This window comes from Pan troglodytes, chromosome 2 (assembly GCF_028858775.2).
Source record: "Pan troglodytes isolate AG18354 chromosome 2, NHGRI_mPanTro3-v2.0_pri, whole genome shotgun sequence".
Lineage (NCBI taxonomy): Eukaryota > Metazoa > Chordata > Mammalia > Primates > Hominidae > Pan > Pan troglodytes.
This window is the reverse complement of record NC_086015.1, coordinates 154,236,577-155,354,318: the sequence shown is the minus strand read 5'-3', so window position 1 is coordinate 155,354,318 and position 1,117,742 is coordinate 154,236,577. Positions and strand designations below refer to the sequence as shown.

The 1,117,742-nt window shown below is 37.8% G+C and overlaps 10 protein-coding genes and 6 long non-coding RNA genes across 41 annotated transcripts; 10 read left to right on the top strand and 6 right to left on the bottom strand.

Moving 5' to 3' along the window:
- The first annotated feature begins 50,662 nt into the window (after positions 1 to 50,662).
- LOC107970814 (uncharacterized) lies at positions 50,663 to 137,343 on the top strand. 2 transcript variants are annotated; one of them, XR_008547148.1, is made up of 7 exons: positions 50,663 to 50,764; positions 84,516 to 84,848; positions 86,979 to 87,112; positions 111,692 to 111,788; positions 126,137 to 126,237; positions 126,501 to 126,555; positions 137,145 to 137,343. It is a non-coding gene; the product is annotated as an uncharacterized LOC107970814 (long non-coding RNA). The 2 variants fall into 2 exon arrangements; XR_001713738.3 differs by lacking the exons at positions 126,137 to 126,237; positions 126,501 to 126,555; positions 137,145 to 137,343 and having other exon boundaries at positions 111,692 to 113,268.
- A 14,828-nt stretch (positions 137,344 to 152,171) lies between these two features.
- On the top strand, positions 152,172 to 158,143 carry LOC134809488 (uncharacterized). Its single transcript, XR_010155356.1, has 3 exons — positions 152,172 to 152,436; positions 153,487 to 153,601; positions 157,449 to 158,143. It is a non-coding gene; the product is annotated as an uncharacterized LOC134809488 (long non-coding RNA).
- Positions 158,144 to 268,881: 110,738 nt separating this feature from the next.
- SUCNR1 (succinate receptor 1) lies at positions 268,882 to 282,289 on the bottom strand. The gene is made up of 3 exons (XM_001139879.5): positions 279,753 to 282,289; positions 273,564 to 273,619; positions 268,882 to 272,912 (listed from the first exon to the last, which is right to left on the bottom strand). The coding sequence occupies exons 2-3, from the start codon at positions 273,576 to 273,578 to the stop codon at positions 271,959 to 271,961; spliced, it is 969 nt and encodes a 322-aa protein (XP_001139879.3). The 5' UTR covers positions 273,579 to 273,619; positions 279,753 to 282,289; the 3' UTR covers positions 268,882 to 271,958.
- Positions 282,290 to 324,742: 42,453 nt separating this feature from the next.
- Positions 324,743 to 339,456, bottom strand: AADAC (arylacetamide deacetylase). The gene is made up of 6 exons (XM_001145851.6): positions 339,379 to 339,456; positions 339,113 to 339,274; positions 335,828 to 336,050; positions 332,959 to 333,028; positions 328,598 to 328,769; positions 324,743 to 325,863 (listed from the first exon to the last, which is right to left on the bottom strand). Exons 2-6 carry the CDS (start codon positions 339,248 to 339,250, stop codon positions 325,267 to 325,269), a joined length of 1,200 nt encoding a protein of 399 aa, XP_001145851.1. The 5' UTR covers positions 339,251 to 339,274; positions 339,379 to 339,456; the 3' UTR covers positions 324,743 to 325,266.
- A 13,904-nt stretch (positions 339,457 to 353,360) lies between these two features.
- Positions 353,361 to 381,681, top strand: LOC134809487 (uncharacterized). The gene is made up of 3 exons (XR_010155355.1): positions 353,361 to 353,420; positions 376,467 to 376,535; positions 379,206 to 381,681. It is a non-coding gene; the product is annotated as an uncharacterized LOC134809487 (long non-coding RNA).
- On the bottom strand, positions 368,271 to 394,172 carry AADACL2 (arylacetamide deacetylase like 2). The gene is made up of 5 exons (XM_526352.6): positions 393,873 to 394,172; positions 387,174 to 387,396; positions 383,837 to 383,906; positions 382,311 to 382,482; positions 368,271 to 370,987 (listed from the first exon to the last, which is right to left on the bottom strand). The coding sequence occupies exons 1-5, from the start codon at positions 394,008 to 394,010 to the stop codon at positions 370,385 to 370,387; spliced, it is 1,206 nt and encodes a 401-aa protein (XP_526352.2). The 5' UTR covers positions 394,011 to 394,172; the 3' UTR covers positions 368,271 to 370,384.
- Positions 394,173 to 441,135: 46,963 nt separating this feature from the next.
- LOC107970514 (uncharacterized) lies at positions 441,136 to 446,725 on the bottom strand. The gene is made up of 4 exons (XR_001713109.4): positions 445,868 to 446,725; positions 443,639 to 443,747; positions 442,553 to 442,728; positions 441,136 to 441,888 (listed from the first exon to the last, which is right to left on the bottom strand). It is a non-coding gene; the product is annotated as an uncharacterized LOC107970514 (long non-coding RNA).
- A 164,748-nt stretch (positions 446,726 to 611,473) lies between these two features.
- On the top strand, positions 611,474 to 720,538 carry IGSF10 (immunoglobulin superfamily member 10). Of its 4 annotated transcripts, none has more exons than XM_063806307.1 (8): positions 611,474 to 611,733; positions 690,489 to 690,575; positions 692,128 to 692,322; positions 693,677 to 693,806; positions 697,066 to 697,456; positions 701,582 to 705,928; positions 706,974 to 707,874; positions 712,283 to 715,856. In XM_063806307.1, exons 3-8 carry the CDS (start codon positions 692,129 to 692,131, stop codon positions 714,189 to 714,191), a joined length of 7,872 nt encoding a protein of 2,623 aa, XP_063662377.1. In that variant the 5' UTR covers positions 611,474 to 611,733; positions 690,489 to 690,575; position 692,128; the 3' UTR covers positions 714,192 to 715,856. The 4 variants fall into 4 exon arrangements, with proteins under 4 accessions (XP_063662377.1, XP_009444961.4, XP_016797648.3 ...); XM_009446686.4 differs by lacking the exon at positions 611,474 to 611,733 and adding an exon at positions 689,398 to 689,864; XM_054681167.2 differs by lacking the exon at positions 611,474 to 611,733 and adding an exon at positions 718,098 to 720,538 and having other exon boundaries at positions 690,036 to 690,575; positions 712,283 to 714,081.
- On the bottom strand, positions 717,426 to 1,063,446 carry MED12L (mediator complex subunit 12L). 14 transcript variants are annotated; one of them, XM_009446694.5, is made up of 46 exons: positions 1,063,141 to 1,063,446; positions 1,062,055 to 1,062,282; positions 1,032,640 to 1,032,744; positions 1,026,089 to 1,026,280; positions 1,021,083 to 1,021,242; positions 992,759 to 992,928; positions 990,290 to 990,400; positions 988,988 to 989,257; positions 985,044 to 985,193; positions 983,566 to 983,665; positions 983,107 to 983,243; positions 963,643 to 963,774; positions 960,636 to 960,762; positions 958,172 to 958,386; positions 956,444 to 956,548; positions 955,433 to 955,609; positions 800,237 to 800,384; positions 795,519 to 795,637; positions 794,719 to 794,862; positions 793,378 to 793,541; positions 790,150 to 790,281; positions 785,545 to 785,772; positions 784,760 to 784,901; positions 782,983 to 783,103; positions 782,501 to 782,602; positions 781,317 to 781,430; positions 778,101 to 778,300; positions 774,662 to 774,850; positions 774,008 to 774,082; positions 773,704 to 773,891; positions 772,700 to 772,861; positions 770,651 to 770,762; positions 768,129 to 768,218; positions 766,984 to 767,093; positions 766,654 to 766,789; positions 765,683 to 765,844; positions 762,700 to 763,062; positions 760,737 to 760,893; positions 756,024 to 756,235; positions 747,930 to 747,980; positions 741,574 to 741,663; positions 739,399 to 739,628; positions 737,611 to 737,767; positions 734,473 to 734,592; positions 720,536 to 720,617; positions 717,426 to 718,152 (listed from the first exon to the last, which is right to left on the bottom strand). In XM_009446694.5, exons 2-46 carry the CDS (start codon positions 1,062,151 to 1,062,153, stop codon positions 718,100 to 718,102), a joined length of 6,603 nt encoding a protein of 2,200 aa, XP_009444969.4. In that variant the 5' UTR covers positions 1,062,154 to 1,062,282; positions 1,063,141 to 1,063,446; the 3' UTR covers positions 717,426 to 718,099. The 14 variants fall into 14 exon arrangements, with proteins under 14 accessions (XP_009444969.4, XP_016797649.3, XP_016797650.3 ...); XM_016942160.4 differs by having other exon boundaries at positions 785,545 to 785,769; XM_016942161.4 differs by lacking the exon at positions 747,930 to 747,980.
- Positions 735,427 to 741,349, top strand: LOC107970813 (uncharacterized). Its single transcript, XR_008547146.1, has 2 exons — positions 735,427 to 735,794; positions 741,117 to 741,349. It is a non-coding gene; the product is annotated as an uncharacterized LOC107970813 (long non-coding RNA).
- Positions 766,092 to 813,578, top strand: P2RY12 (purinergic receptor P2Y12). The gene is made up of 3 exons (XM_003310054.5): positions 766,092 to 766,180; positions 809,669 to 809,833; positions 811,561 to 813,578. Exon 3 carries the CDS (start codon positions 811,575 to 811,577, stop codon positions 812,601 to 812,603), a length of 1,029 nt encoding a protein of 342 aa, XP_003310102.1. The 5' UTR covers positions 766,092 to 766,180; positions 809,669 to 809,833; positions 811,561 to 811,574; the 3' UTR covers positions 812,604 to 813,578.
- On the top strand, positions 820,878 to 824,114 carry P2RY13 (purinergic receptor P2Y13). The gene is made up of 2 exons (XM_001145323.5): positions 820,878 to 820,946; positions 821,421 to 824,114. Exons 1-2 carry the CDS (start codon positions 820,899 to 820,901, stop codon positions 822,435 to 822,437), a joined length of 1,065 nt encoding a protein of 354 aa, XP_001145323.2. The 5' UTR covers positions 820,878 to 820,898; the 3' UTR covers positions 822,438 to 824,114.
- On the top strand, positions 833,532 to 856,241 carry GPR87 (G protein-coupled receptor 87). Its single transcript, XM_001144931.5, has 3 exons — positions 833,532 to 833,793; positions 850,153 to 850,284; positions 855,138 to 856,241. The coding sequence occupies exons 2-3, from the start codon at positions 850,251 to 850,253 to the stop codon at positions 856,178 to 856,180; spliced, it is 1,077 nt and encodes a 358-aa protein (XP_001144931.1). The 5' UTR covers positions 833,532 to 833,793; positions 850,153 to 850,250; the 3' UTR covers positions 856,181 to 856,241.
- P2RY14 (purinergic receptor P2Y14) lies at positions 869,079 to 942,024 on the top strand. Of its 5 annotated transcripts, none has more exons than XM_001145005.6 (3): positions 869,079 to 871,938; positions 929,478 to 929,585; positions 934,756 to 942,024. In XM_001145005.6, the coding sequence occupies exon 3, from the start codon at positions 934,780 to 934,782 to the stop codon at positions 935,794 to 935,796; it is 1,017 nt and encodes a 338-aa protein (XP_001145005.1). In that variant the 5' UTR covers positions 869,079 to 871,938; positions 929,478 to 929,585; positions 934,756 to 934,779; the 3' UTR covers positions 935,797 to 942,024. The 5 variants fall into 5 exon arrangements, with proteins under 5 accessions (XP_001145005.1, XP_009444966.1, XP_009444965.1 ...); XM_003310053.5 differs by lacking the exon at positions 869,079 to 871,938 and adding an exon at positions 897,798 to 901,366; XM_054681171.2 differs by lacking the exon at positions 869,079 to 871,938 and adding an exon at positions 916,574 to 925,377.
- GPR171 (G protein-coupled receptor 171) lies at positions 943,061 to 954,234 on the top strand. Of its 2 annotated transcripts, XM_016942168.4 has the most exons (3): positions 943,061 to 945,987; positions 948,112 to 948,200; positions 949,670 to 954,234. In XM_016942168.4, the coding sequence occupies exon 3, from the start codon at positions 949,723 to 949,725 to the stop codon at positions 950,680 to 950,682; it is 960 nt and encodes a 319-aa protein (XP_016797657.1). In that variant the 5' UTR covers positions 943,061 to 945,987; positions 948,112 to 948,200; positions 949,670 to 949,722; the 3' UTR covers positions 950,683 to 954,234. The 2 variants fall into 2 exon arrangements, with proteins under 2 accessions (XP_016797657.1, XP_063662382.1); XM_063806312.1 differs by lacking the exon at positions 948,112 to 948,200.
- Positions 1,063,447 to 1,068,288: 4,842 nt separating the features above from the next.
- LOC107970811 (uncharacterized) lies at positions 1,068,289 to 1,096,613 on the bottom strand. 4 transcript variants are annotated; one of them, XR_010155353.1, is made up of 7 exons: positions 1,096,530 to 1,096,613; positions 1,095,376 to 1,096,295; positions 1,086,025 to 1,086,385; positions 1,083,939 to 1,084,002; positions 1,082,588 to 1,082,707; positions 1,073,567 to 1,073,706; positions 1,068,289 to 1,070,124 (listed from the first exon to the last, which is right to left on the bottom strand). It is a non-coding gene; the product is annotated as an uncharacterized LOC107970811 (long non-coding RNA). The 4 variants fall into 4 exon arrangements; XR_010155352.1 differs by having other exon boundaries at positions 1,095,376 to 1,095,525; XR_010155354.1 differs by having other exon boundaries at positions 1,086,025 to 1,086,102; positions 1,095,376 to 1,095,525.
- Between the last annotated feature and the right edge of the window lie 21,129 nt (positions 1,096,614 to 1,117,742).

Sequence of the window (1,117,742 nt, the reverse complement as noted above, 5' to 3'; positions counted from 1 at the left end):
ATCTTCCCAGAGAATTATCTGTTCTCTGCATATCAGAATTCAGGCACATCATCTCCAATTGTTTGTGTACCTATCAATCTATCCTAAGAGAATCCTAGGTCCTCCAAGATAGAGACTATTTTATTATGTTTTATTTTTCCAGCATACTCAACATGTTGAATGCATGAATAACTGTACATATGAATGAGTGAGTATAGACATAATTTTCATAAAGTTTAAAAAATATTTACGACCATGATTCATGGTAAAAAAAATACATTTGTACATTGGGATGCAAAACAGAAGAGTGTGCATACACACACAAGAAAAAAACAAAAACAAAAGAGTTACAAATCAATATTCATCTTTACTCCATGTACCACTCTCTGGTATTTTCTATTCATATCTATTTCATTGGAAAAAATAAACTTCTTGGTGAACTAAATTGATTTTATAAATGAGTCATAAACTGTAATTTAGAAAACTAATTTGTGGAATAGAAAAACATATAAGAATCAGCTTATCCCTAATTTAACTTAAATACAGAAAACTAGTAAATATCAGGTATATTGACACTATCCATGTCATAAAATGTCCTGGAAATAGTACAGAAAAGATTCTTGAGGGTAAATTTTTGAAGAAGGCTTCCAGGAGAAGTTTAACTCTACTTGAACCTTAGCATTTTAGAATTTTGATTACAGAGAGAAGCTGAACATTCAAAGGTGTAGAAGGTAAGAACAAAAGCAAGAAAAAACACAAATGAGTGTAAGATGAAGAGGTATGACAGCTGTAAAGATCACAGAGTCAGGCTTGGAGAGATAAAATGTATGAATACTAGACTGAAGACTTTATTAGGACCTCAAACAACATTTTCTCTTTCTCTCTTTCCTTCTTTCTCTCTCTCTTTCGTTCTTCCTTCCTTCCTTTCTTCCTTCTTTTTCTTTCTTTTTTTTTCTTTCTTTCCTTTCTTTCTTTCCCTTCCTTCCTTTCTTTCTCTCTTTTTCTTTCTTTCTTTCTTTCCTTTCTTATCACTGTAACATCAGCAAGCAAAACTTTTCCCTTTGGTCAAAAGAGATAGACAGGGAACACAATTAGTCTATTACAATATTATGAAAAAGAAGTGATAAAGATTAGGCTAATTTGGAAACAACTAAAAAAGAAAAGTAACTGATTGCTTAGGAGACCAAGCAACGTAGGGAATTAACCCTTTGCATTATAAGCTCTGTCATCTGGGAGATACTGGTAGTGATGACAGGAACAGAAAAGTTAGAAATAATGGACTGTTTGAAAGGGCTGTTTGAGTATTTTTGAGGCACTCCTTCTCTACACTAATGACTGTTTCAATACCCAGGCTTACCTTTCAACGTGAGAATGTGTAATGGTTATTTTTAGCTAAAGGTTTGCAATTTTCAAGTATGCTAAACTTCAGTATTGAGGCAGACTGCTGCAAACAGGCAAACATTCTGGAAACTGGGTAAATCAGATTGCTTGTGGTATAGCTCTCTAAATCTCATGGCTTACCATCATTGAGATTCAGCATATAATCTTGATTCAAAGGAAACAAACAAACCAGCTATCAAAAAATAGAGTAAAATAACAACAACAATAAATACATAAATTCTCAAGAAGCTAACTACATCAAGAAAACATTTTGAATACTTTACAAAACTTTCACTGAAGTTACTTATTTCATTCATAATAAAAAAATTGGCCTTAGGCATAATTTTCAAAAACTGCTTTGTTTCCATTTATTAGATTTTAGAATTTCTAACCAAGGCTGACATTATCTCCCACTACTTCTACTGCTTTCCTATTCCCAAGTCACTAAAACTAAGAAATCACAAGGGTTGCCTCTAATAGATACTTTTGGCAAAAAACCTAAATCCAACAGATACAGAAATGTAATATAGAGCACCCTAAATCACCCAAGTCAATTCTCTTTGGGCCTTAGAATATTAGTTGAGTGTTATTTTCATGACTTGTCTGATTTTTCTTTTTGGATCTCTCTATCTAGAACAATTCAGCGGTTTTATAAATAATATCTTTCTATGGTTGATTCATTTTAACACCATGATTTTATGTAAAATGGGAATGTCTGGTTTGTCATTTTTATTTTTTTCTCGGACTGAAAACACACCTTCAATGAAAATAATAGTCAATGGAATAGGGTAAATATTAATATCTACAGGATTATTATGAGTTATTAAGGTGAGTATGGCAGTCTCACACTCCAAAGAAACGAACATCTACAACTTCAGAATGTGTTCAGATGTTTATAGCATACAACATATCATAATACTTCATAATTACAAAGCACCTTTCTTGAAATAAACTCTAGTCTATTTCACATGTTCTCATAGTTTCTTTGGAGTTGTTCCAAAGATACATTACTGTTTATAAGGTAAAGTGTGACACATGGCAAGTTCCTACAAAATCCATCTGAATTGAAGAAAGGAGATCAAAAACTAAGCAAGCTGAGTAGATGTCTCTGTGTGAGAAAGGCCTCTTCTGTTGTGATCTACAGAACTAATGAAAAGAATTTTTCCAGACACCACAGCATAGGGCTGCAGTGGGTTCTGCCTGTTAGTCTGGAGGAATTATTGTTTCAAAATATCCTCGTTGAATGTCAGGAATGCCCTAAGAGTCGTTTTTCCTCCTAGGTCCTAATGGCTCTTAACTTACATTAAAATGTTTTCTGGATTTATATAAGTGCTAATAATGACAACCTTTAGAAAAAATCCTGAGTTACATGTCATGGATTATTAAAACTACAGGAACAATTTACTTCTGGCAGGTCAAACAAAACTGGAACTTAGTAAGCATATTACCGCAGTGCTGCCTATTAGAAATGTCTTATGAATTAGTAAAAACATCTAAAATATTATTCTTCCTATGTGACAGCATATCTTATAAAGAACTAATTATTCAGAATTGAGTCACTTTTTCTGTTCTTTGCAGTGAGTTTAAGTGGTAGGAAGAGAGAGGTAGTGTTAAATATCACAGATTCCACAACCATCCAGTCACAGAAGTGGTTTAATTCTAGAAGGGTCTGAAAATCGTAATAGGATTATTACCAAAATATGTTACGGGATAACAGCAAGGATTGACTGGAATTGCTTATGTAAAGTTTCTGGAACCCTTTTAGCTGGTCACAAAGTTAGAGCTGAGGTGCTCTGCATCTTCCGCATCCTGCCACAGATAATTCTGTAAAATCTGCAGAGATGGTAGGTAGTAGCTCTATACCATGCTTAAAAAAAATTGCAGTCCATCTGAAGTACAACCACATTCTCATAAATCACAGATGTGTTCATTATCAAAAGGATCCTCAAGTTTGAAGTAATTTCAAAGTCTGGTAGGCCTGTCTCATGAGCAGATTGAAAAAGTCACACACATGATCTGATAACACCTGGGAGATATACTTCTGCCCTGAAATTTTTAATGGTGCTTCTTTTAGGGGAACACTTTTTATTTGAAACCTTTCTTGGTACAGATAAAAGTGGGGTCGCTTTGACTGCAGAGGAGGCCCTGGAGCTCCTTCTGCTCCAGTGTCTGGGGCAGTATTGAAGAACACAGGTAGTTTTAAAAAGCGTAAAATCATTTTTGAGGTTCAGTGCCCTGCAAATAATCATTCTTTTTTGAAATTACCTGTTTATTTTCCTCAGAAACAAGATAGAAACCTACATATGAAGAGGAGCTTTCAATAGTAGAGTTTCCAGTAATAAGGAGGAAATTCTGTAGCCTTTAAAAAATGGAAAAAATTAAATCTTGCTCTTTTGAAAGACTACATGTATTACTGTTTCTAAATTTTCCTAGAAAAAATAAAGCCTTTGCTTAAAAAAATACAGCATTATATAACTATGAAATCCATAGATCTTTTATACATTTGATATGTACATCAGTTCTGAGCCAAAAGCACAAAAATTAAACCACCATAAAATAAAATATATATATAATTATAAAAAATAATGTTATTCAGAAATAAAGTGCTATAAAAAGAGGCTGAGATATTAAAGATACACCTTATTTTCATTTTCTGTCTCCTCAGGCATGGGTTAATGTGAAAGTATACACTGTTCTATTATAATTCAAAAATACTTAATAATCTTTGGAGGAAAAAACCTACTTATTTCCACACTTGCAGATTTTTTTATTGGTAAAATTGAGAGCATATGCCACCTTTGGGATCTAAAGTGTTGCAGTTAATAATAATTCTGTTTACCATGATAATGGCAATCATATAACTTCACAATTTAATAGGTGGGATTTAAAAAATAGTTTTATGAGTCAGTTTATTTTTGATGAGTTTAATCTAACTGGTTGCATATTTTGTGACTTCTTTATCTATATTTAGTACTATCTTTTCCTTCCTTTTTCTTTTTGAGATGGAGTCTCACCCAGTCGCCCAGGCAGGAGTGTGGTGGTATGATCTCGGCTCACTGCAACCTCCGCCTCCCAGGTTCAAGCAATTCTCCTGCCTCAGCCTCCTGAGTAGCAGGGATTACAGGCACCCACCACCACGCCCAGCTAATTTTTGTATTTTTAGTAGAGACAGGGTTTCACTGTGTTGGCCAGGCTGGTCTCGAACTCCTTACCTCGTGATCCTCCTGCTTCGGCCTCCCAAAGTGCCGGTGTGTCCGGAATTGGTGGGTTCTTGGTCTCACTGACTTCAAAAATGAAGCCACGGACCCTCGCGGTGAGTGTTACAGCTCTTAAGTGGCGCGTCTGGAGTTTGTTCCTTCTGATGCTCAGATGTGTTGGGAGTTTCTTCCTTCTGGTGGGTTCATGGTCTCGCTGGCTCAGGAGTGAAGCTGCAGACCTTCGCGGGGAGTGTTACAGCTCTTAAAGCGGGGCCTCTGGAGTTGTTCGTTCCTCCCAGTGGGCTCATGGGCTCGCTGGCTTCAGGAGTGAAGCTGCAGACCTTCGCAGCGAGTGTTACAGCTCATAAAAGCAGTGGGGACCTAAAGAGTGAGTAGTAGCAAGATTTATTGCAAAGAGTGAAAGAAAAAGCTCCCACAGTGTGCAAGGGGACCCTAGCGGGTTGCCACTGCTGGCTCGGGCAGCCTGCTTTTATTCTCTTATCTGGCCCCACCCACATCCTGCTGATTGGTCCATTTTACAGCAAGCTGAGTGGTGTATTGACAGGGCGCTGATTGGTGCGTTTACAATCCCTGAGCTAGACACAAAGGTTCTCCACATCCCCACTAGATTAACTAGATACAGAGTGTGGACACAAAATGTTCTCCAAGGCCCCACCAGAGTAGCTAGATACAGAGTGTCAATTGGTGCATTCACAAACCCTGAGCTAGACACAGGCTGCTGATTGGTGTGTTTACAAACCTTGAGCTAGATACAGAGTGCCGATTGGTGTATTTACAATCCCTGAGCCAGACATAAAGGTTCTCCAAGGCCCCAAAGTAGCTAGATACAGAGTGTCAACTGGTGCATTCCCAAACCCTGAGCTAGACACAGGGTGCTGATTGGTGTATTTACAATCCCTGAGCTAGACATAAAGGTTCTCCACTGCCCCACCAGACTCAGGAGCCCAGCTGGCTTCACCCAGCGGATCCCTTACCGGGGCTGCAGGTGGAGCTGCCTGCCAGTCCAGGTGCCTTGCGCCCGCACTCCTCAGCCCTTGGGTGGTCGATGGGACTGGGCGCCGTGGAGCAGGGGGTGGCGCTCCTCGGGGAGGCTCGGGCCGCCCAGGAGCCCCATGAAGGGGGTGGGAGGCTCAGGCATGGCGGGCTGCAAGTCCCGAGTCCTGCCCCGCGGGAAGGCAGCTAAGGCCCGGTGAGAAATTGAGCGCAGCGCCAGGTGGGCTGGCACTGCTGGGTGACCCAGTACACCCTCCGCAGCCGCTGGCCCGGGTGCTAAGCCCCTCATTGCCCGGGGCCGGCAGGGCAGGCCGGCTGCTCAGAGTGCGCGGCCCGCCAAGGCCACGCCCACCCGGAACTCCAGCTGGCCCGCAAGCGCCGCGCGCAGCCCCGGTTCCGGCTGGCGCCTCTCCCGCTACACCTCCCTGCAAGCTGAGGGAGCCGGCTCTGACCTTGGCCAGCCTAGAAAGGGGCTCCCACAGTGCAGCGGTGGGCTGAAGGGCTCCTCAAGTGCCGCCAAAGTGGGAGCCCAAGCAGAGGAGGCGCCGAGAGCGAGTGAGGGCTTTGAGAACTGCCAGCACGCTGTCACCTCTCACTGGGATTACAAGCGTGAGCCACCGCGGCCAGTCAGTGCTATCTTTTAAAGGTTTTTTTGTTTTTGTTTTTGTTTTTGTTTTCAGTCAATAAACTTGGACTTTGCACTTCTAACTAACTTGATACAGCTCCAGACAAAGCTAAGAGTCTAGATAAGCAGTCAGTCCAGTTGTGGATTGTGTCAGAAAAATGACTTTGGCAACTCATGTAGAGACTATGCCCAGGTTCCCGTGTCCATAAAAATTGGTATAATAACACTCATTCCCCTTTTATTTTGCAGACATCATAAAGATGAATAAGATAATTAAAGGAACCCAAATATATGGGCATAAACATATAAACCTGAGGTAGGACTATTATTATAATGATGTTAAACAATGAGCATATTCAAAAGCTGAGTAATTAATACAAACTGTCCAAGACCATTTTTAAATATTGCATGCATATGGAAATTTGGAAAGCAAGAAGGAATCACAAGCTGGGCCACTGGGAAAGTTCGAGAGCCCTAATCCTGCCAGAGGCACTGCAGGGTGTAGTCACTTTCAACACTCCTGTCTGACAACTCCCAGGTGAGTAGAGAGATTTGCGTCTTTCCCACCAGCCTGTGCTGAAAAAGTTTTCCCTGCTATTTAAAAACAGGCATGGTTCCTCTCACTTCTGGTAGGCGCAAGGGTCAGAGGCCTAATAGGACAAATAACCTTTCCTTCTCCGACCCCAGAAAATGTCCACATTAATTGGAATTGAATATTGAAATGTACCACTTTTGCATATATCTAAAACTTGCAGCCTCTGGCTTCATTATGAGTCAGATGGCAAATTGGAAAGACTGTGGGTGGGTCCTGAAACAAGGCTTTGAATGTTTTCTGCGTCTTTGTGAGCAGCTAGGCTTTCTACTGCTTGTAACATTAAAGTTGAATATAAAACTGTCATTTAAAGAAAAAGTGCTAGAGCATCTCTTTCCTTCCCGGCTGTATTTGGGATCCATCGACCCTTCCACAGAGAAGTCTCCTTTGAAGTCCCCTTTCTGACCAGGTTTATCTACCAATTATTTTTTTCTTCTTCAGCTTTGAATTTATTCTTGTTCATACTTATCTCAGTTGCAGTTTTTCATTTATCTGGAGGATTATTTGATTAGTGCCTTCCTTGCCAACTGGAAAGTAAGTTAGAGTAAATTGGGGCTGTATTTACTAGGGCTGCCGTATTTATCACAAACAAGTAAACAAAAAATTACAGGACACTCAGCTAAATTTGAATTTCAGATAAACATAGAATAATTTTTAGTACAAGAATGCTGTTTATCTAAAATTCAAATTTAACTGGGAATCCTGTATTTTATCTGGCAACATTTTTAGTCACAGTTTACCTTCAAGGCTTATCATAGTATTAAGAATATTGTAAGAGTTCAATTAAAATGTCTTGAATGGATGAATGCCAGATTGCAAGGAGGAAGGAAGGTATCATAACATTTTAGACAGTTGCAAATACATAAGATTGCACACTGTATACTTAAAATTCATTTCCAAAAACACTTCCTTGAAATAAATTTTCAAAAGCCAGGAACAACCCATAGAGCTCATAGATAAAACTTTTTTGAGTAGTAGTCAGTAAAAATGTCATACCACAATTCCACCATCAACATACTTTCGATTCTCCTGATTTCTATACAGAAAAGGTAACAAAAATCATATACACATCACGTAATTAACTAAAAACCAAATTTGAAGCAAGAAGACTCTCCTCATTTTTTACAGTGTTGATTGAAATACAGCAGGTGAAGCTTACAGAATGTGTAGTTATAAGTAGAAACATTCACTAGAGATCAAGGGGTGTAGAAATAGCCAGGAAAACTGGCAAATAACCCTCATCAGGTTTTGCGTGTACCTCAGATATTGTTCTTTGTCATCATCATTATTATAATTGTTTGACCTAATTGCTGTCTATAAATTACAAAGCAGATTATTGTCTTCTCAGACCGTTTTCATGTTTCTCTATTCTTTCATTAATTTCAACAAATACTGAATGTCTTGTGTGTAAAACAGTGTCTAAAACAGAAAATAAAAACCTATGTAAATGTGTTAAAGACTTACATAAAAAGTATTCTTATGTGGAAATACACACATTTTTTTCCTAAAAAGAATTTGCTAACTTAGCAAAGGCAAAGATTGCAAAGCACAGAAAGAATCCATTATGACGACAGTACAAGTTAAGACATGTAGAAAGAGAGTGAATTCCCTCCAATATACGTGGTTTGGCCCCTTACCCTCCATAATCTATATATTAGCCATTTCATTGTTTGAATATTTCATTTTAGAACACCATTAATAAAATAAATTATACCATAAGTTTAAATTTCTACTGCTGTATATAAGCATACTTCTACTTTGCTCTTTTTTTTTTTTTTTTTCTTAGAGGTGAAAGGATCCAGTAAGACTCTCCTTCTTGTAACAATGCTTTAGAAAACCACTTTGTGGTAGATTAAAGATGAACTACGGATTTTTTACTGTTCTTTGCACAAGAGGTGGAGCTAAATTCCTGTCTCCTTGAACCATGCTGTCCTTACTGAAATGTTTCCTTCTTTTCTATATACTTTGACACAGTGTGTCTAAGATTGTAGGTTTTCTTTTTTTCATTCTTTTTTTAAAGTGTTTAGTAGAACTTGCTGGAAAAGCCATATCTGAATTTGTTTTAGTTTTGTTTTTGTTTTGTCAGAAGATTTTTCACTAGGGATTCAAACACTTTAATGGTTATGGGACTATGGTATTTTCTTTCTTTTTTAATTCAGTTCCCAGGAATTTGACCAATTTATGTAAGTTTTCAAATTTACTGGCATAAAGCTCTTCATAACATCTTTATATTATCTTTAAAAATTTCTGCATCCGTTATGTCTCTCTTTTGTTGTTAAAGTTAATTATTTAAGCTTCCCTACCTCTTTTTCTCACTACCACCTCGATCTCCCTTTCCTTCTCCTCCTTCTCTTTCTCTTTCTTCTTTGTTAAAGTTGCTAGTTTTCCCAAAAACATAGTAATATGTTTTTGGCTTTGTTGATTCTTTCTATGCATTTTTCTTTTCTGTGTTAATTTCTCCATTTTCTCTTCTGTTCATAAGGATGAAAGGTTGAATGGATATTGCATGGTCAACTAGCAGTGTGTCTCACACCCAACTGGAAACTGCATTCATGTACCCTAGAGGGCTAAAGAAAAGCAAAAATTTCATAAAAACACAATTTCAAAGGTGAAATTCAATAGATTATCTATTTTAAAATTGTATATTTTTTAGTAAAGAATTTGTTCTGGCCCTGGCCCTTGGAAAATAATCTCTAAACTCTTAGGAATATCCCCAGTGATAGGAGTGTCTTTGTTATTCATGGGAGCCTTGTAAACTACATCTGCTAGTTTATGCTGACAAGGTGACTCCTGGTGGATACTTCTGACCACACTTGTTAGCTTAGGCTAATGAGTTGACCCATGGTGGGCCTCTTGGGCCATGTGATATCAGCCTGAACTCTGAGAAGTAGGAGGATAGAGACTGAGAGCAACCATGTGGGCAACCAATTAATCAGTCAATCATGCCCAAGTCATGAAACTCCAATAAAGAGTCTGGGCATTGAAGTGCAGGTGGGCTTTCTGGGTTGTCAATTCTCTAAGCATATTGTCACACACTGATACCAGGAGGGTAATTTTTCCTTAGGGCAATGGAAGTCTTGTGTTTGGAACTCTCTAGACTGTGCTCTGTGTGTGTCTCTTCCCTTGTTTGATCTTAATACATCCCTTCCCAGTTTCAAGCCATAACTGTATGCATAATAGCTCTCAGTGAGTCCTATGTGTCCTTCTAGTAAATTATCAAAACTGTTGGTGGTTTTGGGAAACTCCTGAACTTGTACCTTGTGTCAGAAGTCTTACATACAATTGTCAGTCTAGCGAACTGTGTCCTCAAAACTTGAAGTTTGGCTCAATATAGATATTTGGTGTCAGAAGAAGTGAGATTCACTAGAATAATCCTGAGTCACTGAAATATGTAGTTTGGGAAGAGAAAGAATGAAAGGGCAAATGATAACAAACTTTTGATTCTTGGATGACTACAGGGTCAGCTACGGTATGAAACTACTTATGTACCTCAGTTCATTATTGGAGACAAAACTTATTAATGGAATTTTGAAATAATAGCTCCAACTCCCAGACAGTTGGTTCACTGCATACGTAAGGAAATTCAAAGTAGAAAAAAACAACAACTATACCATCCCCTGGTCATGACTATCAGTAATAGTGAAAACAAAAGTAAAGGAGAATGTTTGAAGTGGGTCCTGACACTGGGCCAAACTTAGATTCTGGCTGGCCCAAATTACAGTCTCTGGCTGCAGAGCCCCTACTAATAGGAAAAAATAAAAATAAAAGTGAAGGAGCATGTTAGGGCAGATCCTTATGCTTAGATTCTGGCTGGTCTAACCTACAGCCAATAACCTCAGAGCTACTTTCAAAGGAAAATAATTATGCTGAAACAACATAACAAAGAAGATTGGAATGATTTTTAAGAGAATGAGCAAAACAAAGGGGTAAGAGACAAGGGACTCATTCCAGCTAGGTAGAAATCTTATTTTTTTTTTTTTAATTATACTTTAAGTTCTGGGATACATGTGCAGAACGTGCAGGTTTGTTACATAGGCATACACTTGCCATGGTGGTTTGCTTCACCCATCAACCCATCATCTACATTAGGTATTTCTCCTAATGCTATCCCTCCCCTAGCCCCCAACCTCCTGACAGGCCCCAGTGTGTGATGTTTCCCTCCCTGTGTCCATGTGTGCTCATTGTTCAACTCCCACTTATGAGTGAGAACATGTGGTGTTTGGTTTTCTGTTCCTGTGTTAGTTTGCTGAGAATGATGGTTGAATCTTTAAATAGGCTGGGCACTGTGGCTCAGGCCTGTAATCCCAGCCCTTTGGGAGGCCAAGATGGGTGGATCACTTGAGGTCAGCCTGACCAATATGATGAAACCCCATCTCTACTAAAAATACAAAAATTAGCTGGGTGTGGTGGCACGTGCCTGTAGTCCCTATTAATCGGGAAGCTGAGGCAGGAGAATCGCTTCAACCCTAGAGGCAGAGGTTGCAGTGAGTGGACATTGTGCCATTGTACTCCAGCCTGGGTGATAGAGCTAGACTCTGTCTCAAAAAAAGAAAAGAAAAGAAAAGAAAAGAAATATTAAATACTTATTAAGAAATTAGATGAATAAATCAGACATTGATAGGATGAAGATAAAAGTCTTAATGTAACACTCTTGGAAGTAGAGTGGACCAGTGGGAACCCCTACGGGTCCCCAACATTGAAGGACCATAAATAAATTTGCTTTGTTCACCCTAGTTTAGAGTAGTATGAAAAGCCACAAGAAAATAATGACAATGAGAAAGCTAACCTTCAATTGCCTGTAATGATGGTTCTACAATCTAAGCAAGATAAAGACTATTGAGAAGGCCTGGATTCCTTAGCCCAATCCCCAGCTGGGGAACAAAGGCCATATGCACTTGAGTGAGTAAAATGGCCAGGGGGTAGAAAAGAAACATGTCTAGGATTCCTTGACATAGAAGCTCCATGTACTACAGGCCAAAAGCCTATTGTTGAAGTGCTTACCCGGCCTACAGTTAGATTGGGAAGATATAGCAATGCAATGATTAATAAACTAAAGATGGGGCCAGGTGCAGTGGCTCATGCCTGTAATCCCAGAACTTTGGGAGGCCGATGTGGGTAGATCACTTGAGATCAGGAGTTCAAGACCAGCCTGGCCAACATGATGAAACTCCCTCTCTACTAAAAATGCAAAATATTAGCCTGGTGTTGTAGAGCACCTATAAAGCCAGCTATTCAGGAAGCTGAAGCAGGAGAATTGCTTGAACCTGGGAGACAAAGCTTGCAGTGAGCCAAGATTGTGCCACTGTATTCCAGTCTGGGTGATAAAGCAAGTCTCTATCTATTAAAACAAAAAAGAAGAAGAAGAAAAAAAAAGGACACTATTAAGAGAGTGAAAAGACAACCCACCTACAGAATAGGAAAAAAAATTGTAAATCACATCTAACACAGGATTATTATGCAGAAGATATGAATTTCTATAACCCAACAACAACTCAAGAATTTTGGAGGCCAGGCACAGTGGCTCACGCCTATAATCCCAACACTTTGGGAGGCGAAGGTGGGCAGATCACTTGAGGTCAAGAGTACGAGACCAGCCTGGCCAATATGGCAAAACCCCAGCTGTACTAAATATACAAAAATTAGCCAGGCGTGGTGGTGCACGCCTGTAATCCCAGCTACTCGGGAGGCTGACACAAGAGAATCTCTTGAACTTGGGAGGCAGAGGTTGCAGTGGGCAGAGATCGAGCTGCTGCACTCTAGCCTGGGTGACGGAGCAAGACTCTGTCTCAAAATAAATAAATAAATAAACTAAAGATGGAAAGTTATATAAGAATTGAAATGTTTGAATGGACTTTAAGTGGAGCAATTGCATCTCCTTTATCTGAATGTATTATTAAAGATGGATATTCTGTATGACTGGGGAATATTTCTCTTACTTACTGTAAAACAGAAGGTGTATCAATCTGCCCATTTTCCTATATTGATTGGACATACCAAATAGGAACAATAAGTTTGCGGGAACCCAGAAAAATGGTTAATTTGAAATATAGACCGGAAACTGGAGTGCTGGTATGGATACATTCTCAGTACAATAAGCCTGTGTGAAACACATATTGGGGCTTATGGCAAAAGACTGTAAGTGCTTCCTAGTAATGACCACTGAGATTTTGGACCTGAAAAATATCCACTGAGAGACAGCTATGTTGCTATTGTGTGCCATTTAAGACAGCCCTATACTGATGGTCAAATTGGGAAATTGAATGAAAACCTCCTATGTCTGCAAAGCAAAAAATAATCTTGTAACCTGAAATACCCATATGTCTTTAGTGATGTCAAAGAAACATTCTGATGGAGAAGACAATGCCCAGAAAAATTCTGTAATAAAATGAAAATGGTTTATACGGGAACATGCTACTAGTGGGGGAATTCGAGGAGGTGCCATGAATATCTTTCCCCCTAGAGCTGACTTTGAAACCACCTGAAGACCTGCTAAATCCTATTGCCACTTAGATGGTGCCTATTAACAGCTCTTGATTGATCAACAAAGAGCCCCTTGGTTTATAGTTGGCAGTTCCAATGTGAGTGGATAACACTTTATTTGGAAGGCTGATATTCTAGTTGAAAGAGGTAAAAATAACTTAGGCCGGCAGGCAGAATTGCATGCTATTTGTCTCTATATTTGAGTTTTTACTGAGTCATATGTGATGGTCAATATCCTGGCCATAGGGTTAGGCATAGAGGCAATAGAAAACTAGCCTATTAAAGGGATACACATATGGAGCATAGCCCTAAGGAAATCACCATGGGAATTTGAGGGTTGTGTTATAGTGGGATATGCTGATGCCAATCTGAAGACCCCACCAGGATCAGAAGGTGATTGGAAGTGGCAAATAGATATCCTGGTATACTTGCTCGAGGAGGCCACCTGGATCCATGAAATGTGTGAACAGTGGAGTTGCAGCAATGCAGAGATCTGCCAAATCTTAGACATATTCCTTTTATATACTCTGAGGAAGAAATTGACAATAAGAACTGTCCAGTCTGCCAACAAGAAAGACAGAGACTGTTAACAGCTTTGGGTCAGAGTCCCCAGGGGGAAGCTCCTGCACATAGCTGGCAAGTAGGACTGATGCTGGTAGCCCCTGGAGACTACAAATGAGCCCTGACAGGAATAGACACTCTGGCTAGGCTTTGCATACTCAGTGGTAGGTGCAAATGCTCAAAATACTATAAAAGGACTGGAACAGAAGATACTGCACCAATTTGGACTGCTAAGTTACATTTCTTCAGACCAAGGAACACATTTTACAGCTCATAATGTCCAACAATAGGCCGAGAGATATAATCTTCTGAGTAGCAGTTTAATAGGGAATTAGAATAGGCAGTTGGACAATTTGTTGCTAAAATGGAGTAGGTAAAAGCAAGAAAGGTTGGTTTACACATCTTCATGAATGTGTTTTCACACTTAACATGAGGAGGTCCAAGAGAGGGTTTCCACTAGATAAATTCTACTTTTCTGGGGAATTTGGGGAGAAATATATGAGAGACGATGCTGGTGTGACTACGCTATTTCCGACCCCACCCCAACCTCCTCACCATTACTCCAACTTTCCTTTTTCCTACCTGATACAGACCTGGGACTATGAGTGCCAGAAGTGGGAAAGATCTCTAAACAAAAGACTGTAACTATACCTTTACGCCTTTATGTCACAATTCCTAAGGCCCTAATGGGGTGGGCCGTACCTTTACCCTATTGAGCAAAATTAGGGTCAGTAAAAAATGTAGCTGTATTGCCTAGTGTTTGAGATAACCTACTAGTTATGTGACTTTGTAATCCCACCCTAAATAAATAAGAGAGGATGGTATGGGGCTGGAATGGGGGAAACACTTGCTAGACTACTATTGCTGTTAGCAATATGGACCTGCACAGTGGCCAAATCTCATGTCTCTTCCAAAAGTGAAAAAGTTTGGACAAAACTAAACAGTTAATAGAGCTAGGGAGTAACAGTAGCTGAGTAAGGGAATGAGTGGATATATTATGCAATGAGATAAGTCAAATATTACATTACTACCTTGAGGGAGGTTCGGTAAAAGAATTGATACTCTCTATTAGCTCAATTATACCAGATGATGGTAAAATTGCTTTTGGGACCTGGCAAGGTTGAATGGAAGGCTGCAAACCTGAGTGGCATCACTGTGGGTCACTTTGGTCCTATGATGGTGGACTGGACTAATTGTTAATGACTGAGTGAAACTCTAGTAATGAGCCAGTATCTTTGGACTCTTATTTCGCAAGTTATATCTACTGCCCTACTATGAACATAACAATGGTATTTTTGGTAAGATTATAGAACTGATATGGATGGTCAAATTGAGAAATTGAATTTAACCCTCCTCAGGATGTAATATTGATGGAAAATGACTGATCTGAATTGATGAATTCAGTCAATCATCAGCTAATTTCTATGCTAGATAATTCTATAGAAGTTTATCACAAAGTATAAATAATGGTAAATCAAAGGATGAAAATATAAAAGTGTTGTAATGACTTTATAGGACAAACCAGTTCTTTCTTTAAACCTATCCTTACCCCATAATGGCTCCTCCAAATGTGAGGTATATTCATAATAACATTATTACTGAGTCCAAAAATTTTAGATAATGATATTTCATGTTATATTTGTGTTTTATCTTTTATAATCAAGAATATATTTCAAAGTCTTAAAAGGCTGTAGAGATGTTAATGGGGACATCGTGTGTGTGTGTGTGTGTGTGTGTGTGTGTGTGTGTGTTTGTGTTTGAGACAGTGTCTTGCTCTGTTGCCCAGACTGGAGTGCAGTGGTGCGATCTCGGCTCACCACAACTTCTGCCTCCCAGGTTCAAGTGATTTCCTTTCCTCAGCCTCCCAAGTAGCTGGGATTATGGCGTGTGCCACCACTGCCTGACTAATTTTTGTATCTTTAGTAGAGATGGGGTTTCGCCATGTTGGCCGGACTGGTCTCGAACTCCTGACTACTTCAAATGATCCACCCGCCTCAGCCTCCCAAAGTGCTGGGATTACAGTTGTGAGCCACCACACCTGGCCATCATTTATTCTTATACCACTAAAAGTACCATGAGTATGTTAGGCTGAAGCATATGAAAACGTAATTTTGAAACAAAAGTAGCTCAATATCAGTGATTTTATATAGTTCAACTCAATAAACCTTTTGTTGTTGTTGTTAATAGAAACCCAGGTAATACTTTTTTTTTAAATAAATTCACTATATATATTAGGTGGGGCTAGGCCCTCTACAAAGTGAATTAAGATGATGAGAATTATGCCAACAGGAAATTTATTGCCAAATTAAAACATACACACAAACCATCCAGAGAAATTTCCCAGAGGTAGTGTATGAAAGGAAATTACTTCCCTTTTGTACTTTGTGCTTGTTGAGATAATCCATATTGCTATTGGATACAGTTACACATAAAACACTGGAGCTTCACTCTACTCTAGCATCTTTGAAGATATTTTACCAGAGATGTTTAGACCTTGATTTCACTCATTTATATGTATGTTTTTCCCACTGATGGAAAATAGTAAAATTAAATTAAAAAAAACTTCAGTAACAATAAAAAGTATAAACAAAGTAAACAGTTACCTCTGAACTTCTAAATAATCCAACACATCAAAGATGTGTATTTGTAAATTTATTTGTAAATGTCAGCAGCATACCTTTGACTGAAAAACAAAAGCAAAATAAAACAAAGCAAAAAGCCAAGATGTTTATCCATATTATGCAGTCTACTTAAATTTAAAAATTAAGGCTTCCTTTGTGGTTCAAACCCGATACTTTGTTGAAGTAAGTTAAATGTAAAACCAAACCAAGCCAAGGTGCAGCATATTATCTTCATCATTATTTTCTTTGAAATTAGTCATAGTTTCAGAGTTTTCACCACCTCACCTTTCTTTGAGAACCTGGGTTCTAATTTTGTCACTTGGCAGGACATCTCATAATGGGTTTCTGGAACATGAAATCTACTTGGTAATCTGGTAGGATAATATTATTTTCTCTGTCTTGTGGAATACTATAAAGTCTTATCTTAATCATGTTATTTATAGAGGGACTAAGGCAATTGATATTTCCTTCCTTGCTTCAAACAATTGAAATTTATAGAGCTGGCAGCCCTGCGGTTAGATCTTTCTTGTCCTGATGCTCTTTTGCAAATTCTTCAAGGGTTTGTCCTGATAGTCTGGATGTAGTACACAGCTCATGATTAGGGACTTTATGATACCTTCTCTCTCTTTACATTGTCTGATAAAAGAATGGATTTTGGAGTGAGATTGACTATCATGACTTAGTGGATAGTAATAGTTATTAAATACATTATTGTAAGGATTAAGTAAAAGTGCTTCTGTAAATCTAAATGCAAGGCTTTGAGACCTACATTCAATAAACATTCCATTTATTCCCCTTCTCACTTCAGTGTATTCTTTTCTCTATGGTCCATTGATGGCTCTAATTGCTTGGTACGGAGTACTGACTTTTTCTTCTCTCATTTGCTATTTCTAGTACTCTACCTTTCCCATAGGCATAGCAAAAGTTCCCTGGTCTTTCTTTACATTTACGTTCTCTGGGGAGTATTCTGAAGATCTTCAAATTCAGCCTCAATTCTTGATTTCAAGGGACACCATTTAAAAAAATTTTAATGTATTAGAGACAGAGTCTCATTCTGTCATGCAGGCTGGAGTGCCGTAGTGATCATAGCTCATTGTAACCTCGAACTCCTGGGCTCAAGTGGTCTTACTGCCTCAGCCTCCCAAGTAAGTAGGACTACAGGTGCATACCAGCATGCCTGGTTAATTTTTATAATTTTTTTTATACAGACAGAATCTCACTCTGTTGTTCAGGCTTGTCTCCAACTCCTGCCATCAAGCGATCCTCCCACCTTAGACTCCAAGAGCTGGGATTATAGACATGAGCCACCATGTCCTGCCTCAAATGACACCATTTGTAACTCCTAGCACAATCTCTTGGCACTTATGACTTCTTTAAAAACTAGCTGCTTAAGTCCTTGATTTTCTTCTATTTACCAATAAACTCTGTGAATTTTATTTATAGCTAAGCTTTCTATGAAATGTGAAAATTACCCAAGAAAGTTACTTACCCAAGAAAATAGGCTGGTGAAACTCTTTTAAATTATATCTTAGGCCATTCATGAATCAAATTCAATCACTGTCCCCGTAGTAAACTTCATCGTTGGACAATCTTAAACAATTCTTCTGGGTAGCTGTTTGAGGATACTGGTTGTGATAAGCACTGAGGATTCAACAGTAAACAGATTATGGTTTTAGGCTTAATAAATATATTGAGCTCTGACCTCAGATAATAATCTAATATTTAAATAATGCTTACTATGTGATAAGCACTATTCTAACTACTATACATAATAACTTTTAATATATAATAAAACAAGCCTATAAGGAGGTGGTTACTATAATTATCTTCACTTCACAGGTAGAGGAAACAGACATAGAGAGGTTAAACAATATGTCCTTGTTCACACAGGAATCTTAGCTGTCTGGCTTCAGATATTGTATCAGACATCATTAATGTCCTGCCACATTGTTCTTTGGCCTACCTCTGATTTTATCTGCAGTGGAGGTGGTAAATTCCAGAATGCTTATAACTTCTCACCTTAGGCACTTAGATATCTATACTAGTTGGCCTGAGAACTTTCTCTCGCTATTGTTTAGCAGCTTGCTCAGCTCTCATGCAGGGAAGCTCAGAATTGCCAAATCTTTAATGCCTCAGAGGAAACTCTGTATGGGGGATGGGTATGGTGGATAAGTACCCTGGTCCCTCATCTTCCAGGGGAACTATTGTGAGGTATGCTCTACAGAGTTTCTCAGAGGGCTCCGAATGGGATGGAGCTCCTGTTGCTCTCAGGGGTAACCCACTTATTGGCACACTTTTGTCTCTTTTATTCTCTTTCATTCCTCACTCTTTCATCTGTGCTTCCTGGGATCACCTTTCATAAAAGTACCTGTCCCTATGTCAGAACTTGTTTTTGAAGCAACATAAATTAGGACAGATGCTGTGCTCTTAATGTACCATGCTGCCTCTCCACAATCTTTTTTCTCCTTAGTTCATTTGGTCTCTGCTCAGAAAGCCCTTCCACGCTCATGTTAATTAAAATATTTATTTGATAAGGTACAGGCTTGGCTATTATTAAAAAGCAACCCAATAGTGAGAGTTTCAAAAAAGAAATGCATTTTTTTCTCATATAACATTCGAGAAATAGACAGGTGATCAATGAGAGGGAGGCACCTTCTTCAAGCATCTCTCAGGGATACAGATCCATTCTATGTGGAGGCTCTGCCACTCCATGGAGGCCATGGGAGAAAAGAGGAAGAAGAGTAAATTTTATTAAGCATGTCTCTTCATGTTCTATTGGCTAAGATGCAGTGAAATGGCCAATCTTAGCTATAAAGAAGCTAAGAAATACAGTTGCTACCCATTCCCTGCTAACATTCAGGGAAATGGACATTGAGGGTAATTAAAAGTCTTGACTGAAAATGGTATCCCCTGTCTATACATTGCTCATCCTGCTTTATTTTCATAATTACATATATCTATTTCTTGTCTGACTCCTCTACCAGAATATAGGTGCCTTGTTGTAGAGACATTGTTAGTTTTGCTCACCATGTAAATCCATGGCCTTTAATAGTGCCTTTTGTTAGTAATCACTGAATGAGAGTTGAATGAAGAATAAATGAATGAATAATCTGTTATGTCCTCCAAATGTCCCCAAGTCTCTAATAATACACTAGGATACACCATAGAAAATGAATTTTTGGCTATCTGTATAAGTGCAACCATGTTTGTATTTAAGAGATACTTTATGTGAGATGCTTTTATCTTGTGTATAATCTAATGAAGTTCAGGATAATTTATTTTCTAATAATTATTTTCACTCTCCTCAAAGAATATTATAATGATATTTCCTCCAATATTTAGTTTTTATATCAGTCTTTTTATAAAAATTGATGTATACAATTTTCATATTTGAATCTTTATTTTTTAAAGCAAAAGCAAATATTGGTAAGTTATACTCCTGTAGCTAGCTATATTGTAGCTCCTGGTAATTGACTGGGCACAGCTCCCATGGAGAAGAGGCATTATGATTGTGCCGTTGCACTCCAGCCTTGGCAACAGAACCAGACCCTATTTCTGAATAAATAAATAAAACCACACACATACACACACACACACACAGACACTATATTTGTATTATAAGGCCGCTGTAACAAATTACCTCAAACTTGGTGGCTTTCAACCACAGAAATTTACTATCTTGCAGTTCTGGAGGCTAGAAGTCTGAAATTTCCAGGGCTGTTCTTCCCCTGGGGTTCTAGGAGACAATCTTTTCCTTGCCTCTTCAGCTCCTGGTGGCTGTCCCAGCATTCCTGGGCTTGTGGCCACATCACTCCAATCTCTGAGTCTCTTTCACATCATGTTCTCTGCTTTGTATCTATATATTCTGCTCTTCTGTATGCCCCAAATGTCCCTCTGTCTTTCTCTGATAAGGACACTTGCCATGAGATCTAGAGTTCACCAAGATAATTCAGGTTTATCAATTCATTTCATGATCTTTAACTTAATCACATGTGAAAAGACTCATTTTTATTTTTATGTATTTAGGGGGTACAAGTGTAGATTTCTCTCTCTCTCTTTTTTTTTTTTTTTTTTTTTTGAGACAGAGTTTTTGCTGTTGTTGTCCAGGTTGGAGTGCAATGGCATGATCTTGGCTCACTGTAACCTCTGTCTCCCAGGTTCAAGCGATTCTTTTGCCTCAGCCTCCTGAGTAGCTGGGATTACAGGCACCTGCCACCACACCTGGCTAATTTTTTGTATTTTTAGTAGAGATGGGTTTTCATCATGTTGGCCATGCTGGTCTCGAACTCCTGACCTTAGATGATCCACCTGCCTTGGCCTCCCAAAGTGCAAGGATTACAGGCATGAGCCACCACGCCTGGCCCAAGTGTAGATTTCTTAAATGGATATATGGCACTGTGGGGAAGTCTGGGCTTTCAGTGAACCCATCACCTGAATAATAAACATTGTACCCAATAGGTAAATTTTCATCCCTGATTCCCCTCTGGAGTCTCTAGTGTCTATTATTCCACTCTGTGTGTCCATGTCTACCCATTGTTTAGCTCCTCCTTGTAAGCGAGAACATGTGGTATTTGATTTTCTGTTTCTGAGTTATTTCATTTAGTAAAAGCCTTCAGTTCCATCCCTATTGCTGCAAAAGACATGATTTCATTTTTTTTATTGGCTTTCCAAGGATTTTAAATAAATATCTTTTTTGGGGGGGGGACAGGTGCTTTTTTGGCCTACCGTAGTCCACCATAGGCCCCAAAGACTAATATCCATCCCACATGGAAAATACATGCACCCCATCCTGACATCCCCAAAAGTGTCAACTTACTACAGCATCAGCTCAAGTCCAGACTCTCATCTAAATCTTGTCAGCTCAAAAGCCCCACATATTATCATCTAAATTATTTAAATCAGATATGAATGAGATTCAGTATGATCCATATTGTGACAAAATTTCTCTTCATCTCTGGACCCATAAAACTATAAAATAAACTATCTGCTTCCAAAATACATGAGACAGGAATTGAAAACAAGCAAATTCTGCAGACCAGCAAAGCATGTCTCTAGGCTAGATTATAGCTTTGAGTTTCTCTATTGTAGACCTCCAGCAGAGTTCATCCAGAGAGAGATTTGTACATCTTGTGGGGGTGAGGAGAAATTAATGAGCCATTTTGGGGATGTAAGAGAAGGCCAAAGAGCCTTCATGATTGGGAGATTTTGAGACAAAAAAAAAAGGAAGGAATTGCTTTGAGTAATAAACAAGCATCCCATCTAAATTTTAAAAAAGGTTTTGAATTCTTGGATGCTGGGATTGACATTTAAAGGACTGGGCATTTCCCAACAGTTACTGAGCATTTCCCAAGGAGAGGAATGATGGCTAGACACAATATGCAGGAACAGGAAAGTGTAGAAACAGGTATGCTTTTATTCAACTTCAAGTTTTTCACTTTGAAAGTTCAGAAAGTCTATTACCTACAACAACCTTATGCAATGTTGTGCAGAATGTTGGAGAATTTTCAGGGCCCCTGGTTGAGGTGGATTGTAGAGAAATAACAGCTTTTAAAAGCCAAGAGAGTAAGAGGAGATGGATAATTAACCAGGTACCAAAAGTGTGTACTCAGTGGCATGAGATGAGTATCAAAAGCTTGTATCTACCCCTGAAATACCTCGAGGATCCTCAGAAATTTAAGAAAAGTTACTGGACTTGCAATATTTACGTGAAACAAGACTTTAGCATTTAATGTAAAGGTATTATGTAGCATTAGAAAAATATTGTATTCGGCCGGGCACGGTGGCTCACTCCTGTAATCCCAGCACTTTGGGAGGCCGAGGCAGGTGGATCACGAGGTCAGGAGATCGAGACCATACTGGCTAACATGGTGAAACCCCGTTTCTACTAACAATACAAAAAATTAGCCCGGTGCGGTGGCGGGCACCTGTAGTCCCAGCTACTCGGGAGGCTGAGGCAGGCTAATGGCGTGAACCCGGGAGGCGGAGCTTGCAGTGAGCCGAGATCGTGCCACTGCACTCCAGCCGCCTGGGCGACTAAGGGAGACTCCGTCTCAAAAAAAAAAATAAATAAATAAATAAAATAAAAAAATATATATATAGTATTCTTTTTCTTTTTTCTTTCCACGATGACCTTTTCCCAAGCCTGCCGCAAGAAAGAGTCATGTTGGAACTGTTACAGAAAGATTGTCATAAGAAACCAAGGGCTAACATTCAACATCTGGCATTTAAAATGGGATTTTGCAGCATTACAAAAGGCTTAAAAGATAGGTTTTTTTAGAGATAGGAAGTAATTTCCAAATTCCTTTCGTTCATACTTAACAATATCATGGGTCATGTCTAATAATCAGATTTTAGATCTTCTCCCTTAACTCTGAGAAGGTACCCACATATGATATTAAGTTTTAGCCACGAGGTTGAAGTCCAAAAAAAGAGAATATGTGTTAGATAATGTAACAAAGAGGTCCAGAGATGTTAGGAGAAAAAGAAAAGAGAGAGAGGCCCAGCATTTCGCTTTCTGGAGCCACGCCATGTTTGCTTATGGCACAGGCAGGACTCCTAGGTTGTAGGACTTCTGGCTGGGAAGCTTGACAGGGCTGCAGAGTTTCTAAAAGAAATCTTGTGGGTCTGGTCCAAATGAGAGATTGCAGCCAAGCAGATCTCAGAGATTTCTTTAGTACCTGTTAAGACCAAAGTAGGGCAGGTGCCAAGTAGAGGTGAAACAACAAGAACCCGACAGGACTCAAGAGAGATCAGATCATGGATTGCCCAGGTTGTTACTGCCAACAGGGCAAGCAGCACAAGAGTGTCATTGACGTTGAGTACAAAAGATGCCGAGGATCTGGAATGAAACTGAGAATGTCTAATTCCCAACATTACAAGTCTAAATTGACCATCCCTCCTGGTTTTCCCAGGATGGCCCTGAGTTGTGTCTGTTGTCTACATATAATTATTAATTTGGTGGTTGCCCTACCTAAGCCTTCCTACTTCTACACATTTAGATACAATCTTAGAGAGGAGCAAGTAGGGGCAGTAGGGCAAAATTCTGAAATTTTTATTAAAGGAATCTAAAACTTATTATATAAAAGGACTCTGAATACTGTATAGGATTAAAATGATTGGGATGGGCTGACATAAACAATAATAATATCTATCAATTCAGATTTAGAAAAAATTAGCCATTATATTACAAAGAACAATTTCATTTTTCCTACGGCATTTGAGAGTAAGTTGCCAACCTGATGCCCTATCCTTCCCCTGATATTTTAGCATTTTCTTCAAACTAGGCTAGTCTTTAAATATATCTATGACATAAATAAAATCGTGCAATATATTTTGATACCTTACTACCACTGAATCAGATGTCATTCAAATATTATCAATAGTTCCAATAAAGACTGAACAATTATTTCAGTCTAATCTAATCCTCACATCCCATTCAACTTCCTAATTGTCCCAAGAATGCCTTTATAGCAAACATATCCGGTAGAATGTCTGTCTTTGCATTTAATTATCATGTTTCTTTATATTCTTTGAACAGTTCCTTGGCTTTTCATGGAACTTTTGAAGATTACAGGCCATTGTTTTATAGAATTTTTCTCCATTTGGGTTTGGTAGTTTCTCATGATTGGATTCAGACTATGCATCTCTAGTAGAAACATCACTGAAGTGATTCTGTGTTCTCATTGCATCCTGTGATATTAGTTTGTATTTTCTAGAATTTCATATGAATGGGATTATACATATGTTTATTTTTTGTATCTAGTATCTTTCACTCACCATAATAATTTTGTATCCATTTTGTTGCATATATTAATAGTTCATTATTTTTACTGTTAAACAATACTCCATTATATGGCTATACTATTACTAATCAATCCACTTGCTGATGGATATTCAAGTTGTTGCCAGTTTTAGCCTATTGCAAATAAAGCCTCTATGAACATTTGTGTACAAGTCTTTGTATAGACATATCCTTCCATTTTTCTTGGGTGAATACCTAGGAGTGAAATGACTGAGTCCTATTAACTTTTAAAATCTGCCAAACTCATTTCCAAAGTAACTGTCCATTTTTCATTCCCATCAGAAGTATATAAGAGTTTTGAATGCTCCACATCCTCAATGATACTTGAATATGATCAGTCTTTGAAATTTTCACCTTTCTGGTGAGTGTGTAGTGAGCGGTATCTCATTGTGGTTTTAATTTGTATTTTCTTATTGACAATCATGCTGAGCATCTTTGCATGTGCTCATTTACTATCCACATATGTTTTTTGGTGAAGGAGCTGTTCACTTTTTTTCTTATTGCTAATTTGGGTTTATCTTCTTTTTATTAAGTAGTAAGAGGTGCTTTCTATATTCTGGATAAAAATTCTCTTCACAATTTTGAAGAACATATTGTAGAGGATCAAACATTTTTCAAATGTAGTCAATAATTATTGTGCTTTGCATTTGAAAAAACTTCCCTGACTTGACCACTATGCAGGTAACAAAATTGGACTTGTATCCTGTAAATTTCTATAAATAATAATAAATTTTAAAAGCTGCCTTCTTCACCTTGATAGAACTCTCATCCCAGGCTGTTTTTCAATGTGGAACCATCTTTCACATTCTTGGGTTATGATACCTTATGCTTGGCTCTTCTCACAGAAGGATCTTCCCCTTATCCTTCCTCTACATAAGCACCAGAATACTTTTCTTCAGGGAACTCCTCCCTTAACCTCTGCAGGCACCTGTCTTTATCAGCGACATAGAATGGCTTTAGAATTGAACTGTTTTGGAAATAAAAGGAGGATAAGAAAAAGGAGGAAGAAGAAGAAAAGGAAGAGGACTAGTGGAATAGGATAACAAGTGATTACATTTTGTCTTTATCCTAAATGTTATGTAATAGTGCAACCCTATTATTAGCATTATAGAAAAGACTAGACTTAGGGCATGGGAGGAATAAGAAACATATAATTTATGGATAAATAGCACATTGATAATCTGTAATATTATTTATATTGTATCTTTAAATTACATTTCCCCTTTCCCTAACGAAGTCAGAGCTCTCACAGCTTTCATTTCATATATCCTTTTCTCTCTCATTGCGTTTACTCACTCATCATTGTGTTCATATTTTTTAAACTACAAACTAAGATTCATAGTTAAGAAAATTTAGAAATGATGTCTGATATTCAGTTTTAAGGTCATTTTCCCCCTAAATCTTTTGCAAAAATTCATTTGAGATGCTTTGCCTGATGAAGTAGAATAACTTGCATCAATGCTTGAGTCAAGGGACATAGAGAGGTTAGCAGAGGATGGCTGGGCATGGTGGCTCATGCCTGTAATCCTAGCATTTTGGGAGGCCGAGGCAGGTGGATCACGAGGTCAGGAGTTCAAGACCAGCCTGGCCAACATGGTGAAACTCCGTCTCTACTAAAAATACAAAAATTAGCCAGATGCAGTGGCCAGGGTGCCTGTAATCCCAGCTACTCGGGAGGCTGAGGCAGGGAATTGCTTGAACCTGGGAGGTGAAGGTTGCAGTGAGCAAAGATCGCACCACTGTACTCCAGCCTAGGCGACAGAGTGAGACTTCATCCCCCCCCCCAAAAAAAAGAGAGAGGTTAGCAGAGGATATACACTGGTGAGAGCAGATTGATAACTGAACAAACAGGAGGAATTTGTATTCAAAGGAATCCATGTATGAAGTCAGTAGAAGAAAATGAGGTCAAAAATGATCTAGGAAATGTTCATGTAAACATGAACCTCTACTGAACATATTTATCCTTATTTATGTATTATTCCTTGTTATGGTGTATATGTGTAAGTTCTTTAAAAGTTTTAAGTTCCAAGATTGAGCAAAGTAAAACAGAAAAACCTTTTGAAAAATCTAAAGTATGTAAAATTTCATTTTTACCATTTTCATGTTCATGATTTCACAAACACAAAGAAAAGCATCCTTAAATTTTAAGCGATTTCCAAAAGTCCTGGGGAGTAATTTCATTTATTTTGGCCTGCATAATATGACTTCCAGTTTGCAAACAAAGTCATTCTTAAAGCCAAAATCTCCAGAACTCCCAATAAAAACCAGACTCTACATGAATTGGGCCATCAAATGTAAGTAAATAGAGATATTAAATGTGAATTGTCACATTCCAATGGATACTTCACTCAAAAAAATTCATGTCCCATTTCCAACTAAAATTCCCGAGCATGAAGACCTCCTAAATTTTACAAAAGCAGACTATATGAATCATAAACTTTTTTCTTTAAAAAGAAGTTTGACTCTAGAAAATAAGCCATTTATTTTTAATAAAGGTGTATACACTCAAGACACAGCGACATCACAGACTGTTTATTTGTATATTCAGTAAAGCATTTATTCCTTAACTTATTTATTTTACAAATAATAGTCAATCATATATATTAGTTTTCTTACTTATCTCCAATATTCACTTTTATTATATATAATTGTAAAATCTATATTTAAATTTTCCTATGAGAATTTAACTTTATTTTTAAAATGTAGTTTCATATTTCAATAGCTTTTGGGGTACAAGTGGTCTGTGGTTACATGAATGAATTATATAACGGTGAATTCTGAGATTATAGTGCACCAGTTACCCGAATAGTGTATGTTGTACCCAATATATAGTTTTTTTTAATCCCCATCTCCCTCCCGATTTCCCCCTTTTGTGTTTCCAAAGTCCATTGTATCACACTGTATGCCTTTGTGTATTCGTGGCTTAGCTCCCACTTATAAGTGAGAACATACAGTATTTGGTTTTCTATTCCTGAGTTACTTCACTTAGAATAATGGCCTTCAGCTCCATCCAAGTTGCTGCAAAAGAAATTGTATCATTCCTTTTTATGGCTGAGTGATATTCTATGTTGTACATATACCACATTTTAAAAATCCATTTATTTGTCAATGGACACTTAGGTAGCTTCTATATCTTTGCAATTGTGAATTGCACTACAATAAACATACGTGTGCATGTGTCTTTTTTATATAAAGACTTCTTGTCCTTTGGGTAGATACCCAGTAGTGGGATTGCTGAATCAAATGGTAGATCTACTTTTTATTCTTTAAGGAATAAGAATTTAACTTTTTATGTGGTCAGTTCATAGTTTTGTCACAATGTAATATTAGAAACCACTGAAAGAAGAGAATCTACAAAAACCAAAAAGCATCAGAAGAATATTATCTGATGAAAGACCTGTCATAAAATTCTTTAGGTTTGGCTGTTAAAATTAATTTACTCTAAAGCCGTTTTGAATACAAATTATAAACAGAGAACTGGGATAATATGACAAGAACAAGTCTTTAGTAGGCATCTACTATGTACTATTTGCTCACTGTGTATACCCATGTTATCTCATTATTTAATCTCCCTGAACCCCAATTTTGTTAATTTTAAAAGAGGACAATATACATGTGAAGGTGGTTTATTTTTTCCTTTTTTTCTTTTTTTTTTTTTTGAGACAGAGTCTTGCTTTGTCACCCAGGCTGGAGTGCAGTGGTACAATCTCAGCTCACTGCAACCTCCACCTCACGGGTTCAAGCGATTCTCATGCCTTGGCTTTCTGAGTAGGTGGGATAACAGGCATGTGTCGCCTTGCCCAGATAATTTATTTATTTTATTTTTAGTAGAGATGGGGTTTGCCATGTTGGCCAGCCTGGTCTTGAACTCCTGGTTGCAAATGATCCACCCACCTTGGCCTCCCAAAGTGCTGGGATTATAGGCCTGAGTCACTGCACCCAGCCAAAATACCTGTGAAGGCTTAATTGTTTTTTTAATGTTAAAATACTTAGCACATTGTAAGTACACAAAATATTTCTTCCCACTCTCTTGCATTTACTCCTCAAAGCAACATTTAAATTAAGGTATCCACTTGACAGTTGAAGAAACTGAGGCTCAGAGAGTTTGAGTTATGTAGTCATAGTTATGCAGGTAGGAGAATTTGAAACCAAGCTTAAAATCCTAGTGTACTGACACCCAGTTAAATTCTTCTTCTTTTATATAACACTACTTACATATTTATTTGTAAGTTTCCGAGTCCCAGTTTCCCGAGTAGCTGGGACTACAGGCACCCACCACCACGCCTGGCTAATTTTTTTGTATTTTTAGTAGAGACGGGGTTTCACCGTGTTAGCCAGGATGGTCTTGATCTCCTGACCTCGTGATCCACCCACCTCGGCCTCCCAAAGTGTTGGGATTACAGGCGTGAGCCACTGCACCCAGCCTTAATTATTATAATATGTACGTGAATTCTATATTAATTACTTAAGGGTCCACAATGTATAAATTTAGGGCACTTGCAAATCCAATGAGAATACAATACAATTCTGCATCTAAAACTATGTATGCTGACATATTGAATGAGCAAAATCTGGAAGCCTTGTTTTTGAGAATTGGAACAAGACAAGGATGCCCACTCTCACCGCTTCTATTCAACACATTCTGGAAGTCCTAGCCAGAGCAATAAGGCAAGAGAAAGAAATAATAGGCATCTAAATAGGAAGAAAGAAAATCAAACTCTCTCTCTTCACAGACAATATGATTCGATAAGTAGAAAAACCCATAATTTCTGTCTAAAGGCTCCTAGAACTGATAAACAATTTCAGTAAAGTTTCAAGATACAAAGTCAATATGCAAAAATCAGTAGCCTTTCTGTGCACCAATAATGTTCAAGCTGAGAGGCACATCAATAACCATAAAAAGACTAAAATACTTAGGAATACAACTAACTACGGAAGTGAAAGATGTCTACAACCAGAATTACAAAACACTGCTGAAAAAATCAGAGATGACACAGCAAATGGAAAAACATTTTATGCTCACGGATAGGATAATTCAATGTAACAAACCTGCACGTGTACCCCCATAACCAAAATAAAAGTTGAAAGAAAAAAATATAAAACCGTATATGTTGATGTGATATTATACATGCGTTTATATTAAATGAATGTAACAGTTTATTCTGGGGGTGGGAGAGAGAGAGGGGAGGAAGCCGGTGCGGGGGGCGGGTGCGTGGAGAGAGAGAGAGAGAGAATTTAAGTATTCTGGGTATATCTGCTAGCCAGAGCACATTGTGGTGCATGTCCTTGGACTAAGCATGAGATTGGAGTTCTGAATTTTCTGTTCCCTAAATCATATCAGTTCTGTCATACCTCTCAAAGCATAGCTTCTCATTTTACAGAGGGTGATTTTAGTCAAAGATACATACTTTTTATATGATGAGATCTCTACATGCAAGCCAACACTTCATCTGACTCTAATAAAAGAAACCGCAAATCTTCATACTTTTAAAAGTACTTCTATTCTAAAAAATTTCAAACACATACTCTTGCAGAGAGGTTAGTGTAATGGACCCTCCTCATACCACCAACAAGCTTTAGAGTTAGCAACTCAGAAACAATCATGTTTCCTCTATACCTCCACATCTTTGATTATTCTCTTCACCTGATTGTTTTGACGCAATTCCCAGACACCATATCATTTTTTTCATAAATATATCAGATATACACTTTTAAATATAAAAGATTATATAATGTATATAGTAGATGATGTGTAGGGCTTTTCTGGGATAATTATATTCATGTAAATGCTTCATATATGACATTTTATTTAGTATCATAAAAACCCTGTGAAGCAGTTAACTACAACCACTTTAGATAGTAGAAAACTGAGAGATTAAAATAAATGTTTTCCTGAGGTTACCAAACTGGTACTTGAGAGAGACAGGATTCAAACTTATGTCTTTAGATCAGTAACTCTTAACCATCAATATAGACAGCTATGACAATTTTAATCTGTATTATCTTTTCATTCAGATTTCCTAGTAGCAAGAAAAAGACTTTAAACTCTTAAAATGATCTTAGAGAAGCACTCATACCTACATCAAAGATTGCAACCTGCCTAATATATTTGGTGCAATATATAAAAATTTTTAATGATTAAAGACTGCTTTTTGAAGATGTATTAGGAGAAATGTATTAGGAGAAATGCTTGAGTTGGTGTTAACCAGATAAAGGAGAGAGAAAGAGCAGAGAAAGAAACATTTCTAATGGCACAGAATGAAGAAAGGATATCTTGAAAGCCTGCAAGTTTACTATTAGTTGGTTTATAGAGAATAATAGGAATGATCAATGGTAAAAGTAGAAAGGTGGTTGTTGGCCAGGTCATCAATGTTGGCATATACCATGCTAATTATTTTAAAATTTATGTAATATCACTAAAGTATTTTTAATTGGGAAGTAACAAAATAAGATTAGCTTTCTAAAGATCAGTCTGTCAGTGGTGTGGCGAATATATCCTGGTGTGCTGGTAGGGGAGCAAGCATGAGATAGAAAAGTCAGAGAAGTGATGTTGAATTAATGTTTCTGAGAACTAATAAGGGACTCAACTAAAGGTGTAGCAATGAGCAGGATGTGTGGCTTATGGAAATATTTAGGTGATAGAATTAATAGGACTTGTTCAGTTTCAGATCCCTGTGTGTCACGTCATCCAGATGTCGCTTTTCAGTACAGAGTTGAGTCACGTCATCCAGATGTGGCTTTTCAGTATAGAGTTGAGTGTTTGAGTCTCTGCTTAAAAGATATATCTAAGCTAGGGGATTAAATGTGGTAATAGTGTGAGACTAGTGGGTCATTGAAACCACGAGACCAAATGTTGTCACTTAGAGAAAAATGCATAGTGAACACAATAGAGGCTCAGGACAGAAACCTGGCAAGACCAAATTATAAGGAAGATAGTGAAGAAACACAGGCCACAAAGGAGACTGAGAAACTGAAGCCAGTAGGATGGGAGGGCAACCAGGAGATAGAAAGATTTTTGAAGAGAATATGGGAAATTATGAAATGTAAAATTCTGAGTAATTAAAGCTAAAGATGTATATAATCAAAGTGCATAAAATCATGTGTACACATTTAGTAATAGACCAAGATTCATAAAAAAGATGTTATTCACAGAATCTTGAATGATGTCATTTTATTCACATATATACACACATATTATATAGAGAGGTAACTCTAAATCTTGTGCCACAAACATAATACAGGATGAAAATCTCAAATAGATTTATATGGAGCATAGGAAAATTACTGGATTCATAAATTCATTAACCAATGTGACAAATATTGATCGTATATAAGGCACTGGGTTAGAATATTTTGTAATCTTTCCTCTACGAACTCCTGAAAGAAATTTGGGTGGCACATACTTCTTCTGCTCCTATAATAGAGGTATCTATATGTCCTCTGGAGTAGATTGTTCCTAAGAGCAGATGCTATGATTCATTCTTATGGTGTACTAAAATTAGAACAGTGTCTTGCACATAGCAAAAGTACAGATAATATTTAGTGATTGGATGAAGCATGACAGTGGGAATAGAGGACTTTGTGATTGATTATATCCATCAACAAGATGTCCCTTGGCACTGCTGTCAGAGAGAACATTTCTTGCTAAATGTTCTGACTCAGAACAGCTTTTTCAATGCTGCTTTAGAGAGACATGTAAAGTAATGGCTACTGACAGTATTCATGGGTAATATGGTAAGCACGCACCCTAGCTTTAAAAAGTCTATCTTTGATAACAAAATTGTTTTTTTCTATTTATTTGTGATTTGTTCTGAACACTTTTACAACTCCTGAGCTATTTTTAGTTCCCCCTTTAAATTTCTCATGATTCTGGTCTTACTTTCTGTATCTTTTATCCATGGATCTGTGGTTGGGAGGCATTGGGCTCATTCAGTCATCCTGGCTATCACTATGCCAATGTTAATGTCAATGTATTTCTGAATAACGATATGCTCTATTCAGATACATTAATTTTTTTTACCTTCATTTTACCCATTGCACTAAAATTTGTTGCCATCACTTTCTACCAAGTAATACATCATACCATATTTGGCTATTTAAATTATTCCTAATTATGTTCTTATAAAAATATTGTCTCCTCTTGCCTTCCTACTCTTCAAGTATGTTAAGATACCTTGAGTTGCACTTTTTAAAAAGATAATGCTGGGTCCCATTATGTTGCCCAGGTTGGTCTCGAACTCCTGGTCTCAAGTGATCCTTCCACCTCAGCCTTTCAAGTAGCTAGGACTATAGGCACATGTTACCATGCTCAGCTTGAGCTGTGCTTTTAAGATATAAATTAGTCTGTGCTAATTTTTTTGCTTTTAATTTGAATTACTATCCTTGACTCTGATCACTGTAGTTGCTCTTCTGAAATTACAATATAAATAATCTAAATTGATTCAATATTTAGGTATCAAGATCTAAAAACCTAATTTCATGCAATTTTCCAAATAGTATAAAAATGCATTTTTTATTTTTAAAAAATGTAGCAATTTAAACACGAAGACCTCCTTAATCTCCTTTAGTTACTAGAACATAGACCTTCTTAATCTCTTCTGGTTACTAGAAAAGTACATTTTTAAAAATCTGTCTTTTGTAAAGTTCTTTGTATTATATAGATTGTGTATGGGATTTATATATAAGGTATTGTTTGATCCCAAAAGGCCAGGCACAATTCTTCTGAATTTTATCAGAAATAACATTTTTTCTTTTTTTTGAGACAGAGTTTCCCTCTTGTTTCCCAGGCCAAAGTGCAATGGCGCGATCTCAGGTCACTGCAGCCTCCACCTCCTGGGTTCAGGGGATTCTCCTGCCTCAGCCTCCTGAGTAGCTGGGGTTAAAGGCATCTGCCACCATGCCCGGCTAATTTTTTGTATTTTTAGTAGAGACAGCGTTTCACCATGTTGGCCAGGCTGGTCTCGAACTCCTGGCCTCAGGTGATCTGCCTGCCTCGGCCTCTCAAAGTGCTGGGATTATAGGCGTGAGCCACTGGGCCCACCTAGAAATAACATTTTGTTTTAATTGTCATTCGACCAACATCACAGATTTGATTACATACCACATGCCAAGCACTATGTAAAGCATTGAGCTGAATATTATCAGTGAGGCCTGGGTGAATTGTCACCAGCTGTAGTTCCCACCCTGCAACTACTCACTTTAGTGTGAAAGACAGAAGGATAAATAAATTTGTTTTTTTTTTTTTTTTTGAGACGGTGTCTCGCTCTGTCGCCCAGGCTGGAGTGCAGTGGCGCGATCTCTGCTCACTGCAAGCTCTGCCTCCCAGGTTCACGCCATTCTCCTGCCTCAGCCTCCAGAGTAGCTGGGACTACAGGCGCCCGCCACCACACCTGGCTAATTTTTTGTATTTTTAGTAGAGACGGGGTTTCGCCATGTTAGCCAGGATAGTCTCGATCTCCTGACCTCGTGATCCACCTGCCTCAGCCTCCCAAAGTGCTGGGATTACAGACGTGAGCCACTGAGAAATTTCTAATACATATAGAAAAAGATAAATTGTTATACGAGGGATAAAACATATAATAGAAATATGAAGTAGAACAAGATAGAGACTGAACAATATTGCTTGGCTTCACGGGAGAGATGGGATTTGAGTTAGGCCTAAGTGAACAGGCTTCCAAAGATGTCTATCAAAGGAGGACATTCTAGATAGTGGGGATAGTACGAGCAAAAGACATAGAAACAAAAGAGTAGACATCATTTAGGAAAACAAGGGTTGTTGTGTTTAGAACATGTATTTTACAGGAAAATAGTGCAAGAAAAAATGGATAATTTTCTGGAAAATTCTGAATGCCTGGCTGGGAAGTTTTGACATTATAAGAAAGGGCACTGTGAAACAATATTAAACAAAAATGTGTATGTTTTGAATTCTTTTTTCCCCCATTTATAGTTGAAGTCATGGCAATACATTTAAATATGTCTATTAATATGATTTTCTTTCTTTAATTTTTTGGGGTACAGTCCTTCAGGTAGCCTCACTTTATCTCAAGGAAGATCGGCATTGCTATATCAGAGACTAAAACAATAATGAGAGAGACAGAGAAGACAAAGAATATCAGTACTAATTTTGACTTGCAAAATTCTGTTTCTGTGTTCTTAGCAAAACAACAGCCTTAATATTTTAGTGTTGCTACAATATAAGAGGATTTTCTAATTTTCTGTAGCTTCACTGAGAGATCTGGTGCCAGTGATCTGACTCTATTGTAGCGTTCCTTCACCAGTGTGGAGTGGACACTCTTTTAAAGCTTAATCCTCTAGAGAAGAAGTGAGAGATGATATGCAGAAGAGGCAGTAGAGAGCTCAACCTATGTGCTCCATCTGGCTGTGAAAAAAAAAGACAAGTATAATCAAAATAGAAAAGAACATCTAGTGTAGATAGACACTTTTCTAAAACTTGGTGGCTTTGAGCATCCTTCTCTGCTACCTCCATATGGCTAAGAAAGCCCATTGTTATCCAGACACCATCTCTCCAAAAAGCATGAAGGAGAAAGCATCTGAAAGACCTCCTTGAGAAAGACAAAGTCAATTAGAAGAGACAAGTTAACAAGGAAGAAAAAAAATACTGTAGCCCAGGTTATTTGAAGAGTGTTTTGTTTTCCCTTCTACTATTGAAAGAAGTAGGAATTTCAGAGGAAAATCAGATGAGTTATAGGAAAAAAAATGCCGTGTGTTTTGCATATCTGAACATTGTTTGTAATTTCTTTACCTCTTGAAGTGGTTCATCTGTTTGTAACTAATTATTTACTTCTTTTAATTATACCACAACAATCAGATAGTAAAGGACTAAGAAGACATCATTCGGGCTAGTCAAGCCCTGTAGCAATTTGCTGCTCTCAATTGTTGCCTGGGTCACAGGTCAGAACAAGTGACTCATAGGTCCAAGAAGGAAGGTAGCTGGAGAGCCTCAGGTTACGTATGAAGAAGGAAGCAGGGAAGTTGAGAGACACGAGGAGAGTAAAGGAGGCAGGAAGTACGATGTCAGGCAGAAAGAAGACTGGTGATAACATGACTGAGATTCAGATTATTTGGACATATTGATCGCTCTCCAAGTTGGGTACTATCACTTTGGGGTATATAAGACCATATTAAATTTATTTCTATTTATTTTATTTAAAAATTATTTACTACTTGATTTTTCATTCAGTCAAGTTTTGTAAAATAAACTTATATAGTCTTTTATTCCCTTTCTTATTGCCATCAAGCCTTTAAACCCTAAACTGATTGCTATGTATCTGGTTAGGAGTTTTATTTGGCAATATTTACAAATATTAATATAAGGACCCTATCATTTCAAACTCTACTGTTAAATAGGAAGAAAAATGCATTTGGCATTTTATGTAAAATGACCTTGTTTCAAACAAAACATGCATGCAGTAAAATGAAAAATGTAGCTAGTGATGCAAATCAGTGGTTGCCAGAAAGGAAGAAGACATGAGGTACTGACACCAAATGGGTGAGAGAGAACTCTTGGGAGTGGTGGAAATGTTCTGTGTCTTTCTTGTAATGATGGTTACATGGCCACATCCATTTGCCAAAACTCATTGAACTGGACACTTAAAATGAATATAGTTTGTCCTATGTAAAGTCTACTTCAATAAAGTTGATTAAAAAAGAAAAAGAATGTTGTAAACATAGTAATTTTGCCAACCCACCAAGGAGGTATGTTTTCTTAGGTTTGAATTCCTGCTGGGGCCCTTACAAGTTGAGTGGGCAAGTGACAACCCTCTACACTTCAGTTTCTTTATCACCTGGAATTAACAGTAATATCTATTCCCTAGTAGCTGTATTAAGGAAACATGACAATGCATGTAAAGCATATATGGGGAGGGCCATGAGGACATAACTTCATCTTCTCTGTACACACAAATTAGAGGTAACAAGAAAACCTTTACTAATGGACCTTAATAATACAATCTCAATTATAAGAGATAGTTCAAATCTACATATGTAATTATTCTTTTCTCTAATATAAAAGTATTCTTTTTTTATTTCTTTATTTCAGGAGAAAATATCATACTCAGTTTTTCTTACATAAACTTTGAAGGGAAAAAGTTTTTAATGTGCTGTTAGTAAGGAGGATTGATACAGCATTCTAGTAATGGTCATATAGTTTTCTTCCAATTTCCAAGTCCCAAAGTACACTGTACCAAAAATGAACATGAAGTATATTAGATCCTGTTAAAATAACTTCCTTTAAAAGTAAAACATCTCAGTCTCTTCTTTGGTTCTATAACCAGTTTCGGAATGTTCTTCTGCTGAGTTCTTTTAAATCAGCTTAATTTATGGTTCAAGGTATCATAGTTACTTGAGTATGAAGTTAATTCATTTAAACAAACAGTCTAGCTCCTGATTCTGAGATTTACATTGTGTCCAAAGATGGTATAAAATACATTCACTGCCTCAGAATAAAATGATAAGAGTTATTGCTCTTGGCCTCTCTATAACTGTTCTTGTTAAAGAATGAGTTGGCTTCTTAAAATGATGACTAAAAAGCTCGTCATCTTCAAGATAGGAAAGGAATGAGTTTACCACAAAATACTTAAATAAGATTTCACCAGAGGCTGATGAAAGTCAGAGAGAAATAAAATCTCTTACTTATTTTTATTTGTTTGCAACTTACATCTGACTTCCACTTGCTTATGAAATGAATTCAAGAGAAGGCCTAGAGCCTTGCACATTGTAGATACATACCTCAAAGGTTTGGGAGGAAAAAGATAAGTGGAATTAAGCTGAGTTTATTTATTTAAAAATGTGCTAAATATCTTTAATTTCCTGTTATTGAGCAATAGTGATGAGAGTTGGTGAGGAACCCACCTTTGCTGCATGGTGATGAAATGTGACCTATAATTTTGAACACATTCAATTACTCATTCGTATTCCAGCATCCAGACTTAACTCAGCCCATTAATTTTAGTGAAATTTACAATATAGTAGACAAAAGTGCCTGTTCCAGAGTCAGGCAAATCTGGGCTTGAATAGTGGCTCTCCAATCCAGTAAACAAGTAGTGTGAGCTCCACACTTACCTCTCCAACTTGAAAATAATGATAGTAGCCAGACCACAAGCTTTTGAGAGAATTAAATTTAGTAGCACAAAGGAAAGGCCTATTTCTACTTCTTGCACATTGTAAGCTTGTCCAGTGACCCCCTCCTCCATTCACACACAGAAATTCCTGTGGTGCAAGTGGTTGTTGTATACTGGTATATGCTACAATGAGCAAAATTTAAAATCTCAGTTTCTTTTTTTTTTTTTTTTTTGTACGCAAAGTAAATGGGGAATAATACAGGAAAATCATACCTTTTTAAAAATTTCCAACTTTAAGTTCAGGGAAATCATACCTTTACACAAGTGTATTTAATCCCTATTTTAACTTGCCCTACAATTTTTTGACAATTTTTTGATATACATGACTATCTATGCCCCATATAATTCACGTTTTTTTTTTTTCTCTAAGTATTGCGTTTTTGAAGATGTAACCATATTTTTTCAGGCTTCCTTGATAGATGCCAACATGGCTCAGTCCGCACTCTCTTTAGTAACGGGTTACTCTAAGAGCTTCTAGTCTCTCTGTTTATAATTCAGTTGAATTTTGCCATCCCCAGTTGTCTACTGAGGAACTTTATATGAAAAATAACTGCATGTGGATATAGCATATTAAAAACTAAAGTCATTATCCTTTCTCTTGTCAGCCCTCCTTTCTTTGTGTTCTTCCGTCCATATTCCTCTTCCCGGGTGGTGATTCTCCCACATACTCAGGTGTTTTTTGGGTTTTTTGGTTTTTTTTTTTTTTTTTCAGAGTCTTGCTCTTGGCGCCCAGGCTGGAGTGCAGTGGCGCGATCTCGGCTCACTGCAACCTCCACCTCCTGGGTTCAAGCAATTCTCATGCCTCAGCCTCCTGAGTATCTGGCATTACAGGCGCCCACCACCACACCTGGCTAATTTTTGTACTTTTAGTAGAGACAGGGTTTTGCCATGTTGGCCAGGCTGGTCTCAAACTCCTAACCTCAGGTGGTCCTCCCGCCTTGGCCTCCCAAAGTGTGGGGATTATAGGCATGAGCCATCGTTCCCGGCCTGTTTTTTAAATTAGACTTCTTTGAAGCATTCTTCATGTCTCATTTTTCTTTCTTACCATATCTTACTGATCCAGTTCAATTCACTCTATGACTCAACATGAAACCTCTCATCTGGTGTTATCATTTACACAGCCTTTCTAGATACAGGACAAGATGATTCTTATCTCCACTCTTCATTCCTGCTGTTTACTCTATTCAGAATGTTCTCTGAACAAGCTACAATTTCAAGGTCCAGTTAAAGTTTTCATGTTTCCATGTTCAGTGTTTTCATGAGATCTTATTTTGGGCAGGGGTTTAGACCTTGTGGCATCTGCTCTCTTACTTTCTAGTATGATGGTCTTATGTATATGTTTACCTTCCTTGAGAAGGTCGACAGAAGGCAAATGGGCTCTGTGTCAGATACACTAGGTTCATTTCTTAGCTTCATAACTTACCAGTTTTGTCTTCAATAAAATGAGTTTTATGTAATACCAATAATTTGTTGATATAGTAATAAATAAAATAGTGTAACTTAAAGTTTTTTATTAGAAAGTACCACATATAGAAGAGTTATTTTTATTATGCTTTTGCATTTGAATCTGATGTGGCCTCAGTCAAAAAAAGTTACCAAGATTGTTCAAAAATTGCTTGATTGTTGACTAATTGGACTGAAAATTTAAGAATACATTGTTGCTTCATGTGTGAAGGAAATAGGCAATGTTTCTGATGAAACATGTGTCAAGACATTTAAGATCATGACTTTTTTTTTTTTCAAACATGGTCTCACTTTATAACCCAGGCAAGAGTGCAGTGGCATGATCATAGCTCACTGCAGCCTCGAACTACAAGGCTCGGGTAACGCTCCAGCCTTAGACCCCCGAGTAGAACTACAGGCACATGCCACAATGCTTGGCTAATTTTTTTTTATTTTTTATTTTTTTTGTAGAGATAGAGTCTCGCTATGTTGCCCAGGATTGTCTCAAACTTTTGGGCTCAAGCAAACCTCTTGCCTCAGCCTGCCAAAGTGCTGGGGTTACGGGTGTGAGCCACCACACCTGGCCAAGATAATAAATTTTTGAAAAAAGAAGTAGCTTAGAAAATGAATATCCTGAATACAATGCCTTGTATTTACCATTAAATGAAGTAAAAAGTAAGACAAAAACTAGAATGAAACTATATCTTGGTGCATAGTCTAGTCATACTAATTCATTTCTACAATTTTTCTTGTTTCCTTGTCTCCAGACTTTTCCTGCTTTAATCTCTTCAATGCCCAACTCAGAGATAAATCTTCCTAAAATAACATTCTCACCATGTTTCTTTCCTGGTCAAGAACCTACAGGCTCTCCTCATAGATTACTGCATCAAGATCCCAATACTCAGCTGGGCATGATGGCTCATGCCTGTAATCCTAGCACTGTGACAGGTCGAGATGGGTGCATAGCTTGAGCCCAGGGAGTTCAAGAACAGTCTGGGCAACATGGCAAAACCCCATCTCTACCAAAAAAAAAAAAAAAGGAAAATTGGCCAGGCATGGTGGTGCATGCCTGTAGTTCAGCTACTTGGAGGCTGAGGCAGGAGGATCACTTGAGCCCAGGAGGTTGAGGTTGCAGTGAGCTGAAATTGCACCACTACACTCCAGCCCAAGTGATAGAGTGAAAGACTCTGTCAAACAAACAAACAAACAAACAAAAAACAAAAACACTCAAATTCTGTACTTGAAATTCACGGTTCTGGCAGAGAAACAACAAAAAAAGAAAATTTCAGGCCAATATCCCTGATGAACATCGATGTGAGAATCCTCAATAAAATACTGGCAAACCGAATCCAGCAGCACATCAAAAAGCTTATCCACCACGACCAAGTCGTCTTCATACCTGGGATGCAAGGCTGGTTCAACATATGCAAATCAATAAATGTGATACATCACATACACAGAACCAATGACATAAACACATTGTTATCTCAATAGATGCAGAAAAGGCCTTTGACAAAATTCAACACCCCTTCATGCTAAAATCTCTCAATAAACTAGGTATCAGTGGTACCTATCTCAAAATAATAAGAGCTATTGATGACAAACCTACAGCCAATATTATACTGAATGGGCAAAAACTGGAAGCATTCCCTTTGAAAACTGGCACAAGACAAGGATGCCCTCTCTCACCACTACTATTCAGCATAGTATTGGAAGTTCTGGCCAGGGCAATCAGGTGAGAGAAAGAAATAAAGGGTATTCAAATAGGAAGAGAGGAAGTCAAATTGTCTCTGTTCGCAGATGACCTGATTGTATATTTAGAAAACCCCGTCATCTCAGCACAAAATCTCCTTAAGCTGATAAGCAACTTCAGTAAATTCTCAGGTACAAAATCAATGTGCAAAAATCACAAGCATTCCTATACACCAATAACAGACAAACAGCCAAATCTTGAGTGAACTCCCATTCACAATTGCTGCTTAGAGAATAAAATACCTATGAATCCAGCTTACAAGGGATGTGAAGGACCTCTTCAAGGAGAACTACAAACCTGTTCAAGGACATAAGAGAGGACATAAACAAATGGAAAAACATTCCATGCTCATGGATAGGAAGAATCAATATCATGAAAATGGCCATACTGCCCAAAGTAATTTACAGATTCAATGCTATCCCCATCAAGCTACCATTGACTTTCTTCACAGAATTGGAAAAAACTACTTTAAACTTCATATGGAACCAAAAAAGAGCCCGCATAGCCAAGACAATCCTAAGCAAAAAGAACAAAGCTGGAGGCATCATGCTACCTGACTTCAAACTATATTACAAGGCTACAGCAACCAAAACAGCATGGTACTGTTACCAAAACAGATATATAGACCAATAGAACAGAACAGAGACCTCAGAAATAATGTCACACATCTACAACCATCTGATCTTGGACAAACCTGACACAAACAAGCAATGAGGAAAAGACTCCCTGTTTAATAATTGGTGTTGGGAAAACTGGCTAGCCATAGACAGAAAACTGAAACTGGACCCCTTCCTTACACCTTATACAAAAATCAACTCAAGATGGATTAAAGACTTAAACGTAAGACCTAAAACCTTAAAAATCCTAGAAGAAAACCTAGGCATTACCATTCAGGACATAGGCATGGGCAAAGACTTCATGTCTAAAACACCAAAAGCAATGGCAACAAAAGCCAAAATTGACAAATGGCATCTAATTAAACTAAAAAGCTTCTGCACAGCAAAAGGAATTATCATCAGAGTGAACAGGCAACCTACAGAATGGGAGAAAAATTTTGCAATCTATCTATCTCACAAAGGGCTAATATCCAGAATCTACAAAGAATTTAAACAAATTTACAAGAGAAAAACAAACAACCCCCTGGAAAAGTAGGCAAAGGATATGAACAGACACTTCTCAAAAGAAGACATTTATGCAGCCAACAAACATGAAAAAATGCTCGTCATCACTGGTCATTAGAGAAATGCAAATCAAAACCACAGTGAGATACCATCTCACACCAGTTACAATGGCTATCATTAAAAAGTCAGGAAACAACAGATTCTGATGAGGATGTGGAGAAATAGGAATGCTTTTATACTATTGGTGTGAGTGTAAATTAGTTCGACCATTGTGGAAGACAGTGTGGCAATTCCTCAAGGATCTAGAACTAGAAATACCATTTGATCCAGCAATCCCATTACTGGGTATATACCCAAAGAATTATAAATTATTCTACTATAAAGACACATGCACATGTCTGTTTATTGCAGCACTATTCACAATAGCAAAGACTTGGAACTAACCTAAATGTCCATCAATAATAGACTGGATAAAGAAAATGTGGCAAATATACACCATAGAATACTATGTAGCCATCAAAATGGATGAGTTCATGTCCTTTGCAGGAACATGGATGAAGCTGGAAACCATAATTCTCAGCAAACTATCACAAGAACAGAAAACCTAACACCACATATTTTCACTCATAAGTGGGAATTGAACAATGAGAACACATGGACACAGGGAGGGGAACGTTACACACTGGGGCCTGTCGGGGGGATGGGGGACTAGGGGAGGAATAGCATAGGGGAAATACCTAATGTAGGTGATGGGTTGATGGGTGCAGCAAACCACCATGGCACATGTATACCTAGGTAAAAAAACTGCACATTCTGCACATGTACTCCAGAACTTAAAGTATAATAATAATAAAAAAGAAATTCATGGTTCTTTGTCATCTGGTCCCAATTTATCTATTATTTTAGGAGGTGTGACCAACGAAGTGTTTCTACCAAAGGTGTTCAACATTTTATCACTTATGACATGAATCGTCAATGCCTCTAGGGCCATCTAAAGTAGTTTTCGTTTCATGAAACTTCCTTAACTGTTAGAACTGATATTATTAGTATAGGAATCCAATATGAAATCAAAATACATTTATTGTTAATTAGAAAATGTCAAGCTTTGCCGCTGGGCATGGTGGCTCATGCCTGTAATCCCAGCACTTTGGGAGGCCGAGGCGGGTGGATCACGAGGTCAGGAGATCGAGACCATCCTGGCTAACATGGTGAAACCCCGTCTCTACCAAAAATACAAAAAATTAGCCGGGCATGGTGGCAGGTGCCTGTAGTCCCAGCTACTCTGGAGGCTGAGGCAGGAGAATGGCGTGAACCTGGGAGGCGGAGCTTGCAGTGAGCCGAGATTGCGCCCCTGCACTCCAGCCTGGGCGACACAGCGAGACTCTGCCTCAAAAAAAAAAAAAAAAAAAAAAGTCAAGCTTTGTGGTGGAAGCTTTGAGGAGTAGAAAGATAAATTAGATACAGACTTTGCTTCTAGTCTATTATGAAGTTTATTGGGGCTCATAGAAAGTGCTATCAAAGTGGAGAAGATAAAAGAGTAATGCATGTTGTGTGTTCATTTCTACAGTTATTGGGATCAGAGAAGTGTTTGGGGGGATGAAGTGGCATCTAAATTACCGTTGGAAAAAGAGTAAACTTATTCTATAAGCACAGTAGACATAGAGTCTAAGAACCCACAATACCTTTAGGAGCCCACAAAAATGTTTTAATTTTAATTTATTGCGAGCTCAGAAAAATAATAATGCATTTCTATATTTAATGTATTCATTTAACAAATATTTATTAAGCACCTACTATATCCTAGATATCGTACTAGGTACTGAGGATGCAAATGTAAAGAGGGAGTCCTTGTCATTATGGAGATGACCTTCTAATTGGTTCAGAAGACAATGGACACACAAACTATCAAATAAATAATAATTTTCCAATGTAGTAAATGCTTTGAAGGCAGTAAAGGTAGGCAACACATAGAATAAATGTAGAGTGCTGTTATAACTGAGGTGATCAGCATTCCAAGTGGGAGGAACATAGTAGAGGAAAAGCAAGTTCCCAAGAGCTCCCATGTTGACAAATCAGATATGAGGCTGGTATGACTGGAGTGAGTGAATAAGGGAATGTCTGTATGGAATTAGGTTGGGGAGGAAGTTTACATTTTTGCATGTGATTGTGTAACATCTTGTGTCTCTACCTTTGTTAATTTGTCTTCTTTTAAATTTATTTTTAATTTATACTAACTTGTTTTTAAAATTTATCTTTGTGAAGTATTTTGAAAGTTTTCTGGAACAGGGTGGTGTGCTTAAAATTCTCTTATATCCTGCCCAACATCTAGCAGTACATTGAGATTATGAAAGACATTCAATAAACAGTTCTGATTGGGTAACAGAAAATATATTCAGATATCGCATAAAATTCCACTGAAAGGAGCCAAGAATTCAGTTTGGTCTTAGATAAAATAATTTGTCATTCAGTTTACATAGTCCTATAAACATCTAAAGTAAAATAAGAGGTATTACATGGCTACTTTAAATAGTGTTGGCCTGGTTTTTTTTTAATTTTTATAAATTTGTTAGCACTATTCCAAGAGCACATTATAATCTATGACTCAATTTGGAATTTTATTCATTGTCATGGTAAACCAAGAAAAATGCTATCTAGGAGTAATACTTAGATATTATTTTTGGAAGCTCCAGGGAATATGTATATATTTTCCTCCAATGTCTCCAAATCAATTCTAAGAAATTAAAGTAGTATAAAGATTTAATTTAAAAGGAATGTTTTATTAATTAATATAAGCTTTGAATGCTTTCAGAAGTTATGTTCAGACCAAGCATCAATCTGCATTTACGAAAGTTAACAAAATGACACAGTCTAATGTAAGTGTAAAATAAGGAGTCAGCAAATCTGATACATTTTGATGTATTCTGTAATGCTTATATTATCTGCAGATAAAACAATTCACTAAGGAACATAGCTGCTATGATTGGAATGTTTGTTCCCTCTGAAAATTATGTTGAAACTTTTTTGTGGCAGTATTGAGATGTGGGGCCTTTAAGAGGTGATTGAGTCATGAGGGCTCTCATGAATGAGGTGATCCACTCATGAATTAATGGATCAATGGGTTATCATAGGTGTGAGACTGGTGGCTTCATAAAAAGAAGAAAGACCTGAGCTGGTATGTTTAGCCCCCTTATCTTGTGATGCCCTGAGCTGCCTCTGGGCTCTACAGAGAGTTCCCACCAGCAAGAAGGACCTCGCCAAATGCAGCCTCTCAACCTTGGACTTCTGAGCCTCCATAACTGTAAGAAATAAATTCCTTTTCTTTATAGGTTACCTAGTTTCAGATGTTCTGCTCTAAGCAACAGAAAATAAAATAAGACAATAGCACTATTTATACTTGTCACAATTACTGAACTTAATTGCTGCTGTCCTTTGGGGGAGGTATTGGAATCTTACATTTTATTTTAATTTTTGTTAATAGAATTAATCTGATTCCATTTATAAGTGAAAGATTGATTATGGGGAATTTATATCTATGATAGGCTTTGCTCTTGATAGTGATGAATAAATCTTAATATTATTGCGTTTGGGTAACACTTAATCTTCAAAGGACTAGACAAACAGAAATTAATCCATCAATTAGTCTTTCCTCCCATTAAAACTGATACCTCCCATTTCCAAGGACAGCAAAGTCAGTTAAGAAGACTTAATCTTTTGATTTTATGTAAATTTTGTCACTTTCCAAAGAAACATTAAGATTATAATCTTTATATAAGAATGAAGATTTTAAAGTGCAAATAGATTTATGACTCTTGAGGGTGGAGTGATTTATTATTAATTACTTTCCTTTTATTCTTAACTATACTTCAAAGAATTACTCTGGCACTAAAATCCAAAGAATGTTTATATTAGATCTTCACTTATAATTAAGTTTTGTAGACCTAATTTGGGAATTTCATTATGTAAATATTTATATCACATTCAATTTAGCTCAGCATTTTAAAATATAGTCTCACAGGTAGAACATCTAGGAGAACTATTATGTATACGAGGGAATTCTGTATGGAGAACCACTTACCTAATTTTTGCCTACTTGGGACTTCTGTATGTCCAGGAATTTATATTAGAATACACATTTACACATAATCTGTTAGTATGTATACCTAGGTATTTCATGGAGGGCTCAGAATTTTCAAAGACAAAATATGGTTGACTTAGAATCACTACACCACATATTTTAGGTAGAAAGTACAAAACATAAGATTTATTTTAAATATGTGTGTGTGTATTCCATATTCTAGATGTTAGGGTCTTATATTAATTTCTAATTTCTTGACACTGAGAATTAAAGGCCTGCCTGGGGACGACCTAAACTAGTGTTGATAATATAATAATACTAGCAGAGTAAGTGGCTCTACTTTAGGTCCTTCAATTTCTCATTGTAATACTTACTCTTATCTTGTTATCACTAAGTGTTGCTGAATTATTCTGTCCTTGTCACTTAAGTTTTAAAAAATGCTCTTATTTTGAAAAAAATCTCAACCTTAGAAAAATTGCAAGAATAATTTAAATAACACTTTCCTGAGCCATGTGAGAGTGAAGGAACATCACAATGCCTCATCACCCCTAAATACTTTAGCATAGATCAAAGACTTTCTATTACATAACCACATTTAGGAAGTTTATATTAATACATTACTACCATCTAAGCCCTAGATTCCATTCACGTTTTTCCAGCAGTTTCAATATGCTACTTTATTTCAATATGGTACTTTATAAGAAAAGAACCAGTACAGAATTAAGTGCAACATTTAGTTGTCGTCTTATTTTGAACTCCTTCATTCTGGAACAGTTGTTTAGTCTTTCCTTGACTTCAGAACCATGACACTCTTAAAGATATTATAGGACTGTCATTTGTTAGAATGTTTCTCCACTGGGTTTATCACATGTTTCCTCATGATTAGAAGATTAAAGTTATGCAAGTTGGGCATGAATATCACAAAGTGACTCTGAATGCTTTCATCCCATCAGGTGACACATAAGTTTGATTTATTCCATTACTGGTGAAGTTAACTTTGATTACCTGATTTAGGTGGTATCTTCCAGGCTTCTCACCATACTTTCTTTCTTTTTATAATTAATAAATATTTTCTGTGGGTAGGTATTTTGAGGCTATGCAAATATTCAATTTCTCATCAAAATTTTAATTAATTTATATCCGCATGGATTAATGGATTCTCATTTTATTTAATGGGTCACAGTCCAATATTCTCATTATTTACTTTGATGTTAAAATTTCCCCAGATTTGGTCAGTGGGTTTCCTTTCAAGGTAACTTCTGTAGTGTCCCTTTGACATTTCTCTATCATTTTCTAAGAATTTATTTCTTTTTGACAAGATATTCCACGCTCATATTACAGCTTCTCTTTCCCAACCCTAAATGAATCAGTTCTCCAAGGAGTTCTGCTTCCCTTGAGTGGACCATGCTATTTAGAAATCAGAATCTGAGTGTGAGGTGTGCTCATTACTATTGGAGATTAACGATCCCAAGCTGCGAGAGGTAGGGAATATACACACACACAAACACACACACCCCACACACTTACATTTATATGGAGCATCTATCATCTATCTATCTATCTATCTATCTATCTATCTATCTATCTATCTATCTATCATCTATCTATCATCTGTCTAGCTAGCTATCATCTATCTAATAGTTCACAATAATGCCATTGTTTGCAAAATCCAACACCACAGAGTTCATTCTTGCTTTTTCTTTTTTCCTGTCTGTAACCCTTTTGTCTGACATTTGAGAAACTAGGCTCTTATTATGCTTAATGTATTTTTTTGATCATTGCTTCTTGTGTATTCAACTTCCTAGTGCTACACTGCCACACCAAACTTACATGTTTTCCTCACTCATGCTGGGCTCTGATACACTGTGCAGGGATGTTGCTGTCACTGACCTTTTCCTCGTGAAGATACTCTGCTCACCCCATTCAGGCTCCAACATGTCTCATTAGGCTGCCACCCCATATCCCTGGGCAGATGCTCCCCTTAATATTCTTATGTATTTTTTACATAATTTTATTAAACATCAACCTAGTTGTAATATCTTGGAGTGTTATCTAATCATATTATACCCCACATTTTATATTTTTTAAAAATAGTAATTTCAAAAAAGATAAAAGTGATGAACATTTTGTGTATTTCTGTATGCCGAATTTATCTATGTACTTATTTTTTCTATTTTAATTTTAAATAACTTGCTATTCCCTCTGCCTAAAACATTTTAGCCAGAAATTTCCATAGCTACCTTCTTCCCATAATTCAAGTTTATGTTACTAAAATATCACCACTTCAAAGAGGACTTTTTGGCCCCACAAAATATCACCTCTCTTTCTGTCATTTTCTTCCCTTGTTTTTCTAACACCTGTCAAAATAAATTATATTATTTAATACTTATTTGCTTATTGTTCTCATCCCCAATACATATACTCTGTAAGAACGTAGGCTTTATGTATTTTATTCATTGAGAAGTTTCCAATGTCTTGAGTTGTGTTTAGCACATGATATATAATCAGTAAACATTTTAAAAATATACTCAATAAATGTTTGTTGAATGATAAACTGTGTTAAGACATTGAAAAATTTTAAAAAAGAAAACAGCCATATTTAATATATATTAAATAGGAAAAGTATGAATTATCATAATTTAGGAGTATTTTAATAGTTGATAATGGGTCAAGAAGTTGAGCATATAGTAACTACAAATAATATGAGATTGGAATTTTAGATACTAGCTACACAGTTTATTAGATCTGCTAATATTAATAAAAAGTAATAATTATATATAACAAATTTTAAATAATATCCATGTATTTTTATAAATATTAGCTATTATATTTAATAGTTAAGGAGTAGAAATAGTAACTCCTACTTGAAGCTTATTTCAAACATTTTATTATTTCTATATCTCAAATTTTACAATTTTTAAGTTGAAATTCATAAGGACACATAATTTGAAATGTAAGCCAGATCAATTTTGGCACAAGTGACAGAAACCCCCTTTCAAATAGCTTATGTAAAAATAGATTTTATTTACTTATGTATCTACAAAGTCCAGGATGGACTTCATGTGTCACTAGATCTAGAAGCTTAAATGAAATCTTAAGGTCCCTACAGCTTTAAAATCTCTTTCTATTTATCTCTTTTTACTTTTCTATTGAATAATTTATTTATGGCAGACTCTTTCTGTATGGTTTCTAAGGACTTCATCTCTTGCCACAAGTAGCAAAGTCACAATGCAAAGGGCATGCATGCAAAGATAAGAAGGAGTTAATGCAGATTACCTACCACAGCCTAGGGGTCACCCAGTGTAATGCTGGGCTTACATCATCCACATCATTAGCTTTCTCAGAGCAAAGGGGAGTCTTTTACCTAAGAGTACTTGCAAAAATATTTATGAGGACTCTAAATTTTGTTTTTGTTTTTTGTTTTTTCACATACCTACCCCTAAATTGATTGTTGTAGCCATGGAAATGGTCACTCTTTTGGAAGGCTCTAGGTTATGTTTCAACCCTAGAACTGTAGGGTGGGTCAGCTGCACATATAGGAACTAAGGACAAGGAGAGAACAAACTCCAAGAGATGCTGCCAGAAAATAATAAATATATGCAATAGCAATAGAACTGAGAAGTTCCTACAAGTTGAGAGAGAAGCTCATTTTTTGGCATTTCTTGTATTTGTCCCTTATACTTTCTAATAAAGAAATATCATGAATGGGATCACTTCATATTTTAACTTGAACCAAATTTAAATCCTAGGTATGATTCAAGTAAAAGGAAAATATTCCTACTCTGACTGAAGTAAGATATTTTGGAAAACCCTCCAAATTTAGACTCTACTTTGTGTGTGTACATGTATATATGTTTATTATTTTGACCAAATAATAAGCAGAATCAACCTTCTTTACTATTTTTCTCATTCAACTGTTATGTATTATACTGTGTTTGTGATAAGGGGCAAGATGAATTAAAAGTTAAGGACAATTATATATATTTTGTATCTTATTTGAAAATCCCATAAAAAGATGAAAATTTGATGGCTTGTAAAACACTAGAAGAAAAGGAAGTTCAAAAAGGTTTTATATTCTTGGGACTGGAGACAGATTTTGTTAGCATGGGAGGCAATATTCTTAGTGGTTGGAGGAACAATTGGGTCTCATATACATCTGGGAAGAAATTCAAACCCTGTCCTTTACTAGTGATGAAATACTTGTCAAGGCTTCTACTTTCTCTAAGCCTTAATTTCCTTACCTGCTAAATGAACATGCAAATAATATCTAACTCACAGGATTGCAATGAATAGTAAATTAGTTACTATATACATATATCACTGAGTTTACTACATGGCCCATAAGAAGGTATTTATTATTCATCATACATTTTGAAAATATTCAAAAATTGTTCTTAATTATTTATGTTGAGTTAAGTCATTTACCGTGACAAAATTATGGCTTGACGACAAATATGTTACCAGTGTTAGGCAATAGCTCAATAGTCATTAACACATTAATCTACATTATTTTTCAGTTTCCCAGAAGGAAGCATGGTTATAGGCCATAAACATAGAAAAAGTTCATTTTGAGTGAAGAGAAGATGAAAACAGGCTTTCATAATGGGGTACACTTGGGGGAAGCAGGATCTGGAACAAGTTCACACTCTGGGTAACCTTGGTTTCTGGAGGCAACTTGGAGGGCATGGAAGATAATATTTTCCAAAGATGACCACAATAGCATCCCCAATTCCACATGCCTTCCTAATGTGACACTCTCGCATCAGAAGTTGTAGGCTAATTTCCTCCTCATCCTGTTGAATCTGAACTGGCCTTGATGACTTGCTTGGCCAATAGAATGTAGCAAAAGAGACATTCTGTGTCTTCTGATGCTGTCACTATGATGAGTCTTACAGCTTCTGCCTGAGTCTCTTGGAGTGTTTACTTCTTGGATGCTCCTGCTGTTATTCTGAGAGGATTTTAAACCAAACAGAGGGGCCAAGGGTAGGTACTCTGCTTAACAGTCCCAATTGAGCTACCAGCTGGTAGCAGCATTAATTACCAACCATATGAGTGAATCATTATGGATGACTCCAGATGATTGTAGCCCCAACTAACATCTGCCTGTTATCACATATAAGACTTCAAGTGAGAACCACGTAACTAGACTCATAAACTCACAGAATCATGAGAAATAATAATGCAATATTATTTTAAGCCACTAAGTTGTGGTGTAGTTCGTCATGTGATCATAGATAACCAGGAGAACAGTGTTGGAAATTCAGAAAAGAAAGAGTACAAGTACCAAAGCATCTAAGAAAATTTACCTAACACAAACTTGGAGGAGGGTAAACATGAATATCTCTTCCTTTCACATCACAGCTTTGCCTGGAACCAGTCCTATTAGTACCCAGAGTAAAATCCAGACATATTTAATTGCTTGCACTATTAGTTTTACAAATGATTCCATAGGAATTTTGACTGCTTAATATGCATGACTTTATCAAGATTTATAAAACAAGAACAAATTAAGAAGCATAGAGTAGTTTTTCCTTTTCTTTTTAATTCTCTAAGAGATCTTGGGAAGCCAATTGAGTTAAACCTCATTTTCTTATACACAGGGTCCTTGTTTATCTGTGTAGTTATTTTCTAGGGACCTGTATTACAAGGTTGCATAGAGAATCAAAAAGAAAATTCATGGATGAACTAACATGAAACTTCAGTTCTCTCTCAAATACCCTTTAAGTATCTTGCTTTAACAGTAGAATCTGTATAGACATCTCCTGCATGCAACTTTCTATCTCTTTGTGGTTTACTTTACCTCTATTCCTGGATGTTTGCAAGGTAAATATATTGCAAATTTATTACCAAATGAGACTTAATGTTTTGCAAAAGATACAGAATTCCATGAAGTCCAGGAAAGAATTGTTAGAAAAATACTTAGATCTTATTCAATGCCATTGGCAAATGAGCAAACAATTGAGAAGGAAAAAAAAAAAAAAAAACTAAGGATGTGGACAGGACTGAAGTTGCAAAAGAGAATGATTTGAAAACTCAAGAATTTAAGATGATCTAAGAGAGGTCCTTGCAAAAATTGATTGAGTGTATATACATACATATATATATTTGCAAAAATAATCCACTTAATTGTATTGAAAATAATCAAATGTTTGGTGTAGAATGTGGTAACATGCAATACTATAGATTTGTCAGCAAAAAAACAAATATATTTGTCTTTTCCAAGAATTGAACTATGTTTGCAGTTATAAACAAAGTTTGATTAAATATCAGATTATATTTTATCACATTTTTATAATTTTGGTTTTATTTTTCAAGATAAAGTTTTAATCAAAATCTTTTCCTCTATTGTGAAAATGAAATTTTGGTCCCAATTTAATAATGTGATTTATTTCAGTGCCTTTCTCCCTATATAAAATATATTAATTATCCCCAGGTGAGGAAGGAAAATATTTTTAGCCTCCCAGATTAGAGAGAAATAATTTATTTGATAATGGTTTTCATTGTCAAGTTAATAGAGGATACTTTCTTAAATAACTCATGGCTTGCTTTCACATAATAAGCTTGGGGTATGTGTTTACATGGAAGAGATAATATCAAAGTAATAAGAAGTATAGATTTCTTTTGAGAAAGGATGGAGTCAAAAGAAATTTTGTATTTGATTTTAGAGAGTACTAAATGAAGTTCAGAATGAAAAACCCTGTTGTTTTTCTACTCTCCTTCCATCCCTCCAGGCAACTGCACTTATTCCACCATTTTCTGAGGAAAAACGTAGGACCATGACTCAGAGTCCCACCCTTGTCTCACGTGGAGGGGAGATAAGCCAGCACTATTCCATGCCTGAGCTGTGGAATGTGCAAGACATCAAAGGGATTGATGGTGACTAGTTACAAAGTTGTTGCTTCAGGTAGAGAGGAGAAGAGAGGATGGGCCATATTACTAAAAGAAAGGACTGTAGCAGTTCAAGGAGAAGTAAGAGCAATTTAATACATGTGCTATCTATGGTATACTCTCGATAGGTGTCTCCGAGAGTAACAAGAAAAGTCTGGGCAGTGAGGGCCCGTTGTGTGATATAAAGGGACAAAATAACTTGATCAGGGGTTCAAAACTCAATCACTCACTCTTCTCCTACTGCCACCACCCAGCTCTTTATAGTTTGGTCACAATTACTCAAACACCTTCAATGAATAATTGCCTAAATCTTCTGGGCTAAGTATAGAGGTGCTCTGAGTGAGTAGACCTTGTGTTCTTCCCTCCACCTTCGTAATGGAGAAGTGGCAGCAGCACCTTCCTGAGAGATGACTGGGTGGGAAGTCCTTTTGTTCATAGCTGGAGAAGCAGCCAGGTAGAACTTCTAATTTCCCTTCCTCCAACAGTATTTAGAGATGTACTCCGGCAGAAGGGGAAGTAGAATAGGATGAGAATGGAAAAGAGGAAGGAAAAGGGAGCAAGAGGAGCTGTTTTTCACATGAGTACATACAAAAGGAGAAAAGGAATCATCTGAGTGGAAGGCTCTGGGGCAGTCTTGAGAACTCTCAGTCATGCTGACCGAAAGGGCAATGTCAAACATCAATAACACTTTTATTTCTATGAGCAAAGTATGTCAAGACAAAATCCAACACCGTTAAAAGTTTTAAGCCCCAAAGCTTTTTTTTCTTTTCTTTTCTTTTCTTTCTTTCTTTCTTTTTTTTTTTTAGACAGAGTCTCGCTCTGTCACCCAGGCTGGAGTACAGTGGCACGATCTCGGCTCACTGCAAGCTCCACCTCCCGGGTTCACACCATTCTCCTGCCTCAGCCTCCTGAGTAGCTGGGACCACAGGCGCCCACCACCACACATGGCTAATTTTTTGTATTTTTAGTAGAGAAGGGGTTTCACCGTGTTAGCCAGGATGGTCTCGATCTCCTGACCTCTTGATCCGCACGCCTCGGCCTCCCAAAGTGCTGGGATTACAGGAGTGAGCCGCCGTGCCCCGCCACCCTCAAACTTTAATGACAACTAAACCATGTGTCAAAACACAAATAACATTTTTATTTGCTTATTTTTGTTGCTTTTGGCTCTAGTTCTCTATCATGTAAATATGAAGAGATTATATTATTCACGTAAGTAGGTAAAGACCAACAAACTCTTCTTTATGGAGTTCACCAAATGTCACTGAAAGTTTATTGCCATTACATTGAAAGTAACACTGGGTAGGTCTGTGTATTGATGGTGTAAGAAGTTTAGCAAGCAGTTTGAGCTTGATGGAATAAAGACATGAAATGGTTTTATTTTATTTTTTTCCATTCACTACATTCAACCTTGCACTGTTAAGCTTCCTTGTTCTCTATTGTGACACTATCTCAGTCACACTTCATAATTTTGCAGTTACTTCTGTTTCTTCAAAATATTTCAAGTATAAACATTTATTTATATATCTAATTTAAATCCAACTTACTGGTCTCCACTGTCATCCCTAATACCAGCCAGATTTGTGGCCCAGAAGACATAATAGCTTCTTGGACTATTTTTGGCTTTTAACATGTTTCTAGAATCATAAAGTTATCTATATAATTCATGAAAATCTCAGTGTTGCTAATATTTTTAAAGTCCCATAATTCCTAAGATGGCTGACACAGCAAAAGTATTACTCTTTAGATATTTGGGTAGTTGCATATTATTATTCTTTGGGGCTTCATAGATAAGTATTGGTCTCTGGGAACAGCAACCAAGATGTTCCTTAAAGGAACCCTTTATAGAGAGAGATCTTAATGTGAGGTCAATGGGAATTTGAAAAGCTGTCAAAGGTAGTATTCTATAAAGAAATGAATGTGATACTGGGTATCCATATATCCACATTTTAGATTTACTTTCTTTTTTAAGAAAAAAGTTCTGTTTCTCCATCAGGATACAAAAAGGTTCTGTTTCTCCATCGGGATACAACAAAAAAGGTGTAGTACATAGTGATTTCAAGTGATTTTTTTAGCCACAGAATTCTCCCTTCCCCTTTCCCTCCCCTTGCTTTCTCTTTCTCATCCTTTTCTCTTTCCTTTCCTTTTTCATCAATTTCTTTTCATTCCCATCCCTTCCCTTCTTTTCTCTTTCTTTTTTCCCCTCTAGCCTCCTCTCTTTTATTTTATTTACCTTTTCTCTCACACACACTCTCTGTTATGCTCTCTCTCTTTCTCTGGAAGTGTACAAGAAATTCCCATACATAAAACATATACAAATAGGCAGCTGTCATTGAAGTAAAAGTCCCAGACCCAGGTTCAATTTATCCAGTTTCCATTTACTCTCTCCCTGTCATGGCATCTGAGGTTCTTCACTGTTATCAATTAAGTGAGAAGAAACAACTAGTGTGAAAAAAAAAATCTGGCTTACTGTCTAGGAATATGTAATACGGATCCAAGATGCTACTTGGTCTAGACTGGTCAATTGATTGGAAATAGAAAATGAAAAGCTGTGATGTGAACATGTTTGATTACAGGACAATTCTGACAGTTGGAGGAAGGGAGGGAGGAAGGCAGGGATAGAGAGAGGAGAATAATGTGAAAATGCAGAGAGGTCAGATTTTAGGACTGGCTAATTTCATAATGGCATATGAATTCTTGATTCCATTTTTTAATGAGTTTTGGGTGCCTTGGATTCTGTGTTATTTCCTGCATGTTTTAAATACACACAAATACATATAGAGAGTTGTAGGTTGTGTTAGGCCATTATTGTGTTGCTATAAATACTTGAGGCTGGATAATTTATAAAGAAAAGAGTTTTAATTGGTTCACAGTTCTGCAGGCTTTAAAGGAAACATGGTGGTGGGGTGGTATCTGCTTCTAGTGAGGGCTCGGAAGTTGACAATCATGGTGGGAGGTGACTAGCAGCCAGCATGTCACGTGGCAAGAGCAAGAGAGAAAGGGGAGGTGCCACACTCTTTTAAACAAACAGATTCACCATGAACTCAGAGTGAGAACTCACTCATTATCGCAAGGACAGCATCAAGCCATTCATGAGGGACACACAACCCCCATGACCCAAACACTTCCCACTAGGCCTCACCTCCGATATCGGGGATTATATTTCAACATGAGATTTGGAAGGAACAAAACACCCAAACCATGTCATAGATGTACATTTTTCTTCTAGTTTGAAGTGAAACCAGGAGAACTGTGATGTACATAGAGGTTTAAGAATGAGAAAACTGACCATGGAAGTTATTTGAAGCATTTGTTATATATTTCAGTATCTATAGAGAATCTTTAAAATGTACATATCCTTCGACTTGTATATTCTACTTCCATGGACATCCTTGGATGAATGAATGGAGAATAGAAATATTTCTGCAGAGATAACTTCACATAGCATTATTTACAACAACAAAAATGAACAGAAATTAAACATCTAAGAGTAGGCTAATAGTTAATAAAGAATGGCATAGTCCTGTAATGAGCAATCATATGGTCATTTCAAGTGTTTCCTAAGAATGTTTAAGATAGGCTGTCATACTACACAACTCCAGGAGGCATGTTATATTCTATTTGAAAGATATCCTTTACAATCATGCAGTGTCTAGCCTATATTTGTGTGTCCAATATACTGGCCTAATGACATATTAAACATTAAGCCAAGTTTGGCATTATATTACTGTTAAGTAAAAATGCAGCATGCACACAAAACTATGTTTTTAGTATAATCTCAAATATGTGTTACATATTTCTATAAATATATAGATATAGTATTCATTTAGAAAGATTATAGAGATATATGCCAAATTACAATAAGTTATCCCTGGATATTGGAATTATAAATGATTTAAATAATTCTTTTTGAGTATTTTCCATTTTTTCTATGATGAGAACATATTGCTGAAATCAAAAAAAAATGACAATTATAATTTTAATGCTCCTATCTCTGATCTGTTAAAATAGGATTAGGATTGCCCAATTTCATAACAGCATATGAATCCTTGTTTCCATTTTTTAATGAGTTTTGGGTGCCTTGGATTCTGTGTTATTTCCTACATGCTTTAAATACGCACAAATACATATAGAGAGTTGTAGGTTGTGTTATAAAATAAACACCAAACACTGGGTTTATAAACAACAAAATCCTTTGTTTTATCCTACACCTGATGTACTCAGCTATCATCTTCATGGCAACTCTATAGCTATGCTTCATAGTAATAATTATTAATTTTTTATTTATTACTCAATACAGGTACCATTTGAGAGATTCTCTATAGTTATGGATTTTTAAAGTGGGCACCATGCTTTTAAGGAGGATCTGATCAGCCTTGAATATATTGAGAAATAACCTCATGTTTGCTACAGTCAATAATTCTATTGATTTAATGTATAATTCCGATTTCACAAACTCAAAACATATATAGGACTCTCCAGGGGTTTTCTAAATCAATAATAGGCTTTGATTTTTCCAGACTTTAAATGGCTTTAACCTCTAGATGTACTGATTTTCCCATTTGACTGATGATTTGTAAGCCTGCCTAACTGGCCTCCAGGGATATAAAGATTACTGTAATTTAGACTGATAGAAAATATCACAGTCAACTATGGTATAAGCAGATAAACAAAGCTGACATTGCCTTAACACCTTTACCAAAAGGGGCATATTAAATGGTGCTGGGGACATTTGGTTAAATATTACCATCAGAAAAGTCCCGTTATGGGGAAAAACTAACTAAGTTCACACATTGCATAGATATTTTCTTTAACCTATACTTCCTCTCTCAGTTTCAAAGGAGGGCTACAAGGAACCTCATCTGTGAGAATCTGAATTGCGCAATAGCCTGTCACACCTTCCTATGCTTGCTGTCTGTGAGCCCTTATAAGGTCTGTGGTCTGGGCAAGCAAATTGATTAGAAAACAATGCTAACAAGCTAGAGGTCACAACTTGGGACCACATCCAGTCATGCATTCCTATTGCTAACCTGATCTTTCACCTTGAAGACAAATTCCGATAGTCAAAGAAATAATAGTCATCTATTACTGAGCTCTGTCCTGTATGTCCAGTCATGGATTCAGTGCCCTGCATACATAATTTATAATCGCCAGGAAATTCTTTAAGTTTTCTTTTCTCCATTATATAGATGAGGAAAACCAAGGCACAGAAATTTTAAATGATTTTCCAGGACCATTTAGTTAGTAGTGGCTGACCCAGCATTCACACTTGAGTTTTTCAAGCACAAACTGTTCTTCTAGCTCTATACTTTGATGCTTTGTTCCTATTAGTAATTATAAGGTGAGATCCTCAGTGTTAATGAAAATCAGTGTCCTGTCTAGAAAGCAACTAATAAATGGTCAATGGCTCTATCTTTGTTTGTGAATAATATATTATAGCATATTATTTCTTTCCAGTAGCTTTGATAATTTGTTATTCAAAGTGATTTGTCTTAGTCATCTATTCCTGTGTAACAAATTAACCCCTAACACAGCAGCTTGAAACATTTGTAATCTTACAATTTCTGTGCAGGAGAAATCTAAGTGTGGCTTAGCTGGGTGCTTCTGGCTCATAAAGTTGTAGCTAAGCATCAGGTTGGCTTATCTGTGTCTTATCTGAAGGCTCAACTATTTGGGGAGTGTGGGGAAAATCTACCTTCAGTCTCACTCATGTGGTCCTTTAATAGGTGAGCCTCATGTCATGGCAGCTGGTTTCACCCAGGTAAATGACCCAATAAATAACAAGAGACAGAACACTCAAGACAGAAGATGCAGTCTTTTATAACGTAACCTAAGTGAGATTCTCATTTCTTATGCTGATTCTGTTCATTAAAACATTAAAAGTGAATCAACAAGTTCAGATTATTCTTTTTTTTTTTGATAGATTCTTGCTCGGTTGCAGAGGCTGGAGTGCAGTCTTGCGGTCTCTGCTCACCACAACTTCTGCCTCCCAGGTTCAAGTAATTCTCCTCCCTCAGCCTCCAGAGTAGCTGGGATTACAGCTGCATGCCACCACGCCCAGCTAATTTTTGTATTTTTCGTAGAGTCAAGGTTTCACTATGTTGGCCAGGCTGGTCTCGAACTCCTGACCTCAGGTGATCCACCCGCCTCGGCCTCCCAAAGTGCTGGGATTACGGGCCTCAGCCACTGCACCCAGCCTGGATTATTCTTAAAAGGAGTAGATTGTATAGAGAAATACATAACAGAAAGTGGGGATCACTGGAGATTATTTTAGAAACTGCCTATCACATGATTTAACATCATTGTTCTGAAAATAGAGGATTATTATATATTCACAAGTTTTCTAAAATTTCAGAATTGTTATAGTCAGGACACTAGTATGAATAAATAGAATGTCAGCTTATTATGGTTTAAACAAAAATGAAAATTTATTGACTCAGGTAACTCAAAAGTCTATATAATGGGACTACCTTCTGACTGACTACATTGAATGAATATTAGTAGGATGTCGTCTGTCACTCCTCTCGTTGGTTTTACTTTCTTCTATGTGGCTCTATCTTCTGGCAGGCTCACTCCACATCATGTAAAGTCTAACTTTAGCAACCCCAGGGAATATGATTTGTAGTGGTCACTATGTCTTTGTAAAGAGTCCCAACCAACACTTTCATTAAACCTCATGCTCATTTCTGGATAGAAAGATAAAGTCCTTTGAGTAGCTAGGACTATGTAATATTCCATCCCTGGTGTGGGGATTTGGTTACTCCTACAACAATCATATAAACCAAGTCTTGTAGGGAGATTTGACTTCAAAAAAAAAAAAAGTTACAGGAAGAAGGGATCATATTATGGGTAAATAAAAATAAAGAAACAAGTAAATAAAAAATAACCACAGTGTTATGGGCTGAATTGTGTACCTCTCAAATTCATATGTTGAAGCCTCAGTCCTCAATGTGACTGTACCTAGAGATAGGGCCTTTGTGGAGGCAATTAAGTTTACATGAAGTAAAAAAGGTGGGTCTCCAATCCAGCAGAGGTGAGGAAGAGACACTGGAGTGCTGTCTCTCTCTCGGCACACACACAAAGGAAGGGACATGTGAGGACACAACAGGGAGGCAGCCATTTGCATGCTAGGAAGAGAGCCCTCACCAGAAACTTTAATTGCCAACACCTCGATCATGAACTTCTAGCCTCCAGAACTGTGAGAAAGTAAATTTCTGTTGTCACTCAGCCTGTGGTATTTTGTTATGGCATCCCAAGCAGACTAGTACACATAAGAAAACAGCTGTCTATATGTTTTCAGCAACTTTTTAATACTATGCAGAAAAGTACACTTAAAATTGTGGTTTTAATAATTACAGCCCATTGGACTTGATGATTACAAGAGTATTTTTCTGTTCTACATAAAATTCTGTTGTGTTCAGTAACAAATTACCCCAAACTGAATGAAATAAAACAACAGAAATGTATTCTCTCACAGTTCAGGAGGCCAGAAGTGCAAAGTCAAGAGTTTTGCAGGCTTGGTTTCTTCTGGAGGGTCTGGAGGAAATTGTTACAGATATCTCTCCCCGCTGCTGGTGGTTGCTGCATCCTTGGCATTCCTTGGCTTCAAGTTGCATCACTCCAATCTCTGCCTCCATCATCACATTGCCCTCTTCCCTGCTTGTGTCTCTGTATATCTCTGCACTACTTTTAAGGACACCAATCAGTGGATTAGGGACCACCCCAATCCAGTATGAGCTCATGTTAATGTGATTATATCTGCAAAGACCCTTTTTTCAAATAAGATCACATTCACAGATACTGAAGTTACGACTTCAACATGTCTTACTGGGAAATGTAATTCAACCCACAATACTTTAAGTTTCTTAAAAAAAAAATCGTGTTAACACTAGGTAGCATTTTCTTCCAGCTCCCAACATTTCACTTTATTGATTCTTATGAATAAATAAGAATAATTTATAAAAGGAAGTTTAAAAATAATTATTTAATGATGACTTCCACTGTGCTAAAACAGCATTTTATGAATAAATCTCACATTATCAGGAGATTCTTATTAGAAATATGCTGTCAACATAAACTGTTAAAATTTATTTACTCGCTTTCTAATTCATACTTACCAAATGATCTTTTTTTCCTACCATTGCACAGCCTGTAACTTGGTCTAGGTGTTACATGTTTAATATCACTCCACTGTGCCGAGGAAACTTGTTTAAACAAGTCACAAAGCTATGACACAGGGCAGAGCACTGAGGCAAAAACATTTTCAGTTTCTTCCATTTAAAGTCATGATGGTGTTTACAATTGCAGGCAAACTACAGGTTGTTTTACGTGTTAGGTCATTATTCTCCCACAGACCTTCCAAATCATATTCTGGATAAAAGCCGTAAAATTCCAGCCTCCACAATGACATTGTACCTACATATGAAATTCTTTGCCTGCCCTTGTTTGGCAGCTGGTCTGGAACTGAGGATTTGGGTTTTGTTCTTTTTCCTTCAGCAAGACCAATAGTTTCTTATAATATTTCTCCTAGAGCTGGAAATTTGAGATAAATTTTCAACATATTAACTTAAAATATTTTTGTTTGTTCCTTTACAATGCCAAACCAGACATTTTAAATTTGTATAAAAAAGGAACAAGTCGTATTACCTAATGGAATGATTATTGTCTTTCTAATATTCTTTAATTTTTCCACTCTCTTAGCCTGAGTACCCTAGAATACAGAGTGTGAACCAAAACTTATGCAGAAATGTTATTTGGTGGGGGTAGTGTAGCTATGTGCAAGGGCAATAAAAATGAAGAAAAAAGGGAAATGAGGCAAGAAACGGGGTGGGCATGAATCCAGCGGTCAGTAATTTCACAGGAAAATGCAATACGTTGTTCAATCATATAGGATATCTCTGGAAAAGCCTAATGAAATCACTATATGTGGGAGCTCTTGGGTGAGGATGGGCATGAGGTAGAAGAAGCACAGGTAATTTATCTGATGGTTCAGCTGTCTCTCACTGGTCAGAGTCCACTCCAGGGGTATGAGCTTACCCAAGTTCCTGGGTTGCATTGCCCAGCTCTTCCACTCTTCCACACAGGCAATAGAGAAGCCACAGTCATCAAAGCTCTGACCTCAGAGGTTAGGAACAGTGGTTTCTACTTGCTGCGTAGAGCCTTATGGATCTGTAGCGGTGATGGTAGTAGCTGGACTTTATCACCCAAGAAATTGTGTGAGCTAAAGCTAGGGCTCTTCAGGCCAAGAACAAGAACAGGGAGTTGAGAGTAGCCTATTGAGTAGCACATAATTTGGGACTGCTGAACTCACACAGCTATGGATATTCTGACCTGTGAAAGAATCACTGATTTATATGGCTGCACTGACCTTTAAAGACCATTTATTCCAAATGTGACTAAAACTGTGAAGAGACATTTCTACTTACAGTTAAAATGGACTAACAGGGACACGTTTTACCCTCTCATCTGCAACAGTCCCCCCGGAAGGACAGGTATCTGAGAGTTTGTAGGCAAAAAAAAGGTGAGCCCAATGCATGCCAACACTTACTTCCTTAAGAGAGTTTCTAGGCCAATGGGGAGAAAACTAGTAGAATACCAGTAGATTTCCTGTGTAGGAAGATAGAGCTGAGAGTATGGGTAGACTGAGGCAGCTAGAGTTTGAAGGACTGAGTACCAGACAGAAGAGAGCAACAAACAGAAAACTCCAGAAATCTGTAAAAGATAGCCTTTGAATTATGCAGCTGAATACTGACTAACAAATGTATGCCAAGAGGCTGTCCAAGGTTGAGGAATCACCTGCTAGTATTAGAAGTAACAGTGTACCACCAGTCAGATTTTAAAAACTCACAATTTAAAGGTAATTTGGTAGAGTACACAAAACAGACTTGCCTGCCTAGTGAGATTATTTAGTACTAGATTAAACACCGCTCTGACTCTGTCTAACAAATCATAAAAGTAAGATCCAAAGGGAATAAATCATTTCCAAGTAACTTAACTGCATCATGGAACAAGGCTAAGGAATATTTACGTGAAAACAGAAATATCCAACACTCATCGAAGTAAAATTCACAATGACTAGCAAAAAAATGTTTCAAATATTATAGGCTTGTAAAGAAGTAGGAAAATGCAAGCGACATTGAGGACAAAACGCAATAAATTGAAATGGGTCCAGAACTAATACAAATGTTAAAATTAGCAAACAAGGGCACTAATACTCTTATTATAGCTAGTTTACATATGTTCAAAAGTTAAATAGAGACATGAAAGATGTCTCTATTTGGTAGACAAATAGTGCTTCTATTTGGTTTTTAAAACTACCCAGTTTGAACTTTTAAATACAACAACTGATTCGTGAGAATAAAAATACGCTGGATGGAATGAAGCAGTTTAGAAATTGTAGAAGGGAATATTAGTGAACTTGAAGAGACAGCAGTAGAAACTATCAAAAATGGAACTCTGAAGAGAAAAGAATAATAATAAATAGAGAAGATCAGTGATCTTTGGGACAATTTATGGAAGTCTACTAATATGCAATTAGAGTCTCTGAAGCATATTCCATTATTTGAAGAAAAAAGTGACTGGAAAATTTCCAGAATCCTCACATATGAAAAGTTCAGTGAGCCCCAAGTGCAATAAATATAAAGAAAACTATACCAAAGTGTATTATAATCAAATTATTCAAGACTGGTGTTAAAAGAAAAAAGTCTTAAAAGAAACCAGAAAAAAACATTACATACAGAAAAACAAAGGTAAGTATAACAGATTTCTCTAACATAACAACAATAAAAACAATGGAAGTGAGAAGACAGTGGAACAACATCTTTCAATACTGAAAGAACAAAATACTTTCAAACTATAATTCTATACCCAGGAAATATCTCTCAAAAAGCAAGGTGAAATGAAGACTTTGTTTAACATATCCAAGATGAAATAAATCATGTCAAGCAGATGTGCAATACAAGAAATATTAAAGGCAGTGCTTTAAACAGAAGGAAATTGATACCAGATGGAAACATGAATCAATGCAATGAAAGAAAAGCATGGGGAATAGTAACTTCATGGATAAATCTATATGCCTTTTATTTCTTATTTAAAGCTTTAAATAATATAATTGACTTTAAAAATAATAGCAATGTATTGTAGGCTTTATAATATGTAAAAGTAAAATGTGTGACAAAGTATTGCAAGGTTCTTATGTTACAGGTAAAAGGAATTGATATAATATCACTTAAAATTAGATGGTGATAATGTAAAAATGTTTACTCAATCCCCAAGAAACCAATGAAATGTCAAAATAGGCATAGCTAATAAGAAAGGTAGGAAATAAAAAGAAAACTACAAAATAACTTTTAATTAATGTAAAAGATAGCAGAAAAAGTAGCAAAGGAAATAAATAGATGGAAAAAATTGAAAACTAATAGCAAGATGGTAAATTTAAACATAATCATATCAATAATCACATTAAATGTAAATGGCCTATATACTCAGACTAAATGATAAATTTAAGAATGGATAGAAAAGCAAGATGATCCTATATACTGATTATAGGAAGTACAGTTAAATAATAAAGACAAATATGTTTTAACATAATTATTTTAGGGATTGAAATTGATATACCATGCTAACATAGATTGAAAGAAAGCTTAGAGTGTTTATGAATATCAGACAAAGTAGATTTCTGAGTAACATATTACCAGACATCAAAATGTTCATTTCATAATGACACAATAGTTGACTTAAACAAATATAAAAATATGTATCTGATAGAATCTTAAAAAAGCTAACTGAGTGTTAAATAAATTTAGCAAGCTTGAAGGATAAAAAATCAATATACAAAAATTATTTTTCTACATTAGCAATAAACATCCAGAAAATAAAACGAAAATAATGTATTTACAATAACATCAAAAATATATAATACTTAGGTATAAACGTAACAAAAGACATACAAAACTTCTACACAGAAAACTGTATAACATTGTTTTTATAGTTTTATAACTAATAAAGTCATATGTATTTGAAAACAATATAGGTTATTAGAGCTAGTGTAATACATATATGTGATCTATAATACTTTAACCCTTTCTTGTTCTACTTCTTCCAAAAGCAAAATATTTAATGAGGGAAATTGAAGAATGCCTAAATAAATGAAGATAAACCATATCCGTGGGTTAGAAGATGTTCTCTCTCTCTCTCTCTGTTTATATATATCAGACAAATATACATGCATATATAGTCAATGTAATCCCAATCAAAATCTCATTTTTTTTAAACTGACAAGCTGTTTCTAAAATTTACAGTGAAATTCAAAGAAGCAAAAACAGCCAAAATGACTTAAAAAACAAAACAAAACAAACTTTGAGAACTAACACTACCTGATTTTAAAACTTATTATACAGCCATAGTAATCAAAAATAGTTGGTATTGGCATAAATATAAATATAAATAAATAGGTCAATGGAATATATTAGATGGTGTAGAAATAGACCCATACATGCCACTTATTTTGGCAATGGTTAAGAGGTAATTCAGTGCAGAAAGAATGGTGTTTTAAACAACTATTGCTGAAATAATTGGATATTTATATGCAAAAAAACTGTACTTCAATCTCGACCTTGCCCATATAAAAATTGGCACACAATGGATCATGGTCCAAAGTGTAAAATTATACTAAAATTATAAAACTTCTGGAAGTAAATGTGAAAGGAAACATTATGATCTTAGGTCAAGCAATAATCTATGATTTTTAGATATGGCATCAAAAATATGTTCCGTAAGTAAATTGGACTTCATCAAAATTAAAATCCGTTCAATGGCATAGTAAAGACAGTGTAAAAATGAGTTATGAAGTTGATATAATGCTTGCAAATTATATATATAATAAAGAATTTGTATCCTGGATTCATTAAGAACTCTCAAAATTCAATAGTAAGAGAAAAATAGCAATAAAAATAAAATTTAGGCAGAATATTTGAACAGACACTTCATCAAAGAAGGTATACTTATGACAAATAAATAAAGAAGTTATACTTATGACAAATACATAAAGAATGTATACTTATGACAAATATGTTTTCAACATGATGCTTAACATTATTAATCAATAGAGAAATGATGCTCAACATTAGTAATCAATAGAGAAATGAAATGAAAACCGCAATGAGACACCTGTTAAAATAGTTAAAATTATAAAGATTTACTATACCAAATGTTGGCAATGAAGAACTGGAAATATCATAAACCTGGTGGGAATCTAAGTTTGCCAGTTTCTTAAACTGTTTAACATATACATACAGTATTATCCAGTTGTTACACTCTTTAGTATTTTCCCATACAAATAGCCATAGCAATTTTATTTGTAGTATCAAAAACTAGAAAAAACCCAAATATGCATCAACAGGTGAATGGATTAGCAAACTGTGGTATGTCCATACAATAAAATAGTTCTCAGCCATAAAAAACTATTGATATATGCTACAACAGGTATTCTGAGTGATTAATTCATACAGGAAATAATACATACTGTATAGTTCCAGGTATATAAAATTCTAGAACATGTAAACTAGTCTACAGTGACAGAAAACATATTCGTGGTTGCCTGGAGATGGGAGAGGGACAGGAAAAGTTGGGTGGGAGTGACTAAAGAACACTTTGTGGTTTATGAATATATTCATTATCTTGATTGTGGTGATGGTTCATGGTGTGTACAGATGTCAAAACTAATCAAATTGTATACTTTAAATACGTACAGTATATTGCACATTGTTTTTTATAAAGGAAACTGGAGAACAAAAATCTCACAGGGAGTTATAGAAAGAACCAGTATAATCATATTTATTTGAAAACAGCAGAGGTTATTAGAGCTAATGTAATGCACATATGTGATCTATAATACTTGAAAGTCCTATACTACTTTTTCCAAAGTCAAAGAATCACAGCTGCAGTTATTACTCATGCGGGGGTATGAAAGAATTGCAGTTCAGATGCTGAAGGGGCCCCCATAGCCGTAATTACAATGTTTCCTATTTTGGACTCCTTAACAACAATGGATGTGGGAAGAGAATTCATAAAATACTCCATTTACAAAGTCCCAGTGCTCACAACTGTGACAAAACATTGGCTAGGAAGTTGAAGGCTAAGCTCCATTACTAGCTGAGACTCACCAGCTCACTGATAGTACATGAGATTCAAATTTGTGATGAAGCAAAACTTCAAGCAATTCCAAGTTATGAATGCCAGGGTTGCTTGCAAATTTTTCATTCTGAGTTTCAGCACTAATAAAAACTTTTTTTTCAACCAATCACAAGATTGTAGCTAGTGATTGTCCATCTCCACATGAACACCAGTCTCCACACTCCTTGTTCCCGGATTGTAGCACGCCATATGAAATCATGGCCCTCAAGATCCTGTGACATTATTTACTACTTGCTCATTACCTCTCTGATAGATAGCACACAATCCTAGATCCTTATCCCATTCATTTGTTTAAGCATTTAAAAAAACTTCTCCAACATTAGCATTTTGCCTACCTCTTGGTAAGCAAGAGAGGCTCTATTTATTTAAGTAGCTTAAAGCTTAGTTGGGAAGAAAGAAACATAAGGAGAGTATTACAATAAAATGTGAAAAGTGTTTTTCAGGGAAGCCCAGAAGAGCAAAGGACAAAGAAGGACCTACGAAGGTTTCCTCTTGGTTAGGCTCCTACCGTGATGAATTTTAATCCAGTAATATTTCCTTATTGATTTTCTTCAAATTATGAACATGGGCTGTAAAATAACATCTATAACATGTTGAGTTAGCGAGTACCAGCCAGCATCTGGTGCTTGAGACCCCACTGTAAGCAATTCTGTCACGTATCTGTTCTACTTTAAGTTATTTTGGCTCCTATTGGGACATCCATGGGAAAATGAATTAGGTGTGATAGACTTAAAATAGAATTTAATTGTGGGAAAAGTGTCTATTTTAGGTAAAAAATTTTAGAGCAAATAAATAGTTGCTAGGTGACAGTGTGATTCACATTCTGCAAATGATATAGCTGTAAAAAATTAGAAGCTAGTTCATTTAAAGTGTTTCATCATTTTTCTCTAATGAGATTTGATGCACTGAGATTTGCGGTAGGTTTTCCCACCTCTTCCATTTTCTTACCTTGTATCAAGAAGAAGAAATCCAAAAATACATTAAATTAAAGCCCAAAGAGTTTTGAGTTGTATGGTTTTAAAGAGGACAGGAGAAGCATATAGGTAATGGGAATGTCTATCCTTTTAAACTTACTTTATCTTTTCCAACAAAATGATGTGCCCCTGTGGGTAGAGACTATATCATATCTCCTTAGGCTGGTAACACTCACTTCACTGTTTTGTACTTGGTAGACATTCGGTAAATATTTGGCAATGATTATTAAAATAATGAAAATAAAGTCATTTTAATTTTAAATTAACTTAAATTCTGGGAAGATTTTGTAATTAAAAACAAATTGTAATATTTCCCCTTGTTCTACTCTTTGTTCTTTAGGATAATTTTTAAGCATGGCTTGCCTATTCAGAATGACAATGTGCATTATTCTCAAAAGGCGTGAATTTTTAAAATCTCTTGAGTCATATCAGTTTGCAATAAACATGTTTTAAAAATAACAATTTAATGTTCTAAGAAAATCTTGCCATTATAAAAGTCATTTTCATGTGTTCCTGTGAGAGTTAGGAGAAAGATTTAAATTTCTACTTGATTTCTTGCTTCTATTCAATTTCCTACTAAGGATGTCAAATTCATCTCTCACTTGCGACTTTCATAGAAAGATATAATATCTCCACTAGCAGAAGGGAAAGCAATGGATTAATAATTGTCAGTATTTTTATAGCAACAAGCTGCTGGATCAGCAAAATACTATATATTGAGCCATTTGTATATTTTCAGCAATAAATTCATTTTTCTTAAGAGCAGTATGCAACTTTTCTTTCATGTATGAATATCTATGACTTGGGAATCTTTTGTTGCCTTTGAGTTGTTAGCAATAACAATACTGTGTTTATTTTTATTCTGTGAAAGCAGAATTTTTTAAAGTATAATGATTATAAAAGGAAGTGACACTGTATGTTAAAATTAAGTGCTAAATGTCAAGCTTCTTAAAGCAGAAGAGAAAATGTACATTAGTTTCTAATTATGCTTTAGCAACAAATTAAAGAATACAAAGAGAGCCTAAAATTAGAACATCTACAAATGAATCAAAATTGCTTTTAGAGTGCCTCTTCTTTGCCAGATGATCAAAAAGTTAATTTTCTTCTGTACAAAATGTCACATTGTGGTAGCTTTTCTGACTGGCTAAAATGAACTGGAAAACTCTTCTCTGTCGTATTTTTTCATGTCCACCTTTGTTGTATCTTTTCATTTTCCATTTTATAGTTGTTTATGGTTTCTCTTTTAATAATCCTTAAATAATCCTTATCAGTTTAGGTGTATATATCTTTCTGGCAGTCTTTGAAGAATATATAGATATACTTCTATAGCTGTATGAGATTGAACACTGCTGTAACAGTAGATAATCACTCATTTGCTCCAACAGCAAATAAAGCAAAAAGCGAATAAATATTCTTATAGATCAGAAATTATACTAATAACTCATTACTAGAAGATGAGTAAGAGAAAACCTTCAATTCTTATTAATCTGTTCATTCCAGAATAAGTCTGACTAAGCCAGTGGGCATATTAAAAATAAAATCTGTTTTGTTTGATTATTTTCTATTTCTGATAAATAAGCTCTGTGGAATTCAAAAGGAAGATGGTGAACTATAAATTTAAAAATTAAGCCATATTCCTGACTTTGTGTGTGACTGTCTGCATGTCAACTCCCAGTTATCTTCAGGTAGGTTAATAATACATCTTTCTTTCAGTCTAACTTTAACAGTTATCACATGAGAACAAGGAACTTCCATTCTGTATCTTCCATTTAGAATTGTTGAAAAGAAAGGTCAATAAACACAGCAAAATATAGTTCTTTGAGACAAGCACCTTAGTATTGTCAGCACAACATAAAATATTAAAGCATTTCTGCAGCAAGAACTAGAATGGGCATTATGTTCTCAAATTAAGCCACAAAATGCCAGATATGTCATTTCAGTGAATTGTGTAGGAGTAAAGCATTAAATATACCAAGAAACATTATGAAACTATATTCTTGTATCTAAGTTAAAGTCATGCAAGAAACATCCATAAAACTTTTACCCCTAAAACTGCATGAACGATTTTCTATCTTTTTAAACATTTCTTCTCCCATAGTTTTCTTATATCTTTAAATAGTTTTTCTTGTAATGCATGTTTCATGGTTACTTATTTTGTAATGCATAGCAGTTTTGAGATGCCACTGTATGTATATGCATTCCACCCCCACCCCCATCCTGCTGTTTTTCCTGGTACAGGAGGCACATTACATTAGCAGGGACAAATTTTCCTTCCCGTGGATCTTCTCTTCTCTTCGACACTTGACATAGACATCTTTTTAAATGTGAATTTATCTCCTATAGATGAGTATTCAATAAATGTAAGTGAAGCCATCAGCTAAAATATAGAAATATAAATAATCTATGTTATTTATTAACCTATTATAGATAGGCTAATTTTATCAGTCCAGATAAAAAGAAAACTCCTCCGTATTTGGACTTGTCCATTGGCAAATAGATGTAAGAGACTGGCTAAAATGTAATTTAATTCTTTTGGGATTTCTATTTAAAGAAAACAAAACAAAAATTCTCAGGTTTCACCAGTTCTCTTCTATGTTCCTCTCTGGGCACATAAATAATAACAACAATTTAACCCACTAGGATAAATGCAACTAAGTTCATTTTTTTCGTGTAAATTTGCCAATATTTCTAAAGTTTACAGAAGAAAATGTTCACTAGTATTATTGAGAAAAATTCCAACTTGATATAATATAATTCAATAACAAGAAGTCAGGCGTGGAGGGAAAACGAAAGGTTAAAGAACTGATTTAAAAAATCCTCCACCTCTGATAGAATAGCTTGTATCACACAAAACCTTCAGTAAAAACCTACTACAAATCTCCATTTAAAAATTTTAGCTGATTTAGGCATAGAGACCAACGAAGACAGACAGGATTGGAGATACAGATCCCCAAAATAAGGAAAATATGTCAAAGGGAGCTGTAGTTTCTTAGCAGCCTCTTCCCATTGAAGCATTGGCCATTATTTGCCATGTCATGCTGTGGGGCACAGTCCAACCAGAAAGTGGCTTGCCAGAACTTTTGTCTCACCCTTGGGATTAAGAGATAAAAATGTAATAACCACTAAGGCAGGCTAGACTTAAAGGACAAAGATTCTAGAGAAAATAGACTTGTAGAGAAATGAGGCCAAAGTTCTTGTCTTAAGGCATTTGACAAACATTAAACTGCCAGGGCATAAGATGCTGAGAAACTAAGAAGAAAGCAGGTTAAAAAGGCTGGAGAAACACAAGTTGGAAATCAGAGCCTGCCAAGGAAGAGAGGTTATGGTGACATTCCACAGTTACAGGAATAAGGGCAAGGTAAAAATATTACAGCCCTTAAAATGTCTGGATCCTATTCTCGTACCATATCCATCCCCAGTTAGACCAAGGGAATCTGTCTGTACTCTAACTACTGGCCCAAATAATTAAATCTTCTTTGAGGAAGATAATGACATCCAGGACTCTTACCTTGTGAGTTCTTAATATTTGGCATTCAATAAAAATCTTTTTAAGTCTACAAGAGGACAGTAGCAAATGATCAAAAATCTAGAGAAGAAATAGGTGCTAGAAACTGACCCAAAGATAATCAAGATATTGGAATTATAAAATAGACTTTAAAGTAACTGTATTTAATACATTGAACAAAATAGATAACAAAAAGAGTTTTAGAGAAGTATGAGAACATATATAAAATAATTGAATGGAAGTTCTAGAATTGAGGGACAAAATAACTGAAATTTAGTACTCAATGGGCACTGCTAACAGCAAATTAGATACAAAAAATCAGAAGTTTGTAGACCTGGAAAATAGATCTATAGAAAATAACTAGACTGAAATAGAAAGATCAAAAAAGAAAGAAAATATAGAAAAGGGACTAGAGACATAAGATTATTGAAAATGGTGTACATATTTTTAGAGGAGAAGGAGAGGAGGAGAATGGGGCTGAAGTAGTAGTTGAAGAGACACTGGCAAACATTTTCCAAAGCTGAAGAAAGACATCAAGATACAGATTTTCAAAGAACTACTATCCATAATTATAAATACTGAAATAGCACACGTAGGCATATTGCATGAAAACTGTTAAAAAGTAAAAATGAGGGAAATTTTTTAAAAGCAGTGAGTTAAAAAAATAAAAAAGACATTCTTTGGCTTTTCAGACTAGCAGTAAAAGATTCTCATTCTTTCATTTTTTTTTTTACATCCTTATAGTGACATATGCTCTAATTTAACTCAGTTATTCAGCTTATTCTATCATGCCTCATCCTAGGAACTTGTAAAAAAATTCCAACAACAAAAAATGCCTGGGTTTAGACAATTTGAATGACAAAGAATCATCTTTCTTTAAAAAATAGCTTGAACACACCTAATTTGTTTCCCCTTTTCAAGGATGAAATCTTTTCCCATTTGTAATTTTACTTTAGAAATTAGGGGATGACTTCTGTATCTTAATTGATTGAGAATTTTAATATTTTGCATCACCTCTGTACTCCAACTGGATTTGTAATGCTCTCATAAGCATTTCACACCCTCTTGCAAATCGATCCTCCACTGACCCAACCAAAATACAAAGCTTGACAATTTCAAATCTACATGAATTGGAATCTTATAAAATTTAGATCTTTGTTTTTAGATTATAGTTCCATTAGAAAATATTTATAATGATGCAGTAAATAATTATTTTACAGTTGGGAAGACAGAACTATAGTTTTTAAAAGGAATAACATCCTTAAACAATGATACAGGCCCATCATCTTGGTGTATTTTTTAAAGCCCAATTTAAAAGAGAATAACAAATAATTTTAATTTTCTTTGGATTTATATTTTGCTCATTTTTCATTGGGGTAGACATCCATTATATAAGAAGGGACACCAGAATGATCAAGGTTACTAGAATGGCCTATTTGAAGAACAAGAATTGGTAGAAGATAAAAAGGCAATAGAGGAAGTAATTAAGAACATTATGATAAGAAAAGTGGAAAAGAGAAGAAGAGGTAGAGAACAAGAAGAAGAAAGCATTGTAGGTCAGAGGGAAAGGACCAGATTTATGCATTCAGATTCAGCAAATATTTTTGAGCCTCTGCTATGGGCCTTCCTGTGTACTGGGCTCTACATAAAATGGCAAAGGCCTCTGACTTCAGGGAACATCTACTCTAGTTGTGGAATATTAGTTAAGATTAAGTTGGTTGCATTTAAAAATGTTAAAGATTTTTTTAAAAAAAGAAAAACATAATTTTTATCCAACATCAAACCGAATATCCCAGTGCTGGTATGGTGATCCTATAAATCACCACATTCATTCTTAACCTACATTTTTTTCTCTACCATCAAATTCTAAATGGTTTCCTTCCTCAAGGTAATTTATTGCCTGAAACAGCTGCTGGGGCAACAACCTTCACATCCATTACCAGACAGTTAGAAGGAGAAGAAAACAACAGAAGGAAACTATTATCCCCCAAGGAACCTTTCTAGTAGTGCCTCTGTAAAACTTCCATTTGTAACTCATTGGCCAGAACTTAGTCATATGTAAACTAGTAACCACCAGAAAGGTTGGGAAATAAAATATTTTTGTCAGGTATCTTACTGCTCCAAACAATATTGAGTTTTTCCTAAAGCAGGAAGGGGAGAATGGATATTATGTAGGGATCCAGTTGATTCTGTCATGGGTAGAAACATATGAACATGGTTATTTAAATAAGGTATTACTCAATATCATATGCCAGTGGAATTATAATGAGCTCAGTATGAACTGTGTTTTTTATTTTATAATTATTTGCTGCTTATGTTCTTCAGGCCATGGATATATTTATTATAATAAGAAAAAATAAAGACACTTAGGTTGGCTGAGATCTGTTTTTTCCTAGTTGGCTTGACTATATGTAATTATTCATCTAAATCTACTTTTTTTCTTGTCCATTCCCTAAGAGATTACTTTTTAAATGGACTGGGAAAATTATTTAAACCCTAAATTTGACTTATTTGCAGACCTTTTTTGAAGATGTTGACTTTAGCAATTTAAGACTAATAAGAGCTGCACAACAATATGACGTTATACCCAAATAAAAACAATAAAGCTATATTTTTAATAGTATCAGATTCAGAGAGTTAGGATGAGACACTGTTAACCCAACTCTATTTCTAGTTATTTACATTAGAGACCTATCTACGCTCCAAAAGCGTCTTAAAGTTAAACACCATTATTATTTTTTCTTGTGGTTTATTATTGGTAACAGAAAGACTGAGTTTCTCTTTTACATACTCGTTTTGTAAACCAAAGTTCTGTTAGAATGCTAATAAAGAATGCATTGGTTGCTTCTCAGCTCCTTCTTCCCTCCCCCATGCTATTTGAAAATAAATTAATAGTTAATTCTTTATACTATCAATTTTCTGGTACAGAAGCTTTACAGTTTGCAACGTGCCTTACCATGTAGTATCTCACTTTTATTATCACAACCATCCTACAAAGTAGACAATTTGCAATTATCTCTGTGTTATAGACAACTGAGGCTTTGAGTAGTGGAGTGAATTGCTCAAAGCACTTGTTTTGCCAATAAGAAAATTTGGATTATAACCGATTTTTAAAAATTTTACTCTAGTGATTGCTCCTCATAACTACCCATAAAGGATAAACTCTTTCAGTTAAAATTGTTTTTTAATCTTGCTGTTGGCAATATAAAGGACAAAGAAAATCCTTCTATATTGCTTCTCCTCTCCTTTTATTTACATTCATACCCACTCTCACAGCCCTCCCTTTTTTCCTCTCAAGGGCAATTTGTTTTGTAGCTATCCCTTAATTAATGCCCTTTCTTCCCCCATTGGTATAAAGAGCAGGAATGAAATATCAAAACTTGCACTGTAATTGTAGATTCACTCCTGCTGTGAGGTTCAATGACAGGAATAAAATTTCAATTAAGCAATTACCTAAGAGTGCCACTGAAAGCCTTGAGTGCAACTATTCCTCTCCATGATTTTTGTAGCCCTCATTGGCCATATGTTGAATTTCCATTTTTCATGGTTTTCTCTCAAGCAGAAATCTTCACATATTGACATGTGTGCAATGGAAGAGCACCACATGGGGCCTGGCTTTGCATTTATCCAACCTCACTTGCTTCAATGTCTGTGACAAGAGTAGAATAGCGAGCAGCAAGAGGCCTCAAATTTTCAATGCCTCGTCAAAGTCTGGCTGTTCCTGCCTGTGATAATATGGAAATGGCCCCTTTTTTACTGTGCAGGCCAAGCTCACATGTGGATTAGTCCTTTGACATCAAGCCCATTTCTTTGCTTTTATTGTTGATAGTTGTAAACCAGACCCTGGGTAGAGCATAGACACTCTTGTTTCCAACCAAGAAGACCGACTTAGAAGACCCTAAAAGGGGTGACATTAAAGCTCATGAGAGTCAGGTCCCCTTGAAGATACCGATCAAGTCAAGCTTGATTGTGTTTTCCTGCCTTTTAACTAACAGACTTCAGTTTCCAGCAAGTTGCTGAGCCCAAATTATTACTATATGGACACTCAAAGCACCTAGAGTCAATCACCATATGTCTATCCACTGGAATTAATTTAGATTAACAATATGTTCTATGGATATTTCTTGTTTTTTTAAAGTCAGTTTTCCCATGAATCATGAAGTGTACATATTAAAACTCTAATAGTTTTAAACATGAATATAATGCTATAATACTAATTTAATATAATACTAATTACATATTACCTTTGCTGTGTAATTTTAATTTGTTGACATATTATAATTATAATTTTAAGACTTTAAGTGCAGATTTTCTATCTGACCAATGATATTTGAGAAAAGATACTGAGTTTTATCAAAAAGCTTTAATACTTTTATTTTTTTCTCTGTTAATGACCTTGCTGTTTAAGAAACAGAAAGATGTGGAAACAACACTGCTCTTCTGTATTATTGCTTTATGATTTTTTTTTTTTGAGACGGGGTCACACTCTGTTACCCAGGCTGGAGAGCAGTGGCAATCATGGCTCACTGCAGCCATGATCTCCCAGTCTCAAATGATCGTCCCACCTCAGCCTCCCAATTAGCTGGGACTACAGGCATGTGCCACTACACCCAGCTAATTTTGAAATTTTTTTGTACAAATGAGGTCTCCCTATGTTGCCGAAGCTCATCTTAAACTCCTTAGGTCAAATGATCCTCCTGCCTCTGCCTCCCAAAGTGCTGGGATTACAAGCATTAGTCACTGCACCTGACCTTGTGTTATTCTTTTATAAAAGGGTATCTAGTAATCTGCAACAGGAGTACTCAGGAGGAGTTTATTTTTAAACATTGATACCATTGGAAATAAATTGCAGAACTTACAAAAGTTATAGAGGATTGTAGAAAGTCCTTAATTTTAAAAAGACATGAAACATTTTAAAAAATATTAATTGAATCTTCTCCAATCCCTATCCCCAAAGTTTAAGGCTGCTGAAGTAAACATAGACCACATTTCCTTTTGCAGACAGGAAATTTTGATGGCTCCTGTGGGACCAAGCTCACACTTCTCACTGTTGCATTCTAAACCCTGATGGTTTGATCCAGGCCTTATTAACCTTTCCATTCCCACTTTACTACCCTAAGTTTCGGTTACAGCATTTTACCGCGATTTCCTGAATAGTTTCAAAATCTGCACCACTGTTTTCTGAAATCTCTCAGTGTATAGTGATCATCCTCTGTTACGGGTTGAATTGTGTTCCCCACACAGTTATGTTGAAGTCACAAGCCCCAGGACCCCTTATTTGAAAATAGGGTAGTTGCAGATATGATTGGTTAAGATGAGATCATAGTAGCATAGAGTGGGCCCTTAATCTAATTTGATCAGTATGTTTACAAGAACAGAGCCATATAAAGGCACAAACATAGGTGGAGAACACAATATGAAGATCGAGACAGAGGTTGAAGTGATGCACCTACAAGAATTGTCAACCATCATCAAAAGCTAGGAGAGAGGCATGGAACAGATTGTCCCTCATAGTTAGTGTCTGAAGACACTAATGTTGCTCACAGGTTGATTTTGGACTTCTAGCCTACAATAATGTGAGGGAATAAGTTTCTGTTGTTTTAAACCACCCATTTTGTAGCACTGTGTTATGGCAGCCTGATAATGGTTTGGCTGTGTCCCCACCCAAATATCATCTTGAATTGTAATCCCTATGTGTTGAGGGAGGGTCCTAGTGGGGGGTGATTGGATCATGGGCATGATTTCCCCCAGGCTGTTATCATGATAGTGAGTGAGTTCTCACAAGATCTGATGGTTTAAAAGTGTTTGGCAGTTCACTCCTCATTCTCTGTCTCCCCTGCCAGCATGTAAGACATGCCTTGCTTTCCCTTTGCCTTTGACCATGATTGTAAGTTTCCTGAGGCCTCCCCAGCCATATGGAACTGTGAATCAATTAAATCTCTTTTCTTTATAAATTACTCAGTTTCAGGTAGTTCTTTATAGCAGTGTGAGAACAGACTAATACAGAAAATTGGTACTGGGAGAATGGGGTACTGCTCTAAAGATAACCTGAAAATGTGGAAGTGACTTTGGAACTGGGTAACAGGCAGAGTGTGGAACAGATTGGAGGGCTCAGAAGAATATAGGAAGATGTGAGAAAGTTCCAAGAGACTCGTTAAATGGTTTTGACCAAAATGCTGATAGTGATATGGACAATAAAGTCTAGGCTGAGGTGGTCTCAGATGGAGATGAAGAACTTATTGGGAACTGTAGCAAAGGTTACTCTTGCTATACTTTAGTAAAGAAACTGAGAGCATTTGCCCCTGCACTAGAGATCTGTGGAACTTTGAACTTGAGAAAGATGATTTAGGGTATCTGACAGAAGAAATTTCTAAGGAGCAAAGCATTCCAGATATGACGTGGCTTTTTCTGAAAGTAAGATATGAAATTGGAACTTATGTTTAAAAGGAAAACAGAGCATAAAATTGTGGAAAATTTGCAACCTGACTTTGTGGTAGAAAAGAAAAACCCATTTTCTAAGGAGGGCTGCAGAAATTTGCATAAGTAATGAGGAGCCAAATGTTAATAGCCAAGACAATGGGGAAAATGTTTCCAGGGCATTTTAGAGATCTTCACAGCAGCTCCTCTTATCACAGGCCTAGGAGCCTAGGAGGGAAAAATGGTTTTTTGGGCGGGGCCCACTGCTCTGTTCAGCTTCAGGACATGATATCTTGTGTCCCAGCAGCTCCAGCTCCAGCCATGGCTTAAAGAGGCCAAGGTACAGCTTGGGCTGTGGCTTAAGAGTGTGCAAGCTCCAAGCCTTAGTGGCGTCCACACGGTTTTGGGCCTGAGGGTGTGCAGAAGCCAAGAGTTGAGCTCTGGGAATCTCCATCTAGATTTCAGATGATGTATGGAAATGCTTAGATGTCCAGGCAGAAGTCTGCTGCAAGGTCAGAGTCCTCCTGGAGAACCTCTACTTGGGCAGTGCAAAGGGGAAATGTGGGGTTGGAATCCACACACAGAGTTCCCACTGGGGCACTGCCTAATGGAGCTGTGAGAAGAGCGCCACTGTCCTCCAGGCCCCAGAATAGTAGGTCCACTGACAGCTTGTACCATGTGCCTGGAAAAGCCATAGGCACTCAATGCCAGCCCACAAAAGCATGGCTGTACCCTGAAGAGCTACAGGGTCAAAGCTGTCCGGTGCTGTGGGAGCCCACCCCTTGCATCAGTATGCCTTGGATATGAGACATGAAGTCAAAGGAGATCATTTTGGAGCTTTAAGATTTAATGACTGCCCTGTTGGGTTTCAGACTTACATGGGGCCAATAGCCCATTTGTTTTGGCCAAATTCTCCCATTTGGAACAGGAGCATTTACCCAATGCCTGTATCCTCATTGTGTCTTGGAAGCAACTAATCTTGTTTTTGGTTTTAGAGGCTCATAGGTGGAAGGGGCTGGCCTTGTCTCAGATGAGACTTTGAACTCAGATTTTTGAGTTAATGCTAGAATGGAGTGAAGACTTTGAGGGACTATTGGGAAGGTATCATTGCATTTTGAAATGTGAGAAGGACATGAGATTTGGGAAGGGCCAATGGTGGAATAATATGGTTTGGTTGTATCCTGACCCAAATCTCATCTTGAATTATAATCCCCATGTGTCAAGGGAAGGACCTGGTGGGAGGTGATTGGATCATAGGGGCAGTTTCCTCCATGCTGTTCTCATGATACTGAGTGAGTTCTCACAATATCTGATGGTTTAAAAGTTTTTGGCACTTGCCCCTCACTCTCTCTCTCCTGCCACTATGTAAGACATGCCTTGCTTTCCCTTTGCCTTCTGCCATGATTGTAAATTTCCTGAGGCCTTCACAGCCATGTAGAATTGTGAGTCAATTAAACCTCTTTTCTTTATAAATTACCCAGTCTCCAGTGGTTATTTATAGCAGTGTGAAAACACACTAATACACAGCCATAGTAAATTGACATAGCCTCCATCTCCAACAATTGGCATCTAGTCATTCTCTGGAGTCAGATTTAAACATATTCACAATTTTTGCTGATCCCTCCCTGAAGAAATTGTTGCCTCTTATATCAGGTACTGTTGTGCTTACCTCACATTCTCTCAGCCTATCTTTTCACTCTGGATATTGCCATGGCCACCAGCTGTTCACAGATGCAACTTGACAGCACTTCACATCAAATGCAGTACATATCTGTTGCTTTTTACTCTAGCCTTCTCTGCCTCTACCAAATAGGACTTCTGCAGACTATTGAGACTACTCAGTCATACTGACACATACACAAATCCCAAAGAGCAGAAGAGTTAACACCCAGGGGAATACTGGTAGGATGGGAGCTAGTGGATAAATACTCCTCTGAAATGTTCCTTAGATGGACAAATCTGAGGCACATTTTACACAGTAGCCAGCAAGTCCCCAGTAGGATTGAGCCTAAATGACCCACAGGGAACCAGCTCACCAAGACAGCTTTAGCTTGACTTTTCTTTCTTTCCGTGTTTTTTTTCTTTTTTTAACTTCTCTACTTTTTGAGATCTTTTTCTGAATAATCCAGTTTCATAAAAGCTTTAGTCTCAGATTCTGCTTTGGGGGTGAGGCATAAGCAAGCTGAGACATTTTCCTACCTTATACTACTTTGGCATTGTGCTTAAATCTCCACCTCGCAAACTCTGCTTTGCACTTCAGTTATTAGGGTACGTATTTGAATCTTCTGAAAGCTCAAGATCTTGTGGTGATATTCAAGATCCCTGGTGATATTGGTGTTGTGGCCAACTTAGCTATGGGGGGTGTTTAGTGGCTTGGCCTCATATATTCATAGGGCCCAGAGCAAAAATACCCAAAAAACAAAAAACAAAAAATAACCCACTATTAGCATGTCCTTATACTATGTGTCTAAATATTTAAAGTAATAATTCATCCTAATAAAATGCTAAATAAAATATGTATTTTCTTTCTTCCTGGATGAATATATCTTCATAATGACCTGGAAGGCCAGGTTGAACTTAGAATTCTCTGGTTGGAGTTCCACACCAGAACATGGTGGCATGGAGAGAGCCAGAACTTGGCATGCCATCTACCTCCCTTTTATTTGTATTACACCAGAATGCTACCTCACTTTGTCTTGTACTGTGAATGCCTGTGTAATCTCCATCCAAGTTCTGTCTCCTTGGATCTAGGTATACACACATAATGATTCAGTCTGCCTTAGGGAGAATGGAGCATGAAAGAAAACTCAGGAGCACATAAACATGGAATTCTTAGGTCCTGGGATCTACATCATGATCTAGAAGTGGGTGTGTGATCTCTAGGTGGGCCTGTCACAGTGAATAATCAAGAAGTTGCACAAAGGGGAAGGTTTGTTCCACAAAGAATTCACTGCCAAGCTAGAAAGGGCTGTAAGAAAAACCATGAAATCTTAGTACATATTAACAAAAACTAGAGAAAAAAAATCACCCAGTTTAGCATAAAACAGTCTTTGGAAAGAGAGGACACAGCTTATTCTAGGTATATTGAAAGAAAGTCGTATAGTGCTTTGAGGTGCACTGAAATGTTAGTCACTGTCCACTGCATAGTTCTACTTAGTCCTTCATTATCCTTGAGCAATCTGGATCTAAGAATAAAGAATAAGGGCATCCAAGAACCCCTGTGGTATAGAAACAGACATGGAGAAGGGCCTGCAGGTTTGCTTTGTTTCCTGACATCTCCAAACACCATTTCAAATTTCAGTTATATCACCCACTACAGAAAGATTATTTGTAACCAATTTTCTTTTCTTTTTTTTTTTTCTATTTATTTTTGAGGCTGAGTTTCACTCTGTCACCCAGGCTGGAGTGCAATGGTGTGATTTTGGCTCACCGCAAACTCCACCTCCCAGGTTCAAGTGATTCTCCTGCCTCAGCGTCCTGAGTAGCAGGGATTACAGGTGTCTGCACCGAGACTGGCTAATTTTTGTGCTCTTAGTAGAGATGGGATTTCACCATTTAGGCCTGGCTAGTCTCAAACTCCTGACCTTAGGTGATCCACCCGCCTCTGCCTCCCAAAGTGCTGGGGTTACAGGTGTGAGCCACTGTGCCTGGCCAATTTTCTAACTGAGTAATTTTAATAATTCTTAAGTTTTCTCCATTTGGGAAAGTTTACCATTATGATTTTTTTGACCTGCCTTTTGCTTTTTCCATTTATTTGTTTATCCTCTTAAATAGCTCTCAGCTATTGGAAAGTGGCAATGTGGACACACTATTAAGCAACCCAGGTGCTTGATCCTTTGGTAAATGATTTATAAAAACAAAATTAGAAATAGCCTTTCGTTTCGAGCTCAAAGGATACACATTATAAATTTATATAAATTCAGAGTTTCATTATTATTATCTAGCACTGCGTAAACTTTTATCCCTCAGTCAATTATTTTGCTAATGTTGTTTTCCATCAAGTCAAAGCATACTATTTATAATTCATCGATATCAAATACTGTTTCTTAAGTTTCTCTGGAGAGCAGGTTGCAATTCCGTTCTGTATGCTCTTTGAAGGGTTAGCCTTATTTCTTGGCACATGATAGTGAGTGGAGGCATCAAGTGGTGTCTTAAGGTATAGTTAGCTCCATTTACTTCCATTCTCCCTATGCCTGCCTTGATGTCTTCATGGAAAGTTTCTAAATATTATTAAAGTATGAATAAAATCATTAAAATTTTCTATTTTAATGATATGTAATATATACTCTAAAGGAAAAAGCATGCAGTGTGCATGTCATGCAGTCTAAACAAGATTCTCCATTCAAGCCAGAATGCACTCATAAGTCTCTTCCATATAGATATTCTTGAATTATTGGTGTTCAACACTGAACAGATTTCTTATTTAGATAAAATGACAGACTTGGATAACTTAAGCATTTTCCCAATATATGATAGTAGATATGACAGTAAACTCTGACCACAACTTTAAAAAAAAAGTATAGTTGAATACATAGAAAAGAAAGTGAGATCTCCAAATCAGTTGTTTTAGCCTGTATGAAGGGTCATAGCCCAATTAATGGCTCTCACATTTTCAGTTGAATCTGAGGTGAAGTGATAATCACATTTTTCACCCTGTAATTGTTGTAACAGCTACCGAATTAGAATGGAATTTCATAGGTTAAGCAGAGCTACTAACTTGCATTTCTTATTTCAACATAATTAGTTAACAAAATGTCAAAATCCAATGTGAAAAATTCACAGAAGCAGCAAAGAAAAAATTTCTAGTAATTCATCATAGTCCTTTACAATGCAATTATACACAAATACTGTCATTAAAAAGTGAAACTGAAAAATGTTAAACTCTTGGTAAATTTGTTGAGAAAGATGTCAAATACTCCATGAGTGTAAGTCTCATAGTGTGGGTTCTTGAATCATTTTTGTTTAGACAAATTCATGCTATCTATAGCTGCTCATGTTTTCCTTAAGGAAAGAGGATTAAAAACGATTTAAGAAACTACTTGAGATAGCAGTATTTAACAGCACTAGTCCAACTCAACTTAGAAGTTCTAACTGATGAAAAAACAGGATTAGCAAAATTGATCCATAATTTTTCTAGTGTCAAATCCCAATAAAGACAATGTTAATAATGACATGAATTTTCATCTTGCCATTATTTTTTCTAATTATAAAAGTTAGAAAAAGTTAAATTCAGATATTACAGAAAGAAGTAATCTAGGAAGTAAAAATCCTTCATAATGCCATCTCTTTTGTTGCTGGCTATATAGTCCTTCAGCTATTTTTCTATACACAATGCTTATATTGTTACTGTCTTATTTTTATAGAAAGGTATCATGCAAAACATAATGTTTGAAATTTGATTTTTTACATTTAGCAGTGTATCTTAACATATTTTCATGCTGCTACATTTAGTTCTATCTTTTAATGTTTAATGGCTGCATGCTACTCCATTAAATGGGTCTGTAATTGTTTTCCCTTAATGATGAAATTTTGAGTTTTTATCTGTCAAAACAAAGCAGAAGGGAATATTCTTGTACATATATGTTGCTGATATGGTTTGGCTGTATCCCCACCCAAATTCACCTTGAATTGTAATAATCCTCACATGTCAGGGGTGGGGCCAGCTGGAGATAACTGACTTATGGAGGCAGTTTCCCCCATACTGTTCTCTCAGTAGTGAATAAGTCTCACGAGATCTGATGGTTTTATAAATGAGAGTTCCCCTGCACAAACTCTCTCTTGCCTGCTGCCATGTAAGACATGACTTTGCTCCTCATTCACCTTCCACCGTGATTGTGAGGTCTCCCCAGCCATGTGGAACTGTGGGTCAATTAAACCTCTTTCGTTTATAAATTATCCAGTCTCAGGTATGTCTTTATCAGCAGCATGAGAACAAACTAATACAGTTGCCATACTTTGAAATTTATTTATTGAAGACAATTATCTAGAAGGATGCCATATCAAAGGATGTATATCATTTTAGACTTAATGAATATTTCAAAAATATTCTTGAAATAACATTGTATTGAATATAACCAAACCAGTAGAAATTTTTTTCCTATTTTTTAGAAAATTTGAGTTTATGTGTTTAAATTGTATAAATTGATGTGGGTATATATAATATTAAGCCTTCTCATTCAAGGAAATAATATCTCTGACCACTCATTCAGGCTCTCTTTCATGTGTTTTTGACAAGTCTTATTGCACATAAATTTACATAATATTATTCAATCTGTAATCCTAGAATATTTTCTTAATCGCTAAATTCTCATGTTTTGATTTATATTTTGAGTTTTAAACTTGTTTACATGATACTTTGCTTATCAGATGAGTTCTTTTTGAATATTAATACATTAGTATTAACGTAACTTCTCTGATTACAATAATAAAGTCTTTCACATTTACCCTTGTGTTTTCAGCACAAAACATAATGTTTGGCACATGTCAAGGGCTCAATAAATTTTATTGAATAAATTAATGAAAATTATTGACCCTTATTTATGAAAAAAGAAAACAAGGAGACATTAAATGTTTTCAAAAGGCAATGAAGCCAGATTTCTCACTGGTCTGTCACAATTACTCTTTATCACACTGCACTTATTTATGTCAAATATGTATCAAAGGAATTATAAGGTAGACTTTTATTTTTTAGTAGTGAACAGAAAGGAATCTAACCCTTTATCCTCCCCTTCAATTCTTCTCTTCTTTCTTCCATACACAGGAATTAGTAAATAAGCTGAAAATGTGAAGTCATGCAAAGATTTGTTTGAAAAGCAAAACGTTTCAATAAAAGGTCTTCCTGGATTAAGAATCTAAGTATGATTTTCATGAACCACCACCACTAAAGATCAGATAATATTATTCATGCTGCAATTTGAAAGGGAAGCAAGAGGAAAATCAGACCGACTCTGCCACTGCATAAAATCACCCCCCTGGGAATGAACAAAGCATTCCGAGAATGAGAAATGGAATATTGGTGACTTCCTGGCTAACAGTTCCATCTAGAGTGAACTGCGGTCATGATTTTCCAATAACAGCCTGTTACTAAACCAAGGTAAATCTCAATTCAAAAATAATGCTTTGGCCGGGTAAGGTGGCTTGTGCCTATAATCCCAGCACCTTGGGAGGCCGAGGAGGGTGGATCACCTGAGGTCGGGAGTTCAAGACCAGCCTGGCCAAGATGGTGAAACCCCATCTCTACTAAAAATACAAAAATTAGCTGGGTGTGGTGGCGAGCGACTGCAATCGAAGCTACTAGGGAGGCTGAGGCAAGAGAATCGCTTGAACCCGTGAGGCGGAGTTTGCAGTGAGCCGACATCACACCATTGCACTCCAGCCTGGGCGACGAAAGCGAGACTCTCTTTCAAAAAGTAAAAATAGAAATAATAATAATGCTTTATTGTATTCAAAATGGTTTGTTTTGCACGAGACACTGTTTATCGAACTGATGAAATCTGTCACCGAAAACAGCATTTTATGCAAATAGTTAAGAGTTGGTTAGTTGGATCTGGTTATTGGGAGCTAACATGGAACTACATATATAATGCAGAGCCCATAACTGATTTTAAAGGAAGAGAGAAAGTATCAGGTTAAGTCCGCTGGCAAGAAAATGACACCTTCCAATTGAAGAAACAAACATAATTGTTATCTTTGGGATCTTTTTCTGAATAATTCATTTTCATAAAAGCTTTAGTATCAGGTTCTGCTTTGGGGATGAGGGGTAAGCAAGCTGAGACATTCTCCTTCCTTATACTACTTTGGAATTGTGCACAAATACAGTTGACCCTTGAACACAGGTTTGAAATGCACGCGTCCGCTTATACATTGATTTCTTTTCAACCAAAGGCTGGACTGGAAACTCAGTATATGACAGGCTGACTTTTCTTATACACAGTTTCCACAAGACTGACTAGGATTTGAGTATACGCGGGATTTTGGTACATGCGGGGAGTCCAGGAACCTATCTCTTCTCCCGCATAAAGAGCGTCAACTGTACAAGGATGCTCCTAGAGGCATCTCAATCTCCTGTTTCTTTCTTGCTATGTGTGTTTGAGTATGGAATAGGTTATAAAAGTAAACTAAGGAACAGTTAGCTTAGTCTTACGTCTTAATCAATGATAACCAATGAGCTCCCTAGGATTAGGATGGCAGCTACTGCAAGATGTGTAAACTGGGAAGCCTTAACATTCTGCTAAAGCAGTGGTCTCAACTGGGAGTGGGATGTATATTCAACAATTATCTGGAGAAATTTTGGGTTGTCACAACTGGTGGTAGTTAAAGGGCAGTTACTCCTGACATCTAGTGGACTGCTAAACATCCTACAATCACAGGAGAGTCCCCACAGCAAGTAATTATCCAGCTCAGAGTGTCAGCCATGCTGCTATTGCAAAATTCTGTGCTAGATGAATGAACAAAATATCACTATATCTTTGTAATATCACTTATGATTCAGGGCGAAATGATTAAGAAAAAGATAAAAAAGATATGAAATTAATGTTAAATTGCACTTTAAAATTATGCCTCTAAATGACTTTAAGTAACATTTATAACAAACAGTAAATTAATGTTTACTAATGTGGTTTAAATAAATAATTAAATATATTTTTATGAATGTATGCTTACTATTCTGCATAGTTAATTACAGAGTTTGGGGAAGAATTCAGCCTCAGAGTGTCAAATTATGTATCTCTCCATTCAGATTGTGTGGCTAAAGTACAATTGTATACACCTTATGGCAAATTTCTGGAACAGCAGATTTTGCTTTCTAGAATAGATGCACAAATTCCTTCAAAAAGTGTACAATCCTTTCTGTAGAATGTTATCACAACTAGTTCTTTACTACTAAAATGTTATGGTTCTAGCTTTGACTACTGTAGATGAAAGCAACCTGGCTCTCCTGGCCACAGATGTCTGGATCTGAGACAGCGACATTAGCCATAGGCTTGGTGTGACCAAATTATGAGAGGTTACAGTTTACATGATAGACTTAGTAGCAGTAGCTTTCTGTTTCCATCTTGATGAGGTTTGTAATTTTTGTTTTATTTAAGAACACATGAAATTGTGATTTCGATTTTATGATTTAAGGAGCTCGTTTTATGTACTTTTGATAGGCTATTTTATTTTTTACTCTTTTTTCTTTTCCATCGTTTTATCCTCATGGTTATTTATGGGCTGTGCTGGGAAGAGAGGGAACCAACAATGCCTGAGAAGATTTGCAAGAACTTTGCCCAGCTGAGGCCCTTAATGGATGCAATGAGGACAACTAACTCAATCAAATTCTCTTTTTGAAAGAAGAATAAACTCTAAGTAAAGGGAAAGGTATGTTTCTTGGTTTTAGGATATTGTCTCTACTCATAAATTAAAAAAAAATCTTGGCCGGGTGCGGTGGCTCACGCCTGTAATCCCAGCACTTGGGGAGGCCGAGGCGGGCGGATCACGAGGTCAGGAGATCGAGACCATCCTGGCTAACACGGTGAAACCCCGTTTCTACTAAAAATACAAAAAATTAGCCAGGCATGGTGGCAGGCGCCTGTAGTCCCAGCTACTCGGGAGGCTGAGGCCGGAGAATGACGTGAACCAGGGAGGCGGAGCTTGCAGTGAGCCGGGATCCGGCCACTGCACTCCAGCCTGGGTGACAGTGAGACTCCGTCTCAAAAAAAAAAAAAAAAAAAAAAAATCTCTCTGACCATTCCTTTAAGTTGCAGATTTTTGAAACTTCCAGTCCTATGTAATGACCAAAGCTTTGAAGTTGACTTAAATCTTTTCCTTTCCCTTCCAGCTGGGGTTTCCTTTGAGCTGAAATTTCTTTTTCTCCTTCTCATTTATTTTTGTCCTATCTAGTATCTCTTAATTTAGCACTCTCAGTGTCAAAGTTGGGGGGTGGGATTAGGGGAGGTGTTAAGGATGATAGAAGAGGGAAGGCAGGTAAGAAAGCTCATATTTTACAGATATCTTCATGACTCCTGGGCATACAGATATTTAAAGCAAACAATGTTTTTCACTTTTAGGGTACTTGTGTATGTTCTTTGACGATTTCTCTGCAAGAGTACCTTTTTAAAACTCCTGGAGCATAGGCAGTGTTTTTCCTTTGTCAGGCCTAGCCCCATGACATAGAATTTCCTCTTGGATTTACAGTCCACATCCTTTTCCATTTGTTGTTTCTCAGCCTAAAAGGCAACCCTCCTGAAGTGGATCCCACTTGAAATAACCCCAGGCTGACATTTCTACTTAGAATCTATATGTGAGTGCCTTGATTAACCCATATTTGACCCACTTTCAGAGAGAAAGGAAGTAACTTCTCAGTTTTAGCCTTCTATTCTGTTGCCAGGTATCACTTGAGCTTTACAAGGCATGAGTCACAAACTTGGGGAGATACCAATAAAGCTTTACAGGGTAGCCTCTTCAAAACCTCTCTCACTGCCCTTGAGGTGAGAACCAGATACTACCCAAGTCTTCCCCACTGTGACATTAGGATTCCTAGAAACCTGATGATGCTCTCAAAATTTCTACAAAATTTTCTCTTTATTACCAACTCTCAACTGCTGAAAATGTTAAAGATGATCTAGGGCTTAAAGAGTTGTGTAGCAACTCTATGGATATTTTCATTATAAATTTTTGCATGAGATATAAACACCAACTTTGGAATAGAGGAATGTCTAGTACATTATATTTTATCTTGGTGTTTCATCAAAAACTTTAATTTTAACATTCTGTAAGAAAAAAATTTCAAAGTAATTCTACTTACATACAATAATACAAGTGTTAAAGGAATTAATCTCAGAGAGAATGCAGTAGCATATTAATTGAGTTATCTAGAACAGTCAATTGTATTCAATCTCAGGAATGCAAGGATGGTTCATATTTGAAAATCTATTAGTTTTCTTCATTATATTCCATCAAAAATTGCAAATGAAAATGCATTTAATAGAATTCAACTTTATTCTTGGTAATTGACCAAGAAGAATATTTTCTTCACATGGAAAAACATGTATTTATAACAAATATGGAATCATGTGTTTAACTGTGAAATACCAGAAGCATCCAATAAAATATTACTAGCAGATTTAATGTTGCTCTGGTAGAATGTTAAATTTAATTAGAAAAGAGAAGGATAATATAAAAGGTAAAAATGCGATGATATAATTAAAATTATTTGCAGATAATATGATTTTATACCCAGAAAATTTAAAAGAAATCTCTAAGAATCTATAAAAGACAAAATAAGATAATGGAGTAAAATAGCTGATTTCAAAATTAATTTTTAAAAAACAATAGATGGCTGGGCATGGTGGCTAATGCCTGTAATCCAAGCACTTTGGGAAGTCAAGGCAGGTGGATCACTTGAGGTCAGGAGTTCGTGTCCAGCCTGGCCAACATAGTGAAATCCCATCTCTGTTAAAAATACAAAAATTAGCTGGGCGTGGTGGCATGCGGTTAAAATCCCAGCTACTCAGAAGGCCAAGGCAGGAGAATGGCTTGAACCTGGGAGGCGAGGTTGTAGTGAGCTGAGATCGTGCCATTGCACTCCAGCCTGGTCGAAAGAGTGAGACTCCATCTCAAAAAAAAAAAAAAAAAAAAAAAAAAAAGCAATAGTTGTTATATATGCAAATAGTAAATAACATTATGTGATGGAGGAATATCCTGTTTATAATAATAACAAAAATATTAAAACCTTTGTAACATGAAAATTAGCAGTCTATATAAAGAAAATATTAAAATTCTAGTAAAAGATAAATTATAAAACCAGAATAAAGGGTAAAGCCTATTTTCTTCCTGGATTGAATGTCTCAATATTTTAAAGATGTCAACTGTCTGTATATTATAGTACATGTAGTAGTATTCCATACAAAAGCAAAATAAGATCTTTTAAAAATTTAAGAATCTTATCCTAAAGTGTATAGGGAAATATAAACATGAGAATAGCTAAGAAAGCTAGTGAAGAGTTGAGGTGGAAATTGTCCTGAAATGTTAATTTTTTTTATAGATATGGCAGATTTAGTGGCTTTTTTCAACATCCATTCTGTCTGAAGATCCTTAATTTAAGCCAATAATGGTATCTCCATTGTATTTGTCTATGATTGATTCAGGGAATGACAAATGTTAGCCAGTTAGGACAAATGACATGGGAGGAGAGCCTTGACTGTTTTTTAGCGGGGAAAAGAAGACAGCTTCATTCTTCTTCAGGGTATTAATTGGTGTCAGTTCGATTTTGGAAACTGCTGTAACCACCTCACTTTCTGCTTGAAGATGAAGGCAACCATGGGCATGTCCAAACTGAGAAATGGAAAGAACTGGGTCTCTGATGACATCATTGGGTAAAATACTGCAAAAACAAAAACAAAAACAAAAAAAAACCAAAAAACAAAGTCTAGGTTCATAAGACTCTCAAAGTGCCATTATATGATAGTATGAATTTTTTTTCTGCTTAAGCCAGCTTTATTCTAGCCTTTATTATTTTTTGCAGCCAGAGCACCCCTGTAAAATAAATCTACCATTAAAATAATATAGAAATGGTACGTGAAGAGGAAGAAACGGAATAACAAATACAGAAATTGCCCCATTTCAAAGGAGTAGAGAAACTGTAGTTATTCAGTTAATGGTATTGGGACAAATTGCCTAGATTGTTGGACTCGTGTAATGTTTTTCCCTCTTCATTTTTATCAAGATAAATTATTGATATGTCAAAGATTTGAAAGGAAAATCAAACCATAAAAGTACTAGTAAAATTCTCATTACTGTTGGTGGAAATGGAGAATTGTACAATTGGTTTAGCAGTCTATTAAAAAGTTAACTTAAAAGTTTTTAAAAATATATTTCAGTGACAGTTACCTACCTGAGATAAATGAAAGCATACATCCATGCAAAGACTTGCACATTCATACTCATAGCAGCTATATTAAAAATAGCTATGAAGTAGAAACATCCCAAATATTAATTAGTAGGTGGATGGATAAACAAATGTGGCATTCATATACCACACTGAATAGTATTCAACAATAAAAAGGAATAAACTATGGATATATACAACAATTTGGATAAATACCAAAATCATTTTGCTATTAGAAGAAGTCAGCACAAAAGAATGCATACTATATGATTTAATTTATATAAAATTCAGGAAAATGCAAACTAAATTTAGTGACAAAAAGCAGACCAGTAGTTGCTTGGTATGGAGGCATAAGAAAGGATTGACTTAAACAGGCACAAAGTATCTGTAGGGGATGATGGCAATGTTATGTACCTTTGCTGTGGGAGTGGTTTCCGTGGGTGTACAAAACAATCAAAACTCAAAATGCACAATTAAAATAAATGCAGTTTTCTGTATATAAAGTAAACTTCAGTGAATTTAATAAACATATTGTCTGAAGATATGAGGATTTTAAACCATACTAGGAGAGAATATGGGGAATTTTTTTTTTTTTTTTGAGACGGAGTCTCACTCTGTTGCCCAGGCTGGAGTGCAGTGGCGCAATCTCAGCTCACCGCAGCTTCCCCCTCCCAGGTTCAAGCAATTCTCCTGCCTCAGCCTCCCAAGTAGCTGGGACTACAGGTGCACACTGCTACGCCTGGCTAATTTTTGTATTTTTAGTACAGATGGGGTTTCACTATGTTGGCCAGGATGGTCCTGATCTCCTGACCTCATGATCCACCTGCCTCGGCCTCCCAAAGTTCTGGGATTACAGGTGTGAGCCACCGCGCCTGGCCAGGAATATTTTTTATAATCTTCAAGTGGGGAAAGCCCAGAATTCATAATGGAAACAAGTTAACAATTAAACTACATACATAAAATTGTATGACAAAAACATCACAAATGAAGTCAAAATACAATTAAGAGTAGGAAAAAATTTGAAACGCTATAAACATAAAGAGCTAATTTCTGTAACATATAAAATCACTTTGAGCAATGAGAAAAAAGTAAACAAAGGAAAGCAGTTAACAGAAACAAAATTACAAATAGTTAATGGACATGAAAATATGTTCAATGTCTTTCAGCAATAAATGAAATTAAAACAATAAGGGCTTGTTTTTATCTATCAGTAAACAATTTTAAACGAACTCAGTCTTATAAGTACGCCAGTTATAATAAAATTAGAAGTCCACTTAACCTTATTTTAACTTGTTTCTTTAGTAATTTCCTTGTTTTTTCCCTCCTTCGATTTTTTAGTCAAATTTTCTAATTTTCTAAAATTTTCTGATTTATACCAGTCTTTCTAAAAAGGCCCCCCTTTTTGTCATATTCACATATCTCAATTTAGAAATTGGACACAAAGATTAAAGATTGGTGGATTAATTTTAATTCCTTTAAAAGAAGAGTTTGCATGTATCCAGGCACCATTAGAGCATTCACACACTCATTTGATCAAACATGTAATAATTAATTTTCAACAATGTGTCCTATATGTCAGGCATTATGCTCAATGCTGTGTGCACAATGGTCAATATGGTAGACAAGACTTGTGCACTCATGGAGTGTACGGTCTCCTGAGAGAGACTTCTATTAAATAACTAGAGAGACACATATATCGATTACAAATCAGAACAACCTAATTCAGACTGACAGTTCAGGGAATGTTGCTCTGACGGTGTCTTTCTGTTGAGGATTGAGAATGAGTAGGAGTTGTCCAGGCCAATAATGTGGAGGCGAACATTTGAGCATTTCAGACAAAAAATAAAAATAAAAATAAAGCTTAAAGATAGAAAGAGCTTGATGTCCATGAAAATCTAAAAGGCAAAACGCTGTGGTGCAGTGAGCAGGGGGGCAGAGGGCCTATAGTGGCGAGGCTACAGGGAAGCAGGGATCAGATCATAAAGAAGCTGGAAAACCCGGTTAAGGAGTTTACATGGTATTTTGTGTTCAACTGGTTGCAGGTGTGAGTAAAATGATTAGAATCATATTTTAGAAAAATCAGCTTGGCTTCAGTGTGAAAAATAAATTATGGTGAACAGGGGTGGAAGCAGGGGATCTAGTCAGGGGTATGTTGCAAGAGGGCAGAGGAGAGTCCTAACTGACATTATCTTTAGAGGGGCAATCTCTGTGCCTCACCCATAGTAGTGAAGTTCAATAAAATTCATTGAAATAAAAGACTGATGAATTAATAAAGGTATAAGTTTTGCTGGCCTGAAATTCTATTGAGCCATTTTCATGAATTCACTGCGAATAACAAAGTCTTCAAATCACATAACTTTAATATGGATTAGCACTTTGACCTATCAGCATACCAACCTGTGAAATTCATAGGGATTTCCATCAAAATTTATTTTTGTAAATTTTAAACAGTAACAGTTTATAAAAGTGTTCTTTTTTACAAGTCTTTACTATGTAAAAACCTTTTTTTACTTCTCTCCTTATTTTATACCCTCTAATTCATATCTAAATTACATCTTGAATTGAAAAAATAAACTTAATCATCTAATGTCCTAGAGAAGTGATTCTTCAAATTTTCTGCTGTATTCATTATTAATTATTCTATTAAATATGATGAATCCTATAGATACGAAAAGCCACATTTTATGTATAAACCATTTAGTGCAAACATTTGACTTTTTAATATTTTTGATGAAATAAAAAGTATACAAATTAATATTTTTGGCAGGGAACAATTTTATTGCTCCATCTTTAAAATACAAATTAAAATAATACCATTAGTGGTTTAAAAATGGTGATAATAGTGTTGGAGAGTAACTCTATTATTATTAGAGCTCCATTAATGTTGAAAAATAACTCTTATTAGCTAAATTTCTAACAGCTCTAGTGATTGTAAAAGCATACGTTTTTCTTAAAATTACTTTGGTCTCATTGTACACAAAATTAAGTGATATGGGAAAGAGAAAAGGCCACATGTAGTCCTGGATAGGTGGAGTCATCAGGGAGTGCCACATAAGAAGTAGTGATTTGTCAAAATAAGAAAAATACTTTATGTGCAGAGCTCTGTAGAAAAATGGCAGATGTTAAATTTCTGGCTGGTAGGATCAGCTACAAATAGTACTTATGACTTTCAGACAGACAGTTTAGGGATTAAGAGACACGTTTTTTTTTTTTTTAAGAAATTTTGTGGAAACAATGAAGTTTCCCTAAACTATGAGTCTCTCTCCCACTGGTCATGTAAATCCCATTAGTTAAAAATCACCGTCCAGGGCCTGGCGCTGTGGCTCACGCCTGTAATCCCAGCACTTTGGGAGGCTGAGGCAGGCGGATGACGAGGTCAGGAGATCGAGACCATCCTGGCTAACACGGTGAAACCCGTCTCTACTAAAAAACACAAAAAATTAGCCGGGCGTGGTGGCGGGCGCCTGTAGTCTCAGCTACTCGGGAGGCTGAGGCAGGAGAATGGCGTGAACTCTGGAGGCGGAGCTTGCAGTGAGCAGAGATCGAGCCACTGCACTCCAGCCTGGGCGACAGAGCGAGACTCCATCTCAAAAAAAAAAAAAAAAAGTCAGAGTCCAAACAATATTATATGTTCATGGTTACCTCTCCTTTAGTGTTCTTTCTCTACAGCCCAGAGGCTAATGTTTTCAAGCAAGCACTGGATGCAATTTCCCTTGTAGTTAAGCCACATACGCCAATAAATTATTAGGTGCAGTTTTGAATTATTTGTTCCTTTGAGATGTCATTAGCTGTCCCTTCTATTATGTTTATATATGAGAACAAATGGAGTATGGTTAATTATAATGTTTTGAGCAATAATTAATGGTTGTTGAAACCAGTTCCTCTTCTGTTTGTTATTCTAACATAAAGTACTATACTTTCTGGCAAAAAGATGGTAAGCCATTAATAAAACAGAGTATATATTATAAGGAAAGCAATTGGAACCAACGTTCATTCTGAAATAGCCCTGAGTTAAAAAAGATTAGTTCTGCAGGAATAATTTTATAGAGGTCATTTTACTTTCTATTGTTTAAAATATGAATTATTAAGATCAATATTTTTGGAAAATAAGATAAACAATTTTTAGTTAGCAAGTTTTCATTCCATCTTGTCTTCTCTGAGTGCCATCATAGAGGTATACTTATTTTCTCACATCTAGTTAAAAAGTATTATGATGTACATATAGAAAGTATATATCATTCCCTTGAAAATTAGAGCATGGTGGCCATGCAATCTTAGGAAAAGGATAAATGAAAACAAATTAGTGAAAATTTATGTTAAAAACAAAAAGGATATCAATATTAGTTTAATTGATTAATTAGTAATAGCTTAACTAATATGAACTAAATAGACAAAAAAATGATCCTTTGGATATTAATTCTGAGCTCATTCTAGTGAAGTCTCTGATGAATCAGGATAAGAATATCAAGCCTGCTGCTAATAGATGTGTGACTCTGGGAAGGTTATCAAGTCTCTGGATTGTGAGTGACTTCATCTGTAAAGTAGAGAGGACATTGATGTTTTTGCTATGATAATTTATATTCTAGGTGCTTGTTATTAATGAATTGTATATGATATGGGCCTAAGTAAGAGTCAACATCAGAAAAAGTATTGCTCTGAGAAATGACACAACAGGCTTCTGTCAGACTTACCATCCCATGAAGAGGTATAAAAGAGATGGAAGAAAATGTGTTAATTTGAAAATCATGATGGCAGGATTACACTCAACATTTTCTGGTTTCCCAAAATGGGCCAATCAGAGATCCTATTAAAGTACATGAGTTGACTCAATAACCAGACATTCCACCATAACCCAACTGATAGCTCCGATCTGTTTCTTCCAACCAGCCATCACACTTCTCGTTGTGCCTGGCTCATAGTAGATGCTCAGCATATGTTCATTGAGTAAATAATAAAACATACCACCTTCCCTATGCTTACTGGCATTTGGATCTTCTTTGAAAGTGGCAAATGTATAGTTTAAAAAATGTTATGACATATGAAAAATATACTGGGATTTTTAACAGATTAAGTAAAAATATAAAAGACTGTGAAGTTTGCTTCCGCGAATTGATAGGGGGAGAACACAGAATGTCACAATGATAGGATGGGTGTTACCATGAGGGTGGAGGTAAAGGAATAGGCAAAAAAAGTGAAAGCTATTAGTGTCCATGGTAATATGAATCTTACTTTCAAATTGTTCTTGAAAATGAGTTTATTTTAAAAAATGAAAAGGCACAATATAATGTGAGCTAAATAACTGTCATGTGTGTATATGTATGTCCATTCCGATTATTATAACTATTTATCAGGGCACTGACCAATGAAAATTGATGCTGGCCACTGTGCCATACTGATATATACTGGCTGAATAACAATGATGTATTTGAAATAATCCTTGATACTTTCCTGATCAATAGAGAGATTACTCACATAAAATGCATTTTCATCTCTTATTGGTCATGTATGAAAAGGTCATCTGGCTCCCTAGAGCTCTTTACCCTGCCAGATGAATAAAAAATAAATGTCATAAATAATCAAGAATGAAAGCACTTAGGAATATATCTGTGTATTATTAGTCACTCATTCATTATGCATAAACTGTAAATGCATTTTCAAAATAATGCAAATGAAAATAATACAGTCCAACAATGGATAATTTGAATAAAAAAGCATCTTTTACTAAATGTTTGATAGCAAAATCAATCTAATGAAATTATGTTTTGGTAGCTAATTGTGACAGCCTGAAAAGATATATATTTTTTTCTTTTAAAGTAAAATTAAAAATTTTTCAAGTCCAGCCAACCAACTTCACTTTGGTGGGACAAATGTGAAAATGTCTCTCTCTGTTCTCTGAAGCACTGTTTACTAGATGAATTAAATAAATAACATACCACTTTCCCTACAGCTTACTGGCACTTGGATTTTCTTTGAAGATGGCAAATTTAGAAACTTATTTTCTCATAGTTCTGGAGTTTGAGCACTTCAATATCAAGGTGCCAGGCAATTCAGAATCTGCTAAAGGGCTGCTATTTGGTTCATAGATGATTCATTGCTGTGCCCTCACTTAGTGGATAGAGCAAACAAACTCCTTTGGGCCTCTATTATAAAGATACTAAGCTCATTCATACAGGTGGAGCCTAATCACCTCCCCAAAGGCCCTACCTTCTAATACCATTACCTTGGGGGCTAGATTTTTAACATATGAATTTTAGGGGGACATATAGCAAAGTCCCACTAGACTTTCCTTAGAATCACCAAGACTGCTCATTCAGACAGCTACTACCAAACCTAAGGAGGCTGCAAAACAAGTGCTTTTACAGCAAGTCTAAATTCTCTGTGTATTTCTGATCAAACCCCACAGAGCATTTAATGCCAGTTCTTAACGAGAGGGATAGGGAAGAAAAGTAATGAAATGAGAAAAAACAAAATGTCATCCCACGCTGGGCTTTGTTCTCTGGAATTCTCAGACAATTTATTGTAGTTTTGTTCTCGGGAATTAGTTTGTTTAATTGGGAAAGCCTTGCATGCCAACATTATGCTCTATTTTCCAAAAGCTTGCCTTTGAGCTTCCTCTTAAATACATGATGCCTGGGATTGGAAACCTAAGTGAAGAACAAACACTTTTGGCTTGGCCTGGTATTTGACTTACTGCTTTATTTAGGCAATCTGATACCCATAGTTAAGCCTAAGCAAACCCTCACTTTAACACGTGTTAATCTTTGCCTTTAATTTAAAAGTAGGGCTGAATGCTCAGCCAATGAAATTACTGCCTTTGGCAGTCTTGCATGTGTGAGTGTTTGTGAATGCTTTATAAATCACGACTGCAGTGGTAAATTTAAAAAGTAATTTAGTAGTTAGAGGACAGAATTTGTTCACCATGTACCACATTTATGCAGAATTTTTAAAACCCACAGTGTTCATTTAGTTGACCATTTTGAATGCCATTTGAGATTGTGTCCCCGTCTGTTTTATGTGGTTTTATTTGTAATGCTGAGTACCAGCCAAAATTAACTGTTTCTTTCTCTTGTATCCCATAAGCATTTTCTTGTACCTCTAGAATTTGTAATCTGACTTGTATACTGTTAATTGTTTATATGACATTCTCAGCACTACAGAGTAAACTGCTTGGTGATGGTGCTATTTCAGCAGTGTTATAGATCACAAAGGAAGAATTCAAGAATATTTAAGTTGAACAATTTTGTATAAGACAACCTACTGAAAATAGATTCCTCACAATTCAGAAGTCCATTTACCAAAAAGGAGCCCACTTTATATTCATGGTTGATAATAAAAATCGTATTTTTTCATTCACAAATATTTATGTATTCATTCTCTGTTTCAGACCCTATATGAGATTCTAAAGGATGGGGAAAATATAAAATGCATCAGATTTCCCAGATGCTAATACGCAAAGCAAATAACAAAATGTAGAAAATAAATGCTAAAGGTTTTGTACTAGGTTAAAGAAATGTAGGTGAAATTAATTCCCATGGTGATATAAAGTGTCAAAGCAGGCTTCTCAGAGAGGATGATATTTGAATTGGATCTTGAGGTAAGTCCGGAAGGTTGAGAAGGATTTTGTTAAATAAGCAAGGGAATAAGGCCATTTCATGGTTTTAAATGGGCACATACAAAAGGCTAGGTGGCCGAATAAACAATACAGTTCATGAGATAGATAAGAAATGCCTAAAGAAAATACTAGAATTCTCTGGATAAAGACAATCTAGACATAAAGCTGAACTATTTGTATTTTATTCTATAGGCTGTGATTTTTAAAAAATAATTTCAACTTTTGTTTTAGATTTAAGGCATACAAGTGCAGGTTTGTTACATGGATCTATTGCATGATGCTGAGGTTTGATGTATGATTGAACTTGTCATCCAGGTAATGAGCATAGTACCCAACAAGCACTTTTTCAGCCCTTGCTCCTTCCCTCTCTCCCACTTCCAGTAGTCCCCAGTGTCTATTGTTACCATCAAGGAATTAACATGTGATAGTTTTTAAATAAAGAACTGATGTGGTGGTGTAATGGAATAGAATAGATAACCCAGAAATAAAGCCACACAACTGCAACCATCTGATCTTTGACAAGGTTGACAAAAATAAACAATGGGGAAATGATTTCTCCTTCCTATGGTGCTGGGATAACTGGGTATCCACATACTGAAGAGTGAAACTAGGCTCCTACCTATCACCATATACAAAAATTAATCAAAGTGGCTTAAAGACTTAAATGTAACACCTCGAACTATAAAAATCCTGAAGAAATCCTGGGAAATACCTTTTTTTTTCTGTTTTACATTGACTGTGGCAAAGAATTCATGACTAAGTCCTCAAAAGCAATTGCAACAAAAACAAAAATTGACAAGTGGGACCTAACTAAAGGAAATAGCTTCTGCATAGCAAAAGAAACTTATCCACAGATTAAACAGACAACCTACAGAATGTGAGAAAATATTAGCCAACTGTGCATCTGACAAATGACTAATATGCAGAATCTATAAGAAACTTAAATCAACAAGCAAAAAACCAAATAACCCCATTAAAAAGTGGGCAAAAGATGTCAACAGACACTTCTTAAAAGGCATACTAGTGGCCAAGAAACATATGGAAGAATGCTCATCATCTCTAATCATCAGAGAAATGCAAATCAAAACCACGATGACATATCATCTCACACCAGTCAGAAAGACTATTATTAAAAACTAAAAAAGTAACAGATGTTGGCAGGGCTGTGAAGAAAAGAGAATGCTCATACATTATTGGTGGGAATGTAAATTAGTTCGACCACTGTGGAAAGCAGTTGTGGAGATTTCTCAAAGAACTAAAAATAGAACAACCTTTGACACAGCCATCCCATTATTCAATATATATCCAAAGGACAATAAATTATTCTACCAAAAAGACACATGTACCCCCCCCATATGTTCATCACAACACTATTCATAGTAGCAAAGATGTGGAATCAACCTAAGCACCCGTCAACCATATATTGCATAAAGAAAATGTGGCACATATACACCGTGGAATACTACATAGCCATAAAAAGGAATAAAATCTTGTCCTTTGCAGCAAAATGAATGGAGCTGGAGGCCATTATCCTAGGCAAACTCATGCATAAACAGATAATGAAATACTACATGTTCTCACTTATACGTGGGAGCTAACCACTGGGTACACATGGATATAAGGATGGGAACAATAGACACGGGTGACTACAACAGTGGGAAGAGAAGGGCAAGGCTTGAAACACCACCTGTTGGCTAACATGCTCACTACCTGGGTAACAGGTTCAATTGTACCCCAAAGCTCAGCATTATGCAATATAGTTACATAACAAACTTGCACTTGTACCCCCTCAATCTAAAATACAGGTTGAGGGCTGGATGTGGTACAGTCCTATCACTTTGGGAGGCCAAGGTGGGAGGATTGCTTGAGGCCAAGAGTTTGAGACCAGCCTGGGCAACACAGCAAGACCCTGTCTCCACAGAAAATTTTTAAAAATTAGCTGGGCATGGTGGTGCATGCCTCTAGTCCCAGCTGAGGTGGGAGGCTGAGGTGGGGGAGGATCACTTGAGCCCAAGAGGACAAGGCTGAAGTGAGCTATGATTATACCACTCCATTCCAGCTGAACAGCAGAGGGAGACCCTGTCTCTTTAAAAAAGAAAAAAATAAGAAAGTTGAAAAAAGAAAAAACCCACAAAAATAAAAAAAAGAAGCAATGTGGTGGTCTAATATGGGCCAAGGTTGGAAAAAGAAATGATGAGGTTGAAGAGACCAGTCAGAAGGTTATTGTGAATGGAAGATTACTGTGGGGGGTTGGGCAACATGGAGCCATGAAGCAGTTCAGTGCTAAAGCTGACAGACTGTAAAATGTTTGGATATAGGTAGTTAGGAAGGAGTCTCAGACAATTCAGCAATTCCCACCTTGAATTACTGGGTAGGATTATCTCCTTACTGAAGGGATCTGGATCTCTCTGTCTCTCTCTCCCTCTCTCTTTTAGGGGGTGGGGCTGAGTTGGTGGACTCTCATGAGTTTGACACACGACTTTCATGTGCATATGGGACATGGTAATGGAAACCTATTATTTAGTCTAGCCATGAAAAATCTTATCTCTTTACCACCTCCTGTTCTTAAAACATGTCTCTTCTCACTTCACATGGTTTTGAAGAAGCTGTCATTTGTGCAAGGATCCCTTTATATATCCAGAATGGATGGGGTGGGGTAATATCTTCCTAGAAATTCGCTCATCCTAGGATGTGACATCCTAAGGAGTCAATGCCTTATATTATTAAAGTGGAACAGAGAAAACAAAGTAGGTCTTTCTCTGAGTTCTGAAACCGAGGCTCTGCAAACTTGGGGACCATTGTTGGTTACATGCCAACGTGTGGGCTAACGAGTACAAAAAGCTAACTGACAGTGTACAAAAAAAGTGTAAACAGATGCTCTGAGAGAGAAAATGAGAGATGAAAGATTTCCTGAGTTTCTCTCAGGACTGTAGCCTCTTGTGGTGGCCATACATCCCATCCCTTAGGCTTTTTGGCATTCTCCAGTAACAGCCCCAGTAAATCTTTCTTTTTCTCTTTGATTTTGCCTAAGCTAGCTAAAGTCCATTTGTTTTTTTCTTTCTGTTTGTTTTTAAAACTAAAGTGGTTTCAAGCCCCTTCTGAATGCAGATGTTCATTTTGCAAAGAACAATATTCAGGATATAATATCAAAACTTGAGTATAGAGTTAGACAGCATCAATATAGTTTCAGGAGCTGAAGCTCTAGAAGTGGATGAAAATGTCAGGAAAGAGCAAGCAGAATGTAAAGAGAACAGGCCTGAGGGCAAAACCTTAGTAACTACCTAATGTAATGATAAACAAAGAGGAAGAGGTGTTTTTCCATAGGCAGAGAAGACAGGTGAAATAGGTTGACAGAAGCCATAAAAGACAAAGGAATTTCAAATATGATGTGTGGATAATAACTCTGCTAAATATTGCAAAGAGGTCAAACAGGATGAGGGCTAATAAGAAGCTATTGAATTAGGCAAACAAATGATTATTGTTCACTTTTGTTAGATGTAAACAGTTTCAATAGAATGGGAAGGATGTCGCCTAAAAATGGATAAATAATGAATGAGTGAAGATTGATCTTGCAAGGTGTGTGAAGGGGTGGAAAAGAAAGAGACGGTGGTTAGAGGAAGCAATTGTGTTACTTTCAACGAATGTTTTGTTTGACAAATATTTAGTTCTTACTATGTTTGTAGAATGAGAATGAAACAGTCAGTTGAATTACACTAGTATTTTTTTGTTTATTTTTTAAAACAGCAATGAGAACTATATATATATGTATATATATATATACATATATTTAATTTCTTTAGTTAAGAAAAATTTTTTCCAAATAGTACTACTAAACTTTCCACAGATGGAAGATTTTAGTACTTTTAAGGGCACACCCCTAAGTGTCTACTTTTTTAATAAAAGAATGCCAATAATAAAATTCTTTAAAGGAGAGGCTCCTGTTTATGAGTTATTCATATTCTACTCATAGATATGGGAAAATAGCTCCTATCTATAATTTTATCATCTGGCCGGGGTCTGACCTTAGGAACTTCAAATGCTTCTTCTCAATAGTGTTTCAAATATGCCAAAAGCTTATGATAGTTAATCAGTTTTGACAGATTTTTACTTACATTTTTATCTAAGATTATTGTGCACTATAAACATCTTATTTTTTTCATCCTATCACTGTGTTGTAGAGGAAAAGGAAATCCAGTTGATGAAAAAAAACTGATGTACCAAACAAATAAAAACAATAAAATAACTACAGTTTAAATGAATTCGGTCTACTCATCAAGCCAATACATTTTAGAGAGAGGAACTAGAACAAGATATACAGCCTATGTAGAAAATTGTAGTTGGTCCTAAAACGATTACTACATCAAAAGTATATTTTCTTCATTTTGTATGAACTGGACTCTGACTAGGTCAACCTAGTAGCTTGTGTTATAATATTTGTGAGTCTATTTGCCTATTTCTTTTCATTAGAATTTAAAAACAGAATTGCCAAATGTACCTCAAATTTAACTCTTGATTACATCTACTTCAAATCTTTTCTTTTGCCTAGCTTTTCCTCAATTTTGTTACTTCCCTCATATTCAGTTATTGCAGCCATGAATCTAAGTATGATCCTTAATTAATTTCCTTTCCTCAAACTTGCTCATGACATATGTCATATTCTTGTAGTCGCTATAGTCCAAACATTGTACCAAATAGATCTACTTTGCTACAGCTCTGCTACTGCGATCCTTTCTCAAGCCCCCTTTTTTCTCACCTATAATCTGGCATTGGCTCTGTAATTGGTTATGCTGCTCCCCCTGAAGACTGTAGGCCATTCTCCATACTGTAATGGTCTTATAAAATGGGAATCAGTGCACATGGCAGTGCTGCATCAAATCATCTAGAATTTTTAGAATAAAATCCCAATACCTCACCATGGCCTGTAAGGCCAAACATGATGAGACGTCTCTCATACACCTTTACCATTCTCTCTTTCTCTCATTACACTGCAGCCACACTGGCCTTTTTCAGTTCCTTAAACTCTCCAGTCTTGCTTCGATTCTAGGGCTTTTGTACTTGCAGTTGTTTCTGCTTGGAATATTCGTACTAAAAAGTATTATGCAATTTGATTATGACCATGAAAGATAATTTAGTTCAAATCAAAGAAAATTATCTTTTTTTTCCTAAAAAAAAAAAAAAGAAAGAAATTATGTCTTGCTCTCTTGCCCAGGCTGGAGTGCAATGGCACAATCAACTCACTGCAGCCCTGAACTCCTGGGTTCAAGCAATCCTCCCACCTTAGCCTCCCAAGGAGCTAGGAATAGGTGCACATCCCCATGCCTGGCTAATTTTTTATTTGTTTGAGATAGGATCTTGCTATGTTGCTTAGGCTCCTCTGGAACTCCTGGCTTTAGGTGTTCCTCCACCAAAGCCTCCCAAAGTGCTGGGATTACAGCTGTGAGTCACTGCACCAGGTCTAAAGAAAAATATATTTTAGTATATGTCATACAAGCCCCAAATACATACATTGTTTAGTCAAGAGTTATTAGGATGTTAGGGACAATATATTGATCCAGTTACTATAATTGCACAATAAACAATCCTGAATTTAGTGGCATAAAACAACAACCATTTTATTATGCTCATGGTTTCTGTGGGTCAGGAATTTTAAAAGGGTTCAGTGGAGACGACTTTGCCTCATATCTGGGTTCTCAGCTAGGAAGTCTCAAGGACTAGAAATGACTTGAGAGTGGTAAGATTAAAATTACCTGAAGGATCATTTACTCTTATGATTGATGTGTTGATGCGGTCAGATGGAAACTCAACTGGACCTTTCAATATGGCTGGCTTCCTCACAATATGGTAACTGCATTCCAAGAGAGAACATCTCAATAGAAACAGGCAGAAGGTACCCAGCCTTTTAAAAATGTAGACACAGAAGTCACATAACATTGTTTCCACTGTATTTACAAGTCTGCCCAGATTCAAGGGAAATAAACATAGACCTCACCTGTTAATAGCAGGAGTGTCAAAGTTGCAATGTAAGAACAGCATGTGATATGGGAGATGTTGTTGCCACTAACTTCCACATGTATATTACCTTCAATTATGGTGTCATGAAAAGCACCACAGCAGTTGGCTGCAAAACAACTACAGGTGTCAATGTCAAAGATGAAACAAAGTATAATAGATCACTTGGTCTCACCCAGAAGATAAATATTTATGCTGTTGGATATTTTGTATCAGCTAGTTTTAAAGCCTTGCCATTTAAAAAAATAAAAATGCCTTATTTCAATGGAGCAGAGTCATTTAATATAGCAAGGGTAATTTTCAATAACATAATTTAAGGTATAATTTATCATATTACTTACCAGATAATGCTTGTGATAGCTTATGGTAAAAAAAATGAAAGACTACAAACCACCACATAAAAGATCAAAGAAGAGATGGGAAATCAATAGGAAACTCTTTAGAGTTTGCCAGACTTCAGAATGCCTCACTTCTCTAGGTCATATTGTACTTTTCAAATTATTATGAGACAAAAAGTTTTAGGACATCAAGCAATTAAGACCAGCCAAAGTATAATTCACACCATATTCCTCATCAAATGTGATGTAGAATCTGTTCAGAGACATTTCTGCTGTTGCTTTTGTATGTCTGCCTAAACATGAGGAACCTCAGCTATTCATACCTTCAAGCTCTCCTATCTTGCTTTGCTTGATGATCAAACACCGATAGTAGAGGTGACTAATTTATAGGTAAGAAACTATATCCTTGAATATGTATATATTTCATTTGATTTATAAAATTAATTGATTGGCTAAATATTGCTTGAAAAATAAAGTATGATGATACGTAATATAACATTTTTGGAAAAAAATGGAAGATTAAATTTATTGGCACATATGCACAGAATGAATTCTCATATGTATAAAGGCTATGAGGAGAGGCACTAACAAAATACATAACTGAAGAATCTTTTTAAACTAAATTTGAGTTTGTAAGGCATCAAACCCTATCACTATACATAATTTATTGAGGTGAGAAGTCCAGGCTTGTGTATGTAAAATGTTTCTTTTGAATGTATTTGTTCGTTATTTGGGTACTTACAATTTAATCTTGAAAACGTTGATAACTTGGCTCTTACAATTCAAAATTTAACTTGAAATATATAATCCAGAATTTAGACTTGTGCAATTGTTTTCTTTGTAAAAGATTCTTTTAATTTTATTACCCACTTAGCAAAAGCCTATTCATCCCTCAAGATCTAGCTCAAATATTTTCAGTTTCCATAACACTAAGTTCTGTTATGACACTCACTCTATTTCACTCTATTTATAATGTAACTTGAGTTTCCTCATGCCTCACTAACCATGGAGATAAATGGGTCACATAAATGAAAATGACCAAAATTGCTTTAATGTTGACCCAACCTGCTCAAGTAGTAACTCAGTGCCCTGGGAATTGTCTTTCACACATTTCTAGTAGTAGACAGGGTTGATCCACATGTACCTACAAGCTGGCTTCACAAGGGACATTTACTGTCTCCCACCAGGCTGACACTGGATACTGCTGTGTCCACTGGGAATGTACCATCTCCTGCTGAGCACCAGGGTCTCTGCTGTTGCTCTGGTGCAGCTACTTCAGACTGTACCAAGATGTACCAGACTGAGTTTTCATGGTATCTAGGAGAAGGAAGTGCTGTGCACAAGGAGAAAGAATTCTCATCTTCACTGCTCTGTTTTATGCTTTGTCACTGTATATGAACTGTTCTGCTGTGTTCCCATACCTCAGTGGTTTTTCATGAAAATAACTATGGAAACCTATTTCACCACCGGGATCAGATTACATTCCATGGGGGTTATCTTCATTCTCTTGTCCTCCCAGTTATGTCAGATGACAATGTTCAATCTCTTCTTTTCAGCCCAAACAAGAGACAAACATGCCGTCATGTACTTACTCTGTGCAGTCACATTCCAACCCATTCAGCTCTCCAACCAGGTCGTAGACATGGTCAGAGATTATTGACTCTCACTTCGGCTGAAGGAGCAGTTCCTGCAACATTTCTTTATACATTTTTCAGCCTCAGAAGTTTATAAGTCCTTGAGGACATGAACCAAGAGTCTTATTTCTCTGCGTTGAATCAGAACTAAAAAGTAAATTTAAACCAACACATAGGCCAGTACCTTAATTCTAAAGACAGCAAACTGTAGCATCTCTTAAGGACTGTGGTTTTACTTGACCTGCAAGTTGGCAAGTTAACCCACCATAGTTTTATGAAAACAGGCAGAAGTCACAAGACTCTTGGATCAGAAACAAAGCATTTCATTACTCACAACACAGCAAGAAACATGAGTTTTATGTTTGCATCAAATTCCCTTCTGCTACTGGAGTGACCTATTGCTTCACAGCTGAGAAGCCCAAAACTTAGGGAACCCTAATATTTTACAATGGGTTGCACAAGCAACCTTCCCAAGTTTTGCACAGAGTAAATCATTATCTTTATTATACTGGAGAGTAAACAAACCTTCCCTCTGTTCTGGAAGGAGACTTTAACCTCCAAGGTTGTTCACTATACAAATGTCCTTGAAAAGATAATCTTTTAAGGCTCAACAAAGACCATAGGTGCTTCTGCTGTAAGACATGCGGAAACTCCGGAAACCTATCAGAATTCTCTTCCAGAAGTATCAAGAATTAAGGTGACCTTCTGTTTCCAGGGTTAGTAAATAGAAGATGAGAATGCAGGTCATTTGGAACATGATCCAGTAATTTCTTTGAGTGAGACAGGAACAGAAAAGAAATGGGATAATATTAATAGTTCCGTTTCATTGATTAATACTACTAAGGTCATGTAAAGCCTTTCTAAAATATACTTTTTAAGTTTTAATATCACTGTGGTTATTCATATCCTGTAATAAGCATTATATATTATATATATTATAATTATATATAAATTATATATTAAAATTATATATGTATAAATATGTGTATGAATTATATATATAAATTATATATGTAAATACTATAAATATAGTTATATATATATAGAGAGAGCACCAGACAGGGTCTCACTCTGTAGCCCAGGCTGTAGTACAGCGACACAATCATAGAGCATTACAGCCTCAACCTCCCACTCAAGCAATCCTCCCACGTCAGTTTTCTGGGTAGCTGGGACTGTAGGCACATGCCACCATGCCAGGCTAAAACTTTTTGTGTGTATTTATTGTAGATATGGAATTTTACCATGTTGCCCAGGCTGGTCTTGAACTCCTAGGCTCAAGTAATCCGCCTTCCTTGGCTTCCCAAAGTGCTGGGATTACAGGTGTGAACCACTGTACCCAGGCCAATATTATATTAATTGTATAAATTCCAAGCCTTTTTTCAATTTTTAAAAAAGATTTTGTCATATATGTGTATATATTAGAAAGAAATTGCCAGAACAACAACAAAAAAAACCTCATTAATTAGGGAGGCCATATTTTGCAAAATAATGTCTGGAAAAAAATTCACCAAAGTTAAACAGCTAATATTACTGTGAACACTTTTAAAAGAGATATTCTCTAGACCACTATGTGATGTGGCCTCGGTATTTTACTATAAGATGATGAAAAAATATTGACATGGTCACCAAGAGCTCCTCACTGTTGATTCATTGTATTTCCCAATATGAGGAACCATTTTATGATGGTTAGGCCTACAGTTCTGTATTCTCTCTTAAACTATATTCTTCCAGATACCTTCCAGAGCCACTATCTGTGTGACACCCAGACAATGAATAAAAAAAAAATAAGCTAATGGGCACCAGCAGTTGTATTGGAAAGAAACCTGGATTGAAAATAAAGAATTTTGGGATCAATTCCCAGTACCTAATGCATGACAAGAAAAGATAAATAAAAAAAGGGACAAGAACAAGCACTTAGTCATTTTTTACATAAATTTTACTTAATTTTAACCAAAGGGTTAATGAAGGTTAAATATTAGGAGTTTATAAGCACATCAATTACATCACAGGATGCAATTGACAAAATCCAGACTGTAAGATGCTCTACAGAATGTGAACATTTTGCTTTTTATCAATAAATAATTAGCAAGATGGGTAGGGAGAGAGAGAGAGAGAAAAAAAAGAGGAGAGAGAGAGAGAGAGAAAAGAGAGTTCAAGAGAGACTTATTAGACATATATTGTAATTTTTGGTCCTTATTTGGGTCTGGGAAAAGCAAACTAAAAGTTAAAAGTTTTAATGAGCTAATTAGGAAGTTTGATAGAATTAACAAATTATTGCCATTTTGAAGGTATAATTATGGAACTGTGGTTACATTTAAAGGAGTCCTTATTTTTTTTGGAGATACAAACAAATGTTTACAGATAGAGTATTAGCTGCAATTTGCTTCAAAATAATACAACCTACCACTAACTGCCCAGTTAACTACAAATATCTCAGGTCCCCTTCTGCTTTTGGTATTCATTTACTCCGGAGGCAGTGAAGAAAGAAACACAAGTTCTTTTGTAATCATGGGAAACTACTCACGGCTTCCCTCCTGGATTCTTTCTCCTGAATTCAGTGATAATTATCTTAGAAATCTTTTCAGTATAGGTAGAACAAAACTCAGTATTAGCAGAAAGATGTCAAACTCTACACCAAGGATCTATGAAAAAGGCCTTTCTGTATTGCCCAGAAATTATCAGCAATGTATGGATATTAAAATAAACCAAATATGACAATATTGCTATTAAAATATTTGTAAAATTTACTAAGTGGCGGATAGTTCCCCCTTCTAGATTTTAGTTGAATTAAATTAATGTGATTTCAATGGTATAATCAAAACATCACTGCCTTTTCTGACTGTGATATCAGGCTCATGCTAAGTTAACTAACCTATGTTCCCCAAATAGAGCAACTTCTCTGTAAAGGAATTCTATCTGTAAAGGATTTCTATCTCTGTAGAATCTCACACAGAGTAACTCATGAGAGTTAGTGGAGCAAAACAGGATGGTGATGCAAAGTGTCATTTTTTTTTTTGAGTTGGGGTCTCACTCTATCACCCAGGCTGGAGTGCAATGGTGTGATCTCACTCACTGCAAACTTCACCTCCCAAGCTCAAGCCATCCCCCTTCTTCAGCCTCCCGAGTAGCTGTAACTACAGGCGTGCACCACTGTGGCCAGCTAATTTTTTGTATTTTTTGGTGGAGACGACGTTTCAGCATGTTGCAGGCTGGTCTCAAACTCCTTAGCTCAGGCAGTCCACCTGCCTCAGCCTTCCAAAATGCTGGGATTACAGGCACAAGCCACCATGCATGGCCCAAAGTTTGATTTTTGGTCATATTAGTTTGGCATTGATTTTCGACTTGTTATTACTAACTTTTGGTAGTCTTAACTCGATTTAATTGTTGATCATCAAAGAGCATAATGAGTTAGAGGACCATAAGATAATTAGCACCAGGGAAAAAATAGTCAACACTAAAGAAATATTAAAAATGTATTGAATTTTTAAACCAAAAAAGGAGGTGATCACTCTTTGAAAGCAAATTTAAACTTGCTCTTTTTAATAGTAGTTATAAAGAAGGTCATTTAGGAGATCCACGTTAGGCTTGAATTGAGAGTCATGTAACCTTTTTAATTTTATTTTTATTTTTCACTTTGAGTTAGAGAAGAGTTATTCTAGGGGAAGTAAGAACTCCTCCATGACAAAGGCAAAGAAATCCATAGACTGTGTTTGTGTTTCTCAGTGTTCTGTGTATCAGGTATTTTATTCAGACCAATGTTGAAATGTCACAGGATAATGTTTGTTATTACTGGCTTCTACTTACCCTTGTGAAATCAGGAGTGATTGTTCACCTCAGAGGATTTCCTCTTGTAAATGACCCAAGAGAAAACAATAACTCATGTTGATTGCTGTAGTTGGTGATGTGAACATAGAAAACCTTGTACCCTGAGGGAACAATACAAAGATTACAAATATATTGATATTTTGCATGAATTCTAATTGTCTCCAGTGTTAGATTTCAGTTAATTTGAGGGCTGATAATAATAACAGCAATAGATAAGAGCCTTGATGTTGAGTGTTCTCAAAAATCAGTTGTTGAAAATCATATAGCACATACATTGGGTGACATACAACTTACTGTCCAAACTGAGACACTTTTGAGAATGAAATGGAGTGCTGTTCATAATTATGCTGTGAATTAGGTAAACTCTGACCAAACTCTAATACATAATCATGTTTATATATGCAATTATCCTAAATACATCTACTAAATAGTGGAATAAATATATGGCACCAAATATTACTTATTTTAGTGTATTTTTCAGAAAATAAAATGAAAATGAAATGCATAAAAAGAGGCCACGTGTGGTGGCTCACTTCTGTAATTGCACCATTTGAGGAGGGTGAGGAAGGAGAATCACTTGAAGCCAGGAGTTCAAGACCAGTCTGGACAACAAAGAGAGACCTTGTCTCTACAAGAGATTTAAAAATTAACCAAGTACAGTGGCATTTGCTTGTAGTCCCAGCTACTCAGGAGGCTCAGGTGTGATAATCATTTGAGCCCAGGAGTTTGAAGCTGCAGTGAACTATGATTGCCCCACTGCACTCCAGCATGGGAAACAGCAAGAGAACCCATCTCTAAAAAAAATAAAAATCACTAAAAGTCAAGATCCTATTGTATTTGTCTAAAGACTGTTTTTCATACTTAGTGTTATATTTTAAGGAAAAGCAAAATTAAATTTTCTTGATATATCTTACCTAATAAAATCTCTTTCATAGAAGTGATCAACAGAGGTAGTAATAGATTGGTCAGATAGGCTAAAAAATGAGGTTACTTGCTAAAAATAATGTTACTTGTTTAATTGATTTCTCTCTTCTTTAATTGCTTTTGCATCTATTGCTAGTGCTGTACAATTTAACACTAAAGTTATCAAATCCTGCTTATTCATTTTACAGATGGGCAAGTCATTTAACTTTCTCAGAATAGTACACTATAGCCTGGAAGGCATGTCTCTGACAGTTTTTTTCCACTGTAGGAAGCTGCCTCTTTAATAGCATTCTATCATTGAATGTCAGTCTTTTGCTCACTGTTCTCCATCTCTGCCCTCTAGGGTGGAGCTTTCTGTACCTAGTGCATGCCCCACTGATACGCAGAGCTCAGCAATTCTTCAAGAACTTGTGAAGAATGAGAAGGGTATATATTTTATCAAAGATTACATGGGGTAGGCAAATGAGAAGTTTAATATTGAACACCTCCAGTAAACCAATAGAGGCTCTTCTATTTGACATGTCTTCTAGTAAACATTTTTGGAACCCATCATTGTCAGGTTTTCTTATCATTCTGGATATTTGGTAACCCTTACTTCTCAGCTCCTTTGGATTGGGTGGGATTATGGTACTAGTTTTGGTCAAAGGACTGTGATAGAAGTGAAATGCATTACTTCCAGGTGGAAGCATTTTATTGTATATATGAGACCCTTTATTCTCTCTTCTACAGCTATGGCAATCATGAGAAGACCTTGGGTTTTGACAGTAGAGACCTAGGACAGAAGTGGCCTGGACTGCTGAGTTGGAATGCTGCTCAAACTCAAAAGGTGATTTGTGGAAAAAGAAGCCCTCATTATGTTAAGACAGCTAAAGCACCAAGCTGTGAGGGTTGTACACTGCCCAGCCTAACTTTGCTTATCCTGTCTAGGACATGTCTCCATTACAGATCATCCTCTCTGCCCCAGTGCTACTCTAAACAAGTTATCTCCAGACTTGCACACATGAAACCATCATTATGCTTATCTAAACAAAAGGGGCCTCCTTAGAATGGAATCTCTCGTTTGTGTGTACACATATGTATCTGTAAGCAATAGAACATTTGGTAATTATTCTACTGATAATTCTGTGAATGTCTTTTATTGAATCAGAGAAGAAGTTTCTTGAAGATGACGGGTTCTGTAGATAAGTTTCAAGCAATATGAATCCCCTGAAATGATGACCTTTTTTAGTTGTTGTCTATGCATAGGTGCATCTCATCTCTAGTTTTTATCATATTTTCAAAGAAGTCCTTTAAAAAAAATCTAGGAACCTCTAGTGAAGGAATAACATAATTTAGGAAAGGGGAGAACTTACAGTGGGGTCCAGATTCCAGCTCTGATACTTGCTGGTTGTGCTATATATTCTTACCACTGTCCTAGATTTAGCAAGATTAGAAGAATTGATTACTCACTCTAGCTGATTTATAATAATCTGAGGTATATCAACCGGAATAAAATTAACTAATTTAAATAGCACTACATCAAGTCAGTAGATAGGATAATTTTAGGGCAGAACATTTTCCTATTTGCCTGTTCTCTCCATTTAAGCAAATTACAGAAGTCAGATTATCAACACATTTGTTGCTAAGAAACCAGTCTTCACAAGAGATATTGCTGTTACATGGACTCCATAGTTCAGTTGGTCTGGAAAATACCTTTTCCCTTGGATCATGTTTGAATAGGCAAGACCATAACTGCCTCCCATCTCCCTTCCTCTTTCTCTTCCTCTTCTCCATCTCTTCCCCTTCTCTTTCTTCTCTATTTCTGAGGCTGACCAATACTTATTCTGGAAGATTCAGTGTATAGACTACAGCCAAGCCTTCAAAGGCCTGGATGCCATTCCATAATTTTTGTATCTCTGCTCAGATCTGATGAGCTGATGTATAATATATATACCACTCAGAGGGTTATAGTATTTCCAAGATATGGGGTATAGCCTCATTATTGTGCCCCCCACTAACTATCTTATTTCTAGGCACAGATAATACTTAAAGGATAATTTTTTCATTATAAGTATCTCAAACTTTGATACCATATAATCTTTTATCAGATATATATGTAATATATATCACAGAGATATGAGATATATATCTGATAAAAGATCAGATAAAAGATATCACATATCATATATCTGTGATATATATATCATATATCTCTGCCTTAGGATGAATGTAAAAATATGTTTTAAAAGTATTTCTCTCATTCTTTATAATATAAAATTTGACAATGTAAAAATATTTACTCAATTTTAATAAAAATTGGAAAAGCGAATTTCAGAAAATATTTGTATTTTGATTACATTTAATAGTCTTTTTAAAACTTGGTGCCTAGAGAAACAGCCATTTTTAGAGGATACAACTTCTGACTGTAGTATTAAGATTGTAGCAAGAAGGTGAGTGGTATACACAGTACAGTTATCTGGACCAGTGCTTCTCAAATGAATATGCCTTTGAATCACCTGGGGATATTGCTAACATGCAGATTCTCATTTAGTAGCTCTGGGTTGGGGCTGAGATTCTGCGTTTCAAATAAGCTCCAGGTAATGCTGGTGCTAATGGCTGATACTTTGAGTAGCAAGGGTCTGTACACAAGGGTAACACCACTAAATTAGAATATGTATAGTTTGGCCTCTGTATTCTTCTGTGATACTTTCATAACTAACATTTCTCCCTACCCACAGCAAATCAGTATTCTTGCTTTGGGACACATCCCATACAACTGCATTATAATATCTAGTTGGCCTATGTTTGCTCTAAAAATGTGAGATGAGTAACTATTTCTTTCATAATAAATAGTTACAATATTTTCCAATAGAGAGTTGAACCAAAGTAACATAGCAGTGGCCAGTGGCATGCATCTTGCCAAGGTCTTAGGGTTTACTGAATTGTGCCAATTATACTTCCCAGAGCAATGTTGCACCTCGGCAAGGGGACATTTGCTCACGCATTTATAAAGTTACATGATGTGGAATAAATTGAGAGAAATAGGAAAGAGAAGCAGTTATGCCTGAGAAGGCTGCCAAATATCTTGGCACCAAAGAATTCTGCTTGATTTCCTTCGTGGAGCTTATTCAACTTGGCTTTCTCTCAGTTTAATTTGGAATTAATTTTCTATGGCATTGACCTTTGACAGCTTCTGACCTTAGACACACACGAGTAGTTGAATCTATTGCTACTTTGAAGCAATTGTCACCTAATTTTGGTAAATGCGCTGAAAACTCATATCTTTTTATATGAAATTGAGATTATACATATACCATGGACATCTCTAATATGAGCTAATATCAAGATACCTTCAATTACTGTCATAATTTGAGAGATTCTGGCTTTCATAGAAGCTTGAGCAAGAACATTATTTCCAAACATCATATTTCTTAGATATAAAATGGGGATAATAATAACAATAATCTCTAAAGTTAATGATGAAAGTGGCTGGTTGGCTTTATAACTTCTTTCTTTCCTTTTTTTTTCCTTTGAGATGGAGTCTTGCTCTGTTGCCCAGGCTGGAGTGCAGTGGCATGATCTCAGCTCACTGCAGCCTCTGCCTCTCAGGTTCAAGAGATTTTCCTGCCTCAGCCTCCCAAGTAGCTGGGATTACAGGCGCCCGCCACCACGCCCAGCTAATTTTTGTAATTTTAGTAGAGATAGGGTTTCACCATGTTGGCCAGGCTGGTCTCAAACTCCTGACCTCAGGTGATCTGCCCACTTTGGCCTCCCAAAGTGGTGGGATTACAGGCATGAGCCACTGCGCCCAGCCTAGAACTTCTTTTATAGTCTCTTTCCAAATCCTTCTGAAAAAGGAAATTAGAGCAATTGAAGTATTAGTTTCATTTATTGAATATTATTACAGGAATTCTAATCTGTTGAATAAAGTATTTTGTACTTGAAATAGTGTTAATCTTCATTTATCAGTATTTATATCTATTAATTCAGTATATATTATTGAAAAGTACACTTTTTTCCTTAATTTATATTTACATTTCTAGATTTTTAATTCTTCATCATTTGGGCCTTTACTATGATAATGGTAAAAGGTGTAGAGTTGTTATTAGTTTTTTTTTTTCCTGAACGCTTGGGTTCATGCTGACTCTATTATGGGCTTTCTCTGAAGATAGCACAAGGCTGAGAACAAAAGGCTTTGAATACCAGAATAATTTAACAATCCACTCAAATATAGCAACTATACCAAAAAGGAGAAATACCAGGAGAGGAAAAGGAAAAGTTTGGGCAGAGCTCAAGAGGGCATTACTAGCCCTTTCTTTCTCCTTTACTCATGGAGTATAGTAATGTGGACAGTTAATTTGTTTCTCTGGTTTCTACACAATTGTGGTGCAGGATCTCTTCCATCAAGAGATGTGGAATGAATGATTTTTTCTTGTCTGAAAAAATCTCAGCTCCAAACCACAAGTTAGTGCTGATGTTACCGGGATGAGAAATAGGGAAAAGGTAGCAGAGCTCCTGTAGCCAGTGTGCATAGCCATGCACTGAAATGGCATGAATTCGTGAGATCCTGTGGATGGAGGGTGCCCAAGGCAGCTGGGGCTTGAGGCATCTTGCTGATACCTCAATAGAGCTGTCCATAGGAACAGTGAGAATAACCTAGCAGCAAGCCTGTGGGGTGGAGGGGGAAGAAGATACTTGTAACATCAAATGTATCAGGGGGAGCCCCAGTGGAGTCCCTCCAGAATCATTTATGAATAGAGCTTGTGAAAGGAAAATAAATCTTGGAAAACTTGGGGCCCCAAAAATCACTGAACTAAAGGGAAAAATCAAGCTGGGAACTGTTTAGGGCAAACCTGCCTCCCATTCTATTCGGTCATCTCTCTGCTCATTGAGATAAATGTATATCTGATTGCCTTTTTTGGAAAGGCTAACCAGAAACTCAAAATAATGCAACCGTTTGTCTTTCACCTGCCTGTCACCTGGAAGCCCCCTCCCTGCTTGAGTTGTTCCGCCTTTCCAGATGGAACCAATGTACATCTTATATATATTAATTGATGTCTCATGTGTCCTTAAAATATAGAAAACCAAGCTGTACCCTGACCACCTTGGACACATGTCACTGGGACCTCCTGAAGCTGTGTCACAGGTGTGTGTCCTCAACCTTGGGAAAATAAACTTTTTAAATGAACTGAGACCTGTCTCAGATTTTCGGGTTTCACATTTTGGTAACCACAAAGGGACTCTGAGTGGAGATGCTCCTCACCTTTGACAAATCTTTCGGTGCTTGGTACCAGCAAGAGCTAACTTTATGGCTCAAACAAGTATGACGATTGCTGAGGTCTGGAAGTACCTACCCCTCCAGAGAATCCTTGATCTCCCAAAATTCGGTCAAGATCTAAAGTTTATTTTGCTGTACAACTCCCCCACCCCCCGACTTTTTTGTTTTTGGAGTTTTACTTGGTTCCAACAAAAAAGGCAAGATTTCTTGTTTCCATGATGATGGAAGGCAGGTAACTCCTTTATGGAGTTTGAACTCACTCCCAGCAAGGAAGATGAGTTTGAGGGTTTTTTTCCCCTCCTTCTAGGATGGTAGAAAGCAGTCTTCAGCCTGAGACCCATCCGTAGGTAAGTAGATGAATTGGGGTTTTATCTTGGCTGAAGTTTAACAACCAGGTGGTCTTAATTTCTCCTTACCATTATGGCACTCAGTGATCATATTGTGGGTTTCTGTTGTTGTTGTTGTTTGTTCCAGCCTTTTTCTCATCAGATTTGACCAACTCTAACTGACTTGGTCAGATCGAAGTGAGAATTCCAAATTGTGGGTAAGAAAACCTCTCTAAGTTGGCCAAAATTCCTTGCAGTTGCAAACAAGGAAAACAAAAACAAAAAACAAAAAAAAACCATGCACTTGGTTTCTGTGTTTGCTTCCTGTCTTAAAAAAAAAAAGTTCTTTTGTTTACTTTTCTTCCACCCTACCTCCTTCCCTTTTTGCCATCTGCAGTACAAAAACAAACAAACAGACAAACAAAAACTAGAGAAGGCTTCTAATGACTTGAACACCTTTAAAGAATTCAGAACAAAGGTGCCACTCACCCCTTTTGGGGTGTTTTGTCTTCTTTGTGAAGTTTCAAGAGTCATGGGCAGATTCTTCTTAGGTCTAAAGCTCTGTTTTCCTGTATTGCATGACCTGATCTCCTTGGCTTTGGGGGTACCAGAAATCACCTTGTACTGTGAGAAGACTTGACCTTGGCATGTGTAGTGGCGGATGAGAGCTACAAAGTAGGGGTGGCTGAGAACAGTTTGCACGAAGTGGTGTATGCTGGTTTTTTTTCCCTTTTTTTCTCTCCTAGGAAGTTATTGTTTAAGAATCCTAATTCTAGTTTGGAGATGCATTCTAAAGGGTCTTCTCTATTGCTTTTTATCCTAAAATTAATCTTGATTCAGCTTGTCTGTGTGCATTTATGTGAGGAATTGAATTGTTGTGTTAATAGGTAAATGAGAAACTGAGTTTTCTCAGCTCTGAAGAGAAAGGGAGCCGAAAGTTGCCCCTTGGTGGTTGACCCTCTGCAGTGTGCAGTGACCCTGAAGGGAAATCCCCAAAAAAATTAATTTAAAAAAAGGGATCCTCCAAAAAACACATATAACGGCTGATCACCTGGTGTTTTGAGCCCTCTCAGAGGTCACAGACCTCTGAGAGAGAAACTGAGACCTGTAAGAGGGTGGAAATGACTCAGTGGTGACATACTGTGGAGTCCTGCCCACAAGCAGCACACATTAATACACCACGCAAAAACTCTAGGCCACAGTTCAGTTTCTCCTTTTAAGAAAAAAAAAATGGTAAACAAATAATCTAAGAATGAGGAGAAAATGAGGAGAATGACCCCCTTGCAAGCACACTGTAGGTTTTATGGCACCTCTACTTGCCAGAGATTATGTAAAATTGAAGTAATATGGTCTTTGTGCCCATTTACATTAAGGGAAAAGAGCCCTAAGATTGCTGCAAACTACAGAGTTCCTAAGTTCTCTTTTTCTGTATTTTATTTTTTGCCTGCTTTAAATCTGCTGTTATTTTTCCATTAAGATAAAAAAACCACTGTTTTGATCCAACAGGTTTTTTATTTGCAAGCCAGTGAATTTGTATTTATCTCACGACTAAAGTTCTGAAGTAAAAGCTAAAGGATCTTTGTGTGTTTGCATATGTGTGTGTGTATATATTTAAAAGGCCTTTATAATTTCTATAATTTTATGTTTAATGGGCAATTAAATTCATTTTAATTTCCTTCTATCACACTAGACTTTTTCTCTCCGTAACCTGTAATGTGAATTTCGCTAGTTGATTTTCACCTGAGTTGTTTCCTTTAATAATCACATTTAAGACTATTTAGCTGACAACTGCCTATGGTTATCAATAATTGATACAGGTTACCTATTGAAATAGGTTATCAAGAATTTGAAAGTCTAAGATGGGAAACAAAATGTCTTTATGAATTTATAAAATGTACTTCTAAGGGCACACCTCATATGTCTATATATTTATGTGTTGTGTACTCAATGTTTCAGTACTGAAAATATATAACAGAGCTCTAATTAATTGGCTTAAGAAAAATAAAATGCTTGAATCAAATACTTTATCAGGAAAAAAGAAAGGACTCATCAAATGCTTCTTCAAGTTTATGTAACTTAAGTAAAATCTTTAATAAATAAATCAGAAATGTCTTAAGAATTGCCAGCATACATTTTTGTTTGCATTTATCAATCAAGCAATTTCATACTTATCCCTGCCAAATACTATAAGGTGTCAAAATTTGGTGTAGGGGTTACAAAACTATAAACCCAGCCCCAAACAGAATGATCCTTGCTTGCGTAATTTTTAATAAATAAGACATTGATATAAGTTTAATGAAAATAGCTACATCTTGAATTATTTCTTGTGGCTTTAGGCAGCCTAGCCCACAAAGAGTAAGGAGGTTTGTTTTGGGAAAGGACTGTTTTCATCTTTGTTTCAAAGCTAAACTAAAAACTAAGTTCCTTCCAAAGTCCAGGCATGAATAAGGACTGCTTGGAGATTACAAGCAAGACAGAGTCAATTAGTTATCTTTTTCACTGTCTCAGTTAGAATTTTGCAATGGTGAATTTCATAACTTTAAACAATGACTACTGCAGTTTTCATAAATAATCTAGGTAAATGATTAAAATAAAATAATTAGGTAAATGTAATGGGATACTTGTAGACAAACTTGTCGTAACTTAGAATTGAACATTATATTAAATTATATAATGGATATTTCATTATCTGGGTATTTTCCAATAAAAATATATTGTAGAATAACATTCTTTTTAAAAACCAAGTGCCCTTTTTAAAAAGGTGAACAATTTTTGTCTAATTCAAAGCTTATTCAAAGGTTATGAATACAACAATGTAAAAGGAGCCAGGAAATAAGAGACATAAAGAAAGTTATAGAAATAAAGAGATATTTTTTGGTAAGAAAGCTTAAAGAGAAATAATTTTATATGAGAAAGAATCTTGTATGGTAAATTTAGTCCTAGAATAAAATGCCTGGCTGTTTAAGAAGAAGGGATGTTTAGGACAAACCAGAAAGTTCAAGCATGTCATGAATGGTCTGTCTAAGTCACAATAAGAGGATTTATTAAAAAAAACTTTTATATGATCAAGTTGTCTGTAACTAAAGGGAAATTATAATGGTATTTCTAGATATTGGGTTTGATGTAAAAAACACTTATACACTAAATAATTGATTAGAGCAATAAAATTTTCTTAAGTAATTGATTTGCTCTTAAGAAATTATAAGAGATTTTAATTTTCTTTTTTTACCCAATGTTCAACTTGTATTGCATCTCACCATTTTCAGTTTTCTCTCTCTTTTTAAAGGGCATGAAATAGCAATGGTCTCCTTCAACTCATTTCAACTCATAGAAGTTTTTTTTCCCCTCAAGTTTTGTTTGTTGTGGCCTGATGCTAACAAGGTTTTCTTAAAAGTTTAAAGGACATGTTTTCTTCCAACATAATATTCTTTGCATTGCAGAAGGTCTTTCCTTTTGCCTTTTGGTAACTGGCCTTACAGATTTTACATTTTATTGAAATAATTCCTATGCCATTATTATTAAGTTTGGTTTTGCTTAGAAAAAAAAACTGAGATTAAAAAAATTAATTAATGTTATTACAGCTGTGTATCTTTCTGTATGTGCTTTTAAAGTCCTTGTGACATTGAGTTACAGGACTTTGACTTCTGGGTCTAAAAAGGACACCAAGTCTTGCGAAATCTTCAACACTGACAGTAATTAAAGCCTCATCTTTAGGCCATGTAGAAGATGCCAATCAAAATAAATTAGATTCCTGAGACACATGGTCAGAAATTAAATCTATTCAACTCCTCAAGGCCCAGGGACTATTGCAGAATATGTGGGAATGTCAAATTTTAAGGGCCAGTTTTGAGAGATAAAATAAGTTTAGTTTATCTATAATTAAATAAATTAACCATTAATGTCAAAGGCACACTGATGCAAGACCAGCATATGCACCCCTGTTTCAGATTAACAAGGTTTTCTTGAAGCATTAATTGACTTCTTAATAAAGGTTATAAAGGTTATAAAAGGTATATTATAGAAGTTATAAAGATTAAAATTTTACAGATTGTTTATAAAATTTTGGAATACAAATCTAATTGACTTTATGCTGTTTTCATTAGGGCTTATTATTTGGAAAATTAATTCTCCTCTCTAAAAAATGAAGGTTTTCACCTTTTTTTGAAATCTTTGAGTTATCACTTTGTTTAAATAAATGACTTGACAATGACCTGTGATCCTATTTTATGATGTCAAATGTTTTAAACCTTTGATATTTGACAAACTTTCCAAAATCAGATTATAAATTATGTCTTTGTCTGACCTAATTAATTTTGAGATATCGGCTTTCCTAAAGTCCAAAAATGACCTATTTGGCTTATTTGGTATAAAAATTATACAGGAAGCATTGTCAAATATGAAATGGTGTTTTGTTTTCTTTGGGCTGTATTTGTATAAATATGTAACTGCTATGTGTTCCAAAATTATGGGTAACTCTTATAATTCTGATATGACTTAGTGTACATTATCAGTAATAACTATAATTTTTATGTTAAATTATTGTGTGCCACAGAGGTAACAAATTTCCTCATTAATTGTGTCTTTGACTATGGCTGCCTAAAAACTTTTTGTCATCCATGAACAATTGTTGTCTTCTTTTGGTCCTCTTTAGAAGGTGGTTTTTTAATCAGCTGTAAAACTCTAACAGGTGTTCATGAATGCAGGTTTCTGATAACTTTGGAGACTGTGACATCAGAATAGAGGAAAAATTTTCAGGATTCATGAAGAGCTGAAATGTTCGTAAATATCAAGCAACACAGGAATTAACCACACAGAACTAATAGAAGACAAGTTATCTTTTTAACTTTTTGCTTAAAATGTTGCTGATCCTTTGTTTTGTTTTTCAGAGTCAAGCAAAATTTTATTTTGAGCTATTGAGAGCTTTTAACAATTAAGTATACTCCTATGAACAAAATTTGAAGCATATTTATTTCTCTCTACCTGATTCCTCCAAAATTTGGAAAGTATTTATGAGTATTCTTAACTTATGGCAATATAGTTATTTGCATAAGTGCAATAAGAATCTGTTTTCATTTGTAACAGGACACAATGGGAGAAACTGGTTATTTTACCAAGGCTTTGACAGGAATGGCATGCTTTCCTTTGAGGAATCAAACTTGACTTATAGAGCCAATAAAAGCCTCTTGGGAAACTGGCTTCATATCTTGTCTACATAGTCACTGTACAGAGTTCCTGACCTGTGGTAAGCAAAGTGTGTCACTTTCTGACAGGCCCAGGGCCCCAAGTTATCTTGGGATCTTAAGAGGAGAAGAATTCACCCAAATCATAGGTATTTGATGGTATAAATCCATGGCTTTGATGGAATCAAAAGACTTTAAGACTTAAAAAAAGTCTTATCTGATATTCCTACTATGGAACAAAGTTCCATAAAAGCCAATTTATAAAGCCTATGTAAAAAATAATTATTCTTGCTGCACTTTATGCAAATAATCTGGCCAAGTATAATGAACAGATCAGTCCTAAAATGATGTGTCTTTAGTAAAAATGGGAAACTGGAGAGATAAAAATTATGTTTCAAAAACTATAGTACATCTGTTTCTAGATTTTAATCTTGCCTAATGTTTCTCAACTTTTATTATTTTCTACAGTTTGGACTGAATTCTAATTTTCGTTGGCTACAAGTCTTCAAAATAATGTTTTTAATTTTTCCCCCATTTTTCCTAATTTGGAGTCACTGAAAACTAAGCTGTGCTTTTGTAAAGCCCTGCAAACTGAAGCTAGACAACTTAAACTTCAGAAGAAAATAACAGCAACCTTTTTACTTACATAAGCTACTTTCATACCTGCCTACTGATGTATGGACTTCAGAGTAATGTGGCCTATATCAGTTTTCCAGGATTGTTCTTTTGTTTATTGCTGTTTTTCTCCCTCCCCCTATTTCCTCTTCATAGGACATGAGACTTCTCAACTTGCTAAAAATTAGCTTTCCTAATAACTTGGGACCTACCTGTCTAGGAAAAAACCATCCTAATCTTGAGAGATCAGACAAAACCTGAAACCAGAGACTCATTTTCTTCTAAATTGTTTTCCCCAAAAAATTTTTAAAAAGGAAATGGGGAAATGTGAAAAAAAATAAATCTTGGAAATCTTGGGGCCCCCAAAATCACTAAGCTAAAGGAAAAAGTCAAGCTGGGAACTGCTTAGGACAAACCTACCTTTTATTCTATTCAAAGTTAACCCTCTGCTCACGGAGATAAATGCATATCTGATTGCCTCCTTTGGAAAGGCTAATCAGAAACTCAAAAGAAGCAATCGTTTTTCTCCCGCCTGTGACCTGGAAGTCCCCTCCTGCTTGAGTTGTCCTGCCTTTCCGGACAAACCAATGCACATCTTATATATATTGATTTATATCTCATGTCTCCCTAAAATGTATAAAACCAAGATGTGCCCTGACCACCTTGGGGCACATGTCTTCGGGTCCTCTTGTAGCAGTGTCACTGGTGTGTGTTCTCCACCTTGGCAAAATGAACTTTCTAAATTAACAGACACCTGTCTCAGATATTTGGGGTTTACAAGTTCATAAAAAGGACCACCACTTGGGCAATGGTTGCATCATAGCATTCAAGGTCATCTGTGGTGATCAAAAGAGGGGAGCTGTAATCTCCTGCTTTTGACAGAGATGAACTGAACATAAATAGACTTCTCTGTCCTTATCAACTTTATCACTCAAATAGATAGGTGCAGGAACAAAAAATAATGAGATTTAATATGATTGATTTATTACATAAAAGAAGATTTAGATGTTTTTCTTTTTTCTTTCTGTCAACTTTTAAAAATTATGACAGTAACTGAATTTTAAAACAAAAGACAAATATAAAATTATCCTGCCTAATAAATCAAGTATTTTATTTTTTAAAATTGATATCTTAAATACCAGTCAATGTTTTCCAAATATTTGCCACATTTCAACAATATATATGTTTATCTAGCTTTTTTCTTTTTCAACTTTTATTTTAGATTTAGGGGGTACATGTGCAAATTTGTTACCTGGCTATATTGTGTGGTGCTGAAGTTTGGGGTATGAATTATCCTGTCACCCACTGAGCATAGTAGCCACAAGTTAGTTTTTCAACTCTTACTCCTCTGCCTTCTTCCCCACTGTAGTAGCCCCCAGTGTCTATTGTTGCTATCTTTATGTTTTCCCAATGTTTAGCTCCCAGTTATAAGTGAGAACATGCAGTATTTGGTTTCTGTTCCTGCTAGTTTGCTTGGGATAATGGTTCCCAGATGCATTCATGTTGCTGGAAAAGACATGATTTTATTCTTTTTTATGACTGCATAGTATTCCAGGTGTATAGGTACCTCATTTTCTTTATCTAGTCCACCACTGATGGACACCTAGGTTGATTCCATGACTTAGCTATTGTGAATAGTGCTGCAATGAACATGCAAATGCATGTGTCTTTTTGGTAGAATAAATTGTTTTCTTTTGGTTAGGCACTCAGTAATGCGATTGCTGTGTTGAATGATACTTCTAAGTTCTTTGAGAAATCTCCAAACTGTTTTCCACCGTAGCTGAACTATTTACATTCCTCCCAACAGTGTTTAAGTGTTCCCTTTTCTCTGCAGCCTCTCCAACATCTCTTGTTCTTTGACTTTTTAGTAATAATGATTCTAACTAGTGATAGACAGTGTCTCACTGTGGTTTTGGTTTGCATTTCTCTGATGATTAGTGATGAGTATTTTTTACATATGTTTGTTGGCCACCTGTATGTCTTCTTCTGAGAAGTCTTCTTCATGTCTTTTGTCCACTTTTTAATGGGGTTATTTGGTTTTTTGCTTGTTGATTTAAGCTTTGTACTGATTCTAGATATTAAACTTTTGTTGGATGCATAGTTTGCAAATATTTTCTCCCATTCTTTGGGTTGTCTATTTATTCTTTTGACAGTTCCTTTTGCTGTGAAGAAGTGAAGATTTAGATTTTATTAATTCATTTGGTCTTTAAGTCACTGAAATGGACCGAATGTGTCAAAATGGCCTGAAAATCCACTAGTTGACAAAGTTAATTTTTCTTACCATCCTTCCCCACTACACCTAGCCCTTGCAGATAGAGGTTCAACAAAATATTATTATTAGTTATTTCAGATAGACTTATGATTTTTCAGTTAAACTTTGAATGCTTTTCAAAGATTCACTTTCATATCCATTTTTGGCATAGTTTTAACTTTAATAGCCAATTTATCATATATTGCTTTATATAATAGATGTTTTCTAAAAGAGCTATGCATAAAAATATCTTTGGGTTAAAAGAAACTGAATAATGTATTTTATAAAGTCAAGAACTATTTGAAAATTTATTACTAAATTTTGGGCATTACATTATTGGGCAATTATGTCTTGTGTAGTTCACCAACCTCTCTGCCCTAACTGGTAAGTTAAGTAGGCATTATATATATTATAATTGTTAAGAATATGGTTTCTGCCAGTCGCGGTGGCTCAGGCCTGTAATCCTAGCACTTTGGGAGGCGGAGGCGGGTGGATCAAGAGGTCAGGAGATCGAGACCATCCTGGCTAACATGGTGAAACCCCATCTTTACTAAAAATACAAAAAATTAGCTTTGCGTAGTGGCAGGCGCCTGTAGTCCCAGCTACTCGGGAGGCTGAGGCAGGAGAATGGCGTGAACCCAGGAGGCGGAGCTTGCAGTGAGCGGAGATAGTGCCACTGCACTCCAGCCTAAGCGACAGAGCAAGACTCGGTCTCAAATAATAATAATAATAATAATAATAATAATAATAATAATAATGGTTTCAGGAGCCAGACTGCCTAAGTACAAGCTGGACTCAGTGACTTAACCATGAGAATTTGCTCAGAGAATTAATTATGCATCAATTTCTTCATTTATAAAATAGGAGTAATAATAGCACCTGTCTCATAGGGTTGTTGTTGTTATTTAGTTAACATATTTCAAGCCCTGAGGTTCAGTAGCTATCCTTTAACAAGGTTAACTACTATTTTTATTATGATTATTATTAGTATTATTATTCTCCATACACCCATGTAATACAAGGTTTTGATTGAGAAGATTTTAGTCATGACTGTTTCATTGTCATGCCATTTTAGTCATACCTATTTTAACTCTGCCATTTCATTCTCTGTAATATAAGAAAGCCATGATTTCTCCAGGTCTTAGTCTCTTCATTTATCAAATGGGGAAAAATCACCTGTTTTAACATCCTCACTGGGCTATTAACAGGCTGTAACTAATTGTAGAGGGTTGTGAGACACACAAAAAGATCCCAAAATGGGATACTTGTTTCTACCTTTGTTGTCTTTTATTTCCTTCTCTGTACTGAGTTAGTCTTATTGGTAATGAATCTTTAAAATGGAAGTAGGTTAGTGTAGTTAGAATTCCTTGTGCTTTTACTTTGCCTCTATATCAAATTTCCTTTTTATATTTTGATATTTCTATAGCTTTCTATTTGCCTAATATCTCTATTTCCCACAGTTTTTCTTCTTACAAATTATAGCACAAATTGTTATTTCTAGATACCATATTGGTCATTTTAATGATGTCTCTCCTTAATCTCTAGGCTATTTCTACCCACATTTTACTGTGCGTAAGAGTCATCTGGGAATCTTAGTAAAATAAAAATTCTCACGAAGTACCTCTGCATTTGTAGAAAGATCACAGGTAATGCTGGTGGTATTTTAAAACATATTTTGAGAATCACTGTTCTATAGAAGTAATACTACTACTAATAATAACTGCCATCAATTACAGAGCACTTTCCTCTCTCGGGATTGTTCTATGTGCTTTAAGCATATTGATTTACATAATCCTCCAACAGAACTTGCCTCTCCCAGCATTGTTCTATGTGCTTTAAGCATATTGATTTACTTAATCCTCCAACAACCCTAAGAAGTAGGTAATATTCTATTTCTATTATATTGTAGATGAGGAAACTGAAGCACAAGGAGGTTAAGCAATATGCCCAAGGTCGTGTAATTAGTGAGTACACGCTTAACTATTAATACTACACCCTGGTGATCTAATATAAAAACTGGCCATCAGCTTATTTGTATTTATCATGTTAAGCTATTCTTAATGTTTATAATTATTTAATCATTTATTTTTAGAGGTTGTGTAGGTAAGTGGAAGAGTAGTAATGTTGAACTGCACTGTCTAATACTCTCGCCACTACCCACAGGGGACACTGAGCACTCGGGATATGACTAGTCTGAATTGAGATGAGGTGTAAGTGTAAAATACACACTGGATTTAGAAAATAGTATGATAAAAAATAATGTGTATATTTCATTCAAAAAATGTTATAGTGATTGCAGGTTGAAATCAATGAAAATATATTTTGGATATATTGGGCAAATAAATTATATTTGAAAACATATTTTTACCTATTTATATTTACTTTTTTTCTTAATTAGGCTAGTAGGAAATTTAAAATTCTATTTGTGACTCACTTTATATTTCTATTGCATAACGCTTGTGTGGAGCTTCCAGTACAGGTAGTTGAGCAGAGCCCTTCTCCAGAATGCACTAAATAATGCGAATCTCAGCCCCAATTTCATCATGAAAAAAGACATGTCTAAACCTCAGGGAATGTAGCTGCGCATGCGTGGGGACCGTGGGTAACCAGATGGCCAACAGAGTGGCTAACCACGTCTGCCTCTCCTCAGCCTGAATGTCCATCCTCGTGACAGTGCTCACAGAGAATTCTTGAAGTCTTTATTATTGAACAAATTATTATGAGTTAGTGTGTCTGATTTTAGTACGATAAATTTTTGATTCAGACCACAGAATGAAATTGTGCGTTCTTTTAGGACATTAGTTTCTATCTACAAGCTGAGGGAGGGGACAAGTTTACCATTAGGAGTGCTTCAAGATTTAAAACTGGATAATTGTTTGCTAACCAATAATTGCAGGAAGATTAAAAAACTAGAACAATTGACACATTTTATAGTCCGTGGAGGCAGGGCAAGGAAAAGCCATCCAGCTCCCAAATATATGAATAAATATAACAAGCCAAATATTTTATATGAGCTAAATTCATAAGTTGTAAGTCTTTTGTAACCACGTATTTAGCTTTCTTTGTTTTTCACTATTGAGAGTGTTCAGAGAGCCTGAACAGTACACCATGTCTCCCTTTTTATTGCTAAAGTTCTCAAACTACATGAAAAGATAATGAAAGGATTTGTTGTTATGCCTTTAAATAAGTCACCAAAAACCAATCAAATGGATCATAAAATCAAGGGTCTAAGTTAGCTGTACTTTTCTTGTGACTTTTGAACCATATCCAGACTTGGAAAATAGCTGAACTGAGGCTTATTTTCCTATTTGGAGTTCAAAGTTAATCCTGTTTATTTTTAAAATTTCCATTTCAGAATTAGAAATCTTTGTTTCTCCAGGGTGAGATTATGTGGACATGAGATTTTAAAAATTTGTCTAGTATAATATAAAACAATAGAGCTATAGATAATGATTCTAGATATAATGCATGAGACTCGTTTTTATTCAAACTTTGGAGAAAAATAGTTTCGTTCCATGTAATTACTGACAAAACTTTTTATTAACCTAATGAAATATGTAAACACATTTTAATCTCTTTGGAGTTTAGGAGATTATTATTTTGTTCCCATAAATTTTTCTTTGAATTTTGAAAATTATGTATCATAACAAAACCTGAAATCGTTAGAGCAATTTATTCAGTTACTAGTACATGTTCTCTGGCAGAAGCGTAGGAAAGAAAATAAAACTTCAGAAAAATAAATGTCCTGGCAGCCAGTCTTCCTTGGATTTCCATTAATTTCAGGGTTTAATTTTATGCTAATTAGCACATATGTTTACAATTTTTAAACCCTTATCTTAATAATGGCAGGTCATTTTAATATCAGCTCATTAAACAAAGAATGGAAAAAGCAAAGGCAAATAAGTTTTTGGATAACTTTTAAAATCTTGAACTTATTTTGAACATCAACCTGGCATTTTGTACTTTGGGATTTGGCCTCAAACGTACTTTAAACCAGATGGCAAAAGGGCACAAAAGATTATAATGAATTCTTGGTAGACCATCTTAGTGGAATACCTCAAATACAATATAATATAATTATTTAGCCAGTTTAACGTATATTCCTGTTCTCTTGTGTAGTATGCTTAATAAAGTCATTTGATACTTAAAAAGATATTAACATGGTGAGAATTTATATTTTAAATGTCTAGAAGAAAGAAATTGTCTCTCAAATCTTAAAACTTATTTAATAATTTTAAATTATTATATAGTTTGGAAATGGAAATGGCCTTAACTTTTTTTTTAAAGTTCATGCAAGGGGGTTATTTTTCTAGGCTTGTTGATTCATTCATATAGCATTTGTGAAGACCTTTTCTGTGCTAGTTCCAGGAATACGGTAAGTCAAGATAAGGTCTTCAAGGTTCTTTTTCTTTAACTTTTATTTTAGTTACAGGGGTACATGTGCAGGTTTGTTCTATAGACAAAGTGTGTGTTGTGAATGGGTTTAACTTGTCACCCAAAGGAGTTTAATTTCACTGGATTATTCAACTTTATATCATCAGTCTCTCTCTTTTAAATAAATTAGTTTGGCATTCATTTCTTTGCTGACTTAAAAGTATTGGACCGACTTTTAAATTTTTTATTTTTATGTCTATTTTTTAAGTTTTTTTTTTAATTTCAAGAACTTCAGGGGTACAAGTGGTTTTGTTTATATGGATGAATTGTATAATGGTGAAGTCTGGGTTTTTAGTGTTCCTGTCACCTGAATAGTATACATTGTACCCAGCAGGTAATTTTTCATCCCTCCTTCCTTCCCTCTCTCCCTCTGAGTCTCCGATGTGCACTGCCACTCTGTACGCCTTTGCGTACATATAGCTTAGCTCCCATTTATAAGTGACAAGATGTGGTATTTGGTTTTCTATTCCTGAGTTACTTCACCTAGGATAATGGCCTCCAGTTCTATCCAAGTTGCTGAAAAAGATATTATGTAATTTTTTATGGCTGAGTAGTATTCCATGGTAAATACACACACACACACACACACACACATATATATGCCACATTTTCTTTAGCCAATCCACTGTTGAAGGACACTTAAGTTGAATTTCAATAATATGAATTTTTCCAGTCCATGAATACAAGATGTGTTTCCATTGATTTTTGTCCTCTTTGATTTTTTTTATCAATGTTTTATAGTTGTCATTGTAGAGGTCTTTACACATTTCCTTGGTTAAATTTATTCCTAGGTATTTTTTTGCAGTGCTTGTAAATGGGGTTATTTTCTTGATTTTTTAAAAGACAGTTTGCTGTTGACATATAGAAATGCTACTTACTTTTGTAGGTTGATTTTTGTATTCTGCAACTTTACTGAATTTATCAGTTTTAAGAGGTTTTTTGTATGTGGAGTACTTAAAATTTTCTCTATGTAAGATCATGTCATCTAAAACAAATAATTGGCTTTCTCTTTTCCAATTTGGATGCCCTTTTGTTTTCTTTCTCTTGTCTAATTGCTCTGGCTAGGAATTTCAGTACAATGTTGACTACAAGTGGTGAAAGTGGGCATCCTTGTCTAGTTGTAGATCTTAGAGAAAAAGCTTTTAACTTTTCTCAACTCAGTATGATATTAGCTGTGGGTTTCCATATATGGCCTTTATTATGTTGAGGTACATCCCCTCTATAACCAATTTGTTGAGGGCTTTTATTTTGAGTTTTTATTTATTATATATTTTATTACATTAATTATTATTATTTTATCAAATGCTTTTTCTGCATCTATTGCAATGATTATGTGGTTTCTGTTTTTGATTCCATTAATGTTATACATCATGTTTATTGATTTATGTATGTCGAACCATTCTTGCATCCCTGGAATGGATCCCACTTGCTCATGATGAATGGTATTTTTAATGTGTTCTATAATTTGGTTTGCTAATATTTTGTTGAGGATATTTGTATCTATGTTCATCAGGGATATTGGCCTCTGGGTTTTTTTGTAGTTGTCGCTGATGTGTCTTTATCTGATTTTAAACAGAGAGTAGGATAGTGATTATCAGAGGCTGGGGAGAATGGAGGGAGGAAGAGTGATTAGTTAATGAGTATAAAGTTATAGTTAGGTGGAATAATTTCTGGTTTTCTATTGATGATTATAGTTAACATGGTTAAAAATAATGTATTTATTTTTCCAAATAGCTAGAAGAGAGGGTTTTGAATGCTCTTGCTACAAAACAATGATAAATATTTAAGGTGATAGCTATGCTAATTTTCCTGATTTTAGTATTACACAATGTATACATATATCAAAACATCATACTTTACCCCCAAATATGTACAATCATTATGTATCAATTAAAAACAAAATAAAACTTTAAAAAGTATAAGACCCATTCATTTCCATAGTATTTTTATTTTTGTTTGTTTCCCTTATAAGTAGCAGCAAACTTTCATCTTAAAAGGCATTCACTACTCAGTGAAAAAGGTGTAATTTCAGAATAAATGTAAACTTTTTAAGGAACAATAATCATGACACCAAAGTTACCACAGTAACAATTTACTTAGAAAGGAGTATTTGTGTTTGAAGATGATTACAAATGGAAATGGAAATACTGAGAGAAAAAAACAACATATTTTGAGGATGAATTGCCACTTCCTTTTTTAAGGACTTAGTCATGCCATAAACATTATTTCTTTAAAAGCTTAAGTTAAAATTCTTTACGTGTGATGGTCTGCCCTCTCCTGGGCCAGAGTCATATACAAAAAAAATCTGTTTGACTTGTAAAAAGAAATTCATCTCCAAAACAATAAAGTATCTTGCAAGTTAACTTGGTATTAAAATCTTAATAGGTATTCATGAGTGTGGTAATTTCTCACAGATTGCGGCCGTTTTTCAAATATTTGAGGAGTTCTTAGGTGTAGTTGTTCTATTCATTTCCTACTTATGTCCCTTTATTTTATTGCAAAATAAACACAGCTTGGCACTTGACATTTTCCCTGACCCATCTTTTAAACATACATTAGATGTGAGTCATAGGCAATGAACAGAACTCGCATTTTTGCCCACATATTTTTACATTAAAAATGTTTTCATAATACATGTAATACAAATGTATTAAAGAAGAAAGTTAGAAAATAGAAATAAACAAACCATGAAAAATTACTTGTAATCACATCACAATGGTATAATCACCATTAATATTTGGGAGACTAATATTCCAGGTATTTTATATATATTGTAATATATTAATTCCAAAAAGGTACTTATTTTATTTTATTTTTTATGTTTAATTTTTATGGGTACATAGTAGTTGGATATATTTATGGGAGTTGGAGACATTATGATACATACATGCAATGGGTAATAATTACATCAAGCTAAATGGGGTATCCACGCCCTCGAGCATTTATCCTTGCTTTACAAACAATCTGATCACATTTTTTAGTTATTTAAAAATACACAATTAAATTACTTTTCACTACAGTCACTTTGTTGGGTAAGCAAATACTAGGACTTATTCGTTCTTTCTAACTATTTTTTAATACCCATTAACCCTCCCCAGTTCCTCTGCACCCACCCCTTACCCTTCCCAGCCTCTGGTAACCATTCTTCTACTCTCTATGAGTTCAATTGTTTTGATTTTTAGATCCCATAAACAAGTGAGAACATGCAAAGTTTGTCTTTCTGTGCCTTGCTTATTTCACTTAACTTAATGACCCCCAGTTCCATTTATGTTGTTGCAAATGACATGTTTTTGCAAAAGATCTCATTCTTTTACATGGTTGAATAGAGCTCCATTGTGTGTATGTACCACATTTTCTTTATCCATTCATCTGTTGATGGACAGTTAGATTGATTCTGTATTTTGGCAGGCATGTCACATGGCCAGAGCAGGAGCAAGAGAGAAAATTCAGGGTAGAGAGCATAGGTGTTACACACTTTTAAACAACCAGATCTCATGTGAACTTAGAGTGAGAACTCACTTATCACCAAGGGGAAGGCTCAAGCCATTCATGAGAGATCCACCTCCATGAGCCAAATACCTTCCACCAGGCCCCATCTTCAACACTGGGGATTACAATTTAACATGAGATTTGCTGGGGACATATATTCAAACTATATAAGGTTGTTTATTTGAAGTTTTCTTCCTTTTTATGTAGGCACTTATATCTATAAACTTCCCTCTTAGTATTGCTTTTGCTGTATTCCATGGGTTTTGGTATGTTGTGTTTCCATTATCATTTGTTTCAAGAAATTGTTAAATTTCCTCCTTAATTTCTTCATTTACCTACTGGTCATTCAGGAACATACTGTTTAATTTCCATGTGTCTGTACATTTTCCAAAATTCTTCTTGTTGGTGATTTCTAGTTTTATACTGCTGTGATTAGAGCAGATGCTTAATATTATTTCATTTTTTTGAATGTTTCAACACTTGTTTTCTGTCCTAACATGATCTATCGACAAAAATGATCCATATGCTGAGGAAAAGAATGTGTATTCTGCAGCTGTTGGTTGAAATGTTTTGTAAGTATCTATTTGGTAGACTTGGTCTACAGTTCAGATTAAGTTCAATGTTTCTTTCTTGATTTTCTGTCTGAAATATCTGTCCAATGCTGAAAATGGGGTGTTGAAGTCTCCAGCTATTATTGTATTGAGGTCTATCTCTTTCTTTAGCTCTAATAATATTTTCTTTATATACCTGGGTGATCCAGTGTTGGATGCATATATATTTACAATCATTACATCCTCCTGCTGAAATAATCCCTTCATCATTTATAGGGACCTTCTTTGTCTCTTATAACTTTTGTTTTGAAATCAATTTTGCCTGATATAAGTATCATAACTCCTACTCTTTTGGGTTTCCATTGACATGTAATATCTTTTTTCATCCCCTTATTTTCAGTCTTTTTGTGTCTTTATAGGTGAAATGTGTAAATTGTTTCTTTTTCTTTTCTTTTCTTTTCTTTTCTTTTTTTTTTTTTTTTTGAGACAGAGTCTCACTCTGTCACCCAGGCTGTAGTGCAGTAGTGCAATCTTGGCTCACTGCAACCTTCGCCTCCCAGGTTCAAGTGATTCTTCTGCCTCAGCCTCCCAAGTAGCTGGACTACAAGTGTGCACCACCATGCCCAGCTATTTTTTTTTTTTTTTGTATTTTTAGTAGAGATGGGGTTTCACCATATTGGCCAGGCTGGTCTCGAACTCCTGACCTCTTGATCTGCCTGCCTTGGCCTCCCGAAGTGCTGGGATTACAGGTGTGAGTCACTGCGCCCGGCCTATTGGTGAAATGTGTTTCCTATAGGCAACAACTCACTGAATCTTGTTTTTTTTTGTTTTGTTTTGTTTTGTTTTAAAATCTATTTGGCCACTCTCTGTCTTTTGATTGAAGAGTTTAGTCCATTTACATTCAATATTAGTATTGATAAGTAAGGACTTACTCCTACCATTTTGTTATATGTTTTCTGGTTGTTTTATGGTCTTCCTCTCCTTTCCTTCCTGCCTTCATTTTAGTAAAGATGATTTTCTCTGGTGGTATGATTTAGTTTCTTGCATTTTAGTTTTTTGTGTATCCATTGCATTTTTTTTTTTTATTTGTGGTTATGATGAGGCTTGCAATATCTTAAAACCCATTATTTTAAGCTGATAACATCTTAATACTGTTTGCATGAACAAACAGACAAGAAAAAACTAATAACTCTACACTTTAACTTTGTCTCCTCTCTTTTTTTTTTTTAATTATACTTTAAGTTCTGCAATACATGTGCAGAACATGCAGGTTTGTTACATAGGTATACACGTGCCATGGTGGTTTGCTGAACCCATCAGCCCATCATCTACATTAGGTATTTCTCATAATGCTATCCCTCCCCTAGCCCCCGACTCCCTGACAGGCCCCAGAGTGTGATGTTCCCCTCCCTGTGTCCATGTGTTCTCATTGTTCAACTCCCACTTATGAGTGAGAACATGTGGTGTTTGGTTTTCTGTTCCTGTGTTAGTTTGCTGAGAATGATGGTTTCAAGCTTCATCCATGTCCCTGCAAAGGACATGAACTCATCCTTTCTTATGGCTGCATAGTATTCTATAGTGTGTATGTGCCACATAGACTTGGAACCAACCCAAATGCCCAAGAACCAAATGTATGTCTTCTTTTAAATATTTCAATCTCTTCATTAAATGTATTTGAAAGACTTATGAATTCTCTCTCTGTATTATCTTGAATTTCTTTGAGTTTCCTCAAAACAGCTATTTTGAATTGTCTGTCTAAAAAGTCACATATTTCTAGTCCTCCAAGATTGGCCCCTGGTGTCTTATTTAGTTCATTTGGTGAGATCATGTTTTCCTGGATGGTCTTGATGCTTATGGATGTTTGTCTGTGTCTGGGAGTTAAAGATTTGGGTTATTTATTGTAGTCTTTGCAGTCTGGGCTTGCTTGTACCCATTCTTTTTGGGAAGGGTTTCCAGGTATTCAAAAGCACTTGGGTTTTGTGATCTACGCTGTATCCACCTTAGGTGGCACCCCAAGCCCCATAATGCTCTGGTTCTCGTAGACTTGTAGAGGTACTACTTTGGTGGTCTTGGATAAAATCTGGATGAATTCTCTGGATTACCAGGCAGAGACTCTTGTTCTTTTCTTACTTTCTTCCAAACAGAATCCCTCTATTCCTCTGTTCTGAGCCACCTAGATCTGGGAGTGGTGTGACACAAGCATCCCTGTGGCCACCAGCACTGGGACTGCACTTGGTCAGACCTGAAGCCAGCACATCACTGGGTCTCACCCAAGGCCTGATGTAACAACAACCTGGCCACTGCCTGTTTTCTCAAGTTCCTGGGGCTTTACAGTCAGCAGGTGGCAAAGCCAGCCAGGCTTGCGTCCTTCCCTTCAAGGCAGCAAGTTTCCCTAGGGTGGAGTCAGAGGTGCCGTCCAGGAGCCAGAAACTGAAGTCAAAAACCTTAGAAGTCTACCTGATTCTATTGTACTGCAGCAGAGCTGGCACTCAAACCATGAGTCACAGTCCTTCCCACGCTTTCCTCCCTTTTCCCCTGGCAGAGAGGCCTCACCCCATGGTTACCACCCCCACAGACCCAACAGAATACTGCCAGGCTACTGCAGATGTTCCATTAAGGCCTAGGGGCTTTTTAGTCAGCGTATGGTGAATGCTGCCTGGCCCAGAACTCAACGTTCAGAGCAGTGGGATCCCCTCTGGCCTAGGATAGGTCCAGAAAAGCCAAGGCCTGGAATTGAGGATCCCAGGAGCCCACTTGGTGCTTTACACCCCTGTGGCTGAACTGGTACCTAAGGTGCAAGACAAAGTCCTCTTTACTTTTTCTTCTGCTTTTCTCACGCAGAAAAGTTTCATGTGAAGCCAGCAAGTCTCAGATTCTCTCTCAGGGACCACAGTGTCCTACCTGGATATCGCTACTAGTTATTCAGGGCCCAAGGGCTCTTTAGTAAGCAGGTAATGGATCCTGACAGGACTGCGCTTTTTCACTTGAAGGCAGCAGGTTTCCTTTTGGCACAGGGTATGTCTAGAAATGTCATCTGGGAGCTAGGGCCTGGAAAGGGGGCCTCACAACTCTGGCTGGTGCTGTATCCTACTGTGGCCGAGCTGGTATGTGAGATACAAGACAAAGTCTTCTTTACTCTTGCCTCTCCTGTCTTCAAGCAGAAGGAAGGAGTCTCTTTTTAAGCCATGAGCTGTGCAGCCTGGAGTTTGGGCAGAGGTATAGCAAGCACTCCCTTAGCCACCCTGGCTGGTGTCTCACTTGTTCTGAGCCCAGTTCAGCCCTAGGACTTACCTAGGAGTTGCAGTCCTTATGGCATAGAGTGTTTTCAGTTTGTTTAGAGCCCTGGAATGCTTTAGCCTATGGCGATGAGGCTTGCCAGAACTGAGTTCCAACCGCTGGGATGAGTGATTCCCTTTTGGCTAGAGTAAGTTTAAATACTCCCTCTGTGGGCAGGCCTCAGCTGAGTTCAGCCCAGTTTTGCTTTCTGCTATGACAGGGCAATACTGAGCTCAATGCAATATCTCACAACTACTGCATTCACCCTTTCCCAAGTGCACAGGTTCTCTCTGTGCCATGCAACCACTGCTGGGGGATGAGGGAGGAGTGGTGGTGGCAATTCAAGACTCTTTTCTACCTGATTCCAGTGCCTCTTTCAGTGATATGAAGTTAAAACCAGGTACTGTGAGTGCTCACCCAATTTTTGGTTCTTATGAAGGTGTTTTTCTGACTAGACGGTTGTTAAATTGGTGTCTTTGCAGGCAGGATGATTGGCGGAATCTTCTATTTGACCATCTTGCTCTACTCCTCAAAAAGTTATTTGTTTTAATAAAGTGGGATACAGAATACATGCTTTTGAAATCTTTAATGGAATACATCAAGAAAATAGCACGTAAAATATTTCATAATGCTAACTAACCTTGTAATGCTATGTGTGTCTTTTGCTCAATTGGATAGTAAGTAAGCTCTTTTGGGAAAAACACTGAGCTAAATTAATTTTTAATTTCTTTTGAACTTTAGAATTATGTACAAGAATATATCCTCAATATTTTGGAATAATCTCATATAAATTTTCCAAATAGGCTGACTTTGGAAAGTATGTCCTATAAGAGACAAAGAAAACAACTCTAGAATCTATCCCCTCAATATGAGTGACAGCCAACCAAGCAAAATAAGTCTAAGTAGAGGATATCAGGATTTCAGCTATAACCATGATTAGAGAAGGTGATGTGCATACAAAGTTATATTGACATGGTGAAATAACTATTTGAGATTAAGTAGGTAAGTTCAAATAATTTTTTTTATTGTGGCTTATTTATAGTTCCCCTGTAATTTCTACTTTACTCTTTACAGTTTTGAGGTAAAACTTCTCAGCCTATATGCCCTCTCTCTGGCATAAACAGAGAGATCTACTTACTGGCATAAAATTTAGACTCCAAAGTGTATTACTCAAATATGCTGAAACTTTATTTCTCCCAAATAACATTAATGAGTAGGCTGAAAATTTGACAAGGGAGGTCTGCTCCACCTAGTCGCTTAGAGATCCAAGCTGCCAATGTTCTGTCAACTTTAAAATATGCCTTCCAAGGTCATGCTTTGTTTGAGTTTTATCCATTCTGGTCAGGCCTAAAAGGGTTGAAAATAAATGAGTGTTATAGGGTCTAGGGCTGGAATTGGCACATACCATTTTTATTCACATTCTATGATGGAAACTTAATAACTTTGCTATACCTAACTGTAAAATAGCTGGGACACTTAGTCCAACAGTACTCTTAAAAGAGAATGTAGATTTTGGTGAGCTGCTAGCAGCCTTTTCTGTGTTCCTTCCCATTTTATTAGTGATGTGTCACCCTCTCTTCACCCTCATTGACTTATCAGTGGTGAATATCTGACATATCACAAGCTTCTAACATATCACAAGCAGGAGAGAGAGTGAGGGTGGGATGAGAATGAAGCAAAACAATGCAAAAAAGGACGCGAGGCAGAGACTGAATTTCTGTTGACTTTGCAGTTGCTGTTTCAAAATTATGACCAGTTAGTCTGGCTGATTCATGGGATAATATCCTTTTGATTAAGACCAATTTTTAATTAAGCTTACTTAAGTTCATTTTGTTGCTTTAAAGCATACCTTTTAACACAATTATATTGGTGAAAACATTTTTACCGATTGGGAAAGAGTTAGACAGTTATTAATCCTGTTCTCCCACATGGTTAAGTGGATGCCTTTTGGAAAATTATACCTTATACCTTATTGAGTTTCTCCCCATCTGGAAAATGCGAACAATAATCTGCACCTTTCATTATCACTGCAATTTTTAAACAGTAAACCAAATAAAGCACAGAGTACAGTGCCAGACATATGGCATATACTCAGTAAATGATATTTCTGATGATGGTAATGAGGATGATGTTGATGGATGTTGACAGATATCAAATGGCACTTGTCCGGTATATTTTTTCAGTTGAACTAGTGGCTTACAGCTGTCCATGAGGTTATGTTTTCTCTGATTTCCAGGTGAGAACAAAGCCAAGAGAAGTGTATGATGTTTCTAATTAAGAACCTGAACCATTTTGCCAACTTCTGTTAACTGACTATAGCCAAAGTTCTGCTAAATGCAAGAAAAGATTTTAGAAAAACTCATCCTAAATCAACTAGTGCCAATTCTGCAAGGGGAAAGAATTTTTGTCATTTGTTTCATATTTTTTGGCCAACATTGCTTTATGTCTACTTTCCAGAATATGATTATATCAATAACTTAACATTACTACAATCTACTTCTTTCTCAAAAAGCTAAAAATCTGAAGACTAAAAGATTTGAGAATATGTCTATTATTCCTAAGAAAGGTAAAAATGGAAGGTATAATTTAATCTGTCTAACTCTACTTGATGAACTCACTGAATTAACCATTACTCCCTATAACAGATGCAACTGAAGTGTACTTAATTTAATCCCACTTAACAAAGTCACGCAATTAACCAACATTCTTCATTCCTACTATATAAGTTGATAGATGTTCACATAATTCTGCAATCTCAAAGCTAATGGATTACTTTCTAATATTAACATATGCATAAAATAAATGTTGAATGGGGAGCAAAAAATGATTGAAATAAAGCTGAAAATTCTAGAAGAGTTTGGCACCCAGAGTGCTTAACACACATGCACACACACATATACAAACACACACTTACTTTAAAATAGACTAAACAGGGAAATGTCAATGCTGCCTTCTAGGCTTCTGGTATCTGCATTAAGATGATGAAATTCTAATCAAGCAAGCTGTGATCAAATTCAAGTTCTTCGCAATGAGTCAAAATGTTGTTCAATGACTTTACATTCATATATATTTTAGCTTTACCAGTTTAAGTGATATGTCTTTTAAAATGATATTTCTCTTTAACTTTTTTGATTAACTTGTTAGTTGCCTATTCCAATCTTGTTGAATGAGAGGGGGATTACTATCCTGTTACTTGGTGCTTTTTGAACTAGATTCTTGTAGCTTACAGAATATTTATTGACAATACCTAGACTCTTTGATCATCTTTTTCATCTAACTCATATGAACCAGGCCATTTAAAGAACTATCAGTTGCTCCAGGAATACTGTAGTGTGTTTAAATATCAAAGAAATGGAACCATTGCATAAGAATGCTTCCTATTTGGGATGCACATAGTAGTCAGAAAAAGTAGATACATAGGAAATTAGATAAGTAGCCAAATATATCCTGAACTTGTATTCTTATAAGTTTTAAAGAGGGAGCAAAAGTGACACTGAACTTGATTTAAAAAAAGTAATGATAAAAGTGCCAATTTGTAATACCCCAGTTTAGAAGACTCTTCCAATAGTCATTTATAGCCCAGAGGCAAAATTTTTATTTTATTAAAATCATTCCCCATGACAAAAAAAGCAGGTAAGCTCAAAATACCAAAAACAGAAGAATAATGCTGGCAACTCACATCACAAGCAATAAGCTAAAATACAAATCAATATGAAATGACCAGCAATTCAAAAGAAAATGAACAAAGAGTACAGAAACAATTATGAACATAAAATTTATAGATAAAAAGCTCTGAATGATTTTTAAACATATTTAAAGACTTCACCTTTACTTAGAATGTGAGAATTGCAAATAAGCCAAAACTGAAATGCCATTTTTTTAATCCCTGTAAGACTGGTAAAAATCAAAAGTGTAATAACAGATATTCTTGTTGAGGGTGAAGAGAAACAGATATTTTCATACATTGCTGGTGGGAACATAATGTAGTACAATCTCTAAAGAGAGTAATTTGGCAATATCTGTCACAGTGACAAATGTGTATAACTCTTTGTTCCTGTAATTCTCCTACTTTTTACTTACATACTCCTATTTTGTGAAATTGCTTTTATAGTATCATTTATAAACATTAAAAATAAAAGAATGACTACATATGCCTATGGCTATATAGATGATGTTACATGCATACAATTGAATGCTATGTGTCTGTATAAAAAGCAATTTTTATTTCCCTTAATATGGTACACCAGATATCCAGGAAAGCTTATACAAGAAATCCACTATAAAGCAAGTAAGCATAATGAATTAATGTCAAATGCATATTAGATACAGGGTTAAGTTTGCAATAAAAGAACTCTTTAGAAGTCAAACTTGAAGCTAAATCACAAATTCAGACATAAACAAGCACTAAAAGTAGTGGTTGCCTAAAGAACTTCCTATTCCTTAATGACTTGGAGCATCAGTATTAAGAACCATGTAAAATAGAAAAAAAAAGGCCAGAACCATACATTTTGGGGAGTTAAATCAGACTTTCTCATAAAAATGGGCCACAACCATAATAAAACTGTTACTAGGTTGGATGGGGAGTGGGAGACCCTGTAAACATAGCCAACATTGCTATATTGACCTTAGTTATAGACCAAATAATAAAATATCTCCTCTTAGAAAATGGAATTATAAGGTAGCTCTTCCTCAGGTATGTGACCCAAGTTTAAACTACCCCAGTAAGGTCTTAAATACTTCCAGCAAATAATTTATTTTAATGTAGTGCTGGGTTGATACTGTACGTTGGCACTGCAAGAAAAAAAAGGAGTGGAAGAGGATTTCTTCCCCAGTGTACCTTATGAGCAGTTTGAACATATCTCAGGAATGAAAATTGGTTTAACATCATTCCATTAACAGGTGGAAGAAGAAAAACAATGTAATCTTCTTTTTGATCATCTCAACGTGGAAGACCATTAAATAACACTTAAAATTAATTCATGTAAAAAATTACATTAATTTTTCTGGAAAACCAGGATTAAAAGATAATTTTTAAAAGTTGATTTTAGGTAATTTCTCAAGTTTATAGTAACTTCAAATTTGATGATGAAACATTAAAAGCATCCCCTTTAAAATCAGGAAAAGGAAAGGATTCTCACTTTATCATTAATATTCAACGTATATCTTAGTATCCAAGCCAGTACAATAAGATAAATGAAGGGAGGAATTATTTTGAAAGAAAAAATCCCTGTCATTATTTGCAGATAATATAATTGTCAATGAAGAAAATCAATATACTGTACCAATAAATCATTTGGAATAATGAGATTATTTAAAGAAGTTACTTTAGAAAGTGTCAATATATGAAATGTCATTTGGCTTTCTGAACATCAGCAAATGTTTAATATTTAAAAGTGCTAAATTAAAAATGTAATAAAAACCCAAACCAAAAAATGCGAAACATTTTATAGATAAATGTATTAAATATTTTATTAAAAATTATTTAAGCAAACTAAACCTAAATGAGTAAGTAGATATGTTCATGTATAAATGGCTTAATATTTAAGGAAGTTTCAATTAACTTATGGAAATGAAAAAGACCAAAGACAGCCATAACACACTGTAGGAAGAATAAAGAAAGTGGGAGAATTTACATTAATAAATTCAGGGTGTCCAGGTGGTTTTTTTTTTTAAAGCAATAAAAACTAAGACAGGCAAAGCATAGACAAATAAACCACTGGAATAGGAAAGAAAGTTCCCAATAGATCTACATGATTATGAAAACTGGATGTATGAGAGAAGTACATGGCAAATCACATGTCAAGTCTTGGGGATCAGATGAATTATTTACTAAAAATACAATTAGGTATCCAAATGGAAAAGAACAAAATTTGATCCCTACCTCAATCTATAAACAAAAATCAATTCCAGATAGAAGATTAATAGCAATTTTGTGTGGTAGTATAGGACAATTCCTGTATTACCTCAAAATAAGAAAGGATTTTTAAAAAATGAAACACAATATAAAATTAAATATAAAGAAAGCAACTGACAAATTCTACTGCACTAATTAAATCAAAAGAGATCATAATGAAAATGAAAGATCATCTACTGAGTGGTAGAGGATATTTATAACAGATACACTCACAAAGGATTCATATCTAGACTACATAAACAATTTCTAAATTTCTTTTTTTTATTATTATTATACTTTAAGTTTTAGGGTACATGTGCACAATGTGCAGGTTGGTTACATATGTGTACATGTGCCATGCTGGTGTGCTGCACCCAATAACTCGTCAACAATTTCTAAATTTCTTAAGTAAAAGATAACTCAATAAAAAGGGCCTTTTACAAGACAGGAAATTTAAATGGCAACTAAAAATATGAAGTACTGCTAAAAAGCAACATGAAAATGGAAACTACAGTGATGCCATTAGATACCTATTAGATTGGTGAAAAAACGAAAGAAAACAGTTTGACCAAAAAGTAGTATAGAATTGGAGAAACAGGGAATGGCACAGACTACCGCAGTACATATAATTTTGATACCATCACTTTGGAAGATAATTTGGCACTACCTAAATAAGCTGAACATTGTCATACCCTATTACTCAGCAATTTCACTCCTAATATATTCCTGAAGTAAATATCTTTTGTCTGTTCTAGGAAATACATATGAGAATATCTGTATAGGATTGAAATAACTAAAAGTGGACACAATCAAAATGTCTCTAAAAGAATGGAATGAAAAAATTGTGTGCTATGTTTCTACTATGGAATGTTATACAGCGTTGAATAGGAATGAACTGAAGTTACACGTAAGAGTGTGTATGTATCTTCCAAGCATGTGAAATAATGAACAAGATGCAAAAGATTCATATAGTATAGTTCCATTTTTATAATATTTATACATAGACACAACTAAGCTGTATTGATTAGGAATATATATATAAATGATAAAATGACAAACAGTAGCAAAAAAAAAACACAATAAAAATCAGGACAATGGTTACCTCTGGGATGATAAATGAGGAGCAATGGGGAGTGGACATGAAAGGACTCTGGAATGCTGAAAATGTTTTGAGTTTTACTTGAGTTGTAGTTTCACAAGAGTCTGCTTTATAATTATTCTTTAAATTATGCATGTATGTTTTATGCTGTCTTCTGTGGGTATATTTCATGAACAAGTAATTCCAGGAAGAGAAAAAAATCAACATCCAGCAAACCCATAAAAAGATTCCTAACTTAACATATAATAATGAAAAAGAAAATTAAGTGAGATGCAGTTTTACACTCCCTAGACTGGCAAAACTAAAAAGTATTGTGCGAATGTAGAGAAAGGTGATGGTGAGTGTAAATTCACATAAACATTTTGGAAAAAGATTTGGTATCTAGAAAAGTTGATGGTGCTCATACCCCTTGACTCAACAACTTCACCATTAGGTACATGTAGAGGAATTCTGGTACATATGCAGGAGGTACACACAAAAAAGTTTATAGTACTATTTCTTTTTACAACAGCAAAATATTGTAAAAATAAATTTAAATGTTCTGTAATAGGAGCATGGATAATCCTAGGTAGGCTCCTCTCTGTAATTATGGAAATTAATGAATTACTATTATATGCATTAACATAGATTAATCACACACATAATATGAAAAATATGCCATAGAAAAATACATGTGGTATGATTTCTATTATTGCTCAAACACATGTAATATGAAAATAAGTAATTATCTACATACATGTGTGGTAAGATTGAAGAAAAGCAAGAGAGTATTCAATATAAAACTTCAAGTTTTTAAACACTCTGGATGGTAAATAAAAGGAAATATGAAGAGTGATGCACAATGGGCTTTAAATTTATTGGTAGTATCATATCTTAATCCAAGAAGTAGCTGCACAGGTGGTTGTTTCATTAGTACTCTACATAGCTTTCATAAGCTATATAGATGCATATGCTCTATACATGTATACATGCAACATGACTTATATATGCATGACACAATCCCTAGTTTAAAATGGGAAAGGGAGAAAATACAGAAAAAGATGACTTTTATATGTCGAAATGAAATAGCCTTCAGGATAAATTAGTGGAAAAAAGTAAGGCAAACAAAATGTGTATAGGATGCTATGATTAGTATAACTAAAGTATAAAATGAGAATAAATACACATTTTGCTTATTTGTATTGAACATTTTGGGGAAATTATGCAGAAAACTGGTGACTCGGTTGCCAGCCAGAAGTGGGTGTTTGGATGACAATTTTATGGGGGAAAGAATTTTCATTGGAAGGCCTCCTATTACAGAACTTACAGTACAAGTTCTGTAAACTTTAGACTCTTGTACTAAGTAAATACATTACAACTATTATAATAGTTACAATTTAAAATTTTTAAATAAATTATCCTACCCAAATTTTCTGATGAAATGGAGTCCAATAACAAAGGACCAAGGGATTCTATCCTCAGTTTTTTCACCTAGAGGTCATAATATGACGAATTTAAAAAAATCTTCCTATTGCCACAAAGGGAAGGGAATAAAGGAAGGGATACTGTGATTATTAGTTTTTTAATCACAAGTGATACACATGAAATAGTAGAATGGGACAGAATTCAGTTAACGTTAAGCCAGAAAATCACACCAAATGTCAAATTTTCACAGTCATTCTCATTAACAACATTTATGCCAGTCATACACACTGGTTTCCACAGAGACCAACCAAATTTTCTAACAGTTACTGGCTTTATAATCTGACTTTCTAACAAAAACTAGCTTATTATATTCCTGCAAAGACTAATGTTGACTAACACAGAACAGCAGCATGAAAGAACTAACATTGTGAGCCAAAGTAAATCCATTTATTTATAACGTGGTCTGGCCAATTTTGGGACAGTCATATTTTATAACCTTCCATGAACCTGGAATTTTCCTTTAACAATTGTGCTAAATTTACTAAATATATCATTCCATTGTCTAAAATTGACAAAGCCTTTATTTTAATAAACTGATTATTTTGTAATTTAACACTAGTAATTTTTAAAATGCTTTTAGTTAGCACAGAGGTAATTTATTCCTATTTTGCTTGTTTGCCAATTTGCTGTACTGTCATAAGGGTTGTTACTTTAAACCTTCAAGTAGTGTCTTAAAATAATCCAGGCGCTAAAGTTACTAGTCCTGGTATCCTGGTACATTATACAAGTTAACAAACATTTGTGTGACAACTATATGTAAAACACTCTGCCAGAAAGTAGAAAGACACAGAGGGAAATATATATGAATTTTATAGATAGATAGATGATAGATGATAGATAGATAGATAGATAGATAAAGATAGATAAAGCTTTTCAAAAAATTTGTTTGCAGGGGAGGGCCCAGATGTACTCTGATTGGTTAATGAAAGATAGCAAAGAAAATTATTTGAATTGGTTGTGACGGTCTGTGCAGCAGCTTGGGCTTGTTGAGAAGTCTGATGTAATTGGAGCTTTCTGAATTCTACAAGGATTCAGGGCAGAAGGAACATTTTACCTCTATCCTACAAGATGAGAAGGGGGATTTTCAAAATGAAGAAGGAGTATGAGTTAGCTAAGATTGGTAGTATGGAAGTAAATGACATATTTGGAAAACAAAGAGTTGAAATAGCCTGAGTTGAAATAGCAAGTTGGGAGATCTCAGAGAAATAAGATGAGATCATGCTATGGAAGGCCATGAAAGCAATGCTAAGTCATTTACATTGTTTTTATTTTCTTCATGGCGAACCATTAAATGGTTTTGGAAATATTGGTAAAATGCTTAAATTTGAAATAATTTTATTTATTTATTTATTTATTTATTTATTTATTTATTTATTTATTTTTGACAGCCTCGCTCTGTCGCCCAGGCTGGAGTGCCATGGGCTCACTGCAACCTCTGCCTCCCGGGTTCCAGCAATTCTCCTGCCTCAGCCTCCTGAGCAGCTGGGATTACAAGCGCCCACGACCACGCCCAGCTAAATTTTTGTATTTTTAGTAGAGATGGGGTTTCACCGTGTTAGTCAGGATGGTCTTGATCTCCTGATCTAGTGATCCACCCACCTTGGCCTCCCAAAGTTCAGGGATTACAGGTGTGAGCCACCATGTCTGGCCTGAAATATTTTTAAAAAAGAAATATTTGGTCATTCAGATTGGCAAACAGATTTTTTAAATAAAACTGTGATAAAATACACATAAATCTAAGAAAGTAAAGAGGTGAAGGAAAGAATATGGCTTGATAAATCAATTAGGAAATAGATTTCATTAGGAAGATGCCCTAGAGGTTAGCCGTCACAGGCCTTGACTAGTAATGCTGCCCACTGAACATAAAATATAATGGCTTTGGACAGAAAAGTATCATGTAGGTGGATCAGAAAAGGGTTGTATAAAGCGATACAGTAAGAGGGAATAGAATAATTTTAAGGTCACCTGGCTGATGTATTGACAGTGCCAGGAATTAAGAGCAAGGGATATAGTATTCAGCTCTAGTACCATATACAACCTTCTGGCCAGGAGCTCTTTCAATGACTGAGCAGGGACTTAGAAGGCTGAAGATGAACATATATATCCAGTTACTTTTCTTTCACAAGCTTCTGTGGAAACAGAAACAACTCAGGACATTTCAAATGAGCCAATAGTCTTTATTGAATACACAAAACATATTCATCCAAGTTCTAGGTTTTAAAGATTATAATTAAGTTTATACAGTGATATATAGTCAAGAACAAAGTTTTACATCTTATAAAAACATGCAGTCATATCTTAACACAATATTATGATGTTTCCATATCTTGTGGTATTGCCATGGGAAAACATAAATTTGTTGTTGTAAGTTTACTGCAAAATCAGCTGTCAGATAAGCCTTAATTTAAAGATAATTAGCTTTTTTTTTGTAATTGGAAACATGAGGAGAATGTGTAAAATACCCCAAAGGAAACAGACCCAGTTGGCAGAGTAAATTAGTTTTGATTTACATGAGATTTTATATGCCTAGAGATTTTGGTATGAAAAAAACAAAACTTCCAAAATCCTAAAACAATTTTAGTTCATTTTATTTCTTCTGTTTACCTAACATTGATTTATTGCTTTTTATTGCTATCTCAACTACCCCAAGCCTTTAAAAAGCTGCCTTATCATCTCTCTATGGTCATTAGACTTTGCAAAAGAAGAATTAAATTCTATATGGTAGAAGGTGTTGGTAATTTTCAAATTATATTGCAGTGGCTTCATTTTATGACAAATATAAGCATAAAAATCATCTAATTGGACTGGAAGTTCATGATTATTATTGGTTATGTGTTCCTGAGCCCTAGAATGACATTCTACTGTGACCACACAATCCCTAAACAGGTACTGACTTTACAAAGACTTGAATCAACCAGTTAGGAGAATAAACTGAGTGGAGGAAGGACTGTGAAGGTGTGGAAAATTCTATCTGCCAAACTTTTGGAACTACTGCTTTTGATATTATATGAGCAAAATGAATAAAACTAAGGGCTTTCATTGCTTCCCATCAAATCAAGATTTCCAAGATTTCCAGCTCCATAACAAAGTAGAGGATGCAAATAATATATTTTATTTATCATGTGTTTTTCTGACTTTTATTAAGGACATTTTGATGTTGTTAAAATAAATATATTATCAGGAGATAAACATTGTGAGGAAATTTGCAATATGATAAAACAAAATGAAAGCATGCCATAAAAGTCCAGTACTTTTGCTAAAATTCCACGAATTTGGAATGGAAATAACTTTATGCTAGTAGCCCCAAAGTTTTCAAAGCCTAGCAGCAGTCTTAATGAGCATCCATGGTTAATCAGTGACTGTGGGGCAATGTTTCTATACTTTTTGTTGTTTGGCTGTTGGCATAAGCAGGTTATGTCCCTTTCAGAAAGTGATGAATGAGACAGGCACTTTCTCAAGATGAGCATACATATCATGCATATGTGGATAAATCCACGTATTCATTCACAATTATAAATAATTTTAGGAGGTCTACATGCCTCCTGAACTACCCAATGAACACCAAATTTAAAATCTGAAGCTTAAAGCACCAAGTCTATACTATTCAAGCTTACCCTCTACAACTAGAGCATTTACTATCTGTCACAAACTTTTCTCCCACTGTTTCATAAAATGAAGCTTCTGCTCAAGTCAATATGATTTCCTTACTGTCTCCAAAACAAATCATGATACCAACCTACTGCTGCCATCCTCAACTGGATCCTGGATAACCTTTGTCTTTTTTCTCTTCACATTCCCAATTCTAGCAAATTAATTTAAATTATACTTTCTACAAAAATTGCCTATGATATCAGCCCATAGTTAACACTGTTTTCTCTGTAATTTTAATTTGTGATAGTGCATGTTGATTATTATAATACAGTAGGTAACATTTCCCTGGGCATATAGTAGACACCATCAAGAAGATAATGAGATCCAGTATTTTAGGATATTTCACACTTAAATTCTTTCAATCAGAAACTACCAAATGAAGAAAGATGACATTGGGAACAAGGTTAACTTTACTGTGACATGTTCTCTTAAGGAGGGCCAGCAGTAGCAATATTCTATCAGAAGTGGCCATGTGTCACCAAGCAATTGATTTGTTTCACCTTGTAGCCATTTGAATTTCATAGCTAATTTATCTCCCCTCTCTGTTCACTAGAAAAGCTAAAGCCAAATTCGTGGAATTCTAGCAAAAGTATCGGACTTCATGTATGCTTTCATTTTGTTTTATCATATTGTAAATTTCTTCACAATGCTTATCTTCTGATAGTATATTCATTTAAAAACATCAAAATATCCTTCTTGATAAAAGCCAGAAAGAAACTGGATCCCTTCCTTACACCTTATACAAAAATTAATTCAAGATGGATTAAAGACTTAAACGTTAGACCTAAAACCATAAAAACCCTAAAAGAAAACCTAGGCAATACCATTCAGGACATAGGCATCGGCAAGGACCTCATGTCTAAAACACCAAAAGCAATGGCAACAAAAGCCAAAATTGACAAATGGGATCTAATTAAACTAAAGAGCTCTGTACAGCAAAAGAAACCACCATCAGAGTGAACAGGCAACCTACAGAATGGGAGAAAATTTTTGCAATGTACTCATCTGACAAAGGGCTAATATCCAGAATCTACAATGAACTCAAACAAATTTACAAGAAAAAAACAAACAACCCCATCAAAAAGTGGGCAAAGGATATGAACAGACACTTCTCAAAAGAAGACATTTATGCAGCCAAAAGACACATGAAAAAATGCTCATCATCACTGACCATCGGAGAAATGCAAATCAAAACCACAATGAGATACCATCTCACACCAGTTAGAATGGCGATCATTAAAAAGTCAGGAAACAACAGGTGCTGGAGAGGATGTGGAGAAACAGGAACACTTTTACACTGTTGGTGGGACTGTAAACTAGTTTAACCATTGTGGCAGTCAGTGTGGCAATTCCTCAGGGATCTAGAACTAGAAATACCATTTGACCCAGCCATCCCATTACTGGGTATATACCCAAAGGATTATAAATCGTGCTGCTATAAAGACACATGCACATGTATGTTTATTGCGGCACTATTCACAATAGCAAAGACTTGGAACCAACCCAAATGTCCAACAATGATAGACTGGATTAAGAAAATGTGGCACATATATACCATGGAATACTATGCAGCCATAAAAAATGATGAGTTCATGTCCTTTGTAGGGATGTGGATGAAGCTGGAAACCATCATTCTCAGCAAACTATCGCAAGGACAAAAAACCAAACACTGCATGTTCTCACTCATAGGTGGGAATTGAACAATGAGAACACCTGGACACAGGAAGGGGAACATCACACACCGGGGCCTGTTGTGGGGTGGTGGGAGGGGGGAGGGATAGCATTAGGAGATATACCTAATGCTAAATCATGAGTTAATGGGTGCAGCACACCAACATGGCACATGTATACATATGTAACAAACCTGCACGTTGTGCATATGTACCCTAAAAATTAAAGTATAATAAAGAAGCCAGAAAAACACACAATAGATAAAATATATTATTTGTATTCTCTACTATGTTATGGAGCTGTTTGAGAGAAGAATGATGAAGAAAGATTTGTTGAAAGAATAGAGGAAAGAAAGAGGAAGGGAGAATAAGAAGACATACATAGATTGGAATATGAGATTCATTAATTTCAAAAGGAGTAATTTTTCTTTATGAGTTATAGTAATTTGGATTAAAATAGTAATTGCCCATCTCGAGCACTTTCTATTGCTCTTTCCTGTTTTATTTGCCTGTAGGATTTATACCTGACATATCTTTATTTGTCTTTGTTCATTGTCTGTATCCTCCTCCTGGAACATCAGTTCCATGAAGGTAAGATTTTTGTTTGTTCCTTACATACTGCCCCAACCCATAACAGTTAGATACTAACAGCGTGTCCCCAGTTAGATACTCCATAAATGATTAACTAGTGAATAGATAATAAACAATCACAACAACATCATATGAATACAAGGAGAAATAGTCTCAACTAAACTGGAAATTTATATCTTCTAGTTCTATGTGCTCCAATACTAGCTTTGTACATTTGGTTCAGTTATAATATCTTCCAATTTAATTTCCTTCATTTATTTCCCTCATGACAACTTTGGATTAGAATTAGGGGTGTCCAATGTTTTGGCTTCCCTGGGCCACATTGGAAAAATAAGAATTGTCTTGGACCACATATAAAATACACTAACATGAATGATAGCTGTTGAGCTTTAAAAAAAAATCACACACAAAAAAAACCCTCATAATGTTTTAAGAAAGTTTACAAAGTTGTGTTGAGCTGCATTCAAAGCCATGCTGGGCCACATGCACCCCACAGGCCGCAGGCTGGACAAGTTTGGATTAGATGAACTGTAAGATTTTATGCCAAGCCCTTTTCTCTATCAATAAAGATTATTGTTTATTTTAATGTTTATTACTCAATTGGAATTCATAGAAAGACTAGTTGTTTCTAAAATTTTTCACATTCTCTTTTGTAATCTTTGTAAAGGTCCTATTTCTGGGTTAAGAATATCTTTTTCATGCCTCATACATGCAGACCTGCAAACTTGATTAGACAGACCTTAATAGCTTTATTCTTTGACAATTTTGAATGAGCAATTGTTCTTATTTTGAAAGATATTCGCAATGACTCTAAATTTAATGAGTCTCCTTTAGGTTTAAAGTCAATTGAAGCAGATTTGCTGACCTTATGAATGAGGACAGCTGTGTTCTGATGAACAATTTATATTTGCAATTTCATTTTCTTTTTCTTTTCTTTTTTTTTCTTTTTCTTTTCTTTTTCTTTCTTTCTTTCTTTTTGTTTTTTTTTTTTTTTTGAGATGGAGTCTTGCTCTGTCACCCAGGCTGGAGTGCAGTGGTGGGATCTAGGCTCATTGCAACCTCTGCTCACTGCAATCTCTGCCTCCCGGGTTCAAGTGATTCTTCTGCCTCAGCCTCCTGAGTAGCTGGGATTACAGGCACACACCACCACACTTGGCTAATTTTTGTATTTTTAGTAGAGATGGGAGATGGGGTTTCACCATGTTGGTCAGGCTGGTCTCGAACTCCTGACCTCATGATCTGCCTGCCTTGGCCTCCCAGAGTGCTGGGATTACAGGTGTGAGCCACTGTGCCCGGCCCTATATTTGTAATTTCTTTTCATTACTGGCAGACTTTCCCCTCATTTACCTGCATTGCCTTTAAATTTCCTTAGTCCATTTCTCCGCAGCTTTGTATAGTAACAGTCTGGTCTCTGTACATGCTCTTAAAAAATTTCATCTATTTAAACTCATTTTCTTTGTAGGAGGTAAATGAATTCTTTTCAAGGAAATCAAACCCATATTTATTCTGTGAAAATCCTGGAAATTCTGGCCATTTTTATCAACATTCTTCCTCATTTGCTATGTGTTAGTCTCCAGTGGGGTTTCCAGGTGAACAAGTCCCTAAAGAGCTCAATCAAGTGGGGAAAGAGTCACACATATCAACGTTTCACAGCTAAAATGATTTGGTGACAGTGAATACAATGTGGAGCACAGAGAACAGAGTGACAAATAACGGCATTTTCTGAGGTAAGGAGTCACAGTCCTCTCTTCTCCTTCTTCCCCACACCTACTTAGCATGATGCTCCTCTCCTGGCCAGTGTGTCCAAAGAGATGGAGCTCCCTCTTCCCTCAGATTCCAATAAAGCGTTACTGTGATTGCTTATTGAATAGAGGGGCAGGCCTCCAACATGTCTCACCCCCTCCAGCTCTAAATGAGAGAGACTAAATTCATGGTGAGTATGGTCAGGAGGTGAGGAGCTCCCTTTTTTCACACAGCCCCTGCTAGTACGAGTTAGGTCCCCAGGTGCAGCTGCCTGAGAATACTGGAAGCCAATTGCCTTCACCCAAGCTCACTCATAGTACAGAGGTTCCAAGCTGGGACAGTCAAGCCAGGAAAACAAGAGGCTACCACCCTGTTCACTGTGCAGAAAGCAACTCAGAGATTTAGCCCATGGGGAGAGAAAGTCTATAAGAAAAAAGAGCTCTGAAGTTCTCCACAAAGAACCTAAGTGTGTTTGAATAAATCTTTTAATTTTGATAATGTTTAACATCTGAAAATCAATTAACGTAATATAGCTCATCAGTAGAATTAAGTGACTCCACATGGTCATCTTAATAGATGCAGAAAAAGCATTTGACAAAATTCAATGCCACTTCATGATAAAAACATTCGATAAACTAGAAAGAGAAGGGAATATTCTCCACTTGATAAAGGGCAACTACAATAAATTCCACAGCTAACATATTCAGTGTTAAAAGACTGGGTGCTTTCCCCCTAAAATTAGGTACAGCAGGCGGTTTTCTGCTCTTACCACTTCTACTCAATATGGTATTGGAGATAGTGTACAGGCAGTAAAATTTCACTAAATACTGCTGACATGTCCTCCAAAAATGTTCCATCTTCAACTACCATGAAAGTATTAGAATGCTTCTTTCTTTATACCATCTAAAACATTATTGCCTCTACAATCTGTGAAAAATGGTTATATGTTGCTATTTTAATTTGAATTGCTTTAATTATAATTAAAGTTGAGAATTTTAAATTTTTACTTATTTTTAAATTTTTTATTGAGACAGGTCTCACTGTTGCCCAAGCTGGATTGCAATGGCATCATCCTAGTTCCCTGCAGCCTAGAACTCCTGAGCTCAAGCAATCCATCCGCCTTAGCCTCCTGAGTAGCTGGAACTACAGGCATGTGCCACCACGCCTCATTTTTGTATTTAGGTTGGGCATTTTAAAATCTGTCATCTGTTTTCAACAGTATTTCTGCAAACCGTGTGTTTATGTCTACCTATTTTTATTTGCTGTTTTTCTGTATTGATTTATGAAAAGTTATATATTAAAAACTATATATTGTATATAAACATGTTTTGCAAGCTTTTTTTAGTTTGTCTTTTGACTTTTCTCATGATATATATTTTTAATATCCTAAATATTATTTAGTTACGTGTATTGGTCTTCTGTATTTTGTATATTGCTTAGAAAGGGTTTTTTTTTTAAGGGTTAAAAATAAATCACTTACTTTAAGAAAAATATTTACATTTTGGTTCATCCAAAATTGTTTTATAAAGATGGGGATAGGAATCCAACTCCCCTTGCCCCCTGCCAAATAGTTGATCAGTTTATCTCTAATGATCCTTCGTCTAGCAATCTGGATGATTTCTGGAGATTCCTCAAAGTCTAACAGTTTATAATTCTAGAAGCTAAGGATTATAATTAATCTCTGACAAATCATTGGGCATAGCAAAGACTAAGTTTTGGATTTTAAGCCGATATGAACACTTTATTAACAGATTCATCATGTGGATGGGTTGGGAATATAGACTCTTGAGACCATCGAGTTCAAATTCCATATTTGCCACTTACTAGCTGTGTGATGTTTGACATCTTACCCTCTCTGTGCCTCAGATTCTCTATCTGTAAATCAAGGGTAATAGTAGCGTCTAAATCATAAGACCATCTTGGAAATTAAATGGGTTAACATATGAGTTCATGTATTGTCTAAAACACTTCCAGGCAGAGAGTAAATGCTACAAAGAAGTTATTATTATAAAAATTACTACATTATTATTACTAAAGTAGTTAGAAAACAAACAGGCTATTTTATGAATTATTCCACTCATTGCAGCCATGTTGGTCAATCTTGCTCATAGGTGGGTGTCTATGATTCCATGATTCCACAATTTCTTCTAAGAAATAAACCTGCCTAAAACCATTCTGTGTCTTCCTGCCTCTAACCTATAAGGAGACAAAAGAGAGTGGCGATGCTGGTAGTTCTGTCACAGGTGAACTATTGATTTTTCGATAAATAAATGTAAATATAAAATAAAGCATAAATACTGCTTTCCAGAAAACTTCACAGAGTGAATAGTTAAATGTCTGCCACTGGATTCGTGTCATTTTCATTTTTCAGGGGGTTGAGGGCGGTGCAGTGAGCTCTAGTCCCAGAACCCAAAGCAGTGCATAGGCAATGCATCTTCCAGGTTCTACTTTCTGGTGGCATCACCATGGATCTACATCACCTCCTCATACAAAGCAAACAACTACAGTTAAAATTATTGGACTATCAAACAACTACAGTTAAAATTATTGGACTATCACAAGAGAAGTTAAAATTTACCTACTTTCCAAATGAAACACTTACGATGCAAAAAGTAGGCTAAATTTCCTTCTCCCTCTTGTAAGATACCTATTTTATTAGCAATTATCACAATCTTCCAATTGTTCTCTTGCCTCTGTCAACAAATACTGTTTTTATCATTTTTGTATCATTTCACCAGCCTCTTAGCACAGTAACTGGTCCCATGGAAGGAACTCAAATACTTTTTGAATAAATTTGTAAAATTATTAGTAAAGCTGAAAATACTGGCTACTGTTAAGCATTTCATCAATGCCTACTTAGTGTTTTTGTTGAAGTTTGATATTGTAGCGTTTATAAAAAAATTAAATTCGTAAGCTCTGAGCTTATTGAAAATATGAACGTTTTCTTATTTAGATCTGTATTCTCAAGTTCTCATACAATTCCAGGTACATGTATAATAGGTGCACAAAAATGTTATAAAATTCATGTGCAACCTGACCAATTGTTGAAAATTATCTGATACAGCTAATAATAATAACTATTAAAAACAGTTGTTGACATTTCTTAAGGTCTTTTTATAATTCACTGTGAGTAGTGACATAAGTAGTTAAATAATAAATTATCTTATTTAACTTCGAAACAAAACTAGGAAATAGGTATTATTATTCACATTTTACAAATAAAACATTGATATTTAAAAGGAAAATAACTTGCCCTAAGTCATACAGTTAGTTTGTAGTAAATTGTTGACTCAACACTAGATCTATTAGATAATACATTTTTTGCCAGCAACTACTCTGTGATATCTCTTGTTAATATCACCTAAACTCTGCAGAGCACTGAATGACACTAATGGATCATTGGGTCCCTAGGACTTTCAGCTTTTTCTTTAAGTTTGAATTCTCATCAGAGATTGTCTTGACAGTTTGTCAAGATGAATTTGAATTTTTAATGAAAAAAAAAAGACTTCACCTCCTTTTCATTTAAGGTACAAATAAAATTTCCCCAAATAGTATAGCTAAATGGTTAAGTCCATGGCTTGGAAATCAGGGCTGAAATTCTTGCATTTGTTGCTGAGAGCATTAGCAAGTTGCTTAACCTCTCTGTATCTCAGTTTGTCCCTTTGCAAAACGCAGATATCAATAGGCTGTCTCTTATAGAGCTATTATATAGATAAAAATGAATGAATATGTGTAAAATGCTTAGAACAGTGTCTGGTCCCTAAGTACTCTGCAAATGTTAGCTCTTATTACTATTGTTATTATTGAGGGCTCAAAGTAGCTCACCTTTTATTATTATTATTATTATTATTATTATTATTATTATTATTATTTGGAGATAGAGTCTTGCTCTGTCACCCAGGCTGGAGTGCAGTGGCCAGATCTCGGCTCACTGCAAGCTCCGCCTCCCGGGTTCACGCCATTCTCCTGCCTCAGCCTCCCGAGTAGCTGGGACTACAGGCGCCCGCCACCATGCCTGGCTAATTTTTTGTATTTTTAGTAGAGACGGGGTTTCACCATGTTAGCCGGGTTGGTCTCGATCTCCTGACCTCGTGATCCACCCGCCTCGGCCTCCCAAAGTGCTGGGATTACAGGCGTGAGCCACCACGCCCGGCCCAAATTAGCTCACTTTAGAGGCACTGTAGCCTAGTGGCTAGGACTCCCTGGGTTTGAATGCAGCCGTTACTAGAAAGAGTCTATATTCCCAACCCATCCACATGATGAATCTGTTAATAAAGTGTTCATATCTGCTTAAAATCCAAAACTTAGTCTTTGCTATGCCCAATGATTTGTCAGAGATTAATTATAATCCTTAGCTTTTAGAATTATAAACTGTTAGGCTTTGAGGAATCTCCAGAAATCATCCAGATTGCTAGACAAAGGATCATTAGGGATAAACTGATCAACTATTTGGCAGGGGGCAAGGGGAGTTGGATTCCTATCCCCATCTTTATAAAACAATTTTGGATGAACCAAAATGTAAATATTTTTCTTAAAGCAAGTGATTTATTTTTTAAGCCTTAAAAACAAAAAGCCCTTTCTAAGCAATATACAAAATACAGAAGACCAGTACACATAACTAAATAATATTTAGGATATTAAAAATATATATCATGAGAAAAGTCAAAAGACAAACTAAAAAAAGCTTGCAAAACATGTTTATATACAATATATAAAGTTTTTAATATATAACTTTTCATAAATCAATACAGAAAAACAGCAAAGGGAAAGTTATATCTCTCTGTGCCTCAGTTCCCTTATCTACAAAATGGGGAGTATTTTTACTACCTACTCAAGAAATTTGTTGTAGAGAATGGGTGGGTTAATATACGTTAAGTGCTTAGAATAGTGCCTCACATGAGTAAGCACTAGCTATTATTGTCTAGCTTTGTTATTGTCACTGCTTTAGTAACCACCTTTCCATGTTGACAAGAACTCCTGTCTTTTATTGCCTTAGCGATGCCGTCTCCTGAGAGGTCCAAGAATCACCTCAGCACTTTCTTATGTGCGATAGGCCAGACCAAGTAAGGGCCTGCCTCACTACTGGAGCCAACTCAGGTGTCCTCCCAAGGCCAGGGATCTGCATCACTTCCAGATTGTTTCGGAATGAGTCCTGGCATTGCTGCTACCAAGGTGTATTTTTATTGCAGTCTGTATTACTTTCCTAGGGATGATGTAAGAAAGTATCACAAAATTAGTGGCTTAAAGCCACAAGAATGTATCCTACTGTAGCTCTACAGGCAAGAAGTCAAAATCAAGCTGTCAGCTGGGCCACATCCCTCTGAAGGCTCTATGGAAACATTTTCCTTGTCTCTTTCAGATTCTGGTGGCTCCAGTCATTCCTTGGCTTGTGGCTGTAGAACTGTAATCTCTGCTTTTGTCTTCACATGGCCTTCTGCTCTTCTTCCTGTGCCTCTCCTTTGTGTGTCTCTTATCAGGACACGTGTCATTGAATTTAGGACCCATCTGGTTAACCCACCAAGATTCTTACTTACACTCACAAAGCTCTTTTTTCAAATAAAGTCACATGCATAGGTTCCAGGAATTAGGAGGAGGACCTGTATTTTGGAGAGATCACCATTAAACTCACTACACTGTTGTAACAAATTATAAACTTAATGGCTTAAAACAATAAAAATTTATTGTCTTATAGTTGTGTATGTCAGAAGTCTGAGACTAGTTTCACTGGGCTAAAATCAAGATGTTGGCAAGACCTGTTCCTTTCTGCAGGCTTTAGGAGTGATTCCATTTCACTGCTGATTCCACTTTCTAGAAGCTGCCCATGTTTGTTTGTTTGTTTGTTTGTTTGTTTGTTTGTTTTCCCGCTCATGGCCTCCTTCCCCTGTCTTTAAAGCCAGCAACATTGCATCTCTCTGACCCTTTTTCTTTAAACACATCTGTTCTTGACTGCAGATAGGAAAGATTTTCCAATGTTAAGGGCTCATGATTAGATTGGGCCCACCTGGATAATCCAAGATAGTCTCCCTATCTCAATGACCTTAAGTTAACCACATCTGCAAAATCCCCTTCACCATGTAAGGTAACATATTCAGAGGTTTCAGAGATCAGGACATGGATATCTTTATGTACTCAATATTCTTCCATCTGCACTAGGCTTGAGACCCAGTGTTACTTCAGAACCATCTTTGAAGATGTATTTGGAGACCGGTGAATGCCAGTGCCCTCCTAGGAACTGAAGATAATGTCTTCATCAACCGCAGACACCAGATAAGCCCCACACAACCAGACATGTGCCTTATCAGAGCAACAGCCTCTGCTGTACTAGTCATTTCTGCTCATCACTGTTTCCAATATAAGCTCCTGATGAAACCTGAACAGACACTAAAAAGATTTTATTTTATTAAATTTATCATCTGATCATGTCACAGTGGTCCCTCATGGTGCCATGATAGTAGGCAATTATTCCTCAGGATCGATCATCATCACCTATAACAAATTCATTCTACTACTATTACAGTTCTTTAAATGCGTTGACATAAACATTTACCTAAGGGGCAAGGTGACCACCAGCATGGCTGGATTGAAACAGGCTCCTGGTGCCGCCGACTCACGGACTCTGAACTATTAATCTCCCTTCACCTACAGTTTGTTGTTCAGGCAAAACAACATGTCCTGTTTCTTTTCATAGAAGTGCCATTTCCTGGATAGGGCTATTTGATAAAGTTTATCCTGGTCTGGCTGAAAAGGTTTTAAAAATTGAACTTTTGTAGATCATATGAAGATGATTTTCTTTCAAATTTTTATTTTAATAATTTAGCCAGAATTGGTTTCTACGCATGAAACTTAGAAAGCCATCTGAAATGGAAATCTAAGTCTGGCATATAAGAGTTCCTTTGGGAGCATCATTTAATAATATTTGAGAGCATAAGTTGCTCAGAACTTGATTATATGAATTGGATGCAGTGATACACACCTGTGATCCCATCTACTTGGGAGGCTGAGGCAGGAGGGTCACTTGAGCCCAGGAGTTCTAGTCTATCTAGTCGAGCTTGGACAACACAGCGAGACTCCATCTAAAACAAAAACAAAAACAGAAACAAAAGTAAGTAAAAAAAAAACAAAAACAAAAAACGAAACCCAACAAACCCAACAACTTGATTGTTTATTAATGGGAATTACCAGTTTCTCTTTTGCCTTTATTAAACTTTAATGAACTTGCATTTTCGCTATTGTTCAATTAATTTTCCTAAATTTACTTCTTGACTTTGCCAGCTCACCCTCTTTCTGATAAGGATGCAGTCAGACTCCCTCCTATTTAGCAAGACTTCTGTTGCTGGTCCCTTGTCATTCATGTCCTGCATGACACATAGAGGAAAAACGACATTGAGATTATTCAACTAAGAGGAGTGTCTTAAGTCTCATGGTGATAAAAAGAAAAATTAACTTTGAAAAACTATTTAGCTTTTATTTTTGGCAATAGCATCTTTCAAAGTAAAAATATTAAAGCTAAGGATAACAATTTAACCTAACAATGTATGAAATAAAAAATAATCAATAAAAGAAGAATTAAATTTTTATTTTCATGTCAAAATTTTTTCAGATAGAGGATTTAAAAGGAGCATAGCCATCCAAGACCTATGCTTTTGTCTTTTGCTATATTTTCTTCTCTACATATTTTAAATCCTACTTATGTCTTGCTCCTTAGTGAAAGTACAGATAATAGTGAAGATTGAAATATCTAGGACCAAGATATATCTGTCTTATTAAAATTCATTTGTCAAATATGTCATGAACATTTCTTAGATGCATTGCTCATAGTTGGCAAAATGAAGCAAATAACTCTAAGATTTCTGCATGCAACCAACATAATCCAGTGCCTACACTGGACCAGGTACTGCTCTAGTTATCTGGAGTACAACAGTAAGAAAAAAAGAGTATTTATTTTTGTGGATTTATATTCTAGTGGAGGATGTGATATGATTCATGCTAACTAGGAGTTTTTGAGAAATAGTTACCCCAAAGAACAACCAAAAATAAGAAGTTGAGTCCCTCCTGGATGTTCCCTAACTACATACATGGCTATAATGTTGGTTGGATGCAGAAATATTATGGCTATACATATGTCTATAATGTTGGTTGGATGCAGAGTTTATTTGCTTCATTTCACCTACTATGAGCAATGCATCTAAAAAATGTCAAAAATGCTGCAGGCAGAGAATACAGCTTACCATAGGTAGCAAAGTACCTATGAACTAAAATGCTTGATGAATGAATATGTGGCACATAGAAGAAAGACAGCATGTGAAATTTTGGAGTAGTTTAGATAATTTTGTAAGAGACATGAAACTCAGGCTTCTCTTCAGGACACAAACAGTCTTTAGTTTGATGGAAAGAAGCAAAGTGAGGGCAAAATGAAGTCATTTTGAAACATGGCATGAATTGAAAAATGGGCGGTGAAATACAAGGTACATGAGGGGAGACAGACAAAGGTCGCTGGAGCAAGAGAAGAGCACACATGTTGTAAAATAGTATGTTCATACCTTGCAGGTAATGAACCATTGATGATTAGGTACTAGAAAAGAGGAAATGAAATTGCCCAGATATTAAACAACTTCCCTAACTTTAGTCTTCAAATCTGTGCTCTCCCATCATGACCATTTAAATGCATTTTATAAACTGTAAAGCACTGTGCATACTTATGAATCTTGGATCATTTTATAATTCTCTGCAGTGTACAGTCAGACTAATTCATCTGGGTAACACTAAGCTATGGTCAAGATCTCTTTAACTTGAAGATTTATGATTATTAATCTTAAGAATGAGTAATCGCTGTGTATATATTTATTCCTAGTTAAATTAAAATTAAAGATTCATGCAATTCTTCCCTTTTGACTAGTCATATTCAAAAAATCAAATTTAATTTATTTTTTAAAAATAGAGTTGCATTAATAACATTCAATAGTACTTCTATTCTACTTGAGAAGTCACAACTTATGAGGAAAATGGACTTCAAGAAGCACTTAGGAAGGAATAGTACAGCAATATAAATCGTATTCATGCCCTCCTAGTAAAGCATTTATGTTTAAAACTCTTACAAATCATGGTTTATAGTAGTTGTTTTAGAATGAGAGATGAGTATATTACTGTATTACTGTACATATATTTTTATGGCTTTTAAAGCAAAGCACTGCTTAAACGTATAAAAGGGTCATTATGTCAATGAAATGACTTTTTTTCCCCTAGAGTGGGTTTTAAATATGTGATCTTGGTAAACACTTGCTAGCTTATCCTTTTTCTGAATTTAGAGATAATCCTGAAAGAGATATTTCACCATGTTTGACCAACAATGATTAAAATAAAAAAAAAAAGTCTTTCCTTCTTTCTGTGGGTACCAGGATATTTGAGCTTTACACAATTTTTTAAATGAAAGCTTTATAACCTGAAGAATTTTCTAAATAGGAGCGAGGAATTCCCCACCTGTTAATTAATTGAATTGATCTGCTTTCTACTTATCAACTCTTGAAAATTCTCAATGACACATGTAAAAGATATAATCTATCAAGGAGGTAATTATCTGTTAATTATCTAGGAAGGTTCTTGTTAACTCTCCTTCCAAATAACTTAGCAGATTTACTCAGAACTTCTAAGTACTAATTCAGTTTCACTGAGCTCAGTAAATATTTGCTAGATCAACTACTGCATGCTAGATACTGTTCTAGCTAGAGATGACAAAGATTAATTATGTCTTAGTTCATTTTCTCAAAGCTTTTCCAACCAGACAGGAAGCAAGGAGTATATGAATAGCTAGCCAGAATCCAGGACAGGAGAGAGGTATAAATAAACTGCTATGCAGAAACCAAAGGAAAACAATCATTTTCTACAGTGGAGAGGTAAGGTAATTGAGGAAGGATTAATAGAGGTGGCTGCATTCCAGTAAGTTGGGTTTAGATAGGTAGAAAGAGACTAAAGAAGAAGCATCACAGACTGAAGGAAGAACAAGAGCAAAAGCCTTGAGATACGACATTTTGGATCCTTACTCAGTGCTTCCAAATCTTGTCAATTTCCTCCCTAGTAAAGATGGCTTATAATGAGTGAGGCTTTCCCACTTTGCCCTGCGGCCAATGGTAGCAAACAGTAGATTCTGAAGTAAGACAGACTTAGGTTCAGATTCCAGCTCTGCACTTACTAGTTATGTGATCTGGGATATGCTACATACTGTTTCAGCCTCAGTTTTCTTATCTGTGATATAGGAATACTAATAGTTAACTTAAGAGGCAATTAGGAAAATTGATTTTAAGAACTCCATACAGAGCAGCTACTCAGAAAACTATACAGAGAGATACAACACAAAACAGTATATGCAAATCAAAATGGAAAACTAGAAAATGTTCAATTAACCCACAGGAAGGCATGAAAAGAGGAACAGGGCAACAAACAAAAGCAAAGAATAAAATAGTTGATATAAGGATAATAGCCCAAAACTCTAAGTAACCCAGATATAATTTAACAGGTAAATGGCTAATTAAATGCTGTTACATACCTACCATAGACTATTACTCAACAGTTAGAAGGAATGAGCTACTGATACAAATGACAACCTGGAAGAATGTCAAAGGAATTATATTGAGAGAAACTCCCAACGGTTATACAGTCATACCTTGTTTTATTGTGCTTTGCTTTATTGTACTTTGCAGATTGAGATATTTTTTACAACTTGAAGGTTTATGACAACCTTGTATCAAGCAAATCTGACATACCATTTTTCCAATGGCATGTATTCACTTTGTGACTCTGTGTCACACTTTGGTAATTCTCTGAATATTTCAAACTTTTTCATTATTATTATATCTGTTATGGTGATCTGTAATGAGTAATATTTGATGTCACTATTGTAATTGTTACAGTGTGCCATAAATTCTGTAGATAATACAGCAAACTTAATTGATAAATGTATGCATTTTGAGTGCTCCATTGATAAGGCTACTCTCCCATCTCTCCCATCTCTTTTCCTCTCCTCAGGCCTCCCTATTCCCTGAGACACAATATTGAAATTAGGTCAATTTTAACCTACAATGGCCTCTTATGTATTCAAGTGAAAGGAAGAGTTGCATGTCTCTCACTTTAAATCAAAAGCTAGAAATATTTAAATTTAGTGAGGAAAGCATATCAAAAGCTGAGACAGGCTGAAAACTAGGCCTCTTATGCCAAACACCTGGTCAAGTTGTGGAAGCAAAGGAAAAGTTCTTGAAGGAAATCAAAAGTGCTACTCCAGTGAATGAACGAATTATAAGAAAGTGAAAAAGCCTTATTGCTGAAATGGAGAAAGTCTTAGTGGTCTGGATAGAAGATCAAACCAGCCATAATATTCTCTTAAGCCAAAAAGCCTAATCCAGGGCCAAGCCATAACTGTCAATACTGTCAAGGCTGAGAGAGGTGAGAAAGCCACAGAAGAAGCCAGCAATATTGGTTCATGAGACTTGAAAAAAGGAGCCATCTCCACAACATAAAAGTACAACGTGAAGCAGCAAGTGCTGATGGAGAAGCTATAGCAAGTATCCAGAAGATCTAACAAAAATTATTGATGAAGGAGGCTAAATTAAACAAAAGATTTTCAATGTAGACAAAATAGCCTTTTGTTGGAAAAAGATGCTATTGAAGACTAACACAGCTATAGAGGAGAAGTCAATGTCTGGCTTCAAAGCTTCGAAAAGCAGGCTGACTCTCTTATTAGAGGTTAATGCAGCTGGTAACTTTAAGTTGAAACCAGTGCTTTTACCATTTTGAAAATCCTAGGGCCCTTAAGAGTAATGTTGAATGTACTCTGCCTGTGCTCTACAAATGGAACAGCAAAGCCTGAATAACAGGACTTCTGTTAACAGCATGTTTACTGAATTTTTTTTTTTTTTTTTTTTTTTTTTTTTGAGACAGAGTCTCGCTCTGTCGCCCAGGCTGGAGTGCAGTGGCGCGATCTCGGCTCACTGCAAGCTCCGCCTCCCGGGTTCACGCCATTCTCCTGCCTCAGCCTCCCGAGTAGCTGGGACTACAGGCGCCCGCCACCATGCCCGCCTAATTTTTTCGCATTTTTGGTAGGGATGGGGTTTCACCGCGTTAGCCAGGATGGTCTCGATCTCCTGACGTCGTGATCCGCCCGCCTCGGCCTCCCAAAGTGCTGGGATTAGAGGCATGAGCCACCGTGCCCGGCCGTTTACTATTTTAAGATCACTGTTGAGACTTACTGCTTAGGAAAAAAAGATTTCTTTCAAAATATTACTGCTTATTGGTAACAGACCTGGTAACCCAAGAACTCTGATGAAGACAAACAAGGAGATTAACATTGTTTTAATGTCTGCTAACAAAATATCCATTCTGAAGTCCATGGATCAAGGAGTAATTTAGACTTTCATGTCTTATTGTTAAAGAAATACACTTGTAAGCCTACAGCTGTTGTAGATCATATTCCTCTGATAAATCTGAAAGAAGTAAATTGAGAAGGACTTACCAGTCCAGATACCATTAAGAACATTCATGGTTCATAGAAGGAGGTCAAAATATCAACATCCACAGGCGTTTGGAATAAGTTGCTTCTAACCCTCATGAATAACTCTGAGGGGTTGGATATTTCAGTGGAGAAAGTAACTGCAGATGTGATGGAAACAGTAAGAGAACTAAAACTAAAGTGGAGTCTGAAGATGTGACTGAATTGCTGCAGTCTCACGGCAAAACTTGAACAAATGAGGAGTTGCTTCTTATGAATGAGCAAAATAAGTGGTTTCTTGAGATGGAATCTACTCCTGGTGAAGACGCCGTGAACGCTGTTGAAATGACAACGAAGGTTTTAGAATATTCTATAAACTGAGTTGATAAAGCAGCAGCAGGATTCTGCTACAGAGAAATCGTTCATGGAAGGAAGAGTCACGTGACACAGCAAACTTCATTTTTACCTTATTTTAAGAAATTGCCACAGCTATCTCAAACTTCAGCAACCACCACCCTGATCTGTCAGCGCCATCAACACTGAGATAAGCCCCTCTACCACCAAAAAGATTAGGACTTGCTGAAGGCTCAGATAATCATTAGCAACTTTTAACTGAAAAAGGTATTTTTAATTAAGGTATGTATATTGTTTTAGACATAATGCTTTTGCACACTCAGTAGGCTATAGTGAATTTGCATGAACTGATTTATTGTGATATTTGCTTTATTGTAGTGATCTGGAACCAAACCTGCAGTATCTTCAAGGTATGCCTATATAATGTATGATTTTGTTTATATATAATTCTTACAATGACAAAATTATAAATGTGGAGAACAGTCAAGCCATTGCCATATGTTAAGAATTTGTGGTTATGAAAGGGCAACACAAGGGTTCCAGTATTTGACTGTGGTGGTTAATAAATGAATACACACATATGATAAAATTGTATAGAACTGTATATATATACAGACACATGCATATGCACAAGTGAAAGTAAAATTGGGTAAATCTGAATAAAACATGTGTCTTGTCTAAGTATCAATATCCTGCTTGTGATATTTATACTCTAGTTCTATAACCTGTTACCATTAGAAGAAACTGGGTGAAGGATACACAACTACATGTAAATCTGTATTATCTCAAAACAAAAAGTTTAATTAAAAAAACTAACTCCATACATCCCGTACTAGTTTTTAGGGATGCCATAATGAATACCATAGACTGGGTGGGCTTAAATAACAGAAAGTTATTTTCTTACAGTTCTGGAGACTAGAAGTCCAAGATTATGTTGTTGGCAGGTTTGGTGTCTGGTGAGGCCTCTCTTCCTTGGCTTGCAGATTGCAGAGGCTGCCTTCTTGTTGTGACTTGACATGATCTTTGTCTAATATTTTCTCCCTATAAAGACATCAGTCATATTGAATTATGGCCCACCCTGAAGACCTTATTTTAACTTAACCACTTTTTAAAATATCTTATATTGGCTGGGCGCGGTGGCTCACGCCTGTAATCCTAGCACTTTGGGAGGCTGAGGAGGGCGGGTCATGAGATCAGGAGTTCGAGACCAGCCTGACCAACATGGTGAAACCCCATCTCTACTAAAAATACAAAAATTAGTGGTGACGAGCACTTGTAATCCCAGCTACTCAGGAGGCTGAGGCAGGAGAATCGCTTGAACCTGGGAGGCGGAGGTTGCAGTGAGCCAAGATCATGCCACTGCACTCCAGCCTGGGTGACAGAACAAGACTCCATCTCAAAAAAATAAATGAATAAAATAACAGTAAAAATAAATAAATAAAATTAAATATCTTATATTAAAATATGATTCTATTTCGAGTTACTGACGTTTAGGGCTTTAACATATGAATTTTAGGGAAATACAGTTCAGCCCATAACAGACCTACAACAATAAATGTCTTAGCAGAAACTATAGGCTAAAAGTTTGTGACATTGGATTTGACAATGACTTCTTACATATAACACCAAAAGCACAGGCAACAAAAGATAAATTAGACTATTTCAAAATTAAAACGTCTGTGCCCTGCATTTAGGGCACAATCAATAGAGCAAATAGACAACTCCTGGAATTGCAGAAAATATTTGCACATCATAGATCTGATAAGGGGTTAATATAAAGAATATATGAAGAATTCCTACAAATCAACAACAAAAAGTAGACATTTTTAAATAGGCAAAGGACTTGAATATACATTTCTTCGAAGAAAACATACAAATGACCAATGACCAGATAACAAGACACTTAACATCACTAATTATTAGGGAAATGTAAATGAGATGACACCTATGTACTAGAATGGTTATTATTAAAGAAGCAGGAAATAACAAGTGTTGGTGAAGACAGGGAGAAACTGGAAACCTGTGCACAGTTGGAGGGAAAGTAAATGCTGCAGACACTGTAGAAAACTAGAAAACAGTATGGTTATTTCTCAAAAAAATTAAACATAGAATTAGACTGTGATCCAGCAAGTTCACTTCTGGGTATATATACTCAAAATAATTGAAAGGAGGGACTCAAAGATATTTGCACACCAGTGTTCATACTAGCATTATTCATAATAACCAACTTGTGGAAGTAAAATGAGTGTGCAGTAACAGATGAATGGACGAATACAATAGGGTATATAAAGGAAGGAGGTTCTGACATTTCCCACAACATAGATGAACCTTGAAAACATTATGCTAAATAAAATAACCCAGTTACAAAAGGACAAATATTGCATGACTCCACTAAATGAGGTACCTAGAGTAGTCAAATTCATAGAGATTGAAAGTAAAATTGTGATTGCAAGGTTTGGGAGAGGAGGATATATGAAATAATTATTTAATAGGTACAGAATTTTAATTTTGTAGGATGAAAAGAAAGAGTTCATGGGTAGATGGTGGTGATAGTAGCACAACAATATGAATGCACTTAATACCACTGAAATGTACATTTAAAAATGGCTAAGATGGTAAATTTTATGCTACATTTATTTTCCACAATTAAAATAAATTTAAAATAGATTTAAAAATCCAAGCAAATATCATAGAGATTTGTGCACACAACAGGCCCCTAGAAAACACTACCACTTCTTCCTATAAACACTAAGATAGATTTTAGTTTTTTTCATTGCTTTCTTTCTAGGACCCATCTATCTGCCTCTCTCCTTTCTAAATCTTACTTCTTCAGCCAGAACCTTGAATTTTAATAGAAGAGATATCTTAAAGAATTGGTCAGATTGGGTCCCTATCACTACACTTCATTATTGTGCATCAAAAACTGAACAGTTGATTAGGGACTATTTTATATATATTGGAATTATGGGAAGTGTATATATATATATATATATATATATATATATCCTATTTAGATGTAAGAAAGCTGTCTTTTGGTATTAATATACCTCTTTTTTATATGACAGCAAATTTAATCATCCAAGTATGATAAGATAATAAGTGTTCCCATCTTGTTGCTTGGATACAATGTCATTAATATTCTTGAGGTAATGAAAAAATGGAAGCAAGTTATTTTTCCCTCTGCAGTAAGAGTTGCATCTAATGGAGAATTTTACTTTCTGTCATTTTAATGTAAAATATATTCAGTGTTCTTCATATTATATATTACAGTTAATATATAGCTTGACCACAAGGACCTAATATTAGACTGGACATTTTGCCAGACATGAACTCCTCATTCTTTATTATTTCTTAAAGAATATCTTGAAGGATTTTAATATAGTTAAAATATTATACTGTTAGGTAACATTTGGGAAACATTAGATAAGCATTGTTAAGCATTTATTTATGACTGAGCTTCTCAGACATCTTATGCAATAATTTGTATGTTTTCTCTCCAAGCAGAAGATACAATAAATGGAAGATTTCAAATTTATTTTCCTCCTCTAGCCCTTATTTTTTTAATTTAATCATGTCAGGACTATAAAATGTCCCTTTGGGATGCAGTAAAATTTGGTATTGGGATGGATGAGGATGGGGCAATTTGCCCATGAGGAAATTGAAAACATCTTTATGTTGTTTTTCTCCCTAAAGAGATGAGAAAGGCAAATGTTATTTTTTTCTTATTTAATGAAAACGTTGGTGTTCTGGGAGTGACCCTAGGAAAAACATTGACAATGTTAGCTTGGTGACTAGCATTTAACAAGAACCTGCTGAGCATCAAAGACTTTGCCTTGTTAGAGAAGAGTAATAGAGTGGTGAAAAAGGGAAGTACACAGGGTTGGGAAAGTCTAATGTATTTATTTGAATGCTGCTAAATTAATTCATAGCTCAAAATACAGTGAGTGGTTTAAGACTAGATTGTTTAAAATTGAAAAAAGTAGAGACAGGAAGATATAGTTAAAATAATTAGAAAATGTAACCTAAAAGCACCATTTTCAATAGTAATAAAATTTAAAGTACACAGGTATAGTCAAACAAGAGATATACAAGAATAATTCATAGAAAAATATAAAAATATAAAGCTTTAATGAAAGGCCTTAAAGAAACCTAAATAACTGGCCAGATATACTATGGTCTAGCACAGAAAACACAATATTATAAAGATGGTAATTTTTAAAAATTGATCTGGGCCTCTCTTCCTTGGCTTGCGGATTGCAGAGGCTACCTTCTTGTTGTGTCTTTACATGATCTGTGTCTAATATTTTCTCCCTATAAAGACATCAGTCATATTGGATTAAGGCCCACCCTAAAGACCTTATTTTAACTTAACCACTTTTTAAAATTCAATTAAAAATTCCATCAAGGTTATCTTAAAAACTTGACAATATAATTCTAAAATTTAAATGAAGATGAGAGGGCTTATAATTGCCCTCTTGTCTTCCATTTAAATTGCCAAAATGCTGTTAGAGAAGAAAAATGAAAAAGGGAGACTTGTTTTACTAGATAAAAATACTTACAATGTAGCTATAGCAATTAAGAATACAGTATAGATGCAGGGATAGAGAAATCAATCAATAACTTAGAAACAATCCAAGCATATATGGAACTTTGATATATTACAGAGATGACATAGTAGATTATTGAAAAAGGAAGGACTATTAAAAAAGAGAGCTGAGGCCAGGCAGGGGGTCATGCCTATAATTTCAGCACTTTGGGAGGCTGAGGCAGGTGAATCACTTAGGTCAGGAGTTTTGAGACCAGTTTGGTCAACATGGTGAAACCTTCTCTCTACAAAAAAAAAACAAAAACAAAAACAAAATGTGGCCAGACGTTGTGGCCCACGCCTGTAGTGTCCCAGCTACTCCAGAGGCTGAGGCAGGAGAATCACTTGAACCCAGGAGGTGAAGGTTGTAGTGAGCTGAGATCTCGTGCCACTGCACTCCACCCTGGGCAACACAGTGAGATGTGGTCTCAACAAAAAAACACAATAAAAAAAACAGAGCTGAAAATACTTGATAAGCCATAGGGAGGGGGGAAAATGGCTTCAGTTGATGGTATGTCACATAACCAAAATCAACTCCACATGTATTAAGGTCAAAAGCAAAATTAAAGATTTTGGAAGAAATTCTAGTATAAAATATTTCTAATCTTGGATGGAGCAGACTTTTGAAAACAAGATACAAAAAGCGATAACCAGGAAAGAAAATGACTTGGTAAATTATATTACATTAATATAAAGCATAGTTCATCAAAAGATGCCTTTTAGAAAGTAAAAAAAAAAGGTAAAACTAGAAGAAGATATTCATAACATATATAATGACCCAAAGAAGATTAACATGAAGAACATGTATATCCAATATGTGATTGGAAAAAATTGTCTTACATTGATTGCTAAGAGTTGGAGAGAGCGGTGATCAGTACAATCTCTTCTACAATGTTGGTGGCTGTACACATTGGTACAACTTCTTTGGAAGACAACTTGTATTGTCTATAAAGTTCAACATTTGTGTACCCTATGACTCAGCCATTCTACTTACAGTTTAACTGTAGGTACTTGGATACCTGTACAAAAATATTGATAGCAGTACTCTCTGTACTCTCTCTGCCACAGGAAAACAACTGATCTGGAAACACCCCAAATGCTCTCCATGAGAAAATGAATACATGAAGTGCACTATATTCACACAGTAGAATATTTTACAGCAGTGAACAATTAATGAACTACAACTAAATTCGACAAGTAGGGATCTTAGTACACAATGTTTGAATTTAAAAAAGCATTTCCAGGAAACTAAAAACAGTATACACAAAAACCACGCCGGGAGCGGAGGCTCACGCCTGTAATCCCAGCACTTTGGGAGGCCGAGGTGGGCAGATCAGGTCAGGAGATCGAGACTATCCTGGCTAACACGGTGAAACCCCGTCTCTACTAAAAATACAAAAAATTAGCCGGGTGTGGTGGCGGGTGCCTGTAGTCCCAGCTACTCGGGAGGCTGAGGCAGGAAAATGGCATGAACCCAGGAGGTGGAGCTTGCAATAAGCCAAGATAGCACCACTGCACTCCAGCCTGGGGGACAGAGTGATACTCCGTCTCCAAAAAAATAAAAATAAAAATAAAAATAAAAAAACAATATATTCTTTAGATATAGATATATATGATATATAGCTAGAGCAAGACATAAATAATATAGAAATAAATAAAACAAGAAAATGAAAACCACAAAATTCTCAAGAAAGTCGTTAGTTTTGACAGAAGAATGAGTGGATAAGCATGGATCTAGGTTAGCACAGGATGAATATAAGTTGCTAGTAATATTGCAGTTCTTAGGTTGACTGTTATAAATGTTATTTTTCCTAATAAATTCATAGTCTGGGCTGGGCGTGGTGACTCACGCCTGTAATCCCAGCAGTTTGGGAAGCCAAGGCAGGCAGATCACCTGAGGTCAGGAGTTCGAGACCAGCCTGACTAACATGGTGAACCCTGTCTCTACTAAAAATACACAAATTACCCAGGTGTGGTGGCAGGTGCCTGTAATCCCAACTACTCCGGAGGCTGAGGCATGAGAATTGCCTGTACCTAGGAGGCAGAGGTTGCAGTGAGCCGAGATCGTGCCACTGCACTCCACCAGGGCAACAGAGTGAGACTCCAAAAAAAAAAAAAAAAAAAAAAAAAAAAAAAAGTCTGTCAGTGGACCATTTATGTACTGTTAATGATTTGCTCAATTTTGTACACCTTATTTCCACAAGGAAAATTTAAAGATATGATTACATTTTTACATTGTGATGTCCTCACTCCACAGAAGCTGCTATTAGAATGGAAGTTAGCTGACTTTTAAGCTACTCTGCTTCCCAGGGTTTAGAAAGACTTTCTGTTCTGGTTCTACCATATGGAAAACCAGGAGGTCTTTGGGAACCTCCAGTGCAACTCTGGCATCACGAACCTTCCTTGATATGTGTGGAAATAGAGAGTTCTAAATGCACAGCAAGACTTTTCTGTGTGTCAATTGGAAATATTTTGAATGTTGCTAAAGTTTTTTCTCTTTAGAAAACCTTATTTTTGGAGCAATCATTCTGCATTGGAGCCTGTAAATCATTAAATCTAATTTTTTTCATTTTTCTGATGACAAAGGTCAAACTCACAGAAGTTGGATTGCCTCCAGCAATGATCGTGTCACTGAAATGAAAATCAATGGAAATAGGTCAATTCCTATCTTTGGCTGTACTGAAATCTGTGACTTTCCTTAATTAGTTTAGGACTTAAGTCATCTGAAACAGCAGCAGGAGCTGTAAAGTAAACTAAATTGTGGTTTTCATGAGTCATTGATGCTCATCACAACTAGTTTCCTTTCAAACCCTAGTGGCATCTTTGGCCTCATTGGAATGCATTAAAATGTTCCTTTTTCTGACAGTGTTCTTGCTTGCTTTCCTGTACACTCACTTTCCACTGGGCATATTCCAACCTCTATTGGTTAGTGTTTTAATAGCTACCTTCCTCAGCCAGGAAGAAGCTTAAGCTACAATTCATTCATACTGGTAAAAATAGATCTTTCTGAGAACTACAGTCTCCAAGTCACTTGAGAAAAACATCTGAATAGCAGAAGGATGTAGATAAAACATAACAACTAAGGAAGAAAAACAAAGAATTTTATTTGATTGGGAGATGATTGGCAGTCTAACTTGCAGTGTTTCTGTTAACCCTAAAATGGAAGCAAAAGGCCAATTTTGATTTCATTTTAATGTTATGATCTTTATGGTGTTCTGCTTAAACCTTAGGAATATCATTAAAAAACAAAAAAATGAAAAACTCCCCCTAAAACGTCTAGCATTGTGGAGTCTAGATGAAACGTGTATGGCTTGAGAACATAAAGTTTGATGAAAGAGAAGGCCATTTTGCATTCATTCATTTACTCATTTACCCATTCATTGATTACCAGGTATCTTCTTTTTTTTTTTTGAGATGGAGTCTTGCTCTGTCGCCCATGCTGGAGTGCAGTGGCTTGATCGCTGCTCACTGCAAGCTCCGCCTTCCCGGTTCACGCCATTCTCCTGCCTCAGCCTCACAAGTAGCTGGGACTACAGGTGCCCCCCACCACGCCCGGCTAATTTTTTGTATTTTTAGTAGAGACGGGGTTTCACCATGTTAGCCAGGATAGTCTCGATCTCCTGACCTCATGATCCGCCTGCCTTGGCCTCCCAAAGTGCTGGGATTACAGGCGTGAGCCACCACGCCCGGCCGTACCTTCTTTTTATAAGGCACTGGATATTGATCGAAACCAGTTTAAAGCATAGCCTCTTGCTTCAAAGAGTTTATATCTAATAGGATTTATTCCTCTATAATAAAGATAAACCAATATTTTAATCTGTCACTAAACCACAGAAACATATCTTTCAACATATAATTGAATTTTGAATATTAAACTCATGAGAAAACACATTTGGGCATTTCTTTTTCTTTAGAACATTTACCTTGTGCTTAAAAGTTATGTTTATAAATCAAACCATTTAGGGTTTTCCATGATTTTTATGTGATAAAAGATATGAAAAACAGTACAAAACCAAAACCAAGCACCAACAAAAACAAGAAAACCTCAAAAGGAGACAAATACCTATAGAAAAATCATTAATTTATTGAATACATATTTATTTAGTGTTCTGTGTTCAATATACTACATTTACTGCCACATGGAGGTATAAACATGATAAGCAAAAAAATCTTCACCTTCCCAGTTTATAATTCTATTGAAAGATAAGAGAAATAAACATGCAGACATAAAACCCAAAAGTTACTCGGTTGGTTGTAACGTATCCTAAAACTCAAATAAATATTAGGCTCTCCAATATCCTTTCTCAAACAACTTTGTAATTTTTTTCCTTTTATGGTGCATAACACAATTTGTGCTTATTTATTGACTGGCATAGCTTTTTAAAATGTCAATGAACTCTGTTAGGCTATAAGTTCCATGAAGATAGAAATAATCTCTATCTTGCTGCCTGAGTTTTCTCAGTATGTAGCACATGGAAGCCCTCCATAAATATTTTTAATGAGTGACAAAATAAATGAATGGTGGAAGGATAATAACCATACCTTTATTTCAAGAAACACTATATAATAATAAAAAATAATGACAAGTATGATCATGTTGAAAATGCTCAGATAACATTTAGGGGAAAAGATCAAACAGTGATGCAAAAGTATACCCAGAAAAGATCTCCAAGTGAAAATAGATCTTTAAAAAGAGAAAATATATAAAATATTTTCTTTGGTAAAATATGAGCTAAATCATTTGCTCACATTATTTTCTGCATTTTCCAAATTTCTAAAATGATAAAATTTTCCATTTAAGATAACGAATTACAAAAGGATACATTAAGTGAAGTTGACAATAGGTCCATTACAGAGTTTGGGGGACGTTCTAATGAGATTGTAAAAGATTAAAGGATATTATGGCTAAAGAGATTATGATCAGTGTGTTAATTCTGTCCTCTAGGGAAAATGCACGAGATTAGTCATGATTCCAGATGGTGCCAGGACCTTCTGTATCAGGAGTTACAACTGTTAAAAAAACAAAGTTTAGGATTGCACTTAGTACATGTTATTTGGTAAATTCTAACTCATCACAAAAATTAGACTTAATTCATAGGCCAAGTTATTTTGATTTAAATTTAATAGTCAAGTTTAAATTTTTCATTTAACACATAATAAAGTCATTCTAAATAGTAGTAAAAGATAATTCATATAATGTAATTATCATTCTTATACCTAGTGTCCTTGTTTTTCTGAGAGATACTAGGAGTCTTGTTTGGTCATAAAATTTCTATAAGCCAAAGAATAATACTGTCAGAGGCATTCAAACTAGAGCGACCCCATTTTGAGTGAGGGCTAGGAAAATGAGGCTGAGACTTGCTGGGCTGCATTCCCAGAAAGTTAGGCATTCCTAGCCTCTGGATGTTTATGGTTAAGGGAACAGATTAATAATGTTTACTAAAACAGACCCAGACTTGGGAGTGTCCAGATATCCTGATATCTGCATAACAAAGGCATTCCTAATTTTGTTTTAAAGAAAATAATATCGTTTCTTGCAAAATACAGTATTTAATGAAATTAATCCTTTATCACAAACCCTTGTAGCAGAACACATCTCCCCATATATGCAATCATTGTACCTAGGGTGGATGCGTTCTTCCTCTTACTTTCAGGTACATCCTACTCTGTCTGTGGAGCAGCTGTCCTTTCACCACTTTACTTTCTTAATGAACTTGCTTTTGCTTTGCACTGTGCACTTGCCCTGAATTCTTTCTTATGCAAGATCCAAGAACCCTCTCTTGGGGTCTGGATCGGGATCCCTTTCCTGTGACAATGGTATTTGCACAAAAATTCTCAGAAATTTAGCAAGGCTTACTAGGTATAAACTGACAAGAACAATTAACTAGCACTCCCTTTCCCACTATGATTAGTTTATGAAACATTTCAAACATACCACAAGTTGAAAGTACTTTACAGTGAACACCCATAGGGCTATGCCATTTGTTGTTAACATCTTATTTTATTAGCTTTATTTCATATCTATACAGCAATTCTTCTAAAGTTCATCACCTAACAAATATTATTTTGTGATGCAATTCAAAGCAAATGGCACTTTCCTCTACATACTTCAGATAAACTATTAACCAGAATTGGATGTCTGTTTGTCGTATTTTCTTTTAATATAAAACCTACAACAAAATGGGCAAATCTTAAGTATATATTTGCTTAGCTATGACAAATTAATATTCTTGTATAACCAATAACCCTATTAACATCTGTAATATTACCATCCTTTCCTAGTTAATCTCTACCTTCATTCTTTGAGGCAAGCACTGTCCTGATTTCTTTATACCTAGATTAGTTCTGTCTATTCTAGAATTTGATATAAATAGAATCATACAGTACATACTCCTTGAGTAAGGCTTCATTTACTTTGCATCCTGGGTTATTTCCAGTTTATGCCTATTATGATAAAGTTAATATAGAGATAGGTTCATAGGAGCTACTGTGATGATGATTGTTATTAACAGAGTAGACTCTGGTGATTTGATTTTCAGGCAAAAGACACGAGACAAGTAAAGAACAGGCCAAGGGAGGAATGGAATGGAGAGGCACAGATCCTCATGAGAAAAACTTTCTTGTCAGATATGTTCAGAACAGATAACATAAATTAGGTAGCATTTTTCTGAACTCATGAACATAAATTATCCTGGTCCCTACTTATTATTGCCTGAAAGTATTTTGTCAGAAAGAGCAAAAACAATAATAATAATAATTAATAATAACTTAGCCAGGTATGGGCATGTGCCTGTAGGCCTAGCTCCTCCAGAGGCTGAGGCATCAGGATTGCCTGGGCTTGAGTCCAAGGGTTTGAGGCTGTAGTGAGCTATGATCACACCACTACACTCCAGCCTAGGAGAGAAAGCAAGACTCTGTCCCTTAAAAAGAAAAAAAAAAAAAAGAAGAAGAAGAAGAAGAAGAAAATAGATGCTAGTGAGTGTTGAAGACTGTGGAGCAGGAATGTGTGGAGTATGTCATTCAACTCCTACTTGAGGTGTGCTGCCGTAGTAGGGGAGGGCTTTCCACGAAGCCTTCTTACCTGCAAAGTGTTTCCTATAGTTAGAACAATCCTAACGACTGCCTTTGGAACAGGCTTTTGTCAACGAATTACCAGAAAACTCCAAAAAGGCTTGGCCACTTACGTGTTGGGGAACTTAGGGGTCCTTTTGATGTCTGCTCTTGGCATGCCAAACAGTAATTCACACAAAGATAAAAAGCATTTACAGCACTCAAAGACTATTCTTAATAGATTAAAGCTCCATAGCTGGTTCAATGACAAAGGTCTTTCAATATATATTCTTTCTCCTCTAGAGTAAATATGTAATCATCCTGTGTAAATAATGAGAGAAAATTACACCAGCAGAAAGGAAACCGGAGTTTTATGATTTGAAGGCAAATGAAACAGAATGAGATGAAATTAAATGACCAATATCATAGAGGGAATAGACATTTTGCTAGAATAAATTTATCATCCCCAATATACCTTTATGGTTTAAAAATGAACAGATATATTTATCATAGGCTTATGTTTTGTAGGTGACCCAGGTTTTATTGACTTCTGAGACAGCCCTCCCCCACCTTGACTTCCTTCTGTTAGCTATGACCAAGGTTGTCACACTAAGAAAATTTAAATATTCTCTGACCTTGCAGGAGAAAAGTGAGGTAACATTGGAAGGTATTATTAGTAATCCAAGACAGGCCTAAAGCATAGTCACAACCCTCAAGGAACTTATAGTGTAGTACAGACTAAATCAATGCAAGAGGGACCTTGAAAATTGTGAGGAAGTCTGACAGGACAATCAAAAAGTGATAAGGCATAGACTTGAAGTGCAATAGTAGGGTCAGTGGAAAGTCAAGCCTAAGGAACTGATTAGACTTAAAATAGGCCTTAGAAGATAGGCAGGGTCTGACTAGGGTGAGATATATATATATATATATATATCTTACACATATATGCATATATATGTGTGTGTGTATATGTGTATATATATAGAGAGAGAGAGAGAGAGAGAGAGAGAGAGACAGACAGACAGACAGAGGAGAGAGAGAGATTGAGATTTTACCGTAGAAGTTCCTATATTACTTCCTGCCATTTCCATGTACTCTGGAGATTAAATGTAAAAACACGTGCAGTATATTTGTTTGAAGAGATTATTGGGTAGTTTATTAACTTGGGTATTCATTTTGCTCTTCGTACTATATGCCACCCCAAATTTATAGCCTTTGAATAATTAAGCAATGTTTGTTTCTGAAAGACATCAGCACCACTCTAGAGGGGATATTATACACTTAATATTTCTTATTAAACATATGTGTGAAAAGTTTGGGTCTCATTGTTTTAAAGGTAGAAAGCAACTCTAGCCCTGACATAGAAACTTTTTGTTGTTGTTGTTGCTTAAAGGATTTTCCATTAGATAATTCACAAATTTAACAGTTATGATTACTTTTACCTAGACGACTGTGTGGATATCTTGAAAGTTGTCTTCTGAGTTCCCTGACTCTTCTTTGATCTGAGGTAGTTTTCCTGATGTGCTATTAATAAGGAAGAAGGTGAGAAGAAGAGTGGTGAAGATAAGAAAATATTAAACAACTATTTTAGAACAAGTCTGAGTCCCTTCTTTAAATTTGTTGTGTTGTAGTTTTTAAACGCAGTCTATGAAGTCAGTCATTAAATTAAATGTGATCAAATATGAATCTTTTATAACAATTTTATTATCCCCTTAGATTTTATATTTATTGTTTTTGCTGTTGTTTGTTTAGGCAGTTATCAAGAATTTAAGAAAAGAATTTTATCTTTTAAAAGTGAAATTATAATTTTTCACAATGTTAGTATATGAGCAGAAAAGAACATGTGCAACACTATATTAAAAAAGAAGAGTATGAATTAGAAAAATATCCCTAATTTGCAGAGGTAAATCTTTTACTCTTTCTAGTCCCAAAGTCCAAATTCTTCCTCTAAATCTTTGTTTACGCCGGGGACTTTGCCTAACATAATCTCTGTTTTTTAATTTAAAAAATGAGAATTCTTGTACTATACAATCCTAATATTTCTTTTTAGTGTTAATATTTTATTTTTAATATCATTTAAGTTGTTATAGAATCTGACTATGAAGTCAGAGGATTAAATACCATGAGGTCATAGAGAAACAATGAGTTACATGGTGCAAATACCAAAACCACAAAGGAGCTGATACATTAATTTTTTTCATATTTTGGCTAGAATTATAATTTAAAGAGAGATCCAAATTACATTAATTTATTTAAATTTTCTTGTATCAATTTTGAAATATGTTAGCATAGCAAATAAAATAATACCTTATTATATAACTTATGTGCAGTGAATTTGCTCCTAAATTTCTCTTATGTTAATTGATCTTTTCTGGGGAAAGAAGACATCACCAGTTGGGCATATTTCCATGGTTATTTTTTTCTAAGGCAAAAATTTTATCTTGTGTAGTTTGAATATCTCTCACTCCTAACATCCCATAAAGGCAATGGTTTACTGTAATATTTATTACAGGAAGGAAAAAGGACATAAAAATTCTTGTCGAAATCTTCCTTTTCTGGATTTAAACAATTTCTAGTTACCAGGACTAGAAGTGCTATATAATCTACTTCCAAATGTCAACTACTCAGGACATAATTGGAAAGATCATGTATCTAATTCAATGTTCAGTTACATTTTATTTGGACTTTGTAGTGCACAATGTGATGTGTCAGCAATTGCTTTTCAGGAATGAAGCACTTAGTTCCCTAAACTCTGAGAGTGCTACTGGAAGATAGTCCGTTGTGATTCACCCTTATTGGGAATTTTCTTGACTGAAGAAAACTACCTCATCCAAAGCAACAATCCCTTCCATGGATAGCCCGCATCCAACAGCTCATCAATGGAAAGATATAAATGCTTGCCTCCCTCACTCCAACTCAGCATGATTCTGAAGAACCATCCTCATTCAAATGCTTACCAAGAATTCAACTGGGGCCTTTATTGAGATTGTGACAGAGCTCAACCCTCTGCCCAATCCAGCTTTCCTCCCTTCTCTTACACAGGTATTGATCCTAAGTGTACTCCTTAATTAATATGCTATGTGCTAATAGCCATCTTTGTGTGTGTGTGTGTGTGTAATGTTTTTATTAAAAGTAAATCTTGATTTCATATTTTGAAAGTCATCTCAATTTTTTAACTTTTTTATTTTTTATTTTTTAAGGTCTTATTTTTTATTTAAATAGTTTTTTAGGGGAACAGGTGGTGTTTGGTAACATGAATAAGCTCTTTAGTGGTGATTTCTGAGATTTTGGTGCACCGATCACCCAAGCAGTGTACGCTGTACCCAATGTGTAGTCTTTTATCCCTTGCCACCCCTGACCCTTTCCCCTGAGTCCCCAAAGTCCAAGTATCATTCTTATGCCTTTGCATTCTCATAGCTTAGCTCCCATGTGTGAGTGAGAACATACAATGTTTGGTTTTCCATTCCTGAGTTACTTCATTTAGAATAATAGTCTCCAATTCCATCCAGGTTGCTGCAAATGCCATTGTTTTGTTCCTTTTTATGGCTGAGTAGTATTCCATGGTGTGTGTGTGTGTGTGTGTGTGTATGTATGTGTGTGTGTGTGTGTATATATATGTGTGTGTGTATATATATGTGTGTGTGTGTGTGTGTATATGTATATATCACATTTTCTTTATCCACTCATTGATTGATGAGCATTTGGGCTGGTTTCATATTTTTACAATTGTGAATTGTGCTGCTATAAACATGCATGTGCAAGTATCGTTTTCTTATAATGACTTCTCTTCCTCTGGGTAGATACCTAGTAGTGGGATTCCTGGATCAAACAGTAGATCTACCTTTAGTTCTTTAAGGAATCTGCACACTGTTTTTCATAGTGGTTGTACTAGTTTACATTCCCACCAACAGTGTAAAATTGTTCTCTTTTTACCACATCCACACCATTCTTTTTTGATTTTTCGATTATGGTCATTCTTTCAGGAGTGAGGTGGTATTGCATTGTGGTTTTAATTTGCATTTATCTGATAATTAGTGATGTTGAGTATTTTTCTATATGCTTATTGGCCATTTGTATATTCATGTCCTTAGCCCACTTTTTATGGGATTTTTTTTTCTTGCTGATTTGTTTGATTTATTTGTAGATTCTGGATATTATTTCTTTGTTGGATGTATAGGTTGTGAAGATTTTCTCCCACTCTATGGGTTGTCTGTTAACTCTGCTGATTATTTCTTTTACTGTGCAGAAGCTTTTTAGTTTAATTAAGTCCCATCTATTTATCTTTGTTTTTGTTGCATTTACTTTTTAGTTCTTGGTCATGAAGTGTTTGCCTAAGCCAATAACTAGAAGGGTTTTTCTGATATTATCTTCTAAAATTTTTATGGTTTTGGGTCTTAGATTTAAGTCCTTAATCCATCTGGAGTTGACTTTTGTATAAGGTGTGAGATGGGGGGCCAGTTCCATTCTCCTTAGATTGTCTATTTGTGCTTTTTCAGGCTTTTTGATGTAGGCATTTACTGCTATGAACTTTCATCTCAGCACTGCTTTTGCTGTATCCCAGAGGTTCTGATAGGTTTTGTCACTATTATTGTTCAGTTCAAAGAATTTTAAAATTTCCATCTTGATTTTATTGTTCACCCAGCGATCATTCAGGAGCAGGTTATTTACTTTTCATGTATTTGCACGGTTTTGAGGGGTCCTTTTGGAGTTGAATACAAGTGGTGAAAGTTCACATCCTTGTCTTGTTCCAGTTTTCAGGGGAAATGCTATTTTACTCCACTGTGGTCAGAGAGAGAACGTGATAAAATTTCGATTTTCTTAAACTTACTGAGACTTGTTTTGTGGCCAATCACATGGTCTATCTTGGAGAAAGTTCCATGTGCTGATGAACAGAATGTATATTCTGCAGTTGTTGGGTAGAATGCTCTGTAAATATCTATTAAGTCCATTTGTTGCAGAGTATAGTTTAAGTCCATTTTTCCTTTGTTGACTTTCTGTCTTGATGACCTGTCTAGTGCTGTTAGTGGAGTATTAGAAACCCCCATTATTATTGTGTTGCCATCTGTCTCATTTCTTAGGTCTAGTAGTAATTGTTTTATACATTTGGAAGCTCAAGTATTAGGTGCATATATATGTAGAATTGTGATATTTTCCTGTTGAACTAGTCTTTTTGTCATTATATAATGTCCCTCTTTGTCTTATTTAACTGATGTTGCTTTAAAGTTTGTTTTGTCTGATATAAGAATAGCTACTCCTGCTTGCTTTTGGTATCCATTTGCATGGAATATCTTCTTCCCCCACTCTACCTTAAGTTTATGTGAGTCCTTGTGTGTTAGGTGAGTCTCCTGAAGACAGCAGAAACTTGGTTTTTGAATTCTTATCCATTCTGCTATTCTGTATCTTTTAAGTGGAGCATTTAGGCCACTTACATTCAATGTTAGTATTGAGATGTGAGGCACTATTCTATTCATCATACTATTTGTTGCCTGAATATCTGTTTTTTTTTCATTGTGTTATTGTTATATAAGTCCTGTGACACTTATGCTTTAAGGGAGTTCTATTTTGGTGTATTTTGAGGATTTGTTTCAAGATTTAGAGGTACTTTTAGCAGTTCTTGTAGTGCTGGCTTGATAGTGGTGAATTCTCTCAGCATTTATTTGTCTGGAAAAGATTGTATCTTTCCTTCATTTATGAAGCCTGGTTTCACTGGATGCAAAATAGTTGGCTGAAAATTGTTTTGTTTAAGGAGGCTAAAAATAGGACCCCAATCCCTCCTAGCTTGTAGGGTTTCTGTTGAGAAATCTGCTGTTCATCTGATAGGTTTTCCTTTATAAGTTACCAGGTGCTTTTGCCTCACAGCTCTTAAGATTCTTTCCTTTGTCTTGACTTTTGATAACCTGATGACTACGTGCCTAGGCAATGATCTCTATGCGATGAATTTCCCAAGTGTTCTTTGAGCTTCTTGTATCTGGATGTCTAGATCTTTAGCAAAGTCAGGGAAGTTTTCCTCAATTATTCCCTCAAATATGTTTTCCAAAGTTTTACATTTCTCTTCTTCCTTGGAAACTCCAATTATTCTTAGGTTTGGACATTTAACATAGACCCAGACTTCTTGGAGGCTTTGTTCATTTAAAAAAAAATTCTTTTTTTTGTCTTTGATGATTTGGGTTAATTTGAAAGCCTCGTGTTCAAACTATGAGGTTCTTTTTTTTTTTTTGCTTGTTTGATTCTATTACTGAGACTTTTCAGTGCAGTTTACACTTCTCTAAGTGTGTCCTTGGTTTCCAGAAGTTGTGATATTTTAAATTTATGCTATCTATCTCACTGAATAATTTTTCTTTCACATCCTATATCAAGATTTTATTTCTTTAAGTTGGACTTCACCTTTCTCTGGTGCCTCCTCGATTAGCTTAATAATCAACTTTTTGAATTCTTTTTCTGGCAATTCAGATATTTCATCTTGGTTTGGCTCCATCGCTGGTGTCTGATATGATCGTTTGGGGATGTTAAAGAACTTTGATGTGTCATATTACCAGAATTGTTTTTCTAGTTCCTTCTCATTTGGGTAGACTCTGTTAGAGGGAAGATCTGGGAGTCAAAGGCTGCTGTTCAGATTCTTTCATCCCATGGGGTGTTCCCTTGATGTGGTGTTCTCCCCTTTCTCCTAGGAATGGGGCTTCCTGACAGCCAAACTATGGTGATTGTTTTTGCTTTTCTGGATCTAGCCACCCAGTGGAGCTACTGGGCTCTGGGGCTGGTAATGGGGAGTATCTGCAAAGAATCCTGTGATATGATCCATCTTCAGGTCTTGTGGCCATGGATACCAGCACCTGCCTTGGTGAAGTTAGCAGGGGAGTGAAGTGGACTCTGTAAGCATCCGTGGTTGTGTTTTTGTTTAGTGCACTGGTTTTGTGTTGGTTGGCCTCTAGCCAGGAGGTGGCACTTTCAAGAGTTCATTAGCTGTGGTCCTATAGGGAGAATGCAAACTTGCCCTAGAGATATCTGTTTAAATGTGCAGGTTTCTCAGGTGATGGGCAGGGCTATAAAGCTCCCAAGAGATTATGACCTTTGTTTTTGGCTAACAGGGTGGGTAAAGAAAGACCATCAGGTGGAGGCAGGAATAGGCATGTCTGAGCTTAGCCTCTCTTTGGGCAGGGCTTGCTGATACAGTTGCTGTTGGGGATGGTGGTGTCGTTCCCAGTCCAAGGGAGTTATGTTCCTAAAGGGATTATGGCTGCCTCTTCTGAGTCATAGAGGTCACCAGGGAAGTGGGGGAAAGCTGGCAGTCATAGGCCTCATCCTACTCCCACACAGCCTACAGTCCTAAAGGCCAGTCTCACTCCCACTGTGTCTCCCCAACAGCACCAAGTCTATTTCCAGGCAGCCAGTGATCAGGGCTGAGAACTTACCCCAGATCATGAGCCTCCCTATTGAGAATGCAAACACACTCACTGTTTTTTGGCATCTCAGGGAGCCTGCAGCGGTGATCCAGTTCCTTCAAAGGGTCTGTGAATTCTCTCAGCTTTCCTGGCATGTTCCTTCAGTAGTTCTTGTAGCAAAAGTTCACAATGTGAGTCTCCACATGCTGCTCTGTCTGACCAAGGAGGAACTGCAAGCTAGTCCAGCCTCCTATCTGCCATCTCAATCCCCTCTTGCTATCCATTTTAATGTCTGTTCTTGGCAAACTCTACCTATGACAGGTGATGGTCCATGGTAAGAAAGTATAACAAAGCAGATACTAAGATTTTGGAGCTTGACCTATTATTCATACAGGAAGAACAAATAATCACCTGGGACAAAGCAGCAGTGCAGTTGTTCACCAGGGTGAACTGAGATGCTCTATCAATGGAGGAGAATACATTAGTTGGTAGATATATCAGATATTTGATAAATGTGAATAAAGTAGTACCTATGAAGACAATGAAATTAAATTGATATTGCCAAACTCAGTTAAGTTCTGGGAAAAGATAACAAAAAGTTGAGAGTCATTAATTAACAATTAAATTTTAGTGTGAAAGCAGAGGCTCTTGTTGGCAGCATATAAAAAGGCTTGGGTATCCTGTACTAAAAAATAGAAAATGCTGAGGCCCAGGCCCAGTTTTTTATTCTTAGTAGCCAAATTCCAAAAAAAGTTTAAAAGTTACAGCCAAGGTTAGTTGGCTATGCTATACTTGAGAGTCCTGTTTGGGAAATAATGGAAAATCTGGTACATGAGATAAGGACGTCTGTGTTGACACATATGAAAATATTTAGTCCCCCAAATTTCTCTGGAGTCTGAGCCTACAGAAATGCTATCACTCCCCCCCTTAAAGATGCTGCAGGGCCTTTCTCTTTATAGACAATGTTTCATTCCCCACTTCCCCCAGCCTGCCAGTTTGGTATCTTCTCCAACCTCCTCTTCTGTCTGCTAGGCTAATAACTATGGTTTTGTTCTAGTATAATCAAAGATATTCTATGACTGCTAATGGAGAAACGAGGTCTTTCCCTGACTACTCATTGATATGGATTCTGAGGCTGTTGGTCTAAGTTGGGACAGAAAATACATTTAGAACAAATAATACACATGCACACACACACACACACACACACACACACTTCTACACACTTCTTAAATACAGAGTTTAATGCCCTGGGATATGGTACACACATCTAGATGGCTTTTGGAAGCATGGAAAAATGATAGCTACATTATGTAAAATGGAAATACCAGAATTGCCATGACAGATGCTGAAAGAAAGAGTTGAAAGGCCCAGAGAAGTAGGCAATTTAGAGTAGATATGTTTTGTGTGACTATGAATGCCCCCAGAGGACTCTGGTCCACACAATGACCCAAAGGAAGGTGCTGATGGGCGGGCCCCAGCATTAATAAGTTCAGTGGAGGCACTCCTTTCTAAGCCAAGGCTGACAGTAGCATTTGCAGAAATAGACTCATCAATTGCAATGGGGGATGATAACAATTAGAAACAATAAAGGTCAGGTGGCAGGGTGTAACCTTCAGAATACAGGCCAGTGTAGTTACCATGATGAATAGCATGAATAGTAGTTACCATGATGGAGTGGCAGCAACATGAGTCTGACTTTTAAGAGTTTAAGAAGATGATTAAATGCACATGGTGAGAGATTCATTTCAAGCATAACAGGAAGGAGCTACATGGAATCACTCCCCAGTTCCTTGCAGGAACCAGGGAAGAAGAGAAGTCAGCATCTTGCTGTGGGTAATTGATCCTGATCACAGGTGGGGGCAGAGCTGTTGTTACAGTGGGTACAGGAAATAATACTTTTGTCACCTGCATGATCCACTTGGGTACTTCTTAGTACTCCCTTTCCCAGTTTTTAATGTTAATAGACAAGCTCAGCAATACTGCCCTTAGAAAGGTACAGGGACAATGGGCTCAGTCACTTTAGGAATCAGGATCTAGAAGCCTAGAAAGAAAATTTTGTTTAAAAAATTAATAAAACTACCTAGGGAAAGATTATAGCAGATGCATAAAAACTATTTGCCACTTGAAAAAGTTAAATCCACAGAAACCACAAATCCGAAGCAATGGAGACTAGTGAAAAAGGAGGAGTCTTGGATTATTGCTGGAGGCACTCTTTTTTCTTTCCCACCACTGAGTTTTCCTGTCTCTCTGCTTTGTCCCTAGACAACTGGCTTACTTAATCAAGGCCAGATGCTATGCTATTCTAAATGCATGGAAAAAAGATTTACTTCCAAAATTGACCTCTAAAATCTTCTTGTTTTTGAAAGAACATTGAAAAAATAGTTTTGAGTTTTATGCAGGTTGTCTTTTTATATTATTTTAAACCCCTGTGTTCTGCTTACATGGATAACAAAACAACAAATTACCATGTAAGGTGATTGTTCATAATACAACAAATGTGAAAAACAATCTCTGTTTCAATTATATATATAACATTCTATTTTTCTAACAGGACACTGAGGTTCTCAGTTTAGTGGCTTGTTGGGGTTGAGCACTCCCTCATTCCCAAGAGTAGTTAAGATTATGGCAAACAGCCTATCTTTGATGCCAGAGAAAGGTTGATTGAAAAAGGATACATGACTGGAGTCAGGTCAGTTAGAGTTGTCCACACAATTTCATTCTTTGGCCAAGAGATCAGGGAAATGAACTCTTGTTTTCCAAAGGCTTTTAAAAGAGGAAACATGAGCCCCATGAAAGCCTCACCTGAGAATGAAACCAGCACCAAGATGACAAAGCTGAAGCCCATTTGAACTTTGAATAGTCTCATCTAAATCTGACTTTGAATTGCTCATGTCCCTGAGTCAATAAATTTTGGGTTTGTTTGTGCTTAATTTACCATGGATAGAGTTTTCTGTTATTTACAACTCATAGTATCTTAACTTATATATCCTTAAGGAGTACTGCCATAAAACATGGACAATCACAGCAACTTAAGTGCACAAGGAGAGAAGTTTGGAAAGGCCCCTTCTATATTGTTTTCAGGACCCAGGATCCTGGAATGTCTTGCCAAAACAGCCTCAATCCTGCTTCAAGGTCCTATGTAGCCTTCTTCCACAGATCTCTCCTCTCAAGACCTGATAGCACTACTGGTGTGTATTAGCTCAAGTTGTGAGAGGGGTTTGCTAAGAGATGCCTATTGAAAGGATGTGCAGGTTAGGATATCCCTGTGTATATAAGACCCCTCCCAGTTCTAGATGGAGTATGGCACCACATGGATTGGAAGAGAAGGAGGCGAGCTTTGAGTTCCCACACGTATTTCTACTATTAGATTGCTGCAAAAGTATTTGTGGTTTCTGTCATTACTTTCAAGGGCAAAAACCGCAATTACTTTTGCACCAACCAATATATGCACCCTGCCATTCACTTTTCTTAGAGTTGTGTTTTTCTCATTGTTCTTCATAGCACTAAATTCTTGATGCAGAAAGCCACAGAAACATCTAGATCATGCCAATATGTATTGTATTTATGATTTTTCAGACTCATTTGGTTCCTCAATGCTGCTTAACAAACGTTCTTCCTAGTTTATTCCACAGCAGTAAATCTTCAAACACTCTGTACCATCTGTTCCTTATTCTTGGCAGATAACCCAACTCCCATTTTCAGAGCAAATAGAGAAAATTTAGCTTGATTTCCTTTCTTGCCATGCTTATTATATCTTACTCATTATTTTTACTTTCTACCTCAAAGATTAGGAAGTTTAGAAGCATCATTAAGAGCACGGGCTTTGATGTTACATAGATTCAGGTTTGATTCCTGGTTCAGATATTTGTTATTTGCGTGATTTTTGACAGATTATTCAATTTTTAAAGTAACTCTCCTCCTATATATCATAGAGCTAACAATAATAATAATCATGAGATTATTAGTGAATTTGAAGAGAAAATACATTAAAGGTTGACAACAGAATGCTTGCACGTGCAAAATGTTTAACAGCTATTAACTTTATTAAGTGTTAAGCTTTTAACTATAATGCAAGAAAAAATTCTAAGGGAAATTTCTATATGTATGTTCTGAATTAAAATCACTACTTAGAGCCACCATTAGATCTGAGTAGGTTGCTGCACTAGAACCTATGCCTCAGGCTGCCTATGCTTCTGAGTGCCTTATTCTTGGGATCACCTAGAATTGGCAGTGCCATCTGGGTGGGATTTCCTGAGCCCAGATCTGGTCATGCATGGGTCTGATTGTTGGATGTACTAAATGTGAAATGTTCTAAGTCTCTCTCGAGTGGCTTGGACCGGCCAGGGCCTACAGTACAGTCTGGGCAGGGTACACCAAGCCTGGACCAGCTCTCCAATTTCTCCACTTTGGAACATTCTTTGGCCCTCTGTCTCACTTATGGGGTTGACAAAATATACCAATGGACACCAAGACTCATGCCTATAAGCCAGGAGGTGTCCTGCTTGGCAAATTTCTTCCACTAGCTGGTGAAGAATTTCTTTCATGAGATAATGCAAGATTGGTGTACAAGAATGGTGATTTGAAGTGACTCTCAATTATCTTGGACATAAGATTTGTTCAGACCTCTGGGCTCCAGTAGTTCATTTTCTAATTTTTAAGCTTGAGCTGTGTCGGGAGGTCTGTAAGTTCGTTCTCACCCATATTTATTCCCACTGCAGTACTGCCTCTTGTCTACAGCACTCGAGAGGTGGTGGCTGGAATTCTTTACCATGTGCATCCCCTATCTCTGGCACCTAGGATGGTCACGTCGTCTCCTCCACAGTCCTCTGGGGTAGCTAGCTGCACCTATCTCTTCCAGGGGCTTTTGAGATCAGTCTTCTGCAATGCCAGTGGACTCTTGTTGATGTCCTATCTTGTCTCTAATGTATGTAGTAATATTGTGCTCTCCTGATTCACTCTCTTAAGATGTACTGTGAAGGATAGATATTCCCTGTGCAAATCAGGCTTCTTTTCCCAGTTTGCTCATGAACCCCTCATCTATCCTCTTTGCTGGTGATAGTGTGTGAAAGTCAGAGGTGCAGTCAACAATGAAAGAGATAACAAACACAGAATTTACAGCCAAAAGATTTCAAGAGTAGAGATGAATGGAAGAGATGTTGTTCAGTAGTTATACTATAAACTTCTGAATGATGAATTTACTTAATTAGAAAACTAATTATTACTCACATTTCAGTATACCCTAGGTAAAACTTACATGTGTGGTCATCATCAAAGATGCAGAGTCACAACTTTTGAAATAATTAACAGACACCAATATTTATAGGTGGCACAATGATTAATGTAGTACCATGAGCAAAGATCATTAAAATATGGTATTAGGGAACAAAAGAGGCAAGAAATCTCTATTATTTCAATATAAAATGTTTGGAAGAACCATGGCATTATGAGTAGCAACAGCATTGCTGTCTTTCTTTTTATTATGGGAGATATTAAATGAGCTGTAAATGGTACATTTTATAATAACATATCCATTTTATAATAAAGAGATGGTCTCTAGATAGGAACAGAAAGAGATAGTGCCTGGCTACTATAAAGAATCTTTAAGTTAGCTGACTGGACAATAACTACATATGTAAGTACCTCCTTTCTACTCTTTATTCTACTTCTTCATTGATAAATTATTGTATTCCACATGGGCCCTTGAGTTTTATAATACATTTTAAATCAAATTGTTTTTGCAAACATGGTCCCCTCAAAAACTATTTGTTATAGCTCCCACACATCTCAGGGCTGCTGCTCTTGACTGCACCTAGCCATGCAGGCTGCACACCTGCAATTACAGGGGGGCCCGTTCTTATAGACTTTAAAGACGATGGTACCAAATTGTTCAATGGAGACTGATTTCATCTTTTAAGGCCTTCTCTGGCAATCCTGTCCTGTAAGTATTTCCCTTCTGCCTTAGTATTTTTCTTTATCTTTAAAACATTTTTCTTAATTCTTGAATCTTCTAAAAGGACACTGCTGTACTTCTCCCTCACCACCACTACACAGTCAGCCTAAAAGGACACGCTCTACTTCTCCCTCACCACCACTACACAGTCAGCCAAAAAGTCCAACAGTGCAACCTCAGCCACAATTTACAAATCCATCACATTCTGCCCATTTTCTTCACTAAGGACTAGGTTATTTACTTTGGCTCCTCCTCTGCAGCTCTCTCTTCCTAATCTCCACTCTTATATAAAGGATGACATTGCCCTCAAATATGCATTTTATTATGTATAGCCAAATTTTCCAGACATCAAGATAAAATTAAAAATTTTCAGTAAGGTACACAGGGCCTTTGACAATCTCATCCAAGCCCTCACTTATTGTTTAATCTCTTAACGTTAACACCACGTATTTGATACATCATTCCTATAATCATCCTCTGAACAGAAAATAAACCTTAAATATTTTGCTGATCCTTTCTCCCTAGAATGCCTTTGCTTACATTGTATGTGTGCTCAGGTCCACTCACCTTATAAAATGCAGCTGAGCAAAGCCTTTATCTGTAATGTTTTACCAGGCCTTTCTGGGCAAGTTTGGCAGATCCCTCCATCATGCCTCCTGCTGTTATGTATTTATCACACTACATGTGAAATTACCTGCTTGTGTGTCTGTCATTAGGCTAGACTGTGAGTTCCTTGAAGTGTGAAACTCTGTTTTATTCATATTTGTATTTCCAAAGCATGAGGAATAAGTGTCATTAAATGTATATGGATGAATGAATAAATTCCCTACAATTCTCACATGTATTTTCCTTAATCTTTTTTGTAGAAGTGTTTTCTAGCTGTTTATAATACACTCACAAATAAATGTAGCATAGACATAACTCACTGTTTTCACAAGCACTCATTGAGAAATTATTAAAGTACAATTAACAAAATATATAAAGAAAGTTGAAAGAGGCAAAATGATTGAATATTTTGTTAATTTGTTTAAATTAAATACTTTTTATCCTGGCTATTCCTGCAGGGAAGCTTTCTGTCATTGAACCTTCTTTCTAGATCCCTTCTATAATACCAAGAGAGAGAATTGAGGGAACTGATGCTAGGAAACCCATCAGCAGATGAGAAACCTAAATTTTGAATAAAAATATAATCCAAATGCTAAAGTGAAAAAGTATTAACAACCTATCACAAATCAAGCAAGAAGATAAGGAAGAAATAAGAGCATATGAGTATTAATGTTTAGGGTAAGCAGTGAATTTAGAAACCAGAAGGCAGCTTGAAGATTATTTTAAAAAGAGGAGAGGGTAAAACAAAGTAAGGAAGTTAGACGAAGCCCTAACAGGCATGAAGGTATTGAATGATTCATGGGAACCAAAAAGGAAGAACAAACTAAAGAATACTACAAATGTAAGGTTTCAAAAATCAAGAGGTTTCAAAAATCAAGAGACCTTTGCATTTAATGACAAGGTACTGACCTAGCTCTTCATGTTCTTCTGCCTTAAGGCAAGTATACTGTCTAGAAAGATACATTTATTAAGGTGAACTCAAAGTAGCCTTAATGAGAGAAAAAGAATTGCTTCCATTTATCTTGAGACTGCACATTAAGGTGGTTCAGGAATTTCATAATTTATTATACTCAAATGGTTATACTACATCAAACATGCAGCAAAAATATAAATGTAGACAAGGAAAACAGCACAACTAGGCTGTAGATAAAACAGAAAATATATGACAATTTTTTAAAAAATAAGGGAAAAAATAAGTAGAGATGAAAAAGGATAGACTTGCTTAACTTGGAGACATCCTACAGGTAATAGCGATGGAGTGAGACTCTCCCATAAGACGATAGTGACAAAGCCACCATAGAAGTTGGTTATATGGAACCAAGATCACTGTAAAAGCCAGGAGATGGCAGGGAGGGGTGGGGGGAAGAACAGACGGTATGCTTAGAGCTCTGGTTTCTAGAGAGCTGAGAGCCTGGGGAGGTGAGAGGACAACTGGCTTCCTTATGACCAGTAACTGAAGCAAGGGTGAATGATGGCCAAGATTCATCATGGGGCCGTGCCCTGAGCCACTATTTTAAGACTGGCTCTGGATTGGAAACCCTCAGACTTGAGCTACACCAAATCTGTTAACCAGCAATATGTGTGCAGATGGGTAGAGGTAGAATATATTTTTAAAAACCCACACACACAAAATACCCAAATACCTCCCCAAACAAAATTAACCTACAAAGCAAATATTACAAATACAAAAAGAAATTTAATGATAAGAATTAAATATAAATGGCTACAAAGTATAATAGCCATTAGGGTGGCTACTATAAGAAAAATAGAAAATGACAAGTGCTAACCAAGATACGGAGAAACTGGAACTTTTCTGCATTGCTGGTAGGAAAGTAAAATGTTGTAGCTGCAATCCAAGCATCTGTTGATGAATGAATAGACAGACAAAATGTTACTACAATATGCATACAATAGAATAGTATTCAGCCCTAAAAGTAAGACAATTCTGACACATGCTACAACATGGAAGAACCATGAAGACATTATGCTGAGTGAAATAATCCAGTCACAAAAGGACAAATACTGTATGATTAGACTTAGATGAGTTACTGGAGTAGTCAAAGCCATTGAGACAGAAAGTAGAATGGTGGTTACTAGAGGCTGGTAGGGAAGGAGGAACAAGGAGTTAGCATTTAACGGATACTGAATTTCAGTTTGAGAAAACTAAAGTCCTCGAAATGCATAGCCATGATGGTGGCTCAACAATGTGAATGTACTTAATGCCACTGAACTGTACGCTTAAAAATGGTTGAAAGGGCAAATATTATGTTGTATATATTTTGCTAAAAGAAAAAAGAAAAAAGATCACATAGAAAATTAAATACAATAGTATCAAGTTATTCCAGGTAAAACAATATTGAACTGTCTGATAAAGTCTCATATAAGTATAATGAGAATGCTGACACAGATGCCTGATGGGAATACATTTGTACTCATAATGTCAGCAGGACCCAAGGTCTTATTAGTTTTCTGTAACACCATGCATGATATATACATTTTACCGTTTCATATATATCACCTCATGGATACAAAAGGGCTGTTGCATTTCTAGAATCATTTCCACATTGAAGGCAGGAAAAGGTAGAAACAGGCAACAGGCTTTCTTTCAGAGACCTAATTTAATCAGGAAGGGAAGGCCTCTTTAAATTACATTCTGACACATTTCTCTCTCCATTGTCAATGCAAATGCCCAGCTTTAGATAATCATCGAGGGTAATGGGATGACCTCAACTGGTTTAGATCCATCATGATTTGTCATATGGAGAGGTACCTAGCTTCCTCCCCTCCATCTCCTATCACTTTCTGGGAAATGAAGGTTATGTTGCATATAAGGAATAGGGAAATGGCAGTTGGGTATATAATAAAGAGCTGACACATATAGCAAGAAGAAAAGTGAACCCAAAATAAGTTGTGAGATATAAGAAAAAACAACATATGAAGACATTGATAAATTGTACTGCTAAACCTTATATTTTGTTATGCAAAATCTACTTTATAGTGTTTGTTTACAAATATGAATAAATTAATACATAAATGAAACAACTGAATTACTTTACAATCAAATAACAAGGGTCTGCTTAATTGGTAGTTAATATATGATAGGGTCTTCTTCATGTTTAGGAGGAAGACTGAAATATTAAATAACAAAGATTTAGTCAGAAAAAATATAGTTAATAAATGCTAAGAACTTAAATAAGCAAAGAAAAATAAAACAACATTGTCTTTAGAACATGTCACTCCAAAAAAAAATACAAAACAAACAAACAAACAAAAACACCCTAGAAGCAGAAATAAGAACAAAGGAAAGCAAAGAGAAAAAAATAACAGAAAATGTATCAGTTAAGAGGTAAAGATTATCGGCTTGGATAAATATAAAAGCTCAGTTATACTTAGCTGTAAGAAAGAAAAGTTGAAAGGAAGAATTAAGACACACTTGTTTTCTACCCTCAAGCCACGAATATTAAACGTTACTGATAGTGTTGAAACATCTTTACAGATTTTGCCCTGATTGCTTGCTCCTGCAATCCCCACCAGAGCTACAACTTTCCTAAAATGTTTGTTCAAGCTCCCTATGTATTTCTAGTGGACTTTTATTCATATGTCTATATCCCTGAACAACAAGTTTATCATGTTCATATCTTTAAACTTCATTTGAATGGAAACACAGTTACCTAGTCTTCTGCGGTGTCTTGATAAACATTATGTTTGTAAATGTATCCATGTGGGGCTTCTTTGTTTTCATTGATAAATAGTATTCACTTTTCCCCTCCAAGTTTTTATTACTACAAACAATGCTGCTATAAGTTTTCTTGTGCAAATCTCCTTGCCCACATATATAAGAAGTCTTTTGAGGCATATACCAAAGAGCGAAATTTGCTGGATTATAAGAGGGTGTTTACATATTTAACTTTACTACATTTCATCAAATTGTGCTCCATTGCAGTGATGAGAATTCCCATTAATTTGCATTGTTCTGATCCTTGTTATTTTGGTATTGCAAGACTGCTTAATTTTTATCAGCATTATTGGTGTAATTTCAAATTGTAATTTTAATTAGCAGTTTCCTACATCTCAGTGAGTTTCTTTGAGTATCTTTTGTGCTATGTTTATTGGCCATTTGGTTTCCCTATTTCACAAATTTTCTATTCATACCTTTTGTCCATTTCTTCTCTGGTTTGTGTGTTTGTGTGTATTTTCTGATTAGTAGAAGTTCACTATAATTGTGCATAAGAATTCTATGTGGGATATATGCATTTCAAATAACTCTTCCCATTTATCTTTTCACTTTCCTTGTGGGGCCCTTTTTGAGAAAATAAACTATTTTTTACAGAGCAGTTTTTTTACAGAGCAGTTTTAGTTTCAGAGAACAACTGAGTGGAAGGTACAAAGATTTTCCACATATCCCCTGTTCCCACACAACATACCTTATCAACATCCATTTTTTGTTGATTTTTTTTTGAAGAATAAATTTTTTTTTTTTTTGAAACGGAGTCTCGCTCTGTCGGTTGCCCAGGCTGGAGTGCAGTGGCACAATCTCAGCTCACTGCAACCTCTGCCTCCTGGGTTCAAGCGATTCCCCTGCCTCAGCCTCCTGAGTAGCTGGGACCACAGGCGCCCGCCACCACGCCTAGCTAATTTTTGTATTTTTAGTACAGACAGGGTTTCACCTTGTTAGCCAGGATGGTCTCGATCTCTTGACCTCGTGATCTGCCGGCCTCAGCCTCTCAAAGTGCTAGGATTACAGGCGTGAGCCACCGCGCCCGGCCTAAAATTTCTTAATGTAAGCATCATCTGGTTTATAAATCTTTTCTTGCATGGATATTCCTTTAGAGTCTTAAAAACACAAGATCATAAAAATACATTGTCATATTTTCTTCAGAAGGTTCTAGGTTTGTTGTTTTATGTTTAGACTCTTTGGTACAGCTGGAGCAATGGCCAATGCTGAGTTCTTATTTTGGCAGACAGTATGAGCACAAAAGTAAAGCCTTTAGCAGCAATTTTTTTGGGGGAATAGACCCTCCAGCATCTTACTATCTGAGTCCAAAATATTGCAGAACTTAGCAAGCTGCTCTCCCCTTCCTTATCCACGTCAGCTTCCTGAGTGCAAGTTTTTCTTCCCTCATAGACCCACAGCCCTTCTCTCCCTCAGTATCTGATAAGTGACTGCTTTTGGGATGGGCCCCTCTTTACCTCAGGAAAAATGGGTATACCACCCTTCTAAAAAATATTGTACGGCCGGGCGCGGTGGCTCACGCCTGTAATCCTAGCACTTTGGGAGGCCGAGGTGGCTGGATCACGAGATCAGGAGCTGGAGACCAGCCTGACCAACATGGTGAAACCCCGTCTCTACTAAAAATACAAAAATTAGCCGGGAGTGGTGGCGCGCGCCCGTAGTCCCAGCTATTCGTGAGGCTGAGAGGCAGGAGAATTGCTTGAATCCGGGAGGCAGAGGTTGCAGTGAGCCGAGATCGCGCCACTGCACTCCAGCCTGAGTGACAGAGCGAGACTGTCTCAAAAAAAACAACAACGACAAAAAAATTTTTTTTTTTAGTCAGAGATTCTCAGGTCTTTTTCTGATCTTGCACCTTGATTTCTCTGGCAATTTTATTCATCGAGAGAGAGAGACAAAGAGGGAGGGAGAGAGAGTAAAATAAACTCATGATCGTAACTTAAAAGTTAGAATAGTGTGTTTACTCTACAACCCATAGGTACTTTGGCCAGCCAATAAATAAACAATACTTGTACTCAGTCCATCCAAATTTTACTGGTTGTTATTTTCTTATTTAATCTCCCAAATCTACAAATATTAATGTAGAAAAAAATTCCTGTTAGAAAGTTGAGTCCCATTTTTATAACTCAATATGGCTATAGATAGTAAAAAAATAAAGCCCTTAAACTTAGCTCCCCAAACTGCTTTTTAAAAAAATTCCTTTCTACTCACCTAGCTCGGTACTGGGCTACCCTATACCCCCTCACGTGACTCACAACCATCTAAAGAACGCTCATATGCCAAAGGGCCTTTTGCAACATACACAGAGGTAGATACAGTTGTGGATGTTCTTGCTTAGACCATATTATTTTGCAGGGGTTCAGTGGGAATATCCAAGCTGAGGATTATAGTGCTAGAAAAGAGAGCATAACATATGAGAATAAATTCTTAAATTCCTGTCATCAGGAAGTCTTTACCAGAAAGAGGTAGGGAAAGTAAGTAGTGAAAGTGATTTCAAACTCTGCTCAAATGGAAAATCGTATTTCATTTTTAATAGTTTCTGGAGATGAAAGGCAAGCATGGAATAAACTGTACTGATGTGTTCCATTCTACAACCCAGGCCAGTTTGTTCAGGGTCAAACAGTTTACCAGAATGCTAAGATTCACACTTGGTTTTATAAACTTAGATCAGGTAAACCTAACTAACGCCTTTTATAATCAAGGTTTGTGCACCAAGAGCAGAGAGTAAAAAGGGAACTGATGAGGATGACACTGATTTGGAAGTAAAGTCTCTGGAATAACAGGAGAGGAGACCTGGGGAAGGGGAATTGAAAAGAATCCTCAACTCTTTTCATTGAAATGAAGAAAATATCAGAGTTATGGCGAGGATAAGTCAACAATGTGAATCTTTTGGATAAATGCAGCAAGCTGATGTTGCAGTACACAATTTGGGAATATCTGCTAGGCAGGGAATCTGTTTTGAAATAGATTTCAAAACTCATTTTGGATTCACTTTATGTTCTCCCCATCCTTTGCATCTCTTACAATTCAGTGTTAGCAATTAAATTCCAGAAAGCAGAAAAGAAATATAAGTTGAGTGAAGACACTTGGAAGGCAATTTCATAAAGGATTCAGAAGGAACCGTGTAGGAAAAAGTACTGCTCTGGAAGAGATATGATAGGAACTGAAGCTGTTTTCTTAATTGGCCTGGAGAGCTCTCTTACGACACAGGAACCTCCTGAAACTGCAGATAAAAGACACTTAGTTCTGTTATTGCTTCTGTGAGGATGAATTTGGTGAGGTGACCATAGTTACAGGAGGAGGAAAAGAGATCTTTTTACATAAAATAAACTAAAATAAGGCTGAACAGCAAACTAACTCTTGGGATGTGAAAGCTTAGTCATATTGAAAACAGTTCCCGTTGGAAGGAAATTGATAAATATCCACATCTGAATCTTTGGAAGAATTTGGATTATGAAAAGATACAACAAATTACCATTGGGGAATGAAGGGGTAATTTGCAATCTTTTGTTGATAGAGCTAAATTTTCAATGAAGGGAAATGAAGCCAAGTTTAAAGGGAGAAACGTTATTTGGTGGTTTGGGCAGCATTTCATAAATATATATAATAAATGGGAATTGAAGCACAGCAAAAGAGTAAATGAGAATTTAAATGTTAATTACTTATAATAATTACTTATAATAAACTAGAAGATGAATTTGAGATTTCATATTTTTGTTTTACTGATTTTAAGGTTCATACAGCTAAAATATAGTAATACTCTGAGCTTTCAGTTAAAAATCTCTCTAAAGTATACATACAATATATTCTATGACAGAAATACACATTTACTTAAATGTTTCTTCTCATATTAGGTAGACAGAAACACTTGATTTCAGACAAGAATAACTGTTTATACATATGCAGCTGATTCAAATAATATTTGTAAAACATATTCTGAGATACGCAGACTGTATTAATTTACTAACCGAAATGTTTCACCATGACAAGGGAAAGACTCTACAGAGATTACAAAAATGATTTTCTTATTTTATTGTCTGAAAAAATCAAAAGATTAAAAATCTATTAAACAGAAGTCTGGGTTCAATTTTTGCCTTAACTGGCTCACAAGACATTTTTCAGAGAGCAAAGAATTGAAAATGGAGAAACATACTGTAAGTGAATAACACTTTTTCTGTAATAAAAAAAATCTTTGAAACATCTGGTCTAATACTCTGTACCTCTCAAATCTTGCTTTATAGATGTATGCTCTATAAAACTTGAATTTAAATTAGATGTAAGATATGAACTCTACTTTCTGATTTTTATCATAAAATTTAAATATATCATCATAGATATATTATCCTAATAGATGAAATTTAATTTTTTTATATTTATATATATTTTTATTATACTTTAATTTCTAGGGTACATGTGCACAGTGTGCAGGTTTGTTACATATGTATATATGTGTCATTTACATTAGGTATATCTCCTAATGCTATCCCTCCCCCCTCCCACCACCCCACAACAGGCCCTGGTGTGTGATGTTCCCCTTCCTGTGTCCAAGTGTTCTCATTGTTCAGTTCCCACCTATGAGTGAGAACATGTGGTATTTGGTTTTTTGTCCTTGTGATAGTTTGCTGAGAATGATGTTTCCAGCTTCATCCATGTCCCTACAAAAGACATTAACTCATCATTTTTTATGGCTGCATAGTATTCCATGGTGTATATGTGCCACATTTTCTTAATCCAGTCTATCATTGTTGGACATTTGGGCTGGTTCCAAGTCTTTGCTATTTTGAGTAGTGCCATAATAAACATACGTGTGCATGTGTCTTTATAGCAGCATGATTTATATTCCTTTGGGTATATACCCAGTAATGGGATGGCTGGGTCAAATGGTATTTCTAGTTCTAGATCTCTGAGGAATCACCACACTGTCTTCCACAATGGTTGAACTAGTTTACAGTCCCACCAACAGTGTAAAAGTGTTCCTATTTCTCCACATCCTCTCCAGCACCTGTTGTTTCCTGACTTTTTAATGATTGCCATTCTAACTGGTGTGAGATGATATCTCACTGTGGTTTTGATTTGCATTTCTCTGATGGCTAGCAAGACTAATAAAGAAGAAAAGAGAGAAGAATCAAATGGACACAATAAAAAATGATAAAGGGGATATCACCACCAATCCCACAGAAATGCAAACTACCATCAGAGAATACTATAAACACCTCTATGCAAATAAACTAGAAAATCTAGAAGAAATGGATAAATTCCTTGACATATACACCTTCCCAAGACTAAACCAGGAAGAAGTTGAATCTCTTAATAGACCAATAACAGGCTCTGAAATTGAGGCAATAATTAATAGCTTACCAACCTAAAAATGTCCAGGACCAGACAGATTCACAGCAGAATTCTACCAGAGGTACAAGGAGGACCTGGTACCATTCCTTCTGAAACTATTCCAATCAAAAGAAAAAGAGGAATCCTCCCTAACACATTTGGTATCAGGCCAGCATCATCTTGATACCAAAGCCTGCCAGAGATACAACAAAAAAAGAGAATTTTAGACCAATATCCCTGATGAACATCGATGCAAAAATCCTCAATAAAACACTGGCAAACCAAATCCAGCAGCACATCAAAAAGCTTATCCAGCATGATCAAGTGGGCTTCATCCCTGGGATGCAAGGCTGGTTCAACATACGCAAATCAACAACCGTAATCTAGCATATAAACAGAGCAAAGACAAAAACCACATGATTATCTCAATAGAGGCAAAAAAGGCCTTCGACAAAATTCAACAGCTTTCATGCTAAAAACTCTGAATAAATTAAGTATTGATGGGATGTATCTCAAAATAATAAGAGCTATTTATGACAAACCCACAGCCAATATCATACTGAATGGGCAAAAACTAGAAGCATTCCTCTTGAAAACTGGCACAAGACAGGGATGCCCTCTCTCACCACTCCTATTCAACATAGTGTTGGAAGTTCTGGCCAGGGCAATCAGGCAGGAGAAAGAAATTAAGGGTATTCAATTAGGAAAAGAGGAAGTCAAATTGTCCCTCTTTGCAGATGACACGATTGTATGTCTAGAAAACCCCATCATCTCAACCCAAAATCTCCTTAAGCTGATAAGCAACTTCAGCAAAGTCTCAGGATACAAAATCAATGTGCAAAAATCACAAGCATTCTTGTACACCAATAACAGATAAACAGAGAACCAAATCATGAGTGAACTCCCATTCACAATTGCTTCAAGGAGAATAAAATATGTAGGAATCCAACTTACAAGGGATATGAAGGACCTCTTCAAGGAGAACTACAAACCACTGCTCAATGAAATAAAAGAGAACACAAACAAATGGAAGAACGTTCCATGCTCATGGATAGGAAGAATCAATATCGTGAAAATGGCCATACTGCCCAAGATAATTTATAGATTCAGTGCCATCCCCATCAAGCTACCAATGACTTTCTTCACAGAATTGGAAAAAACTACTTTAAAGTTCATATGGAACCAAAAAAGAGCCCGCATTGCCAAGTCAATCCTAAGCCAAAAGAACAAAGCTGGAGGCATCACGCTACCTGACTTCAAACTATACTACAAGGCTACAGTAACGAAAACAGCATGGTACTGGTACCAAAACAGAGATATAGACTAATAGAACAGAACAGACCTCTCAGAAATAATGACACATATCTACAACTATCTCATCTTTGACAAACCTGATGAAATTTAATTTTTTAGACAAAGAAAAAAATTAGAAAGTATTAAGCAATTACATGGAAGCTAATCACAGAAATCCTAAAATTTCTCCCATCTTTCAGAAGTTTTTTGGTTTTTGTTTGTTTGTTTGTTTTTCCTGCAAAGCTTATGAACTCACAGTCATTAAGCAGAATATATGTCCCTTTGGTCTCCTTTAGTGCACTAATATAGTTCCTTGTTTTGGAAGAAGTGCTATAGTTACATAAAGGAATGATTTTAATACTCATCAGCTTAAACTCTACTGCGTTTAACTGAAACCCTTCATAAGTTTAAAGTCACCTTACATAGTAAGGTTAAAAAATGACATAAATTACTAAATCCCTAAATCCTGAGGATTTCGCTACCTTTATTGATTATATGCACTTAAAGTATTAGATCCCTAGGGTTTGTGAGTACTTTTCCTTCACCAGCTTACTCCTAGATTTCCATATTTAGCTGAAAGTAGTTAAGAAATAAGTTATCTGGTATAATAATTATATAGTAAGAAAAGAGAGAAAAGACAAAGATATATATCAAATTATTGCCATTAATAAGATCAGAATAACCTTACTAGTTATTCCATATTCCAATAATCATAGTTCAAAATCTTCAATTATACTATATGGCATAAAATTTTTGCTACATAAAGTTGATTGATGAATTATTTGTCATTTTATCATTAAAGAAGACTGAAGTCTTAAATTCATTAGCCTTTTCAAACCAAGCATTCAATAGATTAATCATTTCAACCTTCTTTTAACATTTCTATCACTAATTGTTAAATGTTAATATGTTGTTATACATGTTAAGACATAAGATTTGTATTTCATTATAATATTTAGTTGAATAATTTATATCATATCTATGATATGAGTTGAGAAATGTTATTCATGGTAAGGATTACATTTTCATTTATTACATACACCTATTCAAATCAGTACAAATCATGTATTGCAGAAGAATAGCTTACAGTTCTACACTTTCAAACATTCCCACAATTAACTGCCTGCAAGTTACCAAAATTGGGAGAATTTTTAATGATACTATAAACAAAATATAAATGAAAAGTAATTTTATGTTTGAGTGCCAATCTGTGAAAAATTCTAGCAAACTATTCACAAGCATATATTACAATGTTTAAACTGATTGGAGTTTCCTATAAGTTTTATAGGTAACTCACTCTTTAGTCTTTTCTGCATTATTAAAAAGTAGTTTTCCATGAACAACCGAGGAATTTACAATACAAAGATTATATCATAAAGATTAACAACAGGTTACAAATGAGATTTAAAAAAAATAGAGCCTTAAAAACATATCCTTCTATTTTATAAGTTTTATAGCTGAAATAGCCTTACAACTATTATTTACAGTTTTACAGCTTTACAGAGCTATAAAAATGAATAATTTATATTTTAAGAAATATCAGATGCTCAGAAACATAAAATGATGTTTTATACCTTTTGCAATTTGACAAATAAGCTTATAATTTAATTTGAGAAACAACAACTCAAATTATATTGTCTCTAGCTACTAATTGGAGCATTGGATATACTTGTTGATGAAATTAATTACTATGCAATAAGATAAGCTTCTCTCAAACTTTGTTTTTGACATCTAAAATTAGGTTTAAGTATATTAATATGGTAAATAACGTCAATACTTTCTTATTCAATAATTGGCTGAGAGTAGTATCTGACGTAGTATGGTTTTAGCACTTGTGAAATGATGGAATTTTAAGTTAGATGCTAGAATACCATTTCTATATTAGGATTAAAAAAAGAAAAATAAAAAAGAGAGAAATTTATTTATTTATTAGCTTTTATTTTTGATTCAGGGTTACATGTGCAGGTTTGTTACATAGGTAAACTTGTGTCACAGGGGTTTGTTGTACAGATTATTTCGTCACCCAAGTACTAAGCCCAATACCCAATAATTATTTTTTTCTGATCCTCTCCCTCCTCCCTACCTCTACCCTCAAGTAGGTCCCAGTGTTGTTGCTCCCCTCTTTGTGTCCTTGTGTTCTCATCATTTAGCTCCCACTTATAAGTGAGAACATGAGATATTTGGTTTTCTCTTTCTGTATTAGTTTCTTAACAATAATGGCCTCCAGCTCCATCCTGTTCCTGCAAAGAACATGGTCTCATTCTTTTTATGGCTGCATAGTATTCCATGGTGTATATGCCAACTTTTGTTTATCCAATCTGCCATTGATGGGCATTTAGGGTGATTCCATGTCTTTGCCATTGTGAATAGTGCTGCGATGTACATATGTGTGCATGTGTCTTTATGGTAGAAAGATTCGTATTTCCTGGGGTCTGGTATTTCTGTTTTTAGCTCTTTCATGAATCATCAAACTGCTTTCCATAATGGTTAAACTAAGTTAGACTGCCACTAACAGTGTATAAGTGTTCCTTTTTCTCCACAACCTCGCCAGCATCTGTTATTTTTTGACCAATGATAGCTATTCTGATTAATGTGAGATAATATCTCATCGTGGTTTTGATTGGCATTTCTCTAATGATCAGTGATGTTGACTTTTTTTTTTGTAAGCTTTCTGGCTGCATGTATGTTTCCTTTTGGAAAATATCTGCTCATGGTCTCTGCCCACTTTTTAATGGGGTTGTTGGTCTTTTTCTTGTAAATTTGTCTAAGTTCCTTAAAGATGTTGGCTATTAGACCTTTGTCAGACGCATAGTTTGCAAATATTTTTCTCCCATCCTGTAGGTGGTCTGTTTATTCTGTTGATAGTTTCTTTTGCTGTGCAGACACTCTTAAGTTAAATTTGATCCCATTTGTCAAGTTTTTGCTTTTGTTGATTGCTTTTGGTGTCTTTCTCATGAAATGTTTGCTCATTCCTGTGTCCAGAAAGGTACTGTCTAGGTTGTCTTCCAGAGTTTTTATAGTTTTGAGTCTTACATTTAAGTCTTTAATCCATCTTGAATTGATTTTTATATATAGTATAAGGAAGGGGCTCAATTTCATTCTTCTGCATATGAGTGGCCAGTCATCCCAACATAATTTATAGAATTGGGAGTCCTTTCCCTATTGGTTTTTTTTTTTTTTTTGTCAGCTTTGTTGAAGATCATATGGTTGTCGGTGTACAGCCTTATTTCTGGGCTCTCTATTCTGTTCCATTGGTCTATGTGTCTGTTTTTGTACCAGTACCATGCTGTTTTGGTGACTCCAGCCCTGTAGTACAGTTTGAAATCAGGTAGCATGATGCCCCCAACTTTGTCCTTTTGCTTAGGCTTGCTTTTGCTATTCAGGCTCTTTTTTGTTCTGTATGAATTTCAAAATAATTTTCTTTAGTTTTGTGAAGAATATCATTGGTAGTTTGATAGAAATAGCATCAAATCTGTAAATTGTTTTGTGCAGTAAAAAAGAAAGAAATTTTGCCAAAATTGTTTTCCTTGATTGTAGCTAGGACAAACAAAATTAATTTATGTTTGTCCTTTGTGATAAAAAGTCAAAACGTTTTTTACCATTTAGAAGAAAGAAAAATTAGAACCCAAATATTACCAACTAAGCAATTATTCTGGAAATATAAAAAGAATTCACTATTGAAACATACATAGAAAGTTCTGTTTCCAACTATGTGGTGAGTTAGTTTCTCAGATAGACTCTTTCAATGATAACAACTCAAATGCCAGATAAATTAAAATTTAAAATCCTAAATGTGGAGTTGAACTTGCAGAAGTAAAAAATACCCAAGCGAAAATCCATTTGAAGGCTGAAACTTTGAAAGCTAATAAATGCAGGTGGCTTTTAAATAACAAAAAAATTGAACTTTCCTTTTTATGGCCTTTAGGGCATTGGAGACTGGAAACAAAGCTTCTATTTCAGCAAGTTGAGAAATCTGAAAGGAGATATAACTAACAAACCCTTCTTCCTTCAGTTTCAAAATATATTGATTATCTTGAATCTAGGCACTGAAAGGGAAGAAAGACTTAAAAACGAGTCCCTAAACGCTCTTTTTGACCAAACTTTAGACAGCTCCTGTGAATCCTCTTTTGAACCAGGCCTCATCCTAGGACCCTGTCTTTGATTCTTGTTCTTTGAATCCAGTTTTAGCAAGAATTCTTCATTCCTTTTTTCCCTGTTCCATGAGTCCAGTTTTTAAATCCTGCCAAGTCAATTTAGAGAGAATCCTCCACTCTTCATACCTGGTCACCCTGACCTGTTATCAGTAAGAATCCTGTTAAGACTGTTTAGCCAGAATTCCCTATCTTTGATGTCTCCTCTTAGCAATTCTCCATTCATGACCCCCTCACTCTTCTCATAGGCTATAGATATCTTGTTGCTTTTGCTGTATTCAGAGTTGAACCCAATCTCGACCACCTATTACAATTGCTTTTGCTGTATTCAGAGTTGAATCCAATCTCGACCACCTATTACAATATTCAGGACATTGATTACAATAGCTCTGATAAAGTCTTCCTTATAGTTTTAACAAGTGTCAGAATAAGTTTTTTCTTTAACACCCTACAGTATTATAACTACAAGTCTAATCTTATATCAATTTAAAGTTAGAATTCATATTACTTTTGTGATATGAACAAATTCAAGAATTTAAGTGACCTTAAATTGTTAATGCACTCAGATAACTTCCAGAAATGAAGAGAAATCCTCTCAGGAAGAATCTACCTTAATCCCAGTCATGGAAAACCATGGAGATAGAAGCTACGGAAAACCTCAAAAACCAAAGCTCTCAGGGAGGAGCACCTTTGATTCCATCGGGTGTAGCTGCATTTTCAAAAGGATGGGGCAAATGCCATTGCTTTTTATATCTTTCAGTCCTTGCTCCAGTAGAGCGAGAATGTGTGCTCCATCATAGAAATGCATTACAGAGTTTGACAAGAGTAATTTCAGGAGACAGCCCACCAAAAAATGAAGCCACAGGAAGCCAAAGTACTGGGGAGACTGTGGAGAGAAAGGAGCTCAGAAAAGTGACCCAAGAAAGTCCTTTAGGAATGATAGGACTTTCATGTAACCTACATATGCATAGATCTGACCCCAAACAGCACATCAAAGGTCTATGAGCACTGAACTAACAGATAGTCTAGGTCCCAGACTGAACACTGTGGAGTGCATACCCAGGAGAGAGCAAACAGCACAACAAAGGTTTTGAACACTGAACTAACACTGGAACCACAGTCTATAGGGGGTGGGTTAGAACTTGTGGGAGGCTGAGGAGGGTGGAACACTTGAGGTCAGGAGTTCAAGACTAGCCTCACAAACATGGTGAAACCCCGTCTCTGCTAAAAATACAAAATGAGCCTGGCACAGTGGTTACACCTGTAATCCCAGCTACTTGGGAGGCTGAGGCGGAAGAATCGCTTGAACCGAGGAGGCAGAGGTTGCAGTGAACCGAGATCATGCCATTGCACTCTAGCCTGGACAACAAGAGTGAAACTCCATCTCAAACAAACAAACAAACAAACAAAAACTTGTGGCCCAAACCTACTGAAACAAAATATTGACAATCTGCATAGAATTTAAACAAGACTCCAAAGTCTCTTGAAGTAATTCACAAAATGTCGAAAATGACTCAGCATAGAAAGAAGCACAAACATTTCAATTCACGTGAGAAAAGACAATCAACAGACAGCAAAGCTGAGATGACAATAGATGTTGGAATTAGCTGACAAAGACTTTAAAGTAGCTATTATACAAATGTTTCCAGAAGCAATTGTGAACACTCTTGCAACAAAGGTTAAACAAAAAGCTTTAGTAAAGAAATCGAAGATATAAAGAACCAAACTGAAATTTTAGGATGGGAAAATACAATAAACACCTTCTTCTATCCTCCAATAAAAATCTCACGGAGTTCAACAGCAGGATGGAGATAACAGAGCACAGAGTTAGTGAACTTGAAGATGGATCAGGAGAAAAAAATCATTTAACCCAAACAAGACAAAGAAAACAACTTACAAAAGAACAAAATCTCAAGGACCAAGAGGATGATACCTGAAGATCTAACCATGCCACTGGAGTTTCAGAAAGATAGGGTAATGATGAAAAAAATAAAGAAATAATGACAGAAATCTTCCAAACTTCATTTTTTAGAAAATGTATACAAGAAGTGAAGTAAATCCCAAATAGGATAAACTCAAAGAAATCTATGCACAGACATATCATAATAAAACTGCTGAAAACTGAAGATGAAGAAAAAATGCTTAAAGCAGCCAAAGAAAAGTGACACATTAACTATACGGGAAGAATGATTTAGAAAACTTCAATACTTCTCATCAGAAATCATGGCAGACAAGAAGAAATGCTGAAAGAAAAAACTGTCAATTCCTAATTAAGAAAATGTTTTATTATGTTTAATCCAGAATTTTATACCTAAATGAAATATCCTTCAGTAGTGTTTACTACTGAAGGATATTTCATTTAGATAGGATATTTCATTTAGATATAAAATTAAAAATGTCCTCAGATGAAAGAAAACTGAAAGAACTTGTATCTATCAGTCATGCTTTAAAAGAATTTCCAAAGGAAGGTTTTTAGATAGAAGGGAAATTGTTTCTGAAACAAAACACTTGAAACTCCAGGAATTAAGGGAGAAGAAAAGAAAGAGCAACATTTCAATGAAAAGTTGTCATAGTTCATTTGGGCTTCTCTAAAGAAATATGATAAACCAGGGTAGGTTATAAACAACAGAAATTTATCTCTCAGAGTTCTCAAGACTGGGAAGTCCAAGATCAAGGGGAAGCAGATTTAGTGTCTGCTAAGAGCTTGTTTCCTGGCTCATAGATAGCACCTTCTTAGTGTATCCTCACATGATGGAAGTGGCAAACAACCTCCCTTAAGCCTTTTTTTTTAAATAAGAGTACACTAATCTCATTCATAAGGGCTCTACCCTTGTGATCTAATCAAGTCCCAAAGATCTTACCTCTTAAAACCATCACCTTGGGGGTTAGGATTTTAACATGTGAACTTTGAGGGGAAACAAATATTCAGACCAAAGCAAATGTAATAAGTTAGTCTTCTTATCTTGAATTCTTTTTACCCAAAAGAAGACTTAAAATAGGAAACAGAGTAATATAAAATAAGGAGAATAAGTAGAAAACCAGAAAATAAAATGATAGTCCTAAATCTAAACTCATCAATAATTAATTTAAACATAAACCGTCTGGACACACCAATTAAAAGACAGAGGTGGCTGGAGTGATTTTAAAAATTACTTATATGCTGCAAAGAGAGCCACTTAAAATATAGTTACACAGATAGGTTAAAAGTAAAATGATGAAAAATAATATACCACATATATTAGTCCCTTTTCACACTGTTAATAAAGACAAGCCCAAGACTAGGCAATTTACAAAAGAAAGAGGTCTAATAGACTTACAGTCCCACATGGGTGGGGAGGCCTCTCAATCATGGCAGAAGGCAAGGAGGAGCAAGTCACATCTTATGTGGATGGCAGCAGGCAAAGAGAGAGCTTGTTCGAAGAAACTTACCCTTATAAAACCACAAGATCTTGTGAGACTTATTCACCATCACTAGAACAGCACGGGAAAGACCTGCCCCCATGATTCAATTACTTCCTACTGGGTCTCTCCTACAACATGTGGGAATTCAAGATGAGATTTGGGTGGGGACACAGCCAAACCATATCACCACACAAACACTAATCAAACAAAAACTGGAGTGACTATGTTAATATCACAAAGCAGACTCAGAGCAAAGATTACCAGGAATAAAGATGGACATTACATAATAAAAAGGCTTAATTTACCAAGAAGACACAAGAATCATCAATTTATATGAGCTAAGCAACAGATCTTCAAAACACACAAAGCAAAAACCTACAGCATTGAAAGAAAAAATAGACATATCAGCAAATATAGTTGGACAGTCAACATTTCTTTCTCAGTAATAGAAAGGACTAGTTAACAGAGTCAGCAAGAATATAGAAGAACAAAACAATGCCATCAACCAACTTTATCTACTTGATTTTTATAGAATTCTATCCAAAGATAGCAAAATACACATTACTTTGAGGGACACATGGAATATTCATCAAGTTAGATGATATTCTGGCTCATAGTCACACATTAACAAACATAATTGAAATCATACAAAATATGTTCTCTGACCATAATGGAATTATACTAGAAATAAATAACAAAAGAAAAAAACAAAACCTTCAAATATTTGAAAATTAAAGCTCATGATTCAAAATAATATGAGTCAAAGAAAATGTTTCAAGAGAAATTAGAACATATTTTGAACAAAAATGCAACATAACAAATTAAGTCAAATTTAGTTAAAGCAATGCACAAAGGAAGATGTGTAATAGTAAATACATACATTATAAAAGGAGGAAAGTCTCTGTAATCTCAATTTCCGGTATAAGAAACTATAAAAACAATAGTAAAATAAGAAGCAGAAGAAAATACAGTTATGTGTCACAACAGTATTTTGGTCAATGACGGACTGCATGTACGACAGTAGTCCCAAAAGATTATAATGGAGCAGGAAAATTCCTATCACCTAGTTGACATTGTAGGTCCTAGTGCATTGCATGAACTTTGCTATATCTGTGTATCTAAACATAGATATACAAGTGCCATTCTGTTATGGTTGCCTGCAGTATTCAGTAGAGCAACATACTGTATAGGTTTGTAGCCTAGCAGCAATAGGCATACCATATAGCCTAGTGCTATATCAGATGTGCAGGAGGTCATACCATCTAGGTTTGTGTAAATACACTCTGATGTTTGTACAACAAAATTGCCCAACAATGCATTTCTCAGAGCATATCCCTGTCGTTAAGCAATGCATCTTGTAATACAGATAAGAACAGAAATTGTTAAAATTGAAAACAGAAAACAATAAACAAATTTTTCTTTTTCTTTTCTTTTTTTTTTTTTGAGACGGAGTCTCTCTCCGTCCCCCAGGCTGGAGAGCAGTGGCCCGGCCTCAACTCACTGCAAGCTCCGCCTCCAGGGTTCATGCCATTCTCCTGCCTCAGCCTCCTGAGTAGCTGGGACTACAGGCGGCGCCACCACGCCTGGCTAATTTTTTGTATTTTTAGTAGAGACGGGGTTTCACCGTGTTAGCCAGGATGGTCTCGATCTCCTGACCTCGTGATCTGTCCACCTCCGCCTCCCAAAGTGCTGGGATTACAGGCGTGAGCCACTGCGCCCGGCCAGTGAACAAATTTTTTAAATTGTGCTTTAAAAAAAAAAAAAAAGCAAGACCAATAAACTTAATAAATATCTACAATGATTAACAAAGAAAAAAAAAGAGGATGTAAATTACCAATACTAGGAAAGAGAGAGGGGATTTCGTTACAAAATCCAAAGATATCAAAAGAATAATAACAGAGAATTTCAAGATAAATAGGCAACTCAACTAGTCCTCTGTCTATTAAAGAAGCTGATTTTATACTTAAAATTTCCTAAAAAAGAAGTCTCCAGAACAAAAAAGCAAGACAAAGACTAACATGTTTAACAATTCAAAAGAAACACAAAATTCTCAATACAGTGGTCTCCCCCTTATCCTCAGGGGATATGTTCCAAGATCCCTAGTGGATGACTGAAACTGAGGATGCTACTAAACTGTGTGTGTGTGCGTGTGTGTGTGTGTGTGTGTGTACACACTATGTTTTCTTCCCATAAATACATACCTATGACAAAGTTTAATTTACAAAGTAGGCAAGGTAATATATTCACAACAATAACTAATAATAAAATAGAATAATTAAATGTTATACTGTAATACAAGTTATGTGAATGTGGTCTCTTTCTCTCTCTCAAAATATTTCATTGTACTCTACTCACTTACATTCAAACTATGGAATATGAGAAGATGCCTAACTTCACTAGCAATAAAAAAGCAAGTTAAAACCACAAGAGTTACCATGTCTTACCCAATTTTTAGGTGAAAAACTAAATCTGACACTATCATGTTGGCATATATGTGGAGCAACAGGAACTTATGAATATTGGTGGTATGATGTATAAATTGGCCCAAACATTTAAAAAATAGATAAACATTTCGTAGGAAGTTTGAATATGCTCATAATATGTGATCTAAGGATTTCACTCCTGGAATAAATGCATAAAAATTAATAACATATTACAGGAAATAACCAAAATGTCCGACAATGGTAGAATGGAACATACATTTTAGACTGGTTTTAAGGTGGAACACTGTTCAGCAGGGAAACTGAATGAGAGACAGTTACATGTGAGCTTTGCCCAGTGAATCTACCCAAACCTCATATTGAATGAAATAAGTAAGACATAGACATTATAGTGTAGGAGTTCATATTCATAAGGTTCAAAAATAGGAGAAATATATCCATAAGTGGTAAAATCATTTAAAGCCAAAAGAATGTGGGATGATTATTATAAAAGTCAAAATGACGAAAACCTCTGTTTGTAGGGTGGGAAGGTGATATAATTGGGAAGATGTATAGAGGATTTGGAAAAAACTGGCCAGTCTCTATTTCTTAACCTCAGCAGTGGACACATAGGTGCATCATTTACTAAAATTATTTATGTCAATATATGCATTTATATATTGTTTTGTATGAATGATATTTTCTAATAAATGGAAAATTGCAAAGTGAAATAAACCACTTTTTATGAAATACCGAAACTGAATTACTGTGCTTGTCCAAAAAGCTGCATCCTGATGTGGGATATTTGGTTATAATTTTTCTCATTCTAACACATTCCAGTTTTGAACTCTTGACTCTTTGAAATGCCAAATGTAATTATAATGCGGTATTTTGTTTAAGCATGTGCAATTAAAAGGGCACCATTGAATTGTGGTAGTGTGTAATGTTTCCCAGCTGCTAAAGGTAGAGGACATAATTTTATGATGTGTATTTGCTCCTACCAAAGACCCTCTATTTTATAGATTTATATAATATTAGAAAGCTCTCCTTCATTCTACTACTCTCTATCTGGGTTTATAGGTTAGAAGTGAATTATAGTTTGGTACAGGAGTCAAAAGCCTGCCTTGAGAGTGCTGGCCCCTCATTTCAGGAAAACTACTCAGGGATAAAATGGCCAGTTTTTGAAGCCAGAATTGTCAGGGCATTATTGCTTATTTTATGCAGTTTTAAATATGCCAAGGACATATTTGGAGCTATGCTGAGAAGAAAGGGATCCCTGTCCAGTTAATTAAAACATGACTTTTAGTAAGTTGCAAGTAGAGAAAGTTCATAGGAACAAATTATAAATCTACTTATTTATCTTCTACCACATTGTCTTTTACAGAATACTCTTTAACCCACTGTATTTCACATCTCAGCAGTTTCTTCTTCCCCATGCTTCCTAAGACTTTTTCTATCTTTGAAAACTAGAATGAAGCTCTTAGTTTTCCTTCCTGGATAGTTAATTCATACAAGATTCTGTGTGGATTACAGAATCAGACCCAGTTTTTAGAAGACTTGCTTCCTTGCTATCATACATCTTGTAATATATACTTTTCCTTGCTAGGTTATGTCTGCATATAAATAGGCACATTTATCTGGAGATTTAAATTAATTACTGTTTTTCATAAAATGGTATAAAATGAACTTTGACACTGGCTAGGGCTACTGAATTCTAGCCCTTTTCTATGTAAGTCATGAATATATTTGAAGACTACTGTATTTTTGCAGTGAAAATATAAGTAGCAGTGTTTTCACCATGTAATACAATAGTTACAGTGTTCCCTGAAAAGTCATGCTCTGTGCACTTAATTCAACTTGGCAGAAAACACCATTCCTTCTGTAGAAGATACTACTACTATGCACAGAAATTTATACAAGAAAGTATGTTTGCGGGCCTCTTGGAGCTAAAGTTTAAAACTTGCAACCTCAACTGGATCAAGTTTTCTGTGAATATTCTGTGGGAACGAAAAACATTTACAGCAGAACTTTAACAATTCCTAAACAGACATCCATATACATGTGAACGTATGTGTGTGTATTTATTGATTTATTTTTATTTCATCCAAATAATTCACCTTGAACAATCAATTGAGATGAAATCAATCCATCAGATTTGAGAGATAACTAGCTTTCATCTTATACAGGCAATATATGGAGATAGGTCCCCAAATACCTAAATATTAAAATTTCCAAATCTTATTATTTTAGTGGTACTCAGCCATAATAAATCAAAGCAAGTGATTCTCTTATTACATTTTTGTTTGTTTTGAGTAAATTATATTGAAATATTGTATATGCACATATACATATGCAAAGACCATTGATGTATAGCTTAACAGATCTTAACAAACCAAAAAAACCCAGGACCCATATCCAGAGACAGAATAATACTGTATCTTAGAAGTCTCCCTCATATCCTCTTCCAGTCACACTCTGTCTCCACAAAAAAAGCTGCTGTCTGACTTTTATTACCACATTAATTTTTCCTGCCTTTGAACTTTATGTAAATGAAATCATAACATGTACTTGTTTGTGTCTTTCTTTCCTACTCAAGAATATGAGATTCATTTATGCTGTTTTATATATTTGTATTTTGCTCATTCACATTACTGTTTTGTATAAAATAATTATTTTGAGGTGTAATCTATTATTACTATATAAACTATGCTAAAACATAGTATTTAAAATACTAATTAGGCTGGGCATGGTGGCTCGCTCCTGTAATCCCAGCACTTTGGGAAATGGAGGCTGCTGATCACTTGAGGTCAGGGGTTTGAGACTAGCCTGGCCAACGTGGTGAAACCCCGTCTCTACTAAAAATAAAAAAGTTAGCCAGGCATGGTGGCACAGACCTGTAATCCCAGCCACTCGGGAGGCTGAGGCAGAAGAATCGCTTGAAACCCAGGAGGCAGAGGTTGCAGTGAGCCGGGATCGCGCACTGCACTCCAGCCTGGACGACAGAGTGAGACTCTGTCTCAAAAAATATAAAATAAAATACCAATTTGAGGGAGACTGGTTCAAACCCAGTGGTAACAGGACATAAAAGGGATCAAAGGAGCTACAGGAAAGCTAATAGCTTCTTTTTCTAACTCTTCCATCCTGTATAGAAAAGATTTGTTTATTCCTTATTTTATATAAGTACTACTCGCTAACCGATTGTACAACTGGAGCTCCTTATTTCTTATTTCAATTAGCGAAACCCTGTTATCAGGCTATTGGCATTTACCTTATTCTAATTTAGCAGACCTTGGCGATTGGCTAACATAAAAGCCATTAACAACACCTTTGCCCCTTTCCACTTTCCTCTATAAAAGCTGAAAGGGCCAAATATATTATTTTCAATCATGTTACTACTAAAAGTGACCATGTGATACAGTCTTGACCAGTTAAATTTAAGAGGGAGTTTCTGGGGATTTCTGGAAAAACCTTTGCTTTTTTTTATTAAAGATAGTAGCATAAGAGGAGAGAAGCTTAATGACATTCTTTACCTCATCTTCCTGCCTTGCTGCTGGATATGATTCCTGGAACTTCAGCAGCCCTTTTGGGACCATGAAGTAATGAGCATGGAAGTGAAAAGGTAACACATCAAAGTGATCAAGTCCAAAGGTTATGGTAATCAAAGACTTTGATTATACTATTGTGATACTGAACACATTTTTAGACTTATTGTTAAGCAAAATATAAATTTCCTTATAATTTAACCCCATTGTTAGAGCTTTCCTTAACTGCAGCCAAAAGTGTATCCAATATACCATTTATCTGGATATTTAAGATAGAGGCATGCACCTTAAAAATTGCATGAAATTATGCTGTATTTTATATTAGCTTCTTGAAAATCAACAACATCTTGATTAGAAGAGTAAAACTGTGCCTATCACACAGATGAATTCTGATGACTTATTAAACACCTGAAATGCTTTCAGTTGCTTGATTTCTTCAAAACAACACTCTTTATTTCTTGATATTGTAGCCTTAACATGAGAAAACAATCGAATACTTTATATTTAAGCCCCTCCTGGTGTACTTGGGAATTCTGGTGGTAGGTGCTAGCTAAGCACCTACCAGAAATCCCTTGAAGTCAATAGACTTCAAACATGATTATTATCTCAGCAGTCACAGAAAATATCCTTTTACATCTTCCTTCAAAGAGGCAGACTACTGTCATTATAGTTCTGAAATGTTTATTGTCTCATTAAATTACCAATTTCCCATAGACTTTTGGTCTGCAGTTTCGGAGTTAGGATTCTGGGAGAGAATGGTGGAGATAGTAATACAAGAGTAGTCCTTTGGCTCTTCGTGTTGAAAACTGATTACCTCTTAATTTGCAGGTAATTATCCTTATTTGTACCAAACATTCCTTTATCTCTCACTTGCTGATTTTCTGTGGCTGCATCTAGGTCAGCATAAATGACTTTAGGCTGAGTTTCTTTTGATTTAAAACAAATCTAATATCTTAAAGTTAGATAGCTGTTATCCAGTGGGTATTGCATGAGCATTGGCAACCTGTCATATAACACAACATCTTATTAACAACTTGTATTTCCTATACTTTTGTGTGTGGAGACCATATGCTATGTTGAATTGGTTTAAACGATGTAGTCAGAAAGGCTGCCCTGAAATTTTATTTTTGGTAATACATTAGTAGAGAAGTTGAGGGATTACGAGAAAGTTTATGTTAAAATTCTTGTTATGCTTCTTTGGAGAAGGACTATTTTTATATAATTAAGAGGCCAATTATTGAATGTTTCTATTCTTTTTGTATGCTATAGCAAGAAAATTAGGGAGTTAGGGTTTAAAGAACAAATGTATGGCATTTGTGAAGTTGAAAACAACCTCTGGATACTCAAATCTCCCGCTTTTGATCAGTCTCAACTCTTTAATGGACCTTATTCACTTAAGCTATAAATCACATTGTGGCATGAAAATAATGACAAGCATTTCAGAAAAGCCAGAAATGTGTAATTATGAGTATTTATTCTTTTTAAAGCACTAATTGTAAGCAGAGGGAAAGCACCAAGGAGCCCCAATCTAATATTTTTAATGTACATTTTTCATATTATATTAAAATTTTAGTGTTTTAATAAATGTAGGAAGATGAATGGGATAAATGAAATTTCTTATGGAAATAAATGTACACAAATATGTACATTTTCTAAATGATGATTAATAATATAGTTAAAGCCCATGGACATGCAGTGTTATTTATCAGACTACATCCAAGCAGGATGGAAGCAAAAAACACTTATGCAGCATGTAAGCCAGCCTCTGACCAGCTTTGGCACCTAAACAGGAGTCATATTTTTGTAGGCATGAATTTGTTTTGAACAATGAATCAAATGTCTTCTGCACAGATAGGGTTTTATTTAACACCAGAACCATGTCTTTTTCTACTTACATTTCCTGGAAAATAAGTACAAATTTTGTAACCAGTCTATGAATAATTAAATACCTTCTCATGAATGACAGACTTCAGAAGGTTCAGAATTTCAACCTGGGTAAACAAGTATATATTTGTATGTCTGTCTAGGTTTATGTGTACCTAAACTCCATTCCATAAACCATCTCGCAAAAATGTTTCTGAAGCCCTCTCCTGCCTCCCACTTCCCACATTTCATGAAAAGATATGTGTGTGGAGGATGGTGGCTCTTCATAGGATTCTATTTAAGTGTTTCTGTCTTGAGACCAGTCACAAGGCTACTTTAGAAAGTAGAGCATTTTCTCAAGATGTTCCCCACATCAGTAACATTCTGTTTGAAGAAGAAAGTGCTTTTAGTTTATCGGAGAGATTATAGATACTTTTTACCAGTGAAAAGAGCCAAAAAATACTTTGATGATTGTGAACCAGGATAAGAAAAAAAGACTTCTATGTTCTATTAAAGGAGGAAGTAGAAGGGGAAACCAGTTATTGTGTGTATGGCGTGTGATGTGTCAGGTCAGGTAGCGGTCAGTCACAAGGTGCCTCACTTCTGGATGTCTGTTCCTCTTGTTTCATTCAGCATCTATTTTTTTTTTATTTCTTCAGTTATATCCAATGCAGCTAAATGAAAATGTTCAAACCATCTCTCACCCCCCTCACCCCATATACAAGTAAGGTGGACAAAGAACAGATCACCCAGGGTTTCTTTCAAGGCACAGAAGATACAGTGGGTCTTCAAATGGCCACTGAGGTGACTCTAGCATCTTTCAGTTAAAGACTCTCCATTTTTTTGGTTTCTCAGAGACTGGATGAGATAGAAACTACAGAGATAATAAGAACATTTAAATTCCGTGTATTGTTTAAAGATTATACAAAAGTAGTCATACTTTTTTTACTTAATATATAGAAATTTAGATAGATATATATAACACTCTCCCTTTTTAAAATATTTTATTTTTAATTATTATGAATACATAATAGTTGTACATATTTACCCTCCCTTTGAATTTTGATTTGTCAAGGAGATTTTGGGCTTTATTCTTCTCTTATGTGATTCACCTACAACTTGTTATCAGTCAATAGGTGGCTTACCATGCCTGGATAGGGCATCCTTGCCTGAATAGAGTCTAAACTGTGCAAATGAAAATTATAAATCAAAGATATGAGGGTATATTCTATTCAAACATATAATTGTATAAAAAGCAAATACATTTTTTCCTGTAAAAGTGCAGTGTAGTTCCCTTTTATGTGTGTTTGACTTGCATAAATTTTTGTTACTACGAAATAACTTAAAAGTCTATTTATAAATTTTAAAATAATGTTAATTTGAAAACGATAGTGAATTATAATTGTGTTTGTACTGTTGCCCACAGTGGCACCACTATAAGTGTCAGACAGAAATACTGGCTCTGCTCTAACGAAGTAAGTCTTGGATTTTGCAAGTATTTATTATGCAAGAGTTTCAGAGATGTATATATTGCATAAAGTGTGGTGAATGTGACCAACTTGAAATTACACGATCATTGTGAAAAGTTCAGACAATTCAAACATATAAAAAGGAGAAAGTAAAAACCCTCTGCTAAGCCACTAAGAAATACAATTATTGTCGCTAATTTTTTAAAACTTGCTAAAAGAGTTAAGCAAAATATTGACATACTTGTCTTATGACACAAAATTATAGTAAGATTAGAAGAAATGCTGACATCAGTTAAACAATTTACACTTAAATGCTAATGCTCCATAACTATTGCTTATTTTGATTTATCTCCATCGTCACTCCCACTGTTAGATTTGAATAAAACACAACTCCCTGGATGCCTTCAGCCATGGAGTAGTCCTCAATCCCTTCATTCTCCTAAATACAAGGTCTTTTCTGCTATACTTCCAAAATACACCTCCACTTCTCCCGCTTCACCCCATGTCTGCCTCCACTGTTTTTGTCTAGTCCTCCATCACATTGCACTAGAGCCAAAGCCTCCTGAATAATCTCTTTCCATCTGCCTCTGCCCCTCTAACATTGCCTCTCCATCCAAAAGCCAACAGTGTTAATTAATGATTGGGTTCATTTATCCAAGCATTCAAGGCCTTGAACCTATTTTGTGCCCAGCACTTTTCGAGGCACTAGAGACACATTCGTGAACAAAACAAAGTTCCTCTTCTCTTGCAACAACTTGTAGGTCCTGGAACTTCTCAGGCTTTCTTGGGCCTACAAGCTCTTGCTTGGGCCATTCCTTCTGCCCAGAATGCCTTTTCCTTTATTTCTTTACGTGGCTTACTTGCACTAGTTCTTCAAGATTTAGCAAAATGGTCACATCTTTAAGGAAGACTTCTGTGACCCCCATCGTACCCCCTCAAGTCTGCGTTAAGTGCACATCTCTCTGCTTTCAGTTTCTTGTGCATTCCTGTTTCTCAGCACTCCCCCATACTGTATTATCATAGTGAATTACCTTCCTGTCTTCATGCATTAGACTGTGAAATCTTCCTAGGAAGGAACTCTGTGTTTCCAATCTTGTTTATTGTATCATTACCCTGTGACTCAACTTATCAGTTATTGGAATATGGTTGAGAGAAAGGGCCAGAGAATTTCAATTCAGCATCATAGAGTTATGAGGCAGAAATAATATATATAATGAAGAGTCTCAGCTTCAGAAATCTATTCTGGGCTTTTCCTTTTGTACCTTCTGAAAGGGTTTTAGAATTTGGTTGGTTGTGGATGACCCTATTTAAGGCAGGGATCACGTAAGAGGGAACAGGTTTGCAGAGACTCAGAGACTGAAAATAAACATAGCTAATATTGAACACAACTTTTTTTTTTTTAACATGGAGTCTTACTCTGTCACCCAGGCTGGAGTGCAGTGGCATGATCTCGGCTCACTGCAACCTCCACCTCCCAGGTTCAAGCAATTCTCCTGCCTCAGCCTCCCGAGTAGTTGGGACTACAAGCCCTTGCCACCATGCCTGGTTAATTTTTTGTATTTTTTTTAGTAGAGATTTGGTTTCACCATGTTAGCCAGGATGGTCTTGATCTCCTGACCTTGTGATCCACCTGCCTCAGCCTCCCAAAGTGTTGGGATTACAGGCGTGAGCCACTGTGCCAGGCCCGAACCCATTTTTAATGTTCCAACTGTGTGATTCTCTGCAAATTACATGAAAGCAAGACTAGTATTTTTCATGACTATCCCAATAACTGATATCTAGATCATGCAATACCTAGTTGATTTTTCTACAGGCAGATGAAAATGTGGTGTGATGGCAGTGGTGAGTTATATCCATGAAGTGTGAGCTCTTACTTATTTCATTCACTGGCAATTTTCTGACTCTTCTTGAAGTTTGGGCTCATGTTAGGCCTATTCATCTTCATCCTTCCTGTTTCTCCAGGCATAGGAATGTGGTAGGGTGTGTTAGGCAGTGGTTTACATTCAAACAGAATTGGTCTGATCTCTTAGAGAATATGTTTTTCTGAGATTCTATCTGCAGAAAGAACATTAAATCCACATGTGTTGTTTTTCTCTTGTTGCCATTGACATTCAGCAGTCAACATCTGGTCTGTTTTTAGTTTTTTTAAATTTTTTTCTTTCTTTTTGTTTTAATGCAGCTTTTTTAGTTTTCTAAACTTACCCCAGATGCAAAGACTGTCTAAATGCTAACCTTTTCTCCAGGGCTTTATTTTGTAGTGTTGATGACTCAGCAAATGATTATTATCACTTTCCTCTGTAAAATGAAGGATGACTATCCTTACGTTCTCTTATGCATTTCTAAAGATGAATTGATTGCCTAAAACAAAATACTTTAAAATTTAATTTTATGCTTTTCTAATTAATTAAAGGGGTACTTTAAAAATAATGGAAAAAAACCTGGCTTAATGAATCAGAACAATAACATATTCTTCATATGGGCTCAGAATGAATTGGCTTGACTTTGCAAAAGTCAAGGGATTTTTTCTGCCAATGCTGAGTTCGTTCACCTTCTTAATCTTGGTTTGAAATGTGCAATATTATGTGTAGAGTGGAGACTGGGGATCCCAGAACAGAACAGAATATCCCTTTGAGTTTTTTTTTTTTCTTTTTTTTTTTTAAATTTTGCTCTGTCACCCAGGCTGGAGTGCAGTGGCGCAATCTTGGCTCACTGCAACCTCTGCCTCACAGGTTCAAGCGATTATCCTGCCTCAGCCTCCCTATAGAAGGGATTACAGGTACGTGCCACCATGCCTGGCTAATTTTTGTATTTTTAGTAGAGACAGGGTTTCACCATATTGGCCAGGCTGGTCTTGAACTCCTGATCTTAAGTGATCCACCCGCCTTGGCCTCCCAAAGTGCTGAAATTATAGGCGTTAGCCACCGTGCCTGGCCCCTTGAGATTTAATATAAAGAATTAAAGATTAATATTAAGACTTGCCTTAGAGTGACTCATGGATTCAATAGTCGTCTTCTTCTAAAATAAAATAACCCTAGGTTTTTTAGAGGGAAATGATTAGAGGTTCTGACTAACCAAGTTTCAATTCAAAAGGACCAAAATTTACTTTTTAACCTCAAGCCAAATGAACTTCTTGAATCTCAGCCGATTTTATTTTATAACTGGAAAGTACCGGGACCACCCTGAAAAAACAGATGATAATTTGCCTTTAAAGAAAAAAGGTTTATTAAATAAATATTGATTTCCAGGAGAAAAGCTCAAGGCACAGATGTCCACACCCAACAACTAGCTAATCTACTTTAAATGCCAAAGATGAATACAAAAAAAAGAAAAAGAAAAAGAAACTACAACTTTTACCTGCAATTTGACAGGTACATGAAATACTTTGACCAAATTTTAGTTGCCTGGAGCTTAGGTTCCAAATGCTTTACTTCTTTAGTTTTAAATATTTAATGAATTTTTAATTAAAATATTTGAATATAAAGTGCTATTTAAATAATTTTTTTTAGTGTTCTCATTCCCCTTTCCCTATGACTAATGATTGAGGAAATAGTCATTTTCACTCAAATATTATTTGAAGCTAGTTGTCTCCTTTACCTCAAAAATTAGCATTAACACTGCTGACTATTCACACCTTTTTCTTGTCATTTTTCATTAAGAACATTTAGCCTGAGAAGGCACAAGAGAAAATGTAAGATGATCTGCAGAGTGTTTGTACTTCAAGTTGATGTGTAATCTTTTCAAATGTTTTAATGTTAATATGTAAATAAATAATTCCCTGCATACATTTACTAATTTACATCAGAATATTTTAGAATTTTATTCTATGAAGCTGATTTGTTTATGCAGTGTTGTGAAATTGGTATTAATATACTAATGAGTAAGACCTAGTATGTACTGACTGATTGCTCCTATTGGTAAATTTTATATTTGGGGAAAATATAGTCAGGTGAAATACGTTTTGATAATAAGGTTGAGTTTTTCTCAGAAAATTAAAACAACGTTATCGAAAGATTTACTTACAAAACACCTTATTATCCAGATGTCAGATCCATAAATACTATAGAGATGTGAAAGTTATTCCCCTTACTCCCTAATAATGAAGGACCCCTCAGTAACTATGTGGTTGGTTATCTTTTTAAAGGGTTGAGTGGCAAGAATTGTCACTGAATGCTGACTTCATTTTTCTCACTTTTCTTTCGGTGATAAGATGCCTTTTAAAGCAAACACTATTCAAAATTTGAGACAGAGTAAAATTATTAAGTCTGGTCTTCCAAATCATGTTCTCTCTATGAAAATATAGAGTCACAGGACTCCTGGCCCTGTGTTTTTATGAGTCATAGGATTTCTATGGTGAAAAATAAAAGATGAATAAACCTAAGATCTGAGAAAAATAAAAAGAACCCCTTCAATACAATGTTATGTCATGACCAGGCTCTCTGTTTTTGATATATGTATGTGTGTGTTTATAAAGAAAATTTTTCAAAAAATTATTTTATCTCATCTTCAGAGCTTCTTGGGTTTGAAAAAAATTAGATTAGAGGAAGTAGCTGGCAAGTTAGGCATTAGAAACCAAAGCCTGCCAGTGCCAGACCAGGCATGGTGGCTCACACCTGTAATCCCAGCACTTTGGGAGAAGGTGAGAGGATCACTTGGGGCCAGGAGTTTGAGATCAGCCTAGGCAACACAGCAAGACCTTGTATCTATAAAATATTAAATGAAAAAATATTTCCAGGTGTGGTGGTGCACGCCTGTAGTGCTAGCTACTCGGGAGGCTGAAGCAGGAGAATTGTTTCAGGAGTTTGAGGCTGCAGTGAGCTATGGCCATGCCACTGCACTCCAGCCTGGTTGACACAACAAAACCCTAGCCCTTAATTAAAAAAAAAAACAAAAAAACAAAAAAGCCTGCCAGATGACGCCTATGATTTCAATGAAAATGACAACAGGAGTAACCTTAATGATGCAGAAACAATACAGTCCTGGCTTACCAAGTGCTCTTGTATCCACTTTGCTTTAACAGAGCAAATTTTTATGAATGAATCCAGATGGCTACTCCAGTTGCCTTCCAGCATATGGACAAAGGTGAGAGTGATTTTTTCTGATATGATATTCTGCTTTCTAGTTGGTGACAAATATTTTACCCCTTGAGATGAATTTTAAAATCTTTCCCTTGGCCAGGTGCCGTGGCTCACGCCTGTAATCCTAGCACTTTGGGAGGCCGAGGTGGGCAGACTGACTGAGTTCAGGAGTTTGAGACCAGCCTGGGCAACACGGTGAAACTCCATTTCTACTAATAAAGAAAAAATTAGCCAGGCGTGGCGGCATGCACTGATAGTGCCAGCTACTCGGGAGGCTGAAGCAGGAGAATTGCGAGACTCCATTTCCAACAAACAAACAAACAAACAAAAAAACCCATTTCCCTTTCTGGATCAGAGCACAAATGATACAATTTTTAAAAAATACCTTGGTTTTCTTTCTTGCCTGTTTGCACAAACCTGCTTTCAACCTCATAATTGTTTCTTCCAATTGAGATCTGATTGGCAAAGCCACAGACTAAGCCACCTAGTCTCCCCCTTTAATACTGTCATGTTTTAGTTAGAGAATATCAAAAAAGAAGGGACCTTAAGATCACTTGGTCCAACCCCTCATTTGTAAGACAATGAAACAGGAGCAGAGAGGTGAAGGGTCCTGTTCAAGGTAACATGGCTAAGTAGTAAGAGGTTTGGTTTAGATGTAGCAGAGGGGCTCTTTCTTCTACATTCTTTGGGTTGTGCAGCTTCTTCCTTTTTTTTAACTGTTTATTATATAAATGTTGTTTAAAAGTGGCCATTTTTTCCTTTTCTAACTGAATAATATAAACATGATATGTTAGGCTGATATCACTGGTGGTGTTGGCTGCCTATCACATGCAGTCCCTTCCTTTCTTGGGCAAGGAATGGGGTAAGGAATTATCCATTACTTTCAGTGTCCACAAAAGAAAGAAATGATGGGCGCTTGCTTTTGCAGATTTTGCAGTACCGAGGATAAAGGCATATAACCTGCCAGGAAATCCACTCTGGAGCAAGTGATGCAAAGATACAGGGACAAAGGAGATTTTTGTCCCAGTGCAGGTAGCAGAGACAAGAGTTCCAGAGTCTGAACAGTGCTGGTGACAGCGCTAATGACAGGCAATGTCCGGGGTTGGTAGGGGCAATACCTGGTATTCTGCAGTGCGGCCATAATGTTTCCGGAATTGGTGGGTTCTTGGTCTCACTGACTTCGAGAATGAAGCTGCGGACCCTCGCGGTGAGTGTTACAGCTCTTCAGGTGGCGCGTCTGCGTCTGGAGTTTGTTCCTTCTGATGTTCAGATGTGTTCCGAGTTTCTTCCTTCTGGTGGGTTCCGTGGTCTCGCTGGCTCAGGAGTGAAGCTGCAGACCTTCGCGGTGAGTGTCACAGCTCATAAAGGCAGTGCGGCCCCAAAGACTGAGCAGCAGCAAGATTTATTGCAAAGAGTGAAAGAACAAAGCTTCCACAGTGTGGAAGAGGACCCGAGCGGGTTGCCACTGCTGGTTGGGGCAACCTGCTTTTATTTTCTTATCTGGCCCCACCCACATCTTGCTGATTGGTAGAGCCCAGTGGTCTGTTTTGACAGGGCGCTGATTTGGTGCGTTTACAATCCCTGAGCTAGACACAAAGGTTCTATACGTCCCCACCAGATTAGCTAGATACAGTGTCCACGCAAAGGTTCTCCAAGGCCCCACCAGAGTAGCTAGATGCAGAGTGTCGATTGGTGCATTCACAAACCCTGAGCTAGACACAGGGTGCTGATTGGTGTGTTTACAAACCCTGAGCTAGACACAGAGTGCGGATTGGTGTATTTACAATCCCTGAGCTAGACACAAAGGTTCTCCAAGGCCCCACCAGAGTAGCTAGACACAGAGTGTAGATTGGTGCATTCACAAACCCTGAGCTAGACACAGGGTGCTGATTGGTGTGTTTATAAACCTTGAGCTAGATACAGAGTGCTGATTGGTGTATTTACAATCCCTGAGCTAGACATAAAGGTTCTCCACGTCCCCACCAGACTCAGGAGCCCAGCTGGCTTCACCCAGTGGATCCCGCACCGGAGCTGCAGGTGGAGCTGCCTGCCAGTCCCGCGCCGTGCGCTCGCACTCCTCAGCCCTTGGGTGGTCGATGGGACTGGGCGCCGTGGAGCAGGGGGTGGTACTTGTCTGGGAGGCTCGGGCCGCACAGGAGCCCATGAAGGGGGTGGGAGGCTCAGGCATGGCAGGCTGCAGGTCCCGAGCCCTGCCCTGCGGGAAGGCAGCTAAGGCCCGGTGAGAAATCGAGCGCAGCGCCGGTGGGCTGGCACTGCCGGGGGACCCAGTACACCCTCCGCAGCCGCTGGCCCGGGTGCAAAGCCCCTCATTGCCCGGGGCCGGCAGGGCCCGCCCGCTGCTCCGAGGGCGGGGCCCGCCAAGCCCACGCCCACCCGGAACTCCAGCTGGTCCGCAAGCGCCGCGCGCAGCCCCGGTTCCCGCTCGCGCCTCTCCCTCCACACCTCCCTGCAAGCTGAGGGAGTGGGCTCTGGCCTTGGCCAGCCCAGAAAGGGGCTCCCACAGTGCAGCCGTGGGCTGAAGGGCTTCTCAAGTGCCGCCAAAGTGGGAGCCCAGGCAGAGGAGTCGCCGAGAGCGAGCGCGGGCTGTGAGGACTGCCAGCACGCTGTCACCTCTCAATAAGGCCCATCCCAACGTTTCCTGAGGAATAATTTTGGTCGTGTTCCTGCTACTCAGCTTTTCGTGGTTCCTGCTCATTTTCAGAGTCTAACATTCCAGCTTTTCCGGAAATTCTGTGAGTATACAATAAACTTTGACAATTCCTTTTGGATTTAACTCATCTGAAGTTAGTTTTGGTTATACTCTGAAAAATTTTGGTAGTAGTTACATGGCTCGAATAAAGAAAATAGACTTCGCTTTCTGGGTCTGGGAATAACCAGTGAACATCTTTCTGAGCATCAGTTTCTCATGCATAAAATTTAGGAAAGAAAACCTGAGGGAGGTTAGCTGAATCACTTCTCTGCTTTGCAGAGTCAGATTCTATAAGAAAATGTTAGAACATGGAAAAATTTGCCCTTTTCTCCTCTCCTCAAGCCCCCAACATATTTGTCTTCTGATAAAATGTAAGGAGAAAGAAGAGGCAATAAAAGCAGAAAATGAAAAAAAAAAGGCCAAACAAATCTTTATTTTGATAGAAGCCCATGAAATATAGCAAGTTGGTTTCAATTTTCTGAAGCTTTGCACAATCAATTAGTTAATCTTAATCACTGCCTATGGAATTCAAACATGCACAATTCCAAATTTTTACACATTCTCATTCATTAAAATAAAGGCAGAAGCCAGGCGTAGGTAGAGTGATATTTTTATGAAGCACAAGCCTTGTAATTTTCCAACATCTGTGGGGAGTTAAAAAACAATCGCTACGATCACTTCAGTTGCTCTGAAGCTGGTAATATGTGAGTCATGTTTAGGTGCTTTCTGGGCCCTACAAAATCATCAGATAGATTTTCAAATGTGTTTGCAGTAAGAGCCGCACCTCTTTTTTTCTGGGCATGGAAAAACCATGTAAAATAGATCTCAAAGAAGCCAGCATTGTAAGCAACAGGCACATAGTTTATTTTTAGAGACTGGGTTACCATTAGCACATATTTGGACACTTTTTAGTCTGACTCAAATATACAAAAAACACTTTACTAATCATTTATAGAGCAAGTTCGCTGTCTCCACCCTACCTAGAATATAAAATATAAAGATTCTAATAATAGGGGTACACTTAATAAATGTATTGATGGGTGTTTCTCTTTCAACACGATTAATTTGCCCTAAGCAGTGTCCAGTTAATGAGGTCTTAAATTGTCAGAATAAATAGGTGTGCTCTGCTCTAACTTCAACACAAGGCCATGGCAGACATGGCTCTTTTCAGCTACCTAAGTTTACTTTCAACCATTTTCCTACCCATGCAGTGTCCCTTTACTGAGAATGGGTCGTGGACTTCCAGCTGTCCTCCCGAAGAGGCCAGCTATCTTGCTGCACTAATGATTCCTCCTTTGTTGGAAGCTGACTCTATACTAATAAAGAACTGCTGGCAAACAACTGTAATTAAGAAATTTAAGCTTGAGAGAATTAGGATGAGGCAGTGTAATTCCTCGTTATCTTTGAGCATTTTTGGAAGGCATGAGGTACTTTTTGTTTCTGGTTAAAACCGAAGGAAACATTGAATAAATTCCAGCCGTCCACATAATAAAAAAAGGTGTATATTTGGACAGGCTTTATTCTTAGTAGTTACTTCATTTAGATCCTTACTTTTAAAATGTTTCTAATAGGGAAAAAATACTTTCATTCAACTTTTCAAACTAAGAAGTAAGATGGCTGTGTCCCTGAAAGATGGTACATTTATTTAAACTAAAGTTTTACATACATTTAAGTTATACATGACTTGTATCTTATTATTTTCTGAAGATGGATTAGGATAAAAAAAAAGAGGTAAAAGAAAAGAACATTAAGACAAGAGTCTAAAAAAAAAATATCAGGAGTCTAGTAGGAAGCATGATTCATCCATAAAAAACCATGAGGCAAACAAGTCTTTCAGGAGGGAGCTGTGAGCTGCCTTGAGGCTTATCCACTAGCCACACAGAGGCTGGAGCTGTAACTTTTGTTTTAATGAGGGTTTCTTGGTCAGGCTTAGGTTGACATCCAAAAAATACATCGGGGAAATCTTGGCAAATAGAAATTCCAGTAGGACTTTTGTTTATGGTCTCTCTTTACTTCTAGTATGTGAATTCCTCGAGGGTAGGGTGTTATTCACTACTAGATCCCTAGCACCTGAAAAGTACCTGGTACCTGAAAAGGACTGAAAAGGGCAATTATAGGAAGGGAGGGAGAGAGGGAAGGAGGGAACAGAGAAGGAACGGTGTTCCATTGAGACCCCCTGGGGGAAGAAAATCTGGGTTGTGTGGCTTTCAGTAGTTCAATGAGCACATAGCTGTCTTTAAGCCTCCACCTGTGGTGTGTACAGATTCATAACACCCCAACGGCGCATGGTTATGAGATCACCGAAGCCACATCCTCTAGGTTGACAAAGTTTATCCCAACATGCTCACTCTCTCCAAAGCTCTCTCTGACTTTTAATTTACCTGCCACTACTTAATTTCTCCTTCTTGGATTGCTTTGATATTTGTGCATCTCTCATTATGCTGCACTTTGACTTGTATTTGGCTGCTGGTTCTCAACTGAGGTCCTACCTTTATTCCTGAAATGTACCACAGGGCCTGCAACTGGCCTTTAAGCACCAACTCTGCACAAAATCTGTGACTACCTAGGTGTTTCAGGTTGGGCAGCAAACATTTATTCTCAAGTATTCCCCGAGTCTGGTCACTGCTTGACCTTGCCGAGTCCCGTGTTCACAATGTTGTCGAAACCTGTGGGTGAGATTGAGTCTTCAGAGGAAAGAACTAAAGAATTCACCCATGAGGAGCTAGCAACAGCAGAGACTGACTGAAGGGGAAGAGAGTGGAAAGAAAGGATTCATGGAATCTGGGAACACAGAAAAGGGAATGGGAGTGAAAAAGCTCTATATACTTTAAAGTCTGACCCTGAATTTGTCCCGTTGCAAGTGCTGACTGTACCAGCCTGTAATACATTTAGAGAGATGCACAACTGTGCAAACAAAGCAAATTGCAAACCAGTTTTAGTAATTTCTCAATGAAGGGATTACCCTGTAATTCTCTGTGAACCTCCTATTTTGCAAGCCCAAAGGGAAAACAGTTTTTTCTAGACACATCTATTATGCTTGTCCCACCCTCAGCTAGCAATAAGGGATGCTGCCCTTGCCTTCAAGTCCCTGCTGAGCACCACAACCATGCTCAATATCCTCATCCGTAAATGGTCAAAAGAGTGTCTGCCTCACACATTGTAATTGGGATTAAATGAATCAGGTCTAGAGTGTTTAGGAGATTGTCTGGTACATAGTAAGCATCTAAGATGTGTTAGCAATAATATTGACAGTAATGATAAGAGATGACATGATGGTGATTATGATGGTATTAACACATCATTGGCTGTGACTGATTGGACAAGTAATGCTTTTATCCAAAGGCTACCAATCCAGAAGCTGCATGTTGTCTTACAGTTCCTCTGGCTGGTTGCAAAAGATGAGCTAGGCCAGAGTCCTCTCAAAAAACCAACCAACTGTGGCCAAAAAAGTCATAGGCTGGGATGGACATTGTGTGGCATTGTGAAGGTTAAAATTGGGAGGCAAAAAAGTATTTAAAAGAAGAGTGAGTAAAAAAGAAGAGACATTGTAAAAAAAAAAAAATCACTAAGAAACAGAGACACTTAGTAAGAGAGCCCAGAGTACCCAGCCAGCCCCTGCCTATCTTTTAATTCTGCTAGTCTCACTACCAGTTTCTTAAAGGTCTCCTAGATTCCAACCATAACACTCAACTTTTAGTTTTAAATTCATCTGGGCTTGAGTATTCTTTGTCTCTTGAGCCTAAAGAATCCTGACTAGATTAAAAAATACTTTTTATAGCACAATTAATCATACTACAAAAATGAGTCAGATATCATCTGGCTGCAAGACTTCCTTTCAACTATGGTTTACAAATTTTAAAGCATAGCAATTATTGCAAACACTGATGAACAGATTTAGCTCTGTATGAACATTGGAATTTCCATGGATAGGCATCCTATGCAACTTTATTCTCTAGGCCATTATAAAGAGATTCTTAAATGTCAGCGATAAGAGCCAGTAACTGAAGTAGCAGAGGAAAGTGTCAGGGAGTGCAAACTCAAATGTCTATCGAGAAAATTCATGCATATACTGGGTGTAATACAATAGAATGTGGTAGGAATTTTGCCAAAATAAAGAGGTCTGCCATCCTGCACTCCTCCCCAAGACAGACATTTCTCTTAAGATCAGTCTTCTCTTGATGGGTGGAAATATGTTCCCAGTTAAAAAAGCCAAAAATGTAGATTTTTAAAATTGAAAATCTTTTGATTTTTAAATGTTAAAAACTAATTTAATTTTTTCTAATATAATATCCGACCTCCCAAAAAATGTATCTACAGAACAAACTTTATTTGAGGCTGCCAGTTTCTGCCCTCTGATATAATAGCATGGGAAATAGTCTATGGTAAAGAACCAGATGGTACACAACTTATCATATTTCCTAAATCCACATTCTACTCTGGTTATACTGTAAAAAGACAAGAGAGAGGAGACTTTAAGACTTTTTGTTAGAGGGAAATAAAAAATGCATATCAACATTCGCCCAAAAGATTCAAAAAAGTCTTAACATTATGATCACAAAATTGTGGATCCTGGTGATTAATAATGCATACATATATTGGGATAAAGTCACGTGGAGTCCTCCAGGACACCTGTATGTCATTTTGCAGTTGTCCTCCCCATCATTTACATTTCATCAACAATATCTAGGAAATCATAATATGTAGGTAATTTTCAAAACTTAAAAAAAAATTTCTAAAAGATTAGGATTAAACCCTTGGCTTTGGAGTTGTATTTAAGCATACTCTTTGATGATGGAAAGAAAGTAGTTTAAAGTGATGTACATGTATATTTTAGTAGCCCTAGAATAATGTGTTCTAGGTGTTATTTAAAAAAAAATTCATGGCTAACCAAATTAATTGAAATAGGATTGACTAGATTTGGTTTGGTTTTTGATGAAGCACAAAATGTTCTTTAAAGAGAAACTTCACCGGATACAGGGCACAGCTTTCAAATCATAATCCAGTGACAGTCTTCTTTGTATCTACTGTAATTGTCCTCATTTATTTTCAAAGGACTACTTAGACACCTCTGTGAAATGTCAATCTATTATATTCCATCTTTTGCTCTAAGTTCTTCAAATCTAAAGCAAAGTGTTTTTAATGGAGAGATTACCTTCCTTCCACATCCTCTCACTCAAAACTTGTCCATCTAATAAATGCCAGAGACAAAAAGGTGATTCAGTTACTGCTATTTAAGAACTCTGGATTTAGTATGAAAAAGTGCTTACTACTTCTAGTGTTAGCCCCACCATCTAAAAAACTTAGAAGTCGACCGGGCGTGGTGGCTCATGCCTGTAATCCTAGCACTTCGGGAGGCTGAGGTGGGCAGATCCCTTAAGGTCAGGAGTTCAAGACCAGCCTGGCCAACATGGTAAAACCCCATCTCTAATAAAAATACAAAAATTAGCCAGGTGTGGTGGCACACACCTGTAGTCCCAGCTATCAGGAGGCTGAGGCAGGAGAATTGCTTGAACCTGAGAGGTGGCGGTTGCAGTGAACCGAGATCATGCCACTGCCCTCCAGCCTGGGTGACAGAGCGAGACTCCGTCTCAAAAAAAAGCTTAGAAGTCATCACTCCTATCCTTAAATAACAAAAAGCTGAAGAAACTAAGAATCAACAACTATTCTTAGACCTATCAAAGAACTAAGGTTTCAGAGCAACATGCCACTGAAATCTGGACAGGCAGTGATAGGCAAAATAATGGCTGAAGAGAAATCCAAGTCGTAATCCTTGGATTCTATGAATATGCTATATGACAAAGAAAAGAGGAATTAAAATAGTAGATGGAATTATGGTTGCTAATCAACTGATATTTAAACAGGGAGATTATCCTGCAATATTAGTTGGACCCAATATAATTATAAGGGTCTTCAAATTTGGAAGGGGTAGCAGAAGAGAACTATTGTGATACCAGTTTGAAAAGTGCTTGGCCTTATATTAATGCATGGAAAACGCAAGAAAATGAATTCTCCCCTAGAGCATCCAGAAGGAACATAGCCCTGCTGACTAATTGATTTTAGCTTGATGTAAATGATTTCAGACTTCTGACTTCTAGAATTTTAAGATAATATATTTGTGTTGTTTTAAGACACCAAGTTTGTAGTAATTTGCTATAGTGGTCAGTAGAAAAATAATACATACGTGAATCCAGACAGTCACAGTGGAGCAACTTATCTGGAGCAGAAGCCATTAGCACCATAAGCTGGCAGAAAAACTAAAATATTAATTTTAACAAATTCCTAGAGGTTGAGTATGGATTATTTGAGAGCAAAAAACTCCTAGAGGTCCCAATCTTAGAGAGGCTTCAACAATTTTATGGGTTTTTACCTCTGGGAACCCCTCCAGGTTCTCATGATAAATATTCATGAAAGTTTCCCTTGTGGCACTAGCAGGGGAAAGAAAAACTAGTCAATGTAAAATATACCCACAGCCTCCTCCATAATGGACTACGCTGCAGAGAAAAGGACTTTACCTGAGCCTTATCCAAGCTGGAAAAAAGCATTCCTCCCACTTTAGTTCCCTCTAGTGTTTCTGCCTCAACTAAGAGGGTACAAAAACTATACAACCGGAGAAATGCTTATGAAAGTCACAGCCCACAGACACAGGCTGACTAAAAGTGTGCGTTTTCATCCTAAGTATATAGAAGGCATCCTCTCACTGACACTTTACCACCACACCAGCAGGACTGCAATATAGTAACACTGGATTACATCGGAAAGAGCTGCAAGATGCAGACTCTCTGTGAGGAGGAGTACTTAGGGAATCCTAAAGTCAAGAAAGAAGACAAAAGCAAGGAGACTAGAAGAACATGAAGCCTCTGGCACCCACAGCTACAGCTGAGATTAAACACAGCCTAGATTCCAGCCAGATTAATGTAAATCCTGACAGTAAAGGACAATTTATCTCAGTTATAATTACCCGATGCAACATGTTTGGCTTTCAGCAAAATAATTACCCAATGCAACATGTTTGGCTTTCAGCAAAAACTACAAGATGTACAAAAAGGCAAAACATGCGTGTACGCATGTGCGCGCACATACACACTCACACATACACAGTCTGAAGAGACAAAGCAATCATAAGACCCAGACTCAAATGTAACACAGATGTTCGAATTTCAGACAGAAAATTTAAAATACCTATGATAAATATGTTAAGGATTCTATGTTTGTTAGCTAGGGCTGCCATAACATAGTACCATAGGCTGGGTAGTTTAAACAAGGGAATTTTATTTCGCTCTGGAGGTTAGAAGTCCAGGCTCAAGGTGCCTTCAGGTTTTTCTTCTTCTTAGGCTTGTCGCCATGACTCGCAGATGGCCACCTTCTTGCTGTGTCCTCACGTGATTTTTTCCTCTGTCTGTGTGCATCCTTAGTATCTCTGTGTGTTTGAATTTCCTCTTCTTATAAGGACACCAATCAGAAGGAAAGAGATAAAACTGTCTATATTCACAAATGATATAATTTTCTATTTTAAAATACCAATGAAATGACAATAAATTCCTGTAATTGATAAGTGTATACCAAAGGGTCACAGGATAGAAGGTTGAAAGTCAATTGATTTCTTATATACCAGCAATAAACAACTAAACATTAAAATTAGAAAAAGAATCCATACCATTTACAGTAGCTCAACTACACAGATATAAATCTAATATAATATGTATAGAAAATGTGTGTAGGAAATGACAAAATATCAACAAATAAGATAAAGAAGACAAATACATGGAGAAAGATGTGTTATATGTATATACAAAACACATATATATTTTCTTACTCTACAATCAGCAATCACATTCCTAGGTATTTACCCAACTTGTTTGAACAAACTTATGTGCGCTCAAAAATGTGCGCATAGTTGTCTATGAAAGAGAAACTCGTTACTCTATGTTTTTTTCTACACATTAGAAAAATTTGAACCATCTACAGTAGTCCCCACTTATTCCTTGTTTCACTTTTTGTTGTTTCAGTTACTCATGGTCAACTGTGGTCCAAAAATATGAGCTATTTTATTATATTTTACATGTAACTCTACGTGAACAATTGGAGGAAGTACTGGTTTAGGCCAGTGGTTCTTAAAAAGTGGTCCCAGAACCAGTAGCGTTGTCATCTGGGAACCTGCTAGAACATCAAGTCATTGGAACTCACCCAGAGCTACTGAATCAGAAACTCTGGGTATAGGCCCAGAAACGTGTGTTGACAAGACTTCCAGGGGACTCTGATCAGCGAACATGTGAACAGTAGGAGGTTTCAGCAAAAGGAAAGCTCAGGATAGAAACCTTGCACGAACATGGGCTGTCTTTTGGTGTGAACATATATAGACATGTTTTTGTGCTTCCCTGGGGGTGCTGAAGAAGGCTGATGAGAGCCAAGAACCAGCAGGCCTGGAATGGCCCACAATGGTGAGGAATAAATGTGCCAAGAGCAGAAACTGCAAGTAATCTCTTAAACTACGGGCTGGTGGAGGAGAGCATGACTGAGACTCAAGATGTATTAGTTTGTTCTCACACTGCTAATAAAGACATACCTTAGACTGGGTAATTTATAAAGGAAAGAGCTTCAACGGACTGACAGTTCAGCATAGCTGGGGAGCCTCACAATCATGGTGGAAGGCAAAGGAGAAGCAAAGGCATGCCTTACATAGTGGCAGGTAAAAGAGCTTATGCAGGGGATCTCCCATTTATAAAACCATCAGATTTTGTGAGACTTATTCATTACCACAAGAACAGTATGGGTGAAACTGCCCTCATGATTCAATTATCTCCATCTTTCCCCACCTTTGACACGTGGAGTTTATTACAAGTCAAGGTGAGATTTGGGTGGAGACACAGCCAAACCATATCACAAGGGGTTGGCAGCATCCGAAAGCGACAAGGAGGGGCCAAGGCAGCAACACGGTGGGCCACCCACCCAGTCTAGCAAAGAGCCAGCAGGCAGGGCTGGCCCAGCAAGCTTTCTGCTCTACTCAGGTGTTCTCCTGTGAGGTAGAAAGGGAAGCAGAGAAACAGCACTTACAAAGATGTTGAAGCTTACATTCTGTGAATATTTATATAATTTTCAGCTGCTTAATTTAGAAGAAGAAGTAACTGTCATACTATCTTCCTACGCAAACCCTGACCAGCTGAGAGTCCATGTATAAGCTACAGTTACATTTTTAAAAAAGAAGAGAAACAATTTTACAAATCTGTATTAGTGCATATATTTCAACACAACAACATAAATCTACCTGATCCATTTCATTATTTGCTTATTTAGAAACTATTTCAGAATAAAAGATTATTATTTCAGATTCCCTTGTCAGATAGCCTGGAAAATAAGTCATCAGAAATGTTGCAGTGACAATTTTAAAACCACTTGAGGGCAGTAAAAGCACATTTCTTAACTGTACATTGCAGCTGATTTAACCATAACCTCCAAAATTAAAGACTTGGCCAGAATACCTTATCTGCATTTCTAACTTTGTCTAGAGTTATGCCCCCTCCCCCATCTGCCAGGTTTATATTCCTAGTTTCTCAAATTTAAGTAGAACAAGAACAAAAATTTAAAGTACACATTCTGTTTTTGGTTTCTTTCATCAGCAATATTTTTGCTGTGGCTTATAATTGATGTATTTCAGAGACATGGCTCAATTAAGTCACAACTTCAACTTCTTTACCTCAAATGTATGTATATTTCAACATCAATTCATATATGTGAGCATGAATGTTTGTGTGTAGATATGTGTGTGTTTACCCAGAGAGATTTGAGTATATAAATAAAAATAGTCGTTATCATTATAGTGAATAAGAAGAACTCTTTTGGGCACATTTATAAAGGTACTTTACTCTTTCCCATCACAGCCCTGCAAATCCACTATCTTGGCATCTTCTTCATCACCACCTTGAAAAAAATCTTGGGCAAGTCCCATAAATTCTCAGAAATTAAAAGAAGAAAGGTTTTCTAGTTACCTTTCCCCCCTAAATTGTTTCATTTCAGTAATTAAATCACCTATCTCTGTGTAATACTTAAAATTGCTAACTTCACCTAAAGTTAAACTTCTTCCCTTTATTTTTTCTGCTTCCCACCAGAAGTCTGCAGTGGGGAGAAGTGGTGAGGTGGTCACACACATTCTGGTCCATGTCCCTACCAAGTTTCTACTCTTCTTCCCACAAGGCTGCCTCTGACTTGAGGGTTCAAGAGAAGAAGAGGAAAGAGGTAAAGAGCAGAAGGTGTTTTCTTTCACCAATACCTCTGCAATCTGACATTCATTTGGTGGGTTGGGGGGCACTGCGGCAGTAGTTCAAATCTGCCCATTTCTCTTGTGGTCATTTTTGAGGGCTTTTGTGAGCTGTGTGACTGCACAACCAGGTCAGGGCCAACTTCATGGGTGTGAGCCCTATGTAGAATCTCAGGACCACAGGCTTAGAGGGGTCCCAGGCTTGGTTTAATGCTCTGTTGTTGCCTCTGCATTTTTTAAATAATTTTTGATCAAGAGACCCTGCATTTTCATTTTTCATTGGGCCCCAGAAATTATACAGCTGGTTTTGACTGAGCCCCTTCAACAGCAGCTTTACTGCAGGACAGTGCTTCTTTTTCAGCTGATAATTTATAATCTCCCTCTGCCTCTCGGGTCAGATTTTGCCCCTAGCAGGAACCCCCTTGGACAGGGTCCCATGAATAAAGATCACACACCAATGTCTGTGCTTAGGTTTTTTGCTCCAGAAAAGCAAGCACTTGTTGGGAGCATGGCTATTATAAAACTCTCTCTGCTAGAGTCAGAAGTCATCTCAGCCAACTCTCTCCAGTCACTTTCTTCTCAGACATGAATCAGGTAATTTGATTGTGTTCCTAAGCAACACCAGACCCATGTAGGCTCTCCACTTAGTCTTTGAAGTGGAGTTTAGTCCTCTCACTGGGCTTGAGTGAGGTGGAGCATCATATCTTCCTCCTCCAGATAACTGTCAAAAACCAATTCTTTCCCTAACTCCCTGGCATCTTCAAACTTAACTCTTTTGTACCCATAAGGTGGGTGAGAAGCTAATGGTCAAAACGTCAATTTTGGGCCCCTCCTATTTTAGGTCTGTACAGGGAGTTTAGCCTCACTTTGGAAGTTGCAAGTTCTTGCTCTCTTTGTTTTGTTCTCAGCCTTTAGGAAACTCTATAGAAACAGAGACAGAAAGAGTCTCAATATAATGCCCAATGACATCATTTATAGGGAAAACTTTTACTCGGCATTAGATATTTTGAAATTTAAATATTTATTTGAAGAACATTTTAAATATCCTCAATTCCCTTAAGACATTAATATCTTCATTAGTAGAAGGGATCAATTCAACAAATATTTTGAGCATCTCCTTTGTGCAGGAATCAGTAATAAGTTGAGCTAATATGCAAATTAGGAAGAGCCTCCACATTCTTGAGGAGTTCACAGTTAGAAACTGAAAACACGAAGACAATTTTCTAAAGATGAGTAATAATAAAGTTGTGTACAAATGCAATAAGATTACAGGGAAGAGAGCAAATACAACTCTGGAAAAAAGAGAACATTTCACCAGAACTAAAATTAGATTTGGATTATAAAAAGATAAGAAGATGGTGGGCAGAATGTGGAGAATAATTTCGAAGCTAGAGGCAGTAATTTGTTCAAAGGCTATTGCGATAATCCAGGTAATATTGTGAGGGCCTAAACTAAATCGGGGTCTCTTGGGGAAAAAGAAAAGAAGCATAAGTAGGTGGTAGAAATGAGAGAAATTATTGGCTTATTAAATGAGGAAGAAAAAGGAGCTGAAAAATAATTCTAGGAAAAAACAATCTCAAAATACCATCTTGCAGAAGATGGAGTATTAAATATAAAAATAATAAGAGTATTAAAATGTATCATTTTTGTATATAAGTGCATGTTAATTCATTTTAATTCAATTATGAAACAGTAGAAGTATGCTTTTTAAGATTGAGCATTTGTTTTATATAATATAGCCAATGTTGGATGTGGTAACTAGCCTGTTCTTTGCAAAATCTTATTGCTTAAATTTCCAGGAACATCATGTAGACAGGTAAGTCGATTTTAGCAAAATCCAACAAAGAAACTACTTTATGTCCAAAATTGCAATATAGTTTGTGCAAAAGTAATTTAATTAAGTTCAAAAAATGTTTACTGTATGCTGTGTGAGTTGCTGGTGGGAAAGTAAATGATGCAACTACTTTGAATGACTTTGGGAAGTTTTCAGTAAAGAGAAACATATACTTATCCTATTTCAGGAGAAATGAGAACACATCTGCTAAAAGATCAGAGTGTTTACTGAAGCTTTATTCACAATAACCAAAAACTAGATTGGATAATAAACCAGATCATGAGCAATGCATTGTTTTGTTAGCATACAATGTGTATTAGTCCATTCTCACGTTGCTATAAAAAACTACCTGAGACTGGGTAATTTATGAAGAGAAGAGGTTTGATTGACTCACAGTTCCACAGGCTTAACAGGAAGCATGACTGGGAGGCCTCAGGAAACTTACAATCATGACAGAAGGCAAAGGGGAAGCAAGCACCTTCTTCCCATGGCAGCAAGACAGTGAGAGAGCAAGTGGAGAACTACCACACACTTTAAAACCATCAGATCTCATGAGAACTCACTATCATGAGAACATCATGAGGGAAACCACCCTCATGATCCAGTTACCTCACACCAGGTTCCTCCACCTGACACATGGGGATGACAATTAGAGATGAGATTTGGGTGGGGACACAGAGCCAAACAATAGCACAATGGATCACTATATAACAACAAAAGTGAACAAACTTGTTACATGTAACAACATGGACACGAACATCATAGATATTATGTTGTGTGAATGACATTTAGGCACAAAAGAGTAAAGACTATATAACAGAACCTTCAATATGAGGTTCAAGAACAAGTAACACTAATAAATGATGTATTGATTTTCTATTGCTGTAGTAACAAATTAAATGTAGTGATTTTAAACAAAACAGTTTTATAGTCTCACAGTTTAAAGGGACTAGAAGTCTGGCAACAGCTTACCTGGGTCCTCTGCTTAGGATCTCACACGAGTGCAATCAATATATCAGCCAGGATATTTTCTCTTATTCAGGCTTGATTAGGACAGAATCCTCTTCCAAACTCATTCAGAGTGTTGGCAAAATTCATTTCCTTTGGTTGTAGAAATGAGGGCCCTGGCTTCTTGTTGGCTAGTGGCTAGTGGACACCATCAGTTCTTAGATCCTGCTCACGCTTTTTTTTTTTTTTTCATGACGGAGTCTGGCTCTGTCGCCCAGGCTGGAGTGCAGCGGCGCGATCTTGGCTCACTGCAACCTCCGCCTCCCGGGTCCAAGTGATTCTCCTGCCTCAGCCTCCCAAGTAGCTGGGATTACAGGCACGTGCCACCAGGCCCGGCTAATTTTTGTATTCTTAGTAGAGATGGGGTTTCATCATGTTGGCCAGGCTGGTCTCGAACTCTTGACCTCATGATCCACCCACCTCGGCCTCCCAAAGTGCTGGGATTACAGGCATGAACTACTGCACTCGGCCCCTGCTCACAGTTTTTAAGTGCTATCTGCATTTCCTTCCCAAGCTGGCTTTTTCACTTTGGCCACCTACTTCATCAAGCTAGTAAAGAAAGACTTTAGAATAAGCCTGCTATCAAGACAGTTTTATATAGCATATTGTACTGGAGAAGAAGTCTCCTCACCTTTGCCATATTAGGTTAAAAAGCAGTCACAGGTTGCTCCTATACTTCAGTAGAGGTTATTACACAAATTTGAATACAAGAAAGTGGCGATCATGGGTGGCCACCTTAGAATCTGCTGAAACAGATGACGAGGAGAGAATAAGATTAAGAGTTCCCTCTTTTTAGGGGTTGTGTATAGAATTGGAAGGGGCATCAGGGAACTGGGATGGTAGAAGTAGTTCATATCTTTCTCTGAGAAGTGGTTAGGGATTATATACATATTTAAAAAATAATAGTACACATGTACACACTTTGCTATATGTAAAGTCATACGTCATTAAAAATAATAAAAATTGACTATTTACTAGTAGTGCTTTTGGTACTATTAGAATTATAAGAGAAACTGTAATGATGATTGTTAATCATAATGTACTACTAAAGATATATGGTATGTAGGTGGAGAGATAGATGGATAGATAATTGGTAGGCAGGTAGAGAGAGAGAGAGAGCTCAATCTATCTGTCTACGAATTCTGATAGAACCTGAGTTCTGTGCTGTCACCACTTGTTTGAAATTTTCGCCTAGATGCCTCAAATTCCGTGTAGCCTGTTGAACGTATTATGGAGCACCCAGGATTGCACTTCATCCTGTATTACCCCTGCCGGCTAATGGCTTCACCATCTACTCAACCATACAAGCTGGAACCAAGGAAAACTTCTTTACTTGCCTATTATCAGACTCTCTATCCACACACTTCCACTCCTTTTACCCATCCAAGAAGTCTCCAAGCTTTATTCATTCCAAAAACTAAGTATTTCTGGGCTCTGCTATCATCAATTGGCCAAGCAGGATGCTCACAGTTGAACATATACTAAAGGGCAATCATAAAATAGAACAACAATGAAAAAATAAGAGTATGTTGTATAGAAAATGTACAGAGAGAATACTTTGGCATTTGTTTACAGGCAAATAAATCTGAGTGAAAAAGACAATAGATGATTATCTCTGAAACTAGGAAATGCAGTCTGTTTCGTAGATCTAACCTATCTTAAAGTGGCTAGATGCAGATTAGCAAAATAATTTATCAATAACATGATTAAATAATCAGAGTGGGCTGGGTGCAGTGGCTCACGCCTGAAATCCCAGCACTTTGGGAGGCCGAGGCGGGAGGATCATGAGGTCAGGAGTTCAAGATCAGCCTGGCCAATATGGTGAAACCCTATCTCTACTAAAAATACAAAAATTAGCCCGGCGTTGTGGCACGCGCCTGTAGTCCTAGCTCCTCAGGAGGCTGAGGCAGGAGAATTGCTTGAACCCGGGAGGTGGAGGTCGCCATGAGCCGAGATTGTGCCACTGTACTCCAGCCTGAGTGACTGAGGTTCCATCTCAAAAAAAATTAATAATAATAATAATAGTCAGAGTGGGTGGCAAACTTCTTGGATTTTGTAGCAAAGCCTATCAAACTAGAACTTCCTGGGAATCTTCCTTCAAAACTATTCTGAAAGCTTACTCCCAATCCACCAGAACAGGAGCATTTATTTGAAATGAATTTTAGCAATATGAGCAGTCCGTAGGAGACATAATGGAGAGGTATATACTTGTTATTAAAACATCATGATTAACCAGTTTCTTGGATATTAATTTTTCCTCTTTATTGGTGATTTATTCTTAGTCCTAGATCCAAGTATCCCATTTGTAGAAATACTTTTGGCTCTTTATTTGACTAATCCATACCTTCCCCTTCATCCTCATCACCACTTTATAACAGGGGATACATAATTTCCCTTGGTTAATCCTGTGTTAGAGTCAGGATTTGACCTAAGTTTGACTTCAAATTCGGGACTCATATATTCCAACTAGTTATTACAGTGAGTCAGACCTTTCATAAAATAATCACTCCTTTCCTTTCCAGACTCATCTGTCATCATTAGTCTACATGTCTCACTCCTCCCCTCCAAATTGAAGTACTGAGATAATTCAGAATTTTCAAAAATTACCATGGATATTTATTCAGAATGAGCCAAACTGCTAGGTTTGAGGGCACAGTCCACATACTGCCATGTATGCACAAGACTTCTGACACAGTTTTAAAGGAGCTAGAGTCCAACTAGAGTCCAACTACAGAGTTAGTGTGAAGAGTCCATACAAGACCACCCTCACTTCTGACACCAAATACAAGTTTTGGAGGTTCTCCAAACCACTCTAAGTTTTGAAAAGTTACTAGAAGTTTTCACAAAACTCACTGAAAGCTATGATGTTAATGGTTTATTACAGGGAAAGGGGACAGATAAAAATCAAGCAAAGGAAGAGGTGCATAGGGCAGTGTCTGGAAGAATTCCAAACATCAAGTTTCTGTTTTACTCAAGATGCATATTTCATTATCAGTTTTTGATAGCATGCATGGAATACTGCCAACCAGGGAAGCTCACCAGAGCTCTGCTGCCCAGAGTTTTTATTGGGGCTTCATTCTGCAGGCATGCTTGTCAATTGCCTATGTAGTTGATCTCAGTCTCTGGGTTGACTGATACCATGAGCCCAAAGTCCCTATCCTAAATCACATGATTGGTCCTGACGTAGCCAGCTTCTGCTGTAAGACTATGGAAATCAACTTCTATCCTCAAGAAAAACACTCCTATCAGCTACAACAGATTATCTCCCAAAAGCCAGACCTGTTTTAGGGCAAGGCCAAATTCTTTAGTACATATTAATCCTGCTTGTTTGTTTTTGGACATAGAATATTATTCTCTTTGTGTATCTGGGAAATATTGTTCCTTTGTGATTCAGTTCAAGTGACAGCTACATCATGAGGCATTCCCTGTAAAACCTTTCTACCTCTTTCCCATATACAGTTAAATCTCCCTTTTTCTCTGCTCTCTTTAGTGTCTTTTCAATACCTCTGCTATAGCTGGTATAGCACATTTTATAATAACTTTTACTTCTTCCCTCTCTATAATGTGATCCACTAGTAGTCAGGGACTTAACGAGTATTTATCTACTCATCACCAATGTCTGCAACCATTGCTTACACAGAACCAGTGCTCATGAATAGCATGCCAGGCAGCATGGAAACGTGAGATGGCACAAAGAGCTCTTGCTGCCACCATGATGTTGGGTGAATATCCAGATTCCTTCTACATGAGAAGCCAACTTTTTTCTCATGATGCGTTTCTCATTGTTTTCCTGCATGCAGTGGGTTGATCCAGTGGGCTTCAACTCTTCTGCTTGGAGAATAAGGTCTTTAGAGGAGCATTCATGACATCTCGGTGTTATGATAGTATGTTTCTCACCTTTACTCAAAGTAGAGGATACACTGGAACTACTCTTAAGGAGAGGACAATACCTTCTTTCTCCTCTTCCTTGCTAATGGAGAAGAAAATGGGAACTCTTCTTGCCCTCATTTGGACCGTTGAGTCATGAGTTTTATGTAAATTTTGGGAGTTTGTGGGTAGAGAGTCAGGGGAGTGGGGTTGCAGAGCTTCTTCTGTGAAGCTTCCTGATTGACAAATGGTTTTTAAGAACTGCTTGATAGCTCCACTCCTCGTCTCTGGGTCTCTGGCTCCACCATATATGCAAGATGAAAACCCAGTTGATATACTTTCAGACATGGGATTCCATTTTACCTATCAAGTATTTTATGCTTATTTGAAACTAAATTCTACAGGCTTTGTAACAGGGCATCTTTAATGTTTTTCTATGTAATTGCTGTGATAAATCAACATAAAAGGTGGTAGACAAACCCCTTATAGCTTCTCCTGCAACTTAGGAGAAGCAGCCTACAAACAGCCATGGAGGGGCATAAGGCTCTGGTAATTCCATTAAGAGTCAAAGAGGGAATCTAGTAGCAACACTCTTAGTGATACTGGATGCCCTGACTTGAAAACCTATTGTATTTTCTGCCTCCTAGGAGAGTTCCCATATGATTAATAAACTTGTTAAGTCTCTTTGGCATGGACCTCCTATGGAATGATAGGAACTTTTGATCTCCACCAAGTTTATACTTGGTGGAGATTAATTGATAAAAATATTTCCAGATTGACTAAAAATAAAATAAAATTGCTTTGGTTGGAAAGAAAACAAGTGGAAAATTTCAGGTTGGAATTATCTGGGCATAGAAATTATAAACTGATTCATAACTTGGAGAAAGTTGTCCAGATTTTGTCTCCCTGATTCTAAACACAGGAAAGTCAATGCATACTGATTATAGAGTGTAATGGCTGAGTCATTCCCAGATACACTGATTTGCTGGATAATATTTTTCTCTGAGAAAATAGTCACATTTTGTGTGAACATTAGCTGCTGTATCCTACAATATGATTGATTCTGGCATGTTTCCTCCCTAGAGGAAATTATTATGCTTCATTCTCAGCACAATGGAGCAGTATTTCTGGCCAAGACCAACTGCTTCCATAACTATTGCCTTGGGCATGATGACACTATATCATATACCATTAATTGGTGATCATTTATTTCATGCTCTGAATAAGGTTCTCCTACTTTTGGGGAAGATGTAGACATAGTTTGCTAGAATGCTTACCTTTCTCACTCCACTCTGATCCATACCTCCAAATCTGCCTCAAAGGCCCTATTATCAGTCCTTCATTTCCACCTAGAAGGAGGCTAGATTTCAAGTTGCTTAATTCTCAGTTGCTGTTAGTAGAATCTCTGGTGGAAGCACTAGATTATCAATCATGTCTCTGTCCACCCCAACTGTGTGAGGCTCATTCAATTATCATCCCAAATAGATTTTACTACTTCACTAAAGAGGGTGTCAGTGTCTGAGGATGATACCTGCCTAACAGAGCATTTGCCTTCTCTGGTTTAACCTTGGCCAGCAACAACTCTCATAGCCAGTGAATCTTGTAGTACTGTCCCACCCAATTTAGAACAGTTAGGACATAAATAAGAAGTAAGAGTGTTGTTACTGGTCAACTCTTAAAATGGTCTTTCAAACACATACACCTTAAATTTATTCATGTAGCCCACCTCTTCGATAAAAAGTCTACTTTGTGAATAAGAGGTTGAGCTTTTAGTCAAGGACTAGCAAATGCCAGAGTTTCCATTCTCCAATTATTAAATTTTTAAAAGTATATTACCACTCTTTCAACTTCTGAGCCACCACCAATGTGTGATGTGCAATGGTTATTAAAGTCAGCAGAATTTAAATTGAGATGTTTGATTAAGACAAACATGCTTAATCTCACTAAATATTAGAGTCACCTGGGGAAGCCTTAAAAGGAAAATCGATTACTTGAATTGGAATTTCTGAATTAAAAAAAAAATACCTCACCAGGTTGTTCTAATAGTCAGCTAAGGGGGAGAACAACTGGTTGAGGGTTTAGACTACCTACTCCAAGCTTCCCTGGAGGTGATAGGGTCACTCGTCTCTCTCCCACAGCCACTATGGGCATCTTTGAACACATGGGAGGGAGCTTTGTGCTAATCAAATGCTTACAAGTCAAATGAATGAGGATCCAGGTGTAATCTTTCACTGACAGCATGAAACACCAGCTAAACTTTCAAAGCATCTTTACTTCTCTAAATCTCCTGAAAGGAGGCCAGCAGATAAGGACAACAGTTGCTCTGATGAGAAACTATATCTACTGTAAAATTAGCAGAGGAGTAGGCGCAGGCACAACAGAACAGAACCCTACTTCTTAGGGAACATATTCAATTCTGACTCATTGAGATAGTCTGTCACTCTAAGGATTTAGTTTTTTTTTTTTTCTCCAAAGTCTTCCCAAATACAATCACATTATCTAAATATTCTAACACTTGTAAATCAGTCACTGGTAGTAAATGGTATCTGGAGAAACCCCAATCCATTGTTTTAGGATAGGAAAAAATTATTCTGAACAAATGAATACTAAATTCTTCATACCTGTTCTGGCCTCCTAATAGCCATTCTTTGAAACTAACAATAACTACTGTCTCTACTAGAAAGCCCAGGGCATACTAACAACAAGGTATATTGGTCGGACTTAGGCCATTTGTTTAGTATATAATAGTCAATATCTATTTTATTTCTAGATTTTTCAGTAGTCATTTGGACTCCAAAAGTCAGTTCTGTGATGATTACAAGGTCTTTCATATGGTATCTTGATTTTTTAACCATACTTTATAAATGATCTAGTGTCTTATAATTGTATTTAATACTATTCTTTTTTCCAACAACCCATCCCAGTCTTAGAGGCTATTGCATCCCTGTCAGGTAGATCCCTATTTTGTCTCCTTCTAATGCACAATTCTAAGGAGTTATTGAAGTCAAAATTGTCTAAACTCAGCTTTCAGGCTGCTCCCATTTGAAATTACTAGCGGGGACATGTTGGAAATTACATCTTTGGGTAAGTCTTCTGATATCTGTCAGTTTCCACAATCGTGGATAAGTGTGGTCATATTCAGTTATTAGAAAAACTTCACTGAAAATTCTAATTCAAAGCCTTTTCTGCCTTAAGATTATACCCTCCTTTCTCTTCTGCTCTCAGATTCCTCTAAAGTCAGATTGTGGAGAGATGGGATTAAAAGAAAATAGCAATTATCTTTTACTTAACTCATGTTGCTGTAGTCCCTGGTTTTTGACGTCATGTAGATAACAAGTCTCCTTACAGTGGCCTGCATGGGCAACAAGTATGAGTTCCTTGGAGGACCTGTAGGAAGTCTCCTTGATGCAGAGTTATCTGGGTCTTGTGTTTTCAAGCAGATGTTTTTGAGCCACTCAGCAGCTCCAACTTGTGCTTCTATGATCATCTTACTTAGGTGATGGGTCTCTGAACTGAGGACTAGTAAAATGGTTCAAGCCTAATTCCCCTTGATCAATGACAAACTTGCATGTCTTTGCCAGGCTAATAAAAGTTAAATTGCTTTTGCTTCTTATATATTTGCTGATATGGAGTAATCTAGCAAGCTTTTAGTCTTCTCAGTCTTCCAGGTAAGAAACAGTTTGAGTAACTACATTTACATATACATTCAAACTTCCAGGAGTGTATGTCTGGTCCCCTAAGAAGTCTCTTATTTTGCTCTATCCTTTAGATTGACATCTTCTTTGCTCATTACATAGCAGAAAATAAGGGATCATCCTTATTTAATCTTCAAGAACTTCCTTTGAGAAAGAAACTAATTAATTGCCCTATTATTGGTCTGGTATTAAACCCTCATTCTATTCTATGTGCTGTGGCTAAAGAGATGGATTGTGTGGTAGCTTAGTCTGATCAGGCTGCTACAACAAAATACCTTAGGATAAATTATAAACAACAGAAATGTATTGCTCATAGTTGTGGAGTCTGGGAAGCTCAAAATTAAGATTCGGTGTCCAGTGAAGGCTCGTTTTTTATAGATTATGCCAATGGCAGAAGAGGCTAGAGGCTTCCTCCACCTTCTTTTATAAGAACATCAATTTTATCCTAATCACTTCATAAAGGCCCTACTTCTTAATAGTACCACACTGAGTATTAGGTTGCAACATAAGAATTTTGAAAGAAAATCTACATTCAGGACATAGCATGTGGTCCTTGTTCATTTAGGAGTTTACCTGGGAGCAGAATCTCTAATTACAGGGCATGGGCAGATTTGTTAAGGTTGAGTGAGGCAGAGTGGAAAAGAGTGGTTTTATGTCCACTGTAATTCCAAAGTCTAATTCTTCAAAATACAGACATCCAGGGTAGAAGAGAAAAAACAAGAAATTTAGATACCTAAAGGGATTAGATTTTTAATAAGACCTGGTTATTATAAATTATTTACCAGCCTTACTAACTCATCTAACAAGACAAGTAAAATTAGTGTAAAGATACTGATTAGATTTTCTAGAGTGATAAAAATTAAATGAAAGATGGAAGTTTCTTACAGTAATTAACATTTACCATCAGTTAAAAAAAATCCTGATACTAGATGAAAGGATTTTGTTTTATATTTTAAAGATCTATATATATAGTGAAAAATAGACCCTATACTCTTTTAATAGGTTTTTGGATTTTACCTAATATACTCTATGTGAGTCTCTGTTACTTACAACCAATGACCCCAGACTAAAATATGAAGCATTATAGCCTTAAGTAGGTCTTCAGACAACCACATCTTTTTATTTTACTAATCAATATGTAACAGCAGTGAGAGAATACCTGGATTAATGAGACCAGTTTCCAGAGGGTTAAAGATGAACATCTTAAGATGCAAATGTAGGAAAAACACAAGGTTTATGTGTTAATCATCCCAACAGCAAATAAAATAAAAACTGTGCATTGACCCACGCTGGACTTAGGAACATTCTAAAGAAGTTAGTAATATGAGGGGCATGTCTCACTTTCTGTCATGTATTATTGCTATTATATGTCAATATCTATTTTTTTATAGCCCATATAATTCTTTGCATGTATTATCTTCTTTATGAAACTATGAAGCTCTAAGGATGTGGTTCCTAATTCCTCTCCATATCGTCTCATCAATCAGCATGAAGTCTTTATTTAGTATGTGTTTAATAGATTATTTGTTGAGTGAGTCAAAAGGCTAGGGGAATAGGATTAACTTGACACCTATGGAAGATTCTAGCATTCAGGGATGTCATATTTAAAAACAAAGGGGAGATTCCTTAAAAGAATAGACTCCCTGAGATAGCATCTTATAGGTAGAGTAGTGGTCGTCAGCTAGAACCAGTTTAATCCCAGGGGAAATTTGGCAATATCTGGAGACATTTTTCGTTGTCACAACTGGAGTAGGGGGTGCTCCTAGCATGTAGTGGGTAGAGGCCAGGGATGCTGCTAAATATATAACAATGCCCAGAATATCCTCCAGCCCACCAATAAAGAATTATCTGACCTACAGTGTCAATAGTACCAGGGTGACAAATACTGAGCTACAGTTTTTTGTGCTCAGACCTTTTCTTGCTGAGTGAAGCAGGAAGAAAACCTCTGGACTTCAGTTGTTAACACCAACAGCTGGGGCTGGAGGCTTCTATTTGTCCTGCTATAGAAATCTTCCTCTTATTTCTTTTAGTTATAGAACATACTGAGTTTTAGCTGGGGCCTTGGCTACCAGTTAGAGACTATATGTCTCATTTTCACTTGCAGTCAGGATTGATGGTGGGACTAAATTCTCGCAAATGGAAAGGAGTGGAATGGACATGTGCTTCATGTGGTTAAAAGAGGAGGCCTTTTGCACTCTCTCTTCTCTCCTTCCTGAAACTGATAATGTGGGTGTGGAGGGTGTATTAGGCCGTTCTTGCATTGCAATAATGAAATACCTGAGACTGGGAAATTTATAAAGAAAAGAGGTTTCAAAAGGCAGAAGGCAGGAAAATAAAAGCAAACAAACAACCACACTCCCCGTCACCACCACCAAAAAAAGAAAAAAAAAAAGAGATTTAATTCGCTCACGATTCTGCAGGCTTTACAGGAAGCATGGTGCTGGCATCTGCACAACTTCTAGGGAAGCCTTAGGAAGCTGACAATGATGGTGGAAGGTGAAGGGGGAGCAGGCACATCACATGGTAAAAGCAGGACCAAGAGGGAGAGTAGGGTTGGGGGAGGTGCCACACACCTTTCAATGACCAGATCTCTGGAGAACTCACTCACTACAGCAAAGACAGCACCAAGCCTGGAGGGATCCACTCTCATGATCCAAACAACGTCCACTAGGCCCCATCTCCAGCATTAGGGTTTACAATTCAACATAAGATTTGGGCAGGGACAAGTATCCAAACTGTATCAAAGGATGTAAATAATATTTGTCCTTTTAGATGTGGATACAATTGCATAGGCTGGTGAAGCCATCGGATAGAAGCATGAACTAAAAAAATCTATAAATCACAATATCTATAAATTTGGAAAGGAGCCTTTATTTCTTATAAAGGGTTACAGCTTGCAAGGTGGCCATTCTGACAGGCTGGAAAGCATAGCCCCTGGCAGAGGCCATTGGCAGGCACTTGGAGGGAGGGAAGGATGAAATAGGAATTTATACAGAATGCCTTGATCAAGTCTATCCAACAGGTTATAGCTCTGAGTATTCATGAAGGGGGTCTTAACACATGCAAACTGAACAAACATATATGTTACATTTGTCCCATATTCACTTTGGGGTAGAGACTTAACATTTAAATGCATGACAATTAGGCCCTATATGTCAAAATGTGAAGCGGGGACATGAAGGCATTCAGTGCAAAGCCTCTGTAAATAAGCCAGAACCTGTCCATGTGGGTGGTCTCTTATCAGGAGAAAGTTACTGAAATCAGTCTCTGGTCTAATCAAAGCTATAGTTCTGGCTTGTGGAACAGGGGAATCAGTGAGTCAGTGCCTGGAAGTGGATGAGCTGCAATTGTTTCAATACTGTTTATCTCAAGGCCAGTGCTTATTTAGCTGCTAGAGAAAAAGAAAATCCTCGTGGCAGTGAGTACATAGTTTATTCTTTAAGTGTAGGGGTGCATGATGTAACTTTTGCCTGCAATGGCCTTAGGTCTTGTTTATAACTTGGTGTCTTTTTGTCAGAAAGAGCCCGTTCTGCCTGTCTTATCATCTCTATTTTTACATTAATGCTGCTCACTTGTATGTCTAAACCACAAAAGGAAGGGGCTATAAATAGGCATATCCAACCGCCTGTCCAGTTATGGCCAGGAACTCAGTTTTTAAGGTTTCTCTGGAGTCCCCTTGGCTGAGAGTGAGCCCAATCAGTTGGTTAGGGGTTAGGGGGTGGGTGTAGGATTTTATTTTTAGTTCTCAGAAGGAAGCTGTGTCCCTGAATGACCTTGTTGTGTGTCAGAAACCATACCCCATAGTATGGTGCTTTGACATGCTGAATTGAAGAAGCCTCAAGGTCTCTCTGACCTTCCCCCATCATTGTCTCCCCAAATCTTTTATCTGCCTAAGTAAGATCCAGACCCACCAAAAGGAACAATTTTCTCCCCTGTTCTCTGTAAGACCAAGAATGTAGCCACACTTGAACAGACCCTTTCATAAGATAATGTGCAATGTCTGCTCCCTGATTCATTCATTCTCCCTAGAAATATTCTCAATCTCATTCCTCTTCTCCTGCCTTCCATAACTTGATTTGCCAGGACAGTATATAAGCTTCTGAAATAGATGGCGGCATGGGTAGTCACTCTGTGGTTCTCCCTGTGTACACGTTAAATAACATTTGTTTGCCTTTTCTCCAATTATTCTGCCTTTTTGTGAGTTGATTTTTCAGTGAACCTTCAGAGGGCAAAGGAGATTTCCCTTCTCCCTTACCCCCTCATGGAGCAGAGTTACCTACCTGTAGTGCCCTGCCTGTTTCTTGCTGGACTGTAGTGTAAGAAACAAACTCCTTTGAACCACAGTATTATTTGAACCCTTTGTGACCGCAACTGAGCTTCAATCCTAACTAATACAAACCAGATACAGTTTTTGTTGTTCTGGATGATGACTGGAAATACATAGCACTACAGGAGATAGACAGCTACTCTCACTTCGTTTAGAATGCTATAAGTAAGAGTAATAAAAACTGATCAATACATGGGGATAACAGACAAAAGGAAGTAGACCACACCTCAAAAGAGACCATATTATCTATGCACTGTAGCCTTTGTAGCCATCAGCTAACCATAGATCACACAAACTATATACTGGACATGGTAGGATTTGAAGTTACTATAAGTTTTCAGTTGTGACATTTAGAATATGCATTTTTTTCTTTTTCTGTGTTGACATTGCTTTTCATTTGTTTGTTTATAAGCTTAGGGGTTGTGATTAGGATAAATGACCATCTAGTAGAAAAAGGTATTCTCCATTTTCTGGGAGAATGTTTAGGAAAGAAATGGACATTTGACTCTTATTATAAGCATTAGAGATCTTAAGAATAATGCAGATGTCTTATTTAATAGTGTGAGGAAAATCTGGGGAAACTATACTTTTTTGAGCAGCTACCAAGTACCTGACACTCTGTGTTTCTTGTGGGATAAAACCTGGAGGAGATAATAACTGTTTTGTTCTTTCTACACTTTTAGGTTGTTGCTCAGATCTCCACCCATCAAGTTAAATAGCTTTTATCCTCTCCAGGGAGGGCAAATGCGGCTGAGAAAGAGGAAATCAATTGAGTTCCTAGGAAATCTGTTAAATCTTGTGAGCCAGGCATTTTGAAAGCCGAGTCTTATAAGAGCCAAGCTTTTTGAGAACACAAAGGATTTTTGAGCTACAAAAGGCTAAGCCTCTGGAGATGGCTGAAGATGGAGTCCTGAGGATAAAGTTAGGGGGAAAAAATGCATGCTGAGATAAGAGTATTTTCCCACACCAATGGCGATGAGGTTTAATAAGTGAGAGGGAAGAGCATTAGCAGAGGCGAAGAGGATAGAGTTTAGAAAGTGACAGTAACTGAGAGGGCACATTGTGTCCTACCCTCACTCCCAGCCAAGCTCTGGATAGTGTAAAATGCAGAGGCCAGATAGATTTGGCAGAGGTCTTGAAACAAAGGATACAAGTTTTCTATGAAGCCTGAGGGAGCACAAGCCTGAAGGTAAATCTCAGTATAAAGTCAACCAAAGTCATCATTGTCTAGCAATTGAAGAGTAGAGTCAGAGATGTTTAATCAGAGATGGAGAGTACAACCTATTTCAAGTTTCTCACAATGTTGCACTAGCACAGAATTTCAGAAAGTTTTCTGTGTCCTTGAGAGAGGCACAAGAGAGCTGATTAGTGGTTTGGACAGACTTTATAGGTAAAATAAACAGGATGTAGAGTGGCCTGCTTAGTCACGACAGAGGAAAAGTAGAGGGGGATGTGGATGCTGTGGCAGTGGGTGCAGGCAGGCTGGAGGCTGAACACATAGCATTAGACCTCCGCTATAGGACCCAGAGAAAGTGAGAAAAAGAAAGAGAAGCACCTGCTTCTCAGTGTATACTGATGGAAATTGAACCCCCTCTCCCAAAATCATTTATGTCATCTCCTAGAGGAAAAAAGGTGAAGGGAATGAAAACAGTCTGGAATTGGCTACTTACTCATCAGAAACAGAGAAAATCTCATAAGCAGCTGAATTTAGTTTTAATTGTTCAGATTATATTCAGGACCTTTAGTAGAAATTGGAGAGCAGGAGGAAGGGTGGAGAAGTAGAGAGTAAGGTTACTGATGATGATGAAATTGTAAAATGTCCACTTTTGCACCACTGACTGTGATTGAAAATTCAAACTCTACCTGGATGATCTAATCAGAATATCAAAGATTCCCTACATCATACACACCTGTAACATGGCTTGCAGTTTGTAAGTTTGTTTAGAGCAAACTTATCTTTGGAAGTGAAAGATGTCCTGGGTAAAAGGAGAGAGACTGAAGTTGATTTTAATGTTTGTATTGTAGAATCTGCATGCTAGATACACTGAACCTCTTTTAAGTGCAAGAAAGCCAATTCTGGCTGTGATATCTCTAATCATAAGTGTTGTCAAAACAGAGTGTGTGGGAGAGTTGAGCTGAGCCATCAACCCAAATGAACTGCTGACTTAAAAAACAAAAAATAAATGATCTTAATCTTTTTGCAAAGCCCAGCCCAGGCTAAACATCCTGAGGTTGGGATAAATTACGAAAGTTTGGGGATATAGCAACGGGAGGAAAGAGAGCCTTTTGCATAAATACACAGTGAACTCCAGTGGAGGGAGGTGAGAAAACTTTCAATTACCCACAAAATCTTAGCCAGTCATGGGAGAGGTTTTAGATAAATGAACTCTAAACAAAGACAATAGATCCCAAATTCTAACAGTTAGAAATGGATTAAAATAAATGTTCTTTAAAGGGGAAATTGAGGGACAAATGTGATAGAATAAATTTGGGGGATGATATCTGAAGTTTGCTACCATCTTCCCAAAAGGTCTTGATGCTCATCATGTAGTGTGGGCATGAATTGCCTCAAGAGAGGAATTGATAAAGTTGGAAAAAAAAGTCAATTCATTCATATATATAAATAATGAAAGTGAAAGTTTATTAGAGCAAGAGCCAGAGTTATGAGAAATAAAAGATATTTACATAACACATGTCTAAATGCAAAGATCACCAAACTTTGAGTTTAACAACTGAAGAGGAAGAACACATGATGATTTAAGGGTAGTTTACTCAGTCAAAAGAGAGGAGTTTTACCAGAGGCAAGGAAGAGGAGCCTTACACAGCATAGGACTGGACCTTCAAGGTTTGTGTGCCTGGAAATGGGAGCTTTCAGCCTCCCTCATCACATGCATGGATCCCAAAACTGTGCAGTAAATAAAGCAGAAAATAATTGGTGCCTCTGGAATGGTATAAACTACATGTTCTATCTGGATGGCCAGGCTCATGAAAATGGCCAACACCTATGTAGACAGTCAGGTAGAAAGCTGAGTAAAAACAATGTAACATCCATGAGGAAAGTTTAGTCATGAAGTTTTCACATGTAGAAAAGAAATGCAGAGAAGGCTGGGCTCAGTGGCTTATCCTGTAATCCCAGCACTTTGGGAGGCCAAGGCAAGTGGATCTTTTGAGGTCAAGACTTTGACACCAGCTTGGCCAACATGGTGAGACCCCGTCTCTACTAAAAATACAAACATTAGCCAGGCATGGTGGTGCGCACTTGTAATCCCAGCCACTCAAGAGACTGAGGTAGGAGAATCTCTCGAACCTGGGAGGCGGAGGTTGCAGTGAGCTGAGATCGCGCCACTGTACTTCAGCCTGGGAGACAGAGTGAGACTCCATCTCAAAAAAAAATAATAATAATAATACAGAGAACAAAAAGACAGTGGTGTTCCCTCTACCACAATTTGCTGAAAATTAAAGACTCGCCTAATTTTACTAGGTTTTAAAAAATTATAGTTGCCAGATGAGTTCTTCCTGCCTTCTGCACAGACAAAATAAATTCTCTGGGACCATGGCGTGGTACTAACAGTAAAGAAAGAGTTTAGTTGATGCGCGGCCAGCCACGCCTCGGCTCACTGCAGGAGGCAGAGTTATTACTCAAATCAATCTCCCTGAAGGCTCAGAGGGTAGGTGTTTTCAAGGATAGTTTGGTGGGCAGGGGACTAGGGAATGAGGAATGTTGACTGATTGGGGATGAAATCATAGGGGTATGGAAAACAGTCCTTGTGTGCTGAGTCCACAGGATTGGTTGAGTCAAGAGCCAGGAGTCTGGGTGGCGTCAGTCTGGGAGACATCTCAAAAAACCAGCTTTAGGTTCCAAAACAGTGATCTTATCTGTAGGAGTAATTAGGGAAGTCACAAATCTTGTAACCTGTGGACGCATGACTCCTGGGCATTAGGGATTATAGAAACTATGCCCACATTTCAACAGAGTTCAGGCCTCTCTCAGAATCCTAACCTTGTGGCCTTTCATTTGTTTTACAAAGGTGATTTAGTTTTGGGAAGGGCTATTGTCATCCTTGCTTTAAGGTTAAACTGTAAACTAAATTTTTCCCAAAGTCAGCTTGGTCTATGCCCAGGAATGACCAAGGATAGCTTGGTGGTTAGAAGCAAGATGGAGTCAACTATGTCAGATTTCTCTTACTGTCATAAGTCATCTATATCCCTACTTCACACCATTTTATTTCTCTCTTAAAAGCAGGTAGTGTTTGCCTTAGTATACATATGAATCCTAAGGGCACAGGGCAAAGAAAAGAGACCTGAGTGCAGGAGCCAGGCTGTGGAGCGTGTGTGTGGGCCTGCATCTGGGTCTGGGTCTGAAGCTGGAGCTGGGGCTGGGTCTGAGGCTGGAACTGGGGCTTGTTCTGACACTGGATCTGGGTCTTGGCCTGGGGCTGAGGCTGAGTGAGACATGATCCAGGCCTGAGTCTGGTCCTGGGTTTGGGACTGGGCCTGGGACTTAGGCTGAGTGAGCCTGGGGCTGAGATGAGACTGAAGTTGGGACTTGGGCTGAGCTGGGCCTGGGGTGGTAAGTTTCCACCTGTAAGAGGAAGTCAGGGCTGCTGCTGAGCTCCAGAGGCCTTGACCCTGATCAAGTCAGCAGATATCAAGAGTCCTATCTATACTTTCTCTAATAAGGTCAGTGAACTATCAGTGAACTATCAGTGACAGAGAATTCTGCTCCTTTCATATGCAGACTTTCCTTTAAATTCAGAAATCTTGATATCTGGATTAAAATAAAAGTTTATCAAGAGAAGAACAAAAGTGAAGATACAGCTTCAGTTTGGGCAGAGTCTTAACAATTAGTTTGTATGCAGAACACATTTAGGTTTTTTAGTTTTTTTGAACCTTGAAAACTTTCAGTTACTAGGTCTTACAAGTTTTAAAGTAATATTTTTAACTAAACATCCCTTTTGTTTGTTACCGATATTTTTGGAATCGAGGGATTATTTCTGTAACTTTTGTTTCTAAAACTTTGTGGATCTATGATTCTATAAAAGTAGCTAATAGTTTTTAGTTATCCATGTTAGAGGCTGGGTAACATACCTTAAGAACAACTCCTTCAATTCCAGCTCTGCCTTTAACTTGATTTTGAATGAATCAGTTAGCTCTCACAACCTCATTTTTGATATAATAGCATTGCCTCAGGGAATTGTGAGCAGTCCATCAGCTAATAAGAACAATATAGGAAATAGATAAGCTATAAAATATTCAGAATTGTGTTCCCAGAAGACATGAGCTACTTTCAGCTGAGTTGCTTTCTGAGTTGAGTAAAAGTGGCTATGAGATTGTATAATATCTCGTGCTAAGTTGTTGAAGTATAAGTTCCTATTCCGATGTGGACTCATTTTGCTTCTTTGGTTTGGTCTTGGTAAAAGAAACAACCTTTATTTATTTATTATTTTTTTTGAGACAGAGTCTCGCTCTGTCGCCCAGGCTAGAGTGCAGTGGCGTGACCTCGGCTCACTGCAAGCTCTGCCTCCCGGGTTCATGCCATTCTCCTGCCTCAGCCTCCCGAGTAGCTGGGATTACAGCCATGCCCGGTTAATTTTTTTTTTTTTTTTTTTTTGTATTTTCAGTGGAGACGAGGTTTCACCGTGTTAGCCAGGATGGTCTCGATCCCCTGACCTCGTGATCCGTCCGCCTCGGCCTCCCAAAGTGCTGGGATTATAGGCGTGAGCCACCGCGCCCGGCAGAAAATAACCATTATTAAGTTTACACGACGTGTGTAGCACTTGAGACTCATTTTCTCATTTAATCTTCACAACAACCTTCAAAGGAGAATTATTTTCCCTATTTAATATCTGAGGAATACGGGTTTGAAAGAGGTTTAATAACTTGCTCCCAGTTATGTAAATGTACTGGAGAGAGCCTCGATTTGATATAGGGCATGGTACTGCCCTTTGATCCTACAATAGGATGCTGCCTGATTTCTTCCAGTTCTCTGACTGCTGTGGTGCCTACATAGGTAACAGCAGATTGCTCTCTGAGTCATAACCACGTACCTATCTTCTGGTTTCTGATATTTCCTAGATTCCCCGACTCTTGGCTATTTTTCAGCATTGTGACTTGGCTCTTTCTGTCTTGAATTGAGCCTTATGCCTGTGAGTCACTGTCAACCATTCTCTTGGTATGGTGCCTAAAGCTAGAGTTTTTAATGCCTACAAAAATTGTTTTATTTTGACTTATGTAATGATAAATAAATTAAGATATATGATATATAAACCAAGAAAAATAAATATAGCATTCTTTCTTGATTTTCACGAGAGAGAAAGAGAGAGAGAGAGAGTGTGTGTTTGTGTGTGTTTGTGCTACTCAAGATAAATTACAAATCCTGAGGCAATTTCCTATTGTCTATGCTGCTGGCTCCACCAGTCTGTTTTTTTTTTTTTTTTAAGAATGCAAATTAATTTTAGTATTGGGGTAAGGCATTTTCAAGGAAGGAAAATGTGTTGTTAAAATGTCACATTATTTAATTTGCATTTGTATTTCACTTTGATTAGTATTGCCTGTGGCATTGCTTCATGTAGTAGCACAGATGGTAAAAATGTGTTTATATCTCCACATTTTTCAATATTCTTTATCAATTTTATTCCTATTCTTTGGCACTGTCAATAGAGACAGTTTTAATTATTGAGATTCTAAGATATGTATAAAAATGACCTGTTCAGTTGTTCTGAGTAAACAAATCCAGGAAATTCAAGGTCATGAGAAAGTCATTAGTTATGACCTTGAAGAGTTAATGTAGCAAAGAAAATCTGGAGGAAAGATATGTCAACAACAGGTCATTACTCACACCATTTTTGGTAAAAAAATAAATAAAATTTACTGTAACTTCTGGACAGTAAATCTTTAAATTAACTTGACTAAGCATTGGCTATTAAAAACAGAGTGCTGAAGAATGATGAAAAGGAAAGATGACTTGAGAGATTTAATAAATATCATCAAGTCTTATGAACATAGCAGTAAAAAGGAACTTGACAGTCAGAGCTAGATTTATATATAATAAATTGTCTAAATGCTAACCTGTTACAAATTCTATGGTGTAGAGAAAGTAAAAGAAAAACTTATCTCCTGCCTGTAATCTCTCACCATCTTTGTTCTCCCTAAGGTTAGAGTTTTGAACTCTAACAAATGCAGATAACTCGCCCTGCAAGATACAGCACAAGTATCTGGTACAAAGTTGCTTAAAGGAGAAACTCAGCAGGGTAGTGTGAGTGAACCTAAGTATGCTGATTTAACGGAGGAAGGGGAGAGAGGATGACATTGCCGAAATCTACATTCCTACTATGTTTCTCCTTCATTTATTAACTCTGTAATTCTTAGCAGGATATTTACCATCAAATTGCCTTGATGTTCTCATCTGTCAAATGAAGATAATAACACCTACCTCGTGAATTTGTTAAGAGGATACAAAGGTTTAATGTTTGTGGAGCTATTAGAACCATTAGATCCTGCAAGTAGTAAGCACTCAATAAAGGTTAGTTAATATTCCATGTGTAGCATTTTAAGTAGTGTAAATAGCTAAGGCAATTTGAATAGAAGATCAATGGCAATTTGAACAGAAATGAGAAGGCTTTTTTTTTTTGAGGTAGAGTCTTGCTCTGTCTCCCAGGCTGCAGTGCAGGGGTGCCATCTAGACTCACTGCAATCTCCGCCTCCTGGGTTCAAGCGATTCTCCTGTCTCAGCCTCCCAAGTCACTGAGACTACAGGCAAATGCCACCACGCCCGGCTAGTTTTTTGTATTTTTAGTAGAGATGGGGTTTCACCATGTTAGCCAGGATGGTCTCGATCTCCTGACCTTGTGATCCGCCTGCCTTGGCCTCCCAAAGTGCTGAGATTACAGGCATAAGCCACCGTGCACGGCCTTTTTTTTAAAAAAAAAAATGGTTCAAACTGACCTCAGGTGCATGAAAATTGGGAATTAATTTATGTACAAGCCTCTGTTGTGCTGCCAGCAGTACTTGCAGACATAGAATCTTCAAGCAGAAGGGAACCTAGAAGTCATTCAGGCCAGCCTAAGATTTGCACTCTCTTTACAGCACTTCCAACAATTCGGGACATAGACAGTGATGGGGAGTACATTACTTTTCAAGGTAGCTCATGCAATTTTCAGACAGTCATAGGAACACAAAGTTTGTTACTGTGTGGAGCTGAACATCACATCAATTCCCTTCTACCAACTGGCTAAGCTGTGACCTGTAAAGCAACACAGACTAAAGCTAATTCTTCTTCTTTTTTAAAATCTTTCAAACAGTTTTAAATGGTGTCTAAGTCCATTCAGGTTTCTATAACAAAGTACCATAGAGTTGGTGGCTTATGAACAACAGAAATGTATTTCTCACAGTTCTGGAGGCTGGGAAGTCCAAGATCAAGGTGCTGGGAGATTCCTTGTCTGCTGAGGGCCTGCTTCCTGGTTCACAGACAGCCATTTTCTCACTGTGTTGTCACATGATGGAAAGGATGATGGAACTCTCTGGGGCCTCTTTTATAAGGACACTAATCCCATCCCACCCTCATGACATAATCACTTCCCAAATGTTCCACATTCTAATACCATCACCTTGGAGATTAGATTTCAGCACATGAATTTTGAGAGGACATAACCTTTCAGTCTATTGCAGTAGCATCCATATTTACCCTTTTCCTCAATACATTGGGTGAAATTTCTCTTTCCTTGAACCTCTTTCATTTGTTGCTTGTATAAGAGCAGTGCTAAGATCTAAAAAAGCCTGGCCTTTGGAATCAGAATAAGTGTACATCAAATTTTCGTGTGTGTAACTTGAACAGTTTATTAGATCCCTCAGACACTTCACTGCCTCATCTGGAGATGAGAGTGGTAACACTTAACTTTAAAGGTTGATTTAGGGATTAAATATTTGAATATATTTACAACATCAGATGCAATATAGGTACTCAATAACAAGTGACTATCCTGATAATTATTGTTTTATATGAAATGTTTCTCCTGCCATTTTGGGCCTTCTTTGATAGAGGTGTTTAGTATTTATATCAAAAAGACACCTGCATGCATATGTTTATCACAGCATATTGCACAGTTGCAAAGATGTGGAATCAGCCTGAGTGCCCATCAACTGATGAGTGAATAAAGAAAATGTGATTATATATGTATGTGTATATATATATATATGTATACTGTAGAATACTACTCAGCCATGAAAATAATGAAATGTCTTTTGCAGTAACTTGGATGGAACTAGAGGCCATTATTCTAAGTGAAGTCACTCAGGAATCGAAAACCAAATACTGCATGACTCCCTTATAACTGGAAACTAAGCTATGGTTACACAAAGGCATACAGAGTGTTATAATAAACATTGGGGACAGGGTAGGAAGAATGAAAAGCTACCTATTGGGTACAATGTACACTACTTGAATGATAAAAAATATTTTAAAAATATTTATTTTTACTGACAGAATATCTATAAAATGTTGAAATGAGATTTAGAGATAAATCAAACTTCTGCATATCCTGAAGTTACATAAAGTATCCCTTCACTGGGCTGCCATCATAACCTATGCTTGAAGGTTCACAGAGGTGCAGTCCATGCCCAACTGAGGGGAGAGTGGGCCTGGAAACGGGTCAGTGCTCTGCAAGCCAAGCCTTGCACCTATCATGGGGTTACATTCTCCATAGGGTATGTTTTTACTAATTCTTACAAAGACATCATATGGACTATAGAAGCTGTTCTTATGCCCCATCCAAGAATTTTTCATATTTTTTAAATTCTCTGTTTGTTTCTTTTACTTTTTGGATCACGTATTTGTTCCTTTTTTTTTTTTCTTCATGTGCTCCCCTAGTTCTAAGCACAATTCCTAAGCCATGGATAGATATTAGATAAATAAATGCACATGAATGTTTATTTGATTAAAAAAATAGATGATCCAGGTGAAACATGATGAGGGATTGAAATAAGAATACAAAAACTAAATTAGAGGCTAGACAAATAAGGGGATATAGACATGAGGGAGAGGGAGCAAAAGAAATGGCATTTTTGTTCCTAAGAGAATGTGCAGAAGGTACAAAATGTGTTGAGGGAGACACTGAGCTCCCTCTTTTGAACCCATGAATTTATCTTCATATAGAGTTGCACATAAAGGCAGGTGAAAATCTGTGCAGGTAGCATAGAAACCAATTCAAACTCAGAGGTAAGATGTAAATCCATGTATGAGAATAAAATTTTCTGAGGGAAAAAAGAGTGAAAAGAAAATGGAGCTGAGAATGCTAATATTTAAGAGATGGCTGGAATTGGAATAAGGATGACAGAGCTGGCAGGGTATTCAAAGAAAGCTGGCAGGACAAAGTATGTAAAATTAATTATTTAAAAGTTTATCCAATTTTATTTTCTGTCTTTGATTAAGCCTTCCTTATGACAAAAAAAAAAATGGCTCGTTTGAAAACGCTTGAATGGTTCCAGGTATGCTCCATTGTAAACTGAACAGTATTACATGTATGTATTACTTTTCTACTAACTACCAATTTTCTCATCTGAAAAGGCACAGTGACACAAAAATTGCTCCCTCATTGGTTTGCCTGCAAATGCCCACCTTCCACCTTTATGCTTCAGCTCCATCTCTGTTGCTGCGCTCCCTCCATGCCAGCCCTAGTAGAATTAGTATCATCTCCAAATCATCCCCTGCCATAATGAGCAAGAATTGCAACCTCTCTTCCTGTTCTTTTGCAACCTGGGCACTTCTCTGTTTTTTCACCGACCACTTTATGTATGTGTATTTACACGCCTGATTTCCCTAAAAGACCGTGAGTTAATTAATGGAGGAAAATATTTGTTACTTATAGTTTAACCAACAGCAAAATTTCTGGCAAACACGGAGCATCCAAAGAATATTTGTTAAATAAGCAGAATTGTTACAGAAGTGGCAAGCTGCCAAGCAATTCTACTTATTTAAAATCATTTTATCTTGACTGTGTTTAGAACCAAAAAGACATCTCAGCAACTTAATTTACTTCTCACTACTCTTGGTTATAGACAAAGTCTAATGAGCAAATGTGACGTAGGAACTAAATGATTGTATGATTGATGTAGTGAGCCTTACTTTCTTTTAAAATGTACTAAATATGTGTATATTTCTGTCTATACATAATGCTCTAGTTTGAATATGTTTTCTAAATATCATGCTTTGGAGACTTAATCCCCAAATTCTTGATTGAAGGTGGCACCTTTGGGAAGTAGTCAGCATTAGATAAAGTCATCAAGGCAGAACCCCCATGATAGCACTGGCAGCTTCATAAGAAAAGGAAGAGAGATCCGAGCTGACATACGTGACACACATGCTCTTGCTCTCTTGCTTTGTGATGCCTTCTGCCGGGTTATGATGGAGCAAGAAGGCCCTCAACAGATGTTGGTGCCACGATTCTAGACTTCTTGGCCTTCAAAATCATGAACTAAATAAGCCTTCATTTTTTTAACTGACCCTGTCTCAGATGTTCAGTTGTAATAGATAATGAACAAAGACAACAGCAAAATTTTCTGTGTATGTCAATAATTTTCCAAGTCCACCTCCTCAGCATGTCTACAGTTCTACCCAGGTGTATATTTATGTAAGGCCACTGGGATGTGTCTCATTTACAATCACATGCTCATGCTTCCTTCCCCTCTTCTGCTCCAGGTTATTTTCCATGGCATTTTCCTGAGATTGCCAAAGATAAACGTTTTGAACAATCACTTTGCTCCATTGTGCTACACTCAGAATTGCCCATCTCCTCTATCCGAGGCTTTATTCTTAGATAAGATAAGGCTGAACTTGCCTGTTTGACTCAGTTTTTTATTGGGATGAGTTCACCTTCTAGAAAACTCTTCATATACACAAAGCACAGGCTGCTCTGCCCCATAGTCACCCAACACAAGTATTTATCCCAGCTGTGGACACAATGAATATTAAAGTTGAGGTAATAGTGTACTGTGTACACATATTAGTCTGGTAGGATGTGCCAATTTTCAAACACACCATATTTATTTCTTAGTTTTGAGCCGTTAAAAAACCACAGGAAGTGTGTACAATGTAAGCTGAGACATCATCTGTTTCAACACCTGCCCTCTCATTCTTTCACCCTATGATAATAATTTTGAAGTTTACCACAAACGAACTTGAATGAGGGTTTTTAAAATATGCACTTTTATATATTTTGACTTACTACACTTTGGATGGAAAGCTCGGAAATTAGCAGTCATTAAATTAATTTTAAACTCTATATTGTCAAAAAGTTAAATCTTAAATGAAAAAAAAACTACATTTTCAGAAGGAAAAACATTTCTCCTCCCCATATCAGTGTTTTCCCACTGAAAATGATGCTCCAGGTCAAGCACAGTGGCTCACACCTGTAATCTCAGCACTTTGGTAGGCCAAGGTGGGAGGATCACTTGAGGCCAGGAGTTCAAGACTAGCCTGATCAACATGGTGAAACCCCGTCTCTACTAAAAATACAAAAATTAGCTGGGAGTGGTGGCGAGCACATGTAATCCCAGCTACTCAGGAGGCTGAGACAGGAGAATCCCTTGAACCCTGGAGGCAGAGGCTGCCGTGAGCAGAGATGGTGCCACTGCACTCCATCCAGCCTGGGTGACAGAGCAAGGCTGTCTCAAAAAAAAAAAAAGAAAAGAAAATGATACTCCTCTATGGTTTATAAATGGTTTCTTGTTTATATATCTGTGGCTTAAACTTTTAGATGATAACTTGGATTTCATTTCAAAAGAGATTGTTACAGAGAGTTCATTTTTCTTTAAAGCCAGATAGATCTAGATTTCAAAGCCAACTCTGACACTTGCCTTGAGGACTCCTTTACTACATCTCTCTCTCTTTTTATTGTAATTTTTGTAGAGATGGGGTCTTGCTTTCTTGCCCAGGCTGGAGTTGAACTCCGGGGCTTGAGTGATCCTCCTGCCTCAGCCTCCCAAAGTGCTTGGATTACAGCCATGAGCCAGTGCACCCAACTACTAGATCTCTTAAAGCTTGTTTCCTCATCAGTACATTGGAGATGATAATAATACAACCAAGAGACAGGCCTGAGTTACTGTAACAAGGCTAATAATTTTGTACAGCACATTTCTTCTTCCTTTTCTTTATGTGAACTATACACACATATCCATGTAGCATTATATCTTTCAAGTATTGGTCTATATAGATTTAAATGTGCCATGGAAAGGATAATAATTTGCTATCTTTAGAAATCTGATCAAATTACTATTTTTACAGTTAGAATTAATAATCTAGCAAAGTTTGTATTTGAATACACTATTAACTTCAATAGAAAGTTACGAAAGAGCAAATTTCCTGATAAAATATTCTCCATATTATTGATATTTAGACAAAATATGACCAAGACTCATTGTCTCTGTCTGATAATCTTACTGTAACATATAGTGTTCTGTGCCATAAGATTTATTATTGCATCACTGAAGCAGCCAGCTTCCTATAAACATAGTACATCTGGGCATTATTTAGATAAATTTCTATTCTGAAAATTTACATATTCTCAGCTGGGTGTGGTGGCTAACACCTGTAATCCCAGCACTTTGGGAGGCCGAGGCGGACGGATCACAGGGTCAGGAGATTGAGACCATGGTGAAACCGTGTCTCTACTAAATACACAAAAAATTAGCTGGGCGTGGTGGCGGGCGCTTGTAGTCCCAGCTACTCAGGAGGCTGAGGCAGGAGAGTGGTGTGAACCCAGGAAGAGGAGCTTGCAGTGAGCCAAGATCGTGCCACTGCACTCCAGCCTGGGTGACAGAGCGAGACTCTTGTCTCAAAAAAAATAATAATAAAATAAATACATAAATAAATAAAGGTTATTTTCTTTTACCAAGTCCAAACCAAAGAAGCAAAATGAGTCCACATCGGAATAGGAACTTATAATTCAACAAGTTAGCATGAGATATTTTACAATCTCATAGCCACTTTTACTCAACTCAGAAAGCAACTCAGCTGAAAGTAGCTCGTGTCTTCTGGGAACAGAATTCTGATAGTGAGACCTGGAGGATAGGGATGCCTTGACCTATAAAGGGAATGAATATTTTATAGCTTATCTATTTCCTATATTGTTCTTATTAGCTGATGGACTGCTCACAATTCCCTGAGGCAATGCTATTATATCAAAAATGAGGTTGTGAGAGCTAACTGGTACACTGAAAATCAAGTTAAAGGCAGAGCTGGAATTGAAGGAGTTGTTCTCAAGGTATGTTACCCAGCCTCTAACATGGATAACTAAAAACTATTAGCTACTTTTATAGAATCATAGATCCACAAAGTTTTAGAAACAAAAGTTACAGAAATAATCCCTCGATTCCAAAAGTATCGGTAACAAACAAAAGGGATATTTAGTTAAAAATATTACTTTAAAACTTGTAAGACCTAGTAACTGAAAGTTTTCAAGGTTCAAAAAAACTAAAAAACCTAAATGTGTTCTGCATACAAACTAATTGTTAAGACTCTGCCCAAACTGAAGCTGTATCTTCACTTTTGTTCTTCTCTTGATAAACTTTTATTTTAATCCAGATATCAAGATTTCTGAATTTAAAGGAAAGTCTGCATATGAAAGGAGCAGAATTCTCTGTCACTGATAGTTCACTGATAGTTCACTGACCTTATTAGAGAAAGTATAGATAGGACTCTTGATATCTGCTGACTTGATCAGGGTCAAGGCCTCTGGAGCTCAGCAGCAGCCCTGACTTCCTCTTACAGGTGGAAACTTACCACCCCAGGCCCAGCTCAGCCCAAGTCCCAACTTCAGTCTCATCTCAGCCCCAGGCTCACTCAGCCTAAGTCCCAGGCCCAGTCCCAAACCCAGGACCAGACTCAGGCCTGGATCATGTCTCACTCAGCCTCAGCCCCAGGCCAAGACCCAGATCCAGTGTCAGAACAAGCCCCAGTTCCAGCCTCAGACCCAGCCCCAGCTCCAGCTTCAGACCCAGACCCAGATGCAGGCCCACACACACGCTCCACAGCCTGGCTCCTGCACTCAGGTCTCTTTTCTTTGCCCTGTGCCCTTAGGATTCATATGTATACTAAGGCAAACACTACCTGCTTTTAAGAGAGAAATAAAATGGTGTGAAGTAGGGATATAGATGACTTATGACAGTAAGAGAAATCTGACATAGTTGACTCCATCTTGCTTCTAACCACCAAGCTATCCTTGGTCATTCCTGGGCATAGACCAAGCTGACTTTGGGAAAAATTTAGTTAAATTTGTGTTAAATTACACTTCAAGTTCTGGGATACATGTGCAGAACATGCAGGTTTGTTATATAGGTATACATGTTCCATGGTGGTTTGCAGCACACATCAACCCATCATCTACATTAGGTATTTCTCCTAATGCTATCCCTCCCCTTGCCCCCCACCCCACAACAGGCCCCAGTGTGTGACTTTCCCCTCCCTGTGCCCATATGTTCTCATTGTTCAACTCCCACTTATGAGTGAAAATATGTGGTGTTAGGTTTTCTGTTAGCCCATTAAATTTAATGTTATGTCTGAATTTGATCTTGTCATTATGATGCTAGCTGGTTATTTTGCCCATTTGTTGATGCAGTTTCTTCATAGTGTCAATGGTCTTTACATTTTGCTTTGTTTTTGCAGTGGCTGGTACAGATTTTTCCTTTCCATATTTAGTGCTCCCTTGTGCTTCCTTCAGGAGCTCTTCTAAGGCAGGCCTTGTGGTGACAAAATCCCTCAGTATTGTCTGTAAAGGATTTTATTTCTCCTTCACTTCTGAAGCTTAGTTTGGCTGGACATGAAATTCTGGATTGAAAATTATTTTCTTTAAGAATGTTGAATATTGGCCCCCACTCTCTTCTGGCTTGTAGGGTTTCTGCAGAGAGATCCGCTGTTAGTCTGATGGGATTTTCTTTGTGGGTAACTCGACCTTTCTCTTTGGCTGCTCTTAACGTTTTTTTTCTTCATTTCAACCTTGGTGAATCTGATGATTATGTGTTTTGGGGTTGCTGTCCTCAAAGAGTATCTTTGTGGTGTTCTCCGTATTTCTTGAATTTGGATGTTGGCCTGTCTTGCTATGTTGGGGAAGTTCTCCTTCCTGGCTAATATCCTGAAGTTTGTTTTCCAACTTGGTTCCATTCCCCCGTCACTTTCAGGTACACCAATCAAATGTAGGTTTGGTCTTTTCACATAGTCCCATATTTCTTGGATGCTTTACTCATTCCTTTTCACTCTTTTTTCTCTAATCTAGTCTTCATGCTTTATTTCATTAAGTTGATCTTCAATCTCTGATATCCTTCCTCCCACTTGATTGATTCAGCTATTGATACTAGTTTATGCTTCACGAAGTTCCCATGGTGTGTTTTTCAGTTCCATCAGGTCATTTATGTTCTTCTCTAAACTGGTTATTCTAGTTAGCAGTTCCTGTAATTTTTTTATCAAGGTTCTTAGTTTCCTTGCATTGGATTAGAACATGCTCCTTTAGCTTGGAGGAATTTGTTGTTACCCATCTTCTGAAGCCTACTTCTGTCAATTTGTCAAACTCATTCTCTGTCTAGTTTTGTTCCCTTGCTGGTAAGGAGTTGTGATCCTTTGGAGGAGAAGAGGCACTCTGGTTTTTGGAATTTTCAGCCTTTTTGTGCTGGTTTTTCCTCCCTTTTGTGGATTTATCTGCCTTTGGTCTTTGATGTTGGTGACCATCAGATGGGATTTCTGTGTGGATGTGCTTTTTGTTGATGTGGATGATATTCCTTTCTGTTTGTTAGTTTTCCTTCTAACAGTCAAGCCCCTCTACTGCAGGTCTGCTGGAGTTTGCTAGAGGTCCACTCCAGACCCTGTTTGCCTGGGTATCACCAGCGGAGGCTGCAGAACAGTGAAAATTGCTGCCTGCTCCTTCCTCTGGAAGCTTCATCCCAGAGGGACACCTGCCAGATGCCAGCTGGAGCTCTCCTGTATGAGGAATCTGTCAACCCCTGTTGGGAGGTTTCACGCCCTGTGGAGGCACGGGGTCAGGGGCCCACTTGAAGAGGTAGTCTGTCTCTTAGTAGAGCTCCAGTGTTGTGCTGGGAGATCTGCTGCTGTCTTCAGAGATGGGAGGCAGGAATGTTTAAGTCTGCTGAAGCTGTGCCCACAGCTTCCCCTTCCCCCAGGTGTCTATCCCAAGGAGATGGGAGTTTTATCTACAAGCCCCTGACTGGGGCTGCTGCCTTTCATTCAGAGATACCATACCCAGAGAGAAGGAATCTAGAGAGGCAGTCTGGCTACAGTGGCTTTGTGGCGCTGCGGTGGGCTCCACCCAGTCCAAACTTCCTGGCAGCTTTGTTTACACTGTGAGGGGAAAACTGCCTACTCAAGCCTCATTAATGGTGGATGCCCCTTCCCCATTAAGCTTGAGCATCCCAGGTTGACATCTGACTGCTGTGCTGGCAGGGAGAATTTCAAGCCAGTGGATCCTGGCTTGCTGGGCTCCGTGCTGGTGGGATCTGCCGAGCAAGACCACTTGGCTCCCTGGCTTCAGCCGCCTTTCCAGGGGCATGAACAGTTCTGTCTCAGTGGTGTCCCAGGCGTCACTGGGGTATGAAAAAAAACTCCTGCAGCTAGCTCAGTGTCTGCCCAAACAAACGCCCGGTTTTGTGCGTGAAACCCAGGGCCCTTGTGGTGTAGGCACCTGAGGGAATCTCCTGTTCTGTTGGTTTCAAAGACCTTGGGAAAAGCGTAGTATATGGGCCGGATAGCACCGTCCCTCATGGCAAGTTCCCTCACAGCTTTCCTTAGGGGAGGGAGTTCCTGACCCCTTGCACTTCTAGGGTGAGGTGACACCCTACCCTGCTTCTGCTCACCCTCCGTGGGCTGCACCCACTGTCTAACCAGTCCCAGTTATATGAACCGGGTACCTCAGTTGGAAATGCAGAAATCACTGGCCTTCTGCATTGGTCTCGCTAGGAGCTGCAGACCAGAGCTGTTCTTACTTGGCCATCTTGCCTGGGAGTCCCCTTGTCTACACTGTTGTAAGCACATAAAGAAGAAACCCTTCATGACTGCAGGCAGGTCTCAGAAAAAAATTATTTTTATTATCGTGTACATGTACATTTGTAAATGTATATACAAAATATCAATACTCTTTGATGGAATGTAACAGAATCCAGAATCTCTGCCACACATTATTCATCATCTAGAATAAAATTCTAATTTACTAGACATATAGAGAAACAGGAAAATTATGACCCATACTTAAGAGAAAAGGCACCAATGAAGACCAACTCCAAGATGACCCATATTTGGAACTAGGGAGACAGAGATTTCAAACAGTCATTAAAACTATGCTCAAACATCTAAAGGAAAATGTGAGGCAGTGCAATGGCAGCTGGCACATGGGTTTATGTATATACACTCTATTCTTCATATAAAATAATGTTACTTATTAAAGTAATGATGACAAAAAAAAGCTTGATTATTCACATGCAAAAGAAGCATTGACTTTGAGTTTGTTCTGTAAGACATTCACTTATAATAAACAGTAATTTTAAGAGTACTCAGCTATGAAGACAATAATAAACTATAATAAAAATAATGAAATTCAAATAAGTAGTATTAAAAGTATCTGAAGCCCCAGTGGTAGAAAGTTTTACTTTTAGATTTGGGGAAGAGAGGATATAAGGGCAAGCTTCAACAAAGAATGACAGATGAGATGAACCTTGAAAGTTGTTTAGAATTATTATACCATTCAGGTATGATAGAACAAAGATGGGCAACAGGTGAACAAAGTGAAGAAAGTTCTGAATGTAATAAACTAAAGTAGCAATCTTTAGCTATAGGGTATGGTTTGTGACAACAGTGATGGGAGATAATGTGAGAAGAGTAGGTGGGTCCAGACTGAAGAATCTAGACATCATTCTGAAGATACCAGGGAGCCAATTAAAAGACAAAATACAAAAGTTCAATATTATTTCCTTTAGAAACCACAAACCCAGAAAGGATTTTCATGATTTATTGTTTGTGATTGTTACAGTTACCCAGTACAAAAAGCAAATGAAATAGCTCTTATAATTTTAGTTTAGGGCCCTAAAGTCTGTTAAAGATTAAGTTACCACATGATAGATTTGAGGAAGAAAATAATTTTAAAATGTGCTATAAAATTTCTTAACCTCTTGTTTACAAGGTATATATATATATATGTGAGTTTATGGTTTGAAAAAATATTTCACTGCACTATTAGAAAGAGTCTATTCCTGTGACTTCTTGGAGTTGGGATGTAGGGGAAGCAAATTTAATTTTGTCTTTACAAGTAAAATTCATGCATAAAATACAAATTAAAGTTAAATTACGGATTGCCAAGTTTGCAGAAGTAAGTGAATCTTTCTTTCCTAAGGCCTTTTCTGTGGCCCTTTCTGATAAGGAAACTCAGAAGTTCTGTTTTCAGTTTGTTATTAGGCAGTTATAAAATTACAGTGAAATTTTTAAAATATTGATACTAAAGGCAAGGCATGGCAGAAAATATCTTAAAGCCTAGTGTGATGTAAGAAAATAAATCTTTTGTGACTAATGCATTTTTATAATATTTCAGTTGCTTAAAGTCTAGAGATATCAACTGGGAAAATTGGGGGATTTAAAAATATCAGAATACCTCCCAGAGTATTTCAGAAAAGGAAGGGACAGTGGAATTTTATGTCTCTGTATTCATAATGCTTATTTTGTCCTTCACATTACTCACTCCTTATAGCTAATGACATCAGGGAAAGGAACTTAGATATGTGGCCATAGGTACTTTATGTTGCATATCAAGGAATTATTATGTGATAGTTGTTTGACTTTAAAAAGCTAATGCAGCACCCATTTTTTCCCCTACATTTGTTTTGTGCAGGAAATGGGGCCTCATTAACCCTCCTGGGATAATACAGGTTAATATGCACATAAATATTTTTATGTTCTATAATTTCATGAAGTACATTTTGTTTGAAACATTTACTCCAGTGGTCTTATGGTAATGTTGCATGAAAACAAGGCTCACTCCAGATGTGATTTGCTCTCGCTACAAAAAAGTTATCCTTGTAAATTATTCCAGTGTTTACAAAAAATGGGGGATCATGGAGAAAAATTGTGACTTTCCCTCCAAAAGGGAAAACTATCCCAATGAATCTAGTATTATCAGTTTATTTCTCCTTATTTGCTGGTTTATGATATTAATATATTTTAAAGTTCACTATTAAATCAAGAGCAGAAGGCTAATGAACTTTAATATATTTTCATGCACTGATGGTCAAATTATGATAATAAAATACCAGATGGCAAAATCATCATTTAAAATGATGTATTCACTTTTTGTTCTGTTTTGCTTTGGGTTTCCTGATAGGCATTTTGTGTTCTACAAATTTTTTTTTTATTCAAATATCCTTGGTGTATCTCTCTAGTATTTTGATACTTAAATTCTCTGACAAGCTCAAACATATTCTCTACTTTTGTTGAATTATCTCTTTAGGTTCTTTTTATTTAAATTAAGATTCTTTCCACTATAAACCCATACAACAAAAAGGTTAGATAAATTACAAGACTACCCCGATTCATGATGAATATAAAAAATATATCAGATAGATATCTTTGAACTCATTATATTCCTTTCTTAATCATTGTTACTGTTGACTTTACATTTGCTTAACAGCACAACTTCTAAAAACTATTTAATAATATATCTTCTGCTATTCGGTTCTCACATAAAGTTCTAGGATCATGTGAATAAGAATAACATAGAGAATGTTGCCAAAACAATTTTTTTTTTTTTTACAATCTGACCAATGATCAAATGCAGACAACTTGTTGCTTTATATATCTTCCATTTTTGCACTGATTGAGAAAGCCTTATAATACCTAGTATTTTGGAGTTACATGCCCAAACATAAGGCAGCTCAACTCCTTTCAATTCTTAGAGGAAGAAACCAGTACATTCTTGTCGTCCGATTCTTTTCACATACTCTGGGTACAACTTGTCTTTAGATCAAGGTTAAATATGTGACACTCTCTGATTGATGTCTACGAGTTAAAGCAAACTGTAACTGGCTTACAGATTCATCTGTAGAACAATCTGTTTCACAAGCCCCTCACTTTTCTCTGAATGAAAGTAGGAGTTGATGAGCTCATCTGCTAAAGGATGTAAGGGATTTGAAGTTGTGTCTCAGTTGATTCATCAGCATGTCCCTGAAGTGATCTCCCAAAAGAAAATAGAAGACAGGGTTGATGACACTGTTCAGAAAGGCCAAAGGGCGTGTCACAATGTAAAAGGAGTTGATGACGACCTGAGTGCATTGATACTGCTTCCAACTCCCCAGGCGTGAAGCGATCCTCACATTCCGCATGACATGATAGGGTGTGAAAAGCACAGAGAAGATTACCACTGCCATGATGACCAAGTTGAGAGGCTTTTCAAGGGGCAGAGCAGTAGCAACCTGCCTATTCCTCTGCTTTAGGAAGAGAGCAATCTTGTAATAAAAGAAACACATCACAAAAAGAGGAATAAGGAACCCCAACAGTGTTAGACACATGCTGTAAATGAGGTTGTAGTTGGGGTCTCCAGAACTTGCAAAATCATTACAGGTGGTGCCATTGTCAGTTATAACAGGATTTATAAGGGGAAGTATGGGTAGTAACTCTAAGGTTACTAAAACCCAAATGGCCAAGGAGATTAAAATAGTAAACTCTTTCTTTTGCAGAAGGTGTTCTCGGAAAGGATACTTAATTATCAAGTATCGATCTATGCTGATAAAAGTGAGAAAGAGAATGCTGGTATAGAGGTTGGCATGAAGCACATATCGGTTGCTTATGCAGAGCACGTCTCCATATATCCAGTTTCCTTTGGCATAACTCCTTATCAGCATGGGGAGGGTGCACAGAAAAGCTAAGTCAGAGATAGAGAGGTTAAAGAGATAAATATTACTGCTGTTCCAGTTCTTCAGAGAGAAGATGTAGCCGTAAACAACAATGGTATTTCCAAGGACTCCCACAACGAACTCAATCCCATAAAAAATGGAAAGGTAGTACTTTTCCAGGGCAGCCTCTGCTGCCAGCCAGTTTTTGCAAGTTGCATTCCATGCCTAAAGAAGAGAGAGAAAATATAAGGATTAAACACTAGACTGTGACTAATGACAAAACTGTGCAGAACATAATAATAATGAAAAACACTTGAATGGTGAACTATAGAAAGTAGGTTACATCAGTAAGGAAAGCATACATACATATATATATGTCATTAATGTATTATTTTAACAAATTTTTTGAATACCTTTCAACTATGTGCTGAATATAATTTCAGGCACGGGAGATAACAGCAGTGAATAAATCAAAGTTCCTAATCTCTAACAATTTATACTCTCTTGGGAAGAATAATCAGGAAGTAAACAATGAATGATACCAATAATGATAAGTGCTATGAATAAAAACATATGGGAAGGTAAAAATATTAGAAAGTTTTGGGATGGAGGGTGGCAGTGACTTATTTTTATATGTGGTGATAAGGGAGAGGCTTTTATACAAGATGACATTTAAACAAAAACCTCAATGAAGAAAGTGAAAGAGACATATCTATATTTGCAGGAAGTGTTCCAGGCATAAGAAAGAGCACATGTGAAGGCATTAAGGTGGAAACACAAATAGAGGGCTTGGCAAATAGCAAAGAAACAAAGGGAACGTATGATAAAATAATTGAAGAGAAGATTTTGAATTCACTTTTGTGTCTCTAAACATACCATGATCCCCAGCATGTCGTAGTTGTTCAACAAATTCTGCTGAGTTAAACCATAACCTAGAAGAGGAAATAAGAATGTTTAGAACTTCAGTCTCACTATTTTAAGCTTTTACTTGTTTCCATATTGCCAAAGAATTCTGCTTATTGTATTAAATTCATAAACTATGATACAACTTCAGTTTTAAAACTTAATTTTTAAAAATTCAAAATATGAAACTGAAAATCTTAGTAATATTAACATTGGTCATGATTTATTGAAAGATGCCATGCCTCAGACTCAGGAATTTATAAAAAAAAGAAATGTATTTCTCACAGTTCTATAGACTGAAAAGTCCAAGATCAAGGTGTCAGCAGATTTGGCGTCTGATGAAAAGTCACCTTGTGCTTCAAAGATGGTGGCTGCTGTGTCCTCACAACAATGTCAGAAGGGGCAAGGCAGCTCCGTTAAACTTCTTTCACAAGAGTACCAATCCCATTCATGAAGGTAGAGTCTTCATGGCTTCATCACTTTCCAAAAGGCCCCACCTCTTAATACTATTAGGTTCCAACATACATTTTGAGGAGACACCAATATTAAGACCATGGCATTTGCCTAGGTCATATGCTTAGTGAAAGACCTTTATTGTAATGCCTTCTGAATATGTACCATGGAAATAAGCAACCTGACTCACTCAAACCTCAAGAGTCTTGCTAACCTACTGTTTTTTCCTCTTGTCAAGAGGCCAGATTGTGATTGGATAGGGTATTTCAAGAACTTTAATTATCTGAAAAAAGTACTGCATTGCCATTGTTAAACATTAAATGTTACTTATTTCTAGTGAGGAAAACCAAGGTTGAAAACAAAATGTTCTAAAAACCTCTTTGTCAAGTAGGCTTCTGAGTATTAGTTGCAAACAAACAATTCTTTCAATATAGAGTTTTGGTAAATAGAACAAAATAAGAATAAATGCACCTAAACTGCTTTTTATGAGAAGCATGCAAAATTCAGTAGAATTTGCTATGATAAGGCATCTGGAAAACTCATGTATTTTTGTCAAATTCAAGTGGTTTACTTTAGTTAAAGATCATTGTTATTTTGAGAGTGTTTTATTTATGAAAATAAGTCACAGAATTGTAGATATAAGTTTAATATTTTGAAAAGTTATTTCTAATCACTTACTTTAAAACATTATACATTTTTCGGAGTCTTTCGAATCTCTCTATGGCAACCTGCCACTAAGTCCAATTCCAGACAAAGCTGAGTGGAAACTTTCTCAAGCAGTAGACACATGAATGCTGCTGAAGAATAAAGCAGATTGGTTTCACTCTGTCTTTGAGGTCACCTAATTCTACCGCTCTCTCATATTGCCAGCATATTCCTATATTTCTCAATTTCATATTTTTTAATCTCTTAAAACTTTTTTCATTTACTCTACCTTATCATTATTAGCAAATGGTTTTACCTCCTAGTTCATTGAGATAGAGAGCATTTGTTGAGCTTACTCTAGATCCAACTCATTCCCAAATTCTCAGTATTCCCATGGTACCATTATTTCTTCTTTTCTGACTCTTCAGCATTCTTCTCCTCATCGTCAGTCTTCATGTCCTCTTTTCCATTAGAATTTAAACACTCTCATCATTTCAATCTTACAATAAGGAGCAACATAAACAACTCTCCCTAGTTTCACGTGTTCCTCTCCTCTTCATAGTTTGATTTCTGGAAAAAGCCATCTCATTAAGTGTTTTGACATCTCGACACCCTGTTCCCTTTCAACTTACTCCAATTTGGCTTCGGACCTACCAGTCCTCCAAGTAGCCTCCACATTGCTCATTCCAATAATCATTTTTCACTAATCTTATTTTATTTATCAGTTGTTTTTCATACTCTGTCTTCTGGAAACACTCTTCTTTTGCCTTCTGAGACATGACAATATCCTAGTTTCCCTTCTTTCTCCCTGGTTGTTCTTTGCAGGCACTTTTGGGGCTCAAGTCTTCTTGGCTCAAGCAATAAATGTTGAGTTCCTCAAGGCTAATTTCTGGGCTCCTTCTTTCCATAGATTCTTCCTAAATGATCTCATTCACTTTTGAGGTTTAATGACCAACTATACATCAACAACTCCCAGATTTCCAGCCCAGCTTGTATCTGCCTTACAAATTATAATTGTTTATTGCCATTGATTGATTTCTCTCAGGTGTCTCTGCCTCTAGAAATCCTACACCAAATTCTCCAAATTCCTTACCAAGCCTGCAGCATATCCACCTATTTCAGTAAATGGTTCTGCCATGTATCCAGGTGCTCACCACGAAAATCTAAGCAATATCCTCAAAGTCATCTAAAACTCAACACCAGTGATGAATAAACTACCAAGTCTGTTTACTGTAATGTCTGGGTATTTCTCAAATCTATCATTACTGCTCCATAGCTTTCATTATCATTCTCGTCCAGGCTACTCTTATCTCTATTTTGCTCTATGTCATATTCTCCTATTGTCTCCTCACATCCTCTCTGGCCCTCATCAATTCATCTTTACCATTATAGCTAAACAGTCTTGAAAAACTACAACTCAAAATCAGATCATATAGCTTTCCTTGATCAAAACCCTTAATTAACTTTCCACTATCCAAGGAATATAGTCTAAAATCCTTAATGGGGACATCAAGGTCTGCATGATCTGGCCCCTGCACCCACTTCAATTTTGCTTGGCATTACTCTCCTCCTAATTCATCTTTCTTTCTTCCTGCTCTTTGAATGCACAGAGAGCCTTCTTAACATGCAGTCCCTCTATCTGAATCTCTTTTCACTGCTGTTTTTGTCCTGTGATTCCTGGCCCATCACATATTTGTCATATACCTATACTTCTTTCAGGCCTCTGTTCAAGTGTAGGTTTCCCAAGGTAGGCTGTCTGACCCTCAGTCTAAAATAGGTCCTCCCATTTATGCTTTCATTGTATACTAAACTTCTTAGAATTTTGTATAACTTTGTCTTACTCATTTTTTATTGTCCACATCTGGCACAGTGACCAGCAGATAGTAGGTGATCTATAAATCTTTGTTGAGTGAAGAGATGAATATGAACACCTGACTATTTACAAAGCATTTTTATAAATAATATTTTCTCCAAGGCCAGATAAGCAGCAAGACCATCAGATTAAGCTCATTGCTTATTTCACTGTGAAAGTCAACACTATATATAATATAATATGATAAGTATTAAAAATTGGTAATTGTAGTAGTAGTAACTGTAGTTTAGAAACACATTTGTATAAGGCAAAATTAAATATCTACCAGGATAAATTTTAAAACTGAAGTATTTAATTAAGAAATGACACCTGAAATTAATAAGCATAAGAAGTCTAGAAAGACGTGCATCAAAATGTTAATAGCTTTATCTCTAATGATGAGATTTCAGGTAGTTTTTATTATTTCCTTTCTCCTTTTATCTAAATTTCCTATCATTTTTTCTCTCAAAATTGGCATCTATTTGATAATATTAAAAACTTTAAATTTCTAGAAATATAGCAAAAATGTCAATAGGCTTTAACATATTAACAAACTTTATTTTTTTAGCTCAATGGTCAGTTTTTACTATTATTATGTATTCTCAGTAGCTTTTAAGTCCACACTTTCTGGAAGCACTCTCTTCCTATCTTCTATGACACAACAATCTCCTTGTTTTCCTCCTTTCTCCATTTTCATGCTCTTTTGTGGCTTAATCCTTCTTTGCCCAAGTTTTAAATGTTGGACCTTCTCAGGCCTTATTTCTGAGCTCTTGTTATTTTGTGGGTACTCAAAAAGCTGGTGCACAAATTCAAATGAAAATTAAGGTATAGAAAGTTTCCTTGACACAAGAAATTTGTTTCACTTTTGCATTTCCTTTTTTTCTGGTCATAACGTTTATCTTTCTGCCTAGTCACCACTGGTAATGTTAATAGCTTATGTATTGTGCACAGCAGAAAGATTTGACTGCAATGGAAGGAAAATATAGCCACAAAGACTTGTGCAACTAGAGCCTGATTTCCTGCAACTATCACTCAGGCAGGTGACAGGTCACATGAAAGTCAAGGAGCATTCTGCTTTATAGTAGCCCAGAAGGTCGGGGATTGAAGGAGTAGTAGGGAAGGAGTAGAGCTGAAATAAGAGAAATGAATGACTAAATTATCATATTTGTCTTGCTTCTCATACAGTTGTTTCTTCATTTTTTTGAAACAACTTTTTAAAAATGTATGTGTAAAATTATTGTTAAGGTGTAACACTCATAAAATCAAATAGGCAAAAATAAGAAATAAAAATGGTCTGTAAACAGACCACTCCTAATATTTGGGTACCCTTTTACATTTTAATATTTACCTGAATTTTTATTCATAAAAATGAGATTTTTTAATGATGTTTTATAATTTTTTGATACATTTGTTTCATTTTTTCTAAGTTCATAATTCTAATAGATTATGATTTTATAAATATGAGCTGTGCAATATTTGCAGACCAATTTAACTTCACTAGGATACAAAATTTTGAAGATACTATATTTCAAATTGGATATATTTATAGTTGGGTGTGTTTTTAGTGTGGCATCGCAATTCTATAAACATATGAAGTAAGTTGCTCCTTTAAGCAAAACTCTCAATTAAAGAGAAAATTCCCTCATGAAAAATTCATATTCTCTCTTCTGCTATCTAGTGGCTATATTCTTAATTTTTAGGAAATGGAAATAGTGATAAATAAATTGTAACTGATTTGGATGAATTATTTTGAACAGGTTTTTTTTAAGAGCAGAAATTAAAGTGAAATCTTTAGTTTCCAGTCCAAAAATATATCTAAAACTGTTAGAATTATTGAACTAGAAGCAATATCTAATTTATTCACATAAGCAGACCAATAATACTTAACTTGAAAATGTTTTTTACTTTAAATATATTCAGCCTTTTGAAAATCTGCATTTTTGAAATTTAAAATATATATGTGATAGTTTCTTAGCTTTTTAATTGTTTGTTTTTATAGTCATCACAATTAAACAAATAACATTTGTAAAATGTTTACTTTTAAGTGCTACCTTAAGGCAAATTTACATGGTAACATGAGAATTTTTTTAACAAATTACTTTTTTTATTACTAAACAATGTGAGCAAAAATATATATTCACACTGAAAAGATATAATAATTTAACATTTGTAACTTTATTTTTATGTATTCCATACATTACACCAGAAATTAAGATATTAAAAAGTAATAGTATGGCACAAATTGTGTATTAACTTCTTTAAGAATACCACACACATTTTGAAAAGTTATGGAAGGTAGAATAGAAATGGTTTCTGCAATTTTTCATTTTTCCTAAGTAAATTAATTACTGGGTAATATCATTTTTACACACATAAATGTTAAATTTAATTTTTAGGATGCCTGAAAATTCCCCCAAATACATTATTTTCTAAACATAAAAATATTATGCCCCAGCACAGTGGCTCATGCCTGGAATCCCAACACTTGGAGAGGCCAAGATGGGTGGATCACCTGAGGTCAGGAGTTTGAGACCAACCTGACCAACATGGTGAAACTCCATCTCTACTAAAAAATCCAAAAAAAATAGCCGGGCGTGGTGGTGGGCGCTTGTAATCCTAGCTACTCTGCAGGCTGAGGCAGGAGAATTGCTTGAACCCCAGAGGCAGAGGTTGCAGTGAGCCAACACATGCTGTAAATGTGTCACTCTAGCACTCAGGCACTCTAGCCTGGGTGACAAGAGTGAAACTCTGTCTTAAAAAAAAAAAAAAAAAAATATATATATATATATATATATATGTATATATGTGTGTGTGTGTGTGTGTGTGTGTGTGTGTGTATGTATAAAATACATGATTGTTTCAAATCATTTAGGAACTTTAATTTTTCCCCATAAGTAGTTATATTTATTTAGGTAAATCCAATTACTATTTTGTTGAAATATAAGTTGTTGAGATGTTAGCAAATATAATAAATCCTTTTACATAAAATAAAATTAGTATTTGACAACTAAAAGAAGACAGTTAATTTGTTGAAAAATAAACGTAGAGATAAAAATGACTTTTTTTTCAATTCTTTTGCTGTTTTACATCTATTTATAAAGAATTAATTTAAACACTTAATACTGAAAATCTTAATTGCTCACAGGTCACCTTTAGAAGGAAATCTGGCCTTACTTTATACACTGAGAGGCACAATTTGCCATGTAGCTTACCATTCTGTTGGAAGACCTGATCCCTTGACAGGAACTCTGCCAGCAGCTGGATATAGCTTCTGACCCAGTGTTGTGCCACTGGACATGGTTATTACAGTGTCCTGTTTGCATATCCTATTTGCATATCCTGCAGCCAAGATTAATAATTCAAAAGCCCAGGAATAATTTATTCAGTCAAACCTCCCAGTCAGAGATGTTCATGCAGAGGAATTTTTGTGAGACTTTTATTTTCACATTCACATTTATTTTATTTTCACATGCAGTTTTGCAATTGAATGACAAAAAACAAGTAACTCATTTCACAGGAAATACATTTACCAAATAGATTCTTAGAAAGACACTGTTGAACTTATTTTATCCACTACCAAAGCAACAGAGAAGCATTCCTTATTTTCATTTTATTTGCATATTTACACAATAAGAAGTGGTAAATACTGCTTATATTGGGAATACAGTTGCCTCTGCTTTTCTTCTTTTTTAAAATTAATTTTCTTAGTGAATTCTGTATTGAGAATATAATAACGAAACCTCTGTTTTCAATAACTTTGAGGGAACTATAAAACTGGAATTTTAAAGGGAAACCTGGATATATGCTATGTTGGTGTACTAGCAAAAAGATACTAGAGCTTCAAGTTATTTTCCATTTTATTTTCTGTGCTTAAAATCAAGAAACACATAAAAGATACATCAGATATCTAGGGATTAGGGAGAGAGATGCTAAGTAAAATAACCTTAATAGATGGCAATTTATATATCCCAATCAATGCTCTGAAAAACATCTGGAAGTACATTACCACCATTTCAGACAGGAAGCACACCTGGCTTTTTCCAAGCATTATATTAGGTTTAGATTCAAGTAAACACTCAGTCTTCTTGATGTGAAGCATAGGGATTATACTAAGAAAGCCCATAATTGTGCAGGCAGCAGTAATTCAATTTAAATGCTATGTAAGTTGAATATTGAGTTAGCAATGACAGGCAGAAGCCCAAAAAGAAGCTCTGTTACAGGCATCCTCCTAACTAAGCATTTCTCCTCACCAATATCTGACAGCTTAAAAACTCAGAAACTCAAAATATATGTATGTATATATACACATACATATATACATACATATGTGTCTATATTACACACTTTATATACATGTGTAAAATATATTTATACATGTATGAATATTTATGTATACAAACGTGCATTTACATGAAATAAAAATATCTATAATTTGTTGAGTTCTTGTGATGTGGCAGGCAGGTATTACACTAAGTACCTTTATGCATCAAATGCATATAGTAATCCTCTGAGGTTGTTATTATTTAAGATTTTTCTCATTTTGCAGATTAAAAAGCTAAGGCTCAGAGAGGTCAATTAACTTTCTCAAGATTGCAGAATCAATAACGGGAGGGACCAGAGCTTAAGCCTATGTACTTGGATTCTAAAAGCACCGACTCTGATTCTTGACTGCCTACAGAATTGAATGACAATACCCTTGTGCACAACAAAGTCTAAGAATTAATAACAGGTATTTTTCAGTAATGCAATTCTTTTCTACTTTTAGAAGGAAGAAAGGTTAAAACATTATTTTTGTCTATATTTTTAAAAGGGCAAAAAGCATTTGAATAACCAATGCCAGGCTTGTTAATTTTAGACATAAATTAACACGAACCCCTTCCAAGAAACAAAGACAAATGGATGTATTTCACAGGTTTCTGCCACCATTCTGATGGAAGAAAAGAGTAATTCCCCCTTTGTGGGGTGGTGGGAGTTCCCGAGAGCTTCCTCTTTCTTCGTCCCACTTCCTGACTACCATCTCACTCTGGCTGCTAAGACAAAAATTGGTCTATGCTTCTCCTTTTTCATAGTACACGTCATCTAGACTGTAGCCTGGTAGCCTTGTTTCCCTCCCAAGTCCTGCTTCCTGTTTCCTCAGAATGCTCTCAGTTGAGATACTAGAGTGTTTCTGGGAAAGACTTACTAAAAGGTCACGAGTATTTCTGCTACAAAGCTTTATGCAGGTCTGCAAAATGATAGCTGCACGGGAACAAGGCTGGATTCAGGATTATGACCCTGTGAGCAGGGCGGGTTTCATGGTATGCTACTGTGTAGTCTCACAGTGCTTCACACTCAAAAAGATCACACAGTTGAGTTAATGCTCTACTGTCACATTCTTAATTAAAATGTTTCATAACTTCTTAACAAGGGACCCCATATATTTCTTTTCCACTGGGCTCTACTAAATATGTAGCCAGTTCTGCCTGTGAGAGTAGAAACCTCCTCAGAAACTATTTCTATTCAGTATAGCACATCAAATTTTGAGGGGGCAAAGTTTTTTTGTTTTGTCTTTTTTTTTTTTTTTACATATAACATGTTGAGATGCACTGCTTGAGAATCAATGGAAGTTTGAAAGGCAGTGAAAGTTTGCAGTACTGGCCGGGCATGGTGACTCACACCTGTAATTTCAGTACTTTGGGAGACCAAGGCAGGCGGATCACTTGAGTCCAAGAATTGGAGACCAGCCTGGGCAAAATGGCAAAACTCTGTCTCTACAAAAAATGCAAAAATTAGCTGGGGCATGGTGGTGCGTGCCTTTAGTTTCAGCTACTCGGGAGGCTTGAGGATGGCCTGAACCTGGGGAGGCCGAGGCTGCAGTGAGCCATGATTGTGCCACTGCTCTCCAACCTGGGAGACAGAGTGAGACCCTGTCTCAAAAAAAAAAAAAAAAAAAAAAAGTTAAGTACAACAATGAACACTTTTTAAAATATATATTTTTTAAAAGCTTGCAGTACTGTTTGCTAAGAGGTAGTATAGCACAGTGTTTAAGACCATAGGTCCTGGAGGCAAACTGCTTTGTTTCAACTATTGACTTCACTACTCACTAGCTTTCAGTTTTTGTATTTGTAAAACAGGGATAATGAGAGTTACCAATCTTATGAATTGTTATGTATATAGCAGAAGTACATATGCTACATAGTATGAGGTACTAGTATATATGTACGCTGTATAATATGAGGTACATATTAGTTGCTAAATAATTGTTGGCTATTATAGAAATTTATAATGAATGAGAGAAGACTTTCTCTAAAATGATAATGGTAATTCAGTGCCATTGATGTTAGAATACTTGCTGCCCAGAAATATCCATTTAAAAGGTCCTTATAAAAGCCAACATGATAAAAAGATTAGTGAGTTCTAATCCTGGCTTTGCCTTTTACTAGTTTGTGTGATCTTTGAAAAAAAATCACATAACCTGATTTCCTTGTTTGGAAAAGGGGAATAATAATTCCTACCCATCAAACTCATAATGTTCATAGTATCAAATTATATAATGTTTGAAAATGCAATGGTCTTGAAATTGAAGAGCAGTTCATGTAAACCAGGCAAACTAATCAGGAAATTCAAGAGGAAAAAGAAAATGGTGGGAAATATAAATATTAATTAAATCCAATGCTAGTAATAACTTCTGCTGGGTCCGGTGGCTCACACCTATAATCCCAGCACTTTGGGAGGCCAAAGCAGGAGGGTCACTTGAGCTCAGGAATTCAAAACCAACCTGGGCAACATAGCAAGACCTCCTCTACTAAAAATCGAAAAAATTGGCTGGGAGTGGTGGAACACACCTGTAGTCCCAGCTACTCAGGTGGCTGAGGTGGGAGGATCACTTGAGCCCAGGATGTCAAGACTGTAATGAATTATGATGGCATCACTTTACTCCAGCCTGGGTGGCAGAGTAGGATCCTGTCTAAAAAAATTAATAATAACTTCTACTAACATTTTTTCAGCATTCACTCTATAATAACACAGTGTATGCAGTGATTCTTTTAATATTCACAATAATTTAATGCAGTGGATATTATTAATATCACTAATTTTCAGTTGAAGAAATCAAGGCCTAATAAAGATTAAATAAATGATCCACAAATACACAGCTAATACATGATTTGGCTGTATAATTTGAAGCCTTATCTGTTTGACTCCTGAATCCAAACTCTTCTCCATTATTCTCCTGAGTCACTCATGGTAAAGATGAAAATATTAGATTGAAACATAAAATTATTGATATTGGAACATTTTTACCTTATATATGGCAATTTTATATAGTTTAGTAAAATAAATTTAAAACTAAACTAAATTTAATTATTAGTTATAAAACTTATTGATTATCAAATTTAATAATTTAAATCTTCCAACTTCCAAAAAGAATAGAGCATTTTAGATAAAAATCAAACGTGTTAAAAATAAATAGTTAAAGTATTTATAGAAAGATTCTCCTAGCAACGTCTCTGGGAATGTTTACAAGCCACATTTAACAGCCCAAAAAGTCTGTGTGGAAAACAAAACTGGTTTAAGGGTCATGCTAATCTTCAAGGGTCACAAGCAGAGAAAGAAGAGGGCAATTAATCTAATTCGAGGACTTTCTTCTAAACCCGTAAGGAGAAATAATAATAATAACAACCCCCAGAAGTTGAAACAAATCAAGATTATTGGGGAGGATATTTTGGTGTTTCTGGATAGATATAAGCAAGATTACATGGTTACTTCCTTTTTCAATGAATGGTGTCATGTAGCAAAATAATAAAGGACAAACAGCAAAAGGAAAAACACAGCAGAAGGTATTTGTGCATGTCTCAAAATTCTTCCGGCTTCTAGAAATCAATAAATTATATTAACCAAATTTACTTTACCACGGAAAATGGTCTATTCAAAATAGGCACTCAAGCAATCTACTTCCTTTTCCTATGAAAATCCTTGTCATTTAAGAGCTACATTATTAATGGAAATTTTTGCATTACTGACTTTTTTCTGATTATACAGTTAAGAAAAATATGTGTCATATCTATTGGTACTGGGCATAACTCAAAGGAATTGTTCTGCTAAATTAAAACACATTATTTGTTAAAAGCATCTGACTACAGCTAAAATATTCTAAGTTCCTTGAAGTACTAACAATTAACCTAGAAACACAGCAAATTCACCTTTTATCTTTCAGTTTATATGCAAATTCCACAGCTAATTCATTTTTGATAATATGTGCTGAACCTTAATCACAGGTGTTTCTCTATACAAATAATGTTGTTTTGTTTCCTTGAATAGAAATAGCGGTATATGAAATTCAGGCATTTGTGTACAATTAGAGACAGATTTCATTTCCTCTTTCTCTCTCTTTATCTTTTTATTTTTATTTACTTATTTATTTATTTTTGAGACAGGGTCTTGTTTTGTCACCCAGGCTGGAGTGCAGTAGCGTGACCATAACTCACTGCAGCCCTGATCTCCTGGGCTCAAGCGATCCTCCTGCCCTCAGCCTCCTGAGTAACTGGCACTACATGTGCACACCACCACGCCTGGTTAATTTATTTTTTTAGGTTTTTTATAGAGAAAGGGTTAGCGAGGCTCATCTCGAACTCCTGAGCTCAGGCAATCCTTCCACCTCAGCCTCCCAAAGTACTGGATAGCACTTTGCTATCCAGGCATGAGGCATCACACCAGGCCAGATTTCATTCTTAACTGTTGCTGATCAAGGCATCTTTTTTATTTAAAGAAAAGAGTTTGCCTAAAATATTAAAGTAATTTATTAATTTGCTAATTGATTACTTGACTACTCAGGCTCTTCCAGTCACATTTACTGTATTTTGTACAAATTTGCTTGATTCCTGGAATATTTTACATTATTTATAGAAACAAAAAAGCAGCTAGTTTATTGTCTTGATGTACTTTTTCAATTGGCTACTAATTAACCACTCTTCATTTTACTTGCTTGAATATATTATTTGCCCTTGAAATAAGAACAAGAAGTCAGTCTGATTGAATCTCATTGAGCATCCTAGTAATTGAATTGAGAGGTTTTCAAAATTCCCTGGAGTACAAGAGTATGTGTTCATTAAGTGAGCTAAGTGGTTTGTGACTGTGTTATGAATTAAAGAAAATTACCTGCCCCTGTTAGTAACACACTCAGTGGCATGATTCCTTTGTATTAGTATCTTTATCGCTATAATATAATCATTAATATACTTACTACATTTAAACTTATATTTTATGCTGATTTGTTAACTGTAAAGCTGATAAAATTTGGCTTTACCATTAGGTCAGTATTGTAATAAAGCAAATAAAGAATTTTCAGAATGTAGCAGTCTGACAATTATAAGCAATGTAAAGCGTTAAGGAAATACCTCATTCTCTGCTTTAAAAAATATCTCCCCATCCTATATTTATTATTTATGTGTCCATATGTTGTATTTTTTCACTTTCATCTAACTTTAAATCCTAACATAATTTGTACTACTTGAAAGAATTATTGCCAGTCAAAATGCCATGTGTGGACTGTCAGATCTAGAAAAATGCTTCTAAGTCATTCACTCTAGATCCCTCATCATCAGAACAAGGACATCAGCCTCAGAGTGGTTAGAGGGGATACGGCTGGGAAGGCTGACTCTGGGAAAAATGAAGAATATCTTGTGCACAATGGAAATGCGAGGACTCACCCTAGGGGAAGAGAGAGTGGCAGAGAACCCTCCCTGACAGCTGTGTGTATACACTGTTTCCTGATGTTAAAGGAGAAAATAACTCTTACCCATCCCCAGGCTAGGACCTAACAATGTCTATTCTAAAAAACATGAAAAAAAAAAAAAAAAAAAAAAGAAGGAAAGAAAAACAATAGCAAGTTTGAGAGAGAGAATACAGCAGTTTGACCTTCCACCATGCACCCTTCTTGGGGAAAGGGATATAACAAGCCTTGTCCCTGCCAAAGGACCTCCAAACACAGAAACTTTTACCCAAAGACCATTTACTTTAAACAAAAGTCTGTGTTTGTTCACTGTGACGGCAGTAAAATGCAACAGCTGCATCCATTTGTTTTGCCACTGAAAAAGCCTGTCATCCTCAAACTTGAAGCATACTTTTTGAGTGAAAATGGCCCTTCCCTTTATTCTACTATTTCCCCCCTTTTCACTCAACATTTTTTGAAGACGTGTACGTTTATCTATCAGGAACTGGTGAAATACTAATTTATAGCAGAGATTAGAATACAGGGAAAATAAAACAAAACTGTTTCCAATAGCACTAGATTCTGGAATGTTAAATACCAAGCATTATGAGAGGAGGAAGAGAAGCAGTGATTAGAAAAGCACTTCACAGACTAATATCCAGAATCTACAAGGAACTTAAACAAATTTACAAGAAATAAACAACCCCTCAAAAAGTGGGTGAAGGATATGAACAGGGACTTCTCAAAAGAAGACATTTATGCAACCAACAAATATGAAAAAAATCTCGTCACTGATCATTAGAGAAATGCAAATCAAAACCACAATGAGATACCATCTCATGCCAGTTAGAATGGCAATCATTAAAAGTCAGAATACAACAGATGCTGGAGAGGATGTGGAGAAATAGGAACGCTTTTACACTGTTGGTGGGAGTGTAAATTAGTTCAACCATTGTGGGAGACAGTGTGGTGATTCCTTAAGGATCTAGAACCAGAAATACCATTTGATCCAGCAATCCCATTATTGGGTATATACCCAAAGGATTATAAATCGTTCTACTATAAAGACACATGCACACATATGTTTATTGCATCACTATTCAGAATAGCAAAGACTTGGAACCAACCCAAATGTGCATCAATTTTAGACTGAATAAAGAAAATGTGGCACATATATACCATGGAATACTACACAGCCATAAAAAAGGATGAGTTCATGTCCTTTGCAGGGACATGGATGAAGCTGGAAACCATCATTCTCAGCAAACTAACACAGGAACAGAAAACCAAACACCACATGTTCTCATAAGTGGGAGTTGAACAATGAGAACACATGGACACAGGGAGGGGAACATCACACACTGGGGCCTGTTGTGGGGTGGGGGGCAAGGGGAGGGATAGCATTAGGAGAAATACCTAATGTAGATGACAGGTTGATGTGTGCAGCAGACCGCCATGGAACATGTATACCTATGTAACAAACCTGCATGTTCTGCACATGTACCCCAGAACTTAAAGTATAATTTTAAAAAAGCCCTTCAGAAAGCAATATCTGATATTTCTCTTCTAATTTCTCTTCCATAGTTTTAACTCAGACATTAATATTTCATTATCTGTCTCACATCCTACCTTCTTTTCAATAATCAATTAAAAAAACACATATTGATCACCTGCTATGTTCAAGGCAACATGTGAAATAAAAGGATAAATAGGCAGGCATAAAACCTGACCTCAAAAAACTTACAACCTTTTTATACTCAAAACTTTTAACAATTCTCAACAAGGTCTCATACCACATGAAACATCTCCTTTTTCTTTCCATAATTCCTGGTTGACAGTCTCCCCTTTTTATTGATTTGCTAAATCAAATAAAATGTAATATGACATCTTGAAAATTCATGTCATTATCTAAGCCTTGATTTTCTCATATATGAAGCAAATTTGTTTTAAAACCCTATAAAACAGCACCATTCTCTCCTCAGACCCTACTTTTTACAAAGACTTGGTTGTTAAACATTTATCAGTACACCACTCCATAAATCCTTGCATTTGTCATTATTACTGCCTATGGGAAATATATATATAAGACAAACACATCCAATGCGCATGCACACACACACACACACACACACACACACACACATACTCAAAGACTACTTTTCCAACAAGTGCACATTTTAAAACTACTCTTTGGCAGAAACTGTACTAGTATTAGGGGACACGAACATAACTTAAGGAAGTACCCTGCCTTATCTGCAAGGGAGTATCTAGTTGAAAAAAAAAAAAAACAAAGCAATATTGTGAAATTTTTCCCTCATCTTTGCCTCATTTTTTCCTGTGAGTCATGAAACAAATATTTCTTGAGAACGACTGGTAATTAAACAAGTATTTGCAGAAATGATTGCTGAAAAATTCTTTAGTTCCTTTGGTGACTTCACTCAAATTCTCTCCCTGCAGTAAATTAGAAACAATAATAGTGATATTAAGCCCTATAGCATGTGTTCTAAAAGTATCTAGAAGTCCTCTTTTTCTCACAGGTATGCACTCATGAGCAAGGAATAAGTAATGTCTCCTATTTGGATAGACGATTCAGGTGGATCTGTGCAATTATGGCTGTGGACATTAGAAGGAGTCATATTAAAGGTTTGGGAATCTTTAAAGAGAACCCTGCCTCCTCTTCTCTATAGTATCTCAACGTAGCACACTCCTCAATCTTCTTAATGGCTTTCCTTTTAAGCCAAAGGAAATCATATTATTTAATCCTTCAGCTCATTAAATTCAAAGACAACCCTTTCCCTCATCCCAGGCTGCAATGAATTTTTAAGTTTCTTAATGCAGACAGACTTAAACTGCCTATCTAGGCCTAAAGGGAGAAAAAGCTATATTAATTAAGTGTTGAGTATTGATTTATTTTATTCCTTGTTTCCTTCGCACATTTATAAGCTAAATATAGATTAATAAAATATCTGTCAAATAAGAAAACATGATTCATGATTGGGATCACTAAGTTTAAAGTGATCATTCTGTTTCAGTGCCTTACTGTTGCCTATTAGGAACTAAGTGATAAATGACTTGAAATTGTGTTGCCTATTTGAATCATGAAATTTAAGAGTATTGTTTATGTCATGACATAAATGACTGCTGCACCATCCTTGGAAGGAAAATTATGTACATTCAGATTCGCACCTGCCTTAGTTTAGTTTAAAGTTACATATTGCTGTTAGATGTAATCATAATATCAAATACAGTATTATCTTAATAGTGTTTAATGTACTGACTATCATTTATATGGCTGTGTTCTTAAATGTCTGCCAGTTTAATGTGTTTCATTTCAAACTGTGAAAGTATTGTGAGGAAAAAGAAATGAAATGTAAAATGAGCTGGCCTGATAACTCTGGCCACAAATGCCTTATAAGTGCTATACAGGGCTGACTCAAACTAGAAAAGGGATGTTGCATTGTTGTGCTTACAGTTGTACCCATGTAAGAAAGAAAAATCCTTCTTTGTCCCTGTATGTCCAGGCAAAATCTTAGGGAGTAAATGATGGTGGCCTTATCCGGTGTTTTATTTTGAAAAATTGGTAGTCTTTATCTTGAAGCACTAAATTAAGCCCATGTTTAATTCCAAGTGTTTCCTGAACTAGAGAAATTCCACTATTCTATGTCATATTGCAGGCATTCTTTCATTCATAAAGGGGATAAATGCTTTGATTTTTTCTGCCCTGTCACCAGGGTGGCTCAGGCCAGTAATGTAATGACCAATGGTAAGAACATGGGTCACATACCCAGCTAACCTCTCAATGCCCTTTCCTTACAAAAATTGTATTCGGCCATATTTAGTTATAAAACAGGATGTTATCAGACCTACAATAAATCAGCAATATATTTCAAAATAGCTAATTAACCTTTATCTAAAACAATATCTACATGTCTGTGCACAGAGGCCATTACACAGTTCTCATGTACCAGAGGTCAGGCCTTATGTGGTGGAGTCCCATGGGCATAATGTTTTTCAAGTCTGGATTAGAGTTAATTATACTAAATAGAATGAACTTAATTATTAATATGATGTTTCTTTTTGGACCTGCAGACTTCCTCTGAGATTTAAAAATCTCTGAGATATAATATTACAGGCTAAAAATTGCAACTCTTGTTAATGACCAAGATAAAGATCCATCGTTACTGGTAGAATAGCCTTTTGAGTTTTTCTTAATAATAGCATTCACATAGTAATATTATCAATCAATAATTGAAATTTTGCATAAAAGTTTCAAAGATCTTTTATTCACTTGCATTTTCATGTTCTTTCTTTTTCCTTTAATAAAGTTTATCATCCTGTACTTCACAGTTGCTATGTCTTCATGTCCTGTGAGAGGCTGTTCTCTAACTTCTTATATCTTTAAATTCCCAAGCTCACACCCTGTGATATTCTCCTTTCAAGGCCATGAAGGCTGGGACTCCTGTTACTCTCACAAATCTGAGTTCCAAGTAAGGCAAGTGATGGAATGGCTGGCCTAAGTACGCGAACCAAAGATGTATATTGTAGACTATGTGTATTTGATTGGTAAAGTTCTTGTTGTTGTTGTTGTTGTTGAGATGGAGTCTCGCTCTGTCACCCAGACTGGAGTGCAATGGCGCAATCTTGGCTCACTGCAACCTCCCCCTCCTGGGTTCAAGCCATTCTCCTGCCTCAGCTTTGCTAGTAGGTGGGATTACAGGCATGTGCCACCATGCCAGACTAATATATATAGTATTATTAGTAGAGACGGGGTTTAACCATGTTGGCCAGGATGGTCTCGATCTCCTGACCTTGTGATCCGCCTGCCTCAGCCTCCCAAAGTGCTGGGATTACAGGCGTGAGCCACCGTGCTGGGCCCAGCAAAGTTCTTAAAAGTGAGTGTTATTTACAAAACACACTAACATTTCTCTAGTAAATTATAGCATACTACATACCACCTCCAGTAAATTGGGAAATAGAAAGATACTGCCTTTTGTGTGCATTTGATAACTAATGAAAAAATTAATGATACATTGAATTATCCTTGTTATGGCTAAGTACTATGCCAGTTGTCGTGAGGGAAAGATAGATGAGTGAAACAAGTCTCTGCCTTAAAAATTTCCTTAATAATGTACCTGAAACTCTCAGTTTCCACCCACAGAGGAATTGAACTGAGGGTGTAAATGTAGTTAGACTTTTAATAGAAGACTCTCACCTTTTCTCAAAGACTAATTGACATGGTAATACTAAATATGGGACTTAGAATAATGTAAAATCATTCTGTGACTCTTGGTTTCGAAGAACATTATAGTTTATATCTTTGATGTGTTTTTTAAATTAAACTTTGTATAGCATTATATTGTAAGTGTTTTCAGAAGCAAAGTGTCTGTTTAGTGATGCAGTTTCTTGGGTTTCTGGTAGGGGGATTAGACTCAGTGACATATAATTTTCTAATCTGTTGGCTGGTCACGGTGGCTCACACCTATAATCCCAGCACTTTGGGAGGCCGAGGCAGGTGGATCACTTGAAGTCAGGAGTTTGAAACCAGCCTGGTCAACATGATCAAAGCCTGTCCTTACTAAAAATACAAAAATTAGTCAGGTGGTGTATGCCTGTAGTCCCAGTTACTCAGGACACTGAGGTGGGAGGATCTCTTGAGCCTGGGAGTCAGAGGTGGCAGTGAGCCAAGATTGCACCACTGCACTCCAGCCTGGGTGACAGAATGAGACCCTGTCTAAAAAAAAAAAAAAATTCTAATCTGTGAAATAAACATGGCCCTTCATGTCAGGCCTACGCTGATATGAGGAACATACATATCTAAGTATAAAGTTCATAATTGCGATATGAACTTCTCTGCAATATCATAATCCCAAAGTTCATAATTGTGATGTGAACTTCTCTGCAATATCATCATCCCAAGCTTGCTAAAATTGATCATCTGTGATTTTTGTTGACCGTATGTAGTAATAACTGTATTAGAGTGTGTTGAGATTATAGAAAATAAGAAATACCAACTAAATAGATAGATTCACCCACAGTATTATAGTCAGGACATAGCTATTCACAAAAGAGGCTTATCGTATGAATGAAAACATAAATGTAAGTACATTTAGACTTCATTGAAAAGCTAGAATTTTAAAAGCTGGCAATTAATGAATGGAAACTAGTGTCTATCTATCTAGTCTACCTGTCTGTATATTCCCCCGCCCCATCTATCTATCATTCGTCTATCATCACAATATTTACTTTATTATTCTTTCTCTAGTGGCTTTCTTAGCTTACCCATTTCTGCAGGGCTTTAAATGGTTCTCTTAGCCAATAGCACTGCATGTTCCTTCAGCACTTCTTAGCTTAAATGACTTAATTCCCAGTTTTTGAATGAGTGGTCTAATTGTTCAAGCTTACATTTCCCAGCTAGTTCTGTGGCTCTGACTAAGTTGTAGGCAGGGCATAGAGTAGTATGGTATATGAATGTAGTTTTCCTTAGAAAGGGATATGGATGAAGTAGGTAGTTAAAAGTATACCTTATAAACAGGCACCTTAATCACAATATGCCTAAAGCTAGAATCATCTTTCTCTTCTCCACACCCTTCCTCAGCTCACGTGCACACCATACTTGTCCTCTTTGTTTCCCTTATATTGATGAATGGCATCATCATTTATCTGGTTATCTAATCTAAGAGGATAGCAGACATCATTGATTTCTCTTCCCTATCTCCCCTGCACATTCAATCAGTTCTGAAATTGTTATGATTCCTTCATTTTATGACTTAAGTGCCATTCACTTTATTTACAATATTTTAATTTCTGAAAATAAGTTCAAATTTAATAGAGTATCCATGTTTTATAGATAGGGAAACAGAGACTTAGCATGCTTAAGTAACTTACTCAAAGTGACCGAGACAGTAAAAGATAGAACTGGGTTTTTGTTCTAGGCACTCTGCTTCCAGAAATATCACTACCATAGTTTCTGCCTAGCCTAACAGGAAATTGGAGTATTTGTAACCAGGAGATTCAGGACATCTGGACTTGCTGTAGTTATTTTAATCCTAATGCTAACTCTTTAATGGGCAAGTTACTGATTAATTTTACCTTACTTAACTTCAAGGGAGCCAGCTGGACAATGATAAATGAACACCTACTCCACTCTATGTCTGTGTTATTTCCTGCCTCCATTCCTTTTTCCAGACAGGATTTCTTACCATCCCTGACACCCAGAATGTCTGGTTCTCTTCATTGTTTGGCTGTTGAAAGGAGAATTCAAATACATCTAACCTTTTTAAAAAGTAAACTTATGAGTACTGCTACCTAGAAATAAAACATAGAGAAAGAGGCACAACTGATTAATCTTTCCCGTATTTAAAAATATTTTATAGGTAGGGGCAGGTCATTGTATTTTTTTTCTTTTACAATTTTAGTTTTATACTGTTAACTCAATTTTTTCCTATCCCTCTTGGGTCTTATTTCAAATTGGATTAATCATTGCAATCTCTTTCTCCATATCAAGGGAAGAAAAGTCTTTTTTTCTCTATAAATATTCGTTCATGATAATTGTGTGGCCCAAGTCTTCATGCATATGTTTGGATACAGAGCGTGTGGGTGGGGAAGTATGGAAGATGTTAGCTAGAGTAGAGCTCCTGTTAGCTCAACTTGAGCAACAAGTGCATAATTCATGCATATTTGTTCTTATGACATTGATGGCCCAAGATATAATTTATTTGATGTTGATTCTTGGCCAGACTCATAGAGAAATCTATTAACTGTTTTAAAATGTCCCACTTTTCTGATTCATTTTGCAGCAATATATTTACACACACAGATGGAATTGCACATACAAATTATTTTCCATTCAACATTACAGAACCTTGATTTATGAACTGTGTTATTTATTTTCTAGGGGAGATGTGTTAATAATTGTCTTATTGGCTACTATTTTGTACTGTGCTCTTAACCTTTCCTCCTCTTAACTAATTCAAAGCTTAGCCTTCTCTTAGCACTTTTTAATAGGGCAAATAACACATTCTGCTGTATGAATATAGTAAGTTTAATTTTGTCATTGTTAAAGTTCTAGAGCACCTCTCATATTATGGGCACATAGAGCCCAATAAATGTTACTTGAATTAAATGGAAATGCTATTAAACTGAATCTTAGGTTTACTTTTCTGTTTCATATTTTTAAAAGCATTTTTCTTTGTTCTGTAAGTTTCAGAATTAAACTCTTGGATACATTAATTAGAAGTTCCAAAGGACATGTGATAAACTTCAGCAAATCATATTGATTTAAAGCATCGAGTATTTTTATTTATTTTACAAAAATAAAAACTTTGACCAATGTTTTTATATCAACTGCATCATAACATTCCAAACAACTTTTATGTTAAACTCTCAACTCTACAGTCAAAAAATGATATATTTAAACTCTTTATTAAATATACTATTTAATTCCTTAAATAATAAATTTGTTTCTGTTGGTGCTGCTTTTCTATTGGCTGAATATAAGAAATAACATAGGTTAGAAATAACATTTTAAAATTCACTCTTCAAAGTACAGCAATTTATGAGAGACTGGGTTCTCACATTCAGGGCTGCCTAGTGCAAGACCATGTGGGAACAGTTAAAGACATTCATATTATGAAGGCAGAGGAAACAATAGAAATGTTTTAAGTAAAAATGGGATGGAATGATATTTGCATTCTGAAAGAATCTGTCTTTCTATACACACAAATACACACACACACCTTTTTTCCACTTTCTCATTTTGATTTAGATTTTCTCATATCACTGCACATTATAAGCATGTATCAAAATATCACATGTATCCCCTAAATATGGGCAATCATGTATTAATAAAAAATTAGTAAGATTCTCATTTCTAGCTCAAATTATCCTCAAAATAAATTTTAAGAAACTTAAAGCAACCCCTTTTATCATATATTCTCCTATTTAAAAAATTTCAGCAGCTACCTACTATATGAGGATTAAGTACAAATCCTTTAACTTTCAAGAAGCCCAACCAATCTATCACACTCCATCTTTCTAACCAACTATGTTTCTTCTTTTGCATACTTAGTCTCAACTACATGTTGGATGTTACACTCTTTTTTTCTTTAATCCATGATAAAATTCCCCCCACAAATGGGGAATTCTTTCTCCCTCACTTCCAGTCAAAATTCTGTCTATTCTTCAAGTTTCAAATCCTACATTGGAATATTAGCTGGCAATAATATCTTCTGCTGCTAAATGCCAATACTTATGTTAGTACCACTGATGTAGACATCTAAATACAATTATACAATCAAAAATTTTGAGTTTAAGACAATTGATAACTATATGTGAATAGACATTTTTAATGCCAAGGATTATATCACATATATTATATTGTACCCTACCCCTGGTCATGGCCAGAAGAGTACTTTGCACAGATACTATTTCAAAATATGTTTGAATAGGACTATATATATATATATATATGTATAGTATGTGTAGATAAGAAAACACTAGTATGTATTTCCCTAATTCTAAATTTGAAAATTAATTTTTTTTTTTTGAGACAAAGTTTCACTCTTGTTGCCCAGGCTGGAGTACAATGGCACGATTTCAACTCACTGCAACCTCTGCAATTGAGTCTCCTGCCTCAGCCTCCCAAGTAGCTGGGCTTACAGGCACCCGCCACCATGCCAGGCTAACTTTTGTATTTTTAGTAGAGACGGGGTTTCACCACATTGGTCAGGCTGGTCTCGAACTCGACCTCAGGTGATCCACCTGCCTTGGTTAATTTTTCAATTTTAGGTGCTATTTGACTTTCTTTTCAAGATAAGTATATAACCTCTTATAGATATTTAAACACAGCATCTTCTTTCATCATCCCTACAAAATTAGATTGCAATTTTTGTTGGATCTCCATTCAGTATCTACCAATGTATTGTAACTAACTACCAATGTGTGTGTGTGTATATACATATATACACACACATATATAGATATATATACACGTACCTCAGAAGGTAAATGTTTGATTGAAAATGATTCTACTTCAGAATTTTAAAAAGCAACTTCCATTGTATTTAAGCTCTCAAACCTTTGCTAAGTTCAATGCCATGTTGGGTGCAGTGGTCCATGCCTGTAGTCTCAGCTACTTGGGAGGCAGTAGTATCACTTGAGCCTAGGAGTTTGAGTCAGAGGGAGACTCTGTGTCAAAAAACAAAACAAAAAAGACAACAGCCTGGGCAACATAGTAAGACCCTCATCTCTAATAATAATTAAAAAATTCAATGCCATTTGGTCTTTTACAAGCAATAATTTTTACACCTTCATCTAGTTTCTCTTCCCCTACTGGTTTTAAGTTTGGTGTTAATATACCTTAGGGTAAGTATTTTTTATTGAATGTGCTGGGCACTTAGTAGGGCCTTTATGTGTGGAAATACACCTACTTTCATTGGTGAATTGATTATCTTTTCTTCCTTTTAGGGGCTGAATTCGCCACCACCACCAAATTCACATGCTGAATTCTTAATCCCCAGTACATCAGAATGTGATTGCATTTGGAGAGCGAATCTTTGAAGAAAAAACTAAGTTAAAATGAGGTCACTAGGGTATGCCCTAATCCAATGTGACTGTAGTATTTATAAGAAGAGGTGATCAGGACATGGACACACACAGAAACAATGGTTAGGTGGAGGGGGTGGGGTGTAAAAACATAGGGATTTGATGAAAACATTCATAAGATATTAAATTTACTGAAGACTGGATATGAATTTTCAGGATAAATTAAAATAAATAAGTGGTCACCGGTCTTGGTGACAACAGGCCCATGAAAGACAGATAACAGAAAATTAACTGAGAATGTATGTGCTGAATCACCACAGCTCCAGGCTACTTGCACTGCTTGCTTTTAAATACCATGGCATCAGATATGCCCATTTTGGCAAAATATTGGAACCAAGCCAACAGTTAACAGCATTGATTGATTTTTCCTAAGTAGCTTACCCACTGTCTGAATACCACTGAGTTTCAAAAAACCTTGCATATCAAACTCCTAAGACAATCTGGTTTTTCTATGGCCATGTTTTCTAGCCTTTAATAGGCATGTGCTGTTTCAGCTTTCTCAAGTCTTACTATATTCCAAAACCATGTAGATCTCTTTTTCTCCATTTCTGTTATCCTTCTCTTGGGGATTTATATGATGCAATTTCTTCATCCTCATCTAGTGGTATTTCTTGAAGTTGCAGAGAAATTTATATTTGCTCAATGCTCTGTGTAAAGTAAAATAATCACAGATCTATGGGGAAGGTGCATCACCTCTTCCAATCAGATGCTGAATGAGAAGTAGCTTATTAAATTTACTTGTAAGCCAAAGTTGACATTTATATACTTTATTTCTACCATGTTTTAAACTAAAATCAGTATTAATCAAATTTTGCCAGGCACAGTGGCTCTTGCCTGTAATCTCAGCACTTTGGAAGGCAGAGGTGAGCGGATTGCTTGAGGCCAGGAGTTGGAGACCAGCCCCAGCAACATGGCGAAACCCTGGCTCTACAAAAGATACAAAATTTAGCCACTGGTAGACATCTCTAGAGGTTTATTTGGGTTGACACAGGAAAATAGCTGATATGTGTAAAGTAAAATCATTTTTTATTCATAAAAATCACTTATAAACATTATTTATATTATGGCAAGGAAAGTTGCTCTTAATATAATCTTAATAGTCAGAGGTGTAAATGCTATAGAATTTCTGTGAAACTTAGAAACAGATTCAAATATATATATACATTATTGATATCACCTTGTAATGCATGACATGTTTCATAACATTAGTGACATGTCCTGTGCATTATGCCTCACTAGCAATGCATAGGTCAAGGTGCTGTGCAAAACCACCGTGAAGACAGTCCATCCACACAGTATTTCCATCAAACCTGCACATGTGTCTGTGATGTGCTGCCTCACATCATGTGTCTCATTTTTACTGAGTAAAATTTCTTTTTTGGCACATTATGGAGAAAAATAAGTAGGTTCATTTTGTTAAAAAAAAAAGAAACTTTATCTATGTTTCTATATTTTATGGCCAATCTGTGCATTCTCATTTCATAATAAAATAAAATTAGAACACTACACTATATGAAATAACAGAAAAGAGCATTGGCTTCAGAATCTTCAAATCTGGGATTAGGTTCTGACTGCACTCAAATGTGTTTTTCCACCTCTACCAGCCTCAGATGTTCATCTGTAATCAGGTCTTCATCTGTAAAATAAATTTGCTTGGTAGGGGTAGGGGAGTATCAAATCAGATAGTTTACGACATTTGAAATGCTTTAGACTATAAACGACTATAACATTAATCCTATTATTGAAATTTAACAGTATTTTATCAAACAACACTTTGATTTGTGATGAAAACTAGGGCAAATTAAAAGATTTCTAACTATTAACTACTAGAAACACAAATTTATCGTGGAATCATTTGAGCAAAGGCTGGATCTGTGGCCATGGGACTGGGATTGACTGGAAAGAGGCACCAGAAAACTTTTTGGGAGGTGATGATAGTAATTTTCTGAAACTTGATAGAGATAAGTTTGGGGTTGCCTAAGTGTGATGCTTAATACTGAATGTCAATTTGACTGGATTCAAGGATACAAAGTATTGATCCTGGGTGTGTCTGTGAGGGTGTTGCCAAAGGAGATTAACATTTGAATCAGTGGGCTGGGAAATGCAGACACGGCCTTAATCTGGGTGGGCACAATCTAGTCAGCTGCCAGCATGGCTAGAATATAAGCAGGCAGAAAAATGTGAAAAGAGAGACTGGCCTAGCCTCCCATCCTACATCTTTCTCCTGAGCTGGATGTTTCCAGCCTTGAACATTGGAGTCCAAGTTCTTCAGTTTTGGAACTCAAACTGGCCCTTTTTGCTCCTCAGCCTGCAGATGACCTATTGTGGGACCTTGTGATTGTGTGAGTTAATACTTTATAAACTCCCCTTTATTTATATATATGTATATATATGAGATATATACATTTATATATGATATATATTTTTATATATGATATATATGATATATATTATATATATCATAGATATATTTATATCTATGATATATACTTATATATATCATAGATATATTTATATCTATGATATATACTTATATATATGATATTTTTCTCTTTCGTTGTATATAAATTTACCTCAAAAAGAGCAGGAGCAAAAATAAATACCGTACTCTGTTTACTAAAATGCATGCTAAAATGTTTAGGGATTAAATGTACTGATGTCTGCAATGTATAAAAAATAAGATGGGGCCGGGCGTGGTGGCTCACGCCTATAATCCCAGCACTTTGGGAGGCTGAAGCGGGTGGATCACCTGAGGTCAGGAGTTCTAGACCAGCCTGGCCAACATGGTGAAACCCCGTCTCTACTAAAAATACAAAAGTTAGCCAGGTGTGGTGCTGGGTGCCTATAATCCCAGCTACTTGGGAGGCTAAGGCAGGAAAATCGCTTGAACCCAGGAAGCAGAGGTTGCAGTGAGCCAAGATCCCACTGCTGCACTCCAGCCTGGGTGACAGAGCAAGACTCCGTCTCAAAAAAAAAAAAAAAAAAAAGATGGACTGATTGATAGAGAATAGATAGACAAATAGAGAGTTGATGAAGCAGGTGCAATAAAATGTTTATTGCTGAATCTAGGTGGTGGGTATATGAGTATTTATATTAAATTCTTTCAATTTCTCTTCTGAGTGTTTGAAAATTGTCATATTAAATGTTGGAAAAGAAATGACAAAAACTAAAAATAAAAACATAACCTTACACAGAAGGTAGGCCTTTTCACCAAATCTTCCTTAAGGAGTAGCGTATTGACCAAGGTGTTTCCATTTGTAAAACAGATGAAATATAAACACTGCCACTGTATTTCTATCTATAATAAAGAGCAAAAAAGGAACCCAGAAAGAGGCGATACATAAAGAGCAGAAGTAAACATAATTTGAAAGCTAATGAAATCAGGTTATTTAAATCTCTGGCTAGACAAAAATCACCTAATTAATAAAAGATAGGATATGATATATCATTAAATAAGAGGTAGAAAAAGGTTATACAATAGACAGGCAAAATACTCTACTTAAGAAATACAAAGTTTATTTCCAACTGGAAATGGAAAACTACTTTAAACCCAACATAGCAAAAATGACAGCGTCAAAGAGAGGACGTGACAAGAACAATAAAAAAGAAACCTCAAAAATAAACTGCGTGGAATTTTTCTAAACTTTCTAGAGATGAATAACTTTTGTTACAAGTATTTCTCCAAAATATAAAAATCATGGTGTATTGCTTGGTTTTCTTTATTGAGAAAAAACCATCTGTTCTTAGCTCTCAGTCTTAACTAGAGCATAACTGAAAGAAAAACATTAGCACTGGTATATTATGAAGGTAGATACATAAAGGTAGATACATAAAACTGAAATAAAATCTTAGAAAACAGTTTAAACCTTTTCATAACAAAGTGTAGAAAAATATCTTAAGGAAGGGCGAGGCCAAGATGGCCGACTAGAAGCAGTGATGATGGAGGCTCCCATCTAAAAGAACCATAGCAGCGTGCGAATCCTGCACTGGCAACAGAGGTATCCGGGCTCTGTCATCAGAACTGACTAGGACGCTGGCATAACCCACAAAGAGGAAGGAAGAGCAGTGTGGTGCAGCGGCCCACCTGAGAGCCACACAGGGCAGGGGAGTCCCCATCCCCCAGCCAAGGGAGGTGGTGAGTGAGCATGCTACCCAGCCTGGGAAACTGTGCTTTTTCCACAGCACTGTGCAACCCGTGGATCAGAAGATCCAATTTGTGAGCTCATGCCACCAGGGCCTAGGGTCCCAATGGCAGAGCCACACAGATTCTCAACAGCCAGTCAGCTACAATCTGCTCAAGCCTGTCAAATTCCTGGAGGGAGGGGCGGCCAGAACCACAGCTGCAGCTGCCTGATGTCTAAGCCATTCGTGCTCCTTGTGGGAGGGGCAGCAGCCAACACTGAGACTGATAGCTGCCTCACACACTAAGCTTCCAGGGCGGGGGAAGGGCAGCAGCCATCTCTATAGCTCCAGGCCTTGCTTTTCCCCTGGTGGAGCCAGGGAGGGCTGGATGGCTTGGTCCCAAGCAGTATTCCCCACAGCTCAACACACCAGCTATGGCAGACTGCGGCCAGAGTGCCTCTTTGGGCCTTACCCTGACTCTTCCTTCCACACTGGGTGGGGCCTCTCTGCAGGAATTCCAACAACTCCAGCCAGGGGTTCTGGGACAGAACTCTGATCTCCTGATCTTCTTGGGCCTGAGCACCTAGGGTAGGGGTGGCCACAGTCTCCACAGACCAGGAGACTTAGTCTTTCCTCCCGCTAGTTCTGAGGAATCCGGGCAGCCCAGATGAATGGTTTTTCCTCCAGTGAAGCACACCCACTCCACCAAGGGACAGTCAAAGTGCTTCATTAAAGGGGTCCTGCTCCTCATGGCACCCAACTGGGTGAGACCCTCCAACAGGAGTTGTTAGACACCCTATACAGGAGCATTCCTACTGGCATCAGGTCAGTGCCCCTTGAGATCAGAGATCCTAGAGGAAGGAGCCAGCACCCATCTGTGCTGTTCTCCGGCCTCCTCAAGTGGCATCTCCAGGCGCAAGAATAAACCAGGTGAATAGGGCCTGAAGTGAACCCCAGCAAACTGCAGTAGCCCTACAGAAGAGGGATCTGACCATGGAAAGAAAAACAAACAGAAAGCAACAACAACAGCATCAACAAAAAAAAATGTCCCCATAAAAACCTCATCCAAGGGTCAGCAGCCTCAAAGATTGAAATTAGACAAACTCATGAAGATGAGAAAGAATCTATGAGAAAACACTGAAAACCCAAAAGGTCAGAGTGCATCTTCTCTTCCAAATGATCTCAATGCCTCTCCAGCAACAGTGCAGAACTCAACAGTGGATGAAATGGAGAAATGGACAGAAGTAGGCTTCAGAAGGTGGGTCATAATAAGCTCTACTGAGCTAAAGGGGCATGTTCTAACCCAATGCAAAGAAGCTAAGAACCTTGATAAAAAGTTACAAGAGCTGCTAACTAGAATAACCAATTTAGAGAGGAACATAAATGACCTATTGGAACTGAAAAACACAGCATGAGAACTTCATGAAGCATACACAAGTATCAACAGCCGAATGGACCAAGCAGAAGAAAGGATATCAGAGTTTAAAGACCATCTTGCTGAAATAAGTCATGCAGACAAGATTAGAGAAAAAAAGAATGAAAAGAAATGAACAAAACCTCAGAGAAATATGGAACTATGTTAAAAGATCAAGCCTATGATCGATTGGAGTACCTGAAAGAGATAGGGAACCAAGTTGGAAAACACACTTCAGGATATTGTCCAAGAGAACTTCCCCAACCTAGCAAGACAGGGCAACATGCAAATTCAGGAAATACAGAGAACACCACTAAGATACTCCATGAGAATGTCAACCCCACAACACATAATCATCAGATTGTCCACAGTTGAAATATAGGAAAAAATGTTAAGGGCAGCCAGAGAGAAAGACCAGGTCACCTACAAAGGGAAGCCCATCAGACTAACAGTGGACCTCTCAGCAGAAACCCTACAAACCAGAAGAGAGTGAGGGCCAATATTCAACATTGTTAAAGGAAAGAATTTTCAACCCAGAATTTCAAATCCAGCCAAACTAAGCTTCATAAGTGAAGAAGAACTAAAATCCTTTACAGACAAGCAAATGCTGAGAGATTTCATCACCACCAGGCCCGCCTTACAAGAGCTGCTGAAGGAAGCACTAAATTTGGAAAAGAAAATCCAGTACCAGCTACTGCAAAAACACACCAAAATATAAAGGCCAATATCACTATGAAGAAACTGCATCAACTAGTATGCAAAATAACCAGATAGCATCTTGATGACAGGGTCAAATTCACACATAAAATATTAACCTTAAATGTAAATGGGCTAAATACCCAAATTAAAAGACACAGACTGGCAAATTGGATAGTCAAGACCCATTGATGTGCTGTATTCAGGAGACCCAGCTCATGTGCAAAGACACACATAGGCTTAAAATAAAGGGATGAAGGAAAATTTACCAAGCAAATGGAAAGCAAAAAACAGTGGTTGCAATCCTAGTCTCTGACAAAACAGACTTTAAACCAACCAAGTTCAAAAAAGACAAAGAAGGGCATTACATAATGGTAAAGGGATCAATTCAGCAAGAAGAGGTAACTATCCTAAATATATATGCACCCAATATGGGAGTACCCAGATTCATAAAACATGTTCTTAGAGACCTACAAAAGAGACTTAGACTCCCACACAATAATAGTGGGAGACTTCAACACCCCACTGCCAATATTAGACAGAACAACGAGACCGAAAATTAACAAGGATATTCAGGACTTGAACTAGGCTCTAAATCAAGTGGACCTAATAGACATCGACAGAATTCTCCACCACAAATCAAGAGAATATACATTCTTCTCAGTGGACATGGCACTGATTCTAAAATCAACCACGTACCTGGAAGTAAAACACTCCTTAGCAAATGCAAAAGAATGGAAATCATAACACTCTCTCAGACCACAGTGCAATCAAATTAGAACTCAGGATTAAGAAACTCACTCAAAACCACACAACTACATGGAAATGGAACAACCTGCTCCTGAATGAATCATGGGTAAATAATGAAATTTAGGCAGAAATTAAGAAGTTCTTTGAAACCAATGAGAACAAAGACACAATGTACCAGAATCTGTGGGACACAGCTAAAAGAGTGTTAAGAGGGAAATTTATAGCACTAAATACCCAGATCAGAAAGCTAGAAAATCTCAAGTCAACACCCTAACATCACAATTAAAAGAGCTAGAGAATCAAGGCAAACAAATCCAAAACCTAGCAGAAGACAAGAATTAACTAAGATCATAGCAGAACTGAAAGAGATACACACACACAAAAAAAAGTTCAAAAAAATCAGTGAATCCGGGAACTGTTTTTATTGAAAACAAAAAACAAAATAGATAGACCACTAGCTAGACTAATAAAGAAGAAAAGAGAGAAGAATCAAATAGACACAGTAAAAAATAATAAAGTGGATATCACCACTGACCCTACAGAAATACAAACTACCATCAGAGAACACTATAAACACTTATATGCAAATAAACTAGAAAATTTAGAAAATGGATAGATTCCTGGACACATACACCCTCCCAAGACTAAACCAGGAAGAAGTTGAATCCATGAATAGACCAATAATAAGTTCTGAAATTGAGGCAGTAATTAGTAGCCTATCAACCAAAAAAAGCCCAGGACAAGACGGATTCACAGCTGAATTCTGCTAGAGGTAAAAAGAATAGTTTCCTTCTGAAACTATTCCAAACAATTGAAAAGGACTCCTCTCTAACTCATTTTATGAGGCCAGCATCATCCTGATACCAAAACCTGGCAGAAACACAACAAAAAAAATAAAACTTCAGTCCAATATACCTGATGAACATTGATATGAAAATCCTCAATAAAATACTGGCAAACCAAATCCAGCAGCACATCAAAAAGCTTATCCAACATGATCAAGTTGGCTTCATCCCTGGGATGCAAGGCTAGTTCAACATACACAAATCAACAAACATAATCCATCACTTAGACAGAATCAATGACAAAAACCACATGATTATCTCAATAGATGCAGAAAAGGCCTTCGATAACATTCAACATCGCTTCATGTTAAAAACTCTCAATAAACTAGGTATTGATGGAACATATCTCAAAATGATAAGAGCTATTTATGACAAACCTACAGCCAATATCATACTAAATGGGCAAAGCTGGAAGCACTCCTTTTGAAAACCAGATCAAGACAAAGGAGGCCCTCTCTCACCACTCCTATTCCACACAATATTGGAAGTTCTAGCCAGGGCAATCAGGCCAGAGAAAGAAAGAAAGCGTATTCAAATAGGAAGAGAGGAAGTCAGATTTTCTCTGTTTGCTGACATGATTCTATAGTTAGAAAACCTCATTGATTCAGCCCAAAAACTACTTAATCTGATAAGCAGTTTAGGCAAAGTCTCAGGATACAGAATCAATGTGCATAAATCAAAAGCATTCCTATACACCAACAATAGACAAGCAGAGAGCCAAATCGTAAATGAATTCCCTATCACAATTGCTATAAAGAGAATAAAATACCTAGGAATATAGCTAACAAAGGATGTGAAGGACCTCTTTAATGAGAACTACAAACTACTGCTCAAGGAAATAAGAGAGGACACAAACAAATGGAAAAACTTTCTATGCTCATGGATAGGAAGAATCAATATCATGAAAATGGCCATATTGCCCAAAGTAATTTATAGATTCAATGCTATTCCCATCAAGCTACCCTTAACATTCTTCACAGAATTAGAAAAAACTACTTTAAAATTTAAATGGAACCAAAAAAAAAAAAAAAAAAAAAAAGAGCCCGTATAGCCCAGACAATCCTAAGCAAAAACAACAAAGCTGAAGGCCTCATGCTACCAGACTTCAAACTATACTACAAGGCTACAGTAACCAAAACAACATGGTACTGCTACCCAAACAGACATATAGACCAATGGAACACAACAGAGACCTCAGAAATAACACCACACATCTACAACCGTCTGATCTTCGACAAACCTGACAAGAACAAGTAATGGGGAAAAGATTCCCTATTTAATACATGGTGCTGGGAAACTTGGCTAGCCATATGCAGAAAACTGAAACTGGATCCCTTCCTTAGACCTTATACAAAACTTAACTCAAGATGGATTAAAGACTTAAATGTAAAACCCAAAACCATGAAAACCCTAGATGAAAACCTAGGCAATACCATTCAGGACATATGCATGGGCAAAGACTTCATGACAAAAAGCAATGGCAACAAAAGCCAAAATTGACAAATGGGATCTAGCTAAACTAAAGAACTTCTGCACAGCAAAATAAGCTATCATCAGAGTGAATGACAACCTAAAGAATAGGAGAAAATTTTTGCAATCTACCCACCTGACAAAGGTCTAATATTCAGAATCTACAAAGAACTTAAACAAATTTACAAGAAAAAAAAACCAAACAACCCCATCAAAAAGTGGGCAAAGGATATGAATAGACACTTCTCAAAAGAAGACATTTATGCAGCCAACAAACATATGAAAAAAAGCTCAACATCACTCATCATTAGAGAAGTGTAAATCAAAACCACAATGAGATACTATCTCATGCCAGTCAGAATGGCGATTATTAAAAAGGTCAAGAAACAATAGATGCTGGTGATGCTGTGGAGAAATAGAGACGCTTTTACACTTGGTGGGGATGTAAATTAGTTCAACCATTGTTGAAGACAGTGGGGCGATTCCTCAAGGATCTAGAACCAGAAATACCATTTGACCCGGTGATCCCATTACTGGGTATATACCCAAAGGATTATAAATCATTCTACTATAAAGACACATGCACATGAATGTTTATTGTGGCACTATTTACAATAACAAAGACATGGAACCAACGCAAATGCCCATCAATGATAGACTGGATAAAGAAAATGTGGTAATATACACCATGGAATACTATGCAGCCCTAAAAAGGAATGAGTTCATGTCCTTTGCAGGGACAAGGATGAAGCTGGAAGCCATCATCCTCAGCAAACTAACACAGGAACAGAAAACCAAACACCACACGTTCTCACTCATAAGTGGGAGTCGAACAATGAGAACACATGGACACAGGGAAGGTAACAACACACACTTGGGCCAGTCAGGGGCTTGGGGGCGAAGGGAGGGAGAACATTAGGACAAATAGCTAATGCACGTGGGGCTTAAAACCTAGATGATGGCTTGATAGGTGCAGCAAACCACTCTGGCACATGTATACCTATGTAACAAACCTGCATGTTCTGCACTTGTATCCCAGAACTTAAAGTAAAAGAAAAAAGAAAAAAAGAAATATATCTTAAGGAATAGAATTCAGTATGTAATCTGACAAGAATTTTACTTGTAAAGTGAGATAAGAAAACATATATGATTATGTTAACATACTATTTGAAAAAACTAGAAAGTGAAATTTGGTTCTACCTGTGAATATGCAAAGAATACTTTGGATGATGTACTTATCTACCTCAAGAAACCCAAAGTTTTTGGAGGAAAATGTTCAAGAAATCTCAGTCACACTTAAGAGATCCTGCTAACCCACAGGGTGTGCTGAGCAAGTAAGCCCTTATTGTGCAGGATGTTTAGGGGTGGGCTCTCATGCTTTGACCTCTGAATTAAATAATCTGGTTTGGAAAAGTAAGCCTAGATATTAGATTTCTCTTTGGAAATTTCAAACGGAGTAACTGAGAAAATGAGGCATCATCAAGAGCAGAAGTCAAAGCATGTATCAAGATTTCTGTGAGGTAAAGGGTGTTGCTGTGTCATTTATTCCATTTTAAATCAGAAATCCAGAGCAAGGTAGAGGAATCACCCTCTAGGAGATAGGAGCTTGGGTCCCTGATAGCTGTTACCTTCACTTTTCCATGAGCTGTGGCTCTAGGCAGTTTCTGCCTTTGGTTTTCTATGAGCTGTTTTTCCATATTTTAGAAATTGCTCTCCCATATTCCTTCAAATCCCCACTAAACTGCTTTATTATTTAGATGATTAAACGTGTTTCTTTTACTTAAAAACAAGAGTCCCAATTAAACAGAAAGGACGAAAACTGATTAATCATTATTCACTTGAAGTGCCTAACACATAATAGCAGATTAAATATTGACTACAAAAATAAATAAATTATAAAATGGAACTTTAGTAATTGATTAAAATTCTAATGAGAAAATAATTCACCATTTCAGACATGCCTTTTAAAGCAATAAAAATACAGAGAATGATTAATTTTGATTTATATCTTACTCAGTAATAAATTATAGCTAAGTTAAAAAGATAAACATTTTAAAAGTATTTGTTAGATCTGCTTTTATAAAACAACTCTAAAAGCTTTAGTCTCTACAATGACTATAAGTTGCTATTATATGACATAGTTATGCTAGTTTTAATACTAACATAAAATTAAATAAATAAATAAATTAATTAATTAAATAAATTAAATTCTCTGAGGACCGATATAAATTTTATTAAATGGAATCAGGATAAAGCAATGACTTTCTCCATTCTTCCTTTGAGGGAGGGAGTACATTTCTATACAAAATACTGTCATCTTTGTAAAAATTCTACACATTGGATTTTAAAATGTAAAGTTAATCTCCTAAATATATTTTCAAAGCTTGTTTTCATTAGAGATTCAATATACTGTTATGCAAAAAACAAGATATATATTCTCTTTAATATAATCAACATAATTGTTTGGGAAGTCTTTAATAGTGTTTGGTTCAAATATAGTCACTTCCTATTTATTTATTCATAAATGAATTCAGCAATTATTTAGTTTCTAATACAAAACATTATAATAGGTACTACAGGGAAATATGAAATAAAAATAATTTTTAAAATAATTTTTTAAAAAAGGACAAAAATTGAGTGTTGCAACAATGAAATAAAGTTCTTATTGAGAAAGTAAAGAGAAAATGTTTTGGCGTTGAGCCTTAGAGAATGAAAAGAATTCTATTCAGACAAGTGGTGTTAACTGATGTGGTTTGGGCATAGTTGGTTCGGTTAAGTTTTATCATTTGTTAGTAGAAATTGAATTATATGTTGATCAATGGCAAACTTTGGAGGCAAACAAAATTGGATCTTAAATGCTCAATAATTGATACAACTGGGGAGAAAACAAGCAAACAAAATAAACATAACTGACCTCAGCCTAGTATTGGATGGAAGTAAACCTGAAAACAACAGCAAATTCCAAACTATGTTTTTGTCAAATTTCATAGTTGTATTTATACCCAATAAGTTGCTCTTACTCTAATGTAGTAGCCAGTGTACATTTAACAGCCTATTAACTTGAAGGAAACATGGTGAGAGAATTGTATATCAGGAGAAAGGAATGATACGGACAGATGGAGAGCTGAGTCTGTGGAGAATGAAACCTATTATGCCTCCAGCAGACTTCACTCCAACCTTGGGGAGGCCTGATGGGATATTCTGGGTTGTCTTGGAGCTTGACATAAAATTGATATTTTTCTGAAGTGCCTGGAAATGTACGAATCTAAAACATTATCAATCCTGACTTTTTTTATTACCAAACTTGAATCTTGCATTTCCTTTTTACAATTACCTTTCAGCCAATGTGAAATACATCAAGAAGAAACTCTTATTTGATTATTTCAAGTTTTTAGTATTCTGTAACACTTGCTGTTATCCTTTATAAAAGATATATGAGGACTTAGGCTCAGAGTTTTGATAGGCAAGAGTATTCAGATAGTATGTACTAGTATTTTGTTTCTATTACATTCATGACAGGAAACACTGCTTTCCTATTTATTATATAACATAAAGTTGGCTTCTTAAGAACAAATGTATTTAATTTTATAATAATTAATAGAAAACATTACGAAAATTAATAGTATGGATGACACCTAGATATGGCAAAATCACAAGGCTAGTACACTAATTAGTAAAGTGTTGAGACACTGCTCTGAGGTGAGGGAGAATATCAGAGGGTGTGCTGTAGGTTTCACAGAATTCAGTCAGCCAGAAGTCGTGGCACAATTATGATAATACCCTTCTCTCTGTATGCCTTCAGCTCAGTTTATCTCTAAGTCAGTGTTAGGCAATTGTGAACATGATAGATAGTTTTAGGAAGGCAAAGCCAGCTGTTGCTTTTAATCTTGTGTACTATGAAAGCAGAGGGAGAAATGTTTGCTTTCTCTTTTATTTGTGTTAACATCATAATAAAACACATGGCCTGTTCTTTTGTTTATTTTTGACCTTTTCTGCAAAGTTGTGAAAGCTGGTGATTTTTCCATTATTGGCAAGAGAGAAAGGGGCAGATCTAACTTAGATGGGCAGTTTTGGTGTTTATCTGGGTTTTTGTTTTTATTTTTGGTGTGTTTTATCAGAAATGAATATATGGGGCCATAAAGAGTCTAAAATTTTTAAAGACTGATTCATAAAGAAATATGATTTTTTAAAAAGTTAAAGTTATAATTTAATATTAAAACATATCCCCTCTGTTATATGTCTAGAAATAACACATATATGCTAAAAAGAAAGAAGTTAATTATAGGATAATGATGCATTTTATGACAAATGCTTATTCAGTTATGAATTTTAAATTAGTTTTTTTAATGAAAAAGTATGATCATTAAATATTTTGGTAACAAATTCATGATTGTCTGTATTATACTCAACATATCAGATCAAATTAAATAAAACTCAAATAATTAGATCACAAAAGTAGCATCGATATAGTAATTAAGTGTTGATAACTGGCTGTGCCTGGTGACTCAAGCCTGTAATCCCTCCACGTTGGGAGGCAGAGTCAGGAGGATCCCTTGAGCCCAGGAGTTCAAGACCAGCCTGGGAACATGGCAAAACCCTGGTCTCTACAGAAAATAGAAAAGTTAGCCTGGCATGGTGGCACATGCCTGTAGTCCCAGCCACTCCAGAGGCTGATACGGGAGAATCACCTGAGCCTGGGGAGGATAAGGCTGAGCCATAATTGCACTGCTGCACTCTAGCCAGGATGACAGAGTGAGACCCTGTCTCAAAACAAAAACAAAAACAAAAACAAAAACAAACCCAGAAAACAAAAAATAAAATGAAACAAAAACCCCAAAAACAAACAAAAAATAAATATTGGTAACTAATTATATTGGCTCCCAAAAATAAGAATTCTGTATTTGACAATTTTTGAATTCTGCTTTTTTTTTTTTAGTGATCTTTACAAATTTGTGGGCTTTGAACTATTTTTAGCAGAGACAGAGTTTGAACCCATGATTGTTATTAGTAGATGATGTTAGTAATTTTTTGATTAAAATAAACACACATTAGAAGCTCAACAGATATTAGTCTTTCTACTTGCCATCTATTTCCTTCTGCTTTGAGTTATTACAATTGATTAGTCCAAATACTCTGAACCATCTTTACGTTTGGAGTATGTTCATTCTGCAACTGATCAGCAATCTATCTTTCTTTTGATAAATTGCTCTTAATAATGTTCAGTCCATTCATTAATAACTTCATTTTTGCATAGGTTCAATTATTTTAAAACCACAAGGGAGTGACTTTTGTGTTTGTGGAGTGTATTTCCTTGAAATGTTTAACATTCTTTGCTTCTGTATCATTGATGTCACGAATCCTTTTAATGTTTTGACTTTTCTCTCGGAGTTTATGACATCTCTTCTGTTACATGCTGACAAAGAGCACTATAGATTAACATCATTTTGTTAGAAATTTTAGCAAGCTCTTCCTGGAGGTTTTCCTTCACAAACACTGTTACTGCTTGGGTTTAGACATCAAATGCATTATTGTCTAAATCGCTGTACTTCTTTCAAGATGCTTATAGGAGTTGAGCACGCAAACCTAATAGAGGAAAAGCAATTTTGTCTTTTTTTTTTCAGTATGCTGCTTTCTGCTGGTAGCTTCATTTAAAGCAAGTGCGCATCATATTTTTAAATCAATATTAAATGCTGAAAGGAATTTGAGAAACATTTCTCAAATTTGGGCACTTGTGGACTATCAAGAGTACCTATGAGGACTACAAAGATTTTTCAATTTTAAAAATTCAAAACCTTGACTTTAGGTTTTGGTTTCATGGCTGTACCCAGTTATAAAGTGGTCATCTAAATGATCCACAAATTGTGTATGTGTTTATATTACCATAATTATAAAAACAAAGTACAGTCATCCCTTCATAGTCATGAGTTATACATCTGTGGATTCAACCAATCCCGGATCATTTTTTTGAATCGCATCTGCACTAAACATATGCAGACATTTTTTCTTGTCATATTCCTTAAACAACATGGTATAATAACTATTTACATATCATTTACATTGGATGAGGTATTATAAGTAACCTAGAGCTTATTTAAAGTACAGTTATGTGCTACATATTGATGTTTTAGACCACATATACAATGGTGGCCCCATAACATTCTAATGAAGCTGAAAATTTTCTACTGTCTAGTGATATCACAGCCATTTTAACATTATAGTGCATGGCATTGCCTTTGCTATGTTTAAATATGTTTAGATACACTAATACAATTGTATTCCAATTGCCTGTGGTATTTAGTACCCTAACATGCTGTACAGGTTTGCAGCCTAGAAGTGATAGGGCTATACCATATAGCCTAGGTGTATAGTCGGCTATATCATCTAGGTTTGTGTAAGTACATTCTATGAAATTCACGCAACAAAAAAATTGCTTAACAACATTTCTAAGAATGTATCCCTATGGTTAACTGATTCATGACTGAATAGAGGAGGATTTGCATATAATCTATAGAGGAGGATTTGCTTAGATTATATGCAAATACTATGCCATTTTATAACAGGAACTTGAGCATCAATAAATTTTGGTATTTGCAAATACTATGCCATTTTATTACAGGAACTTGAGCATCAATGGATTTTGGTATTTGTGAGAGGTCCTGGAATCAATTCCCTAGGGATACTGAGGGAAAACTGTACTTTAAAATTCTCCTGGACCACTTGTGGACACATAAGCAGATCTGTAGACCTCAGTTCAAAAAAATATTGACCAGCTGATATAGTACCATTTCATAGGCGAGAAAACTAAATCCAAAGAGGCATGGGAACCTTGTCCAGGATCACCAAAGAGTTACAGAGAGATGTGTTGGTAAGAAAATTGTGTGTGTGTGTGTATGTGTGTGTGTGCGCACACATGCGTGTGGGCCTGTATGAGCATGTAACTTAGTTTGTACCACCTGGTTTTACTTTGCTTTCTATCTTGAAACAATGTAGTGAACTTTACTTAAAGGTTATGGTCATACTGAATCCTGGAACACTACTTGAGAAAATGGTATTATAATTAATCGAAATATTAGTGTTTATTCTTTGTCTTATTTTTTGTAAGAATCTACTCATCCAATTAAACATGGAAAGCCAAAAGTGTATTGTACTGCCAAAAATGAAAAAACAACATATGCCTGAATTCATGGAAGGACTGTGTGTAATGTAGAAGATAAAATGAAACATATGGAATATGTAATAAAAAACAAAATCAAGCATATTTATTATAGTTACCTAGTGATTGCCTATTTAAATACTAAAAATTTAAGAATTTAATTTAAAAGACATCAACAATATTTATCTATTAGTTATAAAATATGCCAGGAGATGGTTATCACGGGATACCTTTTAATCTACGAATGTTGAAATTTTAAGTTTAGGCAAATCAAGGAATGACAATGACATCGGCAATGAAGTTCAGATCTTCAAACTTGCAGTATCTCCATCGGAGCAATTTTCAATTACAAGAAGATACTGTAGTTAATGTGCCTCCTCGTCTCTCCGATAATAGTAATGCAGTTTATTTTTACAAAGAAGTCATAAATGCTTTCCATTCTATACATGGAACATTAAATAAATGCAAAAAAAACCCCACCTCAGCTAGATTGTTTCAGATAGCATTTTTTGACAATTGCTTTATAGTTCCAATTTCTATGAGGCTTATATAGTAATTTATTTTCTTTTTCTTTTCTTTTGAGAGATGGAGCCTCCCTCTCTCAGCCCAGGCTGGAGCACAGTGGCATAATGATGGCAGTTCACTGAAACTTGAAACTCCTTGGCTCAAAGGATCCTGCCATCTCACTCTGCTGAGAGGCCGGGACTATGGCACCATCCCTGGCTAATTGTTTTAGAGACAGACTCTCGCTATGTTGCCCAGGATGGGTAATTTCATTCTTAAAAAGAACTTTAGGAATTAAAGGAAATATCTTCTTTCAATTTATTTAGAGGTGTAAGTTTTGAGATATTTATTTATAATTTTAAATGCTTTTGTTTGATAAACTAAAGCAAGTTTAGACATTTTTCTAAACCACATTAAGGGAATTATTAAAACTGATTTTAATGGATATCTAACTTTATCACGTTAGCTTATGTTGGGTAACAGCTTTCTGGAGCCCACAAGGGGGCAGACTAAGAACGTATGAAAGAAAATCCTTACGCTGTAGTCACTAACTGGTGGAGTTCCGTTCCAACTGAATGCATTTGGCTTTATTTCCTTTTTACTGAATTTTATCTTATTTTCTTCTGACTGAAAGCAATTTCAGTGTCTTTGCACCGTATTGGAAAATTGAGCACTTAAAAATCTAAACTCATTTGACGATACGCATCTTCTCTCTTATTTTCTTCTAAGAGAAAACTGTACTGAAGTCATACATGATTAAGCTGAAGAAGTAAATTGTAATAATTTCTAATCCATTATTTTACATTAATTAATTTTAAAATAATAGTTTGTTTGTTGGTTTGTTTGTTTATTTTGAGACAGAGTCTCGCTCTGTTGCCCAGGCTGAGGTGCAGTGGCGCAATCTCGGCACAATCTCTGCTCAGTGCAACCTCCACCTCCTGGGTTCAAGTGATTCTTCTGCCTCAGCCTCCCGAGTAGTCTGGACTACAGGCGCGTTCCATCATGCCTGGCTAATTTTTTGTATTTTTAGTAGAGATAGGATTTCACCATGTTAGCCAGGATGGTCTCCATCTCCTAACCTCGTGATCCGCCCACCTCGGCTTCCCAAAGTGCTGAGATTACAGGCATAATTTGCTTATTTTCAAAAGAAAACGACAAAATAACTGTCATTTTTAAATATCAATTGTATAAATCAGTATTTTATTAATAAACGGTTCAGGCGTTCTTGCATTTCCTTTAGTTTTATTGTGTCCTTGTAATTCGATTGCAACTTTTAAACATCTCTCTGTATTTACCAGAAGATTATTTGATTAGTTAATAAAATATTTTCTAACAGGAGCTGTTTTTGGCAGGGAGGTATTATTTTTATGTTTGCTCATATATTTCACACTGGTAATCATGTGTAACAATTTTGAGACTAAACTATTGAAAGTCATTCTTTAGCAAATAAAGTAAAATCACTTTTTAATTGAATTCTTAATCATTAAAATAATGTTCAAAATATTTTCAAGGAATATGTCCAACTTCGATTCACTGTAAATAAATGAGATTTAGCTAATATATTAATGCATGTTACTTCTAATTTAATTAGATTAAAAATAGAATTCATCTAACAGTCTATATACTTAAATATATTCAAGCAAAGTGTTTTACTTAAATTAGTATAAAGTATGAAGTTTCTTATTTCCTAAGCCAATCTTCAATTCCAAATTACTGATTGAGTTCTAGCTCATGTATATAACTTCTCCTATACTCCAGGGAGCCACAGTTTAGTCTTATTGACAATTTCTTTGTTTGAGATTTTATGTATATGTGTATACCTATATATACACACACATACATATGTACATATATGCATATGTGTACACGCTATATGTTCATATTTGGTATTTAATTTATAGAATAAATATTTTAAAGGTTATAAAGTTGTGATTAGATCTCTAAATAAATACTATGTATCTTTACTTAAGGATAAAGCGTATGCAGGAGAAAAATTTTCCAAGATTTGAAATGGTCATAGCTGAAAGGCCAATTTACATGTAATCCTGTTAAATTGGTCCTCACCCTCAGAAAGTTAAGAAGCGTTTGAAAAAAGATGCATTCTCTAAACTTCGAGTATTTTACAGGCATAGAATTTTAAAGCTGACACATAGTGAACATTGCACTATTAGGATGAGCCACTTTTTAGGGAAGGGAGTTTAATCACCAGAGAGCATAATTCTGGGAACTCTTGAAGATCAGAAGACTATAACTTTTAGCTTTAGTAATTTAGAGTTAAAAAGAACATGAAGTTTCTTTTTGGATGGCATGAACTAATACTGGTATGCCTGGTTCATCCAGAAGCAGTTAGAACATGTCTCTGCAGGTCTCGAAAGTAGAAGGGACTGCAGGTTTGCTGAGTCATAACACCATGTGGCATAATAGCAGGGCTCCTTGAAGAGCGAGTCACCTCGTGAAGATTTTGTGGGAGGTCGAAACCTTTGGAGAATCTGAAGGCTCAGCTTGAAAGGGAAGAGTGACATTGTGTCATCAAGAGATAAATGAAGAGTATGTTTGATAAAGAGTTCAGCTGACTGGTGTTTTACTTTACTTGTAAGAAAGAGGGCTCACTCAGATACAACCTCCAAATGAAGTCAATGGATGTTCACTAAGAAAAAACAGCTCTAGAATGAAACACTCAGCCTTCTTTTGCAGGCTTGTAGTCTTTTTCAGCACTTTAAAAGTACTGACAACGGTACCTCTTGTTTTAAAGAAATTGGCTAATGAGAGAGAAGCCTCCTCTCAGCCTCCTCTTGATTTTTTGTAAGAGACTTCAGTTTTAAAGAATCTTGGACTTTCCAAAATGGGCTATTTTTAATTTTATAACAATGCTCAAGCCTAGGGAGAGGGAGGAGCTAAGACTTTTTGAAATGCCATTGGAAATAATTCCAGCCCTAATTAATCTCTTTTTGGCATCAAGAGAAAGAAATTGTGAATACTTATTCTAAGAGAATAATTTAAAGTACTGGTACCAAGATTAGACCCCATTTAACAATAATATAATATAAAATAAACTTGAAAAACTCCGGGAAAGCTATGAAAAGTTTATTTTATTTTATTTTTTAATTTAATTTTATTTATTTTCAATCCTGCTCCTCCTGTAAATGAAAAATTTTAAAGGCTAGAAGACTAGACATAAGTTATGTGAAACAATCAACAAGGTTTAGTGATTTTTTGGCATTTGGTAACAACCAGCAGCTGTGGTTTTTTTGAGCTAAAATGGTCACCAGCCACAACTGTGTGCTTTTTTCCCACTGCTTCCTTTTGATGGGTTGCTGGGCAGATATTCCTCAGGTCCAGGTTAAAGAGCTCAGAGCACAGAGGAAATCAAAATCTTCTCCTGGATCCTGCGTGTCATGCCCCCTCTGGCATCTGGTGAGTTTCTAAATGCCTGAGCACCTTTTTGATTTACTGGGTATTTGTGCAGCTCAAATTCCCTCCTGCCGCTCCCCAACACATACACTTAGGGCCCAAGCAACATACCAATTTGCAGTGATTTATTGCAAAATGTTAAATGCTTTTTCCACTATTGAGGTACATCAGAAGTGGTATTGATTTGTTTATATGGTAAAGAAACTAAGTATAATTAACTCTTGATTATCCACGTTGCACACTATTAACAACAGAGCTGTGGATCTTTGCGGCAGTCTCAGGAATCTTGAGATTTTCCTGAGGTTACCTAGTTAGTGGTTTTATACTTAATCTGGTATTTGTATGATTCAGATTCCCTTGTTTTCCTACCACCCTTTCTAAGAAAGCAAAAAGTAGTCTCCAAAATCCTTAAGCAATTGATGGCAAAGCCTTTGAAACTGGCCTATGGGGGTTGGCTTCCAGCTCTGCCACTTATTAGCCATGGGACTTTGGAAACCCATGTAAATTCAATTTCTTCCTTTTCCTTCTCTGCAAAATACCTATTAATATTGTTGTCAGCCGGGAGCGGTGGCTCACGCCTGTAATCCCAGCACTTGGGGAGGCTGAGGAGGGCGGATCACCTGAGGTCAGGAGTTCAAGACCAGCCTGACCAACATGGCGAAACCCCATCTCTACTAAAAAATACAAAAATTAGACGGGTGTGGTGGTGGGCATCTGTGATCCCAGCTGCTCCAGAAGTGGAGGCAGGAGAATCTCTTGAACCCGGGAGGCGGAGGTTACCGTGAGCCAAGATCACGCCACTGCACTCCAGCCTGGGCAACAGAGCGAGACTCCACCTCAAAAAAAAAAAAAAAAATATATATATATATATATGTATACTTATATATATATTTTATATATGTCAAAAAATATGTTTATTTTTATATATACTACATATGTTTACCTAATGAAATTGTGAAAACTAAATGTGTGCACACACATATTTATATACTCATTTACTTCTATGATATATACATATATACATATATGTATGTGTATATCTGTATCTATCTATCTATCTATCTATCTATCTATCATCTGTAGGATTTTCTAAGATATATGTTTCCTAAAGTAAAGTCTGATGAATATTATTGGTGGGTGATAAATATTACTACTGGGAAATTGAAACACTTAAATGGTGTTGGAACTCTGTACGTGAAAAGAAATGTTCCTGACTCTCTAAGTCAGTGTTTCTTGATCTTCCTGTACATTGAAATCTTGTGAAGAGCTTCAAAAAATACTGATGCTTAGGCCATACCTTCAGAGATTGAGATATAATAATAGCTCAAGGTGTGGCTTCAGCAAATGATGTTTTAAAACTCTCGTGTGATAATAATATGAGACCACTGCCCTATGTCATAAAGGAATGACTTGACTTCACCCTTATATTTTAAGGTCAGGGAAGGAAAAAGGAAGTTACAGAAAGTAACTGCATGAGCCACAGGTTTTTAGGAGACTATCTGACACTTTTTCACATCTTATTTTTAGCATTGACAGAACCAATTACCCCCTTCCTCTTGAAATTCTTATGTCCCTACAAATTCCTCAGAGACACTCCCCTAGTTTTTTTGCAGCTTCTCAGGCCACACAATCACTGCAGGTATAGCCAGGGCCTCATCCTGTTTCCATTTAGTGTCTCTGCAGTCCACCTACCACACTGTTCTCCTAAAGATCATATCACGTACTGCATCAATCAGAGCAACCTTCAGTGTATTTGGCTCAGCAGCCCAGGCTCCTCAGAACTTCACTTCTCCAGCCAGCTTCCCTGCCTTCTACTCTCCAGGAAAGATGTCAAAGGATGAAATGAACTATGTGGTTTACTGCCTCCAGGATCTCCAAAGCATTGTTTCTCCTGTTTCAAATACTTTCCCATAGCTATCCTCTTCACTGGGGACTCCTGTTTGTTCCTCCAAATTCAGGGCAAGTGTCAAGGTTTTCTTGGCAGTATGCTTCCTTCCTTCTTTCCAGTCTGAAAACAAAATTCTTATTTCTATCAATTGAAGTGGTTAATATATTTATCTTTCTCTGTCACCAGATTGGTTTTATTTCAAATGTTCTTTGTTTGGAATCATCTAAGGGCTTCCTGATGAAGGAAAGTTCTGGGTAGTGGTATCTCAAAATTCATTTGTTAAAAGAACCCTTTGAGATGATTCTTAATACACAACAAATTTGAAGAAACATCAAAATCAAGAGTCATTTACGTGTACACATATTGAGAGGAACAATCCTTACACAGAAGCACCAATGCTTAGTTCATCTATAGTAATAAAAGGTGAAATAGACTATAGAGGTCGATATAGGGTGAGAACTTCTGGAAATTTTCTTCAGTTGTTTCTGTGTCCTCGGTGAAATAGGAAGCACAGTCATCAGCTGTGATAAAAGATGGCAGAGGAGGTATTGGAGACCTGATGAGATTTAGGAACAGAAATCTCAAGGGACTGGAAAATTATAGTATGATTGCTAGGCATTATTAAAGGCATAATCGAGGTTTACAGACTTCATTTAAGTGGGAAATTTCAGCACTTTTTTGGTTTTCTCCAACCATGTGTAGCTGCATAGGTACATGTGAAGAGTAGGCAGTGGGTGAATGTCTTCAAGGTTGGAGTTTTGATAAACAAGTACATTAGTAGAGATCCAAGGGGGTTGATGGTTGATGGCTTATGCAAGGGAGGCATTGCTCTAACTGACCACAGAACATATTCTGGGTAAGGAAGAGAAAAAATTACATTAGGACAATGAGGAAGAGTGAAGTGTTGGATATAGTTAATGAATTTTAACTTCTAGTATTTCTTAAATGTTATTAAAATTAGAGACCCAACTGGAGTGAACTGGAATGTTTGGTATTGATATTATAGAGTAGGCACAGTAATTGATCATAACACATTCTAGGATTGACCATGAGAGTTTTTTATCCACTAAAAGAACAAGATTATTAGGGGAGAGAATGCCAAACAGCTGGGATTCTAGGTAGCTCGACGGATCATCTAGATAAATACGGAGATTACCAATGTAATTGTGAGATATTGTCAGTGAGCTCAAAATCTTTTAAGATATGAGGGAGAGTAACACAGGGCTCAGGAGATGACTACAAAAAGGACTGAGTAGTGGTGGTAAGGTCTATTGCAAGCTTTTTCTGTAAAGGGTCAGATAATAAATATTTTAGGCTTTGCCAGTCACATACAGTCTTTGTTTCCTGCTCCTGTTCCTCCCTCCTCCTGCTCTTCTTGCTCCTGCTGTTGCTCCTCCTGTTCCTCCTCCTCCACTGCTACCATCACTGCTTCTTATTTTTCTTATTTTTTCCACAGTGCTTTATAATGTATAAACCATTTTTAGCTTAGAGTTGTACAAAAACAGGCAAGAGGTTGAATTTGGCCAGTAGGCTGTAGGTTGCTAACCCCTGAACAAAACTGGCGGTAGAAGGAATGGTCTTCAAGGAGCAGTAAGTAAGGCAAATCCCTACCTCACTCCTAGCCCTTGTGATGTAAGGAATATAGAGAAAGCAGCATCCTCAAGTAAGTACTAAATTTCAGTTGTTAGAAGTTGAAGAGGAGGAAAATAGAAAATGTTAGAGAATTCCACCCCTCTAATTTTTTGCTGATACTAATAAAGCCAAAATACACTTACGTGTACCAGTCTGTCTTGTAGACCTATGTTTCAATTTGTTTTGAGAAAAACACCTGAAATAGAATTGCCAGATCATTGGAATTTTTGGATTTTCTCCCAAAGTAATCCCCCTGTTTTGAAATCGTATCACTGCCACTCAATTTTACTAAAAATTAAACTAATCTAAAAACATTATCACCTTTATGAAGATAAAGTTCCAACTTTCAGAATGTTAGTTTCATAGATCTCGGTAGGCTGACACTCTGACCTGCTCCTCCTGTCTGCTTTTTGCCTTTAGGACAAAAAGCAGAATATCAAAGTGTCAAAGAAAATATTTGCTTAATGTACAAATATCACAGATAACAGTTAAAAACCCAACTTTCTGGCCAAGAAGGTGTTTGCTTGTTAGTATCCATGTTAGTGTCACTGCTTTCTACCCTTGAAGAAGGATCAGATAAAACAATAGCACCCGCCAGACATGGATGAGTTCTAGAGATTATTTCAAAGCAGCCAACACATTTTTTATTTGTACATGGTACAGAAACGGTCAATTTGGGACCATAATCCAACTTATGTTTCTATTCATTACCTTTAATATTAACCTACAACTCTCCTTATTTACTCAGAAAATCATTATTCCACAATTGCTTTTTAACAAATTCCTGCTGTAGATATGTGTGGCATATTCTACTAGTTGCCTATATTATTGCTTTCTTTCCTTTCCTTTTCTTTTCTTTTCTTTCTTTATTTTTTGCCTGTTTTACAGATAAGTGCTTTCATCTTTTTCCAACTTTTATCCCCTGGACTTTTTTTTTCATTTTTCATTATTTTAAAAGTTTTGGGGCAACAGGTGGTATTTGGTTAGATGGATAAGTTCTTTAGTGGTAATTTCTGAGATTTTGTTGCACTCATCACCTGAGCAGTGTGCACTGTCCCAATGTGTAGTATTTTATCCCTCACCGCCCTCTCAACTTTCCCCCCAAGTCCCCTGTGTTCATTATATCATTCTTAGGCCTTTGTATCCTCATGGCTCAGCTCTGACTTATAAGTGAGAACATACGATATTTTGTTTTCCACTCCTGAGTTATTTCACTTACAGTGATGGTCCCCAAACCCATCCAGGTTTCTGAAAATTCCATTATTTCATTTCTTTTTATGGCTGGGTAGTATTCCATGGTGTGTGTGTGTGTGTGTGTATATATATATATATATAACATTTTCTTTGTCCACTTGTTGGTTAATGGGCATTTAGGCTGATTGCATATTTTTGCAATTGCAAATTGTGCTGCTATAAACATGCGTGTGCAAGTGTCTTTTTCATATAATGACTTCTTTTCCCTTTGGGAAGATACCCAGTAGCAGGATTACTGGATCAAATGGTAGTTCTACTTTTAGTTCTTTAAGAAAGTTCCGTACTGTTTTCCATAGTGGTTGTATTACTTTACATTTCCACCAGCAGTGTAAAAGTGTTTTCTTTTACACTTTCGTCCACATCCATGCCAACATCTATTATTTTTTGATTTTTAAATTATGGCCTTCCTGCAGGAGTAAGGTGGTATTGCACTGTGGTTTGATTTGCATTCTCTGATAATTAGTGATGCTGAGCATTTTTTCATGTTTCTTGGACATTTGTATATCTTCTATTGAAAATTGTCTATTCATGTCCTTAGCCCATTTTTTGATTGGATTATTTTTTTCTTGCTGATTTGTTTGAGTTCTTTGTGGATTCTGGATATTAGTCCTTTGCTGGATGCATAATTTGCAAGGATTTTCTCCCACTCTGTGAGTTGTCTGTTAACTCTGCTGATTATTTCATTTGCTGTGCTGTGCAGAAGTGTGTTAGCTTAATTAAGTCCCACCTATTTATTTTTGTTTTTGTTGCATCGGCTTTTGGGTTCTTCATCATGAACACTTTGCCTAAGCCAATAGGTAGAAGAGGTTTTTTCCAACATTATCTTCTAGAATTTTTATGGTTTCAGGTCTTAGATTTAAGTCTTTGATTCATCTTGAGTTGATTTTTGTGTAAGATGAGAGATAAGGATCCAGTTTCATTCTTCTCCATGTGGCTTGCCAATTATCCCAGCATCATTTGTTGAATAGGTTGTCCTTTCCCCACTTTATGTTTTTGTTTGCTTTGTTGGCTGTAAGTATTTGGCTTTATTTCCGGTTCTCTATTCTGTTCCATTGGTCTACATGCCTGTTTTTATACCAGTACCATGCTGTTTTGGTAACTATAGCCTTGTAGTATAGTTTGAAGTCAGGTTATGTGATGCCTCCAGATTTGTTTTTTGTTTGTTTGTTTGTTTGTTTGTGTTCTGCTTAGTCTTGCTTTGGCTATGTGGGCTCTTTTTCGGCTCCACATGAATTTTAGAATTTTTTTTCTAGTTCTGTGAAGAATAATGATGGTATTTTGATGGGAATTGCATTGAATTTATAGATTGCTTTTGGCAGTATGGTCATTTTCACAATACTGATTCTACCTATCCATGAGAATGGGATGTATTTCCATTTGTTTGTGTCATCTATGATTTCTTTCAGTAGTGTTTTGTAGTTTTCCTTGTAGAGATCTTTCACCTACTTGGTTAGATATATTCCTAAGTATCTCATTTAATTTTATTTTTTTGCAACTGTTGTAAAAGGGGTTGAGTTCTTGATTTGATTCTCAGCTTGGTCACTGTTGGTGTATAGCAGAGCTACTGATTTGTGTACTTTTATTTTGTATTCTGAAACTTTACTGAATTCATTGATCAGATCTATGATCTGATGAGTCTTTAGGGTTTTCTAGGTATATAATCATATAATCATATCACTGGCAAACTGTGACAGTTTGACTTCCTCTTTACTGATTTGGATGCCCTTTATTTCTTCCTCTTGTCTGATTGCTCTGGCTAGGGTATTGCCTTATTTCTTAAAATAAGAATGTACAATTTGCCCAACTACTAAAATTCTATTTTGCAAAATTCCTTGTGACACTGTCCTAGAAAATGAAATATAAGAAGTCTCTTTGTTGGATCTTCTGAGATTACTACTGTTTTCCTGATAAAATAAAATTACCTGAAATACAGCTCTTCTGCCATATCCCTTCTCTGCCTAGATATAATATTTAGATGGTACTCAAAAATACAATTATAAGTATGCACACACAAACAGACACGGAGGATGGTGAGTATATTAGTCTGTTTTCATGCTGCTGATAAAGACATACCTGAGACTGGGAAGCAAAAGGGGTTTAATGGACTTACACATTCCACATGGCTAGGGAGGCCTCACAATCATGGTGGAAGGCAAGGAGGAGCAAGTTATGTCTTGCAGAGATAGCGGCAGGCAAAGAGACAGAGAGCTTGTGCAGGGAAACTCTCATTTTTAAAACTGTTAGCTCTTGTGAGACTTATTCACTATCATGAGAACAGCATGGGAAAGAGTCACCCCCATGATTCAATTACCTCCCACTGGGTTCCTCCCATGACACGTGGGAATTGTGGGAGTTACAATTCAAGATGAGATTTGGGTGGGGACACAGTCAAACCATATCAGTGAGTACAAAGATAGAAAAAGCTTTAGTCCCTGATAACGGTGTGGAGCTTCTGCGCCATCTGAAGACTGCCTGTAGTTGGGCTTCTTTATAATTAGAATACACTACATAGTTCATAGTTAATACAAGTAATTCTGCCCAGCCTTAAAGATATTCCATTTTATTTATTTTTCTCCCTGCAATATTGGGATGGGCTTTTCAGAGATTAAAATTTTCTCTGATTTTTCTATCATTGGTCAGTGACTTCCACATCTGTAGTCTTTGGCTGTTAGGTCAGTGTTCATCCCAAATATTTCTTCTGTCTTTACTAAAGTTCACTTTCTCTACCTTTCCTCAAATAAAAAGCAGCTAATTCCCCAAAGTACCACAGTGATTTATTTTTTATTTTTTTTAGCATTGGTTAGTTTAACACTTGGTACCTGAATTCTAAAAGTGTTTCATAAAGAAATTTACAGTGGTAATAAATTGACATTTCACTGAGGCAACTGCTTTTGAAAAGAATTGGCACTTAATTCATATCTGTGATTAGGCATGTTTCACGTTATAAATGAACATTGAATAGAATCTTGACATTACTCAGATGGGCAATATTTGCTCACATTTATTCTCCTGCATCATAAATAGTAGCCAACTCACAAAAATAAAGTATACAAGAATGTAATATTTTTTAAAATAAGATTAATAGCGTAAGAAGGAAAATCTCAGAAAAAGCAGATAGACAATGTAGAAAATTGAAATCCCACAGTCAGAAAAAAAAACAGAAAACTGCCTATTTAAGAATTATGCTACATGTGGAACTTAACTAGACCATTCTAAGAAAGACCAATTTCTAATGCAAATTTTCTGAGGTTTTGAGATTTACTTTATTTTTAAAATATGTTATAGCTACATGTTTTACTATAGATTTTCCTTTAGCCACTCAATATACTGATTTATAAGTCTGTGACTAATTTTAAGTCCCAGAAATGAAAATGCTCCGTGGAATCCATCCTCAACATGGTTATGAGTCACCTGAACCCCAGCGTTGCGAAGTCGGGTGACATACATGAGTCCATCATCTCTTAAGAGATCATATTGACAGGTGATGACATAGGTCAGGGGTAAGCCACGTAATTTGTTGTCATCAGCCAACAAAGGGGCTGCCCTCACATCTAGGAACCCTGGATATTTTTTAGCCAGCTCAGAACTGCCATAATTTGGATTGTTATAAACATGTCCTTTTATAAACCTCTCAGGGAGCAGGGAACTCCAATTAACAAATTTGAAGAGATGACTTGATTCCACAGGTACATGTTGTCTGGAAAGCATGGCTTTTTCAAGTGATCTATCAGTGGTAAAATATTCACTCCAGAATCTGACCATGAGTGATTTGGATAGAAATAGAAAATTTGAATTTTCTTGATATGATGGTAAATCTACATCAAGAGGCTGAAGGGCAGGATAAATTAAAGACTGGATCTTGAGTTTGATCTTGACATCTGGGTCATCAAGGAGCTGAGAAGCAAGATGATTTGCACAAATCATTTTCATTTAAAACAATAAAATATCCCTAATAAGATTATCTATCTGTCTATCTATCTTGTTTTTATCTATCTATCTATTCATGATCTCAAAAAGACTTAAGTAATAAATGAAACATACCACCACAGCAAACTTTCTAACATTCAAAACGGGTTTCTAGAACTAGATGTTCATCAATATTTTCAACTTAAGGAAAATCATCTGTCATATATGCTTTATGGATAATGCAAAAAGATCTAAGTGATCATTAGAAAGTTAATCTCCTTTCTGCTAGGAATGATAACCAGAAGAATTGCATAAATATTATCTTCTGTTCATGTAAGAGTTTATTAAAATAGGCCTGGTATGGTGGCTCATTCCTGTAACCCCAGAACTTTGCAAGGCTGAAGTGTGGATTGCTTGAGGTCAGGAGTTCGAGACCAGCTGGCTAACATAGCAAAAACCCGTCTTGACTAAAAATACAAAAATTAGCCAGGTATGGTAACGCACACCTGTCATTGAAGCTACTCAGGAGGCTGAGACACAAGAATTGCTTGAACCCATGAGGTGGAGGTTGCAGTGAGCTGAGAAAACACCACTGCACTCCAGCCTGGGAGACAGAGTGAGACACTGTCTCAAAAAAAAATATTATTAAAATATACCAGTATATCAATAAGCTTTGCCATGAAGAAGAAGGATCACTTAATAGAGGTTTCTGACATGGCTTTGATGCTAAAGCGACATGTTACTTTAGGAGATTTGGGCAAGCCTTCTGTGTGAAATGGTCTATTAACATCATCTTTTATATCAAGTCTGTTGTGCTAATATTTGTAATAATCAGTGGTCTGTAAAGAGGGATATACCAATACCAGGGAGGAAAAAAGGAGACTTATAAGAATGAAATATTACAAAATATGTTTTAAATTGTGAAAACATATAGGTTAAAAAATAATTTTGTGTTTTCGAAGTGTGTAATATACTATAAAAGATGTATAGAACTTCTAAATAAAAGTACAGATATTATTAGATGTAACCCCAAATATTTTGCAAATTGTGGTATTTATCCACATTTTAACTATAATTATCAAAATAGACCATTGTGGAGCCTATTTGTAAAGATTGTTACAAGTTGCCAGGTATTTTTATATAAATTTATTCATATGACTCTCAAACAACTCTTTAAAGTTGAAAGAGTTCATTTTTCTTACAGGTGAGGAAATGAATGTTTATTTAGGGAGATTAAGCCAATATCAAATCTAGAAATTACTGCATCTCCAAGTTTCCTGATGTCCAGTCTAATGCTTTTGCTGCTACATTATGAAATCCATAATAATGATTAGAAATCTATCTGTGAAGTTTCAAATACTTGTTCTATATTGTGGTTGAAACAAAGTGCAACTATGATTCTTTACTTTTGAGAATATTGTCCAACAGATTCTAGCAGTCAAAATGCTTTTAGTGTGAAAAATTTTAAATAAATATAATTAACAAAACAAATAACAGCAACGTTTTAAAATTGCTTTAGAACCCTCGTTTGTAACTAAAGTCAACTAATAAAATCTAACCTTCTACATATGTTCTACTTAACTTCTACATAATCCCAGAGTGCTGGGATTGCAGTTCTGAGCTACCAGATGCAGCCTATAATTTTAAATGAATGATTTATCCAAAGAATTAACATTAGAGAGAAGGTCTTAGGTAGCTTCTTCTCCTGACTGCTACTCCATGGGAAAATAGTTCCTTTGTGACTACTACATGAGAAAAGAGTTTAGATGTTTAAACAATCAATAGCAGTGTTTCTCCTTCATCATAAAAACAAAATGTATTCTACATATAATCTGGGACAAAAATGCCATTTGTTATTATTATTATTATTATATTGCCATTATTAAATGACAGATAAAAAGATCTGATTTTACATCTACATACAAAAATCTTTTGAATTCTTCATATTTCTTCTTTGTAAGTAGCATGGGAATCTTTGAATGTGTTGATAATTTTCTTAAAATAGGATGATTATTATGGTAATAAAGGAATACACCATCGAAGATTATATGAATTGGTCTGAACCTCTAATAGCGTAATAGGGTCATTAGTCTCAAAATTACAATCTCATTCACCTACTTAATATAATATTTTACTGACACATATTATTTTATTTTTTATGCTTTTAAGAGACAGGGCCTTATTCTGTCACCCAGGCTGGAGTACAGTGGCACGATTACACCTTACTGTAACCTTGAACTCCTGGGCTTAAGAGATCCTTCTGCCTCAGCCTCCTCAGCCTCCCAGGTAGCTAGGACTACAAACTTACACTATTATGCCAGGCTAATTTTTCTTTTTTCTTTTTTTTTTTTTGTAGAGACAGGGTCTCACTGTGTTTCCCAAGCTGCTATCAAACTCCTGGTCTCAAGCGATCCCTTTGCCTTGGCCTCCCAGAGCGCCGGGATTGCAGTTCTGAGCTACCACATGCAGGCTATAATTTTAAGTGAATGATTTATCCAAAGAATTAACATTCCCTTAAGAAAGAAAAAAAATCTATGACAGAAGCAGAGATTGATCTTATAATGTTTTAGTCATTTCTTCTCAATATTCTCTTTAATAGTTTCAAAAAATTAATCTCTCTATTTGCATTCATATTTTAATACATGCATTAAATGTTTATAAATATGTTTTTAAAACAGCGTAGAAACGCTATTTTTAAAAAGCATAGAAATTATGAACATACCTGTTGAGTCACTGCTGCAGCTAAATTCCCTCCTGCACTATCTCCAGAAATACCGATTCTCTCAGGGTTCACACCATATTTTGCAAGAACTTTTTTATGTAAGAACCACCTTAAGGCATTATATACATCTTCAAATTGAATTGGGAAATGATACTTAGGTGCTAATCTGTAGCTGTAGAGAGAAAACATAGTTTACACATTTTTTTGTTTTGATTAGACTGTAATATATTATTGGTGCAAAAGTAATGACAAAACCGCAATAACTTTTGCACCAACCTAATACATGCTGGAGGTGCACATAAGTATATAATTTCTTTAATTTTCAAACTAAACACAGCCATATAACCAGCACTCAGATCATGAAATATAACATTGCCCGCATCCCAGAAACCTTTTGTTTACTCTCTTTAATTCCTGACGTATCCACTAATTTGACATAACAGCATAAATTAATTTTGCCTAGTTTTGGCCTTTAAATAAATAAAATCATATAGCATATACTCCTGTGTATCTGGTTTCAATTGTTCAACATTATGTTTTTGAGCCTCATTCACATTGCTTCTGTCTTCCTGTATAGTACTCTATTGTTTGAATATACCACAAATCATTTACCCATTAACATGTTGATGGGCTAAGTGAAATAAGCCACTCATGGAAGAACAAATACTGTATGTTTCCACTTATATAAGGTGTCTAAAATAGTCAAATTCATAGAATCAGAGTGAAAAGATGGTTGCAAGGGCTGTGGGGAGGAGGAAATGGGGAGTTACTGATCAGCTGGCACAAAGTTTCAGTCAAACAAGTTGAATAAGCTCTACAGATCTGCTGTACAACATTGTACCTACAGTCAAAAATAATGCAAATTTAAAAATTCACTAAGAGGGTAGATCACATATTAAATGTTCTTATAAATAATTAAACAAACAATAAATACTAAATAAATATTTTTCCAAGTAAAAAAATGTTATGGGGATTTAGGCTGCTTGCAGTCTTGGGCACAAACAGTGCTGCTATGAATATTCTAGTACATGTTTTTTGGGGCCCTATGGCTGTGTTCCTGTTGATATATACCTGTGCTATTGCTAATAACAGAGGTATGCATATATGCTTAGCTTTACTTAATAATGTCAAAGAGTTTTGCTAAGTAGTTTACCAAGTTATTCTCAAACTAGAGCTTATGGAAGTGCTGTTGATTCAAAACCTTACCAACACTTGGTATCTTATGTCTTTCTCATTTTATCTATAATATCGAGTATGTACAGGTATCTTATAATAGTCTTAATTTGTATTTTCCTGATGTATACAGTACATTTTCATATATTGTTTGATGATTTCGATATCCTTTTCTGTAAATTGTCTTTCTGAGTCTTTCACCTATACTTCTATTAATTGGTAGGTGTTTTTATATTTTGGATTTGAAAAAGTATATATGTATTTAAAAACTTTTATAGTATACATATGTCTATACCCACATATATATACACACACAAACTTTAAGACTTCTATTAATGTCTTTTGATGAACATAATTTCTTAATTTTTTTTTGTGGGGGGGACAGAGTCTAGTTCTGTTGCCCAGGCTGGAGTCCAGTGGCACGATCTCGGCTCACCGCAACCTCCCACTCCCAGGTTCAAGCAATTCTCCTGCCTCAGCCTCCCGCGTAGCTGGGATTACAGGTGCCCACCACCACACCCAGCTAATTTTTGTATTTTTAGTAGAGATGGAGTTTCACCACGTTGGCCAGGCTGGTCTCAAACTCCTGATCTCATGATCCACCTGCCTCGGCCTCCCAAAGTGCTGGGATTACAGGCATGAGCCACTGCACCCGGCCTGAATTTTTAATATAACCGTTTTACTGAGATATTCATAACCTATAAAATTAACACATTAAAAGTATGCTCTTAATTTTTAATATAACCATTTTACCGAGATATTCATAACCCATAAAATTAACACATTATAAGTATGCAATTCAGTGATTTTCAATATATTCAGAGTTGTGCAACCATTGCCACAATCAATTTTGGAAGATTTTCCTCATGCCAAAAGGAAATCCTATACCCATTAGTAGTCACTTCTCATTTCTCCCCATCCTCCAAACCCAATCATAGGCAACCATTAATCTACATTCTATCTCTATGCATTTGCCCTATTTTGGACATTTTATATAAATGGAATCACAAAACTTTCCATTTATGACTGGCTTGTTTCATCTAGCATAATATTTTCAAAATTTGTCCATACTGTAGCGGTCCTTTTATTAACAAATGAATAATTAACTGATAAATGGATGAATAAAATGTGGTATATTTACACAACTGAATATGTGTATAGATATGCCACATTTTATTTAAATATTCAATTGAATTGCAAATATTCAATTGTATAGATATACCACATTTTATTCATCCATTTATCAGTTAATGAACATTGGGTTGCTTCCACTTTTAAGGTTTATGAATACTGCTTCTGCGAACATACAAGTTTTTATATGGGTATGTTTTCATTTCTCTTGTGTATACACCTAGAAATGGAAATACTGGGTCAATATGGTAACTCTGTTTGAACTTTTAAGGAGCTGCCGAAGTGTTTATTCCCACCAGCAGTATAGAGGATTCTGATTTTTCCATGTCCCCACTAACGCTTGTTATTATCTTTTTAAATATGTATATTATACTCATCCTAGTGGGTGTGAAGTGGTATTTCATTGTGGTTTTGATTTGCATTTCTCTAATGACTAATGATATTGAGCATCTTTTCATGTGCTTATTGGTCATTTTAATTTAAATATAACCAAAATTATCTATCTTTTAATATTGGAGTTCTTCATCTTTAATATAAATAAAATGAGAATATTTGAAGGCAAGGCATATATTTGCATAAATATTTTAAAGTATATTTTATCTTTCAAGTACATGAAAGATGCTTATTGGCCATTTTAATTTAAATATAACCAAAATTATCTATCTTTGAATACTGGAGTTCTTCATCTTTAATATAAATAAAATGAGAATATTTGAAGGCAAGGCATATATTTGCATAAATATTTTAAAGTATATTTTATCTTTCATATACTAGTGATTTATTAGTCATTGCAATGAATTAAACACAGATGTCGGTCTTATACTGTAATTTGACTTGCCATGTTTAAGAAAATTCTCTTTAAGTATAAAGTTGGAATGCAAAACAGCATAAGCTTGGATTTTCTAATTGCATTTTACAAAATATTATTCTAGCCACTATATTTATGAGTGATCACATACAACCAAATATTGATCAAGATTATGTCCCAACTTTATAATAATGATTTAACTTGACAAATGGTGATGAGTATGTTATTTTTTTAACTGTTCATTTCAATTTAAATATATACTGCTCTGGCATGAGTCTACCCAGCAATCCACCCCTAATTTTACTGTCCCTAAGTGCTCTTTCCATAAGTGGATTATTTATCTAACATAATTTTATATGAACTCATCTATTTTGTTTAATTTGATAATACTTTTTAATATACTTAGCGCAGTGTATAACACTTGTTGAGCCTAAACTATAGGCTATATTTTAAATATTTAAAATTATATAGCCTACATTTTAGGCTCACCGAGTGCTATATATGCTGGACTCTGTTTCAAGGATGTTATCACTTACTCTTCACAGTGACCATCTGAGATGGAAATTATTTATGACGCACTTTTATAGATGATCCTGTGACTCCAGGGCACTCATTTTTAAAGACTGGGAATTAAGGGTTGAAAGGAAATACCGTCCAGGTAATTATATCCATAAATGATACAGTTTGAATTTACGTGAAAAAATTTTTTACTTTTTGCTGTTTCTTTTTGCCGAAATAACACGTGTACACACATATACAGATTTTTTTTTCTCAACTCTAATCAGGTTAGGCCTAGCACTCACTTGCAATTGCCTACTTAGTGTCATCTGAGAAACATTTATTTTTGGCATAATCATGCATTGGCTGAGAAAGCTGAGAGAATCGGCTGAGCGCGGTGGCTCACGCCTGTAATCCCAGCACTTTGGGAAGCCAAGGAGGGTGGATCACCTGAGGTCAGGAGTTTAAGACACGCCTGACCAACATGGTGAAACCCCATCTCTACCGAAAATAAAAAAATTAGCCGGGCGTGGTGACTCGTGCCTGTAATCCCAGCTACTCGGGAGGCTGAGGTATGAGAATCACTTGAACCCGGGAGGAGGAGGTTGCAGGGAGCCGAGATCCTGCCACTGCACTCCAGCCTGGGTGACAGGGTGAGACTCCATCACACACACACACACACAAAAAGAAAGCTGAGAAAATCTTGGCATGTCAGACATCTGGCCAGGAAACCAAACAGCACAGCTCTTACTTGGTTGATACGACAACAGCATCAAGTCTGTCTGCTGTCCATCTTGACAGCAAGTCATAATCACTTAGAGCTGAAATAAAAGGATAAAAGCAACATATTAGTAAAACAGACAAATGAAGACAAGGCTGTTTCCTTCACAAAAATCCTGCTGCACTTCTTTCACGTTCTGGCAGTTCTATTTTACCTTAAAATACGAGAGACAAATTTAACACTGTATTTATAAGAAGCCATCCATTCATGACTCAGTGGAATTCAAGTTTCCCAGTGAACCTCCTAATGCTCTTCCTCCCTTTTATCTTTTGTCCTGCACATTTTGCCATTGATCCTTCTGTGTCAGACTCATTCTCTAGATTAACCCAACTGTGTGTACTGGAAGGAGGTACTGATTTGGCTCTGTTTTAGATGATGGGTATACAAAGATAAAAAGACAAGTCGCTAACTTGATCAATACGTTGTCAGATATGTGAGCCAAGGAGATATAGACAGAATTGTTGCAATATAGAAGGATCACCTAAGTCTGCATGGGACAATAGAAAAGGCACCTGAATATAAGTGGAATAGAACTAGGTCCCCTTAAACAAACACTGGAACTTACTGCTTGCATCTGTACTACTACTTTAAGAATGTATCTAGCTGAGGCCTCTCTTTGCCTCTTTTTCTCTTGTCTAAGAGGAAGACGTAATGCTCTTTTTTTTCCATTTCCAACCTTCCTGTCTATATCCAATTATTTTACTAGTGCTCTAAATCTTCTTGCCTTTCATTTCCTCTGGGATGTGTATCTATCAGTCAACACTCCCAGCCCATTACTTGGCTAACATATTTCTACTTATTGCCTTCATTTATTTCAGTCTACCAACTTGTTTATATTTCTCCTGCACAAAAATAAAAGAAAATGCTCCTACTTAACTCTCATTTCAATCTATAATTTTCTTGCTTATTTATTTCACAACTAAGTCCTTTTAAGGCCAGCAATTATTCTAACCATTTTATTTTCTTCCCTCTCACTTTTTGCTTGCTGTAATGTGTTTCTCTGTGAATATCCCATCATGTCAGCAAGTCTCTCCTCAACAATATTAACATAGAAAGTTCAACATCCAAGAGACATACTTCCATCCTACTTACTTGACATCTCTACACTATGCAGGACTTCTATTATTTCCTCTTTCTTGAGGTTCTCACCTTCTTCGGCTTTCTTTTCATTTTCTGACATTTTTGACCACCTCAGTGCTTTGCTGTCTGCTTATTCCTTCACCCAACAATTTTGTTTGCATTCCCCAGAAATCTGTTCTCACCCTCCCAGTCATCCTGTCAGAAATGAGTCACTCATTCAGATCTCTCTATTTTTTTAATCTTCTGTCTTTTTCTCCTCTAACTTCCCACATCAATGGACAAATTTGCTTAATTTCAAGTCTGTAACATTTTCTTTTCAGGACTAATTTATTCTTCCTCTCTAGAGTTCAGAGTTCTTAACTTAGTAGGCCCAGTCCAATCTTCACTCCTCCAGTTATCTATACTGTATTCATTGGAGGTAAACAGATGAATCTCAAGAGCCCTAGGACTCAGGTGGGTTAGGTGATTTTCTCACATAATTGGGACTTTTATCCCAGTGCTTCCACTTCTAAATGTTTTTCTCTTTCTGCTGTAATTCTATACATCAAGAAATATACAACCTTCACACCCAATCTTGATTACTCTTGCCAAATAAACTAAGTTTAGCCTAAAGCTGCCTCTTTCCATATTTTAAAGGTTTCTTGATACACAGTGAGTTGTAACTTAATTGGATGTGTAACCTACTCTTGTCCCAATCACTGAGTTTCAGCCAAAGGTAACCAACTTGTGGAACCAGTTTCAAATAAGGCAAACGCTGAGCTGTAACCAATCCGCCTATTTCTGTGCCTCACTTCTGTTTTCTGAATGTCACTTTCCTTTTTCTACCTATAACTCTTCTTCGACCAGGAGGCAGCGCTGGTGACTTTCTGAACCTATTCTGGTTCAGGAGGGTGCCTGATCCACAAGTAGTTCTTTGCTCAATTAAACTCTGTTAAATTTAATTTGTCTAAGGTTTTTCTTCTAACATTCTGGCCTATTATTTCCTACATTTATCACTTTAAAACACACTGTGTTATTTACTTATTTATCGATTAAAGATTGTCTCCATTAGAATGTAAGATCCAAGAAGACAGGAAGACAGGATTTTTTCTTTTTTTTTTTTTTTTTGAGGCAGAGTCTTGCTCTGTTGCCCAGGCTGGAGTGCAACGGTGCAATCTTGGCTCACTGCGACCTCCGCCTCCTGGGTTCAAGCGATTATCCTGCCTCAGCCTCCTGAGTAGCTGGTATAATGTGTGCCCGCCACCACACCCGGCTAATTTTTGTATTTTTTTAGTAGACACAGGGTTTCACCATGTTGGCCAGGCTGGTCTCAAACTCCTGACCTCAAGTTATCCACCCTCCTTGGCCTCCCAAAGTCCTGGGATTACAGGCGTGAGGAAATTTTGTCTACTCAAAAATATATTCAAAGATATAAAAATATTACCAGACATATAGTAAATATGAGTACATGGATGAAAACATTAAATGGTTCTGTAATATCAAGTGGAGAATGATAGAAATAACAAGGCTTTCTTAGAGTAATTGCGATAAATAGAAAAAAAAAGTTTCTTCTCACCTCTACCTGGGTTGATGAGGAAATGCGTATGTGGAAAAGAGTGATATAAAGCTTCAGGGAAAAGTAAAACTTTGCCAGAACAAAGCACGAGAAGATAAAAGAGGCAGTAATGTCCATGCCGAAGGGCATGTGTACCTACTGAAGACTTAGTAAAATGTTTGCAAACTACCTCAGTGACAGAGATTTTTCAAAGCATTCACTTACCAGCACTTCCCACGCACCAGCCTCCACCATGGATGTAAAACAACCCCCTTCTTAGTGCTTCAGACTTTCTCTTTGGCACATATACCCGAACAAGAATGTTGTTGAATTTTGTCTCAGTCACAGTGACGTTTTCATCTGAGGTTGGTGGGACTTCATCAAAGCTCCCGACAACCTTAAAGGAATCCATAAAATGGTGAAGTCCCAGGAGCTCCACAAATGTAGCCTAAAAATGAAATTCACAAACATCCTGAAATTCAAGTATCAAATGGCAAAGAGATCTATGGACTTATAGGTAGACATTAACCCTTAATAAACTCAAATGGAATGAACTAAATTTTCATGCATGAATCCTGCTTGGTCCTTTTAAAAGAAACCAGAAATGCAAAGGTTATGCCTAGGGTGGTTCTTAAAAAAGAAGGAATATACTGTGAAGGAAATAAAAATATTTCATCCCAAAATATATCTCCTTGACATAATGCAAGGTGGCTTTTCAGAAGGGCTGGAAATACAAGATTAGCTGGAAAGCTTTTCTTTTGTGGAGGTGATTTGCATCTGTAGAGAAAATCTGCATTGATGGCTTCTGAGAGCCTTCATTTGTCCAGATCTAGGAAAAATCAACTGAGAATCTGACACCTTTAAAAGTCTGAAAGAAATTTTTACCATCTGTTCTCTCTGAGGGCTGCTACCTGTGAGGATCCATCTATATAACAAGACCACTTTTGCTAACCATGTCTCCTCTTCTTTCCTTCCCATAACCTGTCTTGCCATCATATCATTTTTTGGCCAAGCCACCATTCTTTCTGTAACCTCAAGATAGTAAAAAAAAAGTGTCAACCATCTGGCCATTTCTTTGAGATTTTATATTTTGTAAGTCTATTATGTATGCTAAAAATGTATATGCCTTTTTCTTCTATTAACCAGACCTGTCAGTTGACTTTCAGCAACTTTCAGAGGGCAAAGATGAAGTTTTATTTTGACCCCTGCTACTAATTTAGTTCCTATGTCACTAAAATGTGTCAGGCTCTCTACCAAGCTTTACGGTTTCAGAGATGAACCAGACAAATGCTCTTCTCAAGAATCTCAGAGTTAAGTGTGAAAGACAAATAAATGGTTACAAAACAATGTAAATACTATTACAGAGCTCTGTACAAAGTACTTTGGGAGCGAACAGCAGGTGATTACAAAAAGCTACTTGGGAGTAGAAACTGGAAAAGCAATTTTGTCTGAGGCTTGAAATAAATACCTTTTCCTAAGTCTTTTGCTAACCAAATAAGAAAAGGAAAAACCCTGGCAGGTCGAGGAACTGGTTTAGTTTAGAAATAGGGAGGTGCAGTGAGGCGTGGCTATGGAGCTGGTTGCACATGGGAGCTGGGAGTCAGGGTTGGGAGGGAAGGAATGAGTGGGAGAAAAAGGGAGGGCAGCTTGCCTGCCTGCAGCCCATCCTTTCACTGTAGAATGAGTCAGTGTTCTGAGCACTCTATTGTAGTCATCTCAGTAATAGTAACAACTTGCTTATATGGGAGGAAGATAACATTTTCTTATCCATGTCAGATATGAGGAAAGTGAGCCCAGGAAGGTTAAATATGTCGTCCATGCCTACACAACTAGTAAATGATATTTACTAGGATTCTCAGTCCAGTAGTTTGATTCTTGATGTAATGTTCATAACGTAATCCTTTAATAAAGGGTATGAACACTCAAAGATTGCCAGACATTTCAGAGAAGCCAGCAAAACTAATCAGGAAAAAAGGGACAAACCAGGAGCATAAACGATCACAAAAAAGCAAGCAAACAAACAAGCAGATAATTCAGGAATAAGAAAGGGCATTAAAACAACTTTTAAAAGGTATATCTACTGAGAGCTCTGAAAATACATTACTTTCATAAATTGTGGACAGAATGTAAGTAAATGAATGAATGAATTAATTAAAAGGCTACCAGAGAAGAATATATATATAATTGCTTAAATAAATAAAAATTAATATAAAGACTCCAAGAAAAAAATCAAAGACCTCTCACATATTGTAGCACAGACAGCAAATATGAGGGAAAAAAATGTGTCCCTTTCTTAAAGCTCTTTAATAGCTCTGCATCACATACAGAATTAAATCAAAACTTACTACCAGTGCCCACAAAGTACTGTATGATATGGCTTCTAACCTCTCCAAACTAATTGCAACAATTTCCCCATTAAACCCAAATGTTTCATATGATTTCTTGGACTTGTCAATATTCTGTAGCTGGGGTGTTTGTACTTGTTGATGTCTCTGCTGGAAAACATTTTTCTTAGCACTTAGAATGGTTGGTTTCTTTTCATTCTTCTGGTCCCTAAGTAGCTGTTTCCTCTTCAGAATGGCTTTTTCTCACCATGCATACAGTAGCCCACTCTTGCCTTCTGCCCAAATTACTCTCTTTTCTTCCATCTTACCTCCTTAAAGGTACTTCTCATGAACTAAAATCATTTATTCATTTAATTCTAATTTATTTTTTTCTCCACCACTAGAATGTCAACTGTGTGGGGACAGACTACTTGTTTGCCTAATAGGATTTGAGACAGTTGAATTGTTGAATAAATGCAAAATAAAAGATTAATCCAGGAGTTACAACATTCATCTGGTTTAATCTCTGAAAAGAGATTTGTTTTAATGAAGATAATAAAATAACCAAAGAAGTAATAGTAAAATATCCTCAAGGATCCAGAGAGAGCTACACCTTTTTAATTTGCCAGCATCCAAGCTGCCCAGTTGCCAGGACACCCAGGTCTCCCTCCCCCTCTCATTTGTGCATATTGTGCCCTCTTGTGGTTAACCCTAGGCATGTGCCAACCAGCCTGCCCATTGAATCTTCTCTTGAGAACTTATTTACGTGTCCTTAGTCTATATTCTGAATCCCAAAGATAAGTGCATAAAAATCTGTAACTAACACAGTGCTGCATAATCAGATGATCTCTAATTTGAGTATAAAATTTAAGGAACAAACCATACCTAAGATAAGAATTTCAAAGGAGAGCCACTATCGTGACATTAAAGCTACCTAAACAAAGTACTTTTTAGCAAAACCTATTCAAATGACTCCTTGCTTGCTGTTCTTGATATTTTTTTAACATGATTCCAATACATAAGACAGAAAACAAACATTTCTAAGTAATACATTGTCAAAGGCCACAGCAGTTATTTTAAAAGATGAATAAGTCAATAAATCAAAAGAATAGAATCTTGAAAAACTTAATTCTCTAGGTCAAATGGTGGTGTATGCACATCTGAATTCATAAAATTCCAAACTTACCAAATTTTGTATAGTTTTCAGATGTGCGTTTATCCACATCATTCTCCATGGCTCCTCAACGTTATCTGGGAGAGGCGTATAAATATAATATGCTATGAGGATCCCCACAATCAGAAGGTACAGCGATTTTCTTCCCATGGTGTACGTCCCGCTTCTTGGTCTCTAGAAACACAGAAAGTAAACTTACATGATATGCCTGAATAGTGTACTTTAATAAGCAGTGTGCTTCAGCTCCACCCAAAAGCTTTGAAAACAGAGTTGCTCACTTAGTTTAAGGGTTGGCATAATAAGGTCAAAATTTTATCTGTTATCCAGATACAGTCATGTTAAGTGCAACTTCAAGGTTTAATGAGTAATAGGAAACTAGGGCAAAGTTTGTCAATGATCATGCTGTTATCTGTATTCCAATAAACAGCATGTATTGAGTAATAACTCGGGAACAAATTCTTTAACTCTAACAAAATTATCCATAGAAAACATACAGAATTCAGAATCTTTATTTTAAAATAGCTTATCATGGAAAAAACAAATTATATATATACACACACATATATATATATTTTGATACAGAATCTTCCTCTGTCACCCAGGCTGAGTCCATAAGAAGCGTTTTGTGTCAATAAGTAGTTTGTTTGAGGGTGTGTTAGGCAGTGGGATTTCCATGCATTGGGAAGTGGGGACGGGGTTTAGGCAAGTGCTCCACCCTGCGATTTCTATGCAGGGCCTGTGTCAGTTATTGCAGAATCCTGATGTTTCTCCTGTGACTTGGGTCTGACGGGGGTTGGAGATTTTGAGAGTTTGTGTGGGGTTTTTTTCTGTTATTGTTTGGATGCCTGTCGGGGGAGTGAGTGTTAGGGTACAGTTGCATAAGCTAGGGGAGAGGGTGCCTAGGGGCACTCCTTTGGAAAGTTCACGCTTTATGCATAGGGATGCTGGTTGGCTGAGTTCTGAGTCTGGGGTAAGTGTTCCTAAGATAACCTTGTGTTCTGCAGTATGTGTGGGAAGATTGAGTTTGTAACTTTTGAGTGCATTTACTTCTCCAAAACTTTGGTAGCGGGGGTGGAGGGTCATATTGCTGAGAACCCAGTCTTTGAGGGGAACTGGGAAGACATCTTTTGATACGGTTTCTGAGGGGTGTACCAGCAGGCCTTGGCCAGGGAGGGGTTAGTTTGACTGAGTATCATATGTGCCTGTGGAATGGTGCGCTGTAGGTGGAGTAGTAGCGAGAAGGAGGAGGGAAGAAGGAGTAAATAGACAGAGAGCAAGTGTAAAGGTAAAGAATTCGGCTTCATCTGAAGTGAATTCCTGTAAATCCCCTTGAAATATAAGATTGGTGATCCAATCAAGGAATGCTGTGAGGGTGGGATGTTCTGGGTAGGACCATGAAAGGTTTTCTGTGATGCAGTGAAGGAAGATTGTGAAATGCCAGGATGGGCAAAGACAGGACATTTAGGAGGGGCCACTATCTGTTGGTGGTGGCTATTATACCTGCTATGAGGAGGATGATGAGGCAAGAGGTTATGAATATTGAGTTTTTTTGTCTGAAATTCCACCCAGGAGGTGAGACAGTATATATTCCTATGGCAAAGAGTAGAGTAAGTAGGGTGATTCCTGCAACGGCAGCGTAATGGATGATTTCCATTAATAAGGGTTTGGATACTTAATGGTAAGGGGTGATAACTTATCTGCTATGGTTCATGAGGGAAGAGTGGGGTCTTCAGGCATGGGTGTTAGGCAGAGTCAAATTGGTCCAAGAAGAGTGCTGGAGTATTTGCAGGGAACAGCTGGTTGGTTAGTTGGTGGTGGGTCAGCTTCTTTTAACCTGGAAAGATGGTACCAAGAGTTGTGTTCTGAAAGTTTGGCTGCAGTGGGGGTAGTGAGAAGGACTTGGAAAGGGATTTCGCACTTTGGCGTGAGACTTGTTGGTTTTTAGGAAGGCATATTCTCCTGGAAGGAGTGTTTGGTCAGTGGTGCCTTGGTGGGGTTTTGGAGGGGGCCTGGTCAGCTTGTTCGCAGAGGAGATGATGGATGAGGGAGAGTGTTGGGAGGTATTCTAATTGAGACTCAGGAGGGGGTCTGTTTTGTAAGAGGAAAGGGCATCCATACATTTAGTCGAATGGACTGAGGAAGGAGGGGGCCTTTGGACTGGCTCTGATATGAGCCAGTGCTATGGGTAAAATGGAGGTCTAAGGTTTTTTGACCTCAAGTGTGAGTTTGGTTAACTGAGTTTTGAGAATTCCATTTGCCCTTTGGACTTTTCCAGATGACTGGGGCTGGTATGGGATATGGAGGCACCACTGAACACCAAGGGATTGAGAGACTTGTTGGGTAATTTGGGAGATGAAGCTAGGCCCAGTATCTGATTGTATGGAACAAGGGAGACCAAATCTAGGGATGATTTTTGTTATGAGAATTTGAGAGATTTTTCTGAAGGGGTAGGAAATGCTTCTACCCAACCTGAAAAAGTGTCTATGAGACTAAGAAAATATTTAGTTTTTTGACAGGAGGCATGTGGGTGAAGTCTACGTGCCAGTCCTCCCCTGGGAGTGTTCCTCTGAGCTGATGTGTAGGGATGAGGAGAGGGCGGAGGGCCCCTTGGGAGGAAGTAACAGAGCATATATGACAGTTTGAGGTTATGTCCTTTAGTGAGGTGAATAGATGGGGGGAGGAGAAATAAGGGTGAAGGAGTAGGTACAGGGGGCTCCCACCGATATGGAAGGATTGGTGAAGAGATGTTGGAATTTCCTTGGTTTGCTCTTGGGGAAGAATGAGCTTTTGGTTTTTGATTATCCAGTCCCCTTGAAGGGAGGCTCCTTGCTGTAGTAGTGAAGAGTTTTCGGTGGGAGAGTATCTGGGTTGGACTGCTGGGGTGACAAGGAGGATGGGGGCAGGGATAGGAGAAAGGGAGGCCTGTTTTGGTGCTCATCAGCCTATTTCCTCTTGAGATTTCATCTGAACCTGCCTACCGTCCTCGACAGTGTATGACTCCTGCTTCAGTTGGGAGGTGTGCAGCCTGAAGGAGTTGGTAAATAAGGGGGCCATTAGTAATGAGGGTTCCTTTGGCGGTAAGGAATTTTTTCTCTTACCAGATGGTGGCATGAGAGTGAAGAATGTGATAGGCATACTTGGAGTCTGTGTATATGTTGACCTGTTTGTCCTTGGAGAGGGTTAGGACTCTTGTGAGAGCTGAGTTCTGCCTTCTGGGAGGAGGTTTCTGGGGGTAGGGGTTTAGCCTCAATTACATGATTTAAGGTAACTACTGCATACCCAACAATTTTGGGAGAGCCGGGGGCTCTGGAAGAGGAGTCATCTATAAATAGTTGGTCATCTGGATTAGTGAGAGGCTTGGAGGAGATGTTAGGGAAATGTGGCTGCAAGTGATCCAGAATGTCAGTGCAAGAATGAGTAGGAGGGGAAGAGGATATGGGAAGTAGGGATGCCAGGTTGAGGGGGGCACTTTTGGCAAGGCTGAATTCAGGATTTTTGATAAAGAGGGCATAGAGCGACTGAATTTGGGAAGGAGAGAGGGAGCTTAATGCCCAGGAGGAGAGGAGATCCTGTAAGTTGTGAGGGCTGTGAATGGTGGTGTTTTGGCCAAATGTTAGTTTTTTGCTTTCCAGAGGCAAAACGGCCACTGCTGATGATGCTTTAAGACAGGTTGGCTGCCCTTTGACAGTGTTGTCTAGTTGTTTAGAGAGATATGCTACAGGGTCAAAGGAAGGAGGATTTCCCTTTTGTTGCCCTAAGACCCCAAGAACTATTCCTTGGTTTTTGGCGGTATAGAGAACGAAGGGTTGGGAGAGGTCGGGTAAGGACAGGGCAGGTGCAGTGATGAGAGCAGTTTGGAGTTTACAGAAACTGGGAAGTATGTTGTGTATGGGGCTTAGGGGTTCATTGAGGGGGCCTTTGGCTGCTTCGTAGAGGGGTTGAGCCAGGAGGGCAAAGTTGGGAATCCATATTCTAAAGAAACCTTCTAGTCTTATGAAAGAGAGAATTTCATTTTTTGAGGAAGGCAGAGGCAAGCTGTTTATTAAGGTTGCTTGTGCTGGGGTCATGGCTTGGGCCCCAGGGGAGAGTTGGACTCCTAAGTATGTTACTGTCAGGGCAGATGGCTGGGCTTTGGTGGGGGGAGACCCTATATCTTTTGCTAGAAAGAGAGTTTAGAAGGGTGATGGTGTGAGTTTGGAGTCCTCTAGGGAGGGGCTGCAAAGAAGGAGGTCATCAATGTATTGGAGGAGGCAGCTGGGGGAGGGGTTTAAGGTGGTGTGGTCTTGGGCTAGAGCTTGTCCAAAGATGTGAGGCTGTATCTGAAGCCTTGAGGGAGGACAGTCCATGTGAGTTGTGACTGAAGAGTGTCAGGATCTGTCCAGGTGAAGGTGAAGAGGTCTTGGGAATTAGGGTGTAAGGGAATGGTGAAGAAAGCATCCTGTAGGTTGATTGCTGTATAGTGGGTGGTGTTGGAAGGGATGAGGGAGAGAAGTGTACAGGGGTTAGGGACCAAGGGGTAAATAGGGAGTACAGCCTGATTGATGGCTCGGAGGTCCTGAACGAGTCGGTATGAGCTGTCAGATTTTCTAACAGGGAGGAAGGGGGTGTTATATGGAGAATGTGTTGGTCTAAGAAGATCACATGAGTACAGCTTGTTTATAATGGGTTGGAGGACCTTTTGGTGGGTTAGGGAGATAGGGTATTGGGGAAGGCTTGGAAATTTGGAGGGGTCCTTTAACTGGATTTTGATGGGGTTATGGTGTGCAGCTATGGAAGAGTGTAGGGAGACCCCATGAAACTATTGCTATGGAATAAAAGATGAAATGCCCCTGATTATTGTAAATACAAAATTGCATGCAGGATTGTGTAAAGACAGTGCCAGGTTGGACTGCCAGAATGAGCCAATAGCGCGTGATGTGCTTCCCCATGCAGAAAGCCTATGAACAGACTTGCAGTCAGGGAGGTTTCACATCACCAAGAAAAGCTTTTCTATCCGAGAAAAGCAGATGTTCATAGCTCTGGGAATGGAATGTGACCCTTGTGGAGAGCCTATAAAGGATGCATGAGGGGCACCTGTCCATATGGTAAGATAGGGCTATAACTGCCCTCATCTTGCCACAGCTCTTCTAGGCCTCTTTAGGGTTAAGGCATACTCCCTTCTGAGAATATCTGGTCTAACTGGTTGTCTACCTTTACGCCCTGTTTCTATGGATTGTTTGTAACCAGCTTTTGCTGCAACTGTTACTGCTGATTAATATCTGGCTAATCATAGGTATGGAAAGGCTATATTTCTGTTTTAAGGCTCTGTTAGAAATTACTTATGCACACACTATATTGTAAATTCTTATCTCTGTATACTGTACTTCTGCATACAGATGTTATGTTAAAGAATTACTTCATCCCCATGTGACCATCTCATCGCATAATCAAATGACCCTAAATCCCTCAGTAACCTACCCCCACCCTCACTAAACTTAATAATAAATGCTGGTATATCCAGTGCATTGTTGGCACTGCAGGACCAGAAAGTGGTGACCCCCCTAGACCCGGCTTTCACTATCTTGTGTGTGTCTATTATTTCTCGACATGCTGATCTGCCTGGGAACAAAGAAAGAGCCCTGTTGCATTGTGGGCTGCTGGCCAGATCCCACAATACAAGAGGTGGTGGTATCCCACACCACTGGGTTGATGAGAGAGGAGAGAAGTGGGTACTGGGGAGAAGGGTCAGGGGCTGGACTAACAGAGAGGAGCAGAAAGGACTCTGGTTGAGAGACACAGGAGAAAGTGATGGAATCTTTGAATTTAGCTAAAAGGTCTCGGCCTAGAATGGGGGTGGGACAATGAGCCATGATAAGGACGGAGTGTGAAAAAATAGTATTATACAAGGAACAAGTAAGGGACTCAGTGGCGTGTGGATGACAGACGAATCCATCAACCCCTATGACAGAGACCTGAGAGGGATGAATGGGTCCTGAAAATTCAGGCAAAGCCAAGTAGGTGGCCCCAGTATCGATTAAAAAGGAGATCAGTTTACCTGTTACTGGCAGAGTTACCCTGGGCTCCAAAGCAGTGATGGCAGATGGGACTGGGGGCCCTGGGCTCTGTCATTCTTCAGTGGCCAGACCAAGGAGCTGTGGTAGGGTGAGTGATCTTTCACTCTCTGCCTTGCCAGGGCTTTGAGGAGTTGGTCTGTTAGCCTGGTTTTTAAAAGGACAATCAGACTTCCAGTGGCTGGTCTGTTGGCAGGCTGGGCAAGGAGTTTTTGGTGTCCTTGGGTTAGGACATTCCCACGCCCAGTGACCTTCTTTGCTGCACTTAAAACAAGGCCCAGAAGGGTTACTTCCATTGGGTTTTTTGTGCCCTTGGGTACTATGGCTAGGTTGATGGATAGCCACTGCCAGAAGCTGGTATTTAGCACAATCTCTTTGGGCCTTGTCTAATTTAATCTGCTCCTCCCTGTTATTGAAGACTTTGAAAGTCAGGTTAAGGAGATCTTGTTGTGGAGTTTGAGGGCCATCTTCGGCCTTTTTAAGTTTGTGCTGTATGTTAGGAGCAGACTGAAAGATGAAATGGGTATTAAGAATGATAGTTTCTTCCCGGGAGGTGGGGTCTATGTGAGTATATTTTTGGAGGGCCTCTGTAAGACGAGAAAGAAATTCAGCAGGATTTTCATCGGCTCTTTGGGAGATTTCTTTGAGCTTTTCAAAATTTACGGCCTTATGGGCTGTTTTGTTAAGGCCTGCGATGAGGCAAGTAATCATATGGTTACGAGATGCCCGGCCAGGGTCTGTGGGTTGGTACTTCCAGGGGGGTTCCTCCAGGGGAACTGCAGCAGCCCCTATGGGCTTAGTAGGGTCTTGCTGATGAAGATCGTTGGCATGTACCTGTGCTGCAAGCCACACTCTTTCCTTCTTTTCTGGAAGGAGGGTAGAAGACAGGATAATGTAGAGGTCATGCCAAGTGAGTTCATAAGATTGGGTAAGGTACTTAAATTCTTTGATATAAGTGTCGGGATCAGAGGAAAACGACCCGAGACGTTTTGCAATTTGGGAGAGGTCAGAGAGGGAGAAGGGAACGTGGACTCGAATGATGCCTTCGGCTCCAGCCACCTCTCGGAGGGGAAGTATGGGGGCTGGTTGTTGGGCATGCTGAGTTTGAGAGCGTATGAGGTGGAGTATGAGGTGGAGATGCGGATGAATCAGAGTCAGAAGCTGGGTGGTTGGAGAGAGGGGGAAAAGAGGGAGGGCAGGAGCTGGAGCATAGGGCGGAGGGTCGTGGTGATTGGGCAGAGCATTATTATGTTGACTGGGAGGGGCGGGGGGAGACATCGGCAGGGTCAAAGGAGGAGGAATCACCAGAAGGAAGGGGAGCTGAGGGTGAGCCTGGCTTGGAGCGGGCGAGGAGGATTTGGAAAGTGAAACAGGACTGATAAAGGGAGGGGCAGCTATGGAGGGCAAAAAAGGCCTGAACATAAGGGATTTCAGACCACTTTCCATTGCAATGGCAAAAGTTGTCTAGGTCCCTGAGGATGTTAAAATCGAATGTGCCATTTTCAGGCCACTGGGAGCCATTGTCCAATTTATACTGAGGCCAGGCTGTGTTACAATGAAAGATGAGCCTTTGTGGTCGAATTTCGGAATGGAGGCCAAGGGCATTAAGATTGCGGAGGAGACATCGGAGGGGAGATGTCTTTGAGGGACTGGACTGAGAGGCTCCCATGGTAGAATGAATGAGGAACAGGTGGAGATGGGAGACGTGGCCAGAGACTAGAATGATAGGAGAAGGCGTCCCCTGTCCTGCGGTTCAAGTCGGAGAGGTGCGATAATTCCCTATTCAAGCATCCATGAAAGGCAGATACCAAGGGCCTGGAGGCTGGGAGGAGAAAACCCTTGGCCCAGTGCTGCATCTTTTGGGAAGGAAAGAGTGGACAAGGGTTCCGGACAGAAGGCAGAAGTCTCCTTTACTCACCCCTGAGGTGGCCCTGGTGTTGGATGTGTCTGCCAGCGATGGAAAGGAGTAGGAAATCCTCTGGGTCTCCAGCACGTTCTGGAAGGGGGAGTTTGGCCGGGGGAAGTGGGGAGGAAAGGAGACAGGGAGAAAGGGAGGCCAAGCTCTACGACCTTCCCGGGTTTCGGCACCAAGATGTAAGGGATAATTGGAGGGACAGCCGAGAAAGGAATGAGGCCAATAGACCTAAGTTCAGGCAAGCTGATTTATTGTCAGTCCTGCCGGGCTACCTCCTGACAAAAGCAGAGGAGGCAGCCCCGCTTACAGGCTATAGCAAGGTTTTATAGGGTGTAGAACTGGGTCAAGGTGAAGGAAAAAGAAAAGAGTTGTGGGGTCCTTTGTGCCAGGTGTCTGACCGCTTCCTGGGGATGTTTTTCTTGCCAGTTCTGTTGTGTAAGGTAGACGTCTTGACGTCTTGACTGCATCCGGGAACTGGTCAGACAGTTACAGGTGGGTTTGGGGTAGGAGGTTTTACTTTTGGCCTTTGGGGCTTAGGTCTATGGGAGGGGGAAACAGTACAGTTGGGTGAACCCTAACAATAATAGTAAATCACATTCCTACGTTGCTACGCTCACTGATGTTGACACCTTCCTATATTTACTGTCATAACTTTTTTTATACGTATGTAAATCTTTCCTGGCTGAATCCTAGAGTAAATAATTTCTTCAAGGAGTCCTGGATTCCTTTAGTGGCAAATGTTAGAGAAAAAAATCTTGGCATTATATGTACTCATTGGTACTAAGCCATTTTAGTTTGCAGAGCTAGAAAAGATAGATTTTGAAAATATGAGTTTAAAATGATGTTTAAATTTAATACTACAAGATTGTCTTGATTTCATTACTTTTGCAATTTTATATAGTTTTTCAAGTTAACATTTCATTTTCATTTTACATTACTGAAATCTTATGTTCTGTTGTATAAAATTATAAAACATTTATATGCAAAAAGGAAAATTAATAAGTCCATCCTCCTTCCTGATATTCTCCTCTCTTGGCTTCACGTAGATCTCTAGCCCTTCTCAGTCACCTAAGAGTGTACCCTCCCTCTTCACCATTTGCAAGTTGCTTCACGTCAGCACTCTCTAAGCCCAAACCTGTAACACTGGCAATCAGAACCCTCCTTAAATCTAGGCAATTGAGGCCTCCATCCCAAGCCCCTACACTTAAAAGGACTGTCTGGTCTTCCTCTGATTGCTGGCTTCACTATAGGGCATAGACTAGCAGAGCAAGGGGGCATGTACATTCCCTTCTAGGCCATACTCCCAGCACCCTGGACCTTGAGCCTTGAACAGTCTTTCTACATTTAATCTATTGTCTTGTTCATTGAAATATTCCACATAAAAAATACTAGCTATTTTATTAAACAGGAAAACTGAAGCATTTTTCCTGGAGTACATTTTGATCTTGGAAAGGATAATAATATTGTTGGAGAAAAAATTGAAAGGAAGATACAACCCATTATTTAATCCTATAATGTTAAGCAGGAAACAATTCAAAGAAAGCAAGCTATGCTTTAATATTCAATTGTTTATTTTTATTTATTTTATAGACCGGGTCTCACTATTGTGCCTAGATTGGTCTCAAATTCCTGGCCTCAAGTGATGCTCCCACATTGGCCTCCCAAAGTGCTAGGTTATAGACATGAGCCATCACACCCAGCCAATATTTAACTTTAGTATATGGAAACTCTGCAGTTTTCCTACCTCCATTTGGGGACATGAGAAAAGCATATTTGGAAAAGAACTATTTATTTGAGCTGTGAAGGAAAAATAAGTCAACATTTATATATATATATATATATAAATTTTTGTTTTTTTTGAGATGGAGTTTTGCTCTTGTCACCCAGGTTGGAGTGCAGTGGCACGATCTTGGCTCACTGCAACCTCTGCCTCCCGAGTTTAAGAGAGTCTTCTGCCTCAGCCTCCCAAGTAGCTGAGATTACAGGCGCCCACGACCACACCCAGCTATTTTTTTGTATTTTTGGTAGAGACATGGTTTTACCATGTTGGTCAGGCTGGTCTTGAACTCCTGACCTCAGGTGATCCACCCACCTTGGCCTCCCAAAGTGCTGGGATTACAGGCATGAGCCACCGCGCCCAGCCTACTGTTATATTTTTCAATATCTCTTTCTCCCATTCTCTTACCTCTCTTTTTGGTATAACATTTAAAGCACTATTGGATTTTCAGACTGTATCTACTATATCTTTAATCTTCTTTTTTTGTGTTATTTATCTTTTTGGCTCTTCAAGCTTCATTTTGCCTGTTACCTGAGTTGATATGACCCATCTTTCCCATCTATCAATTTACAAATGATCTCTTCAGCTGTGTAAAATTACTTATGCCATTTTTAAGGTTTTAATTTTTATAAGTTTATTATTTTGTTTTATAATTTTTTTTAAAAAACCTCGAATTTTCTGCTGAAATTCGTAACCCTCATTTTGAATTCATTGAACAAAGTAGGACAGTTGTTTTATGTTGTATGGCTGATAGCTCTAATATCTAAATTTTGTAGAGTATTTCTATTGTCTGCTGATTCAACTTGCTTTCCTTCATTGTTTCTTGCTTACTTGTTTGCCCAAGTATATTTTATAGTATTTTGGGCATTCAATTTCACAAGGTATTTGCAAGAATAATTTAAAGACTATGATGGTACCGTATTTCTCCAGCAATGTCTTTTATGTATTTCAGTCAATCACACAGTAGTAATTACCACTCATACTACCTTAATTTAATTTAAATTCAAAGCTTGAGGTTCCTCTAGCCATCTGGATGATGTGCAGCAAGGCTTTAAATGGAAGTGCGTTTTGTTTTACATCAGGTTCACTTTGACTCTGAGAGTGTATTTCTACAGGGCATCACTTAAAGAGAGGAGTGATTTATGAGTGTACTCATATCTGCAAGGATTTGAATGTATAACCCTGAGAAACTCCCAAAGCTCATCTTGGTTTAATTTTTTCCTTTTGACTACCATATGCCTTTAGGGCAGAGAGGATGTTGAGTGCTAGAATTATTTTTTGTGAAGTTTTCTCCTTTTTAGTCTTTTAAAATTTTTGGCCTAGAAGTTTTCTATATCTTATTAGCCCTTTACAAGATATTTTAGCTAGATTTTTAATAATTATGGGTCAGAATTAACTGGTTCATCATTTCAGAAGTCTAAACTCTGTAAGAGGAAAGACTTATTATGTAATATAATAAAAAGAAATTGATGTTTGAAGAGATTAGGTGGCTTCTCTAAGGTCACAGCTGGACATTGCTTCAGCTGCAATAATCTGTGTCTCCTGAAGGGTTAATTGTACTGCACTAGGGGGCCTCTCAGAGCAACAATGTGTTGGCAATATAAGGTTCAATTTTGGGGAAGTTGCATGTATCTGTTCTATAGTATATTAGAATGAATCACAAAATTTGTATTTTTCCTTTGGCTAGAAATCAGAAAAAGGTTATCGTGAATGTACCAATAACCAAAATTTATACATTTCCAAAGTATATAAAATAAATAATAAAAGCAGCAAAAACAATATTTTTTGCACAGTAAATTTAGATGTGACATTTATTATCAAAGTCAGTTATTCAAGTGCAGAATCAGTTATTAAACTATAGACATTAATTTGCAAAGTTTATGTAATTATTTTTCCCTATAGAAACATTGCTTCTAAGACATCACTGCCTGGTTTATTATGTCAAAAAAAAAACAGTAACAAAAACAATTTTATCCATAATATAGTAGGCTAGTTATAATTATGGAATACTTTAAATTGACAACTCATGGGTGTGTAATTTTAGCTAAATGTCATATAAATAGTGTGAATAATATATGAAAAGTATAATTCCTTCTGCAACTATATGGTATCTATGAATCTGCTAACATTTTTTTCTAAAAATTTTATCTGAAATAAATATATTTAAGCATAGGATATTTAAGAAATAAAACAAATCTGAGCATCATACCAGTTGGGTCACTGCTGCAGCTAAATTTCCACCAGCAGCGTCTCCAGAAATGCCAATTCTTTTAGGCTCTCTACCATATTTTTCAAGAATATCTTGGCATAACAACCATCTTAGTGCATTATATACATCTTCAAAGTGATTTGGAAAATGATATTTAGGTGCTATTCTGTATCTGTGGGCAGAATAACAATTTTTAAGTCAACTATTTTTAATTAAAAAGTATATGATTTTCTGCTCACTCTAACCCTAAAATCAAAAGTAATTTTTGCTTTAGCAAACCTGATACTTTGGGTCATCAGAAATCCAAAAACAGGTTTCATCCTTATGATGACGCCCTATATGAAAACTTTTACAAAGGTCATTTACACAAGTAAATTCATTAATACAAAACTTGGATTAGGTTTAAGGAAAAAACAAACACAAGCAGGTGTTACGTTTCCCTAGATAAATTTCTTCCAGAATGTTTTTTTTCTGTGATCATTACACTTTGGTGGTAACCAATAAATGGTAAGCAAATCTTCAGAACTGTTAGATTCTACTTTAATCTAATGTTCAGTTGGCATATGGTCACTACTGTGTTTTTTCATATGGGTTCTTCATTTTTCTACTCATTTTTATTGGGTCCATTTTCCAGTAATTATTGATCTAGCATGCTTTTTGAGAATAGATTTTGCTTGTGTTCCCATGTGCAATTTGGTGGCTAATTGCTTTTAGTGAAGGATTTTACTCTGACATACCTTGTAGTACCTTTGCTTTATCATCTAATCCTCAAAACAACCCTATTATGTAGAAAATATTATATGATTCCCAGTTTAAAGATGAGGAAACTAAGCTAAAGAGATCACATTCAACTTGTACAAAGTCGCAGAATCAATTTTAGAACCCAGATTTGAACCTGATTCTCTGATTTCAAAGCCCTCATTCTTATTAACTCTGCTAGTGAAAACTAGGCTGGAAATCCAGCAGAAGTAATTTGTCCATAAGATCCAATAGTTTAATTGTATTCTAATTATTTCTAAACTTCCTGTTTCTGATTCCTGTTTGATCTGATTTGTTATTTCCCGTGTCTGTTCCTGTAACGCTCAACCTCATTTTCTCTGTGCTCACTTTCTCAATTTCTTGGCATAACCACAGAAAGACCAAAAAAGCTGAGGGCATTTTCCTATATAAAGCATCTGGCCAAAACCCAAACAAACCATGAGTGCTTTTACTTGGTTGATACAACAACAGCATCAAGTCTATCAGCTGTTCATCTTGACAGAAAGTCATAATTAAACAAAGCTGAAATTAAAAAAAAAAGGCAGCCAAATGAATTGATGAGTGTTTTTTTTCAAGAGAAAACCTACTAGTACACCTTGTTCCTCACTGATATACTCTAGAGAAAATATTTCTAATATTTTATCTTAATTATAGAACATGAATTCTTCCCAGTGTTCCTTTTACATGTGCATTGTCAGCTTTTTCATCCATTCGTACATTTTTACACTGGATCGTTTAAGCCAATTTTCTCTCCTCAAGATTAATCTCTGTCTCCTTCATTTAACAGGTCTTAGGTCTTGAAAGTACAAACACATATATATTAACTCCAACTTTAAGGAAGTCACAGTCTACTGGAGACAGGGGTAGGGAGGCCAGGCATACAAACCAAAAGCAGTAATGCAAAATAATAGTTTCTTTAATGGAGTACAGAAAATGCTCTTTGGAAATCAAATTAGACTTCACAGAAACTCCCAGAGAAAGATAGAGAAGAGTAAACAGGAAGTAGAGAGAGCTAAGACTTGAATTAGGTATTCATATTTTCTTGGCAGACAAGAAAGAATGTGTTTTCTTCTGTTTTGTTGTTTGTTTTGTTTTGGTATGTGTATGGATTGGGGATGGGTCACACTTGTTTGCTATGGGGCTTGGGCAAATGTTTCCTTTTGCAGATAAGAAAATTGTTAAAAGATAAATAGAATTTGGTAGTAACAAGTGTCAGGAGAAATCATACAGTAGTGAAGGAGAAGTAACAGGACATGAGGTTCTTACAAAACCTATCTCTTGGGGGCCATGGAAAGAGGAGTAGATATTATTATCTTGTGATGTTTCCAAAATTAGGTGCCGAGTATTATTGACATGTCAAATACACACTAAGTCTTAAGTTTTTATTTAACCTTTACTATAAAAAGTCATGCTCATATTTTTGATTGGAATACATATTTTTATGTTTTTTTTAATATTGAAATAGAAAGTATCAGACAAATGTTATTTTTTTCTAAGTTTATTCTTATTTAATTCCTTTACTTTAGTAAACATATTTTCATTCTTCACAGATACTTTGATGTAAAAGTTTTCAAAGAAATGCTTTGGGCAGAAGAGACTCATGGAAACTGGTATGTCATACTCAGGTTTTGTGTTAGAAACATCACTGCATTGTTAAGTGATGACTTTACTATCTGAATTTAGAGAAAATGATATAATCACTCCATTTACTGCTCCAATTTACATTCCCAATCTACATCAATACCCATCAGCACCTATTTTTCTTCTGTCACAAATGAAGATATGCCCCTCCTCCTGTGTTTTGCCAATTCTTCCCATCTGCATTGAATCCAATTTGCTTCCACATTCTCTAGGTCAGATAAACCCCCATCCCTTCCTCTAGCTACCACTCCCCACGTTTCTCCAATGTACCTCAATTTACCACCATCTTAACTTCAGCTTATAATCATGTTCATAGACCTCCCATACATAATTATAAAATATGTATAATAGAAAACATATAATATAAAATATATTTATATACAAATAAAATAATTTTAGATTCTATAGCAAATAAAATTATATATAAAATATATTTATATAAATACATGAGTGCATTAAACAAAATATATATGATATAATATGAAATCAAAATAAAATACCCCTATTCAACTCTATTTTTTAAATCTAACACCTTCTTTCTCATTTCCTTAATATTTAAGCTTATGAAAAGACTATAGTTACCATTTCTATTTCCTCATATTTAATCCACTGTTCAACTCACCTCATTGTTTTCTACTGCAACTTTCCATCAAATCTGCAATTAATAATAAATGTCTAAGTGCGTGAAACACATCCTCTTCTTACCTGAGATTTGCTACAGCTTTTGGTATTTATTATGCCCTCTTTCAGAATGAGATTTAAAATATTCTTTTAAATCTACGCAGCTCCAAAGAAATAAATTCTGCACAGCTGAAGTGTTTTGTTATCTAACATGTTTGTCTTGATATGATGGAGTCAACATTTCAGTAAAATGTATGTTATATGATAAACTAAAACTTTTAATATGGAACACATACCAGCATCCCCCATACACCAACCACCATCATGAATATAAACTAAGCCCGTTCTTAGTATCTCTGACTTTAGTGTTGGCATGTATACACGGACAGGAATGTTACTGAAAGTTGTCTCTATCATGGTGACATTTTCATCAGATGTAGGTGGGACTTCTTGAAAGCTCACAAAGAACATTGCAGTGTTCATGAAATGATTGATTCCCAAAAGTTCAACTAACAAAGCCTAAAAGGAGATATAGGAAAAAAAGTACTAGTTTACAAATATCAAATGCCAGCGTTGCTTATGAACACAGAACTGTGCATAGGTATTCCCAATGGTCCTGTCTGGTAGTCTCTCAGGTGAATCTGAATGGCACAACTGGAAATACTGGAGGTTTAGTGGTGTTGCCACATAGTTGCCTTAGGTTAAAAAAAAAAGTAAAGAATTACTGAGGAATTACAACTTGATAGATTCCATGCTAGACAGTTTGAGTTACAAAGATAAGTAAGACAAGTTCTCTTTTCTAAAGAAGCTCAGATTCAAGAAGGAAAAATAGATGTATTAGCAATTACAAAACAACATCACTGCATATCTCATAGATATGTACAAAGAACTTTGGCAGTGGTCAGTGGGCCAACTAGCTGCCTGGATGAGAAGTGAAAAGGAGTGGGTGAGCTCTGATATGAGTACTGAAAGGGGAGTAGAGTTCAGCCAAAGGGGAAAATCTCATGCTAGGCCAAAGCAATCGCCACAAGGACACTTCTATTGTAATCAGAGAAATGCATGTAGTTTGGTAAAGCAATAAAGATGTCTGTACAAGGATCCAAGAAAGAAAAGGGACCTCTGGATGTGAATATGAGCCAAATCCTAATGGACCTATAATGTTGGGATTCCAAGGATGAGAAAAACTTGCTTTCCTATCTTAAGTTGGAAACATGTGGATTAAAGGGCTGGGTGATCAAACAGCTAGCTGAACCTCTTTCCTATTAATGCAAATTAAATAAGTACAAAAGAAATAACAAAATTGTCTATTTTCAATACTAAATTGTCCCCACCCTATTCCTGAAGAGGAAGTCAGGAAATAGCAGTTCCCAGAACTCCTTGGTAGAACTCAGAAAAGGAATAAGGCAAAAAAGACAAATAACTTCAGAAATAAAACCAAGGTAAAGAAACTCAAGGTATTATATAAGATAGAAACGAAAAAGCAAACACAAGGAAGTGAAATGTAAAAAGAGACTAAGCACTTTCACGAGAAATGACATTATTTTAGTATATAAATATATATATACACATAATAAATACAAATAATAAAGCAAAACAATGACCCAAAATAAATATTTTTATAAATAATTCCAGAATAACTTTTTAAAAATAAGACTTGAAGCTATATTCCAGTGAAACTGACCCAAGTCCAGTAACAACATATACTGGACCATTTAGCAAGTTTGAACTGAGTGAGTCTACTTACACACAGATTTTTAAAAATTAAACTTGAGGATGAAAAATATAATATATGTGGTATGCAAAACCCGTATATACAGAGGACCAACTCTATATGCTAATAAAATGACTAGAAAATTAAGTAACTAATAGAAAATGAAAATGTGGGGCTGAATGTAGTGGCTGATGCCTCTAGTCCCAGCGTGTTGGAGGCAAAGGTTTGGGGGATTGCTTGAGGCCAGGAGTTTAAAACCAGCCTGGGCAACAGAACAAGACCCCATCTCTACAAAAAATGTTTAAAAAAATAACTAAGCATGGTGGCATGTGCCTATAGCCCTAACTGCTCAGGAGGCCAAGTAGTGGGAGGATCACTTGAGCCCAGGAGTTCCAGGCTGCAGGAAGCTATGATCACCACTGCACTCCATCCTGGGCAACAGAGAGATCAAGAACCTGTCTTTAAAACAAACAAACAAACAAAAACCACAAAGAGGGCTGGGCGTGGTGGCTCATGCCTGTAATCCCAGCACTTTGGGAGGTCGAGGTGGGCGGGTCACCTGAGGTCGGGGGGTTCGAGACCAGCATGGCCAACATGGCGAAACTCTGTCTCTACTAAAAATAGAAAAATGCACTGGGTGTGGTGGCGCACGCCTGTAATCCCAGCTACTTGGGAGGCTGAGGCAGGAGAATCACTTGAACCCAGGAGACAGAGGTTGCAATGAGCTGAGATTGGACCACTGCACTCCAGCCTGGGCAATAGAGCAAGACTGTGTCTCTAAAAAAAAAATAAAAATAGAAAAACAAACAAACAGAAACCTTGAGAATAAGGCATGTATCACACTTATTCAGAGCTGCATTAAATGCCAGTAGAGAATGTTGAAACACCTAAAAAATATATGCAAGGAAACAGAGTGTGAGCCAAGTGTTAAATATCCAGGCTAAGTGTCCTTGAATTATCTTTTTCTTTTGCTACAAGAAGGCAGCTTGCTACAGAGAAGTTTCCAGGAAATCATGAATGGCTTCATATCCAAGTAGTTAGCCTCACTAGAAAAAAACCACAGGTCTCCGAGGGCCAGTGTGGACACTGGGGGCAGCCAGCCAGGGAGCTGCCCTGTCGCCTCAGCGGCTCACTCTCCTTCAGCTGAGAATCATGCTGTGTGTTCAATTTCCCTTGACCTTTTACCAGTTGACCTTTTGACAGAATATTTCAGTGAGAATGCATTTTCATGCCTGAATCCAAGATTGTTGTGTAGAATTTTCTATAACTAATCACAGTGCTGCTCAATTCTACCTTTTCTGAAGTTTATACTTCATAAATGCTTCATTCTGTCAGTATTCACGCCATGAAAATCACAGTAAGATTGTTTTTCTCAGCCAGCATATTTTGTTTTCTAATATTTAAAATTAAAATTACTTGAATACTTCCTTCATACTTATTCTGTTAGGGATTTGTGTTAAAGAATGAAGTTTGTTTTTTTTTTTTAAGGTTTGAAAATCGTCAAGCAAACTTTAAGAGCAAAATTTCCAAGACAGCAGAAAGTTTTAAAAATAATATAGCTGGTAATTATTTTCTCCTGATTAAACTTAAATATTCACAGAGACAATGAAATTCTGAACTTACCAAATTTGTTACCATTTTCACAGGTGTAGCTATCCACACCAGTCACCAGAGTTCCTCAATATTATCTGAGAGAGGAGTATAAACATAATATGCCCCAAGGACCCCTGCAATCAGAAACAAAATAGTCTTTCTTCCCATGATGTTTCCCTTCTGCTCTTTCTACTTTGGCAACACAGCAAATACTTGTTTGAAACATGCAGTGGCTGAATTTTCATTGTTTTAAGCCCTGCCATAAAGTGTTACATAACTTCCTGAGTACAAATTCCACTGTTCAGTTTTCATTTCATGGGCAGACCCTAAATAAATATACTTAGCAGAAATACAAAGGCGAGCTCTGAGAAACAATCAGCACTTATTTTCTGCAAGTTCTGTCAAATCCAACAGCCTTATTACGTTGCTAGGCAGTTAGTAAACAAACATTTAATGCACAATTACTAAGAGCTGAATACCTTATTTTTAAAAAGGCCATGTGACAGTGCAAGAAACGCAGTGTATGTCTCAAATAACAAACCTTCAAGTAAGGAAGAACAAACAGAATTTTTTCGTTGTTGTTATGTTTTGTTTTGTTTTTTGAGATGAGAATCTCACTCTGTCGCCCAGGCTGGAGTGCAGTGGCACGATCTCCACTCACGGCAACCTCTGCCTCAAGGGTTCAAGCAATTCTCCTGCCTCAGCCTCTCAAGTAGCTGAGATTACAGGTGCACACCACCACGCCTGGCTAATTTTTGTATTTCTAATAGAGATGGGGTTTCACCATGTTGGCCAGGCTGGTCTCGAACTCCTGACCTCAGGTGATCCATGCGCCTAGGCCTCTAAAACTCCTGAGATTACAGGTGTGAGCCACCGTGCCTGGCCCAAACAGAATATTTTAAAACTTACAATCATGGTGGAAGGGGAAACCGGCACAACTTCACATGGTGGAGCAGGAGAGAGAGCAAGTGAAGGGAGAGGTGCTACACACTTTCAAACAACAAGATCTCATGAGAACTCTATCACAAGAACAGCATGGGGTAAGTCTGCCTCATGATACAATCACTTCCCACCAGGACCCTCCTTTAATATGAGATTTCGGTGGGGACACAGAGCCAAACCATATCAACATCTAAACCTAGAAACTGTATAATAAAAATACAATATTACAATCCTTTGGGACCACCATCAATATGTGCAGTCTTTCACTGACCAAAACATTGCTATGGGTGTACGACTGAATGTAGATGCAGATATATGTATGTATAAAACAGGAAACATTGTGGAAATTGGCTCATGTGACTGGAGAGGTGTAGTAGTTCCACTATCTGTCATCTTCAAGCTGGAGAACCAGGAAAGCCGATAATGTAATTCAGCCTGAGTCTGAGGCCTGAGAACCAATGCTGTAACTCCCAACCTAAGTCTGAAGTTGTTATTAACCTCTGCATTTCTATCTTTTTAAATTTGAGGATAATTGCTTTATGGCCAAGAATTAAAAAAAAAAAGTTTCATGTGTACTTTAAAAGAATGTGTATTATGACATTATTTGGTATGGGTTCAATTTGTATAAATTAAGTCAGTTGTATTAACTGTGTTATTGAAACTTTTTTTTTTTTACTTAATTTTTGTGTTTTTCTATCGGTTACTGAAAAAATGAGTTAAAATCTTCTACACAGGTTCTCAGCTTTTGAAAATCCCCAAATCTCCTTACAAGAACTCACAGAGAAATAAATAAAACAAAACCAAAAACCTATGGACAACATAATATGAAGAAAAATACGAGGCAAAAATATAACAACAAACCAACTTCCAAGTATCTATGTTGGAAATAATTTACCAACAACTACAAGGCCTGTGTGGTATAAGCTTCCCTATGTGCAGGTGGAAGCAGAGGAAAGCGATGAAGTATTTGACAGAATAAGAATTAACCAACAAATATTCACCTGAAATTGTGGTTACAAATCTGAGAAAACAGTTGAAACTGGCTGGGGTTTGCATAGTCTTATGCTGTGTAAGCTATCTGCAGTGTGACCTGAAGGGGTTGGAACAGGCTGGGCCCTACTGTCCCTCAACACTAATCAATCAAAGGTTCTTCCAGGGAAGAACCCCACACTGAGAAGAAACTAAGAATCTAAATTAAGCAGGAAATGGGGAAAGAAGTGGATTAAATTGTGGGAATAAAATGGAATATTTCATAAGAACAACAGAAGAGGAAGTTATTAATAGAAAATATACAAAATCATGGTTCCTTTCTAAGGAACTAACTTCTAAGCTAATGAATTTCCTGTGAAAATGAGCCTCAGAAATAACTGAGGTTAAATATCATTCAGAGTTATTATAATAGCAAAATAATAAGCAAAATAACCTCTTTATAGACAATTAAAGCCCACAAAGCAGAGGAAAACTATATCCTAATGTTTTAAAATTAGCCAAAGTCATTAACACAATAACCTGCAATGTGAAAGAACATCATAAACCAGAATTATGAAAACTCAGAAATTAGTCAATAACACAATAAATAACCCCCTGAACAAATGAAAGAACAAACAAACAACACCATTTCAAAAATAAAGACTAGACCAAAATGGGCACAAAGGAGAATAAAAATTATATAAAGCTACAAGGAATACAGAAAATGTCATAGGGGAAATACAGCGTGAAAATGAGATAGAAGTTTCAAATAAAAGGAAGTTAATGGCTACATACTCTATGATTCATTTTTATGAAATCCGGAAAAAGGTAAATTTACAGAAAAAAAGGATCAGTAGTTTCTGTGGGGCTGAGGGCAAAAAAAGGGTTTGACTACAAGGGAGAAATAGGAGAAAATGTTTTCAAGCTATGAAGCTGTTCTGTGCCTCAATTATGGTGAAATTTACATGATGGTATACATTCTTCAAAACACACAGGATTGTATACCAAATATGGTGAACTTTATAGTATATAAACATGTAAGTGAATGCAAAAAGAAATTAGGATCAAAATTAGAATGACTTAAAAAAACAGCAAATGATGAAGACAGGGAAAGAACATCCAACATAGATAGAATGGTATTTTACATGAAAGAAAAACCAAAGCAAGGGAATGGAACAATTATTAAAAACTATATTTCAAGATATTCCTGAAATCTTAAAAAAATTAAGATTTGAAACTGCGTATTAATGAGGTAAACAACATAACTGGGAAAAAATTTAAAGCATAGTAGCCAATACTGACATATTCTATTAATAGTAAGATTATTAGACTTAAAAAATCCCTTGCACAGGCCAGGCTCAGTGGCTCACACCTGTAATCCCAGCACTTTCGGGGGCTGAAGCCAATGAATCACGAGGTCAGGAGTTGGAAACCAACCAGGCCAACATGGTGAAGCCCTGTCTCTACTAAAAATATAAAAATTAGCCAAGTGTGGTGGCACACGCCTGTAATCCCAGCTACTTAGAAGGCTGAGACAGGAGAATCATTTGAACCCGGGAGGCGGAGGTTGCAGTGAGCCGAGATCGTGCCACTGCGCTCCACCCTAGGACAGAGCGAGACTCTGTCTTTAAAAAAAAAAAAAAAAATCCCTTGCACATAAAAAAAAAAAACCGAATAACTTATATAATAGAAGAAAGAAAAATCTGATTTTCTTCAGATATTATATAGCAATTTTTAGACCAAAAGGAAATTTTATATATAAATACATCTCGACACATTGATATAAATAAATAATTGAATAAATAAACAAATGAAAGAGAAGAGACAAGTCTTCCTTATGGAAGAATTCCTAATAATTTATGTAGCTCTTACCCTATAGGAGATAAAGTTTAATTTTCCCTGCTCCTTGAGTGTGGGCTGAACTTAATGAGTTGCTTCTAAGGAATACGGAAAGATGGAGGAAAAAGTAATTTTATAGTAGAGACTCCTGGGAAAAACTGTCTTGGCCAAATGAATAAGGTTAATATCATCAGCTATGAGTCATGGTGATAGCATTGTTTTCCCTGATGTGATATGAAAAGGTCATTGCTCCTGTGGGGTCTTCCGTTCAAACCCATGATCCAGACTGATTATGAGAAAACATAAGACAAATACAAATTGAGGGACATTTCACAAAATACCTGATGAGTACTCCTCAAAACTATGAAGTCATGAAAAATAAGCAAACACTGAGAAATTGTCATAGACCAGAGAAGTCTAAACAGATGTGACAAATAGAAACAATGGGTCATCCTAGATTAAATTCTAGAATTGAACAAGGCCATGACTGGAAAAAATATTGAAATTTTTGAAACAGTCTGGAGTTTAGTTAACAGTAATATACTAATGTTGGTTTCTTATTTTTGGCAAATGTATTATGGTTATGCAATATGTTAACAATAGGGGAAATGGGTGAAAGTAATACAGAAATTCTCTATACCATCTGTGCAATTTTTCTGAAAATCTAAATATTATTTCAAAATAAAAAGTTTATTTTTACAAAATGGGGAGCAAATGGAGAGAACGCATGCAAAACATTTTAAACTATTTTCAATAATCACACTGCTGGATGTATTGGTATGTAATTCTAAAAATGTCTTCTGTGTAATGTGTGATAAAGCAGGTGAAAAAACAATACAATTCTGTTGTCTCCAGTGTACATGAGAAGCAGGAATCTTAGTGTGAAGAAAAGAAGATATAGATATAAGATAAAAAGGTTGATAAACTCATTTGAATTGGAAATAGTATGAATTCAAGATATATGAGTGATAATAGTCATCACTTCCTATTTACAATTTCAACAGGAAATTGTTTTGTGATTCATTATTTATGATAACCCTTTCCATTGTGCTTGGTCATTTCACCTTCATCATGTTAAGGAATTTTAATCTATTCATGTTTCCTCAGATTTATATACATTAGGACCAGCTATTAATTTTATCATGCCTTTTCCTTAATTGGTTCATTCATATGGTTCTTCTCCATTAATTCCTTTTCTTTTTTTTTTGTTTGTGCTCTGCTAAATCTATAAATTTTTTGATGTAATAAACTATATTGATATATATTCTGGTACTGAGTCACTATGGCATGCCTGCCTGCTCAAATTGTATTTTCTTTTGATACATTGCTGGATTGCTTCCTAAAAAGAATTGGAATGTTTTTATTGTTTTTCTGTCACTTGGAATAATTTCAATTACAGTAGAATTATTCAGTTTTAAATAACTCATGCTATTGTGATAAAACTCATATTACTATGAATCCATCTGTTGCTGATGCCTTCTCCAGTGATTATTACTAATTAATTTTCCAATTTTTCTCAGCTTTATAAATTAAGGGAAGGTCTTTTTTGTTTTTGCAGCTATGGTGATTTTTTTTCCAGTAATTACTTTTTTTTTTTTTAACTTTTATTTTAGGTTCAAGGGTACATGTGCAGGTTTGTTACATAGCTAAACTCTTGTCACAAGGGTCTGTTGTACAGATTATTTCATCAGTCAGGTACTAAGCCTAGTACTCAATTGTTATTTTTCTGCTTCTCTCTCTACTTCCACCCTCCACCCTTAAGTAGGCTCCAGTGTCTGTTATTTCCTTCTTTGTGTCCATGAGTTCTCATCATTTAGCTCTCACTTATAAGTGAGTACACACAGCATTTGGTTTTCTGTTTCTGCATTAATTAGCTGAGGATAATGGCCTCCAGCTCTATCCATGTTCCCACAAAAGACATGATCTCATTCTTTTTTATGGCTGCATAGTATTCCATGGTATATATGTACCACATTTTCTGTATCCATTCTGTCACTGGTGGACATTTAGGTTGATTCCATGACTTTGCTATTGTGAATAGTGCTGCAATGAACATTCACATGCATATGTCTTTATGGTAGAATGGTTTATATTCCTCTGGGTGTATACCCAGTTATGGGATTGCTGGGTCAAATAATAGTTCTGTTTTTAGCTCATTAAGGAATCTCCACACTGATTTCCACAATGGTTGAACTAATGTACACTCCCAACAACAATGTAGAAGCATTCCCTTTTTTCTGCAACCTCACCAGCATCTGTTATTTTTTTTTTTTTGACTTCTTAATAATAGCCATTCTGACTGGCATGAGATGATATTTCATTGTGGTTTTGATTTGCATTTCTCTAATGATCAGTGATATTAAGCTTTTTTTATATGCTTTTTGGCCACATGTATGTCTTCTTTTGAAAAGTGGTATCTGTTCATATCCTTTGTCCACTTTTTAATGGGGTTATTTGTTTTCCTCTTGTAAATTTAAGTTTCTTATAGATGCTGGATATTAGACCTTTGTCAGATGCATAGTTTGCAAATATTTTCTCTCATTCTGTAGATTGTCTATTTACTCTGTTGATAGTTTCTTTTGCTGTGCAGAAACTCTTAAGTTTAATTAGATGCCATTTGTCAATTTTTGCATTTGTCACGTTTGCTGTTGGCATCTTCATCGTGAAATTTTTGCCTGTTCCTATGTCCAGAATGGTATTGACTAGGTTGTCTTCAAGGGTTTTTATAGTTTTGGGTTTAACATTTAAGTCTTTAATCAATCTTGACTTGATGTTTATATATGGTGTAAGAAAGGGGTTCAGTTTCAATCTTCTGGATATGGTTAGCCAGTTATTTCAGCACCATTTTATTAAATAGGGAGTCATTTCCCCATTGCTTGTTTCTGTCAGCTTTGTTGAAGATCAGTTGGTCACAAGTGTGAAACCTTATTTCTGGGCTCTCTATTCTGTTTCATTGGTCTGTGTGTCTGTTTTTGTACCAGTACCATGCTGTTTGAGCCATCTGTGACAAACCCACACTCAACACCATACTGAAAGGGCAAAAGCTGGAAGCATTCCCCTTGAAAACTGGCAGAAGAAAAGGATGCCTTCTCTCACCACCTATTCAGCAGAGTATTGGAAGTCCTGGCCAGAGCAATCAGGCAAGAGAAAGAAATAAAGGGCATACAAATAGGAAGAGAGGAAGTCAAATTATTCCTGTTTGCAGATGACATAATTCTATATCTAGAAAACCCCATAATCTTGGCCCAAAGCTCCTTCAGCTGATAAACAACTTCAGCAAAGTTATAGGATACAGAATCAATGTACAAAAATCACTACCATTCCTATACACCAACAACAGCAAAGCTAAGAGCCAAATCAGGAATACAATCCCATTCACAATTGCCACAGAAAGAATAAAATACCTTGGAACACAGCTAACAAGGGAGGTGAAAGATCTCTACAATGGGAATTACAAAACACTGCTCAAAGAAATCAGAGATGACACAAACAAATGGAAAAACAGCCCATGCTCATGGATAAGAAGAATCAATATCATTAAAATGGCCCTACTGCCTAAAGCAATGTACAGATTGAATGCTATTCCTATCAAACTACCAATAACATTCTCTGCAGAACTAGAAAAAACAATTTTAAAATTCATTTGAAACCAAAAATGAGTCTGAATAGCCAAGGCAATCCTAGGCAAAAAGAACAAAGCTAGAGGTATCAAGTTACTGACTTCAAACTATACTATAGGGAGTGTCATTTTTCCCCCTATTTATATCTCACCCACGCCCTCTAGGTTTTATATATGTGCCCCCAATAGCACATGGCAGTCACACAATTATTTCAATACCTTCTGTCTTCTTTTTCATTCCCAATATTTTTTTTAATTCTCTCTCTGAGTCTGGGGACGGGTGTGTGGTGTTATTTGTCTTATTCGCCTTCAAAAATTATCAGCTTTTTATTTACTTACCTTTCATTTTGTTTTCTTTAAGTGGAAAAGTATAAGCCATATTTTAATTTTAGGGTAACACTCTAATAGACATTTATTTTTGTCCATTATCACATTCATTCTAACAGACATTTATATACATATATATCCAAATATATATATACACCAAACTGATGGAATATAAAATCCTATACAATTCACCCTGTCATGCACATCACTGCCTGTGACAACTGATAGGGAAAACAGTACACATCGAGGACACAGATCTTTTTGAACCACTGCAGTAGCTCAGTACTGAGACTGAAGATTGCCTTATTCGGTGCAAGCTGCACAAAAATTAGTGAAAAGAATTTGGTTGGAGATGAAGTAAAATAATCAAGCAAAGATCATAGGCCTACAATTGAAAGCAGTCTTCTCTTTGAGTTCACATCAAAGCTGAAAGTATATCACATGGCAGTGAACTTGAATTCTCCATATTCATTAACAGGCTCGAAGGTATGCGAAATTTACATTATACTTATTTTTATATATGTATTTCTTTATTATAATTATAAGCAGGCTGAAAAAGTGGGCAGCTGCACACAGCTGCAAAGGCTGCTGCCCACCCTCTAGCTCACTGAGGACCCCATGGGAGCCAGTAGGGTGGTCCATCGCAGCCAGGGGAGTAGCGTGTGGACCCCACGAAGGCCTAGGTGAGGCTGACCCCATTCCCCCAGTTGTTTGGGGAGCCATGAACAGTGGCAGAGGAGGAGGAGCTGGCATGGTAGATGGCAGTCTAGCGCCCCGCCACTGCCACACAAAACCTAGGTTACGGATGTCGTTTCTGATAACAGATTGAAATAGATTTCATGATTTGCATATATTTTTTAAATGCTTCTTTACACACATGCTGTCTCACACACAGATATATACATATATATGTATAAATTTTGCATTGGCTTTAAAGTGTCATGAGAAATTTTACCTATTGCACGGTGGGCCTAGCCATCTATTTGATGTGTGTAATCTTGGATATGCTTCTGCTGTGTTACTTCTGTAAATACAACAAATGTGATTTAAAAAAATAAATAAAAAGGAGAGAGGAACTCCTGCTGGGGTTGGAGTCAAACAAAGGTGTACCCAGATAATCTTCCTACAAATGCGGATATTTCTGTCCACAGTGAGGCTTGGAGTAGACTTCTGTGAACTGTCCATGGTGTCATTAGTGTCATTAATGTCTCACCAAGGCCCAAGCTAGGAAAAATTGTTCTGGTAAGTTCTATCAGTGTGAGACTGTTTGAAAAGACTCTAGAGAGCTATGTGAAAAAATTACACATAATCCAAATGGATTCACATAATCCAAATGGAACAATTTTCTGCATTAATCGGAACTAGATTTAAAAGGAGCTGCTGTGTCTCAAGGCAAGTGATTTTCTTCGTAGATGGTGAGTGTACAATAGGCTCAAACATGACAGGAGAAGAGTGTTATGTTCTACCATTGATATGATCCATGAGGGTACTTCTGAGCTCACGGCAGGCTCTGATATGACCTATGCTGTATTCAGCTAGCAGCTCAGTTTTTGCTGGTATCCTGTTCCCCAGAGAGAAATGCACAGAAGGAAAATTGATGGACTCTTCCTTTCAGAACACCACCAATGGCACAAGGCCTTTATTTACTTTTAAGAAATTGGAACATATGATACTTGCTAGGTGTTCTTTTGTGTTCCACCAAATACATATATATATATATATATATCACAATATGTATATATCTCACCATATATATATAAATATATATATCACCATATATATAAATATATATATATATCTCACCATATATATAAAACATATCTATATGTTGGAGTCCTAAGCCCCAATACTTTACATGTGATTTTATTTGCAGATAGGGTCTTTACAAAGACAGTCAGGTTAAAATGAAGTTATTAGGATAGGCCCTAATCTAATCTGACTGCTATCTTTATAAAAAGGGAAAATTGGGGAAGAACATATACAATGGGAGAATATCATGTGAAGATTGGAGTTATGCTGCTACAGGCCAGGAGTCCTGAAACAGATCCATCCTTGGTGCCTTCAGAGGGACCATGGTGTGCTGACACCTTGATCTCCAACTTCTAGCCTTCTGAACCACGAAGTAATAAATTCCTTTTGTTTATTTAAGGCACTCAGTTTGTGATACTTTGTTATAGCAGCTCTAGCAAACAAACACAATGCTGGAATGGATATTTCAGCAGAAAAACCTAGAAATTTCCTTTAGGATGTGGCGCTGTTTGGAGGTATTTTGGAAATTGTTACTTCTTTACATGTTAGATATATGTGTCAGAAACCTACACCTTATGTTTCCAGGAGACACAGGCAGATTATCAGTAAAAATAACAGATGACTTGTAGAAATTCGGATAGATGAAGTCAAGAATTTCTTCTGTATACTTTCCCTGGGTGGCATAAAGGTAGGTTATGGAGCTGTATCATCACAACTTGGGACTTGGACTAGTACACAAACTGTAACATAAACCCTTGCCTTGGTACCTAGAGAATATTAAATTTGACTCTCAGGTTCTGCATCACTGTTTCTCTTAGAAAGGAAGATGAGATGTAAATACAAATCAATGTCTGGATAACATAGCTACAAAGAGACTGAAAACGTTGGAATTTTTAGCTGTAATGCCATGGGGTGTAATCAAGTCTTCCCCTATACTGTCAAGAAATAAATTAGATTTGTTAAAAGATACATCATTACAGCTAGGTAGTTTCTGTACCACTGTAGGATGACTATAGTTAACAATAATATATTACATAATCTCAAACAGCTAAAAAAAAGATATTAAAATTCCCAACACAAAGAAATGATAAATGTTTGAGATGATGTGCCGATTACCCTGATATAATCACTATACATGATATGTATTGAAACATCACTATGTATCCCATGAATATGTACAATTATTGTCAATTTAAAATGAAATTTAAAAATAAAATAAAATACATTATAACAGATGACTTTCATTCAGTTGTTTCCAAACTTAATGGCTTGATCACAATGCTCATGCCACCACACAAAATGGAACAAACTTTGAAAGTAAGACCCAGTGAAATGAACCCTTTAGCATACAAACAGTAACAGTGCCTGGATAAAGCCACAAAAGAAGTTAGTGAGGTAAGGGACTGCAATGGAAGCTAGTCTACCTGTGGTTCCTTCCAGAAATATTCTGGGACCAAATTTACAAAATAAATAAAAAAGGATTGACTGGCCTACCTTAGCATACATTTCTACCACATACTTATGTAGCAAAAAAAAGAAGTGCTTTTCTGCTCTGCAAGATACAAACTTTTTCAAAAACGAAAACAAACTTAGTTATTATCTAGCTGTGAGCCATCCTTTCTGTTTAAAGGCTTGAAAGTACATACTAGTGACATGACACACTAGTGTAGTGCTTACAAAATTAAAAGGATTTTTAGTCAGGAATCACTGTGAAAATGTTCAGACAATAGGACAATCAACAAAATGTGCTTCCTAGAGAGCTGCATTTTTAATGATTTGCTTACAAATCAGCACATGCTGTCAAAATGAAGAGATTTCTAGGACTTGTTTTCCTAATTAGAATGGGTAGCCAGTATATTAAATGATGAAAAAGAACTGGAACCAGATTCAGTATCATGAAAAACAAATTACAAATTTAAAAATATATCAAGTTTACAGGAGATTAAATGAGAATTATGAAAAATACCATATTCTTAGTGTATGTAGTATAGCATATAGTATCAAATCTCCATTTAGATTTTATTTCTCAGAGGAAAAAAACAGATTCCCATGATACTTATTTTCGTTTGTCATAGTCATGTTTGCTTTTTTAGCTTTGGGGTACTGAAATTGAGTGAAAGAAAAAGGGCTCTTTGAACATAATTAATTTCTCTCTGCATTAAAAAAATCTTATTTTGTTTGTGGACTGTTGAAATTGTAATTCTTAATTGCCTTCTGAATAATGGAGAATTGAGAAAAATGTCTGGTCCCAACTGAGTAAGTTGTTTTTGGGTCAATTGGATGGTAGATTTTTCCCACACACATGCACATACTCATACATATACACATTTCTTACTACATTTTTAACTTCTTAGTTGGATTCAACTGACTATGCTTAATACTCAAAATTTATAACATTGTACCATGGATCTGTTTTCATAGCAATAAATTTTCAGTTTTTTGTTTATGATTCCACTCAACAAAAGGGCTACAGAAGTGATTTATTCTTTAGGTAATTTGAGATGATATATTTGAAAGGTTTTTGGAGAAGCTTTTCTAGTCCATACTCAAATGTTCTTCATTATTGAATGCATATTTAGATCAGATTCTTGAATTATAATGTTGATCTGCTGCCTCCTTTAAAAAATAAAATTTGACTGAAAATATTTTTAAAAATGGCCTCCCAAAAGATAACTACATCCTAATCTCTGAAGGTTACTTTATATAGAAAAGGGTGGGGAAATCTGCAAATACAATTAAATTGAGGATCGTGAGATGCAGAGATTATCCTAGACTATTCAGGTGGACCCTCCTAAATGTAAACACATGTGTTTTTCTAAGAGAAGCCCATAGGGAGATTAGACACAAGCAGAGAAGAAGGCAATGTGAAGATGAAGCAGAGATTGGAAGATGCTGGCCTTCAAGATTAAACTGATCTAACAATAGTCAAAGAATACTGGCAGCCACCAGAGGATAAAAGAGGCAAAGAGCACCTTCTAGAGAGTCTCCAAGGGAGTCATGTCTCTTGCCTGTGACTTGGTTTGGGCCTAGTTAATACTAATTTCATGCTTTAGGACCCCAGAACTGTAAAAGAATAAATATCTGTTGTTTAAAGCGACTGAATTTGTAGTAATTTGCTACAATAGTCACAGGAAACTAATATAGGGTCCTTAGGGTTTATTTAGTCCAGTGGTTTCCATATATTTTTAGCAGCAAGTTTGTTCCATGTTTTTTCCTCTTCCCACTCACTACAACAATTTCTGTGCCTATCTGGAAAGTATCTTGCTTAATTTGCCAATAACCACTCTTATTTCTCAACTTTAATAAGCATTGGTTCTTATTAGAACCAACATAATTATAATAAATTATAAGTAAGGAGAAAATAGGCAGGATTACATACATTTTACATATTCAGGGTCTGCAAGTCAGAAAATTTAATAACTCTTCAAGGACACACATTAACTGCTACAAATGTTGCAAATGTAGATTTAGATAACTCAAATGACATTGTTCTTTGCTCCAAAACCACAAAATATCACAAATTACAATCCACTATGTAAGGGCTATACATACACATCACATATTTATAAATTCTTATCCAGCCAACTTACATACATATCTCTTATCCTAAGACCTAGACGTAAATAAAATGGTGAAGTCATGAATGATAAAGCTCCGTGAATTCCATCCTCAATATGTTCATGAACAACTTGGACTCCAACATTTCGAAGTCTTGTAACATACATAAGTCCATCATCTCTTAAGAGATCATGTTGACAAGTAAGAATATAGGTTAGTGGCAAATTCTGTAACTGAGAATCATTGGCCAACAAGGGTAATGCTCTGCTGTCTGTAAGTCCTGGCAATGAATAACTAAGTCCTCCAAGAATTGGTTCAGTATATACATAGTCTTTTCTATACTTCTCAGGAAGAAGAATACTCCAGTTAACAAACTTAAACAGATGTCTTGACTCCAGAGGCATGTGTTGGTTTCTTCTCATTGCCCAGGGAAGTGCTTCATCCTTGGTGAAATATAAGCTCACGAGTTTTATGGCTACATCCCTGGTCAAAACTATACCATGCTCATTTTCTCGGTGAGATGGCAAATAAGAATCTGTTACCTGTAAGCCAGGGTAAAGTAAGACTTGCATCTTGATTTTATGTTTTATTTCAGCATCATTCTGCACCTGAAAATATATGGTAATATTCTGTAATGCAAACATTTCCAAAATACCAGGAGAAAAAAATTTAATTATCTAGCAGTCATAAGATAAACAAATCTACATAAATTGATGTGATATATCATAATTATTTTTATAATATTTATAATATATTACCATGGCATAAAAAAATTCAAACCAATTTAAATTTAAGGTTTTAAAAAATACTGATTTTGTGTGTGAGGAAAAAAGGAGAAAGTATAAGAGAGGAGAGGGAAAGAGACAGAAAGAGAATGTACAAGGCGAGAGAGATACACAGGATTTTTTGGTCAAAAATCACAAATGAAAATGATCCAATTCTAAAGATATTTCTAGTGGAAATTGGCAGTACATATAGGTTTGTAAAAATCCTTCTTAAATAAAGTAACCAGAGTGAGTGGAAGAAATAAATATAGCTATTAAATCATATTATTTCATTATAGAATCTAAAAAAAAATCTTAAACATTTTTAGAATATATTCTTTGGAAACAAGGTGGACATTACCAACATCATACCATAATTTTTAAGAAACATTATCCCAATGCAAAAGCACATGGACCAAGGTGAAGAAAAAAAAGGCCAATCAACAGGTATCTTATGAGAATGATGCAGTGTTGGAGAAACAAAGGGAGAAAATTATGAAAAAATCGATGTGCACAAGTCTGATATGCAAGGATAAAATGTGAAGTACTTGATAAGGAGTGCCTTTTCTTTTTCAAAGAGAAAGGCATTTGAGGTCTCACCTATGACCCTGCAGACTGCAGGAGACAACGTTGAATTAATCTCCCAAGAGCTATTGCCTTGGCTAGAGTCTGAGATCTGGACAAATGAAAATACCTGCTGCTGCTGCAAGTGAAAAGCTCAGGACCACAGGATGTACCTCTAAGTCACCCAGTCACCACAGTGGCTGGCTGAACTGAAAGGAAAAACTAAATTGAAATCCAAGAGGTACCTCAGAAAGGGAAATGGTATCCTACCATCTCTACAGTGTACTTCCAAGATGCTAGAGGTTTAATAAGTGTAGAATGAAAATGAGCCAAAACAAAGTTATCTTACAGAAACTTTCCTAGATCCCAAATCTCTCTGCCATGCCCTTAGGTAGATAATTTACTAATCAAAGATTGCTATCAATAGCCCACCCTCAGTCATCCTACTCTCAATCTCGCTAATGTAGGAAAAAAACAAACAGAGAACACATAAACAGGGACAGGTCAAAAAGTGTCCATCAATAACCTTGCCTGACCCTAACTTTCCTTTCTGGAATGCCATATGAAATAAGTCACTTCAACAAATGTGTCAGTATTTCCCATCTCTATGTTCCCCATTATGTCATTTGTTACTTTGCCATCCAAGGCTTTTTTCCTCTAACATTCTTCAAAACCCATGCTAAAGTTAGTTCTCTTCAAGATATTGGAAAAGCACCTGAGTCAGATTCTCCGAGGTTGGCAATTTTGCCATAGTCTTAACAGCTATGTTATTTATCAGGTGTGTTTCAGATATTTTCTACACATTTTATATATACTCACAAGCATATATGTGTGATTCTGCATGTAAATACCTGATCAAAGGAAACTCTTCTTTTTTAAATTCCCAAATCTCTATTACCTCTTTAAGGCCAGTCGTCACTTTTCCTTTATTATACAAAAATGTACATGATTAATCTTTCTACTTGGTTTTGAATTTCACAAACACTGACATGATACCTAAGTTGTCATTGTACCCCTTACTGGGCCTAAGATAATAAAGTCATTAATATCATATGGGAAAATAGAAAAATGAATATTTTAATAATATGGAAACCATAATATTAAAAACTATAATATCTGATGTATAATTCTTTTAACAGGACACTATATCTGGAGCCAGGAATAATAGGATCCAAGAAACAGTAACAAGTATAAAACAAGTAGGTCCCAACAGTAATGCTGAATTATTGACCTATCTATAGCTTAGTTCTTTCCTCCTAGACCTATATGGTCTCGAAGACAGCCAGCTAAGCAAAGTTCAAAAGTGCACATAAACATTAATACTAAACCCAAACAAGCCTAGAATGGAGCATTCTATAAAATGGACATGAAGGAATGGATATGTATTTCTGATTTTGTGGGTAACTAATATGTACTTGAGTGCAAAAAAATGTGACATTCATCTCAGGATGTTATTACTTTGTAAAGAACAAGAATGAAAAAGTAAAAGGTCAAAATTTGAGAGAACATACCTGGCTCACGGTAATGTCCTTAGAGTTTAGACACTGGTAACTGTATTTCAAATTTCTATTTACCTTTTTATTATATTTCCAATATAATAAAGACCTTTGGATAGCTAAGTAACTTAAAGGTTGTGGAAGAGCTTCAATAAAGCCCATCCTTATTCTTAATCTTTTTCAACAATGAACTTTATTTTCATGAAAACACAATGGATAGTATGCATTTGAACTTTCCTTTTATAATTAAATATCATTAATCCTAAACTTATGGTATTTACAGTAAAATTGTCTCATATAAATTATTTGCTCTGCCCCTCCCTTATTAAGTCCCCCAGTTTGAATCTCTAATTGGTTCAAGTTATAGGCCGTGTTTTTCAAGTTATAGGCCATGCCACTGGTATTATTGTCATCAAGAAAGTAACTTATTTATACCATGATGAAGACTGGTCTCCTAAGTCTATACTTTTGAGAGCAAAATTTGGGACCCAGTTCATGAAAAGCTTCTATGCCATGCTAAAATGCTTGGAGTAAACATGTGGACCAGCACGATTTTCACTCCTACATCAGTTTTTTTCATTCGCAAACATCCCTCCTGGACAGCATGAATTGGGAGTGGTGGCTGAAAGGAAGCTGGTAACAAAGTCAGAGAAGGGATGATCCATGACTTCATGCCCTGTGTCATTTTGTGACTCAATTGCTTCAAAGCCCATTCAAAGCAGTAATCTGCCATGGACACCTGCGCTTGGCATAAAGTCAACTCCAGACAGTCTGAGGCATTACTGAATCCTCTCCCATTTCCCAAGTGCCCTGTGACCATTCAAAGGGCATGGCACTTTCCTAGAGAATAATGGTTTCCGCTGCCAAGGGAACATATTACGGCCCTTGCACTTTGTCCCCCATCATCTACTACCCTTCTCAATCCAGTTACTTGTTCACAAGATACCCTACCATCTAGCTCCCTGGTTTGAGTGTGTGTTATTCAAATTCCTGCATGCCCACACCAACTTATCCATAGCCTGTCATCCATGGAAGGATGGATGTAGACAAAATATTAACTTGTTATTTGAGGAGTTCCTACATTGCTAATGGTAAGTATTGTTCACCAAACTTCATATCTGTCATTTTCAACCCAGAGCACTCAACTTCATAGAAACTGTGATTGCTATCCCCACTAATTTTCCTTTCTATGAACTACCCCTAACAACTCCAAACTTGATTCCAACAATACACAACTAGCCAATGAGTATCTGGATAAACTATGAACCACCATGAAGAAATTCCAAATGGGAGGATTTTTTGGCCTCATCCTGGCACGCATGTTCCAACCATGCTGGAAACTGCAAAACTCCCACATGGACTAGAGTCCAAGATAATCAACCTGCTCTCCTCCTTGCAGATTAATCCTGTCCTTTCCTGATCTTTATTCTTCCCCTAAAATCCCACTCCCCACTTTATGTCCTAAAAGTGTGACAGTAAAACAGATTATATCACTCAGAAGTGCAGGACTCACAGTGATACCACTTCAAGGTGCAAGTAAAAGAAGACAGATATTTCTGCTTCTGATGGACTTCAGGTGACCTCTATAACACTGATATGCTGTGATTACACAGAGGTAAACAAACAAAATAACAGAAACTAACATACATACTATCTATGTATGGGACATCATCCCATGTCCAAGAATGCTGCATGTCAATCATGTTTTTCTAAAAATCAACACCATTAATTATAATTTCTGATTAATATTTGCTATTAAACTGTTTTTAAAGAGTTTTTTATGTTTTTAAAGAAGTGTCACATATGTAATATATATAGCCATAGAAATATGGGATGCCATAGAAATATTATTATAAATAAGATCATACGGCTTTATTACCACCTTATGACAAATGATACAAATTAGAAACAAAAGTGTATTTAGAAAGACCAAAGCTATAAACCTAAATAAGTAGAGCTATTGCATATCACAGCTTCCTCTTTAAATTACTTACATTGAAATACTTATTTTTTAGAATATCTAAGAGAGTAGGACTTACTAATTACTTCAAAATATCAAATCAATTCCCATTGTTTTATGAAAGTAAAAAGAATATCTCTGATCCTAAATAAGAGCAATGCATACATTCTTTTAAAATAAAATGTGGCCATGAAATTGGATTTAAGTGATATGATTAAAGTTTAGAAATAGTTTTTCCTCTTAATTAAAGATTAAGGCACCATGTCCACAAGAGTTTTCTAAGCTATAGTGATCATCCAGATCGTTGTGACCAGCAAGCCACATCAGTGATTTTAGGACACATCATGTGATGTTGCCAGGAAATCTAGCAATAATAGGTTAAATATATTCATTTCTTCTCAATAATAAGAATACAATTGAAAAGTGGACCAAGTCCACAAGAGAAAATGACAGGGTAATGTATGCGTCCTGATCCATGAGAAAATCCTTTTATAATGTGAATTGAAACAGATGAGTCATTTTTTAAAATATATCCCTCAGTGGTGATTATTGATACCGAATTTTTAAAGCCATAATCTATAACATATTATCAATCACAGGATCATGAGACATTGGAAAAAATGAGCTCTATAATAATTTCAAAGTAAAAGTTGGTTCTTATGACCCAAAATAAACACAGTACAGGGAATAAAGCTTTTCAATGAATATGTAATTCATATAGAAAGTTTAGCAGTCCATGAAGAACAAATAACTTAAAGTATAATCACAAAAGTAAATAGGAAAGGATAAAGAAAATCACCTTTTTAAATGCTCATTAAGTACACTGAGTTCTTCTGCAGCCTGTTCATCTGCATACTACACTATGTTCTCTTTGAACAGATAAATCAGAATGTCTAAATAGATACTAAGTTCTTATATAATTAATTAAGAAATAGAATGGTGTTAGATTTTTGTGCACTTTTGTACTGCCCTACAGATTTTACTAAGAATCACATCTCTGTTTGGTGCCTGTGTTATTAAGTATTGTCCTGCTGAAAAGTTATAAGGTAGGGTATCACATATTCACGAATCTGTATGGCTGCATCCAATTGTTATTTCTTTTTTCTTTCTTTCTTTTCTTTTTTGTTTTTCAGAATTAGGGTCTTCCTCTGTCACCCATGTTGCATTGCAGTGGTGTGATCCTAGCTCACTGCAAACCCCGAACTCCTGGGCCCAAGCAATCCTCCTGCCTCAGTCTATTGAGTTGCTGGGACTACAGGAGTGTACCACTACTTCTGACTATTTTTATTTTTATTTTTCCTAGAGTGGTCTTGAACTCCTGGCCTCAAGTAATCTTCCCCACTGGGCTTCCCAAAGTGCTGGGACTACAGAGGTGAGCCAATACATCAAGCCCAATTGTTGTTTCAGTTATGCTTGCTACACTTGCAAAGCCAAGCAAATGTTACATATGTGCAAGAAATTAGAGGTATGGTAAGATGTTGCTTAATCACTATTGGGTAATTGTTGGACAGCTTTCAGAATCTCTACATTCCCCAAACCGGTTTCAGATGAAATTTTAGACCAGACTGCTATACAATTTTACATAGTAATTAGTATAATAATCTCTAAGCAGGGCATTCTCCAATGTTTACCCTCCATCATACTCCTCATTTTACTCCAGTAAGATCTTTCAAATAAATGACATTATTTCAAGTAAATAGCAAATAAGTTCTGTCTAGAAGAGTCCTAAGGAATCAACATGTCTAATGGTTTGCAAACTTTCTTCTTGGCAATGAAGTCCTCTTTCATTTTTCTCCTAAGAAAATGTACTTAGAGCTCTAAACATGAAGGGCAACTAAAGTGGAACAGGTTGGGTTGAAGGGAGGCCCAGGTATAGAACCAAAGGTGAAGCTTTGTTATCACTACAATTTTGGTTTCACAATAGGGTTTTGTGTGTATGATGTCATAGATTAATATATACGTATAGGCATATGTATATGTACATGTATATGTATGTATGTGCATATATACTTATGTATGTATAATGTATATTTCAAGTGTATATGTATATAAAAATATGTATGTATATAAACTTCTTCTAGTGCTCTAATCCTGAATCTTATAATACTTAAGAGGAAAGGAATTTTAAAAAATAAATAGAGAGGCACCTAGAGTAAGCTTTTGGCTCAAGTTTTTATAACTAAAGTCATATTTTAAAAAGTACAGAGCAGTGTTTCTCAAAAAGAAGTCTGAAGAAGACTAGTTTCATCTTTTTTTTTTAAATAGAAAGGTAGACAAGTTGACATAAGGAGTAGACATCAGGAAAAAACCAGCACTTTTGAAAAGTGGCAAGATCATGAAAGATAAGAAAAGGCTGGCAAACTATTCGTTAGGAACATAGATGCATAGGTGGAGGAAGTGATGAACAGAGACTCATAGGTGAACTTAGGAACCTGGATGCACAGGTGGCGGAAGCTGACGTAATGAGTAAGCATCACAGAAAAATCCCCAGCACTGTTAAAAAATGTTGAGGTCATGAAAGGCAAAGATATTCTGGCTAATTTTCCGTTATGAACATAGGTGCAAAAATTATAAGCAAAATACTAGCAAACCGAATTCAACAGCACATTAAAAGGATCATACACCATGTTCAAGTGGGATTTATCCCAAGGATGTTTCAATACACACAAATCTATCAAGGTGATATGCCATAGTAAGAGAATGAAGAATAAAACTTACATGAACATCTCAACAGATGCAAAAATGACTTGACAAAATGCAATATCTTTTCATTATACAAACTCTCAACAAATTATATGTAGAGGAAAGTACCTCAACATAATAAAGGCCATATAGACAAGCTCACAGCTAACATCATACTCAGTGATAAAAAGCTGAAAGCTTTTCCTCTGACATCAGGAACAAGACAAAGATACCCATTCTCACTATACCTATTTAATAAAATACTAGAAGACCTAGTCAGAGAAATTAAGAAAACAAAAAAACAAACAAAAACAGAAATAAAAAGCATCCAAATGAGAAAGAAGTAAAAAAGTCTGGGCCGGGTGCAGTGGCTCATGCCTGTAATTCCAGCACTTTGGGAGGCTGAGGCTGGCAGATGACAAGGTCAGGAGATCGAGACCATCCTGGTTAACATGGTGAAACCTTGTCTCTACTAAAAATACAAAAATTAGCCAGGCATGATGGCGGGTGCCTGTAGTCCCAGCTACTCGGGAGGCTGAGGCAGGAGAATGGCATGAACCCGGGAGGCGGAGCTTGCAGTGAGCGGAGATCATGCCACTGCACTCCAGCCTGGGCAACAGAGGGAGACTCTGTTTCAAAAAACAAAAAAAAAAGTCTGTTTTCATATTACATGATATTAGATATAGAAAACCCTAAGACTCTACCAAAAATCTGTTAGTACAAGTAAATAAATTCAGTAAAGTTGCAGGATACAAAATCAACATAGAAAAATCACTTGCATTTCTATATACCAACAACAAACTATCTTAAAAAGAAATTTTTAAAAATCCCATTTCAATAGCATCAAAAATAAGTACATAAATAAAACACCAGGAATAAATTTAACCAAGGAGGTAGAAAGATCTATACACAGAAAGCTATAAAATATTAATGAAAGAAATAGAAGAAGACACAAGTAAATGAAAAGATTAACCATGTTTCTGGATCCAAAGAATTAATATTGTTAAAATGTCTATGCTACACAAAGCAATGTACAGATTCAATGCAATTCCAATCAAAATTTCAATGGTATTTTTTACAGAAATAGAAAATTCATATGGAACCACAAAAGACTGAATAGTCAATATAATCTTGAGTAAAAAGAACAAACCTGGAGGCATCATAATGCCTGATTTCAAAATAAACTGCAAAGCTACAATAATCAAAACAGTATGGTACTGGCATAAAAACAAACATATAGACCAATGGAACAGAATAAAGAGCTAAGAAATAAATTGTTGTCTTAGTTCAGTTAGCACTACTACAATAGAATGCCTGAGACTGAGTAATTTATTAAAAAATTTTTATCTCACAATTCTAGTGGCTGAAAGTTTCAAGATTGGGTATCTGCATCTGATAATGGCCTCTGGCTGCTTTAACTCATGGCTGAAAGAGAACCGGGAATCTGCATGTGCAAAGAAATCACATGGCAAGAAAGGAAGCAAGAGAGAGAAACCAAGGAAGCCAGATTGTTTTTAATAATCTGCTCTCTGACAAACTATTTCATTCCCTGGAGAGCAAGAATTCACTCATTCATTCCCTCTGAAGGGCATTAATCTATTCACGAAGGATCCACCCTCCTGTCCCAAACACCTCTCACTAGGCTCAGTCTTTCAATGCTGCCACATTGGGGATCAAATTTCAACATGAGCTTTGACTGGGAAAGAAAGACCAAGCTATAGCAATGGTCAGTTGATCTTTGACAAAGGTGCCAAGAACACACAAAAGGAAAAGACAGTCTTTTCAATAAATAATGTTGAGAATTCTCATATATCCACATGCAGAAGAATGAAATTGGACACTCATTTCATTTCATATACAAAAATCAACTCAAAATGATGAATCAAAGGTCTAACACTTAATATAAAACTGTATAGCTACTGGAAGAAGGCTTAGAGAAAAATGACTTGATACTAGTCTAAGCACTAATTTGGGAGGTATGACTCCAAAAGTACAGGCAACAAAAGCAAAAATAGATATATGGGATTGCCTCAAACTAAAAAGCATCTGCACTAAAAAAGAAACAATCAACAGAGTGAAGAGACACTCTACAAAATAGGAGAAAATATTTCAAATCATGGGTTCAATAAGGGGTTAATATTCAAAATGTATAAAGAATTCAACTAAATGGCAAGAAAACAAATAACCCAATTTAAAAAATGGGAAATAGAACTGGGTAGACATATGTACAAGGACCCCTTGTACATTGTTGTTGGAAATGTCAGTTAGTATATCCATTATGGAAAACAGTATGGAGTTTCCTCAAAAAATTAAAAATGGAACTACCAGATGATTCAGCAATACCACTTCTAGGTATCTATCCAAAGGAAACAAAGTCAGTAACGTGAAGAGATATCTGTACTCGCATATTCATTGCAGCAGTATTCACAATAGCCAAGATATGGAATCAAACTGTTTGTCAGCTGGATAAATGGATAAAGAAAATTTGGTGTGTGTGTGTGTATCTACACACACACACACACACAAACACACACAATGGAATATTATTAAGCCTCCAGAAAGAAGAAAATCCTGTCATTGGTGACAACATTGATGAACCTGGAGGTCCTTACACTGAATGAAATAAGTCAGACAAATACTGCATAATCTTGCTTATATGTAGAAACTAAGAAAGTTAAACCCCTAGAAGTGGATAGTAGAGTGGTGGTTATGAGGAGCTGGGGATATAGATGAAAGGGGATGGAGATGGGGAGAACAGGGAGATATTGGTGAAAGGTTACAAAGTTTCAGTTATGCAGGATGAATAAGTTCTGGAGATCTAATATTAAGTGCGGTGACTATAGTTAATAATACTGTGTACTCGAAATTTGCTAAGACAGATCTTAAACATGCTCACCATAGAGAAAAAATAAATGGTAACTATGTGAGGTAATGATTACGTTACTTAGCTTTTGTTAATTGTTTAAAAATGCATACATATATCAAAACATCATGTTGTACATCTTAAATACATATGATTTTTCCTTTTCAACTGTACCTCAATACAACCTTACAAAAGAGAAAAAAACATAAAATAAGAGAGTTGGAATTCTTCCCAAATTATTTAATGAGGCTAGTGTAATTTTTCTCTCAAAACCTGACAAAAGACAGGTGGCAGAGGTTGCAGTGAGCTGAGATCGCGCCACTGCACTCCAGCTTGGGTGATGGAGCAAAACTCCATCTCAAAGAAAAAAAAAAAAAAACCTGACAAAAAGTGTTAAAAAATAAAGATTAATCTCAAAAATACAAAACATTTAATGAACTAAAGCAAATGGAAAGCAGCAACATATAAAAATTTTAATTCATCAAGACCAAGTAAGGCTCATGCCTAGAATGTAAGCATAATTTAACATTTAAAAGTCAATTGGCATAATTTACCACACTAAAATAATAAATAAGAAAAATTACATGATCATCTCAATAGTTGGAGTAAAAACATTTGACTAATTCAACACCCATTTATGCAAAAACTATCAGTAAACTAGGAGTAGAAATAAGTTCCTCAATCTGACAAAAGCTAACTATGAAAACCTTCAGTTAATACTATATTTATTGATGAAATATTGAAAAATTTCCTCCAAAAATACAAAGCAAGAGAGTTACATTAAATATTTTACTAGAGGCCCCAGACAGTGCAATAATAAAAGAAAAATTAAAAGGAACAAGTACTGGGAAGCAAGAACTAAAACTGTCTCTCGTCATTGAAAATATAGAAAATCCTAGGAAACTAAAAAAAAAAAAAACAAAAAAAACACAGAACACTAGTTATAAGTGAGTTTATTGAGGATATGATGGGAAAAGGCCAATATCAAAATCAATTGTATTTCTATATAGCATAGAAATAAATTACAAATTACAAATTACAATATGTTCCAAATAAACATTCAGAAAATAGTATTTTAATAAAAATTTTAAAAAATAGCTCAGGGTAAAATTTGAGAAAAGATTTCCATGATTTCTACACTGAAAATAGTAAAATATTGCTGAGAAATTGAAGAGGATCTAATAAAGTATGAGACATGCCATGTACATTAATTGGAAATCTCAATATTGTTGACACGTCAATCCTCCCCAAAGTTATAGATTCAATGCAATCCTAATAAAAATTCAGTTAGTCTTTCTTTCTAAAAATTGATAAGATAATCTAATATTTTAATGGGAAAGATATGGAATACTAGATTTTTTTTTAAAGAAGAACAGTTGAAGTCAGTGTAGTATTGGCAGTAGGATAGACATGTAGATCAATGGAACAAAATAATCCAGAAATAGTCACATTAAGGTTAAATAAATGTTTACTCAAGTGCTACTGTAATTCAATGGGAAAGAATGGTCTTTTCAGCAAATGGTGGGGGAAGAACTGAATTATCTATAGAAAAAAAATGAGCCTCAATTTCTGCCTCCTATCATAAAAACAAATATAATGTACCTGTTGAGTGACCGCTGTTGCTAAATTGCCCCCAGAACTGTCTCCCGAAATGCAGATTCGGGTGGGATCCACTCCATATTTTGTAAGAATTTTTTCCAAAAGAAAAAATTTGACTGCAGCAAGGCCATCTTCAAACTGAGCAGGAAAGTGGTGTTGAGGAGCCAGCCTATAGCTTTAAAGAAAGAATAATAAAGCATTTATGGTTGTATCTGTCCATCTAATTCTCAAATACCAAATAGATGCAATTTAATGCCAGTCTTTATTGTTCAGTCTTCTAAAAATCAAGCCTAAGTTTTCTACTAACTCTTGATTAAAATGAAAATTATTTTAATAAAGTATAAGGTTTTCAATCTTGTACCTAAAATCCATGAATGGAATTATTTGTGAGGAGTCAGGGGAGTGTTATGAACTTCCTAGGAATTGTAAGCAAAAATTTTAGTCCAAGTGTATTTTAGAATGGAGATGGTGTATAGCTTACATCATATTCTCAATGTAACTTGTAATCCAAACATTTTTTTTTTAAACGCTTGTTTAAAAAGCACAATAGGCTGCAGATCTGAGAGCATATTGTAGGCAGTGTCCTATTTTATCAAGGACATTTAGGTAAAAATTTTATAAGCTGACGGTGCATATACTTCATCATGGATAAGATCCAGTAGTTATTACTAGATAAAAATTTTGATATATAAATAAAATTTAAATATGCCAGAGAGCTTGCTTACTTCTGGTAAATTCATTTGTAAGGCAAATTATCACACTCTTCTTTTCATGGGCACAAATTATTTTTTCCCCAGTGTATGTAGACCAGTAAGACAGGAAAATACATCTAGCAGTCAATTCATAGAGCTTTTTCTTTTTGATCTTCAGAATGCTAAAACATGTATATTTCTATAGCCAATATGAAATGTTGGTAATAGGGTTCTTAGAATTTTATTATAAACTATCTAGAAAACTTTTTCCTCTAAGTAATTTGTAGCTTAGACATAGATGTGTACCAAAAAGATGTTGGTATCTTTATTTAAAATGCAGTGGATTTATACTTTTTGGACAAAGAACAACACAAATTTTAGGGATTTGATAGAATGTATAAGCCAGGCACAAACATATTATTATATCAAAACAGATATAAAATAGTATTTAGATTACTTCAAAAGCTATGAAATTAAACTTTTCTTGCCTGCTCAAATACAATCCAGTATCCCAAATGTGTAATAGTTAATATACTTCCTTCTGTCCAGCTATGTTACTTGGGACACTACTAGGGCCTTATAGGACCTGAGTCTTACGTGTCTAGAGCAAGTGTTTCCAAAACTGCTTACTCTGGGGTATAATTCAGATATTCTCACAATCACAGAAAAATAATGGGACACTGAACCTCTTTGAGGAGCAGTCTATGTTGCAATGGTGACAAGTAAAATATATTAATTTAAAAAATTATATTTGAAGCATAGCTGACTTGATGTGGAAATCAAACCTCTACATAGTAAAGGCAAAAATCATAGTAGCCAGAAAAAAATCATTCTTACTCCACGCCTACAACAACAGCGTCAAGCGTGTTTGCCGTCCATCTATTCAGGAAGTCAAAAGCCCTCTGTTCTGAAATGAAGAAATAAACATCAAAGTATTTCCTGTAATTAAAAAGCTATAGAAACAGTTACAGATATGAATGTGGAAATAACTGTGGTTTGTGAATATCACATAGGAGCTTTTGTTTCCACCCCCCATTTCCAAGCAGATGGACCTGAATCCACGTGGCACACTTTCCCCTTCCTAGTCTTTTCAGCCACTCTCTCCAGGAGGAAAAGGATGACTTCACCAATTGATTATTTTGGGGAGGATCAACTAGAATAGGCTCAGCCTATTGTAATATCGTCTTGACATCTTCTGTATGTACACAATGACCCTTCCCAGGACCCTTTGTATCCTGGTGCATTTTACTTCATCTGAAATAATGGTAATGGTTTGACTTGCATTTATGTGAACTCTGTGTGTAATTTTTTAACTGGTTCAGAAGTCGGAGGAAAAAGAAAGTAATAGTATGTATTGAGTCTCTAAACATCGTTCTTCAAAACCTCTTGTCTTCTTTGAAGATGCCACATAATAAAATAGTCCAATAACATTGGCATTAAGACAGAGTCTAAGGAATAATAACTAGATAAGAGAGAGCCTCTGGCAGGTCAGTGTGAAGACTTGATATACATATGAGTTTTGACATGCTTGACGTACAAGCTATTGACTTTCCCCAGACACATAACACACACACACACACACACACACACACACACACACACACACACACACACACATCTTTCCCCAGGTCCCCACATATCCTATTTACCAGGGCCCTGGCCAAGCACCTTGGCAAATTCTGTAACATCTGCTGCTGCTTTATTTACCACAAGATCCTAGAAATCCAAAGAATTCTAGAGTTGTGATCAAATTCCAGACTTCTCTGGACCTTCTCTTGCACATTAACAAAACTGCAAAGTGAAAACTAACCACAGGGTGTATATATAACCTGGAAAACAGGAAAGTAAGTCACCTAGTCTTTTTAAATAGAAAAAAAATAATGTTTTATTAAAGATTAAGTTAATTTTCAAGAAAAGGCCATGCATAGATGAAGACCAAAATGTACAAGACCTAAGAACTCTCTGAACTTCACCTTGTTAACGAAAAACCATGAGATCTTCAGAAGAAAATGGGAGAGCTTTAATTTCTATTAAAAAAAAAATCTGCAGATTAGGGAGACATAGCCTTCCATGTAAAACAAAAGTGTGCTCCAGAGACCAAAAAGAGGGTCTGTGGCTTAAATATGGAGAATCAGCTGGCATCCCTCAATCACAATCAGGTATATATATGTAAATAAAGGATTCAAACTTATTCAAATAGTTTAAAACAGCTGATTCCTGATTGGGTAGTTTCCAAGCCCCAAACTAAAAGTCTGTTAGATACGCCTTTCAAGCAACTGGTGGGATGAGTTTTCTAGTCAAGCTGTTTCAGCTTGGAAACATCTTAGCTCAGGGGCACAAACAGGATGTTTGGAGCTGCCTTCTCTGGGAACAAAGTGATGTGTGACCACCCTTTTCTCACTTATTATGGACACTGAGCTCTTACTGTCATAATTTGGGTATCTTTATCAGCCACAAGGAGTCCATTTCATCCAGAGACCTTGAGGTCTTATTTCCAGTTTCATTTCATAACCTTTAAAGCCACTCAGTGATGTATTTCAAATCTATGTCTTCATTTTTATCTCCCAATCCTTTTTGTCTTAGAATTAAAGCCATATTTTTGTTTGCTTGTTTGTTTCCCATTTTTATCTCAAACTGTCTGTACTCATAGAATATTTGCTGATATAATCTCTCTGGTCTTGTTTCTTTTATTCCATGCCTTTTTATTGTTATAGTGTCTGTAGAATGCATATAGAAACAAAAAGATATGAGGATAAATGTTGAAAAACAAAAAGATATGAGGATAAATGTTGAAAAACAAAGATCACAAAAGTATGTAAAAAGTCTACTAGAGCAACATTTTCCTATATTTCTTGGTTCTCAAAGCAACTTTGGTATGTTTTAGAGAAGACAAAAGAGGAAGTCTAGGGGGAAAAGAAAGAAAATTAAAATTTGCAAATACTAGAAAATACTTATAATGTCTATTTTTTCTTGGTGAAAATTAGAAAGTATCTAAGTCTTTTCCAGTGTATTCACATATGTTTGGGAGATCTGAAAACAAATAATGTATAAATATAAAACCAAAATATTGACAAAAGACATCTAGAATTTAGCTAAGCAGAATGTTGGAATGTCATATCCTGAATAATAATTCTCACAGTTTTAGAAATTACTGATCACAATCATTGCCTATGTCAGTAAAAAGAGATATAACCCTAATAATCAGGAATACTTCTTAGTATTTTTCAATCAAAGTGATATTTTCCTGTCAGTGGCCATTTCTTTTGTGCTTACTCAAGTCCTAGGTAATATGTATATGAACACTTGGATATTTCATACACCTCATAAAAACTTCAGTGGAATGAATGCATTTCTTTGGAGAGAAATGAGGCAAACTTGATATTTATCTTACCAAGAAAGCAGGTTATTCGACCATTTTAACGCATGATATAAATTAAATTATAGATGAAATATAGATGAAATCTAATGTATTGAAAACATTAAGAAGGTAAAAAATACATAAAAGAAATGGATTAGAACATTTTGGATAATAATCCCTCTAGAGATCATCAGATGTCCCTCTCATTCACTATGTGTGTGTCTTTTTTCTTCACAAAAACATTTATTGAATAATCACTGTAAGAAAAATGCCTAAAAAGGCAAGTAGGGAACCGAGATTTTATGGGAAGAGTTTATTATTACATAGTACTATTTTGTGTTTTCTTTTTAGAGTCAATACTAACAACTACATTCTAAGCCTTACCAGTATTTCTATTATGTTATCAGTAACTGCAAACTTGATCTTGTAGCAACCAATAGCAAATGCTTTTGACTTGTTAATTAAAACATCTGCATCCCCTCAATATTTCTGCTCCTGAATTCAGATCCCAAGAAAAAAGTTTAATAACTGACTTTATATCCTATTTTCCTTTGATATATGTTCATTCAATATGAAAGCTAAGGATAATAAAAAAACAAAACAAAAACTGAATTTAAAATCCCCATAATATTATTTGCCAAACATATGTCTATGTCTCTTTATTATATGTCTCATATTTATATCTATACTTATCCATATCCAGACAAGTATATATATAGAGGTATGTATCAGTATAAGTGTGTATATTTATATAAAATAGTTCTTATATCAAAAATGTAGAGCTAGCTACACTTTTTCCTTATACAATGAACTTACTGGAACTTCCAAAACAAAAACCACCACCATGAAAATATATTACAGCTCGCCTTCGGGTTTCTGACTTTCTTTTTGGCAAGTACAATCGTACTGGAATGTCAACAAATGTTGTATCAGTCACTGTGATGTATTCATCTGAAAGTGGTTGGGTATAATCCAGCCTGAATATCATGGATATAAACTCTTCATATCTCATAATACGCATATTTTCAAAACACATAGCCTGTAAGAACAAAACAAACAAAATCAAATATTTAGATATTTAAATAACACCAAATATATTTTAAAAGAAAGTTAAAAAGGAAGAAAAAATAAGCAAGGTAAACAAAAAGAAATAGACTATTTAAAAATATTATTTCCAAATAATACTGTAAAGATCTTATTGCATAACCTTCTTGCCCTTGAAAATCTCAAATATCTGGCAAGCTGGCCGAATAGGAACAGCTCCGGTCTGCAGCTCCCAGTGAGGGCAATGCAGAAGGCAGGTGATTTCTGCATTTCCAACTGAGGTACCCAGTTCATCTCATTGGGATTGTTAGGCAGTGGGTGCAGCCCACAGAGGGCGAGCAGAAGCAGGGTGGGGCATTGCTTCACCCAGGAAGTGCAAGGAGCCAGGGGACCTCCCTCCCCCACCCAAGGGAAGCCGTTGAGGGACTGTGCTACCCAGCCCAGATACTACGCTTTTCCATGGTTTTTGCAATCTGCAGATCAGGAGATGCTCTCATGTGCCTACAACACCAGGGCCCTGGGTTTCAAGCACAAAACTGGATGGCTGTTTGGGCAGACATGGAGCTAGCTGCAGGAGTTTCTTTTGTACCCCAGTGGTGCTTGGAACTCCAGTGAGACAGAACCGTTCACTCCCCTGGAAAGGGGGCTGAAGTCAGGGAGCCAAGAGGTTTCGATCAGAGGGTTCCACTCCCGAGGATCCCAGCAAGCTAAGATCCACTGCCTTGAAATCCTCACTGCCAGCACAGCAGTCTGAAGTCAACCTGGAATGATCTAGCGTGGTGGGGGGAGAGGGGTCTATCATTACTGAGGCTTGAGTAGGTGGTTTTCCCCTGACAGTGCTAAGGAGGCCGGGAGGTTTGGACTGGTTGGAATTCAGCACCATGTAGCAAAGTGGCTGTGGCCAGACTGCCTCTCTAGATTCCTCCTCCCTTGACAGGGCATCTCTGAAAGAAAGGCAGCAGCCCTAGTCAGAGGCTTACAGATAAAACTCCCATCTTCCTGAGACAGAGCACCTGGGGGAAGGGGAAGCTGTGGGTGCAGCTTCAGCGGACCTAAACTTTCCTGCCTGCTGGCTCTGAAGAGAGCAGCTGATCCTGAGAAGGAGAATTCTCCCAGCACAGTGCTTGAGCTCTGCTAAGGGACAGACTGTCTCCTCAAATGGTTCCCTGACCCTGTGCCTCCTGACAGGGAGACATCTCCCAGCAAGGGTCAACAGACACCTCATACAGGAGAGCTCTGGCTGGCATCAAGCTGGTGCCCCTCTGGGATGAAGCTTCCAGAGGAAGGAGCTAGCAGCAATCTTTGCTGTTCTGCAGCCTCCACTGGTGATACCCGGGCAAACAGGGTCTGGAGTGGACCTCCAGCAAACTGCAACAGACCTGCAGAAGAGGAGCCTAACTGTTAGAAGAAAAACTAACAAACAAAAAGCAACCACATCAACATCAACAAAAAGGACCCCCACACAAAAACTCCATCCAAAGGTTATCAGCCTCAAAGATCAAAGGTAGATAAATCCATGAAAATGAGGAAAAACCAGCCCAGAAATGCTGAAAATTCCAAAGACCAGAATGACTCTTCTCCAGATGATTGCAACTCCTCTCCAGCAAGGGCACAAACCTGGATGGAGAATGAGATTGACGAATCGACAGAAGTAGGACTCAGAAGATGGGTAATAACAAGCTCTTCTGAGCTAAAGGAGCATGTTCTACCCCAATGCAAGGAAGCTAAGAACCTTGATAAAAGGTTACAGGAACTGCTAACTAAAATAACCAGTTTAGAGAAGAACATAAATGACCAGATGGAGCTGAAAAACACAGCACAAGAACTTCGTGAGGCATATACAAGTATCAATAGCTGAATCAATCGAGTGGAAGAAAGGATATCAGGGATTGAAGATCAACTTAATGAAATAAAGTGTGAAGATAAGATTAGAGAAAAAAAGAAAGAAAAGAAACAAACAAAGCCTCCAAGAAATATGGAACTATGTGAAAAGACCAAACTTACGTTAGATTGGTGTACCTGAAAGTGACAAGGAGAATGGAATCAAGTTGGAAAACACACCTCAGGATATTATCCAGGAGAACTTCTCCAACATAGCAAGACAGGCCAACATTCAAATTCAGGAAATACAGAGAACACCACTAAGATACTCCTTGAGAAGAGCAACCCCATGACACATAAACATCAGATTCTCCAAGGTTAAAACAAAGGAAAAATGTAAAGGCAGCCGGAGAGAAAGGTCAGGTTACCTACAAAGGGAGGCCCATCAGACTAACACTGGATTTCTCTGCAGAAACTCTACAAGCCAGAAGAGAGCGGGGACAAATATTCAACATTCTTAAAGAAAAGAATTTTCAACCCAGAATTTCATATCCAGCCAAACTAAGCTTCGTAAGCAAAGGAGAAATAAAATCTTTTCCAGACATGCAAATGCTGAGGGATTTTGTCACCACCAGGCCTGCCTTACAAAAGGAAATAAGGAGAAAATATGGAAAGGAAATAAATATGGAAATAAACATGGAAAGGAAATAAATATGGAAAAGAAAAACTGGTACCAGCCACTGAAAAAACACACCAAAATATAAAGACCAATGACACTCTGAAGAAACTGCATTGACTATTGTGCAAAATAACTAGCTAGCATCATGATGACAGGATCAAATTCACACATAACAATGTTTACTTTAAATGTAAATGGGTTAATGCCCCTATTAAAAGACACAGGCTAGCAAATTGGATAAGAAGTCAAGACTCATCAGTGTGCTGTATTCAGGAGACCCATCTCACATTGAAAGACACACATAGGCTCAAAATAAAGGGATTGAGGAAGATTCACCAAGCAAATGGAAAAAAAAAGCAAGGGTTGCAAATCTAGTCTCTGATAAAACAGACTTTATACCAACAAAGATCAAAGACAAAGAAGGACATTACACAATGGTAAAGGTACCAAGGCAACAAGAAGAGCTAACTATCCTAAATATATATGCATCCAATACGGGAGCACCAGGTTTCATAAAACAAGTTCTTAGAGACCTTCAAAGAGACTTAGACTCCCACACAATACTAGTGGGAGACCTTAACACCCACTGTCAATATTAGACAGATCAATGAGACAGAAAATTAACAAGGATACTCAGGACTTGCACTCAGCTCTGGACCAAGGGGACCTAATAGTCATCTACAGAACTCTCCACCCCAAATCAACAGAATATACATTCTTCTCAGCACCATATAGCACTTATTCTAACATTGACCACATAATTGGAAGAAAAAACACTCCTCAGCAAATACAAAAGAATGAAAATAAAAAAAAAAAAAGTCTCTCAGACCACAGCACAATCAAATTAGAACTCAGGATTAAGAAACTCACTCAAAATCTCAGAACTACATGGAAGTTGAACAACTTGCTCCTGAATGACTACTGGGTAAATAACTAAATTAAGGCAGAAATAACGAAGTTCTTTGAAACCAATGAGAATGAAGAGACAACATACCAGAATCTCTGGGACACAGCTAAAGTAGTGTTAAGAGGGAAATTTATACCACTAAATGGCCATATCAGAAAGCTGAATAGATCTGAAATTGACACTCGAACATCGCAATTAAAAGAACTAGAGAAGTGTTTAGAATGGCGATCATTAAAAAGTCAGGAAACAACAGATGCTGCCATGGATGCAGAGAAATAGGAAGGCTTTTACACTGTTGGTGGGAGCGTAAATTAGTTCGACCAATGTGAAATACAGTGTGGCAATTCCTCAAGGATCTTTAATCAGAAATATCATTTGACCCAGCAATCCCATTACTGGGTATATACCCAAAGGATTATGAATATTTCTACTGTAATGACACATGCATACATATGTTTATTGCAGCACTATTTACAACAACAAAGACTTGGAACCAACCCAAATGCACATCAATGATAGAATAGATAAAGAAAATATGGCACATATACACCATGAAATACTATACAACCATAAAAAGGAATGAGTTCATGTCCTTTGCAGATACATAGATGGAGCTGGAAGCCATCATTCTCAGCAAACTAACACAGGAACAGAAAACCAAACACCGCATGTTCTCACTCATAAATGGGAGTCTAACAATGAGAACACATGGACACAGGGAGGGGAACATCATGCACCAGGGCCTGTCAGGAGGCAGGTGGAAAGGGGAGTGAGAGCCTTAGGACAAATACTTAATGCATGCAGGGCTTAAAACCTAGATGACGAGTTGATATGTGCAGCAAACCACCATGGCACATGTATACCTATGTAACAAACCTGCACGTTCTGCACATGTATCCCAGAACTTGAAGTAAAAGACAAAAAAAAAAATAAAAATAAATCCTTGTATATAAAAAAGGAAAATCTCAAATATTTAGTATTTTAGACTGAGAGCTGTCCTATTCAAAACCCACTAATTTACTAGCAGTTTTTTTATGCCGCTGTAATTATTTTTGATTTGTAAATTTTTTTCAGAAAAAAAAAATTTGTAGGCATGCTGTCATGTTTTCTTTTTTCATTGTTCATTTTATTTAATCCAAAGTTTTAAATATCTTCATATGAACACACTAGTAATAATCCAAATTTTTTGGCTTTCAACTCCAAAAAGATTAGGGCACTTTCCTCACCTTTAAATTCCATATTTGATGTCACTGAAAAAAGCTGCCTTTGGTATTCCTGACCAGCTTCTCGAGGACTTTTGTGTTATGTCACTGGACAGTTTACTCATAAAAAAACTTAAATATTACATGGTTAATAACACATTAAGCAATCTTTATTATTACAATTATTCCAAGGAAATTAAGGTATTTGCAGGGCAATTGAGAACATCTAGCCACTATGCTTTATTTTCTTAATTTTAATTTAATTTTTTTATTTTTTTGAGAAGGAGTCTTGCTCTGTCATCCAGGCTAGAGTGCAATGGCACGATCTCAGCTCACTGCAACCTCCGCCTCCTGGATTCAAGTGATTCTCCTGCCTCAGCCTCCCCAGTAGCTGGGATTACAGGCGTGCACCACAAAAGCTGGCTAATTTTTGTATTTTTAGTAGAGATGGGGTTTCCCCATGTTGGCCAGGCAGGTCCTGAACTCCTAGCCTCAGGCGATCTACCTGCCTTGGCCTCCCAAAGTACTGAAATTACAGTCATGAGCCACCATGCTAACCCTTATAATTTAAAGACGAGGAAGTATGCAGAAACTCTAAGTTGTAGCCAGTAAATGTCAAAGCCAAGTTTGCATCCATTTAAACCAGCATCTTATGCTACTACTTACTATCTGATAGACATTGAGAAAATTACTCTCTGTAGCTCAATTTCCTTGTCTATATGACAGTAATAATAATACTTCAGTGGGTTGTAGTAGGGTTTAAACAAGTTAATGCCCTGAGATACAAATTAGATAATCAAGAAAGGGAGCATAGTATTTTCTCTGTGGAAGTGACACTTGCTTACCCACTTATGCTTACTCAAGAAGTAAGAGCATTGGAGAAAATTTATGGAGAAGGTAAGCCTCTAGAAGTGATTACAGGGGAAAATATTAGCAGACATCAGAAGGAGTTGACTGTGGTTTCACAAAGCAAATATACTGTTTGCTGTACAAAGCATCGTAAGACAGCCTCTTCTTTTTATACCATGGGTTGCTCTCTTTTTTTCTGATCATCTTCTGTGGCCTTCTCCTTTGAGCCTCTTATTGTTACCCTTTCTGGAAGCTGTCTGGCTTGGCAGAAAGAGTATGGGTTTCAAAATGAGACAGTTTAGAGTTCAAATTATGGAGTTGTTGCTTTTTACCTGCATATGTTCTTCTCAATCTCTTCCCCAACCCCATAACCTGATAAAAATAATTGCAGGATAGCGGGGAATCAATGGAAGTACATATTATACAAAGCCTATACAACTTAAGAACTCAAAAATATTAGTTTCTAACCCTATCTCTCCCTTTTAAAGGAGCTATTTTTGCATGAATTTATAATTCATTCTGCACATGCCAAGTCAGATAATGCCTGAAAACCAGCAATTTAGAATTGAAGATGGACAATGAAAGCCATTAAATAATAAGAGCCTTAAATTAATATCAAAGAGTTACAAATATCAATAATGTGTATCTAAACAACTAAAAGATAATTACAGGACTAGGTTGTCCCTGAAAGTTCAAATTTAAGTCAAGTTCTCAAATAAACCTCAAAGCCTTTTCCTTTAGCAATACCATTAATTTTATACATGTCACAATAAATTTATTTTATACATGTCACGTTTAGACATAAAGTCTTAGAATTGAGAATTCTGTCTCACTGTTACTCACAGATATAGGGAGTTTTATTTACTTAATGTTGTTTAATTAATTTACTCAAACAAGCAATGGTTCTTTCAAAATGGTGATATTAATACTATTAATAAAAGAGTTCATAAGCACCCATTTTTAGTCAATAAGTCATCCCAATTTCCAACAGAAAAAATAAATGTTAACCTTACCGTAAATGTACAAGTTTTAGCGATGGCATCCAAGGCCATTATTTTCCAGCTTTCTTCAATGTTGTCTGGCATGGGTGTGTAAAAATGAGAGACAAAAAGAACACAAAGCAGCCCCAAACAGAGAGCTTTTAGCCCCATAATATCCCTTTTTCCAGCTTCTTCACAGTACTGAGATTAAAATTTTTCACAAACACTGAATAGTAACTAGTAGAGCAATTGTAGACTTGGGAACTCTCTCAGGTGATATGATCATCTTAACAACATGAAGCTAATTTTCAATTCAAATGTTACAGTGTCAGTAGTAACTTGTTTTGCAAGCACACAGACTGGAACAGATCTCATAATTCATGAGGGCGTGCATGCATTATTATCATGCAATGTAATACTCTTACAGTGTTTCTTCACCCTGTGATACCATCATCAGCCCAAAACAACTTTACTATTGAGACTTAAACCTAAATGAAACCTAAATGAACCTAAATGACAGCACTGAATAAGTCATGAAGTAAATTTTTGTGATTGGGTGGTGGTTGCAACATATTTTAAGAACAGGTTTTTTTTTTTTTTTAGCTTGCTGATATTAAGTCAAAATCCAGGCTAATGCCATTATCATGGATTATTAAACATGTTAACAAAACTTTCTTGTGGTGAAACAAGTTTTGGATTAAAAAACAAGGAATGAGGCGACTTGTCCGAGTTCTATTAAGCATCAAACTAGAATTTTTCCATAGACTAAGCCTGGAAGCTCAGTGCAATTATCTGTTTTCTTAGAGGATTACATAGTATGATGATGAACTTTATGTGTCAATTTGACTGAGCTAAGGGATGCTTGTGAACAGTAAATAGCTTGTAAAAAAGTATTTCTAGGTATGTCTTTGAGAGTGTTTCTGGAAAAAATCAGCATTTGAACTGGTAGAGTGAATGAAGAAAATCACCTTCCCCAGTGTGGGTGGGCAGAATCCAATCCATTGATGGACTGAACAGAACAAAAATGTGAAGGAAAGGTAAATTCACTCTCTTCTTGGGCTGGGACATTGTTGTAACGCTAATTCATATTAGTGCTGCCTCAGCACCACCTTCTTGGTCCGTCCCCAGCTTGTCACAAATGTCCTACATATTTTGAGACAGTCTCCACCCAGTTTCTGTTTCGACATAGATGTGGTCCCATTTGCTGCCTTATTTTTGCTTTAAGTCTGGTGAACACAATCATGTAACCCAAGTTCTCACACTTAAACTCATGCTTCCTTCAAATTAACCAATCCAACTCTGTTGTGGAAAACCCATCTAGGTAATCCTGAACCCCAATAAAGGGTTCTACCCATAGGTCCCTCCATCTCTCACTTGCTTTTCATCTGCTGGGTGAGAGACAGTGTCCTTGACTGCCTCACCCTTTCCATTGGCTCTGCAAGGCATTTTACACTCCTCTTTCTGGAATCTGCAAGTAATTGTAGTCTAATTGTGCTGTACCTGACTACACCAAACCTAACTTAAATTCTTCTTCACTTAACAAACCACAACAGACATCCATCTTCTCCTGCCCTTGGATATCAGAGCTCCTAGTTCCTATGCCCTTAGACTCTGGAATTCACACCAGACACCACCTCCCTGCTCCCAGTTCTCAGGTCTTCAGACTCAGACTGGTTTTATAGAACATTAACTTTCCTGGTTCTGGTTCTCCACCTTATATACAGCATACTGTGGGACTTCTTTGCCTAGATAATTGCATGGGCCAATTTACACTTTTATATATATATATACACACACACACATGCATATATACATGCTAATATATGGATAGAGACACACATATTTATATATTATAAATATACAATATATAAATTTATATATTTTATAGTTATATATTATATATGTATATATAATAAATTATATATAAATTTATATATTATAAATATATATAAATATGTGTGTATATAACATATAAATTTATATATCTTTATATATTATATGTATATATAATTATATACAGAAATTTATATATTATAACTATATATAAATATATGTATCTATCCATATGTTATATATAATACAATAGATAATAGATATATAGATATAGATGTATATAGATATATAGATGTATATATAGATATGGATATATAAATATAATGTATGATCGATATCTATATATAGATATATAGATATACCCGTGTTTGTGTGTGTGTGGATGTGTCTATCTATCTATCTATCTATCTATCTATCTATCTATCTATCTCCTGTTGGTTCTATTCCTTTAGAGAACCCTGACTAATACATATAGTGACTTTGTTCATGTGTTTCAGTGGTAAATCTTTAGGACTAATTCACATGAATAATTTAGCCTAGGGTGGCAGAGAACATAAAATACAAATGTTGGACTTTGCCTGCTGCAACCTGACAGGCTGAGAGAGACCCTGCCACATTACAGCTGATCACCTGAAAATTCTTCAGAGATACAAGGACTACTAGAGATTTTCTCTGTGATGTGTCAGGACATAGTAAATAGTAAGTACAGGATTGGTACTTATGGGAAGTAATTTTTAGTAATAGAATACACTCATATCAGAGGTCCAATATATACTTTTAATGATATAAGTATATATATCATTATACTGACATAAGTAAATGTCATAAGTATATCTATCATATGTATCATTAAAGGTATATATTGGACCTCTTTAGTGCATGAGTATTAACTCCAAAGTCAATCAAAATTGAATTATTTAAACATTTATTTGTATTCACCTATATTTCAGGCTTCTCTGAATTCTTTAGTTATAACTTAATATAGTCTATCACTTAAAAGAAGAACACTATTGCATCTATTTGATTCTCCTCTCTTTTCTTCTTTATTAGTCTTGCTAGCAGTCTATCAATTTTGTTGATCTTTTAAAAAAAACAGCTCCTGGATTCGTTGATTTTTTTGAAGGGCTTTTTCTGTTTCTATCTCCTTCAGTTCTGCTCTGATCTTAGTTATTTCTTGCCTTCTTCTAGCTTTTGAATATGTTTGCTCTTGCTTCTCTAGTTCTTTTAATTGTGATGTTAGGGATTCAATTTTAGATCTTTCCTGCTTTTTCTTGTGGGCATTTAGTGCTATAAATTTCCCTCTACACACTGCTTTAAATGTGTCCCAGAGATTCTGGTATGTTGTGTCTTTGTTCTCATTGGTTTCAAAGAACATCTTTATTCCTGCCTTCATTTCTTTATGTACCCAGTAGTCATTCAGGAGCAGGTTGTTCAGTTTCCATGTAGTTGAGCCGTTTTCAGTGAGTTCCTTAATCCTGAGTTCTAGTTTGATTGCATTAAAAAAAAAAAAGAATTTTTGTTCTTTTACATTTGCTGAGGAGTGCTTTACTTCCAACAATGTGGTCAATTTTGGAATAAGTGTGATGTGGTGCTGAGAAGAATGTATATTCTATTGATTTGGGGTGGAGAGTTCTGTAGATGTCTATTAGGTCCGCTTGGTGCAGAGCTGAGTTCAATTCCTGGATATCCTTGTTAACTTTCTGTCTCGTTGATCTGTCTAATATTGACGGTAGGGTGTTCAAGTCTCCCATTATTATTGTGTGGAAGTCTAAGTCTCTTTGTAGGTCTCTAAGGACTTGCTTTATGAATCTGGGTCCTCTTGTATTAGGTGCATATATATTTAGGATAGTTAGCTGTTCTTGTTGAATTGATCCCTTTACCATTATGTAATGGCCTTCTTTGTCTCTTTTGATCTTTGTTGGTTTAAAGTCTGTTTTATCAGAGACTAGGATTGCAACATCTGCCTTTTTCTGTTTTCCATTTGCTTGGTAGATCTTCCTCCATCCATTTATTTTGAGCATATGTGTGTCTCTGCACATGAGATGGGTCTCCTGAATACAGCACACTGAAGAGTCTTGACTCTTTATCCAATTTGCCAGTTTGCGTCTTTTAATTGGAGCATTATGGAACCAAAAAAGGGCCTGCATTGCCAAGACAATCCTAAGCCAAAAGAACAAAGCTGGAGGCATCATGCTACCTGACTTCAAACTATACTACAAGGCTATAGTAACCAAAACAGCATGGTACTGGTACCAAAACAGAGATATGGACCAACGGAACAGAACAGAGCCCTCAGAAATAATACCACACATCTACAACCATCTGATCTTTGACAAACCTGACAAAAACAAGAAATGGGGAAAGGATTCCCTATTTAATAAATGGTGCTGGGAAAACTGGCTGGCCATATGTAGAAAGCTGAAACCGGATCCCTTCCTTATACCTTGTACAAAAATTAATTCAAGATGTATTAAAGACTTAAACGTTAGACCTAAAACCATAAAAACCCTAGAAGAAAACCTAGGCAATATCATTCAGGACATAGGCATGGGCAAGGACTTCATGTCTAAAACACCAAAAGCAATGGCAACAAAAGCCAAAATTGACAAATGGGATCTAATTAAACTGAAGAGCTACTGCACAGCAAAAGAAGCTACCATCAGAGTGAACAGGCAACCTACAGAATGGGAGAAAATTTTTGTGATCTACTCATCTGACAAAGGGCTAATAGCCAGAATCTACAATGAACTCAAACAAATTTACCAGAAAAAAACAAACAACCCCATCAAAAAGTGGGCAAAGGATATGAACAGACACTTCTCAAAAGAAGGCATTTATGCAGCCAACAGACACATGAAAAAATGCTCATCATCACTGGCCATCAGAGAAATGCAAATCAAAACCACAGTGAGATACCATCTCACACCAGCTAGAATGGTGATCATTAAAAAGTCAGGAAACAACAGGTGCTGGAGAGGATGTGGAGAAATAAGAACACTTTTACACTGTTGGTGGGACTGTAAACTAGTTCAACCATTGTGGAATACAGTATGGCAATTCCTCAGGGATCAAGAACTAGAAATACCATCTGACCCAGCCATCCCATTACTGGGTATATACCCAAAGGATTATAAATCATGCTGCTATAAAGACACATGCACATGTATGTTTATTGCACACCATTCAGAATAGCAAAGACTTGGAACCAACCCAAATGTCCATCAATGATAGACTGGATTAAGAAAATATGGCACATATACACCATGGAATACTATGCAGCCATAAAAAAGGATGATTTCATGTCCTTTGTAGGGACATGGATGAAGCTGGAAACCATCATTCTCAGCAAACTATCCCAAGGACAGAAAACCAAACACCGCATGTTCTCACTCATAGGTGGGAATTGAACAATAAGAACACTTGGACACAGGAAGGGGAACATCACATACCGAGGCCTGTCATGGAGTTGGGGGAGGGGGGAGGGATAGCATTAGGAGATATACCTAATGTAAATGACGAGTTAATGGGTGCAGCACACCAACATGGCGCATGTATACATATGTAACAAACCTGCACGTTGTGCGCATGTACCCTAGAACTTAAAGTATAATAAGAAAAAAAGCTACATGCTAAAAAAATAAATAAATAAAGAAGAACACTATTAAAGTAAAAGAGACACTACGATTAATAATAATGTGCATATATTGGAACTGTCCTGGATAAAATGAGACTTATCATCTTAGCCCAATTATAAAACTTAAATTTAACTCATTTGTGTGCCTCCCTTTTTAAGTAGACAGTAAGATTATTAAAGGAAGACACCCTAATTTTTTTATCCTTGCAACCCCAAAGTGCTCAAAGCTGTGCATGTAGCAGTGCTTAATAAACATTTAAAATAAATTAATGGATGGCCTAGTTAATTGGTTAATTAATGCCTAAAGATACTAGGAAAGGGAAATTCTCAAATCCACCAACAGCAATGGTATCTGGAAAGTAACTTTAGGAGTGGTCAGTTATGGCAAAAACTAAGGGAGGAATAGAGTTAAGGTAAAGATAGCAAGACATCTGCCTTCACACACACCACACATGCACACACATAAATGAACAGAAAGAGACATTGTGGGAGAAAGAGAAATAATGTTTGATTTGCCCATTTGTGGCTTTTGGTGTGTGAAGTTCTGAGGCACCATGCAAACAGTTCAGGACAGTGTGCTTATTTAAGCTTCACAAATTTTCACCACACAGTGTCATAATATATGACTAATATCTATGGAGTCTTGGATGCCCCTTCCCACAACTTAGTTCTATTAAGTTCAGACAATTTCAAACACTTTTATAGCAAGTAGTATTTTTTTCATTTCCTCTGAGATAAAATCCAAATTCCTCAATAGGATGGTGTATGTTTCTGATCATCTTCACAGTGTCTCTTCTTTTACCCTATAATGCGGGTTGACCTCAATTGCTGGAAATGATTGTATAAGAACAACAACAACAAACCAATAAGGCTTCTAGAGCTCTTGTCACATGTCTCCTCTTAGAATGAACCACTCAATTTCTCTGATCCCATCTCCTTGTCAAACATTCATTTTTCCTTTTAATTTTCAGTTCAATTCCTTCTATGTTGCTTTTTGTGATCCCTAACAGGTAGGGTTGATCAATTTATCTTTATCTCCTCCTAAAGAAATGCAAATTATAAGTAACACCAAACTGAACTTACATAGTGGGTATGAATCTTCTTCTTTTAATGATATGTGCAGGACACATACATACAAATATTTCTTTTAAACGTTGCTATACATTGAATGTTTTTGCCCCCCCCCCCAGAAGTTGTATGTTGAAATCCTAACCACTTTCAAGAATGAATAAAACAACCAGATAGAAGATCCATGAAGAAAGAGAACTTTAACTACACAATAAACTGACTAGACCTAACAGACATATATATAGAACACTCCACTCAACAACAGCAAAATATACATTACTTCAAGTGCACATGGGATATTCTCTAAGATAAACTATATATTAGGCCACATAATAGGTCTTAATAGATTTTTAAAATATAGTAACTTATCATAAAAAGTATTTTCCTATGATCAGAATGGTATAGTTAGAACTTAATAACAAAAAGAAAACTGGAAAATTCACAAATATGTAGAAATTAAACAACTTTTGTTTCTATTTATTATTTATTATTTATTTTTTGTAGACAAGGTCTTGCTTTATTGCCCAGCCTAGAGTGCTGTAGTGCAATCATAGCTCACTGCAGCCTCAAACTCCTGGGCTCAAGCAATCCTCCTGCCTCAGCCTCCTGCCTCAACCTCCTGAGTAGCTAAGACTACAGGTGTGTGCTACTACACCCAATTAATTTTTTAATTTTCTGTACAGGCAGAGTATACCTATATTGTCCAGGCTGGTTGCAAACTCCTGGCCTCAAGCAGTCCTCCCTCTTGGCCTCTCAAAGTACAGGCATGAGCCACTGCACCCAGACTAAACAACACACTTTTAAACAACCAATAGTTCAGAGAAAAAAAAAATTATAAGGAAAATTAGAGAATACAAAGAGATGAATGAAAACAAAACCACAACACACCAAAACTTATGAGTTGCAGCAAAGCAGTGCTAAAAGGGAAATTTATAGCTGGAAATGCAAAAAAAAAAAAAAGAAAGAAAGAAGAAAGAAGAAAGAAAGGAAAGAAAGAAAGAAAAAGAAAGAAAAAGAAAAAGAAAGGAGAAAAATCTCAAGTCAGCAACCTAAATTTATACCTTAAGGAACTGGGGAGAAAAAAGCAAATTAAGCTCAAAGCTAGCAGAAATAACAAGTAGTAAAGATTAGAATGTGAATAAACAAAAGAAAGAATAAAAAAAATAGAGAAAAACAGAGAAACCAAAAGTTGGATGTCTGAAAAAAACCAACAAAATTGACAAACCTTTAGTTGGAACAACAAATCCAAAAAACAAGAATACACAAATAACTAAAACCAGAAGAGAGAGTGGGGACAAAACTAACTTGTCTTACAGAGATGAAAAGGATTATAAGAGAATACAATAAACAGCTGTAGGCCTAAAAATTAGATAACCTCGAACCAAGGGACAAATTCCTTGAAACCTCAAATGTCCATTGCAGCATTATCCACAAAAGCCAGCCACAGAGCTGGAAACAATCCAAGTGTCCATCAACTGAGGAATGCATAAACATAAATGGCATATATTTGCAATAGAGTAGTATGTATTTGCAATATTCAGTCATACAAAGGAATGAAATTCTTTTCCTACAACATGGACCTTGGAAATATTATGCCTAGTGGATAAGCTAGACACACAGAAGGTTAAATATTTCATAATTTCACTTAACTGAGCTACCTAGAATAGATAAATTTACAGACACAACATAAAATCGAGGTTACCAGGGCCTGGGGAGAGGTTGGGAAAGTGAGTTATTGATTAATGGGCACAGAATTTTATTGGGAATGATAAAAAAAGTTTTGAGTATAGATAGTGGTCATGGTTGCAAAACATTGTAAACGTATTTAATGTCTCTGAATTGAACATTTATGAGTGGTTAAAATGATAAATATTAGGTATATTTTATCACAATAGAAATAAACAAACCAAAAGCAAGCCAGGCAAGTACTTGAAAAAATATGAGTAAACTCTGTTATAACAAAGGAGAAGTTTGTTTTAATGGTTATTTAAAGACCTGGAAGTGATTATTAAAAAGATTGACACATTTTACAAGAAAATTAAAAAAACCTTAAACTCACAGTAAGCAAGTTCTACATATGATATGGTTTGGCTCTGTGTCCCCACCCAAATCCCCTATTAAATTGTAATCCTCAGCTGTGGAGGGAGAGACCTGGTGGGAGGTTATTGGATCATGAGGGTGGTTTCCCCCATGCTGTTCTCATGACAGTGAGTGAGTTCTCACAAGATCTGATGGTTTTAGAAGTGCTTGGCAGTTCCTCCTTCACTCTCATGCTCTCTCTTGCCTGCCACCGTGTAAGACATGCCTTCCTTCCCCGTTGCCTTCCACCACAATCGTAAGTTTCCTGAGGCCTCCCCAGCCATGTGAAACTGAGAGTCAACTAAACCTCTTTCCTTTTTAAATTACCCAGCCTCATGTAGTATTTTTACAGCAGTGGGAAAACGGACTAATACAACATATATTTAAAATGTTAGGTAGATAGACATTAACAGCTAGGAGGCGGTAAAAGAAGAGAACAAAAAGGCTGTCACTAAGACAGCAGCCTATGGTCCACCTAAGTTCAGCCCCAGAACTGCCCTAACTCCACCCTAAGGGATCGAGTTACTGGTAAAGTCTGTGGCCAGCACATCCTGGAGAAGGAGAAACTAGGGAATAGGTGGAAATCCCCTAAAGTGGTGCATACCCAGTAGCACGGAACTGTGTCCTCAAGTTCACCCCAAGCTCATTATACCATAATTATAATAAAATTTACATGTGGTTTTATCCCTCCAGTGGGTTTTTCCTAACAAACTGTGGGTAAGAACATATGCAGTTTAATTTTAGCTATGTAACCATAAACTGCTAATCAAATAACATCATTCTGTCACTGACATAGCCCAAACCTCAACTCCTCTCCAAAAAACTCTCATGAAAGCCCGTTGAGTTTTGTAAGGAGGGGCTAATTTCACTTTGCAGAAATTAGTCTGCTCTCCCTCTGAGAATGTATTACTGTGCTTCAATAAACTTTGCTTTGAGCTTGCATTTTGGTGTTAGTTTGCAATTCTTTGCTCACTATCACATGAGCCGAGATTGCTGGTCCAGAGCTTCAGGTCTGTTGACCTCCTCAGTTAAAGAGTTCATCCAAACGCAAAATTCCCAGTAAGAAAAAGACAAATGTAAAAACATTTAAAATGTGTGGAATGTGTACTACAGAAGAACAGATAGTTCCCTAATATATAAATGTTCTGTATATTAAGAATAATACTACCAATAATGCAACAGGAAATCAATGAGGTTTATGAATGCACATTCAAAGGAAAGGGAAACACAAATGGCCTTTAAACATGTTAAAAGAAGTTTAATATCATGTATAATAGGCTCATAATATTTCAGTGAAATGTAATTTTTTCCAAATTAATTGTGAAATATAAAAACGATCGACAACTCCTTCCAAAGGCAGCATTAGTTTTGCACTAATACAGTAGTGCAAAATGGTCAAACCATAGGAAAGACAATTGTAACACCTAATAATGTAAATATATATTCCACTTTGATACAAACAACACATTTCCGAGAATTTGTTATACAAATCTAAATTATGAAATTATGTACATATAACTAAATTTTACTTCGTGACATTCTTTTTAATAGAAAAATGTAATAAGTAACTCAAATGCCCACCTATGGGTGACTGATTAAAGAAACTACAGCACCTCCACGCAATAGGATATTGTGCAGATATTCAAACAAAGTGGAAGCTAGGTAGTTATTTAAAAATTTCTTCAGAGTATATAATTAGGTAAAAAATAAAATGTGGAGAATTATGCAGATAATAGCTTACTTATAAGAAATAAATAAGAAAAACAAGAATATATAATTGTATTTTCTTATAAAGAAATACTGGGAAAATGAGCAACAGAAAAATAGCAAGGTCAAATGTCATAAAATTAATAAAAGTTACATATAGTTGTGGGGGTGCAGGAAAAAGTGTGAAGAGTAACAAGAATGTGACCACCTCTTTTCCATGTTTTCTTTTTTGTATAAGTTTGATTCTTGAACGGTATAAATCAGCTAAGTGTTGAAAATAAATTTAAAATTAGAAAACAGAACATTTATATAGATATAAAAACAATAAAACCATCTATATCAATACAATTATACTAGTAATTTTTGTGAAATACAGTTTTCAGTTAAAAGGTTAAGATCAGAAATTTTGGAAAAATGGAGGTAACAAGTAGCAGGCAGTTTTTAGGACTTATTGACATCTACATAGAAACAAATGGAGCACTACATATCAAAACTAAAATGAAATTGACAATGTGTACAACAAAACTTGTTGACAAAGTATTCCCACAAATCTCAAAATATAAGAATGGAAACAAAGTGTATTAATAGGCATAAAACTGGCGTGTTATCAGCATCTAGGTAGGAGAATACAGAGGAAAGCAGAGGCTGTCTGACAGATCAAATAACAAGGCTATCAAAAATTGGTTAACAAGTATTCACTGAAAAACACAGGAGGCCAAGTTGAGAATAGTAGGTAAATTGGGAAGGGTTTTGTCCATTCCAATAGCAGCTGCCTTCAAGAGGCCCAGTCTGAAACAATGGAACCATCTGGCTCCAATAAAGCCTGGATCTGCCCAGCCCTGGCTTCCATGAAGGATAGAACCCCACAGAGCAGAAATTGATGGGAGTGAAATACAAGCTGAGGAGGATGTGAACAACAAAGAGGCCATAAGCAGAGGTCCAGATAAAAGTGGGGAAAGGCTACTGAATTGAAAAACATCTGAAAGCAAGCCACTCTACTTTTTTATTTTAACACTTTCCAAAAACCGAAGAGGGAACTCTGATATCAGAGAAGACATCTGAACTGTTTCCTTCTACAAGTTCAGAACCAAATGAAATCCAAATTGAAAAGTATCAAAGTCAAATCTCATACAAAGTAACTATAAAATAAAACATAGACATAAAAACCGAAATAGAAGGAATGGAGAAAAACACAACAAATCACAACAAAAAATGCAGTATGAAAAGGAATAAAATTTTAAATATCAAAAAAGAAGAGATAAATGGTATTCAAGAGAAAGTGACAAATTTTGAAGATAAGCAAAGAAGAGCCACCTCATGGATAAAGCAGTCACTAAAAAACAAAAATTGGCCAGGTGTGGTCACACCTGTAATTCCAGCACTTTGGGAGACTGACGCTGGAGGATCACTTGAGTCCAAGAGTTCAAGTCCAGCCTAGGCAACATAGTGAGACCCCTGTTTCCACTAAAACATAAAAAAATTAGCCAGGCATGGTGCCACATGCCTGTAGTCCCAGCCACCCAGGAGGCTGAAGAGGGAGAATTGATTGAGCCCGGGAGGTTGAGGCTGCAGTGAGCCATGATCATGCCACTGCACTCCAGCCTGGATGACAGAGCAAAACCCTGCCTCAAGAAAAAACAAAATAAACTAACAAACAAAAACAGAAGGCAGCAGAAAAAAATATTAACTACAATTCAAGAAACTTTGCTAAAATAAAAAAGACCTGGAAATACATAATTGAAGACCACACCATGTACCTGAGAATATGAACCAGAATGGTCAACACCAAGACATATTCTTATAAAATTACTGTACTCTAAAGAAAAGGGAAATAAATATGTATCCAGACAAAAAGATCACTTGGCTTATAAGGTAACTAATTAGATTATCATTGTAATTTAATAGACATTCTTTATACCAGAAGAAAATATAGTGTATCTATATATGTAATAAAAGTAAATGTGAGGTAAGAATTCAATATTCACAATTTTTCAACATGTAAGAACTCAGTAAATATTGTACTCAGGAGCACTTCCAACGTAATCCAAAAGTGGTGGGAAGGGAAGAGTGTGGTCCCTTTAGATGATACAGAAGTGAGGAAGGGAAGTGCTGAGTAGAGGAGGGCACAGTCCCTGGCTAGGGCTCCACCCCCACGGACCTAAATGAAAACAGACACTTCCGCCTTTGCACCCAAATGTTGCATTTCCCAAGATCACCCTGGCCTGCCATGCCCCAATCCTGTGCCTATAAAAATCCCCAAGACCCTAGGGCAGACAGAAGCGGCTGGAGTTTGAGAGGAACACATTGGCGGAAGAAGACACAAGTGGCAGGTTGTTGAGAGCACGCTGGCGGAAGAGCATGCTGGCGGAAGAGCATGCTGGCGGAAGAGCATGCTGACAGGCACTGGCAGGATGGGAGGCCATTGACTGGCGGAAAAAGGCAGAGTTTGGCTGGGCCAGTTGGAGCAGAGCCGGGGCTGCTGAGTGGCCCAATTCCAGGGGAAAACCGTCTCCCTTCCGGCTCCCCCATTGACTGAGAGCTACTTCCACTCAATAAAACTCTGCACTCATGATCCAATTCTTCCAGTACACCAAGGCAAGAACCCAGGATACAGAAAGTCCTCTGTCCTTGCAACAAGGTAGACGGTCTAATTGAGCTGGTTAATACAAGCTGCCTATAGCCTGCAAATTAAAAGAGCATTCTGTAACTAACACACGTTCACTGGAGCTTCAGCTGTAGACATTCTCCTAGACACTGCCATGGGGTCAGAGCCCCACAGCCTGCATGTCTGTATGCTCCCCTAGGGGTTTGAACAGTGGGGCACTGAAGAAGCAAGCCACACCCCCATCACACACCCTGTGAGGGGGAAAGGGAACCTTTTCCGTTTCAAAAGGAATCTAGTAGAGAATAACCTTCATACAACCAAAATTAATAAAGAGATATCAACATAGGTATTGATTGACATCATTAAATATATTGTTATTTAATACATTTATAAAGGAGAATCATTGTTAAAGGAGAGAGAATAGCATGTAAGGGCATTTTTTATCTGACAGTGTAGACAAAGTGCAACTAGATTAAGTAGGGGAAAAAGAAAATAGTAAAAGACAAAATTAACTATTTTCGGTAATCAAAATTAGTGGTGATAGTCTTCATATTGTTGTTCTGAGACTGCTTAATTTTTAAGTGAGAAAAAGCAAACTTGAAAGTATTCGAAATTGTGGCTCTTTTAATTTTCTCATTGTATGTCTGTTAAGTCTCTATATTCTTAAATTCTTTTTGTGAAAAAAAGAGAGATGTGATACAAAAGAGATCAGGTAAAAACCTTGTTCCTGCATTTAAGCTAAAAAAAAGAGTAAAGTTAAGAATTACTTTAAATATTTATATAACATTCCTATTTGTGTTCACTGAAAAGAACTTGTGCTCAGATAATAGTTTTGAAACATCATTTTCATCAAAGTAAGCCATATAGTAAATGGAAATTTGGTACTTGGGGATAAATAGCTAATCCCAGACCTGTGCTGGGAATACATAATGTGAGCCAGGAAAATACCAACATACCGGACAGCAAGGAAGTGGTCAAAGATTTCCAGGCTCATATCAAGATGACTGAAAAGAGTGTCCACTGGCCCTAAATGGGAAAATTTGAACTCCTTTAATAAGGAATTAACCAATATAAGGGGCTGAAATCCTTGAGTATATACTAATATATTATTTTAAATTAATTGGTTGCACTATGAAGATAGCAGGGAATCCATTCATTATCTTGAAAAGTAGGTAAAGAAAAGGAAATGATTGACAATTTATCCTGCCTTTCTTATAAGATGTGTGCCACTGGATAACTAAATAATATATAAAGGTAACCATTTTGTATAAATCATCCAGGTAATGTATAAAAACAAAATAATAGAATTAAAATATTTTGCAATCTCCAGTGAATAAATCTATACTTTGAGTCTCAGTGGTTTCTAACATAAACAAAAAGTGACAATTATATCCTTTCTGAGGAAAGAAAACCCCACTGTGTATACTCTTGCCAAAGTGATTAAATTTGAATCTGATCAAGCCTTTGGATTGCAACTGGCAATTCACAGAAAATACAGAGACAATGGAACATGGTAAACTGCAAAAAAAAATGCAATCAGCAAAATCCAGATTTTAGGAAGCTACAGGTCAAATGGTTCATGTCCTTAAATGGCTCATGTCCTTCAACAGATAAATTAGAAATACAGTGTACCTGTAGATTAAACAGATTTAAAAGACATACCATGTTTTAAAATGTGCAAGAATAAATTAGAGTTTCTAGTGATTCATAGATGGGTGATAATACTATATGGAAATGCAGTAAAATTACTACCGTGAAATTACGGATAGGGTTACACATGGAAGAACAGAGTAACTATGATTTGATTGTAGCACAAGGGTGGGCACATGGGTGGCTGGCAAAGTTCTATTTCTTAACCAGGGTGGTGGTTTACAAGGGTCTTCATATCATGATAATTCATTAACTATAAATTTGTTTCATGTAATCTACTATATCATTTGATTTTACAATGAAAAAATTTAAAAAATACTCTGACATCATATAGAAAAATTAACCCAAAACAGATTAAATACTTAATTGTAAGACCTAAAACTATAAAACTCCTAGCAGAAAACATAGGGCAAGTATTGGGACACTGGATTTGTCAATGATTTCTTTGGATATGGCACTAAAAGCACAAGTAACAAAAGCAAAACGGACAAATGGGACTACATCAAACTTTACCAAATTTGCACAACAAAGGAAACAATCACCAAAGTGAAAAGCCAACCAACAAAATGGGAGAAAATATTTGGAAGTCGTATATCTGATGATAAAAGATTAATATCCAAAATGTATAAGGAACTTCAAAACCTCAACAAGAACAACACAAATAATCTGATGAGCAAAGGACTTGAATAGGTAATTCTCCAAAGAAGATATACAAATGGCCAACAGGCATATGGAAAGATAGTCAACATCGCTAACCATAAGAGGAATGCAAATCAAAATCCACAACAAAATATCACCTAAGATGGCCACTATCAAAAGAATAGAATTAACAAATGTTAACAAGGATGTAGAAAAATTGGAACTCTTGTGCATGGTTGATGAGATTGTAAGATGGTACAGCCATTATGGAAAACAGTATGGAGGATTCTCATGAGATTAGAAATATGATCCAGCATTCCCTCTCCCAGGCCCTGGAATCCTCCTCAGTGACCTAGGACAGATGATTTACTATAAAAAATAGATAACTCATTAACCTCTCAGCCTAAAGAAGGCAAAAGGAAGAAACCAATGACGACAACCTAAACCCTCACAAACAGAAAAGGAGCCGAAGACTTCACCACACTCTTCTCAGAGTGGTGGCAGAAATAGATAAACCTGATCCGAGAGATGAACTAGCAGGTACTACTTGTTCTAGAGTCATATGGAGCCCATCACTCAATCTCTTCCCTTGCTAAATTATATTGAAATACAGAAGAAACTTAAAATGAAATTACATCTAGTAGGTTTTTTTTAAAGTAACAACACTGGCTTTCCCAATAGGAGTTGCAAAACCCTCATGCTTTAAATCAGAGGAAGCTAGAAGCAACACCATGATATTAAGATATTAGCATAAAGGAAAAGGGGAAAAGGGAAGAATGCATAGATAGGATGAAAGTGGCTAACAAGTACCACATCTACTGTGTTATTCTGGGCCACTGGCATCTCTTCTTCTGCCAAGGCCTACTGTTTTAAAGCTGTATGCTGAGATGATAAGGATCTCTTCTTTTACCTTTACACACTAACTAAAATCACCCTCCGATATGGTTTGGCTCCGTGTCCCTACCCAAATTTCGTCTTGAATTGTAATCTGAATTGTAATCCCCATGTGTTGAGGGCACAACTTGGTGGGAGGTATTGGATCATGGAGGCAGTTTGTCTCAAGCTGTTCTTGTGATAGAGTGAGTTCTCACATGATCTGATGTTTGAAAAATGTTTGGCAGTTTTCTCTGTCCTCTCTCTCTTGCGTGCCACCATGTAAAATGTGCCTTACTTTCCCTTTACCTTCTGCCATTATTGTAAGTTTCCTAAGGCTTCCCCAGCCATGCAGAACTGTGAGTCAATTAAACCTCTTTCCTTTGTAAGTTGCCGAGTCTCGGGCAGTTCTTTATAGCAGTGTGAAAACAGACTAATACAGAAAATTGATACTGAGAGTTAGGCGCTATAAAGACAGCAAAAAATATGGAAGCAACTTTGGAACTGGGTAACGGGCAGAGGTTGGAACATCTTGGAGGGCTCAGAAGACAGGGAGATGAGGGAAAGTTTGGAACCCTAAGGACTTGTTGAATGGTCTTGACCAAAATGCTGATAGTAATAGGGACAATGAAGTCCAGGCTGAGGTGGTCTCAGATGGAGATGAGGAACTTATTGGGAACTGGAGCAAAGGTCATTCTTGTTATGCTTTAGCAAAGAGACTGGCAGTATTTTGTCCCTGCCCTGGAGATCTGTGGAACTTTAAAATTGAGAGAGATGATCTGAAATTTGAACTTAAGTTTAAAAGGAAAGCAGAAAACAAAAGTTTGGAAAATTTGCAGCTTGACCATGCAGTCAAAAATAAAAACCCGTTTTTCTGGGGAGAAATTCAGGAAATTTGAAATTTGCGTAACTAACTAGGAGCCAAATGTTAATAGCCAAGACAATGTGAAAAATGTCTCCAGGGCGTGTCAGAGATCTTTACAGCATCAGAGGCCTGGAGGCTTAATGGTAAAAAATGGTTTCCTGGGCTGAGCCCAGGGCCCTGCTGCTCTGTGCAGCCTCAGGACTTGATGCCCTGTATCCCCGCTGCTCCAGCTCCAACTGTGGCTAAAAGGGGCAGCTTAAGCCATGGCTTCAGAGGGTGCAAGCCCCAAGCCTTTGTGGTTTACATGTGATGTTGGGCCTGTGAGTGCACAGAAGGCAAGAGTTGAGGTTTGAGAACCTCCACCTAGATTTCAGAGGATGTATGGAAATGCCTGGATGTCTAGGCAGAAGTCTGCTGCAGGGGCAGAGTCCTCATGGAGAACCTCTGCTAGGGCAGTGAGGAAGGGAAATGTGAGGTCAGAGTCCCTATGCAGAGTCCCTCCTGGGGAACTCCCTAGTGGAGCTGTGAGAAGAGGGCCACCATCCTCCAGACCCCATAATGGTAAATCCACCAACAGCTTGCACCAAGCACCTGGAAAAGTTGCAGGCACTCGATGCCAGCACATGAAAGCAGCCACAGGGGCTGTACCCTTCAAGCCACAGAGCTGTGGGAGCCCATCCCTTGCATCAGCATGCCCTGGATGTGAGACATGGAGTCAGGGAGATTATTTTAGACCTTTAAGATTTAATGACTACCCCATTGGGTTTTGAACTTGCATGCAGCCTGTGGCCCCTTTGTTTTGGCCAATTTCTCCCATTGGAATGGGAACATACACCAAATGCCTGTACCCCCATTGTATCTTGGAAGTAACTAAATAGCTTTTTATTTTTAGACTCATAGGTGAGAGAGACTTGCCTTGTCTCAGATGAAACTTTGGACTTGGACTTTTGGGTTAATGCTGGAATGAGTTAAGACTTTGGGGGACTGTTGGGAAGGCATGATTGTGTTTTGAAATATGAGAAGGACATGAGATTTGGGAGGGGCCAGAGGTGAAATGATATGGTTTGGCTTTGTGTTCCCACTCAAATCTTATTTTGAATCGTAATCTCAATTATAATCCCCATGTGTTCAGGGAGGGACCTGGTAGGAGGTGATTGGATAATGGGGGTGGTTTCCCCCATGTGGTTCTCGTGATAGTAAGTGTGTTCTCACAAGAAATGATGCTTTAAATGTGTTTGGCAGTTTTCCTTGTCTTTTTTCTCTCACCTGCTGCCATATAAGATGTGCTTTGCTTCCCCTTCGCCTTCTGCCGTGATTGTAACTTTCCTGAGGCCTCTCCAGCCATGGGAAACTCTGAGTCAATTAAACTATTTTTTTAATAAATTACCCAGTCTCAGGAAGTTCTTTATAGCAGTGTGAAAACTGACTAATACACCTTCCTTTATTACAGTCCCCAAAGAAGTGTTGCCTGCCACACTAAAGGGCTCTCAGTGAGTTACATGCCAACCCCTTCAGAGATGCTTGGAAGACTATGACTTCCCTCAAGGCGTCCTTTTCAATTGGAAAGTCAATAATAGGAGGCTTCACATTGCCTGAATATTGGAAACCTCAGGAATAGCAATGGAAATTACTACCTCATTTTCACCACAGAGGCAAGTTAGGTAGATTGCTAGCTCCTAATATTTCTTGCAATACTTTTAGCTATTATTGGTTTATTGTTCACATCTTTAGTAGTTGTAGAATTTGTTTTTATTTATCCTATAAAATTAGGTCCAAATTTTGTTTCTTCCATGTAGAAATTCAGATGAATCTATACAATGTTTTTTAATATTTCATCGTGCATTCTGGGATCCTGTATTTTCTAGTCTGTTTCACTGCTTACTTTTGCCTATTCCCAGATTGAACCAATATTGATTTGATTATATGATTTATATTAAAACAATTCAAAAAGTACTAAACCATTTCAAAAAATTTATTATTCAACCAGGTTATATGTTAATATGTAGTTAAACCCAACTTGTAAAGAAACTTTCACAGTTATGCCTATAATTTTATATGATAATATTCAATATATGTTTCATGTCACAGGGAGCACATCAATCTCAAAGTTTGTAACATCTGAGCTTCTTTGTGGCATTGGAACAATATCTAATTCTTCTATTTACTCAATGCTTCAAGACATGGATAATATAAAATGAGGTTCTTATCTTATATACCACAAAGAGTATGATATAATATTGAGTAATCTGATAATCACCTTTTCAGAGGCAGGGCAGCATTGTGCCGAACACCAAATTCAGGTCTGTGGAAAACACTCAGTGAGGAAGATTTGACCATGTGATGCAGTGAGGGGCATTTACACCCTGTTGGAAAACAAAGTTGCCAGAGTTTCCTTCAGCTATACAGACTGACACAAAATGCCCGTTACAAAAGCATGTTCCAAAATCAGTGTGCATGATATGGTTAAAAAGCCATGAATTCTGGCATTCTTTTATGTGGTTTAATTGCTGCAGGTTGGTTTCACAGTGCTTCACAGGTGAGCAATATAGATTCATTTTTCCATCTAAATAAGATGTGGCCTCACACTGAACATGAGGTAAACTGCAAAATCATCTTCATTGTCCACATGACTCTAAAACTGTAGCAGAAGTTGTAAGTTGCTTCATAACATTTGCTTCCCTTGAAGCCAGGAGCTTGCAAAAAAGTAAAGTTACAGCTCCAGACTTGTGAAGAATTCCTCAAACATGGGCTGAGGCACAGGTAGCTCATTGCTAACTCTACCTGCTCATTTCCTGGGATTTCACCGAACAGTAACATAAATTTACAACATTCTCAGAAACACTTAGCAGTCTTGTGCTCTGTATCTGAGAGACCTACTCTTTTTAGTCCATCTGTTTGTACCAGCACAGAAAATGTTAAAAAGTAATGTATACAAAAACTATGACAATGTATTCATACAAACAGATGTAGAGAAATGTGTTTCTTTGCAATTTAGCATACATGTTTATATGTAATCTGGTTGCAGAATAATATAGTTTTTGAATGTGTTTTTTTCCTAATCACCTTACATGTTATAATTTCTGGTAAAACAGTTTCATCCTCACTGTCATTTTGTAGTTTTTTTTTAACTGTGTTTAAACATTTATTTTCCCTATAAATTATAAGATTATTTTATCCAACACCAGAACAATAAAAACGAAAATCTATATTGTGCATTAAATTTTAATTTTAGTAAATGTAGGTAATCTAAAAATAAATTTTTATAATTTCTTTCCATCAAAAAACATTTAATGTCTTTCTCCTCATACCTTATTTTTCTGACCTTTCAAAAAGAGGTAATTTTTTTTCACTAAATAAGTTACATGACTTTCTTAATTTTATTTTTCTCTTGCTAATAGAATATTTTCTAATTTTATTTTAGAAGTTTAATGCTAGAACAGAGAAATACTATCTTTTTATACTTAACTTCAATTGAACTACCTTACCAAAGTTTCTTGTTAACTCATATACATTCTTACTATTTAATTTATTATTTATTATATTTTATATAATTATAAATTATATGTCTATATAATTACATATGTTTATATAATTATATATGTATATAATTTATATTATATTTCTTATTATTCTAATCTATTCTAATCTTTACTTCCCAAATGCTTGCATATAATATTTGCTTTTCTTTAGTTTCTATTTGTATTACAACTTCCACACACTATTAATAATGTTAACAGACTTTTTTTTTCTGTATCCCAATTTAGTTGCAATTGCTTACTGCTTCATTTTTAAAATTGCTTTATTTTACAATTTGTAGGTACATAGTAGGTGTACATATTTATGTGGTACATAAGATATTTTAATATAGGCATAAAATACATAATAATTACATCAGGGTAAATGGGGTATCCATCCCCTCAAGTATTTCTGTTTTTTGTTTGTATTACAATCTAGTTATACTCTTTTAGTTATTTTTAAATGTAAGATAAATTATTGTTGACTGTAGTCACTCTATTGTGCTATCAAATACAAGATCTTATTCATTCTACCTAACTGTATTTTTGTACCCATTAACCATTTCCACTACCACTCCCCACCACTACCCTTCCCAGCCTCTGGTACTCATCATTCTACTATCTCCCTGAGTTCAATTGTTCTCATTTTTAACTCCTCAAACAAGTGAGAATGTGCATAGTTTGTATTTCTGTGCCTGGCTTTTTCCACTTAAATAATAACCTCCAGTTCCATCAATATTGCTGCAAATGACAGGATGTCATTCTTTTTTATGGCTGAATAGTACTTCATAGGGTATATGTTCCACATTTTCTTTATTCATTTATCTGTTGATGGACACTTAGGTTGCTTCCAAATCTTAACAATTTGCAAATAGTGCTGCAACAAACTAGGGATTGCAGATCTGTCTTTGATATATTGATTTCCTTTCTTTTGGGTATATACCTAGCATGGATCATATGGTAGCTCAAATTTTAATTTTTTGAAGAACCTCCAAATTGTTCTGTATAGTGGTGGTACTAATTTACATTCCCACCAACAGCGTAAGAGTTCCCTTTACTCCATATTCTCACCAGCATTTGTTTAGGCTTGTCTTTTGGATATAAGCCATTTTAATTGTGTCGAGATAATATATCATTGTAGTTTTGATTTGCATTTCTCTGATGATCAGTGATGTTGAGTACCTTCACATATATCTGTTATCCATTTGTATGTCTTCTTTTGAGAAACGCCTATTCAGATCTTTGCCCATTTTAAAATCAGATCATTATTTTCCTATAGAGTTGTTTGACCTCCTTATATATTCTGATTATTAATCCTTTGTCAGATAGATAGTTTGCAAATATTTCCTCTCATGCTGGGGTTGTCTCTTCACTTTGTTGATTGTTTCCTTTGCTGTGCAGAAGCTTTTTAACTTGATGTAATCCCATTTGTTCATTTTTGCTTTGTTTGCCTGTGTTTGTGGGGTATTGCTCAAGAAATCTTTGCCCAGTCCAATGTCCTCGATAGTTTTCCCAAAGTTTTCTTTTAGTAGTTTCATAGTTTGAGGTCTTAGATTTAAGTCTTTAATCCATTTTTATTTGATTATTGTACATGGTGATAGATAGGAGTCTAGTTTCATTTTTCTGCATACGGATATTCAGTTTTTCTAACACTATTTATTAAAGAGGCTGTTCATTCCCCAATGTAAGTTCTTGACACCTTTACCTAAAATAAATTCACTGTAGATGTACAGATTTGCTTATAGTTTCTCTATTTTGTTCGAGTAGTCTATGTGTCTGTTTTTATGCAAGAACCATACTGTTTTGGTTATTAAACTCTGTAGTGTAATTTGAAGTCAGGTAATGTAATTCTTCCAGTTCTGTTCTTTTTGCTCAGGATATCTTTGACTATGCTGAGATTTTTGTAGTTCCATATAAATTTTAGGATTCTTTTTTCTATTTCTGTGAAGAATGCCATTGGTATTTTGATAGAGATTGCATTGAATCTATAAATTGCTTTGTGTAATATGGACGTTTTTTAACAACATTGATTCTTCCAACCCATGAACATGGAATATCTCGCCATTTTTTTAATGTCTTCTTAAATTTATTTCATCAATGTTTTATAGTTTTCATTGCAGAGATCTTTCACTTCTTTGATTAAGTTAATTCCTAAGTATTTTATTTTATTGGTAGCTATTGTGAATGAGATTACTTTCTTGATGTCTTTTTTAGATTTTTAGCTATTGGCATATGGAAATGCTACTAATTTCTGTATGTTGGTTTTGTATCTTGCAACTTTACTGAATTTGTTTAACAGTTCTAACAGGTTTTTGTGTAGTATTTAGTATTTTTTCAAATATAAGATTATATCATCTGCAAACAAGGATAATTTGAGTTTTTCCTTTTCAATTTGGATGCAATTTTCTTGTCTGACTGTTTAACTTAGGACTTCCAGTACTATATCGAATAAAAGTGGTAAAAGTGGGCATACTTGTTGTGTTCCAAATCTTAAATAAAAGGCTTTTAGTTTTTCCCCATTCAGTATGATACTAGCTGTGATTCTGTTGAATATTGCTTTTATTGTGTTGAGGTATGCTCCTTCTTGCACTGTTTTTTTGAGGGTTTTATTTTAAATTATGAAGGGACATTGCATTTTATCAAATGCTTTTTCAGAGTCAATTAAAATGACCATAATGGTTTGTGTCCTTCATTCTGCTGATATGATGTGTCACATTGATTCATTTGTGTATGTTGAAACATCCTTACATCCCTGGCATAAACCCTACTTGATTATGATGATCTTTTTAATGTGTTGATAAATTTGGTTTGCTAGTAATTTGTTGAGGATTTTTCAGCAGTATTCATCAGAAATATTGCCTGATAGTTTTCTTTTTTTTAAGGTGTGTTCTTCTGGTTTTAGTAGCAATGTAATACTGACCTCATAGAATAAGTTTGGAAGTATTCCTTCCTCTTCTATTTTTTGGGATAGTTTGAGTAGGATTTATATTAGTTCTTTAAATGTTTGGTAAAATTCTGCAGTGAAGCCATTGGGTCCCAAGACTTTTCTGTGCTGGGAGACATCTTATTATGGCTTTGATCTCATTACTGATTTTGGTCTGTTCGGCTTTTGGATTTTTTTCACGATTCAGTCTTAGTAAGTTGCATGTGTCTAGGAATTTATTAATTTATTTTAGATAATCCAATTTATTGACATGTAGTTGCTCATGGTATCCTCTAGTGATCCATTGAATTTCTGCAGTATTGGCTATATCTCCTTTTTCATCTCTGATTTTATTTATTTAGGTATCTTGCTTTTTTTTTCTTAGTTGTCAGGCTAAAGGTTTGTCAATTTTATCTTTTCAAAACACTAATTTTTCATTTTACTGATCATTTCTATTTTTTATTTCAGTTTCATTTATTTCTGCTCTGATCTTTATTATTTATTTTCTTGTACTAGCTTTACATTTGGTTGACTGTTACTTTCTGGTTCATTAAGATGTATCATTAGGGATTTTTTTACCTGAAGTTTTTCTACATTTTTTATATAGACACTTATAAATATAACCTTTTTATTAGTACTACTTTCACCATATTCCTTAAGTTTTGGTATCCTATGTTTCCATTTTCATTTGTTTCAAAAAAATTTTCAGTTTCCTTCTTAATATCCTCATTGACTCACTGGTAATTTAGAAGCATATTGTCTAATTTCTGTGTGCTTGTATAGTTTCCAAAATTCCTCTGTTATTGATTTCTAGTTTTATTCCATTGTGGTTAGAGAAAATACGTAATATAATTTCAGTTGTTTTGAATTTTTAACAATTGTTTCATGAGCTAACAAATGGTCTATTTTTAATAATGATCTATGTGCTGAGGAGAAGAGTGTGTATTCTGCAGCATTGCATGAAATGTTCTCTAAATGTCTATTAGGTCCATTTGATCTATAGTGCAGATCAAGTCCAATGTTTCTTTGTTAATTTTCTGTCTGGATGATAATGTCCAATGACAAAAGCGGGGTGCTGATGTATCCAGCTACTATTGGGGCTTATCTCGCTCTTTAGCTCTAATAATATTTCCTTTTTATCTAGGTGCTCCAGTGTTGAGTGCATATATATTTACAATTGTTATATCCTCTTGCTGAATTGACCCTTTTATCTTTATATAGTGACCTTCTTTGTCTCTTTATATAGCTTTTCTTTTGAAATCTATTTTGTTTGATATAAGTGTAACTACTCCTGCTCCTTTTGGGTTTCCATTAGCATGGAATATCTTTTCCATCCCTTTATTGTCAGTCTATGTGTTTCTTTATAGGTTAAGTATGTTTCTTCTAGGCAACAGATCATTGGGATCATCTTTTTTTTTTTTTAATGCATTCTGCCATTCTGTATTTTGATTGGTCAGTTTACTTCATTTACATTCAATGTTATTATTGATAAGCAATAACTTACACCTGCCATTTTGTTATTTGTTTTCTGGTTGTTTTTGGTCTTGTTTTCCTTCATTTCTTCCATCCTATCTATCTTTTAGTGAAGGTAATGTCTCTGATGGTATGTTTTAATTTCTTGCTTCTTATTTTTTGTGGGTCTGTTGAATGCATTTTGATTTGAGGTTACTATGAGGTTTGCAGATAATATAACCCATTGTTTTAAATTGATGACAACTTAACAATGATTACATAAAGAAACACACAAACTAATAGGCCAAAAAAAAACCCACTGATAAAAGCTCTAGATTTTGACTTCATCTCTATGCTTTGTAACATTTAGCTGTTTGTAATTATATCTTATTGTACTGCCCATGTCTTGAATAGTTGTTGTAGTTATTATTTTTGATAGGTTTATTTTTTAGTCTTTCTACTCAAGATATGCATAGTTTACACACTATCATTACAGTGTTGTAATATTCTGTGGATTTTTGTTTATATACCACTACCAGTGAGTTTTGAACATTCAGATGATTTGCTGTTGTTTGTTAACATCTTTTTCAATCAGATTGAAGAACTCCCTTTAGCATTTCTTGTAGAACAGGTCTGGTATTGATGAAATCCCTCAGCTTTTGTTTGTCTGGAAAAGTCTTTATAACTCCTTCATGTTTGGAGGATATTTTCACTGGATATATGATTCTAGGATAAGTTTTTCTCTTTCAGCCCCTTATATGTCATGCCACTCTCTCCTGGCCTGTAAGGTTTCCACTGAGAGTTCTGCTGCCAGACATATTGGAGCTCCATTGTGCATTATTTGTTTCTTTTCTCTTGCTGCTTTTAAAATTATTTATTTATCCTTGACATTTGAGAGTTTGATTATTCTGTTTTCAGGTAGCCTACTTTGGGTTAAAATTGCTTGTTTTTCTACAATCTTCTTATATTGAATGTTGATGTCTTTCTCTAGGTTTGGAACTTTTTCTGTTATTAAACCTTTGAATAAATTTTCTTTCCCTATGTCTCTCCCTCCTGTTTAAGTCCAATAACATAGATTTGCATGATTGGAACGGTTTTCTAGAGATTAAGTGTGCTTTATCCTTGTTTTTTCCCAGTGATTTTTTTTTATTTCAACTGATTTGGGGGGGAACAGGTGGTGTTTGTTCCCCAGATCCTTATCCAGATTTGTTACATGGATAAGTTCTTCAGTGGTGATTTCTGATATTTTGGGGCACCCATCACTCAAGCAGTGTACATGGTACCCAAAATGTAGTCTTATCCATCAACCCACTCCCACCCTTCCCTCTGAGTTCCCAAAGTCCACTGTATTATTCTCATGACTTTGCATCCTCATAGCTTAGCTCCCGCTTATGTGTGAGAACACACAATGTTTCAGTTTCCATTCCTGAGTTACTTCACTTAGAATAATGGTCTCCAATTTGATTTAGGTTGCTGCCAATGCTATTATTTTATTCCTTTTATGGCTGAATAGTATATATATATAAATATATATATACGTTTTGTCTTTATCCACTTATTGATTGATGGGCATTTGGGCTGATTCCATGTTTTTGCAATGGCAAATTGTGCTGCCATAAAGATGCGTGTGCAAGTATCTATTTCGTATAATGACTTCTTTTTCCTCTGGGTAGATACCTAGTAATGGGATTGCTGGATAAAACAGTAAATAGACTTTTAGTTCTTTAAGGAATCCCCACACTGTTTTCCACAGTGGTTGTACTGGTTTACATTTCCACCAACACTGTAAAAGTGTTCCCTTTTCATCACATTCATGCCAACGTCTATTATTTTTTGACTTTTTGATTATGGCCATTCTTATAGGAGTAAGATGGCATTGCATTGTTGTTTTTATTTGCATTTCCCTGATAATTAGTGAGGCTGAGCATTTTTTATATGTTTTTTGGCCATTTTTATGTCTTTTTTTTTGAGAATTGTCTAACCATGTCCTTAACAAAGCCCACTTTCTGATGAGATTGCTTTTTTCTTGCTGATTTGTTTGAGTTCCTTGTATATTCTGGATATTAGTCCTTTGTCAGATGTGTAGATTACAAAGATTTTCTCCCACTCTATGGGTTGTCTCTTTACTCTGCTGATTATTTCTTTTGCTGTCCAGAAGCTTTTTAGTTTAATTAAGTTCCATCTATTTATCTTTGTTTTTGTTGCATTTGTTTTTGGGTTCTTGGTCATAAAGCCTTTGCCTAAGTCAATGTCTAGAAGGATTTTTCTAATGTTATCTTCTAGAATTTGTATTGTTTCAAGTCTTAGATTGAAGTATTTGATCCATCTTTAGTTGATTTTTGTATAAGATGGAAAACAAGGATCCAATTTCATTCTTCTCCATGTGTCTTGCCAATTATCCCAGCACCATTTGTTAAATAGGGTGTCCTTTCCTCACTTTATGTTTTTGTTTGCTTTCATGAAGATCAGTTGACTGTAAGTATTTGGCTTTATTTCTCCATTCTCTATTGTATTCCATTAGTCTATGTGCCTATTTTTATACCAGTACCATGCTGTTTTGGTGACTATAGTATTATAGTATAGTTTGAAGTCAGGTAATGTGAGGTCTCTAGATTTGTTCTTTTTGCTTAGTCTTGCTTTGGCTACATGGGCTCTTTTTTGGTTCCATATGAATTTTAGGATTGCTTCTTCTTCTTGTGTGAAGAGTGATGGTGGTATTTTGATGAGAATTGCATTGAATTTGTAGATTGCTTTTGTCAGTCTGGTCATTTTCACAATATTGATTCCATATTCCATGACCATGGGACGTGTTTCCATTTGCATCGTCTATAATTTCTTGCAGCAGTGTTTTGTAGTTTTTCTTGTAGAGGCCTTTCACCTCCTTGGTTAGATATATTCCTAAACATTTTACTTTTTCTGCAGCTGTTTCACTGTTGGTGTATAGCAGTGCTACTGATTTGTGTACATTGATTTTGTATCCTGAAACTTTGCTGAATTCATTTATCAGTTCTAGAAGTTTTCTGAATGAGTCTTTACAGTTTACTAGGTGTATAATCATATCATTGGTGAACAGTGACAGTTTGACTTTCTCTTTACTGATTTAGATGCCCTTTATTTCTTTCTCTTCTCTGATTGCTCTGGCTGGACTGCTTTATTCTTTTTATTGTTTGTTGTTGTTGTTGTTTGTCTTATCTGACTGTGGTTTTTCCAATAGGCTATCTTCCAGCTCACTAATTTTTTCATTTGTTTGATCAGTTCTGCTGTTGAGACTCTAATGCATTTTTTGGTATTTGAATTGCATCTTTCAGCTACACATTTTCTGCTTGATTCTATTTATTTTAATCTGTCCATTAAATTTATCTGTTCAGATTCTGAATTTCTTCTCTGTGTTATCTATCATGCATTTAATTTAGCTTCCACATATAGCTATTTCTAATTCTTTGTCTATAAAGTCACATATCTCCAACTCTCCAGGATTAGTCACTATGTCTTATTTAGTTCATGTGGTGAGGTCATGTTTTCCTTGTGGTCTTCATGCTTGTGGATGTTCGTGGTGTCTAGCAATTGAAGAGTTAGGTAGTCTTCACAATTTGCACTTATCAGTACCCAACCCTCTTGGGGAGGCTTTCCAGGTATTTGAAGGAACTTGGGTATTGTGATATAAGGTTTTGGTCACTGCAGCCATACATGTATTAGAGAGCACCCCAAACCCTCTAACACTGTTTCTCTTACAGACTTGTAGACATACAACCTCAATGGTCTTGAATAAGATCCTGAAGAATTCTCTAAGGCAAGAGACTCGTGTTCTCTTCCCTTACTTTCTCCCAGACAAACAAAGTCTCCATCTGTGCTGAGCCTCCTGGAGCTAGGGTAGTGGTGATACAAGCACCCCTGTGGCCACCACCACAGAGACTGCACTGGGTCAAACCCAAAGCCAGCAAATCACTGGTTCTCACCCAAGGCCTGTGGTAAACATGCCTGGCTACCACCTATGTTTGCTCAAGGCCCTAGGACTCTACAATCAGCAGGTGGCAAATCCAGCCAGGCTTGTGTCTTTCCTTTCATGGCAGTGAGATACCCTCGGCTCCAGGTGGGTCCAGAGATGCTGTCTGGGAGGCAGGGCTTTAGGATTCTACTGTCTACAGGTGTCCTAATCTACTGTCACTGTGCTTGCACCCAAGCTGCAAGGCAAAGTCCTTCCCATTCTTCCCTATTCTTTCCACAGGCAAAAGAGTCTCAGCTTGTGGTGAATGCTTCCAGCCCCAAGACTCTCTGTTCAGGTCAGTGGGCTACTCTCTGGCACAGAGCAGGTCCACAAATGTCATCCAGCAGCCACAGCCTAGAATCAGGGACCCCAGGAACCCTCTTGGTGTTCTACCACACTGTAACCTAGCTGGTACTTAAACTGCAAGATAAAGTTCCCTTCTCTTCTTTCATGCTTTTTCATGCAGAAAGAATTCCTCCTTGTAGTCACCACAGCTGGGAATGTGCTGGGTCACACCTGAAGCCAGAACACAGTTCTGAGTCTCACCTAAGATCCACTGCAAGTACTGCCTGACTACCACTGCTGATTATTCAGGGCCTAAGAACTTTTTAGTCAGTGGTGATGAATTCTGTCAGGACTGGTCCTTCCCTTCAAGGCAGTGGGTTCCCTTCTGGCCCAGAGTGGAGCTAGGGCCTGGAATGGATGCCTCAGTACTCTGCCTAGTGCTTTATTCTACTGTGGCTGAGCGGGTATCCAAGTTGTAAGAAAAGTCTTCTTTTCTTTCCCCTCTCCTCTCAAGTGCAAGGAACTAGTCTCTCCTGGAGCTGCAAGCTGCACTGCCTAGGGTTAAGGGAGAAGTGTTTCAAACACTCCTTTGGCCACCCCAGCTGGTGTTTCACTGGGTCATGTGCACCCCAAGTCCACAGGCTACAAATCCAGCATAGCACCAGGACTTGCTCAGGAATTGCAGTCCTTGTTGCCTAGACTGCCTTTCAAGTTTACCTAGGACCCCAGAACAGTATAGCCCATGATGGCGATAATACAGGAGTTATTAAGAATTAATTTTAGGCAGCTAGATAAGGTAAAGATTCTAGGTGGAAACTTTTCTTTTAGTAGAAACAACCTCTGAGTCATTTCTTTTCTAACAGAAAGGCAGCTTAAAGAGCCAGGCTGGCAACCTTTAATATGCAAAGGCAGGCAACTAAAAACTAGGCCCATCTGGCATGGCCAGTATGGCTAGTCCCACCTTCTCCTTATCACCAGGTGTGCCAAGTGTCATGACCAACTTCAGATAATATCATGCTCAGAACATTATGGTGACCCACATTTGCATATTAAAAATATTCTTGAATAAAATATTCATTCCTGGTCAATGATAATTACAATGAAAGATTCTTTCAATTTAGCAAATGTGTCATTTTAAAATTAACTTCTATAGCTAGTTTTATTTTATTAAATTAAATTAAGTTTAATTTTTGTTTCCTCATCTCTCACAGCTTCTCTCATGGAATAGATGCTGACTACCTCTCTATTAAATAATAATCAGCAACTATTCTAGACATTGTTAAATGGTATTATGGGATAGATGCCCTCCTATTCTCATAGTAACACTGTAGCTTGTTGATTAGCTTTCTCATTTTGCAGTTGAAAAAACTGAGCCACTGAAGAATTAGATAAACTCTCTAAGATCTTATTGTCTTTAAAGCTCATGTTTGTCTCCTACTTTAAACTATATAATTTGAATGTGTGACTGCAGAGTATTATTTTTTCTACACCATTTTTATCAAGAACCATAATATTGGTTTCCCTGACATATATTTAAAAATTAGCATCTCTCCAAGAATCACTTGAGTTATTGTAATTTAGTCATGACAATAACAGAACAGTTACCCCTCGAGCAAGTGGAAGTTGATCAATCACTAGAATAATCATCAAAATAATTCTTTCTCAATATTTTCTTTCTAATTGTGTGTATATACAATACATATATATAAAGAAATGCATAACGCCAATTCTATTTTAGATGTACAATGTCTTAATTCTATTTTTTATTTGAGAAAGTAAAAGTCAAATTCTTACAGTTGCAGAATGTGCTTACATTGAGAAAATAAGCATTAGTCACTCTAAAGTCTAAACATATGTGAGCTATTCAGGGAAGATAACAGCAGTCACTGTAGGGCTGGCCCTTGCTCATACACCTTTCCCTCTGTTGTCCAGTGAATAAGACAAGACATTAGCAATTAATATTAAAAAATGGGAGGTTGAGGTCATTCAGCAAATTTTGGACTTTGAATAGAATATGCCTCAGGTATTTAGTTTGAGAAATCTGTCATCTTTTCTAGGTAACATAGCAGGCAGCCTCTTCCTCATATCCCATGCATTGCTCTGTTTTCTGTGATCTTTTATTGTCTGTTGCTGCTTTCTCCCTAGTTTCCTGTTATCACTATTATCTATGAGGTTTCCAGATACCAGCATGTTTTGAGAGAAGGAGTGAGTGTGGTATCTTCAACGTGGCAGATTTGAGTTCAAATTCTGGCATGGTAATAAAAAAAATTCTAAAATCTAGCAATTTAAGATTGAGGTAGATAAGAGCAGCAGATCTCAAAGTGTGATCTTGCAATGCTTATGGGTCTCTGAGACACATTCAGGAAGTGCACATAATATAATGATTCTTTCTGACTTTTTAAAAAAATCTAATTCACCCATGAGTATACAGTTGAATTTTCCAGGAGCTACATGACACACAATATCACAACAGACTAAATGTGAGAATCCAGCTATCTTCCATAAAGACATTAAAAAGAGTAATAATGGAAAACAATGCCACTATCATAACTATTTTTTCCTATACAAAGACAAACAACACAGACTAAAAGCACAATCGTCATTGAAATCACAGAGCCTCCAAGTGTCTTTATCCATTTTAATGGGTTAATAGCTACTAATCTGTCTGCAGCTCCTTCAAGCACTCCACTTCCTGGCATTAAGGTCATGTGTGCCTGGGATGCTTTGAACATTTGTTCTTTTAATTTTGCAATATCCAAAGACAAGTTTGTAGAGTGTCCTTCTAGATGCTTTTTTATTCTTTCCCAGATTTTGATATTATTTAAGAGCCATTAATAGTTTCCACGAATCTTTAGTTTAACTCCTACAGCGGTCCATATCATTTGAGATTGAGGTGCCACTATACCATCATGTTTCCAAATAATAGGAACTCTTGCCATATTTCTTACTATTTCTACCATATGACCATTTTGTTTAGACCAGCTGAACATAGTGTGGCCATGGCACACAGACTGAGAGGTGCAATTCAAGCTAAACATCCCCTTAGGGGACCAATCAATAATGATTCCATAGGAATCGTTGCACAGCCCCTCTGCCTGTTCTGCAATGCAATCTTCCCAAACAAGTATGTTCATTATTTCTGGCCAGGTCCAATTCTGTTTACAAATAGGTTTTTGAGGGTGATATGCCTCAATTAAAGGAGCAGATTTATTATGGTAAATACTGAGATCAGAAAGCATGTGTAACTGTACCATACAGTGATTACATCCAGGCATTATTGCCAGCCAACATTGATAAATATGCCCAATAAGTATAATTGTTTTCTGTGTCAGCCCTTGCTAAAGGAATACTCACAGCAATGGTGATCACTGCTATCATAGCTATCATTAAATTACTCATTGTGACTGGTTGTCCCGCTTTTCTCAGGTTTTCTTCCGCCATCTGTGACAGCTTCTTGATCTGTCCCCAGGTAGGTGGCTGCATTCGACGGGTGTTGCTCATGACAGTTGGGGTCCTCCTCAGTGTCAATTTGGACAATGCTGCCACCGGTGGGTCTTTGGGATCCTCCCAAAACCTCTTCCTGGGTATCTGGCTCATGATAAAGTTTTCAGGTGTCTTGATGGTATCCAAATCGACTGCTGGTTCTGGCCTGGAGAAACACAAGCATAACCTCTACCCTTAGTTATTATTTTACCTATTTCCCAACTTTTTGTTGTCGGATCTCTCCACCAAACCAGTTGTTCTGCTTCTGTTTTTGTAGCTGGTTTCTGTAGATGCTGTTCAGCTGCTGATAGCATCTGGCCTTTAGGCAGGCTAAAACAATTTAGAGTTAATAATGTTAGATTCAGTTGTATATGTGGTGTCCCATGGTCCTAGTTTCCCCCTTTCTGCTTTTGCAATTGTCATTTTAGGGAGAGATTCATTCTTTCTACTGTGGCTTGTCCTTGAGAATTATATGGGATGCCAGTAATGTGTTTAATATTCCATATAGAGAAAAATGTACCTAGAGCTTGGCTAGTGTAGCCTGGGGCATTATCTGTTTAATAGAAGCTGGAATGCCCATCACTGCAAAAGGTGACACTTAACACAGACAGAAGACTCTCCTGATTGGCATGTAGCCCAGACAAAATGAGAAAAGGTGTCCACACATACATGTACATAAGCTGGTCTCCCAAACGAGGGAACATGTGTGACATCCATTTGCCAAAGAGAATTAGGTTCCAGTCCTCGAGGATTAACTCCTCCTGTAAAAGATAAGGAATGCACCATTTGGCAAGTTGGGCATCGCTGGATAATAGCTTTAGCTTCTTTCCAGGTAATGCTGTATCTGCATTTGAGACCAGAGGCATTAATATGGGTTAAATTGTGAAAGTGTCTGGCATTAGATATTGCAGTAGCAGCTAGGCGATCAGCTATTTGATTCCCTTCAGTTAAAGGTCCTGGAAGAGGTGTATGAGCCCTAATGTGAGTGATATTAAAAAGAGTGCATTCTACTCCTAACTGCTGTTTGCAATTGGGTAAATAAAGTCATCAGTTGTTCATCTGTATCAAATCATAACTGAGCATTTTCAATTAATTGTGTGGAATGAACCACATATGAAGAATCAGAAATCACATTAATAGGCATAATAAAAGCAGTCAATACCTCAATTACAGCTACAAGCTCGGCTTTTTGAGCTGAAGTATAGGGAGTCTGAAAAACTTTACCTTTCAAGCCAGAATAAGATTTACCATTACTAGACCCATCTGTAAAAACATTTTCAGCACCTTCAATTGGTTTAAATTTAATTTTAGGGAGAATCCAATTAGTTAATTTCAAAAATTGAAATAATTTTGTTTTCAGAAAGTGATTTTCAAGAACACCCGTGAAATCAGCTAAATGGGTTTGCCAAGTAAGACTATTTATAAAGGCTTGCTGTATTTGTGCCTTCGTGAGAGGGACGACAATTTTTCCAGGATCATATCCACGTAAATTAACAATCCAAGTTCTCCCATTTCCTATCATAGTAGCGATTTGATCTAAATAAGGAGTTAGAGTCCATGAATTAGTATGTGGAAGAAAAAGCCATTCTACTAAGTCCTGCTCTTAGACAATAACACCAGTAGGTTAATGCTGAGTTGGAAAAATTAGCAAATCTAGAGTCTTCTCTGGTTCTATTCTATTTATTTGAGTCTTATGCACTTGCTTCTCAATCAGCTGTAACTCTGTCTCAGCCTCCTTTGTTAATCGTTGAGGGCTAGTGAGATTAGAATCTCCTCTAAGGATAGAAAATAGATTACTCATGGCATAGGTAGGAATGCCTAGAGCAGATCATATCCAATTAATGTCCCCTAGTAATTTTTGAAAGTCATTTGATGTTTTCAGTTGATCCCTACATATGGTTACTTTCTGTGGCACAATAGTAGTGTCATTTACTGAAGTCCCCAAGTAGGAGTAAGGAGTAGTAGTCTGACTTTTGTCAGGAGCTATAATTAAACCAACACGAGAAATCAAATTTTGCAAGTGATCATAACATTTGAGTAATATTTCTCAAGTGGGAGCAGCACAAAGTATACCATCCATATAATGAATAATGTAACACTGTGATAACTTTTTATGAGTAGGTTCAATTGCTTGCCCTACGTAAGTCTGGCAAATTGTTGGACTGTTTAGCATGCCTTGTAGCAACACTTTCCAATGAAAATGCTTAGCAGGCTGAAGGTTGTTTACTGCAGGAATTGTAAGTGCAAACCATTCACAGTCTTGCTCAGCTAAAGGGATAGTAAAGAAACAGTCTTTTAAATCTATGATGATTAAAGGCCAATTTTTTGGAATCAAAGCAGGAGAAGGCAGTCCTGGCTACAATGCTCCCATAGATTGTATAACTGAATTAATGGCTCTAAGATATGTCAACATTCTCCATTTACCTGATTTTTTCTTAATTACAAAAACTGGAGAATTCCAAGGGGAAAATGTTGGCGCTATATGTCCTTTTTCTAATTGTTTAATAAGTAAGTCCTCTAAAGCCTCCAGTTTCTCTTTGCCTAGCAGCCATTGTTCTATCCAAATTGGTTTATCTGTTAACCATTTTAAAGGTATAGGTTCTGGAGGCTTAACAATGGCCACCATAAAAAAATGATATCCTAAACCTTGGCAAGAACTTTGTCTTTCTGCTTTAAGCGGTTCTTTCAAACCTTGCAAATTTTTTCCTAGTCCCATACCAGGGACATGCCCCATTTCATGCATCATATGTTGACTTTGAGGGCTATATAATTGTTCTGGAATTAGAACTTGTGCTCCCCATTGCTGTAATAAATCTCTTCCCCATAAATTTATAGGTACAGAAGTTATAATTGGTTGAATAGTCCCAGGCTGTCCATTGGGCCCTTCACAATGCAAAATATAACTACTTTGATATACTTCAGGGGCTTTACCAACTCCAACTATGTTAAATTTAGTGGGTTGAATTGGCCACGCGGACAGCCAGTGCTGCAGAGAAATTATTGAAATGTCTGCTTCTGTATATACCAAACCTTTATACTTCTTTCCCTGAATAGTTATTTCACAGGTAGGTTATTTATCAGTAATTTGATTTGCCCAGTAAGCTGCTTTGCCTTGTTTATTTGTGCTTCCAAATCCTCCTGTTCATTTAATTTCATTTTTCCCCATTTCCACATATGGCACAATCAGGAGCTGTGCTATATGCTCTCCTGGCTCTGCTTTCCAGGGAACAGAAGTAGACATAACAATTGGAATTTCCCCATTGTAATCTGAATCAATGACTCCTGTTTGTACTTGTTGTCCTTTTACATTTAAACTAGAGCTACCTACAAGTAATCCTACCGTCTCTGCTGGCAACATCTGACCGGAGACAGCAACATTCTTTAACAGCCCCATTACAAAAGGAGAACCTGGTCCATATTGATTAATAGCTTGTTTAAATTCTTTGAGTAATTTGAAAGGAAAAGGCTCAAATGTAGCTATAATATTTCCCTGTTGATCTGGGGGGTGTATCCTAACAGGGAGCTGCCAAGCCTCTATATCACCCTCTCTTCTAGCTTGCTGGATTCCTGCCTGAATATAACTGAGAGCAGTCTCTTGAGGAGCTGCTCGAACAGTCACTGGGGCAACTACTTTTCACCCAGCTTCCTCCAAAAAAGAAAGATCTGTAGGGTCAGGCCACTCTATTTCTTCAAAATAATGAGGGGACGCAGAAGGGTAGGGACAAACCTCTTCCTCCTTTGCCGCTTTAGCTTTAGCTGGCAAACAAACTTGCTATATTACTTCATTATACTCTCCTTCCTCCTCCTCATCAGTGTGAAAAGGTTCCAAGGTGGAATGAACCAGAGCCTGCACTTGTCCCATTGTTACCCTGATGCTTCTGAGCTCCCCTTCTTACTCACCATGGGAATTGCTTAAGAGTACTTGGGTGTCCTCCAGCTTAGTTCCATGTTCTCCAACCATTGCTCTGGCGACCCTTCGACCTGGGTTCAAGCCCCATGTATGGGCACCACTTGACAAGACCAGCTTGATCATGGAGACCCTAATCCAGCAGCACTAGAGGAATTAAAGACACATGCACAGAAATATAGAATGTGGACTGGGAAATCAGGGGACTCACAGCCTTCAGAGCTGAGAGCCACTAACAGAGATATTTATTGACAGCATATGTTTATTGACATATTTATTGACATCAAGCCAGTGATAGGTATTGTTTCTATAGATTATAGATTAACTAAAAGTATTCCTTACGGGAAACAAAGGGATGGGCCGAAACAAAGGGATGGGCTCTGGCTAGTTATCTGCAGCAGGAACACATCCTTAAGGCACAGATCGCTCATGCTATTTTTTGTGACTCAGGAACACCTTTAAGCAGTTTTCCACCCTGGGTGGGCCAGATGTTCCTTGCCCTCATTTTGATAAACCCACAACTTCAGCGTGGGTGTCATGGCCATCACGAACATGTCACAGTGCTGCAGAGATTTTGTTTATGGCCAGTTTTGGGGCCAGTTTATGGCCAGATTCGGGGGCCTGTTCTCAACAGAAACAACAATATTACCATGAATTATCCAAAAAATATAAGAAATACTTCTCAGTTTCTTTTATGAGTTCAGTATGGAGTTAATATCAAATTCTGACAAGAACATTCCAAGGAATATCACAGGACATCATCACTCATGAATAGTGATGCAAAAATGTTAAACAAATGGTTATCAATCCAAATCAAGATGTATATAAAGCACATCACAAATTAGTTGGATCATGTTCATGATGTTTTACTAGTTGATTAAAGCCAGTCAGAGGGCCTGACATCTGAAAAGGCAAAAGAGGGCCACTGAGAAGCACCACTCTGCATTCACAGTGCAGCACACTTTCACCACCTCAGTTCAGCTAAGCCATACACTGTCTCTACCTTTCTATACACCAATATAAAAGAAAAGTCTTTCACTTACAACTTGAACTATGTCTAAGTAGGATGATATATTTCACTCTAACTAGATCTAACCAACTAGGGTGATAAACAGATATGACGTGAGCAAATCTAAGATGCTGGTCCACCACAGAACATAACAGAACACTTTATACTGAGCAATAAACAATAAAATTCATTATAACCAATCCAAAATCAATTTATGGACTCCTGTCATCCTATTCAGGGTGCAAGTTTCACATATAATTTATGTAACCACAGGAGACTCCCTCCCTTTTAAGATTCCTGGACTTTTCTTGTTAATGATCTAGCAAGTGTTTCTTTTCATAACAAATAAATAAATTCAGTGGCCAGGGGCAGTGGCTCACACCTGTGATCCCAGCACTTTGGGAGGCTGAGGCGGGTGGACCACTTGAGGTCAGTAGTTCAAGACCAGCCTGACCAATATGGTGAAACCCCATCTCTACTAAAACTACAAAAATTAGCCAGGTGTGCTGGTGTGCACCTGTAGTCCCAGCTACTTGGGAGGCTGAGGCAGGAGAATCACTTGAACCCAGGAGACGGAGGTTGCAGTGAGCCGAGATGGTGCCAGTGCACTCCAGCCTGGGCAACAGAGTGGGACTCCATCATAAATAAATAAATTAATTAATTAATTAATTCAGCACTTGGTTAATTGATAGCTGGTACATTTACACATTAACATGTTGGTTTTTGATCTTTACAGCTTTAGTGTTTTTATTATATTTTAATATTTAATTTTTGCAATTAACTCAAATACTTTAAAGAGGTTCATTATATTATTATAATACTCTGAATTCTAACAGGAGTTCCAAATGCTAAAAATTAACCCTCTTTGAATACTCATACAGCTATGAATACATTATTACCCAAGAAGATATAAGGTAAAAAAATTACTAGGTCAGTAAATATATTTCTTAGTTTCAAAAACTCATTTTCTACAATTGGAATTCAACCAATGGCTGTGAATCTAAATGAACTTCAGGTAATCAACTCTGGGGGAAGCGTCTCTCTCTGATTGCAGTGGGAACAAGTCTCACATTAAGACTTGATGTCTTTCCTTTTAAGTCAACATCAAAATGCACATTCATTTTTAAGTTTTATGTCTAACCCAGGTGAACAAAGTCAATATGTGATACTCTCAGAAACAAGATTGGTTTCTCCCACACTTAGTTCTGAGTCCTTCTGAACTCAGGGCAGTACCAGAGAGATGATCTGTAATTGACTCCAGACACTCAGCAACATAATATGGATCATAAGGAAAGAACTGGACCCCTTTTGCTAAGCACCATTGTTCTTCTTCAAACTTTTAACCATGATTTTCTCATAAAGATAAACTGTGTCTTTGTTATACAAATGAACTAATTAATTTCTTGTGACGTTTCAAAGACCTAAATATGAAACAGATTTTTATCTTTGGTACATTGTAAAATTATAGTTAATTAACCTGATCAACCACCATTTCTCTGCATAAACCATGTGGTGATTATTAGTCTTTTCTTTAAAGCTTTTCTGACTCAAATTCCTAAAACTCGACCTTGGGAACTTCTTCTAGGGCTAGAAATTTTTTTTTCTGCTTTTTTTTTCCTTTTTTTTTTTTATGATACTTTAAGTTCTGGAATACATGTGCAGAACATACACATGCCATGGTGGTTTGCTGTACCCATCAACCTGTCATCTACATTAGGTGTTTCTCCTAATGCTATCCCTTCCCTAGCCCCTGACCCCCTGATAGGCCCCAGTGTGTGATGTTCCCCTCCCTGTGTCCACGTGTTCTCATTGTTCAACTCCCACTTATGAGTGAGAACATGTGGTGTTTGGTTTCTAGGGCTTGAAATTTGAATATATGGTTAGGGAAATGATTTCATGATGACAAATTTCCCGTCAATCACAACTGAGCCTAACAGAAATCAATGCATGTACATGAATACAATTTTTAATTCAACCCGAAAAAAACCAAAAGAAGTAAAAAATCAGAATTGCTATTTACATCGTAAACAAAATAATTATCCACATAATATTTAGCTACCAAAAATCAATAATAAGACAAAAATCATTTTTAAAAATTCATAGAAGGTTTGGGCAGATCAAAAATGAGAAATACAAGAAATCCATCTGGGTTTATAATATATGAAGACCGCCCACACTAAATTATCAGTGAAATGTATATTAAGTTTACAATAAAAACCACATATCACTTATCACGTTGACAAAGAACAAAACTTCTGGTAACATAATTCATGATAAGAATGAAAATGAGACAGTCATACATTGTTGTCAAGTGTTTCAATTGACACAGGCAATATAACTTATCATTTAAACAAAAACACTTCAGAGAGTGAAAGAGGCACTATTAATAACAGCATTCATAATCTATGGTTCTGGCTAATTGACATTCCTGCAGCTTATGAAATGGCAACCCTTTAATCATGTTTTATTTGTGTATCTGTCTTTCCAAATAGTAAATTCACTGATGGAAGACACTATAAGATTTTTGCCTTGTGACTCCTAAATGTGTAGTACTTAGCATATAGTATGTACTTAATAAATATTTTAATAAATTAAATAGTGACTTAATTAATTCATTCATTAGTGCCTAAAAGGTCTAAGGAATGGAAAATATCAAATCCGTTAACTGTAATAGTGATTAGAATTCTGAGAGAGGCCAGTGATAGGAAAGGCCAAGACAAGAGGTGGCATAAAGTTTATGATAAACAAGATTTCCTGTCTTCAAACCACAAATATAAAGGAGAGGAAAAGAGAGGAATTTTATGAAATTAAACTGTATGGTAGTTATGTAGATAAGAAGGGGCCAATTAATATAATCAAAGAAGTTAAATGTAGGTGTCTGGAAACTTTTCAAAACTTGGACATCAAGTGGTTGGGGTTTATTCTCTCAAATGTGGAAATATCCATTGTGGTAGGCAGAATAATGGTCCCACAAAGCACAAAGATGTCCACATCCTAATTTCCCAAACCTGTGAATATTTTCTATTACATGGTAAAAGGAAATTGAGGATGCAAATGAAATTAAGATTGCTAATCAGCTCACTTAGAACAAGGAGATTCTGGCAGAATATCCGGGTGGTTTCAATATAATCACAAGGATCGCCAGAAGATGGAGGAGAGAGACAAGAATAATATCAGAGTGTTGCAATATGAGAAAATTGACTAGCCCGTTAGCTTTGAAGATTAAGGAAGGTTAGAAGGCAAGGAATGCTGGCAATCTCTAGAATCCGGAAAAGAAAACAAACTCTCCCTTAGAAACTCCAGAAGAAAACAGAACTCTGCTGACACTTTGGGACCCATTTTAGACTTCTGACCTATACAACGGTAAGGTAATACATTTTTATTTTTTTAAAGCCACTAAGTTTGTGGCAATTTGTTACAGCAGTGATAGGAAACTAATATACCCATGAGAAGTTATAACAGGCATTATCACTGTAATATATTCTCATTTCTTTCCCAAGAAAGTTAGAGAAAATCCTAATAGTTTTTTATTTAGAAAGGTAAAATATATATGACATGATAACTAAGTTAAACTAATCAGATCATAGGTGTTTGCCTGGCACATAGTAAGCACTCAGAGACTGTTATTTATTGTCACTATTACATACATTATCATTTATATATACACATATACATATATATGTATCTCATGCATATGATTATATTTTATATTTAATTTTGCAATTAACTCTAGTACTTTAAAGAGTTTCATTATATCATTATAATACTCTGAATTCTAACAGGAGGTCCAAATGTTAAAAATTAACTGTCATTGAATACTCATACAGCTATGGATACATTATTATCCAAGAAGGTATAAGGTAAAGAAAAGTAGGCCAGTAAATCTATTTCTTAGTTTCAAAAACTCATTTTCTACAATTCTACATATACATGTATATCTATATATATATGTATCTAGATATATATCTAGATATATCTAGATATATATAGAATATATATACATATAGAATATATAGATATATATAGAATATATATAGATATATATAGAATATATATATAGATATACATATATACATATATGACATAGGGTCTCACTCTGTTGCCCAAGTAGGAGTGCAGTCACATGATCATAGCTCACTGCAGCCTTGACCTCCTGGGCTCAGCTGATCCACTCACTCCAGCCTCCCGAGTAGCTGGGACCACAGTCATATGCCACCATTACTGGCTATTATCATTTTTATAGATGATAACAAGAAAAGAGGTAATTTTGGAGCATGGGTCTTTTCATGAGACACAGCTGTTTGTTGATGATCAGTGGGAGAGGGCAGTCTAGGATCACAAGCACCTGGAGAGCTAGATGTGGATCAAAAAAGAGCACCCTAAGACTTTGTCCTTTTATTGCTGGACACTAGTGTTTGTCTCTGAAGATTTTCTCATTCTGGTAGTGACACATGTTCCTCGGATCATCAGTCTTACGTTTAGTGGGGAGAAAATATCAGTTGTATGAAATGAGAAAACAATGAAACTGACCCCATCATCTGTCAGATTGTTTTCCAGAAGCCATCAGCATTGTTCTATGGCTGGCTTTAAACTTTATCTTGTTTTACTCAATGAAAAGAGAGAAGAATAAAACTTTCAGAAGTTGGACACTTTATATGCCACCCTTTGACATTTGGCTTGCAGATGTTTTTGATAATATTGAAGTTTTATAGTTTGCAAGGAGCTGAGTATTTGCCAAGGTTCTCATTCTGTCATTCCCAAAGTTCTAACTTTTTCCTTTTAAAAACTGTTTGTATACATTTCTTGAACAATTTTAGATTTACAGAAAAATTGCAAAGGTGGTACACAGAGTTCCCCTATACCCTGTACCCAATAACAACTTCTATTAACATATTAATACTGTATATTTTTCAAAATTGATGGCCAACATTAAAACATGAACTTTAATATTAACTAAAGTTCATACTCCATTTTCCATGAGTTGTTTCATTATAAATATAGTCCTTTCTACATTTTTCTAGAAGTAAGGTACTCCAGCAAACAACAGAGTTTCGATTTCATAGGCATATGTTGGAATTTTCCACATTCTTTGAGGAAATGTTTCTTCTCAATCAATGAGTTTTATTGCCAACTTGCTTGGCAGAAATGGAACATGTTCATTTTCTAGGTAAGATGGCATGACTTAGGTACCAGCTGTATATAAACGAAAGTAAATTAAAGCTCAATTTCATTTTTTTGTTTCAAAAATCACTCTACCTGTAAAACTGTAAGACAATATATTTTTGTTTTTTTAATCTTTGAATCCTTTGATGTGAGTCAAAGGATTCCAAAATACAAAATTGAGAAATTTTATTCTAAACATAAACAAGCTATGACATAAAGCTATAAAAATTAATGTCATGTGTTAATAAATATTTTAACAGTTTTCCCATCTTTCAGGTACATGAAAAATATGAGAACTTTAATGCTAGTCTAATTTTAAAGTATTTTAACAAAAATTATGAATACATATATAATGAGGAATATTTCAAAGTATATATATTAATGATATATAAAAATAAAAGAATAAAATATCATGACCACAGTAGCTAAGGAAGAATTCCTAATTGAATATATTATCCAAAGGCAAATGAAATTTCATGCAGAAAAATACCAATAAAAATAACAGATAATAACTTTCCTTCTGGAGGGAGGCTGTAGTGTTGTCGAAAATTAGTGGAGGAAATTGTAAAAAAATCTTTGCTAATACCCATGAGTGTAAAAGGCAGGAAATTGTATTTAGAGACTCTTTTTCTTTCCAGAGAAGAAAGGTTTATCTTCTGCCATTGGGCAAGGATAGCTCCGTACATTTTCCTTTTGTTTTCTTCTGGCCTTGCAGACTATGGGAGAAATTGGGACTTAATCTCCCAGGAGCAATTTTCTCAGCTACAGAGTGGCATCTGCAACAATAGCATCTGGACAAATGAATATAACTTGACCTGTTTCAAATGAAAAGCTTGGGATCTGAAGGCTATGTCTCTAAGCAATCTCTCACCACGGCTGCTGGTCAATTCCAAAAGGGAGAATTAATTGAAATCCAGGAGGCACCTGGGAAGAGGAAATAGACTCCAACTACCTCCATAATGTACTCTCAAGATGATAGAGTTTCCACAAGTTTATAATGAAAACGAGCACATACAAAGTTTTTAGACAGAAGGTCTCCCAAGGTCCCTCCTCTCTCCCCAGCATCCTAAGGTAGATGTTTTACTGAACAAAGAGAATTAACCATCAACTTCAATTTCAAAAACTATCAGAAGTAACTCACAGAGACCACATAATGTGGTAGAGGCCAAAGAGACTCTACTCACACCCTTCCTAGGCAAATGCTGCTGGTTCAGGAGATATTCAGAGCCTATGTTTTCAGTTTCTTCTTTTGTCAAATCGTGTTGAAATAAGACAAAGGTTAGGTATTTGATCTAATTCATGGCAGTGCTGCAAAGAAGTGAGTAGAATTTTGTCCTACTGGGGGCCTGGCACGGTGGCTCACGCCTGTAATCCCAACACTTTGGGAGGCCAAGGCGGGTGGATCACGAGGTCAGGAGATCGAGACCATCCTGGCTAACACGGTGAAACCCCGTCTCTAAGAAAAATACAAAAAATTAGCCGGGCGTGGTGGCGGGCGCCTGTAGTCCCAGTTACTTGGGAGGCTGAGGCAGGGGAATGGCGTGAACCCGGGAGGTGGAGCTTGTAGTGAGCCGAGATCGCGCCACTGCACTCCAGCCTGGGCGACAGAGCGAGACTCCGTCTCAAAAAAAAAAAAAAAGAATTTATCCTACTGGGGGTGGAAGAAAACCCCAAAGTTTAATCTGTAAGAACCTAGAAGCAATATTAGATTAGCAAATGGCAGGAAAGGAAACGAGCAGAATTAAATGGCTTTGTTATCATGTTGTCTGGGACTGCTATTGTCACTTCCTGTGCCAAAACCCACTCTGCTGAAGCCAGCTTGCAGAGGTGGCAAGCATTCCCTTCCCTGTCTCTGGACACACACCTAAATCACACCTGTTTATGACAGTCTCAAAAAGGTCCTGCCTAGCGTGTGGGGTTATTTAAGGGTCATTTACCAAACCCCACAGAGATACCGGGGAAACTATGACTAGCCGTTGTTCACATGGGAGAGCTATTCAGGGAGGCTTCAAATTGCCTAGATTACTCTGAGATATTTGCGGCCTGTGGAACAGCAATGGAAGTCACTGCCTGGTTACCATAACAGGCCAAGACAGACAAGTCAGACAACTGTGGCATTGAACTTAGCTGGAGTCCTGTGATAGTCTCTAGAGGATTAGACAAGGAGAACTGCCAGTGAAATCTGTAATATTTCAAGAATACCTCACATCCGAGTCATTTGGAGAGGAAGCAGTTGTACTCTTTACAACTGGCACTACAGTAAAATTCTTCCAGTAATTCAGGTAACGTTTTGTCTAAGACTAGCCTGGTATCAGAACCTCAAAAGAGAAGAACTCAAGTTGCCTATGACCACATGAACTGTTACTTCCTTAAGAGAAAAATTTTCAGAACTTGGAGAGACCAGTACGAACAACTAGTCTACAATATCCATATCACTAATTAAAAGTAGTTTTAAATCATCTATGCAGCATAGAAAGTACCTTTCAGTTTTATTCCACTAATGGTAACCAGAAGGAGGAAGGACCAGGTAGTGTGAAGAGGCAATAGCAACCCTTTAGCCTGGTCACAATTTAATGTCACTGGTACAACATACAAGGCATCAGCCAAGACCCAGGAATCTCTCACAGGAAAGGGATGCTGAAAGGAGAAGGTCTGCCAGCAGATGGTGACAGTCCTGATATGATGCTTCCCTTAATATGAACATTGCCTTTAATATTTTTAGCCATCTAATATCTGGCTCAAATCTCTCCTTCTGAGAAGCTAAATGTATTTTTCTTTTCCCAATATGACTTCATTTTTTTCTAATTATATTGTCCAATATCTTATCACACAATGACTTTTCCTATTTCTCTGCCATTCTTTACGATTCTGGTCAAAATTAACCTCCTTCAAGAAAGTATAAGAGATTCAGGCACGGTGGCTCACGCCTGTAATCCCAGCACTTTGGGAGACCGAGGCAGGTGGATCACCTGAAGTCAGGAGTTTGAGACCAGACTGGTAACATGGTGAAACCCCATCTCTACTAAAAATACAAAAATGAGCCAGGAGTGGTGGCAGGTCCTGTAATCCCCTCTATTCAGGAGGCTGAGGCAGGGGAATTGCTTGAACCTGGGAGGTGGAGGTTGCAGTGAGCCCAGATCGCGCCATTACATTCCAGCCTAGGCAACAAGAGAGAAACTCTGTCTCAAAAAAAAAAAAAAAAAAAAAAAAGTATAAGAGAAACAGGTACCCAGACACTCCAAGGTTGATTACTTCTCCGCAGACCTAACCTTCCAGTTGTGTCACTGTGGAAAAATTTTTCCTGATTTTTAAAAACACATTTAATATATAATTTTTATCATATAGGTATAAAATTGTGCATGTAAATATATGATCGCATGACTCTCTTTTATACACTCCCAAATTTAAAGCCAATTTCCATGGTTTTTCTTCTGAATTTGATTAACCCTGACATAATTTATTAGTCATCCCTGTATTGCTCTCTGGGACCAAGATGGTGGAATTATCAAAAGATATTATGAAAAAATAGAAGAAATAATCAGTTGATATTGTTGTTCCGCTTATAATTCAGTTGTAACCAGGAAGACTAGTAAAATGCAGATGAAAAGAAGTAAGCATAATGTTCTATCTAGAAATCAAAGAAATATTACCTATTAATGCAACACAGGAAAAATCATAAAGTAGGATCTTGTTTCCTTACTTATGGGGAAAAAAAGAAAACAAAACAAAAAAAGAAGAAACCTAAAACAAACAAACAAAGAAATAAAACACGATTGTTATTATAAATAATACCCCACTTCATGTAAGAATGAAGTGAAGCAGGTAAGTGTCTATCTTTCCGGTGTCTATGGTAGTTGGTGTAAAATATTTCCAACACAGACTGCATCACATACTTAAACATGTTCATTCTTTTTATGCAGCTGTTCCTTTAAAAAAATCTATCTTACCACAATAAGCCTACTATAGAAAAAGTGACACCCCCACAAATGTTCAGTAGAGTATGGCTCAAGAAAATTTGTTAGTAAAATGTTTTTGTCTTTACATAAAACTCGAGCGAACATATGTTTTACTCTTATCTATACTTCTTTTTTCTTAAGAATCTAGAGAGGAATAACAACTTTTCATGATATTGTTCTCAGAGCCTCTGAGTGGTGATATTCCCATCAATGAGAACAATAAGATATTAATGCCAAAATCTATTCATTAGCTAATATATGCAAACATAGTTGCTAGTGTCTATGGATACTTAAGATGAAACAAACATGATGTCCCCCTTCTAGTGACTTGTAATCTAATAACCAACTCCTATGGGCTGGTATTTTAAGAACTGGTGAGATAAATTTAATCAGTAATTTATATTTTTAAAAGGTTAGTAATAATTTTACATGTGAGAGTAGGAGCTATTACTAAATGTGAGAGAAATACTGTAATAAGAAACAATGTATTATTTTCATGAAAACCAAGAGGAAAACCATAATTCACTAAAAAATATTATACGCACAGTCCCCCAAACAGACATTTGTCTTAAGAATACTTGTACATGGAAATTGCTGCCCTCCCACTGAAAACTTTGCTCTCCACATGCCCTTATTGACCTAAAGAAAGAAACTGAGACAAAATTAATACAGAGAGTTTATTTGGATCAAGGTTGAGGACACTGGCCTAGGACATACTTCCACATTGTCTTGGGGAGTACTCTGTTTCATCTTCATTAAAAGTAGATTTTTAAAGGCAAAAGGGGACAAGGAATGGGCTGATACAAGGTGTTTGACAGGAATTCTCGTTGGGCTACAGAAGTAACGTTAATTAGTGAGTGGATATATATTGTTGAACTATATGGTGACCAGCATGTAACATTTTATGACTACTTGGTGTCAGTCTAAAACCCACATAGCTAGTGGCTTCAAGAGATAATTATTTAGCTCAGGAGGAGGGGGCAAGGCATGACTGCTGTCATATGCTGTCACATTTCAAAGGTTCTCTGGGTCTGACAATTAAAGGGGGCTAGCATTTCTCAAATGAAGTTTCTTTTCTTTCTTATTTCCCACTTTTGATCAAAAATCTTTCTTATTGAAAGCACTGATGATCAAAGTCTGAGTGTCAAGGTGTCCCTCATTGCTGGGAAGGCCCATTCCTGAATAGTCCTGCCCCGTGTTGAGGGGAAAGAAGAAGGCATCTCAGTGACAAAATTTAAGAGTACCCAAAAGCCAAATTGAAATGGCATCATAGGGCGGCAAAAAACAAAAAACAAAAAACAAACAAAAAAAAACACAAAAAAACCCGAGATCTCAGTCAAGGCATTGATTTATATAGTTCAGTTGCCGTCACTTGTTGAATCATCTCTAGTCTTTGAAATGGCATGCTTTTAGTTTTCCTAGAAGAAGTAAAACAATAAGAGATACCTAGCCTTAATAATTTGAATGATAGAAATATATGCATTTAAGGATTATAATCAAAAAGATAATTTGTATGCCAGGGTGACAAAAAGACAAAGAAAAAACCTGTTCTATTAGAGAGCCAACTTAAAACATCATGAAGAAAATTAAATTCAGGTTTTTCTTTAGAGACTTCTTGTAGCCAAAATCAACTCAGGATTCAGTCCAGATTTCAAATAGATAATAAAACCACACAGAAAATGAACTGGGCTAGAAACTAATATTGAATACATTACAGTTTTCTTCTGAAACATAATTTTTCTCTCTATAGTCACCCTTACTTCTAACAAAAATAATTATAATCGAACTAATTTATTTGTTAAATAAATGTTAGTCTCATTATACTTGGCCTGTTTATTTGCATAAAGAGCAGCAATAAGAGTGATCAGCCACATAGGCTCCTTCTAAGTTGGCTTTGCTGGAACTTTTTCATAAGGAATTTCAGATTAGACTTTTAAAAGCCTCTTGTGGCTCAGAAGCCAAGCCAAGGTTTACCATCAGATTGTGCCTGTCATATCTGTACAAGTTGGATGAATTTCTATTTTCTTGAGGTCCCAAAACATCTTGAATTTCCTGGGCCTGTCAGGAAGTGACATTACTTACTGCAAGGTTGAGAACCTCATAAGGGAACCATGTACACAGGTTAGGAGGCCAGTCTTTTTCACACTCTACTGGCTCTATAAAGTCAACTTCAATCCCTCAAAGCAATCTGGCCATATCTGAAAAGATGCCATTCCAGTCAAAGCGTTGGTAAAAATAGCCAATGTTTCCAATGCATCCTGTTATAAAAGGAAAACAGATTATTGTTGAACTTATAGAAATAACTATATTGCCATAAAACAAGAATACTCACTAATAGTTTCTGAATTCTGGAGGGATCAGGTGGGAAGAAGAAGTAAATGTTTCCATTTTTGTTTACTAAAGTAAACTTTACCAAGTTGCTGTAAGCTATGAACAGCTTAAAAGAAAAAAAAGTTTTTTTAGGTCTGGAAAACAAAACAATCAAAGAACTAGCAGTGTTTGAAATAATGTCATGTCATTAGAAATGTCAGTCCTTCATCAGTTCAGTCCCATGTAATTAATTATTGTTCTGATTGATGTTGGATTAGTAATCTTCATAAACCCACCAGTTTTTCATTAGAGGTCTGAATTTTTAAATCTAGTCCAATGGTATGATCTCCAAAGTTATCAGAAATCTATATTCAAGAGTTCTTGTCGTGGTTCTTTTCATAAATTTTCTTGAAGACACAACACTTTAGGATTTGCAAAGAACTTTTAAAGGAAAATAAAGCATCAGAATAAAGTAATTTACTGTGCTTACCAAGACACAGCAGAATTTTTCTTTGAAATCTCATGCAATTTTGGAACACATATTAATTACATATTCATACAAATATAATTCAAAGTATTTCAAACACTATTTCATATTTGACAATGCTTCCCATATAATTTTAACATCCCAGTAAGCCTAATGTGTCCCTCTTGGACTTCCTTTTTTTGACTGTCCAATAGTTAGTTCAAGATCAACAAACCTAATTTTAGACTTTGAAATTTGATTTTGGAAAGCCTTCCAAATGTGTCAAAGGTTTAAAAAAGACTTGATTTCAAAGTAGACTGATTACTATGAAATAACAGTCATTCATTTAGTCAAAGTGATAATTCAAAAATTCCAAAAGCCAAAAAGTTTACCTTTTAATAGAGAGGGAATTCAGTCTTCCAAACAATCAAAAGACGTAATAAAGACAGTATCAGACCAACAGAATCTGTCTCTTCCTTTCTCTTTTGTTTTTACAGTTTACTGAAAAGGCAAATTAAAAATCCTTTATTATTTCTTATTAATACTATTGAAATTTTGTATAATTAATGCTAAAGCTAATTTTAATAAAATGTTATAAACAGATCCATCCAATCTCAATCAGCTTTGAATATACAAGATAAGATTTTCATAAATCTTTTATAACTTATTATAATTTTTCTATTCCTTTTCACTACTTTCTATATTTCTATATTCAGTTATCATTCTATTCTTTTATTCCTTGAATATAATACAACCTTTACATAACCTTTAAAAGGGCAAACTTACTTTTTGTTTAACAAAAAACACATCTTCATGTCTTTCTTATAATCTTCCTTACCAAAGACACATCTTATTTTCTCATACTTTCTGTATATGGAATTATTTCTCTTTTTACATCTAGTTGCAGTTAACATGTAATAGCCAGAATTTTAACTCTTAATAACCTCAATTCATAGTGAAAACCTAAGAAATAAGCAATTTTTAACTGTCAGTCACATGCCAAGAATTTATGAATAAAAATTTTATAATATTTGAAAACACAGGCTTTCTAATTTAACAATTTTTTTAATGTGGAAAAGGACTTTTTACTAACAGATCAAAATAACTTTTGTTTCTCTGAAATAATAAGTCAAAAGCATAAATACTTAAGCTCATAATTAATTATTAATGTCTTGGAATTATATCTTATATGGAAGTGATTTAGATATTCAACTGTTAGAGTAGGTAGCTTAGGCAGACATGAGCAGGGCAGGAGAGCCCACCCATCATGGCAGGAATGGCAAGAGACCATCATGTGATGGTCAGGTGGTTGTTAAACTCTCTCTCTAAAATAATAATTGGTCACAGTTGGTACTAGGGAAAGGCAGTCTCCCAATAGATAGAAAACACCTAAAGCTGGTGATTACCAGCTTCCTGGTAAAATCTCAGGAGTTGGGCAAGTGGGCTTAAGCATGCACATTAAGAGGTAAAATGATGGAGTTTAACTGGTGTCTAACCCTCCTTTGGGAATACTCAACTAGTAAGGGAAAAATGCCTTAAATGAACATGCACACAACTTCAGTAAATGTACTGCACATGCAGCTCCTCCTAAGTGCTAGCAGGCCACTGCACATGTGGACAGCCCATCTCAAGAGAAGAATCAGGGAGAAGAAATGCAAAGCCCAGAATCTTGCCAATGTATAAAACCCCAAGTCGAAGGTTGGACGGAGCACTTGGATCTCGCTAGTCTCCTGCTTGGCCCTTTTCCAAGTGTACTTTACTTCCTTTTGTTCCTGCTCTAAAAGTTTTTAATAAACTTTCACTCTTGCTCTAAAACTTGTCTGTCTCTCACCCTGCCTTATGCTCCTTGGCTGAACTCTTCCTTCTGAGAAGGCAAAAATCGAGTTGCTGCAGACCTGTACAGATTCACCACTGCTTAAACAACAAATATTCATCATTTAATATAGCTTAGCAAAATTCTGAGGGTATAGTTATTAAAAATATTTGAAAAACCATTTTAAGCAAACATATTATAAAACATAATTATTGTTAAAAGTTAATTTATAACTTTTATTCCATTTACATCTATTTAATTTATTCATTCTTGACAATTGTTTGGAAATTTTCATGTTAGACAAATACAGCCATTATCTCAAGTTAAATTTCCTAATTGCCATTTTTATGTTACTGTTTGTTAGGCAAGTATGAAAAAAGCGAGAACTTTGAAGTTAAATATGTATATTTTCTGGATAACTCAGAGGACATAGTTGTTTTATTAAAATAACAATACTAAACTACTTTAGTTTAATAGTAACCATATTTACCAAAAGAGTTATTCAACTCACGTGAACCTGAAAATCATTTGGGCATATTAATTTATGAGTGCTTATTTATTTATAAGTCAATTTAGTACCATACTGGTAATAAACCATTGCAGATGCCGACCATGGGTGAAAATGCAACCTTCACTCACGAAGCGGGAAGGCATAGCTGGCAGGAATATTCACTCTCCTACATAGTGCCAAAGCCTCCCACTGTCATTAACCTTTGAGTTCCCTAGACCTCATCTATGCCATGCATATGAGCATGACCTCCAACCACAAAGTAGGAGAGCCTAATCAGCAGGAATTAGTCATGCTTACCTACACTGTGCCCCAAGCTTCCGCTGTTGTCTGCCTCTGGGTCCCTCAGACTAGTACCATGAAGACAATATGCAAACATAGACCTGTACACATGTATACATAAAATAAAAAGGTTTTATAGCTTTGATTTTTAAATTTTAGCCATGAGAAAAGTAAAACTCATTAGTTTAAAAGGACAGCTGTATTCAAACTATGCCTTTGTAAACAGAACAAGTTAAGGTTTCTGTGTCTCACATGACTGAAGCCTTTACCAAGTTTTAGAGGGCAAGGTAGCAAATTTACATTTCAAAACACAGAGGAAGAATTTAAGCTTTCCAAAAAGCCAATGAAGTTTTACATTATTTTTGGCAAAAATCATGTCAGCAAAAGAGAGGCAGACTGAAGGTATGCATATAGTTAGCAAGAGATTAAGAAGAAAGAAATTCAGTCTTTTGAGAAGGTTTTATAGAGAGAATGAGAACAGAGGCCTCTAATATGTGTGTGTGTGTGTGTGTGTGTGTACATACATATTCTACATATATTTTAATTAAGTTAGCCTTTAACTGTAGAGCTCTTAAAAAATATCTTTCCAAAATCTCTGATCAGATTATTTTAGCCAGGACAAATAGCCAATATTCCTGCTTTTGTACTGTTTTCCCCCTCTATTAAACCAAAAGTAACTTTCCAAGTGATTCACTAAAATCAGTAAGCCTTAACCAAGTTGTTTTGGAAAAACAATTTTTGATCTGTTCTCACACCACCACAACAACAATCATCAACACAAGAGAAGCCTTCTATGACCAAATGCGTGGGAGATTTTCCCCGCACACCAAGCAGTGGACACCAGTTGGGTGTCCTCTAATTCCGGAATTTCTGACCAACTGGTTTCAAACTGGGGTTTCCATGACTCCCTCTTTGGGTTCCATTAATTTGCTAAAGTTGTGCATAGAACTCAAGGAAACACTTATGTTTACCTGTTTATTGTAAAGAATATTTCAAAGGATACAGATGAAGGCAGGTGTAGGGCAAGACATGGGGGAAGGGGTACAGACCTTCCATGCTCTCCCTTGGCACACCACCCTACAGGAACCTCTGTGGGTTCAGCTATCCAGAAGCTCCTTGTACCCAGTCCCCTTAGGTTTTTATGGAAGCTTCACGATGTCAGCATTCCTTTCCCCAGGGTGTAGGGTGGGACCCTTTCTGGGGAAGGTCTTAAGACCCACAGTCAGAAAGGTGGCAGAAGATTAGTGTCCTGCCTTGGGGCAGGTAAAAGGAAGGCAGGAGAAGGTCCAGAGATTTTGTTTCCTGAGGCCTTGCCCCTTAGGCTAAGACACTCAACATTGTAACAGGCCAGGTGGGGTGGCTCATGCCTGTAATCCAGCACTTTGGGAGGCCAAGGCATATGGTCAGCTGAGGCCAGGAGTTTGAGACAAGCCTGGCCAATGTGGCAAAATCCTGTCTCTACTAAAAATACAAAAATTAGCCAGGCATGGTGTTGCGCACCTGTGGTCCCAGCTACTTGGGAGGCTAAGGCAGAAGAATTGCTTGAACCTGGCAGGTGGAGGTTGCAGTGGGCTGAGGTCACGCCACTGTACTCCATTCTGGGTGATAGAGTAAGACTCCATCTCAAAACAAAAATACAAAAAAAAAACCCCACAAAAACAAAAACGAAAAAACATAACAAAAGACTTATAAGGGCTATGAGCAAAGAACTGTGGATGAAAACATTATACCTATCTATCTATCTATAGTGCCACAAAAATGTTATGAGTTTTATATATATTGTATATATAATGTTACTATATATGTGAGAGAGAGATATATATATATATAGTAACACCGCAAAATGTTATGAGTTAACCAAGGGCACATGAGGTGTCTCTAAAGAGGTGTAACTCAGTCCTCAGAAGATCCAGAACCACCCCAGGACAGCTCCAAAAAAGGAAAGTTTCACTAGCCACAAATGGTGTACTTCCCATATCTGACCCACCATATTCTCTCATTTTGTTGTTGTTTTAACTTTTATTTTTGGTACAGGGTGCATGTGCAGGTTTTTTATATAGGTAAATTTGTGTCATGGGGTTCTGTGGTACAGAGTATTTCATCACTCAGGTACTAAGCCTAGTACACATTTTTTCTGATCCTCTCCCTCCTCCCACCCTCCACCCTCAAGTAGGCCCCAGTGTGTGTTGTTCCCCATTTTGTGGCAATGAGTTCTCATTATTTAGCTCCTACTTATAAGTGAGAACATGTGGTATTTGGTGTTCTGTTCAGTTTGCTAAGGATAATAACCTCCAGCTCCATCCATGGTCCTGCAAAAGACATGAACTTGGGTTTTTTATTGCTGCATAGTATTCCATGGTGTATAGGTACCACATTTTCTTTATCCAATCTGCCATTGACGGGCATTTAGGTTGATTCCATGTCTTTGCTATTGTGAATAGTGCTGCAATGAACATACGTGTGCACGTGTCTTTATGGTAGATTGATTTATATTCCTTTGGGTACATACTCAGTAATGGTATTGTTGGGTCAAATGGTAGTTCTGTTTTTAGCGCTTTGAGAAACCATCACACTGCTTTCTACAATGTTTGAACTAACTTACATTCCCTCCAGCAGTGTATAAGCATTCCCTTTTCTCCACAACCTCACCAGCATGTTATTTTTTACTTTTCAATAATAATCATTCTGACTGGTGTGAGATGGTGTCTCATTGTGGTTTTGATTTGCATTTCTATAATAATCAGTGACACTGAGCTATTTTTCATATGCTTATTGGCCACATGTATGTCTTCTTTTGAAAAGTGTCTGTTCATGTACTTTGCCCACTTTTTAATGGGGTTGTTTGTTATTTTTTTCTTGTAAATTTGTTTAAGTTCCTTATACATGCTGGATATTGGACCTTTGTCCGATGAATAGTTTGCAAATATTTTCTCCCATTCTGTAGGTTGTCTGTTTATTCTGTTGATAGTCATTTCTCTTGCTGTGCAGAAGCTCTTAAGTTTAATTAGATCCCATTTGTCAATTTTTGCTTTTGTTGACATTGCTTTTGGCATCTTTGTCATGAAATCTTTGCCTGTTCCTATGTCCAAAATGGTATTGCCTAGGTTGTCTTCCAGGGTTTTTATAGTTTGGGGTATTATATTTAAGTCTGTAGTCCACTGTGAGTTGATTTTTATATATAGTATAAGAAAGGGGTTCAGTTTCTATCTTCTGCATTTGGCTACTCAGTTATCCCAGCACCATTTATTGAATAAGGAGTCATTTCCCCATTGCTTGTTTTTGCTGACTTTGTTGAAGATCAGATAGTTGTAGGTATATGGCCTTATTTCTGGGCTCTGTGTTCTGTTCCATGGTCTATGTGTTCATTTTTGTAACAATATCATGCTGATTTGCATCATGTAGCCATGTAGTATAGTTTAAAGTTAGGTAATGTGATGCTTCCAGCTTTGTCCTTTTTGCTTAGGATTGCCTTGGCTATTTGGGCTCTTTTTTGGTTTCATATGAATTTTAAAATAGTTTTTTTTCTAGTGTTATGAAGAATGTCATTGGTAGTTTGATAGGAATAACATTGAATCTCTAAATTGCTTTGGGCAGAATGGCCTTTTAACAATTTGATTCTTCCTATCCATGAGCATGGAATGTTTTTCATTTGTTTGTATCATCTCTGATTTATTTGAGCAGTGTTTTGTTATTCTTATTGTAGAGATATTTCATCTCCTTGATTAGCTGTATTCCTAGGTATTTTATCCTTTTTGTGGCCATTGTGAATGAGATTGCATTCCTTATTTGGTTCTCAGCTTAACTGTTGTTGGTGTGTAGGAATGCTAGTGATTTTTGTACATTGATTTTGTATCCTGAAACTTTGCTGAAGTTGTCAGCTGAAGGAGCTTTTGCGCCGAGCTTTTGGGTTATCTAGATACAGAATCATGTCATCTGCCAACAGGGATAGTTTGATTTCCTCTCTTCCTATTTGGATGCCCTTTATTTTTTTCTCTTGCCTTTTGCTGCAGCCATGGCTTCCAATACTACGTTGAACAGGAATGGTGAGAGAGGGCATCCTTGTCTTGTGCCAGTCTAAAAGGGGAATGCTTTCAGCTTTTGCCCATTTAGTATGATGTTGGCTGGGGGTTTGACATAGATGGCTCTTATTATTTTGAGGTGTTTTCCTTCAATACCTAGTTAATTGAGAGTTCTTAAGATGGAATTATAACATGAATTATTTTAACATGTTGGGTTTTATCAAAAGCCTTTTCCGGATCTATTGAGATAATCATCTGGTTTTTGTCTTTATTTCTATTTATATGGTGAATGACAATTATTGATTTGCATATGTGGAACTAACCTTGCATTCCAGGGATGAAGCCTTCTTGATCATGGTGGATTAGCTTTTTGATGTGCTGCTAGATTTGGTTTGCAAGTGTTTTGTTGAGAATTTTTGCATCAATGTTGATCAAGGATATTGGCCTGAAGTTTTCTTTCTTTTGTTGTATCTCTGCCAGGTTTTGGTATCAGAATGATGCTGGCCTCATAGAATGAGTTAGGGAGGAGTCCCTCCTCCTCAATTTTTGAAATTCCTTCTGTAGGAATGGTATCAGCTCTTTTGTATACATCTGGTAGAATATGGCTATGAATCCATGTGGTCATGGGTTTTTTTGTTGTTGTTATTGGTAAGCTGTTTATTACTGATTCAAATTCGGAGCTCATTATTGGACGGTTCAGGGAATCAATTTCTCCTGGTTCAGTCTTGGGAGGGTGTATGTGTCCAGGAATTTATTTATCTCTTCTAGGTTTTCTAGTTTGTATGTATAGAGGTATTCATAGTAGTTTCTGATCATTATTTTTATTTCCATAGGGTTAGTGGTAATATCCCCTTTGTTATTTCTAATCGTGTTAGTTTGGATCTTCTCTCTTTTCTTTGTTAGTCTAGCTAGCTGGCCATATTCTCTAAGGTCTCAGGTTCTCAGCTGTTCATCTACACACAAAGTCCTGACAGCAGATTTAATAAGACAATTGATAAAACAGGAAAACAAAAGCTGCCCATGGAGGTAATGCCAAAAGGTGGAAAAAATGTGGGAGAGTAAATTTATGGGAAGACTATAGTTTGCTTCCAGATTCCCTGGCCCTGCTGGCATCACCAGCAGGGTTGATGGGTTGATAAGTAGCTATCACCAATAAAGAATAATTTGTGTCCTGCCTTTAGGCAAACAGAGGAAAGGCAGAGAGAGTTCCCCTCCTTTTTAATTGTCTTCAGATTACCAATCCTCATTACTTTAGAGAGGAATAATTTGGTTTCCTTCAGTAGAAAAGTTTACAAATGGGTACCCCCAAAAGATCAAGAGTCATACAAATAAATTAGTTTAATAATTCAAATTAATTTCTTATAAATGTTTGTTCCCTACCTAAAGGTATCCAGTGAGGAAAGGAATTTTGTGGTAGTTTTAAAAAATTTTAACTCTATTTCAAATCTGATCTCAGCTAGAATGCTGCTTAGTTAATTCTCTGGATGTTAACATTTTAAAGACATGGTACTACAAGATGATAGAGAGGGAGAAAAATTAAAAATAAATTAAATAAAGAAATTAATAAATAAATAAATTTTAAAAATGAAATAAAGATTTATATCTCCAAGAGACCAAGAAAAGCCTGCAGGCCGTTTGGGCATTTACTGGCTTTTCTGGGGAGTTAAAGAGCTCTCTAAAAAACTAATATTTTCAAATCTCTTATCTTCTGGGCAAGAGAACTTGCTTTCATGCACTTTTCAGTTTAAAACTAACAGGAATTGGTCACAATATTTTTTAATGTTCAAATTATAAACAATAGAAAGCAGCTGAAATTTTAAAAACATGCTATGTAATTTTAGGCAACACATGCATACACACACACACACACACACACACACACACACACACACACACAACAAACCATTGATGCTAGACTGCCAATATCTTGACCCAAACTTTCATGCTGCAAGGCAGAGGCAGAGAAATGCAGTTTTTCTTTTTTTCCCCTGAAATTCAAGTATCTTACCCACTAGGCCAAAATGGAATCCCCATTCTGAAAAGGAGGTTTGCAAAGAATAGCCCAAATAAATTTGAGACCTTCATCCAAAAGGTAGAAAAGATCTGGATTTCAGCCGGTCTCACCACTTACATTCAGTAATTCTCTTGGAGACAGAAGACAACAAGGGGTTCAGAGCTGGCCAAGTACCAGGTCTGGGAGGAGTGTTAGATGGCTCGGGAGGAGTCAGTCTGAATCCTGCTCACAGCACTGGAAATATTGACCTAAAGAAAGAAACTGAGGCAAGATTAATACAGGGAGTTTCTTTGAGCCAAGATTAGGGACGGCTGTGCAGGAAGCAATTCCAAGTTGCCTTGGGGAGTGCTTTGTATGGCCTTTGTTAAAATCAGGTTTTTAAAGGCAAAAGGGGACAAACAGTAGTCTGATACAAAGTTGTCTGACAGGAATTCTTACTGGTTTGCAAAAGTAACATTGATTAGTGGTTGGCTACACATTGTTGAAGTAGGGTGTATGTGTTATGGCATCTAGCGTATGGCTTTTTTTTTTTTTTTTTTTTTTGTGGGGAACAGAGTCATGCTCTGTCACCCAGGCTGGAGTGCGGTGGCGCAATCTCGGCTCACTGCAAACTTCGCCTCCCGGGTTCACGCCATTCTCCTGCCTCAGCCTATCGAGTAGCTGGGACTACAGGCGCCTGACACCATCCCCGTCTATTTTTTTTTTTTTTTTTTTTTTGTATTTTTAGTAGAGACCAGGTTTCACCGTGTTAGCCAGGATGGTCTCAATCTCCTGACCTCGTGATCTGCCTGTCTTGGCCTCCCAAAGTGCTGGGCAGTGTACGGCATTTTATGGCTAACTGATGTCAGTCTAGAACCCATATAACAAGTGGCATCAAGAGTTAATTATTTAGCCCAAGGGGAGAGTGATACATGACGGTTGTCACATGCGTCACATTTCAGTGTATCTCTGGGCCTTATAAGTAAAGGAGGCTCAGATTCCTCAGATAAAAAGTTTCTTTTCTTTCTTACCCTCCTAGACTTGATGTGCTTTCTCCCCAGGGTTGAGACCATTTCCCTTCCAGGATCTCCCCATCGTTTTTATGGGACACATCAAAGCTCCTAATACCCTCTTAACTCTGTTGATGCTGAAGATTTTCCCACATGTGTCTAGGGACTCTTCAATCACCACTGATTCCACAAACACCCATAAACTTGAAGAATCAGAAACGCTCAAATCTCAGGATCTAGATGGGCTCAGAGATTGTTCAAGACTCTGAACAGAGGGACGTGATGAAGGCCATTTTATTCTAGTCAGATGCTAAATAAGATGCCAACAGTTGGCCCTATTAATGACTAATATTTTTACCGAAAGGTACATACAATGATTATAAATTAGTTTTTTAGAACACATGTTCCGGCCTGGCACAGTGGTTCACATCTGTAATCCCAATACTTTGGGAGGCCGAGGCCTGAGGTTTACTTGAGGCAAGGAGTTCAAGACCAGCCTGGGCAACATAGCAAGACCTTGTCTCTACTAAAAATAAAAAGAAATTAGCTAGGTATGGTGATGTGCACCTGTAGTCCCAGCTATTCAGGAGGCTGAGGCAGGAAGATAACTTGAGCCTAGGAGGATCAAGGCTGCAGTAAGGTGTGATTGTGCCACTGGACTCCAGCATATGCAACAGAGTAAAACACTGTCTCAAAAAATAAAAACAAAAACAACACATGTTCTATATGTTAAGGTTGTACTTTATATTGAAATGGTTTTCTCTCTACTTATACTTCTTTTGTCCTATAAGAAAAATACAGTGCCACAGGAAAAAAAACCTGTAATGGACATAATTATTATTTAATTAAACTGCAGTCAATGCCTTCACATAGAAAGGCTTTAAACAAGGCCAGGCGCGGTCTCACACCTGTAATCCCAGCATTTTGGGAGGCTGAGGTGGGCAGATCACCTGAGGTCAGGAGTTCGAGACCAGCCTGGCCAACATGGCAAAACCCCATCTCTTCTAAAAATACAAAAGTTAGCTGGGTGTGGTGGTGCACGCCTATAATCCTAGCTACTCAGGAGGCTGAGGCATGAGAATTGCTTGAATCTAGGAGGCAGAGGTTGCAGTGAGCCAAGATCGTGCCACTGCACTTCAGCCTGGGCAACAGAGTGAGACTCCATCTCAAAAAAAAAAAAAAAAAAAAAAGGCTTTAAACATGAGGCCAGTAACATGGAATCTACTCATCTTAAAATAATAATCTATATCACAAATATTATATGACACAATATAGAGTATTAACATATTGTTCACAATAATTCTAAAACTTTGCAGGCATTATAATTTACCTAAAAACAATAGCATTACATAGTGTAAAACAGTTATTCCTAGATCTTGCTGTATTTCTCTTTATGAGGTTTTCATTTTATCTCCCGTATATCCAAGACTGGGCTGCAACCTGAAATACCAAACCATCCCCTTACTCCACACCAGGCAGCAACTGGAAGCCCTGCTGATGCTACTGGTCACTGTAAGTTTTCTGTGTGGGCACACTTAAAAAAATTTTTTTTTGAGATAAGTTCTTGCTCATCACTTCTATCCAACATTGAACTGGACATTCTATCCAATGCAATGAATAAAGAAAAATGACCAATAAATGCATGTAGATTAAAAATAAAGAAACAAAACTTTATTCTCAGAGTGATTATCTATGTAGAAATGCAAAAGGAATGTATGAAAAACCTACTAGAACTGACAAGTAAGTTTTGCAAGGATACAGAATAAAAGACAGAATAGACTGGCACAGTGGCTCACACCTGTAACACCAGCACTTTGGGAGGCTGAGTCAAGTGGATTGCTTGAGCCCAGAGGTTCGGGACCAGCCTCGGCAACATGTCAAAGCCCTGTCACTACAAAAAATAAAAATAGCTAACCATGGTGGTGCACATCTGTAGTCCAAGCTACTCAGGAGGCTGAAATGGGATGATCACTTGAGCCTGTGAGGTAGAGGCTGCAGAGAACTGTGATCACACCACTGCACTCGAGTCCACCTGGGTGACAGAGTAAAATCCTGTCTCAAAACAAACAAACAAAAAAAAGAGTTTTAAAAGGTAGAATATACAAAATCAATTTTTCTATTTACTAGTAATTAATAATTAGGTATTTTAATACTGTTTACAATTGCATCAAAGCATATGAAATACTTAAGAATAAGTTTAACAAAATAATTCAATATATATATTTATGCTTACAACTACACAAATTTATTGAGACTAATTAAAAAGACCTAACTACATCAAAAGAATACTACGTTAAAGTTGTCAGAATTCCAGCCTGGGCAACATGGCAAAACCCTGTTTTTACAAAATATACAAAAATTAGCTGGGCGTGGTGGCACGTGCCTGTAGTCCCAGCTACTCAGGAGGCTGAAGTGGGAGAATCGCTTGAGCCCAGGAGGTTGAGGCTGCAGTGAGTCGTGATCCTGCCACTGCACTCCAGCCTGGGTGACAGAGTGAGACTCTGTCTCAAAAAAAAAAAGAGTTGTTGTCAGAATTAAAATTGTGGTACTTGGTTTAAAACCCTGTAAAACAGAGCCGGAGAAGGTCACAAAGGGAAGGTCCTTATGCAGAAATGCCTAATAACAACTATCACATTATCACAAAAGATTTCAAAAACCACAACCTTGCACAAAGATCATCACAATCTTATACCCACAAATACTTCATCAGGACATGTACCCAGCAACTGCTTGTCCCACTGTAACCACCCAGTGGGTTCACCTTGCCCACCACCTAGACAGAGCCGATTTCTCGAGACAGGGGAATTGCAATAGAGAAAGAGTAATTCACGCAGAGCCAGCTCTTTGGGAGACCGGAGTTTTATTATTACTCAAATCAGTATGACTGGGGATCAGAGTTTTTAAGGACAACTTGGTGGGTGGAAGGAAGCCAGTGAGCCGAGAGTACCGATTGTTCAAGTCAGAGATGAAATCATAGGGAGTTGAAGCTGTCTTCTTGAGTCAGTTTCTGGGTGGGGGTGGGCCACAAGATCAGATGAGCCAGTTTATTGATCTGGGTGGTGCCAGCTGATCCATCAAGTGCAGGGTCTGCAAAATATCTGAAGCACTGATCTTAGCAGCAGCTTAGGGAGGATCAGAATCTTGTAGCATCCAGCTGCATGACTCCTAAACCATAATTTCTAATCTTGTGGCAAATCCGTTATTCCTACAAAGTCAGTCTAGTCCCCAGGCAAGAAGGAGGTTTGCCTTGGGAAAGGGCTGTTATCATTTTTGTTTCAAACCGTAAACTAAGTTCCTCCCAAAGTCAGTTCAGCCCACACCCAGGAATGAACTAGGACAGCTTGGAGGCTAGAAGCAAGATGGAGTTAGTTAGGTCAGATCTCTTTCACTGTCTCAGTTACAATCTTGCAATGGTGGTTTCACAACCTTGGACTGAAACCAGCCTTGTAGCCGAGAATAATTATGTCAAAATAATTGTGTAATCCTTCTCACTTTTCCTTTAAAACCTTTGTCTTCCTTTACCTTTCTTAATATAGACATAGTTTATTATGGCATACATATTCCCATTGCAATGGCTATTCCCAAATAAATATCATTTTCTTTTGGACAGTCTTTCTCTCTGTTTGTTACTGAGATTAACAATGATGTTCATTGATCAGAAGACTCAGTACCATTAAGATGTTAGGTCTCCAAAAATTGATCTATAGGTTCAGTGCAATCCCAGTCAAAATCATAGCATGCCTATCTGTAGATAATGACTACTCTAAAAATAATTTAGAAATTCAAAGGACCTGGAAGAGCAAAAACAATTTTGAAAAAAAGAACAAAGTTAAAGGATTCACTCTACTTGAATTCAATACTTATAATATAAAGCTTCAGTGATCAAGAGAGTACTATCAGCATAAGCATAATTATTATAACTGATTAGAAATCCACACATATATGGTCAATAGATTTTCAACAAAGGTACACAGGCAATTCAGTGAGAACATGCATGGTTTTTTCAATAAATGGTGCTAAAAAAATTAAACATTCATGAACAACACATTGTTCAATTTTCTTACACAAAGTTAACTCAAAATGAATCATAAGTTTATGTGTAGAGCTTAAAGTATCTAGAAGAAATATTTTTGTCTTTATGTTATAAGACCTGTGTTGGTTTTTTTTTTTTAAATAGCCTGTCAGAGAAAAATAAATAAACCAAAATTTAACATGGTAAATGCATATAAAAAAGAAATAAGAATAATAAGCAAACAAAATAAAGAAATATTTTGGCTTATAAACATTAATTTTAAGTAACTATACAGACTAAAATCTGCTATATTTTCTTGGTAGATGTCTTACCAATAATTTCATTTTGTTTCATTACTCCTATAATTTGATTCAAACTTTAAAAAATCATTGTATTACCACATGACTAAAAGGCTGATTTTCACATACAAATAGGTTCATTTCCTTCCTTAAGAGAAAAACTAGAAAAAGAGCACTATTTCTATACCTCTTATCACTGATACAAAATACTATTTACTATTTCTCTCCAGGCTTTTAGCATTTTCTGACAAGTCACTGGAGAATCCCTCACAAAGGAAATTTTTAAAAGATTCTGTAGCAGTAGCAAGTTACACCATATCTATTATTATACATTTTTTTGTATAATACTTTGCTAAGATTTTACCAAGCATCAGAAATTATGTAACTCCTCAACTTTAAAGGTAAGGAGACTAAGTCCAGAAACTCTGAACAAATTTACACAGCTAGAAAATGATAAATTTGGATTAATCACGTTTTTCTAAGTATTGTTCTATTTGCCCTGAAAATATATATAAATAATTACTAAATTCTGGAAAGAGCTTGTAGGAATTCAAAGAGAGATTAATGAGGACTAGAGAAATTAGAAGAAGCTTTTGAAAGAAAAGAGAGCTTAACTTTGAAGGAAATAAAACCATTTTATTCCAAAATATGGCTCCCTGGTATAATCAGTATTCTTAATTAAAACTCTTTAAAGATCAACAAAAATCTTTAGAGATCAACAAGTGGCAGAGACTTCCCCTATCCACATAAAGATAGGACTGACTCACCAATGAGAACAATTGTTTTTGTTCCTCTCCCTGTTATCTCATTATCCATTACAGGAGAGAAGACCAAAAATGTAACCACATTGTAACAGACCTTTTTTCAAGATAATAACTGTTTCCAAGAATCATTTAAATTCCAAAGAGAAGCCCGAGCATGGTGACTTATGTCTATTATTCCAGCACTTTGGGAGGCCAAGGCAGGCAGATCACTTGTGGTCAGGAGTTCTAGACCACCCTGGCCAATATGGTAAAATACCATCTCTACTAAAAATACAAAAATTAGCCAAGCATGATGGTGAGTGCCTGTAATACCAGCTACTTGGGAGGCTGAGGCAGGAGAATCACTTGAACCAGGGAGGCGGAGGTTGCAGTGAGCCAAGATTGTGCCATTGCACTCCAGCCTGGGTGACAGAGTGAGATTCAGTCTCAAAAAAAAAAAAAAACTAAGACAACTATTTACAAGTTTATTTCTGTTCCTCAATCCAGTCATTTCCCCCTAGTAATCATTCATTGTTCCTCAATAGAATTCCTCTTCTCCCCCATCCCATAACCTGTTCTACCAGGATCCAAGTCCCCATTCTTTCTGTAACCTCAAGAAAGTATATAAACTTCTATACCCCATTGTGAAGCTGAATCTACATTTTGAAGGCTCCCATGTAAACATTTTACATAAATTTGTATGTCTTTTCTCTTATTAATCAATCTCTCTCATGACAGGGATTTTCAGCAAATGTTTAGAAGGCCCTTGGCTCCCACAACTTTTACCTTGAAAAATGCCTGAAACCACCTCTGCAAAAATTATAACAGTGAGAGAACTCTAACTTCTTCTTTTTTTTTTTTTTTAAGATGGAGTCTCACTCTGTCACCCAGGCTGGAGTGCAGTGGCGCAATTTCAGCTCACTGCAAGCTCTGCCTCCTGGGTTTACGCCATTCTCCTGCCTCAGCCTCCTGAGTAGCTGGGACTAGAGGAGCCCACCACAAGGCCCGGGTAATTTTTTTGTATTTTTAGTGGAGACGGGGTTTCACTGTGTTAGCCAGGATGATCTGGATCTCCTGACCTCGTGATCTGCCCGTCTCGGCCTCCCAAAGTGCTGGGATTACAGGCATGAGCCACCATGCCTGGCCTGAACTGCATAAATATAATTAAAAACAAAAAATGTATGATCATTTCAATAGATGCAGAAAAAGCTGCATAAAATCCAACATCCTTTCATGATCAAAACCCTCAAGAAACTAGGCACTGAAGGAACATACCTCAAAATAAAAAGCCATCTCTGACAAACCCACAGCTTACATCATACTGAATGGGCAAAAACTGGAAGCATTTCCCTTGAGAACTGGAACAACACAAAGGTGCCCACTGTTACCACTCCTCTTTAACATAGTACTGGCAATGCTAGCCAAAGCAATCAGGCAAGAGAAAGAAATGAAAGCCATCCAAATAAAAAAAGAAAAGTTCAAATTATCCCTCTTCACAGGCAATATGATTTTACACCAAGACCACCCTAAAGAATGTGCCAAAGGTTTCTGGAACTGTTGAATGACTTCAGTGAAGTTTCAGGAAACAAAATCAATGTACACAAATCAGTAGCATTTTTATACACCAATAATGTTCAAGCTGAGAGCCAAAACAAGAATGCAATTCCATTTATAATAGCTGCAACAACAACCACCACCAAAATCCTAGGAATACAGCTAACTAAGAAAGGGAAAGATCTCTACAAGCAGAACTGCAAATCACCACTAAAAGAAATCACAGATAACACAAACAAATGGAAAAACATTCCATGCTCATAGATTGGAAGAATCAATATTGTTAAAATGGCCATACTGCTGAAAGCAATCTACAAATTTAACATAATTCCTATCAAGATACTAATGTCATTTTTCACAGAAGATGAAATAGAAATAAACTATTCTAACATTCATATGGAATCAAAAAAGAGCCCAAATAGCAATCTTAAGCAAAAAGAACAAAGCCTGAGGCGTCCATCAGATTATCTGACTTCAAAGTACACTATGAGACTACAGTAACCGGCCAGGTGTGGTGGCTCATGCCTGTAATCCCAGCACTTTGGGAGGCTGAGGTGGGTGGATCACCTGAGGTAGGGAGTTTGTGACCAGCCTCACCAACATGGAAAAACCCTGTCTCTACTAAAAATACAAAATTAGCCAGGTGTGGTGGCACATGCCTGTAATCCCAGCTACCAGGAGGCTGAGGCAGGAGAATCACTTGAACCCGGGAGGCAGAGGTTGTGGTGAGCTGAGATGGAGTCACTGCACTCCAGCCTGGGCAACAAGAGCGAAACTCCATCCCCCCACCCAACCAAAAAAAAGACTACAGTAACCAAAACAGCATAATATTGTTACAAAAACTAGATGCATACACCAGTGGAACAGAATAGAGAACCCAGAAATAAAGATACACATGTATATCCATCTGATCTTGGACAGAGGAGACAAAAAATGCGCAATGGGGAAAGGACTCCCCATTTAATAATTGGTGCTAGGATAGCTGCTAGCCATATGCAGAAGAATGAAACATGATCTCGACCTTTCAGCATATACAAAGTTAACTCAAGAAGGACTAAAGATTTAAATGAAAGACCTCAACTATAAGAATCCTAGAAGAAAACCTCAGAAATATCATTCTTGACACAGGTCTTGAGAAAGAATTTATGATTATCCTCAAAAGCAATTGCAACAAAAACAAAATTGACAAGTGGGACCTAATAAACTCAAGAGCTTCTGCATAGCAAAGGAAACTGTAAACAGAGTAAACAGACAACCTACACAATGGGAGACAATACAAACTATGCATACAACAAAGGTCTAATATCTAGAATCTATAAGGAATTGAAATGATTGAACAAGCAAAAAACAAATAACCACATTAAAAAATGGGCAAAGGATATGAGCAGAGAATTCTAAACAGTGTCCACTGATCATATGAAAAATTTACAACACCATAAATAATCAGAAAAATGAAAATCAGATGAGATACTGAGAGGTGAAGCCAGCTGGGCTTCTGGGTCGGGTGGGGACTTGGAAAACTTTTCTGTCTAGCTAAAGGATGGTAAATGCACCAATCAGTGCTCTGTGTCTAGCTAAAGGTTTGTAAACACACTAATCAGTGCTCCGTGTCTAGCTAATTGGGTAGGGGACTTGGAGAACTTTTGTGTCTAGCTAAAGGATTGTAAATGCACCAATCAGCACTCTGTGTCTAGCTAAAGGTTTGTAAATGCATCGATCAGCACTCTGTCAAAACGGACCAATCAGCACTCTGTAAAATGGATCAGTCAGCACTCTGTAAAACGGACCAATCAGCTTTCTGTAAAATGAACCAATCAGCAGGATGTGAGTGGGGTCAAATAAGGGAATAAAAGCAGGCCACCCGAGCCAGCAGTGGCAACCTGTTCAGGTCCCCTTCCACACTGTGGAAGCTTTGTTCTTTCGCTCTTCGCAATAAATCTTGCTGCTGCTCACTTTTTGGGTCCACACCACCTTTATGAGCTGTAACACTCACCGCAAAGGTCTGCAGCTTTACTCCTGAAGTCAGCGAGACCACGAACCCACCAGGAGGAACACATAATTCCAGACACACCACCTTTAAGAGCTGTAACACTCACTGCGAAGGTCTGCAGCTTCACTCCTGAAGTCAGCAAGACTACGAACCCACCAGAAGGAGGAAACTCTGGATATGTCCGAACATCAGAAGGAAAAAACTCCAGACACAACATCTTTAAGAACTGTAACACTCACTGCGAGGGTCTGTGGCTTCATTCTTGAAGTCAGTGAGACCAAGAACCCACCAATTCCGGACACATTTTGAAGACCATGAAGGGACTATCGCCTATCGCCAAGCGGTGAGACCATCGCCTATTGCCAAGAGTTGAGTACCACCGGACTCCTTTCGCTTGCTATTCTGTCCTATTTTTCCTTAGAATTCAGGGGCTAAATACTGGGCAACTGTCAGCCAGTTAAAAGCGACTAGCGTGGCCGCCGGACTAAAGACATGGGTGTCAGGCTTTTTGGGAAAGGGCTCGCTAACAAACCCTGACTCTTCGGAGTCGGGAGCGTTGGTTTGCCTGGAACCAGCTTCCACTTTTCCTGTACTTCTGGGCTGAGCTGTGGGTCAACAGAGAGGAAAGCCATTCAGCTCCAGGGTCCCGACAACAAGTTGGTTGACCTGCGACCATGAGCGGAACTCTTAAAGGCATGTTGCCAAAGCAAGACTTGCCCATCTATCCTACCTATCCTGACCCTTGCCCCGTGGGTCCTAATGCCTACCAGACAAACTTCCTCTCGCCTCTGTTCTCCAAGGCTAGTCATGCTCCTAAAAACCACTCCCTGTCTCTGGTGCTTTTCTAATTTCTCCTGTAAGAATGATTTCTAGTATAAACTTCAGGACTCTGTTAGCTTCTTTAGACACCTGGGCTCACCAATCAGAAAGACATAATTTTTGCCCAAAGCCCTGTTGTAGGGGGGACTATCTGGAATTTTAAGATCCCTCCTCAGATAAGCAGACCTAGCAAAAGCTATTCCTGAAGCTAGGATATGAGGAGCCTCAGAAATTATATCCTTCCTATTCATATAAAAGGCATCACTCTTCCAAAAGGCATCACTCTTCCAACTCTGGAGATCCCTCCCCTCCCTCAGGGTATGGCCCTCCACTTGATTTTGGGGGCATAACATCTTTATAGGACAGGGGTAAGGTTCCAATACTAACAGGAGAATGCTTAGGACTCTAACAGGTTTTCGAGAATGCATCAGTAAGGGCCACTAAATCCAACCTTCCTCGGTCCTCCTTGTGGTCTTGGAGGAAAACTAGTGTTTCTGCTGCACGTTGGTGAGCGCAACTATTCCAATCAGCAGGGTCCAGGGACCATTGTGGGTTCTTGGGTTTCTGCTGCTGTGTCAGTGAGTGCAACTATTCCGATCAGCAGGGTCCAGGGACCATTGCAGGTTTTTGGGCAGTGGGGGATACAAAAAAAACCAAAACCACGGGTGGTTTTGTCTTTCATATGGGAAACACTCAGGCATCAACAGGCTCAACCTTGAAATACATTCTAAGCCATTGGGACCAATTTGACCCCCAAATCCTGAAAAAGAGGTGGCTCATTTTTTTCTGCACTATGGCTTGGCCCCAATATTCTCTTTCTGATGGGGAAAAATTGCCACCTGAGGGAAGTACAAATTACAATACTATCCTGCAGCTTGACCTTTTCTGTAAGAAGGAAGGCAAATGGAGTGTAATATCTTATGTCCAAGCTTTCTTTTCATTGAAGGGGAATACACAACTATGCAAAGCTTGAAATTTACACCCTACAGGAGGACCACACAGCTTACCCCCATATCCTAGCCTCCCTATAGCTCCCCTTCCTATTAATGATAAGCCTCCTCTAATCTCCCCTGCCCAGAAGGAAATAAGCAAGGAAATCTCCAAAGGACCACAAAACCCCCCGGGCTATCGGTTATGTCCCCTTCAAGCTATAGGGGGAGGGGAATTTGGCCCAACCCGGGTACACGTCTCTTTCTCCCTCTCTGATTTAAAGCAGATCAAGGCAGACCTGGGGAAGTTTTCAGATGATCCTGATAGGTACATAGATGTCCTACAGGGTCTAGGGCAAACCTTCGATCTCACTGGGAGAGATGTCATGCTATTGGTAGATAAAACCCTGGCCTTTAATGAAAAGAATGCAGCTTTAGCTGCAGCCTGAGAGTTTGGAGATACTTGGTATCTTAGTCAAGTAAATGATAGAATGACAGCTGAAGAAAGGGACAAATTCCCTACTGGTCAGCAAGCCATCTCCAGTATGGATCCCCACTGGGACCTTGACTCAGATCATGGGGACTGGAGTCATAAACATCTGTTGACCTGTGTTCTAGAAGGACTAAGGAGAATTAGGAAAAAGCCCATTAATTGAATAATTGAATTAGGAAAAAAGCCCATCATCATTGAATAATAATGTCCACCATAACTCAGAGAAAGGAAGAAAATCCTTCTGCCTTCCTCGAGCTGATATGGGAGACCTTAAGAAAATATACTCCCCTGTCACCCAAATCACTTGAGGGTCAATTGATTCTAAAAGATAAGTTTATTACCCAATCAGCCACAGATATCAGGAGAAAGCTTCAAAAGCAGGTCCTGGGCCCTGAACAAAATTTGGAGGCATTATTAAACCTGGCAACCTTGGTGTTCTACAATAGGGACCAAGAGGAACAAGCTCAAAAGGAAAAGCAAGATCAGAGAAAGGCCGCAGCCTTAGTCATGGCCCTCAGACAAACAAACCTTGGTGGTTCAGAGAGGACAGAAAATGGAGCAGGCCAGTCACCCGGTAGGGCTTGTTATCAGTGTGGCTTACAAGGACACTTTAAAAAAGATTGTCCAACGAGAAACAAGCCATCCCCTCATCCATGTCCGCTATGCTGAGGCAATCACTGGAAGGTGCACTGCCCCAGAAGACAAAGGTTCTCTGGGTCAGAAGCCCCCAACCAGATGATCCAACAACAGGATTGAGGGTGCCCGGGGCAAGTGCCAGCTCATGTCATCACCCTCACTGAGCCCTGGGTATGTTTAACCATTGAGGGCCAGGAAATTGACTTCCTTCTGGACACTGGTGCAGCCTTCTCAGTGTTAATCTCCTATCCTGGATGACTATCCTCAAGGTCCATTACCATCCAAGGAATCCTGGGACAGCCTATAACCAGGTATTTCTCCCACCTCCTCAGTTGTAATTGGGAGACTTTGCTCTTTTCACATGCCTTTCTTGTTATGCCTGAAAGTCCCACACCCTTATTAGGGAGGGACATATTAGCCAAAGCTGGAGCTATTATCTACATGAATACGGGGAACAAGTTACCCATTTGTTGTCCTCTACTTGAGGAGGGAATCAACCCTGAAGTCTGGGCATTGGAAAGACAATTTGAAAGGGCAAAAAATGCCCACCCAGTCCAAATCAGGCTAAAAGACCCCACCACTTTTCCTTATCAAAGGCAATATCCCTTAAGGCCTGAAGCTCATAAAGGAATACAGGATATTGTTAAATATTTAAAAGCTCAAGGCTTAGTAAGGAAATGCAGCAGTCCCTGCAACACCCCAATTCTAGGAGTACAAAAGCTGAATGGTCAATGGAGACTAGTGCAAGATCTTAGACTCATCAATGAGGCTGTATTTTCTCAGTATCCAGTTGTACCCAACCCTTATACCCTTCTCTCTCAAATACCACAGGAAGCAGAATGGTTCACGGTTCTGGACCTCAAGGATGCCTTCTTCTGTATTCCCCTTCACTATGACTCCCAGTTTCTCTTTGCCTTTGAGGATCCCACAGACCACACATCCCAACTTAAGTGGATGGTCTTGCCCCAAGGGTTTAGGGATAGCCCTCACCTGTTTGGTCAGGTACTGGCCCAAGATCTAGGCCACTTCTCAAGTTCAGGCACTCTGGTCCTTCAGTATGTGGATGATTTACTTTTGGCTACCAGTTCAGAAGCCTCATGCCAGCAGGCTACTCTAGATCTCTTGAACTTTCTAGCTAATCAAGGGTACTAGGCATCTAGGTTGAAGGCCCAGCTTTGTTTACAGCAGGTTAAATATCTAGGCCTAATCTTAGCCAGAGGGACCAGGGCCCTTAGCAAGGAACAAATACAGCCTATCCTTGCCCTAAGACATTAAAACAGTTGTGGGTGTTCCTTGAAATCACTGGCTTTTGCCGACTATGGATCCCCAGATACAGCGAGATAGCCAGGCCCCTATATACTCTAATCAAGGAGACCCAGAGAGCAAATACTCATCTAGTAGAATGGGAACCAGGGACAGAAACAGCCTTCAAAACCTTAAAGCAGGCCCTAGTACAAGCTCCAGCTTTAAGCCTTCCCACAGGACACTTCTCTTTATACATCACAGAGAGAGCAGGGATAGCTCTTGGAGACCTTACTCAGACTAGTGGGACAACCCCACATCAGTGGCATACCTAAGGAAATTGATGTGGTAGCAAAAGGCTGGCCTCACTGTTTACAGGTAGTTGCAGTGGTGGCTGTCTTAGTGTAAGAGGCTATCAAAATAATACAAGGAAAGGATCTCACTGTCTGGATTACTCATGATGTAAATGGCATACTAGGTGCCAAAGGAAGTTTATGGCTATCAGACAATCACCTACTTAGATATCAGGCACTACTCCTTAAGGGACTGGTGCTTCAAATACAAACATGCATGGCCCTCAACCCTGCCACTTTTCTCCCAGAGGATGAGGAACCAATCGAGCATGACAGCCAACAAATTATAGTCCAGACTTATGCCACCCGAGATGATCTCTTAGAAGTCCCCTTAGCTAATCCTGACCTTAACCTATATGCCGATGGAAGTTCATTTGTGGAGAATGGGATACGAAGGTCACGTTATGCCATAGTTACTGATGTAGCTGTACTTGAAAGTAAGCCTCTTCCCCCAGGGACCAGCAACCAGTTAGCAGAACTAGTGGCACTTACCCAAGACTTAGAACTGGGAAAGGGAAAAAGAATAAATGTGTATACAGATAGCAAGTATGCTTATCTAATCCTACATGCCCATGCTGCAATATGGAAAGAAAGGGTTAGGGTTCCCCCTAATCTCTGGGGGAACTCCCAATAAATACACAAGGAAATTATGGAGTTATTGCATGCAGTGCAAAAACCCAAGGAGGTGACAGTCTGACACTGCTGAAGCCATCAAAAAGGGAAGGAGAAGGGGGAACAGCAGCATAACAGCTGGCAGAGGCAGCAGAAAGGAAAGAGAGAAAGAGACAGGAAGTCAGAGAAAGAGAAAGAGGAAGAAACAGAGACACAAAGAGAGGGAGTCAGAGAGAGAAAGAAAGAGAGACACAGAAAGAGAGAGAGGAAGAGACAAAGAAGGAGTCAAAGAGAGAGACAGAGAGAGGAAGAGAGAGAAAGAGACAAGAAGTCAAAGAGAAAGAAAGAGAGATGGAAGTGGTAAAGAAAAAAGTGTACCCTATTCCTTTAAAAGCCAGGGTAAATTTAAAACCTATCATTGATAATTGAAGGTCTTCTCTGTAACCCTATAACACTCCATTACCACCTTGTTGTCAGTGTAAACAAGGGCATAGCCCAAAAGCACTGAGGTCACTGACAATCCATAGCCTTTCTATCAAAAATCCTTAACTCAGCAGGTTTCCTAATAGGTGATCTAAATCTTAATTAATTACCATACAAAGGTCCAACCAGACCAAGGAGGAACTCCCTTCAGGACAGGATGATAGATGTTTCCTCCCAGGTGATTAAGGGAAAAAGACACAATGGGTATTCAGTAAGTGATAAGGAAACTCTAACAGAAGCAGAATTAGGAAAATTGTCTAATAGTTGGTCTGCTTAAACATGCGAGCTGTTTGCACTCAGCCAAATCTTAAAGTACTTACAGAATCAGGAAGGAGCTATCTATACCATTTCTAAGTTAATATGGGCTGAACAAGGTTTTATTAATAACAAAGAATAATTAAAACCCCAAACTACAAGGTTTTCAGCAAAAGTAAAGTTTGCTAAAAGTTAACAGCGTAACATGCATTATCCTACTACCACACACTCTCAAAGGATTTCTCAGACAGTTTGCAAGAAATAACAAAATCTATCCTTACTTTACAATCCCAAATAGACTCTTTGGCAGCAGTGACTCTTCAAAACCGCCGAGGCCTAGACCTCCTCACTGCTGAGAAAGGAGGACTCTGCACCTTCTTAGGAGAAGAGTGTTGTTTTTACAGTAACCAGTGAGGGATAGTATGAGATGCCACCCGGCATTTACAGGAAAAGGCTTCTGGAATCAGACAAAACCTTTCAAACTCTTATATCAACCTCTGGATTTGGGCAACATGGCTTCTCCCCTTTCTAAGTCCTGTGGCATCCATCTTGCTATTACTCGCCTTCGGGCCCTGTATTTTTAACCTCCTTGTCAGATTTGTTTCCTCTAGAATCAAGGTCATCAAGCAACAGATGGTCTTACAAATGGAACCCCAAATGAGTTCAACTAACAACTTCTACCAAGGACCCCTGGACCAATCCCCTGGCCCTTCCACTGGCCTAAAGAGTTCCCCTCTGGAGAACACTACAACAGCAGGGACCCTTCTTCACCCCTATCCAGCAGGAAGTAGCTAGAGCAGTCATTGGCCAAATTCCCAACAGCAGTTGTTTAGAGGGGGGATTGAGAGGTGAAGCTGGCTGGGCTTCTGGATTGGGTGGGGACTTGGAGAACTTTTCTGTCTAGCTAAAGAATTGTAAATGCACCAATCAGCGCTCTGTGTCTAGCTAAAGGTTTGTTAACGCACCAATCAGCCCTCTGTGTCTAGCTAATCGGGTAGGGGACTTGGAGAACTTTTGTGTCTAGCTAAAGGATTGTAAATGCACCAATCAGCACTCTGTGTCTAGCTAAAGGTTTGTAAGTGCACCAATCAGCACTCTGTCAAAATGGACCAATCAGCACTCTGTAAAATGGACCAATCAGCACTCTGTAAAATGGACCAATCATCTCTCTGTAAAATGAACCAATCAGTAGGATGTGAGTGGGGCCAAATAAGGGAATAAAAGCAGGCCACCGGAGCCAGCAGCGGCAACCCACTCAGGTCCCCTTCCATGCTGTAGAAGCTTTGTTCTTTTGCTCTTTGCAATAAATCTTGTCACTGCTCACTCTTTGGGTCCACGCTGCCTTTATGAGCTGTAACACTGCAAAGGTCTGCAGCTTCACTCCTGAAGTCAGCAAGACCACGAACCCACGGGAGGAATGAACAACTCCAGATGTGCCACCTTTAAGAGCTGTAACACTCACGGCGAAGATCTGCAGCTTCACTCCCGAAGTCAGCGAGACCACGCACCCACCAGAAGGAAGAAACTCTGGACACATCCGAACATTGGAAGGAACAAACTCCAGACACACCATCTTTAAGAACTGTAACACTCACTGCAAGGGTCCGTGGCTTCACTCTTGAAGTCAGTGAGACCAAGAACCCACCAATTCTGGACATAATACCATCTCACACCATTCAAAATGGCTCGTATTAAAATGTTCAAAAACAACAGATGCTGGCAAGGCTATGGAGAAAAGGAGTGCTTATAGACTATTGGTGAGAATGCAAATTAGTTCAGCCATTATGGAAAGCAGTTTAGAGCTTTGTCAAGGAACTTAAAATAGAACTACCATTTGACCCTGCAATGCCATTACTGGCTACATATCTAAAAGAAAATAAATCATTCAGTCAAAAAGACACATGCAGTAATATGTTCATTGCAGCACTATTCACAATAGCAAAGGTATGGAATCAATCTAGGTGCCCATCAACAGTAGCCTGAATAAAGAAAATGTGGTACATATACTCCATGGAATGCTCTGCAGCCATTAAAGAAATGAAATAATATCCTCTGTGGCAAAATAGATGCTGCTGGAGGCCATGATCCTAAGTGAATTAATGCAGGAACAGAAAACCAATACCACATGTTCTCACTTATAAGTGGGAGCTAAACAATAGGTACACATGGACATAAAGATGGCAACAACAGAAACTGGAGACTACTACAGGGAGGGGACGGGGTGGGGGAGGGTTGAAAACCTAATTACTGGGTACTAGGCTCAGTACTTGCTTGATAGGATCAATCATACCCCAAACTTCAGCATCGTTCAATACATCCACGTAATAAACATGTACATGTACCCCCTAAATCTGAAATAAATGTCAAAGTTATAAAAAAATAAAAATAAAAGCTGGGTGCAGTGGTTTATGCCTGTAGTCCCAGCACTTTGGGAGGCCGAGGTAAGAGGATTGCTTGAGCCCAGGAGTTCAAGCCCAGCCTGGGCAAGTTGGTAAGACCTCATCTCTACAAAAAAATAACAAAATTAGCTAGATGTTTTGGTGCATGCGTGTGGTCCCAGCTACATGGGAGGCTGAGACAGAAGGATTGCTTGAGCTCAGGAGGATAAGACTGTAGTGAGCTGTCTTTGAGCCACTGCACTCCAGCCTGGGTGACAGAGCAAGAACTTGTCTCAAAAAACAAATTTTTAATGAGATAAAATGAAATAAATAAAAATAAAACGTTAAAATGTAAAGCAAAACAAAACAGATTGCTAGGCACCAAACCCAGAGTTTCTAATTTAGTAGGTCTTGGGTGGGCCCCAAGATTATACAAGTTCCCAGGTATTATATTTATATAACAACTCTGTATTAACCAGACTTCCCTAGGTTAGTTTGTGACCAGTTTGACTATCTCTACTGGGCTCTTTGCTGACTCCAAACTGTAGTTGGTTGAATTGAATATCTAAATCAGAAATACCAAATGATGTAAAATTCAAATTTAAGACTTTCTTTTATTTAATGTGATTTAATTCTGAAATTTTTCACACACAATATTATTTGTCAGCCATCCTTTTTGTGTTTTGTTATTTTTTAATTTAAATGGAAGTGAACTTTCATGTTTATATGTTTAAAAAAGGAAAGAGGATATTTTGATAATCTCTATGCTATCTCCCAGCAGGGTACTTATCAAGTAGAAGAGGAAAATAGTGACTTTGTAATGGAGAAACCTAGCAGAGACCACAGTAAATTAAATTAAAGTGACTAAATTTATTATCAACAGTAATGCATTAAGAAGGACCCAGAATCATTTCTGTAGCATTTCTGTAAAAAACACATAACTTGGATTTAATCATGAGGACACATCAGACAAATCCAAACACAAATCCACCAGCTTTTACTGTTCAAAGTGTTCAGGGTCATAAAAGACAAAGAAATATTAAAGGAATGTCTCAGATTAAAAGACATTTAAAAACTAAATGCATTGTATAATTTTGAATTGGTTATGACCAGAAAAGGACATTAAGGGCACAACTTATTAAATTTGAATAGATCTGTAGATTAGTTAGCAGTATTGTCAGAGGTGTGTGAACCAAAGAAGCTCCATCTTGAATAGGAGCTGGGTAAAATGAGGCTGAAACCTACTAGGTTGCATTTCCAGAAGGTTGAGGCATTCTAAGTCACAGGATGAGACAGGAGGTCAGCACAAGATACAGGTCATGAAGATCTGGCTGATAAAACAGGCTGCAGTAAAGAAGCCATTTAAATTTCACCAAACCAAGATGGCCATGAGACTGACCTCTGGTCATCCTCACTGTTACTACACTTCAACCAGTGCCATGACAGTTTACAAATGCCATTACAATGTCAGGAAGTTACCCTTTATGGTCTAAAAAAGGGAGGCATGAATAGTACAACCCTTGTTTAACCTATTATCAAGAACTAACTATAAAAATGGGCAACCAGCAGCCCTCGACACTGCTCTATGGAGTAGCCATTCTTTTATTCCTCTATTTTCCTAATAAACTTGCTTTTACTTTGCACTGTGGACTCACCCTGAATTCTTTCTTGCATGAGATCCAAGGACCCTCTCCTGGGGTCTGGATCGGGACCCCTTTCTTCTAACAGTGTTATATTATGAAAGTTGTCAGAAACAAAATGGAGTCACTTGTGTTAAAAGCCCTGATAAACATAGCCAGAAAAGGCCATAAAGAGAGGATTCTAATACATGAGTCCCTGATAACACGAACTATAACAAAAGAGTTCAAAACCCACAACCTTACACAAAGGCCATCACAACCTTACACAAAAAATTACTTCTGTGAGGACATCTGCCCAGAAAATGCCTGTCTAGGCAACCTACAGAATAGGAGAAAATTTTTGCAATCTACTCATCTGACAAAGGGCTAATATCCAGAATCTACAAAGAACTCAAACAAATTTACAAGAAAAAAACAAACAGCCCCATCAAAAAGTGGGCAAAGGATATGAACAGTCACTTCTCAAAAGAAGACATTTATGCAGCCAACAGACACATGAAAAAATGCTCATCATCACTGGTCATTAGACAAATGCAAATCAAAACCACAATGAGATACCATCTCATGCCAGTTAGAACGGCGATCATTAAAAAGTCAGGAAACAACAGATGCTGGAGAGGATGTGGAGAAATAGGAACACTTTTACATTGTTGGTGGGACTGTAAACTAGTTCAACCATTGTGGAAGACAGTGTGGCGATTCCTCAAGGATCTAGAACTAGAAATACCATTTTACCCAGCAATCCCATTACTGGGTACATACCCAAAGGATTATAAATCATGCTGCTATAAAGACACATGCACACAAATGTTTATTGCAGCACTATTCACAATAGCAAAGACTTGGAACCAAGCCAAATGTCCATCAATGATAGACTGGATTAAGAAAATGTGGCACATATACACCATGGAATACTATGCAGCCATAAAAAATGATGAGTTCATGTCATTTGCAGGGACATGGATGAAGCTGGAAACCATCATTCTCAGCAAACTATCACAAGGACAGAAAACGAAACACCGCATGTTCTCACTCATGGTGGGAATTGAACAATGAGAACACATGGACATAGGGTGGGGAACATCACACACTGGGGCCTGTCGGGAGAAATACCTAATGTAAATGATGAGTTGAAGGATGCAGCAAGCCAACATGGCACATGTATACCTATGTAACAAACCTGCATGTTGTGCACATGTACCCTAGACTTAAAGTATAATTAAAACAAAAAAAAGAAAATGCCTATCTAAATTTGGACTGGTGCCACTCTTGCTATTGATCCTTGTAACAAAGAATATATATTTCAAGCTGATTATATAATCAGTCTTGTTTAAAAAAAAAAATCTTTGTCTTCCTTTACCTCCCTGAGAACACACATAATTTGCTATGGCATACATATTACCATCACAATGCCTATTTCCGAATAAATACCATTTTGTTTTGGACAGTCTCCCTCCTGTTTGTTATGTTAATATTAATTAACCTTAATGTTAATTTGCTGGGTTTTATAACTCTATTGTGGTTATGTAAAATGCTAACATTTGGGGATGCTTGGTGAATAACACTGTAATAGGAAATAAAATTTTTTAGGCTGGGCACAGTGGCTTATGCCTGTAATCCCAGCACTTTGGGAGGCCGAGGCGGGTGGATCACAAGGTCAGGAGTTCAAGACCAGCTTGGCCAATATGGTGAAACCCTGTCTTTACAAAAATACAAAAATTAGCCAGGCATGGTGGCACATGCCTGTAATCCCAGCTACCTGGGAGGCTGAGGCAGAAGAATTGCTTGAACCCAGGAAGCAGAGGTTGCAGTGAGCCGAGATCGCGCCACTGCACTCCAGCCCGGGCAACAGAGCGAGACCCCATCTCAAAAAAGAAAAAAAATTTAAATAGAAATTTTTTCTAGTGCAAAAAGGGAAGGACTCCCTTTCCCTATCCTTTCCCTTCAGAGCATTTTCTTTGGAAAACTTGTAAATTATTTTACTGTCCCTTTGAAATGTAGACAATCCTTTTTAAAACCTAAATACCTAAACAAGCTTTTTTCCAGCTTTATAACTCAGGAATGTCTTTATCAAATACCTGGGGTCATCTAGGAGCCTAACTTCAGCTGGAGGCACCTTGAGCATTACCAGCTGTCATAAAAATAGTTGTTTATTTTCTCCTTGGATAAAGCCAATTAGCTAGCATGGAGAGTAATTACAATGACCAGGTGAATTTAGGTTGAGCTATATGCAACAAATGGTGCACTCAAGTCCTCTTACTTGAGTACCAGTTATTGCTTATCTTGAGAATGTGTAAATAATATCTGGGTGAAAATTCTTTTAATCTTTGCAACCCTTTTATCAGATTGCCTATAATGCACATCACATTCTGTTGCTTATTCAATTATAAAACTGTTTTCTTTCTCTTCTGTCACTGGGGAGAGGTTTTCTGAGTTGGGAGGAGGCTTGGTATTGAATTCGATTTTCCTAATGATTCTGGTGAAGAGGGCAGAACATCTGACAGTTCCTGAATTGAGCAGACCAGCTGAAGGTCTCTGGCCACACAAAAGTCAGGTAGGAGATCATGAATTATAAAAGTCTTCATTCTAGCTCTCTGCTCTTTTGCGACACTAGCCAGATCAACCACCCTCTCCAAATTCAAGATTTTGCTGTTGAATAAGCACGAGTAAATCATGAAGTATCTAAAATCCTATCAGGGTCACCATATGGTTGGAAAGTATAAGAAGCCAGGGATATTGCTTACAGGTCTTCCTCTTAAAGAACTTTTCTCACATTTGTAATGGGCACATGAGAATCCAGTCTACTGGCCTGAGGGCAGATCTTCTGATGTGGTTAAATAAATAAATTTGCAAGTCTTCTTTGACAGGCATCATGAAAGCAAATGAATTACTAGAATGAAAAACATCTTAAGAAAAAAATTTAAAACAACTTAGATAACGAAAAGACTCAGAAAAACAGAAGAAGAAATGTAAGAATTAAAGGCGTTTTCACTTCCATAGACCCTCCCTCCTCTCTTCTCTACTGCCCTGTTTCCTCTGCTCTCTCTGCAAACTCTTAGTCCTTCGTGACTCAACCTGACTCTGGGGAAGGTGAGGGAAGGAATGATCTTTAGACAGTGGTTTCTTTCATTAGTAGATTCCCCTGTGAAGAGTAATGAAGTCAAAGTCCCTCTAACTACTTTAGCTGGGAATGAATTACCGGCTGTGTTTGAGGACACAGGTTTGTGTGCCTGGCATTCTAACCCTGAGTCCATTTTATTTCTTAGTCCAGATTCCATCTCCAAGTGTTCCTTCTCATCACACACCATATAGCTGGGAAGCAGGCATGCTAAAGAGACCCGATCAGGAAATAATGCATAATTTGGACAAAAGATTGTGTCCCCATATGAAGGCGATGGAATGGATATTGGCTACATTAGTCACCTGGAAAATGGTAAACAAACAAGGCGTTAAGCTGGTGAATGTCAACACAGGAAGGGAGACAAAGATGCCACATAAGTTACATTTTTCTTGTCTCAACTGAAGAAAATTGGCCCTTCCTATTTAGGCTGCCTGCAAACCTGATATCAATGAGAAGCTATCAAGGACTCCTGAGTAATTCACATGCCTTTCTCATCAGCTGTTATTACTTATTTAAAGACTTCTTTATGTTTCTAAAGTTTGCAGAAAACAGCATGTCTTCAGTTTACAGCCCCACACAGGAAGCTGAGTACTGGCTACCGCATGGAATTCTGCAACCTGCAGACTGCTTCTTTGAGGCAGCAAGTACATCAAGGAGTATGGTGGCCAAGGGAAGCTGGCTCTCTACCACCTTCTTACTACATGGAATATGTGAGGGCACTAGAGACTCATCAGAACGGATTGCTGAGGACCATACTGACCATACTTGAAGTCTTTCAGCTAATGGTGAGCTGGAAGAAATTGCTACAGTGTATCTAGAAAATGGTTGAATACCCACTGATTTCCATCAGTGGTTTCTTGAGACTTTCTGAAAAATTATTGACATGGATGCAAGGGCAGATCAAAATCACTCTCTGGCCCTAATCACCTTTTTCTTGACTCTCTCGCTGATTTTCCAAACACAAGTTAGGAGAAAAGTGGTAGCATGACAAAAACAGTCTATTACCCAAATCTTAACAAAGGCTACTTAGTTTTGGGGGATAATCTAGAGAAAGAGAAGAAAAAAATAAAATAATAAATTAAAAAGAATTAAAAGGAACAACCCCCACTCTGGACAAACTATTAAGAGAAGAAAGAGATGAGAGAAAATACAGCATTATTGCAAGAAGCTAGGATATCAGAAGAGGATTCTGGAAGATGCAGGAATTGTAGTGTGTCCGGAATTAGTGGGTTCTTGGTCTCACTGACTTCAAGAATGAAGCCGTGGACTCTCGCGGTGAGTGTTACAGCTCTTAAGGTGGCGCATCTGGAGTTTGTTCCTTCTGATGTTCGGATGTGTTCGGAGTTTCTTCCTTCTGGTGGGTTCGTGGTCTCGCTGGCTCAGGAGTGAAGCTGCAGACCTTCCCGGTGAGTGTTACAGCTCATAAAGGCAGTGTGGACCCAAAGAGTGAGCAGTAGCAAGATTTACTGCAAACAGTGAAAGAACAAAGCTTCCACAGTGTGGAAGGGGACCCCAGCAGGTTACCACTACTGGCTCAGGCAGTCTGCTTTTATTCTCTTATCTGGGCCCACCCACGTCCTGCTGATTGGTAGAGCCGAGTGGTCTGTTTTGACAGGGCGCTGATTGGTGTGTTTACAATCCCTGAGCTAGATACAAAGGTTCTCCACAGCCCCATCAGATTAGTTAGATACAGAGTATGGACACAAAGGTTCTCCAAGGCCCCACCAGAGCAGCTAGATACAGAGTGTCCATTGGTGCACTCACAAACCCTGAGCTAGACACAGGGCGCTGATTGGTGTGTTTACAAACCCTGAGCTAGATACAGAGTGCCAATTGGTGTATTTACAATCCTTGAGCTAGACATAAAGGTTCTCCAAGGGCCCACCAGACTCAGCTAGATACAGAGTGTCCATTGGTGCGCTCACAAACCCTGAGCTAGATACAGAGTGCCAATTGGTGTATTTACAATCCTTGAGCTAGACATAAAGGTTCTCCAAGGGCCCACCAGACTCAGCTAGATACAGAGTGTCCATTGGTGCGCTCACAAACCCTGAGCTAGACACAGGGTGCTGATTGGTGTGTTTACAAACCTTGAGCTAGATACAGAGTGCCGATTGGTGTATTTACAATCCTGAGCTAGACATAAAGGTTCTCCAAGGCCCCACCAGACTCAGGAGCCCAGCTGGCTTCACCCAGTGGATCCCGCACCAGGGCTGCAGGTGGAGCTGCCTGCCAGTCCCACGCCATGCGCTCTCACTCCTTAGCCCTTGGGTGATCGATGGGACTGGGCGCCGTGGAGCAGAGGGCGGCGCTCGTCGGGGAGGCTTGGGCTGCACAGGAGCCCACGGAGGTGGGGGAAGGCTCAGGCATGATGGGCTGCAGTCCCCAGGCCTGCCCCACAGGAAGGCAGCTAAGGCCCAGCAAGAAATCGAGTGCAGCGCTGGTGGGCTGGCACTGCTGGGGGACCCAGTACACCCTCTGCAGCCGCTGGCCTGGGTGCTAAGTCCCTCATTGCCCGGGGCTGGCAGGGCTGGCTGGCTGCTCCGAGTGCAGGGCCTGCCAAGCCCACGCCCACCCAGAACTCCAGCTGGCCCACAAGTGCCGCACGCAGCCCCTGTTCCCACTCGCACCTCTCCCTCCACACCTCCCTGCAAGCTGAGGAAGTGGGCTCCGGCCTTGGCCAGCCCAGAAAGGGGCTCCCACAGTGCAGCAGTGGGCTGAAGTGCTCCTCAAGTGCTGCCAAAGTGGGAGCCCCGGCAGAGGAGGCGCCTAGAGCGAGTGAGGGCTGTGAGGACTGCCAGCATGCTGTTACTTCTCAATCCCCCCTCTAAACAGGACACCCCAACTGCTGTTGGGAATTTGGCTGATGACCGCTCTAGCTACTTCTTGCTGGATAGGGGTGAAGAAGGGGCCCTGCAGTTGTAGTGTCTTTCAGAGGGGAACTCTCTAGGCCAAGGGAAGTGCCAGCGGGTCGGTCCAGGGGCCCTCGGTAGAAGTTGTTAGTTGAACTCATTTGGGGTTCCATTTGTAAGACCATCTGTAGCTTGATGGCCTTGATTCTAGAGGAAACAAATTTGACAAGAAGGTTTAAAATACAGGGCCCAAAGGCGAGTAACAGCAAGATGGCTGCCACAGGACCTAGAAAGGGGAGAAGCCATGTTGCCCAACTCCTGAGGTTGGTATAAGAATTTGAAAAGCGTTGTTTGATTTCAGAAGCCTTTTCCTGTAAATGCCAGGCAGCATCTTGTACTATCCCCGACTGGTTAGTGTAAAAACAACACTCTTCCCCTAAGAAGGTGCAGAGTCCTCCTTTCTCAGCAGTGAGGAGGTGTAGGCCTCGGTGGTTTTGGAGAGTCACTGCTGCCAAAGAGTCTATTTGGGATTGTAAAGTAAGGTTAGATTTCGTTATTTCTTGCAAACTGTCTGAGAGGCTGATATGGGTTGAAGATTCACATAAGCAGAATATGCCTTGGCTGGGTAGATAGACATTTACCCTGGCTTTTAAAGGAATAGGGTACACTGTTTTTTCTTTACTACTTCCATCTCTCTTTCTCTTTGACTTCTCCTTTGTCTCTTCCTCTCTTTTTAACTTTCTCTTTGACTTTCTGTGTCTGTCCCTTTTTCTCTCTGACTCCTTTTCACGTCACCTCTCAGTAGGAATACAGGAAGCATGAAAGTCCAGAGACTAGGAAATAATTGTCAAACGGCTTAAAATGAACCGGCTTAGGGAATCTTGAAAGTAGGAACTGGTGTTACTTATTCTGCAATTTCCTAGGGCATTTCTTGCTTCTATTTGGTGATAAAGATAGGATGTTGGTATTTGGGATCCATCTTGTTCCTATTCCTGTATGGTTCCCCTACAGATAGGCTATATAACTGAAGAGCATATTTTCTTACTTTTTTTCTGATTTCCTGTATCCCCTGGGGAGAGACCTGCTGTGCAATTTTTAAACTACCATATTCTGTACCTCCAGACAGAGTGTATGTGGGGCTCCATGGGGAAAAAAAGGCATTTGATTTTATTACTATATGCCTTTGAAAGAAAAAGGGTATGGCAGAGGGGGCCAGTCTCAGACCACAGTGGAAAAACACACTGAGCTGAAACAGATCCATGCATTGCTTGGCCTTAGAGCTCAAATAAAATGGATAAAACCAGTTATGAAAGAATCAAAACAATAAGGGATAATTACAAAGGGCACTAATCCTGTGATACCCCCATACTTCCATTAAAGAAGTCAGGTAAATTTGATAAAGATGGTTGATCTCTATATAGCTTTCCACAAAATTTCAGGAAAGTAAATGAATTTGCTGTCTATTAATCTCTATAGTCCCTAACATGGCAATTATTCTGACTTCTGACTTTGGTACCATTGTCTGAAAATGTTTTCTCTAGAACTGGTCTACACTTTCCCTCCCTCCCTCCTTTTCTCCCTTCCTCCCTTCCTTCTCCTTCCTTTCTCTCTGTCTCTCAGGGTGACAAATAGGGATTCTCTGAGCCAAAAATGCTCATTAAAGGAATCCTACATTCTGAAGAAATGGGACAACAGTAATCCTCCACTATTCTTAGTCCTCTGCTGGGAACATTCCTAGAGAAGTGTAGTCATAACTAGAATATGGTGGTAGATGCAGAGGGGCAACTGCTGTAGCTGGTTCTGTTAAGGAGGTCTGAGTGGTACATTTCCATAGCTGCCACATAGTGAGATACTTTTTAACAATAAAAGGAATGAAACTCTAATCTACACAACCACATGAATAGGTCTCAAAAAGATTATGTTGTGCCAAAGAGGTCAGATACGAAAGAGTGCATGACACCATTTATATAACATGACACCATTTATATAAAATTCTAGATAATTCCCACAGTACAATAGCAGATCAGTGGGTGCCTAGGGTCAGGGAAGAGGGGTAAGGATTAGCTGGACAAGGGCACAACGAAACTGTCTGAAGTAATAGAAATGTTCTGTTAAATGTGGTGGTGGTTACACTGCTTTGCATATTTGCCAAATTCATAGAACTTAAAATGGGTGCATTTTCTTGTAGGCGAATTACACCTTAATAAAGCTGACTTCTTAGGACAATCTACCTTCTCAATAAGCTGTTGCTGCTACCCTGTTTTTAAACATTTTTTTGTAAAATTTAATTTTTTCCTAATGTTTCTACTGTTTTGGCATTTTTACATTTTATTATGAAAGATGATTAACATTCAAAAGATTACGTAAAATGTGTACTCATTTAAAAATAATACTACTAATAATAAAGCAAACACTACATAGCTACCACCCAGGATAAAAGGAGAAAGCATTGCTGATGCCTTAGAAGGTCCATGCGCCTCCCCACTTCCTCCCCCTTCATATAGGTTCATATAACTCTCTTAGTTCTGTACTATACATGTTAGAAGCCCTGGAATTCTGTCTCCTACTCACTTCTTCTGCTTAGACCTTTCTGCATGATGTTGTCTAGCTATTTTGTTTTCAGAGATTATCTATATGCTGATCTATCTTCTAAAACTCCAAATATTTTATGGCAGATGTAAATTTATTGTCACAACACGCAAGTATTGAAAAATGCAAGTCTATTTGCTTGCTATAGTGAAACTTCACATAGCCCTTATTTTGTCTTAAGTGCCCATGAGGGGAAGTTTCATTCCTGTTAATTCAGAGTAAACTGAGTTATTGGCAGCTTAAAATTCATTATCTTTTGGGTAACCACTCAGTCAAATTAGGATGTTCCTTCGCTGAATTTTCCTTGCCTTATCATCAAGCGATACTCTATGTTCTGGGTTAGTAGACAAGGTATTAACATCTGCTCTCTGGCAACCTCTGCCAAGACTTACTTATTCCTAACATATTGATCCCTAGTGCCAAGAAATATATCTGCTAAAATAATCAGTGCATTTCCTCTTTCCTACTCCTTTTCTTCAAAGCTTCCTATTTCTTGAAAAGTCTAGAACTTGTATGAAAGTGAGATTGTAAAAACTTAAATAAGATTATCTATTCAACAATATTATAAGCTTCCAGTTTAGTTTGTTTTAAAACTTCTAGTCATTGACAGTCTTGAATAAATTAGCCTACAAGATCATAAATCAATATGCCTATTAATATTATAAATCAATTTAAAAACTGAGGCATTTCTGAAAAACTGTAGACACCAAATTGTGGGTCCTCACCCTATATACAGCAAACTCATAGATTTCAGAAACCTGTTTTTCTACTCTTTTCATCACCATTTTTGGCATAACGTCTTACAGCAAATTATAAAGATACTACTACTAAAAGGAGAAATAGTTGACAGCTTTGATTATTCAATTCATCAACAAATGCTGAGTAATGTCAAGGGGACAAAAGTGGAGTGTTCCCTTTTTGTTATAATGAATAATAATTTTTTTTATGATTGAAACCAAATTGTACTCAACTCTGTCCTTCTGCAGGTTCTTGGAATAGCCCCCTGTTTATAGAAACACACACACACACACACACACACACAAAGTTGAACTAAGCCAACTTAACAGGTAGAGGTTTCAAAGTAAACTTTAAACTCTCTGATTTGTAAGATTTATTCTTAGGATACCAAAATACAGATCAAAAAGTCACTTGGTGGCCGGGCAAGGTGGCTCACGCCTGTAATCCCAGCACCCTGGGAGGCGGAGGCAGGTCAATCACCTGAGGTCAGGAGTTCCAGACCAGCCTGGCCAACGTGGTGAAACCCTGTCTCTACTAAAAATAAAAAAAATTAACTTGGTGTGGTGGCACATGCCTGTGATCCGGGCTACTTGGGAGGCTGGGGCAGGAGAATTGCTTGAACACAGGAGGTGAAGGTTGCAGTGAGCCACCACTGCTCTACAGCCTGGGTGGCAGAGAAAGGCTCCGTCTCAAAAAAAAAGGCCACCTGGTAATATCTGGAGTTATGAATTTTCATAACTCATAACAATGAACTTTTCCAAGCTGATTATGCCCTTTACTCAGCCTGGTTTGGCACCTTCTCTTTCAGAATACATCAATGCCTCCTTTGCATATAGACTCATTCATTCCTTCTTTGGGGAAAGTAGACCTTGAAACTCTTTGTAACACATCATGGCTATTGGTGTCCAATCAACGGGGGTAGACAAACATATATTGCAAGATAACTCACATTACTGTTTTTCTTATGAACTAATCGAAGTAAAAACACTGAGAAATCTATTATTGAAAATTTTAGGTTTTTCATCTCATAAAATATTTTGTGATTGAAATAAATATTAAATGAACCACTGAGAGGCAGTATAGTCCCCAAAATTATTTTTTCTTCTCATGAAAAGACAGGCATACTTTGAAACCAAAGCGTACCAATATTGCTGTCAAATATTTTAATGTACATAAGAGAAGAGAAAATCACCAGCCATATCTCATTCTTCTGACTTGTTTTAACCAACCAGAAAACTAGCCATTTTAGAAACAGAAACTTGAAAACTAGAAAATTGAAAACTACAGTATTAAGAAAAAATGGTTTCACAGCAAGATCATAAAGTGTGTTTATATTTTTAAGGGAACAGTAAGGAATGAATCTAAAGATCCATTTGTTAGGGATCTTATTTTAACCAAGTGTCTATTTTTGGTAAGTAATTTTACTAAAACAAATTCAATGGAAAAATTCAGAAGCAAGGGTTAAATGATCCACTGTGAAGGTATAAGACAGATTTGTAAAACTAAACAAAAGCAAACTCATAGTAAAATATTTCAGTTGAACCGACAGAACTTTTTTGGTTCCTGCTCCATCTGCAGTCACACTAGTCCCTCACTGTGCCACACATCATGTGGCCTCTGTGGAAAACAACAACAACAAACAAACAAAAAAAAAACAGGACACATGAAGCATTTTAAAAAAATAAATATTTTTCTCTTGCAATGTTTTGCAAAAAATGTCCAGGTTTCAGAATAACTGGCTATTTAAAAAAAAAAAACATATAGAAGGTACTTAAAGTAAAAACCCAGAGAGAAACAAAAAATGTTACCAAAGTTAGTCTGTTCAAGGTTGGAAAATAAAAATTCATTCACTTGATTTTTATATCTGCAAGGGTCAAAGTTCATCATATATCTCTAGTTATCAGTATTTCAAAAGTCAGAGAGGTAGCAACTTAAGAAAGGGCTCAAGGCTTCACTACTGAGGAATTAGTGCTCTGTGGGATGTTTTGCTCTTTAAAGTTTATCTGAGGATATAAAGTATCTTTCTTCCCAACTGTTATCTGAGGTGTGTAACCACAATGGCAGCAGGGCAAGGTGTCCATTTTGCCCACTCAGTGTCTGTTTCTGGTCATTTCATCTCCAAAGTGAAGATTTAACCACACAAATTTGTTTAGCTATTTTCTAATTCAGTATCACTAATTTGATGTTTTCTTTATTTAGTTGGTTTTATTTATTTAAAAATGTACTGGTTGATATGGTTAACAAACTAAATCCATAGGAAACTATAATTTCGTATTTTATTTCTCCCTGGAGGATCTGTGAAGCTCCCAAGGTCATAGTCTTCTTGCCAGAAGGACTTTCATTACCCTTATAAACATATGTATTCCAAGGCTAGTATTTAGGCAACATCCAATACACTCCTAATACGTTTTGCCTGAAGTACTTATAAATGTAGAGATATTTTTCTTCTTTCAAGATTCCCATAGTGTCAATGTTCCTGTCCTACCAGAAGTGATACTCTTTCCAACCTGGTAAGTCTGGGACCTATAAATCATAGAGCAGGCACCAGGGAGTACACAGTAGCCTCAAGAAGAATATCCCCTGTTCTTCAGTATTGGACTTAGCATGCTTGATTTAATAAAATTTATTGGTAGCTGTGGCATTTCTGTAACACTCATGGTTATAAATTTGATTTGTTCAATTATATCCTGTAAAGAAGAAAGATTTATGTTGAAACTATGTAAATAACCACATTGTAATAAAAAGCAACAGGACACATTGGAGGCATTCTGCCTAATGTTTAACTATTGTTCTGAGCAGTTTGGTCAACACAACAATAATGTGTTTTTTAGTTTGGCAAAATCATCTTCCTTAAATTTTTCCGATGATTTATTAGTTATTTTATATATTAGATTTTTTAAACTTCTTTGAATTCTAATGTGTCAATTGAAAAAGATAACATTTAAAGAGTTTTTCCAGTTTGTAGTATTCTTAGTCTGTTAACATCGATAGATCAAGAAGAAAAAAAAGATGGGCGTTGTTATATTTCAATTAAAAACTAAAACATCAACCACTACTTAATTTTCTCATCAGTGTCATTCAGACTGAGGTAATTACTTCTTATTCATTTTATCTGGAATTATTTCACAACATCATCTGTATTTGCACCAAGAGTGTTAGAAATCCTCAGTCTGCTCATGGGAGGAGGAAGCCTGTGCACCTTAGGCTATTCCATGCAGAACCCATTGTTAAGAGCATGCAGTAAAATCCTTTACTGAAGTCATCACTCTTTTGATATTTCTTCTAGAATACTCTGAATCTTGTAGCAGAGGACTTTATGCAAGTGTGAAGGAAAAGCAGAACCACTTTTTACTTACAGGACTAAAATACTCTTGGTGATTTTATTACAATAATGAACAAAATCAGAATGGGGAACAGTGAAGTCCTGCACTGAAGTTTCACATGAATAAATATTTTAAGAATTTAGTAAATGATTACTCTAAAAATAAGAGTATATTATTGATGAAGTTACTGATGAGTTTGTAAGGTCCTTTAATTTATCCTATAAAATGTGTGTTATGATTGTCACAATTGGCAAGCGATTTTAAACTTAAAAAGTAACTCTGTTTCAAATCAACTTAGTTATTCTGGCAGTCTTTATGCATTACCTTAACTGTTCCTATTCATTTGTCCAAAAGTACACATTTATTGAAATATATTCATTTTGTATATAATTACCATAAGAGAGATCAGCTTTCCTTTTTGATTTGTCAGCGCTTCTTTTATCTTGAGTTTGGCAAACAGGACAGTTTTGACAGTAGTGTTAAGCTAATTAAAATTATGGCACAATCATATATACATATGCAATCATTTTTCTTATCCCTCCTCATGAAGAGAAAGGGCAAAGTATTGGTGGTGTCTAGTAGTCTTTTGGGGTAAAAAACATATTGATAGTTTTTATTATTCTGGTTTGGAGGTGAATTTGTTGCTCAAAAGGAGGCCGTATATAAGTTCTAACAGTTTTAAAGATAATAAACGGTTATCGGAAACAGTTATAATTTTGACTTAGGTTGAAAATCCAACTCAGCAGTAAGTAAGAAATATTAGAAACTCTAGCCTTTTGAGACTTCAAATTTCGTTAGAAATGGATTCAAAAGCATGAAAAAAATCACACACACCCCCACACACATACACACACAAACAGGCTCTTGAGTGAGAGTGTTTTAATAATTATAACAACCTTTGCTATCAAAGAATAAAATCACAGTGCTTCTTGTTAAGAGCAGACTATATATTCAAAGATTAATTTTTCTTTCAAATATTTATCTTCTTTATCATCTGTAAGCTTCCTTTAATAATTTTAAAATCTTGATACATATTTTTAGCCATACATTAATGCACATATAGTTAAAGGTTAGTCTTAAATTATCTCAGAATGCAAATTGCTATTTTCCCCTCTCTGTGGCAAGTGATGCTTCATTAAAGTGGCTAAGAACAAGGGCCAGGTTTTTCTTCTCATCCTAGAGACAGAAAAGAAAGAGCTATCACAGAGGGAATCCAATATAATTTTTTGTCCTGGAAAGATAAAACTTAAACTAAAGTTCCTGGGTAAATGTAACGCCCCCTTCCAAAATGAATACAGCAGGCTTACATTTGTTTAATCGATCAGATGAAAAAACTGTGGCCTGAAGAAGATAAGTGCCACATAGACCAATTTTAAAAAAAAAATTCATCCTGTTTTAAAATGGCGAGAATCAAAGGTTACATACATGTGCCTAGTAATAACCCACTGTTTAATGAGCTGACAGTTAAGGAATTAATGATCTACTTAAATATCTCCAGGAAAAGATGAAGAACAATCATTTAGAACAGTTCTTATACATCAAATCACATAAGCATTGGGTCCTTTGAAATCCTAAGAGGTAGAAAAAACTGAAATTAGCAAGTAAGTTTAAGAAGAATTAAAAGAACTTTAAGAGTGGAAGTTTCAAACTTGCTATTTACAGGCTGTATACTTTGTTGACTAGCCATACTTTCTCTTAAAAACATCTTTACCACAATTTTTTTAACTGCTGAGGTTGAAAAGAAAAACAGGAGAAAAACATATAACTGATTTGTCTGATGCAGGTGGGCATGCCCTATACATTTAGATTCCCGCCTATCTGCAACACCACAAGTATATATTTTAATATAAAAAATATCCCTGGAAGTTCCAGCAAATCATTCAGAATAACCTAGGTTGTGTCAGAAATTAAGGTACATATATCACCATTTCATGGTAATTTTTAGGATATAAACAACACTCTATTCCTTAGGAGAAAACAATGAGGGAGTGGGATCTTAACCATAGATTTGTTGAAAGGATGGTTATTCTGCAGAAAAGCCCTTTTAATGTGACTTGTTTTAATAGAGAATATTTAAATGGCACCAAAATATTTGAAAGCCTACCCAAAAAGTTTTAATGCAAAAGAGAATGGTTTCTTTTCTTTTTTGAAAAAAAATCTGTTATTAATTACAGGATTAAGACTTGCACAATTGGAAACAAATGGCTTTATTTCATAAACCATCTTTTGAATAAACACACAACTCCAAAACAGAAAAATAAACCCAGGTTAAATATCTCATGATTTTGAGATAGGCCTAAGCCAAACTATCTTTCACCAAAAGAGCTTTACTTACAAAAGCAAAAACTATGTACTAGGTAGAAAGTAATAATCTCTGTGGCCCCCCAAATTATCCAATTTCTTTGTATGTTACATTATTGTATATTGATAAAGTAGTGTTTTCAAAGTTGCATAGCTATTTTTAAGACACCCCTAAATCAGAGGGACCCTATAGGATACAAACAAAGCTGGATTCCTTTGAACAAAACAGGTAAATATTCTGTAATAAAGTGAGTTTATCTCAAAGTATCTGGACTTTAAACACTCGTAATCTTAATTTGTAGTAGTCTTAATTAAATTCTAATTTAAGTAAATGTTGTTTTGCTGTTATGCAAATAGCAAAACTTGCAAACATCTATCTTTATGATTTTATACTTTCAGTTTAGGCTAGTTGGGAACCCAAGAAAAATCTTAATATGGGACTTTCAGGAGCTTGAATAAAAACAGGGGGTCAGAGGATGCTCAGATGATCTCAACAGAACTTCATCATAGGAAATAAATAGTGTTAACTGTCCTGCTCTCAAGAAAAAAAAAGCTGTTATAAAAGTATAATGTATTTAATCCTTAAATATAACTCTGTGTGTGCCCACACATAAAACTTTCTAGCTTTGTCAACTTAAAAAGTCCAAAAGTGATTTACAATAAGTAACTCATGAACAATTGAACATCCCTGGTATCTTAACTGTGATCTTGAAATATCATTTCAAAACCGTAAGTTCTTGAAAAATGGCTGTTTCCAATCCAAGTAATGTATTAGTTGAGCCTAGAACACCTTGTCTTACTAGACAGTAAGGAAAATATTAAATACTACAAGGGTTATGTCAAAAAGACTTAGGAGCCAACTTAAAGAGGTTCACACTGATTAAAGATGAAACAGCTTAAGCTTTAATATGGTGAAGAATTGCAACAGATCAAAGCCTATGAAAAATGTTTAAATCAATGGGTTCATAATGATATTTAAAAGTAAACCAACAAAGTAGTCATCTTTAAGCTAGCAATTCATTATACTGAAAATTGTTTATAAAGGTAAAGACTCAAGAGTCTATCCTGACTTTTTCACATGAACTGTACCACTGGGCAACCTAGTAGATGAGAGGAAAAGGCTCTTTATAACATCATTACACCTAAAAAATAATAAAGACATAATACAATTAGAATATCACCATTTTCAACCCCAACTGAAGTTAATGGGTCAAGGCACTGAGCATCAATAACTGCTAACAAAAAGGAACAAAACTAAATAGTATGGTGATCTGATGAAAGAACACAATACCCTCCAGTCTGAACAAATTGACAACCTGAGGCTGCAAGACATTTAAGCCCGCTACCAATTTGCAGCAAATACAGAAGACAGAGGGACATGTTGAACTTCATTATGAATGTGCAAGACAAATATATAAAAAGCAATGGTATTTCTGCACACTAGTAACAAAAGGAATATGAAACATATTCTCTGAAAATTACAAAACATTATTGAAAGGAATTAAAGAAGATCTAAATAAAAGAAGACACATTAAATATTCATAGATCTGGCTGGGCACAGTGGCTCATGCATATAATCCCAGCACTTTGGGAGGCTGAGGCGGGCGGATCACTTGAGGTCAGGAGTTGGAGACCAGTCTGGCCAACCTGACGAAACCCCTTCTCTACCAAAAATACAAAAATTAGCCAGGCGTGATGACGTGTGCCTGTGATCCCAGCTACTCTGGAGGCTCAGGCATGAGAATCACTTGAACCCAGGAGGCGGAGGCTGCAGTGAGTCAAGATCACGCCACTGCAATCCAGCCTGGGTGAGAGAGCAAGACCCTGTCACACACACACACACACACACACACACACACACACACACGGGTGGGAGAGCAAGACCCTGTCTCTCTCTCACACACACACACACACACACATAAATTCATAGATCTCTTCTTCCCTACAGCCTAACCAAGAAAGTTCAGTTTCGTTCTTTATCTTTGAGAACTTTTTTAAATATAAGAGAGAAAATATAAAAATAAGAGTTAATTCCTTCTGAGTGCCTGCAAATAAAAATTTTTAAGATCTCAGATTTATAAACAAAAATTAAAATAATGAGATAAAGCATTTTGCCTGTCATAAAGACTTGTTTTAATTTAAGAATCACTGCTAATAGGAGTGTAATTAATTGGGGAAAAAATGATTGCTTGAATCAAGAAATTGATTAATATTTTATTCTTTGATCCAGTAATTTAAATGTTCTTCTGGGTCTTCCAAATACAGAGAAGGTTTTTATATACAAAAATATTATAGTGCACAATATTTTTCATAGCCATATTTATAAAATGATAAAATTGGAAACAATTCAATAGTAGAGACTGCCAAAATAAAATGTGATACAACTACAGGACACAATTTTATATAGCCATCTACAAAGCAACTATCATCAAAAAATGTTTAGTAACATGGAAAATGTTTAGGTTAAAAAGTTAAGTGAAAATAATCTCAATAAAAATATATTTACAGAATCTCAGTGTATAGAAAAAATAGAAAAAATGTGAATCAAATTATTGATAATGGTTATCTTGTGGAAGACAGGAAGAGACCCAAGTGATCATGTTTTCTTCTTTCCAATAAAAACATTTTCATATAACAACTATATATTATTAGTTCTTAGTTTTAAGAAAGCTAATTTTAAAAATAACAATTAACTCGTGAAAAATAACCTGCTAAATCAGAAAACAGGCAGTGCTTTTTAAGATGAAATTTCCTTGGCCGGGCGCGGTGGCTCACGCCTGTAATCCCAGCACTTTAGGAGGCCGAGGCGGGCGGATCACAAGGTCAGGAGATCCAGACCATCCTGTCTAACACGGTGAAACCCCGTCTCTACTAAAAATACAAAAAAAAAATTAGCTGGGCGTGGTGGCGGGCACTTGTAATCCCAGCTACTCTAGAGGCTGAGGCAGGCGAATGGCGTGAACCCGGGAGGCGGAGGTTGCAGTGAGCAGAGATCGCGCCACTGCACTCCAGCCTGGGCGACACAGCGACGAGATTCCGTCTCAAAAAAAAAAAAAAAAAAAAAAAAAAAAAAGACATTTCCTTAACTAATATTTATGTTTGATCTGCCAGTTGAGTAAATGTATACACATTTTTCCCAAGTTAATCTTTGCAAGTTTATGCTCAAAGTGACCTTAAATTTATAATTTTGAAAACATCAGGAAGTAAACTCTATTCTTCAAATATGATCACTAAAGATAAGTGCATAATTCTTAGGCATAAGTCCAAAAGTTATTACAAAAATTCAAAATATTATTCTAGGCAAAATTTCATTTCTGGGCAATCACATGCAATTTAAGTGAAATCAAGTCCAAATGTCATTGATTCATTTACACTTACATCACATTATTTCCACTTTTAAGAGAGATTTGGTAATTTAGAAACTTTAAGTCTCTTTCATGAGCTTGTATTTTTCTCTTAGAATTGTTATATCATTTCAAAGTAACACTTTACTTGCTATCTCCTAGTTACGAAGAATTTGATTTACAGCTGAGAAACTCCCTCTCTAAGCATAATTTTCATTATTCAATCTTATTTACTTCAATGGGAAAGCCAAGTCAAAGATTAAAGTAAAAAAAAGTAGAAGTGCTACTAGCTACATTGGTATATGTGTATTATTATCATTATTATTATTAGGAGATGGAGTCTCACTCTGTCGCCCAGGCTGGAGTGCAGTGGTGCAATCTCGGCTCACTGCAACGTCCGCCTCCAGAGTTCAAGCCATTCTCCTGCCTCAGCCTCCCAAGTAGCTGGGATTACAGACACATGCCACCACACCCAGGGTTTCGCTATGTTGGCCAAGCTGGTCTCAAACTGCTGACCTCAGGTGATCCACCCACCTCAACCTCCCAAAGTGCTGGGATTACAGGTGTGGGTGACTACAGCCAGTCAATGTATATTATTAAAAATAAATATGGCTGGGCATAGTGACTCACACATATAATCCCCACACACAGGAGGACTGCTTGAGCCCAGGAGTTCAAGACCAGCTGGGCAACACAGCAAGACCCTATCTGCACAAAAAGGAAAAAAAGGATAAATATATAGCAACTGCATTTTAGGCAGAACCTCTCAGAATTTGAGACACAGCCTCTTTCCTTTTTTTGAGTCTGCCAAAATTTTGAAACATGAAGCCCTGCCCAAACAAGTCTATGAAAACTGAATTATATACAAATGTTTAAATCTAACACAAAATTTTTAATATAATTATGCTATTCCCAAGATGATTAGAAGATTTATAAAAATATTAATTCACCGTATTAGAAGGGTATATTGTCCACTATGAACACAAGGATGATGAAAGCCGTCTTCTCTCACACTGTTAGATTATCCTTAGAATTGCATGTAAAACTTAATGATACGTGCAAAACTTACAGACACAGCACTAGATTTTAACCCAGGATGCTTGGGTCCAAGGCTGTTGTACTCTTCAATCAGAGTGGACACAGAAGACTTTCAGACACTGAAGTTCTCTGATCAACATTGATATTGAAAATCTTTCTACGACTCTCTTAATTATCTAGTCTCGTACCTGGAAGAACAATAGATATTACAGGGTCCATTCACCATGTTGGCCAGGCTGGTCTTGAACTCCTGACCTCAGGTTTTCTGCCTGCCTCAGCCTCCCAAAGTGCTGGGATTACAGGCGTGAGCCATCGCGCCCAGCCATGAGTGACCATTTTAATTGCACAATAAAAGTTTGAGGCATATGGCACCTTGACTTTGCTACTCAAAGTGTGGTCCTCAAACTAGTAGGATAGGCATTGCCTAGTAGAAATCCAGATTACAGAGCATCCCAGATCTGCTGAATCAGATTCTACATTTAAACAAGATCCCAGATAATTCAGGTAAGTCATAAGCACGTTGAAGTCGAAAAATTCTACACTAGATAGATACCGTTTCACTTTGTTTAATGGGTAGATGGACAGAATCATATAGATAACAAACTAAGGAATATTTTAGTCACAAACGTTCACAGCAATGTGATCAGCATTTACTTCTTTCCATAAGCTGCAGTTTGGATTAGACTATTAAACATTTCACAATAAATAATTATTTGAGATACTAAATCTATGTATTAAAAACTATAGAAAAGTGTTCTATATATTGAGAGTCTAGGGTAAGGTTAACATATGCTAAATATTACAAGAAATATAAAAGAAAAATGAAAGTGTTATACCTTCAAAATATGATTATCTTCATCAGAAAGTTGAATACCCAGAGAACACCATTTAGTAAGTTATTATATTTATACATGTGTGTGCGTGTGTGTGTGTGTGTTATCTTCCCATAACGATCGATCCTTTCCTTCTCTCTTCTGAGAATGGCATCCCAAATTTCACCGGGATACTTATTTCTCCTTCACTCTCAGTCCAGCTAGTTCAAGTAAGGCTCCACTCTGGGCTGCTGCTACCAGTCTAGACTTAGTATTGGCTAAAAGACCAACACATGATCTAAGTTAATTCAGTCAAAACAAGTCCCAGGACAGATTCATAAGTTCCCAGGAAGGAATCTTTCTTCTCAAGTTTATTTGAACATAGCACCAAGTGAGCTTCAAACTGCTGAAGACCAACACACAGAGGGAGATAGTAAAAAATATTTCCCAACAGCAATACTTCACAGCAGCAATTTGATTAATAACTATGATCAACTTTATGAGAACTTAAAAATAAGACTTTGGACGTATTTTGGGCATAATTAGTATTTTGCTATATGTTTACAACTGTGAAGGAGTTACATCTTTTGTGTTTTCATATTTATTTCCTTTTTCCCTGGTTTGTCTCTGGCAACCCAGGACTTGTTCTTTTTTATTCTATCATCTTATTCTTACTTTTTTTTAGTTCACATAGAAGCAAAAACATAGACTTCAAAAAGAAACTAAGAAATTTCAGAAGCATACTAACAGTGCGAGTTTTTAAGAATACATAAACAACTGGGACTATATGAGAGGAAAAAGGAGGTAGCAGAATGACCCAAAAAGAAAAAAAAAATCAACAACGACAAAAAAAAACCAGAAAGATAACAAGGAAAATGTTTTTCCCCAAGAACAATGAGTGAAGTGCAAGTGGTGTCAGGGCTGAAATTTCTATCAACCACCAACCCTCAGTGAGATATCCATTGACCTGAAATCTCTAGTGCCAGAAGGAGTAGAGGAGAATGGGCAGTCCCACCAACCTGCTAAAATCCATATTGGGATTCTCCAAAGAAAAAGAACCAATTGTGTGTGTGTGTGTGTGTGTGTGTGTGTGTGTGTGTGTCTGCAGAGTAAGAGAGAGAGAGACTGATGGATTAATTTTAAGGAATTAGTTCCTGTAATTGTAGGGGCTGGCAATTCAAAATTTGTGGGACAGGCCAGCAGGCCGGAGACCCAGGGAAGAGCTGGTGTTACAATCTTGAGTCTGAAGGTTGTCTGAGGCAGAAATTCCCTCTTCTTCAGGACACCTCAATCTATTTTCCTCTTAAAGCCTTCAATTGATTAGATGAGGCTCAGTCACGTTATGAAAGATAATCTGCTTTACTCAAAGTCTACCAATTTAAATGTTAATCTCAGCTGAATAATATACCTTCACAGCAACATCTAGACTGATGTTTGACCAAGTATCTGGGTATCATGGCCTAGCCAAGCTGGCATACAATTAACCATCACAAGTTCACTCTGTCAATTTGGTAGTCATATACATCTTAAAATCCATATCTCTGAACAAAGACTGAAAGACTAGAAAGGCTTCAATATTTTTGGCATGAACAACACTGGGTAAGTGGGAAATACTGGAAGGGGTAAGCTGCTAGAGTGGTGCTACTGGGTGGAGTAGCAGAAAGGAGGAAAATACCTGTTTCAGACATGTTGAATTTGAGATACTTAATAGAATGGATATGCTAGATAGGGAACAGAATGCACATGTCTAGAGTTCAGGTGAAAGATCAGAGTAGAAAATGTTAAGTTTAGAATTCATTGATATATGGATAATTACATGAAGTCATGAGATAAATGTCTGACAGAGAGAGAGAAGGCTCCTAGGACCTGTTTTGGGCAGGTCCAACATTTAAAGAATAAACAGATGAAGAGGACCCAGTATAGGGGATGAGAGGGAGTGGCAGGAAGGGGAGCCAGGAGAGGGTGGGGTCCCAAAAGCCAAGAAAACAACATGATTCATCAAGAAGGGACTAGTTGACTAATTCATTTATAACTGACAACATGGAGAAAATTGGTCGTGGAATTACTCTGGATTTTTTTCAAATTAATATACTACATTCTTGCAAAAAGAGAAGAAACCAAGATAGTTCATGAACCTTATCTTTTCTTAGGTATTATAAACCTCAGGAAAAGAGTCAGTGTGTTATATTTTCTTACCTTTGCCTATACCAAATTAGCTTCCCTGATAATTGTGATGATCACTTACAGGGAGCCTTTACTGCTTACAAGAATAAAAGAAGAAATACTGGAAAATGTGGAAAGGTGCTCTACACACACATAGAAATGTCCTGCCCTTTCTGAAGAGAATGAATTGCAGGTTCCCAAAGGCTCTAAAGAATAGCACTTGTTGATTTGACTCTCAGCTTGGACCCTACTGGTGTTTGGAAATGTTGCTGATTTTTGTACGTTGATTTTGTTTCCTGAAACCTTACTGAAGTTGTTTATCAGCTCTAGGAGCTTTCCTCACAGCGCTATTTACAATAACTAAGATATGGAATCAACGAAGATGCCCACCAATAGTGGACTGGTTAAAGAAAATGTTGTACATCTTCATCAATAGTACACAGCCATTAAAAAAGAATGAAATCTTGCATCCTTTGCAGCAACGTGGATGCAGCTGGAGGCCATTATCCTAAGCAAATTAATTCAGGAACAGAAAACCAAATACTGAATGTTCTCACTCATAAGCGGGAGCTAAACATTGAAAACAAAGATGGGAACAATGGCCAGTAGGGACCTTAAGTGGGGAGGGTGTGAGAGGAGCATGGGTTAGAAGGCCACCTATCGGTTACTATACTAAGCAATAAATTATGGTCCAAGAAAAATTTCCAGAAAAAAAAATCATCTGAATCTACACATTGAAAAGTTTCTCCTGGTACCTGGCAAAAATTAACCCAAAATGATTAACTCTTTGACATTATTTTAGTAAAATTATTATATTTCAAAAATAAAGACAAGACTCTCAAGACCACCAAGCAAAAATCTAAAATAACTTAAAAAGTCAAAAGAATTAGATTGCCATTACACTTTTCAAAACCAAATACCAAACAAGACAACTATGAATCAATCTTTACAAAAATACTCAATGAAAGAAAATGTGAAACAAGGATTTTATGTCCAATCAAGTTGTTCTTCAAATAGCAAGAATAGTACAAATATTTTCAACATACAAGAACATAGGAGATTCCACACATGGCATCCCTTCTTGAGGAATTTGCTAGAGCGTGAACTTCACATAAGTGATGATTGGGAAAGCTCTACTAGAAGAACTGATAATGAGCTTTTTTTTTTTTTTTTTTTTTTTTTTTTTTAGACAGAATCTTGCTCTATTGCCCAGGTTGGAGTGTAGTGGCACAATCATAGCTCACTGCAGCCTTGAACTCCTGGGCTCAAGGGATCCTCCCACCTCAGTCTCCCAAGTAGCTGGGACTACAGGCATAAGCCACCAAGCCTGGTTAATTAAAAAACATTTTTGTAGAGACAGGTTCTTGCTATGTTGCCAAGGCTGGTCTCAAACTCCTGGCCTCAAGCAATCCTCCCTCTTTAGCCTCCCAAAGTACTAGCCTTACAGGCATGAACCACCACACCCAGCTGCATTTTAAAATATATAAATGTACACATAAGACTGAAAAAAATGTAGGATAAGGGTAGAAAATTAAGGTATAAATATTATATCCTGTGAAAAGTAGAAATTAAGCAGCTAAAAAACAACCAAGTACAACAATTAAGGAAAGAGAAAAATAGGAAAAGCTTGGTGCTATATAAGCAACATATGTGCACTAAAGGATACTGGGGAAAAAAATGGTATCAACCAGATAGTTAAAGGGCAGATAAGAAAATAGAGACTAAAGACACTTATAAAAATAATAAATACAAAGGTAACCACTAGAATAAAAACACAAACCTTCCTAGACTGTACAAATAATAAATAGCACAAAGAATGTACATCTCATACAGAAAAAAACAAATACAAAATACACATAATTACAAAGTATCAGGACAAAGCATATTAGTTATATCGATAAATGTGAATACGCTCAACTTCCCATTTAAAGAAATCAATTTTCAATTTGGTTAACAAAACAAGACCCAAATATACGCGTTAAAGAAAAGGCAATTTGAAAGCAAAGTAATTCAAAGAGGTTAAAACTAGAAGAATGGATACTTTACCCTATTTCTTTCATTCAATATAAATTAAAATTCTGAATGGTTTGTTTTGTTTTGTTTTGTTTGTTTGTTTGTTTTTTGAGATGGAGTCTTGCTCTGTCGCCAGGCTGGAGTGCAGTGGCACAGTCTTGGCTCACTGCAACCTCTGCCTCCCTCATTCAAGTGATTCTCCTGCCTCAGCCTCCCTAGTAGCTGTGACTACAGGCATGTGCCACCACGCCTGGCTAATTTTTTGTATTTTTAGTAATCACAGGGTTTCACCATGTTGGCCCGGATGGTCTCAATCTCTTGACCTCATGATCTACCTGCCTCAGCTTCCCAAAGTGCTGGGATTACAGGCGTGAGCCACCATGCCTGGCCAAAAAATTCTGAATGCTATATGTAAAATGAACATAATAAAGGTGGTAAAGAAGGCAGCAGACCAGCTAGGGAGCTAAAGACCTGAGGAACAACATGGTGGTGAGTCCCTTGAGTTTTCTTTTTGTCTCATATATCCCACACTTGGATCTGAAAAAGCCAGCAATGTAGAAAAGTCAAGAGGTACCAACAGAGCAAACTGTGGTCCACACCTATCCATGGCCAAGTGGGGGGCCCAGACTTTCATCTTCATGAGACTTCAACTCAACAGAAAAGCTGAAAAACTATTTCAAAAAATAAAAGAATTAAGTATGGTGGCAGGATACAAAATAACTATACACAAATCAATGGACCTTATATTTCAAACAAGAAAGTGTGAAAATTAGAATTAAATAGACTATAAAATTTATATTACATTATGATATAAAATATCAAGGAATAAATTGAAGAAATATTTGTAGAAAACTTTACAGTGCTACTGAGAGACCAAAAGCAGACTTGAACACATAGAAAGTTCAGAGGAAGATAAGAAAGATGCTAATGCCAGGGTTGTGAGAGGACTCCAACAGCCACGACTTCAGGGGGCATACAGGAATTAGTGAGATTGAGGTAAGATCCAGAGGAGGTGAGTGGGGGCTTCCCAAAACGTTTGAGGCTATGAATCTTGCTAATGATGAACCATCAATTCCAAAGAGCAAAGTGTAAAGACTTCAGGGATTGGGAAGGTGGACAATAGAGAATAGGGGATCTGCAGAGCTTGGCACGGTGTGAAAATAAAGACTGACCCTGGTATCTGGTGCTTCTTGTGATAACTGACAAAAACAATAATAAGAGGCATAATGAGATTAGTCTTAGTGGACTCAAGGCAGATAGTTTTGGAGAGTCTGTGAACAGAGGGAATAGGGACTAGTTGGTGGATATATCAGGCTCTCTCTTCACCCCTGACAATGGATGATTTCTCAGGCCAAAATACCTTGGGATCATTTATTTTTTGGTTTATCAAACTCCTCTTATAGTCTTTATCTAAATTCAAACATACATTACGGACTGAGAGAAGATTTTTGCAATACACATAGTATGCAACAAGAATAGTATTTGAAATACATACAGAACTCCTAATATTCTTTAAGACAGTCTACAAAAAGGAAACAAAACTGAAATGCTAATAAACATATGAAAATGTGTACAAATATGTATAAAATCATTATTAATCAGATAAATGAGAAATAAAATAACCAGACACTTTGGCTTAGCAATAGATAAGCCAAAATTTTAAAATGTGATAACAGCAAGTATAGAGAGGTAACTGGGAAACAGGAACTCTCAGCCACTTCTGTGACAATGTTTTTTATGATATCTAGTACTCTTGACACTGAATGTAGTCTGAAACCCAAAAAATCCACTTCTCAGTATAAATCTTAGAAATTTTCTTGTCTCTATAAGAAGACATGTATGGGATATCTATGTGGTCAAGTTCATAATAAACAAAAACTAGAAACAAAGTAAATGTCTAACTGAGAATGAATGAAAAAATCAGTTATGTTACATGACTATAATAGAACACTAAATAATAGAGAAAACAAATGAACTGATTCTTTATGTGTCGAAATTATGGACTGTTGAGAGTGAAAACACAAGTATCAAAGAAGATGTGTATAATGTAATACTATCTTTCTACAGCTTACAAATGCAAAACAAAACAAAAGACTTGTGTATTCTTTATGGGCACATGCATATGAGTGTAAAAGTATAAAAACATGGACTAGAGGGATATACACCAACTTCAAGACAGTGCCAGTCTCTGGGGATGGAGGGAGGAAAATGGGATAGGAAAGGTCATACTGAATCTTTATTGTATTTAAGCAGAACAACCTGCAACAAATACAGTACAATGATATTTTTTGTACATTCTGAGAGGTTATTAGCACTTAAGTGTCTGTTATATAGTGCTAGATACTTTCTGTATCTAGGATTATTTCACTTTTTAAATTTTCTATTTGGATTTCAGAAAGAGTAGGAATCTACAAAAAATATTTTGTATGTCGTCCCTTAAAAGCAGATATTTTGGCATTCATCTTAATATCCCAAGTGCCTTTAAACAGGCTATTCAATTAATATTATGTACCTAGGTAAATAGTAAATGAAGAAATGAATGAATGAATCCCACTTTTAAATGCCTCTGCTTTTCCACATATATCAAAAAACATAAAAGAAATGAAGAACAATTAATATATATAGGGTAATATACATATAATACAACTCAATCTTCATTTTTGCTTTTTGTCAATGCTATTTGTGACTGGGCCTTTAATGCTCTGGACTTTTTGCCTACTTGTGCCTCTGTCCACCTAGTGAACTTGACTTTTGCACTACATCTGTGGATGGGACAGATGTCTCCCATTAAGGGGATAGCCAGTTTCAGATCCTGTTCTCCAAACCTGCCTTGATGTCTTCCACATTCCAAAATGATACGCAAAATTATATGAAGTCTCTTAATGGCTTTAAATTTTTATTTCCCATTTGTTTTTAAAGTTGTTGAAACAATACCATTATTACTAGACTACTTGTTAAAAGGGGGGAGAAAAAACAGAAAAGAAATAAATGCTAATTCTTAACATATGTTTAAAAACCATTGCCACTAAATTTTTAAGTTATTTGCTTATGTAAGGGAAATTTTACCCAAGCTACTGCAAAGAATTTGCCAATTATATGGCATAATAATATTACCAAAAATTGGGAATTAGAGTAAAATACTGATTTTTCTGGGCTTGTGAGATTTCTCAAGGAGGTAGACACAAAATAATGCCTCTTCAGGAAAGGTTGTATTAAAAGATATTTTTATAGTTCTCAAAAATATCAAAGTCCACTTTGGGAGCCCAAGGTGGGTGGATCACGAGGTCAGGAGTTCAAGACCAGCCTGGCCAAGATGGTGAAACCCCATCTCTACTAAAAATACAAAAATTAGCCAGGCGTGGTGGTGGGTGCCTGTAATCCCAGCTACTCAGGAGGCTGAGGCAGAGAATTGCTTGAACCCAGGAGGTAGAGGTTGCAGTGAGCTGAGATCGCGCCACTGCACTCCAGTCTGGGTGACAGAGCGAGACTCTCTCAAAAAAAAAAAAAAAAAATCAAAGTCATATTTTCCATCTGATAAAATAAAGTACCTCTTGAATTTGAAAATTATGCTATATTTGTATTATCTGCTCAACTACAAGATGACTTTGGGATTATATCTTTATAAAAAGAAAACTGATTTATGCCATTAAATGCCCTATTTTTTATCTTTCCGATATTCTTTAGCTAGGATAGGGTTTAGGCACTAATCTTCTCCTGAGTCCTACATTTAGTTCTCTTTTCTTTTTACTCCAGTTTCCTCATCAACATCATTTATTCATGTCTTTTAACCACTGGTTACGTACATAGGGTTTTGATGCCAGTATTTCTAGCCCACTTCACTGCGACAATCTGACTTGTCTAACGGCTTACTGGATGTATCACAAATACTGTAAACTCAGTAGGTCCCCCAAACATTTAATTTACCCATAATTTACTTCCTAATCTATTTTCTCTGTCTTGGTTTTTTTTTTTTTTTTTTTTGAGACTGAGTCTCACTCTATTGCCCAGTCTAGAGTGCAGTGGTGTAATCTCAGCTCACTGCAACCTCCACCTCCTGAGTTCAAGCGATTCTTCTGCCTCAGCCTCCCAAGTAGCTGGAATTACAGGCGCCAACCACCATGCCTGGCTAATTTTTGTATTTTTAGTAGATAAGCAGTTACATCATCTTGACCAGGCTGGTCTTGAACTCCTGATCTCAAGTGATCAAGTGATCTGCCCGTCTCGGCCTCCCAAAGTGCTGGGACTACAGGTGTGAGCTACCACACCTGGCCTGTCTTGATTTTTAATACCTTATCTATTATACCTTAAGTCCAAAATTCTTTCCTTTCCCTTTCCAAAATCCTGTTGATTCTATCTCTAATTGTATGCCAAACAACTTACCTTCATTTCAACTGTCCCTTGGTCATAATTCTCTCTCACTTGACTTGAAATGTTCCCCAAATGAGTTCTATGTCTTTTACTTCTCCCCATTTCATGTAAACTATCATCCAAACTGTTTCCACTATAATCTTCTAAGAATCCAGTTATGCCCTATATCACCTAATCAGTCTCATCAGTGACTTTTTATCCCTATCAGGATAAGAATCCAGATTTCTTAGAATGGTCCTTTTTACTTTTCCATGCATATCTCTTACTGCCTTCTCCCTCCAGGACATGAGTCTTCTTTATTATATTATCTTTATATCCCTTAACACGATGTTTAGCAAAAGCAGACAGTTGATAAATATTTTTCAAGTAAAAAAATAAAAGAATGAATGAATATTTACCTTAACACATAACATTGTTTCATGCCTTTTAGTCTTTTGCACAAGTCTTGAAAACCTTCACACCCCACACCATGGTGCTGCTTCCCACTATCCCTATCTTTCAGACAGTTACCTATTTATTAATATCTTTCCATACCCAGATCAAGTGTCACTTCCTCCAATGTCTTCACTCACTACCTCCCTACCAAATAGAGTAAAACAGTTCCTTCTTTCTAATACCAAAATACTTTATCATAGTAATGTTGTTACACTACACAACAAGCAATTATCATTAACTTGTTTACATATCTTCTTACTTAATAGGCTTAAGGGTAGGAACTGTATTTCATTCAACTTATACATTCCCAAAGCTTAGTACAGAAATTGACTGAAGCCACTGTCGTCATATCGTGCTCCTTTGAATGTTGACGTTTCATTGTAGAAATTTAGAAGCTCTGTTTTACCTAAGTTGATGTTTTGAGGAAGCATGTTAATGTTATATACTTGGCTGACTTTGAAGGTTGTGTTGTAGCATGAAGAACACAAATAAAACAATCCTAAATGAAACATTAATTTTAAAACAATTTTAAGGGATTTAGAGTAGGGAAAATATGTACAGATATTGGAACTTTTATTGCTGAGTAGGAATTTGTGCATTTATATTGTTGAACAAAAAACTATGTCCATAGGTGAAATTTTTTATTTATTATTTATTTTATTTTATTTTATTTTATTTTATTTTATTTTATTTTTTGAGACAGGGTTTCACTCTGTCGCCCAGGCGGGAGTGCGGTGACATGATCGCAGTTGACTGCAACCTCCGCCTCCCGGGCTCAAGCAATACTCCTGCCTCAGCCTCCCAAGTTGCTGGGATTACAGGCATGTACCACCACACTTGGCTAATTTTTTTTTTTTTTTTTTAGTAGAGACAGAGTTTCACCATGCTGGCCAGGCTGGTCTCAAACTCCTGACCTCAAGTGATCTGCCCACCTCACCCTCCCAAGGTGCTGGGATTACAGGCGTGAGCCACCATGCCTGGCCTGTTCATAGGTGAAATTCTCTTGAAAAGCAGTTCTATTATAGCAGATTCTATATTTAAGCAACGAGCTGAACAACCTGGGTTTCCTTTTTGTTTTCACATAAAATCTGCTTGCAAATAGAAAAACCATATCGCGATCATTAATATAAAGAAATGCAAACAAATTCTCAGAACATAAAATCAACACATTAATTTAAAACAAACAGAAAAAAAGTTAACAGAGCATGTTGCTGAGACTTTGTTTATATCTGTACCTCAAGATTGTATTATTGGTGGTTTCTTTTTACAAAAGAAGGAAGGAAAGAAGGATGGAAGGAAGGGAAGGAGGGAGAAAGAAGGGAGAGGAAAACTATTTTATTTATAATCCAGACTTTTGTGCACATATTTAATGTTCAAAACCCATAGATTTCCTATTTTACAGTTATTTCTAATACCAATCTGCCAGGACTTAGTATTTTTAGCTTATGTTTTCTTAATTTAAAATTATGTTCTTGGGTAGAAGTTCTGAGAATTACCTATGAAACTGTATAAAATATAGATTTTCAGAACTCATCCAGGCTTACTAAATCTCCAAGTGCAGGAATCAAGCATTTATATATTTCTCTAATTACAAGTAATTTAGATATACATCTTGGTTAAAAACCCAGTGTTCCAAAGGAAAAAAAAAAGAACCAAAAGAAAAAGTAATAACAAGAAAATTCAGCCAAGTAACTGAATATAAAATTAACATATGGAAATCAAAAGAACTCACATATAAAAACAAGAACCAGTTGGAAATACAGTGTTAGGAAATAGCCTCAATTACAATGTCAGCAAAAATATTAAACCCATAGTAATAAAATTAAATACAAGCATGCACCATCTCTCTGGAATAAACTTCAAAATACTTCTGCGGGACATGAGAGAAAATGGGAACAAATGTAAAATCTGTGTCTTCAGGAACCTTTACCACCATAAAAATGCTCAGCAAGTTATTTCAAGAAGAAAGATACAAAAATGAGAAAGAAACATCTGTAGACAAATGCTGAAAAGGAAGAGTATTGAGGGATTCAGTGTATCGGAAGTCAAAATATACTATGAAATCATAATAATTAAGCCAAACATGAATATTGCAAAGGTACAAAATTATACAAATCACAATTACTTATAATTATGATAACTGATAGTTGGAAAAGGAAAGAAAAATCAAGAAATAGACCTAATACATTAAGGGTTTTGTTATTTAATAAAAGTGGCATTTCAAATGAATGACAAAATGTGATTAATACATGTCATCATAAACAACATAAAATTTTAAATTTATAGATAAAAACATGGAAGGTAGGATTTTACGATAAACTTGGGGTGAAGAATAGTTTTTTAAAGTTTGACACAAAGCCCAGAAGCCAAATAAAAGTTTAGTCAGTTCAACTACCAAAAAAATTTGTCAAGGCTGAGAAAAAATCTATAAAAGACAAAATAAAACTAGAGGAAATATTTATAACAAATATCACAGACAACATGTTAACTTTATTAACAAATAATGAACTGTTATAAATCTATAAGAAATCTATTTGTTCCCATTTTCTCTCATGTCCTGCAGAAGTTAGGTCAACAACCCAACTGAAATTTCAGCAAGGGCCATTAACAACAGTATTGGAAGGAATGTAAATTAACAAAAAAATAAATAAAACCTCAAATAACTCTTAACCACATGCAGCTAGAAATATTTTCCACTGATCAGATTGGCAATGATCAGAGTTTTATTTTTTTTTTAATTCTGGCAAAGGTATAGAAAAGCAGTTATTCTCATACATTCCCAGGGGAAGTGGAAATTGAAAGAGCCTCTAAGGAAGGTAATTTAGCAATAAAACTACTCAGATTTAAAATGTGCGTGCCTTTCAACCCAGAAAAGCTACTTCCATATAGTTAACCTCTTTTATATTGGGAACTGATATATATTGAAGTTATTCATTTTAGCATTGTTTATAAGATCAAAAGAGTGAAAACAACCTAAATGACTATTACTAAGTGTCTAGTTAAATTGTGAGTTCTCATCTATGCAATAGAATTGGTCACTGTTTAAAATAATAAGGTATACCTATGCTTACTGCCATAATGAAAAATCAAGGTGCAGAATACTGTTTTTATTCTGGTAACATATTGATACCTAGAATATATACTTGTTTACATGTGAAATGGATTATCTCCACTAAAATAAACATGAATCTTGTACTAGTGATTTCCTCTTGGGAAGAAGACGTAGTGTCTACAGATAAAGACTGGGATGAATATTTACTTTTTCTTTTATATGGTTTTTAATATTTGTATGACACTTTATTCAGTTTTTAAAAAATGAGTCAGGACTCTAAAAATCAACACCCTACCTCCTGCCAGAGGATTTACCATTTTATTTTTCAGACACAGCTCTTTTAGGACAAGGTGACAACACCTAAGGGAGAGCTGCCCAGGAAATACCAAATTGGCTTGTTTGAACAATAACGTTGAGTTACACAGCTACTGTGCCTGACTGGCTCCATTACTGACTGGACCTCTTTCAGCTCTCAGGGCTGAAATAACTTCCAATGCTCTGGGCTTCTTGACTGCTTTAAGCAGGCATGTCATGGCTCCCTAAGTCATCTTGTTCGCTCTCTCCAATGACAGCATCTTTCTCATCTACATCCATGAAGGACACATGCACCTCGCCTCACCCTCTTCTTTGGATTTCTAATTATAGGGTCCAGTCCCTTTGATCCAGCATTAGATCAGCTCCCCACCTTCTACTCCCAGCTCACCCATACCTACAGATTAGTTAGCCACATCTAGTAGGCAGCCCACCTGCATTCCCCCAATTTAATTACTAGCCTTGCCTCAGTATTCTCTCCACTTGGGATATATGTCTACTCTTCCATTCAAAAATGATTCATTTTCATGAGATCCAGAGCCTTAATAGCATCTTGAGGATACCAAGGCATTCATTCATTCATTCTAACACCATTTATTGAATGGATACTATTTGCTAGACATGATGTTAGATACTAAGACTACAATAGTGAACAAAACTGACATGGTCCCTGCCCTTCTATGTCACACATAAATCAAGAGACAATATACATAAAAGTGAAATAAACAAAAGAATTCCTGAAGGGAATGTATTGGGAGATGCAATAGAAAATAATGAGGCTGGAATGGATGGTCTTAGGTAGTGGCACCAGGAAAAACTTCACTAAGAGGTAACATCTAAGCTTATTCATGAAGAATGAAAATGATCAAGATGTATGAAGAACTAGGGGAAGAATATTTAGGCTTAGAAACTCAAAGGCCTTTAATAGAAAGGGGTTGGAGTTCTTCCAAGAACCAGCAGGGAAGTGCCATAGGAGCAAACTGAGCAAAACGGTGGAAGCGATAGATGCCATTCTCAAGGTGGGCAAGGGCTAGACCACCCAGAACCTTTCCACTGTTGAAAGAAGGTAAACTTTGATATAAGTGAGATACGAATCCACTGAAGAACTTAAGCAGGGAGCTGGCATGCTTAAATGTCCATATGTGCAGTATGGACAATGAATTGAAAGCAGCAGCAGGGTTGCAGGGAGGACAGTAGGTAAAAGAGGAGGCAGTGGGGTCAGTTAGAAGACTTCTACAATGGTCCGGAGAGGAGCAAACAAGTGCTTGGTTAAAGGATTGGAAGTGAAAATAAAGAGGAGTGAATTCTTGCAGTTTTGGAAAACTAAGAGAATGTACTGATATCTAGAATATTGGGACAAAGATGAAGGAGGTCGAGATGATGTATTTAGGCTATAATTTTGAATGCTGATATCCTGAAAGATCAAAATCCTTAAAATATAATTCCGGAAATTTTTTTTTTTTAAAGAAATTTACTTTTTTTTTCTTTTTTTTTTTTAGATAGAGTTTCGCTCTTGTTGCCCAGGCTGGAGTGCAATGGTGCAATCTCAGCTCACCACAACCTCTGCCTCCTGGGTTCAAACAATTCTCCTGCCTCAGCCTCACGAGTAGTTGGGATTACAGGCATGTGCCACCATGCCCGGCTAATTTTGTATTTTTTAGTAGAGACAGGGTTTCTCCATGTTGGTCAGACTGGTCTCGAAATCCCGACCTCAGGTAATCTGCCTGCCTCTGCATCCCAAAGTGCTGGGATTACAAGCGTGAAACATTTAAATTTTTAAAAGGGGATTTGTTGGAAAAATACATAAAAACATGACAGAACTCTTCATATGCTGCTTTACATAATAAAACTATCAACAATAACATATTTTTGCAAGCATAAACACTCAGGTGTACTAACAACAGTCACACAAGTATAACAATTATAAGCAGATGAACCATATTCATAAAGAAATAGGTCAAAAAGCAAATATATAAACACATATCTCTATGGTTGGTAATTGTCTGCACCCAGCTTTATATTAATAATTGCAGTCATCTGAAATACCATAATGAAAAACCTAAGTCTTGTGATGAGTTTGATCAAAAACCTCAATGGATCATGGCTGCACATGCAGTCGCCCAAGAGTCAAGATCTTGAGAAATTTTATCTTTCACAAATGCAGATATAGAACAAAAAGACATCTTTTATTCATTGAAGAAGTTTCCATGTTTTTCATACATGCACAATGGTTATGCACGGTCAACCTTGTGATAATGCACTTTGCGAAGTCAAATTTGAAACAAATGAACAAAATGAATTAGAACTCTCTAAAAGTCTTTACACAATTTATACCTCCAGTATTAGAAATGATGTGAAGATGAAATGCATAGCCCAGAAGATTGGTCTACTATGAAGCAGCAGAAGTTGTACATGGTTGAACAATTTGGCAGAGCAGATTTCTTGTATTTTTTGCCTGTGTTTTAACTGTGCAACACTCACTGTACTTGTATTTGGAGAGTGGTTGTGGTCTACAAATTTTTTAAGTGTATGCTATCCATTTGAAAGTGTGGTTATTGCTTAACCATTGCAATTAAGCAATTTTCTACTTTTGCAGAACTGATAACAATTAACTTTTAAAGTTTTACTTTTCACCACTTACTAGCCTTGTATATTTAACCTATCACAGCCTTTTTGCCAGGGAACAATTTCACAGATTTCTTCCATTGTGTTGTAAGGAATACCATAAAAAAAAGTGATATTTGCCTTCCTCAGTACAAATCTGTATTAGTCAGGCTTCTCCAGAGAGAAAGAAGCAATAGAATATGTATGTGGGTATATTAGAGGACGTTTATTAGGAAAATTGGCTTATGTGATTATGATGGCTGAGAAGTCCCATGACATGTCGTTTCCAAGGTGGAGACCCTGGGATGCCAACAGCCTGGTTCAGTCCAAGTCTGAAGGCCTCAGAACCAGGGAAGCCCATGGTGTAACTCTCAGTCTGAGGCCGAAAGCCTCAGGACCCAAGGGGCTGCTGGGGTAAGTCCTGGAGTCCAAAGGCCAACAAGGTTGGAGTTCTGATGTCTAAGGAAGCAGGAGAAAACTCTGTCCCAGCTCTCAGAGACAGTCCAGTTTGCCTTTTGTATTTGTTCTCTCCGGGCCCCCAGTGGATAAGATGGTGCCTGCCAACACCAAAGGCAGATCTTCCACCTAGTCCACTCAGACTCACACTCATCTCCCTGGAAACATCCTCACAAGCACACCCCAAATAATGCTTTATTCAGTTTTTAGATATTTCTTAATTCAGTCAAGTTGACACCTAAAATTAAATCCATAAGTCCACCACTCATGAACTTGGCACCCATACACATTGCCTTAAATCATACTTCATTTCCAAATAAGGACAACAGCAAGGGAATAATTCCCTCCAACATAATGCAACTAACATGACTCAACTATTTTGCATACAACCAAAAACACAGAATTCGGCTTCCAGCATTTCAACATGTGCATTTCAATCTTTCAAAATTCTGATTTGAGGGATTTTAGACTTTAGGGATTTTAGACTTTAAGAATTTTGATCTTTTGGGATTCTCACATTTGGGATTATGGCATTAGGGATTGTGCTTTTCAGGATTATGATCAACACTGCTAAAGGATTATCCTTGGCTTCTGGTTTGAATAACTACATGGAGGTTGGTGCTTTCCTGATATGGAAAAGTGTAAAACACAAAAGGGTAGAAGAACAATAAGAATTTTAAGATGCTTTCATATAAACTGGCAAAGATGCAGCCTAGGCATTTTGGTATACAAGCTAATAGTTTATTGATGACTCACCGTATCCCAGATCTAAGAGCTTTATGTTATCATGGACTGAACGTTTCCCCCCCATGAAAAATTTATCTGTTGAAATCCCAACTCCCAGTGTGATGGCACGAGAAGGTGAGACCTTTGGGAGGTGATTAAGTGTTGAGGATGGAGCCCTCGTGAATGAGATTAGTGTGCCCTTAAAAAAAGAGACATGAGAGTTTGCCCTCATTGTTTGCTCTCCACCATGTGAGGATACAACAAGAAGACAGCCCTCTGCAAAGTGTCAAGTAATGAGTTGGAGTTTTGATTATTTTTCACATGAAAAGCTGTATGTCTATCATAAATCCAGTGATCATATTTTCCAAATTATGGTTGAACTTCTGGGGACAACTGAGTTGAAGAGTATTCCAAAAACTTCAGAGCACCGAGTGGCCATTGTCACATAGGAAATAATGTATTGAGCTCCTTAAAGGAAGGGCTCTGCATTTCACCTTTCATTTCTATTTCCTGGAATGCACTCAAAAAGGGTTAAATATATTAAACATAGCATAGAAAAATTTTTTGATGATAAGTAATTTTCAGGAAAAGATATGATTTTACTCTTATTTTCAAGGTCACTAGGTTTGCTAAGTTTGCAGTCTCAGAGTTAGACTAGTCTTACAAAGTTTTCCTCATTTGATTTTTCCCTATCAAATAAAATAAACCTTCAGTTTTGATAATGCAGCATGAAACACTGGGTTTAGGTCTCATTAGTTACAGAGCAGAGTTGAGCCTTTGAAAGCTCGAAAGAGAATTACTACTACATCATGCAGTAATAAATGTGCAGTAGTAGTTGACATTTAGGAAGCTAGTGTTTAGACCTGTAAAATTCAGACTTCTAAGGGACAAATTCGATTTTTAAATTATAACAACTTAATTAAATCCAAGATGTGTATTCAGCTACATAGAAAGAAGGCTTTTTTACAAAAAATTTATTTGGCAATCACAAAGAAACAAGTAGAAATTATCACAATCTTCTTTAAATGGAAATTTTAAGTCTCTAAAAGAGAGAGAATGCCATCTCCTAACTTTCTTAAATACAGAAAAATTTTACTGATTTTCCACAAAATGTTTTCATTAGGGTAAAGAGAAACTTGGATTTCTCATCTGTCTTTTTTTTTAAGTGGTGGGGAAAATGTTTAATGTAAGACCACTAAAGGCCAGGCGCGGTGGCTCCCACCTATAATTCCAGCACTTCAGGAGGCCAAGGCAGGCAGATCACCTGAGGTCAGGAGTTCGAGACCAGCCTGGCCAACATGGTGAAACCCCATCTCTACTAACAATACAAAAATTAGCAGGGCGTGGTGGCGGGTGCCTGTAATCCCAGCTACTTGGGAGGCTGAGGCAGGAGAATCACTTGAACACGGGAGGCAGAGGTTGCAGTGAGCCAAGATCATGCCATTGCACTCTAGCCTGGGGGACAAGAGCAAGACTTCATCTCAAAGAAAAAAAAAACACTAAAAATTTTTCAGAACTCTCCACTGATGTTTAAATAATTTTAAACTGTCACTTATATTTTCATAAAATGTTATGCCCTTTTTTTCCTATGGGAAAAAGGAAGTGGCAGAATGATGACAGTGATGAAAGGAAATAGATGGAAGCTGTGCTTAGTTGATCCCCAGATTGTCAGGTTGAGGTGTGAGCCCACAGTCCTTAAGAAGCCAATCCCTGTGTGGGTACCCAATACACTACCTGTGCCCAAGAGAAGAGAAAGAATAAATTTTCATAAGGAAATAGAGAAATGTGTAATTGATATTTTTCCCCAAAGTAACAATTCTAGTGAATATGGTAAATAAAGGTGGTTTTTCTCTACTCTTTTCCTTGGGGCCCACTGAAAACATCAAAATAATTTTTTTTATAGGGGAGGGAACACCATCTTCAGTAATTTAGAGAAATGACCATGTTTTCTATGTCTGTCTTGGGACACACACCTGCTGAATAGTGAAGGACCATGAAAGAAAATAGATGCTACATCAGACTGGAAGAAAGATACATTTATCTCCCAAAAGGAGCGTCATGGCCCCATATGGCATATCCAACAATTCTTTGATTAGGAAAATAAGCTATAAGGGCATGGGCAAGCCATGAAGACAAAAAGAGTCACAGATTGACACTGCAGAACGGTGGAACAGAGCCAAAGAAGCAACCTTGCTGACTCGCCATTTTGTTTTTTTTTTCTCAGTGGGCTTCTCAGCTGACGAAGATGAGCAGAGGGAAAGCAGGGTGGGGTGGAGTGGGAACAAGGGGAGAGAAGGGACAGCCTGTGCCTTAGAAAGGTTTTGTTGTGTACATACACCAACCTCCTAAATAGGGGGCTACTCCCAGCATAAAGGAAGTAAAACATTTGGTGAGAGTATTTGCAACTACACACCTAAGTATTAAACTTAGAACTATTTTTATAATTTTTATTAAGTACATAAAAAGACTTAGTTTAGAATTAACTGCTGTAATTGAGAACTGGCTGACTTACAAGTAGCCTCTGGAGAATGCTGCTTCTCAAGGCTGTTAAGTGATATTTTTCTGATATAAGCAAGTTTAGGGGTAACATGGAAGGAGCCATAAACAAGGTGACTTAATCATCCTGGTTTTCGCAGGATTCCCCAGGTTTTAGCACTGAGAGTTCTGCATCCTGGAAAACTCCTCGATTCTGGGAAAATGAGAATGGTTGGTCACCTAGGGAAGGAACCACAATTCCTCCAAGATTCCTCAGTGAAGGGGGTCCTAAAGATAGGATTCTAACTATCGTTTGGGCACTGCATCTGGAAAACAATTAATCAAGAATACAGGCTGCGGAGAGTTGAGGTGTGGGTAAATGATCAGAAACACCAAGGTGGCAGTAATCTGTAACCTTACTGAGCCTTTTACCACTGGTAGGCAATTCCGGCCCTGAGAAGCCTCATACCTATAGTAAAATGATTACTTGATTTCTAAGTAGCTTTGTAAGTAGGATCCCGTTGCTCAAAAGAAGCAACAATGACATAAGGAACTAGAGAAGGCTACAGTTCTCTGATCAGGGTCCAGAAAGCCAGCTGTCACATTCCTGTGTGGTAGCAGGGGAAAGTCTGGCAATGAAAACAGTGAGCTTTATTGAATTGTCCAAAAACGTCATGGCTCGTGTGACTAATTTTATTGTTCCATTAGCTGCTTTTCTAGAATTCTCCTCTGGAGAAGTATTAGCCATCATTAAATAAAGGAAGTCCTGCTGCTACTCCCCTGTGGCAAACGATGTGGAGCAACTCACATGAGTGACTGAAGTCCATGCCCCTATTTATTCACTGTCAAGGGCTCAGCCATAACTGTAAATCACAAATGTGTGATGACACTAATTAACTCACTTGTGTGCTTTCTTCAGCACGTGGCAATCCAGGGAGAAAGGGTTGTTCTGTGGGCCCTGGTTTGAGGGTTGGTGGTAGTTGTGAGAGAGTGCTTGAGGAGTTACTGAGAAGGAGGTTAAAATGATTAACTAGAGGGTTCTGGGTTGATAGAGAAAGACAGGAGAGAGCCAAGAAAATGGGAGTGCAGATAACAATCAAAGCTACAATGAGATGAAAGAGCAAGTAAAGTGGGTCAAAAGTTATGATCAAAGGATGGAATGTCAAAGTTCAAGATTTCAGAGATAAAACAATTACAGTTAATTGAAGGTCCAGAGTATTGGCATAAAAGTGGGTTGCTAAAATGAGGTGAAGAAAATGTCCTTGAAATGAATGACTGAAGGAATTCCTAGAGGGCTGGATAGGTCAATGTGGACACTGAAGTTTGCCCAGAATTATGTCATGAGTTGCAATGAGCCATGGGGAGCCCCATGGGATTGGGAGAGCCCATTAAGACAGGCCTATCCATGCCACATATCCTCACTGTGGTTCACAGCTCTTATCAGAGCAACCGTTTGTTTCCTATTTGGGGAAGTAACAGATAGATTTGTACAGGGAACCTAAATTTGGGTTCAAATCATATAGCCCAAATCATATTACAGTAATGTAGTGCTCAGAAAACTGCATTCATATCCTAAATTCTGAAAAAATTACTACAACACAGTGCGGAAGCTTTCTTGGCTTTGGGATGATTGAGCAAAGGCCTCAGGGATACCATAGCTGAAGAATTTCTAAGCTGCTTAAATATCAACAAACCTGATCTTGAAGTGAAGCCGATCACTTCAACTATAGGATAAAAGGCAAGTTTATGGAAGAAATGACTGAATGATCACCGTGTGAACAGCTTGGATGCAAAAGGCAGAATATTTCATGAGCGAGAGAGATTGAGAAGGGGGGAGAGAGAGAGAGAGAGTGTGTGTGTGTGTGTGTGTGTGTGTGTGTGTTGTTCTACCATTGTTAACATGAGCTGGGGAGCTAGGGAGTGGGGAAGGGAAGCAAATTCTCTCTACTTGAACTTTGCTCTCCCAACTTTTTCCCTGACTATGACTGGTTGTCCATATAGCTGACTTCTCCTTAAGTTTTCTACCACTCATCTTGTTTCATGCAATTTGTTCATATTTCCCATTATGCCCTCTATATAAACCTTAACCAAAATTGCAGACATTAAAATGAAGCTTTTTTTCCAGAAACTGAGAATCATTGTAACTATTTTCAAGAAAAATTAATATGAACAGTAAACATATATATAAACATATATACATATACATATATACACATACACTATGCGCCAACCTCTGTTCTAAGTACTTTATATTCATTTATTTACCTAATCCTCACAATAAACTCATGAGATACATATTATAATTATCCTTATTCTATCTATTTGGAAACCAGGCACAGAGAGGTTAAGAAACTTGCCCAGGATGAAGGCTTAATTTGAACCTGGCTAGTCTGGCTTCAGGGCCAGTGTTCTTAACAACTAAACCAGTGGCTTTCCAGGGCTGGTCACCAGGCCAGCAGCAGTACCAGCAGCATTTGGGAGCTTGTTAGAAATGCATAGCCCTGAGCTCCACACCAAGCCTGTGGAATCAGAAACTTTGGAGGTGGTGTTAGGGATTTGTGTGTTTTAATGAGCTTTCCCAGAAGTCTGATGTTGTCTCAAGTTTGAGAAACACAGCAATACACCACATTGCCCAAAGCAGCCACGTAGTAACAAAGCTGGCCTCAGCGTCAAGAGACCACACTGATCACTTCTCTACCCACATTGGGAGCTCAGAATAACTGCTGTTTTAGAATTTCTAGATTGAATTTTTACAATCACGATTTGAATTCTACTAAAAGGAATGTACTTGAGAACCCACAACAGGGTAATGAACATGGCACAAGTTGTCAACATGCTGGTTAGGGTAGAAAAAGTATGCTACCTCTTTGTCCAGGGTTGTTTCCACATCTGCCCATTTTCAGCTTCAATTGGAAAGGATGTGGCCAAGAAACTGTTTTGAATCACTGAGTCTGGTCCAAGTTAAAAAGTCATCCAACTTCTTCAGAGTGGCAACTGTAGACACAGCCAAATCTGTGTGGCAGAACATCTGCAACACAACTCCAGGTGACACTGCCAGATCATTTAAAATTCTGCATGTCTATTACTAAGAAAAAGTGACTCTCCATCATTCTCAAGTTTCAGCAATGCCTTTTTAATCAAATTAAGAGATAAAATGTCATTGCCTCTACCTAAGGTCATATATTTTTTGAATATTCCCATGCTCAAAGAATACACCTACATAAAAAGACTGGTAGGAAGTAAATCAGCAAGTTAAGTGTCTGTCTCTAGAAATAGGGATTATGAAAGTATTTTTTCTTCTTACACTTTTATATCTCATGGCTTGACCTCTGCCCTGAACTCTAAACTCCACCTGAACTGCTAACTCAACACTCATTTAAATGGTTGATATGCAACTGAAACTTAACATGTAAAGACATAGCAGCTTAATTTCTACCATTCTCCCAATAAAATCCTTCCCCTTTTTTTCATCTCAGTTAAGAAAAAATTCATACAAGTTCTTGAACCAAATCTTGTAGTCAATCTTTATTCTTTTTTGTTCACAAATTATACAAATTATATCTAATTTGTCAGAAATTCTGTTTGACTAACTACATCCAGAAGGGACTATTTTTTACCAACATCACAAAACCACCCTGATCTAAACTACCACCATTTCTCACCTGAATTATTGTAGTTCTCTCCTTGCTGGTCTTCATGTTTCCACCATCTCCCTCTAGGTCTATTCTCCACAGAGTTGCCAGAGTGACCCTTTTAAAACATGAGGCAAATCATGTCATTTTATTGATCAAAATTTTACAATGGCTGTCAAGAACTGTGAAGAGTATGAGATTTATATTACCCTACTTCAAAGTTAATAAATTAGCCTATTAGTGTTTCAGGGATGCTAGCAAAGACAAAAAGACTCCTAGGTCCAACATAAAGGATTTTGTTACTCAGAGCCCAGCAGGCAGCATGAGCATCAGCTGCAAACATCAGTTCTCCATACTCTCCAGGTCCCTTGACAGCAAGGCAATGGGCCAAAATAAATATGTGCATATGCAGTGGGGTACATTATAAGAGAGGGACAATGAGTTCATGGAATGCATCATTTTACAGCAAGCACTAAGCAAGCCTGCTCTTTGTTCTGGAAGAAGGCATCCCTCAAGGTTGTTCATTACAAACACGACTCTGAGAAATGGTCTGGATAAAGAGTGCTCAGGGACTTGCATTCTTGGCATACTTAGCAATGAAGTATGAAGGTGCGTAAGATGTCCATGGAGGACAATCTACTCCAACAATGACTTCCCATGTTAATTAGAATAAAAGCAATGGTCTTTATAATGATCTACAAGGCCCCACACTATCTGCTTTCCTTCACTGCGTTTTCTTTCTGTCTTTATCACTCATCACTCTATTGATCACCACTCTGCCTTAGCCATACTGGCTGCCATGCTGTTCCTCACATATGTGAGTCATGATCCTGCCTCAGAACTTTTGGCAGAACATTCTTCTGCCTGGAATGCTCTTCCTCCAGTTATACTCATAGCATTATAGATTGAACACTTATGTCCCCCCAAAATTAATACATTTAAATCCTAACCCCCAGGGTGATGGATAGTATTAGAAGGTGGGTTTTTGGGGAGGTGATTAGGTTATGAGGGCAGACCCCTCATGACTGAAATTAGTGCCCTTATAAAAGGGATCCCACAAAGCTAGCCCTCCCCTTCCACCATGTGAGGACACAGCCAGAGGTGCTCTCTGTGAGGAAACATGTCTTCACCAGACACCAAATCTGCTGGTGCCATAATCATGGGCTTCTCAGCCTCCAGAACTGTGAGAAATAAATCTTTCTGGTTTATAAGCCATTCCATTTACAGTATTTTTGAAAAAGCAGCCTGAATGAAGACACATGATTTATTCCCTTATTTCCTTCAAGAACGTGTTCAAATGTCACCTTTTCTGTGAGGTCTCTTCTGGCCACTATATTTAAAACTCCTATCTCTAAACCTTCTGGCACTCCATATGCCCCATGCCCTGACTTATTTTTCTGTTTGTACTTATCACCATCTGACATACCATATGAACACCTATGTTACATATATATACACACACACACACACACATATATACACACAAACATACACACACACACAGAGGTATATGCATATATGTGTAAATATATATATGATATACTATATTAGATATGTGTATAATTTATTGTATGTCTCTCCTCCAAGAGGACAGGGACTTTATTGGTTTTGTTCACTACTGGATCATCAGTGTCTAAAGCCAGTCCTACAGTACATAGCAGGTACTCAAAAAAATACTTGTTGAGGCCAGGTGTGGTGGCTCACGCTTGTAAACCCAGCACTTTGGGAGGCTGAGGTGGCCAGATCACCTGAGGTCAGGAGTTTGAGACCAGGCTGGCCAACATGGTGAAACCCCGTCTTCACTAAAAGTACAAAAATTAGCCGGGCGTGGTGGCAGGCGCCTGTAATCCCAGCTACTCAGGATGCTGAGGCAGGAGAATTGCTTGAACCCGGGAGACGGAGGTTGCAGTGAGCCGAGATCTCACCATTGCACTCCAGCCTGGGGAACAAGAGCGAGACTTTGTCTGAAAAAAAATATATACATATATATATATATTTGTTCAATAAGTTGAATGAGTTAATGTTTTTGTATAGTTTTCAAGTTTCCTAAAACAAACATCATTTTTATAATCAGAAACAAATAGTATAAGGTTACTTTTAATGGCATTACTTTTAATGGCAAAAACCACAATTACTTTTGCACCAACCTAATACTTTCTATATAGAAGAATTTGCCCAAATGCAACAAGTTGTTTATAGACCCAAACAACTCAGGCAGACCCCACCCACGTCCCTGGCTGAGGTATGAGTAGCTAGCAATAGCTAAACTTACCAAGCATTATTATGCTGGACACTTTATAAATTAGCTCATATAGTTTTTGCAACTTTGTAAGACATAACCCCCATTTTATCTATAAAGAAACTGAGGTTCAGTTAAATAACTTTTTCAAGAACACAAAGTTTATAACTGGAATTGTGATTATGAATCCAGACAGCAGTACTGCCCTGAGATCTGGGTAAGGAGGGCCCCTGTTTGAGACTTCGTATTTTGTATGACTTCCTCAGCATTTTCTAAGTACCCTCAGTTGCCTGAACTCAATCAGGTCTACCAATGCTGTCTGGGCACGATGTCCTGATCTTAAACCCCATTTCTTCTCTTCCAAATGCTCTGCAACCCTCTCCTCTGCACAAGATCCTGAAGAGCATCAGAACCCATGCTAATAGGCTCCAGGAGAATGGTTCAGATGCAGGTTCCAGGACAGTGGCCTGACAAGTGGATCACTCCTGCTGACTCTTGCAGTATTTCTTTCATGGGATTATGTGAGATGGGACCATCAGAATGGCTAACTTGGGTGGCTCTTACCCCACTGAAAAGATAAGTTCTGGGCTCCAAGCTACTGAGGACCATTGCTGGTACTTGGGTTTGAGCCAGATGAGTGGTCCCATGCATCAGCTCTTGCCTATCTGTATCTCAACCCTGATGCCACATACTGTCTATAGCACCTAAGGATGGTGGGAACAGTGATCTCTCAGCTTATGTGTCCCTCACCCACTGGCACTCAAAGCAGTCATTCCACCTATCTTCAGGGTCCATACCCTGCATCCAGCAGTGCTCTGGAGAATCTGTTGCTCTGCAAAGTCAATGGACCTTTCTCATCATTGTCTTCTCTTGGCTGATTGGTACAATGATAGAGGTCTCTCCTGGGTCAGTTTTAATCCATGACAGATGAGAAATGGATATTTCTTCTGCAAATGGGACTGCTCTTTTTGCCCTGCCCTTGGGCTCTCACATCTTCTCCCCAAGAGCGGCAGTGAATGGAAGGCACAGGTGGGAGCCACATAGAAAGGGATCACATTCTCAGAATCCATCATTACAATTTAACAAGTTAAAGAGAAAACATGGCTGGTTGTTGCATTGCTGTAGTTTATGCTCTAACATTCCAGTCTGTAAACTTAACATGAATAGCAAATGAATTATTGTTCTCCATTTTTTCTGAATACTCTGCATAAAACTTGCATTTGTAGTCATCACAAGTACATATGTGGCACTTAACTCGGCACAATAATAACCTTTGAGTGTCATTGGAAGCCAATATTCATGGGGTCACAATGAATAATGCAGCATCATGAGTAATGGTGTAACCAGCAATTAAATAAATGATATTAGGAAACTGCAAAATCAAGATAATCTCTGTTGCTTCAACACAAACAGGTTCCAGTGAGCCATGGCATTGTCCGTAACATCATTGCTCTCTTTTCATTGTGATGAGAAAATAAACACGAAGAGATATTTTCCAGAACACAATTGGCAGAGATGGTGCCAGAACACAACAAAAAACTTTCTGAGGCCAACCTTTTATTTAATATCCAAATAAACTATCAGCACAATCTATCCAACCTTTATTTTTGTCATCAGTCACAGTTCTCTACTATATTTGTAAAAGGATGCTTTATCTTGGCATAGCTGCAGCCCATTTCTGTGTTAAGATTTTTACATTACATAGTATTATTGCTATTTTCTCACACTGTGTACCTTCCTGTGCAAATCTCCCTCCCAAACGCTGACAATCAGCAGCTTATCTTCTTGATACCTAGATTCCTACTGGCCAACACCTCTCAATTCCTCTCTCAGCTACTTCTGTTTTCCTTTGTCCTACACTGTTTACCAACCCTTTCTCTTCCTCATTTTCTCCTTCTGCAAATAAAAACCTAAAAAAGAAACAGAAATTCCTTACTTTCTATCCTCCCTAATCTAGTGTTTCTCAATGCATAATCTTCTGATGATCTTAATTAAAATCACTAGAGGGCTTTTAAGAACACTATACAGGTTCCCAGGCCCCACCTAGATCAACTGAATCATGTCTTTGGGAATATGGCCCGGGTCACCCATGTTTAATCAATCAGGTTGATTCATTCACAGGCTAAAGCTTGAGATCACCAACTTAACCACAAGGAAAAAAAGAAAAACAAAACAAGAACAACAAAAAAATTGCACCACTGTTGTCAAGCTTCATGATTTATAGTCAAGTACAAAAGCATATTGTACAGACTGAGGACACAATGTACAACTGTGCTAGATACAGTGTCGTACATATGCTGTGATGTTAGAATATGAGGTACAGGCTTGCACACATTGCCCTTCAACCTGGAACCTCTTTTGCTCACTTATCTAATTTCTATGTCTTTCACAACCAGATTTCTCCATGAAGCCTTCCCTGGCTCCTCCTGCCTCTCCTTTCAAAAGCCAGGTTCACATGTTGTTCACACCTCTCTTTATATTAATGATCAGACTGTATTTCTCATTGTTTCTTCATGGGGCTGTCTCCTCCTTCAAAGTATGAAGTTCATCAGAGCTATCTGTTTATCTCCAACAATTTATGAATATATGTGTCCCTATGCTATATGGCAAGTGCACAATAAATAGTTGTTGAATTAATGAACTATAAAAAATAAGAAGAACAAGAACACATCCAAGTGATTTTGCAAAGTTTAAAATGAGACACTACAAATTATCTAGGTGAGTGCTGCATTAGAAATGAAATATATTATTCAAGTTCTACTCTCAGATTTTATTGATTTCCTTATGGAAAACATGTGCTGTGTTCAAAGTCAAAGAAGCTTTAATGCAAGTCAGATCTTCCTTCATAATCCTTTGGAAATAGCCTTTGACAATGAGGAGAGAGTGAAATGTGACTTGTCACATTATAAATAAGGCTAAAAATACACACTTGATGTCATCTAGTGTTTGGTGTTCCAAGAACCAAAACTAGTCATTGCAACATTTCAGCTTAACATCTGCTCTTTCAACCTGTTCAGCTGGTTGTTTGTAAAACATTCCAGCTTATCTCTTCAAAGTAATGTGAGTGGGAGTAGGAACCCTTTGTTGAGAACATTTTTAAAGTAAGATTCTAGAGGGCCAGTTATTTGTGGAAACCAGCTGATGGATGGGGGCAGCTGGAGGAGCCAGAGACAGGTGAAGAGAATAATTTGATCCTCCTGTGACTTTTCCTAGTGCTGACTTCCATCTCCCCAGCTGAGAACTCCTGTGATAGCTTCCTGTCTACCCCCCAACCTCCACCACTGGCTCATTCCTCCCTGCAGTCTAGTCTCTCCCCAAGTCCCACCACAGCAGACAACTTCAGCTGAAGAACATTTTGGTTTGAACTGTCCTAAAAATTGAGACACCCCTTTCTTGGATTTCTTTAATTGATATATCATACTTGTATGTATTTGGAGTTACATGTTATATTTTGATACATGTATACAACATGCAATGATTAAATCATGGTAATTGGATATCTGTCATCTCAAACATTTATCTTTTATCTTTTCTTTGTGTTGGGAACATTACACTTCTCTTTTAGCTATTTTGAAATATAAATAAGTTATTATTAACTATAATTTCCCTTCTGTGCTATTAAATACTAGAACGTATTCCTTCTATCTAACTGAATTTTTGTACCTATTAACCCAATTCTAAACATTCTACAACTATAAATCACTGGCAAGGAAAAAATGATAAATCAAAACAAAACATCAGAACTTAAAAACAGCTGGATTTTCTTCCAGGTGGAGTTGATGCCCTCTGAATTTTCTTGTAAGTTGTATACTTTCTTCAGAGAAGATCAGAATATTATCCTCTAGGATTAGGGCAACCTTTTGTAGGAAGAACTGACACTCTCCAAATTCTCCCTCAACCAGCTTCTTAGTGCCCCACATTCCACAATTAGATGCTCATTTGTTGGTTTAAAACTTCTGTAGCTTTGCTTGTTTACTTTTCACTCCCTCATCGTGTTTATACATCATGACCTTAACATGGATACCTCAGAGTGGAAATATTTGTCAGATCTATTTCTAAGACCAAAAGACATTGGGGAGGATGCTGTTGTGAGGGTGGGGGTTGGGGAGTAACGGAGTTCCAGGGCCCACTTGGGCTGCCAGGAGTGAGGGAAATCACAGGACGTCTTCAGGCCTATCTCATTTTCTTCACAATTTCCCCTGCCCCGTCCTACTCAGAATGTGAAAAAGCACAGCTTTTTGCCATATGTTCTTTGATTCCCCTGGTTAGCAATAGCCCTGAAATATCAAAATGCTTTTGCTATTTAAGACCTTAATACTCTTTAAAGACTTTTTTATTAACTGTAGCACGTAAGTCCAAGTTACGGCAAGAGACTTAAAGTTGTTCGAGGCATTGCCAGTAATTCAGGACAGGATCACAAAAGCAATAAAAATGGGAGAAAGAAAAAGATGATGATGCATTGCTGATGTAGTACCTGAGATTTTCATGTCACAGGCTGAACATAGGTACAAGTTTTCCCACAGAAATAAACTCTACCAACTGTTATGTATCCGCAGCAGAGAAGGAAGGTATGATTCAGAAATTAATTTCTATCAAATTGTTTATAGCTCTATCTATTTTGATTATCCACACTTTCATATTTGTAATATTATGTTAACAGAAAAGTAATCGCGGTTTTTGCCATTACTTTCAATGGCAAAAACCGCGATTACTTTTGCACCAACCTAATAGCTGAAAAAGAGTTAGCAAATAAAAACCTGAAAATGTACTATGCAGCCCTTTCTAAAACCTTTCCACAGCTCATCCTTTCTTCCAGCCATTAGGTCCAGCACCAAATTCTTTCCTTCTGCCTCTCCATTACCAGGACTAGTTAGTGCTTTAATGTTCCTTATTATTCACGAATTATCTGACCAAAATAACCCAGTCATTGTTAAAATTAATTCCTCTGAAACAGTTTAAAAATACGGCACATAAAATTTAATTAGGCTAATAAATACTTGGAATATTGTTAAGATATTACAAATGAAGGATACAGGAACTTATGGTCTAGTGAGGAATTTGCAGTCTAGATCAAAACTATAGCCGCCAAGGGAAGAAGACAAAGCAAATGCAGTTTTGCCATTGAAGAGGCACAGAGCTCTGTTGGAGCACCAAGGAGAGAGATATTATTTCTGTCTGAAAGGAGAAGGGAAATGCTTATAAAGGAGGACGATGGTAGCTAATTGAGATAACCACCGATTTGTGGACACCACTTCTTTGAATGATCATTATGAAAAATATCTATGAACTAGATTCTTCTCTACATAGAAGTTTGAACAAAGCATTAAATGTTGAAGGCAGGAAGTTACCTAAACTACTAAATAAAAATAATTTATTTTTGTTATACCCTGACATCTGTTAATAGCAGATAACGCTTCCTTGAAAGTCAGAGTTTCAGTTAAATACTGGGTAGAAAGTGAATTAAAAAGCAATAAACAAGTAACCCTTGTATACTTACATAACATCATCTTTAAAAAGAGTATCCAGTATCAAAGTCAAGTGCCAAGGCTAAGGGAGGCAGCCTGGTGCCCTGGAAAGGGCATACATAGGCTTTGCCTACGGAGAGACCTATGTTCAATTGCCGGCTCTACCATTTGTTAGCTCTGCATGCTTTGATTTGGGCACTTTATCTTTTTCTCAAAGTTTTCAATTCTTTTCCTATAAAAGAGAAATGTTTTTAGATCTTACTAATGCACACACCTAGAAACTTAAATTCAGTGTCTGAAAAAAAATCACGGTTTAGCCTAATAATTTTGTTAATTTATTTCATTTTCTTGAATTGTGGTGGCTGATGCCAACTTTTGGAAGGCTAAGGCGGGAGGACTGCTTGAGCCCAGGAGTTCAAGACCAGCCTGGGCAACATAGTGGGATCTTGTCTCTACAAAAAAAAACAAAAAATTAGCGGGAGTGGTGGCATGTACCTGTAGTACCAGCTACTAGGGAGGCTGAGGTGGGAGGATTGCTAGAGCTCAGCAGGTCGAGGCTGCAGTGAGCCAATTACAGCACTGCACTCCAGCCTGGGAGACACGAGATCTTGTCTCAAATTAAAATAAAATAAATTTTAAAATTTAAACAAATCACTCTCTCCCTCTTTCTCTCTTCCTTGCTTCCTTATCTCCCCTCCCTACTCTCTCACTGTATTATATACGCTGCAATTCTATCCACAGGTAGACTAGCTTGTAATCCTACTTAGTGAAAATTTTACTAATAAATTTCTCACATAATAATAAAAATAAGGATAATAAAGAACACCAAAGAATTAATACTATCCCCGGTAATGAAGAGACAGAAGGAAGCAATCCATGTCCCATCTGAGGGTTTGAGGAAAGAAGAGGAGGTATGGAAGCCTTCAGATGGGGCAGCCAGGTACATTTTTCACAGATCCTCTAAGGTTTTTAAGAGGACATATTTTTCCTACAGATTCTCCAAGACACACCTGCCAAATACAAATTTCAAATTGCTCTCTATGAGCTAGTGTTCCTGATTTGTATGGCTGATAATTGCCTTTTAAAGGGGCTTCATATTTAGGATCACACCTTACCTTCTCCACACCATGATGAACCTGGGGCAGTAAATATCACCACCCCATGTAGCATTTCATCAGCACACAATATCCATTCTACGCTGAGTTTTCCTTGGTGCCCAGCTAACTAGTGTTAGAGCCCAGCCTTAACTCAGATGTTGAGTAATTCCAATTGCTAGGCATTCTGACCTCAAGCTTGTGGGGTGCCCTTCCTGATCTTTCTTAATAATGAGAATATCACCTACCTTGTCCCAGACAAAATGCCAAGTGCTTAGCGTGCACTCTTGATTACCTGTAACTTCAATGCACATTAGGAAAGACTGTGCTTGCTTTACAGATGAAGAAATGATGAGGCTCAGATCAGTTAAGAAACTCACCTTAGATTGGGTGTGATGGCTTATGCCTGTAATCCCAGCATTTGGGGAAGCCAAGGCAGGGGGATAGCTTGAGGCCAGGAGTTTGAGGCCAGGAGTTTGAGACTAGCCCAGGCAACATAGTGAGACCCTCTACAAAAAATAAATTAAAAAAATTAGCCAGGCATGATGGTGTGCCTGTAAGTCCCATCTACTTGAGAGGCTGAGTAGGGAGGATTGCTTGAGCCCAAGAGTTTGAGGCTTCAGGGAGTCATGATCATACCACTGCACTCCAGTGAGAGAAATTTGCCTTAAATCACATCGTTAGTGAATTCCAGAAGCAAACTGCAAACCCAGGCACATTCTACATATTTCTCAAATGTCTTTTTCAAATCAATGTCAGTGCAAAATAAGAAAAAATAAAAAACAAATGTCACTGCAACCTTCCTTTCCATTGAACTTCCATTGCTTTCTGTCTGAGTCTTATTTAGAAGGAAGTCTGCAAACTTCTTCCCTTCTCCACTCACCATTTCACTGTAAGGTCTTTATGACCAATAAATGACTTGCTCTATTTTTCCTACCATGCCTAGCACTGTAAGAGCTTAGACATATTTTTAAGTGATTAACACCATTTTTGAAAAGCTGTCCCAAAGAAACCAAAGCTAGGCCTGTGACTCCAGGTACTTCACTCCTATTGAAAAGTAGTAAATAATTAAGAGAAAGCATACAAATTAGTAGAATCTTAAATTTCCATAGGAGGCAAATAAGTAACCCCATTTTTATTTGCCAGTGAAGTAAAAAATGTGATCACTTACATGCCCATTTATGCCCACTCTTACCAAAATCTTTGAAGTGGCCCATCCATTTACGAAGACACAGTCTACTGTGAGTAGACATCCGCAGAAACTTCTAGATGATGATATTTTCCAATGCTAATTATTTGATAAAGAAGTTTAAAGCAACTCATAGTTAAAAACTCTTTGCTATTGTGAATAGTGCTGCAATGAACCTACAGGTTCATGTATCTTTATAATAGAAGGATATATATTCCTTTGGGTTGCAGGAACATAAAACTAAATACCGCGTTCTCACTTATAAGTGGGAGCTGAACAATAAGAACACATGGACACAGGGAGGGGAACAACACAGACTGGGGCCAGTCAGGGGGTGAGGGTTGGGAGAACATCAAGAAAAATAGCTAATGCACACTGGGCTTAATACCTAGGTGATGGGTTGATAGGTGCAGCAAACCACCTATCAAACCATGGCACATGTTTACCGATGTAACAAACCTGCACATCCTCCACATCTGCACATGTATCCCAGAACTTAAAATAAAACAAACAAACAAACAAAAAACTCTTGACATGCATTGAATCAGTTCAGTCTCTTCTGTAGCTTTCAACCAGTTGCTGTGCTGGTTATGGCAGATCTCTCTCTGAATGTAACCTCCACGTGTTGCTGTTGTTGTTGTTGTTGTTTTCATTAATGTTCTTAGGAGTCTGCTGTTCTTCCTGGAAACTCTGAACAGGAATACACAGAGCCTCAGAGTTGGTAAAGTTTATTATTTGACTATCCTTTTTCAAGGGGGGAGGTGGACTCAGGCTAACATACAATATCCTGTATCATAAAGTTCCAGATAGTAAGTTCCAAAACCAAATGAGAAGTTTTCATTGTTTCTTGAAGAAATAAATAAGATCACAAAACAGACAGCTTAATCTTTTGTTGATTGTTTGTATTTAAGGTAACATATTAATATAAATTCATCTCAAATATTTAATAATCCTTAGACACCAGAAACAGAATAATCTCTTCTTTTGATGGGGAGGGGCTGATATTTGGGTTGTGATTCACTGTCTTGGACCAGCAGACCACCAAAATGAATTTCTAATCTATAATAAATAGTGACGATGGAGTCTAAAAACTCTGGAGAAACATTTACTACTAACTACTGTTCCCTAAATGTCAAGATGTGCCCAATTCCTCTCTGGAAATATTACAGATGAAAATTACATCAATCCTTATTCAAGTCTTCAGTTCCAGGAAAATATAAGCTCTCAGTCACTTGGGCAATTTTCTGGGAGAGAAGGAAATTAGTTTCAAATGGTTTGGTAATCATCTGAAAGGCATATCTGTCAAAGTGAATCAGCCTGAAGGTTTAGAGAAACATTTATGTTGTTGCTGCTTTGTTCAACTGAACAGAACCCTCTCAAGAAATCTGAAGAGCTAGCTTCCTCACATTCTCCAAGGCTTTTCTGAAATCACCTTCCCAATGAGGCCTTCCTCACAACCCTTTTTAAAGCTGTTAACTCTCCTCCTAACAATTTTCTACCTTCCTTTCCTATTTGCTTTTCTCCAAAGCACTTATTACCAGGTGACAAACTATATATTCTACTATTTTATTTATATATCTCCTATCTTCTTCAACTAAAATGTAAACTCCATGAAAACAGAAATTGTTTTCCTGCCATATCCCCTTCACCTAAAATAGGCAGATACAGGTGCTCAGAAAATTCTTACTAAACGACCAAGATAATCAATAAATAAATAATCTAAGATAGAACTCTTATTGAAATTAAAGCCATACATTCAGAGCTGCCAAGAAATAATAGTTTTTTCTATATTTTTATGAGCCAGATTTATTTTCAGCAAAGCTACAGATTTTTAAAGAAAATATGTGTGTGTGTCTTCAAACCACACACTTGGAAAGCAATAAACGACACTGAATGTTTCAGGAGTGAAAACATGGCTCGTGAAACATATTTTTTCATTAGTATTGTCTCTCAAGCAGTTACAAAAGGTGAATGACTTGAATATTCAAATACATGGCGCTTTCTGCACTGAGGCTAAAGGAAAGAAGCACCAAGCTAAGAACCAAGACGAGTAGGGTTTTGGTTTTTTTTTTTTTTTGTGTGTGTGTGTGTGTGTGTGTGTGTGTGTGTGTGTGTGTGTGTGTTACTATTACTAGAGAGCTTTTTCTCTACTTGCATTAAAAAAAAAAAAAAAAAAAGAAAGCGTGGCCGGGCACGGTGGCTCACACCTGTAATCCCAGCATCCCAGCACTTTCGGAAGCCAAGGCGGGTGGATCACGAGGTCAGGAGATGGAGACCATCCTGGCTAACACGGTGAAACCCCGTCTCTACTAAAAATACAAAAAATTAGCCGGGCGTGGTGGCGGGTGCCTGTAGTCCCAGCTACTCGGGAGGCTGAGGCAGGAGAATGGCGTGAACCCGGGAGGCGGAGCTTGCAGTGAGCCAAGATCGCGCCACTGCACTCCAGCCTGGTGACGGAGCAAGACTCCATCTCAAAAAAAAAAAAAAAAAAAAAGCAACAACAACAACAAAACGTGTGGGATGGAAAGTGACTCCAAAGTTCTGTGCCTCAGTTTCCCATGCCTCAGTTTCCCAGGCTATAAAGCCCTTTCACCCTTTCTAAGGAAAGAATATACTGTGACAGTAAAATGGTAAAGTAAAATCAATTTGAAAAATATAAATACAATGTTATTATTGCCAAATATTGATAATATTTATTGACATATATTTACTGATAATAAAGATGTATGCTTTGGCACTATGTTATACTTAACTTTAAATGTAGGAAAATGTTGGACCATATTGAACACAAAATGTTTGCAAATATATCAAAGATAGATATGCTTCCTTGACTGTGCCATAAAGAGAAGATGGGAAAAGGAAATCTTGACTTTCCTATGGTTTGATTTTATGAAAACAAGTTATCTAGTCTACAGATATAAAAAGAACATATTATATGCGCCATCGAAATGAACAATAAACTTAGGGATTAGTTTAAGATTTAGTTGTCTATTAATTTGGCAATACATTAATCAAGTTCCACAGATTTTTATGTGAACATTTTGAAATAATAGTAAGATCTACATTTACTTATATATCTATAATTTCCTAAATAAAAAAATTAAAATTGTAAATTGTAGCATACCTGTGTCATGAAATCGCTCAGTCATGCTATGGTGAAAAGTTGAGCCAACTCTTTGGTAGATAAATATTTTGGAATTCCTGTCTTCAGTTAAGTAGCTGGCTCTCAAACACACTCTAAGAAACAACGAAATGAGCTGTGAATTTAGCATTGTGCCTTCCAGTTTGTTTATGCTGCCAATTAAGTACTATGTATAGTCTTGACCAATGTTTATTCTCTGGGACTCAGTTTCCTTCTCTGTGAAAGGAGGTAATTGAATTAAATTATCACGGGAGCATCACAGAATGTTAGGACTAAAGGAGCTTTGGGGATTGTTTTGTCTAACTCCTTTGTGTTATAGAAGAAACCAATGCTAAAGTGCCTATATCTGTTGGATATGATGATTCCATTACTACTTTTCCAAGTCAGATATCTTACAGTAACATCCCCACATCCCACAAAGGAAATTAAATTGAATTAAGCCTTCTATTCAAAAAGCATAGTAAAGGATATTATCCAAAGTAAATAAAATATGTCAGAAGTAAGTTTCTAACCTATGACTAGCAATGCTATTTCTAAATATACCCCCACCCCCAATTTGAAATAGATCTACTCATTCACACAGAGTTAAAACTAGAGTTATTTCTCTTCCTTAGAGCATGGAGAGACCAGCATAAGGCCTGAACCCATATTGATACATAACTGCTGTAGCTGCTGAAACAGCATTAGGTAAAAGTTAATAATCATTATGGATTAAAATCATTCATAAAATAGCAAAAGATGGACATTTTCTGGTTATTTATAAATACATTTATAACTAAAAGATCTAGCATCAAGCTTAAGAATACAGGTGATACAGATGATAAACAGCTTCTAATTAACTTTAACACTCTAAGACAAAAACAGAAGGGGAGAAAGGCAGTGAAGGAGAAAGGAGGAGAAGAAGAAAGATGGGAAGGAGGAGGGGCGGGGGAAGGATAAGAGAAAGAAAGAAAAGTATGTTATCGAACTTGCAGAAAAAGCAAAATTAACATTATTTTCAAATGATAGGATTGTAGAGATTGAAAAAACAAGAGACTCAAGTAAAAGAGACTCAAAGTCAAAACCACTACAAACTATAAGAGATCTGGTATAAACATAAATATGCTTCAATAAAAGCAATAACCATTTTTCAAACATTATATAAGAGATCATATGTAGTATTTCTAGGCAAAGGTAGTATAGCTACAGAATAATTAGCAAGAAAGTGAGGAAATGTTTTAGAATGCTTCTGAAAGACAGAAATGTTTTAGAATGTTTCTGAAAGACAGAAAAATACTTGCTCAAAAGGAAAGCCTACCTTGCTCTTGGATAAGATTTATCATTATAAATCACAAACCAGCATCACAAACTGGAAAGAAGGAGAGGAAAGCTCACAGAGTTCTGTTTTATTAATGTAAAAAATAAAGCTTTCCCCAAAATGCCTAGCTGACTTCTCTTCACCCTTGGTAATATGAATGTGATTTACATATGCATCCATTTCTTTTACACAAAATTACTGAGCATCAATATCAGGCAAGTACTCTTGTTATGAGTTTGGTTATTAATAATAATGTTATTAATAATCTGACCCTGAATGTTGGAAACAATTATAAATTGTAGAGTTGACGAGAAATACTTGCTTGAACTCCTGTGGGAATCACCTAAGTATAGTCTGTCCAGTGAAAATCTTGCATAAATAACAGTCATTTGTTAAACTGGTTAAAAAAAGTAGTCCAGATCACAATATTTTTTCTCCTACTCTTCTCAGTTATCATTTACCAATCAAAGTATTTTTTCCACATTCTGTAGACACAGATCTAAGTGACATGAGGTATATAAAAAGACATTTTATATACACAAGATCCTTTTGGTTTAATTAGAGAAATAAGACCTACATTCTGAAAAGAAATCATAAGCAAGAGTGAAATATTCCTAAGTAATACTTATAGATTTTTTAAATTGTAATTCTGATTAGCTAGCAGTTTCCCAAACGTTCACACTTGTTTTTTTTAATTTACAATTCCATTCTGTTCTCTCCTTCCCTTCCTCCTTATTCTTTGAAACTCAGATCAAGGGTTAGCTTCTGTATAAAGTCTTGTCCAACCACCCCATATCCTAATAGAATTCACTATTTCCTCCTTGTGCTTTATGTACCCTCTGCATAATATTTCAACAGCATCTTACAAATTCTTGCATGTATTTCTTTGCATGCTTGTCTTATCCAAGATCATGCTCATTCAACTTTTTGTACCTGTCACCTGGCACAATGCTGCAAACATAAGAGATCAATTGATTAAGTGAATAAAATGATGGGAGTTTGACTATTAAAAAAGGAAATAGAGTCTGGGCATGGTGGCTTATACCTGTAATCTCAGCACTTTAGGAGGCTAAGGTGGGAGCATCACTTGAGGCCAGGAGTTCAAGACCAGCTTGGGCAACATAATAATACCCTGTCTTTATTAATAAAATTTTTAAAACAAAATTAAAAGGAGATAGACTATAATGTTTTATGGAACAAAAAAATTAGAGGAGCACAATTGTGTTGTCCTTGGATTCATTTTAAACTTCTTAAAATAAGAAATGAACCCAATTTACTTTACTGCTCCTGGGATAGAAAGTTCAAGAACCAAAGATATTTTCCTGTTTCTGTGCTACACAAAACTGGAACTAGGCAAAAGTCACTTAGCTACTTGCTGCAGTAAATACATGCTCTGGAAGATAAAACTATGAAACAACAAAAATAGCTTAGTGTTTAAGACTAATAGCGTATTTCTGGACCCTTTCCTTGCCATGCCCACCAAACCAAAGTTATTATGCTCCCAACCCTGACCAATCCCAAACAGCTCCATCTTGCAAAATCTGCCTTAAAACCACCCAATGCCCTGTATATTTTTCTTCCTATAACTTCCTTCTTTAGAGAATTTATTGACAATCTCTAACACATTGATGTTCTCCTTTAGTGTAGTAAGTCTAATTAACTGAGCTTTGCTTGATCAATATGTTTATCTAGTGGTCTTTGATGGCATTAAGGGCCAATAGTAGCCTTAAAATGAATTTATATATATATTCCCCAGTTTTGAAGAACAGTTTATCTATAATGGGGAAGCTAATTTTGTGTTATTTACCTTAGATTCTGTTATTCCCAAAAAGGAGGAAGCATGAGCTAATTTATAAAAACACAAAGTATTTTTATTCACTTTTAAAATGACACCTAAAGTTATACATTTTTAAACTCACTTCCTCTTTTAACAATATTTCCTCATATTTATAACTTCATTGAATGGCATTACCTAAAAGATAACCACTTATTTTATTTTTAACGGTTTTATTAAAGTATAATTTTGTCTTAGCTTGTTTGCTGCTGCTATAACTGAATGCCAGAGATTGGATAATTTATAAAGAAAAGAAATTTATTTCTTACAGTTCTGGAGGTTGAGAATTCCAATGTCACATGGCTGCCTCTGGAGAACCTTCTGCCGGTGGCGACTCTCTGGAGAGTCCTGAGATGGCACAATGCATCCCATGGTGAGGGGACTTAGAGAGACAGCCAAACTGACTATACAACAGACTCACTCTCATAACTCACCCACTCCTGTTATAACCCATTAACCTATTAACCCATTAACCTATCAACGCATTAATATAGTAATCCATGAATGGATCAATAAATTCATGAGGGCACAGTCCCGATAACCCAATCACCTCCCAAATATTCCACCTCTCAACCCTGCCGCAGTGGGGATCAAGCCTCTAACAAATAAGCTTTTCGAGGATACATTTAAACCATATCAAATTTACATACCCACTTATTTTTATAGTAATATTTGGGGTTGATCATAAAATGCATATTCATTATTAAAAACTGGAAAAAATACAAATATAAATTCTCAACTCTCTGATAAATACATCTTAAAATTTTGGTCTATTACCACAAATTTGTTTTTCCTCTACACACACACACACACACACACACACACACAAACACACACACATTAAAAGTAATTGAAATACTATTTCATATGCCATTTTATAATTTGCTTTTTCTCTTGTTATATTGTAAAAAATGTTCAGCTTTTATTATAAATACTTCAAAAACTTTACATTCATATTTATGGTGAAGTAATACGATGCTTGAGATTTCCTTCAAAATAATCAAGGTGGAAGCAGGGGGAGGCCAATGGATAAGCAAATAATAAAAACAAGCTAGTGTTTAGTTGATATCTGTTCAAGCTGAATGATGACTACATGTGAGATCTTTATATGTTTATTCTCCATACTTTTGTATGTTTGGTATTTTCTATAAAAAATTTAAAATCTTTATTTTTGGTATTTACATTATATTTTATTTACATGTTTACTTCATTTTATGTAACTATTCTATTTATTAATTTTCATTAGAGATTTAGATTATTTATAGTTTCTTACTATTGAAAACACCACTGTGATAGGGTCTTTGTACATAAATATTTGTATTTCTTTGTATAAGACTTTCAGTGATAGCTGAAAGTTCGGAAAACTTCACATCTCTGTTTATTTATTTACAAAATATATGAAAAAAAGCCTGCTCTTGTACTTGCCTCCTGGCATACATAGGAAAACAGTATAAACATTTTTATTTTTATTTTTTATTTATTTTATTTTTATTTTTTAATTAATTAATTAATTATTTATTTATTTATTTATTTTTTGAGATGGAGTCTCACTCTGCTGCCCGGGCTGGAGTGCAGTGGTGTGATCTCGATTCACTGTAAGCTCTGCCTCCTGGGTTCACGCCATTCTCCTGCCTCAGCCTCCTGAGTAGCTGGGACTACAGGCGCCCACCACCACGCCCGGCTAATTTTTTGTATTTTTAGTAGAGACGGGGTTTCACTGTGTTAGCCAGGATAATCTCGATCTCCCGACCTCGTGATCCACCCACCTCGGCCTCCCAAAGTGCTGGGATTACAGGCATGAGCCACCGCGCCCGGCAAACAGTATAAACATTTTAAAACTTCTTTATTTCCATTACTAAATAGTTTTACGGGAAAGTTGTTTCAAAGAAATTTTAAAACATTTTAGCATCTTAATCAGTTTGGGTGGCTGTAACAAATATAACATAGAGTGGGTGGTTAAAACAATAGAAATGTATTTCCTAACATTCTGGAGACAGATGTCCAAGAGCAAGTTGCCAGTGCTTCAGTTACTGGTGACGACTCTCTTCCTGGTTTGCTGATGGCCAACTTCTTGCTGTATCCTCACATAGTGAGAGAGAGAGATCATCTCTCTTGTGTCTCTTCTTACAAGGTCACTGATCCCATTAATGAGGGTTTCATTACCTAGTTAACCTAATTAACTCCCAAAGGCCCCACCTCCTCATCACACTGGGGATTAGGTTTAAATCTTTGAATGTGAGGGAACATGAACATTCAGTCTATAACAGACATGTCTATTTATTTTCTGAATTGTTTATACTTGTTCTTGACCATTTATTCGATGCAGGATGCTTCATGATGAGGGGGCTAGAGCATGCTAAACTGGCTTTTATAACATAATCACTCTTGTGATAACTAACCCTCTCCCATGATAACCTATTAATTCATTAACCTATTTATCCATTCATGAGGGCAGAACCCTCATGACCCAATCACTTTTAAAAGGCCCACCTCTTAATACTGTTACATTGGGGATTAAGTTTCAACATAAGTTTCAAAGGAGACAAATATTCAAACTATAACACTTTGCTCCTGGCCCCCCAAAACTCATATTCTTCTCCCATACAAGTAGATTCATTCTACCCTCACATCCCCAAAGTCTTAATTCACTTCAGCACCAACTCAAAAGTTCAAAGTCCAGAGTTTCATCTGCATCAGATATGGGTGATACTCAAGTGACAATTCATCTTGAAGTAAATTCTCCTTCGGTTATGAACCTTTGAAATTAAACAAGTTATCTACTTCCAAAAATACAATTGTGAGACAGGAATAGAACAAGCATTCCCATTCTTTCAGGGAGAAATAGCCATCCCCCCAACAAAAAAAAAAGAAGATGAAGAAAGAGAAGAAAAGGGAGAAGAAGGAGAAGGAGAAGGAGGAGGAGGAGGAGGAGGAGAAGGAGAAGAGGAAGAAGAAGAAGGAGGAGGAGGAGGAGGAAGAAGAAGAAGAAGAAGGAAGAAGAAGAAGAAGAAGAAAAAGAAGAAGAAGAGGAGGAGAAGAAGAAGAGGAGGAAGAAGAAGAAGAGGGGGAAGAAGAGGAGGAGGAAAGAAGGAGGAGGAAGAAGAAGAAGAAGAGGGGGAAGAAGAGGAGGAGGAGGAAAGAAGGAGGAGGAGGAAGAGAGGGGAGGGGGAGGGGGAGAAGAAGAAGAGGAGAAGAAGAAAGTAGTATCAAGTCCCAAGTAAGTCTAAACCCCAACAGGGAAAACTTCTTTAAATCTTAAAGCTGGAGAATAATCTCCTTTGACTCCATTTCCAGCATCCTGGGCTCACCAGTGCAGGCATTGGGCCCTAAAGCCTTCAGGCAGCCTTGCCTTCTCACTATGTGATGTCCTGTGCCACCCTGAAACTCTACAGAGGGTCCTTACCTGTAAAAAGGCCCTTACCAGATGCCACCCCTCAACCTTGAACTTCCCACTCTCCAGAATTGTAAAAAATATTTTTTTCTTTATAACTTACCCAGTCTCAGATATTCAGTTATAGCAACAGAAAACAGAATAAGACATATTTCGTAGAGGTTTACATAAATGATACATAGATGCATGAATGGATAGATAGATGCTCTTTATAAATTAGAATATTAATCAATCAGTTAACTTATTTGTGGAAAGCATTTTTACTCAGCTTGTCAATAATGAATTTAAATATTTTAATGTAGAAAAGGTTTTTGTTTAACTTTTATGTGCCCAAATATATTAGTCTTTTGCACGTTGCCTTTTCTATGTTTAAAATATCCTTTAAAGGGGCCTAAGTATTTATTTTGGAAGTGTGTGTTTTCTATGAAAGAATTCTCCAAGATACAAAACCACTCTCTCCTTTAAGAGATGTTTTTACTTAATGAATGTCCATAAAAAAGAAAAGGGTATAATAACACCATTCTATGTTTTTATATAAATGTTAGATTTTAGTTAATTCTATACATTAAGTTACACTTAACTGGCATTATTTTTGAAGACTGAAATATATGTTGGATGAATGAAACAAAATAGAAAATAAAAGAGTAATAACAAAATAAATATTTAGTGCCAGGCACGGTGGCTCATGCCTGTAATCCCAGGCCTTTGGGAGGCTGAGGCAGGAGGATCACTCCCTGAGGTCGGGAGTTCGAGACCAGCCTGACCAACATGGAGAAACCCTGTCTCTACTAAAAATACAAAATTAGCTGGGTGTGGTGGCGCATGCCTGTAATCCCAGCTACTTGGGAGGCTGAGGCAGGAGAATCACTTGAACCCGGGAGGCGGAGGTTGTGGTGAGCCGAGATCACGCCATTGCACTCCAGCCTGGGCAACAAGAGTGAAACTTAATCTCAAAAAAAAAAAAAAAAAACCTCAAAAAACAAAACCAAACAAACAAACAAAAGCAAAATAAATATTTGGTAAGTGGATAAATAGATAAACGAATCCCTATAAATTAACATAACTCCAAGTTGTCACAGTTGATAGTTAAATGCTTAACTGAATATTTTGCCATTTTAAGAATTACTGTTAATATTTTTCTATCTTTATCCTAAAAAGGATTCTTCTCGACCTTTGTATGCTATTTTAATCACTCCCTTAAAGCTCTATTTAATCACTCCCTTAAAGCTCATATTTTTTATCTGCCCTTGCTTTTTATAGTTTCCTTTCAGCACTTCATATTTCCTTCCCTTTGTAGTTTATTTGATCCATAAAGAGCGTACTTAAAATTTTTCCTACTTCCACACTGTTAGGTTCTCATTAAGCTTATTTCATATGCCCAGCATAATCTGAATGTCTTATTTACCCATTACTGCAAATTTCTTCACATATTCAGAGTTCTCTAATTTATTTTAAGTAAAAGAAGAGTAAAGTAATTAAGACACAGCATACATGGAACAATATAGGAGAAAAGTAGTTCTTTTTAGGTACTAGCTTTTAATATGTAATAAAAGAAATTTAAAATGAAAATTAAGTCTGTATTTATATGGTGAAATAAATATAAAAATTGTTTAAGAAAATTATAAATTAAAAATAGTGATATAGACATTAAAGGTGAAAAAACACACCATCAGTTTGGGTAAATTACTTTTCATAGATATAACTCACAAAAAAACCTTGACATTCAATCTTCTAAATGAAGTAGCTTTCAGTTATAATATGTATTTTAATCAAATGTAACATTAGAGGGTAGAACATTGTCTGACCCAAAATAGAGGTTTCATGCATATTTTTTCAAATGTAAATATGTAAACAAAACTTACCAAAAAATGTGGCATTAAAATTTTTCTGACCTTAGCAAATGCTTTTAAACATATTTTAGAAGTTCATAGGCTTTTCAAAGTCATCTATCATTACAAGAATAGCTGTCATTGCTTTTAGTAAAAGTTTCAATTTTCATTGATATCACCATAATTATTACATTACAGGCTTCTTTTTTTTTTTTTTTTTTTTTTTTACTGTTTCTGTTACCTCACTTCAAATTCCTATACTTCACTTTACCTTTTTTTATTTTATTTTATTATTATTATACTTTAAGTTTTAGGGTACATGTGCACAACGTGCAGGTTTGTTACATATATATACATGTGCCATGTTGGTGTGCTGCACCCATTAACTTGTCATTTAGCATTAGGTATATCTCCTAATGCTATCCCTCCCCCCTCCCACCACCCCACAACAGTCCCCCGTGTGTGATGTTCCCCTTCCTGTGTCCATGTGTTCTCATTGTTCAATTCCCACCTATGAGTGAGAGCATGCGGTGTTTGGTTTTTTGTCCTTGCGATAGTTTGCTGAGAATGATGGTTTCCAGTTTCATCCATGTCCCTACAAAGGACATGAACTCATCATTTTTTATGGCTGCGTAGTATCCCATGGTGTATATGTGCCACATTTTCTTAATCCAGTCTATCGTTGTTAGACATTTAGGTTGGTTCCAAGTCTTTGCTAGTGTGAATAGTGCCGCTATAAACATACGTGTGCATGTGTCTTTATAGCAGCATGATTTATAGCCCTTTGGGTATATACCCAGTAATGGGATGGCTGGGTCAAATGGTATTTCTAGTTCTAGATCCCTGAGGAATCGCCACACTGACTTCCACAATGATTGAACTAGTTTACAGTCCCACCAACAGTGTAAAAGTGTTCCTATTTCTCCACATCCTCTCCAGCATCTGTTGTTTCCTGACTTTTTAATGATCGCCATTCTAACTGATGTGAGATGGTATCTCATTGTGGTTTTGATTTGCATTTCTCTGATGGCCAGTGATCATGAGCATTTTTTCATGTGTTTTTTGCCTGCATAAATGTCTTCTTTTGAGAAGTGTCTGTTCATATCCTTTGCCCACTTTTTGATGGGGTTGTTTGTTTTTTTCTTGTAAATTTGTTTGAGTTTATTGTAGATTCTGGATATTAGCCCTTTGTCAGATGAGTAGGTTGCAAAAATTTTCTCCCATTCTGTAGGTTGCCTGTTCATTCTGATGGTAGTTTCTTTTGCTGTGCAGAAGCTCTTTAGTTTAGTGAGATCCCATTTGTCAATTTTGGCTCTTGTTGCCATTGCTTTTGGTGTTTTAGACATGAAGTCCTTGCCCATGCCTATGTCCTGAATGGTATTGCCTAGGTTTTCTTCTAGGGTTTTTATGGTTGTAGGTCTAACACTTAAGTCTTTAATCCATCTTGAATTAATTTTTGTATAAGGTGTAAGGAAGGGATCTAGTTTCAGCTTTCTACATATGGCTAGCCAGTTTTCCCAGCACCATTTATTAAATAAGGAATCCTTTCCCCATTGCTTGTTTTTGTCAGGTTTGTCAAAGATCAGATAGTTGTAGATATGTGTCATTATTTCTCAGGGCTCTGTTCTGTTCCATTGGTCTATATCTCTGTTTTGGTACCAGTACCATGCTGTTTTGGTTACTGTAGCCTTGTAGTATAGTTTGAAGTCAGGTAGCATGATGCCTCCAGCTTTGTTCTTTTGGCTTAGGATTGACTTGGCGATGTGGGCTCTTTTTTGGTTCCATATGAACTTTAAAGTAGTTTTTTCCAATTCTGTGAAGAAAGTCATTGGTAGCTTGATGGGGATGGCATTGAATCTATAAATTACCTTTGGCAGTATGGCCATTTTCACGATATTGATTCTTCCTACCCATGAGCATGGAATGTTCTTCCATTTGTTCATTGAGCAGTGGTTTATAGTTCTCCTTGAAGAGGTCCTTCACATCCCTTGTAAGTTGGATTCCTAAGTATTTTATTCTCTTTGAAGCAATTGTGAATGGGAGTTCACTCATGATTTGGCTCTCTGTTTGTCTGTTATTGGTGTATAAGAATACTTGTGATTTTTGTACATTGATTTTGTATCCTGAGACTTAGCTATTTGAAGAATTGCCACACAGCTTTACACAAAAGTTGAACTAATTTACACTTCTACCAACAGTATAAAAGCAGATGATACTATCTGACTGTTGTTTTGATTTGCATTTCTCTAATGATCAGTGATGTTGAGCTTTTTCTCATATGCTTGTTGGCAGCATGTGTGTCTTCTTTTCAAAAGTATCTGTCCTTTGCCCACAAATTTCTATGTCTTGATACCAGGTCTTCAACACTCATTGAGAATTTTTGGTCTTTATCTGATAGCTTAAAGTCCAAATTTAAATATAAACTTATTACAGTCTGTATGCCCATATCTCTAATTGTTTTACCTTTGTTTGTATCATATAAGGAAATCACTCTCTTTTAATTGAATTATCAGCAATAAGTTGGCTGCAGCTATCTATTACCTGGGAATGGGTTCTTTAGGGAGTGGAGAGCATCTTCTTTTCTACTTCTATACTCTTATTGCTCTATCCCTCTGACTTCTTTGAAGGGAAACAATTATACAGGCCATTCTGACCTTTTGCTATTAAAGAAAACTTGGAGGCTAATCACCACCTGTAAAAGTATTTTCCATGATGCTGAAATTACTGGTTCTGTGGTATGTGTGTGTCACACAATGAGACGTCCTTTATGATTAGAACAGCCTAGGATTGTACTATGAAATCATCTTATTCACACTCTGTGTGAACCACATCCAAGGGGCTTGAATAAGACAGGAAATGTTTTTCAATTCATTTTCAAGAGTTTTCTTGGTGTACTGAGATTTCAGCAAGTTTGGGAAGGAGAAGAAGGAAGTGCTATGAGAACTTGACACGAAGTGCAATGCCACATGCAAGAGCAAAAGAAAAGAAACTGCAAGATGGATACTGCCACAAAAGAAACTTGAAACATTCATTTGGGGACATGGAAAGGGGAAGACCAAAGAGAAAGGAAATAGTCCTATTATCAATTTTGTTGGCTTCTCTATTGCTGGTCAAATTATCTGAGCTCTACAACTTTCCACGTGTAATTGATTTTCCTATTTATTGGCAAAATGACTTAAGACTGAAGGTGAGTCAGTGGCTCAACCTAGAAGGAAATTCGTACATAGTTCTTGGTCAACTTGTTAATATTTCTTTTTTAGTTCAGTGCTTAGTATAGTTTCCAAGTAATAAATCTTAATAATTCTTGAAAAAGGAAGGAAAGAAGAAGTCAGGTTAAAATACAAGCGGCCAAATAAATATATGATTTAAGCTGCTTTTCTACATATAGCTAAACTTTTAGAAGTAGAGTTTGTTTTTATTGGGCTTACACACATCATATCAGGAGGTCTTAATAATGCTGGCAAGCAAGAAAGCTGATGGAAAGTTTCTCTGGCTAACAAAAATCCTTTTTTAAGAACACATGGAAGATATCCATTTCAAAGAATTTAGAAATCCATGAGGAAAAAGAAATACTGAAAGACATTATTTTTGTTCTGGCTTTCATGTTTTCTCTTTCTCCCCTTTTCCTCTACTTACAGAAAGAAAATCAAGGATTTCTTACTTCATAGGTCAATGAATCAAGATACTGAATCTCTGCACACTCACAACTGTATGCATTGCCCATGTGGCCTCAGGCAAAAGTAGCTGGCCTTCACATTCAAATTGTACAAATAATAAATGGCCATAGATTAGTACTTTAAGATTTGGAAACTGAAAATAAACATTTGGTGAGTTTTCAGTGAAAACATTAAAATATGTTTTCCAGGTCTTATTTTATAGGGATATCATTTATAAGGTGGGATATTATCATTTGTAAGGTTTCTTTGAACATATGTGAATTTTTGCATATGACAAGCTAAATTAGAAAATGTATATTCTCAGTTGTTTCTTCCCAACTTGATTTATAACAATCCAACAACAATCATTTAACATTTTCTTCTTCCTTTTTAACCAACCTACTATGTGCACTTTACAAAGTTATAGATTAGCTGGACAGCCTAAGGCCTGCCAAACATATACCCAGTCAACTAAACCTTGGTGCTATGGTTTGAATGTATCCTCTAAAATGCATGCTGAAGTTTAATTGTCCTTGTGATGGTATTAAGTGGTGGGACATTTATGAGGTGATTATTATTAATGCCATTATCTAGAGAGTAGATTAGTTATCTCAGGAGTGGGTCCTATACAAGGATAATTTTGCTCCCATTTTCTCTGTGTCTCACATGCTCACTCTCCATGTAATGCCTTCTGCCATAGAATGACCCTCAGCAGATGCTGGTACCATGCTTTTGAACTTCCCAGCCTCCAGAACCATATGCCAAATAAATTTCTACTGTTTATAAATTACCCAGTCTGTAGTATTTCATTGCATCAGCAGGAAATGGACAAAGACACTTGGCCTCCTTAGAAATATGCATGTTTTATCTGAATGTAATTAAAACTTATTTGCACACACCTTCATCTGAGTTCTGTCATTTAATAAAACAATTGTTATTACAAAAGTGATCATTAAAAAAGAATCTAAGAAAGTCTGACTAGCTATCACACCTATAAACTGCCTCCATATAAAGTTTTTCATTTTGTATCAATTAATTTGCTTTGTCCCATATGAGCTACAGCTTGATCCATGACTCATTTGAGCTCCAGATCCTAGAGTACTCGTTTATTGACTAGACACAAGGAAAACCGGTGGCCTATAAGATGGCATGATGCTCTGTATTGGGAATAGGAAATGTTCTATCAATATTTGAATGACAGATTCACTACTCTGATTCTCTTTCTTAGGAAGTTAGATATCAGATATGTAGCAAGTCCTATCAGTTCCTCTTTCACAATATTTCCTTTACCAATGCTCTCCTTCCACCCAACTGCCACCATCCTATCCAAACTACCATCATCTCTCTATTGGACTGAGACCATAGCCTCCTTACCCAGTCTCTCCATCACCACTGTTGCCCTGTCAAAATCCACTTTCCATATAGCAGCCAGAGTGTTCTTTTATTTTAAAAGATTTTTTAAAGTCATTTCAATTTTTATTTTAGATTCAAGGGGGTACATGTACAGATTTGTTACATGGGTGTACTGCATGATGCTGAGTTTTGGGATATGATTGATTCCATTACCCAGGTATTGAGCATAGTACCCAATAGACAGTTAACGGCTCCTGCTCCCTCTCTCTCTCCCCACCAGCAGTCCCCAGCATCTACTGTTTCCATCTTTGTGTACATGTATGTCCAATGTTTTGCTCCCACTTATAAGTGAGAACATGTGGTATTTGGTTTTCTATTTCTGCATTAATTCACTTAGGATAATTGCCTCCAGCTGCATTCATGTTGCTGCAAAGAACATGATTTCAGTCTCTTTATTGCTGCACAGTATTTAATGTCAGGAGGTCTTAATAATGCTGGCAAGCAAGAAAGCTGATGGAAAGTTTCTCTGGCTAACAAAAATCCTTTTTTAAGAACACACGGAAGATATCCATTTCAGAGAATTTAGAAATCCATGAGAGAAAAGAAATACTGAAAGACATTATTTTTATGGTATGTGGTATGTGGTATGTGGTTCTATGGTTTGAATGTATCCTCTAAAATGCATGCTGAAGTTTAATTGTCCTTGTGATGGTATTAAGTGGTAGGACCTTTATGAGGTGATTATTATTAATGCCATTATCTAGAGAGTAGATTAGTTATCTCAGGAGTGGGTCCTATACAAGGATAAGTTTGCTCCCATTTTCTCTGTGTCTCACATGCTCACTCTCCATGTAATGCCTTCTGCCATAGAATGACCCTCAGCAGATGCTGGTACCATGCTTTTGAACTTCCCAGCCTCCAGAACCATATGCCAAATAAATTTCTACTGTTTATAAATTACCCAGTCTGTAGTTAAAAGTTTAAATTTAAATTTAAATTTAAATTTAACTATAAACCACTGCTCAATGAACAAATGGAAGAACATTCCATGCTCATGGGTAGGAAGAATCAATATCGTGAAAATGGCCATACTGCCATTTTGTTTGTGGTTCTGTGGTATGTGGTATATGTGTGGTATATGTACCACATTTTCTTTATCTATACACTGTTGATAGGCACCTAGATTGATTTCTTTGCTATTGTGAATAGTGCTGTGCTGAGCATATGGGTGCATGTGTTTTTTTGTGTGGAACAATTGACTTTCCTTTGGGTATATACTGAGTAATGGGAATACTGAGTCAAAAGGCAGCTAGAGAAAAAGGTCAGATCACTTACAAAGGGAACCATCTGGCTTCTCAGAGTGTTCTTTTTAAAAGTACAGAAGATCGGGTAACTTACCTGATTAAAATTCTTCAATGATTTCTCATTCCTTATAAACTAAAATTCAAACTCTAGCATAAGCTACTTTCTGCCTGCCTCTTTGCATCTCCATTCTCCAACCTCACTCATTGTGCCCCAGATATGCTGGCCTCCTTCCTGTTCCTCATGCATGTCAAATTCTCTTCTACCTCAGGGCCTTTGCTATTGCTGTTTCCTGTCTCTGGAAACATCTCCTCCCCTTTCCCCCATGTATTACATGGCTGGCTTATTTTGCCTTCAGAACTCAGCTCAAATATCTTCTTCAAGAGGTTTTCCTCTAAAGCAGTTGTTCTCAGTCTTCACTGTTTATCAGAATGACCTAGGAAGCTAATAAAAACTTCAGCTGACTTGATTACTTCCCAACCCTGAGAAGTAATTCAGACTAGGACTCTGGCATCAGTATTAAATCAGAACAAAACAAAACCCTCTACAGGTGGTTGTAATTGCAGCCAAATTTTGAATCAGTGATCTAAAGAAACTCACCATTTTCTTTCTCCATTATATCCACCTTTTAGTGTCCCTTAGTGTGTATCATATTCTATAATCACCTTATTTACTTATCATTTTCAAGTTGTCTTTTTCTTTGACAAAAATGTCAATTATATGAGAGAAGGGAAATATTCTCCTTATTCACTGCTGTGCCCCTAATGCCCAAAATATATTAGGTCAATAAAAGAAGGACTGAAGGACCTTTAGGTCAATAGACAAACAAACAAAGAAGTATTAAGCATCCGAGAAACAATATGGAGAATCTATTAAGTAAAGGGGATACCAAAAGTGAAAGAGAGTAAGTGGTAGAAAGACATGAAGAAACCAGAGAGAAGCTGAATCATGAGAATGAAGAAAAGCATAAACTATGGACAACAACATTTGCTCTTAGGTCATTGGTCTCTTCCAATGAAACCTGAACGTCCAAAGGCTAAAATTGAGTCCTTTTTTGTGAGTCCTTAAGATGTCCTACATTATCTCAGTTTTATGCAAACTTCAGCTCCATGCAAACCGCTTTGCTGACACATTGAGATTGAGACTATTTCATTACTGAATTTTAGCATAGAGAAGCCTTACCTTAGACACAGAAGCTTTCTCTTTTTTATTCAAACCATTTTTAATAGAAACCTTTTTACAGATATGTTAATTTACTTACATTCTTCAAAAGGATATGCCAAAGCATATTTCACATTATCTTGGTAACTCCAGGATTTTTGAGAGTCAAATATTTCATTATCTTATATTACCCTGGTATTTTTAAGAAATTTTAAAACATAGACCACTATTATAAAAGTCTTCAGACCACAGGACATTTATAGTTCTCAACTTTTTTCTCTTTTTTATGTTTTAAGTTTTCTTTTTTATGTCTATAGGGACTCTACTTTTACTAGCATGTTCCCACTTCTTTTTTTTTTTTTTTTTTTTTTTTTTTTTGAGATGGAGTCTCGCTGTGTCGCCCAGGCTGGAGTACAGTGGTGCAATCTCGGCTCACTGCAAGATCCGCCTCCCAGGTTCACTCCATTCTCTTGCCTCAGCCTCCTGAGTAGCTGGGACTACAGGCCCTACCACCACACCCGGCTAATTTTTTGTATTTTTAGTAGAGACGGGGTTTCACCATATTAGCCAGGATGGTCTCGATCTCCTGACCTCGTGATCCGCCCGCCTCGGCCTCCCCAAGTGCTGGGATTACAGGCATGAGCCACCACGCCCGGCCCATGTTCCCACTTTTAATCTTGCTTTTATTAAGCTGTGAGCTTTTAAAGTTAATTACATACTTTTTAAAACAAACACAAATAGAGATTCCCAATTTTACCTAAAATTGTAATCCCCTGGAGAGTTTTATAATCTACCTATGTCTGCCTCTCTTCAGCCCCTAGAATTTATCATTTAAATGCCCAAGGTGTGGACAGGGCACTAGTTGTTATTAGTGGTTTTTTTATTTTATTTTATTTTATCCCCAGGTGATTCTAATATGTACCTCGTGCTAAAATGCACAGAGGTTTAGCAAAGAATAAATTTGGAATTATCCAGAAGTTTTCCCTATTTTTAGGGATAATGTTCAAGTAGCCTTGACTCTTTCCTTAATTCAGTCTTTCCTTAGTATCCCTCACTTGATTACTGTTGCCCCTGCCAATACTCAGCCTCTAAGATTATAAAGCTTTCATTTACGATTCCAGCCCAAGAACAGACAAACTCCATTAACTTTGTTCTCTTTAAGCACAAGAATATTAGAGTTGAAAGGCTCCTCACAAATAATCTAATCCAACTCTCCTCTATTTAGAGATGAGAGATTTGAGACAGGGAAGTAGTATGCCTGAGGTCCAGTAAACTAGTTCCCAGAAGAGATGGCACTACAAATTCTCCATTCATTGACAATTACAATACTGTCCCTGTGGAAAAGTGGTGCTATAAAGTCAGTAAGAGTACGTGTTTAACAAACTGTCTTAGTCAAGGTGCTTTTAGAGTAAAAAAAGAAAAACCCATTCAACCTAGCAAAAAATCACAGAGAGAAACTTAAAAAGTATCAGTAGTATCTTGCAGATCTCCAGTCAGGAGGCATTAGGAATTGGAACCAGCAATTGGAAAAGCACTGGGGGCCCAGTTCGTATGTGTATGTGTGTGTGTCTATCTCCATGCTACTTTCTCAGCTTTACCTTGCACCTAAAGGTAAATGACTGGCACCCCTGCTCCTGCAAATAAACGTCAGTTTCTGAAACTAATGAATCCAACAAATACCTCTGTCTCCATTTCAAAGTTTTGGGAGCAGGGACCTGATCAGCCCTTTGGTCAGGTGTCCACTCATTCTCCTCCCAAAAACGAGCAGGGAGCAAAGTCATGTTGTAGAAATATGAGTACAGGCTTATGTTACCGTTGGGGAGAGTTCTGGAGAGACATTCTCAGAAGTGGGTCATGTACAATCCTAAACAACGATCTTACGCTCACTTAGTAGGACAATTAAACTTCTGAAATTTGCATAATGAAAAGCTTACCGGTTTGTCTTTGACCTATATTATATCATGAGATTAATAGCTTCATTAATTAGGAGTTCCTGGCCAGTCCCATATTGAAAGCTACATTCCAGAAACATTAATTTTTAAAATTACTCTCAGGTGATTTAAAGGAATTAAATAAATATCTCAAAGCTCAATGAATCAAATATGCAATCATAGAGAAAGCGTTTGCACGTGCATGTTTAGACAGGTGGCAGAACTTAGTGACAACACAGCAGAATAAGGAGCCCACCCTCTCTTCTTCCACCAGCCTCCCTGGGAAATGTCACCCAGTGAAATTGGTTCAGATAGAATAGTGATTCCCAATAGTGGTCTCTGGACCAGCAGCATCACTATCACCTGGGAACTTATAGAAACAAGTCTTGAAGCTCCAGCTGAGATCTACAGAATCAGAAACTCTGGGGGTGAGGCCCAAAAATCTGTATTTTAAACAGCCCTCCAGTTGATTCTGATATAGTCTAAGCTTTGGAAACCACTACAATAGAAAGCTACTGAAATTGGGGCCACTGCTTTGACTTGGAATAAGCTGGTTATCTGTCCACAGAGTGGCAAGGTGAAGAAAATGAGCATAGAATAGACTATGGAAAAACCTAGCTTTGTCCTGGAATTGTCTTCGCTAGAAGAATGGCCTTGATCAAGTCACCTAGCCTGTCTAACCCTTAGTGTTTTTCATCTTTAAAATAGAAAATAAGGAAAATGACTTAAGTTTTTGAAAATCAAATTTAGAATAATGTGTGATAGCTTTTTCATCAGAATGTTTAAATTAACCGCACTAGAATTTTCATAGCCATAGTCTACACCTATCCCCAGTACTGAAGAAGAAAAGCAGAATTCAGTTTCACAGTAAAGGGGAATTTTAACAAGCCAGACATAACCTGCATATATATCATATATAACAGTGTGTTGAAACTATTTGCTGTAACAGCTGACTGTAAGGCTAACTTTGTAATATTGATTAAAAATCCCTTCTAAAACTCCTTAGGAAACATCCACAGATATGGGTACAGTTGATCCCCACAGATTCTATATTTGCAAATTTGCCTACACATTAAAATTTATTTGTAACCACCATAGCAATACAGAGATTTTGTGGTCATTCACATGCATGTGATGAGCTGAAAAAATTTGAGTTGCTTGACACATACATTCCCAACTGAGGTCAAATAAAGTAACACTCTTCCTTCTTGTTTAAACTCTCTGTTGGTGATTTTGCCCTTTTAAATGGCCCCTAAGCGTAGACTGAATGCTGTCTAGTATTACTAAGTGCAGAAAGACTATGATGTGTTTTATTGAGAAAATACATGTGTTAGATGAATTAGGCATGAGTTGCCACACTGTTAGCCATGAGTTTAATGTTAATGAATCAACAATGTATATTCAAGAAGTTGTCTTCAAACAGAAACACATATAAAACAAAGTTATGTATTGATTGTAAGACAAAAATATTGTAATCAAAGACATGCAGGAACCTGATCCTGTTTTTCTGCTAGGAGTGCTGGTTCAATATTCACTAATTAAATGCTCACAGTGACTTTGTAGAATATAACTACTGCAAATAACAAGAATTGTCCATATTTTTAAAGTCTAAAGCCAAGAGGAGCATAAAATCAAAGCTTACCAAACAAGCCTTTGGCAGCTGGAAGGTTTTGAGGACAGTAAAAATATATATAGATATTTTTAAACTATATATATATGTGTGTGTGTGTGTGTGTGTGTGTGTTATATTGGTACAAATATATATATAATCCTAATATATCTCCCAACATGTACTGGGGGAAAGATGATACAAATACCATCTTTCAAGAATTATTAAAGAAAGGATTCTTGCTGAAGGTAGAAAGGCTTATCAAGTTTAAGATTATATTATGATGCTTATTTTTAAACTGTCTTAAACTTCCTAGTTGATTTACATATGTAAATATATTGAATGAATCACGTATTTGCCAAGGTAAACTAAAATTAGCTTATTTATGTTCATTTTACCATAGGATATAAATACTAGATTGAATTTAAAATGCATAATGCTTTCTGCCAATAAACATCAGCACATTCTGCCAGATGCTTATCACCAAGAGAGATTTAGTATCAGACTCAGAATCTGTGATTACTATTAAATAGTTCTCATAAATATAATTAGAATCATCTTTGTGTTTAGATAGTTTACTTACTATACTTTAAAGTATTTTATATAGTATTTTGGATATTTTTGAATATCTACATTATCAGAAATGGAAAAGGTTTATAATTTTCAATTAGTTGACTAATTATGTAACAAATATTTATTGAATGCCTATCATGTGCCAGGCACTGTACTAGATATTAAATATACAGTGGAAAATAAGATAAACACATCCTTGTGCTCAGAGAGCTCACAGGCCAGGAAAAAAAGGACAGTCTCGGAACAAAGGCAAGGCTGACCATCCCCCAGGAGGAAAGTATTTTTTCTGCCTGACTGTTTTTGAACTGGGACATCAGCTTCTTTCCTGCCATCAGACTTGAACTGAAACATCAGTTCTTCCTGGGTCTCAAACCTATCAGCCATTGAATGAGAACCACATCATGAGCTCTCCTGGCTCCCAGGCCTTCAGACTTAGATTGAAAGTAACCATCAGCTCTCCTTGGTCTACAGCTTTGCCAACTCACAGTGTAGATCTTGGAACTTGCCTATCCCCGTAATTGTATGAGCCAATTTCTTATAATAGATCTGTTTATCTATATATACATCTGATTGGTTCAGCTTCTCTTGAGATCCCTAATACAAAGAAGGTATTAAAATTATACAGATAATTGTGATAAAGGGAGAAAGTTCTAGAAAGAAAGAAGAGCTGGTAGAAAGACCTGGAGGAAAAGGAGCTAGCCTCTTAGAAGAACTGAAATAAAATTTACAACAGCAAACACTTTCTTAGCACTTCTTGTATGTCAGACTTGTTCTAAGATCTTTTCATATGTTTTCTCATCTAATCCTCACAACCACCCCATGAGTAGGTTTGGTTATTATTCCAAAGAGCAGATGAAAACATTGAGGCACAGAAAGGTTGAGTCACTTGCTTAAGATCAGGCCTACAGAACAGAAAGAACCGAGTTCCACAGTGAGGCCTTCTGTTTTCAGAAAGGCCTTCACTCCTCCTTAGGACTGGTGAGAACAGTAAGTAAATGGTAAGGAGAAATACCAGATCACAGACAACCTGAAAGCCCTGTTAAGCAAATTCAAGCTTTTTCTTACAATAAGAGCAAGAACCAGAGGAAGGTTTAAAGCACAGGATTGACTAGATTTGATTTTTGTTTTAAAAAAGATATGAAATAATTGCAGGGAAGAAAATAGAACAACAGAAAACAAGACAAGTGAGTTTTGCTTTGATACAAGATTTGTCCTTCAACTGCTTTACCTGAGCATCTAAGAACAGTTTAGTCACTCCAGAAAATACGAAAAGAAAAACTCCAAACAATATAAACACCTTTAAGAAAATCTCTTCTCAGCTGGATAATCATGAACCTATTCCCTTCAGTTATCTTGTCGTCTTGTCCCAATAATGTTCAGAAAGCTTCCTGGCCACTTAAAAGAGCAAAGATGGGAAAATGAAGTGTGAAGGTGCATGGGGAGGGCAAGACATCTCCAGGAGGGTGGCAGGGAACTCCTTGGGCTAAGGAGTCTCAGTGGTCAGGCAGCCGATCAGCCGATGATGAAGGACAAAGTAGATGGTGAGAGGTGGAAAGGAGAGAAAGGAGATCAAAAAATGAAATTGTAGTGTAAATATGATAAACCATTTTTACAAATGTGATAAGCCAACCAAAACCAATCTCTTATTTGGAAATTTAAAAATTAGCATGTCACTATTGTCTAAGCTGACCCAGAAAGTGTTTTGAAGGCCACACATGTAGCATTGGGCCACTTGGAATAATAATTTGCCAAGGAAAAGTTTAGCTTCTTAGATTCAGAATATAAAGACTGAGCACAGGAAATCAAATAGTGGGTTGAGGCCAAATTTTGCATGAGCATGAAAGTACAAACTATTAAAAGCTGAAAAGATATATGTATTTTTAAATGCATAAAGGATTATCCAATTCAATAAATTCTCCATATGTAATGATATCGAATGTTCTATTATGAAGAAAATCAAAATAACCAGTTATATTCTTAGAATCCCTTTATGTCTCAGATTCTTGAATCCACAACAAAGCCTTTCCTTAGCAGAGACTATCACAGTAAATATTCCTCTAGGCTGCTTCCAGCTTTGTTTTCCTTTTAAGAGCTGCTAGTTAAATAACACTGATAAAAGCAAAAAAAAAAAAAAATCTTAAGATGCTAACTTGATTGATAGCAATGCTTCTTAAGTGATGACATCTGTTTGACATCTCAGATTTCCCAAAAAGCATACTTGTGAGGACATTTGGTAGCCTTTTCTATACAGGAAAAACAAGATTCTGAAGGTTGTCACTAACTGCCCCATGGAGACATGTCAGAGCTTGGATTGAGCTTCTCTTAAGGGTCCTACTCATATAAGCACAGAATTTTAGAGTTCATTTCATTTAATGCCCTCAGGTTCCTGGGGTGTCTATTACCAGTTGTATTTACCAAAGTGCATGTGTAGATCTTTGTAATTTTTCAACAACTTATTGACAGAAAGAATCACAAAGGTGCTGAGCTCAGACTCACACCTCTGAGGAACTTTACTTTGGATTTTAGCCTATGTTTTAAACCTCATGAAACTTTATGTATAGGCAAAGAACATAGGTCCCAAGTAAAGCAGTCTGGTCATCAAGCATCTGTCTCATTTAAAACATGTTCTTCGAGCCAAAGCAAGAGTTTCTTATTTGGTAAGTGTGTTTTTCCAAGGCAGTATGAGACTTGACTTTAAAATTTACTCAAATAAGCGTGTGTGTGTGTGTGTGTGTGTGTACTTTATTTTTAATTCCAAATTCCATTTTTGTTTCAAATGTATATTTTTGCATAATTTTCAATTGTTCTGCATGAATTAAAATTTGCTAGTTTTCTTTCTGTTTTTACTATTATTCTAATCATTTTCGGACTAGCATTGTCGCGTAAAAGAGATTTTATTTTATTTTTCCCTCTACCCTGGATCTGAACTTCCAAAGTTTTTAATTTAGAGTTTGAGCCAATAATTGATTATTCAATAGGGAAGATGTGTCACCAAAATATTAATTATAGATCACATAGACTTGTGTGAATCTCTCAGGATATGGTATCAAAGGAAGCTAAGTAGGGAAAATTCTTGTTTCTGGTAAAGTCATTAAAACCTTTGATCAACACCAGTTTGTTTCTTTTTTTTTTTTTTCCTGTCTACAAAGTTTGACTTGAACAAGATTTCTTTCCTTGACATAATACTTTCAAGAATTGTTTGATTTTTAAAACAGAACCTTAACCCAAAAGAAGAATGAGCCAAGAACATGAAAAGACAATTCAAAGAAAAGGAAATGACCTTTAAATATATGAAATGATGTCCAACTTCAGGCAATAAGAGAAATGCACTTATTAAGACTACAAGAAAATGCCTTATTTTTTCATCTATCAGTCTTGCAAAGATTTGAAAGTTGACTATTATATTATTTTGACAAAAAGGTAAGAAAATATACACTATAATACATAATTGGTGATGTTATAAATTGATTTAAATTTTGGAGGTCAATTCGACAATATTTTCAAAGTTAAAATACACAAATGCCCTGCACTGAAATTTTACTTCTAGAAATTTTTCTTAAAGAAATCCTATAACAAATGCATAAAAATGTAGGTATACTGTTATTTTTTGCAGCAGCCATGCATTGGACTACTCCACAGCTTTTAATAAGAATAAGAAAAAGCTATAGAAAGTGATATGAAAGTAACTGCAAATCATATTAATTGACTAAGGGAATATACAGTGTAGTTTGCAGAGTACATTACTTTGTGAATTACAAAAATAATACGTGTGGACATGAAGTATAAGAAACTGGCAAAATAATTTGCCTCTGGAGAGAATTGGTAAGCAGGACTAGGAGACCAAAGTGAAATGGAAATTCACTTTTTACTGTGTATCTTTTTATACTGTTGAGATTTTTTTCAAACCATCTGCACTATTACTTATCTTCTTAAAAATAATATTTTAAAATGAAAGAGTAAGAAATTGTGTTTTAGCTACCTGAAAATGAGTAAAAAATGCCAATATGAATGAACTTTAAAACTTTAAACCTGATAAAAATAGAAAATAAAAATGCGTTTACAATGCATTAATGTTATTGATCTTAAGTTACAACTTCATGATACTACAATTAACTGAAAATGATACAGACAACTTACTACTTTGTCCACATAGCAAAAACACATTTATTACACTCCTGCATTTTCCAAACCAATCAATACATATCCAGCCCATTAATATCCTTGGACAGCCACTCATACTTGGATGGTTCTATTTGATCTGTTTCCAACTTTCCCATGCTGTCCTAATCATCTTTCATTTAGACCAGAGGTGGGCCAGCTTATTCTGTAAAGAGTCAGGTAATAACTATTTTAGGCTTTGTGGGCCATGAGGCAAAATCAAACATATTATCTATGTGTTTATATTTTAAAAAAAATACAAATATCCACATTCTTTAATTGACAAAATTCAAAATGCAATAATAATTGAGAAAAAAATATGTCTACTAACAAAAAGAATTATTCTGTCAGAAGGAATATTTTGCTTAATTAGTGTTTAAAGTTCGATTTTCCTATCATTAAGTCCATTGAAAATTTGTAAAAACTTTTATCTTCTGGGTCCACAAAAAAGAGGCAATAAAGTCAAATGTGGCCCATGGGCTGTAATTTTCCACCCCTGATTTCAAGACCAGTATCCTCCCCACCTTCTTGCCTCTGTTATCTTGACAACCAAATCCATTCTGCCTCAAAGATATTGCTAAGCTCTAATGTTACCAGTCACTCCCCTGCTTAAGGTTTCCTGCAAAAAAATTTTATTGCTTAGACTAGAGAATAAAAGCTAGGCTCCTTAATCCGCAGGCCAGTTCCTCCTAGTGTGGTGCTGGCCTATCCTCAGTCTCTTTTCCATCCCCTCCAACCCTCAGCCCCGCCCACCCCAGACGCACAGGCACTTTTTGCTTTAACAACTCTGAACAACTTCCTGACACACCACAAGCTGTTTTACCCCCTTATAGCTGCTGCTGCCCTTTCCTGGAGCCCTTCCCTTCCTTTTCCACTTGACGGCTCCCAGCCAGCCAGCAAACTGCTCAGCACTCATCCCTTCTGAGAAGCCTGGCTGCTTCTCCACACACCCCATCCACATGGAATCACCATTTCACCACTTCTCTCAGCACTTCTATTCTTGAATGGATAACATTTGATTATATTTACTACTATTGGAAGTCTGTTGCCTTTCTTGTATCTAGTTCCTCTTTCCCTGGCCCCTAGAATATGCCTGGAACACAGTAGGAACTCACTTATTGTTAAGCTAAACTTTTTGAATTAAATGGCAGCTTTGATGTTAAATACAAATGAGCCCATCACCCACTCACTAGATACCTATGGTATTAACAATGTCCCAAACTTGTACAGTTGGCACTCCGTATCTGTGGGTTCCACATTCGTGGATTCAACCAACTGAAGATCAAAAATATTTTTTAAAAAAATAGATGGTTGTGTCTATACTGAATGTACACATATATTTCCCTTGTCGTTATTCCCTAAATACTGTGTAACAACAATTTACATAGCATTTACCTTGTATTAGGTATTGTAAACTATCTAGAGATTATTTAAAGTACATGGGATGATGTACATAGATTATATGCAAATGTTATACCATTCTATATAACAGCCTTGAGTATCCATGGATTTTGGTATCCTCAGAGGGTTCTGGAACCAATCCCCCATGGATACTGACAGATGACTGCATTTGGGGGTCAAATAATTAAGCAAACATTTCAGTACTACCATATTTCAATCATATTCAAACAATCAAGAGTTTTCTCTTTTGTCTGAGATGCTTAGACTTTTGGAAGCACAATTGTAGCTAAAGGCTATAACTTGCTCACAAACATTGCCCAAAGGCCAGCTCTTCTTGATGAGAATTTGCTCATATAGATGTACATACAATATTTGCAGGAAAAGTTGGCTTAAGTATCCCAACACTGGTATACAATCCACTACAAACCCAGGGCAGGAATAGGGGATGGCGGTGGGGGGAAGAAGCAAAAAAATGAATATTTTTCAAGTACTGAAGTATTCACACACACACACACACACACCAGTACTCATTTGTGCAGGTAACATTTCTGTTATTGCTATTGCTCTCTCCATGGGTTCCAGGAAGAATTTTCCACCAAAATATTTCAATTTGTGCCTCCACAAACTAAACAACTCTGTGTTGTGTAGGGTTGTTGTTGTGTTTTTTTTTTTTTTTTTAGACACAGTCTTGCTCCTGTCACCCAGGCTGGAGGGCAGTGGTGTGACCTCGGCTCACTGCAACCTCCGCCTCCCGGGTTCAAGCGATTCTTCTGCCTCAGCCTCCTGAGTAGCTGGGATTACAGGTGCCCGCCACCACACCTGGCTAATTTTTGTACTTTTAGTAGAGACGAGGTTTCACCATATTGGCCAGGCTGGTCTTGAACTCCTGACCTCAGGTGATCCACCCACCTCAGCCTCCCAAAGTGCTGGGATTACAGGCATGGGCCACCTCAAGCAGCCTGTGTTGTGTAGTTTTTAGGACTGGAGCATGCCAGGGTATTTCCCTTCATTTATGGGTTTCTATGTGCCAACCTAAAATAAAAGAGCACACCATTAAAGTTTCTATGTGAGTGTATTTTTGATGATGACTGTTAGGTAATTCTACGGCTTTTGCCAAAACCAGGCCTTATGCCAGGGATGTTCTTCTTCCTCATCTTTATTTACTTATCCTCCAGCTCTCTGGGCTTCCTCAGAAAAGCTGGCTCTGATCTCATCCCAGAGCAACCAAGCCCCTTTTTAGTGCTGTTCTAGCTCTCTATATTTGTCCTTCGTAGCACTAACCAAAGTTCATGATTAGACATTTGGGTGATTATTTAATCAATGTGTGTTATTCGTAAGACCCGTGAAGTAGAATCTGTGTCCATTTCCTCACTGTGTCCACAACACCTACACAGTGCCTAAAGATGCATGCTCTGAAATACTGTCGAACACTTGTAGAGTGAGGTCAATGGTTCATTTGGTACTAGTTCACTATTCTGAAGTAGTTTATATCCGAGACAATCGTGTGTTTGGAGGATAGAATTAACATCATAAAGGAACTGTGGAAATTGCCAGCTTCAATCTATTTATTTACTGAAAAAAAAAAAAAAAAACCCCGGAAACTCAGAGAAGTTACACAACTTGCCTGGAGTCTCATAGGATCTACTGGCAGAGTGTGGAAGGCCCATCTCCACCAGTCAGTTAGTGGCAGCTCGCCATACCATTTACCTTTCTATGAGGTCTCAAACCTTGCTTGCGATTTCAAACTCCCACCACGACTTTGGCTAGCATATCATAGCTTTGGCTCAGTATGACACCTAATAACATCCATTTAGTTTACATGCTCACCCATCATCTCAGTGCCCATTTCTCAGTGACCTAATTTCAGTTCTGGTGAGGGAGAGAAAACCTGACTAGCATAAATTGGGCCCATTGTTCAATGCTGGTCTAGGTAACTGGGGCCTAAGGAAGGAGTGCATTACAAGATACCTTAGGGATTGGGAATAGAAAGAAGGTGTCTCTAAGACGCTGGTGTCAGGGAAGATGTAGATACACAAGATACACATAGGCAATTGTAGCAAGGCCAAAGCGCATAAGAACATGCATAGAAAACACATACACAATACACACACACACACACACACATAAACACCATAATATCTTTGTTTTGAATTCACTAGAATGGACTTCCTTATATGGAAAGCATTTTTGGTTTGTCATTTTGCCTTTTGTTTTGTTTATCCTTTGTCAAGCACGCAAATAAACATTTAAAAATACATTATGTCTGACGCATCTAATTATAAACAAACTTTATAGGAAGCATCTCACACAGAGTCTCCCAGGCATCTAGTAAATGGGCATTCAGTGATATGCCTGCTCCCATGAAAACATTGTTTTGTCTATTGCTTTATGTTACTGTTTTTAAAAATTCACAATAGTGACAGTAGCAATCTAATTGTCACCCATGGCTCAGCAAAGCCCATTGAACCATTCATATGACCACATTTGGCTTTTTGGTTTTTGTCTTTTCAAAAATTACATATATTTAAGGTATATGTGATTTTTTAATACATTTGTACATAGTGAAATGGTAACAACAGTCAAGAAAATTAACACACCCATCATCTCAAATAGCTACCCTCTTTTGTGTGTGTGTGTGTGGTAAGAGCATCTAAAATCTACTCTCAGTAAATTTCTAATATACAATACAATACAATATTATTAACTGTATTCCTCATGTTGTACATTGGATCTCTAGACTTATTCATTCCACTACATAACTGCAACTTTGTACCCTTGAATCTATTTCTTTCCGTTTCCTCCTCCTTCTCCTTCCCCTGCCCCTAGTAACCACCTTTCTATTCTCTGTTTCTATGTACTTCACCTTTTTTTTTTTTTCAGATTCCAGATATCAGTGAGATCACTCAGTATATTTTCTTCTGTTTCTGGGGCTAATTTCACTTAGCATAATGTCCTCCATGTTCATTCATGTTGTCACGAATGACAGGATTTCCTTCTTTCTTAAGGCCAAATAAGATTCCATTATATTTATGTATATAATATATAGATCATTTTTATTCTATAATAGAATATAATAATATATTAGAGTATTGATGCTATTATAAATATATAATATTATATAACACTATATTATTCCATTATGTTATGTATGTGAAATATATGATATATTTTAATTTTAATAATGTTTGGTCTATACCACATTTTCTTTATCCAGTCAGCCATCAGTGGACACTTAGGTTGCTTTCATGTCTTGGCTATTGTGAATAATATTGCAGTGAGCAGGGTGGTAGTGAAGATATCTCTGTGGGGGGCTGATTTCATTTCCTTTGGGTATATACCCAGAAGAGGGGGATTACTGGGTCATTCGGTAGTTCTATTTCTAATTTTTTGAGTAACCTCCATACTGTTTTCCATAATGTCCGTACTAATTTACAGTCCTACCAACAGTGTGAAAGGATTCCTATTTATCCACACCCTTGCCAACAATTGTTATCCGTTGTCTTTTTTATAATAACCATTCTAACAGGTGTGAGGCGTTATCTCATTGTGGTTTTGATTTGCATTTCTCTGATGATTACTGATGTTGAGCACATTTTCATATACCTAGTGGTCATTTTTATGTCTTTTTAAGATAAATGTCTGTTTAGGTCCTTGTAGTTCTGCTTGTTTATTTTTGCTTAAAAAAATCCTTATTGGTACATAATAATTGTACATCTTTTGGGGTATATGCAATATTTTGATAAATGAGTACAATGTGTAATGATCAAATCAGGGTATTTAGGATATCTATCACCTGGAATGTTTATCATTTCTTTGTGTTGGGAATATTTTAAAATCTTCTCTTTTAGCTATTTTGAAATATTCAATATATTGTTGTTAACTATAGTCACCCTACTATGCTACTAAAACTCAAATTTGGTAGACATGTTACACAGTTCTATAGTTTATCATACATTCTAAGAGTTGATTAAAAAAAAAAAAAGGGCCGGGCGCGGTGGCTCAAGCCTGTAATCCCCAGCACTTTGGGAGGCCGAGGCAGGCGGATCACGAGGTCAGGAGATAGAGACCACGGTGAAACCCCGTCTCTACTAAAAGTACAAAAAAATTAGCTGGGCGTGGTGGCGGGCACCTGTAGTCCCAGCTACTCAGGAGGCTGAGGCAGGAGAATGGCATGAACCCGGGAGGCGGAGCTTGCAGTGAGCCAAGATTGCGCCACTGCACTCCAGCCTGGGCGACAGAGCAAGACTCCGTCTAAAAAAAAAAAAAAAAAAAAAAAAAAAAGGCAGTTTTTATTCAGTTACATAATGGAATCTTTATTCACAGCTCTCTTAAAAAAAAATCTCTGCTGCTATTACATTCACAGACAGTATCTCCCATAGCTCAGCCATTAAGACTTAAACTTTGAATCTGGGCACATTTCTTGGAATTTGGAGTTCCAGGACAAGGCTTCCAAAGAGTGCTATTAATGATGAGTCAGTTTTAAATGTGTGGTACAGACCACATAGAAACTACTTAAATTTAACCACTGGAAAGAGCTGAAACCCAGAGCAGACCAGAGGCAAAATGTAGTTGAGGCAGCTTAAGTTACACCTGTGGTCAAACAGTCTCTTCTGATCTGCCATATTCATTCCCTCAGCCCATTCCTCAATCTTTTTTTCTGAGATGAAATCCTAACCAGAATTTATATTTGTTTCTCATATTATCATTTTTCATGAAAGTTTGTGCAGTCTTTCCCTTTTCTCTCAAAATCCCCTACAATAAAATCAAATTTATTTAAAAAAGGTTTTCTTAGTCACAGCTCTTAATTTTGAGTTGCCTTTTCTGTCAGGAATCTCCCTAATGCTAGTTCTTTCTGAGATTTAATGGCCAAAACACTCAACATTTCAAAATCTTTTTCTCTATCAGTACTGTATTATCTACTTTTGCTGTTTTTTTCTTTGTCTTCCTCCTTCCTAAATGGTCCCTAATACTTTTCTTTTTCAAATATTTGTCAGAAATATGCCTTTGTCTTCAGAAAAAATCTTTTTTCTGATGACTTTTCATTTTTACATAGGTACAACCATTGGTGAAATATCCCAAAAACCCGAAGTCTTAAACAACATGGTAATCAAAAGAAAAAAAAAGACATAATTTGCCATGCATAAATGGTGGTAGCAGCCTCTACCTATCTCACAGAAAGCCATCATGAGGTTAATTAGAAGCCAGGCATGGTGGCTTATGCCTGTAATCCCAGCACTTTGGGAGGTGAAGGCAGGATGATCACTTGAGCTCAGGAGTTTGAGACCAGCCTGGGCAACATGGTGAAACCTCGTCTCTACAAAAAATACAAAAATTAGCCAGGTATGGTTGTCTGTGCCTGTGTTCCCAGCTACTCAGAAGGCTGACGTGGGAGAATCAAGGCTGCAGTGAGCTATCATCATGTCCCTACACTCTAGCCTGGATGTCAGCGTGAGCACCTGTCTGAAAAGGAAAAAATTTAAAAATAATTAATTAGAACCATTTTTTACATGCTAATTGTTATACTTAGGTTTAATTAATAAAATGTTGACAGAGTGTTTAAACTTCTGTCAAATTGACTAATGGAACCAAAGCAGTTATGTGCTACTGATTATAAACAAGATTTCAAATTTGTTCAAGTATATATCTGAGAAATGTATTAACATAAAATACATTTCTTTGTAATTCTTTTCACTTAAATGTATGATAAATATTGCAATACCCAAACATTATGTTAAGTTTAGATGTGACTATTTCATGATAATTGTTCTTTCAAAGCACTGCATTACACAGTATGTAGACTAGTCAACAGTAATGATAATCGTGTCACTGAGAGCACTTAAAATGTGCACAACATTGTTTCTAAGTACTTTAAATTTATAGGTCTCTCATAATATTATAAGTCTCCCTAGATATATCAATAATTCAAGGTTTTGAGCACTCTTTACCCAAACCAATTCTCAGGGTCGTATTTGCAGTAGGTAACCCTGGGGAATGAGGTGATATCTCCCATTGAGACAAAGAGCAGACCTGCATACTGCCTGCTGTAAAAGAAGTGGATTCCCCAACTCAGGGTCCCTTGACTGCAACACAAATTTACCAAGTGCATAATAGCTATCTGGATCCTCTGAATCATCCCCCTAGAACTTGGAGGACAAGGGAACTGATGCAAACCTGATGCACATGCTGCCTGCTGTGCCTTCAACAACAAAGTCCTTTGTCTCTGTCAGGAGCTTTCCATGAAACAATAAGGGTCTAATTTGCCAACATCCATGAAATAGTAAGGGTCTTATTTAGCTTATAAGTAAGGTGAAATCAAATCCCAGCCCCTTACATGTGTGTGTGCGTTTGTATGTGGAGTGTGTGTGTGTGTGTGTGTATTAATCTCAAAACAATAAACACTTCTCTAACCCCCTTTTTATAGGTAAGGAAACTGAGGCAAGAAAAAAACTTCTGTCATTGACCCAAAGTCATACAACTGGTAAGATTATGAGCCAAGATTTGAACCTAGTAGTCTCCAGAGTTCATGCTTTTAACCACTATACTTTGTTCCTACTTCAGGAGACATATAATTTCATAAAAAAATTTTTTAAAGACTCAATTCCTTCTTTTGATGGTACAAACTGCATTTAAAATTTGCTAAATTTTTGTCTTTATTAAAACAGCATTCCCAGTGTAATAAAACATAATAGCACATTTGTGCAAGCAAAAAAAAGAGAAAGATGTGTTTTTATTTGCCAAAATATTTCCAGGATTTTTGCATCTTTCATAAAACAGTAAACAAAAAAGAATAACACACAGCAAAATTCTTCCTCTTTCCAGGACTTCATAGCCAATCTTATATATTTTTCCAGGCCAGGCTTAAGTGCCATTTCTCCAGCAAGCCTTCCCTAAAGAGCTAAATATTATCTCTCCAACCTATTTAGCATTTTTTCTCTAGAAGGAACTTTGCACTTTAGCCCTTGCATTCTTCTTATCCAGGTGTAGTTCAACTCCCACTTCTAGATCGTTAACTCCCTAAAGGTAATTTCTATTTATGATTCCCTTTTTCTCCTTCACAACTTTCAGCATGGTGCCTTGCAACTAGTAATAAGTACTAGTTAAGGAACTATCTTTAGTATCTGGTAAATATATATATAATATATATTTATATATTTTTATATAAATATATTATATATTTTATATTTATACATATATTATATATATAATAATTATAATCATCAAATACAACATAAATCTTAATGCTTTTTACAAAGAATATTTGTAGCATACTAAGATGTTTATGTTTTTGAATCTCTACTCTGGTTGCCTAATAGCAGAATTAATGTTTTCCCACTTTTTTTCCTATTGCATAAATAAATTATAGAAAAAAATACAGAAATATTGCATATTTCTTGATGCATTATGCCAACATGTATCTTTTCTTTTAGCTGAATGTTCTGACATTTTGGGAATGAGAAATGTGCATTTGCATCATGTTTTCCCATCGAACAGTACATGATGGCCATCACAAGGCAGATTCATTTCACATCTCTTCCACCATTAGAATCTACACGTAGCCTCCCTTTCTCCAGTTCACTCCTCTCTCTAATCCATTCTGCTACCAGATCAACTTTCCTAATGTCTTTTCTCTACACCATCGCTGTACTCAAAAACCTTCAGTGACTTGCCATTGATCATAATATAAATTAGAGCTCCTTAGCCAAGCACCCAAATCTAAATTTACCACAATATTCTTAGTGATCCCTATTGCTTACTTCTTCTCTATATGAAAACATTACTTCAGTCAAATTTATCTGCTTTCTATCTCACACATATATGTTGCATTACCCTCCTTCTGTTTCTGTCCATGGGATGAAATAGTTTCTTTTCTACACATCTAAATCTTACCCATTCTTTAAGATAAAAATCTGAGCCATCTCTGCATGATGCTTTTCCTAACACCTTGGTCATAAATACTGCCTCCACTCTCACATTTTTTTCTTGTGCAACCATGGTAAATTTATCTTACTCCATGTCATCTTTTTTACTTGAGGTATTATTGTGATATATATCAAAATGTTTGCACTCCACTAAATGTTATCTTTAACAGATTTCCCTCAGGGACCATTCCAATAATGCTTGCATTGTTTGAAATATTTCAAGGGCTCTTCCTCTGGTAATCAAAACACCAGCTGCACTATAAAGTCATCCATTTTATTTTATAATCTTTTCTTGTTTTCATTTTTTTTTTAATTACTCAACTTGGCTGGGCACGGTGGCTCATGCCTTTAATCCCAGCACTTTGGAAGGCTAAGGCAGAAGATTGCTTGAGCTCAGGAGTTTAAGAACAGCCTGGGCAATATAGCAAGAACCTGTCTCTACAAAAAATTTTTTAAAATTAGCCAAATGTGGTGGCACGCGTCTGTAGTCACAGCTACTTGGGAGGCTGAGATAGGAGGATCACTTGAGCCCAGAAGATAGAGGCTGCAGTGAGCCATGACTGCACCACTGCACTCCAGCCTGGGCCATAGAATGAGACTCTAAAGAAAACAAAACCTAAAAAATAAAAAAATACCCAACTTTATCATTCACTCTTTTTCCCAAAACCGGTTTCCAATAATTTTTTATTTTATTCTTAAAAAAAATGTAAACTCTTTCTTTCAAAGGGCAAAAGTTGGTCACCACTGAAGACATTCTAAAAAACACATCATAAGTTTTCAAAGCAATATATTCCTAGCTGTGACTGAAAAAGAAAACCTTTCCTTTGGATTAATTAGTAAAAGAATGACTAGGATAAAGTCTATAGCCATTTACTTCAGTAAGAAATTTAAATCACCCTGCAGAGTCATTTAGGGTTCATTTGCATCACTTTTGGCAATGGCTTAGGCAGTGGTTTTCCCATCAAAAACTCTTTTTTCTAGTTGGCATGACATAAAAAGTGAAAATTTTTGTAATATTTCAAAGACTATGAAATAAGAGAGCACACTCTGCTTCCTCAAGTCGCAGACAAGTGTAGTTGCAAATCCTTCTTCTGTGGCCAAAGAACAGTGAAGAGGTTTACTATGGAAGGATTTACCATGGATTTCCTCAGAGTTTCTCTCACTTCCAAAGGCAACATGGTCTCTGGTCTCCCTGGCCACACAAGGATTCTGTGGTCAGCTGGGTGAAATACACTAATGTTTCAAGACTGTGCATGTAAGATCATTGTCAAGTACATCTTCAGATGGAAAATTAGTGATGGCACATCTGCATTAAATAAAACCTAACTTCATTGCCGTTCTCAGAATGGCTGAGGGAAGATAATATTCTTCTCCCAACAGTTTCCATTTGGTTCTATTTGTAGAAACCATGTCTCTTCCAACTTTTAAATGATCTCTAACTCTACAGAAGGACAACAAGCTAACAAGCTAACAAGGCTTCTAGAAAGAACTCAAAAAGAACTCACTGCATTTTCCATAAAATTTTACTGAAGAAAATTTAGCAAAAATTTTTACTTATCAATTTCCAAAGAAAATGTGTTAATTTATATATCATTTATTTTATATAACTATAGAAATAGTTTTAATGAAAAGTTTTATTATGATTTCTAAATTATATCTTCCTAAGATTATTGCTATAATACTTCTTCTTTATATTGCTATAAAGAAATACTAAAATTTAGAAACCATAGTTTAAAAATTCTTAAGGAAACTCCTACTTTTGTACTTGTTTTATTTTGACTATGCATTCATAGCAAGCCCTGGCACTCCCTATTCTCTTATTCTACTTTGTTGCTTCTGCATTTCACTTACTTGATATTCTATTGTATATTCTTTTGTTCTATTTGCTTGTGGTCAGTCTGTCTGTGTCCCTCACTAGGATGTAAGCCCCATTAGGGCAGAGATTTTGTCTTCCTCACCATGACATTCCTTGCTGGAACAGGGCATATAGGACCTCAGTTAATATTTACCAAATGCAAAGATGATCTACTTAATTTTTAAGTCCTAATTGTCATAAATTATATACACCGTATCAGAAACTGGGCTGTAACCACCTAATAAGAGCTCATAACTGCATGCCCCTGAAATTATACAAAAATATTAGTGTGTATATGCATTTCCCGATTTTTCTAAGATTCTCTGTATGCAGATAAACCCCCAGAGAAATTTTGCTATAGGGAAAAAAATGATAAGTAAGTATCAGCAATGTCAGAAAACATTTGGAATTCAGTTATGGCAGACAATCAGCTAGAGGGGCTGCTGGACATAGGAGAGTGTACTATTGTGTTCTCTTCTGAATATTCCCCAGTTACATTTTTCTGGGGATTCAGGACCAGAACAAGAAAGGCCATCATGATGAGACCCCTCATCTCATCAGAAGAAGTGAATTCAAAATTTCTAAAACTAGTTTTATGTGCTCAGATAAGGTCCTTTTCATGCATCTGTCTCTGACACATGAATCTAACTGAAACACTGAAAATAATTGATACACTATTATTTGAAGCCCCAAATCCTAATCTTTAGGTATCTCAAAAATTAGTTTATATTGACTATTTATTTATTTCATACCTCACTTGATTCATTTAGTGTCCTCTGGAACTTTTGACTTTACTTCTTCAAATGTTTTATTAGTCCATTTTCACGCTGCTGATAAAGATATATCCGAGACTGGGCAATTTACAAAAGAAAGAGGTTTAATTGGACTTACAGTTCCATGTGGCTGGGGAAGCCCCACAATCATGGCAGAAGGCAAGGAGTAGCAAGTCATGTCTTACATGGATGGCAGCAGGCAAAGAGAGAGCTTGTGCAGGCAAACTCCTGTTTCTTAAAACCATCAGATCTCATGAGTCTCATTCATTATCATGAGAACAGTGCAGGAAAGACCTGCCCCCATAATTCAATCACCTCCCACTGGGTTACTCCCATGACATGTGGGAATTATGGGAGTTACAATTCAAAATGAGATTTGGGTGGGGACACAGCCAAACCATATCAATATTGAAATGTGTTTTGGCCAATATGCTGCTGTAGGAATTTTGGCAAGTGTTAACAAGAAAAATAATTCATAGTGTTATTTTGAAAACAAATTTGTAATCCTATACAAACAATAAAAACTGAAAAAAAATCTGATTCAATGCCCAGAAAACAAATTATTCATTCAAGTACTGCAAGTAGTAAAAGTTAGCTACTCTTTTTAAAAATAAATCAAAACATCACCTTAGTTCTATCCAGAACAAAAATTACATTCTCAACAGACTAATGTGTCTGAGCCAAACTTACATATTAATTCACAATACAAGATGACATTAATCCAAGAAAACCACCAAACAGTATGGTTTTCAGAGGTGAATTCTCTATTTGTGTTAGGAGAAAATTCTGACCTGATACTCTGATTCAGATCCTAAATGTGGGTCTGGAGCTCCCTGAATGCAGGAACCATGCTTCATTCATCTTCTAAGAACTATGGTGTCTAAGATATAGAGAGGCTGCATGGATGTTGAATTAATTAATGAATTGCCATAAGTTGTGAGTTTTTTTTTTGTTCCAACACACTGTCAGAACAAATTCCCTCAAAAATTTTTCTTACCAAAACAAATGCTATAAAACAGGATATCAAGTTTTATTTACTTTATTAATTCCTACTTTAAATTACAAAATGCCTCAGTATACCCTGAACCCATGCTCAAGTCAGAACAGGGCCTCATTTATTCATGTTTTTGCATTTCCTTTGCTAATAGTTTTACTGGGTTTTCTTCTTTTTGTGTTTTCCCCCCTCCCCATTTTCTTATAATGCCATTCCATTGTATATTTGAGCTAGTAACAAGAATTTCTTAGGTTGACTTTAAAGAACTAGGACACCTTTTATTTCACCAGTTGATTAAGCACTTCACTGGTCAGAAAACATTTGGAATCAAGGACCCAGGTATTTGCATCTCTTCACAATGAAACAGCTTAGCAAGGCATCAGGAGCAGTTACAAAAGTCATATGCACAAATGACAATTTCAAGGGGAAATAAAGAATACTCTGAAGAAACTTTCCAAATCAATGACTGCAGGCTTATCACCATATTTCATTGGCCCTAATTAGGTACTATTTCTGATCTAATTACATGCTTCGTATTCTCTGGTTATAATACTATACTGTTTTTCTTTTCTTATTGCCAGTTTTTATTCCTCAGATAAGCATTGATATTTCTTGGTGCTAATTAATAAAATTATAGCACTTAACTTTGAAACTGTAGGTTCTTCTAATGTTGGTGATGAAATTCTAGCAAGGTAAAAAGGAAAGAAAGAAATATTCTTTTTCATTGAAACTATGAAAAAAGCTAATTTTTTGGCATCATAATGTATATGTTGTCCATGAAAAAGTTAATATGGTCCAGGTGCCTTCACTCATGCCTATAATCCCAGCATTTTGGAAGGCTGAGGTGGGCGGATCGCTTGAGCCCAGGAGTTTGAGACCAGCCTGGGCAATGTGGTGATACCTCATTTCTACAAAAATACAAACACTAGCCTGGCGTGGTGGCAACTCGGGAGTCTGAGGTGGGAGGATTGCTTGAGCTCGGGAGGTGGAGATTGCAGTGAGCTGTGATCACAACACTGCACTCCAGCCTTGGCAACAGAGTGAGACCCTGTCTCAAAAAAAAAAAAAAATGGTTAATGTGAGCAAAACAACTTCATAATATTTCAGAAATGGTTTATCCCATAAATATAACGTTTAATCTCTAAAATGCTTGTCATTCTGAATTGCCTTATTTAATAATTTGTTGTCCAGGTAATGGTATTTAAATTGGCAACATTATTTTCTAAAATGTATAAAGGTTTTTAAGTTCACCAAGGCACAAGAGGTTAATTGTCACTTTCTTCTTCCACATGCATGGAAGTAAAAACAAATAAAATATATCTTATTAGAAAAAAAATAAGTGAAGCTATTTCCAGTTAAACAAAAACTGAGGGAATTCATCAACAGTAGTTACAAAATAAAGCAAATACTAAAGGTAGTCTTACAGGCAGAAGAGAATAATCCCAGAAAGAATAAGAAAATACAGAAAGGAATGGAACCCAATAAAAAGGTAAATAAAAATATCAGCAAATATAAACGATAACTGACCACATGAAAACACAGTGACATGTACATAGTTTAAAATACATATATAAATACAAATGCATGCAACAATAGCAAAATATGAGACAGAGTAAAAGAAATTGTAAGGTTTTAGCTTTGGTTGAGAAGTAGTAAAAACATCAGTTTATATTAACCAGCTTTGTCCCATTAAAATATAATGCAAGACACATATGTCATTTTAAATTTTCCAGTAGTCACATTAGAAAGAGTAAAATGAAATAAACACAGTCAATTTTGATATATATTATTTAACCCAAATTATGATCATTTCAACATATAATCAATATAAAAATTATTAATGAGATATTTTGCATACTTTTTTGTACTAAATCTTTCAAATTATATTAACAGCAAATCTCAACCCAAACCAGCCATATTACAAGTGCTCTGCAGCCACGTGTGGCTAGCGGCTATCATATTGGACAAAGCAGTATTAAACTCCAATAAGCCAAGGAAGTAGCTTGCAATCTTTACAGTAATCATTAAAAGGACTAAATGTAAAAGGACATATAATCAGAAAATTTGTAAATACAAAAGAATGTAATTTTAAATAAAGTTGCTGGATATAATGAACACAGACAGTGCCCTGCCCTATTGCCCTTTACTTGGTCGGCACACCTGCACCCCATCTGCTCTGTTAGCTGCTAATGACTCACAGCTTCCCCTATCTGGAGAAATCCCCTTAGCCAAAGAGGAACCAGCTTCCTTAGGAGGTTATGCTCCCAACCCCAACAATGAATAACTGACACACGGCTGTCAACCTTGTCAAAATGTTGGACTGACTTCATGGTACAATTTATGCTCTGGAGATCCCCAGGGGGTAAAGCTAAAACCAGCCTCCACCTGGGACCACATCTTAGCTCAACTCTTTTCCCTGCCTTATTCTGCTTCCTTCGCTTTCTTCTTAAAGCACTCCTTTGATAAATCATGTGCATCCACATCACTGTATCAGGCTGTTTCTAGGGAACCTGACCTAAGCCCCTTGGTTTATAAAAGAGAAAGCAAGAGGGAGAGAGAAAAAGCAACATAAAATAAGTAAGACAAATAAAACACAAGTATTATTAATATGGTGAGCATAAACCTAAATAAATCAGCAAGTATATTAAAATGCAAATGGTCTAAATGGCCTCATTAAAAGATAAAGATTGTCAGAATTGACAAAAAACATTAAGAAAACCTATGTGTTGCTTATAAAAAGGGTACGGAAAGATGTACTATGCAAATGCCAAGAGAAGTCTGGTTTTGATATACTGATGTCAGATAAGATCTACTATAAGGCAAGAAACATTCCTAAAGATGAGAAGAATTCTTTCATAATAATAAAAGGATCAATCCACCAGGAAGATATAAAAATTCTAAATTTGTGTGGACCTAATAATATAGTTTCACAATATGTAAAAACAAAAATTGATCAATTTAAAAAGTGGAATACACAAATCCACAACTAAAGTGAGAGAATATGACACTCTTTGATAACTGATAAAACAAGCATCCAGAAAATTAGTAAGGCTATTTATAATCTAAGCAACACAATTAATAAAACAAAAACACTTGCTAAAATATACCACTGAATGACAGAATATACAATTTTGACAAGTGTACATTTACAAAAATAGTCCATATGTTGGGCCAAAAAGTCAGACTTGACAAATCTACAAGGACTCCAATGATTCAAATATATTATTTGATTATAGTGAAATAAAGGTAGAAATAAATAACTCAAAGATTAAAATAAAATTTTCAAATGTCTGGAAATTAAGCAGACTTATTTTTTATTTATTATTATACTTTAAGTTCTAGGATACATGTGCACAACGTGCAGGTTTGTTACATATGTATACGTGTGCCATGTTAGTGTGCTGCACCTATTAACTCGTCATTTACGTTAGGTATATCTCCTAATGCTATCCCTCCCCTCTCGCCCCACTCCACGACAGGCCCTGGTGTGTGATGTTCCCCACCCTGTGCCCAAGTGTTCTCATTGCTCAATTCCCACCTATGAGTGAGAACATGCGGTGTTTGATTTTCTATCCTTGTGATAGTTAAGCAAACATTTTTAAATAACTGGGTGAAAGTTAATAAAAATGTGTACTAAAATACCTTGAACTGAATTATAATGAAATATAATATTTGAAATGTATAATTTGGCTATTACTATGCTTAGTGGAAAATCTATAACTTAAATTCACATATTAGGAAAGAGAAAAGCCTGAAATGCAATTGTATGGGTATTCATCTCTAGAAGTAAAAAAAAGATAACAAATTAAACCCAAGAAAGAGTAAGAAGAAAAAATAAAGATAAGAATAAGAAAGAACAAATAATAAAGAGAATAAATAATAAAGAAAAGAACAAAAAAATTAGTTAACTAGAAAACATACATGCAATAAAAAATCAATATCAAAAAGTTATTAGCTGAGGAAGCCAACAACATATATCAGGAATGAAGCAGAGAACATTACCACAGATCTCAGTAGATGCAAGAAAAACTGATAACATGCAAGACCACGGGTAAAAAAATAAACCTCTAGGCAAGCTAGGAATAAAAGATATTTTCTGGAATAAAGAATATTTACCAGAAAATGACATTTAGTAAAATAAGGGAATTTTATTAAACTGATAAAGAATATTTAGAAAAAATTAGTAAAAATCATACATAAATGTGAAGTGCTGAAAAATTCCCCTGATTTTGAGAATGAATGAGAAAATGTTGCTCACTATCACCATTTGTATTCAACATTGCACTGCAAGTCCTATTCTGTTTAAGATATATGACAATAGATGCAGTTTGATAGAGATGGATAGATAGATAGACAGACAATAGATAGATGGATAGATAGATAGATAGACAATAGATAGATGGATGATAGGTAGCTAGTATCAATAGTTGAATGGGTGAAAAAATAACAATATATTCATACAATGGCATACTATCTGCGGTGAAAATGAACAAACCGTAGCTAAATACAATAGCATAAATCAATCTCACAAATGATAATGAGCTAAAGAAGCCAGCCACAAAATGGTATATATTATATTATTCCATTTACATAAAAGTCAAAATCTGGTGCGAAATAAATTAGTGATAGAAATCAGGATAGTGTTAAACTTGGTGAAAATAATCACTGGAAGGGAAAAAAGTGGGACTTCTGGGTTGCTGGATTCTTGCTCTATTTCTTGATCTGAGTATTAGTTAAATGGGTTTTCACTTAGAATTTGTGCTTCCCACCCCCCCCCCGATATTTTTAATAAAATATTTATTTAAAAATAAAAATATATAATACCTCATAGTTGCATTTGGGTATTTGGGGAAGCCAATGAAAATATCTGTTATGGAAAACAGGTTTAATTTTTTAAAGACAATCTATTATTTGTTCTATTTACAGTTTAGAAATATATTTCAGGGACAGCATTTTGTGTTGTTCAAAGTAAATAATGTTATATTTTTGTTTTGTTTGTTTTTTGAGACAGAGCCTCACTCTGTCACCCAGGCTGGAGTGCAGTGATGTGATGTAGGCACACTGCAACCTCTGCCTCCCGGGTTCAAGCAATTCTCATGCCTCAACCTCCAAAGTAGCTGGGATTACAGGTGTGCACTACCATGCTAGTTTTTGTATTTTTAGTGGAGACAGACTTTCACCATATTGGCCTGGCTGGTCTCAAACTCCTGGCCTCAAGTGATCCGCCCACCTCGGCCTCCCAAAGTACTAGGAATACAGGCTTGAGCCACCATGCCCGGCCAATAATGGCTATATTCTACAAATGCAGTCACCGTTGAATAACTAAAATATGGAGAATTGAAAGAAGCTATAAACTTATTCATAAATGGCTTTAAATATCACCTTCTAAATCTCCTTCATTGTTTGTCACATCAGGGATCTGGTCTTCAACAAGTACAGGAAAGAATCTCTTCTAGCAGTGGGAAGAAAAAATGCAAACTATGGACCCATTACACGGTGGAAGCAACAGAAATCTTTGTGCTACGAATAAGGTGAGCTGTCATTCCGCTAATAAGAACTCCAAGACTCTTTCAGTAATCTCATTTTTGTTTGAGGTACCAAACAACACAAAGGAATAACAGTCCTCTAGATACGGTTTGGTAGTGACAGTGAGCACAAAAAGAAATACAGAGTTTTAAAAAAAACTATAATTTGTCTCTTCATTTCCATTTTGATCAAGATCACTGCAGGTTATAAGAAGTCTCTAGAGGCTTGTGGTATGAATAGAAAGCGTGAGAACTGCTGATTTCTGTTAAAGCTGTTGGGGTCTAAGTTGAATGGGGTTGCTGAACTACCATATTACGTCACTTCTGGTTGTATCAAATTTATATTTACTAAGCACCACAAAAATTTCGTGGCGACTACTTTCACCCACAGTCTAACACAGCAACATGAAAACTGAGAAAAAGATCCATGAACATGTGTAAGAAAATATAAACTGCTTGCTTTTTTACATATCATTTCTGTCCCAAAACAAGAAAGATTATGCAACAAAATAGCTTTTTCTGCTATGATAAAAGCTTTTCCCTCCCCCGCTCTTTTCTTCTGTCCTCTCTCTCTATTTAAAAAAAAAAAAAATCTGATTTTATAAAAAACAGATCTGGAATTTGGGCATCATGAGAAGAAAGAAGACAATTGATACTATAAATTTAAGGGCACTTGAAAAAATGTCTGGTTATAAACAAGCAAAGAATTCTGCTAGGAATCAAGTTGGGCAATTTAGTTCTTTCTTCTGTAAGGCACAAAGAATGTTAGAATTACAAAGGCAATAAGTCATCCTTGGAAACTGAACCACAGTAGAATTCCTCCGTAAGTGCACACACAGTAAGCTCCCTTATAGACAGATTTTTTTTTTTAACGTTAAAACTGCTGAAGGTCTTTTATTAGTTAGTTTGTCAGATGGTTGGTGGGTGATTAAGTGAGCTATATGCTAAATAATGATCTTGAGTCACAACAAACTTTGACAGGCTTTCCCAGTAATCAATAATCAAATATTAAAATATTTCAACAAACATTTATGCATTGTATACATGAAATACATTGCTACTAATTTTGTAAATAGTGAATTATCTTCTAGAGTGATTAGAATAAGAAAAGATGTATCTTATATTTACCTTCATTTTTACCATTTTCAACATTTCTTTCTGTGTGTAGATCCAGGTTTCTGTCTGATGTATTTCTTTTGCCTAAAGAACTTCCTTTAAGTTCTCTTATAGTGAAAATTTGCTGATAATAAATTCTCTTTGTTTTTCTTACGTGTAAAGTCCTCGTTCTTTATTTTTTTCAGTAGTATATTAACTGGGCATTGATTTCTGGAGATGACCACATCTGGCTAATTTTTTTCAATTTTTTGTAGAGACTGGATCTTGCTATATTGCCTAGACTGATCTCAAACTCCTGGGGCTTAAGCAATCCTCCCACCTCAGCCTCTCACAGTGCTGCGATTAAGGGTGTGAGCCGTGGTGCTTGGTTGTGGCTTGGATAGCTTCTAATAAGAAGTCTGTTGCAATTCTTATTTTTGTTTCTCCATGTGTATGTCTTTTTACTTCTGGCTGCTTCAAGATTTTATCTTTATCTTTGGTTTTCAACAGTTTGAATACAATGTCACTAGGCCCTTCCTTCCTTCCTTCCTTTCTTCCTTTCCTTCCTCCCTTCCTCCCTCCTCCCTTCCTTCTTTCCTTCCTTCCTTTCTTCTTTCCTTAATAATATTTATTCTTCTGAATGCTCTGAGCTTCTTGGATCTGTTATTTGAAGTCTTTTGTGACTTGGGGGAAACACTCAGCCATTATCTTTTCAAATATTTATTTGTTCTCTCCATTCTCTCTCTTTTCTCCTTCTGGGATTCCAGTTGCTCATATATTAGACCATATGACATTGCCCCACAGTTTTTGAATTCTCTGGCAGTTTTTTTTTTCTTTACTTTTTTTGTTTGAATCATTTCTTTTGATTGATCTTTACTTTTGTTACTACATATTTTTTGTTTCTGGCCATTTCCATATCATTCTCTCTTACAGTTTCCATTTCTCTGACAAAAATCCCCATATTTTCTTGAATGTTATCCACCTTTTACACTAGAATCCTTAACTATATTTTTATAGTTTGTTTGTTTTAAAATTCTCTGACTGAAGGCTCTAATGTCGTGGGCACATGTGAGTCTGGTTCTCTTGATTGCATTGTTTTTTGACAGAAAGTTGCTTTGTCTTGCATTTTTGTATGTCTCATAATTTTTGGTTGAATACTGAGGTATATAGTATTTATATCCAGAATTAGGCACACACCTTTTATACTACACATTTAATGCAAGAAATTGACTCAGATAATGGGGTTTGGGTTGTGTTAGTGCTATATTTACCCCTAGCACACCACTGGCCTCAGATTTTTCTAGCGTTATCTTGTGCTTTGGGTAGGGATTGGGTTTTCGGAGAATGTTTTTAATGTTCTTTTCAACCCTTGACTTTAGTCTTTTTCTGTGAGTCTAAACCTCAGAGAAGGTTTCCCTTCATCTTCTTTACTCTTTCCCATTGATAGACTGACACAACTTATTCAGTGCTAGCTAGCATGGTAGTAGTAGGTGGAAACATTCTGTTTCTTCCTTTATCCTCAGTCTTGGTCAAGACCTGTCTTTTTGTGTCTCACAGGTATGTCTTCCTCAATGATTCTGCCTCTTGACCAGCAGTAGTAAACTGCTAATGGTCTTGGCTAAAAGCAATTTTCTGTCCTTCCCTCAAAGTTAGAAGATCTTTTTTTCCATTTCTTCTCCTAGCTCCAATGGGTCTTCACCTATGTCTGAGAGAGACAGTATTTGTTGTCCTGCCCCTAGTGGCTTAAAGTGTTTGTTTCACAGAAAAGATAGGAAGAAGGATGCAGGCAGGGCTTTCTTTATCTCCCATTGCTGTTACTCTACTCAGTACCGCATTGCAAAGGAGTTCTCTTTGGTCTACTGCCTTGATCTCAGTCATTCTCATGAGCAATCAATGAGGTCCATAGAGAAGAGCCTGCCAGTGAGTACAAACTGCCTTTCTATTTGCTATTCTCAGGTATTCTATGTTAGAAGTCAGTAAACTATGGCTTGTTAGACCAATCATCTGTTTTTGCAAATAAATTTTCAGTGAAAACTTATGACAGCTACACCTAGTTATTTGCATAATGGCTATAGCTGCTTTTGTATTGTAACCACAGAGTTGAGTACTTGCCATAAATACCCCATAGCCCACAAAGCCTAAAATATTTACTATTACTATCTGGCCTTTCAGTAATAAGTTTGCCAATCCTTGTCTTACACTTACCCTACAGTTAGGCTCTAGGAATTTATTAAAAATTTAGGTAATTTCTTTCATTTTTTAATTTAGAAACAAATTTTATTTAAGATATGAAATACAATTCCTAAGATGTCAACTTTTCCAGAAAATTGTGGCTACACAGTAATGCATTTCCTCTATCATGTTAGAATGTTCATTAGACTCAAATACAAAAACTGTGAAACAAACCACCATCCTTAAAAATTTGAGCAAAGATAGAATACCTTAGGGACAACATAGATGGACTTGCAGAGGATGGGCTATTTTACTTCAACATTAAAAGAAACAAAGAGCACAAATGCTTGGGTTTTCAGGTATACGCATTGCCCACTTGTCTGGTGGTCTCCTTGTTTTCCCATGCTTTACCCCAGGTGAGCTCACTTACTCATCTCTTAATGAAGCCACCTGTCTCTTCTTAGTTTTCAGGTAGTTTGTTGCCTTTATTAACTCAACTCTCTGATGCATTCAAGAAAAGTTACTATATCCATAGTTCTCAGAGGTCAGGAAAAAAAAAGAAAGAGTTACGATTTTGTATAGTTGCTGGCATTTGTGGATTTTTTTTATTATTGGTGTTGGTTTAGGAGTGATGCTTTTTCCAATTTTCAACATTCTCAGAGAAGCCCCTCAATATACATTTAATATGATTTGTAGTTTTTAAAACTTTAATCATTAGAAAGTTGGTAACCAATATTTAGTACAGATAAGACATAATTAGGTATACCATGGGAAGTATCTCTAAAATTTGAGGACAAGTCTAGAATGTGACACAACATAAAGCTCATGTAAAAATGGAAAAGATTTAGTCTTTGAGGGAAAAAAGGATTATATAGCATTGTAAGCTTAGTAGACTACTGGATTAAAGGACAGACCCCTTAATATGGGAGCACATGGACTATAATCCCAAATCCAGGTTCTTCCACTTTACTTTCCTAGCCATGTTATAAAGCATCTTCTTTTTCATGAGGATGTTGTAAAGATTATAAGACTATGCTCAAAAAAGGTAACTACCGGAAATAAAAATCTTCCTAAATACCAAAAGAAATGCCAAAAAAAATTCTACCTAGAGAAAGTGTGCATATAAATATGCTTGTATATACAAAAATATATGCACAGAATAAATATAACATAAAACCACATGACAGACCCGATGTCATAGGGCAGACTCCAAAGCTGAGGTTCAGCCCAGGAGGCCTTGGCTTTGTGCAGGAAGGAATTCAAGAGCAAGCCGGCAGAGTAAATTGAAAGTTTACTAAGAAAGTAAAGGAAAAAAGGGGCTTCTCCATAGGTAGAGCAGCCCCAAGAGCTGGTAGCTGGCTATTTTTATGGTTATTTCTTGATCACACACTAAACAACAAGTGGATTATTCATGAGTTTTCTGGGAAAGGGGCTGGGAATCCCCAGAACTGAGGGTTTCTCCCACCTCTCCTCTTTTAGACCATATAGGGTAACTTCCCACACGAGCATGGCATTTGTAAACTGTCATGGTGCTGGTGGCAATTTCCTTTAGTATGCTAATATATTATATATAATTAGTGTATTATGAGCAGTGAGGATGACCAGAGGTGCTTTCATAGTCATTTTGATTTGGGGAAGTTATGGCCAGCTTCTTTACCACATCGTTTTATCAGTAGGGTCTTTGTGACTGTGATCTTCTAAAAGCAGTCCTGCCAAACTCCTATCTCACTGAGACCAAATGAATTGTCTGTTTGATTAAATGTAAGGAGAATTTCATGCCTTTGAAAAATTCAGATTGGCTTGCAAAGCAAAATACAACTCTGGTCTGTGTTTATGAAAATATTCAAAACAAGGAGACTCAGAAAGATGATGATTCAGAGAAGATGATGGCAAATAAAAATGTAAATAAGTGAATAAATAAATAGCAGGAATCACAATTTTGACTTCAGACAAGGCATAATTTAGGCCAAAAGATATAAATTAAGACCAAAAAACGGATACTTTGTAATGCTAAAGTCTAAAATGTATAATGAAAATAGTACTAATATATTTAAAATAATGTATAACATGAAATAAAATATAAATAGATAAAATAATATATAAAATAATATAGCAGCTACTTGATATAGCAGAAACTGGAAGAGGTAAATTAAGAAAAAGATAACAGACATAAACTAATAATAATAGACCAACACACACACATCAAACCTAGAAAAATCAAATGGGAAAAATTAGAAAAGATGTCAAAGTTCAAAATAACATAATCAATAAATTAGATCATATAAAATTATATTAAACTCTCTAGCACAGTATATGAGAACTTGCCTTATTTTCAAACGGACATGGAATATTTGTGAAAATTGCCTATACGTAAGTCCACAAAGAAAGCCTTGATAAGATGAAAAAATAGGGGTCTGTTCCAAGACGGCTGAATAGGAACAGCTCTGGTCTGCAGCTCCCAGTGTGATCAACGCAGAAGACGGCTGATTTCTGCATTTCCAACTGAGGTACCTGGTTCATCTCATTGGGACTGGTTGGACAGTGGGTGCAGCCCACAGAGGGTGAGCCGAAGCAGGGTAGGGCATCGCTTCACCCAGGAAGCACAAGGGGTCTGGGAATTCCCTTTCCTAGCCAAGGGAAGACATGACAGACTGTACCGGGAAATCGAAACATTCCCACCTTAATACTGTGCTTTTCCAATGGTCTTAGCAAATGGTACACCAGGAGATTATATCCCGCACATGGCTCAGTGGGTCCTATGCCCACGGAGCCTTGCTCACTGCTAGCGCAGCAGTCCCAGATCGAACTGCAAGGCAGCAGCCAGGCTGGGGGAGGGGCATCCACCATTGCTGAGGCTTGACTAGGTAAAAAAAAGCGACTGGGAAGCTCGAACTGGGTGGAGCCCACCGCAGCTCAATGAGGCCTGCCTGCCTCTGTAGACTCCACCTCTGGGGGCAGGGCATAGCTGAACAAAAGGCACCAGAAACTTCTGCAGACTTAAACGTCCCTGTCTGACAGCCCTGAAGAAAGCAGTAGTTATCCCAGCATGGTGTTTGAGCTCTGAGAATGGACAGACTGCCTCCTCAAGTGGGTCCCTGATCCCCATATAGCCTAACTGGGAGACACCTTCCAGTAGGGGCTGACTGACACCTCATACAGGCAGGTGCCCCTCTGAGACAAAGCTTCCAGAGGAAGGATCAGGCAGCAATAATTGCTGTTCTGCAATATCTGCTGTTCTGCAGCCTCCACTGGCAATACCCAGGCAAACAGGGTCTTGAGTGGACCTCCAGCAAACACCAACAGACCTGCAGCTGAGGGACCTGACTGTGAGAAGGAAAACTAACAAACAGAAAGGAATAGCATCAACATCAACAAAAAGGACACCCACACGAAAACCCCATCTGTAGGTCACATCATCAAAGACCAAAGGTAGATAAAACCACAAAGATGGGGAGAAACTAGAGCAGAAAAGCGGAAAATTCTAAAAACCAAGCACGTTTTCTCCTCCAAAGGATTGTAGCTCCTCACCAGCAATGGAACAAAGCTGGACAGGAAATGACTTTGACGAGCTGACAGAAGTAGGCTTCAGAAAGTCAGTAATAACAAACTTCTCTGAGCTAAAGGAGGATGTTCGAACCCATCACAAGGAAGCTAAAAACCTTGAAAAAAGATTAGATGAATGGCTAACTAGAATAAACAGTGGAGAGAAGACTTTAAATGACCTAATGGAGCCGAAAACCATGGCATGAGAACTATGTGATGCATACACAAGCTCCAGTAGCCGATTCAATCCAGTGGAAGAAAGGGTATCAGTGATTGAAGATCAAATGAATGAAATGAAGTTAGAAGAGAAGTTTAGAGAAAAAAGAGTAAAGAGAAATAGACAAAGCCTCCAAGAAATATAGGACTATGTGAAAAGACCAAATCTACGTTTGATTGGTGTACCTGAATGTGACAGGGAGAATGGAACCAAGCTGGAAAACACTCTTCAGGATGTTACCCAGGAGAACGTCCCCAACCTAGCAAGGCAGGCCAACATTCAAATTCAGGAAATACAGAGAACACTACAAAGATACTCCTCGAGAAGAGCAACCCCAAGACACATAATTGTCAGGTGCAACAAGGTTCAAATGGAGGAAAAAATGTTAAGGGCAGCCAGAGAGAAAGGTCGGGTTACCCACAAAAGGAAGCCCATCAGACTAAAAACAGATCTCTCAGCAGAAACTCTACACGCCAGAAGAGAGTGGGGGCCAATATTCAACATTCTTAAAGAAAAGAATTTTCATATCCAGCCAAACTAAGCTTCATAAGCGAAGGAGAAATAAAATCCTTTACAGACAAGGAAATGCTGAGAGATTTTGTCAGCACTAGGCCTCCCTTACAAGAGCTCCTGAAGGAAGCACTAAACATGGAAAGGAACAACTGGTACCAGCCACTGCAAAAACATGCCAAATTGTAAAGACCATCGATGCTAGAAAGAAACTGCATCAACTAACAGGCAAAATAACCAGCTAATATCATAATGACACGATCAAATGCACACATAACAACATTAACCTTAAATGTAAATGGGCTAAATGCCCCAATTAAAAGATACAGACTGGCAAATTGGATAAAGAGTCAAGACCCATCCATGTGCTGTGTTCAGGAGACCCATTTCATGTGCAGAGACACACATAGGCTCAAAATTAAGGAATGGAGGAAGATCTACCAAGCAAATGTAAATCAAAAAAAAGCAGAGGTTGCAATCCTAGTCTGTGATAAAACACACTTTAAACCAACAAAGATCAAAAGAGACAAAGAAGGCCATTACATAATTGTAAAGGGATCAATTCAACAAGAAGAGCTAACTATCCTAAATATATATGCACCCAATGCAGGAGAATCCAGATTCATAAAGCAAGACCTTAGAGACCTACAAAGAGACTTAGACTCCCACACAATAATAATGCAAGACTTTAATACCCCACTGTCAATATTAGACAGATCAATGAGACAGAAGGTTAACATAGATATCCAGGACCTGAACTCACTCTGCACCAAGCGGACCTACTAGACATCTACAGATCTCTCCACCCCAAATCAACAGAATATACATTCTTCTCAGCACCACATCGCACTTATTGCAAAATTGACCACATAGTTGGAAGTAAAGCACTCCTCAGCAAATATAAAAGAACAGAAATCACAACAAACTGTCTCTCATACCACAGTGCAATCAAACTAGAACTCAGGATTAAGAAACTCACTCAAAACTGCACAACTACATGGAAACTGAACAACCTGCTCCTGCATTATTTACTGGGTAAATAATGAAATGAAGACAGAAAAAAAGATGTTCTTTGAAACCAATGAGAACAAAGACACAACATACCAGAATCTCTGGGACACATTTAAAGCAGTGTGTAGAGGGAAATTTATAGCACTAAATACCCACAAGAGAAAGCAGGAAAGATCTAAAATCAATACCCTAACATCATAATTAAAAGAACTAGAGAAGCAAGAGCAAACAAATTCAAAAGCCTGCAGAAGGCAAGAAATAACTAAGATCAGAGCAGAACTGAAGGAGATAGAGACACAAAAAAACCCTTCAAAAAAATCAATGAATCCAGGAGCTGTTTTTTTGAAAAGCTCAACAAAATAGATAGTCCACTAGCAAGACTAATAAAGAAGAAGAGAGAAGAATCAAATAGATGCAATAAAAAATGATAAAGGGGATATCACCACTGATCCCACAGAAATACAAACTATCATCAGAGAATACTATAAACACCTCTACGCAAATAAACTAGAAAACCAAGAAGAAATGAATAAATTCCTGGACACATACACCCTCCCAAGACTAAACCAAGAAGAAGTTGAATCCCTGAATAGACCAATAACAGGCTCTAAAAATGAGGCAATAATTAATAGCCTACCAACTAAAAAAAGTCCAGGTCCAGATGGATTCACAGCCGAATTCTACCAGAGGTACAAAGAGGAGATGGTACCATTCCTTCTGAAACTATTCCAATCAATAGAAAAAGAGAAAATCCTCCCTAACTCATTTTATGAGGCCAGCATCATTCTGATACCAAAACCTGGCAGAGGCACAACAAAAAAAGAGTATTTTAGACCAATATCCCTGATGAGCATCAATAGGAAAATCCTCAATAAAATACCGGCAAACTGAATCCAGCAACACATCAAAAGGCTTATCCACCACGATCAAGTTGCCTTCATCCCTGGGATGCAAGGCTGGTTCAACATACGCAAACCAATAAACGTAATCCGTCACATAAACAGAACCAAAGACAAAAACCACATGATTATCTCAATAGATGCAGAAAAGGCCTTCGACAAATTCAACAGCCCTTCATGCTAAAAACTCTCAATACGTTAGGTATTGATGGAACATATCTCAAAATAATAAGAGCTATTTATGACAAACCCACAGCCAATATCATACTGAATGGGCAAAAACTGGAAGCATTCCCTGTGAAAACTGGCACAAGATAGAGATGCCCTCTCTCACCACTACTATTCAACAGAGTGTTGGAAGTTCTGGCCAGGGCAATCAGGCAAGAGAAAGAAATAAAGCTTATTCAATTAGGAAAAGAGGAAGTCAAATTGTCCCTGTTTGCGGATGACATGATTGTATATTGAGAAAACCCCATCGTCTCAGCCCAAAATCTCCTTAAGCTGATAAGCAGCTTCAGCAAAGTCTCAGGATACAAAATCAATGTGCAAAAATCACAAGCATTCCTATACACCAATAACAGACAAACAGAGAGCCAAATCATGAGTGAACTCCCATTCACAATTGCAACAAAGAAAATAAAATACCTAGGAATCCAACTTACAAGGGATGTGAAGGACCTCTTCAAGGAGAACTGCAAACCACTGCTCAATGAAATAAAAGAGGACACAAACAAATAGAAGAACATTCCATGCTCATGGAATCAATATCGTGAAAATGGCCATACTGTCCAAGGTAATTTATAGATTCAATGCCACCCCCATCAAGCTACCAATGACTTTCTTCACAGAATTGGAAAAAACCACCTTAAAGTTCATATGGAACCAAAAAAGAGCCTTCATTGCCAAGACAATCCTAAGCCAAAAGAACAAAGCTGGAGGCATCACGCTACCTGACTTCAAACTATACTACAAGGCTACAGTAACCAAAACAGCATGGTACTCGTACCAAAACCAATGGACCAATGGAACAGAACAGAGGCCTCAGAAATAACACCACACATCTACAACCATCTGATCATTGACAAACCTGACAAAAACAAGCAATGGGGAAAGGATTCCCTATTTAATAAATGGTGCTGGGAAAACTGGCTAGCCATATGTAGAAAGCTGAAACTGGATCCCTTCCTTACACCTTATACAAAAATTAATTCAAGATGGATTAAAGACTTAAATGTTAGACCTAAAACCATAAAAGCCCTAGAAGAAAACCTAGGCAATACCATTCAGGACACAGGCATGGGCAAGGACTCAATGACTAAAACACCAAAAGCAATGGCAATGAAAGCCAAAATTGACAAATGGGATCCAATTAAACTAAAGAGCTTCTGCACAGCAAAAGACACTGCCATCAGAGTGAACAGGCAACATACAGAATGGGAGAAAATTTTTGCAATCTACTCATCTGACAAAGGGCTCATATCCAGAATCTACAAAAACTTAAACAAATTTACAAGAAAAGATCAAACAACCCCATCAAAAAGTGAGCAAAGGATATGAACAGACACTTTTCAAAAGAAGACATTTATACAGCCAACAGACACATGAAAAAATGCTCATCATCACTGGCCATCAGAGAAATGCAAATCAAAACCACAATGAGATACCATCTCACACCAGTTAGAATGGTGATCATTAAAAAGACAGGAAACAACAGGTGCTGGAGGGGATGTGGAGAAATAGGAACACTTTTACACTGTTGGTGGGACTGTAAACTAGTTCAACCATTGTGGAAGACAATGTGACGATTCCTCAGGGATCTAGAACTAGAAATACCATTTGACCCAGCCATCCCATTACTGGGTATATACCCAAAGGATTATAAATCATGCTACTATGAAGACACATGCACACAAATGTTTATTGCGGCACTATTCACAATAGCAAAGACTTGGAACCAACCCAAATGTCCAACAATGATAGACTGGATTAAGAAAATGTGGCACATATACACCATGGAATACTATGCAGCCATAAAAAGGATTCTTTCATTTCCTTTGTAGGGACATGGATGAAGCTGGAAACCATCATTCTCAGCAAACTATCACAAGGACAGAAACCCAAACACCGCATGTTCTGACTCATAGGTGGGAATTGAACAATGAGAACACTTGGACACAGGGAGGGGAACGTGACACACCGGGGCTTGTCATGGGGTGGGGGGATGGGGGAGGGATAGCATTAGGAGAAATACCTAATGTAAATGATGAGTTAATGGGTGCAGCAAACCAACATGGCACATGTATACATATGTAACAAACCTGCACGCTGTGCACCTGTACTCTAGAACTTAAAGTATAATTTTTTTAAAAAGATTAAAAAATAGTTATAATGCCATGATCAATTGAAAATATATTCACAAATTCTTTAATATTTCTATTATCTAGAGATGGAGTCTGTATTTCCTGCCCTTGAACCAGGGCAGGACTTTGTGGCTGCATTTTAAATCTCTAGCCTGTAGAACACATTTGTCCCTGAATGTCAAGGCATTGCAATACCCCTACTTAAATGGTGTGACAGATTATCTCAGCACTTAGCATCACTTTTGCCCCTTTTACATTCTTTTCTGGTATCATGGGGCAGGAAGCCTGGGAACTACATTTCCTACAATCCCACCCCATCAGTTATAGTAGAGATAACAAATGAGAGGCACATAAGTGATATTCGAAAGATGGAAAGGCTGGGCACAGTGGCTCATGCCTGTAATTCCGGCACTTTAGAAGGCTGAGGCGGGTGGATCTCTTAAGGTCAGGGGTTCGAGACCAGCCTGGCTAACATGGCGACACCCCGTCTCTACTAAAACTACAAAACTTTGCCGGATGTGGTAGCACATACCTGTAATCCCAGCTACTAGAGAGGCTGAGGCAGGAGAATTGCTTGAATCCAGTGGGTGGAGGTTGCAGTGAGTCGAGATCTTGCCACTGCACTCCAGCCTGCACAACAGAGCAAGATTTGGTCTCAAATTAAATACACGTGGAAAGGAGGCAGAATGTATTGTTGCAATAGAAATGCTGGTGGCAGACTAGCAGCAGTTGCTAGGTTCGGCTACCTCGGACTTCATACTCCTCCATTATTCTTCTTTTCGGGGGCTGTGCAATGACTGTGACGTCAACAGTAGCATTCTGCACTTTGCTGTAATCTATTGATTCCCTATATTAAGTTTCTTTCTGCTGGAAATATTTAACATAGTTTGGTTTCATGACTACACACTCTGACAAATACACCTGAGAACAGTCATAAGGGTGTCTTACCTAGTAAATGGAGCTTCAGCAGCCCATTCTTCCTTTACCAGAAAAGAGACAATCCAGTGTCTGGAAGTCAAAATTGCTAGGATACACTTTTTCTATTGCATGGGAGGGTTGGAGGGGAGTGTTGCTATACTAAAACTAAATCCTCCCCCACCATGATGTTCAAAGACTAAAGGGAGGTGGATATTTCCGACAGACATGCTATGTGCTTGAATGTCAGCTTATTACACACAGGGGTGAAGCAGGGTTTTATAAAGAAAGAGAACTCTGTGTGAGCCGTCCCTAGGGAGATATTATAAATCAAATCGTGATTCAGGCATTTCTGTGTCCTCAAGCCAAACACTATCTAGTAGTGTCCCAGACCCCATTTGAAGTCCTAACAAGAGAATTGTAATACCGATAATTAAATTCTGAAAGAAATGAGGTCATTGTTTTTTTGTCATAATAAAAGGATTTTGGTTTGCACAGTGTCTGGAGGAGGCACGTGTCCATGTGTTTTCAAGCTTTGTCCAGTAAAACAGTGTGCCTGTGACAATTAGTACTGACTTTTTACCAAACATATGCTTAGAAATAAGGATAATTTATTATAATAATCATAAATACAGGATTAAAGAGGAAAAAGTACTTTTTTGTTCTATTGTACATGTTCTGTGGCAGTAGACTAGACAGCTAATAATTTAGACATCTGAGAGGACCACCTACCAGAACAGAGGGTCTTTACTCTTCCGACAAATAAACTAGTAGGTACCCAAAGATTGAGGCCCAGAAGAAAACAGAGAGAGAGGCTTTGTTTTAAAATGTACTGGGGTTCGTTTTGATCACTTATAGTAAGACGTGAGCCTGACGATGACTGTCATGAAGGAAGAAGGTGTTTGCACTCACAGTTCCCTAGAAATAGGAGGCACAGCAATGCAGGGAAGTCGCTTGTGGAAGCCAGGCAGGGGGCACAGGGGAAAAGCAGGGGTCAGCGCCTTTACTGCGGTTTTGTGGAAAGGAATGGGCAAGGCAGGAAAATAGGCTAAGCAGGTTTAGAATTGTCTTGTTGAATCATTTCAGCAGGCTCTGGGGTGTAGGAGCTGTTTGGAATTGTCTAGCACCTCGCCCTGGGCTGATTAGGGCAAGAAACTATTGGCCTGGAGTGGAAGGGTCCCACAGAGGTAGGGGGCTAGTTACGGTAGGCTTTGAATTGCTTAGTTTGCATATAAAAGAGACCCTCCCAGGTAACACTGTTTGATATCTGCAGGAATTAACTAACGCTGGGAGAGGCCATCCCTCCAGATCTGTGAGGCCCAAGATGCCAGAGCATCAGGAATACAGAAAATAAGAAAATAAAGTTCAAATAGGTTTACAGTGAAAGTTTTTCTTGTTAGTTCCCAACTATACACCCTAGCCGAGTCCCAGAATTTCTACAGTCCTGGTTTACAGATGATAGTCTCAGCAGAGGCAGAGTGACTAGGCTTCTCAATTTATTCATATGGATAATAAAGTGGCTCAAATAAAATGAATATTTATTATAAGGCCATAAAGCCATTTCACAAAAAATGAAGCAGAGGTGAATCTCCCAGGAATAGGAGCTGAGATCCAGGGAACCACTGAAGATAGAAGTTTCTCTCTCTTTGTCTCAACTACATATAATCTTCCTCATCTATGATCATTGGCTACTGTCCACAGACAGGATCAAAATGCCCAGGGCCCAAGTCTACAGACCAATTTACTTCATAGGCCCACATCCATTTGACTAGAGACTCTGTGTCTCAGAAAATACATTTGCCTACAGGCTAGCCAACAGATTGACAGCCACCTGGATAGGTGTTGGTCCCTGGTCCAATCAGGGAAAAGGCTATGACATTAGACAAACTTGAACAGAGAGATTCATCTCTTCAGCAAGGGTGAGCATGGAGCTGACAGTGCTGTAGATAGGCCAGGCAGGCACCCTGAACCTACACCACCTCTGTTAGCTAAGAAATATAATTCTTCTTGACATTGAAGAAATTGCTAAAAATTGTGACAGGATTTGTGGCTGTTAACCTATTCAGAGGGAAATATGGTAGTACCGAATGCTGCTCACTAAATATTCCCAGCTCTCTGCCCTCCGGCACATAGCACTCTATGGCTCCCGGTGGTTGGTGGAGGCCATGTAACTATTCTGGCCAATGAACTGAAAGCACAAACAATGTATGCCACTTTCCTGTTGAATGTTTATCTCTTGGCATGATTTCCTCTGAGCTCTCTTTGTCCCTGCCATGGTAGCATCCTCCTGATAGCGACTATTCTATCAGCCTGGGACCCAAAGAAGGGACAACACATGGGTTGTCAGAAGAACAAGAAATCAACTTCCTTGTTAGCCACTGAGATTTGGAGTTTGTTATAGCATAACACAACCAATGCCAACTGGTTTAATAAATCCAAAAAGTTATACTTATTAAGTAGAACCCAACAAATGCTATTAACTCTTTAATCATCCCTCAGTTCTGGGGAGAGCAGAGGAGACCTTATGCACTATCTTTTCTACTATTCACCTCAAATCTTTCTTAATCTACCATTTGTGGGGTAGGGTTTCACTTCGCTACTTCCTAATTCATAAACTATCATGTTTATCATGATTTGGTCAGATTTCTGATTTTCTAGCTGATATCTCCCATTCTAATCCAAATTTGCTTTCTCCCCTCTGCCAGGGAGTTCTCATGACATGTAGCTAGGGCCTCACTTTGTGGCAATTTTATAAGCCTCTCATTAAACATTGGCACTGCCTCAGTTGCTTTCTGCACTGATTCTCCCAGGACTGGACCCCTGCCTACTCCCCAACTCAGCCAGCTTATGACTTGACCCTCTCACCTGATTTCTACCAACCTTTCCTCAGCTGATTTCTTTCTGGGGAGAGATTGGTAGAAATCAGGTGAGAGGGTCATGCCATAAGCTGGCTAACACTTTCATGCATTAATTGATACAAGAATCATAGCTATCATCTGATCTATCACTCTCGTATCTATCTGATACTATGCATTAACGTTCTCAAAAGGCAAATTCCAACTAGAACAGTGTTTTTCAAATACCAATCAGTGGGCCAGAAGCAACAGAATTAGCTCAGTAACTCACTAGAACTCCAGGGTAGGTGCTTTAGTAGGTCTAAAAATATAAAGCAGAACATTTCTATGTTTGTTTGTTTTTATAACTTCCCCCAGGTGAGTCTGATGCACAAAAAAGTTTTGAACCCCTGGAACAGATCATTCTGTAGCTGCTTGAACTTCATAATTTGAACTATTTACCTCAACCTGGAGGCAGGCCTGGCTTTCTTGATCCCTTGTTTCAATTTTGACAATGTTCACCTTCTGCTCTGGCCAGGAGCTCCCAGGATGCCAGTAAACCAGACCTTACCACTCACCTCTGTATATAATGGCATCTCAAATTCCTTATTCACTTTTTGTACTTCTGGGTTACAAACATACTGGTGATTTTATATTATGATTTTTACAAATGGGTGAAATATGGTTTCTGGGCCTATAAAGTCAAGCACTAGATTCTAGATTCAAGGTCTCTCTACCAATTTGCCAAACCCCAGTGAAGTACTGCTTAAAGTTCTCAACTGGTCTTACCTCCTAACAGTTGATAATTCACATAGCAATTGTCAAACCATCATATGAATTAACCAGTAAATCCCATTCTCTGCCAGTACTAGAGAGTTCTTTCAGAGTTTTTAGAGAGAAAGTATAGCATAATATAAGCCACAGATTCCAGAACCAGATTGCCTGACTGAAGTCCTAACTGCGCTGTTTATTAGCTGGTGATCTTGCACAAGTTACTTAGCTTGCCTGTGTCTCAGTTTTCTACTTCCTAGGCTTGTTACAAGAGTTAAAGGGACTGATACCTATAAGAAATCTTGTGCTTAGTATGTATTCAATGAACATTTAACCATTACCATGATTCTTACTTTTTAGTTATAGGCTATTTATTTACAACCACTTGTATATGAAACTTTCAACTGCACGCTTACCTTTGGGTACCTCTTGTAATTGATTCACCAGTAACTCACATGTCATTATGCTCTCTCATGCTAAAGCTCAGTCAGTAAGTAAATTGTTTCTTGGCCTCTAAGGACATGCATACCTCATTCAACTGCCATAACCCAAATGCATGCAGATATCAAGCAAAGCAAACTGGTAAAAACTATGGCCAACTGGGGAACACAAACTTCATCTAAAAGGTCAGCCACTTCTCAGTCCAGCCTAATATTTCCATGCCTGAATGCAAACCCCATGCTTCCTTCTGTCTTTTCAAAAAGAAGCCAGAAATTTAGACTTTCATGGTCAATTTCCCAATTTGTAAATGTTGTCAAAGAAAAAAAGAAAGAAAGGAGGAAACAAAGAGAGGAAGGAAGGAAGGAAGGAAGGAAGGAAGGAAGGAAGGAAGGAAGGAAGGAAATAAATTCTTAAACGTTATGCTGGCCAAAACATATATGTAAGCCAATTTGATCCACAGCTGCCAATTGGCTCCCTGTGCAATTAAAAAAAAAAGTCAAATATAAAATTGAATGTGTGTACTGATGCAAAAAAGGAGTATGAAACCCGATAATATCAGCTTGGTCGAATTAAATATGCATGTAATGCCCTAAAAATATGTATTTAATACATTGTTTATTAGAACTAACATAAAGAAATTAGAAAAAATATAGCCATTTATGTTTTACTCCTAAAGCCAATGCAAGGTTTGTGGTAAAACCTGATGATGATCATCTTCTATGAAACAGAATATTCTTTTCACACTCATAACAGGAAGCGAGCAAAGATGTGTTTAGGAACATAAATGCTGGATCCAGACTGCCTGAATTTAGATCTTAGTTCTGCCTCTTGCTGGGTGAATACCCTCTGATGTCTTCATTTGGATTGCTTCCCCAACCTGTCTGTGCATCAGTTTCCTCACCTGTGAAATGGATATAAGAACAGCACTTACCTCATAGGTAGTTCTCTGACAATTCAATGACTTAATTATTACAAAGCATTTAAAACAGTGCCTAGCATATAGTAAGCGCTATATAAATATTTGTTAAATAAGTTATGGCTTTTGTTCAACCAAAATTTTGCTTCCTAAATACTTGTAAAATATCATAAGGCAGGCTAATATTTTTTTAAACACTGCAAATTCAACTACAGGAAACCAAATTCACTCCAATGCTTTAAACTAGAGCTAAATGTCCAAGTGAATATTACTGTTGTTGGTGACAACTCTCCAGCACTTGGATATAATTCTAACAGAAGGAAAAAATGCAAATTGTTGTCAGGGACAATTGAGTATCTGATGGCTTGATGGCTTCTGAGGTCTGTTTTATATATCCATAAAAGTGTTATTTGTCTTACTTGGCAGTGAAGCTCATGGAAAACTGAACTCTCTCCCTAGAGTCCTTAGCTTTTATTAGATTCAGGATTTCCTGAAGCCCATTCACATACCTCAAATTAAGAAGGCCCAAGTTAGGACATTTTATTATTTTGTTATTCTAGTTAGTTGATGCCTAAAGTGTAGGCAGGATGCCCTGGGACATGAGGTGCAGAGGTACGGGCCTCAGCAAGCAGTACCAGGCAGGAGAAATGGGAAGAAAGTCACTCTCACAGTCAAGGCTGTTTATTCCCTCTCCTAGAGGGCTGCAGGGTGAGAAGATATATGGCAGACACACCTGAGAGCAATAACTCAAGCATACCCTATGAATGACCTACCGTCTAAGAAAAATGTGTGTTAGGAGTTCTGAGCTAAGGAATCCGGGAGTGGCCAACCCAGAGATTCACTCCTTCTCTATGAAGAACATATGAATCCCTGGTCCATCCCTTAGAATGCAGGTCATACAGAGGATTGAGGCCCTATGTTTTGGGTTAAATGGAATTTGCTAGGTGGAGGTTGCTAGGTGGAGGGGGTTAAATGAACATTTTTATATAAACTGCATGCTCTTTACAAGTGGTAGCACTTTTCCTGTCCATCCGACCACTCCCGGACTGCCCTGTATGTATGTCCTTGATAAAGTCTATGTCTTATTCACTTGGGTCTCTTCTTTGGGCTCTTGGACATGGTGCATTGGTGCCTTCCCTACTGGAGTCAATAGGGGTCTGGCACCACAGTAGAGCACTTCTGTAGAATTAAGAAGCTTGAGGCTCTAGTCTGGACATTGGTACTAACAAGTTGTGTAATCCTGGCCAAGTACCTTCCACTCTTGGGGGAAGTACCTTTAGAAGGTACTTCCTTAAAATGAGGTGGTTTGACCAGGTGATCTTTAAGATCCTTTGAACAGTATGTGTCCTCTTTATACTAGAGTGAAACTGTTACCAGAAAGGGGTCCCAATCCAGAACCCAAGAGAGAGTTCTTGGATCTTGTGCAAGAAAGAATTTGAGGTGAATCCATAGGGTTAAGTGAAAGCAAGTTTATTAGGAAAGTGAAGGAATAAAGAATGGCTACTCCATAGGCAGAGCAGCTCCGAGGGCTGCTGGTTTCCCATTTTTATGGTTATTTCTTGATGACATGCTAAACAAGGGGTGGATTATTAATATTCCCCTTTTTTAGACCATATATGGTAACTTCCTGACATTGCTGTGGTATTTGTAAACTGTCAGGCACTGGCGGGACTGCAGCAGTGAGGAAGACCAGAGGTCACTCTCATTCCCACCTTGGCTTTAGTGGGTTTGGGCTGGCTTTTTTACTGCAAACCTGTTTTATCAGCAAGGTCTTTATGACTTGTATCTTGTGCTAACCTCCTATCTCTGTGACTAAGAATGCCTTATCCTCCTGGGAATGCAGCCCAGTAGGGCTCAGCCTTATTGTACTCAGCCCCTTTTCAAGATGGAGTTGCTCTGGTTCAAACACCTCTGATAAAAGAAAAAGATAAGTCTTGAAAGTATGTGTTTGGACCAGAAGAACGTCAAAGCTATACACATGGGTTACATTTTCAATGATTTATTTGTGTAATTTAAATAAGAAATATTGCAGCATGCTTAACTATTTAAACAGCACAAAAGATTGTATAATAAGGAAAAAATTATTTCTCCTCCTCTGTCTTCCACATACTTTGGTTCTCCTTCCCCAGGTTACCAGAGATATGTATACCTCTCCCCACTCCCCTTCCTATTTTTAAACTACAAATGGTAACAGATGTATATATTATTTTGCTTCTTGTTTCTTTCTTTATCAGGATATCTTAGAGCACATTCCATGTCAGTACATATGCATCTTGTTTACTCTTTTTAAAGCCACACTTTATTTCATTACATAGATATACATATTACATAGATATGAATAAAACTGTTTCCCTATTAAAGAATATTTATATTTACAAAAGAGTCACCAGCATTTTGCATCGATGAGCAATTCTAAATAAATCCCTTTATACACCTCTTTGTACAGATGAACCTGATGAAAGGGAAGAGTACTTGGTTTTCTAGGGATTCTTAGATTCTTCATAATAGAGATTAAAAAGAGGAAATAGTATGTTTCTGCCTAAGGAAGTAGACTAAGTTCTCATTTAGAGAACTATTTAACCCATGTGCCTCAGACAATTAGATTTTTCTCCCTTTACTTTAGCAAGAAACAACATTTAGTTTTTTGTTTTAAAGAAAAAATTATCAAAAACTTTTAGGGGTAATAAGATGGTTTCAAGACTCTCCTTGGGAAGCTGCTTGTTGTTCTGGTTCGAGGCTGTCATTAGTGGGCTGTTTTTCAGCAAAATTGCACTAATATGTTTGACAGAAAACAAATAACAAACAGATTCTTCCAAAAATGCTAACCAGACTTTATGAAAGAATGTATACTCTCTGAAATATGTTGGCTCAATTTAGAAAGAAAAGAAGAATTTCATCATTTTCTTCCTTGGAACAAATACAATAAATAGCTTTGTTACTCTTAACTTTCCAACAAGTAAACGAAGACTCAGAGGCTATCCAATTTAAAATTATGTTTGGTCAAGAAGTCAACGTTGTTAAGAAAGCACTCATGTGGGTCATTTTTTTCTTTGATTAATTTGCTCACATATCTTGTAGCTTAAACAAACAACATACCACAGAGTCTAAAATTCCAAGAGCTGGTGTGGATTTGAAGAAATATACACCCTAGTTTAATCTCTTTGCTTAAGAGATTGTGGGACGGAGGGGGGGCTACGGCAATGCATAATTTGTTATAGATCTGTAACATGAGTAGTCCCAGACCTTATTAGTTTGTGTTTATAAATGGGATTAAATTAACATCATAACTTACACTTCATTGGCTGTAATTCATCTTGCCTAAGACGTGTATAGGGGTGGGAAAAATGACTCATCGCTACCTTCTTAGGTTCTTTGGCTGGGCTATGAATTAAATTAACATAAATCAAATCATTGGGAGAAAAATAATTTTAATTATGCACATATGCCAGGGATACCCACAAAAATATGAGACTGTAAGAAGGAACAGATGATTAAAGCTCCCTGAGTTAGACGGAATAGGAGTTTGGGGCTGCTGGGGTGATGGTAGCCACAAATTATGGGAGGGTGAGAGGAGGAAATGTATGGTGAATAAAAGTTGTCCTGTTATGCAAATAAGAGCCCCGAGGTGATAAAAGTTGTCATAGGAACAGCTTTCTTCCTGGTACAAATACCTATATTAATGAAAATTTCCTTTATAGATAAAAATTTTCTTTACAAAAGGGCAACTATTAAGAGCCACTCTTGTGTCCACAGTTTCTCAAAGTAACAAGCTCAAAATAATCAATATACCAAAAAGGCATATTTTGGGGTGGCCTATCCTGGTCTTCTACAGTCATATGTTGGGGTTTTCCCTGTAAAACTTGCATCTAGCTCTGGATTGGATTTGGTCTTCTAAGCACTACACCATCTCCTCATAAACACGGATCTGACATCTGCCTGGAGTCCTCTTTTCCGTGACTCAGATGACCCAAGGACCAACTGGGGAATCCCATATTTCAGACAGATACCAGGCTGTCTTCATCGCGTTGGAACTGCTCCACCCCCTAAGAACCCATGTAAAGTCTTTTTCTCCAGCAGGTGTCCTCTTGCTAATAACAATTCATCAAACCTATTCGAAGTAGTCTGAAACCTATTCAAAATAATTCAGGATAGGCGAGGACCACTCTCTTACTCTCCCATACCCTCCCCTAACCTCTACTCCTCTCCAACTCTCCCAACCCTACCTTTTCAACAACCACATTATACATCAGAAAATTCTTTTATTTGACTCTGATTAATAATTACCTTGATCCTACAAAGTAGTGTTAATACCTTTCAGCAATAAATTAAGAAATTTTCCCAGATATACAAAATTATCAATACAACCAAAATAATTTTCTTCTAGAACCTCCAAATTTTTAAAACATTCATGTCAATTACTCTCCCAATAGTTGTTTCCTAGTATATCAATTTTTGTATAGTGTTTATTACATTTTTGCAAGTACGTGTGTACTCCAGATTCTTAGAGCATCTTTATTTTAAACTCTCTCAGTAATCAAATGTTTTGTTTGGTGAATTCTCACTGTGCATGTGAAGAGGTGTGGTACTGCTAGGGAATTTCCAGTCACCAATTATTAGAAAACACTCTGCCTTCAGATACGTGCCTGTGCTTTCACATATATTGGCAAAATACTATGATCAATAGCTGTTGAGAGGTTTCATTGTTTGTTTGTTTTTTACTCCCTTGCATTATTCTTCTAGCCTGGCTAGAATGTTCCTTCTGTCTTGTGACTATAATTAGCCCAAAGAACTTGGAAGTTAAATCATCTAAATCTACTTGATTTATTTTTCTCAGTGTAAATGCAAATGATTTCTTTTCGTTGGGTTACTGTAACTGAACCCTTAAGGCCTTTCTCATGTATCATGTCTTTTAAATGAAGCTTGACCAACTTTGGCTTCAGCATTACATTTCTAAAATTTACTAGGTGGAAACATGTGACTGTATATGAAGACTGTGCATGAAAAATGGAATCTATCCACTAGAATTCTCCAAAACTCCTCCTAACAGACTCATTCTGGCTCAAGAATGAAATCACATGTACCATGAGTCAAAAGGTGACCCCTCCAGAGATGACAAATCTGAGTTCTGCCATACTATGCCAAACATTTTCATTGGCAAGTTCTGGGATTTCAGTGTGTGACCTCCTTAGGCCAACTTCTGCATCAAGTAGTAGGAAAAATATGTATTCACTATAGTCCCAGCTACTCGGGAGGCTGAGGCAGGAGAATCACTTGAATCTGGGAGGCTGAGGTTGCAGTGAGCTGAGATCACGCCACCGCACTCCAGCCTGGCAACAGAGCAAGACTCGGTCTCAAAAAAAAAAAAATGTATTCATGGGGCATACTTCTGAAGTCATGTGACAGCAATTATTAAACCCCAATAGTATAGCAAGAGTATGTGCTTGGCAGTGTCTTGAATGGGCATGACCTACATTTGTGGTCTTTCATTCCATTTATTCCCATCAAGCCTGGGTAATTTCTGTGATAGTAAAGCCAACCTGAAGCGAGAGTGTGACTAGAATTAACCCGAAGAACTTGGAAATTGAATCTTCTAAATCTACCTGACTTATTCTGCTCAGTGAAATGGAAATGATTTCTTTTTGTTGGGTTACTGTAACCGGACACTTAAGGCCTTTCTCATATCTCATGTCTTTTAAATGAAACTTTGCCAACTTTGGCTTCAGTGTTACACTCCTAAAATTCAGGAGGTGGAAACCTGTGACTGTACGTAAAGATTATACATGAAAAATAGAATCTATCCACTAGAATTCTCCAAAGCTCTTCCTAACAGACTCATTCTGACAAACATATTGTACCAAATATATATATATATATATATATATATATAATATATACTTGATATTTGCTTTGCATCTGTTAAAATTGATTAAGCAGCAAGGCATGAAATACAGCTCACGGAGTTTTTTTAATAAGAAAGAAAAACGATACCCCAACTTGTGAAGATGTCTCTAAAATGTAGACAATATACTGAAGATGAGTTAACATTAAACTTAGGGGAAATGTTAAGCTTAGTAATAAACAAAGAGATCATTTGTAGCAAATAACGATCCCAGACTAGGAGAGTGCCACTATTTGCACACAGGGAACCTAAGCAGTCCACTCACTCTTCTTGTATTAGAAGCAGAATCTCTTCTTTCCAGAGAGATTGGAAGTCTATCCACAAAGATACTAATGGAATCCTTAAAGCCAGCTAATGCTACTTTATCTTACATGCTAAGGATCTTGGGTCACTCACAGAACTTGTTGGGGGCTCAGAAAACATCATTGCATAATATGCCCCTTTGTATGCAAACTGAGAGCATCTGGGAAGTAGCAAATGCAGGGAAGGGAAGGGCTTTTTCTGAGGCTCCTCCGTCTAACTAAAGGCCAGATCTTTCAGAAGATAGTCAACTTTTGTAAATTTCTTCCCCACATATTCTCATCAACTAAAGGAAATTGATGCATATCACAGGAAGGAAGACTGGAGTTGGCACCACACCAGAGGCCAGGAGAACTTTGTCCTGGACAACTGTCTGTTCTTCAGGCCCATTCACCTCTCTTAAATTTATTTACTCTTCCCCTAACATTGCCTACACCTCTCCTATGAAGAGGAAGGGTGTTTGAGCTTCGACCATCTGGCCTTTGTTTGAGTCACATATTTTGTGTGACTCCCATACACAAGTGCACATAATAAATATGTATAGCTTTTTTCCTGTTAACCTGTTTATTGTCAGTTTATTTCAGCAGACTCAATTATTGAACCTTCAGAGGAAACGTTTGAACTTTCCAACAAACCTAAAACTCTCTTCATCCTCCTTCTCCCCTTACCGCACCTTTTGTTATTCTCCTTCATTCATACATTGAACAAATAAATGTTTTCCTCACAAACCCAAATTCCCACTCTTTCTCTCCTTCTAAAAGACTTTACAACGATCATTTGTGTCAGATGACCAGAGAAATGGTTATCCAAACTGGCATGTTATAGACAGAACAAATGGTCAGCCAGACAGGATCCCAAGGCATTAGGCAATAAAACATGACTTCTATGAAAACAGGAACTTACCCTCGCTATGCACAACTACTTAACAATCAAGCTTCTCTACATCTTTAATCTGAAACTCACCTACCATTTCCCCTACCATCCTCTCAAAGGCTGGAGATGAGATTGTCTTCTTACTCTCCAGTGCTATGTACTGAAATCTTTTTTCTTTGAAACACATTCCATGACTCTGTCTGCTCCTTTCTCTCTCTCTCTCTTCCTTACTCTCTTCTTTTCCCTTCTACCGTATTTCTTTAACAAATTTGGCTACTGTTTACTAAAGCTTCTTACATTTTGTTCAGTTTTTCTTTTCATTTTTTGCATGACTTCAATATGCAAGCAGAAAACCTGTTCCATAACATAACCTTTTCCTTAGCATAACTGGTCTGTTCATCAAAACTCCCGTGAGAGAGCAAGGGAAAATGTGCTCATTGAGTGCATTTTTCAGCTTAGTTTTCCACAAAGAAAGTTATGATTCCAAAGACTTTCATACATTTTGGATAATCCCACATTGTTTTAGTCCATGTTAGTGGTACTTTTACCCATGGAAGTCTCTAAATATTTTTTTGTAATTTTCCTGTGAATCTGATTAGCATACATGCCATTTGGCAAAATTCACACCACTGGCTACAGAAAAATAAAGATCAAGCTTTTAAAGAATGAAAGTTAGTTTTCCTCAGAATTCTTACTGAGGACTAAACAGCGGGACCTCTGTAGCCCTAGGGCAGTTCCATCAGACTGCTGCAGCCCAGTATTTAATCCCACTGCTCATATACAGGTAGTGAGGGTTCAGTATGTGTGAAATCACATTAAACTTGCTCAGGAGTTACACTGAGGCAGAATCATATCAAGGTTTGAGTGTAAGAGCATATCTGGTTATAGATTACAGAGGCGTAATTACTAACCCCTTGTGATGTTTTTTATTTGCAGGGAAAGGCAAGGACTAGAGTCATTTATCTTTTAAGGAATATAGTGACACAGGCCAGAGACATGGGGGGCTGCGTGCTCTATCCTGTTTTGTGTTCAAAGCATTTCTGCAGAGAGCTGCACGTTGTTACAGAGGCAGGGGCTTTGTGAAATCATGCTGGCAAGCAGAAATGAGTAAACATGGCTTCTTACATTTGTTCCTTTATCTCACAACACCCATAATTCTTTTGAAACAGGCCCTGTTCTCTAGACTCAATCAGTGCTACTTTGGTTAGGTCAGGCTGCTGGGAGACAAGACCCTTATGATTCCTAGCTGACTTTTGTAGGCTCAGAGGTACACCATGGATGACTTTAATTCCTTCAGAGGTCTTAACAAGAGTTCTTTCATCCACACGTTTGATTTGATCATTTCCTTAATCCCAATATTACTTTGATAAATTTTTTAACTGACTCAACTAGATGAAGATGATAAATAGCTTTATTTTTCCAACCGTGTAAGTCCTAGTTCCTCTCTATTCCCTCTAAATTCTGCTTGCAAAGTGGCCAGTGTTTTGTCTGTCTCATCTGTTTTATGTAGCATTTTATCATCTGCAGCTAGTAAAAGATAGTTGACCATTTTAATATTTTGTGTAGAAATCTTCTTGCTCAAATCCAAAAAGTTTATTTAAATACATTTTTCATTTTTCCAGTTACCGCAGGTGACAGTTTTACACATGTTTTGTCACTATTAATGGGACACAATTTTTCCAGTTTGCTATGGCAGTTTCCTTAGTTCTCTTCCAGCCTTTGCTAAGTTTCCTTGCCACTTTAAAGCCTATGCTTGTCACCTGAATCAGAAGCTGGTGCCACGTACTTCAAGGGTTTGTTATGCCAGAATTCTGCTTCAGGATACCAAATTCCATATCAATTATTTATTACCACAATGTACTGCTGCATAACAAATCACCCCAAAACTTAGTGGTTAAAATGAAAACCATTTAGTATTTCCCACAGATCTCTGGATAGCCTCGAACCCTTGCAAGCTATGAAAATGGCACTAACATATTTATTAAATAAAAAAATTGTTAGAGCTAAATATTTCACTGAAACTCCAGAGGCATTCTTTAGGCTTTGTATAGTACATGGTTTAAATTTGTTCTGAGGAAATAAGGTCTCAACCGTGTCAATAGTGATGATAGTTTTTGGTACAATTCAAAGATTGTATGAAATATTTTCTGGATCTGACAAAATATGGAACATCCTGATAAAAATACATGTTTAATGTGACTTTATAACCACTTCAGATGCAATATAGAAATGAAACTAGACAAGATTTTATATGAACAAAATGCAAATTGATTTATAATAGATAAAATAGGTAATGAACTATGAGAGTTAGGCAAAATCACAGAAGGTACCCAAACATGGAGAAAATTGCTTTGGCAAAAATTGAAATATTTTGCTAGCCTTAGTTATTTATTATGAAGTTGTTTGGTACTAAAGATGTTAGCAAAATTTACAAAAAGAAAAAAAAACAGGCTGATCTAAGATGGGCTATTGACTTTTGTAAAGTATATAATTTTTTTATTTTTATTTTTAGAGTTAAAATACATTCAAACAATGCAGCAAAGTGCTATTCCAATAAAATCTTTGGAATTTAAGGGAAAAGCAAAAACTTTTGTAATTTTGACTAGGAAGAAGAAGTTCATGTCTAAGAATCTCAAAAACAACTTTGCGTGTGTGTGTGTGTGTGTGTGTGTGTGTGTGTGTGTGATCTCACTCTGTCACCAAGGCTAGAGTGGCGCAATCATGGCTTGCTGCAGCTTCAAACTTGGGAGCTTAAGCAATCCTCCTGCCTCAGCCTCTGGAGTAGCTGGAACTACAGGAGTACGCCACTGTGTCTGGCTACTATTTTTCTTTTGTTTTTTTTTGTTGTTGTTGTTGTTATTGTTGCTGTTGTTTTAGAGACAAGGTCTAGCTTGTTACCCAAGCTGATCTCCACCTTCTGTCTTCAAGTGCTCCTCCCAACTTGGTCACTCAAAGTGCTGGGATTACAGGCATGAGCCACCATGCCTGGCCTCAAAAGCAAATTCTAATGAAAATATTTTCTGCCCAGTGTTTTTCAACATAGAGTTTGACTGAGGAGACTTTTGAAAAACTTGAGGAATGTATCATTGTTTTTGGTTTGCTTTATAATATGCTAGTATTAAAAAACTCAGAAGATGAAAAAATTAAGAAATACCATATATACTGTAAATATATATTATATATATAGAGAGAGAGAGAGACAGAGACACACAGAGAGAGAGAGAGAGAGCTCTGAAAGAAAGTGGAAGTCATGATATACATTATAAGAAAATTTAAACTAGTTTTAAGAGTCTGTGATAGCGATTTGTCATAACTGATCACATTCTAATGTTTTAACATGGTGTGAAACATTTTTGGTTCATTTCTGAATCTAAGTATTGCTTTAAGAACTTTTATTGACAATTTTAATAGCTACTGACTCAAAAGAATAGTTTTCCAACTTAAAATAAATAAAAGTGTTATTTAATGAAAACTCAAGAAAGATTATCTTCTCATTAGCTTCATTAGAATGCAGATTATGTGAAAATTTTGAGTACAACAATGATATGTGATTTTGCTGAAATAAAGGAAAGTAAATTTCACAAAATATTTAAGATAATTTGTCTTTATATTACCATCTATCCAAAATTGCTGACCCTTCAGCAGAACACTCATATGTATAAGCATAATTGTTACAGGCATCTCTATAATCATAGATGTATACATGACTTTCTACTTTGTGTTAGAAAGGTATATTTATATTTATATTATAAAGCTACATTTATTATATTTTCAGTTATATGAAAATATAGCTTTGCATGTATTTTTTAATTTTGTTAGGGTTGGGCAGGAGCTAGAGATAAAGGTATTGGAGTCATCACTTGGATTCATAGACATGGATGAGCCGTAAAACTAATGAGGTCCTTAAAAATTATGTAATATAACCACTTCCTCTTAGATATTATGCCAGATGGTTTAACAGTAAAAAGAAGGCCTATCGTGACTAATTTCATTTTGCTCCTAACCCCATCATTGCAGTCATTTCTTTTAGGTTAACTGCTTTTGCTTATCTCTGGATGTAGGCAAAGCGAACTATGAGAGGTATTTCATTTATAGTTTAAAGCAAGAATAATAATAGTTTCTTTCCCAGCACTAACCCCCTGAGGAGATAAGAGAGGATGCATGTGACTAACAATGTTATGCTAAAGATTTATAGGAACATTGTGACCTGACTTACATCATCCAAAGCCAACTGATTGAGAAGAAAGAAGATTGAGAACCTCCTCGGACCCTCACTGCCACCCAGATGTCCGTGGTCATAGGTCTATTGATCTTAATGCCCTCCCTCTTCCCCTAACATAAAAGGAAAACAAAATTCCTGAAATTCATATTTACTTAAGATGTTGCTTAAGGACACTAGTTTGTCATCTTCTCAGTTTGCTGGCTCTCCAAATAAAGTTGCCTTCCTTGCCCCAACACCTTGTCTCTGTACGTATTGGCTGTCATGCGGTGTATTAGTTCATTCTCACATTGCTATAAAGAAGTACCTGAGACTGGATAATTTATGAAGAAAAGAGGTTTAATTGACTCACAGTTTCTGCATGGCTGGGGAGGCCTCAGGAAAGTTTCAATCACAGTGGAAGGCATAGGGGAAGTAAGCACATCTTCACATGGCTGGCAGGAGACAGAGTGAGAGCAAAGGGGGAAATGCTACACACTTTTTAAGAACAAGGTCTCATGAGAACTGACTATCACAAGAACGGCAAGGGGGAAGGAAATCTGTCCCCGTGACCCAGTCACCTCCCACCAGATCCCTCCCCAAACACTGGGGATTACAATTCAACATGAGATTTGGATGGGGACATAGAGCCAAACCACATCATGCAGTGAGTGATTATGAGCATTGGATTTGATTACAATGGCATTATTGTCCTGTTCAAAATGATCACAACTTGTTTGAATCACAGCTAAGACTAGAATTCCTAGTTTTTTCCATATAATGTTTGAATATAGGCTCTAGATTTTGTAACTTAAAATTCTTGAAATTAAAAGAAGGATCCTCAATTAATATTTAAATTGCAAGAATAGAATGCCTTAAATTAATTAAAATATTTTTTAATGAAAAAATGAAACCTCAACAAATATGCCTTCAGATGTGTGTGTGTGTGTGTGTGTGTAATGCCCATGTTCCAAGGCATTTTATATCTTAACAATTTTATATCTTGAAAATTATTTCTTGTATTTGACATCTGATTAACATTTCCTCAAATTGAAGTGCAGTTGACCCTTGAACAACATGAGTTTGAACTGTATGGATCTACTTATAGATGGATTTTTTCTTTCTTTTTTGTTTTTGGATTGTGTTCAATTGAACTCAGATCAAAAATACGTTATTGAGGTGATGCAAAACACATGAGAAATAGAAGGCCAACTTTTTGTGTACATAGATTCTGCAGGGCTGACTGTGATACCTGAGGATGTGTGGATTTTGGTATACTGTGGAGTGGGGTCTTGGAACCAATCCCCCACATATTGAGGGATGACTATAAGTTATTTAAAAAATAATAATAAATTAAATAGGAAACCACTGAACTCATTGAAAGCTTATAAGTATGCGGCAAAGGGAGTTAACATCTGTGTTTAAGGGAACAAAAAGGTTTTTATTCAGGACACAGCAAATTTCTCTGCAAGCCAAGAAACCACTCTTCACCTCTGGTTGCCAGTATGGTCTGAGTTTGCTTGGCGGGACAAGGTCAAACCTTGTAGACACACAGGCAAGTTAATCTTGAGATGGGTTTTCAGGGGCCACACTGAACCATGCTGGGTTGTTAGCAAGACTGGCCCAGGTAAGTCCATTACAAGGAGTGAGAGCCAATGGGGGACAAGGAGCAGAGCCAAATGACAGCACCAAGGGAGCAACATCAGCCTCAGATTTATCGGGCAAGCATACAATCGCAGGCAGGAGCCTAGGCCAGATGTCAGGAATCAAGAACAGGAACAGACCAGGATATGAAGGGCCAACAGACAGCAAGAAATGATAGGATCAACTCCAGGGTACATGGACACAATCTAATTTGGTGCTGGCCACATGAAGCCAGAGATGGTCAGATCAGCTGAGTTCATGGCTCAGGGCATGGTCAGACAGTAGAAATGTAAAAAACGAGAAAAAAATTGTAATGACCAACTTCTTTTTTAAAAATCAGGTCTCTAAATACACCTAAAAAAAGATCTAGTTGGTAGCCATATGTGCCATCCCTATCCCAAAACACCCCCGAAAAGAAACATTTTAAATAGCCATTTGTGAAATTAATTCTTCATAAATTAATTTTGCCAAGTTGGATTCTTTCCCTCACTGTATCCAGAGGATATGTTCAGAAACCTCAAATGCCCTTTCTCTTGTCCGAGAAAGCTCTTGGAATTTGTTCTTTTCTATTGGCCCGGACACAAGAACACTTAAAAATAAATTCTCAATTAAAGATTATAAAAGACAATCTAGAAGATTTCACAACATTTTCCTTGATAAAAAGTAAAAAAATTCAAATGTTTGACCAGAGGGAAATCAGGATGAAAATGTCAAACTCACTACTCCAGAGATATGCCAAAATGGAATAAGATTTTCTTTTGCCTCAGGTAAAATTGTGAAATTGTGTACAATTCCATGATGATTCATTTTTCTCTTACTATTAGCAGAGTCAAAATATAAGACAAATTATTAATGAACTACTACAAGTCATTTTCTCCCTTTGCTCTGTTGCTAAAAGTTCTCAATTTTATTTTTTATATTTAATTACTATAGTCTCTCAGCCCAAATATTTCCAGGATTTTACACTTTAATTTTTCTTAAACCAAGGTATCTCTTACAATCAACATGTATATTTATTGGAAATAGTCTCTTTCTTCAGAGGCTGTTATTAATTTCAATATGCCACTCAGAAATGAATGAGGAAATTATAACATTAAAAATTACAATAATCTTATAAGAAAAGGAATTCAATGAGACATATCTAGATTAGTTAACAAATTCTAAATTTTAATGTAGAGATTCCTTTGATGTACATATTTTAATTTAACAGTAAAGAAGGTAGATTGAGTACATATATTTACTCTCTCTGCCTCTCTGGTTTCCATTAAAATCATAGCAAAGAGCCATCTAAAAAAGCATATCAACCAAAGACAAAGGGAAAAGGAAAGAAAATGACAGTTGCAAAATTTTGGAAGCTGTAATATGAATGAGTGATACTGACTTAGCAGAAGCAAAGCTAAATTCTGAAAGTTAAATCTCAAGACTGGGCAGAAGAAATAAGTAAATATTTGAATTCACACTGCAAACCCTTAAATGCATAGGAATTGAGGATATCAGACAGCTCTGGATATAAAGAAGAAGATAGGACAAAAACTGGAAGATTGGTTGAAAGTATCTTCATGTTATATGCCAGGTCCATGCAGCTAAACAACTGTCCTCTCCTGCTGGAGGCTACAGGTTTATTCTCTGGAGTGTAAAATAGAGGATCTCTGGGCTGGTAGACAGCAGGCACAGATCGAGGTAAGGAATCACATCAGTTCCTGCCACTTCCCTCCAAAAAAAGATAAAAATATTGACACCAGGACTTCCCCCAATGAAATGGCCCAGACAGAATATCAAGCCGTAAAGCCACCAACCAACTACTCCTCTCCATTTTTAGTGTCCTATTCTTAATTATGAGAAAACAACCAAGGGTCACAAAGCATCAAAGAAAGAGACAAAAACAAACAAATAGATAAAAGCAGCTTTTATGCAACAGAGGCTATTCAAGTAGAAGAAAACTTTAAAAAAGAAAGAAAAGTGAACAAAAATGATTACTAATGTCCTAGTATAGACAAGAAGAAAAATTGCATACATTTTAGAAAAGAGAAAAAGAACAAAATGCCCTTAATAAAAGTGTTGAAAATTAAAACTATGACAAGAATTAGAAAAATAATGTTTGGAAATTTTCTCAGAAATTAAAATTTAAAAAGTAAGAGCTGGAAAATAAAAGAAGAAATGAGAAAATTAGAAGATTATTAGTCCAAGAGGTCTGGCCTCTAAATAAGAGAAACTCTAAAAATAAAAATTAAATTAAATTAAAAAAAGGAAAAACTATCACTGCCAAAACAATTTGATAAAATTTCTAAGAACTGAAAAATATGAATATTATCACATTGAAAGGGTTGACTTACAATGAGTGAAATAACCATCATAAACTTTCAGGACACTGAAAAACAAAAATGAAATCCTAAGAGCTTTCAAAAATGTTTTTAAAAGTCACATACTGTTCCAGTCATTAGTGTCATGCAACAAATTCTCCCAACACTTAGTGGGTTAAAACAACAATTTTATTATGCTCTTGGGTTTTGTGGGTCAGTAATTTAGGCAGAGCGCAGTAGGAATGGCTTATCTCTTCTCCACAGTGTCTGTGACTTCAGCTGGGAAGACAACTAGAGATGACGGACAGATGGCTTAAATCATCTGAAGTCTCATTCACTCATATATTTAGCATTTGATGCTGGCTGTCAGCTTGAACCTTAGCTGAGGCTGTTGACAGAGGAACCCCATGAGGCCTCTCTATTTGCCATGGGTTTCCTTAGAGCATAATGTTTAGGGTAGTCAGACTTCTTATATTGCCACTTAGGGTTCTGCAAACAAGTGTCCCCATCAACAAGGCAAAAGGCATACTGCTTCTTCTAAACTAGCCTCGAAATTACCCCAACATCACTTCCACTATAATGTGTTGGATATAAGCAAATTACTGGCCATGCAGATTCAAAGGGAAGGTACACACATCTCAATGGGAGAGTAGAAAGGTCACATTGTAGAAAAGCATGTGAGACAAAGATATTTTGCAACCATTTTTGGAAATACAATCTTCCACACCACAAACATATAAAACTAGAAGGACTTCAGGTTGCTCAAACAGTAAAACTGGAAGTTGTATAGTGAGGGATTGATGCCATTAAAATATGAAGGAAAATACATTTAAACCTAGAATTCCATTTGCAAGCTAACTGTAAATAACATGCCGGCGGATTCTTTACATTTTCAGACATGCAATATCAGGAGCATTTGTCTCCCATGCACTCTTTCTCATAAAGTTACTGATGGATTTGCTCCAAGATGAAGTCTTAAACCAAGAAAGAAGAATATCTGGGCTCTAGAAACCAGAGTACTCCATACAACCCAGAGGCAAAGAACATCTCTGAAAGAGGAAAACCAGAGTCCAATGACAAATATGCACCAGGTACAGTAAGCCTCCAGTCCAGGCTCTAGGAGAAGCTGTTTCACAAACATGATATTAATAGAATACATGAAGTCTATACTGAGAGAAGACCTAGACAATTGGCAACAGTTTAGTTTTGAATAACGTGTGTGTGTGTGTGTGTGTGTGTATATATATATATTTATATAATATATGGAAAACTAAGGAGAGGAGTCAAAAGTAAGATTAATTACTAACTTCAGGAAGAACATAATTGTGCAAGAACATAATCACTGGCTATGGCATTGCTCAGCTGTGAAAAGCATTTACATACTGATGAACATATTTAACAAAATGAATATTGTTCTAATGAAAACTATTAAAAAGGATGGAGTGGATCTTGGAAGCTTGCATGTGTGTGGGAGGGTGTGGTTGTGAAAGGGAACTAAATCCTTATTTTTCATGGTAGAAAGTTAATAGAAAATGTCTAAAACTGAAAAATCCTGAAGAAGCTATATAAACATATTATTTAGAAATATGGAGAAAAGAGGCCAGGCACGGTGGCTCACGCCTGTAATCCCAGCACTTTGGGAGGCCAAGGGGGGGGTGGATCGCCGGAGGTCAGAAGTTCAAGACCAGCCTGGTCCACATGGTGAAACCCCATCTCTACTAATTATATAAAAATTAGCCGGGCGTGGTGGCAGGTGCCTGTAATACCAGCTACTCAGGAGGCTGAGGCAGGATAATTGCTTGAACCCGGGAGGCGGAGGTTGCAATGAGCTGAGATTGCACCATTGCGCTTCAGCCTGGGCAACAAGAGCAAAAACTTCGTCTCAAAAAAAAGAAATATGGAGAAAAGAATTAATTTAAAAAATGTAAAGAGGCTATACTTATAGAATGGGGAAGAGGGACACAGAGGACTTTGACTTTAATCATCAGGCTTGTACAAGCAATTTATGTGTATATAATGTTGCCAAAAATAAACATACGCCAGGCATGATGGCTTACTTTGGGAAGCCAAGGAGGGATTTGAGCTCAGGAGTTTGAGACCAGGCTGGGCGACATACTGAGGCTTTATCTCGACTAAATATTAAAAAAAAAAAAATTAGCCAGGCATGGTTGTGGACACCTGTACTCCCAGCTACCCAGGAGGCTGAGGTGGGAGGATCGCTTGAGCCCTGAGGGTCAAGGCTATGGTGAGCCATAATTACACCACTGCACTCAAGCCAAGGCAACAGAGCAAAACCCTGTCTCAAAAAGTAAATAAACATAAATAGTAAATAACAAGCATAGAAATTTATCAGTTGCTCTTGTTGGTGGGATGGTGATGGTATCTTGGTGGTGTAGATAATGCTGTATTTTGGTAGGAGAGGGTTTTCATAACAGTCTCGCTGCATACTAATATCACCCCCTGAGCCTTGCCAACAGAGATTTTTGCTTAATGGTCCAGAGTGAGACCTGGTCATAGATCTGTTTTTGATGCTCCCAGGTTGAGAACCACTGCACTAAAGCTGGGTTCAGCAATATCTTTCTGTACAGAGCTAGGTAACAATTATGCTAGGCTTTTTTTTTTTTTTTTGGCCACATATGATCTCTAATCTAATGTTTTGTTTTGATTTGTTTTGTTTTACAACCCTTTAAAAATGTAAAAACCAGGCTAAGCTCATCTGCTGTGAGCAACATTTGGATAGGGAGCAGTAATTTGTTAACCCCTGCACTACAGATTCCTAACCAGTTACCTTTCAGCACCCTTTTGCTTCTTCCTGATTCGTGACAATTTCAGTTAACAAATATTCACCACATGTTTATTTTCTTTCCATCCAAAAATGTTATCAAATTGACAAATGATTTTTAAAGTACAAATTCAAGGACAAAGCTGAGAAAGGTGAGGAGATGACAGCAGATGAGGAATGCCAATAAATAATTGGAAAATATAAATAAATAACAAACAGATGGAAGGCCGGTTCTTGACAAAGCAAAGTGCAGGAATGCTAAAGTGCAGACACCTGCAGAGGGATTGCAGCTTGAATTGAGCCAATTTTCCCTATGGAAACTTAGAGAACTTCAGGACTTGATGGTCAAAAGTACCACAGAAATTGGGCTAAACCATAAGACCAAAAACAAGGGAAGTGATAGAAAGCCTATTATTTAGCACTCAGAGCAAAGGCCTTGCTTCATCCTCCAAAGCTGCAAGGCAGAGGATTATAGAATTCTTCACTGTGAAACTGAGCAGCTCAAGAGAAAAATCTCTTAGTATCTCCTACATGAGAAGAGCACCTTGCTGCCTTATTACCCTACAGTGAATTCTGCCAAACTGCACTCAGTGATTCCATTTGCTTCTCAGGGCCTCCTTTTAACTACAAGTGGGGAGCCAAGCATTGCCAGGTGTTTGAGAAAAGTCTCTAATGTGAAAACAGGCCCAAAATAATAGAAAATCAAGCCCAGAAAAAAAGAGAATATGCAAGAAGCATAAAAAAACTTTCAAAATTATGTAACTAATATGCTCAAAAAGATTAAAGGATATATTACAGTTGTGAAACAATAACAAATGGCTATTAAGAAGGATCCAAGTAAGAATTTTAAAACACTTAAATGTAGAATAACTAAAATCGAAAATTCAACAGATATGAAAGATAAAGTTGTGAAAATGTCTCAGAAACCAAGAGACAGATGGAAAATTTAAAAATTAAGAAAGTTAGAGAATCAGTATAGAAGACCCAATAGCTAAACTAATAACAGTTCCAGAGTAGAAAACAGAGAAAACAAAGGAGAGAAGAATCATCATAGAAGTAAAATAAGACAATTTCCAAAACCAAAACACAAAAATCTTCAGACTGAAGGGCCTATTGCATGCATAATACAATAAATAAAACACAGCAAAGGACATCACAATGCATTTCAAACCCCAGGGCATTAAAAAAAAAAAAAAAAAAGAGAAAATCTTAAATAATTTTAGAAAGAGAAAACAGATCATTGAACAGAGGATTTGGAAATCAAATAGCATTAGACTTTTAGCAGCAAAACTAAAACAGGGTGGGTAGGTAGGTAGGGAATGAAATATAGAGCAGTGTCTTTAAAATTCTCAGTGAAAATGCTCTCCAATTTAGAATTTTTAAGCCATCAAACTATCATTCAAACATGGAAGCTGGATATATATTTTCAAACATTCCATGCATTCTTTCTTGAAAAGCTTTAGAGGTTGCTATACCAAAAGAAAGATGTGAGGTAGAGAAAACAGGAAATCCTATGGAGGTGAGAGCAGAGAAAACCCCAGAAAGACTGCTGTGTTGCAGCAGCCTGGAGAGCCACCAGGAGCAATTAGAGCCAGTCAGAGGGCCCCTGCAGAATGTTCTCCAAGGCAAACCCAGTCCTGATGTGTTTGAGTACACTGGAAATATTAAAAGACATTTGACAGGCCAGGTGTGGTGGCTCATGCCTGTAATCCCAGCACTTTGGGAGGCTGAGGCAGGTGGATCACTTGAGGTCAGTAGTTCAAGACCAGCCTGGGCAATATGGGGAAACCCCTTCTCTACTAAAAATACAAAATTAGCCAGGTGTGGTGGCGTGTGCCTGTAGTCCCAGCTACTTGGGAGGCTGAGGCAGGAGAATTGCTTGAACCTGGGAGGCAGAGGTTGCAGTGAGCCAAGATTGTGCCACTGCACTCCAGCCTGGGTGACAGAGTAAAACTCCGTCTCAATAAAAGAAAAGACATTTGACAGATCTGTTTGAGCACTTAGGGGTAGGGAGTTGGGGGAAATTATCAATAGCTACATAGAAAACTAAACAGATACTTATTGTAAGGTACATGGATACGCTTTGATCAAGGAATAGGCCAAGGCAGATATCCAGGCCTGCATGACTCAGCAAGTTTGGCAGGCAGACGCACACCTCCACTTGTTATATAACCTATTTGTGTAAGTTCATACTTGGCTCTGAGCCACTATTGTCTGTAAAAGGTGTAATTGCCCTGCTGACACTGTGCACAGGGGCTTGGCTCAGCTCGACTGGTCATGGCTTTTGTTCAGGCGTTGGTACCCAGAGAAAGAGAGAGAGCAAACAAAGCTGTTCATCTTGCAGGTGAACAGAGGGGAGGCAGGACACAGCTTGGCATGGCACGGCATGGCACAACACTGCTCGTGCTCTTGCCCAGAGAGAGAAAGAGTTAAGCTGCTGACCCTGAAGGCAAGGGAGAGCCAGCTGTGCAGCTGCAGATGTGGGGGTAGTAGAAGCCACAGAGCTGGAGCAGACATCCAAGATAAAGGTGGACAGTGTAAGAGAGCTAATGTGGGTAAGCTGCTGATGAAAAAGCTGCTGAATAAAACTGCATTTCACCTGCCTATGGCCCCCTGAGTGTTCTTTCTGCCCATCGACCCTCTCCTCCCCTTGGACGGCAGCATAGGCTGGACCCAGACCCCTGAACCTAATACTTATTTACTGCAGGAAAACCCAAATGATAATCATGGACTTAGTCTCCTTGACTACGGAGAGAATTCTTACAAATATTCATAATGTAAAATTTAGTCTTAATTAAACCAAAATTCTGATATAATTATATTGAAAAATTGACTAGGGGAATTAGTACGAGAGATTTTATAAATGAGCTGAATCATTTTTGAACAAAAATATCAATAGACGATGTCTAGAATTGGTGAAGATAAAGCACATTTTTAAAGATGAGCACATTCTTTTGAAATACAGTGGCAATGTCAGAAAAAAAGCTAAAATTGTGTGGCCTCTAGACAGCAGGTGAGGAGAGTACAAAAATACCTTTAATAAAAACATGTGATTTTAACAAGACAAAAGTATATAAAACAAATTACAATCATCAACAGTAACTTTAAGCATTCCCTCCTTGAAAGGACATAATCTAACAGGATTACAGTATAGTTAGTTTTAAGAACCCAAATCAGAAACTATAAGAAGTTTTCCTTATGTAAATTCTTACTATAAACATTTCTTACTAAAAACATTTATTTTGTTTTTATAGTAAGTATTCAAGTTTTATTGTTAGTGGAAAAACAAGGAAAGAAATGTATCCACAGCAGAATATAAATTTTAAGAAAAATACACATGCATATATATTTATACAAAGGGTATCCCTGCAAGGATGTAGCTGATGTTGAGAAGAGTCGATGCCTGTGAGGAAGAGGACTAGAATACGGAGGTCAGAAATGAGAGGAAGACTTGCTTATCCCTATATACTTCTGTGTATTGTCTTACTTTAAAATATCCTTATGAATGAATTCTACTTATGTTAAAGTAAGGGAGATTTTCGTTATAGTGAGAAAATACAGTAAAAAATTACTATATGTGTCTCATATTATGTCCAATATTATATATAAAGAAAATGAGTATTTATATGCATTTATGGTTATGACATAAGATATACAGGAAGAAAAGCATTTGCGGCCTGGATATATAAAATAATGGATTTATTTTGAAATGTTTTGAGTTTAGTGCCTGTGTGATAGCCAGAACCTGGAGTACCTGAAAGTCATTTGGGCTGGAGATAAAGCAAGTGCTGTAAAAGCCACTGAATAAATAAGATCACCTGGGAAATTTTTAAGCGTGAATGAGAGGAGAAGGGAGTTGGGTGTGAAAGCAACAGTAATTTAAGGAACAACTCAGGAAAAGAGATTAAAATGAAGCCAAAGAATGTGTTAAGAACATTGGTCATGCTACCTGCCGCATACACAATCCTTTCTAAGGAAAGTTGCTTTTCTTAAGGGAGAGTTACAAGTGGCCATGCTTAGCTTGCTTTGACCCCCATTTTCTCCACAGCTGATTGGTCTAGCATGGGCCCCAGACATACATCTATCTATCCACTCATCCACACATATGCATGTATATGTATTTATGTATTGTACTTCTGTATGTCCTCGAGAGAAGGAGGAAAAGATGATGAATTTCAAAAGACATGAGGAGGTATTAGTAAGATGAAATAATAAAAAATAGAGATACTACAAAGAAAAAACTAAAACATATGCAGAGAGAGAGAAGCCAATTTATCAAAAAGGACAATATAAAATTAGAAATATCAGCCTCCTAAAAGAATAGTGTCAACTTTAAAATACAACCATGAGCAAATCTCTAAAAGTACTTTGTTTACTCAGTAATGTGTTTAAATCTCATCTATATGACTATAAGAAAACTGAATTTATGGCCTAGCAAATTAAACAAAGAACTTTAGTGTGCTAGCTAATCTCACTGACATCAAATTCTAAAATATGATTTTTTTGACATGACTCAGCTCTGTATCATAACAGATTTTACTGTTTTGTTAGCCTCCCATATAATGTAAAGATATACTGTCTTAAAGTCATTCTACTTCAACAGACACATCTGACTTTCTGCCATGAAGTTTGTAAAATATGTTTTAGATAACTGTGGACAGTCAAAAACATGACTGATGTAGGAGAAACTGATAGTTTATGAATCTTACTGCTAATCACATCAGATATAATGAACTTAATTAAACTACTGAGGTTTTGAGGGTATTTTAAGGTTTGTTTTTTTAACCTTAAACGGAATCATTTGTTCCATACACACTATACAAACTTCAGCATGATTTCCACTATCTGGAACTGAACTCCCTCTGATGTCTCCCCTCTGCAGTTGTTCCAATAATTTCTTCTGTAACCTTCACACTTAAAATGTAGATGGTTGTTCAGGGTTCAACAGTGAAAAACTGAGGAGATCCTCAGAGAGCAACAAAATTACTAGTGGATCTCCACTGTGGCTCTGAAAGTTCCTTTGGCCATGCAAGGTATCATATTCACAGATTGCAGGGATTGGTTCGTGTGCATTTTCGTGGGGGACTAGGCTTGTGAGGATGTAAAGCAACTGGAATTCTTGTACACTGCTGGTGGGTGTATAAACTAGTAAACACTTTGGAAAACTGCTAACATCCACAAAAGCCAAACAAATACATACCCTCTGACCCAGCAATACCACTGTAGGCATAGAGTCAAGAGAAGTACATAGATATATGTGCACCAGAGATACGAACAAGAATGTTCACATCACTACTATTTATAATAGCTCTAAACTGTCAACTTCTCACAGGCTATCAAAAGTAGAATGGATAACTACACTGTGGTTTAGTTACACACTGCAGTACAACACACTAATGAGAATAAATGATCTGCAAATATACACAATAATATGGATACTCCTCAAAAAAAATGTTAAGCAAAAGAAGCTGGACACCAGAGTACATACTGTATTACTCCATTCATAAAAAGTACAATGCAGGCAAAATTAATGTATTATCTTAGAAATTCAGGTAAACTTACCCTTGGGTGAGGGTGACCAGAAGAGAATAATATAGATCAGAAGAATTGGTAATGTTCTGTTTTTCGATCTAGTGTTGGCTACACATGTTCAATTTTTGAAAATTAACTGAGCTGTACACTTATGATATATATGCTTTTCTGTGTTTATTTCATACTTCTATTAAAAAATTTAAATTATGTTATTTGGTTGTGATGGGTGAGATTTCTTTATGACAATTAATTGAGGGATAGGCTTCTGATTTGTTCATTGATTTAGAAAGTCTTCTTTCACTTCCCACCACAAAATGACACCACTGACGCCCAGCTAAGGGGATGAAAAACTTATTTAGGTTACTTAGGCTCGGACTAAGGCCAGTTCTGTCAGAAGCCTCTCACTACAAATTCCCTCCCTGCACCCCTTGTTTCTTAGATGAATGGATGGATGAACAGACAGACGAATGACAGACACACACAGAGATGATAGATAGATAGACAGATAGATAGATGATAGATACAGATAGATGATAGATAGATAGATAGATAGATGCTGTTGAAATAATGCTGGGTGAGAGGATTACAGCCTAAGAATAATCATCAAGGATCACGCTTCACTATCTATTGAGAGAACAACCAGCTGGGTGTTGGAGGTGGGGGTGGTGGGATTACAGATTCATATTGATACAATGAGTTTCAAGTGACTATGACACATTTTTTTCTGCATCTCCATTTCTTAACTGTAAAAATAGGGAAAATATGTACTCTGCTTGCCATCCTGAGTTTGGGAAGAAGACGAATATGTAAACATATTTTAAGCCAAGATGTGTTAAAAGACCCTTAAGTAGAAACAATGCTCCACTCCTCTGGTTTTTCTAAGCACCAGTTTCTTGTTCCACCCTTAACACACAAACACTCAGGTGGAGTGAATTCACCTATTTGATGAATTTAAAAGAAGGAAGAGGGCAGTCATAGCTAGCTCCTCTCTTCCCCTTCCTCTTAAGAGCGGCTATGCGAAAGTTCACGTCTGCATCTGGTCTTCTCCCGGGTTACAGAGCAAGCCTCCACGTGGGAAGCAGAGCGTTTGGCTGGACTGCTGTGACTTGTGACTCTTCTGTAGTCATGTGTAACATGTGGACTCCGCTGGAAGAAAGCAAGGATTAAAGTAAGTCCCTAATTCTAGGGATCTGTATTTGCAGGTCTAGCCTTACCAAAATCTAAGCCCCTTTCCAACAGCAATGAAACTGATATTTTGATCGCTATCTGCCAGAAATTTTTGTTCCTCTTCCAGTGTTTTTAAGAACACAGGCAAGAAAAAAAGCTGGCTCTTTATTGTGCCTCTTCAAATGCCCACAGAAACTGAAGTATTATTGTTATTGGGATGTGTTTTCGTTTGCTGGAGTAACAGTTCTCACAGTGCATGTTTTGTTCTAAAACCTTTTCTTTTTCCCTGAGCCCTTGCTGCCTGTGAAACAATTATAATGGTTTTAAGGGTCCAAGATTTAACTTACATTCTTTATGTGGCTTGTAAATTCAACTCAACATTGTTCTGTGACTACTACATGCCAGACACTGCGCTAGACTTGGGGGTTGAAAGAGTAATTTTCTTAAAGCAATATTGTGTCCTGGACATTTTAAATTAAATTTCTTTATGGAAACTCTGCTCGGGGTCTGATGTCAGCAGTGTTAATGGAAAAACAGCATCAAAGTCTTGGTGATTGTGTTTGTTTAAATATTGGAACTAGATACCCTTTTTCTCACTTTTATATTCCAATGAATAATCCGAAGACTTACATTTCTCATTCTACTTAGGCTGTGGTCTTACGTTTCTTCTACTATTACTTGGCTGTGAAGTGAGGTATTTAACCATTTAAACCATTATAATGTCCTTATTTAAGTGAGAGAGAATTAAAAAACCAAATGAAACAAGCACAGACCCACAAAAAATCCAGGTCCTTCTCGTTATAAAAAGGGCAACAGCCTTTTTAAGCTTTTAGTTAATAATTAAAGAAATATATTAAGCAATAATGAGTGGGCAATAATGAACTTCTATGGGCTTTGTGTTTCTGGTGTTATGGTGGTCCCAGGAGTGACCCATCACAATTCTAAGAAACCTCTAAGAATATCAAATATGTTTATCAGTGAAGTCGCAGAATGAGACTTTGGCTCTGCATCTGACAATTAGTAGGTCCTTCTGAAGACCCATAACTAAACGTGAAGTTTGGCAACTATTAAAAATCCCACAATTTCGATCTCTGCCAAGTCGTAGACCCAGGAAAAGTGAGGAGTGAGTAATAGTCAGAGGAATCTGAAACTGAGGAAGCAGGAGGGCTCATGAGAGGGATCCTAGCTGCTCTGATGATTTCAAATCTTTTGGCCTAGCTAAACTACATCTTGGGGAACAGAAAGAACGTATGTCTATAATTACTGAACCACTGTGGGTAATTACTGGGAAACCATGGAAAACAGGAGAGGTTCCAGGAGACTGAAGGATGGAAAATGTTGCTCCAATTTTTAGAAGGGAAAGAAGGTAGATTTATTGAATTACAGATCAGAGAGCTTGACAAAAATCCTAGAAGAGATTATTATTTTTTTTAAGAGTCCATGAACACTTAGAAGAGGAAACAGTGATGACTAAAGTTAGAATGGCTTTGTCAATAACAGGCCATTACAGACTAACTTCACTGCTTGGTTTTTGACAGTGTGGCTAAACTGGTGTATGAAGAAGGCATAGTATAAACCCTATTTCGGTTAATTAGTCAAGTGCTTCATCATAGCATCATGTACATGATGGGGAAAAATGAACTAGATGGTAGAACAATTGGCTTTGAATGATTGAATGATGTTGTCTCCATCTAAAGAGTGCAGACTTGCCTAGTGACAGGCTATAGTTCTTTCTTCTCGGCCTCAACCTCATCAATATTTCTCTATAATTTTGACAAAAATCAATAGCTTGTTATTCTCTTCAGACTTCAGGGGAAAGTCACAAATCTTTGAGCATCTGTCTACCTTTGAGAGATAGTAACCCAAGCTGATTCTTTACTACCTATGTTGCTATGACTCAGTGCTATACGTATTGAGTAAATCCTACACTCCTGCTCTAGCCACAACTGATTGGCCAAAGTAACAATGCATGATCAAAGCAAATACTAATGTGCCCAACTTTAGGGAGGCAAAAAAATTGCCTTTGAGATGGCTTACCCAAAAATTTTTCCCTCACAGTCCCCCCATATTAAATCCTTGCAAATCATCCCAAGCAAATATTGTTATTGGAAAGAATAAATGCTAGAATAAAGAACAAACTTAAATTCTGTAGTTTGGGGATCTCACTCTTATTGGGCCTGCTGTTTTAAAAGCAACAGGACCTAGAATAATAGTTCTTTCAATACCCATCAGCCAACGTAATTTGCCTGTGTCTTTCTGATATTAAAAGGACTGGTTTATCACCTGCATATCAAATTTAAGAATCAAATTATGCTAGAAGTAGTTCACATAGTTAATGTGATGTATTACAGAATTAAGACTTCAAAATATTGGCCCATATTAAATTAGTGGGCCAAATTGAACAAAATGAACTTTAAGGGGAAAAGTAAAGAGAAAACAAAATCTTTTTTAGCCTCTAGTCAAATCTGGTACTTTAGATTCGGCATTTTTTTGGTGAACATTTTATTGTTAACCTTGGTTAACAGTAACTGAGGTTAAGCTTTACAGTAGAATCAGGACAGATTTACAATGCTAATGAAACTTAAGCTTCAGGATCCCTTCCTTGCATGGACCCTTTTCAAAGCTGTCATGTAGGGCCACAGTGATAAGGTTGGCAAATAAAATACAGGATGCTCAATTAAGTTTGAATTTCAGATAAACAATGAATAACATTTTCACTTAAGTAGGTCCCAAATAACAAATGCAACCTACATTTTTATTTGCTAAATAAACTCTACATGGGAAAGAATCATCAACCTCAGACTGAGGGTCACCCTCTCTGCCCTCGTGGTGGTCTTAGATCCGTAGGTGGAGTTGAGAGGCTGCCAGTCCTACCTTCACATCCACGCAGCCCAAGTGACAACCTTGTCCCAGGGGACCTCTTGAAGTATCCAGACTTTGACTCCAAGGAGAAAGGCACAAATGAGATTTTTTCCCTGCTTCCAGCTCAGAAGTCAATGCTAGACTTCATGGCATTTCACCACCACCTCCCATCCCCTTAATCCCCCTAGGACTAGTAGCCATGGTGGGGCAGGACACAGTGGCAGCTAGGACCTAGCCAACCTAGAAATTGCAGCTTCCAAAGAATATGAAGACTGAGATCAAGGGGCTGCAAACATATGAAAGTCTGCCCCTGAAAGTAGTGCCATCTCAGCAAGAAGCTGCAGCTGGAGCTCCATGTACAGCATTACAAATAATAAACAGTGAAGTTGAAAGAAACGGCGAAGCCATCAATTTCGAAAATGAATTTTGCTCTATCATTCTAGAGGAAAGACTTGATTATTTTTCTATTCTCTTTATTGAAAATATAAGACTTGTGACAGAATGAAGCAACCAAAGAAAATGCAGCCCAAAAAAGTTAATTTAGAGGCATGTAAGCAAATAATTAGAATTAAAAGATTTCCTGATTTGCACTATTAGTAATACCTACCATACTTTATATATATGTAATTTATTGTAAATTCTAATTCTTATTTTAAATAAAATAATATTAACTTTTATTTTAGATTCAGAGCATACATGTGCAGGTTTGTTACATGAGTATATATAGTGATGGTGGGGTTTAGGGTACGATTGATTCCTTCACCCAGGTAGTGAGAATAGTACCGAATAGTTAGATTTTCAACCTTTTCCCCTTCTAGTAGTCCCAGTGTCTATTTTTGCCATCTTCATGTCCATGAGTATCCAGTGTTTAGTTCCCACTTATAAGTGAGAAGTATATTATTTGGTTTTCTGTCTCTGCATTAATTCGCCTAGGATAATAGCCTCCAGCTGCAGCCATGTTGCTGCAAAGTATGTGATTTTGTTATTTTTTTTCTTTTATTTGGGGTTTTTTATTACAGCCAAACATCCTCAAAAATAAGTTTCTGTGGTGGCCCACATTATAATATCTCTACTAGGAATAAAATAAGGGATGATAACTAGATTTAATAGTTATTGTTTTTGCACTGTGTCAGATGTTGTTACCATTTGAGTTACATTTTCTCATTTAGTTCTCTCAAAAACCTTTAGAGATAGTATCATCTTTAATTTTACAGATGAGAAAACTGAAATGCAGATAGCTTTTTTTTTAATTGCCAAAGATCACACCCATAGAAACTGATAAAGCTGGTATTGGATCCCTTATCAGTCTGACTCCAAAGTTCGTGTATGCTTGTAACTGCTGTGACAGAACAGTTGGATGGAACTACATTTTTCATGCATCCAGTGAAGGTGATTCTGTAGTTTCCTCTAGATTCCTATAACCCTGCCCAAACCTTCATACACACACACACACACACACACACACACACACACACACACACACACACATATATATATATACTTTAAATTCTGGGGTACATGGGCAGAACGTGCAGGTTTGTTACATAGGTACACACATGCCGTGGTGGCTTGCTGTACCCATTGACCTGTCATCTACATTGGGAATCTCTCCTAATGCTACCCCTCCCCCAGCTCCCCACCCCATGACAGGCCCCAGTGTGTGATGACCCCCCTCCCCACCCATGTGTTCTCATTGTTCAACTCCCACTTACAAGTGAGAACAGAAAACTTGTTTGGTTTTCTCTTCTTGTGTTAGTTTGCTGAGAATGATGGTTTCCAGCTTCATCCATGTCCCGGAAAAGGACATGAACTCATCCTTTTTTATGGCTGCATAGTATTCCATGGTGTATATGTGCCACATTTTCTTTATCTGGTCTATCATTGATGGGCATTTGGGTTGGTTCCAAGTCTTTGCTATTGTGAACAGTGCAGCAATAAACATACATGTGCATGTGTCTTTATAGAAGAATGATTTATAATCCTTTGGGTATATACCCAGTAATGGGATTGCTGGGTCAAATGGTATTTCTAGTTCCAGGTCCTTGAGGAATCACCACACTGTCTTCCACAATGGTTGAACTAATTTACACTCCCACCAACAGTGTAAAAGTGTTTCTATTTCTCCACTTCTTCTCCAGCATCTGTTGTTTCCTGACTTTTTAATGATTGCCATTCTAACTGATGTGAGATGTTATCTCATTGTGGTTTTGACTTGCATTTCTCTAATGACCAGTGATGAGATTTTTTTCATATGTTTGTTGACTGCATAAATGTCTTCTTTTGAGAAGTGTCTGTTCATATTATTTACTCACTTTTTGAAAGGGTTGTTGTTGTTGTTGTTTTCTTGTAAATTTGTTTAAGTTCTTTGTAGATTCTGGATATTAGCCCTTTGTCAGATGGATAGATTGCAAAAATCTTCTCCCATTCTGTAGGTCGCCTGTTCACTCTGATGATAGCTTCTTTTGCTGTGAAGTAGCTCATTAGTTTAATTAGATCCCATTTGTCAATTTTGGCTTTTGTTGCCATTGCTTTTGGTGTTTTAGTCATGAAGTCCTTGCCCATGCCTATGTCCTGAATGGTATTGCCTAAGTTTTCTTCTAGGGCTTTTATGGTTTTAGGTCTTACGTGTAAGTCTTTAATCTATCTTGAGTTAATTTTTGTATGAGGTGTAAGGAAGGGGTCCAGTTTCAGCTTTCTGCATATGGCTAGACAGTTTTCCCAACACCATTTATGAAATAGGGAATCCTTTCCCCATTGCTTGTTTTTATCAGGTTTGTCAAAGATCAGATGGTTGTAGATGTGTGGCGTTATTTCTGAGGCCTCTGTTGTGTTCCATTGGTCTATATATCTGTTTTGGTACCAGTACCATGCTGTTTTGGTTACTGTAGCCTTGTAGCATAGTTTGAAGTCAGAGTGATGCCTCCAGCTTTCTTTTAGCTTAGATTGTCTTGGCTATGTGGGCTCTTTTTTTGGTTCCATATGAAATTTAAAGTAGTTTTTTCCAATTCTGTGAAGAAACTCAGTGGTAGCTTGATGGGGATAGCACTGAATCTATAAATTACTTTGGCCTGTATGGCCATTTTCACGATTTTGATTCTTCCTATCCATGAGCGTGGAATGTTTTCCCATTTGTTTGTGTTCTCTCTTATTTCCTTGAGCAGTGGTTGGCAGTTCTTGAAGAGGTCCTTCACATCCCTTGTAAGTTTTATTCCTAGGTATTTTATTCTCTTAGTAGCAGTTGTGAATGGGAGTTCATTTATGATTTGGCTCTGTTTGTCTGCTATTGGTGTATAGGAATGCTTATGATTTTTGCACATTGATTTTTGTATCCTGAGACTTTTCTTATCAGCTTAAGGAGATTTTGGACTGAGATGATGGGGTTTTCTAAATATACAATCATGTCATCTGCAAACAGAGACAATTTGACTTCCTCTTTTCCTAATTGAATACCCTTTATTTCTTCCTCTTGCCAATTGCCCTGACCAGAACTTTCAATACTATGTTGAATAGGAGTGTGAGAGAGGGCATCCTTGCCTTGTGCCGGTTTTCAAAGGGAATGCTTCCAGTTTTTGCCCATTCAGTATGATATTGGCTGTTGGTTTGTCATAAATAGCTCTTATTTTGAGATACATTCCATCAATGCCTAGTTTACTGAGAGTTTTTAGCATGAAGGGCTGTTGAGTGTTGTCGAAGGCCTTTTCTGCATCTATTGAGATAATCATGTGGTTTTTATCATTGGTTCTGCTTATGCGATGGATTATGTTTATTAATTTGGGTATGTTGAACTAGCCTTGCATCCCAGGGGTGAAGCTGACTTAATCTTGGTGGATAAGCTTTTTGATGTACTGCTGGATTCGGTTTGCCAGTATTTTATTGAGGATTTTTACATCAATCTTCATCAGGGATACTGGCCTGAAATTTTCTTTTTTTGTTGTGTGTCTGCCAGGTTTTGGTATCAGGATGATGCTGGCCTCATAAAATGAGTTAGGATTCCCTCCTTTTCTATTGTTAGGAACAATTTCAGAAGGAATGGTACCAGCTCCTCTTGGTTACTCTGGTAGAATTCGGCTGTGAATCCGTCTGGCCTTGGACTTTTTTGCGGTGTTTGTAGGCTATTAATTACTGCCTCAATTTCAGAACTTGTTATTGGTCTGTTCTGGGATTTGACTTCTTCCTGGTTTAGTCTTGGGAGGGTGTATGTGTCCAGGAATTTGTTCTTTTCTTCTAGATTTTCTGGTTTCTTTGCATAGAGGTGTTTATAGTATTCTTTGATGGTAGTTTGTATTTCTGTGGGATCAGTGGTGATATCCCCTTTATCATTTTTTATTGCATTTATTTGATTCTTCTCTCTTGTCTTCATTAGTCTTGCTAGCGGTCTATTTTGTTGATCTTTTAAAAAAAAAAACCAGCTCCTGGATTCATTGATATTTTGAAGGGTTTTTCAGGTCTCTATCTCCTTCAGTTCTGCTCTCATCTTAGTTATTTCTTGTCTTCTGCTAGCTTTTGAATTTGTTTGGTCTTGCTTGTCTAGTTCTTTTCATTGTGATGTTAGGGTGTCAATTTTAGAACTTTCCTGCTTTCACTTGTGGACATTTAGTGCCATAAATTTCTCTCTACACACTGCTTTAGATGTGTCCCAGAGTTTCTGGTATGTTGTGTCTTTGTTCTCATTGGTTTCAAAAAACTTACTTATTTCTGTCTTCATTTCATTATTTACCAGTAGTCATTCAGGAACAGGTTGTTCAGTTCCCATGTAGTTGTGCCATTTTGAGGGCGTTTCTTAATCCTGAGTTCTAATTTGATCACACTGTGGTCTGAGAGACTGTTTGTTATGATTCCCATTTTTTGCATTTGCTGAGGAGTGTTTTACTTCTAATTATGTGTTCAGTTTTAGAATAAGGGTGATGTGGTGCTGAGAAGAATGTATGTTCTGTTCATTTTGGGTGGAGAGTTCTGTAGATGTCTATTAGGTCTGCTTGGTCCAGAGGTGAGTTCAAGTCCTGGATATCCTTGTTAACTTTCTGTCTCATTGATCTAATATTGACAGTGGGGTGTTAAAGTCTCCCACTGTTATTGTGTGGGAGTCTAAGTCTCTTTTTAGGTCTCTAAGAACTTGCTTTATGAATCTGGGTGCTCCTGTATTTGATGCATATATATTTAGGATAGTTAGTTCTTCTTGCTGAATTGATCCCTTTACCATTATGTAATGCCCTTCTTTGTCTCTTTCAATTTTTATTGTTTTAAAGTCTGTTTTATCAGATACTAGGATTGCAACCCCTGCCTATTTTTGCCTCCCATTTGCTTGGTAAATATTCTTCCATTTCTTTATTTTGAGCCTATGTGTGTCTTTGCATGTGAGATGGGTTTCCTGAATACAGCATGCAGACCAGTCTGTGTCTTTTAACTGGGGCATTTAGCCCATTTACATTTAAGATTAATATTGTTATATGTGAATTTGATCCCGTCATTATGATGCTAGCTGGTTATTTTGCCCGTTAGTTGATGCCGTTTCTTCATAGCATCGATGGTCTTTACAATTTGGTATGTTTTTGAAGTGGCTGGTACTGGTTGTTCCTTTCCATGTTGAGTGCTTCCCTCAAGAGCTCTTGTAAGGCAGGCCTGGTGGGGACAAAATCTCTCAGCATTTGCTTGTCTGTAAAGGACTTTATTTCTCCTTCACTTATGAAGCTTAGTTTGGTTGGATATGAAATTCTGGGTTGAAATTCTCTTCTTTAAGAACGTTGAATATTGCCCCCTGCCCCCCACTCTCTTCTGGCTTGTAGGGTTTCTGCCAAGAGATTCGCTGTTAGTCGCTTCCCTTTGTGGGTAACCCGATATTTCTCTCTGGCTGCCCTTAACATTTTTTCCTTCATTTCAACCTTGGTGAATCTGATGATTATGTGTCTTGGGGTTGCTCTTCTTGAGGACTATCTTTGTGGTGTTCTCTGTATTTCCTGAATTTGAATGTGGCCTACCTTGCTAGGTTGGGGAAGTTCTCCTGGATAATATCCTGAAGAATGAAACTAAGTTGGGAAACACTCTCCCCGTCTCTTTTAGGTGACTCATCCTATCAAACATAGATTTGGTCTTTTCACATAGTCCCATATTTTTTGGAGGCTTTGTTCATTTCTTTTCACTCTTTTTTCTCTAATCTTGACGTCTTGCTTTATTTCATTGCATTGATCTTCAATCTCTGATAGCCTTTCTTCTGCTTGATCAATTCGGCTATTGATACTTGTGTATGCTTCATGAAGTTCTCGTGCTGTGTTTTTCAGCTCCATCAGGTCATTTATGTTCTTCTCTAAACTGATTATTCTAGTTAGCAATTCGTCTAACCTTTTTTCAAGGTTCTTAGCTTCCTTGAGTTGGGTTAGGACATGTTCCTTTAACTCGGAGGAGTTTGTTATTACCCACCTTCTGAAGCCTACTTCTGTCAATTCGTCAAACTCATCCTGCATCCAGTTTTGTTCCTTTGCTGGCGAAAAGTTGTAATCCTTTGAAGGAGAAGAGGTGTTCTAGTTTTTGGAGTTTTCAGCCTTTTTGCGCTGGTTTCTCCTCATCTTCGTGGAATTATCTACCTTTGGTCTTTGATGTTGGTAACCTTTGGATGGGGTCTCTGAGTGGATGTCCTTTTTATTGATGTTGATACTATTCCTTTCTGTTTGTTAGTTTTCCTTCTAACAGTCAGACCCCTCTGCTGTAGGTCTGCTGTAGTTTGCTAGAGGTCCACTCCAGACCCTGTTTGCCTAGGTATCACCGGCAGAGGCTGCAGAACAGCAAAGATTGCTGCCTGTTCCTTCCTCTGGAAGCTTCATCCCAGAGGGGCACCTGCCTGATGCTAGCCAGAGCTCTCCTGTATGAGGTATCTGTCAGCCCCTACTGGGAGGTGTCTCCCAGTCAGGATATACAGGGGTCAGCAACCCACTTGAGGAGACAGTCTGACCCTTAGCAGAGCTTAAACGCTGTGCTGGGAGATTCGCTGCTCTCCTCAGAGCCATCAGGCAGGGACGTTTACATCTGCTGAAGCTGCGCCCACAGCTGCCCCTTCCCCCAGGGGCTCTGTCCCAGGGAGATGGGAGTTTTATCTATAAGTCCCTGAATGGGGGTGCTGCCTTTCTTTTTTCAGAGGTGCCCTGCCCAGAGAGGAGGAATCTAGAGAGGCAGTCTGGCCACAGCAGCCTTACTGAACTGTGATGGGGTCTGCCCAGTTCGAACCTCCCGGCAGCTTTGTTTACACTGTGAGGGTAAAATTGCCTACTCAAGCCTCAGCATTGGTGGACTCCCCTCCCCCACCAAGCTCAAGCATCCCAGGTTGACCTCAGACTGCTGTGCTGGTATGAGAATTTCACGCTGGTGGATCTTAGCTTGCTGGGCTCCATGGGGGTGGGACCCACCAAGCCAGACCACTTGGCTCCCTGGCTTCAGCCCCCCTTTCCAGGGGAGTGAACAGTTCTGTCTCACTAGCATTCCAGGTACACTGGGGTATGAAAAAAAAAAAAAGAACTCCTGCAGCTAGCTCAGTGTCTGCCCAAACAGCCACTTAGTTTTTTGCTTAAACCCATGGCCCTGGTGGCATAGGCACTGGAGGGAATCTCCTGGTCTGCCAGTTGCAAAGACCATGGGAAAAGCATATATCTGGGTACCATTCCTCCCGGTACAGTCTCTCATGGCTTCCCTTGGCTAGGGGAGGGAAATCCCCCAACCCTTCGCACGTCCCAGGTGAGGTAACACCCCACCCTGCTTTGGTTCGCCCTCCATGGGCTGCACCCACTGTCCAACCATTCCCAGTGAGATGAACAGGGTACCTCAGTTGGAAATGCAGAAATCACCTGCCTTCTGCATCAGTCTTCCTGGGAGCTACAGACCGGAGCTGTTCCTATTCAGCCATCATGCCAGCAAGTCCCCCTATACCTAATTTTTATTCATAGCATTGTATGCTTTCTCTTTTAAAAAAACCTTATAAATTATATGAGCTTTAGGCCCCTCGAAATCTGGATCAGTCCCTGAATGCAATGACCTAATAGAATAAAACTATGAATGACAACAAAAAGAATGAATAACAGATAAAAGTGGAGGAAACCAACATTTCTGAGAGTCTATTATGTTTCAAGTTCACTGCTAATAATAATAGCTGATATTTATTAAGAGCTTTCTTATGCCAGGTCCTATCTAAAGAGCTTAACCTACTGTATCATTGCATTTAATCAGCATGATACTAGGAAAAAAAGCACTATGAGTATTATCTTCATGGTGTAAAGAAATGAGGCTAAAAACATAAAATATTTTACTCAGGTCATGCAGCTATTAATTGGTGAAGTTAAAATCTGAACCCAGGTTTCAATTTTTTTCTTCAAGACAGGATCTTGCTCTGTCACCCAGGATGGAGTATAGTGACATGAACACGGCTCACTGTAGCCTTGACCTCCCAAGCTGAAGTGATCCTGCCACCTCAGTCTGCTAGGTAGCTGGGACTACAGGCATGTACCACCATGCCCAGCTAATTAAAAAAAAAAAAAAATTGTAGAGACAGGGTGTCACCATGTTGCCCAGGCTGGCCTCAAACTCCTGGGCTCAAATAATCCTTTCACCTCAGCCTTCCAAAGTGCTGGGATTATAGGCATGAGCCACTGCACCTGGCTCAGATTTGGATTTTAAAACAATGCTTTTTCTCCTGCTTATTCCTTTTCTTTTCTTTTTCTACACTAGAAATTATCTTCTGGGCAATTAATACTGGGACTTAAATATCCATTTGTTCCTTTTTCAGTCAACTAGCATTTTTATTGGGCGTGTAACATGTAAGGTAATACAAAAGTTATGTAAGTCAAAAAGTATTTATGGAGACATTTGAATATCTGCCTTATCACTGCTATATAAAAAATCCATTATCGACTCTTCAGAAATGTATTGGGCCAAGAAGAATTCTGACATTTTATTGTTCATTAGGAATAGATGACCCCACAGACATGTTTTGATGAGAGAATTGCTTGAGAATGGAACCAGCATGAAGCATAAATGAGCCAAAAAAAAAAAAAAAAAAAAGAGTGAATCCAGCACCCGCTGGTGTCATATGGGCCTATTAGGTTAGGTGAGCCAAAAATCTTCCATTTTCCAGAGCCAGGCTGGGCTGAGTTTTCTGTCATTTAAAGGCAAAATAATTTTAACAGGTATAATATTCTAAAGGAAAAAAGTGACTTCTAAAGTCAGTAGTGGTTTTTGTAGCCAATGGAATAGGGAAAAAAATTTTTTTCTACAAATTCTACCAAAAGTTAGGAAGACCAGATCTGTACAGGGTTTAGGTTAGGTCAACAAAAAGCAAATTCAGCAACTGAACTCTGCTCAGTTTTCACCCACATACGCTGGAGCTACATGAACTTCTCCTTCACATATGTTCATACCAAGATCAAGCTGGTGGCCACAGTGCAGGCAGTTTTGGCCTCTGCAGTGTGCACACATTCTGCCCAAGCACCTGATACAGAGGGTGGAAAGAAAGGCTTCCGGCAGGGACTAGGTAAAGATGAAGATGAGGCCAAAAACATTAAGGATAACCAGGAAAATTAGTTTGAAAGAAAGGGAGAAGACTGGAGTAAATCTGAAAGCAAATGCATCAGAAAAAGAAAAAAATGAGATCAATGAGAAAAACATCAAGGAAAGAAATTTAAATTTTTTTAATATTAGAGGAACTAGAAGAACCTAAATAACTTATGCAGAAAAAAGTTAAGAGAAACCATGAATCAGAAAATTGCTGGAAGAGGCTAAATTTAAATTGACAATAGAAACTTCGTGGTACTAAAAGTCTATGGAGTAGACACTCTGAACTCAAAGAGACTTCACAGTTTAAAAAGTTATTAAAAGATAAAATGATGCAACATTAAACATTTTTTCATTATACCAAGTCTTTTAAAACATCAGTTTGAGATTATGACATTAACGCTGAAATATACTAAAGATTACCAATTTATGGACAAAGTTATACAACTGAAAAAAAATCAAGAAAAATGACAAGAAAGGTCTGGCTTCTGGAGGGAAGGTCAAAGGCTTCCAGCCTTAGACAATCCAATAGACTGTGGATCTCTGACAAGAAAAATAACAAGACTGGAGACATTTCCTCTTCTAAACCTTCACTCTGTTTCCCAATCTCTTCAACAGGTAGCTCAAACTTTTCCCTTTCAGTTCTGCCAAATGTTAGCCAGAAGTATCATGGTTATGTGCTAGATAAATAGTTCACTCCTGACACTAAGATGCTCAGTGATGAGGGGCCTTGGAGCAACAAGAAGTTAAAATTGGTGTGGCAGGAAGAATTCTGAGATGACCTTTGAGATTCCCGCTCCCCGGTGTACATGTTCTGTAAAATCCCCTCCCCTTGAGTGTGGGTGAGAATTGACTATGATGAACTTCACTCCTGTAATTTAGGTTACTTCATATGGAAAAAAAAGTGAAGGGATTTTTGCAGATGTAATGAAGTCTCAAATCAATGTACTTCGAGTTAATCAGAAGGGAGATTATCCCTGGTGGGCCTGACCAATTTGGCAAACCCCTTAAAAGAGATCGGGCTCTTGTTGAAGGAAGGGATTCAAAGGGTAAGGGTATGGAGTGGGGCATGTGGTAAGGATGCTTAGGGTAGTCTCCAGTCAACAGTGGGCAAGAAAACTGAGATTTCTGTTCTACAGTCACAAGGAACTGAATTCTACCAACAACGTGAATAATCTTGGAAGCAGTTCTTTCCTTATTCAAACCCTCAGGTAAGAATGCAGCTGGCTGGCACCGTGATCTCAGCACATTTGAGACCTTAATAGAGTACAGACGACTGGCCCACAGGAAATGTGAGATAATAGACTTGTGTTCTTTTAACCAGAAAACTTGGTGGCAATTTCTTACACAGCAACAGAAATTAATACAGTTAGGAAACTTGGATGCTACTCTATCTTAAACAAAAATCTTAAATAGTGTTTTTTGTGGCTACCTGAATTCAGAGTGGCAACTAAACTGGAATTAAAATGTACATGTTATGCATATTCTGTAATATAGCCTTAATTGTACTTCCCTAAACTACTCGAATTTGTCAGAAAAAGGTGTTTGCAATAAAATCTAAATAGTTTTGTGTTAAAGATGATTATAATGAGCCAGGCAGGGTGGCTGGTGCCTGTAATCCCAGTGACTCAGAAGGCTGAGGTGGAAGGATCACTTGAGCCCTAGAGCTCAAGGCTACAGAGAGCTGTAATTGTGCCACTTCACTTCAGCCGGGGTGACAGAGCAAGGCTCTCTTTAAAAAAAAAAAAAAAAAAAGGTGTAATGCATTTTTAAAATTGTTACAAAGATTATCTATTTCATATTGACAATATTATAGCTGGAAAAGACATTCGATACTAAAAAGGAAAGAAGGAATGATGGAAGAGAAGGAAGAAGGAAAGAAGGAAAAGGTCAAAATCCACTCAGTTGAATCTGATAAAGTAGCTTTCCATTATTACATGTCTCAAATCAACCTTTGGAATATCTATTTATGTATTTTTAACTTTTTCGGTTCAAGGGTACATGTGAAGGTTTGTTACACAGGTAAAGTCGTGTCACAGGGTGTGTTGTACAAATCATCACCCAGGTATTAAGCCCAGTATCCAATAGTTATCTTGTCTGTTCCTCTCCCTCCTTCCACCCTCCACACTCAAGTAGACCACAGTGTCTGTTGTTTCCTCCTTTGGGTTCACTAGTTCTCATCATTTCGCTCCCACTTATAAGTAAGAACATGTGGTATTTCGTTTTCTGTTCCTGTGTTAGTTTGCTTAGGACGATGGCCTCCAGCCTCATCCATGTTCCTGCAAAAGACACGATCTTGTTCTTTTTTATGGCTGCATAGGATTCCATGGTATATACGTACCACATTTCTATATCTAATCTGTCATTGATGGACATTCAGGTTGATTCCATGTCTTTGCTATTGTGAATAGTGCTGCAATGAACATTCATGTCCCCGTGCCTTTATGGTAGAATAATTTATATCCCTCTGGGTATATGCCCAGTAATAGACTGCTGGGTCAAATGGTAGTTCTACTTTTAGCTCTTTCAGGAATCACTATGCTTCTTTCCACAATGACTGAATTAATTTACATTCTCACCCACAGTGTGTAAGTGTTCCCTTTTCTCTGCAACCTCGCCAGCACCTGTTATTTTTTCTACTTTTTTGTAGTAGCCATTCTGACTGGTTTTGATTTGCATTTCTCTAATAATCAGTGATGTTGAGCTTTTTAAAATATGCTTCTTGGCCACTTGTATGTCTTCTTTTGAAAAATGTTCATGTCCTTTGCCACGTTTTAATGGGGTTTTGTTTTTCTCCTGTAAATTTGTTTAAGTTCCTTATAGATGCTGGATATTAGACCTTTGTCAGATACAAGGTTTACAAAAATTTTCTCCCCTTCTGTAGGTTGTCTGTTTAATCTGCTGATAGTTTCCATTGCTGTTCAGAGGCTCTTAAATTTAATTAGATCCCACTTGTAAATTTTGGCATTTGTTGCAATTGCTTTTGGTGTCTTTGTCATGAAATCTTTGCCAGTTCCTATGCCTAGGATGGTATTGCCTAGGTTGTCTCCCAAAGTATTCATAGTTTGGGGTTTTACGTTTAAAAACTTGCATTGATTTTTGTATATGGTGTAAGGAAGGAGTCCGGCTTCAATCTTCTGCGTATGGCTGGCCAGTTATCCCAGCACCATTTATTGAATAGGACTCTTTTCCCCATTGGTTGTTTTTGTCAGCTTTGTCGAAGATCAAATGGTCATAGATGTGGGGCTTTATTTCTGGGCTTTCTATTCTGTTCCATTGGTCTATGTGCCTGTTTTTGTACCAGTACTATGCTGTTTTGTTTACTGTAGCCCTGCAGTACAGTTTGAAGTCAAGTAACGTTATGTCTCCAGCTTCTGTTCATTTTGCTTAGGATTGCCTTTTGTATGTGGGCTCTTTTTTTGTTCCATATGAATTTTAAAATAGTTTTTTCTAGTTTTGTGAAGAATGTCATTGGTAGTTTGATAGGAATAGCATTGAACCTATGAGTTGCTTTGGGCAGTATGGCCATTTTAATGATATTGGTGCTTCCTATCCATGAGCATGAGATGTTTTTCCATTAGTTTGTGTCATCTCTAAATTATTTGAGCAGTGTTTTGTAATTCTCATTGTAGAAACCTTTCAGCTCCCTGGTTAGCTGTATTCTTAGGTATGTTATTCTTTTTGTGGCTATTGTGAATGGGATTGCCTTTCTGATTTGCTCTCAGTTTGGCTGTTGTTGGTATATAGGAATGCTAGTGATTTTTGTACATTGATTTACTGAAGTTGTTTATCAGCTGAACGAGATTTTGGGTTGAGACTATGAGGTTTTCCAGATAAAGAATCATGTCATCTGCAAATAGAGATAGTCTGACTTCCTCTCCTCCTGTTTGGATGTCCTTTCTTTCTCTTGCCTGATTGTCCTGGCCAGAACTTCCAAAACTATGTTGAACAGCAGTGGTAAAAGAAGGCATCCTGGTCTTGTGCCAGTTTTCAAGGGGAATGCTTCAAGCTTTTGCCCATTCAGTATAATGTTGACTGTGGGTTTGTCATAGATGGCTCTTATTATCTTGAGGTATTTTCCATCAATACCTAGTTTGAAAGTTTTTAACGTTAAGTGTGTTGAATTTTATCAAAAGCCTTCTCCATGTCTATTGAGATAATTGTGTGGTTTTTACTTTTAGTTCTGTTTATGTGATGAATCACATTTATTGATTTGTGTATGTTGAACCAACCTTGCATCCCAGGGATGAAGCCTACTTGATTGTAGTGGATTCGCTTTCTGATGAGCTGCTAGATGTTTGCAAGCATTTTCTTGAGGATTTTTGCATTGATGTTCATCAAGGATATTGGTCTGAAGTTTTATTTTTCAGTTGTGTCTCTGCCAGGTTTTGGTATCAGGATGATGCTGGCCTCATAGAATGAGTTGGGGAACAGGTTCTCCTCCTTAATTGTTTTGGAGCAGTTTCTGTAGGAATGATACCAGCTCTTTGTACATCTGGCAGAATGTGGCTATGAAGCCATCAGGTCCTGGGATTTTTTTGGTTGGCAAGCTATTTATTAGTGATTCGATTTTTGATCTCATTATTAGTCTGTTCAGGGATTTTCTTCCTGGTTCAGTCTTGGGAGGTTGTATGTATCTAGAAATGTAGCCATCTCTTCTAAGTTTTCTAGTTTGTGTTCATACAGGTGTTCATAGAAGTTTATGATGGTTATCTTTATTCCTGTGGGGTCAGTGGTAACATTCCCTTCATCATTTCTAATTGTGTTTATTTGGATTTTCTCTTTTTTCTTAGTAGTCTAGCTAGTGTGGCCTGTCTTTTTTCAAAAAGCCAACTCTTGGTTCGTTGATCATTTGAATGGTTTTTTGTATCTCAGTTTCCTTCAGTTCAGCTCTGATTATGGTTATTTCTTGTCTTCTGCTAGCTTTGGGATTGATTTGTTCTTCTGTAATTCTTTCACTTGTGATATTAGATTGTTAATTTGAGATCTTTCTAACTTCCTGAAGTGGGCATTTAGTGCTATGAATTTCCCTTTTAACACTGCCTTAGCTGTATCCCAGAGATTTTGCTATGTTGTATCTTTGTTCTTATTAGCTTCAAATAACTTCTTAATTTCTGCTTTTGAATTTCATTATTTACCCCAAAGTCATCAGGAGCATGTTGTTTAATTTCCATGTAATTGCGTGGTTTTGAGTGATTTTCTTAGTCTTGACTTCTATTTTTATTGCACTGGGGTCTGAGAGTGTGTTTGATATGATTTTGATTCTATTGCATTTGCTGAGGATTGTTTTATGTCCAATTATGTGGTCAGTTTTACAGTATGCACCATGCAGCAATGAGAAGCATGATAGTCTGTTTTTGGGTGGAGAGTTCTGTAAAGGTATATCAAATCCATTTGGCCCAATGTTGAGTTCAGGTCCTGAATATCTTAATTTTCTGACTCGGTGATCTAATACTGTCAGTGGAGTATAGAAGTCTCCCACTATTACTGTATGGGAGTCTATGTCTCTCTGTAGGTCTCTAAGAACTTTCTTTATGAATCTGGGTGCTCCTGTTTTGGGTATAAAACAGGATAGTTAGGTTTTCTTGAATTGAACCCTTTACCATTATGTAATACCCTTCTTTGTCTTTTTTGATCTCTGTTGGTTTGAAGTCTGTTTTGTCTGAAATTAGTATTATAACCCCTGCTTTTTTTGTTTTCCATTTGCTTGGTAAATTTTTCCTTCATCCCTTTGTTTTCAGCCTGTGGGTGTCATTATGTGTGAGATGGGTCACTTAAAGACTATTGGATATTGCTTTTTTTTTAATCCAGATTGCTACTCTGTGCCTTTTAAGTGGGGCATTTAGCCATTTTTTATACATTCAAGGTTAGTATTGATATGTGTGGATTTGATTCTGTCATCGTGTATTAGCAGGTTATTATGTTGGCTTGGTAGTGTGATTGCTTTATAGGGACACTGGTCTTATGTTTAAGTGTGTTTTTGTATTAGCTAGTATTAGACTTTCATTTCTATATTTAGTGATCCTTTCAAGATCTCTTATAAGGCAGGTGTGGTGGTAACAAACTCATTCAACATTGGCTTATCTGAAAAAGATCTTATTTCTCCTTTGCCTAGGAAGCTTAGTTTGGCTGGATATTAAATTCTTGGTTGCAGATTATTTTCTTTAAAGATATTGAATATAGGCCCCCACTCTCTTCTGGCTTGTAGGGTTTCAGCTGAGAGGTCTACTGTTAGTCTCATGGGGTTCTTTGGAATATCATGAATGTATAAACAGTATGGTTTTTAATCAGAATACTTCTACCAGTGACATTTTTCATAAGAGGAATAAAATTTTTATCAGTTTTGTCTGCTTTACATGTCTGAGAAGCAAGTTCTCTTTCATTCTCTTAAACTGCAATAGGACTACTTTTACCATCCTTTCCTAGCCAAGATATGCTAATAAACTGGACTACTTAAATATACTTTGGTAAGTTAACAGTTATGACCTCTGCAGTATTTTATAAAACATTTAATAAAGTCACCATTATGAAGACAAAACAAATTGGGGCAGGATTAGCTGGCAACAACAAAATATATCAATAAAATAAAATCCTGAATATCTGAAAAAGGTACACCAGAGTGTGTTTTGTAAGCTACCACTTTTTTTTCAAATGGAAGTGCATACATTGACTATCACTGAGAGGATACAGGAAAAAAAAGTAGAAAGGGAATCTGGTGAACCAAAAGTTGGATTAGAAGACTTAGTTATCACTTTATACTCTTTAGGACTTTTAGAATTCTCAAAACTTTCAGGTATTATTTCAATATGAAGCAAAATGAAATCTTTAATATGCACTATAACAAAATCAATATATTAGTCTTTCTTTCAGCTTGAAAAGTCAATATGTTGTCACTGGGAGATGTTTACTGAAAGAATGCACATAGTAGCCTACAGGCCCAGTATGTCTAAGGCTTTACTCTCACCTGGGACAGTGGCTCTTTATCATTCACAGTACAGTAGCAATCAAAACTAGTCATTTTGTTTCCCCTTCAGAAGTAAGAATTCATTGCTTTATTTTGCCTTTTTAGCATGCCTTTCACACTATATACCTCAAAGAAAAGAGATGATGTCTATTAGTTATCATTCTGCAGGCAGCCCATCCATTTGTCAAAGTCTAGCACCAAAGTAACCACATTCTTAACAATGGGATGGCTGGCATTACTTAAATTTAGGGTAAGTTGAAAGTGACTCCCAGTCATATTAATATATCCCACTAAACCTAAATAAAATATATCCCCCAACTTAACCTCCCTTTAGCCAGGTACCAAACTGTGGCTACTCTGATGCGGCCTAACACAAAAATGATGAGGAAAGAGGATTGGAAAGAGACAGTGGTCTTAAATTGCAGTTAAAAATCTAACTTTTGAAATTTTTACAAAAATACATGACCCATGCAAGTGAGGGCCCTAAAACTTAAGCTTCATTAGCTTCACAGAAAAATGTGCCTCTGGGTGGCTGAATGTATGGAAGACCTAAGGCTGGCATAAAAATTAAGTTGCCATAGTCACCACAGACACATGAACAAGAAACAAATGCTAATTGCTTCATGTCGCTGAGATTTTTGTGGTTGGTTGTTTTACAATATTATTGTAGCAATAGCTAACTGATACAAATACAAACAATCATACATATTCTGTGATCTCCCATCTCATCAGAACCATTTCATTTCCTTGGCATTTTTAAGTATTCTGCTAGTTTTAAGTGTAAAGTCCCAATGCACAGAAGCTGTCAAAGATAGCTAGCACTTTGCACATATATATCAAGTCACCATTTTGGTAACAGGAAGGAAAGAACCAAGTGAGGATGGAAACGTTCCCCCACCGAACACTAAATCTATCAAATTTAGAGCCTCAAAATACTAGCATACTCTTTAGAACGTCTCCTTCTTTGACATTTTCCCAATAGAGTGACTCTTAGTTATCAATACCCAACTTTCATAGAACATACAGATCTCTCAGTACAAAACTTTTGGCTGATACTTACATAGGAAATATTTATATTATGTCCCAAAACTCAATACAACATTTTAAATAAAACAACATGCAGATAAAGTCCTATGTGACATCCCAAATACAATTGGTGAGAAATCAGAGTTATATCCATATTTTGAAAAACACCCTCTCTGTCAACAAAGGGGATGTGTACTGCATTACTGCATTAAAGCAATTGTTTTGGTGACAATTGTACTCATTGCTTAGTGATTAGAAAATGGTATTTTAAACATTTTCTTCCTAACCTAATTGTTTTTACTGTTAAAAGAAAAACTTTAGCCAAATTAAATTTAAAATGGCTTAATTGAGCAAAGAACAATGCATGAATCGAGCAGCCTCCTGAGCCAGAGTAGGCTGAGACTCCAGTGCAGCCACTTGGTGGAAGAAGGTTTCTGGACAGAAAAACGAAAGTGAGGTACAAAAAATGGAAGTGAGGTACAGAAATAACCAGATTGGTTATAGCTTGACATTTATCTTATTTGAACACAGTTTGAACAGTTGGCCACCTTTGGCCAAAACTCGGTGATTGGCACAAGAGTTGACTACAGTCTGTATAAACTCCACTTAGGTTATAGTTCACAATGTACAGAACTAGGCTGAACTTAAAATATATAAGTAGGCAGCTTTAAGCTAACCTTGATTTAACAATTGCCCCTTTTGGTCATCATTTCAATTTTGAGAGAGTGATTAGTCATTGAAAGCACCAAAACCATTGTAATGTATTTATTTGTCTTGAAACCCACTAGGAAATAACAGAACACTGGGGTTTGTAAGGTGAGAACAAGGACTTCAGTTTATATTTTTTTTGTAAGGGTCAGAGTAGAGGGTACCTCCTTAATGCTGGAATGTCCTGTTTACAAGAGAAAAAAGCAAAACCCAGTCTGTTCTAGTATCTATGTTTCCTTAAAGTCTTAGTTTGATTATGTTACATTTAGCACGAGTGACTCCATTTTGGTTTGGTCTGGTCTTTTGGTACTTAGTGCAAGAGCTCATTCCAGAACAATGGCCTCCCACAACTTTGTTTAAAAATTCCTCCCTTTCGGTCAGATTCTTACTTAGGTGAGAGTGTAACCAAAACATAGGGCCTTAGTGCCACTCTGTTACTATCATATTGGATTTCCAGTCTCAGCATATCATTCACAGGTTACACTGCCCTCATGGTCACACATTTCTTTCGACTCTTTTCAGTTGAAGGGAGACCATTTGACATTCTAAAGATGACTGCATGCAAAGATTTAAAACTTTTGAGAGAATACAGTGCACCAGGGAGACTACTATTATGACTATCAGGAGGATAATACCAAGAGTTTGGAGTACCCTCCTTGGCCAGGGTGCCTGTAAACCAAATGACCTAAAATCAAATAGATCAAAGGATGAGCTAAACAGTCTACTCACTTTAAGCAGTCTCTTTGTTAATCCCCTACAACTAAATCTCTATAATATCTGATGTGATATATTTCTCCATGGTCAACAAGAAGGGCCAGCAGCTGCAGAGACACTCCTGTTTAGTCAGTAAGTAATCTAGAGTGATTCTATTATTTGGCATAACTTTCACAATAGAATTTAAACTCTGTTGTGTAACCATAGCCTTTATAATATAATCTACTATAGAACTTATCATGAAGGATAAATTTCTAATCATTGCCTCATTTACTTCCAACCATAGAAAAAAGAACTTAACAAATGATGCCCTTCTAGAAAAGTGAAGACTTCCAGGCAATGTCACATAAATGTCCTATGTGACATCCCAAATACAATTGGTGGGAAATCAGAATTATATCCATATTTTGAAAAACACCCTCTCTGTCAACAAAGGGGATGTGTACTGCATTACTGCATTAAAGCAACTGTTTTGGTGACAACTGTACTCATTGCTTAGTGATTAGAAAATGGTATTTTAAACATTTTCTTCCTAATCTAATTGTTTTTACTGTTAAAAGAAAAACTTTAGCCAAATTAAATTTAAAATAGTTTAATTGGGCAAATGTTCCAGGCAATGTTCTCTTCAACCCATGATGTAGGTTAAGAGGAGTGGACCAATGTTCTGCTTCTGGAACTTAACAAATGATGCCCTTCTAGAAGAGTGAAGACTTCCAGGCAATGTTCTCTTCAACCCATGATGTAGGTTAAGAGGAGTGGACAAATGTTCTGCTTCTGACTGATTATGAGGCAACGTCCGTGCCATTAAAATTTCTCACATACATTGGGCCTTCATCTTCCATCTGTCAAGGCATAAGTTTATCCACATATAAGGCTGGCTGCAAAATCCTTCACAGGTTAAAGTATACCCCACAAGTGCACACAACAGACTCCCTTTTCACCTCTATTGTTCATAGAGGCACAAGTGGGGCTGGGGAGGTGGGGAATTGAAAGACAAGGGTCTTGTGATAGTAATCTTGATCTGTCAAGATTGATCTTAGACAGTGATAAAGCTGTTCACGTCAAGGATGTCATCATCTTCCAGGGAGAAACTTCCCTTGTTACCTTTACCTTAAGGTTTCCAATGGGTGTACAGTTCTAAGAATATGGAGGAACCTTCTGAGTTGTGAGATTATGAACCCAAGGTTCAAGGTCCTGAAGTTCTGCTGTAGCGTGGACAGCAAGGGCAGTCTACTTCAGAAGATCCAATCTTTGAGTTCTAGATTATGAAGGTGTTGATTGTCCTCAGTCAGTGAACCATGAAAAGCTTTCTTTATCTGGTGAAAATGAATATGCACTGTGGCATAATGAGCATAATATGTAGTGTCAGCCCTCTTGCCTTCTTGCATGGGAAAGCTTTTATATAACCATGAAACATGAATTGAAAATGACAATTGAATGAAATCCCTCTATAAATATTTAAATGGCCCATCAGATAGTGGGATGTACCTGAAGTTTTGATTGTCTTCCCAGGAGTTTGGGCTTGACAAACCAAATACTGGTCATAAGCAATTTAGCAATTAAGAAGTCACCATACACACAAACACACACACACACACACGTAATATATATTATATATTATATATTTTATATATTTTTAAATTATATATATTATATATTTTTTGGTCATTTTATCTTCTCCATGATGAGTCACAGAATGCAGAACTTTTATTTTTTTTATATTATTATTATACTTTAAGTTTTAGGGTACATGTACACAACGTACAGGTTTATGACCTATGTATACATGTGCCATGTTGGTGTGCTGCACCCATTAACTCGTCATTTAGCATTAGGTATATCTCCTAATGCTATCCCTCCCCCCTCCCCCCACCCCACAACAGTCCCCAGTGTGTGATGTTCCCCTTCCTGTGTCCATGTGTTCTCATTGTTCAATTCCCACCTATGAGTGAGAACATGTGTTTGGTTTTTCTGTCCTTGCGATAGTTTGCTGAGAATGATGGTTTCCAGCTTCATCCATGTCCATACAAAGGACATGAACTCATCATTTTTTATGGCTGTGTAGTATTCCATGGCATACATGTGCCACATTTTCTTAATCCAGTCTATCGTTGTTGGATATTTGGGTTGGTTTCAAGTCTTTGCTATTGTGAATAGTGCTGCAATAAACATACGTGTGCATGTGTCTTCATAGCAGCATGATTTATAATACTTTGGGTATATACGCAGTAATGGGATGGCTGGGTCAAATGGTATTTCTAGTTCTAGATCCTTGAGGAATTTCCACACTGACTTCCACAATGGTTGAACTAGTTAACGGTCCCACCAACAGTGTAAAAGTGTTCCTATTTCTCCACATCCTCTCCAGCACCTGTTGTTTCCTGACTTTTTAATGATCGCCATTCTAACTGGTGTGAAATGGTATCTCATTGTGGTTTTGATTTGCATTTCTCTGATGGCCAATGATGATGAGCATTTTTTCACGTGTTTTTTGACTGCATAAATGTCTTCTTTTGAGAAGTGTCTGTTCATATCCTTTGCCCACTTTTTGATGGGGTTGTTTTTTTCTTGTAAATTTGTTTGAGTTCATTGTAGATTCTGGATATTAGCCCTTTGTCAGATGAGTATGTTGCAAAAATTTTCTCCCATTTTGTAAGTTGCCTGTTCACTCTGACGGTGGTTTCTTTTGCTGTGCAGAAGCTCTTTAGTTTGATTAGATCCCATTAGTCAATTTTGGCTTTTGTTGCCATTGCTTTTGGTGTTTTAGACATGAAGTCCTTGCCCATGCCTATGTCCTGAATGGTATTGCCTAGGTTTTCTTCTAGGGTTTTTATGGTTTTAGGTCTAACTTTTAAGTCTTTAATCCTTGAATTAATTTTTGTATAAGGTGCAAGGAAGGGATCCAGTTTCAACTTTTTACATATGGCTAGCCAGTTTTCCCAGCACCATTTATTAAATAGGGAATCCTTTCCCCATTGCTTGTTTTTGTCAGGTTTGTCACAGATCAGACAGTTGTAGATATGTGGCATTATTTCTGAGGGCTCTGTTCTGTTCCATTGGTTTACATCTGTTTTGGTACCAGTACCATGCTGTTTTGGTTACTGTAACCTTGTAGTATAGTTTGAAGTCAGGTAGCTTGATGCCTCCAGCTTTGTTCTTTTGGCTTAGGATTGACTTGGCAATGCGGGCTCTTTTTTGGTTCCATATGAACTTTAAAGTAGTTTTTTCCAATTCTGTGAAGAAAGTCATTGGTAGCTTGATGGGGATGGCATTGAATCTATAAATTACCTTGGGCAGCATGGCCATTTTCACGATATTGATTCTTCCTATCCATGAGCATGGAATGTTCTTCCATTTGTTTGTATCCTTTTATTTCCTTGAGCAGTGGTTGGTAGTTCTCCTTGAAGAGGTCCTTCACATTCCTTGTAAGTTGGATTCCTAGGTATTTTATTCTCTTTGATGCAATTGTGAATGGGAGCTCACTCATGATTTTGGTCTCTGTTTGTCTGTTATTGGTGTAAAGGAATGCTTGTGATTTTTGCACATTGATTTTGTATCCTGAGACGTTGCTGAAGTTGCTTATCAGCTTAAAGAGATTTTGGGCTGAGACGATGAGGTTTTCTAGATATACAATCATGTCATCTGCAAACAGGGACAGTTTGACTTCCTCTTTTCCTAGTTGAATGCCCTTTATTTCCTTCTCCTGCCTGACTTCCCTGGCCAGAACTTCCAACACTGTGTTGAATAGGAGTGGTGAGAGAGGGCATCCCTGTCTTGTGCCAGTTTTCAAAGGGAATGCTTCCAGTTTTTGCCCATTCAAGTATGATATTGGTTCTGGGTTTGTCATAGATAGCTCTTATTATTTTGAGATACATCCCATCAATACCTAACTTATTGAGAGTTTTTAGCCTGAAGGGTTGTTGAATTTTGTCAGGCCTTTTCTGCATCTATTGAGATAATCATGTAGTTTTTGTCTTTTGTTCTGTTTATATGCTGGATTACGTTTATTGATTTTTTTTGTATGTTGAACCAGCCTTGCATCCCAGGGATGAAGCCCACTTGATCATGGTGGATAAGCTGTTTGATGTGTTGCTGGATTCAGTTTGCCAGTGTTTTATTGAGGATTTTTGCATCAGTGTTCATCAAGGATATTGGTCTAAAATTCTCTTTTTTGTGTGTGTGTCTCTGCCAGGCTTTGGTATCAGGATGATGCTGGCCTCATAAAATGAGTTAGGGAGGATTCCCTCTTTTTCTATTGATTGGAATAGTTTCAGAAGGAATGGTACCAGCTCCTCCTTGTACCTCTGGTAGAATTCGGCTGTTAATCCATCTGGTCCTGGACTTTTTTTGGTTGGTAAGCTATTAATTATTGCCTCAATTTCAGAGCCTGTTATTGGTCTTTTCAGAGATTCAACTTCTTCCTGGTTTAGTCTTGGGAGGGTGTATGTGTCGAGGAATTTATCCATTTCTTCTAGATTTTGTAGTTTATTTGCATAGAGGTGTTTATAGTATTCTCTGATGGTATTTTGTATTTCTGTGGGATCAGTGGTGATATCCCCTTTGTCATTTTTTATTGTGTCTATTTGATTCTTGTCTCTTTTCTTCTTTATTAGTCTTGCTAGCAGTCTATCAATTTTGTTGATCTTTTCAAAAAACCAGCTCCTGGATTCATTGATTTTTTTTGAAGGGTTTTTTGTGTCTCTATTTCCTTCAGTTCTGCTCTGATTTTAGTTATTTCGTGCCTTCTGCTAGCTTTTGAATGTGTTTGCTCTTGCTTCTCTAGTTCTTTTAATTGTGATGTTAGGGTGTCAATTTTAGATCTTTCCTGCTTTCTCTTGTGAGCATTCAATGCTATAAATTTCCCTATACACACTGCTTTGAATGTGTCCCAGAGATTCTGGTATGTTGTGTCTTTGTTCTCGTTGGTTTCAAAGAACATCTTTATTTCTGTCTTCATTTCGTTATGTACCCAGTAGTCATTCAGGAGCAGGTTGTTCAGTTTCCATGTAGTTGAGCGGTTTTGAGTGAGTTTCTTAATCCTAAGTTCTAGTTTGATTGCACTGTGGTCTGAGAACCAGTTTATTATAATTTCTGTTCTTTTACACTTGCTGAGGAGTGCTTTACTTCCAACTATGTGGTCAATTTTGGAATAGGTGTGGTGTGGTGTTGAATGTATGTTCTGTTGATTTGGGGTGGAGAGTTCTGTAGATGTCTATTAGGTCCACTGGGTGCAGAGCTGAGTTCAATTCTTGGATATCCTTGTTAACTTTCTGTCTAGTTGATCTGTCTAATGTTGACAGTGGGGTGTTAAAGTCTCCCGTTATTATGGTGTGGGAGTCTAAGTCTCTTTGTAGGTCACTAAGGACTTGCTTTATGAATCTGGATGCTCCTGTATTGGGTGCATATATATTTAGGACAGTTAGTTTTTCTTGTTGAATTGATCCCTTTACCATTATGTAATGGCCTCCTTTGTCTCTTTTGATCTTTGTTGGCTTAAAGTCTGTTTTATCCGAGACTAGGATTACAACTTCTCCTTTTTTTGTTTTCCATTTGCTTGGTAGATCTTCCTCCATCCCTTTATTTTGAGCATATGTGTGTCTCTGCACGTGAGATGGTTTTCCTGAATACAGCACACTGATGGGTCTTGACTCTTTATCCAATTTGCCAGTCTGTGCCTTTTAATTGGAGCATTTAGCCCATTTACATTTAAGGTTAGTATTGTTATGTGTGAATTTGATCCTGTCATTATGATGTTAGCTGGTGATTTTGCTCATTAGTTGATGCAGTTTCTTCCTAGCCTTGATGGTCTTTACAATTTGGCATGTTTTTGCAGTGGCTGGTACCAGTTGCTCCTTTCCATGTTTAGTGCTTCCTTCAGGAGCTCTTTTAGGGCAGGCCTGATAGTGACAAAATCTCTCAGCATTTGCTTGCCTGTGAAGTATTTTATTTCTCCTTCACTTATGAAGCTTAGTTTGGCTGGATATGAAATTCTGGGTTGAAAATTCTTTTCTTTAAGAATGTTGAATATTGGCCCCCACTCTCTTCTGGCTTTGTAGAGTTTCTGCCAAGAGATCAGCAGTTGATCTGATGGGCTTCCCTTTGTGGGTAACCTGACCTTTCTCTCTGGCTGCCCTTAACATTTTTTCTTTCATTTCAACTCTGGTGAATCTGACAATTATGTGTCTTGGAGTTGCTCTTCTCGAGGAGTATCTTTGTGGCATTCTCTGTATTTCCTGAATTTGAATGTTGGCCTGCCTTGCTAGATTGGGGAAGTTCTCCTGGATAATATCCTGAAGAGTGTTTCCAACTGGGTTCCATTCTCCGCATCACTTTCAGGTACACCAATTAGACGTAGATTTGGTCTTTTCACATAGTCCCATATTTCTTGGAGGCTTTGTTCATTTCTTTTTATTCTTTTTTCTCTAAACTTCTCTTCATGCTTCATTTCATTCATTTCATCTTCCACCACTGATACCCTTTCTTCCAGTTGATTGTATCGGTTACTGAGGCTTGTGCATTCATCACGTGATTCTTGTGCCGTGGTTTTCAGCTCCATCAGGTCCTTTAAGGACTTCTCTGCATTGGTTATTCTAGTTAGCCATTCATCTAATTTTTTTTCAAAGTTTTTAACTTCTTTGCCATTGGTTCAAACTTCCTCCTTTAGCTCAGAGTAGTTTGATCTTCTGAAGCCTTCCTTTCTCAACTCGTCAAAGTCATTCTCCGTCCAGCTTTGTTCCATTGCTGGTGAGGAGCTGCATTCCTTTGGAGGAGGAGAGGCACTCTGATTTTTAGAGTTTCCAGTTTTTCTGCTCTGTTTTTTCCCCGTCTTTGTGGTTTTATCTACCTTTGGTCTTTGATGGTGACGTACAGATGGGTTTTTGGCGTGGGTGTCCTTTCTGTTTGTTAGTTTTCCTTCTACCAGTCAGGACCAACAGACTGCAGGTCTGTTGGAGTTTACTGGAGGTCCACTCTTTGCCTGGGTATCAGCAGCAGTGGCTGCAGAACAGTGGATATTGGTGAGCTGCAAATGCTGCTGCCTGATCGTTCCTCTGGAAGTTTTGTCTCAGAGGAGTACCCGGCCGTGTGAGGTGTCAGTCCGCCCCTACTGGGGGTTGCCTCCCAGTTAGGCTACTTGGGCGTCAGGGGCCCACTTGAAGAGGCAGTCTGTCCATTCTCAGATCTCAAGCTGCGTGCTGGGAGAACCACTACTCTCTTCAAAGCTGTTAAACAGAGACATTTAAGTCTGCAGAGGTTATTGCTGTCTTTTGTTTGTCTGTGCCCTGCCCCCCGAGGTGGAGCCTACAGAGGCAGGCAGGCCTCCTTGAGCTGTGGTGGGCTCCACCCTGTTCCAGCTTCCTGGCCACTTCGTTTACCTACTCAAGCCTGAGCAATGGTGGGTGCCCCTCCCCCAGCCACCCTGCCACCTTACAGTTTGATCTCAGACTGCTGTGCTAGCAATGAGGGAGGCTCTGTGGGTGTAGGACCCTCTGAGCCATGTGCAGAATATAATCTCCTGGTGTGCTGTTTGATAAGCCCATTGGAAAAGTGCAGTATTAGGGTGGGAGTGACCCAATTTTCCAGGTGCTGTCTGTCACCCCTTTCTTTGACTAGGAAAGGGAATTCCCAACCCCTTGCACTTCCCGGGTGAGGCGATGCCTTGCCCTGCTTCAGCTCATGCACGGTGCGCTGCACCCGCTGTCCTGCACACACTGTCCGGCACTCCCCAGTGAGATGAACCCGGTACCTCAGTTGGAAATGCAGAAATCACCCGTCTTCTGTGTCACTCATGCTGGGAGCTGTAGACTGGAGCTGTTCCTATTTAGCCATCTTGGCTCTACCCCCAGAACTTTTAATAAAATCTTTAAGGACGCAGGAAGGAAAACATGGTCGTCTTGGTTCTCCATAAGTCCATGTTTAACATTGGACTGCTGTCCTTTTGAACACCAGTTGTTTCTCCAATTTAGGTGTATAGCACTGATAACTGATGGGTTATCATAGGTAATTTGACTGAGACTGTGGAGTTCATTCAAATTGTATATCTAAATAATTTAGTATTGGCTGATTAAGCATGAAAATCTGGCAAAGTATTTTCTTGGAATTAAATTAAATTTTGTTGTGCTTGGTTAGCAGTTTAATAAACCTGTCAGTCTTTTCATTAAAGCTCTAGGAATTCTTACCCAGTCCAAATGATGTGATTCTAAAGTTAACAGATACTGATATTCAAGAGTGTTTTCCAGGGTCCTTTTCATCCTTTCATGAATCTTCTTAAAGATACCTTATTCTAGGATTTTGTGCTGTGAAGTTTTCAGACGCTGCATCAGAGTTAAGCAATTAACTGTGGAAATGACTTTAGTAAAGATACAGTTGACAAGGAAATGTGCTTATTTCTGTGGTCTATGGTAACATAATAACCATAATTATAATTGATAGCATAAACTCAGACATATTAGAATTTTAGAAATCCCATACAATTTTGAAACATATATAATAACGTTCATTAAAATATAACCTGAAGAAGGTTAAACATTATTCTTATTTGACAGTGCTTCCCATGTAACTTAACATGTCAAATAATCCTGTTTAACTCTCTTTTGGATGCTCCATGGGCCCTCTGAAGCATCCCAAAGTTAGAGGTCAGAAAAGACTTAATTTCAAAGCTGAAATTTGATTTTGTAAAGCTTTTCAAATATGTCAAAGATTTAAAATATTTGACCAACATAGGATCACAGATCACTGTAAAACAATAGTCATTTAACCAGAGTACTAATTAGAAGATTTTTAAAAACAAAAACCTGTACTCTTTGATAAAGGAGACTCAGTTTTCCAAACAATCAAAAGACTTAAGACAGCATGAGACAGAATCTCTTTCCTCTTCCACACTTTTTTTCCTTTTTGCAGTTTACTCAAAAGGTGAAAAATACTTTGTCTTATTAATGCTACACAAAATTTTTGTTCAAAAGAGAGAACCAAATTTTATTTTTATATTAGTGTATTATCAATACTAAAACTAATTTTAATAAAACCTCATAAAAACTTTCCATAAACCTTTCATTTTATGTTTTCCATAACTTTCTATTTTTATCTTGTTGTATCTATTTTTTACCCCTTCAATTTGAAACTTAAGTAACTTTAAGCCAAACAAAATTTTTAATACACATTTTTACGCCTTTATAACTTCCTCATCAAATGCATATTTTGACTGTTTGTACACTCTGTATATAGAATTGCTTCTCTCGTATCTAGTAGTTTTTAATGCTTAGTAGCCAAATTCCTAGTGAAAACTCTAGAAAGTAATTTTGAACTGTTTTATATTAGTATTTGTAGATAAAAACCGTTTTATAATCTTTTAGAAAAATAGTTCTTCCAATTATTTATTGATAGATCTAGATCTAAATTTATTGACAGACCTTCAAATTATTTATTGTCAATTATTTATTGACAGCTTTTTTTATACCATATAAAAATACTTTCCAGGTATATAGACTTAAACTCACATTTAATAATTAATATTTAATATGATTTAACTGTGTTCTCACCCAAATCTCATCTTGAATTTTAGTTCCCATAATCCTCATGTGGGCAGAGGGACTTTTGGGAGGTAATTGAATCATGGTAGTGGTTACCCTCATGCTGTTCTTATGATAGTGAGTTCTCATGAGATCTGATGGTTTTATAAAAGGCTTTCTCCCTTTGCTCTGCTTGTCTCGTTCCTGCCATCGTGTGAAGAAAGACATGTTTACTTCCCCTTCTGCCGTGATTGTAAGTTTTCTGAGGCCTCCCCAGCCATGCAGAACTCTAAGTCAATTAAATCTCCTTTCTTTATAAATCGTCAAGTCTCAGACAGTCCTTTATAGCAGGATGAGATTGGACGAATACAATATTTCAGTATCTTACAATTACTCAGATATTTTAAGATTATCTACTTAATTTAATGTAACATGACTCTAAGATTTTAAATTACTGGAAAGAATTTTGAAACTCTGACACAGGTAGCTTCCCTAATGTCTTCCCCCAGTAATTCTAGGTCCCAAGTAGCCACGTGGCTCCCAGGAGGAATATGAAGGTCAGGGCCATTCTGAGTCCATCAGGACAGAAGACAGAATTGTGAAGACTATACCTGGAGGATCCAACCCCTCTCAAAATAACCAGGAGACAAAACAGGGAAAGCAGAGGAATAAAGGGCCATATTGGACTTGATTCTGGCTTGCAGCTGCTGGTCTAGGCACTAAGAACATGTCACCAGACTTCATCATGGCCACCTATCCAGACCCCTGAATCTAGAGACTCTAAACCAAAGCCATAAGCTCACAGTCAAATCAAGCAAGTATCTAATTATATTTAACTGATAATTTTGAAACCAGTTCTATTTTTACCAACTATTTAAAAACTATAATAGCTTTATTTACCAAATATCACATATGCATATAGGCATACAAATACATAGAAGCAGATTTTATAGCTCTCACAAAGAACGTTCATTTGTCAGTTTTGAAATAGTTTTCTTTTCCCCATTTGGTCTATCAATCTTCCAATTACTGGTTTTATTGCCATAAGAAATGGTTAACTAGGCAATAAATTTACATTTCTAAAGGGACAACTCTTAGGTGGAACGAAAAATATTTTATATCTCATAAGCACAGAGCTAAGATTTTAGGCCCACATATTGTTCAAACCAAAGGAATTTAGGCCTACATTTGATCAAACTAAGGGAAAAGAATCTGCTCAAATAAAAGTTCACTTAAGAGAAGGTGGCCAGAAAAGCACCTTAAACAAAAGTATGACCTCTTATATAAATTTAAAAGAATGGTAAGAGTTTTTATTATACATAGGCAGAAATCTTTAAAAATGATTTCCTTTAATAAATGTAAATTCCTTTGACAAAAGAGTTTCAAAATAGCCAATTAAAATCCAGAAAGGTGTATTTGAGTTTAACACGGTGTTCCTTTTAACTTACCTACTGTTTTTTTTAGCTAAAATTACGGAGTTCAGGGTAATTGGTGGAGTCCATAAAGGAATAGGGCCAAGAAAGCATTGTATGCCTGGATTCAGCATGGATAGATCTGGAAAAAAAAGCAAGCCTAGGCTGGGTGTGGTGGCTCATGCCTATAATCCCAGCACTTTGGGAGGCCGAGGTGGGTGGCTCATGAGGTCAGGAGATCGAGACCATCCTGGCCAACATGGTGAAACCCCGTCTCTACTGAAAATACAAAAAAAATTAGCTGAGCGTGGTGGCGTGTGCCTGTAGTCCCAGCTACTTGGGAGGCTGAGGCAGGAGAATCACTTGAACCTGGTTGGCAGAGGTTGCAGTGAGCTGAGATCAACGCCACTGTACTTCAGCCTGGCAACAGAGCAAGACTCCATCTCAAAAAAAAAAAAAAAAAAAAAGAAGAAGCAAGCCAGCCTAGTTTGCCTGAAGGTTTTATATAAACACCTTATCTAGGTTAGCTTAATTTGCACCTTTGGGATGGAATACTAATTAAGCCAGAAGATTAGCAGGTTTAATTTTTTTATCAACTAGTCCCTTAATCATTTTATTTGCCTTTTATAAAGTCTTTAAATGTATATACGGAAAATTTATAGAAACTTCTGCATATTAATAGGCATCCCTAGATGAGACTAATTTGGGAGGCCTCATTTTCAAATGCAATTCAGTGCAGTGTTGTTCATTTGCAATGTCCACTGTAACTTATCTTTAGAAAGATTTCACCATTCCCATAAGACTTTGCAGCTTCCAGGGCCTAATACCTATACATATATAAGCCAGAAAGAACTTCGTTCTTGGGGAACTAAGGATCCCCTTTTTACCTGATAATTTTGAAACCAGTTCTATTCAGTTCTATTCTATTAGTCAATGATTTTTTTCCTCACTAAATGTGCAAATCTCATTGAATTGTTCCCATAATCCCCACTTGTGATGGGAGGGACCTGGTGAGAGATAACTAAATCATGGGGTGGTTTTACCCTTTCTATTCTTGTGATAGTAAGTCCTCACGAGATCTGATGGTTTTATAAAGGGCTTCCCCCTTCACTTGGCTCTCATTCTTTCCCTACTGCCATGTGAAGAAGGACATGTTTGCTTCCCTTTCCACCATGATTGTAAGTTTCCTGAGGCCTCCCCGGCCATGCAGAACTGTGAGTCAATTAAACCTCTTTTCTTTAAAAATTACCCAGTCTCTCTCAGGTCTTCATAGCAGCATGAGAACAAACTAATAAAGTAAATTGGTACCACAGAGAGTGGGGTGCTACTATAAGGATACCCAAAAATGTGGAAGCATCTTTGGAACTGGGTAATAGGCAAAGGTTGGCACAGTTTGGAGGGCTCAGAAGAAGACAGGAAAATGTGGGAAAGTTTGGAACTTCCTAGAGACCTGTTGAATGTCTTTGACCAAAATTCTGATGGTGATATGGACAATGAAGTCCAGGCTGAGGCCGTCTCAGATGGAGATGAGGAACTTATTGAGAACTGGAGAAAAGGTCTCAGCCAAATACTATCAGTACAGAAACAGCTGCATTGATTATAGCTCAGCATTTATCTTACTTGAACACGAACAGTTGGCCACGTTGGGCTAAAACTTGGTGGTTGCCACAAGAGTAGACTACAGTCTGTATACAATTTCATTTAGGTTATAGTTCATGATGTGCAGAGAAACCTTTAGGCTGAACTTAAAATAGATAGTCAGCTTTAGGCTAACCTTTGTTTAACATTATTTATATATAGATGCTTGTATATGTTGTGGGAAATTGATTGGAAATGTGAGTTTGATATGTAACTATTGTAACTTTCATTTAAAATAGGAAATGGACTTCCAGTCAATATTTAAGAGAACAATTGATTTTCATGATGGGATTATTGACCATAAGCAAAAAGGATCAAGATATTTTTTATTAATCCTAAAGAATGTTCAGACATTATCGCTTCAGGTATTACCTCTGCCTCATTTTCTCTCTGCAAATTCTGAAACTCTGATTAAACATGTTAGAATTTCTCATTCCCAACTCTATGATGAAACCACCTTTGCAAGCATTTATAACAGTGAGAAAAATTATGACATTAAAAGACCTAACCTAACCAACTCCATCTTGCCTTTAACCTCCAAACTGCCATTGTTCTTTCCTGGGCAAAGACTAAATTTAATATAGGAGGAATTTGTAGTTTAACTTTGAAACAGGTGGTAATCGCCTTTTCCAGAAACAAAGCCCCTTCTTGCCTGGGGCCAGACCACCTCTATAAGATTAACAAATTAGCCACAAGATTAGAAATTATGGTTTTGGTGTCATGCAGCCAGAGGCCACTACATCCCAAATTGCTCCTAGGGATAACATCACTATTATAAAACCTAAGGTTGGTGTTTGATATATTTTCAGACCCTTCATTCTGATGCACAAGCAGGCACCACCCAGACTGGTAATTGGGCTCAACCAGTTCTGCGATCCCATCCAGAAACAGAAGACAGCAAGAAGAACTCGACCCCCTGCAATTTTATCTGCTATCTAACCAAGCAGCACTCCCCTCTCCCTAACCCTCTACCTGCCAAACTATCTTTAAAAAACTCCAGTCTCCCAATTTTTGAGGAGACTGAGTTGAATAATAAAACTCAGGTCTCCCATTTAGCCAATTTGGCGTGCATTAGGCTCTTTATCTGCTGCAATTCCTCTGTCTTAATAAGTCAGCTGTATCTGAGCAGTGGGAAAGGAGAACCCACTGGGCATTTAAAATGTCATGAATTATCCTTTTTGTTTCTTCCTATCTTTTTGTCTCTCTATGCTGCATTCTACACAATTTTTTCTAATATATCTCTTAGTTTACTCCTTCTTTGTCTCTAATCTGTTAAGGCTATCTATTGATCTTCATTTTTATTGTATATAAGTATATTTTATTTCTAGAATTTCCACTTGTATTTTCAAATTCATGTTTTTATTTTTTCTTGTTCCTGCAAATATCTCTAAGTTTACATTATATTACTTTAAACGTAATACTTGCAGTTAACTTATTGTCTGTGACTTATGTTTTAACTGAAGACCTTGTGAATCTGCTTCTGCTCATTCTGCTTGTTCTCACTCTTGGTGTCTTATTTCCTAGTGGGCCTGATTATCTTTGACAGTATACTGGTCATTGTACTTGAAGATTTATTTGTAAAGCATTTTAGGGCCTAAGATAAAAGTATTTTCTTCCAGAGAGGATTTGCCTTTTCTTCTGCACTGCCAGCCTGGGGACCCTTTAGTTCAGGTTCAAGACTTAAACTTCATTATTTTTTGATATGATCTCACACAGAAAAGATGAAGGCTGTTTTATTTCTGATTTACTCTGAGAGTGATGATGGAGTCCCAATTTATTTTGGAGAGAGTTTTTGCTATTAGCCTTCTACTTCAAGTAGAGAAGGCCCTTTAATATCTGTCCTTCTCACTAAAAAGCCTTTCAAAATAGAAGTTCAAATTTGCTAAGGCCACAAAAGCTCTCAAGACGAAAGCACCTTTCTGGTTTTCTTATCACTCTAGTTTTTGCTCAGTATTTTCTTGCTGTATTGTTAGCTCTTCGTAGATTTTAAGGAAGATTTTAGAATAATTTACATGAACTCTTTAGTTCTTTTTAGTAAGAGGTTGGTCCAAATAACCAAGCCTGCCAAAACTGGAAGCTAGAAGTCTTACTTCAAGTCTTAAAATATTTTAAAGTAATAGAAAAAATTTTAATTATATAGTAATTTTATAATATTGATAATAAAATGGAGGGTTGAGCCATTATAAAAACAGATCGAAGTAAATACCCTAGGTTCTAAATTTTTCCTTGCTAAAGTGTAGTTAAAAACAGGAAGCAGCTGTGGCAAAATCTATGGAGAGAGTTTTTGTTTATCTGCTTTTTTAGTGGAGCTAATATTCTACAAATAGCATGCCAAAATACTAGGCCAAAAGTGACTAAAATACAAGCGTCACTCCATAGGCTCTTTTCTTTACCCATCTTCCCTTACACTTGAATCCATGACTTTCTCTAAACTCCAGAACATTAAGATTTTTACCGTGAAAAGGATTTACTTACAAAATGTTAAGATTTTTTCCTGAATTTGTTGTTGATACTATGAAAAACCTTCTGGCAAATCATCAGTTCTTACTAACATAATGAAAAAAAAAGATAAAACTTGTCATTTCACACTTTGCAGATAAGAAAAACAGTTTACTGAACACTTGGTTCCGTAGAAACGTGGCTATGGAGAGTCATAAGTGTAACATGAGCACTTAAATAAGGCCAAGAGTAATACATTTTAGACATGTGGCTGGATATATGGGGGTGGGTAGGAAGATCTATTAAGTAATTTCTCACTATTTTAACAGCTTTTAGGTCTGTAAAAAGTGATACATTCCAATCTAGGACTCCTTGATTTAAATTAGAGAAGAAATAAACAGAAACATGCTGAGAAATAAATGCTGAGCTGTTATCAATTTATTGTGTAACTTTACTGGCAAGAACAAAAGAGCTATTTCACTAATTTTTCCAAAAACAATGTTGATATTATATAAACAATATCTGAAAAGGTCAAGGAAGCATGTTTGTGAACTGTACTTTTCAAATTGGTTACCTACGTAAACACTCAATGTTCCTATGAAGACTCTTAATCATTTCTGAGACAGATTTGTTGACTATCATTTTGTTTGTTGGTTTGTGCAAAATCTCTAAAATTCTGTATCAACATTTTACACATTTTGGCCAAACCACCAACTCAGCATTTCTCAAACTAAGGAGCCTGCAGATATCCTGTCCTGACATTCTTAGGTTTCAAGTTTGAGAAATACTCTAATACTTAGAAGGAATCCATATACTGATGACTAACTTGAATAGATCCTTGAATGATAATAATCTTGGGTACCATTTTTTAAATGCCTTCTGCATACCAAGCTTTATACTAAGTACATTATTTTCAATATGTTGTCCTTTTTCTAATCCTGGAAGTTAAATGTTATGATGATCCCTATTTTACATATAAAAAAGGTTCAGAGAGGCTGTTTGACAAGAGCAGTAGAAACTAATAACTTGTTCCAGCTCTTGAATGAATGGGCTAGAATTCAAATCCTAGTCTGCATAACAAAAGTGAGGAAGACAGGGAAGCTTGAGGCAAATTTAAAAAGAAAAATAAAAAATAAAAAGTCCTCAAACTGCCTTACGGATCATTTCCAATGGTGTAAGCAGCCCTTGAATTTTGGGACAGATCTTTTTGGTTTTTTATTATCCACACGCTTATAATCAAGCAGGCTTTTGTTACCACTGTGGTAGATTGTATTTTTGTTCAAAATATCCATCCTTTTTGAGTTGTCCCTCTTTATGGGAGGATTATATATCCATGGTTCCTTGACATTATAGATACATAATATCATGTGACTTCTAGCACCTTTCCTTGAAGGGAAATTTTACCTGATGGAAGTCAGGCATGGCCATGTGATTTGTGACCAGAAATATATGAACAGAAATGACGATAGAACCTGTAAGAGGGAACTCAAGATCTGCTATGATCTCTTAGTTGTTCCCTTGAGTTTGACAACAACAACTCCATAAATGGCTGCTCATTAGGGTTGAATACCAGAGAAAAGACGATATGGAATATACGTGCAAATGTGATGGACAAGTAATATCGGTGAGAAATGCTTCTTTGTAACCACTAAACTTAGGAGTCACTTATTGCTTTTTTGAGTCTCGATTTCTTCATTTGTAAATTGGGATGATAATACCTGCTTGTAGATATTGTGAAAATTTGGAGAATTGTCTAAGAAAATGAATTTAAAAAGCGGAACACATTGGTATGTGCCATGTCTGGCCATTACTATTCCCCGTTCTATTATTGAGCCATATATTTAAGCAAATAAGTAAGCAGATGTATCTGAGCTTTCTTATTTCTGGGATGGGCTTGCAGCCCCAAAATAAAATTAAGATATCCCCATGTGAAATCTGGAATTCAAAATCTTTCTTCAGAATTCAAAAAAATAATAGCAAAATATACTGGCCAATTCCTCAAATATTAATAACTATCATGTATCAGATATTGTTTAGTGCCTGGGACATACACAATACATGATTCATTCCCTTTTCCTAAAGGGTGCTAATCTAGTGCATTTATGAAACTGGTGGCAAATTAAAGCGTAAAATAGAAAATAAGGTTACATTTTTTATTTCACTGCAGCCATATTTCTTTCCAGTAGAATAATTTGAGCTACCAAGGTGCTATTCTTAAGAAGTTGAGTTGGCTACAATGGATAAATAAAATTCATTGGTAATTAATGTCAACATTGATATTAAATAATCATGCTGCTATTTTTAAATGATTTTATGACAGTAGTGTAATTCTATTTTGTTTATGTTATAATTTCTTTGCATCTTGTTTACACTACAATTTCTTTCATGGAAATCAAAATAGTATAACTTCAACCAAAATCTAAAACACCAAGTCGCTCATCATTAAATTATAAATTGATGATAATTTGCTTTTACATGTAACATGGCAGCAGGCAAACCCATCAAGTCCTTAGATGTACATTTCTTTGCCTGCAGGGCCCATATTTTATTCTTCAGTTTTCAGAGCTCAGACAAATTATAAAGTGCATTTTAATCCCATCAGAAGCTACAGAGTTGGAGCAAATGGGGCACCTGAAACCACTGTGTGAGCTGAATCACCTAAGTGCAACAGACAGGAGTAGAATGTCCTCTGGTGGGGTCCTGGAGCCACACTGCTTCTTTATGGGTCTTAAGAATTATTTGTTAAAATACTAGGCATCCATTATGAACACAATTCTCTTGTTCATAGAGAGTTTATAGAGTGCCACAGATACTGAAGTCACAGTCCCTGACCTTGAACTCAGCAAACTGCTCTCTGAGCAAAACTCTGCTGTAATCCACAGTTGCCATTTACTGAGAATTGGGTGGGGCAAGAAAATCAGTTCTCTAGATCCTTGGAAAGATTTACTGTGTAATGCCACATGTTTTTTATTGCAGAAAACAATGTACAAAGTTCCCTGCCAATGCCAAACTGACATCACTAAATTAAGTATTCTAAACGTATGCTTTCATTCAATTCCCTGTCGGCATTACCTTTTAGCAAAAGATCTGCAACCACTGGCAAGACTTTTTTAGTCAAATAAAATAAAGGAATTGTTCAGGGTATAATGCTTTTTGTTGCCAATGCTCTCGACAACATTAGTAATTCAGATGAAATACATAGCCAAAGGAATTGTATGCTTTCTCTCATTTGAACAAATGTTTAATTATATGCAGATGTGCAGGAAAACATGTACAAAAGTAAAATGTACTCACTTGCTATTACTTTAAATGCATCCTATGGCTTCCTTTGCATATTAAGAATTTTAAAGGTAAACATTTGTTAGATCTCTTGAAATAAAATCCTATTAAAAACAAATGCAATATGAGCCAAAATGTCCATTTTAGCAGCCAGTTCCTGAACTAATATTATCCTGTATTGAGCAAAACTTTGATGGAATTGAAATCAGTATGCTCAAGTGTAAGTAGATGTTCTGAAAATACACAAAGGCAAAGTTGTTAACAATGAGGTCCATTATGGGGGAAAAATTCTACCTCTTTGCCCAGCAGGACATCCTTATTCAGCTTCTGAAATGGCTGTTTGCTTTTAGTTCATTTCCCAGTAAAAATGAAGATGTGTAAATTTTCAATTTGTCTACTTTTATAACTTTATCTAACATGTCCCATTACTGCATTCGCTATACATTGTATAACAAATACCACTTCAAAGGCCTTTTCTGCATCTATTAAGATAATCATGTGGTTTTTGTCATTGGTTCTGTTTATATGCTGGATTACATTTATTGATTTGCGTATGTTGAACCAGCCTTGCATCCCAGGGATGAAGCCCACTTGATCATGGTGGATAAGTTTTTGATGTGCTGCTGGATTCGATTTGCCAGTATTTTATTGAGGATTTTTGCATTGATGTTCATCAGGGATATTGGTCTAAAAAACTCTCAATAAATTAGGTATTGATGGAATGTATCTCAAAATAATAAGAGCTACCTATGACAAACCCATAGCCAATATCATACTTGAATGGGCAAAAACTGGAAGCATTAGCAAACTGGCACAAGACAGGGATGCCCTCTCTCACCACTCCTATTCAACATAGTGTTGAAAGTTCTGGCCAGGGCAATCAGGCAGGAGAAGGAAATAAAGGGTATTCAATTAGGAAAACAGGAAGTCAAATTGTCCCTGTTTACAGATGACATGATGGTATATCTAGAAAACCCCATTGTCTCAGCCCAAAATCTCCTTAAGCTGATAAGCAACTTCAGCAAAGTCTCAGGATACAAAATCAATGTGCGAAAATCACAAGCGTTCTTATATACCAATAACAGACAGAGAGCCAAATCATGAGTGAACTCTCATTCACAATTGCTCCAAAGGGAATAAAATACCTAGGAATCCAACTTACAAGGGACATGGAGGACCTCTTCAAGGAGAACTACAAACCACTGCTCAGTGAAATAAAAGACGATACGAACAAATGGAAGAACATTCCATGCTCATGGATAGGAAGAATCAATATCGTGAAAATGGCCATACTGCCCAAGGTAATTCATAGATTCAATGCCATCCCCATCAAGCTACCAATGACTTTCTTCAAAAAATTGGAAAAAAACTAAAGTTCATATGGAACCAAAAAAGAGCCCGCATCACCAAGTCAATCCTAAGCCAAAAGAACAAAGCTGTGGAGGCATCATGCTACCTGACTTCAAACTATACTACAAGGCTACAGTAACCAAAACAGCATGGTACTGGTACCAAAACAGAGATATAAACCAATGGAACAGAACAGAGCCCTCAGAAATAATGCCACATATCTACAACTATCTGATCTGTGACAAACCTGACAAAAACAAGCAATGGGGAAAGGATTCCCTATTTAATAAATGGTGCTGGGAAAACTGGCTAGCCATATGTAGAAAGCTGAAACTGGATCCCTTCCTTACACCTTATACTAAAATTAATTCAAGATGGATTAAAGACTTAAAAGTTAGACCTAAAGCCATAAAAACCCTAGAAGAAAACCTAGGCAATACCATTCAGGACATAGGCATGGGCAAGGACTTCATGTCTAAAACACCAAAAGCAATGGCAACAAAACCCAAAATTGACAAATGGGATCTAATTAAACTAAAGAGCTTCTGCACAGCAAAAGAAACTGCCATCAGAGTGAACAGGCAACCTACAGAATGGGAGAAAATTTTTGTAATGTACTCATCTGACAAAGGGCTAATATCCAGAATCTACAATGAACTCAAACAAATTTACAAGAAAAAAACAACCCTATCAACAAGTGGGTGAAGGATATGAACAGACATTTCTCAAAAGAAGACATTTATGCAGCCAACAGACACATGAAAAAATGCTCATCATCACTGGCCATCAGAGAAATGCAAATCAAAACCACAAGGAGATAACATCTCACACCAGCTAGAATGGCAATCATTAAAAAGTCAGGAAACAACAGGTGCTGGAGAGGATGTGGAGAAGTAGGAACACTTTTACACTGTTGGTGGGACTGTTAACTAGTTCAACCATTGTGGAAGTCAGTGTGGAAATTCCTCAGGGATCTAGAACTAGAAATACCATTTGACCCAGCCATCCCATTACTGGGATTATACCCAAAGGATTATAAATCATGCTGCTATAAAGACATAGGCACATGTATGTTTATTGTGGCACTATTCACAATAGCAAAGACTTGGAACCAAGCCAAATGTCCAACAATGATAGACTGGATTAAGGAAATGTGGCACATATACACCATGGAATATTATGCAGCCATAAAAAATGATGAGTTCATGTCCTTTGTAGGGACATGGATGAAGCTGGAAACCATCATTCTCAGCAAACTATCGCAAGGACAGAAAAACCAAACACCGCATGTTCTCACTCATAGGGAATTGAACAATGAGAACACATGGACACAGGAAGGGGAACATCACACACTGTGGACTGTTGTGGGGTGGGGGGAGGGAGAGGGATAGCATTAGGAGATAAAACTAATGTTAAATGACAAGTTAATGGGTGCAGCACACCAACATGGCACATGTATACATATGTAACAAACCTGCACGTTGTGCACATGTACCCTAAAACTTAAAGTATAATAAAAAAAAAAATACCGCTTCAGAGTTTCTGACAAAAGCCGTGTGACCTTCAAATGAGACCTACTTTGCTGAAACCACGTGTACATACAAGCCAAGGAGTGTATCCTCCCGTTCAGATGCAAAAGTGGCTTCTAGAAGGGCCATATATTCAACGTGTTTCATAAGTTTTTTCCTCTAATGGCACTGTATAGAACATGAGTATCAGACTGAACCTTAATCATAGGTTGACTTTGACCAGTAGCATTACGGATATAAGCAAATATGGTAAAAATCCACCAAATCTCAATACAAACTTTAATATCAGTAGCAGAAAATGAAACATGGTTGATCCTATTCAGCCTGGTGCAGATGTACATATTGGGAAGTGGGAATACATTCATATATAAGATTGTGTCTAAATAGTTCACCAGTTTCAGGAAAAATATGTTATTTGGTGGTTTAGTATCCAATTTGTGAGAAATCCTCAATATTTGGCACATGTTCCCCTTCTCCCCTCTGGCTAGATGCCTTTTGGCCATTTCACTCCATGGGCCTATTTCCAGCAATGGGTAGAAAGATGGAATAAAAAAAGGTAAATATCAACTTGGTCATTTGGGATGCTTGTTATTAGTTCTATGAAAGGTCTGATAGAAAAAAAAATGAAAATTAAATTTTTGAGTTATTTGTCGTTCTTAATTTTTTTCACTTTATCTCTAATGTTGTCATGGATAATGTAGAATTGGTGTTTTAGCCCAAATTCTACCATTAAGCTTGACATGTTTTTATTGAATAAGCCATGAGTATTCATTGACATTCGTGGTAGACCATAATCACAGCCACAGTAGGTTTTGTTCCACAGATCCTCATTTAGTTTTCACACAACTGCATTTGTGCTATTTTTACTTTGCAACTGACCTTCTCTGTTGTATGAGAATATAGTTAGAATTCAGTACCTTGATGAGCACAGGAAGTTTCCCATTCCAGTCATAATTTCTAAATTGCCCAGGTTGCAGCTTTGGAATGATGTGGATTAAGTCAGTTAATGCCCAGAGAAAAAGTTTTGCTTAAAAGAGAAAACAGTAATCACATTTATGTAAGTATTAAATTGTGTCAGAAAGTATAAATGTCATTTCCATTTTCCAACCAAACTTCAATATACGCTTTGGTGTTTTGGCACCACATGGTAGTATGTACAACCAGACCAGGAAAATGTTCATCCTTACCTTGTGTATATTGTCTGGGCTCTCAATTTATTCTTTCTATGCTTTTCAAAAAGCCCAATATTGAATTACATAAAGTAATAAGCCTTTCCCAGAAGGTTTCTGAAAAATATTTGGAATATTTTTTCCTAAAATGTGCTTGTGATTTAATGGCACTGCCTTAAAATACAATTGTCAGACAAACCCTCGCTGATTATCTTGTTTTGCCAGCAAATCCTGGCACATGAATTTTATAGAGACATAGTGAAATTCATTTCCATCGAAGAACAAGAGAATTACAGTTAAAAATAAGCCCTATTTTTGACAGAATCTATGAATAAAAGGTAAACGTCTCAGTATTTTCAATATAAAGTGATAATTACCTTGTAAGTACAATCAAGTCCAGTTATTGTCAAGGTCTGATTATTAAATTGGGAACTAAAATAAAGAGAATTGCAACCCTGAGTCGTATTTACATTATTTGCTCATAAAATCAGCCCAGATATTCCATGAACAATTGAAAAGTCATCACTAAACAATGCAGAGGGGAAGAAAAAATCCAAGTTTTTAGTTACTTGAATTAGTAAGGCTGCCTTATGATTATATTTTAATGCAGTTAACATTTTCATCAGATTTTAAAGCCATTCCCATTCAAGATATGCCTGGGGTTTCTGCACATAGCTCCCCTCCTGTCTTTCTTCCTAACTTAATAGAAAATTCTAGTTATATTTAGAAGATGTTGAAAAATCATTGTTTCTTCTTCTTTTTTCTTTATTTCACAGAATACAACATTTTAGAATTAAAGTCAAAGGAGTATTTATGTTAACCAATAGAATACTTCTGAAAATTTGGAATCCTGGGTCTCTTTCCAAGAAATAAAATTTTAAAAGGTATTTTGGAGAAGTTGAGTTGTAGATGTGGTATCTTAAAGCTACTAAATTAGAATTTTCTCAATGTTTCTTATTTTCTCTTCCAGAATGTATTTATTAAACATCAGTAATAGTCCAGAACTACAATATAAAATTTTTTTTTCTTTATAATGCTCTTGAGTTCTACTGTTTTAGTCATCTATTGCTGTGTAACAAATTACCCCCTAAAATTTAGTGACTTAGAACAACAAATACATACTTGTCATCTCAGTTTCTGTGGGCTAGCAATCTGTTTTTGTTTGTTTGTTTTTTAAACAAAAACCAAAAACAAAAAAAACCACAAAAAATTGATACCTTTTATTTTATATATGTGAGGTTTACACCATATTATGGGATACATGTACAGTCATGTGTCACTTAACAATGGAAAAAATGTGTCCTTAGGCAATTTCTTCATTATATGAACATTATAGAGTATACTTATACAAACATAGTTGGTATATCCTACTATACACCTAGGCTATGTGGAATGTTTTATTGCTTGTAGGCTACAAAGAATACAGCATAGAATTACAGCATTTTAGCATACTGCAGGCAACTGCAACACAGTTGTAAGTATTTGTGTATCTGAACATATCTAAACATAGAAAAAGGGCAGTAAGAATATGTTATAAAAATTAAAAATGGCACCTCTGTACAAGGCTGCTTCACTAAAATCTTGTGGGACCTGGTATATGGGGGTCCATCGCTGACCAAAATATTATTATGTAACACATGACTATAGATAGTAAAATGGTTACTATAGTGAAGCAAACTAATATATTAACTCACATTGTTACTTTGGTGACAAGAGCAGCTAAAATCTACTTATTTAATAAAAACCAGTAATATAATTTTATTAACAATAATCCTCAGGTTGTACATTAGATCACTTGTTCATTCTACATATCTGCTACTTTGTATTCTTTGACCCCTACCCTCACCCCTAGTAACTGCTATTTCATTCTATTTAACCTTTTTTCCCCAAAATATTCTACACATGAGTGAAATGATGCAATATTTTTGTTTCTGTTCCTGGGTCATTTTACTTAGCATAATGTCCTCCAGGTCCATTCATATTGTGGCAAGTGGCAGGATCACTTTAGTTTTTATGGCTGATTAATATTTCTTTATAAACTATATACATATGCATATATAGGCATACATATACATATATAAAATATATATCTCACATTTCCTTTATCAACAGACAGACTGTTTCCAATCTTTGCTATTGTAAATAATGCTACAGTGAACACAGGAGTACAAGTATCTTTTTGAAGTGATGATTTCATTTCCTTTGGGTATATATACAAAGATAGATTGTTGTGTCATATGATGGGGTTTTTTTTTGTTTGTTTGCTTTGTTTAATTTTTTTGAGAATGAGTCTCAAACACGAAAGCCTGTACTGTCACCCAGGCTGGAGTGCAGTGGCGCGATCTTGGCTCACTGCAACCTCCGCTTCCCAGTTTCAAGTGATTCTCCTGCCTCAGCCTCCCAAGTAGCTGGGATTACAGGCATGTGCCACCACACTCAGCTAATTTTTGTATTTTTAGTAGAGGTGTCAGGCCGGTCTCAAACTCCTGACCTCAAGTGATCCTCCCACCACAGTCCCCCAAAGTGCTGGGATTATGGTTCCAATTTTAATATTTTCAGAAAACTCCATACTGTTTTCCATAATAGCTGAACCAGTCTATATTCCCATCAACAGTGTGTTGGGGTTCCCTTTTTCTCCATATCCTCACCAACATTTGTTATTTCTTGCCTTTTTGATGATAGTCATCCTTATGGGTGTGAGATGACATAGGGGTTTTAATTTGCATTTCCCTACTCATTAGTGATGTTGAGCACCTCTTTATATACCTGTTGGCCATTTATATGTAGTCTTTGAAGAAATGTCTGCTCAGGTATTTTGCCCATTTTAAAAAATCGTGTTATTTGTTTTTCTGTTATTGAGTTACAAGAGTTCTTTATAAATTTTGGATATTAACTCTTTATCATATATGTGATTTGCAAATATTTTTTTCCAGTCTGTAGGTTGCCTTTTCATTTTGTCAATTGTTTCCTTTGGTGTGCAGGAGTTTTTTAGTTTGGTGTGGTCTCATTTATTTATTTTTGCTTTTGTAGTCTGAGGTTTTGATGCAATATCCAAAAGCATAAATAATCATGACATATAATCTTTTTGAAGTATTTTTACACTTGGTTTGCTAATGTTTTATTGAAGGTTTTTATATCAATTTTTATCAGAAATATTGGCCTGTAGTTTTGTTTTCCTGTGGTACCTTTGTATGGCTTATGTATCAAGGTTACGCTGGCTTCATGTGTTTGGAAATATTCCCTCTGGCTCTATTTTTGGAAGCGTTTAAGAAAGTACTGATACTCTTCTTTGAATGTTTGGTAGAACTCAGCTGTGAAGCCATCTGGTCCTGTGCTTTTCTTTGTTGGGAGATGTTTTATTACTTACTCAATCTCTTGCTACTGGTGTATTTCTTCCTGACTCTATTTATGTATTTATTGTTTGTTTGTTTATTGTAGCTGTGTCTCACTCCATCACCCAGGCTGGAGTGCAGTGGCACAATCTTGGCTCACTGCAATCTCTACCTCTTGGGTTCAAGAGATTCTCTTGCCTCAGCTGCCCAAGTACCCGGGATTACTGGCACGCACCACCACACCTGGCTAATTTTTTGTATTTTTAGTAGAGACGGGGTCTCATCATGTTGGCCAGGTTGGTCTTGACCTCCTGACCTCAAGTAATCCACCTGCCATGGCCTCCCAAAGTGCTGGGATTACAGACTTGAGCCACCACGCCTGGTCAACTCAATCTTGGCAAGTTATATTTTCCTAGAAATTTATCAATTTGCTCTAGGTTATTCAATGTGTTGGTACATAGTTGTTCATTATAATCCCTTATGATCCTTTTTATTTCTGAGGTGTCTGTTGCAATTTCTTCAATTTCATTTTCTGTTTTATTTATTTTTGTCTTCTCTCTCTTTTTCTTAGACTAGCTAAGGGTTTGTCAATTTTAATTTCCCAAAGAATCAACTTGGTTTTATTGATTCTTTCCATGGCTTTTCTGTTTTCTGTTCTAATCTTTATTTCCTTCCTTCCGCTAATTTTGGGTTTGTTCATTCTTTTATATAGTTCCTTGAGGCATAATCTTTTACTATTTATTTGGAATTTTTTAATGTAGGTATTTAATGCTATAAACTTCCTCCCCAAACTGCTCTTACTTCATCCATAAGTTTTGATATGTTGTGTTTCCATTGCCATTTGCCTCAATAAATTTTTTATTTTCCCTTTTGATTTATTTGTTGACTTATTGGTTGTTCAGGAGCATGTTGTTTAATCTCTACATATTTGTGAATTTTCCAAGATTCTTCTCGTTATTTATTTCTGATTTCAAACCATTGTGGTCTGAAATAATATCAGATATTATGTGAATTTTCTGAAATTTGGTAAGACTTGTTTTGTGGCCTTTACATATAGTCTGTCATGGAGAATGTTTTATGAATGCTAGAGAAAAATGTATATTCTGCTGTTGGGTGGAAAGTTCTAAATATGTCTGTTAGGTCTTTTTGGTAAAAAAGAAAATGCAGTTCAAATTCAGTATTCTCATATTAATTTTCTGTCTAATTGATCTATCCATTGTTGAATATGGGATATCAAAATTCCCCACTATTGTATTGCTGTCTATGTCTCCCTTCATGTCCATTAATATTTATACATTTAGGTTCTACAATGTTGGGTGCAAATACATTTACAATCACTCTGTCCTCTTGATGAATTGACCTCTTTATCATTAAATAATGACACTCTTTGTTTCTTGTCAGTTTTTGACTTAAAGTCAACTTTAAATTTAGCCACCCTGATACCTTTTGATTACCATTTGCATGGACTATCTTCTTCTATCCCTTCACTTTCAGCCTATGTGTGTTCTTAAAGCTTAAGTGAGTCTTTTGAAAGCAGCATATAATTGGATCTTGTTTTTAAAAATTCATTCAGCTACTCTTGAGTGGAGAATTTAATGTTTAAATTAAAGGTTATTATTGATAAGTAAAGACTTATTACTGCCATTTTGTTTGTTTTCTGGTTGTTTTGTAGCTCCTTCATTCCTTCCTCTTTTGTTATTATACTTTAAGTTCTGGGGTACATGTACAGAGTGTGCAGGTTCATTACATAGGTATAGACGTGCCATGGTGGTTTGCCGCACCCATCAACCCATCATCTACATTAAGTATTTCTCCTAATGCTATCCCTCCCCTAGCCCGCAACCCCCCAACAGGCCCCAGTATGTGATGTTCCCCTCCCTGTGTCCATGTGTTCTCATTATTCAACTCCCACTTATGAGTGAGAACATGTGTTTGGTTTTCTGTTCTTCTGTTTGCTGAGAATGATAGTTTCCAGCATCTTCCATGTGCCTGCAAAGGACATGAACTCATCCTTTTTATGGCTGCATAGTATTCCATGGTGCATATGTGCCTCATTTTCTTTATCTAGTCTATCATTGATGGCATTTTGGTTGGTTCTAAGTCTTTGCTATTTTGAATAGTGCTGCAATAAACATATGTGTGTATGTGTCTTTATAGTAGAACGATTTATAATCCTCTGGGTATATACCCAGTAATGGGATCACTGGGTCAAATGGTATTTCTAGTTCTAGATCCCTGAGGAATCACCACACTGTCTTCCCAATGGTTGAACTAATTTACACTCCTACAAACAGTGTAAAAGCATTCTATTTCTCCACATCCTCTCCAGCATCTGTTGTTTCCTACTTTTTAATGATCACCATTCTAACTGGCATGAGATGGTATCTCATTGTGGTTTTGATTTGCATTTCTCTAATGACCAGTGATGATGACCTTTTTTTCATACATTTGTTTGCTGCATGAATGTCTTCTTTTGAGAAGGGTCTGTTCATATCCCTCACCCACTTTTTGATGAGGTTGTTTGTTTCTTTCCTGTAAATTTGTTTCAGTTCTTTGTAGATTCTGGATATTAGCCCTTTGTCAGATAGATAGATTGCAAAAATTTTCTCCCATTATGTAGGTTGCTTGTTCACTCTGATGATAGTTTATTTTGCTGCGCAGAAGCTCTTTAGTTTAATTAGATCCCATTTGTCAATTTTGGCTTTTGTTGCCATTGCTTTTGGTGTGTCAGTCATGAAGTCTTTGTCCATGCCTATGTCCTGAAGGGTATTGCCTAGGTTTTCTTCTAGGGATTTTATGGTTTTAGGTCTTACATTTAAGTCTTTAATCCATCTTGAGTTACTTTTTGTATAAGGTGTAAGGAAGGGATCCAGTTTCAGCTTTCTCCATATGGCAAGCCAGTTTTCCCAACATCCTTTATTAAATAGGGAATCCTTTCCCCATTGCTTGTTTTTGTCAGGTTTGTCAAAGATCAGACGGTTGTAGATGTGTGGTCTTATTTCTGAGGGCTCTGTTCTGTTCCATTGGTCCATATATCTGTTTTGGTATAAATACCATGCTGTTTTGGTTACTGCAGACACGTAGTATAGATTGATGTCAGATAGCATGATGCCTCCAGCTTTGTTCTTTTTGCTTAGGATTATCTTGGCTATGCGGGCTCTTCTTTGGTTCCATATGACATTTAAAGTAGTTTTTTTCTAATTCCGTGAAGAAAGTCAATTGTAGCTTGATGGGGATAGCATTGAATCTATAAATTACTTTGGGCAGTATGGCCATTTTCACGATATTGATTCTTCCTGCCCATGAGTATGGAATGTTTTTCCGTTTGTTTGTGTCCTCTCTTATTTCCTTGAGCAGTGGTTTGTAGTTCTCCTTGAAGAGGTCCTTCACATTCCTTGTAAGTTGTATTCCTAGGTACTTAATTCTCTTTGTAGCAATTGTGAATGGGAGTTCACTCATGATTTGGCTCTCTGTTATTGATGTATAGGAATGCTTGTGATTTTTGCACATTGATTTTGTATCCTGAGACTTTGCTGAAGTTGTTTATCAGCTTATGGAGATTTTGGGCTGTGATGATGGGTTTTCTAAATATAAGATCATGTCATCTGCAAACAGAGACAATTTGACTTCCTCTTTTCCTAATTGAACATGCTTTTTTCTTTTTCTTGCCTGATTACCCTGGCCAGAACTTCCAATACTATGTTTAATAGGAGTGGTGAGAGAGGGCATCCTTGTCTTGTGCTGCTTTTAAAGAGAATGCTTCCAGTTTTTGCCCATTCAGTATGATATTGGCTGTTGGCTTGTCATAAATAGCTCTTATTATTTTGAGACACGTTCCATCAATGCCTAGTTTATTGAGAGTTTTTAGCATGAAGGGCTGTAGAATTTTGTCCAAGGACTTCTGCATCTATTGAGATAATCATGTGGTTTTTGTCAGTGGTTCTGTTTATGTGATGGATTACGTTTATTGATTTGAGTATGTTGAACACCCTTGCATCCCAGGGATGAAGCCAACTTGATCATGGTGGATAAGCTTTTTGATGTGCTGCTGGATTTGGTTTGCCAGTATTTTATTGAGGATTTTTGCATTGATGTTCATCAGAGATATTGGCCTGAAATTTTCTTTTTTTGTTGTGTCTCTGCCAGGTTTTGATATCAGGAAGATGCTGGCTTCATAAAAGAAGTTAGGAAGGAGTCCTTCTTTTTGTGTTGTTTGGAATAGTTGCAGAAGGAATGGTACCAGCTCCTCTTTGTACCTCTGGTAGAATTCGGCTGTGAATCTGTCTGGTCTTGGACTTTTTTTGGTTGGTAGGCTATTAATTGCTGCCTCAAGTTCAGAACTTGTTATTGGTCTATTCAAGGATTCGACTTCTTCCTGGTTTAGTCTTGGGAGGGTGTAAGTGTCCAGGAATTTATCCATTTCTTCTAGATTTTCTAGTTTATTTGCATAGAGGTGTTTATAGTATTCTGTTTTGGTAGTTTGTATTTCTGTAGGATCAGTGGTGATATTCTCTTTGTCATTTTTTATTGCACCTATTTGGTTCTTCTTTCCTTTCTTCTTCATTAGTCTGGCTAGTAGCCTATTTTGTTGATCTTTAAAAAAAAACAGGTCTTGGATTCATTAATTTTTTTGAAGGGTATTTCATGTCTCTATCTCCTTCAGTTCTGCTCGGATCTTAGTTATTTCTTGTCTTCTGCTAGCTTTTGAATTTGCTTGCTCTTGCTTCTCTAGTACTTTTAATTATGATGTTAGGATATCAATTTTAGAACTTTCATGCTTTCACTTGTGGGCATTTAGTGCTATAAATTTCCCTCTACACACTGCTTTAAATCTGTCCCAGAGATTCTGGTACATTGTGTCTTTGTTCTTATTGGTTTCAAAAACTATCTTTATTTCTGCTGTCATTTCATTATTCTAATCTTGTCTTCTTGCTTTATTTCATTGAGTAGTCATTCAGGAGGTTGTTCAGTTTCCATGTAGCTGTGCGGTTTTGAGTGAGTTTCTTAATCTTGAGTTCTAATTTGATTGCACTGTGGTCTGAGAGACTGTTATGATATCTTTTCTCTTGCATTTGCTGAGGAGTGTTTTACTTCCAATTATATGATCAGTTTTAGAATAAGTACAATGTGGTGCTGAGAAGAATGTATGTTCTGTTCATTTGGGGTGGAGAGTTCTGTAGATGTCTATTAGGTCTGCTTGGTCCAGAGGTGAGTTCAAGTCCTGGATATCCTTGTTAATTTTCTGTCTCATTAATTTAATATTGACAGTGGGGTGTTAAAGTCTCCCACTATTATTGTGTGGGAGTTTAAGTCTCTTTGTAGGGCTCTAAGAACTTGCTTTATGTATTTGGGTGCTCCTGTATTGGGTGCATATATATGTAGGATAGTAAGCTCCTCTTGTTGCATTGATCCCTTTACCATCATGTAATGCCCTTCTTTGTCTCTTTTGATTTTTGTTGTTTTAAAGTCTGTTTTATCGGATACTAGGATTGCAACCCCTGTTTTTGTTTTGTTTTGTTTTGTTTTGTTTTTTGCTTTCCATTTGCTTGGTAAATCTCCCTGCATCCCTTTCGTTTGAGCCTATGTATGAGTCTTTGCACGTGAGATGGGTCTCCTGAATACAACACACCGATGGGTCTTGACTCTTTATCCAATTTGCCAGTCTGTGTCTTTTAATTGGGACACTTAGCCCATTTACATTTAAGATTAATATTGTTATGTGTGAATTTTATCCTGGCATTATGATGCTAGCTGGTTATTTTGCCTGTTAGTTGATGCAGTTTCTTCATAGTGTGGATGGTCTTCACAATTTGGTATGTCTTTGCAGTGGCTGGTACCGGTTGATCCTTTCTATGTTTAGTGCTTCCTTCAGGAGCTCTTGTAAGGCGGGCCTGATGGTGACAAAATCTCTCAGCATTTGCTTGTCTGTAAAGGATTTTATTTCTCCTGTGTTTATGAAGCTTAGTTTTGTTGGATACGAAATTCTGGGTTGAAAATTCTTTCCTTTAAGAATGTTGAATATTGGCCCCCACTCTCTTCTGGCTTGTAGGGTTTCTGCCAAGAGATCCACTGTTAGTCTGATGGGCTTCCCTTTGTGCATAACCCAATCTTTCTATCTGGCTGCCCTTTACATTTTTTCTTTCATTTCAACCTTGATGAATCTGATGATTATGTGTCTTGGGGTTGTTCTTCTCAAGGAGTATCTTTGTGGTGTTCTCTGTATTTTCTGAATTTGAATGTTGGCCATCTTGCTAGATTGGGGAAGTTCTCCTGGATAATATCCTGAAGAGTGTTTTACAGCTTGGTTCCATTCTCCCCATCACTTTCACATACACCAATCAAACGTAGATTTGGTCTTTTTACATAGTCCCATACTTCTTGGAGGCTTTGTTCATTTCTTTTCACTCTTTTTTTTCTAATCATGTCTTCTTGCTTTATTTTATTCAGTTGATCTTCAATCTCTGATATCCTTTCTTCCACTTGATCGATTTGGCTATTGATACTTGTGTATGCTTCACGAAGTTCTTGTACTGTGTTTTTCAGCTCCATCAGGTCATTTATGTTTTTCTCTAAACCGATTATTCTAGTTAGCAATTCATCTAACTTTTTTTCAAGGCTAGCTTCCTTGCATTGGGTTAGAACCTGATCCTTTAGCTTGGAGGAGTTTGTTATTACCCACCTTCTGAAACCTACTTCTGTCAATTCATCACGCTCATTCTCCATCCAGTTTTGTTCCCTTGCTGGCGAGGAGTTGTGATCCTTTGGAGGAGAAGAGGCTTTCCAGTTTTTGGAATTTTCAGACTTTTTGAGCTGGTTTCTCCCCATCTTCGTGGAATTATCTACCTTTTGTCTTTGAAGTCGGAGACCTTTGGATGTGGTCTCTGAGTGGACGTCCTTTTTGTTGATGTTGATTCTATTCTTTTCTTTTTATCAGTTTTCCTTCTAACAGGCCCCTCTGTTGCAGGTCTGCTGGAGTTTGATGGAGGTCCATTCCAGATCCTGTTTGCCTGGGTATCACTGGCAGAGGCTGCAGAACAGCAAAGATTGCTGCCTGTTCGTTCCTCTGGAAACTTTGTCCCAGAGGGGCACCTGCCAGATGCCAGCCAGAGCTCTCCTGTATGAGGTGTCTGTTGGCCCCTACGGGGAGGTGTCTCCCAGTCAGGATACACAGGGGTCAGGGACCCACTTGAGGAGGCAGTCTGTCTCTTATCAGAGCTCAAACACTGTGCTGGGAGATCCGCTGCTCTCAGAGCCATCAGGCAGGGACATTTAAATCTACTGAAGCTGTGCCCACAACTGCCCTTCCCCCCATGTGCTGTGTCCCAGGGAGGTGGGGGGTTTTTATCTATAAGTCCCTGACTGGGGCTGCTGCCTTTTTTTCAGAGATGCCCAGCTCTGAGAGGAAGGAATCTAGAAAGGCAGTCTGGCTGCAGTGGCCTTGCTGAGCTGCAGTGGGCTCTGCCCAGTTCAAATTTCCAAGTGGCTTTGTTTATACTGTGAGGGTAAAACCATCTATCAAGCCTCAGCAATGGCAGATGTCCCTCCCACCACCAAGCTTGAGCATTCCAGGTTGAGCTCAGACTGCTGTGCTGGCATGAGAATTTCAAGCCAGTGGATGTTAGCTTGCTGGGCTCCGTGGAGGTGGGACCCGCTGAGCCAGACCACTTGGCTTGCTGGCTTCAGCCCCCTTCCAGGGGAGTGAACAGTTCTGTCTTGCTGGTGTTCCAGGTGCCACTGGGGCATATAAAAAAACTCATGCAGCTAGCTCAGTGTCTGCCCAAAGAGCTGCTCAGTTTTGTGCTGGAAACCCAGGGCCCTAGGGACATAGGAACTGGAGGGAATCTCCTGGTCTGCAGGTTGTGAAGACCATGGGAAAAGCTCAGTATCTGGGCCAGAGTGCATGGTACAGTCCCTAATGGATTCCCTTGGCTAAGAGAAGGAGTTCCCTGACGCTTGTGCTTCCTGGGTGAGGCAATTCCCCACCCTGCTTCAGTTGTCCTCCTTGGGCTGCACCTATTGTCCAACCAGTCCCAGTGAGATGACCTAGGTACCTCAGTTAGAAATATAGAAATCATCCACCTTCTGTGTCAATCTTGATGGGAGCTACAGACCAGAGCTGTTCCTATTAGGCCATCTTGCCAGCAATCCCCCCTCTTTTCTTTTCTACATTTGTGATTTGATAATTTTCTATAATGCTAAGCTTTGATTCCTTTCTTTCTTGTTTATATATCTGCTGTAGTTTTTTATTTTGTGGTTACTATGAAGCTTACATAAAATATTTTATACTTACAATCTGCAATTTTAAGCTAAAAATAACTCTGTCACATAATGAAACTCTAGGTTTTTATCCCTCCCCTATTTATGTTTTGAATGTCATAATTTACATCTTTTTATGTTGTGTATTCCTTAACAACTTATTGTAGCTTTTGTTATTTTTGACCATTTTCACTTTTAATCTTCATATTGAAGATATATGTGGTTTACACACCAGCTTTACAATATTGGCACATTCCAAATTTGACTCTAAATTTATCTCTACTAGTAAGTTTTATATTTTCATATGTGTTAATGACAGTAATTATCATCTTTTCATTTCCATTTGAAGAACTGCCTTAAGCATTTCTTATAAAGTGGGACTATTGATGAATTTCCGCAGTTTTTGCTTATCTGAAAAGACTATTCTCCTTCATTTTTGAATAACAGATTTGCTAAGCATAATATTCTTGGCCAGCAGGGCTTTAAAAAAAAAAAAAAACACTTAGACTGTATCATCCCGTTCTCTCCTGGCCTGCAAGTTTTTCCCTGAGAAATCCACTAATAGTAATGAAGGTTCTCTTATCTGTGATATAGGTGCTTTTCTTTTGTGGCTTTTAGAATTCTTCTTGTCTTTGACTTTTGACTGTTTTATTATAATGTGCCTAAGACAGGACTTCCTTGGGTTGAATCTATTTTGGAACCTATAATCTTGATGGGTCTGCATGTCCACATCTCATCCAGGACTTGGGATTTCCCCACAATTATTTTATTAAAGAAGCTTTCTTTGTCTTCTCCATCTCTTCTTCCTATGGAATCCCTATAATCTGAATATCTGTTTGCTTAATAATGCCCTATAGACTGTCTTTATTCCTTTATTTTTTTGCCCCTCTGAGTCATGTTAAAAAACCAGTCTTCAAGTTCATAGATTCTTTCCTCCGATCAGTATGGTCTGCTGTTGAAGCTTTCAAATGTATGTTTTATTTTATTCATTTAATTCTTCAGCTCCAAGATTAGTGGTAGTGGTGTTGGTGGTTGTTTTAATGATACCTGTCTCTTTATTAAATTTCTCATTCTGGTCATGAATTCCTTTTTTGGTTTCATTGAACTGTCTATTTGTATTCTCCTGCATCTTGCTGAGTTTCCTTAAGATCATTGTTTTGAATTTTTGAATTTCTTTTTGGGCAATTTATAAATTTTCATTTCTTTAGGGTTAGTTACTGAAGAATCATTGTGTTCCTTTTGTAGTATCTTGTTTTCTTTTTCATGTTTCTTGTGTCCTTGCATTGATACGTATGTCTCTGGTTGTGCAGTCAGCTATTCCAAATTTTATTGATTGGCTTTCATAGGGAAATACTTTTATCTGCAGATGTGCTTGAGGGTGTCGGTTGGGCAGGGTGTGGTGACTCTGGTTCCATGTGGGTATAGTGGAGTAATCTCCATGCAGTTTCTTTGGCTGTGATCAATGTTAGCAATGACTGAGGGTGACTCAGTGATCTAGGCTGCAGGGGTTGTGGCAGTGACAGTAGCTGTAAAAGTTATTAGGGTAAGGGCTTTAAGCATCCTCTTTGGTTAACAGATTTGCTAAGAGTTCCTCACAGTGGGAAATCTTAGTTGAGGGGATCTCTATTGGTGCTGAGTCTTCCATGGGTCATAGGTAGTCACAGTGGCACTGCAATCCAGGGCATAGGTGCTTGGAGTAGCTGTGGAGTCAGGTTTGTGGACTTGAGGTCTTACAAAACTATTGCAGCCCTGGGGATTTAAGGTGCAGGTTCACTTTCTGAGGCACAAGTGAATGCATTTCTCCCACTAAGCCATGGTCGGTTGCTCTGAGATACACCCAAGTTTTTATCCAGAGTCCTGAGATATAGCTGTGATTTTGACCCTGAGGGGTAGGGTACAGCACTAGCCTGTGCAAGAAGGAAGGGATGCTTCAGAGCCTCAGGCCTTGAATTTAGGACCGCTTCAATTTGGGGCTGCAAATTAGCTCTGTGAGGCCAGGTGCAGCAGCAGCAACATGGACCCAAGAATGGAAAGATGCTGCAGTTGCTTGGACCCTGCGGGTAGGGAACAACACAGTGATGATACCCCTCCTTACAGAGGTGGAGTGCTGCAGCTTAAACTGCAGAAGGCTAATGTATTTCCAGATAGGCAAGGTGCTATACCTGTTCAGCCTGGAGAGTGAGGTCACACAGCTCATGCAAGGGTCTGATTCCCTGGGATGCAAGGGTCTGCATCTGCTCAACCCCAGAAAGTGCAGCTACGTGAGTCAGCAGAGCCTCTGGATCTCTGGGGAGTCAGGTACCATGTCAGCTATGGTGCTGGGAAATGCAACTGTTCTGATGGGCTAGAGGCTCAGACTTCCTGGGGGGTAGCATGCTGCTGCCCTCAGCTTTGGCACTAGGGACACCAATAATTCGTTGTGCAGGAGGACTGAGGTCCCTGGGGGACAGGGTACTATGGCTGTTCTGAGGCTGAAGACACATTTCTCCAGTGTGCTGGAGATGCAGGTTGCTGGGGGAATGGGGTGCTACCTTGGCTGTGGTGCTGGGGGCACAACTGTTCCGGTAGTTCAAGCCTCTGGGTCTGCAGGGTTGGGGTATTACTTCAGTTCAGCCCTATAGGGAGGATCCAGCAGTAACTGGGATGGGGGCATGGGGTGGCTTTGCAGGAGCCTGGCTCTGGGCCAAGCTCAGGATATAGCAGCAGCTATACCCAAGCAGCTCTGCTTGGGGGTGGTGCACTACTGGGTGGGCATGGTGCAGCGGCAGCCGAGCCTCAGGGATAGATAGATGCAATGGCTGCTTGCCACTTGAATAGCATGCACTCTAACTGTGCCTCTGCTTATAAGATGGTGCAGAGCAATAGCAGCAAGGGCCATAGGGAGGTGGGCAGTGCACAGCGTCAGCTCCATCCCTGAAAGTAGCTCAGTGCGTGGACTCTAGGAGCTCTCTCGGCTGGGCTTAGACACTGTGAGGACACCTATGAGGACTGAAAGTGTCCACGATGCTGATGGTGGCTGTTGGGATCCTATTGCTTACCTTTTTCTAGCAGAGAGAAGTCTCTCCTAGTCCCAAGCTGATCCCAACTGGGAAGATGGAGGTAGTGAGGGAAAGGTGTTTCCTTCCCTTCTCCATGCAGCATCCTGGATTTCTGTGCTCTGCAGGATTTCTGCTGCTGCTTTGCTGTTCTATGGTACTCTTCTTTATTTTGGTCAAAATATAGTTGTTTATTTGCTGTTTGGCGGGAGGATTTAGTGGGGAAGAGGAGCTCTAGGAGCTTCTAGTCGGCCATCTTGCTGACATCATTCTCAGGCAACTATTATTTTTAAAATCAAAGCAGTAAATGCAGGCTTACCTTCATATGTGGCTATTTGGATATGCACTCCTGAATAGATGTGTGTGATAAAAAAAAAGTGTGATAAAAGTAATGATTTGTCACTTATTTTTTTTCTTCGTTAGATTATTAACTCTTCAATGCAAAGACTGTGTCTCTTCATGATATAAGTTTCTATAGACTGCCTGGTATAAGACTAGAAATGTCACTGATGTAAATAGCAGTGGCATAGAAGAGGAGGATATAAATTATATTCCATGTTTATAGTTAAATGTGTCTGTTTGTAGACCTTTCATTCACTCCATAGCTATATTTTCCATATTCCCTTGCGCTGTTAAAAAGTGACATATTTATAAGCCACATATTCGGAGTTCTCAGATTCCAGTAAACACTCTTGGCCCTAACAAGGAAAGGTCTGTTCTGTGTTTCACTTTAGTGGAGGACATGTTTAACCACTGTGCTAGCTGGTGAATTGCTCTAAGTGTCCATGAGATTAGCCAGGAATTTCTTATGCTTTATTATTTTTCTGTTAAGTAGAGAATTTAGTGTTAAATAGTAGTCAGGGCTGTCTTGACTCACTGTTCATTGTCCATCAAAGGAATATTAAACCTACAAAAGAGCGGAAAATAAACTTAATAAAAAGACATTTTAATTAATTAATTACCCAAAAAGAGTGGAAAATAAATGTAATTAAAAGACGTTTAAAACTTTGCTTTCACATTAAACAGAAAGAAACATTTGTTTTCAATATGTGCAGGAGTCACCCAGAGTTTCCAACCATTTTTCTCATTAAGACTTGGGGTAAATCTGTCCTAGCTTGTTAATTACCAGCATCCTACTTTCCATCTAGTATTGTGTTTAACCCATGTACACGACAAAAACGTTGATCTATGTGAACTCTTTCAACTTTAGCTCTTTCAACTCCTACGACTGGGATTTCTTTGACCTAGACTACCGGATTCGAAAATATCTTGCCGCTATGCATTTGCAGGCATGACTTTCCTCACTTAAGCTTAGCAGAAAAATAAGGCTTGCAAAATATTAAACACTCTTTACCTGAGAGTGTAGGTGTTAGGAAGTTTTAAGAATTTAAAATGCTTCTTCTGAATATTTGATGAATCTTACCCTTGATATTTTTGGTTTAGGTTAATGTTCTCTGAGCATACATCAATTTAATTTAATACAAAAGTCTTTTATTTTATCTTATCCAAAGCTACATCCATGACTTCATCCTATCACTTAAACACTTTCTCTCATATCACACTCTTTTTTTAGTCCCTAAGGATGGGCCTTGTGTGTGCTTTTATCTTTTAGTGTTTATCCTTCTTCTCAAATGCAAAATGATTCATTCTTATAGAGCATTGGAATTTGATTGTCTTCTTATGATGATCAGAAGTAAATTCTCTCTTTTCTAAATACAGAATTCTGAAAAGAAAAGGGCATTTACTTGCAGACTGCAAAGTTTTAAATTATCTGTCTAGTTAGGCGTCCTTTAAGACTGCATCAGAATCTTGTCAAAGCTGGAATATGTGACTCTGGTATGCTGGCAGGATTCTCATGGAATACTGCACAAGAAACTCCAAATTACACAATGGCTATGATCTGTCCAAAAAGTGATATTTGACTTCTAAAGATAATCTCTTAAAGCAATGTTTAGATATTTAGTCCTGGATTTTAAGTGAAAGAAAACCCTTAAACTGTTCCCTTTTGTATTAGAAGTGCTAGATCAAAGTTTAATATAACAATAAATACCAGTGTCCAGATAATGTCTCCATGACAAAGAACACCATGGTAATGTTCAGCTCTAACACAGGAGCAGGCAAACTATGGTCAAATCTCACCTTCTGACTGTGTTCCTATGGTGAGCTAAGAATGGGTTTGTTTGTTTTGTTTTGCCACTGCCTTGTCACTTTAAGGTGCTTTAAGGTTCTAAGGTTTAAGGGGCTGCCTGAGGGTGTGGGGGCAGGCAGCCCGGTTCCTGCTCTGCTGGTGCTGCAACCTGATCCCCTGCATACCCTGGAGAAGGCAGCATGTAAGAATGGATTTTGAATTTTTAAATGATTAAAAGCAAAATCAAAAGAAGAATATTTTGTGATACATTAAAATTATATGAAATTTAAATTTCCATGGCTAGGAATAAAGTTTTATCGGAGCATAGCCATGCTCACTTGTTTACATATTATCTATGGCTGCTTTCCCTACAAAAGCAGAGTTGGGACTTGTGAAAGAGACCATATGGCCCACAAAGCCTAACATATCACTATCTGGTCCTTTGCAGAAAGTTTGCCAACCCCTTCTCTAACATCATGAACTTTGCTCTGCATTGTTCAATGGTTATTCTCAGAATGTATTAAATTTAAATCTCTGTTGAAGGAAGTGAAAAAGTAACTTCTCTATGATGGTCGGTGATTTTTGGAATCCTTTTTACTGGATCTTTCCATATAAAGCTTCGTTCTCTCATAATTTCCTAATACATGTCTATAGCTTATTTCAAGATAAGAACGTCTAATATATTTTACAACATTGTTTAGTGACTTAAAATAACAATGAAAAATAAAAACTTCTAAATATTTTGTGAATTATGTATGTGAAGATAAATCCTTAAAATCCAAGACACCTCCCCTAAGAAACTCCCCCATTTATTCTATTTATACTTAATTCTGCAACATACTGGAAAACATAGTACCTCTTCTGTATATATATATAAAAGCATATAAAGCTTTCACAAAATTTTGGGACTTCATTACTTTTCCCTACTATCAGAGAAACTGGGTTTGAAGAATCATGGCATTTTGGTATTAGAGAAGAATGGGCAAGGTTCTAATAAAATATGGTATTAAATCAATGACACAGCTGAGATTAAAAAAGGGAAGAGATAATAAACAGTGTAATTGTTGGCTTTAAAAAAAAATTGTAAAGCAGCATCCTGACAAGGATATGATACTCTAGACCTTACCCTATTCAAAATTCCTACAACCCATGTTAGTACAACTCCATACCCCAGAATGCCTCAGTGGTGTGGAAGGGTTTATACCATAGCTGATGGCCTAACCAGACACTGTGTATGGTTTGCCCATAATTTTGGTTTTGCATTCCTTCACTCCTCTTCCCAGTGGCTGACATCAGAAAACACCTGGTAGGCATCCTCTAAACACAACTCCTAGGGTGGTTAATTATAGTGCACTTGAGTCTACTTCATGTGCTGACAGCTCTGGTTCTGACTCTCCACTTGCTCTTAGAAAATGCTCATGAAATCCTGACTATATTGTACTGCCGCCTCTCTAAACATAGCACATTCACTTTTGGACAACCTCTGATGCTTTGTCTCAACAAAACTGGAGGGGGAAACGATGACAGGCCTGTGGTGAGTGTAAGATTCTCCCTGGGGGCCTGAAAGCTTAAGGAGATGAATTAACTCCTCCCTTCTCAGGCCCAGTCCCAAGGCGCAAGGCCACTTGGCGTCAGCAGTGTGTGTCAGCAAGATAGCAGAAGCAGGAAGAGAGCTGGCCGGAAGATACCTCCTCTGGCCGGAAGATACCCCTGAAGATCGAGAAAGAGGCCATCCGGGTACAATGTAGCAGTTACGTCAGACTAGGATGCTTCCTGTTTATAGGAGACTATAAAACCTTTGCCCCATCCTCATTTGGGGCAGAGGCCTATTAGGACTCAGCCCACCTACACGCAGGCACTCATTAAAACAGCATGTTTCTCCACACTTATTCATGTTGTCTGTTGGCACACTCTCGGGGTTCAAACCGATACAAGAACCTTACAGTGAGGAGTCGTCAAGGGATGAAAATTGGTGTGTCTTAGAGGCAGTTTAAAAGCAGTTTCTCTTCAAAACATATTTTTATACCACTTTATAAGTATCTCAATACATCATAGCAGTAGCAGCAGTAAAATAGGTGATATCACAGAGAATTATTTTGAAACATTTCCAATCCAAATGTTTGGACTGGAACTGTCCAAATCCAAAGATACGCTATGACAGACATAGTGTATCTGTCATAAATGTAAGTAGTCTTCTCCACCAGATGACTATAATTGCAAAGTCGAGTTTGATGTGATGTCTGATGGCACCCTTCTATGGACATTCCATATGAACATACAAAACATATCTCTTGACTAGATTCTGTGCATAATAATGAAGAAACACATGATCTAGGGCTGAAAACCAGATTAGAAGAAAAAACTGAACACCTTGAGCAAGGACTCATGACAATTTAGCAAAATGTTCTTTACTACTAAGCACTGTTAAAAGAAAACCTCAGACAAATTAAATTTAACGAAGTTTAATTGAGCAAGAAAAAAAAAAGATTTATGAATCAAGCAGCCCCCAAAATCACAGCAGATTCAGAGAGATTCCAGGGATTCCTCGTGGTCAGAACAAACTTATAGACAAAAAAAGGACATGCAGAAATCAGAAGTGAGGTACAGAAACAGCTGTGGACTGGTTACAAGTTGGCATTTGCCTTACTTGAACACTCAGCAGTGTATGAGTGGTTGAAGTATAACTGCTAGGATAGGCCAAATGTTGCAGGCATATACTCCTAAGTTAGGTTTTCAATCTTGTTTACCTATTAAGTTAGGTTATGGTTCATCCCCAAGGACTCTAATATAGAAGCATGAAATCCTTCTCAGGCCATATTTAATTTGCATTAACATTTCCCCCCTTTTGGTTAACCTCTCAATTTAGAGAGATTGACCAAAACTTTAGGCATTGACACCAGTCTCTCTCACAATCGAAAAGACTTATTTGGTCTGTGTGTTTACAAGTCCTCTTTAGTTTTAGTAAGGAGCTTCACATGTCTTCTTGGGTGTCAATATGAAATTCACAAGTCACATCTTTTTTCCAGCTGAATGAATCTTTATGTTCTTGCTGACCCATTTGGAGTGAGACTATTAACTCTCAATGGATGGCTATATACAAAACATTTAAGACTTAAGAGGATACAGTACACCAGGGGGGCTATTATTGTGACTATCAAGAGAATAATATCAAAATGCCTAAGACATGCTCCTTAATAAGAGTTCTGATATGGTTTGGCTGTGTCCCCACCTAAATCTCATCTTGAAATCCCACATATTGTGGGAGGGACCCAGTGGGAGGTAATTGAATCATGGGGGAAAGTCTTTCCCATGTTGTTCTCATGATAGTGAATAAGTCTCACAAGATCTGGTGGTTTTGGAAAGAGGAGTTCCCCTGCACAAGCTCTCTCTTTGCCTGCTGCCATCCACATAATATGTGACTTGCTCCTCCTTGCCTTCTGCCATGATTGTGAGGCTTCCCCAGCCATGTAGAACTGTAAGTCCAATTAAACCTCTTTCTTCTGTAAATTGCCCAGTCTTGGGTATGTCTTTATCAGCAGTGTGAAAATGGACTAATATGAACTGAACCAAATTAACCGAGTTAAGGTTTATACAATATAGGCAGTTCAACAATATTAGGGTCTAATTGGTCCTAGTCCTCATTTGGAGTGTGAGAGCGACTAAGGACCACAGTTCGCTGGAAAGTAGCCTAATTTAAAGAGGTACTCATTTTCCTTGTTACCCTGGTGTAATACAAATCATAATAACTTGGAAACTTATTGGAAGAAATATAAAGATTAGAAACCCTTGGAAAACCCAAGCGTATCATCCACCACTTAGGATTATGTGCAAACCAACTGTCAGTTGCTCCTGTAAACACATCATGGGTTCCTTTCTCTTGAGAGATTTCTTTAAGGTATTTGGTAGTAGTGTCTAAGGAAACAGCAGTATCACCCACCTTTTAAATTAAGCTTTCTGTAGTAACGAAATCAGGGGTGAGATAAGTACAACATTCAGTTCTGTTTAACACCAAACGTATGCCTTCAGCTTGAGCAAAATATCTAAAGCTGCATGATGTTCCATTAAGTGCTTGTTTTAAATGTGTATGTTGTCATCTACTTTTCAGAGAGTAGCTTTTACCCATCTGAAACTCTAGGAGGTCTAATTGGCTACAAAATCTAAGATTTTCCCCAATTCACAAATTAGCTTTAAATTCCATACAACTGATACCCCACTACCACCAAGAGTGAGCCCCCAGGAGCCCCACTGGAATATTTCATCAGTGGAAACTAGCTTATCCTTATCTTTTTCAAAGCTAGTGCTAATTTCAGTTATTGATCATTTTGGCCTCCAATTATAAGGGCTATCATGAGAATTTTCAGGGGAAGCTATTCAAAAAACAGGAGCAAGCCAGGCAAAATAACAAGATCTGAACCAACGAGGACGTAGAACAGAATATGCAGATTCTCCACAGACCCAATATAGATCCTCAGGGCTTGGAAAAAAGGGCCCCCTAGTTACATTTGAGCAGAGGTCAGTCAAGTTTGTTCATCCATAAATCTGCACAGCTCCTGAACAACATCCAGTGGGAAATTTACTTTTTTTGTGGCTCCTTTATAGTATATAGTAAGGGTGTATAACCACATTTAGTAAAAGGAGACCCTACTGGGTTTAATCCAGTTACATTATACAAGCAATTACTTGTACCAACATAGGTAATTCCCAAATCTTGAGTGCATGATACCTTGGAAGCACAATATACCTTTTGCTTGCATCACTTGGATTTTTTTTTATAATTGGCAATGATCAAGTTATTGATTGAAAAAGTTAGTGAGTGTAGGAAAGCAAATAGCAGTGATGTTTAGAATATCAATAATAGTTTTCCATTCCTCCCTTGGAGTTTCAGGGTGATTCTCACTGGGAACACAGAGAGGCATTGGCATCAGTGGAATCATTTCCTGATTTTTTGGCATTAGCCCACAAATCCAACAATTACTCTGGTTTTGTGTTCAGCACAAGCTTGAGCTAAAGCCATCAACTGATTATGGTCCCATGAATTTTCCTGTAGAGAAAACGAAAGGATTAGGACAACAAAAGATGAGGAAAACAGAAAAACACATAAGGCTTTCATGATGGTAGAGAAGTCTTGATCCATGATCTTAGGAAAGCTGTCTACAACTAGGATGGCATCTCTTCCTGGAGAGAGATTTCCCCGGTCAACTTTATCTTAAAGTCTCCAATAGGTGTACAGTTCCACAAGTCAGAAGGGGTCCTTTTGAGTTGTGAGACGTGGACCCAAGGTTCAAGGCCCTGAAGCTTCACTGCAGTGTGGGTGGTGAGAATTTGGTAAGGTCCCTTCCAACAAGGTTCAAAAGTAGTCTTCCTCTGATATTGTTTCCAGAAGACCCAGTCTCCAGGTTCTAAACCATGGGGGGAGGGTCTGATTGTCCTCAGTCAGTGGATCTCAGAAAGTTTCCTTTACCTGGCAAAAGTATACTTTGGCATAATGCATTAAAGCCTTGCAGTACTTAGTTATATCAGAGTTTAAGAGAGCAGGAGAAGCATGAGGGCTTCTAGTGACTATTTCATAAGGGGTCAACTTATATTTTCCAATAAAAGTGGATCTGATTGCCATTAAAGCCAAAGGTAGTACTTTGGCCAAGGCAACCCAATTGATTCAGTTAACTTTGCCAACTGCAGTTTTAATATGACGTTTGTTCTTTCAACCTTTTCAGAAGAGTGAGGGTGGTAGGGACAATGGTAATGCCACTGGGTTGGTAGCACCTTATTTAACTGCTTTATAACTTGCCCAGTAAAATGAGTTCCTCTTTCACTGGAAGATTTTTCCAGGGATCCCCCAATAAAGGAAAAAGATTTTCTAATTTCTTATTATCACAGCATCAGCTTTACTACATTGGAAGGCCTCTATCCAACCAGAAAACATGCAAACTATTGCAAGAATATACTGATATCCCATTGAGGGTGACAGTTGAATGAAGTCTATCTGTAAATGCTAAAATACTCCATCAGGTAGTAGACATATATTACCTGAAACTTTGATTGTTTTTCCAGGATTATTGCTTTGACAAGTCAAACATTGGTTATAAACCATTTTAGCAGTTTTGGAAGTCACCCCACCAGTATTTTTTTCATAATTGGATCATTTTGTCTGTTCCATGATGAGTTGTGGAGTGCAGAGCTTTCAACAATGGAAGCTTCAAAGACTCAGGAAGCACCAGGCAGCTATCTGGGCTATGAGTCTGCACTTTACATTAAATTTACATCCTTTTAGATACCAATTTTGTTTTTCCAAATGAGATGCATTGCATCGTTTATTAAATAAGTCATCGTAAGGAAGCTGGCTTGGATTAATCTTATGTAGTTCATTCAGATTGCATATCTTAACAGTTTCAGCACTACCTGATTCAGCATAAACATCTGCTAAAGCATTATCCTGACTTTCAAGTTCAGTTCTACAAGTATGAGCTTCAATCTTAACAACAGCAACCTGCAATAGTAAAAGGATGGCAGAAAAGAGTTCATCTACTTTGAGTCAATTTTTGATGGGGGTTCCACTAGATGTGAAAAACCCTCATAGTTTCTATATCATTCCAAAATCATGTAGTATTCCAAAAGCATATCTGCTATCTGTATAAATATTTACTGACTTGTCCTTAGCTATATGACAAACTCAGGTGAGGGCAAAAAGCTCTGCAGGTTGGGCCAACTTAAACTGAGGACTTTTTTATTATTAACTCATTTTGGGTAGTAACACTGTATCTTGCCTGAAATTTTCCTTCTGAGTTTCTGACATAGGATCCATCAAAAAAAAGTATTAATTCAGGATTATCCAGTGGAGTATCTTAGAAATCAACATGAAGGGCCACTATTTCTGACACTACAAGTATTATTCTGTTCTCACTGCTAATAAAGACATACCTGAGACTGGGCCATTTATGAAGGAAAGAGGTTTTTAATTGACTCACAGTTCCACATGGCTGGGGAAGCAGAAGGTGAATGAGTAGCAAAGTAACGTCTTACATGGTGGCAGACAAGAGAGCATGTGCAGGAGAATTCCCCTTTATAAAACCATCAGATCTCATGAGGCTTATTCACTATCATGAGAACAGCATGGAAAAGACCCACCCCCATGATTCAATAATCCCCACAGGGATTATTACAATTCAAGGTGCGATTTCAGTGGGGACACAGAGCTAAACCATATCATTACACTTACACAATTGTGGTCTTCACCATCATTGGGCAGAGATAACAGTATCAGGGTTAAGTAGATTACAGTGTTTTAGATGAAGATTAGAAGGAGATAGGAGAAGTAATTCATAAGATGTTAGTCTGCTTACTGAAAAATGCTGGGTTTGGTTGGAATTTAATAGACTTTACACAGCATGTGGGACTTGCAAATTAAGTTCATTTCCTAAAACAAGATCTGATGAAGTTTCTACCAGTTTGGCCACTGCTGCTGCTGCTATTAATCAATTAGGATATGCCTTAGTGACTGGGTATAATTGCAGGCTATAGTATGCAATGGGCCTATGTTCACCACCATGTTCTTGAGCAAGGACTCCTAATGCCTGATTGTTACACTCATGAACAAACAAGGTGAAAGGTTTAGTGTAATTTGGAAGTCCTAAAGATGAGGGCTGTTGTAAGGTCAACTTTATTTGGCCAACAGCCTGCTCATGACTGTCTTCCCAAGGTAAAGGCTCTGGTATAGCATTTTTAGTGAGCTCATACAATGGTGAAGCTATTAAGGAAAAAAAATGGAACTCAGAATCTGCAACATCCTGCAAGTCCAAGAAAACTTCTTAATTGTCTTTTGGTTGCAGGTCAAGGAAAACTTTGAATAGCTGTTATCCTCTTAGTTGAGAGGGAAATTCCTTCAGCAGCCAAGTCACATCCCAAATGGTGGACTTTTTGCCTTGAAAACTTAAGTTTTTCCACTGAAGCCTTGTGACCTTTGTATGAAAGTTGCTGTAAAAGGTAAACTGAGTCCATTACAGAGCACTCCTTAGTGGGACAGCATATATTCATCTATGTACTGAATGAGAGTAGAATTTTGAGGAAACTGTAGTGTCATTAAGTCTTGATGCAATGCCTGGGAAAAATAGAAAGGGCTTTGGTAAATCCTTGTGGCATTACAGTCCAAGTGTACTGCTGATTTTACCAAGTAAAGGCAAACTAGTATTGACTCTCTTTATAAACTGGAATGCTAAAGAAGGCTGAGCAGAGATCTATTATTGTGAACACTTGGAATCAGTGGGTACATTAGATAATAAAGTATTAGAATTTGGGACTATGGGAAATCTTGGCATTACAATTTTATTATTGCCTGTAAATCTTGAACAAATCTTCAACCTCATCCTTTTGGCTTTTTAACTGCTAGGATTGGAGTGTTACAAGGGCTCCTGCATGGGAGTATGAGTCCTTGTTTAATTAAATCTTCTACAATTGGTTAGAGCTCTTGAATTGCTTCAGATTTTAGTGGATATTGGGGTAATTTAGGCAAAGGTTTAGGATGATCTATTTGGACTTTCATAGGTTGCACACTTTTAATTCTTCCTATATCAGTTGGGGAAGAGGCCCATAAACATTCAAGTATTTTTGAGAGATCAGGGGTATTACAGGCCTGAGTTTCTATCTTATCAATTTATTTCTGTAGACAGCATAACAGTTCTGCTTCAGGAGAATCAGGAAACTCTGAAGAAGGTTTACGTGCACTTTTAACTTGAAAGTAAATCTCACCCTAACAAGTTTACTGGAACAGCATCACATAATACAAAAGTATATTTTTCTGAAAAGGGCCCCAATGTTAATTGGATGGGTTCAGATACAGGAATGTCTTGAACTTGATTTGAAACCCCCACCACAGAATGTAAATTATTTCAGCCATTGTGGAAGACAGTGTGGCAATTCCTCAAAAACCTAGAAACAGAAATACCATTTGACCCAGTAAACCCATTACTGGGTATATACCCAAAGGAATGTAAATCATTCTGTTATAAAGATACATGCATGCATATGTTCATTGCAGCACTATTCACGATAGCAAAGACATGGAATCAACCCAAATGCCCAACAATGATAGAATGAATAAAGAAAATGTGGTAAGTATACACCATGAAATACTATGCAGCTATAAAAAAGAAATGAAATCATATCCTTTGCAGGGACATGGGTGGAGCTGGAAGCCATTATCCTCAGCAAACTAATGCAGGAAGAGAAAACCAAACACCATATGTTCTCATTTATAAGTGGGATCTGAACAATGAGAACACATGGACACAGGGAGAGGAACAACATACACTGGGGCCTAGGCGGCAGGGCAGGGGGAGGGAGAGCACCAGGATAAATAGCTAATGGGTGCAGGACTTAATACCTAGGTGATGGGTTGATAGGTGCAGCAAACCACCATGACACACATTTACCTACGTAACCTGCACGTCCTGTACATGTATCCTGGAACGTAAAATAAATTTTAAAAATACAAACAACCCTCACAAAAATGACCTTTTTTACTTCTAGGGATTTACTGGCTTATTAAAGTGGGGTTTATGGTAGATAGAATAGCTCCAGTATCCATCGGGACTGTACACGACTCCCCATTTATTTTAACCTGTTTCTCCATGTTCATTTAAAGGTATTACTGGAGCAATTTAGTAGAGAATCCCTGGGAGCCCCGTCAATGCCATTATCAGGAGGGCTAAGGTCTCTTGGGCTCCCTCTAGTGGAGAAACAGTTCAGCCTAAAGGGAGGCTTATTGGCAGACCTCTTACATAAAAGCGGTCAATCCCTTTTCCAATGCCCTGGTTGTTTGCAATAAAGGCAGACATCTTGGGGTAAAGAATTTCTTGTTCTAGGATCTCTCGGTTGTGATTTAAAATGAGAATGAGAAAGGTCCCTTTGGTCGCAGCCCCTGTAGCCATTGTAACTGAAGGGTCAGCTTGTTAGCTTTTTGAGCTTTTTCTTGCTCTAGAGTCCTCTCAAAATGTTCAGCTAAAGCCACCAATTCAGTCATATCTGTAACTTCCCATCCAAGCTTATGTTTTTAAATTAAACTTCTAAGTTCAGGACGGAGTCCATTTATAATAGAGCAGTTAATGCTATTTCAGTCCCTGCAGGAAATACTCCTTGCCGTACTTTAAGCCCAGAATGTTTCACAAACAATGTCTCTAAGCGAGTTCTGTAATCTCAAACTGGTTCATCCTTTTTTTTTGTTTACAAGATTGTATGACAGACTAATCAACTTTTTGCAGAAAAATATTAGAAATTGAATGTAAAATGTTTTCAGCCATTTTTCTTTCTTTTTTTCTTTTTTCTTTTTTTTTTTTTGAGATGGAGTCTCGCTGTCGCCCAGGCTGGAATGCAGTGGCACGATCTCGGCTCACTGCAGGCTCTGACCCCGGGGTTCACGCCATTCTCCTGCCTCAGCCTCCCGAGTAGCTGGGACTACAGGTGCCCGCCACCTCGCCCGGCTAATTTTTTGTATTTTTAGTAGAGACGGGGTTTCACTGCGTTAGCCAGGACGGTCTCGATCTCCTGACCTCGTGATCCACCCACCTCGGCCTCCCAAAGTGCTGGGATTACAAGCGTGAGCCACCGCGCCCGGCTCAGCCATTTTTCTAGCTACTTTTGGTCCTTCTCATGAGGAGCTTTTGGAGGGGTCTTTAATACCCTCCTCAGGTTTGTCCCATTCTGCTACTGCCATCCATTCTTGAGCTTCACCAGGCCCTAATATCATGTGAATAAATTGGTAAAGGTCAGGAAGCCCTGGCTTGTAAGCTCCTATTGGGATTCTAAATTCCTCAGTAAATTTTTGAGATTTTCCCTTGAATAAGGGAAGTCCTTCACAAAACTTTAAGCTCAGTTTTAGACCATGGAGTGAAAGTAGTTATAGCAGACAGGCCTGGCTGATCAGGTCTTACTTTGTAAGGCATCTAACTTCCTCTTTTTCATCATCTTCAGGGTGAAAGGGTAATTTAGCAAAAAGGTTAGTGGACTCAGTATATAGGCAGAAATGGATAAAGAGAAGAAACAGTCGAAGTTAGTTCAGTCAGAGCACAGTCCTCTTTTGTCATGTCCTTGGTCTGGTTCTTAAGCTTTCCATTTGCTTTTTGCAAAGAATCTTTCAAGGAGTTAATTTTTGATTCATTTAGTCTTTTGGAGACCTCTGCATACCAATGAAAGACTATGTCCCACTGTTCTTGTGGGACATAGTCTTTTTCCAATATGCCTCACAAATAAACAATTTTTTCCAAATTATAACTTCCTCATTTCGACCATCTTAAGTTCTCTTTAGTGGGGTTAACCCATTTTTCTAAAAATGCACACGTTCAGCCAGGCATAATGGCTCACTACTGTAATCCTAGCCCTTTAGGAGGCCGAGGCGGGTGGATCACCTGAGGTCAGCAGTTCAAGACTAGCCTGACCAACATGGTGAAACCCTGTCTCTACTAAAAATACAAAAATTAGCTGGGCATGGTGGCAGGTGCCTGTAGTCCCAGCTACTCGGGAGGCGAAGGCAGGAGAATCATTTGAACCCAGGAGGTGGAGGCTGCAATGAGCTGAGATTGTGCCATTGCACTCCAGCCTGGGAGACAGAGTGAGACTCTATCTCAAACAAAAACAAAACAAAACAAAACAAAACAAAAACACGTGCTGGGCCCATAATTTTTATACATAAAATTAGCTGGAGTTTCAGAAGGTGGAGTCCCAGACTCCTTGGACTGAGATAATTCCATTATTAAAAATAAAGTACCTACCCAAGGTCCAAGGCCTCTAATTGAATTCAATCCAGTTAATTATCAAATCCAATTTGATCTTAGACTCGGTGCAGTCTAAGTATCGCTCAAGTAAACTCAGAGACCCCAAAACACAAGTTACTGGAGTTCAGAATCTGAGAGAAAACTCACCCATGACCTCCATTTACAATCAAGAGAACAGTGAGCACAATGGGCTCAGCGGGTACCTCGCCTGGTCACCTGGTATTTCTAGGGGTCGCCAGAGTTTTACTTTGAATCCCACCTCTGATGCCAGATCTGTTAAAACTTCAGACAAAATAAATTTGACAAAGTTTAATTGAACAAGGAAAAAAACGATTCATGAATTGGACATCCTCCAGAAATACCGCAGATTCAGAGAGACTACAGGGATGCCTCGTGGTCAGAACAAATTTATAGACAAAAAAAAGGAAAATGATATACAGAAATCAGAAGTGAGGTACAGAAACAGCTGGATTGGTTACAGGTTGGCATTTGCCTTATTTGAACACAGTTTGACACTCAGCAGTGCATGAGTGGTTGAAGTATGACTGCTAGGATTGGCCAAGACTCAGCAATTGTTACAGGTGCATATTCCTAAGTTAGGTTTTCAATCTTGTCTACCAATTAAATTAGATTACAGTTCATCCACAAGGACTCAAATATAGAAGTACAACGTCCCTCTCAGGCCATATTTAGTTTGCTGTAACAGCACCATTGGTATCCTCTGGATAGTATGACAGATGTCATAAGAAATTAAATCCTCCAAAAGACAGATGATACTGAGCTTCCTGGAGAAATCAGAAAAATGTGCCTCATTTGCCATTTCCCATTTGAGAAAATACAAGCTGCCGTATTCACTAATATGTTATATAGTAAAGTAATAATAATGTCTTTTCATTAAAAAGAAGAAGAAACTAGAAGAGTTCTCAAATCTCTTAGGTGCATCTCCTACCCAGGCTTAAGAAATCATGGTGAGTTCTGCAAACCTCAACCAATGGCTTTTGATACAATACTTATCATAAAAGCAACACAGAGCATTTACAGCGACCAGAGTACAAAACTAAAGTCAGCAGAGCTGCTCTTCAGGCATCTATTTCTAAACTCTTGACAACAACAATGGTCATTCTTGTGCTCCTTCTGCCTTAGTCTTCTCTCAGGTTTGCATCTATATGAGGTTTCTAACTTTTATCTACTTCAGCCCTGGCTTTCCTAGGATCCTTGGATGTCACCAACAAAAATGTGAGATTCATCCATCCTCTCTTTTATTCCGTAAGTAAAATCTTAACTCTTGTTCCTCCAGATCTAAAATCTTTATTTATTCTCACTACCACCACTTTAATTCATTGTCTTAAGGCTGGACTATTATAATTGCCTCCTAGGTAGTTTTTCCTATAATCCAGAGTCCATGGACTTATAAGAGGACCATGCATTTGCTTCAAATTTTTCTCCAAATCTTCCAAAACTGTACCCATACATGGTGTTCTGAAAGCTCTGAAAGGTTAGAGATCTGGAATACAATATATAAAGTCCTCAAGTCATGTAGTTTGACTTTAGTTGGTTGAGTTGCAACTGTATTGGAAGAAAGATGATACTGATTTTCTTTCTACCTCCTTTTCCTGCATTATGTCTCTTCATGGCACTTATCACTTACCGTGCTAGCCTGTAACTTCAAAAAAGGAAGGGCTAAGATGTCAGTCTACTTCACTGCTATTGGAATCACTAAGTGGAGGTCTTGACTGTTTGGTTAATTGAATAATATGAAAATTGTGGAGCTGGGAGGTGGTAATGATTGATTGTGCCTGATTAAAAGATATGTAACAATTTTGGCATTTGGTTATCTGTTGACACATATATAAGTCAGTTTTAAAATTCATAGCTTGTTATGATTGTCAGGTGATCTATGACTTGTAACTGCTTGGGCTTGGCTGGTTGGTGTTAAATACTCTGATTAGGAGGGTGATGTAAAGGATGGTATGGATGATAAATTAAGGATGAGGATTAAGAAGTAGTAATTACTAGAAAAGACAGCAAATAATGTCAAAGACCTAGAGATGAGGGGAAATGTAATTCTCAGGGGTGATATAAAAGGTGAAGAAGATGTATATTTATTGTCATGTTTACTAGAAAAAATACAAAGCCTGAGAATTTACCAACAATACTGTTAAAGAAAAGAGTAACAAAAAGAGGGGGATGATTTAAAGAAAATCATTAGGTAAAACTATAGTGAGAGGTAATTAAAATGTCAAACCATCCTTAAAGTGTAGGTAAATTACCATAGTCCAGGAAACACAGGTTTAGGAGTTCAGATTAACAATTAACTCAGAGTCGCTATGCTCAGCTCTGAGATCTTGGCAAATTATACACTCAATTAACTTCTGCAAAATAAAGTTACAATTACAAAATAAAGTCATTATCATTGAATTTCATATATTTCTTATTAAATGAGGCCATGTTCAAAGGTGAAAGTGATTTGTAAACCATATGAATCCATAGAAACATATTGCATTATTAAGCATGGTTAGAAAAAAGAGTGGTGAAACTTTTCTTTGATATGCTGTGGACTCTCCAAATTTTATAAATAGAAGCAGGAAGAAGATAGAAAATATAAGGCTTTTTTTGTATTTTTGTAGAGACGGGGTTTCACCATGTTGACCAGGCTGGTCTCAAATTCCTGACCTCAGATGATCCTCCCGCCTTGGCCTCCCAAAATGCTGGGATTACAGGTGTGAGCCACTGCGCCCAGCCATGGTGGCATGTGCCTGTAATCCCAGCTACTCAGGAGGCTGAGGCAGGAGAATTGCTTGAACCCAGAAAGTGGAGGTTGTGGTGAGCCGAGATTGCGCCATTGCACTCCAGCCTGGGCAACAAGAGCAAAACTCCGTCTCAAAAACAAAAACAAAAACAAAAAACAAAAAACAAAACAGAAAATGTAAGGCTTAAAAGCATTGGTTTTACAATTTTAAAATTAATTCAGTATTGTATTTTGGCTCTGAATCATTTAGCATTCTTTATCCTCAGCAATCTCATCTGAAAAACTGGTATAATTTTAGCACTTACTCATCAGAATATTTCTGAGAATTAAGCAATACATATAAAGGCTTTGACACATATATACTCTAACTATAAAAGTAATTACAAATATTAGAATTGTTATTAAGTGGAGCAAATGGAACTAGAATTGGTGCCAATATGACTCAGGTTTCTAATAATTCTGGAAGACGACATGAAAAGTAGAAAATACGTCAGAGAAGAGCTCTGACATAAAGCAATTGTAGAGATTTATCTCATAAAAATTCTTAAGAGAAGCAAACATTCCTATCAGGAGTTCACTTTGAAATTGATAGCAAGAAAATGACCCCAGGTAACAAGCCTAGGAAAATAAGTTTAACATGTTGCTGTCATCTTTCTGTGGTTCATCCTAGTTGAGGTCTGGAAGTCCAGACCTGGGTTAGAAATTGACTAAAGAATACGAAGCCATGAGGTTGGTCACCAAGGAGCTTTGGGAGAAAGATAAACTGTGGCTGCCAAAACCCGACAAATATGCCACATTTCCAAAGCAAGCATCCAAATTTGGACATCACGTGAATTTTTAATTTAAAAGAATCTTGTCAGCTCTGCAGAGCTAAAGACCATGTTCATATACATGCTTCTAGGGTTACTTCTAACTCTGAGTCTCTGATTCTATAATTCTACTTTGGTAACTGACTTATTACTAACCATAAATCACATGAATGCTCGGCATGGGATATGGCACATTATCCATGTTTAGCTAAGGGAGGCAGACACAACTTTATGGTTAAACGTTCAGACCATAGGGCAAGACTGCCTGAGTTTGAATTAATGGCTTTTCTACTCACAAGCCACATGGCCTGGAGTTCTGTCACTTTCCTTCATGTACCTTACTTGTAAAATGGGAATAACATAAATACTTTCCTTTTCGGCTTTTTGGTGCTATGGTGAGGCTGAAATGAGTTGGTATTTGTAAAACATTTTTCAGAAGTTATTTCACTAAACCAGCAATTCTCACATTGTAGCTGCATCAGAATCATATGGAAGGCTTGTTAACACATGGACTCCTAAGCCTCCTTCGTACAGTTTCTGAATCAGTGGGTCTGGGATGGATCCCGCAAATTTTTTATCTTAACGAAGTCCAAAGTAATGCTGATGCTGGACCCGTGACCCTATCTTGAGATCCACTGCCCTAAAATATTCATTGCAAATTGTCATCAAAAGCTTAAGTGCTATGTAACTACGTGGAAGGAAACAAGGTCATTTTAGTTATGTTAACTCAGTGTTTATGAGTATTGGGAGCCCCACCAAGCATTGCAGGAGATATTACATGTGGACAAGTTGGTAGAGGTGATTCTGGAGGCATCTCTGCCTCCAGATGGTAGGGGTGGAGATGAGAAAGGAGAATGTAATCCAAGCAGAAATAGTAGTATTTAAATCCGGTTCTGTGATAATGATTTAAAAGAATTCCTCTGAGACATCTATATACGATGTAATATTGTTTGGCAGTTAAAAAACAAAAGGGAAATATTGCCATTTGTCACACATGGATGAACCTGGAGGACATTATGCCAAGTGAAATAAGCCAGAAACCAAAAGAAAAATAGTGTATGATCTCACTTATATATGTGAAATCTTTTTCTAAAAGGTCAATTATACAGAGATAGAGAATTAAATAGTGGTTATAGGGGTTGGAGAAAGGAAATGGAAAAATGTAGATCAGAGAATACAAGGTAGCATACATGTATATAGATCTAATGTGCAAGAGGACTATAGTTAATAAAATTGTATGGTATTTGGGATTCTTGCTAAAAGAGTAGATTTTAGCTGCTTGTGTCACAAAAACAAAAATGGGGTAACTATGTGAGATGATGGATATGTTGTTTCACTATAGTAACCATTTTACTATCTGTATATAGCCCATAACATGTTGTATACCTTAAATATACGCAATATAATTTACTTATTTTTAAAAGAGGGGTTTAAATAAAACATTGACACTGCAGGTATCACAGGTCATTAACGCTAACTTAGCCTTCAAATAGAACTTCGGGAGCCACAGGACCAAGGACAGCCTGCGGCGATGTACGTAAACCCTTAAACCAAAAGGCACACCTGTCAACAGGTGGAAGAGGTCAAGGAGGAAATGAACGGGCGGCCACTGAAACTGCTCTGCCACCCAGCCAGGACCTGCCAACTTGCTAGGAGAAAGCCCTGGGAATTTAAAGAGTGAAGCCACGGCGAATTCGCTTCCCACACGCTCGTAAACATAAAGAGGGGCCCGGTGGTCGTTTCTCATCCTTGTGCTGCTGAGCCCCGGCCGCGTCCCCAGACACAGAAGTCGGGCTCATCCCCCGCCCTCGCCCCGCCTTCCTTCCTTCCCTCCCAGGGCTCCGGACCAGCTCCGCACGACCCCAGCCGCTGAGCCCGGGACCGAGCCCGGGACCTAGCCTGGGCAGCTCGAGCCCATTGGTCACCAGGGCAAACAGGTGAGCGCCTCGGCCAATCCTTCCCTGGAAAGGGCTGGAACCCCACGCTGGCTGGGGCTTGGCGTGGGAATGGAGCGAGTACCGTGGCTGCAGAAGCGGGCGCTGGGGCGGGGAGGGCTGAGGGTGGGGGAGGGAAGACGCACCCGGAGAAGGTGGGGGCATGAAAGCACACGACAATTCTTCGGTGACTGGTGCCAGGCAAAAAAAACAAAAACAAAAACAAAAAAAACACACACACACACACTGAGGAAAGACAATCAATAGACGGAGACATCTGTGACAGATTTGTCCAAAAAAGACAATTTGAGGAGAAGCTCTTGGGACTTTGGAGCAAAATGGAGTGATTAGTAGTAGTTAATATTCAAGTGACAACTTTAAGGAGTATTAAGTACACTACTGAGGGAGGAGAAAGGAAATTTAAAAACCTCCACTTAGCCTTTTGTTTCTGCAACAGCAAGCATCATAATAAACGAACGCTTCTGGGTTAATGTGGTTATGAGTTATAGAACTTTGAAGCTGTGGAAGCGGCTCCAGGTCTCCCTGAAGAGCATTACTCCTGAGCTGTAAGCCAAAAAGAATAAGGCTTTTTGCTCACTTTGGAGCAGAGAACTTTTCCTCCCTCAGGTTTGGACACAATTTTCCATTTCCTGGGAAGATTTTCTGTCTCTGCCTATGTCACAAGAGGATTCAGGACCTGGAAGAAGAGCTCAGGTATTGCCAATTCCTATTTCATTATGTACATTTTCAGCCTTACGTTTGTGAGAATCCCTTATTTATGTGTTGTCTTATGCTATTGATCCTCTTTTAAATAATTTGAACGTGGGCATACCCAGAACTTTTATTTAAGCTGAACGAGAGAATTACCTTCATCCTGCTGTTCCTTCCTTTGTTTATCTAATGATAAGGTGGAAATGCTGTCTCCAATCATACAAAGCTTATTTAAAATTTTTGTAACCAGGTGGTTACGATGGCAAAAGTGGTCATATGATTAATCCTATCTTAAATTTTAATTTGGACTAAATTATAATAATACATCCATCATCTTTTTATCTGTATGAAAATCCAAGCAGTTCAGCCCCAGTGTTATTTCTCAGTGTAGTTTGTAGCTAAAGGGTGGTTGCTGGTGGAATCCAACATCATGCTGTTCCACAGAACGGTGGGATTTATTACAAATTATGAAGGTCATTTTGCTTGGAAAAGCACAATAAAGAGTTTATTTCAATCCTGCATTTCAGGAGAGAATTAGGTTTGAATTCCTGGGCTTGCCCCACATATGGGTAACAGATACCATTTTTTTTTTTTCTGACAAGCTGAGCATATTTCTTCCCTGGTTATGCTCCCCACCTCCTGTGGCAGCCATGAGCTGGAGGAGGGACCAAGGAAAAAGGCAGAGAGATGTCCCAAGCTGAGCAAAAGCAGACAGCATCATGCCTGCACAGGGTCAGCATGGCTCAAGCCCTCTCAGCTGGTCAGTCGCTGTTGTTTATGGTCATTACTTGGCAGTGAAGTGTTCAATGTGTCTTTTTTTTTGGCAGGGACTTGAAAACCGGTTAGAAAGAGATTTATTCTCCCTTCCAGTGGATTATTACAACCTTTAAAAAATGTTTCTGAAGAAGGTTTAATAAAATGAAAAAACATATTATATATGAAATGATAAAATGTGTTACAAAATTGAGTTTGATCACATGTACACATATACACGTAAATGTATGTACACCTATACATATACACACAATAGATGAAAAAGGCTGGAAAGGAATACAACAACATGTTTAAGGATTATATAAGTGGTGAGATTGAGTAATTTTTTCCTTTTTACTGCTTAATTACAGTTTCCAAATGTTTTATTATGCACAGATATTACTGTTATAATCAGTTTCTTGAAAGTTACTCTAAAAGAATTAACGTATATAAAGGAAACTAAATTCTATATATTTTAGTCGTCACAATCTTTCTTATGGTTTCCAGTTTCCCTTTTAATGAATGCCTGAGTAATAGGGATTGCTGGTTTTCATAAAGAAGTGAGAAGCTGTGAAGAAATTTTCACAACAGTAAATATCCCACTTGATCATAAAGCGCAGTGTGAGGCCAGCAGCACACACTATAGTTTTGTAAAGAGTGCATATGACCACAAAGGGTAGGAATGGAATTGACCACTTACGACCCTTAAAGAAGGTCTCCCAGATTCCCAGAGTGAGTGTGTGGTGGTCCTGGGACTTTGCTCCACCACTCTTTATAACTCTGAGGTATGATGTTTTTTCAGGATGAAGGTAAAAGGCAGAGGAATCACCTGCTTGCTGGTCTCCTTTGCTGTGATCTGCCTGGTCGCCACCCCTGGGGGCAAGGCCTGTCCTCGCCGCTGTGCCTGTTATATGCCTACGGAGGTACACTGCACATTTCGGTACCTGACTTCCATCCCAGACAGCATCCCACCCAATGTGGAACGCATCAATTTAGGGTGTGTGAGACCTCATGTTTCCTCTTCTCAAAGAGGGATCAGTCGCAGCAGTGACTTGTCCCTCAAACATCTATGACTTTGGGAGATGAATCTCAATTGTTTTAACAATATTTCTTTTCTGAAATGAGCTCATGAGAATTTTGTTTGTTGGGGGCAATAAGAAAGCTTTTCCTGGTAAACTTTTATTAGGAGAAAGTTCTTCTAGAATTTGAAGTCCCTCTTGGTAGGTTGGGAGACTCATGATGGTAAAAAGCTTCTTTCTGGCTACATTTTTGCTGAAAAATGATATAGTTTCTGTTAACTATTGGGGTTATGATCATTCATCATAAGAGATGACAGGGTAACTGGAAGTGTCTGCCTATATAATACACACACACATACATATATATATATATATATGTATCCTTTTTATAGGCCCTTTGGTTTCTTTCCATACAAACTTATTTAAAATGGATGCCTAATTAAATTTTTAAAAATATGACTGTATTTTAAACGTTCATGAAAAAAAAGTCTGTGTGTGTCTGAATACACATGTTGGACTTAGCATCGTTTATTTGACATTAGTGAGCATGTACTATGCACTGGGGATACAATGGTAAGATATACTATTCACTTCTAGGATGTGTATTGATCGTTAAAAAGACAAGACAAATGTACGGTCAGTACAATTAATAAAAACTAATAGAGCATACAAAGTGTTTTAGAGACAGTCACTAATATTAAGAGCTAACATTAAGGTTGTGCTCAGTAGGTGCTGGCATTGGGTTAAGCACTGCATCCATTTAATCCTCATAACCCCTTTGGAGTGAGTTCTATTATTTACATTTTATAGATGAGGAAACTGAGGCACAGAAAGCCTGCTGATTTTACCCAGGGTTGCACCACTACTCTGTTGAGCCTGAGCTCGTAATCATACCCAAACGAGACGCCCAAGCCTGGCCTCCAGAGCCCAGGCTTCTTAACCACTGCTGACGAATTCCACCTGGGGGAGTGGTGAGGAGATAGTGTCATGAAAGAATGGGCTAGATATTAAGTGTTCACAAATAGAAAAAGGTGAGGTCAAGGGCATTCCAACCTGAGGGAACAGCATATATATAAAAGTTTGAAAATGATAAGAAATGTGACAAGTTCCCAGAATATGAGGGGGGTGATTGTAACTGAAACGGCAAGAACTGGGTAGAGAGCTGACCTTCTGTGGCATCTGGTGAATTTCAGTTTTTGAAGCATTTGATTGTCTCAATAGAGTACAGTTATAAAGAGAGGTATTGAGTTTTCTTGTGTTTATTTTGGTTATGACATTTGAACTTTAGTTGACAGACTTAGCTTATGCCTAGAATGTCATTTTTTATTTCAGATACAACAGCTTGGTTAGATTGATGGAAACAGATTTTTCTGGCCTGACCAAACTGGAGTTACTCATGCTTCACAGCAATGGCATTCACACAATCCCTGACAAGACCTTCTCAGATTTGCAGGCCTTGCAGGTGAGACTGATGGAGAGAGGGGGCAGGTTAAAGAGGTAAGGTGGGACCTGTGAGATAGACCTTCAAAGGCTGCCTATCTCTACACAATACGAAAATCAACATTCTGTAAATTGGAAGCAGACGTCAATGGAGAATGTTAACTGATTTTTAACTGTGGAACTGTGTGTATAAATTAGAATAATAAGAACTCTGAGGCAAGTTTTCTACTACCTCAAGCTAATAGAAAAAAAAATCAATACCCAGAGATGATAAACCTTCAAAATTTAATCCTAAAAGGACACTTCTAGTCATGTTTATCTGGGAATTGAATGTGGTTCCTAAAAGTAATGACTATCTTAGACAGATAATAGTTTTATATAAATCAATGTACTATTTTCAGTTTCATTTTATTTACTTATTCATGTTCTACCTTGTTCAATTTTTTAAAGTTAAGAGGACTCCCAAGAATGCATAAAATCATGCAAGAATGATCACAAAAGTAAGTGAGAAAGTAAAAGGTAAAATAAGCCTAGAGATAAGAATAAAGGGAACATGAGGAAATGCATACATAGAGACCTTTAAGTCTGCTATAAGTAGGACTTGAAGCTTTCAAGACGCTAACAATACATGACATCTGTTAAAACTTAAACTGTTCAGGAAAAGCACAGCCATGTATGATTTTAAATCAGAAAGAAATGTCTTACAAAGCTCCTCATAAAATACAGTGCCATAAAATAAAGTCAATAATATCCTTGTAAAAGATGAAGTACCTGTGTTCATAGAGCCTTCTAACATATACCAGAGCTATGTAAGGGAGGTTATAACCATGGTGGAGAGCAATAGAGTATAATGTAGCTATGTGATTCTGTTGATTTGGTTAATCAGGCTCTATTTGGAATGTATGTCTTCGGAGGAATAGATGGATTGCATGTCCTTTATAGAATTCTCTACATATATTTATTCTCTCGACCAAATTTTCAATGGCTGTTGAGGAACATTGAGTTGGAGATTGAACTCCCAGGTTACATTTGGGGCAAAGCTCTTCTATGTTGCCAACTTATATTTTCTTTTCTTATTAGGGGTCTTGGCATTCTAGAAAAGCATTCTCGACAGAGATGATAGTTCAGGCCAAGTCAGGAAAATATGATGAGAAATGGTGTTTACTAGCATTTCTTTTTTCTTTATGGGAGAGAGTATGTTCAACTGGTAATTGGAGAGGGAATTGGAGAATACCTGAGCACTACTGAAATATTCAAAATTATTTTAATTGCAACTCAAAATTAGTCATATTACTCATAACCAAAAAGTATAAGACACGTCTTAATGTCCATCAACCAATGATAGATAAAGTGTTGTGCATGTATACAGTAGAATACTATTCAGCAAAGAAAGGAATGAAGGGCTGATACATGCTATGAGAGGGACAGGTCTTGAAAACATTTTGCTAAGTGAAAGAAGCCAGACACAATGCCATAAAGTGTATGATTCCATTTATATAAAATGTTTAGAATAGGCAAATCCATGGAAACAAAGTAAATCAGTGGTTGTGAAGGGCTAAGAGGATAGGAAAAATGACTGCTAATGGGTATTAGTTTTTATTTTAAGGTGCAAAATAAAGTTTATTAGAAACTTTAGGCCGGGCGCAGTGGCTCACACCTGTAACCCCAGAACTTTGGGAGGCCGGGGGGGGGGGGGGGGCAGATCACCTGAGGTTGGAAGTTCAAGACCAGCCTGACCAACATGGAGAAACCCCATCTCTACTAAATAATACAAAAAATTAGCCAGGCGTGGTGGCACATGCCTGTAATCCCAGTTACTCAGGAGGCTGAGGCAGGATAATCACTTGAACCCAGGAGATGGAGGTTGTAGTGAGCCGAGATCACTCCATTGCACTCCAGCCTGGGCAACAAGAGTGAAACTCCATCTCAAAAAAACACAAAACACAAAAAAGAAACTTTATTTAGAAGTTTCTAACAGTGGATATGGTTGCACAACTCTATGAATATACTAAAAACCAATAAATTGTACACTTTTAAATTATTTTTTTGAGACAGAATCTTGCTCTGTCACCCAGGCTGGAGTGCGGTGGTGCAATCTCAGCTCACTACAACCTCCACCTTCCAAGTTCAAATGATTCTCATGCCTCAGCCTCCTGAGTAGCTAGGGAGTGTGTGTGTGTGCCACCATGCCCGGCTAATTTTGTGTGTGTATATGTATTTTTAGTAGAGACGGGATTTCGTCATGTTGGCTAGGCTGGTCTCAAACTCCTGGCCTCAAGTGATCTGCCCGCCTCAGCCTCCCAAAGTGCTGGGAGCCACCATGCCCAGCCAGTTGTACACTTTAAAAGGTGGATTTTATGGCATGTGAACTATAACTCAATAAATTAAAATCAATAGTCTCTCTTATGAAAAATTTATGTTTAAGAAATCTTAAATTTACTTGAAATACTAAGACTTAAAAAAAAACCTTATAAAAATTTTCAACCATGGACAAAAGTAGAAAGAATATAATGAACTGTAATGGACCATTACCCAGCTGCAATAGTTATGGACTCATAGCAGATGTCTCACCTGCACCCCTACCCACTATTCTCCGCTCCATTCAACTATTTTGAAACAAATCCAAATTTTCATAATATTCATCTGTAAGTACTTCTATATATCTCAAAATTAAGAAATCTTTTTAAAATAACCACAATATCATTCATATATCTTAAATTTTAACAATCATTCCTGGCTGGGCATGATGGCTCGTGCCTGTAATCCCAGCACTTTGGGAGGCTGAGGTGGGCGGATCACCTGAGGTCAGGAGTTTGAGACCAACCTTGCCAACATGGTGAAACCCCGTCTCTACTAAAACTACAAAAATTAGCTGGGCATGGTGGTGGGCACCTGTAATCCCAGCTACTCAGGAGGCTGAGGCAGGAGAATCGCTTCAAACCAGGAGGCGGAGGTTGCAGTAAGCAGAGATCACAACACTGCACTCCAGCCTGGGCGACAGAGCAAGACTCTGTCTCAAAAAAAAAAAAAAAGAAAAGAAAAAGAAAAAAAGAAATATATATATCTCATTCCTTAATATAAATAGGCAAATGTTCATGAGTGTTCTAATTTTTCTGATATTGTCATATTTAATTTGCAATGAATTTGATTGAATTGGGATCCTAAGAAGGTATATAAATTGCACTGAATTAATTTCAACATAAGTTTTGTTATTGATAGGACTTTTCCCTCTTGTGAAAATTCCTTTGACAACATAAATATGTTATTTTTTTAATTCATAGGTCTTAAAAATGAGCTATAACAAAGTCCGAAAACTTCAGAAAGATACTTTTTATGGCCTCAGGAGCTTGACACGATTGCACATGGACCACAACAATATTGAGTTTATAAACCCAGAGGTTTTTTATGGGCTCAACTTTCTCCGCCTGGTGCACTTGGAAGGAAATCAGCTCACTAAGCTCCACCCAGATACATTTGTCTCTTTGAGCTACCTCCAGATATTTAAAATCTCTTTCATTAAGTTCCTATACTTGTCTGATAACTTCCTGACCTCCCTCCCTCAAGAGATGGTCTCCTATATGCCTGACCTAGACAGCCTTTACCTGCATGGAAACCCATGGACCTGTGATTGCCATTTAAAGTGGTTGTCTGACTGGATACAGGAGAAGCCAGGTATCTATATTGTTTATTTTTTTGTCCCAATTAAGTGGAGCAAATCTGCTTGGAGGTATTATATTAGGAAGTGGAGAGCCCAGGGTAATTTAGGAGAGAAAATAACATCTCAGAAATAATTCAAGAATAATGAATTATTTACACATCATCTATGGGTGTTTTGGCAACTGTGGCAGTCAAGTAGTGTCACAGAACTGTTTCACAAAGCCTAAAAATCCTTACTATCTGGCTCTTTATAAAAATGTTGCTGATCCCTGGCTTAGAGAATAAATCTCATGCTCCTTAGGCTACAAGCCAGGTCCTCGTAGTGTGGTGCTGGCCTATCCTCAGCCTCCTTTCCCTCCTCTCCAACCCTCAGCCCTGCCCATCCCAGGCACACAGGCAGTTTTTGCTCTTAACAACTCTGGACAACTTCCTGCCACACCACAAGCTGTTTTACCTCCTCATACCTGCTGCTGCCCCTGCCTGGAGCCCTTCCTTTCCTTTTCTGCTTGATGGTTCTCAGCCAGCCAGCAAACTGCTCAGCCGTTCTGAGAAGTCTGGCTGCTTCTCCACCCACCCCATCTCCATCAGAATAACCATTTCACCACTTGGGTTGTTTGCCTATACTTCCATTCTTGAATGGATAACATTTGGTTATATCTACTCCTATTAGAAGTCTTTTGCCTTTCCTGCATCTAGTTTATCTTTAACTGTGGTTTCAATATGTCCCAAACTTACATATATGTATAAAAACACATCATATATGCATTTATACATCTGTCATATGTACATATACATATGCACACACACATAATCACACACTGCATACTGACATCTCAGTCAACAACAGATGGCATATATAATGATCCTCCCATAAGATTTACAATGGAGGTGAAATAAAACTATTGCCTAGTGACATTGTAGCCATCATAAAGTGGTAGTGCAATATGTTACCTTTTCTAAGTTTAGATACATAAATAATTACAATTGTATTACAGTTGCTTACAGTATTCAGTAGAGTAATAGGCTGTATGGGTCTGTAGCCTAGGAGCAGTAGGCTTTACCATATAGCCTAGGTGTGTAGTAGGCTATACTATCTAGGTTTGTGTAAGTACACTGCATGTTTGCACAACAAAATTGCCTAATGATGCATTTTTCAGAATGTGTCCCTGTTGTTAATTCATAACTCTATATATGTAAAATAATGAAACCCATAGGGGCTCACATCTTTCAGTCTTAATAATCAAGTGTTATCCTTTTGACTGAGATGACTTAATAATTTTTACAAGACCCATGGGTCAGTCACATCAACCTCTTCTGCTTTGAAAAATTGTCATCGATTTCAAGAGATTCGACAGTTGTTCATGGCTTCAGGTGCCTCACTTGGCATGTGGTAGGCAATCCTTTTGCACTGATCTCAGTAGTTAAATGTAACACTCCTTTATCTACTTGTGGGTATCTTCTATTCTTTGATTCTGCAAAGATGTTGATGCAGCATTTCTATAAAATGAATTTGTGGCTGTTTCTCTAATGAGCATTTATTTCATGAATATGAAATTTATGTTCTGCTGCTGTGTTTCCATTCTTTTTTACATACTTGACAACCTGTTTTTATGCTAAATCATAGTGTAATCTTAATTGAAACATTTTAAAGGCAAATTTAATATATGTCGTAGCACCAATACATGTGATACAATGGAAAGCAATGACAATAGCTATGACAGTCTTTATAGGTATACAAGCTGTGATAGCTATATTGATTGCCAATTTGTCAGCTGTTACTGTAAAACATCCTCAATTGTAAGGCACATCTCAATTTATAAGTTGAAATGTGAAAAAACAAACAAAAAAACATGGTCATAGAATTAGGCACTTTTTCTTGCCTGCCTGTCTGCCTTTCTTCCTTCTGCTGATCTTTCCTGAGCATCCATTGGCCAGGGCTGGGGACATACAGATGAACAAGAATGAAGTTTATAGTTTCATGGGAAGACAGATAAGTAAACAAGTCATTCTAATAGTGAATAATGAAAAAGTAGGATATAAGAAGTGAAGGGTACCCGGAGACTATAAAACAGGGAGCCCACCCAGAAGAAGTGCTGTTCAGACTGGGTTCTGAAGGATGATTGGTACGTACTTGGGTCATGATGAAAGACACCAAGTGTGCGGGACATAGAAGGAACAGCGTATGCCAGAGCCAATGGGGCATGGCAGGGTTGAGGAATGGAAAGGATTTCCATGGGGCTGGAACCGAGTGTGATGGAGGGAATGGGGGTGATGTGGTCAGGTTTGCATTTGAGGCAAAATACCTGACGTCCAAGGCCTGCTAACTCTGGCTCAGGGCAAGCAATAATAAGCATGCCACAGTGTGAGCATAGTCTATGATGAGGTTTCATTAAGCCAGAAGTCTGCCATGTTGTCTTAGCCCAGGGTACTGATAAGTAGGTAAAGGAATACAGCTTGTTGGCAAGTGGGTGATGGGGAGGCAACTCTTTTTTTTTTTTTTTTTTTTTTTTGAGACACAGTTTTGCTCTTGTTGCCCAGGCTGGAGTGCAATGGTGTGATCTTGGCTCACCGCAACCTCTGCCTCCCGGGTTAAGTGATTCTCCTACCTCAGCCTCCCGAGTAGCTGGGATTATAGACATGTGCCACCATGCCTGGCTAATTTTGTATTTTTAGTAGAGACGGGGTTTTTCCATGTTGGTCAGACTGGTCTCAAACTTCCAACCTCAGGTGATCTGCCCGCCTCGGCCTCCCAAAGTGCTGAGGTTACAGGCGTGAGCGATTGCGGCCAGCCAGGAGGCAACTCTTATGATTGTTCAAAGGTTTCCCAACTTGCCAGCCACCTCCTCTGTATAGGTTTAGACTATAAAATTTGCTGAAGAATGCCTACTGGTCAGGCATCTGTGACATTACCTGTCACACTGTAGTACATGCAGAAGAGTTCGGTGTCCTTGGTCAGAGTGAGTTTCTTAAGCCTTTGAGAGGACATGTGCACCCATGGGAAGGAGATTTGACCCTATCTAGCCACTCTGACAAATTAGATCTTCTAAGAAGTACAATGCTTTTGTTAAGTGCCATGTCCAGTGCATCATATAAGAGCTACTATATGGAACAGCATGGATGTCTCAGGCTGTATTTTGTGTAAGGGAAAAGTCTATACCTCTTACCAAGTATTCCAGTGACCAGCCATTTTAAATAGGCTCACCAGAGCAGAGCTTTTAAATGGTATGTGATATCCAAATATTTGAAAGACAAGGCACCTATGACTTAGAAATGCTGGTCCTTATAATGCTGGTCCTAGTGCTGTAAGACTTGCAACCTCTGACTTCGCCAGAATGTCAGACCTTTAATGAGCCTCCCCACTGCCTTGGCAAAATGTTCTTCCCTCCCCCTTAAACCTGAACCTGCTCTAGTGCATCTACCTCATCCAAGGGAACCATCAACCATCCAGTTTCCAAAGTCATAAAACGGAGTCTTCCTTGACCCTTCCTTTTAGTCACTGTCCGTATTCAGTCAATCCTCACCTCCTATTGATTGGTTCTACCTTCTTCATTGTCTCCTGCGTCCATCTGCTTCTCTTAATTCCTGTTGCTACTAAGCTAGACCAGGTCAAGGTACCCTGTAATTCAGTCAATATTCTTTTGGATAATGGAAATAAACTTGGGTTTTTTAATGATACCCAAGGAATTATAAATAATCCTTTAATAAACAGCTTGTCTTTTAAAGAACAGTGAGGTCCTGTGGCCATCTTAAAATGTTAAAATGAAGAAATAGAACTAAACTGTTATTAATAAAAACTGACAAACATGAGCATATCATTTTGTTTCCCTAGATTAAAAAAAATGACTTATTCAACTAATGTTTACTGGGTACCAAATATATATCAGGCATTTGCTGAACATGGGAAATACTGCAGTGAATAAGATAGACAAAATCCTATGTCTATGCATATTATGTTGTAGCAGGGTATACAGACATAGCTTTTTAAAAAATCAAATTCAGAAGCAAAAAATCAGAAAACTTTCCATTGAACACTAAAATTTCCAAATTGTTTCAGCTTCTAGCAAAAGCTATTTCTTCAAAATGTTTGTGTCAATTCATAAAGAGGTCACAACTGATAATTCAATTGTGATTTTTTTCCAGATGTAATAAAATGCAAAAAAGATAGAAGTCCCTCTAGTGCTCAGCAGTGTCCACTTTGCATGAACCCTAGGACTTCTAAAGGCAAGCCGTTAGCTATGGTCTCAGCTGCAGCTTTCCAGTGTGCCAAGCCAACCATTGACTCATCCCTGAAATCAAAGAGCCTGACTATTCTGGAAGACAGTAGTTCTGCTTTCATCTCTCCCCAAGGTTTCATGGCACCCTTTGGCTCCCTCACTTTGAATATGACAGATCAGTCTGGAAATGAAGCTAACATGGTCTGCAGTATTCAAAAGCCCTCAAGGACATCACCCGTTGCATTCACTGAAGAAAATGACTACATCGTGCTAAATACTTCATTTTCAACATTTTTGGTGTGCAACATAGATTACGGTCACATTCAGCCAGTGTGGCAAATTTTGGCTTTGTACAGTGATTCTCCTCTGATACTAGAAAGGAGCCACTTGCTTAGTGAAACACCGCAGCTGTATTACAAATATAAACAGGTGGCTCCTAAGCCTGAAGACATTTTTACCAACATAGAGGCAGATCTCAGAGCAGATCCCTCTTGGTTAATGCAAGACCAAATTTCCTTGCAGCTGAACAGGACTGCCACCACATTCAGTACATTACAGATCCAGTACTCCAGTGATGCTCAAATCACTTTACCAAGAGCAGAGATGAGGCCAGTGAAACACAAATGGACTATGATTTCAAGGGATAACAATACTAAGCTGGAACATACTGTCTTGGTAGGTGGAACCGTTGGCCTGAACTGCCCAGGCCAAGGAGACCCCACCCCACACGTGGAGTGGCTTCTAGCTGATGGAAGTAAAGTGAGAGCCCCTTATGTCAGTGAGGATGGACGGATCCTAATAGACAAAAGTGGAAAATTGGAACTCCAGATGGCTGATAGTTTTGACACAGGCATATATCACTGTATAAGCAGCAATTATGATGATGCAGATATTCTCACCTATAGAATAACTGTGGTAGAACCTTTGGTCGAAGCCTATCAGGAAAATGGGATTCATCACACAGTTTTCATTGGTGAAACACTTGATCTTCCATGCCATTCTACTGGTATCCCAGATGCCTCTGTTAGCTGGGTTATTCCAGGAAACAATGTGCTCTATCAGTCATCAAGAGACAAGAAAGTTCTTAACAATGGCACATTAAGAATATTACAGGCCACCCCGAAAGACCAAGGTTATTATCGCTGTGTGGCAGCCAACCCATCAGGGGTTGATTTTTTGATTTTCCAAGTTTCAGTCAAGATGAAAGGACAAAGGCCCTTGGAGCATGATGGAGAAACAGAGGGATCTGGACTTGATGAGTCCAATCCTATTGCTCATCTTAAGGAGCCACTAGGTGCACAGCTCCGTACATCTGCTCTGATGGAGGCTGAGGTTGGAAAACACACCTCAAGCACAAGTAAGAGGCACAACTATCGGGAATTAACACTCCAGCGACGTGGAGATTCAACACATCGACGTTTTAGGGAGAATAGGAGGCATTTCCCTCCCTCTGCTAGGAGAATTGACCCACAACATTGGGCGGCACTGTTGGAGAAAGCTAAAAAGAATGCTGTGCCAGACAAGCGAGAAAATACCACAGTGAGCCCACCCCCAGTGGTCACCCAACTCCCAAACATACCTGGTGAAGAAGACGATTCCTCAGGCATGCTCGCTCTACATGAGGAATTTATGGTCCCGGCCACTAAAGCTTTGAACCTTCCAGCAAGGACAGTGACTGCTGACTCCAGAACAGTATCTGATAGTCCTATGACAAACATAAATTATGGCACAGAATTCTCTCCTGTTGTGAATTCACAAATACTACCACCTGAAGAACCCACAGATTTCAAACTGTCTACTGCTATTAAAACTACAGCCATGTCAAAGAATATAAACCCAACCATGTCAAGCCAAATACAAGGCACAACCAATCAACATTCATCCACTGTCTTTCCACTGCTACTTGGAGCAACTGAATTTCAGGACTCTGACCAGATGGGAAGAGGAAGAGAGCATTTCCAAAGTAGACCCCCAATAACAGTAAGGACTATGATCAAAGATGTCAATGTCAAAATGCTTAGTAGCACCACCAACAAACTATTATTAGAGTCAGTAAATACCACAAATAGTCATCAGACACCTGTAAGAGAAGTCAGTGAGCCCAGGCCCAATCACTTCTATTCTCACACTACTCAAATACTTAGCACCTCCACGTTCCCTTCAGATCCACACACAGCTGCTCATTCTCAGTTTCCGATCCCTAGAAATAGTACAGTTAACATCCCGCTGTTCAGACGCTTTGGGAGGCAGAGGAAAATTGGTGGAAGGGGGCGGATTATCAGCCCATATAGAACTCCAGTTCTGCGACGGCATAGATACAGCATTTTCAGGTCAACAACCAGAGGTTCTTCTGAAAAAAGCACTACTGCATTCTCAGCCACAGTGCTCAATGTGACATGTCTGTCCTGTCTTCCCAGGGAGAGGCTCACCACTGCCACAGCAGCATTGTCTTTTCCAAGTGCTGCTCCCATCACCTACCCCAAAGCTGACATTGCCAGAGTCCCATCAGAAGAGTCTACAACTCTAGTCCAGAATCCACTATTACTACTTGAGAACAAACCCAGTGTAGAGAAAACAACACCCACAATAAAATATTTCAGTACTGAAATTTCCCAAGTGACTCCAACTGGTGCAGTCATGACATATGCTCCAACATCCATACCCATGGAAAAAACTCACAAAGTAAACGCCAGTTACCCACGTGTGTCTAGCACCAATGAAGCTAAAAGAGATTCAGTGATTACATCGTCACTTTCAGGTGCTATCACCAAGCCACCAATGACTATTATAGCCATTACAAGGTTTTCAAGAAGGAAAATTCCCTGGCAACAGAACTTTGTAAATAACCATAACCCAAAAGGCAGATTAAGGAATCAACATAAAGTTAGTTTACAAAAAAGCACAGCTGTGATGCTTCCTAAAACATCTCCTGCTTTACCCAGAGACAAAGTCTCCCCTTTCCATTTCACCAAACTTTCAACAAGTGTGATGCAAATTCCATCTAATACCTTGACTACAGCTCACCACACTATGACCAAAACACACAATCCTGGAAGTCTTCCAACAAAGAAGGAGCTTCCCTTCCCACCCCTTAACCCTATGCTTCCTAGTATTATAAGCAAAGACTCAAGTACAAAAAGCATCATATCAACGCAAACAGCAATACCAGCAACAACTCCTACCTTCCCTGCATCTGTCATCACTTATGAAACCCAAACAGAGAGATCCAGAGCACAAACAATACAAGGAGAACAGGAGCCTCAAAAGAAGAACAGGACTGACCCAAACATCTCTCCAGACCAGAGTTCTGGCTTCACTACATCCACTGCTATGACACCTCCTGTTCTAACCACAGCCGAAACTTCAGTCAAGCCCAGTGTCTCTGCATTCACTTATTCCCCACCAGAAAACACAACTGGGATTTCAAGCACAATCAGTTTTCATTCAAGAACTCTTAATCTGACAGATGTGATTGAAGAACTAGCCCAAGCAAGTACTCAGACTTTGAAGAGCACAATTGCTTCTGAAACAACTGTGTCCAGCAAATCACACCAGAGTACCACAACTAGGAAAGCAATCATTAGACACTCAACCATCCCACCATTCTTGAGCAGCAGTGCTACTCTAATGCCAGTTCCCATCTCCCCTCCCTTTACTCAGAAAGCAGTTACTGACAACGTGGCGACTCCCATTTCCGGGCTTATGACAAATACAGTGGTCAAGCTGCACGAATCCTCAAGGCACAATGCTAAACCACAGCAATTAGTAGCAGAGGTTGCAACATCCCCCAAGGTTCACCCAAATGCCAAGTTCACAATTGGAACCACTCACTTCATCTACTCTAATCTGTTACATTCTACTCCCATGCCAGCACTAACAACAGTTAAATCACAGAATTCTAAATTAACTCCATCTCCCTGGGCAGAAAACCAATTTTGGCACAAACCATACTCAGAAATTGCTGAAAAAGGCAAAAAGCCAGAAGTAAGCATGTTGGCTACTACAGGCCTGTCCGAGGCCACCACTCTTGTTTCAGATTGGGATGGACAGAAGAACACAAAGAAGAGTGACTTTGATAAGAAACCAGTTCAAGAAGCAACAACTTCCAAACTCCTTCCCTTTGACTCTTTGTCTAGGTATATATTTGAAAAGCCCAGAATAGTTGGAGGAAAAGCTGCAAGTTTTACTATTCCAGCTAACTCAGATGCCTTTCTTCCCTGTGAAGCTGTTGGAAATCCCCTGCCCACCATTCATTGGACCAGAGTCCCATCAGGTATGTGAAACTTTTTCTTTACACTTAGTTTTTGTTAGAAAACAAGAAGAAGATTGTTATGTTTTGAGATTAAACATCCAAAGAATCAGTATCAGTTTCAAATTTTTCTAAGACAAAGAAACTATTAATATCCTCATTTGACACTGGCATATTTTCACTCATCAGAAGGGCTTAAATATGTTAACTAAGAACATTTTTTGGAATGCCTCAAAAGCTGATTCAAAGTAATATGATTTGAAAAAGAGAGAATGGTTATTGTATTGAACCATCTGGCTTTTAAAGTAAAATTATGTGAATAAAAAAATCCAGGCTGAGCACAGTGGCTCACGTCTGTAATCCCAGCACTTTGGGGAGGCCAAGGTGGGTGGATTACCTGAGGTCAGGAGTTCAGGATCAGCCTGGCCAACATGGTGAAACCCCTACTCTACAAAAAAAAAAAACAAAAATTAGCCGGGTGTGGTGGTGGGCACCTGTAGTCCCAGCTACTTGGGAGGCTGAGACAGAAGAATTGCTCGAACCTGGGAGGCGGAGGTTGCAGTGAGCCAAGATTGTGCCATTGCACTCCAGCCTGGGCAACAAGAGTGAAACTCTCTCAATAAAAATAAAATTAAATAAAATAATCCAGGAATAATTTTAGCAATCTGAAGACTAGATGTCCTAATTTTTTTTTTTTTTTTTTTTGGTCTGTCACCTAGGGTGGAGTGCAGTGGTACAATCATGTCTCCAGGGGCTCAAGCAATCCTCCTATCTGAGCCACCTGAGTAGCTGGGACTACAAGTGCACACCACCATACCTAGCTAATATTTTATTTTTTTGTTTGTAGAGACAGGGTCTCACTATGTTTCCAGGGCTGGTCTTGAACTCCTGGGCTTAAGTGATTGTCCCACCTCAGCCTCCCAAAGTGTTGGGATTATACAAGTGAGCCATAGGGCTGGGCTTTCATTTTAATTTAAATGTATTCTTAGTAGCCCAAAAAACGATAGCTTTATGTTTTCTAAATAAACTTTGATGACCTGTAGCAATAATTTTCTTTTTTTCTTCTCAGGACTTGATTTATCTAAGAGGAAACAGAATAGCAGGGTCCAGGTTCTCCCCAATGGTACCCTGTCCATCCAGAGGGTGGAAATTCAGGACCGCGGACAGTACTTGTGTTCCGCATCCAATCTGTTTGGCACAGACCACCTTCATGTCACCTTGTCTGTGGTTTCCTATCCTCCCAGGATCCTGGAGAGACGTACCAAAGAGATCACAGTTCATTCCGGAAGCACTGTGGAACTGAAGTGCAGAGCAGAAGGTAGGCCAAGCCCTACAGTTACCTGGATTCTTGCAAACCAAACAGTTGTCTCAGAATCATCCCAGGGAAGTAGGCAGGCTGTGGTGACGGTTGACGGAACATTGGTCATCCACAATCTCAGTATTTATGACCGTGGCTTTTACAAATGTGTGGCCAGCAACCCAGGTGGCCAGGATTCACTGCTGGTTAAAATACAAGTCATTGCAGCACCACCTGTTATTCTAGAGCAAAGGAGGCAAGTCATTGTAGGCACTTGGGGTGAAAGTTTAAAACTGCCCTGTACTGCAAAAGGAACTCCTCAGCCCAGCGTTTACTGGGTCCTCTCTGATGGCACTGAAGTGAAACCATTACAGTTTACCAGTTCCAAGTTGTTCTTATTTTCAAATGGGACTTTGTATATAAGAAACCTAGCCTCTTCAGACAGGGGCACTTATGAATGCATTGCTACCAGTTCCACTGGTTCGGAGCGAAGAGTAGTAACGCTTACAATGGAAGAGCGAGTGACCAGCCCCAGGATAGAAGCTGCATCCCAGAAAAGGACTGAAGTGAATTTTGGGGACAAATTACTACTGAACTGCTCAGCCACTGGGGAGCCCAAACCCCAAATAATGTGGAGGTTACCATCCAAGGCTGTGGTCGACCAGCAGCATAGGTAAGTCTATACCTTTGGGTTGGAATTATCTGCTTTATCTATTTAGCTGTACAACTTCTGAAATGGAAAAAGTGACACAGTGAGGCTAGCAGCAGTTTTAGAGTACACACAGACTTTGGACATAAAGGAAACTCTCTCGAAAAAAACTAATCTTTTGAGATCATTTGAATACAAAAACCATTCTTTTCACATGCTTAACTCAAAGGGTCAACCTCATAGGGTTTTTATATTTTAGGCAGAATAAAAAAATCTCATTTATCTCCATACTTGGCACAGTTTTAAAATAGTAACTGTAGGACAGGCACGGTGGCTCACGCCTGTAATCCTAGCACTTTGGGAGGCCGAGACAGGTGGATCACCTGAGGTCAGGAGTTCAGGACCAGCTCGGCCAACATGGTGAAACCCTATCTCTACTAAAAGTACAAAAAAAAAAAAAAAAAAAATTAGCCGGGCATGGTGGCGGGCGCCTGTAATCCCAGCTGCTTGGGAGGTTGTGGCAGGAGAATTGCTTGAACCTGGGAGGCAGAGGTTGCAGTGAACCGAGATTGCACCACTGCACTCCAGCCTAGGCAACAGAGTGAGACTTTGTCTCAAAAAAAAAAAAAAATAGTAATTGTATAAATATATTCACACTCTCTGTAAACAAAACAGAGAAGGGAATTTTTATGATGCAGTGGAGATTCTAGAGAGAGACACTCCGTTATTTTACTCGTCTGAGTCCCCTATTCGACATTTTACACTTCATTATAATCAGTACTTAATTTTTTCTTTCCTAAAATTACAAAGCACTTTGTGAAAGTCACAATATTAAGACCTCCACCAAGTGAAACATATTCAGGGCCCCCACATTCTGATGTGATGAGACACATATATACAAATACACACTTTCTCTGGTCTGTTATAGGCATATGAATATATATATTTTTTGAGACGGAGTCTCGCACTGTCGCCCAGGCTGGAGTGCAGTGGCATGATCTCTGCTCACTGCAAGCTCCGCCTCCCAGGTTCACGCCATTCTCCTACCTCAGCCTCCTGAGTAGCTGGGACCACAGGCACCCGCCACCACATCCGACTAATTTTTTGTATTTTTAGTAGAGACGGAGTTTCACCATGTTAGCCAGGATGGTCTTGATCTCCTGACCTCGTGATCTGCCCGCCTCGGCCTCCCAAAGTGCTGCGATTACAGGCATAAGCCACCGCGCCTGGCCTCAATATTCATTTTATAGCTGGCTTTCTATATAAATTATATCTTCAAAAATCAATAATTATAGCTTATGAGGTTTTTTTTGCAAGTGGCATGACTTTACACAATGGTTTTCCATTACATGACAAAAAATGAGGATGAGAATTTCCATCTTATATATCTGTTTATTCATTAATAGAAAACATCCATGCAAAAAAATTACACATAGTAAATGTGAATTTGTACTCATGCTTAGGAGTTGAAGATTTTTTTTCTAATGACACGAGTTGATACTGAATACAGCTAATAAATTTAACTTGTGATCTTTAGTTCAAAAGTAAATGTTAATTCTCAAGTTTTTCAAATGTCATCAAAAATCACCTAAATTAAATTGAAATTTGTTTAGATTTAGAATTTTTAAATGCTGAGTTATGAAATGTGAGTTTTGTGCTTTGGAGAGGCTGAAGATGCCTCTGCATTAAGCTTTATTAAGAATTCTGTCTTCCACTCTGGGAAACCTTCTATTTTCAAAAGTAAATTATCTCTCTCAAAAATATTAGTTTATAAAAAGAAACATCAATAGTTCTGTCTGTTATATGTCACAATCTCCAGTTGCATCAGATCTTGGGTGCAGGGGATATCACTCTAAGCCAGTTTTTCTCCAAGGGAAGACCCCCTACCAGTAGCATTAGCATTGTCTGGGAATTTGTTGAATCAGGAGCTCTGATTTTATTTTAATAAGCAATCTGTTCTTAAAAGCCCTCCAGGTGATTTTGTTGCTAAAATTTGACACTTGTTTTCAAACGTAATTGTTTATGTTAGCTGGGAAGTTTTTTAAAGAGTGGGTTTCTACATCCTTGGCGAGACCTACTGAAGCAGAATTTCAGGAAACCAAAGCCAGGAAATATGCATCTTAAACTCGGCCCATGTAATTCTAATGCAGCTGATGAGGGATCTTCATTGAGAACCAAGTTAGAACAGTGGTTCTTTGCTGCACATGGAAACCTTTAATCCGGAAAATTGTAAGAATCCTGATGCCCAAGCCATGCTGCACACATATTAAGTCAAATTCTGGAGGTGACACTCAGACATCATTATTATTTTAAACTCCACAAGTGTTTTAATGTTTAGCCAAGTTTAAGAACCAATACTTTTAGAAAGCATTAGGAAAGAATGCCAGTATAGCATGGTGGAAAGCATAAGGCTTGAGAACCAGCCCTGTGACCTAAGACAAGTTGCTAAATCTCTCTAAATACCAATTTTTCAGCTGTATAGTGAGGGAATTACTTCAAGATTAAACAACCAGTGCAAAGCACCTGGCAGTTTCCCTTCCTTTAGGTGTATTTGTATTGATTTTACTTTGGTTTATATGCCAGAGAACTTCCTTCCATACTTGGGGGAAAAAAAATTTCTCTAATATTTTACTATAATACTTTCCATACTTACCTTTGCTGGAGAATAACAGTGACTTGATGGCTGGGTGTGGTGGTTCACGCCTGTCATTCCAGCACTTTGGGAGACCAAGGCGGGAGGATCGCTGGAACCCAGAAGTTGGAGACCAGCCTTGGCAACACAGTGAGACCCTGTCTCTACAAAAAATAAAAAAATTAGGAGGGCATAGTGGTGTGTGTCTGTAGTCCTAGCTACTCAGAGGTTGAGGTTGGTGGATTGCTTGAACTGGGAGGTTGAGACTGCAGTGAGCTGTGATCTCACCACTGCACTCTAGCCTGGGCTCCAGAGTGACACCCTGTCTCAAAAAAATATAAGTAAGTAAATAGAAAATAGGAGAGAGAGAAATGACTTGAGGCTGTTTGACTTGGTTAGCACTTATGCTATGAAAAGTTTTTACTTTCCTCTCCAGTTTTATCTACCTGCTTAGCCCATGTTGCCCAAAAATAAGAAAGACGTTTTCTCATATAGGTATCCCTGATAGCACTTTTAGCACCAGTTGAGTCTCCACTGGTCTAAAAAAGTAGATTTAGTTTTACCAGGAAAGATCTGCCATCTGGTGGTTAAATTTGGTAATGATAGGCTGTGCAGCCACTGTACATCTGGAGAAAAATGGCATTCCACACAGCTCAATCTAGTGCAAAAACTAGTCACTGTACAGCTGCCCATAGAGGGCAGATGCTGCAACAACCTTCTAAGGAATCTTGCGTTGGTATTCTCTTTATAACAAAGTAAAATTTATTTTTTTTCTAAAACAGTTTCATTTTTGTCACCCAGACTAGAGTGTAGTGGTGTGATCTCGGCTCACTGCAACCCCAGCCTCCTGGGTTCAAGCGATTCTCAAGCCTTAGCCTCCCAAGTAGCTGGGATTACAGGCATGTGCCATCATGCTCAGCTAATTTTTCGCATTTTTAGTAGAGATGGGGTTTTGCCATGTTGGCCAGGCTAGTCTCAAACTCCTGCCCTCAAGTGATCTGCCCACATTGGCCTCCCAAAATGCTGGGATTACAGGTGTGAGCCACTGTGCCCAGCCAAAGTAGAATTTATTTTCTAACCAAATGATTCAGTAATTGTTTTGTTACTAATAACTGTTTAGAAAGTATCATCTGGCATCTTTTCTGAGCAACTGAGTTTACCTATATATATTACAAAATCACCATGTTTGTGGATCCAATTAGTTTACTTGGTATGTGAAATGGTCAAGGAAGTCATGGTGTCTAGAACTCCCATATTTCTAGCATGTGCCTCTTCATTAAGATTTTTTTAAAAAAATTACTATGTAACGGAGATTCATTTGAATTCCATCTGAGAAATACTTACTTGCACTAAATTATACCTGTTCAATTAGGTAATTTCATCTTTCAGCAAATGGCTTAGAAGACAATAAGCTGGTAGTAATTTTATTTTTTTATTGCAACAATTTAAAGCTAATCACACATACAAAAACAGGTAACTATGAGGTGATGGATATGCTAGTTAATCGTGGTCATTTCTCTCTCTCTATATATATATACCTCAAAATGTATGTGTGTATATATATATCTCAAAATGTATATATATATATATCTCTCAAATATGTGTATATATATATATACACACACACACCTCAAAATGTATATATATATCTCTCAAAATGTCATGTTCTACACCTCAAAGACACACAATTTTCATTGGTCATGCTTCAATAAAGCTGGGGCAGAGGGAGGCAATCCTGAGTAAAACAGTTTCCCTCATTGCTAACAGCTGCACACTCAAATGAATCTCTTTTCTCCTTAGAGTGGGCAGCTGGATCCACGTCTACCCTAATGGATCCCTGTTTATTGGATCAGTAACAGAAAAAGACAGTGGTGTCTACTTGTGTGTGGCAAGAAACAAAATGGGGGATGATCTGATACTGATGCATGTTAGCCTAAGACTGAAACCTGCCAAAATTGACCACAAGCAGTATTTTAGAAAGCAAGTGCTCCATGGGAAAGATTTCCAAGTAGATTGCAAAGCTTCCGGCTCCCCAGTGCCAGAGATATCTTGGAGTTTGCCTGATGGAACCATGATCAACAATGCAATGCAAGCCGATGACAGTGGCCACAGGACTAGGAGATACACCCTTTTCAACAATGGAACTTTATACTTCAACAAAGTTGGGGTAGCGGAGGAAGGAGATTATACTTGCTATGCCCAGAACACCCTAGGGAAAGATGAAATGAAGGTCCACTTAACAGTTATAACGGCTGCTCCCTGGATAAGGCAGAGTAACAAAACCAACAAGAGAATCAAAGCTGGAGACACAGCTGTCCTTGACTGTGAGGTCATTGGGGATCCCAAACCAAAAATATTTTGGTTGCTGCCTTCCAATGACATGATTTCCTTCTCCATTGATAGGTACACATTTCATGCCAATGGGTCTTTGACCATCAACAAAGTGAAACTGCTCGATTCTGGAGAGTACGTATGTGTAGCCCGAAATCCCAGTGGGGATGACACCAAAATGTACAAACTGGATGTGGTCTCTAAACCTCCATTAATCAATGGTCTGTATACAAACAGAACTGTTATTAAAGCCACAGCTGTGAGACATTCCAAAAAACACTTTGACTGCAGAGCTGAAGGGACACCATCTCCTGAAGTCATGTGGATCATGCCAGACAATATTTTCCTCACAGCCCCATACTATGGAAGCAGAATCACAGTCCATAAAAATGGAACCTTGGAAATTAGGAATGTGAGGCTTTCAGATTCAGCCGACTTTATCTGTGTGGCCCGAAATGAAGGTGGAGAGAGCGTGTTGGTAGTACAGTTAGAAGTGCTGGAAATGCTGAGAAGACCGACATTTAGAAATCCATTTAATGAAAAAATAGTTGCCCAGCTGGGAAAGTCCACAGCATTGAATTGCTCTGTTGATGGTAACCCACCACCTGAAATAATCTGGATTTTACCAAATGGCACACGATTTTCCAATGGACCACAAAGTTATCAGTATCTGATAGCAAGCAATGGTTCTTTTATCATTTCTAAAACAACTCGGGAGGATGCAGGAAAATATCGCTGTGCAGCTAGGAATAAAGTTGGCTATATTGAGAAATTAGTCATATTAGAAATTGGCCAGAAGCCAGTTATTCTTACCTATGCACCAGGGACAGTAAAAGGCATCAGTGGAGAATCTCTATCACTGCATTGTGTGTCTGATGGAATCCCTAAGCCAAATATCAAATGGACTATGCCAAGTGGTTATGTAGTAGACAGGCCTCAAATTAATGGGAACTACATATTGCATGACAATGGCACCTTAGTCATTAAAGAAGCAACAGCTTATGACAGAGGAAACTATATCTGTAAGGCTCAAAATAGTGTTGGTCATACACTGATTACTGTTCCAGTAATGATTGTAGCCTACCCTCCCCGAATTACAAATCGTCCACCCAGGAGTATTGTCACCAGGACAGGGGCAGCCTTTCAGCTCCACTGTGTGGCCTTGGGAGTTCCCAAGCCAGAAATCACGTGGGAGATGCCTGACCACTCCCTTCTCTCAACGGCAAGTAAAGAGAAGACACATGGAAGTGAGCAGCTTCACCTACAAGGTACCCTAGTCATTCAGAATCCCCAAACCTCCGATTCTGGGATATACAAATGCACAGCAAAGAACCCACTTGGTAGTGATTATGCAGCAACGTATATTCAAGTAATCTGACATGAAATAAAGTCAACATCTGGGCAGAATTTATTTTTTGGAAGAAGTTTAATCAAAGGCAGCCATAGGCATGTAAATGAATTTGAATACATTTACAGTATTAAATTTACAATGAACATGCAAAATAAAAGGACTTGTAAATAAATGCATTATGAACTGATGATACTGATTTCTTTAATGGATCTCAAAACAAACTTTTAACTTAAGGCACTTTTATTTTGCCAACAAATAACAATAAACAAACATTGAAACGGTTCACTATAAAATAACAAATGGCTAATGTACCTGAATTTTTCAGTAAAAAAATGAACTTCTAATACCAGTTGCCTAGTGTCCACCTCCTATCAATGTTACAAGCATGGCACTCAGAACAGAGACAATGGAAAATATTAAATCTGCAATCTTTATGTAAATTTACCATCCTGATGTATAAATATTTTGTGGTTTATAAATTTTTTTGCTAAAACCTACAGAAAATAAGCACTGAACTGTCTTATGATTGACCATTTGTTCACACTGAAAATTTTCATTGATGGGGAATACAAAAATGTTTTAATAACTGCATTTAAAAATAAATGCAGGCTCACTTTTCCACATGTAAAAAGCAATGTAATACCTGCACATCATAAAATGTGAAAAGGGGGTTATTTTTGTCCAAATACACCCATTAAAAAGGTTTTAAAAATACAATGAAACTTCTTTATAACTTTAAAATCTAGCTCAGGCACCCCTGGTTTGGAGCTGTTTGTTTATAAGGAAATTTTTCTGAGCAGGAATCGTTGCTCTATAAGCATTTCATTTCATTAATTCTTTATGGGATGGGAAAATGCTTGGGAGGGTCTAGATCTATTATATATAATGAAGTTTCACTGTATTTAAAATCTGATCAATCATCTATTATATATAATGAAGTTTCACTGTATTTAAAATCTGATCAATCCTACACAAAATGTTGTGTTTTTGTAATTCACTGAATTTATATTACATGCTTAATTCAACCTGAATTAATTTGGGGAGTATTAAATGATTGATCTTATCTAAATCTAGGGGTGGGGTTTTCCAGTGTAATTTCTCCAGCATCTATTCAAACATTCACCTAGTACTTAAGAATTATAGGAGCTTTATAAATGGGAAAAAAATGCCATAGGTCTTAGATATCTCAGTGCACAAAACCGAGAATTACTAATAAGTTAGCCCCTGCCAATCATTTGAGACATGTGGAATAGCGCCCTTGGGTTTTCATCACACTGACTTTCAGCTAGCCCCATCTCAGCCTAAAATGTGACCTGGTTGCAACTTATGTCTGATGTTAGTACCCTGTGGCTGGAAGTGGTCAAAGATACGCACTGAAATTGATCTCCTCTACTTCCAGGCCAAGAAGGGTAAATGCAATGACAAATGCAACCCTATTAAGAAAAAGCCTACAGTGTAAACAAGAGAGTCTATGGGCTTCTTATATCCAAGAATTGTGATAGGTATAGCTGACTCCATTTGATTTCAAGGTCTTGTCTTTAAAGGGAGCTGGGGTCTCCATCTTATTCTAAGGTAATTTCCTCTGGTAAGGTAAAGTACCAGGTTCTGCCACAGGGCTTTACCTTGTGACCATCTTAATGCAAAAGAATGCATTTGCAAGAAAAGAAAAAAAAAAAAAAAAAAAGAAACCTCTCAAGATACAGAATTAACAGGGAGAAAATCTGAAGACTAAAGTAATTCTAGTTATTTTCTTTATAATGCGCAGGAGTAAAACAGCATTCCTCAACTTTCAATAGAATCTTGGAATTAATTAGAGTCGTAGAATAACTTCCTCACCTAAAAAAAGAAAAAAGATATGCCCCACAGCTTTCATGTGCAAAATGATTAATAATTTAACTCACCTCTGCAAAGTATAAAGTGCATACAAATGCTATGCAATTATAACACTCATTCTTAAAACAGTATTACTGTTGTTTGCAATGCTGAGCTACAAAATATATGGTTCAAACTGAACTGGCAAAGACATTTGGAAAGAAATAACAATGATGGAACATGACTCACTCACTAGGCACAACATTCACATTTCGGTTGATTTGCCAATGCAGTCATTATATAGATATATTACTTTGAAGAAAACAACTTCATTAGCTTATCTAAGTATGATTCTTGAGAGGAAAAAATCTGATATACAAAACCAGCAAAAATGTGTACAGATAGATACATCTTCTGAAAGCAGATAGACTATTAATTTAGTGAAAAGAATAGTTTTTAATGTTTTGGCAAAGTCTTTTCCAGCCCAGAGTAAACACAAAATGGGCAGGCTGGAGTGAAATATTTTCACAGTGTACAAAGCAGTTCACATGGATGTTGCCACAGCAAAGTAAGCTGACATGTATTTGAGGTCATTTGCATGAGTCAAACTTTGCAATGAGTAACTCACCTAGGAAGATATAAATTATTTATAGATAATGATTTGCAAAAGAAAATGTCTACTAAAGTTGTACTAGCTACATTTTAAAAAAGTAGATTTACATGGTCTGCTCATTATAGACAAGTCTATTCACAGTATGCTTGACTATATTATATGTAAAATCATATGGCAAAAGAAAATGAAATAACAGAGAACATGGGAAAATATCCCCCACATATGTTTTAAAATGCCCTGCAATTTTCACATTCAAAATTTTATGCATCTAAATCTAAAAAAATATTATATGGAATACTCTTAAGTTACACAAACTGATAATTTACTGGTTTCTTTTTTACTCTAATAGGAGCAAATTACCACATACTTGAACAAAGTTAAAATAGTTACTATTTCTTTATAATAAATTTGATGTATAATTTACTTGTGCTTTTTGCACCAATTTATAAATACAGTATATGCAATACACAACCAAGACTGACACTGACAGTAATAATTAAATTCAAAAGAGCAAATACTTACCATACAAAATAAACAGCAAATACACCTTTTATGAAAACCAGAGCCTTCTGGACTTTGGGGCCAGATTCTCTGGAAACCATGTCAAGTGTGAGCACTGGAATCTCAAGCCAGCTACTGGATTTTTTTTCCCCTTAAGGTGGCATAAGGTTCAGGAGAACCAAAACTGGCAATAAATAGTTGGACGATTCCACTGCAGTTCTTTCAGGCCTTTAGGATTTACATGTTGTACCTTCACAATGACTCTCATCAATGATCTTGCCTCAAAACAAATTTGAGTACAGCTACTTCTAACAGGTTTCCACACATCTTAGGGCGGCTCTCAAAGAAACCTTGGTTTAGGTTCTTGGTTTAAGAAGTTTAAGTACTAAGCAACAATCTGTTTCAGCACCTTTTGACCACAACAAAAGCAAAGAAAAGTCCTACATAAATAAGAACAAAGTTTATAAAGTGCTTATGAGATTACAAACATTTCAAATTAGAGCGATGCAAATAAATGTCCGTTTCACCATCACAGGTGAATGCAGAATAAACAGGCCATGTTTCTGTCAAGATCTGACATGCCTTTCAAATCAGTAGTTTGGTCCAGCACAGTTTGGAAAATAAAATTTAAAAAAAAAACGTCATCATTAATGAATGAAATACATAAATACCTTAGATCCATCATAATCCATTCTTTCTAGAAATGTGAGATTCAAAAAAAGCACCAATTTCAAAAGGTCTGCTAGCACACTCTTCCGGGAGTAGGCCTGCCTGCATGATTCACATTTGTAAACCTACTTTAAAGGTGAATTCAACAAAATCAAACCCCAACTTCTTGGCTTTTTGTTTAAACACCTTTTTTTTTTTTTTTTGTGAGATGTAGCATAAAATATAGTAAAATGTCAAAGAAATGAAAAAAAGGGACATTTTTAAGATGACTAATGCATTAAATTTGATTTTCTGTTTTTCAGTGCAAACATAAAACGTCATGTCTTCTCCTCTTGCAGATTCAGAAGTGTGAAGGATGCCCATACGGAGTCACTCCTTGCTGTGGCTGGTTGCCTAAGGAGAAAAATAAATTCAACCAAAATTACAGACACAAAACTATTGCACAGATGGATGCTACCCTCTTGTCACTGCTCTCAGTACCAGCTGCAGGTACAGGGAAACAGAATGGCCGGAGAGTACTATCCTTGCCCTGAAAAACCCTTGTGGTGGGATTCAAGTACCACCCCACAGAGGGGACACCTTTATTCACAGTCCACACTTGCCAATGCAAGGCCGCAGGATTTAGGTTACTGGCCCATCCAGAGTGTCTCCCTCTGAACTAAACTACTTGGTATTAACTTTCAAAAGGAATACAGTAAAAGTTTCATAAAACATTGAAAGTTCTCAAAATGCTTACGAAAGTCAGCAATTCTACTTTAACACATAATTGGTAAGAAAAAATTAGATTGGAACTGGGCAATTTTCTGCAACTAGCCATAAGGTATGTACAACAGAACTGTGCAAGAGTATATGCAGGTGCAAGAGTGTCCGTGTGTGATGACTCAAGCGTGTGCCTATGTAGACATGCATGCCTGCACATGCATACAGAAACAAGGAATGGTCAGTAGATACCAAAAAATGACATGGGCTTAGAAACAGCTACTGCTTGTTTAACTCTGGAGTATTCAAATCCGGAGGCCCCATTCACATGGGCCATGCTATCAAAGGAGCCCTCTGGAGTTGTGTGGTGAGCAGCTCAGTTTAGTCACCACCCTTCAACAATGGAGTCTGGCATAACTGCTTATCAGGCAGCTGAGTATATACTGTGGTTAGGAGGTGGGCTCTGGAAGGAATGCTTCTGAGTTCAAGTCTCAGCTCTATTAGCTGAAAAACCTTGGGCAAATTAGTCAATGTTCCCGTTCTTCAGTTGTCTCCTCATCTGTAATGTGGGAACAGTAATAATACATAATCTCACAGGGTGGGTTAAAAATAAAGTAAATCAATACATGGGAAGTCCTAGTGCTTGGGTCCTAGAAAGTCCTCCATAAATGATGGCTTTAACAAAAAGCTGAGCTCTGGTAGACAGGAACTAAGAGTAGATATCTTTCCCCAAACAGATGCCACTTTATAAAAATCATAGTTACCTATTTCTAAACACTAGAAGAAAAAAATCTGCCTTAAGATTGTATTTTCTATAAGAATAAGGATTCTGGAATTAGTGAAACATAATGAGATTTTAATTACAAATGTGTTTTAATAGACCAGATCTATTAAACAGTAAACAGTAGCTAGAAATGAAGATTTACTTGATTTAACTGACATTAAATGAGGCCATAAGAGGAAAATATTTTTAAAGAAGAAAAAAAATCTTGGGTATCCACTGGTAGAGACACTAAGGTGTAAGAGGGATATCCCTCTGTCAGAAAATCAACTCACACAGCAGCCAGGCAGAAAATTAAGACTAAAACCAAGCTGCCCCTCAGTAATTACATGACCTGTTTCCTTATGTCTCAGCAGGCTACCAGACCTGCACCACTGCCTTCACCACAAACTGGTCTTCCCTCTGGTACCTCACAAGTACATAATCCAAGACCAAGAAGAAACTGCTAGTCTCACTCATTGCACGGATGGAAAAACTACACGATCCAGATAATGGCAGTGAAGCTGACACCAAAATTTACGTCTTCTGACTTCCAGGCTAATATTCTTTGCATCACAGGGAGCTTGCTCCCATTTCTAAAAGGATTTTCCGTCCTATGACACCAGCCCAGGGGTGATTCAATTCATGGGAGCACACTGCTGGCATTGAGATGAGGTATGATGAAATGGGCTATTGGTAAATTCTCTAGAAAGGCAGCACATTAAACAAAACAAAACAAAACAAAACAAAACAAAACAAAAACACCACACCAGCACTACAGGCAAGATTACTAGGGAGAAAACACTGTCTCGATCATGCTGTCTGTGATGTTATAGGTTTTGATTTATGAGTCACTATCAGAAGGGTAGGATGGTGCAGTGGTAAGAACATTCACAGTCTGACAGTTTAGTGCTAACCTCCCTGTATCTGAAGATCTTCGGGAGGCCAGCTAACTTTATTCATCTGTATAATTAAGGGCATTAGCTGATGCTCCCTGAACTCTCCAGCTTTAAACAAAGGACACCTTTAATTCCATAGCAGTCCCCCCAATGAGAAGAAATATTTCTAGATTCTGGTGGAAGCAAAAAGAAAGTATCTTCACTGAATTTGAGAAAAACTGGGGCTTTCCCAGGAAAGGAAGCATTCAAGCCAAAACCAAACGAAGACAGAATGAAAATACCTTGGGCTAAACCAAATAACATGAACATTGTACTGAGGAAGATGGTACCATCTTGGGAGAGCCGCCACTTTACGTTTCGCTGGCTTATTTTTAATTTTCCGGGAGCCGTCTGTTCCATGACACACAGGGGTACTTACTGGAAAGCTGCTTCTGGAGCTGCCGCACCAAGGCGGCTGTCTGCTGCTGCTGCTGGGTCTGCTGCAAGCCTTGCCTGGGAAACTGTAATGGCGACAGGAGAAAGGACAGAAATCATTCCATGGTGCCAATCACAGACAAGAACAGAGACTAACTCGCAGGGCCAGTCTGTAAGGTACTTCTCAACACTTCACGAAAAAAGGGCTATGACAACTGTGTGTGGATTAATTTTCATCTACACCTTGTTGTGCATCTGGTGAACATCTGAAGTACCCCATCTATTCAGGAAGCCACGCTCCAGGTTATTAGTTGGCATTTATTTGAAGAGCCCCAATGAAGAACTCCACACTACAGACGTAGCTCAGCAGCTCAAAGATCCTGGTCATCTCACCCTTCACCAGCTAGCTCATGAGTATCATGATATTAATACTGGCAAAATGAAAGCTCTCTGGTTGGAAGATTTGTTCAAGGACTACAGGTTGTGCCTTGCACAAATGGGAGAAAATAATCTGGTGAGGCAGGGTGGTGCCCTAGGACTAGGGCTCATTTGGGACTATACCCTCCCCATATGATGGAGGATGAAGGTTCGCTAATCCCACCCTCAGAGCCCGGGCCTGGGCAGGATGAGTGAGTGAGGCACTAACTTTAAGAAAGTGCTAATTCCCAGGGCCATGCAAATACAGGCTCTGTAGGAAGAATCAGATGAGAAGCACAATATAGGGGACCACATGCCCTGATTCTATCTATTAAGTTGATGCAAAAAATTATGGTTATTCCAAAGAGGAAAAAAAGCAGCATCTACCAGAAGCAAAATTACTTTTGGTTAGAATCACTGGTAGTGCCAATTTACTTTTTTAACTTGATCTTCAAATTTCAGACTATCGTTTTCTCTTTTTCTTTCTTCCCCTTCTCTCCTCCTCCAACCCTCTTCTCTCCTCCTGGTCTGTCACTGTCATAAACGAGGCGTTCTGACACAGGCACATACACCAGCACGGTGCTAGCTGTTTCCCATGTGCCCACTCTCCGTGTGCTCACCAGGCTGCCTGTGTGGAGGGCATCAACAAGGCTGGCTCCTCTGCCCTCCGACTTCTAGGTGGGGAGGAGGTGCTCCCAGGAGACTGGAGCATAGGAGCACAGTGAGGCTGGGAGGGAGCAGAGTGAAGTTTTGTTTTTGCCAATTTTCCTCCATGAGTCTCTGCTGGCTGGCCACGCCCCACACCGGGAAGGTTGCAGCTCCTGTCAGGTAGCCTCCCTACCTCTCTCCCCTTCTTGTCCCGCTGGGATTAGGGGCAGTCAGTGAGTGGGCCATCACCTCCAGCTGGTTTTCCATACCTTTGTAATTTGTCTTTTGAAAAAGACTCTTCAATTACCCAACGCCAGTGCAACATCTATTTCCTCCTCAGAGCTTGTCAAGAATAGCCCAGGATTGTAAGTACAGTTGCTAGATTTAGCAAATAAAAACGCAGCATGTCCAGTTAAATGTGATTTTTAAATAAACAATAATGTTTTAGTTCCAAGCATGTCCCAAATATTGCACATGACAAATACTGCATTTAGTACAAGTATATCCCATGCAGTATTTGGGATATACACTAAAGTGTTATTCATTGTTTACCTGAAACTCAAATTTAACTGGGAGCTGTGTACTTTATCTGGCAATCCTGTCTTATCCTCTATTTAGAGGGCATTACCAAGCTGATACTTTCAAAACTGAATATTTGGCATGACAGCTGGTTCAACTGTTTCTCTCCCACTAGACAGTGAGTGACTGAAAGACAAGGGCTTGGCATATCTACTGATGTATCTGTAATATCCGGTACTGCCAGGCACACAGCAGGTGCTCAGTAGCAACTGATGGAATGACTAATTCTAAGAGCCTTCAATTCCCACAACTTTCCTAATAACAAGAAAGATCCACAAAACGAATGAACTATTCCCTCCACCAATGTTACTATTTTCCCCAATACAAATTAGAGATGCAGCAGCTTGCCATTTTTTTCCATTGCCCAAATCAAGAGTAAAAAATAAAAATCAATCTTTCATTTATATGGAAATGTTAGTATTCTTTTCTATTCAATAGTTTTTATGCTTACTTGGGGAAACTATTGTACTATGTGCCAGGTACTGTTCCAGACATTCTATGTGTCTATTAGCATATTTAATCCTGACTTAGCTGTAACTGTCCTCAATCTCTTATCCAAAGTCCTAAGACAGATATGTGCTTTGGAATCTGAACATAGGCAGTTTACTAAGAAACACTCCTAATATGCAGACCAGGCAAAATGTAGGACAGCACTCCATAATCAAGCATATTACATTTCTGTAGCAAGCACATGAATAATTATATCAGGTAGGATAAATGAAAAGAGCCTCATGTCTATTCAGGTCAGCTTTTGCCACCAATGAGTTCATGTCAAGTTTTGCTGTTCACTTCTGACTGGTTAAGACTGCTGCCCCCAGAAAATGTCCCATATCTATGACATCTATCATCTTACAGACTTATTTCACTGTGGTGAACACATTTAAAATCTACTTTAGCAATTCTGGAATATACATTATTAACTATAGTTACCTTGCTATGCAATAGATCAACAAAACTTATTCCTCCTGTCTAAATGAAACTTTGGACCCTTTGACCAACCACTACATTCCCCTCAAGCCTATCCATGATTGAAAATACCAGCTTCCAAATACCAACTTATTCAGAAATAATTACAGATTCTAAAAGGCTGGCTATAAAGATGTCTAAGCTGATTGAACAGCATATTGGGGTACATGGTGTATAAATAGTCAACATTTATTCACTCAACAAACACATAGCTGCCTTCTTTATGTTCATTTAAAGCCTGCTTCAAATAGAGTATTTCACAGAATAAAACACTGTAGTGGTTGCCTCAGATACTATATTTTGCAGAGCCTAAGCAGTAACTAGGTATACTAAGCAGTAACTAGGAAGCTTGTGTACACATGTATGCGTGTGTATGTTGGGGAGTTCAGGGTGGTGTGAGGGTGGCTTAAGAGGTAGTACATAGTCAGAGGGCCTCAAATTGTGATCCAGGGATTCCTGGGAGAGGTCCCCAAGACTCTGTCAGGTTATCTGCAAGGTCAAAACCATTTTCAAAATAAATACTAAGACATTATCTGCTTTTTTCACTTATTTTCTCATGCACGTACATTACAGCTTTCCAGAGCCTACATAACATGTGCTATTACAACAAATCAAATGTTCTCTATTAAACCAGACATTGAAGAAATTTTAAAAAATGTAAACCAGGCCAGGCACAGTGAGTCACACCTGTAATCCCAGCACTCTGAGAGGCCAAGGCGAGCAGACAGCTTGAGCCTGGGAGTTCGAGACCAGCCTGGGCAACATGGCAAATCGCCATCTCTACAAAAAATTACTAAAATTAGCCAGGCATGGTGGTGCATGCCTGTAGTTCAGCTATTTAGGAGGCTGATGTGGGAGGATCACTTGAGCCCATGAGGTCAAGGCTACAGTGAGCCATGATCGTACCACTGCATTCCAGCCAGGGTAACAAAGTAAGACCCTGTCTCAAAAAAAAAAAAAAAAAGTAAAACCATGTCATTCTCATATAACTTTATTTTGAAACATATGCCTATTTTTCATAAAAGCATGTTACTTCCAGTAACATAAGTTTATCTTTAGGTACTAAACATAACAATATTTAGTATTAACAAATATTTGATTTCTAACATGGTAAATATTGATACACAAAAGCTCTTTGGGTCTGCAATAATCTTTGAACATGAAAAGATTCTGAGGCCAAGAAATCTGACCAACTTCCTTAAACTGACCAGAAGTACATGGTCTATATCTACAATCTTCTTACAGTGTTTTACCACATCTGCTTCCTCTCAAGGCCTCTGGATACTAATTTTAACTTGCTTTCACCTGTACATGCACAGGCAATAGGCCCCAGATGCAATTTCTCTGGGCTCTGGAGCACCTACCACTAGGGGATGAGGGCTGCCTCCAACACCCTACAGAAGCCTCACTACTGAGCATTTCAATTCAAACTGAACCCCTCCTGTGAAGAACTGAACCCTGTATGTGGCTGAGGCAGCACAAAATCACTGGGGGAAATTTAAAGGATTATCCTCCTGGGACTCCTCTCTAGACTTCCTGAATTAGAATTTCTGTAGCTAATGTGCTAGAAATCTGAATTTTTAAAATGGCTCCCCCAAGTGGTTCAGGTGCTTGGTGAGATTTTGGAATCATCACTGTGGTGGGAGTTGAATTTTTAATTTACCAAAACAGGTCAATAAATAGGTTCAGTAAGGTTTACTAGAGGTCCCCCAAATCATAATCTATGTATGTTTTGCCTTCTCTATTCAAATGTGATAAATGAAGTGGGAAAGATTTTTTGGCCCATATCCATACAGAAGATGATCTCTCCCCTCTGTGCCTTTGTAGATGTTCATCCCTTCTCCTGGAATACACTTCCTCCCCACTTCGTTCCACTCTACCCTTCCCATAAATCTACTCATCCTTCAAAGATCAGCTGAAGTTATCATCGATTCCCTCACGCATTTAAAGAGTGAATCACTGCTTTTGTACCCTTAGTACTGTGTAAATGCCTCTATTAGCAAACATATGGTTTAACATGATAATTGCTTCTCTCTCTAGGATTCTGGATTTTTACTTCTCAGAGGCAGAAGCCATGCCATGCTCCTGCTGTAACCACAAGACCGAATACCCAGCTTACTACTGTCAGGTATAACTAATCAACATGGTATAACCACTCTCCAGGAAATACCATTGTTTGCTGAATTAAACACACACACACACACACACACAAATGTATTTACTGTAGTTCCCAGCTACTTGGAAGGCTGAGGTGGAAAGATCACTTGAGCCTAAGAGTCTGAGACTGCAGTGAGCCATGATCACATTGCTGCACCCCAGCCTGGCTGACAAGATTGAGACTCTGCCTCTAAAATAAATTAAAATTAAAATTCTGATAATGTATTTTGACTGATCTCTAAATTCCTATTTTATTCAATAACATTTACTACTTCTGCTCAATCACAGCATAGGCAAAAAATGTGCTGCTAATTAGTAATTTCTATTTAAATAAACATCATTTAAATATTTTTTGTCTCAAAACTTGAGCTTGCCCCGTCAGCGAAAGCATATGCTGACAAAACTGATTCAGTGATGGACCTACCGATGCTCAGATGGTCTGGACACCTTGCCTCCTGAATTGTGTTTTCCCTTTCTTATGGATAACGTGTGATTTTAACAAAGGTTTTTTTCATTGCTTTGACATCCAACAAATGAGTCATTCAACAAATATTTATCAAAATCCAGGCAATCTTCTGGGTTCCAAGGGCACCAGAGTAAAATACATCCCTTCCCTCATGACAGTTAAGAGGTTTTTGCTGTGACCACTTCATTTGTTACCAGAAGAACAAAGCAGCAAAGCAACATTTATTTTAAAACTGCACTACCAACTGAGAGTCCACAGATTCCTCCGACGAATGAAGCATGGTCGTCCGTCCCTACAAGCGGCAGCGGAAGGAACAACAACGTATAGGGTTGTGCATGCACTCAGCCACATCTCCACTCTCACAGGGCGGCACACTCTCAGTCCACATCCTCAGACAGAGCTAGCAGCTGATGTGTTTCAGAATTTTTTGTGTGTTTATTTTCAAGGTAACTACTAACTTGCATAGAGTTTTTTTGTTTTGTTTTGTTTTTTTGAGACAGAGTTTCGCTCAGTCGTCCAGGCTACAGTGCAGCGGCGCGATCTCGGCTCACTGCAAGCTCCGCCTCCCGGGGGTTCACGCCATTCTCCCGCCTCAGCCTCCCGAGTAGCTGGGACTACAGGCACCCACCACCGCGCCTGGCTAATTTTTTTGTATTTTTAGTAGAGACGGGGTTTCACCGTGTTAGACAGGATGGTCTCAATCTCCTGACCTCGTGATCCACCCGCCTCAGCCTCCCAAAGTGCTGGGATTACAGGCGTGAGCCATTGCGTCCGGCAGAGTCATCTAATCTGTACGCAGTTTAGTAAGAAAAAAGTACTATATCAAATATATTGGCTATCCAGTTACCAGAAATCTCCTGATATTTCTTCCCCAACCTCTTTCTATAAATATTACTTCTTCTTTTCCTTCCAAAAGAAAAAATTTTTTTCCAAATTCACGCAAAGGAAGGCAACGTAGCTCAATGTTCTCTGGACCTAATTTCTTCCACTTCAAAAGGAGAATCATATTATCTGTGCATGCTACTTCCCAATTCCAGAGGCAGACTGAAAAAATATCTCAATTTCTCTGAATGGAACAAATGAATTTCTTGAGGAAGAGTAAAGGACAATTTCACAAGTGATCACTGACTAAAATTTAATGTAATTAAGTAACTATTGCTACCATTATGCATATTTTTAAAAGGCAAATATTCAATATAATATGAAACGGACACAAGGATCAGTCGATGTAAAAAGCCAACTATTTAAAGCTTTCTGTTAGCATATTTTTTTAAGTCACCAAACTAAGACAACCTGAGTTTAAGATGAAAGGAAATGACGCAGCGGGATGGTGTTAACATTATTTTCTTAACACTGGAAGTAGTTTTAAAGAAAAGATCATGGTCTGTCAACATATTTAGTTAAGAATTAACTTAATCATAACAACAAGCATTAAAATTATTTAATGATTTAATAAGCATTAAAAATATTTTTCTAGTCAAGAGCTATAATTTAGGCCAAAATCAGACATGCCAAATATATTTTCCCACCAAGGGCACCCATGTCTTTATTTCCAGATGTTTTTCCTTCACAGAATACAAGCAACTTAAGTAAGTAAATGGCAACACAGGCATTGATATTAAGTCCAGACCAGATTTAATTTGTAAACATAGACTTTTCTTAGTCTTTCTTGCTCTTTTCACAGAAAAACTCTGTTTTCTGGTGACACGTTTTAAGGAAGCACTCATTTCTGCCCTGAGTCACTTTTTCCAAGAAGTTGTTAACTTTTTATAAGTTTTTAAAGTGATTTTTTACAGCCAAAACCAAGGGATGATCATTGTCCCACACATCCCAGCTGATGCCGTCAACGAGCAAAGAGATGAACAAAATAGTCAAAAAGCAATGAATCCATTCTGCACATGTACCCCAGAACTTAAAGTATAAAAAAAAAAAAAATAGCTGGGCATGGTGGCAGGCACCTGTAATCCCAGCTACTCGGGATGCTGAGGCAGGAGAATCGCTTGAACCAGGGAGGCGGAGGTTGCAGTGAGCTGAGATCATACCATTGGACTCCAGCCTGGGTGACAGAGCAAGACTCCGTTTCAAAAAATATATATATATATATTTTTATGATCTCCTAGAATGCATTAAAATAGAATGGACTTGTGCAAAAGCTAAAAAAAAAAAAACTAGTTCTGTTCCTCTTACAACAGCAACAAAAGAACAAAAAAATATATTTTCATTAATTCTAAATAAAACTTGAATTCTAACTCTAAAAAAAATTAACATTCAATTTTTTCTTTTCAAAAAAAAAAAAAAAAAAAAGCAATGAATCAAATCCTACTGCCTTCAACATCTGCCACATTCAGCCTCCTCCATCAAGGCTTCCCAAACTTCTCTCACCTTCTGACCTGTTATTATTTCGGTTGAATTATGTTCCCTAAAAAAGACATGCTGGAGTCATAACACCCAGTACCTCAGAATGTGACCTTATTTAGAAACAGGGTCTTTGCAGTGGTAATCAAGTTGAAATTAGATAATTAGGATGGGACCTAAATCAATATGACTGGTGTCCTTATAAAAAGTGAAAATGTATAAGGACTGGTATCCTTATAAAAAATTAGACACGTATATGCACAGGGAGAATGCCTGCGAAGGTGGAGGCAAAGCTCAGGGTGCTGCTTCCACGGGCCGAGCGATGCCAAAGAGTCCCAGCAAGCCACCAGAAGCTGGAGGAGAGGCATGGAACAGATTCTCTCTCACAGCCCTCAGAGGGAACCAACAACCCTGCTGACACCTTAATCTTGGATTTCTGGCCTCCAAAACAGACAGTACATTTCTGTTGTTGAAGACATCTAGTTTGCGTACTTTGTTAGGGAGTTCTAGCAAACTAATGCAATGCCTCCAGCTCTTCTATCAAAAATTCAGCAACCGTAAACTACTTTCCACAGGCAGTGCTGCCATTGAGCCACTTCCTATGATTCTAAGTCCTCTAGTGGCAGGAAGTGATGTTTCACTGGCACGCTCTATAACATCTGGCAGGGTGCTGGTCTCCACCACACACACATGATGGCAATCACTTCTGCACTACCCTAAGAAAAAAGCATTTATTGAATTCAACTGTGAATGTCACCAGATAGCAGCAGGACAAGTCAGGGGATGGGGGACAATGTGTTACCATTACCACTTCTGCTTTGATACAGCATGAATCAGAACCCCAAAACAGGAAGAGTTCACTTATCTTCAACAGCTACCTTACCACCCTCTTCTCTAGCAAAGAAAAAAACAAAGAATGGAGAGCTTTGGCTAGTACCAAGAACTGAATCTGCTGGAGATGTTTATAAAATATAAATAAATATATTTATAATACATATAATGCATCTTAGTGGAACTATTAAGAAAAAGAAAAATACCGAAAGATAAAAGGATATATAAAAATTTTCTTGCCAGGCATGGTGGCTCATGCCTACAATCCCAGCACTTTGGGAGGCCCAGGCAGGTGGATCACTTGAGGTCAGGAGTTCGAGACACCTGGCCAACATGGTGAAACCCCATCGCTACTAAAAATACAAAAATTAGCCTAGTGTGATGGTGCGTGCCTGTAATCTCAGCTTCTTGGGAGGCTGAGGCACAAGAACTGCTGGAACTCGGGAGGTGCAGGTTGCAGTGAGCCAAGATTGCGCCACTGCACTCCAGCCTGGGTGAGAGAGCAACACTCTGTCTCCAAACACAAAGAAACAAAACAAAAAAAACACAGTAAAGCACAGGAAGAAGCATGATTGGAAGACTAGTGACAAAGAAATCTGGGGAAGAGGTATGTGGATGGACCTCTCTGAGTGGTTGAAAACTGTGAAGATATTTGTATTCCATGTGAGTGCTCGCCAATGGGTGACCTCAGCAGAGGAAGATTTTAATAATCAAGTGGATAGGATCACCCATTCTGTGGACACCACTCAGCCTCTTTCCCCAGCCACCACTGTCATTCCTCAATGGGCCCATGAACAAAGTGGCCATGGTGGCAGGGATGGAGGTTACGCACAGGTTCAGCAACGTGGACTTCCACTCATAAAGGATGACCTGGCTACGGCCACCACTGACTGCCCAATTTGCCAACAGCAGAGACCAACACCGAGCCCACGATATGCCACCATTCCTCAGGGTGATCAGCCAGCTACATGGTGGCAGGTTGATTATATTGGACTTCTTCCACCACGGAAATGGCAGAGGTTTGTCCTCACTGGAAGACACTTACTCCGGATGTGGGTTTGCCTATCCTGAACACAACACCTCTGCCAAGACTACCATCCGTGGACTCACAGAATGCCTTATCCACCATCATGGTATCCCACACAGCACTGCCTCTGACCAAGGCACTGACTTTACAGCTAAAGAAGTGCAGCAGTGGGCTCATGCTCATGGAATTCACTGATCTTACCATGTTCCCCATCATCCTGAAGCAGCTGGATTGACAGAATGGTGAAATGGCCTTTTGAAGTTACAATTACAATGCCAATTAGGTGACAATACTTTGCAGGGCTGGGGCAAAGTTCTCCAGAAGGCCGTGTATGCTCTTAATCAGTATCCAATATATAGTACTGTTTCTCCCATAGCCAGGATTCACAAGTCCAGGAATCAAGGGGTAGAAGTGGAAGTGGCACCACTCACCATCACTCCTAGTGATCCACTAGCAAAATTTTTGCTTCCTGTTCCCGCAACATTACGTTCTGCTGGCCTAGAGGTCTTAGTTCCAGAGGGAGGAACACTGCCACTAGGAATACAATGATTCTATTAAACTGGAAGTTAAGATTGTCACCTGGACACTTTGGGCTCCTCCTACCTTTAAGCCAACAGGCTAAGAAGGGAGTTACAGTGTTGGCTGGGGTGATTGACCCGGACTATCAAGATGAAATCAGTCTACTATTCCACAACAGAGGTAAGGAAGAGTATTCATGGAATACACGAGATCCATTAGGGCGTCTCTTAGTGTTACTATGCCCTGTGATTAAGGTCAATGGGAAACTACAACAGCCCAAACCAGACAGGACTACAAATGATCCAGACCCCTCAGGAATGGTTTGGGTCACTCAACCAGGAAGAAAAACACGACCTGCTGAGGTGCTTGCTGAAGGTGAAGGGAATACAGAATGGGTAGCAGAAGAAGGTAGTCATCAATACCGGCTATGACCACGTGACAGTGGCAGAAAAGCGGACTGTAACTGTCACGAGTATTTCCTCCTTCTTTTGTTAAAAACATGTTTGTGCAGGTATACACTTGTACTAATAATTTTATTTCCTTTTCCTTTATCATGTGACATAGGATTTACTGACTTCATATCAGGATTTAAGCATTGTTAACTTTATGTAATAGTATTTGGGTTGGGGATTGGTGCGTTTCCGGTTGCAGGAAGGATAGTTGTATTATGTTAGCTGTAATTACGACCTTACTATTGTCTTTATTTGAAGATTATGTCTGATCTCAGGAGGTGTGTATGGGCTCAAGTAGACAAGGGGTGGACTTGTGATGGTTAATACTGAGTGTCAACTTGATTAGATTGAAAGATGCAAAGTACTGATCCTCGGTGTGTCTGTGAGGGTGTTGCCAAAGGAGATTAACATTTGAGTAGTGGGCTGGGGAAGGCAGACCCACCCTTAATCTGGTGGGCACCATCTAATCAGCTGCCAGCAAATATAAAGCAGGCAGAAAAACATGAAAATGCAAGACTGGCCTAGCCTCCCAGCCTACATCTTTCTCCCGTGTTGGATGCTTCCTGCCCTCAAACACCGGACTCCCAAGTTCTTCAGTTTTGGAACTTGGACTGGCTCTCCTTGCTCCTCAGCCTGCAGACAGACTATTGTGGGACCTTGTGGTCGTGTGAGTTAATACTTAATAAACTCCCCTTTATATATACATATCTATTCCATTAGTTCTGTCCCTCTAGAGAACCCTAACTAATACAAATACCAACTGCTAAATGCAGAAACATAAGAGTAAGAAAAATCACCATTTTGTACCCATTACAGAGTAAGAACTAGTGTTTGGTAGTACAATAGGGCAATAGTGGTTTACAATAATTTACTATATGTCTCAAAATCACTAAAAGAGTAGAAGTGGAATACAAAGAAACACAAAGCAACACGAAATAACACAAATCAGAAATGCTTGAAGCGATTTTGGGTACCCCAATTACCCTGATTTGATCATTACACATTGAAAGCTTGTATCGAAATCTCACTTATCTGTACATAAATATGTACAAATATTATGTATCCATAATTAAAAGAATTAAAAATTAAAAAAAGAAAATAATTTTTCCACATCCATAGTAAGAATGAATTTAGGCAAGAATAATTTAATAGATGCTAACAGTAGTGTGTGAAGATTTGATGAGTAATGACAGATTTATCAAACTATTCTCATAAATTATTAATTGCAAAGGGAAAATAATAAGTTCACAGTGGGGAGATCTATCAGACACAAGACACACAAAAGGATTAAAGTAATATCACCAACAATGTATATCCTAATGCCATATACTGAAAAGGACACAATGGCACCTCTAATATTGTTGCCAAAAATGTATAACCTGAATCTAATCATGATTAATCTAGGCAGATAAATCAAATTGAGTAGCATTCTACAAAATAAACATTCCATAGACCTTAAAAATGTCAACTTCATGAAGACAAAAAGGCAGCTTTGGAGTTGGTCTAGATGAAGGCGAGTAAAAAGACATGAAAGCTAAATGCAAAATGTGATGATCCTGAACCAGGGGAAAAAGAAAATCAATGCAATAAAGAGCATTAATTTGTCTATCTGCAAAAGAGTTATAGGTTATAAAGCATTGTAGTAATGTTCAATTTCCTAATTTTAATAATACCCAGTTTTTATAAAAGAATATCTATGTTTTGGAAAAAAAAAAGTGAAAGTACTTAGGGGTAAAGAGGCACATGTATGTTTAAATGGCAGTAGGTGGGGGGAGTGAAAGAGAGAATAATAAAGCAAATGTGACAAAATGTTAAGAATTAGTAAATCTGGGTAAAGGGCTTATGGAAATTCTTTGTACTATTCTTGCAAATTTTCTGTCATTTGAAATTATTTCAAAACAAAAGGTGTATCTCGTTCTTGTATGGGACACTAGACTCAGCCAACAGTGGTGCATCCAAAGGAATCTCTTCTACAACATTTGCTAAGTAACAGCCAGTTCCTGCTAATACACATCGGATAGGTAGGCAGGCAGTGCAGTTTTACATACTACCTCTACTTTAAGAAGGTTTTCTGAAGTAGATTGCAATAAATGTCACAAACATATATATTTTTTTAATCAGAGCTGGAAAAACTAGATCCATAATTAAAAAGAATTAACTTAAAAATGGGGAATAGGCCGGGCACAGTGGCTCACGCCTGTAATCCCAGCATTTTGGGAGGCCAAAGTGGGTGGATCACCTGAGGTCATGAGGTCAAGACCACAGTCTGGCCAACATGGTGAAATACAAAATTTAGCTGGGTGTGGTGGCAGGTGCCTGTAATCCCAGCTACTTGGGAGGCTGAGGCAGGAGAATTGCTTGAACCTGGGAGGAGGAGATTGCAGTGAGCTGAGATTGCACTGCACTCCAGCTTGAGTGACCGAGTGAGATTCCGTCTCAAAAAAAAAAAAAAAAAAAAAAGGGTGGGGGGGAGTTGGGGGAGCGGAACAAACTGGCTTACGCAGAGTTTGTTAAATGTACTATGGATGCCCTATTCCAGTTGACCATGTTCTGGTCAATCTGATTTGGATGCAGTTCTTTAACCACCTAACTCTACTCTGATCCCTCCTCATGTACTATCTCTATACCACGTTGTTCCCCCTTTTCTACAAGTTGTGAAACCAGCTAGTTTAAAAATCCTGTGCTGAAGGCAGTCTACACTAGTGTTTCTCAAAGTGTGAGACATGAGCGGTCAGCCAGCTCATCGTAGGTAGGGCTCATTCATGCAATTCACATCACTCAGTTAAATGGAGATTCCCTTCTAAATTATTTTTGTATTTACTTTCACAGATATTTCCAATATGTGGCAAGTGATATAATTATGGATGGTAATGATAAAATGCTTCTTTGAAAACTACATTTATTTAAGCAAATATAATAAGACGACAGTTTAAAAAAAGTAATTAATGAAACAGGAATATGGCTGTTGTAAATGACTGAGGTTTAGAAAACTTTGATGGCTATGCATATGACATTTCCAAATTTGATTTATGAAGCTAGAGAAGTGAACTATCCAACTGTGAGTTACATGAAAACTCTTGCAGCAAGTGCTAACTGAATGAAAAACAATTTCTTATTGAAGATAATAGATAATATTTTAGAAAGTGCGCCCATGGTTTTTGAGATTATAGTAAAAATCAAAGTATGGTAAGACAATCTTTTAAACATACATAGTAAATCATCGTTTTATCATTGTTTAGGAAAAAAAGACCACATCTCAATGTAAAAAATTTTGTCTGTGGAACAGTCCGAAAAATTTTGAAGAATAATGGTATAACCTACTGAATCCCAAATATTTACTTGTATCTTCCTATGAAAATAAATATACCAACTACAATGACAACAAAACTCTAGTAAAGTTCTAGGAAAAATTTTTAGGGTATACTTAGGCTTTGTCGATTCTTAACAATCTTATGAACATGAACAATGCAACCTGCTTTTAAAGAAGAAACCCACATGTCTGATTCCAAAACAACAGGCCTTACCAAGGGCTGCTGGGGCTGCATTGCTTGGAGACCAAGGGTCTGACTCTGGGGCTGCGAGGACTGCTGGGGCTGGGGAGGCTGCTGGGGCTGGGGCTGCTGGGGCTGCTGGGGCTGCTGCATCTGGAAAGAGGGTAAAAATGTTATACACTTAAAAGGAAGAAGAAAACAGCATTGCTGAATCTGTTTCCCCGATATACCTTGTATCTAATTTTTATGTTGTAGTAAAAACAATATATACCTGCCTGCTGCATCTCTACCTTGCTGAACCTCATTCGTCCTTTTGAGGGCAAGACCTAAACCTGCTCATCCATGAAGCCTTCTAGGACCACCCCAACCCTACGGATCTCTTCCAGTGGCAGTCAGTACTGCTGTCTATTCCACACTGCGCTGTCCGGGGCCATCCTTTCTGCTTACTGTTTTAATTCCTTTCATGTCCTTTGTCCTTCCACATGTTTTATCCCTTCTTACACTACAGGTTGGACAGGGACTGCTCAGTAGTAATCCTCTCATTCTTTATGATATCTGGCAGAATTCTTAAAGGTTTTTTTTTTGTTTTTTGTTTTTTTCCAAAAGGAAGAGGCAGACTAGTCGCCATGACACCTTCTGGCATAATTTACATCAGAAATTCAGAAATCATGTCAGTAACAGGGTTGGCTCAAACACACAGCTCTTGGAAAATGCTTCCAAGTCACAGAAAAAGCACAGACCAGACATCCACAAGGTGGGACAGAGAGGAGAGAAAAATATTAATAGTTGTTTTGTTTTGTTTCAATGACCTTTAAAATTTCCTCCACCCAAACACTTCATCCTGATAATGATGACAGTCTAGACATTTCTTCATCTTTTGTACTTTTCCAACTTGGTTTGCATACTATCCCCTCAATTACTGGTCTGCTTTACAGCCAACTAATAAATAGCTATTGCCATATGGCATGTCTCACTAAGTGACAATGCTCATGGATCTGGAATCCTAGCAGAGGTCTGGGTAGCATGATCCCAACAAGAACAATGCAAGTTGGACCCACATCACAATGACTGCAATATGATTCTCCAGTTAGCCTTCTAGAACCTCTTCTAAGAAAAATTAACCCAACTTCATCATTATTAACTTTTTCCTTTACAGAGGTGGCCAGTCACCAAAAAAGAAGTATAATCCTGTTGTAGAAGCAAATCACTTATCTCCAGGGAAGAATGTGTTGATGATGAAAAAATTACCAGAAGGACATATTATGCTAATTAGGATAAAAAGTACATATGGTCTCATAAGAAAAGGCTTTCCGTATTTGCAGCCTTGAAAAACACCAACATAAGATTTAAAACTGGTAAGTAAACAAATAATGTGGTAACTTTCCTCAGTGATTTGGAAATGAGAAATTCTAAACTAGAGCAAAATATAAATTATCAATCCTAAAAAATTCTGAAACATAGCCTCAGAACTTGGAAAAAATGATTTAAGAAAGTGAGTACTCATAGTAATGATAATAGTCATAACATTAATCGTAAAATTATCAAATGAGTGGTTTACTTGAATATTCTTATTTAATCCTTTCTACATATTTAAGAGATAGGTACTATAAGTATTTCCATGACAAAACAGGATTAGAGAGCTTTTACCATTGGAAACAACATCTATACAATGACTGAGATTGCTATCTGAAGGCCATACTCTCCTAATCGGTTACCGTCACATGTTATCAATTTTGTGATACAACTTTTTTTTTTTTAACATTTTTAACAGGTCACAAATTGGGATGGAACTAATGACATCTTACTACTAATGGCATCTTATAATTGGGAAGCCCAGTTCCAGAGGGTGTGTTGGCTTTTGCCTGTCACCTGGGCACTACCAACCAGAATTCTGTGGATCACACTGAATTCAGACTCAAACCCACCGGAGCTTGTGGTTCAAATGCTCAGGGGAGATATTTGTTTCTCCCCTCTATCCAGTGTCAAGGATAAGACATCCAAGCTCCTCTGTGTCCCTTTCTGCATGGCAGGTTTACTTCTCACTGACCTCATACCGAGTTGAGAGTACGTACAGCCCTTGGGCACTCCAGCTCTACTAGACTCCTCATTTTTGGTGTTCTGTTCTTGGTAGTATATAAAGTAAGTGTGTATCTCAAGTTGGACTGCTGATAAGATTAGAGCCCACTGTACAGTCTCCTTAGGAAATCTCTAGTCCAATAACATAGGACAAGCTTGTTAATATTGAAGACAAATGACACAGGTAAACATAATGGCCTATTTTTTTAAATAAGCAAGTCAGAAACAAGAACATATCAAGGAAGCTGCGTGTGGTGGCTCACACCTGTAATCCCAGCACTTTGGGAGGCTGAGGTGGGCGGATCACTTGAGGTCAGGAGTTTGAGACCAGCCTGGCCAACATGGCAAAAACCCGTCTCTACTAAAAATACAAAAAAATTAGCCAGGGGTGGTGGTGGGCGCCTGTAATCCCTGCTACTCAGGAGGCTGAGGCAGGAGAATCACTTGAACCCAGGAGGTGGAGGTTGTCCAGCCTGGGCGACAGAGGGAGACTCCGTCTTAAGGGGGAAAAAAAAAATGTATCAAGGGGAAGAACCCTTTATCTAACTGACTTAAAATGTACATCAAATAAGTGAATGACAGTTCTCTGGATTCTAACAGAGACAAGATGAAATATCCTTTGAAACAGTCTATGTTCCTCCCATTTCACAGCCTTATCAGACCAGAGGTGTTATAGAAATGTTTTTAGATTGCAGAATGCTCTAGGAATCTGATGAAAGCTCTGGATGGCTCAGTTTTTTGTTTTCACATTTATGACACTTTTAAAAAATTTGCATGGCTCCTACTTAAACAGAGACTGGGTAAGCTGAGGCCAACTCTATTAAAGGCATCCGTCTGCCCTCCCAAACCTTTGTGAAATGGGAAGAATGTTCTGCAAAACGTACTCTTCTGCCCATAACCTGGTAGATACACAGAGAAAATAAAATTCTTGCCAAGTTGTAACTAAATTGTACCAATGTAGCTCCTAGCATCAAATCCACAGGGATCCTTGGAATTTGGCAATTGACAACTATAGTGTTTTTCATTTTTTATGACTGTTGCATATTTGCACTGTCTGAAGGGTGATGGCATTGCCCTCATCTCCCTGCCCCGTACCTGGAGGAGTCTCTGCTGCTGTCGAACTTGCGGCTGTCTGGGTCTCATGGGATCCTGAGGCAGGGGCACGGAGGGAAGGTTTGGATGTGCAGAAGTCAGCACAGCATCAATTCCCCCGCCCACCAGAGGGCTCTGCTGTAGAGCCTGATGGTTCAGTCTGGCAAAGAATAATGCAACTTGGTTCAGGCCCAAGCATAATGTCAAACTTTTAATCAGTGCTACCAGCACATGACATACACCAACCAAGAAACAATCAGCGCTCAATAATCCTTTGCACAATTCAAATAGACTAAAGCCCAGTGGTTAAAATAATAGATGTGACTACTTGAAAAAGTACAGCAAGCACATGACTTAAGGTAAAATTGCAGTCATGCAATAAATCACTTTATAAACATTTAATAGTTTTTAACAACGAGGAATATTAATTGAGCATTTACTTTGAAGCAGGCACTGTACTAAAGGTCTGAAATGTGTTACTTCATTTACTCCCCACCAGAGAGCCCTTTAAGGTCAGCAGTTTCGTTATCCCTACTTTAAAAATGAAAAAACAGAGCTAGAGGTAACTTATTAAGAAAGCAAATGGCACAGGTGGGATTTGAACCCAGAACTTTTGGGCTTTGAAATTCAAGTTTGTGGGCCATGCTATGCTGCTATTTATTATAAAAATTGTACATACAATGCACATTTTCCAAATTATTATCCAAAATATCTATTTTCTCAAATGTGTTACCATCAACCTTGCCAACTTTCCAAAGAGCGATTACTTGGAGTCGTCATGCAGCCATTGATGGTAACAGATGGGAGCTGTGCTGCTATCCACTAGATTGACACGTTTTACATGATACTGCTAAGACAGTACTATCCAACAGAACTTTCTATGATGGCTGCAATGTTTTCTCTCTGCGCTGTCCAATAAGATAACTACTAGCCACAAGAACGAACTGCATAATTTTGGGGTCTCAGTGAATAACGAAAACACAAGGCTCCCTGATCAAAACTTAGTAAGAATTTCCACAGAGAAACTGCAGAGCATTAAACTAAGCATGAAGCCTTTTTAAACACAGGCCCTTCTAAACACAGCGCACGTCACACACCATTGAAGCTAGTCCTGCTGGCCACATTTGGCTACCACTGAACACTTGAAATGTGACTAGTGTGACTGAGGAACTGTATTATTAATTTAATTTTAAATAGTCTAAATTTAAACAGCCACAGGTGGCTGGCAGCTACTACAACAGACAGTACGGTTATACACTCTAAGGGATCTAATTAAACAAGAACAGAAAAAAGTCTATCATAATCCTGTTTTGCCAAATATCTTTGAGGTGGAAAAGGTAGAAACTAAGTTATAACAAAACTCTCATGTGCACCATGCACAATTAGTATTGCAATCACACATTTTATTGCTCCAATCAACAAATTGTAGTAAGGCATTCCTAACAATAATCAAGAGTTTTCTCTGTTAGATATGTTCAGAGAATTTTTAAAAAAGAAAAGGAAAAAAAAGAACACTGAAGCAAACACACTATCATGTAAAGACTGTTACACTCATGTCTTGGAAGACATGAGTCAAAACTGTAAGGATCTTTAATGAAATAAACAAGATGCAGCATTCTTTATGTTGAACCTCTATCTGGATACTACTAAAAACGAGATGACGGAATGCAAATTATCTGCAAATATGCAAGCTCATAAAAACAATGATAAAGTACCATGCCCTATAAGAAGCATAAGAAACCCGAGAATGTGACTGTTCATTATTGCCATCATCATTTCCACGTGTATCACCTCTGAGAGCCAGTCAGGGGCTGCAGGTACGGCGAGGCCTGCTGCTGAACATAGCCACTCGGCTGCTGCTGAATCTGTCTGAGTCTTTCCATTAGCACGGGGTTGGAATGTGCGGCCGGATAGGCTCTGGAGTTATAGCTGGGAGACACGACCACACTGCCAGCCTGCTGCTGCGATGTCTGCTGCAAAGGCATCTGTGTCCCATACATTGTATAGCCCTGTGGCATGGTCTGCAGGTAGGCACAAGGGAAGAAGTCAATGTTTCAACTTATCACCTAGCTTTCCCATCACTACGATATATGGGGCAAAAACAAACCCATGAGGACTCCCCTGAAATTCACTGTTTTCAAAGGTTCTCATAACTCAAAATTTGAGGAGGACTACCCTGGATGCAGGGAATCTGGTCAGAAAAGCCACAGAATGATCTGGCTGTGTAATGACTCACCAGAAATGTCAACTTAAAAAAAATGAATCCTCATTTAGTTAAACTGGCTTTTAAGATTAGTTGCTTATTTTTAGAGAAGGGCATGTTTCTATATAGAAACAATCAGGCAAGCATCTAAATCTTCAGTGCACAGATGACACCAAAGTTCAACAGATGAAGTATTATTAATATCATTTCCAAAATCAGAAAAGCTACCCATGCTCAAATGTAAATTAAAATAATGAAATACACTTTTCCAGTATGTGACTACACCTCTTCACGTCTGATAAATGTGTGTGTAGTAACTAACCAGTTCCAAAACAATAACAAAAAACTATTAATACCTTAGCCAGGAATGGTGCAATTGGTAACTGTTCATTATCCTCTAGTACGGGCTGGACCTAGTTTGGCACTCTACTAATAATGTGAACACTTAATTTACCTAATGAATATTAATATACAAGTACCTAGTTCTTTGTATATTGTCACCTTATGGAAAAGAGAAACCTGAAGTTCTGTTGGATCACTAGGTACAATTTATAGAACACAATGCTAATTAAGGTAGAACAACATTGCTCTTCAAATCCTCAAAGCACATTTTCAGGTAGTTTAATGCCTCTGACTTGGAAGACAGAGAAATGGATAATGAACTTCTAGCAGGCAGCATGAATGGATCCAGGCTGAAGGACGCAGTGCCTGTGTAGGCCACTGTGGGCTTTTCTTTCAGCTGTGGACATAGATTGAATTGTCAATCCAACTAGCAATCTTGCCAACACCCCTGCATTCCTGATTCCCAGAGGGATGGGGTGAGAGTATACGAATACAGAAATAGCAAAATTATTAGTAAAAGTAGCTCAAGATTTGCATTATATTGTGTATCAGGCACTATGTTAGTTCCATAGGTTAGTTCCACTGGTTGTTCCGTAGGTTGTCCTCATACACTTCATCTCTATTTTACAGAGAAGGAAACCGAAGCTCAGAGTAAGTAACTCACACAATGTCACACAGCTAGTAAGTTGCTAGGAACTGTGCCAAAGTCTGATTTCAAGCCCCGTTATTTTCTTATTCTACCACGATTCCTCATTGATGCTATCTTTGAATATGACAATTTCTATTTATTTATTTATTTTGAGACAGGGTCTTGCTCTGTTGCCCAAGGCAACAGATCACAGCTCACTGCAACCTCAACCTCCCAAGCTCAAGCGATCCTTCACTTTAGCCTCCCGTGCAGCTGGGACTATAGGTGCATGCCACCACGCCTGGCTAATTTTTTAATTTTTATTTTCTTTTGTAGAGACTGAGTCTCACTATGTTACCCAGGCTGGTCTCAAATTCTGGGGCTGAAGCAATACTCTCACCTTGGCCTCTCAAAGTGCAGATTACAGGCATGAGCCACTGAGTCCAGCCCAAATATGACGACTTCAAAACTGAATTACATCATTATACATTATAACATAAAAGAAGTAACTCTGGGATTGTTAAGTATTTCAATATCTATAATCATCACTAATAAAAGGTTTGAATTTACACTTTTAAAGGGTTTTCTAGAATGTTTTATGCTCCTTAATCAATCCTAAGACTTCAACAATCCTGATCATGCTTTTTTGAAATATCAATTATAATCTATAAGTAGAAGAAGTAATCAAGTTCTAGACCCTATAGGGAGTTGATATATTCTATTTACTTAATTTCCCACCTCCAATAAAGAGCTTTGAAAATCCTGTCAGTACCTACAAAGCAAATGTGGGTACCTGTGCTTGCTGCAGCCCTGGATACTGAGGGAGCTGAGGGGAGGGCCGTGCTTGCGCAGCAAAGAGAGCAGCCTGGTCCCCCGGCTGGCCCTGGAAAACAAAGCCAAAGCAAACTCTTGATCATAACAGCAAGGGCTTGATTTGAGCTTCTGGTTAATAATCCAAATAACCCACATCTAATCTCATTACATGGATAAAGAACTCAAAGATTTTCAAAATGTATTAAATATTATTTCTCATCAATATCCTATGTGTTTAGACTGTTGAACTTATTCCTTCCAAAGAAGACTACAGATTTTCCCAATGATAACAAAGCCATAAATACAAGCCTAAGTTATCAATGGTCTGCTTAGCAGAGAGGCTGTCAGCTGGCTTCCAATACATGCCAGGGTATAAATGTCCCACTAAGTGTGAAATCTGGAACCACAGGGCTGCACTACCCAGTGCCTATACAGGGAAGAGAACGTGTGGTACAGACACACGGAGGCATATAAAATTTTTATGACTTTTTAATGAAGCTTCTTCACAGTGACCTACTAATTGCCTATTTAGCCAGATATTCAAGGAATACATTTAGTACTTTCTATGACTCTAAAAATCAATGAGAATATAGTCGATAAATTTTGTAAGTTAATGGCAAACATAATTCCAACCAACTACAATGCAAAATAAAACCAATTAACATCTGTTTACCAATCTTAATCTAATACATGTTTTGGCCATAAGAAAACAAATATATTCACAAGAGCAATGGTATGTGTGTTTTATGTTTTGGTGGCAGAAGTTACTTCATGGAAGCTTGCAGTAATAATCATAAAAATAACCCTAGTTTCCTACCACTCTGTTTTTTTTTCAGGACTTACTGATTGTAAAGAATGAGATTTATTGTAGGATTATTTTACTACTGTCTTTAACAGAGATTCTCATTTTAAAAAGTGCTAAATTATAGTTACATAAAGCTATTTTAATGTGTTTGAAAAGTAGTGTAGGTATTTCTAGCACGGAGAAAGGGATAAATATGTAGCTTAAGAGGAAGGATATCAACGATTATTAAGAATCGATCATATTTCAGAGGCTGGGCTTCTGGTTCTTACTCTCATTTTCTCACAAGAACCCTATAGGAAAGGAGCATCATTCTCATCTTCTTCAGACAGGAAAAGCCAGGCTCAAAGAGCTTAAGCAACTTAGCAAACTTGCCCAGCAAGACCTGGCAGTGCCATGATCTAAACTCCAGGAAGTGTGACTTGAAAGCCTAGGGCTCTTTCCATTATCATGAGATGCCTCCATGTGTGACATTAAGGATGAAAACACTTATTTGGTGCTTATTCTTTAAGGACATATAGCCTCTTAAAATCATCCTAATGAGAAACCAAAAGGACAATCTCTATTAAGACTTATTAATGAGATACCAAAACCAAATGCATACCTAAGACAGTTAAGCCCTTTCTCTGATCCCCACAAAAAAAATCACGTGGCCATTTACGAAACTTCAGCATCTCTCTAGGTGACTATCTATCTACACATGAATGAAACATAAATTTTTGAGTGTACCTCTGAGGGTATTTATACATACAAGAATCTTACTTTCAGAGTATCATGAAGATACTCTTAGTCTCTAACTCATTAATCTGTTAAAAAACAATTGTATCTCCATTTGCTTGGGTTAGAGAAATACAGCCCAAACTTCCTCTGTGAGAACCCATACCATGACAGTATGACCATCAGGAGCCTAAAACTGTTCTTCCCAAAGAATCCAAATGGCTCTTGATCCTCCAAACACTATGCCAAGGAATAATTAAATCAACCAGATCCTTAAAGACCACTCCTGGACACTAGCATCATACAAGGTCCCTGAGACATACTGTTGTGCTTCTTTGTAGAGACAAATATATGTATACTACCATTTTTACAAAACAGAAAAATCAACTATTTATATATGAGTTAGAATCTAGGGATCTATAGGTAGTTTATAACACTCGTGCCCTCTTTTGGCTTTGTGGGAAGCAGAATGCGATCTGCATGTGACAGCTGCATTCAGATGCATAAAGCAGATGTTTTCTAACTCTTTGCTCTTCTTTTGCTTTTATTGAAGAACTTTATGAAACACATTATGACTTACATGGTGGGGGGAGCTAGAATACTAATAAGGTATATATCTGAGCTATTGGGCAATATTCTTATTTACATATATTAGTTGAGATCATGGGAATTTAAGAAATAGGAACTGGGCAGGTGCGGTGGCTCACGCCTCTAATCTCAGCACTTTGGAAGGCCGAGGCGGGTGAATCACCTGAGTCCAGCAGTTCGAGACCAGCCTGGGCAACATGGTGAAATCCCATCTCTACAAAAAATACAAAAAATTAGCTGGATGTGCTGACACGTGCCTGTAGTCTCAGCTACTTGGAAGGTTGAGGTGAGAGGACTCCTTGAGCCTAGGAGGCAGAGGTTGCAGTGAGCCAAGATCATGCCACTGCACTCCAGCCTGGGCACCAGAATGAGACCCTATCTCAAAAAAAAAAAAAAAAAAAAAAAGAAGAAGAAGAAATGGAAACTGAAAACTATTATTCTACATTTTTAAAAATCACAAAACATTCAGAAAATTGTGCCATACTTTTAAAAGGAAAAAGAAATACAAATGGAAATATAGTTTTTGTATATAGTTTTATACCATGTTCAGGTACACACCCTAAAATTTTCCACCTTTATGTCTAAAGGTGAACTATTTATATGTGAGCATATTATGTTTCCTCCTGACCACCAGTTTGTCCCAACATACTACTTAAGTATGGAAAATAATTCAGATATGCAATATTCTCCCTGAGAAAATCACAAACATCCCTATTTGACTAGCACTTCCCAATTTTGCCGTGCATAGCTGTTATCATCATGTGCTCCTAAAAAGAAAACACCCTAATCTCTCCTATCAGAATGAAATGGATTCCTACTTTTCTTTGTTTTTCCAAGAATAATGTCAGGAACACATTATTTCAATTTGTAGAAACAGTTCAATTAGTTGAGAACAGAATGAATAAGTTCTTTAATAACTTGAAATATTTTACAAATGTTAAATAAGAACCACAATGTGGGAATAATCAAGGAAACTAGAGACTGAGAATTAGTAAAAAAACTTTTAAATGTTGGTAGGCATGGGTTTGGCCACATTAAACCAAGAATAGACGATCTAACATGTCATCCAAACTAGGACAAGACAGGGCGAGAGGGCAAAGTGAGACCATGCCTGGCAAATCAGGACATCTGGTCACCTTAGTTATCTGTTAATTTCTGAAAAATTTTTAAGCTTTATTTTTAATTAGTGCCTAGCACATATAGTAAGTGCTCAGTAAATATCTGTTCAGAATAACTAAGATTTAAATTAGTTTATCTGTTAACCAAGAAATACAGAGGCAAATTAGGATTTATGTTTGAGCATCAATTACTTTACCAAGTGCTTTCTAATTGCCTCACAGTTGTCAGCTCCATCTTTTGAAAACTCAAATTTAATTTAATGTTTAGCATCTATCATTCTAATGATTTCTTCTTCCTGCCAGCATTAGTATCTGAAGAGTAACTTAATTTCTCCCTATTTATTCTGCTCAACCAAAACAACTGAGGCCACTTTAACTTCATATTTTTTAATGCATGGAGAGAACTATATGGGAACATGATTTGTTTGTTTTTGTTTATGTGAAACACAAAGTGAGACAGCATCTCACTTTGTTGCCAAGGCTGTAGTGCAGTGGCAAGATCATACTTCACTGCGGCCTCAAATTCCTGGACTCAAGAGATCCTCCAACCTTGGCCTCCTAAAGTGTTGGGATTACAGGTATGAGCCACTGCATCCAGCCTGCAGGAAGATGGTTTTTGGTGGCATATTTGTGTCTAGCCAGGTGCTATGTGATTTTAAGCATATCAGTAAGAGAGAATAAGATATTTGTTCCCTGCTCAAGCTTCCATGGCTCAGATACCTGACTTGTATGTGCAAAGGGAATGATCTACAGAGAACTGGGACAGTCTAATAATTGTATAAGCCCATCTCTACATTGCTACCTGAGGTAAATTCCTACACATGGTCTCTTTACTTCATTTTCATGCACTCTGCTTTGGGCTTACCTCTATAAACAAAATATAACATTAAATAAATATGTACTTTATAAAATTTCCATTTTTAAAAAACGTCTAAAGAAGCTGTGCTGTTCAATATTGACCTATCTTCCTAACCTTTATAAGAAGAGTTCTCTTACTGCTGTATTTTTTAATTAGACAGAAGTATGTGAGCTCAAAGAGATGTTGACTCAAAGGCTTTTGGCATAATTTGAAATGAATGCATCCGATAAGTTTTAAATTTTTAATAAATGATCCTCGAACATAATTTTCATTCTTCTGTGTCTTAATCTGATCTGTATTAGCAACTACACCCTCAATCAAATGAGAAAATGTGAAGATCTCCTTTTCATGTAGGACTGGTTATACCTCCAATTAGCAATCAGTAAGGATTATAATCAGAGCATTTTAGAATCAGGAGTTTCCTATCCACTCAATTTACTAGTAATGATTCAAATCCTTATTTAGTAATTTTTCAGTAGTGTTTAAGGGTTACAAGTAGAGAGACAAGTTATATCTATAAAAACCACAGCCAGATTTTGTGACTTGGTTTCTGGAAATACTGATTTGGAAAAAAGTAATAAAAGGCACATAACAAAAACCAGTGGGTAATGTTTTACAAGTCACCTAGCAGAAAGGGTTTTATTTATAACTCCTAGTTTGGAAGTTACTGAGTGCTTTAGGCTAAAACACCACATGGTATGAACCAGAAGTTGTGGTCATCACATCATACTGGGTTATTTCAACTGCAGACAACAGAGAGAGGAAATTCTAAATTATAAGAGGTCTTGTTGGCTAGTTATGCTTGATACTTTTAAAAGTTTTCACCTCAAATACGACTTGGTTGGGAATCAATGAACAGTAACTAACTGCTAGAATAGTCTGATTCATTCTAAAACAAACACATCCCATACAGTAATGAACCTTTATGATATTAGCATGTCCATAAATTATAAGAACTGATTGAGTATAGATTCATTAACTTCCTAAGAAAGCAGAATATTATAGAAAAATAAGAGTGGTTGAATGGATAGCAAAAATACACATTTTCATTACTTTGAATTAATATAGAAATCACGGAACCTTCTTTTGACTTTAAATACTTATACATAAATTAGCTGTCAATAAAAACATTTTTTAAAAAGCCAGTGATTGATGCAAATTGTTTTCTATCTGAATTACATTATCACCTGAATAATAAACAATGCCCTATAGCAAACATAAGCTGTCTCCAAAACATTTTTGAACTTCATAGTTTAACTCAAGTTTTTCAATAAAATCCTCACCTGCCCCCTGAATACCATAAACTGTCAAGAAAAACTGAGTCTTTTCAGAAAAGTTTCCAAGCTTTCCTTTGCTGAAATAACTATTGTAGAAAATGCCTATACAACAAGTATTAAATAACCTAAATATTTTCAAAGTTTGAATATGCAGTTAAGGATATTTTTATCAATGTATAGATAATGTTACCCATTAAAATGGCAGTGAAACAAGTTAACTTACAGTCACATCTGAGATGTGTGCTCTTTTTTATTCTAATGCTTCTTGGGTTTATGTTGTGGGTTGGCTACCTGATACAGAAACCTATAAGTAATTTAACGCAAAACATGCATTCTTAGCTAGCCCAGGCAAAGCAGTAGAGATGAAGTCTTATGACATGCATGCACAAGACCTATGCTCAAAAAAAAATCTTCTCCATACTGGAAAGAAAATAGAGATGATGTGTTCCGTTGAGATTTTGGGAATAGCCAGTGAGTGGGATGTGATGAGAGGGTAAGTTTCATAACCACAGTTTTCATTATCTTGCATTGGCCTATGAATCAGCATGCCATGCATTCCTCTACTAATGATATAAATTACCATAGAGAGAAGCAAGAGCTCAGGAATAGACAGTTTCAAAACTGGGACTGAGATGAAGGTGCACGAACTGGTCTATGTTCCCAAGCCCAGGCCATGAATGTCTATTGGTTTCTATACCATAGATGTATATGATGGAAATCATGAGGCGATCAAAGGGGTGCATTTTCAGAAAAAAACTTCCATTAAATTAAACATGGTCAATGCATTCATGATTCTGTGTTACAGTCTCAAACATAAACCGAGTAACAGTGAAATGAAGACTATAATTATTACCAGCTACAGAAAAACCTGCTTCTCATTTTGACGTTCAAAGGGCAATGCTATAAAAATTTATTTAAAAAAAAAAAGAAAAAAGAAAAGAAAGAAAAAGGAAGGAATGACAGCAGGGGTGTTACCATTATGTTGTCAAAGTCTTCCAGAAGGGAGACAGCAGAGTTACAGAAGTCCTACAGAAAGGGGACAGCAAGAAAACGGCAGACAATACAGATAAGATTTTTTAGCCTAATGACGTGGGTAGCCAAAATACATATGAACTATTTCATTTAAAACAATGTTGCAGGAAGTCAAGACTTAAAAACATAGGCCCTATAAGGGTTTTATTAATTCATATGTCAAACATCCTCACTACAGACTGCAACACTGATAAACAATATGGTGATATTCATATACTAGAATAGCACAACATGGAGGTTAAATGGTGACATAAAAGAAGTAGAGGAGATATCAGACACCAAAACGCGCTGCAACTAAGGGGCTTTGGAACCCCCATGTGACCAACAGGGGGCTAGGGTCCTTCCCGCCCTAGGACCAGTGGGGGAGCTCAGGACATGTGGGTCACATTAAGCAGACAAGACATTAAGTAAACAAGTCAGCAGGCCATATGTTCTTGAAGGATGTAATTAGCCCCATCCCCAGTAAATCCAAGTAAGAAGAGATCATCAGGTTAACCACACATTCAACCAATCACAGTAGACAGCAAATATTTATAGTGCGACCACTGTTTGCACACTAAAAGGTAATTTGATTTAGGAAAAGTCAACTGAATACCTGGGGAAAATTGCTATTTCTCAACTAAATGAGTCCCTTTCTAAATCATTTATATATTCAAATGCCAAAGGATATATTACTGAGATGTTAAAAATTTCCCTGAGCTCACTGAGTTCTGGAGATAGAGATGAAGCAAAGGATTTCACCAATAATAGAAAAAGCATTTTACTATACTGAGGATTAGAAAGTATAGGAGGAATTTCCCAGGCAAATAATACCTATTCTCACCATTTTACATATAGGTACATAATTCATTGCATTTGTACATTGGTCTTTAGATCCAGCTGCCATGCTTGTATTGGTGATTCATTTCCTCACCCCTCCATCCAATCTTCTGCCCTCTCTCATAAAAATCAAGCTGCAAACACTATCTCTGAGCTCATTATATTTGCCTAATCATAATTTTAGCAAATAAAATCAGCACCTTCCTCATCATTCAAATAAACAGAGAAATACCAGATATAAGTAATAAGTGAAGCACCCACCTCCCTGAACATGCTTTCTACCCAAAAACCAAAATGATAGGGTTTAGGACATATTTACCAGGACAGTGGTTTTCTTCTCCTAAGTTCATTTTTGTCATTGAAATGTATATTAATTACACCCTCTGAATAAACACATTAGTTATCAATACTCAAAATATGTTTCAACAAGACTATTTTGCCTACCTTTAACAAATGAGACTATAATTTGAAATATGCTCTATTTATATGATCAGGAAATTTACAAAAGGGAAAACCTGAATAGCTAGCAAAGTTATAAAAAATGGTTAAACTCAGGTAATCAGGACAATGCAAATTAAGATGTCATAATATAATACCATTTCACCTGCTCTGATTGAGAAAAATAAGGTCCGATAACACCAAGCATTGGTGGGAATATGGAGAAAGAAAAATGCTCATATACTATTCTAAGAGGAATCACCACCACTTTCAAAATCAATCAGCATTTCCATGTTCAGGTACACACCCTAAAACTTTCCACATGTATAGAAGAAATGTAAAAGAATGTTTACTGTAACAGTTAACAGTTAAAAAAAAAAAAAAAAACTGAATAAATTAAATGACCATCAACAGAATGAATAAATGACTATTAATATCCGTAATGAAATAACATCCAACAGGATAAATGAATGAATATAACTACATAAAACAAAGTAGAAATAATTAAAATATTAGCTACAAAAAAGCCGCAAAACAATACAACACGTGTGAGAACATTTATGTAACATTTCAAATCTACAAAGTAATACTGTACAATGTTTATGTTGATGGATGCAAACGTATAGATTAGAAGTATAAAAACATGCATAAGAAAGTAAAACGCTAAATCATGATGGGGATTCCCACTTTAGAAGAAGGGAGGGAAATGATGATAAAAGGAGACTCATCCACATCTGTAATTTTTAAAAAAAAAAATCTACAGCATTATGGAAGAATATTATTTAATAAAGCTAGTAAGTGCATTAGTGATTATTACATTATTTTCTATTCTCATCTCTATGTTTGAAATACGTATACCATTAAAGAGTGAGTGGGAGGGATAGAGAAAATAAACATATTCCAAGGTGATACCATTTCCTTAGGGTGGGAGATCAATTACCGAACAAAGGGTAATTACTCAATTTAAATGGTAATCCAAGAGCATGTTCCCATGAAGTCACAGATTCATTTTTGCCAAGGAGCTAACAGCTCTGGGAGGTTCTGACTCAGTCATCCTTCATTCTTTAAATTACCTATTTCCTTGATTTGGATACACAACTGATGGGATCTGCTCCATGGTGGATAACCCAACCTCTTTACAAGTCGCTACATGTACTGGTCGCTACATATACTAGCTATAACTGGGCACACATTCCTGTCCTCTGAAAGGAATCTTCCTCTTTTCTGTCCTGAAAAATCCTTATGTTAATGATCTGTATGGAGCCTATAACCAAGTGCATTTTTTAACCAATTTGTCTGAATCAATTCAAGCTAAACATATCTTCTGTCTATCCTTCTTTGGACTCTTGAAAATATGCTGTCTGGAATTATTACAAAGAAAAATAAAATAATTTAGTATACTGAAAGGAAAAATCAGGATAAAGCAACACCATAAATCAAGGCATAAAGTTCTTTTCCTGGGTCAAAACTTTAGATTGCTTCTGCAAGCCCCTTCCCTAGATGTCGATATTGTGAGGGGTATGAAAGTTCCTTAAGGCCTCGTGCGGTGGCTCATGCCTATAATCCCAGCACTATAGGAGGTCAAGACAGGTGGATCACCTGAGGTCAGGAGTTCGAGACCAGCCTGGCCAACATGGTAAAACACTGTCTCTATTACAAATGCAAAAATCAGCCAGGCGGGGTGGTGCATGCCTGTAGTCCCAGCTACTCGGGAGGCTGAGGCAGGAGAATCGCTTGAACCCAGGAAGCAGAGGTTGCAGTGAGCGGAGATTAGGCCACTGCACTCCAGCCTGGGCGACAGAGGGAGACCCTGTCTCAAGAAAAAAAAAAAGAAAGTTCCTTAAGATTCCTTCTGCAAGCTCCTTCCCTAGATGATCGATATAGTGAGGGGGATGGTGAGGTGAGATGAAAAAAAGTTCCTGTTGTCAAAAGAAAAATACCGAGTATAAGAAAGGAATGAGCGGAAAATAAAGCAGCATTTTGCATTATAACCAATATTCTATAGTCTGTGATAGTTCTAACAGAATATGTGAAAAATAAAATACAGTGATACTTTTAACACTGAGATTGGAATAAGTCTCTCAAGTATCACAGTATTTAAAGAACAAAAACACACCACTCTAAGAAGCTAAAATGACAATTAGGATGACAAAACAACATTCCTTTTTATGAGTTTGTTCTATTGGTAACCACTAAGCAAATGAGGATTAAACTAATCCTATTAATGGCAATTTATGTAATTATACAAGTAAACCATTTGATATGCTTTTATTTTAAAGCTTAACATATTTAAGAAAATAATATTGTTATGGGAAATGAATTTCTTTTGAAATAACAAACCATAAAAATACTAATAAGCAGCAACGATAAGTATGACAGCTAACACTTTTTGAGCACTTACTATGAGCCATCCACTGTTCTAAGGGCTGTTTTACACATACTTAATCACTAACTTCACAACTACCCTATAAAGTAAGTACAGTATAGTATTAGCTCCAGTTTATAGATGGGACTCTGAGGCACAGAAAGATAGTGTAACCATTGTACTGAGTCCCATCTAAATACAGGATATTGAGTAAGAAATAGAAATAGTTCTTTTTTTTCAGTAGTCGCCACTTCTCTGCGGTTTCACTTCCCACAGTTTCAGTTACCTGCAGAAAACCGCAGTCCGAAAACAGGTGAGTACAGCACAGTAAGGGATTTTGAAAAAGACGACATTTACATGTTTGTTACAGTATAATTGTTCTATTTTACTATTAGTAAGATATTGTTAGTATCTTACTGAGCCTAATTTATAAATTAAACTTTATCATATAGGTACCTATACATAGGAAAAAACATGGTCCATATCAGGTTTGGTCCTCTGTGGTTTCAGCAATCACTGAAGGTCTTACAACATATTCCCTGTGGATAAGCAGGGTGATAGGACTACTGTATTTTCCTAGATGAAGACTGCAACCAAGAAGAATGAAAACAGGTTTCTTGCCAAAACATCTTTCTGCATGTCCATATGCACTAAAGCTATAGGGAAATATACTCAATTATAACAATTATTACATCAAATAATCTCATTAAAATACTTAACAATATCCATGCTATTCAGCACTTGTTGTCTAGGTACTGTGTTAAACACTGTCTTAACACATTCCTGAGGAAATATAAGACAATCCATGACAGAATATTCCATGACTGACTGAAGCTCATGTACAATCTCTGCAGTGGAACTAGAGGGTTATTTTATGGAATTCTAGTTTTCATTGTGTATCACTGAAGGCTGGATGGTTTCTGCATATGCCAACTTCCCCCACTAGACAGAAAGAGGATAAGGGGACTCTGTGAGGTCTTAGATATATCCTGAGTTCAGGAATTTATGTTTACCTTTCCCATTTAGGTTTCCAAAACAACCGTAGCAGACGTCACTAGAAGGGTCAGTTTCTGGAAGCACTGGGAGGGAAAGCTATGAGAAGGGTGTGTGGATAAAAATCAGAATGCTGAGGATTAAGGCTACTAAGAAACTTTAGGCTCCTGGAAGCAACTGTTCAAATCTTGCATTATTCATTTGATACACAGCTCACAGATTGTACCGTGTGCTTAGCAGATGAAAGGATAATACAAAATAGTATACAGCCCAGTGTCTGACCTCATAAGAAAAGAGGGTAACCAGTGGGTTACTAGAAAACTGTCGTAGGAAGCAGTCACATCCAAAACCTGGAGAAACTCATCAGCCTGTAAAAGCATCTGCTGAATTCCAAAATCAGTTTTGAAGGTTAATATAAATGGAAATTCTCTAATATGTTTGTTATATTTAAGAAAATGGACCTCTGGAATAAAAACATATCTACTTACTTTTCTCTACAAGAAGCCAAAAAATGAAAAAGTAACTATATTATTAGTCCTTATGTAGCTAGAGAAATTCATATCATATGTGGGTGAGTAACCTGAGAAAATCTTCCTGCCATAGCATGAAATGGTCAGTACTTACTAGAAAAGCAAATTGTGCCCAGCAACAGATATTAAAACAATTGATCAATATTGCTTACATTCCATATAATTCTGTCTTTAGATTTTGAAGGATTATCACAAGAATTTTTTTCTGCCATAACACCATATTTAGCTAAATTCCAGTTATATTAATAGCTTATACATGATCTATTGAGAGGAAAGGCACTAACATTTCCTCAGAACCTCCTAAGTACAGGTACCATGACGGATGCTACATGCAAATCTCATTAGCTCAATGTACTACAGGATCACTGTACATTGTGACTGCATAATGCATGCATTTCTCTTCCTTTAAGAATACTATTTTCCTCAATTATCTAACACTTGAAAAATGATGAGAGAAAAAGACATATCCTACTTGTGAAAGCCCTTCAGAGACTCCATAGTTAAGTTTCAACTGTTAAAAACAATATGAAGTGAGTTTGAGATGAAGAGGTGAATATTGTACAATCACTGTTATGAAGTGGAGCTTTTACTATTTGAAGATGGCATTTCTGGTCTTAAAAGTTTAAAAAGAGAAGAATAAAGAAAAAAAATCCAACATTGTAATGGAGTTAGCACAAAAGAATCAGAAAAAGAATGAAATAACAATTAATTCCCATTGGTATAAGCAGTACAACTGTTGGTGGTACAAAAGGATACAGCCAGGTATTTTTGGTAGGAGAAAGAAAAGTAATGGTGTCATCAAGGTACACTTCCCCAAATATGCAAGGATATCTTTGATTACATGTAGATTATTCAATTAAATGCTTTAAAAAAATTTCTAGCTGAAATCGTTTGTCATGGCTTATATCAGGAAGTGAACCTTTTAAAAACAGGTATATTTACCCATAATGGCCCAGTGGGCTTTCCCCCAGTGCTAGGAACAACTTAACAAGTATTTCAAAGTTAATTTGGCAGTAACAGTTTGAAAGTGGGCTATAAATAAGAAAAACTATGCCTTGTGATAAAAAGGTAGATATGAAAAAATGAATTAAAGTGGCAAGTTTTACTTTACTTTATTTATTATTTTATTTATTTTTCTTGAGATGGAGTCTCACTCTGTTGACCAGGCTGGAGTGCAGTGGCGTGATCTCGGCTCACTGCAAACTCCACCTCCCAGGTTCAAGTAATTCTCCTGCCTCAGCCTCCCAAGTAGCTGGGACTACAATGTGGCATGCTCCACCATGCCTAATTTTTGTATTTAGTAGAGACAGAGTTTCACCATGTTGGCCAGGTTGATCTTGAACTCCTGACCTCAAGTGATCCACCTGCCTCAGCCTCCAAAAGTGATGGGATTAGAGGTGTAAGCCACCACGCCTGGCCCTAGGCGTTATTACTTTGAAAGAGGGCTAAATTCATTCTAGTGGGATGGTTTTTCAACTTCTAGTGAAATTTTTTAACTCAAAAATGATTTGAAGCAATAGTGTAACTCTATTTTTGCTGATTCCCAAAAAGAGCTAAAAATCCCAATGAGGTTTTAAATGGCTCTAAACATGTTGCTTATTTAGGCAAATTAAATAATTTTTTTTCATATTTTAATCAAATGTTCATCATTTATGTGCAAGCAGCAGCTTAGACTCATCCTTTCTGACACTCAGGGAGCTAAAGCAATTGTTAGAGGTCAGGGAGAGACAAGCACGTGGTGATGACTGTTGCTTGCGTCATCATACAGTTCAATTGGTTTCTTCTCTCTTGTCCTTATAATGACTAACCTTGCCATCACCATCCACCAAAATCATCACTAAGTGGCCCAAATGCAGGAAGTGCCGTAAATTACACAACGGAGATATGCCTAGAAAGTTATCCAAAAGACAAAGAATATTTTTTAAAGCATTTGAATTTCTTGCTATGTTGAAAGTATTATGGTTATTCTTAGAGCAGGATGTACCTGTAGATTCGCTATTTCCATGTGAGGATCACGAAGGTACCTAACTCATAGAGTTACCCTGGTATCTTAAGATAGCTAATACATCTAAAGTGCTTAGAAATGTTTTGGCATATAGTAAGTGCTCTATTAGTGTTAGCTATTATTATCAAAATAGTGCATGACCATTTTAGAAAAGCTAGAAAATACAAGTATACAGAAACTAGAAAAAGAAATCCCCATTCTCACCTCACACTTTATTTTAATGTACAGACGCATAGGTGTTTCATGAGTTTATACTAAGTGCTGATGTTTTCTTAAACATGGATCACTGTCTTCTATGAAGAACATTGGGTTATAGGCCACAAAAATAGAAATATAAATCAAGAATTAAATTGAATGTATCCAGATCCTGACTGTTGTTTATAATTTATCTGCTCTAGACCTTATTAAATATACACTAGAAACAAAAATTAAAGGCAAGGCACTATCAGAGAAAACCTAGGAAACATCAGGGCTTCAGAGACATAACCTCACAGTAATAAGTCTAAAAATAATACATGAACACAAGAGCTGAAAGTAGTACAGAATATGGTGGTAATTATAATAGAAAAATGAGTGCTCAGAGAAGGTCACCTCAAGGATAAAAGGCCTGCTTCTTCTAACTGACCGAAAGTCATCAGCCCTTCTTTTTGTTTTAAGGTATACTTTTAATAAACCAAAGTCATATCAAATTCTTATTTGAGCAATGATAACAGTAAAATACAATGGAGGAAAACTATTTACAAGCCTGTAGCAGAGAGATAGACCTGCACTCACGTAAGTATACAGGGATATGCATACAGAAAGAATATGCTACATATCCGAAACTTATCCCAAGCTAGCAGAGGTAATAAAATGCAAAGGACTCCATTGCTGGGGTCTGGACAAACCTGTTGGAAAGGCCGAGTCTGGGCTTGCCTGAGAAGTCGCTGTTGCTGCTGCTGCTGCAGAAGCTTCATCTGTATCAACTGCTGCTGCGATGTGATTGCATGAAGAGAAGGCGGCTGCATCATGGCGCCCGAGCGCCGCTGTAGCATGTTTGACAGAGCTTGTTTGGTGTTGGTTGGGACAAAGGAGCCTGCAGGGTCCAATCTGGAGCCACCTACAAAAGCAACCAAAAGGAAACACTTTCTAACTACGTTAATGCAACAGGTCTTTTTATGTATCAAAACACAGAAATTTCACCTTCTAAGTCTCACTTTATGAACAAAGTAGAAAAAAATGCACTGTCCCACCTGCCACAAATATTATAGACCTGTTGAGTTGCATAATTTACAAAAGATGGGGGGAGTGATGTAGAAGTGAATTATACTACTTTGATATAATTTCATGGAGGTCTTCAGTTCATAAATTGAAATGCGTAAAACATACAGTTGTTGGCATAATTTCATAATTACATGGGTTTTAAATTAGGCAAGGCCCTCAGGAACATATTACTTGTATAAAACATACTGCCTTTGTGATGTATTTTGCCAAGTTCTTAAGCCATTCATATAAATCCTTTTGTACTTTTCATCAAATCTGAAGCTCATGTCATTAAAGTCTTTTCACCATGGCAAAATGAAAATGCCTGTTTTATAGCAGAGGCATGAAAATACTCTAAAATCTTGAAATGCTTGCAAACTTCAAGTACTATGATTGTAATGACAAAACATCTTTTTTGAAGGCTAAAAATCAAATAAACAAGCAACTATTATGCCGATGCTTAAGAAACCACAGGAAATCCTTTACATATTTGTATATTATAATTTGTCACGCGCCTTTAAAAGTTAGGGAAAAAAAAGTCGACATTTGCTGGCTTCACAATAAATGTCAATTCTTCATTCACCAAAAATAGTCCTTGATACATGTAAATGAAAAAAACCTCTACATAAGCACCTCACAAAAGTTGTTTTATCTTTTCTATAAAGCAAGGTGTATGATGAAAACAAACATTTTAAAGCTGTTTTTTTGGAAAAACCCACATTCTTTTAAAGACTCAGTGCCACAATCAGCAATACAATTTATGAAGTTGTGAAAGGAAACGAAAAATCTTGGGACGCCAAACTCACTATGACAAAGGTAAAAGTCAATGTTGGGAACTGAGTCATGCAAAACTATCCCCTGGTTTGTTTCCTAAATAGATAGCTGCAAAGATAGAAGGCTATATACCTCCCTAGGAGGTCTCCCTCATAATTTTCTCACAAGGAAATTCCTTGTGGGTTCCAAAAGATTTACCCTAAAATTAACAGCTTATCTTTACGGTGGGAGGGGGGGTTGTGGGGGAGCAGGACAGAACTAGAAGTCATCCCTCCACTTATCAGAGACAAATATATACCTGACTTCTTCCTCTACTCTATGTTTACTTAATCTTATGTAAAAATGCAGATTCAACACCGTAATTGACTAAACCTTTAACCTGCTTCTTTCATATGTAAAATGTAGATTCAGGGAATGCTGATCAAAGCCTCTAAAGAATGAAACTGCTTACTCCTTTTATCTACTTCCCCTTCTTTTTCTTTCTTCTTTCCCCTACTGCCTACTCTTTCCCCTTTAAATACGGAAGCCCCCAAATCCTCTTTGGAAAAAGCAGAGATGTTCCTTGATTCTGTGTTCCTTTCTCCCAGGCATGTCCTCAACCTTGGCACAAGAAACCTCTAAAATGAGTGAGATTTGCCTCAGTCATCTTCTTCTATTTACAAAGTCATTCAGCAGCATTTGAAGAGCATTTGGAAAAAAACAGAAGATCAATCTAAGTAACACATGGCTGGGTAACTTCTGTTGAAGCAACAATCAGAACATATATTACGTGTTAAGAATTATGTATATTGATATGTAAAAAGAGACTCATTTACAGAAAAGGGAAATTCTTTTTAAAGATTAAACTATAATCTAATTTTTAAAAATTTTCCTAACTCTATGATCTTGTACCTCTGAGAAACTACTGGAATAAAATATTACAAATATGGCTGAAGCCCTTTGTACACCTAATTACTTTCCTCACTTACTCCTACCAAATGCTACTCTGAATCTGGAGTTTACTATCCTATGCATTTCCTTACAACTTTATCATACTGATGTGTATATATGAGAAAGATTAGGAAAGATACATATGTTTTTGTATGTGAGTGATGGTGGGAGATTGTTTTGCATTTAAACCCTATATGAATGGAATCATGCTGTACATATTGTCTTGTAACTTTAGATTGTGCTTGTTTAAATGAAAATAAATTCGCTCATATAAATCCTCAAAAATAATTTTTTTCAAAATTTATTTATTTATTTTTACTTTTTTTTTTTTTTTTTTTTTTGAGATGGAATCTTGCTCTGTCACCCAGGGTGGAGTGCAATGACGCAATCTCAGCTCAAGCAACCTTTGCCTCCTAGGTTCAAGTTATTCTCCTGCTTTGGCCTCCCAAGCAGCTGGGATTTCAGGCACCACCATGCCTGGCTAATTTTGTTTTTTGTATTTTTAGTAGATATGGGGTTTCACCATATTGGCCAGGCTGGTCTTTAACTCCTGACCTTAGGCGATCTGCCCACTTTGGCCTCCCAAACTGCTGGGATTACAGGTGTCAGCCGCCGTGCCCAGCCCAAAATTTATTTTTTAAATGCCATCTCATACCTAAAGTTCCTCAACTTATAAAAAGCTTTCTATAGTATTCTACAGGGAGAGATTATGCGCTTTTACAAAGTAGTTAGCTTTCAATTCACAGACAGTCCTTGTGTGTCAAATATCTACAAACAAACTTCTACATCTCCAAAGTTTAAAATGGCTAAAAATTCACATGGACCGTGGCATTAAAAAGAGGAAGTTTAAAAGGATGATGATTGCATCCTTCTTTTTCACTCTGAGTCTAGTTTGTAGTCTATATTCATTCACTCAACAACCTATTTTTAAAAGCCTACTATAAAGCCAGAGGTTCCTCTAAGTTCTGGGGATACTGCAGTGAACATAATAGGAAAAATATCTGCCACGAGGCTTACATTCTGGGAAGATAATAAATCAATAAGAAAGTAAGATATAAGCAAGTCTGATGCTGTAGAGCAAGCTTGTCCAACTCATGGCTTGTGTGCTGCATGCGGCCCAAGATGGCTTTGAATGCAGCCCAACAAAAATTTGTAAACGTTCTTAAAACATTATGAGTTTTTTTTTGTGATTCTTTTTTTTTTTTGTAGTTGATCACCTATTGTTAGTGTATTTTATGTGTGGCCCAAGACAATTCTTCTTCCAATGTGGCCCAAGGAAGCCAAAAGATTGGATGCGCCTGCAATAAAGAAACAGAAAAAAGAGAGAAACAGAGGGTACAGGGAAGGGGTATGGGTCTACAATTTAAAACAGGTTAGTGAAGGCCCCAGTGAGAAAGTAATGTGACCAAGCCCAACGGAGACAGGCAGGAAGTGATGTAGATATTTGAGGGAGAGCACTGCAGGCACAGGGGTCAGCAAGCACAAATGCCCTGAGCTAGGAATATGTGAAGATCACTTACTGAACATGTCTGTGGGGTCAGGCTACCTTCAAAAGGCTATATAATTATTACAATTTACTTTTAAATCTTACATATGTATGTGTGTTTAACATAAACTTTATTTCATCTTTTAAAAAGTAGGTATTTTGCACACTTTAGTCACTGCAATATCCTAGCATCCAAAACTGGGTCCACTGTATCATGAAGCGCTATACATTCTTGAATAAATAACTGAATCACCCACCCTATGGGAATAGGTATTAGCATATTCATTTTACAGATGACCAAAATAAGGTACAGAGAAATTAAGATTTGGCCAAGATTATACAGCAAGAGAGTGGTAGAACCAGATTTGAATCTAAAACGCTTAACTACCAGACCAGTTCCTTTAACCATTAATTTAGAGGACAAAATATGGATTTCCCCCTGCTATAAGCCATAAATGAAACATTTTCTTCCACAGACCTCAAAATGTCAAACTCAAGTTATAATAAAAATCACAATAGAAAAATTTAAAAAATTATTTGTTAAAATGGCACATCCTAACAATGCTGACAGATTTCAAATAATTTAAATATGCTAAAACATGCAATGCTTCATATAGAAAGAAAATTGAATTCATTTTTAATTAAGAGATGTTTTCATTTAGAAAATTTTCATTTGGGACGAGAAATCTACTTGGGCTCGAACCAAAGCAATACTAAAATCAGGAACATTTACTATGGTAATTTTCCTTGTTGTTATCTAAATCTTGCTGAACCAATTTTCTTAGCTGTCATGATAATTCAGAACAATAAAAGACACTGTGCAATATTGTGTAATCTTTTAAAATGCCAATAAGAATTATATCTGATAAAAATACACACATTTTATAACATAAAACCTTTATCAACTTTTATATCTTACAGCTTAGATTTTAATCACTAGCTAATTTCCTTTTAACACTAAATAAAAGTTCCAAAATCAGTACATAAACTCGTAATTTAACCTATTTTAGAAAACAAAAAACATTTCTGTGTGAAAGGAATTACAGAAATGTCAACTGAGCACTCAGTGGTTGAAATGTCCAAGTTTTGTGGAGGTTTCAGGTTAAAAGCAAAGAGAACCACAAGCTGTTTCTCATCTCTGAGTGATCTGTGCTTTCTCATCACATACCTGGAGTAAGAGATTGGTTCTGAAGGAAAAAGCCGGGCTGCTGGGGCTGGCCCACGAGGTTGTAACCCCACAAGGTGGACTGTGGATGGTGCATCATTTGGGAGGAGATAGGCGAGTAATTAGGAGGCACTCGGTATATGTTGCTCTGTGGATATTCCTTCAACATAAAGTTTTTTAAAAAGTTACTTAACTCCACATATCACATAGCTAATTAATGCAAATAACTTCAGTAAGCTATCTGAGGTACCTCCTATCCCAATGTACAAAGCTGTTTTTTATAAAGGAGAAGATGGAAGGAAGAGTGCTAATAAATCCCCTGGAAATATTCATTTGAGGTAAACTTTTCCTTGACTTAAGCAGTGCTTGGCTTGCAGTGGGCAGAGATGGAAAAGGATCTCTTCTGAATTCTATTTCAAAAGACTACAGGTGTGTCAGGAATACCAATACTGAACGACACTCATCACTGAAAAAGCACCTTCAGTTGCTAAGACTCATGATCATTTCATCTTAGAAGGCCTTTCCAATATCTTGGGTCTGGAGAATTACGCCAGAGAGCCCTACAGTGCTTCAGAACCACTCTTTGGCCAAGATGGTATTTCACTTGCAATTTTCCAGACATCATTCTAAAGAAGTAGACACTCCCCTCATCCCCCATGCTTCCTCTTCCTTATAGTAGCTGCAAAGCCTGTAAGGATCACACCTGAAGGTCTCAATTTCCCTACCTTCCCTCATCTAGTCTAGCCCTAGAGGATGGAAGAGAAACAAAATCTCATTTCCCTGCAATTTTACCGAAGAGTATATCTCATTGAAAAGAGGGAACTTCAGGAAGAATAGAGGAAGCGGGGACATGACCAGACTGACCTGGGGAGCAGGACTGGTTTCAGGGCTTTTTCATCAGAAAAGAACAAAAGCCCATCAACGTGGACTGACAAGCTGGAAACCCCAAATTTGAGGGAGTGTCAGTCTGGACCATTTTAAACTTCCCTTCAAGACAAAGGAATACTGGTAGGAAGACTGAATGAGAAGGGGGCACTGATGCTCAAGTGGCATCCTAAAGTGGTGGTGGTCATTTCTAAAATAGTATTAATCACCAAGCTATCAGCTAGGAAAAGATGTATTTTAGTTCTCACATAGGTAAACAATAACCAATCATGAATATCTGAATGAAATGGTGAATATTTCTTCCACTGTGCAGCAAGAATGCTGTGGAATTTCATTAAAAATGTCTCAAATCCTCTATCAAATATTTTCCAGGTTTTAATTTAATTTAAATAGAAAGACATTTTATGCATTACTTCTCAAGGCTTATAAAATTATTTCTAAATCACCATCAAATAGATTTCTGTTGTAATGAAAACATTATTATACGTGGTGAACACTAATAGAGAAACAAGAAGTAAAACTATTTTAAATTAGGCTTATTTTCATCTTTTATAAAGTCTGAAAACATGGTAAAGAAGGAAAATATATGAGAGTAAGATGGAATAGTAAAACATAAAATCTCAGGAACATCCTATTGGCTATGTTAACTCCAAGTTTTATCAAAGAAAAAGCAAATAGAGCTTTTTATGTTAATTTACTGAAGATATCAACCACTTAAAATACAATAAATATTTTAGACATATTAAAAATATGTGAGAGAATGGGATTGTATAGTTCTAAAAATTTCAAGTTTCAAACCGGAGGAAATTAGGAGGCACTGAAATATTAATTAAATATTACAATGGAAGCCTACAATTAAAATAAAATTATTAAAAGTGGAGGACGGAAAATCAAAAGCTTTAATCTTTTGTCTGTGACAAGTCATTGTGTGCCATTCAGTTAATGCAGAAACCTGTTAGGAGAACTGTCATAACAAAACTTAGCCTGCTCTTGGTAATGTTTCGAGGGATATGATTTGGGCACGAGTAAATCTCATACTAAATGCTAATAAGCCAAGGTTCTCCTTCCTTTCCCCACTTACATCAACTCTTGAGCTAGATTTCGTCTTGCGCTTCCTTCCTTTTGTTTTCTTTTCTTCATCTGTTGTGGTTTTTCCCTGATCTGACAGCTCAGCTGACTTCCTTTCTGGTTCCTGAGAAACTGGAGATGTGGGCTCTTCCTCTTCCTCCTCAGGAGGCAGGGGCAGTGGCTGGAGGTAGTAACTGCGGGGCTTGGGCATGGGGTGTGTGTGATACAGCAGGAGGTGATGCTGCTCCTCGTACTTGATCACTCTTCGGTCCACTCGGACTGTCCCAAACCAGGCCCAGGACAGAGGAGCTGGGTTCTTCTGACCCTCAAACAAGTCCCACGGGGACACCTTCTGCTTCGTAGAGACCTGGAGACCCTGTGGGAAAATAGCGCTCTAAGATAGCACACTCAGATCTTTTCCTTATTCATAGGCCAGGCTTGTATGGGACATGGAGTCAGAGAACACTTTGGCTGGCATGAGCCCTAGAGAACCCGAGAATATAGCAGAGAGGGTTACACAGCTACATCACCGGAGAGCAGTGGCTAGAATTCAGACCTTTGTAAGCCCGGTTCTACAGTTCTTTAACCACATGATGCTCTGTTTAGGCAACAGAGGCAGTCTAGCATATTTTATTGTTAATGTGTATTTCCTCTTTTTGCTAAAAAAATTCTAAAAATTTTTTGCTAAAAATTCTAACACTGCAGTTAATCTTACTAAATTATAACCAGTTCTAAATCTCTGTAATCTATTTATAATTTTGAAGATAATATCAAATTTAAGAGTCAAATTATAGTCAACCTCTAATTGGGTTAGTATTAACTTCAATCCAAATCTGTATGAACTTGGTTCAATATGGGGGCCCTGTACTTAATAAGCCATACTCTGAATATAATATTATTATTAGAGAATTAAATTGTAGCAGCAGGAATAAGTAAAGTCTTTCAACTCAAGCTTATATTTACTGACTCTAGAAAAAAAAAAAAAAGGTTACCCTGTTTTTATTCTTAACATTAATTGGTGACATCTCTTGGCACTTGCCTTAAAATGTCAATTTAAAAATATTTTTCCTTAAATGGCCCCCAAATAACTACTCATTCCCTAAGATATAAGTGTTACTGTTGTTATCTATACGCATTCTTTTATGAGTAGCTTCATCTAAAACCAAGGTTCAAGCCAGGCACAGTGGCTCGTGTCTGTAATCCCAACACTTGGCGAGGCTGAGGCGGGTGGATCACCTGAGGTAAGGACTTTGAGACCAGCCTGGCCAACATGGTGAAACCCCGTCTCTACTAAGAATACAAAAAAAGGCTAGGTGTGGTGGCTCACGCCTGTAATCCCAGCAATTTGGGAGGCTGAGGCAGGTGGATCACGAGGTCAGGAGTTCAAGACCAGCCTGGCCAAGATGGTGAAACTCCGTCTCCACTAAAAATACAAAAATTAGCCAGGCATGGTGGCAGGCACCTGTAATCCCAGCTACTCAGGAGGCTGAGGCAGAGAATTGCTTGAACCCGGGAGGTGGAGGTTGCAGTGAGCCGAGATCACGCCACTGCACTCCAGCCTGGGTGACGGAGCAAGACTCTGTCTTTAAAAAAAAAAAAAAAAACAAAGACAAAAACAAAAAAAAATTAGCTGGGCCTGGTGGTGCATGTCTGTAATCCTAGGTACTCAGGAGGCTGAGACAGGAGAATCGTTTGAACCCGAGAGACAGAGGTTGCAGTGAGCCAAGATCGCACTACTGCACTCCAGCCTGGGTGACAGAGCAAGATTCCGTCTCAAAAAATATAAATAAACAAATAAATAAGTAAAACAAAATAAAACCAAGGTTCAATTGCCACCTGTAAATCGACCGTTTCCTAACATTTGTCTTGAGATGAGAACTTTTTCCTTGGTGTAAAAACCACACATCCAAATGGATTCCAGATGTCTTACTACCAGGAGGTCCGCTGACACTGCAAACTCAAACTTGACCATGACTTTAGCTTTTTTTCTTTACACAAACTGGTATTAGATTCTCAGGCTACTCTAAATTCCCTGGTAAATCTGATTCTTTCATGTCTTCATATAAACTCTCCCTTTATTTGTACCACAATTTTCCCTATCTCCCAGCTAACTCTTAATCCTTCAAAATGACTCGTGTCAATTTTCCTGGGGACCCTATTCTATCCCCTAATACTCTCTCTGTACCATGTCACACAAATCTCATTACACTGTAATTGTCTGTCTACTTCCCCCTTGAGGGTAGGAATTCTGTCTTTCATCTTGGTGACTGTGGAATGTCGGTGGTTGCTTACTGTTCATTAAAAGAGTAACTGACCAATTTTCTCATATTTTAGAGAACCATCTTTAATATCTTATATAAAACAAATGTCCATTAAATACTGCTTGATAGGAATAGAGAATATCCTAACAATTAAAATAATTTTTATTTGAAATAGCTTACTACAAGAAGGTGTTTTTTTTTTTTTTTTCCCCAGAGATAGGGTCTCACTTTGTTGCCCAGGCTAGGGTGTAGTGGCTATTCACAGGCATGAGCCTAGCACATTGCAGCCTTAAACTCCTGGCTTCAAGCAATCCTCTTGCCTCAGCCTCCCAAGTAGCTGGAACTAAAGACATGTGCCACCATACTCAGCTTACAAGAAATTTTTCATTGATAAATATATTCTGCTTCTAAATCTGAAGTATAATCAGAACTTATTTATGCTATTTTTTTTTTTACACTAAGCTTTTACTTAGTTTTCTCTTGGTAGGTTTCCAAAAATTTACTTAAATTCAGGGAAACATTTTAAGTCCTTTAAACATATAAAACGTAGATCTTCAAAGATATGACCTCTTTATATGATAATGCCAATGACTAAGTACACTTAGAAGACAAGCATATGCCTTAAAAACATCAACAGCAAAATTGATATATTTTATATATCCTATGGTAAGACAAAAAAAAGTATTTCATCTTTTGTAAATAAATTTATATATAAGAAAAAACATTTACTCTTGCCTGTTTTTTATCTATAGAGTCAAATCCAGCAATTTTGTTTCCTTTTGTGTCAATCAAGGAACCCATAGGTTCACAAGTGATGACATCACATGTCTGTTTCGGCAAAGGTAGTAACTGTCGAACTTTGTCAATACTTTCTGATCGCTTGTCTCCTAGCTCTTTCTAAAGAAAAAAGAGAGAGAGAGAGTGAGAAGTGGGACAGAAATTACAATGAAGGCAAAAGTTAACCAGAAGGAAGTTCCCCTATGAAACATTTCCCTTTTTATAGCTTAGCGCATGTTCTTTAACCCTGAACATGTTCTACAAGGCAGTTCCAAATAGAGCAGTGAGTGTTTCATTTCTTCTATTTAAGTAGAAAATAGAACACATACAAAGGCACTGTTGTTACACAACAAACATCATAGTGCTGAAATGACAAAAATCCAGGGTAGTGATCACAATCAGAAGACAGGAGCTGCAGAACAGAACACTTTCTCATGTCCAGGGTCAGATTACAAGGTAACCATTGATTTATTTGATTGGTAACACATCAGATTTATTTGGTTTCTTTTTTGCACTGTTTTCTTACAATTTTTTTTTAAAGGAGTCTGTTAGTGGTCAGTCAAATGAATCGATTTATAAATTTCAATGCAGATGGCTATTTTTTCAATTACACGTGCCAGTCCAAGCATAGAGTTATCCTAAATCTATCTAATGTTAGTATTCTGGTTATATATTTAACAGTGGATTTCTAAAGTTCTTTAAAAAATTAAACATGTTTTATAATGTAATTGTTTTCAATAAAAAATAATCAAGGTTATGTGCATGTAACTTCTGGGTACTGATAAGGTTAGGTGAAACAAATAGCAAATAATCACATTAAATTAAGTTGAATACAATTAATAACATTTAATGAGTAATAAATTAAAATGCACTAGATAATAAATCCATAAACAACTTGAGCTCATAATATAGGCTGATCTCAAACTTACTTTCAGTTTCTTTACTAAATTCATGTATGCACGCTTGTTCTCTTCAGATCCCCCAGGGGATGCATTTGATAGGTCAGAGGCTAACGTTCCATTGATTAAAACACCCAGCATGTCAAGAACTGTTGTGAATAATTCACTAAGAAAGAAAATAATTATTTTCATCTTAAAGTGAAACTGAAATACACTTATTTAACTGAGTATTTTTATTCAAGGCACAGAATTTTTAATAGCATCCAAGTAAATAAGATGTGGCAGAAATCGTCATCAGTATATCAAAGCTTATACCATGCATACATGTAGCAAAATCAATGTGAAATGATAAAAACATACTTGTTAGTGTGCATGTCAACAGTTCCTGAAGTAATGATCTGAAGGAGTAGCAGGGCCCAGTCGGTAGTCCACTGGGTGCTCCTCTGCACTGTGTCAAACATTCCTCCTACCTAGCAGACAAAATACAGTAAAATATTTGCATTCTGTAAAACAGAAAGAACACCCCATTGCTTTATGTTATCAAATTTTGATTGTTTTTTATTTTAAAAAACAAGGGATGCTCTAGTTTATAGATAACCTTATCTTTTCTCTCACTTACCTACATGTTTATCACTATTTTTAGTTCTTTCAGTACAGTTCAGTCATTCAAAAATTAAATAAAATGAAGAAGGGACATGAGTATCTGAATGTGGGCACCAATAAACTTAGCTTTCTTTTGTTCCAAATCTTTTATGATGTCCAGTTTTATGAAGCAATTATAGTTGAATTAAACCTGAATAATGTCAAAGTCATGTAATCCAATTATCTGCATCTTTGTGTTTGCTGTACAATTACTATTGAATCTAAGCCTGCTATCATAATACCATATGGAAACATCCACTATCACAGCAGTGGTGGGCAGGAGGCTTGGCCTGCACACCTACCAGTTCACGTGTTGGGACAAGGTTAGAAACAACTGCAAAAGTATCAGGCAGGCCATCCTCCAGAGGGGCCTGCACTTGGGCCTGCCTGATGGGAAAAGAAAACTCAAGGAATGCACAACATGTGAGACATTTTAAATTTCTATAAAACTTCTCTGTGGGATTTGTCTTTATAATCAATTTGATGGAAAGTTGGACAAAACTTTGAGTTAAAAGACTTTTTAAATGGTTTTAAGTAAGTATAGTAGAAGCTAACACTTATAACAGTCTTCTCAGATTTATTCTTAGCACAAACTGAAGAGAAGGAGAGATTCACTAGGGTAGAGGTAGAGAAGGCAAATCAATGCTTAAAATACCTAGGACTGTCTAGATGTCTGACCAGACAGGAAGGAAAGCAGCAAGGGAAACAGAAGGCTTTAGAAACAGGGAAGTAATTACAGAGAGCAAAGAGTGGAAGGCCTCACCTTGTAATGCAGACTTTGCACTTAGGAGAAGTGGAAAGCTGGAGGTATTTTCACATGTAAATATGTTTAATGGAGGGAAAATACTAGAAATGTCACTTACCAAATTTAGGCGGAGTTGCAATGCTTCGTGCATCATCTGCCGCGCTTTTATGTCATCTTGGTATCGTTCTTCTCTCCAGTTACTTAAAATCTAAGATCCGGAAAAAAAAAATCTTTTTCTCCCCATTAAAGTTTAATTTTTCTCTCATTTAAAGATAAATTGAGCTTTATACTGATAGCAAAAAACCACTTCTTATCTTTAACAAATTAACAAACAAAGCTAAATAAAATTTTAGCTTTCTTCTTCCTCCATGCAGACAGAAATCTGGCTATTTATTTGTGCATTTGCCTTTCTAGGTGGAGGAAGAAAATCTTATATAATTATATAGCTAGCCTATGATTAAGTCTGGGAAAATGCTTGAGAGGGCCATCAAATTAAGCATTAATAAAAACTTTTAAAATACATTACCTCATTGGTCTTACGAAGAAAAACACTGGAGAGAGAGAATTACATTTTGCCTCAGTCCTGTTATATTTCTAGGGACTTGCTGAACCCTAGCAAATGTATTATTTTGATGTTTTATAGAAGAGAAGGTCTGCTATCTTATGTATGTGTCTTCCTTGATAAAGAGAACGCACGGTACTTTGAAAAATATGGCATTGCAGACATCAGCCAAGTGGCTTTATCAGTTTATAAAGTGGGCTGCTTCTTCACTTCCTCACTGACTCATACTAATGCTGGAAAAGGAAAAATTTGCTTAGGAAAGGGTGCCACAAGTGGGCAACACCCTAAAATCAGATGAGATGAGCAAAAATAAAGTGCAATTCAAAACAAAAACAAAAAACCACTAACAAAAACCCTACCATGCTCTGAAATATGGTCATTAATGAGAGTCATCTTAAAAAAGTTCAAATGAGTCACATGCAGAAGTACTCCATCCCAACAGATGACCTGTAAGTACCCTGCATGGTGAGCGGAAAGCACTTCCCAAATCTCATCAAAAGAAATGAACCCCTCCCTAAGGCTGGCTTAAGGGGGCAAGGCAGTTAACTAAACAACAAGCTCTCATGGAGCTCAAATAATAGTAGTGGGACAAATAAAACTAAGTGTAACAAGTGGTTTGAGGCATGGCAACGGCATACAGAATGGCTGTGGTCCTATTTTTAGAGGTGATCAAAGGCCTCCCGAAGTAGGTAACATCTTAACAGAGAACTGAATGAAGGGAGCAGGCCATGCTAATCTCTGGAAGGGAATCTTTCCACCTAAAGGGAAGAAAAGATGCACAGGCACTGAAATGAGAATTTGCTCAGCAAGTTCAAGAACAGTAACATGGCCAGTGCAACAACAGTGGAGGAAAGAGGGCCATGAATGGTAGGAGACAACGTAGGAGAGAGAGCCAGTGTCAAATCATGTCTGGCCTTATCAGCCTGAATTTTTTATACTAGGTATACTGAGGTAATATGTGACATATTTAAAAAGGTTCACTATGATTGCTATATCTAGATCTCTCCTACCCAAAAGGTGAGAAATGACAAGAGGATCAAATAAGATTAAGTGTCCTTGTCCATGTCCATCTAGTACCATTCGAGGGAAAGACATGGTGTCATAGAAACACAATGTCACAAGGGGTCAATTAGGCTCTGTATCAGGATAAAACACCTCATAAGACCAATCTATCCACTTTGCTTAATTCCATGCTCTCCAATTTCTATTGTGAATGCTCAGTTTCCTTATAGTATATAGATGCAAGAGCCTCAAACAGTGACCAGGAGAACTGTGTTTGGTGAAAAGGCAATGTCCAAATTATTTCTAAATAAACCAACATGCCTTCTGATTTATTTCTTGTGTACTTGGTTGGCATCAATACAACTGAGTTTCTGAACCTACAGATTTCAAGCTGAAAGTGTGCCTGATAATGTGGCATCCAAGCTTGAGGAGCTGGACTCACTGCCATGCCTACTGCAGCATAGATTGCTCCAGGTCCTCTCCTATGAGGCAGAGTTAGGAGACGGGCAGATACTTCAAAGTTATATGCAATATATAAAATTTTACTTTTATAGGCAGTACACATTTATTGTACATATCATTAATATAAAGTTGTTAATCTTGTGGTGTCTAGAATGCCAGGTAGAAGAATAAGGCATGGATTGTTTCTCAGCATCTACTCAAAACATTTTGTAACCTTACTAGTTGTTTTTTTTTTTTTTTTGAGACAGAGTTTCACTATCGTTTCCCAGGCTGGTGTGCAATGGCGTGATCTCAGCTCACTGCAGCCTCTGCCTCCCAGGTTCAAGCAATTCTCCTGCCTCAGCCTCCCGAGTAGCTGGGATCATAGGCGCACGCCATCATGCCCAGCTAATTTTTGTATTTTTAGTAGAGACGGGGTTTCACCATGTTGGCCAAGCTGGTCTCGAACTCCTGGCCTCAGGTGATCCACCAGCCTCAGCCTCCCAAAGTCCTGGGATTACAGGCATGAGCCACCGCACCTGGCCCTTATTAATTTAATCTCAGTATTTGAAAGGCAAATAAATGAATGCCATTAGAAAGATATTTGCCTGTCTTAATATTATACTATACTTTACCTGGTTAACTTGATTCTGGAGAGATGTTAGGAGACCTTCCCTTTGTTCATCTTGTCCCTTAAGGCAGGTAAGTACCAGTGAGAGGAAGGGTTGTTGACTCAAAAGAGACATACTACAAAGGAAGTAATAATAACAACAGATCTAGTTAGAAATAATGCATTACTTCCTCTGGCAACATTCATTTCTTTGCCTCACTATTAGATAAATAAGAGAGGTGGTAAATAGCCAAAGACTGCTTGAAAATTTAAATCATACCTCTACTTATAAAATTAAAAGCCACTGTAATGCTTCTAAATCACTTCGTATGCTCTAATTGCCCTCGAAGCCATTCTCAAACTAGCATCAATCCATAATGTATGTGAGCATGCCGGGCAGTGAGGGTAGAAGACAGTGAATTCATCTTCTACATCAATATGCAGAATTTTAAAATATACATCAGAAAGAATATCAATTTATACACAGGATAAAATTAAAAATTTTTAAAGTTCTCATATAAAACTCTTGTTTTAGAGTCTGGGAAAACAGGCCTATATGTCTGTTGAGCTTGTTTTGGGGTTTGATTTTGTTTTTCAGCACATTTCCCAAGACCAAAAAGCAGGGTGTTAGTAGAGCTAATTTAGCAGCCAGGGCTGAGGACTCCAAAAACAGTGTACTTGCTGGCGACCCCTAGTGTGCAGCTCCAACACAGCCCACAGGCTTCAACATAGCCCGCAGCATCCACTGGTAGAGGGGTGTCAAGGCATTTGGTTAAAAATTCTGTTTTAAATTGGCATTTTAACAAAATGTCTTCAATTAGAGAATAATCAACAAATCATATTGACAAACAAAGCGCCATGTTGGAAAGAAAAATTTCTTAAAATGAGACCCAGGCCAAAATATTTCAATCAGCATTATTCTCCATGGGCAGAATAAAGAGCCCCTGACGTGGGAAGAGCGATCTTTCAAGTCTCTTCAATACCATCTGTCCTGCCTATGGGAAGTTAGGCAATGCACATACACTCACCTATCAGCAAATATGATTTGAAAATTAGAATTATGCCTCCTTGTTGGTTAATTAATCCTGGCCAACATGGTAAAACAACCAGATGTAAAACAAATACAGTACATACAATGCTGGGTCTCTACCAAAATGTACTGTAGTTAAGAGCACAAGCTCAGAAGCCAGACCTCCTGGATTTAAACCCAGGCTTTATGTCCTTCACTGTGTGTCCTGGAGCAACTCATGTAACCTTTAAGTGCCTGTTTCAACATGATATAAAGAAGATAATGAGAGTACCTACCACATGATTGCTATAAGAATTTTAAAAGCTCATGTACATAATGAGTTTTAGAGAGGAGTTGCCATTTTGTAAGCAGTCAATAAATGGTGGCTACTATAGTATTATTCATTAGTGGACAAGAAATCTATGTGCTTAAAATATTTTTTTTAATGGAAGAAATCATCAATTTTTTTCCTTTACTCCTAGGTTTCCTGGCATTTTCACATTAGGGTGAGGTTTCTTTCTTTCTCAGTAACACGGTTTTCAAATATAATTACTTGAAACCTTTTCTTGGGCATAAAATAAATTAAGAAAACATAAGTTGTGGTGGCCTAGGAGTCTTAATGTCTAGTCTAGAACAGGAGCCCTAAATGTTAAAAATATGAGCAACTAGTTCAGACACCAACATGCCAGAATTATACATTATATTTATTTTAAACATAAATATCTAAATAATAAAAAAAATAGAAATAATTAAAAATAAAATACAGGGATCAGGTAGCTATCCAGATCTGATTCAGTTGGTCTAAAGCGGGTCTCGGAAATCACTGTTTTTAACAGTTCAGCAGTGATTTGGATATAAAGGCAGAATTGAGAACTAATGTATTAAGGATTATAACCTGAAATTTTTTAGGAATAAGACAGCCTTGCCTAATAGAATATTCCCAGTTCCATTTAAAAACTAAATTTCAGTGGACTGTGGGTACAGTGACCACACAGGTTTACAGGAAGTGAGACTTTCTCAATTATTCTTTAAACTCTCACACAGACGCCCATCTTCCAGCCACACCTTTTCTGTTTCTGTCTGTCCCTTTCCTTTTTGGAAGAAGAACCCAAGTGCTGTCCCTTCTCCAGCTCTTCCCCAGCGGCTTTCAGCACTCTTCCTTGCACAGAAGTTGGCAACCTGGCGATGAGGGGGGCCACCAACCATACACCCCTGCGTTCGGAGGAGCTAAAATCAGAAACAGGTGTTACACCAGAGAAAGCATCCTTTCCCCTGCTCTCACAGTTATAACAGAAACTCCAAAGCGAAACTTTGATGTATGAGACACACAGACTGTTCTAAAATTTCCCTTTTATTTTTGTATTATCTTTCCTTTTTCCGAACACTAGACATTTGCATGAGCTTTCCACCTAAGCTTACAGAAAGCAATAAAACATGCAGTTCTGGAAGGATATTGTAACTAAACTGATTTTAATGTTTTCCGATGACCCCCTCTCTCTGATTAAAAACAATCATTTTGTCCAACAAATAATATACTTTTCTGTCACAGTTACAATATGAAATATTATATGTAAGCATACTAATAGCTAATTTTTAAGGTTTAAAATTCGCTAGTTATACTTTATACCAAAATGATGAAATACAAATCAATCTACCTTTCATGATTAAATAATTACTTTAAGATTTTATATGCCTACTGGTTCTAATTCTGCACAAAAATTACCAGGATATATTTGTGCAAAATAATAAATTAATAAAAATGGTGGAAAAAGCGTTTCCCATATAATGAATACCACGTAACACAGTAGACTAAGGGACACTGAAAGCATGAACCAAACCTGAGTTCACCTGCAGTTTCAAGGTGTTTAAGCCTACTCAATCAAATATTCCGAAGCTATCATTCACCCCAGCTTTACTCATTAACTTATTAAAATAATAATACTCGCCACTTACAAGTAACTATGTTCTTCACATTCCTGTGACTTAAAGAAAAATCACTGTACTACACAAAATTTACCGTTACTTGTGAAAAATTCATGATAGTTCAATAAAACAACAGACAAAAATACCTTAGGAATGTCTTTATTCCATTCTGTCTCGTGCTACTTGTATCAGCACTTCCAATACTGTTTGGGTTGAAGAGGCTCATGCCAGAATTAGAAGAATTATTTAGGTCTGCAGACTGCTGGAATACCTCTATTGTTGCCTTTGCAATATTGTCCAGTAAGTTGTTCATTTCGGCCACAGAACCAGAGCCCTAGAGTTAGATATAAGAATACTGGCACATATGTGTATTCCTTTATCCTCAAACATCAACGTGTTTTTGCTTTTTATAAAAATTCATACAGAGATAAGCTTTCAATATAAACTCACAGGGTCCTTCAAGCACTGTTTGATCATTAGCTGGAGTTCTAACCAGGATTGCCTCAGTGTCCACTGCTCAAGATTCTGGGAAAAATGGAAAGAATTAAAACATTATGGGTATCAAATGTGTTAAAATACAGTAATTCCTTACAGTACTCCTTCTCTCAAGAAAGAGCAGAATAATCATACACAATGAAATAATTTATATGAGTCAAAAGGTTCCCAATCTGGCTGCATATATATTCAGTAGCGATACAAACCAATAAACAGAAACATTTATTAATTAGTTAATACTGTGCCTGACTCAGCTATGCACTGAAACTAAATAAGCATTTCTCCTTTCAAAATCTATTTGACCAATCCCATTCCAAAATGATTTCAATATTTCTTTAATAATATATTTAACATAGCCCCTCTCTGAAGCATATTTCTCATGTAAATACAATACTGATTTAAAATATCAATATTTGTTTGATGATCATATACAATTTGCAGCATGTACATCCACCCAAAAATAAAGTATGTCAATTCCACAGAAAATGTGTGGGAATAAAAATCAGAATTGAAATCACAAATTAGAGACAAAAAAAGAGAGGAAGTAACTCTTTTTATTATTACAAAGAATTTATCAAATGACAGAAACACAATCTGTATACGACTGACCTGAAGAATACGCTTAATGTGCTGTCTTTGCAGGTTGTCCCCCTCGGTACATTCTTTAATGCCATGAGGATAACAGATAAGCTGCAGTAATTTCTGTGCTTGCATATTTGAAAGCACAGGGTCCAATATAAGTTCTTTGTCTGTACATAATCTTTCAGGTTCTTTTAAGCAATGCTCTCCTACCCATTCCTATAAATAATATGGCAATTAGATTGACAGGCACTGGCTTTTGGTATATATATATATGCAATATGTACTAAATCCACAGTGCATAATTGAATAGAAAACTGACAGGAATTTTCCAATTTAAAAAATTACATTAAAAAGTAGGTAGAAAAATTTTAAAAAACAAAATTTCTAGCATTTTGACTTCTAAAAAATACAAAGTAGAACTTGCTTAAAAACATTTTTTAATGGGAAAAAAAGACAATAAAGAGAATATTAGTATGTTTTTAACTGGAAAGTAAGGTCTTGCTCTAGGCACTATTTTGTGTCAGTTTTTTCTAACTTGCTATATAATGATTCTATCAGATATACGTTCTTCATAATTTTTATGGAATACATTGTACTATCTCACTGACTAGATACAACATAGTATAACAAATATTTAGAAAACGATCTTCCTTTTTGATACTATTATGAATAATGTTATCATTATAAATGAGTATTAGTGCACATCTCTTTTTTATACAATAATTTTCTCAGGGTAATTTCATAGAAGTGCAATTGCTGGGTCCAGTGTGAGTGGGGGGCTATAGATGCATGGGGTTAATGACCCTCTGAAGAGTTTCTACCAATTTAAACTCCTATTGCCTTTTCTTTACCATTTTTTTCAAAGGCAAATTATTATACTAAATAAAGTAAGAAATCATCAACAATAACAGAGCCCAATTTGAACCCAGATCTATTTCGGGTGAAGTCTGTTTTTTAACCACCATACCAGTGGCTCAATGCTGGTTGTCCACTAAAATTATCTGGGATCTTTATAAAATTCCATGCCCAGGGCCCACATCAGACTAATTAAGTCAAACTCAGGTGGTGGCACCCAAATATCAGTAATTTTTTAGGCATCCAAATTGTTTTAAATGCCCCAGCTGATTCCAATATGCACTCACAGTTGGGAACCAACACACAATTGCCTCTCAATACTTATATGACTATGTAGCTATCTTTTACCATAGTTATAACATGCCTGTAAAAATACAAAAACATGACCCAGTCGGTATGACATCTATAGCAAAGTACAAAATAATATATAAGGTATGTCACTTTTTTTTTATAAGAGAACTTTTAAAACAAATATATGGGAGGGAGAATAAACCAAAAAATAATAAAACTGGATCATCTGGTAAGAGGGATATGGGAGGGAGATACATCTCTGAGTACACTTTTTTGTATAGTTTCACTTTTGAAAGTAAGCTATTCTATAGCCAGAACTGGGGGCAAGAAAGGAATTTAAATAATGCAAAACCAAATGAACCTAGTTCTATTTCAGATAAAGAATACACTCATAGGGATGGGAAACGTTCAAATAATTTTTGAACACAATATTTTAAACCCTTAGAGAAAATGGAATTGCAAACAAATCTTCAACTCCTTTTAGGTAGGTTTGTTCTTCCTAGTGGTATGTGTGTAACATTTCTTTCTTTCTTTCTTTCTTTCTTTCTTTGAGACAGAGTCTTGCTCTCTTACCAGGGCTGGAGTGCAGTGGCGCAATCTCGGCTCACTGCAACCTCCGCCTCCCAGTTTCAAGCAATTCTCATGCCTCAGCCTCCCAAGTAGCTGGGATGACAGGCATGTGCCACCACACCTGGCTAATTTTTGTATTTTTAGTAGAGATGGGGTTTCACCATGTTGGCCAGGCTGGTCTCAAACTCCTGGCCTAAGTGATCCACCTGCCTCAGCCTCTCAAAGTGCTGGGATTACAGGCTTGAGCCGCTGCACCCTAGCCTAGTGTACATTTTTGATACTGTATTTTAATTAATCATTTTTTGACAAAGCGCTGATAGCACATTTAACATGCCCGGCCATGCGTAACATTTTAAAACTATTTCAGATGTATCATAGAATTAAACAAACAAGTAAATTGACGTTTTTGGGAATCAGCATTCTTACTAGGGAAGAAGGTGATACTAATATGAATTAGGGGAAAACACAGAACAACTTTGTGGGGTTGGATTGGAATTGAAGGTATCAGTAGGACCTCATAAATACATATATTTACATATATTTAAGTGTATGGATATATTTTTCTTCCTAGCTTTGTCTGCAGACAGGTCGTAGAATTAATGATACTCCATAACCATGAGCATACATAATACCCAGATCTTAGTTTCTAAGTAACATTCTCTGCTAAATAGAACCAAGGGCTCCTTGGAGGAATAGTTGATTCCAGGCCTGGGGCAGAGAAAGTACAACATGGGCCAGAAACTATGAAAATACCAACTATTTTTAAAATGTCAAATGATGTGATAGACAGGATGAATAGATTCCTGCTGCACAAATCTGGGACAGTCTGAATATGAAAATAACTAAGTACAGTATATTATAACCCATATGGATAATAAATAAACAGGGGAGAGGAGGGCAGGCTCTTCCTTAAAACAGGACACAAACTGATATTATGAAGGGAGAGGAGAAGTTGGGGAAAAAAAAAACCCACCATTTTGCAATCATCATAGTAAAGACTAGACTGGGCAAGAATGAAAATGAATGCTTATGAGGGGTGGGGGAGTTAAACAAGGAGAAGAAAATTTGCACTGTCTCAAAGTATCTCCTCAAAGATTGCTTACTGCAAGGGGAAAATTAGTAACTATACAGTGGGGAAATCTTGAAACTATACAATGGAAACATCTTAATCAAAATTAACATCACCCTTGAGGTGCAAATGGACATCACATGCCTTCAGACATGATTACCTGAAAGAACTCAAGATTATTTCTGTAGTATCTTGGCCAGGGATGCATAATCTGAAGCTAATCTACAGGAAATCTCAGACAAATCCAACAATATTGGGACAATTAACAAAATCGAACTGTGGCCTATAGATGAGAAAAAATTACTGTACCAAAAGCTAAATTTTCTGATGTTTAATAGCTATATTTTGGTTACGTTACAAAATAATGCAATATTCAAAAGAATAAAATATACAATCTACTCTTAAATGATTCAGAAAAAATAGGTATATGCACCCACATCTCCACATACAAATTACAAAGCACATGTAGCAAAATGTAAAAATTAGTAAATCTGTGTAAAGGATAGACATGAGTTTTTTAAAAATAATTCTTGCAACTTTTCAGCAAACTTAAAATTATTTCAAAATAAAGTGAGCAAGAAAAAAAGGCCCACCTATGCACAAGTTTCCTATAAGTGTAAGTAGCTCTCTCCAAAAGAAGAGTTACGTACTCAAAGTAAAAGGCAAATTAAATTAGAATACCTGTTGACAGATAGTCCTCAGTACATATCTAGCGTATTCTCTTAAATTGGCAGTTTCTATGGAAATGCTTTTCCCACAGGATTTTGGATTTTGTGAGGCAGTCCAGATATCATCAGCATTCCCATCACATCGCAAACCTCTCATGGTGAAGTCATCATTCTTTAAAGAGCTGACACTGTTATTGCCAATTTTGGCATCTCCTAAGTAATAGAATCACAAAAGCAAAATCACAGAAGTTCAAAATATTGCCAAATAATTGAGAAGCAAATGAGGATAGCATTCAGGGATTTAAAATATGTGAACAGTATTATTATTGAATAGCCAGTTGTTCAGGAATAGAGAGAATGGATCAAGAGCATAAATGCATGAACCCAGAGAAGTTTCTATCAGAAATGGAGAAAAAGCAAGTTCAAGACTCGGTCCTTATTTTGTTTGTATAATTATAGTTTCACCAAACTTGGAAAGGCCATTATGAATCACACTAAGTAATCACAGAACATTGGTTTCACCAATATTTCAAGCATGAATGTATTCAAATTCATTTGACTTATAGACAAGGAAAAAATGGGTTACTCACCCTTCTAGATGTCCCTTTTCCATTTCTTCTCTTACAATGACTTATTTTCTATCCATAGGTCAAGAGAAAAGTTTTGCCTTAGCCCACCTTACTATCAACTTCTTGACAAGAGAGATTTATTTCCCTGGGAATGGAAAAGGGCAATGCATACTAAGGAAGCCCTGAAAAGTAGGGCATTCATTGAATAACCCCTGTTTTTTTTACCTTCCTGTCTGTAACATACAAATTAGAAAACCTTACCTGATAAATCTTTAGTATACTTAGTGAAATGAAGCTAAGGAAAGTGTTTTCTTCATAACAAAGTTCTGGGAAAGAAACTAAACGAATGTCTGAATAGCTAGAAATAAGAAATCTCTAGCCATGAGAGACAAATAACTATCATATTTTAAAAGTGAGAGAGTAATAAAAATTCAAAATAAGGATTGCCAAATGACAGCACAGCCTTCAAACTTCTGCCTTTTACTCACAGGATCATAGGCCTTGACAAGAAAATTTCCTGGAACCAACAAATGCTTTTACAGTAGGCCTTCACTGCTTGCAGCAAGTGGGCAAAACAATGCCCAAGTTAATGGAAAAAGCCTTTTAAAACCCACAAGTCAACCAAGAAAAAGTTTTGACTTTGCTGAAAAAATGGCTTAATGAGTATTTACTAACAAAATCTTAAGCAGAGGAGAGGAATAAATAATGTATTTCAATTTATCAATATATAATCATATGTTTCTCATTAAAATACAAACACAAAGAGTACCAACTTCACTTTACCCACAGGATTTCATTTAATAGATCACTTCAGGAGCTGAAAGAAAAGACTAAATTCTACAAGTACCAAAATGTAGTATGCTTTCACTACTGTTAGGTGATGTAAACAACTACCTCTATACCTTGAGTTACATTGTAGAAATTAAAAACCAAATTTGATATAACGGTCCCATCTCCCTAACTCAAAATATATGCTGGTGGATAGGAATTGAGAGTTGGTTAGGGCATGGTAGGGTGGATAAATTAGAGCTTCTGCAAATAAGAAAAGAGAAGAAAGGAAAAGAAAAGAAAGAGAAAAAACAGTACCTGCTAGCCCCATACTAGGAGATCCTCATTTAGTTTAGATGTTAGGACAACAGAGAAGGTATGAGAGTCTGTGCCAGGCCTTCTGCAATTGCATTGACAATAGAATACATTTGAGCGTTCAGTGCCCACCTGGCTCAAAGCTCTGCTGACGTTAAACTGACCTGATCCTGACTTCTTAGACCCAGGGAATCTTCCAAATTATGTGGATGAAGAGGTGGGCAAATTCTACTTGAAATTAGACTAATCCTACAAATCATGGGGCCAGTGTCTAGAAGGTACTCATCTTGGTTTCTGCCATTAGCATATTTGTCATTTATAGATTCACACTTCCAACATAATTTTATGGAAAACTGATTCTTTGCTAGTTTCTCTGATGAGCACTAGAAATACCACAGGTAAAAAAGCCAGTCCCTATCTCTATGGTCCCTACATTTATTTATTAAGTAGAACCGACCAACTGACCTTCCCTTCAAATATGATCACAGTAGGGAAATTTTACTCACTGAAATGAGCACTTAATGTTGGCTGTATAAATCTATAAGTGCCTACACTCAGAGGAGGCTGTGGTCCTTGACGTGGCTCTACCTTCCCTTTTTACTACAAAATTCACAGGCCCGTGTGTGTATCCTTTCTTAAGGTGAAGTTTTAATAGCTTGTTTTATGAAAATTCTGTTATCCTTCCTCATCATCATCAAATAACATTTCCCAAGCAGAGCAAGATTATAGCCCAAAACATGTTATTTAGGACTCATCTAAAGCAATTCCTATCCACTCAGTAATTTCTGTTCTAATGAAGGGGAGCTACTTCTGAACATAAGAGTCAAGACCAAAAGAAGGTACCCAAAGTTGGAATTAGGCAGTCTGACTTGAAGACTTCCTAATCATTCAAAGCCTTTAAGATTTACAGAATAATGTTTTAATGTATTACCCTGTAAATGAAGAGAAAAGGCAGTGCTATTATTCCAGGAAAATTCTTACAAATAAGGATGTAAAGAACATCTTGGACATTATGAATTAAATGAAAAAAATTATTGTGAAACTTAATATTGATTTATCAATAATATCAACATCATTGCAACTATTGCCTGGGTCATCTAAAAACGAAGTTAGAAGGAAATATACTCGTTCAGGGTCATGATAGGAGCAGAAATACTAAGATTAAGACTCAGATTTTCTGGTGTTCTGCTCCTGAAATATAATCTGGATAAAATGTAAACATTTAGTTAGATTACCAAGTCATCCCTGTCTCTCACAAAGTGTGATTTCTGCCACCAAAGAAGGCAAAACAACCCTGTGGGTCTGAGGACCTATTTTACATCAGAATGAGACATTATGCAACTAAAATACCATAAAAAATATTACATGTAAATTCCCCCAGAGACACTAGATAAGGGACAGAATCTCCCAGAGTCTGATGTATTTGGTCTAGGAGAAACCACTAATTTTTCCCGGAGAATAAGCCATCAAACAATATCATGTTTCCAATAATATTACTAGATTTAAACCTGAAAATAAATTATTTTGCCTTCATTTCTGGTGATTAACCAAGAAGCTTAGGGTCAGAATAATCTTACCAAGCATCATAATTGCTTTTAAGACAGCAAACACAGCTCCCACTTCAATGCTGTTGTGAGCAGCGGCTAAGAGGTGTCTATCACAAGATGATCTTATTCCAGGGAAAGGTTTGCCTACAAAAACAACAAATCTTTAATAGTCTCATTACCATCATTAGTAATGTTTTGTAATTATTTACAGGCAGTCAGCCTTTCATTGTTAGACTGTGGGTGCTTAATTGCCATTAGCTTGCTTTAATTGATGCTTCATGGATTCACTAAGAAACACGGCCAGTACTCCTCACTTATCCTTTTCTTTTTATTTATTAAAACAATGTCGTTCCTCCTCAGAGAGCTACATCAACAAGATTAGTAGGACCTTCACATATTTCTGTTGATTCTCACACAGACACATGCCTATCTATATGGAAATGATCTTTAGGAACAGACTTCACCAACGCCCCTAAAATTCTTACTTTATTCCTTTTACTTAGTACAAGAATAAATGAGGAATGGGTGCGGTGGCTCACGCCTGTAATCCCAGCACTTTGGGAGGCCGAGGCAGGTGGATCACAAGGTCAGGAGTTCAAGACCAGTCTGGCCAACACAGTGAAATCCCCATCTCTACTAAAAATACAAAAATTAGCCAGGCATGGTGGTGCATGCCTATAGTCCCAGCTACTTGAGAGGCTGAGGCGAGAGAATTGCCTAAGCCCGGGAGGCAGAGGTTGCAGTGAGCCGAGATCACACCACTGTACTCCAGCCTGGGTGACACAGTAAGACTTTGTCTTGGAAAAAAAAAAAAAATGAAATGAAATGAAATGAAATGAATAAAATAAAATAAAATAAAATAAAATAAAATAAAATAAATCACCATTGCCCTAAGCTGCTGTGATGTGGTTCAGAACCAACACACACAGTACGTGAGAGGACCATGCTGCCCACCAGCATGGCTTGGCCTAAGAGCAGAGGTATTTTTATTGCTTACTAACTCTTGATTCGTATTTCTCAATATATCCTGATATTACACAGATAAAAGGTGCTGACAGCCCTCTCAATGAATAGTATCATCTCACCCTTCATCACCCCCAGGGCATGCCCAAAAAATTAAGAAGGCAATTACAGAAAGGGACAGACTATTTGGTCATTTTAGAAACTTTAGCTACCAATGAAAAGGTAATCAGATTTTTCTGCAGTCAGCTCACCCGTTGCTTGAGGTAAGAAGCAGGCCTGGGGAGCTCGGAAGAGATGAAGCAGGAGTCGGCATGTCATTCTCGCCCCAGGCTCGGCGTCCGCATCTCCACAAGCTAGGAAAGGGGGATTGGAAAAGCAAGTTTTCTAACACACTTGGGAACAAGTCCTTCAGGTTTCCTATTAAGCTAAATTTCCTGGAATAATTTAAATAAATTTTCCTTATGGTAAGAAAATAAGGCCCTGGCTATTTTTCTGAGAAATCTTGGTGCTTCCTTAAAACAGACTGTAACATAGCAGTTTCCCACCTCTTTCACAGTGATACATGTTAATTTGTATAAAATAACTATTAAAATTCTACCATATCTACCTTGATACTACACCACTTCCCAATATACATACCCTCAAATACTCCTTTCCCTGTGTTGTAATGTTAGAAACCACTCCATCAAGACAACAATCAAAGAGCAACTGATGTTCATGGATGCTGCCTTACCTGCTGCTAGAAGAGAGGGAAGTGCGACATGCTGCACGACGTCCTCCAGGGAAAAACACTGTCGTGCTATCAGAATAGCAATGAAAGTAGCTAATGAATCATGGAATGAAAGGTCACTCACCTTCAAGAAAAACATTGACAGGTTTTAATACCTAACAACCTTGTAAGTAGTATCTAAGATTAATAACTAAGAGAATGCAGGCAATACCAATAAGATCTCAAATCCCAACATGAACCAGCAGAGGGAAATGATAACATATCATGATGATTATCCTCTAGGCCTATTTCTATTTTATAAAACAATGAATGAGGTTTACCCACATTCCAATGCTGTAAGAAAATACTGAGCTTTGACTTGCATACATGCAAATGAAAAACAAAACAACAAAAATGGAAAATCAGGAAATCACTACAAGATGTAACATCATTAAAACATTTTGGCAGACTGCAACAAGATATACCATTTAAGAGTCAGACAATTAGAAGGCAGGGAAAAACCAGGAGGCTCCCCCTAGTTGAAAAACAAGCCTCACTAAGGTTTTGGAGTTCCTTTCAGTGATAAATACTAAGGATTCTTTAATGATTAAACTCGTTTTAAAAACAACTCTGAAAGTTTCCAATTGACTCTTAAATTTAAAAAGAAGAAAAAGAGACAGAGGGGGAAATTAATTCAGTCACAGTGAAATCTTTACCTTTCTAGATCTCACGTGACCTTGGCAGAAAATAATAAGAAAAACAACTACAATAGCAATCTTCATACTGATTTGCACCATATGCCAAGGACTATGATTAACTTGCAAAAATCACCTTATTTATTAGCACACCACCATAAGGTTCACACTATTATTAATTCCAATTTTTTAGATGAGGAATTGCAGAAAGTAAAGTGTAATTTAAAAAAACAACTAAGAGATTAAGAAACTATATTAAAGATAAAAATTTAAGTCTCTTCTGTCCAGAAAAGCAGGCCACATCTATGAATTTTATATACATAAATTCTTAAGTCTTCATATAATGAAGATATAGAGATAGGATTATCCAACCAGTCCTGATTAGCAGAATTCAGAAGTCAACCTTCAACTGAGAGGCAGGTGTAAAAATGTATAAAGAACTATGCATAAGAGATACTAGTGTACGACAAAGACAACTCCAATTAAGTGGCAACAGGAGAAGTAAAGAATCAAGACAGATTTTTAAAGAAATACACACATCATGGATGCAACATGATATCCAAGGAAGTCAGTGATATATACAAGGGGTATCTTTTCATCATCTTCCAGGCATTAATTGCCAAAAAACACCGGACATCCTCGGAATCTAGACCTGGACATTCTTATGTAACCCAACAAAGCCTTTATTTGTATACTGCGCCTTGCACTTAAAAATATCAAAGTGGCCTTCTTCAGAATGTGAACTGCTTTAGTTAGATTATGTCCCATGCTGTGAGGAATCCAGGGCAGTTGGTAAAAAGAAAAAACAGCTCTGAAGAGACCATCCATATGGAAGAAATCTCAACTAAATGGAAATTTCAGGAAACAAAGAAATTCTTGGCCCCTCTGCTACAGATTAAACTATGCATTCTATTTATTTCTATTTTTTTTCATGTATTTAATCCCTGGCAATGTCATTGTGGTTTACTGCTTTTGGACAGAGAAAGAAAAAATATTTTATAACATTTCAGTTGAATCAATTAAATAAAAGCCAAAAGCAAAAAGATTACCCACTAACTAAATATTTAATTGCACAGTTCAATTTTTAAATGAAAAAGAAAACTTACATCTACAGTGCAAAGTACATCATTAAACCCCCACACGTGATTTGAAGAACAACAAAGAGCCTTCAGAACCCCCAGCCATTCTGAACTAAGAACAGTGCAGCAAGCCGTAAGCTCAGAGGAGAAATTGGCTATGTCGTTAATCCTAGAAAAGAAAAAGAAGACACAGAAAGTAACCTTGTACAAAAGAGAAATACTCACCTGTGATATACTTAATTAACATATATTTCACTAACATCAAACAAGTCATTTTCTTAGATTCACAGATAAAATACTCATTTGTCAAATAACTTAGTAGAACCTTGAGAAGAAGATAACAATGGCTTCAAATATTTTTGACAATGCTGTTAAGCAACAAACAATAATCAGTACATACACGAATTAGAATATTTTTAGTTTCGTGAATAAATCTGAGCTACGATTTACATTTTTAAGGGCATCAAAAAATTTATAGACATCATGTAATTTAGGTGGACCCAAATACGGTTTTTTTCAAAATACAGGCATTTTTATTTATATTTTTATTATATGTTTTTGAAAATAAATCATGTAATTGTTGGCCATATTGAAAACATCTCATGCCAGAGTAATAAATAAGAAAGCACTGTCTCTCAGGTTAAGGAGATTAAAAGATAGTGCAGAGGTAAATTAAGGAATAAAAGAAGATTTAGAAAAAGCAAATGATAGCCAAATGTGAGTCCAGACACTTACTAACGACATCAATTTCAAAGAAGCACCAAGGCAACAACTCTTTGGTTAATCATGAATTCCAGGGTAACCCATCTCACCTGCCAGCATCCTGATGGCCCATACATACATTCATGAGTGTATTGCAGACAAAGCTGTAGCGATTGGCCGCATTGTCACTGAGGATCTTGCCCAGCATTGAGTAGTTGATGCTGCGGGCTGAGGGATTCTCAATAAAATCCATCATGAAGTCTGGATCCCATCGCAAGTTCGAATTTGCAGGCATCACGTTATTATATATGGTTTGCTTTACTTTTGAACAGGCACTACTGAGGTTATAAGAAAAAAAGTTAAAACAGAAAAATAAAACTAGAATAACTAGAAAACTATTTCACTTAAGGACATATTAAATGGCAGGAACTATAATGCATTCCTAGAGAAGATTCACATTATGAGTTCTTAATTTGAACTTCTTACTAATTGGCGCTAACCAAAGTACTTTGGAATGTAGAAATTCCTCAATAAATAATTTCTAAATAGGTGGAAGAACAAAACAGAAATGAAGTATTTGGTTATAAATCTTAATTATTTCCTAAATATGGTCTACATTTTCCATGCTTTAAAAATCAAAGAAATTACTATGGCTTCCAACAACTGTGTCTTAACAGTTATTGAAAAGTGCTATTACTTAAAAATAAAAAAAGATTCAATTACACATAAGAGTACTCTTAATTACATATCTTACAAAACTATTTCTCTGGTATAGTGTACGCAGTAGAAGTTCGTGTGCCAAGACTATTCTGGAGACTATGGCACAGCTGTGAAAAAGAGAGGCACATTCCTTGTCTTCAATGAACTTACATTCTAGTAAGGGGATATGGATAATACACAAATTCTATGGAAGTGAAAAAACTATTATATCATTCATAAAAACTTATCATGTTGTATTTCTCAGAGGCATTAAGAGATTTTTAAAGAGCCTGCTCTATCATATAAAAACAGCTCATGTTTCAGTGAGTTACGTCTGAATCAGATATAGACTACTAGAAGTATAACAGGAATTAGAACCTATCTCCTCCAAACCTGCTCTGTGAATGAGACTGGCAGAAAGATTTGATGTAAAATCTCAGATTCTATATAAACTTAGCCATTTGTGCTTACCTTCTGTAGGTAGCATATCCATAAACAACATTCACTCTCTCTACTCAAAAGCTCTTTTATGTATCAGAAAGTCTGTTTTATAGATTAAGTTTTTGGCAGCAAAAGTATTTGTGGTTTGTGGTGACCTATGGCTTTTTTTTTAAACCCCATATTGTTATATACTTGCATCAATGGCAGCCAGGAATGAGTCCCTCGAAGATGAAAAGTCATAAAGACTCTCTATTCTAAACTACTGCCACTGTCAATAGCTTTAAGAAAACAGAGATTGTTCAGTTCAATGTTTACCAAAATGTAGTTTCAGCTCTATTCCTTGAGAATCACTTTTGGGGTGTTTGTTAAAAATATAGAATCCTGGGCCTCCACTGTAGGTGTATAGAGTCTGTATGTGTAACAAGATCTCCCACATAAATCAAGTGCCAAGTAATGCTTGGGAAGCACTACTCTCACAAAGAGGACTAAAGTCATCTACTAAATGGCAGCAATTACAATCTTCTACATTCTCTTTCTGTGTAGACAACTTATATTTTAAAAAATGTGTTGGCTGTCATTGAAGGATACAGGTTTGCAATTCAGAGTCATGACATTTTTCAGTTTCTTGAGGTTGATGTGAGAAATAAAGCTCTTGATGGAAATAACCCAGCACAGTGCTTGGCACACGGCAGTAGCTCAATCAGTGGTAGAGGTGACCAGTGTTGTATCTCCCCCAAATACTCCTCTCACACAACTGCGTGAATGGTGTTTCAGAAAAAAATACCCCTCTCACACAAGTTTATGAATGGTGGTTCAGATAAAATTATTAAAGTTGTTTTATCAGTATACTGATAGAAATCTCTCTGTGTATCTAGCTTTTGTTTGCCCATTTTTCTTCATGTCAAACTACAAATAGGTCTCTGACTTCAAGATATCCCAAGAAAGTTGTATTTCTCTTTCATTTTTTCCAATAGAGGAAACTTTAGACAGTGCCAATCACTATGATGTGCCACTCTGCTGACCCCTGAGTAATTACTCTATTCACTGTGTGCTGGTACCCTAAATTTCCACACACCCCACGCCCAGTGCATGTTACTTGAATTACCTCATTTAACCTATTTGCACCACACTGCAGGAGTATTAAGGGTCAAATAGGCTATTGGGGCTGTCTGAGGAAGTTCACTATTAAAAAAACGGCTGCTGTAAGAACTAAATCATGTAAGAGAAAGCTCTTTGAAAAATGTAAGCTGAAATGGAAAGCTCTATGTAAAGTAAGAGAAGAATGTAAGTATTTTTAAATTATGACACAATTTCTGTGGAAAGATATTTCCTAAGACCCACTCAAATATTTCACAAAGGATTATTTTGAAACCTAACCCATTTCATATTTTCACACTTTATTAATACCATTAAAAATATGAATTGTCTTAGATATAACTATCATTCAACAGATTTTTTTTTCAGTGCCTACTAAGAGCCACATACTCTTCAAGACACTGGGATAGAGCAGCGAAAAAAATAGAAAAAGCTTCTGCTGTCATGAAGCATACATTCTAACGAGGAGCCAGGCCATAAATAAATATAGAATCTATAGTGGGGGTAGCAAGTGCTGAGGCTCAGAATGACGACATGGGGGTGCTATTTAAAATGGTGTGCTCAGGGAGGCAGTCGTGAGTGAAGTGTGGGAGTGGGGCACACAATAACTGAGGACAAGTATCACAAGCAACGTAAGATAAAGTGCAAAAGCCCTACTGTGGGTTGTTCTTAGAGTGTTTGATCAGTAAAGAGGTCTGTGTGGCCACAATAAACAGAGGGAAAGGGGTGGAAGAGAAGATGGGACCCTGCAGATCTTGAAGGCTAGGTAGAGATGGTGAATTTTATTCTGAGTGGGTGAAAAATCACTGAAAGCCTGTGAATCATTCGTATATTAAAAGGATCACTTTAGTGGATGTTGAAAATGTGTTTTAGAGTTAAGGGTGGAAGCAAGGAAACCAGTTAGAAGAACTCCGCAATGGTCCAAGCAAGAGGTATCCACAGCGGTAAAGAGAGGGTGAAGAATGGGCAGGTTCTAGAGATGCTTGGAAGGCAGAGATCACAGAATTTACAAACAAACTGGATACGAGGTATGACAAAGGAAAAAAAATGGTAGTTGAACATCCTTTCCCTACCTCCTTCTGGATTCCAAATTTGTTTTGTTAGCTATTACCTTCTACTACTCTCCTCCTACCCATCTATAGTAAATAATTGTCCTCAAAATAACATTAAATAAGCATTTACTTTCCAGCCCTAGTGCTGCCTGTGGGGGTAGCAAGTGCTAAGATACAACGAATGACAGGAAGTTGGGGATGCTATTTGAAGTAGGAATGGCCATGGAAGCAGAAAGACAAACGGAGTGAAGAAGTCAGCATGCAAATAGCTCTGAAAGAATGTTCTGAGTGGGGTGATTTCAAGAGCAAAGCACAGAATATTGTCTCTCACACTTACAGTAATTTGTAATAAAGGTTATAGCTACAGCCAAAAATAATTCAATACGAATTCTGGATAAGAGTATTAAGAAAATAAAAATATTTATAAAAATACAACTTTCTGGACTCATTAAACAATAAAATATTCCTTCAGCAATAAGATGTATTGACAGGAATCAAATACTACTATCATTATCAGGTCATGAATTTTAAGTCTAAGATAGCAAGCAGGTTAACTGCAGAATTTACAGTACCTTTTTATGATTAATTCAGTTCTATTTTTTTCATACCAGGAAACATTAGATAGCATTTATCAAGCTGAACCTGAATCTAATACAATCTGTAATAGAAACCAGGTTTCCTACTTTTAATGCACATTGATTTAATGTTATTCAGTGAGGGTACTGGTCATTTAAAAAAAACTCATTAACACATGAAAAAGTTACCTGCTAAACAGCAAAATTGTTTTTGTGAAAAAAGAGGAAAAGTAAACACAGTCTGAAAAAGTTCTAGAAAAGTGAATGGGGCTATAGAACCTTCTATGAGTCACCAGGAAATAAAAAATGAAACACTGTAATGCCCAAAGGATATTAAAGCTAATCCAAGTAATGCAAAAAGTCAGCTCAGAAAAGGTAGATATCAAAATCAAGAGGGATACAAATAAAGCAAAATACAAAGAGCTGCCTCATTGATCTTTCTATTAGATTTATAATCCAAATTGAATTTTAAACTTAAAATGGCAAGATATATCAAATAATCATTACTTCAGTAGGACTTACTTAAAATGCACTGTCTGTACAACATATAGAAAATGTAAAATCTTAAGAAATACTTTATTTATTGAAGAAATAAAATCAGACCTAACATCATTTCAATATTGGGGAAAAAAAAACCTATGATCACACATTTATATTGTATAATAGACTATCGTGTATTGTCCCTGTCTATTTTAATATTCAGTTTAAACAAATCATGAGTATATCAAAATTACTGCCTAATAGATACAATTGCAATTAGCTTTCATTATTCAAAAGGACGACAATATTGTCAGGGTCACTAACAAACATAGGCATGATCCTATTTCTGTCCTTTTGAGTCTCTTCTACTCACCTGAAGAGGTCTCCAAATTTACTTCTGAGGTGGCTACATGACACATAGAGATCATAGAGGTAGGCTAAAATGCATCTTTCAGGGGAAGAACATTCTGAGGGGTTTACGACATGCTTGACCACACCACACAACCTGAGGAGAAAAATATACGAAGAAATAAGACATAGATTTGTACTATATGGGTTATCATTTGACTCTTTTAGAGTGAAAATATGTATTACTTGGGTAAGAAAATGGATATTGGATTGTTGAAACTAATAAATAGAATAGTAAATAACTCAGTACAATATAATTTTTCTATTATGACACTGAAATAGATTTTTAAAAAAACTTCAGAAATGTCACTGATGACAAGAAACAAAAGCAATGAAAGAAATTCCTTCATAAAGAAGGTACATATGGAGGAATCCACCGATTAAGTTGCTGTGACTGAGACACAAAAGGAAAACTGTTGTAGAGAGCCCCTGCCTCCGCAGATTCACAAATTCCATCAGCGTGCAAAGATTCCCAAGTTTTCTCCTTTGTAAAGGAGCAATGCTTCAAAGCAGTCAATCTGGAAAACCCATTTTCAAGTGCATAAGCAGTTCATGGTTTGGAGTCACATTCCCCTTATGCATGTATACATTCCCCTATGTATACAAACTAGTAATAAATTTATTTTAGTTTATCTTATATAAGAAGATAAAGCCCCTTCTGTTTTGTAATATTCTGTATAACTCCTGTAGTTATAGGCCTCTTTGTCCACAGTCCATACAACACAGAAGTCCATACACCACAGATGTAAACACTTGTGGTCCATTCACCTATCTGTGCATCTGATTCCATCACCATCTTGTATTTTGTTACAGGGCTCAGCCATTATATTACACTAATGGAGTCACAGATGACAGATTATTAAAGATGAAAAAAGCTTTAGAAACTATCTGATTCACCATCCTTATTGTATAAAGGAGGCTCTGAGAGGCAGAAAGGTGGGGTGACTTGCTCGAAGGCAAAGAGCTAGTTCTAGCAGAAGCAAGACAACAGCTTAGGTTTCCAGACTCCCAGATCAAACTCCTCTGTACTATTCAGGGGAAAGGGCAAAGTGGAGAGAACATAGGATGTCTAGGCCAAGGAGGACAGTGGAATCACAGGTACCATAGGTGGAACCAAGGAGACTTCTTGAGGAAATGGCAATGTAGTATCCCAAACCCTGTGAAATGACATCAACAGATGGGACTACCTAGCAGCAGGTAAAAGCTGCCAATTAGAACAAAAGTGTCACACAATTAAGAAGAAAAGTAATGATTCAACCTGTTAACTACATAAACAAGCAAACCAAAAACTATGCAGCCATAAAAAAGAACAAAATCATGCTCTTTGCAGCAATATAGATGTAGCTGCAGGCCATTATCCTAAGCAAACTAATGCAGAAACAGAAAGCCAAGCACATATTCTCACTGTAAGTGGGAGCTAAGCATGAGGTACACGTGGACATAAGGATGAGAACAACAGACACTGGGGACTACTGAAGTGGGGAGACAGAGAGCAGAGGAAAGGTTTGCAAAACTACCTACTGAGTTCTATGCTCACTTCCTGATGGTTTCAATCATAACCTGAAACCTCAGCACCAAGCAATATACCTTTGTAATAAACCTGTAATAAACCTGTTCTAAAATAAAAGTTAAACAAAATCCTGATATTATCTATAAAGCGAATAATTATTTTGTGACTAAAGTAAATAAACATTTATTCAGAGTCTGTTAGGTTTAGGTATCCATCGTATAGTAGTCAGTGTTTCCTCAACTTCTTTGATTTGCAAGCAATAAGAAAAACATTTCACATCGTAATCCAGTGTACTGTTCACATAAGTACGAAGAAGTGAAATAATAGTTTTAAGCATAATACTTATCCTTACTAATATAAGGTAAAAATATAACAAAGTTAATGTCAAATATGATTTTATGAATATTTAACAGGATAAAAATTTTCAAGGCCAAACTAAATGATACTGAAATCAATTTCAAAATAACAATTTTAAAAACAAAAAACAAAAACAAAAAAACTTGTCACAACCCATTAAATTCATTTCATGACCAACTAATGGGTTTCAATATACTATTTTAAAAGTAGAACATAGATTAAACAGCATGAATAAGCTTCCAGTTCGAAAGATTTTTATTAAAATCTGTGAGATTTATTAGCTATGTGATATAGGGTACATCACTTCACCAAACACTTAACAGGCCTGAATCTCAATTTCTTGGGCTGTAAAATAATACTAAATTCAAACTTTATACAGTAGTTGAGTTATTAAATAATTCTCTATTTCCTGAATTCTAATATGTAAATGTTCTTACATTCTGATGTTTTTAGGATGTTTCAGATTTCATTTCATAACATGTAATTAATACAAATAAAGGTAGCATTTCCTCTTTCCCAGAAGAGCTACTGTTAAATTGATATCATTCTAGGATAGCATATAAATTGATTACATGTGCTAGATTAAAAAAATAAAAGGTACTATAAAACCAAAGAACCCCATGATTCTTTTGAGCTCAGAAGGAAAAACTGAAGAGAAAGAAATAACAGGTTGTCTTTCTGTGTTTAAATAAAAAGCCCTGGAGAGTGGATAAAAAGCAGCTTATGTAGGTTTTTGAGAGCTCATTACACTAATTTGGTGCCTTAGCCTCAGTCTTTAATGGGGGTGGTATTAGCTAATTCTGTAGCTCAACTTCACTAGTAGAGTAAGCCCCAGCCTACAACTGAAAATGAAGTAATTTGTTCTAGGTTAATTCTTATCAAAAGATATCTTTAATCAAAGAAACGCAATTGAAGAACCAAATTTCTAAGATGATAATGTATGCAAAGCTTATTTGATGTTGAGTCTGCAAACATAAACTGAAATTACATGAATAAAGAAGTTACAGCATTCACTATTCATAATATGCCAGGATGCTGGCCAACATTAACCGTAGAGTGCTATAAATGACTAGCTTTGTACTTAGAAACCAGGGAGAGGGAAGAAAGGCAAGGAGGAAGGGAAGAAGGAATCACACATTATTAGAAAGAACATACTTTACATGCTTAGACCTTTTCGATCGATGTTTTCTGGCAAGAGTGTTCTTTAACCATGTTTTAATTAAAACAGGTATCAGTACTGTTTTTCTTTTAAAACCACTATAATATTTCATCACTAGTTATACATTCTGAGATTGGAAAAACAACAATGACATGCTATATACCAACCCTTCAAACACCTGGGCTGTCTGATCAGGATTCAAGATTAGACAACTGTGATAGCGCCTGAGAACAGCCACGATGCAGACACACAGTCCTGTTGTATAACTTCCTGCCAGGCTGGAGGATTTTAGGAGCAGTTCAGCTTCCACAACACTCAGTTCATTTAGTAACTGTAACAGGAGAAAAGACTGAATAAACATGTAGGTGCCAAAACAAATAGAGAAAACATTTATTTTTATAAACCATAGATATACTGAGTCATTACACTACAAATACATTCCCTGAATTTAACTTTTTTAAAATTTTTAATCCTTTTCCAATTTATAGAGCTGTTCTTCTGTCTAGACATCAGGATGTATACAATTAGGAAGTACCCAGTGCTGAAATAAGGTACTGAAACTTCATGGCAGTGCAAGGTCCTGGACTGTATAATTTTAGAAAACCCCACCCCTCACTTTTCTCCCCTTTGTCTTTTTAATAAAATGAAAGTTATTTGGCTTTTCTTTTCATTAACAAAGTTAGTATCTCCTATAAAATAAACAAAGGAAACCAAGTCTTATTTCTGTTTGCTAATAACAGAAGTAAATAATGAACTCAAATGTGCATAAGAAATAACACAGTGGGGCAAATCAAATTATAAGGTTTGTTCTGGCTCTTAACCTAAAACATGCTCTATTATAAAAAGCAAATAAACTTTCATCTTTGCTTCAGCAAAATAACGAAGACCAAAAGAAAAACAACAACAACAACAACAACAACAAAAAACAGAAGAAACGCTCAAAACTCTCACGTTTTTAAATGGTATATATTTTGGCACCAATGATAATTATTTAATTGAAAACTATGAACACAACTTTAAATAAAATGTTAGTTTAAGACTGTTAATTCACAATGTCTAAATTATTCAAAATTGTACTATGTCCCTAAAATAATGTTAATGCACAGCAATTGGTTCATTGATTTTTATTTTTTTAAATTTTATTTATTTATTTATTTTTGAGACAGGGCCTTGCACTGTCCCATATTGAGTGCAGTTGTATGATCATGGCTTATTGCATCCTTGACCTCCTGGGCTTAAGTGAGTCTCCTGCCTCAGCCTCCCAAGTAGCTGGGACTACAGGCATGCAACCAGCTAATTTTTAAATTTTTTGTGGAGATGGGGTCTCACTAAGTTGCCCAGGCTGGTCTAAAACTCCTAGATTCAAGCAATCCTCCTACCTCGGCCTCCCAAAGTGCCGGGATTACAAGCACAAGCCACTGTGCCCAGCTAATTGGCTCACTTTAAATCGCACAATGCCTGGTGGATTTGCTTTCCTAAAAGTAAGAGAAACATGGTCTCTTTGACACCTGTATTGCGAAGTCAATTAGTCCGTTGATGTTCAGTGCTGGCTCCATGAGATCAAAGATGAGCTGAATGTGGTGAGCCAAAGGGAGATGATAGGATGTTCCTGACGCAAAGCTTGTGATTTGTTCTAGCACATTGTTAGAAATCTGTGCAAACAAAAGCAAAAATATTGTAAGACCAATATTCTAAATAATCTTTTACTAAGATAAATCATTTTTACTTTTTAAGACAGTTGAATCTATACATGATTCTACTTTGACGAAAGTCAAAACATGTTTCTATAGAAACTATAAAACTATGTACAAAGAAAATGATTTCTTCATAACTACAATTTTAAAAAATACAAAAAGTTGTCATTCAGACCTAAATCTTAAGTATTCTAATGGTAGAACAACTACAAATATTAATTTTTAGACACAACCATTTGAATATCAATGGATTTGTAAAGCAAAACAGATGTGTTTTCTTCTCAATTTCGTAGTATTTTATTTCAATCATCAACAGATTTCTCATCAATTGCAATATAGGACCAAACTCTAATAACCTAACTATTTCATTAGCTATTACTTTATATGTCACCGATTATTATCATAAGGACAAAAAAAGCACATAATAAAAATTAATCCTTCGAGGAAGGCAACCTGACACTTAAAAGAACTACTCAATAGTCTGAGATACTTCCAAGTATGTTTATAAAATATATGTCTAAAACCATTAAGGTTGAGAAAATATACTGCATGAAAAAAATTTTTAAGTAAATTAGAATACTGCAAATGCATAATAAACAGCTTTAAATGGCTACCTGAGATGTCACTTGATGTTGATCAAAATATGAAAGGAGCTGGAGTTTAGTGAACACAGTCTCCAGTGTTGGAAATGTCTCCTGTTTGTTCTTCCTGGCTTTTTGTCCTTCGTCCCCAACTACATAAACATAAAGCAGATCCATTATTTTCCATTTAATAGAAGCTCTCAACATTTTTAATGGATACTTTTTTTTAAAGTATAGCATACATACAGAAAAGTGCACAAATTCTATGAATTTCAATAAAATAAATACACAATAAGACTTGAATACAAAGTAACAGAATGGAATCTCAGAAACTCCCTCAGGCCTCTCTAGGCATGTCTCCCTCCCTAGGAGATCAAAATCCTGACACCTAACAACTTAGATTGCTATTGCCTACACTGGAACTTTATATATAAAGGAAATCATATAGTATATGCTTTCCACATCTGGCATCTTGCAATCAACAGTATGCTTTTAAGATTGATTCATATTGCTGAGGTAATTTTAATTTGTTCTAAAAACTAATAATTCTCACTTATTTACAGTATTCCAATGTGTTACTGTACCACCATTTACTTAACCATTCTAGTGAGTAGTTTCCAGATTTTAGCTATCATAAAAAGTGCCTTTATAAACATTTCTCACTAAACAACTTTTAAATTACAATGATATCCACAATGAAGGTGGGGAGATCTCCTGGGCTCACTTTGACTTAATCAAACACTTGCTTGGCATCTTCTTTGGAGACTCATCTTGTTACTTTTCTGACACAGTTTAATATATTTTTTAAAAAAGAAATTACATGATTCCTTTTTTAATAGTGGCAAAAAATTAAATCACTCCACATTAATGAAGAAGTGACATGTTTATCAAATTAGCATAAAGAGGTTTGAAGAAAATTCCAATTAAAAAAAATAAGCATTGCTTATTCTAGGGGTACTCTTCTTAACTGTTCTAACAATAAGATCCAAAACTAGATTCAATCCTGCTTTTAAATACTTTAATATTTTATGTTTACAAAGACAAATCTAAAAACAAAAAGGAAAAGTTGGATATATGATTGATAATGTCATTTCTAGCACTGTGATTCTAAGTAGTTAAAGGCTACCAAGACAAGAGTTCTACTCCTCACACTGTCCTCTTCTTTAGGAAAGTTTAATTTCAGAGAACAAATGTTACTTTACAGATTTCTCTATTAAAGACACAAGAAATGAACAAGATTTCACTGAACTCAAAAATATTTTGCTAATGGCACATGTAATGGTCTTAAACAATAACATGAAAATAAAAGAGACTTCTCTTTCAACAATAAGCAATTAGTGGTTACAGTCAAAAACAAAATAAAACAAAACACCACAAGGCTGGTTCTTTTCTAATTCCCTAACAAAGAAACCTTGATGCCAGAGTACATCAGAATTTAAAGGTGCTGGGGTAACATAAGTTACAAGCTTGTGCCACTTTTGGCCAGTAACACCAAATATAATGCAAAGATTAGGAACTAACAAATTCATTAAACCTGCTTATTTTTTCAATGTCTATTCTCAAAAGTACAAATTATGTATGAAATTTTGCCTTCACTGTAGCTGCTCACATGTCATGAGCATGTTTAAAAGAACCAAGTTTTGAATTTTTCATTTACTAACATCTTTGATCCAAGGCTGAAGAGCTAACATCAATAGTCTTGTGCACAAAATGCCTTAAAAGTGAAATTAATGTATTGATTCAGTTCTTCCTGGGACAAAACAAATAATAACAACAGACTTAAAGAACTAGATCCTACTAAAAACTCCCAAGTGCACCTTTTTATTTGTTTGTGTTAATGGACTCCATTTATCTATGTATCACTAACTTCTTAAAACTTCATGTAAAAGAATGTAATTGGTTCTTAGCAATTTATACTCATTTTAACAGCAAAATGTAAGAAATCAGTGGTGATTCTCAACGAAATACTTTATTTTAATGATATTTACATGAGTAACATTATAGTCAATATATATTTTTCCTCATCTTTCTTATGTTAATTTGCTTTTATAACATATTATTGCTCTTTTGTTGCTTAATTTTGATTTTCTTTTTAAAAAATCTTTAAATCCTGAAACTTTAGCCTCTTAAAGGTTGTCATAGTAAACTTCACTAATATTTTCAAAAGATACACCATTGACAACCAAAAAAGATAACTGGTCAAGGCAAATGAAAAATGAACTTTGATCATTCAACTGGAAATGTTATTTAAACTTTATACTATAAATTCCCCTAGGCAAGACCTGGCTGATCCGACAACACTCCTAATGAGTTGGTTCCTCAAAATATTATTTTCATGTGTTCCCAGAAATCAAATACATGCTAACACAAGGTCTGTTTTCCTTACCAGTACTCATGTTGCTGAAAAAAGTGGGCATATTTCCATTAATATGAAGTACAGTTAGCTAATTTCTGGTGCTTACACTAAGTTTTAACTAGTGACTTAAAATTAAGATTATTTACAATACAGCAGCTCACTACAGCCCAAATTAACAGCTTTCTGGTTAAGGAACTTTATCTAAAATGAAAGAAAGTCAAAAATCCCCTCCCAACGATGTGGTTCCACAGATGATGTTTCTATTTACTGAAAAAGGTTGAGGATCCCTATTCTGAGAATCCAAAATCTGAAATTCTCCAAAATATGAAACTTTGAGTGCAGACATAATGTCACAAGTAGAAAATTCTACACTTGATCTCACATAACAGGTCACAGTCAAAATGTAGACACACAACACAGTTTATTAAGCATCCCCAAGAGAAAAATAAAATTACCTTCAGGGTATGTATATAAAGTGTATATGAAACATAAATGAGTTTCATGTTTAGACTTGGGTCTCATCCCCAAGATTTCTCATTATATATGCAAATATTCAAAAATGTGAAACTATCCAAAATCCAAAACCCTTCTGGTCCCAAGCACTTCGTATAAGGAATACCTCACCTGTTTCTCAAAAGGCAGCACAGAACAACAATGTTTTTTGCTTTGTGAGTTCATATGCTAGAATTGCCTATTTGAGGGACTGCTACAAAGACAGGACAAACTGTAGTGTGGCATTAAAAAGCTGTGAAGGAAGTTAGTAGGCTCAACAGAAAAGGATACCACGTTGCTTCCTTCCCCTTCCCATACCCCTCAAGCCTTCTAAAAAGTTCCATAGGATCTGGAAAGACCCTCTAAAAATAATTTAGATAAAATACATGTATTACGAACCTCCTGAAGGAAATACTGACTCCCCCCTACCCCATTTCCAAGTATACCAAAAGTAGTTTTAAATATTCTTTGCTAGCTAGTTTCAGGGCTTCTAAATTCAATCTTCTAAATGCAACTGTTTCCTCTTTTCTCGAAGACAGAGAAAACACCAAAACAACAGATAAACAGTTTTCTTAGACAGAGCACTTTCTTTTTTCAAACTCAATAATGACACATCAACAAGAAGGTTTCATTTCCCTTCCACAACTCTTGGTTGCTTCCTCAGAGAGCTGAGGTATTTCAAAGTCCTTAACTGGGAATGGAAGGGAGTTAGGGAAAGTGATGCGAATAACAGGAAGGATAACTTTCCCACTGTGTTCTGAGGACTATCACCTCTGACATCAGATACCCAGAATGCCATATGCAGATAGAAACACACTGCCTCTTGTACCATGTTTCTGCATGTGCACCATGATTGACCGGGAAGAAAGAGAACCTATCTGCATTATTAAGATCTGTATTTTTCTCTAGTAAAGATCTAGGGTGGACAAATTCTAGCAATTTATCCTGCTAAAGTCTAGGAACTGGATCTCCTGTGAAGAGTCCATAAAAAAGTATATGTACTACAGAACAGTAGGGCTCCTAGAGGTGGTTTATACCATGTGCAGGAAGACTGTTGTTTACATACAGTAAACACAAACTTTCTTTTTCCTTCTATGATTTAAGTATTAGAGAAATAAACACCAGTGGTGGTAGCAGGATACCTAATTATATATTTAAAATAATTTGATTGCCTAATGAAATAAACAAACCTTGAAAAGAATAATTAGGCAAACGTGAAGTGGACAATTACAAAATTCCAATTATGCAATGTGGTGATACAACATAAAGGCACAGCTTCACTGTAAAAACTATGTCAAAAGGATGAGGAAAGAGCATTTCAACTAAAGAAGACATTATAGAACAAAGATCAAATTTTCTTTTATTTGAAATCATTTGGAGATATAGGTAGCCATCACTACCTACTGCAATCATTTTTCTCAATAATGCAAGAAAAGGTGAGCAAATATGCTGTCATGATTTTCAATTAACATGCAAATGTGAGTGCCCCAGAAAAAAAACTAACCACAAGCTTGGAAAATTATGGTAAAGAAACAGAGAAATGGATCTCTTCCAGACTAAAGGTTTTCAACTCATTCTTCAGTACTTCATTTATTACTACTATAGAAAATTTGAGAAGTATACCAAAAATCAGAATAAATTACCTACACCTACCTATGGAATACAATATTTTAATAAAATAATATTTAATATTAATACCTTGTATTAATATTTCAATACAAGGGTTGCTATAAATGGAAACAAGGCTTTAAAATTTAAATGTGCTTGTTCACATTTCAATGTGAGAGTCATTCAGGAGGGGAAACGCTCTGTTGACAGTGACATAGAACACTTTGATAAAGACTGTGCTCAGAGGGAAGGCAAAAGGCAACACAATGGGAGCAAATGCATTAAGGTTCTTTACCCCCTGTCTCTGTGGTGCTCTTCTTATTTAGAATTTTCAGGATATCTTTGGTAATCTTCTTCAGCTGATGCCTTGCTTCATCACGCTCTTTGCCGACTCCATAGAGAAGGATTGTGCGCTGGTTACATTCATGACTTGAAGATTCATCCTGAAAAACAGAAAATGCATTCTGAAACTCTTGTCTGCAGGGGTGGGGTTGCATTTCATATCCCTGAAATGCACTGACCACAGCACCTCCATGCTGGCTTGCGGTGGTGGCATCCCGCCCTCCCTTCAATCACCTCAACCTCCACTGGCAACACCCTTGTTTTTCCAGTTTGGAACTTGCTAACATTATAAAAAAAAAAAAAAAAAGTGTCAACTGACCTGAAGTCTTAATAGAAGCACTTGATGTGGGCGTACCCTACAAAGTAAGTTTTGGCTATTGAAAAACTTTTCATTGTTTAAAATTGAACATGGTATTAATTTCACATCATGTAACATATTGTCTAGTCATATTTTTCCCTTAAGGAAAATGTTATCTCTTCATAAGCCTGGTTTTATATATAGCAATAGTAAATATTTACATTTAGGGAAAAATATCTTGCTAGGATCCTCAAACACCTTTATAAAAAATATTCCTGGACAGGGTGCAGTGGCTCCTGTCTGTAATCCCAGTGCTTTGGGAGGCCAAGGTGGGAGGATCTCTTGAGGACAGGAGTTCAAGACCAGCCTGGAAAAGAGCAAGACTTCATCTCTACAAAACTATATATATTCCATTTATTTCCAACATGACTGTGTGAGATACATGTATATTTATTTCCAAAAGACAAAACAATAAAGCGTGTAGGTGTCATTAGGTGTGAGGCAAACAGCTGAAAATGCAAACATGTTCTGACATCACCACTCTTCCCTTCTGGACCACCTCTCCACCACCACCCCATAGGCACAGTGAATCCAAGCACCATTTTTTTTCCCACGTGGGAAAGAAATTTAGTCACAGCATAACGAAAGCATATGCACACCACTGAACACATTCCTCAGCCAAAGTAACAGAGTCCAAGATGTGCCCTCTCTTGTGCCTGGCTCTGAATCTTTCTATAGCAATTTCTCTCTTGGATCTTATAATCTTCCATTTTCTTAGAAAATGTCCAAATCTATCCTTTGGTAAACCTCCTTTTCTTACTCTATGTATATTTTTGCCCATGGCAAGCACTTACCCTTCCCAACAGCATCCATCTTATCCTAAGGAGCTTATATGAGAAAAGAATTCCTCACAGAGAAAACAAACTGCACTGTGTTCCTAATTAGCAGTGGCAGCAACAAAGAACAAAAACCTCAGACTAGGAGAAGTCCAATGTTTGACCTGGAGTACTTCACATGTGTACTCTGCACAAAGTAGCATATTGCTTCTGTAGCGTTAAACTAAGCGCCTGTTTTTCTCTCTCCAATTCTGTTACTTGGCTCTCAGTCTTTGTGTCGGTCTGTCTTTCTCAGGGACACACTTGCCACTGCTTCCCATTGCACTGGTTCCTTTTTTATTATACATTACAAGAAATAAACATTTATATGCCCTGCCAATCTATCTATTCCCCACCCCCAAATGATTCTTAATGTTTCAGGTGTTCAAATTTGCCTCCAAAAAAAAAAGAAGCTAGGAGCGAGTTTCTCTTAGAAGCTGTTCTTATTTAATATCCTGAGTACCTCTCCCAAATTTTCAAAAGATATTCCTAATCATAGGATACAAATGACATAAGCAGTGATCCCTAGAGCTGGCTGCGCATCTGAATGAGCTGAGCTGCTTGCTAATTTCCCATTTTCGTTGTTGCTACAGAGAATTACTGATATATTTCTTTTTTCTTTTTTTTTTTTTGGTCTGGTGGTTTGTGTACATATGAACCCTAGGAAGGAAACAGGGGGGCACTAATAAAATTATGAAAAATGAAGGCAGTGCCAGTCACATGCTTTGGCAATTGTTTTCAGTTAAGGCATATCAAATGGTCCTAATGTAAATGTCCATGTGAAGGGTGATGACTGTAGCATAGTTATTCAGTAACTGTTTATAGAATATCTATTTAAGGCAAGACAAAATGCTAGGAGCCCTGAAAAAAATACAAGGATGAATGATTCCTGTCTTCAAGGAGCACAGATTCAATGTCATCAAAGTAGTATTTACAGACCTAGAAGTCCAAAGAGGGGTGGTGAAGGAAAGCATCCTAGAAAGAGCCACGTGCTCCTCACATCGCACAGGATCACTATGGCCCCAAATTTACTGATAATAGCCCAAGCTTGGGGTAAGAGAGCTGTAACTGCATACTGGTTGTGCCACTTGCCAAGTCCATGATCTCGAATAATAAACCTTTCTAAACCTCTGATTCTTCCTCTGAAAAATGGGGTAACATCGCTTCCTTGTAAGGTTTTTGTGAGAAAACCTGGGATAAAGCGTGTAAAATGCTTCGAAGTACAATGGACAGTGTTCACTACTGTTAATTCACATGCTAGACTTCCACTCCTCCCCTGCACATCCCCCACACCCACACCGAACCGCCTTACTCAACATTTCACCAAGACTCTAGGGCACTTCCTCCCTTTGCTGTTGCTCGTCCTTACACCTAAAATACTCTCATAGCCACGATTTCACTTGCTGAAATGCTATGTACAAATACAGTGTCAGTTCCCTCACTCTGTCACTCCAGTTTATTGAAAACCTCCCCACAGAAGGAGTAAGGAGGGGAAGTAGACTTTGGAGCATTTATTACAGTATAATTCACTTATTTTCTAGGTATTTGTTTAATGTCTGTCTTCCTCATTAGTGTGTAAATTTTGTGGAAGGCTCCATGTCTGTTTTGTTCATTTTTATAATCTCCTTAATAGGCAATGAGTTAGCATCTAATATTTGTTGAACATACTAAATACAAAATAAGCAGACTAATGAACAAATATATAGCTAAAGGAATAAGGCAGAGATGAAGATAAGGAGAAAAATTAGTTTTGTAGGAAACTTTACCTGATGATTAAGTGTTGAGAAAAATGAAGGGGAGATGTGAGAGACAAAGCTAGAGTAAAAAAGTTTGTAGGGTGAACTAAGTTTTAGTGGTGGGAATGAAGACTAAGAAGCAAAATGAAGAGGTATCTAAGAAGTTAGGAAAGGATCAGGCCTTTGAACCCAAGGAGTAAATGTGCATCTCACTGGACTTCAAGATGTATCCACTAGTTAAAATTATTTATAATGTATACTAATAAATAGTATTGTTTATATTACCAAGTAATTATTATTAATCTATTTACAATGTATAAAAAATTAATACATTATAACAGCAGGGAACTTTTGAATTTACATGTAATTGCAAGGAATTTGAAGGGTAGGTAGAAATGTGTAAATGTCCAGTAATTGGTTTGATATGGGCCCTAACACAGAGGTGACAGCTCAGGAATAAGGGCAGTATGTCAAGTCCTGGGAGGGGTGCAAAACCTTCACATTATGTTTAGGGAAGAAAGGCTAAGAGAGCTGAGATGGTGAGGGGAGAAATAAGCCAGCAAATGGTGCACATACATGCTCCTTAATTAACAAGATACTATAATTCGGGGTCACACAAGTCAGGGGAGGGGATACATAAGAAAGAGTGTCACTGACAACGTCCAGTGAGGTTAAGAAGTCACAATGGATGTGACTTCTTGTTTACTGACAAACCATGTGTGAACCTCAAAGGAGAAGTTTCTCTAAGTGGCAGGGCACAAAGCTAGGAAACAAGCGGTTGAAGTAAGAGGTGATGATGAAATGGTGAAGATAGGGAAGTGACCCACATTTACCAGGAGTTGGGCACGAAGAACAACAGCTTGAGAGGAAAGAGCGTTATGAAGATCATCAAAAAACTCTTGTTTCAGACCTATCTTTCAAATAAACAAATTTCCATAGTAGAAATCAAGATTGGGGAACAGATAACTGATGATAAAGGATATAAGAGACAATGGCCTCTTAGCTGGATTAATATGGAAAGAAAGAAAGGAACATCTTTCTACTTGACCATCGGGAAAAAAAGAAAATTAGTGAAAATAAAAAGACATTTTGAGGTGAAGAAGACACTTAAGAAGCTCAAATCATTCCTTGGCCTTGATATGCTCAGGGAGTTGGGCCAAGGAACAAAGTCATGAGTTGAGAATGCAGGGATAAAACTGAAAGCAAAAGCAGCACGTAGTGAGCTGGAAAAGAATCACTGCTCAACCTCTATAAGGGGTGTAAAGACAGTATCCCTTTCTTAGCATTAATATTTTCAGGGAACTCATGCTAGGTGTCACTACAGTAGTCTTCAAATAGGACAGGCAGAGGCAGTTTAGAAGCTACTATTTTTCAAGAGCCTACAAGATTTGTTTACATCAGTTTTTCATACAAGTAGAAAATGTAGGCTGGGCATGGTGGCTCACATCTATAATCCCAGCACTTTGGGAGGCTGAGGCGGAGGATCACCTGAGGTCATGAGTTCGAGACCAGCCTGGCCAACATGGGAAAACTCCATCTCTACTAAAAATACAAAAACTAGCCAGGCGTGGTGGCAGGTGCCTATAATTTCAGCTACTCGGGAGGCTGAGGCAGGAAAATCGCTTGAACCTGGGAGGCAGAGGTTGCAGTGAGCCGAGATCGTGCCATTGCACTCCAGCCTGGGTGACAAGAGCAAAACTCGGTCTCAAAAAAAAAAAAAAAAAAAAGAAAAAAGAAAGAAAACGTAGAAGCCTTCAAATAGCAATTTATAACAAATGAGAATAAATTCAACCTAAGAAAATATACCAAATATTTTCAAAAGTATCAACGATTTCTGCTCTTTCAACTTGGTGTTTAAACGCCCTCAAGTTGCACAGTTGTAAGTAATATTAATAATCTGAGATAAACACCCCAAAATTACTCTTGTTTATTCCCTCAAGGATACAGTTGTTGGACAAGGAAAAGCATCAACTGGAGAGTCTGTTACAGGAAACGTCAGGCTACCTCTTTTATCCTAGTCCACCTGCTGCTATTGAATTGAATGTGTCATCTCCCATGTAAACTAAGTTCTAAAAATCTCGTCCTTTAGATCAATTACTTTCTTTCTCCAGATATTATCTCATACTCACAGAAACTTAATAGATGAAGAAACTAGAAGCATGCATGCCCAAAACCCTGGCAGGCTTGTTGTACTACGCGAATTAAAATATGTCTCTTGAGCCAAATGTCCTTAGAAAGAAGAAATGGAGTTAAAGGAATTGAGGTCTGCTCTAATTCATCTTTATTTCTTTAAAATAACTGATTAGAAATTTTGCCAAAATGTGTGTGTGTTGACAAAGATGTCATAATGATGGTAAGATGATCAGAGCTGTGTATTATCCTTTCACCTTACTCACATTTTCTGATATTTCAACAATGATTCAATTATCATAGAATTTTTAAATTACTAATGTCCTTAAAGAAAAATGAAAAAGATCTCACTCAGAATGCGCTTCCTTTCTTCCAAACACTAATAAAAACAGATGAAGTGGATGTAATTGTCCTTCTGATAAAACAAAATATGGCACTTCATACTTCCCAGTACTTCCTAATTTTTGCATGCTCTACTTCAAATGCAAATCCAGTATATATCCGGAAGTAAACTGCACATAGCAACCTATCACGTCTCTAAGAAAAGCAGTAAAAACCAGTCTTTAGAAACAATAAATGCATTTAGTTAAAATTTTTAGCTTATTAAATAACTCTTAAAAGATGCCTTAAAACACTATTTCTTTCAGCTGAATCTTTCAATATACCATGCTATTTTGTTTGGAATAAAACAAGTTCATATAAATGTTCCATCAGGAATAAGCTTCGAGCCTGGGAGGAAGAATGGGTGTGCACATGGATGAGGAAACTGTTACAGGAATGAAGAAATTAACAGGTTTTTTTTTTTAATCATTAGTAACTATACATAGAGTATATTTTCTGTAAATCAAGAAAATAGGAGGCTGCTTTAACTACATTTGTATATTAAATCTTTGTTCTACACAGCTTATAGTCCACAGTATGACTGATATTTATATATCTACTAGTCCTCTTCTTGCAAGCAGAACACTTAAGACTGGGATGTCAGATAACTAGGTCACAAAAGACGGCATTCATTTTTGCGAAATATTTCAATGCCCAAGACTCGTTACTTTTGGAACCTGTTGGTATCTAACCTAAATTTCTATATTCCAATGGATAAAGCCAAGCTAGCAGACATGACTATGCACTGCTTTAAAATACACACCCTCAAACAAAATATTAATGTCAAAATGACCACATTTAGAACCAGAGACCACTGGAACTAAAACAGTCTAAGAGCTATCAAATGTCATAATTATATCTCTATCCTCCTGCCCAGTTCCAAAAGACTACAGGTTTCAGAGTAATCCCATTTGAAGCAAACATTTTCAGATGAGCAGACTACCTTTAGTAGACTTGGTAAAATAAACAAACCAATTAAGCCACTTAAAAGTAAAAATTCTGTTCATTTTTCTAACTCATCTCAATTATACAAAATAACCAAACCAACCAAAGTTAGCTCTGTTCCCAACACTAACACAAATAACTACAAACTGTATGTGTTGATGTTATTTACTAATGAGAGATTAAAGTATCTATAACTTGCTCTGCTTCTATTCATATGAAAATATACTTCTGTAACTGAGATACTTTTCACTTAAAGATTTTAGTCACTTTCAGCATTAAGTGGTCTAACTGGCAGTCTTCCTCCAATGAAAAAATGTTATCAGAGGTGGTTTGTAAATAGGTATGTGGTTGTGAGTTAAAAATCAGAGGAAAAATAAAGTTAATTTAGATCAAGAACTGAAGCCCTTCTTTTATCCCTCAAATCTCTACTGTTAGCCCTTCTAGAGGTTTAGAAATATAAATTCTCAATAAGGTAGTATGACTTAAGTATCCTGAATTAGTAATATGGCAGATTGATTTGTTAAAAATAACCATTTTCTTGAATAAGCCTTGTTTCATTTGATGGTCTTAGAAAAAGCATCATAAACATCCTTTAGCATTTACAATTTGCTGTAAAGGAGAGTATGGTCCTTATTTTATTGCAAGACGTACAACCATCCCACACGAGATTCACTTCTCACTACTGGGGCCTCTTAGTGGGAGAGGGGTTGAGGAGAGGGTGTGATAGGGAAGATTCTCAGGTACAGAAATACACAAATACAGATTCTAAGGCTAACTAGACAGCACAGGTCAGAATGGGGTCTCCATCTAACTTCACTGCTCTGCTCTTCAGTTCCCCTCATCCAGAGAATGAGGATGATACGCGTACTTCAGAGAATAGTTGAGATTATTAATAAAGTGAGTTAATTCATGACAGTGTAAGAAATTAAATATTGACAATTATTATTTGAAGTACATACAGCATAAAAGCTCTTTTTAAAATTTTGAGACTCCAACAAATAAGGAAGGCTAAGATTTGTTTACAATAGTCGTATTTAAAAATAACAATACAACCCTTTCCAAGAGTTTAATATCAAACTAATCCCTTTAAGATGACCAACATTTGGGGATTATTATGTGTCTGAAGTGACTGATATTAATAGCTTCAAGTTCTAAATGGCAACAAAATTCTTATTCCATTTAAATCAGTGGTCCTCACATTTGAGTGTACCAAGCATCAATGGAAGGCTCACTAAAATACAGATGCAGGGTGGGGCACCCCAGAGTTTTTGATTCACTCAGCTAGATTGGTGCCCAAAAATGTGCATTTCTAGCAAGTTCCCAAGTGATGCAGAGCTGCTGCTCTGCACTGTGAAAACCAATGAAGATATTTAACATGTAAAGACATAGACAAATACTCAAAACGCAGAAGAAAAAACCAAAACGTGTTCACAGCAAAGGCACCAACACAAATGATTCCCACTGATAACAGAAGGACACTGCAGTTTGAGACACCAGGGAGGTGTGTTTCTGCAAAGCAATATTTACATAAAGTTAAAGCAACACAGGTGTTGGAGAGGATGTGGAGAAATAGGAACACTTTTACACTGTTGGTGGGACTGTAAACTAGTTCAACCATTGTGGAAGTCAGTGTGGTGATTCCTCAGGGATCTAGAACTAGAAATACCATTTAACCCAGCCATCCCATTACTGGGTATATACCCAAAGGATTATAAATCATGCTGCTATAAAGACACATGCACACGTATGTTTATTGCGGCACTATTCATAATAGCAAAGACTTGGAACCAACCCAAATGTACAACAATGATAGACTGGATTAAGAAAATGTGGCACATATACACCATGGAATACTATGCAGCCATAAAAAACGATGAGTTCATGTCTTTTGTAGGGACATGGATGAAATTAGAAATCATCATTCTCAGTAAACTATCGCAAGAACAAAAAACCAAACACCACATATTCTCACTCATAGGTGGGAATTGAACAATGAGAACACATGGACACAGAAAGGGAAACACTACACTCTGGGGACTGTTGTGGGGTGGGGGGAGGGGGGAGGGATAGCTTTAGGAGATATACCTAATGCTAAATGACGAGTTAATGGGTGCAGCACACCAGCATGGCACATGTATACATATGTAACTAACCTGCACATTGTGCACATGTACCCTAAAACTTAAATAATAATAAAATTAAAAAAAAAAAGTTAAAGCAGCAAAACACTTTGCCCTTCAATCTCACCCCTAACATATTTTTTGCCCTTCTGGTTTCAAAGTTAAATAACTGTAAATAATTGTGATACAAGGATGCCTTAATTTAATGTTATATTTTCCCAAAAACTCAAAGTTAGGTAAAGAAACAACAAAAAAAAATTGTTTATATTTAAATTCTATTCAAGAAAAGCATGAACAACACAGTATATAATAAGCCTGGCAATGGATACAATCACTTTTCTAATGTAATTTTGGAATCTGCTAATTTATAATAGAAGGAAGCTGTTTCACCTACAAAGGAGTTAATCAAACACAGGTTTAAAATAATGACATTATTAACCAAGGGAAAAACAAAGGGCCAGAGACTTAACATCCCTAGCCAGCACGCATTTTGAGTTAACATAATTACTTGTTAGAAGAAAATACATCACCCAGTGTTGTACACAATATATTTCAGATAAATTAACCACCCAAGAAAGCAAGCTTAAAATCTTCTCCAGGAAGCAGACTTCGAAGGCTTGATCTCAACTTGGATTTATCATTTGCATAGAAAATAACCATAACTCGAAGTTATAAATCATCAACTCTATAGCAGGTTTCAGTAAAAAGCCGCAAGATTTTAAATTGCTTTTTAAAAGATGACTTCTCAGCCATCCTCATCCCACATTTCCTGGGAAATAAAAGCAGAAGTCCTAAAAGAGGACAGATAGAAATTCAGTGTCTGCATAGCTTTGAGTCCAGTGTTTGAAGACGATCTCTGATTGTGAAGCCCTCTTTTTCTCTCCTTCTATTTCTCTCTAGAGCACTCAAGACTTTACTGATGAAAACTCAGGAAATCCTCTATCACAAAGAGGTTTGGCAACTAAACTAAGACATTAAAAGGAAAATACCAGATGCCACTCTGCAGGTTGCAATAACTACTACTTACTGGATACATTCAAACCCTCCAGAATCAACAGTTATCAGGTAATGTTATTTCTACAAGTACTTGACAAATATATGTATTTACACTCTGATATGTGTGTACATTTTTTCCAAGTTTCTCTTAAAATTGTAAACCTTAATAACTATCAATGCAAGCATGTATTTGGAATAAAAATTACAATTAAAATAGAAGTCTAGTGATGTCAGAGACAATTGTTAATTAGCCTCTTCATTAAGAAAAATTATACAAAGCATAGAAATAAAATATAAATGGTCTTAGTTACTTTGCCTCAAGTATAAAATGAGATTTAAATACAGATAAAGGGAGCTGAAATTCTCAATGTCAAGAATACTTGTTAAATATCTTACAGACTACACAAAATGTATATTCACTAAGTCGAATTTCCAAAACTGTCAGGGATGAACTAAGACCACACAGCAGTAGAAGGAAAGGTTAAAATCAGTGATCTTGTATTGGAAAACATTAGGTTTTGTTTAGCATTATTTTAAAGCGCTAAATAGGTGAGGAGATGCTGAAAATTGAAGCCATACTGTGACAACATGATTCTTAATCGCTTTCCTTCCATAATTAAGGACAGAAAGGAATTCCATGGACATTTTGGGGAATTTAAGTGCTACATTCATTTATCTAAATATCTTTTACACGAAAGTTATTTTTTAAAATTTGTTATTTGTACTTTCAATATATCTCTGATTAAGAATATTTTATATAGAATCAATTTCATTTATCTCTGGTGAAATAAAAAGATTACAAACGTCATTTCAAATTCCTAAGATGTAGATGCCATATAGCATATTCAAGTCACTTGTTAGTTTTCATTATAGCTGCCTATTGTGGTAATAACCTATATTTTATTTTAGCTACCATTACACACTCCATAAATCTGGAAAGTATGCCCTGTTTTGAGGAATGCCAACTCATGACCATATATACACAGGCCATTTCTGACTCTTATTTTTTTTTTTAGTTTTAAAATTTATACTGAATGATATTCAAGAAAATGTATGCAGCAACTTCAAAACACTGAGAAAAGTTGGAAATAAGATACACATGGGTTAAAATATTTGAAGCAGAATAATGAATCTCTGTGAGGCCAATCTTTGAATGAGTGAGCAATATAGAGGCAGGAATATCTTCCAAATATAAAGAAAAAAGGTCAGCTTTTTTTTTTTTTTACTGATTCAGTATTTTATTTAATAAGTTTCCCAAGAGTAATTTTACATCAATTTCTTCCCCCTTTTTATTACTTTAGGATTCTAACAGGCAATTATCCATAATTTCTCTCTCAACTGTTTTGACGGTACTACAGTAAAAGAAGCTCAGAAATAAGGACGTTGGGGGGGAAAGTGACTGTGAATAGAAACCAAAAAGCTAAAAGGCATGGAGGGGAAGCTAGAGAAGAGTAAAGCACAGCCCCATTATTTCTCTTCTAGCTTTTGCATATAAATATGAGTGAGCTCTAAGACAAAATGTGCTTTAAGAGGCAAACATTCAACAAATAAAAAAATACTAAGCATCTATAACTTCACATATTGTACTTCAGATCATTTCTCTTCAGCAGAGATGCAATATTTGATGCGATGAAATATTTTGGGATTCAGTTTTCTGTGTTCATACTAACTACTACAATGAAGATGAGAAACCTCAACTTTTAGAGGAGGCTGTGTCCAAAAAAGTTACACACAGAGATAACAGCAATAATAACTACCTTAGGCTGAAAATAACCATCCTCTCTTTTGTTCTCTAGGTAACCAACAAGAAATGCAAGCCGTCGACAACCTCACCTCTGCGCCTGGGAACACCAGTCTGTGCACCAGAGACTACAAAATCACCCAGGTCCTCTTCCCACTGCTCTACACTGTCCTGTTTTTTGTTGGACTTATCACAAATGGCCTGGCGATGAGGATTTTCTTTCAAATCCGGAGTAAATCAAACTTCATTATTTTTCTTAAGAACACAGTCATTTCTGATCTTCTCATGATTCTGACTTTTCCATTCAAAATTCTTAGTGATGCCAAACTGGGAACAGGACCACTGAGAACTTTTGTGTGTCAAGTTACCTCCGTCATATTTTATTTCACAATGTATATCAGTATTTCATTCCTGGGACTGATAACTATCGATCGCTACCAGAAGACCACCAGGCCATTTAAAACATCCAACCCCAAAAATCTCTTGGGGGCTAAGATTCTCTCTGTTGTCATCTGGGCATTCATGTTCTTACTCTCTTTGCCTAACATGATTCTGACCAACAGGCAGCCGAGAGACAAGAATGTGAAGAAATGCTCTTTCCTTAAATCAGAGTTCGGTCTAGTCTGGCATGAAATAGTAAATTACATCTGTCAAGTCATTTTCTGGATTAATTTCTTAATTGTTACTGTATGTTATACACTCATTACAAAAGAACTGTACCGGTCATATGTAAGAACGAGGGGTGTAGGTAAAGTCCCCAGGAAAAAGGTGAACGTCAAAGTTTTCATTATCATTGCTGTATTCTTTATTTGTTTTGTTCCTTTCCATTTTGCCCGAATTCCTTACACCCTGAGCCAAACCCGGGATGTCTTTGACTGCACCGCTGAAAATACTCTGTTCTATGTGAAAGAGAGCACTCTATGGTTAACTTCCTTAAATGCATGCCTGGATCCGTTCATCTATTTTTTCCTTTGCAAGTCCTTCAGAAATTCCTTGATAAGTATGCTGAAGTGCCCCAATTCTGCAACATCTCTGTCCCAGGACAATAGGAAAAAAGAACAGGATGGTGGTGACCCAAATGAAGAGACTCCAATGTAAACAAATTAACTAAGGAAATATTTCAATCTCTTTGTGTTCCGAACTCGTTAAAGCAAAGCGCTAAGTAAAAATATTAACTGACGAAGAAGCAACTAAGTTAATAATAATGACTCTTAAGAAACAGAAGATTACAAAAGCAATTTTCATTTACCTTTCCAGTATGAAAAGCTATCTTAAAATATAGAAAACTAATCTAAACTGTAGCTGTATTAGTAGCAAAACAAACGACATCCAATTGTCATGCTGCATGCAAAACTACACAGAATTCATGTTTTGCAGAGTTTTGCCAAAATGAGTAATCATATAATATTTACTGTAATTTTTAAAATACATTATCGTTCACAATTTTATTTTTTCATAATCAACTAAGGAAGAACGATCAATTGGATATAATCTTCTTACCAAAAATGATAGTTAAAATGTATATATATCCTAGTCCCCTAACCAAATCCTGACCTATTGGGATACTTATAAAAATTTAAGTAAGTGGGATACACAAAGAATAATAACTATTAACTTTTCATTATTAGCAAAAACCTAAGGGATTTAAACTAATTGAAACTGTATTTGATTGGACTTAATTTTTTATGTTTATTTAGAAGATAAAAGATTTAAAGAAGACCTTTACAATAAAGAGAAGAAATATCGAAGTCATTAAAATAAGGAGACTTACTTTTATGACATTCTAATACTAAAAAATATAGAAATATTTCCTTAATTCTAGAGAAACTAGTTTTACTAATTTTTTACAACTTCAATAATACCATCATTGACACTTACCTTTATTAATTAGCTTCTAGAAAATAGCTGCTAATTAGGTTAATGAACATTTTACCTTAGTGAAAAAAATTAATTAAATATGATTACAAAGTTGCACAGCATAACTACTGAGAGGAAAGTGATTGATCTGTTTGTAATTACTTGTTTGTATTGGTGTGTATAAAATACAAAATTTACATTAAACTCTAAATCATTCTTTGTTGTAAATTCTTTGTTCAAAGATATTAGATACCATGACTCACCATACCATATACAACTACATCAAATCCATTTAAGAAAGAATTAATGCCAACACCTTTATTACATGTTATTGTGCAAAGTCTCTTCTGAAGATGACTTCTCATTTCAATAAGTTCAAATGTAAATGATAAAACAGGTCAGACTTATAACATGCAGTCTAATTCTACACAAGGCATATTCGCTATTTTAACATAAACAAAACATATAACACATGTGGAAGTTTACATCACTTATCTCAATTTTTTATGATCCTCAGAGGTGACTCTCAAACAGAAGGAGGAACAGACATCAATACCTAAATATAATGCCAGAAGAAATAAAAGGGTGTATTGTTGTATAAAGTTCACTGAACTTTAATAATAATCACTTTTATTGAAACCCTCTACAACCTCTGCTGAGTTCTATTTCAGTACGAAGCTGAACTCATTTAACTACTAAGTGGTATTCATTTCCAACCAGCCACATTTCTTTCTCCGGCACCACTAAAAGTGAGCACTCAGTGTCAGTGGAGATACAGAGACAGTTCATATAGTATATAACCTATATACTGCTGGGATAAACAGCAGTAATAATTTCTGCTATGTAGACTAGTACGGTTCACTCTAAAATCATATGCATAAATTTACATATTCTATAGGAATACCAGGATATTTGAGGTAGAAGACAATCTAGAGATCAACTAATCTAACCTTCTTCTTTTGCATATAACAAAAATGAAAGGCAGACTCATCCCTCCACCCATTCAAGTTGGGGTAGAGCATGGACTGAAATTGACTACTTCACAGTGTCATGGAGGTCAGATGTTGGGAGACTACAGAGTGGACACAAACTACCCCGAAAATCTTTGTCACTGAGATGACAATTTCCACAAGAGATGAAATAAACAGAAATGCTAATAGTAATATGGTATTTTAGTAAAAGTAACTGAAAGTATTTGAAATTACCTATGTTTTATGGGTATGTATATATGCCATGGAAATTTTACATAAAACTCTAAAATCACACTTTGCTGGGATATCTTTATTCAGAGACCTTAGACATCATATACTACATCAAACTAAACCCATTCAAAACAGTGTGAGAGTTAGTATTTATGGAGTGATCATTATACATAAAACATGCCATTATCTCTAGCTTTTGGCATATTAATATATATTAACCCCACATTTCACAGTAAGTTTTATTTTTTTAAATGAAGCCAAATTCTGTAGACTCAGGTCCAGATGTGAAAAGTTCAAAAGATGAGACAACAAAATGTAGTCTTGCCCATAGCCTCAGTGGCTTACAAGTCCTAAAGGTATTGGTTATTGACAGTTTTTCTCAGTGGTTTCTTACAGAAAAGGTCTGAAGCAGGTGTTGGCAAACTATAGCCCACAGGCCAAATCGCAGCCCACTGCCTATTTTTGTACAGCTTGGGATTTAGGAATGTTTTGTTTTCATTTTTGTTTTTAATTGTTATGGATACATAATAACTGTACATATTTATGGGAGTAGAATGACAGTTAGCAGAGAGTCATGGGGAAGGAGGAGATAAAGAGGGACTGGTAAATGAGTACAAAAATACAGTTAGTGAGAAGGAATAATATCTAGTGTTCCATAGCACAATAGGGTGACTATAGTTAAAAATACTGTATTGTATATTTCAAAGTAACTCAAAGAGTGGGTTCCTAACAGAAAGAAATGAATGCCTGAGGTGATGGATATCCCAGTTACCCTGATTTGACCATTACACATTGTATACTTACATGAAATATCACGTGTACCCCTTTTCAAATGTTTGTGAGGAAAAAAATCAAATGAATAAAATTTCATGCCAAATGAAATTTATATGAAATTCGAATTTCAATATCCATAAATAAGGTTTTATTGGAACACAACTATTCAGGTTTTATCCATGGCTGCTTTCATGCTACGACAGAGCTGAGTTGCTATGATGTAGACTGCATGGCTCACAAAACCTAAGTATTTTCTAACTGGCTCTATTAAAAAAAAGAAGACTGGGGGACCTGGTGCAGTGGCTCACACCTGTAATCCCAGTACTTTGGGAGGCCAAGGCAGGTAGATCACCTGAGGCCAGGAGTTTGAGACCAGCCTGGCCAACATGGTGAAGCCCTGTCTCTAGTAAAAAAATTAAAATTAGCTGGGCGTGGTGGTGGGCACCTGTAGTCCCAGCTACTCAGGAGGCTGAGGCAGGAGAACCGCTTGAACACACGAGGTTGCAGTGAGCCGAGATTGAGCCACTGCACTCCAGCCTGGGCAACAGAGTGAGACTCCATCTCTAAATAAATAAACAAATAAAAATTAAAAAAGAAGACTGCTTCCCCCTGGACCAGTACTTTAAAAACAGGCGGAAAAAAACCTTTTACAAAAAAAAACCACAACTCTCTTTTTGTACCTGGTGTTTCAATCATTTTGCACTGAAGACATCTGATCACTGTTCACTGCCAACACTCAAGGTGTGATTACAATACTGCCAGTGGGAACTAAAGATGTGGAAATGCACTTCATAATCAATAGGTAGTGAGAAATCGCCTTTTTTTTTTTAAATGGGGCAAGAGCATGAAAAGGCAATTTCCAGGAGAAATAGAAATGGCAAAAAAAAAAAAAAAAAAAAAAAGAAAGAAAAAACACATAACATCACCAATAAGGAAATAAATTTATATTTATATAACATGGCTTTTTCACTTATAGATTTCAAATTAATTTAAAAGTTTTTTTTCTTTTTTTTGAGATAGAGTCTTGTTCTGTCACCCAGGCTGGAGTGCAGTGACATGATGTCGGCTCACTGCAACCTCCGCCTCCCGGGTACAAGCAATTCTCTGCCTCAGCCTCCTGAGTAGCTGGGATTACAGGCACCCGCCACCATGCCTGGCTAATTTTCGTATTTTTAGTAGAGACGGGTTTTCACCATCTTGGTCAGGCTGGTCTTGAACTCCTGACCTCATGATCCACCCACCTTGGCCTCCTAAAGTGCTAGGATTACAGGTGTGAGCCACCATGCCTGGCCAAGAATCCCACTCTTAATTGAACAATAAATTGGTACAATCTTTCTGGAAAACTATTTGAAAATATTATTTAACATTTTGACAAATAACTTTTTCCTAGAAGGACTGAGCCAATAATCCTTCTTCTAGGAAACTTCCTACAAACATGCTAGAAAAAATGCTCAAAAATATATGGACACATACATGCTCTATAGCATTGTTTTTAATAGAGAAAAACTATTATCGTAAACTAACTACATGCCCATCAGTCGCAGCTTAACTATGGTAAATTTATGTAGCATAACTGATTTTAAATTTGATTGGCATGTTGTTAGAGAAATGCAGATCAAAACCACAATGAGACATCATCTCACACCAGTTAAAATGGCTATTACTTAAAAGTCAAAAAATAACAGATACTGGTGAGGTTGTGGAGAGAAGGGAACACTTACACACTACTGGTGGGAAAGTAAATTAGTTCAGCCACTGTGGAAAGCAGTTTGGCTTTTCTCAAAGGACTTAAAACAGAATTACCGTTCAACCCAGCAATCCCATGACTGGGTATATACATAAAGGAATAGGCGTTATTCTATCATAGAGACACATGCATGTGCATGTTCATCACAGCACTATTCACAAAAGCAAAGACACAGAAGCAACCTAAATTCTCATCATTGGTATACTGGATAAAGAAAATGTGGTACATATACACCATGAAATACTATGCAGCCACACAAAAGAAAGAGATCGTGTCCTTTGCAACAACATGGATGAAGCTGGAGGCCATTATTCTAAGCAAACTAACACAGGAACAGGAAACCAAATACCAGATGTTGTCACTTATAAGTGGGAGCTAAACATTGAATTCATATGGACACAAAGAAGGAAACAACAAACACCAGGGCCTACATTGAGGGTAGTGGGTGGGAGGAGGGTAAGGACTGAAAAACTACCTATCCGGTACTATGCTTATCACCTGGGTGACAAAATAATCTGTATACCAAACCCCTACAAAACACAATTTACCTATGTAACAAACCTGCACATGTACCCCTGAACCTAAAATAAAGTTAAAAAAAAAATCAGGTCAGTCTACATGTACTAACATGGAATGAAACAAAAATCCAATACATAAATAAATGTAAATATATTTGTACACATATATTGGTATGTATATGTATTAACTTTCACTTTCTACTATATATGTTTGTATTTCAATTTTTAAACATAGTGTGAAATATTAAATGTTCCAAATAGCAGTGAATTTATTGCCTATCTCTAGCTACATGTAGATATTTTCTACTATTGTTCTTACTCAGAAAAATAGATTGTTACATTAATAAAAAGTATAACTTATTTCAGCTTATTATTACCACTTTTAGTTTACCACTTTTAGTTACTCTTGTATGGAATTTTTAAAACAATTTCACATAATCTGAGAAAGTACCATGGTATACTTTGATGGGAAGTAAAAGTCTTTTCTAAGAGTATAGAAGTATAGGAGTTCCTACTTCAATTTTCATCCCAAATGAAAACAAATACTTCCTCATCTTTTCACATATTATTTATATGCTACTGGGCCTTGGACTGTCGATTTTGATCCAACTGAGAAATCCCAAATGAGACTACAAATGGAAATAGTAGTTTATTCCTATCTGGCTAGAGACTGATTTCTGTGACTTTTCATTTTATCTTCTTTGTATCCCTTCTGATCACACTGCTTTCACTCAATTTACATTGGCATAAAGTTTCACAAGTCCATTAAACATTGTGGCTGATTGTTTCCTTCTCACACATCAGGAACTTTCAGCTCAAGAACTCCAGAATTTGGCAAACAATTCCACTGTCACCCTATCTATGGCTTAATCGGAGGCAAGAGAGTGAGGCAGGTTCCAAGCATGGGCTCTGGAACCAGACCAACTGTGTGGCTTTACGGCAGATTTGGGTTGCATGATTTGGGGAAAATGGCTTAACTTCTGCATTTCCTTTTTTCTCAACTCTAAAAATGGGACCAATCTCTGGGGATTGTTAAGGATTAAATAAGATAATATAATCACTTAAAACAGTATAGCTAGTGTGACTTTACTGATTTTTAACTACATTTCCTTAGAGCCCTATAGGATCTTAAATGTTTAGTTTATTCCCATTTGATAGGCTCCTAGCCTCTGGGATCTTTCACTGTATCTTCTTTGATTCTTCTCTCCTTTCGTGAGACATCACCATATGTATGCACAACATTCCAATTTTCTTTCAATTTCATTTAACAAGAAACCTACATGATACCTACCACATGACAGACATTATTCTAAGCATTGGTGAATGTTCACTCATTTTATTCTTTTAACAACACTGTAAAGCAAATACTATTATTTATTTTTATTGTAAAGATAAGGCAACCATTTCATAGTGGGCATAAGCAGCTTGCCTAAGGTCATAAGAAAAGAAAGAATTGGAAAAAGGAATTGAGCCCAGGCACTCTGGCGCCTAAACATTCTGCTGAGCAGCTTCTCAGCTGTGTCTTCAAGGGCAAAAGGCCTCCCCAGCAGGCAATAGTGCTGCTGTAAACTAAGGAAAATTCAGCTAATACATAAGAAGCACAAACACATAGAAATGAATGATCTATTGGATATTTACTATAGTCAAACACTTTGACATCTACCACATTTAAGAGAATCTATTTCCATAACTCTAGAAACAGGCACTGTAAGTCAGTTCCTCTTTGGAAAGTTTCCCACACTTCAGTGTTTTGAAATTTGACCAAGAAGTGATTTCCAGTTTTCAGATTATGAAATTATCCTGCACAGAATTTATCTTGCTTAAAGAAAAACTATTCCAGATCTTCCTTTAGATTATGGATTTGGGGCTATAGGAAAATTTACAATTAATTTTGTAGGTTAAATTTCTCTACTTAAGAAATAAAGGATTTTTTTTCCTCTGCTGAAGCAAACAAAAAGATATACATTTATGTTTAAGACATACATGTATGTTCTATTAATGAAATCTTGAATCTATACTCCCAAGGATTAATTTATTTCAGTCAAAGAGAAATTTTTCAAACTGTGCCATTATTGGGTAGTCTAATCAAAACTATTAGACATTGTATTGCCTCATATTTTAAAATGTCCAGGGGGATATTAAATTTTTCTTCTCAGAATTCAAAGCCAAGTCACCCAAAACTTTGTGATCAACTAACACTAGTCTCGTCTAACTCCATGGTAACACTTGTGGCAAGAAACATGAAATGAAACTCACCATGAACTCCACATCCTCCGTAAGATCTCCTAATTTCCGCTTTTCCTATGCCTACCTGGCAAGTAGATTTCTGCCATGGACAACAACTTTCTCTATGCAAAAGCACCATTACATCTTTCAAACTTGAAGAGAATTAAAGGAAAAAAATGCACAGTTATTGGCCCAATGTTGATTGATGAAATTCCTGAAGTCCTCTGCACTCGAAATACACCAAATACAAAAAAGATTTCCAAAAATGGCCCTCTACTAAGTGAAAGAGTATAATATCTCTATCTGGATTTGCAATTCATTCCCATGGCAATGGGACTAAAAGCCACTAAAAGTGGCTAACATTTTTTAGTGCCTCCTATATGTCAAGCACTATTCCAGGCAATCAATTCATTCTTAATAACACAGTGTGTTAGATACTATTTTCAAACCCATTACACAGATGAGGAAATTGAGACACAGAGCTGTTGAATCATTTATCTATAATCTAATCCCAATTAATTGGTGGAACTGGGATTCTAACTCCAAAAATCTGGATCTAATAGTCTTCACCTCTCAGAAAACATCATGTTAACTCTCAGAGATCCCCAAACCAGAAGACTAAGTCAAATATCTACAAAAATAAACATACCGTCTTCCTGAACACAAATTACTGGAAAATCCAGTTTACAAGGATACAGAAGATTATTCTGTCTGATTTTAGGTAGTCTTATTCTCCTACTTGATTGTAATTTGGGACTATTTTCTTCATCTTTCTACTTTCCACTATATACAAGAGGCACTCAAAAAGTTCACTGAATATGCAGATCAAGAAGATAAACTTCAAGAAAGTTATGAAGAAATTTAAAGATAATTGCAAATAAGCTTCTTTATTCAAGTCACAGATTAACAGTATGAAAGTTTGAACTAAAATAGAGTATTAGCAAATGTCCCAAAGGTCTAAATATGAAGAGGTTCTAATGGGTCACATTACATAAGTAAAAATAAGGAAGGAAATCCACTATAAGAAAGCAGAACATTTGCTTCACATGCTCATTTGTAGGCTGAACTAATGACTGCCGCCATAAGAAGACAGAGAGAACTGAGTATCCTCCCAAAGGTGAATTTCAATTTTTATTATGAGTGTGCTTGCTTATATAAAAGATAGAATATGCTTAAGGGAAAAAAGGTGTTTTAAAGTTAATATTCTACAAACCATAGTTTATGAGCATAAGAAATTACATAATTTACAGCAATCTGATGTATTAGTAATAATAATGTATTATTATCTCTTAAACAGTGTTTTGTTTTACGGCTAACAGTAGCACCTGTGAATGAGGTAGAACCTGTTATTTGGATTTCACAAGGATGTGAAAGTAATGGTACTGTTAAAAGTACCAAAAATGTATTATATGCTTTGAAAATTCTAGCCAGAAAACAGTATTTTCCTTCTCAACACATCTATTGAAAGTGTTGGATAAATGCAGGATGTTAATATGCTATAAACATAAAGTCTGTTTTTAAAAAATAGCATTTGAAAATCATGAAGGGCTTTTTGTTTTCTTTTGTTTGTATATATGTTTATTGGTAACAGGTGACACTGGAAGCAATGAACACCACAGTGATGCAAGGCTTCAACAGATCTGAGCGGTGCCCCAGAGACACTCGGATAGTACAGCTGGTATTCCCAGCCCTCTACACAGTGGTTTTCTTGACCGGCATCCTGCTGAATACTTTGGCTCTGTGGGTGTTTGTTCACATCCCCAGCTCCTCCACCTTCATCATCTACCTCAAAAACACTTTGGTGGCCGACTTGATAATGACACTCATGCTTCCTTTCAAAATCCTCTCTGACTCACACCTGGCACCCTGGCAGCTCAGAGCTTTTGTGTGTCGTTTTTCTTCGGTGATATTTTATGAGACCATGTATGTGGGCATCGTGCTGTTAGGGCTCATAGCCTTTGACAGATTCCTCAAGATCATCAGACCTTTGAGAAATATTTTTCTAAAAAAAACTGTTTTTGCAAAAACGGTCTCAATCTTCATCTGGTTCTTTTTGTTCTTCATCTCCCTGCCAAATATGATCTTGAGCAACAAGGAAGCAACACCATCGTCTGTGAAAAAGTGTGCTTCCTTAAAGGGGCCTCTGGGGCTGAAATGGCATCAAATGGTAAATAACATATGCCAGTTTATTTTCTGGACTGTTTTTGTCCTAATGCTTGTGTTTTATGTGGTTATTGCAAAAAAAGTATATGATTCTTATAGAAAGTCCAAAAGTAAGGACAGAAAAAACAACAAAAAGCTGGAAGGCAAAGTATTTGTTGTCGTGGCTGTCTTCTTTGTGTGTTTTGCTCCATTTCATTTTGCCAGAGTTCCATATACTCACAGTCAAACCAACAATAAGACTGACTGTAGACTGCAAAATCAACTGTTTATTGCTAAAGAAACAACTCTCTTTTTGGCAGCAACTAACATTTGTATGGATCCGCTAATATACATATTCTTATGTAAAAAATTCACAGAAAAGCTACCATGTATACAAGGGAGAAAGACCACAGCATCAAGCCAAGAAAATCATAGCAGTCAGACAGACAATATAACCTTAGGCTGACAACTGTACATAGGGTTTAACTTCTATTTATTGATGAGACTTCCGTAGATAATGTGGAAATCAAATTTAACCAAGAAAAAAAGATTGGAACAAATGCTCTCTTACATTTTATTATCCTGGTGTACAGAAAAGATTATATAAAATTTAAATCCACATAGATCTATTCATAAGCTGAACGAACCATTACTAAGAGAATGCAACAGGATACAAATGGCCACTAGAGGTCATTATTTCTTTTTTTTTTTTTTTTTAATTTCAAGAGCATTTCACTTTAACATTTTGGAAAAGACTAAGGAGAAACGTATATCCCTACAAACCTCCCCTCCAAACATCTTCTCACATTCTTTTCCACAATTCACACAACACTACTGCTTTTGTGCCCCTTAAATGTAGATATGTGCTGAAAGAAAAAAAAAAAAAAGCCCAACTCTTGAAGTCCATTGCTGAAAACTGCAGCCAGGGGTTGAAAGGGATGCAGACTTGAAGAGTCTGAGGAACTGAAGTGGGTCAGCAAGACCTCTGAAATCCTGGGTAAAGGATTTTCTCCTTACAATTACAAACAGCCTCTTTCACATTACAATAATATACCATAGGAGGCACAAGCACCATTATTAAGCCACTTTGCTTACACCTTAAGTGTGTACAATTCAAGTGTGAGAATGCTGTGTTAACTATTCTTTGGAATTCTCCTTCTGTCCAGCAAATACTCTAATGATGGTTAAACATGGCACCTACTCAGCAATGCCTTCCCGGACCACAACTCCTATGCCCCTGCCCCACCCTCCTCATTAAAAATAAATACTTCTACTGTTTGGGTGTGTGATAGGGTTCTCAATGCAGATCCCCCTTTTCTAGTTAGCTATATTCTTGACTGCATCCGCTAAAAATGTTAAAGCTTCTTGAGAGACAGACATGCCAGATTTTCTTGGTATCTCCCAAAATACGACCTACAGTCCATGGTCTACAGATGTTTTAAATAGAATTGCTATTCTTGATACATACAAAGACGTAATTGCTGACCCACAATCAGTAACATCCATATTGGGAGATTTTTCAAAGGATGGTGACCCTGCTTGTATTTATTTACCTTGGTATTTTTTCTTGCATCCTTTTATGATTCAAAAAAGTAAAATGTGGCTTTCTGAAATGATGGATAAGAGTCTAGATCTTCTAGAAAAAATACACAAAGGAGTAGTTAAGCTCTGTGAATGTGCCACGAGCTCCAACACGACCATCATAAGGTGAAGCCCACGTTTTCTTCCATGGCCTCAAAGGCCCTAGAACTTGCCTACCTTTCTGGCCTTACCTCCTAGCTACTTATCCATCTCTTGAACTTTATACTCTTGTATAAATTTCTAACTTTCAGAAAATGCCATACTCCGTTTTGGCACCACACATGTATATTTCCCCCTGGTACACTTGGAAGACTCTTATCCATCTGTGAAACCCTATGTTGTCATCACTTGGTCCATGAAATATTACCTGGCCAATATCCCACCATCACCTCAAACCCAATCACCCCCTTCTCTGTATGTTGTCACACCTATATTATTAAACTTATCACATTGCATTGTAATTACTTCCTGACCTTTGTATCTACTCTTTTAGTAACTGATGTATATATCTGAAAGGAGAGATTGTTTCATTGTGCAATCAATAAATGTTTGATAAAATAAAGCCCATTTGGTTTATTTTATGTATTAGAGAAGCAAAAGGGAAGCCAATTCTCATTGATGTTTTTATTATCCAAAGACAACATAAATTTCTTGAAATGAAAGCTCAAGCTCTGTCCACTCTCCTATAACATGTATGTAGGGCCTGAAAATTGTGGTGCTCCTGGGGTCACTAGTGAATGATCATGACAACAGGAGGATCATGGAATAGCCAAATCCAAAGTTTTAAAGCTATTGACAAAATCCTTTAGCTATGCACTGTTGATAATGGTTAAGTAAAATTTGTAACTGTGAATATAACAAACACCTTTAGAAAGTACTCTTGATGTCTGATCTTCATTCTCTCCGATAAAAGAATTAAATAATCATTACTATTAGGGATGCCACTAAATCCATATTACCTCTACTGAGTACATTACACAATCACAAGTAGACTATAATCTTGTAAATAACTGCATCCAAGCTACCCTTGTTAAACAGCCAGGTATGTCTGGTGGGGTAACCTATGTATTTTGCCTCTAATGACATTTTCAATCTCTACTTAATGTGGGTACACCTAAAGTATACAATTTTTAGGAAAGACCTTTCAAGATAAATTCCAAGACCAAATCTGTCATCCATAAATACAAATACTTCATTCCATTATAATATTCCACTCAAAGGCAGAGTGCCTGATCTGTAGAATAAAATAATCTATTACATCAAGAACTTGGTGAAGAGGCATAGTAGAGAGATCTTAAAATCACTTTCACAAAATGAAGAACTTCCTAAACTAGCAATCACAAATACTAAGTTCTAAAATATTAAAAAAAAAAACAAGATGCTACAATATAGTCATAAATGATACACCAAAAAGAATAAAAGAAAATAATAGCTTTGGACTGATAGAATATGTGAGCTCAGAATACAAAGGCTTTTGTCAAAAGTTAAAATGTAATTACTTGTACAAATAAATAGGATAAGATCTTCCCAATAACCTTCAAGAAAAGAGAGGGGTTGAAGGGAGTGAAGTTCCCACACTCGGAAGAATTCTTGAGAAACCAAGGAAGATAACTGTAAAGTGGAAAGGATGAGGCAGAGAAGGAGTGAGAATTCTCAATTCATGGAAGCCAAAAGGTAGATAAAGTCATTATGTCATAACTTATAAAACAATCATTCAATCTTATTAATCCCATTATTTCTTACATTCCATATCCATTTAAAAGCTTTTGCCTTTCATAACTTTCCAAGGTATTCTTTCTAAAATACTTAACTCTTACCCCGACATAAACTGTATTCCTTCAGCAAATTAACAGATCAAAGTTCACACAGATATTAACAGAATATCCAGAGCAAAAAAACCCAAAGTCAGTATTATCTATTATTTAAGAAAAAACATACTTAGAAGACAGTAGCCCTACTAAGTGCAGAATTTACAAATCATTTGAAGCACCCAGAAAGACATCTCAATATTTGAAATTTTACATAGAAACCAAATGTAGGAAATATGAATACAGAACACATGTGCCATATTAGTTTGCAAATTTTAGTGGCTACCGGAATCGGCTGGAGAGATTCTCCAAATACAGATTGCTAGAACCACCAAAACAACAAAAGCAGCACATCTGTCTCCTTTAATAATCCCAGGCAGGCTATGAAATGCTTATTATCTTCATTTTAGAGATCAAGAAGTTGAGAAACAGAAAGGCTAAGTAACTTGCATGAGGTCACAGAGCTTGCCATCTGCAGGAATGGGGCTTTAATTGAGACGTGGCTTCTAAGCCCATATTCTTAACAACTGTATTTACAACCTCAGGTCTAATTTTCTCAAGTGAATTCACAATTCCAGTCTCCCATGCTATATTTCCTGTTATTTACAAAACTTCCGTAGCCACCCCCATGCTCCCTGACCCCATAAAAATGATACGTTTCTGTGTGGGTAGTAACCAGCCCAGATGCTGCCAGGTAATAAGCCCCGACCTAGAGGCTAACAAGAACTTCCCAGGACCTTACCCAAGAAGCTCACACTCATTTCCTGAATGCCTGCTGTGTGCCAGGCTCTTTACAAAGATTATCATCTTTCTAATTCTTACTACAATCTTAAGAGACAAATACTACTAGGCTCTCTAGTTAAAAATAGGAACAAAACTGAAGCACAAAGTAAACATACACCTTGCCCACGGTGCACATCACTCACCAACAAATGGGGCAGAGCTGGGACTGAAACCCAGGCAGGTGGTCTCAAGACCAGCACCTCAACTGCTCTGGTCACCGCCTCTCTGTCCTGTCAGACTTAGCAGAATTCCTCAAAGGCCCCACTAGGGAGAATGAGGAGGCTTCTTAGAGGGGAAGAGAGAAGTCTCAACACGAATGTGCTTCAACAACCTCAGGGGTATGAATGGTGCAATAGTGGCACCTACAATTACTTCAGGGGTCCCTCCAGCACTTGAGAGCTCAGGGGGAGTAAACTCCCCAATAGTGGATTCATTTGTTCATTTAGCCAGTCATTCCTTCATCATCAACTTGGGTACAGGGCCTTTTGCATCTCTAGAAGGTGAACACTGGTAAGGAACACAGATTATAATGACTCAAGATGTGATAAGAGGTGTGAGAGACACACCACAGAAGTTCAAAGGAATAGGCAATTAATTCCACATGGAGAAAATGAAGAAGGGTTCACAGGAGATGGAAATTTGAACTGGAACTTGAAGAAAACAGAGCATTCAAAAGGGAACCCTGCGGCACAATGAGCAGTTTCAAGGCAGGCTCAGGTAGGGGTGGAACTGTGCTGTGGTTGGAGCGTGAGGGTTGCAGGGGGCCTGAGCCTGCAGCACATGACATAGGGAATACATTTGGGACAGAGATGCAGGACTGTACAGCCAAGCACTGTACTGGGATATGTAGTCTTCACTAATGAGTCGCTGAAGGTTTCTAAGGTGAAGAACCACATGTTCTGGGCTGTGCTTTAGGAAAATCAATTGACCAACTATAGGATGATTCTAGACTGAAGGAAGAGCCAGTGAGGCCAGGTCAATTAAAGAGGCCTTCCATGTATGCAGGCAAGAATGATGGGGAAAACATCTGACATGGACCTTCCAGACATTCTCAGGGAGAGAGGTTTTAAGTTCAGAGTCCAAGACCATTGAAAGTGGGGGACTCTATGTAAAACATGTGGTTAACATGTAAAATATATTAGCAATGGGATCCATAATGCCTCCACCCCCTTCTCCTCCAATTGAGGGTTGATTTCTCTCAGGATCGTTAGCTTGAACGATTTGCTAGGTCATCATCACAGAAGTGGATTTGGGGTATGTTCCATTTGAGGTATCAGTGAAAGAGCTAGGGTCAAAGAGCCCACAGCTGGGTCAAAATATGGACCCAGGCTCCAAAAATAGGACTAAGATTAGAGGTCTAGGGAATAATCTTTTTTGAGGCAGGGAGAGAAAAAGGAATGAGATGAGAACCCCAGAGGCCATACTACACAGGTCTCATGGTCACAACAGACAGAAGAGGAACAGGGGATGATGCCTTGGAACTGGGAGGAGCGGGTAGTGTTAGTATAAAAGGAGAATCAGGAAGTCCAGTGTACTGAATACCAAGGAACAAGAGAGATTCAAGGAGGAAGAGATAGCCAACAGAATTATACACTCTAAATTTAGTCAAAAGTGATGAATCTACAACTATAAGGTCAACGATAACTCTGAGGTGGAGGTGGGGTGAGCTCCAGTTTGTGAATGGGAAGTGAGGAAGTAGAAGCAACCCTTATCTTCCCATAATGGATAAGTCAGTTTAAAAGAGTTCCGTGGGGCGCCAGATGCAGTAGCTCACACCTATAATCCCAGCATTTTGGGAGGCCAAGGCAGGTGAATTGCTTGAGCCCAGGAGTTTGAGACCAGCCTGGACAACATGGTAAAACCGCAACTCTACAAAAAAAAAAAAAAAAAAAAAAAAAATTAGCTGGGCCTGGTGGCATGCACCTGTAGTCCCAGCAACTCGGGAGGCAAAAGTGGGAGAATCACTTGAGTCCAGGAGGTTGAGGTTGCAGTGGGCCATGATCACACCACTGCACTCCAGCCTGGATGACAGAGCAAGACCCTGCCTCAAAAGACTTCCAGGGAGAAACAAATCAGCTTTTATATTAGTTAGGCTTTTCCCAGGGATTTCTATGATCATGTAGAATAATTCCTTTCCATGCTATGATGTGCATAGTGAACATGTTCCATGTGAAATAGCTAACAGAGAAGTACAAATCAAACAGTTGGGTGCAACCACACAGGCCAGAGAACTCAGCCTTGGTCAGAAACTGGGTGTATCAATATTTTCAATATCCATGTAACCTGGGTTTCTGCTTCCTTGCCTCCATTCTCATTCTAATATGAAGTCCTTAAAGAAAAAAATAAGATGGGAAGAAAGGAAGTCAGAGGAAAGGAGAGATGGGGACACTAAGAGAAAATGGTAGGAATGGAAGTTGAGACAATTGGGGGGAGTGATAAAAGGGAAAGAAAAAGGCAAGATAATATGAAAGAGAAAGGAAATTAAATTTAAGACTTAAGGAAGTAAACTAGTTCTTTAAAAATTACATAACTTACTCAGCATGTGAACTTTTGCCACTCTTGTAATACAACTCAAACTGACAAATATAACATCCTGAGGCATAATAATAGAATGTCCACCTTTATTTTTGAACTTCAGTTTAAACGTTAAATGTGTGTATATGACTTTACTTACTGGTGTTGATCTTAATTGTATCTAATGTATTCCTGAAGGCTTTCATAGCTTTGGGTTTTTTTTTAAAATATTAGCTTTATGTATTGACTTTGTGTCATATATACACATAATGTCACTGGTCTTTAAGTCTTTTTTTATTCTATTTAACTGTACAACTGAGTTTCCTAAGTCCAAAAATGCCCAAACTGTGAATGAATGAAGCTTTATCCTGAACACAGTAACCCTACTGAGACGACCTCCCTTCTCTCCCCATATATTCTAACCTCAGCTTTTATAGATGCCCACAATTTCAGATAGTCTGGAATAAAGAAGTCCAAACTTCCTTCTTTACAGGAGAAAAAAACTGTCAAAAAAGATTATAGAAAGCATTTCAAGCAATCATCAGTTTGTCACTAATAGGAAATCAGAAGCTTTCTAAAAGCAACCAAAATTATGGATGTACCTTAACTTCTAAGCTGAGGCGTATCATTCCAACTCCACCATGCATCAGACACCCCATTCATTCACTTGCTTTCCCTTCGCCTTCTGACAAAAGACAAAGTGCTCCTGTACCCTTAAATGCCAACCAAGTTCCAAACACTGTGGAACTACACTGTATGTATTTATCCTGAATAGATTACCTCATTTAAGCTTTACAACCCTACATGGCAGGCATTGCCATGCTCATTTTCAGAAGAAGATATGCTTTGCCCAAAGTAAAAAAAGCTGCTAAGTAGAGATGTTCCAAATTGGAGTTTACCTGACCCCAATCACTAGTCTTGTCACAGCCGGACACTGCCTCTCGCACAAGCAAGATTTACAAAGCAAGGAGATAGATTAAGTTGCCCAGCATAGGAAGGAGTATCAGTAAAAGGACAACAGTCAGAGATGCAGCCTTATCTCCAGACTCAATCTCCAAACCATCCCCCTTCCCTTTAATCAAATGAAGTTCTCATATCAGAAAAAGGTGTTTCGCGTAAAGCAGACCTGATAGATACAAATAATTTCAAATGACAGATTAAACACAGTAATTCAAGCATAGGGACCCAATGATACCAATCTTGTCAAAGGACTGACTATTAAAGGGCTTATAATAATTATACTCAGCACAAGTTCTCAGCTACTGGATGTGAGCCACAATTAGAAAGACTTGTGTACAGAGATGGAACAGTAAGACTTGGGCAAAGGTTTTACTATAATCCTTGTTGCGTGTTCCAGCCACATGGAAAAGACCAACACGGGCATTCAAGAGAGATCACCTTGAGCTATGTTGCAATTAGATCCCTGCTTGTCTTTGTTTTGTAATAACGAGTTAGTGTACTATAAAGGACTATGACGCCCTTTATATGTGCATTTTCCTTAAGAAGAAACAGATACATCTGAGATTAGTGATACAGAAAAATGAGATTATAACACAAATACTATGCCTACCAACACTGGGAGGAAACACTGTCCCCAGGTCCACACCAATGCAGAAAAGCCAAAGAAAGAAGGGAGGAAAAAGTCAGATGCCATGGAGAAACCACTAGAAACCAAGGTAAGCCTTGGTAATACATTTGCTCAATGTCTCATATCAAAAACACAAGAAAACAGAATAAAGAGTTCATTTCAGGACTGAGAAAGGCTTATGAGTAATCTTACCTATTTTAATTCCTTCGAAGATGTGACACTTTTTCTCCTTGAGCGCCCCTGTCTCTTTAAGAATATATTTTGAAAAATCAGTAAGATTACGGGAATCCGCATTTGAATTTCTGTGACTAAACCAAATATGTTTGGTTTAGTTTGTTGCCAGTTTGTTGTATTTTGAGTAAAGAGTTATGCTATGCAGATTTTGCCATTTTTCATGATGATTCATAAATAATAAATGAGGTACTGCTCATAATCTGACATTTTACTGTCGTCAGTAAATATGTTGGGGTGGGGAAGAGTATATGTGAAAAACAGTAACAATTTATAAATCTAGATGAAATCTAGTTGAACAATTCTTTCAATCTGTTTGTAGTCTTAATACCTTTAAAAATAATGTTAGAAGGAAAAAAATCACCCTAGTATAAAAACAAAATTTTTTAAAGTTTTCTGGTGGCCGACACACACACACACACACACACACACACACACACACACACACACACACACCCCTGGATGTTCTGTATTTAAAATAAATTTGGGGTTTGTAATGGCTAAACAAAATTAATAAAAGAGTGCTCTGCATTTAACAGGATTTTCCAATGAACTGGAAAGGAAATTATCGCTATAAAGATTCCCGGGGCTTTTATGAAATGTGAGACTTGCTATAAAAACCAGCAGGAAAAAAATTATGCTGGTTTACCTTTCGATTATGTGAACAATAATAAAGCTATGGGCTGGCTGTTAGCTGCTCTTTGCATCAAAGTGTTACACTTTTTTCATGACTAAACATGTATTACTTCCCTTTTGGAATGTTAGGTAAGACCAGCTTTCACAAGTCCCAACTTGAGACTGGCATAATATACTTTAAGACTAACGCATAAAGGCTGCCTTGCGTTAACTTTTTTGTTACTATACTAAATTTGTGCTGCCAGCCAACGAAACACTGAAACACTCCAAGCCAGCTGTTAGGCTACCGTCCCGGGCACGTTGCTTACAGAGGTATTGGGAAAGGAAAAAGTGCATCCTATCCCAAGCCCGCTTCAGGAGAAAAAGGGGGCCACCTACTGTAGTGAAGGGACATCACCTTATTTCCTACTTAACACCATCACACATAAAGTTAAAGATGCTTCATTATACAGGAAAATTTCATAGGCCCCTCACAAGCCCTTCTTCGCACTTAGAAGGGCCTATGATAACCCTTTCACAGTAGGGCCCTCCCTTTTTTTTAAAAGGTCTTTATTCTTATAACAGAAGCCTGTCAAATATCTGTCAGAATAAGCTCCCTACTAAGATTTTATACACATCACTGGTAATTTGGGGTGATAATCCTCAGTACTTGCAGCAAAGTTCTTTGCTCAACATACTTTTATGGGGGCCACAAGAGATGCTTCTCCCTTTGACTGATGCCTTTAGTACTTAACAGTTAGTTGTTCTGGCAGTAAAATGTCAAATTATGAGCAGTACCTCATTTATTATTTATGAATCATCATGAAAAATGGCAAAAAGGTCAACACAAGAACAAATCTCCCAAACTAAAGTCTGCATAGCATAACCCTTCTGCTCAAAATACAACAAACTGGTTTCAAAAAAAAAAAAAAAAAGAAGAAGAAAAGAAAAGAAACTGGCTTCAAATGCTAAATCAATGGGGAAGTATAAAACAGCACAGAGAGAGTCAAAACTAAATGAAGGATTGTTTGTAAATCTGCAAATTCTTAAAAGATTAGGCCATTATTAAGTTGGCTAATTGTTATTCAAACACCTTCCCTAGGACTAGCTACTTTTCCGTAACATACTTAATCCACCCAAAGCAGAATGAAAAAAAAAAATTAAAATTGTAGGTGTCTGTTTTTGTATGGTTAGGAAGCAGATAGGAAAATACAAAAAATATAATTTTGATACCCAACTCTTGATTTTTAAGTTAAACACCCATTTGTTTTTCTGTAAAAACATAAGGAAAATCAACTAGTACGTACACATTATTTCCTTAAGACACAAGTAAACACTAAGTAATACCTATTATAGATTTATTCACTCCAAAAAAGTTTTCACCTTTGATTATTTTCATTTATCTTCATCCACGATAACAGGTTTTGATTCCATTTGATGAAATTTTATTTTTTTAAATGTATTTAAATGTTGCATTCAAGAAAATATCAGAATCTTTGGGATTCTCATCTGAAAGCAAGAAAATTATTTACAAATCAGAAAAAGTGGCCGGGCGCAGTGGCTCACACATGTAATCCCAGCACTTTGGGAGGCTGAGGCGGGCGGATCATGAGGTCAGGAGTTCAGGACCAGCCTGGCCAACATAAAGAAACCCCGTCTCTACTAAAAATACAAAAAATTAGCCGGGTGTAGTGGTGGGCACCTGTAATCCTACCTACTCAGGAGGCTGAGGCAGGAGAATCACTTGAATCCGGGAGGTGGAGGTTGCAGCAAGGTGAGATCATGCCACTGCATACCAGCCCGGGCAACAGTGTGAGACTCCGTCTCACAAAAAAAAAAAAAAAAAAAAAAAAAAAAAAAAAAAGTGATATGATTATATAAATTTGTCATTGTTGGATGCTTTTTTAAAGCAATAAAATAAATTGTTTTATGTTAAAGGTCAGCATTCAAAGGAGTCAGTGAACCCAGCCCCTGAATAATTTAACATATTTTGAATACTTATCATTGTGTATGTGTAAAAATATGTCTACAGATTTCATTAGTTTCATAAGACTACAAGTTTCCAAAGTTATCAATTACAACAATAAACACATTTTTAGTCTTTAAATAATATGTAGAATAATATTTTCAAAGAATTCATCTGTCATAAAGCATATTCTTATTTCTTTTAATCCAAAATTTAATTGGCAGGAAGGCTGCAAATACATGTTTTCTAGATAGCAATAGGAGGCTGGAAAAAAAAAATGACCTAAAAATTGGATCTGATGAGTTAGTAGGCCCCAACCTGAGACTTCATCCCCCACTCCTTAAGCAGACTTCTGGCAGTCTAAGCTCCAGCCCTCTGTGTTTCCTTCAGGTGAATCACCATCTGATTCCTGCAGGTTCAGGAAATACTCTTCCCCAGTCGACAAATCTCACCTACTCTTAGTTGTGAGTCATTTACATTAGCAAGAGAGCAAGTTGTTCCAGTAGTTGCCCGGCAGGAGAATTTGAAAGGGTGCCCCAAAGGACAATCTCTAAAGGGGTAAGGGAGATACCTACCTTGTCTGGTAGGGGAGATGTTTCATTTTTATGCTTTACCAGAAAATCCACTTCCCTGCCGACCTTAGTTTCAAAACTTATTCTTAATTAGAGACAAGAAATCTGTTTCAACTTGAAGACACCGTATGAGGTGAATGGACAGCCAGCCACCACAATGAAAGGTAAACGAAAAATTTTTCATTTTCTTAAAAGCCGTGGTTGATAAGACACAGCAATGATTAAAAACTGTAATTATACTTCTGCTTAACTCTGAGGTTTGAAGAAAAACTAGAAATTAGAATGCTGACAATAAGATATGAGGCACCACTGTGAGCCATGAAGCTTCAACTGTTTCCAGCTCGGGCAGGCAGAAATATAAACTACATATTGTGCCTTCAAAGGTAGAAACAATGTTTTGGCAATCACTCCTATTTAGTACATTTTTTTTAAACCACATTTACTTTATTAGATGAGTAAAAGTCAAAGTGTCTTATAATTGTTTCCCAGGACCCAAAACTTAAAATTTGTTTCATAATCGTTTATCCGTATTTTTTTTTTTTAAAGAGAGAGACAAAGATTTTTCTCTTTCCCAACTGTCTCATTTTGATAAAATAATCTCAGTCTTTTCATTGTACCACAAAGAACAGGGCAATCCTCATTCTGATCCCTGGAGAAGTCATGTTAAAACATGTCAGGAAAGGCACTGAGAAAACTGCCCAGTGACTGACAAACAGGTTAGGAACAGCTTACTGTTGTTCCACATTCAAACTGTTTGGGAAGTTTTCACTGCAATGAGGAAAACAAGAAGCAAGCATGGAGATCTCAGTTCTTTTAAATTTTAATAAGGACTTTTAAAAGATAGATGAGCCTAAAGTAGAGTGACTTTTTGATTTCTTATTTTAAGATTTATCTGCTATAGAATTTTACATCACATTCTCAAGTTGAATCTGCTTTTATGTTAGGTATATTAACATTTTTAACAAGAGATTTCTTTCATAATTGTTCTCCAATTTACTAGCAATATGAACAGCAACAAATCTGGTTCTATATTACTTTATACTGGGGGGAAAAAAGCCAGACACCCTGTTGATATTTATTATTTCTGCCAATTGAGATTAACTGTCTCCATGAAGTTAGGGATCAAAGAGGCATATTCTCTTAATCCTTCAGCAACATCTCATCCTCAGACTCTTGTTTCTGACCTCTACCTGAAATGTGTTGCAGGTATACATGGGTTAAGGACAAGGGCCTAGAAGAGCAGATGGATGGCTGAATTTCATATTTAAGGATACAGCCTATAAAAAGAAAGTATCCCGCCAGAAAATCTTTATTTCATGAAGACACTGAGAAAATGCCCTAACCAGAGATAACATGCTAAGAGGATTTACTGCATTCAGAGATGTGGGTGGGAAAAGGAAGACTAAGTTAAAAGGAATGTTCTTATTTAGAGTTGTGCTGTTTGTGCTCTTCAGAGTCTGCCTGCTTTTCTTCCTTAATATCTTGGCATTTAACTCTCTTTAAGAACCACAACAACAAAATATTTCATGCTTAGCTCTTTACTCTGAGAAAATACCACGGAAAGTTAAGATAGAGGAGACCACAATGGCCATTAGTTCCTTGTATGCTCCTGAAATAAGAAAAGCCTGGAAAATCCATGAAAATCCCTCAAAGTCCAATAAAGGGTAAGGTTGTGAAGACAGGACAGAAGTGAGGTGAAATCTACGTAAAGTCACCTCCCTAGAAGCATCCCCTAGTCTACAGGGTAGATGTTCTCTATGCAGGCAAGAGGCAGTAGTTTGGGTTTAAAGTAGAAAGCCCAGGACTCACAGCAAAATGACCTGGGTTTAAGGGCTGACTGTACCAAATATTATCGGTGTGACTTAGGCAAGTCTCTGAATTCCCCAGGAGCTCACTTCCCTTCCTCACAGGTAAAATGAAGGGGTTAGATCAGATGGTCATTAGAGGCCCCTTGCATCTCTAGATTCCCACGATCCAGGTGATATGCTGAGATGCTGGGGTTGGTAATGAAAGAACCTAAGGCTTGGACCAAGCACACAGGAATGCTTGAGAGGAAATGGGGTAGAGCCACAAATGAGGACCTTCCCAATTCTGCCCCTAGCCAGCTACATGATGTTAATCAACTCTCGACTTCGCTAGGTCTCAGATTCTTCCTCTACAAGATGAAGATGAATGTACTATTTGCTCTTCCTACCTGGCTGAAAGTTTTGCATTAATACAAGTATTAATACAAGTGCCAGCTGCAGTTCTTATACTTGTAACTATCTAAAGCAGGGAGGCAAGAGCAGAAGCAAATGCAAGGTGACCCTCCTGTTAAAAACTAGATGAGATGCACCCACCTCTCAGACCTTCTGCTTCAGGCCAATGGTGAAAGACAGGTTCTTTCTGACCTTACAAATATTACCAAACCCTCTCCCTCCTTATATGGCAAACACAGGCAGAATAGAATATTTGCTCTCTATCTTGTACCTAATTAACATATTTTGTTTCATTAATATTATTATTGGCCAAACATTAAAAAAATTACACTAAAATACATTTAAGCGAGAGCACTGATTAAGTTCCATTTAGTGTAAGCCATGACATTAAGTCATTCATATCAATGATTCTATAGTTTCTCTTAAACAGTAATTTCTAATGATTTCCATCATTTTAAAAGAAGAGCAAAGCTCCTTAAATGACCTTTTCTAATGTACTAGATAGGATCTGTATGGCACAAACTGTCCTTCTATCCTTAATACTAAAACAACAATAATTAGCATATACATCTAGCTTGATATGTGACAAGATTACTGCATATTTTATCATGCAATTTTTTTTTTTTTTTTGAGACGGAGTCTCACTCTGTCACCAGGTTGGAGTGCAGTCGCGTGATCTTTGCTCACTGCAACCTCCGCCTCCGGCGTTCAAGCGATTCTCCTGCCTCAGCCTCCCAAGTGGCTGGGATTATAGGCGCCCACCACCATGTAACCTCTGCCTCCTGGGTTCAAGCGATTCTCCTGCCTCAGACTCCTAAGTGGCTGGGATTATAGGCACCCACGACCATACCCAGCTAATTTTTGTATTTTTAGTAGAGACGGGGTTTCATCATGTTGGCCAGGATGGTCTCAATCTCTTGACCCGGTGATCCGCCCACCTCGGCCTCCCAAAGTGCTGGGATTACAGGTGTGAGCCACCGCACCTGGCCTTATCATGCATTTTTTTTTTTAACTCAGACAACCTTAAGGTATAAATTACTATTATCCACTTTTACAGCTGAGCAAACTGAGGCTTAACAAGCCTAACAGTAGGGAGCACAGCTCTGACCTTGAACCACTGCCTACAGTCAACCATGCTGTATTTGCTGTTACCTCTTTTTGTGGGTAGTTTCATATGTAAAATGATATAGACTTATTGTATATTTACCATATACTAGTACCATAGTATAGACTACAGTAGATAAATGGCCAACTTGGGTGCATGATCCCCTGCAATCAAGTTGGAGCTATTTTAACTTGGTAGTTTTCCCAAAGGAGGCATCAGGTGCTAATCAGCACATGAATACCAAACTTCTGTGCAGGCAGTAGCAGAGCGGTAGTTAGGAGCACAGCACTGAGATGGGCTTACGTTCTGTTCAAATCCAGGCTCTGCCCCTCATTAGTGGTGTTAATGAGGGCAAGCTCTAGCACTCCAGCGACAGCACGTATCTGCTCAAAGAACAAATAACATGTGCAAATAGCCCAAGTATATTGTATTCCAAGTATTCTCTCTAAGCCTCAGGTTTTTTCATCTGAAAAATTAGAGTACTAATTCTTACTACCCACTCAAGTAGCATGTCAATACTGAGTTATTACTACATGTCAAGTTTGAATAAAAGGTCTATGCTATGGTAATACTTCATTCAAAACAATCTTATGAGGACTGTTTTACAGAAGAAGGCGGCACAGAGGAGTTGGGTAACCTGCCCAAGTAAGTGGCAAACCTGTAATGTGAATCCAAAGTCCTTTTAATAAATTAAAATATACATAGGTAATTTAGAACACTTCTAGGCACACAATAATACTAGCCAGCATTTGGGGAGCTCTTTTACTGTTGTTGTATGTAGCAAGATAGACACTTAGACTTCTCAAGCTCCCAGAAAGGGTTTTGCCCTGTAGCCTGAACAGGCTCTCAGGTCAAAGATATTACTGTCTCTTGACCACCAGAGAAACTCTCTGGAGGACACATAACAAAGTGAAACTTTGTTTTCCAAGTCCTTGAGTCTAGAGGGTACCCTTTACTGACTATATCAAGATTCGGAATGCCTCCAAAGCAAAGGCCAGTATACCAAAAGGGCAGCAGAAACAAAATGATCTGAAGTCCCTGTACTAAAGGAGCTTATGATCTAGTTAAGAAAGAAAAAAGTTAACAGAATACTTGGACTGTTTGCACATACTAGAGTATGAAGCTCTGTGGCTCTCAGGCTGAGAACTGAAAAGAGAGATCCAAGAAAACAATGCATAAATATCTGTTGCCTCTAGACTGTAGGCATTTGAGGATTTGCTATACTCTTTTGGGGGTGGATGACCTACCTGTCCCATCTTGTTCCTCCTCAGACCTGCTAGGCCCCAAAATTACAAATAAAACTGAAAATAAATCACTGGGCCTTTCAAAACTTTTTTAGATAAACCGGCTCCAAGACAAATTGGGAAAAACTGCAAAATCAATTGTTTTTGTGTTGTTGTTGTTTTTGAGACGGAGTCTCACTTTGTCACCCAGGCTGGAGTGCAACAGCGTGATCTCGGCTCACTGCAACCTCCGCAACCTCCGCCTCCCAGGTTCGAACAATTCTCCTGCCTCAGCTCCTGAGTAGCTGGAAATACAAGTGCCTGCCACCATGCCCAGCTAATTTTTGTATTTTTAGTAGAGACAGGGTTTCACCATGTTGGTCAGGCTGGTCTTGAACTCCCGACCTCGTGGTCTGCCCACCTCAGCCTCCCAAAGTGCTGGGATTACAGGCATGAGCCACCACGCCTGGCCTAAAATTAACTGTTTACTAGATATATTTATATAGAAAACAGTGCTACATATCATGATGAAGTAGAATGTGGCTCAAAGTAATATGCAATCCTTAAATAATCGCAGCTACAATTGTATTCTAGTTGTCACACCTAAGCATTTTAAAAACCTAAAAAATGAAAACTTTTAGAGGATAATGGCTTGCATTAGGTCAAAACGGTACATGCCTATATTATATATAGCAAAACAAATTAATAGAAGAATAGTAAATGCCATTTAAAAGGTAATTACTACATCAATGTGTCAGCATATACCATGATGGCTGCTGGAAAAATAAAACTATAGTATCTGCTAAACATCAATATTCCCTTTACCCTAAAACATTCATTCTAATTTCATAATGTAAACAACAACACTAAATATATATATATACACACACACACAGTTTATATATATATATATATATATATATATATAATTTTAAAAACTATTCATTCTGTGCCTAGAGCCAACAGTACAATACCTCAAGTATTATCTCTACTTTTCATCCTAAGACCCAGAAATGCTAATATGTACCCAATCCTTCACAGAGTCATGCTGGATCTTACCATGGTCTGTTTATATCCAGTTTACAGTCTATATGAAATTGCAAATAAGACAGGCAGTAAACAACTGGCCAGTGCGGAACTCAGTTTGAGTGCTCAAAGTTGCAGGCACCTGAAATATAAATGTCATGGTACACTACTTCTTGCTCTGATGGCTTCCCCATCCTGGAAGATGCTCTCAGCAAAATAACTGTCTCACAGCCAGGGTGGCAAAGTCAAACAACTCTACCCTTAAAGTTTTTCCCCACCCCAGCTCCTGATGGTACATTTCCCATACTGCCTCCCTTTCCTCTTCTGTCAATTACAACCTGATTAACTTCAAGCCAACTAAGCTCTCCTTCCAATGTACTCATATAATTATTTTATTTATTTATAATCTTTCTGGTTCCAACAACAACAAAAATAAGGTGTTTTATGGAGATGCTTAATATGAAATTAATTCAAATGAACTTAAATTTAAACAAATGAAGCCTGGGAAAAAGAATGGTGGGAAATTAAAAACCATATGAGAAATTAGTTCACCAAATGCATTCATCCCTATCAGATGGTGTTGGGCCTTAAGGTGGATCTCAACTCCAACAGGAAAACAAGAAGGCATAATGATTTGGTGTTGATAAATTCATAGCTGGCCTACAGAACACCATTCTTATTATGTAGAGTAGAAATAACTTTCTCCCATGAGTCTTAACATAAAGAACCAATGTTGTATTGAACACCCAAAGAGTAGGCACAGTGAAAAGGGCTGAATGCTTGAAGACACCAACTCAAAGCTTAATCCAGGCAAAGCCATTTTACAGAGGCAGGATAAGACAACATAATGGGGTCCAGGCATGTGGCTCACTTTAAATATTTTCATCTTACTGCTGTTTCTTCATAATTGTTCTATGGAAACCTTTCTGCCTCCTTCTCCCCAGTGTACTTTATTCTAATTATGAAAATTTCATAAGTGTTAGACATACTAGCTGTCTTTTATTAGCATACTGGTACTGTTGTTTCTTCTTATACCTGGCTGACTTTCCTCACTGACATAACCTGTGGGGCTGCTGCTGGCATTTGAATTTGCAGCCCTCCACTTTAGCTCCCCCAACTTTACAGTGAGCTATTCGGAAATGTCAGCAGGCCCAGCGTTTGATTAGCCTCCTAATGGTTTGATCAGGCCTTCTTCCTGGTCTTCAGCCATGCCTTACACAGGTCAATGGCCAATTCCTACTCTTGTCTCCACCCCTCTCTGGGTTGTACCATTTCACTTCAGAAGGCAGAAAAAAAAATTGTTAAAAATAAAAAACAAAAAACTGACATATGCCTTCCAAAATGAAATTAAGTCAGAGAGGAGGCCAAATTCCATGACTGCCTAATAGTAAGTCAAAGGTGTTTTTGAACTCTGACTCTGTGCCCGCAGGTACTCTGCTAGACCCTGGAGATAAAAGGATGCAAGGACACTCTGGTAGTCAGGCAAACAACAAAAATAGAATACAACAGCTGGAGGTATGGGAAACCACAGGGGCTGAGGAGCACTTATGTGGCACATGGGGATAACATGGAAAGCTCTGAGAAGAGGAGGCAGATGAGTTAGACCTGAAGGCGGTATAGGGAGCTTGCCTAATAGATAAGAGGCAGAAGGGATTTTCAGGATAAAATGCAAGGTAAGGAGGGTCTGGTGCAGGAACTATAAAGTGGGCAGGTATACAGGTCAGGTCAGGAGGTCCTCATCACCTGCAGAGGAGCCTGAGTTGTATCCCGTATAAGACAGTAAGCCAGTGAAGACTGTGACAGAAGAGGACATCAAGCAAAGAAATGTGAATAGCAGGAAAATGCATGTGGCAAATAGTAAGATAATACAAATATACAGGTTACTATTTCTCCTAGTTGAGGAAGTTACTACATCTATAAATCAAGCCAGAGAAAAATATTTTAATTCAAATATTCCTATTAGTTTAAGAGACATTGTTTAAAACATGATTAATGCCAGAAGTTGACAAATTCACTGAAGTATGAATTACTTTGAAGAAACGTGTGTGTGTGTGTGTGTGTGTGTGTGTGTGTGTGTGTGTGTGTGTGTATTTCATGAAATGAGTTATATGTGATCCCAGATCCTTTTACTACATATGGGTGAGGGTGGGTTATTTATTTGTATTCATGAGAAGAGAAAAATGAGAGTGAACGTTTGATGCTGATTAAGAAATGTGAAATATCCACTCATATTAAAGACTTCACTTGAGAATTTTAAAATTGTCAGTGAAGACAAGTGATGAAATTGAAGTAAAAATGCTCTCTTAGGTAATTGTCTTACTCCATTAACTTAAACAGCATTAAGGTTTGGTTAAGCTGTGATTACAAGAATAAGGGTAGCTAACCTGACAACAGTTCTAATGGAAAGGTCTGGAGAATACCTGCACCACATCCCACAGCCCAGAAAACTATAATGATGACTGTATTAAAATATCAAGGTGACACCACCACCACCACCATGAAGAATAATTATAACTCTTAAGTAGAATGCTTAAGCCACAGGATGCTATTCCAAAACAAGGAACAGCATCTACATGAACTTGTGAAAAGCATTCTGCATCTTTTAATAGGCTAGTAAACAGTAATCAAACAACTAAAGACTTTACCTGGAGTCTTGAATTCTAAGAATATTTTTAAGGGCCAGAAGTCACTTGAAATGTATTTAGTTTAGAACATATTCATTTAAAACCACTATGTTGGCTACTGGGACTGTGGCCCCTAAACTGACTAGCCTCTTACATAAATGATCCAGAAGTTACCTATATGGAATTTATACTTTGCTTAAACAGAAAATAAAAATACATGTTTCAACTCAGTAAGTTGTAAAATTTGAGTAAAATTCTTATTACTCACAACTACATAGTAATGTGATACAGATCTCCTGATCTGACTCACAATAGCCACATAGTGAGTAGTAGGAATTTTACTCAAATTTTACAACTTACTGAGTTAAAAAGTGTATTTTTATTTTCTGTTTTAAGAAAAGCATATTTCTTAAATATGCTTTTTAAGAAATATGTTTAAGCAAAGTATACTTGCCATGAATTACACCTTTACATTACTATAGCACTTACAATATAAAATTGACTTAACATATGTTCTCTTACCACATTCACACAGCACCCTTGGGAAGTACGTCAGGTATTTATTATTCTCCCTGTTTCATAGATGAGGAGGCTCAAGCTCTGTGAGGTACAATGCTTAACAGGGTCACAGACTGAGCCAAAAACTTAACAGCTGCCTACTGAATCCAGGTCTAGGATACTTTGCACTGGTCAGGGAATCTCAGTCTAGAACACTTTCTACCAGGGAAGCTACTTCTGACACTCCACTAGGCCAGCAAAGCAACACCACAGAGGCAGCCTGTTCTGGGGTCTTAAAACCTAGAGCTCATTTCCTGGTTTTGCCTCTCACCATCTGTGTGGTATTGGGCAGGTTGTTGAATCCTGCTCAGTTCCTTCACTTGTCAAAAAGAATAGTCAGGTTTGAGGTTAAGGTTATAAAGAACCATTAGACACAAATCTTGTCTTCAGGGAGTTTACAATCCACTTTACATCAACCCCCCATCTGCTCTAAACACACACACACACACACACACACACACACACACACAGCAAGTTACCTGAGGTCACCTAAAAAAAAGTTAACTCTAAATTGTTAACCAAAATAGGTCTATTTGTAAGCTACATGTACCAGCGAAACTATGAGAACAGAACATCAGTGTAGCACCTGAAAAACCTGAATGAAGGGCTGCTGTGCTTTGCATTCCAACACATTTAGGAGACTAACTCCATGCATGCATTAATGAAATGTGCTATGAATACAGTGACCTAATTCCATTACAATAAGAGGTAACTCATAACCAGTGAGGTAATCTGCCTCTTTCCCCAGGCCTTCAGCAGAGCTATAATCTTAGCATTGTTGAAAAACACACATAAATTTACAAATACACATACACATAAAGTCAGGCTTAAACTAAGAAAGATTCTTAGATTATAGGTGATTCCAAAATAGAAGAGATCCTGTATCTTTCAAATAAACTTTCTATCAGATGGCTTTTGTGAAGACTATCTCTTTACCACAAAAATGCAGAAACGACATCAATATCTCTATATAATCAATCAGTTCAGTATAGCTTTTCAGAAGTAAAGTGGCAAAATAAACCTTCAGATCTCAAATTCTTACAATTTCAGATGTGAGCTTTTAGAGTGAAAACTGGAGAGTGGAGGACAGATAGGAAAGGTATTGATATTATAACTCTGTCATTTGAGAACCACCACTACCAAACACTAAGTCCAAAATTAATCATGAGCAACTGCATTTAGGGAGCCAGCATTTAACTGGCACTGATATTTCAAGATCCTGACCAGAGGGCAATAACAAGAGAGATGAAGCCCAGGGAGAGTTAAAGCATTGCCATGGCAGGGCAGGGCACACCGGCCTGCTCTTCCTGCTGACAGAGTTTCCCCCGGCGTGGTACAAATGACTCCCCACCCATGCCAAGATCCAATCCAGTGAACTGCAACAGCAGGCTGGCTCTGTGTGGACAAGGCTGGGTGTCCAAAGTAGCTGTTCAGTAGTCCTGGATGTTGTCCTCCCATAGCCCTTCTGGGGAGAGAGCAAATGTTTGGGCATCCAAGACAACTGGGGTCAAGTCCCTACTCCACTACTCAGAAGCTTTTCGTAACACCAGAAACCTCAGTTTTTCCCCACCGAAAGCAGTTTTATAACACAATCAGTAGGGTTTTCACTTAAAGGCCCCAGTAGAGGGGCAGGCACAGAGAAAAGCTCCACTGTGACTATTAACACATTCTCAGGTGTGAACAAATCAACATGACCTCCTGTCACTACTTTTTCTGGGTTGCTAAGAGGTATAAGAAAAACCATTTGAAAAGAAATGGTTAAGTGATGGTCAGTAATACAAGAAAAATCAGGCATTTGCAGGGAGGAGAGACACAGAAGAAGGGAAAGATACATTTATAATCAGAGTAGAACAATTGGGGATCTATAGAGGTTAAGTATAGCCACATAAGATTAAATGATAAGCGGAATAATCGTTGCCAAATCAACTGACTGTAGGACCCGGCAGGTAATGCTCCCAAAAGAGGTGGCCCAGGGATGTCAACGAGTATGCTGTGAGCCAGAGAACTGGAGAGAGCTCACTTCCCCATCAGGAAGAGGCAACTAATAGTGCTGGATTGTTCATGCTGGATGCTAGCAAATCTTCTCATCTTTCAAAATGGGATCCAAATCTGGATTCTTATGTGAAATTTCCTGATGTTTTCAACATTGTTCAGGCCAAATAAAACTAGACCTCTAGTTTGGAAGATCAGCGGTTCCTTCACAAGCTTGATGGAGAAAACAGACTCCTACCTCTGCCCAATACTGCCCCCCTCCCACTTCCTGTCCTCTAAAATAACCCCCCAGAATCATTCTTCACTTTTACTCCACAACAGTATAATAGAACTGCAATTTCAGTTTCTATTGTATTTGATATGAATCCCAGCTCTACCCATTACTCACAGTGTGAGTCAGGGCAACTTAATTAAACTGTCTGAATCTCGTATCTTCCTACCTGGCGGGGGTGGAAATATATCTAGGTCCTAGGGTAGCTCTCAAGATTGCTTAAGGTATCAACCACCAAGTTCGGGGTCCAAAAGCAAGGAGAAACTGAGAATGTGTTAATCCTTTTCCACCACCCTCATTTTACAACCAACAACAAAGAAACATGGTTAGTAAAATAGCCAAAGGAAAATACCAATGGGTGGCTGGAAAAAAAACAGGTCTCTAAGCAGCGATACCATCTAACCTCAGGAATGACTGTGAAACCTAGGCCTACCACAAACATCACATTCTTGTGTGGTTTCATCAGCTCTCAGCTGAAGGAACAGTAGGTGGCAGGGCAGGATTCCCGCCCGGGATCCAGGTCCTGGAACCAAGCCCTTTACTACCACTGAAGCAATCTTCCTTGCAACACCCTGCAAGTGCTGGGACATGCAGACAATGCAGAGCCACTGTAGTAAAAGCACACAGGGAGCCCTGAAGCTGAGGCACTGATCATTCAGAAAGACAGCAGGCAGGTAAGGCTCTGAGACAATTTAAAGGAAGGGCAAGCTATTGGAGCAAAAGTATCAGTCAAATGACTCCTGAGAGGGCAGCTGAGGCCACCAGCCACACAGCCATCTCAGCATAAACAAGGTGCAAGGATCCACCCCCCTCAACCTCCTTGTCCAGCCTATGAAGCGCTAAATAAATTCAACTGTGTACCTATGATATACAGCAGGAACTAAAACGACTTCAGCTCCACCCTGCGCAAGTACACAGGCTGCTTTGTAAACGTTCATCATTTTAACCTCGCAGTCAACCTATAATGGATGAGTCTTCATACCCATTTTATACAGGCAGAAATGGAGGGTTAGAAGCTAAAACCAACAGAGCTGGGGCTGTAATTCAGAGAATCAGAGAATCAAATCCTTGCTCTATACACTCCACCACGGTGCCACCATACTTGGCTAGAGGTCAAGGCAGGATATTTTTTTTTTTTAATCCAAGCTGGAAAAAAAATTTTTTTTTGAGACAGTCTCACTCTGTCGCCCAGGCTGGAGTGCAATGGCATGACCTCGGCTCACTGCAAGGTCTCCCGGGTTCAAGCGATTCTCCTGCCTCAGCCTCCCGAACAGCTGGAACCACAGGTGCACGCTGCCATGCCCAGCTAATTTTTGTATTTTTAGTAGAGACAGGGTTTCACCATGTTGGCCACGCTGGTCTTGAACTCCTGACCTCAGTGATCCACCAGCCTCGGCCACCCAAAATGCTGGGATTACAGGCATGAACCACCGCGCCTGGCCAGAACATTTTTAAATGCCAGACATTGAATGATATGCTTAAGAAAACCCTCCATTAATCCTTTATCTATCTCCACCTCCCGCCTTCTCTGTCTCCTTTCCGTCACAGGCATGTTCTTTTTTTGAAAGAGTTTTCTGAGATTGCTGCCTCCACTTCCTCACCTTACAATCATTATTCAACCCTCTGTCATTAGGCTTCTCTCCCCAAAACACCCTGGGCCCCCCAGCACGTGGAGCACTGGCAAAGATGAACAATGACCTTTTTGTTGCTGAATCCCATCCAGTGGCACTTTGCTGTCCTATGTCACTTGACTTCCCCCACAGGATAAAACTAGTCACAATTCCTCATTTCCTAAACTCTCTTTTTGGTTCACATGACATTATTATTATTTGGTAATCCTCCCAACTCTCTGGCCTCTCCTTCAGGCACTCCCCTCACCCTAAGACTGCTCCATTAAAAAGTCTACATTAGCTCTCTGCTATTCTCACTCCACTGTGTGGTTTTGGGTTTTTCGTTTGTTTGTTTTGAGACGGAGTCTCACCCTGTCATCCAGGCTGCAGTGCAGTGGCGTGATCTCAGCTCACTGCAACTTCCGCCTCCTGGGTTCAAGCAATTCTCCTACCTCAGCCTCCCTAGTAGCTGGGATTACAGGTGCACGCAACATCATCTGGCTAACTGTTGTATTTTTAGTAGAGATGGGGTTTCACCATGTTGGCCAGGCTTGTCTCAAACTCCTGACCTCAGGTAATCTACCCACCATGGCCTCCCAAAGTGCTGGGATTACAGGCGTGAGCCACCATGCATGGCCGACTGTGCAGTTTCATCTTGAACAATCTCATTCATTCCCACAGCTTCTTCTATCACCTATTTTCTATTGGCCTTAGATAGACATCACCAGCCAGGAGTACTTCTCCAAGCTCCAGACCTTTCTCTTTAATCATCTAGTAGACACCTCCACATGCATACTACACAGGCATCATGAAATCAACCAATCCAAAACTAAACTCCACTCATCCCAGTACGTGCTTGTCCTTTCATGGGTCCTACATCAGCGAAAGAGACTAAAATCTATAGTCAAATACCTGGGAGGCCTCCAACAATCTTCTAACCCTTTTCACCAGCATCATTCAGCCACAGATTCTTTAAGATGCCTCATATTTTGTCATATATCTCCATCTCTACATGCTGTCACCAGTTCCTCAGTAGACTACTATACCTTATCTTTGGCTACACTCAGCATTTCCATGTGCTCCTTTCTGATTCGACCTTGGGCAAACCTGCCACAACCTGGGCATCATAGTTGTCATGGAACCTCTGTAATCCTTGCTTCCCCTCAGTTCGGGTACACCTCTGTATCTTCACAGCATCCCAAACCTCTCATTCGATATTGAAATGGTCTATTTCTGGATTCTCAACTAGACTCTAAACTTGAGGACAGAAATGTACCTTTCTCTTCTTTATAAACTCCAGGGCCTGAAATATGAGCAGACTCTTAGTAAACGACCTTATGAAAGAGATCAGGTTATGGCTGGTACTGAAGAAGTAGCAGAGATTCCCAAGGTAGGGAGAGAGGGGAGAAAGGAGGCCATTCACAGGGCAGGAATGGGCATGAAGAAAAGTAGGGAATTAAACTCAGGCATATCGCTGACAGTCTGCAGTTTGGTTAAACCAGAGAGTTCCAATAAGAGTAACAAGATCTTGACTTTAATTTAGGCAAAGATTAATGGAAATAACAGAAGCAGAAACTGGCATTTATAAAGCACTTAACTTATAAATGTATATTCAATTTAACCTCATGAAGGAGGGATGCTAGATACTATAAAGTAGGTATTATTGTTCCCATGATTCAAAAGATTATGGGGCAAGCAGATTTCCCAAAAGTCTATTGTGATCTCTTAGTTACCAGAATTTAGCATGTTCTGACTTTCACATTCTGTGATCTTTAACACTACAAGAATAACTCCTTATCTTTAGTTAGTAATTATAATTCAAGAATTGCCTTACCATACAGTAACACAGGATTAAGGAGCAAAACAATAATATCTTTCATGCCCTCCACTCCTGCCCCCAACCCCAGCAGACACTAATCGACTTTCTGCCTCTACAGATTTGCCTTTCCTGGACATTTCACCTAAACACATGTAGTCGTTAGTTATCTGGCTTCTTTCTCATGCAAAACATTTTCACGGTTCATCTATACAATAGCTGTATTTCACTTATTTTTATTGAGTAATATTCCATCCTTTGCCTATACCACAGTTGACTCATCTACTCTCCAGTCAGCACTTGGCTTCTTTCTGCTTTTAACTATCATGAATAATGCTGTTATAAACAACTGCATACAAGTCATTGCATGGGCATAAGTTTTCATTTCTTGTGGCTAGATACCTAGAGGTAGAACTACTGGGTCATATGATACATTTGATTTTAACTTTTTAAGAAACTGCCAAACTCTTTCCAGAGTGGCTGTACCGTTTTAAATTCTTATCATCAGTGTATAATGGGTCCTGTTTTCACCACCCTCAGCAACACTTGTTACTGTCTGTCTTTTTCAGATACAGCCATTCTGGTAGATGCAAGATGGTATACCACTGTGGTTCTCATTTGAATTTCCCTACTGACTAATGATGTTCAGTGTCTTTCCATGTGCTCTTGGTGAAATGTCTAGACAAATCTTTTGACCTTTTTAAAATTGGGTTCTGTTCTCCTTATTAAGAAGCTGTAAAAGTTCTTTGCATAGTCTAAATAGAAATCCTTTATGAGAAATATAACATGCAAATATTTTCTCCCAGTTTTCTCTCTCTATGTCCTGCTTATTGGCCAACTGCCTGCTCTCTCTCTCTTATTGCAACTGTCAGTGAGGAAGGTTACAGGAAGCCATCTGAAGAGGACAACCATACAACTTGAGAACAGAGAAACATAAAACTAAAAATGTGTTTATCAGGCAATTTCCTTGAAATGTTTCCATGAGAAACTGGATTCAAGCTTTTTAGGCTTACTGAAATCCAAAGATCATTATTATAAAGTCTAGAAAATTAACTGCGTCAGTCATTCTCCCCAGTAAACTTTAATAAATAAAAGAAAGTAGAGTTTTACCTCTTTGCCTTACATTAAAAAAATAATGTGATGCTGGCACCCAAAAAGGAGGGATTCTGAGAGCCTTAATCATTGCCTATGCTGCATTAACCAAAAAACACTTTCTGACTTCTGCTGTGTACCACATACTGGAGCTGTTCAAGGTGACGTATGGATAGACTGTCTAAACTCTCAAAAGAGTGGATTCTGGGTGGAAAGCATCACTGAAAAATTAAAAACCATTTTTTCCATCTACTACCAAATCAAGTACCTTAGCTACATGTGATATTTGCAAACAGAAGAGAAGGACACACACAGGAACATAAAAAGAAATAATAACTGCCTCTCCACTTACTGCAAACTCTTACACCTACTCCTGCCTCCCACATGCCCTTTCCCTGCTATCTCAGCACATATGCAGGGACAAAAGTAACTGCTCACACCAGCCTCAAGTTTGCTTTGTGCTTGGACAGAATAAGGTTACTTGGGGTCTCTTTAAGCAACATCAGTGATGGGACCTGAAAGTCTCACATGGTTTTATTTCATGAGAAAGAGTGTGACTTCCCCTAATGGTAAACTGTCCTATAAGCATATTTTACTTCAGCTGCACTTTCCAGAACAGTTCCCAGGAATTCTGCTTTCTATGGTCAATACGTGATAGAATCCAGAGAACAGGGAACAGACCCAGCTGCAGGGGAAGGGGTGGGGGAAATCATGTTTGATAATATCCAACATTGCACATACATATGGTCTCAGCTAACCTTTATTAAGATGTCGTGAAGAATGCAAAGCTCAGAAAAGTTAAGGTATGTAGCCAAAGTCACCCACAAGACATAACTCCCAGCAGGGAATTATGAAAGAGGGCAACTCTGTGTGGCCCAGGTGTTCATCTCCAAAGAGCACATGCTTTCTGAATCGTGGAGGCAATTGCTTTAACTGAAAAGACCAAAATGTTGTATTTTAAAATTCCTTCCCAGATGATTTTTTCCTCATTTTTCATTTTCTCCCCAGAAATCAAACCAGGAATAACCTATGCTGAACCCACGCCTCAATCGTCCCCAAATGTTTCCTGACACGCATCTTTGCTTACAGTGCATCACAACTGAAGAATGGGGCTCAACTTGACGCTTGCAAAATTACCAAGTAAGCCATCGGAAGAGATACAAAGAAAATCTTACTTTATCGATGACTATTATTTCCACTGTTTGGGAATTTGGGGAGTTTAATGGTCAGAGAACCAACTAACAAAATAAACCAGCATTTAGCTTTGTGTTTCCTTATGTATAAAACAGCAAACATGCAGGACAGTATCGCTGAGATAAATTTAGCTTGCTATCATTTTGTTTTAAACTTTGTTTCATCTAGACATCATCTCTAAAATGACAAGTAGGATTAAATTAATAATATTTATGGAAGATTTTAAACACAAACTAAAATTACGTATTACTCTCCAGATTTAATAGTCTAAACCAAGGTTCATGAGGTTCCCCAAGAGGCCAGAGATAACATCTACCTAATCTACCGGGTAACTATTTAGAAAATGATCATACCTAAATACAAAAAATTAGCCAGGTGTGGTGGCGCACGTCTGTAGTCCCTGCTACTCAGGAGGCTGAGGCACTAGAATCGCTTGAACCCAGCAGACAGAGGTTGCAGTGAGCTGAGATCGCACCACTGCACTCCAGCCTGGGTGACAGAGCAAGACTCTGTATCAGAAAAAAAAAGGAAGAAAGGAAGAGAGGGAGGGAGAGAGAAAATAGAAAAGAGAGGAGAGGAGAGGGGAGGAGAGGGGAGGGGAGGGGAGGGGAGGGAAGGGAAGGGGAAAAGAAAAGAAAAGAAAAGAAAAGAAAAGAAAAGAAAAGAAGGAAGGAAAGAAGGAAAGAAAGAAAGACCGACCTAGGCAGCTGTGCCATGGTAGTGACACCCTATAATTTGAATGACTTTTATTATTTCATTCCCACCTGGCAGGTAGAGCAGTGACATATGTTGAGACTTTCATATTTTGTGCCAAGTGTCACGTCCCAGTGAACAATGATGTAGCTTCACCAAAGGCAAAAGTGGCAGATTCTTCCCTACTCTGTCATTCATAATGTGACTCTATTAACAAGAGAAATGGTAATTAAGCTTTATGTTATAGAATGCATACCTACTAAGTACTAGATACTGTAGTCGAAATGTTTGCAAAGCATTTAACTCTCAGAAGATCCAGCAAGACAGCTATGTATTCCATTTTACAGTTATTAAGAGGCTAAACCAGCATTGTCAAATAGAACTTTCTGCATTGATGAAAATTCCCTGTATCTGCACTGGCCAACACAGTAGCCAGATGTGGTTACCGGGAAACTTGAACATAGCTAGTATGACTGAGGAAATTAATTTTTAAAATTATGTTTAATTTAAATTTAAAAGTTTAAAGCCACATGTGGTTTGTGCTATATCTGGCTACAAAGCCCAAGCATTCCCCAACACACACACTCAGTCCTGTACACACACATGCACAAACCTATTCCCCCTGCAAAGACAGCCAAAGTTCCCTTACGTCCCAAACAAATACCACCCTCACACATGGCACAAAATAATTTACTATGGAACTAGTAAACTGAGTTATGTCACTGCATTTGTTAATTTAAAAGGAATTGGAATGAGAGTCAGAGAGAATACCAAAGTAGGTTTTACTCTCAATTATCGCTCTGTGTCTAGCCCTGCACTATACAATCCAGGGAATACCACCCTAGTAAACAAGAAGAAGGGATGGGGAAATCATGTTTGATAATATCCAACATTGCATGCACATATTGCGAGAAAACAGCCTTTACATTGTAAAACAGCTTCTAATTTTTCTTAACTGAATGACCAAGCTACTGTCAATTAAAGATGTTCCCTAACTTGGCCAAGTTCTTTACTGTCAGGGAAGAACAACATGATAAAACTGCCTGGGTGAAGAAAGCCATTCACTTTTACTGGTCAATATTCCTGAGTGGAAATATCATATAGAGAAATGCTTCTGAGTACACCTATACGTTTTGGAAATATTTAAGGCAATGATAGAGAATAAATGATGGGCATTAGCTGGCAAAAAAGAATGTGATATAAACTTAATTCTAAAAAACAAATTAATCACACGAAACTCTCAAAGTTAAGTTTTGAGCCTTCCAGAGCAACCAGATGAGTAATGGCTCATCTGCTTCTTACAAACCATTTTTTGTCTCTACTACCATATTGTTTCAGCAAATAACCCATAACAGGCTTTAACCACTAATTTGTTTAAGCTTTGTTGCCTAAATGTGAAATTTGTGAATGAAGTAATAACCAGGAGAGTAATAATATATATATATGTATATATGTATACACACACACACAACCTTTTTTGACATTCTGATTGGAGACTATCTTTAATAATAACCATAATTGTTAGGCAAAATCATCATCAAAATCATCATTTAATAAGAATGTGTTCATATAATTAAACTTTAAAATATTATAATGATATATGGAACTCATATCCCTAAGCAACACTGTGAAGTAGGGGTTCTTGCACTCCACGATAGGTATGAATAGCAGATCCCCAGGGAGCCAACACAAGCAGTTGAAATATTCCCTGCCAAGTATGCTGTAGCTCATGAACTAATATATTTGTATTTAAAATGATTTTGAAAAGCAATTCATAAGTAATTGTTACAAGGCACAGCCAGCACCTCAGGAGATGACATGGCTGCTCCTTTTCAGGCTGTGTCCCTCAGCTGGACCCTTTATTCTGATTTAAACTCACATGTCCTCTCTCTATTTCCCTAAGAGTTCTATCCCAGGTTAGATGAAAGTGACTGCTAATCATTTAATTGGGTAAATTAATTCAAGCAGACATCTTAACTCAGTTAAAGCCACACATCTTAAGAAGTTCCTAACGTCACTGATACTGATTTGGATCTTATGATGCAAAAACAGCCAAGACTACAACACGTCATTAAATCAAAATAGGCTTGAATGATACTGTACAAGGAAATATTACAAACTGGCAGCAGTGATACAGATGGCTGCTGAATCAGGCATTTTAACTTGTAAAGCTTAGTAATACTATGGGTCTCATAACAGGCTAGTCCAGATATAAATTACTAGCCTGTGTAAGGATAGTTAGGTCAGGGAAACCAGTTTTTAAAAACACTCACGGTAAGGAATAAAAGGGAAAGAATTAGGAATAGCCTGCACTTAGATGTCAAGCAGCAATTTAGGAATCTGTTTTTGGATTTTAATCATCAAAACTTTCCTGTTTCTCTCCTCAAAGAAGGGAACCAAAACAGACACTAAACTGCCTGTGTGCAGGGCAGTGAGGGCTTAAAGTCATGGTGTTATCTCTATAACAAAACCATTCCAAAACATAATTATAACTATAGTAAATGTTATTAATTACAGGGAAGTAAAAATTCAGAAATGATCTTCCTTCTAACCTACCTCCAAAAGGTGAATCTATAAATTAATTCCATTAGTTCAGGTTCCCCAAAAATAATGATGATAAAATGTGCTTAAATGGCCAAGAGATTTACTGGGGAAAATGGCTATCAGGGAAAATGGGGACAAGCAGAAGGCTGGCACAGCCTTCCAACCACTTGTGGGAGAAAGAAGGAAGGAAGATTGAGTAGGAACAGTGCAGTTTGAAGAAAGTTCAAAGAAAAGGTTTGAAGACTGGTAAGTACTCCTCCAGCCAAAGTCCTTTGTCAGAGAAACCCCTCCTCTTACAAAAACAGGTTTGTCTTGGTGTCCCTGCCATGCTCAATCACAGGCCTGGAGCAGTCCACGGGAAGCGTGGCAGCAGCAAGAATGTGGTGGTGGATCCACAGCAGGAGCTACCTGTCCATCATGCTCCCCACAGTAGGAGACATGAGAGGCCCATGTCCATGGCTGCCACATAAGTCAAATGCTCATGACCCATTTCACTGATTATATGATGCAGTGATATGGTACAGGTCTTTAACAACAGAAACTAAAAATTCCAAAGAAGCAAAAGGTTTAAAAATTCCCACAATAAATACAATAGGTGTAACCTAGCCTTGTAAACAAAAAAAATAGACCAGGTTGCAATTACTTTTAACAAGTTGTCCTCTTTGGCAATAAACTGTAAATCTGCAAAACTTAATAAGAATGAGAAAACAAAATCAGCATTTATCATTAGACTATACAAAAACACATTTGTGGATACTCCTGACTATACAAATGCATTTTAATGAAGAATTTACTAGATGACATGTAAATATTTATAATAATCAGCAGTAACTTTACACCAGCCTGCAACTTAAATTCTACTAAGGTGAAAACAGATTTCAGAGAATCAGCAAGTCAGATCTGTATCTATCCAGGACTTTTTTTGTCTGTTCACTTTAGAAGACAGTAGATTTTCTTTTTATTTACAAAAAATGCCAAGACATTTTCTTTCTATTCCTATCAATGATCCCTAAAATATCTTAAGTACTATAAGAAAGTCACAGGCAAAAAATTCAAAATGACCCACTAGTTTTACAGCTTCTTAATTCTTAATGATTAAACAGCTTAAAACTGAGGCAAGGGAAGGGAAGATATATTCAAAGAGGGTGCCAAAGACTACACTGAATCAATAACCATGTGTTGGCTACTGTATTTTCTTGTTATAGAAAATTTCAATTTTCTGTCCACATTTTGTTGATTCTATTTGTAATGATATCAAACATGGGAGTAAGAATCGGAATAATTTACACTGGTATGTTTATTTTCAAAAGGCTGGCAAAGGGGATCAGAAATGGGACTTTTTACTCAAGGGTCCTGATATGAGGGAGGCAGGGTAGTGAGAGAAGGTCACTAATTCTTTGGCCACTCAAAACACTAACAATGTGCTACCTTGACTCTGTAAATCATTGATGACATCTTTAAGTTCACCTGAAATAACAAAAAGTTGGGTCTGTAAGGGAACCTAGTAGCCTGTGGGCATGCTTGCCAAGCACTGAAGTCCTATCTCCCCACTTCTCCTACAGATAACGAGCTGCACGGCCAAGAGAGTCACAATTCAGGCAACAGGAGCGACGGGCCAGGAAAGAACACCACCCTTCACAATGAATTTGACACGATTGTCTTGCCGGTGCTTTATCTCATTATATTTGTGGCAAGCATCTTGCTGAATGGTTTAGCAGTGTGGATCTTCTTCCACATTAGGAATAAAACCAGCTTCATATTCTATCTCAAAAACATAGTGGTTGCAGACCTCATAATGACGCTGACATTTCCATTTCGAATAGTCCATGATGCAGGATTTGGACCTTGGTACTTCAAGTTTATTCTCTGCAGATACACTTCAGTTTTGTTTTATGCAAACATGTATACTTCCATCGTGTTCCTTGGGCTGATAAGCATTGATCGCTATCTGAAGGTGGTCAAGCCATTTGGGGACTCTCGGATGTACAGCATAACCTTTACGAAGGTTTTATCTGTTTGTGTTTGGGTGATCATGGCTGTTTTGTCTTTGCCAAACATCATCCTAACAAATGGTCAGCCAACAGAGGACAATATCCATGACTGCTCGAAACTTAAAAGTCCTTTGGGGGTCAAATGGCATACGGCAGTCACCTACGTGAACAGCTGCTTGTTTGTGGCCGTGCTGGTGATTCTGATCGGATGTTACATAGCCATATCCAGGTACATCCACAAATCCAGCAGGCAATTCATAAGTCAGTCAAGCCGAAAGCGAAAACATAACCAGAGCATCAGGGTTGTTGTGGCTGTGTTTTTTACCTGCTTTCTACCATATCACTTGTGCAGAATTCCTTTTACTTTTAGTCACTTAGACAGGCTTTTAGATGAATCTGCACATAAAATCCTATATTACTGCAAAGAAATTACACTTTTCTTGTCTGCGTGTAATGTTTGCCTGGATCCAATAATTTACTTTTTCATGTGTAGGTCATTTTCAAGAAGGCTGTTCAAAAAATCAAATATCAGAACCAGGAGTGAAAGCATCAGATCACTGCAAAGTGTGAGAAGATCGGAAGTTCGCATATATTATGATTATACTGATGTGTAGGCCTTTTATTGTTTGTTGGAATCGATATGTACAAAGTGTAAATAAATGTTTCTTTTCATTATCCTTGCTTGAGCCTATCAAAAATATGAATTCAAAGAACTAAAATGATATGAAATGGGATCATAATTTGAAAGTAAGGAAAACATTGAAGCATAGCAAAGAGATAAACAAGAGGTAGCGTATGGGTGAATGGCAGGGTTAATGGCTGGAAGTCTGAGGAGCAGAGTGAAAGGGCAGAATGAGCCACAGCAATGTCCCTGCACTGTGGCCATCCTCCAGGAAAAGCTGCTGCTCTAAAGCCACTTTTGCAGAGCACAAAAAGTATAGAAAAGAGAATTATATCTATCCTTGAAGTTCAAGGATAGGAAAAGAAACTACTACTTTCCATCTATAAACTAAGATCTTTGGCAGTCATCCCCTCATTCTCTGTGTGGGGATTTTTTAAAATTATTTTTTCCTTTACTCAACACTATAGAAATGAAGGTAGAGGGGTGTAGGGGTGTGCGTGTGTGTGTGTGTGTGTGTGTGTGTAAGGGCTTCATTTTAGGACCGTGTGTGTGTGTGTGTGTGTGTGTGTGTGTGTGTAAGGGCTTCATTTTAGGACCCTCTGTGTCCAGGTCAGAGCCCACCTTCAGGGCTCCAAAAGCAAGTAGGAATGAGCTGCGGAAATGCTTCTGCCTCCTCTCCGTGCTTCATGCCTCACCCCCACTCCTGTGATGCTCCTGTGATACTACCTTTCATTCCTCTGGGTAAGAGATTGCCCTCCAGCATCGTAAATGCCTCGTGGGAGACGCATTAACAGAGGAGGAGTGAAGGCATGTTTGCTGACTAAAAGAAGACGTTATGGTTAACAGTCAAACACACGTGAATAACACAGTACAATACTTCATTTAGAGTCTTGTAAACTGCAAAGTTCTAAGAAGCTCAAATGAGCAAAAATGAGAGCACAAGAATAACTTAGCTCAACAATGACTATCATTGTTAGGTAGAGGAAAAGAATTCAGGGACTACAAAGAATCTTACTCTAAGTGTCTAGTGTCTTACTCTATCTAAGTCAGTCAGGTTTAGCAGAGAGGTTAATGGCAAAGGGGTTAAAAGGATTATCTGAGGACTTCTATCAAAATATCTGTCCATCAAGATTCCAATTCTATAAATGCAATGGACACTGAAGTGCATGAATTTATATATACCTCAGTTGGTCATTTGCATAGCTATCGCCGCCCCCAATTGTGTGTCACTGGCTAGATTAAGATAGTCATATTTTAGATCAGCTAATTAAGAAAAGGCAATTTGAAAGGCCAATTCTTTTCTCCACTTTCCCCAGAAAGTCACAGGTAAATTACAGCTTCCCTATATATATAGAGGAGGAGCAGACCAGCCTGACCAACATGGAGAAACCCCGTCTCTACTAAAAATACAAAATTAGCCAGGCGTGGTGGCGCATGCCTGTAATCCCATCTACTCGGAAGCCTGAGGCAGGAGAATTGCTTGAACCCGGGAGGTGGAGGTTGCAGTGAGCCAAGATCGTGCCATTGCATTCCAGCTTGGGCAACAAGAGCAAAATTCCATCTCAAAAAAAAGAGGAGGAGCAAGCTGCACGCAGTGGCTCACACCTGTAATCCCAGCACTTAGGGAGGCCAAGGTCAGGAGCTCGAGACCAGCCTGACCAACATGGTGAAACCCCCCGTCTCTACTAAAAATACAAAAATTAGCTGGGCATGGTGGCACACACCTGTAATCCCAGCTACTTAGAAGGCTGAGGCAGGAGAATCTTTTGAACTCCAGATGGGGAGGTTGCAGTGAGCCAAGATCATGCCACTGCACTCCACAGCCTGGACAAAAGAGCAAAACTCCATCAAAAAAAAAAAAAAAAAAAAAAAAGCAATATTATGGCTGGGAAAATACCTTCAGTACATGTCCTATCCTCTTCATCCTCTGTTTCTACCACACCACAGCTCCCAGTCAGTAATCTCAAAAATGATATCTACTTTCGTGTTTATATAAGCTATTAAATGTATGACCTCTTTAACAGCATCAACTGGCTCCATTCAGCACTCTGGAGTTTAGCAAGTACTTCTCTATCCCATATCTCATTTAATCCTTTCATTCAGGCCTCAATTCTAAGAGGTCTTTAAAACATCTAAATCCCACTTTAATGTTTCTAAAATTAGACTGCTATATAGTTACTAGGCATGTTTAATGTGATAGTAGCTTTATTTCTCCTACATGACATTATTAAATCAATGGAATATCTTCAAACGTAGGCTAAAAACATAGAGAACATCATCCCTATTTTTTAAAAGTCATATGACAAAAACCATCAATATCAAACTGCTTATATTTCATACCAATTCCCACGCTGTGGCATGAAAAATATGTATCCAGGCCAATGAAAAATGAATCATTTACATGAGCTAAATAACATCAATGGGAATAATACATGATGCTAGTGTCAGAAGTTACATAATACTCTATTAATATTGAAGAAAATAATTACATTTGATTGCTTTTTCAAAACTGGCTTTTGGGAATAATCTAAAATTTGAAATCCAAAATTTCTTACTTAGGGCTTTTGGATTACATTCAATATTTCAGAATCTTCTCAGAAAGCAATAAATAGTGTATTTATTCTTCCTTTTATGCAGAAAAGAAACATATTCAGAGAATTTCCAAAAGGAAAGTTTCCATTCTTCATAAAACTGACATTCAGAGAAACTCATCTTGTAGAAAATCTTTCAATGTGTGTGTTACTGACTGTTATATTCATTAAACCACTTCATAAATATTTTACCCTCAATTTGAAATTGTATAATAGTATTTTGTTTCTCAACCATCATTTCAAGAGAATGGTGCCTAGGGGAATGCAGAAATTTAAATACTCACGTCAAAATTTTGTGTGTGCACACATGCAAACGAGAATAAATACAGCTTAAACATAAAAAAATGTAATGACCACCATAAGGAAATGTGACATACTAGAAAAAAACAAACAAAAACAGAAAACAAGGACAAAATAAAGCGTAGGAACCATTTAAATCTTATAAAGACTATACCCAGACTAAGCACCACAAGAAGCCAATTATCAATAAATACTAAGCACACGCCATATAAAAAGATACTGTGCTCAGCATGATACATAAAAGAATCTCTGGATACCCCTAAATGACTTCTAAAATTAAATACTTAAGAACAAACATTTTCGATTTTCAACATAATACAAGTATCATAGTAGATGCAGAATTCAGCACACTCCCCAGTCTTCCATCACCATCTAGTGGTAAAATTCACAAAACAGGTGAAGAAAATTCAATTTTTGTCCTATTTACAGCATTCGAATTCACAGTAACACAGCCTAGCACTTTGCTAAAGTTTTCCTTTAAACATCCTTATTAATGCTAATGTATACAAATGTGTATCCTGCAGCTGCCTAGTTCAGTGTAATATGGAAATGCTTGATGAGAATAATTAATGCTGTAAAGAAGTTTTGTTACAGATGTAAAAAAAAAAAAAAACAAGGCTGTAATAACATGAATTTCATGGGAAAATGCTACAAATAGACTGTTCTTTCTAAATTAACTTATAGAAAAAATTTTAAAATGTAACATTTATAGTTTCAAAAGTATACAAAATCATCATTAGAACTGAATAGGGAGGAGTAAGACTATCAGTGTTAAATAAAATTTTCCATCAATTTATCAAGAAACTCCTAAGATTCATTTTGAATGCAACTTTCATTTTGAATACTCTTGAAGTTTTCTTATAAGCCACAATGAAAGGAAATCATCTAAAATTATAAAAATGATTAAAAAAAAAGTCATCCTTAGAGACACACATCTCTTTTTCTCCTTAGTTGGAAACTCAAGATACAGAATTAAATTGGAAATTCCTTTCATTTCAGTTTACGCAAACATTTTTAATAAAAGTAAACTGGCCAACTTCTCTTTGAATTATGTTAGAGTACGGTCGGAAGTGGTGGCTCATGCCTGTAATCCTAGCACTTTGGGAGGCCAAGATGATCACAAGGTCAGGAGTTCAAGACCATCCTGGCCAACATGGTGAAACCCTGTCTCTACTAAAAGAATATAAAAATTAGCCAGGCATGGTGGCGTGCACCTGTAATCCCAGTTACTCAGGAGGTTGAAGCAGAAGAATTGCTCAAACCCGGGTGAACCTGGGAGGCGGAGGTTGCAGTGATCCGAGATCGCACCACTGCACCCCAGCCCACGTGACAGAGCAAGACTCTGTCTTTAAAAAAAAAAAAAAAAAAAATTATGTTCAAGAATATTCAGTGGTTGTAGTCTGGGCAGACTCCCCAGCAACTCCTAGAATTGAACCATACATCTGATTTAATCAGCCTATGACAAGAATCTGCAAATAGATACTAGGTTCCCCAGGGTCTCCAAGTCTAGGTATAGGTTTAAATGTTACATGCAAGACTTTTCAACATTCTGGACACATTTACATAAATATATATGCAGACAAACACATAGCATGTATAATTGAGGCTAACAAGTTTAGCATAAAGAATGTAAATCAGCCCCTTAACCCATGATAGTTTTTAAAGTCTTAAAAAGCTATATACAATGCTTAAGATGGTTACTGCTAGCCTAAAGCAAAATATCTTTCATAACACAGAAAGCCATCTGTCAATTACCCAACGATGAATTACCTCTATGTATTTTGCAAAAAACCTGAACCATATCATATGTCTTTGAATAGTTCTTGACTTCTTCTCAGTATATAACTTATAATACAGAGTGAATATCTTTTTCTATGCCTTATAGAATTGTCATGTTCCTTTGTAATTATGAGTCAACTTCCAACATTTTATCCTTTGTGCTTTCCACGTCATGAAATATTTCAAAAATTCCTTAATTGTGAAGTTTCTTGTCAGCATCACTTACTCTGGGATAGCTCATCCATTCCCTGTAGATGTTAATAACTTTGCCTTCATTAAGTTCATCTAACAGCATATTATAGAGGTTTAACCTTCCCCTGGTTAGCTATTTCTTTTGTACTTCCATATGCCTGTGATTCAAATTTCACTTCCTATATTATCACTTTTCATTTCTCTCCTGAACTTTAATTTTTGTTGGTATACCCTCTTTCAAATATCTCTTTTTGTAAAATGTCATGGAGTTTATTATTGGCAAACAAGGAGGCAACACAACTACACACTTTGCTGCCACCTGTGCATGAACTGAATACCAGATGTGCAGTGACCAATCTCCAACAGACTTTGAAAGAAGTGAGATGATTGGCCACTCCTGTATGTTATTTACATGATGAGCTGCGAACTGGAGAGCTATCAATTAAGTTTGTACTTTATGCAACTACTTACAGTTAATATAATGTGGTAACTAAAATTTGGACTGTTGCAGGGAGACTGGTATTATTTAACTAAATCATGATAACTCAAATATATGTCAGAACTGTGAAATCAAGGCCTGCCTGCAAGTGTATATGTAACCATAATCATAATTCAAAGGAAAAACGGAGAGAAAAATATATAATGACATGTAATGGAACATGTAAATGCTTAGGCAGAACTATTTGAAATAATGTCATTCATTCATTCAACATGAAGTGGTCAAATGCTTGGATCTATACATTTAATTATGTGAATTTTTAACAGATACAAATATTTGTGACCCAAACACAACTTATATCATTACCATTAGTGATGTGGATCTCCAAAATAAATAATTCTTGACAAGATTCCAAATAAAGTATTTAGTAGACAGTAGCTATATACTTGGAAAAATTAGGCTGGTGTCTATTAAACCAGAAAAAATACATTTATATGTAAAATAGACTTAAATTATAGGCTCAGATATTAATGAACAAGTTTTTCACCCATGGGAAAGTTAATGGGTCACTCCTATAAGCAGCATGGGACAATTCTTCACTGTGTAAGAATTGTGCCTCATACTTTGCATGCTATAAAGCATTCATGGTCCCAGCCACTGAATAGGGACAACAAGAAAATATCCTGAAATCAACAAATACTCTCTGGGGCAGTAATGCCTACATTGAGAACCCTGATTTGGATTCCTGAGCCATTTGTGGAAAGATAGAAGAATATGACCAAGGTTTCAAGCAATATAGAATCCCAGATCTCTAGATATCAGCAGGTACCAACCAAATTTGGGAAGGGATAGAGTATTAATAAATAAAGGGTAAACTTTTTCTGGGCCGCTTCTATTAATCACAAAAATGGTAAAAAAAAGAAAGCAATGATTTCTATAAAGTTTATTAAAAAGCTTCAATAGATGACTGCTTTGAAGTTTTGTACAAATGCTATTTGAAAGATAACTGTAGATATATAGATATACTTCCCATAGAAACCCCTAAAGCGGCAAGTTAAAAATAGTGATAATGATCAAATCTTACACAGTGCTCATCAGTCACTGTCCTACATGCTTTACTTTTTAATAAACCTTTAAATCGCCACAAGAACCTTATATAGTAGATATCCTATTACAGATGAAGAAACCGAGGCACACCTAGCTAGGAAGTGAAGTGATCGTGACAGGTTTTGAAGCTCCGGGGTCTGACTACAAAGTCCATGCTGTCACCAGGACTGCAATACTTTCTGTCTCCACCCCATCCAAGGAGGCCGCTTACCCTTGAACTCATTTAACAATACCATCATATACCCAGGCCCCTGAACTGAAAATCTGAGTGCCCCCTTTTCTTCATTCCCATTAACAACCTTTTACCAAATCCTGCCACTCCACCCCCAGGAATAGACAAGGCAGGTCTCTGCTCTGCCTGGCCTGGTACCCACTGTAGCTCAACCCCAGTGGTAGCAAGTCTGGTCTCATGGATAAGAAAGGATTTTGGAGGTAGGCAGACCTGTATCCCACCTCTTACTTTGTGCCATCTGAGAGAGGAAAAATAAACCAACTGCCATGATTTACATTGATGGCAATACTACTTGAGGTCTTGATTTTTCTGCTCCTTGCCAGTCTTTTGCATACTCTTTTCTAGAACTTTTAACATTGACTGATTATTTTCTAACAACATTAAAATACCTAATGTCTACTGAGAACTCCCTACATATCAGCACCCAACTTGTATTAACCCATTTAATCCCCAAAACAAACCCATAAGGAAGTACTAGCATTGCCCCTAATTAGAGATGAAGAAGTAACTTTCTAAGGCTTGGGTTGAAGCTGGGAAGCCCTCTCAACTAAAGCCTGAAAAAAACTGATTAATAAGCATAACAGACAATATCTAACTATGAGAACATTAGTTTAAGCCAATCAATCATACACTTTCGATCATTTTATTCCCTTATAATTATAAATTAGAATGGCTCGTGTAATTTATTATCAAAACCAGGACACTTTTGAGAGTGAAAGTGTTACTTGCTAAGCTGGCACAGCAGGTTTCAACTGGGACTGTGTAGGCAAACAAGAATATATGCCCCTATGTTCACAATACACAGGAAAATATGTCTATGTTAGGATAGCATTACCTAATAAAAACAAGCAGCTTAAGGAAAAAGAACTCCATGAATCCAGCCATTTCATCAATGAGAAGCTCCCCCTCCTGTGAAGCTTCTTCCATGGAGCTAACACAAACTGTGAACCCCTGGATGCTGGATTAGCAGCTATTTAACAAAAATCTCTCATGGATGCTTCCTACGAGCATGGAGAACAGTTTTCTGAGTTACTGCCTATTGCTTGAAGTTTTTTGCTTAACACCACAAGAAGGAACACAGCCCATCCAATTTGAATATTTGCTTTTGCTTGCAGAAGGAATAATTTAAATTCTAATTTATATTTTTTCTCTACTCCAAAGCAAAACTATCACAAATCTTTCCTAATACTATGGACTGGTAGGTACAAAATTTATGTTCTGTATTGATTTCAAGAGACCTTTAGAGACAGAAACCACATTTGCCTTTCCAAGGCACTGGTCTCCCTGCAGGCCACAACTAAATGAAAAGCTGATCAGGAGGTAGAGCCATGTGAGGGCACAGAGTACTCTAACTACAACAGTGGGGTCACAGGAAGTCTGTGATTCTCCTGAGAGAGACTGATGATTGCAAAGCCCAATCAAGTAGAAGGTGGGCTCTGAATAAATCCTCCTATCATAACCACACACCATCATACAACTCACCTCTCTTAGTTCATTCCTGCTGCTGTAACAAAATACTTTAAACTGGGTAATTTATAAACAACAGAAAGGTCTTGCTCACAGTCCTGAAAGCTGGGAAGTCCGAGATCAAGGAGCCAACGGATTCCATGTGAGGTGAGGACCTATTCCTCATGGATGGTGCCCTGTGTCCTTACATGGCGGAAGGTCAAAGGGCCTCTTTTATACAACCACTGATCCCATTCACAAGGGCTCTACCCTCATGGCCTAGTCACCTCCCAAAGGCCCCACCTCTTAATACCAACACATTGGGGATTAGATTTCAATATGTTTTTTTCTTTTATTATTATTTCAATAGGTTTTTGGGGGAACAGGTGGTGCTTGGTTACATGGAGAAGTTCTTTAGTGGTGATTTTTGAGATTTTGGTGCACCCATCACCCGAGCAGTGTACAACGTACCCAATGTGTAGTCTTTTATCCCTGGCTCCCCTTTCCTGAGTGCCCAAAGACCACTGTATTATTCTTTTTTTTTTTCTTTGAGACAGAGTCTCGCTCTGTCACCCAGGCTGGAGTGCAGTGGCGCAATCTCTGCTCACTGCAAGCTCCGCCTCCTGGGTTCACGCCATTCTTGTCCTGCCTCAGCCTCCCAAGTAGCTGGGACTACAGGCACCCGCCACCACACCCGGCTAATTTTTTGTATTTTTTAGTAGAGACGGGGTTTCACCATGTTAGCCAGGATGGTCTTGATCTCCTGACCTCGTGATCTGCCCACCTCAGCCTCCCAAAGTGCTGGGATTACAGGCGTGAGCCACCACGTCCGGCCAGTCCACTGTATTATTCTTATGCCTTTGTATCCTCATAGCTAAGCTCCCACTTATAAGTGAGAACATACGCTTGGTTTTCCATTCCTGAGTTACTTCATTAAGAATAACGATCTCTAACTCCATCCAGGTTACTGCAAATGCCATTATTTTGTTTCTTTTTATCAACAAATAAATATTAGAGGGACACAAACATTCAGACCATAACACCACCTCATGACCACTAAGAATTAGACAAGGGTAACCAGCACAGCTGTTCCTTAAATGGCTCATTCAAAGACTAAATATAAAATTCTGGGCTGGGCACAGTGGCTCACGCCTGTAATCCCAGCACTTTGGGAGGCCGAGGTGGGTGGATCACCTGAGGTCGGGAGTTCGAGACCAGCCTGACCAACATAGAGAAACCCTGTCACTACTAAAAATACAAAATTAGCCAGGTGTGGTGGTGCATGCCTGTAATCCCAACTACTTGGGAGGCTGAGGCAGGAGAATCACCAGAACCCGGGAGGCAGAGGTTGTGGTGAGCCGAGATCACGCCATTGCACTCCAGCCTGGGCAACAAGGGCGAAAATTCTGTCTCAAAAAGAAAAAAAAAAAAAAAAAAAAAAAAAACATAAAAAATTTGGCCTCACTGATTCTTCATTCTGATTAAACTAACTGGTCCACATATAATAGCCTAAGAATAACTGTTGTGCTCAAATTATTAATTATAAAGATATGCAGCTCTCTACAGCATTAATTGCCTAAAACCACTATTCTAGTCAGGCCACCAAGGAAATTAAATTACCAAGATAACCACACAACCCTCCCACAACCCAGAACTAAAAATAAGTGTGCTTAGCTAAAATCATTTGCTGGGCAGAGATGACTGATCTACATAATGTCAGGTGTGGCTTATTCTTTGGGTAGAAAAAAAAACAAACAAAACTCTACATGTGATCACCCATAGCACTTCCTTTGATTTCAGTTAACCCTCAGTCAAGTTCCCTGAAAAGTCAACACCACAAATCTTTCCTTAAACTTGCTGAGGCCATGCTCCTCCCACACATTGTGGCAGGATGACAAGCAGCACTGTTTATCAGAACAACTGTGGGAAAGTTTATCTGACAAAAACGAAGTATGTTCCTACATTCATTAAGTTTCATTCCAGCTCACTCAGTGACTTCCCAAGGCCTGTTTTCCTAACTTGTTCTATCACTGTATTAAAAAGCTGAGCAGTTAGGGTACTGAGTAAATAAACTGTCTGATAAAGCGGCATGTCATCCTCTTAGTTACCTGTCCTAAGTTGAATCATTATGCAGGTCAGGGATTCAGACATCTACAAAAGGGATTCAAAAGTGTACAACTACAAGTGTTTAGATGATTTAATACACTTGGGATAATATTATTTAAAATATTCATAGTCATTGTTCTCAGATAATTTCCATTATCTCGTTTATCTTTACTTGCAGAACCAGAGCACGGAGTTGGAGAATATTCTCTGTCTTCCCCATATTTTGGTTACAGATATTCAATTAACAAATACTTCTGAGTATGTACTATGGTAGTGAACATCACGGGTACAAAACAAAGCCAGCAAGGACGGCTAGGCATGATACAGAAACACAGGCCACATCAGAAGAATAATGACAACACTGAGGTATTAGGGACATGTCTAAAGACGTGGTGAGTCTTGCAAGCAAATGGGAACAAAAGGAAGATAATCAGAGATGACACATTTGTGAGACCTCAAGGTGAAAAAGAAAATGCTTTCCTCTGCTTCCTCAGCATCTTTCCAAAAAAAATACTGAAAAGACAAAATACACATACAAAAGTTTTTGTTTTTGTAACAAAGTTCTAAATTCTGATTCTTTGCTAACATCAATCGAGATTCAGTCCTTCTGATTTTCAAGATTTAAACCCAATCTAATGCTAGCAATACAGAAAATCTGTTTGCACACTTCAACTAATTGGGATTAGACAATCAACCATGACTCAATGTTAGTATCCATACCAAAGTGAGGTTTTGTGAACTGCCTATAATACATGTACAAATTGCACCTATTAATTTTTTTTAAAACTGTTACTTCTTTCAATCTACCAGAAGGGGGTGATATTGTACCAGGCATTTGTTTCTCCATTGTAATTCTCAGATGAAGGCAAGTGCACAATTGCCAATGAAGTCCCATGTCCTGTCATTCATTGCAAGAGGTTTAACAAAAAGGCATTATTTTATAATGTGGTGACTTATCTCACATCTTAATGATATAATTTCTGCCCCCTTTCTCCACTACTCTAAATCAATAAGCTGGTAGAACTGAATGCTTCACATAGAGAAACATAAAAAGGCATGTCTGCATTCAATGTTTTCCTATCAGATTACATTTTTTCAAAACACTTTTTCAATTATTTTACTACAAAGCTCAAAAACTTTACAGCACACTAAATTAGGAAGTCCTGAGCGTGACATTTTGGATCCCCGACATTACGCGCTCCTCCACCTTTGCTGGCTTTCCTAACATTAAACCTTGGCTCACATCATTCTTTTAATACAGTACTAAGTTGACTTTCACCCCCATTCTACAAGTAAAAGAGCCATCCAACAAGAAGCATTTTGGATGCTAGTTCCTTCAGAGATCCTACAGAGGACAATTTCCAAATATGCTTCCTTTAAATATTTTGTACACTGTACTTTCATAAAATGTTTACACCGGGCCTTTACTAAAATCCTCTACATTCTTATGTCAACATCTTTCTCAACAACCAGTGGAATCCTTTCGGCAGCCATGCCCCCCAACACATACAAAACACACACACACAATTATAAATAACTTGCCAGCAAAACAAACAAAAAAAAACAAACAAAAAAAAAACTAAATTATATAACCCAGCAAATATCTGCTATGGTTAAAATAAATTCATTGAAAATGTTCATATTTATCTGAAAATCCATCAATAGGTACTGATTAAACAAATTATGGAATACTACAAAGCTACGAAAAAGAATAAGGTCTATACAGGGCTCACATGAACAAGTCTCCAAGAGAGCAAGTGGGGATGAGGCCGGATGCGCTAGTGTCTTACTCACTATGCTCAATAAAGCAACCAGGGAAAGGCAGGGGAAGGGCAGTAACAATGAAGTTGTCTCTGTACTTACTTTAAAGAAAAATGATTTCAAAAGACATATGGTAACAATTATGCATAGTTGAATTCCGGGGTAAGGAGCAAAATAGGACATTTATGGAATCAAAATGTAAGCCAGCCAGCTATTTATGCGCAGTCGATGACGGGCTGGATAGAAACTGACTGGAAACAGTTACAGACATATTTGGGGATTACGTGTGTTAAACTCATTCTATTTGTAGTATGAATACACAAGGGATGTTTATATATAACCAGTCCTATTACTAATAAGGCAGAGTCCTGCCTGGAAATGGTATTGGAGAATGTGTGAGCACGTGGGGTGGGCTAGGGGTGGTTGTCATATCAGGGTTATGTTGAGGGCTCTGAGAAAAAGATTAGTCAGGAGGAAATCACAGTACTTTAATCTTAGGATTCCACAAAAGGAAATGGGAATTCAGAACTATTTAGCATAAATCAAAACACCACAGATAAAAGGAAAATATTGACTATTTTAGATTTTGTTTTTTAAAAGATTCTTGCACACAAGGACCAGGCCCTCTATTATTTTAATTATAATGTCGTTATTGGCTATGTTGTATTATGCCTGGTGTCTAGTGTTGAAAAGAGTCATTACCTATGTTGCTAAAAGTCATAATAAAATATCTTTTTTTTATTTATTTATTTATTTTGAGACAGAGTCTCACTCTGTTGCCCAGGCTGAAGTACAGTGGCGCAATCTCAGCTCACTGCAACTTCCACCTCCCGGGTTCGAGTGATTCTCCTGCCTCAGCCTCCTGAGCAGCTGGGATCACAGGCGAACTCCACCATGCCCAGCTAACTTTTTTTTTTTTTTTTGTATTTTTGGTAGAGATAGGGTTTCACCATGTCGGTCAGGCTGGTCTGGAGCTCCTGACCTTGTGACCTGCCTGCCTCGGCCTCCCAAAGTGCTGAGATTACATGCGTGAGCCACCGTGCCTAGCTTAAAATATCTAATTTCAAAAACATATGAAGATAGAATAAATATTGTTTGTCAAGCTAAAATATTTTTTCAAACATTAATACTTACTTCCAATTCTAATAAAGGAAAATGTGTACAAGCTAAACTGTGATTTAAGCATATCCACAAAATGTACAGCACAACCTAAAGACTACTTCAAAGTCCAGTCCTGCTACTTTCTAGCTTAGACAACTGTTAAATTTTCTGAGGCTCTATTTTCTTACTTGTGAAAAAAAGGAATAGTTACTTCTCCAAGGGTTGCCAGGTGTTTTGGCTGTGAAAAGATCTAGTAGGCACAGAGTACGCTTCAATCAAGTGTATGAGTATGTGCATTTGAGACGATCCAATCTTTCCAGATGAGCTTTCCTTTCAAGTGCCTAGCTGTCTGCCCCCTCCCCACCCCTCACCATCCTTGTACTGCTACGTGCCAATAAAACCACAGAACAGAGGTCACAAGCTGACTGCTCACAAGCCCAATACAGTGCACAGTCAGGTTTTGTTTTAGCCCACAGGGTATCAGGTCTACACTGGTTTGTAAGGTATTCGATTTAGACACCAACAAATGAAATCAGAGGAGACATATAAAGGCAGTAGCAGTGCACAGGCTCCAGGATCTGCCCAGCTCCAGCGACCTGATGTAACATCTCCATGCCTCAGTTTCCTTGTCTATTAAGAAAAAGGTGGGGAAGAAGTAGTAGACAGACCTACTTTACTCATGGAGCCATTGTGAGTAATCAAGCTAAAACACACAGAGTGTTTAGAACAGTACATGCAAATCAGCGTTTAATGTTCTGAAGACACTGGCCCATCCCAAGATGAGGCCCATGACTCTGGCAAGCTTCCAGACACAACTGACCCCCTGGGTGGGCCCCTTAGCTTTCCATTTCTCCATAATCCCTCTACTCCCAAGTGTCTTACACAGAGTCCAACCCATTTGTACCACCTGCCACGAGGGGACCACCTGTAGGGCTATCCTTTTGGCCTTGGACTTTGCAACTCCTGGCATTAAGAGGCAAGCAAGCAGCTCCAGTCAAAGAAATTATCATATTCTCCCCAGTCATACTCAATAATATCTATGTGAAACACCCCACGGGGAAGTCAAGAAGCACAAAAGGGACCCGGAACAATTAATGGGTGTTTTTGAGACTGTCAGAGTAAACAGCATCTCCTGCAATAAATCAGGGAAGTCTTGAGAGTCGCAGCTTAGAGATACTGTTCCTGCCAAATCATCAATTTAATCAGCAAAATGTTTACATCTGGAGGACTCTGCAATGCGCCCTGGTAATAACCAGGCTCTAGCGGCTCCTCCTCACATCCACTTGTCCTTAAGTTTATTTACCTACCAGATCTCACTGCAGCTGAAGCTAACAAGCCTCTCTATGCACATCAGTATTCTTAGCCCCTCAATCAAAGCCTCAGTGAGGACTATTGGGGCCCGCTGGGGGTCTGAAGAAGAGTCCCTCTGGCAGGGAGAAATGGCGAACTTCTCTAAACAAGCTCTGTGTCTCACAGGTCTTTGCCAAGGATCAACAGTGACTAGTAAGTCTGTGAGACAGAAAGTAAGAAAATACTCTTCATAAGGGAAATAACTGTTTGGGTATGTGTCAGTCACTACTCCATCTCCAATGTCCAGAACACTGCCTCCTACGTAGCAAGTACATATAAAGCAACTAGAATAGTAACGGGCATGTCATAAGCCAGTTAAAATTATTGTAACTAAATGTATAGTTATGTTTTTAAGGCAAGCTGAACTTTACTAGTTGTTACCCATAATTTGGCAATGGAACAGCCTAAGTAAATACACTTAAAATGCAGGAGACTTATAAAGTAAGCTTGAGCCCCTTGTCTTCTTTCTTTCTGGTTCTGAGTTATACACTTTGAAGAGGACTTTGTAGCCATCTTCTGAAAACTTCCAAATCTAATGGCACTAATAGTCAATGGGAAAGACAGTGGAGCACTGCAGGACATCACCAATTATATTACAGAGCCTGAAAGGAACTAAAAATATGAAGACTTTCAAAATAGTAACACAGCACAAACACCAAAATGTTAACACACGAGGAGTTTATCTGAAGTCCTACTTGTGATCTATTTATCAGTAATGTTCAAATATGGGAAAATTAATGTGGGAAAAATGACAATGCAACACCTCTTATCTAGAATATGTCGACATTGGTGTCAAAATACTTCTTTATTCTGTTAATTCCGCATTTCCAGGTAGCTCCAACTACCCATCTCTGCATGTTATACTGTGAAGCTGCTGACAATTTTCTGAGGGTGCTTCAGAAAGAACCATATCTTACACATCAGTTCTCCACCTCATACCACATGTTGAATTTGACAGTGGCAAAGGTTAGAAAAGAAAACAGGTTGTTGCCTGGCTGTGCATCAGATGATGTAGGGATGTGGGGAAAAGTAGGAGGAGAAATAAGAAAGCAGGACTGTTTTTGCATTACTGGAGGAAAGGAACTAGCTCAGAAGTCAGCCTAACACCCACAGAGATTAAAACGTCTCTTCCTTCCTCTTTGTTTCCACGTCCCAGTCTTCAATAAATTCTATCTGACAACAGCAGCAGAGGGACCCACTATCTTGTGGTTTCTGTCAAGTTCCTGATTTTCATCCGTAGTTGAAGATGAGCAAGAACTCTGTAACAGTGTTACCTTGCAGCCTACAATGAGAGGTATTTCAAAATGAGTGAAGCATGACTCTCACAGATGAAGGCCTAGACGCAGGTAAGAAAACAGCTTTTCCATGAAATGACTTGCATGTATGTGAATGGTGCATGGGAACAGAAAAGATTTCTGAGCTGGGCAGCAACAAAGCTGAGGAACACTGAACCATTGCCACTCACATTTTTCTCAGTAGGTTACTTTTTGTTTGACAACTATAATTGGTATATTAATATATTTCCCCATGCTAATATGGGGATCCAATACTGAAATATTATCATTTATGATTTAGGATTTCCAATCGTGGCTGTCAAAATATATCTGTGATGAAGAGATATCAAGGAAAATGTTTAAAAGGTATTCATCCAGGACAAACATTTCAAAAGCTCGTAAATGTGTATTAAAATTGCTTCTCAAAACTACAAAATCGATTAGCATAATACTTAGGTCAGTATGTCTTTGTTTGCAATTGCATATGTGTACAGATATATAGTTGCATTTACTTGTACATACACTTATATAGGTAAAAGTTTTTATCTTTGTCATTATTAGGAAAAGTTAACCCCATTAACACCTACTAAAATAAAATGCCTTTAAACTGTAAATCACAAAAATATCTGTCCTAGGCATAGCAAATATTTGAGTTCATATGCTACTTATTTATAGTCTATGACTAATCAGCTAAATTACTTACAATTCTTTAAACATTATAAATTAAATTACATTCAGGAGAATTAGCACAGACCCACAATGTCAGCTTATTCAACCAAGCCCATGCAATCCATCTTGTCTACATATACTTTGTTAACCAAGGACAATCAATCCTACGGAGAAAATGAATCAAAGATCACACTAGTAAAAAAATAAATAGTTTGTATATTCATCTTTCTAAAACATACAAACTTGATAATCAGTTTTAGCACTAAAAAAAACCTAGCCATTAAGTTAAAAAGAAAACAATGCACTCAGAAAATACCAAAATGGCATATTTTATGATTTGTAAACATGCAATGAATTTTATATTTCGGTAAAATTTATGAATACTATATATACAAACATGCATACAATTGTGTGCACACAATTAACACATTGGTATATATGAATGAACTCTATATTGTCATGTCTGGAAAAAAAAAAAAAAACAGGGAGGCCAGGCATGGTGGCTCACACCTGTAATCCCAGCACTTTGTGAGGCCAAGGTGAGTGGATCATTTGAGGTCAGGAGTTCAAGACCAGCCTAGCCAACATGGTAAAACCCCTATCTCCACTAAAAATACAAAAATTAGCTGGGTGGTAGTGGTGCATGCCTGTAATCCCAGGTACTCAGGAGGCTGAGGCAGGAGAATCGCTTGAGTCTGGGAGGCAGAGGTTGTGGTGAGCTGAGATTGGGCCACTGCACTCCAGTCTGGGTGAGAGAGTGAGACCCTGTCTCAAAAAAAAACCAAAAAAAGAAAACAAACAAACAAACAAAAAAAACAAAAGAACAGTGGGGAGATTCCAAGGTACTCAAAGCATGAAGACACAGGGGAAGTGGGCCGGGTGCAGAGGAAGAAGTATAATTTCCTGAAGTATTACGGTGCCCACTTCACAGTTGAAGCAGGTACAGAGGGTGTGACTATCCTGAGCAAGGCCACCTATGATGCTTCTAAAGTGCTGAACAGAAGAAGAATACTGCTCCCTAGAAGAACGTTCACTCTATAAAGTGCTTCTGAGTGAATTTAGATGTTGAGGCTTCCCTAAGCCTAAGGCTCTATGAACTCAGAAGTCACAGGTTTATTCCATTTGGCCCCAGGATATCCTTAGAAGTTAGGTCGGTCACAAGTGAGCTGTTTCAACCTCCCAGTGTGAGCAGTCTCTAGAATACCAAAAACAGACCAGTCCAGGAGGTAGGCTGACACCAACACAAGCATATTCTGCCATCATCATGAGCATCCTCACCTGCAGAAGGCTGTCTAGTGGAGGATGACGGACAATAAGGAGAGTTTCCTTTAATTGAAAATTATATCAGTACAAGAGTGCCAAGTTGGTTTGGATAGAGCAGTGGATCTCAAAGTGTAGATACTATACCAGCTGAATCAACATCACCAGTGAGCTTGTCAGACATGCAAATTATTGACCCCAAACCTACAGAATCAGAAACAATGGGGGTGGAGCCCAGCAATCTCTTTTAACAAGCCCTCCAGGTAATTCTGTTGCACATTCAGTTTTGGGTGACCCCATGTCCTGGGACAGATCCAGTTTTCACCTGTTGTCTGGGCATAATTGAAAATAGTGCCTCCTTTCTATCTCAAAAGTGTCCTTGATTGTATAATAAATTAATTATGATCATCAATATGATCGCCCTGCCAGTTCATACTGGATGCTAAGAAGGCATTTCATTGGCCAGATGCTGTCTACTACTTGGGATTTCAAATTAGCTTCAAGTCTGGTGCTACACCCATAGCCTCCCCACCATCACCCCGCAATACTAAAAGATGCATTGCCTCCTAAAAGTCTGAGCAGCACAGCTAGATAAATCAACTTCAGTAAAAATATCCTATCTTAATGAGAAAAAATACCTACAACCAAACTATGTAAAATCTATTTTAAATTCTCAGCTTCCTAAGTAGCATGAGAATCAGGTCTCCAAAACCCTCTTTACTAAATTTTCTGGTTCTTCTTTACAGGGAATTTTCTTTTCCTCCCTAGCACCCTTAAAAAGGATAAATCTAGTAATTAATGAATGCTATTTTTATAGTAATCATTTGGTTACATTAATTCACCGAAACACCAAGTTTACCACAGCAAAGCTTCTCAATCCACCTGTTCTTTAAAGTCAAAGTGAAATACTGGTCATATGCTTTTAGATCTGATTAGATTCCTTTGAAATTTTTGTCTTTACTCGGTATAAATTAAATTGCTAGCTTTTTATTTTTCACTGAAACCTCCCATCTGTTGTTTTAGAAAAGCATCAAAGGCCTTAGATATCATGTTCTGACCCCTCATCATTCAAATAAAAGAACAGCCAGGGATGGGTGCTGGCTTCTACCCGATTATATGACATCTGCTTTTGAGGTTAAGATATCAAAGAAAAGAGGAAAAGATCAGTTAGTTGGCTTCTGAGGTTGGCCCAAAGCGATCTGTACACTTGTAGTGTGATCACTTGGGGAAAAAAATCTGATCCTCGATACTTTCCAGGATCATACACACGCAATTATTTTCATCACATCACTTGTAGCCTCTAGACTCTAGGAGCCATTTATATCAAGCAGATGGGAAATGTGCCACCTTCTATAGTGGGAGAGACACCTGGCTGGAAAGAACTCACTTGTTGCTGATGTGATCTTCCCAGTGAGTCGAGCCCTAAGGTCAAAGGTTGGTAGGAGAGCTCATACAAGGTTTCATCTAAGAACATTTCCATCCTGCTACAGATGATGAATGAAATCCCCTTCTCAATCTAGGGATATTTTGGCCATTTATTCATTCAACACTGATTCCTTACAATGAGGCAGCCAACATTCTAGGAATGGTAGAGATGGTGTGATGAAAAGGTTCTGGGCCTCTGGTGGCTTACATTCTAACAGACATATCCACAAACCTTAACATCATCACTCCTAGGAATTGATAGTCATTCAATTATGACAACAATCTTTGGACATGTTATAACTTATAAGATTACATTTTTATTTCCTTAATGGGGATTTGGAGACGATTCTAATCTCATCAGAAGTCATTTACTGACTAGATCCAAATCCCTAACCTTAATCCAGCTGGGAGCTGATAGCCCTGCATGTACAGATGACAAAAACAGAATATGAAAAATGATACTTAGTTCAGTTAAATGTCCTAGGAGGTGGCCTTTAGTGTTGAATGTTCTTTCTCTCCTGGCCCCCAAAACTGCCTACCTATGTTTCTGCACAAGGATTTCACTGCCTCTTTCCCCACTATAAATATGCCTATAAGCACTACCTTTATAGAAGTGAAAAAAGGAAGAGGGAGGATATGGTCTGAGATAAAAAGAAAACCTAAGATGTCAGACCAGCTGTCCCTGTTATCACTGAGTTTGATACACAGCAGCTGTCCTTATAACTGGTACCACTGAGGCAAGTTAGTTAAGGAAAAATACAGGTTAACCAAAATAACAGGTTAAGTAGGAATTATTTTTAGAAACCTTAAATACATTATTTTAATTTGAAATACAAAGTGCACATTAATTGCTTAATCTTTTGGTTTTGTGGCAGCGAGGCCTTTTTTTCTGAGTATGGGTTGGTTCATTAGATATCTGCACCAATTTTCTTCCATGAGCCATGACTTTAGCACACTGCCAGTCAAATCCAGTTTCTCAGTTTAGTTCAAGTAGTGTGAGAACTTTAAAATGCTTTAGAGGCCACAAGATTTAAAAAATCCAGACCCAGTCCTAGACTTTAAAGTCCCTCAAAGAACAGACTCTGTCTTAGCCTCATAACACAGTGAAGTTTTCAATAAATGTTACATGAATGGACAAAAATGAGGGTCTTAAACATGATTTGAAAACAACAGTCTGCATCACCAATTTTTATTTAAATCCACTCCTACCCCAATTAAGAAATGGTATGTGCCTTGTTCTAAAGAAGACAACCAGTCCCTATGTGTACAATGCCAAGTAGTATAGCATAATAATGAAAAGTGTGCATTCTAGAATCAGACTTTTTGGCTTCAAATCTTGACTCCACCATTTATTCTAATACAACCTTAATAAAGTCACTTAACAACTCTATGCCTCATTTTCCTTACTGAGTTATGGGGATTAAATGAGTTATATGCATAAATTACCCAGAACAGTAATTGGCATAAGAACACAATCAGGCCAGTGGCTCATGCCTGTAATCCTAACACTTTGGGAGGCCGAGGTGGGCAGATCACAAGGTCAGAAGTTTGAGACCAGCCTGGCCAACATGGTGAAACTCCGTCTCTACTAAAAACAAAACAAAACAAAACAAAAAAAACAAAAATTAGCCGGGCATGGTGGTGTGTGCCTGTAATCCCAGCTACTCAGGAGGCTGAGGCAGGAGAATTGCTTGAACCCAGAAGGCAGAGGCTGCAGTGAGCTGAGATCGCACCACTGCACCACAGCCTGGGTGACACAGCAAGACTCCATCTCCAAAAAAAAAAAAAAAAAAAGAACACAACAATGTTTATTGCTGTCATTGCCAGCATCATCTTCTTTCCCGATAACACAGTGTGGTGCTCTGATGACTATAAGAACAATGGAAGCCAAAGAGATATACAGTTTGAATATTCCTTGATCAAACTGCTTTGGACCAGGAGTGTTTCAGATTTCAGATTTTGGAATATTTGCATTACACTTAGCAGATGAGAATCCCTAATCTGAAATGCTCCAATGAACATTTCTTTTGAGAGTCATGCCAGCCCTCAAAAAGTTTCAGATATTGAAGCACTTCGGACTTCAGATTTTAGGATTAGGGATACTCAACTTGTATTCAAAATTCCAGTGTGTTCCTTAACCTCTCCCTGCTCAGTTGACTCATCTGTAGAAAACAGAACAAAAATAACCACCTAGAAGAATGGCTGTAAGAGTTATCATGCCTGGTACATAGTTGAGAGTCAAAACATTATAGCCATTAACACTCATACAAGGAAGAAAATCTACAACTCCACACTTCAATCCATATCCACAGATGTCCCCACCTCCTGCACATCTGTCAGCCTCTACCCACCAAATCTTAATTAACCAGGATTTGGTTGTGTACTCAATATTTTACTTGGGGCAGAGGACAAACAACCTTTCCCAAGTATGCACTTTGTAAGAAGATCCACACTGAAAAACAGGATATAATCTAGGAAAAATTAAACGGTGCTTTTAATTTATAAGTTAAAAAATGGAAATTTGGGAGGAGGAAATACCACTGTGTGCTGGTGCACCTGGAGAACAGAAGCAGCAGAATTAAAATGAGTCTTGAAAGAGGGACATGATACATATATATGGGAAATGATAGACTGATAACTATGGGAATGATACACTGAGTAGAAAAACAACTTCAATTTATGTTTATTGGTCCAAAAACATGTCCTGTTTTATTTTTATCTTGACCTCTTGACTTGAGAAACCTTGACCCTATTTGAGAAATCTTCTCCCCAAGTCCTAAAAACATTTACCTCTTTGCATCTTCAAAACACAGCACAAACCATCTATTGTCCAGAAAGCCTTTTCTGTTTATCCTGCCTTTTCCTGCAAGCTCATGTGGTACACACTGTCACTTCTGCCCTCTTTCAAGCATCCTATACCATTTACACACACATTACAATCTGCCCTGTGTATGCTCAACATCTGTATTGCTTCAAGAGCAAGTTTTGTGCCTTTGACTTTTTCCCCTAATTTATATTGGGGTATAAACCACATACAATAAATGAAAATTAGATTTTAAGTGTACAGTTCATTGAGGTTTGACACCATATAATCACCACCCCAATTAAGATAAACAGTATTTCCATCACAAAAATTTCATCATTCTCTTTTCTAGGCACAGCCATCTACATTCCTAATTTCTCTCATTAGAGCTTAGTTCTACCAGTATTAGAACTACACTGAAATGGAATCACAAGGTACATAGTCGTTTGTGTCTGACTTGTTTTGCTCAACATGTTTTGAGATTTAACTTGTTTTGCTCAGCATGTTTTGAGATTTATCTATATTGTGGGCCCGCATCATCCTCCGGATCACCATATGGTATTCTATGAGTATACCACAATTTGTTTACCCATTTTAATCTGTTGATGAGCATTTGGGTTGTTCCCAACTTTTGGCTATTGTGAAAAGAGTTGCTATGAATATTCTAATATAAGTCCTTCTATGGACATACACTTTCACTTCTCCTGGGTAAACACCTAGGAGTGAAATTACTAGGTCACAAGGAAGCTTGTTTAACTTGATAAGAAGTGACCCGTTATTCAAAGTAGATTTACTGTTTTACACTATAACCAAAAATATACCAAAGTATCAATTATTCTATTTCCTCATCAATTCTTAACATTGTCAAGTTTTTTTTCCATTCTAATGGGTGAAAGTACTACCTTATTATTTTAATTTGTATTTCCCTGTTGACAAGTGAGGCTGAGAATCTTTTCATGTGCTCCTTGACCAAACAGCTTCCTTTGTGAATTATTTGTTCGCATCTTTTCAGCATTTTTTTAAGAAACTGAGTTTGTCTTTTTATTATAGAGTAATGAAAATTATTTAAATAGTCTGAGCCTTTAACAGAGATACTTTTGTGAATATTTACTCCCCAATCTATGGCTTGCCTTCATTTTCTTAATGGTGTCTACAAAAAAAAATGAAAGTTTTAAATTTGGGGATTTTTTTTTTTTTGGTTTTTGGGTATGTGTACACATTTAGTTTTATTCTAACAAAGCAACTTGTACACTTTTAACATTTAAAACTAAGTGTCATCTTTCCAGTGAAATAAAAAGAAAATTTTAAAATAGACAGGTACAAAAGTACAACAGAGAATGTGAATTCTAAATAATATCCTGCAGGTTCTGTGGATTGTCCCATCGAGTGGCAGGGCAAGAGTCATCATTGGAGAAAACTTATTTGAAACGTGTCATGTTAAACTGCAAAGATGCCCATTAAACATCACAATTAAATATGCCAAAGGAGAAGCCATGTTGTCAAAATACACACTTAACCCACCCAAACATCTCAAACTCACCCTTTGCTGACCTTACATAGTCCCATTTTTTGTCTTTTTTTAAACAAGAGAAAGTAGACAGATACATGTTGGCAAATGCTAACTATCCATATTCACGCAGAGACACAGTGTTCTGAGCCCAATACACAGAGAAAGGAAGAAAAGTGCTAAAATTCTGTGCACTAATACACAGGGGCTTAGCACCATGCAACTTCCAGCAGAGCAAAGGGAGGTTTTTCTTTTTTCCCCAGAGAGTTCAGTGGTATTGAATCCATACAGTTTTTGTTCAGACAAGAAGGGATAAAAATGAATTTGGAACAGAAAGGGGTAGAGATCCTTTTCCCATTGTATTCTGCTCAAGTTATTTTCCCCCCAAATAAGTTGAGAACCGTGGTGTAGAGAAAAAAAGACGTCAAGAACAAGGCAGCTGAGCCCAAGAGAAAACACACACACACACACACACACACACACACACACACGACAGCTTGCTCCCAGGAACTGGAGAAAATTTCTAAAAAGGTTGGAACCTATCAGTGTTCTATTAGTCATTTTCTCCTTCACCCCCTTTCTTTCCTCCCTTTCATCATCATCATCTTCATCTTCTTCACTTTCATCCTTATCCCCTTTCTTTATCAATATCTTCCCATCCTTCTTCATCATTTATCTCCTTCCCTTTCTTCATCATCCATATTGAAAACCAAGTAGTACTGTAATGGATTTGTCCAAGTATTATCTTTGATGAACTCTCCTAACTCAACAACACCTGCATCAGAACGGTCAGTAAACCAGGTAAAGAAGCTCTCTGGTTCTTCGTGCTGCCTCTTCCTGCTGACTTTACTCTGCGTTTGACTGGAACGTTTTCATTATATCCTTTCCAGATTTGCATTTGACTTCAGTGGACTCTAAAAATAGATCACCACTCTCATTCAGATGAAATTCCTTGGAGAGAACTTTATTTTCAAACTAAAGATTTTCATCAAAATAAAAATCTTTCTGTAACCTGATTTAATACCTCCAAATTCTGTCACTTCAACTCTTCAAATAATACAGTGCCTCTTTGTCTTCCTCCCCAAGTAATGCAGACACTTGTGGATGGCTGACAAATGCTGTTACCCAAAAATTTGAGATTTGGGCAATCAATTTTGACCTCTTCCAAAAAATGGTTGGCAGAATTTGTTATACTTCTGTTCTGCTTTCACCATCTCCCCACTGGCTTGTTCACTAAGTCTCTGAATTTCTTTTGTGTGTGTGTGTGTGTGTGTGTGTGTGTGTGTGTGTGTGTGTGTGTGATGGAGTTTCACTCTTGTTGCCCCGGCTGGAGTGCAATGGCACGATCTCAGGTCACTGCAACCTCCACCTCCCAGGTTCTAGTGATTCTCCTGCCTCAGCCTCCCAAGTAGCTGGGATTACAGGCATGCACCACCACACCTGGCTAATTTTGTATTTTTAGTAGAGATGGGGTTTCTGCATGTTGGTCAGGCTGGTCTCGAACTCCCGACCTCAGGTGATCCATCCACCTTGGCCTCCCAGAGTATAGGCATAAGCCACCGCACCCAGCCTGTATTTCCTTTTGTACATCATCAATATATTCAATTGCTTCTTTCTGTTCTTTTTCTCCCTTCTTCGGCAAGCCCAGAGAGGCCAATGTCTCCTCCGGTCTCAGAGCAGGAAGTAGTCTTGGTTTTGGGGGTCACACCACTAGGAAAGTTCAAGAACCAGACAATTCTTCTTTCTCATCAGGAAGATGCTCAGAAAACTTATTTTTTTTTGTTTTGTGGCTAAAAAATTTTGCATACTAAAAAACCAACCGAAGGTTGGGAAGGTATTTTACATTTTCCTCTAGAAGCTTTGTGGTCTTAGTTTTACCTTTAGGTCTATGATACATCTTAAATTGCTTCCTTGATTCCTCCATTTCATCTGTTAGTAGCTCTCTGCAGAGAACAAGTGCTTTGTAAACACTGCTGACTCATAAATGCTCTATAGGTTAGAAGAAATGTGTTTTCAAAGCTTACTAAAGGCTCTATGCTCAGCCTCAGTAACATTCTAGATTTAAAAAACCACTAATAGGAATGAACTCACAAATTAGACAAAATTTGAAACAAATTAGACAAAATTCGACAAAATGTCTAACTCACAAATTAGACAAAATGGAGAAACCTGGAAGCTTCCATTTAGAACTCATGTTATGGTTCTGCCTAGGACATACCTTGACTAGGGCAGGGATAATCCAGTTTTATTTCTGTACAAATAGCAGTTTAACTCAGCACAGAAAATGGAGAGCAGTATGCTCACCATATTTTCTTCCTCTTTGTATATATGTTAGAAAATTACCATGTCATTAGCATAGACTGAATTCTTTTTAACGAATTAGGCCATAAAACAGTAATTCACAGCAGCTCTGTTGAAAACTGACTTATATATATAAGTAATAAATGTTACAAGATATTACTCTCAAGAGACATTTTCTATAGCCTAAAACACTGGCATTATTTTACAGGATTTAGGTAGCTTTAAAAAATGTTTTACTAATGCTTTGTATTGAAAACATGTAAACTCAAAACATAAAAAGAATTATTCCCACTGTTTAAAGACTACCACCCAATGCATATTAAAACAGAGCATTTCCAGCTATTTCCTTGAGACTTTACTAAGAACGCATAAGACTAAAAAGAGCAAAAATTGCCCTTGTCCATTTTACTGGCATTTGGAGAAATTCATAAATTAGGATAATAGCGCATTTCTTAAGTACTTAGCAATTGATAAAATACTCTACGTACAAAGAAATTTTAAAAAGCTATTCTCAAACACTGTATTTTGACAGCTGTTTCCTTGATATTATTCAGCCAAAACACGCTCCATGTTTAGCAAGGTTCCTTTCTTATTACTCTGCCTTAGTGCCTAAACTTCTACACCACAATTAGGCAATTCTTTTTAATGAATTAGGCCATAAAACAGTAATTCACAGCAGCTCTGTTGAAAACTGACTTATATATATAAGTAATACATGTTACAAGATATTACTCTCAAGAGACATTTTCTATAGCCTGAAACACTGGCATTATTTTATAGGATTTAGGTGGCTTTAAAAAAATGTTTTCACTTCATAGGAAAACTATTTACATCTAAACAAGGACCGAGGCTCTCATTTGTAGCTTGCACTTTTCTGTTTTTAACAATTACCCAGATTCACAAGCTAACATTTCAGGGATAATCAATAGTGGCTTAGAATTTAGGGTGAAAAAAGAGAAAGTATCATATAACCTTGATATTGTTTCTTTCTAAAAAGAAAAGGGGATTTGTGATTAGCTACTTAAATTTGATTATATTATACACTTAAATTCCTTTTCTCATGAAGTATTTCAATGACTACCATTTCCTTAATAGCACTCCATTATTGTTATGCCTTTCTAAATGACAAGGTACAATCCTTTTCACAGCCAAAGGTCAAAAAGAATAAAGAAAGCAAAAATCTCCCAGTAAGGAATACTGTCATAAGTCACATCTTCCATGAAGTGTTTAGTTGATAGTTCCTGTAACAGTCAAAATAAACTTCACTTCAAGAATGTAAGGAGTTCTAACATGCAAGAAATGAACTCTAGAATGAGCTGCCCAGATAATTTTAAATTAGGAAAAAGTCTTTTGTACTTTACAGTATAGATGTAATTTGTCAACACTATGTATAAAGTAAATGCAAACATCCCATAAAATCCATTTTAAACCATACTGAAAACACTCCAGGACAGAACGGATTGACTTCATGTGAAGGTGGGGGTTTATAAAAGTTACAGACTCCTACAACATGCTGGGCATGACAGCATACCAATTCCTTCCCAGGAGAAGGAAGTTTTCCCTTCGTAGGACATCTACAGCACTTTTTTGCTCTGACCTTAGTCTTTCTTCTTACCAGGCAGCTAACTATTTCCTGCATGTATGCTTTATTTTTCCCTGTGCCAAGCCACCAAGTCCCAAAGCTTTCCTCCCATGGCTGGAGTTCCTTTCCACTGATATGTTCATATCACTTGCTCATCCACTCCTTCATTTACTTAAAATCTTCAAGGTACTAGAATAGGAAAGAATGTTCAAGGAGAATAAGACAGCAACCCCCATCTCTTATAGCTAACGCTAAGGTGGAAGTCAAAATTGAAACAGGATTTTTAAAAAGGACTGCACTATTATACAACTGCTTCTGTAAAAATATAATTTAAAAAATGTCTAGAGTCTAGGCAACCTGTGTTTAATGTTAAGTCAGTTCGCTCAACACTAAACTGCTTTCTATCTGGATGATACTGTAAATGTGATCCTAAAAGTCTCTTCTGTTTGAGATTTCCAGACACATGCAGTGATAGGGTTCAAATATTTCACAAATTTGTTAACATTTTGGCTTTGATAAGTTCATGTTCTCATTTTAATAGAAGATGTTGAATACCTTGGAAATTGAGGTCATGAAGGGAAATCTACTTATTTAACAGAAATCAGATGAGCCTTCCTCAAAGGCACAGAGGCAGGAGCATCATTAGCATAAAGTTGCCGTAACAACGTTGTGCTGCAAACAAAAGCACTAAGGAGAAAGGGGAACTGAAAGGGGAAAGATGGCAGCAAAGCCAAGGGCACCTGTGCACACTGCCAAGTCGAATCTAGGTCAGTAGCTCAGGAACTCTTGTAACTGAGCAACCTGAAGGCACAGACAACAATTAAATGCCTCTTTGAACCAGAACTAATCAGACTTGCCCAGCGCTGATGCCCTTTGCCTGCCATCTTCAATTCTCAGGGCCGCAAGACTCTGCTCCAAGCCTTTCCATGATTCCCTGAAAAGGACCAAGAGATCCTTCCAATTTCATAGGTGTTCTGACTTTAATTTGCAGGGAGAAATTTTTTTATACAAACACAATCTTACCAATACATAAGACAGAACTAGAAATACTATACTCTTGGTGAGGCTGAGATGGGGACACCATCCGTCTCCCTGGAACCCCAGAAGGCCTATGAAGACTGCCAGAAGCCAGCCAAGAAACATTTTAAAACCTACTCATATTCCTCCGTATAAAAAGGAATATTCTTATGATGAGCCTGCTGTATACTGCCTATTTTCTTAGGGAGAAACCCTGAATATAACTGAAAATCTGTCATCAGTGATTTGAGAGGAGATAGGGAGGATGATGGCAGTGACCGGCAAGTGGGCAGTTGAGAATAAAGACTCGAAAAGGCTCTCATGGTGTAAGACACAAATATAAGAGTAAAGAAGCAGAAGATAATGATACTCAAAAAAGAGAAATCAGTCTGTGAAACTTCTGCTTTTTAAAAAATTCTCAGAAATTCCACGTCTGTGCTGGGAAAAATAAACTGAACAGTTTTATTTTCCTGATCTCTTTAAAAGCCAAAAGATCTACTCAGTTTCCATAATGACTATTTAAAGTCTCAGAATAGAGCATCGTACATTATATTCTACGAGTAGCTCTCCTTTGTTTATTCCTTCTTTGGCTCAACCATTATTAACTGAATACTTCCACTGTGCCAGATACTGCTCTAGGTGCTGGCGACACACAGCATAACAAGTGGTTCTGCACTGAAGAATAATCTAGCAGGCTGGAGGCAGGACATAATGGCGAGTTCGGGAAAATAGGGTGAGAGGAAGAAATCATCATGAAGATGAGAGATCAGAACAGAAATAAGGGAGACAAAGGGAGAAAGAGCAAATGGAGAAGATGGGTGTGTTATCTTTGAAGTGGAGGAGCAAGAGCAAGAAGGCCAGTGTGGCTACAAGAGAAGGGCAAGGCAGTGGCCACAGGAGGTACAGTCAGAGAACCAGGCAGGGCCAGCTGGTCATGTAGAGCCATGCAGGCCATGACCAAACTCTGGATGTTTTCTAAGTGTGATGAGACCACACACACACATACACACACACGCACTGGGTGGGTCTGAGCAAGGGAGTAGCAAGGCTTAATTTATGTTTTTAGAGCTCCTTCTTGCAGCTGGCTGGGGTAGGGGGCACAGGCAGGAAGGTCACAGGAGGCTCCTGCTCCCAGCATTGATTATGACAGAGCAGTTTTTAATACACAAATTAAACTGCAATTTGAGGGAAACAATTTCAGGAGAAAGAAACCCCATCAACTATAAATGAGAAAACTCTCCATACTGGGTTATGGTTATCTTAGAGATGTGCGCTTTACACAATCATAAACCAACTAATGAGCTCAGGTTTGAATTTCTGAGACAGGCCATAAGGCGTTTTCAATAAAAGCTCTTAAGCAGTTTCTTCTTTCCTAACTGACAAAATACACTCCTACTGCCCTCGTGAGAAGAGTTCAGTTCTTCCATTTAAAAGATGGCATGTCCAATAATTACTTAATTTTATGCTAAGTGAGCACAAACTCTTTTTGATGTCACAGAAAACAAGTGCTTACAAAATAATGAAATCAATTACAGCAGCTGTACTGAAGACCAACCTCAAAACACAACCTTCAAAGATTTTAGGGGAATGTGGGAGGGAACAAGGAAATACAAGTACAGAGATCTTTAAACACTGAACAATGAAATAACCCAAATGTCCAGTAACAGAAAAATGGTTATGATTCTTTTCTTCAGTGAAATGAAGTAGAACTACTCAAAAGAAAAAGGCAGAACTTTAAAAACTGAAATGGAAAAGTCACCATGATATACTGTTAAGTGGGTAGGGGAGAGGGAAGGAGTGGTGGTAAGAGATCTCAGCCTCTGTCCATCGTTATCTGCCTTTCTACAATTCCTAACATTAACTGAAGGCTGTGCCACACTTTACCCTGCACTGACTTCAACACTGCTTTGTATTGTCTCACTCTTACCACAACCCTATGGGGTAAAGAGAATTATTACCATTTAACAGATGAGTTAGGTATTTTACCAAGAGTCACAGAGCTGATAAGTGGGGGGTGGTACGTGAATCCAGGAATTCCAACCCTGTAGCCTGCATTCTTAATCTCTATATTACATTAATCTCTTAGAGATGAGTCCTTATTCACTGAACATGTTAAATTAATTTGTTCTTGGATTGTTTCTTTCAAATAACACTTAAAAAATTTAAAACTCCCATTTGATGTTCTGGGAAATAATTTCAAGGAAAATTAAATTAACGATAAAACACGCAAAGCTCATGATATTTTGGAAAGTTGATATGACCCAAGTTGGCACTAAACTCAAAATCAAAGAACAAAACAACTTTACAAACAAATGTTATTTAAAGGCTCAGTGACTGATGATAATTCTGTCAGCCTTCACTATGATAGCAAATTGTGAACACCACATTTGTACATTTCCTTCTGGTTCCACATGTTTGTAATAATGCAATGTTATCCAGTTTAAAATGAAACAGATGCTCACAAGTTTAAGACACTCTGGGGAGGTCCACTCAGCCGGCATTATTTCAGCAGTTTCACGTGCTGATGACAAAGGACTGGAAGACAGCTGAAGGTGAGGCTGATTAGCCAAATCACTAAAGGGTGCTGGGCCATCCTAAAAGCACAGGGCCTGTGCACACTCCTCAGCTGTTGATCCATCTCTGCACCCACTTCGCCCATGCAGACATGTCCTAATCCTCACTCGTCAACCCCATGTACTCCTACATGGGTCTCTTCCCCAACGCCACCCCACGCAACAGTCATTCATTGCAGTGTTTTCTCTTCCTCCTAAAGACCAGCAGAGGGTACATGTTAAGATGCCCTAGAGAACTACGGCTTCCCCTGCCTCAACTCAAATCCTTACCAGCTACGTGTCTTCAGGCAAAATGCTTAACCTCACCAAGCCTTACTGCCCTCTATCATTTAACTGAGGAGACGTTAACAGGACTTACTTTATATAGAAGCTATCAGGTTTTAATGAGTTAATATAAATAAGGAATCTAGAACAGTATCTGGCATACAATAAAAACTCAGTAAGTCTTAGGTATTATTATTATTCCTGTTATCTTCCTAGTGCATTTTACCATTTGCAGCAAAATAACTGGTTACCCAAGAATAAATCTGTCGGTGATTTTAATTTTCTGCTTTCTACTTTTCTGTATTTTCTAATGTATTTACATTGCCCATGCATCCCTTAGTAAATTTAAAAAACACATATACAAACTAAGCTTTTAACATAGGCCTCACCAAATTTCCTTCACAGTGGCTGGCACGGGGACCTCCAAAAGGCTGAACTATGTAAAGTCTATGGCTGAGCAAGCAGGCACCCACTGTTGCCAGCCAGGTGTCAGGGCCACCCCATAGGTACCATGTTTACATTCACCACAGGGCCCAGCATTAATGTCTGGAGATATCTCAGTGTGCAAATTCGTCCCACAAAAAGTTGGGGGCAAACCACAGTCCAGGGCTACTCATGCTATTGGAGATGAACAATAATCAAATTCTCAAATCCAAACTATCACTAGTGTGACTTAAAATCTAATACTTCTGATGGGATACATCCTGAAACCAAAATGTTTCCTTTATAACAGGGGACTTAATCAGGAGAGTTCATGAATTCCCTGCTAGTGTATAAAATGTGTCTGTACATTTTTCTAGCTATCTAACTTTCAATAAATTCTGAAAGGTATTCATAACCCAAAGCTATTAAAAAATAGTTGTTTTAACAGTGATTCTCAAACTTTAACATGTTTGTTAAAACATCTACCCCTTCAGCTGAGTGCAGTGGCACATACCTGTAATCTTAGCACATTGGGAGGCCGAGGCGGGTCAATCACATGAGGTCAGGAGTTCAAGACCAGCCTGGCCAACGTGGTGAAACCCCGTCTCTACTAAAAATAAAAAAAAATTAGCCAGGCATGGTGACGAACGCCTGTAGTCCCAGCTACTCGGGAGGCTGAGGCACAAGAATATATTGAACCCAGGAGGTGGAGGTTATAGTGCGCCAAGATCATACCACTGCACTGTGGCCTGGATGACACGGCAAGACTCTGTCTCAAAACACAACAAAACAAAACAAAACAAACACCACGTACCACTGGACCCCTCCCCAGAGGCTGAGTTTCAGGAATGGAGGTGTCTGGGAGTCTTGGGTAACTTGCATTTCCAGCAAGTTCTCAGGTCATCCTGATCCAGGCCCAGGAACCACACTTTGAGAACCACCAGCTTAAGGAGTTATGTGGGCATTTTTACTTTATTCTGAAGATAAGCAACCAACCTCTCTAACAGAAGTAATGTATGAAAACTAATGGCTGTTTCTCCATTACTTACCCAGGAATTACCTAGCAAGCCATGGCCACCATCCCTCCTACCCTCCACAATTCCAGGTAGGCTACACTTGACTATCAGTTCAATCCTGCAAATATTATCATATTCCTTATATCCTATTAGATTAGAAACTAGCTTTGATATTAGGATAAAACAGTGGCTGTGAATGTATCTCCACCTCTGCCTTTTGGGGTTTTTTTTTGGTCTCTCCATCATTCGTTCATGCAAAATACCTCTCTAATCTGTCTCATTCATGGGCATTTCCAAAAGAGAATGGGGAAGAGTATAATTTAGTTTATAAAATTGCACCCCCTCTTATTTCAGAATTAAATGCATAGATAAACATGGCCCTGAAAATCAAGATGCTTCCCCTCCAAAAAAACAAAAGCCGATGACATTCCATTGTTAAACACACACGGATCCTCAGGCCATGCTTGCCCTGCAACACACAGAACCAAAGACACCATACACATCCACACCATCAAGGAAATCAGTCTGGGGAGATGGAAACTGGAAGGCCAGAAAAATGGATGTGACGCCGTCAAGATAAAGATAAATGTTGACTTTACTGGAAACGTCTCAGCTTTGAGTATAATTTAGTCTGAATACAACTAAGGCAGGAACAGTATTCTGAAGAGAAAAAAAAGATTACAGTTATTTACAAGAATACAGTTATTTACCTTTTAAAGACTAGGTCCAAATACCTACAAACCTCAGAAAAGTGATCACTGGGAAACAAAGCCGGTCAGCATTGAGCTGTACTTATGTAAAATGTCATTAAAAACCAGCTTTAGGGCCAGGTGCAGTGGTTCAGGTCTGTAATTCCAGCATGTTGGTAGACTGTGGCAGGAGGATCACTTGAGTTCAGAAGTTCGAGACCAACCAGGGCAACACTGTGAGACCCCTATCTCTATGAAAAATATAAAAATTAGCTGGACACAGTGGTACACGCCTGTAGTCCCAGCTACTTGGGAGGCTAATATGGGAGGATTGCTTAAACCCAGGAGTTTAAGGCTGCAGTGAGCCACTATCATGCCACCTCACTCCAGCCTGGACAACAGAGCAAGACCCTGTCTCAAAAAACAAACAACAACAAAAACTGGCTTTTAAAAGATATTAGTAGACCTAGATTAAGAAGGAAATGAGAGGTTAACATAAGTTCATAATGCATTTTGGCTGTATCAATTCTTAACAGAAAGTCCATACAATTTAATTAGGCTAGATAAGGTGACGTTGCGGCTCTTTTCTTTATTTTTAAACACCATGTCCATTAAGTTTACTAGCCCTCATTCTTTCCACAACTGAAACACACTCATGATCTGCTACCCTAAGCCCACCAATGGTGTCCCCAGTCCCACCCATCACCATATCCCCAGCAGTGAGCTGAATGCTGTGGTTGACAAAAACAAAATACAAAATAACCCGAGCTCCCCACTTCACAATGCCTACCAATCTTTTATGTATCACATGAAAAAAATATTTACCACATACCAAAAGGGGATTGGTTTCCAAACTTAGAATTAAAATACAAGGATTACAGAAAGGACAGAACAGGATGAACTAACACAGTCAGAGACGTCATGAAGGAATCAGCTTTAAAATAGAATAAACAGAGTGAAAAAAGAATGCACTGGGGCAAGAACTATAAACCAGGACTCTAAACTTTTGTTTGGAAATGCTATGAGCTCGTTTAAGCGGAATAATTCTCTGAAAGATTAACACAGTGTATTTATACACAGTAGAAGCTCAATAAATTTGCACATAGTAGCATTCACTGCAAAGAGGGACAAAGTAAAACCTACCTATCTTGAGGCTCATTTTAAGATGTTTATGAAGACCTGAGCTTGCAAAAAATTTTTAGTATTTGAAAAGTTTATTCTGATTATCCAGTGTCTACTTATTCTTAGGGTGAACACATACCCCAGTTTGCCTGAGACAGACCCAGTTCACTCCTGCTGTCCCCATGTAATTAAGTCCTCTTTTCATTCTCAAAAGTGTCCAGGTTGACTAATAAGTTAGAAGACCACCCTATCCAAATCAGTACTGGTTAAGCATTGGGTGAATAAAATCTCACTGAAAGTATTTCCTGGGGTTCTGTACCTCAGATCAGAAAATTCCTCCTTAAATCTTAAAGGCGTTAAGAAAAATATAGCATAGTTCAAAAGGAGTGCCTGTTTCTGAAGGAAAGCCAGAGGTTGATAGCACCTCACAGAAACCATTGTTCTCAGAGAGTTGTGTGGCCGTAATCCTACAGCAGGATAACTAATCAAACACAAAGAGTTGAAATATGCAGAGGCACCACCTTAGGTGAACCTTTCAGTCCATGTGTTAAAAAAGGTTCTCCTTATTCCAGTATATTTAAAGTATGTCATTTCCCAAATGCTTTTAAAAATTAAATTTGATTTATTGCTAATAGTAAATACATACATATTACATATGTGTGTGCAGCACCACTTACCAGCACTATTTCACAGGTGGCAAAGGCGAAGCCTGCAGAGGCTAACAGCACACACAACCTGAATCCACAGCTCCCATCCACAAAGCCTCCTCTACCTTAGAGTAGGCAAAGACCTGACCCTGAAGGACTTTCTTTTTTTTTTTTTTTTTTTTTTGAGACAGAATCTTGCTCTGTCGCCCAGGCTGGAGTGCAGTGGCACGATCTCAGCTCACCGCAACCTCCACCTCCCAAGTTCAAGCGATTCTCCTGCCTCAGCCTCCCAAGCAGCTGGGACTACAGGCATGCACCACCACATCTGGCTAATTTTTTTGTATTTTTAGTAGAGACGGGGTTTCACCATGTTGATCAGGCTGGACTCTTAAAAAGCCCAAGGATGTTTATTTGTTGAGGCTAGATCTAAAGTGAACAAAGGTAGAAAAGGAAAATCCTCAAGTTCCTCAGGATGCACCACAGCCCTAGAGATTTAGCAGTCATTCAAAAAAACAGCTAAGAATGTGAAAATTCTCATTGTTCTCTTGCAAGGGATACCCTGGAATTTAACCCAGGGCCAGCCTCAGATAGCATTTCATGAATCAGTCTTTTTATTTTATTCTTCAAGAAAATAACAGAAAATTTTCTTCACCTGGTTTATACACAATGACCACATTAGAAAGTACTAAAAATTATTTTGTCAGCAACAAGACAACAAACAGAATTAAAGAAAGTGGGAAGAACTAGTGAAATTATATTAGAAAGCAACAATTGTGAGGGTCAAGAGTACTTGATTATGCCCGAGCTAGTTCCCATCTAGCTTCCAGATCTTTCTAATCCATCTCACAGTGGTCTCATACCATATCGGAACTCCCACTTTGGGCCTGTGGAAGAAAATGAATCCCAGGAGTTTGCCTGTAAATGCCTTGGAGCAACTCAGGGACCCACAGATTGGAATGGTATAGATACTGGGCTTGCACCTTTACTAATCAGGAATATCAAAAATAAATACAGCTTTATGCCAGAAAAATTGAACTTGTGGCCAAAACAAATTGTTTCTTATGTTATCTATTTACAAAATGCCTAAAAGAAGCTAGAGAGGGAAGGTGGGGAAGGAAGCAGCAATATTAATTGCCATTCAAAGGCTGTAGTAGGGAGAGAGAAGGAGGAACTTGGAATATAAAAATTTGTGTGACTCTCATCTAAGCCAAGTGGTCCACATGACACTTGAACAAAAGGTGGTCTAAAATGTAAGCCAGAGGAAAATTGTTGTGAGATATAGCTCCATAAATACCATGTTTAAACTGAATTTCAAAAGCATGTTTTCTCCAAAAAATCATCTCTTGAAGATGGTATGAAAGCCCACACAATGCAAATCTTGAAGTTCCTTTCAGTTCTCCATATACGAAATAATACTGATGACAGACAATATTTATTTTTCTCTTCTATGTGCCAGGCATACAGAACAATATTCCTCACAACAGTATTCTGAAGTAGATATTATAATCACTTTTGTACAGATTCTCCTAACGATGAGGGTGCTGAAGCACAGAGAGGTTAAGTAATGTGCCCCATGACAAAAAGCTAATGTGTAACTCAGCCGGTATTCTAACTAAGGCAATCTATTCTGGAGACAATGCTCTTAATCATTCAGATATATTGTTTCTCACATAAAAAATTTAAAAAACAGGACTACAGGTCAACAAATGTTTCAACTGTCTAAGAGATTAATACGCAGTGGAAAGGTTCTGAAAATATTTAAACTACAACATGCCAACTGGCATACAGTAAACTGAGAATTACACTGAAGCTGAAGAATAAATGGTACAGAAAAAGAAACTACATAAATATGCTTTCCAGGCGAGGTCACTTCAAAATCATTCCAAATGGTTCTAGAAAACTTAACAGCTCAAAAATGTCTAAAATCTCTCATAAGCATTTCTTTTTAAAACTACACCATTTCTTGTATCTCAGAAGCAGCTGTATCGTGCTGCTTTTCTGTTGTTTTCAAATCCATGTGCTTCTAATACAGGGTTAAGTATCCTAACTCCTGGCAAATCATACATACTTCATATGTGGACTTGATAAGTGATATTTGATTTGTCAAATGGCAAGAGATTATTTAGCAAATTCAAACATTATTTTCCCCATGACCCATTTAAAAAAAAAAAACAACAAAAAAAAACCTCTGTCATTTCCCACCAAGAAAAAAAAAAAAAAAGACTGGATTAATAACCAGTCAGCTGAACTAACAAAATATTAACAAAATGCTCTGCTTGTATGAGTTTTTGTTCTCCTTACCTAAGAAAAATAAATGTTTCCTGCCTTTACTATTATTTAGCATCTCTTAGATCTTAAAATACGAGAAACTCATCTTTAGTGTAATAAGCTTTTGTCTTTCCTGTAGGACAGCAGTCTGTTGTGATTTCTGGCGATGGAGAGGTACTTTAGGACCACATGTTTTGCCTACATTAGGAAAAAAATAGCAAAACCCTAATTTCTGTGGTTGACAAGAGGGAAGAAAGATGGAGCCATCCTCATTCACACTCCCTGTGGAGACAGGGTGGGACTGGCAATGGGGGCCAAGGGAAAGACCACCAGCTCTGGTTGATCCTGGATGTGTCTCCATCCCTTCCTTACTGAGACCACAGAGTAAAGCACAGATGAGAATATCTCCTATTACCTTAGGCATGTTGAGGCAAAAATGTAAAGCTCCGAGAAGCACTCCATCATGTGTGCCCCATCCGTAATAGTTTGAGTTTACCAGGGTACTGCATATGAGATCTTATTTCCTCTTGTATTATATTTATAATTTGAAAATACTTTCCATGAGTTATGTATTGCTATGTATCTAAAAGAGCCTTCCTATAACCACAGTGGCTGGGTCAAAGACCTACTCAAATTTGGCTCTTTCCATAACAATTAATATTCATTAAAAACACAAAGCATAGCACTGTATTTCTATCTAGCATATGTTGAAAATGCAGTTTTGAAAGCATTGTAAAGGAACAATTAGCCTGTCATAGTAAAAAGAGACCCTACCATTTACTGTCCTTAGAACTAGGCATTATAGTAAGAAAATACACCTTACGTGATTTAAACTTTCCAACAACTTTAATAGTGCAGGTAGTACTAGACTCTTTTTGCAGATGGGGAAACAGATTGAGAGAGATTACATTACCAGCCTGAGGTCTCCTGGTTTATACGAGGCAGTGCTGCTGGCTTTTACATCCAAATTTAACTCCATATGCCACGTTATGTAGCATTAACTGCAAAGAATCACAATTAATCTAATCCTGACTTTGTCTCTATGCTGGAGTAAACAAGTTCGCTGTATTTTTTCTTCATTTGTCCTGGATAAAACACTAGCTTAAGATGGCCAAAGGTTTCATCTCAGGGGCCAGTTTTGACAAGACTTTCTAAGTTCCACTATAGAAGGGAAGCTGCAGGAAAAATCGCGTGTGTTCAGTTAGAGATGTCTGAAAAGGCCCATAGCAGCACAGACCCTCCTCCCCAGCCATGGTAGAACCACAGTTGGTCGGCATTTATACCCAAACCGCCTGCCCGCACCCCCAGCCCCCTCCCCCTGGCCTTTTCTGCTGAGCAATTTAACTGCCGTGGACTTTCCGTCTACTCTACTGGATGCTCATTATCTAGAAACTCCCTCCCCCAACTTTTGAACTATGGCAAAAGCTAAGGTAGATATTTAAGTCACACTGCATGTCACACATGAAGGGTACCCATTAGTATAAATCCCAAAACAGCATTTTTACAAACAAATGGAAGTCACTGTATCCCTCTCACATCCCCTGTTATATGGCTGATAGTTCTATCCTCAGATTGCTCCTTCTTACATGAAATTGGTCTCCCAACAGCTTCACCAATTCCATAAGCCAATCCTCAGCCTGCCTATTTGTGACTCGAAAGTTCCAATCTTTTAAGCGCTTCTCTACATTTTTAAATGAATACAAGCAAAGGTCTCGCTTATTATGAGTATAATACTATATTTATATTGTTAAGTATAATATAAAGTTTCTGGGAAAACTACAAAAAAAAGAGCAGCAAGGCAAAGTATCAGAATCTGACTTAGACTTTTGGTAGCAGACAAGTCTCAACTATTCCGACAAGAATGAAAAACACAGTTTTGGAAGTGTGTATATATATCATGTATGTGACATTTATAAGACAGCAATAATTGCAACCTGCCAAAAGCAAAATGCCTAAAACTGGTAAGCTAGAGGTCTCTCCGGTGAAATGTAACACAAAGTTATTAATAACAAGCACATTTGTCAACACGAATCTCCTCTGCCTGTTGAGTTGTAATGCTAAGAAGCATCTATGCTGCAAAAGTTTTATCATATGCATAAACATGCACTTGGACTTCACATTTCTCTCTAAATGCAGCTGTTCACAAAAGTACTTTTAAGCTTACACATACACGTATAGCTAAGAACTAGATTAAATAAGGTTTGGTTCAAATTATAATATTGAAATAATAACAGCTAACATTTATATAGCATGTTTACATATCTCAACTAATTATAAATGGGAAAATGGGGAGGCAGAACCCAGAGGGAAGCCTGCCCTCATTAGACCAAGACAGCAAGGTTTCCCCTGGTCACTAGATGAAATTAGGGAGTTGCAATCCTTCAAACGTAAATGTTAAGCCTCTGCTATAAATAATACTCATATAGCTCTAGTTACGTGAATGAAAGATGCTGATTTATCCAAAAATTGTGGACATAATTATCTGGTAAAGGGAAACGTGCAAAGTGAGCTAAATCCTCATCTTCCACACAAGGAAGTCAACAGACACTATCAAAAGCCAAGAACCTCCAGTTACATAAGAAATACAGGCACTAATACCCAAAAATAGCTAAAAGGAAAAAGAGGTGGCTGAAAGGAAATAGCTAAAAGGAAAAAGAGGTGGCTACCAGGGCATAAGAAAAGGGTATGGACTTCTATTTTTTTCATTATATGTTTTTTTAAATTGTTTCTTAAAGTACACAAATGCATAACTTTGATAAATCTTAAAAGTTTAACTTAACAAAAAAAAAAACCAAGAAAAAATCAAAACAAAAAGAAGGTATATCAAATGTATCCAATCCTTGGACTAGAAGAAGAAAAAAAAAGTAGTAGAGGTCCTCACTGATTAAATTAAATCACCTTCTTGGATATGAAAGACCTTTTTCAGTGGAGCTAAGTCTTAGGAGTCAGGTGTCCATGGATTGCTCTCAGCAAAAGGACAATGTTTCAAGCCCAGAAAGTAATCCTGGACAGCCTGGCAATATGGATGAGAGAGGCTGCAAAAAAGTCACCTGCCCCACCCCATTCCCCAGACAAGCCAAATGACTTCATGAATGAGACTGGGGCAACATCAGCAAAATACCCACCCACCCCCTCACAAAAAAAGAAAAAATCAGAAGACACAGCCATCACCATCTGTGATACAGTACAAAGCCTGAGGGGTGGCCTAAGTAGAATTAAATTAAGCACTATAGGAATTCAGAGAGAGGAAAACTATTCATTCTCAGTAAGAACATAAAGGAAAGCTCCACTAAAGTTGAAATTTAAAAGGGCCCATGCCAGGCTTAGGAAACGGCCCAACAAAGGCCAGAAGAGGGAGAACAGAAGGTGTGTTTGGAAATGAACATGATCTAAGCCATATTAAAATGTGTATCTTATGCTGCTGTTGCTCCACTCTAAACTGGAGTGAGGGGTAAGAGCGGAAGGCCCCTGGGACAGTCAATGGTTTCCGGCACAGTGCAAAACTTGAGTGCAGTATACGTGCCTCTCAATTAACTCATTTATAGGAATATACTCTCCATATTTGTTGGCTTTTCTCGGAACAGGCTCTTAAATCTCAGACACTGACATTTATATCACTATACAGGGTGCCTGTCATGACCCCAGATCTCCAGAAGTCCTTAGCTGCATGCTAGTGGATTCTGTTAATACATTTTCCTTACAATTTCCCAAGAGTGTTGAACTCAAAAGACAGGGACTTTAGTTTAAGGCAACATAATTTCTCCCTTTAGCTCACGACATGTAATATTTATTTTAAGGGCAAGTTCCCTTAAAATAAATATTCTCCTAAATGTATACACATTCCCTATGTCATTTTAATGTAGTACATGCTCCTTTTAACACTACAGTCATTGCTTTAAATCAATAAAATTGGACTAGGTTTGATCCACACAACCCCAAATACCAGTTTTGGTTAAAATACACACATTTTACTCAAGGTTTTCTAGATAAGTTCTAGAACTTATCTAGTTAGTAGATAAGTTAGTAGATTACATATGAACAAACCTACTACTGCACAGCAAACTGAATATGTACAAAAGACAGTCTATTTGTATGCATCATAAGCCTTCAAAAATAAAAATGAACATATTAACTTTTACTTTTTTACTTTCACTCTGGCCTTTATGAACATGTTTAGAAGTATCATTTATGAAACACAAGTATAAGTAAAACTTGAAAGAGAAAATTAAGGAAGCAACACTTCTTTACTTTTATATTCCTTTAATTAAATGAATAAAAATGTCAGGTGCCAAAGATGCAAAATTAAGACACTGCCCTGGCTCTCAACAGCTCACACAATCTAGTTGGGAGAAACAACTGGCAGACAATTAAAAATCAGTATTTATGCCAGAAGTTGCAATTATTTTCTATGAAAAATCAGACCTTAGCGATGACCTTGAGCAATAGGATATGAATAACTCCCATGAGCTTAGTGTTCCAATAATGGAACACAAGGTATAAACAAGTTAAGCATTACTCCTGGTTGTACCTCCCACAGTATTTAATACAGAAGGTTACTAATAAATTATTAGTTGGGTGACTGGATAAACAGACAGATAGAAAGATGAATGAATGGAGATATTAATAGTACTTTTTGGTAACACAGGAAGGTGAGTTTATCCTGCATAGGGAGGGAGGGGATGGGTGGTCCAGGAATAACCTCCCATAGGAAAGGGTGGGCCAACTGCGTCTGAAAGTAGTATGTTTCCACAGGGATAAACACACAGGTTAAATAGAACTCAGACAAATTTATTACACAGTTATGTAATAATTTCAAGGTATGTTAAAAGAATCAAAATCTGTGACTTCAAAGCTATTTTTACTTAGGATGAGGGTAAACATTTAATTTTTAAGGTGATTCCATGTACATAAATATCAGATATAAACAGATCAGGTGGCATGTGGATATAATATAGACTGAGAAGCAAGTACACAAATAGCTGAAATTTTTAAAAATGCAATTCAAATTCAGAATAAGCCAGGTGAAAGAAGAGAAATTATTCCAGAGAGCTGTTCTAGGCAGAGGAAAGATCTTAAGCCCAAGCAATGGGGCAAGAACCACAGATATTCACAGAGAGTTCAAACAATTGAGTGTTGCTGTGATATACAGACCAAGGCAAATAGTGGCGGAAGAAGAGGTGTCAAATCACAGAGCACTCTACTGAATTAAACACCATGAACTTATCTTTTAAGTATTAGAGACCCACAAAAGGGACACAGTGCTGCTTTTATTTTAGAGGGATTCTTCTCACGGGTGAGTGGAGGACACACCCTGTGGGTGGGAGGCAGATTGAAGGCAGGGAACACAGACAAAAAATGACCTGAGGTTTGGTGGGAATAACAGTCAAGAAATATTTAAGCATAAAAAAAAAAAAAATCACCAGGCTTTGGTGATTGACTGGCTAGGAATGGATGAGACAGAGTGTTTAACTGTTGACAGCTTGGGTAATGGGTAGATGGTATTATCACAAATTGAGAGAGACACATTGAGTAGGAAGAACCCAAGAAGCATCTGGGTAGAAAGGTGCAAGGAACAACAGTGTACAGAGGTGCAAGGTGGTGAGAGATGCTGGCAGAGATGTCACAAGTGCTAACAGGGCAGGGCAAGGGCAGAGAAAGGCAAAAGCATGGGGCTCAGGATGGAATCCATAAAACATCAACATTTGAGGGCAAGCCCTTAATCATGGAGGGAACAGTGTCAGAAAGGTACAAGGGCAGTATGCCAAAGTACCACAGAGAGAATCATCATCAAAAGCTGCCTTAATGCCTCATACCCATTAAGATGGCTACTACTAGAAAGAAAGAACAAACACAACACACAAATGGAAAACAAGTGTTAGCAAGGATGTGGGGAAAGTGACACCTTTGTGCACTGTTGGTGGGAACGTAAAATGGTTCATTCAGCCTCTATGGAAAACAGCAATTCCTTTAGAAAATTAACATAGGATTACCACATGATCCAGCAATTTTGCTTCTGGGCACATAACCAAAAGAACTGAAAGTAGGGTCTTAAGCAGATATTTGTATACCCACTTTCATAGCAGCATTGTTCACAATAGCCAAAAGGTGGACGCTACCCAAGGACTATGGACAGATGAATAAACAAAATGTGGCATATACATAGAGCGGAATATTATTCAGTCTTAAAAAGAAATGAATTGTCACATGCTACAAAATGCATGAACCTTAGAGACATTATGCTAAGTGAATTAAGCCAGTCAAAAAAGGACAAATACTGTATGATTCCACTTCTATGAGATAGCTAGAGTAGTCAACTTCGTAGAGAAGAACAGTAGTTACCAGGGACTAGGGGCAAGGATAAATGGAGAATTATTATTTAATGGGTACAGAATTTTAGTTTTGCAAGATGAAAACAGTTCTAGAGATGCATGGTGATGATGGTTACACAACAATGTGAATGTAATTAACGTCACTGAACACTTAAAAATAGTTAAGGTGGCAAATGTTATGTGTATTTCACCACAATCCCAAAAAAGCTACCTCAAAGACAAAAAAAATCTTTCAAAATGTCAATTGGATTGAGGAATGTGCAATGAGGAGGTCTTTGGCAGTTCTAGATAAGTGCTGAGGACAGAAGGCAGAGTGGACTAGATTACAGAGTGAATGGGAAAGTGGAGACAGCAAATGCAGACCATTTCCAACAAGTTTGGATAAGGAGATAAAGGTACCGACTGGATGATTGCTAATAAAGAGGATTCACATTTAAGGGAGAGCTTTGAGGGTTTTTGCTTTATTTTATTTGATAATGATAACAGGCATGATTGATCGTGAGCATGCCTCTCTAGGACAGAAGGAAAGAAACTGGTAAAATGGGAAAAGTTGATGCTATAGGCCCTAAACTGGATGAATTCAAGTAGACGGAGTATAGGAGACTCAGGCCTTTCCTCCTGAAAGATGTATTATGACTGTATTAATCCAGAGCATAATTTCAGAAATCCCCAGGAAGAACTTGTTAAAGAAGGAAATATGCAGGCATTGGGGTCAAGTAACAACCCAGGACAGAAACAGAATGTTGTGAAACCAGATTTAAGTCAAGGAGTAATATGAAGAATGATTGGAGACCCAAAAGCCCCAATTCAAGGCTGGAAATGTGTCAGGATAACAGATGGAGTAGAAGAGGTACTGGCATGCATCAAGTCCATCCCTAGACCAGGATAAGTCTAGAGGAGCAAATCCCCCAAGTCCCAGAGGAGATAGCATACTCTTGGGGTCCTTTCAATATCTCTTCTCATTTGACAGTTATCTTGCCCTGCACCAATCAAGACCCTCAAGTTAACACCTACTTAAACAGCTTTCCTGCCTCCTCCCCTGGTACTGAAAGAAGGAAACGTGCAGATGTTTTACTCTCAAATATTTTTTGGTTTTCCAACTAATTTCAAGGAATTAGTTTGAAACCATGTGAATTACAACTTAAAAATACTTCCCAATAAATACAGAAGCTATTATTACAACAGCTTCACAGGAAAAGGTCATAAACAAGCATGGGAAAGATCTATCTTCCTGCTGGCTGGAGCTCTCACTTGCTTGGTCTCCCTTTTCACAGCTGGTTTCATACTATTTACTATTTGGTCAAGCCGTGCTAATCTGTAACCCTAAGCAAATCCAAATCAGGTCCAACTTATACAAGCATATATTAGAGCTGGGCTCCAAAGAATACTGGACATCTGTAGTACCTGACATTCAAGCATTTGGCAAGATGTCAATATTTCAGAGAGCACTTTAAATGTTTTGATTTGAAAGCTAATGCAGTGTTTCCCACTGGTCAACACGAGCAGTCCAGCAGAGAGCAAAATCTATTTCCCTCAACATCAAATGCTACACTCAGTTGCTGATCCTATCTTGCCTACAGAGAACCTAAAAGACTGGAAAAATTGGTAAGTAAGAAAATTCCATCTAATGCAGAGTACAGTTAAATAATATTTGTGATTCCAATGTAAAATGGCTTTGTGTGGTGCTGACATCCTAAACTTTTTTTTAATGGATGGAGTCGCAGAGTTATAGGCTATGCAAGACTTTTCCAAATTCAAGTAATAAACCAAGTCTAGTTAAATTTTCCTTGTAAATATCATTTTTTAATTTGATAAGGCATGATTTCCTTTCATGGGGCTTGTACATTAGGCATTAGGAAATTCCTATTTTAAAAATACTTATTATCCAGACAGTCGGATGGGTATGTGGGTAGTGACAAAATTAGTATTTGGTATGATAATGTGGACCAGTACAGCTGGGTTATGATATATATAATCTCAGGGCAAAGACAGTCCAATAAAGAACGAATATACTGAAGAAAGAAAACAAAAACCAGACAGTTTGGTTTAAAAGCACAAAATGCTAAAACTCTACAAATAATGAAACCAAAGGTGAAATACTTCATGCAAGGCAGCTGTGATGTCTTCTCTAAAATATTAAATGCATGGGTCACTGGTATGGATTTAATGGTGAGTCACAATTTATTTTCAAAGGAAAGAAATAGGAATTAAATAGGTCTCATAGTTGCTGTTTTATTTTTTATTAGTGTCTTAGGTTTTAATTTTCCTTTCCTTGGTTCTTCTGATTCCTTCCTCTGAGCATTAAACATTTAAATAACAAACATTCATAGCATTTTTTGTTTTAACTTGTGGATGGCAAGGACAAGGAATATTATTGTGTAGTTTTTCTATAAATTATGTAGTAATTTCCAAAAATCTAGACTAATAGATAATTTAGAAACTTAATATACATGCTTAGAATCTACTCCAGATTATTTCTCAGGCAAAAAAAAAAAAAAAAAAAAGAAGAAGAAAGAAAGTAAACAAAAGAAAATCTTTTTAAAAGGAGCCCTGTCTTCTGAATACATTATAAGAACACTGCAACTAAGGGAAGGCAGAGCTTTTTTAAAAACTGTGACTCTTGTCAACAAATGACTCTCTAAATGGAGAAAATGCAACTTCTTAAGTCCTAATTCATTTTTTTCTTTTTTTTATTATACATTAAGTTTTAGGGTACATGTGCACATTGTGCAGGTTAGTTACATATGTATACATGTGCCATGCTGGTGTAATGCACCCACTAACTCGTCATCTAGCATTAGGTGTATCTCCCAATGCTATCCCCCCCCCTCCCCCCACCCCACAACAGTCCCCAGAGTGTGATATTCCCCTTCCTGTGTCCATGTGATCTCATTGTTCAATTCCCACCTATGAGTGAGAATATGCAGTGTTTGGTTTTTTGTTCTTGCGATAGTTTAATGAGAATGATGATTTCTAATTTCATCCATGTCCCTACAAAGGACATGAACTCATCATTTTTATGGCTGCATAGTATTCCATGGTGTATATGTGCCACATTTTCTTAATCCAGTCTATCATTGTTGGACATTTGGGTTGGTTCCAAGTCTTTGCTATTGTGAATAATGCCGCAATAAACATACGTGTGCATGTGTCTTTATAGCAGCATGATTTATAGTCCTTTGGGTATATACCCAGTAATGGGATGGCTGGGTCAAATGGTATTTCCAGTTCTAGATCCCTGAGGAATCGCCACACTGACTTCCACAATGGTTGAACTAGTTTACAGTCCCACCAACAGTGTAAAAGTGTTCCTATTTCTCCACATCCTCTCCAGCACCTGTTGTTTCCTGACTTTTTAATTATTGCCATTCTAACTGGTGTGAGATGGTATCTCCTTGTGGTTTTGATTTGCATTTCTCTGATGCCAGTGAGGATTTTTTCATGTGTTTTTTGGCTGCATAAATGTCTTCTTTTGAGAAGTGTCTGTTCATGTCCTTTGCCCACTTTTTGATGGGGTTGTTTTTTTCTTGTAAATTTGTCTGAGTTCATTGTAGATTCTGGACATTAGCCCTTTGTCAGATGAGTAGGTTGCGAAAATTTTCTCCCATTTTGTAGGCTGCCTGTTCACTCTGATGGTAGTATCTTTTGCTGTGCAGAAGCTCTTTAGTTTAATGAGATCCCATTTGTCAATTTTGTCTTTTGTTGACATTGCTTTTGGTGTTTTAGACATGAAGTCCTTCCCATGCCTATGTCCTGAATGGTAATGCCTAGGTTTTCTTCTAGGGTTTTTATGGTTTTAGGTCTAACGTTTAAGTCTTTAATCCATCTTGAATTGATTTTTATATAAGGTGTAAGAAAGGGATCCAGTTTCAGCTTTCTACATATGGCTAGCCAGTTTTCCCAGCACCATTTATTAAATAGGGAATCCTTTCCCCATTGCTTGTTTTTCTCAGGTTTGTCAAAGATCAGATAGTTGTAGATATGCGGCGTTATTTCTGAGGGCTCTGTTCTGTTCCATTGATCTATATCTCTGTTTTGGTACCAGTACCATGCTGTTTTGGTTACTGTAGCCTTGTAGTATAGTTTGAAGTCAGGTAGCCTGATGCCTCCAGCTTTGTTCTTTTGGCTTAGGATTGACTTGGCAATGCAGGCTCTTTTTTGGTTCCATATGAACTTTAAAGTAGTTTTTTCCAATTCTGTGAAGAAAGTCATTGGTAGCTTGATGGGGATGGCATTGAATCTGTAAATTACCATGAGCAGTATGGCCATTTTCACGATATTGATTCTTCCTACCCATGAGCATGGAATGTTCTTCCATTTGTTTGTATCCTCTTTATTTCCTTGAGCAGTGGTTTGTAGTTCTCCTTGAAGAGGTCCTTCACATCCCTTGTAAGTTGGATTCCTAGGTATTTTATTCTCTTTGAAGCAATTGTGAATGGGAGTTCACTCATGATTTGGCTCTCTGTTTGTCTGTTGCTGGTGTATAAGAATGCTTGTGATTTTTGTACATTGATTTTGTATCTTGAGACTTTGCTGAAGTTGCTTATCAGCTTAAGGAGATTTTGGGCTGAAACGATGGGGTTTTCTAGATATACAATCATGTCGTCTGCAAACGGACAATTTGACTTCCTCTTTTCCTAATTGAATACCCTTTATTTCCTTCTCCTGCCTAATTGCCCTGGCCAGAACTTCCAACACTATGTTGAATAGGAGTGGTGAGAGAGGGCATCCCTGTCTTGTGCCAGTTTTCAAAGGGAATGCTTCCAGTTTTTGCCCATTCAGTATGATATTGGCTGTGGGTTTGTCATAGATAGCTCTTATTATTTTGAAATACATCCCATCAATACCTAATTTATTGAGAGCTTTTAGCATGAAGCGTTGTTGAATTTTGTCAAAGGCTTTTTCTGCATCTATTGAGATAATCATGTGGTTTTTGTCTTTGGCTCTGTTTATATGCTGGATTACATTTATTGATTTGCGTATATTGAACCAGCCTTGCATCCCAGGGATGAAGCCCACTTGATCATGGTGGATAAGCTTTTTGATGTGCTGCTGGATTCAGTTTGCCAGTATTTTATTGAGGATTTTTGCATCAATGTTCATCAAGGATACTGGTCTAAAATTCTCTTTGTTGGTTGTGTCTCTGCCAGGCTTTGGTATCAGAATGATGCTGGCCTCATAAAATGAGTTAGGGAGGATTCCCTCTTTTTCTATTGATTGGAGTAGTTTCAGAAGGAATGGTAGCAGTTCCTCCTTATACCTCTGGTAGAATTCAGCTGTGAATCCATCTGGTCCTGGACTCTTTTTGGTTGCTAAGCTATTGGTTATTGCCACAATTTCAGATGCTGTTATTGGTCTATTCAGAGATTCAACTTCTTCCTGGTTTAGTCTTGGGAGAGTGTATGTGTGGAGGAATTTATCCATTTCTTCTAGATTTTCTAGTTTATTTGCGTAGAGGTGTTTGTAGTATTCTCTGATGGTAGTTGGTATTTCTGTGGGATCAGTGGTGATATCCCCTTTATCATTTTTTATTGCGTCTATTAGATTCTTCTCTCTTTTTTTATTAGTCTGGCTAGCGGTCTATCAATTTTGTTGATCCTTTCAAAAAACCAGCTCCTGGATTCATTAATTTTTTGAAGGGTTTTTTGTGTCTCTATTTCCTTGAGTTCTGCTCCGATTTTAGTTATTTCTTGCCTTCTGCTGGCTTTTGAATGTGTTTGCTCTTGCTTTTCTAGTTCTTTTAATTGTGATGTTAGGGTGTCAATTTTGGATCTTTCCTGCTTTCTCTTGTGGGCATTTAGTGCTATAAATTTCCCTCTACACACTGCTTTGAATGCGTCCCAGAGATTCTGGTATGTTGTGTCTTTGTTCTCATTGGTTTCAAAGAACATCTTCATTTCTGCCTTCATTTCGTTATGTACCCAGTAGTCATTCAGGAGCAGGTTGTTCAGTTTCCATGTAGTTGAGCGGTTTTGAGTGAGTTTCTGAATCCTGAGTGCTAGTTTGATTGCACTGTGGTCTGAGAGATAGTTTGTTATAATCTCTGTTCTTTTACATTTGCTGAGGAGAGCTTTACTTCCAAGTATGTGGTCAGTTTTGGAATAGGTGTGGTGTGGTGCTGAAAAAAATGTATATTCTGTTGATTTGGGGTGGAGAGTTCTGTAGATGTCTATTAGGTCCACTTGGTGCAGAGCTGAGTTCAATTCCTGGGTATCCTTGTTGACTTTCTGTCTCGTTGATCTGTCTAATGTTGACAGTGGGGTGTTAAAGTCTCCCATTATTAATGTGTGGGAGTCTAAGTCTCTTTGTAGGTCACTCAGGACTTGCTTTATGAATCTTGGTGCTCCTGTATTGGGTGCATATATATTTATGATAGTTAGCTCTTCTTGTTGAATTGATCCCTTTACCATTATGTAATGGCCTTCTTTGTCTCTTTTGATCTTTGTTGGTTTAAAGTCTGTTTTATCAGAGACTAGGATTGCAACCCCTGCCTTTTTTTGTTTTCCATTTGCTTGGTAGATCTTCCTCCATCCTTTTATTTTGAGCCTATGTGTGTCTCTGCACGTGAGATGGGTTTCCTGAATACAGCACACTGATGGGTCTTGACTCTTTATCCAATTTGCCAGTCTGTGTCTTTTAATTGGAGCATTTAGTCCATTTACATTTAAAGTTAATATTGTTATGTGTGAATTTGATCCTGTCATGATGTTAGCTGGTTATTTTGCTCGTTAGTTGATGCAGTTTCTTCTTAGTCTTGATGGTCTTTACATTTTGGCATGATTTTGCAGCAGCTGGTACCAGTTGTTCCTTTCCATGTTTAGCGCTTCCTTCAGGAGCTCTTTTAGGGCAGGCCTGGTGGTGACAAAATCTCTCAGCATTTGCTTGTCTGTAAAGTATTTTATTTCTCCTTCGCTTATGAAGCTTAGTTTCGCTGGATATGAAATTCTGGGTTGAAAATTCTTGTCTTTAAGAATGTTGAATATTGGCCCCCACTCTATTCTGGCTTGTAGGGTTTCTGCTGAGAGATCCGCTGTTAGTCTGATGGGCTTCCCTTTGAGGGTAACCCGACCTTTCTCTCTGGCTGCCCTTAACATTTTTTCCTTCATTTCAACTTTGGTGAATCTGACAATTATGTGTCTTGGAGTTGCTCTTCTCGAGGAGTATCTTTGTGGCGTTCTCTGTATTTCCTGAATCTGAACGTTGGCCTGCCTTGCTAGATAGGGGAAGTTCTCCTGGATAATATCCTGCAGAGTGTTTTCCAACTTGGTTCCATTCTCCCCGTCACTTTCAGGTACACCAAGCAGATGTAGATTTGGTCTTTTCACATAGTCCCATATTTCTTGGAGGCTTTGCTCATTTCTTTTTATTCTTTTTTGTCTAAACTTCCCTTCTTGCTTCATTTCATTCATTTCATCTTCCGTCGCTGATACCCTTTCTTCCAGTTGATCGCATCGGCTCCTGAGGCTTCTGCATTCTTCACGTAGTTCTCGAGCCTTGGTTTTCAGCTCCATCAGCTCCTTTAAGCACTTCTCTGTATTGGTTATTCTAGTTATACATTCTTCTAAATTTTTTTCAAAGTTTTCAACTTCTTTGCCTTTGGTTTGAATGTCCTCCTGTAGCTCAGAGTAATTTGATCGTCTGAAGCCTTCTTCTCTCAGCTCGTCAAAGTCATTCTCCATCCAGCTTTGTTCCGCTGCTGGTGAGGAACTGCGTTCCTTTGGAGGAGGAGAGGCGCTCTGCTTTTTATAGTTTCCAGTTTTTCTGTTCTGTTTTTTCCCCATCTTTGTGGTTTTATCTACTTTTGGTCTTTGATGATGGTGATGTACAGATGGGTTTTTGGTGTGGATGTCCTTTCTGTTTGTTAGTTTTCCTTCTAACAGACAGGACCCTCAGCTGCAGGTCTGTTGGAATACCCTGCCGTGTGAGGTGTCAGTGTGCCCCTGCTGGGGGGTGCCTCCCAGTTAGGCTGCTCAGGGGTCAGGGACCCACTTGAGGAGGCAGTCTGCCCATTCTCAGATCTCCAGCTGCGTGCTGGGAGAACCACTGCTCTCTTCAAAGCTGTCAGACAGGGACATTTAAGTCTGCAGAGGTTACTGCTGTCTTTTTGTTTGTGCCCTGCCCCCAGAGGTGGAGCCTAGAGAGGCAGGCAGGCCTCCTTGAGCTGTGGTGGGCTCCGCCCAGTTCGAGCTTCCTGGCTGCTTTGTTTACGTAATCAAGCCTGGGCAATGGCGGGCGCCCCTCCCCCAGCCTCGCTGCCGCCTTGCAGTTTGATCTCAGACTGCTGTGCTAGCAATCAGCGAGACTCCGTGGGCGTAGGACCCTCCGAGCCAGGTGCAGGATATAATCTCGTGGTGCCCCATTTTTAAGCCCGTCGGAAAAGCTTAGTATTCAGGTGGGAGTGACCCGATTTTCCAGGTGCCGTCTGTCACCCCTTTCTTTGACTCGGAAAGGGAACTCCCTGACCCCTTGCGCTTCCCAAGTGAGGCAATGCCTCGCCCTGCTTCGGCTCGCGCACGGTACACGCGCCCACTGACCTGTGCCCACTGTCTGGCACTCCCTAGTGAGATGAACCCGGTACCTCAGATGGAAATGCAGAGATCACCGTCTTCTGCGTCGCTCACGCTGGGAGCTGTAGACCGGAGCTGTTCCTATTGGGCCATCTTGGCTCCTCCCCTAATTCATTTTTATACCTCCCAACTTTCTTGCCAGTATTCCACAAAGAAAGCATTCACAAGAGAAAAATGAAAAAAAAGTATGTATGTGTGTATGTGTATATATGTGTGTATATACATATATAAAATATCCTACTGTGTGTGTATATACACACACACACATATATAACCCACTGTGAAAGTGTGTGTGCATGTGTATCCCAGTTAACATAATTAAAATGACTAGACTAGCATTTGCATCTCTCCACATCAGTCCATCAGTCCCATCCATTATAGGGGAAGATGCTTCACTGCCTTTAGTGTTTCTTCAACACAAAACATTTAACAAGTCGCTAGGGATCAACACATGGAATTCAAGATAGCCTGAGGAGAAGAAAATCCAGAGTAAAAGTTTGTTTTGAAAACTACAATAAAATCTAGGCTTACTTGCCTTTTGCCATACTCTTTGATATTGATACAAATACATATATTTTAACATTTGTAATTTTACTAATAACCTTTGGTATTGCCATTTTTGAAGGTAAAAAATTGTAAAATATCAACAATTTGATCACTCAACCAACTAAAGAGATATAGTCTCAAAAGGCAATCCCAGATGCCAAAGGGCAAGGAGAAAACCACTAATGATATTTTACATAATTTTTATGTGATAGCGAGATCTAAGACTTCTAACTAACACTTCCAAGTACAAGTACTAAACTCCCATGAGTATAGTCCCCCGTTTTTAAAGCCTTTACACAGATACTCTCATCTCACTGGATGTTTTTGGCAACCAGGAGACACTGGAAAAGGCCTTCTATTCTTGCTCCTGTTTCACCAATTAGCAAATAGGGTTCTAGAGAGGTTCAGTGATTCAGGCAAGATGACACAGCTAATCAAGACCAAGCATGGTACTTGAAGAATAAAGTCATCTGGCTTCAAATCCACTACCCTTTCACCTATCACTCCTTGTCTCTGACCTAAGGAAATGACCAGGTCCAATAAAAACCATGATTAATATATAAATACAAGTTAGATGCAAGAGTGCACAAAACTGGTCAGTCCCTTGACTGGATATTTACATAACAGCAGCAATAATCACACTGTATAAAATAGTCAATATTATTGGGACTCAGATTTTCATAGAAGCAATCTTGCATGGTGGATAAAGGAGATGCTTAAAGATAAACAACTAGATTTGAATCTGCCATGATCTTGAGCTACACCTTTTGTTTTGTTTTTTAGCTCTTTCACCTCTGTGACCCTCTTCTATCCCACTTCCTATTAAATAAATTTTAAAACAGATAAAGCCAAACAGCTGCTGAGAAACTAAACAAGACATGCTAGTACCTGGCACGCAGCAGCTATTCAATTAAAATGCAGTTTCCTTCCCATCCCTGCTAATAACTTATTAGGATAAAAGTGTAAAATCCCACTGGAAACTGCTTGAGCTGTAATCTGAGAGTCAGAGGTCCAAAAAAGAAATCACAGAAATAAAGGGTAAGGAGTACCTCTCCCAATTTACCTGCCATCATTCCCACAAAAAACTGGGCGTTGTGTCAGTACACAGGTAGTGAACATCTATTGACACAGGCCCATTGACTACCTACTACCTTAAGTAATCTACACTCTAAAAAACGGGGCCACTCCTTCCTGGCCAGAACAATGGTCCTGACAATTATGGAGCCTGGAATTACAGGTCAGGGGCTGTGAGACCCACAGGTGGTGGCCATATACAAAAAAAAGATGGGAGAAAGACATGAGGATTACTACCTGTTTGATTCACAGATCTGGTGGGTAGATAAACAACCTTAAAAATGCTCAAGAAAACAAAGTGAAAGATATGTGTTCTGTACAAGTTACAAAAATGAACTGGGGAAGTTTTGTATATTTTTAAATTTAATTACTCTTCATAAAATGTGGTGTCCTTTTTTGATATTTATAGACAGTCCAGTATAATACATATATTTAATAGCTTAAGAGCTGGAGTGCTAAAACAAGCAAACTAACAACCATAACAAAATCTCTTATCAGAAAATATAGATAAATGTATTTTAGCCAAGAATTCTCAAATTTTTGGTCTCAGGATCCCTTTTACTCTTAAAAAATTACTGAGGACCTCAAAGAGCTTTTGTGTATACCTATCCATACTTATTATTTTAGAAATTAAAATTGTGACAGTTATAAAACTTTAAATAGCAGGTTAACACAGGTAACATTTTTATAAAAAAATTTTCAAAAAAATTTATGTCAACAAGTCGTGTTATTCTACATTTTTGCAAATCTCTTTAACATCTGGCCTAGAGAAGACAGTTGGATTCTCATATCCACTTCCATGTCCAATCTCTTGCAAAATGTTCAGGTTAAAAGTATGTTGAAGAAAATCCAATCCCATACAGATAAATAATGGCCTTCTGGATTTTCTTCTTTGACAGCACAAAACTCAACAGGTGGTTTTTTAAAGCATGATTGCAATATTGGATCTAAAACCATGTCAATGAATATTTTATACTTTGTAACACTGAAATCTTTTGGTCTTGACCTTTAAGTCTATGTGTTTTACTTATGCCCAATTTTATAACATCATACATTGGTCATGTAGATAAAATACATTCATGCAGAAATTTGTAAATATAAACACTTTTCATTCTACAGTACCAAAAAATCATACTAATTAATATTACCCCTCCTCACAGTGTCAATACCGGAAAGCTACGAAACTCACAACAGCAGACAGAAGCTTTCCAAAATTCTGCTTTCAGTTTGAAAGCTTGAATTTTATCATTGTCAAAAATTGTCTCTCAGTTCATTCAGTTTTGAGAAAATGTTTGCCAAACACCCAAGTACAATTATTAGTTTGTCATTCGATCAAGTAAAAATGGTGTTCCATGAAAAATGCATCTAATTCAGCTTATAACTCAATTATACAAGTGTTCATTCCTCTAGACAATCATAAGTAGCAAATGTACTTTATACATAATTAATATTTTGGCACACAAAATATTAAAAAGATATTTTTATGGTTGAGATTTAATAAAAACTAGTATTGCTTTATTAAGCAATTGGTAAAACTGATTTTTCTTTTCTTGTTTAAGATTGTATGTCAGTAAGGTATAAAATGCAATGAACAGTTGAGTGCACTGCCTTGATTTGTGCTAAGACACCTGAACATTTTACACATCATGGCTTTTGCACCATCAGTGCAAATTTCAGCACGATGAAAATAGCAACATCTTAGTACTCTTATAAAGATGGATTTGATTTCATAGTGTCTCTGAAAGGGTGTCAGGAACCCCTGTGGTTCTGCAGACCACATTTTAAAAACCACTGTTCCAGGCTGGGCACGGTGGCTCACGTCTGTAATCCCAGCACTTTGGGAGGCTGAGGCGGGTGGATCACCTGAGGTCAGGAGTTCGAGACCAGCCTGACCAACAAGGTGAAACCCCATCTCTACTAAAAATGCAAAAATTAGCCGGCCAAGGTGGCAGGTGCCTGTAGTCCCAGCTACTTGGGAGGCTGGGACAGGAGAATTGCTTGAACCTGGGAGGCGGAGGATGCAGTGAGCCAAGATAGTGCCACTGCACTCCAGCCTGGGCGACAGAGCGAGACTCCATCTCAAGAAAAAAAAAAGAAAAAGAAAAAGAAAAAAAGAAAAAATGTGCACTGTTCTAAACTTTAGGACAGAAAAGTTTTAAGATACAAAAAGCACTAGTTAGAAAAGAAAAAAACGATAATTTGATCCTTAAAATTGGTAAATTTTGCTTCTTGAAATATAACTTTAAAAGTGAAAACAGTAAGTCACAATCTAGAAAGCCTATTTATAGTAGAGACACCAAACAAAATATCAACAATATTCAAAGAAGTCTACAAATCAGTAACAGCATAAACAACCCAACAGAAAAATTAGCAAAAAATGTGACTAGACATTTCATAGAAATACCAGTGATCATATGAAGAGATGCCCATATCATTTGAGATCACTGTACAAATGAAGACTACAATATAATAACATTTCATAAGAAAAAAATTTTTAATCTGAAAAGATAAAATGTCAGAGAGGACTGATATCCACAGGATCACTACACATCATTGGTAGGAATATAAACTAGTGTAACTTCTTTGGAAAACAGTTTGGCAGCTGGGCGCAGTGGCTCACACCTGTAATCCCAGCACTTTGGGAGGCCGAGGCGGGCAGATCACCTGAGGTCAGGAGTTCGAGACCAGCCTGGCCAACATGGTGAAACCCCATCTCCACTAAAAATACAAAAAATTAGCCAGGCATGGTGGCGGGCACCTGTAGTCCCAGCTACTTGGGAGGCGGAGGCAGGAGAATCGCTTGAACCCAGGAGGTGGAGGTTGCAGTGAGCCAAGATCGTGCCACCGCACTCCAGCTTGGGCGACAAGAGTAAGACTCTGTCTCAAAAAAAAAAAAAAAGAAAGAAAAAAAAAGCCAGGCGTGGTGGCTCATGCCTGTAATCCCAGCACTTTGGGAGGCTGAGGCGGGTGGATCACAAGGTCAGGTGTTCAAGACCACCCTGGCCAACACGGTGAAACCCCGTCTCTACTAAAAATACAAAAAATTAGCTGGGCGTGGTGGCATGCACCTGTAGTCCCAGCTACTATGGAGGCTGAGGCAGAATCGCTTGAACCTGGGAAACGGAGGTTGCAGTTAGCCGAGACTGGTACTCCAGCCTGGGCAACAGAGCGAGATTCCGTCTCAAAAAAAAAAAAAAAAAAAAAAAAAGTTTGGCATCACTTCCTGAAGTTTAACATTCATGCTGTCCTTGACTCAGTAATTTAATTCCTAGGTTTATATCCACAAGAAATTTTCAAATGTCCATCAATAGGCAACAAAGATATGCATCTCGGCATGACTCACAATGGCAAAAACCTGGAAATACCCCAAATACAAGAAACTGAATTAACTATGATATGGTCACACAGCAGAATGCTATACAGTGACCAAAACAAAATTAATTATAGCAATACTTAATAACATGGATGTGTACGATATATATGAAATCAAATTTTATATATTTATGTCAGTAAAATATATAGAAAAATCATGAAGAGATTACATACAGTTTTAAAATCATAACTTCATTCACACACACTTTTAGGAATACATATAGATGTTACAAAAATATGTAAAACAGGAAAAGTGAAAGATTGAAGAACACGTGACTCAGGTAATGTGGAATAAAAGTATCCAGAGAGATGGCATGGGGGTGGGAGGATGGCCCATTTAGACAAGAGCAGCTGCTTACTGTCAAGGTCTTGGCTTTCGTTTTGGTTACTGAGTCTGAAGGAGATTATTAACATCGTTAAGAATAACAAAATAAATCTGTAAAAAGTCATCCTTGCTTGAATGCTGCATAACAAGAATGCTTCCTGAATCAAGAATTATGATTATTCTAATTCTGTGATCCAGAGATTTAAAAGGATATCTATATATGTTAATCTACTATGCACATTGAAGTGGCAATTCAAAATATAAAAGTACATTTTAAAACTCTAGAAGTGCTGAACAAACTCATCATTTGACAGTTAAGGAAATCCTTAATTTGACCAAAGTTGTATAAGTAAGTTCATTCTGAAATTCCATAAATATTCATTGAGCTTCTAACTGTAGAGCAAGCTCTATTCTGGGACCTTCTAATTTTGCCGTTAACAAGAGAAATAAATTCTGGTCTGGCAAAGCTTACCTTTAAGAAGGGCTGTATGTAAGAATAGGGGGAGAGGAGAATAAGTTAAAAAAATATTAGATTGGTGCAAAAGTAATTGCAGTTTTTGCCATTGAAAGTCATCACAAAAACCACAATTACTTTTGCACCAACATAATATTTTAAACAACAAAGGGAGACAAGAGAAAACAAACGTGGTAAGAGGCTAGAGAATGCGACATAGGGGGAATGGCTATGTTAGATGCCATGAACAGGAAAGGCCTTGCTGAGAAGGTGACATTTTAACAGAGACCAGCATGTGGCAGCCACACAAAGGTACCAGAGACTGACAATCACAGGCAGAAGCCAGCTCCAAGGACCTCTGCCCAAGTGAGTTGCTTTTACTTATTTATTTATTTATTTATTTGAGATGGAGTCTAGCTCTGTTACGAGGCTGGAGTGCAGTGGCGCGACCTCAGCTCACTGCGACCTCTGCCTCCCGGGTTCAAGGAATTCTCCTGCCTCCGCCTCCCGAGTAACTGGGATTACAGGCACGCCCAGCTAATTTTTGTATTTTTAGTAGAGATGGGGTTTCACCATGTTAGCCATGATGGTCTCGATCTCCTGACCTCGTGATCTGCCCACCTCAGCCTCCCAAAGTGTTGAGATTACAAGCATGAGCCACCATGCCAGGCCATGAGTTGCTTTTAGATCTTTTCAGAATCAAACTTCAACCCCACTATAGGGAATATTCAAATTCGCCTGAACATTCCTGCTACTCTTATGCAAAGCTTGACAAAAGTCAGCTGGTCATGCTTGCAGGGCCCTGCCCCCATCAGTTTACAAAGGTCCAGAAATCTTTCACAATTTAATGAGACTGAGGAAAACATGCACCTGCTCAGAGTTCTGCCAGGCATTAGATGAGCAAAAAGCTCAAGTGGGTAGGTTAAGCTTTTACTTTTTATTTTGAATTTTTGTTCCACTGGACCAAAATACCGAAGTAGCTTAATAATCTACATCTACAAGGAATATTGGTTTGCCTGCCAAAGGCACTAAGTGTCTGCTACCCTGCTTTCTTCACAACCTCCACCGCATACAAAAAAACACGCCTGAGCTTTTTCTACAAGTTAACCACGTCCATGACGTGGTTAGAAATAGAAGAGATAGAATAAAGTTCGCTGGAACGTTTGCTGCTTCAGGCTGGACAGATTCTTATTATAGGTAAAAGAGTCACACAGCTGAGGATAGGCTTCTGCTACCCACCAGGAGAGTGAGGGTGACCCCTGACTAAGGAACTTGAGAGCAGGGTTAATGATAGTCCACATTATATGGGCATCGCTTATGCCAGGCTTCTCCCAGCCATTTACTAGAAGAGAGGCATGCAACCAAGTTAAGAACATACAGGTTGGATATTACAGTAACTGAGGCTTCGAAGGGTTGGGTCCTAGTTGTAGGGGCTCTGATTACCATATCTGGGAACTTAACCCATTAAGCTCCCTTCATCTTTCTTCCTGTGTAAAATAAGGATATTTTTGGTCATTCATCAGAAAGTTTATACAGCACCTACTATGAACCATTTGCTGGGTTAACTGAAAATACAAAGCTCTCTCCCAACACAGTAAAACAGACAAGCTAGTAAAAACAAATACTTTCAATAGGATGCAATATTCTCTATTGATTAAGGCTGTAAACTGGCAATGACCTCGATTCAAATCTCAGCTCTACAACATACTATTTGCAATACCTAGACAGACAATTTATTCAAGCTCTCTAGGCTTTGTTATCCTCCAATATAAAACAGGATTACTTCTATCTTGTCAGGACCACTTGAAGCTTTAAAAGTTACTAACTGTAGTTAATTCAGTTTCACTGCTGCATAAAATTTCACTAGGCAAATAATGGGTTTTTTACCCATTCTCCTGTCAATAATCATCTGGGTTATTTCCATATTTTTGCTATTACAAACAGTGCTTCTATGAGTGTTCTTGCACACGCTTCCTGGCATGCATCTGCAGGAGTTTTCTAGGGCATACACCTAAAAGTTAAAATGCTCAGCTACAGAGTGAGTGAATGTTCATCTTCACCAAGTATTTCCAATTCCCTTTCCAAAGTGATAGACTTTTTAAATTTCTCTACTCAGCATTATGTTTTTAAAGTCCTAAAAGATTACATATAGCGTGAACAATTTTTACAAAGGAATGTATGTACATATGGACTAAAATCATTAGTTTTAAAAGGGAGGAAATAAAAAACACACAATTCAGGACAGAGTTACCACAAGGCAGAGAAAGGCGGATGGCAGAGGAGGAACAGGAACGATCCAAGAATGCCTGTGGGACTCTCGCTCTCAAGTCGGTGCTGTGTTTTTGTTTTTGTTTTTTTGAGACGGAGTTTCGCTCTTGTTGCCCAGGTTGGAGTGCAATGGCACGATCTCGGCTCACCACAACCTCCACCTCTCGGGTTCAAGTGATTCTCCTGCCTCAGCCTCCCGAGTAGCTGGGATTACAGACACCTGCCACCACGCCCAGCTAATTTTGTATTTTTAGTAGAGACAGGGTTTCTCCATGTTGGTCAGGCTGGTCTCAAACTCCCCACCTCAGGTGACCCGCCAGCCTCGGCCTCCCAAAGTGTTGGGATTACAGGCGGGAGCCATCACGCCCGGCCCAGTGCTATGTTCTTTTTGTTGTGCTTTAACTTATACTACATGTAGTCTTTTCAAAGTATCAAACATTCCATTGAAAAGAAAGACTATATTTAAAAGCAATTAATACTGTCTGTGTTTGGTAAAACACAAAACTCAAAATGAATGGTAGCTATTGCTACAGAATGTGATGAGAATAAGAGATGACAAGACAGCGTAGCTCAAGGTGAGGCATGACTAAACTCAGAGGGCATGAGAGTGCTACCCTGTGGAGGTGAGGCAGCCGGGCTCGTCAACATCCAGAGCTGCAAATGACCCAGATCTGCAGAAACTAGAGATGTTCAGGGGAGGAGGGGAAAGAAATGGGGCTGCTCAGATGCCAGAACAGCAGGCTCTGAGCTCCAAGAGGGCAGGGACAATGTTGGTGTTTTTTATAGCTTTATCACCAATAGCACATACACTGTCTGGTAATAGGTGTTAGAAGAATATTTGAAAGGTGAAAAGAAAATTTTGTTTTATAGATGATGGTTTTAAACAATATTAAAAAAAATTTAGTTTCAAGGGTACATGTGAAGGTTATATAGGTAAACTCATGCCACAGGGATTTGTTGCAGATTTTTTTTGTCAGGTACTAAGTCTAGTACCCAATAGTTATCTTTCTGCTCCTCTCCCTCCTCCCACCCTCCACCCTCAAGTAAGCCTCAGTGTCTACTGTTCCCTTTGTGTCCATGAGTTCTCATGATTTAGCTCCCACTTATAAGTGAGAACATGTGGTATTTGGTTTTCTGTTCCTTTGTTAGTTTACTAAGGATAATGGTTTCCAGCTCCATCCATATTCCCACAAGACATGATCTCATTCTTTTTTTATGGCTGCATAGTATTCCATGGCGTATATGTGCCACATTTTCTTTATCCAATCTGTCACTGATGGACATTTAAGTTGATTCCATGTCTTTGCTATTGTGAAATAGTGCTGAAATGAACATTCATGTGCATGTGTCTTAATGGTAGGATGACTTCTATTCCTCTGGGTTTATACCCAGTAATGGGATGGCTGGGTCAAATGGTAGTTCTGTTTTCACACCAATCAGAATGGCTATCGTTAAAAAGTCAAAAAATAACAGATGCTGGCAAGCTTGCAGAGAAAAGAGAACACTTCTACACATTGGTGGGAGTGTAAATGAGTTCAACCATTGTGGAAAGCAACACTGTGATTGCTCAAAGAGCTACAAACAATGTTTTAAATAAAGACTACTTTGGCATAGAGGAGTATATAGAAAGAGAAAAGAAAATGGCCAAGAATAGAACAAGAAACATCAATTTTAAGGATGGGCAGAGGAGACCCCACAGGAAAGTAAGAAGGAAACGTAAGAAAAATAGCAGAGACACCCAGGAGACTGTTATTAGGCATTTGTTACCTGTCAGGCATGGAGCACAGGACCCTTCCCTCAAAACCAACACACACACGTGTGTGTGTATACATGTGCATATAGGCATGCATATATCAGCAAAAAAAGTCCATGAATACACAAGTTTACACACACATACAAACATAACACTTTGTTTTCTTGTACTGAAGTACTTTCAAAATAAGTTGCAGGTAATCATGACCCTTCCCTTCTAAATACTTCAATATGCATCTCTAAATACTCTCTCGCTTAACCATACCATCAATATTTCTGGGAAGATTATTACTCAGTAATATCACCTAATCTAGAATCTGTATTCAGAGTTATACAACTGTCTCAAAACAATTTGTATGGCTATTCCCTCCAGTCAACAATCACCACTCATTAATGGTGTTATTTCTCTTTGGCCTGTTTTAATCTACGACTGTCCCCTTCCAGCCCATCATGTTTGTTTCTCGTGGCATTGATTTTTTAAAAGAGTCCAGGCTGGTTGCTTTATCAAATGTTTCATATTCTAAATTTGTCTGATTGCTCATTGAAGATTTTTGATACAGTTTATTACAAAAGTATGTTGTGTACATCTAATTACATCATATCAGGAGGCATACGATGTCAGATTATCTCACTTTTGGTAAAGTTGGATCATTCAGTGACCACCAGATCTCTCTGCTTCAGAGGTATACTTTTCATTACTCTAAATGATGGGGGAGTATGTTTTCAGACTGAAAGATACTATTCTCCCACACCCATTCACCCAGTGGCTTTTGGCCACAATTGAAGCTTATTGCCTGAATCAGTTATCACACTGAGGTTGCAAAATGGTGATGTCCTAAATTCTACCCTTCTTCTACCTTTACTAGCCAGCATTCTTCTGTAAACAAGAGCTTTCTCATTCGCATCCTACCTTTTTGTAATCTGTACTTTTAATATCACCATAAACTCCTAAATTTGTTTCGGTTTTCAATGTATTTTCATCCGTTGCTATCATTCTCATTAATGCCCAAACTGTCCCAGATCTAGGAGTGCCCTCAAGTCGGCTTCTGTGTCCTTTTTTAGCATTTCCTAATCGGTCTGAGCACCTCCTTGCTTTCTGATCAAAAGATGTCACAACTCAGCTTATACTTTTCCTGTATCTGATCGGAAATCAGTAATTTCTCTTAAGGAGCCCTGTTTCCTTTCAGTGGCTAGTGAGAGTTCCAAACAAGATGAGCTCACTGACAGTGGGAAGTCACTACTTCTGCATTGGCAGGGGGGTTTCACTTTTGTTATTTAAAAATGGCTTCAGCAAGTTTACAGCTATTGGGGTGTCATGACTTACAGACATACAGATTTTATTACTTTTCTTTATTAAGGACTTTGAGCAGGTTTAAAGTTTGAAGGGAAGTAGCCCTTAGAAAGAGACGTTGAAAACAGAAAAGAGAAAAGCAACACATAGAGTTCAAAGAAACATTAGAAGGAAGTGGAAGTGCATTTAAAAAAAAAAAAAAAAAAGCATGGAGTAAAACAAAACTAGTCCTGGCACATTTCACAGTCCAAGGATGTCAATGAGCATCAAAGTGTAGTGTATAGTATAAAGAGAAAGGAGTGTTTATCAGAATTTTTTTACATACAGGTATTATATCTGAGGCAATAATGAAATGGCATCTAACAGCTCCCCTGGGGCAGGGCAAGACATAAGACTATTTTCTTACACTGTACTTGACTGACTTCTATTGAAATTCATGGGAAAGGTGAAATATCACAAGTGGAATGTTCTAAAACAGACACGCATATTCAAGAACAGATAGATCCCGGCCGGGTGCGGTGGCTCACGCCTGTAATCCCAGCACTTTAGGAGGCCGAGACTTGCGGATCACAAGGTCAGGAGATCAAGACAATCCTGGCTAACACGGTGAAATCCCGTCTCTACTAAAAATGCAAAAACAAAAATTAGCTAGGCGTGGTGGCGGGCACCTGTAGTCCCAGCTACTTGGGAGGCAGAGGCGGGAGAATGGCGTGAACCCAGGAGGTGAAGCTTGCAGTGAGCTGAGATCACACCACTGCAGTCCAGCCTGGGCAACAGAGCGAGACTCCATATCCAAAACAAAAACAAAAAACAAAAAAACAGATCCCAACATGTGAGCCTAGGACTCATAAAAAGTAAAGGTCTTTGATTTCAAATACAACTTGAACAACATCTTCAAGCTGCATAAAAGTACATCTTTCACCCTTAAGTCCTACTAAGTTTGCAACTAATACAGTTGCTCCATTGTTGCATGCTCTAGTTAATAAAACACAAATTCGTTTAAGAATTGCTCAATTCGCCTGGCGCAGTGGCTCATGCCTGTAATCCCAGCACTTTGGGAGGCCGAGGCAGGCAGATCACGAGGTCAGGAGATTGAGACCACGATGAAACCCCATCTCTACTAAAAATACAAAAATAAGCCAGGCGTGGTGGTGGGCACCTGTAGTCCCAGCTACTAGGGAGGCTGAGGCAGGAGAATGGCATGAACCCGGGAGGCGGATCTTGCAGTGAGCCAAGATCGTGCCTCTGCACTCCAGCCTGGGCGACAAAGTGAGACTCCGTCTCAAAAAAAAAAAAAAAAAAAAAATTAGCTGGGCATGGTGGCACGAGCCTGTAGTCCCAGCTACTCAGGAGGCTGACGCAGGAGAATCGCTTGAACCCGGGAGGTGAGGTTGCACTGAGCGGAGATCACAAAACTGCCCTCCAGCCTGAGCAACAGAGCAAGACTCCGTCTCAAAAAAAAAAAAAAAAAAAGAATTGCTGAATTTATAAGTTATTACCACAGTATGTTTTATTAAAATCAAAGAACCCTCTAACAGGGATTAATACACAAAACAGGGAGGAAACATGCAACATTTTGGGTTAGAGAGTATATGGGAATCACTTCTGTACAGTATTTCTACTCCCACTTAAAATTCTGGATATTTATATTCTTTTCCTTTGGCTATGTAAGCCTGAATCTTGAACAAACATACAAGTGGTTGATATTCAGCTAAGCAGTTAAAGCTGTTGTTTTCTCACACATGGAAATTTGTCTTCATCTTCACAGCAGAGGATAACCACTAATGGTCTAACAGCCCCATGATCTGCAGATCTGAGTACTGCTTGCCTGAGAAATGCAAACACCATCTCAGTGAGGCGAAAAGAGGTCATGGATTCATTTCCTTGCCTGGCCCCAGGGAATAGGACCACATATTCCAAAACAATGCTGCAGAAGAACAGGCTGGAAAAAATTCAGTAATTCAGGCAGCTCAACCTAGTTCCAGGAGAAAAAAGAATTGGTTCCCAAAACCCTGAAGCCAGGAGTGATGCAGAGCTTTGTGCCACTCTCATGAAAGATTAGCATTGTGTAGGGACTGGTAAATTAGAACTGAAACACTCTGGACTTCATACATATGCTCTGTTGTTGAGTGCCACTTCCTGTCACTAGAATAGAGGGATCATCAGAAGCAAAACCTCTCCCAATTTGTCCCTTGTTCAAGCACTGCTGGGCCACATACTGGAGGAAGCTCAGAGCACTCTGCAAAAGGTCTACTGTGCCTCCTGCAGCCCTGAATTTCAGTGTAGAAGAGCGTCAACTTAAATAAACTTAAAGAAGAGGGGAAACTGTCAGCAGCCTGACAGTTTATTCTGTTATCAGCTGAGTCACTCCCTGTATGCGCAATGTTCCCACTGAGTCACAGCCTGCCTCACACCAGGTATTTTATTCTTATGGGAACAGGAACCCTAGATGTAGCTGAGGTAGCTACTACTTCTCCCCTCATTTTAGACATGTAAAAACTGATACACAAAGGCAGTTAGTAATTATCGCAATATTCTAGCGCCATACATGTAGCCAAGGCCCACTGTATCCCACAAGCATGCATGTAATCATTATGCTGCACTGTCTGTCCTCTGTCCACTATTCCAACAGAGCAGTAAATAAAGCACACTTCACATTCCTAGACCTTAGCATACGGATTACTTACTGCTGATGAGTTATTCAATTACAGTTAAGGTCTGACCCCAACAAGAAAGCTAAATTCTCTTCCTGTATCAAAATCATCTGAAACATACCTACCATTAAGGGGTCATTCCAGTGGTTCTCAAGAAAATTTAGAAATGTGTGGGGACATGGCTGGTTGCACAAACCATGGCGTTCTACTGCCACCTAGTGGATACAGGCCAGGGATGCGGCTAAACACCCAACAATACACAAGACAGCCTACCCACAAAGAACTGAAACCGAAAAAAACAGTTAACAGTACCAAGGCTGAGAAACCCTGGACTATTCCAATCATTATAGGCAAAAAATTACAGGTCCATCCTGACTACCAAGATGCAGTCCCTAGAGTAAAGGCTAATAGTGGGTGGCCATTTTCCTGGCCCCCAGTTTGCCATTCGGGAAGACTGCATGACTATGTATCCATTGGAGGTCATGAGGTGCCTATGCCACACCTCACCCTCCACTGACAGCTCCCATGATCCATTTGCATAATCACAAAGTGAAGACAGGCTGGAGTTCTTAGACATGCCAAATATGCTAGACTTGCACTCTGCCACAAGCTATGCCAAAAGTGTTTTGAAGGAAGCGATTAGAATACAAAGTAAAGACTATGTTTGGATATTATCAGTTTATAATCCAACCTAATCCGTCCCCCCTTCCCATTCTCACACATAATCAAGAGTTGGATCTGTTTGTAGCAGAAATTCAGATTTCTTTTATCTTTATGGGTTGTAAAGACTGTGAATACGAAGATCAAGAGGGAATCAAGAGAGGGCCGAATTTATGCTTTGGTGGAGGAGGAAGTTCTTGGGTATCTGCAATTCAGCCTAAGAAGAATATTTAGATATTTCTAATGTGAAAACTTAGCACAGCTCCTCAATGAAAGTATGTGGCCACACCATTCAGCCAATTTTAAGTTACATTAACACATGTTGGTCACTGACCTGGATTCTAACTGAAGGTAAAGTCGATGGGTCACAGCAGCAGGAGTTAGGATCAAGTGACCTGATCTTGAGCTCACATCTCCTGCCAGAGAAAACTGGCTGAAGGTGACAAACAGCAGCAAGCAGAGCTCTCCTTGTGCCAGGGGCCCCAGGGGATCTGCGTGTGGCATCCGAACCACATGCAGCAGATCTGGGTTTCTCCCTGCAGAAGAGTTTCCACCATTTATAGGTTAATGTTACCTGTTGTAATCACCATTCATGATAGTCCGACTCTGTATCTCTCTTTGGATATCAACGCAGGAGATAGAAAACTGAGTCAAAAAATCAGAAACTCATTTTAAATACTTTTAGAAACTGGCAAATCAAAAGGAGGTTCTCTATGCCGCAGTATCTGGAAGATAACTGAAGAAACTGAAGGCATCCACCTCATGCAAAACCTTAAAACTCAGATCAAAAACAAAAATAATATATATACTCTCAAACATACACACATGCACATTCCTTTCCTGAAAAAAAAAAACACTGGCTGACTTCTCAAGATGCGACTCCAGCAAAATGTTGAAGGGCCTGTGTAAAGGATCACATTCATATAAAACATGCTGCCCCCACATTCTTTCAGGAGCAGGGGAGCCCTGGCTTGGAATCAATCAGACATTAGTTTGAATACTGTCTGGCTATGTGTTAGGTGCCCTTTGATGAATCACTTAACCATTTTAAGCATCACTGTCCTCATTTGTAAGGTAAACGTTTACTCATTGGCAAGATTCCATCATGTTACCCAAGAGCTTAGGCCATCCATTTTCCCCCACTGTGAAAGCCTCTCGTGTCAGTCTTGATGCCTGTTCCTATAGCTCTCTCACCCCAAAACTCCTTCCCTCTTCTTTGCCTAGCTAAAGCCAACTCATTTGTCAATCTTCACTATCACATGCTCCAGGAAAGCTGCCCTGATGCCACCATTTCTGAAACTAGATACGTGCTCACTGTGTTCCTGTGCTTCCTCCTTCAATGATGACCCCATGTCATACCTTGAAGTGTCCCTCTGTTCAGCCTCCCCCTAGACTGGAATCTTCCTGAGAGTTCCCTGATGTGTTTCCATAGGGCATGGCAGCATGTTCTGATGGCTTTAGTGAGCAAATGAACAAAAGGCCTTGGCAAAGGAAGAAATATCAGGGGTACACAGGAGCCAAAGGTTACAATGTACTTTATAAACAGCAGATTTCAACAAGGGGAAATCAATGATATCAAAAACTGCAAAGAGGTCAGGAAATAGAATAACTGAGAAAAAGACAACAGACTTAGAAATTAGGTCCCTGACAGCTTCTGGGAAGTGTGGTGAGTGTCAAACATCAAATGCTCTGGGTGATGAAAAAAGATAGGGGGTGGGAGAGTTCCTTCTTCTGGGTGAAGGAGAAAGTGAGATTCTCCTTGACTGAGCCTAGACAGGGCACGGACAAGAGTGCCACAGGAATGCAGAACACGGATGAGACAGTTATTTGTAAATTATTTTAGTAACATAAAATGTAATAACACAACTATAAATACACGACACATGAATACTATGAAAACCACATAGGCGATCACATTGACACCAAAAAAAAAAAGTGTTAAACATTAAGGCATGAGAGATTAAAGCAGCAAGAAAATGGCTTCAGTAAGTTTAAAAATGTATAAATGATTACATACATCTATACTATTTTCTATTGATACAGAATCAGCTAGAAAACAAGTATTTATCTCATAGAAAAAGATCCAGAGCACTGTGTGTTAAAGCTTTTGATGTCTGGACTGAAAGGAAGGAAAAAAATATATAAAAGTTGTACCTTTATAAGAACTGAAAAAAGAAGAGGAAGAAAAATGCACGTCATAAGTGGGTACTGATAAAAGCATTATTTGAAGGCAATCCATTCTCCATAGATATTTCTATTCCTAATTATGAAACAATTTAAATATACAAAAACAGAAGTGCAGACACTAATGTTGATAACACCAATGTACCAGTCACCAGTGTTAATAGGCAGTAATATTAGGCATATTTGATTCAGAATTTAAGAAATAAAATATCACAGATACAGCAAAGTCCAACCACCCTACCACTTATAAGCTCCCACTTGTAAGTTAAAACACGAGGTATTTGGTTGGGTGTAAGGAGGCTGGACTTGCTCCTACTTCCCTCCCCAGGAGTAGGCAATGTTCTTTTCTTTTTTTCTTTTAGGTTCAACAGTTACATGTGCAAGTTTGTTACTTGGGTATATTGTGTGACACTGAGCTTTTGGGCTTCTAGTGAACCCATCACCCAAATAGTGAACATAAAACCCAAGAGTAAGTTTTTCCACCATTTCCCCTCTTCCTACCTCCCCGTCTTTGGAGTCTCCAGTGTCTACTGTTCCCATCTTTGTGTCCATGTGTATCCAATGTTTAGTTCCCACTTATAAGTGAAAATATGTGGTATTTGGTTTTCTGTTTCTGTGTTAATTCACTTAGGATAATGGCCTCTAGCTACAACCATGTTGCTGCAAAGGACATGATTTCTTTTGTATGGCTGCATAGTATTCCACAGTGTATATGTACCATATTTTCTTCATCCAATCCATCATTGATAGGCACCTAGGCTGATTCTATGCCTTTGCTATTGTGAATAGTACTACAATAAACATGTGAATGAAGGTGTCTTTTTGGTAAAACAATTTGTTTTTCTTTGAGTATATACCTAGTAATGGGATTGCTGGGTGAAATGGTAATTTTATGTTTAGTTCTTTGAGAAATCTCTACACTGCTTTCAATAGGGACTGAACTAATTTACAATCCCACCAAGAGTACATAAGTGTTCTCTTTTTTCTGCAATCTCACTGACATCTGTTTTTTTTTTTTTTTTTTGGACTTTTTATAAAAGCCTCAATGTTGTGAAGTTAGAATATATCATTTACAACCAGCACATGTTCCATACTGCCCTAGGCCACTGAGATTATTACTCCATGCAGAACTTAACCTCTTTCTTTCCAAAGAGAATCTCATGACTTTTTAGGAACATTCTAAGTAAATATAAGATGATCACAATCGCCACCTCTCAAATAGGTATAAAATACCAATTTACATTTCCAAGAGACCATAAAGATGGGAAGATTATGATGAAATGTAATGAATAAACTTGGGCAAAGATCCTAGATTTCAGGCCTACTTGGAATATAATTTTTCTTGTCTAAAGTCCCGACTACAACAAAAATATTTTACCATCATCACCTTTATTAAATGTCTCCTGGGCACAGGATCTGGGGGAAAAAAATGATGCTAACTCAAAGAGTGGTACATGGACCAGCAGCATATCGTGCTTTATTAGTCCATTTTCACACTGCTGATAAAGACATATTTGAGAATGGGCAATTTACAAAAGAAAGAGGTTTACTGGACTTATAGTTTCACATGGCTGAGGAGGCTTCACAATCATGGTGGAAGGTGAAAGGCACATCTCACATGGTGGCAGACAAGAGAAGAGAGCTTGTGCAGGGCAACTCCCATTTCTAAAACCATCAGATCTCATGAGACCCATCCACTATCACAAGAACAGCACAGAAAGATCTACTCCCATAATTCAATCATCTACCACCAGGTCCCTCCCACAACACATGGAAATTAAGGGAGCCACAAGATGAGATTTGGGTGGGGACACAGAGCCAAACCATATCATTCCACCTCTGACCCCTCCCAAATCTCATATCTTCACATTTCAAAACCAATCATGTCTTCCAACAGTCCCCCAAAGTCTCAATTCATTTCAGCATTAACTCAGAAGTCCACAGTCCAGAGTCTCATCCCAGACAAGGCAAGTCCCTTCCGCCTATGAGCCTGTAAAATCTAAAGCAAGTTAGTTACTTCCTAGATACAATGCAGTACAGGCATTGGGTAAATGCAGTCATTCCAAATGGGAGGAACTGGCTGAAACAAAGGGGCTACAGGCCCCATCCAAGTCCAAAATCCAGCAAGACAGTCAAATCATAAACTTCCCAAATGATCTCCTTTGACTCCATGTCTCACACCCAGGTCACGCAATGCAAGAGGTGGGTTCCCATGGTCTTGGGCAGCTCCACCCCTGTGGCTTTGCAGGGTACAGCCTCCCTCCTGGCATTGAGTATCTGCAACTTTTCCAGACCAACGGTGCAAGCTGTCAGGGGATCTACTATTCTGGAGTGTGGAGGATGTTGGCCCTCCTCTCACAGCTCCATTAGATGGTGCCCCAGTAGGCACTCTGTGTGGGGGCTCCAATCCCACATTTCCCTTCCACACTGCCCTAGCAGAAGTTCTCCATGAGAGCCCTGCCCCTGCAGCAAACTTCTGCCTGGACATCCAGGCATTTCCACACATATTCTGAAATCTAGGCGGAGGTTCCCAAACCCCAATTCTTGACTTCTGTGCACTCGCAGGCTCCACACCAGGTGGAAGCTGCCAAGGCTTGAGGCTTGCACCCTCTGAAGCCATGACCTGAGCTCTACAAGGGCCCCTTTCAGCCACACTAGAGTGGCTGGGATGCAGGGCACCAATTCCCCAGGCTGCACACAGCACAGAGACCCTGGGCTGGGCCCACGAAACCACTTTTTCCTTCTAGGCCTCCAGGCCTGTGATGGGATGGGCTTGCAGTAAAGACCTTTGACATGCCCTGGATACATTTTCCCCATTTTCTTGGTGATTAACATTCAGCTCTTTGTTGCTTATGCAAACTTCTGCAGCCGGCTTGAACTTCTCCTCAGAAGATGGGATTTTCTTTTCTATTGCATTGTCAGGCTGCAAATTTTCTGAACTTTTAAGCTCTGCTTCCCTTATAAAACTGAATGCTTTTAACAGCACCCAAGTCACCTATTTAATGCTTTGCTGCTTAGAAATTTCTTCAGCTAGATAGCCTAAATCATCTCCCTCAAGTTCAAAGTTCCACGAATCTCTAGGGTAGGGGCAAAATGCCTCCAGTCTCTTTGCTAAAACATAACAAGAATCACTTTTGCTCCATTTCCCAACAAGTTCCTCATTTCCATCTGAGACCACCTCACCCTGGACTTTATCGTCCATATCACTATCAGCATTTTGGGCAAAGGCATTCAACAAGTCTCTAGGAAGTTCCAAACTTTCCTACATTTTCCTGTCTTCTTCTGAGCCCTCCAAACTGTTCCAATCTCTGCCTGTTGCCCAGTTCCAAAGTTGCTTCCACATTTTCAGATATCTTTTCAGCAATGTGCCACTCTACTGGCACCAATTCACTGTATTAGTCCGTTTTCACACTGCTGATAAAAATGTACCAGAAACAGGACAGTTTACAAAAGAAAGAGGTTTACTGGACTTACAGTTCCACATGGTGGGAGGCCTCACAATCATGGCAGAAGGTGACAGGCATGTCTCACATGGCAGCAGACAAGAGAAGAGAGCTTGTGCAGGGCAACTCCCATTTTTAAAACCATCAGATCTCATGAGACCCATTCACTATCACAAGAACAGCACAGAAAGACCCACCCCCATAATTCAATCATCTCCCACCGGCTCCCTTCCACAACATGTGGGTATTACGGGAGCTACAAGATGAGATTTTGGTGGGGACACAGAGCCAAACCATATCACGTGCCAAACTCCAGACATAATGGAATCTCAGTCCTCATTTTAGCAAGATCCCAGGTAATGTGTATGCACATTAAAGTTTAGGGAGCACTCACTGGTTTAAAGAATTCAGAAATATGAAAACCTAGACTAAGGCAGAACCAAATCCAACCACCATTTTGCTAAACCTATCCTCTTCCTATCAGACCACATGGCTTTCAGGTGTTATCTCTGCAAAGTCCACACATTAGTCTCATTACACTGGTGGTAATCAAATGAGGGCAATTTTGTCCCTCAGAGGACATTTGGCAAAGTCTAGAAACATTTTTGATTACCGCAACTTGGGTAGTGGGTTACTGGCATCTAGTAGGCAGAAGTCAGAACTGCTGCTAAACATCTTACAATGCATAGGACAGCTCCCAAAAATAAATAATTATCTGGCCCAAAAGGTCAATAAGACAAAGGTTTTTAAAAAACAAAACAATTTAAAAAATCCACCTGCAATTAGACTTATGATTTCATGGCTAAGATGAATTGTTATATTCAGTCATTTGATAAATTTATTTGATCATCCATATCCGGGGGGGGGGGGGAGGGTAATATAAACCAATAACCAAAACCACTTCATGCCCAAGCTCTCAAAGAGTTTAAGTTTCCCACGAGAGGCTGCAACCAAATCAATAATCAATAATGACAACAAATAGCAAGTACAGTGAAACAACAAATGCACATGTTGAAATATTTCACAATTACACAAGCTGAATTTAAGAAGTAAGTACAGACATATTTTCCCAATAAAAAGTCGGGTGCTCACTTAAATCTTTGGTTTTTTGTTTCGTGTAATACAGGATCTTTAATGAAAAAACACTTGGGCCACTTCAAGACGACAAACGCTCACTGGGCAAAACACCTTCACTGAAAAGAGACCTCATATTATGCAAAAAAAATCTTAAAAGGTAATTTTTTAAATCCCTCAAGTATTATCAAGAGCTTTGTTAATTTCATCGAAGTGCTATGAAGAAAAAATTCTTTTCTTCAGAGAAGGAATTACAGCTCACAATTAGGAAGGTGGAAGGTGGTCTAATACAAGAGGAAAATAGGTCATGGTATATAATTATACAGATGAGTAATGAACTCAGAGCTGACTAAGCCTGCTTTTATTAAGATGAATGTATTTCTGGAGTGAGCAATGCTTTGCATAGCCTTGTATCAATTAAATTCTGTCCAAAGAGAAAACCCTGAGGTTATATGTAATACATGACAACTTGAAAACACTTCATGCAGCACAATCCTAAGATATTACACTGCACTAAGGGACAAGTGCACTCACTATCTAAATCAGACTGAATCTTTGGCATTGACATTCTTTCTACACAATGCTCCCACTACACTTTAATAACTGTCTTTGGGCCTCATAAATCTCATTCTGCCATGTTCTTTAATTATGTTACCAAAGTCTCCAAAGTGACAGTAGACAATGTAGGCTAAAACATTTCAGACCACTTCATTCTCATATATTTGGATTTGTGAAACAAGGCAAACTTTCACTGAAGAAAATTTCAAGACTTACACTATTACAGTCTACCCCCCCCCCTTTTTTTTTTTTTTTTTTTTTTTGAGACTCAGTCTCTGTCACCCAGGCTGGAGTGCAATGGTGGGATCTCGGCTCACTGCAACCTCCACCTCCCAGGTTCAAGCAATTCTCCTGCCTCAGCCTCCCAAGTAACTAGGATTACAGGTGCATGCCACCACACCTGGCTAATTTTTTTATTTTTAGTAGAGGCAGGGTTTCATCATGTTGGCCAGGCTGGTCTCAATCTCCTGATCTCATGATCCACCCACCTCAGCCTCCCAAAGTGCTGGGATTACAGGCGTGAGCCACCGTGCCCGGCCACAGTATTCCTTTTTAAAAAGTTTAGCTATATATATGAATCTTTCTTAAATGTGATCTCTAGAATTTAGGAAGCATTGTTTATATTCCTAAAGCCTCAAGGTTAACATAATGACAACTTTCACAGCAGAAATTCAGTGATAATACCAGAAGTAAATCAATGAGCAGGGCTCCACAAACAGACACCTACACAAACTGGCTCACCAGAATGCCTGCTTATCCAGTAATCCAGTTAATCATCATCCAGAAGTCCTGTTCATCTTTTTTTTCTGTTGCCTATCTCTCCTCTTTAATGGACTGACATGAGCTGGTAAGAAACAGTGAATCAACTGAGAAGTGGGCAGGGAAGGGAGGGTTGCTGAGCACACTAAAAGCTTCTTTTCTGATTCTTTTGGTTCTTATTTATTTTTACATTTTTGTATAAAATCAGCATGAGAATAAAACGATTTCCTTCATTTGTGAAAGATTTGAAGTTTCTGTAGGTCCCTGTATGAGGACATTAAATCATCTCAATCTGTACTAAAGATAAGGAGAGGAGACTGAGTAGATATCACGAGGTCCAAATGATGCATGTCTTTTTTAATGATTTTGTCCTGATTTTCATCCAACACATATTCCTGCCTTTTGGTCTCAATATATAATTTGGTCTTACTTGCCTTAAGAGAGCTTCTTTTCCACACATCTCTCAGTCTATTACTGCTCTGATCTGCCCTACAGAAAAGGCTGCCATGCTCTAAGACACTTGAACCCGTAAGACAGTATGTTCTCACCATTAACCCCACTGCTTTTAAAAAAAATCAATATTTAAGAGTTCAAAAATTACTACCAAGAGTATCTTGGAATTTCTCTTTAGCTTGTTCCTTTAGAGTGTTCCTTTAAGATGAAGAAATCTGTCCTGGCATGAGCCTCTGCTGTATCAAACCAGACAGTGGCACACGGTAGCAGAGGCAACCAACCAGCATGTCTAAAACCTCCCATCCTAAACTGGAGGCTCATCTGCAATTGCATCAAAACTGCCAAAATAGCAGTGTTTGGGGAAAGGGCGCAGGTAAGCTGTGTGCATTCACTCCATTTCAGGAGGCAAAGCTGCTCTAGAAGTTTACCTTGGTCAGTCAGTCCCTTCCATCCAACTCAAAGTGGTGGGAGCAGTGAAGGTGAATGGTGCATATCACCAGGGCATACACATGCAGATTCCCAGCAACCTGAGGAATCTGAGAGCAGAGTTCTGGACCTGCAGCATTAGGTCACATGCAGAAATACTGCAGCTCAAAAATACAAAAGACACAAGACTCTGAGAAAATAATTTTATAAGGGTTTCTATAAGAAAAGGAATTATGTCTCTCATTAAATCATTTCTGGGATTCACTATTTCTATAAATAGTGGCTTCTACAATATTTCTAAAAGGAAAGGAATTTGGCTCTCATTAAATTATTTCTGGGAAATTATTCAATATTTCACCATATAACTATATATTACACAGTTATTATTTCTGTTTTCCAAAATAACATCTACAGTTTTTTATATTTTAAACTCAAGTGAATCCCACAAGTACTCAGTACCTACCATGAGTGTGACACCACAATGGCCAGGCGCTGGGGGGTTGTGTGGCTTAGGACTGGGAAAACAAATTAGACCTGGGAATACAGTAGCATGCATTCTCTCAAGCTCTGCAAGACTGGCATTTAAACCAAAATGCATCTAACTGTCAAGAGACAGTTACCAGACAAATTAGTTACCAGCCACAGACTCTTAGTCACAGTAGACAGCTAAAAATGGAAAATGTGCTCCCCCTCCCTTATCTTTTAAAATATGAAACAGGCTCATAAGGAGAAAGGCGGTAGAAGACCTACAAAGAAGCAAATGAGTACAAACCCATCATGCCCAGAGCCAAGCACACAAGGCTACAGGGAAGAGTAAGAATAGTGCTAGTGAAAGGTTTTGTGGAGGAAGTGATTTGGGGTACTCATTCCTTCTATAGGAAGTCCATAGACTGGCAAAATCAAGTATATCAATATTTCTAGTTTTGCCATAAAGCAAAAGGAAAGCATACGGGAAAGGAAAATACGCAGAAACAAGATATTCTTGTGTAGGAAGCAGCACACAAATTTACATGGATGTACTATTTTTTATGTGGAATGTGACTGTATTTCATATTCCATATTTCAAAATATCCCTTTGTCATGCTTAAATTTATCAACCTAACTTGTCATTCACTGTGATATGCACTGTGCTGGCACCACAAATACAGATGAAAAAGACGCATTCTCTGACATCAAGGTACCCACTGTTCCCACAATCTTTCTTTCCCTTGATCCCTGAATAAAGCTTAAGAGCAAGGATTCATGCCTTGTATTCCCAGAGTGCATATTCATTTATTGCACAAATATTTTAACTATCTAATGCCCTAAATTATGCAAAGAATTCAAGAGTAAAAAAATGACATGATCTTTCTCCTCTGAAGGAGCTTGTAGTAGTGGAAGAGACAAACAGCTGGAGAGAGGAGTGTTGATAGGAGAAAGACACAGGATGATAAGCACACACTCAACCCACCCCAAACCAGGCTCGGAAAGTTGAGGTTTCCTAAGGAAAGTGACAGCTAAGCTGAGGCCTCGAGGATAAAGAGAAGTTAGCCAGCCAAGAAGGTATGGAAACAGTTTTCCACACAAATGAAAGTCTGTGCAAAGGTCCAGGCTGAGAGAAATCACAGAACCTAAAAGGAGGCAGATGGGCCCAGGACAGCAGGAACTCAGTGCTGGGGGTGGAGGAAGCAGGAGGCAGAACAAGAAAGGACTTCAACATTACAGACTTAGGGCATTCTCCTGAGGGCAAGGACAGACTACTAAAGGGTTTTAAGCAGGATAATTGGTACTGTTCACATATAAGATGGGCAGTAAACATCTGTTCCGATATATCAAATAACCTTTTGAATTTAATTCTAGTCTTCCCTCTGCCCTAAATCAACACTTCCGACATCAGTGAAGAATATACAGGATTCCTAAACAATAGAAGTTCTGGATAACATCTAGCACAGCACTGTGCAATAAAACCATAATGTGAACCACATATGTAATTTAAAATTTCCTAGTAGCCAGAGTCTTAAAAAGTAAAATTAAGTTAAATTTAAGAGTAATAATATATTTTATTTAATAGAGCATTTGTAGAATATTACTTCAACATGTGATCAGTATTAAAAATACTGAGATATTTTACATTTTTTCATTCCAAGTCTGCAAAGTCTAGTGTGCATTTTATACTCAACAGAACATCTCAATCTGGACTGGCCATATTTCAAGTGCTCAATACCTGCACATGGCTAGTGGCTACCATACTGAATAGTACAGATGTAGAATGTACTTTGGGAAGCATTTCTCAGAATGCTTAATGTACTTTTTATCATTTGTTTGTATTTGTATTCTAATTTATTAAAATAATGCAAATCAGTTTTTCAATGGGAAAAAAAAAGCTCAATATTGAAAAGGTACCCATAATCCCATACCAAAAATACCGGTTAACATTTGAATGTATATGTTTGTTAGACACTGTCTCATGTCCAACATATATGTAGAATACACTTTTCTAAAAGTAAGGTCCGTCTGAATAGCTCTTAATATGTAAACATTTATAATGATTTTTATGAATCCATAAAAATTTCTCTTTTAGGAAAAAACAATCACATTTCCAACATAGGTTTTAAAAAAATACATTACACATGGGATTCTGAATGAAATAAAACATTAATTCTGCTTTTACAGTTATTACCTTTTAAGATTATACCTAAATGAGTATTTCCTAGAACTTTGGAGTTTTATAGGGAACCATTATTATTTTAGGGGCATGCTGGTCTCCGTATTACCTAGAAGTTCTCAGAGACTGCCCTGCTGCTCCAGTTTCTCTTTACTGCCACCTGTCTGCTCCATTCTTCCCTTTTCATTGCTCAAAAAAGAGGAAGAAGGAAGAGAAGGGAAAAGGGAGGGGGAGAGGGGAGAAGGAAGAAAGGAGTGGGGGTTGGTGGGTAAAGGGGGAAAGAGGGAGGGAAAGGAGAAAAGGAAGACCAAAATAAAGAAAAGGAAGAACAGAGAGAGGGAGGGATGAGTGTCTAACTTACACAGAGTAAAAAGGTGGCTTCAAAAATTTGGTAGGTTTGACTATATTCATTGCCCTTTGCCTTATTACTCAGCAAATGTCTTGGAGGCCATAAGTGCCCTATGAGTGACCAGTTCACACCTCTTTTCAGGCCTCTGCCTTCAGAAGTTACAAGATGATCAATTCAACCTCCACACAGCCTCCAGATGAATCCTGCTCTCAGAACCTCCTGATCACTCAGCAGATCATTCCTGTGCTGTACTGTGTGGTCTTCATTGCGGGAATCCTCCTCAATGGAGTGTCAGGATGGATATTCTTTTACGTGCCCAGCTCTAAGAGTTTCATTGTCTATCTCAAGAACATTGTTATTGCTGACTTTGTGATGAGCCTGACTTTTCCTTTCAAGATCCTTGGTGACTCAGGCCTTGGTCCCTGGCAGCTGAACGTGTTTGTGTGCAGGGTCTCTGCCGTGCTCTTCTACGTCAACATGTACGTCAGCATTGTGTTCTTTGGGCTCATCAGCTTTGATAGATATTATAAAATTGTAAAGCCTCTTTGGACTTCTTTCATCCAGTCAGTGAGTTACAGCAAACTCCTGTCAGTGATAGTATGGATGCTCATGCTGCTCCTTGCTGTTCCAAATATTATTCTCACCAACCAGAGTGTTAGGGAGGTTACACAAATAAAATGTATAGAACTGAAAAGTGAACTGGGACGGAAGTGGCACAAAGCATCAAACTACATCTTCGTGGCCATCTTCTGGATTGTGTTTCTTTTGTTAATCGTTTTCTATACTGCTATCACAAAGAAAATCTTTAAGTCCCACCTTAAGTCAAGTCGGAATTCCACTTCGGTCAAAAAGAAATCTAGCCGCAACATATTCAGCATTGTGTTCGTGTTTTTTATCTGTTTTGTACCTTACCATATTGCCAGAATCCCCTACACAAAGAGTCAGACCGAAGCTCATTACAGCTGCCAGTCAAAAGAAATCTTGCGGTATATGAAAGAATTCACTCTGCTACTATCTGCTGCAAATGTATGCTTGGACCCTATTATTTATTTCTTTCTATGCCAGCCATTTAGGGAAATCTTATGTAAGAAATTGCACATTCCATTAAAAGCTCAGAATGACCTAGACATTTCCAGAATCAAAAGAGGAAATACAACACTTGAAAGCACAGATACTTTGTGAGTTCCTACCCTCTTCCAAAGAAAGACCACATGTGCATGTTGTCATCTTCAATTACATAACAGAAATCAATAAGATATGTGCCCTCATCATAAATATCATCTCTAGCACTGCCATCCAATTTACTTCAATAAAATTCAAATATAAGTTTCCACGCTTTTTTGTAACATCAAAGAAAACATACCCATCAGTAATTTCTCTAATACTGACCTTTCTATTCTCTATTAATAAAAAATTAATACATACAATTATTCAATTCTATTATATTAAAATAAGTTAAAGTTTATAACCACTAGTCTGGTCAGTTAATGTAGAAATTTAAATAGTAAATAAAACACAACATAATCAAAGACAACTCACTCAGGCATCTTCTTTCTCTAAATACCAGAATCTAGTATGTAATTGTTTTCAACACTGTCCTTAAAGACTAACTTGAAAGCAGGCACAGTTTGATGAAGGGCTAGAGAGCTGTTTGCAATAAAAAGTCAGGTTTTTTTCCTGATTTGAAGAAGCAGGAAAAGCAGACACCCAGACAATCACTTAAGAAACCCCTTTGATGTATTTCATGGCACTGCAAAGGAAAAGGAATATTACTTGTATACTTAGCAAGAAAATTTTTTTTTTCTGATAGCACTTTGAGGATATTAGATACATGCTAAATATGTTTTCTACAAAGACTTACGTCATTTAATGAGCCTGGGGTTCTGGTGTTAGAATATTTTTAAGTAGGCTTTACTGAGAGAAACTAAATATTGGCATACTTTATCAGCAACTTCCCCTGTTCAATAGTATGGGAAAAATAAGATGACTGGGAAAAAGACACACCCACACCGTAGAACATATATTAATCTATTGGCGAATGGGAAAGGAGACCATTTTCTTAGAAAGCAAATAAACTTGATTTTTTTAAATCTAAAATTTACATTAATGAGTGCAAAATAACACATAAAATGAAAATTCACACATCACATTTTTCTGGAAAACAGACGGATTTTACATCTGGAGACTTGGCATATGGTTACTGGCTTATGAGCTACCAAAACTAAATTCTTTCTCTGCTATTAACTGGCTAGAAGACACTCATCTATTTTTCAAATGTTCTTTCAAAACATTTTTGTAAGTAATGTTTGTATCTATTTCATGCTTTACTGTCTATATACTAATAAAGAAATGTTTTAATACTGTCTATTTTTTCTTAATAATCAACATATGAGGAAACATTACCAGATTTCCTCACAGTCAAGACATATGTAGTTTCTTTATATGCTCAATTATGCATGCTAATACAATGGAGACAGTTACATAGAGAATTCAAAAATTCTATCTGCCAGTGACTTTTCAGAAGAAGTACTCCAGATAGGGCATGGTGGCTCACACCTGTACTCCCAACACTTTGGAAGGCAAAAGTGGGCAGATCACTGAAGTCCAGGAGTTCAAGACCAGCCTGGGCAACATGGCGAAACTCTGTCTCTACAAAAAAAATATAATTAGCCAGGCATCGTGGCATACGCCGATAGTCCCAGTTACTGGGGAGACTGAGGTGGGATGATCACCTGGGCCCAAGAGGCAGAGGTTGCAGTGAGCCATGATTGTGCTACTGCACTCCAGCCTGGGCAACAGAGCAAGACCCTATGTCAAAAAAAGAAACAAAAGTACTTCATATGTCCTATAACCTCATCAATATTTTAGGCAAAACTCAGAAAAAAAATATCCTAAATTGGGGAAAAGCTGGACAGGTTTTTTTTCCCTCAGTATCTACTTTCCACTGTCCTAATAGTTCCCAATTCTGGGTCAATCAGACCGTCTCAAAAAATAAAAAACGAAAATTGCTATGCTATCACAAATGTGCTTGGTAAACTAAGCTTGCTATAATTGTTTATCTAACTACATCTGCAAAAAAAAAAAAAAAAAAAACAAAGACGAAACAAAAAAAAAACAAAGGCAGTGTTTATTCTTCACAACTTACATTGGCCAGGACAAATGAGTAAATACTAGGGTTTTAAATGCCCCCTACTGGGCCATGGTAAAAAGTGAAAGTGAAAAAGAGAAGATGAGTATCACCAAGAAATGCCTTTGTAAGCACGTGCTAAAGCAGAATAGCAATGCAAAAGTAATATTTTTCAGGAAACAACATGGACTGCAGATAAGGATATTGTGAAGCAACAGCTGAGTAATAGTTACTACCTATTAGAACTTTCAGGTCCAGAGTAACAACTAAAAACCAAGTGGCAGAGCACCAGTAATAATAAACTAACCCAGCGACTTCCCAGAAATCACTAGCACTAGTGTAGGTGGGCAACAGGGAACACTTGCCAGGTCCTTTTGTAGATAAAGCTATAGTGCAGGCACGCCAGTGTTCAGGGTGCCCACCGAGGCTTACAACTCAGGTGCCTGCAGAAGGCACTGTAAACACAGCTGTAAGGAAACATGGGAAGCTAATGACAGTCTGCTGAGAGCCTCTGCCTCAGAGTCTCTGCCAAGAGAGGCCAAAGGGCTCTCAGCTCTAGTCAATTATTTCCTCATTTTTCAAGATACGAAAAGTCACAAAGTTTTTCCATTGCTGGGGCACCAATGAAAAGAAAATATACCTGCAGATAGAATATGCCAATGGCTACTCTGTAACATGTGGAATGCAGAAATCTCACAGAAAGATATTCAAAAGTCACTCATGACGACTAAAAACCTCCCTTTAACAGAAATCCTTACATTCCATTTTGATGCATAAGTGATTCAACCACCTATAAAAAATGTTTTAAGGTGTTTTTATAAAAGGAATATTTGAGATAAGAGTAATCAAGAAACAGATCATAGAAAGATCATAATCATATGAAAAGATTACACACTGACATCTACCCACTGAGGTGGGTGAACCCTGCAATGGTCTTTTACGAAATGTTGTCATCACTAGTGCTCATTCGTTGGTCATCTTCAGCCTCCGTCTTCTTTGTCCAGAAACAGAAGCAAAACTTTTCCTTTGGGAAAGTCATTCTGTCCTGTTCTCAACCATGCAGCTATCATATGCAGCTGACCCCATCCCCCACATAAGGGGCCAGCCATAACTGACTCTAGGCAATCAGCATGTCTGATTCCACTGGCCACAAGTTGGGATGGAACATGATCCAATTTGACCTAATAAGAGCAAGTTCTAGGCTTCTGAAAAAATTATCTGGAGGGTGTGCCATGAAGATATAAGATCTAGAAGCACTTCTTTCATCTGGCTACCATAGGAAAGAGAGCCTAAAGCACCCTATGAGTTGAAATTGACACCATGGAAGGCACACTGAAGACATGGTACAAACCCAGTCCTGGTTACAAAGCTGAGTGCCTGCATCAGTCCTAACCTAAAACCATACCCACAGCCAATAAGCCCAATTTTAATTGGTTTCTTTTCTCTTTCTTTCTTTTGGCAACTACAAATGAGAAACTCGTGATACACTGGCTTTATCTAACAGAGTAATCTAAAGAGTTCAGAAGTTCTAGAAAACACCCTCACACAAAGCTGTACTTCTGCTTGATGATGTTAGTCAAGTATGTGTCATTAGTTCTGTGCTCTATCCTTAACCCTATCGCTGCCATCTGTATCTTTCAACTCTGGAGAAAAAGCATCAATAAATACAAAAAACATCTGTAACATCAAGAGATAATATTATACAAATTACAAATATAACAGATCACTCCCCCAAAATGACACGGGGTTTCTTTCAGGTAAGCAGCACTGTGAGGGTTTGTGTGTTTGGTACTGTGTGGTCTTCAACAGTAAAAGCCATTACATCCTTTTGTTCACTATTTTCCACAAGACTCTAATGGCATGTGGATTACCGTTTCAAGACAAGACATGCCCGTCAAAAAAACCACTTTAACAAAATGTAGTTTTTCTTTCCCACAGGTCACTTTTCAAAATGTTTTAACCACTTTATAGTACTGCTTGTACAAAATGATTAAATGTCGTATTAATTTCTCTGCAGTAAACGTATGTGATAAATATTACATGTAAATCAGCTACAAAAAAAGAAACAAGAAAGTGCGCCCCAAAGCAATCTCAAGATTTTTAGGAAATATGAGATGTTACTGCATTCCTATCTCCCCCTGCATCAATAGAAGTTGGGTGTAAGTAAGAAAGGGGTGTTATAAAAATAGGCCCACCTCAATAAACAGGAAAATATATGACAGGTATTCTCACTGATTAAACTTATAAGACTACTTGTTACTTTTTGAAGGTGTTCATTGTATGATTCTATGGCTTCTCTCATGGTCACAGTCATAGCCACTAGCCACTTCACTCCACTTCCTAAATATTGTATCATGTGTTTTGGGGACCTGCGACACAGGACTTAAGACAAGGGAGTAAATTTGTTCTTTATCAGCCTCCAGGTGTCACCAGCCTTAACTCCCATGGTATCAGCATGGCAAGGGAAGCCCATACCTGCACTACTTCTCCCTTCTCTCCCAAATCCCCCATCATCTGATGACCTGCTAAACCTGCCCCAAAAGTGTGTGACAAAGGGCTTACTTTCCTATCATTCCATTTCCTGACACAAATGAACACCAAGAAAACATGGCCCTCATCATATCCATACAATATTACATATTACTTAAATTCTTGATTTTTCTGTTTTCTTTTTTTGACATAGAGTCTCGCTCTTGTCCCCCAGGCTGGAGTGCAGTGGCGTGATCTCAGCTCACTGCAACCTCCACCTCCAGGGTTCGATTCTCCTGCCTCAGCCTCCCAAGTAGCTGAGATTACAGGTACCCGCCATCACGCCTGGCTAATTTTTGTATTTTTAGTAAAGATGGGGTTTTACCATGTTTGCCAGGCTGGTCTCGAACTCCCGACCTCCGGTGATCCATCCACCTCGGGCCCCAAAGTGCTGAGATGACAGGCGTGAGCGCCCGGCCTCAATGTTCTATTTTCTAAGCTAAAAGGGTCTCTACATTTAACTTGCAGCTTTTTTCAAGCTGTTAGTTATGTTGTACTTTCAACCATTACCTTTCTAAAGGAATACTAGCTCTCTCTGATATCATATTGACTGCATGAGAACATAATCCTTATAAAAGCCTACTTCAACTCCACATCAAATTCACTTTCTTGTTAAGAAAAACAAGCAAGTATAAAAAAATTGGCATGGCCAAGTGTAGTTCTTATCTGGCTAATAGTATGAAAGTAGTTAGGTAAAAATAAGAAAAATGGTCTTATTTTAAATAAGAAAACCAGCATTTCCATCAAGGCCATTCAAAATAAGAGCTCCTTAAGTGTTTGCAAAGTACATTCAGAATGTTCTGGTTAATGACAGATAAAGCTCTGAGAAACATTTAAAACCTAAATGAAAAAGAATAAAATAAAAATCTATCTAAGCTACATCAAATAAAAACTTTGTCAGCCAATAAGGCAAATTCACCTTTCTATCTGACCAAGCTGCCTCTCTCCTCAGACTTCCTTTCCCAGGACTAAAACCTCAGTCTCCTCTCCTCCCTCTCTACCCCACCCTGCAGTGATCTTACTTCTGCAGTGGTTCTTAGCTATTCCTCCCTTCCCATGTAATTTCAGATCCTTATTGCTTCTCACTTAAAATGACTGCAATCATTCCTTAACTGGCTTCTCACCTTCCACTTTCTCTCCTAACCAAGCAAACTCCAATGTTGGTAGATTCACCTAATACTGCCGAATTGACAGCTCCTTGCCTTGTATAACCATGAGCTCTCCAATGTTTACTTTATTAAAATCCCAGGGAGCATCCAAGATTTGGTCTCAATCTTTTCCTCACAGAGACACCCAAGCCCCCAAATTGCCTGACAGTCCCCCCCAAAATTTCTCATACTCCAATTATCTGTGTCATCCCCCAAGCATGCCACCTTGTAGCTCATTCTGAAGAAGCTCCTATTCACCCCACCACAGTCTGGAGCATTACACTTCCCGGATTCCCACAGGTTCTAACAGCACATAGCAGGTGATAAGATTCCTTTTCATTCCTGTACAAAGCATAAAATATTCTCCAGGATAAGAGCTGAGGAGGCAGCCTGTAATTGATAAATATTTGCTGTTATAATTTTTCATAAATACTTGATCAAGAAATATTCACATGGCCGGGTGCAGTGTTGTGCCCCTGTAGTCCTAGTTACTCAGGAGGCTGATGCAACAGGATTGCTTGAGCCAAGGAGTCTGGGACTGCAGCAAGCTATGATTAGACCTCTGAATAACCACTGCACTCCAGCATGGACAACGTAAGACGACCCTGTCTTAAAAAAAAAAAAAAAAAAAAAAATCACATGGCTAGGAAAAGGGAGATGTTCTCCAAAGAACATTCTCCTGGAAAGTAACTAAAAAGTTTTAAAAATGTGTTCTGTGCTTTGAAAATGTGTTAGTCATGGCCGGGCACGGTGGCTCACATCTGTAATCCCAGCACTTTGGGAGGCCGAGGCGGGTGGATCACGAGGTCAGGAGATCGAAACCATCCTGGCTAACACGGTGAAACCCCGTCTCTACTAAAAATACAAAAACTTAGCTGGGCGTGGTGGTGGGTGCCTGTAGTCCCAGCTACTCGGGAGGCTGAGGCAGGAGAACGGCGTGAACCTGGGAGACGGATCTTGCAGTGAGCTGAGATTGCACCACTGCACTCCAGCCTGGGTGACAGAGCAAGACTCTGTCTCAAAAAAAAAAAAAAAAAAGATAATGTGTTAGTCATAAGTTCATAAGAAATGGACCATAAACAAACAAATGGGGGAAAAAAAGCATGAAATTCAGTGACTAAAAAGAAACAAGATAATCTTTAAAAGTTCTTTATTATAAATTTCCCCTCCATAAATTATCTTTTAACCATGGACCAAATAGCAGTCACACCTCACAACCAAAAGGTAAAATGAAATGTTGACGCAATAACATCAACAAAAAGGCAGACAACCAAAAGGACTGTCAAGGGGAAATGACAGGGTAATGTACCCAGCCATTCTTTTAACTGAGTTCACATTCCAAGAATGTGAAAAAAACAAATTTGCCTTCAAATCATTTCCAAACATGTATTCTCCATTTCAGTAAAGAAAAAAAAAACAAGGCAGAATTTAAATAATACAGAAACAGTAACATGGAAACCATACGTCTACATTTCACTTTAAAACTACACTGCTTAATCACATCAGTCACTCTCAGATTTAAAGCTACCAATCTCAGAGCACAGAAAAAAATCTTTGGGCTAGCCCAGGTGGGAAAGAATATTATGTGCAAAAAAAAAAAAAAAAATTATTTTCTTTCAAAACATAACCCTGAAGCACAACGGCTATAGAGACAGGGCTGAACTGGAGTTGCACAGGCTGTGGCAGAAGTGACTGATCATAAAAATCTTCCATTTGTAAATTATTTTGATGTAAGAGCGTCCCAAATTCACATTCCAGAGGCTGAAAACTCCATGAGGAAGGCAAGAACAGTGGTACACTGTTCTACCACCCAATGGCATGCAAATTCAAATGGTTACAAATACTAAATGGGAAGGGGGACTGGACTGACCTGATGGCCTCCATTGTAATCACTGTCCCCAGCACTTTCATTGTAAGAAGCATAACTAAGAGCTGGGACGCCAGGATCTAACTGTGCAGGCTTGAGTGGGCCTTAATTTCTCTGCACCACAGTTTCCCCATCTGTAAGAGGCAGAATCTCCTGTATCTCATGGCTTGTTTTAACAAAAACAAGTCCTCAGACCTGTGCCTGGCTGTGGCAGTGACCACCGACCCCAACATTTGCTTTCCCCTTCCTCATTAGTTTCAAATGGCTTCCACGATATGCCGAAAAAGCACATTTTAAAAACGCTAAATATTCAAAGCAAGTATTTCTACTGAAATACCGTTGTTTGGTATTTGTGTTCAATAAAATCAAAAGCACGTTTTGTATAGATAGGAGAGTTGACTACAGAAAATATTTTCTTTCTCAATTCATAACTTGGCGGACAATTTAGCTTTAATTTTTATTTTACACATACAAAATATCCATGAAATATTCATAAGTAATGAATAGATTATTTCTTAAACAAAAAGTACTGCCATGACCAAGGTAAGGGAAAAATAACTTCACCTCACTTCTTCCCGCTTGGGTGTGTATTAGTGATGACATGCAACTTCCCGGAACACTAAGTACAGTCACAAACACTTGTCCTCAGTGAAACAGATAGAAAAAAGTGGCTTATAGAAAATCAAATGAAACTAGCATTAAAAAATGAAAACTACATGTATTTCCACTGTGAATAAACTTCCACACAAAGCCAGGTTGCCTGAGCTCATTCTCAGAAGGAGGAATATGATTCATCTATTAAAAGATTAATTCTCACTATTCTAAAAATTAAATAGAACTCTGAGAACAAGGGCACTTCAGTGCTTTCACATTTGGCAATCCAGACACAGAAACTGTGGTCTGGGTAGATTTTTAAGTACAATTGTTTGTACTTTTCAATTGTGTCTACAACCTTAAAGTGAACCAGCGAAGTAAACATATAAAGAGACCTAACTAAAAAAAGCAAAACAGAAACTGTCAAAAATCTTTCATCCCAGTTTTTCTCCATGCCATGGTAAAATCATTCACCACTGTTTGCAGTCAACTCCACTCATCTCTAAATTCTCTCCCTTTCATCTCCTCTACCCTCCAGTGGATGTAAACCCTGATCACTTCTCACTTACTTGTCTGCAAATATATCTTTTCTACAAGTATGTTCTTCAGTGAGTCCTGTACAATGTTGAAGCATACATATCTTAAAAGAAAGATCCTTTCCTAGCACTATGATGATGAAGCTCACAGTGGTTCTTAACATAAAATGTTTGAGAAACATTTGCTTTTTCCCTCATAGTTTATAATTTATGGTCTTCACTGGCAAAAATAATAATTATGTGAATTTGGGAGAATGTCAGAATACCTGAGACGTGACCAATATCATCATAAGCATCTTTACATTTTTTTCAAAAGTCTCCTTAGACTTTCCCTAAATTCTCCCTAGCTAGATACTTCTCATTTCATCTTTTGAGACATTTTTCTTTTTAAAAACTAATACCAAGAGATTAATTTTAGATCCTGGAAAGGTATCTTCTTTTTTCTTATCTAGAAAACTGACCAAGTATTATTAAAAGAAACCAAAGCACCTACCAAGCCAATGAAGCATTAGAAGAAACCAGACCCTAAATAACCAGGCAATGGCTTTGCATTTACACATCAACTTTGAACCAGAAAATTCAGAACTCTTGAAAATATGTTTGTTAGGTCCCCCACCATGCTAGGCTTCTTTCAAACATTCAGTTAGTTCTGCCACAGACACAATGAACATTTAACCAAACAACTTAAATACACACTGTAGGGTTCCTTTACACACAATCTATTAATTACTAAATACTATTTCAATTCATTAGGCTGTTTGAGTCAAACAGACAAATACTTATTACAAGTCTAATCTCATAAATTGAATATATAATATATTCTTCAATGAAAAATTATAAACTATAAAATAGTATGAATAACATCTAAGTGGAAATACATAAGCATAGAAAAAATTTAAAACTTATGTACCAAAAATATTAACAGTAATTATCTCTCTGCATAATGATGTTCCTTTTTTATTTCTATTTCCAGATTTTTCTATAATGAACACAAAATAAGATAAATAAAATATATACATTAGCTGACTCTGTAAAACACATCTTTTTACTTCTTTTTTTAATAATAGGTGTCTCAGCAGGAATAAAAACTGCAACTATTTTTTAAATTTTAACTTTGAAATGCTGTGTTACTATATATACTGAAAAAATATTTGCTTAAACACCTTATATCTTTAATTATTAATCCCCATCAAGGCATGAAGAGTGATATTCTTTGAAATCATTATGACACAAAACATACCTTGGATACTTTAAAAAAAAAAAAGGCTAGGTACTAAATGAAGATCTTTTCTCTAAAAAATATGACAAATAAATTGCTTAAGAAAGCATACATGAAATTGTATACATTAAAAAAACTTCTTTAGGAGACTTTCATAAAGTTAAACTACTTGCAAACCACAGTTTCATCTACGTCAATATGCAACATTTTAAAACCACACAAAAAGGAAAGGAAATTTTTAGTAAAGCCAGCAGCCTGCAATGGGGTTGCTACTGCTGCGGCTAACCAAACAGCTCATGCTTCTCTGAAGACTTGCAGCAAGGCTTGCTGAGGCTCACAGAAGATAGCCCCAGGTATGTCTTTTTAAACACTTAATATATTCAAATGCTTTTCCGTGGAAAACAAAATTGTGATTTTTCAGTATTTAAGGCTTATAAGTAGAAAAAGCCAAGCTGTATTAAAAAAAGCATCAATTTTTAAACTCTAAATAGGTCCTAGCTGTGAATGACACTATAATTTTCTTATATCTGATGAACCCATTCATCTGTCTCCAAAAGACAGGATAATTGACACCAGACTGAATACCTGAGCGAGCATAACTATTCAGTAACTCAATCTTATAACTGGGTGGATAGAGGCCATGTTGTAGATCTTCACAACAGGGAACAACAGGCCTTAAGATGACTTTCCTCTATAAACATTACAATAGGTGATTTCAAGAAGATTCCACTGTGATTCCCATAGAAAATCTAATAAGCTTTTATTTTGTTTTTGTTTTGTTTTGTTTTTGAGGAGTCTCGCTTTTTCACCCAGGCTGGAGTGCAGTGGTGCGATCTCAGCTCACTTCAACCTCCACATCCCGGGTTCAAACAATTCTCCTGCCTCAGCCTCCCGAGTAGCTGGGATTACAGGTGCCCGCCACCGCGTTGGCTAATTTTTGTATTTTTAGTAGAGACAGGATTTCACCATGTTGGCCAGGCTGGTCTCGAACTCTTGACCTCAAGTGATCCACCCACCTCAGCCTCCCAAAGTGCTGGGATTACAGGCGTGAGCCACTGTGCCCAGCCAGTTTATTTATTTTCTAAGCAATGGGCACTCTATCCAAACTACAGAGACAGTTAAAATCTTGTATTGTTGTTGCTGGACTACTTCTGAGTATCTCACATTTTCACTGGTAAGTAACTGTCTGGTAAAATATTTATTAAGCACTTAGTTCTCAAACTTGTGACACAGAACACAGGATGTTATTATACAATAGTTTAACCTCTAATTTACATAAGCAAAAATTTTAAATAAACAGATTTGTTTCTCACTGCAATTTAGACAAAAGTTCACAAACGCAAATGTGAGAAATGTGAGATGCTCCATGATTCTTGAGAATTACTGAATGATTAGTTATTCATTTCAGATAAATTATTCATGTACGGTATATATCGTCAGTTCTAGCTACAGAGAAAATTAATCAAAATAAATTACTCTAATTCTTCTCTTTACCATATACGTCTCATTGATACAACAGACTTATTTTATAGTTGTGCAAGCAATGGAGCACTTAAAGAAACACATTATGTTACCATTATTATGTAATACTTGAAATAAAAGTGCGTAAGCCAAAATCCTAGGGCCTTAGAAAGTAACAATAAGCAAAGATGTGACACTGTATCAATGCACACAAATACTAGTTTTTCACATAAAGAAGAAAAGTATGTTCAAAATTCCAAGGTACAAATGGTAACTATCCAAATTCGTGGTCGCCAAGGACATCGGTAGAGCCTGGAGTAGCTTTCAGATGTGAGGAGCTTCCTTAAAGCTCTGGAATAAGCAGGATACAGGAATAGTAAGGATAAATGCAGAGCGCTTAGAAGATGACCAATAAGAACAGATCTTAGTCCTGCCTGAACATGCTGTGAAAGCTTGAGGAACACACCAGTGCCAGCCCTCAATCTCCTCAACTGACTTGGGGATTAGACTACAGGCTATCGATAAAGTTTCCATCCATCCTTAAAATCCTATGACTCCAAAATTTCTATCACATGCAAAAGTATAAAGGCAGGAAGGAACTGTACACAGAACAGTAGAGACCCCACCAATCCCAATCTTAATCTGGGATGTAAGTAGAGATGGTAGAGAGAAACTAGGTTATGGAAGCTTTGAGAGCAAAGTTGGTTTAAACTTATTGGATGGGCCTAGGTTTTGTTTTTAAATGTGCGTGTGAGAGAGAGAGAGAGAGAGAGTGTGTGTACGGCGTGTGTGTGCGTGGTTGTATGCATAAAACAGCAAAATATACGAAAAGCCTAAACTTATATTCTTAGTATTTTGGTAAAAAGTTAAAAATGAATAGTTTATTTCAGCTTTATTACATAAAAATTGTTTAGAACATAGTTCCTGCCCACACAGTAAGCCCTTAGTAAAGACTGGCAGATATAATAATAATCATTATCATTTCTATCATCATCTTACTATTGTTACTGAGGCAGTGTTTTGGAGTGGTTTTGAATGTGATTCTGAGATCAGACTGACTGAGCTGGAATCCTGGCTTTATATCTTACCAGCTACACAACCTTGGGTAAGTAACCCCATTATGCCTCAATTTCCTCATCTGTAAAGCAGGGACAATAACAACACCTAGCTTATGGAAATGATAAGAAGTTAAATAAGTACATGTAAAGTATTTGGCATAGTGCCAGATACAAACCAACTGCTTAATTATTTTCATCGAGTTTGGTAAAGAATGACATTATTCATGGACTCTAACGTACTAACTCAGGTAGGGAAAGAGAAAGGGCATGTAGCCTCTAAGCAGCACTTGAATTTAGAAAGCTTTGTGTACATCTGCCTTATTCATCTGTTTGCATATATTGTTTCATTACAAATGCACACAAAGGATCATTAATTAATTGGGGAAATTAAAATTTAGAAAGATGTCAGAAGTTTTATTCTCTTATTAAAAGGCACTTACAGAGTAGCTGATCTGGCCTTCAATGTTGGTCACTATAACTTATATTTGCTTCTTTTAAAAAGGTTGTATTATAATATAAAATGTTTCCTTGCTAAAATACAAAAATAATCTTCAGGTCTTTAAAACAAAAGAACATTGTTTAATATGCAAAAGGGGGACCCACACCAACAGGCAGCACCAGAAAGATTACTAATGTACCCTTAGCTCTAAGCATGTGAGTTTGAATAGACCAGGTCAAAGGGAGCCCTATCAGTTTAACTTGAGCTTACAAACCCGCTCAATGTTCCAGATTTGGGAGGGACATGACAAGACTTCATTGTCATTATCAGTGGTGATCACAGTAGTTCTAAGTGTATGTCTTATGCTTCTGGGCTTTTAACTGCTTCAAAACCCACAATGAAAGAAAAAAAAAGCGACTCAAGTGTTGAAGTCAGATGTTTTGATACTAATATAAATAAATCTTTCTCCAAGGATTTTGTAACCAATGAACATACATCCATGTTCTGGTAGTTGTGGGTTTTTTTGTTTGTTTTTTTGGTTTTTTTCTGTTTGTTTTTGAGACAGACTCTTGCGACCAGGCTGGAGATTTTCCACCAACTCCTTACTTCCCCTGTCAGCCTGGGTTCTCCCAGCCTTAGGAGCCACATGAATCTATGGAAAACAAAAAACTAAAACAAGAAAAAAACCAGAAGGCCTCATTGAAAGCTCTTCATGCTCAACCACAACCCTAGTTTCCTCTCTCTACTTCTCAGAATCTCGGTTCACTTATCTCCTCTGCAAACTAACTTCCAACCCAACTGGTAACAAGAACTACCAGAATGGAAAAACCTGAGGTTGAAAATATCCCTACCAAAAGCAAACCTGCATGGGATTTCCTGAAAGTCACAAAATCAGACAATGGAAAACCCAGGCATCTTCACAATCTAGTATGTTCTCACCAGGCCATATGGTCTGGTAAGTTCACCAATAAAATTCTAAGAACTAGAAAGACAACGGTATTGTGAAGACCAATGTCTTTTAAAGAAAATAGTTGCTAATTTTAATTACTAACCTCCCTTTCCTTGTTTCTTTTACAGAGTCTTAGAAATTTTTTCTTTTCAATAAGCAGTCATCCTTACTTTCCCTCAAGATGACAAACAGTTCGTTCTTCTGCCCAGTTTATAAAGATCTGGAGCCATTCACGTATTTTTTTTATTTAGTTTTCCTTGTTGGAATTATTGGAAGTTGTTTTGCAACCTGGGCTTTTATACAGAAGAATACGAATCACAGGTGTGTGAGCATCTACTTAATTAATTTGCTTACAGCCGATTTCCTGCTTACTCTGGCATTACCAGTGAAAATTGTTGTTGACTTGGGTGTGGCACCTTGGAAGCTGAAGATATTCCACTGCCAAGTAACAGCCTGCCTCATCTATATCAATATGTATTTATCAATTATCTTCTTAGCATTTGTCAGCATTGACCGCTGTCTTCAGCTGACACACAGCTGCAAGATCTACCGAATACAAGAACCCGGATTTGCCAAAATGATATCAACCGTTGTGTGGCTAATGGTCCTTCTTATAATGGTGCCAAATATGATGATTCCCATCAAAGACATCAAGGAAAAGTCAAATGTGGGTTGTATGGAGTTTAAAAAGGAATTTGGAAGAAATTGGCATTTGCTGACAAATTTCATATGTGTAGCAATATTTTTAAATTTCTCAGCCATCATTTTAATATCCAATTGCCTTGTAATTCGACAGCTCTACAGAAACAAAGATAATGAAAATTACCCAAATGTGAAAAAGGCTCTCATCAACATACTTTTAGTGACCACGGGCTACATCATATGCTTTGTTCCTTACCACATTGTCCGAATCCCGTATACCCTCAGCCAGACAGAAGTCATAACTGATTGCTCAACCAGGATTTCACTCTTCAAAGCCAAAGAGGCTACACTGCTCCTGGCTGTGTCGAACCTGTGCTTTGATCCTATCCTGTACTATCACCTCTCAAAAGCATTCCGCTCAAAGGTCACTGAGACTTTTGCCTCACCTAAAGAGACCAAGGCTCAGAAAGAAAAATTAAGATGTGAAAATAATGCATAAAAGACAGGATTTTTTGTGCTACCAATTCTGGCCTTACTGGACCATAAAGTTAATTATAGCTTTGAAAGATTTAAAAAAAAAAACAACTCAGTACGAAAAAATACAGTTAGCTAGCAAATATGGACAGGTTTACTTAGAAATCCTGTTTCTAAATGCAAGTCAAGCTTTATTGTTAGGCTTGCTGCTACTCATTAACCCAAATATTTGTACAAAAAACTAAAGAGTCTCATTGAACGAATGTAAAATCCTGCAATATCCTTGAAATCCAAAAGAGGTCCATGACATAGACCCAAAGGTATTCATGAGTTATTCATTTAAATGCCTGGAACTGACTTCTTGATAAAAATATAAAAAATAATTTCCATGTAAGTTACCAGAAAGCCCACCAGCAACATAATTTTAAAGCCTTTCAGATTACTTTTAAAAAATGCAGCTTACATAAAACAACTTGTGCCTATTTTATTTCTAATCCATCACTTCAAAAGATGGTAATCTTTCAACTCATTACTCCTCCAATTTTTAATGTCGAATTTTTTTCTAACACAATAACCAAAAGCTTTTATTTATAAAAAGGCTTGAAAAATACAGACAATCTTTAATGTATTATTTGTAATTATATTCTATCTGTAGGTTATAATAAAGGCTTCCTGATGTTAGTAATAATACATTTAGTGACTTCTCATTTCTATTTTGAAGTAACATGAAACACAGAGGCCCTGTAACATTTCAGAGGGAGTTGTTAAGTTATACTAACTACTGAAACTAGTGTTTTGGAACTAGAAAATCACATCGATAGCACATCAATGGTAAAACAGCACCAGTCAGATGGTCTTTATAAAACAGATACACTGACTTCACATAGCAAGGCCGTGTTAGGAATGTAGCACAGGCTGAGCTACTCAGTGCCACCCAGGTCCAGAAAGATGAACCTGACTCCACGTAGGGCCCCAGTTTAAAGTATAGGTGACTCCAGCCGGGCGTGGTGGCTCACACACTTTGGGAGGCTGAGGTGGGCGGATCTCAGGTCAAGGGTCAGAGATTAGCCTGGCCCACATGATGAAACCCCCTCTGTACTAAAAATACAAAATTTAGCCTGCTGTGATAGTGCACGCCTGTAATCTCAGCGACTTGGGAGGCTGAGGCAGGAGAATCATTTGAACCTGGGAGGCAGAGGTTGCAGTGAGCTGAGACTGCGCCACTGCACTCCGGCCTGGGCAAAAAGAGCGAGACTCTGTCTCAAATAAATAAGTAAATAAATAAATCACAATAAAGTATAAGCTGACTCCAGCTCTCAGAGTCACAACTCTGATCAAATTCTCTCCACTGCTGGTGATGCAGAAAGAATACACAGCATTAAATAAAAGACTTATTAGGAAAAAGAATATTGGAAAAATTTAGATAAGCATACATGATGACTTTGTGTTTTTTATTTCATTAGTAAAATAAGCCCATATAAAAACCGCTGGTAAATCCATTTGCATTAGCTGCAATGATTAAGAAATGGTGTTCCTGAAAGCTAGGAAAACAAGTTTGATTCCAAACTTATTTTTGCATTTCACAAATTATTTTCTAAAGCTTGAAAATCCTATCTACAATTCCATAAAAATATTCTGACTCTGCAGTGAATAATAAATGAGAAAATGCATGAAGTGCCTATTACAAAACATACAACAAGATAATGCTATACAATTCTAGCTAGCTAATGATAATGACAGAAACTCCAGCAGCCTCACACATCTGACACAGTGTAAATGACTTACCTCAGTTGCAGGCTGTAGAATGCCTATCCACTAGAACCTGTGTTTGCTGGTAGTCTAGGAAACATGGTTCACTAATGGGCAGATCAAGTATTATTCACAGAATAGCATCATGAAACTATTTTTTCTGAATCTTTGGTCAAGCCCCCTTTAGTCCTCTTCTCTTTGGTCTTCATTTAGTAGGGCCCCATATGACAGATGGGGACATGGAAAACACTTTTCTTAACCATATTTTTATAGTCTCCTCACATGCAATGAGAAGCTAGTCAGATTTTCTCTTTTTATTAAGGGGAAAAAAACAGACAGTAGCATTCCTAAAGTCAGTGTTATATTAGCATATCCTTTGGCTTCTTCTGAATTGAACTCATGGTAACAGGGAGTTTAGGGCAACCAGTGGTGGAAGGCTATTAAAAAATGTATCCTACAATATCAATTGTCTAGCAGTTCTTTCATGAATTGTTATAGTTAAATTATCTCATGATTCATTATGACATGTGGTCACTGAAAATCATTTAAGCTCTTTCTTCCAAGGAAGTAGAATGTTAAATGCAGGGAAAGGCTGTAAAACCAAGGTCACAGGAACAACAGAATAAAGAAGCTGAGGCTTAGTGTCCAGCTCTGACACCCAGACACCTGGGAGAGAGACATGCAAAGCTCTGTTTACCCAAGAAAGGAACACATAACCCTCAACCATTCAACCAGTTTCAAACACTTTCAACATTTTGCCATCTTTGCTTAATTTATCACCCCCCTTAATTCTTTCTTTTAAATAAACTTTTTATTAGAGTAATTTCCAATTTACAGAGAAGTTGCAAAATAGTACAGAGAGTTCCATACGCCATTCAGCCAGTTTTCTCTAATGTAAATGACTTAAGAGAACCACAGTACATTTGGTGAAACTAAGAAGTTAACATTGGTATATTACTATTAAATAAACTCCGGATGTTAATATTGTCTCCCTTTTTTACCCAGAATATTTTAAAAACAAATCCCAGACATCATGATAGTTCATCTATAAATTCTTCAGGATACATCTCTAAAATATAAGGCTACCCTTTCTGCTCCCCTAAATAAACTGTGAGATTATTCCATTATATTATAAATGAATAATGTCTGTAGGTAACAGTAGAAAAGCACAGATATTATTCAGGCAGTGATAAATAAGAACAAACTTTGGCAAGTTTTGACATATCCCTGGACATAGAAAAATTAACAAAAAATGGATTAATTGTAATAAGGAAAAAAATATGGGTTTGATAATTTGACAAGTTTTGAAATGGCCCTGGACATAGAAAAATTACAAAAAAAAGAGACTTTTAACTGTAATAAGAAAAAAATAAATGGGTTTGGTAATTTTGAAAGTCATTTCAGGAGATATTCCAAAATACCAAAATAAATAAATAAATAAATAACTTAACAGAATACTTTGTTTTGCTGATAAAAACTCCTAGAAGATACCCAGAAAGTAATGTAATACATCTACAATTACTTTTTCTATTTTGAGACAGAGTCTCGCTCTGTCGCCCAGGCTGGAGTGCAGTGGTGTGATCTCGGCTCACTGCAAGGTCCACCTCCGGGGTTCACGCCATTCTCCTGCCTCAGCCTCCTGAGAAGCTGGGACTACAGGCGCCCGCCACCAGGCCTGCTAATTTTTTGTATTTTTAGTAGATACGGGGTTTCACCATGTTAGCCAGGATGGTCTCGATCTCCTGATCTCGTGATCCGCCCACCTCGGCCTCCCAAAGTGCTGGGATTACAGGCATGAGCCACCACGCCCGGCCCAATTATGCTTTTTATATGTAAAAGTAACACCCAATGAAAAAAATGACTCCCTGAAATTGTACTTAAAATAAAAATCCAGAAAAAAAGTTAGTGAAGCCAAGAATAAACTTTTTATTTCAAATTTTGACCCAATTTTTATTTCTAATATTAAGAAACCAATTTTGTTACCCTTTAGAATAAAGCACATCACTTTGCTAAGAGTCAAATGGTAAATTTCCTGCCAAGCATTTCCCATTTGCTATACAATTCTTAAATTCAACCAGTCCAAATCTGAGCCTATCTTGTACAAGCCTCTATGAAGTCTTACCCAATTTTTCAACTAAAATACTCTTGTTCTCTCCAATACTCATTCTTTGAGAGTGGAAGGGGCCCAGAAATGTCAACTGGCTCACCTTCCAGTAAGAATTTGTGTTTTTACTCAATTATTGCACGTATTTGAGTGCTTGCCATTTATAGATGTTTGTCTCCCGTCTTTCCTATGCCTCAAAATTCTTGCTGACATTTGTCTCCCGTCTTTCCTATGCCTCAAAACTCTTACTGACTAGAAGTACCTACCATAATATAGTGCACATAAAAGCTACTCAGCAAATTTACTTTCAAATTAAAACACATTTACGCCTGGCACGGTGGCTCACGCCTGTAATCCCAGCACTTTGAGAGGCCTAGGCGGACGGATCACCTGAGGTCAGGAGTTCGAGACCAGCCTGCCCAAAATGGTGAAACCCTGTCTCTACTAAAAATACAAAAAATTAGCCAGGCGTGGTGGCAGATGCCTGTAATCCCAGCTACTCGGGAGGCTGAGGCAAAATAATCACTTGAACCTGGGAGGCAGAGGTTGTGGTGAGCCAAGATCGTGCCACTGTACTCCAGCCTGGGCAACAGGAATGAAACTCCATCTCAAAAAAAAAAAAAGAAAAGAAAAAAAACACATTTAGACATCACCTGCAGTGACTCAAATGCTCTTTAATAAAAGGATACTAATATAGAAAATTTCATTTTCTAAATCTAATTAGTCACTAATATCACTACAAATTCGGACAACCTCAGTACATAAGCTTAAGATCAGAATTAGAACAGAAGCAGGAGCAAATGCAAAAAACTCACCTGCTATCATTATTAGTCAAGAATACAGTTGAATAATCTGACGTTCAACAGTTATTGATCTTATAATAAAATAATCAGGGTATAGATTAACTGAAGCAATGACTTACCAGAGGTATAGGAAAATGTGTTGCATACTGTAAGTGGCGAAGGAGGTCGTAATTAGATGGAAAAATTAATTCCCTTGGCTTTTCCCTCTTCACCAACTTCTCACAATTAACTGACACTCTTCTGCCCAAGGAAGTGTTGGCATTCTCACAGGATTCTCCAGGCATAGGAGAAAAAATCTAAGTCATGTAAAACAAATGTTGGAGATTGTAAATGAAAGCCAGCAAAACCAAACCACAGTGCTACATACCAAAACACACACGTAAGACACTTATACACCTTTTCCTACTTAACCACTTAGCAAAAAAATATGAAGAAATTTTGTTAATTTCCACAAAATTCATATTCAGATCAGTACGAATCTGTGAGCATCACCCTCCATTTTGTAGATGAGAAAATGACAACCACACACATAAGAAATGTGTCTACACTACCTGGAAAGCTAAAGATAAAAGCAGAATTATGGGTAAGTGTTTTTCTCGTAGGGCTACATTTCGTACAGAAACATATACATAATAATAAACTAGTAAGACTAATGAATAATAGACATAAAGGTTTTGGTCTGTACTCCAAACAATTTTTTTTAAAGTTATATATTGTGATTCACGAGAAAGAACACATTATAATTATATTGAAATAAAGTAGAAGAATGTATAATAGGCCCAAAGCCACCAAAGCTATTATATAGAAGCTGAACATATACATAGCAAATCAACATGGACTGTCATCGTGAAACTACATTCACGCATTAATGAGATGATGATGAGCTCAAAATGAACAAAAAAGTTAGCCAACTAGGAGGACAGGAGTGTTAGAATTTACAGAGTAGGCCATGCAACCAAAACTGAGGATGACCCAATTGTGTCAGATGATAATTGTACCAAAGGAAGAATATGGCAAGATTACATATCACAAATGTGCAAGTCATTCTGAGAACACAGAAGGATAGAGACAGGCTGGGATGGGAGCGGGTTAATTCTTAATTGTCAATAAGAATCAAAGATTGAACCTACTGGAAATTCCGAACCAAAGTCAGTTTTAAAGTCACTCTTGTCTACTTCATCAAAAATGTTAGTGGTTCCTGAGTCAATGCCCATATGCGCCATAATACTCTGTTCCTGATAATCGCCAGAGAAAGAAAGTAACATTGTAAGTTTTGGAGTTCATCAAGAAACTGAAGCTAAAACATGACAGTGGGATTTTTAACCATCGCTGTCTTTTGTTCCCCGTATTGTTTTCTTCCCCGCAAACTGAAGGAAGCTTTAAGGCATGCCTTGCTACGAACAGTCACATTCTTTTCCCTCATCATGAGAAAATTTAACTTCCATGATATTTTAAGAGAAGAGCACACAAACATCCGGATTAAAAACAAGTGTCCACAATTTCCTTTCTTGGGCTATTTCCCATCACATACTTTAACCAACTCTTCTTATTAAGAAAAATATAAGACTATATCTGAAATATAAGACACTTTAATATCTATAGAATAGAAAAGAAAAAGCAGGAGGATAGAAAACATGTAAACAGGTAAAGGAACTTCAGTTTTTAGCCTTGTAATTGCTACTGTCAATAAATTAAGAAAAGTGTTTAAATATTTTTAACTCGACACCATTTTGAAAACAAGCCTTAACAGTATGAACTATGAATCCATGTTTGCAATTCTAATACCAGGTTTTTAATTGTAAGTATAGCTACTGTTTTAAAAAATAATAATGGTATATGCCTAAACTGTGAGGTGTTTTTTGTTTGTTTGTTTGTTTGTTTTTTTGAGACAGTTTTGCTCTTGTTGCCCAGGCTGGAGTGCAATGGCGCAATCTCGGCTCACTGCAACCTCCACCTCCCGGGTTCAAGCAATTCTCCTGCCTCAGCCTCCTGAGTAGCTGGGACTACAGGCATGTGCCACCACGCCCGGCTAATTTTGTATTTTTGGTACAGACAGGGTTTCTCCATGTTGGTCAGGCTAGTCTCAAACTCCCAACTTCAGGTGGTCTGCCCGCCTCAGTCTCCCAAAGTGCTGGGATTACAGGCATCAGCCACCGTGCCCAGGCTAAACTGTCAGTTTTTAAGCAATTGTCTCAAGTTCTCGTCATTTTCTATAACTCCCTATCACCACCTCCATCTTTTTTGCCTTGAAAATTTCAGTAAGTATCTGGAACAATATCCAAAATACCAGAATTTGGCAGAAAATTATAAAGTCACACTCATAGCATAAAATAATTTGTTGAAAAGGACACTTCTATAACATTTGAGAAACAGAGATTAAACTTTTAATTAACTGAAATGAAAATATGTGTTGTGACTAACAAAGAATTTCCCATTATGAATAAAAGAGTGATATAAGTAATGAATGATACATTAGGGAAAAGACGATTCTTAGAATGAAAACTCAGCTGACACTTAAAGGTCAAAACAAGTCCAGTTTTGAGACACAATGTTAAAGAAAAACTAGAGATTAGAAACATCTAGAACTGAAAGTATATAATTCCAATCCTATGAAAAATGTTATGGCCTGTCAGATTATTTTCATTACAGTTTTATAGTATCCAAAGGGAAATTCTGGAAGACATAAGAAGCTACAGTGTAAATATCTTTCTTGCTTGAGAAGTAGAGATAAATAACCACTGGGGCAAAAGAATACAACAAAAAGCCATCACTCTTCTACCACTACATGACCCATTTGAACATGGTTCCCAGTAGAGTTTAGTTTCTGGGGGAGTGGGGCATCATATCCAGGGCCATACCTCCATTTTCACATCATGGTCCTTTGAATAGTGTTCATCTGCATTTTCCCCTACTGGTGACCGCGGCCGAGTTGAGGCAGTGACTGACAAATCTCCTCGAGATATGAGGGTACACATGTATGCGTCATGGGAGAAGACATCATGGCGGATGAACTCGCAGAAGAGCAGCACCAGGTTCACAAATTCCACCTTTTCACATTCACTGTTTGGGTCCGCTATAGAGAAACAAATTCAATCAAGAATTCCTTGAGCAGGTGGTAGAAAAAAACTAATTACTAAGGCTTAATATTTTCATTACTTTTCACAATCAACTTTTTTGGGGAAAAAAAAGATCTATTGGAAGATTTACTGAGGCACTAGCATTTTGGGCAGAACTGACAGGCAGGTTTTGATTGTCCCACCATAATTGAAAAATATCCAGTATGGTAAACATGATTACAAGTTTAAAGATAGTAGTCCTGGCTGGGTGCAGTGGCTCACACCTGTAATCCCAGCACTTTGGGAGGCTGAGGTGGACAGATCCCCTGAGGTCAGGAGTTTGAGACCAGCCTGGCCAATATGGTGAAACCCCGTCTCTACCAAAAATACAAAAATTAGCTGGGCATGGTGGTGGGTGCCTGTAAGCCCAGCTACTCGGGAGGCTGAGGCAGGAGAATCGCTTGAACCCAGGAGGCAGAGGTTGCAATGAGCCAAGATCGTGCCACTGTACTCCAGCCTAGGTGACAAGAGCGAAACTCCATCTCAAAAAAAAAAAAGATAGTAGTCCTTAATACCCATTCAAGTATTAATGTAAAAAAGCAAAATTTCAGGATCAGAAAAAAATACAGCAGGACTAGACTGCTGTCCTCTGGTTTTACTAATAAAACAGTTCATGACTGCTTTTTCTAGCTTGAGTGGGTCTGTGCAGTTGTGAGAATATGGGTGCACATTTTCAAAGGAGATTTTACAATTGAACCGCAATTTAAATGGTGTTTGAAAAAAATGTAAGCAGGATCCACGGAAAAGAAAAAGGAACAACTGAATAAAAAGAACACAAAGATGGAGCTCTGCAGATTATTTTTATTCATAACTAGCCTATTTAACTCACATTATGACTTTCAATATTGTCACTGCACTCTAAAGTTTTGTGACTACACCTTTAAGATAAGATTCAAAATTTGTAAGATGAACCTGCAAAGCTCAATCCTTGGTACCATCACATTCACAAACACCAATAGGAGACACATTTATCCAAGGAACATTAAGCTCAGTTCCCTAAACCTTGAACCTAAATGTTTCCTCTTGCTCACTACCAAACTCGGTGATGAGCAGGCTCTTTCAAGGAACAGATCAGCTTTTTCTGACAGATAGTAAATGAGATGAACTAGCAAAGACACAGGAGTAAGGAGTTTTTCCTAAAGAGAGAACAAGAATGGGGAAGAAACGAGGGAAGCAAAGGGCAAATGTCTGTCTCCCCCAGGGTACAAGGTAAGTTAGAACTGCTAACTTCATGCCTGACAATATATTTTCTGCTATCAGGGATCTCTTCAGTCCTTTCACTTTTCTGCTTCCTTTTCCATGAATTACTCCTCCCTATATTCCAACCACTAGATTAGCTCCAGAGCTTGCTCTCCTTCTAGCCTGGAAGCCACCAAATAACTGAGAGAGCCCTTTGTCTCAAAGAACCTCACCTGCAGGTCTCACTCAACCCAAAATGAGGCCCCTCCTCAGAGGACTCAGAAGAGTACAGTTTGTTGTTGCTTTACCTCTTTCTTCACAAGCATCTTCCTCCTCCCCAACCTTTTTCTCCCTCTTTCTATTGCTTTTGACTTTTTGCCATTTTTCTGTTATCTTAAGATCCTCCCTGTTGCATTTTGTCATATGAAAATCTCAGAATAATTTCAAGCCTACATAGCTCACAAAATATTTCAAAAGTGTTCACCCACAGTCTGAACCCACTGGGTGGCTGTTTATTTCAGAAACCCTCAACTCCTCACTAAAAAGGCAAAAAAAAGAGCTTGAGATGACATAAACATCCCAGAGAGTGTAGAGAAGCAGCCAGGCATCTATAAATTACTTCCTTGTACCATGTCTCTGGCTATAGAGTACTGTTGCTTGATTCCCCCCCACTCCCATGTTTAAGAGCAGGAACTAGAAAATCAGACATACAGAAAACTACTAAAAAAGAGAAAATTCCAAATCACATTCAATATACAGACAAATGTCACAAGACCTTACTTCCTTACATGAAGGAGTGAGGTGACTTTTAACAATTATTTTAAAGTGTTTGAAGCTTGACTGATTTTAAAATTGCCTAAAAGTCTCCATTAAAAAACATGCCACAAAATTTTGCTCAGTAAAACATACATTATATTCAGTGCCAAGAATATTAAATAAGATCTAAATTTTTAAAAAAGGAATCAGAAAAAAAAAAAAGATCAATCCCTTATTTAAGATCTAGAGGCAAAGAGTTTTCTCTACTTACACAAAGAGGGGGCCTGTGTATCTAAAAACCTTAACAGCACATTCTGGAAAACAGGCAAACTGGATCCAGCAAGAGAGGATGAAGAAACAGACTCCTTCTCATCTAAGACTTCTGATTCACCACATCTCTACAGATTAAAAATAAATAACAAAGTTAATTACAGAAGTATAGTCATAACAGATCATGAATTTGTTAATTTTTTATTAGCATTTAAGTGCTCAGGTAAAACATGTAATATTAATTGATATGTCTGTACTTATTTAAGGGACCATGCACCTCAGGTGAATATAATTTCTCCATCCAAGTACTAACCAGGCCTGACCCTGCTTAGCTTCCGAGATCAGACGAGATCGGGCGCGTTCAGGGTGGTATGGCCGTAGAGAGGTGAATATAATTTCTAAAAGTTGGAAAAAACTACCCCAGAACACTCAAAGGATTTCAAAAACACCCCTGAAAAACATTTATTCATGTGAATTATAAACTCTGCACAGTATTACATGAGTGCCCACTAAATATATTATGGTACAACAAACTATTCATTATCCCTATGCAAAATTGCTAAAAATAATTTGAGGTTGTCTTCATTTTTAAATAGTTCATGTTTAACTGTATTCTCCCTGGAAAATATTGGGGCATATATTATTGAACTGTTTTTGTCAGAAGGGTTTATTTGTGTTTTTGGAGAAACATGGTATCAAATGAGAATGCTAACATAATTCCCCTAACAATATTCTTTCACTTACTCATCACATTCCGCCAATAAGATCTCTCAGAACCTCTGGGAATGTCCACAGTTCATGAAGTACCTCTAGGGAAGTTATTTAACTTCTATTTTCTTAAAGACAGAACTTACACAGGACCAGAACCTTGTTTTCTATTCTTTGTTATATTCCTTTGATCATTCCCATTTTCATTACTCTTTAATATCAAGATATTAATTATGTTAAGAATATCATTATTTTTCCAATCTATTTTCTCTTTGTGAAGGTCAAATTTTAAAGATGGTGATGTTTAACAAAAAATCAATTATTTTAAATATCTCTGAAAAATACATTTTTAGATATAGATACATTTAGGCTATTAAAATTACAAGGTAATCTATATATGAACCTCTTCTAAAAGTGGAATGTGTATGTTTGTATGTCTGGAATAGAGGCAGGAGAAAAGCAGTGTAAAAAAACACATATGCAATACAGAAGGAGCAATGAAATATTTGGGAAATTTCATTTTAGCTGCTGAAGTTTATGGACTGCAATTCACCACAGAATAGTCCAACTATTCATAATGTATGGAAGAAAAGCAATGAAAGGCTTTTCTTAATTTGCACACTGTTCAATGGGTCATTTAGCTTACACCTTAACATTAATATCTTCAAGCCCCAGTTTCAACAATATGATCTTTCGTTTTTGGTGAATACAACTTTCCTAACAGGAAGAGAAAAATGTCTATAAAATGTTCTTCCTATTTCATTTTTACTAGCTTCACAAGAAGGAGGTGTAATATCAGCAACACAGAGAGCCAGCTAAGGCTCATCCAGTCATGCAACAAATACCTTCTGAGCATCTACTATGCAGTGAGCACTATTCTGTGCCAAGGACACAACACTGAACAAGATGAGTGAGCTTTCTGCTGTCCAGCTCACCTTCTAGAGGGGGAAGGTAGGTATTAAACAATAAGCAGATTAACTAGATAAATGTGCACTGCAACAAGGAAAGTAAAAACAGTGACGTGAGAAAGAGTGCTTGAGGGGTAGAACGCTGTTAACTTTGACCACGTGGTGATGGAAGACCTTCCCCAGGTGCCACATGTTGAGCTGGGAATGCTGGAAAGGAAGGTACACTTCTTGAGATGGGAATGCCAGGAAGAGGCTGGCCACGCAAAGACTGGGGAACAGTCTGCAACCTAGAAGGAACAACAAGAGCAGAGGCCTCAAGGTGACAGTGTGTTTTGTGTATTGAAGGAGTAGAAGTACCAAGGTGAATGGAGCTGTGACCCTGGGGAGAAGGGCACAAGATGAGGTGGAAAAGGTAGCTCAGGAGATGCTGCAAAGGCTACAGTCAGGAGCCACAGAGAGTATCAGTAAGGAGACAATGTGATCTATTTACATTTCGAAAAGATCGGCAGTTGCTGTGTAGAGGAAGCAGAGAGATGAGGTAAGATGCCTCAAAGTTGCCAGGTGAGAGATGACAAGGACCTGGTCAGATGATATACACACATTCCCCATAGCCATCCCTGCTAACAGTCACAGGCAGAAAGGAAGGCCTGCTTAGAAAATTTCCCTCAACAAAAGCTAATGTTGACGAACTTAGTTTTGCTTTTTCCCTTATAATTTACTTCCAAGGCTTTAATTGCTCTCTCTGGGGCCAGAATATAATCTCAAAAGCAATACAAATTGGTATTTATAATATCATAATCATAACTGCCTCAAGAAAGTATATCCAAATCCACTAAAATATGTAGTTCTAAATTTCATAAAAGTTGGTATATCTTATACACATGTGCACATGTATATTGCACATGTGTGTGTATGTTGTGTGTACGCATATTTCAATATAGCAAAGAAATTTCTTTGTTCGAAATCAGATGCTAAAATTGTATTATTTTATCTTTTATTTATTTACTTTTTTAGAGACAGAGTCTCACTCTATCAACCAGGCTAGAGTACAGTGGCACCATCATAAGCTCACTGCAGCCTCAAACTCCTGGGCTCAAGAGATTTTCCTGCCTTCTCCTCCCAAAAACTAGGATTATAACAGGTGTGAGCCATTGTGCCCAGCCTAAAGTTTTATTTGAAAAGATACCATTTTTAAATTAGTCCAGAATATAAATGGCTGCATCAATTTAGAGAGATGCTACTATAAGAATCTTCCTTATGTGAATTTTTACATCCTCCCTTTTTTCCTCAAGAGTAAAAGAATAACATAATGAGGGTAAGAGAAAATGATCTTCCCCCAAACAGTATTTTTACATTACGGCATTCAACAAGCAGAAAGAAAATGGAACCTACCTCTGCCTCAATTTCTGCTTGCCTCTTCTCCAGGAGTTTTGCCACAGCCATGGCCCTGTGCTTGCCAGACCGTTTGCAGCTCACGGCCCATTCACATAACAGCGTCACCACAGCTTCATCGTTGGGCGCAACCTAATGACCAACAGAGAGGGGTACCAGCCACATCAAATGAAACATTCACCCAGCAAGAGGCAGGAAGCAAGCAAGGGAATATCTAACACTTTAAAGCTTTTTTCCATGTTTTATTATAGTAGCTTTAGAAAGCGCTTCCAAAACATTTTTAATTGAAATACAAAAAATAAACCTATACAAGGAAAGAAATCACTCATGCTGAATCTGTGACAATTCCAAAAGAATTAGAGCTTCCCTGTGGATGCCTTCACTTACACAGGGACATAACCTAGTCCCAGCTACCCTCTACAACTCAAATTTCAAAACCAAATAGTAAGGGGAAAAAAACCACCACTGACTGTCAAGAACAGCTGTCACAAAGTCAAAGTACATCACTCTACTGTTGGCACCCTCAGGCCCCCCACTCACTCAATGCCTCATACAATAAATAATTCTGACAAGCCAGGTTATCCAGTGACCCACTCCAACACAAAATTAGAAGGAACAAACCAGAGGGGAGGCTGGAACGCTGGTAAAACACCCGTCCCAATGGAAATAACAAACACGAAAAATGACAGCCCAGCACCAAAACGAACCAACAATTAAGGGCAGACACAGTCAACCAAGGACAGCAGCTGGGTCTAGGTAGGGCTCAGCATGGTGACCAGAACTGTCAGCCACAGTTGTCATGGCCTAGAAATAGGCACCAGCGACTGAGGATGAGAGGATGTTGGGGACCCAAATGACATGAGTCGCGGATAGGGGTGCAGCGAGTGGTGAGCAGGGAGATGGTACTTCTGTGTGATCTGTCCTTTCCTTTTAGAGGATCCACGCCAACCAATAGGACATCAACTACAAGCTTTTAATATGTCCCCATGTGGATAAACATTATGCCAGAAAAACTAGATAATCGCAGCATTAGCACTACAGGCTATGAGGGAAGTTAATACTTTAGAATCCATAAACTCAATTAAGATTACGATATGGCTATGAGCACACTCCATGGAAGAACATACATACATACATGCATGAACTTAGCACATTTTGGAATGTCTGTGCAGTCTGAAAAGCCATCCAAGAATCCCAGAATAAGTATCCCTGATCAGCTGTAGATGCTAGCAAACAATTCAGATCATGAAAATCAGTTTATTCCAAGATTTTTATTCATCATACCCTAAATTTTGTCATTTAAACACATGGTTACTCAAACCAAAGAAATGAGTTACCTGAGGCAGATACCTCAAAGGGAGCTCTGTTTTCCTAATTTAAAACAAGAGAAATAACTCAATTGAAAGAAATGTTTGAACATAACATTTAAAACAGAAAGTAAACTGGGAGGACTTTCTGCCCAGATTCACTCTAACCTATATGAACATAAAAATATAAAAGTCAATCCAGTGAAGGACCACACGCTTATAGGTTTAGAATATTAAAGATAACAAAAAGAGTTACCCTAAAAATACTGCTTTCAGTTTTTATTAATCTAAGCAGTAATATGCATCATATCCACATTTACACAGATTTTTTTTTCTCCTGCATCTTCAAGATTACACTAAAATGTGCTACAAGAAACAGGTGATTTTAAAATTTAAAAATTTCTTTTCCCACTAAAGATTTTATGTGAGATTTAATATCTATGTGAAATTAGGGAGACATATAGAAGAACTGTATGTGATCAGTAATGTCTCAACACCTACGTGGGAGAACAGATTTCTTCAGATCTACTGAATGAACTATAACAAACGAGAAGTCAAAACAAATCACATTACCACATCCCTTTTATAAACCAAAACAACAGCTAGTGTGCCCACATCATCTCGGAGAAAACAAACACAAACTCATCACACACGACACTCTGAAGATCAACAAACCAAGCACGGTGTACACACAGCACACACGATTCTGAAAAGGCAGGAGAAAGACAAATCTGATCTGGGCACCCATAATGTGCATGAGCGTTCGGTGCTGCTAGGGATAGGAAGGCACATTTTCTTGCTTAAGAAGCTTACACTCAAGAGATAAGAAGGAAACAGCAAACACAGAGCAGAATAAGAGGCTCTATACACTGCACATCCACAGGGACAATCCAGGGAAGGTTTTATGAGAGGCGTGGTCTTGAACCTTCATATAGTCACACTGTTAACTAGGGTTTTATCCAGAGAGAGGACTACAGGAGATTTTTATTTTCTGCTTTTATCATGCAAAAGAAAAACACTGTTTGTTTTGGGGAAAAAAATGTAAATTGGGCCTTGGAGGAAAAATATCAGATTTTTGATAAATAGAAAAAAAATGTAAAGGACAGAAAAGACCTATCTAAACATAGTGGAAATCATATGCTCTCCTGAAGCCTTGGGGTATAACATCCACTTACACAACTATGTGCTAGGCACTGTGTTCTGCCCTATTTATACATATGATCTCATTTTACCCTTACAGAAACCTGGAAGTAGTTATCCCAACTGTAATGAGAGGCAAGCTAAACCCATGCCTCCAGCCCCAAACTCACCCCTAAGCTACTAAAACCCATCCGCTCCCTGGGCACCTCCACCTGCTGACCACAATCACCTGATCCCAAACTAAGCTCATCTTACCCCTCAAATACATTTCTTGTCCTGTGTACTTTCTCTTAGAAAATGGCATCACCATTCAGGCCAGAAAGCTGAGAGTCCTTCTCTCTCCCCAGCCACATTCTACCTACACTGCAGTTTGAGCCCCTCAGACATGCTAAGCCCACCTCCACCTCGGGCCTCAGTGTTGGCAGCCCCTTCCCTCCAGTGCGTTCCTTACCCCCGAGTTTCACAGAGCAGCCCCTTATCTGCCCTAAAATCTGGAGGATTCAGGCTGACCAGAGGCTCCCTGGCCACCCTTGCAAACGTCATGCTATTTCATTTGCTTAGCAGTGAATGCTGCTATCTGAAAATGTTTTCTTCACTTATTTATAATTTTACTGTCTGCATTCTCTCACTAGTAAACAAGGATTTTAGGTGGGAACATCATGAATAAAGCCACTCAGCAGGCCCACTTACAGAAATCCTATGAATGACAAAAAAAACCTCATTCTAATTTAGGGCTTATCTTATGGCACACATCCAACAGCAGTCTGAACGAATTTTAAAAAGTAAAATAAGGAAGCACTGTTATAACATCTAGAGCATTCACAATAATTTTCAATCAGCTTGCTCTAATCTCTAAATAATGCTCCTGGAGATGCAAAGAAAATAAGCAGAGACATTTTTTCTCTCCTAATTCATATAATCTTCACTCCTTTAGGTGTCTTGTCATCTCAAGCAACTTTAACTTACCTCATTAAAAAAAATAATTTAGCTAAATTAAAATGTTCTTTTTACATTTTCATGTCTTTATTCCACTGAGTTATTATTGCAAGGTCACAATGCTACATAAAATAAGCAAAATTATTCCTTTAAGACTGCCAGAAATGGTTATTACAAATGACAGGCTGGGCATGGTGGTTCACGCCTATAATCCCACACTTCAGGAGGCAAAGGAGGCAGATCACCTGAGGTTAGGAGTTCAAGACCAGCCTGACCAACATAGTGAAACCCCATCTCTACTAAAAATACAAAAATTAGCCAGGTATGGTGGCGCATGCCTGTAGTCCCAGCTACTCAGGAAGCTGAGGCAGGAGAATCACTTGAACCCAGGAAGCCGAGGCTGCAGTGAGCCAAGATGATGCCTCTGCACTCCAGCCTGGGCAGCAGAGTGAGACTCCATCTTAAAAAAAAAAAAAAAAAAAAAGACAATGAGCTAAGTACAGTGGCATGCACCTGTAGTCCCAGCTACTGGGGAAGCTAAGGCAGGAGGATTACTTGAGCTCAGGAGGATTACTTGAGCCCAGGAGTTCGAGGCTAGCCTGGGCAACATAGCCAGACCCTGTGTCTTAAAAAAAAAAAAAATGGAAGGAAAGACATGGCAATGATTTCTACATTTATATAAAAGCACTAATGATGAGCTGAAATTACAACTACCAATTTTTATTTTTAAAAGAATAGATTTCACTTTTACATTTCTAAACATGCTTGAGATAAAATACCCACCAGTGACTTTCATTTTACTTAAACTTTTGCATATATTCCAAATTTTAAGCAAACATATATTATTTTTAATACCAAAGAGATAAAATACATATTTAAAAAATATCTATAACATAATATCCTTAGATGCTGATTCCAAATACGAAATAAGCCTAGGATTTTGACAAATCTCCAAATGGCTTTAAAAAAAGATTGCCAGCAAACTTAACCATCGAGAAAATAGAAGTGTTTTTTTTTTTTTAATCTTTTAAAAGTAAAATCACTTAAGAATTTAAAATCATTTAGGAAAGAATTTTTTTACTAATCATAAAAATGACTTGCAAAGAAAACAATTTACTAGAGAAACTGGTCGATTCTTTGGAAGAAGAATAGGGTAGTTGCTTACATGTTAAACAATGTAGTGAAATAAAGCAAACATTGTATCTATGTGTATACTGTGCACTGAAGAAAATTAAATTTACAAAATGTCCACTGGAATTCCAAGTCTGTGCAGAAGAGTTGGGTCCTTGATAATTTCCTAAAATAGATTCATAAAAATCCAATGAATATGGAAAGGTACACTTGTCTCTCAATGATTTGACTCACCCAATTTAAGTAACTGACACGTCTTCACCTAGAGATGCATAGAAAAGCACACATAAAGAAAAGAGTTCTTTTGAACACATCCAGATGTCACCACTGGGGTTTGGGAGGCAGAATGTGCTAGAAATAGAAAACAGGTTCCAAGAGGAAGTCAATTCACTTCCAAAAGTACCCATTAATGTGCTTTCTTTTTAAGTGCCCATAATACGGTAGGCACGGGGAAACAAAAATTTTAAAGATCTTGTCCCTATCCTCAAAATGCTCACCTTCTAGAGAGAAACGTCTAAAAGACAAGTAATCATAAAGTAACACGACATTTCTAGAGTGGAGGAATAAGTAAGTCTAGCCTTCCACCCCTTCGGTATCTCCTGGGAGGGGAGCATACATCGTCCCAACTTACTGACATCTGAGATCTCAACCTGAAGAAATTCCTGTGGACTACCTGCTGCGGTTGTAGTCCCAATTTCTGATTTTTAGAAATTAAGTGAATTAAGAAACCCAGAAATTAAAACCTTGAGGAAAATGCTGCTGAAAAGACTGAGCTTTTAAAAAATAGAAAATTTCAGCACAAAAATTTTCTTGTCCTTTTATCAATTATGCCTATAAAAAGTTATGCATTTCAAAATCTTATATTTAACCAATAAATATTTTCCAATACTAGCTAGATACCAAGAATGCAATGCCCACTATTTCTTAAATATCATAAAACCTGCCAAGTGATGCCATCCTTTCCTTAGGATATTTAGAGTGGTGGGAATAAAGGAATAGACAGCTTCTGCGCCTACTTTAAAAGAAATGATATTATCAAAGAAGTTTTACAATGACTTATACTAACTTCTCAGAGAGAATGTCTTCAGCAATGGAACTATGAAAATTTTTGGTTTGTTTTTATTTCCATTTTTTCTGCAGGCTAATGGGCCAGATTTCAATGTCTGATTAAAGACATACAGATAAGGGCAGATGGCAGAGGCTTCCAATGGAACACAGGAAAAGGAAGGTCAATGGTGCATGACCAGCAGTAAATCCCAAGTCCTATCCAAGAGGGGTCGTTCTCAGCCCTCAGACAGTGTCTCTCACCATGCTTTCCTTCTTCCAGGAGCAGTACCCCTACTGCTCCTTCCCCTTCGTGGGGTAATTACAGTACCCCATCCTCTCAGCTCTATTGTTATAGTCTGCATTTGGAGCTGTGAGAGGCAGTGAAAATTTCAGGCAATTCTTTGGACATAAGAAAAACAAAATTCACTCCATCAGGTACTCATTAGGTGCAATGTCCTGTAAAACATTTCAGATGCCAAAGGTCTAGACCAGCCCTGACCAAATAAAGTATATGTTTCTCTTATGATTAACCCCCTGCCCTTTTTTTTTCAGTCTGGCTCTGTCACCCAGGCTAGAGTACAGTTGTACAATCTCGGCTCACTGCAAGCTCTGCCTCTTGGGTTCAAGCGATTCTCCTGCCTCAGCCTCCAAAGTAGTTGGGGTTACAGGTGGGTGCCAACTCGCCTGGCTAATTTTTGTACTTTTAGTAGAGATGGGGTTTCACCATGTTGGCCAGACTGGTCTAGATCTCCTGACCTCAGGTGGTCCACTCACCTCAGCCTCCCAAAGTGCTGGCATTACCAGTATGAGCCACCACGCCCAGCCAAAAACTCATTTTTAGAATAGGTTTTCTACAGTATTTATTGCTTATTCTAGTCATGGACTAAAGTCATAGGACTGATAGCAGACACAATAAAAATAAAAAATTGAAAGTCTTAATGTTACATGTAAATCTTTTCAGTTGCTTCTAATGAAAATTTAATATAAAATAACTTGCAGATTAAGTTATGGGTTTAATCACACTGAAAATCAATAATGATGATAGATTACCAAATTTGCAGGTAGTAGTAATAAAGATAATTAACATGTACTGAGTGCCTACCCAATTTACAGTCAGACATTGCAATAAATGTGTTTCAGGAATTCTTTCTCTCAATCTTTACAACCTATAAGCTGGTTATATTATCCCCAGTTTACAAATAAGGAAACTGCAAGGCACAGAGATGGCAAATAACTTGTCCAAGGTCACTCAGCTAAGTAATGGAGCTCTTCCCACAACATAACTCGTGGAAATGAACCAAACAGGTAAAGCAAAACCTGTGTGTCAAAAGAACCTGGGTAGGTAACTCTGTCCTTCCCTCCAGCGTACACAATACACAATGGCCTTTTGTGTGAGCCCCCAGCACCTCTGGCTTCTCCTGACTCCACCCTCCTCAATGCTTACACAGCCTCAGAGTATTCTGCTCCCTTGAGCTGGAATATTTACTCCTATGTAACATGCACATTTCACAACACAGCTTTGGGGCTATTAGATTTCCAGCTATTGGCTTTAAATATACATTAGGAAGGCTCAGGTACCACCCTGGAGGTGCACCACTGAGAATAACCAAAAGGAAGTACTTCATTCCAAACACTACAAAGGAGGGTTCAGGTCTTCATGGGGCAGAAACAGGCAGCTTTTCATATTGGCACTTTCTTTTTTTTTTTTTTTTTTTGAGACAAAGTCTCATTCTGTTGCCCAGGCTGGAGTGTAGTGGCACAACCTCAGCTCACTGCAACCTCCACCTTCCAGGTTCAAGCCATTCTTGTGGCACTTTCTAACGAATAGTAAGAAGTTGAACAATGTAAGCGTGCCTCCCTAGCTTTAAATAACAGGTGAATGAGATACATAAGAACAAGAGGTAGGCTTGAGGGGAGAGAATAATTGAACCCTGGCATATAAAGTTAAAGTCAAAGAAAAAATAACAAACTATAGGCCCAGCCCTGGCATAAATTAAAACAGGTAATCATGGCAATAATATTATTAACAGTTTTAAATTTCCAACTACAGGTAGCAGCAGTAATTTAAAAATATTTATTGGCCAGGTGCAGTGGCTCATGCCTGTAATCCCAACACTTTGGGAAGCCGAGCAGGAACAATGGCTTGAGGCCAGGAGTTCAAGATCAGCCTGGGCAATGTAGTGACACCCCATTTAAAATAAATAATAAAAAAAAAAAGTCAGGCATGGTAGTGTACATCTGTAGTCCCAGCTACTCAGGAGGCTGAGATGGGAAGAGAGCTTGAGCCTAGAAGTTCAAGTCTACAGTGAGATATGATTGTAGGCGACAGTGAGACCCTGTCTCAAAAACAAAAATTATTGAGCAAGTACTGGAAATTTTACACACATCATCTCTAATCTTAATAAACTTGAAAGCAGGTATTGCTATTCCCATTTCAAAGATAAGAAAACTGAGGTTCAAAGAAGTTAAGATGGTCATGGGCACAAAACTAGAAAACAGCACTAGGCTGTCCTAATTCCAAAGCCCCCATACATTCTGCTATACCATGCTGCTGCTCACATCACGGGTAAATCAAGATTACTTATAAAAGGAGGATCACCGTTACATGTAAGTCTCCTGAGTGGCTCACAAGGCCCAGGATCCCTGCTGCCCAGCACCACTCCGGCCAGCCATTGCCACCCTCTGTTCCAGCCCTGACTTCTGCCTCTCTAGGGACAAGCTGGACTTCTAATCTAATTGATACACAGAAAATAAAACCACAGGAGTGAATTACCAAAGACTTTATTCTGTTTCCAGATGCTCATATGATATCACCTAGAGCACAATCCCATTTATTCTGCCTCTAACACATGCTAGACTTACTGTCATTTTCACGGTTTTATTTTCAGCACCTTCCACGGTGCCTGGTGTAGAGTAGGTTCGACTGTTTTTAAATCAAAGAGTAAAAGTAATACACTGTGTTACATTAAACCAAAGGAATAAACAAGGTAGATGGGGAGAAAGTTTACAGATGCACTTAATTAATATGATAAGTAACTGACTCAATTCCGCAGTTGACTAAGTGTGACACACTAGAAGCATTCCCATTCCTCATTTAATAAGTTCAGGCTGCTGGCCTCAACACTATCACTTAGCATCATTTTGAAAGTGTTAACCAATGAGAAGAGACAGGAATAAATATCTGAAAGGATATGGCAATGTGTCACTACAGTTTGCATAAAAGGATTATGCCCCACCCCCACCCCCCACCAACCCAGATAATTAACTGGAAAACTTTATTAGAAGTAATAAAAGAGTGGAGCACCATGACCAGAAAAAAATAAACAAGGAAAAAATGATGAACAATATTAAGCAGTAAAAGAAAAAAAATCCTGTAGAATATTATGCATAGAGCAATTTCATTTATGTCCTCCAACCTTTATAGTTAAGTGTTCATATATGTTTATGAAAGTTTCCATACTTATATTTCCAAAAGATATTTGAAACGTATTTTTTCCCTAGGCAAGTAATGGACCTCTTGCCACAACATAACTCTTGAAAGTGAACCAAATATGGACCAAAATTAACAGTGATTACTGCTGGTATATATGTTTGTTATACAGTATGCCCTGTTCTCATGTTTTAATGACAATCCTATCATTTCACAGTTGAGCAAACTAAAGTCTAAAGGTTAAATAACTGTCAAATGTCTCAAAGCTACTAGGTCAAATCTGAGTCCAACTCAAGCTATCAGCCTCCACAGAGAGGGCTCTTATGCCAAAATACCTCCTGTCTGGGCAGCGGAGTGGGACAGGGGTCCACACTGTGGGCTGAACGAAACTTAATATCAAGAATGTACTCCTGTATTATATATATAACAATCACAAGAAGAAACTTCTACAATGACAGCAAACAAGAGAAAATGAATGGACACAAAATTCAAAAATCAATAAGGTCCTTCAAATAACAGCATTGTTTATCTGGTCTCATGAACTTGGGGCATATCTACAGTGGCAAAATAGTAAAAGTATTAATTATGTAGCAAATAATCATAATTAATGATGTTATCTTCATCTATAATAAAGGTATCTCAAATGTGAAGAAAGGTTTTCAACATCGGGGGATTTGCCACATTCTTCTTTCTCAGGGAAGAGCAGGCACAAATCTGAAAGATTAGGCCTAATTCCGTAATTCAGTAATTCAATGTATTCAGCAATTCAATAACCTAATAGTTGTAGAAGCTAACCACAGGTCTTCTATCCCTCAACAAATAAAGAAGGTAAAATAACTGACAACTACATCTGAGAGGCAGGCTTCCTTTAGAAATTAGGAGGTACATGGTGAGATCTTTTGCCAGTTTAAAATAAGAAATTTCTTAATATATTACCTAGGTTATATAACACCATAAAAAGGAGTGGGGGAAAAAAATCAATGACTTATTACTATCAGCAACAGCTAACTAAAAAGAGTTGAAACGTTTTTTAAAATTAAAAATAAAAGGACGTAAGATACTGAATAAAGCTCTTAACAGCTCTTTAATCTTAGACTAAAAGGACATGTTTATAAATGAAATCAATCACTTAGTCAAGGTCAAACAAAATGGTCAAATTTGGAGAAGATATTATTCATATTACAGCACCAATAAATAATATGGAATAATATGTAGTGTAGTTATATTAGCAAGTCATATAGTTTGCAAGCTGAGGCATACTGTGAGGAGCTGGATGAACTGCAAGTCACAGAAGTAAAAAAGTTGGTCTTAACTGCTAATAGAACATAACCTTGCTGTACCTGGTCACAGTCACCAATATAAGATAATAGGCCTAACACTGTTAACCATAAATTCACAAGGTCTATTACATAAGCATAAATGGTATTCATTTTTTATAATCTTTATATATATAAACATTTCCAAGCCTGGCATGGTGGCCCAGACATGGTCACCTGTAATCCCAGCAACTCAGGAGGATCACTTGAGCCCAGGAGTTCAAGACCAGCCTGAGGAATATAGTGAGACCTTATCTTTAATTAGCCGGGTGTGTGGCGTGTGCCTGCAGTCCCAGCTACTCGGCTGGGGATCACATGAGCCCAGGAGTTCAAGGCTGCAATCAGCTGTGATCGCACCACCGCACTCCACCCTGGGCAACAGAGCAAGACCCTGTCTCTTACAAGAAAAATTAAAATAAAAAAATTTAAAAAAATATTTTGCATATATACATTTCCAAAAGATATTTGAGGTGGCTGATTTCTGACTGAGAAAGGGACAAGTTTTCCTAACTTCACATCCTTAAAATCAATGTTGATAGTCTTTAGGTCTTGTGACATCAGATAAACCAAACATATACCATGGAAGCAAAAGCAACTTCCTTTTTGTAAAGCAGTAGTTAAAAACAGAAGAGATGTAATTCTGCGAGGAAACAAGATAGATAAGACAATCCTCTCTGAGTATTTAAATCAACTAATTTTTTACTTAGGTTTGTCATTTATTTGCACTTTAACAAAAAATGATTCTTCTAATCCTCAGCCAACGTTTAAGTAATACAAATGAAAAAAATAGAGGAGTTGTGAGAAATACATAATTGCATAACAGAAAGTCATACAGGGGCTGATCCATAATTTCAAAGTAAAATCTCTCCAAAAGTCCTTAACAAGTACATGTCTCTCATATTTAAAATACAGACTGAGCATCCCTATCTGAAAATACAAAATCTGAAATGCTCCAAAATCCAAAATGTTTTGAAGACCAACCTGATGCGCAAAGGAAATGCTCACTGGAGTATTTCACATTTCAGATTTTCAAATTGGGGTGCTCAACTGGTAAGTATATAATGCAAATATTCCAAAATCTGAAAAAAGTCTAAACTCCTAAACACTTCTACTCTCAAATATTTCACGTAAGGGATATTCAAGCTATAATTAAAATATTATGCGTAATTTCCAAAATTCATCACTGTACAAAAAACTTTACTGCTTGCCTTTTATGAAGATCAAAGTAACATACAGATAAGAAGGAATTACAAATTTCTAGAAGATGGTGCTTTGTTCTACTCACTTGACAACCAAAAGCTGTCCAGTCAAGAACATAACAACTGGCATTTACTAAGTGCTTATCATGTACTACTACACAAAGTGGATTCTATTAGTAAGGCCATTGTACAGACAAACAGACTGACACTAAGGGAGATCTGAAGCCACTCAAATACTTGGGAGCAAAATGAAGATTGAAAATCAGGTCTGAACTGGCCTAAAGTCTATGGTATCCTACCAAGGCCAGCGTGCTCAACTTGAGGATTTGAATTTTCTAATTAAAATATTGTTTACTATGTTAAAATTGTCAAGCAAGCTTTTAAAAATTAATAGATTATTCCATCACATAAATGTACCAATACTCATATTTGGAAATTGTTCGTGAAAATTGTTCATGGCAATTACAAAGGTGTCTTCCTCTTTTTTCCAAAATTACATCTGAAACTTGTTACTTCAGCTATATTGTTCACTGAAATAAAATCATTTTTTAAATAAACAGTACAAGAAATAGAACGTACTAGTTAAGAGTACCATTTGGATTGTACTGTTAATTGGAACTATTTAGGATTCCAATTCCTTTCTTCCACCAATGAGTTGGGTATCAGCCTCAACAATTTCTCATCCTCTCTAGCATTGGTTGCCTTGTCAAAAAAGTAAAAGATTTTTAAAAAAGAGAAAGTAAGAAAAAGAATAACGTGCATCCCACAGGCCAGGGAAAAACTAAATAAGATGACATAACACTAAAACAGGGCTCGTTGTCTAAAAAGAACACACACAAAACAGTTAAAAAAAAAAAAAAAGTCGCATAATACTCAAAAACAAATCAAGAGGCCCACTCCAATCTAAACAATGTGTGACAGGCCCTTCTCAGTGACAGCAAGTCTAAATAACTGGACACACAATTTTGTTTTCCCAACTATGTTACTAGAAACCAAACTTTTACTAACTACTAACACATTATTTCAAAAAATAAGAAAATACTAGTTGTAAAAGACTAGCAACGCTTCCTTTGGGTGTCCAGTAGGAAATGTGTTAGCTTCTGAAGCACAATACACTTCTGGCTGGGCTGTGATCAGCATCAACAACATAAATTCAGCACACCTGGATCTCAACAGAAAGCCATCCATGCACATTTTCCTTGCTTGCTTGACTTTTGCCTTATTTGACTTTCTGCAGTCTTGGTTTTAGAAACTGACTTTTTTCCTTAAACAACAACAAAACCTAAGCATTTAAATGAACATGATTTCCTTTACAACATGGTCCTGCAGCTACCCCATCCTGAGTGGGTCAATGCCATCCAACTGCCTCCCTACAGAGAGTAAAGACTTCATGAAAACCAGCAAATGTAAAAAGCCCGACAGATCCTGGCTGTGCCTTATGATTAGTAGACTGCATGATGGTTATCTGTGTGTGCCCACAGTAGCCCCAAGGGGCCCACTATGAGTCTCTGATCATATTCCTTCCAATTCTGCAGTTTTTAACTAACTCTATATACATCAGTCAGTAATAATAGCAGCTAGTGTTTATTAAGTACCCATTTACATGCTGGGAACTATAAATATTTGAATGGTTTATCAATCAAATATTTCATGTCATTTTCACATCGTCAGGAAATAGCATGCCCATTTTACGAAATGAGGAAACTGAGACTCATCAAAAATACGTGAATTGTCCAATGTCCCTAAAGAAATACACTAAACTGCTGATTTCACAGCAGAGAGCTCCCCTGTCAGCCACACCCCTACCTCTACCTGCACGTACTCTCCCACATCTGAATCTAAGCATTCGTCTAAGACTGACATATACAGATTCCATGACTGTATTCATCTCTACCTTTCCAAGCCAAATCTTATAGGGGTGCTTCCCCTTCCAGTTCACTGCCCGAGTAGCTTTTTAATGAGGTCTAAAAAATGAATTCAATAAATGCTACTGAGCATCTCCTGGGCCCCATCCATGGTACTTGCGGCTGATAATGTGCATAAGGTGAGGAGAAGAAGAAACATAGACCCCAGGGAAACGCTTGCAGGAAGACAAATGTGGAACAAGCACAGCACTGACAGAAAGCGAGCTTTTGTCCTCTGGATCGTGGTGGTGAAGCAGAGTTCGCCAGCTGCACTGATACAAACCTGGCTGGGCCTGGGACACTCTGTGCCACAGGTGAGGAAAGCACATTTTCTAAACTTAGGGCCTTTGCCATTCAAAACATCACTATGAACTCATCACAACCTTTCAAAGAATTCTGCATGAATAGTCTAAGCATAAAACAAATCCAAACAATAAATATGTAAGTTTCCCCGTCTGGGGTGTGTGGTTTTAGCAGCAGGGAAGGAGGAAACACACATGCTGCTGCAAGAACACTCTGTCCAGTGCAGCCGGTTCCATCTTTTCATTACTCAGGATAAAGTTGGCTTCCTGGGACCCCCAAAGAGAGAAGTGAAAAGGCAGCTCTTCCTGCCACCTTTAGCCTGTCCCTTCTATCCATGTCCTTGAGGCACCCCAAAGATGCAGCTGCCTCCGTGCTCACACTCATCCCAAACAGAGAGATGCCAAGAGGAAGGAAGTGGTCTGAGGCCTCTGAAAAGCAAAGAGAGCAACTCCTCCTCCAGCTGCTCAGAGGTGAGGTCACAAGTGACAGGCTCAGTGAGCATGTGGAAACCAGGAGTCCCACTGTCCACATAACGACTCCTTTGTGTGGATGTCAGGATTTGCCACCTCCATTACCCAGACTAGAAATGGCTCTGAAACACTAAACAAGCAAATAAGTGAGTACATGTTGTAGAAGACATGTACCAGGAATTGAAAAGTGACAAGCATCTGAGTGAATATGGCCAGCAGACACACTGCCTGGCTGCACAGTATTTTAAGATCAGGAAAGTTTACATGCAGATCTTGACATCCAGCTTCTCTTGAAATGTTGGATGATCAGGGAACAGTGGATCCCAAGCAGAATCTAAGAATTTGAGAGGCTTCCCTCTTCAGACAGGGTCTGCCCACTTCCCAGACACCTCAACCCCCACCACCTCCAGGCTGCCTTATACATAGCATCCCCCAACTCATTCCCACTACCTGCCTGGCCACTGTGGGACATGAGCCCTGACCTCAGTATTACCATCTTTATATCTCACACTACTCTGAATGGAAAACTAAGCAGCACAGATCTAGAATAAGGAAACACTCAGGTTTTTGAGATTTTTATTTTCACCTCCCTTGCCATTATACACAAAAGCCCAGACACAGAAACAGTGGCCAAGGAAATGGGGGGGTAAAGGGCAACAGGGAGGGAGAGTAAAGAAATAGCGCATTCCAGGCCAGGTGCAGTGGCTCACGCCTGTAATTCTAGCACTTTGGGAGGCTGAGGTGGGTGGATCACGAGGTCAAGAGTTCAAGAACAGCCTGGCCAACATGGTGAAACCCCATCTCTACTAAAAATAGAAAAATTAGCTGGGCATGGTGGCAGGCGCCTATTAATCCCAGCTACTCGGGAGGCTGAGGCAGAGAATGGCTTGAACTCAGGAGGCAGAGGTTACAGTGAGCCAAGATCACGCCACTGCACTCCAGCCTAGGTGACAGAGCAAGACTCCATCTCAAAAAAAAAGGAAAAAGAAAAAAAGAAATAGTGCATTCCATGTGGAATCAGTGAAGGCACACCACACAGCCTGGCACACCCCAATGTGGGCACAGAATCAGCTCCTACTCCCACTCTCATGACCACAGTCCAACCACAAGGCAGGGCCCAGGCCTTGAATGCCTTCATCCCATGCACTGCAGTTTTCAACAGGCTTTCACCAATACCGAAACTGATGACACACACAAACTTCTCCCATTTGGACAGAAGTTCTCCCCTCCCTACAAGGAAGTAGAGAGGACTGCATTTCCCTGTCGCAGTTCCAGAGAAAAGGGAATTAAGGAATCGAGGAGGGTGAAATCCAGGTTTTCCCAACAGATGTGAAGAAGCAGGCTATGCAACCTGGGGCCTAGGCCTACCTAGACACGACTTCTAGCAACAGCAAACCTCCAACGTATTGCAACTACAGAAGTTGATCATGTTTTATCTATCATGTTATCTAAATCCTGAATGAATTATGAAAACAAAAAAGTGGAAGTATATTTTAAAGAAGTGAGACCAATTTCTGAATCCTAACCACACGTAACTCCTTATCAGAGAACAGCATCATCACATTAGTTCTTCCAGTATAATACTAATAATTGCTATATTATTATTGTTAACAATTTTTAAAACATATTTGTATAGTGCCTTATAATTCTCAAAGTGTTCATGTTTCCTTAGAGAAAAAAAGGGCAAGTACTCTATGCCTACTTAACCAGGAAGGGCACTATTGCACAAAGCCTTGAGTAACTTACTCAAGATCACCAGCTGATCAGTTAACATGATGCTGCAGCACATGCATGAATTCCAGAAATACACAAAGTGACTCTGTAGTCAAGAAAACAGGGCTGGGCACGGTGGCTCATGCCTGTAATCCCAGCACTTTAGGAGGCCAAGGCGGGTGGATCACTTGAGGCCAAGAGTTAGAGACCAGCCTGGCCAACATGGTGAAACCCCATCTCTACTAAAAATATAAAAATATTAACCGGGCAGGGCACCTGTAATTCCAGCTACTTGGAAGGCTGAGGCAGGAGAATTGCTTGAACCCAGGAAGTGGAGGTTGCAGTGAGCCAAGATCACGCCACTGCACTCCAGCCTGGGAGACAGATAGTGACTCCGTCTCAAAACAAAAACAAAACAAACAAAAAAAACAAAGAAAAAGAAAACAGTAACCCCTGTTAAGGAGTAAATAGAGAGATAAAATTTGATTACATAAACATATATACCTTGATGCATATACCATACACACAGATACCAACGACATATTTTAAAAATTAATTTAGTCCAGGCACACTGGCTCACACCTGTAATCCCAGCACTTTGAGAGTCCAAGGCAGATGGATCACTTGAGGCAAGGAGTTTGAGACCAGCCTGACTACAAATAGAAAAATTAGCTGGACACAGTAGTATGTACCTATAATCCCAGCTACTGGGGAGGCTGAGGCATGAAAATTGTTTGAACCTGAGAGGCAGAGGTTGCAGGGAGCCAAGACAGTACCACTGCACTCTAGCCTGGGCAACAGACTGAGACTGTCTTGGAAAAATACTAATAATAATTTAATGTTAAGTATTACAGAAGGATCCATCTATTTTGTTATCCTTTTTGCCAGACTATTAAGAAAAGGTGACCAATCTGAATTATGGGTTGAAAACGTAGTTTTCATCAAGTCTTTCTGAAGTTGAGTCAACATTCAAAATAATTACTGCTAAATGGGGCAACACTGATGGCCCTTCCAGAAATGTGCGTGCCTAGAGCCTCCAGGACTCTCAGTCCTGAGCACATGTCGCCCTCTGGTGGCACGCACCTCTCTGAATCCTGGGAGAAGTCACTCAGGTAGGGGAAGCTTCCGGCAGTGATTTCCAAACATTTCCCACACACCCTCTCAGCTCAAAGAGTTTTTTTAGTAAAAACTTTCAACACACACTTATTTATAACTTCTATACCTATACGATCATAATAATTACATTCATTTCCAGAGACAAAAGAAGCTTTTGAAAATTATAATCTGAACAGAAGTTCTAATAACCTTCTTGCACCCTAATGGCTCATTGCAAGCACCCACTCCGAAAATATCTGTGATTTACAAAGAACCTCACAGTGTGATTTCATTCAGAAAGATTGCAACATAATTTCTGCCCTTGAATTTTTTTTGAAAAAACACCCCTATTTTTTTCTTGAGAGTGCTGTAACTTAAGTGTCTGCGGGTGAATGGGGCAATAATCCTGAAGTTAGCCAGTGCATACACTCTGAAGGCATATAGTCAGGCTAACCACAAAACTAAGGTGGTTATGATAATCTTGGTAAAACCCTCACCAGGAAACAATGTAGCTTTTACTCAATACTTAGTGCAAGAAGCTAAACAATCCAAGATCCCCCTGAATTTTGGGTATCCCTACTTTCCTTCCAGATAACTCACCTATATGTATTTAAAATCTTAGCATTCATGAAGTATTTTATCTAAGAAAGTCTTTACTAAAAACACACTTTAAGGTTTCCACCCAAAAAGAGCACGTAGCACTCTAACTTGCCTCAGTAAGCAGAGGATTATATCAGCATGCTCCACTGAAGTAGGGAGGCATTGCTACTGAACTCGCGATGAATTTAAAAAGCACACTCAATCGGTCCCTTGCTCTCAACGTTCTGAATGATCCTAGCTGGCACCATTAGTCTTGAACCATATCTTTGAGAAGCAGGGTGATCAATCAAAAATTATTCCAAAAAGAATAATAATCTGGAATATGTATCAGGCTCACATAAAGGTAAGAGAAGGAAAGGTTTTTGATGGTGGTTGTTGTTGCTGTTTCATCTTTTCTTTCCACATATGCATTCCCAAAAGCCAGTTGAAATATCAAAGATGCTTGCCATCAGCTAACTAAGGTATTGAAGGTGTCTTAAAACTTAACTCTGCAGTCCTAGTGCCTAGCACAGGCTGGATATTATCATCGGCAGTTTTCATTGTGAAAAGAAGACAAACTTTTTATTTCTCCCCAAATAAGGTTGAGGAAAAAAACAACTGAATATCCTAGTTTTGGGGCAATTCATTCATGAAACAATCTATTATTGCTAGATATGTGTGAGATAAAAATTATCTGTGATTATCAATTTTAGATATTAACTTGGCTAAGCTATTGTATCCAGTTGTTTGGTCAAACACCAGTCTAGTTGTTGCTAAAAAGATTTTTTTAAGATGTGATTAAGATTTAAATCAACAGACTTTGAGTAAAGCAGATTATGTTCTATAATGTGTGTGAGCCTAATCTAGCCCATAGAAAGTCTTAAAAGACTAAGGTCCCGGCCGGGTGCGGTGGCTCAGGCCTGTAATCCCAGCGCTTCGGGAGGCTGAGGCAGGCGAATCAGGAGGTCAGGATTCAAGATCAGCACCGCCAACATGGTGAAACCCCATCTCTACTAAAAATACAAAAAATTAGCTGAGCATAGCGGTGGGTGCCTGTAATCCCAGCTACTCAGGAGGCTGAGGCAGGAAAATCACTTGAACCCAGGAGGCAGAGGTTGCAGTGAGCCGAGATTGCGCCACTGCACTCCAGCCCAGGTGACAGTGTGAGACTCTGTCTTTAAAAAAAAAAAAAAAAAAAGACTGAGGTCCCCAGAGGAAGAAAGAATTCTGCCTCCAGACTGCCTTCGGACTCAAGACCGCCACATCAGTTCTTCCTTGAGTCTCCAGCCTGCCCTGAATATCTCAAATTTGCCAGCCCCATAATCATGTGAGCCAATTCCTTAAAATAAATACCCCTCTCTCTTCTCCCCCCCTTTCTCTCTCTAGGTAGATATAAACATATATGTACGCATACACATATATATACATACACATAACACACACTTTTTTTCTATTGGTTCTATTTCTCTGTAGAACCCTAACACATTGTCTAAGGATTTTTGAAAGATCATGACCACGGGTATTCATGCACTGCCCTCTGCTGTGCTAAATGTTAACATACATTCCCCCAAGTTAAAGCCAACCCACCATATTAAGTCCAATCACTAAATGAAGGATATTCTTCTAAAACTAAAATTGGAAAGTGATGGTAAAAGGGCCAAGAAAAATCTTGCCAGTCAATATATCAATATTCCTAGGTAGATAAGCCCCACTGACATTTCATTTTAATAATGGTGGGTAATCTTAGTCCAACAATAGAATGATTTCAAGTGTGTATGTCTTCATAAGATACTACACTTCATAGAAAAGGTTTCGCCAGAGTTTCCTGAATGAGAAAGAAGAAAAAAACACTATGAAAATAAAAGGTGAAAAGAATTAAAAAAAAATTAACTACCTCTTGGTTATCTTTGTTTTGGTTTGCCCAGAAAATCTTATGATAAAGTGTCTCCATGGAATTGCTGGAATCAGTTCGGTCAAAACAGTGACGATCCAAAACTTCCAACGTGTGCAAAACCCGACTAATAGTCACCCCTATAGGCAGAAATTAAACAAGTGGTTAATGAGGCCAAAAATAACACAGTTATAACACAGTACAAAATCACCATTCTATGTGAGGCAAAAGAAATTTTTTTTAATTATCATTCTTGGCATATGTTATCAATCATCAACAAAACCAAACTTGACATTCTAGACAGCCAGGATCTAAAAGGCATAAACTGAAGATTGTCCTCAAAATTCACCAAGTGGCTCTGTCAAAAAGCTGCCTTATTCATGTGGAATGGTTTATAAGAAGCAAAAACACAGCATAAAGTCCAACATTCAAAAGCACTCGTTCCTCTGTGGCATTCTGTACCTGCTGTGGATTCTTGGCACTTGTCAAATGACCACCGAACTTCCACTGCACGGCCTCTTTGTTTTATCTGTTGTTCTACTTCATAAATCCTTGCCCGAACCTGAAAGATAATCGCTTCTAATTAACTTGTGCTTGGAATGCCACAGCGCATGTCTAAATCATGTCAGGTTTTTCCACGTGAGTAAAGTATCCTATAGTGAACTACAATCTTGACTGCATTGTAAGAAATGCAGCCTGTGGCCCAATAAGTGAATTTTTAAAATTTACAAAGGGCAATTCAATGTCAGTTTTCAATAATAAATGTTCACAAAAATAAATGCTTGCAAAATTTGTTTTACGAGAGAAATTTCTTTTTTAGGACACCACGTGGAAAGGTGAACGTTCTAAAATAATCTCTTTGAGCCATTCTTCCATGTGTGAAAGCAACTTGCAATGTTCTATTAAGAAAACTGCTTGGTAAAAGACAGGGATCTTATTCTTTTTTTTTTAATGGATGAATATGATTTTATTTTATTTTTATTATACTTTAAGTTTTAGGGTACATGTGCACAACGTGCAGGTTTGTTACATATGTATACATGCGCCATGTTGGTGTGCTGCACCCATTAACTCATCGTTTAACATTAGGTATATCTCCTAATGCCATCCATACCCCCTCCCCCCACCCCACAACAGGCCCCGGTGTGTGATGTTCCCCTTCCTGTGTCCATGTGTTCTCGTTGTTCCATTCCCACCTATGAGTGAGAACATGCGGTGTTTGGGTTTTTTTTGTCCTTGCAATAGTTTGCTGAGAATGATGGTTTCCAGCTTCATCCACGTCCCTACAAAGGACATGAACTCATCATTTTTTATGGTTGCATAGTATTCCATGGTGTATATGTGCCACATTTTCTTAATCCAGTCAAGCATTGTTGGACATTTGGGTTGGTTCCAAGTCTTTGCTATTGCGAATAGTGCCGCAATAAACATACGTGTGCATGTGTCTTTATAGCAGCATGATTTATAATCCTTTGGGTATATACCCAGTAATGGGATGGCTGGGTCAAATGGTATTTCTAGTTCTAGATCCCAAGATAGGGATCTTATTCTAAATATTAATCACAATCCTATGGTTCAAGTCACATAAGGCTTTGAAACAAATAACCCAGTACCAATAAGAACATATAATAATTACTAAATATCAAAACTACTACAGGAGTCATGGTCATGTATTAGAACCACCACCATAATTACAGTCTGGGTGGCAGAACTCTCAGCAAGAACTGTTCAGCAAGACAGTGAAAAGAAAGGGAGCAACTTCGAGAATTTCAGTGGTTCTGAAGAGGCTAAACAATTCTCTAAGGTCACCCAGAGTGTTAGCAGGCAAAACTGGGATAGCACCCAAGCATCTAGATACTAAAACCTGTGCTTGACCCACTGTGCCCTGATGCCTGTCAAGAATGAAAACAGCCATCAAATCACTGAAACATAAAGTCTACCTGCTGATTGAAAGCCGTGTTCCCACCCGGCATGGGGAGGCTGGAAGGGGCCACCTGCAGCAGATCCAGGGGTGAGCCTGGGTTTGCGCTCTTATTTTCATTTGTGGAATAATTCCACACCAAGGCACTTGGGCAACAGAGAGTGACAGTCTGGAAATGAAACAGATAAAGTTGGATGTTCAGAGGAAGGAGAAAAGCATAACAATAGCTAAACAGTAAAAATGACACCCTGTCATCACTGTATTATTGTCTCCTACTAGTAAGTTTAAAATACGAGAGTGTCTTACCCCATTCTCAACTTCGCAATTGAGAAGACAAAACTAAAAATTATTAAGTTGAAAGGGAGGAAGTACAGCTGTTGAGAAATTAAGGAATAATTCATAAGCTAATACTCCAACAGGAACCTGAAGGAACTTAATAAAAATGCAGTAATCATCACTTAAAAATCGTCACTTAAACCAATTTTTCATGCAATTAAAAACATGAGATGGACTTATAATATGTAATTTCTAAGGTTGTAAAAGCTAAAAAAAAAAAGTATTTAAAAACAAAAACAAAATCAAATAATCATGTAATAGTAGCTTCATAAATGGTGGGCAGGCAGTAACCCTGGACAAGGGGTTGTCAAACTTTTTCTATAAGAAGCCTGATAGTAAATGTTTAAGCTTTGCAGGCTACCTACAGTTTTTGTCACACACTCTTCATTTTTGTTTTAATAATGCATTAAAAACATAAAACCTATTTTTACCTTGTGGGCCGAATTTGATCCACAGCCGGTAGATCTCTCTCGCCCTAGACACTTGCACACTCTTCACTCAACCAGAAGTACTTTATATGACCATCTTGCTTATGTGTCACAATAACCCCATGATCTAGGTAGTGTTATCCCCCACCTTTACCAAAGAGGACTATGAGCCGCGTAGATTAGTAACCAACCCAAGTTTGATTTTATTAATAGCACACATGCTCAGAACCACTATGTTATCCTGCTGCCTCCTAAACATAAAAATTAAACATTATAGCTCACATTTAATTAAGCTAATTACACTTAGTCTATGCTGAACACTATCTTGGAAGCTTTCCGTCATCATAACCTTAACCCTATGAGGTAATGAAGTAAGAACTATCATTACTCCCCAACCAGACATGGGGAAACAGAGGCTTAAGGTCACAGTTACTAAGTGGCAGAGTGAGGTTTAAAATCAGGTCTGTAACAGCTTTAAAGTGTATATCTAAGCCATTATGCTCTTGTGCCATTCAACAGCAAATTTTTTTTCAAAAATATGAAATTAAGTACAAAAAGCTGGCCAGGCACAGTGGCTTGCACATATAATCCCAGCGCTCTGGGAAGCCAAGGCAGAAGGATCACTTGAGCCCAGGAGCTTGAAACCAGCCTAGGCAACACAGTGAAACCCCATCTCTAAGAAAAATTTAAAAATTAGCTGGGTGTGGTGATGCACATCTGTAGTCCTAGCTACTAAGGAGGCTGAGGGGGGAGGATCACTTACTTGAGGCAGGAGGATCACTTGAGCCCAGGAGCTCCAGGCCGCAGTGAGTGAAGATTAGGCCACACTGCCCTCCAGCATGGGCAACAGAGCAAAACCCTGTCTCAATCAATTCATCAATCAATTTAAAAAAAAATAAAAATAAAAATAAATAAACTCTGAGGTCTAGGAGACATCTTTGTGGAAACCAGATAGCAGATACAAAGAATGTCAAGTCCCTGAAACCTACCAATCCATCTCTTTCCACTGGGCTACATCCCTACTGCCTTCCTCATGCCTGTAACAATGTGGAGTTCTCAACTCCTCCTGACGGAGCCCTTCCTTGTGTCCTTGATTCCAAAGCCCTCTAATACCCAGGGCACTGATCTATCAAACACTGCTCCTTCTCCTATTTGCTCTTAGCCCAAAAATACATTCAAATCTGCCCATCAAAATATATATATTTTTTTAACTCTCCACTCAGCTGCCATCTTTATCCATTATCCATTCTCTTCTCTTCCCTTCATAAACACATTTCTCAAAACAACAATTAGTGCTATTTCTCCTTATTCTCCATCACTCCTCGACATTCCTTAATTTGGCTCCTTATCCACCATTCAATTAAATAGGTCTTTAAAAGATCACCAATGAACACTATATTGTCAAAGACTACTTCAGCCATCTTCTTGCCAGATGTCTCCAATACTCTACACATTGCCCACTACTAATTCCTTTTTGAAACTTTCTGCAGACCCCAGTTTAGCATAGTGGTTGAGTGTGGACTCTGGATCCTGATTGCTTTGGTTTGGATTCCAGCTTTGCCACTTTCTTGCTCTGTAATCTATGCATTATTGATGTTATAAGAATAATAATGGTTCCCATCTCATAGGCTAGTTCCAAGAACTAAATGACTTAATAACATACGTTGCAACTTAGAACGATGCCTAGACCATAATAAATGCTATCCATACGCTAATATAATTATGACAATATTACTGTTATTCTCATCATCTTTGGGCAACAATACTCTCCCCCTGTTCTCTCTCCAGTCTGGCCAACCTTCCTGGTCTCCTCCATGGACTTCCCTTCTGCCCGACTCTTAAGCACTCCTGTCCTTCAGGTTCACGGATTCTCTCTCACTACAAAATTCTTCAGGCAACCTCACTCCCTCTTGGGTTTTTGAACAGCCAAAGTTCTTGAAGGATTCAAATCCACACAAGTAGCCAACTGTCTGCCCAAATCTGCAGAATTGGACATGTAACAACTCTTGAACATATCCATTTGGAGGTTCTAAATAAAGGACAAACAGTCCAAAATAGTCCAAAGCTGAACTCCCTGAAATGCTTCCAAACTGATTTCTTTGCCTTGCAAGCCTCCTTTCCTACCTCCCCACTCCCACCAATCTTCCCTCTACTGTGGCCAATCAATCTAACGACAATTACACAACTACCTGTGTCACTTTGCTGCATAAAACCCTCTGATGACACCTCAATCATAAGGCCCACAGGGCATCTTCTATGCCCTGACCCCCAACAGAGTTTATAATGTATGTCCCACTAACACCCACCTACACAAAAGATAACTGACCAGCCTCTGGGCCTCTTCCCATAGTGTTTCCCCTGCCAGGAAACTTTTACTACTTCTTTTTACTTGATCTTTCTCAACTCATTCGAAGAACTAAAAAATTTCTTTCACAAAGCCTCCGTGAGTTTTAGGCTGGGCTAGAGGTTCCCCTTTTCAACTGCCTTGGCCCCCTGTGTATCTCCCCAACAGCCCTTGTCATATTATTTGGAAACTGTCCATTTATGACCCAGTTTTCCTGAAAAGACAGTAAACTCTGAGAGTGGAGACCATGTCTTGAGGGTCAACTGTTTCAAAGCTCCTTAGTATACAGCAGAACACATTAAGAGCTCAAGAAATACAAACTGAACACTAAGCTGTGAGCTCCTCTAGGGCAGGACTGTACCTCATTCCTGATATTCCTGGTAGTATCAGCCCAGCAACCAGCATGTTACTGGATGTTCAAGGACTACACAAGCAACAATGCTTGGAAGACGAACAGAGCCCGATACGATTTGGACTTTAAACACAGACAGGCAACCAACCCAAGATGTGAACTTAGAAAGATTAAAAATGCTAGCTGGAGAAGCTGTCTTTCCAGAAGAACAATAATACAACTGACTTATTCTGTGGGTTCCCTGAAGGATTTTTAATTGAACTGCTTAATGACCCTAATAAAGGACAACTGCAATAACACTCTCCTAGACGAATGTGACAAATCTTCTCTCAGCTTGATCCATCACAGGGAAATAAAAACATAAAATTTCAATCAATAAATTACTTGGGTGAGGAAAAAACTGGAGTTGTAAAAAGTCAACTAGAGAATTGAAAATGCCATTCCCAACTCAATCACTTCCCACATTGAATTTTAACATAAAATAACAAGGGCCAAGGACTTACCTGCAACATACAACTAAGTCCATAAACCAGGGGACCATGCTGTGCACAGGAAAGAAAATCTGAGAAGGCCAGCTGCACGGGGCTCATGCCAGGGCCGGGGGGGCCAGGGCTGGGGGCCCCGATACTCGAGTTGTTTGGTCCTATCATCATGTGGGGTGAGTGGGCAGCAAGGAGGTTGGGGCTATCGCTCAGCAGCAAGGAAAGACGCCGGGCACAAAAGTAGGCAAGACGACGAGACAGGTAGGCCGACTGAACAAACTCATCTGAATACTGAGAAGTAGAAGGACACCAGACTTCAGTCATGTCTTATGCGTCTTGGTTAAATAACTATTTTAACACAGACTTTTTTTCATTTAAAAAAGAAAAAAAAACTTCAAAGGTATAAAGCAAGTGCTGTCCAATAGAAATAGAATGTGAGCCACACGTATAATTTTAAAGTTTCTAGGAGCCATGAAAAAAATAAGAAACAGGCAAAAATTAGAATAATGTATTTTATTTAGCCCAATATATTCAAATGTTATCATTTCAACAGGTAATCAACATAAAAAGTATTACTATTATACACTTTTCCATACTAAGTCTGAAATCTGGTGTGCATTTTACACTTAGAGCACACATCAATTTGGACTGGTCACATTTCAAGAGCTCAGTAGCCACATCTGGCTAGTGGCTATTGTAATGGACAGTGCAGGTACAGACTATCTCAGGGGAGAGACACAGGAACCTATGGTATAGTCTGTGGGGAGGGTATGAGAGTGAAAGGGAGAAGTGCTGTTCACTGGATATTCTTCCATCTTCCTTGAATTATCAAATACATGTATCACGTAAGAATTTTTTAAAATAAATCTCATCTAGATACATCAAATTTAAGCACATCTTAGACCAATCATCAAAATAAAAAGTTTCCTATCCCAAGAGTCTCAAAGACTTGTCAAAAGAATGTAGAAGATCCTCTATCTTCAAAAGGGATGATTTGTTTTGTTTTCACAGAGATTTGTGTTATTATATGGAGACAGTATTTTAAAAGTTGGTTGCTTTGCTCAGTGATAGGAGAAATCAACGTGGGTAAAATTACTTAAAAATTAGGACACATGGATAAAAACTACCAACATGGTTAACACAAATGATGGCTAAAACTTATTAGAAGCCTTTATCACTTCATGTGTTATAGCATCAAAGACATTTTTTCCTTCCATTTCAACAGGATATTTTTTCCTTTTCCTCTTCCACTTACCTAATCATTCTTATCAGACTCATTTCTTGCCCATAAAACCAACTGCCTCAAGGGGACATGTACTATACCTGCAGCATTAGTGGTAGCAAGAGTTTAAGAAGATCATCATCCATTGGTCTGATCTTTTCTAAAACATCCAGGATCCATGTCAAATATTCGTGTTTTTCTAACATTCCTTCCTTAAATGAACAAAGAAAAATTACATTAATAATGTTAAAGAAAAAAACAAAAAAGGCACTGTCGTTCTTATGCTTAAGTCTAACTGTACTACTGTTTTTGTTGTTGTTAAACATAGTCTCACTGCTCACAGTCCAAATTCTAAACAAAACAAATAACTAATATGTTTTGTATAGTTTTTTTTGTTTTTTAGAAATCTGCTCCAAATTGAGAAAAATTCATTCCAACAATGAAAAAAAAAAATTTCAGAAGCTTTCATACCCCCAGTGTGTGTCAGGGTCCTGGCTAGATTTCGGGGGAGTATGAACTCATGCTCATAGAAGGAAACTTGGGTAACAGTGATAATTATAAAGAAGATAAGCACTGCTCACGCCATCATCTTAACAAAAGTGTGAAAATCCCATCAGACCCAATGCCCCCTTAATAGCTTCTTCCACTATCCCAAAATTAGTTTCAGATACTATCACCTATCCATAAAATACAACCTTAAAAATCAATGACCTAATATACAGAAATGAAAGGAGTTTATGATAAAATAATGTATAAACATTTCAACACAACTACAATAAAAAACAGTAATAACCCCTACAATTTCCAAAAATGCCCCACAGGGGTGACACAGACCCTATAGAGACCACTAATCTTGATATAAGCACTACAAACATCTTTTGTCTCTTGCCTTCATATGCATATACACATAGATAAACACATTATTTTATGACATTCTATGCACATATAGATTTAATATCCTATTATAGTTTTGTATTATGATTCACAGAATGAAAGAAAGATAGAAACAAAAAACTGTTTTCTGGGAAAGACATATACTCTTATGGTCATTCTGGTAACAAACTTAGTAGTTCATATGAAATCTTACTTTGTTCCTAGCAACTGTTATGTATTACCAGTGTTCCACTGCAACGGTTATCAAGGATTCATGTGAAAATATTACACTGATAAATTACAGTTGTAGTATTTCAAAGTTTACAGTGAGGCCACATTGACATGACATCTTGCTAATTTCTAATTTTTAAAATGTTTACAGTCAAAAATAGTTAAAAAGTCACATAAAAAGTGCAATTTAAAATTTTAAGACCAATAAAGTGAGTTCTAAATAAATATATATACAGTTTTCATTTGTCAATTTAAAAATTAATTAAAATTTTTTTTAAAAAGAGACAAAATGGAATTTTCCATTAAGGTATAAGAGATGGTAAATTCAAGATTCAAAAAAAGAAAGAGAATCTTCATAAATAACAGTCCATCCTATAGATGCTTTGTTTATATACCCATGCCCTTGTTTCTGCATATACATGTCTTCATGTGTATGAATTAGGGTCTGTTTCACATTTCAGAATACAGCAAATTAAAATATAATGAACATTTAAATTTTAACATTACTAATTCAATTATATTCATTCCTTTAGGACCTAACTGCTTTCTTAAAAAAAAAAATTCTAATTTCAATACTCCTAATACGTAATTCTTCCAGAACCATTAAACATGCTGAGAGATACTTTTTCCAAGATGCAGACTAAATTCTGAGCCCAGTAAAAGTCATAAAAGCTCAGGGCAGCACTAAAGTAGTCCCTCTTCTAAATGGAACTAGAATTTATTTTTACTGACTTAAAAACTAACAATATTACTTCTCAAAAAGACCTTATTTTTTTCCTATGTTGACCTCTTAGAAGAGGAGCATGAAAATTATAATAAAGGTTCTAAAGGGAAAATTTAGAAACCACATGTCCCCTCCCTCTTTAATCAAGATAACAGGCACTAAAATCTCTGCTAATAATAAGACTTGAACTGAAGTCATCTCTCTTACCTTACCATGAATAAGGTAATTAAGAGCCCAAGCGCCCTCTTCTGGTCAACATTATTTACGTCAGCTTGTCTGGGTGAGAGTTCAGTCATTCCTAAACGCCCTTACCCCTCCCCCCTCAGCTCTGTATTTTCAGCTGCAGCTGAATTAAGATGACCTTTCTCTGGAACAACTTAGGTCTAAAGGAGGTCTGCTACCACAGAAGGCATCAGCACAAAGGTGTTTTTAAATAAATATATCCAATTTTGCAAAATAAAAGGTTTAGAAGGATTACATTTAATAGTGCAATTACGAAGTAATTAATAGCACTAAAAGAGCTAACATGATTGAAAGCTGGAGATCAATATGTATAATAAGCTGTCATCCCAGGGCAGATGTGTCACCCTGAATACAATTTGATGTGAGAAATGTCAGACTGCTTTCTTTGACTGTATTGGTTCATGTAAAATAGGATTTAACCCCAGAGCACCAAACTATAAGGAATTTGCTGTCTTCTTAAAAGCATTGCACACAACTCTGCATGTCTTCAAAAGGTTACCTGGAACATGTGAAATGCTAGCTTTTCGTTGTATTCCCATTGCTTCATGGCTTGCTCCACCTCTGGTGGCACAGGGACAGGGCCATCGCCCGTGCTGGAGGCCATGTGGTAAAAGTCAGAAATCTTGGCCAACTGCTCTCGAAGATATCTGGTAGATATCTGTGTCCACTCTGCATTTTAAAAAAAGAAAAATATGAGTTTCTAGACACAATGGGTACAAGAATTACATGTTTTCTTCCCCATTCTGATTATCTCGAGGGTGTACTGATAAAACAAACATCTGCTCCCTAAAAATGATCTGTGCCTGTACAAGCAGTGCTCAGAAAAGGATACCCACCCAAAGCCCTTAGAGAACGCATGCTAGTGTGAGGTGGCCTGCCCTGTGGCAGCAGCCAGCTCTTGGAGAAACAGGCAGCTCTACCCTTGTGCTTCTGTGACTCTTAACCTAGGAGAAGAGATGTTCACTCTCGAATTGGGTCCATCTGGTGATCCTCCTTGTTAAACATCAGTTAGTATATCAAAAAAACAAAGGCAAAGCAGGACAGAATCGTGAAGGGGAGATCTCAAGGAATCTCAAATTCCACAGCAAAAGAATTCAAAATCCCCCAAAAGCAGCTCTCTTAGGATCCATTTTTCAGGCTCCACATGGAATTTCAAATATGCCTAATTAAGATTTGTTTGTTTTTGTCAGTCTTTAAGAGGACAGACATTCATTCACTGCGGGCTGGACCATGAAAGCATTCCAACCCGCATTGCCCCAGGATGTGTCAGGGACACCCGCATGGCTTCCCTCAGGACAATCATCTGGATCTTCAATTATTCTACTCTCCTCAACCAACACCAAGTGTCTCAAAACTCAGGGAGGGTGAAATCAGAGAGGCTGGGGAGCAACAAACAGTGGGATACTGGAAAGGAAACAACCAAAGTAGCAACAGGAAAAAAATCACTGAAATTGTTCAAAAATGTCTGCCACAGGGGCACAAATTAAATCAGTGTGTTGCCTCTGGCAACCATGAGGGATGTGATGCCAACTTTAGCCCATTCTGTGGATAAAAATGTAATAATTGCATGCTCACAGCCAAATTTCCCCAAGGATTAGCAAAACAGCATTTCAGAAGAAAACACCCTACTGAAACATTACCACACAATGCTGTTTTCCCATTATTCGGCAATAGGTTCTCCCACCTTCTATTTTGACAAAAGGAAGAGTAGAAACTAAACATCTGCTAGTCACTGAGTGCTTTGTTTTTACTTTTTAAATACCCTTAAAATTATTTAACAGAACCCAGAGATAACTACTGTTACGTTTTCATCTAAACCACTTATTTTAATTGTGTCTTATTTAAAATTCAAATTCAAATGCACGCTGGAGTTGTTAAACTTCGGTAACAAGCCAATGCGAGAAGACGAACAAATACTAGGTCGACATTCTGTTCCTAGTTTAATAGTTTTTCTGAAAGCACCGATAACAGATATTAAAGTTAGTCCATTGGCATTAAAAACAGTAAACTATCTATGTCATCATGTTCTTCTGTCCTGTTATGGACTAACAGTCTCATGACACTCACTTGTTCAACAAAACGAAATACCAACCATCAGATGAGACAAGTTTAGCTTAGCTATAATAAGCAAAAACAAAAATAACAAGGATCCAAATCCTAACTTTTGTATGCCAACCCTTGCTATTAACTCACTGTCAGTATGGTACTATTCTCAATATCCCCACTGAATATTTTAGCCTCAGGAGCTAAAAATATTAATAACACACACATTCATACACCCCTATTTTGTCTAGGGTATATCTCCTTTTTAAGATTTTTTTAAATATAGGAGAAATACGCGTTCATTATAGAAAATTTATACTGCAGACATGAAAAGAAAAACCATCTGTAAGGCCATCACCTATAATCACGAAATATTTTCATATATATCTTTCTATCTTTTCTACTCTAAGTATGCATGAATGTTTCTATAAACATATGCATATCTTTTTTTAAAACGTTGCTGAATATACTATTCCACAATCTGATCTCCTTTTGGGAGTCCATAAATAAAGCCCTCTTAACCCTGTGCTTTAAGTGTATTTAACTGACTTAAAGTTATGTCAATCAGATAGCTACAGGGCTCTGGGACATAAGACAGTCGAGTGGATGCGGATTAGTAAAACTGCAATTAAAAATTAAAAATAGAAAATAACACATAGTGACTAGTACTGTACTCCTTAATAATTATTAATAATGTTTATAATTATTCACGACTAGGGAATGGTAATGAAACGGGACCAATGAGCAGACAGTGGCCAGATGGGCCTACTTTCAACTCAGCTCTCAGCCCTGAGTGCACAGCAGAATGGTGACGGGAACTTTTAACAAACACCAGTGCCTTAGGCCCCAACCCATCAATTTCTAATTTAATTGGTCTGGAGTGAGGCCCCAGTTTCAGGTGACAAAAAGAAAACAGAAGGCCGGGTGAGGTAGCTCACACCTGTAATCCTAGCACTTTGGGAGGCAGAGGCAGGCCAATCACCTGAGGTCAGGAGTTCAAGACCAGCCTGGCCAACATGGCGAAACCCCATCTCTACTAAAAATACAAAAATTAGTCAGACATGGTAGTGGGTGCCTTTAATCCCAGCTACTCAGGAGGCCGAGGCAGGAGAATCACTTGAAGCTGGGAGGCAGAGGCTGCAGTGAGCCGAGATCACGCCACTTCACTCCAGCATGGGCAACAGAGCGAGACTCCGTCTCAAAAAAAAAAAAAAAAGAAAAGAAAAGAAAAGAAAGAAAACAGAAACGGATACATACAGATTATACTGAAGATGAAGGGGCGGGGAATGTTCAGGGGTAGAAAATACACAGAAAGTGACTATGGAAGCTACTCTGAAAGTAGAGCAGTTCTAAATTCAGGCAATGCAGATGATATGAATACATGTGTAGTTGTTGATGTTAAATAGAACTTAATGTCCATGAAGCCAGATTATTAGAAAGTTTATGATCATGAATGTTACTGAGAGTGGTGTGAGGGGTCAGGATTGAAAAGAATGACAGCTTTTTTGGACTATACTCTCCCTAGCATCCAGAATTCTGGAACCACTATTCCTTCTTTGTTAATGCCTAACCCTAGGAACAGAAGGCTGACCTGGAAGGGGTTTCAGGGGTCATGCAGTCCACCCTACCATTTTAGAGGTATTAGCACTGTGATGTTGGTCACCGATGCATAGCTAAAACAGTAGCACACTGAGTGCTTTGTTTTAGTAGTACAAAAATTGTGCCTTGCTGTAGCATATGAAAACACGTAAATTATAAACACATAATGGGTGACGGCAGAGATGTGTCACATTACATACAAGCAGCTCCTCCCAGGCCTGGGATAGCTGCAGTATTAAAGAGAGAAATGGAAGCTCAGCAGAGGGGGAACACCCGCCATGGAGGCAAATACAGAGCACGCCAAATGAAGTGAGGCTCACAAAGGTCACTTGCTGTGTTACACCACCAGAGAGGTAGTATAGGGCAGCATTTAGTGCTATCAGCAGAATGGACTTTGGAACAGGATGGCCTGGGGTCCAAATCTCAGATCTGCCACATATTAGTTGTGCAACCTGGAGCAAGGCATTTACCTCTGCTAAATCTCAATCTCATTTTAAAGAGAGGCATTAATAATATACATATGCCTCAGAGTCACTGTAAGGATGAGTCACTTAGCATGAAGCATGCAACACGGAAATCAATAAGTGGTAGTTATTATCACCATCAGGATGAAAGTCAGTAGAAAGGAAACTGATAGACCTTGAGTGTCAATAGACAGCACCTGCTGTCACTAATGTCAGACCCTGCCTCTGCCTCAGCTGAGTTAACACCCCATGATTAATATAATCCAGGCAATGCTCTGGATAAGTATTTATGGAATCAATCAATGTCAGTTTCACTGTTCAGTACCTTCAATGGGCCAGGCGGTGGCTCACACCTGTAATCCCAACACTTTGGGAGGCTGAGGCAGGACGATTGCTTGAGCCTAGGAGTTTGAGGCCAGCCTGGGCAACACTGTGAGACATCATTGTTACAAAAAAATCAACAAAATTAGCCAGGCATGGTGGCACACACCTGTAGTCCCAGCTGCTCAGCAGGCTTAAGTCAGAAGGCCGCTTGAGCCCAGGAGATAAAACCTGCAGTGAGCCCAGATTGCTCCACTGCACTCCAGCCTGGGCAACCGAGTGAGACCCTGTCTCCAAAAAAAAAAAAACAAAAAAAAACACCTTCGATTGATCCACAATTCTTAATGAATTAAGGACAAACTCCTTAGCTAGGAATTAAAATCATTTCAAACACTATCTACCATTTCTCACCATGCTAGCTCCAGTTGCTTTCTCTCTCATGTTTACAGTGCTTTATCCATCTAAAATACAGGCATACTTCATTTTATTGCACTTTGCCTTACTGGGCTTTGTAAATACTGCATTTTTTAAGAAACTGAAGGTTTGTGGCATCATTTTCCCAACAGCATATGTTCACATCATGACTCTGTGTTACATTTTGGTAATTCCCTCAATGTTTCAAACTTTTCAGTTATTATTATGTCTGTTATGGTGATCTGTAATCAGTCATCTTTGAGTGACTTTTGTAAATGTCTTGAGGTGCCACGAACCATTCCCATATAAGACAGCCAACTTAATGGATAAATGTTGCGTGTGTTCTGGCTGTTGCATCAACCTGTCTCTGTCCCATATCTCTCTTCCCACCCCCCACCCAACTTCAGGCCTCCCTATTTCCTGAGACACAATATTAAAATTAGGCCAATGAATGAACCTACAATAACCTTTAAGTGTTCAAGTGAAGAGTCGCACATCTCACTATAAATCAAAAGCTAGAAATGATTAAGCTCAGTGAGGAAGGCATGTTAAAAGCCAAGACAGGCCAGAAGCAAGGTCTCTTATGCCAAACAGCCAACCTGTGGATGCAAAGGAAAGGATCTCAAAGGAAATTAAAAATGCTACTTCAGGCCGGGTGTGGTGGCTCACGCCTGTAATCCCAGCACTTTGGGAGGCAGAGGCAGGTGGATCACGTGGTCAGGAGATGGAGACCATCCTGGCTAACATGGTGAAACACCATCTCTACTAAAAATACAAAAAATTAGCTGGGTGTGGTGGTGGGCGCCTGTAGTCCCAGCTATTCAAGAGGCTGAGGCAGGAGAATGGTGTGAACCCGGGAGGTGGAGCTTGCAGTGAGCCCAGATGGCGCCACTGCACTCCAGCCTGGGCAACACAACGAGACTCTATCTCAAAAAAAAAAAAAAAAAAAGCTACTTCAGCAGTCATACAAATGATAAGAAAGCAAAACAACTTTATTGCTGATAGGGAGCAAGTTTCAGCAGTCTGGATAGAAGATCAAACCAGCCACAACATGCCCTTTAGGCAAAAGCCTAATCCAGGGCAAGGCCTCAACTCTCTTCAATTCTATGAAGGCTAAGAGAGGAAGCTGCAGAAGAAAAGTTGGAATCTAGCAGGAGCTAGTACGTGAAGTTTAAGGAAAGAAGCCATTGTCACAACATGGAAGTATAAGGTGAAGCAGCAATGCTGACGTAGAAGCTGCCACAAGTGATCCAGAAGATCTAGCTGGGATCATTGTTGAAGGTGACTACAGTGAACAACAGATTTTCAAGTTAGACAAAACAGCCTTCTGTTGGAAGAAGATGCCATCCAGGACTTTCATAGCTAGAAAAGAGAAGTCAAGGCCTGTCCTTAAAAGACAGGCTGACTTTCCTGTTAGGGACTGATATGGCTGATGACTAACCTAAAACCAATGCTAATTCACCATTTGGAAAAGCCTATGGCCTTTAAGAATTATGTTAAATCTAGTCCGTCTGTTCTCTGTAAATAAAACGACAAAGCTTGGAGGACAGGACATTTGTTTACAGCATGGCTTACAGAATATTTTTAAGCCCACTCTTGAGATCTACTGCTCAGAAAAAAAAGAGATACCTTTCAAAACATGACTGTTCACTGACAAGGCACCTGGTCACCCAAGAGCTCTGATGGAGATGTACAAGGAGATTAATGTTGTTTTCATGCCTGTTAACACAACATCCATTCTGTAGCCCATGATCAAGTAATTTTGACTTTCAAATATTATTATTTAAGACATATATTTCATTAGGCCGTAGCTGCCATAGATAGTGGTTCCTCTGAAGGATCTGGGCACAGTAAACTGAAAAGCTTCTGGAAAGGATTCACCATTCTAGATGCCATTAAGAACACTCGTGATTCATGTGTCAGGGGGTCAAATATTGACTTCCATAGGAGTTTGTAAGAAGTTGATTCCAACCTTCATGGATGAGTTTGAGAGGTTCAAGACTTCAGTGGAGGAGACAGCAACAGATGTGGAAACAGCAAGAGAACTAGAATTAGAAGGGGAGCCTGAAGATGGGACTGAATTGCTGCAACCTCCCAGTAAAATTAAGCATGAAGAGTTGCCTCTTATAAATGAGCAAACAAAGTGGTTTCTTCAGATGGAATCTACTCCTGGTGAAGATGTTGTGAACACTGCTGAAATGACAACAAAGGATTTGGAATATTCCATAAACTTCGTTGATGAAACAGTAGCAGAGTTTGAGAGGACTGACTCCAATTTTGTAAAATGTTACCAAACAGCATCACATGCTACATAGAATTCTTTCATAAAATGAAGAGTCAATGAATGTGGCAAACTTCATTACTGTCTTACTTTAAGACTTAAATTGCTACATCCACCCCCAACCTCCAGCAGCCACCACCTAGATCAGTCAGCAGCCATCAACCCTGAGGCAAGACCTTCTGCTAGCCAAAAGGTTACAACTCAGTGAAGGCTCAGATGACTGTCAGCATTTTTAGGGATGAAGTATTCCTTAATTAAGATGTTACTTTTTTTGACATATGCTATTGCACACTTAATGGACTACAATACAGTGTAAACATAACTTTTATATGCACTACGAAACCAAAATATTCGTGTGATTCACTTTATTGTAGCAGTCTGGAACCCATAATATCTCTGAAGAATGTCTGTACCTTCTCTACTCGCCTGTATTCTAACATTTAGTTCCCTCTAGTCTCTGAACACCACTTCATCACCTAGCAGGGCTTTGTCTCCCGTCTCTGACATATTACAATTTCCTCCATCCTCCATCCCCGTAAAACTACACCTTACACGTAGACAACACCTAAGTATTGATTTCAATCAATACACCATAAGGTCCTCCCAAAATAACTACCAAATCAAGTTCCTTCCCAATGATTCTGTCTCTCATTTCTTGATACAAACTTATTTCTTTTGTAGTTTAAACTCACCACTGCACACCTAAAAGGTTTCAAACATGACAACAGGGAAAAGGCCAAATTCCTTCTCTAATACACTGTCTCTAATATAGCTAAATAGAAGCACCTGTTAATCAATGGCTATAAATGGGCCGGGCAAATATTGGACTTTCCATTCTTTTTCAATAAATTTCCTTGTAAATGTATGTGTAGGTTTTTATATAACCATCTATGAAAAAAACTAACTTTGTAAAGATTCATTTTCCTAGCTACTTCCTTTTCCATCATCAAAGCCAGTGGGAACTCACTATGTGAAATGAAATGCAACAGAGATTGTTTTTTTAAAACTCCAACCAAGTCCAGAGACTAAGGAGCAAATCTTTAAGGTGATCCACCTGACACAGCACTTTAAGTCAGAGGTGATGGACTCCTCAATGGAGAAATCCATTTCCTTGGAAATCCTTCTTTAGGCTATATGACTACAATAATACCCCCTTCTGAGTGTGAACAGCCTGCTTCTCAAAGCTGCAGGACATAGAGGGTTTAACCAGCCTGACGTTGGTGAAGACTGAATGAGAGAAAAAAATAGAAAATCAAAAATTTCAGTACATGTCAGCTATTATATATACCATTACTCAACCCTCAGTAAGAATGGCTAAAAGATTTTCCACCATTTTTCTCACATTTTCTGTTGTTAAAATACTTTTTTGATCAAAGATACAATTAACAGGGTGAAAAGATAACACACCAATTGGGAGAGAATATTTCAAATCATATATAAAGGAGTTGGATCTAGAATACATGATGAACTATTAAACTCAATAATAAAAAGACAACCCAGTTAAAAAATAGGCAAAGGATCTGAACAGACATTTCTCCAAAAATAATAAACAAACGGCCAACAAGCACATTTAAGATGGTCAACACCATTAGCCGATAGAGAAATGCAAATCAAAACCATAATGAAATACCGCTAGGACAGCTATAATAAAAAGACTGATAATAACAAGTATTGACAAGAATGTAGAGAAACTGAAATCCTCAGGTGTTCCCCACGGGAATGTAAAATGATAAATGTAATATGTGGAAAACAGTAGGATAGTTCCACAAAAGGTTAAATATAATGTCATCACATAATCCAGTAAGTTATACATACCCAGGAGAACTAGCCTGTATATCTAACAGAAATGACACATGTCCACACAAAGACCTGTAAACAAATGTTCATAGCAGGATGTTCATTATAACCAAAAAGTGAAAACAATCCAATATCCGTCAACTGATACCCAGATAAATAAAATGTGCCATATGCATACAATGGAACACCATTCGGCCCTAAGAGAGAATGAAGTACTGAAACCTGCTACCACATGGATGTACCAGGAAAACATACACTAACTGAAACAAGCCAGTTTCAAAGGACCACATGTTGTATAATTCCATTTATATAAAATGTCCAGAAAAGGCAAATCTACAGAGAAAGTAGGTTAGTGGTTGCCTGCGGCTACTGAAGGCAAATGGGGAGTGACTGCTCATGGGCACGGGGTTTTTCAGGGGTAGTGAAAATGTTCTAAAATGTGGTTAATAGCTTCACAACTCTGTGAACATGCTAAAAAACATTGACTGTAGACTTTAAATGGATGAATTATATAGTATTTCAATTATATCAATAAAGCTGGTTTTTTAATATTCAAATATTTAAAATGTCTTCTTGAAGTACTTAACTACCAATAAAATGAAGTAAAAGATTATTTCTTCATGAAGTAAAAGAAAAGATTACTCCATACTGATAAAAAGTAATCCACTAGGAAATGATATAATTTCACAGGTGAGGGGAGACAGAGAGGATAAGGGGTAGAAACAAGAGTGACTGTGAGTCAATGGTTAAAGCTGGGTGAAGAGTAAATGGGTGTTATTATATACTTCTATATTTGTACATGTTTGAAGTCCCATAATAAAAGGGTTTAAAAGTTAATCAGTTGTACCCTATAAAATGAGCCACAGAAAATCCAAAATCCCATACTCAGCCACTGTTCACATGGGGAATGAAAAGTAGTCAGTGCACTGATTGGCTGCCTGGATAAATAGCCCAAATGAAAACTGCTGCCTCAGTGCCACAAGACCAGCAGAGTCAGACCACTGGCCAGACTGCTGGGTTCTGCTGAATGATCAGATAGTTAAATCAGGTTCTCTGGCTGGAGAGCAGGAAAAGAGAGAAAAGGAGGAGGGGTGGGGATGGGCTGTTGGTACACAGTGGAAATGACACAGCGTGATACATTACTGAAATACATTTTTGCTTTTAAAAAGTTTTCCTCTAACAGAATTACCTGTAGAACACTGGGGACAGATACAGAGTATCTGTTTTTGTCTGGATGACTCATTTTACTATGTTATTTTAAACCAGCCATTTCTCTCTGGTTTTAATTATTGTGCAATGACACTGTGCAAAGTACTATTACTTAGGGATCAAGCAGGCAGCTCAAGATCAAATAAAATAAAACCCATCAATATGTAGCAGCAAACACTAAATGCCTACCACGACCCTCTATTGGGATATGAGGCTACAAAGAGAAGAAAGTGGCCCTGCCTGAGGTGCACATGACACAAAAGTAGACAGCAACAAGATAAGTGCTCCATTGTACCCTGAGACACAGGAAAGGAAGCAAAGAGGCGTTTCATCCACATATTGGGGAAGGTACAAAGGAGTTCCACACACAGAAATGGCAGCGTGTGACATTTCAGACAATGCAGATGGCAGGAAGGCAGAGGGAGTCACCAGTGAGGCGCAGGAAGGTCCCCAGAGGCCAGAGTTCCTCAAATGCTAGTGCACAAAATGGTCACCAGAGGGTGCTGGTTCAACGCACACGTTTATTTCCAACTCCAGGGATTTTAACTCCAGAGGTGTGGAGTCGGGTGGAGAAATCTGCTTTTTTAATCAGCAGCCTGGAGGACTCTGACCCAGGCAGTGGCAAGCTATGGAGTTTGGTTTTTTATCACAAATGGGTAACTGAAACATTTTAAACACAGCAACGGCAAGATCAGATACGTAAATTAACACTATTTCTCAGGAAGTTGTAGGGGAAACCCTGGAAAGGAGGCTGCCAACTCCATCAGGGAGGTGACTGCAGCAGGGAACGAAGAGGCAGGTGCGACACCTTTGTGAGGCAGAAGAGGAAACACCCTAAAGTGGAGACGAAGGAAAGAGAAAGGGCAGCTAACACATTTCCGAATGGGTGGTCCTGGTGCCATCGATGGAGATGTGGAATTACAGAGAACAGCTGGGGAGGGGTGGCAGGGCTGGGTTCAGTTTGTTATTTCCTTGTTTTACTGAAACTTCTTATTTTGAGATAACTGTAGATTCACATCCAAGTGTAAGAAAGAGATCCCATGGACACTTAACTTAGTTTTGCCAAATGTTAACTTCTTTCAAAACTATAGTACAATATCGCAACCAGCATACTGACACTGAGGCAACTCACCAATCTTACCTAGGTTTCCCAGTTTTCAGTTTAGTTTTGAATACGCCAGATTTAAAATGCTGGAGATATTCATGGGAAAATATGTCAAGGAGCAGGTGGATATGCAAGTCTGATACTCAGAAGGGTCAGGGGAAAGATGCAAATGTAGTGAACATTACCATATGTGGGATGCAATGCCTTAAAGAATGTGTTCATGACTACAGAAGTACCTAGCAGACACAATCCTGGGGACAGACCAGTTTATCATGCAGAGTAACAATATTGGTAGTGCACTCGCTGTGCACTGGCCCTCTTCTAAGCCCCTGACATGCATTAACTAGCTTAAGAGTGGTGAAGGGCACAGGTTCTAGAGTTAGCTGGCCTGGTTCCTGCCCTGGCTCCAATCACTTACCAGCTTTGGAGTTTTAGAGCAAGTCAGCCCCTGGGTGCTTCAGTTACTTGCCTGTAAAACAGGGCTAGTAAGTGTTCTTAGCCTATATAGAATTATTTTGAGGATTAAATGAGATGCAACATGCTAAAACAGTGACTGGCACAGAGCGAGTGCCCAGAAGAAACCAAACTTACATGGTTTATAAGGCTGGGTAGAGAGGAGGCTACAAAAAAGGAGGAAGTAACCTTAGGTGAAAGTAGCATCTCTCCAACCAAGACTGGAGGAAGATGGGTAAGGACAACTGCTGCAGGTAGGTTTGCATGATGCAGGTATGTCAGGGGGGGCAGTGAATAGGTCACTGAGGGAAACTGACAGGACTGTTCCTCTGGGATGTTCCTGGGACAGGTGGAGGGGAAGGGAAGGAAGACTGAAGAGAGAGGTGAAGAGGTGAAGATATGACCAGCCACAGTGAGTAAAGGGCCCTCTGCCTAAGGAGTGAATAACACAGCTGAGGAAGGGGGGCAGTACCCCAGGAAAGACAAGGCCATTATAAGGCAATATCTAAATACTTGCCCAGTTGTGTGTCAGGTAGTCAACGCTTAAGATTTCAGAAGAAAAGAGACCAGCGTGGCCAAGTCGGAAAACAGGGGGCCAAGGCCTCTGACAAGGATACAAATAGGGGAGAGGGGTCGACAAGGGAGGGTCTGACAAGAGCATAAAAGTCTTGTATTGCAAGGTTGCATGGAAACTCCCGACTGCATCTTTCTTCCTGTGAGGTTGCTGGGTTGTATCTGATAGCTGAGGAGAACCACACTGGACACCTTTCTTGGATTCTCCCTTTCGCTGACAGGTCTCCAATTCTCATTTTCATTTTAACGTAAACATGCTAACTGTTGCATTTAGGGATTTTTTTTCCCCCAGTTGTCCTTTTTCCCTATCAACCCTGTACATGCATCTCAAGCTAAGGCATGCGGCAACCACAGAATCCAATTTTAGCCCTTAGAACAAGAATTTCTTATTTGACACATCAGTCACACCACCAGCTTCCCCCACAGCTACACTTTCGGGGGCTTCCTTCTAACAGAGGGACACACCGAACATCTGCCACCAACAGGCTCAGCTCCTTCTCCAGGGCATGAGATAGCTGTCTGAAATTAATGTTGGAATTATCATATGGTAAATTTCTCTCATCTTTTCAGATTTCTATATATACCTGAGTGAGCAACAGCCTTGGCTTTGGTGAAATATTCCTATCATAGGGAATAATAGGGACAGCATTTTTACAAATATTAAATTGGTGCACTTAATTAACCACTTAGGACATATCCCCACAGCCTTCTACATGTGACACCAAGTCATGAGTTTTACTGCCCCCGGACAGGAGGACTGTAGGAAGATGTAAGACTTGTCTTCTAGCAAGACACACAGGCCACCACTTTGCTTCCGTGTAAAGAACACACCTCTGTGCACTCCTCTGGCCAGGTCTTGGGGGACATTGCTCTAGAAGGGGGAAGAGGAGACATGGGGAAGAAAGGGAAGGCACCCACCCTCCTGAAGATTCAGGGGAATGGGAGCAAAAGAAAAATGGAGGACAAGCACTGGTGAAAGACACTTGCTGCTAGCCCCACTCTGAAGACACAGAAGTTATTTAAATTATTACATCAGACATTTCACGACCCTCACTCCTCTCCCAGCTTCTGCTGCAGAGGCAGTGGGAGGAAGTGCCCAATCATCTGAGGAGCAAAAATAAACAAACTATATTTTCTTTTTTCACTTTGCATTGGAATTTAATCCCATGATCAGCTGTAGTTAGAGTAACTTTTCAATAGTTAAAGTGGCATTGTGCTTACTATTTAGGTCCTAAATGCAGTTACTGTAAAGTTTCTATTTCTGAACAAGCTTTAGACAGCTAAGAGTCTTTCATTAGAACACAAATACGACAGACATCATATTGCCAGATGACCGTGTAAAATAACCCTAGAGCAAAAAGCTCTAAAACACAGCAAAAATGCTTACACAGTACACAGACCAGCCAGATCCACCCCGGCTTCCCTCTCATTCCCTGCTCCGGAACTCACTCCTGTGTGATTTTTCTGGAGACTAAAGAATGATGCATGTTATGTTCATTTAATTAAAGCTATTTGCTTTAGCTGTGTTAGATTCACAAAGACATTCCAACTATAATTTATTGACCCTTAACTGTTTTCTACCCAGCATACCCTGTGAATTCCTTGACTACAAAATAACAGATTTGAATCAGGCTTTAGAGCCATGTTATTCCAGGGATTTCACTTGGAAGTTTATACACATTTGGAAAATGACTTTGAAACCTAATGTACATCTTTTTAATTAAAAAAAAAAAAAAGCTTTCTATTTATCATGGAATTAACATTCCAGTGCAAATTGCAAAAATAAAGAACCTAGCTTTTATAAATAAGTCATTAAAAGGTTAGCTTAGAGCCATTTAAAAAACAAGGCCACTGTATGCACAGTATGGAGCAAGCACCAATTTTTTAAAGGACTATTAAAAAATACACAAAATCTACACTTAAAAATACATGAAATATATCTCAGAGGATATGCATGAAACTGGTAAGAATTATTGCTTCTAAACTATGTAAGGAGGGGTCTGGGAAAGAGGTAGGGGGTCTGAAGACAGTATGTTAGAAAGGAGACTTCACTATCCCTTTCTGAACATTTTGTGTTTTGGACCACATTTTGTAATATTACCTATTAGAAATTTTAGCTCATACAAGAAGCTATCTTTTCTTAAAATTCTCTTGTTTATGCTTTAAGCAACAGATCTGCAAGATGCCCAACAAATTAAAACTCATTAAACATTGAGCTTTTGGAAGCATTCTTCATACCTTAAGCAAACACCATTCCCCCACTCAGCTTCACACAGTTGATCTTCATTTGATGTGAGCAGCATGCATATTCTGTAAATCAAACAGGACCCAGAAACAGAAGTCTAGGATGGAATTTCCCATTCTTCCACTTTCCACGAACTTTCTCCCCTCATTTGTGAAATGGAGGCACTCAGCTACCTCAGAGAATTTTCAAGAAAACTAGCCCAAATGAGAAGCTACGAAACCAGCCTGTAAACTGCCAAAACTTTGAACAAGCTTATTTTGTAGTATACTATCTTCCAGGTATGCACGTATATACCAATAGCCATAAAGAGGGTAGGGAACCATGATTTACCAATTAAATCAAGGTTCTTATTAACATTTTATCATAGAAGATGACTGATTAATTCAAGTGGGAGTGAACATTTACTAGGACTGACTAGAAAAAACTGTTGAGTAGCAATGGATTCTTAACAGAAAATGTGGGACTAGACCATTCACCCAAAGTGACAAGACCAGAAGAAATGACAGCAGTAAAGACTGCAGCGAATATACTATCTGGAACAGAACTATAAACTTAATTCATTTGCTCATAAGTTGCCAAAGAGGAAGATGGAAGATAACTGAAGAACCAAGAACTACTTAAGATCCAAAAAAAAGAGTAAAAAATCCCAATTCTTACTTAAAGGCTAGATTTCTTTAAGGCATAGCTCATATTTTACTACTACAGAAAACTTTCCCTAATTTTTCCAGTTGATCCATTATTTCCTATATGATTACAGGTAATTAGATACTAATGTATTATGCTCCGTTTTAGATGTGTATCTTGTAACCACAAAAAGATGGTATCCCCTTACAAACAGCACAGCCCCTATTTGGTTAAAAATCTTCACAGCATCTACCCCAATGCATAGACTCTTGATAAACCTTTTTTAAACTAAATCACTCCTTATTCAAGTGAAATACAGTAATTTCTTTCAATGCATTTCTCTAAGAAATTCAAAAACTGGCCAGGCCCAGTGGCTCATGCCTGTAATCCCAGCACTTTTGGAGGTCAAGGCAGGTGGATCACGAGGTCAGGATGTCGAGACCAGCCTGGCCAACACAGTGAAACCCCGTCTCTACTAAAAAAAAAAAAAAAACAAAAAACGCCAGGCGCGGTGGCTCACGCCTGTAATCCCAGCACTGTGGGAGGCCAAGGCAGGTGGATCACAAGGTCAGGAGATCAAGACCATCATGGCTAACACGGTGAAACCCCATCTCTACTAAAAATACAAAAACTTAGCTGGGCGTCGTGGCGGGTGCCTGTAGTCCCAGCTACTCGGGAGGCTGAGGCAGGAGAATGGCGTGAACCTGGGATGCAGAGTTTGCAGTGAGCCGAGATTGTGCCACTGCACTCCAGCCTGGGCAACAGAGCGAGACTCCGTCTCAAAAAACAAACAAACAAACAAAATTATCTGCGTGCGGAGGCACGTGCCTGTAATCCCAGCTACTCGGGAGGCTGAGGCAGGAGAACGACTTGAACCCGGGAGGCAGAGGTTGCAATGAGCCAAGACCAGGCCGTTGCACTCCAGCCTGGGCGACAGAACAAGACTCCGTCTCAAAAAATAAATAAATAAATAAATAAATAAATAAATAAATAAATAAATTCAAAAACTATCATGGGCATACATTTTCTTTGATTTCACCAAAAAATTAATTAAACATAAATATACAACCACCACAACCACACACCAGCATTCTAACTTGGAAGAGGGTATAATATTTTTACTTTGGAAAAGCTGAAATATGTTTCCACAGGGCAACAATCGGGCACACAGAGTTACAGTGCAGCATATTAAACTTGATTAGAACTTTTTTAAAGTTTCTGTAAATGAGCAAAGTATGATGGCAGTAGCCAGAGGCTGGTGGAGGGGGAGAAAGGGGAGTTGTTCAATGGGCAGTTTCAGTTTTGCAAGAGAAAAAAGTTCTACAAATCAGTTGTACAACAATGTGCACTGAGTTAATACTGCTGTACCATACACTTATTGTTGGTTACAATGGTAAATTTTATGTTATTTTACGTTAATAAAGGGTCTGTAAATAGGGAAAATTTGCAAATTCAATTAACTAAAAAGCTACATACCTGGAAAAATATTAGAGGTCTTCCAATTTTTACAAAGAACATCTACTTCATTTAAGTTAAGGTCCCAAAAAGCAAGTAGTTAGCTTAGAGAAAAGTAAGCTCTTGTAATTTATCTAAGAATAACTAAATTGTAATGCTAGTGGGTAAGATGGCATTCCTTAAACTTCCTCCAAATCTTTTTCATAAAACATTCTTACAGCAAGATATCTTCCAGGAAAAGTGCCAATGACAACAAAAAATAGGCAGTAATAATTTGGGACTGCGATTAGGCTTAGCTAACTTTTGTTTATATGAAAGCTCCTCTTGTGCATGTCTTAAAGAGTCCAATAGTTCTATATGATTTATTGTGAACACGACAGCCTATTGTCCATAAACTCCTCAATTATTCTCCAAAAGCAAATTATTTTCAACTCTTTCATCTGTTGTATTTACCTCTACCTCTAAATAACATGCTTACAGTCCTACTTCCTGATTGTAAGCATTACCCACTGGCTTCCTACATGGAAGATGATGAACATTCAGCTCTCTTTCACCTCCCATCAAGACCTTGCTTACATATTTCTCCTATGCCTGTCTCGCCAATATTCTCCTCTCACAACTTGAGTAGGTCTAGTCCATGTTAATACTATGAAGGAAAACTTGGCAGAATCTAACAAAATGGAAAAATGCACTTACCAGGCATCAATAAGAATTCATGTTTAGCTCAAGAGATAACACAATCACATATAAAAATATTTATAAATATATGTACATACATGAGTTAGTCCACACACATGCATCTCCTTAATCTGTCAACTGAGAGGGCCTAGAAGCAGTGACACCCCAAGTAGCAATAAGCACTCTTTGTGCTCAACTCTTGGTTTCTAATACCACTCTCCTTTAAAGAGAACCAGGGCTCCTTGGAGAAATGGCTCATTATAAGATTGGAGCAGAAAATATACACAATGAACATGGAATGCACCTTCTAGTGCCAGAAAAGAAGAAAGTGCTTAGAAAAGCAAAAACAAAAGCAAACTAAGATGGGTATGTCAAATGGACACAGGACACAGCTGAAAGAGCTCTCAACGGACAAAGGTGGAATAAAATAGAGTATTATAAACCAAAAGACGAAGTAAACATCTATGAATCAATACTGATAGAAATGCTTGAATACATACATACATTAATGAATGAAGGAATAGTAAGTAGGTAGGTAGGTAGGTAGGTAGGTAGGTAGGTAGGTAGGTAGGTAGATAAGAGACAAATCACCCATGCAGAAGAATTTTAAATACTTTAAGTAGATACTCTGCCCTCAAGGAGGGGGATGGTTAACTCCCCACTTCTTAAGTGTGGACTGTCCATATTACTTCCTTCCAAAGAGTAAAGTGTGGAAAGGGATGGGAGGGAAATAACTTTACACTGTAAAACCTGGTAAGTGCTACCTCAGCCAGGTGATCAAGGTTAACATCAATAGTCATAAGTCATGGTGACAGCATGTACCCTTGATGTAACATGATGAGAATGACATTTGACTTCTGTAACCCTGGTCTAACCATAAGAAAAATATCAGACAAATTCCAACAGAAGATAACCCTACAATATACCTGACTAGTACTTCTCAAAACTGTCAAACATCACTGAAACTGAGAAAATGTCACAGCCAAGAGAAGCCTAGGGAGATATGAGAACTAAATGTAATATAATATCCTGAATAAGATCCTGAAATGGAAAAGGGTCATTAGGTTAAAACTAAGGAAATCCAAAGTATGGACTGACTTTTATAATAATCAATATTGGTTCATTAATTATAATAAATGTATCATATTAATGCAAAATGTTAATAATGGGAGAAACTGTTTGCAAGGGTGAGGAGAATGCATGGGAACTCTGTACTATCTTCTCAATTTCTCTGTAAATCTAAAAAGTTTTTTTAACATTTTTGAAATAAAAACAAGGGACTGGCCAAACTGTAGTACATCCACACAATGAAGGACTAAGAGGCCACAAAAAGGAACAGAGAACATCAAGTAATCACTAGGATATTGTTAAGTTAAAAAAAAAGGCAAGGTATCCAACAGTATATATAGTATGCTAATTACTATGTAAGGAGAAAGAAGAAATAAGAAGATATAAGTATTTGCATATTTTTTGCAAAAATAAAAACTGGAAGATTAAAAACTAGTAAGAAATGGTTACATCTGAAGATGGGGTAAAGGGAATTGTGTGAAAAGATGGAGATAGAAGCAAAACTTCTGCACATCTTTATATAGTTTTGACTCTTGAATATGTCAAGGTATTACATATTCAAAATATAAAATTAGTTCATAAGGGAAAAAAATCAAACCCTAAAATGGAAAACAAACTGAAACAGTGTACCTTACTGCAGAGAGAATCATTTTAAGTGAAACACAGTCTAAAGCTTAAAAAAAATAAACTTCACATACTTTTAATGTATCAGATTATAATTCTCAAGCCAATATGTTTGTAGCAAGATGAAGCAGGTAAGTAACCATGTTCGTTTACTAGAAATCATTTGATTGTTCATGTAACAGAAATGAAATAAACATAAAATTGAAGAAATTACTAAAAACTCTTTCTTGTTAAATAGGAAATGCTAAAGATAAACTGGAAATAGGAAAACCCCCACATACATGCACACACATGCAGATATGTGTGTCTCCATCCATTTACCCACTGACGGGGCCTAGACACAACATCCCAGTAGCAATGAGCACCTTTAGCACCCAGATCTTGCTTTCTAAATACCATTCCCCACTAGAAAGAAGCAGAGTTCCTTAGACAAAAGGCTCTTTGCAGATCTGAGGCAGGAAAATTACAAGCGCCTGGGACATCTTTCTGTGCCAGAAAGCAAGGAGATGTCCCATGACAAATGGTGTCATGTCAAAAGTTTACAAGGAGCTAGAAGGGTCTCTGGCCAATTTTGGGGCAATTTTAACACAAAATTTAACAGAAGTGTACTTGGTTGTAAAATACAGAATAAATAAAAGTTCATGAGCCCATAACAATGATCAAAAATAAACTTTTTTTCGTTTTTTTTTTTTTTTTTTTTTTTTTGAGACGGAGTCTAACTCTGTTACCAGGCTGGAGTGCAGTGGTGCAATCTCAGCTCACTACAACCTCCGCCTCCCAGGTTCAAGCGATTCTCCTGCCTCAGCCTCCTGAGTAGCTGGGATTACAGGCACATGCCGCCATGCCCAGTTAATTTTTGTATTTTTAGTAGAGACGGGGTTTCACCATGTTGGCCAGGATGGTCTTGATCTCCTGACCTTGTGATCCACCCACCTTAGCCTCCCAAAGTGCTGGAATTACAGGTGTGAGCCACCGCACACAGCCTAAACTTTTTTAATAAATAAAAAAATAGAGAAACATTTTTCACCACTGTGGAGATGCAACAATTTCTACTCCAAAAATTGAAATCAAAGGAAAAGAATTTAGCATTTATTCTGCCTTTTTTAGAAAGAACTGTAATTTATCACATGAGAGAAAGCCCTCATTTACAGAAGAATGCCTACATCTTGCCATTCCCAAAGAAATAACTATTCCAGGCTCAGTTCATCAACAGATGTTAAAACTTTTAGGTAAAAGATTATTGAGGAATGGAATAGCTGCAGGTACCAAAGTCTCACCCCCAATAGCCCCATTCCTTCTATTGGAGAATGGTTTTTACCAGATAGCCAGAGTTACCTCACCGGTTAAAACCTATTTTTCATGCCTAAGCAAAGTGTGAATTTAAACTAAGCTTATACAAGCACTTCTGTCCAATCTTCAGGATTACTTTCAGCATAAACAAGGCAGATATCGCCTTTATGACAAATGAGATAGAAGGAACACTGTGAAAATGTGGAGGCAATCTTGACAAAACTAAACGCTTGTCCCTGGAATCAAAAAAGTTAGTATGCAATGTCTTCACAGACCCAAACTGCAAGTAAGCTGGTAGGCTTAGATAAGAAACCAGACTGTCAATTATGAGTTTAGCAGGACTTATTTTTGCAGTCCAAATGGCTCAGTGAATATGTCACAAATTAATTACCCACTGTGAAAGAAGGGTGGCTGTTTATTCTTTGTATTTTGGGAGCGATAAGGATAGTGGTTACAAGAGTATAGTCAACCAAGAAAAGTCTCTCATCTGACTCAAATCCCCACAAAACCTCAGGTGGCACAGAGGAAATGACTAGGGGTAAACAGAGCAGTGCCCCAGGCAGTTTAACCACGAAGCATTTTAAGCTTCTTTGAATCTATCTGTTCCCCCAAAAAAGACCTCATGCGCATGATATGTCTTGTCACTTTTCACCATATTGAATACCCAAAAATTCCTAGGCAGAATTAAGGCTGCTCATCTTGCAAGCAGTTTCATATTTCTTTCTCTAGTTTCCATGGCACCCTGGACTTTGCTTTGCTCCTCCTGTTCCCCATAGCACCCATGAGAACAAGAGTTCTGACTCCTCAGATGCTGCTCAGAGCCACCAGTCCCGCAGCCTGCTTCCTGCCAGCATCTTTCCACCTAGAGATGCTTGTTGCCTCCAGTGGCCCAGACCCACACCACACACAGGCCACCAGCAGCTATCACCTCACAGCGAGGAGTGAGGAGTAGGCACTCTAGTGGCAGGTGCCTGGGCAGGGATCCAACTCCATCTAGGCCAGCAAGTTACTTAACTTCTCTGAGACTCAGGTCCCTCATACACAAAATGGAATAATGAAACCTACATTGCAAGGTTACAGATAAAGTCTGCAAAGTTCCCAACGGAGTAACACAGGATAATCAATAAATACTGGCTGGTAACAGCAGTTCTAAGTAGCAGTTGTCGCATATTATCAATGGTCTACATTTACCGTATGCCAGTCACTGTTCTAAACACTTTAAAGGTATTGATTCATTTCATTCTTAAAAAGTACTATCAGGCCAGGTGTGGTAGCTCACGCCTGTAATCCCAGCCCTTTGGGAGGCCAAGGTGGGCAGATCACCTGAGGTCAGGAGTTCAAGACCAGCCTGGCCAACATGGTGAAACCTCGTCTCTACAAAAATTAGAGGAGCACGATGGCAGGTGCCTGTAATCCCAGCTACTTGGGAGGCTGAGGTGGGGAATTGCTTGAACCTGAGAGCGGAGGTTGGCGTGAGCCGAGATCACACCAATGCACTCCAGCCTGAGCGACAGAGGAGACTCCATCTCAAATAAAAATAAATAAATAAATAAGTACTGTCAATTATCCTTATTTTTTACAGACAAGAAACTGAGGGAAAGAGTCATAACAATAATAGTAATAATAAACCCTTCCATGGCTTTTCATCATGCACCAGAGGGAACTCACATATCTCACTCTGGCAAACAAACCTTCACACAGGCTTTCAGCACCTCCCCACTGGTAACTGATGCTCAAGCTGAAGTTAAATCCTGGAGGTGCAACAAGTCAAACTATTTGATAACGTATTTCTCTGCAGACATCATCCTTCTGTCAGAAATGCCCTTCCCTGAACAACAGCCCACTCCAGCTGTGTCCTCCTAGGAAACGTCTCTTCTTGCAAAAGTATACACCTAAGTCACTTCCTCTGTGAATCTCCTGGATGTCCCAAGTTCCCTCAGTGGCTTATTCCTTAAGACTTCCTCTGTATTTTCTTCCTGTCACTATGAAGTCTTCCTTCTCTAATATTTGATTGTTTGGATGCATGTCCCCTACTCATACTGCAAATACCTAGAGGGCAGTGATTACACTGTCACACTCTTGTCCTCACTGACCAGCGGTGTCCAGCACAGGCTCTGGAGCCAAGTTTGGACACTTATGCTGAAGGGTTCTGTGCACCACCTGCACATCACCATCCTCATCCACGAAATGAGAATAACATATCTCTTTCACAGGCTATCTGAATAATAAGTCATAAAACGGACAAAATATACATAGAACCCAGCAAACATTTACTAATGAAATGGGGAACACTGTATCACTGCACAACAGAAGAACCGTGGCAGAGAGCCAATAGACCTGGTGAGGGACTGACCATTTTCAAACAGGCCAAAAAAAAAAACAAAACCAAAAAACCCCACAACAGCAAGGGATGGGGCATTCCCACGGCTGACAAGCTTCTCCAAACAACCTAGATCATTACCCAGCACACATCGGGAGCTGATTCAACCTTGAAATGCAGTTAGCACCGTATCCCTGCTTATCACAATACCGGGGATTCCATAAGTGCTCAAGAAATGCTGTTAACAGTGACAGCAATAACAGCAATAAATGCTGTAGTTATTATTAGTTGATTCAGCAACAATAAGACTCCTCATGGGGAAAATTCCTATAAATAAATGTACAAAATTCCGTTATTTACTATAAAGTCATATTTCCTAATCTGTTCAAAGACTTCAATTGCATAACTCAATGTGAGTTTTACTTTTTCATTTTTAAGTATTAGCTAGCCTGTTTTAAATAATTTTCTCTGGTGAGCTCAAAATATTTAAGGCAGCTGAACAATCTTGTTCTCTTAAAAATGAAACTTAATTCAACTCTAAAAATATCTGAAACCGAACATGCATTATTTCTGGCATACTCTCCCTCAAGTAGCAACATCAACTATTTCATGACATTTTCTAAACATCGTGTCCACCTAAACCTTTTTTTTTTTTCAGGTCTCACAAGGACTAAGAATTACAAACTCTTCTTTCAGGCTTCCCTAATTCCCCTCTGTTTAAAATCTCTGTCCTGATATTCAGATTTGTCCAAGTCAAATATTTCATTACCCACTTTGAAGTTACACATGAGACCTCACTCAGAAACCCAAGGCACTTCTCACTCCTCTCACTTTTGTGTATACAGTGTACTGGGTACGTCTTTGCTGACTGCAAGCTCCCCAGGGCAGCAACCCATTTAATCTACATTTGAGATCTGTAACTCTCTGCATAACGACAGTAAGGATCTCTGTGTTGCTCCTTGTTGCTGTGAGCCCACTTAACTTTGGGAAAAGTTCCCTTCAATAAAATCAAACAGCAGTGCTTTATAGCTCTGCTCCAATGCTGAAAGTAGGAACTGAAAATAAAACACGTTTCTATTACAAAGGAATAAAAGTCATTTCTACCGAAAACACTTTACAAATCCTAAGAACAATCATCAAGACAACGGAAGTCATAAAACCAATGCCAGAAAAGGGTGACACTTGATAGTCAATCTTTTCCCAAATGTGCTGAATGATTCTTTTTGCTATCAATGCCAGAACACAGAACCTATTACTAGAAGTTAATCTTCTGAAGTGTATGTGATTTAATCCAATTCAACACATATATATGTGTGTACTCCCTTGGCTGTATCCCTTGCTAGGAGTGTGAAACTTGCTACATTACATTATGGCTATGTCTACACAGCCAAATGCTTTCAAATATACTGTATAATTTGCTTTTAAAAGTTGAAAAAGCTGCTGACGACAAAGGAGAATGTCAGAGGTATCAGGTGTAACAAAGTGACAGTAAAACAAGATTAGATATTTGAAAAACATGCTCTTTTCATATAGTATAAACAGAATCCTTCATTTTCAATTAAAATACATATAAGAATATAGAGAAAGGAACTGTATATTTACACAGGTAAATTACTAATTACAAAGGGTAGAATAGTAACTTTGAAGGAGAAAAATTCGATAGACACCACCTTACCCAAATCATCAAAGTTACCACCATCAGTATTGGGATATGATATACTGATACATTCACAGCATCACCTCCAGGCTATTCCAAGCAAAGGTATGTAACTTAAATCTATTAATGAGAAACTGGAGAAAGGAAAAATCAATGGACAGTCTACAAAATAACTGGTGTGCCTCCTTCAAAAATATCAAGGTCAAAAGAAAATGGCTAACGAACTGTTCTAGATTAAAGACAACTAAAAAAACATGACAAAGGCAACACAGACACTGGATTGAATCAAGATTGAAAAGACTGATGTCTGGAGAAGCTAAGGACTTTCCATTAAATCACCTCGTCTCTTAGTGGCAGCACTGATAAAAGTAAAGCCCAAAGCTCCCTCTGAGATGCTAGACCTGGGAACTTAGGGGTAAACTCCTGAAATTCATACATTTTAAAAATATTTCTCTTTTTAGCCTTTGGCCTGTCTTAGTTCAAAGCCTGGATACTCTAACATAAGAAATATTATTATAGGCACTTGATCTTCATGGAGTTAATATTCACAATTTTAAGTATACATTAATAATCATAAAAACCCATGAACTGCAATATACTGTAAATCAACTGGATCAAAAAACAGAATCGTATGTTATCTGGCTTACAGAGGAAGAAAAAATACAGCTAGTGACTAAACCTAGAAATCCATCCATTATGGGTATGCAAAAAATAAAAGTTTTAACTTTTTGGTGGGGAGAAAAATAACCCTCCAAAGTCCAACCAGCCATAGTGATAAGGAAATTAATGGTAAAACTAATGAATCCAACAAGTTCATAACGTTCTTAAGTAGAAACTGGAGCTATACTTCCCTCCATTTAGTAGGGGAAATCATGTGGTCCTGGTGAAACACTCATATCTGGGATTTCCCAGAAATTACATAACCTTTCCAAATTATCAAGATCTATCAAACTGTTTTTTGTTTTTGTTTGTTTGTTTGTTTGTTTGTTTTTTGAGGGAGAGGGTCTCTCTCTGTTGCCCAGGCTGGAGTGCAGTGGCTCAATCCCAGCTCACTGCAGCCTCAACTTCCTGGGCTCAAGCTATCCCCTCACCTCAGCCTCCTGAGTAGCTGGGAATACAGGTGTGCACCACCACACCTTACTAATTTTTTTGGTGGGGAGGGTTGGAGAGACAAAGTCTCACTATGTTGCCTAGATTGGTCTTAAACTTCTGGGCTCAAGCGATCTTCCTGCCCTGTTCTCCCAAAGTGGTGGGATTATAGGCATGAGCCACCATGCCTGGCTTGAACTCTTATTTGCTCTAAAATCGTTTTAAGTTTCAGTTGTAAAAATCATTCCTGCACTTCCTTTTTGCATTTTTGTAGCAGTCAAAGTCAGATTAAATTGAACATCAGGAAAAACACTGACAAGAACATGTTACCAAAAAAGTATATATGAAGAGAACATAAGGAATGGAGTAGTCTCTCCGATATAGCTGGTGATAATGAAAGTTTCAAGGATTATCAATTGGGAGAAATTTTTTTAAATACATACATACACAGATGCAGAAATATGTAATCACATCACACACACACACACACAAACATAAATGTTTCAGGCCTAATTATTCATTTATTTATTTTAAAAATTACTGACCACCTTGTGTATGCCAAGTACTGTCTTCAGAGACTCAGCACTGAACAAATCTAGTGAAGTTCTTCATGGAGCCTGTGTTGTACTTGGGAGTGGATGTAGACAGATGATCAAAAATTAATAAAAAATATAACATCAGATGGTGTTAAGAACAATGAAGAAAAATAAAGCAGAATAAGAAGACAGTAACAGGGAGATATTTTGGCAGCAGTGGTTGGAGAAGGCTTTTCTTAGGAAGCGCGTCTGGGCAGAGACCACAGTGGAGCAAGGGAGCAGGCCCATGTGCACCCACAGGTGAAGGAAGAGCCGCGCCCACAGGTCAGCACGGCTCTGAGTTTGGAATGTGCAGGCAGGTCGCTGGCGTCGCTGAGTTACACAATCTGAGTGGGACAAGGGGCCATGCAAGAATTCTGGGCATAAGGGTGGCGTAATTTCTGCCCTAACAGGATCATTCTGGCTACAAAGTGGAAAGCTGACATTAGAGGAACAAAAACAAAAACAAGAAGATTGGCTAAAACCCTGCCATAGACAGGCAAAGGTGGTGGTGGTTTGGCCAGAGTAACAGCAGGGACACAGAAGACCAAGTTTTCAGATTCTGCTTTTATTTTGAAAGTAAAGATGACAAGATTGTTGACGGACTGAAGGTAGGATTTTGAGAGAAAGATAAATACCAGGAATGACAATTTGGCTCTTACCCTTACCCACCCAATAACTACACATAACATTTACTAAGAAGTAATGTCAGGAAGAAACAGTTAAGGGATGGCAAGAAATCAAGACCTTGATTTGATATACATTATGTTTCAGATGCCGATTCAGACACTTCAGATGTCATCAAAGTGAAGGTGGCTAGTAAGCAATTGGATATCCAGGTCCTGGGGAGAAGTATTAATAAATCCAATGGAGACTGGTTGGGCAGTGGCTCACCCTGTAATCCCAGTACTCTGGGTGGTGCAGGTGAGAGGATCACTTGAGCCCAGGCATTCCAAAAAAGCCTGGGCAACACAGTGAGACCCTGTCTCTACAAAACATTAAAGAATTAGCCAGGCAGGGTGACACATGCCTATAGTCCCAACAACTTGAGAGGCTGAGGCAGGAAGATCACTTCAGCCCAGGAGTTTGAGGAAACAGTGAGTTATGATCATGCCACTGCACTCCAACATGGGTGACTGAGACCCCCCACCTCTAAAAATAAATAAATAAATAAGTTAATCCAGTGGAGATACACACACACACACACACACAAATGTAGATATATGAAGAAATATGTGTGTGTGAAGGCTGAATTTTGCTGAATGAATGAAACTTCAAAAAGGATAACAGAGAAGGGAGAAGAGAAACTTGAACATCATGTTGTATCTACTTCAGCACTATTTGAAAATTTTGTAATGAAAATGTATTACTTTAGTAATAAAAAGGGGCACTTCTTTTGTATTCCCTCAAATAAAATAAAATGCTGATGGGGGGAATAAACTCAGAGAAATATAAAGATAATAGAAGACCACCGTGAAAACAACACTAAGAGGCCATCACTGTTAACTTGTGGATTACTACCTTCCAGGATTTTTTCCTGGGCATTTCTTCTCTAAAATACAGTTTCTTTTTGCTTATTTCTTTTAACACGTATAGGATGATGCTGAACTCAAAGATGGCAGCCACAGAATTCAGACCATGTTTTTGTTTTTAATTTTAAGTGTTCGTGCTTTTAGAGTGTGCTCCAATCACACCACTCCCCACCACTTTATACCCCAACTCATTTATCCAGGGCACCACCTGGCATCTGAAGACGTCTGTACTTTCTGTCCCTCCTCCTCAGAGATTTGTGATTGGACTCTCCCTTACAAAACCATAAGCTGTTTTCATTTCATAAGGAATTATTTATAAACCCAATCTCTAAATGGTCATATTTATATATAACTCTTTATGTACATTTCTGGTTTAGCATCACATCTTCTACAAAGCATGCTTTAGCACCACCTCGAGAAGTCACGGTCTAGAAACCAACATAGTGGGGACTCTGACTCAAAATACTGACCATGGCCAGCATAATTCTGGACACTGGGGACTTGGTGAGAATAAGACCAACATTCCTGCCCTTATGGGCCTTACATTTTAGTGTATGTGAGGTGGGGCACAGAGTGACAGATACAAATATTTTAAACATAATTTCAGATATTGAAATGGACATTGAATAAAATAATAACATGTGAGAACATAACCAGAAGTAGAGGGTGAAGAGAGAAAGAGAGGGAATGCAATTTAGGTAGGTGGCCAGACAAAGCCTCCTGCAGAAATGACATTTAAGCCAAAGCTGCAGTGAAGAGACAGAAGCATGCAAATATTCCAGAGAAGACCAACCAAGTACAACAAACAAGAAACACAGAAGCCCTGAAAAGGGAAGGAGCTCTGCTCAGCATATTAGGGAGATAGAAGGAAGGCACTGTGGCTGGAACATCACAGGAAGGGGGGGAGCCGGGGGTGGGGGCAGATCAGCGATGACTTCACTGGCCACAGTATAGAATCTGGATCTGTATTCCCACTGTAATAAAAAATTGCTGCAAATTTATAAATAGAAACAATATACCATTTAGGTTTGGAGATTAGTATAGTAGTTATGCAGAGAATACAATGTAAGGAGCAAAAGTAACAGCAGAGAAAGCTGCTAGAAGGCTGTGACTCCATCCAGTTAAGAGATGTCAGTGGCTTGAACCAGCATTTCAACAGCTGTGGTGGTGAAAAGTGTTCAGATTCAGGATATATTTTGGCAGTAAGATCAACAGCCCTTGCTAATGGAGTCAGGATTCTGAGACTGAGTAAACTAGGAATAGCTGCCCTATCCATACCCGAGCAAATCAGTCTCACCACGGACCTTCTCAACACTCACCATGCTGGGCTGTATCCAGAGGGTGCAGGCAACAATTACTTGCAAAATCAATAATGAAATGTAAGGTGTATTGTATTCTCTCACTTACCCAAATTCGGATCAGGAGCCTGACGTTTCTTAATTTTAGCTTCAGATATAGCAGAATAATAGGCACAAGTCATCTTGATCAGCCACGTTGCTCGAACCATTGGCACAGAATATTTAGCTAAATATGCAAAAACATCTTCTTTTTTACTAAGGATAGGAACCTAAAAAGAAACAACATAGTATATTTATAATAATCACATACTGTGTTCATCACTAGATAAACCTAAATAAAGGGGAAGCAAAAGAAAGAGTCTGTAAGTTACCTGCTGGCCCTAAGAAAGTATATCCTTGATGGATTTTCAAATAGTGCATGTAGTTTTTGTTTTTTTAAAGGAACATTTTAAGCCAATTTTCATTAAGAAAAAAATAATCAAAACTAGGTGTAGCACAATATAAAAGTTTCATTAGTTGTGCTTTTCATTTTTTTTAAATAAATGATTTTCAAATTCTCAGATGCTGAGAGCTACTCATCTTATCAACAGAGCAAGGAAAAATAATTTCATGACAGTCCTCCAAAGAATTTATCTCAAAATTGGAAGGGATAGACCAAGTGAAAATTGTCCCTACTCTATATTTTATCCAGGACCTTTGTGTGTGTACAAAGCTTTCTGATTAAAATTTCATAAGAGTAACAATTTCCAGAAAGCTTCTAAAAGTGACATTAGTACAAAATTTAAAAGAGAGGCTACAATGATGGATCAGTGAATCTGCCTAATAAACACTGAGCCAGAAATAGCTAGGTAATTAATTTACTGGTTGAAATTAGGCACTTGAGGCAGTTAATTATGTCTTCCAGACCACAAAGGTACTATTTAGCAAATTAGTATCCCAACGTACACTGAATGGTTTGAAAGAGTTAATTCATTCTTCTAGTATCCCTCATAAATATCCTAAGAATAGCCCATTCATCTATATCATCTATTCAAATTTATGAATATAGAGGAAGAAAAACAGTGAACAAAGACTATATTAGCCACGATGCAGCAGGATGAGAGCAATGAGACTGAGGGCCAAGGACATGCCCCACGCCAGCCATGACCCCCTCTGTACTCCACTCCTGAATGAAACCTGTTTGGCTAAGCCCTTCATTCCTGGGATCCTCATTTATGAGCTGTGTTATTAACATCAACCCTGTTCACCTCACAGGGTAGTTATAAGGATAAAGCAAAACAATTACATGAATCAAAATTACAATGATTATTGTGTTGTCAGTTCCAAGGATTTCTCCATGCCAACCAAAGTGCTTTCAGGCCATGGATGTGACCCTTTCTTAGAGGATCCTGAGCATCACTACTATAAATACCAAGAGCCCTGGTCTCTCTGTCCCAAACTCTTACTTGATTTTGTGAAAATCAAGGCTTCAAACCAGCTAACTGATTCATATAGCATGGCATTTTTCTCTTAACCAAACCCTCACTCATACAGTGGATATCTGTGCACTGACATGTCACAAATTTGACCATTCACACACTTGGTACAAAGTGTGATCCTAGAATAATTCTTTTTAAAAGCTCATTCTTTTAGTATGTGGCCCTTAAAAACAAGCAAACTATTTCACCTGGTCTTGCCAAAGAACCATAAAGCTTTTCAATGCTGAAGGAAAAGCTGCCTGGGTTGCACAGTAAGATGCAGCATATAGGCCCTGCACGGCAGCTCAGGACTATGAATACCAGCACTTTGGGAAGCAGAGGCAGGTGGATCACTTGAGCCTAGGAGTTTGAGACCAGCCTGGGCAGCATGGCAAAACCTTACTAAAATATAAAAATCAGGTGAGTGTGGTGGCACACACCTGTGGCCCTAGCTACTCAGGAGGCTGAGGTGGGAGAATTGCTTGAGCCTGGGAGGTGGAGGTTGCAGTGAGCCAAGATCATGCCACTGCACTCCAGTCTGGGCAATACAGCAAGATCATGTCTCAAAAAAAAAAAAAAAAAAAGAGGATGCAGTATATCCACATACATATTTTATGGGCAATTGAAGAGACTTTAGGTCATGTACAGTTCCTGCCTTGGGTGCTGACTTCAGAACACAGACCCCATGACAGAGGCGATTACACTGCACCCAACACAACTAAACAGGAGATAAAAGTCATATAGGCCAACGCTAGAAGGCTTCCTCTCTGCAGACCGATACTAAATTTTATCTCTTTTAGACAAAAAAGATACAATTTAACAGGAACATTTCCTGAAAATTAGGCTTACAAGGCACATCTCTCATGGAGCACAAGGCTCTCGGTTTACTGGCCATCATTTAAGTCAGGGACAAGAAAAGCACAGAGTTCAATATTCAGTTCAAGACCCGAGTTGCTGCTTTTCACTAGAATGCACAGTGTGGTGTCAGTGAGTTAAATTTTCATTGTCAAGGTGAGACTGTCTCTCATTCAGACATGCCAAAAGGTTATACAGGTCAAGGCCTAAAACATAAACAAGTGCAAGTTAGCATGTCCAACAGAGTCACCACTAGTAGTTATCTTTCACAGATGCCTAAAGGATTTCCTTTGAACTACAATTGGCAGAGGGGAAAAAATAAAACATCTGAATTTGTGAAATGTTTAGATGAGACAGCAAACAAAATTCAGCACATATCTTACATTAACAGCACAATGCAAACCTCTACCTCACTGTCTCCGTACTAGCAGAACCCCATGAGAACTGGTTGATGCAAATCAAGACTTCGGAATTAAGAAGAACATATGTGAAAGAAGTTACTCAATTAAGAAAGCAGACCGACCAGACACATATTAATAATTTTGTCAAATCTACAGTTGGGCCCACTCAAAAAGAAAAATACGTTTATATTGACTGAAGTATTGACTTCCTCACCTTGTTGCATTACATGTTATTCAGTAAAGAATCCATCTGATTTTAAATGATACCTAAAACTTGGCAATCACAGGGCAGTTGTCTGGTTCTAAATCAAGCTACAGCTGCATCTAAGTACAGAGAAAATTAAGACACTTAGCATGTGCTGGCTTTCAATCCACAAAAGGGTGTCCTATCACCTTTCTCCTTGGATGCACGTTATCACTGCATCCTCTGTTTGCTAAGCAAGGGTAAAGGCAAAAGAAAATTTCACAGACCACAGTAATCAAAGTCACCTGAAGGGAACAGGTGAGAGTTAATGAACTGCTCAAGACCTGGAAGAATATCCCTAGATGCCAGAAGTCTCCTTTTCCAAATCTATCTACAATTGTGATTGAGTTAAAAGGTCCTTTACAAGCCTCTCTGTGGATAAACGCCTTGGCGCGCTGTGAAGCTTCACAGTAGCAGAAAACCAGGTCCTGAAACATGATCCATACAGGAAACTATTATGAACTCAAGATAAGATTTCAAAGATGACTCAGGATCTTAGCAAGTAAACCCAGGCTTTCCACCTTAAGCCATCGCACAGATGAATACCAAAAATTAAAGAAGTATTTGAACTTTCTATTATGAAGAACATGCAGAGAATGTATTGCTTTACCCCATTCTAAAAGAGATTTCACCATCTCAAGAAGATGATATGCTGAGGAGCGAAGGGGAAGGATTCTTGAAATGCCCAAGAAATGAATAATTCAAGGTATATTTAATCATTTTATAAAGAAACCATCTTCAAGTTTGCAAAGAATTAACATCGGGGCTTACCTGAGGAACACCTGACTTGGCCAGAGGCAGCTCCCAATAAAGAAAGAAGAATAATGGCTAACACACTGCACCATGATTCAACTTCCTCCTACAAGAGGAGAAACCACTACTTCCCTAGAGCAAGGGCATCAACTCCTCAAGAGTAGCAAATCCAAAATATGCACTCTAAAAACGTATGAAAAAAGAAAACCTAAATGGAAAGATGTCAGGCTGGCAACATGGAAAGTATGAACTGTTAGTCAACAGCCATCAAATATTGAAGGATGCCCTATGACTTATATGGCCTTCAGATACAATTCATAGGCCACAGTGGGACCACAAAGTAAATATTCACCACTGGAAAAGAAGTCATACATGGTTCAGCCTGGATTGAGACAGTGGTACTAACTGAATGGTAAGAGGTGGTTATGCTGACTGTTACACTCTTCCAAGATTTCAGTTGCCTTTCACCACTGAAATCTATGCAAGGCAATACAATGTTATGACATTAAGGCAAAATAAAGCCAATGGAAGCTACAGACACTATTTTCAAAGAGTTGCTTTGGAAAATAGGCAAATATACAAAAGAGCTCCCCTATAAACTGGGCCTGTACCAAGCTGGTAAGGAAAACTTAATACTAAGAACAGAAGACAGGCACTCCTAACACTAAAGGGCCTTAGAAGAGATAAGAAAAGACCCCTGGGATTATTTCAAAGTTGTGCAAGAAATCAGAGATCAGGACTATAAGCGAGGTTTCTAGTTTCTTATATAAATTTCAAGAGGTATCTTATACTGTTTGGACCACAAGATTGTTGAATCTATGTATTATTTCCCACTTGAGAAAAATGACCAAAGGCAAAGATTTTAAAAGAACCTCCCACATCCCCTCCCCTATAAAAAAAGCTAGAAGCTATGAATAAACCTGCCCATTTTGTTCTAAAAATTTTTCAAAGAACAAGCACACACAGAATCACAATCTTTATCTCGCTTGGTAGGAAGGAGACAGCTTGAAGCATTTGGATGGGTACTTTTAAAGACAAGAAAATAACCTCAAAGCAAGAATCTTTTTAACAAATCTTGGACATCTTGGCCTAAGAAAACTGGAAATGTAATTTTTTTTTAAATGAAGGCTTCTTGCCTGTTCTTGATTTTAATATCTTGTCTACCTAAAATCCACATAAACAGCTTGATATGCAGAATGTTTAGGGATTTATAGATGTCCTAGGCACTACATGCAATCAAAATAAAGGGGAAAACAGCATGGAGTAACACCCACCTGGGACCACAAACCTGCCAATAGGCTTGCAGTCTCAAAAAGAATTGGGAAAAACAAATATATACTTGAATATTATCCCAAACAGCTGATTATAAGACCATAACTAAAACAATGTAAGAAATATTTGATACCTTTTTTGCCAAAATAGAAAGTGGCTTATTTCCTGCTAAGTCAGAAAACCAACTATGAATTGCACTCTGGGATCGAGCAGTAACCAGCCAATAATTATCTTTAGCATTAACTTGTGGTTTTTTCTTTCCCGTGTCCTGGAAAGTGTTAAGCTTCAGTTTCTCAGCTAATATGCTGCTAAAATAAGCTCCAATCTGTGGAAAGAAGAGGAAAAAAAGGGAAAGTTAAGACAATAAGCAAGTAGCTTAGTACTGTACATTAGTATTTTTCTTTATTGTTTCAATTGAAAATCTTCATACATCCCATCAGAAAATAAATTGGGAATTTAAGTCTTTGAAGCCAAGAGATGTGATTTCCTTACACTAACTCTGATACACAGCACCTTTATACCACTACTCACAAGTAGTTTGGCGGAGGGGGGCAAGGAGAGCCTTTGGAAATCTCTGCTAAGATGAAATTAATTACATCCTGAATAAATTTCAGTAGAATGGCTTCTGCTTTAATCCTTCAGCTGCTCTTTCTCCTTTCTAATACTACACACCCGTCAGGAGAGAATGCTTTCCCTGAGAGGAGAAAGCCTAGTAATCACTCGGTAATCATTCTTTTTCTTGTTTCATCTTAATAGCACTTATTTTTGGAAAGGAAACTTGGTATTTACACTCAATGCTTTTAAACAAAGAGTCTAGAGAAATTTAATTTATTTAAATGGCAAATTACAAAAGGTTCAATTAAATTTGGCATTCAACATTTTTTATTGGGCTGCCAATTTCAAAACTACAATGTTTCAAGAGAAAGCTAGTATTACCTGCTCTGAATGAGGCAAAGTGGCAAAGAAAGCTACTATGAATTACTGTATCATTTTCATATTAACCAAATTAAAGATGGACAAGGGAAAAAGAAAGGAACAGGAAAGAAGTAACAAGAAGGCAGAGAACAAAGTAATATCTAAAAATTTAGTGAATCTCACTGGGTATGGTGGCTCACGCCTGTAATCACGGCACTTTGGGAAGCCAAGGCAGGCGGATCACCTGAGGTCAAGAGTTCGAGACCAGCCTGGCCAACACGGTGAAACCGCATCTCTACTAAAAAAAAAAAAATACAAAATTAGCCTGGCATGCGCTTATAATCCCACCTACTCGGGAGGCTGAGGCATGAGAATCACTTGAACCCAGGAGCCAGAGGTTGCAGTGAGCCAAGATCACACCACTGCACTCCAGCCTGGATGACAGAGTGAGACTCCATCTCAAAAATAAAAATAAAAATAAAAAATAAATTCAGTGAATCTATAGAAAATCTGTTGGAATTTTTTCAAGAATCCTATCAAAGCATCACATTTCAGACTCTGGGAGTTCTTTAATACAATGATGCAGTTAATTTCTGATAAATATCCCCAATGAAGTTAGCAAAAAGTGGCAACCATGACTAAAATAAAATACTTACCCTGTTGAAGCAAAATAAGAATCACCACCTTAGTTAATGAGTCAATAAACAATTAGTCTATAGGTTGAAACACAGTTGTAAGCCATTAGCCAAATTCATCTATAGGGTGAAAAGCCTGACATTCTTTGATCTTTGTGATTGATGTAATGCCATGAAGTCTGGTTTTGGTGTGTTAACGTAATACAATAATAAAAATTAGAATAAGTAGAAAAGGAGTCCATCTTTTTTTTATACAAACAACTTCATTGCAGTTTGTGATTTCTTTTAAAGCAAATATTTGCAGGATGTCCAAACAGTGAATAAATTAAGTGCAAAAATGTAGGAAAACCAGCTGTTTGGAAACAAGCAGCCAGTAGCAGCCAATTGTTTAATTTTAAATTTCTCAATTGATATTTGGTCTTTGCACCAAGAGCACAAAACACCTACAGCTGCAGATTGCTATACATTCAAAAGGTCTCTTATTTGCAATTATCTTTAAGTATTTAATAATAACAAGCAGAGCTCTAAAAATGAAAAAAGTAGTCTGAGCAATCTATTTTATAATTATATTCTCCTATATACTTAATGATAGCAATGGAACACAGTGACTGCATGTTTATGTATTAATTCCTGCTAACAAGCCCTTGTAAACAAATGCATACTGTTAACAAAGTCAAAATTCCCAAGAAAGCAAAAGACTAGAAAATACACATTAGGGCTCCAAAAGAGGTCAAAACATGATTATAACATTTAATTGCAATAGCAATATATATTATTCAGAAATCAATCCATAAATACAATAAAAAGTAAAGAGCTGCCTCATTCCCAAGTCCCAATGTCTACCTCCAAGTAAACAATTTGATTCATTTCTTATGTGTCCTTCCATTGTTTCCTTATGTGGATACAGGTGAGTAAACACACATCTATTATTTTTTTCTTCCTTGTATGTATAGCTCATTATGCACACTTAGTAAATGAGACCCTTCCTTATCTGTATACAGAAAGCTTCTTCATTTTTATAGACACGTAACAATGTACTGTGTGGATATACATTTAATCAAGCTACCATTAATGGACATTTACAGCATTTTTTGCAAAATGTTGCTATTACGAATCACACTAAAATAAGTAGCCTTTCACATTTGTTATTTCATACATAGTCAGCTGGAGCTTTAGGCTAGACTTCCAGAATTCAGACTGTATAATTCTGCAATTTTAATAAGCATTGCCAAATTGCCCTCTAAAAGGTTTATAGAGTTGTGTACTCCCGCAAACAAGGTATAAGAGGTAAGGTGTTTTTTGTTTGTTTTTGGTTTTTTTTTTTTTTTTTTTTTTTTTTTGAGACAGTCTCGCTCTCTTATCCAGGCTAGAATGCACTGGTGTGATTTCGGCTCACTGCAACCTCTGCCTCCTGGGATCAAGCGATTCTCCTGCCTCAGCCTCTCAGAGTAGCTGGGATTATGGGTGCCGACCACCACACCCAGCTAATTTTTTTTTTTTTTTTTTTTTTTTTTAGTAGAGATAGGGTTTCACCGTGTTGGCCAGGCTGGTCTCGAACTCCTGACTTCAGATGATCCACCTGCCTCAGCCCCCCAAAGTGCTGGGATTACAGGTGTGAGCCACCACACATGACCAGAAATAAGGTTAAACTTAACATTTGTTTCCATCCATCCAAAGCTATTTTCAAAAATAATTCATTTGATAAGAATGTGGGGAAAAAATTTAGGAGTTACATTATAATTCATGTATTTCATATTTATAAAATCAAATTCCCCTCAGAAGTCTTGGGTCCTTGAGTAAATCTCACAGAAAGAGTGGTAGCGGAAGTGTAATAGATGTTATTTCCATTTACTTAGTTATTTAAACTGACATAAAACTTTATACAACTGAACAATTTAGCAGTTCATATCAAGAGACATAAAGCATTCATACTCTCTGTTATGAGACTAAATTGTATATCCTCAAAATTCATCTTCAAGCCTAAACCCTCAATGTGACTATATTTGGAGATAGGGCCTTAAGGAGGTAATTAATGTTAAATAAGGTGACAGGACTGGGCCCTAATCCAGTAGGACTTTATAAGAAGAGACACCACGGAGGAACACACAAGGAGAAAAGACCATGTGAAGACACAGTGAGAAGGTGGTCATCTGCAAGCCAAGGAGAGATGCATCTGGAGACACCAGACCTGCTGACACCTTATCTTGGACTTCCAGCCTTCAGATAGTGAGAAAATAAATTTCTGTTGTTTAAGACACCCAGTCTGAAGTATTTTGTTATAGCAGCCCTGGTAGATTAATACACCCTTTAACCAAGTAGTAATACAATTCAGGGAATTTATCCTAAAGAACAAAAGCTATACTTTCAAGTATGACTACAGTTTCTTTATAAATAACCATGAGAAATTGGCAACAGACTAACTGCTGTATATAGAGGTTTCAGTCAATTACAGCACATACATCATCGAATGTTATCTAGCCATGAATTATTATTCATATGACTACTTTAGCCATAAGGAAAAGTGCATACAAAATAATGTTTCAATTTTTTAAAGTAGATCAATTAAGAAAGATGGTAAGGCTCTGAGGCCGGGCACAGTGGCTCACATCTGTAATCCCAGCACTTTGGGAGGCCAAGGCAGGCAGATTACTTAAGGTGAGGAGTTCGAGACCATCCTGGCCAACATGGTGAAACCCTGTCTCTACAAAAATACAAAAATTAGCCAGGTGTGGAGGCGGGTGCAGCCAGCTACTCGGGAGGCTGAGGCAGAAGAATGGCTTGAACCTGAAAGGCAGAGGTTGCAGTGAGCGAAGATTGCACCACTGCACTCCAGCCTGGGCGACGGAGCAAGACTCCACCTTGTAGATCTGGTTTGGGAGAGAAGAACATAAACCTGGAATATGTCTCAAAAAAAAAAAAAAAAAAAAGTTCTGGAGATGGATAGTGACAATGGCTGATGTTTGCAACAACGATGCAAATGTACTTAATACCCAAGAACTGTACACTTAAAAATGGTTAAATGGTAAATGTTATGTATGTTTTATCATAATTTTAAAAAAGAATCACAAATTACGTATACATAATTGTGGTTGTAACGTAAAAAATTGTACCAAGATTGAAAAAAGACAAAACTAAAAACGTGTTTAGTCAATAGGACTATCTGCAGAAAATGTTTCTATGTTCTTTCACACTGCTTAAGTAATATTTCAGTTGATAGTTTAACAAATTGTCAATTATCTATATATTTGTGTGCACATAAAGAGAGATCTGGAATGATACACAAACCATTAACATGTTTCTCTGGAGAAGGGAAAGGAAATAGAAATTCACCTGCATGTCTGATTTCTTTTCATTTGTATGTGTGTTTTTAATTTCACAAAAGTATTTTAACATCCAACTCAAAATATATATATAAAAAAAAACCCTAAAAGATTACAAATAGAAACACAAACAATTCTATTTATATTCTTTTTTTTTTTTTTTTTGAGATGGAGTCTAGCTTTGTCACCCAGGCTGGAGTGCAGCGGCGCAATCTCAGCTCACTGCAACCTCCGCCTCCTGGGTTCAAGCAATTCTCCTGCCTCAGCCTCCCAAGTAGCTGGGATTACAGGCGCCCACCACCACACCCAGCTAATTTTTATATTTTTAGTAGAGACAGGGTTTCACCATGTTGGCCAGGCTGGTCTCGAACTCCTGACCTCAGGTGATCCTCCTGCCTCGGCCTCCCCAAGTGCTGGGATTACAAGTGTGAGCCACCACGCCTAGCCTATATTCCTAATTGATAAGATAAACACACAGAAAAAGACATTTAATTTTAAAAAAAATTTTTGAGCACAACATTCTGAGTATATACTTTTAATGAAAGTTAGTCTAAGGGCAAAAAGTATTGTAGAAAAATTCTACATTTATTCAGTGGTTTTGTTGTTGGAGTGGCAATGAAGTATTTTATTCTGGAACTTTTTTATGTGTGTTGTAAGACGGAATAAATGAATAAATATACTGATATTATTAAGAGCCAGGGTTCTCACTTTGGGAGAAGGGAGACCTAAAAACGGAATACGAAAAAGCAGGGGAAATACCCTGCAGCACTGGGCTAGAAAAGGTAATGATAGGTAGGTAGAAAAAATATGTATCTATGTGTCCCATCTCTGTCCACTGAGAAAGCCTAGAAAGAATGACACTCCAGTAGCACTGAGCATCCAGATCTGGTTTGGGAAAGAACAAGATAAACTTGGAATATGTTTTGGTGCCAAAAGTAAAAAAGTGCTCAAAGGATGACAAGGACGTTTAACCAGCAGCCAGGTTAGCGGGGCCCCTACTGGCAGAACATGAAACAATTTGAGCATCAAAAAGAAAAATGAAGGTACGGATTATAACACGACAAATTAAAAGAAAAAAAAAGAATCCAAAGTGACAATAAAAACTTGAGTTTAAAAGAAAGCACTTCTTTTAATAAAAGAATGCCAAGTAAAACGTGCGTATGGAATAATTAGAAAACCTGCATTTTGCAATCACCAGCAAAATAAATCATTCAGCAGGAGTCATCAACTGATGCTAAAATAACAGGATGAACTTTTATTGAAGAATAGGATATTTATATCCTCTCAAATTATCACCTTGTAGACCTTACTAAGAGGTAGAGAGGACTACCTTTCCAATGCAGGGAGATGGTAGACACCACTCGGACCAAGCAATCAAACTATAGCCAATAGTAGGGCAAACTGGCATTGTGTGTCTCCTGGTATGATGCAATGTAGTCTTCTTACCAAAAATATCTAACCTGGATCCCGTCATGAGAAAACAGTCAGAAAAATCTAGAATATAGCACTAGTATGTCAGACAACTGACCTGGGCTCTTCTAGAATAGCAGTCATAAAAGCCTTTTTAAAAAAAGGCAGGAATGGGGAGGAGGGAGAGGCAGAGAGCTGTACTGTACTAAATTAAAAGATGTGACAATGAAATGCAATGTATGATCCCTGATTGGATCCTGGGGCAGGACAGTATACATGGTATTTGGGGGAAATCTGAATATGGATTGTGGCTTAAACAACACTAATTTATCAACAGTGATTATTAAGGGTGTCACATATACACACTTTTTCAGGAGTTTGAGGAAACAAACAAATAACATTACCTTTGATGGGTTAATTACAATATTTCTGGCTGAGCCATGTTCATCTCCAGTGAAGGCTGGCTGATTATTGAAGCCTTGCTTTACATTCACAGCAGTAAGTTCATCCTGTTCAAGAGACAGTATTGATTAAGCAGAAGGATGTAAAAGCTTCAACATAATCCCACATATTGCATCCTAAGTAATGGCTAAATTTGTTATACTCTGTAGAGGAGAATTCTTGAAAGGACAACAATCAAAGAAGGCAGAAATTGAACTTTAAACACCAATACATAAACACATAAATGTGTAGAGGGATGAAGCAAATGTTAACTGTTGACTCTAGGTGCAGAGTATATGGGTATTCCTTATACTATTCTTTTTTTTTTTTTTTTTTTTTGGAGATGGAGTCTCACTCTGTCGCCCAGCCTGGAGTGCAGGGGCGCAATCTCGGCTTACTGCAACCTCCACCTCTCGGGTTCAAGCCATTCTCTTTTTCCTCAGCCTCCCGAGTAGCTGGGATTACATACAGTCACCTGCCACGATGCCCGGCTAATTTTTGTATTTTTAGTAGAGATGGGGTTTCACCATTTTGGCCAGGCTGATCTCAAACTCCTGACCTCAAGTGATCCTCTGGCCTCAGCCTCCCAAAGTACTGGGATTACAGGTGTAAGCCACCCCACCTGGCCCATTATACTATTCTTTTAACTTTCCTGTAAGTTTAGATTTTTTTTAACTTATAAGTTAGGAAAAGAAAAAAATGAGCAAAAATCTCACCGAAATATAAAATGATAGGATTTTTTTAAGAATTGTTTCCAGGCCGGGCGCGCTGGCTCATGCCTGTAATCCCAGCACTTTGGGAGGCCAAGGCATGTGGATCACCTGAGGTTAGGAGTTCAAGACCAGCCTGGCCAAAATGGGGAGACCCCATCTCTACTAAAAACAAAAATTAGCTGGGCGTGGTGGCAGGTGCCTGTGATCCCAGCTACTCTGCAGGCTGAGGCAGGAAAATCGCTAGAACCTGGGAGGCGGAGGTTGAAGTGAGCCGAGATCGCACCACTGCACTCCAGCCTGGGTGACAGAATGAGACTCCATCTCAAAAAAAAAAAGAATTGTTTCCAGAGAGCCCACAGTTTGATTCTCCATTCCTGGCCAACCCCTATGCACACACCTGTTTTATGTTTAAGAAAGCTGGCTCACCAACTTACCCAAGACTAACGGTAAATTAAAGACAGAAACAAAAGGTTCCTAGGCACACGCCTTATGATTACAGCCACACAACATCACAACCTACAACTGAAGGGAAGTTTAGAGCTGCAATGTTTTCTCACGTATTTTGGCTCACCTGATCTTTGCCAACTCCAATTCCAAGGGAGACAGTAGGTATGTATCTTCATGCCCATTGTACAGATGAGAAAAGTGTGCCTCACTAAGCTAGTGCAGCAATTGGACAAAGCCAGCACGGAAATACTATCTTCTAAATCCTAGACTAGGAAGAGAAATTTCCATGACTCCATGCCACCAAAGAACAAATGCCACATGAAAATGTGGTCTAAAAATATGTGCCTACAACTCCTACTCTCCTTAAAAAGATCTCCTACTGGATAGATACAGGAATACTTTTCCAAGGTCACAACACATCAAAAATAACCCAAGGCTTTAAAAAAGAAAAAAAAAAAAAAAACCTTCTTGCCCTACCCAGATTATCATTGAGTTATGGAACTACATCAGAGTTCCTAAAATACAGGCCTGAAAGAATAAGAGGGAGAGATTTGAGTAAATGAAGCTACCTCCTGCTCCCCTCACTCCAAGCCAAGAAATAATCCTAGTAACAGTTGGAGTAATGGTAGCCATGGCACAAGAATAAGATACACTTATTCCTCTATGTAACTGCTGAATGCATAAAATGAAAAACAGCAATTGATCAAAATCACTGCTATGATTAATCAAGAAGCTTAGAACAAAATAGTTTATGACATTTAAGCACCTGACCAAACTCTAAAAAGGTCACCCTAGCTGAGAAAGAGGTCTCCTGGAGACATGCCATGTAACTTTACTTAATTATGTGTGCTCTTACTAATGCCTTGGCGGGCCACTGTTTTGGCGGGTTTTCAAAAGACCCCTCTATAGGAAATTTCACTCTATGGTAATCAAGTCTCCTCCAAGCATAGAAGGTCACTGAAATCGTGATCCGCACAGAATATGAGCTACCTATACATTATCAGAAGATATCTCCAAACTGCTCCTACATTTTCAAATAAATTATGTGAAAATATAGAGCAAAACTACATAATGCATATTTTAAGTCAGAAAGGTTTCAGTCAACTTAAAGCAAATGTGCTACCAAAATTCCAGTAGTCTCTGAGTCTAAGAAAGTAGGAGTACCAGCAGTGAGCTCAGGGGGAAAGTAGGATGAGAAAACTGAATATTTATCTTTGATTTGCCGTCAGAGTATTATAAGAAACATTGAGTAACAGCATATGTTTTTACTAAAAATACATTCTGGCCTAATCAAGAAGAATGTGTGAGATTTTAAGAACCAGATAGTTTAGTATTGCTTCAGTTTTTACTTTAAACTAACACCAGATCAGATAGCTGCTCATTGTATCCAACTGCTAATCGCTGGGATGAAGAGACACACCCACTCCTGAGTGTGTGCACAAACTCAGAATCCCCAGAAGGAAAAGAACATGGAACGATGGATACATATCTGTCATCTACCTCAGATTTTCCTCAAACTAGGAGCCACACAGATATTATTGGGAGCTTTGACTTCTGAGAAGTTTAAACTTTGCATTCTAAATTTCACAAAAATACATGTAGAATTTGACCACTTCTCATTACCACCACTGCATCATCTCATGCTTACGCAATGCAATGTCTCCTAACTGGTCTCCTAGCTTCTCCCCTTGCCCCCTGAAGGCCACTTTGACCACAGCAGCCATAGGGAGCTTTTTAAAACTCAAGTGAGACCATGTCACTCCTGCTCCAAATGCTCCATTTTACTCAAAGTACAAGCAAAGGCCCTATGATGTCCTAAAAGTTCCTGTGTGATCTTAACCCCATTACCTTTCTGGTCTCATCCCTAACCACACTTGCCTTCACTAACACTGTCTAGTCTGCTTGCAATTTCTCAAACACACCAGCCCAGCATTCTCTAATCAGGGATTTTGCACTGTCTGTTCCCTCTGCCTAGACTGCTCTTTTTCCTGGTATCCACATGGTCAATGACCTGACCACCTTAACTTTTTGCTCAAATTTCACATTCTCAATGAGAAATGTGATGACCCTATTTAAAACTGGAACTGTCCACCCATTCCCTTTACCTCCCAGCATTCCTAATCCTTCAACAATCCATAGCATTTATCACCTAAAACACACTATAATTTACTTAGAATGTGTATTGGCTATCTCCTCGACAAGAAGATAAGGTGCATAAAACTGGGGATCTTTATTTTGTTGACAAATGCAGGCCAAGCACAGAGTGCACAGATGCAGTGCCTGGCAAATAGCACACATCGCAGCTGTTCAATAAATATTTGTTCAAAGAATAAATGAAAGACATCCTATTCTGAACAATTAACATGAGCATATTCTGAGTCACTACCTCATGAATTTGGAGTTGTAATTTCATTTGTGTTTCTAACTAGCACTGCTTTGTCACCCAGAGTAGGGGCACTCAACCCATCAAACCCCACACACCATCCTGGAAACAAACATTTTATAACATCGATTTCCCTAGTGTGAAATGAAATTCAGATAACTTACCTATATCAATATTTTTTTAATCAATATAATGCTCTCGTTCTAAAATTTTTAAAAAGGAAAGTAACTTAAAAATAGGCACTTCAACAGGAAACGCTCAGGCACACTACAATGGACTCTCACAACTGAAAGTGTGGTCCATGGCCCTGGAGCACTGGCATTACCTGCAAGCCTGTTAGAAAGGCAGAATCTCACTCCTCCCCCAGAGTCACAATCAGCCTCTTAACAAATTCCCACGATTCATGGACACATTAGACTTTGAAGAAGCAGGGCCCTAGAAGGCAGAGAATTGCTTGAACCCGAGAGGTGGAGGTTGCAGTGAGCAGAGATCGTGCTGCTGCACTCCAGCCTGGGCAACAGAGGGAGACTCCATCTCAAAAAAAAAAAAAGAAAAAGAAATTGTTAAATGTTTGCTCCTATTCCTAGCATTAGCACAACATAGTAACTACAAAATGCAAACTGATACAGGTGTGCTGTATTGCCATTTCAAATGATCAGGAAGAGCATAACATGAATTTTTTGAAACTGTGATACACTCTTGCTACAGTTTCAAACTAACAAAATAGTCTCCCAACATAGTAAGACGCAACAGTTATATTCCTCAGAAACTCAGTGTGTATTAAATGTATATTAAAATCATACAAAAAATACTTTGAGATCACATGTAAAACAGATTCCCATCTGAGATGGGAAAAAAACAGTTGAAGGTTTCAGTGACACATCTGAAAGTGCAGGGGACACAGGACAATTTTTCATAGAACCCACCCATCTGCACACTGAAGACAGCCCCACCCACTCAATGGTAGCAGCCACAACCAACTAACTCCTCTTCCCCACCCAGATTTCCACAGCACTTCCAGTGAGAGCCACAGACCCACCAGAGGGATAGCTTTTATCTTTTAGAGCCCTATTCTGAAAAGGAGGTTCACAGGCTCTGGGTTTAAGAAACACTGAGCTCCATACTGAAGTGTCAGTCAAAATCTTGCTCGTGCTGCAACACGATAACAATGGGGATGCTCTAATTCCAACTCACTAGGCCATCCTCTGGCTCGCAGTTGTGGTTCCAGGTGGATACACGCTGGCACCAGCTAAGACTGACTGATGGAGATGCAGACAAGAGTGGGGACAGCACTGTGGGTAAGAGCCCAGGGTCTGCAATCAGACAGCTCGAATTTAAACCCCCTACTCCATTTAAGAGGGACTCTAAGCAAGCTCTGGGACCATTGCTGTGCCTCCATTTCCTCAATTGTAAAACGGGGATAGTAATAGTTTCTACCATGTTATCTCCATAACCCAGTTCAAAAAAAATAAAGCCCAGAGAGAAACTAACTTGACCAAGGTCACACAGTAGTGAAGAATTCCAAAAAGTCTATGCTCCCAACCATCAAACCATATAAAAATGGCTGGCAATTAGCATTGCTGCTATTGTTCGTATCATATTTTTGGTTCCAGAAAGTGATAACCTGGAGCTCCAGTCAGAAGAGATACAAAAAACCTTCTTGGGAAAATAAAAAGACCCTTTCCTTAAAGCAGTGGCTAACTTTTACATCAATCAGAATCCTCTGAAGAACTTGCTAAAGCACAGCTGCTGGTCCCACCCACAGAGTTCCCACTTCAGTAGGTCAGGGGTGGTGCCTGAGAATCTGTATTTCTAACAACTTCCCAGGTGATGCTGATACAGAGACCATGCTAACATGAAGAGTTGAGGTTTCTGCCTTTCTAGAAAACCGGGGTTTCCATGCCCAGTTCCAGTACAGGTCTCACCACCAGGAAGAAAATGGATGTCCCATCTTGGCTCAACAGCAGCAGATCCCAAGAGGAAAAGTCCATTCAGAATTCTCTACCATACCCCCTTCCTTCTCTCACTGTAAGGGCACAAACGCAAAGCTACACACACACACACACACACACACACACACACACACACACACACACACAAACACACATACAGATCCAGGAAGGAACCAAGCGTATAAAGTTTTCACTTCACTCCTTTAACTTCCTATAGAACACTAGGGCCACAGAGCCAAAAAAGAAGCTGTCACTTCTGTGAGGTTTATTAGTACAAAACTTTAGGTCAGGGACCTAGAGAAACTAAGTGAAAGGAGGTAAAAATCCAGAGTATCACAACCAAAAAAATGCACTCTGATGGTCTATTTCCTGAAGTTTCTGAGAAGAGTTAACATTAATGACAAAAATCCAAAAGATAAGAATAAGATTCAAGTTCCAGAGCGTTAACTATTGTTGCTTAGACATTATTTCTCAAACTCCAGTAATGCACCAATAGACCCCTTTTAGAGGAAAACCACAGCCTCAGGGAGTCCTTAGACCCCAAGTTTGGGAAACTGGGCTGGACATGGACACTTAATGGTATTAGGCAGCATTAAGAGATTCCAAACAAGAGGTAATGCGTGTCACCTGAACTCAAATAACAAACTTTTATGACACTGCTCTGAAGGCTTTTGTCAAGTCTAATCAGGCAAAAATAGAAAGAGGAGAGTCCAAATTTTGGAACAGCATGCCTCTAAAACCCCCAAGCCAGAATGTTTAAGGGACACAAATAGCTTCCTCTTGTACTAGCCCCAAACCTCTTCAAAGATGTCTTGAAATAATGGAGGGTAACAGCCACCAAAATTCTTACAATGCCTTTCCTTACAGAGATTTAAGCTTGTTCACTATATCTAGCCAACAGTTCTTATAATAGAACTTCCAGCAACTACTTTGCCCATCTGCAAAGGTGAGGCAACTAAGATCCCAAAAACGTGAGGCACACACAACAGTTAGTCAAGATCTTGTTCCCAGGGTTGTGCTCTGGGAACCAGATCAACAGCACTGAACCTTTTAAAAGGACTCTTATTAAAGGTTGAACATCTTCCTGTTGTACAACATGGAAAGTAAGAGAAAAAATAAAGCACTTTTAATAACTGTTGGGAAGCAGAAGAGACCATGAATCCAGACATACTTTTAAATATGTTTAACATTAACAGCATCTAGGGCAAAATAGTTGTACACACATGTCCAAGACCAAGTATTAACTAAGCCAAGAGACAATGCCAGCTGAGAATGTGAATTCACAGTCTCACCAAGCGGCCCAGAGTAGCAGTGCACCAAACCATTGTGCACATGGATTTCAACAGATTTACAACAAAGTAATCCAAACATAGAGAAAGGAGAACTCTCACACCTCTTGTCATTGGTTTCGACTAAAATAACAAGCTTTAAAGCAATTCGAGGGAGACAGGCACACAGAGAGAAACAGAAACCAAAGTCCAGAAAATAGTCCATGCTAATATGAAAGGCCTGTGTTCACTCTGTATTTTTGTATTCTACACTGATAACAAAAATCAGACCTTCGGCCCAGTGCGGTGGCTCACGCCTGTAATCCCAGCACTTTGGGAGGCCGAGGCAGGCAGATCCCAAGAGGTCAGGAGATTGAGACCATCCTGGCTAACACGGTGAAACCCCGTCTCTACTTAAAATACAAAAAAAATGCCGGGCGTGATGGCTGGTGGCTGCGTGTAGTCCCAGCTACTCGGGAGGCAGGAGAATCACTTGAACCCGGGAGGCATAGGTTGCAGTGAGCCGAGATTGCGCCACTGCACTCCAGCCTGGGCGACAGAGCGAGACTCCATCTCAAAAAAAAAAAATTCAGACCTTCGATACTTCGGGTAACCTCCAACTGCATCCATAAATCTCATGCATTTACCTTGAACTTCACAGAATGATCTTATTTTTTGGATCACTTTCAAAGCAATCTTTTAATTTCAATGAAATGTTTCACTGGGAAAGTGAAAACATTTTGATGCTAGTTTGGGAATTTCTTAAGCTCTTTTGCACTCAAGAAAAAAATAAGCTCAGTTTAACACAATTTTCAATGGCCATCTCAAAGTCAGATAATGCACACAAATACATACTACAGACACTCACAACCTCCTGAGCGTCACCATCTATCGCACAGAACATGCGCAGAAACTCCCTATTTTTTCTCTCCCCTAGTCACATCTAACAAACCAGTTCCATGACGATTCGATGAATTGGACAGAAATGTCCACCAGGGATGAGAAAGCCACAGAAGTAGAAAAATATCCCTCTATGCGCTAGTCAAGAAGGCTGAGTTAGCTCAAGTCTTACTCAGAACAAACAAAACACTTTTCATGGTTTTATAGCTATATTTCCTAGCCTTGTCCACCTCTCCCCCAAAAGAACATTCTCTCAGACCCCCAAGGATGTCTGTAAACCCCAGTTTGGGAAACTGGGCTATGATAATCCCCATCACAGATACATGTAATTGTTACTAGGCAACACCTACAGTTAGCAGATATAAAAGACCTGGAAGATAAGGGAAGAATCTTTTACTCCTCATAACTCATCATTAACCAAACCTATCCATACTTCTCTCAAAACATATCTCCCCTTTATTCCTTCCTTTAAAATACTACAACCCCCCTCCCACCCACCACCCGCCCCTCACCCCACCCCTACCAACTGGGGCAGCTGTTACAGCAGGATTCGGCTACTGCTCCGCACACATTTCACTCCTGTCCAGCATGCCTACTGGCCCTGGATGAATCTTCCTGAAACAGTTTTCTATTCTGCACTCTCCTATGCGAAAGCATCAGAAGGCTTTCTTCTCTTTTTCCCCTGAGAAGGGAAAAAGCAGCATCTAGCATAACTGTCTACAAACCCTCAATAACATCTCTGGTCTTCTCCCCACTTATCTCTGGCCCCAAATCAAAACACAGTCGCCCAGGACTGGCATTCAAAGCCTTAAACAATCAAGCCCAGCATTCCAGCCTTGCTTCCATTCTAAGTGTGCGAGTCACATGGATCTGCGTTTGAATGCATAGGCTTACCTATGATTGAGACTAAGATAACTGATCTCTGTATCTTGGTGGCTTTGTTTGAAAGGAGACAGGAATAACTCACAGGACTGAGGTTACATAAGATTAAATGTGCAGAGTTTAGCACAGTGCCTGGTCCATTATTAAATGCCCTATAAATGGTGGCTATTGTTATTATAGCTGTTTTCTATTTTTGTATTTTAACTTTCATTTAATCTATTTTATTATATGCCACCCCACATACGCTGTCTTTTCAACCTCTAAGCCTTACATCATGCCATTCCCACCCCCTGAAATACATTATTATGAAATATTTTATATTTTTCAAGCCACAACTCAAGGCTTGCTCCCCGTCCTTCATTCGATTAACAAATAATTATGCATACAGACTCTGCTAAGTCCAGGGGATTCCATAGTGAGCGAATTGCAAGTGTTATAAATACCCCAAACTGCCTGCTCAGAAAGCACATAACAGTGGCTTAAACTAGTCTGGGGAGTTAGACAAGAATGCTCTGAAAAGGTGGCCTTTGACCTGGGCTCTGACTGCAAAGTAGGAGTTAACTTCAAGAGGATAGCCTCTTACAGTGGTAAGCTTCTGATATTTTGCATGAAATGATATAATATTAACTCTAAGGAGATCATGAATAGGTGGGGTGTAGACTGTAATTCCTAGAGCAACAACTCCGAAAAACAACACAAGTAAGTATAACTAAAATGCAATTGGTAAACAAAAGTTATTTTTAAAATAGTCTAATAATCCAAAAAAAAAAAAAGCTGGGGACACAGAAAACAAATAGTAAAATGGTAGACCCAAAGCCAACCATATCAATAAGCACATTAAATGCTAATTAAATATTCATGGACTAAGACTCCAATTAGAAGACTGGAATTGTCAGAATGAGTAAAAAAGTAGAGCCCAACTACAGGCTATACTTTAAATATAAAGACATACTTTAAATATAGAGACAGATAAGTTGATAGGAAATGGATGAAAAAGACATATACCATGCAAACAATAAACATAAAAGAGTTGAAGTAGCTGTATTAATATCAGATATAGTAGACTTCAAGACAAAAAGTATTATCAGAGATAAAGAAGGACAAGTCATAATGATAAAAAGGTCAATTCATCAGAAAGGCATAACAATCATTGGTGCATGTGTGCCTAACAAGAGAAAAGACAGAGGATGGGCATGGATAAAGTCTGCAACGTTGGGAAAATTAAAGAAAGAATGCTGTCATAGCAGTAGCAGGAAGTGGAATGCAGCTGTAAAAGACAAGAATGAAGCAGTACAGGTTGGGGGAGAGACTATGCAGGGTCTGCGAACCAAGTAAAGAGCTTCTGTCTTTATCATAAGAACAGTAAAGGTTTTAAGCAAGAAGGTGACATCAGGCGGGGCATGGTGGCTCATGCCTGTAATCCTAGTACTTTGGGAGGCTGAGGCAGGAGGACTGCTTGAGACCAGGAGTTTCATATTAACCTGCCCAACATGGCGAGACCCTGTAGGAAAGGAAAGGAACGGAAAGGAAAAGGAAAAGGAAAGGGAAAGGGAAAAGGAAAAGGAAAAGGAAAGGAAAGGAAAGGAAGGAAGGAAGGAAAGAAAGAAAGAAAAAAAAAAACAGAAGGTGACATTATCCGACTTGAATAGAAGTGCAGTGTGGACAACTGACTGGAGTAGGGTCAGACCAACTGGGAGGCTGAGGGTAAGGGGATTGGGACCAGTTACCAGGCTCTCATGAGAGTTGGAAGATCAGATAATAGTAGCTTGGACCAAGATGGTGGTGGTGGAAGTAAAGAGAAGGAAGAAATGGAGGGATATTTAGGAGGGAAACCCAACAGGATTTACGTTGATTTCTTGGATGGAATGACAAACAGCAAGGTTGTCAACGATGTCCTAGACTTTTGGGATGGTATATCTCCCCCATGTTGGGGGCTTTTTGCAGAGGAAGGGGAGCAGATCACAAGTTCAGGTATAAACGTCTTAAGTTTGAGGCATCAGACACACAGAGAAAATGTTTCTAGTAGGCACTCAGCTATACAGGTCTAGAGAAGTCTAGGCTGGAGTCTTAAAGTCGTGAGTTGTCTGCATATGGCTAGTGACTGAAGCCTGGAGATGGCTGGGATCACCTAGAGAGAAGGTCAAGTGAGAAAAGACCAGGACCTAAGACAGACCCTGGGAAAAATCCAGTATTGATTTAATAGCCAGTTAGAGGAGGATAAGCCTTCAAAAAAGACTGAGACAGTGTGGCCAGAGGGGAGAGAAGGAAACTAGGAGTGTTTCACCTCAGAAGCTGAGGGAAGAAATTGCTTCCCAAAGGGAGGGAGCAACAGAATCAAGTGCTGCAGGGAACATGGCCATTCCGGGTGACCTGAGAGGGGTGTCTCAGCAGAAAGATGAGGGCAGAACCAGACTCGAAAGAGCAGAGGAAGAAGTGGGAGGTGAGGAAGACAGTGAGTACACTGGATGCTTCTGGAAGTCTGGAGAAAAAGGAGGAGAGATGCAAACATGGGGTCTAAGGTAGGAGATCTAAGATGTGAGAGCTTGGTGCATGTTTTAATCACACAAGGAAGAAGGTGATGAAGGAAGCAATTGAAGCTAACAGGAAGAAAGGGAGATGGCAGATAAGTTCAAGCTCCTGAGAAAACAGGAGGGAATGAGCTGCCAACCCAGGCCCTAGAAGGCAATAGCTAGTACCAGACCAACTCAGGAGGATGTGCAGAGGAGGATCTGGAGACAGCCCCTGGAGCCACACTGTGATGGGTAGAATTCGGTCCCTCAAAGAGATATATCAAAGTCCTAACCCCTGTACCTGTGCATGGGACATTCTTTGGAAATAGGGTTTCTGCGGATAGGACCAAGTTAAGACAGTCATGCTGAATTAGGGTGGGTCCTAATCTGGCATAGCTAATGTCCACATATAGAAGGGATGGACACAGAGGGAAGACAGTAATGTGAAGACAGAAATGTGAAGACAGAGGCAGAGATTGGAGTTAGGCTGCCACAACCAAGGAATACTTGGAGCTAGCAGAAGCTGGAGGAGGCAAGGAAGGGTCCTGCACTAGAGGCTTCAGAGGGAGGATGGCCCTGCATATGTTGATTTCAAGCTTGCAGCCTCTAGAACCATGAGAGAATAAATGTCCATTGCTTTAAGCCACCAAATGTTTGGTACTTCATTACAGCAGCCCTAGGAAATGAAAACATACAGGTAGGGGAGGGCAGGCTCTGCTCTATTCCCCATGGCAAGACTGCCCCCTAAAACCAGGATCCAGGCCATTTAGCAGCAGCACGGAGACCGTTACTGCAGAGTCTACAATGGCCAAGAAAAGCAGCTTCACTAAGGCTCTGGATAAGCAGACATCTTGGCCGCTGACTGCACAGCAATAGGGACTGATTTCTACTTGGAGCTCCTCTACTTGACATGATACTTAATAGCTGTTTGAGAAGTTTTTTAAAGGAGGCTGGGGAAGAATTCCCCATTGCAGCCAAAATATTTATAAGAGAAAGCATTAATACCAGCCTCCTGAAGAGGGCCAGAGGTAGGGGCCTGACTTAGGAAAGGCAGGACTTCCCTAAAAGGTCACCTTGTCCTTCTCCTGCCCCAACCTTTCTAACACCAGAGCCACATTTGCATCAAAGCCACATATGAAAGTCAGCTCTTTACATCCACCATCACCTATACTGCTATTAGCATTCACCCCCATCCAAATCACACCTGCAGGCCATCAATCACTAACTGTGGGGACCAACAAAACCAAAAGGATATGAGCTCAACACAAAACAGCAAATACTATCTTAACATCTGTACCTAGAGCAGGCAAAAAGAAAAAAATCATGGTAATAATACCACTCCCTCACATTTAAACAGCACATTCATGACCATCCTCATAACAGACAAGTGGCTTAGGCAGGATGCGTCCCATTTTATAGGGTGAGAAACTGAGGCTGAGAGGTGAGAAGTAAAATGGATGGTTAGGTGGCCATATGAGAAGCAAGCCCCAAATAGGTCCAATGTATGCTCCAGGACAGTGAAATCTTTGAGGAGAGCACAGTGTGATTCCAACAAACTTAAACTGGAATCCCATCTCCCTTTCTCTTCTGCGAAATGTAGATCACCCCACCTACCTCACATGTCTACTGTAAAGGGTAAGTGGAAATCAGTTGTGATACAATCAACACAGTAACTGGTACGCACACTAAGTACTTTAAAAATGGTATCACCATCATTATAATTATGATCTTTTGTATGACCAGCACATATGGCCCAAACTGAGCACATGACTGACTACTCAGTAAATTCAATTTAGATGGAAATGTCCACCATGAATGAAGTGTTGAACACACAGCTCTCAGAAGTGCCAATTTCCCATGACAACCTCCTTCATCCTACCCAGAAGTGTCCTAGTGAGACAGGCAGTTCCTCCTCCCTCATTTAAAAGTGGGAGAGAGCCTCTGATTCCAATTATATCTAAATATACTTAGCATTTACTCCACTCTTATCTAAATAATTGTATCCCATTAATTAATTCATATTCAAATCACATTCAAATGCATATCACCCTCTGATATCAAACACCTGGATGTGGCTCTCAGAAAAAAAGTCTAGGGAACTGCAGGAGAAAAATACTTGAACTTTTAGATTTGCATATTCATAAAGCAAGAAAGAAGACTTAAGGTATTTGCTAGTTTATTCTGCCCAGAATTATATTTAAGGCAGCCTCAAAAGATACTTTTCTCTTTAGATCCCTTATTGCTGAGGTATGCCATATAGTTCTTGCATTGCAATCTTACATAACAAATTTTTCCTTTAAATCATTTTTCACAGAGTACTTAACAAGCTAGTGTGCTAGGTGATCTGAGGGCAGAGAACACAAACATAAGCCTTGGTTTCTGTCCTCTGAAGTCCAGTTAATTGACTTACACTTAGCCATTATGTAGCTCCTTTCTTTTATCCTTCTTTCCCACCTCAATTCCATCTCTGACCCCACGCTCAGCACACATCTGCAGGAAGCCATGTTGTGGGAGACAAAAGAATGATTCCCCACCAAATGTATTGCAAATTCATGAAAAATAACAAGGCTGGGTGCAGTGCTTCACGTCTATAACCCCAACACTTTGCGAGGCCCAGGCGACGATCACTTGATTGTCCAGGAATTCAAGACCAGCCTGGGCAACATAGTGAGACCTTGTCTCCACAAAAAACAACATAAATAAAAATTAGCCGGCATGGTCTCAGCTACTTAGGAGGCAAAGATGGAAGGACTGCTTGAGCCCAGAAGGTAGAGGTTGCAGTGAACCATGTTCACTGCAGAACATCCTTCTTCTGGCTTGGAAAAGAGGGGAAAGAGAATGGAAATGTCTCTTTTTTGCTGTTGGTGGTGGCAATTTTGTGCGTTACTTTTAGGCCAATTATTCAGAAATGGGCTAAACGTATAATTTTGAGTCAAGGAAACAAATTTCCCCTGGTAAACCTCAGAAAAACTAGTCTAAACAGTTAACCTCTGTTAGCACTTCTCAGCCTCCACCCTTTTTATTTTCAGGGGGCTTGCTCATCCTCCACCAAGCTTAGGAAACCTTCCAAGCAAATCTGGTGATCAACTATCACCCAAGCAGCCCACAAGGAGGTCAATAACAGGCGTTAAAGGGAGATTTAAAGCACAGGACAAGCAGTATAAACCAAAGCTACAAGGGCCCTTTTAATAATAAGACCTTCAAGTAAATCAGTTAATGCCAGTTAGAAGTCACAGGGTGGGTGGGAGTCTGAGTATTCATTCCAATTCAGCACCCAAGGAATTCAAATGCCTGTCCCATCACTGAAGACTGAGTACAAAACTGTGTCACTCTGAGGTCCTCAAGCAACAGGACCTACTATCCTAGCTGAACAGTGTTCCAAGAAATATGAGTGTTGTCTATTCTCCTCTCTTCCTTTCCTTTGACCAATCTGTCACCAACTGCCAATTCTTCTCCAGTCCTATTTAAAGCCCTGATCAGTCGGGCTCTTTTTACTTCACGCTTTGGTTACTAGAGTCGTCTCCCTCCCAGCCTCTCCGACTCCACTCTCTCCCACACTGGATTTATTAGGCATGAGCTAGTGAGATAAATCTAACAGCAAAACCACGTGAGCTCACCACCATCCCCCACCCCCCAACCTGCTGGGGCTCCAGCAGATGCTCCACCAGGCCTGATCTGCAGAAAAACTGCCCCCCTCCTCCTCCCTTCCAGCTTTTTCTTATGAGAGGATACAGCATGTCCCACCCATTCAGGTCCTGCCTTTCTCAAGACCCTACATCAGCCAGTGTATCCTCCATGTATCCAGCCCTCTCTTTTCTGAACTCACGCAGCATTCTTAGACTCACTATATAAATAGAGCAGAATGTTTACAGCATGGGCTCAGAGAGTCCAACTCCATCACTATGCCACTCAATGACCCTGGGCAAGTTAAGTACCTCTCTGTGCCTCAGTTTCTTCATTTCTAAGCAAGAGATAATAATGACCACCTCACAGGTACCGTGAGGCTGGCATAAAACAAACACCTAAAGCACTCAGAACAACGAACACAATAAATAGTGGCTATTATAATGTCATGTGGCACTTTGTACACTCTACGGAATGTTATTCTTCAATTTTCAAATAAATAAATAAAACTAATGAATTAGTCATTTTAAAAATTGTTTTATGTGGGTAGGTAAACCGACATTAACTTCTAGAGCATTGCTACCACCCTGAGTGTGGTCTGATACTGTCACTGGTCCTCAACATAAAATGTGCAAAAACGAAGAGTATTTGAAAACTTTTACAGCAATTTGACATTACCACTACATTCAAGCAGCATTTCATTTTCCTGGTAATTCATTTTTATATTAATCTACAACAGATTGAAAATTAATTTTTCTAAAAACTGATCCTTCACCACAGTTATTTTGAGAAGCACATTTCTAGAGGAGACAGATAGGAGGCTTCTATTTCTTTTCTACACCCCCATATCACCTAACACAGTGGAAGACACATATCAAGTACTAAGTAAATGAAAATATAATTTCAAAAACATTTCAATTAGTCAATAACTTAAAAGCAGATTCAAGTGAGTAGTAGAAATGTAAATAGTGTCTCCAATTCATAAAGAATCTTTTTCAAGAGGGAGTTTACATTTAGTCTGAAACCGACCAGAGTAAAAACAACTCTGACCCCAAAAATATTTTCCATACTGTCAAATAACAGCACTGTGTGAAGCTTTATTAAAAAAGAAGATGAAGAAGAACCTAAGCAATGTCAATATTAACCTTCCTCGCAGAACTCAGGAGAATGATAAATTATTTAGCACTGCCTCAGCCACAGTTTTGATAGATCCTCCATACCTTTAAGTAAACGAGCATCTTAGCAAAAAATTCCAACAACACTTCAAACAAAATACATTTTTATTAGTTCTTCACTCCTGCCAATGCCTTAAATAGTCCAAATCTCAACAACCTCATTAGATTATCCATGAATGAAATGGCTGGAAAAGGAAAGCAGCAAATTCTACCAAATTTTAATTGACAACAAGGAGGCAGTTGCACAGCTGATCTGCAGCACACTGGATGTGGGTTGAAGGCTGAGTTATTCTTACTGAGGGAAATCTTGGCACATTCCAACTGACTCTGGAAATGCCTGTAGAAAATTCAAGGTAAGTGGGGAGCCCTGTGTCAATTCCGTCTCCCCTCCTTTCTAAGAAGAAGAGATTTATAACAAGGTCAAAGCTATCACTTCCCTTGGGTCCTCAATCCCCTGCCTCAGGGCCAGTTCAGCCTCGCTCAGACTGATAAAGGAAAACTAAGAGGAGGCAAATGGAGCTGGAATCTCACCGATGTTAGCTGTCTCTTTGGGTCACTTAGTATCTGTACCCATAAATCCCTATCAACTGCCCTCCTCAGAGATCCCCTGACAGAGTCCAGGAAGTCTATCCCTAGAAACTTCCATCTCTCCAGGTCATCCAGATCCTCCATCTCTTTGCACACTCTCAACAGGTAATCACACCCATGACTTCAATTATTTATGAATATATCACATTGGAAGCATTCAGAAATGAACTCATTCTCTCCTCCCCTCCCTCACCCACCCCATCCTTGGAAAACAGTTAAATTACTTTGTTCCCTATGGCATGTTAGTTTACGGACCACCATTGATCTACCTACCCAACAGTCTAAACAAGTAGTTTTCCAAGTCCAATACCTCTGGAGCTCTCGAGAACATTTTAACTATTTGTCTGTGAAAGGCCAGATTTTCTGCATGCTCTTCAACCCAAACAATGTCTCAAAACAGATTGAATGCAGAACTAAATACAAAAGTCTAGACATTAAAGAGATATGCAAAAATGTAAAATAATACCACTCTTTTTTCACTATTTTTTGTTTGGGGAAAAAGTTATTTTCCATTAAAAAAACACAGTTTAACATGAAATTGGTTGACTATGATTTTTTAATGAATATGTATTCAAATTTCTCAGTTTTAATTTCTAACACAGTAATTATTGAGAGATGTAACCTACATAAATAAAAGCTTAATAGATCCTCAATCTTTAAGACTCCCAAGAGCAGAAAGTTTGGACACCACTGGCTTAAGCTAAAAATGTTGGTAAATTCTCGTGCTCCTTCCTCTTACTTCACATATCCACCTTATTGATTCTGCCATCCAAATAACGTTTCTCATAAATTCACCCCTTGATATGGTTTGGCTGTTTCCCCACCCAAATCTCATCTTGAATTGTAGTTCCCATAATCCCCACCTGTTATGGGAGGGACCTGGTGGGAGATAAATGAATCACGGGTGCAGTTTCCCCCATATCTTTCTCTTGGTAGTAATCTCATGAGAGCTGATGGTTTTATAAGGGGTTTTCCCTTTCACTTGGTTCTCATTCTCTCTTGCCTGCCACCATGTAAGACATGTCTTTCACCTTCCACCATGACGGTGAGGCGTCCCCAGCCACATGGAACTGCGAGTGCATTAAACCTCTTTTTCTTTATAAATTACCCAGTCTCAGGTATGTCGTTTTATCAGCAGTGTGAAAACGGGCTAATACACCCCTCCTTTCTTCTTGAGCTTCCCAATCCCACAGACCAAAAAACACTCCCCTAAAAGATATTCACATCAAATCCCACAACCTGTTAATGTGACCTCATTTGGAAAAAGGGTCTTTGCAGATGTAATTAAGGATGAGATCATCATAGATTATCTGGGTGGGCCCTAAATCCAATGACAAGTGTCCTTATAAGAGACACCCAGAGGAAGACCATGTAAAGTGGAGAGACCATGTAAAGATGGAGGCAAAAATTAGTGATGTGTGGACACAAGTCAAAGAAGCCCACAAACACCTGGAGCCACCACAGGCTGAAGGAGGCAAGGAAGAAGTCTCCTCCTAGAGCCTTCAGAGGGAATGTGGCCCTGCCAACACCCAGATTTCAGATTTCTGGCCTCTAGAACTGTGAGGGAATGAGTGAATGTTGGTTTAAGCCACCCAGTTTGTAGTCATTTGTTATGGCAGCCCCAGGAAACCAATCACCCACTTCCAGTTCTGAATGTCAGGGACCACCTAGCTAGGCAATCCTTCTGCCTCAATATGACCCTCAGAGGCACTGTCCCTTGAAACTGCAACCCTCAATCATCTTAAATCTCATTCCCTTATCACCCTTGAATGGTGGCTGGCTTCCTCCACCATAATACCCAAAAGCCTCCACAAAGTAAAGATCCCCATGACTGTGTCCCATCTTTCTTTCCCACACCAACCCAGCTCTCCCCTGGATGCCCCGCACCATGCGGCAGGCCCACAGCCCAAGGCACACCCATATCATTTTGTCCTGCGACCCTTTGCATGTGCTGCTCCTTCATCCTGGAATTAATCTTCTTCCCTATCCTCAACCCCATCCACTCCTACACACCCTCCAAGTTCCAGATTCAAAAATCTCTTTCTCTATCCACAGCACTTTGTACCTTCCTCTTAAAGAATATCTGAAACATTGTGCTCCTCATTTACAAGTCCATCACTCCCTCTAGACGACAGTTTCTCAACCCTGGAACTACTGATAGCAGGGGCCAGTTAAGTCTTTGGTGTAGGGGGTTGTTTGGTGCATTGGTGAACATTAGCAGCATCCCTGGCTTCTACTCACTATATGCAAGTACCAAGACACACACCCAGTTGTGGCAACCCAAAATGTCTCCAGACACTGCCAACATCCTGAGGAGAGAGAAAGAAAATGCACTCTCGCCCCTCGCCAGTTGAAATCCACTGCTCTAGACTGAAGGCCTGGGGCACTGGGACTATATCTAATGCTCTTAGCATTTGTGGATTCTCATATGCATTCATAAAAGAAAGTTTTGAGTCCTCGGTGCAGGCCAGGCACTGGGTTGGAAGTCAGTGACACAGTAGGAAATACAAGTCTGTGGTCCTGTCCTCATAGTGCCATAGCTGGCAAAGAGCCGACAAGGTGCTCAGTCATTTGCTGAATGACTGAATTTGTTTGGCATGCATATGTTATAGTAAGATTTTGTGCAAAACATGGAAAATAAAATCCAATGGCTAATATTTTTCTCCTCTTCTCAGGGTCACAGCATTGTACAACTAAGAAAGATCCATTTATATAGAATGTCACGTACATAACGCTTCCGGGAACTGGGCAACTGGTACCACTTGTGTGCATCTCTCTCAAGAGAGCTGCCCATAAATAAGGGGGTATCTCAACCAAGGAAGTGAAACTAGATAGAAATGACCTCCAGCACACACACAGTCCACAAATGCCAATGCCAGAGCTATCCCCAGAGGCTGCAGATAGGTCTGGGAACCTTCCATCAAAAAACACAATGACAAAAATGCATGAGCTTCTGAAGCATTCTTCCCCCTGCCCAGGAAACACCACACAAGATCTGGCGAGCTCTGAGAGGATTAAGTGGTGAGCTGAAGAGTTACCAGCTCTCAAAGAGGCACCGGGTGCCCTAAATTGCAGAGTGATTCTCATTTCCAGGGCAACGTGAGGGTGTTTACCAGAAGGGGAGGCTGTTTACAGACAGGCCAAGTAAAGTTGCAAGAACAAATCAGGGCACACAAGTGCTTGGCCCAGATCTGCTTTGACAAGCCACTTTAACCTGCCTGGGACTCAATTTCCTTTTGTATTGAATGAGATGGTTAGAACAATCCACCTCAAAGTTCCCTTCTAGCTATAAACATGCATGGCTTCCCCCCCCCAAAATAGCAGACCTACAGAATCTCCCTCTCTCAGCAAAACAGAACAGGGTTCTTCCTCCCTTCCCACCAAAATGCTTTCTGCCAGAAACAGATATAAATAAAGGAGGCCGCTGTTCAGCTCCCCCTCCATTTCTGATAGGACCAGGTCAGAATGCACTGCCTAATGGATAAGATACCACTGCTCTTTGTCTCTTGCCATATATTCCTCATGAAGCCAAAGAGCAGGAGAGTTCCTGGAATGTGTAATCCCTGAGGAAAAAAAAGGGGGTGGGTGTGGGGCGGGGGGAGTGGCCCTCATGATTATTCAAGGATACCAAAATATAAACAGAAAGTACCTTAACAACATTATATGGCTATAAGAAATTGACATATGGTCCAACTGTGGCTTAAACCATGAGGATAGCTATGCACTGTTTACTTAACAAGAAGTCCAAGGAGAAGAGGTCCCAAAGTCAGTTTAGCAGCCTAGCGATTTCATAAAGCCACTCAACTGACTCCTCATGTTGTCTTTTCTCCATAGGCTTGCTGCCACAAGGCCATAAGATGGTTGCCCCAGATCCAGCTATCATGTTCTTTTATTACCTTTCCAAAGATAGAAAACTAAGGAGACTTCAGGTCATCAGGAGATGCCATTCTCCTTCTGTGCCTGTACTTTTATCAGACAGGAAACAAATATTTTCCAGGAGTCCAGATTTTCATTAAATTTCTTGGGCCAGAGTTAAGTTATATGCTTATCTCAACATGCAAGGGAAACTAGGAAAGTGATAATCTGGCTTTCTTTTGAGATTAGCTCTCACTATGTTGCCCAGGCTACTATTGAACTCCTAGGCTCAAGTGATTCTCCCGCCTCAGTCCCCAGAGTAGCTGGGATTACAGGCATGCACCACTGAGCCTTGCTAGGATCTGGCTTTAAAAAAAAAGAAAAAAAAGTTTTTAGTGAGAAGCAGGCAAGGGAAAAGCAGGATAATAATCATGTTGAAGTAGCCAACAAAGTGTCTGCCATCTATAACTACACCCGGTGGTATGCAGGTAAATGTTAACCAGCTTAGACTGAAAGAAAGTCAGCCAGGCACAGTGGCTCACCTGAGGTCAGGAGTTCAAGACCAACTTGGCCAACATGGCGAAAGTCCATCTCGACTAAAAATACAAAAATTAGCTGGGCATGGTGGCATGCGCTTGTAATCCCAGTTACTCGGGAGGCTGAGGCAGGAGAATAGCTTGAAACTGGGAGGCAGAGGTTGCAGTGAGCCAAGATGGTGCCACTGCACTCCAGCCTGGGTGACAGAGCAAGACTACATCTCTAATTTAAAAGAAAAAAAATGAAATTAAGTTCTCATTTGTAGCATTTGCCAATTTCCTTGGTGTAAATACTACTACTATTGAATTGTATGGCCAATTTCAAGCTACCGACATGGTATCAACCATTTCATGAAATTCCTGAAATTTTAACAATCAGCTGGTATAAACCTGCTCCTGCAGGTCACTGAATTTATACCTTACATTTGATTAAAAAGTTAAGTTTACAATGCTACTTCACATTTAAAATGCTCTATATATCAGATATTATTCTCTGCAGCTTATAGGTGAGGAAAATGGCCAAATTGCCCGATATCGCACTGTTCAAGTCATGGAGCTGGAATGATCACCTAACAGTCCTAACTCCAGCCCTATCCAGCTTTTGGCAGATCGCAGGTACATAAATGCTTCTATCTATACCCTATGAGATCCCTCTGCCTAGGCACCACCTAAAGGGGCTCTAGGTTGGCTTGGAACTAACAGAAACCCATTTCTCTAAATCAGTCAAAGTTACTTAATAATTATTCTTTAATGTACTTCCTCCAATGACAAAAGTAGTACATATCTATTGTTACAGCTTAGAATACAAATTAGTACAAAGAAGAAAATAAAAATCATCCTTAATCCTATCCCCCAGAGATAACTGGTTGCATGTGAGTGGTAATCCTTCTAGATTGTGTATATATATTTTTAAGTCAAAATTAAGCTACTGTATAACTTAATGACATTGTTCTTTACATATACATACACATTTTCTAAGAGAAAGAGAACAGTATCATGAACTCCCTTGTCACCATCACCCAGCTTTAGAAATTATCTAAAGGTAATTAAAAGTCCAAGTGTTTCCATGCTCCCTTTTTGGGGAGGAATACGTAGGAGGTAAGAGCGTCCCCTCTACATTTCAATTGGATTTCTTCCCTCCACCTGGTTTTTCTCAGATTCTGAAGTCAGCTTTTCTCCAAGCTAAGTCAATCACCCCTTCCTTCACTGCTCAAGAGACTTGACATTTTAACATCTTTCATCATGTTCATTCTTGTGGATCCTTCCAACTTCTCAAATTCCTGCCTAGTCTAGAAGCCCTGAGAATGGTGTTCCCAGAACCTCATGGGAGGAGAGCTTCAGAAGAAATACATCACAATTCTTGTAGTTTGCAAGTTTCACTTACTCTATGCTTCTACTTCTGCTTTTCTTTTTTCTTTAACTCTCTACTACACTAACGAGGAGCTCTGTCTTCACACACTGGTGCATATATGCATGTGCAGACACACACGTGCACACACCTGCGGGTGGCACTATTAACTGGTTCAACTAGAATCTTTCAACTCTGCGCATCCTCATCCTCTCCTACCTCGTGCTCACCCAGTGCAGTTTACTCTCCAGATCTCATTGTGTGGTCCTCCAACCTCCTAAAGGATCACATTTCATCTCCTCAGGTACTAGTCCAAGGGAAATATCTGACAGGCTAAAGGACAGTGGTTGTACCCCTAACTGACAGCCTTACGGGGTCCCCAAAGAGCAAAACTGAGAACCCAGGGACACAGTCAAAGAAAATCCCTCAACCCTGACAAGTTCAAAGAATGGCTTCATGGAACAAAGCAAGACCTGCTCGCTTATACCCCAGTTTAGCCAAGTGCATGCAGAAGGGAGATATAGCTATTTCAAAACCAAGGCATAAAACTCTCCTCTGCTATAAACTGTGTACAGCAACAGAAAACAAGCCTATGCTGGGAACCACGGTTATTAGAACTTCAAGGAGGAAAGTAACTAAACTCATTTGCACTGTTTAGTACCAAAAGGTACTATACTTCGAGTAGTATTTATTATCCAAAAGATTCTAATACGTCAAATCAAGGGCAGCAGGTAGGAATAAGGGGGAGCCCAGTTCACAATGCTCTCTACAGATAAGGATAGCAAACTAAAGCAAAGGTTTTCAAGCTTGACATGTTTCGGAATCACCTAGAAAGCTTGTTTAAAATGCAAATTTCTGAGCTTCCTTCCCAGAATTCTGACTCAGCATTTCTGGGGTAGAGGTGGGCCACTTTATCTGCATTTTTTAAGAGACAGGGTACCACTCTATAGCCCAAGCTGGAGTGCAATGGCAAGATCACAGCTCACTGCAGCCTTGACCTCCTGGGCTCAAGTGATCCTCCTACCTTGACCTCCCTAGTAGCTGGGACCGCAGGTGTGCACCACCAAACCTGGCTTTCTGAATTTTTTGTAGAGATGGGTGTCTCACTATGTTGCCCAGGCTGGCCTCAAATTTCTAGTTTCAAGCAATCCTCCAGCCTTGGTCTCCCAAAGTATATATGTCCATTTTTAACAAGCATCTTTCACATTCGGCTGCAGAGGCTGGCAGACCCTGAAAAATGACAACCAGCTGAGTTCCTCCTCCCTGGCCATAGAGTTTGGGTAGCAAACTGTGAGAAGCTGAAAACAGCAGGACCTCCCAACCAGTGCTTCCTACACTGCTCCTCTCCTAAGAGTCACCTGAGGCATGAGTTAAGCACAAACATCAGTTCCTCCCTGAACACTGGGATTCTGGGAGGTCTGCAGCAGCGCCTGGGGCCAGCCAATTAGTCTCAGGTGAGGAGCTTTCTGAAATCAAGTATCTCCCTTGCCTCTTCTTTTGGTCCCCCAAGTCAACTGGTCAACCTGTCCTTTCTTCCCAGAAAACTTTATCAACATCCTCCCCTTTTGAAGAAACAAACTTTCCTCCTCCCTCACTCCACTTCCCCAGCTGCCTCTAAAACAGGCATTCATGTGTTTAAGAGTTTTCGATGCTAACAAGAAAACTAACAGGAGTTACCAAAATAAACCAAGCATTGAGATAGTTAAATGTTATAAATACTCACAATTGCTCATTAATAGTTCTTTCTGCATTTATTAATTTCTTCATGAAGTATTTACTGAGCACCTAGTCTACTCCCAGGCACTAGGCCGTTCACAGATGTGAACACCACAGACAAGCCTCTGCTCTCATGCAGCTTACATTCCAGCTGGAAGGCAGGCCATGGAGAGAATAGCATCCTAATAATTGCATTTCAGTGACAAGCGCTACAAAACATATTAACTCAGGGAAATGAACTGGCAAGGATGAGGGAAGACAGGCTGCAAGGAAGGCCTCCCTGTGGGGGAGTTTCTGAGCTAAGAACCAAATGACAGGAAACAAAACTGCTGCAGGGAGCAAGGGACAGGAACCTATACACAAAGAAGCTAGGCCTGTTGGAAGAAGAGAGAGGCAGCCTGTGGTCCCACCACACAGCAAGTTGGAAGGGGTGACTCAAAGCCCAGATCTTGAAAGGCAGGATCTTGTGGCTGTTATGGTTAAGTACAACAGGAGACCCCCAGCATCCTTTAATAAGGGATCAGCTAATAGTGGCTGACCTGTGTTGAGTGCTGCCTGTGTGACAGGCACGATTCTACACACTTTGCATACATTAGCTCATTTTCTCTTCCCAGCAACTCTATGAAGTTGGAAGAAATACAAACCTCATTCCATGGTTGAGGAAGCTGAGTCAAACAGGCAGTAAACAGGGTAGCCAGAACTCAAAGCCAGGCTGTTTGGCTGCAGGCAATGACTGTAGAGGTGAACAAGGGCCAGACTGGTAGGGCCTTGAAGGCCAAGGTAAAGGGTTTGCATTTTATTTCAAGTGTAATGGAAAAAGCCACTGGAGGAGGACTGAGACTTCCTGGTCCATTCCCTTAGATCTGAACTAAGAGAGGGCACAAATTCTGGGACAAGAACACCAAATCTTGGCTGGGTTGGCTGTTAAACCAAACTACTGCAACTTCAGCCATACATAGAAGTCTAATCCAGCCCTGCTTGTATCAAGCAGAATGCTCTAGCCCCTGCAGAACTGGATGTCTTCCCTTTAGGTGAGGGTTCTCGAAGTGGGGCCCTAGACCAGCACCATCAGATTACCTGGGATCTTGTCACCAGTGCAATTTCTGAGGCCTGACCTCAGACCTACTGAATCTTAGAGACCCAGCAATCTGTTTCAACCAGCCTTCAGGGTAATCTGAATGTCCTCTGAAGTTGAAGAACCACCACTCTGGGATATCCGCATGCAGACACCACCATCACCACCAGCTCTCCTAAGTCATGCTGTGTATATCTTCGGGCAGCCCCTGCACTGCACACCAGGCCATTATTCCCGTAGGTCCCTGCTGGTGGGGCTCTACAGCTCCTGATTCCCGGAAATCTCATTACTGCCCCAACCCATTTTTCTAACAAATTTGATTTTCTGCACATATTTACTCTTCAAATGTTTCGGCCTCTTTTTCTGTTGTTTTTTGTTGTTGTTGTTTTGTTTTGTTTTTGAGATGCAGTCTTGCTCTGTCCCCCAGGCTGGAGTGCAATGGCACAATCTCGGCTCACTGCAACCTCCGCCTCCCGGGTTCAAGCGATTCTCCTGCCTGAGCCTCCCAAGTAGCTGGGATTACAGGCGCCTACCACCATGCCCAGCTAATTTTTGTATTTTTTAGTAGAGACGGGGTTTCACCATGTTGTTAAGGCTGGTCTCGAACTCCTGACCTCAGGTGATCCACCCGCCTCGGCCTCCCAAAGTGCTGGGATTACAGGCATGAGCCACCACACCTGGCCCTGTTTCAGTCTCTTTTGTCCCAGAGTAAACCTCCTCTTCCTTCCTACTTCTGGAGCTTAATTTTACTTTCAGGCTTAACCTAGGCTCCAAAGCAGATAGATGCAAAGGATACTTTCAGCTTTAACCTTGACTTTCCCCAACAGCCCTCAGTCACCGGATTTCCCTTTTTAATTTATTCATCCCAAGTTTATTCATGTTCCAATAAATATTTGTGCCCTCAGCCTTCTAGGAACTAACTGTGCAGGTGCCAGGTACTTCTGCCATACCAAAACAGACCTCATCCATGCCCTCATGAAACTGACCTATTAGGGGGAGATGGCAAGATGCAAATAAGTATATAATTGTAAATGATATATCAGAAAAGCCTGAGACTTGAATGATGAAGGGGCAGGCATGACAGTAGTTCATGACAGCAAACATATAGGGGCTGAATCTATGACAGATTCTGTTCTAAGTGCTTTTTACATATATTATCTAGGTAATCTTCCAACAGCCCTATGGGTTAAGTAGTATTATCACTCTCACTCTATATGGAAGGAAAATGAAGTATAGGGAGAATAAGGGGCACATAAACAGGACAGCCAGGGTCCCAACCCAAGCAGACTGGCACCAGAGCCTACCTTTCTAACCACAGGCTAAGGTGAGAAGAGCTGAGTGGAATGCTAAGTGTGAGGGGGTGGCTAGACAGGTGTCCAGGCAGAAAGACCAGAACAGAATATGCAGGAGCCCTGGGGCAGAGAAGTCACCCTGAAGCCAGAAGGGAGACCAAGCATACTGGTGAAACTGGAGAGCATCTGGTGGATTGGAAGTATATTTTGGAACTGAACAGGATGTGCGCATGGATGTAGAGACGCTGATGGATGAATGGGGTATAAGCAAGGAGGAGGTCTCAAGGATGACTGCCAGTTTTCTGATTTAAAGGCTTGAGCACAGTCTGTGGGAAGCAAAGTATTATAACACAATATATAATGAAGTCCTACAGGATGCTGATGCACAGCAAGCTCTCAAAAAAATATAACCAATCCATCAGGCAGGTTAAAGCTTCCATATTCTGCCCCCCGCCCCACCCCCATACTTCTCCACATGGGTCTTCGTTCACGGGTTCCACCCTATCTTCTGGGAGCCCTTTTCTGAAATATATTACCACTGGTTAACAACAACAATAAAAATTACATTTATGGTGACAAGAATAACTTCTACCAGGAGGAGGGCTTTTCTCACACAAATGTTGGTTTGAAATTTTTTCTGAAGTGCACAATCAAACTAATTTACAAATGAGAGGCTATGCAACTTGCCCAAGGCCACACAATTGCCAAAAAAAAAAAAAAGCTAAATCCAGGTTGGCCCAACTTGGAAGCCCACACTTCCTCCATTAAATCAGCATTTTCCACCACACATATCTCTAATGGAACACAACCGTTGTTTTCGATACACAGATGAACTTTTAAAGTGTTAATAGTAATGGTCTCATTTTATTATGTATAATCATATACGTGTGTGCATGTAATATCAAATAGATTAAAAATAGTATGTAAACATGATTTGATATACATTTTATATATACATATATTTCAATAAATCCATGACTCCACGTGTAGTACTGCCCAGGAAACACAAAGTTTCTTAAAAAATTAGTTTAAAGAAAACTTCAGAATAAAAGTACAGGTGGTACAGGGGTAGGGTAGAAATCTTGAGGGAGGTAGGACATAAATAACTAAAGCTTAGGAAACTCTACTCACCAACCACCCAAGAACAGCCAAGCACCTGTTCCATATTGTACCCAAATTTGGCTACAGCCACACATAACTCTGTCTGCTTGGGAGAGTTAAAACACTGGCTGCCTTGGGGGAAAGGGGATAACATCAGAAGATAATTTAGCATAAATCATCCTCAAAGCAGTATTAGTTTTGACATAAATACTGGTTTGGTGGTACAACTCCTCTGCTTATTCACCTATACACCTTGGTTAAACGAGTCAAGCTTTCCCAGGCCTGTTTCACTTAGTCAAAAGGAAGTTATAGAAAGTAGTCCCTAAGGTCGCTTCCAGTTTTAGAACTCCATAAAATGTTGTGAGACCCTGAAATCCAAAATTACTCTTTCCAGAATCAGAGGCCCCAATCGTGAAATGAGCATTGGCCTGAAGAACAAATGCTAAATAAGCCCACACAGCACCCCAAGCCATCATGCCATCAATTATGCTGCCCTCTGGAAAGACAGAGTAAGACATTAATTACAAGATAATAAAGTTCAACCAACAAAATATCCCTGTCCCTATCAAAACTTTAAGAATTTCCTCCCAATAATTTTTAAGCTATTAACTGTACACTTGATCCTCAGCTTCTCTATTATTTCCAGTCCTTAACCATTAACTTCATTCTAAGTTGGGGTAGCAGGGTGGGGTAACGGGTAGGAAAAAAAATCTGGGAAATCTTCTCAAACCTCTACCATCCTGTAAAGCTGGTGCTGGAAACCACCTGTAAAACCTTCCCAGCTTTCATCTGCGTGACTCCACTGATGCTAGAGCATATTTAGTGTGCTAAACCTCTAAAAGGAGTTGCTGTTCCTTACTTCTCAGACACTTTATAAGCAAGACAGTTTAGCCAGAACAAGCACTTACTCTCCTAATGAAAGATACATTTATCAAAAGGAAAGTCTTAAGGACCCCTCCTTGCCTGGTTTAGAAGGCCCTTTCTGTGCTATCAGTGGGCCCACAAACTTTTAATGGAGGGTTTTTAGATTCTCAGAAAGGTAAGTTTTGAAATGTGGTCAGTTCGTTTTTAGCTGAACAGAAGATGGGTGGACTGCAGCTGGCAAACTCAGAAAGCACTGCTGGGTAGCAGGTGATCAAAAAAAAAAAAAAAAAGGCAAGTCCCTGGGCAAATGGTGTAGCCAAAGGTGATCATTATAACTAGAGACTTGTTACATAATTACTTGTTAACTCCTGACAAACAGATACACAGCTACAAAATGCCATGGTTACCCTAGCCATTGAAGCTAATGTAGCTGGTGCAAGAGTCAAGGTGTCTCCAATTAATCTCATTCAAAGAAATAAGCAATCCTGGGAACTATTCCCTCCCAAGGTAACTCGCCTGCTTTTACGTATACAAAACAGCCTCTAGCAATTAAGCCCATTGCCTCTAGAGACGAAAATCAGTGTTTCTCCTTAATTTTAATTTTTAAAGGGCAGAAGGGTTACAGAGGTATATTCAGAGAGCTAAGTATTTATCACTTCGATAAAAAACGACTTCCATTCCAAACTGGAAAATTTGAAAAGCTTCCCCCCCACCTTCGTCCCTGGCCAGCAAACGCAAAACGCAAGACCTCAGTGTAGGATGCACTGCATTCCAACATTTTTCAAAAAGTTTACGACGATTTACCGAAGCGGCAAGAAGAAAAATAAAGCAGGCAGAAACGGGTGAGAGCGAGCAAGGTTTCGGCAGGGAAGAAGCCCGAGAAGCGCCCGGCGGCGCCGTGCAAGGCCCGGCAACGGGAAAGCGACCGGCACAGGGAAAGCGAGCGCCCCAGTGGAGCGCGGGGACTGACAGCCTCTCGGTCTCCGCCGCCGGGGGGTCGCCCAGCACCCCCAGCCTGGCCCCCGCCTCTAATCCCCCTCCCCGACCTCTTCCCCCGCAGCGCCGGCGATGCCCGCTGGGCCAACTTGGCCCCGGGTCAGTGCTGCAGAGCGCGGCCCCGGTTGCCGGGGAGGCCGCCGGCGCCCTTACCTCCTTCTGCTTGGGGTCCTGTGGGTAGACGTCGGGCGGCCCGAGCCGGGGGCGCTTCAGCGGTCTCTGCTCATAGCTGAGAAGCCCGAAGGCGGCCATGATCTCTCATGTTAACCGGCGAAATGAATGAGAGTTGGAGCTGGAGCAGCCGCCTCTGAGCACCAGGGAGCAGCACTTTGCAGACAGACTCCCTCTCTCCCCCTCCTCGCTCGCTCGCTCGCTGTGGCGCTGCAGGCAGGAGGAATAAAGCAGGTTGGATGCTGCCGCTGCCCGGCAGCAGACACGCACTGATGGGGACAGCCTTCGGCGGGTACTCGGCTGCGCTCGAGCCCCGGGACGCACCGCTCCGGTGGCGGCGGCGGAGGGGCTAGAGGTCGGCCAGGGTCCTCCGCGGCGCTTGCCTCCTCTGCTCCCCCCTACCTTGTCTCCAGGGGGAGGAGCAGCTGATGGGAACGTGTGACTTTTTTCACCAATGGACCCAAACCCACCCCAGCTGGGCGCAGGATGGGGGTGGGGGTGGGGCACTGGAAAAAAAAAAAAAACTTTTCTTGGCGCCTAGGCTGGTGGCTGAAGTGCTCGCCCAAGGCGAGGGTGGCCCACCCCTCCCGGGAAGAAGCTGTGGAGCGGACCGCCCCCGCCTCTCTTCCCCGGCAGGGACCCTTCCCCCGCCGCCACGCGCCCCGCAGACCCCGCCACCTGGACGCGGACCGGGCCAGTGCAGGCAGAGGCAGGTCTGGAGGGGGCGCGAGACGCAGGGATGCGGCCGGTGGGAAGCGGCCGGTGCCTCCTAGACGCCCGCCAGGTTCCAGTGGCGCATCCGCAGCTACGGTCCCCTCGGCGGCTCCGGGCAGGCGCCGAGGCGCGCTGCTGGCGGTCGCGGCGGCTGGAGGGGGCCGTGCTCACGGTGGCGTGGGGCCGACTTAACCCTTTACAGTCCCTCCAGGGGCTGGGGAAGGGGGTGAGGAGCGATGGCTGTGAGCGCCGACGGGGGCAGCCAGCCCGCAGGCGTCTCGGGCTCCTCCAGCCCGCCGCCTCCCCCCGGCCCCAGCTCCTCTTCCCTTCCGCCCCCAACCCCCAACACTTTACCTGTTGGTCCGCGGCTAGCGGGCTGGGGCTGGCGGCGGCGGGGTCACTCCGGCCGCCGCAGCCTCCATCATTCGGGTTGGGATGGGGGAATTGGATTTGATTTTATTTGTGCGGTATCTGCCTCGCCCGGACGAGCTCCGGGAACGCCGCGAAGTTTGCCACTGTCTGGGGGCGGCGAGCGACGCCGGCTCGCCGCCGGCGTTCTCGCCCCCACGGCCCGGGAGCGCGAGCTTCCGAGTTGGCGGACGGCGGCGCGGCGTCCGCACTGAGCATGCCCAGCTCGGCGGCCGGACCGCGGAGGAGTTGGCTGAGAGCGCGGTGAGCGCGCTCCAATCCGCCTCTCCGGGTTTTCGCAGCCGCAGAACGCGCAGCCCGCGGGCCCCGGCGCCGAGGCTGCCCCTGGAGTGAACCTGGGCGAGGGAGGGAGCGCCCTCTGGAGCCCTGCTCCAAGCCCCCCGCTGCACCCTCCGCCTCGACCTCCCCAGAGGTCGCGGTCCCCGTGGCCTGGGCCGAAAACCTCACCTGCGCCGGGAGCGTGGAAGGGGCGGGGAGGGTGATCCTCCAGGGCAGACCTTGGTCATCCAACCCGCCCTCGCTCCTCGCTTCGGGGCGCGGGCACCAAGATGCTGGGCCACCTGGCGCGAGCTCTGCGAGACCGGAGCCGCGGAGGCGGGCTCGGCCTGTCCTGAGGGACCCCGCGGGAGGCGTGCCCGGGAGAATGCGCCCGCACTTGGCCAAGAATGATGGCTGCCATTTATGGAGCATTTGCTACGTGCCAGGATCTTGATAGTCAGAATCTCTGGTCCTTACAAGCTTCCACGGTCTTACTGTACCCTTTTTATGGATGGAGAAATTGAGCCAGCTCAGAGAGGACCACTCACTTGCCGAAAGCCACGAAACTAGTCGGAATTTGAACCCACAACTGATTCTAAGTTTCTGACCTGTTTTCCCTGACTTGGACTTGGAGGGACTGGGTTCCTAACCTGTCCTTGCCTAATGGACTCACGTTCTCCACGGCTTGAGGCATTCTCGGCCTTCCCTCTCTGTAAGGTGGTAAAGGCAGATTCTAACCGGAAGCCTTTGATACATAGTAGGTGCTCTGGAAATGCTGGTTGAATCTGAACATCAACTTTGATGTTCGTTGACATTTAAGCAAAGGGGGAAGAAGGAGATAAATAAAGTGAAGGTAATGTGGTAGAGGCTAGTTCCTCACTCCTGAGCCTGACCTGTGAGCACCTCCAAACCCAGTTTGAGGCTGAGTCAGGTGTTTAGCTTTTGGCTTCCTTAATCTGAACAATTACTTCTAGAGAGCATTTACCTAACTTCACTGGAGGGCATTTCCTGACCACCTTCCCCATCTTGCCCCAGGGTCTTCTCTTCCACTAATATCCTGGGATTAATTTCATGGCTGGACTTGCCCTTGTGATACAGGCATCTATCAAATCTAGCTCCCTTGTTTGAAAGAAAGGACAGTTTTTTTTGTTGTTGTTGTTTTCTTTGGTTGGTTGGTTGGTTGTTTTTTGAGACAGAGCCTCGCTCTGTCGCCCAGGCTGGAGTGCGGTGGCGAGATCTCGGCTCACTGCAAGCTCCGCCTCCTGGGTTCACGCCATTCTCCTGCCTCAGCCTCCCGCGTAGCTGGGACTACAGGCGCCCGCCACCACGCCCGGCTAATTTTTTTGTATTTCTTTTTTTTAGTAGAGACGGGGTTTCACAGTGTTAGCTAGGATGGTCTCGATCTCCTGACCTCGTGATCCGCCCACCTCGGCCTCCCAAAGTGCTGGGATTACAGGCGTGAGCCACCGCCCCCGGCCGAAAGGGTTTTTTTTTATTATCTAACTTTATTAGGGAAATTATTAAACATACAAAAAGCTGAAGAAATCATATAAGGAGCCCTCAAATATTCATCTCTCAGCTATAAAAATTAAAGTTACTATTTTTGTTTCATCTTTCTCCCCCATTCCCAACTCACTGACATACACTAGTAAGGACAGTTTTACTCATTGTTGCAACTCAGAAACACTGTATGGGACCTGACACATGGTGAGCATTCAAAAATGTTGGCTTATGGAATGGATGATAGGTAGGCGATGTGTGGATGGACTGATGATTGCATCATTAGTGGTACTTTGGGAATAACACCCTGCGCTGCTACTGAATCAAACACCCCTAGTTTGGGGGAGAAATGTAATCTCAGTTCTTCCCTTGGGATGCCTAAGCAAGCGCCTCCAACTGAAACACTTTGAAGCACTTAAAATCTTATCTGCCCATAAGAATTTTATCTTAAAATCAAAATGTGTCAGTAGTGTGCCCCTGGGGTTTGGGAAGAAGGGAAAATAATAGCCCTCTCCCTGTTGTTGTCCCTTCTTAACTCCCTCTCCTGAAACAGTCTGGCATGAATTCCTTGACCCTCTCAACACAAAATAAATAAAGAGTGAAAACTTTAATATGCTTAGAAGCTTCCCCTAGGAATCATTATTTTACTGCATGGATTTCCCATGGGCATTTGGCTCCTTACCCTGGGAAATCTTTGTAATCTACCCCCTACCTAGCAATCCAGCTTTTTCTCCTTAACCTCTTGCCCCAGTTAGCTTCCTTTCCTAATATGGAATTCCCAGGCTCTTCATCTTCAAATACTCACCTCTACAGTCCTTAGAGTATGGGCTCCTATACAAAGCCCCTTCAAATTTCCCTGGCAAAAGGTGATCTTTTGGCTTTTTAGTGCCCTTAGCACTTAATTTTTATTATGTTAACACTTATTTATTGGCATGCATTTGAATGTGTCACACAGAATAGTCTTGTTGCCTCATTCTCACCTTTTCCTCCTGGTCCCCTTCTTCCATTCCAGAATTAATTAGTCTTTAAGCAGACTAAGATCAGCTCATCATGATGGGCTTAACCTGTAACCCACTGTGTTCTATACAGTGCTTGAATTTCCCACGTGGTGCTGGTTAATATAGCAGGCAAACATTCTCGTTGAATAATGTGGGTTCTAGTTGATACTGTTCCTAAGGGGTATTTTATCTTTACCTAGCTAATGATTCCCTGGGACCAGGAACAATTTGCATGGAACAGAAATTAGAGAAGACCAGAGGCTCCCCAAATAGGTCCCAGCCTTGAACCTCAGCCTAGCAAGAAGGGATGAGTTCAGGTTCCTAAGGAAGTTTTGTATAGCTATCCAGGGAAATGGGGTTGAAATGTGGCTGGAGAAAGGTGAATGAATTACAAACCATTTTAAGCATATGGTGCTATATCCTCCAAGTATAAAGCTGAGTCTTCACTGCTGCTTTTGAGGGTTACCAGGTATTTAAAAGTTGACCCTTTTTCTTGGGTCACATTCAAGGGTTTCTCAAAGATTCCCTAACTGCTTATGTTCCCTCTGAAAGCCCTGATTTTCAGCATTCTGCAAGGAGTCCCTCACAGTTGGTATCCATTTGTGCTTTTGGGCAAATCCCTTCAATATAGCTCATGGCTGGCTTTCTCTCCCTACATTTGGTCTGCCAGAAATACACAAATGTCCTTTGCCTGTACATACGCTAGTGCAGGCATTTTCTAACCAGCCTTCTGTCCTTGCCCACCATGAACACACTCTGCAAGCCACAATTCTCCACCTTGAAAGTTCAATAGTCTAAATCGGAGACCAGTTCCTCAGGTTCATCCAAACTGCAGAGGATGAATGTCAAATGCTCAGGTCAGTGACCCTCTCAAAAAGTTTGAAGTGAGGAATAAAATTTCTTTGGTGAAAGGCAGAGACACAATCATTTGCAGAGAAGTTGTTTTTTGTTTTGTTTTGTTTTGTTTGTTTGTTTTGTTTTGTTTGAGACAGAGTTTTGCTCTGTCACCCAGGCTGGAGTGCAGTGGCGCCATCTCCGCTCACTGCAATCTCCACCTCCCGGATTCAGGCGATTCTCCTGCCTCAGCCTCCTGAGTAGCTGGGATCACAGGTGCATGCCCCCACACCTGGCTAATTTTTGTATTTTTAGTAGAGATGGAGTTTTGCCATGTTGGCCAGGCTAGTCTCAAACTCCTGGCCTCAAGCGATCCACCCACCTTGGCCTCCCAAAGTGCTGGGATTACAGGCATGAGCCACCGCACCTGGCAGCAGAGCAGATTTTTTAAATGAGAGTGAAGAATGGCTAGGAGCAGAGGCAGGATGTTTACCCATCAGAAACTGTGGTCCTGGCTGGGCATGGTGGCTCACACATGTAATCCCAGCACTTTGGGAGGGCCCAGGTGGGTGGATCACTTGAGGCCAGGAGTTCAAGACCAGCCTGGCCAACATAGCAAACAAAAAATTAGCTGGGCGTGGTGGTGCATGCCTGTAGTCCCAGCTGCTTGGGAGGCTGAGGCAGGAGAATCGCTTGAATCTGGGAGGTGAAGGTTGCAGTGAGCAGCGGTCACCCCACTGCACTCCAGCCTGGGTAACAGAGACTCTGTCTCAAAAAAAGAAAAAAGAAAAGAGAAAAGAGAAGGGAAGGGAAGGAAAAGGCAGGGGAAGTGGGAGGGGGAGGAGGAAGGGGGAGGGAAGGGAAGGGAAGGGAAGGGAAGGGAAGGGAAGGGAAGGGAAGGGAAGGGAGTGGTCCTACTATTCCTATTCCTATTTTACAGATTAGTAGGTAGGACTCCAGAGGTGAAGTTGCTGTTCCCAGGCCATTGAGTTAGCGACTAGCAAAGCCAGAATCAAACCTAGAATCTCTCTGACTCCCAAACTTATGCTTATTATTGTTGTCAATGTGTTACATGTATTAATTATCATTTACATAACACATAAAGGTGAGCCTTTGAAGACAGTTCTGGTATAAGAGAAGCAAAACTCCTGACAGCTCACTCTGGCATAGCAGCACAATTCCACTCAAGTGGAAAGAAACAATTCTCAGTGTAGTGCCTGTAGGTAAAGTAATTAAAGTTGCTAGCTTTCCTCATGGGATTGTTGCGTGTCCAGGTGTATATACTGTGTTTTGTTAACAGATTGTCTATAGGCAGTTTGCTTACTTTCCATTTTTCTTACATCCCCATTATATTTCAATGTATTTGTCTCATGCCTACTTCTAAATCAAAACAGAAAAATTTCCCCTTTATTTTAAACTCCCCAAAAAAGGAAAGATGACAATGACTTGGGAAGGTGGGTCAGAAGAGAGAAAAGAGAAATGGAAGAGTAATTTGGGGGTGTTTATTCAAATGGGGTTTTTAATACAGCATTTATGCTTACAGAGATATAAAAAATACAGACATTAAGACTCTCAAGCAGCACTGACCAATAGTTTTATATTGCTTGCCAGATAGGTACTTTTACATTTTCTGGTATTAAAGAAGTAAAAAGAAATAGATGAAATTAATTTTAATGTACATTTGCTTAAGCCAGTATAACCAAATATTACCATTTCAATAGGTGATCAATACCAAAAAAAGTATTAATGAGATACTTTACATTCTTTTTTATCTTCAGTATTCTAAATCTTGTGTGAATTTCATACCTATACCATCATTTCAGACCAGCCATATTTTACATTTCATGTATGCAATAGTCACATGTGGCTAGTGGCTAACATGTTGGTCAGCTCAGCTCTGAAGGAATGTTTCAGTCCTAATGAACCTGTAACATGTGGGTTTTTAATAATGACACTGAGGAAGCAGGTGGGTTTCCAAATTAAAAGAACAAAAAGTAATGACAGAAGTAAAACAAGAGAGGCTGTGTGTGGCGGCTCATGCCTGTAATCCCAGCACTTTGGGAGGCCAAGGAGGGCGGATCACCTGAGGTTAGGAGTTCAAGTCCAGCTTGGCCAACATGGTGAAACCCCGTCTCTACTAAAAATACAAAACTTAGTCAGGTATGGTGGTGCACACCTGTAATTCCAGCTACTCATTAGGCTGAGGCAGGAGAACTGCTTGAACCCGGGAGGTGGAGGTTGCAATGAGCCGAGATTGCGCCACTGCATTCCCGCCTGGGTGACAGAGCAAGACTCCATTTCAAAAAAAGAAAGAAATAAATAAAACAAGAGAAAGGTAAAGAAGAAAAGTAAAGGCAACTTGGGGAAGACAGTAGATACCCAAACAGTGCTTAGTTGCTAGACAGATGGAAACTTCAGGAGGCAAAGGACACAGAAAGGAAAATCTGGGGATTTAAAATCAGAGGGTAAAATAAGAGAGTTTTAAATTACAAAGCTGAACCAATGACAAGGCTAAAGATTTAACCTCATTCACTAGCAAAATGGTGTCTGCTACATTTACAAAATGAAGGCTGACTGGTTGGTTTCTGGAGAACGAAGGGGGCCACACAAACTTAGGTCACTGTTAATATCATGGTCACATACTCAGCTTTTCAGCACCAGAATCTTATTTTGTCAGCTGACCCAGAGTGGTTCAATCTCTACAAGGCTCAACACACTCAAGAGTTCTGGCTTCTCAATACAAAGAAATACCCCTTTCCAGAGACTGAAAAACATATATCCTCTTATTCAGATCATCTCCTTTCTACAGTTTGTTGTAAAACAAAGTTAGCAAGCAGAAATTTGGTGACCATGAAATTAGAGCAAAGGGAATTGGATAATCTCCTACGAGCAGTCACACAGACTGTCCTACAGTAGAATTCATCTCCCTTATGACATGAATAGGATAGATGTCACACTGTGGCCCATCGGTCCCATTGGTGGATTTATAGACAGGTTATTATTGTTCAATGCCTTTATTATTTACTTCATACCAGAGGTTCTTGGTGGTCCACAAATATTTGTGTGGATTGCTTTGGGCTTGCACAGTCACTTCTGGACTCTCTAGGAAAGTCTGCCTACACTGGGTCCACCTTTTCCAATGACACCAATCTGTTGGAGCTGAGAAGGGTCTGCCCCTTTGAGTGTGCTGTGTTGTCACAGCCCCAACTGACCAGCTTCACTCAGAGGGCTGGCTAACCAGTTGAGATCCTACATCTTGAAAGAGTGAGATCCCTACTATACGGAGACCTCTGCTAAGCAGGCCTGGCTTCAGACTTTCCTGTTGGGAAAGGAGAGAGAGAGAGATTACTTTTCAGTTATACAATAATTGATTATGTTACTACTTTTTTATTGTTAACCAGTTAAGGATCCAGTCTTTATCATCAGTTAGTTTCAGATTGTAACTAACCTGTTAGGATGGGTTACATCTGATGAAAATTATAATCTGATAACTATTCATTATGAGATATTTCGGTTCTCAGAGAAATATTTTTCTCCAAGTTCTAGGGACATCCTCTTATACTTTCTTATCTATCTGCTGCAGTCACACAGAGCAAGAAAGCGTGGAAAATATATTAGATGGCAGAATCTGTATAGTAAACAAAATATCTTGATGGATTAAAATGATGAACTAAATGTAACAGGGTCAAATTTTATATAAGAATAAATTCTTTTTTCCCCTCTCTACTGGTTATATCTAAGACTGTTTGGTACCTACTGTTTGCTAAATCTAAAGTTTAAATTCTAAGCAATAAAAAATAAACGCTGCCAACACTTTGCTCTCAGTAGCATTTGGGGAATAGTAGTGCACAAATCAATTACATGGATCCTTTATATAATAGTATTTTTTATTAGTATTGTTAAAACATTGCCCAACAGTCTCACCACTATGCCTCTTCCCAGGGCTGTTAACAAACAGGAGAGAAAGGAAAACACCTCTTGGCTACAGTTGTGGTATGCGGAACTGCAGAGTGAATATAAAAATTGTCTCCGAGAGGATGTTGCAAACCAAGATGGAGAAATGTGTCAGATCAGCAAAGGAGCCTGGAGAAGTTAGGGTCTCCTGACCCCTGGAACCTCAGCCACCTGGTCCAGTTTTGCTAACAGGAAGCAGGGGCCAGCTGGGAGTGTGGTGATGAGCAAAATAGACATTAAGTTCAAGTTGGGGCATCTTGAGTATGAAGAGACAAAGGGAGTCCTTTCTGAGCAGTAGTAAATGGAGGCTATAGAGGCTGTGACAGCTAGACTGAAACAGAAGATGAGAGTAGAGACTGGCTGAGTAAGGATGAGAGCAGAGAGGAAGAAGAGCTGAGAACCAAGTTGTCATCAAGACGGATCAAGGCTTGTGTGTAGGAGGCAGGCAATTGGCTTGCCCTGCAGAATGGTGGGCTTTTTGCCCATTGCCAAGGTACATAATGAACGCGAGGACCTCCCATTAGATGACAGCACCAACAGTGGATGGGGGGAGGTAGGGCAGAATAGCTGAATGGCATAAGATCAAAGGAGAATGGTTTTTAACAAGACAGTGAAATATAATGTGGGGGAGTGAAGCAGACACTGTGGCAGACACTGCTTGTTCTCTGCCCGATATCTTTATCTTTATCCCTTTTCTTCCTTAGTAACGAAATCTTGAATTTGTTCTGGGGTACAATATGCCAGCTAAATATACCTACCTTCCTAGATTACCTTACATCTAGGGATGGCCATGTGGCACACTTCTAGCCAATGAGACATAAGCTTAACTTCTCTAGGGATTCTGAGAATGTTTTTCTTTCCTGATGCAGGCAACACCCTTTAGCTCCTTTTCTCTTCTCGCCTGGAATTTAGACATGAAGTCTAGACTACAATGGCCATATTGTGACCAAGAAGTTAGAAATATGGTATGAGGAAAAGGCAAGACAACCCCAGAGATGAGCCCTGATTTCAAGTGGCCACTGAACCAATACCAACAGCCATCTACAACCAGGTATCTGGTTATGTGAAGAATGAGCCCTACTTAATGAAACCAGTGTTAGTGACTTTTCTGTTATTCATAATGTAATATATTCCCCATAGATATTAACCCACCTGGTTGAACTGAAATACAAAGGTAAGAGGGGTGCAGGAAAAGCAGTGCTCCAAGGGAAGAGGCCAGCTTTCCCAAGGTAGGAGGAAGGAGGTGAGAGTGTTAGAAAAGAAACTGTATAGGTATGGCAATTTGCTAGCTATGGGGAAAGGATTCAAGAGGCCAGAGTGGAAGAGAATGAAAAGGAGATAAGGGATGGAAGCCTGGGGCAGAAAGATGTGCAAAGCTTCATGAGGATGATAGCATGGAAGTGGATCAGTTGACTATGTGGGCATAGGGGTAGAGGCTACACTTTGAACCTAGACCAGCATGAACAGAAGTGAGATCCATGGAAGATTTGGTCTCCAAGTCTCTTTGAGGTCAGAAACCTTGTTATCTTCCCAGAGGGATTACCAGGTTGCACCAGTGGAACCATCATCTTTCCACATCCTTGGTTAGGAAAAAAAGGAGAAATGTCATCCCTTTCAACTCTCTAGAGAATCCATGTGCAGGTTTAAAGCTGAATAATGAAACCTGGCAATTTATCTGGATTCCCTTTAAATCTCTCTGGGGTCAGAAATAGAAGCAACCTGAAGGAGGCGGGCAGGAACCGAAGGCCACAGGGCCTGCTAGGGCAGGGTGAGGGAAGCATTTTGCTCTCTTTTCTGGTAATTGGCCCACAAGGGCTGTTGTCTCCCCAAGGAGGCTAGTGTTCCCCTCCCTAAGTCCTTAGTCCCAAAGCAGAGTGACAGCCGTGAGCCTGCTAGATCATCCATGTTGCCATAGCAACAGGCTTGCCCTTGGAGCAGTGGGTTCATGACAAAATGATCAGCCCTCTCTTAAAGGTTGTTGCTGTGTGTTGGACCAAGAATGCAGGCCAGGTGGGTGGGTATGAAGGCCTGGAGCCAAGAATATTCAGGGTAGGAATTTTTTCCCAAGTGGTGAAAAGCCTGAAGAGTCTGAGAATGAGTACAAGCTAAATCCAACCAGCCAGGGGCCAAAACAGAAGAAGCACTATTCAACCATCAAGCCTGAGGGATATCCCCATGATGAATTTGGTGGGGGAAAGTACGGAGTGGTAGTGAGAGTAAGAGAAGAAGCCAGAGCAAGAGGGGTTGGAGTGTCTGTGATTCTTTTCTTAGGCTGCTGGCTACATGTTGTGTTAGATGAGCTGCATTAATAATATTCAGGGACTCTGGGTGGACACTGGCTGACCCCAACCCTGTTAAGCCATGGATAGCTTGCTTCCAACCCTCATTCTTGCTCTAAGTCAATGAAAACCAATTCTGTTGGTGTTCTAGGACTCCATCTTCACCTCTTCTTCAGTCCTTTCTCTTGGATGAAGTTCTCAGCATCTCTCTGTGGGCCTGCGAAAGTGTGGATACCATCCAGGATACCTGACCAGTTTCTACAACCAGACATATTCCTAGATTCTCCTGTAGTTCTTAACTAGGATCAATCCACAGCTCTCTAGGCTGGGACCTGGTGGAATATAAGCTCCATCAGGGAAGGGTCTTTTACTGAGAGTTTATCACTGTATTCCTAACACATAGCACAAGCCTGTCACATAGCAGGAGTTTAATAAATATTTATTAAATGAATAACTGAACAAGAGTGCTTGACAACTTTCATAACCTTCACCTACTCCAGGTTATTGGACTCTTCTGTGGGCACTTACCATAGTCATAGTCCTGCTTCTTCCAGGATGGACCCTCTTAGATCCAAGACCTTCTACCCACTTGTCACTGAAAGCGTCTATGACCAGAGATTCCTCATTATCCACCTGGGTGGGCCCATGGACACCAGTGCCAGCCTTGACTAGGACAAAGATTTCAAATGTCCCTTTAGGCACTGCAGTGATAGCTTTTTTATACCCTTCTTGGTGACAACAGCATTAGTCCCCTGACCCAGAACTTGGGTCTCAGCCTACTTCCTTCTTGTCGTCCTTCACAGGCAGCTCTATGAGAGTTGTGGTGATATTGTAGATGCCCTTGAGGGTCTCCCTGCTACAACAGCCTAGCAGTAAAAAGTAGGATTATAATAATGTAATTTCACTCTGATTCACAATTGAAAATGTGTAAATCTTCTCTCCTAATATGCTAATATATATATATATATATATATATATACATGTCTGTTTTTAATTTTCTTATAGCATTTACTGCTATTTGAAATTGCCTATATATTTGTTATCTGGCTTTTTGTCAGTTTCTGTCATAGGAATATAAGCTTTTTGGTGTCAAGAATGTTGTCTGTTTCATTTACTACCTGTCCAGTAACTATTAAATGATGAATTAATTACTCTGGATTAATCAGGGTCAGAGTAGGCCCTCTGTGTACCTAGGAACCCAGATCTCTGACTGCATTGTGAAATGCTTATTTTCCTCTTCACTTGTTCCATCTTTCCTTGGGCACAGGTCCAGTCATTGCCTCTAACGTCAACACACTGCCAAGACACTTGGTGCTTCCTCTGCTATCAAAGCCCCCAGTGTCATCTTACATCTACCCATACCAGAGAACCCAGTTCTCTGACTGCATTGTGGAAGGCCCATTTTCCTCTTCACTTGCTCCATCTTTCCATAGGCACAGGTGCAGCCACTGCCTCAGGCATTCACCACACTGCCAAGGCCCTGGTGCTTCCTTTGCTATTAAAGCCCTCAGTGTCATCTTCCACCCATATCTGCCCAAACCACACTGCATCAAGGAGCCTGTTGAGCTGGGCCCAAGCCTGCATTTCCAACCCTGATAACATACCAGTGTGGAGATGTCCAGCTCCCCACTGAAGAGGAGGCAATCTCTTTCCCCTACCCTTTGTATTACCCATATCCCAAAACAAGGCTTCCTTGAACGTCCAGATATTTTTTGTAAAAATAACCTTTTGATCTTTGCAGTAAACTCCTTTGCTTAGGAATCTGGCATTAGCCCATCTCAGTAACAAGCACAATGCTATACCCAGGCATCGGTATTAGATTAAGCTCGCATGCAGTGTTTTTCCCAATCTTTTATCCCCAAGGTCCCTCAATTTCTCTTTAGAGTCCCTAGGAAAGCCTCTGCCACTGCCTGTTCCCATAGCATGACTTGATGTGTCTAAATTCTCCTATGGGCGCAGTTAGAGCAGCAGCCAGAATGGCCACAACACAAGGAGTTTGGATTTTACCCTGTGGTGACAAGGAACAAATGGAAGCCTTGGATAAGGAGATTTTCTTGGAGAACCAGTGCCTTAGAGATAGATATGTATTGTTGATATGTAGGATGAGACATGGGAGAAGACTCTAGGCTGCCTTTGGTCATTGTAATTCACCCTCCCAAAGATCCTGACTGAACAGAATTCCACTTCCTTCCCATATTTCTGTGAGTCAATAGTTCTCTCTGAATATCGCTGGCTTTCTGCTTTCCGGGCACATGGTGGGTATGATTATTAATTTTTTTTTTTTTTTTGAGACAGAGTCTCACTCAGCCACCCAGGCTTGAGTGCAGTGGCTCCATCTTGGCTCACTGCAACCACTGTCTCCCAGGTTCAAGCGATTCTCCCGCCTCAGTCTCCTGAATACCTGGGATCACAGGTGCCCGCCACCACGCCCGGCTAATTTTTGTACTTTTAGTAGAAATGGGGTTTCACCATGTTGGCCAGGCTGATCTTGAACTCCTGACCTCAAGTGATCCTCTGGACTCAGCCTCCCAATGTGCTGGTATTACAGGTGAGAGCCACCGCACCTGGCCCATTATACTATTCTTTTAACTTTTCTGTAAGTTTAGAATTTTTTAACTTATAAGTTAGAAAAAGAAAGGGTTTCCTGTATATTAGATAGTTTTCTGTGGGCAAAGAACTTAGAACAATGCTTGGCTTAAGCATGCAAATAAATGTTACTTGTTCTGATTATTCTAAGTGCTTTACATGTAGTATCATGTTTAACCCTCACAATGGCCTTGTGAAGTTCTGATCATAGGATGCTGTCAGTCTCTTGCATCCCTTTTACCAGGCAAGTGCACACCTCTCCAAGTTACCATAAAGTATTGGTTGCTAAAGGTTTACAGCTCCCTTTTCTCTGGAGAATTGCCTTCAGTCTAACAGAAACCGCCCCGGAGATTATACCACACACCAACCCTGGGGGACGGTCAGCAACCAATGACTAAGGAACAAAGAGGCATAAAAAGCTAGCCCTAGTGGTGGCCTGTAATCTCAGCACTTTGGAAGGCCGAGGTGGGTGGATCATCTGAGGTCAGGAGTTCAAGACCAGCCTGGCCAACATGGTGAAACCCTGTCTGTACTAAAAATACAAAAATTAGCTGGGCGTGGTGGCACATGCCTGTAATTCCAGCTCCTTGGGAGGCTGGGGCATGAGAAGCACTTGAACCCGGGAGATAGAGGTTGTAGTGAGCTGAGATCACACCACTGCACTCCAGCCTGGCAACAGAGTGAGACTCCTTCTCAAAAAAAAAAAAAAAAAAAATTAGCCAGGCGTCCAGGCATCTTGGTGGGTGTCTATAATCCCAGCTACCCAGGAGGCTGAGGCAGGAGAATCACTTGAGCCTGGGAGGCGGAGGTTGCAGTGAGCTGAGATCGCACCACTGCACTCCAGCCTGGGCAACAAAGCAAGTTTCTGTCTAAAAAAAAAAAAAAAGCTGGCCCTGGCCTTAATGCAGGACTCACTTTGTGGTCCAATTCCAGAGCTCCCTGAGGATCAAAGTGAAGCTGGACCCAGTTGAGACCACATCTTTACTTAGCTCTCCACTTTGTCCTATCCCTCTTCCCTTCCTGCCTTTGGACTGTGAGTCAAAAAATAAATCACATGTCCCCTAAACCTTTATCAGGTTCTGCTACAAGGGAACCTGACCAGGAGGAAACAGAGGCAAGGAGGGCTAAGAAACTTTCCCAGGAGCCTCCCCAGACCACACAGTAGTAGATTTGAACCCAGGTAGTCTGAGCTCATGGTCTTTACCACTGCTCTTCATACGTAAAGAACTTGTTATGTGCCAATGAAAGTTATGTCTCAATAAACCTCAGCTCTAGCCTCCTTGCTCAGTTGCTGAGCATTGAAAGTCAATCAGACATGATTCTTGTGCTTCTCATAGCCTGCAAAGTCATGGATGAGACAAACATAGTCACCAGTGGCAGCCAGTGGTTACAGGCATAAACACACACACACACACAAACCCACATACATACACATATATAAGCCTACACACACATACATATACAAACCTATACAAACACATTAACACACACGGAAACCTATACACATATGCACATTCACACATGCATATGCACCCAAGCCATACCCTTACAGTGGAATCCCCTACAGCTGCTAAAAAAGAAAGTCATAGGCTGCATGTTCTAGGAATGTATTTGTTAATGGAATAAAAAAAATAATATTTTGGAAATTTCAATCATATACATATATTTCTTTTTAAAAATCAGTGGAATTGTTTTTTGTCTGTTTCCTTCATGTTTCTATATAATAGGACATTTAAAAACACATAAACACATAAAACCTGAGGCACATCAATATTTGTAGAGGATATTTATGTAGCTCAGTAAATAATAATGGTACATGTGTGAAGCAACCTATAGCCTGAAGAAAAGAAAATAATATAAAACTGCAGGTCATTTAGGGAAGTAATAATATGAACATTAAATCTTTAGATATTCATTTGTTCTAAGATTATTAAGCTATGTTTTCTAGTTGCTGAATTCCCACAGAATCTGTGTTCTAAGGCCTTCTCCTCTAATGTCTCAGAGCTGCTATGTTTTGTTTTCTGATTCTGCAACATCTGTTGATGGTCACAATGTTGGGCCCCTGAGACCTGAACTGATGTGAAATGAACACTGAACCTGAAGTCCTAGGTTGCAATTACTGCTTTGTAATTTACTGACATCGACTTTGGGCAAGTCACCTCTTTGAGCTTCATTTGTCTCATCTATATATAAATGGAGGAAATAAAATCTACTTCACAAGATTTTTGTGAAAATTAAATGGGGTAACATTTGGATGGCACCTAGCCCAGCACCTAAGAAGATGGAAATAAAGGAATGAATAAATCCATAGCCAATAAATAGCAAAGGGTGTGCACTTACTGCAAGAGTCCCTGATTATTAATGCAACCCAGCAACCACAAGCAGCCATGAAAAGAAATCACAGACAGTCCTTCACCTAGATTGACCAATTAACGTTTTGCCACATTTATTGTATATCTACTGTTGTTATTATTACTAAGGGTGGGGATGGTGGCAGTGGTAGTAGTAATAGAAGTAGTTTTGGTGGAAACATTTGAGAATAAGTTCCAGACATCAATCCTTTATCCGTTAGATACCTTGGCATGAGTTTCCTAATAGCAAAGACATTCTTTTACATATCCACAGTAAAATAATCAAATTCAAAATTTAACAGTGATCTATAGTTTATATTCAAATTTTCTCTCTCTCTTTTTTTTTTTGAGATGAAGTCTCGCTCTGTCACCCAGGCTGGAGTGCAATGACATGATCTCAGCTCATTGCAACCTTCGCCTCCCAGGTTCAAGTGATTCTCCAGCCTTAGCCTCCCGAGTAGCTGGGATTACAGGCACCTGCCACCGCGCCCAGCTAATTTTTTATACTTTTAGTAGAGACGGGGTTTCACTATGTTGGTCAGGCTGGTCTTGAACCCCTGGCCTCAGGTGATCCACCCACCTCAACCTCCCAAAGTGCTGAGATTACAGGCGTGAACCACCGCACCCAGCCTATATTCAAATTTTCTAACTGTCCCTATGTTGTCCTTTATAGCTTTTATTTCTTCAATCCAGGATCACACATAGTTGTTGTTTGTATTCTTTTCCTTTTTTGTCCTATATGAGAAGTCTTTGTCTATTCCAATATCACAAAGATTTTCTTCTGTTTTCTGTTAGAAGTTTTACAGTCCAAGTGTGGTGGCTCATGCCTGTTATCTCAGCACTATGGGAGGCCAAATTGGGAGAATCGCTTGAGCCCATGCATTCAAGACCAGCCTGGGCAACATAGCGAGACTCTGTCTCTGCAAAAAAATTAAACATTAGCCAGCCATGGTGGCACATGCCTGTGGTCCCAGCTACTTGGGAGGCTGAGGTGAGAAGATGGCTTGAGCCCAGGGTTTGAAGCTGCAGTGAGTAGTGATGGTGCCTCTGCACTCCAGCCTGGGTGACACAATGAGACCTCATCTCAGAAAAGAAAAAAGTTTTATAATTTTAGCCTGTATTTTTAAGTCTATAAATAGATATTTAACTTAATAGAGTAAAATCTATTAATATCATTGTTTATTTGATGCTCATATTTTCCCAGTTTTCCCAGTAGAAGCTGCTTCAAGGCAGTTTCCATAGCCTTTTGACAGATTCCCTTAATTTTTTTAGCACTTTCTTATTTTCTGGCACATGATGTTTCAGGCTCATCTTGTACTTTAACTGCTCCAGCCCTGGAATCAGCATTTTCCCAAGGAGCCCTCCCTCCTTTTAGTGTGAGTGATATTTAAAAATCAAGATCTGCATACTAGTTGCTCATTGCTATTGGGTATTACTGCTTCTAGATTCTTTTAGAGGACAGAGCTAGGAAATATCTGTCTATCTGTCTGTCTATGTAGATTATTCCAGTTCCAGTGCAACAAATTAGATTCTTTTTTGTCTTCACTTGTTTTATATTTGTATCTGCCTTCTCCCACAGTGAGGACCCTGGCTCCCAACACATCTTGTATGTACCTGTTTGCTTAGTTCTACAATACCCAAAATAGTTTTAGAATTGCTATAACTATGGTCTACAAAAAACCTACTAAACAGAGTTTAAGTGTTTTTATTACTTTTTTTGTTTGTTTTTTGACTGAAGATATTTAGCCAAAGTATTGTATTCAAATGTTACTTGAATTATTTTTTTCCATGTAGATGTGCTATTCATTTGAAATATAGTTAATTGGTTTCTGTTTGCATTCAATTTGCATTTTTTTCTCATACTTGTTTTTATTTAACATTATTTTTGAATTTATAGAGCATTAATATGGTTTTAAAATAAAAACTATACAAAATACACACTCATAGAAGTATCAATTCCTCTTCTATTCCTTTCATTCTATTCCTATCCACCATCTATGGATAATCAATATATTAATTTCTAGTATATATTTCCTATGGTTTATTTATTTATTTATATTTTTAAATTTATTTATTTATTTATTTATTTTGAGACGGAGTCTCGCTCTGTCGCCCAGGCTGGAGTGCAGTGGCATGATCTCTGCTCACTGCAACCTTGCCTCCAGGTTCCAGCGATTCTTCTGCCTCAGCCTCCTGAGTAGTTGGATTACAGGCGTGCGCCACCACACCTGGCTAATTTTTGTAATTTCAGTAGAGATGGGGTTTCACCATGTTGGTCAGGCTGGTCTCAAACTCCTGACCTCGTGATCTGCCCGCCTCAGCCTCCCAAAGTGCTGGGATTACAGGCATGAGCCACCATGCCCGGCCGGCCATTCCTATGTTTTTTGGTTTTTTTGTTTGTTTGTTTTTCTTTAAGAAATAAGCTTTCTTACTCATATGGCATACCATATATACGCTTTTGTATTTTGGTTTTTTTACTTGATCACATACCCTGCAAATCACTCCATATCAGTTCATAGAGATCTCCTAATTCATTTCCCTAGCTGCAGAGCACTCCATTGTGTTGATATCATAGTTTATTAAACCAATCTCCATGCCAGGGATTTTAGGTTGTTTATATACCTTTTCAATTGCAAGTAATGCTGTGTAGGTATTTTTGTATTGTTAGAGGTAGTATCAGTCTGGACACAGAGACCATGCAGTAATTAAAATGAGGAGATTTAATATTAAATTATTAAGCTATGATACAGTAACATAAAGATGTAAAGAGAACTCTAAAGTTGGGCTGGCAAACTTCTTTATAATGGGACAGATAGTGAATATATTAGGCTTTCTAGGCCATACTTTCCCTGTCATAACCATTCAATGCTTTATAGACAACACATAAATAAATGGACCTGGCTGCATTTCAATAACATTCTATTTACAAAACAGGTAGGGAGCTGGATTTGGCCAGAAAACTATGGGGTTTGAACACAGTTTGCCAACCCTTGCTCTAAAGAATGCCCTAGGACCGGTCGGGTACAGTGGCTCACACCTGTAATCCCAGCACTTTGGGAGGCTGAGGCAGGAGGATCACCTGAGGTCAGGAGTTTGAGACCAGCCTGGCCAACATGGTGAAACCCTGTCTCTACTAAAAATACAAAAATTCACCAGGCGTGGTGGCGGGTGCCTGTAATCCCAGCTACTCGGGGGGCTGAGGCAGGAGAATCATTTGAACCCGGGAGGCAGAGGTTGCAGTGAGCTGAGGTTGTGCCACTGCACTCCAGCCTGGGCAATAGAGCCGGATTCCATCTCAAAAAAAAAAAAAAAAAGAAAAAAAAGAAGAACGCCCTAGGGCCTAGGGAGAGTGCTCAAGGCAGCACAGACCTGGAAGGGAAACCCCCACCTTCCTAATGAGGTTAAAACCTAGTTGAAGAAGGTGTGGTTGCAGCCTATTGGATAGCCCAACATTTGCTGGGTTCCCTGGGCCAAAGTTTGCCATAGCAGGAAAAAATCCCTCAGGCACACAGGTACATAGAGATGGTCAGGGACCCACCTGGAGCCACTTAGTGTACCCACCAGGAGGCTCACAGCAAGCTGGTCACTAGGCTTAGGCTGGGAATTGGAGGTTGCTGAGGGGCCAAACACTCAGGTACCTCCTGGCTCCACCACTGTCCTTCTACTGCCTCCACTCCCACCCCAGCCATTGCCCCACTGACAGGCTATGCAGTAGAGCAAATAAAAGCAAAGTGCAGCTTACCAGAACTAGAAGTTGCCCCCATTTCTCCAGCAATGTCCCTCCAGTGCCCTCTACTGACAAAGGTTAATTAACGTCGTGCTCTCTGTTGAGGAGAAATGCTTAAAGAGTCCAGTTGATTACCCCAGAGCAGGTACTGAAGGGTAAATTTGAAGCTGAAGTCTCCTGGGGTAAATTCTTAAAAGTTGGATTTGTGAATCAAAGGGTAAAAAAATATTTTGCTAGGTTTTGATGAATTTATTTCAGTGTGTTTGTATCATTCTGCATTGCCACCAACAATGTATGGGAATACTATGTGTTATTTTAAAACGTCATCAACGGCATTGCCAAACTTTTTACTTTTTGTCACTATGATCGTTATGAAATCTTATCTCATTGTAGTTTTTTGTTTTGTTTTCTTTTGTTTTTTTTTTTTTAGATGGAGCCTCGTTCTGTTGCCAGGCTGGAGTGCAGTGGCGCGATCTCTGCTCACTGCAACCTCCACCTCCCGGGTTCAAGCAATTCTCCTGCCTCAGCCCCCACTGGTAGCTGGGATTACAGGCGTACACCACCACACCTGGCTAATTTTTGTATTTTTAGTAGAGACAGGGTTTCGCCATGTTGGCCAGGCTGATCTTGAACTCCTGACCTCAGATGATCCACCTGCCTCAGCCTCCCAAAGTGCTGGGATTACAGGTGTGAGCCACCCGGACTGGCCTCATTGTAGTTTTAGTTTACATTTCTTTTACTATTTGTAAAGTTGAACATCTTTTCATATGCTAAGAGTGATAAACTTTTCATATCTTTCATCCACGTCCCTACAGGGTTAGGAAATAAGTTCTTAAACTAGCTTAAAGCAGGAAAAACATCAGGTAAGCTACAACTGCAAATTACCTGTGAAGAAATAGTTTTGTAGAACTCTTGTTGTTTTTCCTAAGTTAGACACCAAAGTTTAATCTAAGTTCAGTTTATTTCAATATTTAGTGAAAACTTCCTGTGGGCCAGGCACCAGAGCTGCAGAGAAAGACATAATCCTTGCTATTAATGAGCTTAGTGGTAAAACAGACATATAAAATCACTTGGGAGATAGTAGAACATAGTGATTAAAATATGAATTAGGGTATGTGTGGACTTGGGTCCAAATTCTGACATTGCCATTTCAACAACTAGCTGTGTAATATTGGATGAGTCATTTCTATCTTTGTGCTTCAGTTTCTTAAGGCAGAGATAATAATATATATCATAGAAATATTATAAGAACTACATGAGATGTTATATGAAAACAACTGCATGCTGCTTGGTATATAGTAAACATACAACTAATGTTAGCTAATAATAATAATAAATTAAAATGAAATAATGAGTAGTGACAAAATGATAGAGGAATTTACATCACACCATGATTGCATATATAAGCTCATTCCATTTTAGCTGAATTTAAATATATTATAACTAAGCCATCAAAAATGTTTAAACCATATGCAGTTGTTCAGTTTAATAAGAGAATCTATGATTTTTTCATATAATTTTCTTAGACATTGATAAAAGTAAATACTTAACAGAAGAATCTCAAATACTGAAACAACTAATCTGACATTCTAAATTGTTAATTATATAAGTAAAGTGTTAGTAAAAAATACAAGACCATGGAATTTACATATTATTGTCATCCACTGACAGTTTTAAAGAACTCAAAGACCTACTTCAAGCAGGGAATCACAGTTCAATCGATTGATTCATTTACTAATTTCCTTTCAGTCTCTATTACCTAATATATACTTAGAAACAAAAGTTGAATTCAAGGGTTACATTTAATGTAAAATATAAAATATCAAATGTCTAAATATATTTAATAAAAATGCTCAATTCACTATGATACAATGTAGTCTACCTCTTCTACTTCAAAGAGTCAGCAAAAATTTTCCAGGAACCATAATCTTGAATATTCCAAACGTGCAGCTATGTGCACAGCCATAAGAAAAAACAGTTGTTTTATTTTACCTAATTACAAATACTCCAGATATACCTTTGAGGGAAATTAACAAAATACAGAAAAGCAAAAATGAATAAAAGTCACGAATAATTGTATCACTTGGAGATAAACTGTATTTGGGTTGTACCATAGTAAAACAAGTATTTATAGACCTCCTACTCTATGCAGGTGTATTAGTCCGTTTTCACGCTGCTATAAAGATGCTGCCTGAGACTGGGTAATTTATAAAGAAAAGAAATTTAATTGACTCACAGTTCTGCATGGCTGGGGGTGCCTCAGGAAACTTAAAGTCGGGCAGAATGGGAAACAGGCACTTCTTACATGGTGGCGGGTGAAAGAGAGAGAGAGAGAAATAGAGAGAGAGAGGGGAGAAGAGAGAGAGAGAAGAACTGTTAAACACTTATAAAAGGATCAAATCTCACGAGAACTCACTATCACAAAAATAGCATTGGGGAACTACCCTCATGATCCAATCACCTCCCACCAGGTCCCACCCTTGACATGTGGGGATTATGGGAATATCAACTGAGATGAGATTTGGGTGAGGACATTAATGAAACCTTATCAGCAGGTCTAGGTTTTGTTTTTGTTTTTGTTTTTGTTTTTGTTTTTGTTTTTTGAGATGGAGTCTTGCTCTGTCACCCAGGCTGGAGTGCAATGGCACAATCTCAGCTCACTGCAACCTCCGCCTCCCGGGTTCAAGTGATTCTCCTGTCTCAGCCTCCCAAGTAGCTGGTATTACAGGTGTGCACCACCATCCCTGGCTAATTTCTTGTATTTTTAGTAGAGATGGGGTTTCACCATGTTGGCCAGGCTAGTCTTGAACTCCTGACCTTAGATGATCCACCCGTCCCAGCCTCCCAAAGTGCTGGGATTACAGGTGTGAGCCACCATGCCCTGCCAGCAGGTCTAGTGTTAAACTCTGGAACTGCTTGTGCCAGAGGAAGGTGGGAAGCAACTCTGTGCTGCAAGACTGTTCCCTCCTGAATGAGTGATGGCCCCCGCTCTCTGGGCTGGAGACTTGATCTGTAAAATCTGCTCTAGAGTGTCAAGCTACTTTCCACATAAAAAAGTTGTGTGTGTGATGATGTTCTGGGGACCCAGATGGCCATGCACAACACTATGCAGTAACACAGAATCTAAATTCTAAAAACATGCATGCAATGATAAATTTTTCCAGTGGTTTTCATCTTTGATTGGGCAGAGAAAGCTAATGCTCATTGAAATTTTGACAGAACTTAAAGCCCTGCTTGGTTTTAAAGAAACTTGATGTCCAGAACCAAACTCATAAGATACAAATTATCAGGTGATTATTCTTGTGTAAAAAGTGGTCTTCTTTACTAAAGCATTTCCTGCTATCACTCTTTAATTCTACTACATTAACTGAACAGGGGCTACTGTGAGTTATTTTCAGTTGAGTTCCACAAATACACTGAAATTTTCTATTTAATTTACCAGAAATTTATTTAAAGTATAAATTTTCAAGAACATATTAACTGTATACACCTCTAACTATCTCAAAATTTGACTCTTGCTTGGAACTGTGGAGGAATCCAGCTCCATGATTTAGCCATACATTATTTCCATTAACATTAGTTCCATTAAAATGCAACTCAATAGATGGGGCTTCCAAACTTTGCTAAAATTGCATTGGTTTGCAGAATAGCTATAGTTGTGTTAAGATTCATGTCTTCCATAATAGCTTCTAATATTAAACTTTAAAGATCTTAAATTGATTTAGGTATGTTATTGGGTTCTCAGATAGGTCTTTCTTGCCATCTTTTCTCCTGTGACCCCCTGTCATTATTGGTATCAAAACCATCTCAGGGACTGACTTCTTCAAATATCACAATAAAAGAAAATACAAATCCAAAATGTGCCTGTCGCCTTGCAGACTCATTCTCTGAGAAATATTTTTTGGTGCATATTTATTTAAATAAAAGGCATAGTGCTCAGAAATTGCCATTTTGACATATTCTATTTAAGGATTGATTGCATTTTCTAGTATTTGTGAATGATATTAATATTCAAAAAAGAATCACAAGGGACCATCTGGAGTTGGACAGAAAGCAAGTGTTCAATAAATGACTCTCAGAAAGACTGCCCAACAGTTTTATATGTTGCTGGTGAGAATGTAAATTGGTAGAACCTTTCTGGAAAGCAACTTTGCAATCTATGATTTGATTTATTAATTCCATCTGGGAATTTATCATAAGGAAATAATAAAAGATGCAAAGATATTTGTGCAGAGATGCTGATCATGTTAATTGGTAAAATGGTGAACTTTAGAAAAAATTTAAAACCCCTCCATATGGAATTGGTTAAAGAAATATATTACCTCCATATGATGGTGTGGCTGAGACTGCTTCCTGGTTGCTCAATCTCCATTCTCCTCTTCTTTGTTGTTAACAAGACTCTATATTATTGGAGCCAGCAACGTGCTTATTAATAATACTGTGTTTCACAGCTTTCCTTTCAGACAAAGATGACCAATGAGATAAGAGCAGAAGTCCTTGGGTGGGACTTCCAAGTGCCTGGATTACTGCCTGGATTCAGCTGCCTTGATCACTGATATGATGGCTGAAACTCCAGCAGTCATTTGGGGACCATGAGAGAAAAGCCAGGAGAATTGTAGTGACTGCAATTCTGACATTCTTGAACCACTGTAACAAAGCCAACAACTGCCTCCTTCCAGATGTCTCATTATATGAGAAAAAAATAATAAACCATTATATGCTTATGCTAGTCAAACTCTGTTAATAGCAGCCAAACACAATTCCTAACTGACACAGATGAAACATTTTGCAACCATTTAAAATTATCTTTCTAAAAAATAGAATATAATATTAAATGAGAAAGAATATGAAACTCTATATGTGGTATGTCTATTTTGTTCTTAAATTAGACATATACATTATATATGAATGAATATGGCTATGTAATACATTAAAATGTTGATAGTGCCTGTCTCAGGATTATGGTTTTTGTTTGTTTGTTTTTTGTTTTGTTTTGTTTTGTTTTTTTTTTGAGACGGAGTCTCGCTCTGTCGCCCAGGCTGGAGTGCAGTGGCGTGATCTCGATTCACTGTAAGGTCCGCCTCCCGGGTTCACGCCATTCTCCTGCCTCAGCCTCCGGAGTAGCTGGGACTACAGCCGCCCACCACCACGCCCGGCTGATTTTTTGTATTTTTAGTAGAGACAGGGTTTCATCGTGTCAGCCAGAATGGTCTCCATCTCCTGACCTTGTGATCCACCCGCCTCCGCCTGCCGAAGTGCTGGAATTACAGGCGTAAGCCACCGCGCCCAGCCAGGATTATGGGTTATTTATTATGATGATGATTTACGCTTTTTTATGTTTTTAAATTTTTCAACATTGAGAATTTTTAAAAAATGTTTTTGAGGGCCGGGCGCGGTGGCTCACGCTTGTAATCCCAGCACTTTGGGAGGCTGAGGCTGGCGGATCACGAGGTCAGGAAATGGAGACCATCCTGGCTAACACGGTGAAACCCCGTCTCTACTAAAAAACACACAAAAAAATTAGCCGGGTGTGGTGGCGGGTGCCTGTAGTCCCAGCTACTCGGGAGGCTGAGGCAGGAGAATGGCGTGAACCCAGGAGGCGGAGCTTGCAGTGAGCCGAGATCACGCCACTGCACTTCAGCCTGGGCAACAGAGTGAGACTCCGTCTCAAACAAACAAACAAAAAAAATGTTTTTGAGATTGCCCGATATATACACATGACTAGTGGGAAGGTAAATTGGTTATATCTACACATTTTATAGAGCAATTGGTCAACATAGATTAAAAGTTTTTATAGTTTTTATACTCTTTAGCTCTCTATTTTCACTCTGAGGTGTCTATCTTGGTAAAATGAGACCCAAACAAAGAATTATGCACAATGATGTTTACTATAACGTTACGTATGATACCAAAAAAATGAAAACAAACTAAATGTCCAACATTAGGAAAGTAGTTAAATAAATTATGATATATCCATCTTATTTTACAAATACATAGAAGTCACAATTAAAGCAAGAGAGATAACATTTTGGAACTAGGTTTAGAGTTATTTACATATTTTCAAATCCCCCCACTCACTGAGGCGACAATGGGCATAAGTGGAATGGAGGGGTACCCCCAATCTAGAAGACATTTCTACCCTCAGCTGGAATTAGATTTCTGTCTGAATCTACAGCAGGAAAATAGCTTTGTTGAGAAAGACAGAATAATTTTCTTTTCTTTTCTTTTCTTTTTTGAGACAAAGTTTTGCTCTATTGCTCGGTCTGGAGTGCAGTGGCTTGATCTCGGCTCACTGCAACCTCGGCCTTCTGGGTTCAAGCAATTCTCCTGCCTCAGCCTCCTGAGTAGCTGGGACTACAGGCGCGCACCACCATGCCAGACGAATTTTTGTATTTTTAGTAGAGACGAGGGTTCACCATGTTGGTCAGGTTGGTTTCGAACTCCTGACCTCAGGTGATTTGCCTACCTTGGCATCCCAAAGTGCTGGAATTACAGGCATGAGCCACCTGGCCCTGCTGATAGAAGAGTTTTCTAAATTATGTTAATATGTTAAGGGCCAATCCTAGCAGAGTCAATTCTTCAAGTTCTTTCTCTCTGCCATGGAAATGAGGCCTCAGGATTGCCTGTCTAGGTAAGAGGAAGATATGATATACTGGGTAGGGAATCTTGGAGTCCACCCCTTCCTGCTCAGAGGAAGCAGCAGCTGCCCTTTGTGCTCCACATCATGTGCTCTTGGCTTGCTTATGGTGCTGTGGAGCCTAAGTAGAGGCTTCCATTCATGATGATAGTCTGCAGCAGGGCCCACCTTTCATCTCTCCATTTCTCTGCAGCCACATTAGGGAGTGGGTTGGATACCTCAACCAATGGGGAAAATGAGACTCGGTGAATAAACCTCCCAGCCTCCCATCCTTTGGAAACACCATTCTACCCAACGTCCCCAGAAGTTCCCCAGTAGGATTGAGCCCCAGTTGCCCAATGGCAACTTGTACAATAACACACTTTGTTTTAGCTTTTCCTTCTTTCCCATTTCTTCCCTGTTCTCACTTCTGCACTTCTGTTTCCTGGAATCACCTTCCAAATAAACAACCTGCATCCCAATCCTTACATCAGGCTCGTTTTCAGGGAAAACTGACCAAGACAGATGGAGTGTGGGAAAAAAGAAAAGGCAGAGAGGTATGGACTCTCTTTTGCCCCAGTTTGGAAGCTCAAAAACATTGAGTAATAACTCATTTCACCTGGTATATTTGACCAACATTTTTAAATTCAAAAAGTGAATAAAAACGAATATAGCAGAGTGCATATCATGTAGAAAGGGGAAGTACTATCTCATGAAACTTCTGTTTCAGCAATGTGTATGTGTCAGTTTATGTGTACGGGATCACAATGTATGATGTATTTCTTCCTGTGGATTGTGGTATAAAAGCTGGAAGGCCTTTTTTGGTATCAAGAAGATACGGGGCTGGGCGCGGTGGCTCACGCCTGTCATCCCAGCACTTTGAGAGGCTGAGGCAGGTGGATCACCTGAGGTCAGGAGTTCGAGACCAGCCTGGCCAACATGGTGAAACCTCGTCTCTACTAAAAATACAAAAATTAGCCAGGTGTGGTGGCAGGCACCTGAACCCGGTAGGTGGAGGTTGCAGTGAGCCGAGATCATGACAATGTACTCTAGCCTGGGGACAGAGCGAGACTCTGTCTCAAAAAAAAAGAGGATACTACATGGGTACAAGGAATCCCTGCTGTGCTCCAACAAAATCACCTAAATATTTAAGAGAAAATTTTAATGACATGGAAAACTACTTGTGAACCATTATCAAGATTGGGACTGGAAGTAATGGGAAATAATTTTAAAATACTGAATACAGTATAACTTCAACTACGTGAGAGAAAAACTGTGAAGTAAAAAACCAGAGTCATTCACTCATTTCCAGTTTTATCCAATAGGTAAATTCCAAAAACACCATATGCAATTTAAAGGTACCTAAGTCAAAACAAGTGTTCTCATATGAAATAAGGCAAAAGCAGGAGACACATTGTTAAAGGTCACAAAGAAGCTAACTATTTTTCTTCTGGCTTTTCAAATTAATATTAGCAATAATTAATGATTCGGCTTGGGGAAGAGGTGAGCTAAAAAAATTGTGTTCATTCATGGAGCAAACAAACAAAAGGAGACTGCTGATACCTAGTGAACCACAGACAACGGTGAGCCTATCAACAGCTGTGTTACTCTGTCTTCCCTAGGAGAAGAATTCTTCCTTTAGAAGGCGGCCATGTGCATGCTCAGCACTAAAACCTTGGTCACCAAGAAAGTATTGTTCTGAGGGCGTTTGCACTGAGCATGCCCTGGTAAGTGCTTTGACTGACAACCTCCCAGTGGACTCCAAGGTTGAGAGGCTTCTATTACTCACAAAGCCAGAGGCCTGCCTGAGCTACTGACATTTTCCAGTCATTGCCGCATTTCACAATCTCCATAACGAGCAGGACTCTGCAGCTCTTGTTCCACAGTGCCTGGAATTGTGTTGGATGAAAGAGGGAAAGTGAAGGGAGCACCTGTTCACAGATCCTAATTTTAGAAACATGCACAGCCCCAGGGAGGAAGAGGAGGCTGAGTGATGGTCCTGCTTCATGTGGCTGCAACAGCTGTATACTTCCCAGCATTGGCTGTGGCCTCCCAGGCACTTCAGACATTGCAGTTTCCACAGATTCTGCTGCCATCACCCATTTAGAAGACAATTGTGTATGTCTGCTTTGAAAAAGGTGTTAATGTTTTCACTGTTTTATTGAAAAAGCATGTAAGTTAATTGTTAATATGTTGAGTGGAAGGCATATATAACAAAATATTTATCGTGTTTTCTTCTAGATAATAGGGTTATAGGAGGCAGCAAAATTACCGGGAATTTTAGCTCCTGTTTTGGGCCTAGCCTTGAATCAACTTTCTATATACCAGAACTATATTTTATTCTTGCATTAACCAATGAAACAGGTACTATTATCCTTATGTCACAGAGGAGGAAAATGCAAAATATTAATAATAGTTAATAGTTATTGAGCAAAAACTATGTACCAAAAATAATGCTGAAAGCTTTACCTGTATAATCTCACTTCTCACAACAACCCAATGAAAAAAGTACACTTATCTTCCCATTTTAGGTAGAAGTAAGGCTTTAGAGAGGCTACTTGAGAGGAAAGAGTGAACACAGCAGGTCTGGTGGCTTACTCCTTGCTCTCTCCAAGGGAACCATGATTGGCCCTTGGTCACCCTTAGGAATGTGGCCCTGAGAGAGTTCTTCATGTTATGATTGATAATTTTGTTATATACATCTGAATCAATGGACCATGTCTTACTTGCTTGTCAAGTTGCCTTGCACTAACGTCAAGATTGATGATGTGCACCTGGTTTCATTGTTGGGTCCTGGATTTTGGTTGCCATGGTAGATTGTGTAACAGGATGTTTCTATGCTAACAGCCTCTGTAGAAAGACCTTGGACCCTAAGACTCAAAGAGTCTTCCCTGGGCAGAAACACTTCACCCATGTCTCTGAATTTCCCTGCCAGAGAGATCACCGTTGTGCAGCCTTGGATGATAAAGAACTGTGGAAGCCTGTGCCTGACCTCTCCAGACTCTAAAGATGCACATCTTTTTCCTGATGCTTTTGCTCTGTATCCCTTCCTACAGAAAATTCTAGCGCAAACTGCTACTGAATCTTGTGAATTCTTCACGGATTGAAACACTATCCAAGACCATGCAAGTATAAGGTGGTAGAAATAGAATTCAGGGGCAGGCAGCCTAGCTTCTAGCCTGTTCTCCCAATTATCTACTACCATCTAACTATCACACAATAGATACCGTACTCAAAATTAGTGCTTTTAACATTATTATTTCTTCACTTCCTTTACTTTCTAAATCTTTGATGAGCATGCAATATTTGATAATCAAAGGGAGAAAAAATTTGTAAATATCCATGGTTAACAGAGAGAAACAAGAGGATCCAGAAAAGAACAGACTAAAAGAAGGTACATTGGAGTGGTACAATATAATGAAGTGAAGGAGCAAGTTTAAAGATAGGGCAGTTTTATAGGATAAAATCTTCCCAATATTTGGGTGGGCAATGATTTATTAGATAGGACACATTTAGTATGAATCATAAGACGAAAAACTTGTGAATTTAACCTCATCAACATTAAAATTTCTGCTCTGTTAAGACACTGCTAAGAAACTAAAAAGGAACTCACATATTGACAAATGTGTAATAAATATATCTGATGAAAGACTGATATCCAGTGTACATAAAGAATCTTTACAACTTAATAAAATATTAGAAATGAGCAAAATATTTGAACAGATATTTTATAAAAGAAGGTATAGAAATAGAAAATAAACACAAAAAAGATTCTCAATATGATTAATGATTAGGAAAATATGAATTAAAACCACAGTGAGATATGACTACACACCTGACAGATGGCTAAAATTAAAGACTGACAATGTGGAACAACTGGAACTCTTATACATTTCTGTTAGAAATTCAATCAGCTTGGAAAAACAGTTTGCAGTTTCTTAAACATACCTAAGCTGTATAATGTAGTGTTCCCACTCCTATTTACCCAAGATAAGTGAAAACATATGTCTGCTCAAATATTTATGTATTAATGTTCATGGCTGTGCGTGGTGGCTCATGCCTGTAATTCCAGCACTGTGGGAGGTCGAGGCAGGTGGATCAAGAGTTCCAGACCAGCCTGGGCAACATAGTGAAATCCCATCTCTACAAAAAATACAAAAATACAAAAATTAAGCAGGCATGGTGGCATGTGCTTCTAGTCCCAGCTACTGGGGGGACTGACGTGGGAGGATCGCCTGAGCCCAGGAAGTTGAGGCTGCGGTGAGGCAAGATCCCACCACTGCACTCCAGCCTAGGGGACAGAGCAAGACCCTGTCTCAGCAACAATAAAGTGTTCATAGCAGCTTTGTTTATAATAGCTGAAACCTGAAAACCACCCAAATATGTGTTAGCAGGTGAATGGATAAGGAAATTATGACTGATTACTTCAATGGAATACTACTCAGCAATAAAAGGGAACAAAGTTGATATGTACAACAACATAGATGAATCTTAAGAACATTATGCTGAGCAAAAGAAGTCAGACATGAAAGAATGTCTATTGTATGATTTTACTTATATGCAATTCCTTCGATTGCCTTGGGCTGGAGGAGGAGAGGATTGACTGCAAAGGGCCATGAGGTGAACTTTTGGAGTGATGGAAATGTTCTATATCTTAATTGTGGTGGCGGTTACATGGGCATATACATTTGTCAAAACTTATCAAAGTATGTGCTTAAAATGAATGAGTTTTTTTTTTAATGTATCATACCTTAATGTCGTTGATTTTTAAAAAAATAATAAGGGGCTGGGAGGGGTGGCTCATGTCTGTAATCCCAGCACTTTGGGAGGCTGAGGCAGACAGATCACCTGAGGTCAGGAGTTCAAGACCAGCCTGGCCAACATGGTGAAACCCTGTCTCTATTAAAAATACAAAAATTAGCTGGGCGTAGTGGCACATCCCTATAATCCCAGCTACTCAGGAGACAGGCAGGAGAATCACTTGAACCTGGGAGGCAGAGGTTGCAGTGAGCCAGGACTGCGCCACTGCACTCCAGCCTGGGTGACAGAGCCACACTCCATCTCAAAAAAAAAAAAAAAAAAAGAGGCAGTTTTATTGAAAGAGGAATTGTCAATTCTCTCAAATGTTACAGAAAGGCAAGGAGAAGGTAACTGGAAAAAGGCCATTGGATCTATCAGTTGAGGGTGACTAGGAGTTTCAAGATTATAAAACTAATAGACTTGGTATTCAGAAATCAGATTATTGGGATGTAAGAAGGGAATACTTGGCAGGTAGAACAATTTGGGCTGCTTTTGATCCATGGAACACCAGATGCTGGCTCACACAGGCATATGCTAACCATATAGCAATAAATCTCAACCTGTGGAAATCCAAAACCCAGAAATCTAATGAAGCAATTAACTGTATTGCTTATTAAAGATATTTTGTAACCTCAAGTAGAGGAATATAAAGATTCCCTTCATCACTAGAAGTTTTTCTTTTTAAAGCAAACATTAATTATATTTTTAAGCCTTCTTAAGATTATTTTACCAATTATCAGCAGAAGGCCTCTCTTCCTACTAACCTGAGAAGGCTCCCTCTCACATTGGCATAAGATTCCTCATCTAGGTTCTTCATCATCCACAGTTCCCCTTTTCTACACCAGGAAGATGGATCCTGCTCTACTTACAGGCTCTCTCCCCTACTGCACCATGAATTCTACCAGCACCAGTGCTGAAAGGCATATTTGTCAGTATCTACAGTTATCCCCTTGCCACTGACTCCTTCCCTTTCTGTTTACCTGGCACTCCAACTTCAAACACTGTTCTCTACCTCTTTTCAATGCCGAAGCCATCAAACTTCTCAAACAAGTCAAACCCTTAAGTCACGATTTCTTGATCATATTTTTCCCACAACCTGGCTTCCTCCCCTGCCCCAAGAACCTCCCTTATGCCAAATCCAGTAGGATTCTGTAGACACACTCTCTCTAAGCTTTCTATAATATTCGACACGGAATGTCCCTTTTTGGCTTCTGAGAAACTTTTCTTCCCATTTCCATGCTAGAGTTCTGCCTTTCCTTTCTTTTCTTCAACTGAATCTTCCAGCCAATCAGTTGGGATATTCCCTTAAACATTTCCTCTACCCACCCTCAGTGCAACACTTCTCCAATGCTAAGGTGCATATGACTTGCCTGGGAATCCTGTTAAAAAGCAGATTTGGATTCAATAGTTCTGGAGTGGGGCCTGAGATCTTGCACTCCTAACAAGCTCCTGCAGGAGATCAATGCTGCCAGTCTAGGGACAAGCTAAGTAGCAAAGTCTCAGAGAACAGAGCCTATATCCAGATTCAAACACTTTCAAGTTCACCAACTCCAAACGTGATGAGTCCAACATGAAATGTTCAGGAGTTACAGTCTAAGCGCCACAGAGATGAACATTCAGTGAGGATTACCCATAACTTTATTATATAATTTTTAAGGGAAAAACAGTTTTCCTCAATATATTAGAGATTGATAGGAAATACAAGCTCCAAACATGGCAGATAATTGGAGGGCTTGTTTTCCTTTAGAAACAGATGCAGTGAGAAGGTGAAATTACATGAGGAGGATTCTGCCGAATCCTTAGCCATGTGAAATGGGATAGTTTTTCCTAGAATACTCATTGCTCACTGAATGACAAGAAAAGATTCAGTCACTCTCAATTCCAAATAAACCAAACATATATTGCCTCACATATGATTGTCCAATTGCATCCACCTCCTTTCTTTGTGCTTTTGAGTTGGCATTTGATTTCAGATTCCCCCTCCCAGACTTATTCAGCTAAGCCAGTAATTCAACCTCCATGGGATGTCAATGATCACCTAGGAAGATAACAGCCTTGGTCCTTCTGTACCATGACTCTTTGAAAGCCCGGTTTCTTTTGTCTCCTTTCTTCCTGTTTATTAGAAAGATTTTCCCCAGAGTTGGAGAATTCCTTCAATAGCATGATTTGGGCCTGGTGATTATGAGATGTCTCAGCTGCACTTTGTTATTTAATAAAAATAATAAACAAAAATAATTTTTAAAAAGAGGTCACTTACTGTGTTTGGTACTTCAGCAATACACGGACACTGAATTTCAAATCTTCCATATTCAAGCATAAGAGCTGTAATGATTCAAGTGTTGTCCCGTCCATGCTTCCTGTCACCACCAATTGAATCCCCAAGGAGGGAACGTGGCATAGGAGGAGGCTTGGGAAGTGAAATAAAGTACACCAGGTTTCAAGTCCACTAAAATCTTGCTCCAGTGAATATCAAGTGGCATTAGAACACAGAATATTTGGGAGCAATTTCTTGATAAAAGGCTTTGCCTATTGAGGATATTATTTCAGGCAACCAGAAAATAAAGACTGAATTATAAAGCAATTTGTGTCAAGATGCAAGTAATAGCTACTGGAATAGCAAATGAATGCTGTATTATCACTGCTACTAAAGTGAATAAAAATTAATTCACAGTGAACCATTTTCCCAAAGATGGAAAGAATTTGTGGGTTTACTATCATGAACAGCCAACAATAGAAGTTAGCATTTGTCAAATACTAAATGCGAATCTTCAAATAATTAAATAAGGTAAGAAGAGGATAGGAAAAAGAAATTTTCCTTTAGAGTTCATTGAGGAACACCTCACACCTCTTTGAGTTATCTAATGGGGAATAATTAAATGAGGACAGAGATGAAGTCAGACTTGATCGTACAGTAAAAATGGAACACTTTCTTTGTCTCAATATTCCGAGCAATTCATCCTAAAGAGGTTGCAGACTTGGGAGAAACACTGTTTGAAGCACATGGTGAAAGGGGAATGTATCTCTGTTTATCACTGAATCTCTGCTTGAGTCACACAACGACAAATCCGCATTTTCATATTCAAGCATAAGAGCTGTAATGATTCAAATGTTGTCCCATCCATGCTTCCTGTCACCACCAATTGAATCCCCAAGGAAGGAACGTGGCATAGGAGGAGGCTTGGGAAGTAAAATAAAGTATACCAGGTTTCAAGTGTTTGTTAGGCCATTTGCTAACTATGTGATTCTAAATAATTCCCTTGGTCCCCTACAGATTCAGTTGACACAAATGTCGTTAATATTACCTAATCATTAGAATGATGAGGGTTTAACAAGTTAAGACACATGAAACACCTAGCCCAGTCCATATAGAGTTGCTGTCATTACCAGCACACTTCACCACTTCAGACTTACCCTGTGAAAGTCTATCTTGCGCTCTGTTATCTGTGGAATAAAGTCCAGTGTAGACTGATGGGCAAGAACCTCCAGATTCGTTCCCTTTCCATCCCAAACTAGTTAACTCACTCAGAGTAACCTTTGGGCTTTCTTATTTATTCATTAACTCATTCAATCTTTCATTGATTTATTAAATATTTATTAACTACCAATTAAGAAATAGGTATTGGAATATGTGCTGGGGTTCAAAAGGTAAATAAGACACAAAAGTGCTACCCTCAAAGCAGGTCTATCATGCAATGGGAAAGCCTCTATAAAAGACGTAAAGTGCTGTGAGAACACAAAGGAGGAAGCATTTAATTCAGACTTTGTTCTTCTCTTTGTTCTCAAGATCCTTCTCTATCTCTATTATATAAATCTTATTCAACTTTCAAAACCAGACATTTCCAAGCATTGACTCCTTCAACAGGCATTTATCATGTTCTTACTGAATGCTTAGCCCATTACAAAGTGTGTTTTTGGCCGGGCACGGTGGCTTACGCCTGTAATCCCAGCACTTTGGGAGGCTGAGGTGGGTGGATCACCTGAGGTTGGGAGTTCAAGACCAGCCTGACCAACATGGAGAAATCCCGTCTCTACTAAAAATTACAAAATTAGCTGGGCACGGTGGCCACACCTGTAATCCCAGCTACTCGGGAGGCTGAGGCAGGAGAATTGCTTGAACCCAGGAGGCAGATGTTACAGTCAGCCAAGATCGCACCAGTGAACTCCAGCCTGGGCAACAAGGGCAAAACTCCATCTCAAAAAAAAAAAAAAAAAAAGAAAACAAAAAAACAAAGAAAGTGTGTTTTCACAACTCTGAATTGCTGCTCATTTGTTACCTATCAGATGTTCTCTTGCATTCTCAATTATGCCATTATGTGTCTCTGTTTCCCAACTTGATTTTCAGTTCACTGAAATCAAGGATTTGATCTTCTTGGATGAATGCCCACAACTGCTAACAAAGTAGAAGCAAATAGTAGATGATCAATAAATTTTTGTTTCTTGTTTTTAAGTTTCAATGCCAAATTAAGTTTGAGGTTCAAACTAAATACCTCAGAATATTTACATGAATTAATTGATTAAAAATGATGTGTAACATAGGATATTGGCAGTGGATACTTGAACAAAAAAGGAGGAATGGATTCTGGGTAGAAAAATCAACTAACTTTGCCCTGTGTGGTGGCTCATACTTGTAATCCCAGCACTTTGGGATGCCAAGGCGGGTGGATCACTGGAGCTCAGGAGTTCGAGACCAGCCTGGCAACATGAAGAAACACTGTCTCTACTAAAAATACAAAAATTAGCTGGGCGTGGTAGTGGGCGCCTGTAATCCCAGCTACTCAGGAGGCTGACGGAGGAGAATCACTTGAACCTAGGAGGTGGAGGTTGCAGTGAGTCGAGATCATGCAAATGCACTCCAGCCTGGGCGACAAGATCAAGACTCTGTCTCAAAAAAAAAAAAAAAGGAAAACCAACAAACTCAGCCACCTCTCTGCTATGGTATTTTAAATACAGCAGGATTGTGTTCCAGTATTTGACACTGAGAATGTTTTTTCTCAGTATTTATAAATAAGATATTGTAATTAGAATGACATTCAGATTTTTAAATTTTCATCCTGAAAGGACTTATACATATTTTCCAGGGCAAATGCTATTATCATTTAAATCCTTGATCAATTTTCTATACACTGCAGTGAAACCATTTCAATGTTTGCTTTGTACTTCCATTTTTATTTTACCAAAATTATTTTCACTGGGATCAGTTCTCCTTTGCGTACAATTTCCAACAAAGGTTTGATTCATCATTCAAGTTATTGTCCATATGAAACTACTGATTATATTTTTGCCACTTTGAATTTTGTTTTGTTGCCCTCATTTTTAATAATTCCAATTTTATCTGGATTGCATTGGACAGAGACAGATATAAAATACGAAGTAAAAGGTCTCATTTCTGGAAATTTATATTGTGCTGATAATTTCTATGAATCTAATTTTTCATGTCAATTTTTAGTTTTCAATATCACTAAAAAGATATCATTCGCCAACCAGGTTTGTGCCTTTGCGATATATTTTATTTGTGAACAACATTAGCCAGGATCAGTCGATTATTTCTCAAAAATCTACTGTTTCCCAGTGATCTGGTCAAATTGTCCTTGGAATTAAAACAGCAGAGTCAAATGGCACTGTCAATGGAGAAGAAACATAATGTCCTTCTACTTCAGAAGTCCCACATTAGAGATGCAGTAGTTTTTCTTTTCTACCATTATAATACAAACACCCTCTGGAAGAATAAAATGTTAAAATATCAGTTGGTGAGAGGCAAGTAGTTAAGAGTATGTACTCTGAAGGAATGCCTGGATTGAAATCCCATCTCTATCACTCACTAGCTGTGCAAATTTTGATAGCTTAACTTACTAATCTGTGCCTCAGTGTCCTCGTTTGTAAAATAAAATTGATGTGAGGATTAAATAAGTTGTTAAATCAGTTAATAACTCAGAACAGTGCTTGGCACATACTGATTTTCAATAAAAGTTAGGTTCCATTATTACTACTTGAATAATTGTTTCAATAGCTTCCAAATACACCATACGCTTTCATATCTTTGTTCAGCCATGCTTCAATTTCCTCTTCTAAAAAATGGGGCTATTAATAAATCTCCCTCATACAGTTGTTATAAAATCTGAATGTGTAATACAAGTGCTTGTAACAATGCCTGGCCCAGGTTTAAGTGCTACAGTAAGTGCTGTGTTAGCTGCTATTATTATTTTCACCACAGAGTAAGTGAGTTTACAGTTTCCTTCTAAGGGCCTAAGAGCTAGTTTCCATAACGAATATTACAGAGACAACACAAGGACCCAGGGGTAAAGCGTGCTACTGATGAGTATAAGACCAAGTTAAAAAGCAAAAGGAGCCTATGCAGCCATTTAAAATGATAATACACAAAAAATATATGCTCCATGAAGATAGGAATTTTTGTCCTTTTTGTCCTCTGCTATATACCCAACACCTAGAACAGTGCCTGGGACATCTTAGGCAGTCTATAAATACTTGTAAAATAAATGAATGAATGAATGAAGATGAAGACTATGTGGCACCATTGAAAGCATTTCTTATATGGCATTAAGTAAACAGAGCAACATATAAAATTATATCACATTATCATCAATATATGCAAGTAGTGAAGATGAAAAAGTAATGTATAGAATTAAAAATAGTTGTGTTATTCTGTCTGTTACATTGTTATGTTATCTTTTTATAAGGTAAAATAAAGAAGGCAAATGTTAAAAGTTCTTAAAGAAAAACTACAGCCATGTCATAACTTGATATAACTTGGGGCACCATACTCATATCCTTTTAAAGTTGATCCTGAGAAATCTATGATCATATAGAAAAAAATTGGACTGAAACCAATTAATTGGAACCCTTAATTAGTGGGATTACTTTTCAAATTTCTGATTTCAAGAGAAAAGTGAAAACAGTACACAGGCATAATATGTGTTTAATGCACACAGACACAGACACACACACACACACACACACACACACTTTCCTTCAGATTATATCTTGAGCTGATTATCCATTTAACCCAATCTCCTAGACCCTCTACATCCCCTGTACAGCACAATGAGTATTTATGCTCATAATGATCTTTCTGGGGCACTGCAAGGACTTCGATCATCAAAGATTCAATTATGTTCAACACCCTACACTTCCTAAGGCATGAAAGAGCCTAAGGCATTTTAGAAAGATTTTTCTATGGAAAGGTTTGAACAAAGGGTGTTGGGTTAATTTCTAGTTAACTAGAAATTTAATTAACCAAAATGACATGTCCCCTGAACATTCCCATTAAATGAGGTTTGATTGTACTTTGATTTCTGAAATCATTGTAGAGCTTCTTCCTATTAATAGTTCCTGGTGGAAAAGATATAATTCTAGAGTCAAACTGTTTGGGGAAGATTTTATTGTTCTTAGTCTTAAAGACAAAGAGACAACAGGCAGAAAAAAAATCCACTTCTTGAATGGTTCTCTATGTTTGACTTTGACCCTTAGATATGCTGCATGAAAGAAGTAGCCCAGTTAGAGAGAAAACAAGAGTTTGGGTTCTTATACTTTCTATTTAAGATGATACTGATGTTATAGTTCTCATTTGAGAAAGTGTATGTCGGCCATTTAAAATTAATTTTTTTATTTGTTTCCCAGATTAATGGTCCTTCTAAAATAGAAAACTGAACGAAGACTCTGTTATTTCATTTGCAAAGCTTATTGAAGCACATATTTATGAAATTAGACATGGAGAAGTGAACCACCACCACCTGCTCAACCACAACGAGAATTTTTTATTATTTCGAGATAAAAGAAAATAAATTAATATGCATGTGGTAATTCCTCCACCTTCTTCTTCAACCTTGCTAATGTCTCTTAGGAAGGAGTCTGGGTCTTTTGTGATGATAATGGCCTAATGGGCGAAGTTAAAAATCCCAAGGAGCCAGGGGCTCCATGAGAGGAGAGGCCTTGTGGACTAGATTTTATGCCTTTTTGAATATTAATTTTTAGTTTATCAAACCTTATGTACAATGAGATTGAAAAGACAATTATTTCTAAAGAGCATATAAGAAACCTGCAGTCCCTCTGACTGCCCCTTTCCATCCAACAGTAGGCTTCCTCACAGGGTGTTGGACTCTGAAAAGGCAAACCCCAATGTACAAGAGCTTATCAAGTCTGCACTTGCATCATGTTTTCTGGAATACTATTGGCCAAATCAAGTCACATGACCCAGCCCGCAGTCAATGTGGGAGGGGACTAGATAGGGCAGGAATGCTGAGAAGGGTGGTTCATTGGAGACTGTTAGCAAAATAATCTCCAACACATATTGAAACCTCATCACTATATCTTTTTTCTCTTTTCTCTTCTTTTTCTTTTCTTTTCTTTTCTTTTTTTTGAGGAAGAGTCTTGCTCTGTCTCCCGGCTGGAGTGCAGAAGCGCGATCTTGGCTCACTGCAACCTCCGCCTCCCAGGTTCAAGTGTTTCTCCTGCCTCAGACTCCCGAGTAGCAGCGGGGATTACAGGCATCCACCACCACACACTGCTAATTTTTGTACTTTTAGTACAGACGGGGTTTCACCATGTTGGTCAGGCCGGTCTCGAACTCCTGTCCTCACATGATCCACCTGCCTTGGCCTCCCAAAGTGCTGGGATTATAAGCATAAGCCACCGCGCCCAGCCCATCACTATATCTTTTTGGTAATAATTTCCATCTTCCTAACTCAAAGATGAAATTCTACAGAGCTGTGTATTTTTATGGTCCCATTTCGTCTCCATCAAAGTCTTCTGAGGAATTCCGAGAGGTTCTCCATTGATAATGCACAGCAAAATTTCTTAGTGTCCACTTTCCTTGTCTTTCCCTCTGCATCTGAGCAGCAGTCTCCCTGTATTTGTTTTCTATTGTTGCCATAACAAAGTACCACACATTTGGCGTCTTTTAAAAGACCACCGTTGATTATCTGTAGGTCAGAAGTCCAGTGGGTTCAGCTGAGCACTCCACCGGCTACCAGGCTAAAATCAGGGTGTCAGCTAACCTGGATTTTTTAATCTGGAAGCTCTGGGGGAGAATTGGCTTCAAGGCTCATTCAGGTCCTTGGCAGAATTCAGTTCCAGAGCTGGAAGATGGAGGTCCCTGTTTCCATGTGGGCTGTTGACCAGAAGTTATTCTCAGCTTCTAGAGGCTGATCATGTTCTTTGGCTCTTGGCCCCCTTTGTCCTCAAAGCCGACAATGGTGTATTAAATCCTTCTCATGCTTCACATCTCTCTGACCTCTCCTTCTACCTCATCTCTCCTGCCTTGTCCTCTGACACATCTCTCTGCCTTTCTTTTCTATGTTTAAGGGCTCAGATGATTACTTGGGCCCACCCAGATAATCCAGGATAATCTCCCTATTAGTAACCTTAATTCCATTTGCAAAGTTCCCTTGTGGTAATACATAGATTAGTGGTTGCGTGAATAAACAAGGGAGAAGAATCATGGGAGGACACCATTAGAATTCTGCCTACCATACTTCCCACATCTTTCTCTTTCCTGTCTTAAACTTCCCACAAAAATGTCTCTAAAATCCAGCCCTAGGTGGTGGAATAAAAATATTTCTTCCCTCTTATCTCTAAAAATGCTCCTAAACCACAAGAAGAATAAACCAAAACACAAACTCAATTTTTTTATTAAACTAGAAAAAATCTTTTATATCACTAGTATATAGATAGAGAAAGCAGATGGAAGAATCGTAAATTATTTAGCAGAGAGGAGGAAATTCAAAGTTGGTGCTGATAAGAAGCCAGATTGCCTCATAGAAGTTTAAGAAAGGCTCAGGATTCAAGGTACTAAGGGTGAAAAACCCTGCATTACCCATATTTGGTGTTTACCCATGAAAACCCCAGCTCATATCTCTTTTTTTAAACTTTTATTTATTTATGGACATTTGGAATTGACATTTAATAATTGTACATATTTACGGGATACACAGTGATATTTCAATACACATAATGTATAGTTATCAGATCAGAGTAATTAGCATATCCAACATATCCATCATAAAAAAATATTTATTGTCTAGAGGCAGTGGCCCACACCTGTAATCCTAGCACACTGGATGGCTGAGGTGGCAGGATTGTTTGAGCCCAGTAGATCGAGGCTGCAGTGAACCATGACTGTGTCACTGCACCCCAGCCTGGGAAACAGAGCAAGACCCTGTCTCAAAAAAAAATTATAATTTATTTGTTTCAGGAGCATTCAATACACTCCATCTACCTATTTAACCCATGTAATATGTTATTGTTAACTACAGTCATCCTACAGTGGTATAGAACACTAGAGCATATTCTTCCTATCTAATTATAATTTTTTTTTTTTTTTTTTGAGATAGAGTCTTGCTCTGTCACCCAGGCTGGAGTGCAGTGGTGCAATCTTGGCTCACTGCAACCTCCACCTCCCGGGTTCAAGCAGTTCTTGTGCCTCAGCCTTCCAAGTAGCTGGGACTACAGCTGTGTGTGCCACCATGCCCAGCTAATTTTTGTATTTTTTGGTAGAGACGGGGTTTCACCATGTTGGCCAGGCTTGTCTCAAACTCCTAGCTTCAAGTGATCCGCCCTCCTTGGCCTCCCAAGGTATTGAAATTACAGGCATGAGCCACTGCGTCCGGCCCTAGTTATAATTTTGTATCCTTTACATCTTTCCCTATTCCTCCCTTCCCCTTAATTCTTCCCAGCCTCTAGTATCCTCTGTTCTATTTTTTACTTTTATGAGATCAACTTATTTTAGCTTCTACATATGAGGGAGAACATGTGGTGTTTAACTTTCTGTTCCTAGCTTATTTCACTTAACATAATGTCCTCCAGTTCCATCCATGTTGTAGTGAGTGACAGGATTTCATTCTTTTTTAGGGCTGGATAGTATTCCATTGGGTATATATGCCACACCTGAAAGATTCATCTGTTATTGGACACCCAGGTTGATTCCATGTTTTGGTTATTGTGAATAATGCTGCAATAAACTTGGGAGTGCAGATGTCTCTCTACTCTAATGATTTCCTTTCCTTCAGATAAATGCCCAATAGTGAGACTGATGAATCATTTGTGGTTCTATTTGTAGTATTTGAGGGATCGCCATAGTATTCTCTACAGTTGCTGTACTAGTTTACATTCCCACCAACAGTGTATAAGAATTCTCTTTTCTCTGTGTCCTCATCCCAGCTCATCTCTTGACTCATCCATAGGAAGCCCACTAGTAGTCATGCCTTGCTCAAGCACACAAAGGCTCTATAGTTAGCTTTATAATATAATACAATATAATAATATAAACAGAGTGCCAAGGATCACCAGACATTTGTAAAGACAAAGACCAAAACCAACCAACCACACATACAAAAAGAATCCAGAGGAAATAGAGACGATTCAGGAGCAGAAGAAAACTCAAAAGAAATTATAATGAATATTCTCAGAGAGATACAAGAAACTCTTGGGTCCATAAAATAAGAAGAGTATATTATAAAAAGTAGTAATTAGGCTGGGCAGAGTGGCTCACACCGGTAATCCCAGCACTTTGAGAGGCCAAGGTGGCTGGATCACCTGAAGTCAGGAGCTCGAGACCAGCCTGGCCAACATGGTGAAATCCCATCTCTACTAAAAATACAAAATTAGCCAGGTGTGGTGGTGGGTGCCTGTAATCCCAGCTACTTGGGAGGCTGAGGCAGGAGAATCACTTGAACCCGGGAGGTGGAGTTTGCAGTGAGCCAAGATTGCACCACTGTACTCCAGTCTGGGCAACAGAGCGAGATTCTACCTCAAAAAATAAAAACAAATAAAAAATAAAATGTAGTAATTAGAAAATAAGAAAGAACCTTTTATAGGTAAAAAATATATTAATAGAAATGACAAAGTTAATATATGGCTTGAAAGATGAAGTTTAGGATATTTCCCTGAAAATGGCTGGAATGGTACAACAGGAAAGAGAAGACAAGATCATTCAAAGATCATTATAAAATGCCCAATATCTGAATAATAGGAGTTCCAGAAAGAGGGAAAAAAAATAAGGAAAGGGGCAATATTATTGAAAGAAGAATACACATATTTTAGACTTAAGGACTAGAAGAATTCTACCCATGTGTCCAGCACAATGAATGAAAAAAAGACCCGCACTGATGCACATTATTGTGAAATTTCAGAAAGCCAGGATAAAGAAAAGGTTCAGAAAAAAATAGCCCACATCCGAACAATCAGGAATCAGAACATTATTGGTCCTGGCAGCAGCAGGAGTAGAAGCTCACAAAGAGTACAGCAATGCCTTCAAATTACTGAGGGAAAAATAACTTTCAACCTAGAATTCTGCACCCAGACTATCAATCAACTCTAAGGACAGAATAAATAAATTATTAGACTTGCAGATTTCAAAAACAAAAATCTCTTGTTCACCCTTTCTCAGAGTGTTATTGGAGTGTGTCTCCACCCCATCCCCCAACCCTGTGCAGTGGGTAGAGAAGTAAACTAGGAAAGAGGGATCCAGGAAACGGGAAATGCAGCAAAGAAGAAATGAAAATTCCCAAAATGCTGGCAAGAGGGGCCCCAGGACTACAGCTGGGCAATGGATCTAAAGAGTGACCAGTCCAACCTAGAGCTGGACAGAGGACTCTTGAAAGAAATTCTTCATTAAAAACCAAAACCAAAACCAAAGAAAACAAAACAGGGAAATGGTACATTTTTCTGACAGATTTGACTGTGTAGAAAACAGTACTAAGGGGTATTTTATGGAGTGGTTACAGTGTGCAGGAAGAGATCAACTTTTTTTTTAATAAAGTAATTTTAAAATGAGATGATTTTTTAACCTCAGGGAAAAAGTAGTAAAAGAAGGAAATGCAATCTTAGTACATGACTTGGCTCAAGAGCCAACAATAAAAATAAAAATGCTGCATGCAGCTTTAATAAGAATGGAGATATAATAATAATAGTTATTATTATTATTTGAGACGGAGTCTTGCTCTGTCGCCCAGGCCAGAGTTCAGTGGCTGATCTCGGCTCACTGCAACCTCCGCCTCCCGGGTTCAAGCGATTCTCCTGCCTCAACCTCCCGAGGAGCTGGGACTACAGGCGCCTGCCACCATTCCCAGATAATTTTTTTGTATTTTTAGTAGAGACAGGGTTTCACCCTGTTGGCCAGGCTGGTCTCGAGCTCCTAGCCTCAAGTGATCCACTCGCCTTGGCCTCCCAAAGTGCTGGTATTACAGGCATGAGCCACCCTCCCCAGCCACAAATGGAGATATAATTATGCTACCAGGGTGGTGGGCAGGCAAGAGAAGGGACGAGCGAACGTGTTAAAAACTAGAGGACAGAGCTGAAAGTAGGGAGCTAGATGGTTGGGTGTAGGGAAGACCTGAGGGACTGCGGGTTTTTTAAAATAAACTTTCTAGAAATAATTCTTTTTATCTATTTGCATGTGAAGTTTGATAAGCTAAAAATTAATATTTAAAAAGCACAAAATCCAGTCCACAGAGAATTTTTTCTCATCAGCCTCCCAGCTCCCTGCCATGGAGAAGAGAACCAACCATCTCAGCTGAGCCCAAGCCCCAGCGGACCCTCGGGATGAATATATAGCCTCATGAATAGGCCAGGAGAAAAAGAGAAATATCCAGCCAACCCACAGAATCATGAGAAATAATAGATAGTTGATTTAAGAGGCTACATTTTGGAGTCACTTTTTGTTATGCAGCAATAGATAAGTTATACAACATGTAACTAAAGCTAAATAGATTTTTCTTTTTTGAGATGGACCACGCCCGGCCTCGATTTGTTTTCCACATGTACACATCACTGAGAAGCACATTGCATATTGATTAAATATGTAAACTCTGTATCCAGACATTTACTAGCTATTTTCTACCTGTGAGGCTTTGGGTAAATTACTTACCTCTCATTTTTTTCACCTGTAAAATGGGGAATATGAATAATGAACTCATGGTTGTCATGAGGATTAAATGAGTGATGCACTAAGAAGCATGCTAAAAGTCCATACACACTCCCAGCGGCAGCTATTGTTTCATCATTATCCTTTAAGCAGATAAAAATGCTTAAAATGGGTCGGGTGCAGTGGCTCATGCCTGGGATCCCAGCACTCTGGGAGCCCGAGGCGGGCAGATCACCTGAGGTCAGGAGTTTGAGACCAGCCTGGCCAACATGGTGAAACCCCATCTCTACTAAAAGTACAAAAACGTAGCCAGGCATGGTGGCACAAGCCTGTAATCCCAGCTACTCAGGAGGCTGAAGCAGGAGAATCGCTTGAACCTGGGAGGAAGAGGTTGCAGTGAGCCGAGATCACACCACTGCAGTGTAGCCTGGGTGACAGAGTGAGACTAAGTCTCAGAAAAAAAAAAATGCTTAAAATGTAACTACTTGAATTATAAATATAAATCTGGGGAGCTGTAAGGTCTAGAGGCAAAGCCCTTAGGAATAAAATTGAGACTCCAGTACTGATTTTCAGACCAAATTACTGGTCAAACAGGCCATTTGTTTGTTTGTTTGTTTAACTTTTTATAATAGAAGATTTTAAAGATATATAAAAAGTATTTGATCAACTTCTTTGTACTCAGCTTCAGTAGTTATCAACCCATGGCCAATCTTGTTTTATCTAAATTCTCCCTTCTTGCCCCACACTGGATTATCCAAAGCAAATACCAGAGATCATATCATTCATCTTTAAATATTTTAATATGTATCTCTAAAAGATGAGATTCTTTTTTTAGTAACCAAATCAAATGTCAGTATTAAACTCCAAAAATTTAATAATTCTTTAATATTATCAAATATTAGAGTCAGAGTCAAAATTGCCCTGATTTTTTCTTTATATTTTTTGTGCAAATCAGGATCTAAGCAAGATCCATACAGTACACTTGATTGATAGATATGCCTGAGGTATCATTTGTATAGCAAAAGCAGGATAAATGCTTGGTTCTTTCCTTTTATTTACCAGTTTTCAGAATGAGATCTGGAATCCCAGATCCTCAAAAGGTGGACAATCTCTTCATCCTCTGTGGTCCTGATGTAAAATCACAGGGTTGGACTAGGTAACATTTGGGCTTCTTCAACCTCTGTGATTCTCATATTTTGTCTCCATCATTCTTTTGAATTGTGCAAGCTTTTATATATAGGTGGTCTTTTCTTGAACCACTTCCTCCCCTTTGAGTATTCTTTCTCCTCTTCTCTGCCCAGCTAACTCCATTCTGTTAAGCCCAGCTAGAATGTCACCTCATGTGCCATGGATTTAAGGGAACAAATGTTAATTTGGTGCTCATCGTGTTCTACTTCCCACCTCCACTCACACCACTCACTCATCTGTTTTTTCTCCTCCCATAGCACTTTGTACTCACTTTTCTTGGAGTCTTTACTATGTTGTATCTTAATTATTGGATCACATATCTGTTTCCTATGATCATATGCTGGTTCCCTGGGTCAATGAGATCAAAAATAAAATGTGAGTCTTATTGGAATGAGCCAATGTTGGCTTCACACTTCAGAGATATAATGATGACTTTTCAGAACTGATCGTGTTGATGAACTCCTAAAGGCCTCTTGACCTTTTGTAATCTCCATTCAACTTCCTATCTATAGGATGCTAAATGTGCTTGGGTGCATTTTTGAATTGCCTGTAGGAGTGATCTTTATTTGAGTCCATGCATCTTGACTATAAATGGTAGCCATAATCTCGCAGCAGTTATCAGCGTCTAAAACAGGTGCAGTATAAAATGTGGCACTTGGATATAACTGGGAACACAGCATTTTGGAGGATTCAACAGCACTAAACCTAAGGGAAGTGGGACTACTTTTTCTCATTATGTGTGTGCTTCTGCCATTTGCTCTTGGGTCATATGATTTCAGAGCATGGGTTGCCAGTCAAGTAACAAAAGTGAGAATGAATTGATAGTTTGTCTCACAAACAGAATTTGCCAAGAGTAGCAGGGTAGAAACCACCATAGATGGGTTCCAGTGCTCTCCTAACAGAATGAAACTAGTCCTTTTTGACTTCTACCTTGCTCTGTAAAAAAAAAAACAAAACAAAGGCTTCAAAATGATTTTACCAGGATGAGTGTGATGTTTTAAGCAGATTTGTGCTTCTACACCACACACACACACACACACACACACACACACACACTGAAAGATGGTCCCAGCGTTCATTTTGAGGTGTTCCTTAAAAGTACCTTGGAACATGAACAGACACTTCTCAAAAGAAGACATTTATGCAGCCAAAAAACACATGAAAAAATGCTCACCATCACTGGCCATCAGAGAAATGCAAATCAAAACCACAGTGAGATACCATCTCACACCAGTTAGAATGGCAATCACTAAAAAGTCAGGAAACAACAGGTGCTGGAGAGGATGTGGAGAAATAGGAACACTTTTACACTGTTGGTGGGACTGTAAACTAGTTCAACCATTGGGGAAGTCAGGGTGGTGATTCCTTGGGGATCTAGAACCAGAAATACCATTTGACCCAGCCATCCCATTACTGGGTACATACCCAAAGGACTATAAATCATGCTGCTATAAAGACACATGCACATGTATGTTTATTGTGGCACTATTCACAATAGCAAAGACTTGGAACCAACCCAAATGTCCACCAATGATAGACTGGATTAAGAAAATGTGGCACATATACACCATGGAATACTATGCAGCCATAAAAAAGGATGAGTTCATGTCCTTTGTAGGGACGTGGATGAAATTGGAAATCATCATTCTCAGTAAACTATCGCAAGAACAAAAAACCAAACACCGCATATTCTCACTCATAGGTGGGAATTGAACAATGAGAACACATGGACACAGGAAGGGGAACATCACACTCTGGGGACTGTTGTGGGGTGGGGGGAGCAGGGAGGGATAGCATTAGGAGATATACCTGATGCTAAATGACGAGTTAATGGGTGCAGCACACCAGCATGGCACATGTATACATATGTAACTAACCTGCACATTGTGCACATGTACCCTAAAACTTAAAGTATAATAATAAAAAAAAAAGTACCTTGGAAATTCCTTTAACAATAGTTTAAAACAGTAACATTCCTGTGACCCACAGAAAGTTAGCTACTTTAGGGTCCTATAAATATTACAATGTCATGACATTCATGAAAATAATGTTATCAACAGTGCAAAGAGTTATTGATTTATCCAAGTTAGGGCAATTCTTATTCCTCATATTTGTATATATGCCCAAATAGTTCCAAGAGACAAATAACACAGAAATGCCATTGCTGTTGATGGTGTGAGGTTGGTGTCTCCTGCTTTTGGGAGCCACATAAGTATTATGATTCAATGAATATTTTTGCCCAGCATCCTTAAATGTGTTCTAGACCCTCTGGGAAATTATTTCCAACTCTACAGAGTGCTCCTCAGAACCAATGCAGAGTAGGCTGAGGCTGAGGTGGCAGCCACAGAAGTTTCATAGTCTCAATTTAGGAATCAGGGGCTGCTTCAGTCCTCTTCTGCTCTCTAGCCCCTTCTCTGAAAAACAAAACAAACAACAACAACCTCCTCACACCCCTCAAACAACCAGAGCTATACCCGACTTGTCTTTTTTTTTTAAGCAATGCTTTAAAAATGCATTAGAGATAACTTAAAATTTATGTAACAGGTTGATATCAATTCAGTCCCATATCCACTCCCACCCATCCCCACACCAGTCAAAAGACATTCCAACCTAGGGTTAAGGATCTGATCGCTCCATTCCCCAACTGGGAACCATGACTCCACACTACTCTAGGAGAGTGCCTGCACACTGCATACACTATCTTGTTTAACCCTTCCAATAACGGTCATTATCATTATTTTTTTTCAGAGGTGGTGAGGCTTTTGGGGTTGGACTCATATTATCTAAATTCTCAAGGGACTCACACAAACACCAGACTGCCAATTTGTTAATTTGACTGAGAATAAAAACACTCGGGAGGCTGAGGGTCAGCACATCCTCTCCCTTCTGAAACAAAGCATGTGGAGAAAGCCAGGGGACCCACAGAAGGCTGCCTGTGGCCACGTCATAGCAAAGGAACTTTATGGAGAGGAGCAGGAAGTCAGAGAGCCAGCTGGTGTGCACACCCCACTGGGCCTGTGGCCAGCCTCCCAGACAGAGGTTGCTCACCCTCAAACATTCTCTCTTTGGATATGGATACTCCTACTCTCAGATCAACTCATTCAACTACAACAATAACTGAGGACAAGAATTCTAGGTTCTGGGAATAGAAACTGACCCACGTTATCCAGCAGCTTCCTGTTTAGTTAGGGAGCCTGAGTACAAACAATCACCATCTGGGCGAATGGGCAAATCCATCCATTGGTTACAGAGTGTTTATCAAAGTGGAATCCATAGGTGCATTCTCTGGGGTAGGATACTTCACTATGAAAACTTTTCCTGTGTTTTTTCATTTCAATAATAATATAAAAATTGAGTATAAGAATATGGTGTTTCCTATGGATGGCCACCTTATAAGGGAGAGTTGCAGAAGAATTGAATTGCACACAAGATAGAAAGGCAGGTCAAATACTGAGAATGCTCTTTAGAAGGCAGTATGATTGTCACATGATGAGAAGAAATTTAGTTTTAGTTACTACATTAAATTAATGCTGCTAACTTGAACATGATCAGGTTTGCAATTTTGTTTGTAATTTATTTGTTTCTTTTTTTTGGTTTGCAATAATATAAGATCTTATGCGTATAAGGCATTTGTTAACAGCTTTATACACATTCAAAAAACATTATTAAAAAGCAATATACATAAACCCTGGGTCTCATCAGAAAGCCTTTATTTTTTAAAGGGGTCCATATGATACTAAAATTTGAGAAACATTGGGTATAGCTGACTTTAATTGCATTTTAAGCATGATTGCCTTGATTAGATCCTTCGCCAGCAATACATTTGGGTTACCTGCGCATATAAATAAATTACCCCCTTTGTATTGAGTTTTACTTATTGACGTCTGAGGAAGCTATATCATAAATTCCTGTACATTGACTACGCTACAAAAGTCATGGCCATTTCACACATGGTTGCCTCTCTTTCTTGCTCTCTTCTTTCTTTCAATGCATACAAGCACTGCATTGGGGCCTAAGTGTAATTGATACACATATGGAAGGGGAAGGAATGATCCCTGCCCTCATGGAGCTTATAGGCCAGAGCAGTGTCTTCCAAATAATCCTGATGATAAGCGGTGCATGAGAACTTGTTATAACATATTTCCAGACCCCTCCTTAAACTGAGTAGATTCTCCAGGGAAGGGTCCAAGAAACTGTAAATTTAATAAACACCCCAGGTGAGGGTTGTCACGAGAATTTTTATGAACTTTCCTGGTAGATTCCACTTCTTTAAGTCTGGGGTTGAATCCAGGACCTGACCATGATATTAAGGGAAGGAGAATGGCAGCAAATCATTTTAAGTGGGAATGAGATAATCATATTCACATCTGAGAAAGGGGTCACCCTCCCCCTGTGGATAATGGATTAGCAAGGGGGAAAATGAGAGCCCTGAGAGTAGTTAGGAAGCTATGGGGCTACTGAAGATGGAAATAATAGCAACCTGGACTAGAATAGTGGCAGTGGGACTTGAAATAGGTGAAAGGATTTGAGAAGCATTTAGGAAGAGAATCTACAGGACCTACTGATGGATTGATGTGGCGGCTGAAGGAGAAAGAAGCATCAAGATTGACTCCTCAATTTCTGGGCTCAGCCTTCTAAGCAGATGGAGAGGACTTTTGCTGGGATAGAAAGAGAAGAAGAAGAAAGGCTTTGGAGCATGGATAGGGTAAATCATGAGTTTAGCTTGAGAAAATTTGAGATTAAAGTGCCATAGATACATCTAAGTGGAGACGGATGTTCAGTATGAAGTTGTATATATGAATCCCTAGCTAAGGAGAGGCACTCGGGATGGATATTTTCATCTGGGAACCATCATACAAAAGAATCGTTGATAATATGACCGTGGATAAGATTTCCCAGTGAGTGTATATGGAGAGACATGAGAATGCCTGAGGCAAAGAGAACTCTGAGGAACATTTAAAAAGACAAGATGCTAAATGGAGACATAAACAAAGAAGGCATAATTAGAGAGGTAAGAGAAAAACCAGAAAAGTAAAAAGTCACTGAATCCAGAGAAAAACCTTGTTTCAAAGGAATGAAATGTCTAGCACTATGGAATGTTGCTGAGGGGTCAAATAAGATGAGTTGAAAAGTGTCCATTGGACTTAACAAATAGGTCACTGAAGACCTTGATGGGAACAGTTTCACTGACACAACCAAGGCAGATATCAGTGGGTAAAGCAGGAAGTGAGAAAGGGGAGGCGGTAAGCAGGGTTGCGGGGGATTTGGGGGGTACTGTTTCAGGAAGTTTATCTGTGGAGGGAAGGAGAGAATAATAAATAGAGGGATTGAGAGACTAAGGGTGGGAGAGACTTGAGCATGTTCAATGATATGAGGAGGAAAATGCAGAGAAGGAATATCTGTAGGTACCGAAGAAGGGGCACTGCTAAGAAAATAGTGTCTAGAAGGCTGGCAGGGAGAGAAAAGAGCATCTGGGGAGGAACTAGCCTTAGATGGAAGGTGGTACAGCTCTTCCTTTGAGGTAGGAGGACCTGGGGGAAGGAAAGGTAGGAGGAAGATGATGTACGTATAAGCTGTGGTGGGATTGGGCATAGAGTCATAGGTTTGAGGAGAATGGAGCACAGGAAAGGTGACTAACAAAACATAGCAGGGCCCTCTGGTGGCACTAAGGCTTGTTCAGGTCACTCCCCATGAAACAATAGGCCTGGTGGTGTGATTCTCCTCAGCAGCTCCAGCTCACTGAGTAGACTCAGAGAAGGTGAATAACTGGATTCGCACAGGGTGGATCATTTTACAGAGGAGTTTGATAGAAGAACAATGTATAAAGAAGTTGACGGTATTGGTAAGAGTGTGGCTGAGGTGATGAGGGAAGGGAGGAAAGACAAGACGTGACTGATGAGTGCAGAGTGAAAGAGAGAGAGACAGATAGAGAGGACTGGAGGCTCAATGAGGTTAAAGAACTGATGTGTGTATGTTTGAGTGTGGGGTATTATGAAGAAAGAACTGGAAAGAGAGGAGTCTGATCAGAAAGGAAGATGCCTGAACTTGTGATTCCACTGCTTTTCACCATGTTCTTAGTGGCCGTGAAGATGGGTGGCGGAAGTGGAGTTAAGAAGGTCATTTGAGAAGAAGCATATTAGTTAAGGCAATGGTTAGCTGCTATAAGAAAAAAACCTTCCAAAATCTCAATGGCTTGCCACAGCCAAAGTTGATTTTTCACTCCCATAATAGGCTGATGTGGGTATTCTTCATTGGCAGCTCATTTCCAGGTGGTGATTAGATAACCCATGGTCCTTTTGCCTTGTGTCTCTGATGTCTCCTATGAGTAGGTCCTAAGGCCACCCTGAGATTCTCCACTGTAGTCAGCAGAAGGCGGAAGAGGCCTGTGTATTATGTGTGAAAGGTTTTTGTTGCCCCAGCCAGAAGGTGGCCCATATATAGCTTATGCTCATATTCCATTGGCTGGAACTCAGTCACATGGCCACAGGCATGTTCTAGGGAGGCTGAGAAATGAGTGCCCAGGAAGAACATAGAGCAGGTTGGTTATCAAGCAGAAAACTCTGTGACAGAGAGTGGAGTGTTATGCAGTCACCATTTGGATGTGAAGACACCCGGGATGAAAGAAGGCTGAAGGTGGAAATAAAGCCCTATCTGGGTCAAACATACTTCAGTGACAGAGACAGCGAAGAGGTGGCTTTTAGAGACAGCAAAGTGGCAAGAGAGTAATGGCAAGAGGCCCAAAGGCACCAGGTGGTTTCATCTTCCCTGAGGGTGGAGGATGATGGTGTGGAGGTGACAGTATGAACCTCACAAGACAAAGCCCTTCTTCCAGACTCGAGGGACTTGGAGGATTGGCAGCTTCCACGAGCAGGGGAGGTGGGGGTGGCTAAAGCCTGTGGGGCAAGTAGCATCCTTCAGAGGGAGGCTGGTGTCAGGGCCAAGGAATAGAATCATTGGGGAAGTGGCTGAGGATACGGGGGATTTTGTTAACTGTGGATCAGGTTTGCAGAGGGCTGGGCAGAGAGGCAGGAAAGAAGTGTGAGGGAGAAGTCCAGAGCAGGATGGAAAGAAGAGAGATGACCAGAGGAAATCACATCTGAGTAGTGAGCCGGGATTCTTGGGGTGTGTAGCAAGGTGGATTTAGCTGGCCACAGTTGCCAAAAGAATTGATGTCTGCCATTCCTGGTGACCAGAAGCACTCAAGTCTCCTGGGTACAGCCTGGGAAGGTTACTCTTCCAACAGAATTCAAGAATCTGATAGGAGAGAAGATGTCAGTCCCTCTGGAAGAAGTCAGCAAAGTTGTGGCCTTGAATGGGAAGGGACAGAAGAGAGGTTCAGGGTTCAAGGCTGAGGCAACAGGAAACTGCCTGGAATGGAACTTGCCAAGGGGGATGGGAGGTGCAGGCCGGGGGTAGGAAAGTTCTCACACTCTGCTTAGAGGACTCCCCGTGAATGCCTGGCACAGGGCAGGCACACTGGTTGACTTAATTCCAGTGTAAAATCAGATCATTTGAGAGGAGTAGAAAGCTACCAAGCAATTGCTCTTTGTTGGTGGGTTAAGAGATGAGAAGGCTCTGAGAACACACTTGAGATATGAAAACTGCACATTCACGTCTCAAAAGCATAGTAGCAAGCAGATCACACTGGCTTGCTATATGATATGTGACGAGGTAGTTCGATTTGAGGAAAAAACATCTTGCTGTTTGTAGAGCCAAAGAAGTCAAAGCTGTAAAGACCATATGATCTGTGGCAGCAGTTTTTCTTTGAAAACAGGTTTTATAAGTAATCAGAGTAGGAGGCCTTATCGAGTAATGCATGAATCTTTCCAAATGTTGTTAACTGTCATGAAAGGATGCCAACTTTATTCTACGTTAGCTCTTATTCTGTTATCCTAATACAAGTGAAGGAATTATAGTAACAGTTATGATTAGTGGGATACTTTAAAATTCCACACACAAATGAAATATTTCCTTTTCCTACGTTTCACAGTGATATCCCCGATGTATACCAGATATCCAGTGAAATGCATGTGAACCACAAATTGCAGTAATAGGTAGAGAGAAGAGAGTTAGAGAGCAAGAAGAGAGACAATGTATCAAAATTTGTATTTCATAATGTGAATAATATTCCCTCATTTTTTTTTCTGATTTCTGAGCTTTTACCGAGTTTCTGGGGTGAATCATCCTGCCTTTTTCTTTTTTTCTTTTTCTTTTTTTTTTTTTTAAGTTCAGGATTACATGTGCAGATTTGTTACACAGGTAAATTCATATCATGGGGGTTTGTTGGACAGATTATTTTATCACACAGGTATTAAGCCTAGTACCTATTAGTTATTTTTCCTGATCCTCTCCCTCCTTCTGCCCTCCACCCTCCGATGGGCTCCAGTGTGTGTTGTTCCCCTCTGTGTGTCCATGTGTTCTCATCATTTAGCACCCACTTGTAAGTGAGAACATGCGGTATTTGGTTTTCTGTTCCTGTGTTAGTCTGCAGAGGGTAATGGCCTCCAGCTCTATCCATGTCCCTGCAAAGGACATGATCTCATTCTTTTTTATGGCTGTATGGTATTCCATGGTGTATATTTACCACATTTTCTTTATCCAGGCTATCACTGATGGGCATTTAGGTTGATTCCATATCTTTCCTATTGTGAATAGTGCTGCAGTGAACATACGTGTGCATGTGTCTTTATAATAGAATGAATTATATTCCTTTGTTTTCCCTCATTTTTTAAATAGTAGTGCTTATTGCACTGAGATGAGCAGAGTATGTTAAGAGATACCAGTAACTTATGGCTCCATTTTCATAATGCTGGTATCATTGATAGAGTTTGATCTGGAAGTAGTTTTATTATTTACCATTTACACACAAACATCAGAAAGAGGTGTGGATTTTATATGTGACTTTGTCTTTACTAATTAAAGGAATAAAAGGAACTTCAGAGTACCTCACTACTTTTGAACTAATTTATATAAATAACTGCCTACACTTTATAGTGAGGGTAGATTTGACCTTTAGGGAAAGATCTTTTCTGTAGGGCAAATGATTTTTGCCATTCCCTGGAGGATTTATTTAAGAAAGGTTTTCCTGTAATCAAGCCTCCCTGGGAAAGACAAAGACATTATTTCTAACAAATGCCAGTTCTCCTATCAACATTGTATGGTCTAAAATCCATGTGTAGGATGTGCTGTGATCCTTTTTTATGGTAGAGAGGCATCATGACTTGAATGGATAATTTCAGATTAGGCTGCACAAAAATTGTATGGAGACATCGTGATCTAAAAGGAGTTTTTCCTGTCATAAATTGTTTTGACAGTTCTACCATCCAGTGTATATCTCTCGATGTTGCAAAATGAAATTTATAAAAGAACATAGGCCCTTCTTTCTGACTTACCACATGACTAGAGATGTTTTGGGGAAGAGAGACCTTAACAAGGCTTGGAGGAAAGGCATCAACAAAATATTTATTATTCTCTCAACTTCCTTTCTTCAAAGTATTATAATTGAGGTCATTATAAATCTTTGCAAGCAACACTTTTCCCTGTATGCTATACCTGTGTAT

What these genes read in the sequence shown, in the direction of transcription:
- AADAC (XM_001145851.6), bottom strand. Translation starts at nt 339,250, where the DNA reads ATGGGAAGAAAATCGCTGTACCTTCTGATTGTGGGGATCCTCATAGCA. An exon ending in TGAAAACTATACAAAATTTG is followed by an intron (nt 336,051 to 339,112) that starts GTAAGTTTGGAA and finishes TTTCATTTTTAG; the next exon opens with GCTACATTTGTGGAGCTCCT. An exon ending in CTGGTGCGTGGGAAGTGCTG is followed by an intron (nt 333,029 to 335,827) that starts GTAAGTGAATGC and finishes CTTTTATTTCAG; the next exon opens with CTCTAAGTGATTATGACTTG.
- AADACL2 (XM_526352.6), bottom strand. Translation starts at nt 394,010, where the DNA reads ATGGGGCTAAAAGCTCTCTGTTTGGGGCTGCTTTGTGTTCTTTTTGTC. An exon ending in CTAAAACTTGTACATTTACG is followed by an intron (nt 387,397 to 393,872) that starts GTAAGGTTAACA and finishes TTGTTCTTACAG; the next exon opens with GCTATGTGTTTTGAAAATAT. An exon ending in CAACAGCGGTCACTCAACAG is followed by an intron (nt 370,988 to 382,310) that starts GTACATTATATT and finishes ATATATTTTCAG; the next exon opens with GTGCAGAATGATGCTGAAAT.
- IGSF10 (XM_063806307.1), top strand. Translation starts at nt 692,129, where the DNA reads ATGAAGGTAAAAGGCAGAGGAATCACCTGCTTGCTGGTCTCCTTTGCT. An exon ending in TTGGACCAGAGTCCCATCAG is followed by an intron (nt 705,929 to 706,973) that starts GTATGTGAAACT and finishes TTTTCTTCTCAG; the next exon opens with GACTTGATTTATCTAAGAGG. An exon ending in GTGGTCGACCAGCAGCATAG is followed by an intron (nt 707,875 to 712,282) that starts GTAAGTCTATAC and finishes TTTTCTCCTTAG; the next exon opens with AGTGGGCAGCTGGATCCACG.
- P2RY12 (XM_003310054.5), top strand. Translation starts at nt 811,575, where the DNA reads ATGCAAGCCGTCGACAACCTCACCTCTGCGCCTGGGAACACCAGTCTG.
- P2RY13 (XM_001145323.5), top strand. Translation starts at nt 820,899, where the DNA reads ATGACTGCCGCCATAAGAAGACAGAGAGAACTGAGTATCCTCCCAAAG. An exon ending in AACTGAGTATCCTCCCAAAG is followed by an intron (nt 820,947 to 821,420) that starts GTGAATTTCAAT and finishes TATTGGTAACAG; the next exon opens with GTGACACTGGAAGCAATGAA.
- GPR87 (XM_001144931.5), top strand. Translation starts at nt 850,251, where the DNA reads ATGGGGCTCAACTTGACGCTTGCAAAATTACCAA. An exon ending in GACGCTTGCAAAATTACCAA is followed by an intron (nt 850,285 to 855,137) that starts GTAAGCCATCGG and finishes CTTCTCCTACAG; the next exon opens with ATAACGAGCTGCACGGCCAA.
- P2RY14 (XM_009446691.5), top strand. Translation starts at nt 934,780, where the DNA reads ATGATCAATTCAACCTCCACACAGCCTCCAGATGAATCCTGCTCTCAG.
- GPR171 (XM_063806312.1), top strand. Translation starts at nt 949,723, where the DNA reads ATGACAAACAGTTCGTTCTTCTGCCCAGTTTATAAAGATCTGGAGCCA.
- MED12L (XM_009446694.5), bottom strand. Translation starts at nt 1,062,153, where the DNA reads ATGGCCGCCTTCGGGCTTCTCAGCTATGAGCAGAGACCGCTGAAGCGC. An exon ending in ATGTACTTTGCACTGTAGAT is followed by an intron (nt 783,104 to 784,759) that starts GTAAGTTTTCTT and finishes TTTTTCTTGAAG; the next exon opens with GTGAGTGACCTTTCATTCCA. An exon ending in TCCCTCTCTTCTAGCAGCAG is followed by an intron (nt 782,603 to 782,982) that starts GTAAGGCAGCAT and finishes CCCCTTTCCTAG; the next exon opens with CTTGTGGAGATGCGGACGCC.